Below are 1,153,433 nucleotides of genomic sequence, written 5' to 3' on the forward strand. Positions count from 1 at the left end.
TTTACAGGAGACAGGAATCAAGCCCATCCCCAAGTTAAAAAAAATGCAAAAAAGCAAAATGGCTGTCTGGGGAGGCCTTACAAATAGCTGTGAAAAGAAGAGAAGCAAAAAAATAAAAGAGAAAAGGAAAAATATACCCATTTGAATGCAGAGTTCCAAAGAATAGCAAGGAGAGATAAGAAAGACTTTCTCAGTGATCAATGCAAAGAAATAGAGGAAAACAACAGAATGGGAAAGACTAGAGATCTCTTCAAGAAAATTAGAGATACCAAGGGAACATTTCATGCAAAGATGGGCACAATAAAGGACAGAAATGGTATGGACCTAACAGAAGCAGAAGATATTAAGAAGAAGTGGTAAGAATACACAGAAGAACTGTACAAAAAAGATCTTCATGACCCAGATAATCATGATCGTGTGATCACTCACACTCACCTAGAGCCAGACATCCTGGAATGTGAAGTCAAGTGGGCCTTAGAAAGCATCACTATGAACAAAGCTAGTGGAGGTGATGGAATTCTAGTTAAGCTACTTCAAATCCTAAAAGATGATGCTGTGAAAGTGCTGCACTCAGTATGCCAGCAAATTTGGAAAACTCAGCAGTGGCCACAGGACTGGAAAAGGTCAGTTTTCATTCCAATCCCAAAGAAAGGCAATGCCAAAGAATGCTCAAACTACAGCACAATTGCACTCATCTCACACGCAAGTAAAGTAATGCTCAAAAATTCTCCAAGCCAGGCTTCAACAATACATGAACCATGAACTTCAGATGTTCAAGCTGGTTTTAGAAAATGCAGAGGAACCAGAGATCAAATTGCCAACATCTGCTGGATCATCAAAAAAGCAACAGGGTTCCAAAAAAACATCTACTTCTGCTTTATTATCTACACCAAAGCCTTGACTGTGTGGATCACAACAAACTGTGGAAAATTCTTAAAGAAATGGGAATACCAGACCACCTCACCTGCCTCCTGAGGAATCTGTATACAGGTCAGGAAGCAACAGTTAGAACTGGACATGAAACAACAGACTGGTTCCAAATTGGGAAAGGAGTACGTCAAGGCTGTATATTGTCACCCTGCTTATTTAACTTATATGCAGAGTACATCATGAGAAACGCTGGGCTGGAGGAAGCACAAGCTGGAATCAAGATTGCCGGGAGAAATATCAATAACCTCGGATATGCAGATGACACCACCCTTATGGCAGAAAGCAAAGAAGAACTAAAGAGCCTCTTGATGAAAGTGAAAGAGGAGAGTGAAAAAGTTGGCTTCAAGCTCAACATTCAGAAAATGAAGATCATGGCATCTGGTCCCATCACTTCATGGGAAATAGATGGGGAAACAGTGGAAACAGTGAGAGGCTTTATTTTCTTGGGCTTCAAAATCACTGCAGATGGAGACTGCAGCCATGAAATTAAAAGACGCTTGTTCCTTGGAAGAAAAGCTATGACAAACCTAGACAGAATATTAAAAAGCAAAGACATTACTTGGCCAACAAAGGCCTGTCTAGTCAAAGCTATGGTTTTTCCAGTAGTCATGTATGGATGTGAGAGTTGGACTGTAAAGAAAGCTGAGCGGCAAAGAATTGACACTTTTGAACTGTGGTGTTGCAGAATACCCTTGAGAGTCCCTTGGACTGCAAAGAGATCCAACCAGTCCATCCTCAAGGAAATCAGTCCTGAATATTCATTGGAAGGACTGATGCTGAAGCTGGAACTCCAATAGTTTGGTAACCTGATGCAAAGAACTGACTCATTAGAAAAGACCCTGATGTTGGGAAAGACTGAAGGTAGGAGGAGAAGGGGATGACAAGATGAGATGGTTGGATGGCATCACCAACTCAGTGGATATGAGTTTGAGCAAGCTCTGCGAGTTTGTGATGGGCAGGGAAGGCTGGTGTCACAAAGAGTCAGACACAACTGAGCGACTGAACAAAACTGAACTGAATAAATAAATTCATTTTGCAACTCAAGTTCCTCTGGATAGATGAGGTGAATCACGAGGAATGGGTTTTAGAATGTGTGAGACTCTATTTTCTTCTAGGCATGAGACTTTAGTCAAGTGTCTTAATTTCTTTGAGCTTGTTTCTTCATCTGTAAAATGAAAATTATAGTACCTGCCTGGAAGGACTGTCATTAGGATTAATTAGGGCGTTCCTGAGCACATAGTCTGAGCACAATAATGTTATTCCAGGACTGTGAAATTTGGCCCAGGGCTCTTCTTCATCTACTAGTATCTATGTGAAAACCGTGCCAGCCTTTTCTTTGCTATTCATTTTAGAATGCTGCTTTTATTTTAATAATAAAGACATAATACACATAGATTTTGGGGGAAATCTAGATGACGAACTGATGATAACTGGTGATTACTGAGTTTGTTTGTGAGGTTTCAGAGATCATCTTTACAACAGTTTTTAGATGGGGAAGCCGGCGCTCAATGGTGATATTATACAAATGAAAGTTTCACAGAAACTCCAGTAGAGAGAAGCAGTGAGAAAATCGGGTCGTGCTGAGTCTCACGTGGTGGCATAAGCCTGTGGAACTCAGAAAGAATCTGCACCACAGGGGGCAGGCTCACAGTCGCATTTCAAGAGGGAATTTTGTTCAGCAAAACAATATAGTCTATATGGTCTACCGTGTTGAGTTAATGTTATTTGGAATTTTATTGTTTATATTATTATATGAGAACCCTGTGCTTGCAGAATGTGTTCCTGGTTTTATGTTTGTACCTATTTTGGAGTGCTGCAGGGTTCCCACCAGGAAAATCGAAACCACTCTGAACATTTGAAACAGAGGCAATCTAACAGAGGGACGTGGTCACGTAGGCGGTGGAACTGCTGAGACCTAACCGGGATGCGCTTTGCAAACTAGCAGTGGCCGAAAGGTAGGGGGTGGTTTCAGAGCCCAGGGTGAGGCCGCCAGGTGGAAGCTGAGGCATCAAAGGGCTTGACTTGGGGACTAGAGCCTTGCAGGATATGCAGCTGTCACCAGAGATGCTGCTGCCCAAGTCAGGCAAAGAAGGGAGGAAATACTCTGGTTTCTCTCTTCCCTCGGCCTCTATTTCTTCAATAATTTCCATTGGCTAAATCTAGCTGAAGCCCAGCTGACATGGGAAATGGGAAGTGCATCCTGCAGGGATCAGCCCATCTCCACTGCCTACACACACACACACCAGCATTACAGAGCAGGGCAGGGGACGGGTGAAGAAATAATCTAAGGGCAAACTCACCAAAGACCAGTTGTTGTTGTTCAGTCACCAAGTCCTGTTCAACTCTCTGCAACCACGTGGAGTGCAGCACGCCAGGCTTCCCTGTCCTTCACTGTCTCCCAGAGTTTGCTCAGACTTATGTCCACTGAGTCAGTGATACCATCGAACCATCACATCCTCTGTCCCCGCTTCTGCTTCTGCCCTCAATCTTTCCCAGCATCAGGGTCTTTTCCAATGAAGAAAAGATGACTCTTCACATCAGGTGGCCAAAGTATTGAGGGAGCTTCAGCTTCAGCATTAGTCCTTCCAATGAACACCCAGGACTGATCTCCTTTAGATTAGACTGGTTGGATCTCCTTGCAGTCCAAGGGACTCTCAAGAGTCTTCTCCAGAATCACAGTTCAAAAGCATCAATTCTTTGGTACTCAGTCTTCATTATGTCCAACTCTCACACATGTACATTTTCAGTAGGAGAAAATTATAAATTATAAAGTGTCAATTATACAGACATGTGGTTGATTCCCCATCAACCATATTCTCCCCTCCCACCTATTTTTAAGTAAGAAGTGAATTTATTTAGAGAGATACACATTCCATAGATGGGATGTGGTCCTTTTCCAAAAGGCAAGAGTGGCTTTGGCAGAAATGTGCTCCACAGACAGAAGACCTCCTCCCTCCCACCTTGAGTGGCAGCCAGGTTGATGGGGTGGGTTGGGCACAACTCCAGCTCCAGTGGTGGTCTCGATTGGTTTCCAAGTCTAAACCAGGCCAGGTGACCACACTTGCCTTGCTACAGTGATTGATTACACTCTAATGATGGTCTAAATAAACAGCTCAAGATATTCCTCAGGCCTCAGGGTTGGTCTTAGGGTTCTGTCTCCTAGATGTGAACCAAAAAAAGCACAGAACCCCCCAGTGCTCCTAACAGCCATCTGTGGTTGGGTCAGGACAAGCCTGAAGGGAGAGGTGCAATGCTGAGTCTGACACCCACACACACTCACAGAGTCAGAGCATACCGCACGATCCTGGTAGTCATTATAACCCGGGCTCCTCATTTGTTTGAATCAGGTCAATCCCCTTTCATGCTCAAGACAGTTTGAATTGGGTTTTATACTGCAACTAACACAATAATAGAAGTAAGTTTGGTCAATACTGCAAGTCCCAAAGATAAAAAATTCTGTGTTAATGGAGATACAGGTATTGTCCAACCTTGGAAAACACTAGCAACTCCCCACAGCCCCACATCTTCCTTTCCCCACCAGAGATGGATAAAGAAGAACCGCAGAAAGCATGGGCCATGCTGGACCACAGAGGCCTTTAGAGGCCAAGCTGAGAGCATGTGATGCTTCTGTGGTGGTTCTATGACACATCCCTCCAAACCAGGAGAAGGAGAGATGTATGCTCAGTGAATTGAAGACCTTCCATCAGCTGTGGGTGAGCTAAGCACAAAGCATGGAGTCAGGCTCTGCAGTATGGGTGAGACTCGGACCAAACAAGCAGAAGAGGGGTGGACACTCACTCACTTGTCACACTCAGTCGTGTCTGACTCTTTTCCGCCCCATCGACTGCAGCACGTCAGGCTCCTCCGTCCATGAGACTCTCCAGGCAAGAATACCGGAGTGGGTTGCCATTTCCTCTTCCTGGAGATCTTCCCGAGCCAGGGATTAAACCCTTTGTCTCCAGCATTACAGGGAGATTCTTTACCTCTGAGCCACTGTGGAAGCCCCCAGGGTTAATGCTACCAAGTCATCATTCTCTCTTTAGGTGGAAACATCAATGGGTTAGAATTTTAATAGGTTAAAATTTTATCTCACTGAATTAGGGGCAGTGCTTAGATGTTAAATCTATTGACAAGAATGTCTGGACTGAGTTTCCTAAGAAGGAAGGTCCGTTGGACCTCTTTTCTACCAAGAGAAGCCATGCATGCATGAGTGCTCAGTCGCTTTGGTTGTGGCCGACTCTTTGTGACCTTATGGACTGTAGCCCTCCGGGCTCCTCTGTCCATGGGGATTCTCCAGGCAAGAATACTGGAGGGGGTTGCCCCTGCCCTCCTCCAGGGGATCTTCCCTATCCAAGGATTGAACCTGCGTCTCTTATGTCTCTTGCTTTGGCAGGCCGGTTCTTTATGACTTGTACCACCTGGGAAGCCTAAGAGAGGCCATGGGCCCTGTCATTCTTGGAGAAAGAGCCAGGCTCTGAGCAAAGTCAGGGAAGGTGAGTGGGCTTAAGTGTTTTGGTAGCTGCTTCTCTCTGTTGAATTTTGGTAGCAAAGGGCCCTGATTTCCCATGAATGTTCTGAACAGGGTCCTTTGGGTTTCTGCAGACTGATTTCTGAAATAGGAGGATTGTTCACCCCAGGTCCTTTGTTTCTGCCCAAATTAACTTGTGACCAGAGCCTGGCAGGCTGTAGGCCATAGGGTCACAAAGAGTCGGACATGACTGAGTGACTTAGCATGCATGCAGAGGTCAGTATGGTGCAGGGGACTATAGAGAGCACTTTCTCCAGTCCCTCTGGTCTCCTACGGGTTATTTGGATTAGAGACTGTGGATCAGAATTCGCTACTTCTTGCCAGACCATGAAAGAGTTGCTATTTCTGTTACTGGCTATGGCACTTTGCCGCAGGTCATTTGGGATTAACTTGGATCCCCTACAAAGTGTACGCATAACGGTTTTCCTCTATTCTCCGGTCTGGACTGTTGTGGGCTTTCTCTGAGGCAGACCAAATTCTGGTGGGTGGAAGGAGGAACAGAGAGGGGCCGCTGACATTTTCTTGGAGAGAGGTAGGTATTGCTGGGAGGGTTTTCATGGAATAAATCAACCAACTCAGTTTAATCTTTAGACGTAGTCTTGGAGATTTGAGGTCTCCTGAGCTTTAGGGTACCAATTTTGCTTTCGATTTTCCCAAAGCACCCTCCACTGGGTCAAGGTTGTGTGTTTGAGGCTGTCTCTGAAACCTCCATCATCTCCAGTGTTTGACTTTCATTGTTCAGGGAGCAGTCTTAAGGCAGCCTGCATCTAACTGCTGATGCATCCGTTGATCACACTATGGACAGAAGTCAGTTTTGTCTTCTTTCTGGTGGTGGTTGGGACAGCTGGTAGACTGGAGATGTGACTTGGGAAAAGTTAACAGAACATTCAAGCAGCAAGTTTTCCCTTCTTTTCTTTGGCTCTGCATCTGAGTTCCTGGTGATTCAACTTGGATTCTCAGACCCTTCCTCTGTCTTTCTTTGAGTGTGAAGTCCTGCTCATTTCTGAGGCTCAGGAAAAATGCATTGACTATGTGAAGGATCCTTCAGGAGATCTCAGAGAACAGGAGGCTGTCTCAGTAGGCTAAATTTGTACAGACTGACCAAGACAGTAACCATCATACTGAAGGAGGTTTTGGATTGTCCATGAGATCCAGCTGCTGGTCATGAAGTTAGGATGGCCAATGCTTGGATGTCACCATTGGTATTGCAAACAAGAGCCTTCAAGCTGTTCTGTTACCTCATCAGGAGACATAGTCTTTCCTCTCTGCTGTGTGGTTACTTTAGGAAAACCATGCTGTGCAATGATATTTCAGAACTTCCAATTTGGGGATTTTCTTGCATCCTTTGTTGTCCTGTCTTCTCTCTCTCTCTTTAAAAAGAATATTTATTTACTTGGCTGCACCAGGTCTTGGTTGCGACACATAGGGTCTTTTAGTTGTGGCACGCAGAGTCTTTAGTCGTGGCTTGTGAGCTCAGCTGCAGCGTGCAAACTCTTAGTTGCAGCACGGGGGATCTAGTTCCTGACCAGGGATCAAACCCAGGCCTCCTGCTTTGGGAATGTGAAGTCTTAGCCACTGCACCACTAGGGAAGTCCCACCATGTCTTCTCTTTATTCTCTCCCCCACTAGGGTGACCAGGTATTTTACCCGAGTTAAATATAAGGTATGATATTTAACATTGCCAGTGTACATGATGATTGTTTAAAACTTAAAAAAAGTTTTTAACCTTAGAAATACTCCTTAATGTAGAAATTTATGTGTGTGTATAAAATACAAATAAAACCTGGAAAGTGAAAAGACATATGTGCAAAGGTGTTTATTTTAACACTGCACAGAGTAAAAATCACAAGCAGTCTCCATGGTCCAAAAGTTGATAAAATAAATTATGATACCATCCTAAAGAGAAATAAAATTTCGCTATTTAAAATGATGCACATTTTTCTATCTTATTAGCAAAATGAAAAATTTTCCTATGTCGATGAGATGTGTAGAAATATAAATCTTAATGTGTGTTGATGTGAGAGTAAAACAGCGGCTTCATAGGGAAGGTTATTTGGCAGAATCCATCAAAAGGTAATCTGGTTTCTTCTAATAGGAGCCTTGCCTACTGTGACATCTACAAGCAAGATTTTAATAGAAAAACACAGAAAGTCCTAATTCCCTTCAGAAGGAAATAGTTGAATGCATTATTGTATGCCCATAATGAAGAGCCATGTAACCATGTTCTTAGAAATAATTTTCCTGCTTTAAAAAAAAATTAAGATATCTTTAAAAATGCAAAGCTTTCTCTTTCAGGTTAGAATTTATTTTTATAAAATTCTGTGAGTAATTTTAGAAAAAGAACCCAAGGTCATATACACAGATACACACACCTGAATTGGCTGGAAAGAGTGTTTACATTTACAACATAGTTTAAGAGAGGAAACCAGGCCACAGAACATTGTGATCACAAACTTGTTAGAAGTAAGTCTATTTCAGTGCATGTGCATAGAAAAATAACTGGGAAGATACACAGAGAAATATTAACAGGGTTTTTCTCTGATAGTGGTATGGCTAAATTTCTTTTTTCTTTTTGCTTGTCTGTGTTTTCCAGTTTTCTGCAATAACTTGGAGAAGGAGGGAAGGAAAGAAGGGAGGAAGGAAGAGAGGAAAGAAAGAAAAAAGAAAGGAAGAAAGCAAAAAAGAGAGGAGGAGAGAGGGAAAGGAGAGAGGGAAGAAGGAAGGAAGAGAAAGAAAGAAAACAGGAGAAAGGAGAAGCGTGAAGGATGCAGGTGTTCAGCCCGGGCGGGCATCTGGCACGTCTTGGCTGCTCTGTCCTTGCTTTACCTGGTCGAGGAGAAGAGGCTGGTTCTCCCTGTTAGATCCTGCCTGCTGTGCCCTCAGAGGTGCGCTCTGGCCCTCTGGCCTGCAGGGGAAGCTGTGGCCTTGGATTCGCTGAGGGCGTCAGTGCTCGGGATGCTCCCTCCAGCCTCCCAGGTGTGCAGCTGCGGGGAAAGGAAGGACAGAACGCAGCCTCTTGGGCTAAGCGGGTCTCACTTTTATTACACTCAAACCTAGGAAAAAAAAAACCCTCAACCTGGGGAAAGATTTCTATTTAGAGCTGGAAAACTAGGCCACTCGGAAGATGAGTGACCTACATTTTCTGCTATAGAAACGAAGATGAAATAGTGGTTGTTAGTGCTGCGTGCAGGCACTGAAACTCCATCAAAGGGCGAGAAGAAGGAGAAAGGGAAGAAGAAAGGGAGGGAGGGGATTTTAAAGAGCTTCTGTATTTGAAATCTTTTTTATCTGAGTGAACAATATTCAACCATGGAGGAAAAATGGGTCTCCCAGCTGTGTATTTGTTTTCCTGGCAGAGCAGTGTTTGCTAACCGGTGGCTCCTCCAGCAGGTTAAAAAAAAAACAAAAACCCATCCTCATCCTGAGCCCATTGGAAAAATGGCAGCTTCGCCAGGCTCCCGCCAGCCACCCACAAAGACCAGCTTTGGTGTCTCACGCTGGCCGCCAGACGTCTGCTTTTCGCTCTAGACTTCTGAGAGACTGCCTGCTTGATCTCATCAATCTGGGCTCTTTGCATCGGACCCCGTGGGGCATCTGAGGTTAATAGGCTCTGGGGGCCTGAGTTTCCATGAATCTTGGTGTGTGGGGGTGAGTGGTTTGTCCAGAGGGAGAGAAAATAAAATGGCAGCCTCACGCAGGGCTTCTTATCCACTAACGCCTCATTGCAGAGTCTGGGGCGTCAGGGCCGACGTTTAGATGGTAACCACTCAATGGAAAACATTGCGTCCCATGATCTTTTTATTCATTGTCAGTTCATACTGGGGTTCTCTGCAATCATCAAAATATGGAGAAAAGGAGATGACTGAATCCATGTATGTGGCTTATGTTTCTAATATTCCCCAGTATCTAGTTCTCTCCTAATTCGGGTCCATTGAACATTGCCATTTCCCCTGCTAGGGTTTCGAGTCATTGTAATGTGACGGAAGTAACAAGATAGGCATAAGCACCAAAGTGCTAATATCCATGCCTCCTCCCCTGCAGCAGCCCACCCGACCACCTTGTGCAAAAGTCAGTTCCTTAAGAAGGAGTTGTTCAGTAACTCTGTTGTGTCTGACTCTTTGCAACCCCATAGACTGCAGCACACCAGGCTTCCCTGTCCTTCACTATCTCTCAGAGCTTGCTCAAATTCATGTCCATTGAGTCAGTGATGTCATCCAACCATCTCATCCTCTGCCACCCCCTCTCCTACTGCCCTTAATCTTTCCCAGCATCCGGGTCTTTTCCAATGAGTTGACTCTTCGCATCAGGTGGCCAAAGTATTGGAACTTCAGCTTCAGCATCAATCCGTCAGGGTTGATTTCCTTTAGGATGGACTGGTTTGATCTCATTGTCCAAGGGACTCTTAAAGAGTCTTCTCCAGCACCACAGTTCAAAAGCATCAATCCTTTGGTGCTCAGCCTTCTTTATGGACTATCTTTCACATCCGTACATGACTACTGGAAAAACCATAGCTTTGACTATATGGGCCTTTGTCAGCAAAGTGATGTCTTTGCTTTTTAATATGCTGTCTAGGTTGCTCATAGCTTTTCTTCCAAGGAGCAAGCATCTTTTAATTTCATGGCTGTAGTCACTGCCAACAGTGATTTGGAATCCAAAAAAGAAAATCTGTCATTGTTTCCATTTTCTCCCCTTCTATGTGCCATGAAATGATGGGACCGGATGCCATGATCTTAGTTTTTGGAATGTTGAGTTTTAAGCCAGCTTTTCCATTCTCCTCTTTCACCCTCATCAGGAGGCTCTTTTAGTTCTTTCCTCTCTGCTGTTAGGGTGGTGTCATCTGCATATCTGAGGGTGATATGCATGTAAGAAGGAACAGTGTCTGTCAGCCTGAGGCCCAGAGTGAAGACGTTGGGGAGCAGACCTCTCCAAGTCCAGCCCAGGCTGACAAGTCATGAGAGAGAGAAACCATCTTGCTATTTTTTTGGTCACTGGGCTGGGGTGGGTCTGTATGCCTGTGCTGATTGAGGCAGCATCATATCAACACATATTGAAACCAGTTACAGTTTTGGTCTTACAACTGAAAAACCAAGACAAAGGGACAAGTTGTTTGTTTAAATGGAAAAGCCGATGATCGTGTTTGTTGGTGGGGATACAGCAGGAATCACTCAGACACAGCTTCTCTTCTTCCCCACCTTATGTGCAAATACAGGGAATTCACACATTCTGGGATGTGTTCCCTGGGGCTGTTGCAGCAAATTACCACCAACTTAGTGGCTTATGACAACAGGAATTTTTTTCTCTCCTGCAGTTTTGGAGGCCAGAAGCCAAGGCATCAGTAGGGCCATGTTCCCACCTGAGGCCCTGGGGGAACATCCTTTCTTGTCTTTTCCAGTTTCCATGGTTGTTAGCATTCCTGCGGCTACATCTCTGGGATGCCTTCCTGGTCACATGCGTGTCTCTCTGCATCTCAAATTTCCCTCCGCCTTTCTCGTGTAAGAATACTCATCACTGGGGACCACCTGGATAACTCAGGAGGGTCTCACTTTGGATCTTGAATTACATCTGCAATAAGGTCACATTTACAGGTTTTGAGTGGACATATTTTTGGCAGCCACCATTCAACTCATTACCTGAATACTTTTTAAGTGCCAGACGCTAGGCCTACATCTAGGTTTTATCTGACTTCTTCTCCCAATCAGTCTCTGAAGTAGATATTATTTTGCCCAGTTTAAAGGTAGAGAAACTGAGTTGAGTTTCAGGGAAGTTAAATAATGTGTCTAAGGTCACACAATGGTGGGAACCAGAAGCTATTCCAGGTCATATTCCTAAACCTGTAGAATTTCATACTATATATCTATGTGCTTAGTGACTCAGTCGTGTCTGACTCTTTGTGACCCCATGGACTGTAGCCCGCCAGACTCCTCTGTCCGTGGGATTTCCCAGGCAAGAATACTGGAGTGGGTTGCCATGCTGTCTCCCAGGGGATCTTCCCAACCCAGGGATCAAACCCAGGTCTCCTGCATTGCATGTGGATTCTTTACCATCTGAGCCACCAGGGAAGCCCAACTTAAAGGCTGGGCTCGTCCAGAATTTGAACCCAAGACCTTGCACCTGAAGTTAGACTCATATCCCTGACCGACCAGCCAAAGGTGGTGGTGGTTTAGTTGCTAAGTTGTGTCTGAGTTTTGTGATCCCATGGACTACAGCCTGCCATTCCCTTCTCCAGGGGATTTTCCCTACCCAGGGATTGACCCTGGGTTTCCTGCATTGCAGGCGGACTCTTTACTGTCTGAGCCACCAGGGAAGTCCATCCATATCTATCTCCAAATGAGTGTCATTTTCTCCAAACCACTGTTGCTTAAAAGATTTCGGAACCCCTCTGCTTCTAAACCACATCACAATCCACAGAGGAAAAGTCTACCTACTTGCATGATTGCAACAATGTGTCTTATATACGGTTTTAGGCAGTTTTGTTTTCACATGAGAGAGCTCCTGGATTTAATTCTGCTCACAGTAAACAGGCCCCAGCACCTGACAAATAATAGCCGATAGATTCCTCAAAGCACTAATTACTCAAGAGCAATGTAATCTGTTTACATCCAGCTGAAGGCTTTGCTACACAATGGAAAGGCCCTGAGAAAAAGACAACGTGGACTGCCCCCAGTACAAGGTGGGTGGTCACACCAGCGTAATCCTTCTATGTGTCCCAGGGACTTCAGGAAAGCATGCAGGTGTGGCTCACTAACCAAATGTAAGCATATGGAATCCAGGAAGCAGAAAGCCTTCCTTTCCCCACTGAATCCAGGCCCAGCCACACGCTACTGTTCCATCCCCAACAGCCATCTCTTTCTGTCTCCTTTGCTAGAAATTCCATCTCCCCTCCCTCCGTTTTTTTTTGTCTGCCCTGAGCAGCTTGTGGGATCTTAGTTCCCTGACCAGGGATTGAACTGGGGCCCCATCAGAGAGAGTGTCGAGTCCTAACCACTGGAACACAGGGAACTGGACGCCACGTGGCCACTGGAAATGCAGGGATACCTTACAATAGTGGGAAACACTAGTTCACCTCTTGCAGATTCAAAACAGAATGACGCAGAGCAGCTGGGATGTAACCAGCTGTGCCTGCAACTCCCTACCTCTGGACTCAAGCCAACAGAATTGATGTCTTTATTTTGGGAATAAATAATAATAAAATTATTATTCAGGGAATTGACAATTCCCCTGAATCTTACCTTACAGACACCAGTAGGGCACTGCCTGATCACAGGAATTACAACTACAATAAGGTAACATTTGCTGAGCACCCAGCATGTGCTGAGACCTTTTCATAGATTATCTCATTTAATTCTCACAACAATGCTCCAGGACAGGTATTGTTACTGTTTCCATTTTACAGATGAGAAACCAAGGTACAGAGAGGTCAAGTAACATACACAAGGATGCACAATAAGTAGGATGGAGGCAGAATTTGAACCCCTGTTTTCAGGCTCTATACTACGCTGGTTGAATGAGCATCTGGGAACCTCTCCTCCACCCCAGAAAGCCCTATTCAACCACCTGCTTTGTCAGTTCTTCCTAAAGTAGAAAGAGTAATCCTACTGAGTAAGTACCCTCAGCCCTTAGGACCTTGGGCACAGCATAGGTATTTTCTCATTGGAAGGAGGATGACACGCTTGTTCTTTGGGAGGAAGGAACATTTAGAACACCTTGCTTGTTTCGGAGCACTGGGCTGACAAGGATCCTTAAGCTGAGATCAGCTGGTTATGTCTGCAGAGAACTTGGGTAGGATGAGAGGTTTTGTGTGTGCTCGGGGTTTATCATTCCTGCTGTGCTGAATAGCAAGGCATTACATCCAACAGAGGAAAGGACTTTATGGCCAGGTTGGGGTGGGCTTCCCTGGTGGTTCAGATGGTTAAAATTCCACCTGCAGTGAGGGAGACCCAGGTTTGATCTCTGGGTCGGGAAGATTCCCTGGAGAAGGGAATGGCTACCCACTCTAGTATTCTTGCCTGGAGAATTCCATGGACAAAAGAGTCTGGGGGGCTATAGTCCATGGGGTCGCAAAGAGTCGGACACGACTGACTTAGCACACTCTGGGTGGCAATGGAGTGTGCTACTTTTAAACTTGGCCTTGAATGTCACCCTATGGGTAAACGAGAGAATGTGTGTTTGGCACATAGGATGTAAATGGCAAGGAGGGAGACCTGTGTGGGATGGTTTTCCATGTCTCCTGCCATCCTGATTATGGTGTGGGAAGAAAGCCCTATTGCCATAGGTTGAGGGTAAGCTTTGCTATGCTATGCTATGCTAAGTCACTTCAGTCATGTCCGACTCTGTGTGACCCCATAGACGGCAGCCTACCAGGCTCCCCTGTCCCTGGGATTCTCCAGGCAAGAACACTGGAGTGGGTAGGGTAAGCTTTAACTCAGCCCAAATTAAATGGCTGCAGATTACGATTAATTGATTTTGATTAAATGGAACTTTAATATTTATTGCCTAGCCCTCTAAATGTACTCTCTTGACGAAGGCCTTATTTATTTATGTAGAGGTTTAAAAGAAAAATTGATACATAGCCTAGCCCAGCTGTTGGGTTTCTAGCCCAGCTGTTAGGTTTCTGTTTCTTCTCCGACTCCCATCTGTACAGTTGCTGTCAGCACTTCTCAGAGCCTTCCTTGAAACTGTCCAGTTTTACATGTCTCGGTCATTCAATTATTGGCTCCTTTGTTCACCAGTAAGCTGAGGCTCTGCCTAACGTACTCCTGTGGGAACAGCTCCATGAGAAGCTAGACTGTGGGATCTCCCAGTGTGTGGACCACTCCCATGCCCTGGAAGCATGTTTGCCAATGGAGGTTGGTAGGCTGGGATGGCTCTTGGCTTCTGAGGTTGATGGCTCTCCCAGGTCTCACCAAATGTTGCTCTTAGTGAGTCAAAACTGTTCCCATTTTGCTTCCAGAGTGGTTTTCCAAGAAGTATGCAGCATCCCACCCCCACCCGTCCCCTCAAGGCCTGTTTTTCATAAAGCTCCAACCTGTCTGCTTTTCTCTTTCCTTCTTTGGCTCCCTTTCTGTTGAAGGCTTCTGGCAAAATTGTGAAATAACTGCTGCTTTTCTTCCCAGCCTTCCTTGCCATGGCCCATTGCCCTGTGGAAACTCCACAACTACTTTCCATGGAGAGCTTCCTGAACATTTGTGATGAGTCAGACCTGTCTTAGAGAGTTATATTCTCACATGCATTTTACTTCTCTTGGTTTATAAATCTCTGTGCTGTTTTAAGGGCTTCCCAGGGGCTCAGTGATAAAAAAAACCCATGTGGGTTCAATCCTGGGTTGGGAAGATTCCCTGGAGAAGGACCCACTCTAGTATTCTTGCCTGGGAAATCCCATGGACAGAGGAGCCTGGTGGTCTATCCCAAAGGAAACCAACTCTGAATATTCACTGGAAGGACTGTTGCTGAAACCGAAACTCCAGTCCTTTGGCCATCTGAGTCGAAGTGCTGACTCACTGAAAAAGACCCTGACGCTGGGAAAGATTGAAGGCTGGAGGAGAAGGGGGTGACAGAGGATGAGATGGTTGGATAGTGTCACCAACTCAATGGACATGAGTTTGAGCAAACTCTGGGAGGTGGTGAAGGACAGGGAAGCCTGGCATGCTGCAGTCCATGGGGTCCCAAAGAGTCAGACACGACTGAGTGACTGAATAGCAACAACATGCTGCATTAAAGAAGAGGGAAACTGAGGCTCAGGGAGGTCAAAGAGCATTGTTACTGTCCTCCCCAATAAGAACTGGGACTCAGCTCAAGTCTCAAGGCAGAGCCGTGGAGTGCCCTCACTCCCTGGACCGCCCCCAGACAGCCTCCCACCCCGCCCCCTGACCCTCGTGTTCTCCTCCTGCTCCCATAACATCTGCTCTTGGCAGCTTCTGTTTTCCAAGCCATTATCTTTTGTTCTCATTCATTTTCTATCCCATTATTTCCCTCCATGGCCTCTTTAAAATACACATCTGATCACATTCCCCCTTAGCATACAATTGCTTGGGACAGAATCCAGGCCAGCCCGCCCTGGGGGGCTGGGGGGCCTTTCCTGTCCGCTGTTCTATCCTCCACTCCTACTCGCCTCCTCCAGGCAAGCTCGCCCCTCACACCGCACAGGATCGCTGGCGGCCCGGAGAAAACTGCCCGACTCTCTCGCACCGTCACTCCTTTGCCCGTGATGGTCTCTAGCCGAAAAGGAGCACAGTTCTGCCTGTCCTTGAAGATTCAGCAGAGGAGACACTGGTCTGGTCAGTCGGCTGGAGTGGGCCATCCTGGGCAGGCCTGCTCCCCACAGCTCAGCCCGCCCTGGGTCCCGGCTGGAGCCTGCCCTCTCTGCGAGCACCTGGAGACCACTCCTCAGCATCACTGTTGGCCCAGGAACATCCCTCCCAGAGGCACCAACGTGTGCTTCCAGGGCCTGCAGCGTCAGAGCAACAGCCAAGGGGAGGCCGGTTCTAAGGAGAGGAATGTCGTGTGAACTTAGGCCGACAGACACCAAGGTGCTTGGGGGGCCTTTTGTGACATGCTATGAAGCCAGGATGGGAACGGAAGGTGGGGGTGGTGAGCTGGGGCTGGCACACCTCTCTCTTGGGTGCTATGACTGCTGCACGTGGCCCGCACCTCCCACGGCGCTTCTCCCCTTCCCTCTTGCCTGCGTGTGTGCCTGCTTAGCTCTGTCGTGTCCAACTCTTTGAAACCCCATGGACTGTAGCCCGCCAGGCTCCTCTGTCCAAGGGATTCTCCAGGCGAGAATACTGGAGTGGGTTGCCATTTCTTCCTGCAGGGGATCTTCCTGACTCAGGGATCAAACCCCTGTCTCCTGTGTTTCCTGCATTGCAGGCGCATTCTTTACCCGCTGAGCCACTGGTTATATTTAAAAAAAAAAAAAAAAAAAGCACCTAACACAAAATTTACCAGGTTTTTTTCATCTCCAACTTTTTATTGCAAAAAATTCCAGAAAACATAAAAAGATAGTATAATCATCAACCATATTATTACTACCTAGATTCAGCCATTAAAAAAAAACTTTATTGAAGTATAGTTGATTTACAATGTCATGTTAGTTTCAGGCATATAGCAAAGTGATTCAGTTATACATATACATATGTGTGCGTGCATCCGTGCTAAGTTGCTTCAGTCGTGTCTGACTCTGTGTGACCCCATAGACTAGCCCTCAGGGCTCGTCTGTCCATGGGATTCTCCAGACAAGAATACTGGAGTGGATAGCCACGCCATCCTCCAGGGGATCTTCCTGATCCAGGGCTCGAACCTGCGTTTCTTATACCTCCTGTGTTGGCAGACTGGTTCTTTCCCACTAACGCCACCTGGGAAGCCCCCACATACACATATACCCACTCATTCTAAGATTATTTTCCCATGGAGGTCATTACAGAGTTCTGAGTAGAGTTCCTTGTGCCATATGGCAGGTCCTTGTTGCTGCTGCTGCTGCTGCTGCTAAGTCACTTCAGTCATGTCCAACTCTGTGCGACCCCATAGACGGCAGCCCACCAGGCTCCCCTGTCCCTGGGATTCTCCAGGCAAGAACACTGGAGTGGGTTGCCATTTCCTTCTCCAATGCAGGAAAATGAAAAGTGAAAGTGAAGTCGCTGTCATGTCCGACTCTCAGCAACCCCATGGAGTGCAGCCTACCACGTTCCTCTGTCCCTGGGATTCTCCAGGCAAGAGTACTGGAGTGGGGTGCCGTCGCCTTCTCCGAGGTCCTTGTTAGGTTTCTGTTTTATCTATAGTAGTGCGTATGTCAACCCCAATCTCCCAGTTTATCCCTCCCCTGCTTTTCCTCCTGACACAATTTACCATGTTTTTTTTTGCTGTTGTTGTTAAGAAGGAACTGCTAACACTCAGCTGCAGCTTTTTATAAGAGGAATTTGGGAGGTAGACAACTCCTAATTGGTGGAGAAAGAGTTAAGTCTGAATGGCAAGACCAGTTCTGGGCAGGTGGTGGGTGGGGTTGGCCAGAGAGCAGGGTCAAAAGTCAGGGTCTTTGAGTGGCTGTCAACACCTTGAAATGAGGCTTTCAAGTTGGGACTCTCAAGAGGGTCATGACACAGGCTAAATGCATGCCAGTGTCTTGTGGCTGAATCTTATGCCGAAAAAAATCACCTTTTAAACTGCCTTTGCTCAGTTTCCAGGCCTGGACTGGGTGTATCCCTGGTCAATACACTTTAATAAGAGAGACAGCAACAAGCTGGAGTTTTCCCAGAGTATGATAAACAGAGGTCTGAACTGTGCACTGGAAAGAGTGGGAGATGTTTGCTTTGAAGAGAAGACTCAGGGGACCCAGGTAATTGTTTTCAAATCAATGTTATATATAATTCATAATGTGAATATTATGTAAGTAACTGGGAAAGAGCCCCTGATGCACCATGAATTAGAAGAAGCCAGTCACAATCAGGATGCATAGTGAGTCCTCACGTTCTGTTTAAAAATGTTAACAAAGATACATATATGCATACATATCCTTGTTTGTGTGTTCCTATACACACACACACACACACATATCCAGGAGAAGGAAATGACAACCCACTCCTGTATTCTTTCCTGGAGAGTCCCATGGACAGAGGAGCCTGGTGGGCTACAGTCCATGGGGTTGCAAAGAGTCGGACACGGCTGAGCATCTAACACTTTCACACACATTTATATAATAAGTGTTTCCGGTGGTGCTAGTGGTAAAGAACCCACCTGCCAATGCAGGAGACAAAAGAGATGCATGTTCGATCCCTGGTTTGGGAAGATCTCCTGGATGAGGGCACGGCAACCCACTCCAGTATTCTTGCCTGGAGAATCCCATGGACAGAGGAGCCTGGCAGGTTACAGTCCGTGTTGCAAAGGGTCTGACATGACTGAAGTGAGTTAGCACGCATATATGTATGTAATGTATGTATGTAAATGTATTGTATATGATGTTTCAGAGGTCAGGCAGTTTGTAAAACCCAGCCTTTCTATTTGCAAACATGGATTTTCTTTCATTTCTCCATCCAAACTTACCTTAGATCAGGAGTCCCCATTTCTAAGAGGGTGGAGAAACGGGAAACTTGCCATCACAGGACACAATCATTTCTGGCCTGAACTTTGAGCTTTTGGGGGAAGTGTCAATTAATTGAAGGCGATCGCCCTGACATTCGCTCCTCGGGGTGGTGGGTGCTGTTTGGTCAGAGGGAGGCTGCTGGCTGCACTCAGGACCTGCCGCTGCTGGGCTCATCCAGGGGGCCTGGCACCGCGTCTGCGCCTGCGCAGTGGTTTCTCCAGTCAGGGACGCAGGTTTCCTTGGGCCCCGGTGGCGTCCCGCTGGCTTCCTGCGGCAGGTGCCTCTCAGAAGTGCCGCCTCGGCCCCTTTCGGCCTCTGACACTCCTGTGTGATGTTATTCCCGGCTCTCATCCTCGTGACTTATTCTTTTTGTAGCTGAGAGTTTGCCCCTTTTGTCCTCTTAATCCGTTTCACTCACCCTCTACCCCCTGACTCAGGCAGCCAATATATTCTCTGTAACTAGGGGCTTCCCTGGTGGCTCAGACGGTAAAGGATCTGACTGCCATGCAGGAGACCTGGGTTTGATTTCCTGGGTTGGGAAGATCCCTTGGAAAAGGGAATGGCTACCCACTCCAGGATTCTTGCCTGTTGGAAAACCCATGGACAGAGGAGCCTGGAGGGCTACAGTCTGTGGGGTCCCAAAGAGTTGGACACGACTGAGAGACTAACACTTTCACGAGCTTCGCAAATTTTGTCTTTGGTTTTGTTTTCAGATTTCACATAGAAGTGAGATCATATGCTATCTCAGAATCCATCCATATTGTCACAGGTGGCGAGATTTCTTTTTTTTATGGCTGAATAATATTCCATTCGGTATATATGCCTCATTTTCTTTATCTGTTTATTTGTTGATGGGTACTTAGGTTGTTGCCATATCTTGGCTATTCGACATAATACTGCAATAAACATTGGGGTGCATATGACCTTTTGAATTATGGTTTTCTTCTTAATTGGTGTTTTTGGATAAATACTCAAAATGGAATTACTAGATCATCCAGTAGTTGTTTTAGTTTTTTGAGGAGGCTCTGTAATGTTTTCTGTGCTTGCTGAACTGACTTGCATCTCCATCAATAGTGTATGAGGGTTCCCTTTTCTCCACATCCTCACCAACACTTGTTATTTGTTATCTTATTAATAATAAAAGCCATTTAAATGGATGTGAAGTGAAGTGTTAGTTGCTCAGTCATGTCTAACTCCTTGCAGCCTCATGGACAGTAGCCCACCAGGCTCCTCTGTCTGGGGGATTCTCCAGGCAAGAATACTGGAGTAGGTTGCCATTTCCCTCTCCAGGGAAATAGATGTGAGATGATACCTCACTGTGGTTTTGTTTTGCGTTTCCCTGGTGATTAGTGATGTTGAGTGCCTTTTAATGTACCTGTTGGCCATTTGAATATCTTCTTTGGAAAAATGTCTATTCAGGTCCTCTGCCCATTTTTTGATCAGATTTTTTTTATGCTGTTGTATGAGTTTTTAAAATATATTTTAGATATTAATTTCTTATTATATGTATGATTTGCAAATATTTTCTCTCATTTATTAGGTTGCCTTTTCTTTTTGTTAATGGTTTCCTTTGCTGCATCTGGCTTTTTATGTCATTTCACTGATCTCTTTGTCCGTTTCGTACCAAAACCTACTATCTTCATTGCTATTTTTGGTATCTGCTGAGACAAATTACTTCTACTCATTCTAATGTCCTGATTATTCTTGGCCTTTTGTTCTTCTATATACATACATTTTGGAGTTAGCTTAATAAGTTCCACTAAAGTAAAAGTTATTAGAATTTTGATTCAGTTCAGTTCAGTCCCGCAGTTGTGTCCGACTCTGTGACCCCACGGACTGCAGCACGCCAAGCTTCCCTGGAGCTTACTCAAACTCACATCCTTCGAGTCGATGATCCCATCCACCCATCTCATCCTCTGTTGTCCCCTTCTCCTCCTGCCTTCACTCTTTCCCAGCATCAGGGTCTTTTCCAGTTTCAATTAGAATAGTGTTAACCCTAAAGGTTAATTGGAGGATAATTGGCCATTACGTGACATTAAGTCTCTCAATCCATTATTATGATAAACCCATCTATCTCTTTAGGGAGTCTTCAATAATTTGCAATTTAGGTCCTGCACAACTTTAATAAAATTTATTCTTTGATAAACTTGTTAGCCTGTATGTTGGTATATTTTGCTGTAAATTGTGTGCTATTCTAAATTACATCTTTTTAAAATTACATTTTGAAATTTTTTCTTACTGGTATATGGAAATGACACATATTTTTATATTTTGGTTTCAAATCTGACGAACTTCTCAAATTCTCTTATTTTTAATTCTAATTACCTGTAGATGCTTTTGGGTTTTCTATGTACTTCATAATATAATCTCTAAACAATGATAATTTCATTTCTTTCTTTTCAATCCTTAAATATTTTCTTTCTTGAAGAAAAAATTTTCTTCTTTTTATTATTCTGGGTGGTTTTTTATTTAGGCCTCAAGATCAGAGAGCAAAGTTAATTATGCTTCTCAGTTCATGGTGAATTATCATAATGGATTCATGCAAAGCACTTCTCTACCATCATTTATTTTTTCCTTGTTTCTAATACTCTTTCCTCCCACCACCCTGCTATTGTCTACTCCAGAGACAACTGCTCTAATATGTTTAATGTACCACTTTTCTTTTGCATGTATTCTTGGAAGATAAATATTGTTTTTAATATGGGAATATATTTTTAACTTGTGTTATATAGATCATTCTGTTTCTTTTTATATTAAGTATATGAAATAGATATGGAACAAGCAACAAAGTCTTACTGTATAGCACAGGGAATATAGTCATTATCTTATAATAACCTATAATGGAAAATAATCTGAAAAATAATATATGTGTATATGTATAACTGGGCCTCACTAGTGGCTCAGTGGTAAACAATCAACCTGCCAGGGCAGAAGCCTCAGGAGATATAGGTTCGATCCCTGGGTTGAGAAGATCCCTTGGAGAAGGGCATGGCAACCCACTCCAGTACTCTTGCCTGGAGAAACCCATGGACAGAGGAACCTGGCGGGCTACAGTCCATTGGGTCACAAAGAGTCAAAATTGACTGAAGCGACCTAGCATGCATGCACATATGTGTATAACTAAGCCACCTTGCTATGCACCTGAAACATTGTAAGTCAACTATACTTCAATGACATATATATATATATATATATATTAAGTATATGAGTACTTAATCCATAGTTTGTAGTTGCTTCACAGTAACTGTGTTTTGCCTCCTTGTTCTCTCAGCAATGGATGCCAGAAAACCCTTTTGCCCCCCAAATACAGCTACACCAAGCATCTCCATAGACATCCCCTCATAGCCCTGCATGACCGTACACTCGGGATCTAATGGAGTGGAATGGTGGGCTCCCAGGGAATGCATGTTCCTAACTGGGTGAAGTGGCCCCGCCTGGCACTTCAGGGCTGCTCTTGCCAGCAGTACCTGTGGTTTCTGTGTCTCCAAGTGTCCTCTGGTATTTGGCATTATGCCATTTCCCTAATTTTTGCTGATCTCGTACATGTAAGTGGATATTTCATTGTTATTTTAATTTGCATTTCTTGGATTCCTGGAGTTTGAGCACCTCTTCATATACTTGTTAGTTCGGAGGTTTCTCTTCTGTAAAATGCTCGTTTATATTTTTCCTCATTTTTCTGTTGTGTTTCTGTTTTTTCCTGTTGATTTGCAGACATTCTTATATATTCTATCTATTATTTCCTATTGATTTTAGTCATCATAGACATCTTTTCCTAGTCTGTCTACCTTCTACCAGGTTTGTCTGTGATGTCTTACATAGAACAGAAATCTGTCATGTTGATGTAATCCGTTTTATTTCTCCTTCCTTTTTTAGCCAGTGAAGAGTATCCCAGGGTATGGGTGTGCCACAATTTATTTATCTTTTTTCCAGTTGCTAGAATTTAGGTTGTTTCCAATATTTGGCTATAACAAATAAAAGTGCAATGGGCATTTGCTTACACGTCTTTGTGTGAACTTATGTTTCACTTATTGTGAGTAAACACTTGGAAATGGGATTTCTGGGCCTCATGGTAAATGTATATTTAATGTTATAAAACACTGGCAGAACTTCCTCTAAAGTTTCCATACCATTTTGCATTTCCACCAGCAATGAATGAGCATTCCAAATGGTCTAATTCTTACAGCACTCGATATTGGCAGTGCTTTTACATTTAGCCAATGCTGTGGGTCGGAGAGGCAATGGCACCCCACTCCAGTACTCTTGCCTGGAAAATCCCAGGGATGGAGGAGCCTGGTGGCCTGCAGTCCATGGGATTGCTAAGAGTCGGACACGACTGAGCACCTTCACTTTCACTTTTCACTTTCATGCCTTGGAAAAGGAAATGGCAACCCACTCCAGTGTTCTTGCCTGGAGAATCCCAGGGACGGGGGAGCCTGGTGGGCTCTATGGGGTCTATGGGGTCGCACAGAGTCGGACACGACTGAAGCGACTTAACAGCAACAGCAGCAATTCTGTGGGTGTCCGGTGTTTCTGCAGTATATTTTCAATTTCAGTGATTATATTTCTTATTTCTAGACGTTCTAATCTTTTTTACCCCAAATATGCTTAGTCATTTTTAGATACGCTTTCTTCTTACTCAACTCTCCTTTACTTTTAAAAATTATTATGTAAGTTTTAGGCGTGTGTGTGTGCTCAGTCATGTCTGACTCTTTGCAGCCCCAGGGACTGTGACCCGCCAGGCTCCTCTGCCCATGAAATTTTCCAGGCAAGAATACTGGAGTGGGGTGCCATTTCTTACTGCAAGGGATATTCCTGACCCAGGGATCAAACCTGAGTCTCCTGTGTCTCCTGCATTGGCAGGAGGATTCTTTACCTTTAGAGCTACCTGGGAAGCCCACATATTAGGTGTGCAGCATTATAATTTGACATCTGTATACTAGAACATACAAGTTTACTTTTAAAAAACTGAGTTTATATTCTGTGTCTAATAATTCTAGTATCTTACCATGTTTTTAGGTCTCATTCTGCTGTCTGTATTTTCAGCTGGCTTTGGTTCATGATTTCTTATTGTCAGTTACGACCTCTGATTTAGAACTTTACCTGTGGGGATACTCTGAGGGTGAAGTTGAAGATGACTTTCTTCAGAGAGGAAAGGTATTGCTTGCTGTCAGGTGTCTAGGGAATTAACAAGCCAGTGCTATTTGAACTAAATTCTTACCTTGAGGTTTTTCAAATCAACCAGATAATTTAAACTCAGCCTGTGAACCTGCCTGAATCTGACTTGAGATTACACGCTCTCAGGGGAGACTCTTTTTTCCTCTTCTACTTACCAAAGACTTTGAAGCAGATCATTTTCCTTGTAGTCCTTCGAGAGGGGGGTTTATTTCCAGATCACTCTTATACTGGGGCTAGCATTTAGGGTTTCAGCTCTTTGTTTGGTGCCTCCAATTATACATTCTATTTTGAGGGGTCTCTGGGCTTTGCTCTACCAGCTCTATTTATTAAAATAGATAACAAATAAGAACCTACTGTATAGCACAGGGAACTCTACTCAATAATCTGTAATGGTCTATATGGATATACATCAGTCTCAGACTCTCAGTTTATTCCTCCCCCTCCAAGAATCCTTATAGGTTTATCTGAAGACATGGAGTGAGTTGACTCCAAAGCCTTAAGCATCTCGTCTTGCGTTAAGACTCACACATCATTTTCTCATTCTAGAAATGTTCCTTGAGTTCTTTGCAGTATGCTGGTAAGAGGTCAACCAGCAACAGCAAAACATTTCCTTCCTGTTCTTTAAAATACACTAGAAGAATACAGTAGAAATACTATGGTAGAAATTAACACATTCCAACTCAGATTTGAAAAACCGTCTGGAAATGTCCCTTCTTGCCACTATTGGCAGAGATTGAATTTCTTTCTTGTTATCCGGTGAACTTGTCAGGATAAATACTGGAAGCAGAACTGCAGGGTCGGACATACGCAGATTTTAAGTTTGGAGAAGTATTTCCTAATTTTTCTTCAGTCACTCTACTATCAGCCAAATGGGAGGATTCATTTTCCACTATGCTCTAGTCAACAGAGGATGAGATGGTTGGATGGCATCACCAACTTGATGGACATAAGTTTGAGCAAACTCCGGGAGATAGTGAAGGACGGGGAAGCCTGGCGTGCTGTAGTGCATGGGTTTGCAAAGAGTTGGACATGACTGAGTGACTGAATAACAACTAGTCAACACTGTGTATATTAATTTTTTTTTTTTCAGTCTGTAATCTTGAGGGCTTGCATAGTGGCTCAGATGGTAAAGAATCTGCCTGAAATGCAGGAGGCACGGGATTGATCCTGGGGTCAGGAAGATCTTCTGGAGGAGGGAATGACTACCACTCCAGTGTTCTTGGCTGGGAAATTCCATGGACAGAGGAGCCTGGCGGGCTGCAGTTTGGGGGTGCAGAGAGTCAGACACAACTGAACAGCTAGTACTTTTGTAGTCTTGTAACAGTTCTCACAAGTCAGTCCTGTCATCTATAAATATCTAATCAAATTCAGTGTTCAAACCTCTACCCAGCCAATATTTCTTCTTTTAAATGATTAATTCTCGCTGTCTTTTCAAGATGATTTTTGGGTATAGGTATAGATGTGTGTGATTTCATTGCAACTAAGCTATCCTTTTGCCAGCCTCTGGATTCTTTATGATTCCTCTGGAAAGAGTCTTTTTCATTTCTGCTTAGTGGGCACCCTTCTGGTATCTGCCACTTATACCTGTTGAAGGGGAGACCCATTTCTACCCCTACCCTACTGGCTAAACCTTGCCTAAGTTCTTGTTGGCCTTACAGATCTTGAGTCTAGCCAAACTTTCCATCTGGCTTGGGCCATCCCCTCTGCAACTTCTGCCTCCCATGGACTCCCCTTGCCCGCAGCCATGGTGGCCCCCCATCATGGTAGGCTCACCGCGGGCCTGCTGCCTTGCGACATTCTACAACTTCCTAAATTCCCCGGGGTAAGGCAGTGTGAGAATTCTGGCTGCTCACTCATTAGGGAAACATCCTCAAAGTGTCCAATGTGTACACAGCACAGCAAAGCACAGATAAAGGCTGCCCAGCCCAGCACATACTAGGTATGTAAAGCTATTTTCCTTCTCTTCTCTTTCTGCAGGAGGCAACCACATGTCTGGCTCTGCTTCTGTCACTAATGAAACATGCTCGAATAGTGAATTAAAGAAGAAAAGGAAATAGTTCCACTACTGAGACTATTCGGATAGATATTCATCTCCAGACAATTTTTTCTGTGCATATTGAAACCTATGTAAGGTTGGGATAAGGGGAACTCCTTTTCTCTTGTCTTCCTGTTTCCAGATAGTAGGACCTCTATTAGAATAATGCCTCAGCCTTTCTCTAATGCCTTACTTAATCCTCCAAAGAGAAGGGCCTTGGAAAGGAAGCTAGGTCTGTGAGGCTCAGCCCCTCCACCTCCCAGGGAATAGGCTGAGATCCCCCATTCTGCCTTGGGGTTCCCTGCTATGAGTTGTACAGAGACAAGATTGGGTTCTGCTGATGGAGTCTGCATTTGTCCAGTGTGGCCTAAGAGCAAGTCGGCAAGGAAGTCAGTTGTGGGGTTCTGTATTGGGAAGTTTGTAACAAGTATAATTTTTTTCTTTCTCTCCTATACAGTGTTTAATCCCCTATGGATGGGCTCTAAGTTCTTTCCATATTTTACTACTAAAACACAGGCTTTGCAAACATTCTTGTATATATTTCTTTTCTGCTTGTCTGATGAACTCATTAAGATAAACGACTAGAAACACAATTGCAGGGTCAAATGTATGCTGATTTTAAATTTGCGGAGGTATTACCTAATTTTTATTCAGTTACTCTCCCATGAGCACAGTGTGGGAGTTCCTTTTCCTCCATACCCCAGCCAACATGAATTATAATTAATTTTAAAAAAACTTCGCTCATCTGCTAGCTGAAATATTGTTTTAATTTCCATTCATTTTATTACTAGTGAGCTTGAACCTCTTTTTCAATTTGTTTCTCTTTAATTTGCTTGTGCATGTTCTTTGAGAATGTTTCCATTAGAATGGTTTTCCTCTTCTTTGATTTGTAAGAGTGATTTTTGTATTAATATTCTCAGTCCTCTATTGATGGCAGATTAGTGTAATGATTGACAGCTTGGGTTTTCCAGGTGTGACTTTGGACTAAGTTCCTTAAATTCTGCTGTCACTTCTTCATCTCTACATTGGTTCGTATATATCTATATCCTTGTCACTTTTATATCTCTACATTAGTTACAGGTATAAATGTCACTGCTTTCCTCTCATTCACCCCTCCCTCACCTCAACTGCACCAGGAGTAAAGGAGAAAGACAGTATTGGTAGTAGCCAAGAGGACTGGATGACTTTACACGATAGTGACTTATCTAGAGAGGGCAGGCATCATAAAGAGAAGAATCAGGCAATGTTTTGGAGGATGGATGGAGACAGAGAAGATTGGAGGTACCTGCTGGGCTCTGTGGCTTGGAGAGAAGATAGATGGGATAAACATTTATAAAGGATGCTTTTTCTGAGTGTTCCAACCTCTTTGTCGGCTTTGACCCTGCAGAGCTACTTATTAAATAATGTTCTTTCCCTGAGCTTTGATTCAGAGTTGTATTTCTTCATTACCTACTTCTGTGTGGCACTGGATTGAGAGAGAGCAAGAAGGCTTGCTTGACCAGAGTATTAACTGAGATGGGACACAGAAAGCACGTGTTGCAAATGTTTTCCCCAATCTGCTATTACTCTATGCTAAGTTTATGACATTTTACCATAAAGAAAATGGTTTTAACTTTAAATATTTTAAAAATAATGTCTTTTCTAGGCTTGTATTAGTTGGAAAGTGTTTGTCTGCAGGTAACAGAAGACAAAGGGCTTCGTTGGTGGCTCAGCAGTAAAGAATCCCCCTGTCAAGGCAGGAGGTGTAAGAGATGTGGGTTCAATCCCTGACTTGGCAAGATCCCAACAGAGGAGGGCATGGCAACCCACTCCAGTATCCTTGCCTGGAGAATCCCATGGACAGAGAAGCCTGGCGGGCTATAGTCCATGGGGTCGCAAAAGAGTCGAGCACGACTTAGGGACTAAACCACAGCAACAACAGAAGACACAGCGTTGAGGGGCCTGAACTGTAATCAAATGCATGGCTCACATGGAGGGAAATCTAGCCGTGGGATGGACCTCAGATCCAGGACTTAGAGCTTTTCATCTTTCTGCTCCTTGCACAGTATTAGTAGCATCTAAAGGTTGATTTCTCTTGTGGTTAAAAGATACCTCCCAATAACAGTCAGGGTTTCATCCCTGTCCCATTCACGTTCGGGTGAGGGGAAGAGGAAAGAAAGTGTGGTTTAGTCTGTGCTTCTCTGTTAAGAGAAAGAAGTGGTCTTCCACAAAACATCCCATCAGACTCACATCAGATATCTCAGATGGTGTTGCTGCTGTAGGTCTGAAGCCATCATTAACACAAAGGAAGGATTTTCTGGTTTAAATCGTGGGTTCTCCAGGTGTGGTCCCCAGACCGGCAATATCAGTGCTTCTTTGGAATGAAACTTCTCAGGGCCCCGCTCTAGATCTACTGCATCAGACACTCTCTGATTTAATAAATCCTCCAGCTGGTTCTGATGCTTCCTGAAATCTGAAACCCACTGACTCAGGGCCCACAACTGGAGTTGGGTAGGTTTATGTCCTTTGAATCTCATTGGCTACTTAAGGGATGGATGGAGTCCTGAGGTTCTGTGAAGGAGAAATGGATGCTAGGGTGACCAATATGGACTTCTCCAGGCAAGAATACTGGAGTGGGTAGTCATTCCCTTCCCCAGGGGATCTTCTTGACCCAGAGATTGAACCTAGGTCTCCTGCATTGCCGACAGATTCTTTACCATCTGAGCCACCAGGGAAGCTCCGACCATGTGGAACAAATGGTCCATAATTCAAATCCCAGATGACATTTTAAGTCTAACTTTTAAAATTAAACAATTAATATATGCACACAGTGAAATTCTATAATTGTGGAAAAGTACAGGTGAGCATATGATACGATTCTGTACTTGCTGTTTTCATGTAATGTATTAGGGAGATTATTTTATGTCAACACCCATTCGTGTCTCATTCTTTCTCATGGAACATTATTCCATGTTATGGATGTTTCATAATTTCTTCCGTCTGTCTCCTGTGGGACCTTCACATTGTTTCTAATCTGTTGCTAATATAAACAATGCTGCAATGAATGAACATCTGTGTCCATACATCTTTGCATGAGAGCAGCTATGCAGAAGTGGAATTTCCATCTCAAAGCAAGGTCCATTTTAAATTTTGATAGATTTATACAAACTGTCTACCACTGAGTGGCACCAATTTACTCTTACCAGGAGTGTGTAAGAATGCTTGTTTCCTCACATCCCATCAACTCTTAAGTATTACCACACTGCTAGATCCTTGATTTGGAGAAGGCAATGGCACCCCACTCCAGTACTCTTGCCTGGAAAATCCCATGGACAGAGGAGCCTGGTAGGCTGCAGTCCATGGTGTCGCTAAGAGTTGGACACGACTGAGCGACTTCACTTTCACCTTTCACTTTCATGCATTGGAGAAGGAAATGGCAACCCACTCCAGTGTTCTTGCCTGGAGAATCCCAGGGATGGGGGAGCCTGGTGGGCTGCCATCTATGGGGTCACACATAGTCGGACACGACTGACGCAACTTAGCAGCAGTAGCAGCAGATCCTTGATTATATAATAGTAAAATACTATTGTTTTCATGTACCTATGTTTATTTGCTCTCATTTAAATAGGCATTTGCTTATTTATGAGGGATGTTGGGTTATTTTGTTATTTTCTTCCTTTAAAAAAATATTTATTTATTTGGCTGCATTGGATCTCAGCTGCAGCGTGCAGGATGCTCCTTGCCTCGCGTGGGAACTTCCATTGAGGAGCACAGACTCTCTAGTTGTTCGTAGATTCAGCAGTTGCAGAGCATGGACTTAGTTGCTCCACAGCACGTGGGATCTTAGTTCTGTCATATTTTCTTATGTTTAAAATTCATTTTACATCTTCTCCTCCTGGCCAGCCACACATTCATATTTATGTGGTTTCCTCAGAGATTTCTGGCTTCAGAGATGTGCTAGAAAAGGGTTTTTAACTCCAAGATTTTACAGTGATGTTCTAATAGAAAAGAGATTAAATAAAGCATCTCTGGGAGTGATAAAGAAGGTCAGTGCTGTTCCATTTGCAAAAATTTGGCTCGTTCAGAACTTTTCAGGAATGCCTGAAAATGTCCTGGGCACAGAATTGCACAGACGTACTTCTTTACCATCCAGAGGCCAGTGGGTTTTAACCCTTCCTTTGAGCAAATACAAATCGTGTCAAGCCTGAACTTTTGGTGGAGACCCAAGTTCTCTGCGTGGAGGGCGAGGTGTTTACAGCTCCAGCATGGGGCTCTGACGGAATCCCCCACAGAACGCCCCCTCTCACCCTGCTGCTGTTTGCCTCTCATTCCTAGAGTCTAGTTGATCCTCTGTGGGTTGCTTTCAAATACCAGCTCCTCTGGGTCTTGTTAAAATACTTTATCAATGCCCATCTTTCTCGGCAGGGATGACCTTTAACTCAGCTTTGCTGTCACTACCTGACTTGGATAACCTCCAAAGGAAGGTTGCCATGGCGATCCTGCATTCAGCTCAACCAAATCTGGCTTCTGTCTCTTATTAAATGTTCCCTAAAAAGGAAATCACACAGAGACACGGAAGGTGAGGGTCGTTCACATGTAGCCGCGATGTTCTCTGCCCTCTCCCCCTCCTCCATCAGGCATCTCGTCCTTGCCTGTATGAGTTAGTTCACTTGTGATCCCTCTGCCCTCTTTGCCTAATCTCAGCTGCCACGGTAAGTGCTTAAGTCTTAGGACTCCAGCGGGTGGGGGAGGGTGATGGCAAATGTCAATTTGCTTTTCAAAAGACATTTTTTGCAGCTCAAATCTAACACCACTGGCAAATGTCAGATGTGGATTATAATGAGGCCATGTTAGAGACACTAAATGGATGGCTATTCTTTTTTTCTTTTTTGATGGTGTTCTTTTCCCCCTTTTCTCTGGGACACTGCTTTCACAGTGGCTCTCATTAAATCCGAGGAGGTAATCTCCTTTAAACTATGAGCTGCATGCCCCTTGTTCTGGGAGAGACAATTGCTGCTGGGGACTTTGAGGAGATTGTTTTGTATTCATCCGGTGGTTGAAGGAAGAGGGGAGAAGGCGAGAAACACGTGACATTCACAGAGTCTGCAGGAGGATAGATCAGGCGCTCCGTTTTGGGGTGACAGTCAGTCTGGCTAAAGGACTGAGTGGGCATCGGGGAAAATAAATGGGGCTCCGGGAAAGAGCAGTGCTGCCCTCGGTCCCTGACCACCCTGCCCACCCCCCAACTCCGCCCCTGCCTGTAGAAGCAGAGGCCCCACGTCTGCTCAGAGAGGAGGCAGGCCTGACTCAAAGCACACAGAGAAGAGACGCGGGATGCTGGGCACGCAGAGGAGACGGCTCCTCTGCCTCCTTCTGGAAGATCTTTTCCACTGTGTTATTCTGCTACAGCTGCCATAGCAAAATTAGCAGAGTGAGGGGCTTAAACAACAGAAATAGAGGCTGGAAGTCTGAGATCAAGGTGTTGGCCGAGTTGCTTTCTCCCAAGGCCTCTCTCCCTGGCTTGCAGACGGCCGTCTTCTCCCAGCTGTCTTCATACTGTCTTCCCTCTGTGTGTCTGTGTCCTAATCTCCTCTTCTTATAAGGACACCAGGCCTATTGGATTCGGGCCCACCCCAATGAATTCATTTTTGCTTAATTATCTCTTTGAAGGCTTTGTCTCCAAACACAGTTGTATCTGAGGTTCTGGGGCTCTGGACTTCAATATGTGAATTTTGATGGTTCCTTGTTCAGCCCATTATACCCACCTGTTGCTGACCAGCCCTCTTTTCTGGGCCACTCTTGCCCTGACACTGTATTTGTGGCTGGGAGGGAACAGTCAGAATTCTGTTTTGGAATCGTATCTCAGAAGCAAGCAAGTCAGGAGAGTGTCTGGGACTTCATTTTTAGTAGATGTCAATTGCTGTTTTATGATGAAATGCCAATAAAATTTGGGGTTTAAATAATATAATGATCTGCTGTTGAAAACATAATAAAATATAACATTTCAATAAAATAATCAAAGTTGTACATTAGATTGCCAGTAACATCCTCTTACAGTCCTTTCTTCTTCTCTTTCGTTGCGTTCAGCAGAGCCCTAATTAACACATTGCCTGTGCGCTTGTGTGCTAAGTCACTTCAGTCATGTCCAACTCTTTGTGACCCTATGAGCTGTAGCCCACCAGGCTCCTCTGTCCATGGGATTCTCCAAGCAAGAATACTGGACTGGCTTTCCTTGCCCTCCTCCAGGGGATCTTCCTGACCCAGGAATTGACCCTCATCTCTTACGCCTCCTGCATTGGCGGGCATGTTCTTTACCACTAGTGCTGCCTGGGAAGCCCAATGTATTGCCTATAGGATGATTATGTTGTTGTTCATCCATGCCTGGTGACGGATACTCCATCCGGGCAAGAACCACCACTGTCTCTTTACCGTGTATCCTGACCACCTCCCACAGGGCCTGACACACAATGTGTATTTAAAAATAAATTGTGAGGGTCTTCCCTGCTGGCTCAGTGGTAAAGAATCCACATGCCAATGCAGAAGACATGGGTTCTATGCCTGACCTGAGAAGACCCTACGTGCTGCATGGCAACTAAGCCCGTGGGCCACAACTGTTGAGCCTGTGTTCTGGAGCCTGGGAGCTGCAGCCTCTGAAGCCTGTGAGCCCTAGAGCCCGTGCTCCATAACAAGAGAAGGTACCACGATGAGAAACCCCTGCACCACAGCTAGAGAGTAGCCCCCACTCACTGTAACTAGAGAAAAGCCTGTGCTGCAGTGAAGACCCAGCAGAGCCAAAAGGAAAAATAAATAAATTAAAAAGTTATAAAAATAATAAATTCCAAGTCAATGAATTCATATGCATTCTTATGTCTCCCTCTATCAAAAAAACACAAATGTCCACAGCTTTTCAGGCAAGGCAGTGTCCACCGTCCATAAACATCCAGAAAATCCACCCCAGTTGCTGACTGGGGGACCCTCCTTTAGAGAAGGGTCCTCCTCCTGCAGTCTGCCTTGGCCCCAGACTTAAACACTGACTCTCCCCTTTATCTTCTAATGGACTAACCCAAACACTGACCTGTTTATAAACGTCATTGAGACTTGAAGGAATTTCATGAAAGAAAATAAAACCTTAAAATCAGCTCTGGGGTTTCATTTCCTGCAAAGGGCATCACCCCAAGATCTCACAGGACTCCTGTCTCTGCCCCCACTGCCCTCCCCACAATGACCTTTTCACTTAGTCCCACGCCTGCCCGAATTATGAGATGTTTCCTTCCACATCTGAGTCAGTCTGGTGTTCCCATCCCTTATCCCCACTCCCACCCCACTATTTATAATAGCCAGGACATGGAAGCAACCTAAATGTTCAATGACAGAGGAATGGACAAAGAAGATGTGGTACATATATCCAGTGGAATATTATTCAGCTGTAAAAAGGAATGAAATTGTGCCGTTTGCAGAGACATGGATGGACCTAGAGACTGTCATACAGGGGGAAATAAGTCAGAAAGAGAAAAGCAAATACTGTAAAATATTTCTTATATGTGGAATCTGAGAAAATAGTACAGATGAACTTATTTGCAAAGCAGAAATAGAGTCACAGATGTAGAGAACAAATGTATGGAGACCAAGGGGGGAAGGGAGTATGGGATGAATTGGGAGATACACATTGTCTACTATGTATAAAGTAAATAATAAGAACCTACTGTACAGCACAGGGGACTCGGCGCTCTGCGGTGGCCTAAATGGGATGGAAATCCAAAAAAACAATGAATATATGTGTACATATGACTGATTCACTTTGCTGTACAGCAAGAAACTAACGCAACTTTATAAAGCAAACTATATTCCAATAGGGCTTCCCTGGTGGCTCAGCGATAAAGAATCAGCCTGCAAGGCAGCAGACACAGGAGACATGGGTTTGATCTCTGGATTGGGGAAGAGCCCTTGAAGGAGGGCATGGTAACCCACTCCAGTATTCTTACCTCAGAAATCCTGTGGACCAAGGAGCCTGGCGGGCTACAGTCCAAAGGATTACAAATAGTCAGACACGACTGAGCATGGCATGGCCCAGCACATACTCTAATACAAATTAATTAAAAAGAAAAGAAATTAGCTAGCATCAAAATCATCTTTGGAGAGATATCCCCGACTGCTGCAGAGATCATCTTCTAAATTAACAAAACTGGAGGTCTACAATCCATTCGGGGAAATTGCTTCCAGATTTGTTCATCCGGATACTAATATGGGACTTGTGTCTATACCCTGCAAAAGAGGCATCGGAATGGTCTTTCCCAGAACCAGGGAGAGACTCTCCCAAAGGAAAATAACAGCTTCTTCCCCAAACCACCAGAAATAAGTGTTCAGTGTCTGGCCACCTGAGCCTCAGAAATATTGGGACTCAGGATCAGATATCCTTGTTCTGCAGACCTCTTTACCCATAGACTGGGGCCGAGGTGACACTCTCAGACATTCGGGAGCAAGTAGTTGGCCTGGAAAGGTCAGTTTATAGCACAGGCTGTAAGATTGACTGGTGAGGAGTGGCTGGCACAGAAGTGACATGGTCTCGGCTCCCTGATGCTAACTGGGCCACTCAGAACATGTCCCCCATGCAGAGTGAGGACTGCTAAGGCTGAGTGGAGGGGGAGGAAGAGAGCGTACTGAAGTCAGCCCTTCTCTCCATAAACACACTACAAAATCAGGACCCCCTGGGTCAGGTTGCAACGACAGGGCTTCCCTGGGGACGGGTCAGCAGAAGCCTAAGCCTCGGTCCTGGGAGGAGGGGAATTTGGAGGACCCCCCTACCCTGAGATCTGATGGGCTGGGGCGAATCTGACGGTTGTAATAATGGAATGAGGCGACTTCCCGGGTCATCAGCTCTTGTCATGTGCCAGACACCATGCTAAGGATTCCACACAAATGTCCTCGTTCCATTCTCATGGACATCTGTGAGTTTAAGCTGGCTTAAACCTCAACACCATCCTAATGGAAGAAAGCGAAGAGGAACTAAATAGCCTCTTAATAAAGGTGAAAGAGGAGAGTGAAAAAGCTGGATTAAAACTCAATGCTCAATAAACTAAGATCATGGCATCCAGTCCCATCACTTCAAGGCAAATAGATGAGGGAACAATGGAAACAGTGACAGACTTTATTTTCTTGGGCTCCAAAATCACTGCAGATGGTGACTGCTGCCATGAAATTAAAAGATGATTGCTCCTTGGAAGAAAAGCTATGATAAACCTGGACAGAGCATTAAAAAGCAGAGATGTTACTTTGCCAACAATGATCCCTATAATCAAAGCTATAGTTTTTCCAGTAGTCAGGTATGGATGTGGGAGTTGGACCATAAAAAAGTCTGAGCGATGAAGAATTGATGCTTTTGAACAGTGGTGCTGCAGAAGACTCTTGAGAGTCCCTTGAACAGCAAGGAGATCCACCCAGTCGATCCTGAAGGAAATCAACCCTGAATATTCATTGGAAGGACTGATGCTGAAGCTCCAGTACTTTGGCCACCTGATGTGAAGAGCCAACTCATTGGAAAAGAGCCTGATGCTGGGAAAGATTGAGGGCAGGAGGAGAAGGGGATGACAAGAGGACGAGATGGTTGGATGGCATCACCGACTTGATGGCCGTGAGTTTGAGTAAACTCTGGGAGTTGGTGATGGACAGGGAAGGCCTGGTGTGCTACAGTCCATGGGGTCGCAAAGAGTTGGACACGTCTGAGCAACTGAGCTAAACTGAACTGAACTGTGAGTTTACAGACAGATAAAGGGGAGTTTCTATGAGACCTGATCACACTGCTAGGTTGAGTCATGGTAAGAATTCTGAACCTAAGTCTCTTGACTCCAGAACTCACCATCTCAAGGATTCTGGTCACAGAATCACCACTGTCTACCCTGGCAGGAAGAGCAGTCCTGTTTGGGTTTGAAAGACTCATACCTGGGAGGGGAAGGCTAAAAGAGGAAAGGCTTCATTGCAGTAGCAGCCACAAGCTCCACTCCCTGAGTTGTTGGAAGGACCCCAGGAACCTTGGGGTGCCCCTCCTGATCATGTGGTGTGTGTTGTGTTGGCAGAAGAAAGGCGTCAGCTGCAAGGAGATCCGAGTGCCTTACGAGCTCACCACACAAACACCCAGGAGCTCTGGGGAGGGCCAGCCCTTCTGCATGGGGGGGGTGATCTTTCCTAGAATATCCTGCCGTCCTTTCCAGCTCACACCCTGTCTTCCAGAGACGGGGCCCCGGTTTGTCCCCACCATGACCACAGGCTGCCTTGTCTCCAACCCTCTCCCTCTCATGTCATCTTCTAAAAAGGGAGGTAGTGAATCGATTGAACTGAGGTTGGTGAACCTAGAGTGAAGTCAGAAAGAGAAAATAAGTATTGTAGATAAATGCATATGGGCTTCCCAGGCGGTGCTACTGGTAAAGAACCCACCTGCCAATAAAGGGGACAATAACAACAATAAGGATTCTGTGGCCAGAATCCTTATGCAGGAGACATAAGAGATGTGGTTTCGATCCTTGGGTTCGGAAGATCCCCTGGAGGAGGAAATGGCAACCCACTCCAGTATCCTTGCCTGGAGAATCCCATGGACAGAGGAACCTGGCAGGCTACAGTCCGTGGGGTCACAAAGTTGGACATGACTGAGAGCCTTACCATGCTTGGATACATTAATGCATATAAACGGAATCTAGAAAAATTGCATCGATGAACCTATTTGCAGGAAAAGAATAGAGATGCAGACAGAGAATGGACTTGTGGACACAGTGGGGGAAGGAGAGGGCGGGACAAGTTGAGAAAATAGCATTGGCATATACATACTACCTCGGGTGAAATGGACAGCTGGTGGGAAGCTGCTGTATAACACAGGGAGCTGAGCCTGGTGCTCTGTGATAACCCAGGTGGGTGGGATGGGGGAGGAGGGAGACTTGAGAGAGAGGCGTATGTGTGTACACACACACACACACACACACACGACTGATTTGTCATGTCATATGGCAGAAACCAACCCAACATTGTAAAGCAGTTATCCTCCAATTAAAAAATTAAAGACAAATAAAAAGGGTGGCAAACAGAACACATCAGGGCTGCTGCTGTGTGGTCACCTGCAAGCTGGTGTCCTATTTTTAAAAGCATTGACTGTTTTTGTCCCTTGATAATCCTTGTCTTTGCCTTCTCCATTCCATTGTGATTATCTTGCAGTCACAGCGGCAACAAGTTATGTCAAACTGAACAAACCCAGCGGCATCCACAGTTAACTGAGTTTCAGGGAAGGTGAGTGAGCGTGTTTATGGAGACATCAGGGGTAGAACCTGGAAGTTGGGTGACCACCCTCAGCCCTCCCAGCCCCACCCCAAGGCCCAGAAGAGCAGAGTCGTTCCTGGACCCTCCACAGGCAGAGGAGCAGTGGAGAGCTGGCCTGAGCGCATGGAGGAGAGAGATGAAGGCGGTGCTGGTGGTGGGTACCCAAGCTGGCAACTGACATCAAGGACCAGATGGCACCCCTGCCCCCAAGTTGTGCACCAAGTAAGTCCCTAGGATTTAGGCACAGTCACAGGGAAGTGAATTGATCGAGTTAGAGTGTCTCCCAGCCTCGTGGAGTCATAGCTCAAAATAGAAATAAACTTGAGTTTACGAAAGATGAAGCAGGTTTTATTACCTGTACACCAAATGGAGGACTGCGATTCGTGTCTGCAGCACATGTTTCAAGACTGAAAGGCCCTTTCTGCAGGTGGCAGAGCTCTGGCCTTATTTACAGATTCAGTGTTGGAGAAGGAGGGAGGGTGGTCCTGAAGTGGGGAGTAGGCACACGGGCTTGTGTGCGCAGGAGCAGAGTGCAGCTTGTATGAGCAGCCGCAGGGGTGCAGCTTGGCAGGGGCCAGTGACTCAGCATAGCACCAGTTTTCCAGGACCTGGGCCCAGTAGGGCATTTTCTTTTAGAAGCAGAAGATGGCCCTGAGCCTGGCAGGCAGGCTCTCTCCCTGGGACCAAGCTCCAGCTCAGCTCAGCTCAGCATGTCTTCACACCACTCGTAAACCTCTATAACTGTGCCCATGGAACTCACTGACATTGGCACTTGCTGGGCCAGCCACAGACAAATAGCTTCTCCAAGAAGAACTCTGGTGGGTGTGCTCTGTGACAGGGAACCTGAAATAAATTATGCTAAGCCTCATGCTGGGTGTCAAAATGAAGACAGAAGAGAAGGGACCACAAAAAAAAAAAAAAAGAAAAGAAAGAAGGAAAAGAAACTCTATGATTTTCCAGCAAAGGAAATCCCTCATCCACCTTTTCAAGAAATCCATATTTAATTCTTTTAGGATAATTTTTTTTTAGAATGGGTGCTGAGGATCTAAAACCATTTTCTTTTAATTTCTTTATACCTTTCATCCCCATCTTGAAAGCTCCAGAAGGTATTTAATACAAAATAAACAGATGCAGTGACCTCCTTCAAACCAAGTAATATACAAAGCAGGTGCCCTATGCCTCCTGCAGAAGAAAGGCTGCTTCTGACCAAAGGGTTCTATTAACACTTCCTCCCGGAAATGATTCAGGCTTGGGGTCCCTTGAACTCTACCTTCTGTGATCACCTAAGTGGTATAGTTGGCTTAATGGGTGCAATTATAAAAATGGCTCTTGTTAACACTAAGTCTGATAGCTTTCTACAAGAACTCTGCTTCCTAGCAAGGAACTGAGAATATGTCCATGAGTCTGGGTCTACCAGGATCCTTACAGGTAGAAGGTGGAGAATGGGTCTAAAACTTTGGATTTCCAATGGTGATTTTGGAAATTTCTTAGAATCTTTAGAGTTTGTCCTTTGGAGGAGAAGAAAGCTAAGAGCCATCTATTTCCTCTTAAGATGAAGAGTTTCCATTTGTCAGTTTCATTTGGGGAGGTAAGGTCTATGTTGCCAAAACAGATTTGAAAACTACTTGACTAGGACAGTCAAGAATGGACCACAAATTACGGTCTTCCCTTCAAAGGGAAAGATGGCCTGTGTGGGATTTCTGGTGAACTCTGGCCTTCATCAGGGGGTCATGATCTGAGTTATATAATACCATATTGAGGAAACCAGTCCCATCCAGGTGGGAATGGTGCCATGGAGATTTTGTGCAGGCTTCTTCCCTGCCCTGCTTTGACTGAAGGTTATAACTAGAGAGTGCTTGCTTTTCTTGTCATTCCTAGTTTGAGTTACCTAGTACTTTAAATTAAGTGGAACTCACTGGTTCAAAATTGGGAAAGGAGTATGACAAGGCTGTATATTTTCACCCTGATTATTTAACTTACATGCAGTGAACATCATGTGAAATGCTGGGCTGGATGAATCACAAGCTGGAATCAAGACTGCCAGGAGAAATATCAACAACCTCAGATATGCAGATGACACCTCCCTAATGGCAGAAAGTGAAGAGGAACTAAAGAGCCTCTTGAGGATGAAAGAGGAGTGAAAAAGCTGGTTTGGAACTCAACATTTGAAAAAACTAAGATTATGGCCTCCAGTCCCATAATCTTAGGGGGAAAAGTGGAAGCAGTGACAAATTTTCTTTTCTTGGGCTCTGAAACCACGGCGGGTGGTGACTGCAGCCATGAAATTAAAAGATGCTTGCTCCTTGGAAGGAAAGCTATGATAAACCTACACATTGTATTAAAAAGCAGAGACATCACTTTGCCAACAAAGATCTGTATGTCAAAGCAATGATTTTTCCAGTAGTCATGTATGGATGTGAGAGCTGGACCATAAAGCAGGCTGAGTGCCAAAAAATTGATACTTTTGAATTGTGGAGCTGGAGAAGACTCTTGAGAGTCCCTTCGACTGCAATATCAAACCAGTAAATCCTAAAGGAATTCAATCCTGAATACTCATTGGAAGGACTGATGCTGAAGCTCCAGTACTTTGGCCACCTGATGCAAAGAGCCATCTCATTGGCAAAGAAAGACCCTGTGCTGGGAAAGATTGAGGGCAAGAGGAGAAGGGGGCAACTGAGGATGAGATGGTTGGATGGCATCACCGACTCAATGGACATGAGTTTGAGCAAACTCCAGGAGACAGTGAAGGACAGGGAAGACTTGCATCCTGCAGTCCATGGGGTTGCAAAGAGTTGAACATGACTGAGAGACTGAACAACAACAGTGAAGAGGCTGGGCTGGCTGGAGAGGGGCATCAGCTTAGGCGGGTGCTCACAGGGGTAGCTGCACCACATTTTCCTGTTCAGTCTCAGCATAGTCTTTGGGGCAGAAACACCGGGGTTCTTGGTCTGCCGGTCACTATCTCTTTGACTTTGGCAACTTTTTAAACTTCAGCCTCTTCATCTGAAAAGTGTGGAGGACAGAGCCTATCTTATAATATTATTGTAAGAATGGAATTGTATATTTCACATGCAATGCATAGTGTGATGCCTGGCACAGAGCAGGATCTCAGCATGCATTAATCCCATGCCTTAATTAATTACCATCATCATCCTGAGAGTGGATGGCTAGTTTATTGACTGAATGGGGCTGGGGCTGCATGTGAGCCTTTGGAGATATTCCCATGGAGCGTGTGGCATGGAAGCCCAGTGCAATCATCCGAGGATGAACTTCAAGTTCTCTCCTGTCGCATTCAGGAAGGGCACAACCTCACACTCACTGGGTAGGCTAATGATGAGTAGTTGTTGGAGATTTCCTGGAAAAGCATGAACAATATGGCTCCACTAGGCAGCTTTTGAAAGAGCATCTTCTTGAATTCTCCCTCCCAACTTGGCTTTGGGGAATTCAAGTAGAATCATCTGTGTCCAGTGCTGTGAACTTCATGAAATTCAGCCCATGACAGAAGCCAAAATGCTTAGTGGATTTCCTGGGGGGAAGTGGTACAAAATAACAGAGAATGGCTTGAAAGAAGGAAAAAGAAAGGCATTTTGTTCCTTCCAAGAGGATGTTGAACACTCAGTCCAAACACCCCCGTAACTAATTCATTACTTTACACCAGACAGACATCTTTTAAATTAGGCAGAATACAAATGAGTCTTGTTTTGTGCCATTAATTTCAATGGTTTTACACAATATTTGAATCACTGGCATTTCCGCCTTCTTTGGAGGCAGACCAAATCAGGCTGAATCTACTTGCATTAAAAGCCATCCGTGGGACCCAGCCAGCTCCATCTTACAGATGGAGTACCATATGTTTTGGCTCACCCCCACCCCACCCCCATATGGAGCAGTAATATGCAATCCAAGAATAGAATGAACTATTTGTCTATGTCTGCATTTCAGGTTCACCTCCAACCTCCAACCACTTTCTATTCTGGACCGAGGTAGGCAAGTTCATCTGGAAAAGATTCAGAAAGGCGCTAAGAGTCTGAAGGGATGATTTTTGTTTTGTTTGGTCCCTTCTAGACTCAAGACCTCAGATGCAATCAGCTCCAAGAGCTTAGTGCATCCATAATATGGCACTTGGAAGTATTCCATTTTTACTTTTCCAGGAATAAGTTAGGCCTTTTAACTTGAAAGCATAACATTGACTTTCTGTTAAGGCCAGGAGGCTCTAGAAATAATGAATTTAGTGGTTCTGGCCCATTCAAAAGTATTAGATCTTATTTTGATGCTTCTTACCAGAGGTGTGGGTAGTCCCAGAATGGAAAAGCAGAAGTACTGTGGCTCAGAAGAGACTGGTAAGTATGACATCTGAGTCACATCTACAACTAGAGTAAGCCTTGAGTGTTTGGAGGGATTTGATGGGAAGAATGGACCACAGGTATGTGAGAGAGAAATGCTTGCTTTCCCATTTGTTCAGGGTGGAGTGATTGAAAGAACATGGAACAGAGCAGTCTCGTCTTTTCTCTGCTTTTGACCTTGAACATGTAATAGGACAATGTTTCTCACCTGTACAACCAGGGAATCAGGTAGAAGTGGCCAATCAATTTCATCTTTGATGTCAACTTGCATTGATGGGTACTGATTGAGGCTGGGTTTTGTGGGTGCTGCCACGTGGTGAGATGAATTAATTGTTTGCCATGAGCCTGGGACCTAAGACTGAGTGTGCTTAACTTACTTGATTCAGCTTCAAATGTCTCCAAGGTCCCTTCCGGCAATTACACTTTGTAACTGTGATTCGGTTTGTTCAACAATTGACCTTCAGAAGCCTGGGCATTGTTGGGGAACCTCCAAGTCACAGAAAAAGGACACTTTAGTTTCCAAAACATGCTCTAACCCCAGGAGAGCTTCTGTGCAAACTCTATTTCCATTGGCCCATTGCTATGAAGTTTAGCTTCTTGGCTAGGGAACAGTTCTAACAACAAACCATTTGATGTCATGGTAACACAGATGCAGCTAATCTGGAATTCTGATTTTAATGAGATTGTAAACCAGAAGCAAGAGGCAGATAATGGAATTTCATCTTGTTTCAGATTGCTGAAATATGGCCCACATCTTCTTACAGTTCTTCAAGTTTCAATCAGCCATAATCATGGCTCTCGAGTTACCAGATGTCTATTTTCTGGTTCCTTGGAGACGGAGCTGTACAAACTTAGGTCTCTGACACTATCTGACCCTGTAGCATGGGCTTTCAAGTAAGCTGCCTGAACCATTACCTGTAACAGCACATTGAATTTCTTTCTTTTAGCTGAGATCCCGAAAGCCAAGAACAAAACAAAAGCAGACAAGCATCTTCGCATTCCAAAGCCAGGATTTAGACCTCTAAACAGTGACCTAAAAACCAATGTCTTGACCCTTCATCCATCACCCATCTCAAAGGTATAAAGTAATTGAAACTGGAAATTGGAAAGAGAGGGTATTTGTGGGGAGAATTGTTGGTATGTGATGTGACCCTCTCTGTACCCCAATCCACACTCTGTAGGGGAGCGCAGCCATCTGGAGGACCCCCTGGAGAGCTGTTATTCCCTGGAATTGGGGAACATAGTGCTTTGTGGCCTGATACATATCTGCGTGAGAAATACAGGCAGCAGGTTGGGAGAACCAGGGATGCTGGGTGATGGCGTGGTGTATTTCTCAGGAGTCCAAAAAGATTTATCTAGAGATTCCCTAAGATGGACTTGAATTGGAAGGGTGAAGGATCAGATTCCTGAGCATCCGTGAGTGCTTGAATTTTGCCATTGTACACCGAAATGGTGTTTGAAAAGCCTGCATGTGTGCACGTGGCTTTGTGTTAGTCAGGAGAGACTAGACTTGCGTTTTGAAACAGTCTCCAGTGGCTTCACACAATAAAGGTTAATTTCAAATGTAACACAAGCAGTGAAGGTTGCTATGGAACTCTATTCCACACTCAGCGACCCAGGCTGATGGAGGGTGCCTCATCCTGGAGATGTTTCATCTGGATCCTATGGCCTGTTTGTGCACCTCGTAGGGGAATAGACAGCCAGATGGTTGCGTGATGGTTCTTATGTTTCATTCCAGAAGTACCATGCCATGTCTGCCTACAGTCAGCTGGCCAGATCTAGTTACAGTTACTGCTGAATGCAAGCAGGTTGGAAAGCAAAGACAGCAGACGGAGGGCTCACTGACCACCGGGGTGGCCAATGGAATGCTCACTGCTGCCTCTGCCACAGGCTTCTGTTTTTTTTCCAAACTTTAAACTTTTTTATTTTGTATTGGGGTATAATCAGTTAACAAGCAATGTCGTGATAGTTTCAGGTGAACAGTGAAGGGACTCAGCCGTACATATACATGTATCCATTCTCCCCCAAACTCCCCTCCTATCCAGGCTGCCACATAACACTGAGTTCCCTGTGCCACAGGCTTTTGGATTGTGAGCTTCAGTGTACAGAGATCTGACTGACCTCTGACGTCAGCCTCTTTCTGTTTTTCTTTCTCGAGCTGGTCATGTTTCAGAACAAGTCTCTTCTACCCTCTCACCTAGGGAGTGAGGCATGGTAGCCCATCTCTGGAGGGAAGCTGGAACAGTGGGCGGGGAGTCTCAGTACTGAGTGTGCACAGGGTCACTCAGTCCCTCCTCCTGTGCCTGCTCTTTGGTTTCATCTGCTTTAAGTTTAGGTGTGTGTGGAGCCATCATCCAGTTTCTTAGAGGGGAGAGGGAATTAGAGGGTCTAATCACTTCTTTAAGGTCTTTAAACAAATTTTCCTGTTTTTAGCCTCATCTCCATCTTTGCAACCCCACGGACTGTAGCCCACCAGGCTCCTCTGTCCATGGAATTCTCCAGGCAAGAATACTGGAGTGCATAGTCATTCCCTTCTCCAGGGGATCTTCCCAGTCCAGGGATCAAACATGGGTCTCCTACAAAGCAGGATGATTCTTTACCACCTGAGCCACTAGGGAGGCCCAATCACTTCTTTATGGTCTTTTAACCAATTTTCCTGTTTTTAGCCTCATCTTCATACCCCAGTTTATGCACACCTGTAGCCACCTTTCCCGCTGCCAGCTTACAGCTTAGCCAAGTCAGTTCCCATTCACCCATCTGCTTCTCATCTTTCCAATTTCTCTTTTTCTCTCCCATTCTGTAGGTGCCAACAAATTTGTATCCCTTTTAAAATATTTTAATATTGAAGCAGGTAGAGGTACATGGATGCTTTAAATCCCCATCTTGATGCAGACTTGTTCTCATAGTTTTTAAAAAGCTCCATTTCTAATTGGGACACCCACACCTGGAATTGTGCATGCGTCTTACTTCAAATTGTTTTTATTGGAACTTGGGACAGCTCTGTCCGAGTATCATTCAGGAAGCAGAAAAGGGCATTTTTACTCACGCTGTCTTTCTCCTCTTTAGCAAGGGTGATAAGCAGATTTTTTAGCTTTCTGTAACATTTTTTGTAGATGACAGAACATAGTTAATTTAAGGAAGCTTGGTGGAGTAGGGTCAATGTATGTGGACAAGGGTTTTTCCTTTCTCATTATCCAGATCACAAATTTATCCACCTAATATGCCCTCAAGACCTAAAACATAGCTTGTGCTATAACTGGCAATATAAACCTTCAGAGTGTGAAGAAGCACAGCGTGGCTTTTTTAAAGTGCTTTTCATTTTATTTCTTAAATTTATTTTTAATTGGAGGATAATTGCTTTACAATATTGTGTTGGATCCTGCCATATATCAACATGAATCAGCCATAGGTATATGCATGTCCCCTCCTTCCTGAACCTCCCTCCCACCTCCCACTGCCATGTGGCTTTATTACAGACTTTTTCAACATAGAAGAGGCAGAGTGTCTCTTAAGGTTTTAAGAGTTTATTTAATGGTTTATTTAAAGCTTGATGAAAGCCCCTTTTGTTCTCTCTATAGGGAGTAATAAAAGAGCTGATTTCCAGCACACGTAATTTAGCCAGTTCTTTTCTTTCTCTTGGGGGGTATGGCAGAATAGAGGGAGACGCTGGGGAGGGCTGGTGTATGTGGAACGCAGGGATACTATGTTGAAGCCATGGCCTGGACCGGGCTCTCATGGGCTTTACTTTGTCTCCAGTAGAAATGAGCCAGTATATGTGCTTTTCAAAGGGAAGACAAGCAAGCGCTTTTCGCTTGGAAATTAGCTTCTGAACTCTGGTACCGTGTTTGGAAGATTATTGATGGTGGTGGTTTAGTCACTGAGTTGTATCTGACATTTGTGACCCCATGGACTGTAGCCCATCAGGCTCCTCTGTCCATGGGATTCTCCAGGCAAGAATGCTGGAGTGGGTTGCCATGTCCTTCTCCAGGGGTTTATTCTCGACCCAGGGATCCAACCCACATCTCCTGCATTGCAGGTGTATTCTTTACCACTGAGACACCAGGGAAGTCCTTGGAAGATTATTAGGACTCAGTTAATTGACACTGCTTTTAAACCAACTCTGGGTACCAGTAAGTCATCTGGGGTCTAGCCCTTATAAACAGATTTACATACGAATGTTTGACATCTTCCTCTTCCCTGGTGTAGAGCTAAGGCCCTTCTGAGTTGAGCTCTGATGGGAGTCACCTGATGTAATGCATAGGAACCAGGGGCTGGAATTATGGGTCTGAAACAACATCCTCCACACCATCTAGGCCAGCCTTCTGCCTCTAGCACATCCAGGAGAAAAGGTTTGGTTGGACTCTAACCTATGGTTTAATGTTTCCCTGGGATGCCTCATTGTAATTCCATAATAGAAGTCATTGCTCTTAAGAGTCTCTCTCAGGATTGGCAAGGGTGATTGAGTAAGTCATAAACAGGCAGTGCCTGCTTTTTTTTGTGCCCCTGTTCTAGAAAAAGTTTAGATCCCCCTCATAGTGTGTCTTCTTTTTAAATAGGCTGAGTTGAGAGTTCCAAAGAATAGCAAGAACAGATAAGAAAGCCTTCTTCAGCAATCAATGCAAAGAAATAGAGGAAAACAACAGAATGGGAAAGACTAGAGATCTCTTCAAGAAAATTAGAGATACCAAGGGAACATTTCATGCAAAGATGGGCTCGATAAAGGACAGAAATGGTATGGACCTAACAGAAGCAGAAGCTATTAAGAAGAGATGGCAAGAATACACAGAAGAACTGTACAAAAAAGATCTTCACGACCCAGATAATCACGATGGTGTGATCACTGGAATGTGAAGTCAAGTGGGCCTTAGAAAGCATCACTACGAACAAAGCTAGTGGAGGTGATGGAATTCCAGTTGAGCTATTTCAAACCCTAAAAGATGATGCTGTGAAAGTGCTGCACTCAATATGCCAGCAAATTTGGAAAACTCAGCAGTGGCCACAGGACTGGAAAAGATCAGTTTTCATTCCAATCCCAAAGGAAGGCAATGCCAAAGAATGCTCAAACTACCACACAATTGCACTTATCTCACACGCTAGTAAAGTAATGCTCAAAATTCTCCAAGCCAAGCTTCAGCAATATGTGAACCATGAACTTCCTGATGTTCAAGCTGCTTTTAGAAAAGGCAGAGGAACCAGAGATCAAATTGCCAACATCTGATGGATCATGGAAAAAGCAAGATAGTTCCAGAAAAACATCTATTTCTGCTTTATTGACTATGCCAAAGCCTTTGACTGTGTGGATCACAATAAACTGTGGAAAATTCTGAAAGAGATGGGAATACCAGACCACCTGATCTGCCTCTTGAGAAATTTGTATGCAGGTCAGGAAGCAACAGTTAGAACCAGACATGGAACAACAGACTGGTTCCAAATAGGAAAAGGAGTACATCAAGGCTGTATATTGTCACCCTGCTTATTTAACTTATATGCAGAATACCTCATGAGAAACGCTGGACTGGAAGAAGCACAAGCTGGAATCAAGATTGCCAGGAGAAATATCAATAACCTCAGATATGCAGATGACACCACCCTTATGGCAGAAAGTGAAGAGGAACTCAAAAGCCTCTTGATGAAAGTGAAAGAGGAGAGTGAAAAAGTTGGCTTCAAGCTCAACATTCAGAAAACGAAGATCATGGCATCCGGTCCCATCACTTCATGGGAAATAGATGGGGAAAGAGTGGAAACAGTGTCAGACTTTATTTTTTTGGGCTCCAAAATCACTGCAGATGGTGACTGCAGCCATGAAATTAAAAGATGCTTACTCCTTGGAAGGAAAGTTATGACCAACCTAGATAGCATATTGAAAAGCTGAGACATTACTTTGCCAACAAAGATTCGTCTAGTCAAGGCTATGGTTTTTCCTGTGGTCATGTATGGATGTGAGAGTTGGACTGTGAAGAAGGCTGAGCACCAAAGAATTGATGCTTTTGAACTGTGGTGTTGGAGAAGACTCTTGAGAGTCCCTTGGACTGCAAGGAGATCCAACCAGTCTATTCTGAAGGAGATCATGCCTGGGATTTCTTTGGAAGGAATGATGCTAAAGCTGAAACTCCAGTACTTTGGCCACCTCATGCGAAGAGTTGACTCATTGGAAAAGACTCTGATGCTGGGAGGGATTGGGGGCAGGAGGAGAAAGGGAGGACAGAGGATGAGATGGCTGGATGGCATCACTGACTCGATGGACGTGAGTCTGAGTGAACTCCGGGTGTTGGTGATGGACAGGGAGGCCTGGTGTGCTGGGATTCATGGGGTTGCAAAGAGTCGGACACAACTGAGCAACTGAACTGAACTAATAGGCAGGAGTGGAGTTGGTGTCTCGATTTTACCTTGCTTCTTCCAGCATCTTTTCATCAGTCTTATTGATTTTCCTGTCAATTTATAATAAATTCCCTACATATGAATGAATTCTGTTCTGAAAGTGTGTTAAGCCCAACAAAGTTAGCCTAGGTACCTAACTAACACCATTGGCTATATAGGACTGTACTGTAATAGGTTTATAATACTTTTTACACAAATAATACATTAAAAAAAAACAAAAAAAAGAAAGAAAATATTATTATTCTTACAATTGTTGTTGTTCAGTCTCTAAGTCATGTCCAATTCTTTGCAACTCCCTGGACTGCAGCACACTAGGCTTCCCTGTCCTTCACTATCTCCTGGAATTTGCTCAAATTCATGTCTGTTGAGTCAGTGATGCTATCTAACCACTCTATCCTCAGCTGCCTGCTTCTCCTTTTGCCATCAACCTTTCCCAGCATCAGGGTCTTTTCCAATGAGTTGGCTCTTCGCATCAGGTGGCCAAAGTATTGGAGCTTCAGCTTCAGCATCAGTCCTTCCAATGAACATTAAGGGTTGATTTCCTTTAGGATTGACTGGTTGGATCTCCTTGCAATCCAAGGAACTCTCAAGAATCTTCTCCAGTACCACAGTTTGAAAGCATCAATTCTTTGGCACTCAGTCTTCTTTATGGTCCAACTATTCAATCTGTACATGACTACTGGAAAAACCATAGCTTCGACTATATGAACCTTTGTGGGCAAAGTGATGTCTTTGCTTTTTAATATGCTGTCTAGGTTTGTCATAGCTTTCCTTCCAAGGAGCAAGTATCTTTCAATTTTATGGCTGAAATCACCGTCTATGGTGATTTTGGAGCCCAAGAAAATAAAATCTGTCACTGCTTTCCCTTTCCTCTTTTCTATTTGCCATGAAGTGATGAGATTGGATGCTGTGATCTTAGTTTTTTGAATGTTGAGTTTTAAGCCAGCTTTTTTCACTCTCCTTTTTTACCTTCATCAAGAGGTTCTTTAGCTCCTCTTCCCTTTTGGCCATTAGAGTGGTGTCATCTGCATATCTGAATTTGTTATTTCTCCTGGCAAGTTAGTACAATACCTTGGAAAGTACAGGAGTACAGCACAACAGCTGGCATGCAGGGGCTGGCATGCAGGGGCTGGCATTGAGTGAACAGGCAAGAAGAGTTGGTGATGGAGGAGGGAGGGGAGGTGGGAGATGGTAGAGACAAAGGGTCGTCAGCGATAGGAGACGGAGGGCAAGCTGTGATTTCACTCACACACACCTGGTGTTGATGGAATGCACAGTCACATCTTTGCAAGTTTGAGACTTGCAGGTGTATATGTAGGGTACTTACGCTGTTACCTTAAATGGCTTTGAGAAGCCACCACTTTGTAGAATGGGCTTCTCTTCTGTCCTCTACCCTCATCTCTAGGTATGATTCAGAGGAGACACTCCTGTTAGTTTTTCTGCTTTTCTTTTTAACTGAGAAAGCAAATTGCTAACCACCCCACTATTTACCAAACTGCATTAATTCCTGCATTCATCTCTTCCTCTTGTAAGTGGGGTGGGGGCTTGGATTTAAGAGTATATATACTTCATGTCCATGGGCAGGGTAAGAATAATGCCTTTGTTCAGGATGGGAAATTGGAGATAAACTCATTTTAGTGGTATCCTGACTGATGATATCATTAGGTGCTGAGACCCTGCTCCTCATCACCGAGAATGGTCTTTTTGTCTCTAGGGCAGAAGAAAAATTATAGGCACCTGCTAGCCCAGCTGAGTAATTTATGGAGCTGCCACTTCTTTCCCCCTCAAGTCCTCTTCTCTATCTAGTTCGGCTCCTGTTAGAAGGTGGCAGGAGAAGGCAATGGCACCCCACTCCAGTACTCTTGCTTGGAAAATCCCATGGAAGGAGGAGCCTGGTAGGCTGAAGTCCATGGGGTTGCTAAGAGTCAGACACAACTGAGCGACTTCATTTTCACTTTTCACTTTCCTGCACTGGAGAAGGAAATGGCAACCCATTCCAGTGTTCTAGCCTGGAGAATCCTGGAGACAGGGGAGCCTGGTGGGCTGCCGTCTATGGGGTTGCAGAGTCGGACACGACTGAAGCAACTTAGCAGTAGCAGGAGCAGCAGCAGAATGTGGCAGGAGAATTCTATCATCTCTGAAAAAGATCAGGAGATAGCCAAGTTGCACCTGAATGGCCTATGTAATTGCCAACAATCTTGGGAAACTCTAGTATTTCCTGAAAGACTGTACTGGTGACTCAGAGATTTTCAGAGGTCATCACAGACCTTCTGAAGAGGTGCCTTAGAAGTTGAAGTAGGGGCTTGTGGGGACTCCCTTATGTACCAGCTTGGAAGTTAACAATATCAAGTTGAAAGTGAGCAAACCTCAGACAACTAGGGATCAGCTGAAATTGAGAGAGGTGGGGTTCAGGATGGGGGGGCACATGTATACCTGTGGCTGATTCATGTTGATGTATGGCTAAAACCATCACAGAATTGTAAAATAATTATCCTTCAATTAAAATAAATAAATTAATTCTTAAAAAAGAAACCGGTAGAGGAGATGTGGACATCCAACATCAGGACCATCTGAGGCAGAATATCACTGGAGGGAGGGAGACAAAGCTGCATGGAAATGCTATGAAATAAGACATGTAAACTGGCTCCTGAAGTAGGAGAAATTTATTCCTGGATAGTTTCTGAAGATACACTGCAAGAGAATAGTATAGGTTATGAAAGTTTGTGTCCTAAACATATGAGACAGGAGAATGTTGTAGAAAGAATGTGGGCTCAGAAATGAGATCAATTCTCACTTGTTGGTTGTATGTCCTTGGACAAATTACCTAACAAATCTGAGCTCCATTTCTTCATGTGGAAAATGTAGAATAGCTGTCTCTATCTTTCTATCTATATCTATCTCCACTAACAGAGTACTTGGAAAAATGTGGACACTTGGTGTGTTTGTTGTGGGAAACTAATATTCATCCCTATTTCCTTATAAAGTCTCTGCTGTATTTGTGGGGTTGGATTCTGAGAACTACATTTCCCAGCATCCCTCATCAGCAGGATTCTGATTTAGACTCAGAATGGGAGGCATTCAATGTGATTCAGAAGCAGAAAATAGAAAGCAGAAGTCATTACTGCACCTGCAGATTTTTGGACAATCACATGAACTTCAGAAACAGTAGACATGAGCTTTTGCCAGGGTCTTCTCAGACCACCCCCTGAAGATGATATATTTTATGGCGATGAGCAGCATAGATCACCCATGGCCATTTTAAGGGTCTCTATACTTTCTTATTTCCTGAATGTTAGTTTTGGTTTTCCCTGACTTTATCATCTCCGTTTGTCCAATAGTATTGCAAACCTCTAACTCCCTGCATTAAATCTCTTCCTGCTCAAAATACCCAGAGAGGTTTCTGTTTTCCTGGCTCAATCTTACAAACATATCTGAGTTTGAAAAATACAGAAATATTGGTCAGAATGAATGATCTTATGTTTTCCTAATAAAAAGAGGAACATTTGAAACTCTGAAAGATAGATGCTTGGGAAATCTTGGCTCAGATTTAACCGGGAGGGCTTGAGGAAGAGAGGATGGGAAGTCAGGCATCTAGGTAAGAAGTGAAATTTTAAATTATTTCTCTGTCGCTGCCACTGGACAAGGAATTCTTGGCAGCAGAATGATCTCAAGCAGAATGAATTGAACAAAGAAAAATGTAATCTAAGTGGCAAAATAATCTTCCTAATACTGATGTACATGAGACTGTAGGTGGAGAAGGGGAGGTTGAAATAAAGAGATTTACTCCATAATAGACAGAGATGCACCCACGTAACCTGTGGTGGGAGGAAGAAACCTATAATTGCAATGAAGTGGTATCTCTTTAACGTTTTACTGGGCAAACTTCCTGGCCCTCTTTAAAGAAATGTCGTCTGCACCCCATTCAAATAGCCCTTTCAGAGTTTGGCTAAATGATAAGATTTGTCTTTCTATTATGTGAAGAAAAGCATGAGCCTTTCCTCCCAGGCAGACCACAAGGCACTTCACGGAGGGGATCTCAGGCTGTAACTTGGTGTAACAGAAAGCCTGTAATTTTGATGCATTCAGCAGTGAACGTGCGGTTGTCATTCTACTTGTGTGACTTCACTTCACGCTCTTCTTTCATGCAGTTTTTCAGTAAAGACAAAGGCTTATTTTTAATTGAAGTATAGTTGATTTACAATGCCATGTTAATTACCGCTGTACAGCACAGTGATTCAGTTATACATTTTTAATATTCTTTTCCATTATGGTTTATCATAGGATACTGAATATAGTTCTCTGTGCTATACAGTAGGATCTTATTGTTTATCCATTCTATATATAAAAGCTTGCATCTGCCAACCCCAGCCTCCCACATCATCACCCCCTCAACCACCTCCCTCTTGGCAACCACCCATCTGTTCCTACGTCCACGATTCTGTTTCACAGGTAGGTTCCTTGGTGTCATAGTTTAGATTCCACATATAATTGAAACCATATGGTATTTGTCTTTTTCTGACTTATCTCGCTTAGTATGATAATCTCTAGTTGTCCCCATGTTGCTGAAAGTGGCGTTATTTCATTCTTTTTTATGGCCGAGTAATATTCTATTATATTTATGTACCACATCTTCTTTATCCACTCATCTGTAAGTGGACATTTTGGCTATTACCATGTCTTGGTTGTTGCAAATAGTACTGTTATGAGCTTAGCGTTGCATGTATCTTTTTTGAATTATAGTTTTGTCTGGATTCACGCCCAGGAGTGGGATTAGTGGATCATATGGTGATTCTATTTTTAGTGTTCTGAGGAATCTCCGTGCTGTTTTCCACAGTGGCTGCACCAACCTACATTTCCACCAACAGTGTAGGAGGGTTCCCTAAGACAAAACCTTATTTTAAACTCTGAGTCTGTTATCTTATTTTCCACACACACAAAAATCAATTAAGATAAAGAAGCAAATATGAAGAGAGACTTCAACAAGTAACAGGAGTGTGTCTCTTCCATGATTTGTTCATGGCTCCCCGTACCAGATTGGGGTTGAGAGAACAGTTTCAATATTTTGAATTGTCCGGGTGGCTCCTTCGACCTGAGCTTCCATTTTCCTCTGCAGCTTGAGTGCAATTTCCTCCAATGCTCACATCTGATTGGTTGAGAGTAGAGTACCTAAGGGTTAGGCCCAGGAAATTCCCATCTTTACGCACCTAACCCACCCAATGCTTCCCTTGTGGCTCAGCTGGTAAAGAATCTGCCTGCAATGCAGGAGATCTGGGCTCAATTCCTGGGTTGGGAAGATCCCCTGGAGAAGGGAAAGGCTACCCTCTCCAGTATTCTGGCCTAGAGAATTCCATGGACTATACAGTCCTTGGGGTCACAATGATTCGGACATGACTGAGCAACTTTCACCTTCACTTTAAGCCACCCAAAGGGACATTTCTTTGGAGAGAGTCACAGATGAGCCAGGGCGCTCAGTCATTCTGGGGTCCACTCAGTGTACCAGATGGAAGAGAGCCATAATGAATGGACACGAACTAGGGAGGATGAGGCTAGTCAAAGCCATAAGGAGTGGGAAATGGAGATGCTGTAGCTAGAGACTGGGCACAGTGATGCCAGTGGCTCCTGACGTGACGGGGAGCAGACTCAGAGCTCATCTTGGACATAGTCAGGGGAGCTTGTGGTTGCTGGGTTGGGCATCTTTCATGTATAATTTTGAATTCCTATGCCAGAATGCATTAAGGTGTCTGGCTACTTCTCACTCCAACTTCTACCATTGGGTCGATGTGGTCAGATAATCTATTGCTTCGGAGGACACACATATATTAGGATAAGTAATGAACATGTTGATAATACTTGAACGTGTTGATGATAATTTCTTAAGAAACTATTCAGGGTGTTTGTAAAGACTTAAGATTGTCCACATATATACATGGACGTCTTCTGCCCATTACCTGGATAGAATTAAAAGTGTTAAGTAAATCAGGACAGCAGATCCCCTACAGCAGGGACTGGGAGAAAGACGGGATTAGGAGGAGGGCGCCACAGTGCATGGCCACAGCGAGGAGGCCAACAGCCCAGCTGACTGTTACTTGGGTAGAGCAGAGGGTGCAGCCAGGAACAGACTCAGCAGTCCCCTCTTCCCCCTCCTACCCCCAGCCCACTCCAGTTGTCTGGTTAGAGGGTCTTCTGCAAGGCAAAGAATGGAGTCCTGCTCACCCCCTCCCCCAGCTCATGCAAGAGGTGCCATTACTTGTGTCTTTAGTGCCTCCTTTCTATCCACTTGACTCCCATTGGTGAGCAGCAAAGGACTGCCATCCTCCTCAGGAAAGACCCAGAGAGGATGGGGCGTCAGCAGCTTCTATGGTTAACTGCCACTCTGGGAAATGCTGTAGCATTTCCTCAAGGACTGGATGGGTGACAGGTTCTACGGTGAGAACAGCTGCAAACCAACCAAGGAAACCGTGACTAGAAGTGGAACGCTGAGGCCTTGGTAGCCATACCTCCGAGGAAGGCACCGTGGGAAGAGGACGAGGGCATGAAGAGTGGGCTTGGATTGCAACAAACAGGCTGACTCTGTGGCCCTCAGCTGCCGATGGAGAGGGCAGCTGCCTGTCCTTCCTCTGCCTGGCTCGGCGGAGACCATTACCCACACACCATCGAGGATCTCACGGATCCAGGTGGTCTCTCCAGGGACAGCATCTGGGTCTAGAGGGGTGGCTGGACCAATGGTAGCACAGCTGGTGCCTCCGGTGGGTTTTGTGAACTGGCGGAAATTGGCAACAATATGGCAGGCGGCGGCTTGAGTCATCCCTTGTCCTTTGCTGTCACCAAGGAGGGTGACAACTTCCTAGAGTGGGTAGTCTTAGAGTCTGTCCATCTCTCAAAAATTCATTCAAGGCCCAGCTCATCCACCATCTCCTCTGTGAAACCTGCTTTAAATCCCCCCAGCTTGAATAGGTGGTTCCCTTTTATCTCATTCTGCCATTGCCTGGGCTTCCCAGGTGGCGCTCGTGGTAAAGGACCTGACTGCCAATGCAGGAGACAGAAGAGACATGGGTTGGATCTCTGGGTCGGGAAGATCCCCTGCAGGGCACGGCAACCCACTCCGGTATTCTTGCCTGGGAGATCCCATGGACAGAGGAGCCTGCTGGGCTACAGTCCATGGGGTTGCAAAAAGTCAGACACAACTGAAGTGACTTAGCAGGCAGGCAGACCATTGGGTGTGCATAATTGTTCCGTTAGACTCGAGCCTCCAGGGGTGGGGGCTGGATCTCCCATAATGCCCAGAGCAGGGCAACTCCTTGCTGGTGCTCAGTATGTTCCTGAAATTGAATGAATGACTGAAAGCAGACGTCCTTGGGCACACTGGAACCTACTTGCCTGTTCCTGTTTGCTCCATCTGTTGAGTGGCCCTTTGTTGGGGGCTGGGTACGGTGCATGTGGACTACACCCAACAGCCCCCCCAGGACTGGATGGTCACCAATCTTCGGGTATATGAGAGGGGAGGGACCAGAGTGAGTGTGTGTGTGTGTGTGTGTGTGTGTGTGTAGAGGAAAGGGGAGCTGCCTTCAAAGGTATGTGGACTCAGTCCGTGGGGCTTCTTTCCAAGTTCCGCATCCCCTCAGTAGTAGAGGTCGTCACAGAGAACAGACAAGTTGAAGACGAAGAGGCGGATATGAGTGGACTGGAGACCTAGCCGCCAGAGCTCAGCTGAAGGGTTTATGCTGGCCATCCACCCGGGGGACCACAGGGACTAAGTGTCACCAGGAGAATTCAGAGCTACTCTGTGCTTCCTCAGAGGGCCAGGAAAGTGGTCACATTGTAGTCTGTTGCCAGCACCCCAAGAAGAGACATTCGCCATAACCCTGGAGGGTGGCCACTTCCGTTTTCCAGGGCACAAGAAACTGCTATGGAGAACAAGTGCCCACTGAACACTTTAGAAGGGTAGGCAGACAATAAACAAGGGAGCAAATAGCAAATGTGTCAGGGTTTCCCAACCCTGGCTGTGCACTAGAAGTTTTTGTGTTTTTTTTTTAATACTGAGCCCCTCATTCATTTCTAGAGATACTGATTAAAATTGTCCCCACCATGGCCTTGGCAAGGGCGTCTTTTATGAATTTTCTCCAGGGTTGCATGCGTCGTGTTAAGTTGTTTCCGTCGTGTCTGACTCTTTGTGACCCCATGGACTGTAGCCTGCCAAGGTCCCCTGTCCATGGGATTCTCCAGGCAAGAATACTGGAGTGGTTATTGCCATTTCCTCCTCTGGGGGAATCTTCCTGACCCAGGGATAGAACCCAGTCTCTTTTGTCTCCTGCATTGGCAGGCAGGTTCTTTACCACTAGTGCCACCTGGGAAGCCCTTGCCCAGGGTTGAGAACTACAAAATAAGTGAGATGATTCAGATGGTTTATAAGGACCGCTTAGCAGGACAATGTGTGTGTAACAGAGAGTGATTGACTCAGAGACCAGGGATGGACGCTCTGGGAGGTAACATTCAATTTGAGACTTGAAAGACGAGGTAGAGGCATCCTGCAAGGATCTGGAGAACAAGTTTTGCAGGCAGAGGACACAGAATGTGCAAAGGTCCTGAGGCTGGAATGAGTGTGGCTAGGCAAGTTCTAGGAGAAGCAAAAAAGCCTGTGTGGCTGGAATGTAGTGAGCCAGAGGGGAGAGGAGCATTCAAGACTACATGAGCAATGAAAAGATGCTTTGAATTTTCTCCCCAGGGTGAAGGAAAGCCACTGACAGGTTTAAGCAGGGCAATTGCGTGAGCAGAATTCTGAAACTCAGAGCTGCATGCATTTCATTTGCTCCCATCTACCCCCACCGGACTTCTCTCTCTGCCCCATCCTTTATCTGCATTTTCACGATGACTCCTGCAAGGAGCTAGTTAGATGTAGTTAGATACCTTCTCCATTTTACAGCTGAGAAGGCACCAGTGTCGAGTGGCTCATCCATGTTCCCTGGGCTCTTGAACTGGATCCTCTGGTACCCATCCCAGAGCTCTTGCCCAGAGATACTCCTGAGCATGAGGAGCTGCCAACAGTTGCTACACTGAGTTACATGCGCTCCAACCCTGGTCGTCAGGATGTGAAAGCACAATATTGGCTTTCCTTGAGTGAAGCAGATCACCCCCAAATGGTCTTCTCTGCAATAGCCAGCTTCCTTTCAAAAGGTGCTGAGTCAGCCATCCCATCTCACAGGCAGCCCAGCAGTCCAGTGTGACAACCTTGGTCTAGAAAATGACGGTGCTTTGAACTAAAATGAAGAGGTGTTTTGCAGCATCAATCTCACCCTGACTCACCTGGAATCTGCACTTCTCGTTGGCTGGGCCTGCCCTGCCTGCTGCACACGGGACATGGGGCTATCTCCCAAGAGCCTGGCTGCTAGCTCCTCATAATCTATTACTTCCCAAAGGTCTGGCTGTGGACAGCTGGTGCTGGATCAGTTTTTGAGAAGCATGTTTAATATTTAATGCTGGATTCATCTTCATGGCTACAGTATTTGGGGTTTTCTTGACACACTTCTTGGAACCCCTTGGGAACCCCATTTCCCACCCCAGGTTCCAGGGGGACATGGGATGGATTGGCTGGGGAAGTGGCAAGGAAGACCAAAAAAGGCCACCAAGGGCCTTCAGTGTCCTTGTTGGGTGGTTCTGTTGAACTTTGCCTACAGATCTGGATGATCTGAGGTTTGGCAAGCTCGATGCACTGTATGTAGAAACTGGCCCCACCACCTAAGGATGGAAATAAGACTCCTACCCTCATCATGAGGCTCAAGGGCAATGAAAACATTGCTTCTCTACAGTAACCATGGAAACCTCCCATTGCTGTGGATGCCCTGCCCCCACAACCAGAACAGCTCATTGTTCAAGGGCATTGAGGGCCCCTCTGCCACCTCGATCCATTGCTCCAGGCCAGGCCTCAGGTTCCCAAAAAGAGCTGTAACTTGGCTCTCCAAGGTTCATCTTGATTTTGGTGGGTACCAAGGGAAAGAGCCCCGGAGAGGAGAAAAGAAAAGGATGGGGATAAAGATGGGAGGAGGTGATGACACCCAGCAGTGCTGACGAGAGCCGGGCGGGCTGGGGCAGGCTGTCAGTGTCACTGGGGATGCGGTGAGGGCATTCAGGAGGCAGCACGCGTGTCTGCAGCCCCATCTGACTGCGGGCTGGGGCAGGCTGTCAGTGTCACTGGGGATGCGGTGAGGGCATTCAGGAGGCAGCATGCGTGTCTGGAGCCCCATCTGACTGGCATCATTCACTCCCCTTCCTGTTCTATTCATTCTGGAAAAGGAGCCTGAATTAGGCATGAAGAGATTTATCAAACAGCAGCCCCCTTGGAGCTGGTAGTCTCTTTTGCCATCTGGACGGACAGTTTCTACCCTGTGACAACAGCAGCGGGAATGATTTACGAGGTCCCACAGCTCCACCCCCTGGGCCTGGTAAAACCTGAAGGGCTCTTATCCTTTCCAAAACAGAGCGGGATTTCGTCTGTGCTGAACACAAGCGGCGGTTCACACTGAGGTCCGCCTGACTCTCTGACTGACGCCCAGACTCACGAGAGCCAGGACTGTGCCTCAGATCGATTTTCAGTTTACAGTGACTCAGCTGCACTGATTAACAGAAAAAGCCCTCAAGTGGGAACCAGAAGGCCTGGATGCAAATTCTTTTGGTGACCTATGTGGCTTCATGTGGTTTTTGCCTCAGTTTTATGATCTACACAGTGGGGATAATGATTTCTGTATCTTCTCAACTCACTGATTCTTTGGAGGTTCCTGTGGCATCATATGAGGCAAAATGATTTTCTTAATTATACAGCCCTTGATAGGCATTAAGGATTTAATCCAACAAACATTTATTGAGCAACTGCTGTGTGCTATGCACCACTCCCGGTGCCATGATGGACACAGATGAATAAAACACGGTCCCTGCCCTTGGCGAGCTTACAGTCTAAGACAGTCATAGGACAAGTGCACAGTAACTATAATACAAGGCAGAATGTGGTAAGTGCCGTGAGAAAGGGACAAATAAAGTGCTATGGTGGTTCAGCGGATGGAGAGATCCCAGTGGCTGGTCGATCGCGGGAGCTTCATGGAAGATGTGGTTTCTGCATGGGCCTTGAAGGAAGCAGAAGAGAGTGTTCCAGGGGATGGGAACAGCAAGACCAAAGGCACAGAGACAGGAAGACTGGGCACCTTTTTGAGGAATGACGACTATTCTAGATGGACCAGTGCAGGGTGTAAGGGAAGGATGGGGCCTTATTGGATGGCCTGTAACGTCAGGACAAAGACTTGCACATCATTTTAAAAGTTTGTGAATGGCTGGAGATTAAACAGATAAATCTCTATGGATGTTTAGGATAGATGGAGAACGTGCAAGCAGGCCCAGAGGAACCGGCGAGAGGAGACCGATGTTGAAATTGCCGGAGCAACCAGAAGGCAAGGATGGTGCAAGAGCAACAAGGGGATGCGTGGAGAAGAAACCAAGATGACTTCAGGGTTTCAGAACCGGGTGGAGAGACTGTGGAAGAAGAGGAGGCAGAAGTGATAGATTTGGCTTCAGAGATGTTGAGTTTCTGGCGCCACCAGAACAGGTGGGATGAATGACCAGTGAGCAGTGTACAATCGAGCCTGGAGCTCGAGGGAGGTGCCAAGCTGCAGGAAGTGGAGGATGACTTCACAGGAAGGCGGGGGGTACTAACAGAGCATGCGAAGCTGTGATGAAAGGGGCCCGAGGAGAGGACACCGCGGTGCGGAAGGTCTGAGTGTGGGCCAAGGAGGAGAGAGGGATACAACAGTCAGGTCTACCATGGCTACTCTCTAGATTAAGGTGAGGGTGTCAATAAATAAGTCATAAATACATAAATAAATAAATACATAAATAAACACTGAAGGGGCAATGGGAAAGGGGAGGAAAATCATGAGAATGTGGCCTCTGGGCACCTTGGGGACAGGGAACGTCCAGGAGTCAGTGTGGAGCTGAGCAATGCAGAGAGCTTGGTGATGAGAAGGGGCTTTTGACCTGAAGTCTCTGGTCCCAGGAGCGTGGAGGCCAAGAGGGTGTTGAGAGGAAAGGTGGCACCAGCACCAGAGAGCCCCTCCCGGGCCTGGGGATGAGAGGATGAGGCCATGGGGGTCAGGACGGGTGGCTGGGTGCCTGCTGGTGGACACAGAGCACAAAGCGGGTAGAGTGGCTAAGGACCAGCGAGGGGATGGATGTTCCCTCAGAAATGGGAGGAAGACAGTGAAAGGGGGGGACAGAGGTCAAGAGATCCGGAGTAGACACTGCATTTCAGATGGCTCCATCTCTGCAGCAAAGGAGGAGGCTGAGAGTGGGGCTCAGTTGGGGGCTTGAGGAGAATGCAGAAGGGCTGAGGGGCTTCAGGGTGGGTGAGGACGAGGGGACTGGGGATGACTGAGGGTCAGGGGGAGGTTGGTTGACTGCACCTGCTCCTGGAGGCCTGTGGCCACTGTCGTTACAAGGCATCGGATCAGGGTACCAGGTACCAGGTACAGACTGGGACTCCTTGGGGCTGCCCCAGGCTAGCCGGGCTGGGTCAGACGCTACAGTGGACTCTCAGGCAAACTGAGCTCTAAGCAGGAGGAGAAGACGGCTGCCTCCTGATCGTGGAAAGGTGGCTGTGGAGGGGAAGCCAAGGCCTTGGAGCTCCTGCCATCACGTAGCTGCTTTGGCAGCACAGGGTGTGCAGGTTGGGAGTGGTGACATGTGGGCTGTCCTGGGCCCCCAGCACTCTTTAGAGAGAGCCCAGAGGCTGCTTTGGCAGCACAGGGCGTGCAGGTTGGGAGTGGTGACATGTGGGCTGTCCTGGGTCCCCAGCACTCTCTAGAGAGAGCCCAGAGGCAGATGGTCCCTGCCCCCTCAACTCTGTTAGTTTCAGTTTAAGGAACCAAGACCGAGAAGAGACAGAAAGAAAGCCATGTTTTAAAAAGAGCTCTGGCCCTTTGATTCCCCTGCAGGGAGGGGCATTGACAGGTACATGGACGCAGGGCTGACTCCGGACCTGACATGAGGCGCCTCTCTGCACTCGCCACTGGAACCTCCTGGAACCCAAGGCCTTGGCTAATCCCCTGAGCCTGGAAATTCTGCCTGTTTCCCAGGATGCTGGAGGCTTCAACAAGGGAACACCTTCCAGGGCCTCTGAGATCCTCAGGGTGAAAAGCCCCTTGGAGAAGTGTAAAATATGAGACGTTAATTTCCACTTCTTGTGAGAAGTCCAAACCACTCTGTTCCCACAGAGGCTGTGAGGGCTGTTGCTTTTTAAAATACTCACTTTACAGTGCAAATCCCAAATCTCAGACTTCAAGTGTCAACAAGAATAGCAACGAGGGAGGAAACACAGGGATGCAGATGTGGTTCGGAGCTGGAGCGTCCGCCTGTGGGTTTAAGAGGTTCCGAGCATCCTTCCACCGCCCCCACTGGCTTCCCATCAGGCATTCATTTCGAGCAAATGTCCTGCTCTGAATCATCATTGATTATGTCTGGCCTCCTAGGCTTGGAAACAGATCTTGATCCCTTTTCTTAACTCCCTTCACCTTCAAGACAATGTTGTTGTTGTTTTTAAACTTATCTTTTGAATAGATTTTAAAACACTTATTTATCAGGCAAGAGAATGAGCTAACAAATCAAGCTGGCTAACGCTCATCTACACGTGACCTGTGATTCGAGCCCCACGTTATCCGCATGGAGCCCAGGTTTCCCCACGGAGATTATATCCAGTATTAGGATACTGCATTTGGATACTTGGGTTTAAAAAAAAAAGTCTGAACTCTTCATCTTCATAGGGTTTGTGTCAAATTCTAAAATCACTGCCTCTGTGAAAACAGGGAGGTGGGGATGGACGTTGAACCCTCTCCCCGGAGGGCTGAAAACCTCAGTGTTGGAGCTCAGTGCTGGCTAGTGTGACCATCAGGATAAGAAAGCGACAAGAAAGTGACGCTGACACAGCAGTCTAGCTGCAGAGGCCCGAAGCACAGGGCAGAAAGCAAACGCAGGGGCTGCAGGCAAACGGAGCGCGGCCATGGAGACGCTTACCATTCTTCCCGGCCTCGCATTCTGGGGCTCCTGAGGCAACCAGAAAGGCAATTTTAAAAGCATGACATTTATCTTTGCTGTGCCCTTTCAAGCTTTTGCGGCGGCTTCCCTGGTGGCCGAAGGGAACAGGACTGTCCCTCTGGGGACATTCTAACAGGGCAAGGAAGGAGGCTAACCCTGAGGATGAAAGCCCAGGCTCCCTTCCTCCATGACGGACTCAAGTTGCTTTAAAGAACCACCACCACACTTGGGACCCTCTTTTGCCTTATTCTGGGCCAGAGCACCAACTCTCTTGGTAGGAAGTTGTGACTTTTCAAAAACACGCTTTGGGACACCCTAGCAATTGGGTGTCATCTGCCTGCTCCGTGCCAGGTTCCTGGGGGTTCTTGCAAAGCTGGACTATGACCTGTCCACTGTGTCTTCTCCAGCCTTCTCCCCAGATCTATGGAGGCCAGTCTGGGACAGGCGGGTCAACCATGGTTCATCCCGTGGGCAGTTCAACTCTAAGTTCACGGACCCAAGTGCTCAGCTCTGACTTGGCCTCTGCTCCTCGGGGACCATGTGCTCCTTTGCTGGGCTGAACATTCCAACCTCTCTCTTCTCTAAGAACAGCACCGTGTTAGACATGGGTCCAGTTGTCCCCTCTGGGTCTTGGCTCACCCAGAATCCACATTTCTCAGAGGCTCGAGGCAGCTGTCCACAGGTGGCTCTCTGATCACCCGTGAGCCCAAAGACCTCTCCAATCCAGGAGGCAGCATGCCATCCCAAGTCGTGGGACTGGCTTCTTTTCACGTCGAGTCCTTCTGCCCCTAAAGATGCACCGAGTCTCAATCTGGTCCAGGTGGGTTCTCCACACCTTCTTCTTGTGGCTTATCTGCCTAATGCTAGATGAACACCACACAGTTATAAATACTCAGGTCAATATATATATGCAGGAATAGATATATATATTCTGGTCACTGTTTTACACTTGAACAAAGAAAACCACTAGCCTGCTTGTTCTAGAGTCTGTGCCGCCCCGACTCCCATCTGCCTGTGGTGTAGCTGGCAGCAAATGTGAGCCACTGAGTCCCACCGGGCGCCCACCTTACGTGGCCCCGTCGCACTGGCCGACAGTCAGTTTCAAAGCCCCCTGCTCGTGGAGGCTCTTCAGGGCCTTGAACTCCAGGGGCATGGTGTGGGGGCTGGCCTGGGAGGTGTAGCCATACTTGAGGCTGTCGTAATAGTGGTACTTGACAGGATTCTGGTTCTGATCTAGCGGAAAGGGCCAGAAGCCATAGAGGTAGATCTGGTTGCAGAAACGCGTGGCCAGGGTGTACATCAAGAGGCCCGTGGTGGGTCTTTTGATGTGAACTTTGTTAGTCAGCCAGTATCTGGAGGAAAAAAGTGGAAAAAAAAGAAACACACAAAAAATTAACATGAGTTTATGAATTATACTTTCCAGGAAGGAGGAGACTTTTATCTTGCTCCATAGCCTGCCTCTTGCCACTCCAGCAACTGTAGATACCAATCGAGTGGCCGATTCCAAGGTCCTTTCACAGAGGACTGACAGCCACCATTTAAATTAATATTTTAATTGGAGGATAATTACGATATTGTGGTGGTTTTTGCCATATATCAACATGAATCAGCCACAGTTATGCATGTGTTCCCCCCATTCTGAAACCCCTCCTCCTCCCTCCCCATCCCATCCTTCTGGGTTTGGGTGCCCTGCTTTATGCATCCAACTTGCACGGGTCCTCTGTTTTACATATGGTAATATACGTGTTTCAGTGCGATTCTCTCAAACCATTCCACCCTCTCCTCCCACAGAGTCCAAAAGTCTGCTCTTTATATCTGTGTCTTCTTTGCCGCCATGTATGTAGGATTGTTAGTACTATCTTTCTAAATGCCACATATATATGTGCTAATATATAGTATTTGTCTTTCTCTTTCTGATTTACTTCACTCTGTATAATAGGCTCTAGGTTCATCCACCTCATTAGAACTAACTCAAATGTGTTCCTTTTATGGCTGAGTAACATTCCATTGCGTATATGTACCACAACTTCCTTATCCATCCATCTGCCGATGGACATCTAGGTTCCTTCCATGCCCTAGCTAATGTAAATAGTGACAGCCATCATTTATCAAGTACTGGAACTGCCCTTAGGCTCTGTGCTTTCATATATGTGATTGGATGTAAAGAACACAAGCCTGTGAATACATGCAGATGCAGACACGAGGTTCAGAGATGGAAGTGGCTTGCCCAAGGTCACCGAGGTAGAAAGGAAAGGACCTTGCCTCGAGCTCAGTGCATAGCAGTGCGTGTGTGCTCAGTCGTGTCCGACTCTTTGTGAGCCCATGGACTGTAGCCTGCCAGGTTCCTCTGTCTGTGGGATTTTCCCTGCAAGAATCCTGGAGAGGACTGCCGTTTCCTGCTCCAGGGGATCTTCCTGATCCAGGGACTGAACCCCAGTGTCTTGTGTCTCCTTTATTGGCAGCCAGATTCTTTACCACTGAGCCACCAGGGAAGCCCAGGCCTGTTGAAATCTAAAGCAGGGGTTGGCAAACCTTTTCTATAAAGGGCCAGGTGGCGCCACACTCCTGGCCTCTGCTGTCATAGCATTAAAAGCAGCCACAGACAACATACACAGGTGTGGCCGATCTTGGTGCTCTGGCCAGCTCTGATAAGGGGCCGCCTCTTGCGTGATCCCACTGCCTAGCGCCATGCCTGGGTTTGGCAGGGGTTGACGTCCTTGCCTCCTAAGCATCATCAGATTTCCTTCCCATCCCTGCCCACCAGCCCCACGACCCTCTGATGTGAGCTGCCCATCTCTGAGCACATGTGGCTTCCCTGGAGGGCTGGAGGCCAGGGGAAGGCAGCAGCAAATAGTGGCCTGCCCTATGCAGCTGGGTCCCACAGAGGAGTCTGCCAGGAGTGTTAGAGGAGACACGGGCGGGGTGGGGAAGAGTGCTTGCTGTTGTCTAGTCTCTAAGTCGTGCCCGACTCTTTGCAATTCCATGGACTGTAGCCCACGGGGCTCCTCTGTCCATGGGATTTTTCAAGCAAGAATACTGGGGGTGGGTTGCCATTTCCTTCTCCAGGGGATCCTCCTGACCCAGGGATCGAACCCACGTCTCCTGTATGGGGAAGAGTGGAGCCTTAGGCTAAGGGCTTCCTGTGAGTGAGGCACTGAGCTTCCTCCATACATAGAGGGCCTCAGTTTACCTGCACAAGAAAACAGAAAGGAAGAAACCACCTCCATTGCACCGACTAAGCGACAGAGATTGAAAGGGGGTTTCAGTGACAGTTCTGTCAACAGCCACCTGTGTGTCCTTGAGCAAGTCGCTTCTCCCTGCTGAACCCACGTTTCACATTTATACAACAACGGGGCACAGACCGAGGGGCCACCAAGACAGCCTCCAGGGGCTTCCCAGGTGGCTCAGTGGTAAAGAACCCACCTGCCAGTGCAGGAGACGCAGGTTCTATCCCTGGGCTGGGAAGACCCCCTGGAGAAGGAAATGGCAACCCACTCCAGTGTTCTTGCCTGGAGAATCCCATGGACAGAGGAGCCTGGCGGGCTACAGTCCACGGGGTCACAAAGAGTCAGACACGACTGAGCGACTAACAACAACAAAGACAGCCTCCAAGTTCCATATAATCCAGAAGTGGGAAAACGGCCACTCTGGTTGTCCTCACTTTTGTTTCCCATCATGGTTTTTCTCCTGCTTGGATTTAGAATGAGAGTGTGGTCCAACCTCTTTCTCTCTAGTAAAACCTTCCACTTACCCTATGCTGAGCCCCTTTATTTTTTTGATTTAAAAATATTTTTTGGCCACATCACATGGCATGCCGGATCTTCCTTGATCAGGTATCAAACCCGTGCCCCCTGCACTGGAAGTGTGGAGTCTTAATTATTGGACGGTCAGGGATGTCCTGAAGCCCTGTAAGTGTAATGTGTGTGCTCAATGACACTGAGCTGAACTTGGGGGGACCCTGTGGGGTGAAGGCAGGGCGAGTGCAAGGAGGAGAAGAATCCACAAGAGAGCAGCTGGTCCCTGCTAAGTGCTTATCTACGTCGGCTTAACCACCTCTAGCAACAGCAGCTCATCCCCTCCTGAGCTAGTCCATTGCACTTTCAGCTTTAACTCAACGCTTCTCACCCTACGCTGCCCACTGGAATCGCCTGCAGCTTTAAGAGGACCGAGGCCTGGTTCCCACCATCCAGGTGCAGCCTAGACACTGAGATTTTTAAAACCTCCCCCAGTAAATTCAACTGTACAGCCAAGGCTAAGAAGCCCTGCTCTAACTGGCAGGCAGTTCTGCCACAAGAACCTAAGAAGGAGACTTGTTTAGAGAAGAGAGAGGGGTAAAAGTAAGCATGAGGCGTAGTCACAGAGCTTTAAAGACAACTGGGCCTGGGGACCTCATCCAGCTTAGCAACCTGGCAAGGGGATATAACTGAACGAGCTGGGACACGTGTGGAGGGAAAACTGACACTGGCCTCTGTGTTGCCAAGGCAACAGGGAGCAGCATGGTCTGTAGCATCTAATAGGGTGCCCGGTTTTACGGCTGTCCTGTGTGGTGGTGTCAAATTTTCTAATTTTTTCAAAGCTATCCGAAATCTGGATTTTCAAGCAATTTCTCCAAATTTTTAAATGTTGGCAACTAATTTAAAACATTAAAAAAAAAAAATCACGTGGGTCCCTCTTGAGTGAGTTAATAGACCACATCTGTGAGTAATCCACGGGTCTCCTGGATCGAACTCGTTTCCGTCTCTCAATTTACAGAGGAAAAAATGAGAATCCAGGGTGACCTGCCCGAGAAGAGGCAAACTTCTCACGCAGCTGGTCACATAGAGCTCGGATAAATGCGGCTTCCCGCCTCCTGTGTCCCGGGCTGTTTGCGCTCCATGGTGATTCTGCGGGGGAGGGTGTCGGGGCTGAAATGAGCTAGCTGCAGCCGCTGTTGATGGTATCCAGAGACACACGAACCACAGGCTGTGTCCCCACATGGGAGCATCTCACAGATTGCTCACTTTCTGAGATATTCAAGCCTAACAACAGCCACATGCCATATTCGGGATTTGTGGTTTGTTTATTTTCTGATCGCAAGGCTTTAGCAGGGTAAGACCTTTAGAAATTCCTTTTTTTTTTTCTGGCCATTGATGCTTTGCCCAGAGAGGGGCTGGGAAGAATGAAATCAGTGGGGAAATGTCCAAGTAGCTCCTAGCTGGGTCTGAGGTTACCCAGACCTGTGCTGTGCCCTCCTCATAGATACGCCTGTCCCCTACATGTCCTCTGGGTGAACCCTCCCTGCCGCCCCCAAACTAAGCTCATGAATCACGTCTTCCTGGAAACGCTCCCTTTGTTCCCCTCTCTTCTCCTCTGCTCAAACTGAGTTAGTCATTCCCCTGTTATTACCATGAGTTTTATTTCCATGTTTCCTATTGTGCTTCTCAACCCGGGCTGATCCTTCATGACTGTCTGGGTTGGACTCCCACTACACTGTGATCTCCCCACGCCTTACCCTCCTTTGTGGGTGATCAGAGGCCCTTGGCTCGGTGTGTGCTGCAGCCAAGGCACCGTGGCAGAGACAGCATCACTCGACCAGTTCTCCGTGGGCTCGCCTAAGTCTCTCAGCATCCCTTGTCAAAGAGCTGGGGTCACGTGACCAGTTCTGGCCAATGGGCTGCAGCTGGAAATGCCCCCTGCTGGACTCAAGGTTCCTCCAGTGCTTTTTTTTCCTGCCTTGGATAACCTCAGTGATTCCTGGAAAGATGTCAGCCTGATAGGAAGAATCCTAGGTCCTTGAATCGCTGGTTGGAAGAGAGCCCCCGCCAACCCACATCACACTTTGTGAGGATGGGAAACTTCTGTTGTGTGAAATCACAAGGGCTCCGGGGATTGTTATTGTAGCATAAACTAGAATTGATTATCCTGGTTTCCACGGTGCTCGGCAAGTGCTGGACTTAAATGGAATTGCAAAAGGGGAAGTGGTAGTAAAGGAGTGGGGTGGCTAGCAGTGCACGAAGCTTTGTGAGTCTGACCGGCTGGGACAGGAAGAGAAATGCCCAGCCTCTCAAATCTGCTGCACAGGATCGCTCAGTGAAAGGTATTAGGAGCAAAAGAGGCTCCACAGTGAACTGAGCTCAGCGGCAGGAGGGACCCTCTCATTTCCGATTCTGCCTCTCTGGGTAAACGAGAACTCCCGAGCGAGGTCTGACAGGGACACGGGGCCACCGTCTAACGAGCAGCTTGTTCTAGAAGCTGGTGGAGTTATGCAGGAACAAATCACTCTCCATTTCCTTTATCTCTCCTTAGCCACCCTGGCCAATTTAGAGACAGTGTGCATGGCCGACTTGTAGACGATTTCTTTTCCTTAGGATAACAGCTGGGTGTTGAAACACAAACTAATTAATTTTGCCTTCCCAAATGAGGTTAGCTGGGTGTATCTGGGATGCTGCATTGACAATGCACCTTTAAATATACCAGTCTGGAGGTTTTAATTAGAAGGCAAAGTAATCTCCAAGAAGGCAGTAATTATTTTTCAAAGCGGTTACCCCAATTGCCAAGACGATTAAGCACCATGTTTTACGAGCGTGGACGGCAATAAATGAGGAGGGCCAAAAATCATCGCCAAATCGCCTTTTTTGTCTGTCTCCCTGGGTTCCTGTGCTGAGTACATGGCAAGCACGGTGGTTGCCACTTTCAGAAAAAGTGGCCAAGAGGGCTTTCTCTAAGCTGAAGGCACTTCATGGGATATGGTGCATATCATCCCTAAGGAACAGCAATGTGTCACAGGTGGTCGCTGAGGGACTCTTGGTGATGCTTTGCACAGATCAGCAGCAAAGCCAGGAGCAGGGCTCTCAGACAGCCTGGTCTCTCATCGTCTACATCGGCAGCCAGCGGTGGTCCAGGGACCCCACAGCTCATCACTGTCCTTTCCTTGGGAGTGCATGAGAGCTCTGGCGTCTTGGGGGGATCTCAGGATGTGGCTTTCCAGGTTTGTGGAAGTGGAGATTGGAGATTTGTTTCAGAGGTTGGGGTAAACCTGCAGAGCTGGGCAAACCCTGGGGATTCTTGAGGCCAATGCCTGGTCCCCAGGCCTCCATGCTTACCCAAGTTGGTGCTCTCAGTGAGCCAGGCTAGCCTCAAGTCTGACCATGCCACCAATAGAGCCCCCATGACTCCTGGGGTCCACAGGAGGACATCCAACACCCTCAGCCCGACTGGTGAAGTCCTTGAGATCTGGGCTTGAAACCCCTCCCACCATCTGGCATGCACAGCCACACTATTACCAGGGACTTCCGGCTTCTTCCAGGACACCACTACCTCCTACTTCTCCTGGCTGGCAACTCCTTCTGACAGTCTCAGCTTCAATGCCACTTCCTGCAGGAAGCCTTCCAGGACCTGCCTGGATGCTTCTGTGTCCTGTGTGCTGTTCTTTTCCTATCCTAGCACCGACCGTGCTATAATGACTTGTTTACTTGTCTTTCTCCTCCCCTACCATTTAAATTTCTATGACAAGTGGGTTGACTTTCTGCTTCCATATTACCCCAGATCCAAGAATAGCTCATCTACAAAGTGGGTGCTTCACAATCTTTATTTAATGAAGCAATGAGTGAAGATGAGCAAGTAGAGGCTAGTGTTTGCCTTTGGGGGAACTGGCAGGAGAGGTGAAGGAGTCCAGCCTTACCCCAAACCCTTCTAGGCAGACACTGGATCCTCACGTGTGAAAGGTAGGCTTACAGCATCCTAGACAGTATGTTGCCCAAAGAAAGGAGGACAAACAAGATGCTGGTTACTTAAGGGGTTCTTCCTGCTACATACGGGTTGGGGAGCTCCCTGCTCAGGGAGTCAAAAGACAGCCACTCTCGCACAGATATTGCATCTGTCCTAGGGGCCATGCAAGGACCTGGCAAAACCATTTCCTGGGGGTTTAAACCTTCTGGCTAGGGCTTTCCTGGTGGCTCAGTGGTAAAGAATCAGCCTGCCAATGCAGGAGATACAGGCTTGATTACTGTTTCGGGAAGATCTCACATGCCTTGGATCTCACAACTATACCCGTGTGCCACAACTACTGAGCCTGTGCTCTAGAGCCCCGTGAGCCGTGACTACTGAGCCCATATGCTGCAACTAGTGAAGCCCATGCACCCTGGAGCCCGTGCTCCGCCACGGTGCGATGAGAAGCCCGCGCACCACAACTTGGGCGTAGCCCCACCCGCTGCATCTACAGAAAAGCCCATGCAGCAACAAAGACCCAGCACAACAAAAAACAAAACAAAACAAAACAAGAAACACCTTCAGGCTAGATTCTAGAATCTAAACTGCTGCTGCTGCTACTGCTAAGTCACTTCAGTCGTGTCCGACTCTGTGCGACCCCATAGACGGCAGCCTACCAGGCTCCCCTGTCCCTGGGCTTCTCCAGGCAAGAACACTGAAGTGGGTTGCCATTTCCTTCTCCAATGCCTGAAAGTGAAAAGTGAAAGTGAAGTTGCTCAGTTGTGTCCGACCCTCAGCGACCCCATGGACTGCAGCCCACCAAGCTCCTCTGTCCATGGAATTTTCCAGGCAAGAGTACTGGAGTAGGGTGCCATCGCCTTCTCCAAGAATCTAAACTGATGCCACGCCAAACAGAAAATATATATTTATATATTTAACCTCACTCATAATGGAAGGAATCCAATTTCACACAACAATCAGATGTCATTTTTTCATCAGATTGGCAGAGATAGCAGGTATTAATAATACGTCATGTTGGCGAGGTTAAGGGAAAACAGGTATTTTCAATAATCATATGTGGGAGTGTAAATTGGTACCTACCTCTAGGTTGGGCAATTTGGCAATCTCCAGGAAAACTAACAATGTGTGTCTCAAAAACCATCTCTTTGTAGCAACGGCACATCTAAAAAGCAAGCCTACATACATATGTGTGTAGATGTCAGACTCGGATGATCTCTGTAATAATGATTATACCAGCAGAAGATTGGAAAAGCCTGTGATGCCCACTGATGCCTTCTGCTTACAGAAATTATGGTCCAGATATGGTGGACTGTTAGGCAGCTGTTAAGGAGAATGAAGTGGTGCATGTCGATATGGAATAATTTTCAGAATTTAGCAAATGCAGTACTTAAAACATGCTCCCTAAGGTGTGCAAGTGGATATCTCTGGAAGGTTACACATAGAAAAACCAGTTTAACAGGCTGTCTCTGTGGAGAAGGGCTCATTTTTCACTTGAAATCCTTCTGTACTATTTGACTTTTTCTTTGGACTATGTATACTGCTATTAAAAAAAAAATGGAGACAATCCATTAAAAATGACCAAATACCATCTGTGATTTAACGCTCCAGTCCTTCTTCCCTTTCTTTAGGTGACACCACCATGAGCTTCCCTGGTGGCTCAGCTGGTAAAGAAACTGCCTGTAATACAGGAGACCCAGGTTTGATTGCTGGGTTGGGAAGATCCACAGAAGGAAATGGCAACTCATTCCACTATTCTTGCCTGGGGAAATCCCATGGACAGAGAAGCCTGGCCGGCTACAGTCCAGACAGGGGTGGTAAGAGCTGGATACGACTTAGCGACTAAACCTCCACCATGGGACACACTTTCACATTCCATATCTGTGTTCGCTGGAGGAGACTGGGCAAACCACTACCACATGCCTTGTGGCCAAAGAAAGCAAAACATAAAACAGAAACAGTATTGTAATAAATTCAGTACTTTTAAAAATGGTCCACATCAAAAAAAAAAAAAATCTTTAAAAAAATCTATAAAAAAACCCAAAACTCATTATGTTGAAGTCATATCTCCCAGTACTTCAGAATGTGACCTTTGGAGATAAAAGTCTTTACAGAGATAACCAAGTTAGAGTGAGGTTATGAGACTGAGTTCTAATCTAATCCAACTGATGTCCTTAAAGCTGGAGACAGACACACAGGGAGGATGATGAGGACGGCCATCTATAAGCCACAGAAAGACACGTGGAACAGATTCTTCCCCCAAAGCCCCCAGAAGAATTTCTAGCTTCCAAACTGTAGGGCAACACATTTCTGTTCTTTAGGTCACCTGCCCTGTGGTGCTGTTATAGGACCCCTTGCAAACTAACACACTCGCTGTATAATATGGATTTCCCTTTCCACTGCCCAGGAAGAGGCATGCCTTGCACACTGGACATCTCCAAGAATGTGGAATTCATCCGTTCCTAAGAGGCAACCATCATTTCAGATGATCGTATTTGATGGAATGTTCTTCCCAGTGTCCATAGGAAACTGGACTCACTCTAGATCAGGGGTCCCCAACCTCCAGGTCACGGACTGGTACCTCCTGTCAGACCAGTGGCAGCCTTAGATTAAAGTGCACAATTAATGTAATGTTCTAGAATAAAACCATCCCCTACACCGGCCCATGAAAAAAGTTGTTTTCCATGAAATTGGTCCCTGGTGCCAAAAAGGTTGGGCTTCCCAGGTGGTGCTATTGGTAGATAACCAGCCTGCCAATGCAGGTAGACATAAGATACGTGGGCTTGATCCCTGGGTTGGGAAGATCTCCTGGAGGAGGGCATAACGACCTACTCCAGTATTCTTGCCTGGAGAGTCCCATGGACAGAGGAACCTGGCGGGCTACAGTCCATAAGGTCATAGAGTCGGATCCGACTGAAGTGACTTAGCACGAATGCACACCAAAAAAGGTTGGGGACTGCTGCTATAGATTCTTTCCCAGAACTCATTCCACACCTGCAGCCTCACAGCCCATATCAGTGACTCTTTCAAGGCAGCAGCCTTCATTTAATGATTTTTGTGTTTCCCCAGCACAGGCCTGGAAGCCTCAAGGTGTCTGTAAATATTTGCTGAATGAAGAAAGACTGCTGCCATGCTCTTTGGAGACTTCTTTTTCCAAATCCTTTCAACTTTTGAATTTCTTTGCCTCTGTGGCCCCTCTCCAGCCTGGTACCCAAAACTGAATGGGATTCTCCAAGTGGGATTTGACCAAGGTGTAACTGAACTCCCTGACTCTCAAAGATGTAATCCATCCATCCATCGCTAAGGATGTGTACTGTTAAGATCACGTTATCCCTTTGAGCGACCACACCTCTGCTGATGGTTGGTACTGCTGATCCCTCTGTACCCATACAATCGTTTGGAACCTAAGTAGAGAGTCTTGAATTCATTCATTCATATGAAATGTCTTCCTCTTGGATTGGCTCATTGTTTCAGCCTGACAAGGGCTTCCCTCATGCTTAGATGGTAAAGAATTCTCCTGAGATGTGGGAGACCCAAGTTCGATCCCTGGGTTGGGAAGATCCCCTGGAGAAGGGAATGGCTACCCACTCCAGTGTTCTTGCCTGGAGATTTTCACCGACAGAGGAGCCTGGTGGGCTATAGTCCATGGGGTTGCAAAGAGTCGGACATGACTGAGTGACTAACACTTTCACTTCAGCCTGATAAGAGAAATTTGGATTCAACGATGAGGACCCAAATATTGGGAATTCCCCCAAAGTCACACCACCTGTGAATTTGCTAATCAGACAACTGACGGCTTCATGTGCATCTGTGCTGTTGTTTAGTTGTTGGGTCTTGTCTGACTCTTTGCAACTCCATGGACTGTAGCCCGCCAGGCTCCTCTGTCCATGGAATTCTTCAGGCAAGAATACCAGAGTGGGTGGGTTTCCATGCCCTCCTCTAGGGGATCTTCCTGACCCAGGGATTGAACCTGCATCTCCTATGTCTCCCACATTGGCAGGCGGATTCTTTACCACTGAACCACTTGGGAAGCCCCTGCCTTCGTGTAAGTCACAGGTAAAAAAAATGGGGACAGTTGGCAGGACAGGAGGCTGGTAGTCAATCAATCAGTGACCCTGGGGCATCAGTGGTCAACAGACAGAGATCAGTCTTTCTGTCAAGGACACGGGAACAGGGTGGTAGTGGGAGGAGCAGAGAGCTTGGAAACCTCTGTTGTGGATTTGATTCCCCTCCTGCCCATCTGAGTGAGCTCGGGTGATTCTCTCTTAGCTTTCCTGAGCCTGTTTCCTTATGAGTAAAATGGGTTTGGAAATACTCTATCTCATACGTTTGTTCCGAGGCGTGCTGACCTTCCTGTTTGTTCTGCCTGGTGGGGAAGCTGCCCTGTGTTTGGGACAGTGGTGCTGTGCACATGGAGTCTTGATACGCTGCTCCCCACTGTGGTTTGCTAAGACCACCTGTGCAGTGCAGCAGCTCCCAGCCCCCTGAACTCATAGTGCGCCCCAATACAGAAGTGGGTGGGTGTGAATTTCTGCTGCATCTGGGACACTGCATTAAAGTGAGCCACCGTGGTTCAGGGCAGGGTTGTGACTCTCACTGGCTGGGTGACTTCATACAAGTCACAAAACTTGTCTGGGCATCGGGTTCCTCATTTGTAGAACAGAGGCACAGGGTGTCTCAGAGTCAATTCCCACTCGACAGTCCCATCAGCAAGCACAGGGATGCCAATTTCCTCACACTTGTTATTTTTCACTGCTTTGATAACAGCCATCCTAGTGGGTGCGAAGTGGCAATGCGTTCTGGTTTTGGATATTCCCCTAGAGATTAGTGATGTTGAGCACCTTTTCATGTGCTTATTGGTCCCTTGTATATCTTCTTTGGAGAAATGTCTATTGAAATCTTTGGCCGTTGTTGAAGTGGGTTGTTTGGTTTTTTTGTTGCTGAGTTATTGGAGTTCTCTATATATTCTGGATGTTAATCCCTTGGTAGATACATGATTTGCAAATATTTTCTCCTATGCTATGGTTTGTTTTTTAACTCTCTTGATGTGCTCTTTTTTTGGCACACGCAGAGTTTTAATTTTGACAAAGTCCATTTTTATCTATTGTGTTGTTGTTGTTGTTGCCTGTTCTTTTCAAGTCATAGTTAGGAAACCATTGCCAAACCCAAGATTATAGAGATTCGCCTATGCTTTTCTGTGACAGTGAATTTCTTCTAAATGAATGGTACACTTTAAAATGGTTAAAATGGGATACTCTCAAAAAAAAATAACAAATGTTGGTAAGGATGTGGAGAAATTGGAACTCTTGTATACTGTTGGTGGACTGTAAAGTGGTGTGCCACTGTGGAAAACTACGGAGGGTCCTAAAAAAGTGAAAAATAGAACCACCGTATAATCCAAGAATTCCATTTCTGAGTGTATATCCAAGAGAACAGAAAGTAGGTTCTCAAAGAGATATTTGCACACCCATCTTCATAGCAACACTATTGCCCAGAGTCAAGAGGTAAAAACAATCTAAATGTCCATTGATGGATGAAAGGACAAAGCATGACATCTATACACAATAGAATGCTATCCAGCCTGCAGAACTGAGGGAGTTCCGACACACATGGGTGGACCCTGAGGACATTACACTAAACGCAGCAGGCCAGTCACAGAGAAGAAGACGCTGTACTACTTTACTTATATGAAGTGTCTTTTAGGGGAACTAATGGGCTCCCCTGGTGGCTCAGACGGTAAAGAATCTGCCTGCAATGCAGGAGACCCGGGTTCGATCCGGGGTTGGGAAGATCCCCTAGAGAAGGAAGTGGCTACCCACTCCAATATTCTTGCCTGGAGAATTCCATGGACAGAGGAGCCTGGGGATACAGTTCACGGGGTCACAAAGAGTCAGACACAACCGAGCAACTTACACATATGAGGTATCGAAAGTAGCCACACTTATAGACACTGAAGTAGAATGGTGGTTACCAGAGCTTGGATTTATGAGGAAAAGGGGACTTGTGTTTAATGCGTACAGAATTTTGGATTTGAAAGATTAAACACTTCTGGAGATCTGTTTCACAACAATATGAATATGCTGGACACTACTGAACTGTACAGATAAAAATGGTTAAAATGGTAAATTTTATGTGGTGCATATTTTACCACAATAAGTAGTGTTTTGAGGTTATGAAAGTTATGAGGTTATGAGGTTAAAAACCTCATAAACAGATTTTTAATAAGGAAATGAGATTATTCTGCAAACTACAGCCCATCTTGGAACTTTGAAATGAAGAGCTCCTGACAGGTGAATTTGACTTGGTCCATTGTTCTTTAGGAACCTTTATCAAATGGAGCCTAAATGTACTTTCCTTTCTGTGGTTTCACCCTCTGATCCTGATTCTACCTCTTGAGCCTACAGAACAAGTCTGCTCCCTGGGCCGGTGGTTGGAGGCAGCTGCCAGGATCGCAGCAGCCATGGCTGCCTGCCTGCCTGTCTTCCCTGTGTTGGCACAGGACACCCTGTCTAGTGCTGATGATGGGACCTTCTGTCATAGCTACTGCTCCCCAGTGGATACAGAGAGAAAGTGGGGCTTGCGGGACAAGCCACCTGGTCCAGCTTGTTACACAACTAAGGGAGTAACCGAGCTGGATGTGAACCCAGGTGTCCCTACCTCCCAAAGCCATGTTTCTGATGCTAGGCCAGATCGCCTCTTAGCCAGCTTCCCCCTCAGCCTTCTTCTCTATGGCCCCTTGGTTCCCCCTCAGCCTTCTTCTCTATGACCCCTTGGTCTTTTGTGAGGTTTCTTTGTTCTGCGCCCCTTATCAGCCCATTCTTCTTCTTGCAGAAAACACCAGATAAGCTCCCATCAAGACAGAGGCAAGCCCTTCCTCTCAATACAGACACTGTTCATCTTCCCAATGATCCCTACTGGACACAAACCCTACAAGGCCCAGTGTCCCCAAAGAGGGAGGGGGTCCTTGGCAGAAATCAGTCCCAAGCCCCTGGAGCCCTCATCCCCCACCTCCTCCGCTTGCTAAAAGGAGAAGGCCTCCCCATTTGTCTCTCCTGGTGTATTTCCTCCTGGGAGTTCCCGCAAAGGAAGACGTGGCAATCTCAGGATTAACAGCCTGTTTGTTTAAAGGGTTTATTACTGGCTCTTAATGCTATTTTGACAGGTGAAAGTGAGTCAATTATAGCTGGAAATAGCTCTGGCTGCATTGTTTCTTCCAGGTGGTTGCCCACTCCCCAGCCAAGGGACTTTTTCTCTCTTTACCAAAAGGCAGTTCATCTCCTTCCCTTATATCCTCTGACCTCCAAATCACATAAAGACCTCTTTACAGGAAGAAATGACGTTCAAGGCATGGAGACTGAACCGGTGAGTTGGGGTTGCTGTGACAGCCCCACTCTGGGAGGGGATGAGCTGAGCTGAAAGTTGCTCAGTCGTGTCTGGCCCATTGTGACCTCATGGACTGTTGCCCGCTAGGCTCCTTTGTCCATGGAATTCTCCAGGGAAGAATACCGGAGTGGGTTGCCATTCCCTTCTCCAGGGGATCTTCCTGACCTAGAGATTGAACCTGGGCCTCCTGCATGGCACGATGATTCTTCACTGTCTGAGCCACCAGGGCAGCTGCCTGTAGGGGGGTGAAGTGGGAGCTAAAGGGAGGCTTGACAGGTCAGCCTCCAGGATGAGGGATGTGGCCTAGTGAGCCCTGGTCCATACAAGTATCACCCAGCTGCATCAGCCACGAGTGTCTCTCACTGCATGTTTTCCTTGGTCTTTCTTGGGGGCAATGTGCTTCTGCACTGATACATACTCTAATGAGACCAGTGTGGGTCACAGGCTTGGGTGCCTCGAGGGGTCACCTTTATGAGAATAGCACGAGTCCTTTCTGGGCGGCTCAGAGGGCTTCCCAGGTCACACCAAGTTAGGCTGAGGCCCAAGTGAAGATCATTCCAGTGTCCCTCGGAAACTGTCCTACGACACCAGGGCAAGACTGGGAACTGCCAGGTGACTGGATGAGTCATTAGGTGCAGGACCAAGATGGGGGTCAGGACTGTGGTGGGTACATTTGTAACAGACATCTCATACTTAACATGTCCGAGAAAGACCTCTGCTTCTCAACATGCCAAAACACACACAAACTTCCCCCAAATTCTCCCATCGCAGAAAATGACACCACTGACCAAGCATCTGCTCTACCTCTAATCTTGACAGTCGCCTTGGGTTTTTCTCTTTCTCTCACCCCTTGAGGTCCTTAAACAGAACCCACTGGCAAGTCCTGCTGTGGCTACTCCAAATGGCTTCCCCGGCGGCTCAGAGAGCAAAGAATCTGCCTGCAATGCAGGAGACCCAGGCTCTATCCCTAGGTCGGGAAGATCCCCTGGAGAAGGGCATGGCAACCCACTCCAGTATTCTTGCCTAGGAAATCCCATGGGCAGAGGAGCCTGGCAGGCTACAGTCTGTGGCTTTCACAAAAGAGTTGGACATGACTGAGCGACTAACACTTAGATACTACTCCAAATGTTCTAGCAAATCTGGCCACACTGTGGCACATTCACGTCCACCATCCCAGTCTAAACTACTGAAAGTCCCACCCTGGACTCCTACAAGAGCTTCCCAACAAATATTCCTACTTCTGTTCCTTCCCCCTTACGGTTCCTTCTCCGCTCAACAGCTGTCGGAGGATCATTCTCCACGCGGCTCTCTGGGCAAGCAATACCTTTCGGTCAACACCGGCATGCCACATGCTGCCCATCTGCCGACCCACTTCTCCAGGACACGAGGCTCAGAGAGGCCAGGCGACTTGCAGAATTAGACAACCAGTGAGTGGGGGCTGCAGACGCAGCTGGGAAAGGAGTACGCCCCCCGCCCTTCCCGCACCCGGGCGCTCACCCGCGGACGGCGTGCAGCAGGCGCAGAGAAGGGTAGGCGGTACGCACGTTGACGTGGTGCTTCAAGATGAGCTCGTTGACCCACTCGACCCGCTGCTTGCCGCCCCTGGCCATGAAGGCGGGAATCCACAGGATGCTGCCGTTGAGGCTGTGCAGCCGCTGCAGCAGCTTCTCCCGCCACGTGGCATTGACCAAGTCCTCGAAGGCCCGCTGGACGACGGAGGGGTTCATGGTCACCAGGTCAGTCTTAAGCCCCACATCCCGGGCATACTCCTGCACGGGCGCCAGGTTGCACCTGCCGGAGAAAAAGGCAGCAATGTATGATCCTTCGGGGAAAGCTGAGGCACCACTGCGTATCCTTAACTGTATCCATCCTTTACTCTCTTTGCTTCCTCCTCATCCCCAAACAGAGACCCAGGGCATCTTCCTGCACTTTCTGGTCCCTCTGGCATCCCTGTTCCTTCTTCTCCTGCTATGTATATTTATCGGGTCCTTAGCATATCCGTGGAGAAGGCAATGTCACCCCACTCCAGTACTCTTGCCTGGAAAATCCCATGGACAGAAGAGCCTTGTGGGCTGCAGTCTGTGGGGTCGCGAAGAGTCAGACACAACTGAGAGATTTCACTTTCACTTTTCACTTTCATGCATTGGAGAAGGGAATGGCAACCCACTCCAGTGTTCTTGCCTGGAAAACCCCACAGACAGAGGGGCCTGGTAGGCCACAGTCCATGGGGTCACAAAGAATCAGACATGACTGAGCACTCTCTCTCTCTAGCACATTCATAGAAACTTGCTGGGCCCAGGAGTGGTAAGGTGCCTGCCTTCTGGTGCTCAGGATCTTGGAGAAGAGCCCTCAGCCCACATGATGACCATGTTACAGGCAAGTGTGACCAGGTCACATCAGGTGACAGCGCGTGGACTCCAAAGACACACTCCTGGGTTCAGAATTCAGCTCTGATACTTTCTACCTGGGCTCCCCAGGTGGTGCTAGTGGTAAAGAACCTTCCTGCCAATGCAGGAGACACAAGAGATGCAGGTTCAGTCCCCGGGTCGGGAAGATCCCCTGCAGGAGGAAACGACAACCCACTCCAGTATTTTTGCCTGGAGAATCCATTGGATGGAGGAGCTGGGCGGGCTATGGTCCGCAAAGTCACCCAGAGTCAGATGCGACTGAAGCGACTGAATATGTTCTACCTGTGTGACTCCAGGTAACCTGCTCAGCCTCTCTGCGCTTTCTGAGAGCTCCCCCGCTGGCTAAGGAACAGCCACAACAGCTTCTGTGATGGAGGTCACAGCAGGGCCCCCTCCCAGGGATGGAAGCAGTCCCCAGACACCCGCGGTACTTAGAAAGCTGCTGGATCACAGGGAGAGCTCAGTACATGTTCAGTTACCAGCATCCTCCCAGGGAGGAGGCGCTTCAGGTGGTCTTCCGGAGGGGGCAACCATGGCGGGAAGTCTAGGAGGATGGAAGAGCAGAAGGCTGTTTGTGGATGAGGCTCCTCAGGAGAGTGTTTCTCCAGCTTGCAAGAGCTGGAGAATCACCTCAGGCACTGGTTAAAAATACAGACTCCCCAGGTCCCTCACCTGGAGATCTGGATTCAGCAGGCGAGTTGAGGAATTGATAGCTATTTTTACAAGCTTTTCAGCTGAGTCTTGTAACCGGGCAGCTTAGAAAACATCACACTGCGGCAGTTTAGCCCCAGTGAATGTATTCCCGGGGCATAGAGGTGTGGACCCGTGCTGGTACGTAGGGGAAGGCTGGTGATCTGGTCTGAGAGGGGCATATTGTGCAGTGGGAATGAGGCTGGAGAGGCAAGCAGGGTGAGATGGCAAAGGGCCTGTGTGGCAGGGTGCTGGCATCTGGCATCAAATGGGGGTGTGTACACAGCCGGGCCATCTGCCTTTTGTCCCTAAAGATCTCACAAGTCTGCCCCACAGACACGCAGATCTGCAAGAGCCAAGGAGTCAAGGTCAAAGGACAGCCACATGTTACTCCAAGTGGCTCCCTCTTTTCTAAGTGTGTGTAGACCTCTGTGGATGTGGGTCCCAGGACAGGCAAAGCAGGCTGTGGCCAAGCCTCTCCAAGTGTGGTCCACGCATCGGCACAAGGCCATTAGTCAGGCCTCATCCCAGCCCTGATGACCCTGCCTCTTGATAAGCTCAGATGGTTCATATGCTCGTTGAAGTTCAGAGACCACCAGCCCAAATACCCATTTTACAGATGATGAAACTGAGGCCCAGAAAGGGGAGTGACACACTCTGAGTCAAGTGACAATGGGTAGCAGAGCCAAGACCAGACTCCAGATGCCACGCTGCTCATCTCTCTGGGCAAGTGTCCAAAACAAACAAACAAAATGTTGACTAGAACCTGCCGTGGCCTCTGAAAATCTTGGGGTCAGGCTGGGTGGAGCAAAGAAAGATCACCATGAAAATCAGGTCACCTCTGTCCTGGTCCCCAGGAGGTGACTGGACCCCCTGCATTTTTAATTTTCTTCCTACCGAGGCCTTCCCTGGTGGCTCAGGTGGTAAACACTCTGCCTGCAATGCAGGAGACCCAGGTTTGATCCCTGGGTCAGGAAGATCCCCTGGAGGAGGGCATGGCAACCCACTCCAGTATTCTTGCCTGGAGAATCCCATGGACAGAGGAGCCTGGTGGGCTACGTACGGTCCATATAGGGTCAAAAAGAGTGGGACACAACTGAGTGACTAATATTTTCACCTACCCTCACCTCTTCTCTGGCTTCTAATCAGACAAACCTGCCACTTCCCTCCCCTTCTCCCCTCCGTCTCCAATCTTTAGACTCAAGGGCTTTGAAAAAAAGAGACTGGGCCTCTGGGGACGCCAGGTATAGACAGAACCAGGCAAAGGACAGCAAATTAAAACACGGGCGGTTGCTGGGCTATGGAGGCTCGTCCATCACAGTGGACACAGGAGTCAGTACACCATCTAGTCCCACGTCCTGAGGTCCAGGGAGCTCTGTGATAAGGCCACTTCCCAAAGCCGAGGACAAGGCTCTCTCTGCATCAAGACGGTCCCAGTAGAAACGTGAGACGCGGTTCCGCCAGGGCCGGGGTGTGTTTGGGATGAAATTCGAGGCTCTGTGTGCCCTACTTTTGAACAGGGGACAGGGAGGCCTTGTTTCTGAGTCTGTCTGGGTTGGGGGGGGTCAGATGTCACGCCAGTGTGTCCCCAGGTGACTGGAAAGTGAGAGCTGACACTTTGGAGAGAATAACGGTCAAGTACAAACCCAAGTTTCTCTGTTGCCTCCTCACTCCCCAGGTTTTGTCTAAAGGGTAATAAAGATACTAGTAGAGTACACCTTAAAAGAATTTTATAAACTTGGACCAAAAACTGGCCAAGAGACCATTTTTTTTTACCAACATTTTGTACTGGGCTCTATCCAGGGGTCAGCAAATTTTTCTGTAAAAGGCCAGATATTATTTTAGGCTTGTGGGCTGTATGCTCTCTCTGTTTTGATTCTTCAACTCTGCCCAACTACTCCACTGCCACGAGAAAGCAGCCATTGAGGATACGAGAGTGAATGAGCTTGGCTGTTGTTTCAATAAAACTTTATTGATAACAACAGGCCGTGGGACAGAGTCTGCCTGCTTCTGTTCTAGATCAGTGATACTCATTCTTGGTTGTTCGTCAGAAGCCCTCAGGCTCCCTGGGCTCTGATCCTTCAGATGGATTTAAATGGTCTGGGGCACAGCCTGGACTTTGGGATTTTTCAAGGCTACCCGAGCAATTCTAATGCACAAGGATCTAAGCCAACCAGCCTTGTTTCAGCCTCTTGGGATAACTGGCAATGCCTGCCACTCTGGGTCCAGAGTACCTATTGCGGTTACCTGATGACAAAGCTGTGGGTGTCAATCTCCTGCCCGCAGCCGCTGTTCAGCAAGACCCCGGAGTTGCCCACGATGGCACACGTCCCGAAGTGTTTGTTTTTCAGTGGAGACGTTCTGGGGAGAAGCTCATAGAGGTTCTGGGACACGTTCATTGTGCTGTCTCGGTCGAAGATGTAATGAATAATGTCTCCGGGTTTCAGGGTCCCCTTGAGGACAGAAATGTCCTTTTCAGCATCCAAGAACTTTAAGATTTGCTTCCTGCAAAAGCCAAACACACATGAGAAAAAAGTCTGCTGTTGCCAGCTGCCTTTTGCCCTCCTGGCTTTTCCTCTCCTCGGTCACCCTGCAGAGCTGCCGCAGACCCAAACCCAGGTGAAGTGAGAGGTCAGATGCCCTCTGAGAACGGGTTCCAGGCAGACTGGCAAAATGGTCCCGAGGCCAATCTGGTGGCTGTGCTCACACACCGTTTCTAAGAGACAAGACACCCGCCCTGGGAAATGACGTCCTTAGGACTCAATGCTAGTTCATCACGGAGGGACCTGGAAGGAAGGGTGACCCATTGAGCTGGTTTGCCTAGGAAAGCACGGTCTTAGACTGAAAGCTCTGTGCCCCAGGGGCAAACTGTGTCCCTGAATCTTGGGCAAACCCAGACTGTAGTCATCCTATGTCAAACCCCCTTCTCTGAGCGGGATTCAGGGTCACCATCTGACAAGCAGTCCTGAATTAGGAACAGGAAACTGAGATGACCCTTGTCCCTTCTTCCTCAGAGCCCATTTTCCTCCCTGGCAGCCTTGTCTGGCCACAGTGGGGGTGTGTCAATACTCCCCCTTGGTGGGCCCGAGAACACGGCCTGAAGTCTGTGCGCTGGTCCTTTCTGGGTTGTGTGGTTTATGGCCCTCCTCACCACTATCTAGCTTGGAGTTTGTCAACTGTGATTTGCGAAGCCCAGAGAGGTCTGGTCCCATAGAGCAGCATTGCTTCGTGTTGAGGACAAAACAAAAGGACATCTCTCTTGGCTCCAGGGTGAGTTCTAGGGGGAAAGTTCCAGAATTATCTAGCAAAGCACATAAATGGGATGGGATGTGGTCAGAAAAGGGACCAGAAGCCTTTCAGAATCCCCTGGGGAATTTTATCCCAAGAAGCTGGGGATCCTAACTGGAGGTTTTGTTGTAAGAACTGTATATGTCCCAAGGGCTTCCCTGGAGGTTCAGATGGTAAAGAGTCTGCCTGCAGTACAGGAGATCTGGGTTCAATCCCTGGGTCAGGAATATCCCCTGGAGAAGGGAATGGCTTCCCTTTCCAGTATTCTTGCCTGGAGAATCCCATGGACAGAGGAGCCTGGCAGGCTATACAGTCCATGGGGTTGCAAAGAGTCAGACATGACTGAGTGACTAACACACACACACACACACTGCCCCAAAGATTTTTAGAAATGATTCAAGTCATCAGGAGAAGGAAATCTGGTACTCAGATCAGCTGGAATTAACTTTACTTCCTGTAGCAAGCAAGCCCCCATATAGAACGGATAGGATGAGACTGTTCTTTTCCACCAAGCTCCAGAGGGACAGGACCATCACACATTTTGCAAATGTAAGGATTTGCAAGGTTGCTGCCCCATTGAACAGACGGTAACACTGATCCCTGACAGTCTGTGTGCTCTGAGATGGTCACAACCTGTGATGTATCCCGGTGGGGTGCACATTCAATCACTTGAGGAACCATAAACAATTCAGAAGGTCCAGGTTGATGCCTGAGAAATCCTGATTCTCAGCATGACCCGGGTCTCAGCCCGCTTTGACAGGCTCCACAGGGGACTCAGGTGGGTCCAGGTTTGGGAGCCTTTGGCATTGCCCAAGGGTGGCTAGAATGCTTGACAGGGCATGACGCTCTATTTCCACTGGTTTTGCCTTATTAATGACCTGAATCTTGCGTTTTCATGCATGGGAAACCACCCTTGATGAATAATTTCTATCTCCTAATGGAAAACAGAGGCATTGTTTTTATTTACTGAACCTTTACCAAAGATGACGCAAGTGACAAACTAATATGGCTTGGAAATCGCTGAAACCTTTGCAATTGCTTACCCCAGAGTATTTAAAAGCAAAGAGCCCCCAGAAAGCCCATAGAGAAACTCCTCTGTGCCTGAATTAATTTCTAACTAATTATGAGAAATTACTACCAATTATTAAACAGCATTCCAAATCACTCACAGAATCTTTATTATGAATAATGTTGGTGACTAATTGAAGGAAGATGAAGGAGATCCTTTTCCCCGCTGGGTGAAGGCACGTTGTTCCTGCCGAGGTGGCTGTGTGCTTGCAGGCTCCCCACGAAGGCCACAGTCTGTTCTTCTCCAAAGGGGTGGGGATATCCTTTTCTCTACCCGGTGGTGGGAGAAAGGGCAAGTGGAGATCACAGGTGGGCTTGTTCTGGCAGAAAGTTTTCATTCACAGGTGGTTCGCATGTGTGCTCAGCCACTCGGTCGTGCCCGACTCTTGAGACCCCGTGGACTGGAGCCTGTCAGGTCCGTGGGATTTGCCAGGCAAGAATACTGGAGTGGGTTGCCATTTCCTTCTCCAGGGGATCTTTCCAACCCAGGAACCAAACCTGCATCTCCTGCATTGGCAGGCAGTTTCTTTACCACTGAGCCACCCTGCGGTGAATGAAAGTGAAAGAGTTGCTCAGTCATGTCTGACTCTGAGACCTCATGGACTGTAGCTCACCAGGCTCCTGTCCATGAGATTTTCCAGGCAAGGATACTGGAATGGATTGCCATTCCCTTCTCCAGGGGATCTTCCCCACCCAGGACTGGAATCCAGGTCTCCTCAATTGCAGGCAGATTCTTTATCATCTGAGCCACCAGGGAAGCCTGGGGTGAATAGGGGCTCCCCAAAATATATGGGGCTTCCCTGGTAGTTCAGCTGGTAAAGAATCCACCTGCAGTGCAGGAGACCCTGGTTTGATTCCTGGGTTGGGAAGTTCCGCTGGAGAAGGGCTAGGCTACCCACTCCAGTATTCTTGGACTTCCCTTGTGGCTTAGCTGGCAAAAAATCCGCCTGCAATGCACGAGGCCTGGGTTCAATATCTGGGTTGGGAAGATCCCATGAAGAAGGAAATGGCAACTCACTCCAGTATTCTTGCCTGGAAAATCCCCATGGACAGAGGAGCCTGGCAGGCTACAGTCCATGGGGCAGCAAAGAGTCAAACACAACTGAATGACTAAGCACAGCACAGCCCAGACCAAATATATGTCCAGCTCCTAACTAGCTCAGTTGGTAAAGAATCCGGCTGCAATGTAGGAGACCCTGGTTTGATTCCTAGGTGGGAAAGATCTGCTGGAGAAGGGCTAGGCTACCCACTCCAGTGTTCTTGGTCTTCCCTTGTGGCTCAGCTGGCAAAAAAAATCCGCCTGCAATGTAGGAGACCTGGGTTCAATCCCTGGGTTGGGAAGATTGCCTGGAGAAGGGAAAGGCTACCCACTCCAGTGTTCTGGTCTAAAGAATTCTATATGGACTGTATAGTCCAGTCCACAAAGAGTCGGACACGACTGAGCGACTTTCACTTCACTTTCACTTTTCTAACCCTTGGGAACTGCGAGGTGGTATATTTGGAAACAGCATCTTTGCAAATGTAATTAAATTAAGGATCTCGAGGTCATCTTGATTACCCCGCTGGGCCTAAATCCAATGACAAGTGCCCTTATCAGAGACAGGAGAGGGGACGCACGGACACAGAGGGAAAGGCTCTGTGAAGACGGGGCAGAGACGAGCGGCTCGGCCACACGATGGGGAGCGCCTGGAGTCAGCAGAAGCTGGAAGGGGTGAAGACAGAGTCTCCCCTGGAGCCTTCAGAGGCCACGCTCAGAATTCTGGCCCCCAGAACAGTAAGAGAATGCATTTTCTTTTGTCTGAAGTCATCAAGTTGGTGGAAATTTGTTACAGCAGCCTCAGGCCTAGTGCTCCCCAGGGCCGCTGACCAGGGGTCAGTAAGGGCAGGCTGGCAGCTGCTGGGGTGTAAGACGAAGGCTGGGCCCCCCATCACGGGGACCTCAGAAGAGACCCTGAATGAGGGAGGCAGAAGGGAGGTGACAGGGGTCCACTCCTTCAGGCACTTTCTCAGCTGCCAGCCCTTCCAGCTAATCCTCCCTACTCCCCACACCTCCTCAGGTCCCAAAGCCAAGCTTCAAGAACCAGGGGGTGGGGGCACCTGAAGGGGGCAGCTCCCCACTTTTCGTGGTGGCCCTTCCGGTGGCTAAGGTCAAGGCTGATCACCGGGCCCCTGCCCCCTGTTCTCAGCCTTCTCCCTGTGATGTCAGAGCTTTCCCGCCTGGTCCTGGCTACCACACCAGCATCCCCTCCTCCCTTCGTCCCAAGGGGTGCTCCAGCAACGCTGAGCACAGACACCAGACTTCAGGCAGCAGCGTGGCATGCCTGGCAAACTCCTACGTATCCCTCAAAACCCACTGCTCCTGGCAAGGTCTCTCCTGGCCGGCCCTCTTAGTCCCCTTACAAAATGAAGCGCTCAGCTCAGTAGGAGCTTTCCCTATCTATTTCTATGAGGTAACGCTGCCCATTGCCAGCATCTCACTGCCATGCTCTAGCTCTGTGACACTTGTGTCTCCTACGAGCATGTCTGATTCACATCAGCTCCCAGCACAACATCTGCAAGGCAATGGTTGGGCTACACTGACCAGTCTGTGCCGGGTGTACCGCGGCTCTGTCAAAGCCAAGTGGCCACTGTGCTGACCTTGGAATCCCTCCCCATAGCTCCCCATTCCCACCGCCCAACAGTGACCACACCGCTCTGGAAACATTGCTCCGTAAACATCAGGACAAGAGGGGCTTCCCTGGGGGCCCAGTGGTGGTGAATCCACAGGAGACACGGGTTTGATCCCAGATCTGGGACGACTCCTCATGCCAAGGGGCAGCTGAGCCTGCATCACGACTACTGAGCTCACACACGGCGACTACTGAGCCCACACACGGCGACTACTGAGCCCACACACGGCGACTACTGAGCCCACGTGCCCTAGAGCCTGTGCTCTGCAACAAGAGAATCCACCGCAATGAGAAGCCCATGCACTGCAACCGGAGAAAAGTCTGCGCAGCGATGAAGACCCAGCACAGCCAAAAATAAATCAACGAATCAATTTTTTTTTTTTTTTTTTTAAGATCAAGACAAGAGCCGCTCTTTGGTTAAACAGACCCTCCCTTTGTGGTTAGGTGTCCCGTCAGCTCCTGGGTCACCTGCTGCTGGGATGTGACTTTTTATTTTCATGTCATTTAATTTACATCATGTCATGTCCTTGCTGACCCAAGGACCATGGAGGGGACAACTCTCCAGAGGCAAACGGGAGGACCCTCGCCGCTGAAAGCTGGGGATGGATGATGGAAGCAGCAAGGACTGCTGCTTCAGGCTCCTCCGGAAGGAAGCCATCTGTGATCTCTGTGCCCACCCCCCTACCCCCGCCAGGCTTTCTCTGCTGCTGACCCAGAGCCTCGCTCCTTCCAAACCCAGGACATCAGCTGGCTGCTCCTGCCCCCTCCCCACTCCAGTCGCTGCACACACATGTTGGGCTGCTGGGCTTGTCTCGGGTTTTTATTTCCAATTGATCGCTTAGAGATGAAACCTGCCTAGGCTGGAGGTAAACATTTTATTTCTATTCTGACTTGCTTAGGTGATGGAGAGTGGCAATTTGCTGGCTTGTGCCGAAGAAGGCCAAGTCTGTCTCTTGTCCTAGAGGTAATTACCACTACCTGATCCTCAGAGAGAGCGTCTGGTTGTGTCTCCATTTGGCCGAGGCTGGCTGGATGTTGTGCTTAATGCTTTCATTACTTCTGTCAACAACAGCTGGCGACGAGGAGCCATTTATCACAACTTCAGCTCTGGAAGTGGGGGGGAGAAAAAAAGGGGAAGAGGGGAGACATGATCTGTTAGCAAGCCAATGACAAGCCTAATCGTTTTGTTTTTGCACGAGCTTGAATGTAAACTTCTTCGGAGGAGCAAAATTGCAGTTATTACCTGGGAAGGGAAGGAAGTCTATTTATCTTTTAGAATGCACCAACTCTCTCCCTCAGGTATAACCTACATATATTCTGGGAGACAGGAAAGGGGGTAATAAACTATCTTTCTCCCTCTCCCACCCACGTTTCCTCTGAGTGAAACTTAGCAGTCACTGTCGGAACAGTAATCCTTCTTCAAGCCACTTTTGCAAAACTCTGCAGAGCACTTGCATTAACAACCTCGTTTTTATCATAAGACGGTTTGCAAACTTAATAAAGAGGAAAACAAAAACTCGTACTGGGGCAATGGGATGTAGCCTTATCTCATTATCCCTCGTTTGCAAGATGCCTCTTCAAACACCCGCCTTGTTCCAGAGTTATTCGTGTTCTGTTTCTCTCCCCCACTAGACTGGCGGCAGGGGACCTCCCTCACTCGTTTCTGCATTCCCCAATGGTCTAACATAGCAGATGCTCAATAAATAAGTGGTTGCTGAATTTGAATTTGACTCTAGGGGAGCCTGGATAGATGAAGTTGCTGGCTGGCTCTGAATGCCTGAGGCCACTCATACATAATTCTGGGTGCATACCACCATCTTCCCACCTGACTCAGGCATTACAGGACCTGCTTGAATTCAGCTGCTGGAAATCTATGCTAGTGGGTTTCTAAGAAACCAGGTTACAATTACATCTCTAAAGGCAGCGCGGGAACCACTGTGATGCATGTGGGTCACATTGCAAGTTCCTTTTGTGTGTCCTGACAGCACATTCTCTCAGTTAGAATGACAAGTGGATTTGTGATGCCAAATTCTGGAGCTTGAAAGGATTCAAACCAAACATCTATGTCCTCTGCATTTACCTTGGAACAGCCATGCTAAAAGAGATGAAATCCTTTTAACAGGTCTAAACCCAGGGCTCTATTTTGCTTTTTGTAGGTAGAGAAGAAATTTATTTGGGGGACTCGCTTTCTCCCCACATACCTCCATTCCCAAAACTTCTGACTCCTCTGGCTGATACTACTTGTCAGAGATTAAAAAACATGCAACTTTGGCAGAGAACATAAAATTCGAGGGTTTTGAGTATTCCTCCAGCTGACAGGCCTAAAGGGAGCTATCAAAGCAAACAGAAGACCTGACCCTTTGCAATTTTTGCTGTTTTCATAAACAGAGGCAGAGGGTGTAGTGGAAAGATTTCACAAGCTATGAGACTACAGGCAAATTACTTTATCACTCTGAGCCTCAGTTTTCCCATTTACAGAAAGAGGGTGTGGAAGAGGAAGATATTCTCTGAATCGGGTCTAGGCATGGTCCAACCATAGCCAGTGGCAAGCCTGGGTCTGTTGGCTTGTAAAGCATTTTCTCACTCTCCAGCATTAAGCTGTCCTCTGGCCAAAGACTGTCATTTGGGGAAACACTCTTTTAGATTTAGAGTGCACCTTCAATAATCATGGGCTTCCCTTGTGGCTCATCTGCCTGCAATGCAGGAAACCTGGGTTCAATCCCTGGGTTGGGAAGATCCCCTGGAGAAGGGAAAGGCTACCCACTCCAGTACTCTGACCTGGAGAATTCCATGGACTGAATAGTCCGTGGGGTCACAAACAGTGGGACATGACTGAGTGACTTTCACTTCACTTTCAATAATCAAGGTTAACAGTTCTGAGATGACTTCCTAAATATTTGTAAGAGGTCTCAACAAAGTTTCTGAGTGCTCTATTTTCCATCTTAATCTCTCCCCCTGAAATGGGGTGGAAATCCTGATTCCTTTCAGAGTCTCCATTATTTGGCAAAAATTCAAGTTATGAATAAGCTCATTGGTGGCTCAAGTGCCTCCAAGCGGGTGGGCTCCTTTTCAGAAAGACTCTTACCCATCTGAATTTTCCATCTCTGCAGCCTCTAGACTGGGGCCATTTCCTGGGCTCTTCTATCAACAGCTCCCCGCCACCCCCCTACACACACTGATTAGAGAAATGCAAAGCCAAAGTGAAACGAAACAGATCTATTTGCTAAGTAAGAAAGGCACCATCCAGCAAAGAGGAGAAGCAGATTAATAGCTGCCTTACAGCAAAAACAAATGAACACAAAATCTAATTTACAAACCTATTAGATTTGCTATGTAAGCTGTTCACAGCTGATCTGATTGTACCTCTGCCTCCAGAATTCCTGCAAGACAAAGGAAATGCATTATTTATAAATCCAGCTCTTTTTTGCAAAGCCCTCTTCAGTTGCCGAGAGCTCCTGCAGCCCACCTTGAAGAAGTACAAAGGGAGGATGCATTCTCGCCGGGGCTTCTCCAGAATGGACAGCATCCTGATCTAGCCACAAATCCAAGCCTTTGAGGGGGAAGCTGACCTCAGGTCCTTTCCTGCCTCCCACTTGAGCACTGTTTCAATTCCCACCTAGGTTTCCACTTGAGAATTTCACCTGACTTCGAGACAGACTCCTCTGGGATTCATCCCCTCTGGTTAACCCCATAGGCTAGCATGCTTTAGCACGACTCAGCCCCTGCTGTAGCATGACTCAGCCTTAACTCTAGCCTGACTCAGCATCTGCCCTTCGTCTTTTGCTTTCACTTACCTTGATGAAAGTGAAAGAGGAGAGTGGAAAGGTTGGCCTAAAAACCAACTTTCAAAAAACAAAGATCGTGGCATCCAGTCCCATCACTTCATGGCAAACGGATGGGGGAAAAGTGTAAATAGTGGCAGATTGTTTTCTTGGGCTCTAAAGTCACTGCGGACAGTGACTTCAGCCAAGAAATTAAAAGACTCTTGCTCCTTGGAGGAAAAGATATGACAAAACCTGTACAGTGTATTAAAAAGCAGAGACATCAGTTTGCCTACAAAGGTTTGTATAGTCAAGGCTATGATTTTTCCAGCAGTCATGTGTAGATGTGAGAATTGGATCATGAAGAAGGCTGAGTGCCAAAGAAATGATGCTTTTGAGCTGTGGTGTTGGAGAAGACTCTTGAGAGTCCCTTGGACAGCAAGGAGATCAAACCAGTCCATTCTAAAGGAATTATGCCCTGAATATTCACTGGAAGGACTGATGCTGAAGCCCAAGCTCCAACACTTTGGCCACCTGATGCAAAGAGCCGACTCATTGGAAAAGACCCTGATGTTGGGAAAGATTGAAGGCGGGAGGAGAAGGGGACGACAGAGGAGGAGATGGTTGGATGGCATCACCGACTCAATGGACATGAGTCTGAGCAAGCTCCGGGAGTTGGTGATGGACAGGGAAGCCTGGTGTGCTGCAGTCCATGGGGTCACAAAGAGTCAGACACGACTGAATAATGTGACTGAACAGCAACAACAACTTGTGGTGAGATGTTGTCCACCACATTGTGTCCAAAGTTAAGATCTCAGAAGTTCAACAGAGGCAGCGAGACTGACGCCACCAGTGCCTCCAACCAAATGTGAAAATGATTTGCTTTTTGGTGGCAGGAAAAATAATAGCAGTGTCACTTTGTGGGGAGCAGGAGATGGGTAAGTATTAGTGTCCTCTGCTTCTTCCTCTGGAGGATAAGCTGTGGGCGTCAAAGCACTCTAAGGCCCTTTCCAGTCTCACCGACTCTTCAGTTCTGTCACATTCTGCTCTGGGTGGGGGCTATAGGGCCATGAAGTTTCACCCTCCTTTGCCAGTTGCACTGGATCAGGGGAGAGATAAATCTCTGCCTTGGTATTCAGCCCACTTTGTACTCTGTGTGTGTTTTTAAAAGTTGTATGTGAGATTGAGGCAGGAGGCAGATGGACCTCCCCCACCCAGGGCAAAGCTATTGGATTCATTCCCTCTTGACTGAAACTCCAAGATGAGAGTAGCAGGACAATTAAGAGAGGAGCCTGGGCCCTGCTCAGACCACAAGTTTCATTCCTGAAGTCAGGAGACCTTCCTGACCACACACGCACAGAAAAGGCTCCTTGGAGGCCAAAGGGGAGTCGTGTTAAGGGAGGTTCTACCCAGACGCCCTTTTGGTAGAATCCATCCTGGCTAAGAGATGCATGTTCACACATGGGAGAATCCTGAGGTGTATCAGATAGAGACTGTGAACCAGGCAAATCATAATGACTGGCCAAAGGAAACCCAGAAGAAATGTCCCATAGAAGTAATTCAAATTGCCACGAGGGTGTGACTCAGCGACTCTATTTCTCCCCGAGTCCACCCATGTGTCTATCCACATGTACCGTAATTCTTTGTCTTCTTAATATAATACTTGACTTGCTTCACTATTTTTGTCTTTGTGGGAGTTCTTTTCTGCAAAGCTGAAGGCCGGGGCCCTGGTCACTGACCACTGGTCTAGTGGCTAGGATCTGGTGCTTTCAGCACTGTGAGTGAGTGAGTGAGAGTTGCTCAGTCATGCCTGACTCTTTGCAACCCCATGGACTGTAGCCTGCCAGGCTCCTCTGTCCATGGAATTCTCCAGGCAAGATTACTGGAGTGGGTTGCCATTTCCTTCACCACCATGACCTGGCCTCAATCTCTGGCTGGGAACCCAGGCCGTTGCAGGGCAAGGCCACCCAAGATCAAGACTAATGGTTAAATAATTTCCCCCACTGATTTGTAGGATATGTGGTTTAAGGAGATGTTTTTCATACTTTTCTCATTTTTTAAAAGTTCCATCTAGACCTTCAGCCAAGGTGCTGGTATACTTCAAAGAAACAATTAAAATCATTGCAAAATCATTGTGTATTTAAAGAATACTGATTTAACAGGAACTCTGTGGGGGAAGCCAATGCCTATTTCCTCACTGGTTTTAAGTTTGAAATGGGAAATCCTAAATTTCTTTAGGATTCACATACTTGTAGATATAACATTGTGTGTGTGTGTGTGTGTGTGTGTGTGTGTGTGTATGTGCGTGCTTGTGTGTTTATGTTTTCCTGATAGATTGAAATGTCTTTTCGACACTGTTTGCAATAAGAATCATTCTGCCTCATAGCCGGATGAGCAGCAGCAGGAAGGGTGCTATGACTCACCCAGTGCCTCATTCCAGGCCTCCCTTCAGGTCTCAGATTTCACCACACTCAGTCTAGTTTTTAATTGCACAGAGTATCATTGGTTCCTCACGTTGCAATCAATGCATAATATCTCTTTCTTGTCTCTCTTCATTTCCCCTTGGGATGGCAGAGCACTCGCACTTCTAATTCAAGGGTCTAGGACTACCTGGCCAGCTCCGGCCTGCAATCATAATCTATTATACTTAGGTCAGAGCCCAGGGGCTCTCCTGGGCATGCTGCTGTCTACAAGTCATTGACCTTTCACCATGCCCTGACCCTGACCCCCGTTTTCAAAATCAGCACTCCTTGTCGGGAGGGAAGGGTCACTGGGCCAAATGTTAAGTCAAGTATAGTAATTAAAAGTGTGGTCATAGCTCAAGATTAATGAAAGGTTAATGGAACGAAAAGATTGTCTAGAACTGATGTATTATTTTTTAAAAATTATTATCAATGAGAAATTCGATAAATGGTCTGAAGTAGTTGATTAATAATCTGGAGTTGAGTTGGAGGGAAATCAGGTTAAGTGTTCCCTGATTTAGAAATTTCAAGTGGATTTAACTAGTGTTTCTCAGACTGTAATAATGCTCCTATTCCTATCAGCAGTTTGCCATATTTTGTTTATCACCAATTCTACTATATACTCAAGTTTTCAAATTGACTCATCTTTTTAAAACTTCTTAACCTAAGCAACGCCCCAGGTTAAAATATGGGTTTCATATCATGAATATATACTCATTTGAAAAGAACACAAAACCATTACCCCCAAAAATATTTATCAATGGAATTCCTAGAATCATCTTACATTATCACCAAGAACTCTTGTAGCACCTCTGGAAAAGACTGAATTAAAGAGTTAAATATTTAAAGAAGGCGATCCATATGAAATTGGTATGAAGATGGAAGAGAATATTTATCAAATCTTGATGAGGTATGAGGAGTGAATGTGAAGGACTTCTAAAATTCAGAAGTGTAAGAAGAAACCCTAAGAGGGAATGCAGACAGATTTGACTTCATAAAAATTTAAAATTCTGCTTATACAAACAACAAAGCTCAACAAACTCTCTCCAGCGTCCTTTTTGGAATATGAGAGGGCTCCAGGTGAGGGGAACCCTGCATTTGGGTATCTGTCTGGTTTACTGTAACCAGGGGTTTGGAGAGGATGCAATGCTGAATACAACTGCCTCCTACCATCTTTCTCTTCTCTTGCCTCCAGGCCAGGTTATGAGAAGCACTCAGGCCACAAACCATGCACTTTTTCATTCTAAGAAAGTAAGTGAAAGTTGTTCAGTCGTGTCCGACTCTTTGTGACCCCATGGAGTATACAGTCCCTGGAATTCTCCAGTCCAGAATACTGGAGTGGGTAGCCTTTCCCTTCTCCGGGGTTTCATACTAAAACTTCCTCTAATCCTGGCTTTCCCCTACCTCAGCACTACTGATGTTTCAGGGTTGGTGTTGGGTGTCGGGGCAGCTAACTGTACGCTGTAGTGTGTTTAGCTGAATCCCTGGCCTCTACCTGCTTTAAGGCAGGAGCAGCCCTCCCCACACCCCGCAAATTGTGGCAACCAAAAATGCCTCCAGTTGTCCCCTGGGGCAGGGAGGCAGAATTACCTCCACTTGAGAACCTCTGCTCAGACTCTTGTCTTCCACCTGGTGCCTCTGAGATGAATCCCGCCCCTGCTCTCCCTCACCAGCCAACCGTTCCACCACCTTCCCAAGCCCAACCCCATGCCAAACTCCAAGCTCAACACCTGTGCTTCTGCTCAAAACCCAATTTTCAATTCTCAGCCACCTTTCTCTTCTCCTCCCAAAGCGTTCCGCTACACCATTTGTCACCTTTTTCATATTTAATTATTGTATGGGATCACAGATAGGGACATGAAAGAAATGTTGTCATTTATCTAGTCTAAACTCCTCCTCTTATAGTTGAAGGAACCAAGGTCTCGAGATTTGGCTCGGGCTTCCGCTTCCTTGGCTGCTCGCCACACTAGAGTGGAAGCCCCTGGGTGGCGTGCACTAACCATGTCTTTTATTTTATCTAATGCTTTGACATCTGGGGGCTTGCTGACTTTGGAGGGGCAGCTTCTCTCAGGGTTAGCAGACTCCTAGAGATAGTAAACCACCGGCCTGGGAGGGCATCTCTCAAATGCAAACCAACCAATTTGGAGCCCAACCCCTCCCCTGCCCCATCACCTCCCTCTTTGGGATCTTACACCCTGGGTCACCATCCACCTGCCAAAATCAACCTAGAGCTAGGTACTGGACTTCTATGCATCTATCTGGTTTAATAAACCCAGGGATTATAGTTATCTCAGACACACAGGGTCAGCTCCTATGCCCCATGGTCAGCTGAAGTTATCAAAAACTCCAGTCCTAAGCTGCTCACCCAGCCTCACCCTTGCTTCCTCTGCAAACCACAATAAAGGCTTTTGTCCACAGCTCCCCCTTCCTCTGCCTCTTAAGGGAGCTGGGGCTACTCCCTGCAGCCTGCATGACGTGGCCTGCCACCTCTCTTGGGATCTGGGAGCACAAAAAACACCATTTTCAACAGCAGCCATTTCCCGATCTGTTGGCCTATTATTATTATTTTAAATAACAATAAACTATTATTGTAGATATTATCTAAATAATAGATATTGTTATATGTATTAATATATAATATATTAATAGATATTATTATCTATTATTATTAAATAATAATAAATCTTATAATAAAACAGGGAGAGCCTGTCTTGTTCACCTTCTTAGCCTTGCACAGTACCTTGTTCAACTGGGACTTTTCTTCGTAAGTCTTCCCAGTAGCTTGCATAGTGTGTTCCCACATATTATTTATACTTGTGCAAGACACTGTTCCACCTCTCAGATACCCAGAGAATGGGGCATACTGTCATTCAAAGAAACTCAGGCTGCAGATGTTTGGCTCAAAATGAACTGCATGAATTGGCAAGGGATTTTTTTTTTTCTAACTAGGTTTGGCCTCTATTGTTATTAAAATAAGCCTGCATCCCTTGTGACAGGGGAATGCTGAGACCTGCTTGGTTGAGTGACAGAAGAAGATGATCTGGTGAGAAAAATCTGCTAAAGATAATTAATCAACTTCTGAAATCATAGAGACAAAGAGGCTTAGATCATCCAAGTGAAAAAAATATATGGGAAAGCACTTTGCACACTATAAAGTACTCAATAAAACAACCACTGTCCAGGTGACCTGCCCAATATTCTCAGCCATAGTTACTATGGAGGTTGATTACTCCAAAGCGCTACATTTTGAGAAGTTAGTCTACTTTCCACCACAAACAAAATACTCTTTCCAAGCAGTAGCTAAGATAATAAATAAAAATAGCATGTTACAAGAGAATACCATGCATAGTTGGATTTGTTTTCAGTGAAAAGCAATGAGCAAACCTGAAAACTGTGTTTCTGTTTAGCCTCTTCATCCAAGCCCAGCTGTGTGTAGGTGAGGTCACGTTCTAGTGTGTTGGGGTCTCATTGCTGTATTAGAATCTCCCAGATCCTTGGTTTCTCACTGGAGAGTCAGGCTCGGTAAATGAACTTTCAAGAGCTGACAGCTTTAATTAAGAGTCTGGACCCAACTTAAACAGCTGATTAGTCCTGAGAACAGAAGATTAAACTGAAGCACAAGTCATGAATTTGCAGATGACTGCTTCCTCCCTCACAGTTTCGGAAGGATACTGAATGCTGTGCACAGAAACCACTGGGGCTCCTGCCTGCTGCTCCTCCAAGGACACACAGTGAGGAGGGAGTGAGGGAAAGGATGATTTAGCGCCAGTCACATGGAGTGAGAGCTCCCAACAGGCTCCAAGCGTGCTTTTTAAACTGGCTTTTTCTTTTTGTGGTGGTTGTTCAGTCTCTAAGTCATGTCTGACTCTTTGCAACCTTATGAACTGCAGCACACCAGGCTTCCCTGTCTTTCACTATCTTCTGGAGTTTGCTCAAGCTCATGTCCATTAAGTTGGTGATGCCATCCAAGGACACCTAAGTATGTGGTGCCCCAGACACATGGCGAGGCAAAAAGCAAGGAAAAGGATGATCTAGGGTCAGTCATGTCCAACCATCTCATCCTCTGTCACCCCCTTCTCCTCCTGCCTTCAATCTTTCCCAGAATCTGGGTCTTTTTCCAAATAGTAGGCTCTTTGCGTCAGGTAGAAAAAGTATTGTAGCTTCAGCTTCAGCATCAGTCCTTTCAATGAATATTCAGGGTTGATTTCCTTTAGGATTGACTGGTTTGATCTCCTTGTAGTCCAAGGGACTCTCAAGAGTCTTCTCCAGCACCACAATTCCAAAGCATCAATTCTTTAGCGCTCAGCCTTCTTTATGGTTCAACTCTCATATCTGTACATGACTAATGGAAAAGCCATAGCTTTGACTCTACGGACCTTTGTGAGCAAAGCGATATCTCTGCTTTTTAATATGCTGCCTAGGTTTGTTATAGCTTTCCTTCCAGGGAGCAAGCATCTTTTAATTTCGTGGCTGCAGTCACCATCCACAATGATTTTAGAACCCAAGAAAATAAAAGTGTCACTGTTTCCACTTTTTCCCCATCTATTTGCCATGAGGTGATGGGACCAGATGCCATGATCTTAGTTTTCTGAATGTTGAGCTTTAAGCCAACTTTTTCACTCTCCTCTTTCATCCTCATCAAGAGGCTCTTTTTCTACCTTTAGAGTGCTATCACCTGCATATCTAAGGTTCTTGATATTTCTCCCAGCAATCTTGATTCCAGCTTGTGATTCATCCAGTCTGGGCATTTCACATGATGCACTCTGCATAGAAGTTAAATAAGCAGGCTGACAACATACAGCCTTGATGTACTCCTTTCCCAGTGCTGAACCAGTTGTTCATGTCTACGTCTAACTGTTGCTTCTTGGCCTGCATACAGGTTTCTCTGGAGATAGGTAAGGTGGTCTGGTATTCTTATGTCTTTAAGAATTTTCCACAGTTGGTTGTGATCCACACAGTCAAAGGCTTTTTTGTGCATAACACAAAATTCCCATTTTGTCCTTTTTAAGTGTACAATTCAGGGGAATCCAGTCTGTTCTTAAGATCGTGCAGCTATCACCATCTCTAGGATTTTTTCATCCCTCCCAACAGAAACTCTGTCCCTTTGCTTCTTTCTAGTGAACTTGCCAGACTGTGTTTCCTGAATGTCTCTCCTAGACTTACACTCTATCCACCCTAACAGTGCTGGAGAACTTGTCATAAGGGGAAGCAAGTTAAGGGTACAAGCTCTGAGATAAGACTCCCAGGGTCTGCATTCTAACTGAACTAATCATTAGCTGTGTGATCTTTGACTACTGCTCCAGGCTTACGTTTGTTCATGGAGTGACTGTAGAGATTAAATGAGCTAATAAATGCAGAGATGTAGAACAGCGTGTGACACATTGTAAAGAACTTGATGTTATCCTTATTTTGACTTTTTGAAACCTTTTGAAAATGCAGGGACTTCCCTGGTGATCCAGGGGCTGGGACTCCGCACTCTTAGTGTAGGGGTGGGGGCCTGGATTTGATCCCTGGTTGCGATCCCCCATGCAACTAAAGATCTCCAGGACACAGCTAAAAAATCCCACGGCTGGGGATCCCACACGCTGCAATGAAGATCGAGGGTCCTGAATGCAACAGCTGGGGCCCAGGACAGCCAAATATATAAATAAATAAGTGCTTGTTTTTAGAAAAAGTCAAGTCATCTTGACTTGAGAGGCACATGATAATAGGTAGCTGCCCAGATTTGACCTGTGAGCTATGCTTTCCTACCTTGTTCTCTAGGATCAGTTCAGTTTAGTCACTCAGTCATGTCCGACTTTTTGCAATCCCATGGACTGCAGCACGCCAGGTTTCCCTGTCTGTCACCAACTCCTGGAGCTTACTCAAACACAGGTCCATCGAGTCGGTGATGCCATCTAACCATCTCATCCTCTGTCGTCTCCTTCTCCTCCCACCTTCAATATTTCCCACCATCAGGGTCTTTTCCATGAGTCAGTTCTTTGTATCAGGTGACCAAAGTATTGGAGTTTCACCTTCAGCATCAGTCCTTCCAATGAACATTCAGGACTGATTTCCTGAATAGTCTTCTCTAGGATATTTGGAGCAAAATGCCCCTCCACGTAGCATCTTTGCCATATGTCTCCTGATGACATCCTTCTGGTGGAGATAAGCTTCTACTGCCAGAGGAAGGCTTTCCTGAAGTCACAGCTCCAATAGCAGGGACCACAAACTCCTGCAATGCCAGCTCCTTATGTGGATCACAGTGAAAGCTGGAACAGACCCGTCACTTCTGGACTGCCAGCCAGGGTCCCGTGTGACGGTACAGGGGGCTCCCTCTCAGCAGCTTCAGCCTTGTTGTTCAGTCGATCAGTCATGTCCGACTCTTTGCGACCCCATGGACTGCAGCACGCCAGGCTTCCCTGTCCTTTACTATCTCCCTGAGTTTGCTCAAATTCATGTCCATTGAGTTGGTGATGCCATCCAACCATCTCCTCCTCTGTTGTCCCCTTCTCCTCTTCAGCCTTACAGGCAGCAAATGACACTGCTGATAGTATGATGCTTGCACCAAATTTAGGTTTATTCCCAGTGCCACCCGTGTCTGGCACCAATGTGGTTACCCTCCTCCAGGTCCATCCACTCCACTCCCGGCTTCTCAGGTCTAACAGTCTCACTCAACAGTCCCTGAGAGGCCTTTTGCTGTTCAGCAGGTCTGAGCATTGCCCCAGAGCCCTTGGACCTCACAGATACTGAAACACCACTGGGCACAGAGCTCTGAAGAGACCAGTGGTATCCTCGACAATGATGTTTCCATGATGACTGAGATCTCTCATTACTGGGTGTTGTAAGTGCCAATGGGATGTCATGTCAGCAAGTTCTCGGGCTTCTGTCTTCTTCTGCCCTCCCCTCGAACACTCAGCTCCTTCTTCTGCCATCCCCTCTCCCTTCATGCTTAATATGGTTTGATGTATCCGCTGGATGTGATTTCAGCAAACTTTTGTTTGTGAATCAGCTTCCATCAGCTGGAACAAAAAGACACCAGCTCACTCTTGGCTCTCCCCTCTGCTCAACCTCAGAAAACATCCGCAAGAACTGAAGGCTTTGATTCCAGCCAATTTCCCCAGTCTCTTATGCTAGTCATCCGAACATCAGAAAAGTAAACAACCAGTGGGATGCCAAGCGTTTCCCTAACACTTACTCCTGATCTTTCCTCTTCCTCATCATGAAACTGTCACCAACAACCAGAAGAGATACCAGAGAATTTGTCTCTCAGACCAGAACACTTAAGGAATAAACCGAGTCAACAACTGAGGCAGGAAAGGATGCAGGAATTGAGATGACCAGTTCATGCGGGAATTGTCCTCCTCCAATTTACACTCGTCTTATAAAGGAGACAGACCTTATAATACAAAGATTTTTAAGAGAATGCTGCACTACAAATCCAGATCATTCAAAACCCTAGAAACCAAGGCAGTTACAACTCAGAGGTGATACGTATCTCTGTAGTTGGTTGCGTTGGATACGTATCTATGTATACAGTTGGAGCTGGTGAAAACTATCATTAAAGAAGATTTCTTCAGTAATTTGTTGTTGTTTAGTCCCTAAGTTGTGTCCTACTCTTTTGTGACCCCATGAACTGTAGCCCGCCAGGCTCCTCTGTCCATGGGATGTTCCAGGCAAGAGTACTGGAATGGGTTGCCATTTCCTTCTCTAGTGGGTCTCCAGTAAGTAACTCTTGGCTGTAGAGCCTTTTGTGAGTCCCTTGTCCCTCCCACCCATTCTGAAGACTGCTCTACAGTGAGTCTGTGTCCCTTTCCTGTCCTGGTATCGTGGTCACACCTACAGCAAGGTTTTCATTACACTCAGCTACCACCGCAGCTTCACCTAGCATGTGGCTTCACTGCCTGGACTGGGGGCAAGCCTGGGACAAGGTCCTGCTCATCTCTGTATTGCCATGGAGCAGGGGAGGTCATGTGTCTCCTGCAGATTCAACGTGCTTCTGAAGATGACTACTGGATGAATAAATGAGGCAAAAAAGCCAAGGCCATTCCTTCTCTGGAGAGAAAAGGGTTCAGCCCCCATGGTATCACGGCTTGGGGAGGAAGAAGGGAAACCCCAGCCTCACTCCCACCCCTGTTACCCACCTACCCAGAGCTGCCAAGGGTGCTCCAGACCCAGGGCCTCTGCACTGGCTGTTCTCCTCCATGGAAAGTTTTCCCAACAGATACTCCATGGCTCCCTCTTCCCTTTCCTCTTTTTTCAAGTCTTGATCAAATCTGACCTTCTCAGAGTGGTCTTCCCTGCCCGTCCCATTCAACACTGCATCTGCTATCCCCCTCCTCCATGGAGGTCCTCCTCTCTCCCCTCTCCTTTTATCTTTACATCACTTGTTCAGTCACTCAGTCATGTCCAACTCTTTGTGACCCCATGAACTGCAGCACGCCAGGCCTCCCTGTCCTTCACTATCTCCCAGAGTTTTCTCAAACTCATGTCCATTGAGTTGATGATGCCATCCAACCATCTCATCTTCTGTCATCTGCTTCTCCTCCTGCCTTCAATCTTTCCCAGCATCAGGGTCTTTTCAAATGAGTTGGCTCTTTGCATCAGGTGGCTGAAGTATTGGAGCTTCAGCATCAGTCCTTCCAGTGAATATTCAGGTTTGATATCCTTTAGGATTGACTGGTTTGATCTCCTTGCTGTCCAACGGACTCTCAAGAGTCTTCTCCAGCACCACAGTTCAAAAGAATCAATTTTTCAGTGCTCAGCCTTCTTTATGGTCCAGCTTTCACATCCATAAATGACTGCTGGAAAAACTACAGCTGCTTCCTTGATGGCTCAGACAGTAAAGAATCTGCCTGCAATGCAGGAGACCCTAGTTTGATCCCCCAGGAGAAGGGAATGACTCCCCAGTCTAGTATTCTTGCCTGGAGAATTCTTTGGACAAAGGAGCCTGGCAGGCTACAGTCCATATTGCTGCAGAGAGTTGACACAACTGAATGACTAACACTTTCATCACTGTATCACGTACTATGAGCACAGTCTTCCTCTGCCACAGGACTGCAAGCTCCATGACAGAAGCACTGCGCCTGTCTCATTGACTGCTATGCCTCTAGGGCCTGGACATCATGGAAGGTCTGTGGATACTTACAAATAGAAGGAACCTGCCTCCTCCCATCCTTTGTTACAACAGAGAAGGCAGCTGTCCTCTTCCCCAAACCCGATACCTCCACCTGTGCTCTGAAATGCATCCCTTCCAGTCTTCCGTGATTATTACTCTATCAACTATTTCTTCTCTCTTCCTCATCTTTTTACAGCTTCCCTTCAGCTGCCTAATAATTCTGGTCTTTATCTTGGTCTTTATATATGTCAGACTCCATTCTGCAAATTTTGTATTAGTTCATGTAAGCCTCACAGTAGCCTGAGGATGAGGAAATGATGATGCATTTCTACATGAGAACAAACGGAGGCACACAAAGGGGGGAGATCCTGCCCGGGACCACACAACCACCAAGCAGGGGTGCCGCGGTTTGAACCCAGCAGGCTGGCTCAGACCAGCGCCTGGTCGCGCCGCCACGCGGCTGGCTCATCCCCACTCGCATTTATGTACTTTTGCTTGTCTCACCTCCAGTAAACAACCCGACCCTCCTTCCATACACCCCTCGGCTACTTCTCTGTCTCTCGCCAGCACTTTGCAGACTTCTACACTATCTGTGACTCCTCGCTTCGCCATCTCCCCCTACCATTCCATTCTGGTTCATGTCCCCATCATGCTATCAAAAGTGCTCTTGTATGAACAACTTGTGATGAGCAAGTCTGTCTCCATCTTATTTGAACTCTGCCAACTTTTGATGATGGTGGCATGTCCCCCTTCCTGGATTAGTAAAGTCAGGGCTTCCTGGGTCTGGCCACAGAGTGGGCCTGGACAAACCTTCTTCCCCTGGAGGAAATAAGCTACTGGGAAGAGACATGATAAACGGCCCCAAGTGGAGAGAAAGGTTAAGAGTCCTCGGGGCATCTTTCAGATTCCTTCTGGCTCTGGAAATCCATTATTTTAAATCATCTCTCAAACACTTTAAGGTTCTACTAATCATGACACAAAATTCCTCCTTGATTCTGGTCCCCTGACAGAGGGCACCCTCCCCAATTAAAATCTCAATTTTTCTCTATATTTACACCCAACAAGATTGTGTCCAGCATTGCTTTCTTTCAAAATACAGAAAATATTTTTCTTTCAAAATATATTAGTTTTACAAAATTTTCAAATACTAAATATGGTTGAATTTTTTTTCAACAGCTTCCTGGCCCCCTCTCCACCAGAATTTACTCCCCAAGGGCGATGGCTTCACCGTTCCAGGTGACAATCCCAGTGGCAAACAGACATGTTAACAAAACCCATCCTTAGGACGGGGATGTAGATTCCAAGAGAGCAGTGAAAATGATGAATAACTTGCTTTGCTTGAGCATCACCCTGTGCCAGGCACTGTACTAGTGGCAAGTTAATTTGCATATTTTGGTTTTATAAATAGAACACACAGGCTCAAAAAGGTTAAGCAACTTGCCCAGGGTCAACCCTAGCAAATAAACTGGCAGAGCAGGGATTCGAGTTGCATATGGTCAAACCACATGTGCCTGCAGAACACTGGCCCCTATACCCTGCCCTTTGCCTACTGCACATAAGGATTTAATATACAGTCAGGGAGATGCTTGAGACTTGAGAGGAAGCAAAGGTTATTCAGGGCTTCCCCAGTGGCTCAGTGGTAAAGAATCTGTCTGCAAAGTAGGAGCCACAGGAGATATAGCTTCAATCCCTGGGTTGGGAAGATCCCCTAGAGGAGGCCATAGCAACCCACTCCAGTATTCTTGCCTCGAGGATCCCATGGACAGAGGAGACTGGTGGGCTACAGTCCATGGGGTCACAAAAGAGTCAGCACAATTGAAGCAACCTAGCACACACACATGCAAAGGTTATTCAATAAGTAGTTGCGAGACATGTGATGAGCTAACTGGGAAAATATTCAAGTCAGATTCTCCACTGGCACCACACCAATAAGGATAAAATATGATCTAGCCATGAAGAGTTATGCTTAGGAGCAGTTTTATATGAAAATTCATTCAACCGTATTTTAGTCCATTTGGGCAGCCAGAACGTAATGCCATAGCTTGGGAGGCTTATAAACAACACTGGTTGATCGCTCAGCATTCTGGAGGCTGGAGGTCTGAGACCAGGGTGCCAGTGTGGCCAGATGAGGGCCCCCTCCTGGGTCACAGGCATCTTGTATCCTCACAAGGCAGATGGGGTGAGGGGTCTTTGGAGCCTCTTCCATAAGGGCACTAACCTTATTCATGAGGGCTCCACCCTCATGACCTAACTACCTCAAAGGCCCCATCTCCTAATAACCATCACATTGGGCATTAGGATTCCAATGTGTGAATCTGGCAGGGACAAAAACAGTCAAGCCATCGCACTTCCATGTGTGTGCACTACTGACGGTGCCTTTGCCTCTTGCAAAACCTTAATGGAGAGGTTTGGCAGCCCTGAAAGCTTCTCACTTCATTCATGTCACATGGTGTGGACAAATCCGTGCTCTTTAAAGAGAAGCAGAACGCCCATCCCACATGCCGCGCTCTTGAACCCACCTCGCTGGGACTTGAAAGGCCTCTGCCTTAAGCCAGCCTTTCTTCCCTCTCTTTTGTTCACTTCCTGACGGACCAGCATTCAGAGGCCATGTCCCTATTAACACAGTTGCAGCCTTTCCCCGAGAAAATCCCTGGAGGGCCCCTGGGTTGGGGAGGACTTTAAAGTCACTTTCCTTCCAGATGTTTGATGTGCCCCCTTCCCCACTCTGCTGGTCCTAACCAGCAGTCATCGCTCACAGAAATGCGCTGTTGTCTGGAAGGGGGACAGTGGGACTATCAACTAGGGGGCTGGAGTTCTGACTCCCATCAGGTTCTAGCTTTGCAGTCTTTGGCCTCTTGAGGTCTTGACGTCCTTCCTTCTCTGCAAAGCAGGGCCCTACGGTGGGATCACAGCGAGAAGCCCCAGGCAGACGTGAGTTGTAATATTGTTATTGAAGGTGATGGCTGCTGCCTTGGGAATCAGAATAAACCACCGCCACAGGTCACTGACCCCCTTGGAACAGCTGTCCTCAGGGAGGTTGTCTTCCACCAAGTGCGGTCCATTAGGGAGAAATAAAGCACAGTGGATGGAAGAAAAGGATTTCCCAGGTGGCGCTAGTGGTAAAGAATCACCCTGCCAATGTAGGAGACATAAGATACAGGGTTCGATCCCTGGGTCAGGAAGATCTCCTTGGGGAGGGCATGGCAACCCACTCCAGTATTCTTGCTTGGGGAATCCCATGGACAGAGAAGCCTGGCTCAGACTTAGCACACGTGCACGTATGGGCGGAAGAAAACGGGATGCAGAACCGTGATTCCCGCTGTCACTGCTGCACTGTCTGATGTCTCTGAGGCCGTCCAGAGGGGAGCCCTGCCCAAGAGTAAATTAATGCCCTTTCTTTTCTTCAGCAAGACGTGCTCAGCTAAACAGCACAAGAGGCATGTCTGACAGTCATGTTGCAGAGGCCTGGGTGTGGCCTGTCCAACAGCCACGAGGCTGTGCTGGGTGGAGCCCCTGTGGGACCTGCAGAGCATGGCCTGGCCCCTGGGTGGGTTGACTACGTATCATTTCTCCTGAATGGACCCAGAAGTGTCCTGTAGGTCCTAGATCCCCTCCTCCTTCATCATGTGTCAACACCTTCGGGTTTTCTTTGATACTTTTCTCAGCTGCTCCTCCCAGCCCTTCCTTCTCAGCCACTCCCCTACGTATCCCAGTTGCTCAGAGCCCACGCTTAGGCCTTGTGAAGCCCCTTCCTCCATCGTTCATCTACATGCCCACAACTCCCAACGCACCTTCAGGCATGGTGCGCTCCAGGCGCCAGAATAACAGAAAAGCCCAGACACCATCCCCAAGACCTCAGACCTGACCGGCACTCACACCCCAACCTGCTCTCTCCCAGGGTTCTCTCAGGGAATGGCACCCACCTAGTCACGCAGAATCAGGGTGCTATGGGCACTCCCCACCCTCTATTCCCAGGCCTCCCCTCAAGATCACCCAGCCTTCAGACTCTCCCACTGGAGGACAGCAGGTGCCATTCCCTTGGGTCCTCTGCCGTGGCTTCTATCTTAGCTCCCTGTCTGCAGAGAAGCACTCCTTGTCAACTGCTCCCATGTGGGACCCAGATTTCCAAAATGCACGGTGCAACGTGGCACTTCCTCCTCGAAACTCTTCTGGGTTCCCTCATCAAGTCCCACTGCTTTCAAAATGAGTCAGCACAGATCCTTAGCACAGCGCAGGAGACCCTTTCCGAGCTGGCCCTCTCGGTCCTCACCTTCACCTTCTCACACACCCACCAGCTGCCTCCACGGAGCAAAGGGCAGTTTCTGGAATGTGTCGGGTCACAAGATCGTGCCTTTGAACATTATCCTCTCTCCCCAAAATTCTTTATTCTGTTTTCCAAGTTTACTTAAGTCAGCATTTATGAATTGCCAGCCCAAGGTCGTATCCGGCATAAATATGTATTTGGTGGGGGCAGGGGGACTTGTATAATGTTGTCTTTTATAATTAAAATGCCATTGGTAAAAACACAGGGGAATAGCCATTATAAAATATAAAACATTGGGCTGGCCAAAAACTTTGTTTGTTTTAAAAACTTTTTATTATATATTGGAGTACAGCAGATGAACCATGCTGTGATAGCTGAAAGTAAGAAGCAAAGGGGCTCGGGCATACATGTATGTATTCATTCTCCCCTAAACCCCCTCTCCCATCCAGGGTGGTGGATGGGAGATAGATAACACTGAGCAGAGTTCCCTGGGCTATACAGTAGGTCCTTGCTGGCTATCCATTCTAAACACAGCAGTGTGTGCATGCCAGTGTGAACTATTACACTGTATGGAAAAATCCAGATGAATTTTTTGGCTAACTGAGTATCAAGTTTTGGCTTCTTTTGAACAATGAGAAGTGCTGGCAGCCCTGACTCATATGAATTGGTGGAGCCGCGCCTCATTGGGAGTCCACACCACTCCCTATTGTCTTACACTGGGCTGTTTCACTTATTTATGTGACCTGCCTAAACCTTGATGGCATCTGAGTTTGGGATCGCCAGACCCACTACTCCTCAGGTAGCAAAGTCAGCTCATGTCACCTTCCCCATGACCGTTCCTGACCCAGAAGCCTCACTTACGCCAGGTACAGCAAGCCTACAGGACCCAAGGGTGTGTAGCAAGTGGCGTGTGTTCATGCTCAGTCATGTCCAACTCTGCAAGCCCCTGGACAGTAGCCCGCCAGGCTCCTCTGTTCATGGGATTCTCCAGGCAAGACTACTGGAGTGGGTTGCCGTGCCCTCCTCCAGGGGATCTTCTCGACTCAGGGATCGAACCTGTATCTCTTGCATCTCCTGCACTGGCAGGCAGGTTCTTTACCATCGAGCCACCAGGGAAGCCCAACAGGAAGTGGCCAGGGATTAGTCACTAGTTCTCTTTCAATGACAACTGACAAGATGCTGACTGATAAAATCAATCACAGCAGAAGAGGACCACCCAGGGGCGCTGTCCTCCTCACCCTACATGCAATATTCTGAAGACAAAAGTTCTGGAGGTAAAAATTCGGGAGCTCCTTTCTCTCTGTGAAGTGGCACGAGGCTGCCTTCTGGGACTTGCTGATTGAGTCACCGACCGATAGACTAGTGAGGAAGCGGGCCTGGGGTCTGGAAGGATCTTCAGCCCTAAAGTCTCAGGGCTCAGCTGTGATCTCCACCCACATCCCCACCCAGTGTTCCACAAGACTCCAAGGCTCTGGACAGGAACTGGGGACGGAATCTGTCCTTCAGGTCCTCTCTGTGAGCTCCTTTCGGATTGCTTTGGAGCAAAGCCCAGACAGCAAAGCCCAGGGCCAGAGTTGAGGGTGGAGAAAATAAACTCCAGCCCTGATGCTTAAGGGCAGGGAAACTGACTTTACCCCCCAAAAACCCATTGCATATGGTAGCAGGTAGGGGGTGGGTACAGGTGGGCGTAGGGAAGATGGTGGCACCCAAGGCTGTGCCTAGGTTGATGCTGAATCAGGTGTCTGAATGGGGGCTTGAGAAGGACTCTGCTTGGGTGGACAGTAGAGGAGTGACCATCATGGAGTTAACACTGCCTGGGCACTTACCACGGGGCAGACACAGACCAAGTTCTCACTGTGGATTTTTCTCCTTTTGTCCCTATTGCAGCCCCAAGAGGTGGGCCTTTTTATGACCCCTATTTTGCCTAGACATGTTACACATCCTATCCAAGAATTGCAGGATTTGACGCTAACTCTGTCTGATGGATCATCACCAAATTAGGAACTATTGCAAAAGGTGGGAGTGGGGGTAGAGGTGAAAGCCTGAGCTCAGTCACAGCTGGGGCTCACTGTAACAGGAGCAAACCCTGAAAAGAAGCCAGAGAGCAGGGCCAGGCGGTCCTTCTACCTGGGACACCATACCTGACTCCAGAAATGCTCACAACATCACCTGCCTGCAACATCCCCTGCCACCTCCCACCACCTGCCGCAGCTATGAGGAAGTGGTGTGAAGCCACACAGGGAGTGTGCAAGGGACCTGGGGTCACCCCATCCGACTTGATTCCTACCCCCTCAATCCAGGAGACTTTGGCCCTAATACTTGGAATGTTTCCAGCAGCTTCAGACAGGATGTTCAGGCTGTGCAGAAGGCTGGGAAACAGGTTTCTGTTCTAAACAAGCACAAGGGAGAGGAACAAAGGTGGGTTAACAGGGTACTGCCTCCTTTGCTTTTCTTTTTGCCCTGAGCATTGGTCCTGACGTCCAGGGTGGGCTGGGGCCCAAGACGGCATCACAGATACAGGCTCCCTACCTCCAGGGTCTGGGCTGGTAGCTTTGGGTGGTGCCCAGGGGACAGTGGCCCAAGTTCTCACTGAGGGCTCCGTATCTGGGGGCTCCCTCAGCGCCTCATCCTCTTTCCATTTCTCCTGCTATCACATTCCTGTAGGAAATGCTGGGGGAGAAGGCCAGGGTGAAGTGGGGGACACCCTGGCCCCTCCCTGGGGCTTAGAATAATCAAGATGCAAAGAGAAGGGACTTCCCTGGTGGGCCAGGGGTTGAGAGTCTGCCTGCCAAAGCAGGAGACTCGAATTTGATCCCTGGTCCTGGAGGATTCCCCATGCCACGTGCAGGGCCCCTGGGCCCGTGTGTCCAACCACTGAGTCTGTACTCTAGAGCCTGTGCTCCGCAGCAAGAGAAGCCCCTGCACTGAGAGGCCTCCGCACCGCAACTGGAGAACGCGCACGCGCAGTGGCGACGACCCAGTGAGGCCGGAAGTAAATAAAAAAGATGCAAAGAAAATTCTTTACTTGTAGACTTCCCAGTGGACTGACCGCAGTGGAGTGACAAGTGGACAGGAAATGTAATCCTTTTTTCCTACCTAGTAAAACACCCGCATGTGAACACTTTTTATGGGCACATTCAAAGAGTGATGCTGCCGGCGAGAACGGGCCTACCTAGCACCTGGCCTCAGGGACCAGAGAACGAGATCTAGCCTCTAGTTCTCTTGATGGAAATGCCTCTTTGACCCAAAACTGTTAGAAAATGAGGCTGCCAGAAAGAACACAGGTTTTGATAAGATCTCTAACTCTCCCTTCAGTATCGGACTTTTTAAAATGGAGCTTCCTTACCCCTTAAAATGAGTAAACCATTTAGGGTAAAAGAGATGAGTATGTGTAAACAACTTGGCAGGTCCTGCTTTTATTTAATTTTCATTGTTGTTCCCGATAAACCTTTTTGAGAAGAGGCCTTCTCTTCTTTTTGTTCCAATAAGTCTGTGTTCATGGAGCCCCTACTTTGTAATGGGCCCCAGACTGGGCTCTGGGCTCATGGTGGGGGATGGAGACAGTCTCCACTCTGAAGGTGCTTAAAATTGAAATTTGGAGACAAGAAGCACACATTCACATACGCATACACAGGAAACACCCCAACAAAGGAACATAATCACAGCCACTCAGCCATATGTGGGGTGACGCTAAGAAGGAGCCAGGAGAAGCAGTGATTCAAGACTGAGGGTGTATGTGGGAGTGGGCAGGGAAGAGCTCATTGGGGGGTGGCATTTTGTCAGAACCCTAAAATACAAGGGAGGCAGCCTCAGAAGGGCTATGGGAAGAGCATCAGGCAGAAGGGTGTGCACAAGCCAGGGTCCCAAAGCAAGAGGAGCCTGATGTGTTAATGCATCCCAGTTTTCCCTACTGAAAATTTATGTTGTTTCTGGGACCTCCTCACCCCTAAGATGGCCTGTGAATCTTCATCCTCACCTGTTTATTGGTCCCATTTTTGCCTCAAGGTTGTGGCATTTTCCTACAACCTCCCACTTGCCTTCTCTTCCCTCGTTGTTTCTTTACCTTATGTTTACAAATACGCTTTTTTATTTGTAAAACATTCTCCTCCTGACTCTTCTCTGCCCCTGACCTGCTGCTTCTCTTTGCTTCTCAACCCTCTGGCAAGGCTGGACTGTAATCACGGCCCGCTTTGATCAGGGAGCTCTCTGAAATTTCGCATCACTTCACCACACCGAGGAAAGGAATCACTCACACGGCACCAGTTCAGTTCAGTCGCTCAGTTGCTTCCGACTCTGCGACTCGATGGACTGCAGCACGCCAGGCCTCCCTGGCCATCACCAACTCCTGGAGCTTGCTCAAACTCATGTCCATCGGGTCGGTGATGCCATCCCCCCATCTTATCCTCTGTTGTCCCCTTCTCCTCCTGGTGCCAGGAGCCCGCTGATGCCCCAGCCGGTGGCCCTGGAGCACCCTCGCCCCAGGTACACTCCTGCAGGGGGTGTTCGTGCCCACCCTGCACCACCTGGGTGACTGCTTTGGTCTCTTGGTTCTCGCACTTCTTGGTCCTTCACCATGGCCTTTCTCCTTTTGTTCCTGCTTCCAACTCTCGTAGCTTAATCCTAGGATCTCAGCAACATTAAAGATGGCTACACTCATGGCTTCAATTGTCTCCCTCCAGCTGGCTTGCAATCTCCATCTCAGCTCTGATCTCTCCACTACATATTATTCCTTACATATTGATCACAGTTATCTACCATCTAGGGGACCTTAGAGAAGTCCATCCCCATCTTGGATTGTTATTGTCATGCCTGGAAAATACTGGGAAATGGGCTGGTTGGCTTCTTTTGTCCCTAAGCTCCAATAATTAGTGACTCAATGATTTTTAAATGTCTTCATTCCCACATAGATGAACTCTGTCCTCTTAAAATCATCATGTTTAAAGTTAAACTCCTCATTAAGGCACAGCTACCCCTCTGGATTCTGACACACACAGTGGGCTCAGCCATCCTGGATGATCCCAGAGTGTTTTCATTTTGTCTCTGTAACCAAGACTCCCTAATTCTCTCTTCCTTTCCATTCGCAGCCCACTGCCCCCCAGCCCTCCCTCCATGCTGCTCCTAGAGATGACCCAGGTGGTCCCCTGCAGATTCTGCCCCTTTCAGCAACACACAATCTGCACATTCAAAACATTTCAAGGGTCCCAATTGTTCACAGCAGCTCCTCTTCAGCTTTGTGGTTTCCCTGGAGAATCCTTTAAAATGTATGGATCCTCCATCCACAAAAATGCCTAAAACTTCAAGAGGTCCATGGGCTTCCCTGGTGGCTCAGATGGTAAAGAATCTGCCTGCAATGCAAGAGACCCAGGTTCGATTCCTGGGTCGGGAAGATCCCCTGGAGAAGGGAATGGCAACCCACTCCAGTATTCTTACTTGGGAAATCCCATGGACAGGGGAGCCTGGCGGGCCACAGTCCATGGGATCACAAAGAGTTGGACTTGACTGAGCGACTATGGATCTCCTGAAATGTATCACAGGCTCTTTAGAGATCTTTCAACCCCAATTTAGACCAAAGCAGCCCCTCAAAGAATCTCATTTTTTGAGTTCTGGAGCCCCTGACAACTTGACTCTGCACCCTCTGTTCTATCCTGTTTTCCTCCAGCCTCAGATCCTCCTGAAGCCCCCACTCCAGCCAAGCCCCAAAGGTAGCAGCAGCTCCTTGATGGGCACGTGAACCTTCTTTGGCTCAGGCCATTCTCCCCATCTGAATCATCAACTTTCTTCTTGCAGCTAAGTCTTGGACCATTCCTTCAAGTCCCACACCAATCCCACCTTCTCCAGAAAAGGTCTCTCTTGCTCTCCGCCCTGCGTGGGCTTCCTCTCTGGAGCTCCTGTAGGTCTGAGTCATCAGCCGTCAGCACCATATGGTCAATTTTTGTTTCTATGACATGGCAAGGCTCACCCCTGAGGCCAAAGACTGTCACTAGGCCGAAATGCTTGCTGGCGATAATCAATCTTCCTGATTATGACTGAAGGAAGAAGGCTTCCAAAATGCTCCAGCTGGGCTCTGAGTGAAGCCAGCTTTTCTATATTTTATTACACACACCCACATATTTTCTAAAACATAGTATAAAAGTGAAAGTTAGTTGCTCAGTTATGTCTGACTCTTGGTGACCCCATGGACTATAGCCCGCCAGGCTCCTCTGTCCATGGGATTCTCCAGGCAAGAAAAAGACACATGTATCCCAATATTCATTGCAGCACTATTTACAATAGCTAGAACATGGAAGCAACCTAGATGTCCACTTACATATGAATGGCTAAAGAAGCTGTGGTACATATATACAATGGAATATTATTCAGCCATAAAAGGAACACATGTGAGTCAGTTCTAATGAGGTGGATGAACCTAGAGCCTATTATACAGAGTGAAGTAAGTCAGAAAGAGAAAGGTAAGTCAGAAAGAGAAAGATAAGTATCATATACTAACGCATATATATGGAATCTAGAAAGATGGTACTGATGAATTTATTCACAGGGCAGCAATGGAGAAACTAGAGAACAGACTTATGGACACGGGAAGAGCGGAGGAGAGGGTGAGATGTATGGAGCAAGTAACATGGAAATTTACATGACCATATGTAAAATAGATAGCCAATGGGGATTTGCTGTATGACTCAGGGAATTCAAACAGGGGCTCTGTAACAGTCTATCACAGTGGGATGGGGAGGGAAATGGGAGGGAGGTTAAGGAAGGAGGAGACATGGGCATACCTATGGCTGATTCTTGTCAATCTGTGATAGAAAAACAAGAAAATTCTGCAAAGCAACTAACCTTCAATTTAAAAAATAAATAAATTAATTAAAAAGAAAAAAGAATACCAGAGTGGGTAACTATTTCTTTCTCCAGGGGATCTTCCTGACCCAGGGATCAAACACAGGTCTCCTGCATTGTAGGCAGATTCTTTACCATCAGGGAAGCGTGGTATACTGAGCATGCTTTATCTGGAACACCAATCCTGCTGTAACAGGATGACGCTCCAAGTGGTACTGAGATGTGGGCAATAAGGATGCTGTGAGTTCATCTTGCCTGCTCATCAAGAGGCTTCACTGAGATGTGAGAACACCCACTGAGATGCTGGGCATGTGGAAGACCCTCCGTGTGTACATCTGCCTTCCTCCTCCTTCAGAGTGACTTTTTTCCTTTTAAATGTAGAGCAGGTGGTAGGTGAAAATAGCTCAGCACCTATTTATTATCCTGCTCTAGCATTTCAGGGCAAGGAATTTAGAGGCATAGCAAAAGGATTAGATCTTTCCAGCGAGTCTGAACTCACTCAACAGGGAAGGTATCCAGTGGTGATGCTGGGGAGCTGAAGATCATTGGTTTCTGGAACCTCATTTACAGACGGGGAAATTGAGGTCCTCGGAGCTCCAGGCCTGCCCTTGAGGTGGCAGCTCTCCCAACTCTTAACTCACCTGTGATGATGACATGTTTCTCATCATCACACAAGAATTCTCTCCTCCATCAGATCACAAACTCCTCAAGCACTTTTTCTGTGCTGAGTTCATCTTTGCTTTCTCTGCGATCCAACAAATGTTGGTAATCAACCCTGAATATTCCTTGGAAGGACTGATGCAAAAGCTCCAATACTTTGGCCACTGGATGCAAAGAGCCGACTCATTGGAAAAGACCCTGATGCTGGGAACCATTGAAGGCAAAAGGAGAAGGGGATGACAGAGGATGAGATGGCATCACTGACTCAATGGCCATGAATTTGAGCAAACTCTGGTAGATGATGAAGGACAGGGGAGCCTGGCATGCTGCAGTCCATGGGGTCATGAAGAGTTGAACATGACTTAGTGACTAAACAACAACATCTTTGCATGTCACCAGCATCTTGCACAGGGTTTGTGAGCCCTGCATGTGACAAATCAGATGTTTTGTGATGACTACACAAGGCTCATGGTGACAGGTACCAGTGAGCCTTCCTGAGGTTTTCTCCAGGGTCCTTGGATGCCGTGTAAGGCTGCTGTTTCTGCACCAAATCGGGAACAGACTGACTCTTCCAGCAGACGTTGCCCACGGCACAGAGTGTGCTGGTTACACTGAAACGCTGTATTTGAGATTTAGTCCTTGAGCATTTACCAGGTGACATGCCCTGGGTATATAGAGATGAACAAGATGGAATGGATCTTTCCCTCATGAAGAATCATCTTGTGCAAGAGGAAGAAAAAGAAGAACAAAAGCAAATATATCATCATCTGATCCTGGCAGAACAACACTCTCCAGTGGCTAATCTCTGCCTATTTTCAAGACAGAAAATAAACACAACACCGCACAATGGAACTCTGATGAAGACCCCAAATCCAAAAAGTTCAACACATTTTACTTTATTTTATCTCAATTGATCTCAACTCTCAAATGCTCCAGCTTCAGAAGGTTTAAGATTAGGTACCATTAAGCTGGCTAGACCAGCATTGATTGAAAAACCCTCCTGGATACTACAGGATGGAGGAGGTTGCAGACCCTTATTAATCTCCTTGTTATCAGCATGATCTCAGCCTGCCAGGAGCCAGCTTACTAGATTCCCAATTCTGGCCACATCCACATCCCCCTGGCTTCTGCGTACCAGGCCATGGAGCTTGTATAGTACCATGAATTACCCTGCTAAGAAAACTTTACCAGTGAGCAGGTCTTTGTCCATGGAATCGAGGAAAAAGGAAAAGTAGGTTTCCTCTATAAACCAGACGGACCTCAATGGGTCTCAAATCAGACAGTTACACGGGAGCCCATATAACCCACTATATTTTCTCTTCTTTGACCATGGAAAGGAATAAATAAATGATTGTGGAAGGCGGGTGGCAGGGGCTGTTCTGAGCATTTCTCTGGAACTGACTCCCCCTTCCCGCTCTCCCTCCTTACTTTCTTTGTTCTCCAAACTAGCACTTAGTCTCTGCCAGGCACTGTGCAAGGGGCTGAAAGTACTGAACCAACGCAGCACAGATCTGAAATGGTCCTAGCCCTCCAAAAGCTACAGTCTAGCAGGCAGGAAAGGCACCATGCAAGAAACGTGAATTGTGAAAAACAGGGCTCCCCAGGTGGTGCTAGCTGTAAAGAACCCACTTGCCAATACAGGAGACATAAGGGACATGGGTTCTATCCCTGGGTCAGGAAGATCCCCTGGAGGAGGAAATCGCAACCCACTCCAGTATTCTTGCCTGGGAAATCCCATGGACAGAAGAGCCTGGTGGGCTACAGTCCATGGGGTCTACAAAGAGTTGGACACGACTCAAGCAACCGAGCAGCAACAGCAAAGGATGCTGGGAGCCTGGGGGGCCGGGACGGGGTGGAGGGGGTCTCACCTAGTAGTGCTGCTGGGGGCTGGGCAGGAGCTCAACCGTCCTTGCTTTTGAGTCATCCACAATACTGTTTCACTGGAGGATTCTTTTTTTTGTGCACTGGGCAATTTCCCAGATACAGTGAGACATTGTATCTGGAACTAGGTACTTTTATGGAAGATTCACTCACCCTCTGTAGAAGTTCTACAAGGACTTGTCACGGCTCTGCTGCCAAGGGGGCAGATAATGGTCCCAAAGAGAAGTCAAGCAAGCACAACATCACGGCATCAACTTCAGTCATTTTTGGGTCTACCTCCATGTGTTTTGCTGATCCCACTTTACTGACAGTATTTTCTTTAAACTGACTCACTTAAAAACATAAATGAGTTTATCATCAAAGGAACCCTTAATATCACTGCCATAAATAGAATACCAATATCCCTTGCCCTAAATAGAAGTTAACGGCAAAAATAAATAAAATTAAATTCCTGGCTTCCAGCCTGTCTCGAGGCTGTCTTTATCTGAAGTAGCAGATTGGTTTTAAAAGGCTCCCCTCTACTGGCCTTCGATCACCCCTAGAGGCCTCCCTCATCAATTCCTCTGCTTTTTATAACTGAGAATGGAGTTTGGAATTGGATTGCTGGCTGGGCAGGCCACCAAAACCACTCAGGAACCCCAAGAACTCTAGGGAACTGTTACTGCGCGTGCCAACTGTGAAGTGGGGCCATCAGCTGTGTGAATGATCACATCCAGGCCAAATGCACGAAGGGGTTTAATGACACAGGCCAGGTGGCTGAGCAGTTTTCTCTGGAAATTTCTATCACTTGCCCCAGCCGTGGATCAAGGTTATTCTGGTACAGACATTGCAGCCTCCTTAAGTTCACTTAAAACGTCAATTCAACACTTGTTTAAGATTTCTTCTTGCCATACTTCACTGCCAGGGCCTCACTTTGGGAGGGGAAAGAAAGAGAAGCAGGTTAATCCACAGGGCTAAACCCTGACACTCTGGAAATGACCAGCTAGACCTTGATGAAATTCAGTTCTTTTTTTTGTGTTGATTAAGCAGTTACTTTACACGAGTCTGTTTACTCATCCATAAAATGGTTTCTTTCCAGGGTTTTAATGTGTGTATTTTTTTTAGGTCTTGCCATGTGGCAGGTGGGATCTGAGTTTCTCAACCAGGGATCGAACCTGTGCCCCCCTGCATGGAAAGCTGAGTCTTAACCACTGACCCACCAGGGAAGTCTTGTCCAGGGTTTTATAATACATGTGTGAAATAGCATATGCAAACTCCTGGTGTGCACACAGGCATCTGGCTGTAATAATAACCATTATTGATTTTTCTGACATCCATCTAAGGGTGAAGGCCAACTCTGATGGGCAACAGGGATCCTCAGACAACCTTCCCCTGGTTTGACGGGTCAAGGTCTTTGCCTTGGGCTGGGGCTCTGCTGAAAGGCCAGGAGACCAATTATTCCCACCAATGCAGGGAGCGTGTATACAATTTGCCTGGGGTCTTGTTCCGATGCAGATTCAATTTCATCAGGTGTGGGTTCCAGGGGGAGGCCTGAGGTTTTGCTTGTCTACCCAAACCCCAGATGAGGCCCCTGTTGCTGGGCCAAGGATAACACTTTGACAAGGCTCTAGCTCAATGGTTCTCCCAGTAGGGGTTCTCGGAGGGAGGGGCCAAAGGTATCAGCATCTCTTGCAACTTGTTAGTGAGGCCAGTTCTCAGGCTCCACCTGCTGAATCAGAAGCTTGGGGGTGGGGCCAGCACTGTTTGTAACAACCTCCAGCTCTGGCACTTCCTGCCCTTGGAAAGCACAGCACTAGCTCAGGTCTGTGGTTGTATGGGCGTTGTCTGGCCTGAGCCTGAAAGGGGATAGACAGCTGCCTCTCAGCAAGTCCCAGCCCAGCAGGATGATCTCTGGGGATGAGCATTCTGGGTCTCTGTTCAGACTCACCCTTGAGACACAGACACTGACAAAAGCTACTCACACACAGGTGGTAAGGAAAAGGGCCTCTGGGAACCTGGTCTGGGACGGGGGGCGATCTGGGTTGTCTGCCTAGATCGTGGGCCTCCCCTTCCTTCCCCCTGCTCCCCTTCCCCACCACTCCGTGACTTCCATGCAGTTTAGACTTTTACCAGGCCATATGGGTCCTTCCACTGAAGTTAGACAGGAAGGCAGGCCAATGAGTATTTACAGTGTCCACAAAAAGTGTGTGTTTGCACATACACTTACGTGTACATACACAGTCCTAAATCCCAGGCGTTGGGAATTTGCCCTCCCCCTCTGGCAAGCGTATCCAAATATACTCATAACAAAGTAATGGTTCGCATTGATGTTTCTCTAATTCTAGTACCAGTTCTTTCCTCTTTTTCTCCCTCTGCTCCTTCCCCATATGCTTTTTGGTACTACATTATTTTATGAATTAAAGAGCCATGGAATTAAAGACGCTTGCTCCTTGGAAGAAACGATATGACAAACCTAGACAGCATATTAAAAAGCAGAGACATCACTTTGCTGACAAAGGTCCATCTGGTCTATGGTTTTTCCAGTAGTCATGTATGGATGTGAGAGTTGCACCATAAAGAAAGCTGAGCGCCAAAGAATTGATGCTTTCAAACTGTGGTGCTGGAGAAGACTCTTGAGAGTCCGCTGGACTGCAAGGAGATCAAGTCAATCCTAAAGGAAATCAGTCCTGAATATTCATTGGAAGGACTGATGCTGAAGCTGGAGCTCCAATACTGTGGCCCCCTGATGCGAAGAGCTGACTCATTGGAAAAGACCCTGATGCTGGGAAAGATTGAAAGAGGGATGAGAAGGGGATGATAGAGGATGAGATGGTTGGATGGCATCACTGACTTGTTGGACATGAGTCTGAGCAAACTCAGAGAGACAGTGAAGGACAGGGAAGTTTGGCGTGCTGCAGTTCATGAAGTCACAACGAGGTGGACATGACTTGGCGACTGAATAACAGCAGCATTCCTTTCTTGCGTATATACCACATTCTGCTTATCCAGTCATCCACTGATGACACTTTTTGGTTACTGAAAATGATAGTGCTATAAACACAAGTGTACAAATACCTGTTCAGATCCTTGCTTTTGATTCTTTGCAGTATGTACCCAGCCGTGGAATTGCTGGGTCAGATGGTACTTCTATTTTTAATTTTATGAGGAACCACCCTACTGTTTTCCACAGCAGCTGCACCATTTTACATTCCCATCAGTTATATTTTACTGATGCCTCAGAACACTATGAATAGGATACTATTAACTCCTTTAGAAAGTTTAGGAAACTGAGGCTCAGAGAAGTGAAGCCACCTGCCTTGAGGTCACACAGGTAATAAGTATGTCATCAGTGATCACTGCCTTAGTCTTCCCGTAGCAGCTCCCAGGGGCTCCAAAGGTGCGGTCCAGTGTCTCAAAGCATGAACATTGAGTCTGGCTCGTAAGGAAGACTTGCCAGTTCTTGTGTGGGTGCCAGTCACTCAGTCGACTCTTTACAACCCCCTGGACTGTAGCCCACCAGGCTCCTCTGTTCATGGGATCTCCAGGCAAGAACATTGGAATGGGTAGCCATTCCCTTCTCCAGGGGATCTTCCTGACTTGGGCCTCCTGCATTGCAGGCAGATTCTTTACCATCTGAGCCACCAGGGAAGCCCCAGTTCTTACAGACAGGAGAAAAGGAAGGCCCTAGGCTGGCAGCTGGGAGAGATTTACAATGAAGATCTGAGGGAGTCATATTCTAACGATGCTGGAGAGCAGAGCTTTGGCCTGGGTGCCCGTAGGCTGGGGATGGGGCTGTGACACCTTGGGCTGGCTCCATCCCCAAGGCTGGCTGTTCTTTAAGGAGCTACTTGTCAGAGGGCTGCTGCCCTGCTGCTCCGGTGGAAGAGGCTCCCAGCTCCGGCCAGGACCCTCACACCACTGTGGGTTCCTCTCCCGCCCTTCTCTTTACCTCTCCTTCGAACAAAGCCTATGGACTGGGGTGTAGTTTGTACATAAGGCAGAGTCCACTTAAAATTCAGCTCCCAAACCTCAGGAGCCTCAGAGTGCAGTGGGAGAGGGTTTGCTGCTTATAGGAGAAGAGCAAATGCAGGTCACCTGCCCGATCAGTTTACCAGCTCATTTTCTCTGGGTGTCTTAGCCTCCCCGCTCCATTATTTAAGCCACTCTGGCATTTACTAAGCAAGAAGATGTGAATTAATCCTGCGGATCACTCCTCCGAGCGCGGCCGATATTCTTGTGCTTGAAACTGGAGATGGGAAACCTAACGGCAAGCACCCACACATCACTGGACTGTCCAAGGGTGTGTGCCTCTTCTCAACAGGAGCTGAAATGCTGCACCCAAGTATGGGGTTGCCATGGTGTTCAGGAGGCTCATCTGACCATCCGTGAGCCCTTGCTGAAGTCCCAGTGTTTCCAGTTTCCCTTTGCAAACTGTCTTTGTGGTACAGGAAATGGCCCAGGGCAGGAGGCGGGAGGCAGGGGGAACAGGCGCAGGCAGCCCAGTGATTCCGGGACACAGAAGTGACTATGAAGGGCATGGTGATGCAGTTGGGCAAAGCTGGTTGGCATCTCATTTCCTTGTTACTGGCTGTGTGACCTCAGCAAGACTTGGTCCCTCTCTGGGCCTCCAGTCCCTCATCTGTAGATGAACCAACTTGGCAGCTCCGAGTACAATATAAGCCCCTAGGAAAGAGACTCCCTGGGCCCCTACAACCTCCCTGCAGAAGTCTCCTCCCCACCTGCTTCCTTCCTTCCTTGCCAGGATCCAGGAAGCTGACCACCCTAGCCCTTCTGTCTTTCCCCAGAAAAAAATTCTTCCAGGCTTTAATCATTTGTGTTGTTTTTTCTCTTCCATCAGTGTGTGTGTGTGTGTGTGTGTGTCTCTATAGTGAGCTGATCAAACAAACATGCTGCAGAGCCACTCTGATGAGACCTGGTGGGGGCAAGGAGGGGGCTGGGGGAGAGGGAAGGAGGGAAGGTGGCATGGGGAGCACCATCCAAAACAAGATGCCGTGGAGCCGGCCACCCTGAATCGCCTCCATCTCCCGGGCTGCCATATTCCATTACAGCCCCGCCTCTAGCATCCTGTCTCCAGAGCTCTCCTCGAGCGTGGCTGTTCCCTGGGTTTCTCTCTTTCCTGCGGACCTCTCTCTTTCCCAGCTTTATCCTTTGGGGGAATGAGCATGTATATTTCCCTCACTGGATGTCATTTCATACATCAGTTATAGATTGTTCTCCTGATTTACTGGAACCTGGGTTCACACCCCAGCTCTGCCACTGACTGGCTGTGTGACTCTGGTCAAGTTGCTTAACTGTTCTGCCTCAGGTTGATCATCATCATAACAGAGGTAATAACAACATGGACCTCATAGAACTGCTGGGAATATTACAGGTGCGAACAGAGCTAAGGTGCTTAGGCTGTCATATGCACGCGACAGATACACCAATAAATAAATAAATAAATAAGACCATTGTTATTCTTTGCTGCCGTCAGCCTCCACTGAGAAAAGATGTGTGAGGAGTGAGCCCCTGTTTCTAGAAGCAATGCCTCTGTTTACTCTTCAAGGTAAACTCAGATCCCAAACTATAGATTTCACCCATCAATAACATTTCCAAAAACACTGGGGCTGAGGGTCTTCCAGGATGGTCCCGTGGTTAAGATACCATGGTTCTAGCACAGGGGGCTTGTGTTCGATCCCTGGGTGGGGAACTAAGATCCCCCACTGCACTGGTCCAAAAACACAGTTTGGGGCTAAGTTTAGGAAAAATGTAACACTACTATCTACCATCACCCTCTTTCAGGAAAGAAAGGACATTAACACCCAAAAGAAGAACATCATCTCAGAAGATAGCTGAGTTCTCAGAAAATGACAGGTTGAAAACTTGAAACTAACAGAATCATCATGGCTACATTGTATCTCTTATTTTCTCTTTCCTTTTTCCTTCTGGGTCACCGCCCATCTGCAGATCAGCATTGGGAACCGCTGACCTCAGGGTCATTTCAGCCTGCCACCATCAACTAAGAGGCGGAGGAGAAACTGCAGCCCTGAGCCTTTAAAGGGGACCAGGAACCAGAGCTGTGTGCCTCCCTGCTCCTGCAATAATGATAGCCAAATGCTGGAGAACTCTGTGACAGAGCAGAGAGCTTCTTTCTCAAAGAGCAATTTCCGAACTCAAACACACACCCACACAGGGACTCCGGGTTTCCCGGAGCAGCCAACCAGGATTCCAAGTGTAGAAGTGTCTGGGAGGAGCCCACTCCCTGCCACCATGGAATACAGACACCTCTGGAGCAGTTCCCTTTGCCACTGCAAAGTCTGCGACAGCTGAAGCTAAGAAATGCTAGGACAAACAGGTCCCGTCAGGACACTGGGCAGTTTCCTAGCCAAGTGACGAATTGCAGGAGACTGGGGAGAATTTAAAACCAGCCCAGCTGCCGCCCAGGAGAGTGACTAATCTCAGCACTTAAGGACAAGCCCCAGACCAGCAGTCACTCAGACACAGGGGATGGTTTCCCTACTTGCACATGGCACCCCAGTGTCTCACCCTGGGGCTTCTCCTGGAGACATGGATCTGTGCCCATCTCCTCACAGGAGACTGCCACCTGACCAGCCCCAGCCCCCAGTGGCATTCATGTTCCTGCCCACCCCCATTCTTTGTATTTATTTACTGGCTGTGCCAAGTCTGGGGTGCTATGCAGGCTTTTCTTTAGTTGTGCCGAGTGGGGGCCACTCTCTGGTTGCGGCGCGTGGGCTTCTCATTGCAGTGGCTTCTCTTGTTGCAGAGCACAGACTTCAAAAGTTGTGGCACACGGGCTTAGTTGGCCCCGCAGAATGTGAGATCTTCCCTGAGCAGGGATCGAACCCGTATCCCCGGCACTGGCAGGCGGATACCTAACCACTGTTTCACCAGGGAAGGGCACCCCCACCCCCCCAACTCTCTTCACTGTATCTTTCCACCTGCCTCATGAAGTCATTTTTGCTTGAGGCAGCTGAAAGGTGCAAGGCTCCTGAATCCCACTGAGGGTTCTCGCAGCTGCTTAGAAGTCTTGGCCGAACCATCAGGATTCCCTGGTTTGACCAGTGTTAATCAAAACACAACTTAAAGGTGCTTCATAGAGAAAATCTTTGAGATGATGCACATCAATCAGTGGCCATGAACTTGGGCAAAGTCCAGGAGACGGTGAGGGACAGGGAAGCCTGGTGTCCTACAGTCCATGGGGTTGCGAAGAGTCGTACACAACTTGGCATCAATGCATCAATCTGACCTCTTATTTCTTTCTCCCTCAATGTTTCAAACACACAGCACATCCTTTCTGTTCAGCATCCTTTCCGGGGGCCAGCCAATGGAAGGAAACAGCTGGCCTCAAGTCTGCTCTCACTGCCAGTGTGGAGGCCATTACGGTGATAAAGATGGGCAGAGTGGGCACTTCCTTTCCAGGCAAGAGGAGGATGGTGGGGGTGCTGGCATTATAGGCAGTGGCAGAGCTAGAAAGAGCTTCTCTGGAGAAAAAAAAAAAAAACTGGACAGGGTCTTAGAAGTGGAGCTTTACATCTTTGCTTTGTTATCTAAACTGGCAGCAGGAGCCTTACCACTGGGTCCCCCTCTTTTACAAACTAGAAAGTTCCTTTCATTCCCATGGCCCACTCCCCAACATTTGAGATGACAAAACTGTGCCCTCAACTGGGCTCTGACCTCCATGTTGGATACACATATAGTGAAAAGCAAGGGGCTTTCTGAGCAAGTGGAGGGTATTTAATTGCTTTACAATTGAGTGGACCTTTGGTGGGGAGAGCTTCCCTGGTGGCTGAGATGGTAAAGAATTCGTCTGCAATGCAAAAGACCTGGTTTCAATCCCTGGGGTCACAAAGATCCCCTGGAGTAGAATACAGCAACCCACTCCAATATTCTTGCCTGGAGAATCCCATGGATAGAGGAGCCTGGCGGGCTGCAGTCCATGGGGTGTCAAAGAGTCAGACACAACTGAGCAACTAACACACACAGACCTTTGGGAGCAGAAGGGTGAATGCTCGTATTTCCCACGTGCTTGGCCCAAGACCAGTCCATCATAAAGGAAATCAGTCCTAAATATCCATTGGAAGGACAGATACTGAAGCTGAAGCTCCAATACTTTGGCCACCTGCGAAGAACTGACTCATTGGAAAAGACCCTGATGCTGGGAAAGACTGAAGGCAGGAGGAGAAGGGGACGACAGAGGATGAGACGGTTGGATGGCGTCACCAACTGGATGGACATGAGTTTGAGCAAGCTCCAGGAGTTGGTGATGGACTGGAAAGCCTGGTGTGCTGCAGTCCATGGGGTCACAAAGAGTTGGACATGACTGAGCAACTGGACTGAACTGAGGCCCAAGTTTGTTCATTCTAAAAATACTTTATGGGTTCTATTTACTAAACCATATACTTATCACCAGGTGGCTCCGTGGTAAAGACTCTGCCTGCCAATGCAGGAGATGTGGGTTTGACCCCTGGGTCAGGACAATTCCCTGGAGGAGGGCATGGCAACCCACTCCAGTATTCTTGCTTGGAGAATTCCATGAAAAGAGGAGCCTGGTGGGCTACAGTCTGGAGTTGCAAAGAGTTGGACATGACTTAGCAACTAAATGGCAATACTTATCACTAGGGGCCAGGGAAGCGGGGAAAACATAATCATTGAGTCCATCTCCATAGGATACTGGGATGCTAAAGGTATACAGAGAAGGAGCAGCTACACCAGACGGTCCAAGGAAGGTCTGGGGTCCCGGAATGCTTTGCAGAGGAGGTGATACTAGCTCTGAGCCTTAAAGGAGGAGTCAGAGGAAGGCAGGATGGATGGGTGAGGTCAGGAAGAATAGTGTGTGCAAGAAGGTTGTTCCAGAAAGCAGTAAGTGCGCGTGCAAAGGCACAGTTGCCTGAAGTCATGGTATGTTCCACTGAACTGTGAGCCATACAGAATGGCTGGAGCCCAGGAAGACTGAAGAGAGAGGCAGGGGCCAGATTACGTATTATCTTGTATGCCACACTAAAAGCAATGGGAGCCTTTATAGAATTCCACTCTCTCTGAGAAGTATTTATAATTTGTAATCTACAACATCCCCAATTTGTAAAACCTAAGCAATTTTAAAACCTAGCAACCCTGCTTTACAAGGGGAAAGAGGCCCTGAGTGGCGAATTGGTTTCTAAGAAGGATATCTATTTACAATTTAAATTTGATGCTAGGAACAGTTGGCAACAAGGACTTGGAGCAAGTCAGTTAAAAACCAGACTTTCTTTCTGTCCTATTTTATCCTCCAATCATGTTTATACTTGAGCAAAGTACATGAGGAGTGGGGTGAAGATTGGGCTAAAAAAAAAAACAAACATTGCCTCATCTTGTACAGGTATGTGTGTTTCTTACGGAGTGCCTGGACAGCAACTGTCCAAGGTCATTTCCTTTTGTCCCCACCCGGACTCATCCACCAAAAGGTGCACCTCACTCATCCTTGGCTTACGGCAGTAGTTGCCAGCTCACGGGTTTGATGATCAGAGCTGGTTCATTCATTACCTTCCCAGACAGCGTCTGATGTCTGACTGGGGTGCACCAGGACCCTGGCCATGATGTACTAGACGGCATCAGTTCTGACCAATCAGATGTCCGTTCTAAGAGGGCGGTGCCCTAGAGGGACCAGTTGTTAAGCATCTGTACTGTCAGCCCTAGTCCAGATGTCCAATCACATGGTGTGTAGAAGTGAGGAAGGTACATTCAGCTGACATCAGAATCAGAGTTGCAATGGAATGGGAGTTTTCCTCCTTCAGAAGCTTCAGTCCCAGGCCCCACCCGAGAGTCTGGGATGCTCAAGCTCATGGCCAGTGAACTTGTCTGCTAACCAGGGGACATTGCCACACTGAACCTGACCGGACCGGGGGCACTTTTGGGAGACGAGCCCCAAGTCCTTCTCAGTCTTCATCACTCACCTGTCCTCATTCTAAACTGCTGGCGCAGGGGTGGTTACTACTAAGTCAGACCACATCCTTAGGGAAACTGGACCTTTGGAAGAACTCAGTGAAATGAGTTAGGAAGGCCAGTTCTGAGACCTATTCTGTAATGCCACTACAGGAGGCAAAGAATTCAGAGAAAGGGCAGTCTAGGGTGTCAATCAAGACAGAGACTTTGGCTTCTCATAGAATTAGGGTCACTGGCTTTATCATGAGCAAGTTATACAGTCTTTCAGAGCTTCGGTGTCTTCACTGATGACCTAAAGGTAGCCACAGTACCTAGCTAGTTCCAAGAAGTGTGGTGAGGACTGAGTGAACTAACATTTTATTTATTTTAAAAGTCATTTACTGATTTCATTTTTTAAATTTATTTTTTGATCTTCCTATGCCAAAAATAATCCTGGGGGCATGTGAGATCTTAGTTCCCCAACCAGGGATCAAACCTTCACCCCCACAGTGGAAGCACGGAGTCTTAACCACTGGATCGACAGGGAAGTCCCTGAACCAGTGCCTTAAAGCACTAAGTATGGTGTCTGGCACTATTTGTGCTCAACAAATAGTAGCTCTTGGGCCACTTAGTAGGGGACCATTGGGTTTCCACAAGGATGACGTGTTAACATCTACAAAACCCTTGGAATAGCTCTTGCTTCAAGCACTCAATAAATCAATAAACGTTAATGACCATCATCGTCTTCATCTTTGCCACTGCCATGCTTTCTATTATTATTATTACTGTTATTACTAGCTACATCCTCTTTGGGGCTTCCCAGTGGTAAAGAACCCAGCTGCCAATGCAGGAGACATTAAGAGATGCGGGTCAATCCCGGGTCGGGAAGATCCCCTGGAGGAGGGCATGGCAACCCACTCCAGTACTCTTGCCTGGAGAACTCCATGGACAGAAAAGCTGGTGGGCTACAGTACCTGGGGTCGAAAAGAGTCGGACACGACTGAAGCGACTTAGCATGCGTGCACATCAGCATGCATGCACATCCTGTTTGTCCAGAGTTCTGTTATTCTTTTATGATTAGAGAACTCACTTGGGGACTGGGCATGGGGTTATAAATGAGGAGACCAGCTCAAACGAGCAGGCTTGCTCTGTCCTCAACCAGCCAGGGTGTAATCTTTGGTAAGTGATGCTACTTCTCTGGGTCAAATTTACCCCAATTACAAAAAGAGAGGGGGTTTCTTAAGGGAACCCTACACTCCCTTTTTGTTCCAAGACTGAGTTGTTAGCCTTCCCTAAAGATGCCGTGCATGTCCATCACTGGGCCAGACCCTAGGGGATATTTATCCAACAGTTGCTTACTGAATGCCTTCTGTGTGTCAGCTTCTGAGCCCACCATGGTGGTCACAACAGCCATGCTCACAACTCTCTCTTGAAGGTTACACTCAAGACTAAAGCTCAGGGGATGATCAGAAAAAGTTTGGCTTATGACTTTGTCCAGTGGACTCTAAAATTTGGGGGTGCTGCCTGAGTTGATGGGAGCTTTTACCAAAGTTTCACCCAATCTCTGATTGAGAATTTGAATTCACTCTTCGAAATCTTTGCAAAGAACCCATCTTTTTACATTTTCTTTTCCCATTCAACCCCAGGGAGGCATTTCCACAAGCAAGTAAGTTAGAAACGGAACTGTGAAAATCATTACTTAGCAAGAGATGTGTCTCTAGGGAAATAGCCCCTGGAAGAAAGCCGTGCCCTTCGCAACCCTTTAGACGATTCCTTGGGCAGGACAGAACTTCTGAGAACACCACATCAAAAGGCTTAATACTAAAAGGAATCAAGAGCTTAGCAAAAATGTATCTCAGTTTTGTTCCTCTAGATAACACACATGAAATCGTCTTTCCTCTTTTACTTCTCATTTGTTAATCCTTGGAAAATTTACTCCAAAAGAGATATTTTTTTTCCCCTTCCTTCCTAACAGATCACAGGGTCCTACCATTGTCTTCCAGAAACAGTCATCCTTTAACAGAACCTCTATTTTCTCCCAGGGACCAGCACTGGTGGGTGATTTGCAATCTTTCGAAGCACAGGTCAATATAAACTTGGGGAAGGGCAGGCAGGGGTGGCGCCATAGCCCCATGGTCTGAAGTTGGATTCCGGGTCTCCCAGGAAGGCAAGGCATAGGTTGAGGAAGACAGGAGTCCGATGCCTGGTGCCCTTCACTGGCTACTGTGCCAGGGCACTTACTGCACTGAGCCCCCGCTGGCTGTCCAAAGTTGGGGTGCTCCCAAAGATTAAATAAGTGACTGAGGGCTTGTAAGCTTGGATTCCGGTCCTCTGCTCCATGTTCTTCCTCCCCGAGTCATGGCAAATCCCAGATGAGTGAACCCTGTGTGGGGCAGACTGGGGGTGGCACTGGAGGAGGGCTGAGGGAGAGGAAGCCAGGGCTCAGCCTGAGGACAGGGGCACTGGAGCTGGGGGGCGGGGTGGGTAGTGCCACACGAGATAACACATTTGACTTGTTTGACAATTTTCCCCACGGTGGGCCCAAGCAGGAATGAGCCCCTTTCCCAATCCCAGTGAAACAGATCTAAGGAAACACCCACAGCGGAGGAGCCCTGGCTTTTGAGCATATGGTAAGTGCCCTTCTTAGCTCCCATTTTGGAGCTTATTTCCGGATACCCTATTGAAACAACCTAAGGTGGGGAGTGGGTTTACAAGGTATTTGGCAGGAAAGCGCAGCATTATATGCAAAGTGATTTCCTGATCGCGTTTAAAAAAATTAAAAGTCACTGGCCTCTGGAAGAAATTCGGTAAAAGTTCAGTGGAGGGACAAGCGAGCAAGGCCTGACAGCGCCCAGCTCTTAAGTTTTCCCAGCACAATGGGCAGCCGCTGTTCCTTCCCTCGCGGGTCAAGGTCAGCAAGTGGCCTGGGCCACGCAGAGCCCACATCTTGGGGGAGAATGGGTGTGTGTGTAAGTGGGGGGGGGGCGCCGAGAGGAAGGCCCTCCCAACCGCGTCCTCCTTCACCCCGACTTGTCCTGCCGGATTTTCTTTCCGATCCAGTTTTGAGACGAACAGCTACCGAAAGGAGCGTTTCTCTTATCTCCGCGTAGGAGCCTGTCGTGTATTACGTGAACAGTATTTGGGAAAGTTTTCTGAGCTCTTGGAGAAATCGAGGAGGAGGAGGAGGGAGAGGAAGAGAGCGGGGTTCTTGAAGAGCAGTGGAGTTCCCAGAAGAAATTCTGGGGTTGCCAACCCGGGCAGGGGCGAGGAGCAAAGGCGAGAACAGGCAGTGGCGACCGCCCCGGGTTTCGGTCCTTAGGGCCTTGGCATTCTGGGCCAGGGCTGGCATTTCCCTTCCGAGGAACCTGTCGGCTCGGCCGGCCCTCAACTAGCGCCGAGAGTGAATGAAATACCCAGCGGGACAATGGAGGGGCGCGCGCGGCGCGGGACCAGCGGGAGGGAGCCTGCCCGAAGCTAGCCCCACGGAAGAAGGGACTTTCTGCCCACTCTGTGACCTCACGTTCTCTCTGCCCTGGGCCAGGAAGCTCTCCAAAGGGCCTCTCAGAACCCTGGCTAGCCCCCTCCCCACACTTGCCCACCGCGGGGTGGAGGTTCTTTGTGGAAAAGGGCTGGCCAGCGTGCGGGCGGCCGCGGGGCGGGGCGCGAGCCTCAGCCTCCCCGACCCACAGCGGGTGCGTCCCGCGCCGCGAGTGCGCACTCCTCGAAGTCCTGTGCCAGGACTGGGGCTCGCGGTCCCGCCCTCAGAGAGATCGGGAGAAAAGCGAGGGCAGGACCGTGTGCCTGGGAACCCCTCGCCCCCGCCCCGCCCCAATCCCCAGCCAGGACAAGCGGGGGGCGGTATAGACTTTGCCCAAAGGTCTCGTGTCCGCGACCAGAGCGCACAGGAACCCGGGGGCGCAGGGGGCGCGGCGGAATTAGCTGAACGTCCAAAACCAGGTGAGGGTGGGGAAGGGATGACAGCTAACCCCTGCGCGCTCCTACCAGCCCGCGCCCCAGTGCTGGGCTCCCGGGCAGGCGCGTGTGCGTATCTGGGTGTCCTGGGGACCCTCGCCTTCCTGGGAGCCCGTGGAGAGCCCCCGCCCTTCGCCCTGGCCCCGGGGATCCCCTCCCCCAGCACAGAGATCCCCGCGCGCCCCCTGCCCACTTTGCTAAGGCGAGAAAGCGGCCGAGCCGGAGACAAAGAAACTCCAACCTCCTCCACTCTCGGCCTCTCCGCCCGCCCCAGACACTCCCCGGCGCCCTCCCTCGACCCCGGCGACAACGCGCGCGGACAGGCCGAGGAAGGGAGGCAGGGTGGGCGAGTCTGCTCCCCTACGCGGGCCAGCTGGAGGCTGCCAGTCCTCCCGGCCCGGTCACTTTCCGCGGCAGCCGCGCCCCCGCCTTCCGCTGCGCAGACAGTCCCGGGCCCCCGGCACCGCCACCCCGGGTCCAAATCATTCCCCACCTCTCCCGCCGAGCGACAGGGGGGCGCGGCGCGCAAACAAAGCGGGTGCAAGGGTGGATACAGAGTGCAGGGGTGTGGAAGAGATCCCGCCCGGGCTCGGCACGGGCCCCGGCGCAGCTATTTATTTACCCGATTTCTTCTTCGATCTCCGAGATGTCTGCGAAGATGAGGAAGACCACGAGCAGCGTGAGCGCAGCCAGCATCCAGCTCCGGAACTGCAGCTGCATGGTGGGTTCGCGCCCACCGGGACCCGCGCGGGCCGGCGAGAAGAGCTGGAGCTGGGGGGCGCAGCGGCAGGCGCCAGAGCCTCGGCGCGCAGCCGGGCAGACACGCTGCGCTCCGGGCGAGTCCGGGCCAGCGGCGGCGGCGGCGGCAGCAGCAGACAAGGGTTGCTCAGGCGCGGCGAGCCCGCTCGCTCGCTCTCAGCTCGCGTCCGCCCCTCCTCTCCACTCCCCTCCCCTCCCTTCCCCCGCCCCGCACGGGGCTCCGCGCGCAGTTTGACAGCTTCGCTCCGCGCCCCTGCTCTCCTCCTCCCACTCTAGACAACTCCAGTGTCCAGCCTTCGGCCTTTGCTTCTCCCGCCTGCCTTCTTTTCGTTCCCGAGGGCGCAGGAATGTGGCCGGAGCCAGCCACTCCCCGCTTAGGGAGGCTGGGCTCGGAGCACCGCGTGCGTCCGGGTACCAAGCGGAGCCCCAGGGAAGAGCGCGCACCGCTCGGCGTGCCCCACCGCCTGGCAAACGCCCTCCCTCTCTCAATCTTTGTCCAGCGCCCTCGGTTTCTCGCAAAGTTTTCCCAACACAAAGACCAACACCTGGAAACAGCCCCCGGCGCGCGGCGAGGAGCTGGTTTCAGCCAGGCAGATGTTTCAGCAGTTGACGAATTAGGAGGGGTGGTGGGGGAAGGGGAGGGGAGAAGACATCCGAGACAGGCCAACTTCGGCGGGGACGCTGATTGCAATTTGTGGGTGAGGTGCTCGCCCCGCCCCCCACCCCACCGAGAGAAATCAGCCCCGCCAGGCGGTCCTCTTGGTCTCCGCTGACAGACCCAAGGAGACTGGGTCCAGAGAGGGCTCGCTGAGTTGCTTGAGCTATTGGAGCCTTGGCTAGATCCCCGACTCCTACCGGAGTGGCTCCTCTGTCCACAGTGGCAGACACAGCGCTCACACTGCCTGGGCCCTACGGGTGCTAGTTCTGAGCTGGGCTTCATCTTCCCAGCTCTTGCCCTCTTCTGGCAAAATCAATACCCCCCGGGGGGGATCCTACCTTGATCTAAAGGTCTGCTAGAAAATTTGCCTCCACAAGGGGTAATATCCCCCTCTCCCGCTGAATAGTTACACTTCCCCAGCCTTAGACCGCTTAACTCAAATTACATTTTGCATCACCCATTAGCCTAGGGTGGGAAGGGCCCCATTAAGTTTTACAGGAATTAGATAATTACCCAACTTTGCTTCTTCTTGTGCTAATGGTAACAATCCTGAAATCAGAAAACTTCCCAGAAATGATCAGCTGGCTAGGAAAGGGAGGCTACATGCCAGGGCCTCCCTGGAAAGCACTGGAGAATGAATGGGAGAGGCAGCTCGGCTCGCCCACACCGAGCGAGGTCCCGGAGGGGCTTGGAGCAGAGGTGACTGTGGCGAGCCCCTTCGGAAGAGCCCTGGGGTGGTACGAATTGACCTTTTTGATTTCTTCTCCAAAGCATTGGCTGTGCTGAGTCCTTCTGCCTCCTTGTGTGTAGGAGTTTATTTGATATCATTTAACCTTGTTTTTTCTGAGATAAATGGTTCGGATATTGGAAGAGGAGCGGACAGAATGGGAGGCAACTGTTACGCTGCTCCATATTTCAATCACTCCCCCATTCACTCCATCATTTGGCAATATTTACTGAACGCCTACTCTGTGCCAGGCTCTGTGCTAGGAGCTAGAGATGGCCTACAAAGAGGCACATGTTTTCTGCCCCCTAGTGGTTCATGGTTCAGGAGGAAGACACATTTGTAGTAATGGAGACTACAGAAAGAGGCAGGATCCATCCCTGGGTCCGGAAGATCCACTGGAGAAGGGTATGGCAACCCGCTCCGGTATTCTTACTGGAGAATCCCATGGACGGAGGAGTCTGGCAGGCTACAGTCCATGGGGTCGCAAGGAGTCAGACCTGACTGAAGCAACTTAGCATGCATACACAGGGGATGTGAGCTACAATGCAGCTATGGTCTCTTGAATGGCTTACAATTGATCAATGGGATCAGCCCTCTCCTCCCAAAGCAAGAAGAAACTGGCTGGCCTTAACCCTCTGCTTCTCTACAAATTACATTCTTACTGTGCTGAACATCATGGAGAGGTTGCCACTATCCTTAATTCATCCCAGGTCAGGTAAACGTCACTGTTACAAGCACTGCTACAACAGTCTATTTCCATTATTTATTAGGTGACCTGTGTTATCATTCCAGCGTCAGATGCTTCCTTTCTTGGACTCACTTGAGGAGTCATTATAAGTGGCCAGGAGGAGTAGAAACTTGGTGAACAGTTCCATCCCTTATAGCTTCCGGGATCTAATGCCTGATGATCTGAGGTGGAACTGATGTAAAAATAATAGAAATAAAATGCACAATAAATGTTTTACACTTGAATCGTCCTGAAACCATCACCCCCCACCCCCGCTGCCCTGTCCATGGAAAAATTGTCTTCCACAAAACTGGTTCTTGGTGCCAGAAAGGTTGGACACTGCTCTCTTATAGAGAAATCTTGTAACCAGTCCCACAGAGCAACATTCTTCAAGTATATCTGCTGGGAAGTAGCACTAGCTTTGCAACGGGGAGGCTGTCCTTGCACTGAGAGCCATTGAGATGGGATTTTACTCTGAGAGTTGTAGGGAACCCTTGTGATAGTTGATCGTGGGATGCTGTCCCTAAGCACTTAGGTTTGAATCCTCATGAGCCAGCTGCTTTTACAGTGATCTGTGTACATTCCCTGCCCCTTTGCAGCTCTCTCTGAAAACTGAGTTTGTTCCTGGAATCTGGAGGAGGAAGAATGATTGGATAGGAAGAGTCAAGTCTGCTGATGCTGGGTAGTGTGTGTGGGCACACGCTTGGCACTAGCCTCCTTTCTTTCTGAAACTTCTGTTTACACACGTTACTTTTTCCTGCCTTGGTTTGTTGGAGAAACTAGAAGGTCCCAAAGTAATCATTTCTTTAAGCTAAGTCATTGACTGTTTGGGTTAAAATATAGGAGTTTATGGGAGTGGCAGCAAGTCAAAAGTCATTACCAACCAGTAACATTTTAACTCAAATTAATAGTGTCTTTTGAGCTTCCCAGGAGGCCCAGAGGTAAAGAATCCACCTGCCAATGCCGGAAATGCAGGAGACAAGGGTTTGATCCCTGGGTGGGGAAGATCCCCTGCAGTAGGAAATGGCACCCCACTCCAGGATTCTTGTCTGGAAAATTCCATGGACAGAGGAGCCTGGTGGCCTACAGTCCATGGGGTCGCAAAGGGATTGAATGACTGAGCACTCATGCATATCAAATCTATTAGCTATTCAGGCACCTCATCAGGTCCCCAGAAATATTTAATATGAGGAAAAGAGGAGCAGGAAGCAGAGCCCCAGAGGGGCCAGACAGAGTTATACCCAGTCATGGGACAGCCCCTTCTCATCCCGACACTAGCTAAGGGCTTGGCTCCCCTTTTAGGGACCAGGAGTGGGACCTGGCACCCAGAGCTGAAATTCAGGGAAACTCAAAACTGCAAGTATCATTTACACATTTAACTACCCCCCGCCCCCAAGGTATGTATGTAAACTTTCACAGAACTGCTTCTCAGGTTCTCAGAAGAATCGTCTTGGCAGTCCTTTCACACGGGTCCCCACCTTCTACATTTGAAGAATCTGAGGCTCAAAGGAGCGAAACTGCCCACAATGGTTCACCCATCAGAGAGGAACTTTTAATTCAGTCCGTCTCCCCTGAGCCTCAGCAACTTCTGGGATCGGATTGCCAAGGGCCCCTCCAGCACCCCGGGCATTACTAAATGGATTTTGTAAGCCTGCATTGCCTTTGATTCTTGCCGTATCCCCTTAGTTCTGGGATGTCAAGATAAAAGGAACCAATTTATCTTCACTCCCTGCACACTCTTCATCAGTAGAAACACCATGATCATAAATCTCAATTTTTGTCTTTCCGCATGGAAGAGTGTAGGCCTTTCAGTCAATCCAAACTTGTTTTTTAAAACTCAGTAATATATGATAATTTTCCCATTCAAAACTCTGACCTGGTACCTAACAGCTTTGAACTCTCTGAAAGCAGTTTAGAGTGTTAAGAATCTGCCAAGTGGTAATGATCTGACTTCTTCGTCATCTCTGAAGCAGAAGCTGTGAACAGCTATACCTGAGGCAGAGTGAGGTAGGGGTGTGTGTGTGTGTGTGTGTGTGTGTGTGTGAAGAGTTGGAATATTATAGCAAGAACAGACAATAGACTAGACAGAGGAGCCTGGTGGGCTACAGTCCGTGGGCTCACAAAGTGTTGGCCACGACTGAGTGCACACACACACAACAACAACAACAGGACAAGGTAAAGGGGCACATTTGCATTTCATTTGCAGCTTTTGTAAATGGCAACATTGTACCTTAGTCAAAGTAAGGAAGGAAATGTATCCAGGTAATTGCTTTAACTTTTTCTGGGATTATCAGCAGGAGATCTTGCAAGGGCCTTGGGAACTGCTCCCCAGGGAACTGGAGATTTTAGCGGAGAGTGGGGAAATGGTTCATTTTTGTTAGGAATTTTCTAACCCTTCAAATGGTATTACAGCGGTTTTGTCTTATATGAAAGACTAGAGAACTCATGTATCAAAAATGTTAGCAGCTTTTAATATTGGAAGAAAATGAAATGGAACATTTAAGCTTTGGGTGACTGACTTTCAGTGTAGAAATCTGTAACCATTCAACTACTGACAAAATGTTGAAATTATAAACATTTAGGGGCTAGGAATCATAAAAGTTACTTATCATAAACCATCTCTTGCTTAAATTCTTGACAATGTGTTCCTGTGAAATAAGCAAATGATTTCCTAACTAGATAAAACTAAAAACCGAATCTGAAAAGATACATGTACTCCAGTGTTCCTTACAATACAATTTACAACAGCCAAGACATGGCAACAACCTAAATGTCCACTGACAGAGGAACGGGTGAAGAAGATATGGTGTGTGTGTGCCAAGTCACTTCAGTCGTGCAACCCTATGGACTGTAGCCCACCAGGCTACTCTGTCCATGAGATTCTCCAGGTGAAAATGGGTTGGGTTACTGTGCCCACCTCCAGGGGATCTTCCTGACTCAGGGATCCAACCCACATCTCTTCCATCTCCTGCATTGGCATGTGGATTCTTTACACTAGCACCAGCTAGGAAACCCAAAGAAGATATGGTACATATATACAATGGAATATTACCCAACCATAAGAAAGAATGAAATAATGCCTTTTGCAGCAACATGGATGGAGCTAGAGACTGTCATACTTAAAGTGAAGTAAGTCAGAGAAAGATAAATATATGATATTTCTCATGCGTGGGGTCTAATTCTGAAAAACGATACAAATGAACCTATTTACAAAACAGAAATAGATTTGCTGATATTGGAAAAAAAAAAAGCTTATGTTTACCAAAGGGAAACACGTGGGAAGAGGATAAATCAGGAGCTTGGGATGAATATACACACTATATATAATATATACTACTATATGTAATGTATAAGGATCTGCTGTATAGCACAGAGGACTCGACTCAATACTCGGTGATAACCTATATGAGAAAAGAATCTAGAAATGAATGAATACGTGCATAACTGAGTCACTTTGTGGCACATCTGAAACCAAGACAACATTGTAAGTCAACTGTGGCCTGAGTCGGCCACCGCAGCCCTCAATCTTGTGTCACTTCTCTTAGCCACTACCCTTTTAAAGAAAAACAACAGGGAAAAAAAAGGACTAAAAGTTTTAAAAACGGGCCACATGTGTCTGCGTCTGTCTAAAACTGCCTTCTGTGTCTGTCCAGTTTGTTCTGAATATGGTCACGTGGCCACACCTAGCTGCAAGGGAAGCGTGAAACAAATCTTTATTCTGGTTTTTACTAGTGCTCTAGTAAAATTACCAAAAAAAAAAAAAAATGGTGGTTTTGAACCAAAACATGAAGTCAGGTACCAGATGGAGAAGATAAACCAGAAAGGATGCCTTCACTTTGCTGTATATTTGAAACTAACACAACTTTGTAAATCAACTATACTTCAATAAAAATGGGTTTAACCAAAAAAAAAAAAACCCAAAAACATACAATTAAGAATAAAGGCATCCATGATAACAGTCCTTTGTCAGATACACATGCTAAAAATATTTTCTCAGGGTCAAAACAAAAGAATACCCCTTCTCTGTTCTGACCAGCGCTTCAGCGAAATTATCACTGAGGTCACAGAATCAGCTTTCTCTGAGTCAGCTCACCCAACTGTGCTCAGAGTCCGGCATGACCCTCTCACCCCTGACACCCCGGAGTCATCCAAGGAAACTGGCCTGGGTCAGTCACCCCTGGCCCTCAGTCTTGTGTCACTTCTGTTGGCCTCAATTTGGATCGTGGGCCTCCATTTTTTAAGAGCTGGAAGAGTGGGTAGAGGCAGTGCCTGGCCATTTATTTACTTAACAAGTGTTGCTGCATCACTTACCAAGTGTCTGGAGCTCTGCCAGAGGACTGGGATGCAGTGGGGATCTGTAGGCACAGTTTCGGATCTCGTGCAGCTTGGAGTCCTGGGTGGGAGGCCACTTACAGATGGAAAACCCTGGGACCCAGAGTCCAGGAGACTTGACCACAGCCCCACTGATAATTTCAGAACTGGAACAGAATCCAGCTCCCGTCTCCTAGTTGAGTTCAGCGCTAGCTCTCCTGCACGTAACCAATTTTAAGTAGTTTTTCATGACATTTCAATGAGACTGTAAATTCTTGTGGGCAGCAGATTTTTGTTTCTCGTCTGGTCCCATGTTATCCATCGTTGTAGAAACCAACTCAATACCTGTCTCAGCCATGGCCAATCTCAAGCCACAACCATCACCTCATTGAAGGCAAAATTGAGAAGAGTTGATATGGTATTTCTGTCAGAGACCACACATGAAATAATCTCAAGAACATAGGAAAAAGGTGGAGAATAAAATTAGGAAGTGGTGCCTTGTGAGTATGTGTTGTCTTTGTTTTTAATATAGTTAATTTAATGCAAGTTTATGTACTTTTGGAGCTTCCCTGGTGGCTCAGGTCGTAAGGAATCTGCCTGCAATGTGGGAGACCCAGATTCAATCCCTGGGTCAGGAAAATCCCCTGGAAAAGACAATGGCAACCCACTCCAGTATTCTTGCCTGGAGAATTCCATGGACTGAGGAGCCTGGTGGCCTACAGTCCATGGGGTCGCAAAGACTTGGACACAACTAAGTGACTTTCACCTTATATACTTCAGCGTTTAATGATGGCCTTGTTTAACAGCCATTTCCAGCTCAATACGGTGACCAGTGGCAACAGGAAGCTGCACAGTCACACCCACCTGGTGAGCAGGCTGGTGAAACACCAGTTCTGACGTGCAGATGAGAGTCTCCAAAGCCATGGCAGCATTCATCGTAATATCCACCTGCTGAGATCTCCTCACAAAACACTGGTTAAAGGGGAGTGGCCCATGGCCCCAGGTGGGTTTCTTGTACACCATTCTATTAGGAGTCCTCTTCTGCTGCTGCTACCGCTGCTGCTAAGTTGCTTCAGTCGTGTCTGACTCTGTGCGACCCCATAGATGGAAGCCCACCAGATCACCCATCCCTGGGATTCTCCAGGCAAGAACACTGGAGTGGGTTGCCATTTCCTTCTCCAATGCATGAAAGTGAAAAGTGAAAGGGAAGTCGCTCAGCTGTGTCCGACTCTTAGCGATCCCATGGACTGCAGCCCACCAGGCTCCTCCGTCCATGGGATTTTCCAGGCAAGAGTACTGGAGTGGGGTGCCATTGCCTTCTCCAAGTCCTCTTCTACTTCTCCTCAAATGTATTCTTTGTGGTTGGACACCTTCTCTTCACAGTCCCCCACAGGACAGGTTTGGTGAAGCAGATTGGGAAAGTTTCAGAAGGATCAAGAGACCAGTGGTTCTGCAAGTATCTGAGTTTAGATGAAGTTTAGCTGCACACAACAGTAAACCCCAAATGCCAATGGCTTGTTTAAAACAAGCCCCCTGCACCCTGCCTCATGTGTAAGTCTCCAGGCAGATAGCCAGGGCTGGTTTGTCCACAAGGTCTCTGAGGTCTTTAGGGACTCAGGTCCTCCCAACTTTCCTCTCTCCCACCCTACAGTGAGGCCCTTTCCTCATGATCCATCACACCTAGGTTGCAGGCAACAAAGTGGAGGAAGAGATAAACACAAAAAGAAAGTTCTTCAAATGTATGGATACCAAGATGGGGAAAGGGGTGCTGGGAGGAACTGGGAGACCGGGATTGACATATGTCCATTATTGACATTAAGTATGAAGTGGATAATTAGTGAGAACTTGCTGTACAGCACCAGGAACTCTCCTCAGTGCTCTGTGGTGACCTAAACGGGGAAGAAAACAAAAAAGAGGGGATATATTATACGAGTGGCTGATTCACTTTGCTGTACAGCAGAAACTAACACAACATTGTAAAGTGACTATGCTCCAACAAATATTGATTTAAAAAGATGAAAATGTGGGTCTCAACAGGTGAAGATTTGCAGCAAGACTCCTGGCAGGGCTTTTGGAAGAGAGTACACCATGTCAGTACTGATTTCTAGGATACTGTGGTCTGCTTTTCTCTGGGGGTATTTTCTAGGGTTACTGAAATAAAGAGAGTAAATGGTGGGGGGAAAATAAATAAAACTACCCTTTTAAAGAAGAACAACAGGAAAAAAAAAAGGACTAAAAATTTTAAAAACTGGCCATGTTTGTCTGTGTCTGTCTAAAACCGGCTTCTCCATCTGTCCACTTTGTTCTGAATACGGTCATGTGGCCACACCTAGCTGCAAGGGAAGCGTGGAGCAAATCTTTATCCTGGCCTTCTGTGTGCTCAGCTAAGTCTGTTATGAGCGAAGGGAAGGACAGATGTGAGGGACAACCGGCAGGCTCTGCCACAATGGGGATGCAAAAGATCTTGGCAGGTTTTTTTTCCCCCACCTCCGGATTTGCACACAAGCCCTCATCCAGCCCGCCTTCAATGATTGTGTGAAACAGGACTTGCCAGAAGCTGCTGACCATGTGTGTGGGGGCAGCAGAGTGTTTCTGTAGCTGTTTCATATTGTTGCACTTTCTATCTCTTAGCAGCTAATTTTCCTACCTTTATTTCATTGTTATCACCCTAGAAGGCAACGCAAATTGTTTGTCTTAAGCAGATATTTTGATTTTAATACTTTGACATCTGAGTCCTTCCTGACCTTGGAGAGACTGCCCTGCCCAAGGTAGTCAGTCCCTAGAGATGGCAAAGGATTTGCCTTTCACGAGCAAGTGGAACAATCCAGGGTCCACACCCCAGCCACCTCTTAATGGTGCGCTCATGGTCTGGGCCACTAACCCCTTGTCCTAAGCATCTTAAGGCCAGTACCAGACACCAGGGTCAGCCCCTATGCCCCAGCGCCCATTGGAATGATGCAAACCCGAGAATTCTAAGTCTGCTTATCCTGCCTCACCTGTTCCTTTCCACGGAAACCACAACAACGGCTCTTGCCCACATTTTCCTCCTACGCCTTCTGCCTCCCGACTGACCCCGTTGCTTCCCTCGGTGGCCCTGCACAGCATGTTGTGCCCCCTCTTCTTGGAACTGTGAGTAACAAACCATGTTTTCAGTGGTCCTCTTGATCCGTTTGGCTCACCATAGCTGAACAATAAATAATAACACCTACATTTAAAAACATGGTTTAAGTGGTTTAGAGCAGTGCTCCTCAAAGTATTCTTAGTGCAAGACCAGGGTTTTCATTCATTTCAAATTTCTCACTGATTGCAGACCAGTGCACGACCACCTGGGTAACTAGAACGCAGTTCACACCATGACTCACTGTGTGTGTCGGGGGTCCCCAGATCTCTTCATCCAGAGGAGCCCCTGATGTTGCAAATGTGAAATTGCTACAGACGTTACTTAGTGCTTGTCTTTACTTTTCTGTACTTGTCTCGGCAGGGATCCGTAACAGACAGTCAACACACTGGCTCTGGTCCATGGACCACACTTTGAGTAGTTCTGGTTTAGAGTTGATTTCGAGGTGAATTGCTGTTCAGAACTCACCTTTTTGTGTGATCTCAATTCAAGTTTCAGTCTCCAAAATATGAAATGAAGAAAATATCAATACTTAACTCACGAATTTCAGTGAGAACAAATTAAGATAATATATCTAAAGTACATGGAATCCTAGCCTAAAGTGCTCATCCCATATGGACTTTGATTTATCACTTAGGATAATACAAAAAAAGAAAGACTATATATAACGTGAGGAGGGGTTATCGCTGGATGGTGAAACTTAGGTTGATCTGTATTTTTCTACATACTTTTTTCTGTTTTATAAATTTTCTACAATGATCATAAATGACTCTATAATCAAGAAAAATATCATTAAAATTTGTTGTGCCTATTTTCTCTGCACTGAATTTTTTTTTCTGCCAGAGTTTAATATTCTTTCTCAATAACCCAATATAAACACACATATTAAGTAAAGAAATTGGTTTTGCAAACAATTTCCAATCTTTCTTTGATGTTTTGTAAGCATCTACCTAATATTCACGTTGCAATTTACAGTGAAGGAAAGCACAGCCTACAAAAACTTGCCCCACTAATCCCGGGAGCCCTGGGACGCTTCTCACTCCTGTCTTCTCACCTGATGTCACTGATCATCCCTTAACCTGGACTTCTCTGTTGATTGTTTTGCGTCACAGCCCAGCCCCAGCTTCTGGGGCACAGGGGCGATTCAGAGAGCCACTTGCAGGGAGAGGAGGGGGTGCCACAAATCTTGTAACTCCCAGGGGCCGAGGGGACCACTTCCTGTTGGCCTTGTGCCTGCGTGTGTGCTGAGTCACTTCAGTTATGTCTGACTCTTCTCGACGCTATGGACTGTAGCCAGCCAAGCTCCTCCGTCCATGGGATTCTCCAGGCAGGAATAATGGAGTGGGTTGCCAGGCCCTCCTCCAGGGGATCTTCCCGACCCAGGGAACACACCTGCGTCTCTTAGGTCTCCCGCACTGGCAGGCGGGTTCCTTACCACTCGTGCCGCCTGGGAAGCCCCCCCACCCCAGCCATTGCTCAAATTCTGCTGACGATCGTCCGATCCTGGCAACAGCACTGCCGATCTGTTAAAATGAGGGGTGGAGAGTGAGAGAAACGTGAAGATTGTAAAGGCATCCTTTCTTTTCACATCTTCACGAATAAAGTTCTTGGCCAGGTCTTCAAGGTATCCTTTGGTGCACTGCTCTCTCTGAGAAGAATCCTCACCTGAAATGCACCTATGTGATGACTACACATTTTGAAATATCTTCCCTTTTTTTTGCTAGGAGGAAATTTATTGATATGAGAAAGAAAGCAGTAATTTAAGTTTCCCCAGACAACATTTTTTTTTAAGAAATTTATTAAATCCAAATTGTCTCAAACTCTTCACACTCCAAAAGGGCATTATTACTACTCAACATTTATATGGTGAATGATTGTTTGAGATTATCTCTACCACTAAGTAGAGTTGCATGTTTTTATGTTACATACATTCTTCATGGCACTTTGGAATCCCACATATATTGAAGCCTAGACTAAAAGTTTACCAACAGGGAGATAATTTTGACAATTCAGAATGATTATGGAGAGTGGTAGCAGGTTCCTGCCTTTATAGCAACATATCTTTGGTGATAGTTGGTGGCTTAGATGGTAAAGAATCTCCTTGCAATGCAGGAGACCCAGGTGTGAACCCTGGGTCGGGAAGATGCCCTGGAGTAGGCAATGAGAACCCACTTCAGTATTCTTGCCTGGAGAATTCCATGGACAGAGGAGCCTGGTGGGCTATAGTCCATGGGGTTGTAAAGAGTCAGACACAACTGAGTGACTAACACACACACACACACACACACACAAGTCTAGCAACAGAATCCCAGTTGTAATCTTAAGCCAATGGGGGAAAATAGTCCATTCTTGGGTTTCTGGAAATTCCCCGAGGTGACTGATGAGAACTGGATCACTCTTCTGACTGAAAGCCATTTCCTAAGCTTTCCTGAGTGGCCCTGGGAGCAGCCCCCAGCCCCCTGACATCACTGAGAGTAGCCTGGGCTCATAGCAGCTGCCTCAGCCGAGCACTTCAGTTACCCACACACTGAGTTGGAGAAATGCTGTGTGGTCTACCCAGTATAGCAGTGCATGGGTCTGGGAGAGATTAAGAAGGACAAATTCCTCATTCAGTTTTCTTCCAAAAGGAAAAACTGGGATCTCAGATCCAGAAGGGCCCGTTGTGGGTTATTTTATCTCTGGTAGGGTCCATGAGGTCCTTGGCCACACTCACTGATTCAGCTGTTTGTGGGGCTCCTGCTTCCTGAGCCTAGGAGGAAGGGAAGGAGAGAGAAAGGAGAGGAAAGGGAGGGAGGGGAGGAAGGAGAGGGAGGGGAGGAAGGGGAGGAGGAAAGTGAGGGAGGGGAGGAAGGGAAGGGGTGAGAAAGGAGAGGAAAGGGAGGGAGGGAGGAAGGAGGGGAGGGAGGAAGGAGGGGAGGGGAGGAGGGAGGGGGGGGGAGGAAGGAGAGGGAGGGGGAGGAGGGGAGGGAGGAGAGGGGGGAGGAGGGAGGGAGGGAGGAGGAGGAGGGGGAGGGAGGGAGGGGAGGAGGAAGGGAGGGAGGGGGAGGAAGGGGAGGGAGAGAGGGAGGAGAGGGAGGGGAGGAGGGAGGGGAGGAGGAGGGGAGGGAGGAAGGGGAGGGGAGGAGGAGGAAAGTGAGGGAGGGGAGGAAGGGGAGGGGAGAGAAAGGAGAGGGAGGGGAGGAAGGAGAGGGAGGGGAGGAAAGAGAGGGAGGGGAGGAAGGGGAGGGAGGGGAGGGGAGAGAAAGGAGAGGAAGGGGAGAGAGGGGAGGGAGGGGAGGGAGTCCTGAGGCAGCTGGAGAACTCAGGAAGACTTTCTATACATGTCCTTCCTTTTCACTTTTCCTCTGTGTGCATAATCCCCATTTGGGGCATTTGGGATGAGTTTTATAACTCTTGTTTTGTGTTTTTAGATGATTTTTATTGGAGTATAGTTGATTTACGATGCTGTATTAATTTCTGCTACATAGCAAAGTGACTCAGCTATACGTATGCATATGCATATATCCACTCTTTTTTCAGATTCATCTCCCATAGAGGCCATTACAGAGTACCGAGTAGAGTCCTCTATGCGATTCAGTAGGTCCTTCTTAGGTATCTATTTTATATACAATAGTGTATATCTGTTAAAGCCAATCTTCCAATTTATCCCTTCCTCCCTTCAGTTCAATTCAGTTCAGTCACTCAGTCGTGTCCGACTCTTTGCGACCCCATGAATCGCAGCAAGCCAGGCCTCCCTGTCCATCACCAACTCCCAGAGTTCAACCAGACTCACGTCCATCGAGTCAGTGATGCCATCCAGCCATCTCATCCTCTGTCGTCCCCTTCTCCTCCTGCCCCCAATCCCTCCCAGCATCAGAGTCTTTTCCAATGAGTCAACTCTTTGCATGAGGTGGCCAAAGTACTGGAGTTTCAGCTTTAGCATCATTCCTTCCAAAGAACACCCAGGGCTGATCTCCTTTAGAATGGACTGGTTGGATCTCCTTGCAGTCCAAGGGACTCTCAAGAGTCTTCTCCAACACCACAGTTCAAAAGCATCAGTTCTTCGGTGCTCAGCTTTCTTCACAGTCCAACTCTCACATCCATACATGACCACTGAAAAAACCAGAGCCTTGACTAGACAGACCTTTGTTGGCAAAGTAATGTCTCTGCTTTTGAATATGCTGTCTAGGTTGGTCATAACTTTCCTTCCAAGGAGTAAGCGTCTTTTAATTTCATGGCTGCAATCACCATCTGCAGTGATTTTGGAGCCCCAAAAAATAAACTCTGACACTGTTTCCACTGTTTCCCCATCTATTTCCCATGAAGTAATGGGACCGGATGCCATTATCTTCGTTTTCTGAATGTTGAGCTTTAAGCCAACTTTTTCACTCTCCTCTTTCACTTTCATCAAGAGGCTTTTTAGTTCCTTTTCACTTTCTGCCATAAGGGTGGTGTCATCTGCATATCTGAGGTTATTGATATTTCTCCTGGCAATCTTGATTCCAGCTTGTGCTTCTTCCAGCCCAGCGTTTCTCATGATGTATTCTGCATATAAGTTAAATAAGCAGGGTGACAATATACAGCCTTGATGTACTCCTTTCCCTATTTGGAACCAGTCTGTTGTTCCATGTCCAGTTCTAACTGTTGCTTCCTGACCAGCATATAGGTTTCTCAAGAGACAGGTCAGGTGGTCTGGTATTCCCATCTCTTAAAGAATTTTCCACAGTTTATTGTGATCCACACAACCAAAGGCTTTGGCATAGTCAATAAAGCAGAAATAGATGTTTTTCTGGAACTCTCTTGCTTTTTAAATGATCCAGTGGATGTTGGCAATTTGATCTCTGGTTTCTCTACCTTTTCTCAAACCAGCTTGAACATTTGGAAGTTCACAGTTCACGTACTGCTGAAGCCTGGCTTGGAGAATTTTGAGCATTACTTTAGTAGCGTGTGAGATGAGTGCAATTTGTGCGATATTTTGAGCAGTCTTTGACATTGCCTTTCTTTGGGATTGGAATGAAAACTGACCTTTCCCAGTCCTGTGGCCACTGCTGAGTTTTCCAAATTTGCTGGCATATTGAGTGCAGCACTTTCACAGCATCGTCTTTTAGGGTTTGAAATAGCTCAACTGGAATTCCATCACCTCCACTAGCTTTGTTCATAGTGATGCTTCCTAAGGCCCACTTGACTTCACATTCCAGGATGTCTGGCTCTAGGTGAGTGATCACACCATTGTGATTATCTTGGTCGTGAAGATTTTTTTTGTACAGTTCTTCTGTGTATTCTTGCCACCTCTTCCTGATATCTTCTGCTTCTGTTAGGTCCATACCATTTCTGTCCTTTATCGAGCCCATCTTTGCATGAAATGTTCCCTTGGTATCTTTAATTTTCTTGAAGAGATCTCTAGTTTTTCCCGTTCTGTTGTTTTCCCCTCTATTTCTTTGCATTGATCGCTGAGGAAGGCTTTCTTATCTCTCCTTGCTATTCTTTGGAACTCTGCATTCAGATGTTTTTATCTTTCCTTTTCTCCTTGCCTTTTCGCTTCTCTGCTTTTCACAGCTATTTGTAAGGCCTCCTCAGACAGCCATTTTGCTTTTTTGCATTTCTTTTCCATGGGGATGGTCTTGATCCCTGTCTCCTGTACAATGTCACGAACCTCATTCCATAGTTCATCAGGCACTCTATCTATCAGATCTAGGCCCTTAAATCTATTTCTCACTTCCACTGTATAATCATAAGGGATTTGATTTAGGTCCTACCTGAATGGTCTAGTGGTTTTCCCTACTTTCTTCAATTTAAGTCTGAATTTGGCAATAAGGAGTTCATGGTCTGAGCCACAGTCAGCTCCCAGTCTTGTTTTTGCTGACTGTATAGAGCTTCTCCATCTTTGGCTGCAAAGAATATAATCAGTCTGATTTCAGTGTTGACCATCTGGTGATGTCCATGTGTAGAGTCTTCTCTTGTGTTGTTCAAGAGGGTGTTTGCTATGACCAGTGCGTTCTCTTGGCAAAACTCTGTTAGCCTTTGCCCTGCTTCATTCTGTATTCCAAGGCCAATTTGCCTGTTACCCTAGGTGTTTCTTGACTTCCTACTTTTGCATTCCAGTCCCCTATAATGAAAAGGACATCTTTTTTGGGTGTTAGTTCTAAAAGGTCTTGTAGGTCTTCATAGAACTGTTCAACTTCAGCTTCTTCAGCATTACTGGTTGGGGCATAGACTTGGATTACTGTGATATTGAATACTTTGCCTTGGAAACAAACAGAGATCATTCTGTCATTTTTGAGACTGCATCCAAGTACTGCATTTCGGACTCTTTTGTTGACCATGATGGCTACTCCATTTCTTCTGAGGGATTCCTGCCTGCAGTAGTAGATATAATGGTCATCTGAGTTAAATTCACCCATTCCAGTCCATTTTAGTTCGCTGATTCCTAGAATGTCGACATTCACTCTTGCCATCTCCTGTTTGACCACTTCCAATTTGCCTTGATTCATGGACCTAACATTCCACGTTCCTATGCAATATTGCTCTTTACAGCATCGGACCTTGCTTCTATCACCAGTCACATCCAAAAGTGGGTATTATTTTTGCTTTGGCTCCATCCCTTCATTCTTTCTGGAGTTATTTCTCTACTGATCTCCAGTAGCATATTGGGCACCTACTGACGTGGGGAGTTCCTCTTTCAGTATCCTATCATTTTGCCTTTTCATACTGTTGATGGGGTTCCTCCCTTACCCCCTTCCTCCCTTACCCCCTGGTAACCTAAATTTTATTTGCTACATCTGTGACTGTCTGTCTTATTTTGTAGTTTTTACGACACGAGTGGGTTCCTCTGGCCTTTTATAGTAGCCCTCTCACCGCCACATTCCCGGCAACGTCACCCTGCTTTTCTACCTGAATTGCTAACTTGTTGGGTCCTATGTCTTTTATAAGCCTTTCCCCCTGTAGTTCAGCTCCAGGCCCAGCCAAGGGAATTGCATCCCCCCCACTCCCCCTTACCTTCTGCTTGTCAGGCACTGGGAGGGGCAGCTAGCCTTCATGCAGAATGAGTGCCCCAGGCTTAGACCACAGCTGGCCTCCAGCAGAGGTGTGCTGACAGAGGCAGAAAACAAAAGCAAAGCTGCCTTCATTTCAAGCTCCATTAGGGGCTTGTGTTGGGCGAGGAAATCAATGGGATAGATGAGGCTGGTGGTAAAGATCTTCTTTTCCTCCAATTCTAGAATGGCATTGACCACAAATAACTATGAAGCAGAAATCACTAAGCAGCACCTATATTTTAAAATAGAGAAATTTAAAAATCACACTGACAAACATTTTCAGTTATTTCCAAAGCACAGCTAAAGGGAAAAAAAAAGATAAATGTTAAAAAGCTTACTGCCACTTGGTCCTTTTTTCTTTCACGTGGGGAAATATCAGCCAGGACCCAGGACGACAGTACTGAGCTAGCCATTGTGAGGAGAGGCTTTGTATGAAGCAGGAATTTTCGTTCTGAGGTCGCTGCAGCTGTTTGAAAGGATAAACTCTGAAGTGTCAATAATATTGATGATTCATCATAATTTGCTAGATAATAGAAAACCATTTACAGTTTTGCTTTCAGAAGGCTATAAAGAGAGGACTTCCATAGAGAGTGGTTAACCACTCCAAAGTCATCCTCATTCACTAACAAAGTACAGTATAAAAGGTGTTTTCAAAAGATGTGGATAGGAATATAGTTTTGATGTTTGTAAACTAGTCCCTACAGAATCAATTCTTACTCTGCATTCATACAACTCATGAATTTATGGCCATTCCACAAAAGGAGGAATTTTTTTCTATCAGTCATTTGATTTCTTTCATGCAGTGGTCCTCAAAGCTTTGTTTCCATTCGTTTGATGAGCTGCCCCTGCCGCTGGGCTGCTTTTGTGGTCCTGCTGTAATAGCAGAGGGGAACCACCAGGTGGCACTGTGCAAGATGGTTCAGTTCAGTTCAGTCGCTCAGTCGTGTCTGATTCTTTGTGACCGCATGAACCGCAGCATGCCAGGCCTCCCTGTCCATCACCAACTCCCAGAGTTTACTCAAACTCATGTCCATTGAGTCGGTGATGCCATCCAACCATCTCATCCTCTGTCGTCCCCTTCTCCTCCTGCCCTCAATCTTTCCCAGCATCAGGGTCTTTTCAAATGAGTAAGTTATTCACATCAGGTGGCCAAAGTATTGGAGTTTCAGCTTCAACATCAGTCCTTCCAATGAATGAATATTCAGGACTGATTTCCTCTAGGATGGATTGGTTGGATCTCCTTGCAGTCCAAAGGACTCTCAAGAGTCTTCTCCAACACCACAGCTCAAAAGCATCAATTCTTCAAGATTGAAGAGCGTGCAAGATTGCAGGGGGGTGATGCCCAAAATGAAGTGGCATCTCTGAGCTGAGGCAGTACCAGGGCCAGGGAGAGTCAAAAGGGAAATTGGGAGAATGGGAATATAGGAACATAGTGAGGAGGAGACAATCTCCTAAAGGAGCAAGAATCCTACATCTTGCTCATTGAGCTGTCTCAATAGCTAGTTTCAGTCACAGCGTTAACTGCAGGATTCCCCTGGTGGTCCAGTGGTTGAGAATCCACCTGCCAAAGCAGAGGACACAGGTTCAATCCCTGGTCAGGGAACTAGGATCCCACATGCCCCAGGCAACTAAGCGCCTGTGCCACGACTACTGAGCCCCAGCACCTAGAGCCCGTGCTCCAAGGCAAGAGAAGCCGCCACAATGAGAAGCCTGTGCCTGGCAAGGAAGAGTAGCCCACCCACCCCTCCCTGTCCCCTCCCTCCTTCGCCACACTCAGAGAAAGCCTCCTTGTAGCAACAAAGACCCAGCAGCAAACAAACAAATGAAACAATGTAACTGCAATTGAGATGAAAAAGTAGATACAGTAGTATCTCTGGAAATCAGTATTCCAAGGCAAACAGACCAAGGGGAGACAGACATGGATCATCAAAAACTGGTTGGAAAATCCCAAGTTATTTCTTCAGAGGAGTCCTTTTCTTAATGCCCCTTCTAGGTCTGGTGAAGAAATTAAATTTGAGCAGTTCTTCAAAGAATCAAATAACACAAAAATCAGTAATAAAACGACACCTTACACCCTCAGTGAAAATCAATACTCAGTCAGCATCTGACCCTCTCCCTGACTTGGGCACAACCACAGGAAGACATGCCCTTTCTAGCTTTTTAAATAAAAAAGCCAAAAATAGGGAATGTCCCCACATCCCCCAGACACCCTGACAATACAATTAGACATGAAATCAGAGGCTTTCTCTTGACAACTCTTCCTCTCCCCAGAGAAAAGGAGGGGAAACAGCAAACCGGATTCCTTGACGGAGGAGGAAAAGGGACCTATTCATACAGTATTCGTGTTCTCACAGTTCACACACCTGCCATCGGGTCCTAGTAAAACCTTCCCCTTATGTGCCCAGCTGTGTGCCCAGTGCTCTGCTTTTCAAGAAATGGAAAGCAGAACTTTTCCCTCAGATTCTTTGCAGAAGGTTCCTGATTCAATTAGGGGGTGATGCTTGTCACATGTTGCACAGATATAGCTGCGCCCAACCCCTCATTAACTTAATGGATTCTTACAGTCAGTCCTCCAGGGATGTGGAGTGAAGCTGCTGAGGTTCACGACAAGTGTGGGTGTATTTATAAATGTATCTGCCATCACTCCCAGGTTCTGAAAGTGAGAGAGCTCCGCGCCTGTAGCAGGTAAGGAGGAAGGGAGCGCAGAAAAGCAGTCACCGTTTGTTCATTCACTTATGTTTTCATATGACACCTACTTTTGCTTCCCAAGAAGAGAATGCTTATTAATTTTCGAGCCCTTTGTCCATCTTGGAGTTCCTGCCAGCCCATTTCATCTGACATTTTTGGAGTAAAGACTGTAGGGCCAGCTGTATGAGGCAGTTGGCTTTGCTTAGGGAATGCTTCTTTTCATGTTCAGAGGCAATAATTATTTTTCAACAAGTATCTTTCAAGTATAAACCATGGATCATAAACTCACAGCCCATGTTTAATCTGAGTGACAGAAATATTTTCTTGGGCCAGAAAAGTGTTTAAAGTCGAAAGGCCCTTAGTGGGCCACAGACTTTTCAGCTCTCAATAGGCTCTACCAGTGCCTGCTGTTGTTGTTTTAAGTAATTAATTTTTTATTGAAGGATAGTTGCTTTACAGAATTTTGTTGTTTTCTGTCAAACCTCAACATGTCTGTTGCTTTAACATCTAGTCGGATTCACACACGTATGATCTGTGCCTGACTCCAGGGTCATGTAAGAACTGGAGCCACATGAAACTCAGATTGTTGTTTGAAAAACGAATGCAGTTTATTGAGGAGGGGTCAGTACCGTCTCACATAACAGATACTAAATACAGGGAATTAATTCCATATACTGTTCACAGGAGGGTAATTTGGAGCAGCTTCTGTGGAGGGCAATTTAGTGTCATAATGGAAGTCAGGTTAGCAGGGTCCCCAACGTTTTTGGCGCCGGGGACTGGTTTTGTGGAAGACAGGTTTTCTAAGGAGGGGATGGTTTCAGGATGATTCAAGTGCATCACATTTGTTGGGCACTTTATTTCTATTATTATTACGTCAGCTCCACCTCAGATCATCAGGTGGTAGATCCCAGACACTGGGGACCCCTGTATTATGGGACACCTGTTTTCTAGGGTGAGCTGATGGTCCGTGAGAACGAAAGCATGCAGGCCCACCAGGAGGAGCAGGACTTCCTCACAGCCAAATGACTTACAGAGAGGAAAAAAGGCCTTTGGTTAACTGAAGTCCCTTGAATGGAGATTAATTAAAAACATTTCATAATATAACAAAGATAGCATTCTTAACATGTTTGAGGGCTGCAAATCACTTAGATGTGATACTGACAAACTTTTATATTTTATTCTGATGAAAAATGTGAGATTTTGACACTGTCATTGAATAAACAGAAGGGAGACTTAACAGTTTACAGTGTACTTGGCTGATTTCATATACTTATGACAGAACCATTATGTCTCTGAGGTATGGTCTCTATTTATGATGGGAGTGTGACTTGGGGTGACCTTAATTCACTTAATTTTCCTCTTTGTTGCGATTTGTGTTCTCAGGGGGCAGGCACTAAAACAGAGCTTAGGTTACAAGGTATTTGTTTGGGCTTCCGTCTATGGGGTCACACAGAGTTGGACATGACTGACGCGACTTAGCAGCAGCAGCAGTAGCAGCAGCAGCAACACCCATGAAGGGAGAGGGAGGAGAGGGACTGCGTAGAAAGAGACAGTGAACAACTGTGCAGGTCTGGTAAAGACTCATCCATCCAGAGGGGAACTTTGCAGCCAATATTTTCTATCAGATGTGTCTTGAATGGGGTCAGAATGGTTGTGCTATGAACTGGAGCCACGTAAAACTCAGATGGTTGTTTGGAAAAGAACACAGAATGTGTGCAATGTTGAGGAGGGGTCAGCACCTTCTCACTTAACAGATACTAAATACAGGGAATTAATTCCATATACTGTTCACAGGAGGGTAACGTGGAGCAGCTTCTGCGGAGGGTTACCTCTGTAGCCCTGTTGCTCAGCCACTGAACGAAGGCTGCTCCAAGAAGGCCATGACCTCTGACTCCCCCCGCAGATCTGGAAGAGCCAGCAGGGAGAGACAGCCTGCAGACCGCACCTCCAACCCCGGACAGCATGCCCTCCTTCTGGCCTCTTGAGCAGCTCTTCCTGCGTGGACCGCAGAGAAGATGGAAGGAAAGCAAGGCTGGGCTGAGGGGGAGTTGCTATGGGGACCTACCCAAAGCTTGGCCGACCACGCAGGGAACGCTTGCCCATCAGAGTTACCCACACTGGGTGGAAAAGGCCAGATTTATCTTCCCCACAGTGGGCAGTCGGATGTGTTAGCCTAGGAAGGGCAGGCCGTCGGGCGAGGTCACCCTGCAGCTGAGGCCAACCCTGCAGTGCTGACAGCCGGGAGCTGTCCGCATGCAGTACCGTGGGAGCAGGACTTCCACAGCCGTTGCGGAGGGCGTCTGTGCCCGCAGTCGGCTATTCGCGCCACTCAGAGCCGCTTCTTCATTCGCATTCTCCAGCAGCTTCCCCAGGATGCCCGTGAGCTCCTCCCTTCCTGGGAGAAACTTAGGAGAGCGAGAGGAGAAGCAACTAACAGCAGCTGGTCTTGGGTCCCCACCTAGGGCTCCGTGTTCTCTGCACCACCACCCCGTCTAGATTCCTCTCACTCTCTGCTAACACTCCTGCTGGTCTCAGGGGCTCACCTGTTCAAATACCCAGGGATGCTGCATTTATTCATTTACCTTCACAGTTGGCCCGGAAGGACCGAAAGACAGACCTGGAGCTCTGCCTTCTCGGTTTCAGGGACAATTACCGCTGTCTAGATCAAGACTCCTCACTTCCCCTCTTGGTCCCTGGACCTAAAGAGTTTGACAAGACCGGATAGCAGCCATAGCTTCTAATTCAGTGGGACTCTTGCTTTGGTTCTGGCAATAGCGTACCCCATTGGGAAACAGGACCTGTAGCTCTGGAAAATCCAGCTTTGGAAAGATGAGAAGCCTAGTGTTCTTCCCTGGGACACTGGGAGGGATGTTAAATATGGCCATTCCTGTTTCTACCTCTTGGCTCCTAGACCCATGCAGTACTCCTACTGTGCATTCAATACTGTACAAAGGTCTTTAACTCAATGGGGTCACTGCGTCCTGGAGTGTGGCACCCATCCTCACGGAGTATTGCATCCAAGTTGGCGCTTCAACAGAGCCTTCAGAAAGCCCTTCCATTGCTCTGAGGCTGGCAGCTTCTGGGCGGCTTCATAAGTGGTCTGTCCAAGTGGTTCCATGTGGGCCAACTTCTATACCTCCTTTGCTACAAGATGTGTTTCCTATGATGGCTTTCCTGGTGGTTCAGATGGTAAAGAATCTGCCTGCAATGCAAGAGACATGGGTTTGATCCCTGGATTGGGAAGACCCTTTGGAGAAGGAAATGACATCCCACCCCAGTATTCTTGCCTCGGAAATCCCATGGACAGAGGAGCCTGGTGGGCTACAGTCCACGGGGTTGCAAAGAGTTGGACATGACTTAGTGACAATAACCATGGCTCGTGTGTTCCCTGTCATAACAATGTTCTGTAAGGTCCATGTTGGTGGGACATATTAAGTTGGTGGGACTCAAACATATTTGGTCCTTGGATAGACTGAGGCCATAGCTTCAATTATGGGTAGGAAAGGCAAACCCATAATTGGAATATGTCTATTCTTCTTACAAGGAATTTCTAGCTCTTCAGGATGGAAGGATTGAGCTGCCAGTTGTAGTTCTGAGGTATGTTGTTATATCAGCACTCAGCGTGGTCTCTGGGGCTGGCAGATGAACACTGCTACCCCATGGACTGTAGCTTACTAGACTCCTCTGTCCATGGGATTCTCCAGGCAAGAATACTGGATTGGGTTGCCATTTCCTTCTCCAAGGGATCTTCCTGACCCAGGGATCAAACCTGGGTCTCCTGCATTGCAGGCAGATTCTTTACTGTTTGAAACACCAGGGAAGCCAATCTAAACCTCATCACCTCCCAAAGGCCCTTTCTCCTAATATCATCACCTTGAGGGTGGGTACTTCAATGTATGAAATTTTGGGGGACATAAATATTCAGCCCATTACACTGACCCATCTGTAAACCAAGCTTGGGTTTTTCCTCCAGCTGGTCATACTGGCTCCTGTACAGGATGAGCTGAGAGTGAATTCATGAGGATCTAGGCTATCCTGCTTGCATACAGCCTGCTTGCATTCTCTGGGCCAGATGCTGTTCAATCTCATCCCACTCATTTTTGTCGGGCTGCTGCTGGGCCAGCCCAACTTGAGGGCATGATGACAGGCTAAGACCATCATCGAACATTCTGGATTCATGGTCACTTGGTGCTCCATGGTGCTCCATCTCTACCAGAGGCTGTTTTCTAAAGGTCTATCATTCTACACTGCAGATGCTGTGGCCTTGTGGTGATTGCCCTGTTCTTTACCATTTGCTTTTTTTGCCCACCACCAGCATCAAGTCAATAACATAGGTTCTGCTGGGTCATACAGTGCAAGAGGCAAGGCTGCTTGCTCTGCTCCTTAGACTTGCTGCAAACTCCTTCGTGGCTCTGTCTCTACTCAAGATACACAGTACTTCATTTCATCCAGTCTATGAGCTAGAATACTACCGCAAAATATGGAACATGATGCTTCCAGAACTTGACAAAATCTACCAGTGTTTTGTCAAGCTCTGGGCTTCCTTCCTTCCTTCTCCATGGCCGGAGGTATAAGATGCAGTTGTTTATCTTTTGCTTGGGAGGAGATATCTTGGCATGCCCTTGACCGCTGTACCTCTAACACTTGTATCGATATGGCAAACTCCGATTTTTCCTTTCACCCTCAGGAGCATATGTGTCATACCAAAGCATCCACTGTGCTAGCCAATTCTTTATCTAACCCAACTTATCACAATATCATCAATGCCAAGGGAAGATCGAATGTGCTGGTCTTTGGGATGTTCTCTTTTGTGTGTGAGGGGGTAGGTTCATACATCCCTGAGACAAAGTTATGGATGCATATTGTTGCCTGTTCCATGTGAGTGCAAACTGTTTCAGATCCTCTTTTCTGGTAGGAGTATAAAGGAATTCATTTATCAAATCGATGGCCACATATCATGTGCCTGAGGCCATGTTAATTTCCACTAACAAAATCAATGCATCTGGCATGACAGCTGCAACTGGGGCTACTGCTTGGTCGAGTTTGTGGTGGTTTATTGTCATGCTTCAGGATCCATCTGGTTTCTTCCAAGGATCAGACTGCATCATTTATGGAGATCGCATACTCTGACATCTTTAGATCAGGAGGCAGCAAACCTTTTCTGCAAAAGGCCAAATAGTAAATATTTTAGGCTTTGTGTCCATACAGTCTCTGTTATAACTACTCAACTATGCTGCTGTAGTACAAAGACAGCCATAGACAATATGTAAACAAATGAGTGGCTGTATTTCAATAAAACTTTATTTACACTGGTGGCCCAGATTTTGGCATGTGGTCTGTAATTTACCAACTCCTGCTTTAGGTCTTTGAGAGTAGCAGCGATTCCTGCCATCCTTTTCAGGATGTTTTTGATTTGTTCTCTTGTTTAGCTGGGGAAGGGTGTGTCAGGCCAAGCAACCAGACAATTAATAAGGTTTGTTTTCTGCACTTCCATACGTTTGGTAAGAGGACAATGGGGCAAAATGTATTTAGACAGTCTATAAGTCATAGTGCAAAATGTTTGCATGGATTCTCACTGCCCCCCAAGCTCCATGTGGTGATGAGTGGACTTAGTGGATGCTACACACACATGTCTATGTCATAGGCAATGAACACTGAGCTTCAGTTCAGTTCAGTCGCTCAGTGGTGTCCGACTCTTTGCGACCCCACGAATCACAGCATGCCAGGCCTCCCTGTCCATCACCAACTCCCAGAGTTCATTCAAACTCACATCCATCGAGTTGGTGATGCCTTCCAGCCATCTCGTCCTCTGTCGTCCCCTTCTCCTCCTGCCCCCAATCCCTCCCAGCATCAGAGTCTTTTCCAGTGAGTCAACTCTTCGCATGAGGTCGCCAAAGTATTGGAGTTTCAGCTTCAGCATCAGTCCTTCCAATGAACACCCAGGACTGATCTCCTTTAGGATGGACTGGTTGGATCTCCTTGCAGTCCAAGGGACTCTCAAGAGTCTTCTCCAACACCACAGTTCAAAAGCATCAATTCTTCAGTGCTCAGCTTTCTTCACAGTCCAACTCTCACATCCATACATGACTGATCACTCACCTAGAGCCAGACATCCTGGAATGTGAATGTCAAGTGGGCCTTAGAAAGCATCACTAGGAACAAAGCTAGTGGAGGTGATGGAATTCCAGTTGATCTATTTCAAATCCTGAAAGATGATGCTGTGAAAGTGCTGCACTTTATATGCCAGCAAATTTGGAAAACTCAGCAGTGGCCACAGGACTGGAAAAGGTCAGTTTTCATTCCAATCCCAAAGAAAGGCAATGCCAAAGAATGCTCAAACACTGAGCTTAGGAGACCCTAAATCCTATATGAGGCTGCTGGCTAACACATCCATCTTCCTCTTCAGAGAAAGATTAAGCTTATTATTCTAGAAGGTAATAAAATCTTCTGGGAAGAGAGAGATTTTATCATCCTGAAATATGACTGAGGGTCTCTATCTTGGAGACACTATTTTTAGTTACTAAGATTGTCTGATACAGAAACAGTCTTGCAGGGTGCTTGGCTCAGAAGAGGATCAGAAATGCCGTAATTATGAAGAATCACCTCCAAACAAGGATACAGTTCTACGGCTTCCCCTTGGCCTTCCCCACTATGATAGTTCCCACCCCCACTGGTCAAGATTCCTATATGGGGATTGCACCCATATAGGTGCAAAACTACCAAATATACATTTGGAGCTCCAGAAGTGACCACTAAGTGGGTTCATGGATGCAGTGTATCAACATAAGTCAGATCTTGGCCAGGACTCCACTTATTGCATGACCCCATGTCCCCTCTGGGCTTCCCTGGTGGCTCAGATGGTAAAGAATCTGCCTGTAATTCAGGAGACCCAGGCTTGAACCCTGAGTCAGGAAGATCCCCTGGAGAAGTGAATGGCTACCCACTCTGGTATTCTTACCTGGAGAATTCCTTGGACAGAGGAGCCAGGTGGGCTACAGTCCATGTGGTCGCAAAGAGTAGGACACTACTGAGCAACTAACACATGTACCCTCCACTCTAACAGAGAGGGAAGGGTAATGATGCTTCAGGTTTCTGAGATCAGTGTTGGCTCAGATTTGTGTCCAAGAGTCATCCAAATGTTTAACTATCCCCCTTCTCTTGGTGTATAGCTACCCAAGTAAATGGCTGTAGGTCCCTTTAAGAAAGGACTGTGGGAGTCATTACTGTGTGTATTTGCCATGGTGGTGTTGGCTCCTTCCTCCTGAAGGAGGTGGCAAACCACCTCTTCAGCTGATTGGTCTGAGTCTGAAAACTGGCTCAAACCAAGCATACAGGTAAGAGGGTGTGCTGTTTTATTGGGGTGACTGCCTTCAGCCTCCTGCTCATCTGTCCTTGCTTTCCTCTGGTGGTGCACGCCTGAAGTTACCATTGTTGGATGCCCATCTATCTCACCTCTAGTGACATTCCGTTCTGTTGTCTGCATAACAGGAATTTTCTGTGAGTCTAGCCCCTTAGATGCCATTCCTATCACAATAGCCCTGTCATCATCACAATAACTGTGTCCACCTAGTTTTATTTTCCAGGGCCCCTTTATCCCCATTGCCCTCAGCTGTGCCTAGCTCTGCATCAGCCACCACCAGCCCTGGCTTACAGGAGAGAGCCAGCCCTCAACTTGTTAGTGGTGCTGGTGCTCTCCAAACACTGACATTAGAAGATGGTATCTTTTCTGAGACTTCCTTGAAACATGTGTTGAAATTTCTGGCTTTACCTCTTCTCAGAGACTTTTAATCCCTTTCTCCAGCATCTGTGTCCACCTCACTGGTAAAATGTAATTCCTCATTTTATTCGCCTACGATGTTCATGTATTATTTTTCTAACTAAATTAATAAAAAATAAAATAAGACATTTATTTTTTATTTCAAGATGAGATTCAGTTTACATCAGCTTTTCCTAGTTTATTTGTTTTGACCAATTTGATTATAATTTCTAGGGTGTAATGTAGCATATATGATCACGATTCCAAACATCTACTTAGAAAGGGGTAAATTCAGTAGATCAGTTGATGAGTAGATAATTTTAACACCTTCGTGGAACCCACTACTGGCGCTTGGACTCTCTTGGGTTGACTACATAAAGGGCATTTGGCATCCACACAGAATGAATTCAGATTTCACAGCCACCGGATGGCCCAGGCCTTGGGAAGTAATACCATCGAATGTCCTTGGGAAGACGGTGAGTGACAGGTGGATCGTAACCTCAAGCCAGTCTGGCTTTAACTTTTCCGGGTATACTCATTTTGGGACTTCTTTTTATCTGAGTCTGGCTTAGATTCATGTGGCCATTAGAGTCAATCCATTTGCACAAATACTGATTTATTAACCTGAAACAATCAAAGGGAGGGAGTGTCTATCTTTCTTCTCCTCGTTATCTCTTTGAAGGTTCTCTGTCTGTGAAAGTGCTTGTGGGAGTGAATTAGTAGAAGTCCTTTGCTTTTGAAGATACGAAGACCTGCCTGGGGCCTCATCCCTGCTTCTGTCTAATAAGATTTCTTTTCTAATGAGAAAAGTTACCTCCTGACAAGAGGCTTTGACGAGTAAGTAGGGAATTTAGTTTCTTTCCAGTAACTATGGGAAAACAAACCCAGAGGAAAAAACCTGAGAAACTGGAGGATCTGTCTGGGCGAGGGAAGATAACATAGGATTTAGTGACAGTCAGGGTCAGAGGTCAAGGTTTAAATACCACTCATCTGTATGAGACTTTGGTCAAATCATATAAACTCTCTGAAATTTAGTTTCTTCCTGTAAATAATCAAGAATCTGGTAGTGGCCCATTTCTCTGTCCCTTTTCATAGCAAATGTCCCTGAAAGGGCTGTCAGTTCTCTGTATCCCTTACTTTTATGCTTTCTCTCTTTCATCCAATTCCCCAAAATGCTCTGCCCCACCGTTCTGCTAAAGTGACTCAGCATCCTCACCGAGGGCCTCCAGGTTTGGATGGCTCATCAGCATCTCCAACAGATTCTTATTTTACCCCACCTTGCTGAGGAACCCAACATCCGCCTCCCCTTTGCGCTTTGCTCCCATTGCAGGGGCTGGGAATCTGGCAGCTCCATCTCCCCAGATCCCTGATAATGGCTTCTCAGTTTAGATTCCACCAACAGGAAGCCTTCGTATGAGATTTGGAGGAAAGAGGAGAAGCAGAAACCAAATAATTGCTCCTCATGGATTTTAGCAAATGAAAGGTTTTTGCAGTGGCCTCCAGCATTTTCCTGTGAATCATCTACTTCTGAAGTTAAAACTCATGCAAGAGGTTTCCTGAATTTCCACAGCTTTCTGGCTCTCTGTAAGCTGGAGGTAAACCAAGCTACCAGGGACACCAACCTTCCCAGATCTGTGTTCCTTCTCCCTTTCAAGGGTTTTGTAAGTACCAACCACCTTAAATCCTTTTCTGCTTAATACCTTAAATTCTTTCACTTTTGGTATGTTCTCTGAATCACCAGCCCTCACACACTAACATGCATCGAAATACCCGGACATCTTGTTAAAATAGACTTGTGGGTCCATCATAGAGGTTTTTTTTTTTTTAATTAAGATTAAAAAAAATTATTGGAGTATGATTGCTTTATTTTTTTTTTTAAATTTTAAAAACATATTTTATTTAAATCAATAACTCAAAATATCGAAAATATTATTTCAACATGCAACCAACAAGAATCTTAATACACTATTTTACATTTTCTTCTTTGTATTTCAGTTAAGTTCACTTCAGTCACTCAGTTGTGTCCGACTCTTTGCAACCCCATGAACCGCAGCACGCCAGGCCTCCCCTTCCATCACAAATTCCCGGAGTCCACCCAAACCCATGTCCATTGAGTCAGTGATGCCATTCAACCACTTACCCTCTGTCATTCCCTTATCCTCCTGCCCTCAATCTTTCCCACAATCAGGGTCTTTTCAAATGAATAAGTTCTTTTGCATCAGGTGGCCAAAGTACAGGAGTTTCAGCTTCAACATCAGTCCTTCCAATGAACACCCAGGACTGATCTCCTTTAGGATGGACTGGTTGGATCTCCTTGCAGTCCAAGGGATTCTCAAGAGTCTTCTCCAGCACCACAGTTCAAAAGCATCAATTCTTCCGTGTTCAGCTTTCTTTATAGTCCAATTCTCACATCCATACATGACCACAGGCAAAACCATAGCCTTGACTAGACTGACATTTGTTGACAAAGTAATGTCTCTGTTTTTTAATATGCTGTCTAGGTTGGTCATAACTTTCCTTCCAAGGAGTAAGCGTCTTTTAATTTCATGGCTGCAATCACCATCTGCAGTGATTCTGGAGCCCAAAAAAATAAAGTCTGACACTGTTTCCACTGTTTCTCCATCTATTTGCCATTAAGTGATGGGACCGGATGCCATGATCTTCGTTTTCTGAATGTTGAGCTTAAGCCAGCTTTTTCACTCTCCTCTTTCACTTTCACCAAGAGGCTCTTTAGTTCTTCTTTACTTTCTGCCATAAGGGTGGTGTGATCTGCATATCTGAGGACTGATATTTTTCCCAGCAATCTTGATTCCAGCTTGTGCTTCCTCCAGCCCAGCGTTTCTCATGATGTACTCTGCATATAAGTTAAATAAACAGGCTGACTGTATACGGCCTTGACGAACTCCTTTTCCTATTTGGAACCAATCTGTTGTTCCATGTCCAGTTCTTTTTTTTTTTTTTTTTTCTTTTTTCTGCTGTACAACAGAGTGAATCAGCTACATGTATACATTTATCCCTTCCTCTTGAGCCTCCTCCCACCCCCTATCTCCCCTCTAGGTCATCACAGGGTGCGGAGTTGAGCTCCCTGTGACATACAGCAGCTTCCCACTAGCTAGATATTCGGTCTTTCTGATTCAGTAGGTCAGGGGTGGGAGGGAGATGATGCTCATACTGCCGCTCTGCAGCCCACTTGACTTTTGAACTTTGAACCATTGAACTTTGCTATCTGAGTTAGTGGTACCACCATCTGTACTACTGCTTAGGCCAAATACCTGGGAGTTATTATTGATTCCTCTCTTTCCTCTATGGCTATGGCCATGATCTTGGTTATGAAGATGAAGACCCTGAATTTCAGGGTGTTTATGCTGACCAAGGTATTATGCTGATATGCGGCATTTAAACTCGTTTTCCTCTGAGGCTGACTGTTGCCAGAGCCTATGTTATCTTCCTCGCCCCGCCCATGGTAGACCTATCGCAGTTTTTTGAAATTGGGGAAACAGTTTGTATCTGCATCTCTTTCTCCATGAAGACAGAAGAACGGTCTCCAGCTGAAAGAATTCAAAGGTTTAAGAAGTGAGTATGATGTGATCATTGGACTAGGAAAGAGTGGTTGAATTGTTAAGCCTTCTTGGGGTGCATTTTCAGATCTGAGGTTAAATTTTTATTTTTCACAGAATTATATTTAATTTATAATATTGTGTTAGTCTTTTCCATTATAGGTTACTATAAGATACTGAATATAGTTCCCTGTGCTATACAGTAAATCCCTATTGTTTTTCTCCTTTATAAGCATAAATGTATCTGTTATATACATCTTATACATATGCTGCTGCTGCTGCTGCTAAGTCGCTTCAGTCATGTCCAACTCTGTGCGACCCCGTAGACAGAAGCCCACCAGGCTCCCCCATCCCTGGGATTCTCTGGGTAACACTGGAGTGGGTTACCATTTCCTTCTCCAATGCATGAAGGTGAAAAGTGAAAGTGAAGTCGCTCGGTCGTGTCCGACTCATAGCGACCCCGTGGACTGCAGTACACCAGGCTCCTCCATCCATGGGATTTTCCAGGCAAGAGTGCTGGAGTGGGGTGCTATTGGCTTCTCCGTCTTATACATATATGTATCTGTTAATCCCAAACTCTTAATTTATCCCTCCCCTCCCCTTTCCCCTTTGGTAACCATCAGTGTGTTTTCTGCATCTGTGAATCTGTTTCTGTTTTGTAAATAATTTCATTTATATTATTTTTAGATTCGCATATAGGAGGTACAATCTCTGTCTTTCTCCGTCTTAGTTCATATGGTATGAGGTCCACCCATGCCGCTGCAAATGGCATGATTTCATCCTTCTTTATGGTTGAGTAGTATTTCATTGTGTACTATATATATTTCATTATATATATATCTTAAAGAATTCATTTGTTGATGGACACTTGGCTTGCTTCCACATCCTGGCAATTGTAAATAATGCTGCTATAAACATTGGGGTACTCATATCTTTTCAAATAAGAGTTTTCATCCTTTTCAGATACATGCTCAGAAGTGGGATTGTGGGATCATATGGAAACTCTGTGTTTAGTTAGGAACTTCCATACAGTTTTCCATAGTGGCTGCACCAACTTGCATTCTCAACAGTGTAGAAAGGCTCCCTTTTCTCCACACTTGAGGTGAATCCAGTGAGTCGAGTCTGCATAAGCATGGAATTTTCTTCAGCAATGTTGCCATGGGCCACCGTAGTTCTGAGAGAGTCCTAGGAGCAGAATTGCTTAATCAAGGATCATATACACTTTACCTTGTGGGGGTATTGCCAAAGGCTATGCAAGTATTTTCTCCCATCAAAATGTTCTCCACTCCTGCTAATGCAGCGTTGCATCAAACTTGTGGCTCTTTGCCAACTGCTAGGTGAAAATTTTTATTTTGCCGTTTTAAGTGCAAATTATTTCATTATATGTGAGAATGAATATCTTTTTGTATGCTGCTTCTGTGAACTGCCTACTCATGATGGGCACTAGTTATGAATTTGGGGATGGTCACCTTAAAAGAAAAACACATTGTCCAAGCTACCAGGAAAATTTATTATTGTTCAGTTGCTAAGTTGTGTCCAGCTCTTTGCAATGCTATGGACTGCAGCATGTCAGGCTCCTCTGTACTCCACTATTTCCCTGGAGTTTGTTCAAATTCATGTCCATTGAGCTGGTGATGCTATCTAACCATCTCATCCTCTGCCATCCCTTTCTCCTTTTGTCTTCAATCTTTCCCAGCATCAGGGTCTTTTCCAATGAGTCAATTCTTCTCCTCATGTGGTCAACCTATTGTAGCATCAGCATCAGCCCTTCCAATGCATATTCAGGGTTGATTTCTTTTAGGATTGACTGGTTTGATCTCCTTGCAATCTAAGGGGCTATCAAGAGTCTTTTCCAGCATCATAATTTGAAAGCATCAATTTTTTGGTGTTCAGCCTTCTTTATGGACCAGCTCTCACATCTGTACATGACTACTGGAAAAATCATAGCTTTGCTATACATACCTTTGTCAGCAAGGTGATGTCTCTACTTTGGAATACATTGTCTAGATTTGTCATATCTTTCCTTCCAAGGAACAAGAGTTTTAAAATTTTATTTCAATTTCTATCAAAATATTAAGGAGGAGGTCCCAATACCTTGGGGCTAAGGTTTAGACACTGGCATCAGAGGTGTGACTTTTTCTAGAAAGTAGGCTTCCTTTGTCCTGGCCAGTATCATTTTGGCTGGGGCCACAACCCTCCTGAAAAACATCATCCTACCCAAGTGTAGGTACCAGCCAACAAGAGACTGGTACCTTGATTCCCAGCTCCCAGCTCTGTAACCTGATCACAGGTGAAATTTTGCCCATGATACAGCCCTAGGGAAGCACTGAGAGGGAAGAAAAAGCAATGAATAAAATGAAACAATAAAATAAATCCTCTTGCTTATAGGTTCAGTGGGAACCGGGAGTCAGAATTATGCATTTGGCAGCATAGAAACGATGCTAATGAATGCAAAAGTTATGATCATACACTTTTTAACCCACTGTAAAGCTCCTTAAGAGAAAATAAGTCTCCTAAATCAGTAAGTTTGTCTAAACTGAGCCCAGTGGTGCATACACATACTGTGCTGTTCCAATTTTTTAACCTGGAGTATGAAGGAAATAAATCTTTTGGATTTCTTCTCCTATTTTTGTCAGAGGAGAGCGATGCATAGATTCTGTTGAAAAGGGGCTGAGATTGCCCTAAATCCAGGCTTGGAGACAGGGGCATGGTGCTGACATCAGTTAGAGAAAGAACCCAGGGTGTGGGGATAAGATGCTGGTGAGGTAGACATCTGTCCTGAGGGTGTGGTGGTCCCCAGGAGTCCAGACTGGAAAGAGGAAAAGAAGTCGGTATGTTTGGGAATGTCCAGGAGTCTGCTATAATGTACATATGGTAAAGGGAGGGGAGAGAGAATGAGACAAGCCCAGAGAGGGAGGCATCCTGATAAAGGGATGCTGTTAGGGAAAGGAAAGTTGGATGAATGATCTCCACGTCACCATCCCAAGTATTCAGGTGCAGGGAGATGAGGAAGGCAGGGAGCAGTGAGTGCGTGCATGCTAAGTCACTTCCCTCGTGTCTGACTCTTTGTGACCCTCTGGACTGTAGCCTAACAGGTTCCTCTGTCCATGGGATTCTCCAGGCAAGACTACTGGAATGGGTTGCCATGCCCTCCTCCAAGGGATCTTTCCGACCCAGGGATCAAACCCGTGTCTCTTACGTCTCCTGCATTGGCAGGTGGGTTCTTTACCACTAACACCACCTGGGAAGCTCAGGGAGCGGTGAAAAATACCTACAAAGGTAGAGTTTTACTGCCAAAGGGAGTGAGGCATGTGGGCTCCCCGGATGCTATGGCAGGTGGGCACAAAGCTAATTAACTATATCCTGGATGATTCTACTCCTGGCTGTGTTAAACCTCTTCCTTACTGGAGGCTTCCTTACTGGGAGCCCAGTCCATGGAAAACATAGGGAATGATGGAGTTAGTGGCTTGCTGCTGCTAAGACACTTCAGTCGTGTCTGACTCTGTGCGACCCCATAGACGGCAGCCCACCAGGCTCCCCCGTCCCTGGGATTCGCCAGGCAAGAACACTGGAGTGGGTTGCCATTTCCTTCTCCAAAGGAAGAAGTGGAGAAGTGGCTTAGCCGCAACCAAACGATTCCTTTTTCTAGAACTGCACAAGTCTTCACCAGAGCATTTCACAAGCACACTGCTGGGAACTAACCCCAGGTAAATGTCTGGGCTTCCTTCAAGCTCTCTGACTACAGCAGCGCTCCTCCGGGACCACTCTCTGCTGCTGCTGCTACTGCTGCTAAGTCGCTTCTGTCATGTCCGACTCTGTGCGACCCCATAGACGGCAGCCCAACAGGCTCCCCCGTCCCTGGTATTCTCCAGGCAAGAACACTGGAGTGGATTGCCACTACCCTCTCCAATGGATGAAAGTGAAAAGTGAAAGTGAAGTCGCTCAGTCGTGCCTGACTCTTAGCGACCCCCTGGACTGCAGCCCAGCAGGCTCCCCCGTCCCTGGGATTTTCCAGGCAAGAGCACTGGAGTGGGGTGCCATCGTCACTCTCAGGCCTGTGTAATCCCAGACTCACCAAGGGCAGAGCAGAAAGGGTGTGGTTGTCCCTAGAATCCCTCTCCTAGATGAGAGAACTGGGGCCAAAAGAAGTGATTTATTCAAGGAAACTCAGGGAGTCGGAGGCAGAGCTGGGACCAGACCCCAAAGTGGGGGCTGAGGAATTCGTCCTAACACTGAGCCAGGGTCTCTGCACCTGATCTGGGTGGGCAGAGCTGGTGCTGTTTCCTCCCTGGCGTTTCCACTTGGGCTGAGTTAACAGGAATGCGGTCTCAAGGACAAGGGATTGGCTTTTATTCCTCTCACGGCCACAGTGGGAGCACTGAGGGATATTCTGGGGGAGCCCAGATTTAAGGAGTACACCTAAAATATCTAGAATGTGTTCAAAGAGTGAAACCAGATGGCAAGTGGAAGTGACAGCCAGGCACGTGGGCGCGGGTCGGTGCAGTGTTCAGAGGAGCTGGGAACCGGCCATGCAGAACATGATGACGCTGTTGTTGTTTAGTCGCTAAGTCGTGTCCAACTCTTTGTGACCCCGTGATGTTAGACCGCCAGGCTCCTCTGTCTGTGGGATTTCCCAGGCAAGAATACTGGGGTGGGTTGCCATTTTCTTCTCCGGGGGACCTTCCAAATCCAGGGATCGAACCCGTGTCTCCTGCATTGGCAGGCATATTTTTTACCACTGAGCCACCAGGAAAGCTCACAGAACGTGATAACTAAGTCCAAATATATGAAGCATTGATGTGAGCAAATAATGTACTTTGCTTTGTTTTTGTTATTTTCTCTATCATTAATTGATTATCCTATTGCCATGGAGCTACTTCTCAGGTTTTAGTCCAAACATGGAGGGCTGTAACTCCTGCACACCCTGCTGGGGGGGACCTGACTCATCCTACTGAAAGAAGTGTCCCAGCCCTAAATGCACGTTTTAGAGGCATTGCCTTTCCCATACTCCACCCCAGAAGTCTTTTATTTAATTCGTCTGGGAGGGGGCCCTGTGGTTATCCATTTTAAATACAGCAGTGTGTACATATCAATCCCAGACTCCCTAACTATCCCTTCCCCGCATCACGCCTCACTTTGAACTCTTGGCTGTTCAGTCTGGATGCCAGTCAGGTCCCTTGGACTTGAAGTTGAGATTGCTCTCGCCTGAATGGGAAGCTCACTTTTTCTTGCAGACTCTGATTGGGCTCCAACCTCTAGCCTAGCTTAGTACTCCGTCATATCTGGGAAACAACCTTGATTCAGGCTCCCTCCTCCCCAGTAATTCAATCAGAATCTCTGGGGTGGGACAGAGGTGTCAGAATTTCAAACTCTCCCCAGGGGCCTCCAAAGGACAGCTGGGGATGCAAGAGACAACCTCTGTCGGAAACCACCCACCTGGTAGCCCCCACCCCTACCCCATCCCCTGAAGCTTTGGTTAACCACCCTCCCACCCCCCATCAGGATGCTAGTTTCTTCTAGGAAATTTTAACATAGTAACCATGTCTCCAGCAATACAAGAGCTCTTTTAAATGTCAGTCCCAAACTGGTCTTTCCCTTCCCCACCCTTGAGGAGTAGAAGGTTTGAAATATGCCCCCAATCATCAGGTTGCTGGCTGAGTACAGAGGCAGCTGGCCAAGGAAAACGGAGCGCTCAGATGAGAGCAACATAGACAGAAAGCTGCAGGGCCGTGCAAAATAGGAAGGGAAGCCATTCCCTGTAATGAGTAACCGGCGGCAGGCGCTTTACAGAGCAATCCAGTTGATAAATACTCTGTACTTAAAGTGAACTTTGAACAAATGCATAATCAGAGATTGAATGTTTCCTGCAAATAGAAGCAAGCAAAAGCTTCATACAAAGAAGCCATGGCCCAGCACAGACTGAAGTGAGACAAGAAGACTCAGCAGAAATAAAGTAGCCAAACCTAGGTGGTAAAATAACTTCAAAACACCCAGATAAATTAGAGGGCAGGCAGGCTTCTTAATGATGGTAAAGAGGGGTTGCATGAGTTTTGTAGGGAGAAGAAAGTGTAAACGCTTATCAGAATCTCAGGCTTCCCTGGTGGCTCAGTAGTAAAGAATCCACCTGCCAATGCAGGAGACACAGGTTCCTTCCTTGGTTTGGGAAGATCCCCTGGAGAAGGGAATGGCTACCCACTCCAGTATTCTTGCCTGGGAAATCCCACAGTACAGAGGAGCCTGGCAGGCTATAGTCCACAAGGTCACAAAAGAGTCAGATACAACTTAGTGACTAAACAACAACGATCAGAATCTCACTGTATGTATTTAGTTTGCTGTATGAGGAAATGGCAACCCACTCCAGTGTTCTTGCCTGGAGAATCCCAGGGACGGGGGAGCCTGGTGGGCTGCCATCTATGTGGTCGCACAGAGTCGGACACAACTGAAGCGACTTAGCAGCAGCAGCAGCAGCAGCATGCTGACTGTATAGTAAGTGGTTTATCATTTTTCTTTCTACAAGGTGGGCTCATAGTTTTCCATCCATTATTTTGTTGTCTTCATGAAGGTCAGACAAAGGAATCCCAATGGGTTCTTTATAGAAACCTACCTGGACAGAGGGGTTTGGATGTCCAGCCTGGGGGCAGACCACATAAATAGCTCCCCTTAGAGAATGGGCCCTCAGCATTCTGACTTCTCTCTGGGATGCTGAGAGTTATGTTAGCACCATCAGCTTCCAGAATAGAGGATAATCAGAGGCTGTGACAATGGCACCCCACTCCAGTACTCTTGCCTGGAAAATCCCATGGATGGAGGAGCCTGGGGGGCTGCAGTCCATGGGGTCACTAAGAGTGGGACACGAGTGAGCGACTTCGCTTTGACTTTTCACTTTCATGCGTTGGAGAAGGAAATGGCAACCCACTCCAGTGTTCTTGCCTGGAGAATCCCTGGGATGGGGGAGCCTGGTGGGCTGCCGTCTATGGGGTCGCACAGAGCTGGACACGACTGAAGCACCTTAGCAGCAGCAGCAGTGACAAAAGAAGAATGTTTAAGTCCCAGGAACAATGTGGTTGGGATTGGCTTCAGTGAGACAGGAAGCCAGAAAGACCTGGGAGGGTACTCGGACTGGAGAGGTTGAGAGAGTCAACCAGAGTGTTTTTCCAAGCAGTCATGCCTGCCTTTCATTAAGATGGAAAGCCAGGTACATCTTTTCCTTGTGCAATACCAGCCATTGTCAGCAAGGTGGCCCATAAGTTCTAACAGTTATGAATCAGTGAGAAGGGGACCCGACTCCTTTGTCTGCCAGGACTGGGTATTGATTTGAGTTTCTGATGGAAATAAACAGGATTCGCTTTCCTCGGTGATTTAAACAGACATAATTGAACAAGAAACATCAGGGCTGAAAGTAAAGTGCCGTGAACGGATCTATTATTTCAGCTTTGCCTTCATTCCTGCTCCTCGAGAGAGGCACCCCTTATCTCCCCCATGGCTGGGGACTCGCTGAGCTTTTGGAAACTCAGCAGAAGAGAGGGTTAAATGACATTGTGGCTGAAAACAGATTAAGGGCGAGTGATAACACGAGAGCTGGGCTGCAGCCGAACGCTGCCCTGGCAGTCTGCTCTTGATAGCTGCACACGGTTACGTGGATGGTCCCCTTGGCCTTTCACAGAAAAGGGCAGATTGTCAGCAAACAAAGGGATAAAAAACCCAAACCTTAAACAGCTAGAGAGGAGCCAGGTGGGAGAAACAGCCCTTGCCGGGTCCTGTCTCTTGGAGCCTTATGAGGCTAAATCCCATTTCACAGCAGATTTAATGCAGAATTCTTCTGAAAGTCAGGATCTGCCCACCGCCTTTGAACATCTTCCTGTAATATAGTGTTAATGAGTTTGACTCCTTCTGCAGGACCAAGGCCCCTGTTGCTGCCCTGGTACCTGGATGGAGATCCAGTTTCACCCCTGATTTTCCTTTTTTATATTCCTTTATCTGAGAAGAAAAGAATATTTAGACATTTAATTGGCATGTAACGAGATAACTATAACAAGTTAATTAGTTCTCAATTAAGTCGCATTTACTATACCTCCTGAATGTGTTCACAGCAATTAGGGGTGTCTAATGAACTTGCAGAAACTGCCTGCTTCCCACAGGCAGCAGTACCATGACAGCATCGCTCCTGGGGTCTGATGCACCATGGCATCGTTTTCTCAAAAGCTAGCATCAGTCTATACATCCAAGCTGTTTTAGGATCCAGTGGATGAAATAGCTGGTCAATTGTGGGAAAAAAAATGCTGGAGCAGCTCTGTGAAAATGGAAACAAAGAGCTGTGGAATTCATGTGATATAAAGAACACTGGCTGTGGAATCCAAGGGATATGGGTTCAGGTCTTGACCACTACTTTCTAGTAATGTGACTTTGGGCAAGTCAGTCAGTTCAGTCACTCAGTCATGTCCAACTTTGCGACCCCATGGACTGCAGCACGCCAGGCTTCCCTGTCCATCACCAACTCCCGAAGCTTGCTCAAACTCATGTCCATTGAGTCAGTGATGCCATCCAACCATCTCATCCTCTGTCGTCCCCTTCTCCTCCTGCCCTCAATCTTTCCCAGCTTCAGGGTCTTTTCCAATGAGTCAGTTCTTCGCATCAGGTGGCCAAAGTATTGGAATTTCAGCTTCAGCGTCAGTCCTTCCAATGGATATTCAGGACTGATTTCCTTTAGGATGGACTGGTTTGATCTCCTTGCAGTCCAAGGGACTCTCAAGAGTCTACTCCAACACCACAGCTCAAAAGTATCAATTCTTGGCTGCTCAGCTTTCTTTATAGTCCAACTCCAACATCCATACATGACTACTGGAAAAATCATAGCAAGTATCTCCCCAAATCTCTGTGCCTCAGTTTCCCCATTCCTATGCCAGGCATAAAAGTAGGGAGTTTACTAAGGTTTCTGGGTAGACTGGTCAGAGAGTGAGGGCAAAGCCTTACAGGTCCTGTATACACTAAACATTTTGTTGGTTCATACATGTCTTTCTGTAGGCTCTGTGGTTTTGTTGGATTTGGGCAAAGAGGTTACCTGGCCAAACACATGAGAGGGGTTAATCACCATTTTAAGTTATTGCAGGAGCCCTTGGTCACATTTCAATGTCCTGTTAGTGGAGAAAGCTCCCTAAAAGCATTATCAACATATGATGGGATGGCTAGGAGCTGTAGGTACATCCTAAGTCGCTTCAGTCCAACTCTGTGCGACCCTTGGAATGTCACCTGCCAGACTCCTCTGTCCATGGGATTCTCCAGGCAAGAATACTGGAGTGGGTTGCCATGGCCTCCTCCAGGGGATCTTCCTGAACCAGGGATAAAACCAGCATCTCCTGCATTGGCAGGCGGGTTCTTTACCACTAGCACTACCTGGGAAGCCCTGGGGGGTTTAGGTGAATAGTTCAGTTCAGTTCAGTCGCTCAGTCGTGTCTGACTCTTTTCGACTCCATGAACTGCAGCACGCCAGGCCTCTCTGTCCATCACCAACTCCCGGAGTCCACCGAAACCCATGTCCATTGAGTCGGTGATGCCACCCAACCATCTCATCCTCTGTCATCCCCTTCTCCTCCTGCCCTCAATCTTTCCCAGCTTCAGGGTCTTTTCAAATGAGTCAGTTCTTCGAATCAGGTGGCCAAAATATTGGAGTTTCAGCTTTAGCCTCATTCCTTCCAATGAACACCCAGGACTTATCTCCTTTAGGATGGACTGGTTGGATCTCCTTGCAGTTCAAGTGACTCTCAAGAGTCTTCTCCAACACCACAGTCCAAAAGCATCAATTCTTCTGCACTCAGCTTTCTTTATAGTCCAACTCTCACATCCATACATGACCACTGGAAAAACCATAGCCTTAGGTGGATAAGGTTACTTATTCATTTTATCCTGGAGTTTCCCTTAAGATGCAGTGAGATAGAGATAAAAATGATGGGGTTTATCATTAAACACTAGCACTGGGGAGCAATCATGAAACTAATCCCCTCTGGGGAGAGTGGTGGAGGAGGGGAAGCAGGGGGCAGAGGGGTAAGGCTCTCAGGGAAGCAGCATTACATCTCAGTGAGTGTCCAGTGTTCTGTCTCTCCCTCTCTTTTCCTTTCTAGCCATGGGTTCACCTCTCCTTCAGCACAAGCTATGATTTAAAAACCATGCTAAGGAATCATCAGAAGGAGGGAAAAAAATTTACAAACTCATTTGCATTTTAATGAATTTTTAATTGAACCAAAATCTGTTGTTTCTGTTTAAAGATGCAGCGCTGACTTTGTAGTCTCTGCTGCTGTGGGCCAGGCGGGAACTTAATGTGATAAAAACAATGATAATGCTAAGCTTAATTAGGTTTGAAATCTTGTCTAGAAAGGCTGCTCGGAATCTGGGAATGGCAAGCATTTGCCAGCAGCAGGCTGAGAAGCCAGAGTGTATTGGTAGATACCTTCTTTCTAAAACCACCAAGAAGGCACCTAGATCAGCCAGACTGGGCCAGGAGGACACCCTCAAACACCCTCTCCATCATAGTGCTTTGGGGGTTTTAAGTGTGAAAGCCAGACAAGCCCAGCTAGTGGGAGGTAGACACTAGATTTCCGCCCTGTTGTTTTTTTTTTTTAATCATCATCAGCTTCACTCTTCCTTTATATCACTTAGCAGGGTCCCACTGAGATGCAGAGATGCTGGTCAAGGTGATCTGTGTACCCTTTGGGACAAGGCATTGAAAGGCCACCACTGAAAAGAGTTGCTAATGGTCTGGGATTTTATACTGCTGCTGCTGCTGCTGCTGCTGAGTCGCTTCAGTCGTGTCTGACTCTGTGCGACCCCATAGATGGCAGCCCACCAGGCTCCCCTGTCCCTGGGATTCTCCAGGCAAGAACACTGGAGTGGGTTGCCATTTCCTTCTCCAATGCATGAAAGTGAAAAGTGAAAGTGAAGTCGCTCAGTCGTGCCCGACTCTTAGCAACACCATGGATTGCAGCCCACCAGGCTCCTCCGTCCATGGGATTTTCCAGGCAAGAGTACTGGAGTGGGGTGCCATTGCCTTCTCCGGGATTTTATACTACTTATAAGCTAACATATCATGTTTCCATGGATGCTGGCAGAAGGCATGACACTCCTGGGTCAGAGACAAAGGACTTTATCACTCATAGAAAAATCTGTAGCCAGAGCTTCATGTTTGTACCAGTTGTCTGTGACCTGTGATTCTGAGCTTCATGTCTGTACTGGTTCTCCGTGACCTGCAGTCCCATGGAGGTAAGGGGAAGTGACACAGGTGGGCTTGAATGGCTGTTTCACAGACACTGAAGTATGTTACACTTTGTGCCTGGAGGACTTGTCCCTTTTACAGGGAGGGGAAGAAAGCTGGGTTTGGGGAGTGCGATGCTACCTCATCCCTTAAGGTTACTGGCTGCAGACACAGCCCTGGGAAGTAACCCAGGTCAGAGCACTCAGAGCCTTGCACTCCTGGTGCCTTTAGCAAGAACATGCAGTGATGCTCAGGGTTGTGGGTTGCAATTCCAGCCACCATGCCTATGTGCTACTTCTACAGTCTACAGCAATGTCTCAGTGGATTTGAAGGCAGTGGGTATAGTAGGTATATTGGGAAGAGGTTTGCTTCTTTACTGGAAAGGAAGGAGGTGTTTGTTGAAATTATTACCCAGGCAGTCCCCTGTTTGTGTATGTGTGTATGTGTTTTGTATTTTTGCAGTACAGAAAATTCTGGAGTTTTAACTGATGAGTACCTCTCCACTCCAAATTTCTCCATTTGCTCCAAACATCCTGCTTGCTTTCTCTCCTCCCTTCCTCACCAGTTCTGCACCCCTCAGCCCCAGCAGTCAGATGTAAGCCTGGTTCACCCCAAAGTGATGAGCCTAGGAGAGCCAGAGGAAAAGACATCACATATTTGGCTTTAAAGACTAAAAAGCCACTGCCCCAGAGGTGGCAGGAAAATTTTGGAAGGATGTTTGTTTGCCAAGCATCTGTTTCTTCTCCAAACACAGACTACACAACAACTCCGTAGACTGAGGTGAGGAGAGAATAATCAGAGAAGAAGAAATAGGTGTGGGGCCCTTAGGAACTGTCCCTCAAGTTGAGTAGGGGATGCCTACTCAATAGAACCTTCCAATAAATTTAGGATTAAGCTATAAAAGGTAGTTTCCATTCTAATCCCAAAGAAAGGCAATGCCAAAGAATATTCAAACTACTGCACAATTGCACTCATCTCACATGCTAGTATGGAGAAGGCAATGGCAACCCACTCTAGTGTTCTTGCCTGGAGAATCTCAGGGACAGTGGAGCCTTGTGGGTTGCCGTCTATGGAGTCTCGCAGAGTCAGATATGACTGAAGCAATTTAGCAGCTGCAGCAGCACACACTAGTAAAGTAATGCTCAAAATGCTCCAAGCCAGGCTTCAACAGTACATGAACTGAGAACTTCCAGATGTTCAAGCTGGATTTAGAAAAGGCAGAAGAACCAGAGATCAAATTGCCAACATCCTACGGATCATCAAAAAAGCAAGAGAATGACAGAAAAACATCTACTTCTGCTTTACTGACTATGCCAAAGCCTTTGACTCTGTGGATCACAACAAACTGTGGAAAATTCTTCAAGAGGTGGGAATACCAGACCACCTGACCTGCCTCCTGAGAAATTTGTATGCAGGTCAAGAAGCAACAGTTAGACCTGGACATGAAACTGGTTCCAAATAGGGAAAGGAGTATGTCAAGGTTGTAAATTATCCACCTGCTTATTTAACTTATATGCAGAGTAGATCATGCAAAATACTGGGCTGGATGAAGCACAAGCTAGAATCAAGATTTCCAGGAGATATATCAATAACCTCAGATATGCAGATGACACCACCCTTATGGCAGAAAGTGAAGAGGGACTAAAAAGCCTCTTGATGAGATTGAAAGAGGAGAGTTAAAAAGTTGGCTTAAAACTCAACATTCAGAAAACGAAGATCATGGCATCTGGTCCCATCACTTCATGGCAAATAGATGGGGAAACAATGGAAACAGTGAGAGACTTTATTTTGGGGACATCCAAAATCACTGCAGATGGTGACTGCAGCCATGAAATTAAAAGACGCTTGCTCCTTGGAGGAAAAGCTATGATCAACCTAGACAGCATATTAAAAACCAGAGACATTCCTTTGCCAACAAAGGTCCATCTAGTCAAAGCTATGGTTTTTCCAGTGGTCATGTATGGATGTGAGAGTTGGACTATAAAGAAAGCTGAGCATAGAAGAATTGATGCTTTTGAACTGTGGTGTTGAAGAAGACTCTTGAGAGTCCCTTGGACTGCAAGGAGATCAAATCAGTCCATCCTAAAGGAAATCAAATTTGAATATTCACTGGAAGGACTGATGTTGAAGCTCCAATACTTTGACCACCTGATGCAAAGAGCCGACTGATTGGGAAAGACCCTGAAGCTGGGTAAGATTGAAGGCAGGAAGAGAAGGGGATGACAGAGGATGAGAGGGTTGGATGGCCTCACCGACTTGATGGACATGAGTTTGAGCAAGCTTCGGGAGTTGGTGATGGACAGGGAAGCCTGGCGTGCTGCAGTCCACGGGGTCACAAAGAGTCGGGGACAACACTGAGTGACTGAACTGTGACTGAGTGATTGAACTGTAACAATGGGAGCAAAATGGTGTTCTGAAAAGTAATGAGAAACTCACAACATTTTTTAAGGTGTGCTGGAAGAGCTGAATTTTCCCCATGGCCTAAGGTCAGCTTCCACAGGTGGCCCGATCATCAAGGTTGACAGAGGATTTAGTCCAGCCTGTGAGTTTCAACTTGTCCTTGCTGTCCCTCATATTATGTCCATCTTCCCTGCGTGACTACCAGTTCTGAGGACTTCAAGTACGGTGTCAGAAAACAGCCTCACAGGACTGCTTACAGGTGCATAAGGTCAAATCCCTGCTGGAGCTCACCTGCCACCTACCCATCCATGTGACTCATCTACCCACCTGCCTACCCATTCACCCATCCATCTACCCATCCATCGTCCATCTACCCACCCACTCAACCATCCAACCACCTGCATACTCACCTATCTACCCATTCATCCACCCATCTACCCATCCTTCCATCCACCTATCCACCCTCCCAGCCATCCAACCACACACCTATCCACCCACTCAGCCATCTAACCACCCACCTACCCACCCACTCAGCCATCCGACCACCCAGATACTCACCTACCTACCCATTCACGCACTCACCTACCCCCTCATCTACCCATCCATCATCTACCTATACATGCACCCAACCATCTAACCACCCACCCATTCGTCTAACCATCTACCTACCCACCCACCCAGCCAGCTACCCACCCACTCATCCATCCAAATGGTTCAGCCTGTCTGTGATTTATTTAGGTCCCTCTGGTTCCATATAAAAAGGAACACCTGGGAAAAGGTGGGCCTGTGAGCATGGAGAGGAGAGAAGGAATTTAAGAGTAGTTTCTTTTCCACATGTCCTCTAATTACTAAACTCTTTCTTGCCCCAAATCCTTTGAACACATACGTCCTCTTATCCTGTAGAAGCTCTAGGACAGAAGAGGGAAACCAGGCCATTAGCACTGTTGCCCAGACTGGGAAACAGGACCATGTCTCAGACAGAGGAGTCAGAGCAGCCCTCCTGATCTGACAGCTCTTCAAATGCATCCCTTACAATAGTGAATCTAACCAGAGAATCAATGACTCACACCAAATAAGCCTAGTTATTTTCAGTACCTCTCTTTTTATAAGGTGGAAGTATAAATCTTTGTAATTTTCTGGTGGTCTATGGGAATTTTCAAAGATAGGTGTAGAAAGTATTCTGAACATTTTATTTTATTTCTTTCTAAATTAGGATACAATCTAGGGAAGGCAAAAATATAAAGAGTTGTCAGAGGAGATACTTGATTAAGATATTATCACTGGATGCTTGAAAAATAATAATTAGCTACGTATTTATCAAGGTGACTATGAAATATTTTAGAACAACAGGCTTATAAAGCATCTGAGCTCTTTTTATGTGATGAACCTCTGTTGTTTTATAATCAAGGACATAATAAAGTAAACATAAATCTCAGACAGAGGCATAGAAAATGATTCTGCTAAAACAAAGAACTTTCACTATCTAGGAAGACTGAACAGAAGATAAAGAATATTCTTTTATATTGTGATAATGACATTGGTCAGTAAATCAAGGAGGTCAGCTCTTTAAAGTCAAGAGAACTTTTACAAAATTTGGCATTTTTATGGTTTATTTTTAGAGTCAGGTCATTAGGTTGATGCAAACGTAACTGAGGTTTTGTATTGTTGAACTTTACCATTTGATATTGGAATATGTGGGCTTCTCTGGTGGCTCCCAGTGGTAAAGAATCCACCTGCAATGCAGGAGACTCAGGAGATGTGGGTTTGATTCCTGGGTCAGGAAGATCCCCTGAAGGAACGCATGGCAAAACACTCCAATATTCTTGTCTGGAGAATTCCATGGACAGAGGAGCCTGGTGGATGACAGTCCATAAGGTTGCAAAGAGTCAGACATGACTGAAGCAACTGAGCATGAACACATTCTTAAATAAATGTGGCTATTGATATACATTATTTTAATGCACATTTCTCATTTTGTTTTTTATTATGTTTTGCTAATGACTTATTACTTGCTGTTTATTTTATATCTATTTTAGACTGGGGAAATGATGTTAGACAAAAAGAAAATTTGAGTGATTTTTTTTTTTTTTTTAGTCTTTCCCTTCTCTAAGGGATCTTCCTAACCCCCAGGGATCGAACCCAGGTCTCCCGCATTGTAGGCAGATTCTTTACCAGCTAAGCCACAAAGGAAGCCCTTCAAGTTCGAAATAGGTTGTAAAATAGCGGAGACAACTTGAAACATCAATAATGGCATTTGACCCCCAAAGTGCTAATGAATGTACAGTGCAGTGGTGGTTTGAAGTTTTGCAAAGGCAATGAGAGCCTTGAAGATGAGGAGCACAGTGGCCAGCCGTCAGACGGTGACAACGACCAACTGAGAGCATTATCAAATCTGATCCCCTTGAAATTACACGAGAGGTTGCCCAGGAACTCAACACTAGCCATTCTGTGGTCATTTGGCATGTGAAACAAATTGGAAAGGTGAAAAAGCTCAGTGTGGGTGCCTCAGGAGCTGACCGAAAATTTAAAAGATCGTCACTTTGAAGGGTCACCTTCTCTTATTCTGCGCAATAATAATGACTGGGTGACTCGCGCTTTTGCTCTTTGGTGGTCTGCTGCCCGTCTGATCCAGTACAACTTTCTGAATCCCAGCAAAACCATTACTGAGAAGTATGCTTGGCGTGTTGATGAAATGCCCTGAAAACTGCAACACCTGCAGCGGGCGCTGGTTACCAAGGGCCCAATCCTTCTCTGCAACGATACCCGACTGCATGTTGCACAACCACTGCTTGAAAAGTTGAACGAATCGGGCCATGCAGTTTTGCCTCATCTGACTTATTCACCTACATTGAAGCTGCACTGAAAGTCGCTCAGTGGTGTTCTACTCTGCGACCCATGGACTGTACAGTCTATGGAATTCTCCAGGCCAGAATACTGGGGTGGAATCTTCTCCAGGGGAATCTTCCCAACCCAGGGATTGAAGCCAGGTCCCCTGCAATGCAGGCAGATTCTCTCCCAACTGAGCTATCTGGAAGCCATATTCACCTGACCTCTCGCCAACCGACTACCACTTCTTCAAGCACCTTAACAATTTTTTGCAGGGAAAATGTTTCCACAGCCAGCAAGAGGCAAAAAATGCTTTCCAAGAGTTTGTTGAATCCCGAAGCATGGATTTTTACACTACAGAAATAAACAAACTTGTTTCGTGTTGGCAAAACTGTGTTGATTGCAATGGTTCCTATTTTAATTAATAAAGACGTATTTGGGCCCAATTATAATGATTTAAAATTCATGGTCTGAAGCTGCATTTGCATTTGCACCAGCCTAAATATAAACCAAGGCAAACAGATCTCACTTTCCAAGTTGTGTCCTTCTCTTACCGTCATTTATATCTTAGAAATGAAAGCAAATAGGCACTTTCATTTCTGTCTCTATGGCTCCAAGTATAGTCTCAACCATCCATATTAATTATGATTTCTAACTAAAGTAACTAACTTTTATTTCACAGGGAAAATAATGGGGTAGATTATCTGAGGACTGTCAGTCATATCCAAGCACTTTAGCAGGCTAACAGAACTTGTGATACATGCAACACAATTTTATTAGCCATAGACGCCACTTGTACAATTTAAAATGAACATGTTTATTAACATGACCCAAAGATTTAGCTGTATAGCTTATAAAAATGAGGAGCAAAAGCATATAAACTTTAAATCATAGTTTATAACCGAGTCTCATCATTCTATATTACTTATTTGAAATTATCTAGATATCTAAGAGTTATCCATTAATTAGTGCACTGTGATATGTGTCTAAAGTTTTAATTCACCTAAAGATGCTGGAAATTATGTTTAAACTGGTTTAATACAAAATATAATTACTGTTGATAGGAAGAGTTGGTCAGATAATCACTCAGTTTAGTTGAATGCAAATTCACATTTTTCATAATCTTAAACCTCATTGGGAATAATGCTAGATTATTTGATTAGTAACCTACATAAATTTAGGAGACTCAGATTTTTTTGTTGAAAAAACAAACCCAAGTAAAATAAAACGTCCTGTTACATTCACTTAACACTGATCAATCAGAGAAAAGGCCTAGCCAGTGTTTCTTGCGATTTTCCAAAGTTTACTGTAATTATGTGAGTTTGGGTCCCTAAAAAGTTTCTGAGCTAACAATTTATGTAAGATGGATTTTCTCAGCTCTAGCACATTGAAGTATCAGAAATTCAGTGTTTCTATTTCCTGAGAACTTTAGGAATATTCCACATATGCAATGATTTGTGTTTATAACAAGCACTCCTATAACCTAAAAAACATAATTCATATCCTCCAAAAGTAGGAAAATATTTTATACTCTTGCAAATGAAAAGTCAAGGCCTTTGTCATGGATGGTCATATAGAGTATTTGTAGCTCCAGCTCTACAACTTAAGCTACAAGTCAAAAGTAAATGTAGGAACACAAAAATCTGGATCACTGGTCCAGATTTAAAAGAACTGGTCTCCTCCCTTATGGGCTGAAATTCTTAATTGATCAGAGCTTCAAATAGACAAATAGAGCAACGAAGTAGGTAGAAACAAGTCTCCTGTTTCTTCCAGTAGAGATTTCATCATCCCTCTCCAGAGATTACACATGGTCAAGTCATAAAACCCAAATTCCAATCATTACTGCCACCCCAGGGATTCACTTATTGGTGCCAAGTGAACTAGAGACAAGACAAAGTATCAGATAGGTCGAAAGGAAAAGCTTCCTCTGTCTGCATTTCCTCTGGACTGACCCACGTGTTCAGAACAAGGTTCTGCTGCCATGACCTAGGCACACAGGCAGACTGGGAGTGGGTCCTTTGTGATGTAAGGCAACACAAGTGGTGTGTTGATCTCAGTGTGATGCTCTTAGAGTGAGATCCCATGCTACCCTGGGAGCCAGTTGACACATGCCTGAGGCAATGGGTTCACATGGGGGCTTCCTAGGTGCCTTAGTGGGTAAAGAATCTGCCAGTAATGCAGGAGACACAGGAGACACAGGTTTGATCCCTGAGTCGGGAAGGTCCTCTGGAGGAGGGCATGGCAACCCATTCCAGTGTTCTAGCCTGGAGAATCCCATGGACAGAGGAGCCTGATGGCCTACAGTTCATAGGGTCACAAAGAGTCAGACATGACTGAAGCGACTGAACATGCATGCATGCATGCTAAGCCAGTAGAGAAGGAGGATTTCCCCATGGACTTAGAGTTGGTAGGGAGCTTAGGCATCTTCCTACCCAATGTTGTCATCTGAAGGAGGGGAAACTTTGTCCCTAAGAGGCCAAGACTCTTGTTCAGGGTCCCACACCGAGTTACAGATAGTTTTAAGACCAGAAAATGGAGACCTTCTGTCTTCTAACCTTCATAGTCAGTGATGTTCATAGTAAGTTACGTCATGTAGCCAAGTTATTTTTCTGGTGCTGAAAACCCCTAAAATCCTCACAGGTATTCAACATCCTGGCCAGTTATTTTCACTGCTTTTGTCATTATCGGGGTCTTTTTAAGAGGAAAATCAGGTACTGTGTGCTCAGAAATGGATTAAAGCTATCTTTAGATTAAAGATAATTATAATAATAGAAATTCCATTCACTGAGTCCTTTCTGTAGGCTTGATGTTCTACTATGGGCTTTACATTGGTTCTCTTGTGCAATCCTTTACAATAATCCTTCAAGGAAGGCACAGTCATTGCCATTTATAGATAAGAAACCTGTGGCACAGAATAGGAGGGTAATTAAGGCCAAGGTTTCACAGGATTAAATGGCGGTGTTAGGATTAGAACTGGGATCTGATTCTTGAGCCTGAACTCTTACCACTTTTCAAGAATATTAAGTCAAGGTTCTGGAAAGTTTTGCATGTCGAGTTATTTAGTCTGGGTATTATCTTCTAGGCAGACCTTTTCCAAAACTTGTTCTGTAAGATCACCTTGAGATTTTAGTAGATGTTACAGAGGGCAAAGAAAGTACATTTCTGTAGCCCAAATCATTTACAAGACCCCCTCACACAGGGAATCAGGTCTGTGTACTCCCTTTAATACGCCACTGTACATGGCGAAACAGAGAGGATCTGATTTGTAGCCTCTTCCCCAAACTCACTTGCCCACATTTCCATGTTCGGAATATCATCTGTGGACAGACTGTGGTCCGGAAAGTCTTAGATAATTTCTGAGCAGAAACATAGTCAGATCTGTGTTTATGAAGGCATCTGACGCAGTGGATTCAAGAATGGACACAGTGGCATCCAGCCTACGGGAGGCCAGTTAGGAAGTAGCTGATTCTACTGAGAGAGAAAGAAAGGAAAAATAACTTCACTCATTCACCTGCTAATGGCAAGACTGGGCTCCAGGAACCCAGAATACCATCATCTTCAAAATCCTCATTCAGGTAAAAAGCCATCCTGTTTGAGACAGCACTTTGAAAACCATGGAGAGCTCTACACACATACACACACACAGTTAGCAAAGACTAGACATCAGAGACACTGAGTGAACACACAGGCAGACGCCAGCCTGTAGCCCGCTCTCTCTGTGTTGATCCCAGTTGCAAACATGCCCAGTGAAGGAACACAAGCTCCCGTGCATCAATCCAGCCACCGGGCTCACCATGGACACTCATCTGCCTTGTCGTTTACAGCTCCCTTGTATACCGAGGCCAAGCCTGTTCATCTGGGGGTGCCATCCATTGGCAAAGCATATCTTTGGCACCATCCCATTCTCCACCCACATGGAAGCACCCGAGGCAGTGAGTGGTTGTCACAGGTCTTTTCTTGCTTCTCTGGCAGGTACAGGTGTGTGTTTGGTTCTTTGCATGTCCTTACCCCTCCCATCATCACAGACCTTGCTGGATTGTCTGGATTGTGGGTGAGTTCTACTGAAAGCAAGTCTAACTGGGAATATGTGAATATTTGGACTATTATTTTTGTGAATTCCTTCTAGTGGGTCTGTTAAAACAAACCATAGCAGTGTATAAGGGGAACACTTGGGCTCATGGTGGAGGGGCCAGACTAACTGCTATAGAACCAGATATAATGTATGGGATTTCCAACTCCAAGTCTTGATACCCATGGACCTTGGGCAAATTACCAACCTGACTCGATGGACATGAGTTTGAGCAAGCTCTGGGAGTTGGTGATGGATAGGGAAGTCTGGCGTGCTGCAGTCCATGGGGTCGCAAAGAGTTGAACATAACTGAGCAACTCAGAGAAGGCAATGGCACCCCACTCAAGTACTCTTGCCTGGAAAATCTCATGGACGGAGGAGCCTGGTAAGCTGCAGTCCATGGGGTTGCTAGGAGTCAGACACGACTGAGCGACTTCACTTTCACACATTGTAGAAGGAAATGGCAACCCATTCCAGTGTTCTTGCCTGGAGAATCCCAGGGATGGGGGAGCCTGGTGGGCTGCCATCTCTGGGGTCGCACAAAGTTGGACACAACTGAAGTGACTTAGCAGCAGCAGCAGCAGAGCAACTGGATTGGACTGAACTGAACTCTAAACTCCAGTTTCCAAACATCAAAAACGGGAATGCTGGCATTCTTTCTACAGTGGGTTTAAGGATTAAAAGAGGGTACACCACTCAGTAAACGACAAGGACCAATGTTTCTCTGATGGCTCAGACAGTAAAGAATCTGCCTGCAATGAGGGAGTCCTGGGTTTGATCCCTGGGTTGGGAATCCCCTGGAGAAGGGAATGGCTTCCTCAGTATCCAAGGCTTCCCAGGTGGCTTCAGTGGTAAAGAATCTGCCTGTGATGCAGGAGATGCAGGTTTGATTCCTGGACCAGGAAGATCCCCTGGAGGAGGACATGACAACCCACTCCAGTACTCTTGCCTGGAGAATTCCATGGACAGAAGCAGGCTACAGTCCATGGGGTTGCAAAGAGTTGGTCACAACTGAACAACCAACACTTTCAGCGTCTGTTCACAGAAAGGACTTGGTGCTGAGTCCAATTGGCTTCTGCTTTTGGCACAAATTTCTTTCTTATTTCACTTTGCTTTTGCCTGTCAGTTAGTCCCCATTCAGGTCCAGTGGTTCTGATGGCCAGGAAACTGCCTTGGCTAACTTATCCAGATGCTCTAGCATCTGGATATAGTTCTAGCCATATCTGACTCGTATCTCCACTTCAGGGACTTAAATGAAAATTGCTGTGAGTGTCAGCTCCATCAAGTCTGGGAATTGCTGGGCTCCAAACTCTTCCTCCAGGGAGGCTTTTAGCAAGACAACTTAGGTTATCACACAGCTAATGTTTAGTGAACACCTGCTATGCACTAGGCATTATGCGCTGTGCGTTCACAAGTTATTTCACTAATGTTACAGAAAATGACAATTCTATGGCACCATCAATAGCTCGAGGTAGCATTTATACATATGTGTCCCATCTTAGTTGGGTAAAACTTCTCTTTTCCACTTTTAGGTGTAATATTCAATATATTTATCAATGTACACAGCTTGGGAACCAATCAGAATGAGGCACCGGAGGGTGTCACTTGGGAGGGTGGACTTGAGGAGAGCAGTTATTTACTAGCTGGAATAAAAATATTTTAGCAATTCAGTCTTCAATACTTTAACAATTGATATGGCTAATCTGGGTCAGCCTGGAAGAATATTAACCCCATCATTCTTCCCAATGGCTCCAATACTGGAGAGATGGTAAAATATTTCTTTACCTCCTTCACTTGCTGTTAGGGGAAAAATGCAGAAAATACTACCCTTGGGGGGCTTCCCTGATAGCTCAGCTGGTAAAGAATCTGCCTGCAATGCAGGAGACCCCAGTTCAATTCCTGGGTTGGGAAGATCCCCTGGAGAAGGAATAAGCTACCCACTCCAGTATTCTTGGGCTTCCCTGGTGCCTCAGTTGGTTAAGAATCCATCTGCAATGTGGGAGACCTGGCTTTGATCCCTGGGTTGGGAAGAGCCCCTGGAGAAGATAAAGGCTACCCACTCCAGTATTCTTGCCCAGAGAATTCCATGGACAGAGGCGCCTGGCAGGCTATAGTCAATGGGGTCGCAAGGAGTCAGACACGACTGAGTGACTAGACACACACGCACACACACTACCCTTGGGGCTCCAGGGAGAGAGAATGAAAATGAGATTCATGGTTTCTGGACTTAGGAGTCGGAAGCTGGGTGGCCTAGTTGAGGCTGAGTGTACAGTGGCTAGGGGCTTCCCAGGTGGCTCAGTGGAAGAAGAATCTTCCTGCCAGTGCAGGAGGTGCAGGAGACTCAAGTTCAGTGCCTGGGTCAGGAAGATCCCCTGGAAGAGGAAATGGCAACCCACTGTAGTATTCTTACCTTTAGAATTCCATGGACAGAGGAGCCTGATGGGCTACGTTCATAGGATCACACAGAGTCTGACATGTCTGAAGCGACTTAGCTCTCGTGCACACATGCACACACGCACACATGTACACATGCATGCATGCACACATGCATACAGTGACTACTGCCTCAGGCTCTGGATCACACGGACCTGGGTTGGAGGCCTCCCTCCATCACTTACTATCTGTGTGATTCCCAAGAATCAAAGGGTAGCCCGTTTCCCCTCAGCGAACCCCAGTGCAGGAAGCCAGTGAGGAGATGAGAGGAGCCACCCTAGCAGGAGGACTCAGGGGATGGTGGGACCCCTCCTCACTGCTGTGAGGCTATGCCAGCTCCCCTCTGCCCTCAGTGCCAGTTTGGGAGGGAGAAGAGGGAAGGGGAACCCCTTGAAAGAAGAGCTGGGGAAGAGCTGAGAAATTGCCACCTTTATAGATGGTGACATGACTTCCCTGGTGGTCCAGTGGTTGAGAGTCTGCCTGCCAATGATGCGGATTTGATCTCTGATCCTGGAAGATCCCACATCCTGTGGGGCAGCTAAGCTGGTGCGCCACAGCTGCTGGCGCCAGCGTCTCCTAGAGCCCATGCTCTGCAGCGAGAGAAGCTGCCTTGGTGAGAAGCCTGCACACCCCAACTAGAAGGGAGCCCCCACTCACCGCAGCTAAAGTCCACACACAGCCACGAAAACCCCCTGCAGCCAAAAACAAACAGATGATGACACATTTCCCTCCTCCCCACCCCTGCGGTCTCTAAAATGGGGGCTCAGCTGAAGCAGTTACAGACGTTAACTCTGTGTTATATAAATTTGGATAGTTATTATATTATTAGTATTATACAGAATATTAGTTGTTTATATAAAGAAACAACGGTGTTTTTGATGTAATTGTTAATATACAGAAACAACGATGCATGGTGGCAATGGTCACGGGTGAGGCGAGGACAGCTCATAAACGGGGCCTTGATAAGTCCCATAAGGAGAGAGTCTCTTGAGCACCCCATCGCATCCCTCTAAGGGGGCCCACTGGCAACCCCCTTCCCCAAAACCTCAGTGACCACAGCCTAGCTCCTCTGTCTTTCAGCTTCTGGCTCCACCCCTTTACCTGGACCTGTTTGGAATGGTGACCTGAATTCACACTCCCTTCCCTGGCCCGCCGGACACTTCCTCCCAGTGTGTCTCAGGTTTGCTTCTATGGGAATCCATCTCTGAAATCAACATTTCAGACATCCCATTCTCTAATCATAACCCTGCCCCCGGCTCACGTTTGTCACCAATCACGTTCATCCTCCATCCGACAGCCTGTCCCTTGACCTCTCTACTTCCCTCTGTCCATCAGCAACTCCCATCCTTCCTGCCTGGAGTCTGGGATCCATGCTGAGTGTCAACCACTGTCTTGGTAGCATCCTCATCTCAAGCCCCTTCATCTCCCCCTTCTGACAAAACCCCAGCTATGGACCACTTCACCTCTTGGCCCCTTCTGCTGCATTGTAAAGAAAAAAAACCAAAAAGACACAGCGTGCAAATTGGGGCCAAGATAAATTCCCAGTAATCAAGAAGTGGAGCTGACGCTGCTCCAGACGACTTCTCTTTCTCCTGATCACTTTCTGCCCCCAGTCTTCACAGTGGCTTTTGGCTTTTTATTTTCTTTTACGCATTCCTCCTCCTGTTATATTTATTTATATTACTTATTTATGGTGGCAATGGGTCTTTGTTGCTGTGTGAAGGCTTTCTCTAGTTGTCGTGAGTGGCAGCGACTGTCTGGTTGTGGTGTGCAGACTTCTCATTGCGGGGTTGCTCGTGTTGCAGAGCGTGGGCTCTAGGCACGTGGGCTTCAGTAGCTGTGGCTCGTGTGCTTAGTCGCCCCGCAGCATGTGGAATCTTCCCTGACCAGAGATCGAACCCACGTCTCCTGCATTGGCAGGCGGATTCTTTACCACTGGACCACCAGGGAAGTCCCACAGTGGTTTTAACTGATCACACCTATACCCACCCTGTCTCAGCAGGTGATCTTTCTTACACTCTACCTCCAGAGGAAGTACCCCCACAGGCCAGAGTCCTCAAAACGTCCTCAGACTCACTCACACCTTCTCACGGATTTATCCTTCAATGGACCACTTCTGCTTTCCTCTGCATCCCAGGCTGCACCATTTCCTGTACCTTGGCCTTCATCCCCTTTGCCTCCTCCACTTTCTTGCTCTATCCCCACTGTGGCCCCACACCTTCAACGTCTTCTCTCCTGCCTCTGCCCCTTTAGGTGCAAAGATTCCGAAATCATCCCCACTCTAAAAACGGAAATAAATAGAAAACAGCCTCTCTTGGCTCTGCATCTCCCCTCTAGCTGCTTATCCTATCCTCCTTCTTTCTTTTCTTGAAACAGTGTTTTTTCACTCTTTGCTTCTACTTCCTTATTTTCACCCACACCTGGAGCTCTGCAGTGCGTTATAATCCCACCACTCCTTTGACAGGGCTGCTGCTTAATCACTTCGGTCGTGTCCCACTCTGTGCAACCCTATAGACCATAGCCCACCCAGGCTCCTTTGTCCATGGGGATTGTCCAGGCAAGAATACTGGAGTGGGTTGCCATACCCTCCTCCAGGGGATTTTCCCAACCCAGTGATCAAACCTGCATCTCTTATGTCTCTTGCATAGGCAGGTGGGTTCTTTACCACTAGCATAAGTATCTCCGGTGTCTTTGAACATCCCTCCACCTCCATTTATGTGTTCAAATCCAGGTTCCACCGTCTCCTGCCTGAGCGACACAGTAATCCCTTAAGTGAAGCCCTGTTTGCCCTCTTGCTACCCTCCAGCCCCTTTCCCACAAGGCAGAGTAATTCACCCCAAACGTTGATGCTGTTCCCCTCCTCCACCTTCTCCCTGTCTTCCTATGGTTTCCAGGTAAAGCCCATTCTCTTGGTCCTGGCTTTGAGATTCTCCTCTGGCCTGCACCTACCTCCCAGCTCAGTGCATGTCTATCCAGCTACACGACCCTTGTTCCCTGCTCGTCTGTGCCAGTCTCTGTGATCTCAGAGCCTTGCTGCACTCCTTCTTCTGCCTGGAACATCCTTGACACCCACACAGCCCCTGTTGGGTCCCTGGGATAGCTTTCCTTGACTACCTGTGCTTCTTCAATCATAGATCCAGCACAGGCCAGTTGTAATGGAGGTTTAATTTTCTGTTTCCCCAAGTAGACTGTAAGCTTCAGGAAAGCCAGGCCTGATTTGGTGTTGTTCCCTTTTTAGATATCGAACACAGTGCTGTCTCAGCAGGCAACAAGCAATATTTATTGGGCTGAATTGCCATGACCCTCCCCTAACCCACTGTGCTGTAGGGTCTCAGGGACACCATCTGGACTATTTAGACATCACTAGCATGCAAGGAAAAATCAGTTCCTATTCACAGAAGCCCCAGGTGCTTGTTTTTCGTATCTTTGGTGGGGCTCATCCTTGGGGGTATTCTCTCTCCCTCACATGGCTTTGGGAGAAATACTGGTTTTCTCTGAGTGGCTGGAGAATGATCCTACCTCTCTCCTGGATCTAGTTCCCATGCTTTCATCCAAGCCCTTGAGCTGGGCCAGACCCTGCAGAGCCCACGACCATGAACTCAAACAGTGTTGTATCTACAAGACCCAGACCTTATGCTCCTGGCAGCTCCCTGCCTGCCGCCTTTCCTGACACTAATGACAACCTATAGGGATGGGTTAGGGGCAGAAGTCAGACGATCTTTGATGACAAATGAATCCAGATAATTAGAGAGAGATGAGGCCATGTTACTAACACAGCATAAGATGCAGACAAAGACCCCCAGGCATGGCAAAATCCCAGATGCCCTCACCTCTTGCCCAGCTTCTTTCTTCCTCTGCCACTGCCTTCTTCCAGGTCTTTTAACTTAAATTCCTGTTCCCAAGTCTGTGCCCTCTGCATTGATCTTAGACTTTAGGATTTCCTCTCTCCCTTTTGCTGGCCTGGATACCATAGCAAGCACCCAGCTCCTAGAAGTTCATTATCATATCAGCCTGCCCTTCCCCAACCCCTTGAACGTGGATGGTGAAAGTGAATGTGTGTGTGTGTGTGTGTGTGAGACAGAGCAGCTCAAGGAGTTTGCTTTGTGGTCTATAAGGCTTCTCTCTCCTTTGTCTTTTTTTTTTTCAATTATTGGAGTATATCTGCTTTACAATGCTGTGTTAGTTTTTGCTATACAGCAAAGTCAATCAGCTCTATGTATACATACAGCCCCTCTATTTTGGAGCTCCTTCCCATTTAGGTCATCACAGAGCACTGAGTAGAGTTCCCTGTGCTATGCAGTAGGCTCTCATTAGTTATCTATTTTTATAAATAATGTCCGTTGTGTGTGTATGCCAATCCCAGTCTCCCAGTTCACCCCCTGACTTCTCCTTCCCTTGGTCCCTCGACAGGACTGTCAGAGGCCCTTTTCAGAGCCACTGCTTCGCTGGCCTCATTGCCCTACTTGCTCCTCCATCCTCACCACATTTCAGGGCTCTGGCTGCTACATGCTGTTCCTGCTCCTAGAACGCCATTCCCACCTCCTCTGCTTTGCAAACTCCTGCCCATCCCTTTGGGAATCAGCACCAGAGACTCTTCCTTTCTGAAGCCTCCCCACCGCTGCAAGCAGAGATGGACATGCCCTCCCTCCTCTACTAGCAACACCCCCACCGAGCCCAGTTACACTCCTGCCATATTGTGGCCAGGGGTTGTTTGCTGGTCTCTCTCCCCGATTCAAATGCCAGCTTGCTCACTAAGTCTCACTCCTGCCTGGATTGCCCATGCCCAGCCCGTGATTGGTGCTCAGCATCTGTTACAATTATTCCTAGCCAAAGAGGAGAAAAGTCCCCACCTAGGAAGCCTCACTCAGCCTTGGGCAAGTAGGGGAGGTGGTCCTTGGAGACTTAGGGCGAGGCAGCCTCCCGCCCCACTTATCCTCCACCTGCTCCCACTTCTTTTGTGATTTAATTGGGATTTGGTGCTTCAGCCTCTTGGCCGGCCCCTTTAGAAAGAGAGTCATCAGCGGTGAAAGCCCTTCACATCACTCACATCAACAGGGCTTGCTGAAGCGATGCCCGTGGCCCTGCCTTCCTGGCCTCTCCAGCACCTGCGCCAAGCACATGGGACCTGGCTATCCAGTGTCCCTGCACCGGGCAGGGGCATTATCTTGGCGGTGTTGGAGCTTAGGAAATTAATGAAAAAGGAAGGAAAGGCCCCGAGATCTCAGCCTCGCAGTCAGGGCTGGATGACCCCTGAAGCGGGCAGTATTCAGAAGCTAATGTGCTGACCAGGGAAGCTCAGCTGGTCCCAGTCCTGTGCGCGCCGCATCGCTTTCTCCTCGTGCCAGACCATGAGCTGCTGGCCAAGAGGCAGCAGGCATGTTGCTGCAAATGCCAAGCAGGGGCAGCTGCGCCAAGATTTGCAGGAACAGATGATTCCTTCACAGCCCAGGAGGCTTAACCCATCCGGCTACCCTCACTGATTCGAAAGGAAATCTGGAAGGAAACCGTTGCTGGTCACCAGCCACGTGCAGGTACTTTGTATGGTTTACTTCCCTTCCTCTGCCCCCAAACTCTGCAGCCGTTGCCTAATGTCCCATCTGATAGAGGAGAAACCCGGAGCTCCTCAGGGTGGTCCATCTCACAGTCTGGCCACCTCTTACTGCTCCACAGGTTGTGTCTGGCACAAGCGTGTTGGCCAAGTGGACAATCGGGGACTGAAATCTAGCCGCCTTCTGGTTGTCAAGCTGTGTTGAGCATGCCTTTTCCCAGAGACTGGCCACCACCCCGCTTCACAGCCAAGTCTAGGGCTACCCTTGAGTTGGATGATGGTTGGATGGCATCACTGACTCAATGAACATGAGTCTGAGCAAACTCTGGGAGATAGTGAAGGATGGGGAAGCCTGGGGTGCTGCAGTCCGTGGGGTCACACAGAATCGGACACGACTTGGTGACCGCACAGCAACAACACTCACGCTGCTTTAAATGCTCAGTTGGCTACCCCACCTCCCTGTATATTTCAGTCCGAAGAGCAAGCCCCGGACTCAGGTGAAGGCAAGACACGTAGAAACAGGTGGAGACTCGGGTCGGCGAGGAACAAGGATCCGTTTGATTTTGGGTGGCTTCGACCAGCAGCGGCTTCAGTTCCTGGCTAGAGACTGAAGTCGGGTCTTGGCTCTGAGAGAGCTGAATCTTAGCTGCTAGACAGGTGGACAGTGACAAAGCCCTGACCCTTCGGCTTTGCATAAAAGACTTCCCACAAAGACAGAAAGTAGTAAAACAAATAAAGTGTTTATTAGGAGGAAAGAATATAGTACGTGTGGACAGACACACGGGCCGACTCGGACAGTAGTAGTTTACATCACTTACATGGGGGTATTTCTTTCTGGTTCCCTCTGGCCAATCATCTTGCTTGGCCTAGTTCTGAGCCTCTTGGGCTTCCCAGGTAGCGCTAGTGGTAAAGAACCTGCCTGCCAATGCAGGAGACATTAGAGATGCGGGTTTGATCCCTGGGTTGAGAGGATCCCCTTGATGAGGGCATAGCAACCCACTCCTGTATTCTTGCCAGGAGAATCTCATAGGCAGAGGAGCCTGGCGGGCTACAGTCCATAGGGTTGCAAAGCGTCAGACACGACTGAAGCAACTTAGCATGCAGGAGCCTCTGTTTATCTCAGGATCCTCCCGTGTGTGAACACCCATCTCGCGGCCAAGATGGATTCCAGGGAAGAGGCCTATGGGTAGGTTGACATCACTCCCCTTTTGACCTCCAAGGAGCTTTCCAGTCAGGAAGATCTCCTTGACTCAGAGAAATTTGTCATCTCTCATCTCCTATCTGGGCAAGACCCAGCCTCCTCTCTTGACTGATATTTTGGAGTTTCTGTCCAAAAAAAAAAAAAAAAACTCCAGCAGCTGCTTACTTGGAGGGTGGGGGCTGGAGGGGGGGGCTGAATGTACCTCCTACCTCGCATTGATCTAGTTTCTCTCTGCCATTTTATTTCTTCTAATCATGACTTGATAATTTGTGAGTCCCACCCAGCTGCTTCTCATTTTTCAGTATAAACTTCTTTGGTCTGCATTTGGGTGGGACTGGGAGACAGGGACACATATCTTCATATCATCTTTGCCTTTAAAAAAAAAAAAACAACCAATCATCAATATTAATACACCTTCAATACCAGAGTTGTCTTGGACACAATGCAGCTAGCTTGATTGGTTTCCCCACAGCTGATAAAATTTGGGTTTGGAGGTCAGCATCTTCATGGAATTGCTGTAAATAATACAGCTAAACCTAGCTGAACACAGTGCCAATGCTGGTTTCCTTCCTGCCTTCTTATTGCCGCAGCCTCTGCCTCCATCTCTACCCTCTCCAGCCCATCCTGCAGACCTCTGACAGATAAGCCTTCATAAATCAGTTTGTTCATTGTTTTTCTTCTTAACTCAAAAGCTTCAAGGGAGTCCGTGTTGCTCAGAGGATGAAATACTAACTTCATCCAAAAGTGGTTCTCAAAGTGTGGTCCCCAGACCAGAAGCATCCATATTCTCTGCCAACTTGTTAGAAATGCAAAAAGTTTTAGGGCTTCACTCAAGATCTCCTGAATGAGAAACCCTGGAGATGAGGTCCAGTCATTTGTGTTGGAACAGCTCTCTAGGTATTTCTGACTCTAAAGTTTGAGCTCCAGGAGTTGGTAATGGACAGGGATGCCTGGCGTGCTGCAGTCCATGGGGTCATAAAGAGTTGAACACGACTGAGCGACTGAACTGAAAGTTTGAAATCCTGACTTACTATCTCTTCGTTACCTTCCACTCAAACCAAATCTACCCTCTCCTTGCTTCTGGTCATGTGCTGTTTAATAATTTTTTTCAGGCTTCCTAGGTGGTACGGTAGTAAAGAATCCCTCTGCCAATGCAGGAGATGCAAGGGACATGGGTTCAATCCCTGAGTTGGGAAGATCCCCTGGAGGAGGGCATGGCAACCCTCTCCAGTATCCTTGTCTGGAAAATCCCACGGACGGTGGAGTCTGGCAGGCTACAGTCCATGGGGTCAGAAGGAGGCAGACATGACCAAATGACTGAGCACACACACACATGGTTGATTTACTATGTTATGTTAATTTCTGCTGTGTTGCAAAGTGATTCAGTTGCATATATATATTCTTTCTAATTATGGTTTATCACAGGATGTTGAATACAGAGTTCCCTGTGCTGTACAGTAGGACCTTGTTTATTTTATATAAAAGAGTTTGCATCTGTATTTAATCATCTTCATCTCTGCTCTTATGGTGCTCATGGGTGATAGCAGCAGCTGGTTTTCTCCCTAACCTCCATCCTCCTTGTCTTTATTGCCAATAGATCTGTGTTATGAAGCCATTGTTGTGCCTAGCTGACACCGTTTCCTTTGCACCTAGGAGTGGTCACAGAATTAAACTTGAGCTGACGATTTTAAGTGGAAGTTTAGAGGGAGGGACTTCTGAGGAGGAAGGTCAGTGGGGTAAACCCCTTTTTGTCTTTTCACTTTTTTCTCTTTCTCCCGACTGCTACCTGGAATACGGATAGAATGGCTGGAGCTGTAGCAGCCTTCTAGGACCTTTAGGGGAAACCTTGACAGGAAGGCTACACGTAGCCAAGGAAAAAGATAGAAAAAGCAAGGGTTCTTTGAAGCCACCATGGCAGCCCTCACAGGAGAGAGAAAATCTCTGTTAATAACAACCAAAAGCAATTTCTAGCATAAAATGTGATTGACATTTCTCTTTGTTTGTGCATATCCAACCTGTTCTTTAAGGTGTAGTCTTTTCACATCCTAATCATTTAACAAACACTGGGGAGCATCTCCTCTGTGCCAGGCCCTAAGAAGTTCCCATGAATGATGTGTGGGCTCAGAAACATCCAGGCTGATGTGATTGAGGACACATCTCCTTCCCTTGCAGTCTGTGAGCCTGTATGTCCTTTAAGGGCAGAGCCTCTAACTCATCATCTTTGGATGTTAACCCCTAATATGGAGCCTAATGCCTGGAAGGGGCCTAGTAAAAAGCTGTGGCAGGAAGGAGTGACTGTCCTGTATTCCTCTAGCAGCTTCATCTGAGTCCTCTAGTCCAGCGGTCCCCAGCCTTTTTGGCGCCAGGGACTGGTTTTCTGGAAGACAATTTTTCCACGGACTAGGGCTGGTTGGGGGAGGGAGATGGTTTGGGGGATGATTCAAGAGCATTATATTTATTGTGTACTTTATTTCTATTATTATGACATCAGCTCCACCTTAGGTCATTAGGCATTAGATTCCCAAGACTGGGGACCCCGACTCTAGTCTACACTGGTCAGATGGGAAGTGACATTTACTAAGCACCTACTTCATGCCACATCAGGCAATGTTTTCCACTCATGGTTTCATTCCTTCGTCCTAGCCTCTCAGCAACATTTGAGGCATCATCTTCCTGTACATTTGAGGATGTTGAGTCTTGTGGAGATAGAAATTACATGTGGGCTCATTATACCTTAGCTGGTAGCTGATCGAAGTGGGTTGATAACCTATTAGGATGTGTTTGGTTGTAAGAAACAGAAACTCCAATTTAAAGTGGCTTAAACAATAAAGGGAATTGATTTTACAAAAATCAAAACCCCAAACTTACAAAACCCCAAACCTTCAGAGGTAGGGCTGGTCTTAGGCAAGAGTAGTCCTAGCAGGTTCCTTGCATGACACTCCATAAAATTTCCCAAGTTCCCTTGGTGGAATTAACTTGGGTTCCTTGCCCACGCCTGAACCATTTGCAGGGTTGATGGAAGATGGGATATCTTAGGCTTATGTGGACATTTATGGCTTCCAGGCAAGTATACAAACAGGCTTCTAGGCAATAGCCCACCCCTTTGCTCATCCACCCCATGCTCTATCCACACCATGAAGGCTTCATGTGCATGCGTGTGGATACCTCTACTCTCTTGTTCAAGCTCCACATCTGGCCTTGGCCTGTGCCCACTGGCAGCATGATCTGCTTCTGGGAGGACAGAGCTGAGCAAGAGGCCCACGCAGGCCCGGAAGTAGAGCTCAGATACCAAGGGTCTGCTCTGTACTTCCCTGGTAGCTCAGATGGTAAAGAATCTGCCCCCAGTGTGGGAGAACCGCATTTGATCCCTGGGTCGGGAAGATCCCCTGGAGAAGGGAATGGCTCCCCACTCCAGGATTCTTACCTGGAGAATCCCATGGACAGAGGAGCCTGGCAGGCTACTACTCCATGGGGCTGCAAAGAGTTGGACACGACTGAGGGAGTAACACGCAAGATCCTTGTGGGTCTGTCCCCTCAGTCCTGCAGACTCTCACAGCATAGTAAAATGCATGCTGTGTGCACGCGTGTGTGCTAAGTTGGTTCGGTCATGTCTGACTCTTTGCAACCTGGTGGACTGCTCTTCAGTCCTTGGGATTCTCCAGGCAAGAATCCTGGAGTGGGTTGCCTTGCCCTCCTCTAGGAGATCTTCTCAACCTAAGGATCTAACTCATGTCTCCTGTATTGGCAGGTGGGTTCTTTACCACTAGCACCATCTGGGAAGCCCAAAATGCATGCTTGAAATGGGGTCAAAGCTGAGCACCCTGAAGTGTGGGGCCAGGCAGGGGCCCTGTTTCCTGATTGCAGTTCTGGATACAGTGATTAGCCTAAACTAGGAGGGCCCATCTCCAGAGCTGGAAATACCATCATACCCATGCAAACCCCAGGCCTCCAGAATAAAGTGGAGTATGGCTTGGAAGGGATGTGATGGGAACGGATGCTGGACAGGCAGCCACCAGCTATCGCTACAGTGACCTGGGCTTTTCCTGCTAAACCACGATGCCCATCAGGCAGAAGAGCTTGCAGGCAGGACCTGTGATTTGTTCACCACTGAATCCTCATCACTAGTTGCAGAGTCTGGTCCGGCATAAGCGCTCAAAATACATTTATGAAATGCTGGCTGAACAAGACAGTCTTCCTCTTATCCCCATCACTCATCGTTTCCATCATCTGTATCTTACACGTACTCTAAATCTTTTTGCTTTTGGCCATTTCAGGTAAATTCTTTAGTTGCCCCAAGTTGAGCCCCTAAATGCTCCATCCCATGACTGGGGCTGCAGGTGGGTCTGGCTTGGTTCCTTCCCTCAAAAGAAGTGGACTCAATCAAAGCAGGACACAATTCAGAGGGAAGCTGTCAGTGAGTAAAGAGCGCCGTGTCTGCCCTGCAGCCCAAAGATCTCCAAGACGGAGCGTAACTAAGGGTGGGGCGTACATTTTCCAGTCAGTTTTCTAGACTTTTAGATATAGACATTAGAATTCGATCACATCAGAAGTGTAATTTGGCCAAACATCATGAGGCACTTTGCTTTTGTCGGATTTATCATTATCAGTGGTCATCCATGGAAATAACTACACTTTGCTGCTCAAAATACTGGCCCTGTCTCGACTCCTGTCTCCACCATCAACAAGGGTCTGCTCTGGGCTGCTTGCATAACCAGCTCCTGGCAGCACCTTTACTGAAAGGGAATTTTCTTGTCTCTGTGATGAGAACAAAATGTACATTGCCTCCAGCTTCCCAGAGACAGCACCACATTTTCTGAGATGTGAGTTTTGACCTGTGATAATGGCCATCTCCAGATGATGGCCTGTCCCTGGACAGCTGGGTCCAGGGCACCACTGAAACAGTTGTAGAAAATACCCTGAGTGTGAGGCTGCTCTCCAGATAAATTCAATCTGGTTCCTTTAATCCTTTCAGCCAGTGACTTGAATCAGCACATGCCTAACCCTGGAGGGGGTGATATGACCCACATATCCCAAAGCCCCGGCTTGGTTCCAGAACCCACATTTCACTTAGCTTGTTCTTGACTTGGGTCTCCTCCCCATTCACTCCACCCGCCAGTTCCTCCTTAATCATAAAGTGTTAGTTGCTGAGTCATGTTTGACTCTTTGCAACCCCATGGACAGAGGAGCCTGCCAGGCTCCTCTGTCCATGGGATTCTCCAGGCAAGAATACTGGAGTGGAGTTAGCCATTCCCTTCTCCAAGGGATGCTCCTGACCTAGGAATCAAATCCGGGTCTCCTGCATTGCAGGCAGATTCTTTACCATCTGAGCCAGCAATCAAGCTCTAAGATTGGTGTAAATTCTCTGAGGTATTAGAGGACTGTAAATATAATTTGGAATTGCATTCCAAAATGTTTCCTCTGTGTGACTGGTCCATAGCAAGTTCTAAATAAATAGTAGCAAGCCTCAATGAGACCATAAATTCATACTATAATATTGTCTCTTATCTCTTCAGCACCAGCACTGGGTGGGTATAATCAGCTTGTAATTAGTAAGGAATGATCGATTGATAAGGTGAATGAACGAAAAAATTCACTGTACCTGGATTCAACATGTATAAGTTGACTCACTCTTCTCCAAAGGTTAATTGCTTCCCTGTAGCCTAATGGAAAGGCACAGTAATAGCTACAGTCTCCTGCAGTTTAGGGTGTCTCAGCCTCAGAGAATTGTCAGTCTTGACATGTTCAATATTGTCTGGTTCATGGGATTTATCTGTTGCAGGCCCTGGTAGAGAAATAAGCACAGTGAGCTGAACTGGCGTGTCTAATGTGCAGTTGTATGGCGTGCTGGTCTTCACTTAGGTTCTCATCATTGCTACAGTGGCCAGAGCTGATTGGCAGAAGAGGCAATAAGAGTGAGTATCCAGAAAGTCAAGGCCTGATTTAAGCCCTGTGCTTAGAACAAATGTTCTCTAATTTATCCTACTGCTGTGCCGTGCTCAGTCATGTGACCCCATAGACTGTAGCCCGACCGGCTCCTCGGTCCACGGGATTCTCCAGGCAAGAACACTGGAGTGGGGTGCCATTTCCTTCTCCAGGGGGTCTTCCCAACCCAGGCATTGAATCCATGACTCTTACATCTCGTGCACTGGCGGGAGGATTCTTTACCACCAGTGTCACCTGGGAAGCCCCAATTTACCCTGCTAACAAAATGACGTTTACAGTCTTCAGTTTCAAAAATGAAGGGGAGGGCTTCCCTGGTGGCTCAGTGGTAAAGAGACTGCCTGTGCACGCAGGAGACATGGGTTCTATCCCTGATCTGGGAAGCTCCCACATGCTGTGGGGCAACTAAGCCTGTGTGCCACAACTATTAGGCCTGTATTCTAGAGCCTGGGAGCTGCAGCTACTAGAGCCCGGGGGCCTAGAGGCCGTGCTCCACAATAAGAGAAGCCAGCACAGTGAGCAGCCCACGCACTGCAATGGGAGAGGAGCCCCGACTTGCCGCAACTAGAGAAAAGCCCGCACAGCAACCAAGACCCACAAAAATAAATAAATAAAGTCAACAACGTCAACAATAAATAAATAAATAAATAAAATTACTTTTGAAAATTAATGAGGGAAAAAAAAGTCAAATCTCAGATACCAGGTCTTACCAATAAAGACTGTAACTCATACAAGGTACAAAGGGCTATTTGATAGACTTCGGATTGATGGCTGAGACATGGTTACATGGTGTTTTTAAACATGACAGGACCTGAAGAAGAAGCCAGGGAAATTGTTGGAGAAATTTTATTCTCGGGTTTAGATGTCCTCTGAAAAGATGTGGGTGGGTTGAATAATGGTCCCTCAGATATGTGCATTTTCTAATCTCTGAAACCTGTGAATAATACCTTAGTTGGCAAAAGGGACTTTGTAGTTGTGATCAAGTTAAAAATCTTGAGATGGGGAGATTCTCCTGGATTATTTATGTAAACCTGATAAAATCAGTATGGTTCTTATAAGTGGGATGCAGAAAGAGCCAGGGTCAAAAGAGTAGGTAGGGTAATGAGGGAAGCAGTAACTGGAGCACTATGCTTTGGAGATGGAGGAAGGGGCCACAAGCCAAGGAATCCAGGTGACAACTAGAGGCTGAAAAGGGCAAGGAAAGAGATGTCCCTCTTGCAGTTTCCTCAAGCACCCAGCCCTTCAGATAACTGGATTTTAGTGGGAGAAGACTAATTTCAGACTTCTGACCTCCCGAATGTAAGAGAATAAATTTGTGTTAATTTAAAGTCACTACAATGAAATTAAAAGATCCTTACTCCTTGGAAGGAAAGTTATGAGCAACCTAGAACTCATATTAAAAAGCAGAGACATTACTTTGCCAACAAAGGTCCATCTAGTCAAGGCTATGGTTTTTCCAGTGGTCATGTATGGATGTGAGAGTTGGACTGTGAAGAAAGCTGAGCACTGAAGAATTGATGCTTTTGAACTGTGGTGTTGGAGAAGACTCTTGAGAGTCCCCTGGACTGCAAGGAGGTCCAACTAGTCCATCCTAAAGGAGATCAGTGCTGGGTATTCATTGGAAGGACTGATGCTAAAGCTGAAACTCCAATACTTTGGTTACCTCATGAGAAGAGTTGACTCATTGGAAAAGACCCTGATGCTGGGAGGGATTGGGGGCAGAAGGAGAAGGGGAAGACAGAGGATGAGATGGCTGGATGGCATCACTGACTCGATGGACGTGAGTTTGAGTGAACTCCGGGAGATGGTGATGGACAGGGAGGCCTGGTGTGCTGTGATTCATGGGGTCACAAAGAGTCGGACACAACTGAGCGACTGAACTAAACTGGACTGAAGTCTATGGTAACTTGTTATAGCAGCAATAGGAAGCTAATGTCAGATGTCAGCCATCAACCCTGCATCTGCGACTAATTTTATAATGCGTAATTTGTGGGGTGTCTAACCTACCAATGGAGGAAGTTGGTAGGACTTAACCAGTATGGAAGTTTCATGTGGCACTACAGTGACTTTCTATAGAAATCTAATGGTTTGTTTTGAAGTACGAGGGGACTGAAGAAGGGGGACATTCCACTTGACCAGTTTGCAAAGTCATTCTGCATTCCAGTTCCTTGTGGAAACGCATCTGAGATTTGGTTTCAATAGCCAAGAGCAACTTCCACTTTCAAAGAAAAGGTTAGAAAACAGAAACGTGTTCCACAGAAAACTATTTTCTTGGGTTAGGCCTTTCTAAATTGTTCACCATAGGCTTTTCAAGATGTCCTTTTAAGTTTCCATAACTCAGTTCTACTGGAGTGGCTAAATGCATGGACTCGAGCCAAGTTGCCAGCAGTACCAAAGGCTCCCTTGAGATTCAGCACAACTTCACTGTCAGGCAAGTCTGCTGTGTGTTTTTCTCCAGCAGAACCAGGACCCTGCCCCGAGGCTTCAGTGCTGTTTCTTGACTGCTTCTCCCTTGTCTCTGCATCCTCTCCCTCTCCTGATTAGCAATGGCTCAAATCGGCCTTTTGGAACCCTGAAAGTGAAAGTGATAGTCACTCAGTTGTGTCCGACTCTTTGCGACCACATGGACTGCAGCCTGCCATGGTTCTCTGTCCATGGGATTTTCCAGGCAGGAATACTGGAGTAGGTTGCCATTCCCTTCTCTGGGGAAATCTTCCTTCCCCAGGGATTGAACCCAGGTCTCTTGTCTTGCAGGCAGATTCTTTACTGAGACCAACCAGAAAAGTCCCTTTGGAACTCAGGAAAGGTCATGAAGGCTGGAGTGTGTTCTCTAGAAACAAAGTGCTCAGGAGTTCTACAGGGTCCTACTGTGTTTCAGGATCATCAGTTCAGTTCAGTTCAGTCGCTCAGTTGTGTTCAACTCTTTTCGACCCCATGTACTGCCACACGCCAGGCCTCCCTGTCCATCACCAACTCCCAGAGTTTACTCAAACCCATGTTCATTGAGTTGGTGATGCCATCCAACCATCTCATCCTCTGTCATCCCCTGCTCCTCCTTTAAGATCATGGATGCTGTTAAGTATCCTACAATGCATAGGACAGCTCACTCCCCACAATAAATTGTTGGCCCCAAATGTCTATAGCGTCAAGGTTGAGAACCCTGCTAGAGGCTAGGAGTAGCTAAGTAATCACCCTGTGAGAATTGCTGCCAGACAAAGCCGGTGAGAAATCATACTGTAACTCCCAGGTGCCCTGGAGAAGCGGCACCCTCCTGTGAGGTTGGAACTTTCATAGGCCCTGCCAGTGCACTCTCTCCAGCGAGATGCCAGGAGGGAGCCTTTGGATTTGTACTAGCCAAGATAAACAATCCAGAAACTGTACACACTTCTTCCAATAAAGAACAGAACCCAGAGGGTAGACCTGCATTAGTAACCAGTTGTCATTTGCCAATGGGTTCTGGGCAGCCTTGAAGTGGACAAACATACGATTCTGTGGAAGTGAAAGCATGCATTTCAGGCCTGGATGGCCCCAGCATTGAGGGTTTCTCATCTCCCAAAGCCCTTCCTATTCATCAGGAGAAGCCCCATTTGCAAAACATGTATTCAAGGCTTAATTACCAATAAATCCCCACATGAAGCCACTCCATTGAAAGGCTGCACAATAGCTTGGCTTGGTAATCAATGCCCCATTCATGCGCTAATGAGTGGAATTAAATGGGTGTGAGAGGTATGGTGAGCAAGCCCAGGGACCGAAGAGAGACTGGCTCTCTCTTTTCTCTGGGGGCTCTTTTCTAATTAGAGCCCTGTTCACATGCTGACCAGCCCTGGGATCCTTGGAAGTTAAGGACAGCATTCCCCTGAGGCAGCTCAGCTCCTGCACAAGCAGGGGCACCATCCCTGGGATCATCTCCAGCCTGAAACATCGGCCCTGCTTCCCACCAATTGTGTCTTTAAATAAGCTGGAGACGATCCCAGGGCTACCTCCACCCATATGTGCGTATCATCATGCATTAGGTCCAGGGACTGGGTGCTGCTCTACATGCACTGTTCTATTTAACCCTTATTACAAATACAAGACTTGAGTTTTTCATTATTATCCTGATAATTGAGATGAGAAAACGGAGGTTTCCTGACTTTGCCCAAATCATATAGGTAAGAAGCAGAATGATCTCCAACTCACCAATGAATTAAACATTTATTTTATGCACTTGTGTGCCAGGTACTAGAAGTATAGTCCAATGAGGAGGACAGATACAAAAGTAGATAATTATCACGCCCCATGTGGGCTCTTGAGAGGGGCCTGCTCCATTTAAAACCCAATATCCTTCTCTCTTGTGTTGAGTTATTCCTCATTGGTAATCCATGTAAGGGACTGTGGTGACTCGGACCAACGTGTCAACGATGAGACACCATCAGCTTCTTGTAAGGAATACTTAGTTCCTATAACTTTAAAGTTACTCAAGATAAGGACAAATAGGAGAAAAGGGAAGAAATTTATTGTCTCATTTCATTTATGAATATAGATGTAAGAATTCTTATGTGAAATAATAGCAAACTGAAACTATTGGGGATATACAAGGAATTCTTATAAATAAAAATGGCAACCCCAGTAGAAAAATAGTCAAAGCATGTGAACATATAATTTATAAAAGAGGAAACCAAGTGCATCTGAGGAAGTGCTTACAATTATTAATAATCAAAGAAAGACAAATTACTAAATAATATACCACTTTCTATCTAATAGACTGACAGAATTCGAAAGCCTGTTAATGCCAAGTGTTGGTGGGGATTTAGGGATGCAAACCCTTAGGCACAACGGCCAGAAGGTAGATGGTGTGATGTTCTGTGGAACACAGCTGGTGCTCCTCTCTTTATTGTTGTTCAGTTGCTCAGTCATGTCCGACTCTTTGCGACCCCATAGACTGTAGCACGCCAGTCTTCTCTGTCCTTCACCATCTCCTGGAGTTTGCTCAAACTTGTGTTCATTGAGTTGGTGATGCCATCCAACCATCTCATGCTCTCTCATCCCCTTCTCCTGCCTTCCATCTTTTCCAGCATCAGGGTCTTTTCCATTGAGTAAGCTCTTTGAGTCATGTGGCTGAAGTATTGGTGCCTCAGCTTCAGCATCAGTCCTTCCAATGAATATTCAGGGTTGATTTTCTTTAGGATTGACTGTTTTGATCTTCTTGCTGTCCAAGGGACTCTCAAAAGTCTTCTCCAATTAAGTAGCTGCACATTGAATGATTCAGCAGTTTTACCTTTCTCTCTGTAGTCCAAAGAAATAGTTACACAGCTCCCCAAGGGACATATCCAAGACTTGAGGGCAGTATTGGTTGTGGTTCCAGGAATCTGGAGACCACCTGGGTCCCCATGATCTGGAGACTGGACAGGTAAGCGTGGAGGGTGCACAGAGCAGAGCAGGGAGCAGCAGTGTAGAGACAATAGATTAATTATATCCATAGCAACACAGATGAACCTGAAAAATATTGTAATTAGCGAGAAAGGTAAGAAGCAGAATGAAATGTAGAACTCAATAATGTTTATGAGAAAGTTCAAACACATGCATATAATACAGAGCCGTTTTGTAAGAACACATACAAACACAAGCACATAAGTGCAAATGGATGGTTTCCATGGTGGGAAGGGGACCAGGAGTTGGGTGTATAGTCAGAGTCCCAGCAGGAAACAGATGGCACACCCAACTGAAGACAGTTCAGGGTAGGTTTGTTTACAAAGGTGTGGGAGCATACAAGGAAAGCCAAGAGGTGGTACAGAACCCAGAGCTATTGATTTAACCCAACCTGCAGGGAATGGTTGCCTGCGTGCTTGCATGTGTGTGTACAGGGAATGGTTGCCTGCGTGCCTGCATGTGTGTGTACATGCTAAATCACTGCAGTCGAGTCCAGCTCTTTGAGACCCCCATGGTCTGTAGCCCACCAAGCTCCTCTGTCCATGGGATTCTCCAGGCAAGAATACTGGAGAGGGTTGCCGTGCCCTCCTGCAGGGGGTCTTCCCGACTTGGGGATGGAAGCCCTGTCTCTGTCTCCTGCATTGGGAGGCAGGTTCTTTACCACTAGCATCACCTGGAAAGCCTGGAGGGAAAGGTTAGTAGGATTTAAAGGGAGAAGACTTATGAGGAGAGAGTTGCCAGGAACTCAGTAGTGGCTTTCAGCTGCTGAGGGACCCAGCTAGATCTAAATGACCCCAAGGAAAGGAATCAGATACTGCTACATTCCTTTGACCTCCCTTCCTTAAGCTCCCTAGAGTGCCCCAATGGTCTACTCAACAGAGAGCCTAAGGGCCAGGGAAGCCGTTGATATCATCCATTCAAGTCTGCCTCTTGGGCAGAAAAAAGTGAAGATGTGTGTGGGAGGAGTGGCTCTGAGGGAACAAGTGGGCTGGAGGACCAGTGGGCTCTTGGGAGAACGCAAACCCATCAGTAAAACAAGGAAACTTGAACCTGGAGGAGGGTGGGGCTTGCAAGCCAAAAAGCAAAGATGTTTCTCTGTCTAGGAGGAACCCAGGGGGCGGCTGTAAAGGACATGAAAAATGGTTTTCACCACATTCCTCATGTCCTACATTGTGTGTGTGTGTGTGTGTACAACACAAGCAAGTTTGTTTGGTCTTTTCACAACTGTGGTACTTACTATAAAGTTGGTGAGTTAGCACACACGTTAAAGTACATCTCCAATAAGAATAAAATTTTGGAAACATAACTGTTGAATATGCAAGTTTTTGTTAGACTTTTTGAGGAACAGTTAAGTATATAGAGTCTCTGAATCAAACTTTTATGGAATCTTTGCAGACCTGAAGCATCCCATAGGACCCTAGGGCTTTAAGGCCAGAGTTTAAAAATTACTGTCTTGAATGGATGCATAGCTCTCTGTGATTATCTAACCCGAGTCATCAATCTCTATAATGTGTCTTCTCTTCCAGCTTCTGCCTTTGATTAATCCAAATTTCTTCTAGTTTCTTTTATTACAGAGTATTAATGTTTAAAACACCATAGTCTGTAAGAGTGCAATTAAGAGGCCTCTGGAAATTCTATTCCTTCCTCCACTCAAATGATGAATCTTCAGAGAATTACTTGACCATAGTATGAGCAGAGGAGGCTTTTTTTTTTTTCCCACTTCCACAGTGGGAAGTTAGAGGTGTCTCTTATATGCAAGACAGAAATTTGCTAAATGAACCACAGTGCAATCTAGGCTTTGAAATCAGGCATGACTTTCCCTGGGGCCTGAAAAGGAGCCCTGGCTGTGAAATTTGTGTATCTTAACCTTGCCAAGGAGGTGGAATTTCTGGAAGTCATGGTGTACCTTGTGAGAATCATGGAATATTCTCATGGGAAAAGACTACGTCTATATTGTGCTGTTAAACCTAGCAGAGTGCCTGGTACCTAGCATGTGATAAATAAATATTTGTGGAAAGAAAGAGGAAAAGGAAGAGGGAAGGGAAAGATGAGGAAAGGATGGGAGAAAGGAAGGAAAGAAGGAAGAGAGGAGGGAGAAGGAGAGGGAGGGAGCAGGGGGAACAGATAATTAACTTAAGCAGAAGAAACATTCTCCAGATGTTAATTTCTAATGGCATTTTAGAGATTTTCCTTTATTAGTTTGCTCTTGTGTTTAATCATTATGTTAACTTATTAATGCTTGCAGAAAAAAAAGTCAGTAGCAGGGAGACCAAATTTTAAGGAAACTTTTGGAAGGACACATTTAAAAGAGAGTCAATTCCAAGCTCTTCTGCAAATTAGGAGAAGACTGCCTTTTATCACCTCATTTTTAGTAGTGGTTCATTTTGATTTAACTAAAAACCGAGTGTTTTGTAGGCAAAATTAGAGAACCGCTGCTCTAGTGGACAACTTGACAACTGCGTGAAGCTACAACTCAGTTTAAATCACAGATATTTGCTCAGTTCCTGGGCTTCTCTGGTGGCTCAGATGGTGAAGAATCTGCCCACCACATGGGAGACCCAGATCCCTGGGTGGGAAGATCCCCTGGAGAAGGGCATGGCTAGCCTCTCCAGTATTTTTTCCTGGAGAATCCCATGGACAGAGGAGCCTGGCGGGCTACAATCTATGGAGTCACAAAGAGTCAGACCTGACTGAGTGCCTAATACTGTGCTTTGTAGGGAAGTGTGTGGAGGCGGTCAGTGAGAGCATGCAATCATCCGTTGACCTGACAGCTGGACCCAGGCAATGGGAGCCTCCTCGCCCCTTTCCTATCTTTGGAATATGCATTCTGCCCACCCACCATTCCCACAGTAGAAGCTGTTTCAAGGACACCGCCTAGAGAGAGTAGGGTGGTGTAGAGACCAGCTATAGAGTATAACTGACTGATCCCCATTAAGGCCTCTATGTCAACTTAAGATTCTGGGGGGCGAATGCAGAGACCTATTCATCTTGGGGCACCCAAGACAAGCCTCATAAGCAAGCACGTTGTGTTCGGCTACACCCTGCAGGCTTGCAAGCCTCATGCTTGCCCAGTCTCAAGACCAAAGAAAGTGCCTGGAGACAGCAACAGAGACATCAACGGTTTATTGAACAGGGGATCTTATACAACACGTCCTGGAGTCATACCCCACCGCATGCGGCCAACGGGGCAGAGCAGCAGCTTGAGGGAGAAGGAGGCTCCCATTTGGAGGGGGAATGGTCATCAGGTGACTCGTGAGTTATTAGGGACTAAGCCCTATCATTAAGAAGATTGGATAGTCCTGTGAGTGAAGCAGGGGCTGGTAAAGCTGGGGACATATAGAGAGAAAAAAAGAAAAATAAAAAAAAACAAAACCCAGTCATTTTGAATAGCCTAATCATACACCTTGCTTATTAAATCTGCCACCTACCAACCTGGAGTGGTCTGCCTCTTTCTTTGGTGTGTCTGTGCCCCTGTGTATGGGCACTGAGAGACCAGAGAAATCAACAGAAGCTGCATTGCTAGAGGGATGGGATCAATACTTTCCTTCCAGAAGTAAGTCTAGAAGTGAAGGCAGCATATGGTTTTTTCTGAGTTACACCATCGATCAGTACTTTCACTTTTCCTCCTTCCCCCTACTTCCCTACACCATTTCCTGTCTTCTTCCCTCCCTCCCTTCCTTTCTTCCTCCCTTCCTCTATCCAGCCATTTATTTATTTAGCCATTCAATGAAAACTTCTTTAGTTACAAGTACTATGCTAAGCTGCTGCTTCTACTGCTAAGTCGCTTCAGTCGTGTCTGACTCTGTGTGATCCCATAGACGGCAGCCCACCAGGCTCCACCGTCCCTGGGATTCTCTAGGCAAGAACACTGGAGTGGGTTGCCATTTCCTTCTCCAAAGCATGAAAGTGAAAAGTGAAAGTGAAGTTGCTCAGTCATGTCCAACCCTCAGCCACCCTATGGACTGCAGCCTTCCAGGCTCCTCCATCCATGGGATTTTCCAGGCAAGAGTACTGGAGTGGGGTGCCATTGCCTTCTCCGACTATGCTAAGCTCCCAGGATACAAATAATGATTAACCTGGACGAAGCAGGTGAGAGCTTGAGGCAATTCCGGGACAGGTGTGCTCAACCTTGGCAGCACGTTGGAATCACTCAGTCAGTTCAGTTCAGTCACTCAGTCATATCCAACTCTTTATGACCCCATGGCCTGCAGCACCCCAGGCCTTCCTGTCCATCACCAACTCCTGGAGCTTGCTCAGACTCATGTCCATCAAGTTGGTGTTGCCATCCAACCATCTTATCCTCTGCCATCCTCTTCTCCTCCTGCCCTCAATCTTTCCCAGCATCAGGGTCTTATCCAATGAATCAGTCCTTTGCAACAGGTGGCCAAAGGATTGGACTTTCAGCTTCAGCATCAGTCCTTCCAATGAATATTCAGGACTGATTTCCTTTAGGATGGACTGGTTGGATCTCCTTACTGTCCAAGGGACTCAAAAGAGTCTTCTCTAACACCACACTTCAAAAGCATCAATTCTTTGGCACTCAGCTTTCTTTATAGCCATACATGACTACTGGAAAAAGCATAGCTTTGACTAGATGGACCTTTGTTGGCAAAGTCATGTCTCTGCTTTTTAATATGCTGTCTAGGTTGGTCATAACTTTTCTTCCAAGGAGCAAGCATCTTTTAATTTTGTGGCTGTAGTCACCATCTGCAGTGATTTTGGAGCCCTCAAAAATAAAGTCTGTCACTATTTCCACTGTTTCCCCATCTATTTGCCATGAAGTGATGGGACTGGATGCCATGATCTTAGTTTTCTGAATGTTGAGTTTTAAGCCAACTTTTTCACTCTCTTTCACTTTCATTAAGAGGCTCTTTAGATCTTCTTTGCTTTCTTCCGTAAGGGTGGTGTCATCTGCATATCTGGGGGTTATTGGAATCACCTGGGGAGCTTCAAAAATTGCTGGTGCCTGGATCCCACCCCCAGAGGTTCTAATTTAGTTGCTGAGGGAAGGGGTGAAGCCTGAGTAGCATCTCCATTTGAGTGCTCCCCATTTGATTCTAATTTGCAGCCAAGGATGAGACCCACTGCCTTAGGAAGAGTGTGAGTTTGCTGGACAGATAAGGGGAGAGAAGACGGTTCAGAGATAAACATGTGAAGAGGCACGAAAAACACCCTAGAGCAAGTTGTTGTCTTCAGGGAGTACAAAGAGCAGACAGAAATGGACAGCAAAGCCTGAGCTGGGGCACAGTAGATGGGGACAGGACTTCTATAAGAGGTGAGAACAAGGAGCAGGGAGACAGCACAGGCTGGCTAATCCTCTAAGCCAGGAGGGTTTGGGAAAACTGCTTGGAGAAGTTTGGAGTTAACTCCCTCCCATGAAGCACAGGGGCTTCCCAGGTGGCACTAGTGGTAAAGAATCTGCCTGCCAACGCAGGACATGCCAGAGACTTGGGTTTGATCCCTAGGTCGGGAAGATCCCCTGGAGGAGGGCGTGGCAACCCACCCCAGTATTTTTGCCTGGAGAGTCCCATGGACAGGGGAGCCTGGTGGGCTGCAGTCCATGGGGTTGCACAGAGTCGGACATGACTAAAGTGACTTAACACACAGTGCACGCTTGAAGGACTGCTAGGATTTAACAGGTGGACATGGGATAAAGTCTCTCCAGGTAGAAAAGAAAGACAGAGCAAGTGGGAGAAAACTGTGATATGTCTGGTAGAGGTGGAGCCTTGAGCTTCCAGGCCAGAAAGGAGGGTGACATGGTGAATTAGAAGATTGAAGTTAGCTCACACAGGACTTCCCTGGTCGTCCAGTGGCTAAGATTCAGAGCTCCCAATGCAGGGGGCCCAGGTTTGATCCCTGGTTAGGGAACTAGGTCCCTCATGCTGTAACTAAATATTGAAGACCTCCATGTGCTGAAAATAAGGCTCAGTGCAGTCAAATATATATATAAAGTTAGATCACAGGCTGAGGATTTTGGAGTTTACCCTTAAGACTGTGGACACCCATGGAACTTCAGTTTTTGGAGGAGGGGAACGCCAAGATGAAGTTTGAGGTTTAGAACTCCAAGGCAGTGTGGGAGGAAGGCTGTGGGTGGAAGAGCTTGAAATGAGGCTAATGGATAATTTCTAGGCAGTGGGATTTGCGTGTCTCCAACATGGTTAATGGGCACATTAGTTTAGTCTAAATGAGTGAGAGACATTTTCTTACCCTTTAAAACTCAGAAGCTGATTTAAGTGAGGAGTCATTTCAAAGATCAATTTTGAAATTGTTGTTGGTAGAAAGCAGCTTGTGGGGGTGGAGATGAGGGTGATAGGATAGAAACAGGCTTGGGTTTTTATGAAAAACCCTGCTGCCTGACGGAATGGAGCAATTCAGCGGAGGATGAGCCCTGTCACTTCTGGGCTACCTGTTCCAGCAGGGCGGGGGCTCTGAAACACACCTGTGCCCCACTACTCAGTCTCTGCTGGGGCTGGGCATCGAGCAGACACCCCCTACATGGCTACCTGATCCCCAGAAATACCTCAAAATGGGAAACAAGAGCCTTTACAGACTTGGAAACTTAGAGAAAGAGCAAAGGCTTTCAAAATGGCTTAGCCTTACCCCTCAGTCTATGGACAGAGACCCTGAACTTGCAGATGAATGCCTGCTCTCTGCTAAGCCATTCTGAGCAGGAACGGGGCCCTTCAAAATGCACACCCACAGTGGTGGGACGGACGGTGTCTGGAATTCAGCTGGTGAACACAGGGCTGACATTTTCTAGAAGACGCCTTTGCAGATAAGCTGGCTGTTAAAATGCTGAAATGCTTTCTTAGGAACTGGAAAGCTGTGGCTGCTGCCAAAATGCCCTTAGGTTGCTTGGTTGCCTCACCCCTTCCCTGGGCTCCCCTTGGACACTCAGAGCTCCCTGTGGTCCAGAAACTAAAGGATCAGTCGTCCAGGCACCACAAGGGCTCAGGCTCCTTGTCTGGAATGTTTCCATTCAGATGCTCCAGCTTACTGGTTGTGCACTGAGTACTCCCTCGTGTGTGTGAGTGCAGGGGTCTCTCCTGACACCTTTGTGCTTGCTCCTTGGTCCTCAGCTGGATGGGAGCTGTCTTGGAAGCCAGGCGCTGACTCATGCCCAGCCTCCCTCACCTCCTCTCCTGGGAACCTGCACTCTGCCCCACTCCCACCCCCCTTCTGTATCCCTCACTGATAACTGGGATCTTGCTGTGAGTTTAGTGGACCACCCCATCACTACCAGATACACCCACTGTGTATATACACTGATTCTGTGTTGTCACAGATCTGAAGTGTGGTGGGGGCCTCATTAGCACTGCCTTGGAACTTCCTTCCCCAGGCCGCCTGGACTGTGGTCTCCTGGTTTACCCCCCCATCCAGGCCCTGCATAAAATCAGGCATAGCCCAGCAGCCAAGCATCTCTGAATGGGCACAGATGAAGTGTCAGACAGGGTCTCGGTCTCTGCAGATCCTCCTTCAGCATCGAGGACTGGTCTTTGCTTGATGAAAATGTGGGAGGGCAAGGTGAGAGCCAAGGCTTTGGGTGGCTTATGTTATTCTTATTATGGTCCAGACATGACCGAGAGCACTTTATTCCTTTTTTTTGTTGTGGAAGTATAATTGCTTTGCAATATTGTGTTAGTTTCTGCTGTACAGCAAAGTGAATCAGCTATATGTATACGTATACCCCCTCCCCTTTGAGCCTCCTTCGCACCCCCACGTCCCACCCTCTAGGTCATCCCTTCCCACCCCACGTCCCACCCTCTAGGTCATCACAGCCCTGAGCTGAGCTCCCTGTGCTATGCAGCAGCTTCCCTCTAGCTGGCTATTTGACACATGGCATGTATATATGTCAGTGCTAGTCTCCCAATTCGTCCCACTCTCCCCTTCCCCCACGCCCCCATCCACAACTCCGTTCTTTACATCTGCATCTGTACTCCTGCCCTGCAAATAGTTTCAACAGGACCATTTTTCTAGATTCCCTATATATCTGTGTTCATATTTGTTTTTGTCTTTCTGACTTACTTCACTCTGCATAAGAGTCTCTGTGTGTGTGTTAGTCGCTCTGTCATGTCGTCTTTTTGCGACCCTCAAGGACTGTAGCCCGCCAGTCCATGGGATTCTTTAGGCAAGAATACTGGAGTGGGTAGCCATTCTCTTCTCCGGGTGATCTTCTCAATCCAGGGAGATCTTCTCAATCCAGGGATCGAACCTGTGTCTTCTGCATTACAGGAAGATTTTTGATCATCTGGGCCATCAGGGAAGGCTGTGACAGTCTATTCTATTTTATTCATGAGAAAATTGAGACACAGAGCAGTGAAGTAAACAGCCCAAGAACACAGCTATTTAATGGTGGAGCCAGAGTTTGAATCCAGTTCGTTTGGAGAATCAGGGCTCTTAACTATTATGCTGGGCTGGTTGCAGCCAGTATACGTTGGATTTCTGAGGAAGTTTGTGCTTTCCCGAGGTGGCTTGCTGCTGCTGCTTTTCTTCTTCTGGCCAGGAATGCCGACGGGAGGTGGGAGGTGGGAGGTGGAGCCATCATCTTATGCCTTGAAGGTGGGAAGTGTGAGGAATAAAAGCCACACTATACGGATGCTGAAGCCTGGGACAGTGATTCCATTGTGGACTGCTGTACTACTTTGGACAGCTTCCTCTGGGCTCCTTTTACTAGGGAAACAATACCTATTTGGTTAAACCACTGTGGTTGGGCTTCTGTAGTTGAAGGATGAACCCTAACTGGCACACTGGCCCCAGCCTCTGGCAAGCAGGGCTGTTTCTGGGCTCACTTATAACGGAAGCTTTCCCAGGACACAGCCTGCTTCAGGCTCACTTCCATATGGCTGGGAAGCGGCCACTTCAGCGACCCGGCCGCAGCACTGCTTATCCACACAGTGAGCAGAAGGCTTCAAGCATCATCACAGCCTTTCCCGAACTCACTTCACCCTAGCCATCCGTGTCAGTGATGAAGAGAAGCACTTAGACCTCTCTGACATGGCCAGGAAGGCTCTGGCTCCATTCTCTCCGCCTTCCTGGCTGTGAGTGGAAGAGAAACACTGTATGGGTGGGGAGGGCCTGTTTTGAGTAAGATGGGGATGGATGTAGATGACCAGAGAAGACTCAGGAACATTGGCCCTACAGAACCTTGGTTAGGAAAATATATAAAATAGCCTCAAACTTTGTCTCCCAATTGCCTAGGGTGGTACTTAGCATATGGTGCTGCTCAGTGTATTTTATTCATTCATTTGTTTAAACTTCAGGTGGAGGAGGGGGAAAGGCATTCATACATGGGCATGCTAACCAAAATAAATAGCACACAAGAGGAAAGTATAAAATCATTCCCACTTCTGATTCTTCTTCTCTTTCAAAATTTTTATCTTTTCAGAAATAATCCCTGCTGTTGCTCAGTTGCTCAGTCATGTCTGACTCTTTGAGACCTCATGAACTGCAGCAAAGCAGGCTTCCCTGTCCTTCACTATCATTGAGTTTGCCCAAACTCATGTCCATTGAGTCAGTGATGCCATCCAGCCATCTCATCCTTTGTTGCCTCCTTCTCCTCTTGCCCTCAATCTTTCCCAGCATCAGGGTCTTTTACAAAGAGTCGACTCTTCACATCAGGTGGCCAACATATTGGAGCTTCAGCATCAGTCCTTCCAATGAATATTCTGAGTTGATTTCCTTTAGGATTGACTGACCCATGAATACATGTTTAATCAGATAGGCTAGAGGAGGTCTTGCTACCCCAAAACCAAAATATTAGTGCCTCATAAATTAGAAACAAACAATGCTACATATCCATATTGGTTTGGTACAGGGCTCTGATCTCCAAAGATGCCAGTCATTATGCCAGAGGGAAAGGGAGAATCGGAGGATCTTGCATTGGCAAGTAGATGCTCTAGTCTGCAAGAGACATGCACCACTTTCACTCAAAACTCATTGGCCAGAATGAGTCATGCGGCCCCTCTCAAGCTACAGTGGAGTCAGGATGTCCGACCAACCAAGTGCTCAGGAGGGGAGAAGTTGAAGGTTTTCAAGACGGTGTGGCCTCTGGTTGACCCGAAAGCTGGACCTGGGCAGCTGTAGGCTTCTCACCCCCTCCCTTGATTTAAGAATGTGCATTCCACCTGCCTTCCCTGTACCAGGAACTGCTCAAGGACACAGTCTTGAGACAGTGAGGTGCAGCTGAGACCATCTGGGTGGTGTATGTGACTGAACCTAGTTACAGCCTCTATATAAATTTTAAGACTCTGGGCTTTCCTGGTGGTTCAGTGGTAAAGAATCTACCTGCCAATGCAGGAGACACGGGTTTGATTCCTGGCCTGGGAAGATCCCACATACCATAGAGGAGCTAAGCCCCTGCCGCACAACTACTGAGCCAGTGCTCCAGAGCTGGGGAACTGCAGCGACAGAGTGCACTACTGTGCAACAAGTATGGGAGTCTACACACTCTACAGCCTGCGCCCCACAGCAAGAGAAGCCACCACAGAGGGGCCCACACAGCACAACCCGAGGACGTCCTGCACAGCAAGGAAGACCCAGCACAGCAAAAAATAAACGAATCAAACTGAAATAAAGATTCTGGTGGGTGTGGAGATCTGACTCTCTTGCAGCATCAAAGACATGCCCGTATATACTCTCCCTTGCTTATGAAACCTTCCACCGATCAGGCTTGATTGGTCTGCTTCATTCTTTGGTCTCTCCCTGCTTCCATATATAGGAGTCAACTGCATAAGGTGTAAACTAACAATTGGTGAGCCAGCCAAGAGACCAAAGAAATGGGTCTGAGGGAAGAAGTATCTGTGGGGGAAATCCCTCGTTAGATGCCTCTAGACCGCTGCATGAATACAGGATGCTCTGAAAACGGCTTGTATGTGTGTGTGTGTGTGTGTGTGTGTGTGTGTGTGAAACTGTAGTGCATGGTGACAAACCAGGGAAACATGGCTACTGTCCGCTGGCCATCCATTCTTGACTAGAGGCTGAAGCTCAAGTTAGACAGTTGGGGGAACAGCTGAAGGCAGAGAAGAATGTACAGTTGTCCACAACTCTGCTAGCTTCAGGACTAACAGACAAGGTGGGAGAACAAAATAACAAGTTGGAGACGTTCGCATGCCATTTTGCAGAGTGAGGTGGGCACAAGGCGCCATGGATTAAGGTCTGAGTACTTTCCGAGAACTTGTGACAAAGGGCTTCCCTGGTGAAATCTGCCTGCCAGTGCAGGAGACATATGTTCGATCCTTGGGTCAGGAAGATCCCTGGAGAAGGAAATGACAACCCACTCCAGTATTTTTGTCTGGGAAATCCCGTGGACAGAGGAGTGTGGTGAGCTGTAATCCATGGGGTCTCAAAAGAGTCAAATATGACTTAGCAATTAAACAGCAATAACAACAGCAGCAACACTTGTGACCAAGTGTGATTAAGATGCTAAGAGGCAGAATCGCTGGAAAAGTGAGGAGAATAAAGGGGATGATGTTGTGGTGATTGACAGTAACATGAACAGTGTCCATGCTGTCCAGTCCCTCATGCAAAGGAACATTTTAAATAGCAATTAGCCTAGACTTCTGATAATAGAGAAATATACGCACTAATATCCTAGGAGGAAACTTGCATTCCGTCTCTGATTCTTGAAGTTGTAAGTCTTATCATGTCTGAAATATACACAGCATGAAAACAATGCCTACAATTGCCTGAGAAGGAAGAAAAAAGAAAGAAGGAGGCTGTTTAAAATACTTACTGCTGTAGAAGTTCCCATGCCCCAAATCAGTCCACAGCCTCCATAAGATTACTGGTAAAGGACAAATACAAATCTTTAAAGTTTTCTCTACAAAGCTTTAGCCATGTGAGTAGCTTGTTCCACCTGCCAGATCACATTGAATTTCACTGTTTCATAAACCAGTGAGTTTTATATTATTTTACCTGACTCACAGCTAAAGTTTTGAAATGAAAGTTAGAGGGCTCTGTTTGTGTTTGTATGCTTATGTACTCGTATGGGTACATGTTATGCATATGTGATATTTTTCTACCTTTGGAGGATATTACAAAAATTAATTTGTGAGAGTTCTATTTTATTGGTTTAAAGAAAAATAAGCTTTACTATCAATAGTGTACTTATCTAAAGCTTATTGCTTTCACATGCTGAAAGGAAAGAGGGCTTTTGGACTTTTGGTTTGTTCTTAATGAGAATATGAAAGACTTTTCTTTACTTTTTAAGTAATCTGCCTAGAAAACAAAGATTCTGTGTTTTATCAAAATAATTTCCTGTTGACTTTATCAGGTTTTTGATTACTTAAAGAAAACAAGTCTCTTTATTAAAAGAACTAAGTTTTTTTCTATAACTATGTAACTTTCTATATTTGCCTTTGAAGTCTTTAATTATTGCTTTGGTTATATGAATGAATGACTAAGTATTATTTCACAGTGACCTACTTAATCAATTGCTTTAAACCTTTTTGATTTTTGACAAATTTCCACAAAATCAAATTCTAAGTGAAGTCTCATTGACCTTTAACTAACTTTGGGATTTTCTAGAGGGTTCTTGAAGCATCACAAAAAATGTGTTCTCTCTTTTCATATGAGAGATATTAAATTAATTAGGCTTATTTGATACATCAAATTACATGGGAAGCATTGTCCAATAAATAGTGATGCTAAACTTTCTTTGGTTATTTTATGTAAACATAAATTCACCCAGTATGACTTAAATGATAGCCAGCAAAATCTGTGCTCACTAAACACTGAAGTGTTTCTAAAGAGCTGTCCTCCAAAACAGAATGGCCTTGGGCATTATTATTGCCTCGAGAAGAGGCTCTTATGTTATTATCCAATCAAAATGTTGTGTGCTGGGACCTGATGGGTTTGCTGATGTTCATTTTTATTCAGTCACATAAAACCGGTGTACACCCTGAGTGATCAAAGCCCCTGCTTATGAGACTTAATAAGTGCTTCAGATCATGGGGCTCTTGGTAAAAGTAAATATTACTTATTTTGGGAAGCATTATTTTCATCTGTGTTTTCTCTTCAGTTCAGTTCAGTCGCTCAGTCATGTCTGACTCCTTGCAACCCCATGGACTGCAGCATGCCAGGCTTCTCTATCCAACACCAGCTCCCGGAGTTTGCTCAAACTCATGTCCATTGAGTTGGTGATGCCATCCAACCATCTCATCCTCTGTTGTCCCCTTCTCCTGCCTTCAATTTTTCCCAGCATCAGGGTCTTTTCAAATGAGTCAGTTCTTCACACCAGGTGGTCAAAGGATTGGAGTTTCAGCTTCAGCATCAGTCCTTACAGTGAATATTCAGGACTGATTTCCTTTAGGGTGGACTGGTTGGATCTCCTTGCCGTCCAAGGAACTCACAAGAGTCTTCTCCAACACCACAGTTCAAAAGCATCAATTCTTTGGCATGCAGCTTTCTTTATAGCCCAGCTCTCACATTCATACATGACTACTGGAAAAACCATAGCTTTGACTAGACAGACCTTTGTTGGCAAAGTAATGTCTCTGCTTTTTAATATGTTGTCTAGGTTGGTCATAACTTTCCTGCCAAGGAGCAAGCATCTTTTAATTTCATGGCTGCAGTCATCATCTGCAATGATTTTGGAGCCCCAAAAATAAAGTCTGTCACTGTTTCCACTGTTTCCCCATCTATTTGCCATGAAGTGATGGGACCGGATGCCATGATCTTTGTTTTCTGAATGTTGAGCTTTAAGCCGACTTTTTCACTCTCCTCTTTCACTTTCATCAAGAGGCTCTTTAGTTCTTCTTCACTTTCTGCCATAAGGGTGTTGTCATCCACATATCTGAGGTTATTGATATTTCTCCTGGCAATCTTGATTCCAGCTTGTGCTTCATCCAGCCCAGCATTTCTCATGATGTACTCTGCATATAAGTTAAATAAGCAGGGTGACAATATATGGCCTTGATATACTCCTTTCCTGATCTGGAACCAGTCTGTTGTTCCATGTCCAGTTCTAACTATTGCTTCCTGACCTGCATATAGGTTTCTCAATAGGCAGGTCAGGTGGTCTGATATTCCCATCTCTTAAAGAATTTTCCACAGTTTATTGTGGTCCACACAGTAAAAGGCATTGGCATAGTCAATAAAGCAGAAATAGATGTTTTTCTGGAACTCTCTTGCTTTTTCGATGATTCAGCGGATGTTGGCAACTTGGTCTATGGTTCCTCTGTCTTTTCTAAATCCAGCTTGAACATCAGGAAGTTCATGGTTCACATACTGTTGAAGCCTGGCTTGGAGAATTGTGAGCATTACTTCACTAGCGTGTGAGATGAATGCAATTGTGCGGTAGTTTGAAAGGCATTGCCTTTCTTTGGGATTGGAATGAAAACTGACCTTTTCCAGTCCTGTGGCCACTGCTGAGTTTTCCAAATTTGCTGGCCATTGAGTGCAGCACTTTCACAGCATCATCTTTCAGGATTTGAAATAGCTCAACTGGAATTCCATCACATTCACTAGCTTTGTTCGTAGTGATGCTTCCTAAGGCCCACTTGACTTCACATTCCAGGATGTCTGGCTCTAGGTGAGTGATCACACTATGGTGGTTATCTGGGTCATGAAGATCTTTTTTGTACAGTTCTTCTGTGTATTCTTGCCTCCTCTTCTTAATATCTTCTGCTTCTGTTAGGTCCAAACCATTTCTGTTCTTTATTGTGCCCGTCTTTGCATGAAATGTTCCCTTGGTATCTCTAATTTTCTGGAAGAGATCTCTAGTCTTTCCCATTCTATTCTTTTCCTGTATTTTTTTGCATTGATCACTGAGGAAGGCTTTCTTATCTTTCTTTACTGTTGTTTGGAACTCTGCATTCAAATGCGTATATCTTTCCTTTTCTCCTTTGCCTTTCACTTCTCTTCTTTTCACAGCTATTTGTAAGGCCTCCTCGGACATGTGTTTTTGCTTACATGTGCCTATACTATTGCTGTGATATCTGCCTCCAAAGCAGCTAGGTAGCCACCCCCCCAAAAAAAGAAAGCCACCTCCCTGATAGTAGAAACCGTTGCTGACTGCTCAGGGCACATTGCAGAAGGGAGTGGCTTCTGAGATGGTAGGATCTAGTCATGAGGTGTGGAGTGTTGGAAGAGGACAACCAGAGGCTGTGAGCTGGACCCGGGCAATTGGAGGCACCTCACTCTCTCTCCTGTCCTTGGAATGTGTGTTCTGCTGGCCTTCCCAGCCCAGAAGCTGCCCAACGACACAACCTTGAGACAAGAAGGTGAGACCATCTAGATGGAATATGTGACTGAGCCATGTTAAGTTCTCTATATACATTTTAAAATTCTGGCAAGTGGACGTCTTGCCAATCTGTCTTGTGACATTGAAGACGATTATTGTACAGAACTTCCTTTGCTTAATCTGGAGTGACCCGCCTCTTCCTTCCTTCTCTGCCTGCCCTCTGTGGATGGGGCCGGTTTCACTTTACACTTGGGCAGCTGCTGGGTTGCAAACCAACAGAGAGCCAGGATTCTGTGGTGAACAACCTGATTGATTACCACCCACAGTTCTGCCTTAGTCTTTTTTTATTTTTTAATTTTTCTTGTATTTTGGAAATGTGTTAAGTGTGGAGGACATATTCTGTCTCCTAAAGAAGCACGCCCTATGATCATTTTTGCCTGTATTGCATGTCCTTGCTAAGTCACTTTAGTCGTGTCCCACTGTTAGTGACCCCATGGACTGTAGCCCACCAGGCTCCTCTGTCCAGGGGATTCTCCAGGCAAGAATACTGGAGTGGGTTGCCACGGCCTCCTCCATGGGATCTTCCCAAACCAGGGATTGAACCTTCATCTCTTACGTCTCTTGCATTCGCAGGCAGGTTCTTTACCACTAGCACCACCTGGGAAGCCCCTTTACCTGTATTCTTCATATACAATAATATGTATTATATCACTGGGCTGGCCAAAAAGTTTGTTTGGATTTTTGGTACTATCATATGGAAAAACTCAAATAAATTTTTTGGCCAAATCAAGAAGCAACGGTCAGAACTGGACATGGAACAATAGACTAGTTCCAAATCGGGAAAGAAGTACATCAAGGCTGTATATTGATGTACTTATTTAACTTATATGCAGAGTTATTTAACTTATTTGCAGAGTTATTTAACTTATATGCAGAGTTATTTAACTTATATGCAGAGTTATTTAACTTATTTGCAGAGTTATTTAACTTATTTGCTTATTTAACTTATATGCAGAGTACATCATGAGAAATGCTGGGCTGGATGAAGCACAAGCTGGAATCAAGATTGCTGGGAGAAATATCAATCACCTCAGATATGCAGATGACAACACCCTTATAGCAGAAAGTGAAGAGGAACTAAAGAGCGTCTTGATGAAAGTGAAAGAGGAAAGTGAAAAAGTTGGCTGAAAACTCAACATTCAGAAAACTAAGATCATGGCATCCAGTCCCATCACTTCATGGCAAATAGATGGAGAAACAATGGAAACAGTTACAGACTTTATTTTGGGGGGCTCCAAAATCATTGCAGATGGTGACTGCAGCCATGAAATTAAAAGATGCTTGCTCCTTGGCAGGAAAGTTATGACCAACTTAGACAGCATGTTCAAAAGCAGAGACATTACTTTGCCAACAAAGGTCTGTCTAGTCAAAGCTATGGTTTTTCCAGTAGTCATATATGGGTGTGAGAGCTGGACTATAAAGAAAGCTGCATGCCAAAGAATTGATGCTTTTGAACTGTGGTGTTGGAGAAGACTCTTGTGAGTTCCTTGGACAGCAAGGAGATCCAACCAGTCCACCCTAAAGGAAATCAGTCCTGAATATTCATTGGAAGGACTGATGCTGAAGCTGAAACTCCAATCCTTTGGCCACCTGATGCAAAGAACTGATTCATTTGAAAAGACCCTGATGCTGGGAAAAATTGAAGGCAGGAGAAAGGGACAACAGGGGATGAGATGGTTGGATGGCATCACCAACTCAATGGATATGAGTTTGAATAAGTTCTGGGAATTGGTGATGGACAGGGAGGCCTGGCATGCTGCAGTCCATGGAGTCGAATAGAGTCAGGTATGACTAAGTGACTGAACTGAATATTTTTACCAATGGAGACTTCTCATTTAATAGCTATCTCTTAGATGGGAGAACAGAATTTAAGTCCTACATATTGTGCCTCTGGTGGTAATGGGGAGTGAAAAGGGAGGGGAGACTGGAACTTGGGACTCAGCAGATATACAGCAGAGGCTGCACTGTAGAGAAAGTCTAGCCAGTTCAGGGACAAAAGATGTGGGCATCAGATTTTCTGGCAAAGTTCTGAGCTTCGTGCTGAGCCTCCGGATCCGATGCCAGACCTGCATTTGATGGCCTTCAGGGTCCACACAATGACGAGCGCTACTGGGCTGACTTGTGTTTCCTGCCTGGGAAAGGACAGAAGTTGGAGATCCGCCAAGGCCCCGGCTGCCTCTTGGATCACGTTCCTCTGACCATGCAGGACAACCACACAGAGCCCTTTAAAAGGCGCTTGTGATGATTTAATTAAATCTGACAGATTTTTAAAAAACCACTAACCAGAGACCTCAGCCTTCTCTCCCATCTATTTTTTTCCTGCTTCTAAAGGTTAACAGCAAGCTTAACTCGTTCCTTTGCTCCAGAACTGTATTTGCAATGAGCATTCCAAGAGAACATCCTTTTCTCTTTCTCTTTGAATGATGCTACTTCATCCGCTCTGCTGCTGAGGGGATTACCTGCAGGCAGCAACCTGTCATTGCCTGGGTGCATGTGTGCTAAGTTGCTTCAGTTGTGTTCAACTCTTTGTGACCCTATGGCCTGTAGCCTGCCAGGCTCCTGTGTCCATGGGGATTCTCCAGGCGAGAATACTGACGTGGATTGCCCTGCACTCCTCCAGGGGATCTTCCTGACCCAGGGATCAAATCTGTGGCTCTTATATCTCCTGCACTGGCAGGCGGGTTCTTTACCACTAGAGCCACCTGGGAAGCCCCTTCATTGCCTGGTAGAGCTTAAACCACCTCCCAGAACCTCTGGAGCTAAAAAATATTTGCTATCACTCGACAGCAAAGACACTGTCGCTTCAGCTGTGGATGGTCCTTGTTATTAGAATATGAGTAACTCGGGGGTTACACAAAAGAGACTCCTAAGCCACCAGTGTTTGATGGTGGCAATGGCTTTGGGACAAACCCCCCTCCGAGTTGATGGGCCAGGCCTGGAGAAGAGGTCAGTGATAAAATGACCTAAGAAGCAGACTATTTGTACCCTGGATTTAGCCTTCCATTCCCACTGGTGAAGGGATCATTACTGTAAGCCTCATCTGAATCAGGAAATTAACAACTTAATAAAGAATTACCTCCCCTGGTCCCCAAGTTAATTCTGAATGGTTAGCCTCACACAATGGTTAGACTCATTGGAAAAGACCTTGATGCTGGGAAAGATTGAGGGCTGGAGGAGAAGGGGGCGACAGAGGATGAGATGGCTGGATGGCATCACTGACTCAATGGACATGAATTTGAGCAAGCTCTGGGAGATGGTGAAGGACATGGAAGCCTGGTGCACTGAAGTCTATGGGGTCACAGAGAGCCAGGTACGACTGAGTGACTGAATAACAAGCCTCACACTATGTAGGCCGGCACTGAGGTTGACCCAGTTTTCTTAGGGAAGGAAGTCAACCAGTCAAGTGACTTGTAAGCAGCAGTCTTGGGACTCAAACCAGGGTCTTCTGACTTCTTGTGCAATATATTCTCTACTTTCCCTATAGACCCAGTCCTAACTCTCCCAAGGCCTCCTCCAGAATGGCGCTTTTAAAAAATATTTATTTATTTGGCTGTACCGAATCTTGGTTTTGGCATGTGAACTCTCAGTTGAGGCATGTGGGATCTAGTTCCTTGACTAGGGATCAAGCCTGGGCTCCCTGCATTGGGAGTGTGGAATCTTAGCCACTGCACCCCCAGCAAAGTCCCTGGGGTGTGTTTTTATGCCCCGTATCTCTCCTGGGGTGAATTGCAAGGTCTGCTCTTCCATGTAAGAACTCCTGCTCTTCCTTCCACCATCCCCCAACTTACTGATTCCTCAAACTTATCAGTCCAGAATGCATTCTCCCAAGACCTAGTTTTCTAAATCTAAATGGACCATCAGGATTTTAAAGCTCCTAAAGTCATGATTAGGGCTTCCCATGCGGTGCAGTGATAAAGACTCCATCTGCCAATGCAGGAGACATGGGTTCTATCCCCGGATCGGGATGAACCCCTGGAGAAGGAAATGGCAAGCCACTCCAGTATTCTTGCCTGGAGAATTCCATGGACAGATGAGCCTGGCTGGCTGTAGTCCAGGGGGTCACAAAGAGTTGGACGTGACTTAGCGACTAAATAACAACAAGAGATATGAAGTCCTGACCCCTCAGCATCTATGAATAAAGTCTTTATGGGTGAAATCAAATTAAGATGAGGTCATACTAGATCCAGGGACTGGTGTCCCTGTAAGAAAAGATCTGGGCACAGAGGCATGGACAGAAACAGCGGTGAAGGGCACGTGAAGGCAAAGGCAGACATTTAAGTGATGCATCTATAAGACAAAAGAATGTCGGTGATTGCTGGCATTCAGAAACTAGAAGAGGTGAGAAAGACCTGCCTCTCGCTTCTTCAGAAAGATCATGGCCCTCCTGACATCTTGCTTCCAGAACTGAGTTTCTGTTGCTGTAAACCACATTGTATGTGCCATGCTGAGTCGCTTCAGTTGTGTCCCACTCATTGCAACCCCATGCAACGGACTGTAGCTCACCAGCCTCCTCTGTCCATGGGATTCTCCAGGCAAGAATACTAGAATGTTGCCTTGCTCTCCTCCAGGGGATTTTCCTGACCCATGGATCAAACCCACGTCTCCTAGGTCTCCCGCATTGTCAGGTGAGTTCTTAACCACTAGTGCCACCTGAGAAGCCCATAAGCCTCCCAATGTGTAGCAATTTGTTGCAGCAACCTTTAGAAACTATTACAGATGGTATGCTGAAACAACATGATTCTCAGAGAAATTTAGGGACCTGAGAGTAGAGAGATGTCCAGGAAACAGCATTCTTGCATCATCATGGCCTGGGAGGGGGCTGTCAAGATCAGAGAGAGCCCAAGAATTTTCAGTGGAGTATGAGAAGGAATATGAATTTCCTAAGTCCTTGAGAAAGGGGTTAGCCAAAAGCACTGGTCAAGATGGGGTTTGCTTCAGCTGATGTTGGCTGGGACCCTGTGCTGGGGACCAGAGAGGAATACAGATACCTCAACAGACTCCTACAGGGGTAGACCACCCCTAAGGACTTAAACGATATCCCTGTTCATCACCTAACTTCGGAAATAACTGATGGATAGACATAGAAGTCAGGCAGTTATAAATCCAAGTATCATCTTTATAGTGAGACGGGCAAGGTGGGAAGATGTTGCTGATTTGAGCAGAAATGATGGGCTGCTCGTCCTGCAGGCTAGTGTTCAGTGGACTAATTCATTCTCAGATATCAGCAGCCACTGTTACCTTTCCTTAGGAGTGTGTGCTTTGTGTGTGTTAGTTGCTAAGTCGTGTCTGACTCTTTATAACCCCATGGACTATAAGCCACCAGGTTCCTCTGTCCATGGAGTTCTCCAGGCAAGAATACTGGAGTGGGTAGCCATGTTCTTCTCCAGGGGATCCACCCAACTCAAGAATCAAACCCGGGTCTCCTCCACTGGAGGCAGATTCTTTACCATCTGAGCCACCAGGGGAACTTTTTATTTATTTATTGGGAGGATCAATAATCACAAACCATGACCATCTGGGTATGGCTGGCTTGGGGCTGCAGTCATCCTGTGGTCCCCTGAACCCTTAGTGCTCAGGACGTCCCTCTCTGTGAGTGATACAGCAGAGACCCTGCTTGTGCTTGTCTTCCTGGTTCTAGGTGGTCCCCGAGGAAGTTTTCAGGTTGTCAAAACTCTCTGCTCATTGATGCCAGAAGCAACCCAGAGGAGTAGGAAGCCCCAAATGTATCAGCCCCACTTTCTACCTAATGTCTAAGGTCAGTGTAGGAGTTGGGACTTACCCAAGGCTATGCAGTTGGCCAGAGGCCAGGCTGGGACTTCAATTCAGATTTCTGCTTATTCAAGAGATCCAAGCTGCCTTTATAGAGCAAGGCTGTTCTGCAATTCTCCTTTTATGACTCCCCCTCACCCTCTCAAGTGGCTCAGTGGTAAAGAATCTGCCTACCAATGCAGGGGACGCAGGAGACGTGGGTTTGATCCCTGGGATGGGAAGACCCCCTGGAGAAGGAAATGGCAATCCACTCCAGTATTCTTGCCTTGGAAAATTCTATGGACAGTGGGCCACAGTCCATGGGGTTGCAAAGAGTCAGATATGCCTGAGCACACACCCACAACAACAACCACACCCCCTGCCCATGTCAGCACCAGAATAGGAAGAAGCAATCTGCTTGTAAATAGATTGATGCATCCAGAGAGGTCTTTTCCAGAAGCAGGGGACCAGTATGCTCTTACAGTAGCACTTTGGCAGGAAATCACAGAACTCTGCATCCATTTGTACTTTTCCTGGCCTCCACGGGGAACTATGCTTCTTCCATCCTTTAGTCTTTGCCTGTGGTCCTAAGCAGCTTGTCCCTGCTCCAATGGGTGCTTAGACTGTTAGGATGTGTGCATGCCACATGTATGGGGAGTCCCCAGGGGCTGGTGCCATTCTGCACATTCATCTCCATCCACCCTGCCACCCCCCGCCTCCGCACGTGATGTCACTACTGACCCAGAAAGGGAAATGCTCTTTTAGATTCCACAAGGCAGTTGGAGCAGATGGTACAGCAGTTAGGCAGGGGTTCATATCATTTGCAAAAGTGACAACTTTTTCCTCCCAGAAAGATACATAAGAGGGCATAGAGTTCTTTTATCTTTCTTTCATCTTTGAAATAAACTGGCTTTCATGTAGCATTTATTTGTCTTATACCAGGAGCCTGGGTACACATGATTTGTTTATGCTTCTAATACATTTTAACTAGCATTTAAACATAGGTACTCAAGGGGGCCCTTCGCATGAATGCATGCTGCTTTCCTTCTCTACACTCAATTTCTCACCCCTGCTTTCGTGGAACAGAATATGAGGGCCACAGTAGGTACTAGAAAGGAGAGATAAACAGCACCACCAGATTATGTATCATTTGGGGATTCCCAGACTGGTGGCTGGTTGCTTATCTGGTAAAGAATCCGCCTGTAATGCCGGAGACCCCGGTTTGATTCTTGGGTTGGAAAGATCCCCTGGAGAAGGAATAGGCTACTCCCTCCAATATTCTTGGGTTTCCTTGGTGGCTCAGATGGTAAAGAACCCACCTGCAATGTGGGAGACCTGCATTTGATGCCTGGATTGGGAAGATCCCCTGGAGGAGGGCATGCAATATTCTTGCCTGGAGAACTCCATGGATGGGGGAGCCTGGTGGACTACAATCCATGGAGTCACAAAGAGTCAGACACAACTGAGCAGCTAACACTAAACCCGCATGCCTGGAAACATTTTGAATGATTTCTGGTTGATGTCATTTACCCAAGGGAGTAAGGAATAACAAACATTTAAACAATTTTTCTAGATTTTTTTTTATGATTAGTATTTTTATTACTATGTAGATAAAATCATAGCATATGTTTAAAATGTCACAGTCAAGTTTTATTGCTTAGCTAGATGCATGTGTAAGTGATTTCCACATTATGGGTCCCTTTTAAAACTTGATTGTGGGATTATTAGGTTGTCACCAATTTTTGATGAGAAGAAATAAAATTATTAAAGACAACTTTGGGACTTCCCTGGTGATCCAGTGGCCAAGACTCCATGCTCCCAATGTAGGAGGCCTGGGTTCCATTGCTAGTCAGGGAAGCAGATCCCACAGACCATGACTAAAAGAGTTTGAATGTTGCAACTAAAGATCCTGCACAGTCAAATAAATAAATTAATTAATTAATTTAAAATAAAGACAACTTTGTGCATAAAATTTCTTCTCTGGATTTGCCATTTCATTTTGTACTTGTAGATTTTCGGTGTGTAGGAGTATTGCCTTTTGGGCTTCCTCAGTGGCTCAGACGGTAAACAATCTGCCTGCCATTCAGGAGACCTGGGTTCGATCCCTGGGTTAGGAAGATCCCCTGGAGAAGGAAATGGCTACACAGCCCAGTCTTCTTGCCTGGAGAGTCCCCTTGGACAGAGGAGCCTGATGGTCTGCAGTGCATGGAGTCGAAGAGACTCAGACACAACTGAGTGACCAACACCCATACCACCCCTTGTCTTTTAGATTGCCAAGTCTACCAGTGTATTCTCTCATCATTTCTGCTCTCAGAGTCCATCAGCTCTGCTCTCAGGGTCCTCCAGCCACCCGAGGCACAGACACGAATGGAAAATGCAAGCCACCTCGTTTTAATTTACCTGGTTGTTGGTTGCTAACGCCATCTCTGTTTACTGGCAGAAGTTCCTGTATTGTTCCGGACTATGCTTGTTTCTTGACTTTCTGATAATTTTATGAGTTATGCCTTCATCAGAAAACGAGTTACTGATTTTTGCTTGGTTCCTGCAGCACTGAGGGAGAGTCCAACCATTTTTGGACTGTCTCTCCGCTTGTTTTTTCATCACTGTTTCCCATCTCCCCCCCCAGGTCTAGTGGCACATTCTGGTTGCCTCTCCTGGATGCCCTGCTTTACTCCCTTGATGAATTTGCTCTCCAAGGTGCTATTTCTGGCAGGAGATTTTAAGGGGCATCAAATCAGGGGGATATTTTTATTCTAACTTGTGTTAGGACATTCCTACAGGGATTATAGACATGCCAAGCAGTTTGCTGACTTACTATTCTCTTGACCCACGAGGGAAAACAGACTTCCCTGGCTGAGATAATTGCTCTGATGTATTTCCTATGGGAAGCATTCTCCAAAAGTGTACCTCGTAGGGCTAGGGCATGTCTGATATAGTCATAGTGCTGCTTACAATCCTCCAGGCTCCCTTTGGCCAAGGGATAAAATCTAAACCCTTCCTTTTGACATAAAAGCTCTCTAGGTTGGAGCCCAGCTAGTCTTCTCAGCCCCACCTCATGTTTCTGCCTGGAGAATCTCATGGACAAAGGAGCCTGGCAGGCTACAGTCCATGGGGTCGCAAAGAGCTGGACATGACTGAAGGGACTTAGCGTGCATGCATGCATACTTCTGTTCACCTCTCCTGTTCTACACCCGGACAGTCCCAGCACATGGATCACTCTCATCAAGCCTTCACTTTCTTATCCCTGTACTTCTGTGCTCCTGCTCTTCCCTCTGCCTGGGGTACTCTCCCCAACCCATGGAAACTTTACTTCCTCCTGAGATACCACATCTCATGTATACTTGGTTATTTGGGTCTTTTTTCTTTACTAGATCATAATATCATGGGAGTAGAAGTCCTGCCTTCCAGGATTTATAGGATTATCAGTAGCCTAAGGCTTGGCCCAGTATAAGTGATTAGCAAATGTTTGTTGAGTGAATACTAAAACTATAATAATAAAAAGAAAGGAGGAATGCTCTGTAGAAAATAACCATATAGTTTATACAGTAAACTCGAGAATAATCTTTTAACTGTGGTTGTGGTAGTTGTTCAGTCGCTAAGTTGTGTCCAGCTCTTTGTGAACCCATAGACTGTAGCCCGCCAGGCTCCTCTGTCCATGGGGTTTCCCAGGCAAGAATGCTGAAGTGGGTAGCCATTCCCTTCTCCAGGGAATCTTCCTGACCCAGCAATCAAACCCATTGTCTCCTGCGTCTCCTGCATTGGCAAGTGTGTTCTTTACCACTAGCGCCACCTGGGAAGCCCCTGTAGAAAATAAACACATAATTTATAATGGGAATAATGAAATTGGGAATAATCTCATAGGAAGTACACACAAGTTTTCTGGGAGTTATCAAGCATTTCTGAGCACACTTTGCTTGTGCAGCTAGAATTCTTAAGGGAAGAGCCAGTGTTTGATACTTACAGTGCCTTGAAATGGGATTAGGAAAGACGAGGTGGCAGGTAACTAGCTGATTCTTTCAAAGTCTTTCTCATCAGCCTTGCCCAACATGACACTTTATTTAACCAGCTCTAGGGAAAGGCTACCACAGGGATTTAAACTCTTTCTGCGTCTGACCTTCCATTATATGCATGGTCATCATACCTTGAGAGACTCAATTTGGCAGCCAAAGCTCTGCAAGCCTCTCAGAATAGCCACAGATATTTGCATTGTGCCTATACATACACGATTTTATCTTCAGAAAATCTCTGGGAGAACGGAATTGCATGCTTTGTTGTTATTGTGTCCATTTTATGAATAAGAATACATACCTGGAGATGTCAAGAAACTCTGAAAGACATACAGCTAAGAGGGATAAAATCAAGGTCTGAGCTCGAGTCTGTCTGACACCAGACCTATCTACTACCCAAGTGATTAAGAAATAGCCAAGAGAAACAGGAATCTCCATCCATTTATTCATATTTTAAAATGTATTTGATTCTTTGACAAATATTTGTAACCACATCTGAGTCAATTTCAGTACTATTTCTCCTCTCATAGGAGCAAAGGATTTTCATGTCATATGTCAACAATTGGCTGCACAGATTCCACCAGCGCAATGTAAGCCACTAACAAGACCCCAAATTATTTTAAGATGCAGGAAGAAAGTTATTTCCTTATGAATTTTCTATCTTTTTGTTCCTGACCAAAAAAAAAAATTAGATTCTGTGTTTCCTTTTTTGAAAAAGGGGCGTTGTAGTGGATTGAGTTGTTTTGATTGTTTAGTCACTGCTGCTGCTGCTAAGTCGCTTCAGTCGTATCCGACTCTGTGCGACCCCATAGACAGCAGCCCACCAGGCTCCGCCATCCCTGGGATTCTCCAGGCAAGAACACTGGAGTGGGTTGCCATTTCCTCCTCCAATGCATGAAAGTGAAAAGTGAAAGTGAAGTTGCTCAGTCGTGTCCGACTCTAATGACGCCATGGACCCAGCCTACCAGGCTCCTCTGTCCATGGGATTTTCCAGGCAAGAGTACTGGAGTGCGGTGCCATTGCCTTCTCCGTATTTAGTCACTAAGTTGTGTCTGATTCTTTTGGGACCCCATGGTCTATAGCCTTCCAGGCTCCTCTGTTCATGGGAGTTCCCAGGCAAGAACACTGCAGTGGGTTGCCATCTCCTCCTCCAGGGGAATCTTCCCAACACAAGGATCGAACTCGTGTCTCCTGCATTGCAGGTGGATTCTTTTCCACTGAGCAACCTGGTGCATAACCTCTAAAAAAGTATATTCAGGTATTTCTTCCCAGTAACTATGAATGTAGCCTTGTTTAGAAATATGGTCTTGGCACATATTGTTAATTTAAGGATCTTGAGATGAGATTACCCTGGATTTAGGGTGTGTCCTAAATCCAGTGGGGCTTCTGTTGTGGCTTAGACAGTAAATAATCCACCTGCAATGCAGGAGAAATTGGGTTCTACCCCTGGGTTGGGAAGATCCTCTTGAGAAAGGAATGGTAGCTCACTCCAGTATTCTTGCCTGGAGAATTCCATGGACACAGGAGCCTGGTGGGCTACAGTCCATGGGGTCCCAAAGAGTTAGACATGACTGAGCGGCTAACACTTTCACTTTTCATTTTTTTTTTAAAATGCAGTGACTGGTGTCCTTATGAAAGAAAGGAGATGGGGATTGCAAGAGACAGAGTGATCCCTGTGAAAGACCATGTGAATTTGGAGGCAGAGACTGGAATTATGCTGCCACAAGCCAAGCAGCATCTGGCTCTACCAGAAGCTGAAAGAGGCGAGAAAAAATCCTCCCCAGAGCACCAGAGAGTGTGGCCCTGCCAACACCTCAATTTTCGACTTTGCTTTTCAGAACTGTGAGAGAATACATTCGTGTTGTTTAAGCCATCAAGTCTGCAGCAAACCTAGGAAACTAACACAGCTTCTGCTCCCAGGAAATGGGATGTTGCTGTGGATATGGAAGTGGCTTTGGCATTGGATAATGAGCAGAGGCTGGGAGAGTTGAGGGAGGCATGGTAGAAAGCCCTAGACGACTTGGATACCTACTGTCCTGGGTTTCCATCTGGGAACTGCTGAGAAACCTATGGGGTCCCCACCAGTGCCCTCGGGGGTAGGGATGCTTTCCAAGTTGGCAAGTCACTTAGTTCCTGGAATGCCAGCCTGTGGCCCATGCCTTGTGCTCAGTACCCTCCTATCATGGAAACCTCGCAAGGTGCCTACCCTATGCCTGTCAGGAAAGCCAGTGCAGACGAGTCGCTGCACCTCCCACCCCAGGTCAGAAGCAGAGTGGAACTTGTGATGACTGTGGTAGGGACTCTGCTCCTTGGCTGAAGAAAGTCTGGAGAGATTGGCTCACCTAGTGGATGTGGTAATGTGTACCTTTTCTGAGTTGGAGGGATTGGGTTCAGGAAGAGATCCAAAGTGCAGGCTTTGGAGCCAGAGATGGGAGTAAACCCTGGCTCCACTGTTGGTGACTCCATGACCGTGGGCAAGCCACTGATGCTCTCTGAATGTCCTTGTCACCATCTGCAAATGGGGGTTATCACAGCCACTTTACATGGTTAGAGTGAGGATTAAATGAGACATCAGATGTAATAACATGGTAAGGAGCCTAACCCAGAGCCTGGCGTTCAACCGGCACTCAGTAAATGGTTAGTTCCCCTTTTCCTCTTTTGAGTAGGGGCTATTTTATTAAATAATTTTCTTTATATTTTTTAATGATCATACATTTATTCCTGACCATATAACAATCATGTTAGATGTAAATAATATAAATACTCCCATTAAAAGATATATATAAAGCAAGACTTAACTTTATTCTACTTAAAGTAAGTGCATTAAATATATGGACACACACACACACATCGCCCAAGTCCACCTGGGGCACATTGCTCAGCTTCTCTGAGGCCGCCTGGAAAAGGACGTGACACCATCACACGGAGATCGAGGGGGATGACATACGCATCACAGCCAGCAGGGAGCCGCGGCACCCTCAGCGTTCCCTACAGTGAGCTACGAACCCTGGAAGGGCTGAAGGAAGGAGCCACATGCCCCTCGATAGCATCCAGACCCTCCCCTCATTCTCTAACCGGGTTGACAAGCAGGCTAAGAATTGTCTCCAGCTTTGATGTGAAAGGATTTATTGATGAAGAAATCTGTCCTGGCTAACAAATGCAACATCTTTGGAGACTGAGGTCTTCCCTGGTGGCTCCGATGGTAAAGCATCTGCCTGCAATGCGGGAGACCCAGGTTTGATCCCTGGGTTGGGAAGATCCCCTGGAGAAGGAAATGGCAACCCACACCAGTATTCTTGTCTGGAAAATTCCATGGATTGGGGAACCTGGTAGGCTACAGTCCATGGGGTTGCAAAAAGTTGGACACAACTGAGTGACTTCACTTTCACTTTCACTTTCACTTTTTGGAGACTGAGGGCTTTCCCCCTTCTTGTGCTAAGACGAGCATAAGCCATGCACCCCAAGTGGGGGCTTGTCACGGGAAGGTGCTCTCGAAGCTCATGGCACTAGAGAGAAAGATCCCTGTGAGGCCCAGGCGTCCTGCAGGGTCCAAAGGCTTGGTGTGAGTGAGATGGTGGGTGGCTGGGTAAGCCCTTTGAGTGGATGAAGTGTGACACCAGAGCTGTGTATGTGTCAGCTTAATCACTGTTTTTATTACAGCAACTCTAATGGAAAATTAGAAGACTAAAATACATCACTGCTAATCCCACAGTTCTGTGAAGTTGATTTCATTTAATAAGCTGCTTTTCTGTCCTTTTCTATTTGCACATATGTATGAAAACCACATATATGCATATCTACACACATTTTTACTTTGAGTGGACCTATGAAATATATTTTAGTTTTGAAGATTTCCATTAGAATAGAGACTTCCCTCTCTGTGGCAAATTCTTAATTGCCATTTTATAAGCATGTGTTGGTCATTCAGGCGTGTCCAGCTCTTTGTGGCCTGCCAGATTCCTCTGTCCATGGGTTTTTCCTGGCAAGAATACTGGAGTGGGTTGCCATTTCCTCCTCCAGGGAATCTTTGCAATCAGGGGTTACAACTGCATCTCCTGTGTTTCCTGCACTGGCAGGTGGATTCTTTACCCTCTGAGCCATTTCATAAGCACGAGCTATTCCTTTGAGATGGTATATTGTTTAGGCACTTTTCTCATTTTGGGAACATTAGGTCATTTTCATTTTTTTTTTTTTTTTTTCCTAAGAAAAACTTCAGTGTATATTTATGTACATGTAACTTTTTTATGAACTATGGTCTTAGAGCAAATCCCCAGGAGTGAGGTTCCAAGGAAGCAGTATATGTGTCTGCTGCTGCTAAGTCGCTTCAGTCGTGTCCGACTCTGTGCGACCCCATAGGTGGCAGCCCACCAGGCTCCCCCATCCCTGGGATTCTCCAGGCAAGAACACTGGAGTGGGTTGCCATTTCCTCCTCCAATGCATGAAAGTGAAAAGTGAAAGTGAAGTTGCTCAGTCATGTCCAACTCTTGGCGACCCCATGGACTGCAGCCTACCAGGCTCCTCCATCCATGGGATTTTCCAGGCAAGAGTACTGGAGTGGGGTGCCAGTCAGGCAGATGTAAATTCAAATCCGAGTTCTACTGTTTACTAGGTATGTCCCTCTAGCTTTGCGTCGCTCTGACCTCCTCCCTTTCCTTTGACAGTGTGTCCCAGTTAGGTATTACTGCCTAACAACAAGCCCAAAATACCAGCCGGACAGCGCAGTGATCGTTGATCAGGTCACGCATCGGTGGGTTGGGCTGGGGTTTAGCTCATCTAGATAGGGCCCTGTTTCTCACCGAAGGTTTGCAGGTGAGTTGGGTTGACTCTGTTCTACTTGTCTCTTATCCTCTTATTCTTAAGAGGCATATTCTTATGTAATGGCACATATTCAAGAAAATAAACCCAAGAGCACTGGTGTTTTCCAAATTTTTGGTTCCATCACATCTGCTAATATTTCACTGGCCAAAAGAAGTCATGTCACCAAAGTGAATGCACTCTGTTTAGCAGAAAATTTCAAAGTCACAAGTCAAAGGGAATGCATATAGAAAGGACTAGAGGATCAAGAGACATTACTGTGATCTCCCAAAGTGGGTGATAATAGTACCTATCTTGCATTGTTATGAGGACAAAATGACACAAAGTTTTAAGTATTCAGTAAACACTAGCTTTGAGAGAGGGACTTCTCTGGTGGCTCAGATGGTAAATAAAGTGTCTGCTTGCAATGTGGAGACCAGGGTTTGATCCCTGTGTCGGGAAGATCCCTTGGAGAAGGAAATGACAACCCACTCCAGTACTCTTGCCTGGAAAATCCCATAGACAGAGGAGCCTGGTGGGCTATATTCCATGGGGTCCCAAAGAGTTGGACATGACTGAGCGACTTCAGTTTCACTTCACTTTCACTTTTCGAGAGAGGAGGGTTTATTTCTGTTTTTATGTCTCTATTTTGCTATTTTGTTCCTAAGCTTCCAATATGTTTTTACATATAGTTATCCAATAATTGCTTTTTTTGTTGTTGCATGAAGTTGGCTATTATTATTTGTCCCTATGATAGAGAGTGGCTTCCCAGGTCGCTCAGTAGGTAAAGAATCTGCCTGTAATTCAGGAGAAGCAGGAGATCTGGGTTCAATCCATGGGTAGGGAAGATCCCCTGGAGGAGAACATGGCAACCCACCCCAGTATCCTTGCCTGAAGAATCCCATGAACAGAGGAGCCTGCAGGCTACAGTCTATAGGGTCACAAAGAGTCGGACATCACTGAAGTGACTGAGCACGCATGCACGCATGATAGAGAACTATCCTTCGGCTCTACTGAGGGATATCCCGGAGCACAGCACTATCCCTCAGCTCTACAGTAAGTACTCACCACCCACAACCTTTATATGTTCATCTAATCTCCCCAGGCATTCTTCACTCTATCAAATTTAATCATTTCTGTGGCTACCTTTTCTACTAAGTCATGAGCTGCAGGAGAACAGAGACTGAGTCTTACCCATCTCTCTTGTCACAGTGCCTGGCAAAACACATGCTCATAAGCACCAGAGTGAAGAAATTTATCATTCCTTGCAATATTTTATGCTTTCTTTTCTTTCATAAAATATGCAATATTTTATGCTTTCTTTGTCATGTTTTCCTCCCCCTTCTTGAATGTATAGAACATACTTATAAAATCTTTCAAAATGTCCTTGTCTCATATTTCTATCATGTCTGTGATTTCTGGGTCTGATTCTGTTCATCTTTCTTGTGGTTACAGGTCTTATTTTCCTGTTTCTTTACTTGTCTGGTAGTTTTTTTTTTTTTTTAACCTTATTTATTATTTATTTATTTTTTGGCCGTGCTGGTCTTCGTTGCTGCCCACGGGCTTTCTATAGTCGTGGTGAGTGGGAGTTACTTTTCTTTGCAGAGCACAGGATCTAGGTGTGGAATCTTCCAGACCAGGGATCGAACCTGCATCCCCTGCATTGAAAGGCAGATTATTAACCACTGGACCACTGGAGAGGGCCTAACTTGTCTGGTGATTTTTAACTTGATGCTGGATATTGTGTATTTTTATGTTGGTGGTTCCTGGATTTTGCTATATTCTTTCATAGATTATTGAATTTTTGTCTTGATCCGCAAATTACTTGGAATCAGATTGATCCTTTTGAGATTTAAGTTTTCTTAGGGCTGGTCACAGGGACCTTTAGTCTAGGGCTAATTTGACCCCACAACTAAGCCAATGTGCTTCTGAGGAGTCTATCCATCACGTATATTAAGAGGTTATACCACTCTGGCGTGTGGGAACATAAACTGTACCCAGCCCTGTGTAGCCCTGGAAATTGTTCTATTCACTCTTTTCTGGTAGCTCTTCCCCCAATCTTTGGTAGATGTCAAACATGTCCCAAATATTTTCTCTCAAGCATGTGTAAGTTAGTACTCAGCCGAAGACTCAGGACCCCTTTTGTATAGCTTCATCCTGCCTCCCCACAAGTTGTCTAATGTCTGATAAATGTTGTCTTAGATATATTTGTCTAATTTCTTTTTTTTTTCTAATTTTATTTTATTTTTAAACTTTACATAATTGTATTAGTTTTGCCAAATATCAAAATGAATCCGCCACAGGTACACATGTGTTCCCCATCCTGAACCCTCCTCCCTCCTCCCTCCCCATACCATCCCTCTGGGCCGTCCCAGTGCACCAGCCCCAAGCATCCAGCATCATGCATCGAACCTGGACTGGCAACTCGTTTCCTACATGATATTTTACATGTTTCATTGCCATTCTCCCAAATCTTCCCACCCTCTCCCTCTCCCACAGAGTCCATAAGACTGTTCTATACATCTGTGTCTCTTTTGCTGTCTCGTACACCAGGTTATTGTTACCATCTTTCTAAATTCCATATATATGCGTTAGTATACTGTATTTATGTTTTTCCTTCTGGCTTACTTCACTCTGTATAATAGGCTCCGGTTTCATCCACCTCATTAGAACTGATTCAAATGTATTCTTTTTAATGGCTGAGTAATACTCCATTGTGTATATGTACCACAGCTTTCTTATCCATTCATCTGCTGATGGGCATCTAGGTTGCTTCCATGTCTTGGCTATTATAAACAGTGCTGTGATGAACATTGGGGTACACGTGTCTCTTTCCCTTCTGGTAAAGTACAACTTTCCAAAACTCAACCAGGAAGAAATAGAAAATCTTAACAGACCCATCACAAGCATGGAAATTGAAACTGTAATCAAAAATCTTCCAGCAAACAAAAGCCCTGGTCCAGACGGCTTCACAGCTGAATTCTACCAAAAATTTAGAGAAGAGCTAACACCTATCCTGCTCAAACTCTTCCAGAAAATTGCAGAGGAAGGTAAACTTCCAAACTCATTCTATGAGGCCACCATCACCCTAATACCAAAACCTGACAAAGATGCCACAAAAAAAGAAAACTACAGGCCAATATCACTGATGAACATAGATGCAAAAATCCTAAACAAAATTCTAGCAATCAGAATCCAACAACACATTAAAAAGATCATACACCAGGATCAAGTGGGCTTTATCCCAGGGATGCAAGGATTCTTCAATATCCGCAAATCAATCAATGTAATACACCACATTAACAAATTGAAAATAAAAACCATATGATTATCTCAATAGATGCAGAGAAAGCCTTTGACAAAATTCAACATCCATTTATGATAAAAACTCTCCAGAAAGCAGGAATAGAAGGAACATACCTCAACATAATAAAAAGCTATATATGACAAACCCACAGCAAACATTATCCTCAATGGTGAAAAACTGAAAGCATTTCCTCTAAAGTCAGGAACAAGACAAGGGTGCCCACTTTCACCATTACTATTCAACATAGTTTTGGAAGTTTTGGCCACAGCAATCAGAGCAGAAAAAGAAATAAAAGGAATCAAATTGGAAAAGAAGAAGTAAAACTCTCACTATTTGCAGATGACATGATCCTCTACATAGAAAACCCTAAAGATTCCACCAGAAAATTACTAGAAATAATCAATGACTATAGTAAAGTTGCAGGATATAAAATCAACACACAGAAATCCCTTGCATTCCTATACACTAATAATGAGAAAACAGAAAGAGAAATTAAGGAAACAATTCCATTCACCATTGCAACGGAAAGAATAAAATACTTAGGAATATATCTACCTAAAGAAACTAAAGACCTATATATAGAAAACTATAAAACACTGGTGAAAGAAATCAAAGAGGACACTAATAGATGGAGAAATATACCATGTTCATGGATTGGAAGAATCAATATAGTGAAAATGAGTATACTACCCAAAGCAATTTATAGATTCAACGCAATCCCTATCAAGCTACCAACAGTATTCTTCACAGAGCTAGAACAAATAATTTCACAATTTGTATGGAAATACAAAAAACCTCGAATAGCCAAAGCGATCTTGAGAAAGAAGACTGGAACTGGAGGAATCAACCTACCTGACTTCAGGCTCTACTACAAGGCCACAGTTATCAAGACAGTATGGTACTGGCACAAAGACAGAAATATTGATCAATGGAATAAAATAGAAAGCCCAGAGATAAATCCACACACATATGGACACCTTATCTTTGACAAAGGAGGCAAGAATATACAATGGATTAAAGACAATCTCTTTAACAAGTGGTGCTGGGAAATCTGGTCAACCACTTGTAAAAGAATGAAACTGGACCACTTTCTAACACCATACACAAAAATAAACTCAAAATGGATTAAAGATCTAAACGTAAGACCAGAAACTATAAAACTCCTAGAGGAGAACATAGGCAAAACACTCTCCGACATACATCACAGCAGGATCCTCTATGACCCACCTCCCAAAATATTGGAAATAAAAGCGAAAATAAACAAATGGGACCTAATTAACCTTAAAAGCTTCTGCACATCAAAGGAAACTATTAGCAAGGTGAAAAGACAGCCTTCAGAATGGGAGAAAATAATAGCAAATGAAGCAACCGACAAACAACTAATCTCAAAAATAATTTCTTTTTAAAATGTTTCTTTTTCAAATTTTGGTGAAAGTCATATAATATAAAATATGCTATTTTAACCGTATTTAACTGTACATTTCAGTAGCACTAAGTACATTCACATAGCTGTGCAGCTCTCACCATCATCAATTTCCCAAATTTTTCACCTTCCTAAACGGAAACTCTTTTCTCATTCAACGCCAGTTCCCCACCCCCCTCCCTCCCCCGTCCCACTTCTGACATCTACGAATGTACTTTCTGATTCTATGAATTTGACTGTTCTAGGTATCTCACATAAGTGGAATCAAACATTATTTGTCTGCACTTAATGTGTATTGGAGGTCTTCCCAGGTGGCTCAGTGTTAGTAAAGAATCCACTTGCCAGTGTAGGAGACATGGGTTCAACCCCTTGATTGGGAAGATCCCCTAGAGAAGGAGATGGCAATCCACTCCAGTATTCTTGCCTGGAAAATCCAATGGACAGAGGAGCCTGGCGGGCTAAAGTCCATAGGGTTGAAAAGAGTCAGTCACAACTTAGTGACTAAAAACCAAAACGATGTATACTGGAATGCATTTTTAAGGTTAATGTATGTCCTACAAACAGATTGTACCCCCCCTTTGCTGTATAGTAGGTTCTCATTAGTTATCTCCTTTTAAAATAGTAGTGTATATATGCCAATCCCAATCGCCTAATTTACCCCATTCCCCTTTCCCTGCTTGGTGTCCATACATTTGTTTTCTGTGTTTCTGCGTTGCATAGATTCTACACATATGTGTTAATACACAGTATTTGTTTTTCTCTTCCTGACTGACTTCACTCCGTATGACAGTCTCGAGGTCATCAAGTCGTGTAAGACAGGAGGGTGCATCTGCTCCTGGTTATCTCATATTGTCCGGAATTGGGTATAACTCTTGCTGTTGCTCTGTGTGGGGGTGTTATTGCTTGTAAGAGAGTTCTGTTACTACCTCTTTCAGGTTCTTCACATCACCTGTTTCGCGTGTATCTGACCCTTTAGCCAGGGTTTCTCAAGCTTAACACTGTGGATGTTGGACTAGAAAATTCTCTGTTGTGTGGTTGTCCTGTATGTTGCAGAACGTTTAGCAGCATCCCTGGCTTTTATCCACTAGATGCTGGTAGCATATTCCCCACTCCAGATTTGATCATCAGAATATCTCCAGACATTGCCAATTATCCCCTGGGGACCAAAATCATGTCCTATTTATAACCACTGGTCTGCGCTATCCAGCTGGTAGCAAAACCCTCAGTCACACCCACCCTCCAAGTAGTAAAGGATTTTCTATTCCCTGGATTATGTACAGAGATGTAGTCTTTCAACCAAGGGTTTAACCTCATTGGGAAGAAATTTTGATGGTCAACATACTTGGTGATTGTCCCATGACTTTAAATGGCTTTTGTTCTGATGGCTTTGGCAGAGAACATAAGACCTCTGACCCTGAAAAGTGAGATTATTGCCTACACTTCAGTTTAAGGTGATTGGAAGAAGATCAAAAGGGTTTATTTTCTCAGTAAGAGTGTCTTCTATTATGAGTTTCATGGATGTGAGAATGCTCAGTGCTTTTTGTATATTTTGAAATGACTACAACAAGCATTGAGTACCAACTCCCAAGATCTGCATTTGGAAAACACACCCTTAATTCTAAGCAAACAGATTTATCTGAGCATTATTTACAGAGACCAAGTCTAAGAATCCATCAATAGATATGACCATTAGGAATATTAACAAAACTCAAGGGAAGTCAAAGCTATTGACTATTTAAATAGAAATGTAAATCTTTCTTATGATGAGCTGCCTCATGTATCTTCTATGTCTATTGAATAAGTTGAAAAAAAATTAGAAAATCCAAATGAACAAAAAAGAAAATACCATATCACAATGCCTAGAGGTAACTACTATTAACACCATGATGTACATCCTTGCAGTTTTAATCTATCTCCATCTCTAGATCCATATGAGTATCAATATAACCATCCTATTTTTTTTTAACAAATTAAGATTCTGTTAAAAATAAAGTTTTGTAATTTGTCTTTTTTTGTTGTTGTTGTTACATGCGACAGTATATTATAATGGGCTTCCCTGGTGGCTCAGACTGTGAAGAGTCCGCTTGCAACGCAGGAGACCTGGGTTCAATCCCTGGATCAGGAAGATCCCCTGGTGAAGGGGATGGCTACCCACTCCAGTATTCTTGCCTGGAAAATCCCATGGACAGAGGAATCTGGTGGGCTACAGTCCATGGGGTCAAAAAGAGTCAGAGATGACTGAGAGACTAACATACATACATATATCATAAACATCACATTATAACACTGAGCTATATAATCTTTAAAATGAGTGCATAGTATTCCACTGAATGAATGAAATGTACTTTGGTTAATCAATCTTCTATTACTAGGCCCTTATACATGTTCTGAATTTTATCTTTATAAGCAAGATAGTGATGGACATCTATTTATATCCATTCCTATGAACTTCTCTATTTCCTTAGGAAGATTATTCCCAGTTTATTTGCAGATTAAGGTCCACTTATAAGACGTATTTCTAAAAAAATAGATTCTGAGTTAGTGTCATGATGAAATTCTCTTAGTGAGGGTAAGAAAGGAAGTTGGTGAAAGTGTCCCCAGGGCCAGGAAATCGGGGGAAACTTTATCTGCTCAGGCTGCCAATGATGATGTAATTATTTCTTTAAAAATCCTGGGCTCCAAATGGAGTCTTCAACTTTGTTCTCAGTTTGTTATACAAAAATACACGTGTACACCCATGGCAGATGCATGTTGATGTATGGCAAATCCGATACAATATTGTAAAGTAAAAAAATAATAATAATTAAAACAAACAAACAAAAAATACAGAAAAGGAGAATCATCCCCTGTGTTTCCTATTGCTACATATAAAATGCCACAAACATCTTAAAATGACACAAATTTGTTGTCTCATAGTTTCTGAGGGTTTAGTCTGGACACAGCTCAGCTGGATCTTGGCTCAGAGTCTCAGGGGGCCATGATCCAGGCATGGGCCATGCTCTGGCTCTCCTTTGAAGCTTGGGGTCATCTTCCAGGCTCATTCAGTTGTTGTTGCTGAATTCAGTTCCCTGTAGAACTGAAGTCCCTGTTTTCTTGTTAAGTGTCAGCTGGGGATTATGCTCTGCTCCTGGAGGCCACTTGTTCCCTGCCATTTAGTCCCAGTGGGCAGTTCATAGCTGGTTTCCACCTGATTAGGTCAGGCCCACCCAGGATAATCTTCCCATTGATTCAATCAACTAGGGATCTTAATTATATCTGAAAAATCCCTTTTTGCCATAGGCCTGGCTAGGTTTTGTGAGACTGGAGAAGGAAATGGCAACCCACTCCAGTATTCTTGCCTGGAGAATCCCAGGGATGGGAGCCTGGTGGGCTGCCATCTGTGGGGTTGCATAGAGTTGGACACAACTGACGTGACTTAGCAGTAGCAGCATAACATACCTATAAATATATTCCATTATATTTATAAGTCCTGCCCACACTCAACTGAAGCATTATAGGCATATATGTGAGGAGGTGGGAATCTTGGGGGGACGCCTTAGAATTCTATTACACCCATAGTTCAAATCCCCTAAGAAAATGGCTCTTGATATTTTGTTTATGTTCTAGACTTTTGTCTCTGTTTTGGTATTTCTTTAAAAAGAATTAGTTGTAACTGTAGTGTTTAGTCACCACTGAATCCTTTATTTATTTATTTTCATAAAAATGTGCCAATGTATCACTGAAAAGTTTTGCTGAGCACCACTTAAATTTTTTTGGATTATATTTGTTATAGGCTGAATGTTTATGTCCCTCCTCCAATTCATATTTTGAAGCCCTAACCCCCAAAGTGATGGTATTAATAAGTAGGGGCTCGTGATGGAATCTGTCTTGGCTGAGAGATGCACATGAAACCAGGAAGGACCCTGAGTCACCACACAGGGACCAAGCAAGATGATTGCCAGAGACAGCCTGGAAACTAACCCCATTGCCATAAAACTTGAGACTCGAGCTCTGTGGCACAGTCATTCTCCCATGGTCCTTTACCCTGCTGGTCTCCACCCAGGCATCCCTTCCCAATAAAATCTTTTACTTTATCAGCAAAAAAATACATAAATAAATAAAAGAATGCCTTTGGGAAGGTCAGATTTAGATGAGGTCATTAGGGTGGAGCCCCCCAAGATGGGATTATTGCCCTTACAAGAAGAAACATCAGTGCTTCCTTTCCTTGCCTTGTGAGGATGCAGCAAGGAGGCGATCATCTTTTCATTTATTTTACAGTAGGCCCCTGTTGGTTATCTATTTTAAGTGCAACAGTGCGTACATGTTCATTCCAAACTCCCAATCTAGCCCACCTTCCTCTCTTCCCCTGATAACCATAATTTTATTCTCCAAGTCTGTGAATCTGTTTCTGTTTTGTAAATAACTTCATTTATATCATTTTTTTAAAAGATTCTGCATATGACCAGTATTATAGGATATTTATCGTTGACCTACTTCACTTAGTATGACCATCTCTAAGTCCATCCATGCCGCTGCAAATGGCCTTATTTCCTTCTTTTCAGTGGGTCAGTCATATTCCACTGTGTGTATACATATGTATACACATATACATATACATTTATATAGAGAGAGTCCCTTGACAGTCCCTGGGACTCCAAGGAGATCAAACCAGTCAATCCTAAAGGAAATCAGTCCTGAATATTCATTGGAAGGACTGATGCTGAAGCTGAAACTCCAATACTTTGGCCACCTGATGTGAAGAGCCGACTCATTGGAAAAGACCCTGATGCTGGGAAAGATTGAAGGGAGGAGGAGAAGGGGACGACAGAGGATGAGATGGCTGGGTGATATCACTAACTCGATGGACATGAGTTTAAGCAAGCTCCAGGTGTTGGTGATGGACAGGGAAGCCTGTCGTGCTGTAGTCCACGGGGTCACAAAGAAATGCCAAAGAATGCTCAAACTACCGCACAATTGTACTCATCTCACACGCTAGTAAAGTAATGCTCAAAATTCTCCAAGCCAGGCTTCAGCAATATGTGAATCGTGAACTTCCTGATGCTCAAGCTGGTTTTAGAAAAGGCAGAGGAACCAGAGATCAAATGGCCAACATCCGCTGGATCATCGAAAAAGCAAGAGAGTTCCAGATAAACATCTATTTCTGCTTTATTGACTATGCCAAAGCCTTTGACTGTGTGGATCAAAATAAACTGTGGAAAATTCTTTGAGAGATGGGAATACCAGACCACCTGATCTGCCTCTTGAGACATTTGTATGCAGGTCAGGAAGCAACAGTTAGAACTGGACATGGAACAACAGACTGGTTCCAAATAGGAAAAGGAGTACGTCAACGCTGTATATTGTCACCCTGCTTATTTAACTTATATGCAGAGTACATCATGAGAAACGCTGGACTGGAAGAAACACAAGCTGGAATCAAGATTGCCGGGAGAAATATCAATAACCTCAGATATGCAGATGACACCACCCTTATGGCAGAAAGTGATGAGGAACTAAAAAGCCTCTTGATGAAAGTGAAAGTGGAAAGTGAAAAAGTTGGCTTAAAACTCAACATTCAGAAAACAAAGATCATGGCATCTGGTCCCACCACTTCATGGGAAATCGATGGGGAAGCAGTGGAAACAGTGTCAGACTTTATTTTTCTGGGCTCCAAAATCACTGCAGATGGTGACTGCAGCCATGAAATTAAAAGATGCTTACTCCTTGGAAGGAAAGTTATGACCAACCTAGATAGCATATTCAAAAGCAGAGACATTACTTTGCCAACAAAGGTCCGTCTAGTCAAGGCTCTCGTTTTTTCAGTGGTCATGTATGGATGTGAGAGTTGGACTGTGAAGAAGGCTGAGCGCCAAAGAATTGATCCTTTTGAACTGTGGTGTTGGAGAAGACTCTTGAGAGTCCCTTGGACTGCAAGGAGATCCAACCAGTCCATTTTGAAGGAGATCAGCCCTGGGATTTCTTTGGAAGGAATGATGCTAAAGCTGAAACTCCAGTACTTTGGCCACTTCACGTGAAGAGTTGACTCATTGGAAAAGACTGTGATGCTGGGAGGGATTGGGGGCAGGAGGAGAAGGGGACAACAGAGGATAAGATGGCTGGATGGCATCACTGACTCGATGGACGTGAGTCTGAGTGAACTCCAGGAGCTGGTGATGGACAGGGAGGCCTGCTGTGCTGCGATTCAGGGGGTCGCAAAGAGTCGGACACGACTGAGCGACTGAACTGAACTGAACTGATATATATATATATATACCACATCTTCTTTATTCATTCATCTGTTGATGGATACTTCGGCTGCTTCCATGTCTTGGCTATTGCAAATAGTGCTTCAGTGAACATTGGGGTTCATGTATCTTTTGAATTATGGTTTTCTCCAGATACAAGCCCAAGAGTGGGATTGCTGGATTATATAGTAGCTCTATTTTTAGTTTTTTAAAAGAACCTCCATATTCTTCTCCATGGTGTCTGTACCAACTTACATTCTTACCAATAGTGTAGGAGGATTCCCTTTTCTCTACACCCTCTCCAGCATTTATTGTTTGTAGATTTTTTTGATGGTGGGCATTCTGACTGGTTTGCATACTGCACTGAAGGCAATTATCTCAAGGGCAGGAAGAGGGCCCTCACCTGCGCAGACTGCCAGGACCTTGATCTTGGACTTCCAGCCTCTGAAACTGAGAAATAAGTGTCTATTGTTTAAGCCACCCCGCCTATGGCAGTTTTTTTTTCAATAGCAACCCAAGCTAAGACATTATTGGGATTTTTCCCCATTATATTCTCTAATGATTGCCATTGCCTAGATTTTAAGAATTTTCTACTTGATTCAATTATCATTCTTATCATGGATTTCAGGGAATGTAGGGGTCATGGATTTCTATCTTTTTTTTTCTATTGTTTTTATAAAGGAGAGCTGAAGTATCAAACAGACGAAGGATGAGACAGACTCTGTTTCACCGATGAAATATTTATGATGACATGTTGCCTAGCAATGGTCACCAGACTGCCTGCGTTTGCGAGAGTGAAACTCAGCGCGGGCATTTCCCCAGGAGACGCAGCAAAGAGAAAAACCAGCCTAACGAACACAGTCCCTGCTTCCTTGAAATTCCTCCTAGTTTTGGGCCAAGAAAATGTTTATTGAGGAAACGGTCATGTTGGCTAGAATAATTTAACGGCTGGGTGAGAATAAAGCGGGAGGAAGACTTCAAAATATAAAAGCAGACAGATTGTCAGGGAGCACTTATCTGTTGTGTGGCAAAATGTTTTATTTTTTTGTCACTGCTCACTGACAAGTGTCCCGACAACATTGTCATCATCGCTGTTGCCTTGCCTGGTTCTGGCTGTCAAACTGCTGGGGCTCATTAAGGTAAACCAGGCCTTCTGGGTTGAGGTCCCTGAATTAAAGGACTTATTCTTTTCAGGGGTGTTGGCTTCCAGGTACTAGAAAATGTAAAAGTGTTAGTTGCTCGGTGTGTCCAACTCTTTGCGACCCCATGGACTTCAGCCTGCCAGAGTCCTCTGTCCTTGGGATTCTCCAGGCAAGAATACTGCAGCCGTTTCCTTCTCCAGGGGACCTTCCTGACATAGGGATCAAACCCCGGTCTCCTGCACTGGAGGCAGATTCTTTATGGTCTGAGCCTCCAGGGAAGCCCAGCCTTCCACAAAGAAGGGGGTTAGGAAGGAAGTAGCACTTAAAAAGGATTGTGTTAGAGAAGGCAATGGCAACCCACTCTAGTACTCTTGCCTAGGAAATCCCATGGATGGAGGGCTGCAGTCCATGGGGTCGCTACGAGTCTGATGTGACTGAGTGACTTCACTTTCACTTTTCACTTTCATGCAATGGAGAAGGAGATGGCAACTCACTCCAGTGTTCTTGCCTGGAGAATCCCAGGGACGGCAGAGCCTGGTGGACTGCCGTCTATGGGGTTGCACAGAGTCGGATGTGACTGAAGCGACTTAGCAGCAGCAGCAGCAGAATTCTTTTAAGGAAGGGGGATATTCAAAGACTATACACTGCCTCAGAAGTTACTCCTCTCTTTGCAGGTTAATCATCAAATCATAGAGGGCCAGATTGTTCTCTCTCCCCTTTCTCTCCCAATTTCTCCCTCTCTCCCCCAATTTCTCCCTCTCTCCTTCCTTGTTTCATTCCTTCCTTCTCTCAATTTTACTCACAGACAAGATTTTCCCCTTGCCCTGAAACCCCATATTTTGCAAGTAGAATCAGCACACCAAGTAAATGTAATTCCAGCAGAAGCATCTTTATTAACATGTGTAAATATGCCTTAACACAGCTAAGTGTGCCATCTCTGCTAGACATTTTGCAATATCCACAGTAGCTCCATGACCTCATCATTTCCTCAGTGGATGCTGAGGGGCAAAGCATCCCAAGTTGGAAATCATAAACCTAATCTATCCTCCCCATTTTCCAGATGAGAGAAGTTTCCAGAATGCTTCAAACTGATGTAAATTACCCAGGAGGTCTCATGAGCACTCAGCAGGGAAGCTGGTTCCACGACCTCTGGGAGCAATCAGATACCATGATGGCACATTGGAATCATCTGAGTAGCAGAAGAGCTACCTAAACCTGGGTCCAGAGTAGCTGACTTAGTTTGTCTGGGGTGAGGCCAGGGCAGCTGATTATTATGAGCATCTGAGATTAGAGAGGGGCTTCCCAGGTGGCTCAGTGGTCAAGACGTGGGTTCCATCCCTGGGTTGGGAAGATCTCCTGGAGAAGGAAATGGCTACTCCCTCCAGTATTCTTGTCTGGAGAATCCCACCGACAGAGGAGCCTGGCGGGCTGCAGCCCATGGGGTCACAGAGTCTGACACGACTGAGCACGCATGCAGGCACACACTCAGGCACATGTGCACAATAAGGTAAGAGAGATTACAAATGCTTCCCAGCCTTGAGTCACTGAACAGGGATTTTCTATTGAAGAGCCCCATCCTCCCCACACCCACCCGCCTCACTTTATTGGTAGAAGAGAACTTTAATTTAGAAATGAAGAGAGAGATCAGCTGGGCTTTAAAAGGAAGGAGGGGGGAAACATCCTAGAAGCTCATAAAAGCCACTCTGAAGACTAAGGAGCACGTAGTTGTGGCTGATGCCTGCCTGTGGCCAAGAGGAGGGTATGGCAACCCACTCCAGGCGGAGGTGAATCTCCCCGAGCCTCAGCATCTCATTCTGAAATGGGGGCGACAGCCCAGCACTGTGAGCAGAGGCTGTGCACAAGCAGGAGCGGCATGCTTTCTGCAAGCTGTGACCACCAGCTCTGGGGGGTGAGGGAGCGCCCAGCAGTCAATGAAGGGACCTCTCCCCCCAAGCTGAGGTCAGGAGGTGCTTTCAATAGGTTACACTGCTTGTCACTGAACCTAAGTACCACACTAGACTCCCTACCGCCCTCCCCGAGCTGCGTCAGGTCTCTAAAAATACCTCCAGCCGCACACACTCGTATCTGATGGGTTTGACAAGTTAGTCATCAAAGTCGGTTCCTGCTGCTCAGCCAAAAGGAGTCTGTTCCTGGTCAAAGTTTCATTTTCTTGAAATCTGTCACCTTCCCTGGGTCAGCAGAGAGCTGATGGGCATTTTGTTTAATACAAGAGCGAATGCTCAGCCATCCGGCCTGATACAGCAGACAGCGGCCAGAGAAACTCCCTCTAGGTGGGATCTGGGCGTTAGTGAGGGATGGGCCCTGGATGTCGGCGCCTAACCAGAGCTGTGGACACTGCTAGGCAGTCTGGAATGAGCTGCCCAAAAGCTGTGGAGCATGTTCAACATGCCTGGGAAGGACTTGAGTAGAAGCATCAAGATCCTTTAGGAGATTTACACTGTACAATATTCAGTAAAAAAAAAAAAAAAAAAAGTATAACAATGGATTACACACTATTAGCTATGTATCTAATCTCTCTATTAAGCAATGGAAAGAAAGCCACTGAAATCTTAAATCTGACCGTCTCTGGGTATGACTGTGGCTAAATTTTAAATGTTTTATACTTTTATTTGGGCTTCCCAGGTGGTACTAGTGGTAAAGAACATGCCTGCCAGTGCAGGAGATGTAAGAAGATACAGATTTGATCCCTAGGACAGGAAGATCCTCTGGAGGAGGGTATGGCAACCCACTCCAGTATTCTTACCTGGATAATCGCATGGACAGAGGAGCCTGGTGGGTTACAGTCCATATGGTTGCAAAGTGTTAGACACAACTGAATCGACTACACACGTACTTTGATATACCAAAATTACCTGCAAATAGTTTGTTTTAACACACTTTGAAAAAGCTTTTACTCATGTATTAAGCAGCATTTTTAGTTTTGCATGAAAATTTTAGGGTGAAATGTTTTAAAATTTATTCAAGTGATCTTTCACTTTTAACAATATAATATAGTTAGTAACTTCTGATAATGACATCATCACATTCTTTGAATTACATAAAATTGCTTTAAATCACAGGGAACAGTTCTGCAAATAACTGAATAAAACTTAAAAAAATATTTATATTCATTTGGGCTTCCCAGGTGGCTCAGTGGTAAAGAACCTATCTACCAACGCAGGAGCTTCAGTTTCCATCCCTAGATTGGGTAGATCTCCTGGAGGAGGGAAGGGAAACCCTCTCCAGTATTCTTGCCTGGATATCTCTATGGACAGAGGAGCCTGGTGGGCTACAATCCATGGGGTCACAAAGAGTCGGACACCACTGAGCATGCACACACTCCTCATTTGACTTAGTGGTTCCCTCTCTGAGAAACTATCCTAAAAAATTAGTGGTAAATACAGAAAGCAGGCATAAAGTGTTCATCATAGTGTTATTTATAAAATAGCAAATTGAAAACAAATCTTTAATAAAAGCATTTTAAAGTATGTCTAAAAATATGAAATCATTAAAAACGATAGCCATAAAAGTTTTAGTAAAGTGGAAAATACTTTAAATGTTAAAAGCAAAAAATACCCCACAAAATTGCATCTACAGTATAGTCTCATATGGTGATAAGTTGTATTTACTACCTAGAATTACAATGAGAATTAAATGAAAATGTGTCTGAACCCTTACCAAAGTACTCAATAGATGGTAGCTCTTAGTTGTCTATATACATATAAATGTGTAAAGACGAAAAGAAAGGTTAGTCAATAATTTTATTTTGGTAGTGTTATGATGGATTTGGAGGAGAATTTTCTATTTTTGTTTTCTGAGTGCTTCATAATGAACCACTGTTTCTTAGGAAATGAAATTATATAAACAAAAGTTGGGCTGTGAAGAAGGCTGAGCGCTGAAGAATTGATGCTTTTGAACTGTGGTGTTGGAGAAGACTCTTGAGAGCCCCTTGGACTGCAAGGAGATCCAACCAGTCCATTCTGAAGGAGATCAGCCCTGGGATTTCTTTGGAAGGAATGATGCTAAAGCTGAAACTCCAGCACTTTGGCCACCTCATGTGAAGAGTTGACTCGTTGGAAAAGACTCTGATGCTGGGAGGGATTGGGGGCAGGAGGAGAAGGGGACGACAGAGGATGAGATGGCTGGATGGCATCACTGACTTGATGGACGTGAGTCTGAGTGAACTCCGGGAGTTGGTGATGGACAGGGAGGCCTGGCGTGCTGTGATTCATGGGGTTGCAAAAAGTCAAACATGACTGAGCAACTGAACTGAACTGAAAGGTCATTCTGTAGCTGTGCTGTGCTTAGTCACCCAGTCATGTCTGACTCTTTGCAACCCCATGGGCTATAGCCTGCCAGGCACCTCTGTCCATGGGGATTCTCCAGGCAAGAATACTGGAGTGGGCTGCCATGCTGCCCTCCAGGGGATCGATTGAACCCAGGTTTTGCACATTGCAGGCAGATTCTTTACCATTTGAGTCACCAGGGAAGACACAATTAAATCAAAACAGTGACAGAGGGAATGGAGAATCATGAAGCTTTTGTACGCTCAGCTGATCCAGCTTTTGGGTTGAGATGCTGCAACCGATGCTGAGAAAATCAAGTAAAGGGGAAAGACACATGAACAGACAAAATTCTCCAGGAAGGAATAACCTGAAACACATCTAATGTGTGGACAGTGGGAGGAGACCTCCATGGGCTTGCCTCTCCCTTCAAGAGGAGTGGCTGGAGCAGAGTGGGGATCTGCTTAGGTTAATTATGCACATTAAGTCGCTTCAGTTGTGTCCAACTCATTGGGACCCCATGGACCGTAGTCCATCAGGCTCCTCTGTCCATGGGATTGTCCAGGCAGGAATGCTGGATGGGTTGCCATTTCCTACTCTGATCTTCCCAACCCAGAGATGGAACTCACATCTCTCATGTCTCTTGTATTGGTAGGCAAGTTCTTTACCCCTACTACCACCAGGGAAGCCCTAGATAATTTTAAACTCTTTCATCAATCCCAGGGGTACCTGATGTGTTTTTATTTCAGCCAATTGGCAAAAAAGTCACCGATTGTTGACTCTGTCTTGTACCATTTGCTGTAAACAAACACCTAGCAAAACAGCCTCTGATGGCTCTTCTGGGTACAGTGCAGGGCCGGGGAGAAGGGACTAATCCTGATTTAGGGAGGGACTTTTTCAGGAAGATGGATTTTTGAGAACAAATATCAACTGTGTTTTCTATGGGAGTCTTGCTGCTGTGGCTTTAATTCTCCCAGCCCTTTCCATTGCCTGCAACGTTTCCACCCCCTGATGTGTGTGTATATAAACTGCTTAACTGTCCAGAAGGCTGGTGCTTGGTTATAAAGTATTCTCCGTTTCATCATTTTGAAGGGCGTGTTCCATTAACTGATCCTTTCCCATTTCATGATAGAAGTCTTCAGGGGTGAGTCTAAAATGGTTTCTGTCACAGGCTTTGGGCCAAGCAAAATCTTCATGCTCTTAAGGCAGCGGTTCCCAACCTTTTTGGCACCAGGGAGCAGTTTTGTGGAAGACAACTTTTCCATGGACGGGGTGGAGGGGGCGTGGTTTGGGGGTGAGTCAAGCTCATTATACTTGTTGTGCACTATTATACTAGGTCCACCTCAGATCATCAGGCATTAGATCTGGAGGTTGGGGACCCCAACTCTAAGGTACTTGACACATGATGGCTCAAAACCGGGGGTATTCTTGCTGCACTCTCTTCTGCACTGGATGTAAATGTAAGTACTGGGTGTGGGGAGAGCGGGTTTCAAGGGGTGTCAGTGCTTGCTCTGGGGCTGTTGGAGGTATGTGTCCCCTGCCTTCCTCTTGTATCCAGGAAGGGTTAATTTTGACTCTGCGCTGGATCTGTTTCTGTGACTTTAATCCTTGCCTTTGGCCACTTTTGTTATTACAGCGTACATAAAGGCCTGACTCGGGGAACCCTACCCCCCTCTGCCTGACTGTTAAACTAAAGTACCTTTGTTTCTTCCATGCCCTGGATATTATACACAATACTGCAATGAACATTGGGGTACACATGTCTCAATTCTGGTTTCCTCGGTGCAGACGAATGGATAAGAAAGCTGTGGTACATATACACAATGAGTATTACTCAGCCATAAAAAAGAACACATTTGAATAAGTTCTAATGAGGTAGATGAAACTGGAGCCTATTATACAGAATGAAGTAAGCCAGAAAGAAAAACACCAATACAGTACACTAACGCATATATATGGAATTTAGAAAGATGGTAACGATAACCCTGTATGTGAGACAGCGAAAGAGACACAGATGTATAGAACAGTCTTTTGGACTCTGTAGGAGAGGGCAAGGGTGGGATGATTTGGGCGAATGGCATTGAAACATGTGTAATATCATATTTGAAATGAATTGCCAGTCCAGGTTCAATGTATGATACAGGATGCTTGGGGCTGGTGCACTGGGATGATCCAGAGGGATGGTATGGGGAGGGAGGTGGGAGGGGGTTCAGGATGGGGAACACGTGTACACCTGTGGCAGATTCATGTTGATGTATGGCAAAACCAATACAATATTGTAAAGTAAAACAAATAAATTGCTTTTGTTCATAACTCTGTCCACCATGTAGATTGCAGGAGGAAAGAAATGAACACATTCCCCTGCCTGAGGCGTGCCATTCTAGGAGATATTTGTAAGAATTAAATGGTCTTTTGCTTTGTTCCCTCAACTCCCCCCATCTCTGATCCCAAAAAAGAATCTGATATCCAGGCCCCAACAAGATGGTTATTTTGAGACATTAATGTCGTCTTCTCTCCATCAGCCAGCTCTCTGAATAAAGTCGTATCCCTTCCATCTCCCAGATTTATTGGCCTATTGTGTGGCAAGCGGAGCAAGCTTGGACTCACTCAGTGACGCTTGCAGCAAAACTCTAGGTGGGGTCATTTATACAGAGGTAGAGTCAGTTTCCTGCAGCCCATCTTTATCTCCACTTGGACCCAGGGCTCCTGAGCTAATTTCCTGCTTTGTTGCATCCAGAACCCTGAAGTGGTTTAAGCTTTGACAGAGTTAAACTCTTGAACAGGCTGAATAATCCTTAGGTTTTAAATTAAGGATTAAATACTCTGAGAGGCTCGCCTTGTGATCTCACTCTGAGTAGAGGCAGCCTCTGTGTCTGTCAGAATGGAGGTGAAGTGCCATCCTGGAGTCTCGTGAGGACAGCTTGGACTGGCAAATATGGATTTTTGTCCTTGAACTTGTAAAATACTTGCTCCTCTTTTCATAAAATCCAGGTGCCTCTATAGTACTTCTGTGTCAATTAGCTCAATGCAGGCTTGGCAAATATTTGAAAAATTAAACCTCTACCTTGAACACATCTGAAGTTATTCTACTGTTAATTATGTAAGGTGAATGCAGAGAAAAAGAGTGAGCCAGGCAAAAAGGAAATTTATTAGAGGGAAACAAGAGGGTGACTGGCCCTTAAGGAGAACCAGCGTTCTCCCTTTCTGATGGCATCTTTCTTATACCCTGCCAATCAAAAATTCTGTGAAGAGATGGTTAATTTCTGGCCTGCAGTTGAGTCCTGTGGTCATGTGGCCAGATGTCTGGAATCTGGTGGTCTCATAGCTTTGAGAAGGTAGGTGCCAGTGAGAAAACAGAACATTGTTTGGGCAATTTGGTCAGTCTCAAGGGTCACTGTGATTTTATTCTTTGTTTGCAAGGTCAACATGATGAGCCATTTTAGCAGTGAGCCCCTTGTAGACCCTATCAAATTACTCGTGGTTCTTTGGTTCTGGTTTCATCTTTGCTACTACCTTGCTGTGTGATGTCAGGCCAGTCACTGAGCTTTCTGGACCTTCTAACATGAGACAGTTGTATCAGAGGAATGATCTAGCTCCAGCTTTGATTCTATATTAAGACCCAAGACTTCTGGGTCTTCTGGATAGGCAGCTACTGAAACCTGTGTGCCCTAGAGTCAGTGCTTTGCAACAGGAGAAGCCACTGCAATGAAAAGCCTGTGCACTTCAGTGGAGAGTATCCCCCACTCAGCCCCTTTCTTCTTGGGTTGTTTCTCATGAAATAATTTCGATCTTCAGTGCCCCCATATATCCATTATAGAAGACATACAAATAAAACCAGAGGAGCAAAGTTTTCTGAACCTCTGCCAAATGGTCAAGGCACTTTGGAAATTAAAAAAAAATATGTCATAGGACTTCCCTGGTGACTCAGTGGTAAAGAATCCACCTGCTAATGCAGGAGACACAGGTTTGATCCCTGGACCAGGAAGATCCTGCTTGCGATGGAGCAACTAAGCCCGCATGCCATAAATATTGAGCCTGTGCTGTAGAGCCTGGGAATTGCATCTACTGAAGCCCATGTGCCCTAGAGCCAGTACTTTGCAACAGAAGCCACTGCAATGAGAAGCCCCCACTCATTGCAACTAGAGAAAAGCCAGTACAGGAATGAAGACCCAGAACAGCCAAAAATAAATAAAAATGATTAAAAAAATATGCTATAACCTCTGCCCTTTGGCAATTGTCTTCTACAGGATGCTGGTTACATGATACTTCATAAACCTTTGGGAGAAAAAGGTGTTTGGAGTTGAATGTTGGGTTAACACTGCACAGTATATTGCCCTCTTTAAAATGTATAATTCACACTAACTTTGTGGCCTGAGGTGTCCTGTTTAACTTCATTTAGTCTGCATTTTAACCAGCATCTTTGGAGCTGTTCAACCATGGTGATCATATTTATCTGCTTGGCTCAGCTTGCCCACCTAAACTCTCTTCCTCTCCCAGAGCAGAGGGCATTTGGCAGCCATTTTGGATAATGTGACTGATTGCCTAGCAACACTTGATTAGACTAGAGATGGGTACCTTGTTCATACCAGGCCAGTCAGCTACAGTGGTCCACCTTTAACCTGCCATGTGCACTGAATTGACAGATCATCAGCCTGTAGAGGAAGTAAGAGAAGCAAAGAGGAACAGAGGAAAGAATATCTTCGTGACATCCCCCATCCAGTTCATTCCTTAGGCCCAGCTGACGGCAGGCTCCTGGGATATGTCTGTATCTTTTCTGCTCAAGCCACTGTGAGTGGTTTATAACATAGGCTTAGTCAGGGAGTATTCCAGTGAACAGCTGACTCATTGGAAAAGACCCTGATGTTGGAAAAGATTGAAGGCAGAAGGAGAAGAGGGCAACAGAGGATGAGATGGTTGGATGGTATCACCAATTCAATGGACATGAACTTGGGTAAACTCCAGGAGATGGTGAGATAACTTGCTAATGTGTTAACCGTGTGTTTTTATGGTTGTGTTTACATCCATACCATTTTATGATGTGTTGACATCTTGATGGAGTAGGGGCTTGCTGGCTAGAAAGAAGCTGCCCCCTCCTGCTGCCTGGGGCTAGTTGATTCTAGAGATCCTGTACATGACTTGCCCTTGGATACACCTGTTGTATTCACACCAACTGATCTTAAGTCCATATCCCCAGCTATCACAAAACAAGTCCGTATTCTGCTGTGCTAGATCACCCAGAGCCAGATAACCAGCAGCATCCCTTACGCCCCAGAGCTCACTGGAATTACTCAAACTAACCAATCTTTTTTATTTACTTATCTATCTGCATTGGATGTTAGTTGCAGCGTGCTGTCCTCTCTTGTTGAGGCCAGTTAGTTGTCCTGTAGCATGTGGGATCCTAGTTCCCCAACTGGGGATCAAGTCTGGGTCCCCCAAGTTGGAAAGAAGATTCCCAACCACTGGACTACCAGGAAATTCCCAAACCAACCCATCTTAAAATATTTACTCTACCCTGCTTTGCTTTTTCCATGGAAATTTCAATAATGGTTGTGGTTTATACTTTCCCTTCACTGCTGCTTTTTTTCTCCTGATGGGCACTGGTCCACTGGTCCATGTGGATCTGAGTGTCATGCTGCTCATTTCTAAGGGAACTGTGAGTTAACAGCCTTCTCTTTCAATGGCATGGGCCTCTCCATGTCATCAACTTTATAAACTAAGACCCAGGCAAAAGTTTAAAACCATTAGGCATGTACTGGAGAAGGTAATGGCAACCCACTCCAGTGTTCTTGCCTGGAGAATCCCAGGGACAGGGAAGCCTGGTGGGCTGCCGTCTATGGGGTCGCACAGAGTTGGACACGACTGAAGTGACTTAGCAGCAGCAGCAGGCAGAAGGAGCTAATCTATGAGCTATCTTATTCATTTTTTTCATAAAAATCTTAAAGAGGACTATGTTCTTTAAAACCAAAGAAATAAAAGCTCAGGGACTTCCTTGGTGGTCTAGTGGTTAAGACTTCATTTTCCAATGCAGGGTGTGCAGGTACAATCCCTGAGGATCTGAGATCCCACATACCTTGTGGGCCAAAAAACCACCCCCAAAACATAAAAGAAACAATATTGTTACAAGTTCAATAAAGACTTTAAAAATGGTCCACATCAAGAAAGAAGAAAAGCTTAAATAAAAGCTCAGAAAAGTTAAGTGACTTTCCCCAAGGTCAAATAGGCAGCTTCAATACAGGCATATTCAAAACATGCCACCCTTTGTTGAAGTACACATTCCTAATTACAACCAAGACAATCTGATACACAGATCCCTGACACACAGGTGAACGTGGCAGATATGGGCTCTATGGAGTTTACATTCATTTTAGTGAGGAGAGACATGGGTAAAATGAGTCTACAAATGTGTTATTTGAAACCAAGAAAGTTCTAAAGTACAGGGTAGCCAAGGAGATAATTAAGAGATTAAGTAAAAAATAGCCTGAAGTTCAAGAAGGTGGTGAATTTCAGTTACCGGGCAGAGATTAGTAGGACTGATTTCTAAAGTTTTTAAAAAGATGTATTAAATGTTAATACATTTTATTTAACTCAGTATATCCAAAATACTATTGTTTCAACATGCAATCAGTGTGAAAATTAAAGAGGTTTCTCATTCTTGTTTTCCTAAGTCTTTGAAAACCAGAGTGAATTTTACACTTATGGTGCACCTGGGTTTGGGTTAGCTCGAGTCACATTTGACTAGTGGCTACCATCTTCCATGCTGAGCAACATAATCGAAGATTATCTAGGTAGAAAATTCTAGGTTGATAGGTTCCCCTAGCTGTTGGGGATGCAATTCTGGCATCTACTGATGCAAATATGAAATATGGTGTCAGTCTGATTGTCATTCCTCTGTAGGTGATTTGTGACTTTTTTTCCTTCTTTAGTTTTCAAGATTTTTTTCCTTAAGGGTTTTGTACTTTCACTATAATGTTGCTGGAATTAATGTTTCTATATTCTTTTGATTCTCTGTGCTCTTCAAAGTAAGAACCCATATTGGAAATAGTTATCAACTATTTTTGTTTAATAAACTTCTCCCTCTGTTTTCAGTGTCTATTTCTAGAGCCAACATCATAGATGTTTTTCTATTCTTCATATATTCAATATATTCTTATTCTATTACTCATATATTCTTATTCTATTCTTCATATATTTCAATAGTTATTTAATAATGTCCATCTCTCTCTCTCTCTCTCTCTCTACAGTATTTAGAGTATGTCTTTAGTGCTTTCTTCTGGCTGACTGACTTTTCTCTATCAGCTGCGTCTATCTAATTTGCTTACTGAATGTGCACTGGGGTTTTCAATTTCAATGACTAAATTTTTAATTTCTAAGAGCCCTCTTAATTCTCCTTAGAATATGTCTTTTCAAAAATTCTGAAACATTAATTCCATCTCCTTCATTCTTTTGCTTATCTTTTAGCCCCTCTAAATTGTTGTACTAGCTCCAGCGCTTCTATTGATGTGTTTGCAGGCCCACCCTCATTGTATTTCATTTCTCATTGGATTTACGTATTATTGTGAATTTACCTCTGGTAGGGGATTTCGCATCTATAATGGGTTGTAGAAGTGTCCATGTAGTAGAATTTTGGGTTTGCTTTAGCAAGTGTTCTAGGAGTTTTCACTAATTCAGGACTAGCTTTGTATTCCTTTCTCAGCTTGGGGTTTCTTCATCATCTGGCTTAATTTTGGACTATGGATTCGTTGTTTCTGAATTTCCATTTCTTAGAGTTGACTTATTTTTATTTATCCCTGGACCCAGGAGGATAAGTTTCCTTGTCCCTTTCTCAAGACTCTGGGTGATGTTTCATCTTCTTCTGGGAGATGGAGTAGCTCTTATAACTCCAGGTTCAGGGCCTTATACCTAGCTCCCCAGCTCCTAGGTTTGATGACTCACATGGGTTTCAAAACCCTAACCCTTAGAATTTGTTTGGTTTCAGTACCCATGGGGGCCATAGTCCATGAACTCCCCTAACTGCGGTCACTTAGCTTGAAGGTTCTTTATTTCTGGAATCTCAGATTTTCCTTTTCTTGTTTTATTTTCAAGCTCAGTTTTATAATTTTTTGATGACCCTTTCCCACAATTTCTGTTTTTCACAGAAGGAGGAGCCCCCCTCTTTTCTCAGTCTTCCATAGAAGTCTTCTATGTATTGCTTTAGTAGTATAAGAGGTAAGAAAAGTTTTCCTTCCAGATTTCCCACACACTTTCATATTCCCTCTGGTAGTTTTAACAGTCTTTTCAATAACTGTAGGCTTTCTTTGTTGGGGTAGAAGAGAAAAAGAGACTATGGGATTTAGAATCAGAGTTCAAATTGTATCTATACTCTCCAGCTCTATGACCATGAGCTTTGGGTGTAAACTTCATGAGGGCAGACATTGTTGCCCTGATCTCCACTTAGTACTCTGCTCCTAGCATAGAGCAAGGCAGCAATACATCCTCGTGGAAGAAAGACACTCATAGACTCGGAAAATGAACTTATGGCTGCCTGGGGGAAGGGATAGTTAGGGAGTCTGGGAAGGTCATGCACTGCTACATTCAAAATGGATAACCAACCAGGACCTACTGTATAGCACACGGAACTCTACGCAATGTTACGTGCCAACCTGGATGGGGGCGGAGTTCAGGGAGAATGGATGTAAGTATGTGTTTGACTGAGACCCTTCACTGTTCGCCTGAAACTACCACAATTAAAAAAAACCAAAACAAAAAAGTTTAAAAAATTTTGGGAAAAGATCCTTGTTGAATGGGTGAATAGGTAACTGGCTTTAATCCTCTGAACCTTCGTATCCTCATCTACACAATGAAAGTAACACTGCTAGCATCGTTAGGTTGGTGTGCAATTTAGGAGTCATGTGTGTCCAGTCCCCGGCACATCATATATGTTAAAATACTGTGCTTCTAGAAAATGGAGGACCATGGTTTGGTTCAGAGTGATGCATGGGAACCATGAGAGCTTTCATAACTGTACTTTTCCATGTTCCAGAGTACGCTTTGCGGATTTCCCAGCCATCTGGATGCTTCTGTTCACCTGGGCATGGTTTCTAATTTGTCTACACCTTTGGTGAGGAAGGCTGTCGGAGTGGGATGTAGTTCTCGTGGCCCCGTGCACAGAGCTCTTGCCCCTGTCCTTCATGTGATGCCTTTTCATCTCCTCCTTCCCTCACAATTAGGGCTTGTTTTCCTCGTCATCCTTTCACTCTGTAATGCAGCACCTGGCTCGCTGTCTGTTATCCTTAACTTTCCCTCTGCATCCTTTGAATGTTTTATAAAGGTCAGTTTGAAATAAAATATTGCCTTTCCTCCTTCAGTCCCTCACTCTTTGCCTTAACTATGTTGTCTTTGCAATTTGTGGCCATTGGTGAGATTTTTTTTTTTTTAATCCATCACTGGCTTCCAAATGGCTGGAAAATATACTTGCCTTGCTTTTTTAGATAATATAATTTTGAATCAGCATGTAATTTAGACATTTTTGATAAGGTTTATCTCATCTAACTTTTCTTTTTATCTATGTGCTGGTTTTCAACTTTTGAACAACCCAACTGCTCTTTATCTACCATATATCCATGCCTGTGCCAGGTACAGTGGGGGAAAACAAGAAAGTCAAAGTTTTAATTTCTGACTTTGAGTATGATTTTATTGAATACACCATGGGTAGCCTTATAGTATCAAATAATGTGTAATAAAATGGAAAATTAGTGGCATGTAAATTCAGAGATGAGTGAAATCTTTGGGGATGGAGTCATCTATAGATGACTTCTTGAACTATAGATGGCTTTGTGAACTTCTTCATATAGAATGTTCTTCAATTGAGCTTTAAAGGAGAGGGAAGATTTGAACAGGCAGGAGGAAATTATGGACTTCTCAGGTGGCGCAGTGGTAAGGAACCTACCTGCCAATGCAGGAGATGCAGGAGACTCAGGTTCTATCCCTGAGTTGGGAGGATCTCCTGGAGTAGGGAATGGCATCCCACTCCAGTATTCTTGTCTGGAAAAATTCCATAGACAGAGGAGCCTGGTGGGCTATAGTCCATGGGGTCACAAAGAGTCAGACACAACTGAGTGACTGAGTCCCCATGGGGAAATCACAGATGTGGGGCACACATAGCCTCAAGAGCGGTGTCCCCGTGGCATAGAGAGGACACTTGTTATTATGGAGGATTGTTATGGTGGGTGGATTAGAGAAAGACCTAATGAGACGAGAGGCACTCTCCCAAGAGTGTAAAGAAACAGAAAAAAATGCCTCTGAGCCAGTTTGGGTCACCTTAAATTTTCTAAGTCTCACATACCATCCCCAACCCACATAAACTTCACACCCACACTGGTTGCTCTGGATTGACCAGCATCAGTTGGAGAGAATTCATTTCCATCCCGAACTGCTCAGTATCCACACCTTACATAGATGTTTTTACTAATGGGGTTTCTGGAAGGGTTTATATCCTCTTCTTTAGCTTTTTTTGACTATATCTGTTGATTACCCAGCAATGACAATGGTCCTGAGTGGGTCTCACACCTGTATGCTGAACTGTGTGTCTCTTGAACTAATCGTGATGGTGGGAGAGATGTGAGACCCTTGTCATCTGGACTAGAGAACTACCTCTGCCATGACATAGAAACTGTGTTTTTCTTCATGACATTCCTGTGAACCAGCTTGGACATAGCCTGGTGTTGCAGCAGTTCAAGGGTTTGCTGCCCATGGCCACACGGGCTACTTGAATCCTAAGATTGACCAGATGCCAGCCAGTCAGTGGCTAATAGTACAACAGTGCAGAAAGATACGCTCCTTTTCAATAGCAGCTGTTGATAAGAAATAGTTATCAGTTCCTTAGATTCTTTCTTGCTCTTACTGTTAACAGTAAGAGCCTTGACCCTCCCCCTGCCCCTTCATCACCCCTTCATTCTCAGGAGGAACAAATTCAAGTATTACTTGCTTTTAGGAACTGCTAAAGAGTAAAGTCGGAGAAGGCAATGGCACCCCACTCCAGTACTCTTGCCTGGAAAATCCCATGGACGGAGAAGCCTGGTAGGCTGCAGTCTATGGGGTCACTGGGAGTCGGACACGACTGAGCAACTTCACTTTCACTTTTCACTTTCACGCATTGGAGAAGGAAATGGCAACCCACTCTAGTGTTCTTGCCTGGAGAATCCCAGGGATGGGGGAACCTGGTGGGCTGCCGTCTATGGGGTCGCACAGAGTCAGACACAACTGAAGCGACTTAGCAGCAGCAAAGAGTAAAGAATAGTTTCCACTTATCAATATAAAGGTATCTCAAGTGATTTTCATGAGCAAATGTGTCAGCTTAGGTAGGAAGGCTAAGATGAATCAGGAATATTTTTCTTTTGGAATGAGTTTGACTTACTGGATTTTGCTAAATTGCTATCTTATCTACAAGAGAAAGCAATGTTTCACCCAGACCAATGCTCCATGGGATATGAAGGTACTCAAAAGAGATTTTCATAAAATCCTTTGGTTTTCTGTCTTTATAATATTGTAAGAGATCTGACATTGACAGAAAGGAGTAGTGTGCTGGAATGGAGTTATTCTTATATGAGTTAGAGTCTTAGAAAAGAAGCTACCTTCTGTTTAATTTGAGTAGTCTATATGGTATGATATTCATATCCACACTTGACTTGACCTTGCCTTGGTAACCAGCAAAATGGACTGATACTTAGCTTCAAGATACTGGAAAGATTGCCCGCTCACCTGTTAGTCGATCAGTCATGTTCAACTCTTTGCAACCCCATGGACTGTACCCCCATCAGACTCTTCTGTCCATGGGATTCTCCAAGCAGGAATACTGGAGTGGGAAGCAATTTTCTCCTCCAGGAGATCTTTCCGACCCAAGGATTGAACTTGGGTCTCCTGCATTACTGGATCTCCTGCATGACTGGGCCTACCTGACTTGCAGGTATATTTTTCACCATCTGAGCTACCAGGAAAGCTCTGGAAAGATGACTCAACACAAATCATTTAATGAATTAAGAGCAGCACCAGCAATAATCAATGGACTCGTGGCTTCTCCAGACTTCCTGACCTCTGTATCATATATGCCACCAGAACTCCTCCTTTTTTTTTTTCTGTTCCGATGCTGATAGCATAAATGGCGTAGTCAGTAGCTAACTGATGTTGGCTCATCAGGCTCACGCTATGATCTAAATCTAGACCCTTGCTGATTCCATTATTCCTCCCTTGACTGCAAGTGATTGTAAATGCAAAAGCAATTGTGTCACATGTAAAAGCTGACCAATGAAAAGGTGCTAGGGGCCATGTTTGAGAGTCACCCCCTCTTAACTATGCAGAAGCTGGCTGAATGTGAAAGTGTTAGTTGCTCAGTCGTGTCTGACTCTCTGCGACCCCATGGACTGTAGCCCGCCAGGCTTTTCTGTCCATGGGATTTTCCAGGCAAGAATACTGGAGTGAGTTGCCATTTCCTTCTCCAGGGGATCTTCCTGACACAGGGGTTGAGACTGCATGTAGCAGCCAGTCCCGTAGTCTGCCGGCTATGTGCAGTGAAACTTCCAGGACCATAGGAAGCTCATCACTGGAGTACCACCTTTGGGTTTCCAGTCATGCATGTACTCTGGGACTTGATCCCTGACCATTGATGACTGTGCAGTGGCAGCAAAAAAATGAGGATTCTTAGGAGGCTCAAAGATGCTACCTGTTCTGTTGTACCTTGACTCTTGGCTGCTTGTGATAAGCGGCAAATCTCAGGGGCAGCAATTTGCCTCTTGATTGGCAGTGAAGTTAATCCTTTTTGTGCAACAGTTGGTTGTGATGGTTACTTTTGCTTTCGACAAATCCTAAAGAAGAAAAGTAAGCCCATAAGGTCTGGAGGGAAGAAGCTGAATATTAAGATTGAAACTTAATTCCTTAGAAACTGAGCAGCAATTAAGGAGAGATGACCTATTTTTTGTTTTAATTGCTGTTGGTTTTTTTTTTCATTCTAAGTAAATAAAGATGACTCTTGGGATCCTTACCATATATCTGAGTGACACTGTTCTCTGGTTCTGTGTTCTTGGGCACAGAGCCTACCTGACTGCAGTTCTCTGACTTAGGAATAGATTTAAATGGGATTTCTTTTTCAACTAAGTCCATCTCTCCTCATCTCCTGGGTCTTGATTACACTTCAGACTGGGGGAATAAAGTTAAAAACTCTTTGGGTAATCCTATGTTGATCTGAAGACAAATCTGTTCTTGTTGGAGTAAGGAAATGTACCAAGGATATCACATGTAGCTGGTTACAGGATTTGTGGAGGTGTGATCACACAGTTCTGTATGCCTCACTTATTTACCAACTGAGCACGTACTGGTCTAGGTACTAGCGGTGTTGCTGGTACTTGGGATCCATCTGAGTAAAGACTTGAAGGAAGAAGAAAGCTTTTTTCTTGTGAAAGATCTGGACAAAGGGTTTAATGGGCAGAAGAAACAGCTAGTGAGAAACCTCAAGTCTAGAGAATGCCTAACACACTCCAGGGGCCACCAAGAGGCTGGCATGGCTGGAGTCAGTACACAAGGGGCATGTGAGGACCACAGGGGATCACACAGAGTCTTACGGGCCACTGACTGTCTTCAGACTTTAGGGCAAGTAGGGAACCATTCAGTGTTCTGAGTAGACAAGTGATAATGTCTGACTTACATTTTAAAGGGATTCATTTGACAGCCCTGATGGTTGGGGGTAAAAGCAGCAAGGGAACCAGCTGGAAAGGTATAGCCGTGATCTGAGCCAGGGTGGTGACAGGGAGGCACTGGGAAGTGATCAAGTTCCAGGCATAAACTGGAGGTAAAATTAGCTTGGTTTCCTGATGGATTGGGTATAAGGAAAAGAGGATGACTATATTTTTTTTAGCCTCAGCACCTGGAGTATAGAGCTGGCATCACTAAGGAGAAGCAGAGGTGAAATTAGAGAAGGAGAAGCAGAGGTGAAATTAGACTTTGTGGGGAGGATTGGGAATTTGTTTTTGTACATGTTGTGTGTGAGGTATCAATTAGACATTAAGGTGAAGGCCTGACTGTAGGAGTTGGATACTATGCTAGAGCTTGGGTGAGAGTCTGGGCTAGAGATAGAAGTTTGAGAGTCATAAGCAAATGAAGGATATTAAATTCCAGGAACCAGTTGGGATGGAGAAGATAAAGGGGCCAAGAGTATTGCACTATTTTACATTCCTACCAACAATATATGCGGGTTCCTGTTGCTCCACAACTTTTAAAAATTTATAATTTTTCTCTACATCTTTACCAACATTTGTGATTATTAGTCTTTTTAAATTTTAGCTACTCTAGTGAATGTATGTGTGCGTACTAAGTCACTTCAGTTGTGTTGGACTCTTTGGGACCCTATGGACCATAGCCTACCAAACTCCTCTGTCCATGGGATTCTCCAGGCAAGAATACTGGAGTGGGTTGCCATGCCCTTCTTTAGGGGTCTTCCTAACCCAGGGATCGAACCCACGCCTCTAATGTCTCCTACATTGGCAGATGGGTTCTTTACCACTAGGCCACCTGGGAAGCTCTCTGGTGAATGTATGTGGTGGTTTAGTTGCTAAGACGTGTCTGACTCTGTGGCCCCGTGAACTGTAGCCAATCAGGCTCCTCTGTCCATGGGGTTTCCCAGGCAAAAAGTGGGAAACCATTTCCTTCTGCAGGGGAGCTTCCCAAGCCAGGATCAAACCCAGGTCTCCTGCATTGCAGGCAGATTGTTTATCAACTGAGCCACCAGGGAAGCCCCTGGTGAATGTATAGTGGTATGCTACTGTGATTTACTTTGCATTTCGCTGATAGTTAATGATGTCAAGCATTTTTTATATGCTTATTAGCCATACATGTCTTTTCCTTTGTGAAGTATTTGTTCAGTTTTCCCATTTATTTATATGGTGGTTTTACTTAATGTTATTGACTTTGTATTAAATTGTTGTATTTGGTAGATCCTTGTTTTATAAATATTTCTCTATCTATGGTTTGTCCATAAATTTTACTATTTGTGTCTTAATATAAAAAGTTTTTGATAAAGTCTCATTTATCAGATTTTTCTCATTTATGGTTCTTGCTCACTGTGTCACATCCCATCTAAACTTTTGCCTATCCACAGGTTGCAAAGATATTCTAAGTTTCTCCAAGAAGCTTCATAATTCTAGTTTTTTCAGTTGGGTTTATGTTGCATCTTGAATTAGTATTTGGGTATGGTGTGAGGTGGGGGCTTCCCAGGTGGCGCTAATGGTAAAGAACCTGCCTGCCAATGCAGGAAACATAGGAGACTCTAGTTTGATCCCTGGGTTGGGAAGATCCCCTGGAGGAGGGCATGGCAACGCACTCCAGTGCTCTTGTCTGGAGAATCCCATGGACAGGGGCGCCTGGTGGGCTACGGTCCATGGGGTCCCAATGAGTCAGACATGACTGAAGCCGCTTAGCATGCACGCATGCATGATGTGAGCTAAGGGGTCAAGGTTCATTGTTTTTCATAAGAACGTTTAACTGTTTCACCTCCATTAGTTGAAAATGCTGTATTACTTCCCTTTTTACTTTTCAATTTCTCTCAGCAGTGTTTTAGAATTTCAAAATAGAGGTCGTCTGCGTCTCTATTTTATATTGGGGTATAGTTCCTTTACAATGTTGTGTTAGTTTCAGGTGTATAGTAAAGTGATTTAATTATATACATACATATATATACACATATATCCATTCTTCCAGATTCTTTTCCCATTAGCTTATTACAGATTATTGAGTAGAGTTTCCCATGTTCTATATTAGATCCTAGTTGATTATCTATTTTACATAGAGCAGTATGTATATGTTAATCCAAAATTCTTAATTATTACTGCCCCCCACTTCCATCCCAGTTTTCCCCTTTGGTAACCATAAGTTTGTTTTCAAATGATATGAGTCTGTTTTGTAAATAAGTTCTTTGTGTCAATTTTTTTTTTTAAAGATTCCACTTTTAAGTGATATCATATGATATTTGTCTTTGGTACTTAGTGTAATCTCTAGTAGGTCTCTCCAGTTCAGTTCAGTCGCTCAGTCATGTCTGACTCTCTGCAACCCCATGAATCACAGCACGCCAGGCCTCCCTGTCCATCACCAACTCCCAGAGTTCATTCAAACTCACATCCATCTAGTCGGTGATGCCATCCAGCCATCTCATCCTCTGTTGTCCCCTTTTCCTCCTGCCCCCAATCCCTCCCAGCATCAGAGTCTTTTGTTGCTGCAAATGGCAATATTTTCTTTTTCATGGCTGAGTAATAGTTCACTGTATATATGTACCACATCTTTATCCATTCCTCTGCTGATGGACATTTAGCTTGCGTCCATGTCCTGGCTGTTGTAAATAGTGCTGCAGTGAACACTGGAGTGCATGTACCTTTTTGAATTATGGTTTTCTCTGGATACCAATGGGATTGTTGGATCATATGGTAGTTCTATTTTTGGTTTATTTATTTTTGTCTACACACTGGGTCTTCATTGCGATATGTGGGCTTCTCATTGTGATGGTGTTTCTTATTGTGGAGCACGGGTTCTAGGGACCATGGGCTCAGTACTGTGGCTCACAGGCTGTGGGGCGTGAGGCCTCAGTAGTTGCAGCACGCGGGCTTGGTAGCTGTGACTCAGCAGGCTCTAGAGCACAGGCCAGTATTTATGGCACATGGGCTTAGTTGCTTCATGGCATGTGGAATCTTCCCAGGACAGGGATTGAACCCATATCCCCTGCATTGGCAGGTGGATTCTTTCCCACTGCACCACCAGGGAAGTCCTATTTTTAGTTCTTTAAGAAACCTCCACACTGTTCTCTATAATAGTTGTACCAATTTATAGTGCATAAGGGTTCCTTTTTCCCCACAGCTTCTCTAGCATTTATCATTTGTGAACTTTTTGGTGGCCATTTTGACCTGTGTGAGGTGATAGCTCACTGTCGTTGTGAATTGTATTTCACTAATAATAAGCGATGTTGAGCATTTTTTCATGTGATTTCTGGCCATCTGTATGTCTTTAGAGAAATGTCTATTTGAACTTGGACATTTTTTTGATTTGGTTGTGTGAGCTGTGTGGATTATTTGTAAATTTTGGAAATTAAGCCCGTGTTGGTCACTTCATTTGCAAATATTTTCCCCCATTCTGTGGGTGGTCTTTGTTTTGCTCATGGTTTCCTTTGCTATCCAAAAGATTTTGAGTTTTAATTAGGTCCCATTTGTTTTTGTTTTTATTTCTGTTACTCTAGGAGGTGAATCCAAAAAAATATTGCTGTGATTTATTTCAAAGAGTGTTCTGCCTATGTTTTTCTTTGAAGAGTTTTATAGTGTCTGGCCTTGCATTTAGATCTTTAATTCATTTTGAGTTTATTTTTATATAGTGTTAGAGAATGTCTTGAATTCATTCTTTTATATGTAACTGTCTAGTTTTCCCAGCACCACTTATTGAAGAGACTGTCTTTTCTCCATTGAATATTCTTCCCTCCTTTGTTGCAGATTAATCGACCATGTGTTTATTTCTGGGCTTTCTATCTTGTTCTGTTGATCTATAAGTCTTTCTTTGTGCCAGTATCATACCATTACAATTAGGGTAACTTTGTAGAATTGTCTGAAGTTAAGGAATCTGATTCCTCCAGCTCCATTTTTCTTTCTCAATATTGCTCTGGATATTTGAGGCCTCTTTCATACAAATTGTAGGTTTTTTTTTCCCAGTCCAGTGAAAAATGCCATAGGTAATTTGATAGGAATTTCACTGAATCTGTAGATTGTTTTGAGTAGTAAAGCCATTTTGATGGTATTGATTCTTCTGATCTAAGACATGGTGTGTGTCTCTATCAGTCTTGTGTCATCTTTGGTTTCTTTCATTGATATCTTACAGTTTTCTGAGGACATGTCTTTTGCCTCCTTAGGTTTAGTCCTAGGTGTTCTATTTTCAGTGTGATGGTAAATGGGATTCTTAATATCTCTCTGATATTTTATTGTTCAGATCAGATCAGACAGTCACTCAGTCGTGTCCAACTCTTTGCGACCCCATGAACCACAGCACTCCAGTCCTCCCTGTCCATCACCAACTCCCGGAGTTCACCCAGACTCACGTCCATCGAGTCAGTGATGCCATCCAGCCATCTCATCCTCTGTTGTCCCCTTCTCCTCCTGCCCCGAATCCCTCCCAGCATCACAGTCTTTTCCAATGAGTCAACTCTTCACATGAGGTGGCCAAAGTACTGGAGTTTGAGCTTTAGCATCATTCCTTCCAAAGAAATCCCAGGGCTGATCTCCTTCAGAATGGACTGGTTGGATCTCCTTGCAGTCCAAGGGACTCTCAAGAGTCTTCTCCAACACCACAGTTCAAAAGCATCAATTCTTCAGTGCTCAGCCTCTTCACAGTCCAACTCTCACATCCATACCACTGGAAAAACCATAGCCTTGACTAGATGAACCTTTGTTGGCAAAGTAATGTCTCTGCTTTTGAACATGCTGTCTAGGTTGGTCATAACTTTCCTTCCAAGGAGTAAGCGTCTTTTAATTTCATGGCTGCAATCACCATCTGCAGTGATTTTGGAGCCCAGAAAAATAAAGTCTGACACTGTTTCCACTGTTTCCCCATCTATTTCCCATGAAGTGGTGGGACTGGATGCCATGATCTTCGTTTTCTGAATGTTGAGCTTTAAGCCAATTTTTTCACTCTCCACTTTCACTTTCATCAAGAGGCTTTTGAGTTCCTCTTCACTTTCTGCCATAAGGGTGGTGTCATCTGCATATCTGAGGTTATTGATATTTCTCCTGGCAATCTTGATTCCAGTTTGTGTTTCTTCCAGTGCAGTGTTTCTCATGATGTACTCTGCATATAAGTTAAATAAACAGGGTGACAATATACAGCCTTGATGAACTCTTTTTCCTATTTGGAACCAGTCTGTTGTTCCATGTCCAGTTCTAACTGTTGCTTCCTGACCTGCAAAGGTGGTCTGGTATTCCCATCTCTTTCAGAATTTTCCACAGTTTATTTTGATCCACACAGTCAAAGGCTTTGGCATAGTCAATAAAGCAGAAATAGATGTTTTTCTGGAACTCTCTTGCTTTTTCCATGATCCAGTGGATGTTGGCAATTTGATCTCTGGTTTCTCTGCCTTTTCTAAAACAAGCTTGAACATCAGGAAGTTCATGGTTCACATATTGCTGAAGCCTGGCTTGGAGAATTTTGAGCATTACTTTACTAGCGTGTGAGATGAGTGCAATTGTGTGGTAGTTTGAGCATTCTTTGGCATAGCCTTTCTTTGGGATTGGAATGAAAACTGACCTTTTCCAGTCCTGTGGCCACTGCTGAGTTTTCCAAATTTGCTGGCATATTGAGTGCAGCACTTTCACAGCATCATCTTTCAGGATTTGAAATAGCTCAACTGGAATCCCATCACCTCCACTAGCTTTGTTCATAGTGATGCTTTCTAAGGCCCACTTGACTTCACATTCCAGGATGTCTGGCTCTAGGTCAGTGATCACACCATCGTGATTATCTGGGTCGTGAAGATCTTTTTTGTAAAGTTCTTCTGTGTATTCTTGCTATCTCTTCTTAATATCTTCTGCTTCTGTCAAGTCCATACCATTTCTGTCCTTTATCAAGCTCATCTTTGCATGAAATGTTCCTTTGGTATCTCTGATTTTCTTGAAGAGATCCCTAGTCTTTCCCATTCTGTTGTTTTCCCCTATTTCTTTGCATTGATCCCTGAAGAAAGCTTTCTTATCTCTTCTTGCTATTCTTTGGAACTCTGCATTCAGATGTTTATATCTTTCCTTTTCTCCTTTGCTTTTTGCTTCTCTTCTTTTCACAGCTATTTGTGAGGCCTCCCTAGACAGCCATTTTGCTTTTTTGCATTTCTTTTCTATGGGAATGGTCTTGATCCCTGTGTCCTGTACAATGTCATGAACCTCATTCCACAGTTCACCAGGCACTCTATCTATCAGATCTAGGCCCTTAAATCTATTTCTCACTTTCACTGTATAATCATAAGGGATTTGATTTAGGTCATACCTGAATGGTCTAGTGGTTTTCCATACTTTCTTCAATTTAAGTCTGAATTTGGCAATAAGGAGTTCATGGTCTGAGCCACAGTCAGCTCCTGGTCTTGTTTTTGCTGACTGTATAGAGCTTCTCCATCTTTGGCTGCAAAGAATATAATCAATCTGATTTCGGTGTTGATCATCTGGTGATGTCCATGTATAGAGTCTTCTCTTGTGTTGTTGGAAGAGGGTGTTTGTTATGACCAGTGCATTTTCTTGGCAAAACTCTATTAGTCTTTGCCCTGCTTTATTCCATATTCCAAGGCCAAATTTGCCTGTTACTACAGGTGTTTCTTGACTTCCTACTTTTGCATTCCAGTCCCCTGTAATGAAAAGGACATCTTTTTTGGGTCTTAGTTCTAAAAGGTCTTGTAGGTCTTCATAGAACCGTTCAACTTCAGCTTCTTCAGCATTACTGGTTGGGGCATAGACTTAGATTACTGTGATATTGAATGGTTTGCCTTGGAAACGAACAGAGATCATTCTGTCGTTTTTGAGATTGCATCCAAGTACTGCATTTCAGACTCTTGTTGGCCATGATGGCCACTCCAGTTCTTCTGAGGGATTCCTGCCTGCAGTAGTAACTATAATGGTCATCTGAGTTTAATTCACCCATTCCAGTCCATTTCAGTTTGCTGATTCCTAGAATGTTGACATTCACTCTTGCCATCTCTTGTTTGACCACTTCCAATTTGCCTTGATTCATGGACCTGACATTCCAGGTTCCTATGCAATATTGCTCTTTACAGCAATGGACCTTGCTTCTATCATCAGTCACATCCACAGCTGGGTATTGTTTTTGCTTTGGCTCCATCCCTTCATTCTTTCTGGAGTTATTTCTCCACTGATCTCCAGTAGCATATTGGGCACCTACTGACCTGGGGAGTTTCTCTTTCAGTATCCTATCATTTTGCCTTTTCATACTGTTCAAGGGGTTTTCAAGGCAAGAATACTGAAGTGGTTTGCCATTCCCTTCTCCAGTGGACCACATTCTGTCAAATCTCTCCACCATGACCCACCTGTTTTGGGTTGCCCCACAGGCATGGCTTAGTTTCATTGAGTTAGACAAGGCTGTGGTCCCAGTGTGATTAGATTGACTAGTTTTCTGTGAGTATGGTTTCAGTGTGTTTGCCCTCTGATGCCCTCTTGCAACACCTACCATCTTACTTGGGTTTCTCTTACCTTGGGCGTGGGGTATCTCTTCCAGGCTGCTCCAGCAAAGCGCAGCCATTGCTCCTTACCTTGGATGAGGGGTATCTCCTATAGCGCAGGTGGCTGGGACATGGCGCGCCATTGCGCGGCTGAGAGGAGCCACCCCACGTCCGAGGTCAGGGGCAGAAGCCAGGAGGATCCCATGCTCGAAGGGCGGTGGCCAAGAGGAGTTACCCCACGTCCAAGGTCAGGGGCAGCGGCCAAGAGTACCAGACTGCGATGGCCCCGAAACGGCCGAGAGGAGCTACCCCGCGTCCGAGCTCAGGGGGAGCGGCCAAGAGGAGATACCCAGCGTCCGAGCTCAGGAGTGGCGGCCGGGAGGAGCTACCCCACGCCCCCACGCCCGAGGCCAGAGGCACTGGTCGGGAGGAGCAACCCACGCCCGAGGCCAGGGGCGGTGCCTGGGAGGACCAACCCCACATCCAAGGAGCCGTGGCTGCGCGGGCTCAGGAGGGCCTAGAGGAGCTATCCCACATTTTATTGTTAGTGTATAGAAATGCAAGAGATTTCTGTGTATTAGTTTTGTATACTGCAACCTTACCAAATCCATTAATGAGCCCTAACAGTTTTCCGGTAGCATCTTTAGAATTTTCTAGGTATAGTATCATGTCAACTGCAAACAGTGATAGTTTTACTTCTCTTTCGATTTGGATTCTCTTTTTTTACTATTTCTTCTGGTTACCATGGCTGTTGCAGCCGCTGCTGCTAAGTCACTTCAGTCGTGTCTGACTCTGTGTGACCCCATAGACAGCAGCCCACCAGGCTCCCCCATCCCTGGGATTCTCCAGGCAAGAACACTGGAGTGGGTTGCCATTTCCTTCTCCAATGCATGAAAGTGAAAAGTAAAAGTGAAAGTGAAGTCGCTCAGTCATGTCCGACTCTTAGCGACCCCCTGGACTGCAGCCTACCAGGCTCCTCCATCCATGGGATTTTCCAGGCAAGAGTACTGGAGTGGGGTGCCATTGCCTTCTCGGGATTACCATGGCTAGGACTTGAAAATCTAGAACGAAAGTGACAAGAGTGGACATGCTTGTCTTATTTCTGTTCTTGGAGGAAATGCTTTCAACTTTTCACCATTGTGTATGATGCTAGCTGTCTGTCACACATGGCCTTAAATTATGTTGAGGTAGGTTCTCTCTAGTCCCACTTTCTGGGGAGGTTATTTTTTTAAATAAATGGGTATTGGATTTTGTCAAAAGCTTTTTTTCCTGCATCTATTGAGATGATCATATAGTTTTTATTTTTCAATTTGTTAATGTGTTTATTACATTGATTTACATATATTGAAGAATCCTTGCATCCCTGGGATAAATTCCACTTGATCATGGTGTATTATCCTTTTAAAGTACTGTTGGATTTGGGTTGCCAGTATTTTGTTGAGGATTTTTGCATCTATGTTCATCAGAGATACTGGACTGTAATTTTTTTTTTTTTTTTTTTTGTAGTATCTTTGTCTGGTTTTGGTATCAGGGTGATGGCAGCTCATGGAATGAGTTTTTCAGGGTTCTTTCCTCCACAGTTTTTGGGAATAGTTTCAGGATAGGTATTAACTCTTCTTTATATGTTTGATAGACTTCACCTGTGAAGCCATCTGGTCCTGGACTTTTCTTTGTTGGAAGATTTTAAATCACAGTTTTCAATTTCAGTACTTTTGACTGGCCTGTTCAATTTTTCTGTTTCTTCCTGGCTCAGTCTTGGACAAATTCTTAGGTACGACATTCTACTACTTTGAGGCTGTTCATTTAATTGGCATGTAGTTGCTTGCTGTAGTCTCTTATGATCCTTTGTATTTTTGTGATGTCCATTGTAAGTTCTCCTTTTTCAATTCCAATTTTATTAATCTGAGCCCTCTCCCCTTTTTTCTTGAGCCCAGGTAAAGGTCTGTCATTTTTTTGGTCTTTTTCAAAGAACCAACTTTAGTTAGTTTCATTGATCTTTTCTATTGCTCTTTGACTCTTTCATTTATTTCTGCTCTGATCTTTATAATTTCATCTTATCTAACTTTGAGTTTTGTCTGTTCTTCTTTCTCTAGTTGTTTAAGGTGTAGATTTAGGTTTTTGGGGATTTTTCTTCTTTCCTGAGGTAAGATTGTATTGCTATAACTTTCCTCTTAGAACCACCTTTGTAGCATCCCAGTGCATGTCAAATCTTGTGTGTACCCTCCAAGAGTACAGTCTGTCTCCTCAGTCAAGCCCTGCTGACCCTCACAGCTAAATGGTCTGGGAAGTTCCTCCTCAAAATACCAGACCCCCCAGACTGGGGAGCCTGATAGGGGGCTCAGAAGTCTCACTCCTGTGAAAGAAACTCTGCAATATAATTATTTTCCAGTTGGTGGGACTTGATTATATTGCTAAAGTACCCCTCCTACTATCTTGTTATGATTTTCTCTTTGCCTTTGTGTGTGGAATATCTTTTTTGATAGATTTGAATCTTCTTTTTCTATGGATATTCATTGTGATTTCGGTGCTTCCATGAGAGGAGGTGAGCTCAAGTCCTTCTCTATCTTGAATCTCATCCCTTTATTGTGTGTCTTTTATTTATAAACTAAATCCTAGTCATGTGGGGTTTTTTGTTGCTATTATAAATTGTTTTTATTTACATTTTTCAATAATTTTCACACTAGTATGTATAATACAACCAATTTATACATATTTATAGGGGCTTCCCTGGTAGCTCAGATGGTAAAGAATCTGCCTGCAATGCAGGAGACCCCAGTTTGATCCCTGGGTCAGGAGAAGGGAATAGCCACTCACTCTAATATTTTTGCCTAGAAAATCCCCTGGACAGAGGAACCTGTTAGGCTGCTCATTCATGTCACCCCACAGACTGTAGCAACTAACACTTTGACTTTCATGAGTGCTTATATGATTAGTCTTGCTAAATTCACTTATTCTAGTTGTTTTGTTAGATTCCTTATGTAAACAATCATGCTATCTTTAAACAGTCTGTATATTTTTATACCTGTTAACAATGAAGTTTTCTTTTACTTGCAACAGTGTTTAAAACTAATTATAAGAATAGCATTAGTGCAGTTTGATACAGAACCAATGCCAAACAGAATAAAGCTCATCAAAGTATTAGTTTGTAAAAATGCTTCTGACTAGATGTTCAGTGATAGGGAATTAGTTCAAAAAATTTGTGGCATACAAACTTATAATGAAATATTCTGCAGCCATTAAAAGTCTTGTTCTTAGATGAATATTCAGTTCAGTTCAGTCACTCAGTCGTGTCCAACTCTTTGCAACTCCATGAATTGCAGCATGCCAGGCCTCCCTGTCCATCCATCAAGTCGGTGATGTCATCCGGCCATCTCATCCTCTGTCGTCCCCTTCTCCTCCTGCCCCAAATCCCTCTCAGCATCACAGTCTTTTCCAATGAGTCAACTCTTCGCATGAGGTGGCCAAAGTACTGGAGTTTCAGCTCTAGCATCATTCCTTCCAAAGAAATCCCAGGGCTGATCTCCTTCAGAATGGACTGGTTGGATCTCCTTGCAGTCCAAGGGACTCTCGAGTGTTTTCTCCAACATGACAGTTCAAAAGCATCAATTCTTCAGTGCTCAGCTTTCTTCACAGTCCAACTCTCACATCCATACATGACCACTGGAAAAACCATAGCCTTGACTAGACAGACCTTTGTTGGCAAACTAATGTCTCTGTTTTTTAATGTGCTATCTAGGTTGGTCATAACTTTCCTTCCAAGGATGAATGTTAGAGGTGTGGAAAAATGCTGAATGTTATGTTGTACTGTTTCAAAAAATGGGCCTACAGTTCCAGAATGGCTGACTGTTGCTCCACCATCTGAGATGGGTAGTTCCTGTAGTTGTCACCACAGGGGGACAGGCTGGAGAATAGGCAGAAAGGGATGTAGTTAATGTCTCACATTTCGTTGATGTAAACAAGTCCCATGGCCTTTTCCAGCTGCAAGGGGCATAGATGGTCACCTTTATGACCAGGAGAGGAAAGGGACTCAATACTGATGAACATCAGTCGTGTCCTCTGCAGTATGATTCTAATCTTTCATCCAAATGTTTTATACCATTAGTAATATTGAGGTGGTCAGAAAATATATCTGTAATTGCATTTGCCCTACAGTCTGCAAACCTGCATCTCCTGACTTAGATGCAGAAATTTAGATACAAAAATCAGCATTCAAGATAAAGATTAGAGCTCAAGGGTTCTTTTGAAATGACAAAAATTACATTAAAACAAAGGTAAATATTGTAGTAACTTGAGGAAATAACAGCTATTATCTATAGGCCAGGCAGGCATTTTGCAACATTTTAAATGAGAGTAAATAGGTTCAGAGTGATGGACGTGCTTGGCAGAGACAGCAAACCTGCAAGTCAGCACAAGGAGAGGAGATAACTAATCACGTCGAAGTAAGTGGATGGATGGAGATTTTTTTTCAATGGCATTTCTGGAAACTGCCAGCATTTCTGGAACAAATGCTTGAAATGTGTCAGAGAGAAGTACCCACAACTAACCTACAAAAACGTTACGAACGAGGTGACCAAGGCTCTGTACTCTGGCCTGCTGACTCTAGCTCCTACTCGTGACATCACACAAGCAAACCCAAGAGCCTGTCTGCAGTGGAGCCAGAGGTTGTTCGACAGGACCATGGAGAGAAGAGGGGCCGGGACTGCAGTTGGCTGTGGAGGGGAAGAGTCGGCGGCACAGCAGTGGATTCTTGAATGCTCACAGCCTCCAAGCCAGTGCTTTCCTGACTCTCCTTGGCAGCTAGTGCTCTGATCTTCTCATTCCTTCCAGAGTAAATATTTACTAAATGCCATCTGAAGACCAAGCAATGTGGCATAATAATAAGCTGATTAAACAGCCACCTCTAAGACTCCACTAGCTCTCCTGGCCTGCTACTGCTGAAAGTTTTCTCCTGTGGGCTACTGCTGCCAACACAGAATGTCCACACACAACACATTATAGCAAATCAATATGCTAACCAACTAATAACCCGGGTTCCCAGAGGAAGTTCACACCATCTGTGTACGGTTCATATCAGTTTGCTATTTCTCACTGTGGGGTGAGGAAGCGTGCCCAAATCACCAGGGTAGGTGTTTTATTTTCTAAGACTCTTCTCTAGACACAGTTCTTAGAGACTGTTGCACTTTCATTGGGACTTGGAGCAGTGGCATTGAAGGAGGGAGAGTTAAACTGGGAATGTATATTTTGAAAATGCTTGCCAAGTAATTCTGATATAAGTCCTCAAACCACTGACCTCAATTTCCCTTTGTAAAATAAACAGATCAGCAGTTTGAAGAGGAGAATCCAGCTGAGTGGCCAGGAAACAGGAACAACTTCAAAAGCATTAAATTCACAGTTGCCATGAGATGGGAGAGGCTATCACATTCATAAAAATAAAAGAAAACAGCCAAGGGGAAAGAAAATTCTACAAGTGAAGGAAGAGATCTTGGAAATATGTTTTCCACAAGACAAAATAAAATGAATATCACAATGGATACTTCAGAAAACTATACTAGAAATCAGGCCAAATGTTATCCTCCTAGAACCCCAAACTTGGGAATTAAAATGGAAAATATAAAGAAATATCAAGAATAGAGCCAGGGACTCAATATCTGGAGAACAAAAATTCTAGGAGACACCGAAGATGGAGAACATTAAAGGAAATGATCTGACTTGAATATGACTTCAGTGGCATCACCACATGAAACTTCAAATCTTAGTTGAGGCTGCACGGGGGGAAGGATGGGAAACAATTACTATAAATTTTAGCAGCTACTGGGGACTCTGCTTGTGTAACTGGCCAAGAACCCTCAATAATGATGGTTTTCTTTTCTACCACTTATTCTGTGTTTTCCTTACTGTCTACCAGCACTTTGATTGGATGGGATTCTGTTGTGTTGAAGTTATGCCCACTCTCATTGTCACAAGATCAAATTCATTGTGGTCCCATCTTTATTGGATTTCTGCAATTTTATTTTTTTATATTTTAATAATTTGTATCATTTATTTCCCATTCTTTAGCAATTCAATTCAATGTGGCGTTTTTGTGAAGCAGACTTCATTTCTGCAATTTTCCACCAATTACAGCGAACCCCTGTCTGACAGATATAGTCCCACTTGCACAGCAACTCAGTTTGCCCTTGGTAGTGGGATGAGTCACCCAAGTCAGTGAAATACCTCCTCTACCAGTTAGTTTGGTAGTACAAGGATTTAAACATGGGTGGGTTTCAGAGTCGGACACGACTGATGCGACTTAGCAGCAGCAGCAGGTTTCAGTTTTGGGCTTCCCAGGTGGCACTAGTGATCAAGAACCTGGCTGCCAATGCAGCAGACGTAAGAGATGAGGGTTCAGTCCCTGGGTTGGGAAGATCCCATGGAGGTGGGCATGGCAACCCAGTCCAGTATTCTTGCCTGGGGAATCTCATGGACAGAGGAGCCTGGCAGGCTGCAGTCCAGCGGGTCGCAAACAGTCAGACACAAGTGAAGCAACGTGGCATGCACACACGCAGAATTCAGTGTCAGGCTGCAATGTCAATGAAATTGATCCCTGGTGGAAGCTTTCCCACTTTGGGCACTAGAAACTTCAACCTCATCAAACCCATGGCCATAGTAAAGGAAAGAAAATCTTCAGTGAATCCTTTGCTAAAATTGGGAGAGATGCAACTCCCAATTCCATGCTTTATCTCTTAGACCCATGAATTCTGGCAGCTGGAGTGACCCCAACATGGGCTGATTTAAGGAACATACTACACTCTGTAAGGTAGCTCCTCAGCCTAAATGCTAAATGTTATCTTCCTACTGGTTCTGTGACTAAGCCTTCACCATCTTACCAAGCCAGGTGCCTCTGGGTGGTGGGCACTTTGTAATTTCATGGACATGAGGTCAGTGCTATAATTCTGCCATAAAAAGGGTGCACTGTTGGAGATAATAGTTTTTTAGGGTACCATTGTAACTGAGCTGCACCCTTTGGGCCCTTCCTGGGACAGAACATACCCCCATCCCACTGCCCAGGTCCTCCATCTGCTTCTTGTTTATAAATTTAAAAACCACCAGAAAAACAGAAAACTAAAACAACTACAGCAAAGTCTCATAGGCCCTCATCAAGTTCCAAAGAACAAATTTAATCCAGAAGTGAAAAGTGCTGAAACAAAGGAAAACGGTCAAGCAAGGCAAAATAATTAGAATTTAGCCATTAAACAGAGTCAGGGACCTTTAGTTCCTCCTCAAGGGCAATGGCTAACACTGAGCCATATCCGTGAGCTACAGATGCCGAGACCCCCACCAGGTGGAAGAAGCGAACTGCATGCTGATCACAGGCACATCGACACTAGACCACATCTGGTTTCTAGACTGGTGGAAGCCAGAAAGTTGATGTTGACTCCTGATTACCTCACCACCAGCCTGGTCAGAAGAACGTCCACGAGCTGATAACATACCCTCAGATCCTGTCGCTCACCCTCTTTTTATTTTTTATGTGTAGTGGCTTTGTATTTACTTTTCCTCTCCCTGTTTTTAAAAACCTTTTCCTAAAACAGAAGCTTTTTGAACATTAGTTGACCATACTCTTTGCTTGGCCCTACAGTAAGTGCTACACTTTTCTTCACCATGACCTGGTCTCAGGAGATTAGCTTTACTGTGCACAGATGAGCAGACCCAGGTTTGGTTTGGAAACATGATAGTAGATAAGGCAGTGATTGTCCTGTAAGTAGAAACAACATATAAGAAAGCAAGTCTATTAGCATGAAGTGCATTTATTCTGGTGAGGCAAAATTGTTGCCCTTTCCACAATGGAAGATGGAAGGACCAATGTAATCAATGTGTCCCAGATGACTGGTATACCCAGGAATTAGTTAGAGCCATCAGTTCAGTTCAGTTCAGTTAGAGCCATGTTGAGTACTGATTGCCATTGGCAGAAAGGGCATTCAGTAAGTAGTAGGAACCAAGTGTGTTCCAAGAGGGAAAGTCTTGTGTGTGTTTGTTTTTTTTGTTTTTTGCTTTAAAAATTATTTTTATTGGCGTATAGTTTTATTTTTATTGGAGTACAGTTGGTTTTGGTGGCGATTTTAGTCACTAAGTCATGTCCGACTCTTGAGATCCTATGGAGTGTAGCCTGCCAGGCTCCTCTGTTCATGGGATTCTCCAGGCAAGAATACTGGAGTGAGTTGCCATTTCCTTCTCCAGGGGGTCTTCCTGACCCAGGAATCAAATCTGGGTCTCCTGCATTGCAGGCAGATTCTTTACTGACTGAGTAAAGATGGAAGCCCCACAGTTGGTTTTATACATATATATATCTGATTTGCTTCACTGTACAGCAGAAACTAACACAACATTGTAAAAGTATCTTTTTTAGGTTCTTTCCCCATATAGGTTGTTATAGAATATGGAGGAGTTTTCTGTGCTATATAGTAGGTCCTTTTTTATCTACTTTAAATATAGTAGTGTGTATATGTTGATGTTCCTCCTCCTCTTCTACCCTAGTAATGATAAGATTGTTTCCTACATCTGTAACTTTATATCTTTTGTGTAAATAAGTTCATTTGTACCATTTTTGACATTCCACATATAAGTGATATCATATGATATTTGTCCTTTTCTGTCCGACTTCACTCAGTATGACAGTCTCTAGGTTCATCTGTGTTGCTGCCAATGACATTATTTTGTTCCTTTTATGGCTCAGCAATATTCCGTTGTGTGTGTGTACCACATCTTCTTTATTCCTCTGTTGATGGACATTCAGGTTACTTCCATGTCCTGGATGTTGTCAAGAGTACTGTTATGAACACTGGGTTGCATGTGCCTTTTCAAAGTATGGTTTTCTCTGGGTGTATGTCTGGGAGTAGGATTGCTGAATTGTTGTTTGGTTGCCAAGTTGTGTCCGACTCTTTGTGACCCCACAAACTGTGTAGCTTGTCCGGCTCCTGTGTCCATGGGATTTTCCAGGCAAGAATACTGGAGTAGGTTCCCATTCTCTTCTCCAGGGGATCTTTCCCACCCAGGGATCGAAACCACAGCTCCTGCCATGTCTCCTGCATGGCAGATGGATTCTTTACCACTGAGCCACCAGGGAAGCAGGGATCTCTATACTGTTCTCCATAGTGACTGTACCAGTTTACATTCTCACCAACAGTATAGGAGGGTACCCTTTTCTTTACACCTTCTCCAGCATTTATCGTTTGTTGATTTTTTACTGATGGCCATTCTGACTAATGTGAGGTGATACCTCATTGTAGTACTGATTTGCAATGTTAAAATTTTTTTCATATGTCTCTTGGCCATCTGTATGTCTGCTTTGGAGAAATATCTATTTAAATTTTCTGCCCATTTTTTTTATTGGGTTGCATTTTGTTGTCATTATTGATCTGCATGGGCTGTTTGTATAATTTGGAGATTAATCCCTTCTTGGTTGCTTTTTTTTGCAGTTATTTTCTCCCATTCTGTGGGTTGTGTTTTTATTTATGGTCTCCATTCCTGTGCAAAAAGCATTTAGGTTTAATTAGATCCCGTCCATTTGTTTTGTATTCTCATTACTCTATGAGGTAGGTGAAAAAAAGATCTTATTGTGATTTATGTCATCAAAATGTTCTTCCTATATTTTCCTCTACAGACTTTTATAGTATCCAGTCTTATATTTAGGTCTTTGGCCCATTTTGAGATTATTTTTTTGTGTTGTGTTAGAGGATGTCCTAATTTTTTTCTTTTGCATGTAGCTATCCAGCTTTCCCAATACCACTTATTGAAGTCTAGTCTCCATTGTATATTCTTGTCTCCTTGTCATAGATTAGGTGCCCATAGGTGTGTGGGTTTATCTCTGGGCTTCCTATCCTGTCCCACTGATTGATATTTCTGTCTTTGTACTTGTACCATACTGTTTTAGTTATTGTGGTACAGTCTGAAGCCAGGAGGCCCGATTCCTCCAGCGCCATTTTCCTTAAGATTGCTTTGGCTATTTGGGGTCCTTAGTGTTTCCATGGCTTCCCTCATAGCTCAGTTGGTAAAGAATCTGTCTGCAGTGCAGGAGACCCCAGTTCAAATCCTGGGTCGGGAAGAGCTGCTGGAGAAGGGATAGGCTGCCCACTCCAGTATTCTTGGGCTTCCCTTGTGGCTCAGCTGGTAAAGAATCTGCCTGCAATGTGGGAGACCTGGGTTTTGATCCCTGGGTTGGGAAGATCTTCTGGAAATGGGAAAGGCTATCCACTCCAGTATTCTGGCCTGAAGATTTCCATGGACTGTATAGTCCTCGGGGTCACAAAGAGTCAGACATGTTCCATACAAATTGTAAAAAAAAAAAATGTTTTTGTTCTAGTTCTGTGAAAATACCATTGGTAATTTGATAGCGATTACATTGAATCTGAGTGAACTCCGGGAGTTGGTGATGGACAGGGAGGCCTGGCGTGCTGCGATTCACAGGGTCGCGAAGAGTCGGACACGACTGAGCAACTGAACTGAACATTGAATCTGTAGATTGCTTTGGGTATTCTTCCAATCCAAGAACATGTATCTCACCATCTGTCTGTGTCATCTTTGATTTCTTACATCAGTTCTCTGAGAACAGACCTTTTGCCTCCTTAGGTAGGTTTTGTTGTTTAGTCGCTAAGTCATGCTCCTAGATATTTTATTCTTTTTGATGCAATGGTAAATTGTTTTCCTGTTTCCTTAACTTTTCCTTAATTTCTCTTTCTGGTCTTTTGTTGTTAGTGTATAGGAATGCAAGAGATTTCTGTATAATAATTTTGTGTCTTACAAATTTACTGAATTCATTGACGAGCTTTAATAGTTTCCCGGTAACATCTTCAGGATTTCCTGTGCACAGTGTCAGTGGCATACCATGACAGTTTTACCACCACTTCTCCAATTGGGATTTCCTTTATTTCTTGATTGCCATGGCTAGGGCTTTTAAGACTATGTTGAATGAGAGTGCCAACAGTGGACATCCTTGTCTTACCCCTAACTTTAGAGGAAAGGCTTTCCACCTTCCCCCATTGAGTATTATGCTATCTGTAGGTTTGTCATACATGGACTTTATGTTGAGGTAAGTTCCCTCTATGTCCACTTCCTGGAGAATTTTTTTTGTTTGTTTGTTTTTAATCATAAATGGGTGTTGAATTTTGTCAAAAGCCTTTTCTGTATCCATTGAGTTGATCACATGGTTTTTATTCTTAAGTATGTTAATGTGTATCACACTGATTTGCATATACTGAAGAATCCTTTCATTCCTGGGATAAATCCCACTTGATCCTTTTAATGTATTGTTGGATTCATATTCCTAGTATTTTGTTGAGGATGTTTTCGTCTATGTTCATCAGTGATATTGACCTGTAGTTGTCTTTTTTGTAAGTGATATCTTTGTCTGGTTTTGGTTTCAGGGAAATAGTTGCCTCATAGAATGAGATTTGGAGTGTTACTTCCTCTGTAGTTTTTTTTTTTTTAACAGTTTCAAACAGAAAGGCATTGATTCTTCTCTGGATGTTTGATAGAATTCTCCTGGTCCTGTGCTTTTGTTTATTAGCAAATTTTTAGTCACAGTTTCACTTTCAGTGCTTGTAATTAGTCTGTTTATATGTTCTATTTCTTCCTGGTTCAGTCTTGGAAACTTGTACTTTTCTAAGAATTTGTCCATTTCTTCCAGGTTGTCCATTTTATTGGCATATAGTTGCTTGTAGTAGTCTTATGATCCTTTGAATTTCTGTGGTGTCAGTTGCTACTTCTTTTTCATTACTAATTTTATTAATTTGGTGTCTTCTCCCTTTTTTCTTAGTGAATCTGGCTGTTTATCAATTTTATCTTCTCAAAGAACCAGCTTTTATTTTTTTACGAACCTGACATTTATTAAGTTTATAACTTTCAATTAATTTATGGTGTATTGTTTGTAACTTTCACTGCAAAAATGAGACTGAAGCTTTAAAAGAGCCCGCTTTCAGTTTCATTGATCTTTGCTATTGTTTTCTTTGTCTTCATTTATTTCTGCTCTGGTGTTTGTAGTTTCTTTTCTTCTACTAAGTTTGGGTGGTATTTGTTCTTCTCTCTCTAGTGGCTTTAGACGTAAGTTTAGGTTGTCTATTTGAGATGTCTTCTTTCCTGCTGTAAGATTGGATTGCAATGAACTCCCCTCTCAGAACTGCTTTTGCTGTGCCCCATAGGTTTTGCATTGTCATGTTTTCATTGTCACTTGTCTCTAGGTATTTTCCGCTTTGATTTCCTCAGCGATCCATCAGTTTTTAGTAGCATATTTTTTAGCCTCCACATGTTTGTGGGTTTTTTTTTTTTAAGTTTTTTCTTGTAATTGGTTTCTAATCTCATAGCACTGTGGTTGGAAAAGATGCTTGATGTGACTGCCATTTACTTAACTGCAGTTTTCTTGACTCACTTTTGCTGAGGCTTAACTTGTAGCCCAAGATGTGCTCTATCCTGGAGAATGTTCATGTGCACTTGTGAAGAATGTGTGTTCTATTGGTTTCAAATTAAATCTCCTATGAATATCCATTAAATCTGTCCAGTCTAACGTGTCATTTAAGGCTTATGTTTCCTTAATGACTTTCTGCCTGGATATCTGTCCATTCATGTAAGTGTGGTGTTAATGTCCCCCACTTACTGTGATACTGTCAGTTTCCCCTTCTATATATAAGGTGTCGGCAATTTGCTTTATATACTGAGGTGCTTCTATGTCGTGTGCACATATATTTACAATTATTATATCATCTTGGACTGATCCCTAGATCATTATGTAGTGTCCTTTGTCTCTGATAACAGCCTTTATTTTAGAGTCTACTTTTTTCTAATATAAGTATTGCTATTCCAGCTTTCTTTTGGTTTCTATTTGCACAGCATACCTTTTTGCATCGCCTCACTTTCAGTCTATATATGTCCCTAGATCTGAAGTGAGTTTCTAGTAGACAGCATATATATGGTCTTGTTTTTATATCCATTCAGCCAGTCTATGTCTTTTGGTTGGAGCATTTAATCCATTTATGTTTAAAGTATTCATAATTACCAATATTGACATTTTCTTAATTGTTTTGGGCTTGTTTTTATAAATCTTTAGTCTTATTTTGTTCTTTCTTGATTTGATGACCATACATAGTGTTGAGTTTGAGTTGTTTTTCCTTCTGTGTGTACTTACTGTACTTTTTTGGTTTGGTGTTCCCATGAGGTTTTGGTACAGCAGTCTATAAGTATACAAGGTTCTTGTAAGCTCCTGGTCTCTTTCCCACCTAGAGAAATTCTTTTAGCATTTGTTGTAAATTTGGTTTGGTTGTGATGAATTCTCTTAGCTTTTGCTTATCTGTAAACTTTTGGTCTCTCCACTGAATCTGAATGAGAGCCTTGCTGGGTAGAGTATTCTTGGTTGTAGGTTGGCAAAGTCATTTGAGTTGATCCTCCAACCATGACTCCATGGCTAGTTTGGGCATGAGCCCATTGAGCATGCACTGGGTGGCTGGAAAAAGGTTGACTGACATCCACTGTCAGTCTGACTGACAGTTGAGGACTTGCTCTATAGTGATGCCCTCTGGGGGTGCCATTTTTGTAAGAAGTGATTATCTTCTCTGTGTTCATGCTGAGAGATCCATCTGCACATCTTTAGCCCAGGCTTCTTTATCAGTAAGTTTCCAATCCTGATCTTTTCGAGTTCCTAACCAGCCACCTAGTTGTTAACCACTGCCAATGACTTAATGTCAAGTCTTACTTCTGGTCTTTTCCCTCTTCAGAAGAGGTAGGCAGGAAGAGGTACTACTCAGTGTCAGACCAAATGAAGTCATCTCTCTTCCTTCAAGGCCAGCCTCCACCCTGCCCCCTGTGGAACTATATATCTGCAGATTTATGCATAAACTGTGCTCGTATTTTTTCCTCCTCTGATGATTGAAAATTCCCAACGAGGCCATTAGTGTGAGTAGATGGAAAAGCAGGGAAATATTAGAAGGATGTGCCTATTCATGCCATCTACTTGTGCCTTCTGGACTTACTTGACTCTGGTCTCAATTAGATCATTTCCATTTAACAAGCATTCTGTGTCCAACTCTGTGATTTGGTGAAATTAGATACCACCCAATTCGCCATAGGCAGTTTTTGTCACCATGTACAATTCGTACACTATTCCTGCCATAATGGCCCTTCATTATGTTCTGTGGCATATTGAATGGTCAAGATCCATCTGGATAATATTCTGACAAAAGAGCAAGAGAGTTGACAATGTGAAGGCAAATCCATCCTGATCATCTTTATCAATAGAAATTGGAGAAATAGCATTTGTCAAGCTGCATTCCTGTGGCCAGTGTGCCGATTTTCTTAGTAAATCACCATATTTGCAACCAAAGTTAAAATTGATATCACTGCCTGATTAAGTTTGCAATAACACACAATTATTCTCCACAGCCATCTGGCTTTGTTTTGTTTTGGGCTCTTATTTATTTGTTGAAGTATAGCTGATTTATAATGTTGTGCTGATTTCTGCTCTACTGCAAAGTGACTCAGTGGTACACATAAGTACATTCTTTTTTATATTCTTTTCCATGATGGTTTATAATGGGATACTGAATATAATTCCCTGTACTATAAAGCAGGAACTTGTTTGTCCTTCCTATATGTAATAGTTGGCATATACTAATTCCAAACTCCCGGTCCATCACTCCCCTATATCCTCCCCCACCTGGGCAACCACAAATCTGTTTTCTGTGTCTGTGACTCTGTTTCTGTTTCACAGGTTCATTTGTGTCATAGTTTAGATTCCAGGTAAGTAATTTAATATGGTATTTCTTTTTCTGATTTACTGTACTTAGTAGTATGATCTCTTCATCCATCCATGTTGCTGCATGTAGCATTATTTCATTCAATTGCTGAGTAGTATTCCATTATATGTATGCACCACATCTTCTTTATCCATCCGTCTTTTAATGGATATTCAGGTTGTTTCCATGCCTTGGCTATTGCAAATAGTGCTGCAGTGAACACAAGGGAACATGTATCTTTTTAAATTATATACTCCAGATATATGCCCAGGAGTTGGATAGCTGGATCATATGGCAGCTCTCTTTTTATTTTTTTGAGGAGTCTTCATACAGTTTTTCATAGTGGCTACATCAACTTACATTCTCATAAATAGTGCAGGAGGCTTATCTTTTCTCCACACCCTCTCCAGCATGTATTATCTGTAGTTTATTTAATGATGGTCATTTTGACTGATGTGAGATGGTATCTCATTGTATTTTTAACTTACATTTCTATGATGATTAACAATGTTGAACAGCTTTTCATGTGCCTATTGGCCATTTGTAGGTCTTATTTTGAGAAATGTCTATTTAGGTCTGCCAATTTTTTGATTGGGTTGTTTGGTTTTTGTTGTTCTTGAGTTGTGTGAGCTGTTTTTATATTTTGGAAATGAAGCCTTCACCAATCCCATTGTTTGCAAGTATTTTCTCCCAGTCTGTGGATTGTCTTTTCATTTAGTTTATGATTTCCTTTGCTGTGTAAAAGCATATAAGTTTGATTAGGTCCTGTTTGTTCACTTTTGTTATTATTTCTATTGCCTTGGGAGACTGATAGAAGGAAATATTGGTACAATTTATGTTGGAGAATGTTTTGCCTATGATCTCTTCTAGGAGTTCTGTGGTGTCATGTCTTATGTTTAAATCTTTAAGCCATTTGTTTGAGTTTATTTTCATGCATGGTGTGAAGGTGTGCTGTGGCTTCATTGATTTACATGCAGCTGTCCAACTTCCCCAGTACCACTTGCTGATGAGACTGTCTTGTTCCTATTTTTTATTTTTGCCTCCTTAGTTGAAGATTGACTGTAGGTGTGTGGTTCGTTTCTGGGCTTTCCATTCTGTTCCATTGATCCGTATGTCTGGGTTGTGCCAGTACCACACTGTTCAGATTACTGTAGCTTTGTTGTATTGTCTGAAGTCTGGGAGGGTTATGCCTCTTGCCCTACTTTTCCTCAGGATTGTTTTGACAATTCTGGGTCTTTTATGGGTCTATATAAGTTTTAGGATTATTTGTTCTAGTCCTGTTAAAAGGGTCATGGGTAATTTGATATGGATTGCATTACATTTGTAGATTGCTTTGGCAGTATGGTCATTTTAACAGTATTCATTCTTCAAGAACATGGGATATCTTTCCATTTGAATCCTCTTTAATTTCCTTTATGAATGATTTATAGTTCTCAGCATAGTCTTTCACCTCCTTGGTCAGGTTTCCTAAGTATTTTTTAGTGTAATTTTAAAAGTTTTTTTTTTTTTTTCCCATTCCCTTTCTGATATTTCACTGTTACAGTGAAAAGAAATGCAACTGATTTCTGTAAGTTAATCTTGTATCCTGCTACCTTGCTGAATTCATTTACCAATTCTAGTAGTTTTTGTGTGGAGTCTTTAGGGTTTTCTTTATATAGTATAGGCCATCTGCATATAGTGGTGAGGACTTCAATACTATATTGAATTGAAGTGGTGAGAGTGGGCATCCTTGTCTTATTCCAGATTTTAATTGGGAGGTTTTCAGTGTTTCACCCTTGAGAATTATACTGGCTATGAGTTTGTCATAAATAGCTTTTACTATGTTGATATATGTCCTTTTATGCCCCTTTCTCTGTATCTATTTTGATGATCGTGTAGCTCTGTATCTTCTTTTTTTTAGTGTGGTGTATCACATTGATTTTGCATATTTTGAATCATTCTTGTGAGCTTGGGATAAATCCTACTTGGTTGTGGTGTGTGAATGTTTTTATGTGCTGTTGGATTTGGTTTGCTGATATTTTGTTGAGAATTTTTGCATCTATATTCATCAGAGTTATTGGCCTATAATTTTTTTCTGTGGTGGTGTCTTTGTCTGGTTTTGATGTCAGGGTGATGGTGGCTTCATAGAGTGTTTGTGAGTGTTCCTTCTTCAAAACCTTTCGAGGAGTTTAAGAAGGATTAAAGTGATTTTTTCTTATGTTTGGTAGAATAAGCCATCTGGTCCTGTACTTTTGTTTGTACGGAGGTTTTTAAAAAATAGATTCTATTTCATTTCTAAGGATCAGTTTGTTCAAATTATTTATTTCTTCTTGATTCGATTATGGTAGGGTGTATGTTTCTAGAAACCTGTTAATTTCTTCTAGATTGTTGAATTTGTTGGTGAATAATCACACAATTGCGCTCATCTCACATGCTAGTAAAGTAATGCTCAAAATTCGCCAAGCCAGGCTTCAGCAATACCTGAACCGTGAACTTTCAGATGTTCAAGCTGGTTTTAGAACAGGCAGAGGAACCAGAGATCAAATTGCCAACATCCATTAGATCATGGAAAAAGCAAGAGAATTCCAGAAAAATGTCTATTTCTGCTTTATTGACTATGCCAAAGCCTTTGACTGTGTGGATCACAATCAACTGTGGAAAATTCTGAAAGAGATGGGAATACCAGACCACCTGACCTGCCTCTTGAGAAACCTATATGCAGGTCAGGAAGCAACAGTTAGAACTGGACATGGAACAACAGACTGGTTCCAAATAGGAAAAGAAGTACGTCAAGGCTGTATATTGTCACCCTGCTTATTTAACTTATATGCAGAGTACATCATGAGAAACGCTGGGCTGGAAGAAGCACAAGCTGGAATCAAGATTGCCGGGAGAAATATCAATAACCTCAGATATGCAGATGACACAACCCTTATGGCAGAAAGTGAAGAGGAATTAAAAGCCTCTTGATGAAAGTGAAAGTGGAGAGTGAAAAAGTTGGCTTAGAGCTCAACATTCATAAAACGAAGATCATGTCATCTGGTCTCATCACTTCATGGGAAATAGATGGGGAAACAGTGGAAACAGTGTCAGACTTTATTTTGGGGGGGCTCCAAAATCACTGCAGATGGTGATTGCAGCCATGAAATTAAAAGACGCTTACTCCTTGGAAGGAAAGTTATGACCAACCTAGATAGCATACTAAAAAGCAGAGACATTACTTTGCCAACAAAGGTCCATGTAGTCAAGGCTATGGTTTTTCCAGTGGTCGTGTATGGATGTGAGAGTTGGACTGTGAAGAAAGCTGAGCGCCGAAGAATTGATGCTTTTGAACTGTGGTGTTGAGAGTCCCTTGAACTGCAAGGAGATCCAACCAGTCCATCCTAAAGGAGATAAGTCCTGGGTGTTCATTCGGAGGACTGATGTTGAAGCTGAAACTCCAATACTTTGGCCACCTGATGCAAATAGCTGACTCATTGGAAAAGACTGTGATGCTGGGAGGGATTGGGGGCAGGAGGAGAAGGGGACGACAGAGGATGAGATGGCTGGATGGCATCACCGACTGGATGGACGTGAGTTTGAGTGAACTCCGGGAGTTGGTGATGGAAGGGAGGCCTGGCGTGCTGTGATTCATGGGGTCACAAAGAGTTGGACACAACTGAGCTACTGAACTGAACTGAATTGTTCATAATATTCCCTTATTTTTTTGTATTTTTGTGGTATTGGTTATGTTTCCTTTTTCATTTCTTTTGCTTATGTGGGTTCTCTCTCTTGTTATTGGTGAGCCTGGCCAGAGGTTTGTCAATGTTGTTTACTCTTTTAAAGAACAAGCTCTTGGTTTTATTAATTCTTTTTCATAAAAAAATCTCTATTTTCTCTATGACCTTTACTAGTTCCTTCCATCTGCTGACTTCAGATTTTGTTTTTTCCTAATTCTTTTAAGTAGGAGGTTAGATTGTTTATTTGAGATTTTCTTTTTTTTTGTTTGTTTGTTTGTTTGTTTTTTTTTTTTAAGGAAAACCTCTATCATTATGGACTTCCCTCTAAAAGCTGCTTTTACTGTATCCCATAGATTTTGTATAGTCATATTTTCATTGTCATTGTCTTGAGTAGTTCTGAGTTTCTTCTTTGATTTAATCACTGATTCTTTTTTTTTTAGTCTCCATCTTATTGTTCTTTTCTCATATCTTTCAGTTTCATAGCATTATTGCATTCCTGTCAATTTCTCCCTGTATGTATTAGTCTATTACTAAGTTGTGTCCAGCTCTTTTGTGACCCCATAGATGGCCGCCCACCCAGGTGGCATTGTTTGTGCTGGTTGCTTGGTTGTGTCCAACTCTTTGCAACCCCATGGACTAGACCGCCAGGCTCCTCTGTCCATGGAATTCTCCAGGCAAGAATACTGGAGTGGGTTGCCATTGCCTTCTCCAGGGGATTTTCCTGACCTAGGGACTGAACCCAGGTCTCGTGCATTGTAGGCAGATTCTTTACCATCGAGCTATAGGGAAGTCCCTTTATGTCTGTTAGTGTTTATTTTATATATTTGCGTGATCCTTATTAGGTACACCCATGGTGACAAGTGTAAAATCCTCTTGTTATACTGACTCTTCTTTCATTATATAGTGCCCTTCTTTATGGCCTTTCTTTTAAAGCCTATTTCATCTGATATGTCTTGTGACCCCCACTTTCTTACCATTTGCATGAAATATCATTTTCTATACCCTCACTTTCAGTCTTAGTGTGACCTTTGCCCTAAAATGAGTCTTTTGTAGGTAGCATTTTAGAGGCTTTTAGTTTATTTTTTAAATACAATATGCCACCCTATCTTTTGATTATATTTAGTCCACTGATATTTAAGATAATTTTTGATAAATATGTATATATTGTCATTTTAAATGTCCAGTTGATTCCATTTCTTCTTTGTTTTTTTTGTTTCTCTTTTTGCAGCTTGATAATTTCCTTTTATTTTATGCTTGTGTTCTCTTTTTTATTTTTGTGAATCTATTATTATATTTTGATTTGTGATTACCCTGTTTTTCAAGTCTGTTAACCCCTTCCTATATCTGCTTACTTTGATGGTCATATAGACTCAAAAACATTCTAAAAAATAAAAAGCATCTATATTTTCTTACTACTCCCATTTTATACTTTTGAGGTCCTCTTTTACATCTTCATGTTTATCATTTCATTTTTCCTTGTGTTTACCATCTTTCACAAATAGATTATTTTCTTTTTGATCTGTATACTCACTTATATAAGTGATTTACTTTCTTATTGTGATTTTCTCTTTCCTGTATCTTTTTGCTTTCTTTTCTATTTAGAGAAGACCTTTCAATACTTCTTTTAGGATCAGTTTAGTGTTACTCTGTTCCTTTGTTTTTGCCTATCTGAGAAACTCTTCATCTCTCCTACTCTATATGATCTTTCTGGGCAGAGTGTTCTAGATTGCAGATTTTTCCTTTCCAAGATTTTGAATATATTAATATTTTGCCACTCCATTCTGGCCTGCAATGTATCTATAGAGAAATCAGATGACAGACGTATGGGGGTTCTTTTCTAATTAACTCTATTTTTCTCTTGCTGCCTTTAGAACCTTCTCAAGCTTTAACTTTTGCCATTTTTATTATATCTTAGGGTACGTCTGTTTGGGTTTATCTCACTTGGGACCCTCTGTGCTTCCTGTATCTGGATATATGTTTCCTTCTCTAGGTTTGAGACGTTTTTAGCCATAATTTCTCCAAATACATAATCAGTCCCCTTTTTCTTTCTTCTCCTCTGTAACCCTGATTATGTGTAGATCAGCACACTTTATACTGTCTCATAGGTCTCTTATGTCGCTTTCATTACCGCCCCCCCCATTTGGCTTTCTGTTGTTCTGATTGGATAATTTCCATTATTCTATCTTGCCAATCACTTAATCTTTCTTCTGCATTATTCATTCTTCTGTTCATTGCCTTTGGCTCAGCTTTTATCTCGGCTAATGAATTTTCTAATTTTTCTTGGCTTCTCCTTATCATTTTTAGTTCTTTTTTGAGTAATCTGTCAATAGCCTTTCTTAATTCCTTCAGTATGTTCATTACCTCTTTTTCAAACGTGGTGTCTGTTAGACTGGATAGGTCTGTTTCATTGTTTTTCTTCAAGGGAATTCTTTTGGCTCTTTAGCTGAGAGTGGGCCTCTCTCAATTTTACTTACATTTCTCTTACTCTCTGAGTTTAGGAGAAACAATTATCTATAGTTGTGTTGGAACGTCATCTGGTTTTTTTAATAAGCCAAATAATTTGTTAAATGGGGCTGTGTTAAGAGTTACCACTTCTGTATTTCTCAAGTCTTTGGACCTCTACATGTTGGAACTGGACAAATAAACCATGATGAGTCCCACTAGACTAATGGAGAGGTGGAGTCACTCCGAAACTCTATGCATCATCTAATTTACATAAGTCACCACTCTGAACTGCCAGCATGGGCCACTTGTCAATCCCCAGAGCCTGACATTAGTTCACAGACAGAATCTAATAACCTTTGGAAGGTCTAGGTATTCCTTTTCCTGAACATTTTCTTCCTTCTGGGGAAGGCCTAGAGGAAAATTCATAGCATATACCTGTGGCCGCACTGCAGTGTTCTTCCTCAAAGGATAAAACCTACTCTGGGTCTGTAAACCAGTTTAAGACTAAAAAATGTATGTGAGGTGATAGAAACCCATGATAGTGATTTATATTAGGATTCTGCCCACTAGAACCAGAATGTTCAGTACACCTGATAAGCTGTCCATTTATTTAATTTCTAGGGGATCCATCATCAAATTAGCCATTGTCACAGGCATTGTGGGTTAAAATATTTGCATTTTCACAAAAGACACCATTGTTAATTTTAGAAATTGTGTCCATGTTATCTCTACCAGTTGTGTGCTGCCACACGGCCTCTGAACTACTCCTGGTACCAGTTACTATGTCAGTCCAAGCCTGTCAAGTAGTAGTTGGAACACTTAGAAGGGTGAGTGGGAGAGTTTAAGGAAGGGTCTCTGTAGAGATGTGGGTTGGGTTGCAGGAGTCCACAAAGCAAGGTGTAACACCCCAGGATTAGTAAGAGTGGAGAGATGCTCCCTGCATATTCCCTGCTGCCCAAAGCTTGAAAGGCAAGAGGAGGGAATATTTTCCAGAAACTGTGCAGTGGGGGCATCTAACCAAAGCTGTGGTCCTTCTTAGAGAAATGCACCTACTGACAAGACAATAGTGAGGAGGCCGGGAGAGTGGATGTGCTGAGCTTCTCCCTTCTCCCCCACCAACAGCTCGTTAGCTTTCTTAAAGGTCCCTGCACTGGCTGAACCCAGCCAATCACTAGATGGCCAGCAAGCCCCCTTCCTCACACACAGCATGCGGATCCAGGGGCCCAACAGAGTGAAGGCCTAGAAGAGGAGCAGACGACACACGCTGGATAAAATCCAGCACAAATTCAAGAGCCAAACTGTAACTATGAAGGAAGGGGAATTCCTTAACTTGAACTGAGCACAGCTAACAGAAAACACATGCAAAGGTTACACCTATTTATGAAACATTAGAATTCCCACTTAGAAGTATCAATTCATATAAAGTCTTAAACACACATATGCACATTTATGGGTCAAACTGCCTTCCAGTAGTTTATTCTAAAGTAATAATTATACCCACAAAATTGATAGTTCATTTTTGCTCATTGTATGATTCTTTATTAATGGAAAAAAAATCCCAGTACTGCATGTGTTCAGTAATTAGAGGTTGATTAAAGTATGGCCGAGCCATACAATGGAATGCTGTCCTAAGAAAGACATTTCTTCTTTCTGTTGTTTTTCAGGTTTAAATTTTATTAGCCTTTTCTGTGCATCCAACTGTAGATAAGGCACCATCAGTCATTTTCTCAAGGTTCCATTTATTCTTCATTATTCTGCTTGGTTTAACATCAGACATGTGTTTTTCAATTAAAACACTTTTATGAAAGGACTAGTCTTTGAAAGACATCAAGATAGCTACTGTAGAGTGGACAAAATGATCAAGGTGTCCTCTCTCCCAGTAAGGGACTCCCAGCTGAACAGGGCAAAGAAGACACGTGTATTATAGCCCACAATGTAGTAGGCTATAAAAGCATTCCAGGAGCATAAAGGGATAGAGCTTTCTCTTGTCTGAGTTGTAAGGAGGTCTTCTTGGAGGAAGAGGTCCCTGCCTTTCATCTCTGTAATGAGGTAGAACTTGACTGGTGGCCATAAGCAAAGGACCTTCAGAGGAGACAGAGATGGAGATACAGACTGTGCTCAAGACTGGTTTGGCACGAGTGCTCTTCAGTGTAATTATGGGTTAAGAGGATTTTATTGACTATCCTATGATCTCAATCATCATTGTTTCTGTCAAAAGCAAATGCCCTATTTTATTTACATAATGTACTTTCAAGTGAAAATCTCTTCAGAAATCAGAGGTTTAAAAAATCTGAGTTTTTTTGTGAGCATGATTTAAATCTACCAGTAATAATAATGCTGATTTTCCTCAATATCCTGCTCACTGTTATATGTTATTGGCTCATATTTAAAAGGGGGTGCCTCCTTATTGCATATGTCAGAGATTTGGTTACAGAATGTGTTTTTCCCAGGGATCATCCCCTTGGGGCCAGTGGTTCCTTATCAGCAGTGCATCGTTTTATTTGGGGTTGATCATGTGTGTTTAACAAGGCATTCAATTGGAACTCTGTCTCATCATTTGAGTTGTCGACTGCTCCTCCTCATGGAGGGTGTTCCTTCCACCATATGGGATACAGACGTGGAGAGGATTGACAGGACATCTGGGGGCTGGGAGAGGAGAGAGGGTACTCCAAGTTTGTCTACATGGATGACTATGACAGCTGTTGGCCATGGGCAAGTTAGGATGGAAGGGCAGTAAACACTGAGACACGGAAACATGCTGTAATGAAAGGGCCTTCAGGAAAAGCAGTATCGTGGCTCACGAGAGGCTCACATGGGATACTCTGCACTCTTCTCAGCAGCAGAGGGCTAGGAGGCCATGCGGAATAGGCAGAAATGAAGCATGTGCTGCTTTTCCACAGCTGTCGCCCTGAATCTGCCAAGCACAGGCCAGGAGCGTGGCTGCCTTTTGTCGTCAGTCATCCCAGGCTGCTCTGTCGGTGTCCTGGATCCTGACTGTGTCTTTTGACCATGCTGCCTGGGATGTCCCTAGGCTGACCATGTCCCTAGGTCAGCCCTGGGGAGAGTGGCAGTGGTTTTCTGAAATGTGATGAGCAGAGAGGGGGCCAAGTACGTGGTTACCAAGGCTGGAAACAGGGCAATTACTCAAGTGAGGTTGGTGCGAGGCTTGGCCGGGGGCTTCAGTGTCATGGAGTGCTCCCAGGCTCCATGTGTCATGTCACACAAAAGTGTGAATATGTGCCGCTGGTGGTCACAAGTGTCTCTTGTCAACTGTACTCACTCCCCATGTTCTATCCTGACCCAGTGTCCCCAGAGACCCCAGCCAGGCAGGATGGAATTCCTGGAGTCAGCAGAAAGCGGGCGCCCTCTAAACCTGACATCCCCTTATCCCAGTGGGACTTTCCAACCTGCCTTCCTTTGGTTCTAACATCTGGTTCATTTCATGGGCAACCCAACTGAACTTTTCTCTTTCCTGTGTTTCCTTCCTCCCTGCCTTGGGTCTTTCTATTACTCTGGAATCCAAACCTTATCACTCTCCCAAATGCCCCCCTCCTCCACAAAACCATCCATAGCTTTCCCAGCTGGGAGGGATGGCACCTGTTTCAGTAGCTCCATCCCTTTGCTCTTCCTCTGTATGTAGTTTGAATCATAAATTGTGTCATTTGGGTGGACTCCTCTCACCAGTGGACAGACAACTTCCCAAGAGCAAAGTGGTTTCTTTGCACAATGCCTAACAGAAAATTGTCCCTGACTGTGTGTTCAGGGTACAATGATCTTTTGTTCCCCCTTAAAACATTTTATGCTTGTTGTTCTCTATAGGGCTCCTTTTGTGGATTTTCACAGCTGACTTTAACTGGCCATGTTTTTGTGAACTCTAGGGCTCAGAGGAATGAAGGAGATGAAAGGAAGGAGCTTATACTAGACATCTGCTTTGAGCTAGGTTCCGATGTGACCTCAGTGTCTCAATCACTTTCCCAGAGAAGCCTAAGCAATCTTACCATTTTGTATATTCATATTCCATAGACCCTATTTTTTACATTGACAGTCTTTGCAACCTTTTAAGCATCCCGTTTTATACATTATCTGATGAACAGACATTTGTAGCTATCATGTTGAGGTCACAGCCATCAGTCAAAGGACCTTGAGCTGAGAGTAGGCAGTTTTAAGGGTCTGAAGGTTGCCTCCCTTCTCTTGGGTGCTACCTTAGTTACCACATGGCCTCCACAGGGCAGGACCTTCCAGAGTAAGAGATAGCTCCAGACATTCCATAGGAACCAGATGCTCTGACAAGAAAGGAGTCCTGGAGAAAAAGAGGCCAATGAAAGGAAGGCAAACAGTCAAACCCAAGAGAATATGATGGGAGGCTGGACATTTTCAAGCTCACTGCATTCACAAGGAAAGGCCCGTAACCAGTGACACTGGTCCAGTTGTGACCTGGGCTCCGATTGTCATCAGCTCCCTCCTCCTTCCCCAAGATTAGCAGGTGGGGGAGGCAGGTAGCTTTGAAGGGTGTTACCAAGACAACATGGCTTTGACGCCCTTGAAAATCCCTGTCCCTTCCCCTCCCCGTCCTGTTTATTCTCCTAGAACTCTCTCATCCCTTCGCTCTTGTCCTGGCTGTTCTTCTTTCTAGAAGGTTCTTCTCCTTTCCACTCCCCCACTTGCCGTCACCTTTGCCAGGTTGACTTCCCCCTGTGTGTCCCTGGTCAGCTGAGACCCCAGTTCTCCCAGAGAGTCCATTGTTCTTCTGCTCCCCATGCTGACAGCAGGGAGTGCCTCCACACGTTCCATGAGCCTGCCTCCTTACTTCTGTCTCTGAATCTGCTCCAGCTCGTTAGGAGTGGCTGCTGTCGCATGCACCACTTACCTGTAACCTGGCACACTGTTTGCGTACAGAAGGTCCTCAAGTAGCCGTTGAATGAACGGAGTGAATGAACAAATGAATTCCTGAGTCCTCTTGTGTACTCTAGGGAGATGGTTTGTCATTATTTGGAACATTATTTGGAGATCAGCATGAACACACTTTAACATCTTGACGGGGCTCACAACATGAAAAAGAGTTCAATTTCCCCAAGTTTACTGGCAAAATTCCTAGGACCTCAGGACTCAGGGTGAAAGGACTTTTTGTTTTCCACTGAGATTCTGCACAGCATCACAAGATGGGACCCTGATTGACAGATACGTGGCCCTCCTTGGGCATGCTGGTTACAAATAGGATTATTGCTCTCTGCATGCAAGTGTGTCCTGAGTCCCAAATCTGTGGGCACTCGTGGTTACATGAAGTTGGTATTTATATAGCTGATGGTACATATAGAACTGGTATGTGTGTAGCCCATATAGCTGATGGGCACAAAGTCGTGCTAGCCAACACCTATGGGAGTGAGGCTGCCAGGGACTGGATTCTAGTTTACAGATGTGGTGACCTCCCCTGGATTCTGGTTTATAGGATTCTGCTTTACAGGCATTGTTACCTCCCCTGAGGTCCTGAGAGGTAGGGCATGAGCCTCCACTGGGCTCTCATCCAAGTGAGGAGAGCAGAAAACTCCCGGCTACATTGACCCCTTGTGGGAGACCAGGATCAGGCATGGGGTGGCGGAGTGAGGCCGGAATCTGTCCTCCAAGCTCTTCAATGGGAGAAAAAAATGTCAAGAGCAAGCTGTTGTTTCATTTCATTTTAAGATGGATTCCCCCAAATTTCAGGAGCTTCTTTGAGAAGTCTCCTGTGCCTATGAACGGCAAAGGTGCTGACACTCATTTTCTCATATTTTGCATTTGTTTCTTTTGAAAACCCTACTGAATACATTTGGGAATTAGAGAACCTCCCCCCCGCCACCCGCTCCCCAGCCCCGTTGCTCTAAATCCTCATAAAAGCAACACTGCTAATGCCTTGACTTCTATTTTTAACAAGTAGATATTTTAGCATAACTGTAATTAGAGAGTTATAATTTCTTATCTTCCTTTTTACTTTTCATGTTATCAGCACATAATTTTAAAAGCCATAATTTTAAAAATGGTTCATTTTGTCATGATAAACTTAGTGCACACTTACATTAAACAGTGATTAAGGGGAAAAGAGCAAAATTTAAAAGAGTCCTGCAAACACAAAATGCCTAATTTTGTGATGTTTTCTTTCAGGTGTTTCTAGGTTATCGAATTTAAAAAATACAGCAGTAATTAAGCTCTAGATGCGGTGCTGTTTCATTGTTTTCTCTTTTAACTTAACCTCAAAAATGTTTGTTGCCATAATGCAATAATTATCACTTGGTATTCACAGACATAATTTTTAATGGCTATGTAATGTTCTATTGACCAAACTCTGGGCAGTTGTGGACAATCTGTTATCATCTACATAACTACAGTGAATATCTCATATTAGGAATATTCCATTATATTGTATACAATTTAAAAATTATTATGACTATTATATTTTGCATTTGTTCCCCCAATTCTGAAGCATCAGCTCTTTTTCAGGAGATGGGATAACTGCCCTTTGAAATAAACCTGGGCTGGAGTCAGCAGGTGTTACAGCCTTCTTAAATCTGAGGGCATTTACGTTGAAAGGCTATGGCTGTGGGATCTAATCTGCCAGGCATATATGATTATGTGCCCAGTGGAGACAGCTGCTTCTCTGTAAAGGACAGAGCCTAGCTTATAGTTCCACCAGCAACAAAGGGCAACAGTGGAGACTCAGTACTGTACTTCCTGCACTATGGAGACTTAATATTCCCCAGCTCAACACCTTGAGGTTAATAAAGCCAGGATCCATTTTCAAAATATTTTAAAAACTTTTAGGACCACACTGGAACATAAATAAACAAAAAATGGTGAGTATATGGACATATCCACCTTGCTAAATCTGAGGATATCCAGCTTTAATATGCTCACTCACTTGGTCATTTATGCCTGTATTTTTAGTCATTGCACCCTCCTGTGTTTCTTAAACTCCCCTTTTCCATTCAAATCCACGTGCTTATCTCTAAAAGCCAGTAGTCACTTTGTGTAACTGGAAAAGGTCAATGGCTTAGAAGAGCTGCTGCTTCTGGAACTGGAGCCTGGGAAGAAAGGGGTGGTTTTAAGGGGGGTAATCTTTTATTGTCAATTAAATCTGGCAAATAGAGAAATGCGCAAATTCCTCTTTCGTATCAACTCCTTAGGGCTTCCCAGGTGGCGCTAGTGGTAAAGAACCGCCTGCTGTTGCTGGTAGACGCGGGTTTGGTCCTTGGGTCAGGAAGATGCCCTAGAGGAGGACATGGCAATCCACTGCAGAATTCTTGCCTGGAGAATCCCATGGACAGAGGAGCCTGGCGGGCTACAGTCCATGGGGTTGCAAAGAGTCAGACAAGACTGAAGCAACTGAGCACGCACACACGATTCCTTTAAGCAATCTGCATTGTACATTTTAGATTTTAACCTGTACATCCTTCAAGTAATCTCTGTTGTACATTGTAGGTTTTAACATGTACATTATAATTAAAAATCATGCTGGACTAACATCCTGTTTTCCTGTTCTTGTAATATTTAATCTTTTATTTTCCACTTAAGTCTGGAGACCACTACTACTCAAAAGGTGATCCCTGGACGGTTGCATCAGTATCACCTGGGAACTTGTTAAAAAGGCAAATTATGGGTGCTTCCCAGATCTACTGACTCAGAAGCTCTGGAGGTGGGGCCTATTCATCTGTGGTTTAACAACCCTCCAGGTGATCCTGAGGCACCCAGTTTGAGAATGGGTGCTCTAGATTATTTTACTAGGTATCTCCAATGTGGTAGACATTCTTTAGACCAGTGGTCCCCAATCTTTTTGGTAACAGGGACTGGTTTTATGGAAGACAGTTTTTCCACGGACCAGGTTAGGGGGATGGTTTCAGGATAAGTTAAGGGCATTACATTTATTGTGCATTTTATTTCTGTTATTATATCAGCTCTACTTCAGATCATCAATCATTAGACTCTGGAAGTTGGGTACCCCTGCTTTAGACCTTACTAACCAAATTGTTGCCCTTAGATCAGCGGTATAGGCATAACCTGGGAGCTTACTAGGAAGGGCAGAGCCTCAGATCCTACCCCAGATATGCTGCATGCAAATTAGGATTTTAAGAGCAATATGAATCACCTGACTCCTGTTAAAACACGTATTCCAATGAGGTAGGTATGAAGTAATGGGTGAGAGTCTGCCTTGCTGGTGAGCTTTAGGTCTTGAGGGTGTTATTGGTTTGTGGACCAGGCTGAAAAGGCTCTACTGGACATTTTTAAATACCTTTGAAGAGTACCTAATGAGCTTTTAAAAAAATACATATACCAGGTGCTTTATATAAGGGTAAGTTATTCACTAGCAATAGCTTCCTTTTGTAGATGAGAAAAAATGAGGTCAAGAGAGGTGACTCTACACATGGACATCACCAGATGGCCAACACTGAAATCAGATTGATTATATTCTTTGCAGCCAAAGATGGAGAAGCTCTATAGAGTCAGCAAAAACAAGACCAGGAGCTGACTGTGGCTCAGATCATAAACTTCTTATTGCCAAATTCAGACTTAAATTGAAGAAAGTAGGGAAAACTGCTAGACCATTTAGGTATGACCTAAATCAAATCCCTTAAGATTATTCAGAGGAAGTGAGAAATAGATTCAAGGGATTAGATCTGATAGACAGAGTGCCTGAAGAACTATAGATGGAGGTTCATGATGTTGTACAGGAGGCAGGGATCAAGACCATCCCCAAGAAAAAGAAATGCAAAAAGGCACAATGGTTGTCTGAGGAGGCCTTACAAATAGCTGAGAAAAGAAGAGAATTGAAAGGTAAAGGATAAAAGGAAAGATATACCCATTTGAATGCAGAGTTCCAAAGAATAGCAAGGAGAGATAAGAAAGCCTTTCTCAGTGATCAGTGCAAAGAAATAGAGGAAAACAACAGAATGGGAAAGACTAAAGATTTCTTCAAGAAAATTAGAGATACCAAGGGAATATTTCATGCAAAGATGGGCTTAATAAAGGACAGAAATCACATGGACCTAACAGAAGCAGAAGATATTAAGAAAAGGTGGCAAGAATACACAGAAGAACTGTACAAAAAAGATCTTCATGACCCAGATAATTACAATGGTGTGATCACTCACCTAGAGCCAGACCTCCTGGAATGTGAAGTCAAGTGCGCCTTGGGAAGCATCACTACGAACAAAGCTAGCGGAGGTGATGGAATTCCAGTTGAGCTATTCCAAATCCTAAAAGATGATGCTGTGAAAGTGCTGCACTCAATAGGCCAGCAAATTTGGAAAACTCAGCAGTGGCCACAGGACTGGAAAAGGTCAGTTTTCATTCAATCCCAAAGAAAGGCAATGCCAAAGAATGCTCAAACTACCACACAGTTGCCCTCATCTCACATGCTAGCAAAATAATGCTCAAAATTCTCCAAGTCAGGCTTCAACAGTATGTTTGTTAACTGTGAACTTCCAGATGTTCAAGCTAGTTTTAGGAAAGGCAGAGGAACCAGAGATCAAATTGCCAACATCCGCTGGATTATCAAAAAAGCAAGAGAGTTCCAGAAAAACATCTATTTCTGCTTTATTGACTGTGCCAAAGCCTTTGATTATGTGGACCACAACAAACTGTGGAAAATTCTTAAAGAGATGGGAATACCAGACCACCTTCCCTGGCTCCTGAGAAATCTGTATGCAGGTCAGGAGGCAACAGTTAGAACTGGACTTGGAACAACAGACTAGTTCCAAATAGGGAAAGGAGTATGTCAAGGTTGTATATAGTCACTCTGCTTATTTAACTTATATGCAGAGTACATCATGAGAAATGCTGGACTAGATGAAGCACAAGCTAGAATCAAGACTGTCAGGAGAAATATCAATAACCTCAGATATGCAGATGACACCACCCTTATGGCAGAAAGCAAAGAAGAACTAAAGAGCCTCTTGATGAAAGTGAGAGAGGAGAGTGAAAAAGTTGGCTTAAAACTCAACATTCAGAAAACTAAGATCATGGCATCTGGTCCCATCACTTCATGGCAAATAGATGGGGAAACGGAGGAAATAGTGACAGACTTTGTTGTTTTCTACTCCAAAATCACTGCAGATGGTGAGTGCAGCCAGAGACATTACTTTGCCAACAAAGGTTTGCTAGTCAAAGCTATGGTTTTTCCAGTAGCCATGTATGGATGTGGGAATTGGACTATAAAGAAGGCTGAGCGCCATAGAATTGATGCTTTTGAACTATGGTGTTGGAGAAGACTCTTGAGAGTCCCTTGGACAGCAAAGAGATTCAACCAGTCCATCCTAAAGGAAATCAGCCCTGAATATTCATTGGAAGGACCAATGCTGAAGCGGAAACTCCAATACTTTGGCCACCTGATGTGAAGAACTGACTCAGTGGGAGAGACCCTGATGCTGGGAAAGATTGAAGGCAGGAGGAGATGGGGATGACAGAGAATGAGATGGTTGGATGGCATCACCAGCTCAATGGATGTGAATTTGAGTAAACTCCAGGAGTTGGTGATGGACAGGGAGGCCTGGCTTACTGCAGTCCATGGGGTTGCAAAGAGTTGGACACGACTAACTGAACTACTAACCATTACTAAGAGATGTGAAGTGACTTGCTCAGGGTTGCATGGCTAGTTCCTGCAGAAGCCAATTAAAAGATATGTAACTCTTCACCTGCCTCTACTTCATGGTTTTCAGGGTTGAATAACTCTAAACACCCTCAGAAGTAGTAATAATAATGAAGCAAGCACAAATCCAATTTCCTGGTGCCATCACCTTCTAGTCTGTTAACATAACTAGCATTTGTATCTCTACCTCTCTTTTTTGACTGTACTGATTTTTATATTGATCATATATTTAAATTATGGCAACACAGGGTGTTGTTATTGATGCCTACAGGTAACACTGGTAACAAATCTCACATCTTGTATCATTCCTCCCAAAGACTGAGATGTTTTAGCTCTGTTTTTTGAGCTTCGGTAACATTTTTCATACAATTACCACTTTTCTTCTTAAACGTGTGAATCTAAAACTATTAGCTGCCTTGTGGGACTTCACCTTGACTGTGAAATTCTTCCAGAATACTACATTTCCAGCCTCACCCAGTGCTAATAATTTCCCATGTTACACCCCTCAAGGCGTAACAAATACACTGGAAACTGCTAATGGACCTGGCATCTTTGATCTGAATCAGCTGCTCTGTTTTTATATCCTGGAAGGGCAGAGTATCATTTTCTAAAGCAGGTGAGTGGAGGAAAAGGGAAGGGAATATGGTTTGAGCTGTTTCTTCGTGTCTCACTTTGGAGGTAGCCTAATATGCATGTTTTTGAAGTCTTCTCTTCACTGTGAACCAGGCTTTGTGTGGAGCGCAGTCAGGAATCGTGGACAAGTTGGGAGATGAGCTGGCTGCTGCTGCTGCTAAGTCACTTCAGTCGTGTCCGACTCTGTGAGACCCCATAGACGGCAGCCCACCAGGCTCCCCAGTCCCTGGGATTCTCCAGGCAAGAACACTGGAGTGGGTTGCCATTTCCTTCTCCAATTCATGAAAGTGAAAAGTGAAAGCGAAGTCACTCAGTCGTGTCTGACTGTTCATGACCCCATGGACTGCAGCCCACCAGGCTCCTCCGTCCATGGGATTTTCCAGGCAAGAGTACTGGAGTGGGTTGCCATTGCCTTCTCCGGAGATGAGCTGGAGGCAGAGGCAAAGTCTTCAAAGACCCACCCCATGGCTGCTTTCCGTCCTGCTCTCTCCGAGGACACTCATTTTCTGAAAGGAATAGGTTTCATTCCGCCCTTGTTACTCATGTGTCAGTCAAGCCACACAAGAATCTGAAGCTATTACCAAGGGAGGGGAGAAGAAAGAAGCCCCATTGCACTTTTAAATTACATTTCACATTAAACGATCTCATTACTTCCAAAGTAAGATGAAGTACAATGTAATTCTAGCAGATGTCTCGGCAGACTCTTCCTTTCCAATAGGGTGTGTTGGCGCTTAGGGGATGATGGATAGGTGGAGAGGAAGATACCCAGCTTGCTCCATGTAGTCAAGATCTCAGTCGGTACCCAGTGATAAACAGATCACCTTACCAACCTCTGAGGCAGGTTGCTGCATTTATCCAGACGGATAGATTCACAAAACAACTAATTTAAAGATCAGGCTTAAGGGATGCAAAAGAGGATTCTGTCAGGCACACTTAGCATCAAAAGACCTGCTGCCTGTCTGTGAGAGAAGCCCCTTTCTTGGAACCTACTGCCCAGGGAAGGCGGGTCCTCCTCCAATGGGCACTGCACACCACGTGGCTGTTCAGATTCCTGTAGTCTGTGCTTTAAAAAGAGGGTCCGTGCGACTTGTGGACATGGAATCCTGTGGTTATTCCTACAGGAATGTGCCTTTCCTAAGAATGGGTAATGACCTCTGTCCTAGAATTATACCACTTAATTACCACTCAACTCAATTTAAAATGGGCTGAGCAAGGCAGAAATTAACTATTTGCTTTTGTACTTTAATTTAGACACTTTTGGTTAGTCACACTGATTTCAACCAGATAAGGAAGGCACACACTAAAGACCCATTTCAGGGAAGCTGGAAAACTGTCATGTTTCTTTACCCTTTTGATTTATAGTCTTCCAATTCAGCTGGATTATGAGTCACTGGGGCAGTGAACTACCGCACAATTGCGCTCATCTCACACGCTAGTAAAGTCATGCTCAAAATTCTCCAAGCCAGGCTTCAGCAGTATGTGAACCGTGAACTTCCAGATGTTCAAGTTGGTTTTAGAAAAGGCAGAGGAACCAGAGATCAAATTCCCAACATCCGCTGGATTATGGAAAAAGCAAGACAGTTCCAGAAAAACATTTCTCCATAAAAAAATTTTATGGAGAAAGGAAGGTGGGCTGATCCTATAGGATCAAATCTGCATTCACATGGGCTTGTTTTTTCTGAGTATGTATTTAGTTGGGGGAGTCAGAACGCGATAATAACTAGTAGTGTGACTAGTGTCAGATTGGTTAGGAGGGTTTATTATTAGGTTTATTATTCTTTTTTGGATTAGACTGAAGCTAACTGATTGGAAGTCAGCTGTACTGATTAATACTAAAAGAATATGAGCCTCATCAATAGATAGATACATAGAGGAAAAGTCATACTACGCCTACTATGTAGGTACTGTGTACTATTTACTATGTATGTAAGTCATACATACTACCAAGTGTCAGTATCAGGTGGCAGCTTCATAAGCCTGCTTTACTGACTATGCCAAAGCCTTTGACTGTGTGCATCACAATAAACTGCGGAAAATTCTTCAAGAGATGGGAATACCAGACCACCTGACCTACCTCTTGAGAAACCTGTATGCAGGTCAGGAAGCAACAGTTAGAACTGGACATGGAACAAAAGACTGGTTTCAAATAGGAAAAGGAGTATGTCAAGGCTGTATATTGTCATCCTGCTTATTTAACTTATATGCAGAGTACATCATGAGCAATGCTGGGGTGGATGAAGCACAAGCTGGAATCAAGATTGTCAGGAGAAATATCAATAACCTCAGATATGCAGATGACACCACCCTTATGGCAGAAAGTGAAGAGGAACTAAAAAGCCTCTTGATGAAAGTGAAAGAGGAGAGTGAAAAAGTTGGCTTAAAGCTCAACATTCAGAAAACGAAGATCATGGCATCTGGTCCCATCACTTCATGGCAAATAGATGGGGAAACAGTGTCAGACTTTATTTTGGGGGGGCTCCAAAATCACTGCAGATGGTGATTGCAGCCATAAAATTAAAAGACACTTACTCCTTGGAAGGAAAGTTATGACTGACCTAGATAGCATATTAAAAAGCAGAGACATTACTTTGCCAACAAAGGTCCATCTATCAAGGCTATGGTTTTTCCAGTAGTCATGTATGGATGTGAGAGTTGGGCTGTGAAGAAGGCTGAGCACTGAAGAATTGATGCTTTTGAACTGTGGTGTCGGAGAAACTCTTGAGAGTCCCTTGGACTGCAAGGAGATGCAACCAGTCCATTCTGAAGGAGATCAGTCCTGGGGGTTCTTTGGAAGGAATGATGCTAAAGCTGAAACTCCAGTACTTTGGCCACCTGATGCGAAGAGTTGACTCATTGGAAAAGGCTCTGATGCTGGGAGGGATTGGGGGCAGGAGGAGAAAGGGACGACAGAGGATGAGATGGCTGGATGGCATCACTGACTTGCTGGACATGAGTCTGAGTGAACTCCGGGAGTTGGTGATGGACAGGGAGGCCTGGCGTGCTGCAATTCATGGGGTCACAAAGAGTTGGACACGACTGAGCAATTGAACTGAACTGTGGGCAGTGATTTTAAGTCCCTTTGTTTCTCTGCAGTCCCACCACACACACACACACACACACACACACTCACTCTCACTTACTCACTCTCACTCACTCACTCACACACACACTCTGCCATATCCCTAGTAAGTTCTCTCGATTATTTGCTTATTTATTTTAATTATTTTTAGCTGTGCTGGGTCTTTGTTGCTGAGTGTGCACTTTCCCTAGTTGGGGAATCAGGGGGCTCTAGTTGTGTGCCTTATTGCAGAGCATGGGGTTTAGGGCATGCAGGCTCCAGTAGCTGTGGTACATGGGCTTAGCTGCCCAGGAGCATTTGGAATCTTCCTGGACCAGGGATTGAACCCATGTCCCCTGCATTGGCAGGTGGACTCTTAACCACCGGACCACCAGGGAAGTTCAAGATTAATTATTTAAATCTTCATAGAGAGGTCTGGCCATGTTAAACATTTATTCAACAGTCCTCAGTGGCCTCTCATGGTCTAAAGAACAAAGACTTGTCTCCTTAACATACCATCCTAACTCTCTGCTGTTACTTCAATCCAGTTTTTGTCACCTGCTCTCTTCCTGTGTGAATGCGTGAAACCAAAGGAGCAAAGTCCAAAATCCCTGTAATGTTTTCTCATGATCAGTTCAGTCAGTTGCTCAGTCGTTTCCAGCTCTTTGCGACCCCATGGACTGCAGGACGTCAGGCCTCCCTGTCCATCACCAACTCCCGGAGCTTGCTCAAACTCTTGTTCAACAAGTTGGTGATGCCATCCAACCATCTCATTACATTTCCCTCTAAAGAGAATGTTCATTCATCTATCAAAATCCTACTCACTTTTCAAGGCCCCTTCTGATTGCTGCCTTCTGCCTGAAGCCTTTCCATAACCCCCAAACCAGAGTTACTGTCTCCTTTACTTGTTTTCTTTGGAGGACTCTGTTTCACAATGGTTAAGATGTATACTTGCACTCAGGAAAGTAGTCCCTACTCAGTTTGCCTACTTTCCTTTCACAAATTTGTTCTTGATATCTTCAGAGCAGGTACTCTGAAGTGGTTCTCTGATACCTTTAGAACAGCTAAATCAGCAGGCTGATTTGTACTGGAGCACCCCACTCCAGTACTCTTGCCTGGAAAATCCCATGGACGGAGGAGCCTGGTGGGCTGCAGTCCATGGGGTCGTGAAGAGTCAGACACGACTGAGCGACTTCACTTTCACTTTTCACTTTCCTGCACTGGAGAAGGAAATGGCAACCCACTCCAGTGTTCTTGCCTGGAGAATCCCAGGGAGGGGGGAGCCTCGTGGGCTGCCGTCTATGGGGTCGCACAGAGTCCGACACGATTGAAGCGACTTAGCAGCAGCAGCAGCAGAGAGAAGTAATCTGGGCCAGGATGAAAACACGGGTCTTACCTGACGCAGAGAGGATTTCTTCAGGGCCGTCTGTGTGAAGGGCTCCTGGAAGTTGCAGAGTACTCAAGAATTTAGCAATAGAGTTTATTTTGCTTGTTTTTCAGTTTTTATGAAGTTTATTATGCAAACGTATAAGTTATGAAACATAATCATCAAGTAGGCACTCATCAGTCTACTCCCCAACTTAAGAAACAGAGCACTGCAGAATGTATTCAGACTCTCCAATACTCCGCTCCAGTTCCATGTCCCCACCTGCCCCACCCACGAGCGTAACCACGAGTATTTAAAATTTTCATCCTTCCACTGCTTTCATTATAATTTTGTCGAATATGGATGTATTTCAATAGTATCTTTATTTAATTTTTCTTGACTTATAAATGGTGTCCTACTATTTGCATTCTTCTGTAACTTTTCACTCAAATTATATTTCAAAGGTTCATCCAAGTTTATAGTGTGGTTTTTTTCCCCAAAGATTTCTTTCTTTTTTAGAAATTTTATATTGGAGAATACTCGATTTATAATGTGTGTCAGTTTCAGGTGTGCAGCAAAGTGATTTAGTTATGCATTTACATATACATACATATTTTCGTATTATTTTCCCATATAGGTCTTTAGAGTATTGAGTGGAGTTTATATAGTGTTTATATACTGTGTTTATATAGTGGGTCCTTATTAGTTATGTATCTTATATATAGTAGTATGTATGTATCAACCCAGTATTCCAGTTTATCCCTCCTGCCCCTACCCTTTTGGTGACCATAAATCCGTTTTTGAAGTCTGTCTTTTTCTTTCTTGTGAATAAGTTCACTTGTCGAATTTTTTTTTTTTTAAAGATTCCACATATAAATGATACCCTATATTTATCTTTGTCTGATTTCGTTTAGTATGATAATCTCTAGATTCATCCATGTTGCTAGAAATGGCATTATTTAATTCACTTTTATGGCAATAGCAATAAAAACTATCCAAACACTATTTCTAGCAATAGAAACTATCCAAAATGAAAAAGAGAAAAGAAGACAAAATATAATGAAGCATCAGTGAGCTGTGGGATAGTGTCAAGTGGCCTAAATGCATGTAGCTCAAATACCAGAAAAGAGAGAAAAGTATTCGAAGCCGTGTCTGAAGTTTTTTTCCAAAATTAACAAAGACTAGAAACAAACCAAATAAAGTCCAAGGAGTCAAACAGAGAAAATATGAAGAAAACACCACAGCATATCACAATCAGATGTAAAAATGTCAAATGTTAGTCATAATATCTTAAAAGCAGCCAAGGTCAAAAGCAATCATACACAAATTAACAAATAAGAATAATGACAGCAACAAGGAGAGCCACAATATAGTGGAGTAACATAGTATTTTAAAATATTAAAGAAAAAATACACAACTCTATAACATTTATTTTCAGACATAAAAACTGAAAATACTCATTGTCAGTAGACCAGCACTCCAAAAATATTAAATAAAATTCTTTGGGCATAAGGAAAATGTTACCAGATGGATATTTGTGACTACACAAGTAAGTGCTGCTGCTGCTAAGTCACTTCAGTCATGTCCGACTCTGTGCGACCCCATAGACGGCAGCCCACCAGGCTCCTCTGTCCCTGGGATTCTCCAGGCAAGAACACTGGAGTGGGTTGCCATTTCCTTCTCCAATGCGTGAAACTGAAAAGTGAAAGTGAAGTTGCTCAGTCGTGTCCGACTCTATCGACCCCATGGACTGCAGCCCACCAGGCTCCTCCGTCCATGGGATTTTCCAGGCAAGAGTACTGGAGTGGGGTGCCATTGCCTTGTCCACAAGTAAGTGCAGAGGAATGAAAATGGTAAATACACAGAAAAATGCAAAATACTTTCTTCCTAACCTTAAAATTTCTAAAAATTATAATTCACTCTCTTAAAAAAAAAATTGGGCTTTCCAAATGGTGCAGAGGTAAAGAATCTGCGTGCCAATGCAGGAGGCACAAGATATGTGTTCCATCCCTGAGTTGGAAAGATGCCCTTGGAGAAGGAAACAGCAACCGCTTCAGTATCCTTGCCTGGACAACCCCATGGACAGAAGAACCTGGCAGGCTCTATAGTCCATGGGGTGGTAAAGAGTCGGACATGACTGAGCATATACACACTGATCAGTATATGAAATTTAGAATATTTCAACATCGATCTTTCATGCCCAGCTGGGGTGGTAGTATTGTCCAGATATTTGGTTTCATCTTGTTAGCATTTCAAATTCCATCAATGTTTGTTTAGATATCATGTTAACTATTTTCTTTACATTTCCAACTTTTCATTATGCAAGTACTTAAAATGCACAGTGGCTGAAAGTACAGCACAAAAAGTAGTACATATACACTTTGTAATAAATTTTATTTTTTTACTGAACCATCTGAAAGTAAGCCACATACATCATTACAGACTTTATTCTATATAACCACAGTATCATTAGTACACTTGAACAAAAAAATAAAAACTAACTATAATCCCATAATATCTAATATTTGGTACATATTCAAAATTCCTCAACTGCTCCCCAAATATCTTAATAGCTTATATTTCCCCCTGACTTTGTTGTTGTTCAGTCACTCAGTCACATCTAATTCTTTGTGACCCCATGGACTGCAACATGCCAGACTTCCCTGTCCTTCATTATCTCCTGGGGTTTGCTCAAACTCACCCCTGAGTTTAATGTCTTATTAATATAACCAGGTTCACATTATACTTGGTTGTTAAATCTCGTTAGCTTCTTTTAACTTAAAGCTGTCCTTTTATGAATCGACTTTTTAAAATCTACTTGTCTTATAAAATGTCTCATTTTCTGGATTTGTCTGGTGTCTTTTTCTTGGTGTCAGAGATGCTAAATGTAATTATATGATTAAGGTTCAGCCTCGTTCTTGAAGATTTTCTTTGCTTTAGCAGTTACACAATGGAAGATATAATGCCCCTCTCCTGCCTCCACACTTTGAAAACAGTATTCGAATGCTTGCTTGCTCCTTTTGTAGCTGTTGAGGTCTGGCATGTCACTCTCTCTCTCTTTTCTTTCCCCCTTTTAAAGATTCTGCTTTTAAGAAACTCCAGCTGATTTTAAGATCTTCTCCTTTTCTTTAGTGTTCTGCAGGAGTAGGCAACAGCACCCCACTCCAGTACTCTTGCCTGGAAAATCCCATGGAAGGAGGAGCCTGGTAGGCTGCAGTCCATGGGGCTGCTAAGAGTCAGACACGACTGAGTGACTTTACTTTCACTTTTCACTTTCATGCATTGGAGAAGGAAATGGCAACCCACTCCAGTGTTCTTGCCTGGAGAATCCCAGGGATGGGGGAGCCTGGTGGGCTGCCGTCTATGGGGTCGCACAGAATTGGACACCACTGAAGCAACTTAGCAGCAGCAGCAGTTTGACTATATTGTATCTAGATGTGGAGTTCTGTTTGTTTATCCTACATTTGGTTTCCTGAGTCTTATACTTTTTTTCTTTTTTAGGAAATTTAAACTCTTATCCCTTCAAATATTGCCTGTCCATTCTTTGTCTTAGCTTCCTCTGAATTCTCATTCATTGTTCGCTGGGCCTTTTAACTGAGTCTTTCGTGCCTTATAATCTCATATTTCCCCACCCTGAATTAGATGCTTCCTGAAACATTTAAGGGTGAAACCGTTGCAGTTAACCTTTAGATGCTTCAGCAAAAATAGAGGCATACAAACTTACATATGCACGTGCTAGATTTTGGTTTTGTGCTAGTTCCAGCCATTCTGTACTTAAAAGTTTTCATGATAAAAAGTTGGAAATATAAAGAATGAGGATGAAATAGGATGCTTTTAAATTTTAAGAAACCATTTTGAAATAGAATTCTTCATTAAAGAAATATCCAAAAATACTATGCCTGATGTCTAAAAAGCAGTCCCCAAGTGTACAGATCAACCTATCAGTTCACAAATAATTTCTTCATCTTACTTTTTTATGCTCTTAAACTTTTCTACAGTATTTTAAAACCTAAATTAAAGCAAAAGTCACTCAGTTGTGTCTGACTCTTTGCGACCTCACGGACTGTAGCCCGCCAAGCTCCTCTGTCCATGGAATTCTCCGGGCATTGGAGTGGGTTGCCACTCCGTTCTCCAGAAGATCTTCCTGATCCAGGGCTCGAACCCAATTTTCCTGAATTGCAGGTGGATTCTTTACTGTCTAAGCCACCACACTTTATTCTGAGAAATTCCACTTTTTTCAAAACTGCTTATCAATTTTGATAGGCTTTTACTCATTTCTTAATTCTCTTTTGATTCTTCAAATACATTTACCATATTTAATTAGACCACATCTGCTAAGTATATAGTTAAATGATAATTCTTTTCCAAAAAGAATCATCAGACATAAGGGGGCAACAGAGGATGAGATGGTTGGATGACATCACTCTTGAGCAGCTCTGGGAGATAGTGAAGAACAGGGAAACGTGGTGTACTGCAGTCCAAGGGGTTACAAAGAGTCAGACATGACTGAACAACTGAACAACAGCTGATAACTCTAGTATCTGAAGCTTTTATAAACATGGCTTGTCATTGTAGTTTTTCCTTTCTGCTTTCTCTAATCAGGATAATTTTTCATGTGTTTGGTATGTTTTTGTTTGTTTGTTTGGAAACTTATACTTTGGGAGGATACTTTCTGCAGTTTCTCTGCAACTTGGGTTGCGTTTCTCCAAGGAGGATTTGTTTGTTTCTCCAGGGACCTGGATTCACTCAGATGCAGGTCAATGTTAAACAAATGTTAAATAGAACTTCTTGAGAGGTCTTAAGCCCCAAATGAGTTGTATGACTTCTGTCTAGGCTAGTTTATGATTATAGAAGTTTTAGAAAGGCTGTTTTCAAATTTATATTTTAGTTTTTACTTTGTAACTAGAACCTGGATTTAGCAAGGTAAGGATCCACAGACACTTTGATAACAATGATGATGGTCGCTTCGGATGCCCAGGTGGTGCCAATAGTAAAGATTACATTTCCTTCCAATGCAGGAAATGTAAGAGATACGGGTTCAATCCCTGGGTTGGGAAGATCCGCAGGAGAAGGGAATGGCTACCCACCCCATTATTCTTGCCTGAAGAATTCCAATGAGAGAAGAGCCTGGTGGGCTAGAAGAGAGTTGGGGATGACTGAGTGACTATCACTTTCATTTTCTATGCTCACTTCTCTCCTTAGCCTCTGCTTTCTTTTCAACTCCTTTTTCAATCATTACCTCAAGAGATTTCTCTTTATTTTAAAATAATTGTCCATTCATTTAAAAGTGTGTATGTGCATGCACATGTGTAATGTAAAATTATTACCTACTTTGTGATCAGAGAATTTCAGAATCGCTGTCATATCATCGGGGATAGTAGTGTTCTGCTAAGACTTGTGTTATGCTTTGTCCTTGGGCCCATAGTATGTTCTTATGTTGTTGTTCAGTCACTAAATCATGTCTTGGTCTTTGCAACTCTATGAACTGCATCACGCTAGGCTTCCCTGTCCTTCACTATTTTCTGGGATTTGCTCAAACTCATGTCCATTGAGTCCAGTGATGCTGTCTAACCATCTCATGCTTTGTTGTCCCCTTCTCCTTTTGCCTTCAGTCTTTCCCAGTTTCAGCATCTGTCCTTCTAATGAATATTCATGGTTGATTTCCTTTAGGAGTGACTGGTTTGATCTTCTTGCCAGTCCAAGAGACTCTCAAGAATCTTCTCTAATACCACAATTTGAAAGCATCAACTCTTCAGTGCTCAGCCTTCTTTATGGTCCAAGTCTCATATCCATACATGACTCCTGGAAAAATCATACTTCTGACTACATGACAAAGAAAGCATACTTTGTCAGTAAAGTGATGTCTCTGCTTTTGAATACACTGTCTAGCTTTGTCATAGCTTTCCTTCTGAGGAACTATCGTCTTTTAATTCATGGCTGCAGTCACCATCCACAGTGATTTTGGAGCGCCCCAAAATAAAGACTCACTATTTCCATGTTTTCTCCTTCCATTTGCCATGAAGTGATGGGACTGGATGCTCTGATCTTAGTTTATTGAATGTTGAGCTTTAAGCCAGCTTTTTCACTCCCCTCTTTCACCCTCATCAAGAGGCTCTTTAGTTCCTCTTCACTTTCTGCCATTAGAATGGTATCATTTGCATATTTGAGGTTGTTGATATTTCTCCTGGCAATCTTGATTCCAGCTTGAGAGTGTTTTAGTCTGGCATTTCACATGATCTACTGTGCATATAAGGTAACTAAGCAGGGTGACAGTGTACAGCCTTGTCGTACTCTTTTCTCAATTTTGAACCAGCCCATTGTCCCATGTCCACTTTTAACTGTTGCTCCTTGACCTACATGCAGGTTTCTCAGGAGGCAGGTAAGGTGGTCTAGTATTTCCATCTCTTTAATAATTTTCCACAGTTTGTTGTGATCCCCACAGTCAAAAGCTTTCATGTAGTAAAAAAGCAAAAGTAGATGTTTTTCTGGAATTCCCTTGCTTTCTCTATGATCCAATAAATGTTTCTAATTTGATTTCTGGCTCCTCTGCCTTTTCTGAACCCAGCTTGTACCTCTTGAAGTTCTCAGTCCACAAACTGCTAAGGCCTAACTTGAAGGATTTTGAACATAACCTCACTAGTATGCGAAATGAATGCAATTGTATAGCAGTTTGAACATTCTTTGGCATTGCCTTTCTTTGGGATTGGAATGAATATTGTCCTTTGCCAGTCCAGTGGCCACTGCTGGGTTTTCCAACTTTGCTGACATGTTGAGTGCAGCACTTTAATAGCATCATCTTATAGGATTTGAAATAGCTCAGCTGGAATTCCATTACCTCCACTGGCTTTGTTTGTTGTGATGTTTCCTAAGGCCCATTTGACTTCGCACTCCAGGATGTATGGCTCTAGGTGAGTGATTACATCATTGTGGTTTTCTAAGTCATTAAGATCTGTTTTGTATAGTTCTTCTGTGTATTCTTGTCACCTCTTCTTAATATCTTCTGCTTCTGTTAGGTCCATACCATTTCTGTCCTTTATTGTGCTCGTCTTTGCATGAAATGTTGCCTGGCTATCTCTAGTTTTCTTGAAGAGATCTCCAGTCTTTCCCATTCTATTGTTTTCCCTTACTTCTTTGCATTTAAGAAGGCCTTCATGTCTCTTCTTGCTATTTGTAAAGCCTCCTTGACAACAACTTTGCCTTCTTGCATTTCTTTTTCGGTGGGATGATTTTGGTCACATCCTTCTTCAGGCACTCTACCATATCTAACTTCTTGAATATATTTGCCTTCCCCTTTATAATCATAAGGGATTTGATTTAGGTGATAGCTCAATGGCCTAGTGGTTTTCCCTACTTTCTTCAGTTTAAGCCTCAATTTTGCATTAAGGAGCTCATGATCTGAGCCACAGTCAGCTCCTATTCTTGTTTTTGCTGACTGTATAGAGCTTCTTCACCTTTGGATGCGAAGGATATAATCAATCTGATTTTGATATTGACCATTTGGTGATGTTCATGTGTAGAGTTGGCTCTTGTGTTGTTGCCAAAGGGTCTTTGCTATGGCAAGTGAGTTCTCTTGACAAAACTGTATTAGCCTTTGCCCTGCTTCATTTTGCACTCCAAGGCCAAACTTGCCTGTTACTCCAGGTACCTCTTGACTACCTACTTTTGCCTTCCAATCCCCTATGATGAAAAGGACATCTTATTTTGATGTTAGTTCTAGATAGCCTTGTTGTGGTGAGATGGCCTGCATAACTCAATGAACATATGAGCCATGCCATGCAAGGCCACTCAAGATGGGTGAGTCATTGTGAGTTCTGGCAAAATGTAGTCCATGGGAGGAGGGAATGGCAACCCACTCCAGTATTCTAGCTGAGAGAACCCCATAAGCATTATATAAAGGCAAAAAGATATTTCACTGGAAGATGAGCCCTCCCATATCAGAAGGTGTCCAATATACTACTGGAGAAGAGTGGAGGGCAATTACTAATAGCTCCAGAAAGAATGAAACAGGCCAAAGCAGAAATGACGCTGTTGTGGATATGTCTGGTGGCAAAAGTAAGATCTGATGCTGTCAAGAACAATATTGCATAGGAACCTGGAATGTTAGGTCCATGAATCAAGGTAAATTGCGTATGGTCAAGCAGAAGATGGCAAGAGTGAACATCAACATCTTAGGAATCAATGAACTAAAATGGATGGGAAAAGGCAAATTTAATTCAGATGACCATTATATCTACTACTGTGGGCAAGAGCCCTTTAGAAGAAATAGAGCAGCCCTCATAGTCACCAAAAGAGTTGAAAATGCACTACTTGGGTGCAGTCTCAAAAATGACAGAATGATTTCAGTTCATTTCCAAGGCAAACCATTCAACATCGTAGTAATCCAAGTCTATGCCCCAACCACTGAAGTCAAAGAAACTGAAATTGACTGGCTCTATGAAGGCCTACCAGAGAAGGCAACGGCACCCCACTCCAGTACTCTTGCCTGGAAAATCCCATGGACGGAGGAGCCTGGTAGGCTGCAGTCCATGAGGTCGCAAAGAGTCGGACATGACTGAGCGACTTCACTTTCACTTTTCACTTTCATGCATTGGAGAAGGAAATGGCAACCCACTCCAGTGTTCTTGCCTGGAGAATCCCAGGGACGGGGGAGCCTGGTGGGCTGCCATCTATGGGGTCGCACAGAGTCGGACATGACTGAAGCGACTTAGCAGCAGCAGCATGAAGGCCTACAATACTTTCTAGAACTAACACCAAAAAAGATGTCCTTTCGTCACAAAGGATTGTGTTCTTATAGGACACACAATTAGAAGATTTTTTTTGACTATCTCTTTTAATGCAGTGCTGCTATGCACTAAGATTTTTGCATTGTAATTTAACATATGGATGTTAGCCCAGATAATGGTGCCTTGTGTTTTCAGCCTTGCTGTACTTGTCTAATCCCCCAACAAAGAATCAAGTTCCTGGGGACTTGGAATGCATTTCACTCATGACTGTGTTTCCAGTGGTGTACTTTTAAACAGGCTCCCTGAATGTGAAATGCCCTGATTTGTAGGTTGGAGGGTAAAGACTCTGACCATGGCCAATTTCAAACTACCAGTGGTCTAACAACTGGATCAAAAAATTCCAGAAATTTTAAGTATCAGGTCTTGCCAGTTGACAGAGCTGGTTCCAGCATACTACTGCCATGGCTTTGCACACACATGTAACATAGAGGATGTTCAACAGATACTTGTTAAAGTGCAAAATGACTTTTTAGTAACTTGTGCAGTGCTAACAATAGTAATTCCTCTCATTTTTCAGATTTTCAAAGTGGCTCCTCAAATAAAATTGTCTGTCTAAACCTCCTGTCATTCTATTTTTCAAGTTCAGGCAATGCAATGACTAAATGCCTTTGTTCTTTAATGTCGTCTGTTAATTTCCTGTAAGTCTGTAAGATAAAATGACTGGAACAGGACTGATAGCTTCAGCATGAGGTGGAAAACAAAGTTTGTCATAAGTAAGTTTCAATGTATTTAGTGTCCCTATAGGTAATAAAAAATGAAGGGTTGGCTGCAATACCAAAAGCAAATTTTCTGTGTTGCAAAAAATGGAAGAAAAGAAAAACCCCAGGTCAGAGTGAGTTATTCACAAAGTGAAATAATTGGTTTTATGGCTATAATGTGCATAGCGTTCCTAACTGACTTAATTGGCCCAGTTAAATTGACTATTGAGTAAAGGTATCCAGCAAATCCCTAAAAGCATGTACGCTTAGAGAAGGCAGAACTGCTTCCAGCTTTAGTGATAAAAACAGGCTTCGTGAAAGAAATAACATTTGAGTTGAGCCTCAAAAGATGTGCAAAATTTATCCATGCCAAGTTGGGAACAGTTCCAGACATAGAGGCAACATATAAAAACCATGGCAACTGTCTGCCTTTCTCCACATTTACATGCATACCTGAGGACTGTAAATGAGATAACAATTTATACATTCATGTGCATGAAGGTGTCTTAAGGATAGATAACTTCCTCTTAAAAAAGGTGGGAAGAATTAAACTATGAAAGTCTCTATTTCTCTTTTTAATTTAGGTTTTACTTTCAAAGGGACCAAGAATTAACTGAATCGGGCCCCTCCACTAGCTGCTCTATCCACAAGGGGAACAATAATAGCCCCAGGCCATGCCCACCAGCAGGCAACACCAATTCCAGGCTGCCGTAGCTCTGCTCAGCAGCAGGCGGGCATGGGACCACAATCCTACAGCCCTGCCACCCGGCCCTTCCCACCAGCAGGCAGGCACCGGGACTGAGGTATCCTGAGTTGTACCTCCAGCCACACTGGGATCTGACCCAGCCTACCAGTGACTGGCAACCTCCTTGCTAGTCAGGTTCTGGCAACTAAATGTACAAGGGGCCACCCATGCCTGTCATCATCCCTAAGATACTTGGTCCCATCACGACAGGAGCCACATGGCCCCCATAAAGGGCACCCCTAAAGAATATAGTTCTGGTGACCAGAGGAGAGACTGCCACTGTGCCCTATAGGATATCTCGTATATAAGGTCACTTCTCCAAGATTGGGAAACAAACCCGACCTACCTAGTAAATAGGAAAAAAATAGAGAATTAGGCCAAATGAGGCAACAAAAGAACCCCAGAACAACGACTAAGTGAGATGGAGATAGGCCATCTACCAGATGAAGAGTTTAGAGCCATGATCATAGAGATGCTTAAAGAACTTGGGCTCAGAACGAATGAACACAGTGATGAGTTTAGCAAAGAGAGAGAATACATAAAGAAGAAATAAACAGAAGTGAAGAGTATAATAACTGCAATGAAAAAGCACTGGGAGGAATCAACAGTGGAGTAAGTAACAGAGGAATGAAAAGATGTGATATGTATACATATTGTGTATGGATACATTCAGGAGAAGGAAATGGCAACCCACTCCCGTGTTCTTGCCTGGAGAATCCCAGGGACGCAGGAGCCTGGTGGGCTGCCATCTATGCGGTCACACACAGTCGGACACGACTGAAGCGACTTAGCAAGCATGCGTGGATACATTGCCATAGAAACAAGTAAGACCTTGCCATTTGTAGAGCATGGATGGACCTAGAGTATGTAATGCTAAGTGAAATAAGTCAGACAAAGACAAACAACTGTATGATTTCATTTATGTGTAGAATCTTAAAAAAAATGGACAAACACAACAAAACAAAAACAGAACAAAAAGGTGGTTGCCAGAGGGGAGGAAGGTTGGACAATGAGAAAAATTGGTAAAGGAGATTCGTGAGTACAAATTTCTAGTTACAAAAGAAGTAATGGGCGTGAAACATACAGTGAAGGGAATATATTAAATAATTGTGTAATATCTTTGTGATGGGTGAAAACTAGACTTACTGTGATCATTTTGGAATGTGTAGAAGCATTGAATTACTATATTATTATGCACCAGGAACTAAGTAGTACTGTAGGTCAGTTATACTTCAGTGATGAGCAAACAAATTCATAGAAAAAGATAAGATTTGTGGTTATTAAAGGTGGGAAGTGGACAGAGGAGAAACTGGATGAAGGAAGTCAGAAGTTATAAACTTTCTGTTATAAATGAGTACTGGGGATATCATGCACAATATTAATTAGCACCGCTGTATGTTACATAAAGAGTGAATCCTTAGAGTTCTTTCAGGAGGAAATAGTTCTATTTTATTTTGTATCTATATGAGATGTTCACTAAGCGTATTGTGGTAATCATTTATGATGTAAATCAAATCATGCTATACACCTTAAATTTATATAGTGCTTTATGTCAATTATACCCCAGTTAAAACTGGAAGAAAATACATCCAAAGGTTTTAAGGATGAGGTTTGATAAGATTGATTCCAAAGTTTGCTTAGAACCTTATGGAATTTATTATATGTTTTGTTGGGGGAGGGCATTGTTGAAAGTTCAGCAAAGATCTGACAGATTCTGAGTTTTTTGAATGTCCAAGTTTCAGTGTCAAACATTTTGAAAGTCTGTGGTAAAACGATAATAATCTGTCATCCCCATTGTCTAAAGTCAGAAAATTGGAACTTAAATTCCTTTTTCTCACCTGTCTCCAATCAATCATCAATCTTATTTATCATACCTCATTAATATTTCCCAAATCCATCCACTGGCCTCCATCTCCTTTTTTTACTGAGTGTAATCTACCAGCTCTCTTTATGCAGAAAGCTGTCAGTTCATCTTTTTACTTCTAGCTTTGTTTTTCCTCCTTACCAGTTGCGGTTAGTTTCTGCTGCCTATAACATAAGACACAAATCACAGCAACTGAAACAAAATAACTGTGTGTTTTTCTCTCAAACAAAGAGTTCTGCAGTTAAGCCAACTTCTAGGACTGGTATTTGAAAAGACGCTGATGCTGGGAAAGATTGAAGGCAGGAGGAGAAGGGGACGACAGAGGATGAGATGGTTGGATGGCATCACCGACTCAATGGACATGAGCTTGAGCAATCTCTGGGACCTGGTGATGGACAGGGAGGCCTGGCGTGCTGCAGTCCATGGGGTCGCAAAGAGTTGGACATGACTGAGCGCCTGAATTGAGGGCTAGGATGGCAGAGAACTGACTCTGTTTCTGCTTTGCCATTTCCAGCATATGGTTTCCAACCTCAAAGCTATCTTGTGATGGATGGACATTATCACTTCTGCTATTACACCCACATTCTAGATAGCAGCAAGGAGGAAGATAGCAAGGGCAAAAGAATTTGCCTTCTAGTCAATCTCCTTCAAAAAGAACAGTTGGGGACCAAGGCAGAGGAATAAGAATAATCAAGACACTGAAATGACTCATCAGAATTGACTATTTTTCGCTCCAGATTCCATTGTTTAAAAATACATTTGATGGAAAACTACAAAGTAAAGATGTGAAACATGTTTTGCATGGCCACTAGAAAATAAATGCAGATCGTCGATTATCCAAGTAGAATTCAAGTTTAATGATGAGTTATGAGGGCTGCCTGGCAGTCTTTGACCTGAACAAGACCTGTGGGCTGATCTCTTTACCTGAAAATACTTGTCATACATAAATGATAATTTTCCTAATAATGTTAAATAAACCATTGAGATTTCTTATGGAGCATATCATAGAGGCAATACCATTTTCCCTATTAATTTTGATAAATTATGCTATCAGAGTCCAGTCTTTGTCCAAGACTAAGGAGTCTGTGGAAGGAAGGTTACTGCCACCCTCTGAAATCATGGGCCTGTGTCAGGACAAAGATGTGAAAGTGGAGGCGTTAGTTGCTCAGTCCTGTCCTACTCTTTGCAGCCCCATGGACTGTAGCCTACTAGGCTCCTGTGTCCATGGAATTCTCCAGGCAAGAGTTCTGGAGTGGGGAGCCCTTTCCTTCTCCAGGGCATCTTCCCAATCCAGGGTTCAAAACTGCGTCTCCTGCACTGCAGGCAGATTCTTTACAGTCTGAGCCAAGACTCTGCACTTTCAAAGCAGAGTGTGTGGGTGAGGTCCCTGGTCGGGGAACTGAGATGCTGCATAGCATGATAAAAAAGGAAAAAAAAAAAAAAAACCATCTCATTGGTACTACTAAACTATTCATTTCTCCAGTCAATTAGTATGTTTTTAACATTTGCTTTATGCCAGACACAGGGTGTGGCTCTGAAACAAGGAGTGCCCAGCTCCATTGCCTTTCTGTGGTATTCAGTTCAGTCCAGTTCAGTCGTGTCCGACTCTTTGTGACCACATGAATCGCAGCACGCCAGGCCTCCCTGTCCATCACCAACTCCTGGAGTTTACCCAAACTCATATCCATCTAGTCAGTGATGCCATCCAACCACGTCATCCTCTGTCATCCCCTTCTCCTCCTGCCCCCAATCCCTCCCAGCATCAGGGTCTTTTCCAATGAGTCAACTCTTCACACGAGGTGGCCAAAGTATTGGAGTTTCACCTTCAGCATCAGTCCTTCCAAAGAAATCCCAGGGCTGATGTCCTTCAGAATGGACTGGTTGCATCTCCTTGCAGTCCAAGGGACTCTCAAGAGTCTTCGCCAACACCACAATTCAAAAGCGTCAATTCTTCGGTGCTCACTTTCTTCACAGTCCAACTCTCACATCCATACATGACCACTGGAAAAACCATAGCCTTGACTAGACGAACCTTTGTTGGCAAAGTAATGTCTCTGCTTTTGAATATGCTATCTAGATTGGTCATAACTTTCCTTCCAAGGAGTAAGCGTCTTTTAATTTCATGGCTGCAATCACCATCTACAGTGATTTTGGAGCCCCCCAAAACAAAGTCTGACACTGTTTCCACTGTTTCCCCATCTATTTGCCATGAAGTGATGGGACCACATGCCATGATCTTCGTTTTCTGAATGTTGAGCTTGAAGCCAACTTTTTCACTCTCCTCTTTCACTTTCATCAAGAGGCTTTTGAGTTCCTTTTCACTTTCTGCCATAAGGGTGGTGTCATCTGCATATCTGAGGTTATTGATATTTCTCCCGGCAATCTTGATTCCAGCTTGTGCTTCTTCCAGCCCAGCGTTTCTCATAATGTACTCTGCATAGAAGTTAAATAAGCAGGGTGACAATATACAGCCTTGACATACTCCTTTTCCTCTTTGGAACCAGTCTGTTGTTCCACGTCCTGTTCTAACTGTTGCTTCCTGACCTGCATATAGGTTTCTCAAGAGGCAGATCAGGTGGTCTGGTATTCCCATCTCTTTCAGAATTTTCCACAGTTGATTGTGATCCACACAGTCAAAGGCTTTGGCATAGTCAATAAAGCAGACATAGATATTTTTCTGGAACTTTCTTGCTTTTTCCATGATCCAGCGGATATTGGCAATTTGGTCTCTGGTTCCTCTGCCTTTTCTAAAACAAGCTTGAACATCAGGAAGCTCACAATTCATGTATTGCTGAAGCCTGGCTTGGAGAATTTTGAGCATTACTTTACTAGCATGTGAGACGAGTGCAATTGTGCGGTAGTTTGAGCATTCTTTGGCATTGCCTTTCTTTGGGATCAGAATGAAAACTGACCTTTTCCAGTCCTGTGGCCACTGCTGAGTTTTCCAAATTTGCTGGCATATTGACTGCAGCACTTTCACAGCATCATCTTCCAGGATTTGAAATAGCTCAACTGGAATTCCATCACCTCCGCTAGCTTTGTTCGTAGTGATGCTTCCTAAGGCCCAGTTGACTTCACATTCCAGGATGTCTGGCTCTAGGTCAGTGATCACACCATTGTGATTATCTGGGTCGTGAAGATCTTTTTTGTACAGTTCTTCTGTGTATTCTTGCCACCTCTTCTTAATATCTTCTGCTTTTGTTAGGTCCATACCATTTCTGTCCTTTATCGGGCCCATCTTTGAATGAAATGTTCCCTTGGTGTATCTAATTTTCTTGAAGAGATCCCTAGTCTTTCCCATTCTGTTGTTTTCCTCTATTTCTTTGCACTGATCACTGAGGAAGGCTTTCTTATCTCTTCTTGCTATTCTTTGGAACTCTGCATTCAGATGTTTATATCTTTCCTTTTCTCCTTTGCTTTTCGCTTCTCTTCTTTTCGCAGCTATTTGCAAGGCCTCCCCAGACAGCCATTTTGCTTTTTTGCATTTCTTTTCCATGGGGATGGTCTTGATCCCTGTCTCCAGTACAATGTCACAAACCTCATTCCACAGTTCATCAGGCACTCTATCTATCAGATCTAGGCCCTTAATCAATTTCTCACTTCCACTGTATAATCATAAGGGATTTGATTTAGGTCATACCCGAATGGTCTAGTGGTTTTCCCTACTTTCTTCAATTTAAGTCTGAATTTGACAATACGGAGTTCATGATCTGAGCCACAGTCAGCTCCTGGTCTTGTTTTTGTTGACTGTATAGAGCTTCTCCATCTTTGGTTGCAAAGAATATAATCAATCTGATTTCAGTGTTGACCATCTGGTGATGTCCATGTATAGACTCTTCTCTTGTGTTGTTGGAAGAGGGTGTTTATTATGACCAGTGCATTTTCTTGGCAAAACTCTATTAGTCTTTGCCCTGCTTCATTCTGTATTCCAAGGCCAAATTTGCCTGTTACTACAGGTGTTTCTTGACTTCCTATTTTTGCATTCCAGTCCCCTGTAATGAAAAGGACATCTTTTTTGGGTGTTAGTTCTAAAAGGTCTTGTAGGTCTTCATAGAACCGTTCAACTTCAGCTTCTTCAGCATTACTGGTTGGGGCATAGACTTGGATTACTGTGATATTGAATGGATTGCCTTGGAAACGAACAGAGATCATTCTGTCGTTTTTGAGACTGCATCCAAGTACTGTATTTCGGACTCTTTTGTTGACCATGATGGCTACTCCATTTCTTCTGAGGGATTCCTGCCCGCAGTAGTAGATATAATGGTCATCTGAGTTAAATTCACCCATTCCAGTCCATTTTAGCTCGCTGATTCCTAGAATGTTGACATTCACTCTTGCCATCTCTTGTTTGACCACTTCCAATTTGCCTTGATTCATGGACCTGACATTCCAGGTTCCTATGCAATATTGCTCTTTACAGCATCGGACCTTGCTTCTATCACCAGTCACATCCACAGCTGGGTATTGTTTTTGCTTTGGCTCCATCCCTTCATTCTTTCTGGAGTTATTTCTCCACTGATTTCCAGTAGCATATTGGGCACCTACTGACCTGGGGAGTTCCTCTTTCAGTATCCTATCATTTTGCCTTTTCATACTGTTCATGGGGTTTTTTTTTTTTTTTTTTTTTTTGTGGCACCTGTGGCCCAAACATTCATCTTGGCCTGGCAGAAGTCAAGAAACATAAATTCTAGTTCTGGCCCTAAGGCTGATGCTGTGTGATGTTCATAGGGTTTTCAAGGCAAGAATACTGAAGTGGTTTGCCATTCCCTTCTCCAGTGGACCATATTCTGTAAGATCTCTCCACCGTGAGCTGCCCGTCTTGGGTTGCCCCACGGGCATGGCTTAGTTTCATTGAGTTAGACAAGGCTGTGTTCCTAGTGTGATTAGATTGACTAGTTTTCTGTGAGTATGGTTTCAGTGTGTTTGCCCTCTGATGCCCTTTTGCAACACCTACTGTCTTACTTGGGTTTCTCTTACCTTGGGCGTGGGGTATCTCTTCACGGCTGCTCCAGCAAAGCACAGCCAGTGCTCCTTACCTTGGACGAGGGGTATCTCCTCACCACTGCCCTTCCTGATCTTTAACGTGGGATAGCTCCTCTAGGCCCTCCTACGCCTGTGCAGCCACTGCTCCCTGGACATGGGGTTGGTCCTCCCGGCCGCTGCCCCTGGCTTCTGGCGTGGGGTTGGTCCTCCAGGCTGTAGCCCCTGGCATCAGGCGTAGGGTAGCTCCTCCTGGCTGCCACCCCTGGCCTCGGACGTGGGTAGCTCTTCTTGGCCGTTCCTGCGCCGTTGCAGCCTGGCACTCTCGGCCACTGCCCCTGACCTTGGACGTGGGGTAACTCCTCTTGGCCACCGTTCTTCGGGCAAGGGGTCCTCCTGGCTTCTGCCCTGACCTCGGACGTGGGGTAGCTCCTATCGGCTGCGCTCAGTGCACTGGTCGCAGCCTCTGCCACATTCCTGGCATGCAAAATGAGCACAATTACATAGTAGTTTGTACATTCTTTGGCACTGCCTTTTGGGATTGGAATGAAAACTGACCTTTTCCAGTCCTGTGGCCACTGCTGAGTTTTCCAAATTTGCTGGCATATTGAGTGTGGCACTTTAAGATTTGAAATAGCTCAGCTGGAATTCCATCACCTTCACTAGCTTTGTCTGCAATAGTGCTTCCTAAGGCCCACTTAACTTCACACTCCAGAATGTCTGGTTCTAGGCAAGTGACCACAGCATTATGGTTTTCCAGGTCATTAAGACATTTTTTTTTTTTATAATTCTGTGTATTCTTTCCACCTCTTCTTAATCTCCTCTGCCTCTGTTAGTTCCTTTCAGTTTCTATCCTTTATCATGCCCATTCTTGCATGAAATGTTCCCTTGATATCTCCAATTTTCTTGAAGAGATTTCTAGTCTTTCCCATTCTATTGTGTTCCTCTACTTTGCACTGTTCATCTATTAAGGCTTTATCTCTCCTTGCTGTTCTCTGAAACTCTGCATTCAGTTGGGTATATCTTTCCCTTTCTCCCTTGCTTTTTGTTTCTCTTCTTTCTTCATAAATTTGTAAAGCCTCCTCAGACAATCACTTTAACTTCTTGCATTTCTGTTTCTTGGGATGGTTTTGGTCACTGCCTCCTGTATGAAATTATGAGCCTCTGTCCATAGTTCTTCATGCATTCTGTATACCAGATCTAATCCTTTGAATCTATTCTTCATTTCCACTGTATAATCATAAGGGATTTTATTTAGGTCATCCCTGAATGCCATCGTGGTTTTCTCTACTTACTTCAATTTAAGCCTGATTTTTGCAATAAGGAGCTCATGATCTGAGCCACAGTCAACTTCAGGTCTTATTTTTGCTGCCTGTATAGACCTTCATTTTCAGCTGCAAGTAATATAATCAATCTGATTTCAGTATTGATCATTTGGTGACGTCCATTTGTAGTGTTGTCTCTTGTGTTGTTAAAAAAAAAATTAAAAAAGGTGTTTGCTATAACCAGTGTATTCTCTTGACCAAACTCTGTTAGCCTTTGCCCTGCTTAATTTTGTACTCCAAGGCCAAACTTGCTTGCTACTCCAGGTATCTCTTGACTACCTATTTTGCATTCCAATCCCCTATGATGAAAAGGAAATCTTTTTTTGATGTTATTTCTAGAACGTGTTGTAGGTCTTCATAGAACCATTCAACTTCAACTTCTTCAACATCAGTATTTGGGGCATAAACTTGGATTACCCTGATGTTGAGTGGTTTGCCTTGGAAAGGAACCAAGACTGTTTTGTCATTTTTGAGATTTGCACCCAAGTACTGCATTTCAGATTTTTTGACTATGAGGGCTACTCCATTTCTTCTAAGGGCTTCTTGCCCACCGTAGTAGATATAATGGTCATCTGATTTAAATTTGCCCATTCCCGTCCATTTTAGTTTACTGATTCCTATGATATTGATGTTCACTCTTGTCATCTCCTGCTTGTCTCTCCAGTTTGCCTTGATTCATGGACCTAACATTCTAGGTTTCTATGCAATATTGTTCTTACAGCATCAGATTTTACTTTCACCACCAGATACATCCACAACTGAGCATCATTTCTGTTTGACCCAGCCACATCATTCTTTCTGGAGCTATTCGTAATTGCCTTCCACTCTGCCAGTAGCACATTGGAGACCTTCCAACCTGGGGATTTCCCCTTCCGGTATCATATCTCTTTACCCTATCATACTGTTCATGGGCTTCTGCAACAAGAATACTGGAGCGGTTTGCCACGCCCTCCTCCAGGGGACCACGTTTTGTCAGAACTCTTCACTAGGACCCATCCATTTTGGGTGGCCCTTGCATGGCATGGCTCATAGCTTCACTGAGTCATGCAGCCCCTTTGCCACAACAAGGCTGTGATCCACACAAGAGATGTAAACAGTATCACATGATATTTCTCTTTTTTCTGACTTATTTCACTTAATATGATAAGCCATTCATGTTGCTGTAAAGGTCAATATTCTGTCCTTCTTTATAGATGAGTAATATTCCATTGTGTATATGTACCACAACTTGCTTATCCATTCATCTGTTGATGGACATCTAGATTGCTTCCATGTCCTAGTTATTGAAAATAGTGCTGCAGTGAACATTGGAGCATATGTCTTTTTCAGTAATTGTTTCTTCAGGGTCTGTGCCCAGTAACAGGAATCATTGGGTCATATGGTAGTTTTAATCCTAGTTTTTTTAAAGAATCTCCATACTGTTCTCCATAGTGGCTATTTCAATTTACGTTCCCACAAACAGTGCAAGAGGATTCCCTTTTTTCCACACCTTCTCCAGTATTTATTTTTTGTAGATCTTTTGATGGTCATTCTGACCAATGTGAGGTGATATCTCATTGTAGTTTTGATTTGCATTTCTCTAATAATGAATGATGTTGAGTATCTTTTCATGTGTTTATTAGCCATCTGCAAGTTTTCTTTGGAGAAATGTCTGTTTCATATATATCAGTAATTACCTTAAATGTAAATGGACTAAATGCTCCAACCAAAAGACATGGATTGGCTGAATGATCAGCCAAGGCAGGACTTCTATATATTCTGTCTACAAGAGATCCACCTCAGACCTAGGGGCACATACAGACTGAAAGTGAGGGGCTAGAAAATGGCATTCCATGCAAATGGAAATCAAAAGAAAGCAGGTGTAGCAATACTCACGTCAGTTAAAACAGACTAACAGACCATTACAAGAGACAAAGAAGGACACTACGTGATGAAGGGATCAATTGAAGAAGTTATAACAATTATAAATATATAGGCACCCAGCATAGGAGCACTTCAATACATAAGGCAAGTGCTGTGTGTGAAGGTCACTCATGTCCAACTCTGAGACCCCATGGACTGTAGCCCACTAAGCTCTTCTGTCCATGGAATTCTCCAGGCAAGAATACTGGAGTGGCGGGTAGCCATTCCCTTCTCCAGGGATCTTCCCAACTCAGGGATTGAACCCAGGTCTCCTGCAGTGTAAGCAGAATCTTTACCATCTGAGCCATCAGGAAAGCCCTACAACTATTAAAGCAGAAATCAACAGTAATACAATAATAGTGGGAGATTTTAATATCCAACTCACACCAATGGACAGATCATCCAGGCAGAAAATTAATAAGGAAACACAAGCTTTAAATGATAGGCTGGACCAGTTGGACCCAATTGATACCAACAGGGCATTTCATCTAAAGACAGTAGATTTCACTTTTTTCTCAGGTGCCCGTGGGACATTATCCAGGATAGATCACATCTTGGGTCACAAATCAAGCCTTGGAAAAAAATTTTTTTTCAGGGTCTTTTCAATTTTATTTAAAAAAATTGAAATTATTTCAAGCATCATTTCTGACCACAGTGCTATAAGATTATACATCAACTACAGGAAAAAGAACTATAAAAAACAGAAAAATGCAGAGGCTACTGTGTTTGTGTTTTTTACACATTTCTGAATAACCAACAGATCACTGAAGAAATAAGAAAGTCAAGCAACTCCTATAGCTCAACTCCAGAAAAATAAATGACCCAATCAAAAAATGGGCCAAAGATCTAAATAGACATTTCTCCAAAGAAGACATACAGATGGCTAACAAACACATGAAAAGATGCTCAACATCACTCCTTATCAGAGAAATGCAAATCAAAACCACTATGAGGTACCATTTCACGACAGTCAGAATGGCTGCAATCCAAAAGTCTACAAATAATAAATGCTGGAGAGGGTGTGGAGAAAAGGGAACCCTCTTACACTGTTGGTGGGAATGCAAACTAGTACAGCCACTATGGAGAACAGTGTGGAGATTCCTTAAAAAACTGGAAATAGAACTGCCTTATGATCCAGCAATCCCACTGCTTGGCATACACACTGAGGAAACCAGAAGGGAAAGAGACACGTGTACCCCAATGTTCATCGCAGCACTGTTTATAATAGCCAGGACATGGAAGCAACCTAGATGTCCATCAGCAGATGAATGGATAAGAAAGCTGTGGTACATATGCACAATGGAGTATTACTCAGCCATTAAAAAGAATACATTTGAATCAGTTCTAATGAGGTGGATGAAACTGGAGCCTATTATACAGAGTGAAGTAAGCCAGAAGGAAAAACATAAATACAGTATACTAACGCATATATATGGAATTTAGAAAGATGGTAATGATAACCCTGTATACGAGACAGCAAAAGAGACACTGATGTATGGAGCAGTCTTATGGACTCTGTGGGAGAGGGAGAGGGTGGGAAGTTTTGGGAGAATGGCATTGAAACACGTGAAATGTCATGTATGAAACGAGATGCCAGTCCAGGTTCAGTGCACGATGCTGGATGCTTGGGGCTGGTGCGCTGGGGACGGCCCAGGGGATGGTATGGGGAGGGGGGGAGGGAGGAGGGTTCAGGATGGGGAGCACGTGTATACCTGAAATTTTTTAATTTTAAAAATAAAAAAATAAATAAATAAAATAAAAATAAAAAAATAAAAATAAATAAAAACTTACATTGTAAATACAAAAAAAAAAAAAAATAAAAAGTCAAATGCCCAAAAAAAAAAAAAGAAATAAGAAAGTCAAACCTAGAAACAAGTGACACTGAAACATGACAACTGAAAACCTATGGGACGCACTAAAAGCAGTGCTGAGAAGGAGGCTTATTGCAATACAAGCCGACCTCAGGAAACAAGAAAGACATCGAATAAACAACCTAACTTTCCACCTAAGAGCAACTAGAAAAAGAAGGAAAAAAACCTACGTTAGCAGAAAGTGCTCCTGTATTGAGTGTGTATATATTAACAAGGGTAATATCCTCTTCTTGTATTGATCCCTTTATCACTATATAGTGCCCTTCTTTATCTTTCTTTATGGACTTCTGTAGAAGCTATTTTGTTTCAGGTAAGTGCTGCTACCCCCTGCTTGCTTTGTGTTTCTATTTGCATAAAATAACTTTTTCATCCCCTCACTTTCAATGTATATGTGTCTTTTGCCCTAAAGTGAGTCTTCTATAGGCCGCATATTGGAGGTTTCTTTTTATCATAAGCCACTCTGTACTTTGATCATAGCATTTAGTCGATTAACATTGAATATAATCATTGATAAGCATGTATTTATTGCCATTTTAATCCTTGTTTTCTAGTAGATCTTGTAGTTCTTTTTATTCCTTTCTATTCTTTTTTTTTTTTCCCTCCTGGGGTTTGATGGTTTTCCTTTGTATTGTGCTTGAGTTTCTTTTTGTCAATTTATTGTGTATTTTTGATTTTTGGTATTCCTGGTTTTTAAGTATGTTAACTCAAAACTATGTCTACTTGCTCTAGATGGACAGTCATATAAGTTCAAGCTACTCTAAAATGTCTACTTTCTTTATTCCCCTCCCTCACATTCTCTTGGAGAAGGCAATGGCACCCCACTCCAGTACTCTTGCCTGGAAAATCCCATGGATGGAGGAGCCTGGAAGGCTGCAGCCCTTGGGGTCCCTGAGGGTCGGACACGACTGAGCGACTTCACTTTGACTTTTCACTTTCATGCATTGGAGAAGGAAATGGCAACCCACTCCAGTGTTCTTGCCTGGAGAATCCCAGGGACGGGGGAGCCTGTTGCGCTGCCGTCTATGGGGTCGCACAGAGTCGGACACGACTGAAGTGACTTAGCATAGCATCACATTCTCTGCTTTTGATGTCCTAGATTACATGCTAATGTTTATCATTTTGCTATTCATAATAGTTTCTTTTACAAAAATTTAATTGTTTCTAATCCATATACCAGCTTATGTAAATGATCTTCAATCCTTTTTATACATTTGCCTTTCTTATTGTGATTTTCCCTTTTTTAAAAATAGATTCTTGCTACTTTTCTACAGAGATGTTTCATTATTTCTTTTAGGTTAGATATAGTATTGCTGTATTTTCACTTTTGCTTGTCTAAAAATTCTTTATCTTCTATTCTAAATGATAATCTTGCGGAGTAGAGTATCCCAGGTTGCAGGCTTTTCCTTTTGAGGACTTTATGTATGTCATGGCACCCCCTCCTGTACTGCACGGTTTCTGTGGAGAAATCAACTGATAGTCTTTCTGGGGTTCCCTTATAACAGAGTCTTGCTATCTTTAGAAACCTCTCTAACTTTTGCCATTTTAATTATGATATAATGTCTTGGTGTGGGTCTGTTTGGTTTCATCCTTGCTTGGGTACCCTCTGGGGTTCCTTTACCTGTATATCTATTTTCTTCTTTCAGTTGGAGTTTTCAGCCATAGTTTCTTCAAATATATTTTTGATCCTCATCTCTCCTCTTTTTGGAACCCCTATGATGCATAGGTTGTCATGCTTTACATTATCCCGTAGATCTTGCATGTTGCTTTCATTTTTTTTCCCATTTGTCTGTCTGCTGTTCTGATTGTGTGATTTCCATTATTCTATCTTCCAGAGCTCCTATTCATTCTTCTGCATCATTTAGTCTGTTATTCATTGCTTTCAGGCTGGTTTTTATTTTGGCAATTGAGCTGTCTAATTTTGATTTATTCCTCTTTATGATTTATAGTTCCTTGTTACAGTAATCTGCATTTCTATCAATAATCCTTCTTAATTCCTTTAGCATTATTTCTTACTTCTTTTTGAACTTGGGGTTTAGTTAGATTGGAGAGGTCTGTTTCATTGTTCTTTCAGGGGATTTCTCTTGTTCTTTTAATTGGGGGTAGTTCCTCTGCTTTTTTATTTTATTTATATTTCTCTGTCTCTGAATGTAGGAGAAATGTTTACTGTGATCTTGAAGACCTGGATGTTGGGAGATTTTTGAACACTGATTGGATCTTTCACTAGTAACTGGTCTGTTCAAATTGGTTCCTGTTCCTTTGTTGGACTTTTCATTTTGGTCATGCAATATTTTTCTAATTTAATTGTCTGCATGTTCTTGTAGTTCACTAAACTTCTTTTAGAGACTTACTCTGAATGCCTTGTCTGGCAGCTCACTGACATCCATTTCTTTATAGTGGATGTATTAGTTTGAAGTTTTATTAGTTTCCTTTGGTGGTATCATGTTTATCTGATTCTTTGTGATCCTTGATGCCTTGCATTGATATGTCTTGCACATTTGAATAAGTGGTCTCCTCTTTCAGACTTTATAGATTTGTTTCAGCAGGTTAATAGCTTTAGCAGAGAGCTCAACTTAGGGTATCAGATGATGGAGTCTGTGGGCAGGTGCGTCTTGATGGGTGAAATCACTGCCCATGCTCTCGGGTCAGGATGTGCTGGGGGCTGGGCTTCCTGGTTGGATGGTAGCTGGTCGGGCTCTACACTCAAGTGAGGCCGCTGGGTGATCTTCCTGGTTTGGCAGTGCTGCTGAATGTATTCTGTGCTCAGGTGATGCCACTGGCTGGCCCCCACCTCTGTTCAGGCAGGGTCTCAGGCTGTGTCCCTGTGTTCCATGGCAGGGTGGTGCCATTGGTTTGATTCCTCAGTTTGCCAGAATTACGAGGTCATGCTCTGCAATTGCTCCTGTTTGAGTGGGGCCTGCCTGGATGGTGTCACTCCATGTTGAGGTGGGACTTCAGGCTGGGCTTTGCAATCAGGTAGGCATTGGCTGTGCCCATTATTGCATGAGGTTGCTAATTGGGCTCTCTCATCTGGCCAGGCCTTCGGTTGACCCCACAGTTGGGTGAGGCTGGGTACTGTGCTCTGTGGTCATGTGAAACTGCTGTCTACAGCTCTGGTCAAGAGGGCCCCAGGCTCTGTTCCACAACTAGGCAGGATCACATGCTGGGATCTCTGACAAGCCATAGATATGCTCAGTAATCGTATGGGTCATCTGTGCTCCATGGCTAGGCATGGCCATAGGCTCTTCTCTTTGGCTGCTCAGGGTCACTGTTTGGTCTATCTGACTTTGTGGGGCCAGAGGCTGTGCTCAACAGGTTGGACAGGGTGGAAGCTTTCCCAAATAAAAGTGAATTCTTCCTGTTTGTAAAGCCTTCAGATTTGAACATGGTCTTTTACCTGACTTAGGCTGGAGATAAAACTTCGGCTTTTCCTGGGTCTTTAGCATGTCAGACTTCCAGTTGCACCTACACCATTGGCTCTCCTGGGTCCCCACTTGACTCACCCTGCAGATCTTGTAATTTGTCAGTCTCCATAATTGAGTCAATTCTTCATAATTTCTCTTTTTGTCCCCCTTTTTCTTTCTCTTCCCCTCTCCTTTACCCCCTCTTTCCTTGCCCCTTCTCTCTCCCTCTCCCTTTCCTTGCTGCTGCTGCTGCTGCTAAGATGCTTCAGTCGTGTCTGACTCTGTATGACCCCATAGACAGCAGCCCACCAGGCTTCCCTGTCCATGGGATTCTCTAGGCAAGAATATTGGACTGGGTTGCCATTTCCTTCTCCAAGACACTGAGCATACTCGTAGCTTGAGAAATCCACCGAGAGAGAAATCTCTCTCTCCTTCCTCCCACTCTATCTATTTCCAATTTGTTGTTTCTCTGAAGAAGCCTAGCACATCTCATCCTATCCAGAAGTCCCTCCAGGTTTCTTGTTCTGTAATGTTTTTCCTTTCTTATTTCTAATACTATCACACAATAGATGCTTTTCTTATGTTTGTATTTCCTTGGTCATTCTAATGAGATTCTAGAAGGGAGGTGAGATAACTACATGTACTCAAATCTCCATTTTGAAACCCACAGTCTACCAAAGTTTACAAAGCAGCAAGGAAATTTCCTTGTTCTTTACCCTTGTACATTTCTTTTCCTTTTCCATGCTACTACGCCTCCCGACCACCCCCTAATCCTTTCCTCCTAAATCATGACACATTTTCTCTCCATTCTCTTTCCTCACAGTCTGTACTCTGGGTACCTAAAAAATACCTCCATTTCTGCACTTTTTGGTAGTTAAATGCCATCCATATGTGTCCTCAAAGGCTGTCATTTTCCTTTTTATTCCACTCACTGACCCTGTAAATGACATTTGATGCACAAGAGCTGGAACAGTCATTAACTTAAAGTGTTTTTTTTTTTTTTTAAGGAAAAAATCTCTCACTGCTCTAAATCGTATAAAAAAGAATTAAAGAAAAAAGGCACCCAGCAGTAACCCCTTTCAACATCCATACTTGGCCCTGCTAGGGATTGATTGCACAAAAAAACAGAGGAGCATTCATTAATGTGACTATGAGCAGGGTTAGCTGAATTACTGAATGTACCTGCAACCCTAAGGGAGGCTCCTAGGAGCAACTTTTTTCTCTTTTCTATAAAGATAATCTTAATCCTTCTTCTGAAATTTCAAAAATCAAACTTCTATAGATTTCTGGTTTATTCAGTTTAAGCAGTATCCTTTTGGATAAGGGAACATAAGGGAATGTCTAGTTGAAGCCACATGTCTGCTGGAGTGAGTTGGGTTGCATCTTGGCATTATCACTAACTGAATAGAGTAGGGAAGGTTTCCCACAGCCTGGAGCCAGAATACTTTGGTAAATATGCATATTGTATGATGCAACAGGGTGATGGCAATATGATTAGATAACCCTATTTCATGTTGGTTTTCCTGGTGGCTCAATGGTAAAGAATTTGCCTGCCAATGCAGGAGACATAAGTTCAACCCCTGGTTCAGGAAGATCCCCTGGAGAAGGAAATGGCCACCCATTCCAGTACTCTTGCCTGGGAAATCCCATGGGCAGAGGAGCCTGGTGTTCTACAATCCATGGGGACACAAAAAAGTTGGACATGACTTAACGACTAAACTACGACAACAATTTCCTGTTTAGGTTATTACAACTTGCAGGACATAAACATTGGCAGATTAAAGAATCCTAAATAGATTCTCATATGGAAGAGGGCTATCCAACTCTCTCTGTCCATATTTGGGCTATACTAACAAGCCCCATTCAATTTCTAGATTATCTTCCTTGAACCTGCCTCCTACCCCTTTGGAGACCAAGAGGTTGCATAGAGCTCATGACGTCCTAGAGAATTCTCAGAAGAGGGTTTATATGACAGCAAAACTACCATCAAGTCGCAAGGTGACCCAAGGCATATATAATGTTTCATTGAGAAGAACTTAAGAGTAGGAATGTACACAGCACGTGATATCTGCCCAGTTGCAGCGTTATTCCTTGGATGTGCTTAGGCTGCAGAGCTGGATGTAAAATCCAATTGAAGAAATGTCCCCCTACCACCCCTTTACATATTTACAGCCTACTTTAAGGCAGGGAATACCTAGAATTCCATGATACAAACAGGCTTCCTGGCCCAGAAAGCAGCCTTATTACTCAGGTGTTTTGTGAAGGACTCTGAATACAAATGAAACAATTGGCTGTCTTTTTATGAGCTGACTGAGAGCAGCTGAGCCAACTCACGCCCTATCCATTAGAAAGGGCCACTGCAGCCTTTGGCCATCAGAGAACAAAGGTTTGTCTTCTCTCAGTGTCTCCTGACCTTTGGGACTCATTAAGTTTCCCTATCAGGAAAACAGTAAGACTTTAAATGGAGCTTTCAAAGCTTGCTGACAGTGTCAGAGGAGTCACTGTCTGATGGGAGAGGTCTCAAAACATACGATAAAGCAGGTGTCCCAGCCTCCAGGATCTAATGTTTGATAGCTGAAGTGTGGAGTTGACGTAATAATAATAATAGAACTAAAGTGCACAATAAGATAATGCACTTGAATCATTCTGGAACCACCCCGCCCCAACCCCAGTCTGTGGAAAAACTGTCTTCCACAAAACTGGTCCCTGGTGCCAAAAGGTTGGGGACTGCTGCTATAAAACACATCCCAGGGATCCGAAGGGCTCCCCATCCAAAGAGCATAGAGACCAGGCTAAGCCAGGAGGAAAAACCCCAAGGTACAGACTGAGAAAGATCCAGAGCTGCACAGTCTGCTCCTGAGACAGTGCTCAAATTACTCACTGGGGTTGAGGGTAAGAGATGCTTCCCGTCATGTGTACTTCTCCCAGGGCTACGTGCTTATCACGTGACCTCAAAAAAGGAGTCAAGGCTGCTCTGTTCAGGACTGAGATTCTGGTTGGCTCTGGGAAATGTCATTTAGGGTAGCCAGTTGGTTGCTGAACATATCTTGGTCATAGAAGTGCATATCTAAGTCTGGAATGTTCACATAAACTGATCAGAGTCTCTTGGCTGTCCACATAGAAAAACAAGTCCTGAGATTGGATACACAAAAGGTACCATCTACAGATTCAGGGCACATTCCATATACAATTAATAATGACAATTGTCCATAGGAGAAGACAACTGGGTACTTTTAGGGCATGGTGATGGGTGGACTAGACCTGACTGTAGTGCTTGGGTAGAGAAGAACATTGCCAGTCCATTAGAGATTGTTTCCAAGATGACTGGGGAATGAGATGGCAAAATCAGAGCATCACTGCATACATGATAGGAAGAAGAGGGTTGAACTGATGAGCATGGCTAACTGGAAGAGACTAAAGAGGGTTAACAGGGGCTCTGGATTCTGTCAGCCATGCCTGATTTCCTCGGCATTCTCTGGGAATAGAAGGCCTGTTAACCAAAACTGGATCAGATTGGAAATGACAAACTCAGCACCAAACCACATGTGGTTTTCTGGGTAGTAACTGTAGCTGAGGTTCTAGTCAACAGCCAGCAGCAGCTTCCAGACACATGAGTGAGGAGCTTCCAGTTGGAGCTTCCAGCCTCCAACTCTTAGCTCTCACAGTTGATATGAGGTGGAGCAGAAACTGCGCTGTCCCCACAAAGCCCTGCTCAAATTGTGTATTTAGAGCAAAACAAATGTTGCCGTTACTGTAAACACTAAGTTTAGGAGTCCTATGTTAAAAGGACTGATGCTGAAGCTCCAACACTTTGGCCACCTGATGCAAAGAGCTGAATCATTGGAAAAGACCCTGGTGCTGGGAAAGACTGAAGGCAGGAGGAGAAGGGGGCGACAGAGGATGAGATGGTTGGATGGCATCACTGATTCAATGGACATGAGTTTGAGCAAGCTCTGGGAGATGGTGAAGGACAGGGAGGCCTGGCGTGCTGCAGTCCATGGGGTCACGAGGAGTCAGAGATGACTGAGTGACTGAACAACGGCAACAACTGGGCCAGGGTCCTCTGTCTTTCCTTTCTTGATTTCCCTGTTTTTTTCTATCCTCAGTAGAAACTTGAGACACATTCTGAGACCCATTTTCATTTATTTTCTCCTTTAAGTAGGGTAATATCAGTTTCCCCTAGTGAAAAGAGCAAATACAAAGACATTGTCCACTTGTGAAGAACATGCCTGTATTATCTTGTATTTTGGCATCAAGGGTTTACTGTTAGCTATCCACCCCTGTTGCCCCATTCTCATATAACCATGTTAACACAGCATCTATCTCAAAGTGGCAATTGCCTTGGTGAGGTGATCCAGTTTATACTTAATCTCAGGGCTATCACCCAACAAGTGTATGCATTTCCAAATGCACTATTTTCTTGATCAGGAATTGGACAGCAATAGCCTTCCCTAACATTGTTAATAAACCCATGCAATTAATTCTTGAGCCAGGGGTTGTATGTTATTTATCTTACTGCTTATCGTGAAACTTTACTCAATAAAACTAATATCCCATTTTCATGCCTAACAGCATCTTAATTGTTGAAAGGACTCTCTGCATGCTGATGATAATACTCCTGAAGTGTGATAGCTCTCATATATAATCTACTGCTGCTACTGCTACTAAGTCACTTCAGTTGTGTCCGACTCTGTGCGACCCCATAGACAGCAGCCCATCAGGCTCCCCCCTCCCTGGGATTCTCCAGGCAAGAACACTGGAGTGGGTTGCCATTTCCTTCTCCAATGCATGCAAGTGAAAAGTGAAAGTGAAGTCGCTCAGTCGTGTCCGACTCTTAGCGACCCCATGGACTGCAGCCTACCAGGCTCCTCCGTCCATGGGATTTTCCAGGCAAGAGTACTGGAGCGGAGTACCATTGCCTTCTCCACCTCCTTGCAATCATGGGCCCCTCAGTCCTCAGTCCAATGTGCCATATGCTAATTGGTTTTTCAACTGCCTCCATGGCTTCAATAACAGCAATTCTTGTTTCCCTTCTGGGAAAAACTTCTCTTGTTTCTGAAGCAGCATGTGACTGTCCCGTTGACAACACTGGAGGTGATGAATGGGGTCCTTGCCCATCCCATCTCCAGGGAGTATGACTGGCTCCAGCAGTTGGCCTGGATGAATGAGAGGGTCCTTCCTGTTTTCCTCCTTTTCCTGAGGGCTCAAAAATACTTCCAAATGCAGAGAAACCAGCAGCACTAATTTGTGTACCATGCTGTCTCCCTCCATAGCCCTCTCATAGAATTAAAACCAAGACCCTACCATGCACTACAAAGTAAACCATTATTTTAAAATAGTTATTTTTTTCTGATTATGCAAGTAGTATCATTCTTAATGGAAAAATGCCAGAAGATTTAGGAAAATTTTTAAATATTCAAAAATAGAACAACAAAATCTAGTCTGGCAGTCTTAATGGTTGTATTTCTTTGTAATCACACAATACTATATATCCATATACAAATAATCCTAACCTTCTTAAAATTATACAATATATGGATGTACATATTATCAGTATCACACCATGTATAGTTTTCTGTCCTCTTTTTTACTTAGCATTGCATCAGAAGTATTGCCCATATCATTCCAAATGCTTCATAAATATTTTTAATGGCTCAATTGTGTACTAAGTTTGCTTCCAGTGTCCTGCTATTAAAATAATGTCATGATGAACTTCTTTACATATAAATCTTTGTCTTCATTTTTGATTACTTCCTTAGGATCCATTCAGAGGAGTAAGATTACTGACTTAGGATGAAAATTTTTATAGCTTATGACATTTACAAATCATGTTCTGGAGGGCTTTAACAAATTACATTGCCAGCGATAGTTGATGAGAATATATGTCTTACTGAACCCTCACAAATACTGGGTACTGTTGCTTTAAAAATCCTTGCCAGTGCTGAATTGCAAAGAGTAGTATTTCCCTGATATTTTATTTTTCGTTTATCCGCTTCATTCTGGGCATGAACTTTTCCCCACTTGTTTATGTGCTATTTGCATTTTGCTTGTTATGATGTGCTTGGCAATATTTTTTTCTTCTTTCTACTTGTTGTGATTTTTGGTTTTCCAATGTGACTGTACCATTTTGCATTCCCAACAACAAAGTGTGAACGCTCCAATTGTTTTACATCCTTGTTGGTGCTTGATATTTTCAATTAAAAAAAAATACATATAGACATTCCAAAAGGCATATAGTGGTGTTTCATGGTGGTTTAGTTTGCATTTCCCTAATGACTAACGATGTTCAGTAATCTTTAAGTGTGTATTTCCCGTCTGTTTTTGTTGACGTCTTTCGTCCATTTTTATTGGGTTGGTTATTTGCCTATTATTCTGTTTTGCGGCTTTGCCATCTATTCTGGATGCAAGTTCTTCAATGTGTGACATGCAAATATTTTCTCCCAGTTTGCATCTTGCATTGTCATTCTCTCAACAGCATGTGTTGCAGAGTAGACGTTATTTAATGTCGTAGAAATAATGACTTATTGTGTTTTTATTTAATGAATTATATCTTTGGGGCTGCATCTAAGAACTCTGATACAGCATCACGGTGGTGATCTCATTTGTTTTTGTCTACAGATTTTATTGTTCTAAGTTGTACACTTAAATCCATAATTAGAATCAAGTTTTTAACATGTTTTAGATTTTTTTTTTTCTGCATATGGCCATCCACTTGTTCTAGTATCATTTGAAAACATCAACCTTTCTCCACTGAGTTGCTTTCTGCCTTTGATTAAAAAAAATCAGTTGACCATATCTGTGAGGCTCTATCTGTGGATTCTTTATTCTGTTTCGTTGCTCTATGTGGCTAACTTTTTAACACCGCTGTGCTCTTGTGATTATTGTGGCTTTAAAATAGTCTTAAAGCCAGGTGGTATAAGTCTTCTGGCTTTGCTTTTCAAAATTATTTTGAATATCCTAGTTCTTTTACCTTTTCTATGTAAGTAATTATTTTTGAAATATTGATCTAAAAATCCTGTTTGGATTTTGATAGCAATGGCATTAAATCTGTGATCAATTTGGGGAGAATCAATATTTTAAATGAGCTTCCCAGGTGACTCAGTGGTAAAGAATCCACCTACTAATGAGAGAGACATGGGAGATGTGGGTTCAGTCCCCGGGTCAGGAGGATCCCCTGGAGAAGGAAATGGCAACCCACTCCAGTATTCATGGCTGGAGAATCCCATGGACAGAGGAGCTTGGTGGCCTACAGTCCAGGGGGTTGCAAAGAGTCAGACACAGCTGAGCACATGTCACACAATGTCTTAAACACTTTTGTTTGTTTAACCCTTGAACATAATGTGTGTGCTCGGTCGCTTGAGTCATGTCAGACTCTTGGCGACTCTATGGACTGTAGCCCACCAGGCTCCTCTGTCCATGGGATTCTCCAGGCAAAAATACTGGAGTGGGTTGCCATGCCCTCCTCCAGAGGATCTTCCTAATCCAGGGATCGAACTCATGTCTCCTTCGTTTTCTGCATTGCAGGTGAATTCTTTACTGCTGAGTCACTGGGGAAGCCCCTGAACATAGTATATTTATTTATTTATATCTTTGACTTATTTTATTAGTGGTCTTTGATTTCTTTTATTAGTGTTGTGTAGCTTCCCAAATACAAACCTACACATATTTTGTTATACCTAAGTATTTTGTGCATTTTTGTGTAAGTAGTACTTTAATTTTTAAAAGATTGTTCATTACTGGTATATACGATTTTTTTATTCATCTTATATCTTGAAACTTGTTAGTTCTAGAAGATTCTTTGTAGATTCTTTAAATTTTTCTATAATTTTGTTGTCTGTGAATACAAACAATTCCATTTCTTCCTTTCTAATCTATAGTCCTTCAGTTTCTTTTTATCTGTTGGACAGAAGTAATAATGGTGAACATCCTTTCTTTGTTCCTGATCTTAGAGGGGAAGCATAGAATCTTCCACCAGCAAGTATGATGTTTGTTACAGATATTTTGGAGATGTACTTTATCAGGTTGAAGTTCTCTTCTTCTATTACCAGTTTTCTGAGAGATTATTTTACGGTAATAAAAATGGATTTTGAAATTTGTCAGTTTATAAACTTATCTATTGATATGATCATATGATTTTTCTTTTTAGTAATATTAGAACTTAGACTGGTTTTCTGATGTTAAATCCATCTTGTAGTCACAGAGTAAGCTACAATTAATTACAAGGTCTTCTTTTCATATACTGAGGGATTTGATTTGCTGATGTTTTGTTGAGTCTTGGGTTTATATTCTTGGGAGATACTGATTTGAAGTTTTATTCTTTGTATTTTTTGTTGTTTAGCTTTCATATCAGGATAATGCTGCCTTCATACAACGCACTGGGACATGGTCTCTGCTTTTCTGTTTTCTGTAAGACACTGTGTAGTGTTGGTATTTTTTCCCCTTAAAAGTTTGGTAAAGTTACTGGTGAAGTAATTTGTACCTAAAGTTTGTTTTGCTGTAAAGTTTTAAATTACAAATTTATTTTCTATAATAGGTACTAAATTTTCTGGAATGTTTTGATAGTTTGTGTCCTTCAATAAATTGGTCCTTTTCATCCATGCTATCAAATTTGTGAGTATAGAGTTGATCATAGTATTCCTTTATTATCTTTTTACTGCCTGTAGTGTTTGTGGTAAATTTCTTTCAATACTGATGCTAGAAATTTGTGTTTTCCTTCTTTTTATTGTTCAGTGTGGTTAGAGGCTAATTAATTTTATTGATCTTTTCAAAGAATCAGCTTTTGGTTTTGGTGATTTTTCTCTCTATTCTAATAATAATTTTATTGATTTCTGCTCTTTATTATTTTCATCATTCTCCTTGCTTTGTATTTAGCTTATTTTCTGAATGCTTTAGGTTGGAGTTTATATTATTGTTTTTATACATTTTTAGCAAGCATTTTTTGCTATAAATTTTCTATACACATTTATTTACCTGCATCCTGAAAATTTTGATATGTTGCAATTTTACTTTCAGCTCAAAATATTTCCTTTTTTTTTTTTCTTGAGACTTTGTCTTTTATCTGTGGGCTATTTGAAAGTGTATTGTTTTATTTATAGATATTTGTGAATTTTCCAGATAAATTTCTGCTATTGCCATTCTAATTTAATTTTATTGTTGTTCAGGGAAGATACTTTATGTGGTTTTAGTTCTTTAAAATTTTCTGACATTTGTTTACTGGCCCAGGATATGGTCTGTCTGAATGCAGGTTTCATGGGCACATCAAGAACTTGTATATTTTGCTGTCCATAGTTGGCTGGGATGGTTTCTCCACGTCTTCAGGCCAAGATGGTTGATAATGCTGATTAGTTCATCTACATCATTGCTAATTTTCTGTCTACTTGTTTTATCAGTTACTAAATTGGTTTGTTGAAATCTCCAAGTTCAATTGTGGATTAAAATATGTTTATTCTTTTAGAGCTCTATCAATTTTTGCTTTATGAATCCTGAAGCTCATTTGTCAGGTACACACACATTTAGAGTAGATGATTCTTCTTGATGAAGTTACACGTGTTAGTTTGGGAGGACTCCAGGAACAAAATACCACAGAATGAAAGGCTCAACCATTTATTTTCTCACAGTGCTGAGTGTTAGAAGTCCGAGTTCATGATACCATTAGAGTTGGTTTCTGTAGGATCCTTTCTTCCTGGCTTACAGATGGCTGCTTTCTTGACGTGTCCTCATATGTACTTTCTTATGTGAGTACCTTGCATTTAATGTAGTTATTACTATAGTTGGATTAACTTTACTATATTATGATTTATTTTCTGTTGGTCCCTTTTGGTGTTTGTTCCCCTCTTTCTCCTCTCCTTATTTTGAATTACGGGAACATCTCTTACTGGTTCACTGTAATTTACCTACTGGTTTCTAGGCTATATGGTTGTGCGTTTTTGCCACTGTTGCTGTTGTCATTGCTGTCATTGCTCTAAGGATTTAATATGCACACCAAACTTTGCAAAATCTACTCCACTATTGCAAGTAAAATGTAGAAGCCTTATAACTAAATACATTTTTTTACCCTCTTTGTGATATATTTTGCTTTCATGCAATAAAGGAATTTAGGGTGGCTTTTTATATCTTCCCAGATTTATGTTTTAAGCAAACATGGAAAGTTTTGTTCGTTATTTCTTCAAATGTTATTTTCTGCACAGATTTTTTTCTCTACCCTTTTGGGGACTCCAATTACATGGATGTTAGACTTTGTCATTATCCTACAGGTCCCTCAGATCATGCTTACTTTTTTCTTTTTTTTTCTTTCAGTTTTATTAAGACATGATTGACACACAGTACTGTGTAAGTTTAAGGTAAGCAATCATAATGATTTGACTAACATACATCGTAAAATGATTATCAAATTAAGTTTTGTGAACATTCATCATCTTATATAGACATGAAATTTAAAGAAAAAAATTTCTTTGGGATGAGAAATCTTTTTTTTTCTTCTAATTTTATTTTATTTTTATTTTTTTATTTTTAATTTTATTATATTCAGGTATACATGTGTTCCCCATCCTGAACCCTCCTCCCTCCTCCCTCCCCATACCATCCCTCTGGGTCGTCCCAGTGCACCAGCCCCAAGCATCCAGCATCGTGCATTGAACCTGGACTGGCATCTCGTTTCATACATGACATTTCACATTTTCAATGCCATTCTCCCAAATCTTCCCACCCTCTCCCTCTCCCACAGAGTCCATAAGCCTGTTCTATACATCAGTGTCTCTTTTGCTGTCTCGTATACAGGGTTATCGTTACCATCTTTCTAAATTCCATATATATGCGTTAGTATACTGTATTGGTGTTTTTCCTTCTGGCTTACTTCACTCTGTATAATAGGCTCCAGTTTCATCCACCTCATTAGAACTGATTCAAATGTATTCTTTTTAATGGCTGAGTAATACTCCATTGTGTATATGTACCACAGCTTTCTTATCCATTCATCTGCTGATGGACATCTAGGTTGCTTCCATGTCCTGGCTATTATAAACAGTGCTGCAATGAACATTGGGGTCCACGTGTCTCTTTCCCTTCTGGTTTCCTCAATGTGTATGCCCAGCAGTGGGATTGCTGGATCATAAGGCAGTTCTATTTCCAGTTTTTAAGGAATCTCACACTGTTCTCCATAGTGGCTGTACTAGTTTGCATTCCCACCAACAGTGTAAGAGGGTTCCCTTTTCTCTCACACCCTCTCCAGCATTTATTATTTGTAGACTTTTGGATCACAGCCATTCTGACTGGTGTGAAATGGTATCTCATAGTGGTTTTGATTTGCATTTCTCTGATAATGAGTGATGTTGAGCATCTTTTCATGTGTTTGTTAGCCATCTGTATGTCTTCTTTGGAGAAATGTCTATTTAGATCTTTGGCCCATTTTTTGATTGGGTCATTTATTTTCTGGAGTTGAGCTGTAGGAGTTGCTTGTATATTTTTGAGATTAGTTGTTTGTCGGTTGCTTCATTTGCTATTATTTTCTCCCATTCTGAAGGCTGTCTTTTCACCTTGCTAATAGTTTCCTTTGATGTGCAGAAGCTTTTAAGTTTAATTAGGTCCCATTTGTTTATTTTTGCTTTTATTTCCAATATTCTGGGAGGTGGGTCATAGAGGATCCTGCTGTGATGTATGTCAGAGAGTGTTTTGCCTATGTTCTCCTCTAGGAGTTTTATAGTTTCTGGTCTTACGTTGAGATCTTTAATCCATTTTGAGTTTATTTTTGTATATTATTTTATTTTTAAACTTTACATAATTGTATTAGTTTTGCCAAATATCAAAATGAATCCGCCACAGGTATACATGTGTTCCCCATCCTGAACCCTCCTCCCTCCTCCCTCCCCATACCATCCCTCTGGGTCGTCCCAGTGCACTAGCCCCAAGCATCCAGTATCGTGCATCGAACCTGGACTGGCAACTCGTTTCTTACATGATATTTTACATGTTTCAATGCCATTCTCCCAAATCTTCCCACTCTCTCCCTCTCCCACAGAGTCCATAAGACTGTTCTATACATCAGTGTCTCTTTTGCTGTCTCGTACACCGGGTTATTGTTACCATGTGATGAGAAATCTTAAGATTTACTCTCAACAACTTTCATCTATAACATACATAGGTATTAATTATATTTATCACATTGTACGTTACATGCCTAGTATTTTTTCTTATAACTAGAAGTTTGTAGATTTTGACTGCTTTATCCATTTCCCCTCCTCTTAAACCTACCTGTAGTAAACACAAATCTGATCTCTTTTTTCTGTTGGTTGTTAAAAAAATTTATTCTTTAACTGGAGGAAAATTGCTTTATAATGTTGTGATGGTTTCTGCTGTACAACAACACACTCTAAGTTTGTTTATTTTTAAGTATAATTGACACTATCCTAGTTTCAGCTGTGCAGCATGGTGATTTGATTTGAATACATTTCAAGATGATTGGAGAAGGAGAAGAGAATGCAATGGCACCCCATTGTATTGGAGAAGGCAATGACACCCCACTCCAGTACTCTTGCCTGGAAAACCCCATGGACGGAGGAGCCTGGTAGGCTGCAGTCCATGGGGTTGCGAAGAGTCAGACACGACTGAGTGACTTCACTTTCACTTTTCACTTTCATGCACTGGAGAAGGAAATGGCAACCCACTCCAGTGTTCTTGCCTGGAGAATCCCAGGGACGGGGGAGCCTGGTGGGCTGTCATCTATGGGGTCGCACAGAGTCGGACATGACTGAAGTGACTTAGCAGCAGCAGCAGCAAGACGATCACCATGATAAATCTAATCATGATATTTCACCATACAAAGATACATAGTTACTGACTATATTCCTCACACCGTACATTTTATAACTGTGACATCCATTTTATAACTGGAAGTTTGTGTCTCTTAATTTCCCTCATCTGTTTCTTCCTCCCTGTCCATCCCACAGGCAATCGGCTGTTTGTTCAGTGTTTCTACTCTATTGTGTTTGGCCATTTGCTTTTTTAGAGTCCAAATATAGGCAAAATAATGCAGTATTTGTCTCTTTCTAACTTATTTCTATTGGAGCTATACATTCTATGTCCACATCCATGTGGTTGCAAGTGGGAATATTTCATTGTTTTTTATGGCTGAGTTTATATAGATATAACTTCTTTATCACATCTTCTTTATCTATTTGTGCTTTGTTGATGGGTACTTAAGTTGCTGTCAAATCTTGGCTACTGTAAATAATGCAATAGTGAACATCAGGCTGCACATATCTTTTTGAATTAGTGGTTTCATTTTTCTTTGATATTTTTTCAGGTTTTCACTTTTAGAAAGAGATTTTACTTTTTGGAACAGTTTTAGATTTACAGAAAAATCGAAAAGACAGTAGAGCAAGTTCTCAAATATCTTGCACCCAGTTTTCCATTTAATATCTCACATTAGTATGGCACATTTATTACAATTAAGGAACTAATATTGACACATTATTATTAACTAAAGGCCATATTGTCTTGAGATTTCCTTAGTTTTTACCTAAAGAGGTGACGTTCCATTTTTATCACATCATGTCAAGAGTGCAAGCTGTCACATACTCACTGCTGATGATGATCACCTAACCAAGGCACTGCTGGTGGGTTTATCTACTGTAAAGTCACTCTCTCATTCCTCCCACTTTCCCTGTAGTCTTTGGGGAAAAGCCACTCTGCTCAGCCCATGTTCAGCATGGGGAGTTATGCTCCCCCATCATAAGAGAGTAGTTTCTACTTAATTGCTTGGAATTGTTCAGGGGAGATGCATTTACTATCCTCTCTTAAAACATTCATTCACTTCATTTTATCAGTATGGAATTCTGTTTCTTTCTTTCTTTCTTTTTGGTATTTTGGGTTATAATTCACTACTGCTTTGTATATTTTATTGTTCAAAAAAGTGTCCATTGGGACTTGGTTCCCGTGTCTTTTTAAAAAAGATATTCATTTATGTATCTGGCTGCAGCAGGTCTTGGTTGCAGCGCTCGGGATCTCCATTGCATCACGCAGCATCTTTTATTGTGGCAGATGGACTCTTCAGTCATGGCACCTGGGCTGCTGAGCACACGGGCTTCAGGAGTTGCCACACTCAGGTGCTCTAGTTGTGACGTGCAGGTGGGCTTAGTTCCTCTGCGACACGTGCGATCTTAGCTCCCCAACCAGGGACTGAACCAGTGTACCCAGCACTGCAAGGTAGATTCTTAACCACTGGACCACAAGGAAGTCCTGGTTCCTGTGTCTTTTTGACATAACCCCATTAATGCGTGGTTTGAGTACTTCTCATTTTCCAGCACTACAAAATACTCTAACTTCATTATGTATATTTACAGCTCCAGACCTACAACCAGCCATTTCTTCAGAGACTTGGCCTCTTTTTACTGTAGAATGATATTAGAAACCAAGATCTGGGAAGTATTTGTGATTGGCACTTGAGTGCTGTTATAGCCTTGAGGCCTTCTCAGCCAGTAAAGGGAGAATATATATGTGTATATATTACCTCATGTGTGCATGTATGATTTCTATAGGTAGCCATGTGTGTCCATGTTGATTAAACACGAGTTCATATAGCTATCTCCAACTCTAATCCATTACCACAAGGGTCATTCTAGCCCCGCTCCCCTTGATTAGCTCTACATTCCCACTCCAACTGTGAGAAGCATGGCTTCCACAATATGTTCTCCACTTAATTATTCAGTTCCAATATATATATAAGAATTATCAATATTAACTGCTACCCATGTAAGAACTAAAGTGCAGTGCTTGTGTGTAATCCTTGTGCCTTTAGCTTTACAGACTCAGATCATTTCCAGAGCCACTTCAGCCAGCACATTTTATCCTCATCTCCTGCAGTCAAATTGTCTCATACATTGATGATACATCTTGTCATAGTCTGCCTTCTTTCCTAGGATTCTCCACCCTCCTAAAGACTTCTTAAAATTTAGATATATTAAAGTTCACCTTTGTGCTTTAATGTTTGATGGGTTTTGACAAATGCATAATTTTATGACCAACATTACAATATTATACAGAATATTATCGCTACCAAAAAAATTCCTTGAGTTTCACCTATTAAGTCTTCTTTTCCTCAAGAACCCTAGAAACCACAGATCTTTTTGTCTGTGTAGTTTTGCATTTTCCAGAAGGTTGTATAATTTGCATCATATAGTATATAGCTTTTTCAGACTGAATTCTTTCACTGAAAAATATGCATTTAAGGTCCATCCATGTTTTTTCATGGCTTGACAGCTCACTTCTATTTTATTGCTGACCAATGTTCTGGCAATGGCACCCCACTCCAGTACAGTTGCCCGGAAAATCCCATGGATGGAGGAGTCTGGTGGGCTGCAGTCCATGGGGTCGCTAGGAGTTGGACACGACTGAGCGACTTCACTTTCACTTTCCACTTTCATGCACTGGAGAAGGAAATGGCAACCCACTCCAGTGTTCTTGCCTGGAGAATCCCATGGACAGAGAGGCCTGATGGGCTGCCGTCTATGGGGTCACACAGAGTTGGACACGACTGAAGTGACTTAGTAGTAGTAGTAGAAGTAATGTTCTGTTGTATGGATTAACCATAGTCTGTTTAACTATTTACCTATTGAAAGGACATCCTGGTTAAATCTAGTTTTTGATGATTATGAATAAAGCTGCTATAAACATTTGTATGCATATTTTTATGTAGACAAAAATTTTCAGGTACTTTGGGTAGAATCCCAGGAGAGTGATTACTAAATCATGTGGCGAGTATTTTGCAAAAAACTGCTGTTTTAATTTTCCTTGAATAAAATACTCAGCAGTGGAATTGCTGGATCATATAATAGTTCTATTTTTAATTTTTGTTTTTGATATTTATTTAATTGTAAGTTTATAGAATTTAACTTAAATAGTGGCTATATTTAGTAATTGTCATACAAAACTCTTGGATTTCCCATATGGCTCAGATAGTAAAGAATCTGCCTGCAGTGCAGGAGACCTGGGTTCAATCCTTTGATCAGGAAGATCCCCTGGAAAAGGAAATGGCAACCACATCAGTATTCTTGCATGGAAAATATCATGAATAGAGGAGCCCGGTGGGCTACAGTCCATGAGGTAGCAAAGAGTCGGACATGACTGAGCGACTAACACTTACTTTCATGCAAAACTCTTATAAATTTAAAAATTGGGCCCCATGAGTTGGGTACAAGTAGACTATACCATATCACTGCCTGTTTGCTTTTTCTCTTCTTTGTGAATCTGGAGTTTTTCAACACTCAGAAAGAGTTATTGAGTACTTATATGTGATAGATGCTGAGGATTCAGTGCTAGAGTTCCTGTTCTATTGTAGTTGACAGTCTTATTGAAAAACAAATAAATGGAGCAGTGATTTAGAGCAGTTTTCTAAGTGTGTGTTTGTTTTTTAATTATGAGAGAGAAAAATCCTGTTTGGTGTTCAAGTGCATATTTGTCAGTTGCATTCTAGGCCTGGCTCTTTTTTGTTATTTTTCTACAATATTTTGCCTAAAAATTCTTTCTCTTCTTTTGTTTTTTGAGGTATATTTGTACAACATTATATAAGTTGGAGATGTACAACAGTGATTCACAGTGTTTAAAGATTATACTCCATTTAGAGTTTTTATAAAATATTAGCTATTTCCCTTATATTGTTCAATATATCGTTGTAGCTTATTTATTTTATACATAGTAGTTCATACCTCTTAATCCCCTATCCCTAGATTTCCCCACTTTCCTCTTTCCACTGGTAACTACTAGTTTGTCCTCTATATCTGTGTATCTCCTTCTTTTTTGTTATATTCACTAGTTTGTTTCATTTTTAAAATTTCACATATCAGTTGTATCATATAGTTTGTCCTTCTCTGTCTGACTTTATTTCATGTAGCATAATGCCCTCCAAGTCCATCCATGCTGATGCAACTGGTAAAATTCCATTCTTTTTTATGGCTGAGCAGTATTCCAGCACATACACACCACATCTTCTTTTCCATTTAGGGGTTCCCTCGTGGCTCAGAGGTTAAAGCATCTGCCTCCAATGTGGGAGACCCAGGTTTGATCCCTGGATTGGGAAGATACCCTGGAGAAGGAAATGGCAACCCACTCCAGTATTCTTGCCTGGAGAATCCCATGGACAGAGGAGCCTGGTAGGCTACAGTCCGTGGGGTAGCAGAGTCAGACATGACTGGGTGACTTCACTTTCACTTTTCTTATCCATTCATCTGTTGATGGACACTTAGATTGTTTCCATATACTGGCAGTTGTAAATAATGCTGCCTTGAATATTGGGTACATGTAGCCTTTCAAAGTAGTGTTTTTCTTTTTTCTTTTTTTCAGATATGTGCCTAGGAGTAGAATAGTTGGCTTATGTAGTAGTTCTGTCTTTCGTTTTTGAGAAATCTCCATAATATTTTCCATAGTGGATGAGCTAATCTACATTCCTACCAACAGTTTGTATGAGATTTCCCTTTTCACCACATCATCACCAACATTTCTTATCTGTGTTCTTTTTTTAATTAGAGTCATTCTTACAGGTGTAAAGTGATAGATGTTGTAGGTTTAATTTGCATTTCTCTCATGATTGATGCTAAGCACCTTTTCATGTGCCTGATCCAAGAAAAATATCACTACAATTTATGTCAAAGAGTGTTGTAAGTTGTCTTCTCGGAGTTTTATGTGTATAGTCTTACATTTAGGTCTTTAACCTATTTTTGGCTTATATTTATGCATAGCATGATAAAATACTCTAATCTCATTCTTTTACAAGTAGCTGTCCAGTTTCCCCAGTGTCCCTTTATTGAAGAGACTGTATTTCTCCATTGTATAGCCTTGCCTCCTTTTTCATAGATTAATGGGTTCTTTGGGGGCTCTATTTTCTGTTGCATTGATCTTTGTGTGTGTGTGTGTGTGTGTGTTTTTAATGTCAATACCATACTGTTTTGATGACTGTAGCTTTGTGGTGTCTGAAGTTGAGAAGCATGGTTCCTCCAGCTGTTTTTCTTTCTCAAGATTGGTTTGACTATTTCAGATCTTTTGTGTTTCCATACAAATTTTAAAATTGAGTTTTGTGCAAGATACCCTTGGTTTTTTATTAGGGATTGAACTGAATCTTGATTATCTTGGGTAGTATGGTCATTTTAATAATATTAGCTTTTTCTAACCTAAGAACACAGTATATCTTTCCATGAAAGTGAAAGTGAGAGCTGCTCAGTAGTGTCCAGCTCCCTGCCACTCCATGGACTATACAGTCCATGGAATTCTCTAGGCCAGATTACTGGAGTGGGTAGCTTTTTCCTTCTCCAGGGGATCTTCCCAACCCAGGGATTGAACCCAGGTCTCCCACATTGTGGGCAGATTCTTTACCAGCTGAGCCACAAGGGAAGCCCAAGAATACTGGAGTGGTAGCCTATCCCTTCTCCAGAGGATCTTTCTGACCCAGGAATTGAAACAGGGTCTCTGGCATTACAGGTGGATTCTTTACCAACTGAGTTATCATTTGTCTAGTTCTCTTATCCTAGAAATTTGGTGGCATATATTTGTTCATAAAAGCCTCTTTTGTCCTTTCTTTTCCTGTGGTACCCATTGTAATAGTTCTTTCATTTATTATTTTGTTGGTCATTTTTTCCTTTGGTTGGTCTATTCAAAGGTTTATTGACTTCATCTTTTTTTTTTAATTTTATTTTATTTTTAAACTTTACAATATTGTATTAGTTTTGCCATACATTGAAATGAATCCTCCACAGGTATACCCGTGCTCCCCATCCTGAACCCTCCTCCCTCCTGGCCTGAATACCCCGAGCGCTATCTGAGCGAAATAATTTGGACTAGCAAACCAGACTGTGGGATATCTACCACGCGAAAAGCCAGCCCTAACCTAAGACACTGCCAGGCCCGCACACAGAACAAAGGACTGAACAGAGACAGCCGGCGGCAGACCATCCCCGTCTGGTGATAGGCAGCCAGAGCTGGAAGGGGACAATCGCAGCCCCAGAGAGACATTATCTATAAAACTGTAAGCAGGCTTCTTTGCTAACTAAAACTTCTTGGGGGTCTGGACGGTCAACATCTGCCTGAGAAGGTGCGCCGGTGCACACCTAGATGACTTCATCTTTTCACAGAAAAATCTCTCGTTGATCTTTTCTGTAGTTTCCCACAGAATAAATTTCTTTTATTCCTGAGCTAAATAAATGAATAAATTTCATTTATGTCTGATCTAATTTTATTATTTACTTCCTTCTGCTAACGTTGGGTGCAGTTTGTTGTTCTTCTCTTAGTTCCTTTGGTGAAGAGTTAGGTTGTTTGAAATCTTTCTTGTTCTTAATGTAAGCCTTTTTTTTTTTTTTTTGCTATGAATGTCCCTCTGAGAACTGCTTTTGCTGTATGTCATAAGTTTTGGTATGTTATGTTTTTTGTTTTTCTCAAGATAATTTTTTATTTCTCATTTAATTTATTCTTTAATCCATTACTTGTTTAGGAGAGTGTTGCTTAATTCCTATGTATTCATGAGTTATCTGGTCTTCCTCCTGTTATTAATTCCTAGTTTTATACCATTTTAGTCAGAGGAGATATTTGGCATGATTTCAATCTTATTGAACATGATAAAATTTGTTTTGTGGCCTAATATATGGTCTATCCTAGAAAAAGTTTCCATGTGATTTTGAGAGGAATGTTCATTTTGTTGCTGTTCGATGTAACATTGTGATGTGTCAGTACACTTGATCTACAGTGTTGTTTAAGTATACTGTATCCTTACTGATTCTCCCTCTAGATAATCTATCCATTGTTGAGAGTGGGGTTTTAAAGACTCCAAGTAGTAATATATTACTCTGTATTTCTCCTTTTAGCTCTGTTAGTTTTTACTTTGTCTGTTTGGGTGCTCCACTGTTGGGTGTGTAAATATTTACAATTATTATACCTTCTTGATAGATTCACCCCCTCCTTTATCATTATATAACAACTTTCTTTGTATCTTTTTATCATTTTTAAAGTCTATTTTATTTGATATAAGTAGCTATCCCTCTTTTGTTGTTGTTGTTACCACTTGCTTGAAATATCTTTTTGCATCTCTTTACTCTCAGTATATGTGTGTCTCTAAGGCTAAAATTAATCTCATATAGGCCACATATTGTTGGATCTAGGTTTTTTTTTTAATCCTTTCCACCATTCTATGTCTTTTGATTAGAAATTTAATTCATTTACATTTAAATTAATTATTGATAAGTAAGAACTTGATGCTTTTGAACTGTGGTGTTGGAGAAGACTCTTGAGAGTTCCTTGGACTACAAGGAGATCCAATCAGTCCATCCTAAAGGAGATCAGCCCTGGGATTTCTTTGGAAGGAATGATGCTAAAGCTGAAACTCCAGTACTTTGGCCACCTCATGCGAAGAATTGACTCATTGGAAAAGACTCTGATGCTGGGAGGGATTGGGGGCAGGAGGAGAAGGGGGCGACAGAGGATGAGATGGCTGGATGACATCACTGATTGATGGATGTGAGTCTGGGTGAATTCCAGAAGTTGGTGATGGACAGGGAGGCCTGGCGTGCTGCGATTCATGGGGTCGAAAAGAGTCGGACACGACTGAGCGACTGAACTGAACTGAAGAACTTACTATTGCTGTTTCGTTTTCTGGTTATTTTGTAGATCTAATGTTTTTTCTTATCCTTTCCTCTTTTAAAATATATCTTTTGGTATTTGGTATGCTTTTACTTCTTTATTATTTGTGTGTGTATGTGTTTATGCATGCATGAGTATGTATAATTACTGCAGATTTTTCCCCTGTGGTTACCATGAGGTTTATATTAAATATCTTAAAATTGTATCACCCTAATTGTAATTGGTAATAAATTAATTTCAATAGAATTTCTGTATTCTACACATTTACTTTCTCTTCCCCTCACATTTTAGGTTACTGATGTACTTTACATATTTTTATATTATATATCTAATAACAGATAATTCTAGTTATGATTTTTTACTGTGTATGTTTTTTAACTTTTATGTTAAGAGTTGTAAGTGAATTATGAACCACTACCATTACTGCATTACAGAATCTATCTTTGACTATTTATCATTACCAGTAAGTTTTACACTTACATTTTTATTATGTTAACTGGCATCCTTTTACTTCTACCCAAAGATCTCCCTTTAGTATTTCTTCTAAGGCAGGATTAGTGGTAATGAAATCTCTCAGATGTTGTTTGTTTAGAAAAGTCTTTAATCTCTTCATTTCTGAAGAAGAGTTTTGGCAGGATTAGAATTCTTTTTTTTTTTTAAATTATTTTGGCTGTTCCAGGTCTTAGTTACAGATATGGGATCTTTAGTTGTGGCATGTGGGTTCTAGTTCTATGACCAGGGATCAAATCAGGTCCTCTATTTTGAGAGCGTGAAGTCTTAGCCACAGGACCATAAGGGAAGTACCAGGCATATAAGTCTTGATTGACATTTTCTTCTTTTTATATTTTGAATATATTACTCCATTCTCTCCTGGCTTGAAGTTTCTTATGGAGGCTTCCTTAATATAACTTCCCACTTTTTTTCCTATTGCTTTCAAATATGACTTTTGGACAATTTAATTATAATGTATATCAGTGTAGCCCTATTTGGGGTCCTTTAGACCTCATGGATCTTTATATCCATTTTTCTCTTCAGGTTTGGGAAGTTTTCAGCTATTATTGCTTTCTATATACTTTATGTCCCTTTCTCTTCTGCTTCTGGAATTCCATGATATGGATATCGATTCTTTTAATTGTGTCCAATAAGTCTTGTGGGCTTTCTTCACTCTTTTTCATTCTTTTTCTTTTTGTTCCTCTGACTGGATAATTTTAAATGTCCTCATTTCTAGATAGCTGATTCATCTGTACAGTTTAGTCTGATTTTAAAGTTATCAAATTCTTCAGTTTACTTGTATTTTTTAAAATTTATTTGTTTTAATTAGAGGGTAATTACTTTACAATGTTGTATTGGTTTTGCCATACATCAACATGAATCTGCCATGGGTGTACACGTGTTCCCAATCCTGAACCCCTCTCCCACCTCCCTCCCCATACCATCCCTCTGGGTCATCCCAGTGCACCAGCCCCAAGCATCCTGTATCCTGTATCAAACCTGGACTGGCGATTCATTTCTTCCATCAGCAGATGAATGGATAAGAAAGCTGTGATACATACACACACTGGAGTATTACTTGTATTTTTAAGGTATAGAATATCTGTTTTCATTTTTTCTTTTTTTTATGGTTTCTATTTCTTTGTTGAGCTTCTCATTTTGTTCATACATTTTCCCCCCTATTTTGTTTAGTTGTTTCTCTGTTCTTATAGTTCAGTACACTTAAGAGAATTATTCTGAATTCTTTTTCTGACAATTCATAAATCTCCACCTCTTTAAGGTCAGTTTTATTTGTTCAGTCACTCAGTCATGTCTGACTCTTTGCAACCCCATGGACACCAGACTTTCCTGTCCTTCACTCTCTCTCAGAGCTTGCTCAAACTCATGTCCATTGAGTTGGTGATGACATCCAACCACCTCATCCTCTGTCATCCCCTTCTCCTGCCTTCAATTTTTCCCAGCATCAGGGTCTTTTCTAATGATTCAGTGCTTTGCATCATGTGGCCAAAGTATTGGAGCTTTAGCATCAATCCTTCCAATGATTATTCAGGGTTGATTTCCTTTAGGATGGACTGGTTTGGTCTCCTTGCTGTCCAAGGGACCCTCAAGAGTCTTCTCCAACACCACAGTTCAAAAGCATCAATTCTTTGACACTCAGTCTTCTTTATGGTCCAACTCTCACATCCATACATGGCTACTGAAAAAAACAAGCTTTGACTAAATGGACCTTTGTTGGCAAGATAATGTCTCTGCTTTTTAATACACTGTCTAGGTTTGTCATAGCTTTTCTTCCAAGGAGCAAGTGTCTTTAATTTCATGGCTGCAATCACCATCTGCAGTGATTTTGGAGCCCCAGAAAATAAAATCTGTCAGTGTTTCCATGGTTTCCCCTTCTATTTGCCATGAAGTGGTGGTGGGACCAGATACCATGATCTTTGTTTTTTGAATGTTGAATTTTAAGCCAACTTTTTTACTCTCCTCTTTTACCTTCATCAAGAGGCTCTTTAGTTACTCTTTACTTTCTCCCATAAGAGTGGTGGTATCTGCATATCTGAGGTTGTTGATATTTCTCTTGGTGATCTTGATTCCAGCTTGTGCTTCATCCAATCTGGCATTTCACATGATGTACTCCACATATAAGTTAAATAAGAAGGGTGATAATATACAGCCTTGACATACTCCTTTCCCAATTTGGAACCAGTCCATTGTTCCATGTCCAATTTTAACTGTTCCTTCTTAATCTGCATACAGATTTCACAGGAAGCAGGTAAGGTGGTCTGGTATTCCCATCTCTTGAAGAATTTTCCACAGTTTGCTGTGATCCACACAGTCAAAGGCTTTAGTGTAGTCAATTTTGGGTCAGTATTGAAGTTTTATTGGTTTCCTTTGTTGGTATCATGTTTACCTATTTGTTTGTTTGTTTGTTTTTTCCCCAGATCCTTGATTTCTTACCTTGGTATCTCAGCATTTCAGTAAGTAAGCTCCCCTTTGATGCCTTATAGGTTCACTTTGACAAAGATAGTTCTTCACCTGTCAGTTCTGTTTGGGTTTCCAGACAAGTCTGTTGGTAATATCCTTGGGTGGGTGGGGTTTGCTATCAGGGTCTATTTTTGGTAAGGCCGCTGCCTGAGCTCTGAAGTTAGATAATTGTGCCACTGGCTGAGAACACTTAGATAGGACTGCTGGGTTGGTTCCCCGCCCAAGCAAGGGTATAGGATGAACTCAGTAGTTGTCTGAATTCTCTGGTCAGGATTTCTAGACAGTTGGGACTGGGTTCTGTACTCGTCTAGGGCAATGAATTGGCTTCCCTGCCCTCGTGGGGCAGGATCATGGGGCTGCATGGTTTTGTTTGGGGGCTGAATAAGGCAAGACTGCGCACTGAATTTCCTAGCCAGATGAAGCCACTGATTTTGCCTTGCAGTTGGAAAAAGCTACAAACTCTGCATGCTGTTCAATTGTGCTTATAAGCAGGGTTGTTAGATAGCTACGCAGTTTTCTGTGTGTTCTGGGTGGGTTCCCTGGTTGGGCAGGCTGAAAGCTGTTTTCAGAATTGGGTGAGGTTATAAATTTGTTTCCCTGCCTTAGCAAAACAGAAGACCCAACTCAAGTCTGGCAAGGCTTTTTGCTTGTGGTCTTGACTCAAGTCGACCCTTGCCCCAAGTTTCCTGGCCAAATAGGGCCATTGACTTTGCTCTGCAGATGGTCAACTTCGTCTGCTGTACTGTCTGTTGAAGCATTTCTGGGCTATGCAGCTATCCAGGTGCTCTGGTCAGCATGTCAGGTTGAATGGGGTTGGGAGATGCACTCAGCATAGCATGGGGCTATGAATTAGCTTGCCTGCCTGAGTGGAATCAAGGGGCCAGCTCCAAGAAAGCTCTCAGGTGTTCCTGATCTCAGGTGATCCCTGATCTGGAGGGGCAGGGAATTAAATTCAGCAGTAGGTAGAACTATGAATTAGCTCACCTGCCTGGGAAGTGGTAGACCAAGCTCCCAGGCCAGCAGGGTTCTTTACCTGAGGACACAGATCAGGTAGACTTGCACTCTGCTGAGTTCTCTGGTCAGATCATGCCAGTGGTTTGATGCTGCTGATAAACAAAGTTGCTGGTTGAGAATTTTGCTTGGGTGCTACAGGTAGAAATTGCATCTGCCTGGATCTAAGAACTGGTTGTTGCAAGCCCGTTCTCCCTTATCAGTCACAATCAGATTCATAGTGGGCAAGCTTCACAGATTCCCTCATAATACCTGTGGGATGAGACCGGAGTGGGGACGCCCAAGAAGCAGCCCACAATACTTATAAGATCTCAGTGTTCACCCTGGCTTTCCTTTCCCACTAGAGGAACCAGAGGCTCAGGAGAGACCCCTTGGTGTGATGCTGCACCAGCCTGGGGGAGAAACAAGCCAGCCACTGTGTAGCTGCTCTTCTTACATGTCTAATGCAGTCTATTTGATCTCTGTGGTGCCATGGGTCCTTTGGCACACTTTTGTATTCTAGGATTTTTCTTGGTGGTATCTTGCCCATGAATAGTTGCTAGTCATTCTCGTGAGGGAGAGGTAAGTTAGAAACAACCCATGGTATCTTAGTGGTGTCATTCCTGCCTCTTAAAAAAAAAAAATCTATTCATCTGTCGATGGACTTTTGGGTTGCCTTTCTTCACCTTTTGGCTATTGTGAATAATGTTGCTATGAACATGGGTGTAGAAATATCTGTTTGAGTCCTGCTTTTACTTCTTTTAAGTGTATTCCCAGACGTGGAATTGCTGGATCATATGATAATTCTATATTTAATTTTTTGAGGTACTGCCATACTATTTTCCACAGTGGCTAAACAACTTTATATTACCACTGCAGTGCACAAGGGTTTCATTTCTAAATCTTTGTCAGCCCTTTCCATCCTTCCTTTCTTTCTATAGGGGCTATCCTAATGGGTGTGAGGTTGTATCTCATTATTGCTTTGATTTGCATTTCCCTAATGATCAGTGTGATGTTGAATATCTTTTCATGTGCTTTTTAATCATTCATGTATCTTGTTTTCAGGAATGTCTATTCAAGTACTCTGTCCATTTTAAAATTGGCTTTAAAATTGTTTTTTTTTGTTGATGAGTTGTAGGGGTTCTTTATATATTCTGGATCTTAACCATTTTTCAGGTATATGATTTGCAAATATTTTCTCCCATTCCTTAGATTGTCTTCTTTATTATGTTCTTCAATGGACAAAGTTTTAAATTTTGAGGTAGTTCAATTTATCTGTATTTTCTTTTGTCTGTAATTGATGTCATATTCAAGAAATCTTTGCAAAATCTGGTGCCGTGAAGATCCCCTCTGTGTTTTCTTCTAAGTTTCAGAGTTTCAGCTCTTATATTTAGCTCTTTGATCAATTTTGAATTAATTTTATTATATAGTATAAGATAATAGTCCAACTTCATTCTTGTACAGGCATATACCCAGTTTTTCCAACACTATTTTTTGGAAGACTGTCCTTTCCCCATGAAGTGTCTCGACCTTTGTCAAAAATCATTTGACCATATGTACAAGTATTTTTCTGGGTTGTATATTCTATTGCTTTAGTTTGTGTGGATAGTATTATCATATGAACAATATTAAGTCTTCCAGTTCATCAACATGAGATGCCCATTTATTTGTGTTCTAAATTTCTATTAGCAACATGCATTGAGTTTTTATAGCAGCTTTATTCATAATAGTAGAAAACTAGAAATCACCCAGATGTTCTTCAAGAAGTTAGTGGATAAACAATCTGTGGTACATTCACACAAAGGAATACTACTCAGCAATAAAAAGAATGAACTATTGATATACTCAACAGCCCAGATGAATATTCAGAGAGCTAGGCCAAGAAAAGCCAATCTGCGATGTTACATATTATATGATTCCATTATATAACTCTCTTGAAAGAATAAAAATGGCTTCTCAGGTGGTGCTAGTGGTAAAGAACCTGCCTGCCAATGCAGGAGTCATAAGGGATGTGGGTTTTATCCCTGGGTCCGCAAGATCCCACGGAAGAGGAAATGGCAACCCACTCCAGTATTCTTGCCTGGAGAATCCCATGGACAGAGGAGCCTGGTGGGCTACCGTCCATGGAGTTGCAAAGAGTCAGACAGGACTGAAGTGACAGCATGCACATGCAGGGAGGGAATGATAGTGGGAGGGTGGTGAGTGTGTTTACCAAAGGTTAGGAAGAGCGGTCCTTGCAGTCATGGAAATGGTCTGTATCTTGACTGTATCCACATCAGTATCCTGGTTGTGATATTATACTCGAGTTTTGTGAGATGTTATAATTGAGAGAAAGTGGGTAAAATTTACATGGTATCTCTCTCACAACTGCACCTGAACTTATAATTATTTCAAAACAAAAAGTCTAATTTAATGGAAAGAAAACAGCGTGGAAATGTGCAATATCTTTTAGAAAGATTTCCATGAAATATTGTTAACAATAAAAGGAAATTTAATGCTATTTGGGAAACGATTGGCTATAATGATTCACTTCTTACAGTCTCTTGAGAACCAAGGGTTTTGCTTTGCTCGTTTTAATGATGATGAAAGTATTTTTGCTACAGTCCCAACTCTAGATGTTTTAGGAAAACTTGCTATTAGAAATCAATTGTCACCAAAGATAAGATGAAGCATCTGTCTAGTAGAGAATGTGACTTTTTATCTAAGACACAATCCTGGCAGCATTACCTAAGTGGCCCTGAGCAGGTGAACAGATTGGCATCTTGCTTGCAGTCTGTACTTAGATGACCCCAGAATAACTTCTTCCTTAAAAGTTGAGCCCTAGGCACTTCCCTTGCTGATCTTAGTCCTGGCCCTTCTTATAGCCTTAAAAAGGTAGACAACCTGAAAAAAACAGTTTCTCAGATGTAAAATGGATGAGCAATTAAAAATTGTCCCTAGAGTTCTAATTCTAAGATTAATAATAATAATAGCTACTGAGCATGGACTTCTGTTTTAACATTAGGCATCCTATCTATTAACTTATTTAGAAGACTCACTCACTCGCTTGGTCAGGCGTGTCTGACTATGTAACTCTATGGACTGTAGCCACAAGCTCTGTCCATGGGATTTTTTAGGCAAAAGTACTGGAGCGGGGTTGCCATTTCCTCCTCTAGGGATCTTCCCAACCCAGAGATCGAACCCACGTCTCCAGTGTCTCCTGTTCTGGCAAGGCAGATTCTTTACTTCTGAGCCATCAGGGAAGCCTAATTCCACCAAAACCTTTTGGGGAACATCTTATTATCATTCTCATTTTACAAATAAGACAACTGAGTGTCAGAAAAGCAACAGAGAAGAGTAAGAAGGTGACGAAGCTGGGAAGAGAGTGACAAATCGTCCAAGTTTGCCCAAGACTGAAGGTTCTCCCTAGGTGGGGGACTTTCAGCACTAAACTGGTCAAGTTCCAGGCAAAATGAGACGGGAGACCAGTCCTAAATTCCCTTAACTCCAGAGTCTGTGTTCTTTTGGTTGTACCACTGCTGCTACTGCTAAGTCGCTTCAGTCATGTCCAACCCTCTGAGACCCCATAGACAGCAGCCCACCAGGCTCCCCCGTCCCTGGGATTCTCCAGGCAAGAACACTGGAGTGGGTTGCCATTTCCTTCTCCAGTGCATGAAGGTGAAAAGTGAAAGTGAAGTCGCTCAGTTGTGTCCGACTCTTAGCGACCCCATGGACTGCAGCCCACCAGGCTCCTCCGTTCATGGGATTTTCCAGGCAAGAGTACTGGAGTGGGGTGCCACTTCCTTCTCTGTGGCTGTACCACACCACCTCTCCGTTTCTTAGAGACCCCTTAAGGATTGTAACAATTAAAGCAAGCGGGACAAAACGTGTCTTTTCATGAGGAAGTGGGAATCAATATGCTGCCTGGAAGAACAGGAGAAAGCGGTAGGCAAAGAAACCTGTATTTATATTCAGTTTCAAAAATAATTGGTGACTAGAAATAATGGCAGACAAGCAATTAAACTTGAGATATATTAAAATGAGAAAATAAAGGAAAGGAGCATGGAATTTATATATATTTTAAATATCTTTTAGAAGTTTTAATAATAATGTACGCTCCTTAGAAACAAATGCTAATAAATCTAGGAGGATGATTTTCAGTAGAATTTGGGATCAACAGATGCAGAACATTAATCCAGAGATTGGCAGAGTTAATGGTCCACACGCAAAAGAGCTTGCTGTCTCAGAATTGCAGCTTGCACAGATTTAACCTCCTTCTCTCCATAACCCTGCGTTTTGAATAAGCATTCCCTTGCTGAAAAAGTGTGATGCATTCCTCGGGGAGCAGAGTAGCTCATCAGGCAAAATACAGAACGAACAACAGCTTGGAGGATGCCAAACCCAGTGACCGCTGGAGCAGAGTTGGGTAGCAGATGTTGTGTCACCATGGCAACCGGTGGGCGGCTCCAAATGAAGAAGGGACTCAATTTCCAAGGCCTGAGACCTGAGGGAGACTTTAACCCTGCCTTTCTCCAGAGCTCTGTGTCTTTGGACATTTGTGGGGCAAAGGAAAAATAAAGGAGGGGCTCCCACAATTTTCTGTCCTCACTACTGTTGTATTGTTGGTAAGAGAGAAAGACACTTAAAAAAGATATGTATCAACCTTAGACAGGAAACATCTTACCAGCTGTGAATTAATGAGCTGCCTTGCCTCCGAGGAGACTTGATAATCCCCCTTCCGGTTGAACTGGTGGCTCCTCCCACAGTGTTCTTCCACGTTCCACTGCTCCCTGACTAAATACTTCCGCAGAATAACTGCTTGTAGACAAAAAGGCAGCTCACAGGCCGCTTCCCTCCCTGCTCTCATGCTCTGCCCTGAAGCACAGGTGTCCACTGGTCCATCAGTGCAGACGCCCAGCGTCCATTCAGTGTGACTCACACACTCACCAGGGCCTCAACCAGCATCACCAAGCACGACTGTGCACACACCCGCGAAGACACTGCACTGAATGGAGATGTTAAGACACTCACCTCGAAGTGTTCTCCATAACCATTCCCCTGCCTCCCTGTGCTCTCAATTCATTTTCCCCAGAAAACTCTAATTATCTTGTAAATAACAAAATGATATTGCATTCTCTTTATGTCATGAAGTCTTATTTTTTTTCAAGCATAAACAAAAATTGTTTCTTGATATTTTAACCCTATTTCAGCATTTCTTTCTTTTCAGTACTACATTGTGAGCATAAAAAAATGATAGCAGTGCTCCCTGGCCCTCCTCAACTCTAGGAGGCCCTGGAATCTGTATTCCGTGCTAGGAAGACCAAAGGCTCTGTGAGTGGGCAGGATCTGTAGCCTCTCTTAACCTCAGCATCTGCTCCTAGGGCAGGGGTCTCCAAAAGCAAATCTAGTATTTTTCATCTCACCCTAAAAAAATCTGATTTCTGTATTTGTGTTATAGTGTATATAATATGTTAAAGCAATGGTGTATACGTGTGCCTGTAGGTATAAATTTAAATTTAGTAAATGTTTATGGAAGTTGTATCCAGTCATTTTTAAACAGCTTTAAATCTCATACCATACAATTCATCCATTTCAAGTATACAATTCAGTAACTTTTAGTGTGTGTAGTCGTATTCCTATCACTAGGATCAATTTTAGAATATTTTGTTTACCCCCAAAAGAAATTCCACTCCCAATAGCTATCACCTCCCCCAATCCCACCCCTTGACATCTGCCCCACCCCCAGGCCCTGCAACCACTCATGTACTTTTTTGTCTCTATAGATCTTCCTAGTCTTGGTATTTTGTGTAAGCAGAATCATACAGTAAGTACCCTACACACGTGTGTTCCATCAACATCAGACGTGAGTGACACTGCAGCTTGCCCTCCATCTCCTGTCGCTGATGACCCTTCAGCTCTACCATCTCTCACTTCCTCTCCCTCCTCCATCAGGAACTCTTCTGGCCTGTTCACTCTGTGCCAGCCCCTGTATGCCAGCTGTTGTGCCGTACCAATGTACTTTTCAAGGTACTGTACTCTAAGATTTAAGATGTTTTCTATATTATTATTTTTTTTGTATTATTTGTGTGAAAAATATTATAAACCTATTTTAATATGGTACTATATAGACGATTGTGTTCATTGGCTACCTGGGCTAACTTTATTGGACTTACAAATTGGACTTATGAATGCACTCTTGGAATGGGACTCATCCGTATGTAGGGGACTTACTGTACTAATGTGGCCTCTTGGGTCTGGATTTTTTCAGCACCATGTTTTCAAGGTCTGTTGTAGGATAAAGCAGCATGGATAAGCATATTCCTTCTGACGGCTGCTGTTGTTTTTCTCAGTTGTGTCTGACTCTTTGTGACCCCATGGACTGCAGCACGCCAGGCTTCCCTGTCCTTCACTATCTCCCTGAGTTTGCTCAGATTCATGTCCATTGAGTCGATGATGCCATCCAACCATCTCCTCCTCTGTCATCCACTTCTCCTGCCCTCAATCTTTCCCAGCATCAGGGTCTTTTCCCAATGAGTCAGCTTTGAATAAGATTCTAATGTGGGTATACCGTATCTTATTAATTCACTTCACATTGCTCTTATGGGTAAACAGCCACACTTTGTTGTAGACACCTGATCTGTATAATTTATATATTATAGGCACTATGCATCAGAGATTATATTTAAAATGTTCAGTAACAGCCAGGCACTAACGAACAACCACAGATGTTATAAGTGCTGGAACTGATTTCTGGAGCTCCACTTAGTGCCCAGGTATTCTCTTCATTTGCTAAGACCCAGGGTGTGGGGGGCAAGGAATTCAGGGGGCTCAGGGCAGGCTGTTTACCAGCTCTCATGGAAGTATTTCAATATTTTAACAATCAAGGTGGTCGTGTGTCTGCATTAAAGCTGACATCTCCCTTGCAGAGCAGATGTGAGGCTTAAACGAGCCCAGACACGGGGAGGACCTGGGGGTTCTTGTTTGGAACATGCAGTACCCCACCACATGTAGCGAGCAGAACTGTCAGCCTGAAGTCACTGCTCCTCATTCCCTTCTATCTAGGACTGCTCCCCGCAGCTGAGGAAGTCCCTCTCCTAGAAGCCTACTTTGTAATGCATCTAAAGGGAGTCATCAGGCCGATGGCATGGGCAAGCATTTCGCCCTCAGACATCAAAGGGAAAATCTCCTGCCTGGTTCCCATGATCCCTTCCCTGGAGAAAGAGGAGAGCAAACCTGGCTGGAGTCTGAAGGAACAGGCAGGATGGGAGGCCACCGGGATGCAGGAAAGAAAGAAGTTCAAACAGAACTCTACCCTTTCAGGTCCCTGCTTGCCTTGCACTGGCCTATGTCCCCCGAGTGGTCCCTGATTTCATCTAGAGTCTGTGCATCACCTCTCATTTTTGCCATTAAAATCACAGAATCTAGGAGGAAACTGATAGCCAAGAACTGTCTCAGCTGGAGAGCCAAGAGCAGAGGTTTCCCGATTACAGGCTAAAGCTGCTTGCAACTCACCAGCCCTGTGAGAAAAGTCAGTTTAAGAGGCATTGGTTGAAATGACTTCGGTTCAGTACGACAAATGATGAGCTTTGTTGAGTGCCTTCTCCATCTATAACCATGCCCTGCCCTTGTACTCAGGCTATTCTCATAAAGTGATTTCACAAGCCTGGGCTTTTTCAGGCCTCCCTGGAGCCATGTACAATTGAAGGAGTTTTAATCAGGATCTTGGCTGCTGGAGGATCTGAATTGAAATGGAATAATACTTAAAGTTAGAAAATAATGCTTATGAGAATGGACTCAAAGGACTTAATCTGAAGAAGAGAAAGATGAAGGGGCCCATAGATGACATTTTAGATATACCAGATAGCAAAAATTCACTACAAAGGGAACAGAGGGCCACTGCTCACTGTCTCTAGACGGTGGACAAAGCAAACATAGCAGGGACCAGAAGGCACATGAATGAAAGTGTGAATTTTCTTTGGTGGATGACTTAACTTCCCAGGAAGGTTTGTCAGAGTCTCCTTTGGCTATCTGAATGCACTGACCTGTTCAGTAATGTTTTCCTGAAAGGAGAGGCAGGGATTGGATACAAAATAGCAGAATTTCCTGCTGCATGGTCTGAGGAAAGTCACAGGGGCTAGGACACAGGTCACCTGCTCTCCCCCTCCCATCTGTGTCAATAACTGGAATCCTATAAGGTATTGAGCGTCTGTGTGTGTGTGTGTGTGCACACACAGCTGTGTCCAACTCTTGGTGACCCCATGAACTGTAGCCTGCCAGGCTCCTCTGTCCATGGGGTTTTTCCAGGCAAGAATACTGGGTTGCCATTTCCTACTCCAGAGGATCTTCCCAACTCAGGGATCGAACCCATGTCTCTAGCGTCTCCTGCCTTGGCAAGCAGGTTCTTTACCACTAGCGCCACCTGGGACTCTTCAAAGTGTTCGGAATCACAGGAGCTTTCAACTGCAGGAAGCAGATACCCTGGCTCCAATCGGCTTCCCCAATAAGTACAGGCATCATCTCCCATCAGCGGACATGGAGAGCTAGGTCAGGGTCCTGGCGTGGATGGCGATCCACTCCTCAGTGCCACCCAGGCATCAGCCACCTGTTCAGGTGTCCTCAGCTTTGCCTTCATCTTCAAACTCTCCTTGCTGGTTGTAAGGTGGAGCCACTGGGGGTCACATGGACTCTCGTTCATAGAAGAGGGAGAAAATGGCCACCCACTTCCTACTCATGGTATCAAAGCCTTTCCTTTTTACCTGGCTGGGTAAGTTAGGTCACACACACACCCATCTGAGGCCAAAATCAGTCACTAGGGAAATGCCATGAGCCAACTGGCTTTTCTAGGTCCAAACAAGGGTGGTTGGAAGTTTGGGAGTTAACTGGGATGCCCACCATGTTTCTGTTCCATCAAGACAAAACTTCACACATGATTCCTGCCTGGGTGAGGCTGGGGCCGCTGGCTCGCAGTCATCACCTGAGGATGAGGGCATTTCTGAATCTGAACTCTGTCTTCTTTTTACCACCATTTATGTAACATTCTGAAACTTCTATCATTCAAGTAACTCCTTGACGTTTTTTTTTTTTTTTTTGCTACATTAGCACACCATCTGTGATATTCCTTACTACTTTTCTTAAAACAGGCTTGGTTCTTTTTCGTAAGTTTGCTTTAAAATGAAGCCCAATAACCATTGGAAATAGGAAACCCATGTCTCTTGTCAAAATTGTAAGTTTGTTGTTAAAATACGATAAACAATGTTAATTAATTTTATCTAGACACAGATGCCTGCAAAGGTACTAAGGCAGCTTCTGAAAAAGGAAGATTAGCAAGTGTTTGAAAGTGTCAAAGACACCCCGGCACCCAACAGAGACTCTCTGTATTCTACGCAGATGAATTGAAAGGAATTTGAAAGTACACCAGCTTTCCCACTCTATGACTCCTGTTATTTAACAACATATCTGTGTATTGCATTTTAATAACCAACATGATTACCCAATAATCAAAGTAAATAACCAACTTTATTTCATCATTCTATTTGGGTAGCCCTAGCCCTAAAGTATGGATGTGAGAGTTAGACTGTGAAGACAGCTGAGAGCTGAAGAATTGATGCTTTTGAACTGTGGTGTTGGAGAAGACTCTTGAGAGTCTCTTGGATTGCAAGGAGATCCAACCAGTCCATTCTGAAGGAAATCAGTCCTGGTTATTCATTGGAAGGACTGATGCTAAAGCTGAAACTCCAATACTTTGGCCACCTCATGAAAAGAGTTGACTCACTGGAAAAGACTCTGATGCTGGGAGGGATTGGGGGCAGGAGGAGAAGGGGACGACAGAGGATGAGATGGCTGGATGGCATCACCGACTCGATGGACGTGAGTTTGAGTGAACTTCAGGAGATGGTGATGGACAGGGAGGCCTGGCGTGCTGTGATTCATGGGGTCGCAAAGAGTCGGACACAACTGAACTGAGCCCTAACGGTAAAGAACCTTCCTGCAGTGCGGAAGACCGGGGTTCAATCCCTGAGTCAGGAAGATCCCCTGGAGTAGGGGATAGCTATCCACTCCTGGAGAATTCCATGGACAGAGGAGCTTGGTGGGCTACAGTCCATGGGGTCTCAAAGAGTCGGGCATGACTGAGGAGCCTGGTGGGCTACAGTCCATGGGGTCTTAAAGAGTCGGACCTGACTGAGTGCCTGACACTTTCACACCTAACGGTATCTCATGTACCACTAGTGACCTGTTCCCTACTATGTGGGAGATAGTCTATTACAGTCTGCGGCCTTGCTTTGCCATCTTCATCCCTCCTCCTTAGCACTCAGGTAGTGAGAGCAACTGAGAAGATATTGGCCTTGTTTGCTATTATACATACAGGCCTGTTATCAGTGATCAGACTACACATGCATTTCTTGAGCTCTTACTGTGATTCTAGAAGGTATTAGGCAGAGCCCCCCACCTCAGTGTATTTAGGACCTAGGTGAAGAAAGAGGATCCAGCAACTGGAATAAAGAAGGGAAAATGTGAGTGGGATTGAAAGAGCAGCCTCTGCTCTTCCCTCCTGTCGCTCAGAGGCTGTCCGAGGTGTCGGGTGCGTTTTGGCCCCTGGCTGATGTCCAAGGGATGAGGGACAGAGACCTGCATTGCTACTTGGCTCCCCTGATGGATGACAGATTTTACACCCCAGTGAAGGCAGAGTCGAGAGCCCCACACTGTCTGCTCGTCCTCCCAACCTCAGGGCTGCCAGCCAAGTCCTGAGGACAGAGATGCTGCCTCATCTTCTAAAAAAAACTTTAATGACCGGCATAGCTAGGGGACTTCATGAAAGGAGCAACACGCTCAAGTCTCCCCTCAAAGTTCAGGGAGGCTGGCCTTTCAGGGGGGATCAGCCAGACCCTGGAAGTGGGATGTTGCTTCTGCCCTGGGTGAGCCAAGGTCTGGGGTGCCCTCTGTGCCTGGGAGGATGCAGTTCATGCAGAGAAGCTGTCTGGAAGAACAGTCTTATTGAAGGAAGGGGAACCCCTTTCAGTGCCCAAGAGTGGGCTCTTGTCTAACACTCCCTCGGCAATGAATTGTCCGAGGAGACACAAGTAGTTACAGAGCAAGAGACTTTATTGGAAAGAGGCTCCCAGGTGGAGAGCAGGGGAGGAAGGGAACCCAGGAGGACTGCTCTGCCACGTGGCTGGCAGTCCCAGGTTTTCCTGGGATGGGGTTAGTTTCCTGGTTGTCTCTGGCCCCTCATTCTGACTCGGGGTCCTTCTCGCTCGTGTGCTCATGGCTTAGCCAAGATGGATTTCAGCAGGATGCATTCTGGGAGGTTGGTAGGACATACGGACTGACCTTTTGACCTTTTCTGAATCCTTTCTCTTGGTAGTGGTTTGTGAGTCCTGTGTTCCTTACCAGGACCTCCTGTAATAAAATAGCTCATGCAGATGGTTACTGTGGTTCCTGGGTGGGTGGTTTCGGTCAGTGTTTTCCCCTATCAGTGTCATTTGCTTAGTTTTAGAAGCTTCCATGGGCTGGTCCTCAGCTGGGATTGACTCCTTTACGCTGGCGTTGGTTGGAAATGCTGTGTTCATGTCAGTGGGAGGCTTGCTTTTCAGAGGAGGAGGGTGGGATAGGGAAGTGAGTGCCTGATGAATGATGATGAAAATTTCAGGCTGTATCAGAGGGTTCTTCCTGTCTGCATCCGCAGGGACACGGGTGCCCTTTTACCCTATTGTCATTCATCTTCTAAGGCTTGCTGAGAGCTGACCCAGTCATGCTCAGATGCCATACCCGTCACCCACTGTGTGGATCCCACTGAATGTACCCCTGCCTCCTACACGGGGCCATGGCCGTGTTCCCCTCTCTTGGTCCCTGATCTGCTGTGTTTACATTCCCTCTGTCATCAGTTGGATTAATAATCTCTCCCTCTTGTCCCTGTCAAACACAGCTTTTAAATTATCTGGCAAAACCTGACCAGCTCAAAAGAGGTCTTCTCAGCTCTCTTTTTAGTGTTTTTTATTACCTGACTAGGTAAGGGATACGGGAGCTTCTTGTTGACCTGGATTGGGACTTAGGAAGATGTTCTACATCTTTGTGGCTGGCACCTGCCTTCCACCCTGTCCCCAGATCAACTCGCCACCTCCAATACTGACACCCCCAGTAGTGGCTCCCCACAGTGTGGTAAAAAGAGCACAGATTCGGGAGCTAGAGAAGACAGTGGGAGATTCTGGGGGGAGGCAACCGTTCCAAACTTCACATTTCTTAAATGTCACATAGATGTAGATGGACATTTCACAACTCAGCTGCACAGTGTGTGTGATTTAATCTTTCTAGAAGAATTTATGTTTTGAGTCCCTGTTCTGCACGGTAGAAGAAATGTACTGTCAAAAAAATTGGGATTTCTTGTCCTTTCCTCAGCTTTACATTTATGTTCTGGGGGACTGAGCTAAAAATACCATCATTCCAGGGGCCCAATCACTCATCGATGTCATTTGGGCATCTGCTGAGCTGTCCTCCCCGAGTGGGTCTCGGTTGTCTATCCAGGCAATTTCCAGAGACAGCCTCTTGTCTGGAGGGTCCCTCCATCTGGGGCGTTCTCCTCTCCTTCTCAGCACTATTGGGAGCACAGGTATCATTGTATGTTACTGCCTGAGGCTCCCTCCATCCCTCCATCCCTCCAGTGGTGTGCTGGTAAATGTTTAACAACCACCTCTGGATGGAGACGGTCCTGATTTGCAGTGCTTGCCAACTTCGAGGGTATAAATACTCCCACAATGGCAGACTTCAAGCTACCAGTGATTTAACAGCCAGCTCACGAAATTCCTGGAGATGTATCAATCAATCCCAGCCAGCCCCAGCCTGCCACTATGTGACACATCTTGGGACCAGGTCTCTGGAGATGAACGGCCTGCCTTCCACAACACCTGCAGACAAGACAGAAGTCTTCTTGTCCTCATATCCCTGAAATGAATCTGAGTATTTCTACCTGCTCAGCTGCCCAGGGAGAGGAGACAGGGCCACTTCTGCAGGAGCCCCCATTGTCCATGCTATCTCATTGCTTCTTTTCTAACTCCGTCTGCTTCCAGGCTAGGGCATATTTTTCTATTTGGTGGGATGGCTTTGAGTTAGAGGTAGTGACTTCTGTTACTCAGACCAGCTCTTAAGCTTGAGTGACTTCCATTGCCAAAGGGCCTTGGCTTTTGAAATGACTCTTTGCTCTCTGTTACCACATCCTTCCACCAAGCAACTTACAAAATAGCCTACCAGATTGAGAGGAGAAAAAAGGACCAAGAGAGGAAAGTAATGACAAAAAGAAAAATTCATTAGTATCTCAATCCTGAATATTCATTGGAAAGTCTGATGCTGAAGCTCCAATACTTTGGCCACTTGATTCAAAGAGCCAACTCATTTGGAAAAGATGCTGGGAAAGATTGAAGGCAGGAGGAGAATGGGGCAACAGAGGATGAGGTGGTTGGATGGCATCACTGTCTCAATGGACATGAGTTTGAGCAAGCTCCGGTAAATAGTGAAGGATAGGGAAGCCGGGCATGCTGCAGTCCCTGGGGCGGCAAAGAGTCAGACATGACTTAGCGACTGAATGACAGCAACATCTCAAAAGCACTATTCTGTTGCATCAATATAGTAATACTTCACTATTGGGAGGAATAAATTAGAAAATATATGGGAAGAGCATCAGGCTGAGTATGATAGAGAAGAGATTCCACGACCTGGGTTATCCTTCTCTCTTCCCTCCAGCTGAAGGAATCAGTTTCCACTGACTTGTGTTCTGTTGAATCAAGCACAGCTCCTATGAGCACAGCACCACCACCACTTCCCCTGAAGATGCACCACTGTTTGGTGGTCAGAATGGACATTGTGCTTTTCCACTTAGAAGTCAAGAAAGAAACACCCAGCTTCACAAACTATCACAGCATATACTTTAGCTCAAGGGCTGGGACTTCCTGGCTGGTCCAGTGGTTAAGACTTTGCCTTCCAACACAGGGGGATGCCTGATCAGGGAGCCAAGATCCCACATGCCTCAAGGCCAAAAAACCAGAGCATAAACAAAAGAAGCAATATTATAACAAATTCAGTAAGGACTTTAAAAATGGTCCCCATTAAAAAAAAAATAAAGAAGGAGTAAATGACAGTGTCATGGAGGGGTTAATACATGTTTAAATTGTTTGAGATTCTATTTCAGCACTCATTGAATCCTAGAGCGAAAGGCATGTAGGTGAGGTTAACATCCATTGTAAAGGACTGCCGTCTCTTGCTTTGTGTTCTGGTTAACTGTGTTTTTGACCTCAACCTGCCTGCTCGATGCACATCCCTGAGGGCAGGACTAGCGGAGACTTGTTAGTGCTTAGAAAACGGCTGTTGCATTATATTTTTTGATTCCCTGGTTTGATTATGGTTTACCCCTATAAGAAGTACCCACTCAAGAAAAAGATGGGAAAATGTATATCTCCTCAATCATATCTGCTGCTGCTAAGTCGCTTTAGTCATGTCCGACTCTGTGCGACCCCATAGACAGCAGCCCACCAGGCCCCTGCGGTCCCTGGGATTCTCCAGGCAAGAACACTGGAGTGGGTTGCCATTTCCTCCTCCAATGCATGAAAGTGAAAAGTGAAAGTGAAGGCGCTCAGTTGTGTCCGACTCTTAGCCACCCCATGGACTGCAGCCTACCAGGCTCCCCCATCCATGGGATTTTCCAGGCAAGAGTACTGGAGTGGTGTGCCATTGCCTTCTCCCCAATCATATCTAGGTTTATTATTTCTATGGATTCTTGTATGAATGACTTGTACTCATTCTCTCACTTGCTCAGTCATGTCCAACTCTTTGTGACCCCATGGACTGTAGCCTACCAGGCTCCTCTGTCCTTGGGATTCTCCAAGCAAGAACACTGGAGTGGGTTGCCATTTCCTTCTCCAGGGGATCTTCGCAACCCAGGGATTGAACCTAGGTCTCCCGCATTGCAGGCGGATTCTTTCCCGTCTGAGCCATCAGGGAAGCCCTCAGTCGTGAAGATGCCTTTCAGATTCCACAGGACATGGCTGCCTTTAGAAACACAAGTAGCCCTTGGAAGCCCCCATGGGGGCCTTCTTTACCCTAGCATGGGAAAGGAGTGAGATTTCAGTTTATCTCGTCCCTGAACCACAGACACTCAGTGAGGCTTCTTTTGTTCCCAAGAAGATGGTGAGAAAGAAAGGTGGTCAGAGGGAACTGGAGATCATTGACTGACAGTGAACTCCACCACATCAAGATTCCTGTAGGATCTCGTGAGTACCAGCTGACTGCAGCCCTCCACAGGTCCTTGGGGAAAACAGCATGGCCAGGTTCCAGCCTGCAGATCAGATCAAATGCAAGGCCAGGATGTTGGCATGAGGAAATAACCAAAGGGCCTCTCAGTACTAACTTCTTTTACTTTCAAGAAAAACGGACCCAATATCTTTTCAGCTGTGAGGCATCTGGAGACTGGAATGGGAGAAGGAGGTTTTGTAAATTTTGCTGCAGATTCAGAGTTTTGAATCTCAATTTCTGTGCCTAGTGGCATAAAAATATGTTGCAAGATTAACAAGCAACATGTTTCTAGTTATTCTCCCCTCCCATCCCCTCCTTAAAAAAATGTTTAGTCCTTTCCCATTTAAACTAGCCTGTGAAGCAACTGTTGCCTTAATAAAGTGTTGGTAGAGCAGAAAAGAGTGAAGAGTTTAAAAGTTTGGACTTTTGAGTGTCAAAATTCAACACCCTGGATGATGACAACTGTCAGAAGCAATTTCTCCTCTCCCCCTCTCCACTAAATTAAAGTCCTCTGACATAGAAGAGGGAAAGGAGAGAATCAGGGTGGGCGAGACACAGAGGTAAGCTCTGGTTTGGGTTCTAAGAAGATATCCTGAGTTTCTGTCAATCATTCCAGGGTCAGGTCTCATCATTATGGAGCCCCTAGGTAGGTTAGAGGATGCTTCAAGAGCAGTTGTGTCTTTCTGCTCGACTGAAGCCTGGGGGATTGGCAAGTGTGTGGAATCCCCTTGAGGCCAGCATGGAATGGAAAGGAATAGGTTAGAAATGGCTGCTTGGCGTTTCTTTAGGCAGAAACATCCTGGAACAGTCTTAGAGTTTTATTGAGACCCTAGTCTTTGAGTCTAGTTTCTTAGAACTTCCAGCAATGGTAGACAGCAGCTAAAATTTCTTCAGTTCAGTTCAGTCACTCAGTCATGTCTGACTCTTTGAGACCCCATGAATCACAGCACACCAGGCCTCCCTGTCCATCACCAACCCCCGGAGTTCACTCAGACTCACGTCCATCGAGTCGGTGATGCCATCCAGCCATCTCATCCTCTGTCGTCCCCTTTTCCTCCTTCCCCTAATCCCTCCCAGCATCAGAGTCTTTTTCCAATGAGTCAACTCTTTGCATGAGGTGGCCAAAGTACTGGAGTTTCAGCTTTAGCATCATTCCTTCCAAAGAACACCCAGGACTGATCTCCTTTAGAATGGACTGGTTGGATCTCCTTGCAGCCCAAGGGAGCCCTGGAAAAGAGTGTGGAGGTAGCTGAGATAGAGCCAGCCTTGAAGAAGAGATGGGGATATGGGGGATGAAAGATGACCTTATTCAGTCTCTCTAACTTGTAGCAGATTTTTTTTTCTTGTAGAAGACTAAAAAGTGGTGGCTGCAATTTCTTGAAGAATCCAGACTGTATCTTTGCCCAGGGTCCCTCTCCAGCCCTTTGACTTGTGACCTTCTGCTATAGAGTGTCCACCTCCTAGCCCCTTCATCTTCAGAAGTGGTGTAGTGTGATGTAGGTTTGCACTGTCTGGTTTAGTAGCCACTAGATGCAAGTGACTATTTAAGTTAACTATAATCACATTTAAAGTTCAATTCCTCAGTTGCTCTAGCCACATTCTGAGTGCTCAAAAGCTACACGTGCCAAGTGGCTACCACAGTGAACAGCCCAGTGCAGAGCATTTCCATCATTGCTGGAAGTTCTATTGATCAGTGCTGTGGCCTTGCCAGTAATTCTAAGACACAGATCACTAAGCACCTTCTGCTCTCCTGATACCCACATACCCATGCACCCACCCACAGGTGACTTGAGTCCAGAGACTCCTGCCTCCAGTTCCTGAGCTGGCATTTCCTGGATGTGGCCATGTGCAATTAGTGGTGGTTCTTTTGCTGACACTTCCTGGCTTCAATGCTACTCTCACCACCAGAGCCCAGAGAGCTGTGAGTGACATGATGACTTGTGCGGATGTTAATGGATCCTCCCAGGGGCTGGTTGTCCTGGTCGAACAAGAAGAGGAGGCTTTCCATTCAGAACACAGAGCTTCATCAATTCCCAGAAGCCACCACGCCTGTCAGAAGCATCAACTGATGTCAAGCGTCCTAAGGCTGGAAAAGGAGAAGCCCCCACCCTCGAGTGGAGACAGAAGTCACAGGGGCTGGGATTGGAACTCCAGCCCCACTCATTCTTAACAGAGGCTTTGAATACCTCCTTCCTTCTCTGAAAAATGAGATAACTATACCTGCCTTCTAAAATTGAGTGTGGGGATAAATGTGAAATACCTAGGACAATGGCTACCATATAATTGAGCCTTGGTAAATAAATAACAGCTGCTATTTTTACTTCTCAGCTGCCCTCTGGGATAATCTGCTGTTTTTTAGGGTAGGGCAGAAAGAGGGAGGAAAAACATCAGTGGCTGTCTGCTCCACAAGTCTCTCCATCTTGCCATGTGGCATAATGAGAAATCATCCTGCTTAATTTGTGAAAATTACTTCCTGCCTCTGGCTACACCTGGTTTACTCTGGTGGGTGTTAGGCTTTTTTCAGGTGTGGTGGTGCATTCAAGTGCCCGGAGGGGTGCATTTAAAAGCAATCTCTGGGGTCTACCTTTGAGGGTCTTTTAGAGAAGGAATCCCAAATGTCTTTTCAGTAAGAGTTGAATATAGAGTACTGGATACAATGGGATATTACTCAGCCATAAAAAAAGAATGAAATAAGACTGTTTTCAGCAACACTGATGGATCTATCGATTATCATACTAAGTGAAGTAAGTCAGAGAGCGAAAGATAAATATTATATGATATCACTTATATATTGAATCTAAAAAAATAGTACAAATGAACTTATTTACAAAGCAGAAACAGAATCACAGACATAGAAAACAAATTTATGGTTACCAAAGGGAAAGGGGGAGGAGGGATAAATTGGGAGAATAGGATTAACAGAGCACACTACTACATATAAAGTAGATAAACAGCAAGGATTCACTGTGTAGCACAGAGAGCTATATTCAATATCTTGTAGTAAACTATAACAGAAAAGAATAAAGAAGAATAGCAGTACATACATATATTTATGTATAACCGAATCACTTCACTACACACCTGAAACTAACACAATGTTATAAGTCAACTATATTTCAATTAAAAAAGAATTATCAGTCCAGAGTGACTTATTTAGATTAGGCTGAAAGGAGATGGGAGAATAAGACACTTTCAGTTCTGATCTTCCTCGTGTGATCTTAGGAGTGATTTGGTTAATGCTACATGGTGTGTATGGTTAGAGCAGCTCTGAGTATCAGACCTTGCCCCTGGTAATGTTGTCTAGCTTTTTAGGCTACTGGAGAAGTAGTTGACTTAATGCATCAAAAACATTTAATGTATTTTTATACGTATAAGAAATTGTCTTAAGCACTTTCAGGACTAAAGAATTAAAAAAGATAGTGTCTGTAAGGAATATATCTCAATAGAGGAATATAATATGTAGACCGTGAGTATAAGTGGTGTGAGAGCAAAGGATTGTGGGATCTAGCAAGAAACCATCACTCCTGGTGAAATAGTGCGGGAAATGTAGATCAGTGGACTCTCCACTGACCCACCACTGGACTGGTACCCTAAGCGTCTCTCAGCCCAGCTTTTGCCTGTGAGACCCCAGTGGAGGGGCCAACCTGGATTTGAAAGATGCCACGGTCATCCTGGAGATAACAGGAGTTGGCAGGACATCACATGCGAACTACTATGTAAAGTAGATATTGAGCTATTGGCAAAAAGTCAAGCTTAATGAACCCATCATAGATAGCACTCTGGTTCTCTATAATGTTTGTGCTTGACGTTGAAAGATATATGAATTTACACCAAGGGAGGCAGTTATAACAGGGATGTCAGGTCAAGGAATTGAAGCTGAGCGCCCAACCATGTTCTCTCTGCAGGTCATAATGGGGAAAAGATTAGAGATTGGCCAGGAACTTAATTCCTGATCATCAGGGACCTTAAGACCCAAATTCTGCTAGGTCATGGTGCCTCCTTCATTTGCCTGCCCCACATGCCTTTATTTAGGGTTAACACGTGTAATTTCTGGATTATGCTATATGAGCATTTAAAATTGTAGCAGACATTGGCAAAAATGTCTTCTGGAATGACCATACCAATTTATACTCCAGCCCATTGCCCTGTACCCCTGACACAAAATGTTATCAAAAGAAATCTTTACCATCCTGATAGGTAAAGATGATCTTTAATTTTTAAAATATTCTTATTTTCTTAATTACTAGTGAGTTTGAATATTTACAGGACATTTGGGTTCCCTCTTTTATGAACTGCCCATTCATGTTATTTGCTCTGTTTTCTATGAGATTTACTGAGACAATGGCAACCCCTGGATTTGCATAATTCAGCAGTTCTCATTGTTTCTCTTTTTTGTGTCAATATGGAGAGATTCATTATATGTTCTGACAGTAGTTCTTTGTCATTTATAGATATTTCAAATATTATATTCTCTTTAGATTTCATATATGATGATTTAGGTTATAGATACTTTAATTTTGAAATAGTCAAACCTATCAATTATTTTATTTACAGATTTTTGCATTTCAAATCTTTTTAGGAAATCCTGAAACCATGAATATGTCTTTCTGTTTTTCCTAAATCTTCATAGTTTTTAGAGATTCTCAACTATGTAGACCATGTAGGATATGTACTCTCCACTGGTGAGAGGCCAGGAGTCAAATTCATTTCCAAATTTTCGCCCCAACCCATTAGTTGAATAGTTCAGCATTTTCCCAGCAATTTTAAGTCTCCCATTCTAGTGTCTGTTTATAATTGTTCTTCTGTGTCTCCAAGCTATTCATCTAGTCTTGTAAAAATGCCATACCTTTAAAAATATTAGACTTATATTAACATTGACTTTTTGAGAAGGCTACTCTTTAGACACTGCAATTTTTAATTTTTATGCTCATAATTACTGTGCCTATTCTTGAGCATTTCCTTTTGAATTTTGTAATCAGTTTATGAATTTCCATAAAAAACTCCTATTGAGATTTTCTTGGGCATTGCATTGCAATCATTACAAGAAAAAATAAATCACATTTTCCAAGTATTTAGTCATCCAATCTTGGAATACAGTAGGATTTTCTATTTTTTAAGTTATTATCTGTGTCTTTGAAGATGACTTTATAGTTTTTCTTTAAATAATAGGCATTTCTGTTAGGCATTTTTATGAGTTATGTGTGTTGCTGTCATGAATGAGGTAGCATCATTATTACTCAGATTTTTATTAACCACAAAATAATAAAATCTTTGTAAACAAACTCAGTTGAGTATAGCCTTCTCTGTAGCTATGACTTAGCATTCTACTCTTTCAGACATTTGAAAGCAGGTAGGATTTTTCTAATTCCTAAGCAAGTAGGTCATGTATGGATATGAGAGTTGGACTGTGAAGAAAGCTGAGCGCCAAAGAATTGATGCTTTTGAACTGTGGTGTTGGAGAATACTCTTGAGAGTCCCTTGGACTGCAAGGAGATCCAACCAGTCCATTCTAAAGGAAATCAGTCCTGGGTGTTCATTGGAAGGACTGATGCTAAAGCTGAAACTCCAGTACTTTGGCCACCTCACGCGAAGAGCTGACTCATTGGAAAAGACTTTGATGCTGGGAGGGATTGTGGGCAGGAGGAGAAGGGGACGACAGAAGATGAGATGGCTGGATGGCATCACCGACTCGATGGACATGAGTCTGAGTGAACTCCGGGAGTTGGTGATGGACAGGGAGGCCTGGCATGCTGCGATTCATGGGGTCGCAGAGTTGGACGTGACTGAGCAACTGAACTGAAGCAAGTAGGAATTTTCTATTCATCAGGACTTGAGCAACAGAACCATGTCTCTACACACAGTGTGTCCCAGGTAGAAGGGTGTGCAGATTTCTACCATTAAGGGATGACGTATCAGATGCAAATCTGAGCCTACACAGGCAAGAGAAGTGGTGAACATCAACTTACCACATTACTAATTTATGCACACAGCTGTGGTGTTCTAATTGCCTTGATAAGCCATCTATTCACACTAAAAAAGATTACCTTATATTTAAAAGAGGAAAAAGTATGAGAATCTTTCTAAAACCAAGAGTTTCAGGTAAATATTTAGAAAGATCATTAAATGTTCTTCCAAGGAGTTGAGGATAATACCAGTTTGGTTGTATTTCAGCTGCAGTCTCATCAGTTTAGATAATTTATGAACTTGGTTTGGTTTAAGGGTACATTTCAATGTATCTTGAAATTCTCAAAGCTAACCCTGCTGTTTTGGGCTTCCCTGATGGCTCAGACAGTAAAGAATCCACCTGCAATGCTGGATACCTGGATTTGATCCTTGGGTTGGGAAGATCCCCTGGAGGAGGGTATGGCAACCCACTCCAGTATTCTTGCCTAGAGAATCCCCATGGACAGAGGAGCCTGGCAGGCTACAGCCCATTGGGTAGCAAAGAGTCAGACATGACTGAGTGACTAAGCACATAACCGTGGTCTAGAACCTGAGAGTCATTTTAAAGTGTGCAGTAGATATGGGACATATCCATTTTTACTTCTGCAATAGCTTTGTGTGAAATTTTCTTTTTCATGTGTGAAAATGTGAAAGTGAACTGTTCTTCCAGGCCAGTAAAAGCTTGTGGTCGTCTCTGGCAGCCATCTTGGAATTCTTAGCAAGATGGTTTTAATTTTCCTCTACAACAGAGTGAGGTGAGCACTCCTGAGAAGATACCTTTTGTCTTCTGGATTTTTCTGGTAGTAAGTAGAGCTTTATGCCTTTCTTATCTCTACCTCACAGAAGTATTTCAAGCACCTAAGAAGTATGCCAATGTAGAATGTAGACGGCCACCAACACCAATAAATAGAGAGTTGCATATACACTCATGTAACTAACAGATAGCAAATATCTGGGGATTTGGGGAATGATAAACGGTAGGCAAAGATTTAGAAATAAAAACTTAGACCTGTATTCATAAGAATGAGTATTGGTTAACCCCAAAAAGGAAAAGGAAAAAATCCTTTGTCATTCAGGATCCATAAATGTAGACCCTATTCATCACTTCTAGCTTGTTATGAAATTGAGAATTAAAGAGTTTGAAAATTCAATTTTTAAAGCTATTTTGAGCCAAACCATGCAGGTTTGGAGAGTTTAAAGACAAAAAGTAATTTAAATTTGCAAAGTGATTATATGGTATCACATTTTGCCTACTATTTAAAATAAAACTCTCAAACATGGAAATGTATTATTTGCTTGAAATACTTGAAGAATTGACTTTACCATGAAATCCTGTCTTTTATAGATCACTTGATCTTTGTTTAAGAGTAGGATTGGTGTCTGTGTGGTTTATAAAACCATCTTAGTTGAAGCTTCTCAGAAGTACATAATGTTTATAAGGGTTGAAAGCATGCTGATTTTGGGAAGGAATTAATACATAATTTGAATTCAGAGTACAGGCTTTAAAAAAATATGATCCAGCTTGGAGAAGCATTTCTGAAATACCTCTGGGGAATAAATTTCTTTTATTAATCCAATCAGCCATTGGATGTCATTCTTCCAATTTATGCTTATCTGCCAATGAGTGACTCTGCTTCTTAGGCATGCAATTTCAGTGGATGCAAATGGTGATGGCAAATAATTGTCCTCAGGGAGATAATTGCTCTTGTAATTATTTACCCATGCAAGTTAGCTCAGTTAAAAATTTAATCTTCTCTCAGGTGACCTGGCAATGTGAGAAATTGAGCTTCCTATGTCCTCAGCTAGAAGAAGAGCCCTCGCGTTTCATAGGCATTTTCTTGGTGCCAAGCACAGTGTTAAGTGCTTTATATACATTATTCCACTGAATCCCACCATCTTCCTATGAAGTGGGCTTGATTATTTTCATCTTATTTGTGAGAAACCTGCAGTCCTGTAGATGGCAAGTAGAGGAACCTAGCTTCAAACCCAGGCCAATAGGCTGGTATGAAATAAATCCTACTCTACAGGGTGTTTGCAAGTAAACGAGGAGGCAGCATTTGTCAAGACTTGAGCCCAGGGCCTAGTACGTTGTTAACCTTATCGTCACATCTGTCATAGAGATTTTACTTCTGTGCTCACAGCCTGCCTCCTTCCAGAAACCCATTCCAACCAACAGGGCAAAACATCATTGCTGTTTAGTTGTTAAGCCATGTCCAACTCTTTTGCGACCCCATGGATTACATAGCCCACCCTGCTCCTCTGTCCATGGGATTTCCCAGACAAGAATACTGGAGTGGGTTGCCATTTCCTTCTCCAGGGGATCTTCCCAACCCAGGGATCAAACCTGCATCTCCTGCATTGCAGGTGGATTCTTTACTGCTGAGCCATTTGGGGAAGTCTACAAAAACCTCATGCCTGCATCCTAAATGAGAGAATTCTTTGGATGGCTTTGCACACCCCATGTCCTTGAGAATTCCTCATCTGGCTGCCCTGGTCCTTAGGGATTCTCTCCTCTCTGAATCCCCATCACTGCCATGTCTCTGTTTCTTAATAATAGGGCCTGGATGTAGAGTATATTGCAAAGGTCTTTTGATTACATGGAGGCTTGTTTTTCTTCAGATTGCAGATTTATTGTGTACAAGGCTTTCTTGGATCTCTCCACAGGGTCTCCTAGGGTACATGGCTCTATACCAGACCCTGGATCAATACTCTTTGATTAAGTGTGAAACCTGCAAGTCATTAACTACCTGAAGTCTAGGAGGTGCAGAGGGCTAAGGTGCAAGGCAGCTATTTACTTGAAAAGGTGGGCGACTTCTGTGAGGACTGTCGTCCGTTGTTGGTGCCACCTGTTGGTTGGCCTTCCTCTTTTGATGATCTTTGCATAATGTGGTGTGGCATGCCAGGCGAGAGCTCTGGGGGCATTTCCCTCTTCAGAAAAGCAGGCACTGATAACTCCCTCCTTCCCCATGCCCCGTCTGTGCTCCTAGTACACAGGGCTGTGGAAGAAGGGGAGCGGTTACCGTTTTAGAGGGCAAACTGATGTGTGTTAAGGGTGACATTGACACTCTTTGGAGGTTTTTTCTGCCCCCAAATTAAGGGAATGGAGTCCCCAAAGCAACTGCTGGTGAAATTTGCAGTTATGTTAAGGGCAGGCTGACATCTTGCACCCTGGGGGCATGGGCTAGCCTCCTTGTTCTGCTGCTATCAGAGCAGGCTGGACCAAGGCACAGGAGTACCCTGGAGTGATGGAGCCAGGGAGGAGGGAGACAAGGACATCCTTCAGAACCAACTGAGATCTGGGAATAGTGGCTCTGTTCCCACCCCATGCCTGAGCTCCAGCTAGTGGGGAAGATGAGGTTGGGGGCTACGGGTTTCCTAGGGAGCTGTAGAGCCTAGGGGAGCTCCTGGGATGAGCTGGGTTTCCTGGGGCCTGCCTGCTTCCACACCAGCACTTTTCAGAAGGCGCTTGGGCAGCAGGGACTCCAGTGATGGCAGCAAGCTTAGCCCCGGGCAGTCCGGTAAGCAAACCTCCCTTCTCTCTGCACTTTCACACCATGGTCTGGAGCTGAGTTTGGGCAGAGAAGAGGAAGGTGGTGGGGGGGAGAGAGCAGACCAGACTTCCCCTCCTTCTAGGCCCCCAGAGCCGCAGGTCTGTCTGATCTGCCCGTGTTGGGGAGGGCTTGAATGGAAGATGTGCCAGGAATTCTCCCATGGCCAGGACCAGCTCTTAAGAAGTGAAGTGAAGCTATTTTAATGAGTAAGAATGACTAAAAAAATTAAAGAATTGACTGATTAAGTCATTTCGTGAGCAGTATGCAGCAGGAAAGAGGGTTTTCCAAGAAGCAGAGTGGTAGCAAATACTGGTAAATGGCAGTTGCTTCGTATTTAAATGGCTGAGGACAAGACTTCTCAGTGAAACTTATCACTTCTTGAGCTCCACCAGGGATGGATGTGGGGCTGTGCCTACAATGAATTCTCATGATGTCTCTGCAAGGAGGCTGAAACCTTTCCATCTCAGAGCCACATGGGGCCGAGGTTCAGAGTGGTGACCTGATTTGCTAACCTGACAAGGTGAGCAAGCAGCTGAGCTGAGCTGCAGACCTGTTGCTCGCTCTTTCCACCAAGCCATCCTGACTTCCTACTGCCCCAGCTGGACAGCACCTACTACGTACAGGGGAACCTCATGGAGTCCTATCCGTACTAACTGAAAATCATGGCCTTGCTTTAAACCTAACACGCGTCAGTTCGAAATATGGAATGGATGGAGGGACACCAGTCATCTCCCCCAGAGCTCATATTCCCAAGAAGTACAGGATGCCCTGAAGGACAGGGTGGGGCCAAGTCAGACAGAGGGCCTCCAAGGATTTTTTTAAAGCCCTGTCCTCACCACATGTCTGAGTTCTCTGTCTCTGCTCCTTGCCTCAGTCATTTTTTCAGGACTGATCTGCTGAAAGCATCTGAAGAAATGATGGGCAATGATACGCTTCTTCAAGGGTCCCATTCACAGAGAAAGTCGCCATTTAAATAAACTCTTACCTCCAGTGTCCTGCTGAAGACATACATCTCCTCAATGTTCATAGAAGCACTATTTATGACAGCCAAGACATAGAAGCAACCTAAGTGTCTGTCAACAGATGATTGGATAAAGAAGATGTAGTATGTGTGCGTGCTCAGTCACTTAGTCATGTCTGACTCTTTATGGCCCCATGGACTATAGCCTGCCAAGCTCCTCTGCCCATTGAATTTTCCAGACAAGAATATTGGAGCAGGTTGCCATTTCCTCCTCCAGGGAACCTTCCCAACTCGGGGATTAAACTCATGCTCCTTGCATTGGCAGGCAGGTTCTTTACCAGTAGCACCACCTAAGAAGTCTATATATAATATATATATATATATTTTCACTATATATAATGGAATATTACTCAGCCATAAAAGAAATAATGCCATTTTCAGCAACATGGATGGACCTAGAGATTATTATTATACTTTATTATTATTAATAATTATAATTATTAATTATTAATAATAATTATTCTTAGTGAAGTAAGCCAGACAGAGAAAGACAAATATCATATGGTATTGCTTATGTGGAAACGAAAAAGGAAAAAAAAAAGATTCAAATGAAGTTATTTACAAAGCAGAAATAAACCTACAGACGTAGAAAACAAACTTATGGTTACTGAAGGGGGAAAGGGATAGGAGGGTTAAGTTAGGTGTTTGGATTAACAGATACACACTAACTATATGTAAAATAGATAAACAAGGACCATTGTATAGCACAGGGAGCTGTACTCAATATTTTGTAATAACCTATAAGGGAAAAGAATCTGAAAAATGATTTAATATATATAAATGAATCACTTTGCCATATACCTGACACTAACACAGGCTTGAATATCAGCTGTACTTCAATAAAAGAAAGCTAAAAAGAGGACCAGTGTCTCCCTTCGTAGCGTTGCATTGTAATGTCTAATCATTTGCATTGGAGTTAAAGAACGAGGCAATGATTATTTTAGAAACAACTGAAAGAACAGCCATTTTCTTTGTGAGCTTTTCTTTTTTAACCCTTATTGAGCACTGATTTTACTATGAAAATGTAGTTGCCTTCCTGCACAATAATGCCCCAAAGAAATGGAACAGTTGAAATGGGAGTGAGTTGAGCTTCTGGGGTGAGAAAGCAGCCTGTTGCTAAGCTAAGGGGTGTAAAGCCTGAAGACAGAGGTTCCCACCTCCATTTCACTGGGAGATGGTTCAGTTGTACCTGGGGATTGCAGGCAAGTTGCCAGTGACGGGGGATTGCGGGCAAGTTGCCAGTGACGGGGGATTGCGGGCAAGTTGCCAGTGACGGAGGGTTGTGGGCAAGTTGCCAGTGACGGGGGGTTGTGGGCAAGTTCTCAGTGACAGGTGATGAGAGGACTTTCACAGGAGAAACTCTTCTTCCAAAGGAAGCTGCTGGCTTCTTCCATGCCATGTTTGAGTCCCTGAGCCTGCATTTCAGATTGCTGGTCAGATGAACTCAGGCTTTGGTCACCCTGCCTTTGTGTTCCAGGCTGCTTGCTATCTTCATTTCACCCCTTAATTGCCTTAGGGGGAAGAGGGAAGTGAGACTGTCCATTGAAACACTCTTGAAGATCTGCAAAGCTCTCCTCCAGGGATCTGGTAACTCTGTGTTTATGCATTTTGTATGTGGGAAAGTGAGAACTCAGAAAGGTTAAGATACTTTTTAAAGTGCTTTCTGGAAAGCAAAAGCTTGTCTCTGTCCTCTGCATTAATTATAGACATTTCTCTGCAGAGTTATGGAAACAGTTGTATAGCAGGAGTTCCTGAAATAACAAAGCCTAAAAAAGAAAAACAGGCAGCTCTTTGTGGAGTGGATATGCTCGTGGTGGTTCTGAATCTACGTCCGAGGCCACAGAAACAGCTTGTCTTTTATTTCAGTTGAGTCAAACACTTAGGTGCATGACTAACCCTTCCACAGAGACTCAGAGAAGGGTCAAGTTGGATTTTCAGATCTAGATCAAGATGGAACAAATGTATATGTAGTTCAAAGCCCCAGTGGCCTGTGATATGACATCGGCAAGAAAACGGCATTTGGATTATCTAAGCTGTCTATTCTCCCTGAGTTGTTTGAACAACCTGTGTGCACAGCTCTCTCATGGACCTGCTTAAATACTGAAGGATGAATCTCGTGATTCCCCCAATAAGATGTCTTTATGAAGTTCAGATAAAATAGAGGGGAGTGTTAGTTTTCTGTAAATTGAGATGACGGAAAAGATAGCAAGAGGAAAGAAATTGGACTGCAGATGAAAAACAAACGTGAAATTTTGGACGGAGAGCATGGATGCCATAAGCAATACCCGCCCCTGCCTCTGTCTTCTGCCTCCGACTGAATTTCCAGTGCAGATGAAGCCCAGCTCCCACGAGGAATCACTAACCACTTTTTCGGCTGTTTCAGCATCTTTTCACATCATGATGGGAAATGTTGAAATTACATTTTCTTTGGATTTTTATGCCAGAAAGAATAAATCATGCTGTTTCACAAAAAGAAAAAGAAAGGAAAAGAAACAATCACATAAATAACAGGGTCAGGTTGAAAAGTCCTCGAGGCACCAGTGAACAAGGTAATAGGGCCTCAGAGAAGGTCACTCACCTAAGTATGTGCTTTTCTGAGTCCACAGATTCCAGAGTGAAAGAGTCATGCAGGGCTGAGGGAGGGTGCAGGCTTCAAGGAATACTAGCTTGACAAGCTTTGATTTCAGGTGAGCTCAAATGCAAGCGATGGGGGTATGAGGGCAAGATCCAGGCTAGGAAGGGCTATGAGACCATGGGTTAGTTATCAGGGTCAGCCCCACACAAGGGTTGGGGCCATCCTGGATCCTTGCTTCGAATGACAGAGGCTGAGCATCAGCTCCTAGAGCTCCTGTCTGGCTAGAGATGTAATGATTGTAGTGAGGATTCTGATATGCACATTGGTGGCAGCCATCAACCTGACCGTCCATAGGAGGTAAGAGTCCTGCCAGTGGACTAAGGATGTAGCAGAGAAAGTAGCCAGTTAGGAAGTGGCCTCACAAAGACTGGGAAGGCAACTGGAGCTCCATCCATAGGGTGAGGCTTGTGGGAGGATCTATGGAACTAGAGAAAGAAAGGCAAATGCTATTGGTTGCCCCAGAGGCATGCGGCTAAAGTCAGAGCCCCAGAGGTTGATGAGTCTGAGGTTGTTTGTTCATCGTCCATCCATTCTTTCAACTGTACAATGAGCATCCATCAAATGTCACACACTATCCTAGGCAGTGTACCCTGAGAGGAAGCCATTTGCCACTCTCCCAGGGGTTTACAGACAATGGGAGAACCAGAAAGGAAAACCAGATGGTCAGTCCAGGATTACTGAATGGATCAGTAGGAACCATAGCTGTGTCTTAGAGCATCTAATTCCAGCTAGAGGCTGGGGAGCAATGAGCAAGTACCATTTCTCTGTGAGACACTGTGCTGCCTTCACATGGGGTTTCACTGAAGCCTGACCACAATTGTGTAAGGCAGGTGACAGTATTCCCATTTTACAGATGATGAAACTGAGGCTCAGAGGGGTCAGGCCACTTCCCAAATGCCACACTGGTAGGGAGTGCTGGGGTGAAGAGTCGAACCCAGGTCTGTTTTGGCTTCTAAGACTGTGCTCTTGTGAACAATTCAAAGCCCATAAATACAGAACACACACAGCCAGAAACACTCTCTTTAAGAGCCTTTTAGGATTGTTCTACCCAAAGACACAAGAAGAGAAAGATAATAGAGATTACAGCGTGAGACCGAGGAAGAATTAAAATAGTGCTTTTAATATAATTTTCAGCAAACGTACAGTAGGTACTTTACATGACATATTTCTAAACTGCTCATCTGGAAAATATAAGCTGCAAAAATACAGAATACCACACTCAAAATCTATTGAGTATGTGCTTTTTTTCCCCCCCTCTGTTCTATGAAACAGGGTAATTTTTACCCCCTCCTATTTAAATCCAGCCTTGGCTGCTTTCAGAAGAACTGTTGGAGCCCCCGGCCAGAGAAGCACTTCCAAGAGGGGCTTTTCTAAAGCATGTCAGCAGGCCATCCCCACAGGAGCCAAAGGAGGGGTGGGCAGAAGAATTGCACACCAGGCCAATAGGACTCTCTAGTGATCCAGGAAAATGCCTACTCCAAGGGTTTGGAGGACTCCGGGCCACAGACACCTGCTCAGTCCTCGTCACAGGCCTGTGCTTGGGGCCTCAAAGGACCACACACTGGCCGGACGGTCCCCACGGGGACCCTTGGGTTCTCAGGGCAGAGCACGCTAAGTCAGGCCTGCGAGGTCTGTGGGCGGTGGCGGGCTGTTCTCTGCAGGAAGAGGGCCAGGCCCTCAGCTTCTCACAAAGGAGTCTTCTGAAGGTGACTGTGACTCGGGGCAGGTTTTCTCAGTCTCAATGTCTTGGTACTCTGTGCCTAAAGGGGTAAGGGGGGGAAGAGAGCCAAGAGGAAAAAGAGATCGGTCTTTTCCAGTTTTCCTACTTATGTTTTAGGCTTACATAATAGCATCCTGGCTTTCCAGTGGTATGGATAAGAGCAGAAGTCAATAAAATGCTAGGTTGTGCTCCACATCACCCCAGGGAACCAGATTCCAAGCCCAAAGACCTTTATGTAGGCTAAATCTTTCCGAGAAGCATTTATCTATATGTATCTATGCCAATGCCCATGCAGATTTTTATTCTATGGGAATGAATAAGATGCAACTCCATCATTTAACTTATCTTCATCTTATCTGAGTCACCGGTGACAGACCTTGTGTTCCAGGACCCTGTCATTGCAATCTCTATTGAAGAGGTGGCTCTGTGCCAGAGAGAACCTCTTGGCATCATAATGCCATGCTTTCTCCACCAGCATTTGGGGCCAGTTTACTTTCCATTCAGCCACAGCGGGTCACCACCTGCTGAGCAAAAGAATCTCCTTGTTGGAGCGAGGTGCATAAGCCTCTGCCATGTGTCTGAAATAGATGCTGTGGCTTCACTTAAAAGGCAAGAAACACCCAGCTTAGTCCCTATCATGATATACAAGCCGTGGAGGTCTCCATGACTGTGGCATGCAGCCTTTCGGTTCAATGAGAGCTGCAGTGGAACCATAGAATCCTCACTCATTTCTTGTCTTCTCTAGACTCTGGTACAAAAGATGGAAATGTCTCTCCTTTCTTTTGCAGCTGAGATCTGGCTTAATAGAAGAAGCGGTACAGTTTGGAGCATCCTTTCTCAACTTTCACAAGGTCTGAGTTTTTACATTCCTGGGGCCTCTGTTAGAAGCCAGCGGGGCAGGGAGTTGGGGAAGGTGGGATAGATATGAGAGAGCTGGGGTTGGTTCCTGTGTGCAGAATGAATCAGGTAGAAGACAATGAGGAGCTGGCCAGCTTTTGCTGACATGGCTCAGAGGGAAAAAGGAAGGGGTGTTTTTAAAGATCTCCAGCATTTATCAAAGGAAAAAGGTGTTTTTTCTTATTTTAGATTTTTCACCTCCAGCTCTTGGCTCATTTCTCTATGAAACTATAGACTTCTGTGGTGGTTTCCAATAGAAGATGCCTTACAGGCCACATTAAATCTAAGAAGGCACGTCTGTGTTCTCAGATTGGTGGCTTTTGTAGTGTCATGGAAAGAGCACTGGTTCAGGAGTCAGACAGACCTGGCATTGGCCCCTGGAGACTTTCTAACTAGCTGTGTGACCTTGGGAAGCTTTGGTATACTGAGCCTTGGTTTTCTGATCTGTAAAGTGGGAATAATGATACTTACCTCACAGGGAAGGTGTGAGAAAGCTGCTAAGGCCCCTGGCAGGAGGGTGTGTGTGTGTGTGTGCGCATGTGCGTGTGTGTGCGCTTAGTCACTTAGTTGTGCTCAACTCTTTGTGACCCCATGGACTGTAGCTCACCAGGCTCTCTGTCCATGGGGATTCTCCAGGCAGGAATACTGGAGTGGGTTGCCATGCCCTCCTCCAGGGATCTTCCTAACCGAGGGATCGAACCCAGGTCTCCTGAATTGCAGGCGGATACTTTACCATCTGAGCACCAGGGCATGAGGGTAGCAACCTCTTAGTAAACATAAACACCCAGCCCCTTTCCTCCATTAAGAGGCTGGGCTAGAGCACAATTTTTGTGTTTTCTAAGTTTCTCTTATAATGAAATTTCCTATATTACCTACTTCTACTTCATTTTATCACCTTTGATAATAAAATCCAACAGTTTTGACAAACCCAGCACCATGAGAGTTACCTTCTATTAGGTTGGCATGAATTTAAGAAGAACATTATTTTCTGCGATTTAATGGGATGGTAAAATCTCAACCTATGGAATGTTAAACCTCCAGAAAATTTACTATAGTTGTTCCATCTGCTCTTAGTAAGAGAATATAATCACTTTACCTTACAGAAAAAGACTCAGAATTTGTGCTAATCTTCAATTATTGATTGGCCTGAGACATTAATACAAAAATCAAAATGTCTAGAAACTGTGTTCCTAAAAGCCTCATATCTGATCACAGAGCAAGACATAGCTCCAACCAGTGGCCAGCATCAGTGTCTGATGCCTGGGCTAGAGTTGAGCTCCTGAAATTGATGCTGAGGACCTCAGGGGTGCCAGGTGGGAAACGGTGTCTGGGGTTTCCCACCGATGCTGATGACCAGCACCGAGGACTGTGTCCCAGACACCTCAGCACTTGGAAACTGTGTTTCCAAATGCATCAGAGCAGAGGTGTCTCCTGGCTCCTCTTACCTGCCTGGTAACAGCAGAACCACCCATGTGTGTTGTTCACTGGGCTCTGTGATCAAGTCTGGGAATAACAACAAGGAGAACGGATGTCCCCAGAATACATCTGTGTTCTACAATACAACTGATACAACTTGTCTTAGTTGTTAGGGGGAATATGAGAGTGTAGGGAGCCCTGTAAGTCTTCTGAATAGGAAGTCCCTACCGGAGGAAAGGGGTCCCTCATTTCTTGCCCAATACGGAGGAAGTATCCAAAAAGGCAGAGAACACAAGCTTTGGATTTATTGACCTGGGCTGAATCTCTGCTTTGTGACTTTGAGCCAGTTCTGAAAGCTTCCCCAGCCTCATTTTCCTCTCTCGTAAACTGAAGCTTAATAACAGTGTGCCTCACAGGACTATGTATATGTGCGTGCATGCTCAGTAATGTCCAACTCTTTGCAATTACAGTCTGCCAGGCTCCTCTGTCCATGGGATTCTTCAGGCAAGACCACTAGAGTAGGCTGCCTTGCCATCATCCAGGGGATCTTCCTGACCCAGGGTTTGAACTCGCATCTCTTGCATTTCCTGCATTGGCAAGTGGATTCTTTAACTACTGTATGCTGGTTCATTGTAAGTGCTTGGTAAATGTACTATTATTAAATAGCTTTCTAGTGCCACTGTTCATATTGGTGGGAAGGAGGGAAGGAATCTGAAATACTATTCAGTATCTGGATTCACTCTTTTTTGCCCAGTTCCTACACTGTCCCCTCCCATGCCCACTTCCATCACTTAACAAAAAAGGATGATTACTCTGGTAGAGCTAGGGAGTGAGTGCCAGGGCTGGAAGAGACTGTAGATTGTATAGTTCCAATTCCCCTCATTACACAGAAGAAAGATAATGTTACTTTCATTGTAAACCCTGACAATAATGGGATACTTACCTCGCTCTTGGAAAATGGGGTACCTGAATTAGATTGTTCCAATGCATGACTCAGCCCAGGGCACAGCAGCTTCCACTGCTACAGTCCATGGGACTGTGTGCCATGCTGCTTCAGACCTCCGTGTTCTCCAGAACAGATCAGCACACTACAGCCTTCTCTCAGCCACACCCAGAGACTGACTGTCTTTATAAATGAAGCTTTACTGGAGCACGGCCCGCTCATCTGTTTCCACATTGTCTGGGGCTGCATCCCTGCTCTGACAAAAAAGTAGAGGCCACAGAGATTCTGTGGCCCTCTAAGCCCAAATTCTTGCCACCTGGCCCTTTATGGAAGGTTTCTGAACTTGCTCTGCTGATTCTCTCCGTAGAGGGTCTCTTCCCCTGGATCCCTAACCAACTGCTCTTAAGTTCTTGTTTTCGAGAGCACTAGGTCTTCCTGATTCTTGATGCCCCTAGGTGGAACTTCCCAGCACCCTAAAAGAGCCCTCTTTGTTCCCAGACATAAATAAATAGACCCTGGCTCTTACAATGACGAAAGTAAAAAGTGAAAGTGCAATAACTTAGTCGTGTCTGACTCTTTGCAACCCCATGGGCTGCAGCCTGCCAGGCTCCTCTGTCCATGGAATTCTCCAGGCAAGAATACCGGAGTGGGTGGCCATTTCCTTCTCCAGGAGATCTTCCTGACCCAGGGATGGAACCCGGGTCTCTTGCGTTGTAGTCAGATTCTTTACTGTCTGAGCCACCAGGTAAGCCCTATTCTATTGCTTTTGTGTTCAGGTCTGTTTCTCTTATTAAACTGTGAGTTCTTAGAGGATGGGGCCATGTCTTTTTTTAACCTTTGTACCTGGTTCTGGGCCTGGCACATAGTCAAAATTTTACTAGAGTGAATAAACGTGGCTGGAAAACATCAAGCTCATATAGTGCTCCCTCAAATAGCATTAATATTACCCGCAAAGGAAAACTGTGCTACCACATGGAGGGTCCCTGGGAAGCATGAGCTTTGTCTTTATCTCCACCACAGTCACAGATTTCTAAGGTGCTGGGGCATCCAGGCTTCTCTGAACTCCCCATTTTAGGCTTTTCAATTCATGTCCTCCCTGCCATGATAACTGAGCACTCTGAGGTGAGAGAGGGGAGGCATGGGTGAGGCCTGTATGCAGAGAGTGTAAATTCTCCATGTGATCCTCGGTTTAAAAAAAAAAAAAGCGTAAGTGTTAATTGCTCAGTCCTGACTGACTCTTTGTGACCTCATGGACTGCAGCCCACCAGGCTCCTCTGTCCATGGGATTTCCCAGGCAACAATCCTAGAGTGGGTTGCTATTTCCTTCTCCAAGGGATCTTTCCAATCCAGGGATCAAACCCAGGTCTGCGGCGTTGCAAGAGGATTCTTTACTGTCTGAGCCACCAGGGAAGCTGGGATCCTAGGTAACAGGCCCCATAACAAGCATCTGAACAGCATCTTCTCTGCATTCTCTGGCAGTTAGAGATTCCTGTTTCACCAACTTATTCTTGAGCAGCCATAATACCCCAAGGGAGCTAGGTTGAAAGGCCATCAGTAGGACCGTTTGTTCTCAGAGAATTACCTTCTCATAGCTATTCAGAACGCAAGAACTGGAACTGGGTTGGGAGAGGTGGATAAGGAGGAAACAAGGAGGGAGGAGCAGAGAGAGGAAGAAAAGGGCTGTAGTCACGTTTCAGACTAATTTCCAGGCCAAACTGAAATTCACTAACACCCTCTCTTGGAAAATGTGTCACCTCTGAGGGCTCTGATCTGGATTCTAACCTGAGGGAAATGCAGATCACAGTTGAAAGGAGGCTGTTGAGAGGCAGTGACATGTGCTCAGGGGAGCAAGTAAGCCCCTACTCTGTGTCTAGTACCTTCTCCTGGACAGATACTTTCTCCAAACCATCAAAAGAAGTAAGAACAGCACAGGACAGCAAATATTCTGTCTGGTGGACTGAAAACCTGCTTGTCTGGTTTTCTCCCCTCATCCAAACCAAACCAACCAACCAGTGAAATAGAATGACCACCACCAAACAGGACAGAAGCTTACCCTGCCCGACTGTGTAACCATTGCACTGATTTCTACAGGTTGACCTTTATTGCTTCGAGTCACTCAGGAGTGCCTGCAGGACTCCTAAGCAGGGCTTAGAACACAGGCCTGGTGGACTTGACTGGGTGGAAAAGGAAGTGTGGTTTCTTCCCAGGACCTGAACAGTTGGTAGCAAGAAAACCGGCCTTGTAGGCTCACAGGGAGCCAATCACTACTTTTCCTCAGAGGGTTTCTCAGTGAGTGAGTGAGTGAGTGTGTGTGTGTGTGTGTGTGTATTTATTTCCATTTTACACTCTCCTAATAGGCAACCTGCTTTGGAAGTGTGGAAGATAATCCATTAGCAACTATGGCAGAATCTTTCTCCTGAGAAACTTCAGTGGTGTGGCAGTCATCCCAGGGGCTGGCTGGCCACCATGTGTGGAACGTTTGTGCAAGTCCCCTCAGGAAATCTTGCCACATCTGAGTGAGAGGAAGCTCTGGGTCAGTGGTCCCCAACCTTTTGGGCACCAGGGACTGGTTTCGTGGGAGATAATTTTTCCACAGCTGGGTGAGGGGGGAAGAAGAGGGGGAAGGTTTAGGTGGTAATGTGAGCAATGGGGAAGGGGCAGATGAAGCTTTGCTTGCTTGCCCACCTGCTGCTCGCCTCCTGCTCTGCACCCCAAGAGCTGGGGACCCCTGCTTTAGGTTATTACTGGGGATGAGAAGTTGGAATCGGGGATTTGAATGTATAGACACCACGTAGCCAAAGTCTAAAACCATCACTTGGCAAAGCTATTCTGCTGGAAGGTGATGAAAAAGAAGCAATTTTTATGAATAAGCACGTTCCCTCCTGCTCTGAAGACATTAGGGAGTCTGTCAAAGGATTCCTCAGAAGCTCTTTGTTTCCCCTTATTATTTTGCCTGTTAAGCGCTGCCAGCAAACTCCTTAGGGGACCTGTGAGCAGAAGCCTCTCTGGCTGCTTCGTTAGCTGTGAGGAAAGCCTGCACGCCGTGGCCTCCCAGAGTGGAAGTGTCCCCGGGGTGTCTGGGAGCTTCACTGCGTCCCCTGTGGAGGCGTGAAGGCGGGCTTTCCTCACAGCCCACAGACTCAGCACGGGGAAGACAGCAAGCCCAGTCCCCCCCAGAGACAGAGACTCACGAAAGATGTGTTCCCTTCATATGCAGGGATAATATGGGTAGAAAACTTTTTGATCTATATGTAGGAGTGACAAAAATCTGTCACAAGTTGCAGCAAAGAGAGCCTTCCTCCATTCAGCCCTGGGCGCCTTCCACTGAGACGGCGGCGGGGTTGGTGGCTCGAGAGGACGTCAGCACTCACGTTCTAGGTGTATTCCGTCCCTCTCCATTTTTGTTTTCTGAGTCCACTGGAGCTCTTCCCAGGAAATCTTTCCATTCAAAATCCTGCTCAGGACCAAAGAAGCCAGGGACTGGATCGGGCAAGGCATGTACAATGGATCCTTGCGGCACAAGGGAAAATAAACCTAGACTAGGTTTTTCTGGTTCTGGAGTCCAGGAGACAAATTTAAAAAGTTTTAAAGGTGATAACAACACATGTTAGAAGCATCTTACGAGAAGGGACTTTATATTTCAATTCACTTGTTGATAAAACTGAACCCTGGGATTGTTTTCCTTTGTTATCTTAACATCTTATTCTCACTCAGCCTAAAATCTTAGGCAAAATAGCCAAAAAGAGTTTTCAAAAACTTAAAAAAAAAAGCAAAGAGCCCCATGAAACATGAGGTCTTGCAGCCTCAGTGTCTGTGGACTGAGTTTGGAGAGCTCCACAATCATATCCAAGAGGGCAGTGATCTACTAGCAATACATTTTCAAGACAAAACCAACTCAACACCCGTACAGGATGGAATCACAGCCTCAGGATTCACAGGGCTTACAGAGTTTATGAACTGGTTGGAGAACAACCCCCTGTTTAACTAGTTAACACACTGATGAACGTCTCCATTTTCAGGAGCAAGGAGGGACTCGAGCAAGACAGGAAAAAGTTGTTCCGGAAGCATCCTGTCCCCAGGATGCAGCTGACCACGTGGCTCTGCACCGCCACACAAGCTTCTCTCGGGCATCCTTGCTGCACGCGGCCTTCTCTGGTTTGGGGCTCTCACTCAAACTGCCCCAATTATGGGTTTGTTAAAACTTTGGCACACTACCCACCCCACTCTTTCCTGATGCTCTTCATCTTCTAGATGACCTGCAAATATGTGTCTGAGGTTACAAAAAAAAAAAAAAACAACCAACCAACCAACCCTTAGAATCTTTCCAGAGCCAGGAGTGGCCAAGATCAAGGACATTGCAACATGAAAAGTGGGTTCCCTGGGCCATGCGTGCATGTGTGCGTGAGTGCAAGCACACCTGTGCTCTCACATAAGCTTTGCCCCATCTGCAAATGACTCACCAGGCTGAGTCTGCTGGCTGCAAGAGATTTCCCCTTGATTCTTACCCCAAACAATGGTAGGTTCGCTTCTAGCTGGTTGAGGTTCAGCCACTTTCAACACACACACACGCATACACTCCATAAGGCTGCTTAGTTCAAGACTGACCCGGAAAACATTACTGACATTTTCAGGTGGTGGACGTCCAGTAGCTTCCAGGAGCTTGTGGGTCTGTAATACCAGACACCACAAGCTGTTCAAAGCATGTGCCAGGGAGCTATTCTTTCTCTCGTCTCCCCAGAAGCCCTGCACCCATACACACAACATGCCGCTGAGCGTGTCTCCACCACAGGCGGAAAAGAACGCCTCTTGGCATGTGAAGCAGGCATATGAAAGGGGTTCCCATGACAGCGATCACTGAATTGTGGGGCATAAGTCGAGAAGGCAAATTTGCAATTCATCATGTCATCTCCTCTTGTCTCAAATGTGATTCTTTTAAAGGCAAGCTGCATATACACTCTTTTTCAAGCATTTTTTTCTCATAACACACTGTATAGTCTCGTTCTCGCAAACTATCCAAAGGAGGATAAAATGATAAAAAAAAATTACAATAGATTAACTGCATCCCTTGAATCACATTATATTTTTGGTGCATTATAAAAGGAGAAAATTAAAAGCAACCAGCATAATAAATTCGGCCTAGAGGACTGTGTTAGTGACTGAAGGGTTAACACAGATTTGAGAAGTAGTTAAAAATAGTATCAGAGGATTATACATACAACAGTTTGAAATTCATATGCATTGCATTTTTTTTTTTCCCTAAAAATGGCAAAATGTTTGGCAAATGTAAGCAAATGACTTGGACTGGGTTGGGTTTCCCCGGCTCTGAGCAAAGTCAGTCATAGCCAGGAGAGGCCCACTGCTTCCTGAGGTCATTCTGTGGGGCTGGTGGGGGAGGGGGGCGCCCCCCAATGGGAGGTGCTGTGGGGGAAGGGGAGGTGCTGGCCCCCCATGCCCGGCTCCCCCCCTTGGGCCCTCAGTCTTGAGAAATGGAAATGGAGCTGGTGAGAGGTGCCAACTACAGTCTCCAGCACGGATCACCCTTTAGCATCGCTGAGAGAACTCTGGGGCCTTGAGCCACAGGTGTAGACTGGGTGAGTCGCCTGCACCGTGGCCCCTATTGCAAACGTTAGAGAGAGAAGCGGGTGTCCACTCCTCCGACTCGGGTGCCCCTCCGCCCCCGTGTGGACGGGCACGGGGGCACAGGGCTGTCACTAGTGCTTATCCTGGCAACGTTGTCAATGTGGGTGTTTTTAGTAGATTTTTAGATATATTTTGTTTGTTTTGTATGTGTATGTATATCCAGAAGGGTCCATCCTCCAAGCTGGCCACCAGTGTTCCCTGAATCTGGCAGTGCCTGTTGCTTGCAGTTGTCGGCATCCTGAACAGCCATGAGGTGCCTTCAAAAGCAGACTCTGAGCCCCCAGGAGGTTGCACGCCAACCACGTGATCCCACGCTCTCCTTATTCTGAATCCTGTCTGGCTCTGATTTTGAGAAAAGGACAAAGGTGCTGGGTATACGTGTGTGTGTGTGTGTGTGTGTGTGTGTGTGTATTGAATCTTTTTTTTTGAGAAACTTTTTTTCATTTTTTTTTTCTTTAGGAAAAATGACCCTTGAAAGACTAATACAGAGTTCAACCCTCCTTCAGTCACTATAAAACAGACTCCATGTTCTCACACCACTCGTGATCTTCGAGGTTATAGATAAATTTTGTCCTATGTGTCTGGTTGGCGGGCACAGGGTCCCTCCCCAGATTGTCTAGGGTCAGAGTAGAGGCAAAGAACTCACTGGTGCTCAGCCCGCCCTCGTGGTTTTTGATGTATCGTTTATAGTTTTTCCTCAGGCACTGCCACGTGGTGGTGTAGAGGAGGAAGGCAAAGGACTTGAGCGCGATGGCGATGCTGACGTACAGGTATCTGTAGGCCACGTTGTCGTAGAGGGCGCAGGCGCCCTGCTCCCCACAGAACGTGCTCCAGAACAGGCAGGTGGAGTCGATGCCAGCCCCGAAGATGAGCGGCGGGGGGATGAAGCCTGTCGGGGGAAAGAACAGTTAATGTGCGGGCTCTGATGGCTGGTCCACAGGAGAGTAGGACTCCCCATGTGTGTGTCTTCCTATGGGACTGCAGGGTTTGTGGGCCATATTCAGTGGTTCTACAGCACAGTGGGGGGAAGACCCTGTCTGGAGGTTGAACTGCTTGGGTTCAAACCTCACCTCTGCCTCTTACTTCACAAACCTGTGCAAGTTATTTAACATGAAATCTTACTTCACACATCTGTGCCTTCGTTTCCCCATCTGCAAAATGGAGTCCTTCTCAGATCACTGTGAAGGCTGACTCATTGAATATGTGGGAAGCATTTAGAACAGTGCCTGGCACAGAGTATGTATGTGATACATACACATGTATGGATGTGAGAGTTGGACTATAAAGAAAGCTGAGCACTGAAGAATTGATCCTTTTGAACTGTGGTGGTGGAGAAGACTCTTGAGAGTCCCTTGGACAGCAAGGAGATACAACCAGTCAATCCTAAAGGAAATCAGTCCTGAATATTCATTGGAAGGACTGATGCTGAAGCTGAAACTCCAATACTTTGGTCACCTGATGAGAAGAACTGACTCATTTGAAAAGACCCTGATGCTGGGAAAGATTGAAGGTGGGAGGAGAAGGGGACGACAGAGGATGAGATGGTTGGATGGCATCACCGACTCAATGGACATGAGTTTGAGTAAACTCTGGGAGCTGGTGATGAACAGGGAGGTCTTGCATGCTGCAGTCCATGGGGTTGCAAAGAGTCGGACATGACTGAGCGACTGAACTGAACTGGCACAGAGTAAATACAAAATAAATTACACAGGATGACAGATGATATCATTATCATCATCCACGGAGAGTCTGAGGAGAAAAAGTCTTCTCTGAAGGGGGACGTTCTTGGTGTCACTCAAAGAAGTGCACCGTTGTAGAGAAGATGGTTAAGAGGCATCATGTTCCGTGTGCTGTCCTTTTGCACGGGGCTTCTGGGGCTTTGTGTGCTCTCAAGGAGGGGGGGTTGGAATCAGAGGGGAACAGAAGGTGACGACGAGTACACTGTGCTTTGCTGCTGTGTCAGTTGCTCAGTTGTGTCCAACTCTTTTGCAGTTCCACAGACTGTAACCTGCCAGGCTCCTCTGTCCATGGGATTTCCCAGGCAAGAATACTGGAGTGGGTTGCTATTTCCTTCTCCAGGGGATCTTCCTGACCTAGGGATCAAACTCGCCTTTCCTGCATTGGCAGGTGGATTCTTTACCACTGAGCCGCCAGGAAAGTCCACACTATACCTTGTGTGTGGGTATATATACGTATGTGCACATACCTGTACATATGAAGGCTGTGTTCTCATACATGTGTATATGCAGACAGATATGTAAGTATACATGTGTGTACGGTTTAAGATGGAAAACACCCACATACACACTGACAGTTTTCCTTCCCTTAGACGTTACCACTGGAGCAGAACACTTTTCTGAGCTGGGAACTGGTTTTAAAAACCTTCACAATAGATCACATTATATCATGAGGTATCCTATCCCAGACCAATGAAATCAGAATGTTGGGTGTGTGGCCTGGTCATTGGCATGGTTAAGATAAAACATTCCCAGGTGATTCTTGCCTCTTGGGGGGAAAATGTTTCATCTGTATTATGGGGAAGCAATGGACGGGGCATTAACACAAATTAATTGCTTTGGAAAAAATAGCATTCCCAAGGCCAGAATATGGTGCCAGTCAACTTCCTTAAGAAGCAGGAAGTGATCCCTGGGAGCAGGTGGTGACAATTCCAAGATCCCTCTGTTGAGGTGTCCTGGTATCCTGAGTGTTCTTTCCAGCTCTTGACTGAGGTTCACTTTTGTATTAAGGAAGGTCTGTTGAGAATCTGGGGGCTTCCTCTGTGGCTAAGGGGTAAAGAATCCACCTGCCAATGCAGGAGATGCAAGTTTGATCCCTAGGTCAGGAAGATCCCCTGGAGATCACTACAGTATTCTTGCCTGGGAAACCCCACGGACAGAGGAGCATGGCCGGCTGCAGTCCGTGGGGGTCACAAAACAGTTGGACACGACTGAACACCTGAGCATGTGCTGAGAATCTGATGAGCATCATCCCTTCATCCAGAAAAATATACCTACCCACAAAACCGCATCCATATTTCAGGGAATTCATGGACCCCTGAAGTCCATTCATGAGTGCCAGAACAAGGAAGGCTATGTTATATCCATAGCAGAATCTCCTTTGAGGGGCCTTCTGGGAGGGAGAGGCTTAATGAAGGAAATGGCACTTCCTTGGTTTTTTTACTAATTGAAGTCTAGTTTTCAAATTTTAAAAATCATTTTTATTGAAGTATAGCAGATTTACAATGTTGTGCTAGTTTCAGGTATACAGCACAGTGATTCAATTATACATATATATCTACTCTTTTCAGATTCTCTATTATAGATTATTATAAGATACTGACTATAGTTCCCTGTGCTGTACAGTAGGTCCTTGTTGCTTATCTATTTTATATATCGTACTGTGTGTCTGTTAATCCCAAACTCCTAAGTTAGCCATCCCTTTCCCCCTTTGGTAACCATAAGTTTGCTTCCTGTGTCTGTGCGTCTGTTTCCTCGGTTTAATGACTGGTCAGCGATGGGGTCGGGGGAGGGCTGCGTGATCCTGTCAGCATTGACAGGTTGGCAGGGTTTCCTCCTGGGCCCAAGTGCCTTGGCACTAATCCTTAGCACTCCCCAAATCTGTCACTTATGACCCCCTGAAAGAAACCCCCCTAAGAAAGAATTTTCATTGAAACAGCATTTAACCTTTCTGGCAGCTTGAGTTTAAAAATGCCAAACTCAAAATCCCACACAACCTGCTCCCTCTTTGCAGCTCAGGCTGGTCTTGCCAAGTGGAAACTCGCATTCCCGGCATTCTCTGCCCAGAAGGCTGCTCAGGTGTTCGAGATCTTTGTCACCAACCAGTGTGTCCTGTCTCAGTTCCCCAACAGACGACTTTTCTTCATTTAACTGGAAAAGAGCCAACTGGAGGAGCTGCCATGGCAACCACTGACAGACACTAGACACACTCCCCGTTACTTAGGTAAAGAAATAGCGACCTGGAGTCCCTGTGGATGGCGGGTGGACTTGGGGATCCACAGGACAAATCTGACCTGTCCTGTGGTCCAACGGAGAGGTGGATCCATTCACCTTTCTGTCTGTCAGAGTTCTATTGGTTGTCATTTGCTCCCAATTCTCCTCCCTCCTTTTCTTCTTACCCACCCACCACCAGGCAATGGGAAGCCAAGACTATTACACCTCTCGTTTAAGTTTTGCTGAGGGAAGGAACTGATGGTACTGGGGCTTCTTGTTCCAATGCACAGGTGCCTAAAGAGTTGTATGCAATCCAAGTTGGGAAAATCAGGTCGAATTTTAAGCACATTGCAGGAAAATTTTCAATATAATGGAGCCATTCACTAATACTTGCTTAAAAAAAAAATCCCTCCAAAGTGCCAATAAGTCATAACTCCTTTTTGTACCTGTATCCAAGTGAGGATTTTTATATTATGGAATTGTCTTGAAGTAAGGCATATTTCTCTGTGCTAATGATGTCAATTTTATCCTCGTCAAGCTCTACTTCGGATGACAAGACCCCGGGAAATGTCAGAAATAGCCTTCAAACAGAAATGAGAAAGCTAAGTACATAGCAAGGGTTTTCATCTTATACTCAATATTTTGGAGGGTGTTTGTGGTCAAGATGAAAGACCTTCTAACTTGAGCTGAAATGCTGGGGTAAGTCACTTTTCTCTATGTGCCTGTTTCTTGATCTTTCGAATGTAACCACTTTGACCTTACCGAGTCAAGGTGAATACTAGAACAAGTGAGTGGAGTGTTATATAAGGGTCTGGTCCCATATGGCCAGAACTTTTGCTCCCTTATTCATCTTGTACAGGGTATTTGAGGGTGACAGTTCAGAATAAACTTTTGATTGAGTGTATTATGAGTAGAACCTCATAAACTTTATGAGCTTCCTTTAAGATTCCCAGAAACAAACAAACAAAAACAACTCTTTTCTGCCAAGTTCATCTTTTCCTTTTTATTGACTTAAAATGCTTTTCCAAAGAGAAGCTCTAGCTCACAGGTCCTGAGTTCCAGGTGTGTAGAGAATTTTGAAACAAGGCCCTTGCTGGATCTCTTATTTACAGGCCTTTGCCATTGTTGAAATTCATCTGATTAGTGACAGAGGGAATCCCACTTGATTAATTTTCACAAATGGCCATTCACTGTTACGTGTTTATCATTCAGGGGGGCATAGAAAAGCCCTGTAGCCCCTGAAAGATGCTAGTTTCCCAGATGGCAGTGGGAGACTTCTACAGAGTGACGACTGGGACAATAACTGCGTGTGTGCTCAGGTGCTCAGTCGTCCAACTCTTTGTGACCCTATGGACTACTATAGTCCACCAGGCTCCTCTATCTATGGGATTTTCCCAGGCAAGGATACTGGAGTGGGTTTCCATTTCTATCTCCAGGGGATCTTCCCAACCCAGTGACAATAATTACTACCAACTGCCCCCTCACCCCTCCACTGCATGGGGTGTTCATACATCACAATCCACCCCCCACAACCCCCTTTATTATACCTATAGAGAAACAGATGCTATTTGTTATTTGTCCCCGGCTTGATATTTCAAAACCTCCAGTCCAATCATTTCTTTCCTACAAATTTAAAGTTTGTTGATCTGAGGAGAAGATTTTAGAGCTCTTATCAGGGCTTTCCAGGGCTATAGAAAACATATTATTTATCCTTCCACTAAGCTCCTAGGAATAACTGGTTTGTAGAAGGCTGGTTTTGAAGCTTTCAACAGGGGTTCTGATCTTTGCAAAGTTGATATGGTATTTGGGAAAGCCCTTCTTGGAGTGGGTGCTCAACAAATCTGGTTCCTTTCCTGTTTTTTGGCTTTTCACTTGGATCAATGAAAATTCATCTCCTTTTAAATTCTCATCTCCAGAGAAAGATTTGCAGAACACCCTCCAAGTCAAGATTCAGTGACTAACCCCAACTGGCAGGAATCCTTCACTTCATAAGACATTTTTGGAGGATAATCAGATGTTTCCAGAAGGGAGGTCACACAGGTAAGGTGTATGTTAGTACTTACTTCTGTTACAGCCTCAGTTACCTAAGCAAGAAGAAGGCAGCTGATGATAATGATGAAGTATTTCTTAGAAACCGTGTGTTTTAAAGGAATGCTCTTTTCCTCGGTGCCTGCAGGAGCAGTCCTCTCCCCTTTGTTCTCTTTTCTTCCTGTGTTTCCTTGGGGGGAACTCGCAGATTCAGTAGGCATTAACCAAGGTCCCACCACTGGGACACTAGGAACCCACCATATGTTGGGGAGGGTATCCGGAAGCTTAGAGCTGTTACTCGTTATTACAGAGAATATTAAAAGGATTAAATCTTACTTCCCATTATACTCGGGCTCAAATTGCAGCTATATTTCAATGCAAAAATTGCGGTATCACTTAAGGAAATTGTCTCTGTTTTCCTGAAATCTATTAACAGAGGTTAAACCTCCAGGTCTTGAATTTTGGCTACTTAATTCACTCCGTGGGTTGAAAACGCCAGGCTTAGTTATACTCTTTGGTCTAAACTTAAAATTTGAGTGGAAAAGCTTTTGTAAGAAAAATAAATTCACATTCCTTTATGAAACAAAATGGAAGCTACAAATCACTCCAGCATTTACATTTCAAAAGATATCCATTCCTCTCCCAGCTTACCTGCCAAGACTTGATTCACCATGGAACCTCTTTTCAACCTGGAGGAATTACTGTTATGTCCAGCACTACCTAGAAACGGATGTTGAAAAGAATGTTCTCCTCAAAGGATTAATGAGTTTCTCTGTTTCAGTGATGCCAAGAAAGAGACTCTATTGATACTGTCCAGCATCATCCACAGATACCTGACATTCACTTTTCTTAAATCCGAGAAGTTGAGAGGAGCTTCTCTATTCTCATTTCATTCCTGGCTGCCTTGTTAAACTCACTGAGGCTCAAGAAGCTTAAATTACTTGTTAAAGGTCTCATGCTCAGTATGGCAGAGCTGGATTCAAACCTGTTGTGCCTGACTATAGCAGGGTCCATGGCAAATATGGGGTGTCACCTTAGCACTGGTCAGGACATAGATAGATCCTGGGTGGTACAGGTCCTTTAGAAAGTTAGATATATCATTGGTGCTTAGAAAGAAATCAAGTACTTTCACATCAGTAAGCAAAGGAGGTCACTGTCATCAACAAATGCACCTACCAGGGATGGTGAGCCCTGAGGGGACTCAGGAAGGAGAGAATACCTGCCATCTAGCAGCCATGGCCTGCAGCCACTCCCAACGGTGAGCCCTGAGGGGACTCAGGAAGGAAAGAATACCTGCCATCTAGCAGCCATGGACGGCAGCCACTCCCAACGGTGAGCCCTGAGGGGACTCAGGACGTGAAAATACAGGATACTGGCCCAGATACCTGAGGTACATAGCAAAGGAATGCTTTCAGTGAGCCCGGACTCTTGTATCTTCCCATACAGAGAAAAAGCACTAAATTTCTTAACTTGGGATATCTGGTTTTCTTTAACCTGGCTCCTTCCCTCACTTCCATGGAGCAGTTCTCTGAGTTACTTGAGATGCTGTCTCCTGGGCTTGAAGTCCTAAAAATTCCCACTGAATAAAGCATAACTCTCAATTTTTAGATTGTGAATATTCTTTTAAGCCCACAGGTCCTTTAGGAAGTTAGATACATTGTTGGTGCTTAGCAAAAGTTTGCTGAATGAATAAATAAATGCAGAGGTGAGTAGAAGGAGTCTCCCCTCACATTCCAGACATTGTATCCTGCACCCCACTACCCCACAGCCACTCCTCTGAAGTTTCTGGCAGGCTGGGCTTACTTCTTCCAAAACACTCATTCAACATGTCCATTTCTCCCATGTGCCTGTAGAAATTCAAGACTTCACAATGGGAGCTCAACAAATGTTGGATGAACCACACAAGGAGCTTCTAAGACACAGGTCTCTTATATTAGTTCACCAATAACCCAAGACCCAAGGACAATCTGCTCAGGAATGACCCCTGCATACAGAAGTGCACCCTGAGGCTGACGTTCCCAATGATCTTTGCCCAGCTTGTTGTTCTGGAAAACCAAGAGCAGGCATTTGTGGAGGAGAGATCGTGGTAGTGAATCCAGTCGAATTTGGTGTAGCATCTGCGGCATGCAACAGACTCCCCAGGAACGAGATCAGACCCTTGAGTGGATGTTATGCCCACACCCAGAGAGAAAAACAGTGATCAGGACATTTGTATAAGGATGAAAAAGGATGGATTTGATTACATCAGGCGTTCTGCTTTGAGTAAGTCATTCGTTTACTCTGAATTTCCTGACCCTTTATCCAACTCTGTCCTCTTCCACTCAAATTCCGCCACTGTCCTGGGTGACTTGAACTTCTCCATGGACATGAGCTCTCACTCAGGCCTTTCAACAACTCATTTTCAATGTCAAGGCTGTTTCTTTCCTCTCTGGGTTTTGTCATTTCTCAAAACTGCTCCACCACCTCAAAGTCAGACAACAAAGCTCTGGCTGCAGATTGCAACTCTTTTTTCATGAATTACTACATCCAGCTCCTATGTGCCCTTTCTCTCTCTGTTCTTTCTCCCCTCTCCTAGCTTACCTCGTCTTTGTCCAGCTCAGGCACCATGGTCAGTTGCATTAGCCCTACTGAGACCACTACTCTTAATCTCTTTGCTCCATATTCCTCCCCACTCACCACTGATATCACCAACCACGTTACTGCTCCTACTCCAGGGCGCCCATGGGCTATGTAGGAAGCTCTTGGTGCCAAGGTCTCTGCCCTTTCTGACACCTCCTTTCTATCAGCATTTAAAACAAGGGAAGATAACCCGCATTCACTTCTGGGTCTTTCCCTCTTTCTTTACACTCCTCACAGCCAAGTATCTGCAAAGAGCAGTCTCCCCACGCTGCCCCCACTGCCTCAAGCTCTGACCCACCAATGGTGGTGCATCCTGCACAGTCCAGTATGATAGTCACTGGTCACACGCAGCTACGTAAATGAAAATCAACAAAAATAAGGAGAAGCCAGTTTACAGAAACCACATTTCAAGTGCTCCACAGCCCCACGTGGCATAGACATGGAGCACTTCCACCACTGCAGGAAAGTCTATTGGATGGTGTTGGTCTATGCCACTCCCAAAAGCTTGCTCCTCATTCTGGTCCTCCTGCTTTAAAAACATCGCCCATGTATCACATGATCCAAACCTTTCATAAGGCACTGTCACTGTGGATTCCTCCCTCTTCGATGCTTCAGTCTGTACACTTCCATTCAGGGACTAGGCCTTGACACTTTTCCTCTGTCCACATCTCCCCATCTTGGTGGCCAGCATCCTCACATGGTTCTCTGTCAGCTCCTCTGTTATACCAGTGGCTTAATATTCAGTTCCCACATTCTCTATGTGGCAGACAGTAGGCCTTTCTAAAAATGCACAATGGATCTTATCCCCATGTTAAAGTCCATCAATGATTTCATTTGCCTTGGGGATAAAGGTCAACCCTGTCAACAGCGCAGCAATTCTTTCTGATCGTGTCCTTGACAGCCATCCCCTCCAGCCACAAGGGCTTCCTGCAGCCCCCAAACAGGCTTCAGCCTTTGTTCACTTCCAGGCTTTTGCTCCTTTAAGTCCCTCGGTCTAAAGCACTCTCTCCTTTTTGCTAGCAAGGTAACTCTTCTGCATTCTTCATGCTTCAGGTTACTATCACATTCTTTCACCCACACTCCCATCCCCAACCCCAGGTCGGGTGGCTCTCGCACACATCCACCCTACACCTCTCTACTGACTGCATCTCCAGTTTCATCACACTGAACTGTGAGGTCCTTACCATCACCCATTACCCAAGCGGGGCCAAGCACAAAGCTTGACAATGTCTTGAAATCTGATTTCTCGGTTGGTCCTTCATTAACTGTAATGGTGGTTAATCTCGTTGGGTGCTGCAGGAAATGGAATCGGGCCCAGTGCAAAGACTTCTCTGATAAGCCACTTTTAATTAAAAGATGAAACTGTGGCATATCCTTCTACAGCTGTTTTCTAAACTCTGATGTGTGACCCAGTTGGACAATACAATCAATATAGTTGGTCATGACCCACTATTTTAAAAGAATGAAATAGAATAGAAAATATCAGAGCACATCACACATATTAAGGGTGAATATTTTTCATGAAGTCTTTGCTTCAGTTGTATTTATTCATATGAATGCACTGGGCCACAATATAAAGTTCATCTCTTGCTATAGATTATAATCACAGAAGTTGCAAAATACTCGTTTAGATAATGTTTGAGCTTTAGAGCAACATACAGTGATCTTAATGGTGTCACATTACACATGCTGTATAATTTTCCATTTCTGTCTTCAAGTGTCTCATAATTTTCATTATTTTCATTTTGAAAACAACTTGCAAATTTTTCTTACATTTTGTGTTATCAAAATTATTCTGAAGGTTATTTTTTACTCACTATATTGAATCCTCAGCATGTGTTTAGAGGTACAAAAGACCTCTGTAGTAATCCCATAAATGGAGGGCTTTTTGTTTCTCTGTTCAGCTCCTAAAGGAATTCCCTAAGAGCAATGCTGGGCTCACTTGCCTGGGTATGGTTCATGAAGCTCTGAACACATTAGATGCTCAATAAATGTCAGTTTGTTGAGTGAATGTGTATGTAGAATGGAAGTAGTGAAAGTGAAAAAGTGAAAGTCACTCCGTTGTGTCCGATTCTTTGCGGACCCATGGACTGTACAGTCCATGGACTTCTCCAGGCCAGAACACTGGAGTGGGTAGCCGTTTCCTTCTCTGGGCATCTTCCCAACCCAGGGATCAAACCCAGGCTTCCCCACTGCAGGTGGATTCTCCCCCAGCTGAGCCACCAAGGAAGCCGCATGTGGGATGGTTTCACCATTTTCAGAAATAAGGGTCTCCAACCTGCTACCTGATATTACACATTCATCTGTCCATCCACCTAACCAGGGTGGAATGGGGGGCATCACCACACATGCATTTTCTATCCTCCCAGTGATGAGAGAAAAAAACTCCACCATAATTAGTACCCTGTGTAGTTGGCTCTAAAGGCCACTATGAATTCTAGGAAGGCCTAAAATGTTTTAGTTTGAATTACAGTTGAACTTGTTTGCACTGGGTATTACTATACCTGGTTACTATTTCTGGTTCTATTTTCCATGAACCAGAAATAAGACAAAGATGCTGTTTAAGATTCTCCATTTATGCATATATATGGAATTTAGAAAGATGGTAACGATAATCCTGTATGTGAGACAGCAAAAGAGACACAGATGTATAGAACAGTCTTTTGGACTCTGTGGGAGAGGGAGGCGGGGGATAATTTGGGAGAATGGCATTGAAACATGTATAATATCATATAAGAAATGAATCGCCAGTCCAGGTTCGATGCAGGATACAGGAAGCTTGGGGCTGGTGCACTGGGATGACCCAGAGGGATGGTACGGGGAGGGAGGTGGGAGGGGGGTTCAGGACTGGGAACACGTGTATACCCATGGCGGATGCATGTTGATGTATGGCAAAACCAATACAATATTGTAAAGTAATCAGCCTCTAATTAAAATAAATAAATTTAAATTAAAAAAAAAAAGATTCTCCATTTATCCCAACGATGTGGACTGACAGTGATTAAGAAGATTCCCAGGTCTTGTCATGGACATGGCAAAAGAGGTCACAACCTGGACTGGAAGTGATTTGCTACAGGCAGAGCTAGGGCAGATGTCAAGTATTTTCCATTCCCCAGGGAGGGCCTCATCTTATTAATGGATTTAAGGGTGAATATTTTTCTTTCACATAGCAATTATATAGAATATAATCTCATTATGAAAGTAATAACATTTTTTCATTCAAATTTTAAAAATGAATTTATAAAATATCATTTATAGCCTCACTATTCAATTATAATAGCTGATACCATTTTCTTATCTAGCTTTCCAGTATTTTCCCCTATATATATATCCCTGATAGCTCAGTTGGTGAAGAATCTGCCTGCAATTCAGGAATCTGGGTTTGTTTCCTGGGTCTTGAAGATCTCCTGGAGAAGGTAAAGGCTACCCACTCCAGTATTCCGGTCTGGAGAATTCCATGGACTGTATAGTCCGTGGGATCGCAAAGAGTTGGACATGACTGGGACTTTCATGTATACTTTAAAAACATTTGCATATACAATATAGACCTCTTTCTCCCTCCACTTACCATGTACCCTTTCCAAGTTTATCAATATTTTTCTTTCCAGTTTAAAGGGGTACATAAATCCTACTGAAATTAGAACCCATAATGGATTTAACTAATTCCCTGCTGATGGATGTTTGAATTGTTGCCGATTTTTCACTTTTGTGAATATTTTTATAAACATTTCTATAGTTAGTCTTTGTGCTCATTCAGGTTATATACTATTTGGAATGAGAACTTTTTATTCTGAAGGTATAGGCCATGGTTATCTTCCTTTCCATTTTTATTTATCACTTAATATTCACTAAGGAAGACCACAGCCTTATCATTTCAAGAAAAAAAAATGTCATCCTATCTTGATCTTGGCCTTGATAAAGGGAGTTCATAAAGCAGCAGTGTGGTCCACAGAGAGAAGGTTTATCTGATTGGCTTTTCCAGCTTCTCCTCAGCTGGTCCCAGCACTCCAGGAGAACCATGGGCTATTCCCATCTTAGACTTAATTCCTTCTGTCCATACCAAACTACAGAATATAGGCTTTATAGCATGAAGGTCATATTTGCCTTATCCTAGAAACCCAAGGTGGAGAAGGCAATGGCACCCCACTCCAGTACTCTTGCCTGGAAAATCCCATGGACGGAGGAGTCTGGAAGGCTGCAGTCCATGGGGTCGCTACAAGTCGGACACAACTGAGTGACTTCACTTTCACTTTTCACTTTCATGCATTGGAGAAGGAAATGGCAACCCACTCCAGTATTCTTGCCTGGAGAATCCCAGGGATGGGGGATCCTGGTGGGCTGCCGTCTATGGGGTTGCACAGAGTCGGACACGACTGAAGTGACGTAGCAGCAGCAGCAGTAGCAACAGAAACCCAAGGTAAATAAACTAAATCAGTTTGGAAAAATTTAAAGGATGCGAAGTTTCCATTTGGGAAGCATTATGAGAATACCTCTCTCCCCAAGCTGGCAGGCCCATAAATGAAGCATTTCACAAGCTGCTCATGGGTTGCTTAATGAGGGTGCCCAATGACACCATCAAATTCCTTTCTTTTTGGTTCCTCACTTTTCTTCCTTGTGCCAATGAAAATTCAGTGTGGCACGAAGGCACAGTTAATACCAACAAAAACTCTGTGATATCCAGGGAGTGTGCGAGTGTAGGTCTAAACCCTGAACAACATTTAACAGACCTTTCTCTTGTTATCAAAATTAAACTTCATAAGAAAAAAGACAACTCAAGGGATGATTCCAGTGATCTGTACTCACCTGGTCATGATTGCACTCATATATGCACTCACCTGGTTATAAGCATCTGATTCATTACTGAGGGAATAAAGAAAGAATACGTACCCAACAAACGGAGGAGGAGAAAAAGAACTCCCAGGGCGTATGATTTGAGTTCAGGGCTGACTGTCCTACATGCAAAGAGATGAAGAGGAAAAAAGAAAAGATTCTTATCGCTTCACTTTAATTAACAGACCCCAGAGTCATTCGCTGCTGTCCATCAGAGCCCTTCCTTAGAAAATTATTAATGGTTTTGTTCTTTTGCTTTTTTCACCTTCCCTGCCAAAAGTCTGAAAAATCACTGCATCTGCAGGGACAAGATAAGTTTAGGAATTTAGCAGTGTTTTTTATTAACTAAAACTAGTCATTTGAAGGATGGAATGCAAATTTGTTCCCAAAGTCTTCATTCAAAGGCATTTTGCGTTTGCCGGCATGGGGAAACATCTTAAGTTGGTGGGTACATGTATCAGGGGAAATATCAATGGGGAAGACAGTTCCCCTTATGCTACTCAGATAGGCCAGAACCATAAACACCTCTGTCATTCTGCATCATTTTGCGAAATCAACCAGACTAGCATGGGTTGGTTCCCTAGATGGACCACTTGTGAAACAGTCCATTCATCTGTATCCAGCTTTGGTACCTTTTAAACTGGAAAGGTGCCTTTATTTGGCCTTCCCAGGTGGCTCAGTGGGAAAGAATCTGCCTGCAGGAGACGTGAGTTCGGTCTCTGGGTCAGGAAGACCCCCTGGAGGAGGAAATGGCGACCTGTCCCAGTATTTTTGCCTGGAGAATCCCATGGACAGAGGAGCCTGGTGGGCCACAGTCCACGGGGTCACAAAGAGTCGGACACGACTGAGCGACTAACACACACACAGCTTTATATGGTCACATGCCTTTGTTTTGAACTGACTCAGTGCCCCTGGCTTTGGTTTACCCACAGCAGTCCCTGAGCACGATCTTTTCAAACATTTTCTAGAACATTCTCACACTGTCTGGGATAAGAGTGACAGGAGGGGGGGTTGGAAATGATGACTGATTCCAAGTAGAGAGGCCCTCACAGCTAGTCACAGGTCTCCTCTGTCAGGCCTCTTACTCTAGCAACTAGTACTGACTCAATGCTTGTCTTTCTCCTTGAGGCCAAGGACTATTTGTGTCTTATTCATCATCAGTGTGGTGTGTGACACACAGCAGATGCTGAGTAATAAAACACAAACAAACAAACCAAAAAACAAGAGGCTGGGGACTTCCCTAGTGGTTCGGTGGTAAGAATCTGCCTTCCAATGCAGAAGTCGCAGGATCGACCCCTGGTCAGGAAACTAAGATCCCACATGCCATGGAGCAACTGAGCCTGTGCGCTCTGGAGCCCGAGCCCCGCAACTAGAGTCTGTATGCCACAACGAAAGACCCCTGATGACACATCTAGGGCCTGACGCAGCCAAATAAATCCTGAAAACAGAGAGCCCAGTGCTGGCCCCTACGTGACTCATTAAATAGCCGGTATCCTCACACCTGTGGATGTCCTGAGTGCTGCTGTTGGCAAGTATGCTTCTGTTTGGAGTAAGAGTGGAAGTGGGCCCACTGCTCTGGGATGGGACAAGGGCTGGTGCCCATAATCTGGGTTGTGGCTCAGACCGTCTGTGCCCTTGTGTCTGCCTAGAACATCTGTGATGGCACGTACCTCCAGCCGGCCCCAGCAGTGTGGAGCTATGAGGTGCACAGGGCCCCACCTAGGTCATTTAGGCCATCTGTTGCTGGTCCACTGAAAGGGAATCACATATTTCCTGAAAATCTCCAAGAGCTGTTTATCAAGCTGAGATTTGGACACGATTCAGGTTTCGGCTGACTTTCTGTGTTTGGTCTGCAGCCACAACTACTGAGCTGGGTTTTTGCAGCAGAGTCAAGGGCAGAGAAAAAAGGGGACCAGTCATTGCTAAAGGCTGTAAGGGTCATTTTTCTTGCTTTTTGGTGCCTTTTGTGTGTCAACTGGTACAATACAACTTCATGGGAATTCCTAGCAACAAAAATAATGCAGCCACCCCAAACCCATGCCTGAGATCTGATGGGTTTTATCCAGTGCATATTATATCTAATCCATTCTCCATATATAAGTTAAAGTCAACAGTTCATTTCATAAACACTTCTCACATTCTTAAGAATTTTCATTATTCCACTGAGCTGTGGGACTATAATTTAACTCACTATTCCAATTCAGATTTTTCTGCTATTATAGTTAACACTGTAATAAAAATCTGTCTGCATTGAGCTTTTCTTCTCGTAGAGTATTTTCTTAAGATAAGTGGCAAGGGGTAGGGTTACCTCATTAAAAAAAAAAAAACTGAACGTTTTTATGGCTCTTGAACTCATATTTGCCACCTTGCTTTTATGAAAGGATCAGTATATTTCTCAATGGCAGCAGAAAGGTGTGACTTTACCTGTTTTGTTAGAGCCTTGCTTACAGAACTGGGTGTGAATTTTTAAAAATTATTTTTTCAAATTTAACAAGTATAAAATGGCAATTTGCTATTGTACCATTATTGCTTCTGCACATTGAAAAAGCTTTGCTAAAAACTTTAAAACATAAGTACTTTGTATAAATCCTTTTCCTTGTGAATTCTAACCAAGATCAGGAAATGTAGTAGACACAGAGAGGCTGGATAAAGCAGCTGCAAATGTTACATACCAGGGCTTCCCTGGTGGCTCAGTGATAAAGAATCTGCCTGCCAATGCAGGAGATATGGGTTCAGTCCCTTGGTCAGGAAGATCTCTCAGAGAAGAAAATGGCAACCTACTCTGGGATTCCTGCCTGGGAAATCCCATGGACAGAGGAGCCTGATGCACTACAGTCCATGGGGTCACAAAAGAGTTGAATACTTAGCGACTTAAACAACAATAAAATGTATATTTGTACAGGCTGCATCCAAGCATTTCATTCCTACTTTTATGTCCAGCCCTTGGGATTGAATTGGTTTGTTTGGATAACCACATCCCGGCTATCTGTGCTTAGTACCACTTCCTCTGTAAAAGATGGTCACCAGACATGAAGCCTGCCTCTTCTGGGTTCCTCATGCAAATCTAGATAACTTTGCAACTGTGTAAGTTACTCAGAAAATTACTCAATAATTCACCTTTAAGACACCTCACCCACCCACCATGATAGTTCCCAAGAAACGGGGAAACACAGAATTATGGCTGACTCTCTCCAATTATCCATCTATACAAAAGCAGTCACTGCTTGCTTCCACGGAGCCACTCAGCACTGCATCATACCTTGTCAATGACCTGTTATATCTTTACAGAGTTTGCACACACATGGTCTCAGCAGGACCCAGCCCACTGCAGGAGGCAGGCAGGACCATTGACATCACCTCCAGTTCCAGATTCAGAAACAACACTGAGCCCAAGGTCATACTACGAATCAGTGCCCTGAGACAGGAGCCAGACACGGGGACTTGGCTATTCCCACGCCATTTTCATTTCACTCCAACAGTGTTGCTCTTTGCAAGTATCAATGAAAGACTGCAGTACCTTTCAAAATTACCTGCAGAGTCTGTTCCTGGTAGGACATGAAAGTGCAGTGTTTTCTCTTGGGCTGTGCTTTCTACTTTTGGCGTGAAAGTTCAAAGTGTTAGTCGCTCAGTCATGTCTGACTCTTTGCAACCCCACAGACTGTAGCCCACCAGGCTCCTCTGTCCATGGGGATTCTCCAGGCAAGAATACTAGAGTGGGTTGCCATTCCCTTCTCCAGGGGCTCTTCCCAACCCAGGGATTGAATTCAGGTCTCTTGGATTGCAGGCAGATTCTTTACTGTCTGAGCCACTGGGGAAGCCTTACTTTTGCTGTGAGGTTTCCATCAAACATAACTGATTCCTATCAGCCTAGGGAAGCTGGCTTGCAAGACTCATACAGTCCCCAGAGCTCTGATTTCTGGGAGAACTGCAGACACACAGCAGGGAGGGAGGTGGGGCGGGGCGGCTGGCTCTCCGGTCCCTGGGGCTATGCTTACCTGATGAGGATGATGACCGAAGGCGTCTGAGCCATGGCCCCGATCATGCTACAGACACACATCACACACAGGAAGGTGAGGAAGGCCTCTTGACACCCAGGACTGGGGCATTTTCCAGGAATCACGGTCGCGTTCTCAGGTGGGATGGTCATGAGGCATGCACAGCCAGTGAGATTCTGGAAGGGAAGCAGTCAGCCCTGTTAACTGGGGCTATCTCCCTTCTCCAGATCTAAAGCCATCCATCAGCTGGGTCTGTCACAGCCTGATTATGCATTCTGGAGCATTTCAATAATTAGGCCTGAATCAACGAATTAGCTTTTTTGAAGGAGGCTGCAAGACACATGCAAAATAAAGGAATATTTATGGGGAGAAGAGCTGATTTCCCCGTCTCCTGTGTATTTCATTTCTATGCCCCAGAATTCCTCGATAAGCCCACACTGTAGACAAACGCGTTGCCCAACCCCCACACAATTAGAGAGGAAATCGTGCTTCCACAATGTGATAAAACACTGGCAAATTAACAATGTAATCACTTGCCAATTTGTCCTCTCTTTTGTGCAGTTATAATTACACTGAAGTGTATTGAAAGAAGTAAATCAGGTAACCTGCATACGGTTGCTGGTTCACTGCCCACCATGGCACCTGGAACAAAGCATGTGTGCTGTCATGCGTGAAGCTGCTGGGCTAGTGGGGCCGTGAGAGGGGGCTGGCTAACGGGAGACTTCTCGAGTGGCTGAGAGAGCAAAGAGGGTGCAGAGATGGCAGGGAGCTGAGAGCGGATGGTGGGGAGTGAGCTGGAGACCAGCGAGATACATTTATTAATATATGATCAGAGAGGAGAGAGCCAAGCAGCTGCATTCCATTTGATCTTCGGGTGGATTCTTGCCCAGCTGCCCCGGCTCCCCAGCATGGTCCTGGCTCATGCTCCAGAGGAGTTTCTGATGGTGAAGGGAGAAACAAGGGTGCAGGGAAAGGCAGCGCTAGCTAACAGCCAAGCCAATTAAGGTTTGATAATAATAGTGCAGAGGTCTTTAATGAATACAAAATGAAAACAATCATAAATGATTCATTGCCTTTCTTTCCAGGGCTGCTTGGCTCTCAGAGCACATACTGGGGTAAATCTTCCTGAGGGTCAAACAAATCCTCTTTGGTTTTTACGTGCCCTCTCCTCAGCCCGTCTCCCATCCTTGCACCTCTCCTCCTCCCTCTCCCTTTCTTTCCCCGCCAGACGTAACAGACTGGGGCTCCATCCTGTATGACTGTGCCCCACAAGAAGCTTTTACCCGTGGGAAGGAGGGGGAGACACAGGGTGGGGCTGGACCCCTCTTCTTAAGCCATCTTCCGACAGCAGGTGCTTTTGTATAAATGGCCCCATTACAGCACCCAGGGGCATCTCCTGTGGTGAAAGGTGCTGAGGCTCAGCCCCTCTGTCTCTTTGCACACATCTCTGCCCAGAGAAATCACAGATCTTCAAAACCCAGTACTGACATTTCATTTGGTTGCAAGGCCTCCCCAGTTGCCCCCATCTGAGCTGGCACTTCCCTCCACGGGGACACACTCCTCACCCCATGGCAGAGACCCTTGCTATCCTTCTGGAGGAGACCTTAAGCTCCTGGGATAAGAACGCGTCGTTTCTGTGATCTATCGAGCACTGTCTTATAACAGTGCTGAGACGCAATAGAGGAAACTCAGCAGGTGGTTTTAGGATGCGAATGGGAACAGATCTTCCTCTACTTTTATCAGGAAACAGGGCTTCTCCCTGAAAGAGCCGATTCACTGGAAGAACCCCTGATGCTGGGAAAGATTGAGGGCAGGAGGAGAAGGGGCAACAGAGGATGAGATGGTTGGATGGCATCACCGACTCAATGGACATGAGTTTGAACAAACTCTGGGAGATAGAGGACAGGGAAGCTTGGTATGCTACAGTCCATGGGGTTGCAAAGAGTCAGACATGATTTACTGACTGAATAACAAACAAGGGCTTCTCCTCAACTTAAAATGAAAATGCCACTTCCCTCTCTTCTGAGGAGAGGAAACTGATCCTTCCTCTTCCCACACCCTGAATGCTGAAGCTAAATTTTTCCAGCTGTTCATGCTCACTACCTCCCTGCTCTTGACTCACTCCACCTGGCTTAGATTCCTACATGCAGCGATCAGATCAGCTAAGCTCACCAGTGACCTCCACAGACGACCCCTCCATCCACTTTTCTCTCCTTGGAGCCCCTTGAGTGCGTGCCTGTGACCCACTGCCTTCATGGCTTCCACGGCTCACTCTCTGGTTTCCTTCTTCCCTTTTGCATTTTCCTTGCTGGCACCTGCCCCCTCTCCTACTTGAAAATGCCAGAGCTCCTTGGGGCTCTGGTCCAGATTCTCTTCCCTTCTCACCCTGCACTTTTCCCTAGATTGTGTTACATCCATGTGCTTTCTGATGGAGCTCCCCAGGTGGCGCTAGTGATAAAGAACCTGTCTGCCAATGCAGGAGACGTTAAGAGACACGGGTTCAATCCCTGGGCCAGGGAAGATCCCCTGGAAGAGGGCATGACAACCCACTCCAGTGTTATTGCCTGGAGAATCCCATGGACAGAGGAGCCTGGCAGGCTACAGGCCATGGGGTCACGCGGAGTCAGACATGACTGAGCAACTGAGCATGCATGCAGATGGTTTCTGATGACTCTCCTAAATTTCATCTCTAACTCACACCCGTCCCAGACCCACCCGGGATGCCCCTTCCTAAGCCTCTGAACATGCTGAGACATCAAAACCAACTCCAGGATGAGCGCCCTGTAGGGGATTCTGTGCTGGCATCTTGGCACTACTCTACGGTCCAGGGCGGGGAACCATCTCCTTAGGATTCCCGTCCCTGCACAACGAGAGCTGGACCAGAGGAAACACAGAAGAGATTCGTAAGTGAGGCAGGGGTCAGATGGTCAGACCTGGGGACAGACAAATGCGGAGGTGCCCAGGAGGAGCCGGTTGGCCCTACCATCACTGTGTGCACCCACCTTCTTTTCTGACCACCCTGCTGACAACAGAGGCCCTGTGCCCACCTCTACTGACCTGGATGCAGTCTTGCTGACGTCCCTGAGTGCCCCCTTCATCTCACTGAGCAGCCCGCTGGGCACAGCTTCTGGGGAATTTCCCATAAGCCTCAGCCTGCCCACCTGAACTGATACTTCTGGGGGTGTGGTGACTTTCCTCCAGTCCTTCATCTCACTTCTTCCAGATCCCAATTCCCCAACTCTGCCACGCTACATAAGTTCTATTTCCTATACTAAACCCTGTACTTCCAAAAGACGTGTGGGTGCTGTTTTCCTGACCAAACCCTGACAGATATATATGCTCCCAGCCCCCATGTCCTTTCCTTCCACATCTCTTATCTTAGAAATGACAAACTCTATAGAAATGTGATGGTAAATTCTCGACCTCCCCCATACTCCTATGTCAAAGCCTCCTCGTCACCATAAGGCTAATAAGGACAGAAACCACTGTGGTTTTGATTCCTGACTTATCCCTAGCTCGAGAGGACAGTACTGAATGAATGAATGAACCCTCAAGGTCCGTTCGTTTTACCACATCCTAAACAACTAAACAACAAAGACAAAACATCTCTCAAACCCTGCCCTAGTTCAAACCACCCCATCCTTTTCTCTTTGGTCCCTCCTGTAGCCTGTGAGGAAAAAGCGATTTGGGACTGGGGTCCTTAGAACCACGTGGACTCAGAGAGTGCTCAGGTAGAAACAGGAAACTGGCCCATCCATGAGGAGCTGGCTTAGAACTCAGACCCCGGGAACTGAGTTCTGACTCTTGTAGCCTTTAGGACTGTGAGGTGATCAGTACCCTTTGAATGAACTGCGTGACTGGTGAGCTCTGTTTAGTTTAATGAGTACTTTGTAATTGGAACCTACACCCAGTCTTAGATTTCTGCTCTGCACCTGGGCTATGGCTCAGCTGTATTCCATTTACCATAAGAGGAAACTGCCTGGACTGCCTCTGCTCTGAGATGTGAAAATCCCCTTCTGAAGAGGGTCTTCCCTTGATCGGGCCGCGATCGTGGCCCTACTGGAATGGTACAGAAATAAGATGCCTTTATGTCAGTGACTACCCAGTCCATATGGTCCAGGTAAGGCAAACTTGTCCAGGAAGGCACAATCCCGTGAATGGTGTGAGTGAACGGCGGGGCCGAGCCATCCTGGGATGTGCAGCCAAGGCATGGGGAGGGGTGAGAGCACAGAGCCAGGGAGAATGGGACAAGAATGGACCCAGGGCAGGCCGGGTGGCTGGACAGAAATGAGGCCCCTGTTGGGCTATAGGTGCTAGGAGAGGGGAGAATGGGCCCGTGATCAGTGGCGATACTGGCTTGCCCTGGTGCCAAGGAGAGATGCTGGAAATGGATGTGCATGCATGCTCAGTTGCTCCATTCCTGTCCGACTCTTTGTGACTCTATGGACTGTGGCCCGGGCTCCTCTATCCATAGGATTCTCCAGGCAAGAAAACTAGAGTGGCTTGCCATGCCCTCCTCCAGAGGATCTTCCTGACCCAGGGATCAAACCCATGTCTCCTGCATTGCAGGTGGATTCTTTATCCACTGGCCACCTGGGAAGCCCCCTGAAAATGGATGGGTCCCTCCCAAAGGACCTAGGCAACTCTGTACTCATTTATTCAGATTAAACCTATTTGAGATGAGCTGTGAAAGAGGCTGGGGAGGAGGTAAGCGCTAGTGATCTGAGTGGGAACTTGGATGGGTTTCCCTCTTGGTTACAAGAGTCAGTTCGACAGGATGAACAGAAAACGCAGGTGGTCCGGAGGCCTAGGGTACAGGCTGGAACATTCCTAGGACCCTGCCCACAGAGAAACCAAGGGTAAATGCTAAGCATAAGTCTGAAGGCAAGGGATGGAAAAGGTCCTTTATTTGGGCCCAGGTGATACAAGAGACTGCAGATTGATCTAGAATCTTCCCTCCTGATGTCCCAGTGTGGTGGAAATAATTATCACGGGGTACATGATTGGAAGAGAGGACTTTCCAGCACTGGGGCTTCACCCTACGATCCCAAGCGAGCAGGGAGGAGTAGGACAGGCCTTTGCTGATATTGACTGGGCACGCAAGTTAACTGAGACCTGCGAGAGCCCCGATCACTGGAAAGCCTGAAAATACAGAGACAACCTGGGCAGCATGGGCTCAGTGCACAGGAGTCTAAGCAAACTCCAGGAGACAGAGGAGGACTGGGAAGCCTGGTGTGCTGCAGTCCATGGCGTCGCAAAGAGTCGGACACGACTGAGCGACTGAACAGCAGCAACCTGGGTATGAGGGAAGGAGAGGCTTGTTGGTGGGGATCTGATTCTCACCCTGTGTGTATGCAACAGTCCAGAATGCAGGTGGACCTTGGCAACTGCCTGCCGATGACCACGTCCTGCATAAAGTGGCAGCCCCCCTAGTGCTGTCCTTGGCAGCCCCCAATATATTTAACTATGAAGAAAGCACATTAGGCTCCAGGAAAGGAGTTTACCATTCCTGACCTGGCAAATGTCTGGTTTTCCATCCGCATGGCAAAGGAACGTCTTCCCAGTCTGCCATTCTCTGGGGGAGAAATGATGTGAGAGTTGGAGTCTCTGCCTGGTACCATGTGTGGGTGGCAGGACCAGGCTTTCCTATCCTGAGAGATCTCGTTGATAATTAGATGGCCCCATTGCACACAGAGGAGCTGGCCTGACAAGAATTGGAAGCAGTGCTGGTGACCTGGCGGACAGGGTGGGATTAGCTCGGAAATTCTACGAGAATTTATCCTACAGGCAGACTTGCCCGGGCATAGAATGATGTAAGTCCAACTCCAGTCACAACAGTGCCTGCAGGAACTAAAGTTTTGCATCCACCTGAATGACCATCACTAGGGGTTGGTTAGATACACACCAGTAGGCTCACACAATGGAAGATTATGCAGCTGCAAAAAGGTATCAGCATGCTCCTTACACACTAACATGAAAAAAGTCCACGATAAACTATTAACAACAAAAAAACACAAGTAACAAGCTACAGTACAAAACAGATAACCAACAAGGACCTACTGTTCAGCATGCTGCTGCTAAGTCACTTCAGTCGTGTCTGACTCTGTGCGACACCATAGACGGCAGCCCACCAGGCTCCCCCATCCCTGGGATTCTCCAAGCAAGAACACTGGAGTGGGCTGCCATTTCCTTCTCCAATGCATGAAAGTGAAAGTGAAGTTGCTCAGTTGTGTCCAACTCTTAGCAACCCCATGGACTACAGCCCACCAGGCTCGTCCATCCATGGGATTTTCCAGGCAAGAGTACTGGAGTGGGGTGCCATTGCCTTATCCCACTGTTCAGCATAGAGAACTAAATAGAGATACATGTTTTCTGTGTACTTTTTCTGTACACTTTACTGAAAATAAACATACTATAAATCATCTATACTTCAATTAAAGATAAACAAACAAGCTATTGAGAAAGTAGCATTGACACATATACATTACTGTGTATAAAACAGATAGCTAGGGAGAACTTGCTGCATAGCACAGGGAGCTCAGCTCGGTGCTCTGTGATGCCTGGGGGGTGGAGTGGGGGTGGAAGGGAGGGGATATATGTACATATATAACTGATTCATGCTATTGTGCAGCAGAGACTAATATAACATTGTAAAGCAATTATCCTCGGATTAAAATGGCAAAAATGATGACAAACAGTAAACAAACAGCTACAGAATAATACCTGGAATGTGCATGAAAACCCAGGAGCATATACAAGAAACTAATAGTAGTAATTACCTACTGGGCAGAGTCGTGGACCAAACAGCAGGTGAACAGGAGAGAGTAATGGAGAGGAGGAGTTCGCACTCCCTCCTGTTTATACTTCCTGGTTCTTGAGCCACACAAATGTACCCGCTATTCAAAAAAATTTAAAAACTCCAGAAGAAGAAATCAACAGAAGAAGAAGAGCACAGTCATTGAAAATTCTACTCTTGTTCTACATCCAGCCATTAATTTAAATTGAGAAATGTTTCTATTCACATGCAATGATGGGGATAAATAATTACAATAAAGCTGGAGACCATAAAAATAGAAAAATGACTCTCTCGAAGCTAGGATTCATTTTCCCATTGATGGAGGAAATCATTAGCATGCTATTTTGACAGCTCATATTACATGTACAAAATATTCCTCGGTAGTGTTTCTGAAGTATCTGGCAAATAAAGTTGTTTTTGTTTGGGCTTTTTCCCTCTGTATTCAATACTGAGGGATCAATTCTACTAATTGCACAAGTAAAACTAATCTCTAGGTTGAAAATGACATTTCTAAAATGGCAACCCACTCCAGTACTCTTGCCTGGAAAATTCCATGGATGGAGGAGCCTGGTAGATTACAGTCAGTGGGATTGCAAAGAGTCAGACACGACTGAGCAACTTCACTGACTTCACTAAGGGGACAGACAAGGGGGTGATGATGTTCTTTGTATTTTGAGGCTGTGAAAACTTGAATGTTTCTTTCTCAACGTCCTGAAATACTGATGTTGGTTTTCTTTCTGAAATGTATTCAGTTACCAGGAAAAAAGGGCTTCGCTGGTGGCTCAGTGGTAAAGAATCCACCTGCCAACACAGGAGACGTAGGTTCGATCCCTGGGTTGGGAAGATCCCCAGAGGAGGGCATGACAACCCACTCCAGCATTCTTGCCTGGGAAACCCCATGGACAGAGGAGCCTGGTGGGCTACAGTCCATGGGGTCTCAAAGAGTCGAACAGGACTTAGCGACTAAACAACAACAGCCAGGAAGTAACGGCAATTTCTATGAAAGGTAGGACCTGAGTCCTGTAGTTCAGAAGGGGGCAAGCCAGGGCGAGTGCTGACACACGCAGCGTCCGGCCCTGCTTCTGCCTGATGCCCGAGGTGGCAGAGGCCAGGGACGGTACAACAGCTGGGATGTCTTCCTTTGAATGATAACACACTCTCATGTGTCCTAGACTTTCACGGGATCTTTTTATGATTCAGCGAAGTTCCTCAGATCTTCTCCTGTCATTTATTACTGTCTTTTTGCAACTTAGAATCTCTTCACCTCACTGGCCCAACCCCAGCCGGTATTTCCAGGTGAAGACCTCAGAGCCTGTTGCAAAGAGCATCAGCAAGCAACCCATGTGCCTCTAGGCAAATGGGAAATTGAAACACGGCAAGAAGAAACGCACTTGCTTGTTCCCTGGCAGGGTCACTGGCTGAAGGATAACGGCCACGGAGGAAAAACTCTGTGATGAAAGCGAGACCTCCATCCACGCTTCACCGCGGTAACCTGCATCCCGTCAGAGCCTTAATGATCTCCTGCTGAGGGGCAGGGAAAGGGTTGCACTTTGCGGAGCACCAGGCTCACTCTCTGCTCTGGCATCCGAGGGGGAGGTGTGGGCAGAGAGGAGGGGAAGGATGGAGCTGCAGCTCAGACGGATACAGGCTCCTCCCTCTAGATTCTCCTCTTTCCTGACTCCAAACCAAAGCTTTGCCCATGTCACCAGGTTCAAGCCTCCCCACCATCCTGTGCTCATATTCATGCCATACTCAGGTGCCCTCCCATCCTATCCTCCAGGCAAACACCTACGCGTTCCCCATGGATGAAGGCCAGCCCTGAGACCCGCTGTCCTGAACAAGGAGCCCCCTGCACGCATCCAAAATGGGTAGCCACATCCCCTCCCTGCCATAGCACCTACTTGAGCTCCATTCAAACCAGTGCTCAATAAATCCCTGTGACCTGGAGCGGGGCACAGATGAGTCGTCTATCCTTAGCCCTCCACAAGCTGCTGTGCCGGACTTGTACTGCCTTTGAACATTCCACTGGTGGCTGACAGAAACCTTTTTCTAAGTCAATTATTCAGTACATCAGAAGGATACAACTTCCAGCAGTCAATCAGCAGCTCCCAACATGCTTTCTGTTGGAATAATTACTTCTGAGAGTGAAAGGGACAGAAACAATCTGGACAATATATTCCTGCCAAAGGAAGCTTAGAAAATTAAGTTGCCATCTTTTCCGTCACCCCTCCTGGGCACGTGCAATGAGAATTAGAAATTGTATATTAAATGCAATTCTGGAAACTTCCATTGCTATCACTCAAGGAGAAATGAGATCAGACAATAAAAAACAAAACCTCAAACCAGGGCAGGAAGGAAAGTCTCATATCAGGAAACCACTAACAGAACCAGATCTCCTAACAATCAGAGTGATTTCGTCGGTGATTTATTCACGTCTAATCGAGTTAGGGGGGATTTTCACAAGCCTGGATGGAAGCTGTCAAGTGGGGAAAGACAAGCACAGATGAGGTATTCGGTATTGAAATCTACAGTGGCCAGCCTACCTGCCTGCCAGTTGTGGTATTACCACCTGAGTTTCTCTGGGGCATGCTGAGGTTGGCACAGTCTCCAGCCAGGCATGCAGGAAGCCCAGGGCCTTTATCAGAGCTGTGGCTAACACTGGGAGTGCAAGGGTCCACAGCAGAACCTCATCTATGGATGTGGGTGCCTAGTGATGGGCAAGTGATGGAGATGCAGGTGAACATGGGCCGTGCGGTCTGGTGGAGGGGGGCCACCCTGCTGGGAGAGCAGGTGTTGAGGCTTCTGAGGGGACTGGCGGGGGGCGGGGAGCGGGGTGGTCAGTGCAGCCTCGGAAGCAGGGAGGAGGTGGGAGGAGGCTTCTCAGCTGTGGATAAGGATGTGTTAAGGACTGTCAAGGGCTTAGGGGAAGACCTGCCCTGATAAATAGCATGCACAGAGGTCCAGAGGTGAAAGAGAGCTGGGAACGCAGGGGGCACCCCAAGAAGCCTGACTGCATCAGCGGTTCTTCAAGAGTGGGGTGGAGTGGGGAGGCTGAGGTTGGAGAGGCAGCAGGGTCAGATTGTGAAGGCAGAACCCCGACTGAGGGGCGCACACGTGGAAAGCTCCTTTGAACTGGCGGAAAAGGCAGGCATACTAAAGAGAGAAGTCAGAGGGCGAGGGAAGACAGTGAGACTGCCGTGCAGCAGACCCTGCGTTTCAATGCCGGCGCCACCACGGTCTATGTGACCTCGGGCAAGGATTCCTCTGTAATCAGGGGATAACACCTCCTTCCAAGGTTGTTGTGAGGATAAGTGAGACAATACACACGGGACTGGGGGTACAGGTGACGGAATGGCTGTGCCCACACTGGGAGAGGACTCCAGCGGATGCAGGTGGAAAAAATACGAAAGGGGGAAAGAGGGATGAAGAAACCTCTAGCTTGAGGAAGAGTTTTTGGAGGGAGCTTGCAGACAAGAAGGGGCGAGGAAGAGGGAGTAAACATCCCAGGAATATAATCCACCCTTTTGGCATTTTCTCAAAATTCTTGAAAGTATTTTGAAATTGCTTTTTGCTCCTTTTTGGTTGACAGCCTGAGATTCCTCTGATCTGGGACCACGAGTGACCTGTGAAAGGCCCTGTCACCTGGCCCACACAGGCTCTCAGAGGAGCTTGCCAGTGTTGCAAGTTTCAGGGTTGTGGTTATTTTTAGGGCTGAACTGTCACAAAAGCCCCTTTCCAGGGTACGCATAGCTCTGTGACCCGAAAGCCCTCGTCCACCCACTGGAAGACGAGGCATCCAGAGACCTGCCTCTGTGGGGGGAGTGTGACTCCCACCCTAGCCCTGGGACTTTCTCATTCTCTGCCTGGTCATTGCAGGGGGGTATCACCTCTCTGCATTGCCTGCACCCCAGCAGACAATATGAGGCCTCTCATACTGTCAAGAAGAGGCAGGTGTCTGGGAAATAAACGATATATGTCCAGAGGGAATCGGAGACGCTTGCCCTCTGTTGATAATTGCATTCCACAGCTTGCTGCTTCAGCAGCCAGAAGCAAACCCGGGCCTGATTAAGCTCTTATTCAATAAGCCCCTCGTCCTGGGAAGAACAGGAGACACACATTTTTTAGACCTTTTTTTGGTCAGAGAATGCTCTGGAACAGACTGCTTTGGTCTCAGGACACAAGCCTATACTGAGTCAATGTCATTCTCATCACAGCACAGTAACCAAACTTGATTTATAATATAGCTTTTAGATATTAAAGTGTTAATGAAATTGTTGTCATGAAAAAGAATAGCTTGTACTTTTATTTTAACCATTCTCAAGGTCCCATCTCTTTTTAAAAATTCATTTCTACCCACTTAAGGAAACTGCCTTATCATCTACTTTAAAAAAATCAGTCCTTGCCCCCTCCACCCGAGGGTGATTTATTTTCTCTATAGAAAAATGTTAATAACTGGCCAAGAATCTAAATGTTAAATGTAAGGAAAAATGAGGTCTTTGGAAGTGAAAACAAATGATACAGTTTTCTTCCTTCAAAGAAATAGCTGCTCCCAAAAGACAGACAGTAAGTAAAGGGGAGAAACAAATGATGTCAACTCTAAGTTCCTTGAAAGCAGCCACTCAAGCCATCTTGTCTTTCTTTCCATCTCTGCATCTCCAGACATTTACAGAACACTTGTGGGCGCCAGGGCTCACTTAGGAAACTCACAGGTCAGGGCAGATGACAAACCCTTTTAACAGATCACTGCAGTGAAATGAGAAAGGTGCCTCCAGGAGAGACAGGTACCAAGACTGCAGAGGCAAGAAGCTCAAAGATAAAGGACGGCAGGGATGGTTTCACAGAGAAGGGGGCATTTGAGTAGGGTACTGATGGGTGAGTAGGAGTTGTCAGACTGGAGGAAGAAGTAGGAAAAGACACAAGTTGTATGGGGAAAGTGGAATACCCAACCTGAAAGGAAGCACAGCTGAAGAGCATGGTGGAGGAAAGAGTGCCTAGACATTATCTTCTAACTGATCAGAAAGGGTCCGATGCAGTGTTACTTAGGAGCTGAACAACTGGCAGTCCAGTGGTTAGGACTCTGTGGTCTCACTGCTGGGCCTGGGTTCAGCCCCTAGTCTGGGAACTAAGATCCTGCCAGCCACGTGGCATGACTGAAAACAAAACAATGAAATTCATTCTAGAATGCAAGGATGGTCCAATATTAGGAAACATATTTATACATCATGCTATGGACAGCAAGGAGATCAAACAATCAACACTAAATATTCATTAGAAGGACTGATGCTGAAGCTCCAATATTTTGACCACCTGATGCAAAGAGCGGGGTGTGGACACAGAAGGGCAGGTACAAGGTGGGATCAGCAGGACTAGGTGATCAGTCCCGTAGTCTCAGGTTTTCATGCAGAGAGTGTGGAAAGTTGCATGCAGGTTAAGAGTCAACTGTATAATTCATGTTGAGAAGGAAAAACCCCCAAAACAAATACAAGAACAAAAAAGCAAACCAAAAGAAATGGTAGTGGCAAGATGGAAAAAGGTGGGAGGCATCTAGCTGAGAAGATAAAGGCAAAGGAAATCGAGTACAGAAGATGTTGAATTAGCATTGCACAGTCTCAGGTACGGAAGAGGTCTTCCCGGATAAATGGTTCTAACCTTTCTTTCCATACTTCTGTTGATGGGGAACTCATTACCTGTGGTGTCATCATATTCCTAGCTTTGAACCATAATCTTTTCCTCTGGATCCATACAGCTTCCTTTGAATGTTTACTCTCTGTTAAAATTGCTCAATGACACTTTTTGGAAACCTATTTGATTTAGCACGAAGCAGCTGGATGGCCTGGCAGGCCTCCCATCCTTCTGATGGAGAACTCTCCACCAGAGCAAGGCACAGGCTGAGACAATTCACAAGGCAGGGACACAAACCACAGGACACATGTGGTTGCCCACTCTTATCCCTGACCTGGGGTTTTAAGCTACTCTGGCTGTCTGTGCTCCCCTGCCCCATCCCATCCCATCAGAAAATCAGCAATACCGTGCTGTTGCAGCCAGCAAAGCAGGCAGACAGGTAGGTGATGCCGTCCGCCCCGCACACTGGAGTGAAGGAATCGGTTTGGCATTCACAGTTTTTATTGCAGGACGAGTAGGGGTCCAGGGCCGAGCCAGGCGTTGAGCTGGAACAGAGAGGACAGGTGGAATCCATCAGAGAAAGGTCGTCTTCTTCTGGATCCCCATTGACAGCCCCCTGCCCTCTGGGGTCACAGTGCCCACTGTGGCCATGGTAAAGGGAAGGAAGGACGCTGGTGTTTGGACTGTGTGTGGATATACAGAGGATGCCTTGGCCACTGTGCTTCCATCCTGCCTGTCTGACCTCGCAGGGTGGCAGACGAGCCTGGCTCAGTCTGACTTAATGTCACGAGAAAGCCTGGTGGCCTGCTTGGAGGAGGAGACTTGTGTGGAGAGGAACTGGTATCCTGCGGCCCAACCATGCTGCAGCCCTGATGCTCCAGACTGGACTCCCGGGGAGATGCAGAGGCTCACGTAGAAAAAGGAACAGCCATTGGTACTGGATTTTCCAGGCAAAAGTACTGGAGTGGGGTGCCATTGCCTTCTCCAACGGGATATATAAGGACTCTCCAAAATGCCCTCTAAGGACAGGTCTGATTCAGCTTCAGTTCAAAGTCTTGGGATAATAGATAGGAAATAAGATGTCCTGTAAGAGCTAAATTCCTTCCTTTCTTCCCTCCCTTCTCTCCTCCTCACCCCCCACACTTAACATGGGCTGGACCCTGAGATTACTATGTGAGTCTAAGGATAGCTTCTTATTGTTTAAGGAACTGTTGAAGTCTCTTCTATTTTATGGACTTCCTTGGTGACTCAGACTGTAAGAATCTACCCTCAATGCAAGAGACCTGGGTTCGACCCCTGGGTTGGGAAGATCTGGAGAAGGAAATGGCAACCCATTCCAGCATTCATGCCTGGAGAACCCCCATGGACAGAGGAGCATGGCGGGCTATAATCCTTGGGGTTGCAGAGTCAGACACGACTGAGCTACTAACACACATGCATACTTCTCTCTTGTATTATAAGCTGAATTTTAAAATAAAACCTATTTTTAATTTTCTATCTTCACCTAATTCCTAAAATCAAATGCCAAACATAGGCACTTGAGTCCTCTGGGGAGTGAGTGTCTGCCTGTCTCCCCAGTGCTCCCCTGGCCATCCTGGGAGACAGCCCTTAAATGGAATTCTGTCCTCTCCACCCAGAAGGTTCACATATATCCTTCAACACTGGGTGGAAGATGCAGAGGCATCATCAACTTCCAGGTCAGGGTCACTAGGGATGAAGCAGGCTCCATTAACCTACCCCGGAGAGAGGGTCTTGGCATCCCTGGGCAGGCATGGGATGGTGGGGCGGGTGTGTGTGTATGTGTGTGTGTGTGTGACCTTTCTGAGACTTACGAGTTTCCATAGGGAACAGTAACCCCAGCCACGGGGCCTGTGTCACAGCCCAGGAAGAGGAAGGAGACGTAGCAAGCGGTGGACACCAGGTTGACGAGCATGGCCATCCGAATGGCCCCAAGGGCAGACAGGCTGAGCTTCTTCACCAGGAGACCGCCCAGGAAGATGCCCAGACAGGCACACGGGATCGCAGTCATCCCTGGAGCAGAGCAGAGGGGCAGGAACCATTAGCCAGGGGAGCAGGGCCAGTCAACGCAGACACTGGGCACCAGCCCGAGGCTGGGCCCTGCGTGAACAGAATCCCCCGTGACAATACTGCAGTGCCACTTCCTCCCCTGTACCCCGAAGTCTCTGCTTACAGCCTCATTTCTACCTACCCTCAAGGAGCCCACAGATAACTGGGGGGATACAGGCACGTAAAAACTCACAGTGATGAGGCATGTAAGTCATACACCTCTCATGCTAAGTGGGAACCCTCATGGGAAACAGCCCCAGCTGGTGTGAGAACAACTGACAGGGCAGATGGGCTGAGAAACACACGTGCGTGTTAGCAATGTGCCCTCTGTGTGTTTCCCAGGTGGTGTGGGAAAGAGGGCTCAAGGTCAACTGGGGATTTTCTCTTCTTCAGGCAAAGAAGGGTCTGGAGGTTGTTTAAACAGAGGCCTCAGAACTCACCAACCTAGAGAGAGACAGTGTTTTAACCAGCCCCGCAACTTCTCAGGAAGTAGCATTGATCAAATCAATACATTTTGTAGCTCCTGGTGAGTAATTGGCATACATTTTTACCTCCCTCCCCAACACCTTCTTATAAACAGAGCTATCTGCAAGGCAGCAGGACCATAAACCTGCTATTTCTGATTCTCAGAGACTCAGGGCATCTTAGGAGGACCAAAGGATCCTAGGAGTTCCAATCTCGTTTGGTTTTGTTCTTATTCGTTTCATCTAAACTCAGCTTTAAACTATTGCATGTCATTTATCCACCATGTAGATGTGCATGGCCAATTTTCCAGTTTAGGCTGCCTCTTGCTTGCCAATCAACAGACCTCTAGGTCAATTGACTACATCAATCAGCTGGTATGTGCTAAAGGAATGCAAATTAATTTTAATATTCGGGTGAGAAAAGCATAATCAGGGAGGCTGAGCTCTGCAAAGAAAATAGCACAAGTCAGATTTTAAGAAAAACACAGTATTTTTGTATTATTTGACGTTCTTGGATTGTCTGCGCTTGGTTCTTTCTCATCCTGGTACAGACATGATCTTCAGGACCTCACCCCTACTTGCCTGTCTCTCCCCCATGCCATAGTGACTCCCCAACCATACCCAATTCTCTTCTCTCCCCCTGGAACAGACCAAATCCATTCAAGCCCCTAGTCTCTGCACGTGCTGATTCTTCTATAACATTCTGTTGTTGTTTTAGTTGCTAAATCATGTCTGACTCCTTGCGACCCTATGGACTGTAGCCCACCAGGCTCCTCTGTCCATGGGATTCTCCAGGAAACAATACTGGAGTGGGTTGCCATTCCCTTCTCCAGGGGATCTTTCAACCCAGGGATCAAACTTGTGTCCCCTGCACTGGCAGGCGAATTCTTTACTGCTGAGCCACCAGGGGAGCTCCCAGGACATTCTTACCCTATGCCTTTACCTGGCTGGGCCCTATCCTCACAGGGAGCCCAGGCCACCCCACCTAGAGCGACCCAGCAGCCCGTCTGAGGTTCCTTACTGTTTCCTGCCACGTTTCATTGTTTGCATGGCTCTCCTCATTATGGAAGCTGCCTCAGACATTTCTGGTTTTCCGGTTTCTTGTTCTCTCTCCCCCTCCTAAGATGCAGCTTCCCCAAGGACTGTTCCATCCTGTTCAGTGCCTGGGCACTTGGGAACTATTTTCTGGATGAACGAAAGAGCGAGCAGATTGCATCTGTGTCAGTGAACACCGATGACCACAGCCCACGCCCAGAGAGCAGGCTGCATTCCGTTCCATTTTCCATCAAAAGCGGCGGGGAGCAGCCCCTGGTGATGATGGTAACTATGGCAATAACAGGCTTTGGGCACCTTCTCTCCAAGCCATCATCCACCTCCCCTCTCCCTCCCTGATGTGTATGAAGCCTTAGCATGCGGGCGGTTATCAGAACTTCCCCCCAAACTCCATCCTCATTACCTTAGCCTATGCAGATTGAGTCCTTTTTATCTTCATGCATAAATCAAGGCCATCAGCCCTTAATCATCTGTGCTGCTCTTTTCGGAACTCTGCCCCATCTACTGATGACTTTGCGGGTGGCCCAGAGACAGCACTGATGGCCCAGGATGATGGCAGGGGGTTCCTCCCCGAGGTCTGCGGGAGCTACTGATGAAGGCCTCTGGGACATGAGCCTTGCCCTAGGCTTCTGTAGCCTCTCTCTGTCCCCTCAGGGCCCCCTGTCAGCCCCTCCCGCAGCCAACCCTCCAGATGCCACGGGCAGGGCACAGGGAGAGGGCACATGTCCTGCCTGCCTGGACTGCCAGACGGACGGACAGACCGACAGATGGCCACCAGGCTGCCTCTCCCTGGGCCAAGTGCTCTAACAGACAGAGTCACTGAGACAGAGACAGATGTAGGAAAGCGAGATTGATTTTTGCCTTCTGCCCTGAAGACTATTGATTTGTTGATAGGAAACTCTAGGAATCTGTTCTGAACTAGAACAGAGCCCCAACTTTGAAGCAAATGTAATCAAAATGTAAGAAGCTGCAGTCAAGAAATCAGGAAGTGAGAAAGAAAGTCTTTGGGTGCTGGAGGGCTAAACCAGAGAGATTGTAGGCATAAAGGAGAAGTTATAACTTTAATTACAGAGATACTTTTTAAAAAAATATAAATTTATTTATTTTAATTGGAGGCTAATTACTTTACAATATTGTATTGGTTTTGCCATACATCAACATGAATCTGCCATGGGTGTACATGTGTTCCCCTTCCTGAACCCCCCTCTCACCTCCCTCCCCATACCATCCCCTGGGTCTACAGAGACACTTTTCACCCTATCTCTGTCAGATGGGTACTAAGGGCTGACTGCATTTTGCTAATATCTCTTGGAAGAAAGTACTTATAAAAGAGTGGATGGTAAAGAGTTATTAGTAAGAAAAAGAAAAACATCAGCTTTGTGCTGCTCTGGCAGCCCCCTGGGAGAGGTGCCGGGGTCTGACCACATCCTTGTTGGTAGGGTTTTAATTTTTGTTTTTAATTTGATACCTTATGTTCTGTGACGTGCACAAGATTAAGGGAACCTGATGACTTGTTGCATCTGTACACATCCTTGTATTAAAACATTTCCAGCAGCCTCAGGGGTTCTCTGCTGTCCTCATTCTCCCAAAGTCCAAGAGTAACTATCATTCTGGCCTCTATTACTTTAATTAATTTTTCCATTAAAAAAAGTATTTATTTTCCTTATTTTGGGTTGCACTGGGTCTCTGCTGCTGCGTGGCATTCTCCAGTTGTAGAGAGTGGGAGGCTGCTCCCTAGCTGTGGTGCACGGGCTTCTCACTGCAGCGGCTCCCCTTGCAGCAGATCACAGGCTCTGGGTTCACAAGCTTCCATAGTTGTGGCTCCAGGGCTCTACCGTGTAGCCTCAGCAGTTGTGGTGCACAGGCTTAAAGCTGCTTCACAGCATGTGCAATCTTCCTGGACCAGGGGTCAAACCCGGGTCCCCTGCATCTGCAGGTGGACTCATCCATCATACCAACAGGGAAGTCAAACTTTTCCTCTTTCTAACTTTTATTAATGTGATTCTTTTGAGTCTGACATCTTTTGACTGTCCCAGATCCATCCACATGGAAGTATATATACAAGCTCTTGCTTTCTTATGCTGTGTGGCAGTCCACTGTATGAATATTCTATAATTTATTTACCCATTCTACTAACTGATAGATATTTGGACTGTTTCCAGTTTGGGGGTTTATGCATAAGGCTGTTTTAGATACTGTTACCTATGTGTATATATTATGTTTAGTTGTGAAGTCCTGTCCGACTATTGTGACCCCATGGACTGTACCCTGCCAGGCTCCTCTGTCCATGAGATTCTACCAGGCAAGAACACTGGAGTGGGTTGCCATTTCCTTCTCCAGGGGATCTTCCCAACCCAGATATCGAACCCAGGTCTCCTGCATTGAAGGCAGATTCTTTCCCAACTGAGCTGTTACCTAAGCAAATATAAATAAGTGGACCTAAACACTCATTTCTGTTGGGTTATACCCAGAAATGGAATGTTGGATCCCAGAGTAAGCACATGCTTTCAGCTTTCGTAGGCACTGCCAAAGAATTTTTCTCACCAGCAGCATACGAGAGTTCCAGTGGCTCCACCTTCTCACCAACGCTTGGTGCTGTTGGTCTGGTGGACGTGGACTAGCATTTCATTGTTCACATGTGTTTTCCTGGTGACTTATGTTGGGTCAGCACTCTCACATGGGTTTACTGGCCAGTTTGTACAGGAAACATTAAAGGAGAAGATCAGAAAATATCACCTTGCCCATTCCTCTCAGGACATGATCTACTCCTACTTCAGTTCAGTTCAGTTGAGTTGCTCAGTCGTGTCCGACTCTTTGCGACCCCATGAATCGCAGCACGCCAGGCCTCCCTGTCCATCACCAACTCCCGGAATTCACTCAAACTCATGTCCATTGAGTCAGTGATGCCACCAGCCATCTCATCCTCTGTCGTCCCTTTCTCCTCCTGCCCCCAATCCCTCCCAGCGTCAGGCTCTTTTCCAATGAGTTAACTCTTCGCGTGAGGTGGCCAAAGTACTGGAGTTTCAGCTCTAGCATCAGTCCTTCCAATGAACACCCAGGACTGATCTCCTTCAGAATGGACTGGTTGGATCTCCTTGCAGTCCAAGGGACTCTCAAGAGACTTCTCCAACACCACAGTTCAAAAGCATCAATTCTTCGGCACTTAGCCTTCTTCACAGTCCAACTCTCACATCCATACATGACCACTGGAAAAACCATAGCCTTGACTAGATGGACCTTTGTTGGCAAAGTAATGTCTCTGCTTTTGAATATGCTGTCTAGGTTGGTCATAACTTTCCTTCCAAAGAGTAAGCATCTTTTAATTTCACGGCTGCAATCACCATCTGCAATGATTTTGGAGCCCCAAAAAATAAAGTCTGACACTGTTTCCCCATCCATTTCCTATGAAGTGATGGGATCAGATGCCATGAACTTAGTTTTCTGAATGTTGAGCTTTAAGCTAACTTTTCCCTCTCCACTTTCACTTTCATCAAGAGACTTTTTAGTTCCTCTTCACTTTCTGCCATAAGAGTGGTGTCATCTGCATATCTGAGGTTATTGATATTTCTCCCAGCAATCTTGATTCCAGCTTGTGCTTCTTCCAGCCCAGCGTTTCTCATGATGTACTCTGCATAGAAGTTAAATAAGCAGGGTGACAATATACAGCCTTGACGTACTCCTTTTCCTATTTGGAACCAGTCTGTTGTTCCATGTCCAGTTCTAACTGTTGCTTCCTAACCTGCATATAGGTTTCTCAAGAGGCAGGTCAGGTGGTCTGATATTCCCATCTCTTTCAGAATTTTCCACATTTTATTGTAATCCACACAGTCAAAGGCTTTGGCATAGTCAATAAAGCAGAAATAGATGTTTTTCTGGAACTCTCTTGCTTTTTCCATGATCCAGCGGATGTTGGCAATTTGGTCTCTGGTTCCTCTGCCTTTTCTAAAACCAGCTTGAACATCAGGAAGTTCACGGTTCATGTATTGCTGAAGCCTGGCTTGGAGAATTTTGAGCATTACTTTACTAGCGTGTGAGATGAGTGCAATTGTGTGGTAGTTTGAACATTCTTTGGCATTGCCTTCCTTTGAGGTTGGAATGAAAACTGACCTTTTCCAGTCCTGTGGCCACTGCTGAGTTTTCCAAATTTGCTGGCATATTGACTGCAGCAGTTTCATAGCATCATCTTTCAGGATTTGAAATAGCTCAACTGGAATTCCATCACCTCCACTAGCTTTGTTCATCGTGATGCTTTCTAAGCTCCACTTGACTTCACATGCCAGGATGTCTGGCTCTAGGTGAGTGATCACACCATCGTGATTATCTTGGTTGTGAAGATCTTTTTTGTACAGTTCTTCTGTGTATTCTTGCCACCTCTGCCTCTTCTTAATATCTTCTGCTTCTGTTAGGTCCATACCATTTCTGTCCTTTATCGAGCCCATCTTTGCATGAAATGTTCCTTTGGTATCTCTGATTTTCTTGAAGAGATCCCTAGTCTTTCCCATTCTGTTGTTTTCCTCTATTTCTTTGCATAGATCGCTGAAGAAGGCTTTCTTATCTCTTCTTGCTATTCTTTGGAACTCTACATTCAGATGCTTATATCTTTCCTTTTCTCCTTTGCTTTTAGCTTCTCTTCTTTTCACTTCTCTTCTTTCCCCAGCTTTTTGTAAGGCCTCCACAAACAGCCATTTTGCTTTTTTGCCTTTCTTTTCCATGGGGATGGTTTTGATCCCTGTCTCCTGTACAATGTCACGAACCTCTGTCCATAGTTCATCAGGCACTCTATCTATCAGATCTGGTCCCTTAAATCTATTTCTCACTTCCACTGTATAATCATAAGGGATTTGATTTAAGTCATACCTAAATGGTCTAGTGGTTTTCTGCCAGGGGCGGAGCCTGGCAGTTTTCCCTACTTTCCAGAAGATAATTCCATGGGGAGGGAGTGGTCTCAACTTTCAGACTGGACTTGTCACATTCTCAGGGATCATCCTCATATCTCTTTCCTTCTCTGTACTTTCTGAAACAGATGAGCTCTTCCATCAAACACTGTCTACCGCATTCCCTCTCTTTTCTGCACATCGCCTCTGCTGGCTCTTTCCCCTCTGCTTAGATACCTGCTCAAGTCCTTCCTGCCACAATAGCAACTGTGTCTTAGCAACAGTACCATTACTCCAATCCCTTGACGGCAACACACATCACCCACCATGTCTCCACTCCTTCCTTCCACTGCTAAGCTTGGGAAAGTGCCATGCAGTCACCGGGTATTCTTTCCCTCCTCTGGGCTGCTCCTCACACCACAGCACAGGCTCACCCGGTGCAGCTTCAAAGACACAGCCCTGACATAGGCTGAAAGACATCCTGCTTCTTGAAGGGACCCAAGGCATGTGAGGTTGCATCACACATGGACACTCTCACTGCTGATGGCTTCTTTCTTGGAGTCATCTCTTCCTTGATGCCCCGTGATGCACGAGTTTCTTTGAGGCCTCCTCTATTTCCTCATGGGTGGTGTTTCACTCTTCTATTTCTACACAATATCCTTCTGTAAATTCCACTCCCATGTCCTCAGTGACCATACACACACTGATGCAATCCACATCTCCCTCTCCAGTCCTCAACCACGCACAGGACATCATGTGGATACATCACGGCCATCTCACACTCAAAACTTCACATCTGAACTCACAGCCTTCCCTACAGATCTGATTCTTTTCTGCTACTTTCAGGCTTCACAAATGGTACCACCCCCTGTCTGAGCCAGAAACCTGGAAGTCATTTTTGACCCTTCCCTCTCCTTGTGCTGTGAGATCACGTTCCCTATCAGGTATAAGTAATCCTGCTTCTCATGAGTGGAAACTGGTTCTCTTTAGCAGGCCAACTCCAAAGGACTGGAGGCAGATGTCTGTGGTTTACTGTTGAGAAGATTGGTAAGGCCACACTTGAGCTTGGGGAGCAGGAGTGTTATGATCTATTTTATATCTGCCATGGGCACAAAAATGGAGGAGAGCAAATGGCTTCTAACCTCTATATCTGTTGACCGTGGTTTCATGTTGCTGAGAATATTCTTGCTTTTTTAAGCTCCTGATCAAACCCTACAGGATTGGCCAAAAAGTTCACTTGGGTTTTTCCATCTGTCCATAAGATGGACAGAACGATCTTTTTGGTCAACCCAGTACTAATCTTTCAAGATCCATCTTGATTCCCCTCTTTGTTCATCACATCTTCCCCCTAATTCTCCAGTTTACACCAATTTATGGACTTCCTGGCCTGTCACAATGCTTCCTATGCACATTTTATATTTTAGCTCTTTATTATCATATACTTTAAGCAACTGCTTCAAGCGGGTAAATCTTACTCCAAGTAAATACTCTGAAATTCTTCTGCACACAGACCACATGTATATTCTGCTACAGGAGCAGCATGGTCTGGGCTGTTTGACTGGTCTCAGTCAATGCTTATGGTATTACAAGCACTGGCAGCCTCCCTGTGTGGGGCAGGGGCGGGTGGGTGACACAGACTCACCTAGCAGCTGGTTGGCAGAAGAGGTGGTGAGGTTAAACTGCTGCTCCAGATACTTTCCCAAGAAGGCAGCGAAGCCAGCCACCACTGCAATCTCCATGCAGGCGGCCAGGATGATACAGGTAAACACAGGGTTTGAGAGCAGGTGCTTGGTGACCTTGGGGATCACTGCAGGGAGAGAAGCAGATGACCAAGGTCATAGATACTGCACTCCCAGGCCTTCTGCCCCCGAGGTCCCACTTCGACCCATCCCAGTAAACAGCACCTGGTTGCTTAGGCTGAGGCCTATAATCTGTAAGTCAGCCATAATTGTGAAAACTCTGGCTTCAAAATACACGCTAATATTTTCTCAAGTAAACTGAAAACTACTAAAGCAGGAAAAACCACACAATGTCTTTTTTTTTTTTTTAACAGCACACTGGAAACACTATTTTATAAGCCTTTCAAAAATTTTTATTTCTATCCAACATATAGAAAGAGGCATTTGGGGTTTGTTTCATAAAAGGTAAAATATAACTTAATTATATATTATAAATATATTATAAATGCATTAATTATGTTACATCAGTATATCTAAGTTATATATAGATACATTATATTTTATTTTCTTGGGCTCTGAAATCACTGTGGATGATGACTGCAGCCATGAAATTTAAAGAAGCTTGCTCCTTGGAAGAAAAGCTGTAACAAACCTAGACAGTATATTAAAAAGCAGAAACATCACTTTGCCGACAAGGTCCTTATAGTCAAAGCTATGGTTTTTCTAGTAGTCATGTATGGATGTGAGAGTTGGACCATAAAGTAGGCTGAGTACCGAAGAATTGATGCTTTCTAATTGTGGTCCTGGAGAAGACTCTTGAGAGTCCCTTGGATTGCCAAGAGGTCAATCCAGTCAATTCTAAAGGAAATCAACCCTGAATATTCACTGGAAGAACTGATGCTAAAGCTGAACCTCCAGTACTTTGGCCACCTGATGCTAAGAGCCGACTCGTTGGAAAAGACCCTGATGCTGAGAAAGACTGAAGGCAGGAGGAGAACGGGATGACAGAGGATGAGATGGTTGGATGGCATCACTGACTCAGTGGACACGAGTCTGAGTAAATTCCAGGAGACAGAGACAAACAGGGAAGTCGGATGTGTTACAGTGCATGAGGCTGCAAGGAGTTGGACATGACTTAGTGACTGAACGACAACAAAGTGGATATATCAATATACCTGTGATAAATATTTATAACTGCATGTGTTAAGAAAATATAATCTTTCTTTCAACAACTCATTTTATTTTTTATTTTACATTGGAGTATAGTTGATTTAAAATACTGTGTTAGTTTCAAGTATACAGCAAAGTGATTCAGTTATACATATACATGTATCTATTCTTTTAAAGATATGTTTAATCTTAACAGTTTCAAGAAAAATGAAATGTTAGTGTATGCATGTCTTTTCTTAGTCACTCATTTGTGTCCAACTCTTTGTGACCCCATGGACTGTAGTCTCCCATGCTCCTCTGTCCATGGAATTTCCCAGGCAAGAATACTGAAGTGGGTTGCCATTTCCTACTCCAGTGAATATTCCCGACCCAGGAATCGAACCTAAGTCTCTTGCATCTCCTGTGATGGCAGACAGATTCTTTACTACTATGCCACCCGGGAAGCCCAGTGTATGCATATGCATATATATGTGTGTGTGTGGGTGTATTTCACATATATGTGTCTGTATGTATGTGTATATATATAATCCAACCTCTATCCTGCCCTTCCTTCTCACAACCATAGGTACCTGGCCACGCTTCCATGATCTCTCACATGGGGAAAACCAGGGTCTTCTTTACTACTGTTACTCTTGATCCAATACAGCCCTTCCCTCTACAGTAGCCAGGGGGACCAGGTGTAATCATTTTCCTATTCAGAACTCCAGAATGGCCCAAATCCACACATGGCACGATGGCCCACCGTCTGCCCCTTGGCTGTCTGATCACACTTCTGATCACACCCCATCCTCGCTCTCGCCCCACCCCAGCTGGACCTGGTCCTCCCCACCCAAGTCTGTGCACTGGGGGGTCTTCCCTCCATTGGGATGCACTGGTCCCAGATCTTTGCTCCATCTGTTCCTCCTTCCTCTGGTGGTCTTTCCTCATCACTCAAGGCAACCTAGAAGCTGCCCTGGTGCTCAGGGTTCAGATGAGGATTAACGGTAGGCAAAAATACTTTGTGGCTTGTTTACCACTTTAATTACCAATGGAACCGAAGCAGGTTTTTGTTGAGCTGGTTCGTTTCAATCTTATTGTATTATACTCTGTTTTTTAAGTATGTGGTTTCATAAACCACTGGGATTTCACTTTAATTCTGCGCTTTTACAAGTGAGAGATTTGGTATTCTTAATCCTTTGAAAGTAATCACGTTATTTGGATATTTTCAGCCATTAGAATTCTTGGTACAGGGTCTTTGACCAGATCTCTTCAGCTGTGGAGTGATGACATGTCCTGGCAGTATGCAAGGGAGTCTGGGGATACCAGGACGTACCTATCATTTCAATATTTATTCTATTATTCAGATGTACACTTAGTAAAAAAAAAAAAAAGTTAAATAAAACTGATAAATCAAGTGTTTGGTTTCATGGCTACAATAACTTAGGATGATGCTAGGTTAAAACAAGTAGATTTAGGACTTCCCTGGTGGTCCAGTGGTTAAGAATCTCCCTGCCAGTGCAGGGGACATGGGCTCAATCCCTGGTCTGGGGAGATCCCACATACTGTGGAGCAGCTAAGCCCATGCATCCTAACTACTGAGCCCACGCTCTAGAGCCCCTGCTCTGCAAAGGGAGAAGCCATTGCAATGAGAAGCTACATATCACAATAAAGAGTAGCTTCTGCTTGCCGCAACTAGAAGAAAAACAAACAGATTTACAGTTACTAAAAGAGAAGTCATGTAAATAATGGTACAGCTGGTAAGGAGGTAAGGCAGAAATGTGTAAAAGTGGTATACCAGTGACAAGCTAGGGGACCTCTGTTCTCCCATAATCATAATAATGTGGAACACTTGGCTCATGGTATACTTGATCCCACCTGTGTGAACAGAAACAGATAAAAGAGAGTTCCAAATGAAGCAGGTAACATCCCAAGTCTAGGAAAAACCAATCAGGGCCCATGGTCATACAAAATAAGCAGGTGAGCTGTGTCTAGAACTGCTCACCAAGGTGATGAATTAGCCAGCTGTCCTAAAGAAGAGAGCTAATTACACAGGCTCAATCTCATCTCCTAGGAGACAAAACCTCTAAATGGCCCAACTAATTAGAATAAAATAATAATAGAAGATACATAAGTTTTTAATAATGTTAACAGACATGCTCAATTAATCAAAATGACAGAACAATGGGTCAGAGACTGGCAGATACATACAACTTAAAACTTACCATTTCTGGGAAAGATACCAAGTTTCAAAAATGAAAATCTATATATAAGACAGGGACTTAAGGAGCCTTTGACATAATGAAAGGAACTTAGTTATTGGAATGGACTGAGCCAAATGATTGGAGGCTCAGAATCACCATGCACTGAGCAATCCAATTCTATATTCCAGGCGAGAAGCAATCAGACAATAACCGGAGCTGGTGGCCTCAGCTGTTCTGCAGTTGTTTCAGAAAGTGAAGTCACTCAGTCGTGTCTGACTCTTTGCAATCCCATGGACCCTCCGTCCGTGGGATTCTCCAGGCAAGAATACTGGAGTGGGTTGCCATTTCCTTCTCCAGAAGATCTTCCCAACCCAGGAATCGAACCTGGGTCTCCCATATTGCAGGCAGACGCTTTACCCTCTGAGAAACTACTAAAACCTTAGGAAGGCAACTCTTGGATTAAATAAATGCATGCACACACATGCACAAAACAAAAACTTTAAAAGAGGGTGTTGGTGGTTCAGCTGTGTCTGACTCTGCTGCCCCATGGACTTAAATCACCAGCCTCCCCTGCCTATGGAATTTTCCAGGCAAGAATACTGGAGTGGGTTGCCATTTTCTACTCTAGGGGATCTTCCCAACCCAGGGATCACACCTGCATCTCTTCCATCTCCTGTATTGGCAGGTGGATTCTTTACCACTAGCACCACCTGGGAAGCCCTTTAAAAAGAGTATGAAGAAGAATAAAGATAAGGGAAAACAACTTTGAATCCATGGTATTCATACAGCTACTTTATTCACATACCTACTTTATTGCAAGTGCACAGGCCTTTATGAGTGTGTTTTGTTCACCTTTTACATGATTTCAAACATTTATAATAATCTTTTTTCAAAAATGTCATTTTGAATAATTGTCTAGAAGAGGTTACACTTAAAATCTGTGTTTAAACGTTGGAAAATTTCCCTTTGTTAAATCCTCATTGTTAAGTATTGTACAAATATTTAGAGCAATGTTGATTGCGTAATGTTTAAAAATGTGCACTGTTCAACAAAAATAAGAGATTAGGCATAAACAGAAGGTAACAAGGTAAGTATATGTCTTCATGAACAAAAACCCCTGGGATGTTAAGACTCCATCATCATAAATCACTGCTAACGAGTGAAGGCTGGTTTAACACATTGTGATGGTACAATGCATCTGTGACAAGGGATGGGTTGATTATGTCAAAAAGTACCAAGCCTCACAGAGAGTGGTATGGATTACATGAACAACCACAGTGCTTCCTTGTAATAAATGAATTTGGAAGCCCCCAGCTGTTCATGTTTTGGCAGGTAATAACACTGTTGCTCCATCACTGTAGTCTTTCGGCATTAAGATATCTAAACTCTGGAAATACTGTTGACAATCAGTAAGCAGGTTGGTGACATTCTACGAAAACCATCCTTTGCCATATTTTTATTGGAGGCTTCACTTTCCTTGTTACTGTGAAAATTCTTTAGATCTGGGGACTTCCAAAGAAAAAGCACCATGGCCACACTTGTTCACAAATACTGCCACTGAGCTGACACCATCAATATCCAACTGTGTTCTCTGGCTCAAAAATGACACCAAGAGAATTCAAGTTTGATCACATTATCTATTTGATGTTGTTCACTTGCAAAGTTGTGTCCAGCTGTTTGTGACTCCATTGACCGCAGTACACCAGGCTTCCCTGCCCTTCACCATCTACTGGAGTTTGCTCAAACTCATGTCCGTTGAGTCAGCAATGCCATCCAACCATCTCATCCTCTGTCATCCCCTTCTCCTCCCGCCTTCAGTCTTTCCCAGCATCAGGATCTTTTCCAAAGAGTTGGCTCTCCACATCAGGTGGCCAAGGTACTGGAGCTTCAGCATCAGTCCTTCCAGTGAATCTTCAGGACTGATTTCCTTTAGGATTGACTGGTTTGATCTCCTTGCAGTCCAAGGGACCATAAAGAGCCTTCTCCAGCACCACAGTTTGAAAGCATCAATTCTTTGGTGCTCAACCTTCTTTATGATCCAAGTCTCACATCCATACAGGACTACTGGAAAGATCATAGCTTTAACTAGACAGATCTTTGTCAGCAAAGTGATGTCTCTGCCTTTTAATACTCGGTCTAGATTTACTTCCAAGGAGCAAGGGTCTTTTAATTTAGTGTCTGCAGTCACTGACCACAGTGATTTTGGAGCCCAAGAAAATTAAGTCTGTCACTGTTTCCACTGTTTGCCCATATATTTTCCATGAAGTGATGGGACCAGATGCCATGATCTTAGTTTTCTGAATGTTGAGTTTTAAGCCAACTTTTTCACAGCCTTCCTATTTTCTTTTCCTTGATCATGGCCATCATGGTTTACCTGGGGACAAGGAGGGCGCTTCTCAACAAAGACAACTCTAGCTAATGGAACACTTTCATACTTCAGCAAGCATTTTAATTATTCCAGAGATAATTCCATTTCAGTAGGAAGGATTTCTTGTCAAGATAGGAGCCTGCCTGCTTTTGTCTTAATATCGAATGACTAATTTTGCCTCGAATTAGATGTGAAAATCATTAAGTTTGAGAATTATCTAACTGGAGGCCCAGGGAAGACTGACTGGGACTTATTTGTATAAAGGACAATCTTTTTTCCCCGTCTACCTGACCGACTTGCCTCTAGAAACGACAGCTTCCTCTCGTGTTTGGCTATTTTCCTCCTAAGTTCTTCCTCCCTTTCTGGGTTTTATTGCAATGACCTGTAGTGCTCTCAAAGAAGATTCCTTTTCAAAGGCTTGGTCTACCCTCCAGAGCCCCAACTTAAGGGGTATTAATTAGCTTGATCTTAGGGCTATTCCCAGTCTTCCAGGCTTTTCCATGCAAATGAAGTATTAAGCCCACAAAACTTGTAACTTTCCAAGGTGGCAGCTGCTAATGAGGTGGCCTAGACTGGTGAACCGAGGCCACACCAGGCTGCCAAACACCTACAGACTCCCGCAGCCATTTGCCTCCCACCTTCTGATTTAGCCTCAGAGGTTGGGAGCTGGCGTGGGAGGCAGGTGGGCCTGTATCACGCAGCTTCACAGCTGGGGAAACCTTTTTACCTCTCATCAGGGGCTGAGTGCTGCTACTGGCGGAATGATTCAAAGTTGGGAAGAGTGACAGGGGAGCCCTCGGTAGGGAAGACAAGTTTTCCACGGCTAGGCTTTGACCACCTGATGCGAGGAGCCGACTCACTGGAGAAGACCCTGATGCTGGGAAAGATCGAGGGCAAGAGGAGAAAGAGGCGACAGAGAACGAGATGGCTGGATGGCCTCACCGATTCAATGGACACGAATTTGAGCAAACTCTGGGATGTAGTGAAGGACAGTGAAGCCTGGCGTGCTGCAGTCCATGGGGTCACAAAGTATCAGACCCGACCTAGCAGTGGAACAGCAACAAGAACAGGCTTCGGAAGGCAGTCCTGTGGGACAGCAGTCCCTAACTCTTTTGGCACTAGGGACCCGTTTCACGGAAGACAATTTTTTCTGGGGTGGGGCGGGGGATGGTTTCAGGATGATTCAAGAACATTACACTTTCGTGTGCTTTATTTCTATTATTATATCAGCTCCACCTCAGATCATCAGGCATTAGATCCTGGAGGTTGGGGACCCCCTGCTCTAGGATGGAGTTTCCTAGAAATCTGTGGGTCCTGCAGGAGGGAGAAAGGCAGATTTGGAGAAGTCCTGAGGATTAACCCTGGCAGAACATGTCCTGTGTGCCAAGGACCATTCTAACTGCTTATACATCGACTTGCATGAGTCTCATGACAAAATCATGTTCCTGGGATGACTGTGTTTTAGTTGCTCAGTTGTGTGCAACTCTGCAACCCCATGGACTATAGCCCCCCAGGCTCCTCTGTCCACAGGATTCTCAAGGCAAGAATACTGGATTAGGTAGCCATTCCCTTCTCCAGAGGATCTTCCAAACTCAGGGACTGAACCCAGGTCTCCTGCATTGCAGGCAGATTATTTACCATCTGAGCTACCAGGGAAGCCCTCTTTGTAGGATTAAAATCCTCCATTCACAGATGAGAAGACAGTGGTCCCTTGGCTAGGGGAACAAAGCAGAAACTCAAACCCTGGCACCTGTTGCTACACAGCCTGCTTATAATCACTGTGCCATTCTGGTCTGGGTTCTGAGAGGTGCTGATGTTGGCCTGAGGACTAAGCATGTACTCTGCCTCTGGTAACCAAAGTGTGGCTTAATTATTAGAATAAAGAATAATAATGATAAAACATTCCCACTGTGCTTAGAAAAAATGGCCAGATGTGACACGACTAAGGGCTTAGTCCATGTTGTTTAAAAAGAGCAGTAGAAAAGGGATGGACGTGCGTGCTAAGTCACTTCTGCTGCTGCTGCTGCTAAGTTGCTTCAGTCATGTCCGACTCTGTGCGACCCCATAGACGGCAGCCCACCAAGCTCCCCTGTCCCTGGGATTCTCCAGGCAAGGACATTGGAGTGGGTTGCCATTTCCTTCTCCAATGCATGAAAGTGAAAAGTGAAAGTGAAGTCGCTCAGTCGTGTCTGACCCTCAGTGACCCCATGGACTGCAGCCTACCAGGCTCCTCCGTCCATGGGATTTTCCAGGCAAGAGTACTGGAGTGGGGTTGTCATGTCCAATTCTTTGTGGCCCTGTGGACTGTAGCCTACTAGCCTCCTCTGTCTGTGGGATCCTCCAGGCAATAACACTGGACTGGGCTGCGGGCCTCTCCAGGGGATCTTCCTGACACAGGGACTGAATCCACGTCTCTTATGTCTCCTACACTGGCAGGTGGGTTCTTTACCACTAGTACCACCTGGGGAGCCCCAGAAAAGGGAAGGACAGAGCGGTGAAAGAAAGAAAGGACCGGAGAGCCTACAGAATAGCCCTGTACCACAGAAAAGGTTTCACTGAATGAGGTTGCATAAAATAATGGCTAAGAACCTGGTCTAAGGAGCAGGGTCACTGGGATTAGAACTCTGGCTTCAAGACTGAGTAGGTCTGTGACCTGAGTACATCACTCCATCCCATGGATTGCCACAAACATGAAATGAGACTGGCTGCCTGTAAAGCATGTTGCCCAAGGACTTCCTGGGGATCCAGGGGCTAAGACTCCGTACTCCCAATGGAGGGGGCCTGGGTTAGATTTCTGGTCATGGAACTAGATCCGACATGCCGCAACTAAGAGAATTTCCATGCAGCAATTAGATCAAACATGACATAATAAAGACTGAAGATCCTGTGTGCTGAAACAAATACCTGGAGCAGCCAAAAAAAAAAAAAAAAAGGCATGCTTTCTAGTGCTTCTAGGATACAGCTAAGAGTCTGATAGGATTAATGGCAAGGATCTACTGTATAGCACAAGGAGCTGTTTTCAATATCTTGTAACAACTATAATGGAAAAGAATAGAAAAAAGAATATAGATACACACATGTATGTGTATAACTGAATCACTCTGTGTACATCTGAAAGAGAATATTGTAAATCGGTTATTTGTTGTTATTTAGTTGCTAAGTCATGTGCAACTCTTTTGTGACCCTATGGACTGTAGCCTGCCAGGCTCCTCTGTCCATGGGATTTCCTACATAAGAATACTGGAGTGGGCTGCCATTTCCTTCTCCAGGGGATCTTCTCAACTCAGGGATTGAACCTGAGTCTCCTGCATTGGCAGGCAGATTCTTAAACGCTGAGCCATCAGGTATACTTCAATAAAAAAGAGTTTGATAGCAATTAATAATAATTAATACAATAGAAATAATCCTTGGCTATATTAGGGAAAGAGCCCTTGCATCGGGAGGCCCTCAGATTGCCTCAGACTTGTTGGAATGTCTGTGATCAGACGTGGTGCATTAACAGACTGGGGAAGGTGAGCAGAGCTCCTGGAGGACAAGGGCTTTCCAAAAAGATTCCCCTCCTGCAGAGGGCTGTTCAGCAGGTCAAGGGGTCAGGGGGCACAAATCCTTGTCCACTGCTTGTCCTGGCAATTAGAGATACCCTGAGGAGTGGTCACTGTGAGGGCTCAGTTATACTACCCTTGACCCTCAGGCTCTCTGCCTTCAGTCTCTCTACTTAAATTGGCCTTTCCTTTCTCTTTAATAACATTGCTGTCAATACAGCATGGCTCATATTCCCCAAGAGGGGAGACCGGGACAGTCTATGCAACTGCTCAGGAATTATGACAATGACAGCCAGACATCTGCCTGGCAACCAGTGTTGACTGGGCACCGTGGTGAGGTTTCTTTTTAACTCTCACAACTATTACACTAGGGGGTGGTCTTACCATCCTCTTCTTAGACACAAGGAAACCAAGGCTCCCTTGAGAGGCTGAAACCCAACCATCTACATCCCAGAATGCAAAACCAAGAGGTGAAGGAGGGTGGATTTGAACTCAATTCTGCCTGCACTCTGGGACTCATCTTTAAATCTTCAGGTTTCTGGGTGGGGCCTCAAGTCAACAGAACAGTATTTTCCTGAAAGGTGAGCCACCATGAAGTGCTTCCCAACATAGGAGACCCACAAGCAGAAGAGAAGAGAGATGGGGGGATCTGGGTGAGATAAACAACAGTACTCAAGTCATGACCAAAAAAATGAAAGAGGATGGAAGAAATAATGGAGATGTGGAAAACATCATCATGGAGGCATAAGAGCAAAGCAAAGGCTGAGTGAATCCTGAGAAAAATGAAGCTTCGTGGGGTAGCATGAGTGTTCACCAGATGCCGAGCCGGTTCACAATGCCCAGGACAGCCTGTCATCCCAGTGCCACCAACCCCACCAGATGCCCTGGTATGGGTCCCCCGTCTGTCCCCCAGGAGGAGCCAGTGCTCTCGGGCTGAGCAGAGATGGAGCAGCTCCAACCCCAGAGGTGGGCATTGTGCCTGGTAAGAGAAACTGAAAGTTGCTCAATCATGTCCAATTCTTTGCAACCCCATTGTCTATTCAATCTATGGAATTCTCCAGGCCAGAACACTGAAGTGGGTAGTCTTTCCCTTCTCCAGGGGATCTTCCCAAACCAGGGATCAAACCCAGGTCTCCTGCATTGCAGGTGGATTCTTTACCGGCTGAACCACAAGGGAAGCCCAAGAATACTGGAGTGGGTAGTCTATCCCTTCTCCAGCAGATCTTCCTGACCCAGGAATTGAGCTGGGGTCTCCTGCATTGCAGGCCGGGTAAGAGCAGATAATACATACAAGGTAGATGAAAGAATCCAATAAAGAAACAAATGAATTGCATAGCCTTAAAAGGGAACTGTCATAGTCTCTTAAGGAACATTAACTGTAGATACAGGCTGATTTATGATCACACCATATTCCACAGGTTCATGGGCTGTGAGGGAAGTGGAGATCTTAGTTAATATGGCCATTTCTATCACTGATTCTGGAGGTGCCCAATCCATCCCTTAGGTAGGTAGGGGTGGAGGAAATCCTGGTGGGAGGGGAGGCCCATGGAGCTGATTAGTCTTCTGGAAATGAGCACTTACCAGTTTGGCCCCAGACTGGCAACCTTGGGCCCCCTGTGGTCTCACCACTACAGAGGATCCATCCCCTAATCTCTGCCCCAGGGACCCAAGGGAGCTTCTAGCACCCTCTCACGGCCAACTTTGAGAGCAGTAGCCATCAGGCTTCATCTTCAGTGAGGTAATAGGCAGATGGTAACACCTGCTTTGTTAGAGAAGGTCATAGTTTGAGTGAACAAAAGATTTATGTTGCTTCCATGTCCTAGCTGTTTGTGCTGATGGAAAAGAGAAACCATCAGCACAAACAGCTAGGACATGGAAGCAACATAAATGTCCATCAACAGATGAATGGATAAAGCTGTGGTACATATATACAATGGAATACTACTCAGCCATAAAAAGGGATACACCTGAGTCAGTTCTAATGAGGTGGATGAACCCAGAGCCTATTATGCAGAGTGAAGTGAGTCAGAAAGAGAAAAACAAATATCGTATATTAACACATATATATGCAAACTAGAAAGATGGTACTGATGAGCCTTGCAAATGCAAGGCAGCAATGGAGATGCAGACATAAGGAACAGACTCGTGGACATGGGGTGGGGGGAAGAAGGCGAGGCTGGGACGAACGGAGAGAGTAGCATGGAAACGTATACACTAACATATGTAAGCAGGTAGCCAATGGGAATTTGCTGTATGATTCAAACTAGGACTCTGTGACAGCCTAGAGGGCTGGGATGGCGTGGGAGGTTCAACAGAGGGGACACGTGTGTGCCTAATGCTGGTTCGTGTTGATGTATGGCAGAGACAAACACAATTTTGTAAAGCAATTATCCTTTAATTAAAAATAAATTAATAATAATAATAAACCCATCCACACAGGAAATGAGCATCTAAAGTGAAACCCAAGTGTCAGATGGGTATGGATCGGTTAGGGCAACCCAGAGCCCAACAGTTCCCTACAGCCCCTCCAAGGAGGAGCAGTGTGGTTGCCCATTAGCTAGATTAAAACAAGAAGAAAGAGTCCACAAAAGAATGCTTAGTGTCTGCAAGCCTGCAAGTTCCTAACTGGGGCCACCCTAGTCATTTCTCAGCATCAGGAGTGTGAAGCCGGAAACATGATCTCCACAGGATTGGGAGGTGGAGAAAGGAGCCTGGGACACAGCAGGCTCTCATTCAGCCCCAAATATTGCATTTTTCCATGCTGGCAGCAGACAGAAAATGACTACAGAAATCAAGAGTTCTTGGTAAGCAAATAAGACACTTTTATAACTTCACTCAGCCTTCTCTAGACCTTCTTTGGGAGCAGTCTGCCACACCCCAGTGGTGGCCAGGGTGACTTCATTTGGCATTCACAAAAACATTAACGAGGAACTTCCCTGGCGGTCCAGTGGTTAAGACTCCACCCTCCCAATGCAGGGGGCTCAGGTCCAATCCCTCGTCAAGGAAGATCCCACATTCCATGCGGCACAGCAAAACTAACTAAACAAATAAAAATTATGCAGTTCTAAAAAAGAAAGAAAGAAAACAACAACAACAAAAGCAATACTAAAACCAAAAAAAAAAAAAGCCTCAAAAAAATCGAAAAAAAACCCCAAAACTACTAACCATGGGAGAATTCATTCCTGGGAAGTCTAAACAGAGAAACAGCAGTGTCTAGAAAAGATGATGAAGCCAAACACTCAAGCTGACATATGTACATACCCATCTCTAAACTTACACTTTCTAATGCTACTTCTGGAAGTGCCGGCGTTACAGCAGGCCTTCTCAGCGTTTTTAAAATGCTGGTGTAAATCTCAAAGAGTCATGTCACAGACTCCCAACCTTATTTCATCAGTAGGTCACCTCCCCCATTGTATCTTATATGCAACTGCCAGGGAAGTTGGCCCCTGGTATAGACCCCCTAAGGGATCTCCCTCAGCTCTGACATTTGTTTTTTAACTGGGAGCTCACTTAGAATCTCCTGGGAAGCTTTCAGGATGTTCAGATGCCTGAATCACCTCTCCCACAGCTCCCTCCCCCACTGTAGACTCGGAGAATCATTATTTGTAGGGATGGAGACCCTGCCTGTGTGTGTTTCAAGAAAAGTCCACAGCATTTTTTTAATTCCTAATTTTTTTTTTCTTTTATTAACTCCTTTTCTGAATACTAGCATCTTATTTCTGAGATTTTCATTTTAAAATGTTTTATCTGCTTTATTTAAAAAAAAAAAAAAAAGCCCAGAAGTGACAATGACATGAATCCCTGGTTGGGAAACAAGGACTCATAAAATAAAGTCTAGTCTCACTAGGAGGGCAATGAGAAGACCCTCAATAATTCATTCATAATTTTACCAAAGACGTACTGGGCAGCTTTGGATACCAGGAACTCGGCTCGGCATGGGAGCTGAGAGCAGCCTGTCTTCTAGCACGATCTTCTCTAAATCCTGTTCCCCAAACTACGCACATCTCGGGCATCCCAGCCCAGAAGCCCCTCCTCTCCCCTCCATCCGTGCATCTCCTGCTCACCCTTCCAGATCAGGCAGAAACGCTGCATCCTTCACGCACCTGTCTTCGAATCCTTCCTCTGGGGTCCTCACGGCATCCCTTGAACCTCCCATAATCCTCACCACCTTCTAGCCTGTACTGTGGCAACATTTCACAACTGCCTAAAGAGCTGACCTGAATAAAAGAGTCCCGGGATCACAGAAGTCTGACAAAGTCAGCCAGCTTTCCGTACAGCTGGCCTTCTCAGAGCCTTTAACACATATTCTGTGAATCGCCAAGAGCATCACAGCATTCAGACAGTTTCCCGACTTATTTACCCATGGAAGCACTCCTCCCTGTTAATGTTGCTGAATTGTACTTCTTTGGGCATCGCAGAGGATTTGTGTTCCAAGGAGCCCCCGCTGGGAAATGCTGTCTTCTAGTTATTCCCTCCCTCCCTTCTTTCCAAAAGCACAGGGGGCATCCACAGTGAACCAGGCATGGTGCCAGGTGCCCTCACCTATGCTCATTTCAGGCACTTTGCTGAAATAACTGGAGATGGGGAGCTATGGCTGAATAACAGACATAACCCGCAGTGTGTCCTCCATCAAAGACACACAAACACACATCAAACACAGTGACGCCACTGACCCGTCTGGCCCCTGGGAACCTGTAAAAACAACTCCTGTGACACGGCTGCATCGGAACCACAGCCTGGCACAGGATTCCAAGAGGTTGGGAAGGCAGCCGGTTTCCTGGGCCATGGAATCAAGAAAGAAGACTCTAACGGGAAATTCTCACGACGGGGGAGCATAGCTTGGAAGACAAATCGCGTGATAAAACACACTCAGCCGTTCAGCCTGTGGAACAAGGACTCGCAGATCACCAGGCTCCTCATAATAACATTATGCCGAAAGGCACAGGCCTCTAATTAGGAAAAATGTAGCAGAAACCGACTGCTGGGTCACAAATGATGGAGGCGGCTTGGCAGAGAAGCCAACGCTGGAGGCATGAACTCGGTCCCAGGGTGGGCTAACGAGCTTGGGGCCCCCACGGAAGAGTGGGAAGGGCAGAGGCGGGGGCTAGTGAGGATGCACTCTGCCCAAACAGCAAGACACCTGCCAGGAAGACGGGCAAGTCAAGACCTGCACCCAAAGGCACAGGGCAGGTCAGTGGAGCCACTGGGCTGGCAGACTCTGATTCAGTGTCAGGAACAGACTCTCCTCCACATATAGGAAAGCCACCCGGGAGCCAGCCGTGACACTCAGTCCAGGTGGAGCTCCTGCTCCTGAAGGAAAGTTACAGGGCTCAAAATAGCCTGGAGTTAAAACTCCCTTCCAGGTCCTCCCCACCATTCTATGCACAACAAAGAACTCTCTCACTCGAAGAAAAAATGGACATTAAGGTTGATTATGCCCAGCTCCCAGGTGGAATTCCTTGCCCCAGCTGTTTAAGAGATAACTACTCTGAACAATCTTGGAGAACAGGCCCCCTTAAGACAGTAGCTTTCCACACACATGCCTATATATCCTTATTCTTTTCTTAGGTTAGTGCAGCAGCTCACTAATCTGACTGCTGCCCCTTCTTGCTTCATTAAAGGTGGTCTGTTCCTGTAAAGTGCCAGTCTTGTTCTTTTTCCAAACCTCGCCTTCTCTAGCTCCCTTACCCTACAGCTCCACCAGCCAGTGTCTGAGAGTGCGTCAAACACAGGCCAAAGCCCTGGGAGGGACTGTGGGTGATGATGGCTTTAGGAGAAGCAGCAAACTGTGCTGAGCTGGGCAGTGCCTGTCCAGCCCTCCACGTGTTGTTATTCAGTCACTCAGTCGTGTCTGGCTCTTTGCCATCCCGTGGACTGCAGCACGCCAGCCCTCCCTGTCCCTCACCATCTCCTGGAGTTTGCCCAAGTTCACGTCTATTGAATCACAGATGTCATCCAACCATCTCATCCGCTGTCTCCCTCTTCTCCTTCTGCCTTCAATCTTTCCCAGCATCAGAGCCTTTCCTATCCATGTAACCCATCGTTTATCAGATGGGTACTGAGCACCAGTCACGTACTGGCTTGGCCAAAAAGTCTGTCAGGGTTTTTGGTAACATCTTACGGAAAAATCTGAATGAACTTTTTGGCCAACTGAATACAAGGGCATGGGCAAAGAGATGTGGTCCCTGCTTCACGGAGCTTCCGGGGGAGATGATAACTCCTACAAAGGTCACACACTGATCATGACACAGAAAGCAATACGCCGTGGAGGGGGTGCCCTAAGGATGTCAGGAAAATGTCCTCGGGGAAATGATGTGAGTTGATCTCTGAAGATGGGATCAGAATCCTCGGAATGGGAACAGCAAGTGCAAAGTCCTGGGAGGAAGGGATCCTGGGGATACAGAGGACCAAAAGGAGGCTGGAGAGGTGAGGCTGGTGTTGCGGGAACAGGGCGGCAGGTGTGGGAAGAGCCTGGAGGGGCAGACCCTCACAAGGCTGGTGGCCATGTCAAGGGCTCAGTTCAGTTCAGTTGCTCAGTTGTGTCTAACTCTTTGCGACCCCATGAATCGCAGCACGCCAGGCCTCCCTGTCCATCACCAGCTCCCAGAGTTCACTAAGACTCATGTCCATTGAGTCAGTGATGCCATCCAGCCATCTCATCCTCTGTCGTCCCCTTCTCTTCCTGCCCCCAATCCCTCCCAGCATCAGAGTCTTTTCCAATGAGTCAACTCTTCACATGAGGTGGCCAAAGTACTGGAGTTTCAGCTTTAGCATCATTCCTTCCAAAGAAATCCCAGGGCTGATCTCCTTCAGAATGGACTGGTTGGATCTCCTTGCAGTCCAAGGGACTCTCAAGAGTCTTCTCCAACACCACAGTTCAAAAGCATCAATTCTTCGGCGCTCAGCCTTCTTCACAGTCCAACTCTCACATCCATACATGACCACAGGAAAAACCATAGCCTTGACTAGATGGACCGTTGTTGGCAAAGTAATGTCTCTGCTTTTGAATATGCTATCTGGGTTGGTCATAACTTTCCTTCCAAGGAGTAAGCGTCTTTTAATTTCATGGTTGCAATCACCATCTGCAGTGATTTTGGAGCCCCTCAAAATAAAGTCTGACACTGTTTCCACTGTTTCCCCATCTATTTCCCATGAAGTGATGGGACCGGATGCCATGATCTTCCTTTTCTGAATGTTGAGCTTTAAGCTAACTTTTTCACTCTCCACTTTCACTTTCATCAAGAGACTTTTTAGTTCCTCTTCACTTTCTGCCATAAGGGTGGTATCATCTGCATATCTGAGGTTATTGATATTTCTCCCGGCAATCTTGATTTCAGCTTGTGTTTCTTCCAGTCCAACATTTCTCATGATGTACTCTGCATATAAGTTAAATAAGCAGGTGACAATATACAGCCTTGATGTACTCCTTTTCCTATTTGGAACCAGTCTGTTGTTCCATGTCTAACTGTTGCTTACGGACCTGCATATAGGTTTCTCAAGAGGCAGATCAGGTGGTCTGGTATTCCCATCTCTTTCAGAATTTTCCACAGTTTATTGTGATCCACACAGTCAAAGGCTTTGGCATAGTCAATAAAGCAGAAATAGATGCTTTTCTGAAACTCTCTTGCTTTTTCCATGATCCAGTGGATGTTGGCAATTTGATCTCTGGTTCCTCTGCCTTTTCTAAAACCAGCTTGAACATCAGGAAGTTCACGGTTCACATATTGCTGAAGCCTGGCTTGGAGAATTTTGAGCATTACTTTACTAGCATGTGAGATGAGTGCAATTGTGCGGTAGTTTGAGCATTCTTTGGCATTGCCTTTCTTTGGGATTGGAATAAAAACTGACCTTTTCCAGTCCTGTGGCCACTGCTGAGTTTTCCAAACTTGCTGGCATATTGAGTGCAGCACTTTCACAGCATCATCTTTCAGGATTTGAAATAGCTCAACTGGAATTCCATCACCTCCACTAGCCTTGTGTGTAGTTATGTTTTCTAAGGCCCACTTGACTTCACATTATAGGATGTCTGGCTCTAGGTCAGTTATCACACCTCTGTCTATTAGGATTAGATGCATTGTGAATACATCCTAGGGTGGATGACAGCTTGGAGGGGTCAGGACAGACTGGAGTGTGGGAGACCACATTCAGGATGTCTGAGAGATATTTAGGTGCTAAAGTCAACAGAACCTGGTGATGGTGGCATTAGGGGTATGAGTGGGGCGAGGGTTGGGGAAGGTATCAACCCAGGCAGATTTCATTCCCCTAAAAATGAAGGTCCTCTAGAGTCGGGCTCTGTAGTTTCTCTTTTGGAGAGGGAACAAGTAGACATGGGCTTCCCTGGTGGCTCAGACGGTAAAGAATCCGCCTGCAATGTGAGAGACTTGGGTTCGATCCCTGGGTTGGGAAGATCCCCTGGAGAAGGGAATGGCTACCCACTCCAGGATTCTGGTCTGGAGAATTCCACAGACTGTAACATCCATGGAGCTGCAAAGAGTCAGACACGACTGAGCGACTTTCACTTCACGACTGAGCCACAGTTTTAGTACACGCTGCTGAAAAGTCACTTAGGACCCACTGATGCCACTTTTTCTTTAACGGAGGGCCTGTGTATTGTCCAAAGGTGCAACACAATGTTGTGGTCAAGAAGTCGGGCACCGGGACTTCCCTGGTGGTCCAATGGTTAAGAATCTTCCTTGCAATGCAGGGGATGTAGGTTCGATGCCTGGTTGGGGAACTAAGATCTTGCATCCGTTGGATCAACTAAGCCTGCACACCACAATTAGTGAGTCTACATGCCACAACAGAAGATCCCACATGCCACAACTAATACCCAAGGCAGCCAAGTAAATAAATAAATGATCAATAAAAAATTTTTTTAAAGAGAAGATAGGCCCTGAGGCCCTCCCACAGCTCCCACAGCCTTTCCTTTCCAACTGTAAGGTTTAATCTCCTTGTCTGTTAAATGGTATCAGTGTACCACTTGGGGCTGGGAGGGACTCTCATGGGGCTGGGAGGATTAAATGATAGTGTATGGAAAACAAACACTAACTGCTGTTGTGTGTGTGTGTGTGTGAGCATGTACGTGCTTGCACACTGGCAAGAAAGTGTTCCTTTATTTACTCATTCATTCATTCAACCCCTATCACCTATTAATACATGTCAGGCAAACTGCTAAGAAAAGATGAGAAGTGAAAGGCAAAGGAGAAAAAGATACACCCATCTGAATGCAGAGTTTCAAAGAATAGCAAAGAGAGATAAGAAAGCTTTCCTAAGTGAACAAGGCAAAGAAAAAGAGGCAAACAATAGGATGGGAAAGACTAGAGATCTCGTCAAAAAATTAGAGATACCAAGGGAACATTTCATGCAAAGATGGGCTCAATAAAGAACAGAAATGGTATGGACCTAGCAGAAGCAGAAGATATTAAGAAGAGGTGGCAAGAAGAACTGCACATAGAAAAACTGTACAAAGAGGTCTTAATGACCTGGATAACCACGATGGTGTGATCACTCACCTAGAGCCAGACATCTTGGAGTGTGAAGTCAAGTGGGCCTTAGGAACATTACCAGGAACAAAGCTAGTGGAGGTGATGGAATTCCAGTTGAGCTATTTCAAATCCTAAAAGATGATGCTGTGAAAGTGCTGCACTCAATATGCCAGCAAATTTGGAAAACTCAGCAATGCTGACAGGACTGGAAAAGGCCAGTTTTCATTCCAATCTCAAAGAAAGGCAATGCCAAAGAATGTTCAAATTACTGCACAATTGTGCTCATTTCACATGCTAGCTCAGCAGCAGCAGTAGCAGCACATGCTAGCCAAGTGATGCTCAAAATCCTTCAAGCTAGGATTCAACAGTATGTGAACCAAGAACTTCCAGATGTTCAAGCTGGATTTAGAAAAGGCAGAGGAACCAGAGATGAAATTGCCAACATCTGCTGGATCATAGGAAAAGCAATGGAATTCTAGAAAAACATCTACTTCTGCTTCATTGACTATGCTAAAGCCTTTGACTGTGTGGATTACAACAAACTGTGGAAAATTCTTAAGGAGATGGGAATGAATACCAGACCACCTTACCTGTCTCCTAAGAAACCTGTATGCAGGGAAAGAAGCAACAGTTAGAACTGGACATAGAACACAAGACTGGTTCAAAATTGGGAAAGCAGTGGATAAAGGCTGTATATTGTCACCCTGCTTATTTAACTTATACGCAGAGTACACCATGAGAAATACTGGACTGAATGAAGCTCAAGCTGGAATCAAGATTGCTGGGAGAAATATCAATAACTTCAGATACGCAGATGACACCATTCTAATGGAAGAAAGAGAAGAGGAACTAAAGAGCTTCTTGATGAAGGTGAAAGAGGAGAGTGAAAAAGTTGGTTTAAACTAATACAATTATGTAAAGTTTAAAAATAAAATAAAATTAAAAAAAAACCAAACAAACAACTCAATGTTCAAAAAACCAGGGTCATGGCATTAGGTCCCATCACTTCATGGCAAATAGATGGGGAAACAATGGAAATAGTGACAGACTATTTTCTTGGGCTCCAAAATCACTGGATAATGACTGCAGCCATGAAATTAAGCTTGCTCCTTGGAAGAAAAGCTATGACAAACCAAGATAGCATATTAAAAAGCAGAGACATCACTTTGCTGACAAAGGTCTGTCTAGTCAAAGATATGATTTTTCCAATAGTCATGAATGGATGTGAGAGTTGGACCATAGAGAAGGCTGAGTGCCAAAGAATTGATGCTTTTGAACTGTGGTGGTGAATAAGACTCTTGAGAGTCCCTTGGACTGCAAGGAAATCAAACCAGTCAATCCTAAAGGAAGTCAGTCCTGAATATCCATTGGAAGGACTGATGCTGAAGCTGAAGGCCCAGTCCTTTGGCCACTTGATGGGAAGAGCTGACTCACTGGAAAAGATCCTGATGCTGGGAAAGATTGAGGGCGGGAGGAGAAGGGGATGACAGAGGATGAGATGGTTGGATGGCATCCCGACTCAATGGACATGAGTTTGAGCAAGCTCCAGGAGATAGTGAAGGACAGGGAAGCCTGGACGGGGTAGGAGTGGGCATAGCACAAGGGTAGGGATGTGGGGGCTCCTGAAAGGTGACCCAGCAAAATGTTCTGAAGAACAAGATGAGAGATGAGGGGCCTTAGAGCCAGGAACTTCCCTTCCCTGGTGGCTCAGATGGTAAAGCGTTTGCCTACAATGCGGGAGACCCGGGTTCGATCCCTGGGTCAGGGAGATCCCCTGGAGAAGGAAATGGCAACCCACTCCAGTACTGTTCCCTGGAGAAATCCATGGATGGAGGAGCCTGGTGGGCTGGGGGGCTACAGTCATGGGGCCGCAAAGAGTCGGACACGACTGAGCGACTTCACTTTCACTTTCAGAGCCAGGAAGGAAAAGTTATTTGATGGCACAGTTGAGAGGCAAAAATGTGTCTTGGATATGTAGGCTCCCACCTGGGGGAGTGCTAGAGTTTTAGGAGCCCAAGCATTTGTTCGCCAGCTGCCTGCTTTGTGAACTGGTTATGTGACAGTCACCACCAGACAGGGACTTCTGGGCTTCTGGGAAGAAGTGACTGCTTTTCTACACAGTTCTGGAAAAGATTCTGAGCTTTCCATCTCTCACCTTCTCATAACAAAACCCAACCGGTGGCCAACTTTGTAGAAACAGACCTTCAAAGCCTGCTTTGAGGGGAGAGAGCACTAGAAAGGGATTACAGGTTTGAAGTCCTCTGTCACCGAACAGGAGCTCTGTGTCTTACCAGGGTCCACGACCCCCGGGATCTAACGCCTGATGACCTGAGGTGGAGTCGATGTAACAATAATAAAAGTAAAGTGCACAATAAATGCAATGTGCTTGAATGAATGGAAAACTGGTGTCTTCGATGAAACCTGTACCTAGTTCCAAAAAGGTTGAGACCACTGCTGTTAACCTAGAAACAGAGCTAAGTCCTAATATTGGCCTTATGCAGCTTCTACAAAGTTACACCAGACACCACATGGCAAAACCAAGGGGAGCTGAATGGCATGGCTAAGGTTGCATGATTAGGAAGTGGCTGAGCTGGATTTAGACCTGGTTTTCATTCCAATCCCAAAGAAAGGCAATGCCAAAGAATGCTCAAACTACCGCACAATTGCACTCATCTCACACGCTAGTAAAGTAATGCTCAAAATTCTCCAAGCCAGGCTTCAGCAATATGTGAACCGTGAACTTCCTGATGTTCAAGCTGGTTTTAGAAAAGGCAGAGGAACCAGAGATCAAATTGCCAACATCTGCTAGATCATGGAAAAAGCAAGAGAGTTCCAGAAAAACATCTATTTCTGCTTTATTGACTATGCCAAAGCCTTTGACTATGTGGATCACAATAAACTGGAAAATTCTGAAAGAGATGGGAATACCAGACCACCTGATCTGCCTCTTGAGAAATTTGTATGCAGGTCAGGAAGCAACAGTTAGAACTGGACATGGAACAACAGACTGGTTCCAAATAGGAAAAGGAGTACGTCAAGGCTGTATATTGTCACCCTGCTTATTTAACTTATATGCAGAATACATCATGAGAAACGCTGGACTGGAAGAAACACAAACTGGAATCAAGATTGCTGGGAGAAATATCAATAACCTCAGATATGCAGATGATACCACCCTTATGGCAGAAAGTGAAGAGGAACTCAAAAGCCTCTTGATCAAAATGAAAGTGGAGAGTGAAAAAGCTGGCTTAAAGCTCAACATTCAGAAAACAAAGATCATGGCATCTGGTCCCACCACTTCATGGGAAATAGATGGGGAAACAGTGGAAACAGTGCCAGACTTTATTTTTGGGGGCTCCAAAATCACTACAGATGGTGACTGCAGCCATGAAATTAAAAGACGCTTACTCCTTGGAAGGAAAGTTATGACCAACCTAGATAGCATATTCAAAAGCAGAGACACTACTTTGCCAACAAAGGTCCATCTAGTCAAGGCTATGGTTTTTCCAGTGGTCATGTATGGATGTGAGAGTTGGACTGTGAAGAAGGCTGAGCACCGAAGAACTGATGCTTTTGAACTGTGGTGTTGGAGAAGACTCTTGAGAGTCCCTTGGACTGCAAGGAGATCCAACCAGTCCATTCTGAAGGAGATCAGCCCTGGGATTTCTTTGGAAGGAATTATGCTAAAGCTGAAACTCCAGTACTTTGGCCACCTCATGCCAAGAGTTGACTCATTGGAAAAGACTCTGATGCTGGGAGGGATTGGGGGCATGAGGAGAAGGGGACGACAGAGGATGAGATGGCTGGATGGCATCGCTGACTCGATGGGCGTGAGTCTGAGTGAACTCCGGGAGTTGGTGATGCACAGGGAGGCCTGGCGTGCTGCGATTCATGAGGTCGCAAAGAGTCGGACACAACTGAGCGACTGATCTGATCTGAGGAGCCCTATGGCCCTACCAGAGCAGAAGAGGCTGCGTTTCAGTCCCAGCGGGGAGGGGGATGGTGTGGCTATTCTTATGCCAGCTCTTCTCAGGCACCTTTGCTTTCTAGAGAGCTTGGTAGGAGACATAGGTTGATGGCTGGACTAGGAACCCTTTAGTAGTAGTCATATACGAATGTGATAGCTGGACTATAAAGAAGGCTGAGCGCCGAAGAACTGATGCTCTTGAACTGTGGTGCTGGAGAAGACTCTTGAGAGTCCCTTGGACAGCAAGGAGATCAAACCAGTCAATCCTAAAGGAAATCAACCCTGAATATTCACTGGAAGAACTGATGCTGAAGCTCCGATACTTTGGCTACCTGATGTGAAAAGCTGACTCATTGGAAAAGACCCTGATGCTGGGAAAGATTGAGGGCAGGAGGAGAAGGGGATGACAGAAGATGAGATGGTTGGATGGCATCATTGACTCAACGGACATGAGTTTGAATAAACTCTGGAAGATAGTGAAGGACAGGGAAGCCTGGAGTACTGCAGTCCATGGAGTCGCAAAGAGTCACACACAACTTACTGACTGAACAACAGCAAGCTCAAATGAAACAAATGAGAAACTGCAACCTATAGATCCATAGAGCAATGCTAATTTCTCTAACATGTGCGACAATGCTCAGCCTATCCGTACTCATAAGCGTGCTGCATACTGTATGCAGACCAGTTGGGCTTTCCAGGCTGTAAATCAGATTGAAGAGTTTGGGAGTGCCTGGCAGCTTCATGTGGTGCTTTTGGTGGAAATGTCCATGTGGCGGAAACACTTTGTCTCGGGTGGAAAAAGTGAAGGCTCTAAACCACCATGGCCCCCTCTTCATGAGCTGGCAAGTGCAAAATTTGTTGATTCCCATAACAGCTCACTCCACTGGACTCTGGCTCCTGGGGATTTTTCTAGATGCACTGCCTTCCTCTCCTGCTGGGACATCCTTTAGGTCCATGAATGGATCTGATGCTGCTGGGAATCACTAATTCTAAATTAAAAACCATTAATTATCAGAGGGGAGCCCAGATATACACGGGCTGTAACCATGGAGGCTCTGGTCTAGGAGCCTCCGCCCTGTCTACCCATCTGTGTACTTGCCAGGCCAGCCACAGCACACCCAGCACTCACCTTGCCACTGCTTCAGCTTTGCCCACTGCAGGCCTCCCCTGCTACCATATAAGCTCCAGCATGTAAGAGACTTGCTCACTGCTGTGTCTCTGGTGCTGGTGATTTAGTTGCTAAGTCGTTTCCGACTCTTATGACCCTATGGACTGAAATCCCCAGGCTCCTCTGTCCATGGGATTCTCCAGGCAAGAATACTGGAGTGGGTTGCCATTTCCTTCTCCAGGGGATCTTCCTGATCTAGGGATTGAACCTGGGTCTCCAGCATTGAAGGCAGATTCTTCACCCACTGCTGTGTCCCTGGAGCTTGGCAGAGTCTCAGAAAATGGTGACTGAACTAACAAATGGGCTAACCAGAGACTGGATCAGAGCCTGAGAGTTCTGGAGCTGTGACATCCTCCAGATGTGGCTCAGCTCTGTCTGGGATGACCCAAGCCCTGCCTTCCTTGCCCGTCTGTTGTATTTCCATAATGCAGGTGCTGTCATCATCACCACCTTAGGCCACCTTGCTGGCTTGCTGGACTGTCTCTACCCTGGATAGTGAGTTCTTTGATGGCATAATTGTATTTTTTTTTTTTTTAATCTGTGTATCCCCAGAGATGAAAGGCAAGAGATTACAGGTATAGGTCTTACCATGAGAGACTCAGGAAAGCAAGCCATCCTGGGGTAAGGAAATATTGGGTTGGCCAAAAGGTTAGTTCAGGTTTTGCCATTAAGATGTTACAGGAAAACCCAAAGGAACTGTACTGCCAACCTAATACCTGGAAAGGCTGCCACCAGATAGGTCCAAGTATCTGCAAGGCCCATTCTCATGCCAGCCCCAGCTGTTGCTGTGAATCTGGTCCCTGGGATGCTGTGGCCAGCTGTGCTATCAGAGGGGCGTTAAGCATCACCCTCCAGCCACCTGGGGGCTCCTGAAGGGGACCTGTTTGGGGAGTCTTATTTTATGAGGCACAGACTCCTAAGACTCTAAGCCAAGGCAATCTCAGGAGATATAAAGCAGGTGGCCTTCTCATCTTAAAAAAAAAAAAAACAACTTAGGCTCAAGACGTAAAGAATTTGCCTGCAATGCAAGAGAGATCCAGGTTCTATCCCTAGGTCAGGAAGATCCCCTGGAGAAGCAAATGGCAGCCCACTCCAGTATTCACGCCTGGAGAATTCCATGGACAGAGGAGCCTGGCAGGCCACAGTCCATAGGGTTGCAAAGTGTTGGACATGAATGAACAACCAACACTCACTTTCTCATCTAACAGTGCACTCTGATCCTTAGAGAGATGTATTTTAAGATCGTCTACAGATAATTCCACATTACGACTTTGGTAGAAGCCATCACAGAACATGGAGTGAAACAGGACATTAGGTTGTTAAATTAGCATCTTCTGGGAATTAGCACAAGTTCCTTGAATCCCTCCCTGGCTACCAGGTGGTATTTACAGACAGTCTCCACAGGCAGTGCCTGAATTCTCAAGATCAGGCTGTCACCCAGGAACTGTGTTATAACTCCACGCTCGTGGAGATGAAGCATGGACAGGGTAATAACCACAGGGCCGGTGAAGGGTGGGACGGGGATCTGAGCTCAAGGTCATCTGAGGTTCTCACTGCTGTTTTCAAGCGTCTCCAGAGACAGTGCCCCTCATTAGAGCCCAGTAGAGGCACTCATCAGACCTCTAAAGCAAGCACTGTGAGCCCGAGGTGGCAGCTGCTGACGGTGGGCCAGGCCACATGCCTGGTTCCTGCAAAGAAATCACCGTCTACCTCTTTCCCACCCCAGCCTCACCGAGAAGGAATGCTGCAGCCTTGCTCCTGCCCGCTTCCCAAATCTAGAACGTTCTTCAGGACACCCAGCAAGAAGGGGTCCTTGAATTAGGGAGCACTGCACATCTCTCTTAAGTGGGGAGAGGGGGCAGCTTTGAGGCTGCCCATCATCACCCTCACCTCTAAGATGCTGAGCCAAATATAGAAAGCACCAGGGGGTGTGTGGGGGGGACTCCTCATTTTCATTCTGCATCACTGTTTGTGTCTCTTTTGTGAAAAAAAGATGCACTTCTTTTCCCTCTAAAAACGATGGTGAGCACTTTGCCACTCTCTGAAGTGGGACTTCGTTATCAAGACTTGAGTTAATATTTCCTTCCAGAGGAACACGGCTCTCATCTCTAATGGAGGGGCTGGAGGGCCAGAGAGAATCTAAGGAAATGCACTCTGGATGTGGCTTTTCAAGAACGCCTGCATCAGGCAAAGAGAACCAGCTTCAAAGTCTTTTCCTGCTTTCATGTGCTTGCAAGTGGCCTGGAAGAGTTCAAAGCGGGGGGCGGGGTGGGGCATGAAACATCCGGCTCCCTCCTTCCCTCCCCACTTTCTTCCTTCTACGGACACTTATATTTATCTTACACCAGGTGCAATGTTAGCCACTGGGTTCTCAGCTGGGAGGATCTCGTCTGCTGCCCCTTCAATAAATGGTAGTCCCTTTGTTTTTGCTTTATAAAGTGCATTTACTTCTCAGGGGTCAGTTAAGCACAGGACCAGGGAAGGCAGATCATGTAAAACCAAGGGGATTCTGTTTCAAGTCCCCCAGCATCCAGTCCTGAGCGTCCCTCAAGAAGGAGGTGTCCTTACCTCTCAGCTGCTGGAAGCAAGAGGCGCTGCTGTCTGGCTCCAGAGGGTGTCTCAGGACCCCGTTGCTGGGTTTGGGTCTCTCGTATTCTCTTTCGGGGAGCATGGCCTGCTCGCTCTCCAGGGCGGGGTCTGAGTGTGGGGGCAGAGACTGTGGGAACCCGAACATCAAGACGGAAGAGAAGAAGAGTAAGGCACCGCAGAGCAGAAAGCCACCCCACCAGGCTCCGATCCAGCGGGGGTCGTCTGGGGTGATGTCCAGGTTACCTGCAACAACCAGAGAGAGCACGGTTAACAGGAGAGCAGCAGGCAGGGCCGGGCACTTGGCTGAGGCTTGCAATCAGCTGTACAGACAGGCCAGGGGTGGGGAAGAGTGGACAATGGGCAGAGCAGCCTGGGGCCTCCTAGCTGTGCTTCTGGTTTTCCCCAAGCTGAAGGCTGATCGCATTCCCTCCTTAATTTTCTTGTCTACTTTGTGCTTGTATCTGTCTAAACAAAAACAGTGAGAAGCCAGACACCCCCTGAATTTAGGCAGGCATTGACTGACTTGGCAGAGCTGCCAAGGTCTGCTAACAAAAGCACAGGGAGACAGAAACATTAATCGTTCAAGGGTGTATTTTTATTATGTATGTTCACACTCACTGCCCCCACAAAGCTGCTACCCTGAGATCCCCTTCCACACCGCACTCTCCCAGCCTTAAATTGGTTCACAGATCATATAGAGCGGTGCAGAATGGAAACCAAGAGCCAGGACACCTGGAAAGAAACCCTGCCCACTTCTCACAGTGCGACCTCAGGCTAGCGATCTGAACTCCACGCCTCAGCAGAACTGATCTATAGAATGCTGATTATTATGACGTACTTACCCTGATCGAGTTTGGAAGATCAAATGAGCCACACCAGACACAAAGTGCTCAGAACAGTGTCTGGCGCGTGCTTAAGCACTTAATTGATGTGAGCTTAATATTCATGGTGAGGATTCTTTTCCTAAGCTGCTAGTGTGTATGTGTGTGTGAGCATTAGTTGCTCAGTCATGTCTGACTCTTAGCGACTTCATGGACTAATTCTCCCAGCAAGAATACTGGAGTGGGTAGCCATGCCCTTCTCCAGGGGATCTTCCCAACTGAGGGATCAAACCTGGATCTCCTGCATTGCAGGCACATTCTTAACCATCTGAGCCACCAGGGAAGCTGATGGGGATGGGTTAATTCAAACTTCCATGATGGCCTGTGGTCTGGGGGGCCAGTCCTCTACTGAAAGCTCCGTAGCCAGTGTCTATGCTTTGAGGCTCCATGCGAGTGGTGTGGCCTTCTAGTACTATGACTTGTTTGACTTTCCAGCTGGAGTCAAGAAGATGCACATTTCTGTTGCCCCCTTGGTAGATGTTTTTCCCTCTTTCCACGTCTCCCTTGCAGAGCAGGGCGCTCCCACGTGAGCTGCTTAGAGATATCTCTGATGATGATCCCACGCCCCTGGAGCACAGAAGGAAACTCATCTCAGCGATCTGGGATACAGCAAATGAGCTAAGAAGTAATGAGGCTGCAGGCCTGGACGGGCTTGGGAAGAGAAATGACCGCAGTCACGGGATGAGCACTCCCCCATGTCTAAGTGCTCTTCCTGAAGACTCTTCAGTTATCAGTGATGAAAATGCCAGCTGTCATCTGCCGAGGGCTCACTCTGCACCGGGCGCTATGTGGAGTTCCAATCAACCCTCCCCACAACCCTATGAGGTAGAGCTTTTTTTTTTAATTGTCCTTATATAATACAGATGGAGAAATCAAAGCTTAGAAAGGCTGGGTGTGGGCTTCCTCGATGGCTCCATGGTAAAGAATATGCCTGCCAGTGGAGACAAATTTGATCCCTGGTCTGGTAAGCTCCCACGTGCCACGAAGCAACGAAGCCTGTGTGCCAGAACCACTGAGCTTGTACTCCAGAGACTGGGAACCACAACCACTGAAGCCCACCTGCCCTAGAGCCCGTGTTTCGCAACAAGAGGAGCCACTGCAGTGAGAAGTCCATGCACCGCAAACGGAGAGTAGCCCCAGTAGCTGCAAATAGAGAAAAAGCCTGCGCAGCAACGAAGATCCAGCACAGCCAAAAACAAATAAGTAAAATTATATTAAAAAACAACAAAAAAAAGGAACTGGAAAGGCTGAGTGCCTTGCCTACATCCACAGAGTTGAAGACCAGAACATAGGCATCCAGATGCCAAGGGCTCTGCTCTCTCCCTCTTGACGGGAAGGCCTTTGTTTCGGGCTCTCTAGAGGGTTCTTAATGGATAATTCCTCTGCTCTGGGCAGTGGGTAAGATGACCAGCTCTTCTGATGGGTGGCAACTTGGCTTTTGGAACACTGGTGGTCTCTAACCTGGAGGCCTTGACATCAACCAAGCAGCAATAGCCAGGGCACTTGAATGGACCAGACGCTTTTGTGCAGGTACATGCTGGAGAGGAGAAAGCGCACACTCTAGTGGGCTTGCTGAATCTCACTATTTCTACTTACTAGCGTGTGATATTAAATCCCACTCTTGCTACTTACTAGCATGTGATGCTGGGAAAGTTACTCACCCCCCCTGACTCTTAGTTTCATCATTTGCAGAATAAAGATGATAGATAGCCAAGGACAGTGGTTACCAGGCTGAGAGGTAATGAACCAGCATCTCCTGACACATAGTAGGCTCTTACGTATTGGAGCACTTAATCTTGAACTTTTAGGGGTATATTTATGTCAATGGGAATTTTAAGGTATAGATTTTTTTTTCATTTAACAATGCATTGTAAAGATCTCTCAAAATTACCACACATTATATTAATGCTACGTAATATTCCATTTTAGGGATTACATAAATTTTTAGCTAGTTTCTTAAGTCTTGTATACTGAGGTATTTTTTAATCTTTTTATTAATATCAACACTTCTGAGAAGAGCTTCCTAGTAGCTCAGTCACTGGATATAAACAGTATTTTTAAAGTAAATTCCTATATGGAGAAATTTTGCATGGCACTAATGCACAATTAGGGCTTCCCTAGCGGCTCAGTAGTAAATAATCCATCTGCCAATGCAAGAGATGTGGGTTTGATCCTTGGGTGGGGAAGATCCCCTGGTGAAGGAAATGACAACCCTCTCCAGTATTCTTGCCTAGAAATCTCATGGCTGGAGGAGCCTGGTGGGCTATAGTCCGTAGGGTCACAAAGAGTTTGACAGAACTTAGGGACTAAACAACAGCAATGCACAATTATATGCCTTCTGATGGTTATTAACAAGTAGGAGTCTAATTTACCAGTGTCAGTTTCCATTGCTATCAGGGGTGTGAAAATGCTTGGTCTTCAAACCCATCTACTCCAACAAAAGGTACAGATTTTTTTTTTTTTAAGTACAGTGTAGAAAAACAGGGTGATGTTGAAAGCATCTTTATGCAAACAGGAGAAGAGAAAAGGAAGTCACACCACCCTGGAGCTGAGCAAGACTGTTTGCACCAATCCCTTACTGTTTTCCTTCACCTGCTGCCAAGCACTGAATGAAAACAAAAGACGGGAAAGGGGAAATACAGTATTTCCCCCCTCTGTCTCTGGGCCCCATAAAGCTGCCAGATGTGAGCCAGCAGGGGGAGAGAAAGCCTGGCAGCTGTTTGGGAGAAGGAAATCAGAAGCACGTGGACAGTCATATTTTAGATAGGAAGTTAGTGACTGCTATACGGCGAGAAAGCACTCCTGGGAGAGGGGCGGCCCTGGGGGAGGCGGGCGTTTGTGTGAAAGTGAGGCGACTCGCTCCCTGCGGGCTTGTGTCTGCAGGCAGAAAGCCAGTATGTGCTCACAGTTCCTGAGACAGGGCTAGGACCCACCTGTGACAGCATCAGCGCACACCGGCCGCTTTGGAAGGGGCGGGCGGGGCGGGTCTGCAGAAGGCAGGGATCTGAAGAACCAGGAAAATCACGGCTGACTATTCTGGGAAGTATTGATTTTTTTCCCCTCTGTTTCAATTATCCAGTGGACGGTGGCAGGGGGAGAAATAACAGGCTGAGAAGAAACTACTCAGCCTTGGAGCGGGCTGCCCTCAGGACCGGCCAGCCTCATGAGCAGAGCTTCGGCCTGGTTCTGGGAGCTCTTGCGGAGACAGTGAATGCTTGACACCAGCCTGAGACACATCTTTTCTTTTTCAAATTTGTAAAAATTGAAGCAGAGTTGCTTTGTGGGCTTGCCAGATGGAGCTAGTGGTGAAGAACCTGCCTGTCAGTGCAGCAGACATAAGAGACCTGGGGTCGATCCCTGGGTTGGGAAGATCCCCTGGAGGAGGGCATGGCAACCCACTCCAGTAGTCTTGCCTGGAGAATCCCATGGACAGAGGAGCCTGGAGGGCTACAGTCCATGGGATCACAAAAAGTCAGACCAGACTGAAGTGACTTAGCACATATATGTAATTGTTTTACAATGATGTGTTAGTTTCTGCTGTACAATGAAGTGAATCAGCCAAATGTATACATACATCCGCTTCCTCCCACCCCTCTATCCCTGCCAACCCCTCTAGGTCATCACAGAGCATCAAGCTGGGCTCCCTGTGCTATAAAGCAGATTCCCACTATATATCTGTTTTACACATAATATGTATACATATCAATGTTAGTCTCTCAATCTGTCCCACCCTCCCCTTTCCCCCACCCCACGTCCACACTGGATGTTCTCTACAGGTATGTCTCTATTCCTGCCCTGAACATAGGTTCACCTGTATCCGTTTTCTAGATTTCACGGATATACATTAATATATGATATTTTTCTCTTTCTGACTTATTTCACTCTGTATGACAGACTCTAGGTCCACCCACATCTCTGCTAATGATCCAATTTCATTTTTCTGAGGCGCTTCCTTACTCTACCTATCTCAACAATGAATAGTATTTTTAAGACGCCTCTTGGCCATTGAAGCTGACTATCACCCCCTCTGGCCTGGCAATTGTCACAACTCAGCATTATCGAAACAAAAGCTATGACAAACCTAGATTGCATACTAAAAGCAGAGACACCACTTTGTCAACAAAGGTCCATATAGTCAAAACTGTGGTTTTCTCCAGTAGTCACGTACAGATGTGAGAGCTGGACCATAAAGGCTGAGCACTAAAGAATTGATGCTTTTGAACTGTGGTGCTGAAGAAGACTCGAGAGTCCCTTGGACTGCAAGGAGATCCAACCAGTCCATTCTAAAGGAAATCAACCCTGAATATCCATTGGAAAGACTGATGTTGAAGCTCCAATACTTTGGTCACCTGATACAAAGAGCCGACTCATTGGAAAAGACCCTGATGCTGGGAAGGACAGAAGGCAGGAGGAAAAGGGGGCGGCAGAGGATGAGATGGTTGGATGGCATCACCGACTTGATGGACATGAGTTTGATCAAGCTCTGGGAGATGGTGAGGGATAGGGAAGCCTGGTGTGCTGCAGTCCATGGGGTCATGAAGAGTTGGATATGACTGAGCGACTGAATAATGACAACAAGAATTACTGACGTTAAAGGGGAGTTCTCTATGTGGATTGGCAAAGCATGTGTGGTAACATTACCCTACATCTGCACGTGGGTCTCCTCCTCTGAGAATGAGGATCTCACCTCCCTTCCTGTGGTGTTACACGTGGCCATCACCACAGAGTTTTGCCAGTCAAATGTGAGTGAGGAGACACATGTCACTTCCATGTGGCAATATATATAAGCCGGTGCATGACTCCTATGTTCTTTTTTTTCCTGCTTGATTGTGAAGCATGTGCAGTTCTCCCAAAGATGATGCCTAAGAAGCTATAATGAACAAAATATTCTTGCTGACCTGATTCGGGTATATAACACAAGCAGGAAATAAGTCTTTAGTATTCCCAAGTCACTGACATCTTGAGGGTGTTTGTTACTGCAGCATAACTCAGCCTACTCTGACTGGTACAAATGGCTTGTGCGTGCACACATGTGTGCTAAGTCACTTCAGTCTTGTCCAGCTCTTTCCGACCCTATGGACTGTAGCCCACCAGGCTCCTCTGTCCATGGGATTCTCCAGATAAGAATACAGGAGTGGGTTGCCATGGCCTCCTCCAGGGGATCTTCCCCACCCAGGGATTGAACCCATGTCTTGGGCAATAAAAATTCCTAACTTTTAAGAAAAGTGGCGCTGGGTAGGCTTAGTATAACAAAGGTATTCTTTTAGGTCCAGGTAGAGAAGGCAATGGCACCCCCTCCAGTACTCTTGCCTGGAAAATCCCATGGGCAGAGGAGACTGGTAGACTGCAGTCCTTGGGGTCGCTAAGAGTCAGACATGACTGAGCAACTTCACTTTCACTTTTCACTTTCATGCATTGGAGACGGAAATGGCAACCCACTCCAGTGTTCTTGCCTGGAGAATCCCAGGGACAGGCGAGCCTGGTGGGCTGCCGTCTATGGGGTCTCACAGAGTCAGACACGACTGAAGTGACTTAGCAGCAGTAGCAGAGGGAAAGGTGTAGAAATCTATTTCTCTTTCTATCTGGTTCTAATTAGTGTTTTGATTTTAAACATGGCTGCAGTTTCAGCCTTTTGACGAAGGCTGCTCTCAGAAGGATGCTCAGAATACAAGTGAAGAACATCAGTTTGTCTCATTTACTTAGAATGCATCAAATTGCCAATGAATCTAGAACTGTGGATAAAGAAAGGTATTGAAAAGGATGGGGATGGAATCAGGGTCCTGGGCTGTGCAAACGCCTGGCATCCCCAGGAGACTCTGTGAATACCCTGGCTAAGCTCCCTCCAGTCACTTGCCTGCCCCTTGGTCATTTCAGGCACCAAGAAAAAAATGCTGGGAAGGAGCAGGGGGAGCCACACCCGGGTCACCGTGAGGCCAGTGCGTGGTGGGTCTGCCTTTGCACAGGTGTCTGCAGGCTGGTTATTGTTTTTGTCTAGTCACTCAGTATTGTCTGACTCTTGTGATTCCACACATTGTAGCCTGCCAGACTCCTCTGTCCATAGGACTTCCCAGGCAAGAATACTGCAGTGGGTTGCCATTTCCTTCTCCAGGGGATCTTCCTGACTCGGCGCTCAAACCCACATCTCCTATACTGGCAGGCAGATTCTTTACCACTGAACCACTGGAGCAGGCTTGTTAGGATTCCTGACTTACACAATTCATTGCTCTGACTCTTCTACTCATGGAATCCAAGGTTGGGAGGGCTTTGTGGTTTCGTTGGGTTGTTGAACAAGCTTTCAGCAGCTGCTTTCCCCTCTGCTGAAGGTCACACAAACATATGGGCTTTGTTGAGAATTCCCGCCAGTTCCAAGGCCTGCTACCATTGTAGGTTCAAAAAAAGGACTTCCCAGCAACAAGTTTAAACCAGCTGAAAACTAACTAACTAACCAAGCCACCCATGGGGATACCAAGACCGTGAGAAGAACAGATCAAAGCAAACTGGGAATATTTACTTAGTCTGGGGCCATTCTGATGTGTAAGCAACACTATGGCTCTCTGAGCAGGTTTTCTTTTTGTTCCCTTCAGCCCATTTACCTATTTTTCTAACCTATTTTGCAAAACTTTTGCTATGGGACTCAAGCATTCCAAAAGTATCATTATGTTACAGACCGAATTAGAAGCTGGAGGCAGGGAGGAGCTGAGGGTGGAGGGCAGCATGGACTGTTCCAAACCCCAGCTGCTGGGCTAATTAGTCCAACACGAAGGAATCTGGCGGCAGCAGCCAGAGTTGCAGGGGTCTCTGCTCGTCAACATTTTTATGAAGCCAGTAGATGAATCTGCCTTTTGGCAGCTGCAGACGCTGTGCAGCTGTGGCGAGGAGGGCTTTGGGGGGCCTGAGGCCATGTTGTACGGCCGTGTTGGCCAAGCCAGGTCATCTCAGCAAAGCCTCTGTTCACGAAAGGGGGCAGCCTTCTAGTTAAATGCCTGGAGATGTTTCAGGGAAGCGAGCTGCCCAACTGGGGTCAGACTGGCCTGAGCTTTGACTCCTAGTATCTATGGAAGTGAGTTCACTCTCTGTTCCTCATGACACCTAATTATACTGTGTGTTCACTAACCCCCAGGCACTGTGTCAACTTCTCTGTGTGATTAACTCATGTCATCCACACACAGACCCATGAGGACAAATGTCCCCAGGATCACACAGCCCATAAGGGGTCCAGCTGGGATCTGAGTGGAGGTCTGGTCCCCATGTTCCAACTCAGAACTCCTAATCGTTGCAAGAGGAGATGGCCACCTCATCTGATAATGCAGTGGTCTCCAACCTTTTTGGTACCGGGCACTGGTTTCAGATAAGATGATTTTTTCATGGATCTGGGGGATGTGAGTGATGGGGAACAGCTATAAATACAGATGGAGCTCACCTCCTGCTGGGTGGTCTGGTATTAACAGGACCACTACCGGTCCATGGCTCAGGGGTCAGGGTGTTAACGGGCTGGCATTAGGACCCACCCTCTCGTGGGAATGCTCCGCAGTTCCAATGAGGCGCTCGATGTATGGCTTCAAATATTAGTGAGTTCATGGCTGCCACTCATCAGGCTGTGAAGCCTCCACTGAGAAAAGTGGTAGGGCTTTTCTACACGTACACCTCTTGGATTGGGCACATCCTACCCTCTCTCTAGGCGTCAGTTTCCTTGTTTATGAAAGGCAAGACTTGGAAGAGAATTATGTCTGAGGTTCTTCCCAGCTCAGGGATGCTGGTATCCCACTCTTCTACCAAGTCCTTCTTTCTTCTATGTTTTGCTTTTCACTCATCTCAGTTCTACAAGCATATTCCAGAAAGGAACTTCTGCAGGCACCATCATTCCCTCCCCGCTAGCCTGGGCAAGGAGGTTTCTATCCTTAAGGAGAAGGGTCAAACGAGCCACACACACTCCCATGCAGACGACAGGCAGCAGCAACGGCAGAATTCCTTTGTCTGAGTACCCCCGGGGGAGGTACTCACGGTGTACCTCGGCTCCACAGCTGGTCTGTCCCGACAACCACTTGCCTCCCCCACACCCCCCAGCTTCATCAACACACAGATTCCAACTGGGCTCCCTCATGTGTCTCACCTTTTCTGTAAGGTCAAAACTGTGGCTTTTCTAGTAGTCATGTACAAGATGTGAGAGTTGGACCATAAAGAAGGCGAGTGCCGAAGAATTGATGCTTTTGAACTGTGGTGTGGAGAAGACTCTTGAGAGTCCCTTGGACTGCAAGGAGATCCAACCAGTCCATCCTAAAGGAGATCAGTCCTGGGTGTTCATTGGAAGGACTGATGTTGAAACTGAAGCTCCAATACTTTGGCCATCTGATGCAAAGAGCTGACTCATTGGAAAAGACCCTGATGCTGGGAAAGACTGAGGGCAAGAGGAGAAGGGGATGACACAGGATGAGATGGTTGGATGGCAGTTTGAGCAAACTCCGGGAGATGGTGAAGGACAGGGAAGCCTGGCATGCTGCAGTCCATGGGGTCACAAAGAGTAGGACAAGACTGAGCTACTGAACAACAATTCCTCAACCACTGCCAGACTGCCTGGTGGAAGCCACAGTCTCTTTTCCAGCTGCCCCAGAACAAGGGCCTTCCAGGGACCTGCCTTGCCCACCTCACACAATTCCCAGGCTACTGCTTTTCCCAGTCCCTTGCCCAGCTCTCTGCTTGAATTTCAGAAACACATGGCTGTGTGTGTGGCCTGTGCATTCATGACGGGTGCACAGCCCTAAAGAGGTGCTCTGTCTTAGTCGGTGAGGAAGACAGGGAAGGGTCATCCTGAGAGAACTGAAAACCTGGTCCTTGAAATACAGCACTGATCCACTCGTAGATAGAGTGACAAGTTTCAGGCACAAGAGGGGAAAAACTAAAATCCGGGGGGCTTCCCAGGTGGTGCTAGTGGTAAAGAACCCGCAGCCAATGCAGGAGACATAAGAGATGCGAGTTTGATCCCTAGATAGAGAGGATCCCTGGAGGAGGGCACAGCAAACCTCTCCAGTATTGCCTGGAGAATCCCAGGGACAGAGGAGCCTGGCGAGCTACCGTCCATGGGGTCGCAGAGTCAGACATGAATGAAGAAACTTAACACCCTGCAAACTGTGGAATTCTGACTGGGTCCTAACAGAATAAATTGTATTCCTGTGCCCTCTGCTGGTAAAGAGCAGCACCAGCCCTCCTGGAGCCTGCAGAAAGGAGGCAGACAAAGAGGGTGACTCACGGGCATCCATCTGTCCCTAGAGTTTCATCAGATTGGAAGTCCACTGTTACTCATGAGGGGGGAGGCAGCCATCAGCAGGATGCCCAGACGGAATGGAAACGTGCCCATCCGTCTCAGGCACCGGAGGCTTCAAACTGCCAGTGAGCAGAGGATGCCACTGCCTCACCTGGGCCTGAAGGGTGAGGACAGGTGTGGCGCAGAATGGGCGGGGACGACACCCCAGCCTGAGCAAAGGAACAGCTACCCAGTGGACTGCGAGTGGACAGGCGGTGCCCCGTCCAGCCACCTGTGTGCCTCTCGGCCACTCCAGGCTCTGAGGAAAAGATGTTATTTCATTCCCAAGAAGAATCTTAGTGAGAGGGCGGGGTCTTAAAGTGGAAACACCCACCCATTGCTCATGGATCTGGGTTTTCTATAGATACACCTCTCAGATTGGGTACACCCCTTCCCAGGTGGCGTGAGTAGTAAAGAATCAACCTGCCATGGCAGGAGCCACAGGAGCCCCAGGTTCAATCCCTGGGTCGGGAAGATCCCCTGGAGGAGGGCATGGAAACCCACTCCAGTATTCTTGCCTGGAGAATCCCATGGACAGAGGACCCTGGCAGGCTACAGTCCATAGGGGTCACAAAGAGTTGGACACGACTGAAGTGACTTAGTATGCCCATACTTCCCCTCTCTAGGAATCAGTTTCCTTGTCTATAAAAGGAAGGAGTTGGAAGAGAGTGAAGTCTGAGGTTCTTTCTGGCTCAGGGATGCTGGTATTCCCCAAGCCTGGATCCACAGGGGCCCTGCCAATACACTGAGGGCAAAACTGGCTGCCTGGATACTTGCTTTCTCATTCCAGGCAGCCTTCCCCATGCTCTGGGAGGTTCCCTCTTCCTTCCCTTCCTTCGAGACTCCTGTCCTGTCCTGCCTTTGGTGCAGGGCAGAAGTGGGCTTTTTGTCCATAGGCAAGATGGGAGCTGACTCTCACCTGTGTGGTTTCTCTGACCAGGTCACCCCCTCATCCCATTCGCTAGGAATAGGATCAAAGCGCCAACCCAAAGCTACAAAACTGCAGCATTCAATCACCTCCTGAACAGACCCAGTGCTCTAAAAGAATAAATAAATAAGGCTGCATTTGATTTTTTTCCCCCTCCGTTTGGAAATTTGTAACATCATTAGTTACCAGTAAATATATCAGTGGAACTAATGGAGTGAATCACAAAGTGACTTGACTGGATTTAAAACCACATAATGTCTTTGGGGTGAATTAGTAAATTTAGCACTGTCGAGAGATGATGAATGGAGAACCGGGGGACTGAGAGTTCTTATTGATCCTGGGAATAGATCAGGATGAGAAGAAGGGGAATGGCTTCCCACGCTGTTTTCAGAGAGGAAGGGAATGTGGCTTCTCGGCTTGCTAAGTTGCATTGGAACACAGCGCCCTTCTGCAGGCGTGTGGTTGAGTTGTGACCACATATGGTGGGGTCCCAGGCGGCGCTAGTAGTAAAGAATCTGCCTGCCAGTGCGAGAGCCGCAGGAGACATAGGGGGTTAGATCCCAGGGTCGGGAAGATCCCCTGGAAAGGGAAATGGCAACCTGCTCCATATTCTTGCCTAGAGAATCCCATGGACAGAGGAGCCTGGTGGGCTCTAGTCCATGGGATCAGAGAATCAGACACGACTGGAGCGACTAAGCAACAGTTTGGTGGGCAGTGCTTAAGACAGCCTCCAGTGATCCCCACCTCTGGAATTCATGTCCTTGTGGAAGGATTCCTTCTCCCCAGTGTAGACAGAAACAAGTGGCTTGCTTCTAACACAAAATGCAGCAGAAGCAACAAGGTGTCACTCCCGAGGCTAGGTTCTCAAAAGACTGCGGCTTTGTCTCAGGGGCTCTCACCCTATCCTGGGCTGTCTGCTCCCCAGAGGCCGTGCTGAGGTCAGCCCTGCAGAGAGGCCCATGGGATCCAGCCTCAGAGTCCACCTGCCCAGGGCTGCCAACAGCCACTGGGGCTGCTTGGAAGCAGAGCCCCTCCAGGTGCGCTTTCTCATGATTTGAGACCAGGTCAACTCCTTGACTGCAACCTCATAAGAGACCCTGAGCTGGAACCAGCCAGACTGAGGGTGGGAGGAGAAGGGGGCGACAGAGGATGAGATGGTTGGATGGCATCACCAACTCGATGGACATGAGTTTGAGCAAAGTCCAGGAGAAGGTGAAGGATAGGGAAGCCTGGTATGCTGCAGTCCATGGGGTCGCAAAGAATCAGACACGACTCAGTGACTGAGCAAAGCTGCTCCTGGGCTCCAGACCCAGAGAAATAAACTGAGATAATAACTCTTGCTTAAAGTCACTAACTTTGGGGTAATCTGCCATAAAGCAACAGATTAACACACCAGGCAGCTTGCTGGGGCCACTGAAATGTGAGTAGAAACAATGCATGTCATTTCTGAGGCAGAGCTGGTTTCTTGGCAACTGGGCAGGCAACAGTCAGATAAAACTTCTGTGAGCCTGGGTCTCGGAGGGACTACCAGGGGCCAGTCCCACCCTCTACTCACCCCAAATACCACTAACCTGCACTGGATATTCAGTACAGCTGAGAAACAGACTTTGGTTGCATAAAATCACCTTGATTTGGGAATTTCCTGTTACCATTGCATAGCCTGGGGCTTCCCTGGTGGTTCAGAATCTATCTGCAATTCGGGAGACCTGGGTTCGATCCCTGGGTCGGGAAGATTCCCCTGGAGAAAGAAATAGCAACCCACTCCTGTATTGTTGCCTGTGAAATCCCATGGACAGAGGAGCCTGGTGGGTTACAGTTCATGAGGTTGCAAAACGGTCAGACACAATTTAGTGACTACTCAACAACAACCGCATAGCCTAGTCCATATAGACTAGCATGCTATTCAATCCAGGGCCACAGACTGGTTGGTACTGGTGAGTGGCCTGGTAGGAACTGGGGTGCATAACAAGATGTGAGTGGCTGGCAAGTGAGCGAAGCTCCATCTGTATACACAGTTGCTCCTCATTGCTCACGTTGCCATCTGAACTCTACCTCCTGTCAGATCAGTGGCAGCATTAGACTCTCATTGGAGCGAGAACCCTACTGTGAACTGCACACGAGAGGGATGGATGTTGTGTGCTCTTTATCAGAATCGCCCTGAAACCATCCACCCCTGCTCACTGCCGGTCCACGGAAAAACTGTCTCCCACAAAACCAGTCTTTGGTGCCAAAAAGTTTGGCAACTGCTGTGCTAAAGCAGGGCACCCAGAGGAGGCTGAAAAACACGTTTAATCTTCCCATTAAGAACACTTCAAACACATAGGTTTGAAGTATGATATACTTCCTTTAGGGTTTCCCAGGTGGTGCCAGTGGTAAAGAACCCACCTGCCAATGCAGGAGATGCAAGAGACATGGGTTCGATCCCTGGGTCAGGAAGATCCCCTGGAGGAGGGCATGGCAACGCACTGCAGTGTTCTTGCCTGGAGAATCCCACGGACAGAGGAGCCTGGCGGCCTATAGTCCATGGGGTTGCACAGAGTCGAACACAACTGAAGCGACTTAGCACACAGCACATGTTTTCTTTAAAGCCCACCACAACAGTGTCTTATAGAAACAATTTTCAAAGCCGGTCTCCTTGATCCCATGTGTACATTTGCACTTAGGTGCTCCAGTTTAAGAAACAGGGTCCTCTTATGGGTTCATGGACCAACGTTCAGTGGCCATGTGTGTTTACCGGGCATTTCCACATTTGTCCCCTCACTTACCTTCCAACAGTCCTGAACGCAGATATAAGTTCTGTTACCCTGAATTTACAGATGAGGAAAATTCAGATTTGAAGAATGAAATCAACTCCAGGGGGTTATTAAGCCTCTAGGCAGACATGAGCAGAATACAGGCTTGAGTCCAGGCCCTCTGAACCAACACTCACCATCTTTTCTCTAATCTCAAGGGGGCCACCAGCTAGAGAGGAGGTTGCATTAAATAGTTGCTTCTTAGTAGGAAGGCTTTAGAACTCAGAGGGCTGGGGCTCCTTTGTGAAGGGGAAAGGGCTTATGTGTGGGGCTTAGAAATTGAGATAAATTCCTTACTTGTGTCAATGAAGACTGCATCCACATAGATTTTGGTACAGAAAGAGCCCAGGATAAATCCACAGGCTGGTCCAAACACCAGCATCGTGAACAGGATTCCTGAAAGAAGATGAAACCAAGATTAGATTAAAAGCAGAAGACATTCAATGAGCAAAACTGTCAAAGCGTGAGAAAACTGTTTTACATTGATCAGATGAGAGCTTTGATTAGACAAATGATATCAGAGGAATTAGTCTAAATATCCTAGAGGGGAAAGCTACTATTTTAATTTTTGGAAACCCTATTGAAGCACTATCACACAGGAATTCTATAGCTTCCGTAGGTTGCTCTGAAATATTTCTAGGCCCCCAGTACATGTACTTTTTGGAGAAGGCAATGGCACCCCACTCCAGTACTCTTGCCTGGAAAATCCCATGGATGGAGGGGCCTGATAGGCTGCAGTCCATGGGGTCGCTAGAGTCAGACACGACTGAGCGACTTCACTTTCACTTCTCACTTTCATGCATTGGAGAAGGAAATGGCAACTCACTCCAGTGTTCTTGCCTGGAGAATCCCAGGGACAGGGGAGCCTGGTGGGCTACTGTCTATGGGGTCACACAGAGTCGGACATGACTAAAGCGACTTAGCAGCAGCAGCAGCACACGTACTTTTAGAGGACTCCACCCCATGTCACATCAGACCAATAAAATATATCCACGTTTACCATGAAAATTTTTTTTTTCGGCCATAAACATTTTGGGAAGGATTTTTATCATTTTGCACTCACATTGATTTAGCTTTATGTAATTCACTTAATTTACAGTTGGCAAAGACGTCTCAGCCCTTATTGTGCACACTCAGGAATTCTTATGAAGTGAGAAAAGTTGAAGCCACAAATTATTCTCCAATGTAATGAAATGTTTATGGGCATTAAATTTAGCACATAACAAAGCTGACATAATGGCATGCTTTGAGCACATTTAATTAGACATTTTATTAATTTCAGTTTTGCGGGCCCCTCCCACTCGTATTTTTGGAATTGCTCTCTGTTGTTGCTGTAACAGCTGTTCAGGACTCAAGCTCTTTCATAGGACTTGAGAAGATGGTACCAGGCATGTGCCTAAGCACTGGGTTCACAAAAAAACTCATTCTGGTTTTTCTTTAACAGCGTGTGGGAAAACCCCAACAACGTTTCTGGCCCACCTGATATGTATCTAATAGATACAGTACCTGCAATTTTGCACAAAACTTTTGGTTCATTCTGGAAAAAACAATGAGCCCAAACTAAAAAGCCATCATTTGGTTCTCCACGTAACCAAATTTCAACTTGAGCACTGACAGTTCACAAGGCCCTAGGAATAAAACTAACAGTAAAGAAGTGCTTTTTTCTTAGGAAGCTGGTTACCTGTGGGGGCAACAAGCAGACAGCCTGGAGGGTGCAGGCTAACAGGTCTATGTGGGCACATCTAACAGGCCTATGTGGGCACATCAAAAACAGGGTAGGAAATGGATTTGACCAGAGGGAATCTGAGCTCAGTGGAGGGTAATTCTGGTTTGCTCACAGAGTAGACTAACTCAGCCTGAAATCTCCAGAGATGGATCTGCTCAAATACTTATTCACTCAATCAATACTTATTGAGTTCCTTTGCACCAACCAGCCTTCTTAGGGAGAGGACTCAGTGTTGAAACAAACAATATAAAATCCAAACCTTCCTGGAGCTCACTGACTTGGAAGGGAGAAGAAAACAAAACTAAAGAAACCAAGGGACTATTACACAGCCATAAAAAGGAATGGAATGGTGCCTTTTGCAGAGATGTGGATGGACCTAGAGTCTGTCATACAGAATGAAGTAAGTCAGAAAGAGGAAAACAAATACCATACATTAATGCATATATGTGAAATCTAAAGAATGCTACAGGCGATCTTATTCACAAAGAAGAAAGAGAGACACAGACAGAGAACAAACATGCAGATACCAAGGGGGACGGTGGGGTGGAATTAATTCAGAGACTGGGATCGACATACATTCACTATTGATGGAGAAGGAAACGGCAACCCACTCCAGCATCCTTGCCTGGAGAATCCCATGGACAGAGAAGCCTGGGGGCTACAGTCTATGGGGTCACACAGAGTCAGATGCGATTGAAGTGACTTAGCACAGCATGGCACATACCATTGATACTATGTATGAAATTAGTAACTAACGAGAACCTACTGTGTAGCACAGGGAACTCTGCTCAGTGCTCTGTGGTAATCTAAACGGGAAGGAAACCTAAAGAAGAGGTGATGTATGTATACATATAACTGATTCGCTTTGCTGTATAGCAGAAACTAAGGCAATACTGTAAAGCAACTATACTCAAAGAAAAAAGAAACTCTAGACAGGACCTTGGCTGATTTCTACATACTTGGCAAAGGAAACCAGGTCTTTTTCACTTTCAGACCAGAACCCAGAATCCCAAAGCAAGTACTTAAAGATGTCTTATAAAGAATGCTGTTTGATGAAGGAAGGGATGAAAGAGGATGGTTTCCATCACAGGAATGGAATCCTGTGATTTCCACTGAGGAATGAATCCACCCTCAGTGAAATCCTACTCTTAGATTTGGAGCAATCTAGAAGTTCAAGTGTCTCAAGATAGCCACTCCTGTACCCAGCTGGTGAGCCTGGTCTCCCAGTTATTCCTGTTTATAGGAATCCAGAGAGCAGCAAACCTACTTTATTACAACACTGGCTCTGGTTTGTCACAACTTAGGTTGAAATAACTGAACAGAGAAAACTGAGAGAAGTGGGGGTGTTTTTGGAAGGGTCTAGAATGTAGGGAATCTTTCAAAGATGGGCTAGAATTAGGAGGATTGTCCTTAGCTGGGCCGAGTTAGGGAGAAGAGTGATCTTGGCTCTACTCGATGGATGAAGGAAAGGGAAGCAGGAAGAGATGCTGAGAAAGATACAGGGTCAAGAGTGTGGACAGGGGGTGTCCAAGGTAAGAGCAGCACCCAAGGGAGACTGAGGGACTTGCTGCTTCAGGGCAAATCCTGAAACCAGTTATGTCCTGAGCAGGACACAGATGAAGGCAGAGGGGAGCCACTGGTCAGAAGTAAACTGACTACTCAGGCCGTTCCCAAAGAAAGGGACTTGAAGACAGGGACACAATTCTCTTGCCCAGAACCATCCCTCTGACTCCCCTTCCATGCTCCTGGCATTTGTTCCGACTTCCAGCACCACCACCCCCGCCCCCTCCTCACATGATAACATGCTTCTTTTCATGCAAATTAAATACCCCCACAATCAATGTAACAATCACTGCTCCATCCCCCACAGAGTGAACAATAAAAATTATAATCTTGAATAGGTCAAAGGACCCAGCGTTTAGTGTCAAGGAAAAGAAACAGCCAATGAGCTTCAGAGCTGGTGTTGAGAGCGTATTGCCCCTCCCCAACGTGGGGGCAGCGGAGAGTGTGGACAGGCCAGTGTCACGGGAAGCTGGAGACTCCAGGCCTTGGGTGCCCTGTCCTTCTACAACTTATGACACAAACGGGGCATCCCTCAAGCTCAGGGGCCCACAGGAGCCCTGTGGGGCCCAGACAGGTCAGCCATCCGTTCTGGTAGCTCCGACAGGCAGAGGCCACTGCAGCGGAGCCACGTGCCAAGGTGACCGCTCCATCCGGTTCCTCTAGGACAGGGCTCGGGTCTCTGAAGTGCTGGACTGTGGCTCTCCATTTTAACAGGACAGAACTCTCTCCCAAAGAAACCCGATAGCATGGCTTCCCTGGTGGCTCAGGGGTAAAGAATCCATTGGCCAATGCAGGAGACATGGGTTCGATCCCTGATTCTGGAAGATCCCACATGTCGCGAAGCAACTAAGCCCGTGCGCCACAACCATTGTGCTCTGGAGCCAGCCTGGGAGCCACAAGTACTGAGCATGTGCTCTATAGCCTGGAAATAGCAACTACTGAGCCCACGTGCCACAACTACTGAAGCCCGCACGCCTTAGTGGCCATGCTCTGCATCAAGGGAAGCCATAGCAATGAGAAACCCATGCGCGGCAACTAGAGAGCAGCCAGCCCCCACTTGCCACTAGAGAAAAGTCTGTGTAGCAACAAAGACAAATCACAGTCAAAAAGTAAAAACAAATAAATAATGAAAAAAAGAAAAGTCATAGAATCTCATCCCCAAAACAAACAAACAAAAAGATGTATGACGTGCATTTTTGTGCAACGGGCACCCCCTCCTTGTTTGAAATCTCTGGGGACATCTTTAATTTATCTTTTTTATTTTAAACCTTTTGTTTCATATTGGGGTACAGCCGATGAACAAATGGTGCTGGGATAGTTGCAGGTGAACAGTGAAGGGACTCAGCCGTACACATACAGCTATCCATGGTCTCTGGGTGCATTTTTTAAAAAGTAGCTCTTCCTCAGAGATATGCCAACTGAACCTCTAGTAGCAACGGATTCCAGAATGTTCTCCAAGGGATGATCCAGTAGTGGGGATGGCTTCATGCATCAGAAAGCAACCTTTCCGCTGCAGAAATATCTCAGGGTAACAGCTCAGATCACGCAGCATCAGAGGGCACAGTCCTGGGTCTGCAGAGGGTGCTGTTCCCCTGAGAGCCTGTGAGGTCGGCTGTGATCTTACAGAAAGGCACTTTGGAATGTGCTTCCTCACTCTCTTGTCGATTCATCCCACCAGGCTGTGATTTTGTTCTTGTTTAGCAACCACCCCTCACCTCCCCAAAACCAAACCAAACAAAACACACAGCCGTTCTGCCTAAGAAGACAGACGGTCCAGCGCTAAAATCCACCCAGCGTCCCTGTGTTGAATGGTGAGGACCTCCAGGTCCTGGGGTCGCTGTAGCGGGGTGGGGTGAGGGGTGGGGGTGTAGGTTACTCAGTGGCATGTTGCTGCCCCCTACTGTCTGCCAGGCTGTATGTTCGGGAGGGGAGCCTGAGAGGCAGAGATCAGAGAAAGGAGAGTGGCTCCCTCCTGTGCTGGCACCCTGAGCCCGCTGCTTTACAAGCTTAATCTCCTGTAATCCATTCAGTGACCTCGATGGGGGAGTCTCCTGGGCCCATTTCACAGCAGAAGGAAAGGGTCAGCACCGCCCTTCCCAGCAAAGGAGCCAGGAGGCAGCGCAGTGTGCCCCGCAGCCGTGTTTCTCTCATCCCCTCAGACAGCTCAGGAGATAGCAGGGGACACCTGGGTGCAGATCCCAGGCCCACCACTTCCTAGCTCTGGGCGCCCTGCGGAAGTCACTTCCTGGTGCCTCAGCTTTCCCCATCTGTAAAATGGGAATGATAACGAGGCCTACTCCGCAGGGAGGACTTAATGACCTCGTATCTGTAAAGCTCTGAGAACAGGGTCTGGCACCTAGAAAGAGTCATGAAAATGCTAAATAGGCGTCCCTTATGTCTCTTCCTCTATAACGAAGGCCACCACACCTGGGTTCCCAGTCCTCCCTCTCCTCCCATGCCTCATTTACTAAAACCAGCAGCAGACAAGAGGGGCTGGAGCTGGGGGTAGGCCAGGTCGCAGAGAGGGAAGTGGGAGGCAGCCGTGATCCCAAGCCTCACGAGGGTCCAGACAGACTGGCCATCCAGAGTCCACCCCATGCTCTGACTGCCCACCCGCCAAGAGCATTCTGATGTTAACCTGGCTTACCAGGGACATGATGACTGAACGAAGGGAGAGGGGATGGAGTGACTCCCATGATGATCACACTCTGGCATCCTGCTCTGAACACAGGCCTTCTGTAAATTAGGGTAGTATAAATCTGCAGTTCCCCAACTGTGGGCCAAGGCACCCCAGGATACGACTGTGAACTCACAGGGGTGCAGCAAAATGTTTTAAGTTTTCGAGGGAAACCCAGTGATATCTGACATTTGTCAGATGCTACTTGTACAACTACTCGCCACTACCCGCTCAAGGTAGCTGATGGTTTCAACACTGGATTGAGCTACATTCAACTACATCCTGTCTTAGTGAACTGAGTAGTTGCTGTGATAAACAGCAAACATGGAAATCAATGCAGAACACAGGATATGAGGGTGGTGGAGTCCCACCTGATTCCAAGGTTTAAGAAGCTGTGTAGTTCCCAGCAGGGACACACAGCCTATTAGTAATTGTGCTTACTTAAAAATGAAATGGATGGGACCTCTCTGGTGGCAGTGCAGGGGGCTTGGGTTCAATCCCTGGTCAGGGAACAAGATCCCAGATGCCACAACTGAGATCCAGCACAGCCAAGGAAATAAATACTTTTTAAAATTAAAAAAAAAAAACGTAAATATTTTTTCTTTCAAGTAATGTGTCTTATTTTTCCAGGACAGGGGAGCCTGGTGGGCTGCCGTCTATGGGGTCACACAGAATCAGACACGACTGAAGTGACTTAGTAGTAGTAGTATTACATTAAGTCATTTGAAGCGAACAGCTTGATAAGCCACAAAGACTGGGTGTATCTTGCAGACACAGGGCTCTGTGAAAAATCAAACACTAAGGGTACAATGGAGAAGGGAACGGCTCCCCACTCCAGTATCCCGGGCTGGAGAATTCCACAGACGGTATAGTCCATGGGGTCGCAAAGAGTCAGGCACGACTGAGTGACTTTCACTTCACTTCAAGGGTATAATGAACCAAGAAAGTTTGGGACTCTCTGCTGTAAACCTGCCACCCCTGTTGTACAATTTTCTGACTTAGAACCAGCCCCCTCTGGACACTGGGGAAGAAGAGATGAACTGGACAAGGATTTGCCCTGGAGAAGCTCGCTGTCTTACTGGAGAGACTTCCAACCATTCGAAACTCCAACTAAAAATCTCAATTTATCTACTTAAAAAATAATTGTAATATATAGTGGAACTATATGTGATTTTGTTCTGTATTTTCCCAGTCTCCCGTAAAAGTGTTATCATATTTTTATAATTTTAAAACTAAAAAAAGAAAGAGAAAAATAATACATAATGGAACCTACAGGTGCCAGGCACTGCTCGAGGAGCTGAGATATGACTGTGGACAAAACAGAAAAAGTCCCTGATTTTTTTGTGGAGTTTGTATTTCGGAAGAAGAAAGGCCATAAACAAATTGACCTACCATATGATGTCGGTGCTGAAGAGGACAGGGCCTAAGAGGGCGGAGCTAGAGAAAGACCGCCCACTGTGCCGTGCGCTGTAAATCACAGAGCTCGACATTATACGCGCTAGCAGGCTGGGGTGAGTGGGCTTGCAGGCTAAGGCTTCCATCGTGCAGAGGGCAAAACAAGACTCCCCGAAGATGTCCATGCCTTAATCCCTGGAACCTGTAATCATAACTGACCACAGAGAACAAAGGCTACAGATGGAATTAAGGTCACTAATCAGCTGACTTTAAAATAAAGCGATCATGTTGATTACCCCTGTGGGCCACTGTAATCACACTTTTGTTATTTAGTCACTAGGTCATGTCCAACACTTTGTGACTCCATAGACTCCGGAAATGTAATCACCTTTAAACGTGGAAGGAGGAAGAAGGCAACTCAGAGTCATAGAAGGAGATGAGACCACAGAACCAGAGCCGTGGCATCATGAGAAAGACTTGACTAGTCACAGCTGGCTTTGCAGACGGAAGACAGGGCCTTGAGCCCCAGAATGTGGGTGCCCTCAGGAGCTGGGAAAGGAAGGAAAATGGGCTCTCCCCTCCAGAAAGGATCCTCTGGAAGGAAGGCAGTCCTGCCAACACCCTCATTTTTAGCTCAGTGAGGCCCATTGTGGACTTCTGACCCACAATGTATGATCATATATGGCTTACCTTAAGCCACTAAATTTGTGGTAACTTTTTACAGCAGTGATAGGCAAACAAATACAATTGTTAAGCAAATGTGAGGATAACCTCAGAGCTTAACACCTGCTAATACACATGTGAACCTCTAAGAACAAGAGGTTGCACAAATCTGCTTGCTAATTATGTGACCATGGGACATTTTTGCAGGTCATTTTTCAGACCTTGTATTGACTGGGACTCAGTCCCTCCTGCTTTTCCCGGGACAGTGTTCTCTGCGTGTGTCTCTCCCAGCATTGGGGAGGCACCTCCTTCTAGATGCAGTGTGCCAAGGGGCCTGACATGACAGTCTCTAGCAAGAAGTCAGGCCAGGCATGCAGAACCAGAAAAATCTGCCAAACCCAAATGGAGACTTCTATGTATTTGGAATTTCCTGGTCCAGGAAGAATTAATCAACTTTATTATTATTACTGATATATGTTATGAATAATAATACTAAAGAACATCTTTTGTGTGTCTGTAGAAAGTGACACGCTGATTCTAAATTGTTCATAGAAACAATGAGGGCCAAGACCAGCCTGGATACCTTGCAAGAAGAAGAATTGGCAAGACTTGCCCTACTGGACATTAGGCCTGCTTTTAAAGCTGTAATGATGAGAAGAGAGTGCTGCTGGCACAAGAAATAGCAAATATGCAAGTGAAGCAGAAGAGAAAGCCCAGAAACGGATCCACACTTGTGTGGACACCTAATTTATGGGAAAGTGTGCATACGAAGCAGTTGGGGAAATGATGTGTTTTTCCATAAATGGTGCTAAGTAAGCTTGAAATCCTAGGGGAAAAAATCAGCTGCCCAACACATGTAAGAATCAATTCCGGGCAGATCAGAGACCTGTGAGAAAAACAAAACAATAAAGTTGCTGGAAGATAACAGACAAAAGTACTGCCACAATGTTGGGGGCAGGGAGAGATTTCTTAAACCAAACAAAGCGCAAACCACTAAAAGAGAAGCTTGACAAGTTGGTCTATATTAAAATTAAGAAGGTCATTCCTTAGATTCATCAAAAGAGCACATTAAGAAATCTAAGATGTAGGAAAATATACATGTAACATACATCCTTAAAAACGTGTATAGGAGAATCAGACAGCTCACATCAAGACCATATTTAAAAACTTTTATAAATCAATGAGAAGAGGATGAACCAGTTGTAGGGCTTCCCTGGTGGCTCAGCTGTAAAGAATCCGCCTGTCAATGCAGAAGACATGGATTTGATCCCTGGTCTGGGAAGATCCCGCATGTCAAGGAGCAACACCACAACTGCTAAGCCTGTGCTCCAGAGCCTGGGAGCTCCACCTACTGAAGCATGAGCCTTCTAGAGCCTGTACTCTGCAACAAGAGAAGCTCCTGCAGTGAGAAGTCCATGCGCCACCACCAGAGAGTAGCCCTGGCTCACGCAACTAGAGAAAAGCCTGCAGAGCAGTGAAGACCCAGTGCAGCCAAATAAATACGATTATTTTTAAAAATTAGGAAAGAAAAAGACAAAGCAGTGGAAAAGGGCCATAAACCTTAATAGATGCTTCACAAAAGAGGAAACTCAAATGAACAATGGAACATGACAAGATGCTCAACTTCACTGGAATTCAGGGACGTGTAAATTATAAGACCAGTGAAATGTCACTAGATTTTCAGCTGATTGAAGAGCCTGACAGTACCCAGTGTTGGCAAGGATGTAGGTGATCTGGACTCTTGCACACTGCTGGTAGGAGTGTAAATTAGACAACCACTCTGGCAAAACTTTGGCAGTGTCTATAAAATTAAAGAGGAACTCACCCAATGACCCACAAACCTAATTCCTAGGCAGACACCCTACAGAAAAGTCTGAAATGCACTGGGAGACACAGCCAGGAATGCTCATCCCAACACTGCAAGACCCTCGAACTAGAAACAACCAATGCCATCAACAGGACAACAGAGAAACAAGCTGTGACCTCTTCACATAATGGGATTATTATGAAGCAAAGAAAGCATATCATCAATAACACGGATTCATTTTAAAAGATATAATTCCAAAAGAACAAGGGCAAGAATACCCATTGGTGTAATTCCACTTACACAAAATTGAAAACAGCAAAATTAAACCATGGAGAGATATACAGCTAGGAAGTCAAACTGTAAAGATAAAACAGGGTAATAAATAATAGAGAAGTCAGGATGGTGGTTACTGTTGCCCTGGAGGGAAGGAGGGAGTTATGATGGAGGAGGCAGAGGTGGGGGGGTGGTAGGGCGGGGTGGATTCTTAGGCATTGATTTTGAATTTGGTCTATTTTCAGGCTATGTAGATATTTGTTTCCCAACAATTTGTTAGGTTGTAATATTTTCTCTGCACAAAAACACGGTTATTACATTCCATACACACACACGTGTGTATATAAATACCTATAGCAAAATGGCTATTGACTCTTTATCGAGTGCTTACTGTATTGATGTGATGCCAGGGACTGGACTTTGCAATTTATATCCATTATCTCATCGTTATCTCACGATTCCTTCTACCAAGGCAACGAAGCAGCTGCCTTCACCACAGCTGTATCCAAAAAGAAACTGAGACTCACAGAGGTTAGGCAGCTCGCTCCAGGGCCCCTGGCTTCCAGGGACAGCTGACCCCCGTGCCCCCTGCAGCACGGGTATCCAGCCAGCTCCAGCAGGTAACAACATTAAAGAGGGAAAACCATACCCAACCCCAAACCCTGCCGCTCACAGGTAGCCACCTGCTTCTCACGCCTCACACCACAACGAGGACGCGGACAGAAGCCATCTGGTTCCGGAAGTGGGTATGAATCCTGGTACCACCACGTGACTGTGGGCAGCCCTGGGCAAGCCCCTCGCCCTCTCTGTGTTTTCACATCTGAAAACAGCAGATGGTAATAAGATGTATTTTACAGCGCCTGTGGGGAGGGGTGAATAAAGGCAGATGTAAGGGCCCAGTGTGACCCCAGTCCAGATACAGCACGTCAGAGAAGCTGGTCTCCACGGATGCTCTGTGGCTATGCTGGGTGGAGAAGAGCTAGCAGACCCCAGGGAAAGGAAATACATTGTGGGCGCCCCGTTTCCCTGCTCAGTGGGCCCCGAGTCTTCTGCAGCCAGGCCCACTTGAAGGCCTGCTCTCTCCTGGCCCCTGGTGGAGGAGGCCTGTCACTCAGCGACAGCTGCACACGTGGTACCCCGTGAAAGAGAAAATGCCGACTCTCCCCTCCAAGTTTCATCCTTTTCTTTGCTGGAGTGTGACACAGGGCCTGGCTTCTGTGCCAAGAGCCCATCAAGACAGGGACACAGGGGCAAAGGCTGTCCCCAAGGAGCAGAAGGCACAAACTCTGTATATTTCTGGAAGCAAAAGCAAAAAAGGCAATCCAGAAGCCCAGGGGTTTCTCCCAGCGCATCCACTCACTCTGTAGTCAGATGCATCCAGTAATATCTCTGAGGGTCACGGGTGGACCAGGGCAGGGATGATACCTGGCTAGAGGCTGAGTCAGCACGTGACAGGAAGCACAGCGGCAGGCTCCAATGTGCCCTGTGTGTCTGTGAGCGCAGCACAAATGCTCCCTGTACCTCAGTTTCCAACTCTGTAAAATGGGCTCACGACAACCCCCAGCTTCTTAGGAGCCTTTAGGAAGCAAATGCATTAGCACCCGACAAAGGCTCCAGATAATATCTTTCCTGGAGCATAGATGGTTCTCAAAAAACAGTAGCTATTATGCTCCTTGCTGGTACTTCTGGCAGCAGGATTTCCTTTTCTGCTTTACAGGTTTTACTTTTTTGGTTACTTAGGTAAGAGATGCTTATTTCAAAGAATGTGGACTACACAGAATAATATATAGAAATGTCACTATTCCGTATTTCCTTTGGGCATTATTGCATTTGCATTGTATTTCTCCCATGTGTTCTTTCCATTATTAATTAACTTGGTTGTGCCCGGTCTTAGTTGCGGCACGTGGGGTCTTTCAATGTTTTTGTATTGGTGGGACCAGACAGGTTCACTTGAAAACAAAAACTCTTTTCCTCATCATAAAAGCTGCACACGTTCACTGAAGAATGATCTGAGAATAAAGCCAGGATGGAGAGGCACCGCAACACAGGGGCCACGAACACAGAGAGGGCCCGCTCATTAGCTGTGTGACCTTGGGAAGGTTAATTACCTTCTCTGGGCCTCTGGGCCCTCACCTGAGACTGGGGTAACAATAGTTCCTACCTTGCAAGGTTAGGGTTGTTCCAAGGTTGAAGTGATGAATGCATGTCATGAGTGCGTGTCACAGTGCCTGGCATATAGTAATTGTTTAATAGATTTGAGCTATTTTTATTACAAGGAAGGCGGTACAACTACCATCTCTCACCATCCAAAGAGAAACACTCCTATTCATTTAGATATTCCCTTCTAGTTTGTCCCTATAGAAAAGGTTAATTTCTTAAAGAGTGCTCTTCCTGGTGGCTCAGACAGTAAAGCATCTGCCTGCAATGCGGGAGACCTGGGTTTGATCCCTGGATCGGGAAGATCCCCTGGAGAAGAAATGGCAACCCACTCCAGGACTCTTGCCTGAAAAATCCCATGGACAGAGGAGCCTGGTGGGCCATTCCATGGGGTCACAAAGAGTCGGACACAACTGAGCGACTTCTATTTCTCTTTCTTTCTAAAAGAATATGTAGCAACCGAGATCGTTGAGTGATTAGGGCATTGAACTTAAGATCCAATGGGATAGTGCCCATGTAGGTTTGAACACCACTCTCAGTAGATTCGGGTTTGGGCTTCCCTGGTGGCTCAGACGGTAAAAAATATGCCTGCAATATGGGAGACCTGGGTTCAGTCTCTGGGTTGGGAAGATTCCCTGGAGGAGGGCATGGCAACCCAATCCAGTATACTTGCCTGGAGAATTCCATGGACAGAGGAGCCTGGCAGGTTACAGTCCATGGGGTCGCAAAGTTGGACACGACAGAGTGACTAAGCACACAAAACAATATACAACACAGCCTGGAAACAAATGATAAGATTTTGTAAAGAAAATGTTTTAGAAACTTTTTTTTAACTAAGCTGGGTCTTTGCTGTGGTATGCGGGCTTCTTTAGCTGTGGCACTCAGGCTCAGTAGCTGAGGCATGTGGGCTTAGCTGCCCTGCAGCCTGTGGGATCTTAGTTTCCTGACTAGGGATTGAACCCATGTCTCCTGCACTGGAAGATGGATTTAAAACCAACTGATCACCAGGGAAGTCCCAATAATATACTTTTAAGGAAGAGAATTCTCTATTTCAATAGAACTTAAGGTGCTAGTAAAGGGAATTTCAGGGGCCAGGTATTTCTCGGTTGGCTTCATGGCAAGAGTGAAGGAAGAAGCTAATATGATTCGGAGCCACGATGCCTGGCACCTGGATCCCTTCCCGGCTGTGAGGAGGGAGGGTGCCCTAGGACACTAGGATCTCAGGTGACAGCCCTGGCTCCTTAGCAAAGACTGAGGCAGCACTGAGCTAGGGTGGGGGGGAGGGCGAGAGGGAGCTCAGGCTTCTATGCTTGACAAGGAGAAAGGCCCCTTCAGGGGAAGTCTACGGTGTTCCCTGGAGGGATCCTGAAATTTGCTTGATATTTGCCTGATTTGAGAAAAGACAACCGTCTCTCCAATGGTGTCTCATTGGGCTGGTACACAGTGGTAAGTGCTTTGACCTCTTTTCAAAGGAGAGTGGTCTAATGAATCCTTTGTTTGTCTGATTATGAAAGTAATGCATTCAGATATTTCACTATTGTGTGTGCTCAGTTGCTTAGTTGTATATTACTGTCTGCAACCCCATGGACTGTAGCCCATCAGGCCCCTCTGTCCATGGGATTTCCCAGGCAAGAATACTGGAGTGGGTTGCCATTCCATTCTCCAGAGGATCTTCCCAACCCAGGATCAAACCCATGTCTCCGGCACTGGCAGGCGAATTCTTTACCATCTGAGCCACCAGGGAAGCTCCATTTCATTATCAGAGTACATAAAATAGATAAGCAACAGAGATTTACTGTATAGCTCAGGGAATTACACCCAGTATCTTGTAATAACCTATAATGGAATATAATCTGAAAAGAAAATCACTATGCTATACACTTGAAAGTAACACAATATTATAAACCAACTGCACTTTAGTTAAAAAAAAAAAAACAGAGTAATACATTCAGAAAAGGGAACGATTTACTAATATCCTATCATCCTGAGGAAAAAAGGAAAGGAAATCAGTCCTGAATATTCATTGGAAGGACGGATGCTGAAGCTGAAACTCCAATACTTTGCCACCTGATGTGAAGAACTGACTCATTGGAAAAGACCCCGATGCTTGAAAGATTGAAGGTGGGAGGAGAAGGGGATGACAAAGGATGAGATGGTTGGATGGCATCACCAACTCAATGGACATGAGTTTGAGTAACTGTCGGGAGTTGGTGATGGACAGGGAAGCCTGGTGTGCTGCAGTCCATGGGGTCACAAAGAGTCAGACATGACTGAGCGACTGAACTGAGCATCCTGAGACAATCTCTTCAAGTCTTTTCCCTTCTGTGTACTTGAGGTCAAACAAAAATTCTCATGGCCATTTGGTAAGGTACATATTGTGAAACTCTTTTTGCAGATGAGAAAACAGAAGCTCAGAGAGGTTAATCGATTGCCCCAAGGCCACACAGCTAGTACTTGCTGGAGGTGGATTTGAACACAGGCCTCCAGGATCATCACTTAGGTTCTTAGAGAAAGGACAGACGACATCATGGTACAGCAGTGAAGTCTCTGGAATCAGCCAGACCTAGGCTGAGACCCTGGTCACACTTCTTGATTTCCCAATGACTCATTTGCCAATGCTGAGTCTAGATTAAGAATATCTGTCTTTATCTATATTTAAAATGGATAACCAACAAGAACATTCTGTACAGTACAAGAAACTCTACTCAATGTTATGTGGTAGCATGGATGGGAGGGGAACTGGGCAGAGAATGGACACATGTGTATGTATTGTTGAATCCCTTCACTATTCACCTGAAACTGTCACAACCTTGTTAATCGGCTATGTGTGTCTGTGTGTTAGTCGCTCAGTCGCGTCCGACTCTTTGTGACCCCATGGACTGTAGCCTGCCAGGCTCCTTTGTCCATGGGGATTCTCCAGGCAAGAATACTGGAGTGGGTTTCCATGCCCTTCTCCAGGGGATCTTGCAGACCCAGGGATTGAACAAGGGTCTCCTGCATTGCAGGCAGATTCTTTGTAGGTATGAGCCAGCTATACTCCAATACAAAATAAAAAGTTAAAAAAAAAAAAAAAAGGGTATCTGCCTCACAGAGCAGCTGGGGTGGACTGTGACTCTTGCCCACAAGAGGGCAGCACCAGCCCAGAAGACAGAGTCCTGACCTCACACACCGACCAGATCATCCTCGTCCTCCGTGTCCACCTGCCCACCAAACCCTCATCAGAGCACTGCTGCTCTCGTCTCTCACTTGCCTCCGTGCCCTCAATTTACACTAATGTATTCTTCCGTCTTGAAACCTGCAGGCTGCAATTTCTCCCCTAAGAAGAGAACGTTCGGCTTCATACGTGCATGAATAAAACATGAATGCATGAACAACAGGAAGCCTGCAAAACATGCGATACCTATTTATCCAGTGCCTGCTGCGAGCAGCCTGACAGCATGATATAACTGACCTTGCTTATTTCTGAGGGGGAGGTGGGAGGGCGGGGAGAGGAGGAGAGAGTGACCATCCCCTAAACACAGATTAGGGGCTAGATGCTAAATGCAATTTGTGCCATAGAATTATCCTCATGGCAAAGTTTATAAACCAGACACCAAGCTGCTAAGGCTTCATGGCACATGCCAGAACTTACATGCCCCTCCCCGCCCACAGGATCGTACCTGTTGCCTCCAAGGCCGGCTAGGTCCCTGGGTCTCAAAGTCATGTATTGGAGTCACCTGAGAAACTTAAAAACAATACTGATGCCTCAGTCCTGCCCACCTCCTGCAAGATCTGATGGAGCTGGTCGGGGGTGCAGCCGAGGCAGTGGGTTTTTTTCCAAGATCTCCAAGTGATTCTTTGTGCAGCCAAGTTGAGAACCTCTGGGCTCTGCTTCTGATGACCTTGTGCAAGGAACCAGCTGGGACCCCAAAACACATGTGGACACGTGGCAAAAGGGAAGGATGTCAACACCATCTGATGTCAGGCCTGCGAGATGGAGGGGTGGCTGGGAACCGAGCGTGGCCAGACTGTACACGGAGCTTGGAGGCGGAACCCAAGTCCCTCTTGTGCAGCCAGCCAGAGTGGTCCTGCATGTCGCCACAACTGTGCACCCAACTACAGCACAGGGGTCCCCGAGTCAGTGCCCCCGAGGGGCTGACATATCACAGACGGACATGCTCAGTCCTGTCTGACTCTGTGACCCAACGTACTGTAACCCTCCAGGCTCCTCTGTCCACGGGATTCTCCTGGAGAGAACACTGGAGTGGGCTGTCATGCCCTCTTCCAGGGGATCTTCCTGACCCAGGGATCAAACCCGCGTCTCTTACATCTCCTGCACTGTCAGGCAGATTCTTTACCATGTGAGCCACCTGGGAAGCCTGTATCACCAACGGAGCAACCATCAAATTTCCCTATAGCCTTCTCTGTACACGGCAGGTACCAGGAGGCACTGCTGGAGCTGGGCGACTCTCTTCCGGGGAAGGGGGGGCACTCCCGTCCTCACCCACGTTCCACGAAAACTCCTAGAAAACCCTGGGGCCCCGAGAGCTGAGACCACACTGGCTGGTGAGATGAGAAGACGTGATGAGCAGGGTGACAGCTAGGAAGCCACAAGCCACACAGGCAGGAAACCCACTCAAATCAACAGCAGGGAGCGCCTTCCTGAAAGGCCCACATCCTGTTTGCGAGCTGACTAGGGTCTTCCCAGAAGGCCTGTCTAGAGATGGTCTGAGCTCACAGGGTGGCTGGGTTCACAGCTTCCTGTCGTCCCCGCTGCCGGCCGCCAGCAGGGGCAGTGGAGTGTGGAGGAGCCCGGAGTCCAGCGTCTGCCCTCCCAGCCTCAGCCTGGGCTTCCTGGCAGCATCAGGAGGCAGGGCTCCAGGCACTCACCCTCTCTCAGCCTTGGCATCTCTGCCTGTAAAACTGGCAGCAACCTGCCTTGCCTACCTCCTGCTATGGGCTGAATTGTGCCCCCCGCCCCCATCCTTCAATTCATTTGTTGATGTCCCAATCCCCAGGTCCTTCAGAATGGCACTGTATTTGCAGACAGGGCCTTTAAGGAGGTGATCAAGCTAAAATGGGGTTTCCCAGGTGGCTCAGTGGTAAAGAATCCACCTGCCAATGCAGAACACTTGCTCTGATCCCTGGGTCAGGATGTAATAATGGAGACCTGGGTTCAAACCCTGGGCTGGGAAGGTCCCCTGGAGAAGGACATGGCAACCCACTCCAGTATTCCTTCCTGGAGAATCCCATGGACAGAGGAGCCTGGCAGGCTGTAGTCCATGCAATTGCAAAGAGTTGGACATGACTCAGTGACCAACACTTTCACTCTCTTTAGGATGGATACTGATTCACCACAACTGGTATCCTTAGAAGAGGAGGAAGAGACACCAGGGGGCACACGCAGAGAAAATGCACATGATACATGGGGGAAGGCACCCGTCTGCAAGCCGAGGAGCGAGGCCTCAGGAGAAACCAACCTGGAGGACACCCTGATCTTGGGCTTCCATCCTCCAGAACGGTGGGAGAGTCTGTTCCTCTGTGCAGTGATGCTGCACGGTGCCTATCATGTAAGTCAACCGGTCTGTTGAAGCAGTCCTAGTAAACAACACTGGAGTGGCAGCCCACTCCAGTACTCTTGCCTGGAAAATCCCATGGATGGAGAAGCCTGGTGGGCTGCAGTCCATGGGGTCGTGAAGAGTCGGACACGACTGAGCGACTTCACTTTCACTTTTCACTTTCATGCATTGGAGGAGGAAATGGCAACCCACTCCAGAGTTCTTGCCTGAAGAATCCCAGGGACGGCGGGGCCTGGTGGGCTGCCGTCTATGGGGTCGCACAGAGTCAGACACAACTGAAGCGACTTAGCAGCAGCAGCAAACAACATACCTTCTGAGACAGGTGTGAGGGTCCCATGTAACAGTTCGTGAGAAGGTCCTAGGAAATGCAGAGCGCCATCCAGACACAGAAGTGCAGCCCCAAAACATGAACAAAACCATCCAAGGACACCCAGGCTTCTGGAGGGAATTGACAAGTTGCCCTCAGTGGGTGTCACCCCCTGGGAAGGGCTGAAAGTGAAAGTGGCTCAGAGGTGTCCGACTCTTTGTGACCCCATGGACTATACAGTCCATGGAATTCTCTAGGCCAGAATACTGGAGTGGGTAGCCATTTCCTTCTCCAGGGTACCTTCCCAGTCCAGGGTTTGAACCCGGGTCTCGGTTACTGCAGGCGGATTCTTTACCAGGAATTCTTTACTCAGGGCTCTTCCCTGAGCCACCAGGGAAGCCTGTGGATAGGGCTGGAAGCACAGGTAGAGCCACAGGGGGCTCTCTCCTCCTGCCTGTGTGGGACCCTCGTCTTATCTATCATGTCTGAAACCCGCCCTGTGTCCACGGAAGTTTGGGGTTGGCCAAAAAGTCCGTTTCTGGTTTTCTGTATCATCGTTCAGAAAAACCCGAATGAACTTTCTGGCTGACCCAGGGTGTTTGCTGAATGCTGCACCCAAGCCCAGTGGTTCTTATGCAGGGCCTGAGCTTCCGTGTGATAGAACCGCAGAAAACCAGATAAGCATTGCTGAGCACCAAAGTCAAGTTATGACAAGTGACAATGATGGGGTGGGGATGGCACAGACACATGGCCAGCTGAGGGCCGGGCACCTGCCTTCCCAGGCGTTTAATCCTCACCATGGCCTTACCAGCAGGTACACTCCCAGATATTGTCACACCAGGAGACAGAGGTACGGACAGACGAAGTGACTTGCCGATGATTCACGGACAGCAAGTGGGGAGCAGAAATAACCACAGAGACAAAGCAGGGACTTCCCTGGTGGTCCAGTGGTTAAGAATCCACCTTGCAGTGCAGGAGGTGTGGGTTCAATCCCTGGTCGGGGAACTAAGATCCTACATGCCTCGGAGCAGTTGAGCCTGTGCCCCACAACTAGAGACCCTGCATCCCATAACTAGGGACCCTGCACCCCACAACCAGAGACCCCACGCACCACAACGAAACATCCCACCCGCCACAGCTAAGACCCAAAGCAGCCAGATAAATAAATAATTTTAAGAAAAGAACAAAGACAAAGGTTTTAAGAAAACTGGGGAAGGAGGGGAGAGGGTGGTCTGGGAGAGAGTGTGGGCACAGGCGGAGAGGGGTGAGGCCAGGATGAGAGGCGGACACAGCCTCCCCGAGGTCAGGCGGTGGGAACGTGGGCAGCTCCTGGGCCCCGGTGTGTCCTCTAGAGCCGTGTGTCAGGAGGGTGAGCCTGGAGGCCAGACATCCCGCTGCAGAGGGAGAAGGATCAGGGTGGCCAGCGGCGATTCAGAGAGGGCCAGGGTGGGGGGAGGGATGAGGATAGGATGAATTAAACTCCACTGAAGGCACGGGGTCTCTGGTTGAGCAAGCATGTGGGGCTTCCCAGGTGGCGCTAGTGGTAAAGAAACTGCCTGTCAATGTAGGGGACGTAGGAGACGTGGGTGCAGTCCCTGGGTCAGAAAGCTCCCCCGGAGGAGGGCATGGCAACCCACTCCAGTATTCTTAGAGATTTCCATGGACAGAGGAGCCTGGCAGGCGATGGTCCATGGGGTCACAAGAGTCAGACACATGAGTTAGCAACTGAGCACGCACGTGTGAGATGCAGGTCGGCCTCCCTCCCTCGGGGGGCTGCATCTTGGACCCCAGCACCAGAAGTGGGTCACCACCGGGTGGACCCACTGAACTTGACCCCGAGCAGCCTCCCCTGGCCTCTGCCAGCTGCTTCTTGAAGAGAAGAGACTTGATAGAGAGTTCCTATCTTCTAACCCAATGGGCACAGCCTGTATCTTCAAAGGACTTTGGAACCTCAGTGAACCTTCTCAGCGGCTTCGGAGCGGCTCCCAGAGGGAGAGGACACTACTGTGAGGTCACTGAGGCTTGGAGAACCGCAGGGACAGGCCCAGGCCCCAGGGAGGCAGCAGGGCCCACAGTCGGAGGTTGGACCCAGCCCCTGCGGAACAGGGAGGGTAGGGTGCTCCCGCAGGTCAGCTCTCAGACCTCAGGAAGCATTTCCCATCTCATTTGCCAAAGTGCTCTGCTGTCCACAGGAAGGGTCCTCATTGGTCTTCACTGCTCAGGAACGTAAGCTCACTCTGTTTTTATGCAGCCACACAGACACCGCTGCTGGTTACGATAATGAGGTAATTCTTCATTAAGCACCTCTTGGGTGTTGGGTGCTCTAGACCTGGTAAATGATCGAATCCTCGTGATAACTCTGAGACCTGCTTCTTGTCACCTCCAGTTTACAAAGGAAGAAACCAAGGCCCAGAAAAGCTGGGTCACCAGCCTGTGGTCACACAAGCAGAGAGGAGCCGGGGTTCTGGGGGCCCCCAAATCCTGCACTTTCTCCCACCCACCACTGGGCAGGAGGAAAGGGCGATAGAAAGGGTCACAGGTCATTAAAATACTTCTAGTTATTCTAAAGGAACTGGTGTGTGCTCGGGGGGCCAGAGGGAGAGACTGGACCCCAGAGGGCCCCCCGGGCTGAGTGTATGTGTCATACATATACTGACTATATGTGTTACATGTATATATGAGATACACATTTACTCAGCCTGGGGGCTCTCTGGGGACCCTTAGTTTACCGGTCCTCCGCTCAGCAAGCGTGCTTTCCACCATCAGGGGAAATGGGGGATGCCCAAGCATCTTCACATCACCAGAGGGAGCCAGACACCTGCTCAAACCCTGGACGGATTGGAGGAGAGAGGGGAGGTGCCTGTGCTGTGCAAGGTAGGACAGTCCCCCACCTGCTCCTGTGAAGGTACCTTCCCTGTCTGCAGGAAGACACGCTGGGGCAAATGACGTGGCCATCAGCCCGGCGGCCATCAGCGAAGGTCCTCGTGGTGTGTCATCAAGAACACGACTGGGTCCAAAATACCAGGGCAGGGGAGAGAGGCCTTTGCATAACTGGTTACACCCAGCAACCACAGCGCCCTGAATTCCCCAACCCACACAGTCTGTGCTTGACTCGATTCATCTTCCTAAAGCTTGTTGAATCACACTTTTCCCTTGTTTGAGATGGTGAAGTCAGAGTTCACTACTTTACAACACAAAGTCCAAATCTGGGATGGCCAGTGCCATGGGCAGGGTCGGGGTGCCAGGCTGTACAAGTCCACACAGTGCTGGGTGGACTGGCCTCTGAGAGCAGGCTGGGGTCACTGAGGCAGGTGGGGACCTGGCGAGTCCCCCACTGAGTGTCCACTGACAGGTGGGGCTGCCTGGGCTCAGAGCAAATGGGAGAGGTACACGCATCAGCAGTAAGCTTGGTGCCCAAGAAGGCCGGCAAGTGTGGACCAGTGTGAGCACAGGGTCAGAGGCAGGCTGGGATGGGCTGGCAGAGGCTCCCTGGGTGCTGTCCATCAGGTTATCTGTGGATTCGGGCCCACGGAATATGAGTAGGACGGCTTCCACTTGAGCAAATGCTCAGAAGCCCAGTGGGTATTCACAAGGCGGGGACAGGAGCTGGGCAGAAATCCCATCATCAGAACTGAGTCCTGTAGCCAGGGGATTGGATTGCACTGTGGCTCTGAAAGGTGCCCCAGAAGAGAGATTTCCCACGAGTTCGATCCCTGGTCTGGGAAGATCCCACATGCGGCAGGGCAACTAAGCCTGGCACCATGACTGCTGAGTCCACTCCCTAGAGCCTGCACGTGGCAACTGCTGAGCCCACGAGCTGCAGCTAAAGAAGGCCAGTGTGCTCCAGGGCCCATGAGCCACAACTTCCGCAGCCTGCGACCCTAGAGCCCGTGTTCCACAACAGGAGAAGCCCGCACACTGCAACGAAGAGTAGCTCCTGCTCAACTCGACTAGAGAAAGCCCGAGCCCAGCAGCAAAGACCCAGCACAACCAAAATAAAAATAAATGCATGCTTAAAAAAAGGTAGAGAAATCTCTGCATTGAGAGGCATGGCTGGATATTCCGAGGTCCCATCGCAGGGCAAGACAGACAGGAGCAAAGGTCACAGTGGGGGGACCCAGCGGCTGCACTGCCCCGTTCCCAGCCTCACCTCCAGCAGCATCCCGGGGACAGAGGTCTGCTGGAGAACAGTGGACGACGCTTGAGGTTGGGAGTGACAGGCCAATTTCACCCCGATTCATCACTGAGGGGGCCTGGCTGCTTGTTGAAATGACGGTCTGCTGATTTTGAAGCCTGGTGGAATTCGAGGGTGGGGTACTTAGCACTGGGTTCACGTGTTCTCAGCGAAGAGAGCCGTCGCCGTCAGAAGTCGGCAGAGCGCCCGAGAACAAGCGCGCCCCACCAGCTTCATTTCCTCTGTGGTTTCCCGATAGGGTCGGGAGGCTGATTGGATTGGGGGATGTCATCAATACAGGACACGGTGAGGCAAGCACAGACTGGACAGAAGCGCTTGCTCGCCGCGCGAGACAGGGAAGCGGCATTGTGCTGGGACCCAGAGCTGGCACAGCCTCTGCGGCCATCAGAGCAGGTGCTGGGAGTCTTGTGGGGCAGAGGCCAGGAATGCTGTTAAACAGCCTACGATGCACAGGACGGCCCTCACAGGAAAGAACAACGCAGCCTGAAGTTTCCTGGTGTGGTAGTTCAGTAGCCCTGCTCTGCAGCAGCCAGGCTGCAGCCCATCTCCCCTCTGCCCATCTCCAATTTATGGAGCAAGCAGACAGGGGTGGTGCAGGGTGGGGAGGAAACCATGACTGTTTAACACGGACTGTGTTCTAGCACTTAGAAGAGAATAAGCTTGAGGTGTACCCTCAAGTCAGGGAGGGGGCAAAATCCTGGACCACTACAACTCGAGAAGCTCTTGATTGCTTCTGGAAGCCATTAGCCACCTGGTCCGCTGGTTCCTGACCACCGTGCTGTGCAGTGAGGTGCGTCTCCATACCCCTTCCCATCCGTTTCCATAGGGCAGGGTGTCAAGGGGTGAGGCAAGAACTGACAGGCCAAGTCGTCTCACCCGCAGCTCATTTCCCAGCCTAGGGTTTGGCTCTGAAGCCCACCAAGCGCTCTCTCTACTACACTTCCGGTTTCCAGCCTTGCCCCTTGGTGCCAGGCGCTGCCAGGTGGAGGGCACTGCACAGATCATGGTTGTGAGGTCCACGCCTCTTCCAGTCTGCTGCATGGATCTCTATGCAAGGTTTCATGGTAGGCTGAATGACACCCCCTCGCCCCTACTGAAAGGTATGTCCACATTCCAGACCTGGTCAACACAATTTGGAAAAGGGGTCTTTGCAGATGTAATTAATTAAGGATCTCAAGAAGTAATTAGGGACTCCTGGTAGCACAGTGGATATGAATGCGCCTGCCAATGCAGGGGACGTGGGTTCAGACCCTGGGCTGGGAAGATCCCACATGCCACGGAGCAACTTAGCCCACGTACCACCACTACTGAGCCTGTGTGCCTAGAGCCTGTGCTCCAGAACGAGAGAAGCCACTGCGATGAGCAGCCTGAGCGCTGCAATTTCAGTTCAGCACCCACTCAGCACAACTAGAGAAAGCCCAGACCCACCACGATGGGAAGCCTGAGCATGGCGACTACAGGGTAGCCCCTGTTCAACACAACCAGAGAAAGCCTGTGCATAGCAACGAAGACCCAGTGCAGCCAACAAAATATAAATAAAAATTTAAAAAAAGAAGTGATTATCCTGGGTCCCCCGGAGGGCTCTTAAATCCAAGTATCCTTATAACACCACAAGATGGAGAAGAGAAGGCCATGTGAAGCCAGAGTCTGGAGAGATACAGTCACAAACCATAGGATGCCCAGGGGGACCAGAGGCTGGAAGAAACAAGGAAAGATGCTCTTTCGGGGCTTCTGGGGGGAGTGCGGCACCATGATACCTTGATTTCAGACTTTTGGTCTCCAGAACCAGGAGAAGAGACATTTCTGCTTTTTCCAAGCCACCAAGGTTATGGTAATCTGTTGTGATGACTCCAGGAAATGAATGTAATTTTCTTTAAAGAAAGAATATTTTGCGTGTGTTGGGGGGGGTACTTCTCTGGAGTCCAGTGCCCAAGACTGCACTCCCAGTGAAGGTTCCAGGGTTTGATCCCTGGTCGGGGAACTACACCCCACGTGCTGCAGCTAAAGACACTGTGTGCTACAACTAACACTCCGCACAGCCAAATAAATAAATCTAAGTAAATATTTTTTAAAAATTGTGTGTGTGTGCATGTGTGGTGAATGGTGGCTAGGGCTGAAGCGGGGGCTCTGCTTGTTGAACTTCTCAGTTCTTTCCCAAAGCCTCCACTTGGCACATCCAGAATCCTTTGAAACCTATTAACTGAGAAGTTACTGGAATCCATGAGGGAAAGAGCAAAGTTCGAGCACTGTCTTTGCTACCCAGGCATCTCACATAGCAGTGCATCTCATAAGGAGGAACTGATTGTCGCTGTTAATCACACTCTCAGTAATAGGGGGAAGAAAGATGGGCCCCCACTTTCAGGGACCTACTTAGGCTCTGGTACAAGTTACTCAGCAAAAGGAACAAGCGCACGTCACCTCCAGGCCCCCAAATCACGACAAAGACATGTGCTGTGTGATCTGCCCACAGGGACCACCCTGATGGCCTGTCTGCATAAACTCTGCCATGGAGCAGACCACCAGGGTCATCAGAGATGGCTTTGCTCATTTCACAGGTGGAGAGCCCCAGAGATGAAGTGACGTAGCCCCAGGTGTTGAAGAATTGGGACTAGAAGAGAGGCCACAGCCTGCCCAAGGCCCCCTTCCCTGTCTCAGCATCCTTCACGTGCACCTCCACTGGTGGGTTAGCGTCATCCATTGGGAAGAGCACTCTGGGCCACCCATCACTCTGTGGACTGGAATGCTGGAGGAAAATGATTCCCAGACAGGTAAGGCTTAGCTTCAAAGGAGTCCGTCTCTGACGTGTATTGTTTAAAAGGCTAGAAAGGAAGTGATGACAGCTCTGACTTCATCCGTTCCAGAGTATAATTACTCAGCTGGGCATGCAGAGAGCCCACACTGTCCTCTGAATGCCTTCCATCTGCACTGCATCGTGGCCAAACGGGAGGACTCAGTGTTCTCTGGACTGCTTCCCCTGCAGAGCGTGAGCCTCCCCAAGCAGGAAGCCACACCGCCTGCCTCCTCCACTCCCAGGGCAGGAGCGTGGGGGCTCCACGGCACCTCCCCCTTCCCTCCTATTAGTAAGCCCCCACTCCTCAAGGTCCAGCTCATGCCAGCCACCCACAATGGCACTGCCAAAGCTCGTCTCCTATCCGCACACCCCCACCTGGGAGAAGCCTTCCTTTCATCTGGTCCTAGAATCCCAGCTTAGTGTTGCAGCACCCTCTTCATCCCGACTAGCTTTCTTCTCTCTGATCCTCAGCATCTCTGTGTGCACCCTCGGCCCCAAACATACCAATCTGAAAAACTAACTTTAAAAGATATCCATCTATACTTATAATGGTGGTAAAATTCACATAAAATTGACCATCCTACCCGCTTTGAAGTCTACAGTTTAGAAGGGTTAAGTGTATCTACACTGTTGTGGGATCAACCTCCAAAACTCTTTTCTAAAATATTTTCTAGCATTTCCTTGGAGGTCCAGTGGTTAAGCCTCCACGCTCCCAACACAGTGGGTACGGGCTTGATTCCTGGTTGGGGAAGTTCCAAATACCATGTGGTGTGGCCAAAATTAAGAAAAGTTTTTTCTAGATAATTTGAAAGAATGGAAAACTTCAAATTTTAAAAGTAGAGAGTCCAGACTAGAATAATAAAGGTCCAGATTACCCATTACTAGTCCCAACCTTCATCAACTCATGGTCCATTTTCTATGTATATTCCACCTATATCTCCTGCCTCTGTGTTAGAGCAAACCCCAGACCTCATTTTGTCCATGATTATTTCAAGATCTATCTTTAAAAGATGAAGACATGACCACAATGCTATCATCAGACTCCTGGCATTTAACACTAACCATAGAAGGCTGTTTAACTTTCAAAGCCCACTCATACACCCAAACGCCTTTATCCTCCAAACAAGGGTTTGAGCTACCATCATAACCTGTTGTGCTGACCAGGGCATGGATGCTCATGATACTCAGAGGCTGTTGTTATTGCTTTTTAGTTGCTCAGTTGTGTCTGACTCTTTCGTAACCCCAAGAGGCTTCCCTGATAGCTCAGCTGGTAAAGAATCTGCATGTAATGCAAGAGACCTGGGTTTAATCCCTGGGTTGGGAAGATCCCCTGGAGAAGGGAAAGGCTACCCACTCCAGTATTGTGGCCTGGAGAGTTCCAAGGACTGTATAGTCCATAGGGTCGCAAAGAGTCGGACGCGATTGAGTGACTTTCACTTTCATTTCAAGGACTATAGCCCACCAGGCTCCTCTGTCCATGGGATTTCCTATGCAAGAACACTGGAGTGGATTGCCATTTCCTTCTTGAGGGGATCTTCCAAACTCAGGGATTGAACCCAGGTCTCCTGCATTGGCAGGCAGACTCTTTACCACTGAGCCACCTGGGAAACCAGCTCAGAGGCTGAGTGATTCCCTAAGAGCACCGATGTGGGGACCGAGACTGAATCAAGGCTCCTCTTCTCTCCCCTTGCCCCTCGCTTCTTTGGGAAGACGACCTGCCTGGAGAAGCCAGCTCTGAATGAGCCCGATGTCCATCCAATGGATGAAAACCCTCATCATGCTCTGACCTTCCCGCATTCTTATTTGGTTAGCCTGCCAGTTTGGTCCCTTTAGATACTTCTGTTTTCTCTTCTTAAGTATAAAAGTGATTACAGGAAGTCGTCTAACCTGTTTTACATTTTATTTTTCATCTTTGTGGGGAGAGGCAAGAAAGAAACCAGGAAAATGGGTTTATGTCCCCCGGGTGGGTCCTCAGGCACTACCCACAGGGAGGATTTCCCCAGGGCGTCACCCAGAGACTCATTTACAGTTCTGCCTGGGAGAGCTTTGTCAAGGGCTAGAGCCTTTAGATGAGAAAGAAAGGAGAAAGCAAAAGAATACTCATTGCTCAAAGCCGCCTCCTGGCTTCATCCAGGGTTCCCTCTGTTCCGAGGGCCTTGAGGACCTGTTGACAGGGCTGGAATTTGATGGAACTGGAACCAGAGTCAGAAGAGCAGAGGGTCCCACAAGCCAGAGTTCTATCAACTGCAAGGATGCTTCCCTTGTGCAGCAAATGCAAAGACTGCACTCTTCTTTTCATGGAGATTGAAAGATGTGGCACTAGTGGTAAAGAACCTGCCTGCCAATGCAGGAGACGCAGGAGACACAGGTTCAATCCCTGAGTTGGGAAGATCTCCTGGAGGAGGGCATGGCAACCTGCTCCAGTATTCTTGCCTGGAGAATCCCATGGACAGAGGAGTCTGGTGGGCTACAGTCCAGGGGTTTGCAAAGAGTCGGATATGACTGAAGCGATGTAGCACAGCACTCAGTACTTGTATTAATACAATTTATGTATGGAAGACTATAGGAGGCTGAACCTGGAACCTGACCGGGAAGATCCTTTTTTTTTTTATAACTGGATTTATTTTTTTACTTTATTTTTTAAAATAGCCTTATTGAGGAGACAGGGATCAAGACCATCCTCATGGAAAAGAAATGCAAAAAAGCAAAATGGCTGTCTGGGGAGGCCTTACAAAAAGCTGTGAAAAGAAGAGAAGTGAAAAGCAAAGGATCAAAGGAAAGATATAAACATCTGAATGCAGAGTTCCAAAGAATAGCAAGAAGAGATAAGAAAGCCTTCTTCAGTGATCAATGCAAAGAAATAGAGGAAAACAACAGAATGGGAAAGACTAGGGATCTCTTCAAGAAAATCAGAGATACCAAAGGAACATTTCATGCAAAGATGGGCTCGATAAAGGACAGAAATGGTATGGACCTAACAGAAGCAGAAGATATGAAGAAGAGATGGCAAGAATACACAGAAGAACTGTACAAAAAAGATCTTCATGACCCAGATAATCACGATGGTGTGATCACTGACCTAGAGCCAGACATCCTGGAATGTGAAGTCAAGTGGGCCTTAAAAAGCATCACTACGAACAAAGCTAGTGGAGGTGATGGAATTCCAGTGGAGCTATTCCAAATCCTGAAAGATGATGCTGTGAAAGTGCTGTACTCAATATGCCACCAAATTTGGAAAACTCAGCAGTGGCCACAGGACTGGAAAAGGTCAGTTTTCATTCCAATCCCAAAGAAAGGCAATGCCAAAGAATGCTCAAACTACCGCACAATTGCACTCATCTCACAAGCAAGTAAAGTAATGCTCAACATTCTCCAAGCCAGGCTTCAGCAATATGTGAACCATGATCTTCCTGATGTTCAAGCTGGTTTTAGAAAAGGCAGAGGAATCAGAGATCAAATTGCCAACATCCACTGGATCATGGAAAAAGCAAGAGAGTTCCAGAAAAGCATCTATTTCTGTTTTGACTATGCCAAAGCCTTTGACTGTGTGGATCACAATAAACTGTGGAAAATTCTGAAAGAGATGGGAATACCAGACCACCTGATCTGCCTCTTGAGAAATTTGTATGCAGGTCAGGAAGCAACAGTTAGAACTGGACATGGAACAACAGACTGGTTCCAAATAGGAAAAGGAGTTCATCAAGGCTGTATATTGTCACCCTACTTATTTAACTTATATGCAGAGTACATCATGAGAAACGCTGGGCTGGAAGAAACACAAGCTGGAATCAAGATTGCCAGGAGAAATATCAATAACCTCAGATATGCAGATGACACCACCCTTATGGCAGAAAGTGAAGAGGAACTCAAAAACCTCTTGATGAAAGTGAAAGTGGAGAGTGAAAAAGCTGGCTTAAAGCTCAACATTCAGAAAACGAAGATCATGGCATCCGGTCCCACCACTTCATGGCTAATAGAATGGGAAACAGTGGAAACAGTGTCAGACTTTATTTTTCTGGGCTCCAAAATCACTACAGATGGTGACTGCAGCCATGAAATTAAAAGACGCTTACTCCTTGGAAGGAAAGTTATGACCAACCTAGATAGCATATTCAAAAGCAGAGACATTATTTTGCCAACAACAGTCCATCTAGTCAAGGCTATGGTTTTTCCTGTGGTCATGTATGGATGTGAGAGTTGGACTGTGAAGAAGGCTGAGCACTGAAGAATTGATGCTTTTGAACTGTGGTGTTGGAGAAGACTCTTGAGAGTCCCTTAGACTGCAAGGAGATTCAACCAGTCCATCCTAAAGGACATCAGCCCTGGGATTTCTTTGGAAGGAATTATGCTAAAGCTGAAACTCCAGTACTTTGGCCACCTCATGCGAAGAGTTGACTCATTGGAAAAGACTCTGATGCTGGGAGGGATTGGGGGCAGGAGGAAAAGGGGACGACAGAGGATGAGATGGCTGGATGGCATCACTGACTTGATGGACGTGAGTCTGGGTGAACTCCGGGAGTTGGTGATGGACAGGGAGGCCAGGTGTGCTGCAATTCATGGGGTTGCAAAGAGTCGGATACGAATGAGTGACTGATCTGATCTGATCTGATATTGAGGTATAATTTACATATAATAAACTGCATATAAAGTACACAATTTGGTAAGTGTTTAATACATGTATTAGCCATTTCCTTCACCAGGATCTTCCCAACCCAGGGTTCGAACCTGGGCTCATGCTGCATTTCCTTCATTGTGGGCAGATTCTTTTACTGCTTAGCCACTGGGGAAGCCCAGTAATGCATGTATATACCTGTGAAGCAATCTGCTCTGGATGTTTGCTGCCAACACAAATCCTTGCAGAAATACCTGTACAATGCACAAAAGATGACAGGGGACGACCTTCTACTGATAACCATAAATTGTAGGCCCCTGGGTGCAGAATATTTGATTTCATTCTCATCACTCCCACCGCGGTGCACTGGTGCATTTTGCTTTTGCACCTGGGCTGGTCTACTTAGACCGGAGTTTCTCAACCTTGGCACTACTGATGTGACTGGGTGAGTAATTCTTGGTTGTGGAGGGCTGTCCTGTGCATCAGACAATGCTGAGCGCTCCCTTTGGTGTCTACCTACTGTTTAGAGGCCACCAGGGCTTCCCTGGTGGCTCAGTAAAGAATCTGACTGTAATGTGGGAGACCCAGGTTGGATCCCTAGGTCTGGAGAAGGCTACCCTCTCCAGTATTCTCTTTTTTTCCCCCTCCTCCATGAAGCCATTCTTTATTCCTCCTATTGAAAGAAAAATCTGTCTATAGATGACTACCCAACTTTACTCTACCACTCACTTATAATATATCCTATTTATTAAAAGCACTCCTATACTACTACTTTTTAAAATTTTATTTATTTTTAATTGAAGGATAATTGCTTTCCAACCCCAGTATTGCAACCCACTCCAGTATTCTTGCCTGAAGAATTCCATGGACAGAGGAGCCTGGAGGGCTACAGTCATGGGATTGCAAAGAGGTGACTAACACTTTCACTTTTTTCACTTTTCAGGCTTGACAACCAAAAGTATCCCAAGATATTGCCAAATGTCCCTGGAGGTAAGAGTGACCTTGAATGAGAACGACCAGTTTAGGGTATGGACTTCTGAGGGCAAGACCCTCTGTCTTATTCCTCCTTACCTCCTTAGAGCCTAGCAAGGTGCCAGCACACAGTATTTAGGAATCCCTAAATATTTGTGGGTCTCCAATACTCTCCCTGTGATATAGACATGGGATCCAGCACAGTATAGAGGTAACTGAGACACAGGAGATGCAAGCTTGATCCCTGGGTCGGGAAGACCCCCTGGAGAAGGAAACGGCAACCCACTCCAGTATTCTTGTCTGGAAAATCCCATGGACAGAGGAACCTGGTGGGCTACAGTCCATGGGTTGCAAAGAGTTGGAGATGACTGAGCGACTAAGCACGCACGCAGCGGGAGGCCCACAGAGGGTCTGGATCTCCTGGGTCACGTGATGAGCGGGTCACGTGATGAATGAGTGACAGCTCCTCAGACGCACTGCTTGCAAACCCTGCAGAGGGGGCGGGACTCAGCACGGAGCTGGAAAGAGGAGCTCTATTTGAGATTCTTCTGCTTTCCAGCTTTGGCCGCCAAAGGAGCGAGGCTGTTCACACCATTTGGACAGAACACTCCAAGTGCCTGCAGCTGTTAATTAATGAGGACTGTGTTTCCAGAGACTTCCTCTGGTCTGGAGCCTCTGTGCTGACCGTGATCAAAGGCACCGGCACTGCGTGGCCCCACCAAGCATGAGAAGAGCAGCGTTCATTTTTATTTTATTTAATCTGTCTAGTAGCTTTAACCTGAATAAACGATACTGTTTTGAATCAGGTTTGCAATAGGTGATGGCCAGAGGAAGCCTGGCGTCCCAGTGCAGTCTCAGGAATTCATGGGAATGGTAGGGAATTCATTCCCTACCACTGTGAATGAATTTAGTTACAGCTTCGAAGTCCTATCCTAATTAGGTTTGGAGTCTGCTTTCCTTTTTGAAGAGGAAAGTAGAACAGAGTAAACCATCTGATTCGTATTTAAAAGTGGGAGCCAGGTGGGGGCGGGGGCTGGGCTCAAGGGGTTAGTAAATCTCAGATGTGATTTGCTGAGCAGAGAGAGTCTAATTCGTGGCTCCAAGTTTGAAGTTTGCCTTTCAAAGCACGCCAATTAGGAAGTCCACAAATAGCCTGCTGAATCTGTACCCTGACGCTCAGGCATGGCTGCACCCCTTGACGCCCCTAGGCTGGGTAGCCTTAGGAGGCAGCCTGAGCCTGGAGTCACTAGTTTCAACCCGTCAACTGGCTGCAAAGTAAAAATAGTCTACATCAATCCCACTTGTAGAAAGCAGGTCCCAAATGCTGCACATGGCCCTCTTGCAGTAAGGCAAGGCTTAAGGAGTTATTTAATGACTCAGCTGCTGACATGGACCCTGGGTTAATGCTTTAACCACACGCTAGGCTTGTAGGTTTCCTTACCCCCCATGTGTGAGAAGTCTGCCATATCTGTATTAAGAAAGAACAGAAACCAGCGAATATCACAGTGACATCCCCTGCCAGCTTACCACCTTGAGTCCTCTGACCCTCCCCTCAAGGGTGAAGGGCATGTGGCCAGGGGCCTGAGTGGTGGGCACGACGGCACTGGCGGGCTGAGTTGAGAGGACCCCACCTCAGCCTGTATGCAAACCACACGGGAAGCAGAGGGAGGGGTGGATGAGTCCTGCCCTGGAGCGGAGAGCTGCGAGGGGCTTCCCCACTGGCTCAGCAGTAAAGGAGTGAAGTGAAACTCGCTCAGTCATGTCCGATTCTTTGCGACCCATGGACTATGCAGTCCATGGAATTCTCCAGGCCAGAAGAGTGGAGTGGGTAGCCTTTCCCTTCTCCAGGGGATCTTCCCAACCCAGAGATTGAGCCCAGGTCTCCTGCATTGCAGACGGACCCCTTCCTATAGCCTGGTGTGACCATGGTGATCTAGCCATGATGGGACACACCAGGGGGCATTATTGCACACAACCACACATGCCCAGGGTGCCATCAGCAGGACGGATCCTGTCTTTTCCTACTTAAGCGCCAGCTTCCTCTCCCCCTACACACAATGTTTACATTCACGGTGTGAACAAGCAAAGCAGAGGCTCCCCAGAATAGCATCTGAAGTCTCATCAGGTCCTTAATAGCATCTTTCAATGCTTCGCCCATTCACTGAGATGTTGATTTTGATGTGAATTGAGGAACTCAAGGTTTCCATCCACAGAAAAGAGTAAGGAGCCCTGCTAGGACTCTGGGAAGGTGCCAGGCCCTGCCTGAGTTCTACAGGCACTGTCTCATCTGATCCTCCCCCCAACCCGAAAAGGTAAGCATATCCTTAGGCCCACTTTACAGATAAGGAAACTGAGGCTCAGAGAAGTCAAGCAGCCTGCCCAGAGCCAGACAAACCAGTTAAATAGAACGTGGCCTTGAAGCTGCCACATTATGCACCCCACCCCTTTCCTCCAAAGAACCAGCTGTGCCTCCACAGTGTGTTCAAGGTTTGTATCTCAAAGAAGCTGCTTTTTTTGTTATTAATAATAACTAGAAAGCTGCTATTTATTGAGCCCTCATTACATCCTAGACTGTTTGTGTGCACCTCTCATTTCATGTCACAACAATGTCAGAGACAGGAGCAAGCATTTTCACCAATATCGAGAGGAGGGTACTGAGGCTTAGGGCTGGTCACTGGGAAGCCAGGATGGGAACCTGGTCTCTGCCCGTTCTCCCCACTGGCCCATCTCTCCTCTGAAGACCTAGAGAACATCCCATGGTCCTGGACCTCTGGCACAGAACCGACTCCCCTCTGAAATCTAGACTTGGGCTGGCCTTTTCCTTTCCATGAATCCACGGGGATTCATGAGGTCGACCGGCTGGGGGCTCTTCGCGTCCTCCCAGAGGTTCTGCCCAGCACTGAGGGTGTGGTCCCACCAGGGGTGCTGAGAGTGGCCAACACCTGGGCCTCCCGCAGGCAGAATCACGGGTGCCTGGTCCTCACTCTTCCTCGAGTTCCACCTGGACTGTTGCCCATGAGAAGCTTCCCAGGTTCTCAGCTGCCTTCTTCCTTTCCTGACCAGCCAGGGAAGCTTCCAGCCTCTAATAGAGAGCTTCCTCTTTTTAAAACTTTCCAGTCACGGGCTCAACAGGACCAGTACTATAACTTTTTATTCACTTTTAAATAGAAATAGCAAGGGAGTTGTAAACATTTTCATATTAGATTGTGGTGAAGGTTGGACAACTCTGTGAACTGCATGTAAAATGAGTAGATTTTATGGTATGTAAATTGTCCCTCAATAACATTGTTTTAAAAAAGAAATAAGTTTTTAAAAAGAGCTATAAAGGGGGTTGAGCACACAGATTCTAAGTTACTGCAGGAAGCAGGGGCTATATGGAAAAGGCTGGCCACATATTTGTGGAAACTCAACCAAATGATCAAGCCCACTCCATTTATCTCCTTGTAGAAAAACTAGAATGGAGATGTGAATTCAACCAAATGATTTTTCTAATTATTTTTTTTATTGAAGGATAATTGCTTTATAAAATTTTGCTGTTTTCTGTCAAATCTCAACATGGATCAGCCATAAGTATACATATATCCCCTCCCTTTTGAACCTCGCTCCCATCTCCCTCCCCATCCCAGCCCTCTAGATTGATACAGAGCCCCTGTTTGAGTTTCCTGAGCCATACAGCCAATTCCCGTTGGCTATCTATTTTACATATGGTAATGTAAGTTTCCATGTTACTCTCTCCATACATCTCACCCTCTCCTCCCCTCTCCCCATGTCCGTAAGTCTGTTCTCCATGTCTGTTTCTCTGTTGCTGCCTTGTATATAAATTCTGCAGTACCATTTTTCTAGATTCCGTATATATGTGTTAGAATACAATACTTATCTTTCTCTTTCTGGCATACTTCACTCTGTATCATAGGTTCTAGGTTCACCCACCTCATTGGAACTGACTTAAATGTGTTCCTTTTTATGACTAATATTTCATCGTGTATATGTACCACAACTTCTTTATCTATTCATCTGTCCATGGACACCTAGGTTGCTTCCATGTTCCAACTATTGTAAATAGTGCTGCAATGAACAATGGGATACACGTGTCTTTTTCAGTTTTGGTTTCCTCGGGGTATGTGCCTAGGAATGGGATTGCTGGGTCATATGATGGTTGTATCACTAGTTTTTTAAGGAATCCCCATACTGTTTTCCACGGTGGCTGTATCTATCTATATTCCCACCAACAGTGTGAGAGTGCTCCTTTTTCTCCACACCCTCTCCAGCATTTATTGTTTATAGACTTTTTGATGATGGCCATTCTGACCGGTGTGAGGTGATATCTCATTGTAGTTTTGATTTGCATTTCTGTAATATGAGTGATGAAACATCTCTAATAGTGAGCAATGTTGAGCATCTTTTCATGTGTTTGTTAGCCATCTGTGTGTCTTCTTTGGAGAAATGCCTGTTTATGTCTTTTTCCCACATTTTGATTGGGTTGCTTGTTTTTCTGGTATTGAGTTGTATGAGCTGCTTGTATACTTTGGAAATTGATCCTGTGTCAGTTTTTCCATTTGCTATTATTTTCTCCCATTCTGAGGGTTGTCTTTTCACCTTGCTTATAGTTTCCTTTGCTGTGCAAAAGCTTTTAAGTTTAATCAGGTCCCACTTGTTTACTTTTGTTTTTATTTCCATTATTCTAGGAGGTGGGTTATAGAGGGTGTTGCTTTGATTTATGTTGAATGTTCTGCCTATGTTTTCCTTTGAGTTTTATAGTTTCTGGTCTTACATTTAGGTCTTTAATCCATTTTGAGTGTATCTTTGTTTTTGATATTAGGAAGCGTTCTAATTTCACTCTTTCACATGTAGCTGTTTACATGTAGCATTCTTTTACAGGTAGCTGTCCAGTTTTCCCAGCACCATTTATTGAAGAGGCCGTCTTTGCCCCATTGTATATTCTTGCCTCCTTTGTCGAAAATAAGGTGCCCATAGGTGCCTGGGTTTATTTCTTGGCTTTCTATCTGTTCCATTGGTCTATATTTCTGTTTTTGTGCCAGTACCATACTGACTTAATGACTGTAGCTTTGTTGTATAATCTGAGGTCGGGAAGGTTGATTTCTCCAGCTCCATTCTTCTTTCTCAAGACAGCTTTGGCTATTCGGGGTCTTTTGTGTTTCCATGTGAATTGTGAAATTTTTTGTTCTAGTTGTGTGAAAAATGTCATTGGTAATTTGATAGGGATTGCCTTGAATCTGTAGATTGCATTTGGTAGTATAGTCACTTTCACAATATTGATTCTTCCTACCCAGGAACATGCAATTTCTCTCCATCTGTTTATGTCATCTTTGATTTCTTTCATTAGTGTCTTATAATTTTCTGTGTACAGTCCTTTTGTCTCCTTAGGTAAGTTTATTCCTAAATATTTAATTCTTTTTGTTGCAGTGGTGAATGAGATTGATTCCTTGCTTTCTCTTTCTGATTTGTCATTGTTAGTATATAGAAATGCAAGTGATTCCTTATAATTTTCTATGTACAGTTCTTTTGTCTCCTTAGGTAAGTTTATTCCTACATTTAATTCTTTTTATTGCAATGGTGAATGAGATTGATTCCTTAATTTCTCTTTCTGATTTTTCATTGTTAGTATATAGAAATGCAAGTGATTCCTGTGTATTGATTTTGATTGATTCTGTGACTGTTTTTTAAAGGCTACATCAAGTCTTAGCTGCAGCATGCAGGATCTTTCGTTGTGGTACACAGACTCTAGTTGTGATGTACAAGCTTAGTTGCTCCAAGGCATGTGGGGTCTTAGTTCCCTGACCAGGGACTGAGCCTGCACCCTTTGCACTGCAGGACAGATTCTTAACCACTGAACCATCAGGGAAGTGCCCACCCAACTGACTTTTAAGCTCTGGTCAGCAGGGGCAGGGATGGTTAGGATGTTAGAGATCTGAAAGCAGAGTTTAGAATTAGGTGTGTGCTTGGTAGGGCTCATCCACAGGGCTCAGCTACTGAAGGCCAATTTGTCAGCAGACTGTCGCAGGCAGGACCTGTGGCTTGAACAGCTGCCAGGTCAGCCCAATTGGAGAAATTAACAGGTCTCCAGTCATTAGTAAACTCAGAGCAAACAGATCCCTAAGATTCATTCATCTCGTCAATAAAATTTATAAAATCTGATTAAATTAAATGGATTATCTACTTCATAAGATTACCCTAAGGGTAATAAGATATTGCATGGAAAATGCAAAAACTTAGAACAATGCCTGGCTGATTAAAATTTTTTTTTTTAATATACTACTTAAAGGAACAAGTCTAGGGACTTCCCTGGTGTCCATTGATTAAGACTGTGTGCTTTCAATGCAGGGGCCATGAGTCCAATCCCTGGTCAGGGAACTAAGATCCCACATGCCACCAGGTGCCAAAGAAACAAAGGAACAAGTCCAGGCGTAGCCCTCACCTTGCACCTGGCCGTGAATTCCATGATTCATTCAGTCTTACAATAATCAAGTGCAGGGGTTCTTACTGTTCCCATTTTACAGACTGGGAAAGAGAGGCTTCCAGCAGTGCAGACACTGGCCCGGGTCACCCAGTGAACAGGTAGTGGAGCTGGGATTTGAACCTGGGCCTGCCTGAGTTTGCAGCAGTTGTCACTCCACTATAGCATTACAACCCTGTTCTGAATGGATTTCACTGATTGTCTACACACAATAGATAATCCCAGTTAGCATCTGTCACATTAACAAGATGCCCTTCTCCCCTTATGTCCACACTCAGTTGTCACGGCCACATCCTCAAAACGGGCCCCACTGAAACATCGCCACTCCCAAAGGGTTAACCTGCCCTCCAGCTTGGCACTCAGTCTTAAAAGCAGAACCTGAACAAGCCCAGGGGTGCCATTTTTAGCTCTCCATTTTTGTTGTCCTTTTGGGGGGATCTGGTAGCACAGGCTGAACTAACGTTTCCTGTTCTGGTGTTGTCTTCTCACCACCTCCTACCTTGAGAAATGCTGAGCCATCAAAGGGCTGGCCTGGTTATAGAGCTGCCGCTTCTGACTTCTCAAAAAAGACCTGCGGGAGGTTGGTGGGGGAGGCCCTGATCGAGGCACCCTCCCAGGGATGCCTGGGGTGGGAGAGAGCTGGAAGGGAGCCAATGGTTTCCAGACACTGATTTCCAAGGAAAGCCTTAATGAGCCTCTGGAAGAGGGACCACAGTGACAACTCCAATGGCCAGGCTCCAAGCCGTGGGCTGCCATGTGAGCAGGAGCCCGAAGGAGTGGCTTGGCCTGTCAGAGCCTGCCTCTGGGCTGTGGTTCTGAACCTCAATGCCCCCACATAACTCCATTACCAGCTTGCTGGCATCTCAGAGCTCATAATTAGACATTCACTCCTTGAGCCAAGTGGTCACCGTGTTGCCAAGCCCTGCCCTTTCCAAGTTCTCTCCAGCACTACCAACAGATTTGCATTCTCCAGGACACAAGTGTGACCACACTAACCCCTTTCAAAACTCACCAGGGATCCTTTAATGCCTTCCGGATGAAATTCACACCTCCTCGCATGGTTCACAAGACATTCCAGTCCCTTCTCTACACACCATACTCCCAGCCTCTGCATCCCTGTGCTTCTCAGATTAATCTAACTTGGACAGGGTCTGGCTGCTCCCCAAGTCACCCTTGTAAAATCCATACAGAACCCAAATGTCACCTCCCCCATAAAGCTGCCCCTACCCACCCCATTGAGCTTGCAGAATCTTCTTCCTTTGAGCATACTAAATGCTCAGCCCAAGTTTGCTACACTGAATTAACTCAAGACATCTGCCTTCAATTAAAATATGCAAATTCATCTGGAAAAGGAAGCATTCCTTAGTCACCGGCACTTCTGTGCCAATGCGCTTGCTGGATGCTTCCCGGAGGGCAGAATCTGATGGCGGAGAGATGACTGAGGGCCGGTTGCAGAGAGAAAGGAGAAGGGCACAAGGGTAGGCCTGGGAAGGCCTTGCCCTCCACCTGGGACAAGATGGAGGAGAGACCTGGGGGCAGTCTGCGACCCCTCTCTTCCCCCTCCCTCCAAATCCTGCTGATGGCTTGTTTCCAAATCTTATTTGTCATAATGCACAATGGAATGTTATTAATCAAACCACACAAGACTTGCCAAAAAAAAAGTCTGCTAAATGACAGAAGTTTGTCTTCTGTGATTTTGTTCCTGCTGCATTTCTGCTGAAATTGGAATCCAGGAGCTCACAGTCTGATGGAAGAGACTGGGGTGGGAACCAATGCTTCTGGAACAAACTGTGCCCTGCGGGAGGAGCTGAGAATTTCTAGGTAACTGTAACCGCCTGCAGCAGGGGAGGGAGTGTCCTTCAGGTACAGAAGGAGAACCTGCATCCTGAGAATGTGTGACTGGCCAAGCTCTCTGTCACCCCACCGCGCTGTAAGTGTGACCAGCACTCTGTAAGTGTGACCAGCTAGCATAGAGGCCTGGGAGGCTGGTGCTGGTCATGTGCCAGGTAGAACCAGGTGCAGGAGACTGGGCTCCTTTTCCCATCTTGAGAGAAATTCAACCTCAGTCTCAGGGCTGACATAAGCGATATTCATCATAATTTTCTATCAACAAAGTATTTTCATACAGAAAAGAAGAGGATGGACTCAGGAATCACTCTGATTTCTGGGGCTGATGCAGCCAAAGGCTGATATAAGTTAGTGTCATTTCCTTGGAGGTGTCATAGACAGCGCACGTGTGGCCCTCTGACCATGCAGAGACCTCAGAAGTAGCTGAACAGGGCAGCTCCCAGGGACACAGAAGGATTCATACCCATCAGTCCCCTCCAAACAATCCAGCAGAGCTGGACCATAGAGAAGGGTGAGCACCAAAGAATTGATGCTTTTGAACTGTGGTGTTGGATAAGATTCTTGAGAGTCCCTTGGACTGCAAAGAGATCCAACCAGCCCATCCTAAAGGAGATCAACCTTGAATATTCACTGGAAGGACTGATGATGAAGCTCCAATACTCTGGCCACCTGATGTAAAGAGCCAATTCATTGGAAAAGACTCTGATGCTGGGCAAGATTGAGGGCAGGAGGAGAAGGGGATGACAGAGGATGAGATGGTTGGATGGCATTGCCAGCTCAATGGACATGGGTTTGAGCAAGCTCTGGGAGACAGTGAAGGTCAGGGAAGCCTGGCGTGCTGCAGTCCATGGGGTCGCGAAGAGTCAGACGTGGCTTAGCTACTGAACAACAACGACAAAGATACTAACCAGAAGGTCAACCTACGACGTGTTGTTTCCATTCACATTTTACAGGTGAAGAACATCAGAGACATGAAGCTACTTCCTAAGGAACACAGGAACTCCTGGTGGAGTCAGGATTTGAACCCAGAAAAGGCTGACTTCAAAAGCAGCTCATTCCACTGCTGTACCACAAAAGAAGCAAGAGACTGCACTTCGTGTCTCCTTCATACCCAGCTCAGAGCCTGGATCCCAGGTGGGTGCTTAGGGCAGGGGTCCCCAACCTTTTTGGCACCTGGGACTGGTTTCGTGGAAGATAATTTCCATGGAACAGGAAGGGTGAGGCATGGTTTCAGGATGGTTCAAGTGCATTACATTTATTGTGCGCTTTATTTCTATTATTATAACATCAGCTCCACCTCAGATCATCAGGCGTTAGATCCTGGAGGTTGGGACTGCTGGTTTAGGGGACTCTTTACGAATGAGTGATCAAATGAGCTCATGTTTGTAAACGCAAGGTGTGTATTAATACTACCATGGGGTATGACCTGCCCCTTACCTAGAATTCCCAGAGCCCTCGTAACCAGTGGTCCCCTGAATGCAGTCACTCACCCCCTTCTCCTTCCTCTGTGTAAATGCCACTCTGGTGCCCAGACAGGAGGAGGAAGGACCATCAAGGGCTGGGGGCCCAGCGTCCTTGCTTACAGCTCCCCCGGGTCATCTCTGCTCTTGCCCCCAGCTGCCCTTTTAGCAGAAGAGCGAGGCAGGGAAAGGTGAGCTTGCTGCCAGAGGGAAGCAAATTGCAGGAAAAGGTCAGGCAGACAGGGACCCCTTTTTGCGGAATGCTGTGGAATGTAGACAAGCCCTGAACCGCTTCACAGGGAGAGAGGGAGAGGGTAGGGCCTCGGAGGGACAGGAAGTGGGGCCTGGGGTGACAGTCCTCACCATCAGGCAAAAGCCCCACCTTGGTTGCAAAGGTCACTGCCAAGTCCTGCCCCAGGGCCACAGGTGTCAGGCCTTGTACGGAGGCCACAGAAGCGGAGCCCAGAACCAAGGTCACCTTCAAAGCTGACTGAACCGCTTTTGTGCCCAAAGCCCCTGATCACTGCTAACCAGCTTCCTAACTCCCAGTTAAGCAAAGATGCCTACTTTAGTGAACATCCTGTAGTGTGTGCATGCGCGTGCCCAAGTCACTTCAGTCGTGTCTGACTCTGTGCGAGCCCTCGGACTGTAGCCCGCCAGACTCCTCTGTCCATGGGATTCTCCAGGCAAGAATACTGGAGTGGGGTGCTGTGCCCTCCTCCAGGGGATCTTCCTGACCCAGGGATTGAACCTGCGTCTCTTACATCTCCTGCATTGGCAGGCAGCTTCCTTACTGCTAGTGCCACCTGGGAAGCCCAATAATGCCCCAGACAATCACCTTCCAGCAGGAATTTTCTGTCTTGAGGCTATAAAAATGAGCTATTAATTCACAAAAACGGTTGACTCTCCCTGATCAGTCTGGAGGTTGGCCCTCTGCACTCGCAGGGCCCACATAATCTCTGTTCTTTGTTCTTAATAAACTCCCTCCCTTCTGAAATGCTCTGTGTCTGGAAATTCCTTTCCAACTAGTGTTTGGACTGCCTTGACAGTCATTCGACAGGTCCTGCCAGACTGGGCTCTGGGGAGTCATGGATGCTGTCCAACCTGTACCCCAGCTTCAGCACAGACAGGCCCCCCTCCTCAGAAATGCCAGGGAAAGCCAACCCCTATGGATATCATGGGCCAAGGGTGCACCTCTGGGGCTCGCAGGGTGGAGCAGTGGGCTTGGGGGTCTCACTGTTCTTGACCTTGCTCCCTCCTCTGCCTGCAGGGAGAGGCGCTATAGCCACATGACCCCACTCAGCCCAGGAAGCTAACTTTTTCTTCCTGGATGAGGTCAGCCACTGGAGGAGGAGCAGGCAGCCCACCTGGACCACGTCTGGGGCCGGCACAGCTCATTCTGGGCTGGACGTGAAGGTAGGGAAGCCGGATGCTGGTCCCTAGACTGCCATCTTTTCCCCCTGACTGGTGCCTGGGCTTTTCTGAGTAGTTTTCCAGAATGAAAATACTCCCTCCCTACTCTATCCTACAGACGCTAATGATGAATTAGATGATTACAAATATGCATCTACTATTATTTTTTGACAGTGATTTTTTCACTTGAGCGGCCAAGTATTTCCAGAGCTCCCCCTGCTCCCACCCAAATAAGAACAGCATTTTTAGGCCCTCAGATTCCAGTGCTCTGCTGGGTGACCTAACTGAGTGCCCCCAACTGCCCTCACTCACACTAGGAGATTCTCATGCCATTTAGGGCCTGCTTTTGAGGCACAACGGGTTCACTCACACTCATTCTGCAAGAATTTTTGTCACCTGGAAAACTTTGTGGAGCAGAATGAGATGTAAATTGCATGTGTGTGTATGCAAGCATATATGTGTGATTGCATGAACTGTGCATGCATGTATGTATATGTGCGTGCAAGCATTTGAGTATGTATATGAGTGTGTGCTCATGAATGCATATGAATGTGTATGCATGCATATACATGTATATATGTGTGTATATGTATATGTGGTGTGTCTGTCTGCCTTGCACAGGTATTTGAAAGCTTGGAGTTAGTGGCTCAGGTCTTCCTTCTGGTTGGATTTCCTTAATGTTTGGAGTTTTCTCATCACTGTAGGTAGGGCCTGTGGGAAGGGCCCGGGCAGCCAAGGCAGTGGACAGTGCTGGGATCTCCAGGGATGGCCCTGTGTGGGGGGGTGGGGGGCAGCCCGTCAGTGCCTCTCTGGATGGCAGCAGGAAGGGGCTACCTAAGGCTTGCCCAGAGCCTCAGCATCACTCTGCAGCCAAGTCCTGCTCTGCTAAGGGTGGGCAGTGCTCTTGGGAACAAGCCCATGGGGGCATCTGCAGGGGTGACCTGGGTTCTGGGAGCCCTCCCTGCCAGGCCCCCCTCTCCCCAGCACTCTGTCCACCTCTCAGCATTCCTATGGTCCCCCTGTAGCTCTGTCCCCACCAAGACGGCCAGCAAGGTAGGGAGTGCACACCTCCACTGCTTAGCTTTCTTGGGATCTGCCCAGCAGTTCCACCAGCCCTTGAGGTTCTAGAGATTTCCTAGCTAATCTATCACTGCAGGAGAACAGTGGAGTGATTCAATCTTGAGTCATTCAATGAACAAATCTGGGTGAAATCTCAGAGTGTCAGGACTATTGAGGAGGGGAGCAGTTATTCATGAACCAGAAATGATTCAAACATGAGTGGAGGAGAGCTTCTGCTGTGCTTCTTCTTCCTCTTTAATCCCCGAGATGGAGCTCAGCTGCACCCTCCTTCTCCTTCTGGTCTGTATGAATTTCTGTCTGCTCTCAGTCTGCTAATTTGCAGCCCTGTAACTCTGAGCAGGCTGATGAATGGGCTCAAGCCAATCCACCTTCAAACACACTCCCAGACCCAAGCAAGGAGAGGGGAGGGTCCCAGAAGAACAAGGCTCACTTACTGGGCACCTACTATAAATCAGACCCAAAAGAGAAAATGTTTATTAATTCACAAACGTAGTTAGAACTGGACATGGAACACCAGACTGGCTCCAAATAGGAAAAAGAGTATGTCAAGGCTGTATACTGTCACCCTGCTTATTTAACTTACATACAGAGTACATCATGAGAAACACTGGGCTGGAAGAAGCACAAGCTGGAATCAAGATTGCCAGGAGAAATCTCAATAATCTCAGATATGCAGATGACACCACCCTTATGGCAGAAAGTGAAGAGGAACTCAAAAGCCTCTTGATCAACGTGGAAGAGGAGTGAAAAAGTTGTCTTAAATCTCAACATTCAGAAAACGAAGATCATGGCATCCAGCCCTATCACTTCATGGTAAATAGATGGGGAAACAATGGAAACAATGAGGGACTTTATTTTTGGGGGCTCCAAAATCACTGCAGATGGTGACTGTAGCCATGAAATTAAAAGATGCTTGTCGCTTGGAAGAAAATCTATGACCAACCTAGACAGCTTATTAAAAAGCAGAGACATTACTTTGCTGACAAAGGTCTGTCTAGTCAAAGCTATGGTTTTTCCAGTAGTCATGTACGGATCTGAGAGTTGGACTATAAAGAAAGCTGAGCACCAAAGAACTGATGCTTTTGAACTGTGGTGTTGGAGAAGAGTCTTGAGAGTCCCTTGGACAGCAAGGAGATCTAACCAGTCCATCCTAAAGGAAATCAGTCCTGAATATTCATTGGAAGGACTGATGCTGAAGCTGGAACTCCAATGCTTTGGTCACCTGATGCAAAGAACTGACTCATTGGAAAATACCCTGATTTGGGAAAGATTGAAAGCAGGAGGAGAAGGGGATGACAGAGGATGAGATGGTTGGATGGCATCACTGACTCAATGGACATGAGTCTGAGCAAACTCTGGGAGTTGATGATGGACAGGGAGGCCTGGCATGCTGCAGTCCGTGGAGTCGCAAAGAGTCAGACTTGACTGAGCGACTGAACTGAAATGCATTTAAATGAGTAAAATACATCCTTGGGTACCGTGGGTACCAAAATGTGAAGACCAGTGCCTGAGGGAACTTAGATCCAAGCACCTTTCAGAGGCTTCTCTCGGCACCAACTCCATGCTGCGTTAGGCGAGCAGGCTGCTCAGTGCTGGCTGGAGGCAGTAATGGGCCTTCCGAGCTCGAGGAGGCCACTGCGTCTGTACCCCTCCTCCTCACCTGTCAAGGTTCTGGTTTCTAGATCCAGGGACGCTGGCCACCTGGCTTACTGTGGAAAGTGGAGCCCTGGGCTCCCTTGTGTGCCATCTGGTCAGGGGCATGGAACCCACAGCAGGCAAGATGCAAATCGCTGCTCACATGCTGTATAACGAGTAAAGTGACAAGCCTGCCCACAGGCCAGGCACGTGTCCTGCCAAGCCCTGGGGAGAGGCACTGGACGTGGGTGATGGAGGCAGGGTGACAAAAATCTCCAAGGAAGCATGTACACAGTCAGAGACAGTGATGTGCACCAAGGCTGGGGGAGGGCTTTGGGAGGTCAGGGAGTCCAGCCCCCTGCCTCAGGGCAGCGGGAAGGCTACACCAGCCTCGCTGCATGACACGTGTCTGCTTCCTGGAAAGCAGATGGACAGCAAACCAGCTCTTTTTAGAAACCTGTTCCAGGGCCATGGCTTCAGCCTTTCTCTTCTGCTGAAACTCAGCCCCTGAGAAGGGAGGTGGTGTGCTTGGTAAGTGAGGCTGGGGCAGAAAGGCTCAGCCCCTTCCTCCTGACCCCAAGACTCTCCACTGCTGCCCAGACTGTTGATAAACAATACCTGGACACTGATCGAGTGGACTCAATGTGCTGTTGAGCTCAGTTGCTCAGTTGTGTCTGGCTCTTTGCAACCCCATGGACTGTAGCCCACCAGGTTCTTCTGTTCATGGGATTTCCCAGGTAAGAATACTGGAGTAGTTGCCATTTTTTTCTCCAGCGGATCTTCCCAACCCAGGGATCAAAGCTGCGTCTCCTGCATTGGCAGGTGGATTCTTTACCACTGTGCCACCTGGCAAGCCCTAGTGGATTGAATAGTGTCTCCCAAATAGATCTGTTCAAATCCTAACTTGGGTACCAGGGAGGCAAATGTGACCTTGTTTGGAAACAAGGTCATTGTTGATTTCATTAAGGACCTTAGGCTGAGATCACCCCAGATTTAGGGAGGGCTCTATATCCTATGGGCTTCCCTGGTAGCTCAACTGGTAAAGAATCTGTCTGCAATGTGGAACACCCACGTTCAATCCCTGAGTCGGGAAGATCCCCTCAAGTAGGAAATGGCAACTCCTCCAATATTCTTGCCTGGAGAATTCCAAGGATGACAGGTGTCTTTATAAGAGAAAGGAGAGGGGGACACAGACCCAGGGGGAAGGCCATGTGAAGATGGAGGGACGCCAAGTAATGCACAACCACCGGGCAGAGGGAGCCATGGAACAGATACTCCAGCAGAACGTCTAGAAAGAACTGACCCTGCTGACACCTCCTTTTCAGACTTCAGGTCTCCAGAGCTGTAAGAGAACACATTCCTGTGGTTTTCCATTTCCAAGTTTGTGCTTCTTCATTACAGCAGCCCTAGAAACTCATACCACTGAGGACCTCCATTGTACCTGTCTCTGATGGGGCTTGTGATGGGGGCTTGGGATAACTGTCTCCCAGATGGCAAGCATCCTAAGTGGACTTAACAGTGGACCACATCTGCCTGTTCTCCTCTTCCATGGGGCTACCCAGTGCAGTAGAGCTACACTCTGAAGGGCGTCCAGCAACGTGCCTTCAAGATCATCTGAAGGCCACCCCCCACCCTGCAGAGGGAACAGGCTGATAACATGGGTTAAGGCATTCATCTCAGCCTTCTGGTTACATTTAACTCATTGAGTCAGAGGAGGAAAACTCAAGGAATGAAACCTGTTTCCTCTTTAACTCTATGGCCAGATTAGAGCTTTAGATCTACTGATGCTAAAGAGTGGAAAGGGCTCTTGAAGTATATCTGCAGGACTTGATTGCAGTTTCCCAGTCTGTGGAATAATACCCCCACCTCCCGGGGACCCAGGGACCCTATATGGATCAGGTGTGTGTGGATCAGGAGGGGTGTGTGTGTGTGTGTGTGTGTATTCCTGCTAGTAGGGGAATCCTGGATGGCTCACGACTAGATGGCTCACTCAAAGATGACTGCATTTAATCAGAAGCGATGAAGCTCAAGTCCAGTTTGACCCCTTCCCATCTGTGTGACTACATACAAGTCACATCCTTTCTCTGGGCCTGAGTTTCCTTAACCATAAATCTTGGAATAATACTATGTATTTTTCAGAGTTAGAATAAAAGTGAGAGATGACAAGTGACATGAGTCTTCAACACTGCCTGGCACACAACAGGTCTTCATTTATGTTACACATGATTATTAACCATTATTAACAGCTGGGATGGAGCTCCAGTTCTGGCATTCTGCTACCAGCTGGGTCAGAGAACCTCTTCATTCTGCAACCCAGGTGCCCCATCTGTCCACTAAAGAAAGGCTAGGAAAGCTCTGAGGACCCATACAGCCTCTGACAACTAGTGGTTTCTATGTAAGATGGCCAAGGAGGTCGTATAGGAAAACTCACACCAAGACACAGCAAATACTTTTGTCAGTCAACATCTGGATACTGCTCATTTGCCTTCTTCCCTGCTCTCTGAAGACCAGAGACAGTCAGACTCAAGAAGGAGATGCAGGCTGGGCTCTGCATGCCCTGAGGAGGGGGAGCCCAAGGGAGACTCATTTCCCTGGGATTCAGGGTCACATGGATGGACTTAGGTATATGTGTGCAGAGGCTTTTATCACGTCCAGAGAGTCAGGTGTATCAGTCCCTGAGAGACCTCAATACTCTTCCCCTCCCCCAAACTTCTTTATTTTTGATTGAAGGAGAATTGCCTCACAACATTGTGTTGGCCTCTGCCGTCCATCAGCATGAGTCAGCAATAGGAATACACATGCCCCTCCCATCCCTCTAGGTTGTCACAGAGCCCCGGGTTGAGATCCCTGAGTCACACAGCAAATTCCCATTGGCTGTCTGTTTTACACATGGTATTGTATATGCTTCCATGCTAATCTCTCCATTTGCCCCACACACTTCTTCCTCCTGCCCTATCCCACCCTGTCCGGTCCATAAACCTGCCTCATCTCTACTGCTGCTCTGCAAATAGGTTCATCAGCACCATCTTTCTAGATTCTATATATATGCATTAATATACGATATTTGTTTTTCTCTTTCTGACTCATTTCACTCTGTATAATAGGCTCTAGGTTCATCCACCTCAATAGAACTGACTCCAGTGTGTTCCTTTTATGGCTGAGTAATCTCCCATTGTATACATGCACCACAGTTTCTTTATCCATTCATCTGATGATGGACACCTAGGTTGCTTCCATCACCTCAATATTTTGATTGAAAATCCACTGTATATTTTCTTCTCTGAGCATTGCACGTGATGTTTGCTGCCTGCCAATTTCTTAGCTTTGAACATTATTTTCAAGAAAAAGCAAGTAGCTCAAAAGCAATGAGAAAACGACTATCATAACCTGTCGCCCAGAGCCAGCGTTTCCTGGGTCCCTTTGCTCAGTGTGATGATGCACTGCTCGGGCTGCAGGAGGAAGGCGACATGGGATCCACCCTTCCTTCGGCCCAAGCCCTCTCACCTGCAGTCCAGGTGAAGGTGGGCCCAGCACCCCGCTTCCAGCGACAGGAAGCTGAGGACTGACTCATGAGCCACAGGGCTTCCTGAGGCTGGCACAGCAGAGGAGCCAGTTGGCCACTCTGGTCTCAGTCCCTGAGACCCACCTCAATACTCAATTGAAAATTCACTGTATATGTTCTTTTCCAAGCGCTACATGCAAGGCTGGTGCCTGCCAACATTCTTATCTCTAAACATGAGCTCTGAGAAAAGACAAGGGCAGCTGCCAGGCGAGCACTGCCTTCTGGAAGGAGACAGACCAGGAGACAGTTGGATATTTGAGCATGTATTTTTCTGGCCAGAGGGGCAAAGGTGGCATGATGTTCATCCACCCATGATCAAAGAACCGACTGGGTGACATGGTAAAGCGGACTGGAAGGCAAATGCATCCAGAGATGAAAATGAGAAGGGGCAAAGCTTGTTCTTTCCCTGAACATCCAGGTGATGGAGCAGACCTGAGGGTCATAATGTCCAGGAACCTACAGACCCAGACACCCTGCTGCCAGCGAGGCTTTCTTAGGCTGACAAGAGGGACACCTTCTCACCAGTGGGGCCAGTGGGGAAGATCTGATGGACCCACCATGTCCCAGCATCAAAGGGAGGGTCGGCTCTGGGTATTAGGGGAGTGATGGCAAACAGTCTGAAAGGAAGCCTATGGGGAATATGACTGGAGAGAAGACCTCCAAGCCTCCAGATAAACAGTCTCGCCACCACCTCACAGGAGGAAAATGGCAAGCTGTGTCTACAGTTGAAATGGGAACTCTGAGATCAACTTAGGGTTGCTAATGACTGACTTGTTTTGAAGGACAGATGCAAAAGCATGGCAGGAACCTCTAAGCAAAGTGTTGGCTCTGCTACAGCGCAGAAGGGGTGAGGTTTAAAAGGGAAAGACCCCAGAAAGGCGTTTCTGGAGTAGGATGAAGCGGCATCTTCGATTTAGAGCAGATGGCTCAGCAAGAAAGTGTACTCAACTATGATTTTGTATGTTTTTTCTTCTGTTGGGGCAAATATTCTTCAACCCCAAAAGGCTGAACAAGTGTGGTTCTGAGGGAACTGGAATCCAGAAATAAAGAAAAACGAAGGAAGAGACTTCTAAACATGCTTTCCAATGACTTCAAGGCTCTTTGCTTGCTCTGCAAACTGAATGTGAACAAAAGCTCAGAAGCACACAGAGACCACGGAGAAAGATGTGTAAAAATATCACCGAGAAAATACCACCAAATTGGCACTAGGCAAGTGTTTGGTTTTTAAAGACTGATAGATTCTGGAAATGACATCAGTAGAATCATAGCGGGGATTTAACCAATGGCTTATGGACCTTTAAGGGGAAAATGGCAATAAATACGGTTGAAAATGGATTCCCTGCAAATAAATTGAATTCAACAAACCTCGTTTCCTATCTTCATGAGGTCGCTAGATTGCATAATCTAGGAGAAAGCCAACAGACAGTGGATCTTATCTGACACTGTCTTTCCTGACAGTATTGATTGAAGATGGTGAAATGCTGGGGCTTCCTTACTGGTTCAGTGGTTGAGACTCCTTGCTTCAACTGCAGGGGGCATGGGTTCGATCCTTGGTCAGAGAACTAAGATCCTGCACGCCATGGGGCATGGCCATAAATAAATTAATAAAATATTTTTTTAAAAGATGGTGAAAGGCTGCTTGGGGAGGACCACATCAGCTCCTGCTGACTGCTGGGTGCAGCAAGCTGGAGGGGCTGCAGGAGGCACCAATCCTTGCCTTGTCTGCATGGTAGATCTGGTTTGTCACATGGAGGGGGAGGGCATGGAGTGGAATCCAGAAATCCAGACCACAGGAGACTGGAAGGCTGCTGGATGAAGTGGAATCAAGATGAGAATGACCAGGAGAAGAAAGTTCTTCACTAGAGGAAAAAATAAATGGCACAGGTACAAAACAGGGAGCTTGGACTTAGGAGGAGCTTCCATGAGAAACAAAACTTTGGGTCTCTTTGGCTTGGCTAAAAGGTCAGTGCAGTGGTACAGGTGGTGATACAGCTTTTAAAAGCATCTTTAAAAGAGGGAGAGCAAGGTGGGCGACATGGTTGAATGGGGTCAACAGGTACTGACTTCTAGTTATAAAATAAACGAGTCCTGGGACGCAACGTCCAGCATGGTGACTATAGGTAACTAGGAAAGTCAAGTGCTAATCACTCAGTCATGTGTGACTCTTTTTGATCCCATAGACTGTAGACAGCCAGGCTCGTCTGTCCATAGAATTCTCCAGGCAAGAATACTAGTGTGGGTAGCCGTTCCCTTCTCCAGGGGATCTCCCCGACCCAGGGATCGAACCTGGGTCTCCTGCACTGCAGGCAGATTGTTTATGGTCTGAGCCCCAGGGAAGCCCTAGTGTTAACTATGCTATACTGAATATTTGCAAATTGCTAAAAGACGAGATCTTAAAAGTTACCAAAACAGAAGTCTGTAACTGTGTGCGGTGATGAGTGTTACATGTCATTTGCACTAACGTGGATGGACCTAGAGACTGTCCTGCTGAGTGAAGTTAAGTCAGACAGAGGAGGAGACGTATTGTTACGACATCCCTAAGAAATCTAAAAAGAGATGATACAAATGGACTTATTTACAAAACAGAAAGACACTCACAGACTTGGAGAAGGAGCTTGCGGCTGCCAGGGGCTAAGGATGGGAGGAAGCAACAGCTCAGGAGTTTGGGGTGGACATGTACACACTGCTGTATTTAAAACTGATAACCGACGAGGACATACTGTGTAGCACAGGGAACTCTGCTCCAAGTTCTGTGGCAGCCTGGGTGGGAGAGGAGTTTGGGGGAAATGGATACACGTATATGTATGGCTTGGGGCTTCCCCCGCGGCTCAGCAGTGAAGAATCCACCTGCAATGCAGGAGACGCAGGAAACACGGGTTCAATCCCTGGGTTGGGAAGATCCTCTGGAGGAAGGAATGGCAACCCACTCCAGAATTCTTGCTGGGAAAAATCACATGGAGAGAGGAGCCTGGCGGGCTCAAACAGCCGGACACAACTGAGTGACTGACCATGCACACATATACGGCTGAGTCCCTCTGCTTAGTACCTGAATCTATCTCAACATTGTTAACTGGCTATATTCCAATATAAAATAAAAACGTTTTCAATTTTAAAAAGTTTCTATTTTAATACAAGATTAGTCTTATAGTTAGTAGTACCAGAAGGTAGAGAACTGCTCAAAAAAAAAAAAAAAAGCCCAAAACCTCACTGGATTAGGGTATGTCAGAAGGACACGGGGGCTGCTGAAAAGAGTACCCAATGGCTAAAGTTAGAACAATTTAAACAAAAAAATAGAGGAGCACTGGATTATAACTGAATGTTTGAAATAAATATTCATGAGTCCTTACTGATATAAATCAATAACTGAATTAACAAGTAGAGGACACAACCTCCCATACATAAGAATTCTAAATCATCCTTAGAGTTGTTCCATCCTCAAGGAGGTGGAGCAGAACTCCTGACCCCTCGACTGTGGGTGGCGTGTGGTGATGTCTTTTGAAAGAGGATGCTGTACAGAGAAGAGGGGAAAAGACTCAGTCTGCAGTGGAGAAATCTGACAAGCTCTCCCCGGCCAGGCGATCAAGGTCGACATCCACAGTAACCAGTCTTGTTGGCAGTGTGTGCTCCTGATAAGGTGCGATGAGAGTGGCACTTGACCCCTGTCTTCCTCCCCAGAACCCATGTCCCCCAACTAATCACAAGGAAAAACAGTAAACAAATCACAAGGGAGAGATGTCCTACAAACTTGACCACCAATCCTGACACTCTCAAGGTCATCAAAAACAAGGAAAGTCTGGAGAGTTGTCAGAACCAAGAAGAGCCCAAGGAGACAGGGTATTTAATGTGATGTGGGGTCCTGTAGAGGATTCTGGGACATAAAAAACTGCTGCTGCTGCTAAGTTGCTTCAGTCGTGTCTGACTCTGTGTGACTCCATAGACAGCAGCCCACCAGACTCCCCCATCCCTGGGATTCTCCAGGCAAGAACACTGGAGTGGGTTGCCATTTCCTTCTCCAATGCATTAAAGTGAAAAGTGAAAGTGAAGTCGCTCAGTCGTGTCTGACTCTTTGCGATCCCATGGACTACAGCCCACCAGGCTCCTCCATCCATGGGATTTTCCAGGCAAGAGTACTGGAGTGGGCTGCCATTGCCTTCTCTGACAGGCAACCTTAACTAAAAACTAAGGACATGTGAACAAAGGGTAGACTTGAGTTCATCATAATGTATCAGTATTGGTTCATTAATTATGACAAATGTAATACAGTAAGTCCCACACATACGAACCTTTAGGTTGTGAAATTTCAAAGACATTTGCAGGTCCAATCATGTAAGTTAGCTCATGTGCCTGGCATACATTATCACATGATAGCTTGCCCCCCGTCTGCTGTTGCTGACGACCCTTCGGCTCTGCTCTCTCCCACCTCCTCTCGCTCCTCCATCAGGAACTCTTCTGACCCGTTCACTCTGTGCCAGCCCCTGAGTGCCAGCTGTTGTGCTGTACTGCTGTACTTTTCAAGGTCCTATACTGCAAGATTAAAACATGTTTTGTTTTTTGTTTTTTATATATTATTTGTGTGAGAAATACTATAAGCCGATTACAGTACAGTGCTATATAGCTGATTATGTCATCTGCATACCCAGTTGTTGGTTGGGTTACCTAGTTAGTTGGGTACCTTTGTTGGATATACGAACAAATTGGACTTGCAAACATGTTCTCAGAATAGAACCTGTTGTTATGTCGGGGACTTACTGTACACTATTATAAGACATAAATAAAAAGGGAAAGTGGGTGTGGGATACGTGGGAACTTTCTGTACTGTTTTCCTAACTTTCCTGCAAATGTAAATCTACTGTAAAATAAAAAGTGTACCAGAACAAAATGGGGCTTCGAGAGCCCACCTGTGGAAGCACAGCCCTGAATTTCTTCCCAGGAGCCACGGTCCTGCTTGTTAGACTTTTGAGTGACATCTCTCTCCCCCATCAAACTGGAACCCCAGGGGTACAAGATTTTTGTTCATCACCACATCCCAGCTCAGCACGTGACACAGCGCCTGGCACAGAGCACGTGCTTCAGGGATACTTGTCGAGAAGATATGACTAGGGGATGTGTTAGACTATCTGGACGGCTGTTGGGAGAAGGACTGAGTCCAGTTGATTGTGCACACAACTCTAGAGCAGCACTGACCAATAAAAGAATATGAGCCACATGCATGATTTAACTTCTTCTAGTTGCCCCATTAGAAAAGGAAAAGCAAAATAGGTGAAGTTTATTTTAATATTATATTTAATATTATTGTTGCAACATGTGAAAGATAAAAATTAAAATAAAATGGATTAACATAAACACAAATGCATCTGATATCTATATACACTTACTCAGGAGATTTTATATTCTTTTTTTCCCAGTAAGTTTTTGTTACCCAGCTTGTTTTACATGGACAGCATGCCTCAGTTTGGACTTGTCATACTTCCAAGTGCCCAAAGGCCACATGCATTGTGGATTCCGTACTGAAGACATGGCTCTAGATGAATGCTCTGAAAGCAAAACTTGGGACGTTCAAGGAGCCAGGCTCCATGTAAGGGAGTGCACTGAGCACTGGATCTTGAGTGAGGCTGGAATAGCGGACCCGGGAAAAGGGCCGTCTCACCCAACACGCGCCCCAGTGGCCACTGCAGCACTGTCTACGGCAGCCAGGACACGGGGGCAGCCTAGACGCCCATCAGCAGAGGAGTGGGCGAAGAAGATGCGGCCCGTATACACAGTGGAGCACCACTCAGCCATAGCAATGAGCGAGCTGTGCCATTTGCAGAGATGCGGGTGGACCCAGAGACTATCATACAGAGTGAAGTTCATAAAGAGAAAACCACATACTGTATATTAATGCACATACGTGGACTCTAGGAATATGGGGACAGATGGACCTATTTGCAAAGCAGAAACAGAGGCCCAGAAGACCAAACAAGTGTATGGACATCAAGGGGAGAAGGGGAGATGGGATGAACTGGGAGATCAGGATTGACGCACGCACGCACGCACGCACACACACACACACACACACACATACACACACACTATGTATAAAACAGGTAACCAATGAGGACCTACTGGATGGCTCAGGGAACTCTACCCATTGCTCTGTGGTGGCCTAAATGGGAAGGAAATGCACACAAGAGGGGATATATGTGTACGTATGGCTGATTCGCTTGACTGAACAGCACAAACTAATACCACATTGTAAAGCAACTGTGCTGTGCTTAGTCGCTCAGTCATGTCCAACTCTTTGCAACCCCATGGACTCAGTCTGCCGGGCTCCTCTGTCCGTGGGGATTCCAGGCAAGAATACTGGAATGGGTTGCCATGCCCTCCTCCAAGGGAACTTCCCAACCCAGGGATCGAACCCAGGTTTCCCACATTGCAGGAGGATTCTTTACCATCTGAGCCAGCAGGAAAGCAACTATACACCAATAAAAACTTTTGTTAAAAAGCTATCCCACCTATGTAGGAGGAGTCCAAGCAGAGGCCAGCGACCCTGGCTGGTGACCCCTGAGCAGGAGCTCTTTTACTGGCTTAGAGTTTAGACTGGCTAAACCACTGAAGTTCCATCCAGTTTTAACACTTCTCTGAGTCTAGGATTGATGTTTGAGGAGGCTACTGCCATGATACTTATTATAACATTATGTGATGTCTTATAGAAGGCAACCTGCCACAGCACACGTGATCTCGCCTGATTCTTTTCTAGCTCATCCACATGGGTATTTCTTTTTAAAGATAAGGAAACAGAGGTTCAGAGAGGTTAAGAGGCTGCCTCACAGTCACACAGGTTTGATTCCCTCCCAAGCTGGAGGAGGGGAACAAAGCACACCCAGCTGGCTGTAAGTGCTATGTCCGAGAAAACTTCTCTCAAAGACCCTCGGCCAATCATACAAGTTGTGAACTCACTCAGCAACTTGGGGCAGGAAGGGGGTGAGGATATGCTGGTGGTCCCGGTCAGGGACAGTGTGGGGACACTTTGACATGGGGCCACTGCCTTTGCTCTGACTTCAGGGTCCTGGGATACAGGGACCAAGACAGAAGAGACCAGCTTGACTCACAGCAGCCGTATCATTTGCTCTTTAAAGTCACACCCCCGTGAGGTCATCAGCGACTGCTCCCTGGAACATCTGCCCAAAATAGCAGTGACATCTGGACGTTACAACAAGGACTCATCACTGTGGAATTACCGAGAGCATGTGACCCTCGTCACGCGGCACTTTGTCTCTGTTTGGCTCGAGCCAGCAGGGGAGGGAGAAAGCCTTCGGTGGAAAATGTGTGTGTCTTCCTGGCACAGTCAGTTGGCTGGTTTCACGGCGGCTCCCCCTGCCTGGCTGGTCTCTCAAAGATCGGCATGGCTCCGCTCGCCCCACAAGAGAATGCCAAAGTGGTTGCTCGGGTCCAGACGTGTTCAGAAAACAAGGTCTCACCAGCCCAGAGCTTTTTCCTCGAGTCTCACTTTAAGCTGAAGCTCCTGATCTCAGTGCACTCCCCCTCCCTTGCCAAGCTTGCCTCCCAGGGACTCCTGCCTATTAAAAAAAACAGCTTCACTTTCTAACTTTGACTATTTGGTTCCATCAAGCAAATGTAAGAGGTCTATGCAACAGCATTCACTATGTATTGCTGACACCCTCCACTGCCCGCCCGTAAGATGAGGTTCAAATGTTCTGGCATGAGTTTTCTGCCCCCATCAACACCCATGCCGCCTTCAGGTGCAGCTGGGCTACTGATACACTGCCCAAAAGCTGTGCCCTGAGGCTGACACACTCACTGGCCTCTGGGCCTTTGCTTCTGCCATTCCCTCTCCTGAAATCCCTTCCATCCATTTCTTGCCCTGGCAAGTCACCCCACTGCTTTACATTCCAGCTCAAATGTCATCTCCCCGCTGTCCCTGAGAGTGACGCGCTTCTTACTAAGTTCTGACTGCTTGCATCTCTATTATAACAAAATAAATGAATATTTATAGTTAGTTTATAATATGGATTCTGGATATTAATAATTCTAGAAACTACAAAGAAAAAAACAGGAGAATGTGACAGAGGGCCACGGGGTGGGAGGCAAGGGGGAGGGGTAGTTGGAGAGGTCTGCTCCGAGGAGAAGGGTTTGAGATGGGCCCTGGGAGATGAGAAGGAGGCAGTTTCCGGGGCCGAGAGTCCCACGTGGAGAGAAGAGGGAGTGCGAAAGCCTGAGGTGGCCACAAACTTGAAGGATCTTAGAAACATCATGATGAGCAGGGGCAGAGTGGAAGGACACAGGTCAGGGGAGAAGTCGAATTCTCTTTCATGGTTCAAGATAAACAGCCTGTGTTTACCCTAAGGGGGGCGGGAAACCATTGGCCCATTTTGGCAGGCATGAGGACGATTCTGGCTGCTGAGTGATGGGTTAGGGGGTGGATGCGGGAGATGGTGGTGGTACATTGGACCAACCCGGCAGACAGGCAATGAGAGAGGTGATGGGCTGAGATGCAATCCAGGGACACAGCTGAGAGCATTCACTGGTGGATGAGATGCAGGGAGTGGAGGCAAGCAGCACTTCCCCACCATACCCGGGTGAGCTTCTGGGTGGCAGGAGCCCGTTTTGCGACTCTGGACAGCACACCACGCCTCCGAGGGTGATGGCTCTGTGTAACCACAGTGTCCACAGCAGAACCCTTGGCCCGTGCACCCTCCGTGTTCGCTTCTGTCTCCACTGGAGCTCACAGCACTGTCGTCTTCGCTTTCAAATCAGGCATCCCTCTGTGGCCCCTGAGGTCAGGGGCCAGGCTTGGGGGGTGGCCCACAATGGTTGCACTATCACATGTGCAGAATGCTTACTGGAGGCTGACAATACTAGGAAGTGAGGAGACTTCCCTGGGGGTCCAGTGGCTAAGACTCTGCTCTCCTGGTGCAGAGGGCCCAGGTTCAATCCCTGGTCAGGGAACTAGTTCCCACATGCCTCAACAAAGAGCTCACATGCTGTCACTAAAGATGATGCATGTCCAATTAAAGATTCCGCACAACACAACTTAAAAAAAAACAAACCAACATGCTACAGCTAAGACCAGGGACAGCCAAATAAATAAAGATCAAAAAAAAAAAAAAAATACCGAGAGTGACAGGGCAACATCTCACAAGCAGAAGGAGCTTATTTGCATGCGGCAGTCACAAAGTGTGTTGGTTAGAGATCAGTCACACTGACTGTAACACAGCCTATCACGGGACAAGGAGAGGAGAGAGCCCCTGGAAACAGCCTCAGTGGCACCAAGGTGTTCTGGGCCTTGGGGGGCCTGCTGGGCTGCTTCTGAGCTCTAGGGAATTCTACGCAGATCTGCTGCTCCTTCTGTTCTTAATCCTCCTGTGATCACAAGGCTCCACAAGCAAACCGTGCTCTTGCCCAGAGATGCCAATGTCACTGTACATCACCACGCTGCCACCCAGGCTCCTCCCCTCCTCACTGTGCCGAAATTGCTCTGTGACTATTTCCCCCTGGATGTCTTCCTGAATGGCCCCGAATGTCAGTAATCTCTTGGAAATTGGCTACTGTGGCTGTTAATGTCTGGGATGTTCGACCCCTAACAGCCTTCGGATTTGTCGTGGGCTATTAACCAGCTAACTCTTCATTAAGTGTTGGTAAAGATCAATTTCTTAGGGGGGGAGGTGATTCAGCTTCACTTGTTTGCTAAAGACAGATGTGTCTGCTCTCATCGTCCCCTGCGGCTTCACTTCATAGGAGATGGTAGCTTAGGTCCTGGAGGGTAAAATCCTTGCCTTCCAGGTGCTGGGCAGATTGGACTCTGTTGCCATGGTGACGGTTGGAGCAAGGGGCAGTGACAAGAGCTCAGGGTGTCACTGAGGCCAATCACTTCCTCCCCTTACCTACCCCACCCCTAACACACTCAGCTGATTGGGCCAGGAGCAAACCACTCAGCCTGGCTGAGCCAATCACATTGTTTCTCCTGGGAATCTGGATTTCCAGCAGGGACTAAGGCACAGTAAGGTTGGAGACTTGGCATCTATGCAGAAACCAGGAAGGGAAGTCACCATGTGGAAAGACGAAGGCATAAGCTACGTCATGGAGCACTGAGAGTGCAAACTTAGCTCTCAACCTTCCATTCTACTTCTGAGAGACCCAAACTTCACTTCCTGTCTTGAGCTTCCTGTGAAATATCCCATTGTATCCTTAAAATAAACCCTGCCAGGGAGTTTTCTTTTCCTTGCAACCATACATTCTAAGATAATGGGCTCTGATGTCAGAGCAACTTGGATCCAAGGTGTGGTTCTAATACTGTATGTCATCTTATCTATTCACATTTAATTCCTCAAGGCCTCAGTTTCCACATCTGCAAAGTGGGGCTAACGTCCCACACCTCATGAGATTATTGTGGGGATTAAATCAGTCAATGTAGGTGAAACCACCAGCTTCCCTTTGTTGTTCAGTCACTAAGTTGTGTCCAACTCTGCAACCCCATGGACTGCAGCATGCCAGGCTCCCCTGTCCTCCACTATCTCTAGGCGTTTGCTCAAATTCATGTCCATTGAGTCGATGACACTAACTAACCATCTCATCCTCTGTTGCCCTCTTCTCCTGCCCTCAATCTTTCCCAGCATCAGGGTCTTTTCCAATGAGTTGGCTTTTCGCATCAGGTGGCCAAAGTGTTGGAGCTTCAGCTTCAGCATCAATCCTTCCAATGAATATTCAGGGTTGACTTCCTTTAGGATTGACTGGTTGGATCTCCTTGCTGTCCAAGGGACTCTCAAGAGTCTTCTCCAGCACCACAATTCAAAAGCATCAATTCTTTGGTGCTCAGCTTCCCAATAATATCTGTTGACTGGCTCTCAGTTTGGGTGGAAGCAGTTAAACACAGTGATGTTTGAAGACTCTTGTGATGATTACATCTCCCAGGTGGCTACTTAAATCTAGAGGCCAGGGATGCCGCTAACATCCTGCAATGCACAGGACAGCCCCACAGCAAAGGATTATGCAGCCCCAAATGTCATTGGTGCCAGAGTGGAGAAGCTCTGTTGCTAAGTCTGGATTGTTGTTGTGAACGAGGGCCAGGGACCCATGGCCACATTTCACACTAGTCACAGCACATTTAGGGCTTCCCTGGTGGCTCAGAGGGTAAAGAATCTGTCTGCATTGTGGAAGAACCAGATACCATCCCTGGGTTGGGAAGAACCCCTGGAAAAGGAACTGGCAACCCACTCCAGTATTCTTGCCTGGAGAATCCCATGGACAGAGGAGCCTGGAGGGCTACAGGGTTGCAAAGAGTCAGACATGACTGAGCAACTAACACACACACATACAGCACTTTCAAAGCTACGCCTTGTGAGACCCTCTGTCTTCCCTACAATACCCACTCTGTCCCTCCGATCCTTCCCACCTCCTCTTCCCCCACCACTCTCCTCCCTTTCTTGAGGGGAAAGAAAGTGCCCTGAGCTGTGCTCTGCTCAGGATTCTCCTTTCTCTGGGAGAAGCCATGGCGACCAGATAATGAGCACCTAGAGGTGAGGACTTCACGCTTACTTGCTCATGTCTTTGGCTTGAAAATGAGGAGAGAAAGTGCTGGGAGGTGGCACATGGAACCCACCAAGAGTGTTTGCGGCCAACAGGGGAGCCAGGCCATCCAGTGGAGGGTGGGGGCAAGGGCACGGCACAAGCCTGGCCTCCACCTCTCATCAGTCTCAGCCCACGGGACCTGAGCATCTCACATGAGTTCAGCTATGTCTGGGGCTGTTCTTTCAAAGACCCTTAGATGCTCCAGCTCTACGTGGAAGATATCATTTTCCTACTGGGTAGATGCACACTTAGGGCCACAGGGAAGTCAGCATCACTGGGGAAGTGGGTGGTGGTTTTATTTTGGGGCCACACCATGTGGCATTTGGGATCTTAGTTCCCCAACCAGGGATCCAACCCGTGCCCCTGCACTGAAGTGTGATGTCTTAACCACTGGACCACCGGGAAGGTCCAAAGTGGGTGTTTTTAGGTACTGGGGTAAAAGGAGAAAAGATAATTGTACTCCAGGTGGTTTTGGCCATGAGTACTTGGGCCACTTCACAAGGATGGACAGAAAAAGGGAAATGAGTGGGAGGGGGGCACCGGGACTGGGGGGCTTCTGGGACTTCCCCAGGAGAAGAGGCAGGGCACAGTCCTGTTTCAGAGTCAAATGGGGTGAGGCAAACTTGACTCTATCACAACTGGCTGCCTGTTCCTGGGGCTGATGGAGGAGCCGGATGGCAGAAGCAGCTCCAGACAACACTGAAACAGTGGGTACTGGGGGGTTAGATACGGGGGTTCTGGGGAGGCTTGCAGCAGTTCAGACAGACCTCAGATTCCACTTAGGGAGAGATCAGGGAAGCAGTTTCTGTAAGAAGAGAGGGTCCGAGGCTGGCAAGCTGGCAGTCAAAGGCTGTCCACAGGTGAATGGCGGGGGTTCCTTAGGGGCACACGTGGGTGGCCGTGGGCCCTGTCATTCAGCCAGCACACAGCTGTCTTGTGGAGCCCACCCCAGCTCTCAAGATCCCAGTCTCTGGGCGTCAAGGTGAGTTCGCCCCCCACCAGCTGCTCAGATGTGGTGTCTGTCACACTGCCAGACTTGGGGAGGATTCAGGCATGCGGTGGGGCTGACAGTGAAGCAGGAGGCCCTGAGGCTGAGCAGAAAGCCGAAAGCACTGTGGGTTTCAAGTGGTGCATGGAGTGAATGACTTGAATCATGTGGGTTTTGCCATCTTAAACAGAAAGGATAACGATGCCTTAGTTAATTGCATGGCCAGCCCTCCAATATCTTTTTAAAGGCCTATGAGTGTGGTTTTTAAAGTGTGGTCCCCAACCAGCTGCAACAACATCCCCCTGGGAGCTTGTCCAAAATGCAAACGATCAGGCCCCACCTTAGCCCTACAGAATCAGAAGGGAAAGGGGCCCTGCCAGCATCAGGCCTCCAGGTGACTGACAGTGTCAGAACCACTTGCCTAAAGGAAAGAAGTGAAGTGAAGTTGCTCAGTCGTGTCCGACTCTTTGCGACCCTATGGACTGAAGCCTACCAGGCTCCTCCGTCCATGGGATTTTCCAGATAAGAGTACTAGAGTAGGTTGCAAACCCCCAGCAAATGGGCAACTGAAAATCAGATTTTAATACTGTGGGAAATGATGGGACTTCTACTTCCCTGGTGATGTGGTGGCTAAGACTCCACGTTCCCCATGCAGGGGGCTTGGGTTTGATCCCTGGTCAGGGAACTAGATCCTGCATGCTCCCACTAAAGACCCTGCATGCCACAAAGACTGCGTATAGCAAAAAAACTAAACCAAACAAACAAAACCTGTTATTTCTAATACTGGAGAGCCAGAAGCCAGGACTTGACCTATAGCAGGAGATGAGCTAAATAAATCAACTGCACATCCATAAGATGGGCTATTATATGGCTTTAAAAAATGCTGTTTAAAGATGAATTAGTGGGATGGGAACATTCTTGACAATTAGGGAAATAAAATTCTAGGCTGGGGTCATACTCTTCTTGTGACTCTGTTCTACCTGGAATCAACACATATGCAGCTGAGGAACTGCAAGGCTCAGCACCGACTCTCCAATGCTAATATGGTTCAGTGGCCATGGTCTATGCTGCATTGGACAAGACAGCTTCTTTCACACATCTCTATAGCTACAGATTCTAATACATGAGCACAGGAAAGCTAAGTCTACATAATAAAGACAATGACTCTTTAAAGATCACTTTTCACGTGTCTATCATAAGACTATTCAATAGAGCTGACACCCTGACACTGCAGATGTCTGCTAAGCCTCTCAGCGTCTGCATTTATAAGATGAGAAAGTCCCTGCTGGCTCTAATTAGGTCGAGGATTAAGCCTAGAGGTGTGCATCAGACATCTAAGAGCATTTTATAATCCGGCTGGGAAATGATGGTAAAATCCATGAGGCCATCCACTGCCTTCATTAAGGCTTAGCGTCTGCCCTCAGATGCACACTGCTATGCATTCTGAACATCACAGCACAGGGCGCAGCAACGGGGGCTGTGTGTGGGATCAAAGGCTGAGCCTGAATCCATTATGGGACCTCATCACCAACTAAGCGGGTGACTTAAGTCAAGTGACCCGAGACCCTGAGGATATCTGCTTTGCAAGGAGGCTGTGAGGCTTGAGGAAGGAAGGAAAAGCAGTCAGCAGAGAGGCTAGCATCCAGTAGTAGCTCAATAAATGCAACTGGCCTCTGTTTTATTAAAAACTGCCACATCATATGACACAGAAACAAATGGCCCGAGTCAGGGGACAAGGATGTTTGTTATTTATAACTGGAGAGCTGGAAGCCAGGACCTGACCTACAGAGGGAGACAGGCTAAATAAATCAAATGCACATCCATATGCTGGGCTATTATATGGCTTTAAAAATTGCGGTTTAAGGATGAATTAGTAGGATGGGAACGTTCTTGAATATAAGAAAGAAAGAGAAAATGTACAAATAGCACAACACCAATGATGCAAAAATAACCTATAGTTTTATATATGCCTGTGCATTTCATCTTGGAAATGACACGCAAATTATAATCTTAATTTCTGGGTGGTAAAATTTTAAGTTTTTTTCTTCTCTCCTATATACTTCTCTGTACTTTAAAACACATTTTACAATGAGTATGTGTTATTCTAAGAACTGATTTTTTTTAATTTTTATTTTTATAAATTGGGGTATAGTTGGTTTACAATGTTGTATTCCTTTCTGCTGTGCAATGAAGCAAATCAGCATCACTAATTATGAGAAAAATGCAGGTCAAAACTACAATGAGGTATCACCTCACACCTATCGGAATGGCCACCATCAAAAAATCTACAAAAAATAAATGCTGGAGAAGGTGTGGAGGAAAGGGACATGGGGTAGGGATGCGGGATGAACTGGAAGAGCTGGTACATTTTGCTTGTTAAGTTTTAGAAACAAGAGGAAGCAGGGTTGGAGGTAACGCTTGGTGAGTGGCTAGGAGGTAGATGGGTGCAGAGAAGGGGTTCCAGCCAGGGAGGAAGGCGGAGCAGAGGGAAGACAGAGCCGGTGTGGGGGTGCATCTGGGCACTTGGGGCCCTGCCTTCTGCAGCTGAAGAGCCCGCTGGGAGCCGGGGAGAAAGATCTCACTGGACAGACCAAGCGGCCGTTTGGGAAGAAGCTGGAGCGTCCGGCAGGCTGTACTGGATGCGACCGGTGACTGAGGAGCCATGGCAGATTCTCAAGTAGGGGGACGACACGATGTAGACATTATCTACAATATAATGTGGACACAGCCCCTGAGTTTGGGACGCCCTGAAGCCCTGGGGGTAGAGAGGGAGAGGAGGAGCCTCTGACGGCCCTGGGATGCAGAGGATGGAGACCTGGGGCTGGGAGGCCTCTGGGACTGAAGATCCAGCAGGACATCCCGTCTGCTCTGGGAAGAAGGGAAGGGCGGGGAGCAGCCAAGGGGCCTCCCCTTTGCTGGCCTGAGAGGCTGAGTACACGCGCAGCCGCGCTGCCGAGAAACCCACCGAGGAGGAGACGAATCTGCAGGTCGGTCCAGAGCCTTCCTGGAGCGGGGCTTATCTGGTCAGGGGAAGGGATGTGCTCTGGGAGAGGTGGGGACAGGGATCCAGGACACATCCTCATCCTTTGGGGGTTGGAGGAGGAAGACTGGTGGGAAGGGAGGATGAGGGCAAGGGAGCAGGGGTCCACGATGCGGGAAGGAAGTGGGCTGCCCCACCCCTGGAGCCCAAGAGAGGAGAGCATGGCCCAGAGGAGGGTGATGGTGGTGATGAGACGGGGCGTCACCTTTGACAGGTGGGGCTGAATCTCACCTGAAGAGGCCAAGAATGTGTACCCTGGGCCGTGGAGCCACTGGGTACGGTGCGGTGCTGGGAAGGGAACAGAGACCCAGGCTGAATCTGAAGGGAGCAGCTGAGTCAAGAGAAAATCTCCCTTTAAAAGAGAGAGTGGATAAACAACAAGGTCCTCCTGGATAGCACAGGGAACTATATATTCAATATCCCGCAATAAACTGTAAGGAAGAGAATATGAGTCTTCTCCAGCACCACAGTTCAAAGCATCAATTCTTTGGCGCTTGGCCTTCTTTACGGTCCAACTCTCACATCCGTACGTGATTACTGGAAAACCATAGCTTTGACTAGACGGACCTCTGTTGGCAAAGTAACGTCTCTGCTTTTTCATAAGCTGTCTAGGTTTGCCATAGCTTTTCTTCCAAGGAGCAAGCATCTTTTAATTTCAGGGCTGCAGTCACCGTCCACAGTGATTTTGGAATCCAAGAAAATAAAGTCTGTTGTTTTTTCTATTTTTCCTCCATCTATTTGCCACAAAGTGATGGGACTTGGGAAGATCCCGTGGACAAGGGCATGGCAACCCACTCCAGTATTCTTGCCTGGAGAATCTCATGGACAGAAGAGCCTGGTAGGCGGGATAGCAAAAACTCGGACACGACTGAAGCGACTTAGCACATACATACAATGGGACTGGATGCCATGATCTTAGTTTTGTTAATGTTGAGTTTTAAGCCAGCTTAAATAAAGCATAATGAAAAGAATATGAAAAAGAATGTTTGTATCTGTATAACTGAATCACTTTGCTGTACAGCAGTAATTAACACAACATTGTAATTCAACCATACTTCAATAAAAAATTTAAATACAAACAAGAGGGGAGGTAGAAGTGATAGAAGCATGTCTGAAGGCAGAAGGCTCTCATCAGGGATGGCAAACACCACTGAGAGACAGAGGAGGAGAGACGGGGAGGGAGGCCAAGAGCTGCCTACGCTGCTCTTCCTACACAGGGAAGCTGCCTACACAGCTTCCCAAGACTGATCCCCAGAACCAGGGTTATAATTCCGACCTCTGCCAGTTCCAGGGAAGGACTGAGCTACTGCATGGAAAATGCCTGGTGCAAGAGACAATGTATAGAGGTGACTGTCAGTACATGAAAATAACCAGAGAAGATGTTCAGGAAGGTGGTAGATCCTAAAGCGAACTGGGAACCAGATGAGATCCTCACATTGGAAAAGACTGCAGATGAAACTCAGTTCTTTCGTGTATACAGTCCATTTACCACCTGGCATACAAATTTGGTGAATTTAGCTTCCCTGGTGGCTCAGACAGTAAAGAATCTGCCAGCCATGTAGGAGACCCAGGTTTGAAACCTGGGTTTGGACAATCCCCTGGAGAAGGGAATGCCAACCCACTCCAGTACACTTGACTGAGAAAATCTCATGGACAGAGGAGCCTGACAGGCTCCAGCCCATGTGGTTGCAAAGAGTTGGACACGACTGAGAGACTAACCCAAAAACGTTCAAATCTGAGCATCACTGAACAAAAAGGTAGCTAAGGATGTGTGTGTGTGTGTGGCACAAGCTCTTCCCTGGGGGTTGGACTGGGTGGTCCAAGGACGGATCTTACTCTACTCCTTGTTCTTTTGATCTTCAAAAACCTTGGGTCTACTCACCACCAAATGAATCAAAAGCTTCTTTCTGAGTTTGGACTCAAAACCAAGTCTTGCCAACACATAATGAACACATTAAGGATACTGAATATTTGTCAGGAGATAGCTGTTTGGCATCTGTTTGCTTTCATGGCCTGCACTGTGGAGATGAAGAATGTCTATAATCCCATGGGTCTGCTCTTCTAGTCCAAGCTCTTCCTCCCACCACTGGTCCTTGAGCTAAGGCCTTGCCAGGTGCAGGAGGCTGGCTCTTTCCAAGGAAAAGAGTCAGGTTGACTGGAATCTATGAAAAGCCAATGCATCCCTTCGGCCAGTGACTAACATCTTAGCCCAAACAACAGGGCCAATGACCCTCAGCTGATCTGGCAGCCACAGCTGTGATGACTGCACAGAGGCAGGTCACAAGAAATCACACAGTTCACCCAGGACTGAAGAGTTCTGCTTAGCCATCCTGTTTCTAGAATCTCTCCCCTATCTTTTAATCACTATGTGGCCACCTGAGTTGTCCTCCTAAAACATGCATCTTAAAACCTGCTGATGACTTCATGTGGCCAAGATGACCTGAGCCCCTCGGGTGGATATGCTCCCCCGCCCCAGCATGACACGAACTTTGCAATTCTCCCTGACCTTGTCCTCTGCTTGCTGGGTTCTCGATGGGCATTGCTCTTTCATCAGCCTACACTTTTGCATCTTGGCACATGCCACCCCCACGGCAAGGGACATCTGTCCTTCTCCCTTGTCTGACTGGTGAACTCCTATTCACCTTCAGAGGCTCAGCTGAAGTTGCACCCTCTCTGGGAGGCCTCCTCTGACCCTCACCTGCAGACCCCCATGGCTCCAGTCCAAGATCAGCAATCTGTGCTCTCACTGGGCACAGGCAACGTGGGGTTCCCTTCTGAGCTCTTTTGAAGCAGGAAGTGCCTCCTGCCTCTCACAGTGCCTACCAGCAGGCTCATGAGTGTTCACCACCAGGCTCATGAGTGTTCCCACCAGGCTCATGAGTGTTCCCAGGCACACGAACAACTCATGACCTTAGAGTCTATCCTTGTGTGAACTGGCCTGACGTCTGCGTGCCCCAGACAGCGTTTTCCAGATACCACAGCAAAACAGTCACATCCCATTCTTTAAGTCATCTTCTACTACTGTCTTCAATATTCAACATCTTGCTTTTGAAATTAAGTTTAGGTTTGCCAGGCAAAATGATCCCAGGATGTTTTGCACAGCTTCTGCCTGGCATGGTTTTGATACCATGCACACATGCATGCTATGGTGCTTCAGTCATGTCTCTTTGTGACCCTATGACTGTAGCCCACCAGGCTTCTCTGTCCATGGGATTCTCCAGGCAAGAATAATGGAGTGGGTTACCATTCCCTCCTCCAGGGGATCTTCCCGACCCAGGGATCAAACCCACAACTCTTATGGGATACAGAGGGTCCTCCTGCAACTGGCAGGAGAGAGGGGCTCAAGGCACAGCTCCAGGGAGCACTAAAGGAACCCCAAGCTCCCTGGGGCTCAGTGGAGAGAGACGCCCACTCCCACCGATCAGTGGGAACTCTGCTCAGCCTGAAGCTGAGCCTCATGGCTATTAAATTAATAAACGTCCCCACTCCCGCCTGCCAACCCTCCAATTAAATGATTAGAATGTGTTCAGCATCACTTAGCTAGGAATCTATGGCCCATAGATTTTCTAAAAGATTAAAATTAAATATCTCAACATCATTCCAATTACTTCTGTGTTTATACGTTTCAAATTCTTCATCTCTTTTAGCACCTAAGACACTGCAGCACCATGGGATGCTAAGGTTCTGACTTTTAACACTCGGCGTGTGTAAAAAGGATTGGGGGGTGCCTCTGGGTGAGTGTGAGATCCCTTCAGATTCTGAAACTCTGATTCTAATCCCATGTATACATATACATTTGGAGAAACCTGTCTCCACCTGCATTTAAAATATATGTGTCAACTGCTACATTTAAAATGGATAACCAACAAGGACCTACTGTCTAGCACAGGGAACTCTGCTCAATGTTATGTGGCAGTCTGGATGAGAGGGGAATTTGGGGGAGAACGGATACATGTATATGTATGGCTGAGTCCCTTCACTGTTCACTGGAAATTATCACAACATTGCTTGTTAATCGGCTATACCCCATTACAAAATCAAAAGTTTTTTTAAAATAAAAAATAAACTGTGGCACAGTTCATCCCGGAAGCAAGGAAATCCGCCACTGCTTTCTCCTTTCCCCGAATCTGCATGGTTTAGTCTTCTGCTGCATTTTAGCTGATTTCCTGAGTTCTGTCCATTTAGCAAACAAGATTTAGCTCCAGTGCTGCAGTCTCACCTCCGATCCACGGTGCTGGCAACTATTTCCCCCACATCATTTGTGTCTGGCTCCCCGGCCCCGCAATGCCTGCTGAGCAAGGTGCTGCCTCGGATGAACACCTGCCGAGTGACGGCAGCTCACCTGTATGACACAGGCACTGATCGGGCTCAGAGAACCAAGGGCTGTCATGCCTCCTGTGCGTGTCCGACTCTGTGTGACCCCGTGGACTGTAGCCCTCCAGGCTCCTCTGACCATGGGATTCTCTAGGCAAGAATACTGGAGTGGGTTGCCATGCCCTCCCCTAGGGGATCTTCTGGACCCAGGGATTGAACCCACATCTGTTACAACTCCTGCATTGGCAGGCAGGTTCTTTACCACTAGCACCACCTGGGAAGCCCCATGTCTCCGAGGTTAGCTGAAATAAATCTAGTTCTCTCTCTTGTTCAGGGTTGCTATGAAAAAAGAACGAACATGAACATTTGCTAAGTCCCTCTGTAGGTTGGATGTCCCACTCAATCTGATGCTCCCTGTGGCCCCGTGGGATAGGTGTTGCCGAGAGTAAAGCAGACAGTCCCCAGGCCAGCAGAGCCCTGGCCCCACAGCATGTGGGGACAAGTCAGGTCATACACCTGAAGGTCTAGGGTTGCACCTGAATCAATTCTGCCGTCTTTCAAAATGCAGATTCCCAGGCTGTGCTCCAGACTGAGTTGATTTCACCTTCTAAAAGTGGGATCTGGGGACCTCCCTGGCAGTCCAGTGGCTAAGACTCCACACTCCCAATGCAGGGGACCCGGGCTGGATCCCTGGTTGGGGAATTAGATCCCACATGCCGCAACTAAAGATCCTGCATGCCGCAACTAAGACTTGGCATGGCCAAATAAATAAAAGTAAATAAAAAATAAATTTAAAAAATAAAAGTGGGATCTGGAAATGGGGATTTTTAAATAGCTTCCCCAGATGCTTCTGATGTACACCGATGCTTGAGAGCCACAGCCAAAGGGCGGCGATTCCAGGTTGATGCCCACGCTGTTCTCCCCACCCCCACCTGCCATTATCAGTGCAATTATCCTACTCTCCGGCCTCCTTAAGGCCACGACAAGGAATGGTGGGGGTGGGCGGCACTGTCCAGGCACCACTGCGCCCTGGTCAGACATCACTGCACAAACGGAACGCCGTGCGGGTCTCGGGGGAGGGTGGCACCAGTGTCACTGTGGGCACTGCTCTTAGGACACGGCAGGTTGCAGTTCATGGTCCTACCCTGGTTACCCACTGCGTGGCCAGATCGCAGGAAGGAGGCCTCTAGGTTAGGAGACTGACTGACTCCTGGACTTCCTGCCTATAGTACTCTGCTCTTTGGAACTTGATGCAGATATGTGCTTACTTGCCGTCTCACCCTGGAATACCTCCTGGTACTACAAACACCCATCAGAAATCAGGTCAACGAAACCCACCAGCCTAGCAGGATAACCAACACCTGGATGGGACCTAACTATTCAAAGAATAGTTGACCTGTTTGCTTTCATGAGAAACTGTCTTTTTTTTTTTTTTTTGAGACTATAATTATTATTTTGGCAAAGATTACAGCGTATGGAGATGTAATACTAGTATCAGTGAAGTTGGGTATCAAAACTGCAAACATCCTTCCAGCTTCTACATCCCCAGGCCCTCTTCCACAGATCACTTTTTCTGTTCACAGAAGATGACTAATGATCTCTCACATTTGTATAAAACTTTCCCATTTGCCAAGTACTTTTATTCACAGTAGCTCATATATGTTCTCCTGGCTAGCTGAGGAGTCTGTTCAGACTGGTATCTTTATCTGCATATTAGAGAGGACCCCGACCAGAGAGATAAAATAGGGGAGGTTGTTCAGATTGGGATCTTTATCTGCACTTTAGAGAGGACACTGGACCAGAGAGATAAAGCAGCACATACATGCACCCAGCTCTACCTGTTTGCAGAGAGAAAGCAGCACCTGAACAGGTCCTCTAGCTCCAATGCAATTTGCTGTGTCTGACCCTCATGGGAGACTTACACCCACCTCCAAATAATTTTTGCAGTGAGTAGAGGATGCCTTCAGGTCCCATTACTGCATGTGTGAGGCTAACTACTTTTCTCTTCACATGGGACACTAATGGTCCAGGAAAGACACGCGTGGTTAAGGACAGACCGCCCTATCAGGCGGCATTCGTGGTAAAGAATCTGCCTGCCAATGCAGAAGACCAGCATTCCATCCCTGGGTTGGGAAGATCCCCTGGAGAAGAAATGGCAAGCCACTCCAATATTCTTTCTTGGAGAATCCCATGGACCGAGGAACCTGGTGGGCTAAAGTCTATGGGGTCGCAAAGAGTGGGATACAACTGAAGCAACTTCACAGCATGCACCCTACAGTTAAACAGAGACCCAGGTGATGGTGTTGAAGTAAAGACTGCTGAAATACTCACCACAAGGCTGCTATGCTGGAAAGTGATGTGGTGGGGGGAGGGGAATCAAAAGCAAAAGCTGAAGGGAAGCCTTGTGCATAAGTAGGTCCCAGGAGCCTGACAATGTTCTAGCAACTGAATGAACTGATGGAACAAGGCACTGTGAGCTGCTGAGAAGTCCAGGTCTCAGGCTGGAAATCCTGCAGTCATTTTCACACCAAAAGAGAATGAAGTGACATGACGGCAGGGATTTTGGCAACTCCAAACAGGTGACACAGCACTGTCAGGGCAGCTTCAAATCTGTTAGGGATTTGACTGATGCCTGCTACGAGTCGGACGCGACTGAGCGACTTCACTTTCACTTTCACACAATGGAGACGGCAATGGCAACCCACTCCAGTGTTCTTGCCTGGAGAATCCCAGGGACAACAGAGCCTGGTGGGCTGCCGTCTATGGGGTCGCACAGAGTCAGACACGACTGAAGTGACTTAGTAGCAGCAGCAGCAGCAGCAGCAGCAGCGGGGTGGAGGGGCAAAGCCAGCAAACAGGACCTGTGCAACAAGATCTAGGTCTAGTATTCCAGAAACTGACTCCCTGCATGTGAACACGTGACTTTACTACTGAGATTTTAGTCAAAAGAAGCCTGGACTTAGAATTCTTAAAACTCTGGGTTGGCCAGCTAGCTTGACCATTTCTTAAAAATGTCACCATGCACCAGCCTCTGAGACTCTGGGTTTCTATCTACTCACAAATGAGTTGTTTGCAGGGTCAAATGAATAATGCATGAATTTTAGTGCAAAAAGTCAGGCTGAAAAAAAAAAAAAGTTTGGCCATAAAACACATCATTTGGCATAGACATGATTACCAAAACATCAGGTGGGTGAAAATGTCTGTGGATCTTAAAAAGGATGGTTGTAAGCAGCAGATAGGTCACAGAGGGTCAAGGCCCCAAGGCTTACAGGACGCAATCAAGCATCCAGGGCACGTTGCCACAGTACAAGCTCCCTGGGTACTGACTTTGGGGAACAGTGGGTGGCCCCTAGAAGGCATTCAGTCGCTATTTATTGGAAAAAAGGAACAAATAGCTGGAGTTGGTCCACCAGAGAACACGTCTTCAAGAAACGTTACCATAACAGCCGCAGCCTGCCTCCCCTAGACTTGTCTAAGTTTTAATGCTCTGGTGAATGAAGACTGTCATTTCACCATGAAATCTGGGGGCTTTCTGGCACAGCACAGGATGTGGAGTTGTGATTACACATAGCCACAAGAGCTGGGGGAAATTTCACATGCTGCCTGATTTCTCCCTTACAGAGAGAAGATGAGGTCAGGGAGGTGAATTCCTAGTTATGTAACTGTTTATCAGCAAAGCTAGTACTTAGAACCAGGGAGTGGTAACTAAAGCAATGTTACTTTTTTAATTAGGAAAAAATAAAAAAATAAAAACTTTGGCTTTGCAGAGACATATGGCTCCCTATTAAGGTAAGTGAGAAGGCTAGATTACTTAATGATGTCACTGGGACTTCCCTGGTGAGCCAGTGGTTAAGAATTCGCCTGCCAATGAGGGGACATGGGTTTGATCCCTGGTCCGGAAAGACCCCACATGCTGTGGGGCAACTAAGCCTGTGCAACAGAACTGCTGAAGCCTGCATGCCTCAGAACCCATGGTCCACAATAAGAGAAGCCCCGCAATGAGACGCCCCAGCACCGCAACTCGCCACAAGAGAAAGCCCACACGCAGCAACAAAGACTCAGCACAGCCAAAAAGAAAGAAATACAATTTAAAAATGATAATTAGTGCCTTTGCCCAGGTGGGATGGACACAGGCCTATCATTTTCTCAACCCAAGGACAGTCCTCAGGAGTTGAAGCCTCTTAATTCTTGGTGCAGTGGAATTTTCAGGGAAAGGAGAAGAAAAACTTGAACAGAAGCATTAAAAAGTCCCAGGAGGTTTCTCAGAGACTAAACAGCCCTTCTTCAACAAAAGGCTGGCAAAGGAAGTGCACAGATGAGATTTCCCAGAACAAACTCTCAGACCAGCTTTAAAAATGAGAGAAAAATGTGCTTCAGGCAAGACCCTTTTGGGGTTTCGTGAAACCCAGCTGGCTAGGACTGTCAGACACGCAGGAGGAATCCAGAAAACAGATGGACGTCTTCCTCTAATTGCAACATGGCCCGGGGAAGGTTCTGCAGTTGGAGAGTCGCCTGGTGGTGCTGGTCCCAGCCTGGGCCGTGGCCCTGCCCAGTTACCCCCGAGGAGATCTCTGTTTCAGTAGAGTCCTCGGCTGCCCCTGGCAGAATCCACAGCTGGAACAAAGCCCTGCGTGAGCATCCATCCCTGACAATGAGCTCAGCATGGGGACCAGCCTCCAGGATCCCAAACTGGGATATCACTGGAAACTCCCGTCCTCTCCCACCATCAGCCCCCACACCCCAAAGGCGCTGCTGACAGCAGCAAGCTGTACCCCCAACCCTGAAGGGAGGAAGGAAGCAGATCGGAGGCTTTCGTGGGTGAGGAAGGGCCCTTGGATGAGCAGACACTCAGGTTCTCAGGGATGGATGCGCCTCTGCAAGTGAGGGGTCGCTGGGAGTTAGAACTCACTTCTGGTGGTAATTCCAGGCTGTCCTGGAGTGAGCTTCCTGGGGGCTGGCAGAATCCAGCCCTCTGGCTCTGCCATGTGCTGGCGGGAACTGCAATCAGGCAGTGAGCAGACTGGTTCCTAGTTCTCCTGCAGATCACTGCCCTTGACAGAGTCTTCTTAAAATTCACAGTTCTGTGTGTGCATATTTACTTAAGTTTGTATATTTAAACAGATCTGGGTTTTGAGATCCCTTCGGGCCTTACAACAGGGATTGTTACCTAACACGGTTCTGGCAAGAGAAAGAGCAAAGGCAAAGAGTGACATTTCCCTCTGGCAGAGTTTACCTCTGCATCACTATGGACACGGAGGGAGTTTTATTGGCATCGTTACTGAGCTGGTCTTACTTCTTTATATAGATTCATCAAAGGGCCTCCAGGGACTTTCAAGGTCTCCTGTGTGCCCGGCTCTGGTGTGGGAGTTTAGTGGGCAGCTCTTTCTGGAGCTGTTCCCTGCCTGCAGGACTAACCAGCCCAGCCTGAAAACCCATATTTTCAGTCCATCCTGGGAGCCTATCCTGTATCCTTAGCTCTGTTCTGCCCCTTTAACCTGGACCGTGGACAAGCCACTGAACCTCAGTTCCCCGGGCTGTAAGGGGTGGTGACCTCACTGCACTGTGACAGAGAATCAACGAGAGACTGGATGTAGATCACGTGGCAGGTCACAGCATATCTGGAAGTGAGTTAGGACCATGGGTATGAAAGCAGACATGTAACTGACCAACGGAGGCATTATTCTTCCTGGGTCTTTTAACGATAGCTATGTGTCACTGCTGGAGAGGCCGCGGGAAGGAGGCCTCCTCCGGTCTGAAAATGGATGAATCCGACGGCCACCGTCATCCTGCCTTGGGCAGAGGTGACCCTCCTCCTCCTGGAAGCGCTTCTCCCCACTGGCTGCCAGGATCCTGCCTACTCCAGCCTCCCCACTGCTCCTTCTGGTCTGTGGCCCAGGCTGGCCTCTTGTGCCCACTCAGCAAGGCAGTGCTCCAGGCTCCCTTTCTAAGCCACACCCTCTCCCTGGGCCACCTAATCCAGCCTCAGAGTTTTAAGTACCCTCTCTACACCAGTGATTCCTACATTGATGGTGGAAAAAAAACGGGGAGAACGTAACAGTGCTGGGCAGGGCGAGTTTGGGGGTAGATGGAGACTGGGACTTGTTGGGATGGGGACACCTGAGTAAGGACTTCCAGGGAGAGGGGACAAGTCATGAGGTTGTCCGGTGGTGAGCATTCCAGACAGGGCATCCACGGCCCAGGCCTGGGAGTACTCCTGCTCTGCTGGGGGAGTAGAGTGGCCGGCCTGGCTTGGACACACTGAGGGACGGAGACAGGTGCAGAGTCAGTGGGGACGTGGCAGTCATAGAGAGTCCTGATGACTGTCGGCATGATCTTGGCTTTTACACAGAAGGATGGAGAGCCACGGCAGGCCCTGAGCAGAGAAGTGATGGGATCTGATGGCTCCCGGGGACCCAGGTGACAGTGGATTGTGAAGGTACAAGGAGGATGGCGGGGGTGCTCCATGCAGGGATGCAGAGACCCCTGGGGGCTGGGAGAGGGGGTGGGCCGCAGACATAGTGTAAAGGGAACACTGCCCAAGTCTCCTGCTAATGTCTTTATAAAGAGTGGGGGATGGGAGACGTCAAGGTGGGGACCCCTAGAAACAGGATGGGTGGGCCTGCAGGGAAAGCAAGTTTGGGGGCGGGGGTCAGGCGCTTCGGTCTGGACTTGCTAAAGTATGAGATGCTTCCAGGACCCTTCCCCTGACATCTCAAAGGCACAATGCTCAGGCATGACTTGTTTTTCTCTCTTGCTTTCCCCTCTTTCCCCACCCTGACTTCCTATCACAGCCCACCAGCTACACAGACTTGAAATTGCACAGTAATTGTCATGACTTCCCTGTCCCCTAGAAACCCAATCCAAGCAGACTCCCAGTCTTTCTCACACTGCTGCTGTGATGTTCCTCAAAGCTGTCTCCTCAGCACCTTGCCTCTCTGAGTGGGTCCCCATCCTCCTGACGGCTTGCCAGGAGAATCACAAAGACCTTCTGACGGGCCCCACATCTGCAGTGGTTTCCCACTCCAGCTCACTCAGTCACGACAGCCAGAGCTTTTTGCCAAAAACCCAGAGCATCGTTGCTAGTGAACAGCTTTCATGGTTCACCCATTGCATCCATAGAAAAATCTAAAATCCACGGCCTTCTCCCAAATCCCTCCCTTCCAGCTTCAACTCTGTTTATGCCCTCATTGCGCCTTTATTTACTCCACGGTGGTGGGAGCACAGCACAGACCCGAGACTCTCAACCTCAACCTTCCAGCCTTCCCTGTGGTTGTTCCCTCCACCGAGGCCATCTCTCGGAAGCCCCCTCTGGCTTTAGGACTGTAGGGTGCTGCATTCTCCAGGAGTGCCCCATAGGCTCTTGGTGAGACTTAGCTTTGTCCTCACACCTGACCCCTGCTGCTCCCCCTTTTCTGCCCTGGTCACATGTCTGCACGCACCATGATCCTCTGGGTTTGAGACAATTTTGGATAAAGTTTAACACCAACCCTCTATTAGGGAACTACACCTCCTGGTCCCTCTCTTGGCCAATGATCACTGCTGCAGAGACTTAACACAAAAAGAAAACCATATGGGCAAGGGCCCAAGGGTGAGAGCAGTCTATCGCCACCATCATGATGCCCATAGATCACCGTGTTGTTTAGTGGCTCAGTCGTTTCTGACTCTTTGTGACCCCATGGACTGCAGCACACCAGGCTTCCCTGTCCTTCACCATCTCCTGGAGTTTGCTCAAACTCACGTTCATTGAGTTGGTGATGCTGTCCAACCATCTCATTCTCTTTTGACCCCTTCTCCTGCCCTCAGTCTTTCCCAGCAACAAGGTCTTTTTCAATGAGTTGACTCTTGGCATTAGGTAGCCAAAGTATTGGAGCTTCAGCTTCAGCATCGGTCCTTCCAACACATATTCAGGGTTGATTTCCTTTAGGATTGACTGTTCTTCCACTGAGGCCACCACACCAAAGCCTCCTCTGGCTTTAGGACTCTGGGGTCCTGCATTCTCCAGGAGCACCCCACATGCTCTTGGTGAGACTCAGCTGAAGGTTTGAACTCCTTCAGCACTAAGATCCACGCCCATCCTTTGAGAGCACACAGCTGACATTCCAGTTATGGCTGCTCTCCTGGGGCACAGAAGTCTTAACCACTCGGCCAGCATCACATAGCTGGTAAGGGGCAGAACCAGGGTGAACCTTCTCAGTCTCGCTCCCAAGACTGTGCTCTCCTCACAACCTTTGACCCCTCCCCAGGAGTGAAAGGGCAAAGGCACACAGAGAGACCGACCACAGACACACCAGACCTCTATACACTGTCCAGTGAAACTGCAAAGTGGGGGAGGGGTGCACCTCCCGCCTTTGGAGGTCTTAGGGAGCATGAGGGTTGCTTAGAGCAACTGAGCAGCAAAGGCAGCCCCCTCATTTTAGGTCATGGAAAGTGTTTATCATGAGATGGCTGCTTCCAACCAAACAAAACAGGCTCCTGATCTGATGTACGCTGCACGAGTTCTTAAAGGTTAACATAATTAACACTCTTTCTTTACACGCTTTTCAAATTCTTTTTGTACCGCTATGATTTTTCCACTGACTCATCTCTTTGAAAGCACCCCCCATCGTGTTTAGTTACTTAAATTTTTGTCTCATTCAAGGCTCCATCGATTTCCTTTGTCTTTTTCTCCTTTGCCCCTGGCACTTGTAAATGAGGCCCCAGCAGATCCTGGGAATCCTCCGAGTAGAACCTTGCTTTGAAAGGCTAAAAGACGAGGTTCGGGAAACGTACCCCATTCCACACGCACTCACTCCAATTAGTCACAAAGCAGGAATTCCATAGGTTGGAATCTTATTTCAAGTAATCTGATCCCCGAGCAAAGGGTGTTTCCTGTTTCCATGGTACCCTGGTGATATATCTCGGGTGTCCTTGTAACATGGGCATGGAGGGTCCCCTGGAGGCACAGGAGAGGCTTAGCTTGGGTTTCAGGAGATGTGAGTTCTCACCCTCCTCTGGCATGATGGCGGTGGCTCACCACACGGTCCTTAACCCTGGAAGAAGCTGTTTACTCATCTGTAAATCCTAGATCTTGGAAGAGACAGCCTCACAGACCCTGTCAGATCTAAATTTTCCTAAATTTTTTATCCCTGAGGGCAGAGCTCTTCAAAGTTCACACAGGGTTCCCTGGTTGAATCAGCAGTTGAGGTTGCTAAATCTTTTTTTTTTTTTTTAATTGAAGTACAGTAATATATAATGCTGTTTTAATTTCTAGTGTACAAAGTGATTCAGATTGTTTTCCATTCTTTTTCAGATTCTTTTCCATTATTGGTTATTAAAAGGTATTGAGTAGATTTCCCTGTGCTATACAGTAGGTCCTTGTTAAATCATTTTTAAGGGGGGTGGTATTGTTGGTGTTCAGTTGCTAAGTCATGTTCAACTCTGAGACCCCACGGACTGCAGGCTCCTCTGTCCTTCTCCGTATCCCAGAATCTGCTCAAATTCACATGCAATGAGTTGGTGATGCTCTCTAGCCATCTCACTGTCTGCTGCTGCCTTCTCTTGCCTTCAATCTTTCCCAATATCAAGGAGCTTCAGCTTCAGCATCAGTCCTTCCAATGAATATTCAGGACTGATTTCCTTTAGGATTGACTGGTTTGATTCCTTTGCAGTCCAAGGGACTCTCAGCAGTCTTCTCCAGCACCACAATTCCAAAGCACCAATTCTTTGGTGCTAAGACTTCTTTATGGTCCAACTCTCACATCCTTACATGGCTACTGGAAAAACCATACCTTTGACTATATGGACCTTTGTTGGCAAAGTGATGTCTCTGCTTTTTCAAATGCTCTCTAGGTTTGTAGCTCAGCTGGTAAATCCGCCTGCAGTTCAATTCTTGGGTTGAGAAGATCCCCTGGAGGAGATATAGGCTGCCCACTTTGGTATTCTTGGGCTTCTCTGGTGGCTCAGATGGTAAAGAATCTGCCTGCAATGTGGGTGACCTGGGTTTGATCCCTGGGTTGGGAAGATCCCCTGGAGGAGGGCATGGCAACCCATTCGAGTATTCTTGGGCTTCCCTGGTGGCTCAGTCAGTAAAGAATGGGTACATAGCACAGGGCGGGTTGGGTGGAAAAGCCCTGCCCATCACCACAACCCCTCCCCTCCCATGGAGAAGCTCCTGCCATAGAGGCTTTAGAAGGGGAGAAATCCTCCACTGTGGGTTCCCAGAATGAAACTTCGTATTTCACAAAGGTCTTTCCCTCTGGTATTTTTCTAAGAAGAGCATCCAGGCATAAATCTCAGGGCCAGAGACAGAAAAAAAAATCCAACTGTGTCTAACATTCAGCTTTTGAAAACCAACTAACCCTTTGGGGCATTTTACAGCATAAAATATACAACAACCAATCAACAGGAGGGTAGTATTTAAATTATTCAAAGGAACATCATTAAAGCAAACTTTGCTATGTGGGCGGGGGCCTGGGCACAGTCTGTGTTTTAGATAAATGCCCAGTTCCTCTGGGGCTCCTATTACCAACTGTTACAAAATTATAGCCAAGAACATTTTATTAGAGCAATAATGTACCTTGAGAAGTGTGAGAACCGCTCCGGGGAAACTGACCTGTGGCCTTTCGGCTCACAGACTCTTCACTCGAGCCACAACTGTGCCTGATTGAACCATAGCTCTTTTTACGTTTCATAATGGCAGATGGAAGAGCTCTATTAAAATGGCATGAAGGCAAGTGAGCAGACCTCAGCTAGAAGAGGGACCCAGCTCCTTGGGGTGGAGGGCATTCACCTTCCCTTTTAACAAAATCCCAGAGAAAATTCATTTACACAGTGTTGGCTCGATTGCATATATGTGGTTGAAGGGGAAAAAAAGATACTGGAAAGAAACAGACAAAAAAGGACTTTATCCCTGGGATGTGGGAAAATGAATGATTCTTATTTTCCTTCTCAGCCTTTATTATGTTTTCAAATTGTCAGTGGGGGAGGTATGTGTTCCTTTATGAGAAAATATAAACATTTTTCAATAACAAGTAGTCACACAGGTCTCTGCTCAGGCAAATGACCACACTTAAGCACGTAAAGGACTTTCCTGGTGGCTCCGAGGTAAAGAATACACCTGAAATACAGGAGACTAAGATTCGACCCCTGGGTTGGGAAGAGCCCCTGGAGAAAGGAATGACTACCCACTCTAGTATTCTTGCCTGGAGAATTCCATGGATGGAGGAGCCTGGTAGGCTATAGTTCATGGGGTTGCAAAGCGTTGGACACAACTGAAGCGCCTGACCATGCAAGCACAAGCAGGTAAAAGATGCAAAATGGAACATTTGTGTAGGAACGCTTACAAAGCCAGGTATAATCTGTGCTTTGGTCCAATGCAAATATCTTTAATCCCCAAGCACAGAGGCCCTGTGGCTCCTGCTCATTGCAGTGGAAGGGCCTGGCCGGAAGGCTAAACAATCCCAGACAGCTGTTCCCACGTCGCCAGAGACAAATCCTAAATTTGGCATCCTCTGAAAGTGAACACAGCTTCTTTCTTTCTCCTGGGTCAGACAACTGAGATGGAAATACTTTAGGCTGTCGAGAGTTTTCAAGTAAACATTTTCCTCTTGAAGAAAGCCATCCCGTGATTACAGCATAGCTTTCCCAGAAGGGATGCCATTTACTGCCTCTTCTTTAAGAAATTACTTGGCAGGAGGATGTAATTTAATTATTTACTTAAATGTATGCCCTCTGAGCCTGAAGGAAATGAAGTTTTTTTTTTTTTTTTTTAAAGCAATGGACACTTTGGGGGGTTGTTTGATGGTGGGTCAGGCTTTGAAGTTCAAACACACACATAGGTGGGCACATGCACACACACACACCCCTGAAGCAAGAAGTCAAGATCTTCTAACCTTCCAACTGATATGCCAGTAAAAGGCAAAACTCTCCTGTCCAGATCCTACAAAAATCCCTGAGAATGCCAAACTTCTGGCATTTTTGCCCTTGGCCTGGGAAGAGATGGACAAAGGCCCAGGTGCCGCATGGTCTCGATGAAAATTAGAAGTAGTGATTTCTTTGTGGAATACAAACCAAATGAAAAAAAAAAAAAGTCCTGACCATTCTCACCTAAAAAATGTATTGTCTACTTGAGCTGTTTGAATATTACATTATGTCCAATATCCCAACCATCTTCCTTCTGGGTTAGAACATTTCCCAATTTTGAGGGCTGGTATTTGTGTCTTTTTCTTTCCTCTTCTCTATTTTTATTTTATTAAAAATGTCCCCAGGGCCTAGAACATTGTCTGGTACTGTCGGCCGCCAATAAATATTGAGTTGGTCGAAAACTTCAGTCGGGTTTTCCTGTACCATCTAATGGAAAAACTTAAATGAACATTTTGGCCAACCCAGTACTTACTGAATAAATACATTTGCTGAATGAAGCATGGTGGAAAGGGTGCTGTGAGTGTCAAGAAACAGATAAACGTCTCCATCCCCAGGGCTAGAATTTTGAGGCCAGGTTGAAGAATCAGATTTCAGAGCTACAGCTTCCCCATGGTAGAAATGGGGTCCAGGGGCCTGGGATCTGTCTGACTATACCACTCTCTCCTTAGAGACTAAAAGCAAAATTGCCGAGGCTGCCTGCACGCTTGCACTGTTTTCCTCGCATTCTGGCTCCATCATCACCTGACGTAAGACTGATCAGCTTCCCACACTCTGTGATTTATTTTCTCTTTCCATTGGGCACTCTGGGTCAGCCTTCCCTTGGAGGTATCTAGTATCAAAAGCAATGCATCCACAGAATGGACTAGTCTTCTGCCCACTGTTAATCCTTAGCAGAAATACTAGGGAAGATTCTGTTGACTTAAAAAATAATCAAAATATAAAAATTGAGTTATGTTTTATTCAGGGGGAGTTTTTTAGGACTTTAAGCCCAGGGGACAGCATCTCAAGTAGCTCTGAGAGAACTGCTCCTAGGAGGCCGGGTTGGGGGCAGGGGTGATGGTGGAGGAGTCAGGTTATATAGAAGTTTGCAACAAGGGGCGGGTAGTCTGAGCATCAAAAGATTATTGTTAAGTAAGGAAAACACGGTCTCTCGAATTAAGAAATTTAGCACTTTCCTATGTATGGAAAGATGCAAGAGTCTGGGCCTGATGAAATCATTCCTTTCATAAGCATCTCAGCTATCTGGGGCCAGTATCCTGTGTTTTTGCTCAGTGCTCACCGCAGTGAGTGGCTGCAGCCCAAGGGTTGCCAGATTGCAGGTACTGTTTTCCTTCCTGGTTGCCCTGGAGGGCTGGAACCGCTGACGACCGTGACATCCTCGTTTACTGATATGGCAGGAAATACTCCATTTCTCAGTTCTCAAATAGGTGGCTTGTGCAGATGGAGAAGGCAGCTGCGATGGGAGGACTTGAGTCAACAGAGGCTCTTCAATGTCCTCATCCCTTTCATGGCCTCCACCCTTGAGTGCCAAAGATTCAACTAAAATCTAAGACACACAAACGTACACTTTGCAAAGGCTCCCATGGTTTCTGCCCACTGTTGGGACAGGTGAGGTTATTTTTATTTTTGCCATCTTGTGCATGATCTGGGATCCTCCAACCTGGACCACTGGTTTAGCATGTATGGAAGTGTTCCCTTATGTTTTCACTAGGGTCATAGGTAAAAATACTGAACTGCTGCAAGCAAAAGGAGACTCCTATGGCCTGATACACTTTCCAGACCAATGTCAATCCATTAGTGAATGCTTGGAGGGTAAATTGTGTAGCTTCAATAGTCCCTGAGAGGCAGTGTAGTGTCATGGTCAAGAGTAGGGGTGGAGGAAGCAGAGAATCCAGGGTAAGACATCACCTCTGCCCTCTTAGGCTGTGCAACCTTGGATAAGTTGCTTAATCTCTCTGAGCCTCAAACGGATCATCCACAATATAGGGAAAACAATGGTAGTTTCTTCTTTAGATGTGCAACCTGAGGATTTTGGGGGACAAGTGCCATCCAAAGGTCTGACCCTGTCTCTGACAGCAACTCTCTCAAGAAATCAAAACACAGTACTATTGTTTAACAATTTCATAAGGTTACTAGGGGAACATTGGTTAGACGTCTCCAGGAGACAACATTCTATTTGACGTAATAGCAACCAGATCAAAAATGTAAAGCATTTATTTTATTTTTTCAAAGCATTTATTTGACTTTGCTTGTTTTTAGAGCGCTCATGACAACTCCCAGTAATCTATCAACGCTCCCATCTGTTTGCTGATCCTCTCCAGACATCTGAGAGCAGCGCTGCCTGCCACTCTCTGTGTGTATTGTCTGCTTTCTAAGATCCATCTTCTGCTTAATAAAACCATGACAACTTTCCCACCCCCTTTTCCTCATTCCTCCTCTTTTTAAAGAACCAGGCAGGGGATCTCTGTGCTCACATCTCCAAATCCTCTAAAAGCAAAGAGAAAACAGGACTCAGAGGGCCCAAAGAAGCCTGTTGCTTTTTTTTTTTTGTAATCACCATGGACGCCAGTGGCTCTGTGCACCTGCCTGCCCCACCCTGTTCATGTGGAGCTGTTCTCATCAGTGGGAAAACAAAAATGAAACAGGATCAGGCTAGTTCCATTTTTCTCTCTGCTGGATGTTAAACCTACCACCTACTTTGGTCATCTCTGTGCCCTTAGAAACTCCTTAAATACTCAGAGGGAGAAGAACCCAGTCAAAGAACCAACCAACAAACAAAACATAGCCGGCCCCTCTTCCTTCTCCTTAACTCCATTCTGCAGATGTAAAAACCAAGGCTCTTGTCCACTGGCAAATCAGTGAAATCAATCGGGTCGAGAGGTACACCCGCCCAGGCTGTAGTTCTCCTGCTGGAATGTCCTATTGACAGTAACTCAAGTAACTCACAGAGCAGAGAGCCAGAGCCCCTGTCCCTGCAGATGGTGACCAGTGGCGGACACTGGCTTGTGTGTGAGCATGGCAGAGACCTACATCAAAGCCTCCTTTGCAGGACATGAGCAGAGTCCCAGCAATGCATTGACTGGGGCAGAAGAACTGAGACATGCAGACAGACAATGCCAATAATTGATCACGCTAGCCCAATAAAACGCTTTTATGAAGTAATTAGTGGTTCAGAAAATCTCTTAAGTCACTTAGAAACCTCTGTCCCACTCTTTTAAGTCTTTGCTGCTGCTAAAGGGCCCCTGGGAAACATTAGCTCCTGTGGTCAATCACACGATGTTGGCAAGGTGGCTAGCAACCACTCACAGACGGGATCACCAGGACAACCTCCCTGCTCCAGGACTGAGCAGATGATCTCGTCACCCCAGGTTAGGGTGACAGTAACAGAAGCCTGTGCGAGGATGGGCAGGGAAAGAAGAGACTGGACAGTGGCTGAGACTATGGCCTTATGTCCCTTTCAGGAGAAACAGGATGAACCTGCCTTTCAGAATTAGGTCAACGATTAGAAACCAAGGATTTCCAGGGCCTGGCCCAGTGCCTAGCACTGTTCCCAAACCACTGGTGGCCTCCATTAGGATGTCTGCCAGGCGCGGTAGCATTGCCATTTACGATTCTCATACGTTCAGTGCCTACAATGACCCCCACCCCGCCCACCACTCTACTCTTCACAAGAACCCTATGAAGTATCATCCGTGGCCTTAAAATAAGAGCCTAAGACGTAAGTGGGCTTCCCTGGTGGCTCAGACACTAAAGAATCTGCCTGTCAATGCAGGAGACTTGGGTTTGGTCCCTGGGTAGGGAAGATGCCCTGGAGGAGAAAATGGCAACCCTCTCCAGCATTCTTGCCTGGAGAACCCCTTGGACAGAGGAGCCTGGTGGGCTACAGTTCATGGGGTCGCAAAGAGTTGTACATGACTAAACCCATGTACATGTACACGCTAACCAGGCATGGTGGGATGCCCTGGAAACCCACCAAGCAGAAGTACCAGGGCACAGACTGCCCAGCTGATTCACTAGATTGTTCCAAATACTGCACACCAAGCTCAACAGAAAACACATCGTCTCTGCCACCACGGCAAATGCAAAGAAAAAGGTTTCAGCCCCAAAAGACAGAGCTCAAAAGCCATTCAGGGTAAAGATCAAGGGATAAGAATCCAGCTTTCAGAGGATGACTTCCCAATGGAGGAAGGTAAGAACCAACTCCACTTTCAAAGGTGTTTATTAAACATCAATCTTGCTCCTCTACAGCTCTACTTTCTGAAAGTTCCAGGCTTCTTCTCACATAGATTAACAAAAGATGAGAAAGAAGAAAAATTTTTTTAATGCAGTGAATGTCAATCCCCTCATCTTGAAAACAGGACTGGCTTGGCCATTTGGCACAAATGTGGCCACTGAGGATATAAACGGCTACTTGACTTTTTTTTCTTGTATATTCTGTAAAGAACAGTGGATTCCCTTCAAGTTGAGTCTTATCCTTGGGAGGCTGCAGAGAAGCACCAAGAAACCCTTCAGAGGCCTGAGCACACTTACCACGCAAGCCCTCATGTCACACTTGAAGAAACCGAGCCCCAAAGGGTTCATCCCGATCCTGTCTCAGATTCTTCCCTGTAGTTGTGGGAGCCTGGGCCAGTCACCCACCGGCTCCGAGTTCCGTCTCCTATAAAATGAACGGGTTTGCTGAGACAGGGCTTCCCTTGTGGCTCAAATGGTAAAGAATCTGTCTGCAGTGCGGGAGACCCAGGTTTGATCCCTGGGTTGGGAAGATCCCCTGAAGAAGGGAATGGCAACCCACTCCAGTAGCCTTGCCTGGAGAATCCCATGGATGGAGGAGCCTGGTGGGCTATAGTTCATGGGGTGGCAAAGAGACAGACATGATTGAGTGCTTCACTTTTACTTTCTTTTTGCCAAGATAACCATCTGCTCAGTGAGTCCATGATTTCTGTTTCCAGGAATCAGATCCTCTCTGGCATCTCTATTCCAGGGTCCACAACCCCAAGTTTCCCTTGAAGGCACGTCAGTACCACATGGTTCTCACTGCCCAGCATCCTTCTTTCCTTGGCAACCTCCTGGCAATTCTGGAAATCCCGGTTCCGATGTCATCAGTCATTTCAAAGATACACTCCCTGGTGGACCACGCAGTTAAGTCTGTCCCATCCTGTCTCAACTTTTCATGCACTTATTATACTGCTCATCAAAGCCACTTTTAACTGTGTATTTGTAGTTCTGGTTGTGGCCCCTGAGAGCAAGAGACCTGGTTCAAAGAGAGATGAGCTGGCTAAACCCTCAATGGATGAATTCAGAAACAAAAGAAGAGATTTCATTTTATGTCTTTTCATACAAACACTTAATAATAAGGCAAAAATGATGCATTTTGAGAAAATCACCACTTCGACATGGCCTGAGCTTTTTCTTCCATCCCAGAACTCCCCACACTTTAGAGCAAGTGGACTAAGGCCACCGATGCCCTTAAGAGTTTTACTGGTAACTATTTACGGGTGACTATTCCCCTGGGCAAGGCTTCCCTGGTGGCTCAGTGGTAAAGAATCCACCTGCCAATGCAGGAGATGTGGGTTTGAACCCCGGGTTAAGAAGATCCCCTGGAGGAGGAAATGGCAACCCATTCCAGTATTTTTGCCTGAAAAACCCTATAGACTAAGGAGCCTGGCAGGCTACAGTCCATGGGTTTCTAAAGACTCGGACATGACTTAGCAACTAAAACTACAATTACCCTGGACTATTACCTTGCCCCTCCCTACCTTACTCCAGTGCTGCCCTTTGGCAACAACCGCATGCACACGCCTTAAAATATTCCGACCTTTAACAGGAGGATGTGGCTTGTTTTTGTTCCCAAATGCAATTGGCCTAATCTGCATGCTGCACCTAAGTGGGCTAGAGAAACTACATGCTAGGGGCTAAAAATAATTTTGGGGAAAGAAAGCACCTCTGAATATTCAACTTCGTTTGCTAAAAATCTCACCCTTTTAAAGTCAGGAATTTCTCAGGGAAACTTTTTAATTTCTCTTCCCCTTAAGGGCTCATCAGGATTTTATATCAATGTATGGGAAGCTTGACTTCAGACAGGATTTCCTGCCTCATCTCTACACCTTCTGGTTCAGTCGAGTCCCAAAGCAATAAAATGTATTGACTTTGCTTTCCTGCCACTCCCAGCAAGTGTGAGACCCTCATTACGAAGCAGTTTTGGCTTTTGTTTTCTAAAATCCAGGCGTTACTCTAGTAAATGGCACAGAGTGGTGAGGAAAGGGGACTCGGACACTCTGCCTGCTCCCCACCGACTTCTTCCCTTTCCCTGGGTTCCCAATGCCCCTACTGCCTGCTTCCCTTGGAGTCATCATTAGAGCGAAAGAATGATGTGTCTGCTTCTGCGAGCATCTTTCTGGAGGGGAAACTGCTTCAGGGCAGGTCTGTGTCTCACTCATTTTTGTGGTCTTAATCCTTGGCGCATATAGGAGTTCAATAACTCTCTGATGAAAGAATGAATGAATAACGACCACGTCTTTGATGCTACACCATTCAAGCTTTCAAGGTAAAACAGGCCTTTTCGTTGATGTTTAGTCGCTAAGTCATGTCTGTCTTTTTGTGACCCCACAGACTGTAGCCCACCAAGCTCCTCTGTCCATGGGATTTTCCAGGCAAGGATACTGGAGTGGGTTGCCATTTTCTCCTCCAGGGGATCTTCCTGACCCAGCGGTCGAACTTGAGTCTCCTGCTTTGGCAGGTGGATTCTTTACCACTGAGCCACCTGGAAGCCCATAGTACACCTGGGCCACCCTAAAATGTGAGGATATGATGAGGACAACAGGCACTTCAATCATGGTGACAAACACGTGGCTGTCATTTGTTAAGTGCTTGCTATGTGTCTAGGAAAACCCACATATTATCTCATCTAATCCTCACAAATTATTCTCTGGGGTAGGTACCCCATTTTTAACATCCCTTGATCAGATAAGGACTATGCTTGGAAAGAATATGCAATTGAGGTAACATCACACACCAGTGCAGCTAGGATTCTATTTTTTTTTAACCTGTCATTAAAATCACTTCTGGGGGTAGCATCCCTGGTGGCTCAGTGGTAAAGAGTCTGCCTGCCAATGCAGGAGACATAGGTTTGGTCCCTGATCTGGGAAGATCCCACGTGCCTTGAGATAGCTAAGCCTGTGCACCACAGCTACTGGGTCAGTGCTCTAGAGCCCGGGAGCACAGCTCCTGAGCCGCAACTACTGAAGTCTGTGCACCCAGAGCCTGTGCTCTGCAACGAGAGAGGCCACCACAATGGGAAGCCCGCAACTAGAGAGCAGCCCCCAAGGCCACAAACAGAGAAAACCCACCCAGCAATGAATATCCACCACGGCCCCAAATAAATAAATCAGTAGAATTTAAAAAAAAAAAAAAAAAAAAAAAGTCACTTCTGGGGACTTCCCTGGCGGTTCAGGGGTTAAGACTACATGCTTCCAAATGCAGGGGATTCGAGTGCAATCCTTGGTCAGAGAACTAAGACCCCACACGCCACACAGCATGGCCAAAAATTGTTTTTTTAAATCACTTCTGATTATACGCGTCGGAAATAATGAAACAATTAAAAATGATTCTAAGGTGGCTTGAGGGAGGTTAGATTTTTGGAAAACGCTGCCCTGTACACGATACTACCTTCTACATTTGCTAAATTGTCCCGTTTATTACAGTGATAAGATGGGTAAACAGGTCTCTTTTGAGCACTGATGTCAAAAAGGAGACAGCTGGGCTTGTGTCCCCGGCCTGTTGGGTCAGTTTTCTTTTCTGGGTGGGGGACCAGGTAGAGCATGAACTGGGCATCTCTCCTTCATCTCCATCCTATTGACCTTGCTCTCTTCCTTCATCAATCCTGGCCCCACAGAACGCAACAGGAGAGCCAATGTTGTCACGGCACAGAGACAACAAACTAAAAATAAAACAACAGCTTTTCAATGCTAGTTAGCCCCCATAACCTGCAGTGTATTTTTTTTTTTTTAACTCTCCCAGGGCAGGGCTCATGTGGGCCAGCTCACATGGTTTCTGGAATTTAGTATTTCTGTCAAATCACTCTGCTAAGATGGAGTGTTCACTCATGGAGCTGACAGATTTCAACATTGCTTCAAACTGGAACTTTTAGGACATAACAAAGGTGTGTGCCAGGGCGGGGGGCTGCATAAGAAATGTCTTTTCTATAAATCTACATGACTGCTGAAAAACTTGACGTATTTAGAGCTCCTGTACCGGAAACACAACAGTCCTCGCCTTGGAGCTGGGGGCATACTCTTGGGGAAAGGGTAATAACTGGACAGCTGGGCTTCCCGGGTGGCTCAGCAGTAAAGAATCTGCCTGCAGTGCAGGAGACCCAGATTCGACCCCTGAGTGGGGAAGATCCCCTGGAGGAGGAAACAGTAACCCACTCCAGTCTTCTTGTTTGGAGAATCCCATGGACAGAGGAGCATGGCAGGCTACAGTACGTGGGGTTGCAAGAGTCGGACACGCCTGAGTGACTGAGCACGTGTGCACACATGCAGTCCTCACTGCCCCGCCATGAAGGCCACTATGACCCCCGTCTCTTCTTCTGCACCTGGGCCCAGAGCCACGGAAACCTTAAGCCTGCCCCACAGGGTGCCCAATTGAATAGCCAGGCAGGGCAGAGCCAGCCTGTGAGCATCAGGGGTGCATCTTCCCGGACAAGGAGGGCAGGCTCTTCAAGGGCTGCTGGCGGGCTCTGTGTGGGGCCGACTCGGGGACTGGAGGCGACCCTCATGGAAAGGGACAAAGGCCTCTCTTTCCTGCCTGCCCATGAAAAGAGGAGGATGCTCTCTCTGACACCAACCCCTGAATCTCCGTCAACAAACTCTTGACCACCCTTTAAGGCTCAGCTCAAAAGTCTTCCTGCTGTCCCCTGAGCCTGTCAACCTCCAACAGCACACGTGGCCCTTAGGCTGGGCTTGGCCATAGAAGTGATTAACCAAGTTGATAAATGAAAAGAAGCTTCTAAGGAAAAGAAAATGGCGGGGGTGGGCTCACACTTATTGACCACTGAAGAGCTTGATGCCTCACCGGATCTGACTCCGATGCACTTCAGGAAATCACCCCTGTCAGGATCCCAGGTTTGCTGTTCAGTCTCTCAGTCGTGTCCTACTCTTCGCGACCCCATGGACTGCATGCAGCCCCACGGACAGGCTTCCCTGTCCTTCACCATCTCCTGGAGTTTGTTCAGACTTGTGTCAATTGAGTCGATGGACCCATCCAACCATCTCACCCTCGGTCGCCCCCTTCTCCTCCTGCCCTCAATCTTTCCCAGCATCAGCGTCTTCCCCAGTGAATGGGCTCTTCGTCCCAACTTACAGATGAGTAGCCTGAGGTTCGAAAACAAGGTCAAGTACAGAGCTTGCCCAAGGTTACACAGCTGTTAAGCGGCAGAGCCCAGGTTTGAAGGTTTGACTCTCACACCCAGGGATACAGCTTCCATTTATCGAGTTATATATAATACGCAAAGCTACCACGGCAGTGCTAAAGGAAGCAGCCCATAGACGCCCATCCCGTTAGGAACAGTGTCAGCCCTCCCAGGACGCGCACACCTGCAGCCTTGTTAATGACGCACACACCGCTACTTAAGACGTACAGTTCACAGCAGCGGTTCAGCTGAAGCACTCTAAATATAGCCTCCGGGGAAAAAATGTCCCCACACGGTGCCTTGTCTCCAGGCCGAGCCCAAGAGCGCTCAGGAAGCGACATCAGATGCTGCAGTCACATTGCTGTCACTTAGGGGTGCAAGGGGGAGGGGCACCCAACAGCCGCAGGGTCTGAGTGAACAGAATCAGAGACTTGCGGGCTCAGGCTTGGAGGATGCCGGGGGCACCCCTGCCCTGGGACTCCTCCCCATCAGTGCTCCCCGTCCCGCCTCACTTTTCCTGACTCACTCTGGTGTCCTTGGCTTACCTGCCAGAGGGAGGTTGGTGAAGGGCACTGATTTAAAGCCAGCTGTGAAATTTAGAGCCACAGATTCCTGCAGAAGGCGAGAGGCCGTGTTGTGGGGTGCTGCCTGCCTGTCGTTGCTCCTGATGCCACGAGTGGGCCTCTTGAGGGCAGGGACGGGACGGGAGCCAGGCTGTAAGGGCTGCCGGCCCTGGCTGTGAAGAGCACCCTGGCTGCTGCTCTGAAGCCCCTCCAGGGTACCTTTGGGTCTGAGAGATGTAAGGAATGATGCTGACAGGAGTCCCTTATCGAGCAAATGCAAGCAGCCTGCCCAAGGCCACACAGATACTTAGCAGCAGAGCTGGTAAAATGGAAGCAGTGACCCCCAGTCAACGCCTTCCTGACTACACGCCCCTACACACCCCCTCCAGGCCTGGCCTCGCACCTCTCAGCTCTGCCTGTGGGACTCAGCCCCCCAGGGGCCTTGGTCCCTCCCACCTGGCTCTATGTCGGCCCCTGTGCAGCCCTGACCCACACCACCACCCTCTCTGCTCCATCTCTGTGGTCCCCTCCCTTGCACCCCCCTTCTACTCCCCTTTGGCTTCTCTGTCCATCACCTGCTTAGCTTCCCTCCTTCAAGAAGCTCCCTTCCAGCTTTTCCAAACCTTGCGTCGTCTGGGGCCTCTCCCTGTGCTTCAGCTGGCTCATACATCCCAGGCTCACCTAGCCCTCTGGAAGCCTGCAGCCTGGTCTGGTGGAACAAGAACTCAGTTCAGCATCCCTTGTGGACTTTCTCCTGACCATCCATCACGAGGAGCTTCATGCACCCCTGGGGCTCACTTTCCCCTTCTCTCTCCCCTCACTGATTCCTGAGCCAATCCCCCACAAGGGTCCCCCTCTTGCCTTCTCTCACCCTCCCCCACCACCCATGGCCACCACTCTCTCCTTGCCTGTTTCTAAGAAGACAGTGGCTATTTAGTGCAAGAATCCCCTTTTCAGCCCTATACACCCCAAAATATTCACTTGGATCCCATTTCTTCTACTGCCCAGCCTCTAAGAATGCCAGTGTCTTTGCCCAAACTCCCTGCTCACGGCATCTTCAGAACATGCTTCATGCAGGACTCCTTGCTCTCCAACCTGTTCAACTCATCTTCCTCTGCATCTGGGAACATAATTTGGTCTCCCTTTCAGCTTTGCAAATATAGTGGCCCTTCTGCATCCTTTCCTAGGCTATTCTAATACCATCCACTCTTTATCCCTACCCTTAAGGTTACCACCACCTCCTTAACCCGAGCTTCTCTGACTCCATGGAAACAACATTCTCAAATATCCTCTAGACCAAGGGTCCCCAACTTCTGGGACCTAACACCTGATGATCTGAGGTGGAGCTGATGTAATGATGATAGAAATAAAGTGCAAAATAAATGTAACGTGTTTGAATCACTCCAAACCACCGCCTCCGTCTCCTTGTCCTTGGAAAAACTGTCTTCACAAAACTGGTTCTTGGTGCCAAAAAGGTTGGATACTGCTGATCTAGGCCTTTGAGGTGTCAGTTCTAATAACTAGAAATGGATTTTCATTTTCTCTAATCCCCCAGCAGCAGCTGAAACTGCTCACGCTTGATGTTTTCTTCTTTGGACACTGTCCCTCTTTGCAAATGGCACCTCATTGCTTTGCATGGCTCCCTCTTAACCCTGGATTTTTCCTTTAGCTGCTCCTTATTTTTGTCTAGAGAATCCCATGGACAGAGGGGCCTGGTGGGCTATAGTTGCAGAGTCAGACATGACTGAGGGACTAACACTTTCACTTTCCTTCTTTGGCCCATCACACCTGGTATCGAGTGGCTGTATTTTCTTTCTATACTCTTCAAAGCAAGCAGTCTCTGCTGCAGCTATGTGAGATCTATGCCGTAGAAGAGATTTTCAAATATACAACCCGGTCTAACCTTTCCTGCTGCTTAACCTCATTTAACTCACCTTGAGATATCAACATTCAGATGCCTGTGACCACCATCAATCCACCTGCTCAAAGCTCCTCACTGTTTTCTCCTAATCTCCTCCTCCTTTTATGACTGTGACCACTTGCCACTCAGTCTGTGTGGGCTCTGCCCCCAGTCTTCTCCTCTCTTGCCTTGATAAATCTCTGGAATCCATCCCTTCTCCATTTCTACTCCACTATCCTCATCCAGGCCCTTGCTGATTCATTCTCCGGCCCATGCAGCAGCTCTTCCCATTGGTCTTCCCTCCACCTAGTGCCCCAGTGTCGCATGCTTGACGCTATTACCACATCCGCCTATAAAAGCCAGAGTCCCATGGGGTCAGGACCATGTGCTCCCCTTGACCTTCAGAGCCTTGCCACATCATATTCCACAAACCTGCAACATCCAAACATGGTTTGCTATCTCCCAGTCTTCCGTGCCTGGGCCTCTTCCACACTGCTTTCCTGTCTAGAATATTCCCCTCCCTCCTCTAAGGCCCAGCTGAAACTTCAGCTCTTCCTGGAAGTATGCCTGCCAGAAATCCTTTCCTGCTATCCTTCAACCCTCCAACAAGCAAGGGCTTCTCAATTCACTTGGTCAGTACTCATGTGCCAACTCATCAGAGCTCTTCCAGTTGCCCTTTGCTTATGTCTTATTTCTCCCACTAAACTTTCAGCTCCTGCCTTCACCAGGTCTCCTGGCCACTGTTTCAGAAGCCATTCCCACCCAAGGGGCTTCTCTGGTATCTCAGACAGTAAAGAATCTTCCCACAATGCAAGAGACCTGGGTTTGATCCCTGGGTCCGGAAGATCCCCTGGAGAAGGAAATGGCAACCCACTCCAGTATTCTTGCCTGGAGAATCCCATGGACAGAGGAGCCTGGAGGGCTACAGTCCATAGGGTTACAAAGAGTCACATAGGACTGAGCGACTAACACTTTCTTTCACTTTCCCCACAAGCTCAGGCCCTCCCTGGCTCACGAGCAGAAGTGGTCAGGCGTGCCAGCCCCACCAGCAAGCAAGGACAAGACTTGGTCTTAAAGCTGGAACACAGGAGCAGTGCCCCAATGTCATGGGACACCCCATTCACCTGTTATCTCACGGAGGAGTAGAATCAAGCAGTAGTTGGCTTCTGCTTCAACTTTCTGCTCGCTTAGCATTCCAGCTCTCCCTCAGGGATGGAAGCTGCCCTGGACCCCAGCCTACTGGGGGAATGTGTGCAAGACCCCATCTAATGGCAGGACATCTACTCAAGCGCTCACCCCCTGGCCTAGCTTCTGCATGGCCCGGCCCCTGGAGGACAGACCTAGCTTGTCATATGCCACTCCAGATGGCTCTCCACCTGGATCTAGACATTGCTGCTCCCCTGACTTTAAATATTTCCCACTTTCCGAGGCATCTGTCTGCCGTGTCTCCTAAAATACGGAACCAAGTCAGAGCGCATCAGGCCCTTTTGGGGGGGCCTGCACCCTGGACTGTGGACCTCTTCTCCCCGGAACCTACCCATCAGCCAGATCTGTTTCCTGCACATCAGCTCCTGGCCGCCGGTTCCTCCTCCTCCCACTCTATCCTCCCTTTGCTGTCCTCCAATTGGCCATGCTGCTGAGTTCCCAGCATGCTTTGGGCCTGGGCCCCGCCCCCCGATTCCTCTACAAATAAGGTCAATGTCCAGTAAGTTTCCATCTCCCCCTCTGCCTCCCGATCAGAGTCTGGCACACTACGCATTCAGTAAGTTTTGCAGATTTCTGAAGGAAGTGTCTGAGGGTGAATGCAGCAAAGGAAGCGGATGCTTCCATCCTTAGGATGGAGGAGAGGGCAGGTTGGCTGTCTCCCACTGCTCTTGAACCATGAAGTCTCTTTTTCTTCAGAGAGCTGTTTGCACACCACTTCTAATAGGCCTGGCTGATTTCCTGTTTCCAGGGCCCAGGGCAAATACAGTTCAGTGCCCATAATAGCAATCAATTACGGCTGTAATTGAAACTTCCGGCCTGGAAAGAAACCCTAACCCGAAGGCCTCCAAAGAGAACCAGGTTTCACTCCAGCACCTTCCCCGCTTCTCTGCACCCACGCTTCACATCCGGGCCCAGGTGTTTGGCTCACACCCGGGAGGCACTTAGCGGAGTCAGCGGGCAGCCGGCTACCCACACACACAGCCTGAGAACTGCAGGAGCCAGGGGAGAGCTGCCCAACAGCTTCTGTGTCGCCTCCTTTTGCTTTGTTGTTATTCAGTCGCTCAGTCATCTGACTCTTTGTGACCCCATGGACTGCAGCACGCCAGGCTTCCCTGTCCTTCACCATCTCCCAGAGCTTGCTCAAACTCATATCCATCAAGTCAGTAATGACATCCAACCATCTCATCTTCTGTCATCCCCTTCTCCTCCTGCCTTCAACCTTTCCCAGCATCAGGGTGTTTTCTAATGAGGAGTAACAGAGGCACTGACCTTCCTCCATATGTGTCCACCCAGGCAGGCTCAAAGGGCAACATGCCGAAACTTCTGCCTGGGTGTGGGGGGAGATGAGGAGGCCTCAGCTGGACTCTTGGGAGCAGGTACTGAAAACACAGCAGGGGACCCAAAGAGGCCTCCCCATCTCTGTTTCTATTTGGAGGGAGCACCTCCAGCAGGCCTAGTCTTTTACCTACAGTATCCACCTCAATCCCGCCCAAGTCTCTGTCATCCATCAGGAAACACTAAGAGCACTATTTTTTTTTTTTTTTTTTTAATTTTGGCCACACCACATAGCATGTGGGGTCTTACTTCCCTGACCAGGACGTGAACCCACACCCCCTGCACTGGAAAGCAGAGTCTTAAGCAGTCGACCACCAGGGAAGTCCCAGGAGAGCACAATTCTTATGCCATTTGACAAGGTGAGAAACTAAGCCTCAGAGAGGCTCAGTGTCCTGCCCAAGGTCACAGCGCTGTGTAGGGCAGGTCCAGGAATTAACCCTTGTGTGTCTGACAAAGTCCAAACCCTCCCCCAACATCCTCCTGCCAAGGGGGATCTTTGAAGATCTTTTCAGATGCCATAGTTGTATGATGGGTCCATGTCTCGGTGGGATTTGAAACCAAGACAGATGCTCCAATACTTTGGCCACCTGATGTGAAAAGCTGACTCATTGGAAAAGACCCTGATACTGGGAAAGGTTGAAGGCAGGAGGAGAAGGGGACGACAGAGGACGAGATGGTTGGATGGCGTCACCAACTCGATGGACATGCGTTTGAGCCAACTCCAGGAGGTGGTGAAGGACAGGGAAGCCTAGCATGCTGCAGTTGGTGGGGTTGCAAGGAGTGAGACAGGACTGAGCGACTGAACAACAACAACAACAATAAAGTTTGATTTTAAGTGGCGATTTCTATCTCACTGGAAATGACCTTTTGCTTATCCTTAATAGTTTAGGTCCTTAGCTAGTAAGTACAATCCCACTCAGGTGGTGACCTGGGCTTGCCTCACCAGTTAAGGGCTCGCTGGAGCACATCAGATCACAGGAACAAAACTCACACCATCCACTTTCTGGCCTTTTGCCACAGTGAGGTCTCTGCCATAGAAGGCATTCAGGCTTGGGATCACATCTCACTCCCCCTTCCATCAAGGTAGCAGCCAGCACAACACCCGGCCAAAGTGCAGGCCATGCATCTTGGAAATATCAGAGGAGTGAAATACTCATGCTCGCTAGCAGTAGTGTTTGTGTAAGGCAATACTCACATCTGAGAGCCTCCACATTCCCATCTGTGAAATGGGGACAACCATACCAAATACTCTGCACTGCCGAGAGAGCTGATGAGTTAAAAATGGCAAAGAATTTCAATGTAACGTAGACCCAGAAAATATAAAATGCAGAACCTCATTCTTGTGTCCTCAGGAAAACAAAACTGAAGGACTCAGACTGATTTCAAGTAAATGCCTGGTTTATAGAGAAATGATAGCTGTGGAATTTTCTCAATGATCCGCAATCAACCTTGCAATCAACCTTCCTATCAACCTTGGGAAGTCCTGCCGGAGTCATGAACGAGAGATGACCCAGGGCGGGCCAGTCTCACCAAGCAGCCTGAATTGAGTTTCTTTTGTGTGGCTGGACTAGTCTGATCCGCTTGGGATATTTTCAAGGCTGGTTTCTGTTTTCAACTTTAACTGACTTGAACCTGAACTCCCTTGTCTTTATGTTCCCTGCTCATAAACACAACCTGTGTCCCAAAACCTCAGCGACTGGCCTGCGGCTTGTTTCCATTTGCTTGTCCCGAGCTGCAATTCCTCCATGAATCCTGAAGCAGCTCATCTTTTGGGGTTTGCCTCAGTTTACACTGAGGGCAATGGTGGAATCTGACGTTGGAATCACACTCCCTTTGTGCTGAGCCAGGCCCCTTCTGGCCCTCCTCAGGGAGTCTGGAAGAGCTGCTCTCTCCTTTAGCTTGAAGCTCTGTTGGGCAGGAACCCCCTACACAGAGGCTCCCTCTTTTTTTCTAGCCTGGCAAGGACACTAGTCCTTCTAGAAGTGTTGCGGTGAAAAGGAAAAAAAAAAAATGAGTTTTTTTTCTTTCCCTTTCCTGAGAACAAAGAAGATAGAGAGAACAGTGGGCAGGCCTTAACATTCCTAGCTTTTTCTTTCTTTAATTTTAACTGCTCTTAACTCTGCTTGTCTGTAACTAAGTTTGCTTTTCCACCCCCTAACTCTGCAGGAGCTACACTTCACATCTATTTTTCTTTGTGTTAGTCGCTCAGTCGTGTCTGACTCTGTGCGACCCCATGGACTGTAACCCACCAGGCTCCTCTGTCCATGGGATTCTCCAGGCAACAAACTTGGAGTGGGTAGCCATTCCCTTCTCCAGGGGATCTTCCCAACCCAGGGATGGAACTCTGGCCTCCTGTATTGCAGGAAGATTCTTTACCCCCTGAGTCACCAGGGACTGTCTGCTAATACATCCCATATTTGGTGTCTACCCTGACCACAGCCTTCCCCTTGCAGTTACGTATCAGAACGAAGGCCACAGAGCCATCGAACCGCCAGACTCAACTACTGGGTTACTGATACAGCCTATGACTGTCTTTGAAACCATGCAAGAGGAAGAAATCAAGATGCGGACGCCTTTGTTCCTCATCACTGACTCCTGACTGCGACCCCTCATCTTATATCAGCCCCTGGACTCCCCATGGAGTGGGGAGGGCGCAGTTCTTGAGGCATAAGCCTACTCTGTTTCCCTCTCTGCCAGCCGAGAATTAGAGCCATCTTTCTATTTCCTCCCAACTCTGTCTCCATAATTTTTATTCATCTTCGGCAGGCAGAGAAAGACAAAATTTTGGCCAGCCATGGAAGCTGAGTTGTCAGAACTGTGGGGCCACGTGTCATGGGACCCAGAATGGTCCAGCCTCTGGCTTACTGTCTGTGACAGCTCTGGGCAATGAGCTGCTACCAGAGTTGCACCTTTAAGTTCAACAAATGCATCTTCTTTCTCATAAAGGCTTTCTCCAAAATTCTTCAGGCTTGTATTCGTCTGTGATTCTTCTGTACTTTCTCTGACCACCTGGGGCTTCTCTGAATTTGCTTGCACTTCAATCTGGCAGGGCCAAGAGTAGAAACTACTCCACAGCCTGGACTCAGAAGTGTCTCCATCACAGGAGGTCCCTTCTACCTGGATGAGGTCCTTCACTGCAGCCCTAGTCTTGGAACCAAATCGTTTCTAGACCCAAACAGGTGGTGGCAAGTCCTCTCCCCAAGACCACCAGCATCCCTGGACATAGTTGCCATTTTTTAAGAGCTTGACTAGGCTGAGCATAGAAAGAATGACAGGTGGTCCCAAGCTTTAGAGATAATTGATTCCTAGAATAATGGAATGTCCAGGACATGAGGGGCCCCTTGCAGCCTTCCCTTTAAAAAAAAAAAAAAAGTGTATCTATCTATCTATCTATATATATGGCTGTGCAGAGTCTCAGTTGTGGCAAGCAGGATCTTTGATCTTTGTACAATCTCTGATCTTTGTTGTGGCCTGTGAAATCTTCGTTATGGCATGTGGGATCTAGTTTCCTGACCAGGGATCGAACCCAGGCCTCCTGCATCGGAGGAGCCACTGGAGCACCAGGGAAGGCCCCAGCTTTCACTTCGGATTTGCTCATTTTACTGCAAGGCAATTGAGGCCTGGAAAGACTGAGCCCTTCTCTACTTTGTTTATCAAAGTGACCCCCTCAGTGGGGACCTGTTTGCTTAGCTGCAAACCACTGCAATTTCAGGTTTGTAAGAGAGAAGGTTGAGATAAGATGGTATGTGTTAAGAGGCAACAACGACAGACTCTGGCCAAAAAGCATGCCTGCAAAGAGCATATTATGAAAGGAAAACCACTGAAAGGGATGGGGAGGGGCCGGCAGTTCTGTAGGCTCTACTCTGAGCCTCCTCTCCTCCGGATGGTCTCCGCTCACCAGCCTCCCCCAATTCCCTACCCATGTGCTTCTGAGGCTGCGGCTCTCACCAGGCTGCAGCTGGAACAACCTGACTCAGAAGCAGCAGCCTCTGAACCTGGGAAAACCCACCAGGAGGAGCAGCTCCCAACAACACCGCAGACCGGAAAGTGCCCTGATGCTCAAAACCCCGTGCGTGTAACTCATCCCAGCAGTGTCACTCATGGAGGATGGGGGTGGCTCTCATTCATCCGTTTAGGTGCCAGATCCTAAGTCTGCTTAGGTGACACAGCGACAAGCACACTGCTAGAGCTGGGGAACAAAGGCCTGCCCTGAGTCGGCAGACACCCCTGCGGGGAGAGGGGACAATAAACCATGGATGGATAAAGACATCACGTGTCGATGGGTGTTGAGAGGGGGAAGATGCAGGGATGAGGGGGAAGGGGGTGGGGTGGGGGAGGGCTGCTGTTTTAATCACAGGGAAGCATGTGGTGAGGGCATTCCTGTTATTACCTGGTTAGGCCGAGGTCAGAGAACTCCTAGCAAGGAGTTATGAGGAATGTGTTTCTTTCTAGAAACTCACTTGTCCAACAAGAGCCACTGCTGCAGTGAATAAACCAGGGCAGCACAGGCAGGCCCTACCACTAAGATGGCATCAGACAGACTTTGGAAGTAGGAGACGAGGCAAGCCACTTGGGTATCACATGGGAAGTGTGTCTTCGGGCAGAAGGGAGAGAAAATGCAAAGCTCACACGGTGGGACCCTGCCGGGAGCATTCTAAGAAGAGTGAGGAGTCTGGGGGAAATCGTAGCAGGATGGGGGACTGGGAGGGTGGCAGGAACTCTGATCATCATTAGGACTCTCGTGTTTCTAGGACACTGTATTGGGGTGACTTGATCTGGCTTGCCTGTTTGCAGGACCCCCGGGCTGCTGTGCTGGGAACAGTCTGGTTAAGGCAGCTACTGAGATGGTCCAAGTGAGACAGAATGAGTAGGAGCAGGGGGACAGGTTAGGGGGCTGGGGAGAGGTAGGGGACACCCTGGATGCGTCTTCACAACACAGTTACAGGAACGGCGATTAAAGTCATCAGGGCCTCTCTGGAACTGCCCAGGGGGTCTTGTCCCATCATTCACAACCGACTTGAGGCTCAAGGCAGCTACCAAGCCATCATACAAAGAGATCAGCAGGGCTTCTGAAGTGGCGAAATGACCCTAGCCAAACACTCAATCCCCAGTGACATCAGCAACAAAGCATGTGGGGACAAGTTACCTGAAGTTCATTTTGCAGCCAGGGGAGGACAATAGAGCATAATGGAAGCAAATGTCTACACAGAAGCCTCGCAATTATATGTAACTGTATGAGGATGGAGGATTGTACATGAATTCCAATCAATATGCCATTGATGAGTGGTTCCCAGCATGCACGCAATCAAGGGAAAAAAAGTTTCCCAGATCACAGTGAAGCTGGGAAATGCTGGGTTAAATGACACTGAGCTGGTTTTTTGGCATAGCACTTTTCAGGACCTTTACTACATTCGTGCACACCATTAGTTTCCAAAAGCAACTTTTATCAAGCTTATTTGTTGTTTTTGTTTTAATGAAGCCCCTTCCTAGAGAAGTATTATTTGAAACACTTTAGAGCAACACTGGATAGACAGATGGAATCACTTGAGCATCTGCTCTGTGCACTAATACCCCATAACTCACAGAAGTTTTCTGGGGTCCTGAGCTGAGTGTTGGGGTAACAAAGAGAAGTAAGGACATCAAGCATCAGGTGGTGGTTTTATAGGCTCAGGGGGACCTCCTCCCTCATCTACCGTCTGTCTGCCCCCTAGGCTGCCAGGAGGAGGGGGAGATGGCAAGGTGAGACCAAAGCCTGGAGGAATCCAGCCTGCAGGGTGCTTCTCCTCCACAAGTCACCTTGGCCCTGTACCCTCCCTTTGAGATCAGGAATGTGGAAAATGCCTCTGTGGAATGCATGTCTCTCTATTCATTCATTCATTATCTTGCCATGCCTTGCAGCACACAGGATCATAGTTCCCCAACCAGGGATTGAACCCATATCCCCCTGCATTGGGAACATGGAGTCTTAATCACTGGACAGTCAGGGAAGTCCTTGCACATTTTGTAAAGCACATTCCCCTTCTCTCATCACTTGCCTACTTGTACTAATCACATGGGAACAAAGGAAAAGAGCACGTGTAGAATAAGTTTCTGGGGCCATTTTGACATAGATCCGTAGCCCTGAATATTCACTGGAATTACTGATGCTGAAGCTCCAATACTTTGGCCATCTGATGTGAAAAGCTGATTCATTGTAAAAGACCCTGATGCTGGGAAAGACTGAAGGCAGGAAGAGAGGAGGATGGCAGATGACGAGGTGGTAGGATGGTTTATCAATGACTCAGTGGACATGAGTTTGAGCAAGCTCCCGGAGATGGTGAAGGACAGAGCCTGGCGTGCTGCAGTCCACGGGATCGCAAAGAGGTGGACACAACTTAGCGAAAGCCTCCAGGTCTTCATTACAGCTCCCAAGGAGCTAACATTAAGGAAACTTTGAGGAGTCTTTTGGGAAGCCTTTCCCTGTACCATCCGTTTGGAGTTCAGAAGATCCCTTTGAAGGAGGTGGGTACTGTTACTCAAACTGGAGGAAAAGAGAGCCCTGTAGACGTTGTGAGACCTGCCCCAGATCAAACAGCTCACGGTGGCAGAGCCCAACCCACAGCAGGGTCTGGGTCAAAATATGCTCTCTTCCTGATACTCCTGTGCCTGGTTAACTCACTGCACAGCTGCCCAACAGGCAGACAGCCCTCCTGGAAACTGTATCAAATGGGCCAGCAAAGCTCAGAGACGGAATAAACTGGAGGAATCTAACTCAGGGCACCGTTCAGAGCCCAAGCTGCCTAACCAGACCGCAAAGTGGTAGAAAGATGGAGATGGGGCAGGGCCCAGGGCATCTTGCACGTGTTCTCCAAGATGGAACTGCGGGCCCTGACATACAACCCTGACAGAACTGGCTCTTGTTTCTTTCAATTCCAGAGCTGTCCCTCTTGAAAACATGGATGGCGAGACTTAAAGGTTCACAGACTTCCCAACTGTAACTCAGCAGATGGCTCAGTAGAGCACAAAATTTGGGGCAACGGGCAGCCCTTGACCTCCCCTCAGATGATGGTTGGGGTCACTGAGAAGGAAAATAAGTTGGAGCAGAGAAATGTCATGGTATACAAATGTCACTGCAAAAAAAAAGAGATGTCAGAAGGAATACATTTTTCATTCTCCCTACAAATGACTCCATCTATGACATGGTACAAACTCATTTTACACATCAGAAATCCAGAAATCCATAAAATCTCTCCAAATAGAGTCTCTACAGCTACAGCATTTCTCTTTCGGATAGGCAGGGAATTTACTGGCCTTCCTTGACCACAGGTGGTGCTATCCAAAGCAGATCGGTTTTACAAAAATATTCACTTTTAGTTTCAATTTTACACTTGCACTTAGCATATAAATGTTCATATTACTGTTTTCTATGCATAATAATCACATTTGTCAATTTTCATTGAAAAGTATCATTGAGAAAAAAATTGGTACTTATTACAAACATCACATATGTGTTTCTGTGTGTGTGTGTGTATTATATATATGTGTTTGTGGGTGTGGGTGTGTGTGGGTGTGTATATATATACACACACTCCTTATGTTCTACCAACTTGAACATAGAATTTTAAACCTAACTCATTATTTTACTATCAATATTGACTCTCCAAACCTGTCCATTTTAGATCATTTTAATGAACTAGCTTAGAAAGGAGGTCATGGGTCAAAGTATTTAAAATGAAAAATGTTAACTATAATTTTTTAGCTTACTGTATGTGCTTGGGAAGATTCCCTGGAGGAGGGCATGGCACCCCACTCCAGTATTCTTGCCTGGAGAATTTCATGCACAGAGAAACTTAGTGGGCTACAGTCCATGGGGTTACAGTCCGTGGGGTTGCAAAGAGTTGGACATGACTGAAGAGCCTTAGCACACATGCACGTGCCACTCAGCTAGAGACTTCACAAATATTACTTTATCATCACAATCGTGATTTTAAAGAAGAGCAAACTGGAATTCAGAAAGAAAACTTGACTTGCTAGCATCATGATTTTAAAGAAGAGCAAACTGGAATTCAGAAAGAAAACTTGACTTGCTAGCATCGTGATTTTAAAGAAGAGCAAACTGGAATTCAGAAAGAAAACTTGACTTGCTCTCGGGGCGTTACACACTCAGGTGGGGAAGCTGGGATGTGAATCCCACTCTGTGTTCCTCTATAAAGCTGAGCTCCAAGGAGTTCTCTATTGTTGGTCCAGGGTTTCAGTTGGACACATTTCTAATTCCAAGGCTCCAAAGTGTGTGTGTGTGCGCGCGTGCACACATGCATTTGCAGTAACAAAAATCCCTCAAGATTTTGTACACGAGCCATCTGTGGACCAAGTCTGGGGTTGCCCAGTTCATTCAAGACATGCTATCAGCGATGGGGTGGTCTGGTTCAGTGAGCTGACTTCTTTATCAAAGGCAACCTCTCTGGTCCCACTGGAGACTGGATACATGGCCCGGTAGTTCAGGAATGGCAAACCCCCTAATGGCTGTCAATCTGGCTTCTCTCCTAAAGGCACCAACTTCAGGACTTCCCTGCTGGTCGAGTGGTTAAGAATCCACCTTACAACACAGGGGTCGGGGGTTTGATCCCTGGTCCAGGAACTAAGATCCCACACGCTGTGGAGCAACTAACTAACCCTGTGCGCTGCAACTGCTAAGCTCGTGTCACAGCCACAGAGTCAGGGCAGCAAAGACCCTGCAACTAAGGCCTGACACAGCAAAACAAGTGGATATTTTTAAAAATGTATAGCAGCTCATTTTTTAAAATAAAGCCACCGACTTACTTCTTAGATTCTTTCAAAGATTTAGAAAATAAAAACCTTGCACTCTTTATGAATTAGTATGTTGCACACCAGGACAGCTTGAATCTCCAATATTTGGGTAAAATACTCATACTGACCTCAGAACAGCCTTGTTTTATATTTCAGGGCTTATTTTAATACATTTAACTTGTGATACCTCAAAAATTACAGAACAGGCAAAACTAATGTAGCACCTGCCTTCCCTCCACCCCTCCCACCCCAATCAGTTCTGATTTTCAGAAGAGCCTACTGACCCCAAAGCTTAGGTTCTTACCACCAATTAAAATAATCCACTTCTCAGATTTCCCCAGTGGCCCAGTGGATAAGAATCTGCCTGCCAAGGCAGGGGACACGGGTTTGATCCCTGGTCTGGGAAGATTCCATATGTCTCAGGGCAACTGAGCCTGCAACCACACCCTAGGGCCCACATTTCACAAGAGAAGACAATGCAATGAGAAGCTTGCACAGCGCCAACTAGAGAGCAGCCCCCACTCGAGCAACTGGAGAAGGCGCTCGCGTAGCAATGAAGACCCGGCACAACCAAAAGTAAAGTTAACTAATTAAATACATGAAGGTGAAAATGTTAGTCACTCAGTGGTGTCTGACTCTTTTCGACCCCATGGACTGTAGCCCGCCAGGCTTCTCTGTCCATGGGATTCTCCAGGCAAGAATACTGGAGTGAGTAGCCATTCCCTTCTCCAGGGGGATCTTCCCAACCCAGGGATCAAAGCCAGGTCTCCTGCTTTGCAGGCAGATTCTTTATTGTCTGAGCCACCAGGGAAATAAATAAATAATGAAAAAAAATAATAATCTGCTTTCCTTGCAACTCCCTGAAGAGGTTCTGTGACTCATTCCCAGGCAAGCCCCCACCACAGTCTCCCTATTCAAAAAAACCCCTTCCTTTGTGTTGGCCTTAAACTACATCTGACACCCTTTTTTCCTCTCTCACATACCTCCTACTTGAGGTCTTCATGGGCTCAGTGTAAGAGAGGCCCCCCCCCGAGCCTCATATCCCAGCCATGTGCCTTGCATGCTGTCAACTTAAGCTCCGAGTCTCAATGCTTGAAAGCTGTTGACTTTCTGCTACAGAACAACGCCTACCTAATTAGTGTTTGCGTGTTATCCAACCAGCTTTAACATGAACCAGACAGGTTTGAGGGGAAGCAGCAGTCTCTTCCTAATTTTTTGACAGGAATCAGGCCTTTACTCAGAAAAGGACTCATGGGTAATGACGTTGGCCCGCACATTTCACCGCACACACACTCGAGCTCTCCTGGGTATGGCTGGAAAGTGGCTTATTTCATCTATAAACTCTTGGACAACGTGCATGAGTGCTTAATCAGTATGATCTAACATGGAAAGTTATATAACTCGAGGTGACACAATTCCCCAACTATCATGTAATTGGCCTTTCTGCTCTTCCTTTAGAAATTACTTCGTCTAAATAAAGGGCCCCAGCCTTCTGAAACGGAGATCAAATAAAGGGAGAGACTGCTAAGAGGGTAAACGTGGGGGCTCAAAGAGGTGTCTTAATTAGCATTTTCTCTAGAGGGGAACTTCCATTTCTAAATGTGGTACTTAATGAACACTTAGCCAGTAAAGAGATGAGTGACTCACCACAGAACTCATCCATCCTGTTTATTAAGTTTACTCCCTTTCGTCTTTGGGGGCTCTGGGACTCACGGTTTGAGTCTTTATCAATGACTGCAGTCATTTCAAACAAATAGAAAATTGATTTTAGGGTTTCTTTCCAGCTGGATTAAAAAAAAAAGTCAGTGTACTTTAAAACACTTGACAGACAGGAGTGTTGGGAGCATGAAAGGCAGGCTTGGGCAGAAATACGTCTGATCTGAATAGTAGACAGTTGACAGCAAGAACTCAGAACTGTTTCTCTTTAACAGAAAAGCATCTTTCCTCTTGACCTAACTCAGCAGCCGTACTAAGTCCAGTAAACCTCATTCATGCATTCCCAGGTGGCACAGTGGTAAAATATCCACCTGCTAATGCAGGAGACACAAGAGATGCGGGTTCCATCCCTGGGTCTGGAAGCTCCCCTGGAGAAGGAAATGGCAACCCACTCCAGTCTTCTTGCCTGGAGAATTCCAGGGACAGAGGAGCCTGGTGGACTGCAGTCCATGGGGTCGCAGAGTCAGACATGACTGAGCACACACGCACACACTGTGTCTGACAAGGAAACTGTGTTATCCGGCTTGCGTGGAAGTCTTAGCTCATATCACAGATCTTTAGCTCCTGTCATCTCTTCACTGATCTTGGTACGGCAAGACCACCTACTCTTACAACTAGGATGGGGAGAAGCCCTGCCTTTCCTCCAGATGCAGAAGAAATAGAGGATGGCAACACTCTTATGCAACTCTGATCTCAGGTGGCCTGGCCTATAGCAGCTTGAAGCAGGGTTTCACTCCTGTGCAGAGACTGAAGTCAGGCTGCGGCAGGGAGAGCACCGAATCCTAGCCACTGAAACCAGCAGTCAGTGACAACACCCTCGCCTGCGGGCTTTGTAGAAATGCATTTCCACAGAGATGGAAAGTGGTGAAACAAGTAAAGTGTTGATTAGGAGGAAAACGGTACGTGTGAATAGACATACCCGGGTGAGCTCAGAGAGAGCATCACACCCTCACAGGAGTGTGAATCACTCATACGGGGCACTTCTTCCGGGTCTCCTTTGGCCAGTCATCTTGCTTTGCCTGGCAAGATGGATATAGATAAATCCATATTTGGTTTATCTCAAAGTCCTCCCCTGTATGGGCACATACCTTGGGCAAGATGGTTTCTAGCAAAGGGGTCTACCGGTAGGCGGACTTCAACTGCTACAGAGTAGTGCTCCCTCCCGTTTTGACCGCCAAGGAGCCATTCTGCCCTTGTGTAGTCAGGAAGGTCTCCTTGACTTTGAGAAAGAGAAACATGCGGTCTCTTTAGCTCTTAACTGGGAAGGCTGAGCTTCTCCTCCTCGTCATCTTGGAGCATCTGTCTACATGGGAAAAACTCTAGCTGTTCAGCCTGGAGCCCATCTATCTCCTGCCTCAGGTCCAGCACAGGCAGGAGTATGTAAGACCTAATTAACCTCTGAATTGAACATTTTCTCATTGTTGCTTTCTAGGCTTTATAAAAAATACATTAGCAAATTACCCCATCGCATGCCCAAGCATGAGACCACAGAGCACTCAGCAGCAAACCAAGATGCACTGAGCATTTCCGTTGCCACGGTCCCAACCTTCATGTGCTGCACATCTTCTTCAATCTTCACTAGGGTCAATTAACCAGCTTATTTCTCAGGGGACACTTAGAGGCCCTGAGGCTCAGAGAGGCTTTCACTGAGCCCCCAGCTCTGTCTGCAGGACATGCAGGAGTGGAATTCAGATTCACCCGGATCTGTTTTGTCTTTCAGGCTGCACTGCATGGAATGTGGGATCTTAGTTCCCTGACCATTGCATTGAATGTTTGGAGTTTTAACCACTGGATCACCATGGCTCGTATTCCTTCTCCCACATGGACAGGCTACCCTTAAACAGCCAAGGGTGACAGGGACACAAGAGGGTATCCAGGGACTGAGGCTGGGAACTCCCTCAGGGTTGCCTGGAAACGGGCTAGTTAGTAACTGGCTCCCCAGTGGGCAAGACTGAACCCAAACTCCACTCTTCACAGGACGGGAGCTTCCCCAAATTTCCAGGTGCAGGGCAGCTGGCATTTCTCAGTATTCCTTTAAATGTGTGTGTGTGTGCGTGCATGCACACTAAGTCACTTCAGTCATGTCCGACTCTGTGCAACCCTATGAACTATAGCCTGCCAGGCTCCTCTGTCCATGGAGTTCTCCAGGCAGGAATATGGGAGTGGACCAGCATTCCCTCCTGCAGGGGATCTTCCCTACCCAGGGACCAAACCCGCATCTCCTCTGTTTCCTGCATTGGCGGGTGGGTTCTTTAATACCAGCATCACCTGGAAAGCCCCTCCTTTAAATAGGTAGCACCAGATAGGTAGCACCAAAGCTCAGACAAGTGCTTGAGCCTAATGCGTGTTGCTCCATGCAGGTCACTCTCAGGCTTGCCTTGAAACATGAGGACAACTGGAGGCCGGGCTCCGGGCTATACCCCAGACCCACCATGAGTCCAAACATACCCACACTGAGCCACGCAGGATGTCACGATGATGTGCCATGTGCCTGCTCAGGACAGGGACAGGTGGGCCATCGATTTCTGGCTGCTCCCAAACTGACCACACACGGTCATTCCTGCACTGCCAAACACAAGCTCTGAGCTCTGGGCCAGTGGCAGTTCCAAGCCAGGAGCATTCACACACAGATGGGTTCATTTCCACGTGGTGGTGGTGCTACAGTCACTCAGTCATGTCTGACTCTGTGCAAACCCATGGACTGTAGCCCGCCGGGCTCCTCTGTCCATGGGATTCACCAGGCAAGAATACTGGAGTGGGTTGCCATTTCCTTCTCCAGATCTTCCTGACCCAGGGGTGGAACTTGGGTCTCCTGCACTGCAGGGGGATTCTTTACCAACATGCAAATGACCAACTGGCAGAGTGACCTTGGTGGCTTTCTATTAATTTTTCAAAGACCAATCACATTTTGGAGGCTCCCTTCCCCAAGTGAGCAAATCACTCTTTGGAGTTTTGTATACTGCTCTCCAAATTGCCAGAAGAAAACTAGGCTACTTACTGAACTAGGCTGTATTTAAAATAAATAGAATGCAAATCTCATGAACTTGGCCTTTCACCAACATGCTGCTCCTTAGTGAGTTGTAGCAAAATAAGGCATCACTGTTTACTTGGGGTCAATAAAGAAATTTCTGAGATTTCTGGGCTCAGAACCACGTATCACACTTTGCATGGTATTTTACCTATTGCCAGACACCACTGTTTTAGGGAAGTACTCAAATGCAAGCCGTAGATGCATCTAGAACCTGATATTCCCAGAGCACAAAATAAAAGAAAGATGTTTTAACATAAGAAAAATCATCACGGTTCAGCTGGGACTAACCCATTTAATAGGCAAAGGAGAGGATGCTCCTGCGAATGCTTTTGCAGCTGCATCTGCTTTATATTCCCAAATCAGGGACTTCCCTGGTGGTCCAGTGGGTAAGACTTCGCCTTCCAATGCAGGGGTTGCAGGTTTGATCCCTAGCCGGGGAGCTAGCATCCCATATGCCTCATGGCAGAAAAAAGTCAAAACATAGAACAGAAGCAATAATGTAACAAATTCAATAAAGACTTTTTAAAAAAATGGCCCACATAAAAAGTCTTTTTTTTCCCTCCAAATCAAAAGCATCCATCCTCTGCTACAGTCAAGGCTTCCCTGAAAATCGCTTTGGGGAGTTTGTGGCACCAGACAACAGTGACAGCTAATCCAGGGAGCTGATGTCTCTAGTCTTTAGTGTTCAGGTTGTCAGAAAGTGGCCCACAATTCATCCAGAGTTCATCCCCGCTCAGGCATCTTCTCTGTGCTGGAGCAGAGTTACAGAAACTCTGCCCCCAGGGTGGTCAGCATCAGCACATCAGCACTGCATCACCAACTAACACTCGTAAGTGCTTGTTGTGGGGCAGATACACGGATGCCACCTCACACACACTCACTCACTTAATCCTAGAAGTTCTGTGAGACAGACACCAGCATCACCATCCCTCTCATGTGGAGGAAGACACAGAGGTGCCAGCAGAGTTGCATGCCCGGAGCCACCCAGCTGGCAGTGGCAGAGTTTCGACTCACACTCAGGTCAGGCCAGCTCTGAATGCCAGACTCTCTTCTACTCCAGAATAACTTTCAACCTCTCCCATGAATCAGAATCCACTGGAGCTTATTAAATCTGTTGCTTCCCAAGCCTCTCTACCCTGCTCCCCTAGGGCTTCTCCCAGAAGGGTCCAGGAATCTGCATTTACGTGAAGTGGCCGAGGCGGCCCAGGTACCACACAGCAATGCACTTGCCCGTCCAGCACATTTCAGTTACTATGGACAATCATCAGGAATCTGAGATGGAGGCTGACAGCCCCAGCTGTGGAGCAGGTGAGAACATGACTCTCACAGGAACCGTGCAGCTGGCTGGTCCCCGGCCCAGCTGTGCAATGCTAATGGGTGGCACTGCCAGGAGAGGCCAACCGCAGCGCTGCTCTGCCAGAGCCAACTGGCAAGGGCTGTGATCTGACCAGGTGCCACCCTCTGGCCCTGTCTCTGTGAATCCCAGGGGGCCTGGCATGTTCACGCTGCTGGTCAGTACTGGGCTTGGTCTTGCTCTCACTCACCAACCCCTGGCCCTTCCCACAAGCTCTGGGATTCCTCATCAGTAGAGCAGAGAGAATAACAGAGCAACTGCTGAAGGAATAATGGGAGGGAAACCTATGACCAACAGTGTTTAATGCCAGCAGGCAGAAGGGCTAGGTGTACTGGCAGATGCCAAGATCAGTGTGGCTCCTAGTGGCTCAGATGGTAAGGTGTCTGCCCACAATGCAGGAGACCCAGGTTCGATCCCTGGGTTGGGAAGATCCTCTGGAGAAGGAAATGGCAACCCACTCCAGTACTCTTGCCTGGAAAATTCCATGGACGGAGGAGCCTGGTAGGCTGCAGTCCATGGAGTTGCAAAGAGTCGGACACGACTGAGCAACTTCACTTAAGATTAATGTCTGACGGGCCAGATGATGGAAACTAAGCGAAAGGACTGTATCTTCTCTGGAGCCAAGGACATCTATTGATGCTAAACACTGCAGACGAGACAGGACGTGTGGAGATTATGTCAGCAAATTGGTGCTCAAGCCTCAAGTACCATGAGTTGAATCCCTATGGAGCATGCACACATTCATGCATTCACTGAATCAACACTGACGCCACGCCCACACCACGCCAGGCACTGTTCCAGGCACAGAGATGCATCAATAAACAACTCGACACAAGGTCCCTTCCCGTCAGGAAGTCACAGAACATGCAGTGGGGGTGGAAGGATACAAAGGGACATACGAAGCATTTCCCACTCTCCAGGTACACTCAATCTGGAGGAAGGCTACCAGTGTAATTTAAACACAGAAAGAGGGATAAACATATCTCATCCCACCTTTAGGACACACTGTGAGGATATGCAAGTGTCCCACCCCCTCTTTACAGATTCAAGAACTGAGACTCGAGATGCTTAAGTAGCTGTTTCCACGGCAAAGCTGGTTAGTGTAAGAACAGGGGGTGGGGGTGCAAATGACGGTGCAGAGTTTCCATTTAGTACATGCAATATTCTCAGCATAGGCACCGCTTGTGTTCTTAGAACAAAAGAGCTTTTTAATTAACCAAGTTCTTAATTGAAAACGGTACACCTTCGGGAAATTTTAATTCAAATGCAAGCAAGATATTCAATAAAAAAACCGAGTCTCCTGCCCAGTCCCAACCCTTCCAGAGAGACAATTGCTATTATCAATTTCTGGGAGTAGCTATTCTATGCAGCTGTTCATTTACCAAGTGTGCATCAAGCACATAAAATTGTTTCAAAGGCTATAACCAGGAAGAAGGAAAACTCTCAGAATGTCAGACAGGGACTAAGAGACCCAAGTTCCATGTTAATAGTGGTTTTCCTTAATAAAAAGAGAAAAGGAATTAAATATGTTCATGCTATGCTGCTCCCGATACTTGACTTGAAAGAATTTTAAGACCTGTTACCAGACACATAAAATGCATCCCTCTGTCCAGACAGTGAGCAAGCGCTTTGTTCACGTGCCTTTGCAGAGTGACACTGGATAGCGTGCACTGGACAGCCTCTCGACTCCTGGTGTCTTGCACCAGGACTGAGGTCTGGATACCGCCTGCCAATTATCAGGGACAGTTAACACCTGCAGTGGTGACAGGGCAGTACCTTCTTTCCCTGTGAATGTGCATCTGGGTTAATACTGATGGGAAAACCCCAGGTCTACCCCACGGGTTAAGAATCTCCATGTCCTCAGTGGCTTAAGATCCCAAGTCCTAGCAGCTAAGGGCTCAATACGGACTCATCAATTACCCAAAGGTGCTGTGGGATGGTCTCAGAAGTGTGGCTGGAAAAGGGGACACTCTGATGACCCTTATAAGCAGGAGAGGTGGGCTATACTGACTGAGTGCCTCTCGGGTGGGGTGAAGTGCCAACCTGGCTAACAGAAAAGGATTCATGCACCACCCTGGACTCAGGCCTTCCCATTTTTAAAGGCAGATAGAAAGAACTCGATAACCATTGGTTGGAAGGATGGTCAGGTTAGCCAGAAATCCTTCACCTGACCAGCTTTTACAATCTAAGAATTTGAACCCTTCTGTATCGATAAAAGTTACACAAATAAAAACAAATATCGTATATTAATGCATATATATATATATAATCTAGAAAAATGATACCGATGAACCTATTTGCAGGGCAGGAACAGAAAGGAAGACATAGAAAACAGATTGTGAACATAGCAGGGGAAGGAGAGGGTGGGACAAACTGAGAGAGCAGCATTGAAATATATACATCACCACGTGTAAAACAGATAGCCAGTGGGAAGTTGCTGCTCACACAGGGAGCCCAGCTCAGTGCTCTGTGACAACCTAGAGGGGCAGGATGGGGTGGGACGTGGGAGAAAGGTTCAAGAGGGAGGGGAAATGTGTATACCTGTGGCTGATTCATGTTGATGCGTGGCAGAAACCAACACAAGATTGTAAAGCAATTATCCTCCAATTAAAAATAAATATATATATTTTTTAAAGTACACAGGTTTATTTAGTGGCACTTAATGCAGCCTTGAACTCACTAAGAAGTTTCCCCGGAGGTTTACCTGAGATCAAGAGCCTAACCAGCATTCATTCAATCCTTCTCACAACAGTTTCTGTCCTCCAGATCCTAGCACGGGGCTCAACTACTACAAGGACAGGCAGGAAGAACTAGGGCACACAGCAGGCCAGTGGGCCCAGGAGGCGGAGCAGCAAGTACTGGTATCTCCCCGCGGAAGTCCATGCTGGACAAGGAGCAAGTCAAGCCAGGAGGTTCTCATGGACCACAGCGACCGGAGGCAGGAATCTACCCTACAGCACTAGCTAGGCAGCATCCTATGACGTTTGCTGGTGTTGAGTCCCAAACCCCTCCTCTCCCTGTGGCGCCCCCAGTGTTGCGAAAAGGGTCTACAATGCAAATACAGCATCTCACTCCTGTAGTCTCTAAAGCACGTTGTTGTCGTTGCTTAGTCAGTTGTGTCCGACACTTTGTGACTCCACGGATTGTAGCCTGCCAGGTTCTCTGTCCATGGAATTTCCCAGGCAAAAATACTGGAGTGGGTAGCCATTCCCTTCTCCAGGGAATCTTCCCGACCAAGGGATTGAAGCCGGGTCTCTTGCATTGTAGGTGGATTCTTTACCATTTGAGCCACCAGGGAAACCCTGCATATTTAGAAGGCTCAAGGACAAAGACAGGCTGATCACGCTTGCTTTAGACTGAATCCCTCAGAAGGAAATAAACAGCTGATATGCAAAGTCATTCACCTACCCTCAAATCAGCAGATGACAGGGCATCCCAAGTTGCCAAGGCAACACCAGCTGATCAACAAATACAAGCCTGTACACATGTGGGCACAGGCACCCGTCCCGTGCATAACAGTGCATAAGAGCTCCCTGTGAGCAGGGACGCGCCCCGAAAGCAAGGACCAATACAAGCCTGTACACATGTGGGCACAGGCACCCGTCCCGTGCATAACAGTGCATAACAGCTCCCTGTAAGAGCTCCCTGTGAGCACAGGCACCCGTCCCCATAACAGTGCAAGGACTCATTTGTACACACAGGCACCCGCATAACAGTGCATAAGAGCTTTGGGGGACGCCCAAAAGGACTCATTTCCACATTGCTCCTTTGGGCAAACCTGAAGGGCGCTGATGGCTCTTGCTTCCAGAAGGATTTTAAACATATAAATACAGCACAATATTGAATTACCAAGATCCAAGCAACGTTAAATCTAACAAATGTTAATAATATTTGTACTACTGCTTCCAGGTCTCTCTTTTTCATTCTATTTTTCTTAAAGAAACCTTTACAGAGGTGAAGCCTCCTTTTGACTTCAGCTCGGTCCAAACTTCTCACCTTTCCTTCCCAGGGAAGACTGCTTTTATGATCTCCTACATGACTTTCCCATGTATAATTTTATAATTCTGGTACTTATGTTATTCAGTTCAGTTGCTCAGTCGTGTCTGACTCTTTGTGACCCCATGGACTGCAGGCCTCCCTAACCCTAACCCTACTATTTCACACATTCTTTCTTTGGTATTTTGCACTTTTTAAAAAAATTGGAGTGTAGCCGATTAACAATGTTGTGACAGTTTCAGGTGAGCAAGAAGGGACTCAGCCATACACATACATGTCTCCACTCTCCCCCAACCGCCTCTCCCATCCAGGCTGCCGCATGACATTGAGCAGAGTTCCCTGTGCCGCATACTACGGTCCTTGTGAGTTACCCACTTTAAATAGAGCAGAGTGTACATGTCCATCCCAAACTCTCTAACTATCCCTCCCCTTCCCCTCTGGTAACCATAAGTTCTCTAGGTCTGTGAGTCTGTTTCCATTTTGTAAATAAATTCATTTGTATCATTTCCTTTTAGATTATGCATGTAAGGCAAGTCACACGATATTTCTCCTCCTCTTATAAAAGTGCTATTTTAAAAAATTTACATAAACAGCATACTACTTGACTGCAACTTTTCTGACTCAGCAATAAGATATCCAGATTTAGTTAACTCATTGATTTAATGGCTATAGACTAATTCTATGTTATACGTACGAAATACTTTGTTCATCCATTTCCTAAATGACACACATTTGATTAGCTTCAGTTTTTAACTCACGAGGAATGTTACACAAATATATTTCCTCATGTACATATGCTGGATTTCCTCTGGAATCAGTCTACAGATGGACTTTTTCTGGAGTGTACCTATAAATGCAGAATTGCTGATTTGTAGTAGAAACTGCCACTTACTCTCCAAAGTGACTTTACCAATTTTCATTCCCAGCAGCATTGTATGAAAATCTCCACATTTTCTTTTTTTTTTTTGGCAGCTCTTGGTGTTTTGGGATTTTAATTTTTGCCAGATTTTAAATTCAAAATTTGAGATGTGTGGGATTATACCTCACTGTGTTATTAATTTGCATTTCCCTGACTACTGGTGAGTTTGGTGGTTTAGTCGTTAAGTCGTGTCCAACTCTTGTGACCCCAAGAACTGTAGCCTGCCAGGCTCCTCTGTCCATGGGATTCTCCAGGCAAGGGTACTGGAGTGGATTGCCATTTCCTTCTCCAGGGGATCTTCCCAACCTAGGAATTGAACCTGGGTCTCCTGCACTGCAGGCAGGTTCTGTACCGACTGAGCTATGAGGGAAGCCTTGTACTGGTGAGTCTGACCATCTTTTATGCTTACTGTCCATTCAGTTTTCCTGCCTCTGATTTCTCCCTGCTCCCATTCTGTACCCTTTTTTCTATGGCTTAACCTTTTACTTACTTATTTGTAGAAATTCTTTACATATTTTGGATATTAATTCCTGACTAATTATGCAGATGACTGTTATAATCATCTCACATTATGCCTTTTAATTCAGTGTATATTATTAAGAAGGTTTTAATTTTAATGTAATCAACTTCTATTTAAAGGTTTGTTCTTTTCTTCCTAAAAGGTCTAAATTTGGGGTTTTGCATTTTTAGCTGAGTCTTCCTTGTTGCGTGGGCTTTCCTCCAGTTGTAAAGAGTGGGGGACGACGCTCTCTACTTGCAGTGCACAGGCTTCTCATTACGGTGGCTTCTCTTGTTGCAGAGCACAGGCTCCAGGGCATGCGGGCTTCAGCAGTTGTGGCTCATGGGCTCAGTAGTTCCGATTCCTGGGCTCCAGACCACAGGCTCAACAGCTGTGGTGCATGGGCTTAGTCGCTCCTTGGCAGGTGGGATCTTCTCAGATCAGGGATGGACCCGTGTCTCCTGCTTTGACAGGTGGATTCTGTACCACTGAGCCACCGGGAAGCCCTTCAACAGGGTTTTTTAAAATAATATTGTCCATTATGGTCTTGCTTATTTTTTTTTTTATTGTCCATTATGGTCTTGCTTATTTTTGTCAATTTTTTTCCTAATGTCCTTTTTGATTTTTGTTGCTGGTGTAAATGTTCTTTTAAAACAACAACAACAACAAACTTTTTCTACTTGGTTTGGGTTAATCTATAGGAACATTATTGATTTTTGTACACAGATCTTGTATCTATCAAACTTCTTACTAAGTTTACAGATTCTCCATTTTGACATTGATAATCATATCATCTGCAAATATGGGCAATTTTGTTTGTTCTTTCCTGATTTTACACTCCCATTTTTTCTTGTCTTAAGTAGCTAGAATATCCCATGTGATAATGAACAGAAGAAACAAAAGCATCGTGAAATCTTTCCTGAAGTTCCTCAATGCAATGTTATGCTCACCGTAGCTTTTAAGACTTTTTTTAAAATCAGAATAAGAAGCTCCCTACTATTTCTAACTTGTCCGGGTTTTTCTGATTTTTCTTATTTTGTGTTTTTAATTGTGAATGCATACTATATTCTTTGTAAAATATTTTTTCCCACCTATCTTATGCAAAATATGTACATAAAGATTTTTTAAAAATCTTTAAAAAGATTTTTAAATCTGTACAAGCTGTCAGGGTGCATAACTACTTTTCTTATTCAGGGTCAGAAACAGACATGAAGAGAGACAACCTCTATGCCCCGAGCCAGGCTGGTCTAAGTATCCAAGGCTGATCTCCCACCAGGTACCTCCATGGACTGCACAGGCCAGCAGCATTTCTAGAGCTGCCTGTTGGAATGCCTCGGGCAATACTGTTTTGATCTGAAATTATCCTTTATTTCCTTTGTGATGTAGAGGGGTTTCTTATGTGAGCTTTTAACGCCCAACCATTAGCTGTTCATGATACTACCTCTCTAATACAGTCATTATAAAGAGAAAGGGAACCTCACAAGGAATGAATGAGGTCAGCATCATGATTCTACTTGGGGAAGTTACATAACCTGTCCAAAGTCTCATATCATAAAGTGATGGAACTGGGATTCCATCTGTGTGGCTTCCACGCCCTGCACTTCCCACTGCTTGTGGCACTGTCCCTGAATCTCCAAATATGATGGATCCTGGGCTTCCCTGGTGGCTCAGATGGTAAGGAATCTGCCTGCAATGCAGGAGACCCCACTTCCATTCCTGGGTCAGGAAGATCTCCTGGAGAAGGGATAGGTTACCCACTCCAGTATTCTTGCCTGGAGAATCCCATGGACAGAGGAGCCTGGCAGGCTACAGTCCACGGGGTTGCAAAGGGTCAGACGTGACCGAGCGACTAACACTTTCACTCTTCTATACCTGCCAGTTCCGTACCTCAACCAGCCTCAACCAGCCATGTATCAACCGTGTATATGTTTACAATCAGCTGATGGCTGGGTCTGCAGGCGTGGGACCCTGGATCCAGAGGGTCATCCAAGGGACCTGGGGACCTTCAGAATTTAGTATCCATAGGGGGTTCTGGACCCAATTTCCCACAAATACCAGGGATAACTATACACCCAACAGAACTACCTCTGGCTTCAGAATGCCCAACTCACAGAACCACCAAAGCCCTTCTCCTTTATTTTTGTCTTCCCAACTGCTCTGTAAATTAGTGGTTGGGGTTCCAAACCGCCCACTCTGCAGAGCACTGTGAATAATGTAATTAAGCACAGGAAATGGTTCGCTGTTATTAGTCTGCATCCTAGCAATGAAGGTCAGGGGATGATCAGGAAGTGGATTTCTCCTATGTGGGAATTCAGGGCAGTGTACCAGATGGGAGAGCTGGGGTCACGTGGGCTCAGAGAGCAGGCAGCATCCAAGCCAAGAGCAAAGCTGCAGGGACCAGGGCAGACAGCAGTCAGATGAGCCAGTCTCGCTTTGGCAATGGCAAACAGAAGGTGCTGGCAGACAGGAGCTCAGGTGTGCTGATCCCTGCCACCCCCAGCTAGAGGCCTTCCATGCTTTATCTTATTTAACCCTAAAAAAAGTCCCCAATAGGAACTGCTATTAGCTTTACAGTAGAGGGGACAGAGGCTTAGAGAAGAATTTATCGAAGCCACTCCACCCACACTCCACACCTCCCCACTCCCCTCTCCCCAATCCTGGGTGAGTTCAGCATCCAGTTCCTCCCCATCCTAGATCTTAATCCTGCCCTTCATCAACCACCTGATCTCAGAACTGATTTCCTAAAACTGTTTTGGAAAAACAGTTGGAAAAAAGGTGGTTCCTTTAAAAGAACAATACAATGTATTTGTTGAGAACATGGACTCTGCTCAGACTGCTTAATTCAAATCCCACTGCAGCCTTTTACAAATTTTGCGACTTTGAGCAAGGCATCTCTGGGCCTCAGTCTCCACATGGATAAAGTGGGTATGGCAACAGTACCTACTTCAGAGGATGGTTATGAGGGCGAAGAGGCTCATATTTGCAAAGGTCTTAAGATAATGCCTGGCAACTGAGACTGGATACAACCAAATAAATAAATAATTTAAAAATTAAAAAAAGAGACATTAGCCAGGGCTGCAAGTATATGAAGGCTTGACTGTAGCTGCAAGATCTGCTTCCAAGATAGTTCATTCACATGGCTGGCAAGAGCGCACTGCAGCTAGAAGGAGGCCTCAGTTCTCTGCATAGAAGAGTCCTCCCAACATGTGGCCAGCTTCGCCCCAGAGCAAGTGATTCCAGAAAGCAAGGCAGAAGCAGCAGCACCTTTTATGACCTAGCCTTGTGAGTCACACGTCATCGCTACCCCGTCATCACACTGCTTCCAGCACTATTCACCATGCGAGGGCATGAACACCAGGAGGCAAGGGTTACTGGAGGCCAACCTAGCAGGCTGCTTACCATAGCACCAGGTCAGCTAAATGAAGAAAGGCCTTGCCTTTTAAGTGCTTGGCATTTGGTGAGATAATCAATGCGCATTTATCAGGAGAACAGATGCAGTCAAGTTCCACTTTGCTCTCTGTTGTTTTATTATCCACTTTCCAAGCCATTTCCAAGGAAGCAACTATTAGGTCTCAATTTCCATTTGAAATCATTTTCTCTATAAATTAGCTTTCAAATTTTAATCATTCTATAAAAATGTTCAGAGTGGTAACCTCAAACTCGAAGTGCTCTGCAACTTTCTCCTTTACCAAGTATATCACTATGAAATACTTCCTCTAGAATTCAGCATTCTACCTGCAATGCAAGAGACCTGGGTTCAATTCCTGGGTCAGGAAAATACTCTGGAGAAGGAAATGGCAACCCACTCCCGTATTCTTGCCTGGGAAATCCCATTGACAGAGGAGCCTGGTGGGCTACAGTTGGGGGGGGGGTCGCAAGAGTTGGACACAACTTAGCAACTAAATCATCACCAGAATTCATAAGGCTCAACGCCAACTGAAATTGTTCACCTTGACTGACATGTCTGCACTAATGCGATTGCGGAGACCAGTGTGTGTCCCAAGACAATTGTGGGAAAGGGCCTCCCCGCACAAAAGCAGACTATCTGCTTCCTCCTCTTCCCACCAGAGCCATGCACAGGAGATGAGCCAGGCTGAAACCTAGAGGAGGCCCAGGAGAAGGGACAGATGGAGCAAAGATGGGGAAACACCACCTCTCTGAGGGTCTTCTTAGCAGCTGAGAGAACGTGGGACAGTCAGATCCATGCCCCAGATTTAAGACACGGGAACATGCCACAGCAACGGCAGCTGCCCCCACCAACCCCCAGGACAGCCTTTCCAACAGCATTGTCAGTTCAACCCAGAATGATATTCTTGACTTTGCCACTGCCCTGACTTACCAGAGATGCAACCACAGGCTCCTGGAAAGCACTGATGTTAAATGTCTTCTGATGGTGAGTATCTTCTATAATATTTATGCGTATAAGGTTATATTACAGTCAGGATAAACAGGTATGGCAGACGGTACTGAGAAACTCATACTGGGACTTCCCTGGTGGTCTCTAAGCACGGGGACTCCAAGCTTCCAATGCAGGAGGCCTGAGTTCACTCCCTGGGCAGGGAGCGAGATCCCACAGGCCATAGTAAGGGTTTTCATGCTGCAACGATAGACCCTGCGGGCCACTCCTGAGACCTCGTGCAACCACATTACCAAATAAACATTAAAAATAAAGAGATACTGCCAGACCGTCCCTGGTTTCTCCAGTAGCAAAGGAGCAAAAATGACCAGACCTTGGTCTTTACTAGGAGGACAGAGGCCCGAGGAAAGCACGGTGTGTCCAGAATGTTTCACTCTGTGGCATGTCACTGTCTTTACTTTTGGAAGATGCCAATGTCTGACCATCATGACCTCCATATTTGCAGCCTCAGTATATTCTCGAATGTTCCATGGATGGAGTCATAAGAAAACCTAAAAAGCATGGAGCTGGGACTCCGAAACAGTTCACTAGTGGTCACCACCTTCTCTAGGCCAAAGCTGACAACAGCTGCTGGGCTCTGCTCCCCAGCAGGAAACTACAGTGAAAGTAAATATTGAATGGAAATGTTCCTCTTTGGCAGGGAGTATATTTGCTAAATCTTGATTGAATGACAAAGTCATCACTGAATTCAGAATATTCGTCCCTATTTTACACTGACTTCTATGATGTTCACTTTGTTTTAAATTTGCTTAAGGACAAATGCTCACCCTGACATTTCAGAAGGGCAACAGCATTGTAACAATCCAAAGTGTAACCCCACCCTGAAGTGTGAATTCAAACATCAGCTGTGAACTCTTATGTGACAAGCAGAGCTCTGAGTAGAAAAGTCCTATAAAAAATTCCCATCAGCCAGGCATGAGCGGCCTTTGAAAGTCTGTAATCGATCCCTCTGGTGCCACCCAGAATTTTTCCCCACAGTTCTTTATGTCATTTTTAGACTCATCATTCTCAAGAGTTGCTTCTTCTACTTTGGTTTATCCTAATATTCAAATTACCTAGCTCCATGCAAGCATAGCTCTAAGCAGTCAATCCTAAAGGAAATCAGTCCTGAATATTCATTGGAAGGACTGATGCTGAAGCTCCAATTCTTTGGCCACCTGATGCAAAGAGCTGACTCATTGGAAAAGACCCTGATGCTGGGAAAGACTGGAGGCAGGAGGAGAAGGGGGCAACAGAGGATGAGATGGTTAGATGGCATTACCCACTGACTCAATGGACATGAGTTTGAGCAAACTTTGGAAGATGGTGAAGGACAGGGAAGCCTGGTGTGCTAGAGTCCATGGGGTTGCAAAGAGGCAGACACGACTGAGGGACTGAACAATAACGCAAGCATAATGAATAAACTCTCACCTTATTTTGTATGTATGTAATTAATTCTTGTCCTTCACCATCAGAGCTCTGATGACCAATACAATAGCCAGTAGTCACATGGGGCTCATGCAGTTGAGATGCATCAAAAGTGTAAAGCGCACACCAGACTTCAACGGCTCAGTGTGCAAAAACAGAATGCAAAGTATCTCACTAGCAGTTTTGTTTCCTATTGATTCCATATTGAAATATTTGAGAAATACTGGGTTAAATTAAACATACTAAAATGAATTGCTCCTGTTCCTTTTTATTTTGTAAAATGTAGCTATCAGACAATTTTAGACCCTACCTATGGTTTACCAGACAGCACTGGGTGTCTCTAAATTAGAGACTGCAAACTGGCAGCTGAGGTTCACAAAGGACTGACAGATACTGAGCTATTCAATGTTAGGCCAAAGGATGCTTTTTTTGAATAAAAAATTTTTATTTTATATTGGAACATACTTGATTAACCGTGTTGTATTGGTTTCAGGTGTACAGCAAAGTGATTCAGTTACACATACACACGTATCTATTCTTTTTCCAATTCTTTTCCCATGTAGGTTACTACGGAATACTGAGGAGAGTTCCCTGTGCTACACAGTAGGTCTCTGTTGGTTATATATTTTAAATATAGCAGTGTGTTCATACAATCCCAAGGATGCTGATGCTTTTAATTTCAAACATTATCAGTTATAAAATAAGGTGATTCAAAACACAGAAAAGGACTCTGTGGGAGAGGGAGAGGGTGGGAAGATTTGGGAGAATGACTTTGAAACATGTATAATATTATGTATGAAACGAGTCGCTAGTCCAGGTTCGATGCACGATACTGGATGCTTGGGGCTGGTGCACTGGGACGACCCAGAGGGATGGTATGGGGAGGGAGGAGGGAGGAGGGTTCAGGATAGGGAACACAGGTATACCTGTGGCGGATTCATTTCAATATTTGGCAAAGCCAATACAATATTGTAAACTTTAAAAATAAAATAAAATTTAAAATAAAATAAAAAGTAAGTTACAGAAAAAAAAAAACCAACATAGAAATAGATTCCACATTATCTTTAAAAACAAAGCAATCTGGTAACACTGGGTCCAGGATCGCACGTTCTTAGATGGTAAGGATGGCCAGGGGGCTTCCCTGGTGGCTCAGTGGTAAAGAATCCATCTGGAATCCAAGAGTCACAGGTTCAATCTCTGGGTCGGGAAGATCCACTGGAGAAGCTAATGGCTACCCACCCCAGTATTCTTACCTGGAGAATTCCACGGACAGAGGAGGCTGGTGGGCTAGAGTCCATGGGGTCGCAAAGGGTCTGACATGACTGAGTGACTCAACAACAGCCACAAGGGTGGACAGGAGCTGCCCTGCTTCAGCCAGGGCACTTGTCCCAACCAGGCCCTGCTGCTCCCTAACCCTGAAGCGAATTGTCAGCTGCCATTGTCACCCCGCCCCTGCCAGCATCACACACTCAAATTCTTTCCCTGGTTTCTACAGGCATTGGCATTTGAGAGCCCCATTCCAGAGTGGGGTTGGGAGGCATTGCAAGCAAGAGCAAAAGCAGTAGGAAGGGGCTGATCAAGGCATGTCTGCACAAGAGGAAAGATCCAGAAGGAGAGGTGGGTTAACGCACACGTGTTTAGTTGAGGGACCTTTGTCTCCTTCTCTTCTTTTAGGGCTGGACATCCAAGTGGAGAGGCCCCAGTGGCATTTGTAAATGTATAACTGAATACATATAGGAAAGAGCCAGAGGGAAGAACAGTGCCTTAGGGACTCCCAGAGGCAAGAGGAAGACAGACGAAATAAAACTGGATCCAGAGTTTGAGAAGAACAGGTGAGTCAAGAAGGCGGTACCAGGAAACCAAGTTTGCCATGGGGCTGCTGGCAGGGGGCACTAATCTGCCCAGTCCTGGGACAGACCGTGATGATAATCCTGCCATCCTCTTAAAAAAAAAAATTTTTTTTAAACTTTTATGTTTTATATTGGGGTATAGCCAATTAACAATGTTGTGATAGTTTCTGGCAGGCAGCAAAGGGTCTCAGCCATACATACACCTGTATCCATTGTCCCCCAAACTTCCCTCCCATCCAGGCTTGCACATAACACTGAGCAGAGTTCTATGTCCTTATACGGTAGGTCCTTGTTGGTTATCCACTTTAAATACCGCAGTGTGTACAGCAGTAAACTCCCTAACTATCCCTTCCCCTCATTTTTCCCCCTGGACATCCTCCTCTTTTAATAATAGCTATTGTTTTATCTCAGGCAATGAATTAGAGAAAAAGATAAAACATAGCCAAGCATTTCACAAAACTCTAGTACACCACAATTTCTTCAAAACAAACTCTGCTCTCCCCTGTCAACACTGTAAGTAGTCCCCTGGCCAACGCTTATCTCCTAAAAAGAAAAAACAAACACCCCTCGCCACCCCCCAACCCCACTTTCCTTCGGCTCAAATCTCTGTCCTCCCCATCCCGTATGATTTTTTAAATTTTTGTATGTGTAGCATAGAAGTGATAAGCACTGTAATTGAAAATACACATAAGAGATCATAGACCCTCTGATAATGGATTTTGAAATATTCTGGATGATTACCATTCTGCAGCTACTTTTTTCTAGGTAAATGGTAGAAATTTTCATTCTCGTAATCTCTTTACTGTCTCATCAAATATTTTCCCAAGTGATTATGTTGGAGCTGAGGCTTCAGACACCAGTCCTCTGATTCACTTGATAACCTATCAACTGTGGTCAAAATATAAAGGAGATTACGGATGCTTATGGGTAACGATTTTGTAACATTCACTCATACCCCTGGGCTGGTATCAGCAAATTGCTTTCTATTCGCAGATGAATAACACTTTGGTTCCTCCATGAAACAATTAATGTCAGCAGAGTTAGATTTGGGCTTGACTGCGATGCAGAGTAATGTAGTGGAAATCTCAGGAATCCTCACTATTATCGTATTTGAGCCATGGCTCTGCAACTCTTTTCCAAATATCAGTTATTTGAACACTCTGCATTCCATTTATTGGTTGTGATTTCATGCTACTTACTTTCATAGACTGAGAAATCTGGGATGCTTTCACTAAAGCATCTAATTGTGCAGCCCATAAATATTTACGTGCCTCTGCTGTACATCACCTGGGAGAGGGGGGTTACAACACTGAAGAAGCTGGGTCTGATGCCCAGGAAGAGTCTACCAAGTAAGCAGGCAACACATGTTACAAAGTATAATAAGTGCTGCAGCAGGAGTCCATACAAAGCACATATAAGAAAGAGTATGGAGGGAGAAAGACAGGAAAACCAGGAGGAGCTTATTCATGAGGTGGCAGCTGCACGGGGGTCACTGCGGAAGAACAGACCTCGCAGTGGGTTAAGGCAGGACAGAAGCAATTTATGCAAGGCCATGGGCTTCCCTGGTGGCTCAGACGGTAAAGAATCTGCCTGCAGTTCAAGAGACTCGGGTTTGATCCCTGGGTCGGGAAGAATCCCCAGAAAAGGGAATGGCTACCTTCCCCAGTATTCTTGCCTGGAGAATCCCATGGATAGACTAGCCTGGAGGGCTACAGTCCATGGGGTCACAAACAGTCGGACACGAGTGAGCAACTAACACACAAAGCCGGGTGAACAGCTACGGGTGAATCAGCCGAAGGGAAGGGCCAGATTACGGAGAGCCTAATTTTAATACCCCTACAGGGAAACACAGATCGACTGAGTGACTCAGTCAAAGACACCAAGGTCAGCCTAAGGCAGTGATGAAAACACAGACAGAAGTTGCGGTGCTCTTCCCTTAATGTTTGTTGCACCCACCATTAGATAGCATTCTACCTTGTTCTGCATAATAGGCCATGTGGCCCAAGCTTGCATCAACCACAGGAAACTAAAGCGCGAGGTCCCGTGTGTGTCTAACTGTTAGTCGCTCAGTCGTATCCGACTCTTCTGCAACCCCGTGGGCTGTAGCCCACCAGGCTCCTCTGCCCATGGGATTCTCCAGGCAAGAATCCTGGAGTGGGTTGCCGTGTCCTCCTCCAAGGGATCTTCCCGACCTGGGGATCGAACCCTGGTCTCCTGCATTGCAGGCAGATTCTTCACCATCTGAGCCACCAGGGAAGCTCTGGTGTCTAACAGCAGTGTAAAGAAATAGACTAGACTCAGTGTGATTCTGGGACCTGATCACTAGCCCCTGGGAACCTGTCAGAAGTACAGATTTCCAGGCCTCAGCCCAGAACTACAAAGTACAAACTCTGGAGGTGGGGACCAGCGATGTGTGTTGCAGTGAGTCCTCCAGGTGACTCTGAATTCACGCACAGCTGAAAGCCACCAACACAAAGGTTCTAGTTATTTTCCTAACTGAACTCCAAGTTTTCATCTCCTTTTAATTCCTTGTGTTGAACCACCCCGTGGAACAAAATGTTTCTATAGTTCACTTGATTTTTTTTTAATTTAATTTTTTTTAAATTTTATTTTATTTTTAAACTTTACATAATTGTATTAGTTTTGCCAAACATCGAAATGAATCCGCCACAAGTATACCCGTGCTCCCCATCCTGAACCCTCCTCCCTCCTCCCTCCCCATACCCTCCCTCTGGGTCGTCCCAGTGCACGAGCCCCAAGCATCCAGTATCGTGCATCGAACCTGGACTGGCGACTTGTTTCATACATGATATTATACATGTTTCAATGCCATTCTCCCAAATCTCCCCACCCTCTCCCTCTCCCACAGAGTCCATAAGACTGATCTATACATCAGTGTCTCTTTTGCTGTCTCGTACACAGGGTTATTGTTACCATCTCTCTAAATTCCATATATATGTGTTAGTATACTGTATTGGTGTTCACTTGATTTTTAACTTTTTAAGTACTACATTTTCCATGTAAATTTATTAAGTCAGCTTTTTCACTTGACATTTGGCAGGTGATGCCAGACTTCTGATCTGTGTTGTCTTTTAAATGTGTATCTCCTTCCTGTTGAGACAGGCTGGCACTCAGGGCCCTAGGCTGCAGTGCTGCTCTCCTTGCACCTGGACACACCCCTCCTCCAGCAACAAGATCCAAGACACTGTATGGGGCTAAAAATAACTGCGCACATGCGCAGTTGGGGCAAATTCTGGACCCCAAAGATACAAAGAGACAAAAAATCCAACTGCCACTTTTGAAGAGCCTGGAACAAAACAGTGTCAGGAGCAAAAGATACTGTGAGAGCCCCTTGCACACATCATCACCCAAGGGGTGGGCAAAACACCCCTGGCCACACCCCTACCCCCACTGCACATAAGGAACTTGTGTAAATGGGGGAAGCTCACCCGCACTCTCGGAGGGGGCAAGCAGGGGAAACTTACCTGTTCTCGCTTCCCCCTGCAGGAGCAGGGGCCCCAAGAAAGCCTAGCCTGAATTTCTTGTCTGGCCTCTAGTCAAGAACCCTGGTTGGTAACACCATCAGGCCCCAGAAAACCCCCCATCTGTAAACAAGAAACAACTATTTGTCAGGTCACAGAGGACAGCCCAGAAACTGGCTTATGGGCCAAAGCTGATTCACAGCAGGTGTTCTTAAAGGAGTCCTCTTCATGTCTTCCAGCCAAACCTCACATCCCGCTGGTATGGCCAGTAGAACACCTCTAATAGATGCTTTGAATATCTGGTGTGTCTGCTGGCTAATTTTATCTTCCAAGACTCAAGATAATTGCTATTTTTTTCCTGAGTACCTTCAAAATGAGTCCCATGTCAGAGTGGCATCTGAGCCCTGTCGATGACTGGTGGTGGCACTGTTATTATTACTAGCAACAACCACCAAGCAGGCTTTTCATCAACGACACACATTCGAAGAGAGCAGGAACTCTGTCTTTTCACCACTGCATCCTCAGAGTCTAGAACAGCTCCTGGCACCCAGTACATAATGAGCACTCAGTTAACACAAACTGAGTGAATGGGGGGGTACATCAGCATTTCTAGGAATACAAAAGAAGAACGAGGCAGATCTAATCTCCTTCTTTGTAAGACACCTACCTGCGTGCAAAAAGCAAAGACCTAGATGCTGAGCAGCCCCACAGAGGAGTAAGAAATGGTCCCTGCTTGTGCCTGGGCGTGGACACACAGGCCTGGACAGCGCTGGGTCACTCTAGCTGACCACGGCTGCTCGAGTCACCCCCACTGTTTATACTCACCACCTCAGGCATCTGCAGGAAAAAGCTCAAATGGAGACACACTCATCACATGTCTCAACATTAAATGTTAAACAGACTCACAGACACAGAAAATAGACGCATGGTTGCCAAGGGGTAGCGAGAGGTGAGGGAAGGGTGGATCGGGAGTTTGAGACCAGCTGATGCAATTGTATATATGTAATGATAAGCAACAAGGTCCTACTGTAGCACAGGAAACTATACTCAATGTCTTCTGACAAACCGTAATAGAAAAGAACATGGGAGAATGCACGTCTGTGTGTAACTGAATCTCTCTGCTGCATAGCAAAATTAACACAAGATTATAAATCGACTATACATTTTTTAAAGGGTTAAAAACAAGTTTATTATTAAATAAAACACGTTCATAACCTCATTTTACAATTATACCTTTATAACAACCAACTATACAGAAGCAACAGTTTACATCAAATACTATGGGCAGCACAAAAGCAAACTGATTTCACTTCTCACCACAGGGCTGCACTATTTAGTAGGGGAGACGAAGTCTCTGGCGTGACCTGAGATGCACTACAGGCATGTTTACACACCGGATTTCACAACTTAGCACACAAAGCAATGTAAATATTGTGCCAGTAACAGCGGTATGTTGATCACTTGCTGAAATGAAAATATCTTGGCTATACTGGGTTAAAATACATTAATTAATTCCACCTATTTCTCTTTTTTCTTTTTTTGGTCACCAGACAATTAAAGCTACATCAGGGGCCCACATTCTATTTCTGGGGGACTTTATAGCTCCCAGAAGATGCAGCCGAGGAGGCCACAGCAGGATGGGGGCAGGAACGGAACACTGCCCCCAGCATCCAGCTGCTTCTTACGCTGACGGCTTGGGAAACTCTCAGGATTAAGGCCCACTTTCTGGTCCTCTTTACTGGCACACTCAGGGACGTTCTTCATCCCCCAGCCAAGGCTCGGCTGCCTGTACACCATCACCACCCCCAAGCCCCCACTACCTGGACACCCAGCAAACATGGGGCACAGTAGCTGAGCAGCCCCTCACCCACACAGACCCTGCCCACAGGTGCACCCAGGGCCCACCTCCACTGGCTTTGCCTTCCACGCTCCTTAAGAGAACCTGAACTTGGAAGACAGGACCAAACATGGAATTCTCAAAGCTGGTGATGGGGGGGAGAGCTGGTGATGAAGGGAGAGCTGGTGATGAAGGGAGAGCTGGTGATGAGGGAGAGCTGGTGATGAAGGGAGAGCTGGAGATGGGGGAGCTGCTGGGGAGATGGGGAGAAGGGAGAGCTGGAGATGGGGAGAGCTGGGAGGGGAGAGCTGGAGATGGGGGAGAGCTGAGATGGGGAGAGCTGAATGGGGGGAGAGCTGGTGATGGGGAGAGCTGGTGAGCTGGTGATGAAGGGAGAGCTGGTGATGGGGGGGAGAGCTGGTGATGGGGGGAGAGCTGGTGATGGGGGAGAGCTGGTGATGAAGGGAGAGCTGGTGATGAAGGGAGAGCTGGTGAGAAGGGAGAGCTGGTGATGGGGGAGAGCTGGTGATGAAGGGAGAGCTGGTGATGGGGGAGAGCTGGTGATGAAGGGAGAGCTGGTGATGAAGGGAGAGCTGGTGATGGGGGGAGAGCTGGTGATGAAGGGAGAGCTGGTTATGAAGGGAGAGCTGGTGGTTGGGGGAGAGCTGGCCCCTGGTCCTGCTGGTCCTCCTCCCGCCCTGGGCTCTGTTTTCTCCCGTGTGCATGGAGATCCCAGAGCCCACAGGTGCAAGCCCCACACACTCACTCGTGTTCCACCCCACCACCGCTGACAGCACCTTCTGGCCACACCTTGGGTCACTCTCTGCAGGACATGCAGGCTCTAGAAGTGGTCTGGTGCTCCTTGGCAGCAGGAACTCCAGGGCCGCTTGCAACTAGCACTCTAGGGGGTAAGCCTTTCACCACTCCACCTTCTGAGGCCACTGGTTGGGAGCCGTGTAAAGCCCAGGGCTTAGGGGACCCCTTGTCTGACCAAAGGACTGTGTATCACCAGAAGGGCTCAAGTTAAAAGACAAAAAAAGAGGTGCTCTCTATATACTTACACACACACAGAGGAATATACCCAGCCATAAAATAGAATGAAATTTTGCCTTTTGCAGCAACGTGGATAGACTTGGAGAGCACTGTGCTAAGTGAAATAAGTCAGACAGAGAAACACATACTGTACGCTATCACTCACATGTGGAACCTGGAAAATACAGCAAACTAGTTAATATGTCAGTCATGTCTGACTCTGCGACCCCGTGGACTGTAGCCCGCCAGGTTCCTCTGTCCATGGGATTCTCCGGGCAAGAACACCGGAGTGGGTTGTCATGCCCTCCCCTCCAGGGGATCTTCCTGACCTAGGGATCAAACACATGTCTCTCGTGTCTCCTGCACTGGCAAGCGGGTTGTTTACAATTGAGCCACGAGGGAAGCTCCAGTGAATATATCCAAAGGGAAGCAGACACAGATGGAGAGAACAAACAAGTGGTTACCAGTGGGGAGGGTCGATGGGGCGGAGTGGGAGGTGCAAACTATTGGATATACGACAGGCTCAAGGATGGACTGTACAACACAGGAAAAGAGCCAGTATTTTGCAACAACTGTTCATGGAAAGTAACCTTTAAAAATTATCTAAAAATAAAAAAATGAAAAAGACAATAATACCGAGGATTTGTGAAGACATGAAAATGTTCCACACATTGTCTGCTCACTTGGAAGTGCAATTGGCCCAACTGTGTTGGAAAACCTCTGAGTGGGACTACTAAAGATGAAGATACTGATGACCCAGGACTTTCACCCCCAGGTACACATCCAACAGAAACATATGCAGACCTTCACCAAAACGTAGGCATTATAACGCTCACGGAGGGCAGGAATCATGACAGCCCCTAACCGGTCAACTGTACACACGTCCACCAAGAGCACGGTGGGTGAAGTAGATGATGGAACAGTGGTACCCGTCATACCACGGGGTGCAGGAGAACAAACTCCCTACCTCCACACCCAACAAGGTGAATCTAACAAACAATGCAGAGCAAAAGAAGCCATACACAGCGGATTACGTACAGTATCATTTCAATAGGCTTCCCTGATAGCTCCCTTGGTAAGGAATCCGCCTGCAATGCAGGAGACCCTGGTTCAATTCCTAAGTCAGGAAGATCTGCTAGAGAAGGGATAAGCTACCCACTCCAGTATTCTTGGGCTTCCCTTGTGGCTCAGCTGGTAAAGAATCTGCCTTCATTGAAGACCTGGGTTTGATCCCCGGGTTGGGAAGATCCCCTGGAGAAGAGAAAGGCTACCCACACCAGTATTCTGGGCTGGAGAATCCCATGGACTATATAGTTAGATGGACTATATAGCAAAGAGTTAGATGTGACTGAGCGACTTGCACTTTGAACAACTTGAACAACATGGAGATTGTTGCATACTTAGAGCTGGCCTTCTGCATCCACAGATTCAACCAACCACAGACCATACAGCACTGTAGTATTTACTATTGAAAAATATTCACATGTAAGGTGACCCATGCGATTCAAACCCATGTTGCTGCGTCAACTGAATATGAAACTCAAAGACAGGTGAAGGTTATCCACATTAATAGATAGACAGGTGAAGGTTATCCACATTAATAGATATCAGAGGACTGATTACTTTGGGGGGAAGTGGGTGGGTAGCAGCAAGGGGAGCCATGCTGGAAACTTCTGTATGCTGCATTACCTGATATGGGTGGTGGAAATGTAGTGTGTACATTTTGTGAAAATTCATATTAAGGCCTCATATTTCCCTAAGCAAAACTTTTGTCAGACATATTGCAAGGTTAAAAACAATGGCAAAAAAGATCAGCAACAAATGAGAAATTGTGGAGAAAATAATTTGAAATATCAGTTTATACTCAAAATCATTTATAATATAATAAACATCACTATTTTCATCTTGAACTGATAGTAAGAAGCCATCAGGATTAGCTAGGTGACATTTAAAAATACTGTTTATTTCATGTCTCTTTCTATGTATGTGTTGGTTTGTTCCATAATTTAACTTTTATATTAACAAAGTAATACAATCGCATAATCTATATATAAATAAAGATTTTTAGAGTATTCTTGGCACTTACAGAAACTTTCGCTGATCAAAGTTTCACTAAGCCAAAGCATTCGGATACCCTTATCTAGATACGTTCACATAAATATACCATCTTATCTCTCAGGAAAAAGGTACCAAGGTAACCAGACTTTGTGAAAATTTTGCACTTTTAAAATTATTCATAAATCTCCAATAAGAAGGACAGTTGAATCCTCCAAGGAGTCCGCTTTAAATTTTCACTTTTTCTTTACTTGTGGAAACACAGCTGAAGAGAGAGGTTATCAGACAGACTTCTATCTCCCTTTGAAGTTTCAGAAATAGTCTGGAAAGAGGATTTAGGTCTCAGCACTGGGTTCCCACCACTGGCCCTTGAGAAAAGTCAACAAACTGGACAGTCCAGGCGAGCAAGCAAACCTTGATGAAGGCACAGACCCTTCTTTTCAGGGGGTGACGAAACAAGAGCGAACCTGACCCTGCAGCTCCCCGTCTGCATAAACAGAATTCTTGTCTGGTTGGGAGTGGGGCAGAGGTGCAGGGGCTGAGCTGGAAAACCACGTGAGCGGGAACCGCGTCCGCCCCCACCAAGTGTCTCTCCTCTTCCCTAGTAACTGTCTTCACTTCCCTCCTTGATTGATGAGCCCAGTTATTATAGACGATTCATGCTGCAACACACGACAGCAACTAGACCCAAATTTGAGCGCTGCTGGGATTCAGGGACGCACCACTGGTTGAGCACCTTTCATCAGGACTTCTACAGTCAGAGATCTATACACGTGTTGGTGAATTCCAACTGCCCTCCACCCTGTTTCTGCTCCAATGGCAAATTTCATGGTGATCTCATGCTTCTGTCCATCAACACTATTTTATTGCTTTTGGTCACAAGTATTAAATCTTCATCTTCACCAAGTGAAAAATCAGGCCCCACGGCCTCCTCCATGTCGCAGCCAAACAAATGTGTCTCAAGAAGGAAATAAATAATTTACTTTTAAAAGTGTGCTGAGCACTGGGGCAAAATTCAGCCTTGTGTTTCCTCCTGATGGATTTTAGCTCTCAGTCCGTCCAGGGGAGTCAATTAAAGATAAAGCTGGAATTAGAGAGAAACCAGCTGGATCGCCTCAGCTGGACAGCATGCCCATTAGATCAGACAAAGGATGAGGATGAAGGGCAGGGGCAACCTGAGGATTGCTCTAGAAGTAAGCAGCAACTCTCTCCTCTCGCCCAACAACTCTCAAGGCAGTGCTCTGAGAAAAATGTGGGGAAAAAGGTACCTAGGTCTCGTTACTAAAATTCTTAACTGGGCAATATTCATGGGAGTGTTGCAAAAGTGAAATGAAATGCTCAGGACACAGGACCATGCCTGTTCAGTTATCATCAACTGCTAGAGGTCAAGTGCATCTTGTAAGCTGTAACTTGTTAAAACGTGATTGCTGCTTCTGACGAGCCTCACCCCTGGCAGAGGGGAATAATTAAGGGGATACATAGAGAGATGGGGTCTCCCTGGTGGCTCAGTGGTAAAGAATCGGTCTGCAATGCAGGAGACGCGGGTTCAATCCCTGGATTGGGAAGATCTCCTGCAGAAAAAGGAAATGGCAACCCACTCCAGAATTCTTGCCTGGGAAATCCCAGGGACAGAAGAGCCTGGCTGGCTACACTCCGTGGGGCCGCAAAAGAGTCAGACACAACTGAGCGACTAAACAACAGCAACACGGAGAGGACACTCTACTGGGGATGGAGCTGTCTCTTGCTGAGGTTCCCATAGACTCACCCAGGGATGCCATTCTGGGAAGGCATGGAGCCATGCAATTCCTAGGATGTGCAGGTAAGTCACACTTGGATGGGTTCTCGTTCCCCTGCTGGCTGTGGTGTGGGCAGCCTGGGCCTTGGGACTCACTGGGGTGCCTTCATGAATGAGCTGGGTGGTTCTGGGCAAATCCAGGCAGCCCTAGTATTCACTGCACACCTCCTGCAAGACTGGTGGGCAGCTCCTATTCTTCTGGCACACTTGTCCTGTGCCTCCCCCATTAGCAACCCAAGTCATCTGTGATTCCAGGGCAGAGGTCTTCCTCCCTAAATGCTGTTTTCTCAGATACTCAGGAGAGGGGGCTGGCTGGTGGGTGCATGGACCTTCAAGCCCCATCATCTCCTTTACCCAGAAAAGCTCTATTTCATTGTTTTCCATTTTGGATGTCTGCCTAAGAATTTGTTTGAATAAAGGATTCCCTAGCTAAAAAGGGGGAAAAAAAAACAGTTTGGGAATTATTCCTCTGGGTGCAATTAATCTCATGAATTCTTAAAGGAAACTTCAACAGGGCTCTTAAAGTGTAGAAGTTTACTTCCTACAACTATTTCTCATAGAGAGAGAAAGTGTGCGTTCAGTTGTGTCCAACTCTTTGTGACCCCAAGGACTGCAGCCTCCCAGGCTCCTCTGTCCATGGAATTTTCCAGGCAAGAATACTGGAGGGGGTTGTCATTTCTTTCTCCAGGGAGGAGGACCTTCCCAACCCAGGGATCGAACCCGAGTCTCCTGCATTTCCTGCACTGGCAGGCAGACTCTTTACCATGGCACCACCTGAGCCCACCCCTCAAAGTCGAGGCCAGACTGTGAAGTTGATTCAACAGGCACTCCTGTGTGCAGGCCAAGCCACTTTAGAGCTGGGGGTCTTGCTCTGATTGCTTAGTGATCTACCGATGCAAAACAAGAAGCCACACCACATTTCCAACCTCAAGAAATGTGTGGTTGGCATGACCCGTAGGCGGTCCTTTCCTGGCAACCATCAGCTAACTCTTCCTGCCACAAATTTGGCAGGACCTCCTGGGGCAGCTGCCTAAAGTCGGGAGAGTCTGGCCTGCCAGCTGAAACAGGGTGCCAGGGCTTCATGGCAGGGGCCTGCCCCCGGGTAACCTGGTTGAGCAGTGCTGTGGTGCAGAGGAACACACGTGGAACCTGGCACTTCCCAGGCAAACACGCTCCCCCACAGGCTGATTCTATGAATGGACCTTCAAGTACATGGTCGTGCTGGAGGCTGGGGAAGGGAGAGCAGTCCACGGAGCTGAGACTCCGGGACAGGAACTGAACGTTTACGCTGATGTCCATATTCATTACGCTGATGTTCATATTCAGCCTGGCATCCATTCCAAGGGTTTTACCAAGAAAGAAGTGAGTGGACTAGGAAAGGGAGGGACCCGCTCCTTTTCACAACAGCTTCTTGGAGAGGTTCACAGCCAGGTCTGCCCAGGCAGTTCTGGTTTGGGCATTTTGTTCCAAAGAGTCCAAGGTGAACGATAATGCCTATGATGCCAGGAGGACCTGGCACCTGAGCCAATCCTTGAAGGACTGTAGGATGTCCACAGGCAGGAAGCATTCACAGCTGGAATGGCTGGAGCAAAAAGCCATGAGGTAGGAACACGGGCTTGTCTGGGAAATGCTGAGGAGTAACTTCAGCGGGAGCTAAAGGGCACGGGGTGGGGGCGGGGGGCAGGGGGGAGCGCGATGGGAGATGAGAGAATCCTGCACACTCCAAGCAACCTCACAGGCTGGGTCACGCTTCCCGTTGGCTGGTGATGGCATCTGGAGGGGCTTTCTGAGCAGGAGCAGAGGGTTCTGAGGAGAGCTCTGGCGCGAAGGGTGCACAGATCTGGGAGAGGAAGGTGGGCCTGGGTGATGCGACAGGAACCCGAGGATCCCGGTCACTCCGCCCCAGCCCAGGATTCTACCCTCCCAGGCTGCCTGGGACAAGCAAGCCTGGCTGGCTCTCCGGGGAGGGAGGGAACCTGCTCTCACCATTTCCTGGACCGGCTCTGGTCCCAGGACAGGCTATTTTTGGCCCTCCCAGGCCTGTGCTTGACAAGGAAGGCACAGCTGCAGGGCACTTCCGCCCCAGGGGGACTCGCTGTTCCATAAGGGGCTTGACATACGGCCTCCCGGCCCCTAGGACACCAGAGGGGTGGGTAGGTGCTCTCCTTCCTGGAGTCACCGTGTCCTGGGTCTGGGGAAAGTCAGCCAATGGCCTCTGTTCAGCACGCACCAAACGCTGAAAGCAGGTGTTCCTGGGGGCTGGGTCTACTCATGGATCACAGGACAGTAAGAGACACTCACTCACATTGCAGGGACTCCAGCCTGCCCTCTGATCACCCACAGCTGAAAGGCACAAGGAGAATGCTCCCAAGGGAGGCAGGGACGCATGAGCCCTGCAGAATGATCCCTGGGCAAGGGGGATTTATAGGCAAGGAGCTGTGTTTTGAAGGGACCCACTGGAAACAAGATGAGAAACTTCGTAAGGATGAGAGCTTCATCCTAGCCTAGAACCCTCCCTCACTGCTCCATCACTCTGTTCATTCACTCACCATCTTTAGCTCCAATGACTTTAAAACTCCTCACTTCCCCAGTCTTCGAGTTCTTCCCTTTCCAACACATCCTCAAAATCGGGGCCCAAGATGCTGGGCTCTTTAACAGCAGAGCTAAGTATTCATCTCCCTTGATATCTCTGTGCACAGAAGAGTAAAATGAATGTTGAGTGAAAAAAATGAATGAACGAACAAAGGGATGAATGAATGTGACTTGGCGGGGAGCTCCACCTGAGGCTGGGTCCTCTTCCCACCCCAGCAGTCCCCTGAGAGCTGGGAAGGGACATAACACTCCAAGTGCACAGTGAAGATGGAGGGGACCCGCGGAGGACGCAAGAACTCTGAAGGCAACTAGGCAGTGCACCTAAAAGAAATGTGCTGCGTCTTCCCTGGTGGTCCAGTCGTAAAGAATCCACCTTCCAGTGCAGAGGACATGAGTTCGATCCCTGATCAAGGAACTAAGATCCTGCATGCCACGGGGCAAGTAAGCCCATGAACCGCAACTAGAGAGCCCAAGCTTGACAACTACCGAGCCCAAGCGCCACAACAGGAGAGAAGCCCATGTGTGAGGCAACAGAGAGTCCACTGACTGCAATGAAGACCCAGCACAAAAAACAGAAGCGATACTGTAACAAGTTTTATAGAGACTTTTAAAAAATGGCCCACAGCAAAAACAACAACAACAAAAACATTTAAATAAAATAAAAAACGAAACATGCAAATCCAGCCTCTCCACCGAGCCCCCTTTATTTTCAGTGATGCCGCATTTCAGAAGGTGAAACTGAGTTTTACTTCCCCCCAGGAGGACGCCTGCTTTCTTTGTTTGCAGAAGTGGAGCTCAGGGGCGGAGGTGAGGCTGACGAATGGGAACAGAGCTGGTGAAAGTCACCACCCTCACCAGCAGCCTGCACCTCAGTAATAAAAGCATGATGAAAATGATACGTGGTGCCGCTTAGTACATACGGGGTGCAAGGCATTTTGCTAAGCGCTTATCATGCATTATTCACTGAGTAGTCACAATATGACTAGGAAATAGACACTATTATTATCACTGTTCGGGGAGCAGGTTTAATGAGATTAAACGTCTGGATCAAGGTCACATAGCTGGTAAGGAAGGGGCCAAGCAGTGATTTAAACCTAGGCTGTCTGATTGCAAATTCACTTCTGTGCACTCTGGGGCCATTAACTTTTTTCCTAGCATGGATAGATGGTCACATGTGTTGGCAAAGAGCTAACAAGAAGGAAGGGGAACATAGATTGAGGGTCTCCTAACTGCCAAGTATCATGCTAGGTGCTTTATGCATGTAAACTAACGTGGTACAAGGCTTAACACCAAGAAATGTATTACACTTCTCCTTGCGCAGATGAGGCATCTGTACATCAGAGGTGAAATAGCAGGTCTGAACTCATAAGTGGTAATTAGCCCAAGTGAGGAGGCAGGAGAAGAAGGGGACAACAGAGGATGAGATGGTTGGATGGTATCACTGACTTGATGGACATGAGTTTGAGCAAGGTCTGGGAGTTGGTGATGGATAGGGAAGCTTGATGTGCTTCAGTCCATGGGGTCACAAAGAGTCAGATACAAACAGGCAACTGAACTGAACTGAAGAGTCCTGAGGTTGGTCATCGATTTAGGGAACCAATGGGAGAGATGGCGTAGAGATGGAGGAGTAGATGGGGTAGTTGAGGGTGGTAGCTGACTCTAAGCACTGAACTAGATTAGAAGTTGGCAAGAAGTTTTCCTGTAAAAGGCCAGAGTCACTATTTTAGGCTCTACTGACAAAAACAGGATTTGGCCTGTGGGCCATTGTTTGCTGGCCCCTGAACTCCTGTTTTCCACAGCAGCTTTCACATTTGAATTCATTCATGATTTCTGAGACTGGAATTTGTTCTAGGAAACTAAAATCATTAGCATACGCTGTCAAAAGGTAGACACCTGGGTAATTATTAAATCTACGCTGGTGGGAAAATGCTAATACATGTACAAATTTTCTAGCGGGAGCAGAAAAGGACTACTTTCCACTGAGAAGGGAAAAAAAAGAAAAGTACACATTGCCATACTCTGAGCTCTGAATACAGAACAGATGCTAAGACTTAAACTGACATCCAAATCCTTTGCTCCTCTTTGGAACATGGACCAGAGCTTAGATGAGTCGGTGGTTTGGGTAATTAAGAACTAAAGATCACTGGCTTTCATTCTGAAGGCCATATGCTCACAGAAAGCTTTTCCCTTGTGCTGATGCCAGGAACTGATGCACAGCTCCATTTTTACTGAAGAATGAGGGGGCTTAGTTCACTGAGGAAAGAAAGAATTAAAGGATTGGAAATATCGACATCAGAAATAATCCGTCTTCATAAACCATAATGGGAGGACAGGGCTGTGCAGGACTGAGGCTATAATTTACGGGTGAGAAAAACCCTCTGGTAACTGATTTATGGATTTGACTTTGACCAATGACCTCTAGCAGACATGCTTCCTAGTCCTGGCGCATCTGAGAAATCTAAAAAATCTCCCCCGAAGTGGTGATGGGAGGAGACCGACTAGAAGCCAAAGGCATGCTGTTTATGCATATGTAGGAGATTATCCAGTCCAACATCTGATCCAATAATCAATATTTCCATTTTCAGTATGTGAGTAAAGAGTCAACATTTACTGAGTGAGGGTCTCTCCTGTGCCTGGTCCCATGCAAGTTCTGAGGAGATAACAGTGAGCAAAACACAAGACGGCCAATGCCCTTGTCCATGTAGCGTTTAGAGTCCACTGTGGGGGATCATTTGGAAGATGCTATTTTGGGGCTTCCTTGGTGGCTCAGTGGTAAAGAATCCATCTCCCAATGCAGGAGACACGGGTTCTGTCCCTGACCCAGGAAGATCCCACATGCCGTGGAGCAACTATGCCTGTGCGCCACAAGTACTGAAGCCCGAGTGCCCCAGAGTCCAGGTTCCGCAACAAGAGACGCCAGCGCAACCAGAAGCCCACACACTGAAGCTAGAGAGTAGCCCCTGCTCGCTGCAACGAGAGAAACACCTGCGCAGCAATGAAGACCCAGCACAGCCAAAACAAACGAATACAGTTTTTAAAAGTATTGTTAATATTAAAAACAAGACAATATTTTTTTAACCTCAACCATTAAAAGCTTTTCTAGTAAGGTGTGCTTGCAAAGCAAAGATCTGCCTCTGGTCCTTCTTTCCTGCGATGTCTTAGGACTCCATTTCCCTGGGGTACATTCCCAACATTTTTTCTTTCCTCCTAATTAAACCAGAATGTACTGAGCTATTATTTGGTTTACAACCTAATGAAACCATTTCTAGAGCTGCCAGGAGACGCTTCCTCTCAGTGTCTCACTGACAACAAGAAATGTATCAGGATATCCTTGGACAGATGGTTCACTTCTCGCCATAGACCATGAGGGCATGGCTGGTTGGTTAGAGGCTTGAAGGCAAAGCAGCAAGTTATCTGCATACAAAGGAACAGAGGTCAGGCTGATCTTAGCTTACTCTTCCACCAAAAGACAACAGCTCCATTGTGATAGGAAAAATTACTGTGACAAGTAAGTTTTCTACCTGGGAAACTCATTACTGAGGTGGAAAGAAACATAAAGCCTTCTCTGATACTCAGGAACTCAGATCGGTTTGGCAAAAAATTTGTTCGGGTTTGTCCATAGGACATTATGGATAACCTGAACCAACTTCTTGGCCAACCCAATACATCATCCATATGCTTTTGCTGAGAAAACATTTCAAACACATACTCAAGAACTAAAATCAAGAACTCAAGAATGAGAAAGCCCCAGGATACTAGGAAAGGCAAAGAGCAATAACATCATCTAAAAGTAAAGAGTGAAGTATAAATGGCTGCTAAAATTTTGGTTTAAAAATTGAGTATGAAAGCCAAAAACTGAGCTTGAAGACATATTTTATGGTAGAAATAATTATGCAATTAGAACCTTAGTCTATACAGAATCAGAGACTATAACCTTAGATTATATTAACAACTGGAAATTGGCTGAGGGCTGGTTGAAAAACAAAGGAAGAAAGTCAATGAAGTTCTTATATTTTCAATGGGAAGGAAGATCTTACTCCTAGGTTTTTTCCCTTATCTATAATGATTAGAGAAATACAGGTCTACAATCTAACAAAAAGCATTACTAGGATTAAAAACAATCTTCCAATTCACACCAGTAATTCATAAAGGGAAAGATAAAATATATAAATAAGCAAACACAAAAACATAAAATTCATATAAAAGGAGAGAAATAAAAAAAAGCCAGAATGAGTTTTAAAGAGATAAACCATAATCCAAATATATTGTTTGACAAAGCACATAAAATATAAGCCCTAGAAAATAAAACTACAAGAATGCACCGAAAAATATCAGACAACATAAATGTAAAGAACAATATTAAAATAAGATAAAATTCCCATAAAAAAGTACTACATATATAAAATTCAACAATCCCACATCTATGTATTTATCAGAGAGAAATGAAAACACAGAACTGTGGGCAAGTGTTCATAGGAGCATTATTCATAATAGTCAAAAACTGGAAACAGCCCAATATCCCTTGACTAGCATATGGATAAACAATTTGGTATGTCTATATAATGAAATATTATTCAGCAATAAAAAGGAATCAACTACAGGTAGTATTCCAACACTGCTGAATCTCAGAAGCATTCAGCTGAATGAAAGAAGTCAGACACAAAAGGCTACATACACACTGGTTCCATTCACATGACATTCAATGAAGACAAATCTATAAGGGTAGTATTCAGACCAGTAGCTGCCAGCGACCAGGAAAGGCAGGAGGGGGTGGTCTGGGAAGAGCAGTGATGGAACCTCTACATCTGGATTACAAGGGTGTTCACACAACTATACCCAGTTGTCAAAACTCAAACTGTACACTTGAAAGAGTACATTTTATCAGAGGTAATATCGCAAAAAATCTGACTTTTAAAAAAGAAAAGAAAAATAACAAGGTCATTTCATATAAGATAGATAGCATGAAGAAAGTATATTTTACTTCAGCATCTGAAAATTAGCAACAAGGAGACATTGAAAAGAACAGCATCATATGAATGAGCTTAATACTCCTTTTTCAGTCTTGGATCAACAATTTTTTTTTTTCCAAAAGAAAAACAGAGAATCATGATTTATCAAAATTACATGTGAATAACTAAAAAGCAAACAATAGAAAACTCTACCAGATGAAAATTAATAGACTCTACTTATGTATTTTCTATTTATCATAATTCTCTCAGATGGTCATTACGCCCAGCTGGCAGACAAGGAAACTGAGACAGGTAAAGACTAGGCAATATGGCAAAGGCCTCAGAGGCAATGGAAAAGGGCTCAAAACCAGGTCAGCTGACTTACAGTTGTTGGGGCAAAGGATGGGGGGAAGGGATAGTTAGGCATGGACATGTGCATACACTGTATTTAAGGTGGATAACCAACAAGGACCTACTATAGAGTACAGGGAACTCTGTTCAATGTTAGGTGGCAGCCTGGATAGGAGGGGGAGTTTTTTGTCAATTAAATGTTTGGCAAAACTAATACAATTATGTAAAATTTAAAAATAAAATAAAATTTAAAAAAATGAGCACTTTGCTGTTAAGTGAATTTTTCTATAAATAAATATCAATTAGATCCAGGTTAAAAAAAATAATAAATGTATTGATTTTTAATTGAAGGGTAATTGATTTACAGTATTGTGTTGTTTTTCGCCAAACATCGACATGGATCAGCCATAGGTATACCTATGTTCCCTCGGGAGGGGAGTCTGAAGAATGGATACATGTGTGTGCATGGCTGAGTCCCTTTGCTGGGCACCTGAAGCTATCACAGCGTTGTTTGTTCATTGGCTATACCTCAATACAAAATAAAAAGTGTAAGAAGAAAACACAGCTTAGTTGTCATGAATGTGACAGTAGCCAATCCTAATAATACTGGGCTGGCCAAAAAGTTCACTTGGGTTTCACTGTAAGATGGCGTGGAAAACCTGAACAAACTTTTTGGCCAATCATATACTACTTGTAAGCCTGTCAACTATTAAATGTAGAACGTAGCATTTCTGTACTTCTCCTCTCATTTCTGTTCTTCCAGTGTACAACAAAGAGCAAAACAAATTTTCGTGGAATTTGTCCGTCTAAGGTTCTGGAGACTGACTTCAGCCAAATCACATGATCTGACACACCTAAAAACTACACCTTAAATCACATAAATCCAAGACTGCATTAAGCAATGAGTATAGAGAAATACCATTTCTTGTAAACCAGGCCAAACACACAAAAAGGTAGAATAGAAAGTAAATATGAATACGCCTGCCGATGTTCCTTTGGGTTACCATTCATAACTGTGCACAGTCACCCCTTCCATTTCACCCCTCCCCACTGCTCCTGTGATCCACCAAAGCCCACGGGGTACAGGCAGCAGTCCGGACCTGTGGGCAGAGAGGCCCTATCTCAGACTAGGGGGTCACAAAATTCTTTCAGGAGAATATGATGCCAGACCTCACTCCGAGGGATAAATGGGAATTATCCAATAAAAACAATGGAGCTGATGAGGAAGAGTATGATGAGTGAAAGTCTCGAGGGATGATGGCACGTTCTGGAAGCAGATCATATATATGGTTACAGCAATGCTATCCAGTAAGGTACCCACTACCCACACAGGACTGTTAAAATGTAGCTGGTCCAAATGGAGATGCACTGAAAGTGTAACTCACACTGGGTCTCAAAAAGTTAGTATCCAAGGACAAGTGTGAAATAGCTAATGTATCAATTGTGAAATAGCCTTCTGTACCAATCAAGTGTCAAAATGATATTGTAGATATTTTGGATTAAACATAGCATCAAATTAGTTTCACCTGTTCCTCCTTTTTCTTTTTTTTTTTTTTTTTTTTTTTACTGTAGCTACTTTACTTTTTAAGGTAGTAGAAAATTTACAATTACGGCTTGCATTTGTGGCTCCCGTCATATTTCTTTTTTTCTTTCTGGCTGCACCCTACAGCATGAAACAAAAAGTTCCCTGACCAGAGATTGAACCCAGGTCCCCAACATTGGGAACTCAAAGTCATAATCACTGGACCAGCAGGGAAGTCCTTCCCATTCTATTTCTACTATCTGACAGAATGGGACTCAGAGTGGCTAAAGATGATGATAATAGCAGACATCAGATTATTTTTCATCATGATAGCGAATATTCATGGAGTGCTCTGTGTTCTAAGCCTTCACCAGCATTAGCACATTCAATAGTCCCTACAGTTTTTAGAGGCAGGGTCTGCACTCCAGTATTTCCATTTTAAAGGATAAAGAGCTTCAGGCAAAATACTTTTGCTTCCCCGTCACACAACAAGGAGTAGAGAGCAGAGATTCAAACTCCTTTTTGGTCCAGAGCCTCCCCTCCTAGGTGTGTAAGATACAGAAGGAGCTTGTGTTGTCTTCCTCAAGGTAATGGAGGCCAGGGAGGACACTAAGAAGAACGCCTTGTACCAGAAGCAGCCCAACTTTCCACCTGTAGGGAAACACGCTGAGCCTGGAGCTGGGAGAGCAGAGTCCCAGTAAGCCCGAGGACCCATCACCAGGCTACAAAATCCACCTGAGAGCAGTCCCAAATCAGAACATTACTCCACTCTTACTCTGAAGACACAGCCCAGCACACTTACATATCAATTATATCTCAATAAAGCTGGAACAATTAAAAAGGAAATTAAATAAGCTATACATGGTTAAAACTTAAAAAAAAATTCTCTGCCTATAGAATACCTTTGTTTCCATCCACCCTGTCCCCAGGGCAGTCTGGGTCCCTTACCCCAGACAGCACACGCATGCATCCTTGCAGTCCTAGGCTGTGGACTGCTTGGCCAAGCTTTGAGAAATAATACTAACTGAATGATTCTGAATGCCTATTCCTTGCAGAGTAAATACCTACTGTTTTTTCAGTCCCCTCCGTACCTAGCGCCTGTCTCTGGCATCCTAACAATCACAGAGAGTTGCTGCAAGCTAAACCAGTACCCGATGCACAGGCAGAACGTCACACCCACTGTGAGGCTCGAGGAGCTGCCCAAGGTCACACTTCAGCCTAAGGTCCGCCTTCTCCAGGGCGAGAGGTCCTACCCAGCTCCGTCACAAGCACTGCTCTCCCGGCTGCTGTATGCCAGGGGAGGCACCTGCCTGGAGCGCCCCCTGGGTGCTGGGGTGGGAGTGCAAGCAGACAGTGGGATGGAAAAAGGGAGTGGGAGGAGGGAGCTACGTTTGCAAGGAAGGGTCAACCTAGACACAGGCCCACAACCACCATCTGGGTTTGCAGGGCGCCCTCCTGGCCTGGGAACCTGCTGCCATGGAAACTGATCATCAGTGAGCATCTGGGCAGAATCCGGCCTTTGAAAACAGTCCACTTTATCCAAAGGGCTCACACCCATGTCTGTGGGTGTGACAGCTGGCTCAGTTCAGGGCTAATCCTGCAGTTTCCCCCATATCTTTTCCTCCCTATGGACCACAGCTTCCTGTGTTCTCTGCCCCTGTGTCCAGGGAGCCAAGACCAGGGGTTACTAAGTGTGTGAGGCTGGACAGATTTGGGGAAGAGGGGTGGGGTGCAGGATAGAATGTGGATCCTACCAGTCCCCCGCAAAGGCATTCAAATTCAATTAAAAACAATGCACTTCTGACAGCCAATTGCAGCACATCAGGCTGCAAGTTCTCAAGCTCAGCCTGAGGCTTGACACTCTCTCTCGAAGTTCTTTTCCACTGCCTCCCTTAAACGGTAAATAGGGCACATGCTAGCTGACGTTAACTGAGCATTTACTTTATTTGCACTGGGCTTCCCTGGTGGCTCAGATGGTAAAGAATCCACCTGCAAAGCAGGAGACATGGGTTCGATCCCTGGGTTGGGAAGATCCCCTGGAGAAGGAAATGGCAACCCACTCCAGTATTCTTGCCTGGAGAATCCCATGGACAGAGGGGCCTGGCGGGCTACAGTGCATGGTGTCCTGAAGAGTCCGGCATGACTGAATGACTAACACTTTTACTTATCTGTGCTAAGTCATTTCATCTCATAAAAACAAACAAACAAACAAAAAACAATGATGTATTCTACTCATTTTACAGACAAGAAACTGCGACACAGAGAAATCAAGTGAATGACCCACAAGCGCACAGTGAGGAAGCAGAGATGCTGGGTGGGAACCCAGGCAGCTAGACATCCAGACTCCCATCCTCTGGGAAGGGTATCTAGTACCCAGAAGGGAATGCTTTTTGATGAAGAAATCGTCTTCTCTTTTGATGCAAAATGGGACACTAGCTTTATCACAACACTTGGAGAGACCTTACACTTGCCCACTGTAGAGAGGCTGGAAACCGGTCTGCCTTCTTGGAGGGATCCTGCCTCTTTGAGAGAAAAGAAATGCAGGTGGCCAAGAGGCATCTGAAAAGATGATCAACACTGCTAATCATCAGGGAAATGCAAATCAAAACCACAGTGAGATATCACCTCAGACTCGTCAGAGAGGCTGTCATCAAAAGAATACAAGTCAAGTGTTGGTAAGGACATGGAGAAAAGGGAACCCTGCTACACTGTTGACGGGAATGAAAACTGGTGCAGCCACTGTGGACAGCAGCATAGAGGTTTCTCAAAAAACTAAAAATAGAGTTACTATAGGACCTGGTATTGATATTAACAATTCCACTCCTCGGTTTATTTAAAAAAAAATACTAACTCAATAAATGCATGCACCCCAATGTTCATAGCAGCATTATTCACAATTGGCAAGATATGGAGACAACCTATGTGTCTATCAACAAATGGATAGAGAAGCTGTGGTGTATATATGTGTGTGTTTGTGTGTGTGTGTGTATATATACATTATCTATCTATGTATGATGTGCTGTGCTGTGCTGAGTTGCTCAACTGTGGCTGACCCTTTGCGAACCCATGGACTGCAGCCCGCCAGGCTTCTCTGTCCATGGGATTCTCCAGGCAAGAATACTGAAGTGGGTTGCCACGCCCTCCTCCAGGGGATCTTCCCAACCTAGGGATTGAACCCAGATCTCCCACACTGCAGGTGGATTCTTTACCAACGGAGCCACCAGGGAAGCCCAAGAACACTGGAGTGAGTAGCCTATCCCTTCTCCAGGGGATCTTCCCGACCCAGGAATTGAACTGGGGTCCCCTGCACTGCAGGTGGATTCTTTACCAGCTGAGCTACAGGGAAGCCCTATATATATGATACGTATATATAAAAGAATCAAATTTTCCCACTTACAGCAACATGAATGGACTCGGAGGGCATTATGCTAAGTGAAATAAGTCAGAGAAAGACAAATACTGTACGGTATCTCTTACAAGTGGAATCTAAAAAATGCAACAAACTCTTGAATGTAACAGAAATGGAGCAAACTCACAGATAAACCAGCAGTAACAGCACAGGGATCAGGGAGCAGGAAGCACAAACTTCTGGGTGTGAGACAGGTTCAAGGATGTACTGAACAACCTGGGGATTACAGCCAACATTTTCTAATGGACAGTAAATGAAAAGTAACCTTTGAAAATTGTATTAAAAAATACAAATTTAAAAAAAAATTAAAGAGAAATCTCCCTTGAAACTTCAGCGATCCCTTATCCAGAGGCACCTGGTTCTCCATGGCCTTGGGTCTATCCACCTGCCCCAGGCTAAGCTGACGTCCCACAGCCAAGCCCCCCCTCTGCCTGGCTGCTTCCACCTTCCAGCATCTTCCTCCCTCTTCCTGGACTCCTCGTCCACCTTCTGGTCCTGACAGTGACTCAGCTGAGACATTCCTCACCCTCCTCAGGCTCCTCTAGGCTAAGACACATGCCCCCAGCTTGGTGCCCCCCCTCCCCAACATCAGCAAATACTCCCAGCGCAGGAAGGAATTTGCACAATTCATTTTATTCATGAGTCTGTCTCTGAAAACTTCACCAGCTCCTCCAGGACACACCGCAAATATATACTGCAAATAGGCCTGCAGACACCCAACAAACCAACCTTGCAAACAGTAAGAAGAGTCCGAGAAATAAAAAGTCAACGGTGCCCCTAAACTTGTGTGTGAAAGTGTGAGTTGTTCAGTTGTGTCTCACTCTTTGCAACCATATGGGCTGTAGTCTGCCAGGCTCTTCTGTCTAGGGAATTCTCCAGGCAGGAATTCTGGAGTGGCTAGCCATTCCCTGCATCAGGGAATCTTCTTGACCCAGGGATCAAACCTGGGTCTCCTGCATTGCAGGCAAAGTCTTTACTGTCTGAGCCACCAGGGACATTCCTAAACTTAGGTCAGTCTAAACCCTTGGGACCTTGTTTTCTGGGACCCACTGCTGCCTCTGGCCTTGTCCTTAGTGTCAGATCCCAGTGAAGGCCCCAAGCGGTGCCCACACCCGTGGTCATTACAGACAGCAAAAGGCCCCCAGCCTGGCCTCCCAGGTCCGGGGACACTGTCTCTCTCGCTTGTCACTGATCTCTTGTCTGACACCATGGGACCGCAGGGCTCACAGAGTACGTCTTACTTAATAAAGAGAATGTACAAAGAAAAAGTCTACTTTGAGCCAGGAATGATGACAGGTCTGAAGGAAATACTTTTGCTGAAATTTCCGGATCATAGTCTCTAATCTGTCAACAGAGGAAACGTAACCGGAAACCCCCAGTATAATAAAAACGCTATCACTTGTCACAACACTGCGGTCTCCCTTTGGCCTGTGTGCAGGCACCTCCGGGGTCTCCACACTCGGACCCCAGATATCTGAGCAACACACCTCCTTTAAGAACCTGCTTTCATCTTAATTCAGGTCTTCCCAGCCTTAGCACTAGTGACATTTAGTGCTGAGTAATTCTTTGCTGTGGGGCGGCGCTGTGCATCAGGATACTGAGCAGCATGCCTGGCCTCTGTCCTCTAGATGCCCATTGCATCCCCCCATCCTCAACAACCTAACATGAATCCAGACATCGCCAAACATCCACTAAGGGATAAATCATCCCAGATTGAGGACCATGGTCTTAACTCACCGTCGTCCCCTGCGATCACTCAGGCAACTCCATCTTGCATGCATGCTGCATGCTAAGTCACTCAGCCATGTCCATCTCTTTGCGACCCTATGGGCTGCAGCCCACCAAGCTCTTCTGTCTATGGGATGCCCCAGGCAAGAACTGGAGTGGGTTGCCATGTCCTATTCCAGGGGATCTTCCTAACTCACGGATTGAACCCAGGTCTCTTACGTCTCCTGCACCGCAGGCGGATTCTTTACTGCTGAGCCACCGGGTAAGCCCTTATTTTATACACTTAGACAAAAATCCTAGCTTCCTCCTGCTGTTCTGTTTTTCTAGTCACCCACCGATGCCTATTCATTGCATCATTAGTTAACTGAGGCTTGAATCTAATTTCGATCCCTTATTAGCTATGTCCTCTGACAATTCAGGTAACCTCTGTGCGACTGCTTCGAGTCACCAGAAGGAGATGATCACTGTCGAGTTCAGATGAGATCAAATGCGCAGCAGTGGACATGCAGAAACTTGTTTGTTCCTGGATATCCATTACCAGTTCTTTTCTGGGGACTGAGGGAGCGGAGAGCTGAAAGTCCTCACCCTTCCATCTCAGTCCCCTGCCCCAGTGCCTACCCCCTGTGCTTTCCAGGGTTTGTGTGGATGGGGGCACAGCTCATCGCATAGCCAAGACCCGCAGCGGACCAGGCGGTCACAGGAAGCAAACTGGGGGCAATGTTAGGACACTCCCTGGGCCTCGGTTCTCACCCACAGTACAGGCCAGTACACACAGCAGCTTCCTGGGGTCCTGTTCACAGCAGCCCCCTCCTCTCCATTCCCACCCCTACCCCAGCACCTGACCCATGTGAGCCCACAATCTGTGTCCGAGAGGTTTCTCCACACAACCACAGCCAAATGTTTCCAAATGCGGCACCGCAGATACAAAAATCTATGTAACACTCTTGCAAGAAGCACTTTATTCAGTTCATTCTCAGTACTCATGAATCAGGTAATTCTGCTCCATGTAGGCGCTACAAAGCCTGAATTAGTGAACACTGAACCACTGCTCCCATGGGAACTACATGGTTAGGCACCTGCCAGCCTCTGGAGGCAGCAGTTCCATCAACAGATCAGTGTATAACCTTGTTTAGTATGTTTCTGCTTCAGTTCAGTTCAGTTGCTCAGTTGTGTCTGACTCTTTGCGATCCCATGATTTGCAGCATGCTAGGCCAAAGACACCTTATTTAATATGTTCCTGATTCATTAACACTGAACTTGCAGCCCAACATGAGCTCTGTCACTCATGCCTGGACCAAGCTTATCACACACCTCTTTTTCCCGTCAAGCACATCACAGTCTTCCCACACTTAGGGACACCAGACGGCACTTCAGCACTCTGCCTGGGGGTCATTTCAAACAGCAAAGTGAAGGTGAAACGTGTTAGCTGCTCGCCATGTCTGACTCTTTGCGACCTCCTGGACTGTGGCCCGCCAGGCTCCTCTGTCCATGGGATTCTCCAGGCAAGAATATATTCAAACAGCAAAATCACCAACAGAAAGGACAAAAATGCAGCATGAACTGGACCACAGAAAGGACACTTGTTTACAGTAGCAGAGCTGAAGCAAGCAGGCAGAACACGGCCGTATGTGACCTTCGCTGGGGATGTGCGTCGGGGGCCACTTGAACATTTCGGTGCTCTGCATATGTGACAGGTGATCACAAAAGTGTGACAAGGCTTGATCCTGAGGTTTCAAATAAAGTATTGAGTAGGTGAGTTTGCAAATATACAATTCACCAACAGTGAGAATCTGACATATACGGCTATGACTACCTAAGGATCTACACACACACACACACACACACACACACTCCCCGTGTGCCAAACGGGTATCAGCCCCGTGTGCTCTGCTGGCTGGGGGAGGCTGCTGGTTGTGAGAAGGAAGCTTCATGTCTGTGCAGGCATGTCTTGCAAGGCAAGACACCGCATGGCAGTGGGATCCACGCTCACTAGCTATTTTTCGTCAGGAGAGACCTGGAGGTATGAGGGTATTGGGTAAAATGGGTCCATTCATTTATTTTTTTAAAAAAAGAAACATCTAGCACAGATGTTGACTGTAACCATGAAATTAAAAGACATTTGTTCCTTAGAAGGAAAGCTGTGACCAACCTAGACAGCGTATTAAAAAGCAGAGACCATCACTTTGCCGACAAAGGTCCACAGAGTCAAAGCTATGGTTTTTCCAGTAGTCATGTATAGATGTGAGAGCTGGACCATAAAGAAGACTGAGTGCTGAAGAAGTGATGCTTTTGAACTGTGGTGCTGGAGAAGACACTTGAGAGTCCCTTGGATAGTAAGGAGATCAAACCAGTCAATCCTAAAGGAAATCAATCCTGGATATTTATTGGAAGGACTGATGCTGAAGCTCAAGCACTTTGGCCATCTGATGTGAATAGCCGACTCATTGGAAAATACCCTGACGCTGGGAAAGATTGAAGGCAGGAGGATAAGGGGAGGACAGAGGACAAGATAATTGGATGGCATCACCAATTTAATGGACATGAGTTTGAGCAAGCTCTGGGAGATGGTGAGGGACAGGGAAGCCTGGCGTGCTACAGTCCATGGGGTCCCAAAGAGTCAGACATGACTGAGCAACTAAACAACAATAAATAAGTAAATAAAGCTTCACCAGGGCTCCTTCTGGGTCCCTGTGAACCACTGACAGCTCATCCCCTACTTTCCTGCTTTCATACTGCAGGAGTGTCACAGGGAATGGTCACAGACCTAGAATTCCATGTCAACTCTGCTGTGCTGGCTGCAGCCACAGGACGGCATGCATACCTCTCCCCACCCTACTGGCACCTCACACGAGCGATTCCACAGCCTTGCTGGAGCCCCAACTGCCCAGGCTTGGGGCTAGCTCACCAGCTGCGGATTTCATCACATCTCTCCTTGTTTTAAAAACAGGGCCCAAGACAAGTATGCAAATATCCGGCACTGTGGCCACATTTTAAATCATACACTAAAGTGCAGCTCAGAACAGACCCTACCTCTCTCCTGCATGTGCAGCCAGGACATTCCTTATGAAGTGTTCTGAGCAGCCTGGGCCAAGGTGCTATATTTCAATGCCAATGCCTTTGTTTTTTTTTTTTTAATGGCCCCAAGATTTTTTTCTTTTTTTTTTTCCTGATTGGAGTTAAATGTTTTTCCATGTGAGTAAAGAAAGTCTTTTTACCTTTTAGCACTTAGCTGAGAGGGGAAAATGCTATACTACCTTGGTCACCATGGCAAACGTAATGCTAGGGAATTCTGGCCCAGAAAGCCAGGAAATTGACCACTGCTTCCAGCTCCAATTTTCTTCTAGCCAGCAATACAAGCGGCTAACTCTGGCCAACTTCCCACCACTCAGTCTGGAACCGAGCCCAGTTTCCACCATCAGGAGGGCCTGGAGAGGGAGCTTGATCCCTTGCATCCCTGAGAACAGAGATGTCTCAGGTGAGAACACAGAGGCCAGCCTTGGCAACAGCAGGGACATTTCTAACATGTCTACCAGGAAAGAAATCACTGGGTTGGCCAAAAGTGCATTTGGATTTCTCCATAACATCTCATGGAAAGGCCAAACTAATTTTTTGACTCACCCAATATATATAGGTTAGGGTTACCAAGTCCAAAGCAGATTTTGGTAGTGCTCCTGATTGAAAGAGAATAATAACTATAGAGACAGACAAGTGTAAGAAATTGTACTCCATAAGAACAACGAGTTCTTAGTGTCCACATACGATGGCCAGATATTCCAAAGCAATCCTCCTCCTCCTACCACATTATTCATTTGCTCATTCATTCATTTAACAAAGATTCATTTAACAAAATGGCCTGTATGTGCTAGGCATGTTGATGCACACAACATCCGCTTTTACAATGAAAAAACATGGTTCACTCTTCCGGGTAGAATGTGGAGACAGGCTCATGGGCAACAGATGCCATATCACAGACTGATGATGAAGGATGGCCGTGCCACGTGCATCATTGGAAGGGAGCCCCTGTGTTTGTATGCGGGGATGGGGGTGGTGCTCAGAGAAGGCTTGCAAAGGAAGATACCCTTGAGCTGACTCTACATGAAGCAACCAGGGTTTGCCAGATCCACGGGGTGGAGGAAAAAGAAAGAGGTTTCCATGCAGAGGTGTTGGTGTGCATGCAAAGCGTAAGGGTACCAATACCCAGGGTCACCCTAAGGGTGACTAATAGCAGTGCAGTGCCTGTCGTTAGGGCACAAAGATGATGGACGTGTATGTGTGTGAGTACGTGTGCAAGCGTGTAAGTGCTCTGCACACAGTAGTGGAGGAGGTGTCACGTCTCCATCCTAGCTGCTTCTCACTCCCTGTCTGAACCAGAACTTCCCTGCATTAGGACCAGACTTTGGTACAATTTGTCCCCATGGTGGTTTTTGGTGACTTATTCATCTCACCTAGTGACCAGATGTGATCAGTTAGAGGCACTGTTCTGCTCTAGTGGGGCTACTTTCATGCTGCATAATAAATAAGAGTTCAGAGAGTTCTAGAAGGCCAGTCTATGACTCACACTCTGTCTCCAATGATCCCAGCACTACTCTGCAGAGTTTATTTGAAAGAGAGCTCTCAGGAGGCTAGAAAGCATCATCTGAAAGTATCATCAGCTGAACTCTCTTCCCACTCCTTCCGCAAGGAGAGGTGGAGGGAGCCCGGAGCGGGCTGCGGGGCATCCTGCAGACAACTTTCCCAGTCTCTGATCCTACGCTGAAACGGGGTGCATGTGCTTTCCTCCGTAGCCTTTATGATCATTTGCTCTGTCTGAGAAAGTGGACGTGTGCTGCGTTTTGATGGATGGGCTGCCTGCCTGGGTACTTTCTGAGGTGACGAGGGAGAGGAATCGAGCAAATGGTCAGAGTGGAAGCATCTGAACAAATAAGGGAAGGAAAAAGAGGGGAGAGAAGATACGATACAGGCATTGCAAAGCCACTTTGCATCTTTGAAGGAAGAGGCAAGACAGAACAGGGGGCAAAGCCTTCCCCTTGATCCGGCTGCCTGAAGATCTGCCCTTGAGAACTCTTGGCATCGAATCTTGCAGACAATGTAGACAGGAAGAGAGCTCATGCCCATGGGGTTTGGGAGACTGCTAAAGCATTGACCTTGACTTTTATTTCTGTGGTGTGTTCTAGTGCCTCTCAGATAGTTGCATTGTTGAAAGTAACCACAGCCCCAAACTGTGCTTTTGATACTTGATGTAACAGCTCCCAGGATCTGGATATTTAATATTTGATAGGTAACAGGATCCATCCAATCCCATCACTTCATGGGAAATAGATGGGGAAACAGTGTCAGACTTTATTTTTCTGGGCTCCAAAATCACTGCAGATGGTGACTGCAGCAATGAAATTAAAAGACGCTTACTTCTTCGAAGGAAAGTCATGACTAACTTAGACAGCATATTCAAAAGCAGAGGCATTACTTTGCCAACAAAGGTCCATCTAGTCAAGGCTATGGTTTTTCCAGTGGTCATGTATGCATGTGAGAGTTGGACTATAAAGAAAACTGGAAACTTTAGGAAGTAAGGAAGAGCAACAGAAATAATAAATATCTGGACAAATATAAAGAACTATTCCCTCCTCAAGTTTGGTTATATATGTATGGCTATTATAAACAAAACTTTTAACATTTTCTGGAGTGTTGTCTGATTTACATAAATATAGCACATTTAGGACCTATATCATAAGTGTCAGTTGGTAGTAGGGTAAAAGGACTTATATGGTTACAAAGCTTCTATGTCTTTATGGAAGTGGTGCACTGTTTCCTCCAGCAACCAATAATAAAAACAATACAAAGAGATATAGCTGGAAGAACAATACACATGTTAAAATAGAATATTAAAGTATTCTAAGTATTCCAAAGCCATGTAGGTAAGGGAAAACAATGGAACAGGAAAGAAGGAACAAACAGAAAAAGAAAATACATTGGTACATCTAGTTTCAGCCATATTAATTATGTTAAATGTTTGCGATGCCAGCACACCCCTAACAAATTTGCTAAATCTTCACTTATAATATTCAGAGTTGGTTATAATGGAGAAATGTTAATAAAACACACATTTATTATGAAAAAAAAAAAAAAAAGGATTTGTGAAAGTGAAAGTCGCTCAGTCACGGCCAACTCTTTGCGACCCCATGGACTATACAGTCCATGGAATTCTTCAGGCCAGAATACTGGAGTGGGCAGCCTTTCCCTTCTTCAGGGGATCTTCCCAACCCAGGGATCAAACTGGGGTCTCCTGCATTGCAGGCAGATTCTTTACCAGCTGAGCTACCAGGGAGTTATTTGTACTCTTATAGATTAATCTAGACCCCAGTCCACTTCTGTGTAATCAAACTAGAAAACTGCATTCTGTGCTTCCTTATAACTCTCTGGTATGCTCTGACAATTAAAAAGCTCTTTCATCATGTAGAATTTTTATTTAAAAGAAATATAAAAGCAAGAATTATTGCATTTATTTAGACATAGATTCTTATCATTTAATCATGTCTGTGCCTCTTTATAAAGAAAACCATTAGCAACACAAATGGATTAAGGCATTTCAAAACTAGTTCAGAGAGAAGGTTCCTGGTGGTCCTCCTGCCAATGCAGGCGACACAGGTTTGATCCCTGGTCTGTGAGGATCCCACATGCCACAGAGCAACTAAGCTTGTGCGCCCAGAGCCTGTGCTCCACAACAAGAGAAACCACCACAGTGAGAAGTCTGAGCACCCCCACTAGAGAGTCACCCCGACTCATCGCAGTTAGAGAAAGCCCACACACAGCAATGAAGACCCAAGCACAGCCAAAAATGAATACATAAACAGATATTTAAAAAAAATACTTCAGAGGCAACTCTTCTGGATCATTTACAGAGTTTTTGGAAGGGGTTGAATGAGTATGTTGTATACTGAATTTGTACGTTGGAATCCGAATTCTCAGTGTTCTCATCTTAGGAGATGGGGTCTTTGAGAGGTGACTGGGCCACGAGGGTTGGAACCGTCATCAGTGGGATTCAGTTCAGTTCTGTCGCTCAGTTGCGTCTGACTCTCTGAGACCCCATGGCCTGCAGCACGCCAGGCCTCCCTGTCCATCACCAACTCCTGGAGCCTACCCTAATTCATGTCCATTGAGTTGGTGACGCCATCCAACCGTTTCATCCTCTGTCATCCCCTTCACCTCCCACCTTCAATCTTTCCCAATATCAGGGTCTTTTCCAATGAGTCAGTTCTTCGCATCAGGTGGCCAAAGTATTGGAGTTTCAGCTTCAGCATCAGTCCTTCCAATGAATATTCAAGGTTGATTTCCTTTAGGATGGACTGGTTTGATCTCCTTGCAGTCCAAGGGGTTAGTGCTTTATAAAAGAGACCCCAGAGAGCAACCGTGTCCCCTCTGCAATGTGAGGCCACAGTGAGCAGACAGCCATCTATAGGAACCAGAAAGTGAGTGAGCACCAGACACGGAATCTGCCAGGGCCTTGATCTTGGACTTCCCAGCCCCAAGCCTCCAAAACCGTGAGAAACAAATGTTTGTTGTTTGAGCCACCCAGTCTGTGGTATTTATTTTATAACAGCCTGAACACACACTATGACAGTTTTAAAGCCATTTATAAAGTGATTTGAAAGCAGAGTTCAAAAACACAAATTATGTCTCATCTCTCTTGCTGTCCAAAAAATAACAACTTAGAGCTTTTGTCTTCTCCATGACTAAAGCTGCCCTTTGGAAGTAAAATGCCATACAAATGTGATTTGTGGTAGAGCAGCCAAGCTCTTTGCAGAAGCAAGGGTTCACATTTTTTACATTCTGCAAAGCACCACCTTATCACTCAGCCTCGGGTTGAAACCACGTCTTTACATGAGTCCTGCCAGCTGCTGGCTCTGAGAAGAGTCACCAAGGCCCAGGCATGGCTTTCTTCCCCTGCTGAGGCACCCTAAAATGCCCAGGCTGATTGGGACCTGGAGAATGCTAACGCTAAGGGACCCACGGAAATAAATGTTCCTACAATTTGCATTTCAAAAGCACATACCTGCCTAGTGTCTTAACACAAACCTGAGTCCACAAAATTCGGGCGCTGGGCTCAATACTTCGGTGGGGTCATAGCCTGAACTGCTCAGAACTGCAGCTCTGTGCCCAGATCCAAGAGGGGGCTTTTTTCCCAAGGCAGCGTGGGGACACAGCGATGCCACGTTGTGTTCAGAGGGAAGACCATCTCGCTGAGAGGTGCACACGATACAGCAGAGGACACTCGGTCCTCAGAGTCCTCCTCGGCTTAAACTCTGCGCCGTCCACACTCCCCGACTGTGGCCCACTCCATCTGCACTGGTCTCGGTCAGTACCAAGCCTGGACTCCTCTCTCCTCGGCGGCCCAAATCTGTCACGAAGCAGACATGCCCTGACCTCATCGCCACCATAAGCGCGGTCACTGTACGGCTGGGGCAGCCCCCGTCACTCTCTGGGTCGTTTCTCCACCTGCCTACACTCAGCCGAGTTGCTCCAGATCAGAGCGGCCCACAATCTGCTGGGCACCAGCGCCCTGCAGCCGCCAGAGCGAGAGGCACGGGTGCCCTCTGGGTGATTCACCGAGTGAGCCTGGCTAGGGAGAGCCACACTGACTCGAAACACAGCTGCTCCAAGCAGATGCTGATGGCGGCCAGCTTCGAGCTTCCCGAGAGCCCATTTGAGCTTCCCGGGCTCCCCTTTGAGCTCCCGCTCCCTTCCAACACAGCTGGGGTCTGCTATCCACGTCCTCCTCGGGCTGGACCGGCGCAGAAGGCTTTGCCTCTCTCCGGCCAGAGGCTTCCAGCAGCCCATTCTGGGAGTGGAAGCCATTTAGAGCAGAGTGTCCACACTCAGGCCTAAGAACTGCCCTGAGGGCACGTGTGCATGCACACACAGATACACACTCACACACAGACATACACATACATACACTCACACAGAAACACATACACACAGAAACATATACTCACACACACACACACTCAAAAACACAGACATGCAGAGACACACTCATACAAAGACACACACATACATATGCTCACACACAGACATACACGGACACGTTCATACAAAGACACACACATACATACACTCACATGCACAGACATACATAGACTCACACAGAAACACACACATACCCTCACACATATACTCACACAGACATGCACAGACTCACACAGAAACACAGACACACACATACACTCACACACAGACATACATAGACACACTCATACAAAGATATACACATACATACGCTCACACAGAGTCACACAGACACACACACTCACAAAGACATACACATACATACACACACACACAAAGACTCACACCCACATGCAGACTCAGACACAGACTCATACATACACTCACACACAGGTTCACACAGAAATACACACAGACATCCACATACAGACTCAGACACACCCACACAGTCACACAAAGACACACACATATATACACTCATCCACACAGACATACATAGACTCACACAGCAATACACACATACACACACTCATACACAGACTCACACAGAAATACACACAGACATCCACACGCAGACTCACATACACAATCATGCAGACTCTCACACACAGAGACCCAGACTCACACACTCATACACTTACACACAGACTTACACTCACATACAGACTCTCACACACAAACTCACACATACTCCTGCTAAATCCCCCCGGCCCGAGGGCACCTTCAGACAAAGAATCCTGTTTCCCTTGCTGCTTCTCCGCAGGGCACACCCTAAGGCGAGTCTTGCCCACTCCAGTCACAAGGCCAAGCCAGTGAGACGGGAAAGAGGCCGCTGGCAAGAGCGGGGAAAAGGGCGAGGGGAGCTGCCTGGAGCCGGGTGTGGGTCCTGAAGCGGACAGTTAATGAAGGGTATTGTTAGAGAGCCTGAGGTTGAGACAGCCGCAGAGGTCCAAATGAGGCTGTTCCTCACAATGGAGGGCATTTCCTTTGACCTGTCAAGTCTAGTTTTAAAAGTCCTTCTTCAGTTCCACACAGAGTCCGGGAATTCGAGCGGCATCACGGGCTTCTAACTCACCTTGGGGCATTCAACCACCCACGGGGCTAAGGGTCTCTTTCTGAGGACCCCGAGGGTGAGGCCTGGCTTGGGGCCCCAGGTGCAGAGATGGGGGCGGGGGTCCTCACATGTCTTCTCTTGAATCCCCAGGCTGTTCTCACTCTCCTGTGCTCTGATGCACTGGGCTAACAGTCACCTCTCTCTCCCCCGGAATCTCTGAAAGCCCTCAGCCCCACAGCACGTGTCGTCTGTGTGCTGTCACCAAGGACAAGTCCCCCGGAGCCTCTCGGAGGAGGCTCTGGCTGTGGTTCTCTGGAGAGCCAGCACAGAACAGGTGGGAGAGTCTACAGGCAGGACTTGACGCCATGTTAAACAATGCACGGAAAGCAAGCCCAGGATCAGGAACAGGAGGTCGCCCGGGAGCCTCTGGGTTCCAGTCCTGACCTCCTCACATCAGCACCTGATGCTCTGTGACCACCAGCGCCAGCCAAGTTGATAATCCTGAGTGAGTGTTCTGGCGCCACCACCAGCTTCCTTTTTCTGCCAACTTGTTTTCATAAATGGAGGACACCCTGATTCCCCATCCACACAAGTACCGCCTCCCACAGAAAAGTCGCAGCACGCACCCCACAGTCAGATCCAGTGTGACCTGGGGTATCTGTTGTTTCTCCTGAGCACAGCACTCAAGAGTTCATGGTCTCAGGGTACTGCCCCTCCTCCCCTGGACTGCTAATATTTCTAATAATCCTCTGCAGAGGATTTAGCTGCAGAGAGACATCTGGGCATACTAGGGGTGGGGGAATGCGCGGAACAGCCTGAGGGGACCAGTGGGCCCTGCGTCCATCGCAGGCTCCTAAGTCATCCTGTGGAAGGTTCCTCCGGGTTTATGACCTGCAGCCACTTCCACTGCGTCACCCTCCCTCCTTCCCCTGCCACCTTCCCTGATCACTGCACGTCTTTCCCACCGCTGTTTTTCCAGGTTTCACTTATTTCCTGTTTTCCCTCTCAGGTCACAGGAAATCCTTGCTCCGTAGCTCTTAAAATTTCCACTCCATTCTGTGCACCTCGCATGCCACTTCCTGCTGAAGACTGTGACCTTTTCTGAGAATTTCCAAAGGACCTACAGAGGCTTTCTTGGACCCTGTAAGCCTGAGAGGTGGCTGCCCAGGGTCCCAGAAGAGCCAACTCAATTCAGGGCTCAGTCACATCCCAACTCGTGACCTTGAGTAATTACCTCTAGTCATCTGACTCTGGTTCCTTCTCCCACACGACGGCATTAACAGTATCTTTGCCCCAAGGGTTTTCATAAAAAGCAAATGCATTCACGCATTCACTCAACACACACTGAGTCCCTCCTATGTTCCGAGAACCGTGTTAAGTTTTAAAGATGTAACACTGGATGATGCACTCTCACGGGGCTTGCGTTCTGTTGAGGAACAGCAAGAGACAAGGAAATACATAATATGCAAAGTGAAGATAAGTGGTGTAAAGAAAGGGAAAGCCAAGGAAGGGGGCCGAGAGTGAAGGTGGGAGGTGAGTGGTGGGGGCAGGCTGTTCAGGGAAGACCTTACCGATGTGGTGACAGAGGAACAGAGGCCTGAGTGACATGGAAGAGCACGTGCAAAGGCCCTGAGGTTTGATCTACACGCAGGGTAAATGCGCTCAAAAGTGCTCTGACGGGGGCTTCTCTAGTGGTTCAATGGTTAAGAATTCACCTTGAAATGCAGGGACACTACTTGTTTGATCCCTGGTTGGGGAAGATCCCACTTGCCTCCAGGCAACTAACTAAGCCTGTGAGCCACAACTACCGAAGCCAATGTGCCTAGAGCCCATGCTCCTCAGCAAGAGAAGCCACTGTAAGAAGCAGCCTGCACACCGCAACTGGACGGTAGCCCTTGTTTGCCGCAACTAAGAAAGCTCACACGCAGTAACGCAGACCCAGTGCAGCCAAAAGAAAAACATTCATTCATTCATTCATCTTTAAAAAGGCGCTCTGATCACCTGAGACATGGATGATCTCTGGAATCCCACCCACCTTTGACAGATATCTTCAACAAACCCTTCTTTGTGTCCTCAGAGCAGAACGAAAGAGCTGGCCTTAGGCACCTCAATTCTCCTTCCCAAGAAGACTGGCTGCTGCTACAGATGCCCTTCAGAGCAAATCTGCACAAGCGTTCCTTCGGGCAAAGGAGAAAAGCTACCCTGAGTTCAAACCCTGGCACTTGGCAGAGCAGCCCTGAGGCTGCCTTTGTTATCACACCCTCACCAGCAGTCCAAACCTAATGAATCTTCTACAAATGCTTTTCGGAATTCTGCTGGGGTCGTGGGTAATGCAATTAGGAGATAAAGAAGTTGACTGGAATGAGACGAACTCAAAGATCACGTTTCAGACAAATCCACTTAAAGTCGAGGGTTCTTGGTGCAGGAGGAACAAATTTCATTCAGAAAAGAGAAGTTCTAGGGAGAAAGGAACACAATCAGTTCTGAGGATGGAGTCAAATAAAGCCAAGTAGCTGAGCAGAGTAAAACTAGGAGAGACATCAAGAGGGTAACTAGGGGACTTCTCTGGTGATCCAGTGGTTAAGAATTCACCTGCCAAGGCAGGGGACTCAGGTTCAATCCCTGGTCAGGGAACTAAGATCCTACAACCAAGCCCAAGCCCCACAACTAGAGAAGACTGAGCATTATGACCAAGATCTAGCACAGTCAGAATGAAAATTAATAAAAAAATAAAAAGATGTTAACTAGTCTGTACAAAGAAAGGAATCACAGTGGCAACATTAAAGAGATACCCAGCCAGTCACACAGAAAAGTGGAAACAATGATAAATCAGTCTTATAGCAAATGAATGCCTGCTGGGACAAGTAACACAGCTCTCTAAAAATACAATCATAATTTGAAACCAATGAGCCACTGGGAGATTTGGGACATGGCTCCAGGCATGAATACCCCTCAAAGACAGCATCTGTGAACTGACTTGAAGATGTCCAACCAAAGCTCTCCTCATTCACATGACGCTTGTACACAAAAGTTTGCAGCAGCATTATCTGTAAGAGTGAAAAAGTGGAAAACATCCAAATGTCCATCAAAGGATGAATGGATCGACCACATGCGATGTACCCCCTAAAAAGAAGTATCTAAAATAAAAGTAAATAAAGTCCTTGTCCTTAAGGCATTTACATTCTGATGTATATTTTGATGTAACAGGACAGAAACTGAACATATAAATAACTATAAAAAACTGAACATAGAAATAACATATATAATAACTGTGCTGCTGCTGCTAAGTCGCTTCAGTTGTGTCCAACTCTGTGCGACCCCATAGATGGCAGCCCACCAGGCTCCTCCATCCGTGGGATTTTCCAGGCAAGAACACTGGAGTGGGTTGCCATTTCCTTCTCCAATGCATGAAAGTGAAAAGTGAATGTGAAGTCGCTCAGTTGTGTCCGACACTCAGCGACCCCATGGACTGCAACCTCTCCAGGCTCCTCCGTCCATGGGGTTTTCCAGGCGGGAGTCCTGGAATGGGGTTCCATCGCCTTCCCCGATAATAACTGTGGAGCAAACCTAAAGCTGACAGTGGTGGGGCAGGGAGTGCAGGCGAGAGAGAAGGGGGGCTACTTTATGGAAGGCCACAGGAGGGCCCGTTTGATAAGATGCTATCTGAGCACAGCCCTAAGCCAAGTGAGGGAGAACCAGGAGGATGTGGGGAGGCAGGCAGCGGGGATGGCAGATGCCAAGGCCCTGGGGAAGAACAGGCCTGATGAACTGAGAGCCGCAGAGAGGCCAGTGTGGCTGCAGGAGGAGACGGGGCCAGAAAGACAGAAGGGCCCGATCACATGGGCCCCGCAGGCCTTGGTAAGCCCAGCTTTAATTCTGTGGCTTCTGTGCGGGTGCACAGGGCACCAGAGGCCTTGTTCACAGATGGAATGGAGCAGATCCACTCTGGAGTTTTAGATCTTTCTGTGGGCCGCAGTATCAGAAGCGACTGGGGCAGAAGTCAGGAGACAAGTGGAGAACTATGGAATCATGTGGGGACAGAAGTCACAGAGGCTTGGATAGGAAGGGCACCGAGGTTGACCGTATGGGACAGAGACACCCACCTATCAAATTTTCCAAGGGTCCTGGGTTGGGTTTTCGGTTCTTTCTCCCCAGGGTCTGGCCTCAGTAGGGAGACAGAAAAATTTTCTGTAAGATGATACAGAAGCCAAGTTCCCTGCTGCCTGTTCAGACAAGGTTAAAGAGCTCTTGATGCCAGGGGCTGTTTCCCATTGCCAGATGAGCCATTTACCTCAAGTTGTTTTCTTTTCATCATTTGCAAAGTGCTTCCCTTTGAAAAATTCCACTTACTCCACTTACAAATAAATATGCCTGCAGATCAGCAGAGCTGGAGGGGAAAACCCCACAAAGCCAGGGCACCCAGGGTGGCCCAGAAGAGGGGGCGTGGTAATGACCAACGGTGGGTTTTTTATCCCCAACACCTGGGGCTCATTTTGCATCAAGAGCCCTGTAGAGAGGCCACCCAGATTCTGAGCAGCTCAGACATCAGCAGTGCTGGCAGGAAGTCAGAGATAAGGGAATTATCATGACCAGACTTTTAACTCATTTTCATCCTCCAAAAGCTGGCTCTGATCTCCAAGTACCCATGGATGGGCTTCCTAATTACCTGCCTGGGGAAGCACTCTCCTCCTCTTCTCCTCGCTTTGAAATAAGAGCCCCAGCCCAAGCCTTGGAGCCCACATGCCCCAAGAGGCTTTGGCTTTAGATAAAAGAGTAAAAACACTACCTCCTGTTGGCCAGGGACATTACAGTGACAAAGTCATTTCAAAACTGCGTTCACCAACGACGGGGATGATTTCAGAACCTGTCCAGTATTTATGAACTCGCACCTCTGCCCTGAAAAATGCTGGTAGTTACAACTTCCACACACACCAACAGGTGGCAGTCATCTATTCTTTGTCTGTTCGTCAGCCCACATATTCATTTCTTTATTAATGGCAAATGCATAAGGCATGACGTGGAGGTGGGCAGGATAGGAAGATGAAACTCATTTGTCAAACCTCTAATGGGCACCTACTTTGTGGTAGCCTGGGAAATGAACACGTGGTCTGAGAGCTGGAAAGAAAATGACAGGTTAAGAGCGGTCAAACCTAGTGCAGTGGTTAGTAGGACAGACTGGAGCCAGACTGCCCGGGTTCAATCCCAGTCCCATCACCTCCTAGCTCTGTGGCCTTATGGTGGTGGTGGTTTAGTCGCTAAGTCGTGTCCGACTCTTGCGAGCGACCCCATGGACTGTAGCCAACCAGGCTCCTCTGTCCATGGGATTTTCCAGGGAAGAATACTGGAGTGGATTGCCATTTCCTTCCCCACTGTGGCCTTATGCTAGATACTTAATCTCTTGGCCTTGGTTTCCTCACCTGTGAAATGGGGATAATATTAGACCCACTCCACAGTGTTGTGGAACAGTGGCTCAGCCTATGAAAGTGAGCTGTGATCATTCTTAGGCATGAGCTATAGGAAGAAACAGAGCTGGGCAAGGCAACTGGGGCATGGTGGGAAAACGAGTGGAAGAAACAATGGAACTGCGGTGTGAGAGCCAGGAACATCTGACGAGGGTTCACAGGCAGCAGGAAGAATTCGGCTCAAGACACAGGCGAGGAAGGGCGTGGCCGGGAGTCGGGGGCGTGGTCGGGAGTTGGGTGCCCCCCTACAATGTGTAGTAGCCCCAGCCGGCAACAGAGACTAGGGAGGCTGCACTCAGCACCATCCGGAGGTGGTTAAGGCCAGCAATGGACTTCCGCTGGGATCCTCCAGTTGCGGGGGAAGGGGAGGGTTTTTAGGCTGACCTCTCCCCCTCCAACCAGTCCCTTCCTCAGCCTGCAGTACTCTCCATCCACCAACTTCCTCTTCTGCTAGGAGTCTGGATTCACTTCCCTGGGGAAGCCCGCGGGCTGGGCTCATTACCCTCCCTGACAGGCTCATCACAGTCGCAATAGAAATATCTGCTTCTGCAATTCCACACTGAACTCTGAGGCTTCCTTTGTGGCTCAGATAGTAAAGCATCTGCTTGCAATATAGGAGATTGGGGTTCAATCCCTGGGTTGGGAAGATTCCCCCGGAGAAAGGAATGTCTACCCACTCCAGTATTCTTGCCTGGAGAATTCCACAGACAATTTCACACTGAACTCTAGCCCCCTAGGAACTGCAGGGGGCAGGAATTTCTTACTGGGCTTCCTAGGTGGCACAGTGAGTAAAGAGTCCTGCCTGCCAATGCAGTAGATTTGCAAGAGAAAGGGGTTCAGTCCCTGGGTTGGGAAGATCCCCTGGAGTAGGAAATGGCAACCACTCCAGTATTCTTGCCTGGAAAATTCCATGGACAGAGGAGCCTGGTGAGCTACAGTCCATGGGGTCACAAAGAGTTGGACCTGATTGAGCATACAGGCAGCAAGAACTTGCCTCCAGAGAGCACCCCAGGCCTGCCCACTCAGTGGGTAGACATATAATATATATATGCTGCTAAGTCGCTTCAGTCGTGTCTGACTCTGTGCAACCCCACAGATGGCATCCCACCAGGCTCCCCCGTCCCTGGGATTCTCCAGACAAGAACACTGGAGTGGGTTGCCATTTCCTTCTCCAGTGCATAAAAGTGAAAAGTGAAAGTGAAGCCGCTCAGTCGTGTCCGACTCTTAGCGACCCCATGGACTGCAGCCCACCACTGTCCTCCATCCATGGGATTTTCCGGGCAAGAGTACTGGAGTGGGGTGCCATTGCCTTCTCCAATTATATATATATATATATATATATATATATATATATATATATATATATATAGTATAATACTGAGCCACACTAGGGGCTCAGGGACCAAGCAGAATATGAACCTACACGTATAGCTTGTAATCCAACAGAACCTTGAAGTGTGGTCTGGAACTCCTGGTGCTCCCAACACCCTCTCAGGAGGCTCTATGAGGTCAAATCTGTTCCCAGAATAATACCCAGACCTTATTTGCCTTCTCCACTGTCATCCCCTCTCGAGTGTACAGTGGGGGCTTCCACATGATGTCTGAAGACACTGTCACTTGATGGCAGATGGATGTGTGCCTGGGTGTTCTCAGTTTTAATTTCTTGTACAGTCTACATCCAAAGATATAACCCAGGTAAACACAAGATCACTGGGATTCTTGGTAATTCTGAAAAGTGTTAAGAGTCCTGAGGACAAAAAGTGTGAGACTTGCTCACTGTTGGCAATCAATCCACTCGCCCTTCCAACCCCCTACCCCAAGGAAGATGCTGTTTCATGGGCCAGTCAGCCTCAGAGATGAGACTGGGTGTCCCAGGGACAGAGGCAGTGCCCCACACAGACTCACCAAGCTGCGCAGGCAGGATGCCGCCACCCCACCCTGAGACCAACCCAGCAGACTCCCCACCCCTCCCTCCCAGATCTCCTGCCACCCAATCCCCCACCCCAACCCTGCAGAGCTGAACACAGGGTGGGAAATTCCCACTGCCAACCTCCCTGTCCCCATTCCCGATGACAAGCCGTGGCCACCATCTCGGCATACTCCCTTTGGTTCCCATCCACGCCCTGCCCTGTGGTTTCATGGGTGCAGGCCCCAACAGGAACCTCCCTCTCCGTTGGCAATGCCCCAGTCTATCTGACAGATACCGGCTCCTCCCTGTAGACTCGACCTGCTCCCTGGATCCCCTGCTGAGCCCCTGGGGGAGCCTCTGGGATAGAGTCCCCATCCCATTCACCACCTCTGAGTCTCCTTTGGATTCATCTGCCTCCTTGCCTGGGTTTTGCAGAAGGAGACAAGCTCCAAGAGGACAGTTTGTCCCTAACTCTTCTCTGCAGCCCTGGCAAGGTCCTTCCTGGAGCCCAACAAGTGTTCACTCAATGCATGAAAGAATTAGTGAATGAGTGAGTGACTTATACTTTCTAAGATGACAGTTTATCTGACATTTAGCAACTTTATAAATAGATGTCTTCCTCTACAGGGATGGCCTGGGACCTCTTTCTAGGATTATGGAATGTGATCTCTTTCTAGGATTAGATCTCCCTCCAGGTCTTATCTGCAGAATGAGAAATCCCTCTCTCTCCAGCTGATTCCAGACACAGCGTGCCACCCACACCCCACCCCCACCACCGCGGCTGACACCTACCCATTTGTTTGGATTCTTTGATTCCATTTCTCTGTGTGACACTGGCCCCCTTTTCCCCTAAATCTGAGACCCTTCCAGCTGCCTCTTCCCTGACCAAGGTGATGGTAACAAGAGAGCTGGCACCTGCCTTGCTGGATTTCACCTCTTCTTCACTGAACCCAGTGATTTGGGAGGAGATCACTAAGGATTAGATTTTGGAACTGGGGTGGAGCAGTGTGGGGGCAGGAGGAAATGTGCAAATACTTGCCGAGAGGATGCAATCAATAGGTGACAACTATAATTCTCAGTGCGATAATTACACCACGTTTACAGAGCTGTGCAGAGCTGCCCTATTGATCTCAGAGAAGTATATTTACTGCATCAGAAATGCAGGTGCAAGCCCAGCGCTGCAGTCCATCCTTCCCCTTCATTGATCTTGAAAATGATATCCACACACTAGAGGCCTGAGTGTGCAAATGTGCATCTCTTGCTTCTGTGGTTTTGCTCGGCAATTTATTATCCATTTCAGCCTGCCTTACCCAGATCCATTTTTATCCTCGGAAAGTGGCAAAGGAAAACCATGCATTTATTTACTCAAATCACTGGTACTTATTTCACGCCAAGCTCTGGGTAAAATGCTAGCGAAACAAAGATATAATTGTTTGCTGCTGGAGTGTCTGAGCACTAGCCTTTGTGGCGATCAACAGCTCAAAATTCTGGTGAAAGGCACTAGTACAAATGTATACTTAAGACAACCAGACAGTGAGAGAAAATACTTGCAAAGTACGTATCTGGTCAGGGTCTAGTAAGCAGAAAATATAAAGAACTCTTAACGACTCAGCAATAAAAAGATCGATAACAATTTAAAAACAGGCACAGGATCTGAACAGACATATCTCCAAAGAATATACACAAATGACCAAGAAGCACATGAAAACAAAGCTCTACATCATTAGGCATAAGGGTAATGCAAATCAAAACCACTTCACACAACTTCACTAGCATGGCTACAATCAAAAAGATTATAACAAGTGTCTGCAAAGCTGTCAAGAAACTGGAACCTCGGTAGAACTGTAAAATGGTGCAATGGCTTTGGAAGAGTGTTTGGTAATTCCTCAAAATATTATACACAATTATGTAATCCAGTAGTTCCACTCCTGAGCATATACCCATGAGAATTGAAAATATATGTTCAGGGACTTTCCTGGTGGCCCAGTAGTTAAGAATTGCCTTCCAATGCAGGGGACATGGGTTCGATCTCTAGTCGGGCAACTAAGATCCCACATGCCACAGGGCAATTAAGCCCATAAGCCACAAATACAGAGAAAGCCCATGCTCCACAACAAAGACTCAGCACAGTCAAAATAATAAAAGAAAATATATGTCCTCCTGAGAAATCTGTATGCAGGTCAAGAAGCAACAGTTAGAAATGGACATAGAACAACAGACAGATTCCAAATCGGGAAAGGAGTACATCAAGGCTGTATATTGTCACCTTGCTTGTTTAACTTATATGCAGAGTACATCATGCAAAATGCTGGGCTGGATGAAGTACAAGCTGGAATCAAGATTGCTGAGAGAAATATCAATAACCTCAGAAATGCAGATGACACCACCTTTAAGGCAGAAAGTGAAGAAGAACTGAAGAGCCTCTTGATGAAAGTGAAAGAGGAGAGTGAAAAAGTTTGCTTAAAGCTCAACATTCAGAAAACTAAGATCATGGCATCTGGTCCCATCACTTCATGGCAAACAGATGGGGAAACAACGGAAACAGTGACAGACTTTATTTTGGGGGGCTCCAAAATCACTGCAGATGGCGACTGCAGCCAGGAAATTAAAAAAGATGCTTGCTCCTTGGAAGAAAAGTTATGAGCAGCCTAGATAGCATATTAAAAAGCAGAGACATTACTTTGCCAACAAAGGTCTGTCTAGTCAAAGCTATGTTTTTTCCAGTAGTCATGTATGGATGTGAGAGTTGGACTATAAAGAAAGCTGAGTGCCGAAGAATTGATGCTTTTGAACTGTGGTGTTGGAGAAGACTCTTGAGAGTCCCTTGGACTGCAAGGAGATCCAACCAACCCATCTTAAAGGAAATTAGTCCTGAATATTCACTGGAAGGACTGATGAAGCTGAAACTCCAATGCTTTGGTCACCTGATGTGAAGAACTGACTTATTGGAAAAGACCCTGATGCTGGGAAAGATTGAAGGCAGGAGAAGGAAGGGACGACAGAGGATGAGATGGTTGGATGGCATCACTGACTCAATGGACATGAGTTTGAGTAAGCTCTGGGAGTTGGTGATGAACAGGGAAGCTTGGTGTGCTACAGTCCATGGGGTCGCAGAGTCAGACACGACTGAGTGACTGAACTGAACCTGGAAATTATACATATGTGTTCAGAGCAGCATTGTAGTAGCCAAAAACTAGCAACAATTCAAATATCCATTGACTGATGAATGAATAGACAAAATATGTATATCCTTACAAAGGGCCACCACAGGCAGCAAAGAAGAAAGGGAAGAAGAGATACAGGGGGTCCAGGCAACACGGCTCCCCATGGGCAAGAGGCTGAAGGATGCTAACTTGGCCAGTCTCAGCCACACCAAAGCTACAGAAACGCATTCAGGAGAGGCGAGGCCTGTGAGAATCCTCAAGATTTCACAGAAAGGCCTGCGTACTAACTGGACTTCCAGGTTAAAGACAAGCCGCTCTTGGTCAGGAGGGGCAAGCATCCCTTTCTGCCACTGGGCCTTCTGAAATGGCCAGGCTTGGCAAGGAGGGGGTCTTATCCTTGTGCACCACGAGGTAGGTCCTGGGAGGGGTAAGCATGGCTATTTCTGAAGAGCCAAGCTTCCTGTGCCCTGTCATGCTGCCCTCCACAGCCCCAGCAGAGGTCCAGAGAGGAAATGCGTAAGACCAAAGGTCAACGCGCACAGTGCTGCCCCTGGTATGACATCCTGTGAGTTGTTCCACCCCTCAGAGGCCCCCTGGCAAGCTTCCTTAGTGCTGCTATGCTGGAGTATGGCACTAGGGATGGAGCACACCCCATAGATGCCTGTTGGCAGATCCCACCTTGAAGTCACCTGTCATCCCCCGGCTTTGCCACTCCATGGTGACAAGTTCCCGTCAACCGCTGAATGTTTCTCAAAGGATGGGTACCAATCCTTCCTTAGAAGAGAATTTTGAAAACTCAGGTCGTTGTCTTTCTCTCCTTGGCCTTTGAGCATTAAAACTAAACTGGGAAAAATGGGTGGGTCTTGGTTGCTTTCTCTCTTTTTAATGTAAAAAAAAAACCCTCCATTAGAGACATTCGGGCATGGGGCAGGAAATGGTGTAATTCTTTTAAGTCCTTTTCCTTAAGTACACTATGTAGCCGCCCTGTACTACAGTTTTGGAGTCTATATTTCAACTGATCATCTACCATACGCATTTGAATGTAACACTATAGTTTTCAGACTATGATCTTCAATACCTGCAAAATATTCCATCCTTTTCATATATCATAATTGACTGGACCATTTGACATGTCAGCTCTTTTCTTTTTTTTTTTTATTGAAGCATACATAGCTGACTTACAATGTGTTATTTTCTGCTGCAGGGCAAAGAGATTCAACATCTCAGTTCTTGACAATACCAGTGAATTTGTACCTTTGATTTGTCATCTCAGGCCCATTTGGAAGGTTCTTCTTCAGCAAGAGCCCTTGGGTCCACATAATTTGTCCTCTTTCTCTGTCCATGTAAATGGAGGCCGCTCACTGTCTTTTCATTCTTTTTTTTTTTGGAAATTCCTTATATGACCTTTCTCTTGAATAGGTCTAAGTTATTATTTTAATATAACAAACGAAGCTTCTTCATTAGAGGAAGACACAGGAGGGGGAATGCACAGATTTGCTATAAAGCCTTGTTTTGCCTCTGGAGAGGGCCAGCTGTGCCCAGAAGTTTCCATACATAAACATGCATAAGGCTTCTTCCCCTCAGACCTGGGTAGGGATGAATGCGTCTTAGTGAGTTACCAGCACCAACGACTTTCCAGGCTCTCCCATTAGCCATGAACCCCAAAAGGAGCTTGTCCAACATGACCTTGAGTGCTCCTCAAGGGTGCACTGCACGGCACTGCCTGGAACCAAGGCATCTGGGAACTACTGGCAGGGATGTAACTGGTCCCACTGGCTGCCTGGGACTGATGCCTCTGGCGAGAGTGTAGACTGACCAGCTGTACAACACCAGACAAGCTGCTTAAGTTTGTACGTTGCTGTTCAATCACTAAGTCACGTCTGACTCTTTGCGACTCCGTTGACTGTAGCCCGCCAGGCTCCTCTGTACATGAGATTCTCCAGGCAGGAATACTGCAGTGGGTTGCCATTTCCTTCTGGAGGGGATCAGCCTAACCCAGGGACTGAACCCATTGTCTCCTGCATTGCAAGTGGATTCTTTACCACTGAGCCACCAGAGAAGCATCTCTAACTTTATACAGAAGAAGTTAAACGAGTGATCTTGAAGTCTTCTCAGTTCTTAAATGACAAAAGGCCTGTCCTCATGGGCCAGGGACCCAGGGTGACCCAGGGACTTGTATCTGGAGAAAGAGGCCCACACTGAACCCATGACCATGAGCTAGCACACAGCACTGCCTGACCCTGCCTGACCCCTGCCTGACCCTGCCTGACCCCTGCCTTTCCATCACCAAGGGATATTTACACGTTTCCAGAAAATGTCAGATGATTCTTAACCAAGATAATAGGAGAAAGAGATGAGGTGTTTGAGGAAGCCAGAAACTCTAGAGTTATCCTGGAGTTTTCTCTTTCTGTCTGTAATCTTTCCCTACTCCTCACCACAATCCATCAGGAACTCCTAACAACTCATCTTCAAAAATCTCTGTCATAGACCCAAAGATATCATACTAAGTGAAGTCAGAGAAAGACAAATACCATATGATAATCTCTTCTATGTGGAATCTAAAAAAAAAAAAAGATATAAATGAACTTATTTACAAAATAGAAACAAGACTCATGGACATAGAAAACAAACTTATAGTTACCCAAAGGGGAAAAGGGACAGGGAGGGATAAATTAGGAGTTTGGGATTAACAGATAAACACTACTATAAATAAAACAGGTAAACAAGGGCCTGCTGTATAGCGTAAGGAACAATATTCAATATTTTATAAAGACGTGTAATAGGACACACACACACACACATATATATCCAAATCACTATCGCACACCTGAAACTAACACAACATTGTAAATCAACTAGACTACATTAAAAAAAAAAAAAGAAAAACCCTCCCAAGTCCATCTGAGTCTATCACTGCCCCCACAGCACAGCCTGGTCATCCAGGCTATGATGACCTTTTACTCCAGCTGCTGCAACAGTCTCCTAATTATTACCGTCACCCGTTCACTCAGCAGCAAAACATCAGCAGATCACATCACTCCAGTGCAAACCCGGAGAATGAAAACAGCCCTCGAAGGCCTCGCTGTCTCCTGCAGGGCCCTGCCGTCCTCTCTCCACCTGCCTCAGCGGCAGCTCTCATACCCCTCCGCTCACCCTGCCACACGGGTTTTATTTTCCTTTGTCATACGCAGTAACAGGGCCTTTGCACACACTCTTCCTGCAGGGCTCCTGCTACCCTCCCACAGCGGTCACCACAGCTTGTGATTACTGTCCGCCTACTTACTTACGCATTCAATCACCGTGAGCTCCTCCTTACTAAAGCATCAACGCCAGGATTCCAGGGCCCTGTGTCTTTTGTTCCCAGCACCCAGTCCAGAGCCAACCACATAGAAAATATTGATGAGTGAATAAAGAAAGTACAAAGTCTATAGCAGAATATAAACTGTCCAGATAATTCAATAAGGGCCTGAATACTTGCTCTTCCCCTCTCCAGGGGATCTTCCCAATCCAGACTCAAGTTTGATCTCTGGGTTGGGAAGATCTCCTGGAGAAGGGAACAGCTACCCACTCCAGTATTCTTGCCTGGAGAATCCCATGGACAGAGGAGCCCTGGTGGGCTACGGTCCAAAGGGTCTCAAAGAATCCAGCAGGACTGAGTAACATTTTCACTTTTTCTAATAGAAAATATAGGAGAGTGGTTAAAATAGGAATGTAGGAGATTTTTATCATTCACATATTAAAATGAGAATTTAGAAAGTTTCAGGCAAGAGTGATGTTTCTTTGCACACGTGTGTGTGTGTACACCTCGTCTCAGGATGACCATCATCAGTTCTGCTTGGCCGGACAGCCCCCCACCCCTCACATTGCTTCAGAAGTGACTCGAGTGTCCAGATCTCAAGGAGGGCTTCCTCGTGAAGGACACCTCATGGGTAAAGAAGCAGTCGCTGAATCCCCCGCTTCAGATATTCAGACCCCCCAGGACTTCATTGTGTCCTGTCTGCTTGCCAAGGGCCAGGCAGAGGGATAAGGGTCCAAAGGGACGCAGTAGCGAGAGAGGCTTGGATCTAATCTCGGGGACCTGGGACGCTGGGCTTCAGTGCTTGCACCTGGCAAAACGAAATGGAGCAACAAAATGCAAAGAAACTATAAGGGACTAAAAATAAGTGCAACTGCGTGCATGCGCAGGTGGGGCAAATTATGGACAAGATACGCAAAGACTAGAAATCCAAGTGCCCCTCTAAAAAGCCAGGAGCAAACAGGGTGTTGGGAGCAAAAACGGGGTACTACACACCCCCTCACCAAACGGGTAGGCAAACCCCATGAGCCAGCCCTCTGGCCAGACCACTGAGGACACCCCTACCCTCACCCCATGTTAGAAACCAGCTTGCCCCCGCTTGGGGAGGGAGTCAGCAAGGGAACCTGTTACTTGTTTTCACTTCCCCTGGGTGCAGAAGGCACCCCAATAAAGCTTTGTCTAAATTTCTTAACTGGCCTCTTTATCACTATCTATTGACTCAGAAAGGTCACGAGTAGGTGAGCACTGAAGCTAAAGCCACCCGGACCCCAGCCCGGCAGCTGCTGTACCGAGAGGGAAACTCACCAGAAGCCGGGGCAGCCAGCACGCACTCCATCTCTTCGGGGACATCTCTCAAGCCTCCCGGATAATACAGCTCCCCCTTGTTGGCCTTGTCCTTCTTGCTCCGCATCTCAGAAACCTGGAGCTGCTGAAACCCCGCGGGGCTCACTGGCGAATAGAAGGGCCCCAGAGGCCTAAGCCAGATTTAGAGTCTGAAGAGGGGCCTTGCAGAAGGATACAGAAATCATAAAAATAATAGCCATGCTTGTGTAGGGCTTCCTAAGTGCCAGCGGCTCTTCTAAGCCCCTTCAGTATATCAACATGGCCTATCAATAACCCTAAGGAGGCATTTCGCGGATGAGGGAAACTGAGGCCCAGTAAGGTTGTGCAACATGCCTGAGGCCACCGTGCAGAGAAATAGGTGGTCAGAGAGGGTGTGCGTGTCGCAGATGGTTACACGCTCAGTTTTGCACTGAAAAGCACACGATGGATGACGATGTGCAGTGTGAGGCCACAGCCAAGGGCCCACCAAGGGGAGCCCCCACCCAGGATGAGCAATGGCGGGAGAGTGTCCTCAGCCCTTAGGCCTAAAGATGCAGGCGGAGAGAACCACGCCATGGGTGCCCAGTTAGAACTGGCCTAGGAGGGGGAAGGCAGAACCCCCCCTAAGGGGGGTGGGGGTGGAAAGAGGACGACATAATCCGAGTCATCTTTTTCTCACTCAGGGCTCTGTATATGTGTGTGCTCAGTCTCTCAGTCACGTCCAACTCTTTGCGACCCCATGGACTGTAGCCTGCCAGGCTCCTCTGTCCATTGGATTTCCCAGGCAAGAATCTTGGAGTGGGCTGCCATCTCCTCCTCCATCAGGGCTCTGATGTCCTGCTAAAGCCTCCCAGTGGGCCTCCATTTCACCATTAATCAAGCAGGGGAATCATGTGGTTGCTACCGAAAACAGTAAGCTGATACAGAAGACCCAGGTTCGATTCCTGGCTTGGGAAGAAGGAGAGCCAGAAGGAGAAGCCCTGGAGAAGGAAACGGCAACCTATTTTCCCACAAGTCTTCTCGCCTGGGAAATCTCACTGGCAGAGCAGCCTGGCGGGCTAGTTTGTGGGGGCCACAGAAGAGTCCGACAGGACTTAGTGACTAAATAACACCCCCCCTCACACACATGCACACTCACAGACACACACACAACCCACAGCAAGCACTCAGCCTCTTCCCAAGAGGACATTTCAACCGCCTCACCGGCCAGCGGAACCACCTGCTTTCTCTCTGCCCTGGAGCAATTTTGCCCACAGTCATGCAAGGGAAGGAGGCGTGGGGGGTGAGCCTGCAGAATTAATTTCGCATTGTAGCTGCCTAACGACCTTTAATTGCCTGGCTGTAGGCTTGCACATTAATGCAGGCAAAACCAGCCCTCAGTTTAAAAGGGTGTTTTCCTCCCACCCTCCACCTCTGCCTCCCTGTCAATAAATCACTCTGGTAAAATGGCAGGATGGCAAAGCCAGAGGCCAGAGGTCCAGGGGGCCCTCCTGGGCCGGATGCCTCATTAACATTTAGCAGGCCTGCCCAGATGTTCTTGAGCTGCCGGAGGTGGGGAGGGAGGGGGCCTGGGCCAGTCAGAAAGCGGCACAAACAAGCCTGAGAGGTGGCAGTCAGGGTATTTACCCAGGTCACCCATAGAAAATGAGGTTTACTCAGTGCAAAACACTGGCTGGCATGGGGGTGTCTGGGCCCAGGAGGCTCTGTGGGTTCCAAAGGAGACCCTGAGCTTTGAGGAATACCTGCAGGTGCACCAATGCAAACAGCCAGGAAGCCGAGGAGGCTCACAAGACCGTGTGAGCGTGCGTCCAGGTGTCTGCCGGGGTGAGAGGTACCAGAGCGATGCTCTTGAATGACCCTGACGCAATTCCCTAAACCACAGAAAGTATTCTGCATTCCTGAGGGCTGGAACATGTGCCCCAGGGCCAGACTACTGAGGCTCAAGGCCTGCCTGCTGCTGCTACTCTCCAGCTGTGTGACTCTGGGCAAGTGACTTGACCTCTCTGTGCTTAAATCAGTGGCCCACGGGAGGGCTCAGTTACACACCAGCGGGAAGGTGGCAAGGCTCTGGGCAGCACCCTGTGGACTGTGGGGGCTGCTTTTATAGCTAGGGAGAGGTCCTGGGCAGAGGTGGATGGAGGAAGCAGGAAGGAGGCCTAGGAGTACCAGGTCTGGGCTAGGACGCAGGATGGGGGAGAAGGGGCAGCAGCCTGGCACCTTCTCTGGTTCCACCAGCTTACATGTCTGCGTGCAAGTCCCATGAAAGGCTCCTTTCCCCAAGAGGTGTGGAGCACACAGGAGGATTGCAGCCAGCGTCTGCTGCCTTCCCCAGCGGGGAAGCAGGGAGCCGGAGGGCTGGCCCTCTGCAGAGCTGTGGGGGAGGCCTGCAGAGCTGGGCAGTGTGGAGTCCCGCTGCAGGGCCACGTTCCCCTCCACAATGCCCAAGGCACTTCCCAGAAGAGGGCAGGCGCCAGGCCAAGGTTTCGCCTAGGGGTGGGAGAGCATCATGGCCTAAGTTTAGGAACCCTCTGGGCCTGCCCTCTTTGCCCAGCTCCTCCAGAGAAGGCTAAAGCTACCGGTGACCTGCCTCTGCTTTCTTTCTCTGCTAACCCTCTCATCCATCCCACTGTGCCTAACTGTAAGATTGCTAAAGTGAAAACGGCAGTCCCTGACCAAATCTAGAACTGCCAACCACTGAGGCCGTGGAGTTAGATTCTGGGGTCTGTGGATGAGGGTGCAAATGCCCGCAACACCACATACTCGCTGGGTGATTGTGGGCAAGTTAATCGCTCTGGCCTCAGTTTCTTTACCTGTAAAATGGGAACGATACTCCTACTTCTTATGCTTGTCTTAAGGGTTAAATCAGTAAATATACATCAAACATCTAAAGCATCTTGGCACCTAGAAAGAACTACTGGGATCATAGAAGAAGCCATCCTGTAACCATGACACAAATACCAAGATACCAAAAAGCCATGTCTCCATTTTCTATTTAAGCTGCAGTGTTGCACATGAGCTGCTGGACTAATTTTCCTCAGATGCCGTATCATCCCATCACTTTTCAACTAAATGGGTTACCCCATGACTACCAGGAAAGTTGGTAGGAAGAGAAGGACAGGAGGAAAGGAAGGTTACTGAGGCCCTGCTATTTTTCCTGGCCATGTTCTAGCATTTTATAGTCAGTATTTCATTTAAACTTCAGTATTTCATTTAACCTTTGCAAGAAGTCTCATAACACAGATGGTATTCTCCACATTTTAAAGATGAATAAATTCAGGCTCAGAAAGCGGCAGTGGTTTGCACAGGATCAGTGGTGAAACCGACATCTGACTCCAACACCAAAACCTGTTTCTCTTTTAATAATGATTAAAATACTAGGAAGAGGAAGAAAGAATTATGGTGACAGCTGATTTTCATCAAGTGCTTACTCTGAGCCAGGTGACACTGTGAATGCTTCACATGCATTCACCCACTCATCGTCAGAACAGCCTGATGAAGTGGGTACTGTTACTAATTGCACTCCCATTTTACAGATGTGAAAACTGAGGTCAAGTAACTTATCCAGGACTGCCTATCTTGGAAGTGGAATTGTTCTGATAAGTTACTCACCATCTCAAATTAAAACTTTGCACAATCTGTTCTTCCCAAATGCCCCCTTCCCTTCTTCCCTTTCCCCCAGTTTACTAGCCTCCTTCCTCTTCTTAACAATGCAGCTCGGAAACCCCCTTTACTAGGCTGCCTTCACAGAGACCACCTTCCTCCAAGAGCAGGGTACAGTCATAGTTTCTAGCTCCAGCCCTTGTTCCCACAGGACCAGCATCTAGAGAGTGCTTTCCTTGTGCTCCATGCTCCTAGCAAAGGCAGAGAAATGTCAGTAGAGCCGAGTCCTTATTAGTGTCACCTCTAATGAGCCCTCAAGAGCTCATAAGCAGAAAAATACTGTAATGTAAGTGGGGGGTTTCCATTTACATCATCAGCCGGGATGACAGCAGCTTATTTAGCTACAAAATGCAGCCACACTTTTCTCATGGAGATGAAACCCAGGAGAAACAGAGATAAAGGTGTTCTGACTCTCTGACCCCCCTTCCAGGACTGGAAGGGGACTTCCAGTTCCACACGGGACTTCCTTCCATGTGGACTCTGAGCGCAGAGTTGGGTCAATATTAATTATCCATACTCAGCAAATGAATGAAAGGCCTTTGGTGTCCCACAATCACAGTGACCTTATTTTAGGGACACAAATTGGGACTCAAGGTGCCCACGAGGTAAACAGACTGGGTCGTGGGAACTCGAGAACATCTTGGGGACTGTGGCCAAAGGGGGAAACGCGGCCTCTGTGACCATCACAGGGGCTGAAAGGCAGTCGGCGGCCCTCAGCCACCTCTGGGGACAGCCCTAGCCTTCACCTTGGAGAAACTTCCTCCTCCTCAACTTGATCTGCAAGGGTTTCTTTATCTAAGCCAGGGAAATAGCCTGTTCAGTCCCATATCGGCACCACCTACATTCTTCTCTATCTGCAGAAAAGGATATAGAAAGAGGCATGGTGCCAGGAAGAGAGTTCCAAAGTTAAACAGTCATTACGTCGTCATCAAACCCCTCGGGGGCTTAAACCCTCCAGCCCTGAGCTGTCTGACAGAACCTGCTGCCATAGAAGAAATGTTCAATAGCCTGCACGTTCCCAAACAGGAGCCAGGAGCCACATGTGGCTCTTGCATCTTGAAATTCAGATGGTGGGACTTTCCCCTTGGTTCTGAGATTAAGACTTCACACTCCCAATGCAGCAGGCACAGGTTCTGGACGGAGGAGCCTGGTGGGCTGCAGTCCATGGGGTCGCTAAGAGTTGGACACGACTGAGTGACTTCACTTTCACTTTTCACTTTCATGCACTGGAGAAGGAAATGGCAACCCACTCCAGTGTTCTTGCCTGGAGAATCCCAGGGATGGGGGAGCCTGGTGGGCTGCCGTCTCTGGGGTCGCACAGAGTCGGACACGACTGAAGCGACTTAGCAGCAGCAGCAGCAGCAGAGGGAACTAAGATCCTTCATGTCACATGGTGTAGCCAAAAAATAAGAAAAGAAATCCAGCCAGTGCAACTGAACAATCGTATCTTTAATTTTAGTTGGCTTGAATTAATTTAAATAGCTATATGTGGGGACTTCCCTGGTGGTCCAGTGGCTGAGACTCCACACGCCCAATGCAGGGGACCTGGGTTCGATCCCTTGTCAGGGAACTAGATCCCACATGCCACAACTAAGAGTTCCTATGTCAACTATAAGCTCCCACTCGTCACAGCAAAGACTGAAGATCCTGCGTGCTGCAACCAAGACCCAGAGCAGCCAAATAAACATACATATTAAAAAATACTTTGAAAAGAAATAAAAACGAAAAAGATAAATAGCCATGTGTGGCTAGTGGGTGCCATACTGGACAGTGCAGCTGCAGGTCACATTTAGGAAAAAAAATCGACTACAGTTTAAACCTAGAAGCCAGGTAAAAATTGGGAAATGGGGAGCTTGTGCAGACATTCTGTCCTCCACTTAGTAAAGCACTGAGCACTCACCACCTGCTAGGAATGGTGCATTTTCATGTCACTTCCATGATCATCACAACATTGCGATTAAGAGAAATGGTATCATCGCTCCCCTTGCACCATGGGGGAAACTGAGTCACAGAGCTCGGGAGCAATAGAGAGCCAGGGTGGAGTGCTGGCTGTGCGGTCACTCAGCCACCAGCATCCTGTGCTCAGTGGTTTGCTAAGTAGCCAGGCTTTATTCTCTCCATTCAGACCTGTGAAAACTTTAATAATGAGCTTTATATTCCCAATTAGCATACGTACCCAAGGCTAATTGTGGTGGGACGTCCCTGAAACAGTTTGAAGGTTCTGAAATAACCCACAGAGGCTGGTCAAACAACAGATCCTTCCAACAAGAAGCACGAAAGCTCCTAAAAGGCAGGCGAGGTACGGGCACTGACCGCCGTCCAGTAACAGGCCCAGTGTGCCGTCATGTGAAACACTCCCTTGGCACCACCGGGAAGTGACAAACCCTCTTCCTCTCCCCCATACCAGCAACCCCCCACATCACCCTTCCTTCCCCCCTAGACTTGAGACTGAATTAAAATCAGGAGAGAGGAGGCTAAGGCTTACCCACAGCTCACATATTTGGCTTAATAATCCAGCTGGTTGAAGAGATTCCATCCTCATAGCAAATAAGAGTGGGCTCATGTGAAGGTAAGGGCTACTGTGTGGCAAGAATGACCTTTGCCCTCATTGGCCTCACCTCTCCCCTGCCTCTAACCCAGGACCTGTTGTTTTTTTTTTTTTTTTTTAATGATCTTAGGTCTCTGACCCCTCAATGGATCGGAGTTGATAACCACATTGACAAAAAGTTCATTACATTGCCTTTTCTTCTAACTAATCAGATCACTTCTCTCCCTCAAAGGTGCAAGGCTTAGACCCGTAATATTCCTTACTTAATATAAGCACCTTAATCAGGAAATTCCCCGAGGATGCCATCCTGCTAGAGAAGACCACCCCACCAAGACAGCTCTCATTCAAAGCTCAAGGTATTACTAGGAAAAGGTGAAGTTATAATCACAGTCTTGGACAGAGCCGTAATGTACAGAATTATAAAAATTGTGGCTGAGAAAAACTTGGCTCAACACTGGAAAGACGTTCAACCAGGAAAAAGAAAGGAAATAAAGAAACCTACGATACAGCAATGAAGCTGATCGATGCTTGTCAACCTCATGCCTCTGGCTGGTTTCAAAATGTTATGTTACAAATAAAAAAGAAAAGCCATAGGTCTGCAATGTGGCAAGTGTTAGTAATTCATTCAGGGCGGCTTTCCAAAGAGATCTCCCTGGGATCTTGTTTTTACTATAGTGAGAGTCTGATAACTACAAAATCTGGAGTTACTATGTCAGGGAATATTGGCAGATGTCTTAAAAAGCAGTAGTTTGTCAAAGAAATGGTACAGGGTGCCCATTTGACCATTTTAAAGCCAATAAGACAGGTACGAAGAAGTAGCAAGGGGACTTCCCTGTCCAGTGATTAAGAATTTGCCTTGTGATGCCAGGGATGCAGGTCAGATCCCTGGTCAGGAAACCAGGTTCTCACATGCCACGGAGCAACTAAGCCTGAGCACCACAATCAGAGAGCCAGCATGCCTCAATTAAGACCCAAGGCAGCCAAAATAAATGAGTATTAAAAAAAAAAAAACACGTATTGTGAGAAGCAGCCCTTGATACTCTCTGAGCTCCTGCACAACTTCTGTGTGTGAGATGAAGCCAAGGCCATTTATTACCCTGCCATTTTTCAGCAAGCAGTCTTGACATAGGAGAGAACTGCCCTTTAAGACAGAGAACAGGCTTGCTTACTGTCTGCTAGAAAAGCTGTGGATTCCTCAAATGCAGTGTTCCTTGCCTGGAACACAACTCCACGCAGGAGCAGACATCCACCTATCCATCATGCCCTCCAAATCACCACTGTGCTGCTGACAAGACAAAAGGAACAGTAACAACACGCAGATTTTTGTACCAGGAGTAATAACTGTTTCTCTCTGACTCATGCAGCTCATGTTCTGAGCATCCATGAAGTAACAACAGGCCAAGTTTTAGCTTATAACACTATAACATTTAGACATTAATAAAAACAAATTCTAGACTCAACAAGGAGCTCAAGGCAAAGTAGTGACCATTTGAAAAAGAAAGAAAGAAATCTAGGGACAGGGCACATGGGCAGGCAGACTATTAATTGCCCAGGGATTATAACTTCCTTACTCATAAAAACCACGAAACCAGAATTGCAATTCTAAAGCAAAGTGTGGTATATGAAAGCAGACACCAGCATTCAAATCTGCCAGACACCAGCTCTGAGACTTTGAACAAGTCATCTAACTCCCCTCCCCACGCCTCAGTTTATTCATCTGTAGAATGGGGACAGTACCAGTACATACTCCAGAGGATGACTATTATGAGAATTATTGAGTGAATTTATGTGAAGCACTTAGAACAGGGCATGCTGTTGCTGCTAAGTCGTTTCAGTTGTGTCCGACCCTGTACGACCCCATAGACAGCAGCCCACCAGGCTCCCCCATCCCTGGGATTCTCCAGGCAAGAACAGTGGAGTGGGTAGAACAGGGCATAACACAGAGTAAATGCCACAGGGGTATTTGCTGTTATTACCACCAGCTCTCAAAATTCAGTGATTCTATGTCTCTATACAATGTTAATTATCCTAATTCTTCATCTAATGCCATGTTCCTTTATTTACAGCCTATATTGTCAAGGAAAGTCAGGTGGAGGAAAATGTATATAATAGCTACCTTGTATTCAAGAAAAGGGAGATATTAATATGTAAGTGCATTTGGTAACATTTTTAATACAGAAAAACTCCAAACAAATGGCCACTATAAAGGTGAGGGAAGGTACAGACAGCAGTGACTGGTTTAGAAGCTAGAATTCTCAGAATATTCCTGTTTTGTAGATTTGACTTTGAAATCATGTAGTTTACATAATTATAAAAACTTACGTGTTAAGAAGTAATCTATAAAGATCAAAAGCAACATGGGGTAAGTTTAACTGCTCATTGAGTTAGAGTCCTAACCACACAGAGAGGAGCCATGGTCAATGATTTTTAAACATAGTAATATAACTACCCCAAAAGGACATGCTTTAAGGACAAAAAGAGCTAGAAAAAAATCTGATTAGTGAAGTGTTTATCATCACTGTTATATTATGATTTGTAGAAGTATACACGCATATGTGCCCAGTCATGTCTGACTCTCTGTGACCCCATGGACTATAGCCTGCCAGGCTCCTCGGTCCACGGAATTTTCCAAGCAAGAACAATGGAATGGGTTGCCATTTCCTTCTCCAGGGATCTTCCTGACCTAGGGACTGAACCAGCCTCCTGCACTGGCAGGAGGATTCTTCAGCAGTGTACCACCTGGGAAGGTAGCTGGGTGTGTGTGGGTGTGTATGGGTTTTTTCTCATATTGGGTTAACCAAAATTTTTGTTTGGGTTTTCTATAAGATGTTACAGAAAAACCCAAAGGAACTTACTTTTTGGCTAAGCCCATATATAGGGCCACAAAGGTGAAAATAAGTGTCTTGTTATTCATAAGCAGAGAAGGCAATGGCAACCCACTCCAGTACACTTGCCTGGAAAATCCCATGGATGGAGGAAGGAGTCCTATTCCATCACAATGGGTTTATGTCAATGACTACTCATCCCACCACAGGTGGGGCCAGGAGAACCAACCCTGTGATGTGTGATCAGAAGGTTGAAACTTTCAGTCCCAATTAGAAGGTTAAAACTTGCAATCCCACCCCCTGATTTCTGGGGCAAAGAGAGGGGCTTGAGGCTGAATCAGTGACACTGGCAAATGATTTAGTCAATTATGACTATGTAATGAAGCCTCCATCAAAGCCCCACAGGACAGCATTTTGGTCCCTTGTTTCAGAGAGCTCCTGAGGCTGGGAACCTCAAGGCTTCCCTGTGCTGGGCCCCAGGCTCCTCTGTCAGACCTTGCCCTTTGCATCCCTTCACCTGGTTGCTGATGCATAGCCTTTAACGTCCTTGTATAAAACATCAGTAATCTAGTGAGTCAATGGTTCTTCCTGAGCTCTGCGAGCCACTCCAGCAAATGAATGGAACCTAACCATAGGGTCATAGGAGCCTATGATTTACATGCTTCAGTTAGAAGCCCAGATAACAATCTGGGCTTACAAATGACATCTGAAATGGAAGGAGGTTTTGCAGGACTGAGCCCTTTACCTGGGAACCTCATTCTATCTCCAGACAGACAGGGTCAGAGGTGAGTTGATCTCGTGGACACCAGAAAGGCTTGCTGGTGTGGGGAAGCCTCCACAGGAACACCTTAGAACCAGGGCCAAAAAGTTTCTGCTTTTTCTTATTGTAATACTGTCTCAGGGCTTCCCTGGTGGGTCAGAAGGTAAAGAATCTGCCTACAATGCGGGAGACCTGGGTTTGATCCCTAGGTCAGGGAGATCCCCTGGAGAAGGGAGTAGCAACCCATTCCAGTATTTTTGTCTGGAGAATTCCATGGACAGAGGAGCCAGGAGGAATACAGTCCATGGGATTGTGAAGAGTCAGACAGGACTGAGCAACTAACACTTTCACTTTCATCTCAGGATAATAAAATAGTTGAAATAAGGAACTTTCTTTTAATAGAAAATGAAGCAATGCTAGAATTCGAATGTTACCACAATTAAGACCATGATCAACCATGGCTGTCAACACCATAGAGGGGACCAGACAGCATGTCTTATAAACGAAGTGTACATCACCACCGAGAAGTATTTTTGGCACCAAAAAAAAAAAAAAAAATTAACCTGAATCTGATCAGCCCTCTAGCTCTAACACAATCAACTTACAAGAAACGCGAATAGGAGACTTCAGAAGAAGGTGTTAAAAAGAACCACCCAGACTGCACAAAACTGTAGGAGAAATGATACAGTTTCTTTATCTGGAAAGAGGAAAGAGAGAAAAACCTAGAGATTAACAGATACTTAAGAGACAAGGCAAAAAATTGCTTTGGGGATCTGATCAAACACTTTTATTTGAGAGGAGTGAAGAAATTTGAACACTGAGTAGTATCTATTGATATTAAGCAACTGTTTTTCATTCCTAAGGCATGACAATGATATTGTGATTAGGTTTTTAGAGAGTTCTTATCTTTGAGAAATACTAGTTACCCAAAAATGATACATACCTCTGAAAATTTCTGAAACAATACACCTGAAATAATTAAGGAGAGGGGAGACTCAGTGGCAGCAGAGATGAAAGAAGAAAGGTCACATTTTTATAATGACTGGGCCATCAGCACACAGGTTCATTCAACTATCCTTTCTCCTTTTGGATATACCTCTAATTTCCCATAATAATAAAAAGAAATTGGCTATTCTACAAAATCCCAATTCTGGGGCCAGACACAAACAGTAGACATTATGTTCAAATCTTATCACTCACATATCAAAAGAGATGACTTGGGACAAGGTGCTTTATTCTGCAGAGCCTCAGCTTCCTATGCTGTAAAATGGTCATGAAAAGATAAAATGAGGAAACATAAGGGCAATGCTGAGCTCAGGGCCCAGCACAGGGGCCCAGTGGAGCCGCCCACCCCTCCCAGCTTTCTAAGTGCTTACCACTGCAGACAGCAAGCTGGGGAGCCTAATCTTCCAGCCTGACTTGAAATTAGAAAATTTAATGCTCACAGATTATTTGCTTGATTATCTCCAACTGGAGTGAAATGATTTCTTTAAAGGACACGCCTGGGACTTCCCTGAAGGTCCAGTGGTTAAGACTCCATGCATCCACAGGGGTGCAGGTTCGATCCCTGATTCCAGAACTAAGATCCCACATGCTGCTCAGGCCAGAAGAAAAAGAACACACTCTGTCTTAGGTGTGATGAATAACAACAATCTCTGCTTTCTCCCTTCACCTACATGCACACAAAGTGAGGGGCTCCCTCTTGGGCTGCCTCCATGATTCACAGGAAATCAACACCACCTCCCCAGCTGTAAACACTCCCAAGTTCTGAAACCGTTTCTCCCAGACATCCAGACAGCCAGCTCAGACATCTCCTTCCTTTCTGAGCCTGGGCGAGAGGCTTTGCCATGTTATTTTCTTGCCTGGATAATACATCACATCAGGGAACAGCATCTGACACCTCAGACGTGGAGTTTACACAAGTTCTTGTTTTAACAAGCTGAACGCTGTTTCTTTTCTCTAACAGCAGCCGTGGTCTGGCCTGCATTTCTGCAAGGCACCGAGTCACTACTTATGCTTGTAAAATATTCCTGAGCACGTTTGGTCAATGGTTTCCAACTCCACATAGACAAACGTGGTTGCGGGTCGCTATTAGCCTGGCATTTCATTCTGCCTTATCTTCTGAGCTCTTGCTTTACGTGACAGTTGCTGATAGAATTTGCTGGGAACAGTTTCATTGGAGAGAGAACCATCGGGCTCAAATCCCCATGTTGTCCCCTACTAGACTGGTTATTCAGTCTGTGTTGACTGCCTTCCATAAAATACGGACAATGAAATAGAACTCAAAGGATTGTTTTGGAAACCACACCAGATAATATACTAAAGATATGTATATAGTCTCTGGCACACGGAAAGCTCATATAAACATCTGCCAACGTTACCATGACTCCTACAGGCGGGTGGAGCAGTGGGTCTGACTCCTCCAGGGATCCCCAGTGCTCTGACTGACACACGGCAAGTTCTCCAGGGCTTCCCTGGTGTCTCAGACAGTAAACAACCTACCTGCGATGCAGGAGACCCAGGTTCAATCCCAAGTTGGGAAGATCCCCAGGAGAAGGGGATGGTTACCCACTCCAGTATTCTTGCTTTGAGAATTCCATGAACAGAGGAACCTGGCAGGCTGTAGTCCATGGGGTCGCAAAGAATCAGACACAACTGACTGACTAACACTTTCAAATTCTCAATCAGTATTTGTTAAATCAGTGAGTGAATGAATAAAATGTAGACAATTGAATTTAACTTGCCTCTACTTGTGAAAAAGGGTCAAATTACTTTTAGTATTTCAAAAATTACAGTGCTGCTGCTGCTGCTAAGTCGCTGCAGTCGTGTCCGACTCTGTGCGACCCCATAGACGGCAGGAAAAAACACTCGCACTATATTAATACATACAAGCATATTATTATCCTTCACTGGGCATGTAAGAAACTTCAAATAAATTCCATGCAGATGCCCTGGAACTTTTGTAACAAAGGCTCCAGAAAATTCTCTCCAGATTCCTAAGAATTGCAGAATGTGCTTTGGAGTAGTAGCACCATGGAAAGAATTTGGAGACATACCAGATTGGGAGCAGCAAGACTCATCGGGGGTTGACACGACTGTCTACCTGAGAGGGGCTGAGAACCTGGTCTGGGGCAAGGAATGTAGAGGGAACTGGGAGCCAGACACAAGGGATCTCCAGGAGTCGTGACCAGTAAGAGGTGAAAATGAAAGTGTTAGTTGCCCCGTCATGCCCGACTCTGTGACCCCATGGACTGTAACCCACCAGGCTCCTCTGTCATGGGATTCTCCAGGCGGGAATACTGGAGTGGGTTGCCATTCCCTCTCCCAGGGGATCTTCCCAACCTAGGGATCGAACCTGGGTCTCCTACACTGAAGGCAGATTCTTTACCATGTGAGCCACCAGGGAAGCCCGCAGTAAGAGGTGAGTGAAAGTCACTCAATCGTGTCCAACTCTTTGCAATCCCATGGACTTAGCCTGCCAGGCTCCTCTCTGTGGAATTCTCCGGGCCAGAATACTGGAGTGGGTAGCTGTTCTCTTCTCCAGGAGTAAGAGGTGGTAGCTTTTAATGTGGGTTGCGGGGGGGATGGAAGAAAGAAGATGGTATGTCAATGACAAAGCAAACTTGGGAGGAAATGAAGGAGTTGAATTCTGGACTTAAGCTGAGCTTGACACCCAAGTAGATGTCATTTAACAAGCCAGAAATAGGTTGCACATAGATGTTCACAGCAGCATTATTCACAGTAGCCAAGAAGCGGAAGCAGTCCAAACGTTCATCAGGGAATGAATGGCTAAACCAAATAGCCATTTGGGAATGGGAATACGCATACAAAGGGATATGATTCAGCCTTTAAAGAGGAAATTGTGACACCTGTTACAACATGGATGCACCTTGAGGACATAATACAAAGTGAACAAAGAGACAAATACCCTATGATTCCACTTATATGAGCTAACCAACAGTCAATCCCATAAAGACAGAAGTAGTAGGGTGGTTGTCAGAGGCTGGGAGTTGTTTAGTGGGATACATGGTTTCGGTTTTGCAAGATCATGAAGTTTTGGAGACCTGATGGACAATAGTGTGAGTATGTGTAACACTATTGAACAGCACATTTGAAAATGGTTACCATTGTAAATTTTATGCTGTGACTTTTTTAGCCACAATTAAAACTTAAAAAAAAAAGGCTAGAAATATGGGTTCAGAGTAATGAACTGGAAGAGTTCACTTGCCCAAATTTCCAACTCTTTTCCTGATTGATTCGTAGGTTGAACACTTGGTCACTCACACCTGATTTCTTCCCTCTGAACCCTCTCTCTACTTCCCCAAGTAGACCAGTAAAAAAGGGGTCACTTGTCCACAGGCCACGAACAAGACCTTAGTAAAGTGTGGCTTGACAACCTCACTTCATTGCACTTTGCAGATACTGCATTTTTAAATATTTATTTATTTGGCTGTGCCGGGTCTTAATTGCAGCACTCAGGACCTTTTGCTGATTCACGCAAGATCCCTCACTGTGACACGTGGACTCTCAGGCTCAGTAGTTGAGGCGTGTGAGCTTAGTTACCCCTCAGCATGTAGGATTTTAGTTCCCCAAACAGGGATTAAACCCATGTTCCCTGCATTGCAAGGCAGATTCTTAACCACTGGACCACCAGGGAAATTTCGATATTGCAATTTTTACAAATTCACGGCAGCAACCGTGCATCAGGCAAGCCCATCGGAACCATTTTTCCAACACCATTTGCTCACTTTGTGTCTCTGCCGTGTTTGGATAATTCTTGCAAAATTTCAAACCCTTCACAAGCAAAAAGATTACAACTCACTGAAGGCTCAAAGGATGGTTGGCATTTTTCAGCAATAAAATATTTTTTAATTAAGATATACACATTGGTTTTTTAAGACATAATGCTACTGCAAACTTAATAATTGAATACAATATAGTATAGTACAAACAGGAGGGCTTCCCAGGTGGCTCAGTTAAAGAATCCACCTGTCAATGCCAGAAACGTGGGTTTTGACCCCTGGGTCAGGAAGTTACCCTGGAGAAGGAAATGGCAACCCATTCCAGTATTTTTGCCTGAAAAATGCCATGGACAGAGGAGCCTGGTGGTTCACAGGCCATAGCATTGCAGAGAGTCAGACACGACTGAGCGACTGGTCAGGCACACACACGCATGGAGTAGTATAAACATAACTTTTATATGTGTTGGGAAACCAATAAAGTCTTATAACTCACTTTATTGCGCTATTTGCCTTATTGCAGTGGCCTGGAACAGAACTTGCAGTCTTTCCGAGGTCTGCCTGTACGGGGGACAGTGTTCATCTACTTGGACATCAGGTCCCCCAGGTTGACTAAAGGAGGGCTCTGCCACCATCTGATCCATCCTGTAACTACCTTATCCTGCTACCACAGTTCATTTCCATAAACGGTCTATGCTTGAAGTTCTTCCAAACCCCACTGGGCTGAACAACGGTGGAGGCCGATTATTTCCCCAGAAAGAAAGGCCCGTGGGAATTGACCTTCTTTTAACCTGTTGATGTCTGCCTGTTCTTTTTCTTTCTCCTGTCTTCATCTCTGGTCCACCAAGTCTTTCTGATCCTACCTTCTCACCAGTTTTGTCCCAGTTACGGTCTAGTAGGTTCTAAAATCACTCCCCAACTTACACAGAAAAGCAAGGCAGCAGAGCCAAGCTTGGGAGTGAAAACAAGTCAAGTCCAAGTTGCATAACAGGGGTGAACGTTCACCAATTAAACATTGCTAGGTCTCCAATGTAAACAAAACCGTCTGGGGCGGGTGCTTCTCTCGCTCTACTACAGGGAGATTGTGAAAACAAGTCACGTGGGGTTTCTGGTGGGAACAAAGCTTTATCTGATGAGAGTTTAAAAATTCCCACGGGGAAAACCAGGGCCCGAGTGGTCTGTACCCATGAGACCTCTCCTGGCCCAGAAACTCATCACCATTTCATACTTTACTGCTAAAACAACCCACAGCTTTAGGTATTTAGTATAGCAAAAAAAGAGAGCGAGAGAGAGAGAGAGAAAATTATGTAGTTAAGCCATTTTTAGCAGCATAGCAGACTTGGGGTCCTATTTATGCTGGTGGCGTATCATACTGTCTATGGACGGGGAGGGGAGCCTATGGTGGGAAAGATACAGGGTAATGGAGTTGTTTAGTTGCTAAATCATGTCCGACTCTTTGCAGCCTCATGGACTGTAGCCTGCCAGGCTCCTTTGGAACTTTCCGGCCAAGCATACTGGAGTGGGTTTCCGTTTCCTTTTCCAGGGCAATCTTCCCAACCCAGGGATAGAACCTGCATCTCCTGCATTGGCAGGTGAGTTCTTTACCACTGTGCCACCGGGCCTTGCCACCTGCCAGCTGTATGACCCTGGACAAGTTGCTCAGCCTCCCTCAGCCTCAGATTCCTCATCGGTACACTGAGAGTAACAATCCTAGGAACAAGGGTGACCACATGCAGAGCTCCTGTTTCCCGTTTGACACAGCAAGCAGTCCACAAGTGAGAGCTAGTGTACCGAGTGTCAGTGTGGTCATTATCCAAACCCGTGGGTGCTTAACACACTTGTCTAAACAAACTGACAGCTGCTAAGTGTTCTTGGTGACAACAAGGGATCCTAAAATTAAACACTTGCTCACAGCCAGTAACAAGGCCGGTATTAAAAAAAATAAAACAAAAGCACCAGTGTGGGAGACATTTTGTCCTTTATACAGCCTGATGGCTTTTGAATCTTGTCTTTAGTCCCACAATCACAAAGCATTAATGCTTAACTTAAACCAATACAGTTGGTCTGGCTGGATCAAGACAAGAGTTTTCCCCTGTGATACAAAATGTACAGACTGAGGCCAGGGGAAATGATCTAGATCTAAGAATAAACACCACTGGGTTTCGAAAGGTTCCCAGTGTCCATACACAATTTTAGAATCTATTAGATCCTTGCTGTGTTAATGAGGTCTCTTGCTGGGAATCCAAATTCCCTTTGTAAACTCCATTAACAACCCACGAGGCAGGTGGGCAGCTGTGAATGTGCTTATGGTAATAATGCCTTGCCCAGAACGGGAGGCAGTGGGGAATCACATCCATTTGCATCACATGCTTAGAACCTTGGAGAGAGAAAGGGGGAAAAGCATGTTTCCTTGGAGAGAGATTAGGATGAGCTCAACTCCGAGCCCCCACCCTGTATCTCTCATACTTGAAATAAGAGGCAATGGTAATTGGTAAAGGTGGTAAGGTTTCTCAAATGCAGCAACTATCCTAAAATCTCTGGGATAAAATATTACCCACAGAAAGTCTGCCAAGTTTATTTATGTCCTCAGATGATTTTTTTTAATTGAAGTGTAGTTGATTCACAATATGTTAGTTTGAAATGCATAGCACAGTGATTCAGTTTTACATGTATGTGTATTTTTTCCAGATTCTTTTCCCTTAAAGGTTATTATAACATACTGGTATAGTTCCCTATGCTATACAGTAGGTCCTTGTTGGTTACCTACTTTATATAAAGTAAGTGCATCTATGCTCACTGAGGTTCTCCAATGCACGGTGGTAAAGAATCAGATGAGGGTTCGATCACTGGGTCAGGAAGATCCCCTGGAGTAGGAAATGGCAACTTCCTCCAGTATCATTGCTGGGGAAACCCCACGGACAGAGGGGCCTGGCAGGCTACAGCCCACAGGGTTGCAAAGTCAGACACTACTGAGCCCAAGCAGAGGGATATGTTCATTACAACCTAACTGATCTCCTCTCCCTTTTTCTCTTTGATAACTGTAAACTTGTTTTCTATGTCTGTGAGGCTCTGCTTTGTAAATAAGTTCATTTGCATCTTTTTAATTTGGAGAAGGGGATTCAGCATCTCAGATGAGTTTTTGGAGACCCCTAACAACTTTTTGCCTATTTATTTTCCTTTTAATTGCTCCAAAAGAATTTTCCTTAGTAAGAACACATGGAAAGTTTTGACTTTGAGAGTGCAGATTCCATTAATGATCCAAGTGCATTTTTAAAATGTTTTTGCTTTTAGAGCAAAAAAAGGAAAAGTTTTGATGTTTCCTATCTGTGCATCAAACTGGCACAGAAAATTTGCTGAATATTATCCAAAACACCCAGGGTTAGGCTGAAAGAAGGGATAGAAAATTTTCAGCCTCCAAAGAATTTAGTTTTGGGGGGTTGGAGGGAAAGGAACAGGAGGATGAGGGCTGAGAGGGTGTCTCCAGTACCACTGAGAACACATTCTGACTTTTCACCACAGTTGCCTAAGTGATGCTCGAAATGCTTCCTGTCGTAAGTATAGTGTCTCCCCAGGGAACAGAGCAAGTTGAGGACTGAGCGGTGAACCACATTCCAGCCCCCAAATGCCATCCGTCACACCATACAACCCATCACCTCGACTCTCTTGGTTTATCTCATCCCCCGTCTCCGGTCATCAGGGTCTGCTCAACATAAGGACTTTAAGGGGGGTTTTAACCTTTCCGGGGTCAAAAACCCCTTGGAGAATCCAGTGAGAGGCTCCATGCCAAGTGTACATGTATCTCCATACCACCTTAAAAGGTCGTGGTCAACTCCCCCTAAAGCACATCCAACAACCTTTAGCATCAAATAGCCCACTTAAGCAGCACTCAGTTTCTCTTGACATCCTCCAGGCAAATTCACCAAGCGCAATTCTCAAGACTACATGTAACTTTCTATCAGTGTCTAAAACAGATAATCAAAAAGGACCTACTATATAGCACAAGGAACTCTGCTCAATAGTCTATAATACCCTACAGGAGAAAAGCACTTGAAAAGAGAATGGATACATGTAAATGTACAACTGAATCGGTCTGCTGTGTACCTGAAACCAACACATTAGGTTTTCTTTTTATTGGGGTATAGTTGCTTTACAATGTTGTGTTAGGTTCTGCTGTACAATGAAGTGAATTGGCTAAATGTACACATATATTCCCTCCCTCTCGGACCTTCCTCCCACCGCCTTCTACCCATCTAGGTCACCACAGAGCACCGAGCTGAGCTCCCTATAACACAACACGGTTAATCAACTGCACTCCAATACAGAATAAAATTTTTTTAATTAAAAAGCAATTAAAAGTTCTTATGAGTGTCCTTGAGCCACCGAATGCTTTAGAATCTTCAGATTTTATCTGCCACGTGGGCAAAAACAAGCATGTGCCTACACACACACACACCCCACACACACACGGCTTGGCAAAAATAAATGGCAGAGCTGAACTGGGACTGGAATGTATTCATTTAGTTTATTCATTCCTGACACTATGAAGTCATTAGAGGAAGTAAGGGTAGCTTTGGCGAGCAGAGCCGTGCAAAGCAGCCAGGGTTGGTTATGTTTTTTCCATCCAATAAATAGTACCGCTGAATAAGTTTCATGGGCTCAACACTCTCCTGCCCACATAAGCAATTTGCTATTAAATACTTATTGTTCCTGCACAAAACCTGCCACCAGGTTATTTTTAAATACTTTTACTTTTTTTTTTTTTTTCCAGTGGAGGGGGGAGTGGGTAGGGATAAAGTGGAAGGGGCATACTTGCGGCCTCACGGTCTCTATCCTGCATCTTATCTTAAATGTCTATGAAATAAAGAAAAAGAGAACTAAACCAGAACCTTCAACCTAACCCTTTGATTGGATATACAGTTCATTAGTTCTTTAGAGTAAGAACATTATGAGCAGCCAGTGTTTTGATCACCAGCCAGCTGTCTCACATGAGGACTGAAACACCAACCCTGTGGGAAGGTGCTTAGTCAGACCTCAAGAGGACATCGGAGAAAGCAATGGCACCCTACTCCAGTACTCTTGCCTGGAAAATCCAATGGACGGAGGAGCCTGGTAGGCTGCAGTCCATGGGGTCACTAGTTGGACACGACTGAGTGACTTCACTTTCACTTTTCACTTTCATGCATTGGAGAAGGAAATGGCAACCCACTCCAGTGTTCTTGCCTGGAGAATCCCAGGGATGGGGGAGCCTGGTGGGCTTCCGTCTATGGGGCTGCACAGAGTTGGACACAATGGAAGTGACTTAGCAGCAAGAGGACATCAATCCAGTCCAACTCTGATCTGACATGACCAGCATTTAAGCTGCATTAGGCAGGATCCTCTGGAGGAAGAGATGGCAGCCCACTCCAGTGTTCTTGCCTGGAGAATCCCATGGGCAGAGGAGCCTGGTGGGCTACAGTCCATAGGGTCACAAAGAGTCTGACACAACTGAAGTGACTTAGCACAGGCAGGATCCTGGGGCTTCCCTGGTGGCTCAGTGGTAAAGGCCCTGCCTGCAATGCAGGAGACCCCAGTTCAATCTCTGGGTCGGGAAGATCCCCTGGAAAAGGGCAGAGCAACCCACTCCTATATTCTTGCCTAGAAAATCCCATGGACAGAGAAGCCTGGCTGGCTGCAGTCCACAGGGTCGCAAAGAGTTGGGCATGACTGAAGTGACTAAGCAGCAGCTCACGCGGGATCCTAGTCTACAGCATTTGACTGCAAATGCTGGGAGGGATAATTTATGTGCTCAAGGGAATTCTTGGAGAATGCCAGTTGGAATTCAAGCTTCAGGCATGGCGGGATCCAGGGAGCCCATGTGCCCTCTCTTATTCCTAGTGGTCTACTTTCCTTTGAGATCAAGTTCAGCTCATGTGAAAACAAAGATGGACATTAGAATCTGTGGGCATACAGAGGTATTAGAGCTTTCAGTCCTGGAAGAGAAATAAGAGATCTCTCTCTACCCCCCACCCAGCCCTCCAGTCCATTTTTCAAACATCATGGTGGACCCTGGTTGTCTCACTCCTGGGGCCAATCATTGCAGACCAGAGTCTTTCTCTGTGTCATGTCTGGCCATGCCTGGACCATCTCTGCTCATCTCTGGCAGTCCATAAGAACCACCCAGAACGGGAGATCCAGTTTCCTAGTGAAAACAATGAGGTTCTAGACAGACCAAAACAACCAACCACAACACAGACTCTTCTGTGAAGCACTGTAACACCAAAGAATTCTCTAGCAATGAAGAACTCACATCCCACTGAAGAGGAAGGTCATTAACCTATAACCCCAAATCTAATAACAGCAAGTCACAACCCTCTACAGAAACCAAACCCTTCATGGTGCCTGCTCTCGCAGAAAGCTCCTGTAGCTGAAAGGAAAAAAGGAAGTCAAGCCAAGACTATCTGAGAAAGGGGAAGTAAAAGGTCAGAAGTAAACTAAAGAAAAGAAGATGCATGTTATGCAGGAAAATACAACACCTCCAAAACTTTCATTGAACCATAATATCTGTGTTACAGTCAAGAGGAAAAAGAGTGGAAAGGGGTCTGCTGTCACCCACCAAGCGCAGTAAGAGGCTTGTGGTAAAGAAGTAACGAACAGGAGACTCAGGTGCTTAAGGAAGGAAAATTCCCTTCCGTGCATCTTCACCGTCCCCAGGAATCTTCTCTAGGTCAGCCTGGGCCCTCTCTGTCTATCAAACACTATGATGCTGTGTTCCCAAACCCCTGAACACGGGACTTCCCTGGGGGTCCAGTGGTTAACACTCCGAGCTTCCACCCTAACACTCTGAACTTCCACGGGTTCAATCCCTTGTCGGGGAACTGAGATCCAGCATGCTGTATGGCTTGGCCGGAAAAAAAAAATTTGAAAAGAAAAAATTAAAATCCCTGAACAAAGATGCTTTCACACACAGAATCAACATCCACAAGCCCCAACCAGCCCTATATAGGATTGGTTTCCCAATGCTCCCTTCAGGGAACCTTCAAGAGGATTCTTCTTCCTCTACCTACAGTCCCTTCCAGGTGGCACTAGTGGTAAAGAACCCACCTGCCAATGCAGGAGATGTAAGAGATTCGGGTTTGATTCCTGGGTCGGGAAGATCCCCTGGAGGAGGGCATTGCAAGCCCCTCCAGTATTCTTGCCTGGGAAATTTCATGGACAGAAGAGCCTGGTGGGCCACAGTCTGGGGGTGGGTCACAAGAAGTCAGATATGAGTGACCACACACACGTGCATGCAGCAGATGTGGGAGGGGTCCTCAAGACAAGGGCACCAACACTCACTGTGGCCCAAAGTCTCCGTTCATGACTCCTTATGCCTCCTCACTTACCTTCTGGAAAAAGCCACAGCAAGGCCAAACAGCTAGTTTCCAGCTCCCAGTGAGTCTATCTGAACCAACCTGAGCTTCAGCAAATATGGATGAGGCTACAGTCACAGAAGTATCCATCACCCAAATGTCTACCCAACTCATTCCAGATTTTCTAGCAAAACACGGTACAGTCATCTAAAATGATGTTGACTGTTCATGAGACACAAAAAAAGTTTTTCATTGGCAGAAAGCAAGTTTACTTAGAGTATGGTCTTAACGAAGTAAAACTAAATACAAAGGGAAAAAAATGGCTGAGGATTCCCTGGTGGTTCAGTGGTTAAGACTATGCCTTCCAATGGAGGGGAGCCGAGTTCAATCCCTGGTCAGGGAACTGGATCCCACATGCCTCAACTAAGGCCTGGCACAGCCAAATAAATATTATAAAAGAAGAAAAATGGCTGGAAGAAAATACATCTAAACATTGACAATTTTCTATAGGGATCTGCTTAAAAATTATTTATATGTACTTATTCTATTTTGTTTTTCCCAATTTTACTAAGACAAGAAAACATTCTTTTAAAAGCTGAACAAATATTAAGAAGCAAATTAAGAAGCAATGTGCTGGAACCCAGAAAGCCATCAATATATCACATTAGGGCAATGGCCATACTCTGGGGTGCCTCTGACTTAATACAAACCAGATCGCCTGCTGCTTGGGGCAGCTGTAGCACTTTCTGCATTTTGAGATGAGCCACAGGAAGGGGTCTGCAGGCAAATAAGAGCCCTGTTGATTTAATTCAGGATGGAGGAGGTTGCTCATCTAAGATCTACTAGATGGATGATACCTGGACTGAAAATCAAGATCCAATCAATCACTCTTATCAAAAGACCTGTCCTTGTATTTAAATAAGTCAATTGCTTTTTCCTGCCTCCTGTTTCTACACCTGGAAATGGAGACAATACATCCACAAAGATGAAGAGGGCAGCGGTTATTGGCCTCCACCATGGCATGATACTTAATATCCAAGCAAAGCCTCGCTTGGTAGATTCCAAGCTCATTTTATTGATAAGGAAACAGGCTCAGGTTAACTGAAAATGTGTCCAAAATCCTGGTGGGCAGGTCAGTGGAGGAGCCAGGATTTGAATCTCAAGACCATCAGAGCCCAAACTCGGAGTCTTGCCCAAGGTCACCCAGGCAGGGAGCATGGCAGTGATCCCATGAATCCTAGGGCATAAATTATGAGCAGCTGAGAATGAATGAGAACTATCCACCAGCCCGGGGAATATGGAAGTGCCAGATAAGAGCCACACACACGTCTCCTAGCAAGTTGCTAAAACACACTAAAAATGGCATGTGACCAGTCACTGGGGAGAAGGAATGGATGGAATCCAGCCAAAACAAATTGACTGGTTTTACAGTGTCATTTATTTACAAAAATAGAAATTAACAAGGGGAGCTTCAATATCAGTGAAGCTGCAAGAATATAACGAGCTGTGCTTGCTCCCACAAGGGATGGCTTTTTAATTATTTTTTCAGATGAACTGCAATCACAGTGTATTTGATCCATACCCGACCCACACTCTTTGGAGAGTTAAAACACATTTTACCCAATGTCAAGTTAAAATAAAAACTCATCAGAGGCAAAATAACTCTGGACTCCCAGGGCTCGGAAGAGAAATTTAGTTCTCTTTGGTTGCTGCCTGATATTAGTGACCTTTGTGCTAAACAAACACTTGGCAGATGAAATCTGAGAATAATTCTCTTTGCATCATTAACTGGAACGTGGAGGGCTCCGGCGGGTTTCAACAGAAGTGGTAAACAAAGAAAATGTGACACATTGGTGTCTCATAGATGTGCCTCCCAACTGGAGGAACCGCTCCGTGTGTTCAGGTACCCTGCAAGGATGCCATTCTTGGGAATGAACAAGTCCTTCACAAAGAATCCGTTTCCTCCAGTCGACTCCCACTCTACGTATAGCCTTCTCTCTCTCTCTGCATCTTCCCGTGTGTGTGTGTGTGTGTATGTGAAACACACACGACTCAGAATGATCTGGTTTCATCTTAATCCCATTCTGCTATCTTTCCTTTTAGTAAAATTATTTATGCATTTCTTTTTGGCTGTGCTGGGTCTTCATTCCTCTGCACGGGCCTTCTCTAGTTGTGGCAAGCAGGGGCTACTCTCTGACCATGTAGGGGCTTCTCACTGCAGTGGCTTCTCTTGTGCTGGAGCATGGGCTCTCGGCATGCACACTTCCATATCTGCAGCACTCGGATGGGCTCAGTAATTATGGCTCTCAGGCTTTGTTGCTCTGAGGCATGTGGGATCTTCCCAGACTGGGGATCAAACCCCTGTGCCCTGCCCTGGCAGGCGGAGTCTTATCCACAGGACCACCAGGGGAGTCCCCATTCTGTGTTTTTAAAACATCATCATCCACATGTAATAAAATCGCACAGAACTGTACACAGGCACACATAGAAACACACAAATCTCTGTACATAATACTGAAAATCTGAATACACCCCACGGATTACACTCATGTTCACACCCCCGTTTTGATACTGTACTACAGTGATGCGAGATGGCATCACGGGGAGAAACTGGATGGGTGTACAGAGAACTTCCATGCATTTTGCAACAGCTTGTGATTCTGTAATTGTTGCAAAATAAAAAGTTTTTTAAAAAAACTACATTCTCAAATAATTCCTTGATTACTGGGAACCAAACAAACATGACAATGAAGTTCTTTATAGAGAAGTTAGGACGAAAGGGGCAGACGTCTTGTCCCCCTGGCTCCTGTTATGAGTTGAATCATGCCCCGCCCCCCCCATTCATAGGTTGAAGCCTTAACCCCCAGTTACTCAGCACGTGACTCATTTGCAAATAGGGCCTTAAAGAGGGAGCTGAGGTTACATGAGATCATATGGGTGAATCCTACCTCAATCTGACTGGTGATCTTGGAAGGGGAGGAAATCAGGACACAGAGGTACCAGACCTGTGAGCACACAGGAGGACAACCACGTGCAGACACAGGAGGAGAAGCTGGCATCTGCAAGCCAAGCGAGGTGGCCTCCGAGGGAGCTGGCGCCGACACCAGGGTCTTGGACTTGCAGCTTCCGTAACTGTGAGAAAATAAATCTTCCGCTGCTTACGCCAGGGGTCCCCAACCTCCAGGATCTAGTGCTGATGATCTGAGGTGGAACTAATGCAATCATAATATTTCTATTTCTTATTTATCATTATATTTATATTACTTAACTTACTTATATGTTTGTATTTCTCATCATTATATCTATATATTATTCTATCCTAAAGGAAATCAGTCCTGACTATTTATTGGAAGGACTGATGTTGAAGCTGAAACTCCAATACTTTGGCCACCTGATGCAATGAGCTGACTCACTGGAAAAGACCCTGATGTTGGGAAAGATTGAGGGCAGGAGGAGAAGGGGATGACACAGGATGAGATGGTTGGATGGCATCACTGACTCAATGGACATGAGTTTGAGTAAACTCCAGGAGTTGGTGATGGACAGGGAGGCCTGGCGTGCTGCAGTACATGGGGCTGCAAAGAGTTGGACATGACTGAGTGACTGAACTGAACTGATTATTCTATTAATATTTCTATTATTAAAGTACACAATCAATGTAAGGCATTTGAATCACTTTGAAACCACCCTCCCCCAACTGGGTTGGCAGAAAAATTGTCTTCCAGAAAACCAGTCCCTGGTGCTAAGAAAAAAGTTTGGGGACCACTGGTTTAAGCCACTCAGTCTGTGGTGTTACATAACACAGCCCTAGCAAAGCAATACAGCACCCAAAGCCTGCATGCCCCGTTCACCTGGTTCTGCCCCAGAGTAACAAGCCCTCCAGCCTTGGCATCATCCCTCATAAAGAGGGAAACAGTGGCTGAATGTAGGAGGAAACCGAATCAAGTAAGGAACAGAGGTCCTAGCACAGAAGACCCACGTTTCAGGTGCCCTTCCCTGCCCATGCGAGGCTGGCACTCAGCCAGCTGTGGGGCAACCAAACAGGGAAGAGGGATCCCCACTTCCCAAAGTGGACCCAAAGGGAGGACCAGAGCCAGCACACAGAACATTGTAAGGAGACAGATTTCCAACACCACGTAAGGGCAATTTCCCGTGGTGATCGTGGTTCCGATGGAATGAACAGCCAAGTGAGAGTATGCTGTCCACAGTTCTGGAGAGAGGTGCGGGGAACACGGAATCCTCCAGCTCTAATCTGCACCCATCGATACTCAGAGCACCATGGAACGGGGCAAAAGTCCTTCCAGACCCCGGACGTGCACTGTCAGTCAGGACTCCTGTCTCTCTCCTCCCGACTCTGTATTCTGCTTTCACACCCATCCCCCATTCCAATTGCATCTCTGCCTTTGGATTTGAGACACCCAGCTCTCTTCTCACTTTCCGGGCACCTCTGATTTTTCCCTAAGAGAGGCTTCAGGCTCTCTTAGGGAAATGCCCTCACATGCTCCTGACTCCCTGGAGCATCCCCCAGCCCTCTGTCCCCTGCCCCACCCACCTCAGCCCTGTCCCAGATATACCAAAACAAAGGCCACTCTCAGATCCTGTGCTCAGCCCCATTCATTATCTTAGGCAAGTTATTTAACCTTTCAGAATCACAGTTCACTTGTCTGCTTTGTTTTATAAGAGCAAAACTTAAAAAAAAAAAATGCATGTTCAATGATAGAGGGCATTTAATATTATGGTACAGATCCACAAGGGAATATGATGTATGCAGAAAGATCATCACTGAAGAAGATTGAATGACACAGGGAAATGTTCAAGAAATATTGAGAGAGAAATACAGTAGCAAAATATGTTTATGATAAAAACCTTATTGTGTGGAGAAAAGCATAACAATGCAGAAAAGGAGGATTTATAAACATAAAGCTACAAGTAATTATTCTTAAATGATTCTTTTTCTATACTTTTCACAGTGAACATGTAATACTTTTCAACTAGAAATAAAGTTATTAAAAACAAACAAACAAACCTTACCACTCTCCTTTGGAGCCTTTTCCTTCCCAAAGGGAAAAAAAAAACAAGGCACCAACCGATTGACATAGCAACCTAATGAAAGGAGCCGGTGAGTCCATTCCATTAGCCTACTTACTCTTGCCTACAATGCAACAGGCTGTGTCTGAACTCGGAGAAACAGAGTGGCTGAGAAAGCTGAGCTCGTGGAAGGTCAGAACATGCATGAGTAGTAGGAGCAGCTCCCAGAGGTCGGCTGGTGGACCCCACTCGCGCCCCCATCTCACACGGTCCCCCTGCCACTCTGCTCCATCAGTCCCTCTGGGTAGAAAGCGCCACGTGCCACCCCCGGGTGACCCTCCGGCTGGGCCGTGAGGCTTGGCTCCACACTGTGTGGTCCTGAGAAGTCTGCCAGCAGAGCGGTGTCCCCATTCATCAGGTTTTGTCCCCTGGTAATGAGTTCCCCTGGCTCCCTCCCCAGGCTGGGCAGGAGCGGCCGCAGAATGGTGCCAGCCCTAGAAGCCCCTTGTGAATGACCATCAAGAAATCCGGGAGTTTGGCAGTAATTCAGCCTCAAGAGGCTGGACCAAACAGTCACTTGGGTGGAAAATATCAGCTTGATTCGAGAGGGAAGGCTTCCCTTTCCCCTTGGCTGTAGGGGGTCTAGGTCATGGCTGTGGATGTGCTGACGGCACCCAGCTGGTGACTCAGGATACAGGTGACCCATCGTGAGTCACCAATGCAGAAGCGTACTGATGCAGAAACACAGGATTTCATGTAACCAAAAAGCTAAGAGGAGTTATTCAAGGGGTAGGACTTGTCACCAGTGGCCTGTGGCTGGATCGACGCTGACACCCCTGGGGAAGCAGCAGCCGTGAACCGCCTGTGCTTCACACGTGCATGGTTTAAAACCCTTTCAATCCCAGTTCACACTCACATGTCAGGCCTGTGATCAGATGGCTGGCCGTGGGCCTCTCTCAATCAGGTCCGCAGGGGCAGAACCAAGCAGAATCAAGGGGCAGAACCAAGGGGCACACAGGCTACTCCACCCTGACGGGTGACAGGCATCCATTGACACCTACCTCCCAGGGCTGGCCAGTCCCTTCAGACTGTCCTCCTGCAGGGAGTTAAGACGTCATAATTCATACCTATTCCATTCGGTCAGCTCCCCTAAATACTTCCCGAAGCCAAATTAAATGGCTTCAGAAACTAGCTCCCTCTTACAAAGATAAACGCCAAAACAGTCCCATAGTCACAAACATGTTTTATGACTTGTACAGTAAACGATCGGATCAGTTATGCTCTGCATATGCATGGCCTTCTTAAATTGTTCCTGGAGAATTCCAACCATGCAGGGAACAAAAGGCCACCTACGGAGGCCAATCTGTGCAGAAGCTTGCTCTCTGTTGCTCAAAACACAGACCAAGAAACCAGCTCAGAAGCACTCAGGAAGGCCTGCTCACAGCCCTGGACTGTCATGTCTTGGAATCTGGCCAGACGCCACCAAGCTGCCCACGCACCACGCAGACACACTCCCGACTCTGGGAATGCTAAACTGTCAGAGAGGAAAAGGAGGCCTAGCTAGAAATCTGGTTGAGATGTTCCTCTTACTAGAGAGTCACTGTAAATCCCAGAGAAAAAGTCTCAGAACGAGAGAAGGGCTGTGCCTGCTACAATAGCCCAAGCTTAGACCTCTCACAAAACCGAAAGGAGTCCATATCCTAAGCTTGACCTATGAACCAGGCCCCATTAGTGCTGAAAAATGCCTGACTCATCAGGGTAATGGGGAAGGCAATGGCACCCCACTCCAGTACTCTTGCCTGGAAAATCCCATGGACAGAGGAGCCTGGTGGGCTGCAGTCCATGGGGTCGCTAAGGGTCGGACATGACTGAGCGACTTCACTTTGACTTTTCACTTTCACGCATTGGAGAAGGAAATGGCAACCCACTTCAGTGTTCTTGCCTGGAGAATCCCAGGGATGGGGTCGCACAGAGTCAGACACGACTGAAGCGACTTAGCAGCAGCAGCATCAGGGTAAACTTCCAAAAGAGGATGCTGAGCGTGCAAGCTCCAGGCGTGGGCTCCAAGCAGAGGTCATCCACCTCACCTGTGGCTTCAGGAGAGATGCCAGGGAGACATTTTTCTACTTGATTTCATCATGAGACACAAGAGCTCAGTGTTTCGCTACCCTTTTCCTTCCCTGGGCTCTGATTTATCTACTTGCTGTTACTGCTTCCAAAATCTCTCTATGCTGGGGTACCAGAGTGGTATCAGTCAAGTCAGAGTCCAGTGGCCCGGCTGGACCTGAGGAGACTGTTTTGGCTACAGGCTGTGGCCCATTCCCTGGCCTGCAGCAGACTCATATTGGAGGGGTTTTCACTGAAGCCTTAAAAGCATCAAAATGCAAATGATTTCCTTAGACCCCTCTCCCCACTGAGCCCACCTCCAGACACAATTACGGAAACCCCTAAGCACAGGGTGGAGGGACTAGCCATCAATCCTGTGTATTCCACAGGTAGGCTGTGACCAGGCCCACAGCTCTCCACCCTTTTAGGGAGATGCATACTCTCCACCTTTCTACTCTAGAGCCTGTTCACAGAGGTTTAAGACATACGACGTATGCATTCAATAGAGTCATCTACCTCACAGGTAGGACATGAAGTCACTGAGGACAATCAGCATTCAGGGGGTAACTGCCTTGAACCCTCCTGTCTCAGACAGCCTGGGCAGTGTATGGGGGAAACTTGGCAGGTAGGAGGCTTTTTGACGAATTCTGTTCAAGTTCTGGTTTAACCTAAACCTCCATATTGTAATTAACTTTATGCTCCAAGGCACACTGCTTTCGGGAGGCACAGAGCTTCTACAGGTGTTGGTAATTTATTTTACTTTCTTCCCAAAGCTTAAGCACTCAGTGACTGGGGTCAAATCATAGAAGCTAACAGATGGTGGGAGGCAAAATTAAATGCAGTAAACAAGAAAACGGAGATGCTCGGCAGGCCGGCCCTTGCCCTACAAATGACCATGCAATAGTGCCCAGAAGCAGTGACTGAGAAGCCCATTTGCTGTAAGTGTAATTCAACCCCTGGATGTTTCTTAACCCCAACGCTGGCAGATGGTTTCCATCCTTCCAGTATAAAATAACAGAAGTAACACAAAACAAATTTTTTCAAAAGTTCACATGTACCTTATTTCGTCCCCAATATCCGGTTCTAGTAAATAACCCCATAACAGCGGAAAAAAATTTACATACACACACAAAGTTACCAACTTTGAATAATACCAAATGCTGGGCATTTGCAATCACTTTTATCTTTGAGCTTCAATAAGACAATGACCAGGAGGTCATTTTGATGATTAAAAACAGGGGTTTCTAATGTGCAGACCCCAAAGGATTCCTCGGTGGCAAATACCAGGCCGCCCAAAGTCCAAACACACACACACAAAGGCAGATAAATATATATATTTAAAACTGCCCCCAATCTCCTCCTCCCTCTTCCCAGGCTTTTGATACTCATGCGCAGCAGAAGTCAAATTCTGCTGCACACTGGAGTCACCTGGGGAGCTCTTTAAAAAATTACAAGTCCAGGCTGCACCCCAAAGACCCCCAGAATTTTCTGGGGTGTGCAATTCAGGCATCAGCATTTTCCCCAAACACCCCCAGCCTGAGAATGAAAGCTCCTGACGAAACTTAAAGCTCTAGGGCCCAAATTTCCTTCCTCTGTTCACACGCCCTGGCCCCCTACACAGCCACAAAGGGAACCGCGGCCCCTCGGGCGCTGGCGCAACACCTACCTATGTAGAGCGAGGAGTCCTTCCTCCGCACGTGGTCGTCGATGTAGGAGACGCCCAGGGGCTGCACGGGAGTAGCACCGATGCCCAGGAGCACCTGGGCCCCAATGAGCAGCAAGTACATCATGTTGGTGGCGGTCCGGCTGCGGCAGATGAGGTCCGGGTCGGGGCCCTGGTCCCCGCCCGAGCCGTTGGCAGCGCAGACGTCGCGGCCCTCGGCGCCCCAGCGGATCTCGCCCGCTTCGTACTTGTACTGGTGGGTCAGGAACTCGGGCAGCGCCGACAGCAGTGCCCCCAGTGCCATGACGATGCCGCCGCAGCCAATGAGGCGTGGCCGGTGCCCGCGCGCCCCGAAGTAGCTCACGAAGAGGATGAGCGCCAGGTTCCCGATCTCGAAGCTGCTGGCGATCACGCCCACGTCGGCACTCTGCAGGTTGAACCTCCGCTCCAGGGTGGTGAGGACGCTCACCTGTGGGGTGAAGAACGCAGTCTCAAGGCCCGTGCTGATGGAAAGCCCCCCGGGAGGCCCCCTTCCCGCGCAGCGCAGCGCACCTGCGCATCCTAAACCCTCCCACCAAGCCTGTAGGTTTGCCTTGTTTTGACCACCTGTGCCAAGTGCTTCCGGAGAAGGCGATGGCACCCCACTGCAGTACTCTTGCCTGGGGAATCCCATGGACAGAGGAGCCTGGTGGGCTGCAGTCCATGGGGTCGCTAAGAGTCAGACATGACTGAGCGACTTCACTTTCACTTTCACGCATTGGAGAAGGAAATAGCAACCCACTCCAGTGTTTTTGCCTGGAGAGTCCCAGGGACCGGGGAGCCTGGTGGGCTGCCGTCTATGGGGTCGCACAGAGTCGGACACAACTGAAGCGATTTAGCAGCAGCAGCAGCAGCCAAGTGCTTTACACCTTGAGTCCAAAAACCGTCTACTCGGTATGCTAACTGTTCATTCCTTGGGGCTCAGACGGTAAAGAATCTGCCTGCGATGCAGGAGACCTGGGTTCGATCCCTGGGTCGGGAAGATCCCTGGGGGAGGAAACGGCTACCCACTCCAGTATTCTTGCCTGGAGAATTCCATTGACAGAGGAGCCTGGCAGGCTACAGTCCAGGGGGGTTCGACAGAGTCGGATACGACTGAGTGACTAACATTAACATTAACCCTAATTAAATGGTTAAAGAATTAACTTTCCCACGGGCAAAGAAGTTTTCTTGGCATCTGTTTCCATCCTGCAAGATTCTGCCTCTAGGCATAAGAACCACCTCCCCCATCCCACAGCCGCCCCGTTTAGGGCTTGTGAAAGTGCAAGTCGCTCAGTCGTGTCAGACTCTTTGTGACCCCAATAAACTATACAGTCCATGGAATTCTCCAGGCCAGAATATTGGAGTGGGTAGCCTTTCCTTTCTGCAGGAGTCCGGTGAAAGTCTTAAAAGGCACATCTTTCACAGACTGTCTCCCAACTACATCTTATCTCTCAAGTCCATGCTGGAGGTATAGGACTCTTGGGCTTTTTACCAGGAGGTAATTAGCAAAGCATATTGAAGGAAATAAAATTACAAAGAGAAAAAAACCTGGGGTAGGCAAAATGGACAAGCCAGATTAGCTCAGTAGGATAATCATTAGCTCTTCACTTCCTTCTGGAAATTTCCAAACACTGGACATTTCTCTCAAGGCCATCAGGTAAATATTTTCCTGACTGTTCTTTGCACTCCAGCTGTATCGAGTTTCCTTGGGTCAAACAGTTTGATGACTTTCCCCACCTTTGCATCCCTGTCTGCCCCTCATTTGTTTAACAAATATCTACTGAATATCTGCTGTTGGCTTCACAATGCCCAGGACACAAAAGACAGAAACAGGAGGACAGGACTCAGTGCTCTGTGGTGACCTGAATGGGAAGGGAATCCAAAAAGGGGATATGTGTATCCATATAGCTGATTCACCCCGTACAGCAGAGACTAACAGCATTGTAAAGCAACTATACTCCAACAAAAATAGAAGCAAAGGAAACAGGAGGAAGGGATGACACCTGGCCTCAAGAAGCCCCCCTAGCAGGAAGGTAGACGTGTGTGCTGGGTACAAGCTACATTCATGATGCAAAATCACATAGGAGGGTGAAGAGGAGATGCATTATTTTAGGGTTCCTTCAGAGAAAACGCAAACAGCCTCCTTGTCCTGCGGTGTGCAGTTTCCACACAGGGTATTATCAGCCGTACAGGAGTCCCTGTCATGGGAGCCCTAGTTGGGCAGGGAAGAACACTCCAGGCAAAAGCAACTGGGTGAGCAGATGCCGGGTGGCATGACTGCATGATGGAATGGAACATATGGAGTGGAAAGGTAGGTTGGTAAACAGACTATACAGAGTCACAGAAGCCACCCTAGAGGAATCAGACAATCCCAGGCAGTGTGGTGAAAAGAACGCAGAGCCTGGAGCGAGGGGCAGCTGGCTGGAATCCCACCTAGGATCTCCTTAATTAGCTTCAGGACTTTGATCAAGTTACTTAACCTCTTCAAGCCTTGATTTCTTTGGAACAGGAATAATAATGCCTACCAGGCAGGATGGATGTGAAGATTAGACACAGCAGTATGAAAAGTCCATGAGCACAGAGTAGCCTTTCCCTACATGTCCGGAGAGCGTCCAGAGAGGCGGGGAAGAGGGGTGCAGAACTAAAGCTCGGGGACCATCTGTGACTCTCAATCACCTTGGGCAAAGGCACCCCATGCTTTCACTGTCCCATCTGTAAAATGGGGATAAGGGTGATGCCTCTGAGAGCTGGTGCCAGGAGTAAACACTTGTATGAATAAATGCTAGGTAAGGGCCATCCGCAACCATGGTCACCATTTATCCTTGGGGCTGCCCAGGTGGCGCTAGTGGTAAAGAACCCACCTGCCAATGCAGGAAGACGTAGGAGATGTGGGTTTGATCCCTGGGTTGGGAAGATCCTCTGGAGGAGGGCATGGCAACCCACTTCAGTAGTCTTGCCTGGAGAATCCCATGGACAGAGGAGCCTGGCAGGCTATAGTCAAGAAAGTTGGACATGGCTGGGGTGACTTAGTGTGCAGCACGCACATGTTGGGACCAGCAAAGCGCTAAAAACACGAGGGTGACTCAGGTGTGGTCGGCGTGTGGAGGATGGATTGAATGGGGACTGCAGAAGTAAACCCCAGCAGAAAAAGAGGCTGGGCTATTTGTTATTGAGACAAGGGAGAAGAAAAGGTCAGTACCGTGGCAATGGAAATGAACAAGAATATCTGAGAAGTGTCCTAGAGGCAGAATAACATCTTTAGGGAGAGTGGGCTGCCCCTGAGTGCTTGAGCATGTGCTGCTAAGGGAGGAATAAGAATCAGTGGCTCTAGCCTTCCTCCAAATGTCTAAATATGTGCACAGGTGTCAGCATCCCATATGCACAGCCTCTCTGCAATGTCCACACACACACACACCTGTGCTTGTTAACATACCTGCATTCCAGCCGCATCCAACCTTTTCTGCACCAGGGACTGGTTTTGTGGAAGGGCTGGGGGCATGGCTTCAGGATGATTCAAGCACATCACATTTATTATGCACTTCATTTCTATTATTACATCAGCTCCACCTCAGATCAGCTGTCATTAGATGCCAGAGGCTGGGGAGCCCCTGCTCTATGCTATTTACCTTTATTATTAAAAAAAAAAAACACAACAGTAGCCCAGACATTCCTGTTAGCCTCCTTTCAACCCCACACATTTAAAAAGACTCCTTTAGCCCAGGGGTTTCCAATGCTACCTTCAGATTGGATGCACCCAGGAAGCACTTAAATATTTTAGATGCCAGGTCCCTCTGTGAGTTTCCAAGCCAGGGATCTGGGATTTTGTTAAAGCCCTCTGGATGCTTCTACCTGGGTTAGCACAGCACCAAGGCAACGACACAAACTACCACAGCCTTTCTGTCAACCCTGGGCCTGGGGTGTGCCCTGCAGAGCAGGGCCCAGGGCTGTGCAGGTCCCTGTTCATGACCAAGGACAGGACAGCTGTGTCGCCCTCCTTCATCATTCGATTCTGATTCCTGTTTCTGTTGTCTTTCTACTCAAATCAAGGCCAGCTCACAACTCGTGCAGCTTGAGCTATAAGTTAGATTGTTTTTCAAGCACCAAGTAGTGGCCATGGTCGAGAAAAGAAGTTTCATGATTCCTGGTCTCATTAAAATGGCTCTCAAATGCTCCCAGAGATCTTGGCCAAAGATATGGACGAGTGAAAAGGAAGGTTTCATTTAGCCCCTTCTTTCCTTTGTAACGGGCTTCCCAGGTGGCTCAGTGGTAAGGAATCTGCCTACCAATGCAAGAGACACAGGTTTGATCCCTGATCCAGAAAGATCCCACATGCCACAGAGCAACTAAGCTGGTGGGCCACGACTATGGAGCCTGGGAGCTGCCACAGCTGAGCCCATGCACCCTGGAGCCTGTGCTCTGCAAAGAGAATCCACAGCAGTGAGAAGCCCGTGCATTGCAATCAGAGAGCACTCCCCACTCATCGCAGCTAGAGAAAAAGCCCGCACGGCAACCAAGACCCAGCACAGCCACAAATTTAAAAATTAACTAAAATAATAGAAGGCAGTAACAGAAGTGGACATGTGTGGGCAGCATCTCCTGGGTGGCCCTCGAGCAGGCTGGCGGGTCTGCAGCCTGGTGGCCTCCACCTGGGGAGGAGAGGGCAATAGCCGTTGGGAGGAAGGACAGGCAGGCATGAGCAGAAGGGGTAATCCGTTTCTGCCACGAGGCTTTGTGACATCGTCCCTGGGAGCAGATCTGAAATGTGAGCGCCGCTCCGTTCTAGCAGGTGTGCCCTGTCATAACACATCACACAGGTGTGGACGATAATGATGACATAGGGTGGCAAGGCGAGAGGCAGCTGTGGGCCAAACAAAAAAGAACCTGCTCTTCTAGAGCACGCGGGGGCCCATGCCTGTGACTCTTGTCCTGCCTCAAACCTGCTCCTTGCAGAGCAACCCACAGGGGAGACAGTAGGAGGGGAAACACTGGCCGAAACCATCCACCCTGGCCAGGCACCACAGCGACCCTCTGCATGAGTTACCTTGCGACAGGAGGTCCTGGCAAGGAACACCAGACCAATGAGCCACTACCAAGAGGAAGAATTCCAGAAGGTCCCACACATCCTACCCACCTCCCAGGATCCTCCTCACCGGAACCCATCCTGGCTGAGGGCTGCACGAAAGACCCTGAGTCAGAATGAGGGGCCAGAGACAACCTGGAAACTAACCCCATCACCATGGAACCTGAGACAGGGAGCCGCGTGGCAGGGCAGTTCTCCTGAGTTCCCTTACCTCCTGCTCCCCCTCTGTCAGCACGTGTGTCTCCTAGGACAATTCATGTCCAAGTGTTAGACAAGAGCCCTCTCTCCAGTCCTGGAAGGGGGCCCCCACTCCTGCAAGAATAGGAGTAGTAGGGTCCTGACCTCCTTGACCCTGTGACCTCTTCAAAGCTTCACGGACACCTCTTTGAATCTAGAGTTAAGCTACACAGATATTCTGAAAAGATGCTTTGTGGCCCAATTATGTCAGAGGCTAATGTCTTCACTTATTTAAACCATAATTTGGAGAAGTTCAACTAATTAAGTATGCACAAGGCCATAAACCCACTTGTGGCTCATAGGTGGCAATGAATAATCCAACAATGAGGAAGATGCCTGCCAGCAGCGATGGCTGTCTCTACTTAACAGCTAACAGGACTGATGGCAATGTCTTGATAATTAGAGATGAAGGAAGCTCCAGGAGGAAAAGAGGAGGTGTCCTCACCCTGCACCAAGTAGATACAAAGTGATTATTAAAAGAACACAATATTTATCAGGTTTCTGCTATCCCAATTTAAAAACAAAAAAATACACTTGAATTTCAGAATATCCTGGAGCACTGGTTAAAAATATAGATTCCCAAATCCTGAGATGAGGCCCAGGAGTCTGAGGTTTTATTAAAAAAAAAACCCTGGGTTGGGGCGGTAAATCTCTGGTGCCCAGCGTGGGGGAGGTATGAACACCACCGACACTCCAAGTGTCCCACACACGTGAAAGTGAAAAGTGAAAGTGTTAGTTGCTTAGTCAAGTCTGACTCTTTGCAACCCCACGGACTGTAGCCTGCTGGGCTCCTCTGTTCGTGGGGTTCTAAAGGCAAGAATGCTGGAGTGGGTTGACATTTCCTTCTCCAGGGATTTTCCTTCTTCCGACACAGGGATTGAACCTGTGTCTCCCTCATTGCAGGCAAATTCTTTTCTTCCCTGTGTGGACAGGGAAGCCTGTCCACACAGATACTTACCATCAATATAGAGCAACAGTTCTCAACCTTCATTAGGAGCAAAATCACCTGGAGGGTATGGGACTGCTGGAGCCCAAGCTCAGAGTCACCTCTGACTCAGAGCATCTGGGATGCATCTGGGAATTTACATTTCTAACTAGCTCCCAGGTGATGTGGATACTGCTGATCTGTGGACCAGACTTTGGAAATACTGCTCCACTGGGCTCTCCATCCTCAATAAGCCTCTCTCCCCTCAAGATTAAAAAGCTTGCTTTTTGTGGCTGCTGTTTAGTCACTAAGTCATGTCCTACTCTTTGTGACCCCATAGACTTCAGCCTGCCAGACTCCTCTGTCCATGGGATTCTGGACAAGAATACTGGAGTGGGTTACCATTTCCTCCTCTGGGGGATCTTCCCAACCCAGGGAGTGAACCTGCATCTCCTGTTTGGCAGGTGGATTCTTTACCATTGAGCCACCAGGGAAGCCCCCGCTTTTTTTTAAAGAGATGTCAATTGAAAGCCCTCCCTCACTTCTGGCTCACATCCAGTCTCTCCTCCTCCTGTGGGAAAGCTGGGTTGCATCTGGGGAGGCTCACCTCTTAGGGAGTCTGAGGTGCACACTGGGAGGCACTTGCCCCATGCAGGGAGCCCAGCCCCAAAGGGAGACCTTCAGCTTCCCTGGGTTATGAGGGTATGTCCAGCTTCCCATGGACAGAGGAGCCTGGCGGGCTGCAGTCCATGGGGTCGCAAAGAGTAGTCAGAAATGCCCTGAGACAGGAGACCATGGACAGATGGGTCTTTTCTCACCTCTGAAAGGGCCAGTTTTACCAGGGGGTCACAGAACACACAGCCAAGCTCCTGGAGCAGCAGCTGAAGCTCAGGCTTGCCTGCGTGAGCCCTCCCCCAACCTGTCCATTTTCTTATTCTGGAGTAGGGGGTGGGGACTAGACTAGAATCACCTGGAAAACACACCAGCACTGCCCCCTACCCCACCCCCACAGGGACTGAGATATAATGTGTGAGGCCGGGGCCCAGGAGGGAGTCTGTGAAGGCTCCCAGGTGATGCTAATACACAGGCAGGTGGGGGAGTGTGCGTGGATGCCAGGGCCCAAGTGCAGGGTGCTCACAACAGCGCGCCCTGGTCCTATGGGGTGGAGCACCGGGGCCTCCAACTCAAATCTGGCTTTGACAGCACTTGGCCACGTGGATCTTTCTGCACTGTCTCCATACCTGTGCAGCAAGGCTAACAATAAGAGCACCATGAGGTCAGGATTCACCGCCGCTGGTACCCACATCCATGGTGTGCATGCGCCATGTGACTTCCAAATAGAGCCACACAGAAAGCCTGCTTGGGGTGGGAAGTACAAGGAACATGACTAAGGCTGAGAAGGAATCCCTGCCCTGTGGGGGTTTAAGACCTGGGGGAGAGGAGAAAGAAAGGGTCCTAACAACACAGCTGGCCTTGTAGGGTCATGCATTAGAGTGGCAGGAGGCTCAAGGGATATGAGAACACACCTCTGGCTGCAAGTGGAGGAAGATCGATCTGGGATGCAACAAGAATAAGTTGGATTTTAATACATGGGCGATGGGGGGGGCATGGTGAGGCACAGTTTTCTAAGAGTGAAGATCAGTGCGGTGGGGGAGGCACTGAGGAGGGCAAGCTCAGACCAGCCTGGGGGAAAGGCAGCAGGACACCATGGTCCCTCCCCGCCGTGTCCTCAGCCTGCCTCTGTCTGTAGAAAAGCTTTAGCCAAAGAATAAGTCCAATCAGAGAAGTGAGAAAATGCAGAAGCAAAGACGAACAGGTAAAGGAGACCAAATAATAATGGCTTAGTCCGTAAGTGGGGATACCCTGGTGGCTCAGATGGTAAAGAATCTGCCTGCAATGCAGGAGACCCGGGTTAGCTCCCTGGGTTGGGAAGATCCCCTGGAGAAGGAAAAGCAAAGGTCTTCAGTTCCTTCTCAAGGGCTGTAGATAATATTCTGAACCATATCCTGTGAGCTGTCTAATGGATACTGAAACCCCCGCCACATGGAAAGAGTTAACTGCATGATGACCAGACTGTAGCTATGACATGAGCTGCCACAATTCCAAGAACTGGCCTCGAGGAAATGAGAACAAGCTGACCCTGGAAATGAAGACTAACTGCACTTAAAACAATCAAGATGATGCTGGTCAGACCACCGATGGCAACTGCCAGGTGACTATCAGAACTGACTGTGCTGTTTCTGCAGGTAGCCCCCTCCCTCAGCCTATAAAAAAGCCTTTGATTGTTGGTAGGGTGGGGGAGCGGGAATCAGCCTTTGAACAGGCATCCACCCCCCACCACTACCCTCAGTTGCTGGCATTCACAATAAAACAAACTTTCCTTTCCACCAACCTGGCCTCTTTATCGGCTTTTGAGTGACACCAGGTGGACCCCACTTTCAGTTACAAGAGCCCTGTGGGGAGATGAAACAGCCTTGAAGACCAGGCTGAGGTTGATCTGGAGGTCACTGGGGAGCCAAGGGAGGTTCGTGAGCAGGAACCATCCCTCGGAGACACTATCCTGGCAGGGGGGCGTGGGATGGAGGGAGGAAAAACTGCCCTGGCGATGATTTCAGCGGTGCTGGAGAGAAGTGAGGCTTCCGCAGGCACGCGCTGTCAGGCCCAGAGAGAAGGGTGCCGGTGTGGGGTGTCTCGGGAGCAAACAGCAGCAGAGCCACAGCTGACAGTCTGGGTCCAGGAAGATGGGGCCCAGGAGGAACTCAGGGAGTCTCTCCAGCTCAATCTGGAGCCCACATGAGGGCTGAGAAGGGTGGGGAGAGCCCACAAGTACAGAGAAGCTACACCTGGAAGCCCTTCTACTCCAAGGGGCACAGGACACTACAGTCCAGCAACCGTGCCCCCCGGGGAGTGTGAGCTGTACTTGCAAACCACATGCCCAGCAGCGGGGCCCGGTGATGCTGAGAGCAGACGCAGAAACAGTCTGGCTGTCAACCTCACGTTAAACCGCAAAAGAAAGGCCCCGAGCTCCTGAACAGGGATGAGCACACTTCTTCCATGAAGAACCAGGTAGTAAATATTTTCAGCATCTGGACCATTCAGTCTCTATAGCGACTCTTCTACTCTGCCATCTGAGTGCCCAAGCAGCATCCCTGGGCAGTACGTAACTGATGGCCACAGCTGCATTCCAAGAAAACTTTATTAATGAAAATAAGCTATGGCTGGACTTGGTCTCAGGCCACAGATTGCCAAAGTCCTGCTGGCTTCTCCACCATCCAGTACGGGAAACTGCCTTATTTCCGCGTCTGGCAATAACAATGCTGGCCGTTTACAACAAGCTTGCAAAGTGCTCCTGCTGCTGACATGGAAAAGCCGTTCTTGGCACAACTTCAATGCAAGTTTGTTTTCTAAGCCTGTGGAAGGAATTTTCAAGCCCATATCAATTGCTTGTCTGATGGGCCAGGATGTGTCTCACAGCAAAGGCAGGAAGGGGCCCAACCTCAAAAGCTCGGACAGTGTCTCCCTACGACGAAGCAGCAGCATTAAGTGCATCAGGTGAGGAGGCACGTTGCGTGGTTCTGTTTTCACGTGAACAGCAGCTCCTTGGAGTGAGTCATTTAGGGCACAGGGGAAATAGCACACACAAGGTAGTGACTTGTGAATTCCAGGATCTGAGGTTTGCAGAACCAGGTATCAGAGGACAGCACAACAGTGAGCCCTGGAATTGCCCTGGTGGCAGACAGACTGCCCACCCGCCTCACGGGTCAGCCAGGGAAGACAAACAGCCAATGTTGCTTTATTACTTCTTTTTTAATGCTGCCTTTAAAAAAAAGTATGTATTTGGCTATGCCAGGTGTTAGTTGTGGCACAAGGGATCTGTGATCTTCCTTGCAGCACGCAAACCCTTATTTGCGACATGCAGGATCTAGTTCCCTGCCTGGGGATTGAACTCGGGCCCCTTGCATTGGGAGTGTGGAGTCTTAGTCACTGGGCCACCAGGGAAGCCCTATGTCACTTTATTTCTGATGGGATGAATTAGCCCCTTTTATGGCCACATAATAAATGGGTGTAAATTTACAACAATAAAATTCTTTAAAAAAAAAAAAAACAGAATAAGAATTACACAGAGAAACTGTGGTGCAGACATGCCTCTGGCCTCCAGCCCATGCCACAGGCATCAGCATGTTTTGGAAAAGGATGAGAAGAAGGGTGGATGGAAGACATGAGGGATTTTGAAATGGTCATGCATTTAACACGCCTGCAACCCCCCTTTCATGGTCTGTAATACAGAGGTGATGATTAATCCTTTAAATCTTGCCATATGGTCAAAATGAGAAGGAAACATGCTGAACAATGTGACTGTGACTGCAGTTATGCCTGAGGTTGCGAATGTGCAACACGGCCGTACCTTTCCTAGAAGCAGCATCCGCCAGCCCTCTCTGCACCTGGGTCTTTAATAAGAGACCATTGCTTCCCTCTGATCACTCTGTCTGAGACCCAGAGTAGTGGATCCTCTTTCCTTAGAAAGACCTCACTCACCTGCGTCTCTAAGACTTCCTCTGTCTTCTGCATTATTTGCATCTTTTTCAGACTATTTCCCCCCCTAGTCCCTGTTTCTTGCTTTCTCTCTTCTCCTGCTTACATTTTCTCCTAAATAGCCCTAAAGTACAACAGAGGCATCTTTTTTTTTAATTCTTTATATTTAGTGAAATCTTATGTTCACTTAATTCTAAGAGAATGTGTCATATTTTATGATTCTATTCTTTAAAAAAAAAAAAAAAACTCTAAATTTGCTTCCTACTTATGAGTTTCACCATTGATTTTTCTCTATAGCTCAGTGGTCCACTGCAGAAAAACAAGGGTTTTCTGTCCCTACTGGGCACAGATAATAGAATTTTCTTTCACTCAGTGACTGAGCTATAAACGTATTACCAGAAATCTTTTGCATCAGTCCTGACTATTATTAATAGTCTGTGTTTAGTACCTTTCACAGGACTTGAGACGATTCTTTGAATTCACAATTTATGTGGTGCCAGGTCTCTTTTATTAGAGAAACTTCAAGAACAATATAACTTAAATGATTTCCTCAACAAGAATTACATTCAACAAAAAAGTATAGAGGACCAGTCTTAAGAGAGAGATTTCCATCTGATACACTAATGATGTACACACACACATACTCCCCAGACAGAGCCGTGTTCACTGAATCAGACTCACTACATGCCCTAGGGCCTGTGCTTAGTGTTAGATGGACTGAAAACCCCAGACAGAGTAGCTGGGCCAGGTTCTAATCTCAGGGCTGCAGATGCCCTTAACCAGCTCATAGTATAATAGACAAGACAACTATGAAGATAGCTATCACAAAGGGCCAAGAGAGCTGCTCGCTGCCAGAATAAAGAGAAGCACGGTCAGTACCCAAAGAAGCACTCAAGTTTGTACCCAGGCACGTGGGAGGAATGTGGCCTCCAGGCGGGGTACCTTCCGGAATGGGGGGAAGATTCATTACAACCCAAAGACCACTTATTATTTACTTATCCAGGGATGGTCTTGCAGGCTCTATTGACATAGTGATTATTCATGATGATTATACATGATGATTCCAGGAGGTGGGTCATATCATTATCCAGTTTTACAGATGAGAAAGCTGAGGCTGGAGAAGACGACTGTCCCACTGATGGCCATGCAGCTGGTGAGCAGAGGGGCCAGGACTGATGCCCAGTCCCACTGACTCCACACTTGAGTGACTGAGTACTAGGCTCCCTGCCGGGGGGAGGCACCCCTGACCTTGGTGGAGAAGGCTACCGGGCTCTGTCAGCTAAGCCTGCTGTTTAAAAAAATGTGGAAGAAAGTGAGTGTTAGTCACTGAGTGCTGTCTGACTCTTTGTGACCCTGTGGACTGTAGCCCGCCAGGCTCCACTGTCCATGGGATTCTCCAGGCAAGAATAGTGCAGTGGGTAGCCATTCCCTCTTCCAGGGGATCTTCCCCACCCAGGGATCAAACCTGGGTCTCCTGTATTGCAGGCAGATTTTATTTTTTACCATCTGAGCCACCAGGGAAGCCATCCCCCCCAACCCCCAGCCAAATGGAGTTACTGTTAAAAGCTGTGCAGGGAGGGACTTCCCCAGTAGTCCAGTGGCTAAGACTTCAGGCTCCCAAAGCAGGGGGCTTAAGTTCGATTCCTGATCAGGGAACTAGATTCTGCATGCCACAACTAAGAGTTTGCATGCAGCAACTAAAGATTCCATATGCTGTAACAGAGACCAAAGATGCCGAGTGCCACAACTAAGACTCAGTGCAGCCAAAGAAAGAAAACTGTCTAAAAAGCATATAAAATACGTAACCAGTGCAAGTTTGATGTATGACACAGAGCACTCAAAGTCGGGGCTCTGTGACAACCTGGAGGGGTGGGGTAGGGAGGGAGGTGGGAGGGGGGTTCAGGAGGGAGGGGACACATGTACATCTATAGCCAATTCATACTGATGTATGGCAAAAAAATCATCACAATACTGTAAAGTAATTATCTTCCAGTTTAAATAAATACGTGTTTTTTTTAAAGCTATGTAGGAAGGAAAAACATTATGAAGTCATAGAAATTTTAAAAATTCTGGATTAACAAAGATAAATAGATTTCTTTACAAAACTATGAGAGATCCCCCAAAGGTAATATTCATTGTTAATTATCCATTGAGATATATAGTTTCTGAAACTGCTGACTGTGGAGGCCTTCTTTTTTCAAATACTGTGGATCCCTTGAGAAAATATATATGTACTTTCAGAAACACTAGGATAAAGCTGATATGAGAAACGGTTTTCATTAAGTACTAGAAAAAGCTCTGCTTTCCCTAGGAACTAATTTTATCGTTTCCCATCCCTGTCCCTCCAGGAACCTCCAACCAAAGACTATTAAACAGGAAAGAGTATAACTGTATTTCCCTTTTTGCTTTGCATACCAGGGATCTCTTGACTCAAGTCTACAGCCATGCTAGAGCAGTAACAGTGGGCCACCTGATGCAAAGAGCCGACTCACTGGAAAAGACCCTGATGCTGAGAAAGACTGAGGGCGAGAGGAGAAGGGGCCAACAGAGGATGAGATGTTTGGATGGCATCGCCAACTCAGCAGACATGAATTTGAGCAAATTCCAGGAGATAGTGAAGGACAGGGAAGCCTGGCATGCTGCATTCCATGGACTTGCATTCCATGGAGCTGCGAAGAGTTGGACACGACTGAGTGACTGAACAACATCAACAACAATACCAGAGCTATGCTTAAGCATTTCTCTTTCTGCCTGGTCTCCTGGTTGTCCTTGTAATCCCGCAGGAGTAGGCTACACATGAACTGCTTCTACCAGGACAGGGTACAAAGTCATTACTTACAAATTCCTTAAGAGCAAACCACCAGACAGGTAAGGTTAAGTCCGAACTACCAAGATAATCTACTTCCACCTAATTATATTCTCTCTCAGCAATGAACCACCCAAATAAGCTGATAAGAAAATGATACGGTTGCCAAAGCCTGTGTATCCAGGCGTAAGATAAACAGGGGTCAGAACAAAACACTGCTTGCTCATGTGCATTAAAAAAGCTTCCAGAAGACTCGGATATAGTCCAGTTTTGGTGTCAGAGCAATGAAGGAAAGAGTTCATCTTCTCCAGCCTGCTCACACCAGCTCACTGTTCAAATCCTGTTACAGATCCTTCAACTGCCATTTCAGTGCATCTCAGGCACAGCGCACCCTCAAGTTTCACTGGGGACACACGTTCATGGATGGAGGGAATGACGGACGTTCCTGCCAAAATGGATGCTGAAGATGACCTAGCCACCGCCCCCTGCCCCGCCTCCAGCACTTTACTGGGAGGACCCAGGAGACCAGAGCAGAGGCATAGTTAGTCCAGGATCACACGCCTACAGGAGAAGGGAATGGCAACCCACTCCAGAATTCTTGCCTGGAGAATCCCATGGACAGAGGAGCCTGGCCAGCCGGACCCCACAGTCAGTGGGGTCACAAAGAGGCAGACACAGCTGAAGCAACTTAGCACACACACACACACGCCTGTGAGTGACAACAATGCTTCCTGACGCTCAGCCCATGTCCCCCAGCCCACGTTAGAAACAAGTGCTCAGCACCACTTGGCCTTGCTCAGCCCATGTCCCCCAGCCCATGTTAGAAACAAGTGCTCAGCACCACTTGGCCTTGCTCAGCCCATGTCCCCCAGCCAACGCTAGAAACAAGTGCTCAGCACCACTTGGCCTTGCTCAGCCCATGTCCCCCAGCCAATGCTAGAAACAAGTGCTCAGCACCACTTGGCCTTGCTCAGCCCATGTCCCCCAGCCCATGTTAGAAACAAGTCCTCAGCACCACTTGGCCTTGCTCAGCCCATGTCCCCCAGCCCACGTTAGAAACAAGTCCTCAGCACCACTTGGCCTTGCTCAGCCCATGTCCCCCAGCCCACGTTAGAAACAAGTCCTCAGCACCACTTGGCCTTGCTCAGCCCATGTCCCCCAGCCCACGTTAGAAACAAGTCCTCAGCACCACTTGGCCTTGCTCCTCGCTGAGTAAGATAGTCTATGACTTGTTGGATGCAACTTACCTTGTTCAAGGAGATAAAGCTGCTGTGCCAATATACGAACCAAGTACCCACAGGGGTCCCTGTAACTGATTGAAAAGCTAGAGAAGTGGACGTAAGTGTGGAGGCGACAACAGAGTCTCTCCTGCTGGATCCTGATGTGGGAGGCGACTCGGGGCGGAGCTAGAAGGGGGTGCCCACTTGAGCTCCAGCCTCCCCCCACTCAGCATGGCTCCCTCTGCCCAGCCACCCCTCCTTCTCTCCTGAAGACCCCCCTCCTCCACTCTGCCTCCTTTTATCTCTCCCCTCCACTGGCCGCGTCTCCATTCTCTCCCCAAGCTTGGCCAAAGCCCACCCATGTCAAAACCCAAACTTAAAATCACCTTCTGGTCACTGCCATTGTTCATCTTTCCTTCCATGCTTGGGACTTCCCTGGGGGTCCAGCGGCTAAGACCCCGAGCTCCCAATGCAGGGGGCCCAGGTTCCATCCCTGGTTGGGGAACTAGATCCTACGTGCCACAACTAAAGATCCTGTGGGCCGCAGCTAAGACCCAGCACTGCCAAAATAAATAAATATTTAGAGAACTACAAAAGAAAGTCTATGTCTGCAGAGTAGATGGCCCTGTTGTTCACACTCAAGTCAACACGGAGCAGTGGCGCTCTCCGACTGCCTGGGCCGTGGAAGCTGCTCCTGCTGAAACTTCCCGAGGACCTCCTACATCTTCGAAGGGTGTGCTATTTTCCTGCCCTCATCGTCCGGGCTTTCTCTGACCTCTGACCCTGCCAGCCCCTCTCTCTTGTGACATGCACCGCTTAGCTGCCGTCCTTCCATACCTCTGCTCATCCTGCTCTGTCCTGTTCTCTTGGCCAGGATTCTCCAAGGTCACCTCTGAGGGTTCTGAAGTCACTGCTCTATTCTCATGGGAGGGTCTCCACATGCTCCACCTCCCACATGCTCATGACCCCTGGTCCCTGCCTGCAGCCCCGGACGGTCACTGCGCCTGGCCTCCGCAGCTTCCAGCACAGAATTCTGCCCTCCCCACCACTCAGCGGGCCCGGCCCCTCTGACCTCTGTATCCGGGGATATCATCTGCCCTGTCCCAGGCCACAGAAACCCCCTGGCCCTCCTCGATCCCTCATCCCACTGGCCTCTGCTCTTCCTCCTCTCCCTCCCCATCCTCCCACTCCCTCCTCCAGACCCCGAAGGTCTCAGTCCTCTTGCTCATCCCCTCTTCCTCCCGATTTCTCCCAAGTGCACCTGCAGGGACTGCTGTGCTCTTTGCTGTCTCACCTCGTTCAGTCCATCCCCCAATTAATTCTCCATGTAAAACTCTCCAGTGATGCCCACTGCCAATGAGGAAAGCCCAAGTTCCCTGTCCTCGGTTGGCAGACCCGTGGAGATCCAGCTGCATTCTGCTTCTCGTCAGCTTCCTGCACAAGGAGGGGTCAGCAAGCCCCGCTCTCACTTTCCTACCCTGGTCTGCAAATGAGCAAATACCATCCATTCCACACCCAGTCTCCGCAGAAACCCCTCCTTATCCAACAGCAGGCAGTTCAAATGACACCTCTTCCATGAACATCCCCTGTCTTTACCTTCTCCCTGGCCAACACTGTTTTGGCCTGTCCGGCATGGCCCATGAAGAATGAAACCCCTTGAGAGCAAGAGTTGTTTTATCATGTCTGCAGCCCTGCTTCTGAGCACTGAGTGGGGCTCAGGCTGGATAAGCCAGTCACTACATACATCTGTCCTGCTCAACAGTGACCCACCAAGGTGGTGAGCGGGGACAGAATTCAGTCCATACCCCATTGTGCCCGCTGGTGGCAACAGTACCAATTCCCACAGATGCAATGGCTCTGCACAGGCACGCAGCAACCTGGGTTGGTAAACACACATTGTAAGTTCTCCTGTCATCCTGCGGTTCCCCAGTGGCCCTCCCCTCTGTGCAAGTACCTAAAGAAGCCGACCAAAGGTGTGTATAGTCAAAGCTACGTTTTTTTCAGTAGTCAGGTATGGATATGAGAGTTGGACCATAAAGAAGGCTGAATGCCAAAGAATTGATGCTTTTGAAGTGTGGTACTGGAGAAGACCCTTGAGAGTTCCTTGGACAGCAAGGAGATCGAACCACTCAATCGTAAAGGAAATCAACCATGGATATTCATTGGAAGGACTGCTGCTAAAGTTCCAATATTTTGGCCACGTGATGCAAAAAGTCGACTCATTGGAAAAGACCATGATCCTGGGAAAGCTTGAGAGCACGAGGAGAAGCGGGCAACAGAGCAGGAGGTGGTTGGATGGTATTGTCGACTCAATGGACATGCGTTTGAGCAAACTCCAGGAGATAGTGAAGGACAGGGGAGCCTGAGTGCTGCAGTCCACGGGGTCCCAAAGGGTCAGCGACTGAGTGACTGAACAACAACAAAAGCAGCAGCTTGGCCAAGCTGTTCTGTCCACCCCTGGAGCCTGATACAAGGAAATTTCTGAAATGTGGGAACCGTGCTAATTAATTGCTTAGTGCAACAGAGCAGACCTGGTCTCAAACTCAATACAGTACGTGGGCAGCACTTGGACATTTCAGGCAGTTCCTGGTGCTGGGAGGAAAAATACCCATGAGCCCAAGACAAAGACTGAACAGCATTTGGCCTCAACAAGGCACAGAGCCATCTGTTCCTCGGGTCCCCCGCAGTCTTTCCTCCTCGCGCCTGCAGTTTCTCTGAGAGTTGCCCTCATTTCCTCCACACTTCAAGCATCACTTAATGAAGATGATCTGTGGGTCAGAGGGACTGATTGTGGGCAAGGTAGTAGGCCAAGGATATGGGAACTGAAGTCCTAGGTAAGTCCCAACCCTCCCTGAAATAACACAAGCTAACATTTTGTAGCACTACGGTGCAGCAGGCACTGCTCCTACCACTCTCTGTGTATTAACCCACTTCATTCTCACAATAATCCCATTAGGCAGGTACTATTATTATCCCCACTTTATGGTTAAGGAGGTAGAGGCCCAGAGGTTAAGTAATTGGCCCACGTTCTTTCAGGCAGAAAGGGTCAGGGCTAATTAAAGCCCACGAGGTCTGGTGTCAGGCTGCATGCCTTTAACCAAGGCAAGATTTTTCTGCCACGTGGTTTTTCCTCTCTAAAAGATGGGAAAAGATAATGGGGGTGAGAATAGCAGTGTGAGCAGCTTAATAAAATCCCTTTCCAGTGTGGGATGAATTGAGACAGTAGCACCGACATATGTACACTGCTGCTGCTGCTAAGTCGCTTCAGTTGTGTCCGACTCTATGCGACCCCATAGACGGCAGCCCACAGCGTGTGTAAAATAGACAGCTAGTGGGGAGCTGCTGAAAACCTCAGGGAGTCAGCCCAGTGCTCTGTGATGCCCCAGAGGGGTGGGATAAGGGGGAGGCTGGGAAGGAGGCTCAAGAGAGAGGGAATGTAGGTACACATATAACTGATTCACTTTTTGTACAGCAAAAAACTAACACAACATTATAAAGCAATTATCCTCCAATTAAACTTTAAAATCCTCTCCTCAAAGAACAATGCTCAAGCCAGATAAAATTATCAAAAACAACTGTTTCAAGACTCTAGAAACTGACTAAAACATTTAACAAATTGAGGAGCATTTCTTCAAGAACTTCCGAACCTCTGGTAAGAACAGTAGGGGTCTGGGTTCCCTCCCTGGCTCCCATGCCCCTCCCGTTGACCGAGGGGTTCTACCAGGTGGACTGGCCTTGCAAACCAGCAGCCGTGTGGTTGGAGGGAGTCCACTGGATTTGCAGTGGATGCGAAAACCCACATCCCATGGTGCTCTAAGTAAGAATAACAATCCCCGCAGCGAATGGACAGGAGAGTCCACTTCAGCTACATTGGGGGCCTGATGCTGGCTGGGCCCAGCAACAGACGGTCTGACTAGACAGAAAATTAACGGGAAGACCAACCATACAGTCCTGACCGAATAAGCCCCCGCAGATCTCTTGTTGACTGAAAGGCCAAGCACAAGTGGAGAAGAGATCAGAGAGGATCCACTTTCTCTCTTCACTCCTGCCTGCGAGCCTGTGTGCACAGGTGAAGGAGAGGCCAGAGGGCCCAGAGGAAAGTAAAGGCTGGGAAGATGAAAAGCTGCCTTAAGTCTGAATAATAGCGTAGCGCTTGAGGCATCTGAAATGACCAACCATTGACTATGCAGACACAGAGGTGACTCCTAGGAAGAAAGACTTAAAAATAAAATAAGAATTTAAAACAGGAGACATACACATACACACACAAGAATTAAAAACCAAAAACAGAGCCAAGATATCCGTGACCATCCACAAGAGAGACAGATTCCACAGATTTGGTCTAGGTACATAATTAAACAGCGATAACAAACAAATCTCACTTGGAGAGTGAGGGTGTGCACAGAAAACTGAATCCAGAGTTGCTACAATATATTATCTGCTGCTGCTGCTAAGTCACTTCAGTCGTGTCTGACCCTGTGCGACCCCAGAGATGGCAGCCTACCAGGCTCCCTTGTTCCTGGGATTCTCCAGGCAAGAACACTGGAGTGGGTTGCCAGTCCCTTCTCCAATGCATGAAAGTGAAAAGTGAAAGTGAAGACGCTCAGTCGTATCCAACCCTCAGCGACCCCATGGACTGCAGCCTTCCTACATCCATGGGATTTTCCAGGCAAGAGTACTGGAGTGGGGTGCCATTGCCTTCTCTGAGAGAATATATTATCTAATACACTCAATTTTTCATAAAACATTAAGAGTCATGAAAAAGGAAAAAAAAAAACAAAAACAGGAAAGCATAGTCTTTCCTTTCTCAGGGGAAAAACATAATCAACATAAGTCGAGGCAAAGTGGTTCCTCACTGTTGGACATAACAAAGACTCCGAGCACCTAATATAAATCTTTAAAACACCAAAAAAATCTGTGTTTAAAATTTTAATAACAATATCATAATAATCCAATGAATGGAGAATCTGAATAAAGACACAGTTATTATAACAACAAGAAGAAACAATGGAAAGTTTGCAGTTGAAAAGCATGACTGAAATTAAAATTTCACTAGAGAGGCTCAATATCTGATGTAAGATGTCAGGAGAAATAATCAGTGAACTGGAAGATAAATTAATATAGTATCAATCTGAAGAACTGAGAAGAAAAATGAACAGAAGCTCAGAGACCTATGGGCAACCAACAAGTATACGAATATACATATAATGGAAGTCCCATAATGTAAGAAGAGATAAAAAGGGCAGAAAAAGTATTTGAAAAAAATAAAGGCTAAAATATCCAAAATTTACTAAAAAAAAATAAATCTATAGGTTTAAGAAGCTCAACACATCCCAAGTAGGGCAATAGCAAAGAGATCTATGCCCAGACACATTATAACCTGTTCACTTACTAAAAGGCAAAAAAAACAACAGATGACCTTCAAAGAAGTAAGGAGAGAAAAAAAAAAAAAACTCATCACATACAAGGGATGTTCAATAAGATTAAGAGCTGACTTTTCATTGGAAACAAGGTAAGACAGAAAGCAGTGGAACAGCATATTTAAAGAACTTAAAGAAGAAACTATCAATCACAGATCCCATGACCAACAAAACTATCATTTGAAACTGAAGGCAAAATAAAGATATTCTGAGATAAACAAGACTGGAAGGATTCATTGCTAGCAGATCTTCCTTGCAAGGAATACTAAAGGAATTCCTTCAGGTGGAAAGGAAAGTACACCACAGAGTGACGCAAATGTATACACTAAAAAAGAGTATCAGGAAAATTAAATATGTGGGTAAACACAAAAGGCTATCTACTTTTCCTTTTAACTTCTTTAAAAGGTATAGGATTGTGGACTTCCCTGGTGGTACAGTGGATAAGAATCCACCCCGATGCAGGGGACACAGGTTTGATCCCTGGTCCAAGAAGATTCACGTGCCACAGAGCAACTAAGCCCGTGTGCCGAAACTACTGGCCTGCGCTCTAGAGTCCGAGAGTCGCAGCTACTGAGCCCGCGCGCCCAGACTACTGAAGCCCATGCACCTGGAGTCTGCGTTCTGCCACGAGAGAAGCCACCCAGAGAGAAGCCACCCAGAGAGAAGCCCACACGGCACAACGAAAAATCACCCCCACTGGCTACAACTAGAGAAAGCCCAACGCACAGCAATGAAGACCTAGCATGGCCCCAAATAAACAAATAAATAAGCAGAAGTATACAATTTATATGAAGAAAATATGAAAAAAATTAAAAAAGAATGCTAGGAGTGTTCTCACATTTGATGATACTCAAATATTAAGAAAATAAATAATAAGAGGTATAGGATACATTAAACAATAAATGTAATGTTTAATTTACAACAAATACAGATATAATATATGTACGGCAGTGGCACAAATGAGGAGGAAGAAACCGAGCTGCATTGGAGCAAAGCTTCCATATTTTATAGGAATTAAGTTAGTACTGATCTGAAGTGGACTGTGACAACTTAAGATGCATATTGTAGATGCAATCGCTAGGAAAATAACTCAAAACATAAGGAGAGAAGGAATTAAAATAAAGCATAACTATTTAACACAGAAGAAGGCAATAAAGATGAAAGAAACCAAAAAGATACGAGATATAAAACAAATTACAAAATGGTAGATGTAAACCTAATGACATCAAAATAATAAGACAGCCCCAAAATAAACGAAGCAGAAACTGACAAATGAAAGGAGAAATAAACAATTCAGTGATAATAGATACAGACCTTAATATCCCTCTTAATAACTGATAAGACAACTAGAAAGAAAATCAGTTAAGAATAGAGATCTGAACAACACTTTTTACCAATGCTGCTGCTAAGCTGCTGCTAAGTCACTTCAGTCGTGTCTAACTCTGTGCGACCCCATAGACGGCAGCCCACCAGGCTCCTCCATCCATGGGAGTTTCCAGGCAAGAACACTGGAGTGGGTTGCCATTGCCTTCTCCATCTACCAATGCTACAACTTAACAATAAAATGACAGACAACCCAATTTTAAAAATAGGCAATTTAAACAGACATTCCACCAATACAAATGCCTAATAAGCATTTGAAAAGATGCTCAACATCTTTAGTTTTTAGGAAAATGCAAATGAAAACCATAAAGTACCACTACTCGCCCACTAGAATAGGTGTAATAAAAAATATACAGACAATACGAAGCATTAACAAACATGGAGAAACTGGAAACCTCTGTATGAGTCTGATAGGAGTGAATGGATGAAATGCTTAGAGTCACTTTGAAAAACAACTGGGTGGTTTCTTAAAAAGTTGTATATAAATTTACCACATGCATGTAAACTGGTACAGCCACTAGAGAGAACAGGATGGAGGTTCTTTAAACAACTAAGATTAGAGCTACCATATGACCCAGCAATTCCACTCCTGGGCATACACCCTGAGAAAACCGTAATTCAGAAAGACGCATGCAGCACTCTCAGTGCAGTTCAGCGCAGCACTGTCTGCAGTAGTCACGACACAGAACCTAAACGTCCATCAACAGAAGAATGGGTAAGGAAAATGGGGTACGTACATACAAGGGAATACTACTCACCCACAGACAATAGCAAAACAATGCCGTCTGTGCACCATGCATGGACCTAGAGGTTATTGTACTAAGTGAAGACAGAGGAAGACAAATACCATATGATGTCACTCGTATGTGAAATCTAAAAAAAAAAATGATATAAATGAATGTATACACAAAAGAGAAATAGACCCGTAGACATAGAAAACAAACTTATGGTTACCAAAGGGAAAAGGTGGGGAAAGGGTAAATTAGGAGTTTGGGATTAACAAATACACACTACAATACTATGTCCAAGGTCAGGAGCAGTGGCCAAGAGGAGCTACCCTACATCCAAGGTCAGGAGTGGAGGCTGAGAGGAGATACCCCACTCCAAGGTCAGGAGGGGCGGATGTGAGGAGATAGCCCATGTCCAAGGTAAGGAGCAGCAGCTGCACTTTGCTGGAGCAGCCGTGAAGAGATATCCCAGGTCCAAGTAAGAGAAACCCAAGTAAGACGGTAGGTGCTGAGAGAGGGCATCAGAGGTCAGACAGACTGAAACCACAACCACAGACAACAGGCCAGTCTGATCACATGGACCACAGCCTTGTCCAACTCAGTGAAACTCAGCCATGCCCGTGGGGCCACCCAGGATGGGCGGGTCATGGTGGACAGGTCTGACAGAATGTGGTCCACTGGAGAAGGGAATGGCAAACCACTTCAGTATTCTTGCCTAGAGAATCCCATGAACAGTATGAAAAGGCAAAAAGATAGGATACTGAAAGAGGAACTCCCCAGATTGGTAGGTGCCCAATATGCTACTGGAGATTAGTGGAGAAATAACTCCAGAAAGAATGAAGGGATGGAGCCAAAGCAAAAACAACAACCAATTTTGGATGTGACTGGTGATAGAAGCAAGGTCCTATGCTGTAAAGAGCAATATTGCATAGGAACCTGGAATGTTAGGTTCATGAATCAAGGAAAATTGGAAGTGGTCAAACAGGAGATGGCAAGAGTGAACGTCGACATTCTAGGAATCAGAGAACTAAGATGGACTGGAATGGGTGAATTTAACTCAGATGACCATTATATCTACTACTGTGGGCAGGAATCCCTTAGAGGAAATGGAGTAGCCATCATAGTCAACAAAAGAATCCGAAATGCAGTACTTGGATGCAATCTCAAAAACGACAGAATGATCTCTGTTCGTGTCCAAGGCAAACCATTCAATATCACAGTAATCCAAGTCTATGCCCCAACCAGTAATGCTGAAAAAGCTGAAGTCAAATGGTTCTATGAAGACCTACAAGACCTTTTAGAACTAACATCCCCCAAAAGATGTCCTTTTCATTATAGGGGACTGGAATGCAAAAGTAGGAAGTCAAGAAATACCTGGGGTAACAGGCAAATTTGGCCTTGGAGTACAGAATGAAGCAGGGCAAAGGCTAATAGAGTTTTGCCAAGAGAATGCACTGGTCATAGCAAACACCCTCTTCCAACAACACAAGAGAAGACGCTACACATGGAGATCATCAGATGGTCAAACCGAAATCAGACTGATTATATTCTTTGCAGTCAAAGGTGGAAGCTCTATACAGTCAGTAAAAGCAAGACCGGGAGCTGACTATGGCTCAGATCATGAACTCCTTATTGCCAAATTCAGACTTAAATTGAAGCAAGTGGGGAAAACCACTAGACCATTCAGGTATGACCTAAATCAAATCCCTTATGATTATACAGTAGAAGTGAGAAATAGATTTAAGGGACTAGATCTGATAGACAGAGTGCCTGATGAACTATGGACAGAGGTTCGTGACATTGTACAGGAGACAGTTATCAAGACCATCCCCAAGAAAAGAAATGCAAAAAAGCAAAATGGCTATCCGAGGAGGACTTACAAATAGTTGTGAAAATAAGAGAAGTGAAAAGCAAAGGAGAAAAGGAAAGATATTCCCATTTGAATGAAGAGTTTCAAAGAATAGCAAGGAGAGATAAGAAAGCCTTCCTCAGTGATCAGTGCAAAGAAATAGAGGAAAACAATAGAATGGGAAAGACTAGAGATCTCTTCAAGAAAATTAGAGATACCAAGGGAGTATTTCATGCAAAGATGGGCTCAATAAAGGACAGAAATGGTATGGACCTAACAGAAGCAAAACATATTAAGAAGAGGTGGCAAGAATACATAGAAGAACTGTACAAAAAAGATTGTCATGACCCAGATAATCACGATGGTGTGATCACTCACTGAGAGCCAGACATTCTGGAATGTGAAGTCAAGTGGGCCTTAGGAAGCATCACTATGAACAAAGCTAGTGGAGGTGATGGAATTCCAGTTGAGCTATTTCAAACGCTAAAAGATGATGCTGTGAAAGTGCTGCACTCAGTATGCCAGCAAATTTGGAAAACTCAGCAGTGGCCACAGGACTGGAAAAGGTCAGTTTTCATTCCAATCCCAAAGAAAGGCAATGCCAAAGAAAGCTCAAACTACCGCACAATTGCATGCATCTCACACGCTAGTAAAGTAATGCTCAAAATTCTCCAAGTCAGGCTTCAACAATACATGAACCGTGAACTTCTAGATGTTCAAGCTGGTTTTAGAAAAGACAGAGGAACCAGAGATCAAATTGCCAACATCCACTGGATCACTAAAGATTGCAAATAGCATTACTCATAATAATCTCAAGCTAAAAACAATCCAAATGATAACCAATGGTTAATGAATAAATGAAATGTGGCATATCCATAAATACAATACTAATCCAATAAACTTTACCTCAGTTCAGTTCAGTTCAGTCGCTCAGTCGTGTCTGACTCTTTGCGACCCCATGAATCGCAGCATGCCAGGCCTCCCTATCCATCACCAACTCCCGGAGTTCACTCAAATTCATGTCCATTGAGTGGTGATGCCATCCAGCCATCTCATCCTCTGTCGTCCCCTTCTCCTCCTGCCCCCAATCCCTCCCAGCATCAGAGTCTTTTCCAATGAGTCAACTCTTCACATGAGGTGGCCAAAGTACTGGAGTTTCAGCTTCAGCATCATTCCTTCCAAAGAACATCCAGGACTGATCTCCTACCTAATAGGCAGTAAATTATAATTTCAAGGAATAGTGTTCAGCAACAAAACAGAACTACCAAAACATGCTACAACATAAATTAGCTTTGAAAAGATTATGTTAATTGAAAGAAGCCAGAAGAAAAAGATTATATATTGTACTATTCCATTTACTACATGACTGAGCAACTGAACTGAACTGATTCCACTTACATGGAACATCCAGAAAAGGCCAACCTACAGAGAATGAGAGCAGGTGCCTGGGGCTGGGGTGAAACCAGACTGCAAACAGCCATGATTAAGCTTCTCGGAGTGACAGACACACGTTAAAACTGGACTGTGGTGTTGGTTGCACAATGTTAGAAACCTACTAAAACATCTCTGAATTGTATACTTAGAATGGATGGATTTTATGGTATATTAATTATAACTCAATAAAATGGAAAAATAAGACAACATGTACAAATAACCAAAATGTAAAGCAGAATGTGGAGTAGTGCAGTGAGAAAATGGGGGTGGATAGGGGGGTTCATGAAAGAGTTCCTCCTGCAAGATAAATCTTTGGAGCTAGGTCTTACAGAACCAGTAGAAGGTTGATAGATCAAGATGAAAGAAAGGGAAATCTGAGTGGAGAGAGCCTTCCTTACAAATTCAAGGAAGTAAAGGGCTGGAGTGTGTTTGGTGAACTATGGCATCAAAACTGAGCAGGACCCCGTGGAGCTCCTATCCACAAAAGGGTTTCCGTGTCCCCCATTTCTTGTTTGTAGTCAATAGGCTTCACTCAGCCTTTAAGACCTTCCCTGGGCTCCAAAGGACAGGTTCAAACGTGCGCTAATCAGGGAAAGGCAGATGACGGGGAGACGAGGAAGCAACAGTCAAGAAACTGCAGTGCAGCCTTGTGGCAGGGTCCTGATTCCTCCTCAAGGGATATTCTGCAGAACTAACCCCCCCCCCCAGGTGGGAGAAGGAAATTGTGCACTGTCCGTAGGCATGCAAAACCCAGGCTGGTTGGAACCAGAAGGGGATGGTGCTGACTCCCCTTACCTTACCAGCAACCCATCAGAAGAATGTCCACAAGCTGATCGTGCCCTCTGTGAAACTTTTCACTACGATTACTATAAAACTTCTCACCTCCCCCTGCAGGTTGAGACACACAGCTTTGAGGACATTAGCCCACTGTGGCCTTCTACCTAGGCCAAAGCAATAAAGCTTCTACCTAGCAAAGCAATAAAGCTATTCTTTTTTTTATTGATGTTGACCAAAACTCAGTGTCCAAGATTCAGTTCAGTACCCACGTACAGAAGCTGAATTAGGCTGTGCCATTGAGTTTGCCAGGCACAGAGGTGAGCAGAGGCAATGAGCAGGAGGCCTATGGAACAATTCCGTTTTCTGGACCTGGGTCAGCTTCCAATCTAAGCCACTTTCTATCCTTCTCTTAAATCAGTAGTTGTGGAACTTGTGTTGGTGTGACTATTTAACCATCAGGTGGTGTCCAGAGTTCCAAAAGATTCTAAAAGGGTACATTAGGGGCGCTATTTTTAAAACTCAGGCTTGACTTTTCCATAAAGAGTTATGAACAAATATTCAGCTGGAAACACACTAGCTTTTCCTTCCTTCCAGAACTGCACGTGGCGATGTCTTCACCCCAGGTGGAGAGCAAGGGGTCTCCTTTTAAGCAATACTGACTGTGAGTAGGGAATAGGAGGCATCAAGAGAAAATTTTAGAGCAGCAGTTTTCAATCTTCTTTCATTATTACACACCCAAGAACCTTTTTAGACCTTTCTTCCTAATTGGGCCCACGTGACATTTTGATAGACATCCTGTATGTCTGCTTATATGCTGTGTATCCATTTATGGTTTACACAGAAAAAGAACAATCCAATCTTTGTGCCCCTCCCCCACCCACAAGATGCAATTTTCCCTCCACTAGGGGTGTGGGGTTGCACAGAGTCGGAAACGAGTGAAGCGACTTAGCAGCCGCTGGAGCAACGGCAGGGGTGGTACTGGGATTAGCAGGTGGCTCAGTGGTAAAGAATCCATCTGCCAAAGCAGGAGACATCGGAAATGAGAGTTTGATCCCTGGGTTGGGAAGATCCTCCAGAGAAGGAAAATGGCAACCCACTCCAGTAGTCTTGCCTGGGAAATCCCATGTACAGAGGAGCCTGGTGGGCTACCGTCCATGAGGTCACAGAGAGCTGGACATGACTGAGCGATGAAGCGCGTGCACACACGCAAACACACATGGGTGTATGCATGGGCTGGTGGTCTCATGATGAAGGCATGGAGAAGAAGATCCCAACTCCCGAGAATAATGCTAAGTGCTTGTGGATCGAAATGTCAAATTCCTTTAGTGGACTTTTTCCAGATCAGTTGGAAATGAGCAAGTGTGTATAGCCCTCTTGGTCCTTTGAGAAGAGATCCAAATGGTTCTGGGCGGGGGGCAGAGAATAATAGAGCCAGGACTCAAAAGGAGAACAATTATGGAAATGAGATGTTTTGTGTCTCATGAAATCTAGAGGCTGGGAGAGACCTATTGTTTTGGGAAACCACAGAGACAAGCAGATCTAAGATGGTATTAGAAACGTTATGAAATGTACAAGAAAAGGCATTCTGTGAACACTGCAATCTCCACTTTCTAGAACAGAGGCATTGCCTCTCCAGTGGAGCAATACACAGGCAGTACAGCCAGCACTTGGTAAGAAAGTGGCTGTTGTCTCACTTGAGACCAGAGAGCTGAGAGTATGCTGCTACGTGCACTCTTGACCCAGGGTCAGAGCCCTGTTCTTACACAGGGAGCTGCGTGTGTGATGGATGGTCAGTGGATGCCTCCCCCTGGGACACACAGGAGCCCTGTCATGTTAACTGGGTCACATTATCTCCCTCTGACTTCATGCTTAGAAAATAAGATGTGTTGAAAGAGACACCTGCATGCAACCCAAGAACACTGGAAATAAACCACGAGCATGTGCTTTCTGCCTTTCATTCCATTCCAACACAGAAAACTGTGTGTGTCTAGAGCGAAGACTCTCGTGCCTTCAGATGCACCTGGCTTTTCCCAGCTGTTTAAAAATCTCCCGCAGCTGACATATCAACCACTGCAGGATGCCTTGACGGGTAAGAAAAGAGAGGAGATGGCCTTGTAGTCGCAGGCGCTGGACATCCAGTTCCGATGCTGCCCTGGGTGCCCTGCTGCCAGAGCCTAGGCTGCAGGGTAGATTCAGCTTGGCACGTGGGAACAAAAACATCCACTCAGCCACTGGTATCCAGGGAGACAGGCTTTATCAAGATGACAGTCTCAGCATTTGCATCAGCACTGAAAACTGCTTGCAACAGAGTCTAAAGAGCCAGGAGGAAAGAAACAGTCCAGTTGAAGGCTGTTGATTGTTTATGGTGATCCAACTCACTCCAGTATTCTTGCCTGGAGAATCCCATGGACAGAGGAGCCTGGCGGGATACAGTCCACGAGGTCACAAAGAGTCGGACATGACTGAGCAAGTTCACTTTCACTTTCAAACAATGAAAAGGGGCTTCCCAGGTGGCGCTAGTGGTAAAGAATCTGCCTGCCAATGCAGGAGACATAAGAGATGTGGGTTCAATCCCTGGGTCAGGAAGATCCCCTGGAGAAAGAAATGGCAACCCACTCCAGTATTCTTGCCTGGAGAATCCCATGGACAGAGGAGCCTGGTAGGCTACAGTCCACAGTGTCGCAGAGTCAGACACGACTGAGGTTACTTAGAACAGCACAAAGAAAGTAAAACCCAGGATAAAAGATGAGCAGTCACGTCCAACTCCTTAATATGCTTGCTTCATTTTGAAAGCAACAGCTAATACAAACGGTGGCACACGGGGTGGTAGAAATTTATTGTAAATTCTTACAACTCTCCAGTGGCCAAGAAGTCAGGCTTCTATTCTCCAGAGGAGACTAAGGATCAAAACAGTTACTTATTTTTCCTAAGACCATACAGCTAGAAAGTGGCAGAGGCAGGATTTCCACCCAGGACTGGCAGAACCACAGCTGGCATCACAGACTTCTCTAAAGACAGTTCTGACCATTCTCTTATAAGATACAGCATATTAGGATGATAGACACCTTCATTCACTGTGGAAAGAGTGTCCCCCCAGAAGAAGCAGCGCCATACACCACTTAAAAATTTTTTGTTTACTTTTAGTTTTGGGGTGCTGGGTCTTTGTTGCTTGGTGTGGGCTTCCTCTGCTCATTGGGCTACTCTTTCTGGTGGAACAGGGGCTCTAGATTCGGGGGCTTCAGCAGTTCCAACACACGGGCTCAATAGTTGCAACTTCTGGGCTCCAGAGCACAGGCTCAGTAGTTGTGGTATGTGCTTAGTTGCTCCACAGTATGGGGGAACCTTCCAGGACCAGGGATCAAACCCGTGTCCCATGCATTGGCAGGCAGATTCCTATCCACTGCACCACCAGGAAGGCCCCACTTCTGCCTAGAGTTCTACCCCTGAAGAGTAACTGTGGCCATGCCATGTATTTGACTTTTATGTTATTGGCAGATAAGGGTGCTTTGTGATCATCCGGGCCATCACTCTGACTCCCCACCCAGGAAGCAACATGCTGGTTTACAGAGACGTGTGCAAGCTCAGTCGCTCAGTCATGTCCGACTCTGTGTGACTCTATAGACTGTAGCCTACCAGGCTCCTCTGTCTATGGGACTCTCCAAGCAAGAATACTGGAGTGGGTTGTCATTCCCTTCTCCGGGGATCTTTCTGACTCAGGGATCGAACCCGTGTCTCTTATGTCTCCTGCATTGGCAGGAGGGTTCTTTACCACTAGCATCACCCGGGAAGCCCTTGCAGAGGTGAGAGATGCATGTGTTTATGCTGGCAACACTTCTACAAACACAGAAAAAGCTGCTGCCGTAATTCTAGGACTCTATTATGAACCGAAGACATTTCATGAAGGACTCTCTCAGACTATGCCTGACCCTTCCTTTTAAGCAGCTATCTCTGGGGTAAGCAGTAATTCCAGAAAGAAAAGGGAAATAAACAGGAAAAACACTGGAAATGGGGGCAAACCCACACACAGAGGAAGGGGCTTTATTGAATAGCTTCTCACTCAGAAATGAGAAAGGATATTGATCATTTTGAGGGATGTGAGTTGAGATAGTTCAATGTCCTCCCCCCACCTAGCTAAAAAAAAATCTATGTGGGTTCCACAAGGAAGATCTGAATATATTAGAAGTGAAAGTAGAAGTGAAGTCGCTCAGTCGTGTCCGACTCTTTGTGACCCGCGGACTGTAGCCCACCAAGCTCATCCGTCCATGGGATTCTCCAGGCAAGAATACTGGAGTGGGTTGCCATTTCTTCTCCAATATTTTTAGAAGTGAAGAACATAATAAAAATGCAAATTACCACGTGATCATGTAATAGCCTATAATGATAAATGTGACAGCACTCGAGAATTCAAAAAAAATCGATCAAAGGAAGCTGGAGTGGAAGCTTGGTGCAATAACCCTAAATGTTTAGACTGGAGGAATTAGGAAAATAGCTTCAATATCTCATACAATATGAAATGGGACAGATTATTAAGAACCATTACAAGCACCATGAATCAATGGTATTGGCTGAGGAACCAGATGGCAAGTCATAATAATTTTCTCCCAGTCATCAAATGTTAGTTTCATTTACAAAAAGCTTCCATATGAAACCCTGCCTCAATAAAACATTCAATCCTCCCCGGATGATCAATATGGCTGAACTAGTCCCTTCTACAAGGGAGTAAGTACATTCATTTCAAAACAGCCCTATATCCTGCAGCCTGGTAATAGGTTTCACTTATAGGGATGCTCTTCAGTGAAATGTATCAGATTAAACTTCTTGACACTTCCTTTTCCCTTTCCATTAAGAAACGGATCCGGAGCCGCAGGCATCACTTCGGAGTCAAACTTCCCTCTCAGTTCAAACTGATCATCTCATTGTTAATATCTCCTGCAATCAAGTCTCATTTCTCCCACCCAGACATCAAGTTAAAAGCTTTGTGTTAATAACATACAACACAGGAGAGTCCCAGGCCTTCTTGCCCACAGGTCATTTTGTTTTAAAGGCTTCTTTTTCATGTAAAATATATCCCTCCTCAACTGTAGTTCTGGAGATTGGATTTGAAAAGCTGCGCCTACACTGCTACAGGCTGTGAAATAATTGTTGAGCAATTTGGTTCCCAAAGGACAAAGGGGCCCTGGTTCCTCCAGGCACTAAGCAGATTCCTTGGGTCTCTAGAGAGGGCTCACGACCACAAGTCCAAGACACTTCTATGAATCTAGAAGAATGGACTCCTGCGTGATTCTCGCGAGAACTTCCCAGGCACCTGCAACCTGCTCCAAAGACTCACAGGCTCTGGAGGGTCTCAGTTTCATGCCTTTGTGTAGCAGGAAGTCAGCCCTCCCTAGGTACAGTGGGGCTCAAGCACAGGTGGTCCTGGCAGCATGGGGGAGCCTTTTAGAAATGCAAAAGCTCAGACCAACACTCCAGACCAACAAAGTCAGGCTCTGCCTTTTAAGAAGATCCCCAGATGATGTGCACTTTAAAGTCAGAGAACATTGCCTCAGGCTGCCTGCTTTATAATCCCCTAACCTACACTTCTGGGCATCACACATCTTAGCAGTCTCCTGAAGGAAGAGGAAAGGAAGGTGAACTTAGAGGGAATACCAGATACCCAGGCTCCCTGTATAGGTATATTTGGGGTTGTTGTTGTTGTTTAGTCGCTAAGTCATGTCTGACTCTTCTGCAACCCCATGGACTGTAGCCTACCAGTCTCCTCCGTCCATGGGATTTCCCAGGCAGGAATACGGGAGTGGGTTTCCATTCCCTTCTTTAGGGGATCTTCCCAACCTAGGGATCAAATCTGGGTCTCCTGCATTGGCAGGTGGATTCTTTACCACTGAGCCACCTGGGAAGTAGGTATATTTGGAGAGAAAGTCATATAAAAACTCTGTGACCTTCAAGATCCAATCCACCCAGCAGTATGTTCTGTTGGCTCTGCCTGGGTAGATACCTGTCTGTTGACCCTTCCATCTGCACAGCCACTGTCAGTGCCCTGGCACCAGTATGCCCTCCCCTGAGCTACCACACATCACCATGCCCCTCCCCATCACGCATGCACAGCATGACAAGTGAGATAAGAGACACTGAGTCCAGGAGGCATTGCTCAGGGTGGTCCTACAGTTCCCCACAGCACTTAGAACAAAATCCTAACTCAGAACTCTGGCCCATGCAGTCCTGAAAAACTCCACCCTCCCCTCCTCTCCAAGCTCACCAGTGTTCACAGTCCTTTGTGTTCACCATTCCCATCACACTGGCCTTCCTCCTGTTTTGCAAATAGGCCAAGCACAGCCCCAATTTCAAGACCGTTTACTTCTCCCTCTGCTGGAATCCTCTGACCTCAGATCATGACAAGGCTCACTCCTTCTCACCACGCAGGTCTCAGCTCAGGTGTTCCCTTCTGACAGAGGCTTTCCTTAAACAAGCACCACAATTCCCTCCAAGCCAGTCACCATTGCAACACCCTCTTTGTCCTGATTGGACTCAAGCACCTTGTCTGAAGGAGAAGGGGGTGACAGAGGACAAGATGGTTGGATGGCATCATCGACTCAATGGACGTGAGTTTAAGCAAGCTCCAGGAGATAGTGAAGGACAGGGAAGCCCGGCATGCTGCTGTCCATGGGGTCACAAAGAATCAGACACGACTGAGCAACTGAGCAACAACAACCAGCCCAAATCACCAGAACATCCAACCTTGGTCAATTAACATCAAAGATCATTGTAGATTCATGTACAGTTCTACAAAATCCTACTGAGAGAGCTAGTGCAAACTCTTTCCAGTCTTCCCAGTGATAAAAAACAAACAAACAAAAAACAGTGGCCTGTTTATTTGTGCCTTTATTTTATCTCCTCTTTCACTAGTACACAAATCCTTGGATAGCCAAGATCTAGCTCTCTCTTTGCTGATTGCTAGTGCCCAGAAGAGTAACTAGCATACAATGGGAGCTTAATGTTGACTTCTTGAATTTATTTCTTGGTGGATATGTGGGGCTGGATGAGAAGTACTGGCCTAAGTGTTCTAGTCCTGTGGTTCTCAATTCTGGCTACATGGGAATCAGCTGCAGATATCTGAAAAATGCCAAAAACACTGAAACACAATCTCTGAACACTAGACTGTACAGAGGGCTGTGCTGTCCAACATGGTAGCCACTAGCCAGGCTCATGTGGCTGGAAGTTTAAATTAAGACTGAATAAAATTGAAAATGCAGTTCCTCAGTCACAATACCTGCATGTCAAGTACTCATTATCCAAATGTGGCCAGTGGATGTCCTACTGGACAGCATGGAGTTAAGCATGCTCCCATCACATGGAGCTCTACTGGAGAGCAGTGCTCCAGACTGAACATGAATCTAATTGATTACATGGCTCATTTATGTATTGAATGACACTTACTGAGCCCCTATACTGGAGAAGACTCTTGGGAGTCCCTTGGGCAGCAAGGGTATCAAGCCAGTCAGTCCTAAAGGAGATCAACCCTGAATATTCACTGGAAGGACCAACGTTAAAGCTGAAGCTCCAAGACTTTGGCCACCTGATGAGAAGAGCTGACTCACTGGAAAAGACCCTGATGCTGGGAAAGATTGCAAGCAGGAGGAGAAGGGGACGATAGAGGATGAGATGGTTGGATGGCATCACCAACTCAATGGACATAAGTTTGAGCAAACCTCAGGAGATGGTGAAGGACAGGGAAGCCTGGCATGCTGCAGTCCATGGGGTTGCAAAGAGTTGGACATGACTGAACAACTAAACCACAACAATTACTAGCAAGATACCACACTAAGTGCTAAAGATAATAACAATAACAAAAAGTGTAACAGAAAATACTTTCATAGTGCTTACTATGTTACAAGTATTATTCTACAAGCTTTACATAGATACATTCATTTCATTTTCATATTGAACAGTACAGAGAGAGTTATAAAAGTGGCCTATGGTCACATAGCTGGTGAGGAGTCAGAATTTGAATCCAGGCCCTGTTTAATGGACTTTGGCGAAGGCACAGCTGGAGGAGAGACCCTGCACATTTCTCAGCGGTGCTAACAGAGCCTTGGGGCTTTGTCGACGTCACAGGCAGTGAGGGGCATGGCCAGGTAAGACCCCTGCCCCCATGTGTAAGCTATTGCTGCCTCCTCCTGATTTCAGAGGAACGAGGTCCAGGAAACATGGTGCAGGGGCATGCCTTTAACACACTAATAGATAAGGGCTCTCAGCACTCAAACTGCCTTACAGGGAAACCCACCTACTCTGGGCCTAGCCCAGCACACCTGCAGAGTGGGATGCTGGGCATGGCCTCTTCAGATACCTCTGGGCTCTGTGAACTTGCAGTCAGCTCTGTTTTGGGGTGCTTTTCTCCAAGAGTCACTCAAACCTCTGCTTCCCGTGACTGAATGAAAAGGAGGACTTCCCAGGACTGAAGGAGGCTGGTCCAAGGGGGCAGGGCTGGCTCAGGACTAGACCCACCAAGCTCACTTTCAGACTATCAGCTACCTAAATACTAAGACCATGGAGACTCCTCACCAATCCTGGTACCTCATTTGTGAAATGGTTGAGACGAGCACTTTGTAGGCAGTTGTAGGCTTTAGAAATTACATCCTGGACTTTCCTGGTGGGCCAGTGCTTAAGAATCATCTGCCAGTGCAGGGGACATGGGTTTGATCCCCGGTCTGGGAAGAGTCCACATGCCAAGGAACAACTAAGCCTGTGTGCCACAGCTACTGAGTCCATGCTCTAGGGCCCATGCGCCACCACTGCTGAGCGCACGCCCTGTGCTACTGAAGCGCTCATGCCCTAGAGCCTGTGCCCCGCAGCAAGAGAAGCCGCCACAATGAGAAGCTCAGGCACCACAACAAGGAGGAGCTCCTCTTCCCACAAATAGAGAAGCCCTTCCACAGCAATGGAGACCCGGTGCAACCAAAAATAGGCAAATAAATAAAAAGACTTTATATCCTACAAGCATCAAGCAGAGCAAAGATGGCAGGTAGCTTGTCCTTTCACACCAGGGCACTGTTTAACAGACTTGCCCAAGGATGACTTAACTCTCTAGGGCAGGGGTTGGCACTCTGGTGCATGGGCCAGATCCCGCCCTCCACCTGTTTTTGTAAGTAGTGTTGCTGGAACACAGCCCTTTGCTTAGTCTTCGTGATTGCTTTCCTGCTCCCAGGGCAAAGCTGAAGAGTTGTGAGAGCACCAGAGACAGGGAGCCTGCAAAGCCTGAAATATTTGCTGTCTGACTCTACAGATCGGCCAAACTCTGGTATCTAGAGGAATATATCTGGGTCTGATTTTGCTATTGACCATAATAAGGTCAACAGCAAATATTTTAGGCTTTCAAACTGTGGTTTGAAAGGGGAGAAGACCCTTAAGAGTCCCTTGGATGGCAAGATCAAACCAGTCAATCCTAAAGGAAATCAACCCTGAATATTCATTGGAAGGACTGATGGTGAAGCTGAAACTCCAATAATTTGGCCACCTGATGTGATGAACCGACTCACTGGAAAAGACCCTGATGCTGGGAAAGATTGAGGGCAGGAGGAGAAGGGGATGACAGAGGATGAGATGGTTGGATGGCATCACCGACATGATGGACATGACTTTGAGCAAACCCCAGCAGATAGTGAAGGACAGGGAAGTCTGGCATGCTGCAGTCCATGGGAGTGCAAAGAGCTGGGCACAACTTAGTGACTGAAAAACAACATATATTAAGGGCATGGATGCTGTGAAGCTACTTGTTACCTTGAAGATTTCTGGGTAGAGAGAAAAAGTGAACTAGGATGTGGTCACAACAGAAGCCTCAGCTGGCCCTGTGGGCAGTTCTGAAGACAGGATAAGCCTGGAGAGATGCAAGCAGTGGGTGAGAGGTCCGGCCTTTACACCCAGAGATGGATCAGACGTGGGGTGCCCAGCAGGCCAGGGGACTGTCATCAGGCATCCCCTTGATGGGGTTCTGGGCAGGCTGCACCAAATACAACACACTTAGGCACATTGATTATTTTGAGTTAAAGTTATTTATGGAACAGCTCTGCCAATAAACAAAGATATTCTCTGTCTCTCTAAACAGAGGATATAAGCCTCCCACATGAAAGGCACCCTCCCCGTAACAGACAGGAGAGAGACATCCTTATCACCAGAGATAGGGAATTCAAGGCTGAGAAGGCTGTGTCAACAAGCCCCGTTACTTTTCCACTGCTTCACCACCCCAAGACAGATCCCTCTGTCTTGTTAATTCTTCAAAATGTATTGTCTCTTTGTTTAAAAGGTAAAAAAGCTGCCTACCTTAGTCACTTCCTTTTTTAAAGAATAATTGTATTTACTTATTTATATTTGGCTCTGCTGGGTCTTCATTGCTGCATGGGTTTTTCTCTGGTTGAGTGGGGGCTACACTTCCCTACGGTGAGTGGGCTTCTCATTGTGGTGACTTCTCTCCTTGTGAGCGGAGGCTCTAGGGCACCCTGGCTTCAGTCCCTGCGGCATGTGGGCTCCGTGACTGTAGCTCCCGGGCTCTACGTGTGAGAGCTCAGTAGCTGTGGTGCCTGGGCTTAGCTGCTCCTCAGCATGTGGGATCCTCCCAGACCAGGGATTGAACCCGTGTCTCCTGAATTGGCAGGCGGATTCCTATTCACTGAGCCACCAGGGAAGCCCTTACTTTGGTCGTTTCCTGGAGTCTCATATTTTCTGTGAGCTCCTGTTCACACAAAGTTAAATCTGCTTTTCTTCCTGTGAACCTGTTTTATGTTAAGGTAGTCATTAGACCAACCACCCACAGGCCCTGAAAGAGAAGACGGGGAAACCTTCTGTCCCCCGCACTCTGAGGGGAGCTGACAGAGAGGCTTTTCGTTGGCAGCACTCCCAGAAGCTGGGGTACCTCACCGTTCTCCCCACACTTACCTAGTCATTCTCTTCTATCCTTTTACTTTTGTCCCCCAAAATGCCTACGAACACCTACTTCTTCCAATGTTCTCTGTTTACCGATTTACTGGTTCTCTCGTTAATGAGTAAGTATAATATTTGACTCAGGTTCAGTCTATAATTACATGAGGGACACGCTTTTCACCTTTTCACAATTCTTTTTTTGACAGACAAAAAAAATTCTTTTTTTGCACACACAGAGCAGCCACTGTTGTGATATTGTTATAAAAATAAAAATGGAGAAAGAGGTGATTTAAAATGAATGGGAAGTTCACACCCAGCAAGGCTTTCAGGCCTCCATTCCTCATTCCTGGGAGCCACGCCCGTCCATCCAGGACAGGACTGGGGCCCGCATGGGTCAGGACAGCAGAGAGGTCTTTCTCAAAGGTCAGGCCTGGGAACGTCCTTGGCGGTCCAGTGGTCGAAGACTCTGAGCTTCCACTGAGCGGGGAGGAGGTTCGATTCCTGGTCATGGAACTAAGGTGTCAAATGCTTCCTGGTGCAGCAAAGAAAAAGGTAAGCAAGCCCCAGTGGCTAGCTGGAGGGAGGGGAGAGGCTGCCCAGACCAGAGAGTGCTGGAAAGTAACCAAAAGAGAAGGGTAAGACATCTGCCTTTGGAGCTGGTGCTTGTCAGAGCGTTTACTTGGTTCCTGCTAAAGGATGGAGGGGGCTTCCCTGGTGGCTCAGAGGTAAAGAATCCGCCTGCCAAAGCAGGAGTTTGATCCCTGGGTAGGGAAGATCCTCTGAAGAAGGAAATGGCAGCCCACTCCAGTATTCTTGCCTGGGGAATCCCATGGACAGAGGAGCCTGGTGGACTACAGTCCACGGGGTCACAAAGAGTCAGACATGACTGAGCAACTGAAGAGCAGCAGCAAAGGATGGAGAGCAGACAGGATCTCCTGGGGAGTCTACTTAGTCTCTTGGCTTGAAGAAGTAAAAAGGTAGATATAACATCTTGAACACCTTTGCTTTAAGAGGCACAGTGAGAATCAGAATGGTCCAAGCCACACAGAGAAGAATAAAGTCCTAGGCTGGGCCACTAGGAGAGCCCTGTGCCTGCTGGGAGGCTGTGCGTGCAGGCTAAGTCTCTTCAGTCGTGTCCAGCTCTGTGTGACCCTATGGACTGTGGCCCACCAGGCTCCTCTGTCCATGGGATTGTCCAGGCAAGAACACTGGAGTGGACTGCCATTTCCTCTTCCAGGGGATCTTCCCGACCCAGGGATCAAAGCCAAATCTCCTACATCTCCTGCACAGGCAGGTGGGTTCTTTACCACTGAGTCACCAGGGAAGCCCATTACTAATATTAATATAGGCAATTTTTACTTATGGGACAGGATCTGCATTAACCACTTTTCATAGGTTAATCCTCATACAATCCTGTAAGATTACTGCTACCACTATTCCAGTCAGCAGATAAGGAAACTGAGGTTCTTTATATCTAAGACCATCTGGTATGAAGTGGACTGGAATCCAGGTAATGTGACCACAAAGTCACTCTAAACACCCCTGCTGTCTGCTCGGTACGAATCCCAGTGATGTCTGTCATCTGTATTAAGAGGAAGACTGCAACTGAAATTGAGGGAAGAGCAACAGCGAGTGTAACTCTAAAGGCCAAAGGCACACCCACTGCAAGGGTGATGCTGGAGAAAACATGGACTCAGGAGGTGTGCCCTGAGCCACACCCCGCCCAGACGACACGGCCAGCCCCATCTCTGAGCCAGAAGAACTTGGGAGCTTCACCAGAAAGGACCGACTTACCATTCCTGACTTCCTGCCAGGCCTGCACTTTGCAGAAGCCAGAGGGCAGGCAGTATTCTCGAATCTTTTAATGAGGCAACCAAACCAAACCACAAACAAGGGCATAATTAAAGCTCTTTTACTTTTGTTTAAAAGTATCCGAAACCAGCCAAGCACAGATCCCTGCAGACAGTGGTAAAGACAGCAAAGCTGCGTGTCTAGAACTTGATCTGGCCTTGTCTTCTCTCAGCTGGAATCCTACGAGGAAAGGGGAAGAGAGCTCATTACCTGTGGAAGGCACACTGTGCCAAGGCCTGGGCAAGGTGCTCTCCACAAAGATCCCATCATTAAATCCTGGCATGAGCTGTGTGGCATAGGTATCATTAAATTCAATATCAAGACACAGAAGGAGGGACTTCCCTGGTCTAGTGGCTAGGACTCCACTCTGTCAATGCAGAGGGTCTGGGTTCAATCCCTGGTCAGGGAACTAGATCCCACATGTCGTGATTAAGAGTTCACATGTTGCAACTAACAGTTTTCCTGCCGCAACTAAGAGATCATGCATGCTGTAACTGAAGATCCCACGTGCCACCTGCAACTAAGATCCGGCATGGCCAGATACATTTTTAAAATAAATAAAATATTTTTTAAAGAAGATACAGGAGGAGAGACTCAGAGAGGTTAGGGAACCTGTCCAAAGCACACAGCCAGCACAGCAGAGTGATCCTGTAAACCTCAGCAGTCATATCCAGCCTGGGTTCATTGAACAGTGGGGCTACTTCAGACATCTTTCATCGTAAAGACAATCAGAAGACAGGGAGAGAGTGGCAGGCCCTTCAGAGTTCCTTGGATTGAAATCTGTCTTGTTTGTACTGGCACCAAGCAGCAAATCACCTCTGCAGCGCAGCCCAGCAACTCCAGACCCAGCTGGGCTCTGAACGGCTGAAGCTGCCAGGCCCGCCCGGGATGCCCAGATGAGAACAGGCATTGTTTGGTACCAGCTGCTGTGGGGCCCCCCGTCCACACAGGCTGTACCATGGCACTCAATGGGGTGGGTCCTGGTGAGGGGTACAGGCTTGGCGACTGCAGTGTCTCAGCCAGAGGGCTGAGGAGATCTTAAAAAGTTCTAGGGTTGCAGCTGGGGGAATTGAGTGGACCAGGGTGCCTGGACAGCCGTACCACAGTCAGAAAAGGGCTGGAGCCATCCTGCACAAACTTGGGCCAACTCTGGGAGATGGTGATGGACACGGAAACCTGGCATGCTGGCAAGCAGTTGGACACGACCAGGGGACTGAACAACAACATCCTGCACTCGTGGGAAAAAGGTCCAGGGAAGGAAGAGGGGAAAAGATGACAATATTCTACACAAGAAAAGGGAAGTATTGATGAACAAAGCCAAATATCATCAGTCTGTTCACATGTCCTGTATCAACTCTGCAACTGAAGGCATTTCTAATACATCCATCCATGATCCAGGGCTAAGGAATAGATGCTTGGCAGTGACAATGATGCACGCCTGCTGTTCACGCACCTTGGTCTCCCCGAGCTTTCTCACAAAAGGCCATAAAAGCCAGCACAGATTCCACTGGGAGAGTGAGTCTTGGCCACCACACGGATGCATGCAGGAAATTAACTCCCGCTCCCTCTCCCCATCAATTGCATTGTCTGCGGTAAGCAGAATCCTTTGACCTCCAAGCTTTGGGTTCTGAATGATAATATATCAATTGTGGGATTAGAAATGGAGGCTGTAAGGTACTTGTCAGCACCTGCCACCCTGCAGGAGCTCATTAAACACCTATTATCCCTCATCTTCAGGACTTTCAAAGAGAATCAACAAACGGCCATCACATCACACCCTAACTCTTGTCTGGAGTTATGCTAGACCACTCAGATTGATGGAGTCAGCGTGAGGTCCTGAGAAGAAAGCCGTAAAGATCAGGACACTGAATGCGTCCCCGAACTGAGGTGACTTAGCAGTCAGCAAGCACAGAAACAGGGTCAGCTGATAGAAACAACCCTGATGCCAGCAGCCTGGGTTTTACATCTCTCTCTGGACAGGCCAAGCATAAAGAGGCAAGTCACCAGGTCCAAGTTCATACTCACGCAGGGCCCCAGGCAGGAGGTGCTGGAAGGACTTCACACACTCGCCCTCCCTCCAAGGTCTCATGCTAAGTGTCACTAGAAGACCATGGTTCTGGGCACAGAAGGGGTCCCTTTTCCTATAACATGAGTTCAGACCATGGTTGCTGAAAGGAAGAGGCACCTTCCCGGCTACTACCAGAGGTGTCAGAGCCAGGGCCGCGTGGAGAAGGGCACTCTGCCCTTGAGTGTCCTGTGTCTCCTAACAGGAGCTTCTGAAGCTCACCCACAGACTAAGCACAGCAATGGTAGAAAAGACACAGCCAGGGCACCTCCCTAGTGGGCCACGGCTAAGAGTCTGCACTCCCAATGCAGGGTCCAGGTTCGATCCCTGGTCACAGGCATCAACTAAGAGTTGGCATGCTGCAACTCAGACCCACCCAGCACAGCCAAGGAAACAAATAAATATCTAAGAAATCAATAAATACACAGCCGGATCTGCAGCTGGCCAGTGATGTAGGGAGGGGCAAAGAAGGCCACCACCTCAGCTCCATGTGGACCATCTGAGCAGCTGCCCAGAGCAGAGGGGAGACTCAACCCCCCTGAGCTGATGGCAACATCAGCCCCTTCCTTCCTGGGCCCCACGTAAGATGTATAGGCTTTTTCCAACTACATGAGTAGGAATCAGATAGCCCACATGACTGTACTTTTTCTCAGGAATCCTTCCCGATGCACTGGGAAAGGACCTCCGACTCTGTACTCCTAGAACGCAGGTGAGTTTGTCAGGAGTGCTCCAGCCATGGAACCCAAGCTGCTGGGATGGGCACTATGAGCTAAATCTCAGTGCAGCTCTGTTTCCTCAGCTCTCAAAAGATAATGGTATTATGAGAATTAAATGAGATAACAGATGAAAAACACTCAGCACAGGGCCTGGCATGGAGCAGGCATTCCCAAAATGTTTGCTTTGAACCAATGAGTCCGATGATTTCAAAAAGGAAATGTCAAAATTAGAACTGGAATTTAATTATTCAGGCTTCCTAGAAAGGATGCAAATTTGAAAATCACTCAAACTCTATTTAATACGAGAAAATGAACGTTTCATAATAATTTCCGATTTTAGTGATTCACAGGATCTCTGTTGAAGACATTAATAATGGTTTCGTTACTTTAAAGCAACACTTTATAATTTAGAAGGAAAGGCTCAGGAGTCAGAATTCTGCTTTTGGTGCCTAGTGCTGTCACATTCAAGCCGCATGACACTGAGAAAGTTTTCTAATCTCGCAGGACCTCATTATCAGCTATGAAATAAGGACAGCAGTTATACTATTTCAGAGGGTTTCGAGAAGATTAAAGAGGTTAAAGCATATAAAAACCCTAAAACGGTGTTAGACACTATCGCGATTCCTATCATTCTTTTCTTAAAATTTAGCTTATTGAAACGTAGTTGATTCATGATGTTGTGTTAAATACTGCTGTACAGCAAAGTGATTCAGTTACACAGATACATACATTCTTATTCACATTGTTTTCGATCATGGTTTCTCATACGACTCTGAATACAGTTCCCTGGGCTATACAGTAGGACCCTGTTGTCCACCCATCCTATATGTAACAGCTTGTCTCTAGTCTCTGACTCCCCACCCCTCCTTCCCCCCACAGCCCCACTTTGGAAACTTTAAGTCTGTGTCTGTGAGCTTGTTTCATAGGTAAGTTCATTTGGGTCATATTTGGGATTCCACATATAAGTGATATCACATGGTATTTCTCTTCTTCTTTCTGAGTTCCTTCACTTAAGATGGTATGCTGCTGCAAGCGGCATTACTTCATCACTTTCTTATGGCTGAGTAATATTCCAATGCTACATGCACCATGTCTTCTTCATCCATTTATCTGTCAATGGACACGTAGGTTGCCTCCATTTCTTGGCTATTGTAAATAATACTGCGGTGAACACTGAGGTACATGAATCCTTTCAAATTAGTTTTGTCCAGCTATATTCCTGGAAGTGGGATTGCTGTATCATACAGTAGTTCTATTTTTAGTTTTCTGAGGAACCTCCATACTGTTCTCCATAGGCTGCACCAATTTACATTCCCACCAACAGCGAAGGAGGTTCCCTTTTCTCCACACCATCTCGAGCATTTGTTATTTGCAGATTTTTTTTTTTTTAAATGATGGCCATTCTAACTGGGTTAAGATGGTACCTCATTGTAGCTTTGATTTCCTTTTCTCTAATTATGCTTATCATTCTTTGGACCACTATTTTGGTCATTCACGTGACTTTATATGATGATATGGTGACCAGACTTTCCACTCTGTGCAGAATTTCTGTGGGTGTATTACCTGGAGGATTAGGTGGACGATACATAAAAAGCATTTAGCACGGTTCATGCCACATGGTGTAGAATCACATGGCTGCAACATGATACGTGAAGATGCTGCACTCAGAGATAAGCCCAATACGGTTTCTGTTTGGACAATATTCGGAACCAAAATTTCTACACACAAATCAGCCAAGCACATGAAATAATTAATTAGAAGAGTATGAATAATGTACGAAAGGAATGCCTTAGTACTTAAGAGACATAAATCACAACTTGGAATTTATAGCCAACAGCAATTTGAAGGCTACATAATGGCATAAAATAATTGCAAATAACTGCAAAGAGAAATCCCTGTGGAAATGATGGCTATGTTTAAGGAAACGCAAGGAATGTTAAACACGTGGCGGATTCTAAATTTCCCAGCAAAGGGACTTTCTAGTGGTCCAGTAGTTAGGACTCTGCATTTCCACTGTAGAGAAATGTTATTTATTATTAAAATTATTTCCCTAGTCAGGGAAGTAATGCTGCATGGTCTGGGGGGAAAAAAATTCTGAAAGAAATATCCCAACAAAGCCAAAGCCTGGTGGTCCCATATCATCCATGAGTTCCAGTATTAGAGCAAGAAGGCCAGGCAGAGACTGAGTGGTTTTGACCCCAAACAGGCGTGTCTTTTACTGAGAAGCCTGGGGTTTCTGACATTCCCTCTGGTGCCTCAGCTGATGGAGTGAAAAAGCAAACCAGAAAGAGGGAATTCCAGGGTCTCAGAACCAAGTTTCTCTTTTTACTCTCAAGACGAGCAGATGTCTCAAAGCAAACAACCCAGGCACTTGGTGAAAGTGAAAGCCAGCCCATTTATTGCTAGCTGTTAAAAAAAAAAAAGAAAGAAACAGTGGAGAGTGTGGAGGAAAGAGGGAGTTATTTTATTATCTACTGCCCTTACAGCATCTTGGCAACCTGAAGGTCACGATAAGCTGATAGAGAGGTCTGTAATGTGAACAGTTGGAGCCCCTGGCTCCTTCCCAAGACCTTGCCACTTGGCTGTTTACAGCAGCAGGCGCCGGTCCAGGCCACACCATGACTGGCAGCTCATCTACCATTCCTTGACTCTCAGGGCATGGTGAGTACAGCCCAACCAACTTCTTTTTTTTTTTCTATTTTTTCTTCCATTAAGACAGTAAAAGGGATGATTCATGGTATACATGTTACATTCAGCCACAACTGAGAACAGAACTAGCTCAGAATGCCACAGCTTCAGGGCAAAGGACCCAAAGGAGCTGCTCTAATAATGAGCAAGGCGGGTCTCGAGGGCTGGGGCAACCAGAATGGGCATATGTGTTCCAGATCGACTGTGACAAGTCCTAGACAGTAGGCGTGCCGTCCGACAATTACCAGTGTTCCTAGCTTCTGGCTAGTCCTAGCCCCTTGTTCCTGCCTCTGTGGCCTCCGCGGTTTACACGCTTATTGGATCTCTGCCTCATCTTTCTTTTGTATTTCAGCCTGTGTGTTCGTTTCTTCCTCTACTTCACTCTCAAGGCAGGGAGGTTTCTCAGAAGATGATGCTCAGGCCAAGAGCCCAACTGACTTCTTAAAGAATAAGATGGTATTGCAGCTCATTGGGATACCAGTTGCCACCTAATTGCAAAGAAAACTCCAGTTCTTTCTAGTCCATAATTGACTAGCTTTGATGGGATTATACTTCTTGAACATGTTCTGTAAAACCAGAGTGGGGCTGAAAAGTCATGTACAGTGGCTATGGGAGTGGAGGGTGGAAACTCTGCCATCCATCTCTTATTAGTTAAATTTTACTTCTCCCTTCTTGATTATTTATTCATTCATTTAGCAAATATTTACCAAACACCACCACATGCTCAACCCTGAGGTGGGAGCTGAGAACACAAAGATAAGCAAATACTCAGCTTCAACAATACATTATTTAAAGAGTGTGATTGGTTTATCCTCAGTTCCACTCGGCAGAGGCACTTCCTGAACTTGTGCTTGAGAAGGGAGATGTGACCTTCCAGTCCTCCCGCTAAGCATTTGTCCTCATGTGCCTTCTGTTAGTACACGCATCACTCTGATGCTAAGTGTGATTGCGGGCTAAGCATTTTTCACACTGCACAACCCCTAAATGCATTACTCACCTTCTAGACAGCTGAGGAGCATCCTTGGGTAATCCTCCACCACCCGCAAGCTTGGTGTCCCAGGCTGCTTGAGAGCCAAACTCCCCAGCAAGAGGCAACTGTACTTCAAGGCATGAATCTTAAGGGGTTTGTGTTATAATGGGGTCAATGGCAAAGCAGGCCTCCGGACAAGGGCACGTGACCTGGCGGGAAGTGGTAGGGGGTGATGGAAGGGAGGGGCAGGGTTACCCCACTCAAGCATGATATCCCAGGTTAATATTAGAAGATGAGGGCTAGATTTCCAGGCAAAGAAATCACGGTGCTTCACTTCCATGGCAGTCCAGGGGTTAAGACTCCACCTTTTAGGGCTTCCTTGGTGGTTCAGTGGTAAAGAATCTGCCTGCCAATGCAGGAGACATGAGTTCAATCCCTGATCTGGGAAGATCCCACATGCCACGGAGTGACTGAGCCTGTGTACCACAACTACTGAGCTGGCGTTTGCTGCCACTGCTGAAGTCTATGCACCTGGAGCCCGTGCTCTGCAACAAGAGAAGCCACGCAACGAGAAGCCAGCGCACAAAACTGGAGAGCTGCCCCTGTTCGCCAAAACTAGAGAAAGCCTGCACACAGCCACAAAGACCCAGCACAACCAAATTAATACAATTAAAAAAGAGAGAGCGAGCGAGACTTTGCCTTCTGATGCAGGGGGTTCCATCCCCGGTCAGGCAACTAAGATCCCACATGCCTCAGGGACAAAAAAAACAAAAAAAAAACTAGAAGCAATATTATAACAAATTCAAGAAAGTCTTTAAAAATGGTCCACATTAAAAAAAAATCATGAAAGAAATCATGGCTTATGCTATGAAAACCATCTCCTGACATTTGGGCTAAAGGCCAAAGGCGACGTCTGTTTCCCTGTGGGCCATTTCTGCATGCTGCTTATTTCCCGGGGGCTTGCTTCCACTGCTCAGTTCTAAAAGTCAGAGAGCTGACTCTCTGACCGACAGTCGTTGGTATTAAAAGCTTTCAATATGCCAGGTTTCTCTGAGTGGCTTTCAAACCTTTAATCCCAGTGTTAGAAACCCGTCCTTTCTTTAGGTCAATAGCTTAAACTTGCAGAGGATAAGGGCAGACCCTGCTGGTTGCACAAAACACAGGGTAAATAAAGTCTTTAAATAAGAAAAGCAATGTCAGATCTGTGGGTCTGGTATTCGGGCTGCTTCCCACGAATCTCAACACAGAAACACGGGTGTATGGCTGGGAAACACGGGCGTATGGCTGGTACTCCAAGAATGATTTTGGTGTTTAAATTCCGTCATGTGGCCCCAGTCCTGAGGCATAGTTTGGAAAGGCCAAGTGGAACACTTCCCAGATGAAAATCAATCAATTGAGACCAAGAAAACAATTTCCTCTGTGACCTGTCTCAGAACAAGAATTTAGGTTTTCATCTTCTCCACAAAGGGATCAGGGTACCAAGCAGGCTGAGTAGTTGGTATTACAGTTTCTTGGATCAGAAAAAATACCTGTTTCCATCAATGCTGGGAGAGGGATGCAGATGCTTAAACGCAGGTCTTAGAGCACCGGGTGCTTCTGCTTCCCTCTGCAGGGAAAACAACTATTAATATAAGAATGTCAAGCTCCCCAACACATGGCCTGGCCAGCCCACTCTGCTGGGTCTCCATAGCCTCTCTCCAGTCCATTCCTTCCTTCTATGCTGTGCTAAGTTGCTTCAGTCATGTCCGACTCTTCTCAACCTCAGGGTCTGTAGCCTACCAGGCTCCTCTGTCCATGGGATTCTCCAGGCAAGAACATTGGAGTGGGTTGACATGCGCTCTCCTAGGAGATCTTCCTGACCCAGGGATTGAACTCCCTTATGTTTCCTGCATTGGCAGGCAAGTTCTTTACCACTAGCACCCCCTGAGAACCCCCTTCCTTTCTTTTATTAATAAATAATCTGGGCCTTATGCTCCAATACTTTGGCTACCTGATGCTAAGAGATGACTCACTGGAAAAGACCCTGATGCTGGGAAAGATTGAGTGTAGAAGGACAAGGGGATGACAGAGGATGAGATGGTTGGATGGCATCACCGACTCAATGGACGTGAGTTTGAGCAAACTCCAGGAGGTAGTGAAGGAAAGGGAAGCCTGGCATTCTGCAGCCCATGTGGTTGCAAAGAGTCAGACACGACTTAAAGACTGAACAAATGCTCTAGAGAGAGACCTTTAGAAAAGTCCTGGATACCTTAAAAACACTCACTGATTCTGTGCAAAGCCCTCTCTCAAGGATTTCAGTTTAAAAAGATAAACAATAAACACAGTCCAGTGCCCGTCAAGGAGTGAACGTTTAAACTAGCGGTGGTCCACTCATACCAGGGAACGTCACTTAGAACTTAAAATCCAGGGATGGTTGATATAAGCAACAACTTGGATGGATCTCCAGGGATTTACGCTGAGTGAAAAAAAGCTAATCTCAAAGGCTGCATGCTGTATAGATTCTATTTACATAACAATCTGAAATGACAACATTCCCTAGATGAAGAATGGATTATAGTCAGCCCTTCATATCTGTGGGCTTTGCATCCATGGATATGAAGGGCTGGCTATACCATGCCAACTTGAGCATCTGTGGGTTAGCATCCACGAGGGGTCCTGGAATCAGTCACCCTCACATACTGTGGGACGGCTGTAGGGGTGGCCGGGGGTTAGAGATTAGGGGAGGTGTGGCTTTACGAGGGTAGCAGGAGGGACCTGTGCGGTGGGACTGGTCTGTACCTAGACTGTGGTGGTGGTCACAGGACTCTACCCATGAGATAAAGCTGCAAAGACTAAATTTGCACATACATACACACGAGTGCATGTAAAACTAGAAAAACCAGCAGGTGAACTGCATCCATGTCAACTTCTGACTACGGTTATCTGGTGGCTCAGTGGTAAAGAATCCCCCTGCCAAGCAAGAGACCCAGGTTCGATCTCTGAGTTGGGAAGATCCCCTGGAGAAGGAAATGGCAACCTACTCCAGTATCCTTGCCTGGGAAACTCCATGGACAGAGGAACCTGGTAGACTACAGTCCATGGGGCTGCAAAAGAGTCGGACACGACTGAGCGACTAAACAACAATTATTATGCACTCTGTACCACTGGGCATATTTTTGTATTATTTCTGTATTAATCATGTTAATTAAAAATAACCCATATTAATTTCTGTATTATTTCTGTATCTGTATCTTTCTGCATTATTTCTTATATATGCCAGTGAATGTACAACTGGCTCAAAATTAAAAGTTAACAAAAGGATGCATAGGTCAAAGGAGAGCACAGTTCAGCTTCATTCAGACACGCTGCAGAGCCCTGAGCACTTAAAGGGACGCAGGTGCCCTCCTTGGCACCACCTCTGCCATCACACACAGCTTCTGAGACTGCTGGCACCTCTTTATGGATCTTGCCAAAAATTCAGCTGCACATCAGAATTAATCAACCAACACCTGGAGCATGAGTTTCACTCAGAAAGATAAAGACTTATCATAGTATTTTTATGAGAAAAATGGACCATGACTTACATGAACCATATCTATAGTGGGAACTCTAGGTATCTTTTTTGGAACCATGGGCCCTGGGCAGTTGGAAATGATATGAATCCCTTGACCTTCCTATTTCTTTGCTTTGTATTTTTCTTCTTTAATTTTCAGGCATATTTTTGTGTGCAACCTAAATATCACACAAATGCAGCCTGTAGCTACATGTACACACATCATATTAGCTCTAAGTGCATAAGCACACTATCCTCTCAAACATACTCCTAATCTTCCCCAAGTGTGGAATAAATTTCAAACCATTAAATAAAATGATCTGATACTGTCCATACAGATGTTTCCAACCCTCACCCCCTCCAATGACATCACTGTTTCCATGGTAACTAATGTACTTCAAAGTAGAAAATGCAGATGATGGCTTTAAAAGGGCGGGCGGGGGGGGGGGTAGGCAGACAAATGATACAAACCAAACATGTCACAGTGTATGCGGTGATGCTGGATGTACCTGCATTATGGGCTGCCAGCTCAGGGACAAGCAATAAATATTTTATGAGAACCATTATGCTAACCGTCTATATAACAATGACCTATCAAATTACACAATTGCCTTCAGAAGCATGGCTGCCCCATTCAACACACATAGGTAAAAGTGTGGGAAAGGTGGGAAAGGGGATGAATTAGGAGGTTGGGACTAACATATATATGTATGTATGCTGCTGCTGCTAAGTCGCTTCAGTCGTGTCTGACTCTGTGCGACCCCATAGATGGCAGCCCACCAGGCTTCCCTGTCCCTGGGATTCTCCAGGCAAGAATACTGGAGTGGGTTGCCATTTCCTTCCCCAATGCATGAAAGTGAAAAGTCAAAGTGAAGTTGCTCAGTTGTGTCCGACTCCTAGCGACCCCATGGACTGCAGCCTACCAGGTTCCTCCGTCCATGGGATTTTCCAGGCAAGAGTACTGGAGTGGGTGCCATTGCCTTCTCTCTATATATGTATATATATATATACACAAAAGATAGTAATCAACAAGGACCTACTGTAGAGCATGGGGGACTCTACTCAGTATTCTTGTTACAACCTATATGGGTAAAGAATCTAAAATAGAATAGATATATGTACATGTATGACTGAGTCACTTTGCTGTACACCTTAAAGTAACACAGCACTGTAAATAAATTTTATTCCAATATAAAATAAAAATTAAAAAAATAAAAAATTTACCAAAAATAAGTGAGTGTTCAATAGCACAGGTACAGAACATGAGCAGAGTTTCAAATCAGAGTCACATACTTTGTTTTACAGTTATGCTGTTATTATGTCTGAGAATAGCTATTTCAGAAATATTTGAATGCCAGGAAGACTGTAACTGCTTACAAGAAAGAAGTGAAGAAAACTGATAGGGGAAAAGCCTCTATTCTTAGTTCCAACATGTACAAAAAAGGGATAAAATCTCCAGGAAATGCAACATTGTTTTAGCATAAGGCCCTTTTGGTGAAGCGTGGGTACTTCTTTCAGTTGCTGTCTGTATCTTATTATTCGGATGTTGGTGAATGAAAACTTTTCTGGACGTGAAAATCCATGCTCTCAGTTGTAGGGAAGGCAGTGAGGAGGTGACAATTCTGGATGGTTTAACATAAAACTGGAGTCTGCTTTTAAAACATAAGAGAATGTTTGATCTGTCCCTGTCAAAATGTCATTCTTAACACCTGACACTGAAGATACTGAACAGAAGCTTCCAGAGGTTCCATCGCGTATTCCGTCCCTGCACTGCAGGAGCCTATGTTGAGAAGACCACGTGATGACACCCTGACCTACAGACACCCGAGGAGCCATTAATACTTGCTTCTTCTGATGCCTTTGGCCACCACCGAGGACCAGGAACGCATCTGGAGTCGTGGAGCCGGGTTAATGCCCAAACCCATAACCTGCTTAAGATCTCACAAAGGATGGCTTTACTTCTGGGATTCTGCCCCATTTTGCCGGCTTGTGCTCTGTGTTTCAGTCAAGCTGCAGATAGAAGTCTTTCCCCAGGACAATATCTGCGCTGACCTGCCATCTAGTGCACCAAGGATGGGGCAGGTGACCTGGCACCACCCCTACACACACACACACACACACATGTTTGGCTTCATGCTCAGGGCAGATTACAGGTCTCCCGTGGCTTTGAGACCCCCTGAGCCACTCTCTTCCTAAAACACCCCTTTCCACAGACACCCCCTCCCCGCCCTCTTTTTCTTGGCTGCACTGGGTCTTAGTTCTAAATTACAGTATGTGGGGTCTAGCTCCCCGGCCAGGGGTGGCCGGAACTGGCCCCCTGAATTGGAAGCATGGAGTTCTTTGCTGGACCACCAGGGAAGTCCCTTCACAGATCACTTTTTGGAAAACTAAACTCTTTTTTTTTTTTTTGCTAGGAGATTGAGTCTAGAGTTCAAGGCCTTCCTTTACTTCACTGTGACCTCCATCCAATGGCACCATCTTCCTTACCCTTCTCCACAGGGGGCCACTGCCAGAGCCACAGCCCTCTGTCAGACATTGCCCCTCCTCCCCTAAGCCCACACCTTCTCCCTGCACCAACGACCCCACTTCTTCTGCGGGGTCCACTTCAATGTTCTGCTCCTGCCCATCTCTATAAAGGGGTCTTTACATCCAGCCGTCCATACTCACTCACTCTTCCAAGAATCTCGGCCTTTGTTGCTGTTCTGATGTAATTTACAAACATTTGCAGGAAAGTACCACAACGTAAGCACCTTTGGAGCAGAGATTTCTGTGTGTTTTGATAATGGCTGGCAAAAGGGCCTGGCAAATCACAGAAGCTCAATAAATAGATCTTGAATTTTTATGGTAGCATCACAGAACACAAACACCTTAAATGTTTTAAGGGCAAGAGAGAGAAGAGAGCAGGGCTGGACATAAAAATTAAAAATATATACAAAAATGGGACTTCCCTGGAGGTCCAGTGGTTAAGATTCACCTTCCAGTGCAGGAGGTGTGGGTTCGATCCCTGGTTGGGGAACTAAGACCCCACATGTCTCGTGAACCAAAAACCAAGACATAAAACAGAAGCAGTATTGCAACAGATTCAATAAAGACTTTAAAAATGGTCCAAATTAAAAAAAAAAATCTTTAAAAAATATATACACAGAGAATTGCCATCATCATTTGCAGGGGCTTCATGCCAAATTAATTAAAACATTAAATACTTAATGCCATAGCATAAAATGTAAGGGAAGAAATTCTTTCCCATCAAAATTTAATGCCTCAGATCAATAAAAACTATCTTAAAGACCAGGAAATAAATCAAGTAATACAAGCCACAAATAATAGAAAAGGACTTTGGGAAAGTGGTCTGTTTCAGTCCAAATGCAGAAGAAAGTGATGGAAATGGGATTTATCACTCCATGGAGTTGAACTGGTTCCATTTGCGTCAAACAGCAGGACCTCAAACATATTGGCAAAAGTAAAATATCTATAATTAGCTGTTAGAGTGTTCGTAACCAGGAATGTGAGTAGAAGGCCTGGGGTACAGCAACTCCTGCCACACAGAGCACATCCACACGAGGTGGCCAGCCCACGGGAGCTCATCGTTGCGGCCAGCCCAGGGGAGCTCAACATTGAGGACCGCAGGGCCACGTGGGAGACGCCGTGCAAAACACAACAGGCCAACTCGAGAGAAAGGCCAGGTCATATCTCTGCTCAGTCCAGGAATGTGTCCAGGTTGGGGCCTTCAGAATACCTGTGACCACACATGTCCTCTGTTCGCAGGAGGTCAGCCTAAGATCAGCAGAAAGGCCCGCCCAGAGGCCAGAGCCAGCCTTACGGTCTGAGTCCGGAAGCCTGGGGCCACTAGGAAAGGCCGAGTTGGGAGTGAAAGCTGAGAGCAGGGCTCCAGTAGGAGGCAGCATCTCATCTGAGGAGCTGGGACCCCCCCTATCAGAGTCCACAACTCTAAGGACTATTTATGCTTTGTAGGTAGGAGATAGATGGGCCCCTGGGCTGGACAGTTGGTGTTTGTCAAGTGGAGCAAAACTGAAGCTTTGCTCTCACCCAGACACTCCAAGGACAAAGCTAGTGGCAGAAGCTTAGCTCTGCTGATGTGAAGAGCTAAGACGACCACTCCTGAGGTCAAGGAAGTCTTTCTTGTCTGCACATGCGCAGGAAGGTTCCTTGGGGGTCAAAAAGGGAGAGGGTGCCAACCCTTAATAAAGTGTGGACATGCACTGGCAGACCTACAGTGGGATCCATCTACAGTGGTGGGATCCATCTTAGCAAGAAGTTGTGCACCCGTGTTGGGTAGGTCCTAGGATCAGTCAGGTGTGAAGAAAGAAACAAGGAAATTGGCCAAAGGCACTTGGTCAAAGAGGTAAACAAGACCCAGAAGGACTGTCCTAAATGAGGGGTTTAAATCACCTCTTCACTGTGCTCCTCCTCGTTAGGAAGGACGCTCATACCCTTGCTCTCTGGATGTGTATTTCCGCCTTGCTTCTGACTTATGACACCATGCCCAAACCCTCTCTCTGGTTTTTGTCTCCGGGAAACACTCTAGCCTTCAATGGGGGTGGTCGGTAAGAGCCAGGGCCACTTTGCGTCTAGCCTCCAGACACTGGTGGTCTAGCAGTTCAGATTCCTGGTTTTCATCCAGGCAACCCAGGCTCAATATCAGTTCCTGGGCAGGGAACTAAGATCTCTCTTAGTGGTCTTCAGGACCGCTCATTGCTGCCTCTGCAAGATCACTTCCAGAGCAGAGATTGGCAAGTGTATCCTGGAAGAGACCAGACGGTACACAGTTAAGGTTCCTCCATCCACGTGGTCTCTGTCACAACCACCCCTGCTGCTGGATCACAAATGGAGCTGAAGACAAGGACCTGGACACGAACCCATGTGTTTATGTTCCAAAAACACGGCGCTCACAAAGCTGTCTGCAGGCTGGATCTGGCTCACGGGCCACAGTTTGCAGACCTTGCTCGAGAGCCTTCTGCACAATTCGGCTCCTGATCTTCAGCCATCCCTCCCCCATGGTACTGACCATAAAACCCTTAGAGCAAAAAGGGCCAGACAACTGTCTTCAGGGACCCATGGGAGGGGTGACAGTGAGAATGAGGCCGAGATTCATTAAGCACGTGTGCCAACCACCGTACTCAGCTTTTCACATCTGATGGGTCCGTTCACGCCCACAAGAACCCCTTGAGCCGGGTCCTTTATTCTCTCCAAGTTACAGATGAGGACACTGAGGTCTGGAGGGTGAAAAACCAACCCAGAGTCATGCCTGAGGGGTGGAGCTGGGGGTAGAATCCAGGAATCTATAACCTGGGCAGACAGTGCCCACATCATGCCAGTCAGCCTTGGGCGAAAGACCATGACCACCGTAAGAGGAAAGCAGGAGCAGCAGAGGCCTGAGAATTGTCTTCACAGCAGAGGGGCGACCGGGTCCCCAACACTGAGCTGTACACAGGGACAAGAGCGAAGGCTAAATAGGACAGTGTATGCCAAGTATCAGGCACGTAGCAGACACTCAACAGACAAGAGAGGTCATTATTACTGATAAAGCAGCTCTCCACGTGGAACTAGTGGTAGAGAACCCGTGTGACAATACAGGAGACGTAAAGACACACGAGTTCAGTCCTTGGGTCAGGAAGAGCCCCTGGAGAAGGGCATGGCAACCCACTCCGGTATTCTTGCCTGGAGAATCCCACGGACAGAGGAGCCTGGCAGGATGCAGTCCATGGGGTCAGAAAGAGTCAGACACAATTCAAGCAACTCAGCACGCGCACAGAAGATACCAGCTTCAAGAGAAAGAACGTGCCTTCCACTTGGAGGTCTGGCTGTCACCACCCATCTCAACCCAGCAGTCAACCTTAGCACCAGGAACAGGGGACAGCAGGCATTTTATTTTATTGATATTGTAGATGTCACTTCTATCTTTATTTATTTATTTTTTGGATGTGTGACAAGCAGGATCTTAGTCCCCCTGACCAGGGATTGAACCAATGGTCCCTGCAGTAGAAGCACGGAGCCTTAACCACTGGACCACCAGGGAAGTCCAACCTTTAAGCTATTAAAGTCCATTTTAATATGAAGTACTTCAAAGAGTGGGGCTTCCCCGGTGGCACTAGTGGTAAAGAACCCTCTTGCTAATACAGAAGACATAAAATCCTCAGGTTCAATCCCTAGGTTGGGAAGATCCCCTGGAGGAGCAAATGGTACCCCATTCTAGTATTCTTGCCTGGGAAATCCCAAGGACAGAGGAGCCTGACAGGCTACAGTCCATAGGGTCACAAAGAGTGAGACACGACTGAAGCAACTTAGCATGCATTCAGAAGAGTGCCTTCCCAGTGACCTAACATAAACAAAATGTAAATCTAATCAAGAAAAACACTAGTGCTCAATGAGAGGACAAGTTAGATCAAACTAAGAGGAATAACTAGGCAAATTCTGAAAAGAGAACAATCTGTAGAAGGTTCCTACCTCTTCGAAGAGTCGAAAACCTCTTTAAAAAGTCAACATCAGTAGCAAAAAGTGGGGGAATTACAAGAGACTGAAAGTGATAGGCTTATGTTGACTGCAACATTATTCACAATAGCTAAAATGTGTTAGCAACCTAAGTGTCTATCAACAGATGAACGGACAAGCAATATTTACAGTGGAAGCAATATTTACAGTATATATTTACAATGGAAGATTATTTCAGCTTTTAAAAGGAAGGAAAGGGCTTCCTTGGTGGTCCAGTGGTTACAAAGCTGCCTCCCAACGCAGGGGACACAGGCTCGAACGCTGGTTCAGGAAGATTCCACACGCTGCTGGTCAACTCAGCCCGTGAACCACAACCACTGAAGCCCGCGTGCCTAGAGCGCATGCTCCATAGCAGGGAAGCCGCCACAATGAGAAGCCCGTGCATCACAACGGCACCCCCACTTACCCAAGCAGGGAAAGCCTGAGTGCAGCAACTAAGACCCAGCACAGCCAAAAATAATAAACACACACACCTTAAAAAAAAAAAGGAAGGAAATTCTGAAGTACAGTTCAACAGTACGTGAAGGGAAATAATTCAGAGACAAAAGAATACTGTACAATTCCATTTACGTGGGCTATCTAGAGTATTCAAATCATAGAGACAGAAAGTAGAACAGTAGTTGCCAGGAGCTAGGAGAAGGGAATAGAGAGTTATCGTTTAATGGGCTCAGAGTTTCAGTTTTTCAAGACGAAAAGAGTTCTGGAGATGGATAACGGTGATGGTCACACGACAACACACATGTAGTTCATGTCACTGAACTGTACACTTAGGAATATTGAAGATGGTAAGTTCCATGTTACATGTATTTTATCACAATAAAAAGAACTGGAAAAAAAGAGACTGAAAGTCCTATAACAAATGAAATGCAAGATCTTTAATTGGTTTGTGGTTGTTTAGAAAAGACACAGAGAGTTCTAGAGATGGAGCTAAAGATGGAGCTAGCAATGCCCAATGGAGATACTTTGGCAACATTTGGAGAAATTTGATAATGTAGCAGGTATGAGTTGAAATGAGGGGATATTATCAGGAGTGATAATAAGGTTGTGGTTTTATGGTAAATGATCATACCTCATGGAGAGGCATAACAAAGTACTAAGGCGTGAAGTAGCTTCATTTCTATAGTTACAAGTGGCTAAAAAATGTACATTCACATACTTCCATGTGTATATATGTTGTTGTTTAGTCACTAAGTCATGTCCAACTCTTTGCTATCCCATGGACTGCAGCACACCAGGCTTCCCTGTCCTTCACTATCTCCCAGAGTTTGCTCAAACTTATGTCCTTTGAGTTGGCGATGGCATCCAACCATCGCATCCTCTGTCCTCTGTGTGTATATATGAAGCAAATATGCCAAATGTTAATAATTGTTCAGTCCTAGGTGGTGAATACATGGGTGTGTTCACTGTACTATAATTTCTAATTTTGTCTTGTTTGAGAATTTACAATATAGAATTAAAAATAAATGAGGGGTAAAAATGCCCACCTATCTCCCAGGGTTATATAAGGCTTAAATGACATAAACCATGACAACACTTTGTAACCCATTAAACATTCCACACCAGTAAGATGGTGGCACTGTATTCATTTTTGGCGTCGATAATAAAACCGAGACCTAAGGTAAATAAATGATTCCCCAACCAGCACTATTTCAATAAATATAAATCTATTCTCAGTAAGTCCGGTGAAACACTTTTTGAATAAGGTACACGTAATTTTGTACTAAGGTTTTGAAAAATGTCTATCTGATGAAGAAGTGACCATTAATTAGAGTGTCTGTTCCCACTGGCACGGAGCAGTCTGTAATTTTGTGGGGGTTGTTATAGCAGAGTTACTACATAATGGCCCTTGTTTGTGAGTGGCTGGCTGTTCAGACAGAGAATGCAGTCAAGGGCTGAGCACGCAGGTAGCAACACGCTGGGAGCAGGGACCCTGTGCCCGGCTGGGGAACAGACAACAGCTCATTTCCAAAAGCTCGCCTCACCTGTAAAGGCCACCCTGCACTCACAGGAAGCAGGACACAGATAACACAGTTCTCTGGTCTAATGAAGTCATGCTCAACCTTCGTGACCTTTTTCTGCAGTTAAAAATTAAAAAAAAAAAAAAGACGACCAGCCATGTTCTCTCACAAGGAGTAATGTGTTACAGTGATAGGAAAACATCAAACCTACTTAAGCACTCGGTTCAGCGGCAGTTTCTTGAGGTGTCATCTGAGAAAAGAGAAGGGATTTCAGAGCAAATGAAAACTGAGATACCCAGGATCAAACACTCCTTCTGTCCATGTGGGCGAGTCATTCAAATTCCCAGAGTCCCAGTGTTCTTGGTTGTTAAATAGAAATAAGAGTATTTATCACACCAGGTGTCATGAGAGTCAAATCCAACTATGTACACACTTCCTGACACATGTAAGACTCTCACAAAATGTCTGTTCCCCTCCCCTCAGTGACCATCCCCTCCAATCTCCTTATTCCATTTCACTGTGAAAAGTAAAATAGGTAAGACATGAGAGGGACTTTTCTGGTGGTCAGTGGCTAAGACTCCACGCTGCCAATACGGAGGACCCAGGTTTGATCCCTGGCCAGGGAACTAGATCTCACATGCTGCAATTAAGATAGAAGATCCACTGAGCCGGTCTGAATGCAGGTCAAGAAGCAACAGTTAGAAATGGACATGGAACAACAGACAGGTTCCAAATCAGGAAAGGAGTACATCAAGGCTGTATATTGTCACCTTGTTTATTTAACTTATATGCAGAGTACAGCATGCAAAATGCCAGGCTGGATGAAGCACAAACTGGAATCAAGATTGCCGGGAGAAATATCAATAACCTTAGATATGCAAATGACACCACCTTACCGCAGAAAGCAAAGAGGAACTAAAGAGCCTCTTGATGAAAGTGAAAGAGAAGAGTGAAAAAGCTGGCTTAAAATTCAACATTCAAAAAACAAAGAACACGGCATCCGGTCCCAACACTCCAGGGCAAATAGATGGGGAAACAATAGAAACAGTGACAGAGTTTATTTTTGGGGCTCCAAAATCACTGCAGTTGGTGACTGCAGCCATGAAATTAAAAAATGCTTGCTCTTTAGAAGAAAAAAGCAGAGACATGACTTTACTGAGTAAGGTCTGTCTAGTCAAGGCTATGGTTTTTCCAGTAGTCACATATGGATGTAAGAGTTGGACCATGAAGAAAACTGAGCACCGAAGAATTGATGCTTTTGAACTGTGTGTTGGAGAAGACTCTTGAAAGTCCCTTGGACTACAAGGAGATCAAACCAGTCAATCCTAAAGGAAATCAGTCCTGAATATTCATTGGGAGGACTGATGCTGAAGCTGAAGCTCCAATAATTTGGCCATCTGATGTGAAGAACTGACTCACTGGAAAAGATCCTGATGCTGGGAAAGATTGAAGGAAGGAAGAGAAAGGGACAAGGGAGGATGAGATGGTGGGATGGCATCACCAACTCAATGGACATGGGTTTGAGCAAGCTCTGGGAGTTGGTGATGGACAGGGAAGCCTGGCATGCTACAGTCCATGGGGTTGCAAAGAGTTGAATGTGACTGAGTGACTGAACTGAACTGACTGAAAGTATTTTTACTTTATTAAGAAATAAAATAAAGTCATGAGAAATCTGGATTTATATCAGCAAAACAAAGCTGTAAACAACCCGTCATACAGAAATAAGGGGATGAAATAGAACAAAACACAGTGGATCAGTGGTAAAGAATCCACCTGCAATGTAAGAGACACAGGTTCAATCCCTGGGTTGGAAAGATCCCCTGGAGAAGGGAATGGCATCCCACTCCAGTATTCTTGCCTGGAAAATCCCATGGACAGGGGAGGCTGGTGGGTGGGTCTACAAAAGAATCAGACATGATGGAGCAACTAAACCACCACCACCATTCAATCTTTGAAAACGATACTTCTCCATTAAAATGGTACAAACTTCCACACAAAATCTCACTCTTCTGAAACTTAACCAAAAAAAAAAAAAAGGGGGGGTATATCAGAAATAAACTAATTACCAGTCAAGAAACAAATAAGAGAATGAACCCACCCCAGTGTCATAAAACTAAATACTGCCTCCCAAGAAAAGTGAAGAAAATTTCTAAGAGCAGAACAGAATGGTATAGTGTAGCAAGGCTCGTAAGTCCACCACCCTCGGGAAAATTAGCCAGTGAATAAATTAATGTCCGAGAGATTTCATTAATATTGCATATCTGGAGAAAAGCACCCTGATAGGTATCCTTGTATTCCTCTTTTCTCACTGGGAAAAGTGACAGCATCTGCACGGGAGGAAAGGCCGAGGAGGAGCTGTGAGCCATGCGGCTACTTATCCCTGCGGGAAGAAAGGGAAGGCTCCAGGAGCGAAAGCCAGGTCACCGAATACCGCCCATGGATACACAGGGTGCGCCCCCACACAGGAAGACGGAGCCCGCTTATAGGACCTTTAAAAGATCCCCGGAGCAAAAGCTACCAAGCCCACGTCTTCTGGCCAGAACTAGTCTGCACCCTGTGTGCCACCTGCTATAGCTCAGCTCATCCTGGCTGCTTGGTGTCTTCCGGCCACAGAAAGCATCAACAGAAACAACAGCCTTCAGACTCTAACTGGGCAGTCAGGGGGAAGTAAAGAGAAGCTTCACATGGAGAAATTACCCACACCCAGAACAACAAAGATCTGGGCAGACTCACTCCAGCAAGAACTAAGTGGGAAAAAAGCCAACAAAAAAGCATGGCAGCTATAAACACAGACTCTTGACGGAAAGGAAAAAATGAAACACTGAATCAAAGACAAAGCAGTCATGCAAGTTCCCTGGTGTTCCAGTGGTTAAGACTTCACCTTCCAATGCCTCAGGGCAAAACACCAAAACACAAAACAGAAATGATATTGAAACTAATTCAATAAAGACTTTCAAAATGATCCACCTTAAAAAAAAAAAGTATTCAGCCTAAAAGAAAACAAAACCCAAGAAGAGGATTCCCCCTAAAGGATCTTTGAAACGTAAAAACTTTATGTGACTGTGAGTTCAATAAACTGAAAAGTCAAAGCAATATTAACAAACACAAACAAAAAGGAACAAGATTGTAGACCTAAAGAAATAAATTGGAGATTAAAATAAACATTAGAGATCAATATATAAAATAAAATCTGTATAGAACAAAGGAAAGGTGGCTTTGAACCCAATGTACTGACTAGAGGGAAGCGAGACATCAATACAGTAAATATAGGCCTAAAATCAGAGATTAAAATAATCAAAGGAAAACAAATAACTAAGGAGTTCAAAGACAATCAACATAGATAACTGACATGGTTATAGCAGGGAACTCACCATGCAGAACCAAGAAAGTATAAAAGGCACTATAAGAAAAGTGCCCTGAGATTAATAAAGAATGGACTCTGTTAACTGAATGAAAATATCAAGTTCCAGAAATGTACAGCACACGTTATACACCAGTAACATATACGGTGACTAAGTTATATGTCCAGGATTAAAAAAGAATTGCCCAGGCATTTCATCTATAAGCAAACAATCTACAAAGGAGGAAAACTTAGACTGGCCATGGACTCCTCTACAGCAACGTTCAAGAGCAGAAAACAGTGGCCTCTTTCCAGTTTTAAGTCAATCTTCTGTTAAGTTTTTAAAATTGTGTTTATTTGTTTCTGGTTGCCCCGGGTCTTCACTGCTGTCCGGGCTTCTCTCTAACTGCCCCGAGTGAGCCTCCTCTCTAGCTGCGGTGCTGGGGCTTCCCCTCGTGGTGGGCTCCCTTGTTGTGGAGCATGGACTCTGGGGTACGCAGGCTTCAGCAGTACGTGGGCTCAGCAGTTTGGCGGTACGTGGACTGAGTTGTGGCTCTCAGGCTTAGTTACTCCACAGCATGTGGAATCTTCCTGGATCAGGGATCAAACCCGCATTTCCTGCATTGGCAGGAGGATACTTTATCACTGAATCACCACGGAAGCCCTAAATCTTCTATTAAACTTGACTGAAATGAAACTTTTCATTTTAAGAACATGTATCTTATAAAGTATGTCCAGCCAGCCCACCATTTCTCCATGTAAGCACAGAAGAACTCTGCAATGGTATGCTACTGCTGATAATTATAAGGGGGAAAGGGAAAGCATCACCATTCAGTTGTGACTAACTCTGCGACCCCATGGACTGTAGCCCACAAGCCTCCTCTGTCCATGGGATTCTCCAGGCAAGAGTACTGGAGTGGGTTGCCATGCTCTCCTCCAGGGGGTCTTCCCAATCCAGGGATCGAACCTGGGTCTCCCACCTTGTAGGGGGAATCACTCTAAACTCCTCCTAAAATTAATACCTTGATCCATGCTAGAGGAACCTCTCTCCCTTCAGAAGTCACTGAGAAAAAACAAACAAACAAACACCTGTTCTTCCAACTTCCTCACTCAGTCCTCCCCAAAGGGGGCTTGAGTGACTTACCCAATCAGTAAGGCTGAGGAAGAAACCTAGCAAGCTTGCACGATCTCTTCCTCTCCTCTGTGAATACCACCAATTAATTCTTAATTAGTGAAAAAAGAAAGTAAAAAGGTGATTATCACTCTCAAACCCCGACATCGGTCATGATTATTTCTGAATGGTAGGATTTGGAGTTCCTTAAGTGAAGAGGAACTCAAAAGCCTCTTAATGAAAGTGAAAGAGGAGAGTGAAAAAGTTGGCTTAAAGCTCAACATTCATAAAACTAAGATCATGGCAGCTGGTCCCATCACTTCATGGGAAATAGATGGGGAAACAGTGGAAACAGTGTCAGACTTTATTTTTCTGGGCTCCAAAATCACTGCAGATGGTGACTGCAGCCATGAAATTAAAAGACACTTACTCCTTGGAAGGAAAGTTATGACCAACCTAGATAGCATATTGAAAAGCAGAGATATTACTTTGCCAACAAAGGTTTGTCTACTCAAGGCTATGGTTTTTCCTATGGTCATGTATGGATATGAGAGTTGGACTGTGAAGAAGGCTGAGCGCCGAAGAACTGATGGTTTTGAACTGTGGTGTTGGAGAAGACTCTTGAGAGTCCCTTGGACTGCAAGGAGATCCAACCAGTCCATCCTAAAGGAGATCAGTCCTGGGTGTTCATTGGAAGGACTGATGCTGAGGCTGAAACTCCAATACTTAGGCCACCTCATGTGAAGAGCTGACTCATTGGAAAAGACCCTGATGCTGGGAGGGATTGGGGGCAGGAGAAGGGGACGACAGAGGATGAGATGGCTGGATGGCATCACTGACTCGATGGACGTGAGTCTCAGTGAACTCCGGGAGTTGGTGATGGACAGGGAGGCCTGGTGTGCTGCAATTCATGGGATCACAAAGAGTCGGGCACAACTGAGTGACTGAACTGAAACTATCTTTATTCAAAGTTTTCTTCATTTTAAAATTCTTCATAATGAACATATATTATTTTTACAAAACAGGAAGGTCAGTTTTCTTTCTTATTCTCTTACAAAAATTTCTTTGGTCTAGTTATGTTGAGATAAAATCGACATACAAGACTGTATAAGTATAAAGGGCACATAGTGATTTGACTTATATATGTCATGAAATGATGACCACAATAAGGTTAGTGAACATCCATCTTCTCATACAGATAAAAACGAAAGAAATAGGAGAAAAACATTTCTTTCCTTGTGATGAAAACTCAGGATTTCGTCTCCTAACAGCCGTCGTGTGTAACAGACAGCAGTGTTAATTACATTTATCATGTTGTGCAAAACATCCTTAGTACTCATTCAACACAACTGGAAGTTTGACCAACTTGACTATTTTTACCCATTTCTCCCTCTCACATCCCTGCCTCTGGTAACCGCAAATCTGATTTCCTTTTCTATGAGTTTGCTTTTAACGTATAATTGACCTACAACCCTATGTAACCTCCCAGTGTACAAGGTAGTGATTTGATGTTCTTTCTATACATTTCAAAATGACCATCTTGATAAGTCTAGTTACCATAAGGTCATTTTCCTTTAAAACCAGGACTCCAGAGAAGAACATCTAATGTAACAGAAGGTGGTTGCAATGGTTTAGGGGAAAGAGCAGGTTCCAAACAGAATGTGTAATGTGATATGATTTTATTATAAATAATTAATAAGAGCAACATACTGCAGAGAGGTACTGGCTAGGCACTTTGAATAGATTACCTCGTTTGGTAGCCTCAAGCTCATCTGAAGTAGGTATATTCACTACCACATCCTCAAAGCCCTGAAAGAATGTGGGTGGGTAGACCCAGAGAGAGTGAAAGTTCGCCCAGCAAAAAGTCAACATTGTGACTCCAGGTCACAGCATCACGGATGACGTTTGCTTCTTCTTCACTTTGTAATGTGTCTATAATTATTTGTATTTTCCAAAATTTTAACACACATATTCCTTGCATAATAAGTAAGACAATAAAGTCTTTGTGTTAAGAAAAAAAAAAGCCACCAGCATGAACTTGAAGTTCAAGTTAATGGTAAAGCTAAGCAATGTGGCCACACAGGGCTTCGAGACATCTCAGCCCATGCTGGAACCAGCTGTGTGGGGCAACAGGTGTGAGTCCACAGGCCAGGGAGGTATTCCAGCCAGACTCCACACACCCTCCACAACAGCCTTTGAAGCTGAAAGGCAAACATGCTCAGTAAATCCACCAGCCTCCTAGTCCCCCACGTCACAGGGCCTCATCCCAGTAACCAGCCCTGTTCCTAGGATATCTTCTCTCTTGACCCTCCCAGGTCCTAACTCCTGGGATCTGCGAATGTGACTTTATTAGGAAACAAAGTCTTAGCAGATGTAATGATGACTATTCCAAGGACGAGTGCCCCCACTCACCCCGCCCCAACCCCACTCCGCCCCAGCAGCTTGCCAAGTTCTTCTCAAGGAGAGCAGGAGGGGAAGTTTGAATGGCCTCCATCCAATTTTTAAACTGAAAACCACACGCCCACTTTTTGCTTGGAGACGTTTCCTGTGTGTGAACACAGTTTGTTCTGTTACCAGCTTTAAAGTTATCCAGAACTGATACATCCGAGGCCAAGCTAAAGTGTTTGGTTTTTTTTTTTTTAAGTCCAATAGGAGAGGACCTTTCCTAATGCTGGCTCATCTTGCAGAAATCTCATTTGGAGATAACTCAAGAGAGAGGATGAAGACAGAGGTGTCATTGTGTGTGGATGGCAAGGTCCCCCTCCTCCACTGCTCCCGTCCCCCTGAAAACAGTGCTCCGGGACCCGGGGCAGCCTCCTGCCCCTCAGCTCCATCATGCAACACAGCCATGCCTGCTCCCAGCCCCGTCCGAGGCTGTGGCCTCCTTCCACACGCTCAAAGTCTGGCTTCTAGCAGCAGTTTTAGGCACTACTTCAAAGTGGGGTGGTGGGGAGGGGAGGACAGAAGACTGGCCAAGAGAGACACCAACAGCCCCGCACTGCTGGCTGGAGCTGAGGCTCCCTGGTGCCAGCCCTGGCACGATCCAGGATGCAGCCGTGGCCCCCTGTTCCCAGCCTGCCTCTGCTCAATTGGGGGCTCCCCAACTCCACCCCACATCCAAGGGCTCTCTCTAGCCAGACTCTTTCAACACTAACCCTGACTGCTCATTCCCTTAGATCTACCCTGAACAAAGTCAAGCAAATTATTCTCCATCTGCAACCATAACCATTTCCCTCATCCTCTCAAATCCATCTCCATCACCACCTCCCCCCTGACACCAGCACTTTGCTGCTATGGCCAGAGATCATATCACCCCGGGTGAACACACCCGGACTAGTTTCGAGGCTCCAAGAGGGTTGACCCCACTGCCTGGCCCGGGACCTAACACAGTCTAATGAATGAGCAATTAATGAAAACATTATAAAAACAGGCCATCTCCCCCACTGAAATGTATCAACACCATGAGGCCCAAGAACACGCCTTACTCAACTCTATATTGCTTACAGCACTGAAGGAAGTTGTTCAAGTTAATTAGTTTGGCAGAGACCGAGCTGAAGTCTTTACAAGGAGCGTGTGCTGGGAAATTCCGAGAATCATGCAGCTCCCACGTCCACCCAGAAACCACGGAGATGAATGAGGTGAGAAGGCAGATGTCTGGTCCTCACGGAACACGGACTCAGCCAAATCTCAGACTGGCTGGCACAGCCCTAAAGTGTCTGTCAGCCTCATCAAATCAGACTGAGCTTCAGGGAGGAGACAGGGACCGTTGCACATTTTACCAGTTGTGAATAAGTCCCAAGTGTAAGAGACAGGGAACATGGGCTGCCCACAAACACACCCCCACCCAACATCCATACACATAGAATGCTCACTCGCATGTATTTCTAGGCTTTTTAGAAAAGCCTAGAAATTGCCCTTCATCAAATGATGTGATCATCTAATGCAATCTCTGCATTCAGTTACGCCCAGAATACAGAAAGGACGTGTTCAAAGCTACTCAATAATCCAACAGGTCCACTCCCATAAGCCACACCAGCCCCTCACAGAGAGAAACACAGTTATCTTCTTACAGAAAGCAAGCAAGGAATCGTCAGAGGGCAGCATTTCTTCTAAGACAGAGCTTCCCAGTTAGAGTAACTCTCCAACCAGTATCCCATAATCTTCTTCATATCAGATCAGATCAGTCGCTCAGTCCTGTCCGACTCTTTGCGACCCCATGAATCGCAGCACGCCAGGTCTCCCTGTCCATCACCAACTCCCGGAGTTCACGGAGACTCACTCCCAAACTCTAAAAAGGGCAGTTTGTCCTTTTCTTTCTTTCTTTTTTTTCCTTTGTACCTTTAGACTGTTTTCAGGTCCTTTGCTCTTTTTCTTTCCTGGCATAATGGGTCAAATGTGTGTGTGTGTGTGTGTGTGTGTGTGTGTGCGCACGCACACTCAGTCACTCAGTCATGTCTGCCTCTTTGGGACCCCATGGACTGTTGCCCATCAGGCTCCTCTGTCCGTGAAATTTTCCAGGCAAGAGTACTGGAGTGGGTTGCCATTTCTTCCTCCAGCGGATCTTCCCAACACAGGGATTGAACCTGTGCCTCTTGCATCTCCTACATTGGTAGGCAGATTCTTTACTACGAAGCCACTTGGGAAGCAATGGGTTCAACTAATGGGTTGAACGTGTTCCCCGCCCCCCGCCCTAACCTCGGCAAAAGACATGGTAAAGACCTAACTCCTGGGATCTGTGAATGTGACCTTATTAGGAAACAGTCTTAAGAGATGTAATTAAGGTCAGATGTGGATACTAGGGTAAGGTCCTCATCCACAACTACCTTATAAGAGGAGGAGAGGGACGCACAGAGGAGAAATGCCATGTGACCTCAGAGTCATACATTAGCGGGTACAGCTGCAAGCTAAGAGATGCCGGGCATCAAGGGCCACCTCCAGAAGCAGAAGCGAGGAAGAAGCAAGAGAGGATTCTTCCCAGCGTCTCAGAGCAAGGGTGGTGCTGCCACCTTGATTTCAGACTTCTGGCTCCCAGGACTGTGAGAAAAGAAACCTGTTGCTTGAAGCCACTCAGTTTGTGATGATGTGTTCCAGCAGTCCCAGGAGACTACTTACCACACCTGGGTCCTTCTTTCAGAAACACCCACAGAAATACACTTATATTCATCCACCTTCCCTCTAAGTCCAGCTCCCCACCCAAGGATAACTGTTAAAGCCACCTTCTCTTTAATACACATCACATCTTTCTACATCTAAGGGAGAAAAGACCACCTGATGGTGGTCTAACATCTGAGATGCCCAAAATGTTTAAGAATGACCCTACTTCCCTATGAGCCCCATGGAAGCAAAGGTTTAAATAAACACAAAGAGCCCACTCCCTCACTCCCACTCTGAGATCAGATTTAATAGAGCTCAGGACGGGTCCCAGACAGCAACAATCACCATGCCGTCTGTGGTGAAGGATGGGATTGGATTGTTAGGGCCTGTAGGAGGTAAGGACTCACTGCCTCGACCCCTGAACAAGGACAGTGGGAAGCCAGCAGAGGGGAGCTGGATAAAGCTGTGAACGGTGCCCGTGGCAAAAGCCTGGCACAGAGTCCCACTCCACAGTGATCCGGGTTTGGACTCCCAGGAGCACGCCCTCACCGGAGTCTCACAGACCCGACTGTGACATCCTGCCAGGCTGGCGAAGCCTGGTTCTGCTGGGGTCAGGGGCCAGCGCAGGGAGGTCAGAATAAAAATGAATAAATGAGCAGGAGGCAACAGAGCTGAGCTGACCACTGTGACCCTCACTGTTCTCAGCCGGCACAGAAAGGCAACCACAAGGTGACAGACCTCAGCGAGAACTCTCAGCTTTCTTAAAGCAAAGGATCTAAAATGTTTCACTTGTCACGTGGAATTGTTTCCCTGATGGCCTTGGGGTGCCAGGACCCTGGGGTTATTTTTAATTGGCTGCATTGGTACTATTATTCTTAAATGACGAAAACATCCCCCAAGGAAATCCAAAGTGTCAGAAGGCAGATAAATATAAATGCATATATTTTTATCTATTCACTAGATTAAGGATAGGTAGTGTTTCCTATCAGGAAGCAATTCTATTTAAGAGATAAAAAGAAGAGGAGGGATGCTTTAAAAGGCAGTGAGAGAAGTGAGTGTTTTCCACCCCCAGCATTCACCAAAACATTATTTTTAACTATACATGTTTCTAATCATTATGTCCCAAAATAAAACTCGTCCAGTTTACCTGCTCACGCCGGCTGGCTACTGTTGGCAGCTCTGGAGTACATTTAGGTAAGTGACTTAGTTCTGGGCCCTGATTCTGCTGAAGATGCAAGTAATTAACAAACATAGAGCTTTCCACACAGACGTAAGATCGAGGCTCCCCACGCAGGCCAAGGCCAACCTCAGCACACAGGCCATCAATCCACCTGTGCATCTCACAAGTTCCACGGGCTGCCTTTGGGCTGAGCCCAGGGGCTGCTGGCTCCACGCGCCACTATGAGTCCAGCAGCAGCAAGGCAGATGTCCCCGCCTGCAGCCGGCAAAGCTGCAGAACTGCTCGAGGACTTCTTGATCTACTTACATGCATCTCCACCACACTGGCAAAAGTAAAGAGAAAGCCTTAGTTGCTCAGTCATGTCCGACTCTTTGCGACCCCATGGACGGTAGCCCACCAGGCTCACTGTCCATGGGATTCTCCAGGCAAGAATACTGGAGCAGGTAGCCATTCCCTTCGTCAAGGGATTTTCCCAACCCAGGAACTGAACCTGGGTCTCCTGCATTGCAAGCAGATTCTGTACCACCTGAGCCACCAGGGAAGTCAAAGCAAAGGTAAAGGGAAGGCACTAATTTATCTTTTTGTTGCTGTTGTTTGTTTCCAAAAGAGATCCTCCTTCAGTCTGGCTGAAAAACCTGTTGTTGGCACATTAAGCCTTGCAACCAACACAGTTTTTACCAGCACTGGGGAGGCCACCCAACACGCCACATTGTGAGTCTTGCCCTAATTTTTTTGCAAGGGAGGTCTGTCTGAGGCTCTTCTGTAGCTATTTCAACTGGTCTCGTTCCCTTTACGTCTTTCTCTCTCCAGTGTTCACCACGGCCACAGAATAACCTCCTTGGCTACAACTCAGGGGACTGGGAATCAGAAATTGACCCTGTAGCGTGTGGTGCTATGTACCCGCCTCGTGTATGGCTCTCAGAAGAGGACGATGTCACGAGCCACACTGAAACACACGCCAGTTATCGCAAACAAGACAGTCCACCCCACGAGCCATCAGCATCCCAAGTGCCAAGATGGCAGTGCTTCAAGAAATGAAGTGACCGAAGATAAAGCCCACTCCAGTCAACAGCCATCATCCCACACGTTCCGCTGAATGGCATGAGCCATCTCTAAGGCCAACCTTAATGGACATTGGCTCTTGCAACGTTAGTACTGTGGTGACCACAGACCTAGGTTAAGCCTTTGCACCCCTCGAGAGAAAGGGGGGTGCTGGTGCTGAAGCAGGGCACCTACTTCCCGGGGGCTGAGCTCTCAGCGGCTCTGTGGGTCTACTTCAAACAATTCTCTGACCCAAAAAGTCAACCGAGAGCTGAACTAATCAACACCATTCTTTATTATACAGGTTGCATCACAATAATTGAATCTTACATAATAAAAACAGGTGCGTCCGGGCTGCTTTGAGATTTTTATCTTCATTAAGGGAAGAGATTTCAGGTACAGTATTTTCAAGCTTACATAATCAGTTAGAGGGTGGCTTTCCAATTTCAACTTGCTTATATTCCAGGTGGTAATTTCTCATTCCAATCAGCTGAGAATGGAGACTCGCAGCCAGAAGTGGGGAGGGGGCCAACAATTAGAAACAGCCTGCCTATTTTACATGAGCCTTTTCCAAAGGTGGGGAGAAAGACAATACCATTGGCAGGAATATTTTACAATAGTCTTTAATTGAAAAACATGACTGGCCACTGCTTTCCCTCCCCAACCCTGCAAGTGTAGAAATGGAGGTGCAAAGACTCATTTCAACCTTTCTCCAGTTCCTGTGGTTGTGTGAACAGAGATGTAGGAAGGAACTGGCTATTCTGTTTGTATTATTTCATTACAGCCCCCAGGACTGTCTGTTGAAAGCCTGCACAGCTTCCTATTTCTGCTAACACTACACAGCTTTAGGATGCTCACAAGTGACAGCCACACAGGCTTTGTGGTTTCAAGGGTTACCTGGACAGCCAAGTTCATTATCCAGAGACCTGTCCCGAAGGGCAAGTCACCAGACGAATTAGAATCTGCAAGCAGTACAGAACTCCCACCGGGAGTGTGGATGGATAGAGACATGAACAGAGAGGCACAGACAGAAAAGCAAGCGGCACACTTCGGGCTTTTGAATGGCCCTTGCTACTGCCCACAGCTTGGACCTTCCGCCACATCCCTGTGAAGAGAGTGCCACACCACTGTCTCCTTGAAGGGGCCTGAGGCCACAGACAGCTCGTGGCAAAGATTCCAACCAAAGCTGACCTGGAAGTAAGACCCTCTCCTTATAGAAGTGTCCTCTTTGACTGTGTTACCTGGAACTTAAGATGCCAGGTGGGATAAGACATCCCCCAAAGGAGGTACTAAAAAGCCATTGTCAGGGTATTTACAGGGGAAATCATCATGACGCCAAAGGGAAGAATGGGCCCACATCTCCCTGCTGCCCCTGCTTCAAACAGCAGGGCCCACAGCAACCTATGTTCCTCTTGTCATCAAGTATTTCCAACGAGTGTTGACTGGAAGGGATAAATAAGAAAATTCTAATGTCCAACTCTCATAACTTCGCCAAATAACTCTTTCCTATTTGGAGAGGAATACCCAGTCATTTAAGAAGTGGCTGGGTTACCATGATCTCTACTAAACAGCAAGAAACTAAACAGTCTGTTAGAAAGGGCTTCCCTTTTCAGAAGGGCTTGACTCAAGTCACAAAGAAGAACTGAAAGAAAGAAGCTGGGAAGAGCCGATGACAGACAGTCTGCCCACATCCAATGGGCCATGGGCCACTTCCGCTCTGCATGTTGTCACGAAACCCCCGGAAGGAAGTCTCTCGTGTTCGCTCACTTCACAACTGTGGCTGTAGAAAGTTCAGTGCTTTAGAAAGCTGACAGGTTCCTTCCTCAGTGAGGCCAACAGGGAGCCACCGGGGTTTGGAGCTCACGGGCCCTCAGCCTGTGTGTTCCTGAGACGCCTGTGGCATTTGAAGGTGAACCTAAGAACTCACCTAAAATAAACCCCGTCCTTCCCAAGGACCAGACTGACCTGGCTAGGGGAGAGAAGATTCAAAACCACTGATGGGAGGAGAATGGCGCCGGGCAGTATCTACCCTGCTGTATGACCCCCGCCAGGCCGCAGGCCCTGATGGACGTGTCCACCAAACGGGCAGCAAGACTGTCAGGATCTCCTTTGCTCTGCTTCCAAGAAACCAAAAAGGACCACAATCAGGGAATTTCCCACAACTGCGTCTGCTGAGCCCTGCTGATACCAAGCAGGGTCCTGCGGGGCTCCTGGCCTTTCTGTGTCCCCCATTTCTTTGATTACAGGGAACAACCTTCATGCAGCCTCCATGACCTTGCCTGGGTTCCAAAGGGCAGATTCAAGCAGTTGTTAATGAGGGAAGGAAGGGGATGTGAGACGCAGGAGAAACAAACCATCAAGAGAAGCCTTGGGATAAGATTCTGGTTCCTTATCAAGGCATACACACAACCATATCTTTGAGCTATTCTACAGAGCCTGAAACCCCCTCCAAGAGGGAGAAATTAACAATTAATGATGGTAGGCTGCACCAGCATGCAGACCCCAGACCAGCTGGACCCGAAGGTTGATGATACTGACTCCTAACCACCAATTCATTAGAAGAATGTCCACGAGTGGATCACACCCTCTTTGAGCAACTGCTATAAAACTCACTGTCTTCCCCAAGTTGGGACACATGGTTGTGAAAGCATTAGCCCACTGCTGCCCCCTTGGCTCAGCAAACTATAAAGCTATCCTCTTCTACTTCACCCAAAACGCCATTTCTGAGACTTGATTCAGCACCAGTGTGCAGAGAAGCTGAGCTTCTGGCATCACTGCTTAGAACTGTAAAAGGACTAAGGTGAAGGCAGTGGGTGCTAAGTGGGACCTGAGCTCTTCCCTGCAACCAGGGCTGAGCTCTGAGGTTGCACATCTTGAACAAGGCTGCCTGGAGGGTAGCATATGTCCACAACATATGTCCCCCTGTCCACCTCCCAACACCCCAGGAGGCCTTAATGTGGCTACTTTTCATCCAGAGAAACAGATCTCCAATTAAGGAAATAAAGCCCAGGCCACACACAAGAGCCCACACCCTCAGGTCCCTGGAAGGGATGTCTGCTGTGTCAAGGTCAGCGAGTAGGGCTATGCCATTATTGGTAAAGCAGCTACTGAACACTGCACCCTACGAGAAGCACTCTATCACGTGTCCCTGAATTTCAGTCTCTCAACCATCTGTAAGATGGGCTCTCTCAGCATCCCATTTTTCAGATAAGAATACTGAGGCTCAGAGAAGTCAGGTCACTGGGAGCAAGTAAGGAACAGGACCAGGTTCAAACCTAGGTCTTTTTGACTCTAAGTCCGATGTTCTCTTCCCTGCCTCTCAGCTGCCTACAGACCTAGAAGACCTACCCAATCTTCTCTACCCTGTGGCCACAAACCAGAGCAAAGATCCTCAGGGCCTCCCGTAGAGAAGCACCTGTCCTCCCGGCTGGCCATGTGCTGTCCCTTCTCTGCTCACCTCAGAGTACCCACTGACTGTAAATGGCCAGCAGAACCATTATTATAGTGGACTTCTCTTCCATATGACTAATAATTTTTATAGCATCTGTAACATGAAATGCTGAAGCTGAGTCTCTAACACGTTGGCCACCTGATGTGAAAAGCCGACTCATTAGACAAGACCCTGATGCTGGGAAAGATTGAGGGTAGGAAGAGAAGGGGGTGGCAGAGGATGAGATAGTTGGATGGCATCACCAACTCAAGGGACACGAGTTTGAGTAAACTCCGGGAGAGAGTGAAGGACAGGGGAGCCTGGAGTGAAGCAGTCCATGGAGTCGGAAAGTGTCAGACAAGACTTAGCGACTGAACAACAAGATGAAACGGATTGTTGTACTTATAATAAGGCAATGAACAGAATTAGCAATTTATTTACTAGTACTTATCTCTTGCTTTTAAAAACTTTTCATCTCCCAGACAAAATGCACAGCAAAACAGGAAATGATTTGAATGTACGATACACTAAACCAAACCAGAAATTTGACCAAAATGATTTTATTTCTCATTGGTTGGGGCTATATAGTTCTTATGTAAATATGTATAACCATATTATTTTAATAATAATAATGCTGCTGCTGCTGCTAAGTCACTTCAGTCGTGTCTGACTCTATGCGACCCCATAGACGGCAGCCCACCAGGCTCCCCCGTCCCTGGGATTCTCCAGGCAAGAACACTGGAGTGGGTTGCCATCTCCTTCTCCAACGCATGAAAGTGAAAAGTGAAAGTGAAGTTGCTCAGTCGTGTCTGACTCCTAGCGACCCCATGGACTGCACCTACCAGGCTCCTCCGTCCATATATATGTATGTGTGTGTGTATTTAAAACACATATTTTAAATACATATTTAAATATGCATATTTAAAATACATATTTCAGATAGTTAAAACAAAAAATCTGATGTGATCTGAGGGTCACCATAGTGTCTAAAAGAAATTCCAAAATTTCTACTTAGCTTTCATTATAGAAATAGTCTAAATAAGAAATCTATTTTTAGAGTTCAAGATATCCCTGATATTACCACATGAACCTCTGAATAAGAATAGCAGCTAGTATTTATTGTCTATTCGGGATTCCCATGTGGCTCAGAGGGTAAAGAGTCTGCCCACAACGCGGGAGACCTGAGTTTGATCCCTGGGTCAGGAAGGTCCCCTGGAGAAGGAAACAGCAACCCACTCCTGTATTGTTGCCTGGAAAGCCCTATGGATGGAGGAGCCTGGTGGGCTACAGTCCATAGGGTTGAAAAGAGTGGGACACAGCTGAGTAAATTCACTTTCACTTTTCATGACTATTCACCACATGTTCATGTTCAAAGTGCTTTATGTATGCTGACTGAGTTAATACTCACAGAAACACTATGAGTTTTAAAAGCAAACACCAGTGCACAGAGAGGTTAAGTGACCAACCCCAGCTCACAGAGCTGGCAAGAGGAGAACAGGAGTGAATCCTGGGTTTTCGGATGCTCAACCAGTAAGTCACAGCTGTCACGAGTGCTTGATGTTCTCCACCTGAGAATTTTTACCATTTAACTTGGAGTTTGTATCATTGAGCAATACTGTTTCTCACAGAAACACCTGAGCACTCAGATCACATCAAATACAAGCGTCTTAGAACCACATCAATTTACTTTATAAACCAAAGTCACGGATGACACTGCTTCCTGTGTATCATCTATTTTTCAGACTTAGAGAAACAGAAAGCAAAACTAAACTAAAAGAGCAAGGATGCTATCTTCCTGGCCTACCGATTACCAAAGGCATTTCAGAGAGGGAATAAAATATAGGTGACTTGTCTTCAGAAAAGACTGAGTTCTAAATCCACCTGGGCTCCATATAATCAAAATTACCACCAAAATGCCCCTTAATATGCCCCCCAAATGACAGAATACTGTATCTGGTGAATGTAACCCTGTATAAGAACATGTATATAAATGGGTAATGCACACGAATGCACAGAATATGGTGGCTTAGACAGTACAGAATCTGCCTGCGATGAGGGAGACCTAGGTTCCATCCCTGGGTTGGGAAGATTCCTTAGAGGAGCATGGGAACCCACTCCAGTATTCCTGCCTGGAGAATTCGATGGACAGAGGATCCTGGCGGACTACAGTCCATGGGGTCACAAAGAGTCAGACACAAGTGAGTGACACAGTACTACAAAATCCAGGCTTCCCTGGTGGCTCAGTCAAAAAGAACCCGCCTGCTAATGCAGGAGAAACAGGAGATGCACGCTCGATCGCTGATCTGGGAAGATCCCCTGGAGAAGGAAATGGGAACCCACTCCAGTATTCTTCTTGCCTGGGAAATCCCATGGACAGAGGAGCCTGGTGACCTAAAGTCCATGGAGTCACAAAGAGCTGGATGTGACTCAGTGACTAAACCACAACTACAAAATCCAGGTGAGTAGAAGTGACGAGACATGACAATGGGTATTTTGACTCGACTTCACAGGAGCATGGTTAGTCCATGATGTGTGCAGTTAAATCTGTGCAAGTGAAACGTGTCTGTGAATTTGGAAGTAAGGTGCTGGAGAAATGCCACTCTGTCCAGAGCCGAGTTCTCCAGGGCCACAGAGGCTCAGCAGCTTGCCACTCATCTGCCCACAGTCAGGCCCACCCCCTGCAATCCAAGGACCACGGGCAGCTCAGGACAAGTCCCCGTGGCTCTCACAGCCTCTGCAGGAGGCCTGGCACAGACCCTGAAACCAATGCCAATCTCTGCTCTCTCTCTCTTTCTAACCAGCCAACAACATTCACAGAATTTTTTTTCTTTTTTTTCCCAGACCTACTTATATAGGGAAGGCAGCTGTGACCTCATCATTTTGGGGACATTACACTTACTCATGCCTGGCCAGTCTGCTAAGTGAACTCCGTCCCTGGACGAGACAGCACCACCAAGCTTGCTGTCATAAGAAGAGCAAGAGAAAGTCACAGAGAGACTCTTGCCCAGGTGGCCTCAGCACAAGAGGAAACTTACGCAGTTTCAGAATGACACTGTTCAGGCAGCCAGCAAAAAGGTGAATTTAAATGCTGAGAAATTGATCAGCAAGGCAGGGCCGCTGCAGAGAGGCCTCTGGGTCGCCCTCTTTGGAAGGTACCTAAAACTGAAGTGCAGAGAGTTACCCAATTCAGGAAACAGCTCTTGGTCCCTTCACAACTAATTCCATTTCTTCGATTGCTAAACACACAAGAGGAAACCCCCACAGAAATTGAGGTATATACGCAAAGGTGGTTGAAAGGAATTGTCAGAAACATTTTTTTCCCCTTAAGTGATTATTAGCTAAACATTTTCAACCAAGCTGTAAGGAAAAAAAAAAAAAAAAAAAAAAAATCAGGGAAATTTTTTTTCTTCCTACCTGGGGCTATATAGTAATTATGCAAATGGAAGGGAATTTGTCATTTTGAGTAACCAAAAGTGTGTAAAATAATTTGATTAAGGAAACTACAGTTGCCTTAGTCATCATACTAATTTGACAAGGACTTTAAAAATTGTCTCTCAGCTGTCTGCTTCTGGGTTAGATATGCAAAAAAAAAAAAAAATCTTCACAATGATGCTTTAGAAATACAAAAAAATATATATAGAGAACAAATCCAGTTGCTTCACCTTGTAAGCTCATTGAATGCTATCAGGCCTAGGAAAAAGGTGACCAAAAGCAGTGAGATGGAACCTTGTTCACACACTCAGCCCTCCGTCTCCTTCTGTTGTCACCAAAACCTCAGACTTGGTTTTTGCATAACTCTAAACACAGAGAAGCAAGTCAGGCAACGGAGGATGAGATGGTTGGATGGCACCACTGACTCAATGGACATGAGTTTGAGCAAACTCTGGGAGACAGTGAAGGACAGGGAAGCCTGGCGTGCTGCAGTCCATGAGGTCACAAAGAGCAGGACATGACTTAGCAACTGAACAAGTCAGACAAATACTATATGATATCCCTTATATGTGGAATCTAAAATTAAAAAAGAAATCAACTTATTTACAAAACAGAGACTCACAGTCATAGGAAACAAACTTATGATAACCAAAAGGGAAAGGGGGGAAGCAGGATAAATTAGGAAGTTGGGATTAACAGACACACACTGCTGTATAACAAAATAGATAAACAGGGATAAAGTACTGTACAGCACAGAGAACTATACTCAATGTTTTGTAATAACTTGTAACAGAAAAAATCTGAAAAAGAATATATATATATATATATAGAAAAACTGAATCACTGTGCTGTCCTCCTGAAACTACACTTCAATAAAAAATAAACTATTTATTTTAACAACTATAAAAGCTAGATTATACTTCAATAAAAATCAAGTATACTTCAATAAAAAATAAACTATTTAAAAAATTTTTATTTTGGCCTCGTTTCATGGCATGTGGGATCTTCCCCGACCAGGTATCAAACCTGTGACGCCTGCAGTGGAAGCACAGGGGCCTAGCACCAGACTGCCCAGGAAGATCCTACCTTATTTTAATAACAAGCTGCAAAAAAAAAAAAAAACCAAGGACATCCTCCATCCTCACCCCTGGTTCACAGGAACCTCTTGTGTGCCTCACCCAGAGGCTAAACTGGCCTTTTTAGGATTTTATCCTGAAGAAATTCAAATGCATTTGTAATTGAATCTCATCCGTAAGAGCCCAGAGGTGTCCGAGGTTTTAATTTCCTGCACACATCCTTATCAACTCCAGTCCTCAGTCATTTGAGAACGCACATCAACCTCTGTAGGCAAGGCTACCCTCAGTGAACGGCTTGGAATATCCCAGTGGGTCTCCACCAAACTCCATCAAGTGCAAACAATACACCTTTCTCTCCATGCAGTTTCCACAGGCCTGTGTCTTCTCCAAACAGCCCAAGACTTTAACAGATGTTACATCCTCGCAAGTAGGTCAGTGCAGACTGGAGCCACCCGAAGCAAAGACCCAAGGAGAGGAAAATTAAATCGCATTCTCTCTTCTGCACACAGTGATGTTCAAATGGAATGGGTCCCCTCTTCTTAGGAAGAAAAAAAATTTCCTAGCCAGTCAGGAGGTTTAAGTGACTACAAGAGACCATTTCCCTGTGACTGCTGGCTTATGTGCAGCATGATTTCCAGTTAATCACTGGCAAGGGTAAGAGATTTCAGAATCCACAGCTGGCCCGGGTTGCACCGGAGTCACCTTATCTACATCATGATCACCATCGAGTCTAGGCATCAGGGTCTCAGCCCTTCTGCACTGCCCCAGGAGACCCGATCCCCGGGCCAAAAGTTGCCTGTCCCCTGCCTCGCTTAACAAAGGGTGGTTTTCTCCCATACGGGTCTACCTTGAGCATGTGCAGGTTCTTAAGGGAAAACAGACACAGACACACACACAGAGTCCAGCTTTTCAAAGTTGCTTCTCAAATCACAGGTGACTTCCTGCTTCAGTTCTACAGTCGGGAAGTTCTACAGCTTCAGCAAAGACACTAGGTCATCTGTCTTTTCAGAAAGAAAAGGGAGAAGTGAAATGAAGCCTCCAAATATTAAAAAAAAAAAAAGGCACCTGGAAAGATGAAATAATAAGGTAGTAAATGTCATAGTAAATGACATGGACTTGGAAATCAAATAGGAAATAATATCATAGGCAGAGAATCTGCCGTCACCCTTCTCTTCCTGAAAGTAAGCAGGGCCCCCAGGTGTGCTCTTCACCAGGTATCTGAAAATGCTTCCTCAGAGGGACAGGCTGATTGACAGGGTAAAGATCCCAGAGAACATACACCTTGCACATGGACCCCGTGTGCATGATCACCTATTGCACGTGGATCCCGTGGGTGTGACTGCCTACAAGCACAGGTTCTGAGGTTTCCAGAAAGCCTTTCTGGCAAACCTTCTACAATGTTTCCTTCTCAAATTAGCCATGAAGAAGTCTCACATCACTGAGGGTACCACAGCTTTTAATTCTACCTTCCAAATAGCAGATGAAGAAGAAAATCACAAGCTGCCAGAAAGAGCAAAAGCCATCACAATCCAATTCATGGCAAGCAAACTATTCATCTTCATGAGGTTCAGGTGGCAATGCAGAGCTGCGATCAGCCGGGTAAGGCAGAGTCCTGAGCAACTGATGCCTCGACTCATAGTAATCATAATGAATCCAATTTCCTAAGCCACTCCTTTCCTGGGCCTCCATCTGCTTTCTGCCAGTCACCTGTTGACTCCGGTTACCATACGCCTCGAACCAGGCTTTCCCTCAGCCCAGGCTGGAAATGCCGAGAGGCCCCCAGCAGGTGGACTCAATTCCTCACCAATTCTGGTATCACAGTCAACTTCCTGTCCCCCAGCGCCAGCCCTGCCACTCGTATCCACCAGTCCTCTGCTTTCTAACTTCGTAAAGGGGCTTAGGCCACTCACTTGATCGAAGCCCAGCTTCATTTCTTTCCAAAAGCCTTAAACCATTGCAAGCTAAAACTAGGCCCATGCCTTTATCATTTGTGGTGTGAAAAGTTCTTTTGGTATTTTTTTTCCCTAGATGTAAAATAATTTATAAATGGTGAGCTTCCAGATCTGTGTCCACAAATTTCCAAACCCATAACACTCTGTACACTTCATAAATTCAGCTTTTGCCAACAGTAGACACTATTATATGGAACATGAATAATCCACTCTATTGAGCAAAATTGGTTTGAGGCAAACTGTTAAAAACTGGAGGCAGCTGTTGATAAACACAGCCCTGGTTTAGGTATCACATACTTTGCATATGCTATAGTACAGAACTACAGGTATTTTTATTACTGTGCATTTGCGTCTTGGTAATATATGTCTCTATTTTAATAACAGTCAAACTCCTCCAAGGACACTCTGATATACTGATACGCTCCCCTCACACCCCAGGACAGGATCACTCCCTGATTCCAAAACTGCAAAGGCCACAGGTACTGTCTACAACTATGTGTTCAAACTACAAGTGCATTTTGTAAAACAAAAATCTAAATGGAAAAGAAAACGTGCTTTTGGCTACAGGGCTTACCGGCAGCATACATGTCACGGATGCAGGCAGGAACTGGGATCTAAACGCCTCTCATCTGACACAGAGCAAAGAAAATGCATTTGACTTTCAGAAGCCCTGTTAAGTCTGCCACCCCAGGAACCGAGCTGAGTTTGAACAGCCCTCTCTTGTAACCACATCACTGACTTTATCCCACACCAGAGAGCTAGCCTGCTTGTACTTCCCTCTGACAGCAAGCCCCAAGTCTCAGGAGACTGTTGAGGAATGGTACAGGGCAACGAGCGACTGACCCTCATTAACTGCACCCCAAAGGCCAGGGATTAATGGGACCATCGTGCAAAGCATGGCTCTATCTGGGGATGTGGCACTTCCACAGCCAAAATCTTGTCCAGTTCTATCTCCATCAAACTTGCTCACTAACACTCAAAGTCTATGACATTTGATTTCAGTTTCAGGTCAATAGTCAAGAAACGCCTTAACACTATACACTCTGAAAAATCCCGTTTAGTCAAGACAATACTCGGCTCTGGAAATGCATTCTCTGAAACCCAAGTTGGGACCACCTGCGCGGGGCAGGAGACAGCGGGTAAAGCAGGTATTTGCTAATGCTGAGTCATTACAAGCTGTTTCCTCTGATATGTTATGCACCCCTGGCCATTTGAACATGAATACCCCCTTTCAGAAGGCAGATGGAATCCATGTACAATGTGCACCATGGCGCAACACCCCCTTGTACACGAGAGAGACCATGGTGGGGAATTCAGGTCTAAGAGTGGGCGGCAGAACTGCACAAACTCACAGCTGCTCTCCAGGTACTGTAACTTTATCCCAGACGCTGAGAGATGGTTAATGGGATACGAAGTGGGAATATTCCCCCTGCAGCCCCAGCTCGGATCAGTGCCCCACACTTGGGCGCCTTTTCCTCTAAACTGTTACATCCCTCCGTAATTGGCGGATGGAGAAAGCACTGGGAGAAATGATGCATAATGGATGTGTTCTCCAGGCGGCTAGAATGGGGAGTAGAGGACGCGACATGCTAACGGGCTTTTCTTTCCTTGTGCAGGTCACCTGAAAACCGCGATGCCTTCCCCTCCAGGAGTGCTCCAGAACTCACCCTCTGGCTGTTTTTAGAAGGAGTGGGGGAGAGGGATGGTTTCACGCCCACCTGCCCGCTGCCTCTCTTCCCCGGGTCCCCCCAGCTCCCTGCCGGCATCCACGGTCCCGCCGGCTCCCCGCTCGCCCAGCAGCCCGGGCCGGCAGCTCCCCCGGCGGCCGCCTCTGCACCACTCGCCAACCTCGTCGCCGGGCGGAGGTCATGCCCGCCTGCTCCTCGGCGCCCGGGCTGCCCCCTCCTCCTGCCAGCCGGGCACCTGGGAGCCGCGCTGGGGAAGGGGCCCGTGGCGGACTTGGCACGGGAGACTCACCAGGTAGGCGCCCACCGTGCCCTGCGCCAGCATCAGGGCGCACTCGGACACCAGGAAGATCTTGATGTTGGAGAAGCAGGACACCTTCTTTTTCTTCTTCTTGTTCCTCTGCGCTTCGTCCCCCTGCAGCTCGCCGCTCCGGCCGCCGCCCGACGAGCCGCCCGGCTTCTTCGCCTGCATCCTTCCCCCGCCGCCGCCGCCGCCGCTTTCCCGCTCGCGCTGGGTGTCGGGGCCGCTGCCGGGCGGGGGTGCGCGCGGCGAGGCTGCGTGCTGTCCCCGCCCCGGGCCCACGGCGGCCGCCCCCGTCCTGCCGGGGCTGGAGAGGTGGAAGGCACAGCTCTTCGCAGCCGCCGCCGCGCTCGCCCCCCTGCCTCCTTCTCTCCTCCTCCTCCGCCCTCCCTTCGCCTCCTCCTCCGGCTCGGGCTGTGCCAATCACAGGGGCTCCTCTCGCCGCCCGCCGCCGCCGCCGCCTCGCCGCCCGCGGACGCCCGCCGCTGCCATCGCCCGCTGGCTGGGGCCCGCGGGCCGCGCCTGCCCTCGTCTCCCCTTCTTCTAACGCGAGGCCCCGGCCTCGATCGCCGCTGCGCGCGCGCGCCGCGCCGCTCCGCGCCACCCGTGCGCCCCGGGGGAAGGCGCGAAGATACCGGCCTGGGGGCGCAGAGCGCGGACCTCCAGCCAAGGCTTGGGAGGGCCCGGGTGGCCCGAAGCACGCGGGAGAGGGGGAGCCCTTGCGGAGTCAGGGAGCGGGTGCTCCGGCTGGCACGGAGGCCGTGCCCGGCCCCTAGAAGGCGCTGCGGAGCGCGGGGCGCCGCCGCGGACACTGGGTGGTACTGCAAGGGGAACTCCGGGCGCCGAGGTGGGGTGCGAAGGCTCCCCCGCGGGGCGGGGACCTAGAACTCCGACCTCGGGGCACTTAGGAGGGGAGGAACGGTTTCTAGGAAGAGGAAGAAGACCGCGTACCTAGGAAAGGGTTGACGTTTTCCCCTACCAACTCCGCCCGCCCGGCTATTTCTGGGGACAGATGTTGCGCTCTGGGCCGTGGGGACGCGCCGGAGGTCAGAGCCGCTGAGGCTTCCACAGCCTGCCGGCCTCTGCATCTGCTCTCCTAGGCCACTGGGTGTGCTCAAAGGTCCCAGACCGAAAGAGGAGAAAAGAACGGAAGCGCAGCGAAGAAGTCCCATTAACCCATCCGGAGCTGCGCGGTTCATCCATCGCCCCCAGCCAAAGGGGTCTAGGTGGCTGCAGGGTCGCAGCGACCCCAGCAGAGGGCCTTGTGCAGCACGCTTGCGTGCCTGGAGCCCATCCTCAAGAATGATGTGGCCACGCGGCTAGAGGCCGCGGGAAGGTATTAGCCACAGGCCTGCCTTGGTCCCCACCCCTCCCTTAGCTTTGTGGCCGGGCCCCTTCCTTGCCTTGGCCTGAATATCTGGGCTCCCCGTCGCAGCTACTCTTTTTAGTCATTACCAGGAGTTTGGGCCACAGGGTCTGCTGGTCCCCAGACGGCATTTGGAAGTTCAGTGAAGCCTGGAAAGGACTGAACACTCCTGGTACTGCTGAGTACCAGGAGGCACTCAGCATCTTCCACTTGGTCCACTGGGGGGCTTAACCAATCCTTTGTAAAACCTCTCCTTGATAACTGTAGAAAATTCTGAAAGAGATGGGAATAGCAGACCACCTGACCTGCCTCTTGAGAAACCTGTATGCAGGTCAGGAAGCAACAGTTAGAATTGGACATGGAACAGCAGACTGGTTCCAAATAGGAAAAGGAGTTCGTCAAGGCTGTATATTGTCACCCTGCTTATTTAACTTACATGCAGAGTACATCACGAGAAACGCTGGGCTGGAAGAAGCACAAGCTAGAATCAAGATTGTCAGGAGAAATATCAATAACCTCAGATATGCAGATGACACCACCCTTATGGTAGAAAGCAAAGAAGAGCCTCTTGATGAAAGTGAGAGAGGAGAGTGAAAAAGTTGGCTTCAAGCTCAACATTCAGAAAATGAAGATCATGGCATCTGGTCCCATCACTTCATGGCAAATAGATGGGGAAACAGTGGCTGACTTTTATTTTTTTGGGCTCCAAAATCACTGCAGATGGTGATTGCAACCATGAAATTAAAAGACGCTTACTCCTTGGAAGGAAAATTTATGACCAACCTAGACAGCATATTAAAAAGCAGAGACATTAGTCTGTCAACAAAGGTCCATCTAGTCAAGGCTATGGTTTTTCCAGTGGTCGTGTATGGATGTGAGAGTTGGACTATAAAGAAAACTGAGCACTGAAGAATTGATGCTTTTGAACTGTGGTGTTGGAGAAGACTCTTGAGAGTCCCTTGGACTGCAAGGAGATCCAACAAGTCCATTCTAAAGGAGATCAGTCCTGGGTGTTCATTGGAAGGACTGATGTTGAAGCTGAAACTTCAATACTTTGGACACCTGATATAAAGAGCTGACTCATTGGAAAAGACCCTGATGCTGAGAATGATTGAGGGTAGGAGGAGAAGAGGACTACAGAAGATGAGGTTGCTGGATGGCATCACTGACTCGATAGACATGAGTTTGAGTAAACTCCGGGAGTTGGTGATGGACAGGGAGGCCTGGCATGCTGCGGTTCATGGAGTTGCAAAGAGTCATACACGACTGAGCGACTGAACTGAACTGAATAACTGTGTTTAAGAAAAAGACCCACTCTTCTAGGCTCCTGGGTACCAAAGCAGGCTTAAATCTGAAACTGAATCATAATTAACACTTGTATAATTCCTACTTACTCCCAAAGAACTTGAGTGAGAAGGAATGGTGTAATGGTGGGGGGTGTTGTCTTGCCATAACTTTTAAATACAAACTGATGCTTCCTGCCGTGGGCCCAGACATGATCTCACCTAGGCTTGGTGTTCCCTACAGATTCTCCCCTCCCCTTGTCTGGGCTGTCTCCTCTCTGAACTGGTTCTCACCACAGAGGTCTTTTTCCGTTGCCCCTGATCCCTGTCACTATCAGCTATCCCATTCCCCAAGAGACTATCACCTTCCTGGAGACCCTCCCTTTCTCTCCACATCCTCCCCTCACTCAGAGCCAAGTTTTCCATGGGTCATTCCTCTCACACCCTCAGCCCGCTCTGGCACTCTGGCATCATGACAGCACCTCATCACTTTTTCCCAAGAAGACCCTTGATGAGCTCGCCCCCTTCCCTGCCTTCCAGACTGTGAGCTACAAAGCTGAGCTAAGACCCTTTACTCGCATCTGAACAGAGAGACCTTGTCACTATTGAACTAGCTTTCAAAGTGCAGTCTAGTCCTTGAGTCTTATTTACATACTTTGTGATAACAAGAACTAATGTCTGTTGTATGCTGACTCTGGCCAAGCACAGTTGTTCTAAGTGCTTCACCCACATTTACAGTTTAAGCCACTCGACCACCCTCTAAACTAGATACTATTAGCTCTGTTTTACAAATAACAGGCCCAGAAATGTTAACTACATTTACCAATGTCACAAGTATCCTGTAAGTGGCAGGACCAGCCTTTGAAACCAAGGTGTCTGCTATCACAGCCCCAGTTTGGAACTCCCTATGTATTATCTTGTTTATCTGTTTATCACCCAGTGGTCTGTTTCTTGGGGAGGGTGGGATTCATATTGTTGCTATTTTATAAATGGAAATTCAGAGATGTAGAGTGACCAGCCCAGTGTCACACAAAAGGGAAAGGACTTGTATCCAAGTCCAGCTCTCTGTCTATACTACATTGCCTCCAGTACAGTCCAGAAGGGGCTTCCCTGGTGGCTCAATGGTGAAGAATCTGGTAGCCAATGCACGAGATGTGGGTTCAATTCCTGGAGCGGGAAGATCCCCTGGAGAAGGAAATGGCAACCCACTCTAGTATTCTTGCCTGGGAAATCCTGTGGACAGAGGACCCTGGTGGGCTGCAGCCCATGGGGTGGACACAACTGAGCGACTAAAACAGCCCATGGGGTGGACACGACTGAGCGACTAAAACAGCCCATGGGGTGGACATGACTGAGTGACTAAAACAACAATGAAAACATTCCAAAAGAGGGATGACTATTTTTCATTTTTGACCTTTTATTTTACATAAAACTTAACTGTCTGTAGAAAAATCAAACACTTTTGCTGTTAGAGAAAGGATTCTGGAGTAGGGTTGTAGATTCCTCCTACAATTAATGGTAAGCAGCCATGAAAATAATTCAATGCCTAAAGCCTTAAGAATAATCAAAGTCAGCCTGAAGGCAGTCAGGCATTACGAGGCCCAAAGCTCAGCTTCTCTGCACACCAGTGCCAAATCGAATCTCCGAAACCAAGTTTTGGGTGAAGTAGTTTTGGGCTTTATCACCTTGCCAAGCAAAAGGGGCCAAAGTAGGCTAATGCCCTCAACCATGTGTCCCAGCTTGGGGAAGGGAGTGAGAAGCTTTATAGTAACTGCTCAAAGAGGGTATGATCTGTTTGTGGACATTCTTCTGATGGGTTGGTGGTCAGGTAAGCAGGAGTCAGCATCATCAACCTTCAGGTCTAACTGGTCTGGGGTCTACAGGTTTGTTGGCAGCATACCATCATTAATCATTAACTTCTCCCACCTGGAGGGGGTTTCAGTACCTGCAGAATGAAAGTGAAAGTGTTAGTTGCTCAGTCATGTCCGACTCTTTGCCACCCCATGGGCTGCAGCCTGCCAGACTCCTCTGTCCATAGGATTCTCCAGGCAGGAATACTGGAGTAGGTAGCCATTTCCTTCTCCAGGGATCAAACCCAGGTCTCCTACATTGCAGGCAGATTATTTACCATCTGAGCCATCAGGAAAGCCCAGAATAGCTCAACGATGTTGTTCTGTGTATCCCTCGATGGGGAAACAGGATCTTACCCCAAGGCTGCTCTTGACTTTCTCCCTGGTCTTGCATCCCCTCCTTCCCCTAATTAACAACTGCTTGAATTTGTCCCTTGGAACTCAGAGAATGTCATGGTGGCTGAATGAAGGCTGGTTCCTATAATCAAAGAAATGGGGGACACAGAAAGTCTTTGTGCCCAGGAGCCCCACAGGCCCTGCACGGTACCAGTTAGCCCCACGACAGTCAGAAGGAAATTTGTTCAAACTCATGTCCACTGAGTCAGTGATGCTATACAACCATCTCATCCTCTGCCGCCCCCTTCTCCTCCTGCCTTCTATCTTTCCCAGCATCAGGGTCTTTTCCAATGAGTCGGCTCTTCGCATCGAGTGGCCATAGTACTGGAGCTTCAGCCTTGTCCTTCCAGTGAATATTCAGGGTAACTGTCTTCATATCTGTTGAGCACGTGAGTGCTGATAGAGTGCTCTGAGGTCCTGTGTCTCACTCAGCTCTTACAGCGTGGAGAGCAGATCTTTATTAACCCCATTTTACTCATGGAAAGAAAGCAGCAAGTGACTTTGGGAGCTCATGGCTAGCTGGTGGCAGGAATTAAAAGCTGTATTTCCCACCCTAAATTGGGGGAGCACCGAGGAGGAGGGGGAATGAGATTAAGAAAAAATTTAAGCTTCCTATGATCTGGGGTGACCCCTCCAATCAGCTTCTGAAGTGGACCATCATGTCAAGAGCAAAACATTAGTTTAAATCCCATCCACCAACTGGGCGACCTTGACTGTGGCCTCGAGGAATGATGTAGCCACCATTTCTAGGCTGCAGCCTTTTTCGTTTATCTGCCCCGCCAATGGTGGATGATGCGTTTAGAACCGGTCACCGTGAGTGAGGCTTTCCAGGTTGCTCAGTGGTAAAGAACCCGCCTGCCAATCCAGGAGACATGGGAGGCTTGCATTTAATCCCTGCATTGGGAAGATCCCCTGAAGAAGGAAATGGCAACCTGCTTCAGTATTCCTGCCTGGTAAATCCCATGGACAGAGGAGCCTGGTGGGCTATGGTCCATGGGGTCTCAAAGAGTCAGACCGCACAAAGACAATTGACCACACATGCGTGCAGTATGAATGTGAATGACTGTAGAACCCTTGGGGTTATTTTAGCCTCTCAACTCCTTCCTGGGACTAGGTGATTTTTCTTTTTTTTTTAAATTTTTAAATTTTTAATTTTTGGCTATGCTCCATGGCATGTGGAATGTTAGTTCCTCAGTCAGGGATTGAACCCAAGCCCCCTGGATGTGAAGCACAGAGTCATAACCACTGGATCACCAGGGAAAAGTCTGACTTTTCAGAGTTAGATAAAAATCTTCTAGCTGAGGCTCTGATTCCATGAGCCCTTACTTTGCTGTTAAAAGTATTCCAAACACTGAGATGCTGCCTGTACTCTGGAAATCTGACCTAGGGAAGCATAAAGAAGATTGAGTGACATGGGAAGATAAACTGACTTTTTATTCCTAAAATATTAAGAAGCTGCATGTATATTCTTAGTGGTTTGAACTTGGAGAGCTTTTCTCTCCTGCTTTAAAAAGCACCATCAATTCATTCCTGTAGGAGAGAAGTGGGTTAACTTCATGGGCATGGAAAAAAAAAATGACAATATCTTCCACTGTTACTGGACTGTGGCAAGATTTCACAGCAAGCAGCCTCAATGTAATTCAACACAATGAGAAACCGTTGTTCAAGTAATTCACATGAACTGTCTTTTGCCAACTTCAATTTTGTTCACAGGCAAATACAAAGTTGAAAAATAAATGCAAAGAATGATTTCTGATTGTCACTGGAATGGAAAATAGATGCTTAGATATTCACCCTATGGATGGATTTTTCTTTTCTTTTTCTGAAAATACACCAATCGTGTATTGTGTCAAACCAAGGATAGAATTGGGGCTGGGCCAACTTCTTTGGCCTGAAAGTAATATTTGGGCTGAGTTGAAGCTTATTTCGCCTTCTTAGGGTTTTTCTCTCCCCACCTCCACTTTCCAATTAGCCTTATCCATATGTCTCTCTACCATATAGCCTGTGTTTGCTGCTTTCTATACCCATAGTTCTGTATTTTTAATTACATGTCTTAGTTTGAATGTATCTTAAACTCAACTAAGAAAAAGGATAAGCATTAATGTGGATGCAATTTAAAAAACAAATCCAAGTGGAGAAACAGAAGGAAAAAAAAAGCTAATGAAGGATAGGTATGAGAAAATATGGTTTTTAGAAAATGTTATATTTATGGAGAATGAGTTTTGTGATAAAGGAGAAGGAATAAAAGCAAACATGTACCAACATTAGTGTATCTAGGGAGCTCACCATTTGCTACCTTCTGTTGATATTTCTGGGGCTTCCCTGGTGGCTCAGATGGTAAAGAGTCCGCCTGCAATGCAGGAAACCTGGGTTCCATCTCTAGGCCGTGAAGATCCCCTAGAGAAGGGAATGGCTACCCACTCCAGTATTCTTGCCTGGAGAATCCCATGGACAGAGGAGCCTGGCAGGCCCCAGTCCATGGGTTTTCAAAGAGTGGGACACGACTGAGTGACTTTCACATTCATTGATATTTCTATATAGTCAAAGCAATGGTTTTTCCAGTAGTCATGTATAGATGTGAGAATTGGACCATAAAGAAAGTTGAACACCCAAGAATTGATGCTTTTGAATTGTGGTGCTGGAGAAGACTCTGGGTAGTCCCTTGGGCTGCAAGATCAAACCAGTCCATCCTAAAAGAAATCAATCCTGAGCATTCATTGGCAGGACTGATGCTAAAGCTGAAGCTCCAATATTTTGGTCACTGGATGTGAAGAGCCAACTCTCTGGAAAAGACCCCAGTGTTGGGAAAGATTGAGAGCAGAAAAAGAGGACAGCAGAGAATGAGATGATAGCATCACGGACTCCATGGACATGAATTTGAGCAAACTCTGGGAGATATTGAAGGACAAGGGAGCCTGGCGTGCTGCAGTCCATGGGGTCACAGAGAATCGAATATGACTTGGTGACTGGAAACAACAACAAACTGATATTTCTGTAAATAAAATGTATTTATGCAAATAAGCCATTAGCTTCTTAAGGGTGGAGAGACTATCTTACTTTAGAAATAACGGAAAATTTCTTGCTCAGGGTCTAACAGACCTCCTGCCAAGAACCTTGATATTTTTGACTGGAACAGGAAAATAACCCAGAAGGGGTCCAGATTTCTAGACAACTTCCTTCCAGGTACTCTCCCCAGGGACCCACTTCTCCAGCCCACCAAAGTACATCCTTCTTGCAACAGGAAGTGCCCCTCTCAGCCCCTTTCACTGACACCACACTTTTACTTTTCTTTCTCAGAAAAGGAATATCTCAGCTCTGCTCCTCATCTCTGAACAATGCATGCCAATCTTTGTAGCATTATTCTAAGGATGGGTACTGACAGCAACTGTAGGCAAATGAAATCAGCCAGCACTGAAAACGTCTGCAAGGCATCACAGCATCTCCAGCCAAGGAAGCTGGAGACTCAGAGGTTAATATCATGGCAAGAGCCTCACGGGTTCTAAGCTTGGCAGAAAGTGGCCACAGCTGCCCGCCTTCCTGAGGGGCGGTGGGCTCTAAGCCTGTGTCCTCTTGGCAGGCACAGCGCAATGCAATGCATTAACTTGCAGACTGATCTAAGTGATAAAGGGTTCCAAGGAGAGGATAGACTAAGATCATGAAAGGGAATCCACAGGTTCAGGTGCCCCTGAGCCCTAAATGGAGAATGTGAAATTAGATACAGATGAGAATATATAAAGAAATTATAAACAGATGAGAGGAGGAGCACCCCACCTTAGGTTAGGGTCCTCCCCACAGCCCGCCTTCCTTACTAAAGCCTGTCTAGCTCCTGCAGGGCATTCTCCTCCACTGTGGGGTGACAGGCAAGGGGGTGCTCAGGCTGTGATACACCGAACAAGAAGGCTGCCCAGTCTCTGCCTGTCACTGGCTGATTGGTTGCTCTCCTCTTCAAATTTATATGTTGATGTCCTAAGCCCCTCATTACACAAAACGTGGCCCTATTTGAAGGCGGGGCCATTAGAGAGGTAATTAAGGCACAGTGAAGTCATACAGGTGGGCTCAAATCCAACAGGACCGGTGTCTTTATAAGAAAAGGAGCTAAGGACACAGAAAGCACAGAGCGACAGGATCTGCCAGTCAAGAGAGGGGCCTCAGAGGAAAGCAGGCCTGCAGACACCTTGATCTCAGACTTCCAGCCTCCAGAACTGGAAGGAAGTAAATTTCTGTTGTTATGCCCCCCAGTCTGTCATATTTTGTTATGGCTGCCCTAGCGAGCTAAAAAAAGACCTCAACCCTCTCCCCGGCCCAGGGCTCTCACCCTGTAATCTGGCCAGAATTAATTAATGTTGGTTCCTTGGGCTCACCATGCTTCCTCCTCCTCCTTTTGCATCTGCTCTTTCCTCTGCCCTTACTGCCCCTTTCTTCAGCTCACACCTACTAGTATCTAAAGATGCACCTAAAGAGTCACCTCCTCCAGGAAGCCCTTAAGATTACCCTCTCCCTACTGCCCTGCCAACTCCCCCACCGCCTCACTCCTGCCTACATCCCATTACACCTATGCCGGCCTCTGCTCTAGCATTTATCCCATTGGTGAGGACACTCACCTCCTTCTTCCTGTCCAGACTCTGATCAGCGTCTTTCATCTCCCTAGCTCTGCCCCCAGAAGAGCCAGGACCCACGTGATCAGTAACTAGTACTGGGAAGAGAACCAAAGAGGGAAAACAGAAGAAAAAGTCACCCTGCCCCGCTAGATGGTTCAGATTCTAAAGGAATTTGGAAAGGAAGCTGGCAGATAAGATTTGGATCCACGTAAACCTAAATGAAAGTCGTGGGATTGAAATCTGACTTGGAAGATCAGAACTCAAATTGCAGAAAACCCAAATGATACAGACTCAAGCTCGAGAAGGTGTCTATCCATGTAGAGAAAAGAAACAGAAAAAACAAGACGAGAGAAAAGATGGGTAATTCAGTTGATCAAAAGTAAATAAAGACTTAATATATGGATAAGAAGGACCCCCTTGAGGAAGATATAACTAAAATGATGTTGCGGCAACACTGAAGAAAAATAATGATGGAAGAAAACTTTTCAAGCTGAGAAAAGAAGTTGAATGTACAATTTAAAATAGCACACAATTTCCAGGCAAAATTAATGAAGGAAGGTACACAATTTGATATGATCTAGCAAATTTCTTTCGGAGAAGGCAATGGCACCCCACTCCAGTACTCTTGCCTGAAAAATCCCATGGACAGAGGAGCCTGGTAGGCTGCAGTCCATGGAGTCGCTAGGAGTCGGACACGACTGAGCGACTTCACTTTCACTTTTCACTTTCATGCATTGGAGAAGGGAATGGCAACCCACTCCAGTGTTCTTGCCTGGAGAATCCCAGGGATGGGGGAGCCTGGTGGGCTGCTGTCTATGGGGTCACACAGAGTCGGACACGACTGAAGCGACTTAGCAGCAGCAGCAAATTTCTTTGAATATGAAGCATTTTTTAAAAAATCTTCAACTATCTAGACAAAACATTAAACTCACTTATCATCAAATGAAAACAGGCTGATTTGAGAATGCATCACACAACTGATGTCAGACGATAATGGAGCGAAGTCTAAATGATACTAAGAGAAAACGCTTATGACTCAAGCTGAGATGTTAGTCTTCAAAGAAAACAAAAACGACATTCTCAGTTATTCTAATCAGGGGTTCAAAAAAGATACCCCAGGCCCTTTTTTTGAAAAATTTACCGAAAGATAGGTTCAAATGGAACAAATATTACTTAAGGACAAAAAAAAAAAAAATCAAGAATATCAAAAGTGGGTTCAAAAACATTGTAATAGTCCAAGCCAAATGTGTAGAATTAAGTTTTTAAAAAATGCTGTATATAGAATATCGGTACAGATGGAAAGTTTTTGTTGTAGTTACTTCTTAAAATAACTAAAAATAAAACTAGTAATAAATAGGTTTATAATCCCAAATGATATTGGCAATGAATGTGGGAAAGAAGGTATGTGGAGAATTAGAAGGGTACTAAATTCCTCATCTTATAGAGGAATGAATTATTATATTATTCATGAATTTGATAATTAGAGAACCTATACATTAAACTGTAATTTTGAAGAACCAAAGTAGAAGAATTCAAAAGAATTTTTTTCTTCTAAGTCGCTTCAGTCGTGTCCAACTCTGCGCGACCCCATAGATGGCAGCCCACCAGGCTTCCCCGTCCCTGGGATTCTCCAGGCAAGAAAACTGGAATCAGTTGCCATTTCCTTCTCCAGTGCATGAAAGGAAAAGTGAAAGTGAAGTCACTCAGTTGTGTCCGACTCAGCAACCACATGGACTGCAGCCCACCAGGCTCCTCTGTCCATGGGATTTTCCGGGCAAGAGTACTGGAGTGGGGTGCCATTGCCTTCTCTGATTAAAAAGAATATATACTTATAAAAATGGGGAAAATAAAAACCAAGAAAAATTGTAATTTGGGAAGAAAATGTAAATAACACAGTGGTTCAAATCATGGGCTTGAGGCAGGAAAACCTGGTTTCTGAAAATGGTTCTCCAATTTACTAATGTTGGTCCTGAAAATTTACTCACGTATTCAGAGCCTCTCTTTTCCTATCTTTAAAATTGGAATAAAATACATATTTCACAGGGTAGTTGTGGGGTTAATAGGAAATCTTTGTCTAAAGAAATTTATCAAGAAATTCCTTACCAAACTAGGAATAAAACTACCATATGACTCAGCAATCCCACTACTGGGCATATACCCTGCGAAAGTCACAATTCTAAAAGACACATGAACCCCGTTCACTGCAGCACTGTTTGCAATAGCCAGGAAATGGAAGCAACCTAGATGTCCATCAGCAGACAGATGGATAAAGAATGTGGTACACACACACAATGGATTATTACTCAGTCACAAAAGGAATGCATTTGAGTCAGTTGTAGTGAGGGGATGAAGCTGGAGCCTGTTATACAGAGTGAAATAAGTCAGAAAGAGGAAAACAAATAACACGTATATATGGAATCTAGAAAAATAGTCCTGACGCACCTATTTACAGAGAAGAAATGGAGATGCAGACGTAATAGTCTGGTGGACACAGCGGGGGAGGAGAGGGCGGGACAAGTCAGGAAAGTATCAGTGATGCATATACACTCTCATGTGTAATATACACGGTCATGTGTAATATACACGATCATGTGTAATATACACTCTCACGTGTAATGCACACTCTCACGTGTAATGTACACTCTCACGTGTAAAGCAGATAGTCAGCAGGAAGTTGCAGTTTAACATACCGAGTCTAGCCTGATGCTCTGTGACGACCTACGGGGGTGGAATGGGGGCGGGAGGCAGGCTCAAGAGGGAGGGGAGATGTATATATATATTTATGACTGATTCTCGATGTACAGCAGAGATCCCCATAACGTTATAAAGCGATTCTCCTCCAATAATAAAAAGAGAACAATGTTGGCATTTGATACGAGGTAGGTATTTTTAACAAGTTAATAAAGAATCATGTTCCATTTGACAAGTTTTTAATTAGCAGTAGATATTGAATTTTATCAAATGCCTTTTTGCTCTCAGTGTTAGTCAAGTGGGCTAACAGCAGTAACAAATGATCCTCAAAATGTTAATAGGTTATATATAGAAAACAGGTAACTAATGAGGACCTATTTAGAGCACGGGGAACTCTACTCAGTATTCTTTAATGACCTGTATGGGAAGAGAATCTAAAAACCAGTGGAGATATGTGTATTCATAGCTGATTCACTACTGTACACCTGAAATGAACACAACATTGTATTATAAATCAACCATACTCCAATACAAAATGTTTTTAAAAAAAGAAAAAAATTAATCCAATACTTAGCCTAAGCATGAATTGGAAAAGTGAGTTGCTGCCACCTGGGCCAGCAGGGACTGGATCACCCTGATTTGGGATGGTGCCGAGACGCTGAGCAGGCTTCTGGGCCCACACTCCTGGGAGCTGGCTGGATGTGGATTCCCACTGTAGGCATGTGGGGTTGGCATGGGGCACTGCCTGGCAACTGATTCTGGACTGGGTGCCCTAACATCAACAGCAAGTTTAAGAATAAAATCTAATTATACTGACCCCCAGCTCAGGCCCCTCTGGTATCTGGTGGTGCTGCCTCCTTCCATCTGCCTCTGCAATAGTCCATGCTCTCGGGATGGACCTTGAGGTTAAAAAAAAGAAATTGAGTTGTTGTTCATCAGTATTAACATGGTTTTTGTTTTCATTTTCACTTACAGTAAAGGATTGAGAATGCTTGAGTCTCCCCAGTGTTCCTCCTCAGCGAAGCTCTCCTAGCCGTGTTTTCTGATCCCACTCCTCACTTGAGTCTTGATCTTTTAACCTTCTTTGATTTGGCTCCTGTTCTAGATTTCTGATCAATTGCACAGACGTGACACTTAGAATGGTCCTTTGAAAAATGAACTTGCCCATGACCAAGTGTGAGTTTGTCTTTGTTTTCAGGTCTGCAGCTGTTTCTCATGTCACTATTTAGATTCAGTTCCCTGAAACCCTGCCTGAGTAAAACCCCCAGATATCCCAAGTGATTATCCAGGATGAGTTAATGGAGAGGTATAACAATAAATTTAAATGATTTAACCTCTTGTATTAAAATATTGGGGGCTTCCCTGGTGACTTAGTGGTAAAGAATCTGCTTGCAATGCAGGAGACCTGGGTTTGATCCCTGGATTGGAAAGATCCCCTGGAGGAGGGGATGACAATCCATTCCAGTATTCTAGCCTGGAGAATCCCAAGGATAGAGAAGCCTGTTGGGCTGCAGTCCATAGGGTTGTCCAGAGTCAAACACAAATGAAGTGAAGACTTCAAGATTGGGTTAAGAAAAATCCAACTGTGACTTAATAATAAAAAAACATATCCAAAATAGAAGGACACAAATAGGTTAAAATTTTTTTAATGAATAAATATTTACTAGAAAAATAGAAACAAAGTAAAAATAGAGGTAGTATTATAAAATTTATACAAGAATGGATACAAGGCCAAATAATACCAAAAGAGTCAAAGAGTACATAAAAATGTGCATCCTAAATGAAGACATCAAAGAATACACAGTTTATGAAACAGATATATAAAGTAAAGATGCATAAGAGGAAATGGACAGAACACTATTATTTCATGTGAGCCCTTTACAGAATGACTAGTCTTTGAAAAAACAAGTAGACAAAGTATATACATTTCAAGGGATTTGTACTATAATTAAAATGTACTTAAGACAAAACCAAGGAAAACAGAAGAAAAATTTTTCTAAAAATAAGCATAGAGAATTGAACAAATTTTTAAAAATAGAAATAGTAAAGTTGAAATACAAATTCAAGAACCACGTTTTGTTTTAACACAACTTGAGAACAGATGAAAAGTAAACAGAAAAAACAAAATATAAAAGTAGAAATGAAACAAAAATAAAAACAGGAAGATTTTAATAAGTATGAAAATATTATTTTAAAATACTATGCTAATCAATTTGATAAAATGAATTAAATGATTATTTTATGGCAAATTTTACCCAACTCAATGGCACCCCACTCCAGTACTGTTGTCTGGAAAATCCCATGGATGGAGGAGCCTGGTAGGCTGCAGTCCGTGGGGTTGCTAAGAGTCGGACACGACTGAGTGACTTCACTTTCACTTTTCACTTTCATGCATTGGAGAAGGAAATGGCAACCCACTCCAGTGTTCTTGCCTGGAGAATCCCGAGAAGCCTGGTAGGCTGCAGTCCATGGGGTCACACAGAGTCGGACACGACTGAAGCGACTTAGCAGCAGCAAGACCTCTGAAGATATCTCACTGTCTGCAAATTTCACTAGTGATAACTTTCAGACTTTCACAAAGACAGATAATTTCATATTCTATAATTTTTCCAAATATAAAAACAAAAGCTAAGAATATAAAGATTCATTTTATGAAGTCAGTGTAGCACTAATATAAAACAGACAAACATGGCACAAAAGAACAATAAATACTATCATGGTTTTGTAGTGACAATATTTAGGTTAAATACTCAATGACATGATGAAAACCAAAAAATAAGCAATGTTATCTTTCTTAATGACGTAGTGATTCTAAAGTTCATTCATAGGAACATAAAAAATTAAGAATATATTAAAAAAGGAAAACTGGGCACTTAGGTTAAGGAGGCTTGTCCAACTAGGAATTAAAACATACTGCAAGCAACATCAAACAAAGCAGTATGGCACTAGTTCGAGAACTGACAGCTGATAAAATAGAGCAATAAGCCTTAAAATAGACTCTAGTATACATTCCAGCTTAGTAAAGAAAGCACAACAAAAAATGGGAGAGGTTATTCATCAAATAATTGAAAAAAATTGACTAACTCAAACAATAGCCTCATCATACAGTAGCCCAAAACACCACTGAAACAGATGGATTAAAGAACTATACATAGACAAAAATATAAGTAAATAATTATCAGATTTCTGGAGAGGGAAAGACATTCTAAATATAAGAGCAATGGAAGTAAGTACAAAAGAAAAGCTAAATAGATTTTGCCATTACACAATTAGAACTCCTCTACGTCAAGGAACATCATTCACAATGATAAAATCACAACTTCGGAAAAGTTATTTACCAACAGGGCAGAGGATAATATCATTAAAACAAAAGAAATAAAGAAAAGGAACAAAAGGGAAATATAAAACAGAATATCATTAAAACAAAATAAAGGTTAATATCATTAAAAGATCACAGAAATTTTAAAGAAATACAAAATCTAATAAACATGTAAAAATATTCACACTCATAACTAATCAAATGCTAATTAAAACAATATCTGTATTTTACTCACCCACTAAACTGGCAAAACATTTTTTTAAAAAAATGTTTTCTGTGCTGATAAAAGTTTGACAGAAATTTCCATAATAAATAGCTGGCAGAGGTAAGAATTTGTGTTAGTACAAAACTCTTTGGTGATATCTACCTAGGTACTCAAAGCTTCTCAGGTGGCTCAGTGGTAAAGAATCCACCTGACAAATCAGGAGATGCAGGTTTGATCTCTGGGTTGGGAAGATCCCCTAGAGAAGGAAATAGGACCCCATTCCAGTATTCTTGCCTGGGAAATCCCATGGACAGAGGCACCTGGCAGGTACAGTCCATGGGGTCGCAAAAGAGCTGGACGCGACTCAGTGACTGAACAACACAACAGCCTAGGTACTCACATCGGTCCCTTCCGCTGGCTCAGGAAGCCCCTTCCAATGAACGTAGCTTAAGAAAAGAGAAACACAAACAGATACGGAAATACAATGCTTTACTTTTTACTACGTATTGAATAATAAGAGACATTGGTTTGATCCCTGGGTCAGGAAGATCCCCCTGGAGGAGGAAATGACACCCCACTCCAGTATTCTTGCCTGGGAAATTTCATGGGCACAGGAGCCTGGTGGGCTACAGCCCACGGGGCCTCAAAGAGTTGGACATGACTAAACGACTGAGCACATACATACATTGAATAATTATTTATAGTACTGAAAAATTGTATGTGTTCGTGAACAAGTGACTGGCCAGCCACTTAAAAGTTATCCTTCATAAAACATAAGTAGGAAGGGAGTTTAGGGGAGAATGGATACATGTATATGTAGGGCTGAGTCTCTTCTGTCCACTTGAAACTATCACAAAATTGTTAATCATCTATACGCTAATATAAACTAACTTTTAAAGTTAAAAATAATCATAAGGCAGAAATACTGAACACAGAGCACTATAACCATAGTACCTGTCCCAGTATGTATTTAGGAATACTGAAAGGGTTATCAATGTCAAGGGCCTAGCATTGAGCCTTGCTCATAAATGGCAGATTTTACATTCATACGTATTCTGAGTTACCATTTTAAAACATAAACATGCATTAGGATTGTAATTTAAAAGAAAATTTACCTATTTTTAAAAATATATATATACTATATTTCTCAACCCAAATTGCCTTGTTTAATGGGAAACCTCGAGCAAACTGGTGTTTCTTACGCACTCTGTTCTAGATCAAAAGCATACAATGAAACCCAGGCTGCGGCTGAAACCAGACTCCATCCTGCCGAAGTTCTTTTGAATAAGAGATCATATATAAGTCCTTTGATTGTTCTCTGCTGTCTAGCTCTTATCTCACTAAGAACGCATTCTCTCATTCCCTTTTCCAGAGCCCCCTTCCAAAGTGTAAAGGTGACAGGGTGTATATACTTGGCCCAGCTCACAAGGTGGTGTGGCCCCTACTCCCCACCGAACCCAAGGATGTTGCCAGAGCACACGCTTGTGGAGCTCTGCATCTTTTGAACAGAGAGATCAGAAAAGTCTGGATTCACCAGTCAAGGAGGATCCTCCTTGTGAAAAATGTAAGAAAACCCAGATTTCTCAAAGGAAGTATAGGAACCAGATTGAGACAGAGAAAAGAGTGCTCTGTCCTTTCCTTTCAATGTTGTCATTGAGGAGACTATCCAGAGACCACAGGTTTCTACCTGTAGTAAAATGTGTTGGATGTCAATGGCTAGAAATTGCAGGGACAGGTACAGAGGTGGTGAGGAAATATGGACAAAGAGAAAAGTGGTGTCCTTCAACAGAGAAGAGGCTTCGCGATGAGTGAAGTCAAGCCTTTCTTCGAATAGCGGAAAATTCACAGGCCACCATCCAAGGGCAAGAAACACTTAGGTTCATCTCCCAGCGGCCAAGGAGTCATCTGGGATGAGGCTGGAAATCAGTGAGCTAAGGGCCACGAGGTACAGAAACCAAATGCTCAAGAGTCCTGGACTATCAGCGCAATGCAAAGACAAGCACAAAAGCCCATACTGTGGCTGGAGCTATGAAAGACACAGGGTTCAAGTGGCGGTCACTGGCTGCAGAAATATATTAGGAAGTCTTAGAGGCTATCGATAAATCCTCATGATATGAATCAAGTTCAGTGGCTTAATTATGTTAATGATATTAGGAAAAAAAGGCAATGTGAACTCGGGGTGTTAAACAGCAGTATTTTTCCTTCTAGAAGGGTCTCAACAGCAGTGTCAGTTGGTTCACCGCTAATTTTCACATGAACTTTCTAAATGCCCAGATGTGGATTTCTGACACTTGAGTGGAGGATACTAGCACTTCTGGAGTATGTACACACACACACAGAGTAGAATGGACCTGAACGACCACGTGTTACCAGAAAGCACAGATGCAAGGGACAGTGGTAAAAAGACAAAAGAGCTAGCTTACGGGTCTCCCACTGGCCAAATTGAAACTTCAGCGTCAAAAAGGTTATATAACTGTGATTACTTGAAATATGATGAATTTGAGCAAGGCTCTAATTTCATAATGATACTAAGAAAAATTAATATAAAGTACACTGAAGGAATGAATGTAAAAGTTAGGATGAATTCATTAGGATGAATGTAGAAGTTTGACTATAAAGGGACCGATTTTTTTATTAGTTTTAATGAAAAGAGGTTAATATAAATCAGTTTTTTATTTCTTCTATTAACTCTGCTGCTGCTGCTGCTAAGTCGATTCAGTCGTGTCTGACTCTGTGCGACTCCATAGACGGCCTCCTACCAGGCTCCACCGTCCTGGGATTCTCCAGGCAAGAACACTGGAGTGGGTTGCCATTTCCTTCTCCAATTCATGAAAGTGAAAAGTGAAAGTGAAGTCGCTCAGTTGTGTCCAACTCTTAGCGACCTCATGGACTGCAGCCTACCAGGCTCCTCCATCCATGGGATTTTCCAGGCAAGAGTACTGGAGTGGGGTGCCATTGCCTTCTCTGTCTATTAACTCTATTTGCCTTTAAAACAGAGATATAAACTTAATATCTATCTGTATAAGAAGAGAAGGAGAAATACAGGGAACTGTGAGTTACCAAATCACCTTGGGAAAATATACAGAACCAAGATGGGGAGGGACTAGGCACGGTACTCACACACAGTAACTATGCAGAAAGGAGCTTCAGACTGTTCCAGGATGACTTGAAAAGGCCAAGTGGCTGAAAAACAGCACTCATTGCACAGCCTTAATACTACCTTTCCCGGGAGACAAAACTCCTAAGGGGCGTCTATGAACTACAGACACTAGTATGGTATCTATACACTGTAAATAATGCTGAGAGACCAGGTTATCACAATAACAGGACAACGAGCTATGTCATGCTGGCCAAGAAAGATTTCAACATTTAGTGGGGAAATTCCAGGCTACTACAAACTAAAATCTGCGAGGAAAGAAGAAAACTATGAACCTAAATTTTTTTCTTTATTGATGTTAAAAGAGAATATTATCTCAAGACGGAAGTTTCAGCCTGATGTCCATGGCTTTGTTTTGAACACGCTTGGTAAAAAAAACCTGGGTTTATGCCGTAACCAAGAATCAGCTGATTAATGGGATCCTGTAAACCTGGCTGCCCAAACTATTCATTTTCTCTTTGGTTTGGGTTGGAATACTATAACCTTGAGAAAGTTTTAATTAAGAATTGCTATAATTTTAGGAAGTATAGAAATGTTATTAAAATAATAAAGAGAAGAGTTCCCTGGTGGTCCAGTGGTTGACTTTTCCTTCCAATTCGTGGGGTGCAGGTTTGATCCCTGATCAGGGAGGTAAGATCCCACATGCCTCCTGTCCAAAAAAACTAAAACACAAAGCAGAAGTAATATTGTAACAAATTCAATAAAGACTTTAAAAATGGTGAACAATAAAAAGTTTCTGAAAAAGTAATAAAGAAGTATAGAGAACAAAGAAGGGGTCACCAGTAGGGAGAGAAATTAGGGGGGAGGGGCAAGATAGGGGCATAGAATTAAGATGTACAAAGTGAGTGAATGCTAATTTGCTTTAGTCATGTCCAATCCTTTGTGATCCCATGGACTGTAGCCCACTAGGATCCTCTGTCCATGGGATTCTCCAGGCAAAAATACTGGAGTGGGTTGCCATGCTCTCCTCCAGGGGATCTTCCCAAACCAGGAACTGAACCCACGTCTTCTGTGGCTCCTACATTGCAGGCAGATTCTTTACCACTGAACCTCCAGGGAAGCCCGTACAAAGTACTATGTATGAAATAAATGAACTAAAAGGACATATAGTACAGTGAATATAGCCACTGCTTTATAACTTCAAATGGACTATAATCTACAAAAATACAGATCCACTATGTTGTACACCTGAAACTAATATTGTAAATCAATAAAATAAAAGTAAAATAGAGAATGAAACAGGATGACATTCTAGGAATAGATTTAGGTATAAGTATAGTAATTTTTTCGGTAATAGTAATATGTCTGACTTCTTTGAAATGTTCAAAAAATGTCAACTAAAACAGACAGTGAAAGGAATGTTCACTAAAACAGTGTTGCAACGAGGATTTTTTTTAATTTATGAATCTTGCAATGTTAGTTTCTATTGCAGCTGGGGGAGCAGAGGCCAGATTGTAATTGGTTACGGAGTAAATAAAACAGGACTGGGGCTGGGGTAAGGCAAGTGAAGCATTTGCCTGTTGGCTGAAGACTTGTCTGATTTTTGATCTTTCAGGTGGTTCAGCTGCTTTGTTCCACTAAACCTGAAATTAACAGTTGAAGTTGAGAGTTAACTACTTTGAGCCCTCCTTCCTTCTCCTCAAAACAAGTGCAAATGTAAGTGGGGAGTGGGATGCAAAACACTAAGTAATCAAAAGTAATAATATTTTAAAGTGAAAGTGAAGTCGCTCAGTCGTGTCTGACTCTTTGCGAGCCCATGGACTGTAGTCTACCGCACTCCTCCATCCATGGGATTTTGCAGGCAAGGGTACTGGAGTGGGTTGCCATTTCCTTCTCCAGAGGATCTTCCCGGCCCAGGGATTGAACCCAGGTCTCCCATATTGTAGGCAGACACTTTTACCATCTGAACCACCAGGGAAGTTAAGGCAGTAGTTTATTTTCAACACAAAAAAATCAATTGTATTTCTGTATTTTAGAAATACACATCTGGAAAATAGTCTTAAAACACCATTTAAAGTATATGCTCAAGAACATTGAAAGCAGGAATTCAAACAGGTGTTTGTACATCCATGTTCATAGCAGCATCATTCACACAACAGCCAAAAAGTGGAAGAAACCCAAGTATCCATTCCACAGATAAATGAATAGGACTTCCTAGGTGGCACAGTGGTAAAGCATCCGCCTGCCAGTGCAGGAGACACAGGAGGTGCAGGTTCAATCCCTGGGTCGGGAAGATCTCTTGGAGGAAGAAATGGCAACCCATGCCAGTATTCTTGCCTGGGAAATCCCATGGACCGAGGAACCTGGTGGGCTACAGTCCATGGGGTCGCAAAGAGTCAGACACTACTAAAAGCAACTTAGCATGTGAACACGATGAATGAAATAGGATTCATGCATACGATATAACACTGTGGGTGTGTGCTAAGTCACTTCTTTCATGTCTGACTCTCTGTGACCCCATGGACTGTAGTCCCTCAGGCTCCTCTGTCCATGGGATTCTCCAGGCAAGAATACTGGAGAGGGTTGTTGTGCCCTCCTTCAGGGGATCATCCTGACCCAAGGATCAAACTCTTGTCTCACACCTCCCACACTGGCAGGCAGGTTCTTTACCATTAGTGCTACGTGGGAAGCCCACTCAGTCCTAAAAAAGGAAGGAAATTCTGACACATGTTACAACGTGGATGAACCTTAAAGACATCATACTAAGAGAAATAAGCCAGTCACAAAAGGACAAATATTGTGCCATTCCACTTACAGGAGGTACCTAGAGGAGTAGGTGGATAAGGTAGTATTTTAAAATAATAATTACTGCAAATTTAGGAGGAGCCATATTTCCACATTTTAAATACTAACAGGGTAGAAATTAAGAGAATTGTGGACAGCAGGTGCATACAGAGGGCTCTTTTTCTGAAGTTGTGTGCAAGGAGACAGCTTTTGCTCAGAGGAAATCCAGAGTTCACGGAGACGAGATGGCTTGGGGGTTGGTTCAAGATGTAAAATAGATAGGCAGTGGGAGTTCCAGACGTGACAAAGGGAACCCAGTCAGTATTCTGTGACAACCAGAGGGATGGAATGGGGAGGGAGGTGGGAGGAGCTGCAAGAGGGAGGGGACATATGTTTTCCTAATGCCGATTCCCGTTGATGTGTGGCAAAAACCGTCAAGTAATTATCCTCTAATTAAAAATATATACATATATTATTAAATAAAAAGATGCAAGAACCTGGAGCATATTCATATGCAAAAGCCGGGGGGGTGGGGTGGGGGGACTGAGCCCTTTCCCTCCTCCTCGGGCTGTGTAATTACAGGGAGGCAGAGGAATTGGGCAGTATAGATGGAGATATGTACAAGCCAATTCTTCCCATGTGCATGGTATTGGGGTGTGGGGAAGAAGGGAAGGGCTGTCAGGTGGAGTGGGTGTCCCACCTCAAAGCAGCAAGCAATTCCGTCCTCTTGGGTAATGCACATTTTTTTTTTTATCCTTTGTTCTAGACTGTGGCAATGAGACCCACCCTTCCAAATAGCATCACACACCCATCTCCACCCTCTCCCCATCAGGTTAGACTAACTACAGAGAATGTCTGCCTCAGGCTCACTTTTCTTTTCCCTTAGCTCCTTGGGCTTCTTTTGTGGTTCAGCCGGTAAAGAATCTTCCTGCAATGCAGGAGACCCAGGTTTGGCCCCTGGGTCAGAAAGATTCCCCTGGAGAAGGGAATGGCTGCCCACTCCAGTATTCTTGCCTGGAGAATTCCACAGACAGAGGAGCTTGGTGGGCTACAGTCCATGGGGTCAAGAGTCAGAGATAACTGAGCAACTAACACTGGCTCCTTTTATGTTGCCAGGATAGCGCTGGGGGTGGGGTTGAGGAGCCCTACACCTTGTTATTGAAAGTGCATTCTGGGGGCCAGTAGCAGTGGGTACCACCTGGGAGGTTGGTAGGAATGCAGACACCCAAGCTCCATCTAATTGAGAAACCCCACTTTTACCTCCTCTGGTCTCTACCTTGCTGAGCATTAGAGACACCTGGGGTCTTTAACAAATGCTAACACCTGGTTTTCACCCACAGACCTGATTCAATGAGCCATCCTCACCTCCACACCCCCAACATGGCGTCAGAAGTTTTATAAACTCTCTTGTGGTTCTAACGTGTAGTAATGCAGCAAAATTTGAGAACCACTGCTCTACGCCTCCTGTGGCTCCACCTTCTAGGCCTTTTTTTTTTCAGAGTCTGTGTGCCATTTCTAGGCAGCAAAAGGAAAAGGGAAAGGACTGTTTTTTTTAATGGATATATACATATGTATATTGTAATATTTATTTACTTCACTGCATCAGGTCTTAGCTGCAGCATGTGGGGTGCACGGACTCTCTAGTTGTGGCAAGCGGGCTTAGTTGCTCTGAAGAATGTGGGATCTTATTGGTTCCCCAACCAGGAATTAAACATGCAACTCCTGCATGGCAAGGCACATTCTCAACCACGAGACCACCAGGAAGTCCCTAGGAAAGAATTTCTTCTACTTTTGACCAGGATTATAGGCAGGCAAGATTGAATGATTTTCTTTCCAGGTCCTGTGCATTTAGCTCATCTATAGGGAAGCCCATCCGTGACCTGGTGAGAATGTTAGTGGTGGTTCTGTGCTGTCTGCAGGGCTGGGTTCCCAGAGCCCACTCCTGCACATGGAAGTGGGGACTCACCTGTTAGGGTGTTGTGTCCAGCTCCCTGTGATCCCATGGACTGTAGCCTGCCAGGCTCCTCTGTCCATGGGGTTTCCCCGGCAACAATGCTGGAGTGGATTTCCATTTCCTCCTCCAGGGGATCTTCCCATTCTAGGGATTGAACCACGTCTCTTGCATCTCCTGCATTGGCAGGTGGATTCTTTACCACTAAGCCATCTGGAAAGCTGTATTAGGGGTGTGACTCACCATTTGAAATTCAGATGAGCCCTCCAGTTTGGAATAGCCCTTTGCGTACTGGGCCATAACTCTATCTTTTATTTTCAAACTTCAAAGTTTAGTTTTGAAATAAATGGTTTATTTCACCACATAAGCCTACAGTTTCCCCCCCTTCCCCCGCCCCCAGGTAAAAGCGACAGATTTAAACTTAATCAACTGTTCTGGGACTTTATTGGTGTCAGCTAGTTGGCTGTTTTCTCTGAGAGTGCTTCAGAGTCAACAGCTGAATATTTGCCTTGCTTTTGATCTTTGAGGTAGTCCAGCTGCTTTGTTCCACTAAGCCTGAAATTAACACAAGAAGTCAGGATTTAACTACTTTGAGGCCTTCTTTCTTTTTATCAAACCAAATGCAATTATTTGATCTAATAACCAATAATATAAACTTTAAAGTCAAAAGGAAGATTAGAAGGGTGGAAGAGAAGTTAAAAGAAGATTCAGATACACAGCACAACAGTTTCTTTCTTTTTTTTTTTTTTATGTAGGTATAGAGTATAGAGCAGTGGCTCCCAGGGCGGGGGGGATAGATGTGCACGAGGGTGAAATGAATAAAGGGGGTCAACTGCGTGGTGATGGACAGAAACTAAAGTTTTGATGGGTAGCACCTTAGAATGTATCGTTGTTGCTGTTTAGTCACTAAGTCATGTTGGACTCTTTGCGACCCCATGGACTACATAGCCCACCAGGCTCCTCTGTCCATAGGATTTCCTAGGCAAGAATACTGGAGTGGGTTGCCATTCCCTTCTCCAGGGAGCACAACAGTTTCAATGAGAGATTTGGAGAATAAAACGTGCTAGTACGTAGAGCAGCACTGACCGTCTCGTAGGATTTTTGTTTAATTTAAAGATAGATCTTATTCTCTGGTGGTTGTACTCATGCAAACTGAATATAAAAGAAAATAGTAATAGTTTGTATAACATCACAAATATAAGGACTCAAGCTGCTAGGGCTTCAGGGTGACAGCCTGAAAGTCAAAATGGATTTGTGTTTATGCACTCATAATTTTTATTTTCCGCGTACAGACTGATTTACAACGAAAGTTTTGCTAACCTTGGTAATAAGCTCATTAACCGTTTACATGACTTCTTACATCTATGTAGTTTTACTTTGCAGTTGCAAGAATTCCTGTTACCGATGAACTTTAACTTGCATAAATAATAAAATGAAAGAAAAATGCACAGTTAATTACTGCTTGAATGAATAAATGAATGATCCATTAATCTCTCATCATTGCTCTTTATCAAAGCCAAAGCTCTTCTCAGAATGAAATAATGACAGTAGTAGGAAGTGGGGGAAGAGAGGGAAGGGAGATTTATTCTTTTGGACTAGAATGATCAACCTGGGGTCCAAATGAGAGAAAATAAGGGTCTCAGCTGGTGAGAATTCCCCCACATCTCCCACCCATTATGGGGTTTGGCTGCAGGTGGGGGAAATTGCCATCTCAAATCTCATTCCTGGGGACTGCCTCTCCTATTTCTATTTGAGAATGGCAGATAAGCGAGAAAGAGGCAACTCACCACAACTCTCTGAAGTCCTGGAATAGAAGGTGCCCTGCTCCTGTGAGCAAAAGAGACTCCATGAGTTCTGCATGCTAGCATAGCGAGTGCAAGCTGACGTTTAATATCTGCTTGTCACCCAACCCAGACAGAGGATGGAAAATGCTGAACACCCTCCTAGAAATTCACATGAGTGTTTTGGTCATTTAAGAGAAGAGCGCTTGCTCGAAAAAAAGAATCGTGCCTTTCATCTGATGAACTCTACTGTAACTAGGCACTTCTTCAGTGTAGTAAACCATTTACTTCTGTCAAGAAGGTCTTGTAGCAGAACTCTGGAAATATAAGTAAGCTCTTTTTGTCTAGTTGTAATTGTTCAGTTGCTATATTGTGTCTGATTCTTTGTGACTCATGGAATGTAGCACACCAGGCTTCCCTGTCCTTCACTATCTCCTGGAGTTTGCTCCAGGTCATATCCATTGAGTCAGTGATGCTGTCTAACCGTCTCATCCTCTGCTGCCCACTTCTCCTCTTGCCCTCAGTCTTTCTCAGCATCAGGGTCTTTTCCAATGAGTTGGCTCTTTGTATCAGGTGGCCAAAGTATTGGAGCTTCAGCTTCAGCATCAGTCCATCCAATGAATATTTAGGGTTGATTTCCTTTAGAATTGACTGGTTTGGTCTCCTTGCAGTCCAAAGGACTCTCAATAATCTTCCCCAGCACAACAATTTGAAAGATTTTTGTCTAATCTTACAACAAACCAGGAACTCAGATCCAGTTTTGAGATGGCCCAGTCAAAGCAGAGATAACCTCAGGTCCCGTTTGCTGTAGTTACGCATGTGAAAAAAATATGAGTTGTGCTTTTTATGATCACTTTCATGAAATCCCAGGAAACACCTGTGGAGCAGTTCTGGGATGAACGTGGACTTTTGCACTGAACTGAAGAGTATGGTCTGAGAGGAAGGGCACCTTCTATACACCAGATGGAAAGCATTCATCCATGAGCCTGTTACAGATCATCATTTATTCTCCAACGTCATAGTCTGTTCACCTTGTCTGGAATGCTTGGCCCCCAGATATGAGGCTATTCTAAACAAGCAGTGAGAGAGAATGGCTTTAATACTTCCCTACCAAAAGGCATATATAATGGTGGTAATATATCTTGTTAGAGATTCCCATGTCAATTCATAAGGCATTTAGCATAGCAACAGGGCCCAAAATCACATTCAGATTGAGGAAAAAATGGGTGATAATTATAATCAGAGGGCATAACCCCTTTTACTTTTAAAAATATGATTTTAAAAGTAATTTATAATCAAGTTTCATCATATTCCTATTTCAGATTTCAAGAGAAATTGATTCGCTGTAATGATATTCTTTTCCTTTGAATATAAACCTGTTGGAGGTAGCACATTAAAGGAATTTGAAACTAACTCTGGCTTCCTTATCTAAGAGGACTTTCCACAGGCTGATCCTCTGTCTGGAAAAGTCAACTCCTTTCCAGAGATGGGAAGGAGTTGGGTCAACGATGGGTTGGACAAACGATGGGTCGTTTGTTCCATCTTCCAGACTTCAGTTTATTTTATGAGCCCAACTATGTGCATCCACCTGCTGCGTTGCTCAGTTGTGTGCAGCTCTTTGCAACACTGTGGACTGTAGCCCGTCAAGCTCCTCCGTCCATGGCGTTTTCCAGGTAAGAATACTGGAGTGGGTTGCCATGCCCTCCTTCAGGGGAGCTTCCTAATCCAGGGATCAAACCTGAGTCTCTTATGTCTCCTACATTGGTAGGTGGGTTCTTTATCATTAGCACCACCTGGGAAGCCCATGAACTCAATTAGGCACTCCCCAAAATTCGCTTGTTGAGGTCCTAACCCCCAGGACCTCAAAACCTGACTGTATTGGGAGATAGCATCTTTAAAGAGGTAATTAAGGTTAAATGAGGTCATTCCGGTGGGCTGTAATCCAATCGCACTTGTGCCCTTGAAAAAATAGGTCAGGATAGAGATGTAGACACAGCACACACCACGTGAAGACACACGAGTGCGACAACCTGCAAGATAGGAAAGGTGATTTCAGAAAAAGTCAGTCTTGCTAACCACTACTCTTGGATTTCCAGACTCCAAAACTGAGAAAATACATTTCTGCAGTTTAAGCCACCCAGTCTGTGCTACTTGTTACTGCAAACTTAGCAAACTCATACAGTTGACACGTCCCTTATCTGTAGGGCCGTCAGTCTAAATTAGTCTAATTATGCTTCCTTGTGTCACTTTTGTCTTCTTTTTCATAATTTTTATCACAATTTAAAACCATTGCATTTTATAGAACCAAAAATGCCATTGACTGTAAAATGCACAATTACTGTATCTACCTCTGAGAAAATTGGATAAAAAACCCAAACATTCAAGGTAGAGAATTTAGCATGGGACTCCATATATGAAGTTGGCTCACCAATGGAAGGGCACATCAGAAACAAACCCAGCCCAGAGAGAAAGGGACAGCAAGGAAACTCCACCTTAGTCCTGGTGGGAAGAAGAAGCAACTCTCTCCTCGACTTTGTATCAGGAGGTGATCATCATGCAGGTGTCTGGTCTGAAGTCCAACTGCAAGTGTGGTCCAGAGAAGCTCAATCAGGGGATACACTGTATTTTTTATCTTTAAATTATTTACTTTGTGTTGGAGTATAGTTGCTTTACAGTGTTGTGTTAGTTTCTGCTGTATAGCAAAATGAATGAGCCATACATTATACATATATTCCTCTTTTTTGAATTTCCTTCCCATTTAGGTCACCACAGAGTGCTGAGTAGAGTTCCCTGTGCCATAAAGCAGGTTCTCACTAGTTATCTGTTTTATTCATAGTAGTGTATGTATCGGAGAAGGCAATGGCATCCCACTCCAGTACTCTTGCCTGGAAAATCCCATGGACAGAGGAGCCTGGTAGGCTGCAGTCCATGGGTCGCTAAGAGTCGGAAACGGCTGAGCGACTTCACTTTCACTTTTCACTTTTATGCGTTGGAGAAGGAAATGGCAACCCACTCCAGTGTTCTTGCCTGGAGAATCCCAGGGACGGGGGAGCCTGGTGGGCTGCAGTCCATGGGGTCGCACAGAGTCAGACACGACTGAAGCGACTTAGCAGCAGCAGCAGCAGCAGTGTATGTATGTCAATTCCAGTCTCCCAATTCATCCCACCCCGTGTCCCCCCTAGTGTCCATCCGTTTGTTCTCTACATCTGAGTCTCTATTTCTGCTTTGCAGATAGGTTCATCTGTACCAGAGTAATGCAGATAAAAATAAGTAAATGGGGCCTAATTAAACCTAAAATGTTTTGCACAGCAAAGGAAACCATAAACAAGACAAAAAGACAACCACAGAGTGGGAGAAAATATTTGCAAATGAACCAATTGATAAGGGGCTAATTGCCAAAAAATACAAACTGCTCATGCAGCTCAATACCAAAACAACAAACAACCCAATCAATAAAAGAAAAAAGTGGGCAGAAGACCTAAATGGACATTTCTCCAAGGAAGACTTACATGTGGCCAGCAAACCAGTGAAAAGATGCTCAACATCACTAATTTTAGAGAACGCAAATCAAAACTACAATGATGTATCAGAATGGCCATCTGATGATGATCAGAATGGTCATCATCAAAAAATCTATAAACAATAAGCACTGGAGAGGGTGTGGAGAAAAAGGAACCCTCTTACATGGTTGGAGGGAATGTAAATTGATGTAGCCACTACGGAGAACAGTATGGAGGGTCCCTGGAAAACTAAGAATAGAACTACCACGTGACCCAGCAATCCCACCCCTGGGCATATACCCAGGAGTGTATTTTAATGTAGGATATACTTTAAAAGAGGTTTCATGTTGGGAGTAGCCCTGGGTGAAAGAAATGAATGCAAATACTCTCTGGAAGAACTTGGCTCCCTTCCAGGCCATCTTGATGGTAAGACACGTTCATCATTTAGTGAGACTTTATGTTACATATGCTGTTATGTTGAAAAGAAAATAACTGCTTCTTGAGATAAATGAGATATGGTATGATTTGATTGCATGGATGTTTGCTTAGTGTCTGAGGTCCATAGATCACATTGGCATCTGTTTGCTCCCACCTTTATCCTTCTCCCAGCAGTAGTGATATATAGTGGGGATCTGATAAAGAGGAATAAAATGAATGAGTAAAGCAAAATCTTTTTGAGTTTTACCCACTGAAATTTTGACTTAAAAAAAAAAATTCCAGTTCTGTTGGATTGACCAATGAATTGATGCTTTTGAACTGTGGTGTTGGAGAAGACTCTTAAGAGTGCCTTGGACTGCAAAGAGATCAAACTGGTCAATCCTAAAGGAAATCAATCCTGAATATTCATTGGAAGGACTGATGCTGAAGCTGAAACTCCAATACTTTGGCCACCTGATGTGAAGAACTGACTCACTGGAAAAGACCCTGATGCTGGGAAAGACTGAAGGCAGGAGGAGAAGGGGATGAGAGAGGATAAGATGATTAGATGGCATCACCGACTCAACGGACATGAGTTTGCGTAAGCTCCGGGAGTTGGTGATGATGGACAGGGAAGCCTGTCGTGCTGCAGTCTATGGGGTCGCAGAGTCAGACACAACTGAGCAACTGAACTAAACTGATTGGATTTACCAAAAGGTTCATTTGAGTTCTGCCATAAGATATTATAGAAAAACTTGAATGAACCTTATGGTCAACTCAATATTTCCATTTACTTACATGTGTTGAAGGAATTTTTAATGCAGTGGAAGGAACATTGGACTTGGAAACTGGAAAACTTAGATTTTGGTCTTAACCTCTGTACTGATTAGCCCTTAGATGTTGGGCAAAGGCCTTAAACTTTCTGGGCAACTTTTAACCTCTCTGTAAAATCATTGCCTTGTATCCTGTAATCTCCACAGTCTTTGCAATTCTAATAGAATATTCTCCAGTGGCAAGAAGAGGAGAACCATGAAACACACAATTGGTAGAGATTCACAAGTATTATTATCCTCTGACCTCTCCTGGTGTGACCAGGTAGGCAGTTGACATGATGCTGAGAACTTGGTCATGGATGAAATTCTCCCATGACTCTCTTCCTCTTCACTAACCCCATACTACACAAAGATGACTCCTTTAGTGACTGCTTCAAATATTTTCCTGCAGTGATGTAAATAGCAGTGGATTGTGGATGAAGGGTAAGAAACAGCACCTGGGAAAAATAAAACATGAATGGAAGTATTAGGTATTTGTCATGGGTGAGAGAAACTCCAAGAGTTTGAAAGAAGGCAGAGACAAATTACTGAGATCAAGGCAAATTGTGTGTGAGAAGTAAGGTAGATTTATAAGAAATAGGCCAATATAAACCCTGAAGCTTTGAGGCATGCAAAAAACAATTTACAGACAATCAGGAACAAGGAATTCTCAGGAGCTGAAGTTAGAGACAAAGCAAGGAGAATGCAAGGCTTCCCAGGTGGCTCCATGGCACAGAATTCACCTGCCAATTCCTACTGTGACACAGGTTCAATCCCTGGGTCGGGAGGATCCCCTGGAGGAGGGCATGGCAACACATTTTAGTATTCTTGCTTGGAGAATCCTGTGGACAGAGGAGCCTGGCAGGCTACAGTCCATGGAGTTGCAAAGAATCACACACAACTGAAGCAACTTAGCACGTGGGCACATATTGAATGAAAATTTTAAAATAAATATGAAATAAATATGTGATTTATTCTTTTTGATTGAAGCAATTTGTCTTGTTTTAATTTATATGGCTGTGCCGGGTCACAGTTGTGGCACTCACAATCATTGTTGCAGCATGCAGGATCCAGTTCCCTGACCCGGGATTGAACCCAGGCCCCCTGCACTGGGAGCATGGAGCCTTAACCACTGGACTACCAGGCAAGTCCCTGTGTGATTTATTCTTCCTAGTAAGTGAAGCAGCAATTTCTTATACAATCCCAGGGAAAACAGAGAGGTCTATGCTACCTACCTCTGGACAAGGGAAGACGTGTAGAACAAGTCCCAGCGAAGAGGAAGAAGGGAGTGTCTGCCATCTGCCCCGACAGGCTATGGGAAGGCCAAAAAGAAGAGCATGGGGACACGAGAAGGAAGACCTGGGGTACCACGTCCTTGCTCCAGGCTAAAGAAAAGGCAGCACCTTACGAAATACCTGACCAGCCAGCCACTCTTCCTGGCTTCATTAATATTCAACTCTTGTGGTTTTTTCTGCATATTTAATTTTATCTGCTTGTGAAACTTTATTATATGTGTTTGTATCCACTAGCGATCTCTAAGGAACGAAGACCAATACACATTAATTATGTGAAAGCCAAAAAAAAAAAAAAAGAGGAAAAGCAACCACTGTCTAGGCTCAGTCCAGATAATAATCAGGTCTTCAATATTAGACAAAACAACTGAAGGTTTTGAAGAGTTTATTTGGAAAATTTAGGAAGTACAGTGGAATCCTAGCTTTAAAATTTTTCCCCTGAGAAATAGTATGTGTGTGTGTGTGTGTGTGTGTGTGTGTTACAGGAATGGCAGGCATAGAGTTGGTGCTAAGGATGCTTTTAATATTGCATGTAACTAAAATACATAATCATATATTCCTTATAGATCTTCAAGGAATCAGAACATATTATTCATATAATACACACTCATAGACACACAAGTATACATGTACACACCATATGTCAGTTTTCAGAGAATTAGAATGCAAATTCACTTAATAAAATATGGTGAGTATAACTTTAATCTTTGAGATTCAGGAGCTATTTTTGGCTCCTTCTGCCTCCGGGTGTATTACTATGAACGTAAGTGATTGTGCCATTCTTCACAGTCTAGGTTGTTCGCATTTTTTTCTGATTATTTTATTGTGAATGGATGGGAGCCTTCCATTGTACTTCCACAGTTATGCAGACCTAGTCACCAATGTGCAGGTCATTTTGGGGTACAATTGGGGCACTTACAGAAAAACAATAAGACTTGTCTTAAGATGGAAATATATGTGAAAGCTTTGCTAGTTATTTCTTTGGGGTGATTGGTTTCCCATAGCAAACAAACAAAACCCCAAGGAGACAGAGTTCATATTTACTTCAGGAGACAAGAGAAAATTTTAGTGAGGAGGTCACATTTGAGCTTGGCTTTGAGGGGTTAACCCATTAACTAACGGAGCCCAGAGGGGATTCTGGGAGGAAGTCTCAGTGGGAACAGAGGGGCAGAAGCAGCTCGGAGGTGAGTCCCCCACTACTCAAAGTTGGGTCTGGGAGGCAACACCATCAATATCCCTGACATTTGTGAGAAATGCAGTCTTAGATCCTCACTCCAGCCCTCCTGAATCATTCTACATTTTGATTGATGATTCACGTGCATATTAAGTTTTAGATGAACTTGTATAGAATGTTGCTTATATTATTTGTAAATATGGCTAAAAATTGGATCCAATTATGAAGGGCCTTGATACTATGCTGAGAAACGTTGACTTTCTGTGATAGGTTATATGTACCATTGACAGCTTCTAAGCAGACACTGATGGGTATGTTAGTTGCTCAGATGTCCAACTCTTTGCAATCCCATGGACTGTAGCCTGCCAGGGTCCTCTGTCTATGGAATTCTCTAGGCAAGAATACTAGGGTGGGCAGCCATTCCCTTCTCCAGGCGATCTTCCCAACCCAGGGATCGAACCCGGGTCTCCCGTGTTGCAAGCAAATTCTTTACCATCTGAGCCACCTGATGTGCAAACTGAACACCAATTCAGTGGAATCAATGCTGGGCTTACTGTGGGACAGGTCTTACAACTCCGCTGATGTGTCAAGTTCCTCCAACTTGAAGTCTGGGGAGGGAGGCAGTGGTAGCAGCTAAGTGGGCAGGTCATTCTTGGGGGCCTAGACCAGCTAGGTGGGTAGGGCATCCACTGAGCAGTGGCTATTTACCAACTGCCCATGTGCAAATAATATTGGATTGGCCAAAACGTTCATTGAGGTTTTTCTGTAACATTGTATGGAAACACCTGAAAAACTTTTGGCCAACCCAGTACTTTGGGAACGTTGCTCTGGTTTCTCTGTTTTAGATGCATGTTATTAAGGAGAGGTAGAAGACAGGAGAAAATAAGTAAAAGGGTATATGACTAAAACTCAGTGACGTCGCTCAGTCATGTCCGAATCTTTGCGACCTCAGGGACTGCAGCCTACCAGCCTCCTCCATCCATGAGATTTTCCAGGCAAGAGTACTGGGGTGGGTTGCCATTACCTTCTCCAGGGGTAAAAGACTTAGTACTTTGTCCACCTGATGTGAAGAGTTGACTCGCTGGCAAAGATCCTGATGCTGGGAAAAATTGAGGGCAGGAGGAGAAGGGGGCAGCAGAGGATAAGATGATTAGATAGCATCACCAACGCAGTGGACGTAAGTTGGAGCAAACTCCAGAAGATAGTGAAGGACAGGGAAGCCCGGCATGCTGCAGTCCATGGGGTGGCAGAGAGCTGGATATGACTTAGTGACTGAACAACAACAAAGGCTCAACTCTTTTGTTTGGGACACAACAGAGAGAAAGGAACAGGATAAAGATAGTTGAGAAACTGCAGAGGCAAACCGACAGAACCACCAAAGTCAGGTTCATTTTTCTATAACGTGCCCGGCATTGTGCTAGGCCCTAGAGTATCAGGACAAAACACATTCTTCCCATAAAGTAGCTCAAAACTAGGGATGGAGGCAGCCATACCACAAACAGGTTCTGGGTGGCACGGTGGAATTTTCAGGGAGGTGAAGATCCTTATCTGGCTGAGCCCCTGTAAATAGAGGAGTGGAGGGCTGGAGACTTGAAGAGAAGCCTGTTCACATCACTGGAGAATGAAGTTTCTGTAAGTGAACTAACAGGGGACCAGGCTGTAAGAACAGGCAGGAGCATGACTCAAAGGACCTTTCTATGGGGCAGTGGAGAAATCCTACTTTATCTCAGAGGCCATGGGCAAACGTTGAAGGATGCTAAACAGGAGAATAATATGGAGAGAATTGGATTTTCAATAAATAACTCTGCCAACAATGAAGATGATGAATGAAAGGGAAGCAGTACAATTTGCAGAGAAATCAACGGATGAGAGACATTTGAGAAAAGAGCAGTCAACTGTGTTAGAAACCATGAAAAATGGGCGGAGAGTTGGCGGGGGGCCTGGCGGGGGTGGGACCCATTGTCTTGTTGGTGAAGAGGTTATTGATATCCTCTGAGAAGATAATTCAGTGGAGAGCAGGTGTCTACCAAAGAGCTGAGGCGTGTCGCGGGAACAGGGAACACCTGTGAGTATTTGCAGCTGGCAGGCTATGCAGCCCCATAGGGCGAGGAGAGATCACAGGCATTGTATCTACCAAGTTCTCTGTGGGAACAGGGGTTTTTGCTGTTCATTTTTTTCTAGAATAGTGTTATACAGGTATCTTCTAGTTGCCAAATGCGTGGGGATCTACATAAATGGATGAATGAAATATTTTGAGTCATTTTGCTTTAATTTGGAGTAGCTTCACCTTTCAGTTGCAACACTTTAGTATAGTTTCTAATGAAACTAAGACCATTTGGCCGAAGAGGCTTTCTCATTCAGACTGTTGGGTAATAACAGTGAATGAAAAAAAGTGAAAGGGAAAGTGTCAGCTGCTCAGTCGTGTCAGAATCTTTGCAACACTATGGAGTGTAGCCCACCGGTTTCTTCTGCCCATGGGCTTCTCCGGACAAGAATCCTGGAGCAGGTAGCCATTTCTTCCAACAGGGGATCTTCCTGATCCCGGGATCGAACCCGAGTCTCCCAGATTGCAGGCAGATTCTTTACCATCTGAGCCACCAAGGAAGCCCCAACAGCAAATGAAACCCAATCGAGTTGACCAATTTCATGGCCCCTCTTGTCAGTACTGTCCAATGATGCCTAAAATGAGTGTTACGTGCACAACTTTCCTCTCAAAACACAGTTAGTTCAGCTGGGCTTCAGTTTTAAAAGCCTCTGAAAGGCTTATTTGCTCTACATGAAGAGAGAATGAAGGCACGTTGGTGCTGAGTGACAGTGTCATCCACGCCTCTGTGTGCGGAGTCAATGCACGGTCTTTATTGACATGGAAAGAAAACCAGTATTTGTAGAGCATGTGCCAAGCATTGGTTACTGGGTTAGTGACCTTCATTTCAACAACAAACCCATGAGGTGGTTATTTTCACTCTCAGGCCAAACAGAAGGACAGGGGCTGGCACAGATGGCTCACGAAGTGTTCCTGGGCTCCTAGCGACAGGATGCAGATTTGGGGTTGCCTGACTCCAAGGACTGGGCTTTCTCTCCCTCACCACACTACCTCTTGAGAAAGTAAGATGTAGCAACTCTGGTAATTATTATGTGTTAATTGCTGAGTCGTGTCCCACTGTGACCCCATGGACTGTGGCCTGCCATGCTGCTCTGTCCATGGGATTTCCCAGGCGAATACTGGAGTGGGCAGCCATTCCTTTCTCCAGGGGATCTTCCCAACCCAGGGATCCAACCTGGGTCTCCTGCACTATAGGTGGATTCTTTACCAGTCTGGGCCACCAGGGAAGCCCAATTATGCCAATTATGATAGGAATGAAAATGTTAAGTAACATGAATGGAAAAAGGACATGTGAAATGAAAGAAATGTGGGAAGTCTGAGGGTCTCTGGGGTGGCCTGTGAGCTGTTATAGATCTGCCTTGTGGGATGGGGCTACTTCAGTGTCTTTCGGAAGAGATCTCAGACATGGATGAAGCTCAAAGCTGATTGGGTTTGCAAAACACACCAATTGTAGGTTCTGGAGTTATCATTACTAGTTCAAGTTTAGCCATTTGACTGTGAGTTTGGGGATTTTAGCTTCCCTGGTGGCTCAGACGGCAAGGCATCTGCCTGCAATGCAGGAGATTCGGGTTTGATCCCTGGTTTGGGAAGATCCCCTGGAGAAGGAAATGGCAACCCACTCCAGTATTCTTGCCTGGAAAATCCATGGTTGGAAGAGCCTAATAGGTTGCAGTCCATGGGGTCGCAAAGAGTCAGCCATGACTAAGCGACTTCACTTTCTGGGAGGATTTTGATCTTCAGAAGCCTGTAAGCTTCCTCTGAGTTCCCACTCTGCCATCTATGATACAACCAATGGTGGCCATTTATTCAGTGCTTACTACAGCTGGGTCTCTGCTCTTCATATTTATAAGCTTCCTGATTATTACAACTGTCCTGTGAGGTAGGTATTTCTATTCCTACTAGCACATGTGGATAGTGGAACTTAGAGAAGTGGGAAAATTTGCTTCAGTGTACATAGAAAGTGAAAAACTGTGGTTTGGACTTAAATCCATGCTGATTGGAAGGGTGAGTTCTCAGAGCCACCATGATCTGCTGCCTTTTATGCATCTGTTTTTTTTTTTTTTTCCTGATTGTTCACTTCACTGAGTTTCCCACTGGGCTTTGAAGCACTTGAGGGCAGAACTGACTCATCTTTGGACACTTGGAAGATAAGTCAGTGTCTGACACATGGTAGGTGCCGAAGAAACACTGGGAAGAAGGAAAGGATGGATGGAGGGAACAGGGGAGGACTAACTATTAATATTTCATGTCTATCCTAGTCTTTTCCATATGTGAACATAAATTTTCTCTATATATATTTAATGTAAGAGTATCACAATAGTTATACTATTTCTCACTTGTAGTGTGTAGTGAGCTTCTTTCTATGTCATTATATAGTCTTCTAAAAATTATTTTGACATTTAAACAAATAATGTTATTCCCTGTTTCCCTCTTTTCCCACCAGAAAAATAAGTTGCTTATTGGGAAAATTTCAAAATGCATTACCTTTTTAAGACTTCTAGATATGAGTTGGACTTCCCTGGTGGCTCAGAAGGTAAAGAATTTGCCTGCAATGCAGAGAAACGAGTCCAGTCCCTGGGTTGGGAAGATCCCCTGGAGAAGGGTATGGCTACCCACTCCACTATTCTTGCCTGGAGAGTCCCATGGACAGTGGAGCCTGGTGGGCTATAGTCCATGGGGTCGCTAAGGGTCGGAAATGACTGAGCGACTTCACTTTCACTTTTTACTTTCATGCATTGGAGAAGGAAATGGTAACCCACTCCATGTTCTTGCCTGGAGAATCCCAGAGATAGTGGAGCCTGGTAGGCTGCCGCCTATGGGGTCGCACAGAGTCAGACACAACTGAAGTGACTTAGCAGCAGCAGCAGCAGCAGCAGATATGAGTTGGACTTCCCTGGTGGTTCAGAAGGCAAAGAATTTGCCTGCAATGCAGGAGAAACTAGTTCAGTCCCTGGGTTGGGAAGATCCCTTGGAGAAGGGTATGGCTACTCCCTCCAGTATTCTTCCCTGGAGAATCCTGTGGACAGTGGAGCCTGGTGGGCTACAGTCCATGGGGTCGCAAACAATCACACACGGCTGAGCGACTAATACTTTCACTTTCACTGAGATTCTCTCATGGGTTATACAAGCCCCTAGAACTCTATTCAAAATTTAATTTTCACCAAAAAAATTTAGCCATCTTAAAGGTAGGACTAGATATACTTACAAGACCAAAGTTTGGTAAGGTTATTTCCAAACTTAAAAATCTCAGAGCCACACCATTTTATGAAATGAAACAAAAGGCCCCCAAAACAGCACAAAATGAAACTCTCAAGCTCTACATAAATTGCATTGGTACTGCAGATTTTTGTGTTTTAAAAGGAAAAACTAGGTTACCACAAGACACTGTGTATTTAGACAGGAACATGTTAGGCTGGTGTTCTCTGCATGTTGATTGCTGCTTGGATTTACTAGGTTAATCTCTTTCATCCTTGTTTTCAACAACTCAACATTTTTCCATTAAGGCTTAGTGAGGGGCCAGGAATGCAATTTAGGGATTTGGATCCTTAGAATTTAATCCCCAGGGTGTGTTGTGTTTGGAGAATTCAGGTAGAGTCTTGTGGATCTTGCCTTGAGTTTGGGCATTTGGTTTCTGCGGTTCTGAACCAGCCTGGACCTCGCTGCCAGTACTGGAGATTGGACGTGTATGAAGCCATCTTGAGAGAGGGAGTCTCTGCTAAGAAAGACAGTGGCTGGTTCCTATCTGCCCTGTGCAGGTCCTGCCCAGCTTCTTGCTCTGGAAGCAGACCTGGCTCTTCCCATCCTAACCAACTGAACCTGTTCTCATGCTATTTTGCCAGAGCTGATGGCAGTTACAACTCCATGGGACCTTTGGCACATGTTGGCTGGGTCACTGGCATTCTACGGAGAGGAAGGGGAAGAACAAGACTCTAGCTGACAGGAAAGCAAGTGCAGAAACACAACTCAGTGTGGCTGGACCCTCAGTCTAGGGAATGCCCCAGATTCATATGCGACTCTCAGCTCCCAGAGTCACAGGGATGCCATTATCTACTTGCATCATCTTGCTAAGCCTTGGATTACCTGTCTGTAAAACAGGCATGAAAAACACACTTTATAGAACAGCTGTGAGAATTAAACAAGAAAGCTTGTGTAAACTGAATAACACAATACCAGTCACGTAACTAAGGTCTTATCAATCACTGAATCAACAAATAGGTATTGAATACTGACTATGGGCCAGTGCGCGGAGGTAAGTCAGCAGATGTGGTTCCTTTCTGTAAGGAGATTATGTTCCATAAACTCAACAATGTGAGTAATGTTTTGCCGCTATTATTATACAGTATGCTGCTGCTGCTGCTGCTGCTGCTAAGTTGCTTCAGTCATGTCCGACTCTGTGCGACCCCATAGGCGGCAGCCCACCAGGCTCCGCTGTCCCTGGGATTCTCCAGGCAAGAACACCGGAGTGGGTTGCCATTTCCTTCTCCAATTATATGGTATGCTTCTGCTAAGTCGCTTCAGTTGTGTCCGACTCTGTGCGACCCCATAGGCGGCAGCCCACCAGGCTCCCCCGTCCCTGGGATTCTCCAGGCAAGAACACTGGAGTGGGTTGCCATTTCCTTCTCCAATGCATGAAAGTGAAAAGTGAAAGTGAAGTCGCTCAGTCGTGTCCAACTCTTAGTGACCCCATGGACTGCAGCCTACCAGGCTCCTCCATCCATGGGATTTTCCAGGCAAGAGTACTGGAGTGGGGTGCCATTGCCTTCTCCGATTATATGGTATATTAGCTATCTATTTCTATATAACAAATCATCTCAAAATACAGACACTTAAAACAGCAAATCTTTATTTTCTTCATTCTATGGGTCAAGAATTGGGGGTAGATTAGTTAGGTGGTTCTGGTTGGTGCTACAGGGATGAGAGGGCTTCCCTGGTGGCTCAGTGGTAAAGAATCCACCTGCAATTCAGGAGTCACAGGAGATTCAGGTTTGATCCCTGGGTTGGGAAGATCCCCTGGAGGAGGTCATGGCAACCCACTCCAATATCCCTGCCCGGAGAATCCCATAGACAGAAGAGCTTGCTGGGCTACAGTCTGTAAGGTCACAAAGAGTTAACACAACTGAAGCAACTTAGTATACACAGGGAACGGAAAGCTTGACTAGTATTGGAGAATTCAGTTCCAAGATGGCGCAGTCACATGGCTGTTGGCAGGAAGCCTCCATCCCCTGCACATGGGCCTTTTCATAGGGTCTGATGGATCATCACAACATGGCAGCTGGCTTCCCCCAGAGTGAGTATTCCAAGAAAGAGAGGAAGGAAAAAGCTGTCATATCTTTTATGACCTATTTTTCAGGAGATACAGTCTGCCACCATATTCTATTTGTAAAATGAGTCAAGAAGTCTAGCCCACACTCAAGATTAGGTCCCACATTTTGGAAGGAGGAATTTGGAAGTACCTGTGGACATATTTGAAAGATACATATTACCATGTGTAAAACAGATAACTAGTGGGAAGCAGCTGTATAGCACAAGGAGCCCAGCTTGGAGCTCCATGATGACCTAGAGAGGTGGGATGGGAGGTGGGTGGGAGGCTCAAGAGGGAAGGGATATATGTACACTTAGGGCTGATTCATGTTGTTGTATGGCGGAAACAAACACAACATTGTAAATAATTGTCCTCCAATTATTAATAAAAAGTTTTAAAAAAAATCACCCCATAAAGTACAGGAAAGAGATCAGAGAAGAGAGTGGAGACATTGCTAGAGGTCAGCTCAAAAGGGTTCCAGGATGGCTGTTTCCAACTGGAAGCAACAAGGAGTATCTTGCCATTTTGGTAGGAAATAATATGCTTCCCTGGTCTCTCAGGTAGTAAAGCGTCTGCCTGCAATGCAGGAGACCTGGGTTTGATCCCTGGGTCAGGAAGATCCTGTTTCCAGGAAATGGCAATCCACTCCAGTACTCTTGCCTGAAAAATTCCAGGGATGCCTGGTAGGCTATAGTCCATGGGGTCGCAAAGAGTTGGACACAACTGAGCAACTTCACTTATTCACTGGGGAGTGGAGTTTCCCAGATGCCCAGCAAGGAACCAGCTACTGATTGATTAATACGTGAACATCAGATATATGAACAGAGCATATTGAGATCATGGAATGGCCTCACCTGAGTTCTCTGTGCTGTTCAAAGTCCAAAAGAAGGAAAGACCTGTTTTCTAGAATGTTCCTGCTTTTCCTTACATTTCTGCAAAGAGACCTGTTAGGAGAGCCTTGTCCCTTCTGAAGTTCAGAGAACTGGACTTAAGACTCTTTCACTTTTTTATCTATACAGAAACCTTTGCAGGTTTGAAAACTTCTTAATATTCATAAAGCCAGAACAGTATGTTCAGTCATCATAAGGAAGCACAGAATTTCTGATTTTACTAGAAACAGCTGAAAACCATAGATACTCACGTCCTTTCTCTTATGACACAGTTTTATCTCTGAGCTGATGAACACATGCTCACTTCAATAACAGGAGTGAAACCAACCTTTGCCTCATTTATTTCTTCTAAGAACCCTGAGCACTGAAGCACTGATGCTTTTGAAATACAATGGTGGCGAAGACTCTTGAGAATCCCTTGGACAGGAAGAAGATCAAACCAGTGAATCCTAAAGGAAATCAACTCTGAATATTCACTATAAGGACTGATGCTGAAACTCCAATACTTTGGCCATACGATGTGAAGAGTCATTGGAAAAAAACTCGAATCTGGGAAAGATTGAGGGCAGGAGGAGAAGGGGGCAAGAGAGGATGAGATGACTGGATGGCATCACTGACTCAATGGACATGAGTTTTAACAAACTCTGGGAGATAGTGAAGGACAGGGAAGCCTGGCTTGCTGCAGTCTGTAGGGTTGTAAGAGTTGGACATGACTGAGCGACTTAACAACAACAAACTCTTGCATAACTCAAAGGGCCTGGGATCCTTTAACAGAGAGAGAACATTCCCCACACATCATTCAAAACAACTGATAATGCCAGAAATCAGTAGTTACCCATTGCTGAATTTGATTCCTATGCGTGTTTAGTTTTACTAACCACCATCCTGGGTGAGTAGGCACTTTAAAATCTGTTGGTTTGTAGACAAAGCAAATAAAACTCATCTGTTTATCATATAACTGTTTTGAGAATGAGAATTGCTGTAAGATTTCCATTGGCAAAGTGTTTTAGAAGCCAGGTTGGGCCCTCTGTGGCTTTTCATGGATTATTTGTTGCCACAGACAGTTCACCTTATGATGAGCTGGGCCAATACTCTCAAGAAGAAAAAGCATGAACACCATCCCCTTCTTTCTTCTGTTTCCTCCCCCTCTCCATAAGGTGGGTGTTTATTTGACCTCATTTCCACTGGCTAAATAAGGAAGAGAATTTATACCTAATTTAGTAGCTCATTGAGGTTCCATTGCTCTTTGGAGAAAGACAAAATTCCTCTTTTTCATCCACGGAACTCTGTGTGTCCTGCCCTGTCTCCCTCTCCAGTTGTGCTAGATCCCATTCTTACCCTTGATCTCTCTGTTTTAATCACATTGGCTTTCTCTTAGTCCCTCATGGTTCCTACCATCTTCTGCCACAGGACCTTTGCACACACTGTTTCCTCTGCCCATAATGATCTTCAACTCTCAGTTCTCCAGGCACATCAAGGAAGCATTTCCCAAGCTCCCTGGCTAGGTCAAATCCCTCTTTAAAGGCTCTGCAAGTGCTATGTAATTCTTTCTAGTCTTGGGTTTGCTGCTATTCTAACACATGTTGGTTTGTCCAATGAATTTCTTTCTATTCATCTTCCTTGGTAGATGAAAGTTTTGGGCTATACCCTACATGCCTACAAGGGCTGTGCTTGCCCAACTTCAAGACAGAAGAGAGAGCCCAGAGTCAGCAACAGAGATATCAGTGATTTAACTGATGCGTAAGCTTACACCTCTGAAGCAGAGTCCTGTAGTGGCACCCCACTGTGCAGTGGATGGCGGGCAGGATATGGTGGCAGTCTTTGCTCCCAGAGGGGAAGGGGAGGTTACCAGTTGTAGGGGAATTGACGTCGCGTGGGCTATTATTCACCAGGGAAATCAGTAGAGGGACACGCCCCTCACTGCTCCTTTGATAAGAACATCACTGGCTGGGGCTTGGGGCAAGTATGAAGGAAGGTCAGTCAGGTGAGTAGGGTAGAAGTGGAGCAGGCTCTGGTCAAGCAGGGGATATGCAGAGAGCAAGAGAGCAGCCATCTTGAGTGGCCTGATCATACAGAAGATTAGACTGTATCTGTTTTTAATCACCTTGGCACCTAGGTTCTTGGCACAGTGTCTGGGATGTCAGAGGGGCTGACTCACTATTCACTGAAGGCACCGGGGTTTGACCTCTTCCATCATTGTTTTCTAACTGTGAATTTTGGCATATTACTTAACTCTGTCCTCTTCAAATGGAGTTGGTAATATATACTGAGCTCTTGAGGCTGTCATAAACGTTAAATGAAGTAATTAATGTAAAAATACTTAACACTTAATACTGAACATATACCAGGCACATACCAGAAGATAAATGGTGGAATATTCATGTTATTCTTCAACCATCACATATATCCTCAAAAGAAGAAAACAGATTTCTTAAAAGTCCATATTGATCACAGTGCAGGAAGAGCTTGAAGATGGTCTGCCTGTCTCCATCCCCAGAGAGGGTTCCAGCAGGCTCCCTAATGTGTGTGTTAAATTTGATGCCTGCCCCACAGGCCAGCACTTTAATATTAGCAAATGAGCCTTTTTCACTTTGAATCTGGAGCTTTTATATGAATATGTGGTAATTGTTTCAGTTGTGTCTGACTCTTTGTGACCTCATGGACACCCAGGGTCCCACCAGGCTCCTCTGTCATGGGATTCTCCAGGCAAGAATATTGGAGCAGGTTGCCATACCCTCCTCCAGGGGATTTTCCCTACCCAGGGATCAAACCTGCATCTCCTGCATTGACAGGTGGGTTCTTTACCACCAGTGTCACCTGGGAAGCCCTTATATGTATCTGGCACCCTCATTTTTGTGGTTGTCACCCAAGGGACATCTCTTGATCACCTGGCTCTGGAAGTCAGATGAGTGTGTGTTCTTGGTCCTGTGTGGCTGTAATATTTAGGGTCACCCAGAAAGAAGCTCAAGGGCTTCCCAGGCAGTGCAGTGGTAAAGGATCTGCCTGTTAATGCAGGAGACACAAGAGATGTGGGTTCAATCCCTGGGTCGGGAAGATCCCCTGGAGTAGGAAATGGCAACCAGCTCCAATATTCTTGCCTGGAGAATTCCATGGACAGAGAAGCCTGGTGGGCTACAGTCCATAGGGTTGCTAAGAGTTGAATGCGACTGAGTGACTGAGCATGCACGAATGCACAGAAGAAGCTCACACCCCTGTACACTATCCTGAATTTTGTGACTGCTACCAGGGACACCTCTATATCACCTTGCTCTTGTGGCCAGGGGGGCTTCTGCTCATGGATCCCAGAGGACATAAGCAATGGAGAAAGAGTTCTTAAATAGTCACCACCCGCGGGGCACAGCAAGAGGCAACAGACCCAGAGGCCTGGTCTGTCTGTGAAGGAGGCTTATTAACTAATCATTATGACTGTGGCCTGAGGGGCAGGTTTCTAATTAAACACACATCCAGGAATCTAGGCGCTGACTGTAATCCTTTCCAGAAGACTTGGAGGATGGGTACTCTTTACTGTCACTCTCCTGGGGGGGAGCTTTATGTGCATCTGGCCCCATGGTTTTTATGTCTGGTGCCCCAGGTTTTGTGACTGATGCCCTGGGGATATCCCTTGATCACATAGCTCTGGTGGCCAGGGAGGCTCGCGTTCCTGATTCCTGTGAGACTGTGGCAGTTGGAGAGACGGTTCTCGGGAGGCTACCACCCCCAGAGCACTGCACGGACAGTGTACTGAGGCACAGCCCAGGCTCCTGGTCTTTCTGTGAAGGGGCCTCTTTGCTTATCCTAGCGCTCTGGGCTGGGCTTCACATCTGGCACATGTCTAGCGGATTATGGAGTTTCTCTCAAGGAATGCAGGCTGTGGATGCCATCTCGGTGTTCTCCCTCTGTCTTGATCCAGCTCACCGGCATCTTCCAGAAAGGAGCGTATACACTAGTCTGGAGCCCTGATATTTGTGACTTCTGCCCAGGGGACAGCTCCAGATTGCCTGGCTCTGGTGGCCCATGGGGCTTATGCTTGTGGTCTCACAGATCTGTATATAACTGCATACTTTTAAAAACTGCTGCCTTTCTGAAAGCCTGGCTTCTAGCACCTGAATCTAGAGGTTGAGATCCACCCCTTTGGGATACTGGCAGGTTTTGGCACATTTTCAACTACTGGAAGCTACTGGAAGTATAATAGTCTGCTTGGACAAGCACACAGGTTTGAGAAACAATGAGCTGGGGCAGCGTTGAATAGCAAGGTTCATCTCCTATACAAGATCAGTCCTTCAAGACTAGAGGAGATGATTGTTTTATATACTGTGAAGAAATCAACACAGAGAGTCAAGCAAAATGAAGAACCAGGGAGGCACGTCCTGAATGAAAGAATAAGAAATGGAGATAACTAATTTACCTGATGAAGAGTTTAAGAAATAGTCATAAAGATTCTCACTGAACTGTAGAGAAAAATGAATGAGCACAGTGAGGACTTCAGCAGAGAATGGAAGTATACCAAATAGAAATCACAAGCTGAATAATACAGTAACTGAGTTGAAAAATACACTAGGAAGTTTCAACAACAGACTAGATGAAGCAGATCTTCTGTTACTTGAAGACAAGGCAGTGGAACTCACCCAATCAAAGTGGCAAAAAGAAAGAAAAATGAAAACAAGTGAAGATAGCGTAAGGGCTTTGTGTGTGTGTGTGTGTGTGTGTGTGTTGCTTAGTTGTGTCCGACTCTTTGTGACCCCATGGATTGTAGCCCGCCAGGCTCCTCTGTCCATGGGATTCTCTAGGCAAGAATACTGGAGCGGGTTGCCAGTTCCTTCTCCAGGGAAGGGAATTATGAGAGAACATCAAATAAACTAACATTTGCATTTTATGACTCCAAGAAGAAGAAAGAGAAAGAGGCAGAAATCTTATTTGAAGAAATAATGGCTGAAAACTTCCCTAACCTGGGATAGGAAACAAACACTTAGATCTATGGAGCCCAGAGAGTTCCGAAAATTATAAATTCAAAGGCACCCACAGGAAGGCACATAGCCAAATGTCAAAAGTTAAAAACAAGGAGAAAATTGTAAAAGCATCAAGAGAAAAACAACTTGCTCTGTACAAGGTTACCCCCATAAGACAATCAGGAGACTTTTTAAGCAGGAGCTTTCAGGCCAGAACAATATGCTCAAAATATGTGTGGATAGGCTACTGGTGGCTCAGTGGTAAAGAATCTGCCTGACAATGCAGGAGACACGGTTTGATCCCTGGTCTGAGATGATCCCACATGCTGCAGTACAACTGAACTTGTACACCACCACTACTGAGCCTGGGCTCCAGGGCCTAGGAGCTGCAGCCACGGAAGCTGGCACACCCAGAGTCCATGCTCTGCAACAAGAGGAAGTACCACAGTGAGAAACCCAAGCCCTGCAAGTAGAGTAGCCCCCACTCACTGCAACTAGAGAAAAGCCCACACAGCAGCAAAGACCCACCACAGCCAAAAATTGCCAAATAAAAATTGTTTAAAAATACCTTAAGACAAATGAAAATGGAAATGTAACATACCAAAATTTATGTAATGCAGCAAAAATTTTCTGAGAGGGAGGTTCATAATGATAAGTGCCTACTTCAAGAAACAAGAAAAATTTCTAATGAACAACCTAACTTTACACTTTAAGGGACTAGAAAAATAAAAACAAATGAAGCCCAAAGTTAGTAGGTGGAAGGAGATAGCAAATGTAGAGTAGAAATAAATAAAATAGAGGAAAAAAACCAAAGCAAAACAAAAATCCAGAAAGATCAATGAAATTAAGAGCTGGTTCTCTAAAACAACAAAACTGATGAAACTTTAGACACACTGAAAAAGTAAAGGAAGAGGATTAGAAGCAAATAACATCAGAAATGGAAGAGAAGATATTACAGTTGATGCCAGAGAAATACAAAAGATCATGAGACTCCTGTGAATAGTTATATGCCAATAAATTGGACAACTCAGAAGAATTGGATAAATTCCTAGATGCATACAGTCCACCAAAACTGAAAAACAATAAAATAGAAAATCTAAACAAACCAACTACTTGTAAGAAGATTCAATCAGTAATCAAAAACTTCCCAACAAACCAAAGTCCAGGACCAGATTGCTTCACTGGTGAATTCTATTAAACATTCAAGGAAGAATTGTTACCAATTCTTCTCAAACTAGAAACTCTCCAAAACTCAAACTCTTCAAAAAGAAAAGGTAGAAACTATTCTAAACTCATTTAATGAGGGCAGCATCAGAATGCAGTGAAAGTCGCTCAGTCAAGTCTGACTTTTTGCGACCCCATGGTCTATACAGTCCATGGAATTCTCCAGCCTCTCATGCAAAAACCAGACAAAGATGCCACAAGAAAAGAATATTACAGGCCAATATCTCTAAAACAATCTTGCAAAAATCTTTAACAAAATATTAGCATACCAAAACCAACAATGGCTCCTGTACCATGACTAAATGGAGTTTATTCCACAGATGTAAGGATGGTTCAATATCTGCAAATCAGTCAATGTGATACACCACATTAAAAAGTAAAACATTAAATAAAAGTATTAAAACTAATAAACACTTGCAATAAAATTGCAGAGTACAAAATCAATATGTAAAAATCTGTTGTGTTTCTCTATACTAACAAACTATCAAAAAGAAAAATTAAGTAAGCAATCTGGTTTATAATTGCATCAAAAATAATAAAATACCTAGGAATAAATTTAACTAAGGAAGTGAAAGGCATGCATAATGAAAATGATAAGACATTAATGAAATAAATTGAAGATACAAATAAATGGAAAGATAGTCTGTGTTCATAGACTGGAAGAATTAACACTTAACATTTAAGAATTAACTGGAAGAATTAACACTTAACATTAACTGGAAGAATTAACATTTAACGTATGGAATTAAAATGTCCATATGTTCCAAAACAATACACATATTCGATGCAATCCCTACCAAAATTTCAATGGCATTTTTCATGGGAATAGAACAAACAATCCTAAAATTTGTATGGAGCCACAAAAGACCACAAATAGCCAAAGCAATCTCAGGAAAGAATAAAGTTAAAGACATCATGCTCCCTGATTTCAAACTACATTACAAAGCTGTAGCCTGACATAAAAACAGGCACATAGATCAAAGGAATAAAATGGAGAGCCCCAAAAATAAACCCATGTATATATAGCCAACTAATTTATGATGAAGAAAGCAAAAGTATACAATGAAGAAAGGACAGTCTCTTTAATAAATGAATAAATGGTGTTGAGTAAACTGGATAGCCATATGCAAAAAAAAAAAAAAAGAAACCACTATCTTACACCATAAACAAAACTTCAAGCAAAGTGTATTAAAGACTTAGTGATAATTTTTTTAATCCAACACCAAAAAAAAAAAGCAAAAATGAACAAATGGGACTTTGTTGTTGTTCAGTTACTAAGCCACGTCTGACTCTTTGTGATCCGTGGACTGCAGCACGCCAGGGTTCCCTGTTCTTCACCATCTCCCAGAGTTGGCTCAAATTCATGTCCATTGTGTAAGTGGTGCTATCTAAACATCTCATCCTCTGTCACCCTTTTCTCATTTTGCTGTCACTCTTTCCCAGCATCTTTTGCAGTGAATTGGCTCCTTGTATCAGGTGGCCAAAGTATTGGAGCTTCAGCATTAGTCCTTCCAATGAATATTCAGGGTTGATTTCCTTTAGAATTGACTGGTTTGATCTCCTTGCTGTCCAAGAGACTCCTGAGAGTCTTTCTCTAGCCCCACAGTTGGAAAGGATCAGTTCTTCGGTGCTCAGCCTTCTTTCTGGCCCAGCTCTCACATCATTACATGACTACTGGAAAAACCAGAGCTTTGACTAGATGGACCTTTGTTAGCAAGGTGACGCCTTTCCTTTCTAATACACTGTCTAGGTTTGTCAGAGCTTTCCTTCCAAGGAGCAAGTGTCTTTTAATTTCATGGCTGCAGTCACTGTCCTCAGTGATTTTGGAGCCAAAGAAAAGAAAATCTGTCACTGCTTCCACTACTGCCCCTTCTTTTTGCCATAAAGTGAAGTGAAGTGAAGTGGGACTACATTGAACTAAAATCTTGTGCACAGCTCAGGAAACCATAATCAAAATGAAAAGGCAACCTTCTGATTGAGAGAAAATATTTGTAAGTCAAATATCTGATGAGGGGCTAATATACAAATTATATAAAGAACTCATAAAACTCAATAGCAAAATAAACAAACAAACAAAACACTCTAGTTAGGAAATGGGCAGAAGATCTGAATGGATATTTTTCCAAGGAAGATATATAGATGGCCAACAGGTACAAGCAAAGGTGTTCAACATCGTTAATCATCAGAGAAAAGCAAATCAAAAACACAAAGAGATATCACCAAATACCTGTTAAAATGGCTATCATCAAAAGGACAAGAAATAAGTGTCGGCAAAGATGTGGAAAAAAGGAAACCCCTGTGTTCTGTCGGTGGAAATGTAAATTTGTGCAGCCACTATGGAAAATAGTATGGATGTTCTCGAAGAAAAATTAAAAATAGAACTACCATATGATTTAGCAATTCCACTCCTGAGTATTTATCTGAAAAAAAAAAAAAACCAAACAAACCCAAACACTAATTTGAAAAGATACATGCACCCCCATCTCATTGCCACATGACTTAGAAAAGACAAGATGTGGAAACAACCAAGATGTCCACTGATGGATGAATGGATAAAGAACTGGTACATATGCACAATGAAATGTTATTCAGTCATAAAAATGGATGAAAGCTAGCCATCTATAACACAATGGTTGGACCTCAAGCGTCCAACCCATTATGCTGAGTGAAATAAATCAGAGAAAGACAAACACTGTACCACCTTTCACAAGCAAGATCTAAAACAAAAACCCCAAACTAAAACAAAACAAACAAGCCCATAGCTACAGAGGACTGGCTGTTGGTTGTCAAGAGTAGGGTGTGGTGGAGGGTGGGGGAAGAGGGTTAACTGATGTATGTTTAGTTTGCTGCTGCTAAGTCACTTCAGTCGTGTCCGACTCTGTGTGACCCCATAGACGGCAGCCCACCAGGCTCCACTGTCCCCGGGATTCTCCAGGAAAGAACACTGGAGTGGGTTGCCATTTCCTTCTCCAATGCGTGAAAGGGAAAAGTGAAAGGGAAGTCGCTCAGTTGTGTCCGACTCTCAGCAACCCCATGGACTGCAGCCCAACAGGCTCCTCTGTCCATGGGATTTTCCAGGCAAAAGTGCTGGAGTGGGGTGCCATCGCCTTCTCCTATGTTTAGTTTAAATAAATAGAAAAAAAAAAAAAAAGATCAAGATGGCTGCCATTAATTAATTCTATGAGATTCCCTAATGTGTCCGGCAGGCCAAATTTCCTATGGGCTTTGTTCTCACTATTGTTTAGAAGTCAAGAATTAAGTTAAACTGAAGAAGTCTAACTTGTTTTTGGTCATCATATTGTATTATCACTGTTATAAAATAACATTAAATGTTAAGAAAAATCAAGCACAGTTGGAGTTTCCATAACTTATTTCTTCAAGTTATACCTGGGGAAAAAGTAAACAAAAGAGGCAAAGTGTTTCTTCTATTATTACAAAGTCTCCTTAATTTGGAATTCATTTGGCTGAGCACCTCTGGGAGATGGTTTGGAACGTAGCTTGATCTGTTTCTTCTCCAATCAGTTGCAGCTATTAATGACTCCATAACATCAAGGTGTTTAGACCAAAGAAATGTTAATATGACTTTTAATACAGTCTAGACTAATGCTTTTCCATTTTACAGATGAGGAAATGGAGAAAGAGAAGGGTTTAGTTTCTTGCCCAAGCTCAGTGGTTAATGAAAGTTCATTCTTAATTTCGGCAATGAGGACATTACTTTCTTAAGCCCAAAATTCACTTATAAGTGAATAAATTAAGAAGCTAGTAACCTTTTTTTAAAAAATTTCTTGTTTTAGGCTTTTCCTTCTTATCAGAGCCTCCTCCCTCATTTTTTCCCGAGGCCCTCTCTTCCCTCATATTTGCACCTGAACAAATGATGCACTGTGAACACTCCATCCAAAGCACTCAATTTAGATCTTGGCTGAGGATGGGATTCCACTGTTTGTGTTTCATCTCATGTTCACAGAAGCCCAGCCCTAGCAGAGGAGAGACAAAAATGGTATCTCCCTGGATGGATGGTGTCTAGCTCTCATCAGACAGGCTGCATCCTGGGCCTGAGGACATAAGAGGAGCTCCAAAGCCCACTCACTGGTGGAGAGTGCTGACCTCACCCTATACATTTAAATGGGACTCACTCATTCACACAGCACATAACTCGAGGCCAGTGTAGACAGGCTACAGACATTCCAGTTTTGACATCACACTGCCTGGGACCACTTCACTCCCATTCAGATCCATGGTTTTGTTTACTGTTTTCTGAAACTTTCATTATTCTTTGGACTTGCTAACTGAGTTTGGTATCCTCAGATTGGTCCTCAGCTCTGAAGATGGTAATGATGATAAAATAATAATTCATATTTATCACATACCTATCATGTGCCAAACCATTATATTGAATTATACTGTTTGCAATCTATAATAATCCTTTATGATACTCAGTTTGCAGACAAGGAAACTAAAAGTCATAGGTATGAAATAATCTCAAGGCCACACAATTTATAAGAGACCATGTTGAAATTTGTACTTAGACCTTCCTGCACCTAAGCTTTGGCCTTCCTACCAGATCACATTCTTTCTCTCAGGACCTTGTATTAGGCACATCGTTGCTCTTGTTCTCTTCTAGGTTTCCTTGAGAAAGTAATTTCTTTTAGCTTCTACTCTCTATCAAAAGACAAACCCTAGATATTGTCCTCACTGAGACCATGCCAGTCGCTAGTAAAACAAGGTTATAGAAATCTCCTTAATTCTGCCAGATATTGATAATACTGTTTCACTATTAAGAAGAGATAGCAAGAATACACAGAAGAACTGTACAAAAAAGATCTTCATGACCAAGATAATCATGATGGTGTGATCACTCACCTAGAGCCAGACATCCTGGAATGTGAAGTCAAGTGGGTCTTAGAAAGCATCACTATGAACAAAGCTAGTGGAGGTGATGGAATTCCAGTAGAGCTATTTCAAATCCTGAAAGATGATGCTGTGAAAGTGCTATACTCAATACGCCAGCAAATTTGGAAAACTCAGCAGTTGCCACAGGACAAGAAAAGGTCAGTTTTCATTCCAATCCCAAAGAAAGGCAATGCCAAAGAAAGCTCAAACTACCACACAATTGCACTCATCTCACACACTAGTAAAGTAATGCTCAAAATTCTCCACGCCAGGCTTCAGCAATACATGAACCGTGAACTTCCAGATGTTCAAGCTGGTTTGAGAAAAGGCAGAGGAACCAGAGACCAAATTGCCAACATCCGCTGGATCATGGAAAAAGCAAGAGAGTTCCAGAAAAACATCTCTTTCTACTTTATTGACTATGCCAAAGCCTTTGACTGTGTGGATCACAATAAACTGTGGAAAACTCTGAAAGAGATGGGAATATCAGACCACCTGACCTGCCTCTTGAGAAATTTATATGCAGGTCAGGAAGCAACAGTAAGACCTGGACATGGAACAACAGACTGGTTCCAAATAGGAAAAGGAGTATGTCAAGGCTGTATATAGTCACCCTGCTTATTTAACTTATATGCAGAGTACATCGTGAGAAACGCTGGGCTGGAAGAGGCACAAGCTGGAATCAAGATTGCTGGGAGAAATATCAATAACCTCAGATGGACAGGGAGGCCTGGTGTGCTGCGATTCATGGGGTCGCAAAGAGTCGGACATGACTGAGTGACTGAACTGAACTGAACTGATTGAGTCTTAAGTTCTTCCATACCTGCTGATTATGGGCAAATGATAGAATAAGGTAAGATGTAGGAGGAAGGAGCTGCTAGGAAAGCGATACAGCAGGACTGCAGGGCATGGGAAGGATAGAGAGACAAAAGAGTATTCAGCAGCCCGTCAAAGGGGCTTCCCAGGTAGCGCTAGTGGTAAAGAACCCGCCTGTCAATGCAGGAAATGTAAGAGACGTAGGTTTGATCCCTGAATCTGGAAGAACCCCTGGAGGAGGGCATGTCAACCCACTCCAGTGTTTTTGCCTGGAGAATCCCACAGACAGAGGAACGTGGTAGGCTACAGTCCATAAGGTTGCAAAGAGCTGGACATGACTGAAGCAACTTAGCAGCAGCAGCAGCCCATCAAAGACTTTTTTCATGGCACAATAACCCATTAAACTGTGAGACCCATTTGTAATGGGACCTCGTCCAAGGGTGCATTTATTTAATCTTAGTCCCTCTTCTACCCCACCGCCACAAGGCCCCTTGGGCATCCTAGCATGGAGGATGTACAGTTTTATTTCATAATTGACTGGTCCCAGAAGGCCTGAATGCTTCCTCAGGAACCAGACCATTGAAGGAGGCATAAAGACTAAAAAGTTTGTGGTTATTTTAATGACTCTACTGAATGGACTGACCAAGACGCTGGAGACCTTTGGTGGTGGCACTTAAAGCAATAAATCACATGCAATTTCAAAGATAATGTTAGATTTCAGCATCTTTAGCTTAGAGCCATTTTCACCAAGCACAATCCAATGGTGGTCTCAAAATAGCTGTTGTCTTTTAATGCCTCCATGTGGGTACCAGCCACATCTTTTCCAAGCCATGAGGCACTCTCAGTCTTTCTCTGTTTCTCTCTCTCATACACACAAACACAAAATATTGGCTGTTTTCATCTTAGATAACATCTTCCTCCAACACAGAAATGAGACCAAGATGATCTCTGTGTTTTGACCTGGTTACATTGATAAGCCGTGTAGCAAGAATGGGCTTCCCAGGTAAAGAACTACTACTGGTAAAGAACCTGCCTGCCAATGCAGGAGACAGAAGGGATGTGGGTTCGATCCCTGGGTTGGGAAGATTCCCTGGAGGAAGGCATGGCAACCTACTCCAGTAACCTTGCCTGGAGAATCCCAAGGACAGAGGAGTCTGATGAGCTACAGCCCATGGGGTCACTAAGAGTTGGACACGACTCAAGTGACTTAGCACGCATGCAAGTAGCAAAGATGACTCAACGTTGACCCACTACTCCCTAGGAGCATCCTGTCAAGCCATAGCAGACGACTGCAATGGACCCTTTTGATCCTTGACCACTATGAAGTCAATTTAGACCACTGCAGTATGTTTATGGAAAGGAAATGGAAGCCTCTTTTGACCTGGACAAGGCCTGCAATAGCCTTCATTCCCCTCTGGCCATAAAGAAGCCCACATTGTGTCTGTTCTGAATTAGCAGCATGTGGAGGAAGTGATTCTGATGGTGATGGAGCCTTAGATTGCTAGCATAATTGCTGCTTTCCAATAGGCTTTCATAATTGCTGCTTTTCAATAGGCTTTTAGGGACATGAGGCTCATACCAACAGCGAAAGCCAGAGTTACTGCTCAGATGTGGTCTTTCTATTGCTTGTTGACTTTATTTCTTTCCCATAATAAGAACAAAATTGTACAAGCAATCCACATTTGGGTGGATTTCATCACGTAGTCCTTGACTTTTATTTAATAATGACTAAAAAAAATCTGTAAGCTTGCTTTCTCTGAACTTAAAATCTTGTCAGCTATATATTATTTTTAACTTAAAAAAATATATATATACATATATTCTTGATGTGCAGTTTTCCAGCCTCATTTCCTGCTTGCTTTCACCTTTCATTCATTGGCAACCCTAGATTGTTTTATTATCTCTCCTCTGTGTGATACCCTTTCCCCATTTTATGAATCTGGACACATTTTCTCAACTCTCTCCTGACTCTCCCTGTGAATTATTTCACCAGGAAATGCCTAATGTTCCTTCAAAACCCAATTAGGCACAAAGAGAGCTGTGGCAGTGACAAAGGGAACTCTCAGTTTCAACAACAGGTAGAAACCACAGGAGGAAAGATTCTCAACTAACTTCTCAGCTGTCTCTTCGTTTATGCCTGCTGCTGAAATAAGAGCTCCACGAATATTTAACTTATAAAAATTAAAAAATTCAGACACTAGCTTCTTTGAGAAGCTCTGGGTCTCTTTCAAATGCCAGAAAGTGAAAGCATTAGTTGCTCAGTTGCTTCCCACCCTCTGCGGCCCACCAGGCTCCTCTGTCCGTGGGATTTCCCAGGCAAGAATACTGCAGTACCTTGCTATTTCCTAGCATACACAAATGTGGACTCAAGAAAGCTTAATATTGAACGAGTGTGGGCTACCATATAGAGAGTGTTATGGCCACCATGGCATGTAGGGTTTTTGTAAACAAGGAAAGAACCTTAGTTCTCAGTCTGAAGAGATTTGGGGCAAGGGCACTGAGAAAACCTAATGGGGCTAGAGGGAGCATTTGTAAACCACTGTATTCTGAATTCCCCAGTTCCTTGCCCGCCTGGTTTCTAACATATGCTAATATGTACACCATATAGTCCACAGCTGCTTCTACAGCCCTGACCTTGGCTTCTAGCAGTTGGAGGGGTAATTGTGTCCCACACTTAAACTGAGTGATAAACACACTGCCAGAGGCCATTCTGGGGACAGTCTTCCATATCTGCAGAAAGCATAAAACTAAACCAAATAAATATAAACAGAATTATCCTGGGTGGCCCCGAGGCTGATCTCTGCATAGCGCTAACGTCCAAAGGACGTAAAGTTGGACTTAAAAGAGCCTTGAAAACGAATGCGAGTATTTGGAGATCTTCTGAGGAGGCAGAGATGAGGGAAAAGATCACAGAATGCACTGAATCATAATATTCTTAAACCTCAAAACCTTACCAAATTCAACCCATTAGTAAAATGAATTCCTCCGAATGCATGTACTTGTTTACTGCTACTGCTAAGTCGCTTCAGTCGTGTCCGACTCTGTGCGACCCCATAGACGGCAGCCCACCAGGCTCCCCCGTCCCTGGGGTTCTCCAGGCAAGAACACTGGAGTGGGTTGCCATACAGCTCCTTAAATAACCTGCATATCCAGACCGGAAACAAGTATCTAACCAACAAGAGGGAGAAAATTTAAGGAGTGATGCTGGCCTCGGTATTTGGGTGGCTGTACACCACAAGATTGGCATTTCCAGAGCAGTCTGTTGGCTACCCTGTGTGATGCAGGATGTCTAACAAGCATATTTTATATTCACGTCATTGTGATCTTATATTAGGGGACTTTAGCTTGGCAAAAGATAGCTTTTAGGAAAAATAGGCCTTTCCGTGTTAGTATCCCCTTCTTCTCACTAAAGAAATGACTCTATAATAGATTTTTAAAAATATCTTTTCCAATGGCATTAAATTGTACTTCTTAAGAGGGGAAAAAAAAAAAAGAACAAAGAGCCATGTCTCATTTTGCTCTCTTCGGTACTAAAACTCTGCTTACCTTATCAGTGGCTGTGCAACTGAATGTCATTCTGCTAACAGACTTCTTTTTTCGAATTTTAGATTTGCACATCAGTTTAAGCAAACACACTTATTACCACTGACAATAATGCTTGATGATGAGACCATGTGGTAATGCTTTACATTTTAAAGTTGATTTTTAAAGAAACAATGGCTAAATAGGCATTCTTCTCTATCTTTATGGTATACCCTTCATAATTTTCAAATGTATCTTTGAAATAAAAATAGATTACTGTCTGTGTTTCAGACATTCAGCGTTATCTTGACATTAAATGGATGACGGGTTCTGTGATACACATTCAGTGAGACAGATGGATGGAACACCCGCCGGAGAAGGTCACCTGGGTTGATGACTGTGGGGGTCAGGTCAGCCTGAACAGTTCCAGCCTAGCCCTAGAGTATGTTGCCAAAATGTGGTGTTGTGAAGCCAGCTGAAAGAAGCCATGGTAGTAACAGAGAAAGGTCGGCAACTAGGATGAACAGGAAGTGCTCATGCTCAGTCAGGTCCAACGCTCTGCAACCCCACAGACTGTAACCTGCCAGGCTCCTCTGTCCATGGGATTTCCCAGGCAAGAATAGTGGAGTGGGTTGCCAGTTATTACTCCAGAACAGGGAAGGGAGGCTGACTACTGAGGTTGGTGCCCAGGAGAGGCAGAGATACACAGGGTGAATGTGAGGTGCATCCAGGGTTAGCAACTCTGAACTTTGTCCAAGAGAGAAGTGATCAGAACTCTTGATTGACATCAGTGTTGCAGTGGTGGATGTGAAGAGCAGAAGGTGGCAACTGTCCCCCTCTACCAATCCACTGTGTGACAGAAACTGTCAATTTGGCACCAACATCTCTTCTCCCCTTCTTGCTAAGTATAAACATCTAAACATTAGTTGAAAACTGGAATGCCAGGAATCAAAGACTACATTTTTCAGACTCCCTTGCAGCTAGGTGCTACTGTGACTGTGTTCTATTAGGATGTACACAACAATGGAAGTGCCTGGAAACAGTGAAGCCTTGCTCTTCTTCTCTACCTTTCTCTTTGGAATGGTGATGTGATGGCCGGAATGCAGCATCCATCTTAGGCCACACATTGAAATGTTCCACTGACAGCAGAAATATAAGGTGGAACAATGCAGCTCAGGACTGATTAAATTTTCATGAGAAGGAAATATATTACTTTTGTGTTCTTCATGGCCCGGTTATTTTGTTATTTCAGTTGCTTGTAGTCAATGTTATGCAATACAAGTAGAAAGGAAGTAAAGAATGACATATTCTCTCTTCTTGGTTTTCATTCTTTCTTCTCAAAGAGTAAAGTTGTAAAAACATCATGGGGAACCCTGGATTGACTTGGAGAGTAAAGGGCTGAGCAAGAAGGAGTTTGCAGACTTATTGGTTATTCCTGACATCTCAATTTGCATTATAACAGCCCATGATACTAAAAGACCATCAGATTCAACAAAAAGATGAACTTAAAAAAATGTTTACTTATTTTTGGCTATGTTGGCTCTTAATTGTGGAATGTGTTGTAGTGTACAGGCTTAGCTGCCCTATGGCATGTGGGATCTTAGTTCCCAACCAGGGGTTAACCCTGCATCCTTTGCATGGGAAGGTAGATTCTTAACCACTGGACTGCCAGGAAAGTTTCCAGAAAGGTAAGCTTATCCTGACATATCAAAGGCCACCTCAATCCTTGCATGCACTTCAAAGAACACAGACATTTTTCTCCAGATTTCCTTTGCCTTTCCTCAAATCTACTTTCCAGACATCAATAGCACTCTTCCTGCTTCCAAACTGGGGTGGGGGGGGTGGTGGGAGGGGTGGGGGTGGTGGGAGGGGTGGGGGGGAGTAGAGTATAGTAGGGTCAGCAGTTGACAAAGTATAGCCCACAAACCAAATCTAACACACCACCTGTTTTTGTATAGCTGGAGACAAGAACAGTTTTTATATTTTTAAATGTTAAAAAAAGCTAAAAAGAAGACTATTTTGTGGCACGTGAAATGATATAAGATTGTATTCTTGAGTCAGTAGTGAAATTTTGCTGGCGTGCAAGCATGCTCATGGGTTTACTTATCTGTTGGTTGTTTTCACAATCCATCAGCAGAGTTGAGAACTCAGGCTAGAGATTGTATGGCCGATAAACTTAGAAGATTTAGTATCTGGCCCTTTATTGAAAAAAATTGCCAACCCCTTGTAGTTGGTAAAAGCAGCAGATTTGGTTTAAATCCTGGCTCTATCGCTGACTAGCTGAGTTGAACTTGGACACACCTTTTAACCTCTCTTATCTTCAGTGTCCTTCTGTGTAGAAGTTGGATAATAATACCTTTTTTGATAGAGTTTAGGGAGAAGAAAGTGAGATAAACACTTAGAAGATTGCCTAGCTTGAAGTATGCACTTAAATATGATGTGTGTGTGCTCAGTCACTCAAGCATGTCCGACTCTTTGTGACCCCATGGATTGCAGCCTCCCAGGCTCCTCTGTCCATGGGATTTCCCAAGTAAGAATACAGGAGGGGGTTGCCATTTCCTCCTTCAGGGGATCTTCCTGACCCAGGAGTCAAACCCACGTCTCTTGTGTCTCCTGCACTGGGAGGCAGATTCTTCACCACTGTACCAGCTGAGAAGCCCTTTAAATATGATAGTTACTATTATCTCAGATCCCCTACTCCTGGAAAGCTGAAGTCTTCTAAGATGACAATCTTTCTCTATGAACACAGGATTTTTTTTTTTCCAGATATAAATCTGAGTAGCTAATGTTGATGGCTGATTAAATCAAATGGCACTAGAGTATAACCCATATACATGTGCCTCCAAGAGTGTTTTTAAATTTCAACAAGGGGGACTTATCTGTCAGTCTAGTGATTAAGGCTTCACCTTCTGATGCAGGGATGCAGGTTCCATTCCTGGCTGGGGAGCTACGATCCCACAAGCCTTGTGGCCAAACTACCAAAATATAAAACAGAAGCAATATTGTAACAAATTCAATGAAGACTTTTAAATGGTCTACATTAAAAAAAAAAAAATCTTAAAAAGAATTTCAACAAGAGCTCTTGACCCAAGTAGGTCTCCATTTGATAAACTGTACTGATGATTCCTCTGTTGGGCTGCTGGTTCTTATATATTTCTGGATTATTCTGAAAACTATAACTGCACTGGTCCTCTGGAACACATGTGGAGCTTGCTTGCCTCTTTTGTAGTGCCTAAATAAACTGCTGACATTGTATATTCAGTGAGTGCTTATTAGGCTTCTACTACGGTGGTGTTGGAGAAGACTCTTGAGAGTCCCTTGGACTGCAAGGAGATCCAACCAGTCCATTCGGAAGGAGATCAGCCCTGGGATTTCTTTGGAAGGAATGATGCTAAAGCTGAAACTCCAGTACTTTGGCCACCTCATGAGAAGAGTTGACTCATTGGAAAAGACTCTGATGCTGGGAGGGATTAGGGGCAGGAGGAGAAGGGGACGACAGAGGATGAGATGGCTGGATGGCATCAAGGACTTGATGGATGTGAGTCTGAGTGAACTCCGGAAGTTGGTGATGGACAGGAAGGCCTGGCGTGCTGTGGTTCATGGGGTCACAAAGTGTCAGACATGACTGAGCGACTGAACTGAACTGAACTGATGTCGGTGACAGGTGCTATGCTAGGTTCCAAAGATAACCTGTAAAAGTGACAGTCATGGTCCCTGCTTTCCTGGAGCTCCCTGTCCATAGGAAATCACAGGTAGAACCGAAGCTGTTTAGCTCCGACTGGGACTTGAACCCCCATGGCTGGGACTTGAACCTGGCTAAAACCCACAGTCTTCCAAATGAGATCACACACCTGGTTTCAGGACCTAACGAAGCTCAGGCTCTTGATGTCTCATTGCAGAAAGAGTCCAATGAGAGACAAAGCGATTGGTAAGAAAAGGATTTACGTAGAGAGAAACACATTCCACAGGGTGTGGGCCATCTCAGAAGGCAAGAGCAGCCTTGAAATGTGGTGTGGTTAGCTTTCACAGGCTGAGTAATTTCATAGGCTAATGAGTGGGAAATTACTCAGCCCATAAAAGCTAAGAGGAGCCTGGCGGGCTACAGTCCATGGGGTGGCAAAGAGTTGGACATAACTGAGCAAACAACACGTTCACTTTGGGCTTCCCTGATGGCTCAAGCAGTAAAGCATCCCCCTGCAATGCAGGAGATGCAGATTTAATCCCTGGGTTGGGAAGATCCCCTGGAGAAGAAAATGTCAACCCACTCCAGTATTCTTGCCTGGGAAATCTCAGGGACAGAAAAGCCTGGCAGGGCTACAGTCCATGGGCTTACACAAGAGTTGCACATGACTGAGCACAATGAGTGGGAGGATTATTCCAACAATTTGGGGGAAGAAGCAGAGATTTCCAGGAATCAGGCCACTGCCCACTTCTTGACCTTTATGGTTGCTCTTGGAAACTATCATGGTACCTGAGCATGCATCCTAGCTTGCTGATGTGTTACACTGAGTGTATACTGAGGCTCAAGGTCTAGTGGGTCTACTCATCAGTCATTTGGATTTATTTGGTTCTAATCAGCTTATGCCATGTCCCTGGGCTATGTCATTATTTTAAAGGCTGAGCCCTACCCCCTCGTGTTTCAAAACCATTAGGGGAGAAAAAAATAATGTTTATGGTCAGTTAGATGATTAATAAATGATTTAGGTGGAATATTGTTCATCACTGATCTGAAAAGAAATGTAAGAAGTCCTGATTGATATATATCTTTGTATTCCTCTGTTATTTCTACTAGATCACCTTGTGACAATCACAGAATATATGTGTGTATGTGTGCATGTATGCTCAGTCATGTCCAACTCTTTGCAACTCCATGGACCATAGCCCACTGGGCTCCTCTATTCTTGGGATTTCCCCAGCAAGAATACTAGAGTGGGTTGCTATTTCCTCCACCAGGGGATCTTCTGGACCCAGTGATTGAACCTGTGTCTTCTGTGTTGGCAGACAGGTTCTTTACCACTGTGCCACCTGAGACACCTTCATAGGATAGCAAGTCTTATGAAACTGTCTTTCCTCTAAAGATTGTTCTAAGCTAAGTTATAAGAATATTCTTGTGTGCTCACATAAGGAAAAACTTCAAAGCAATGATATAATAATCTTACTGAATTATAGGAAATACAAGCTCTTGATAAGAAATTCTACACTTCATTTAAGTTAATAAAGCTTTACAGGAAGCAGGCCATCTGATGGGAGTGTTTTTCTTCAGGTCTTTGAACTTGGTCTTCCCAGGGAAGAGAACACCTTTGCATTGTACTATTTGGATTCTCAGTCTCACAAAAACCAAACAACACACCAAAGTGGCTTTATCATACTTCTGCGCATCAAATTCAAGGTGGTTAAATAATTGCATTTTAAAATCATTAAAATATATTAAATTTCATTCCTATTTGTGGTAGTCAGATTAGATGAGAATTTTTTTTAACACACCCACCTGGAAATTTTTCAACAATTCATTTTTCTTTTCTTTTTGATGTATCTTCTTGCAATACAAATAATCAAAATAGCTGGAATTCCATTATAATGTCATAAACTTCAGAACAAAAAAAGGAGAAGATTCTTGAAAGGCACAATCAAAAAAAATTTTTTAAGAGGATGTTTTTGTACTATGAGTTATGTCTCTTTCTAGTAGGATCTTTTCCCATTATATGCCTGAGAAGTCCTAGCTTCCTTCAGAACTCAGATAAAACATTACCTCCTCTACAAAACCTTCCTGTGTATGAAGTTGTGTCTGACTCTTTGCGACCCCATGAACTTCAGCAGGCCAGTCTTCCCTGTCCTTCTTCACTGTCTCCCAGAGCTTGCTCAAACTCATGTCCATTGTGTCAGGGATGCCATCCAAGCATCTCATCCTCTTGTCCCCTTCTCTTTCTGCCTTCAACCTTCCCAGAATCAGGGTCTTTTCCAATGAGTGAGGTCTTTGCATCAGGTGGCCAAAGTATTGGAGTTTCAGTATTAACCCTTCCATTGAATATTCAGGGTTGATTTCCTTTAGGAGAAACTGCTATTCCTCAAAGGTATATACTATATATTATTTATCTCTGGATCTTCTGCATCGGAAGCATTGTACAACACTTATCAGGGCTCTGTAAGTATCAGATAAAGAAGTTAATAAGGAAAAGACCTAATAGGAAATCAACACTAAATCGAGTTTGCCCCAGGCTCCCCTTGTCAAGATAAAGGTCTGGCTTTCCAAGCTGCTCCTTAGTTGAGAACAAGGCTCCAGATTCCCTCTCTCACATCTGCCAAAAATTAAATCTTTGACTTGTACGATTTAATTCTAACTTCTGCTTTCTCCACATCATTCTGCTCATCAAAGGCTCCCGTTGGTATTTGCCATCCAGACAGTATTTTCAAAATTTCTCAGTGGATAATAATCTTACTGCCCTTCATCCTTCCCTCCCCTATCCATTTTCTTTACTCTTAGTGGTTTTTGCCTTTTTTATACTTTCTTACAGGGCTTCCCTTGTGGTTCAGCTGGTAAAGAATCTGCCCACAAATTGGGAGACCTGGGTTTTATCCCTGAGTTGGGAAGATCCCCTGGAGAAGGGAAAGGCTACCCACTCCAGTATTCTAGCCTGGAGCATTCCATGGAGCTGACTGTGGCTGAGATCATGAACTCCTTATTGCCAAATTCGGACTGAAATTGAAAAAGTAGGGGAAACCACTAGACCATTCAGGTATGACCTAAATCAAATCCCTTATGATTATACAGTGGAAGTGAGAAATAGATTTAAGGAACTAGGTCTGATAGATAGAGTGCCTGATGAACTATGGACTAAGGTTCGTGACATTGTACAGAAGACAGGGATCAAGACCATCCCCATGGAAGAGAAATGCAAAAAAGCAAAATGGCTGTCTGGGGAAGCCATACAAATAGCTGTGAAAAGAAGAGAAGTGAAAAGCAAAGGAGAAAAGGAAAGATATAAACATCTCAATGCAGAGTTCCAAAGAATAGCAAGAAGAGATAAGAAAGCCTTCTTCAGCGATCAATGCAAAGAAATAGAGGGAAACAACAGAATGGGAAAGACTAGAGATCTCTTCAAGAAAATTAGAGATACCAAGGGAACATTTCATGCAAAGATAGGCTCGATAAAGGACAGAAATGGTATGGACCTAACAGAAGCAGAAGATATTAAGAAGAGGTGGCAGGAATACACAGAAGAACTGTACAAAAAAGATCTTCATGACCAAGATAATCACAATGGTGTGATCACTTACCTAGAGCCAGACATCCTGGAATGTGAAGTCAAGTGGGCCTTAGAAAGCATCACTATGAACAAAGCTAGTGGAGGTGATGGAATTCCAGTAGAGCTATTTCAAATCCTGAAAGATGATGCTGTGAAAGTGCTATACTCAATATGCCAGCAAATTTGGAAAACTCAGCAGTTGCCACAGGACTGGAAAAGGTCAGTTTTCATTCCAATCCCAAAGAAAGGCAATGCCAAAGAATGCTCAAACTACCGCACAATTGCACTCACCTCACACACAAGTAAAGTAATGCCCCAAATTCTCCAAGCCAGGCTTCAGCAATACGTGAACTGTGAACTTCCAGATGTTCAAGCTGGTTTGAGAAAAGGCAGGGGAACCAGAGATCAAATTGCCAGCATCCACTGGATCATGGAAAAAGCAAGAGAGTTCCAGAAAAACATCAGTTTCTGCTTTATTGACTATGACAAAGCCTTTGACTGTGTGGATCACAATAAACTGTGGAAAACTCTGAAAGAGATAGGAATACCAGGCCACCTCACCTGCCTCCTGAGAAACCTATATGCAGGTCAGGAAACAACAGTTAGAACTGGACATGGAACAACAGACTGGTTCCAAATAGGAAAAGGAGTACATCAAGGCTGTATATTGTCACCCTGCTTATTTAACTTATATGCAGAGTACATCATGAGAAATGCTGGGCTGGAAGAAGCACAAGCTGGAATCAAGATTGCCGGGAGAAATATCAGTAACCTCAGATATGCATTTGACACCACCCCTAAGAAGTGAAGAGGAACTAAAAAGCCTCTTGATGAAAGTGAAAGAGGAGAGTGAAAAAGTTGGCTTAAAACTCAATATTCAGAAAACGAAGATCATGGCATCTGGTCCCATCACTTCATGGCAAATAGATGGGGAAACAGTGGAAACAGTGTCAGACTTTATTTTTGGGGGCTCCAAAATCACTGCAGATGGTGATTGCAGCCATGAAATTAAAAGACGCTTACTCCTTGGAAGGAAAGTTATAACCAACCTAGATAGCATATACAAAAGCAGAGACATTACTTTGCCAACAAAGGTCCATGTAGTCAAGGCTATGGTTTTTCCAGTGGTCATGTATGGATGTGAGAGTTGGACTGTGAAGAAAGCTGAGCGCTGAAGAATTGATGCTTTTGAACTGTGGTGTTGGAGAAAACTCTTGAGAGTCCCTTGGACTGCAAGGAGATCCAACCAGTCCATTCTGAAGGAGATCAATCCTGGGTTTTCTTTGGAAGGACTGATGCTAAAGCTGGAACTCCAATACTTTGGCCACCTCATGCAAAGAGTTGACTCATTGGAAAAGACTCTGATGCCGGGAAGGATTGGGGGCAGGAGGAAAAGGGGATGACAGAGGATGAGATGGCTGGATGGCATCAAGGACTTGATGGATGTGAGTTTGAGTGAACTCCGGGAGTTGGTGATGGACAGGGAGGCCTGGCGTGCTGCAGTTCATGGGGTCACAAAGTGTCAGACACGACTGAGTGACTGAAGTGGACTGAACTGATACTTTCTTACTTTAGTGGGGTTTTGGATATGAAAGAAGACCATAAAAGAATACTCTGTATGCCATATAAATGAGAAACTCATGATTCCCAAAAAGATAAATGGAAGACAGAAAGATTGGGATTCCTCTTCTCACAGTATTTCACTTAAGAATGAAGGTTGCAATAATCCTTTGTGCAATATTTGCAATTCATGTGATGCAGTACTTTTTAAAAATTGATATAAATGTCATGTTGTTAATAGAGATTCAGTGCCCACACAAAGGAGATGGGGGTGAACTCAGTCCATTTAATTCTCTGCCAGTCAGAGCTCACCTGGCCAAAATGTTCCCCATTCAAAAGGCATGTATCCAAATGGAAACAGACAGGATGAAAAAGCCTAGGAATAATGCCATATAATGAAAATTTGAAGAGATGATATGGTATTAGAAAACATGAATTAGTCCAGGACAAGCTCTTTCTGAGGAGTAAGCATGCAACTTTGGAAAAAATTTGGACTGTGAAATCTAATGAACTTTTTTTTAAAATAATTATTTTCATTTATTGATTTGACTGCACCAGGTCTTAGCTGCAGCATGTGGGACCTAGTTCCCTGACCAGGGATCAAACCCAGGCCCCCCAAATTGTGAACACAGAGTCTTAGCCACTGAACCACCAGGCAAGTCCTTCCAATGAACTAAGTTTTAAACTTACTTTTGTAAGGACCCATCCACTTATTATAAATTGAGGAAAGAAAACCTTTCATTCCAGGATTATCTTGGGTATCACAGGAGATCAATCAGCCTTGTGCTAGATTAGCTCTGTTATAATTCAGTACCTGGGTACAGATATGTTGCCTACCTTAATTTTGATCAAAACTCAGTAAGGCAAGCCCTGTTCCTCCTGATTTACAAATGAGGAAAACGATGCTTACAGAAGTTAAGGAACTTGCCCATCTTTGTAAGTGGCATTCTATGTAGAGAGGAAAAGTAAGAAGAAAGAAAGTGGAATTGCTCAGTTGTGTCCGACTGTTTGTGACCCCATGGACTGTAGCCTACCAGGCTTCTCCTTCCGTGGGATTTTCCACGCAATAGTACTGGAGTGGGCTGCCATGCCTTCTCCAGGGGATCTTCCTGACCCAGGGGTCGAACCCCACCTTCCCACATTGTAGACAGATGCTTTACCATCTGGGCCACCAGAGATGTCCCATGTAGAGAGGAGGCCCTCAAAAAAAAAAAAAAAAAAAAGTCGATTATTAGCACATGAATGAAGAAGGCATTTTATTCTAGGTTGCTCCAGAAACTATCACAAGCCTTTCAGCATGAGAAAATTATCAGCTTAAGGAAAATTCTTATTACATTTTGGAGCTGTCTAGCAGTAACAGTTTTCTTAAAAACCCAGAAAACTCCTTGTCCCTTGATTTGTTCACACTGGGGCTGGCAAAAGAGTTTCCGAGAATCTAGAACTGAGATTTCTTCACTGCGTGGAAGGCAAGACTCCAAGGCATGTAACTGTCTCCAGCTGCTGACAGTTATTTCATCCAGACACCTGTTACCCAAAAAATGCACGCCCTGACATCTATGTCATTCTCTACTCCCTTACCCAGTGGTATCTTCCTTCATAGCAGTGAGTCTCTACATGTGGTAATACATATTATTTCTTTATTTGTTACACTGTATTTCCTGCCATCCAGAGCAGAAAGAAAGCTTCATGAGGCCAGGGCCTGGGTCCTATCCCCTGCTGAATCCCCAGAGCAGGGGCTAGCCCTCATAGACACTGGGGAATATTTGTTGAAGGAATGAATACTGAATGCCCCAAACCACAGTGGAAAAGAATATTTAAAAAGAGTGTATACACATGTATGAGGAGGGTATGGCAACCCACCCCAGTATTCTTGCCTGGAGAATCCCATGGACTATAGTTCATGGGGCTGCAAAGAGTCAGACACGACTAAGCGACTAATCACAGCACATACATATGTATAACTGAATCACTTTGCTGTACAGCAGAAATTAATACATTGTAAATCAATTAAACATTAAGTAAAAAAAATGAATATCCCACTTACATCCTCAAATTCATGAATGGATTTAGAAACACATCCACTCTCCTACTTGTTCTTTCCCCGGAAATCCTTCATCCTGCCATGATACCATCACCTTCCCACAGACACAGTTTGGATGAATCAGCGTTCCCATGTGGAAGGGTTCCTTTGCCATTTTATGAAAGCCCTGAGCTTGACTGCTGGTAACACAGCCAAGTCCTGTGCAGGGTGCTCTAGCCATTTAGCAGTCCATTTGCCACTGCCATGAACATATGGAAATCCCTTATGTGTCAGCCTACATGTGACAGAGAGTATTCTCATCCAGTGTACCATTCCAAGGACCACAGTGCTGAAGAAGGAAAAGAGGTGGTTCCTTCTCTTTGAGAGAGAAATGGCAAATGAGAAGAAATAAATGAAAATCCACTATTGGGAGCATTGCATCCCACCCGTGATGTATCCTTCTGTGAAGAGCAACATCTGTTAGAGAGAAGTGCTCAGCCTTTCTCTTCTCTCTGGCTTATTTATCTCTGGAAGAGAGTGGCTTTTCTGAGTGGGAAAAGCCCATTTGGGAGAAGGAACCAACCATTCCTTCTTCTTCTCTTGGAAAATGGCAGCTGAGAGGAACTTGTGCTCTAGCTTGTTCTTTGCCAAATGGTCTGCTTAGCAGTCATGGCTCTGCTCCTGTGGGAAGACTTGATGTTTCCTAAGACTGTCTGAACTTGTGTGGATTGATTAACTGGGGTGCAGCTTTGAGCCGCTCATTATAATTGCACATCTAAACTATATCTTCCAGTTGAGTCTTAATCAGTAATAAAGCACCTATCGTAAATTCATTTCTTTGACTACCTTTTGTCTCTCTTTCAACTGGTTTTAAACTTGAATGAGAAGAAGGGACCCAGCTTATGAATCCCTTTATATCACAATAAAACTGAGAAGGACCATAATACAGTTAAAGAACTCTCTCTCACCCAGATAAAATGGGATAAGAAGAGTTAAGCTTTCTTAGATTTTTCTCCCAGGTCTAGGACAGTGATGGTTCCCCATGTCTTTTTGTTTCTTTGTGTATTTAAGTGGAGATTTATTGGAAATAGGTACCAAGGGCTTGAGGGCATCGCCTGGAAGCTAAGCTAAAAAATTCCGATGATGGGTAAAAACTTTTCTCTTCCAAGGAAGTTAGAAATCACTGCTCCCTCCATTGCCAAATGTGGTTTGAGAATGCCCATGGCCTATCTTGAACTCCTCATATGAATCTCCTGGAACCTCCAGCATATGGCCAGTAACTCAATATTTTCTCCAGGTCTCCACTTCTATGTCTGCCTCTCTTCAACAGGCTGTGAGAGGATGAGTCCTGTTACCATCAGCCTAATTGTTTTGCTTTTTTGATCAGATCTCAAAGATGAGCTAAATTCTAGTGGGATCTAACTCTGGTTCACAATCTTGCATAAGATTCTGACTTTTGGTCAACTCTCAGAACATGGACGATGATGGTGGTCCCACACGATGACCTCATTCTCACATCAAACATGTGGTCAGGGTGAGGACATGGAGAGCAGCCCTCTATCCTTACCTTGCAGCTTGACTTCCAGGCTCTTCCAACATCCTTGTCCTCTGGAACCTGGGAGACTTGGTGAACACAAATTAACTTGCTGGAATTCATCTGCCCCTTGTCTCTCCCTGTTTACCTAAGTCTGAAGCTCCTGATCATTTCCTTCTGGTACAAATCTTAGTACTTTTGTTAACCACTCTTTCCTCCTATGTTACTAATACAACCATAATAATAGAGGTCTACGTGGAATCTATAGATAGATAATCAATTATTCCTGCCCCAGAAGGGTAAGAATAATGGCATCATTGAGAATAATGGGATTAGTAAGGGGTGAAGAATAAAATTCAGTAAGCTGTATCCTTGTAATGTGTGCTATTTTATTTTTACTTCAATCCCTAACATTTCTTGATCATTTGTTTTTAAGGCCATGAACAGACAGTTGCAAACAGGACTGAACTGTACACCAGGAAGAGTGGAGCCTGAGGCATACAGAGGTAAGGAAGAGATTCAGTGATTAGACACATGCTAAAGGCTTTTTTTCTTTTTCTTTTTTTTTAAGATATATAAAAGGTCCTTACAAAAGGTGTATATATATGCAGTCCATGGGTTTGGGAAGACATGGACATGACTTGGTGACTGAACAACATAAAAAAGGCGAGTATTTCTTAATCACTGATTTGATCCCAGATAAAAAGATAAAGATGGGGGTCTTGACAATATTCACACACAGAGCAGGCCAGGCACCATGGCTGGAGTCACAGCTAGTTCTCCACGGTGGATTTGCTCATGTGTTGCCTCAGGACCTAGGTACTAGGCCATGCCCTTTATACACATTGCCAAGTGTAATTTTCACAACCCTTCTGTGAAGTAGGTGTTTGCTTCTCCAAACAGGGGAAGAAGTGGAGGCAAAGAGAGGGTAAAGTAACTCGCAAGGTGAAAGGGTTTGTGAGCCCAGAGGCTGGACTTGAATGAGCTCTGTCATCTCTAAGGCCAGAAGTTTCATCCCAGACCCTTTAATTGATCCCCCTACTTTGTGGGGTTCTCTCATTCATCTTTTTTAAATTGAAATACATTAAAAATATAACTGTAATTTTAAGGTATACCCCATGTTGACTTGATACATTTGTATGAAGTGAAGTAAAGTGAAGTCGCTCAGTCATGTCCGACTCTTTGTGACCCCGTGGCCTACCAGGCTTCTCCGTCCTTGGGATTCTCCAGGCACGAATACTGGAGTGGGTTACCATTTCCTTATCCAGGGGATCGGGATCGAACCTGGGTCTCCCGCATTGGAGGCAGATGCTTTAACCTCCGAGCCACTTGTATGCTGTAATATAATTGCCACTGTACCTTTACTTAGCACCTCTATCACATCACATAATTATCATTTCTTTCATTTTGGTGGCAATAAGTAAGACCCAGTAAAATGTGGTGATTAGACTATATCATTGTCTGTATTCACTGTACTATGCATTAAGAACTCCAGGACTTGTCTACTAGTTGGAAGTTTGTACCCTTAGACAACATCTTTGATCCATTCACTCAACCACTAGTGATTCCTTGTCCCCTCTAGTGGCTCAGCGGGTAAAGAATCCACCTGTAATGCAGGAAACCTGGGTTCAATCCCTGTGTTGGGAAGATCTCCTGGAGAAAGGAACAGCTACCCACTCCAGTATTCTGGCCTGGAGAACTCAGTTTGTACATTTAGACTATGCCTTTGATCCATTCAATCAACCACTACTGATTCTTTGCCCCCTAGAAGGGACAAGGACACTGCCTAGTGTCCCACAGGAGCAGGTCTGTCAGCAAGCTCTGGTGGGGGGACTGGGACCACTGTGGGGGTGCTGTCTGCTGGCCCTGCTAGGTGGTGGCACACAAACACATTCCCATGATGTGTTGTTGTTCCTGGAAGACAATCCAGGAAGGGCCAAGGGTGCTTTTCTTCCTTGGAAATCCCTTCTCCATGAGAAAAAGAGAATCTGAGCACGTAGGGATGAAGATGGTAATGAGGCACCAGTAACAAGTCTACGTGGAGGCTCATAGCAAGTTGGCGAATATTAGAAACCACCACAATCTTCTCCTACCTCCCTAAGACCTCAGCTAAGACACTTCACATGCCCGGCTCCCTGCAGGTGAGGTGTCCGTGCTTGCCTGCAGCAAGGAGCTGGTGAGACTTCATGACAGTGCCGTCTTGCTTTATGAAAACTCATCATACAAAACTGGGTAGTTATTAGCTTTATAAAACTATCCTGCTTACTTAAATAGTCGGTGAAGGTCATATAGAGCGTGGACTTCCCTGATGGCACAGTGTATAAAAATCTGTCTGCCAAGGCAGGAGACATGGGTTCAATCCCTGGTCTGGGAAGATTCCACATGCCTTGGGTCAACTGGGTCTGTGTGCCCCAACTACTGAGCCTGTGTGCTGCAACTGCTGAAGCCCATGTGCCTAGAACCCCATGCTCCACTACAAGAGAAGCCACCCCAGTGAGAAAGCCAGGTACTACAACCGTGGGCAGGCCCTGCTCACTTGCAACTAGAGAAAGCCTGTGCACAACAGTGAAGGCCCAGTGCAGCCAAAAATTAATTAATGAACTTAAAAGATCAGATAGAGCATGAATTGGGTTATGGAAATTCAGTTAGGCTCAAACTTGAGACCAAAACATGAAACATAAAAGATAGACCCAGTTTTACCCGTTGGATTGGAAGCTGGTGGTGAGAGAGCAGGACATAAGCATAAGATTTTGGAAATAATTTGCAACCAAGGTGCAAAGACTGAAATACATGTCTGATTACTTTCCTGTGCATGGCCTTGCTGAGGTTTCTAAATCTGCCTTGGCATCCTCTCCTGGCCAAGGACACTGACATTTTCACCTCTTGCCATCTCACCCTCTAAAATCTGGGGCAGCCAGCAACACTATCCACGTTTGGGGCTGGGGAGACTCAAGCCCCAGCCAAAGGGCTGCTGGGTTATCGCATCAGGCCGTCTCAGATAGCTGCTTAATTTTTAAAAATCCACACTTAACCCTTGGGCCCCAGGTCTGCACTGGTTCAGAGCAAGGGCACAGAGGGACAGTCTGAGCTGTTTGTGTGGCTGCTACTTCGTGAGGATCAGATGGACAGATCACACTGTGCCCCACACCAGTCATACCCTCTCAGCAGGAATTTATTCTGGGCTCTGCTTCACAGATACTAACACTCGCCACTTGGTTTGGGGACTGGAAATAGCACACGCCCTTTTTAGAACCTACACATGGCTCCCAAGAAACTCACCTCGAATAAAAACCCTGAGCCCTATTTGGAAGACTTTCCCATGTCAAATCCTCAACCTGCTTATCCAGACAAGCTGTTCTAGTTCTCAATTTTCTGCACTTACGCCCCAAGACCTAGATAACACTGCCAATCTCGCCTTTGAAGTTAAGCTTTCCTCCCTCCACCATCCTACCAGGAGTTTACCGTCATGAGGACAATGACAACATCTGTCTATTTTTACTTATGCTTATATCTCCAGTGTGTGGTCCATATCATCAGATGTCAAGACAAACTCTAAAGCCACAGCAATTAAAGCAGTGTGAGAGACCAAGGCACAAATAAACAGATTCTTGGGACAGAAGAGATAGCCCAGGAACAAACCGAAGGATATGCAAAAACATAGTGTTGTAATCTGTTCTCTTTACAGATACTGGGCAAGTGCACACACCATGCTTGACAGTGGGAACATTTGGTGAATAAGCCAGATATGTTCCTGGCCCTAATGAAGCTATCAGTGGGTCATAGGAAAGGCAGACTTTAAATGGATAGTTTTATTTGTAATAAGTACTCAAAAGTGATGGATTTTATGCTCCCATCTCAGGAACTTTATAGTCATCGCTCCCTCCACGTGGAATTCGCCTTCTCTCTTTACCCTAAGATACTGGCACGGCTGTTCCTCCACTTCATTCAGATCTCTACTGAATGTCACCTCCTTCTATGAAAGGAAGGAAGAGCCTTCTATGACCCACCCTTTCCTGAACATCAGTTTCTCATGACCCTCTAAACATTGACCCTCTTCATTTTTAATTTTTTGATTACACTTTTATATCTAATAGTATCCCAGGGATGGGGAGCCTGGTGGGCTGCCGTCTATGGGGTCGCACAGAGTCGGACACGACTGAAGTGACTTAGCAGCAGCAGCAGCAGCAGCATGCTATATATTAGTATGTTTTGTAATGTTTTTTTGTTTGTTTGTTTGTTCCTGCTCCTTGAATGAAAGCTCCCCAAGAATACAAGCATTGCTTGCTTTTGTATTCCCAGGCCCTGGAACAGCACTCACCTGGTGGTAGGTACTGATCAAATATATAGTGAGTGAATAAGCATGAGCTTAATGAGGAAGAGTCTTTCCAATCAGCAGAAAAAGCACACATAAATCAATATAGGATTTGGGGATGATTTTCTGTATACCCTACGCATAAATGCTAGATCGTTTGCTTAGTAAATTTATTAGTGAGGCATACATGAAAAAAGGAAGACAACAGGTTACGCAGGTATAGCCAGATAGCTTATCACAAAGTGATTGCCATGTAAGTGCCACTCTGGTGTAGAAAGAGATCAACAACTCAGCAGAGGCACCACACAAAATCCTGCCAATTATAGTGACCAAACCATTCAAGTTTGTTTGAGATTAACCCAGTTCTAACACTGAATACCCTGATTAAAGTCTCAGTCCCAGGTAAATCAGGTCAGTTGGTCACTGTATTGTCAGTTCCCACTATGCCGTTCTACCAGTCTCCCCTCTCCTAATTTCTAATACCGTAGATTAGCCTCATCTATATTTGAGCTTCATATAAGTGAAATAAAGCAGGTTTTTTGCTTATTCTTTTTATAAGATCTATTCATATTTTTCATGTAGAAGGAACTCATTCATCTCATTGCTGTAAAACATTCCACTTATTTATTCCTTCTTCTACAGATGGTTATTTTGGCTATTATCAATAAAGTCATTGTGAGTATTCTTAATCATGTCTACTGCTGAACCTGTATGTTGATATCTGTTGGGTACATCTATCTATTCCTAGGAAAGGAAGTGCTGAATCACAGAGTATAAATACGTTCAGCCTTAGCAGGTAATGCCATGCAGTTTTCTGGAGAAGTTGCATTCTACCAGAAATGTATGAAGATTTCAGTTTCTCTACAACTGACCATTTTGATATGATAATTAATCCTTTTAATTTTGATTAATTTGATAATTAATCCTTTTAATTTTACCTATTCTAGTGATTATTAATGTTTTAATAGTGACTGTTCAACTCTTTTTTCTGATTTTCAATATATTTTTTCTTATGTTTCTATCAATATTTTCTTTATTCTTATATTCTCTTTGGGTTCTGGCTATGAGTCTTTTGTTCAGTAATATAGATTAAAATATATTCTCCAAATGTGGTTTGTAATTCCACTCTCTCAAAAAGTGGCCAATGTATGTGTTTTCCCTTATAAATGGTGCCTATATTTTACTGTGTAAATAATCTTTGCTAAATCAAATAGTCCTAAAGATATCCTTCTGCACCTTCAACAGTCCATTAAAACTTGAGCTGTGTATGTGGGTTGAGGTAAGACTCATGTTTTGGTTTACCATGTTTTATTTTTTCATATAAATCTTAAGCTGATTCAGCATCATTATTGTCAACAATATCCTCTTTTAATTCTGTCATAAAGCAAGTGTGTTTTATGTATAACTCTATGGGCTTTTTACTCTGTTTCACTGGCCTACTTGTCTGTTCTTGCGCTAATTAATATATTAATTACAATGCCTTTATAACCAGTTTTGACATCAGTTGGTGGAAGTATTTCAAGTTTATTCTGGCTACCTTTGGTGTTTGGCATTTCCATATGAAATTCGAAATTCAGATTCTCAGTTCCCAAAAATAAACCTCCTGGTATTAAAATCAACCTGGAAAAGTCAACAAATTTGCAACATTTGTCTCTGCTAATCCACGAAACAGGATATAGTCTTACACTTATTTAGGTTTCATCTGTATTCTTTTAATATTGTTCTTCTGCATTGTAAAAGCCTTGCATATTGTTTATTTTTAGGCATTAGAACTTTGGGGATATTATCCTACATGGTATTATTTGTTTAATTCATTTGTAAAAATTGTTGGATGCTGGACAATGGGAATAAATTTATTTTTTATATTAATTTTTATCTAACCACCTTACTAAATTTATTTACTAATTCTAATGATTTATATATTTTTAAACACTTTTTGTGTGTGTCAAATCATGTTGTCTGTGAGTAACAACTTTATTTTCTTCCTTTTTAATCCATTATGTTTATTTTGTAGTAATATACTGAAGAGGTCACAGCCTTCAATACAATATTAAACAGGAATGGAGAGGGCAGAGTCATTGTCTTCATCCTAACTGCCAATAAAAATTGTAATAATTGATCATTAAATATGATGTTTGTTTTGTGTGTGTTGTAGATATGCTGTCAAGTAAGGAGGCTCCTTTTTTATAGTTAGTTTACTAAAAGATTATTCTTTAAATAACAAATCAGGGTTGAATTTTGTCAAATATTTTTTCTTCATTATTGAGAAAATTATTTGGTTTTTCTTTCTTCTATTAATAGGATGAATTGAATCAATTGATTTCTGAATTTTAAACCAATATTTATTCTTTGAATAAGTTTAAAATTGATCCTAATGTGATATTTTAAATAAATTTAGCAAGGCAAGTTTTTTTTTTTTTTTTAATATACCCTTGATCTCTGTGTGAAACAATAGTTTTTTGAGAAAGATGTACCTGTAATTTTCATTTCTTATAATGTATTGCCAGTATGGGGAATCAAAATTACACTGACCTCATAGTATTAATTACAAAGTATTCACTCTATTCTCTAAAAGATCTTATATAAGACTATTGTGGTCTTTCCTTTAATATTTGTAACTATTCCTCAGTGGAGACATCTGGCCTTGGAGTTTGCTTTGGAAGGTTTCGCATGCGTTTTGCTGGTCAAGAATTGAAGCAAGATGCAGGAAAAGAAGCTCCTGTCTGTTCTGTGAGGCATGAGAAAAAATACATTCATCATTTACATCCAGAATTTATACGTATGTTTATCACTGAAGATAATCTAGTCAATCTGTATTCAAGTCATCTGGTCTTAGAATATTTTTGTCTGTAAGAAGTTTCTTTTTTAACTCTGTATAGAGTTCAAATAACTTTCTCAATCTTTGATTTCACGCTTTTTTTCACTTTTCTGACTTTATTCTCAATTATCTCTTCAAATATTGCTCCTGTTCCAATTTTTAATCATTTCCTTCTGGTATATGAATTATCCAAATATTACAAATATTAGATCTTCTTAATGTATCTCAGGTCTATTATCCAAATATTACAAATATTAGATCTTCTTAATGTATCTCAGGTCTAATATAAACTTTTACACACTTTGATGCTTTTTTCTCTACATTAGTTGATCTGAATATTTTCTATTGACCTATCTTGCAGTTCACTAATCCTCTTTTCTACTGTGTCTAATCTGCTCATCTACTAATTAACTTAATTAGTCCTTAATTTTTATACTTTCATTAGTCTCTTTTCAAAATGAATTATCAAGTTTGTCATCTTTTCTGTTTTCTCTCTTGATTTTTAGTTTTTAGTCACTTTTCTTAACTCCTAGAATGCATGATAATTTCTTTATTGAGAGTCAAATATTATATATGGGAAATTATCAAGATCATATGAGACTCTGGCTGACATTCCACAAAGAGTTTATTTTTCCTTTCTGGTAGGCAGAATTGAGTCAGATCTCTGCAATCCAGTTTGTGATTGAGCAGTTTGAAGACTGGTTTCAGTTTTTAGGATGGATAGTCTGTTTCCAGTTCATTGTTGCTCTAGTGTGCTTTCCAGGGTTTCATCTATCTGGTGAGCTCTGACCTTGAATGTCTGCCTTCCCAGCTCTGTGAGATTACCAACATCTTTGCTCAGCCGCTCAGCCTCTTAGACACAACTTTATACTCTACCTCTTAGTCTCTTGGCTCTGAGCTGCTTCAGTATAGTAATACCTCAAGGGGGAAACATGTCTAGAATGTCAGGCTCACATTAACGTGCTTCTCTGCTGCTTTCTTTTTTAAGGACGATTATCTGTTTCTCATGGTGATCACTTATATTTTTTTTAGTTATTTATTTATCAAGATATAATTAACACTTGATGCTAAGTTGCTTCAGTCGTGTCCGACTCTGTGTGACCCCATAGATGGCAGCCCACCAGGCTCCCCCGTCCCTGGGATTCTCCAGGCAGGAAGACTGGAGTGGGTTGCCATTTCCTTCTCCAATGCATGAAAGTGAAAAGTGAAAGTGAAGTCACTCAGTCGTGCCCGACTCTCAGTGATCCCATGGACTGCAGCCTTCCAGGCTCCTCCATCCATGGGATTTTCCAGGCAGGAGTACTAGAGTGGGGTGCCATTGCCTTCTCTGAATTAACACTTAACATTATATTAATTTCAGGTATACAACATAATAATTCAATATCTGTATATTTGTGAAATGGTCACAATATGCCTAGTTAATATCTGTCACCATACATAGTCACATTTTTTTCTTGTGATGAGAACTTTTATGATTTACTTTCTTAGCAACATTCAAATAACAATACAGTATTATTAACTATCGTCACCATGAAGTGAAGTCGCTCAGTCGTGTCCGACTCTTTGCGACCCCATGGGCTGTAGCCTACCACGCTCCTCAGTCCATGGGATTTTCCAGGCAAGAGTACCGGAGTGGGGTGCCATTTCCACCATGCCGTACATTATATCCCCAAGACCTTTGTCCTGAACTACTGGCTCTGATTCTGTATTTATATACATTATTGCTCTTGTTGGCTTAGATCATTATACCCATTCTCCAACTTTGAGCCCCATCTCATCTTTCAGCCCTGGGGTTTGTGTCTGTTTTCCCAGCAAAGACCATGCTCCTCTCCTTAACTAAAATCTCTATTCGATTCTCTTCCTTGTTACACTGCCTCAGGCCAGCAGGAATGGTGATGATCAGAACAGATGGGATGACATGGAATCATGAAGATGGATGGTTTGGCAGGCATATTCAGTGCCCTAAACGTTGTCATTAATAAGGACACAGCTTCTTTCCTATATTTTCCATCCTAGTTTTTCACAATTTCACTTTTTGTTCTCCACCCAACCCCACTATAGTACCCCCTTCCAATGGGACTCAGAAGACCATGTGAAGCTCATCCCAGGTTCTCTTTCTACCTTATCTGCATGTGGCTTCGCTTCTTATATATCATTATCATGCGCTCAAGGGTCCATAATAGGACAACCAGGTCCAGTCTACATGGTGACTTCTGCTCCTCTAGCCAGATTCTAAACATTTTTTCCTTCTCACCTCATTGTATGGATCTCAAGAATATAGAATTTTCATGGAATTTTACTCTATAGGACTATACCTGTACCTTCAACTTATTGACTAGTACCTGTTCTAAATCCACAAGATTAAAATATCATATTTTTACACTATATCATAAAGAATATTTATAAGAAGATTAACCATATAATTTTATTTTTAAGACCTTCTAATATTAAATTATGTCCTTAATTTTTAACCTAGTAAATATCCTTCAGTTCAGTTCAGTCACTCAGCCATGTCCAACTCTTTGTGACCCCATGAATTGCAACACGCCAGGGCTCCCTGTCCATCACCAACTCCCGGAGTTCACTCAAACTCACGTCCATTGAGTCAGTGATGCCATCCAGCCATCTCATCCTCTGTCATCCCCTTCTCTTCCTGCCCCAATTCCTCCCAGCATCAGAGTCTTTTCCAATGAGTCAACTCTTCGCATGAGGCGGCCAAAGTATTGGAGTTTCAGCTTTAGCATCAGTCCTTCCAAAGAACACCCAGGACTGATCTCCTTTAGAATGGACTGGTTGGATCTCTTTGCAGTCCAAGGGACTCTCAGGAGTCTTCTCTAACACTACAGTTCAAAAGCATCAATTCTTCGGCGCTCAGCTTTCTTCACAGTCCAACTCTCACATCCATACATGACCACAGGAAAAACCATAGCCTTGACTACATGGACCTTTGTTGGCAAAGTAGTGTCTCTGCTTTTGAATAAGCTATCTAGGTTGGTCATAACTTTCCTTCCAAGAAGTAAGTGTCTTTTAATTTCATGGCTGCAATCACCATCTGCAGTGATTTTGGAGCCCAGAAAAATAAAGTCTGACACTGTTTCCACTGTTTCCCCATCTATTTCCCATGAAGTGATGGGACCAGATGCCATGATCTTAGTTTTCTGAATGTTGAGTTTTAAGCCAACTTTTTCACTCTCCTCTTTCACTTTCATCAAGAGGCTTTTGAGTTCCTCTTCACTTTCTGCCATAAGGGTGGTGTCATCTGCATATCTGAGGTTATTGATATTTCTCCCGGCAATCTTGATTCCAGCTTGTGCTTCTTCCAGCCCAGTGTTTCTCATGATGCACTCTGCATATAAGTTAAATAAGCAGGGTGACAATATACAGCCTTGACATACTCCTTTTCCTATTTGGAATCAGTCTGTTGTTCCATATCCAGTTCTAACTGTTGCTTCCTGACCTGCATATAGGTTTCTCAAGAGATGAGTCAGGTGGTCTGGTATTCTTATCTCTTTCAGAATTTTCCACAGTTTATTGTGACCCACACAGTCAACGGCTTTGGCATAGTCAATAAAGCAGAAATAGATGTTTTTCTGGAACTCTCTTGCTTTTTTGATGATCCAGCGGATGTTGGCAATTTGATCTCTGGTTCCTCTGCCTTTTCTAAAGCCAGCTTGAACATCTGGGAGTTCATGGTTCACGTATTGCTGAAGCCTGGCTTGGAGAATTTTGAGCATTACTTTACTATCCTTATTCCAGTATAATAAATTCCCTTCAGTTAATACTACCCATTAAAAAGGGCAATGACTTTGAAAGGATATATTTCAAAAACCAAATCTGTCATTGTTTTTCCCCTTGAAGAATGTTGCTATGCTACTGTTCTGCGCTCCATTCCTCTAAACCAGGGGTTGGCAGACTACTGCCTATGGGCCAAATGTAACTCTCCTCTTGTATTTGTAGGGCCCAATGAACTAGGAATGATTTTCACATTTTTAAATGATTACATTTGAAATGCTTGTATAGGTCTTTGCTTTTGCCTCTGGGCTTGCAAACCTAAACCAGTTATTATCTGGTCCTTTATGAAAGAGCTTTCTGACCCCTTGGTGAGCTCATAATAAACCCTATGCCTTTAAGGTGCCAACAGAGGTCAAAATCACTGGTTCTCTTGAGTGGAGCTGCAGGACAATAGGTTGTTTGTGTCAAAAGCCACCGGGCTATGCTCTGCTCATTATTATTATTTTTTAATTATAGCTTGGACACTTCTTTTTTAAAATATTTATTTATTTACTTGGTTGCATGAGATCTTAGTTGTAGCATATGGGATCTTTAATTGTGGCATGTGAGATCTCATTCTCTGACTAGGCATGAAACCTGGGCCCCCTGCGTTGGGAACTCAGAGTCTTAGCCACTAGAGAAGTCCCTCCGCTCACTTTGAAATAAAGACACGATGACTTTCTGGAAGGTCAAACTAAAAGATTCTGTAGACTGCCAAAAAGAAGCTTTGGTTAAAATGTGTCCTTCTCCAGAGACATTATTGGAATTTCCTTCCTCCTAGTCAAAGACCCAACTAATGCTGGGAAAGATTGAGAGCAGGAGGAGAAGGGGGTTACAGAGGATGAGATGGTTGGATGGCATCACCAACTCAGTGGACGTGAGTTTGAGCAAACTCTGGGAGTTGGTGAAGGACAGGGAAGCCTGGCATGCTTCAGTCTAAGCGGTCGCAAAGAGTTCAACACAGCTTAGCAACTGAACACCAAATGAAACCGGAAGTTCCTATGCCAGTGCACAATTGTTTAGATTTCCACAGTTCATACTCTGCCAGTCTTGTTTCTCCAGGCTGGGGCCATGGGGGAAGAAGCAGAACTGGGAAGGCAGTGCTTCATGAGATGAGACATTTTGGAATCCAGTCCTTGGTTTTGTAGGCTCTGGAACATGACTCTTTTTATCACTCAAGTCTGATCAGGCTCTTGGGCAATGACTCACACTAATTCAATTCATGACCAGATGCCAGGTTGCTGATTTGCACTGGGAGGAGTACTTGTCATGAGACACAGGGCTGGCTATTTCTGCTGCTGGAAGAACTCTCTCTCTCTGGGAGAGTGGATTGATACAGGAGGCCAAACTGAGGTTGTCAGCAAGCTCTGCAAGGTCTTAGAGACCCAGAAGGTTTTTAAGATTATCTGCATTACGGTCTCATAGTCATTTAGCACATTTTTGCCTGAAAAAACTTTAGTTCATCTAGACCAGGGGTCAGCAGACTATGGCCGGTGGGTTGGTCACCTGTTTTTGTAAATAAGTTTTATTGAAATACAGCCGTTCTCATTCATTTATGCATGGTCTGTGACTGTCTTCTGCAACAGAAACTCTATGGCCTACAAAGCCTAAAATTTATTATCGAGCCCTTCAGAGTTGTTGTTGTTCAGTTGCTCAGTTGTGTCTGCCTCTCTGTGACCCCCTGGACTGCTCTTTAGAGGCCAGATAGTAAACCTACATTACTAATCTAATCTACTAATTTGCACTAGTGTTTCTCAAGTTGTAGTTTCGACCTATCGGTGTTTTAAAAAATCATTTTAAAGATTAATGATCAGCATTTTATTTCAAGTAGAACAACAACAATGGGACATATCAGAGTCCATTTTATTTTCAAGGTAAGTATTACACTATGAAATGTTTGTTTTTGAATGCTGTAATGGTTAATTTCAGGTGTCAACCTGATTGGCCCAAGGGCTGCTCAGATGTCTGTGAGAGTGTTTCTGGAAGAGATGAGCATTTGAACTGGTGGATTTTGTAAAGCAGATTCAGTTCAGTTCAGTTGCTCAGTTGTGTCTGACTCTTTGCGACCCCCTGGACAGTAGTACACCAGGCTTCCCTGTCCATCACTAACTCCCGGAGCTTGCTTAAACTCATGCTCTTCGAGTTGGTGATGCCATCCAATCATCTCATCCTCTGTTGTCCCCTTCTCCTTCTGCCTTCAATCTTTCCCACCATCAGGGTCTTTTCTAATAAGTCAGTTCTTCACATGAGGTGGCCAAAATATTGGAGTTTGAGCTTCAGCATCAGTCCTTCCAATGAATATTCAGGACTGATTTCCTTTAGGATGGGCTGGTTTGATTAAATGTGATTAATTGATGCACATTTAATTTAATGTGCATTAATTTTTAAAAACATCATCCTTGTAGAGAAGGGGGACAAAAAGAAGCAAATGTAGAAAAACATGGGAAACCTATTGAAAATGTGTTCATTTCCCCAGTACCCCTTGCTGTCCAAAGGACTCTCAAGAGTCTTCTCCAACACCACAGTTCAAAAGCATAATTTCTTCGGTGCTAATCCTTCTTTAAGGTCCAACTCTCACATCCGTACATGACTACTGGAAAAACCATAGCTTTGACTATTCAGACCTTTGTCAGCAAAATAATGCCTCTGCTTTTTAATATGCTGTCTAGACTGATCATAGCTTTTATTCTAAGTAGCAAGCATCTTTTAATTTCATAGCTATGGTCAGTATCTGCAGTGATTTTGAAGCTCAAAAAAATAAAGTCTGTCACTGTTTCCCAATCTATTTGCCATGAAGTGATGGGACCGGATGCCATGATCTAAGTTTACTGAATGTAGAGTTTTAAGCCAACTTTTTCACTCTCCTCTTTCACTTTCATCAAGAGGCTCTTTAGTTCTTCACTTTCTGCCATAAGGATAAAGCAGATTGCCCTCCTCCAAAGTGGGAGAACATCATTTAATCTGTTAGTGCCCTGGATAGAACAAAAAGGTAGAGAAAATCTGAATTCAGCCTCTGACTGATTGAGTTGTGGCATCAGTCTTTGTCCTTGATGTTCCTGGTTTACAGGCCTTCAGACTCAGACTATAATCTACACCCCCAGCTTGCTGGAGGACTTCCCAAGTGGTGCTAGTGGCAAAGAACACCCCTGCCAATGCAGGAGACGTAAGAGACGTGGATTCGACCCCTGGGTCATGAAGATCCCCTGGAGAAGGGCATGGCTACCCACTCCAGCATTCTTGCCTGGAGAATTCCATAGACGGAGGTGCCTGACAGACTGTAGTCTATAGGGTAGCAGAGTCAGACACAACTGAAGCAACTTAGCAGGCATGGATGCTGGCTTCCTGGGATTTCTTTAGAGTTGATAGAGAGCAGATCATCAAACTTTTCAGCCTCCATAATTACATGAGCCAATGTTTAAATAAATCTCTCTGTATACCTATTGGTCTTGTTTCTCTGGAGAATTAATACACATGTACATACACAGATATGTGTTATATGTATCCTGGCTCCTAATGTAAAATGACTTTTCTTATTGATGGTCATGTTAAATAAAGTTTCAAAAACACTGACCTAAAAAAAAATTCCTGTATTCTTAGACAATTTTGAGAACACTGAAGAACTCTAAGTTTCAGACTTTCCTTTTGACTTTCATTATTATTTATAATAATAATATTGTATGGTACATCATAATTTTTAAGTGTCTTTCACACAGATCCCCACAAATTTTCACAGCAAACTGCTGAACAAGGAACTATTACCCTTCATGTAGAGTTGAGAAAACTATGGTCCCTGCGTTTAGCTGTCTTGGTCAAGGCCACAATTCCTTTGTTTTGGCCCCACTGTGTGGCAAGTGGGATCTTAGTTCCCCAACCACAGATTGAATTTGTGCCTCTACTTTGGGAGCACAGTTTTAACCAGTGGGCCACCAGGGAAGTTCCAAGGCCGCCCTTCTTAAAGCTGAAGTTTGTTTTGAAACCCCTGTCTTCTGACTCATCATCCAGGGCTTTTCCAACCATGAACTGTCTTTTCAGAGTCTAAGAAACTCCTTCCTGTCTGATAATCCCTCTTAAAAGGCTTTAGGATTTTCAGGATTATCTTCTTTATATTCTCTTTTATGCTGATAGCTTTGGGATAAAGTGCTCTAGAGATACCTCTTGCCAAAACCATCCCTGTAACTCTTTGCAAGGCCAGGACATGACAGCTTCACGGTGTTTCTCACCCTCCTCTACGGAGCATTTACGAGGATAAGGATCTTCTACTACCAACCTGGCAAAATTGACTGCTTCAAAATTGGGAAAGGAGTATGTCAAGGCTGTATATTGTCACTCTGCCTATCTAACTTACATGCAGAATGAAGTGATAGTGACTCAGTTGTGTCGGACTCTTTGTGACCCCATGGACTGTAGCCTGCCAGGCTCCTCTGTCTAGGGGATTTCCCAGGCAAGAGTACTGGAATGAGCTGCCATTTTTTTCTACAGGGGCTCTTCCTGACCCAGGGATCAAACCCAGGTCTTATGCATTGCAGGTGGATTCTTTACCATCTGAGCCACTAGAGAAGAGTACATCATGCAAAATGCCAGACTGGATGAATTACAAGCTGGAATCAAGATTGCCAGGAGAAATATCAACAACCTCAGATATGCAGATGATACCAGTCTAGTGGCAGAAAGTAAGGAGGAACTAAAGAGCTTCTTGATGAAGGTGAAAGAGGATAGTGAAGAAGCTGGCTTAAAACTCAACATTCATAAAACTAAGATTATGGTATCTGGTCCCATCACTTCATAGCAAATAGATGGGGAAACAATGGAAACAGTGATAGACTTTATTTTCGTGGGCTCCAAAATCACTGCAGATGGTGACTGCAGCCATGAAATTAAAAGATGCTTGCCCCTTGGAAGAAAAGCTATGACAAATATAGACAGCATATTAAAAAGCAGAGATATCACTTGGCTGACAAAGGTCTATATAGTCAAAGCTATGGTTTTTCCAGTAGTCATGTACAGATGTAAGAGTAGGACTATAAAGAAGAATGAGAACTGGAGAATTGATGCTTTTGAATTGCACTGCTGGAGAAGACACTTAAGAGTCCCCTGGACAGAAAGGTGATCAAATCAGTCAGCCCTAAAGGAAATCAACCCTAAATATTCATTGGAAGGATTGATGGTGAAGCTGAAGCTCCAAGACTTTGGCCACTAGATGTGAAGAGCTGACTCACTGGGAAAGACCCTGATGCTGGGAAAGATTGAAGGCAGGAGGAGAAGAAGATGAGATAGTTGGATGGGATCACCGACTCAATAGACATGAGTTTGAGCAAATGCCAGGAGATAGTGAAGGAAGGGAAGCCTGGCATGATGCAGTCCATGAGGGTGCAAAGAGTTGGACACGACTTAGTGACTGAACAACAAGAACAATCTGGCACGACTGGGAATGCAGAGTGACAAGGACCCACCCACTTGGTCTCTACCCTTCCCCACCTTTCCCAGGGGTGAGCAAACTTAATTTGAAACTGTCAGATAGGGAGGGGCCAATGTTTCTTCATGCATTGGGAGCTGGGTAACATCATTTGGGAGGTTTGTCTTTGGCACTGGAAAATGGGTTCTGCCTTGACATTGGAGAATTAAGAGAACTTGAGGAAGAGTAGTGGGAGACAGAAGGGAGCTCCAGGTGTCACCCCTGACATTGAAAGCTTGCCCTGCACTGAAAGCTTTTACCCAGATGAGCTCAGTTCAGCTCCCACAGCTCTATGTGACAATGAAGTTTGAGATAAGCTGGTGGTCTGTGTAAAGCCACAGAGATGGCAGTGGCAGAACTGGGCCTCAAATTTAGGCAATTTGACTCCTGAGCCCATGTTTAATCACTGTAGGTACTGACACCCTCCCACCCCCCAACTACCCCCTCTCTGCCTCTCTCTTTTTTTTTTTTTTTTCAGTTTTGGCTGTGTCATATGGGATCTTAGTTTCCTGACCAGAGATTGCACACATGCCACCTATATTGGAAGCACAGAGTCTTAACCACTGGATTACAAGGGAAGTCCTACTCTCCCTTTTTGAATGAAGGGAGTATAAACGCTCTTGAGGTCGTCTCCTTCTAGGCTGTGCAGTATAACCCACCAGATAGCAAAGTAGGGCCTGGGTGAAGCCTACTTTGGGGTCAGTGCACATTTGACCTGATCCTCCTTTGGGCTGTAAGTGTCTGGACTTGATCACAAAAGATGAAAGGTGCCAAGGGCAGTAGGGAACACTTAACATTTGCTGAAGATGGCTAGACAAATAAAAGACTAACAGCATGGGGACAAAGGTCCCCCTCCAGTTTTGGGAAAATGGGTAGGAGGGTTAAAATCTTGCTGGTAGTCACTTTGATATTCAAAGGGAAGATAACTGTCTTGAAGATTATGGTGTAAAGTTGACTTTCTTCCCCTGCTCCTTTCTTCCTGTAAATCCTAGGAAATAAAGAGGGGAGTGAGAACTAAAAACAGCAACTCCATTTTCATCACTGGGACCCACCTTCTGTAAGGCCACTGAAGGGTGTTGGGAGTGTGGGGATATTCCAGGAGCCCTGGATTCCGAGGTTCTTCCCAGGCAGTGCCAGTGGCTGCTGAGATAGCAGGAGTGGTAGGAGTTGCCTCCATGTCCCTTCAATGGACACAGCTAAAGACATTTTCTGAACATCCTTCCAGTCCTTGGGGGAGCTTACTGCTTAATAACAATGAGGCCTGATCCTCCAGGAATAGATTTTATTTTTTTTAATTTAATTGTATTAAATTAATGTTATTGGAGTATAGTTGCTTTACAGTGTTGTATTAGTGTCTGCTGCTGTTGCTGCTGCTAAGTCACTTCAGTCGTGTCCAACTCTGTGTGACCCCATAGATGGCAGCCTACCAGGCTCCTCTGTCCCTGGGATTCTCCAAGCAAGAATACTAGAGTGGCTTGCCGTTTCCTTCTCCAATGCATGCATGCTAAGTCACTTCAGTCATGTCCGACTCTGTGCGACCCTATGGACAGCAGCCCACCAGGCTCCTCTGTCCACAGGATTCTCTAGGCAAGAATACTGGAGTGGGTTGCCATGTCCTTCTCCATGTATTAGTGTCTGGGCAACGGCACCCAACTCCAGCACTCTTGCCTGGAAAATCCCATGGATGGAGGAGCCTGGTGGGCTGCTGTCTATGGGGTCGCACAGAGTTGGACACGACTGAGAGAGTTCACTTTCACTTTTCACTTTCATGCATTGGAGAAGGAAATGGCAACCCACTCCAGTGTTCTTGCCAGGGTGGGCTGCCATCTATGGGGTCGCACAGAGTCAGACACAACTGAAGCGACTTAGCAGCAGCAGCAGTACAGCAAAATGAATCAGACATGCATATACATATATCGCCTCCCTTTTGGACTTCCTTCCCATTCATGTCACCACAGAGCATTGAGTAGAGTCCCCTGTGCTATACAATAGGCTCTCATTAGTTTCTATTTTATATATAGTATCAATAATGTATATATGTCAATCCCAAACTCCCAATTCCTCCCAGCTTCTCCTGCTTTTCCCCCTTGGTATTTTTGTTCCCTGTCTCTGTCTCTTAGGCATTGATTTTAGATGCTGAAGCTTCCTTGTCTAGTTTCCAGTGACTGTTGTAAATGGGAAGGTGGTGGGCAGATAATAGCCAGTCAAAGGCTGTGATTTCAGTAGTCACTGGTTTTGAAGGACTGGGTCATTAAACAAGCTAAGCTGGGGTTGATGACACGTTGAGGAGGAAATCCATGTGGCCCGGGTGGGTGGGGGTGGGGGGGCCTTTCTAATCAGCAGATTAGCACATCCTAGAGACTGATGTGAGGTCTCTAACCAAAACCCCAGGAGTTATGGAAAAGGGAGGAGGCAAGGACAAAGAAAGGTACCGAACTGTAAGGGAGTTAGAGAGGGGAAGGGAGAAGAGAGGGGAAGGGAAAGGAGACGCAAGAGAACAGTCATGAACTGGCAGCTACAAAGTACTGTCTCAGAGTCTGAGAAACTTTTCAAAGTAGCTCAATCTCTCAGATACTTGTATATTAATTAGATAAGGTGCTCATTTACAAGCCTTCTAGTTCCTTCTGGGGACACCTATGTTACAGTTTATTTTGAGCTCCCACAGTCCAAAATAAGGTCAGGAAAGAGATAACAAAGGGTGTAAGAGAGGAAACAATTGCCTCTACCCTCTTAGATTCTGCAAATTGCATCTGCAAATTAAACTGAAAAAGAGTAACCAAAGAAAAGGCCTGTGCATTTTATTTGATGCTAATCTTGACATGTACACAAGGAGTTCACAGAAAAGAAATGAAGTTCCAAAGAGGCAGTTAGACTTAGAAGTTTATATACCATTTTAACAAAGGGTGATAAATTGTGAAGACATGACTTGACAAAGAAAAGGTGTTTGGGCTTCTAGGAGTGGTAAACTATGAGAAGATAAATATTTGGTGGGGTGGGGTGGAAGGCTTGCTCATTGGAAGAAAAGCTATGGCCAATCTAGACAGCGTATTAAAAAGCAGAGACATTACTTTGCTGAGCAAGATCTGAATAGTCAAAGCTATGGTTTCTTCAGTAGTCATGTATGGATGTAAGAGTTGGACTATAAAGAAAGGTGAGTGTCGAAGAATTGATGCTTTTGAACTATGGTGTTGGAGAAGACTCTTGAGAGTCCCTTGGACTGCAAGGAGATGCAACCAGTCCATCCTAAAGGAAATCAGTCCTGAATATTCATTGGAGGACTGATACTGAAGCTGAAACTCCAATACTTTGGCCACCTGATGTGAAGAACAGACTCATTGGAAAAGACCCTGATGCTGGGAAAGATTGAAAGCAGAAGGAGAAGGGGACAACAGAGGATGAAATGGTTGGATGGCATCACTGACTCAAAAGACATGAGCTTCAGCAAGCTCTGGGGGTTGGTGATACACAGGGAAGCCTGGCGTGCTGCAGTCCATGGGGTTGCAAAGAGCTGGACACAACTGAGCGACTGAACTGAACTGAACTGAACGAGGGGACGTTAGGAGTTATTTAGTAAGCTTCTGTTTGTGCTTGACACATCCCAGAGCTATCTCTGCTCATAAAGATTGTTCTTGGGATGTCCCTGTTACTCCAGTGGTTAAGATTCTGCCTTGCAATGCAGGGGACATGGGTTTGATCCCTGGTCTGGGAATTAAGATTACCACATGACACAGGGCAATTAAGCCTGTGTGCCACAACTACAGAGCCCACAAGCTGCAACAAGAGATCCCACCTGATGTAGTGAAGATCCCATGTGCTGCAGATGCTTTGCCATCTGAGCCACAAGCGAGGCACAGAAAGATACACTCATTTAAATGCAGAGTTCCAAAAAATAGCAAGGAGAGATAAGAAAGCCTTCCTCAGTGATTAGTCCAAAGAAATAGAGGAAAACAACAGAATGGGAAAGACTAGAGATCTCTTCAAGAAAATTAGAGATACCAACAGAATATTTCATGCAAAGATGGGCTCGATAAAGGACAGAAATAGCATGGACCTAACAGAAGCAGAAGATATTAAGAAGAGGTGGCAAGAATACACAGAAGAACTGTACAGAAAAGATCTTCACTAGCCAGATAATCACGACGGTGTGATCACTGACCTAGAGTCAGACATCCTGGAATGTGAAGTCAAGTGGGCCTTAGGAGCATCACACAAACAAAGCTAGTGGAGGTGACAGAATTCCAGTTGAGCTATTTCAAATCCTAAAAGATAATGTTGTGAAAGTTTGTTGTGCCAGCAAATTGGGAAAACTCAGGAGTGGCCACAGGACTGGAAAAGGTCAGTTTTCATTCCAATCCTAAAGAAAGGCAATGCCAAAGAATGCTCAAACTACTGCACAATTGCACTCATCTCACACGCTAGTAAAGTAATGCTCAAAATTCCCCAAGCCAGTCTTCAGCAATACGGGAACCATGAACTTCCAGATGTTCAAGCTGAAAGGCAGAGGAACCAGAGATCAAATTGCCAACATCTGCTGGATCATCAAAAAAGCAAGAGAGTTCCAGAAAAACATCAATTTCTGCTTTATGGACTATGTCAAAGCCTTTGACTGTGTGGATCACAATAAACTGTGGAAGATTCTTCAAAGAGATGGGAATACCAGACCACTTGACCTGCCTCTTGAGAAACCTGTATGCAGGTCAGGAAGCAACAGTTAGAACTGGACATGGAACAACAGACTGATTCCAAATAGGAAAAGGAGTATGTCAAGGCTGTATATTGTCACCCTGCTTATTTAACTTATATGCAGAGTACATCATGAGAAACACTGCGCTGGAAGAAGCACAAGCTGGAATCAAGATTGCTGGGAGATATATCAATAACCTGAGATATGCAGATGACACCATCCTTATGGCAGAAAGTGAAGAAGAACTAAAGAGCCTCCTAATGATGGTGAAAGAGGAGAATGAAAAAGTTGGCTTAAAGCTCAACATTCAGAAAAATAAGATCATGGCATTCGGTCCCACCACCAGATACGAAGAGCTGACTCATTTGAAAAGACACTGATGCTGGGAACATTTGAGCAGGAGGAGAAGGGGATGACAGAGGATGAGATGGTTGGAAGGCATCACTGACTCAATGGACATGAGTTTGAGCAAACTCAGGGAGTCTGTAATGGACAGGGAGGCCTGGCGTGCTGCGGTTCATGGGGTCGCAAAGAGTCGGACACGACTGAGCGACTGAACTGAACTGTGCTGCAGGGATCTGAGTTGACACAGTCAAATAAATACATAAATAAATGTGTGTTTGTTTTTTTTTTTAAGGATTGTTCTCTTTGTGATGTGAGAGGTGGGCACCTTCAGTAAGGAAAAACTATGCCCTTGTTTTAGACAGATTGGGTAAGGTTAGGAAGCTTTTCCAGTGTTTGCAATTTCTCAATTTCCTTTAGCTCAAAATAATCTTTACATCAAAGTGGCACGTGTTGGGCCGGCATATTCTGATCCCCTTCTAGGAAGAATGCCTGGCAGCAGAAGTAGTGTTACAGTGGGCAGAAGATAGTCCTGAAGTAAAAACTGATAGATACAAGAATGGTATACAGGGCAGCATAACCACATGCTGCTGATTGTCAGAAGACTCAGTCTCTGGTCATGGAGAAGATAATACTTGAAAATCTTTAAAAATAGGGTAAATATTATTTTAAAAAATTTTCCTATGACTTTGGATCAAGGTTGATATATTGGGTTGGCCAAAAATTTCATTCAGGTTTTTTGTAACACCTACAGAAAAACCTGAACAATTTTTTGTCCAACCTAAGACAGCCAAAACAGCAAAAGTGCCACCCATCCATCTGTCCATCCATCCATATGTCCATCCATTCATCCATCCTAATCAAGTATGTGCCAGGAGCCATAGAATGCAGGCTAGACACTAGAGACACAGAAATGTCCATGCTCCACATACACAGAAACTCATGGTCTTGCACAGGAGAAAGACACATGCATGAATAATTCCACTGAAACTCGATTAGTGATATGATCTAGTTAGCAACCAAATATGCCAGAAGAGCTGAGTGTGGGTGTTATCCCACAGGTGTGGCAAATGGTTCTTGCCGTCACTGGGGATACAGAGCTGGGCATGGCATTCCTTCTCTTGTCTGGATGCTGGATGAAATCCTAAAGTGGCTTACTAGTTTTGTCTAAGGAAGATGGTGCTCTGTTTCTCACAGCAACTAGTGAACTGGGGCTGCTGCTGCAGCTCAGCCAGCACCTGAGTTTAAGAACTGCTGACTTAGGGGCCCTGGGAAGACTCTTACCAGCAGGTGTGTTTACAATAAAAGACAGAGTGATGTTAATTCAGTTTAGCAATAATAATTTCTTAGTGAGGAGGGGCTGAAAATTAATGTTGAAACCAAATACCACATCTGCAGTTAATTTGAGGTGTTGTGCATGCGTGTGTGTGTGTGTGTGTGTGTGTGTGTGTGTACACATATGCACCCTCAGGCACCTAGTGTCTGGATATAGAAACATATATGCATAAACATACATTATGAAGATGTGTCTAAGCTTATGTCAACCTATTAGGAAACCAAATATAAATGTGTATCCTTGAAATAGCTTTTAAAAAAGAGCATGGGTTCACTTTTCTTAAACATTTTTTTCATTAAAATTTTGAATTTCAAAGAAGGAAGATTAAGTATAGCTATCATTCACCAAAGGACTACTATGATCCAGATTCATTTATATTTATGACTTTCTGAAATAGGTACTGCTTATCTTACTGTAAAGACAAACAGAGCCTTAAAGGAGATTACATTTAGTACTTTGCTCACCCAATTAGTAATTACCAAAGATGCACCTTGAGCTCAGCTTATGTGATTTGGGGTTCATTCCCCTTTTTATCACATTATGCTGCTTCCTCCTACTGAGGAGAAATAACTTCAACCAAAGGCTGTTAACTCCCTAGGCCTTTAGGATCCTGGTACCCAGAATGGGTAGACCTTGGAGGCCTTGCAGAACAGACCTGAATGAAGCGGCACCTACAGAAGGGCTGACTTCCATGAAGCACCCTCATGTGCAGGCAGAGAAGAGCATCCACAACGAGTAAGCCACTGGTCCACCCCAGCTTGTTGCTGAGCCGGGTGAGCGCAGCATAAAGCCAACCAGGCCAGCAGCCAAGCCTCATGGAGTGTTGCTGTGCCAGACCCTTTGAACATGGAGTTTTAAAAATGACTTCTCTGCTCTGAGGTCCATGTATGATTTGAAGAGAAGGACAATTTTAAGTCAAATCAAGCTTCCATGAAAACACATGCCCAAGAACCCACAGATACTTAAGGAAGAAGAAAACTTGTCTTCTAAGAAAACAGACACATAGGATGGGGTTAACTGTGTTCCAGAAGATCATTTGGCCTACCAAGGACTTCCTACGGCATAATAACAATCTCCTCTGCTGCTGCTGCTGCTAAGTCAATTCAGTCATGTCCAACTCTGTGCGACCCCATAGACGGCAGCCCACCAGGCTCCCCCGTCTCTGGGATTCTCCAGGCAAGAACACTGGAGTGGGTTGCCATTTCCTTCTCCAATGCATGAAAGTGAAAAGTGAAAGTGAAGTCGCTCAGTCGTGTCCAACTCTTAGCGACCCCATGAACTGCAGCCTACCAGGCTCCTCCGTCCATGGGATTTTCCAGGCAAGAGTACTGGAGTGGGTTGCCATTGCCTTCTCCAACAATCTCCTCTCCTCTAGTAGTTTTCAAATATGACCTGGAGAGCAGACAGGCTTTCTCGGCTCTCCTACAGGAGTCTTGCCATTTGGTAATGGAAGGCTTACACTTTGACCAAGAATGTTAGTCACTCAGTTGTGTCTGACTCTTTGTGACCCCATGGACTATAATCCGCCAGGTTCCTCTGTCCATGAAATTCTCCAGGCAAGAATACTAAAGTGGATAGCCATTCCCTTCTCCAGGGTATCTTCCTGACCCAGGGATTGAACTGAGGTCTTTTGCCTTGCAGGTGGATTCTTTACCATCTGAGCCATCAGGAAAGCCTTTGATCAAGAGAGACCTGCTAACTCTAGCCACACAGTTTTTCAAGTTCAAGGGGATTCAACAAAAAGTCAGGGGAAGAATCTGATCTTGGACCACTTGATGGTGGAGAGGTTGTTTGTTAATGATCTTCAGGAGCAGAACATGTGTCACTGGAAGGGCACGGAGAGTAAGGTGTTGCGTTTTGAGGTCAGAGATAGGCATGAAGGATGACCAAGGAGCTTGGCCTCCATGACTGGAAACGGCCAGTCAGAGAGGAATAAGAAGAGTGCATGTCATGCAGATGAGGGTCACCCCTGACCTGCAACCTCCTGACCCCACCCCCTCCTTGTGTCCTTACAACAAAGTTCACGTGTTCCTGGAATCTCACCAAGTCATCTCAGTCACCCTCCTGTCCCTAGGAGAGCTCACCTTCCTCTCTTATTATGCAGAGCTGCTACTTCACTCCTCCACAGGGGTCCTTAGCACATGTGACCTGATCTTGTATCTATTCCGGTTTGTGTCCTATCATCTCTACTAGATTATAGAATGAGAGTCGAGGTCTTTCTTACCAAATCATTTCTTTTTTTAAAATTGGGATATAGTTGCTTTACAATGTTAGTTTTTGCTGTACAATGAAGTGGATTTTATACACACACACACACACACACACACACACACACACATATATATATATATATGTATGTACGTATATCCCCTCTTGGGTCTCTCTCCCTCCCTCCCACCCCACCCTGTATCCACCTAGGTCACTACAGAACACGGAGCTGAGCTTCCTGTGCTTACAGCAGGTTTACACATGGTGGTGCACATACATCAATCCCAATCTCCCAGGTCATCCCACCCACCCCCTAGCCCTGTGTCCACAAGTCTCTTCCCTTTGTCTGTGTCTCTATTCCTGCCCTGCAAATAGGTTCATCTGTACCATTTTTCTATATTCCACATATATGCATTAATATATGGTATTTGTTTTTCTCTTTCTGATTTACTTCACTCTGTATGATAGACTCTAGGTCCATCCATGTCTATCCAAATGACCAATCTTGTTCCTTTTCATGGCTGAATAATATTCCACTGTGTATCTGCACCATATTTTATCCATTCATCTGTTGACAGACATTTGGGTTGCTTTCATGTCATGGCTATTGTAAATAGTGCTGCAAGGAACATTGGGCACATGTGTTTTAGTTCTATTTTACCAACTTATTTCCCATGACACTCAACACAAAAAAGCTGGTTTTTGTCTTTTTATACCTAGAGCAGAACACAGCTGTGCAATGGAATGAAAGAATCCTAGGGACTCAAAAGAGCTCTTGGTGACTGAGTGAGTGATGTGCTGACCCACCGAACATGGAGGGAACTAGCAATCCTGTTGGCTTCTGTAAAATGGGATAAGGCTCAGGCTTTGCCCCAGGTCTTCATAGAATCACTGACCCTCACATCTCCACAGCTGCAGGTTTCTCAACTGGGGAACCTGTGATGACAGAGACCCTCCTGGGGAGCAGCCTCATCCGGTATTTGGGCACACAGAGGTCCAGGGCTCTAGGCTTAGCACCTCAGCACCAGGCCAGGCTTGGGGTTAGTCCCTCCTCAAACCTGAACCTCTGGTCCAGCGACTGAGTGCTCAGTCATCTGCCTCATTCTCTGTCCTGTTCTCCAGTTTCCAAATAGATGCAGACCCTGGACCTGAACACCACTCCCCTTGAGCTGGCTTTGGACCTCCCTGGAACCTCTCTCCTGCTTCCTTGTGCTTCTCTGAACATATCTGATGAATTTATTAGCCACTGTCTCTTCCCTGTCTGTCACCTTGCCCTTGCTCAGGTACAGCTCCTAACCTAGGCACTGGATTTGGACCAAAGGGCCATACATCCTTCTCTAGAAGAGTAGCTCTTATCCTAACTCCCTGTTCTGATTCTACACCTTGCTCTGGTTGACTGGGCCAACACTTGATCCCTGGTCCTTCTCAGTGTGAGGTGGAAGGAAAATAGCATTTTGGAGATCACCTGACCAGAGCTCAAGTTTCCACCTGGGTAGACCTTGGAAGAGTTATTTGACTTCCTTGAACCTTGTATCCTCTACTGTAAGAATGTGGACTTTTAGATTTACCCAAAGGGTGATGGTGACAGTTAGATGAGATATTCTGAATTCAGAATTAAGCATGGTGCTTATCATGGAAAGGACTCAACCAAGACTCACTTCTCCTTTGCTTGCTCACCTGATTATTTTTCCCATCACCAGTTATGATGGAGTCAAACTCAACATTTCCTAAAACCCTCCATTTGCTTAACATATATTCTTAACTATTCCAGAATACTGCCATTAGAGTGACATTTGCATTAGATTCACAAGCAGGGGCGTTATGTATAAAAGTTGAATTTTTTGACTAGAAGGGATTTTCTTGTTGGCAGCATATTTTCAGTATTTAATTTCATGATTTAACTGATCTTTGCTTCCATCCCTAAACTGTGAACTTTGGGGCAGGTGATGTTCCTGGCTGAGGCATCCTTGGGTATGGGGACGAAGTAGGTGGCGGTGGGAGAGGTGGTCAGGGTTTCGGATTGGGAGGCAAGCCTAGCAGGTGAACAGATGCTCCATTTGCCTGGACTTGTCCTGCCACCATGGTGTCTGGATGTGATGGGCAGAAATAAAAGGAAACCTCCTGAAAGATGCCAACCCTGGCAGCCGGCAAGATGAAGCCAGGGCACTGTGAAGATCCTTGGCATGCTCTCAAGGCAGGGGTGGTAGTGCCAGCATTAGGCATAAATAATAAAAGGCCAGAATCTTCCATGAGCTCTAAAGAGTGAGAATCTGGAACTTTGCTCTATTTTTAATACCAACTTTCTCCCAACCTTGCTCTCCTCTCATATATAAAGATGACCTCAAGTGCAAAAATATGATTCCACTAAAGTGGAAGAGAGTCAAAGAATTTCTAGATGATTAAGCTTGGGAATTTTTTTCCCGTTTCTGCTACAGTGAAATAGATATTGGCAAATAGTGAAACCTGCGGGGAATCAAACCGAGTATGGAAGAGCCTGGTCAGTTATAATTAGAAGAATTACATCATTCTCTTTTTCCCAAAGAGCAAGAGAGTGGTATTTAAAGGGCCAGTGAGACACATGCAAACAGCTTTGACTCAGCAACAGTCGAGAGCCCCCTTATAAATGACTGTACATTTTGCCAAAAAGTAATTAAAGCTCTAATTTTTTTCTCTAATGCACCTAGACCTGGTTGATATAAGGTGGTTATATGTCAACAACAAATTGCATCCATGTTTTATCTGCAGTTTTTATTGAGCCTTTATGTATTGATGACAAAGATGATGAGTCTTTTAGGAAAAAATTAGATAAGTACATTTAAATCGAATGCATATAAAAAGACCTGTTCATTTCTCCTGGCTCTGATGAAGGCAGTAGGAATGTAATTTCCTTTTGTATAAACAGCTTGGTTGCATTCAGTTGTATTAGACAGACAGGGATTGAGCACCAACCCCACGCTGGCCTCCTGCTGACAGGGGAGGGTGGAGGATTCAGGGCTGGGCGGGGAGATGCAGGCTGTCTAGCTAAACAGTCAAGGGCATTGACTTCCAGGACAGATTGGACTCCAAACTTCTCTCAGCTCCTTTCTGACCTCATGACCTTGTCAGACCTTAAGTAGCCATAGAGGTGTCAGACCTTACACAGGACTGGGAAAAAGACTCTTGGAGGGGACAAACAGAACCTTGTGTGCACCAGAACCCAGGAGAAAGGAGCAGTGACCCCACAACAGACGACCCAGACTTGCCTGGGAGTGTCCAGGAGTCTCCAGTGGAGGCGTGGGTTGGTGGTGGCCTGTTGCAGGGTTGGGAGCAGTGAGTGTAGATTTACATGCATGGAATCTCTGAAGGAGGTTGCCATTATCACCTCCACCACAGTTTGGCCCCAGGTAAATAGCAAGGAGGGAACACAGCTCCACCCATCAACAGGAAATTGGATTAAAGATTTACTGAGCATGGCCCCACCCATCAGAACAAGACCCAGTTTCCCGCTCAGTTAGTCTCTCCCAACAGGAAGCTACCATAAGCCTCTTATCTTTCCCCATCAGAGGGCAGACAGATTGAAAACCACAATCACAGAAAACTAACCAATCTGATCACACAGACCGCAGCCTTTTCTAACTCAACGGAACTAAGCCATACCATGTGGGGCCACCCAAGACAGATGGGTCATGGTGGAGAGGTCTGACAGAATGTGGTCCACTGGAGAAGGGAATGGCAAACCACTTCAGTATTCTTGCCTTGAGAACCCCATGAACAGTAGGAAAAGGCAAAAAGATATGACACTGAAAGAGGAACTACCCAGGTCGGTGCCCAATATGCTACTGGAAATCAGTGGAGAAATAACTCCAGAAAGAATGAAGGGATGGAGCCAAAGCAAAAACAATACAACAACAACATCCAGTTGTGGATGTGACAGGTGATGGAAGCAAGGTCCAATGCTGTAAAGAGCAATATTGCATAGGAACCTGGAATGTTAGGTCCATGAATCAGGGTAAATTGGAAGTGGTCAAACAGGAGATGGCAAGAATGAATGTCAACATTCTAGGAATCAGCAAATTAAAATGGACTGGAATGGGTGAATTTAACTCAGATGACCAGTATATCTACTACTGTGGGCAAGGATCCCTTAGAAGAAATGGAGTAGTCATCACAGTCAACAAAAGAGTCTGAAATGCAGAACTTAGATGCAATCTCAAAAATGACAGAATGATCTCTGTTCATTTCCAAGGCAAACTATCCAATATCACAGTAATCCAAGTCTATGCCCCAACCAGTAATGCTGAAGAAGCTGAAGTTGAATGGTTCTGTGAAGACCTACAAGACTTTTTAGAACTAACACCCAAAAAAGATGTCCTTTTCATTATGGGGGACTGGAATGCAAAAGTAGGAAGTCAAGAAATACCTGGAGTAACAGGCAAATTTGGCCTTGGAGTACAGAATGAAGCAGGGCAGAGGCTAATAGAGTTTTCCCAAGAGAACACACTGGTCATAGCAAACACCCTCTTCGAACAACACAAGAGAAGACTCTACACATGGACATCATCAGATGGTAAACACCAAAATCAGATTGATTATATTCTTTACAGCCAAAGATGGAGAAGCTCTATACAGTCAGCAAAAATAAGACTGGGAGCTGATTGTGGCTCAGATCATGAACTCCTTATTGCCAAATTCAGATGTATTTTTGAAGAAAGTAGGGAAAACCACTAGACCATTCAGGTATGACCTAAATCAAATCCCTTATAATTATACAGTGGAAGTGACAAATAGATTCAAGGGATTAGATCTGATACACAGAGTTCCTGAAGAAATATGGACAGAGGTTCATGACATTGTACAGGAAGCAGGAATCAAGACCATCCCCAGGAAAAAGAAATGTGAAAAATCAAAATGGCTGTCTGAGGAGGCCTTAAAAATAGCTGTGAAAAGAAGAGAAGCAAAAAGCAATGAAAAAAGGAAAGATCTACCCATTTGAACGCAGAGTTCCAAAGAATAGCAAGGAGAGATAAGAAAGCCTTCTTCAGTGATAAGTGCAAAGAAATAGAGGAAAACAATAGAATGAGAAAGACTAGAGATCTCTTCAAGAAAATTAGAGATACCAAGGGAACACTTCATGAAAGATGGGCTCAATAAAGGACAGAAATCGCATGGACCTAGCAGAAGCAGAAGATATTAAGAAGAGGTGGCAAGAATACACAGAAGAACTGTACAAAAAAGATCTTCACTATCTAGATAATTATGATGGTGTGATCACCCACCTAGAGCCAGACATCCTGGAATGTGAAGTCAAGTGGGCCTTAGGAAGCATCTCTATGAACAAAACTAGTGGAGGTGGCAGAATTCCAGTTGAGCTATTTCAAATCCTGAAAGATGATGCTGTGAAAGTGTTACACTCAATATGCCAGCAAATTTGGAAAAATTAGCAGTGGCCACAGGACTGGAAAATTTTCATTCCAATCCCAAAGAAAGGCAATGCCAAAGAATGTTCAAACTACCACTCAATTGCACTCATCTCACACACTAGTAAAGTAATGCTCAAAATTCTCCAAGCCAGGCTTCAGCAATATGTGAACTGTGAACTTCTAGATGTTCAAGTTGGTTTTAGAAAAGGCAGAGGAACCAGAAATCAAATTTCCAGCATCAAATGGATCATGGAAAAAGCAAGAGAGTTCCAGAAAAACATCTATTTCTGCTTTATTGACTATGTCAAAGCCTTTGATTGTGTGGATCACCACAAACTGTGGAAAATTCTAAAAGAGATGGGAATACCAGAACACCTGACCTGCCTCCTCAGAAATCTGTATACAAGTCAGAAAGCAACAGTTAGAACTGGACATGAAACAACAGATTGGTTCCAAATTGGGAAAGGAGTACATCAAGGCTGTATATTGTCACCCTGCTTATATAACTTATATGTAGAGTACATCCGTAGAAGGCGATGGCACCCCACTGCAGTCCTCTTGCCTGGAAAATCCCATGGATGGAGGAGCCTGGTGGGCTGAAATCCATGGGGTCGCTAAGGGTCGGACATGACTGAACGACTTCACTTTCACTTTTCAGTTTCATGCATTTGGAATAGGAAATGGCAACCCACTCCAGTGTTCTTGCCTGGAGAATCCCAGGGACGGGGGAGCCTGGTGAGCTGCCGTCTATGGGGTTGCACAGAGTCAGACACGACTGAAGTGACTTAGCAGCAGCAGCAGCAGAGTACATCATGAGAAATGCTGGGCTGAAGGAAGCACAAGCTGGAATCAAGATTGCTGGGAGAAATACCAATAACCTCAGATATGCAGATGACACCACCCTTATGGCAGAAAGTGAAGAAGAACTAAAGAATCTCTTGATGAAAGTGAAAAAGGAGAGTGAAAAAGTTGTCTTAAAACTAAACATTCAGAAAACGAAGATCATGGCATCTGGTCCCATCACTTTATGGCGAATAGATGGGGAAACAGTGGAAACAGTGGCAGACTTTATTTTTCTGGGCTCCAAAATCACTGAAGATGGTGATTGCAGCCATGAAATTAAAAGACACTTGCTCCTTGGAAGAAAAGTTATGACCAATCTAGACAGCATATTAAAAAGCAAAGACATTACTTTGCCAACAAAAGTCCATCTAATCAAGGCTATGGTTTTTTCCAGTGGTCATGTATGGATGTAACAGTTGGACTATAAAGAAAGCTGAGTGCCGAAGAATTGATGCTTTTGAACTGTAGTGTTGGAGAAGACTCTTGAGAGTCCCTTGGACTGCAAAGAGATCAGTCCTGGGTGTTCACTGGAAGGACTGATGTTGAAGCTGAAATTCCAATACTTTGGCTACCTAATGTGAAGAACTGATGCATTTGAAAAGACCCTGATGTTGGGAAAGATTGAAGGTGGGAGGAGAAGGGGACGACAGAGGATGAGATGGTTGGATGGCATCACTGACTCAATGGACATGAGTATGAGTAGTCTCTGGGCATTTATGATGGACAGGGAGGCCTGGCATGCTGCAGTCCATGGGGTCACAAAGAGTCAGACATGACTAAGCGACTGAACTGAACTGAACTGAACTGACCTGTTAACCTCTCCCAACCCACTGTATGTAGTAATTCTACTGCATACAAAGGAGTTCAATACCAAGAACACATTCATAAATCTAGTTCATTTGTAAGTCCAACAAGCTTAGCCTAGGTACCCAACTATCAGGATCAGCTATATACTACTGTGTTGTAATGGGTTTATAATACTGTTCACACAAATAATACACACAAAAAAACACACAAAAATAAAAATAATGTTTTTAATCTTACAGTACAATTCCTTGAAAACTACAGTAATACAGTACAACAGCTGGCTTACAGGAACTGGCAAGAAGGACAAGTAAGAAGAGTTCCTGATGGAGTTGGGAGAGGAGGTGAGAGATGGTAGAACTGAAGAATCGGCAGCAATAGGAGATGGAGGGCAAGCTGCCATTTCACTGACGCCTGACGCTGGTGGCACAGGTTCTGATTCCTTGCTGGATTTAATTCTATCTACCCTCCTGAATGAGATGATGTAGAGTCTGGGTAGTAGCTATTTTTTTCTCATACAGATGACACGGTAGCACTGGATTGCTTTGTGAACAGCTGCTGCAACCTTTGTGTAGCCTTCTATGTTCAAGGCCTGTGCCTCAAAAGCTAAAAGCACCCCCACAAATACAGAAAATCCCCTTCCTTCTCCTGCATCGTGAATCCCTTTAGCTCTTCGGTTACTTCTTCTTTGTCATATCTCTCTTCCTCCTTTCTCTAGGCACATTTGGATTTTTAAAAGTTTCCAACTTGAAGGTTTACATGTAGGGGACTTACTGTATTTGCAAAGCAGGAATAAACATAATGCCTAGATTAGATCCAGCTGTTTTTTGGTTGCAATCTTTTGGATTTTCTGTATATAAAATCATGCCATCTGCAAATAGAGACAATTTTACTTCCTCTTTTCCAATTCCGATATGTTTTATTTCTTTTTCTTGCCAGATTGCTCTAATTAGGACTTCCCTATCATGTTAAAGAGGCGTGGTGAGAGTGGGCACACTTTGTCTTGCTCCTGAACTTAGAGGAAAAGCTTTCAATCTCTCTTCATTGAGTATGATGTTAGTTGTGGGCTTGTCCCAGTAATATATGACCTTTACTTTGTTGAGATAACGTAATATCTTAATATGTTGAGATAACACAATGGACACTGGGTCCGTTTTGGAGAAGGCCCCTAGGGTGAAGGTGAGTATGCAAACCGGACATTACAATATAACACAGTAAGTACTATAGTAATACTACTCTCTGTCACAGAAGGACCACTGTGGGCTTAGGAATTAACGCTCAGTTGCCTGGACTCAGCACTGAGTTGTGTTCTAAAGGAGGAAGAAGAGAGTCAGGTGAGCAAAGCATCATAGATACAGGGGATAACATGAGCAAGAGTGAGGTGCAAAGCACCACAGGGGATGCGAGGAGATGACCAGTGGTGCTGGCCCACAGTTCCCCTGGGTGCTGGGAAATGACCACAAAGAAGAGCAGTGGGAGGGGGGCAAACAGACGGCCAGAGTGGGGCCAGGTGAGCAGGACAGAGTGACAGAGCAACAAGAACGTAAGCTACAAACATCTGTCTGTCTGACACTTTCAAGGTTCAGAGGTTTTGATAGAAAGTGAAGTTGCATGATAAAGACAAGAAGGAGGCTTCATATTTGCAACAATATGGATGCAACTAGAGATTTTCATACCAAGAAAGAGAAAGACAAATCCCATATGATATCACTTACATGTGGGATCTAAAATACGGCACAGATGAACCTATCTATAAAACAGTAACAGCCTCACAGACAGAGAGAACGGATTTCTAGTCCCCAAGGAGGGGCCGGGAGGAGGAGGGAAGTGTGGGTTTAGCAGATGTAAACTATTATATATAGGATGAATAAACAACAAGGTCCTACTGTGTAGCACAAGGAACTCTATTCAATATCCCGGATAAACTGCAATGGAAAAGAATATGTACCAGAAAAAGAACGTCTGTATGTGTGTAACGAAAAAGTCGCTTTGCTATACAGCAGACATTGGCACAGCATTGTAAATCAATTATACTTCGATTAAAAAAAAAAAAGAAGAAGTAGGAGGCTTTGGTATTCTTGAATTTTTCGACATAGAGCTGTATTTACAAGGCCTGTATGATCGTGAAATGATTCTTTAATTAACTAGAAGTTGGCAAAAACGGGGCCACAGTTGATGTCTCAACAGAGAGATGCATGGACCAGGCAGGGACCAGGAAGTAAGAGGGAAATGCATACAATATCTTCCAGGTCTTAGGCAAAGTGACAGGGCTGGGGGCCTGTGTTAGGTCTTCCCAGCTGGGCAGGGGAGACGGCCTGTCTTCCGAGGAATCAAAGGGAGAATGGGGTAGTGAATAATGGGGGTGGGGGTTCAGACTGTGACCTCCCCTGTATCTGTAAGTGGATGGAACATCCTTCAGGCCCAAAGACATGCTGTATGAGAGGCCATTGGGCTGCCTGCAGTGTGGGAGACCTGGGTTCGATCCCTGGGTTGGGAAGATCCCCTGCAGCAGGGCATGGCAACCCACTCCAATATTCTCGCCTGGAGAATCCATGGATAGCAGAGCCTGGTGGGTTACAGTCCATGAGGTTGCAAAGAGACTAAGCACACACTCACTGGTCTCAAGGTATCAGAAATTCTCAAAGAAGTTATATGCGTACATGGGAATACTATATAATTTCTATGTAAATATGATCCGAATGGGAACAGGTATATTATTATACGTGAAACGGATCGCCAGTCCAGGTTTGATGCATGAGACAGGGTACTCGGGACTGGTGCACTGGGATGACCCAGAGGGATGGGATGGGGAGGGCGGTGGGAGGGGGGTTCAGGATGGGGAACACATGTACACCTGTGGCAGATTCATGTCAATGTATGACAAAACCAATACAATATTGTAAAGTAAAGCAAAACAAAACAAAAAGTACACACACAAAAAATATTAAGAAGTTATATGTATATGCATTAGTAATACCTGAAATTAAAACAGCTTTGACAAAGGGCTGCTGCTGCTGCTGCTGCTAAGTCACTCAGTCATGTCCGACTCTGTGCGACACCATAGATGGCAGCCCACCAGGATCCCTGTCTCTGGGATTCTCCAGGCAAGAACATTGGAATGGGTTGCCATTTCCTTCTCCAATGAATGAAAGTGAAAAGTGAAAGTGAAGTCGCTCAGTCATGTCCGACTCTTAGCGACCCCATGGACTGCAGCCCACCAGGCTCCTCTGTCCATGGGATTTTCCGGGCAAGAGTACTGGAGTGGGGTGCCATTGCCTTCTCCATGACAAAGGGCAGTATGTGCATATCTTTTGATCAGTATCGACCCACAACAGGGAAAAAGAAACATAGCTGTGGTAGGCAGCCTTGAAAAATGGTCTCCAATGAGCCCTACCTTCTGGAAATCACACTTCTGTATAATCTTATCCCCAAGAGTGTGGGTTGTACTAGTGGCTTCCTTTAATGTGTGGGACATGGGAAAACTGAGATGTCAATCCTGAAGCCAGGCTATACAAGAATGTGACTCCCCTCTCCCTCTGTCTCTAAAGTCAGCTACCATGTTGAGATGCCCCTGTGGCAAAGAATGCAGGGTGGCCTCCTGCCATCACCAGTGGTAAACTGAGGTCCTCTAGCCAACAGCCCATTAGTAACTGTTCTGGTCAGGTCACTAGATGACGTCAGCCCCATCTGACGCCTTGGCTGCAGCCTGTAAGAGACCTTGAGCCGGAGGACCCAGCCAAGTCACACCTGGACGCCTGACTCACAGAAATGGTGAGATTAAAATGTATCATTGGGACTTCCCTGCTGGTCCACTGGTTAAGAATCTGCCTTGCAATGCAGGGGTCCTAGGTTTGATCCTCACTCGGGGAACTAAGATCCCACGTGCTGCAGAACAACTAAGCTTGATCCACAGCTACTGAGCCTTGTGCTCTAGAGCCTGCAATGAGAAATCGCTAATGAGGCAATAAAGATCCTGCATGCAGCCAAATAAATAACTTAAAAGACCACAAGTGCCTGGAATAAATCTTTAAAAATAAATAAATAAAAACCAAACGAAGTTACTATTATAAGCTGCTAAGTTTGGGGGCAATTTGTTATGTAGCATAGATAACTAATTCAGGGACTAACATTAATTGAGTATTATCATATTAATGCATACTTTATTTTGTTCCTTAACTTCTAAGAGGGCTGCATGTTTAAGAACACGTAATATTTAAGAAACTTGCCAAAGATTCCTCAGCCAGAAAGTAGCAAACAAAGATTCAAACCAGGACTGATTGGCTCCCAATGCATATGCCAAGTCAAAAGGAAAGCATTCTCTCAAATGAAAGGTTGTCTGGAGGAATCAAGAACCTCTTAGACATGAGTCTGAGGCCTGCCTGCCACCAAGTATCTCTCCTACTTCTTCTTTTTGAAAAGCATTATTTTCCCCTTTCTCTATCACTTTTAATTATTTTTGACTACGCCGGGCCTTCATTGCTGCGAGCGGGCTTTCTCATTGCCTCGAGCTTTCTCTAGTTGCATAGTTGTGGCTACTCTCTAGCTGTGGTGCTTGAGCATTAAGGTGGCTTCTCTTATTGCAGAGCATGGGCCTAGGGCGCACGGGCTCAGTAGTTGAGGCACACGCTTAGTTGCCCCGCTGCATGCGGAATCTTCCCTGACCAGGGATTGAACCAATGTCCCCTGCATTGGCAAGGAGATACTTTACCACTGATGGTAAAGTCCCACTCCTGCTTCTTTTTCATTCTATCAATCCCATGAGCCACTTTGAGTTAAAGTCTTACCCCCAAAACAGGTACCATAGAGACTGTGGAACTTGATTCCAGGCAAATGTCATCACCTCATTTTCACCTTCGTAGAAAACGGTAAACAGTGAAGCTCTGAACAGAGAAAGGGCAAGAAAACAGCCTATGCCATGTGGGATGCTGGCTCAGAGGAGGCATATGGGGAGGTGACAGGCCTATACCATGTGGGATGCTGGTTCAGAGGAGGCATATGGGGAGGTGACAGGGTGAGGTAAGAGGCCCCGTATGTGGGCCAGAGCTGTTTTGAAAGTACTGGGGACAAGGGTAGAGTGGGTGGTGAGGTTGGTTTCTTGCCCAGAGAAATAAGAAGGTAGGTGAAAGGGATCACGGATAAAGACAATCTCTAACATGATTTAACCTCTGGCTGGAACTCTGAAAACAGTAAGTTTGGGAAGTTTTCTCAAATTGAGTAGGAATCAAACACAGGCTCTAAGTGTGGAAAGGGACCCTGGCTGCATCCAATCAAAAGGGATTTTCATTTCCTTGCATTCTGCTCCAGCATTGTGCCTAACTCACCAGGGGAAACGAAGCAGGTGCAACACAGATGCAGGCTGGTTATCCAAATGCTAGGATGCTGTTGAGGGCGCCAGACTCTGAGAGGCTTCGAGCTGGAAAAGAGCCACTGGTCAATTTAGTCTATGTGGTTACAGGAATTGCCTCTGAAACAGCGGTTCCCAAACTTTCTGGCACTAGGTACTATTTTCATGGAAGACAATCTTTCCAGGGACCGGGATGCGGGGGTGGTTTGGGGATGATTCTCATAAGGAGCATGCAACCTGGATCCCTAACTTGTGCAGTTCACAGTAGGGTTCATGCTCCTGTGAGGACTTACTGCTACCATTGATCTGACAGGAGGCAGAGCTCAGGCGGTAAAGTGAGTGATGGAGAGCAGCTGTAAATACAGATGACGCTTCACTCACTTGCCAGCCACTCAGCTCCTGCTGTGCGGTTCAGTTCAGTCACTCAGTCACGTCCAACTCTTTGCAATCCCATGGACTGCAGCACGCCAGGCCTCCCTGTCCATCACCAATTCCCGGAGCTTACCCAAACTCACATCCATTGAGTCAGTGATGCCATCCAACCATCTCATCCTCTGTCTTCCCCTTCTCCACCTTCAATCTTTCCCAGCATCAGGGTCTTTTCAAATGAGTCAGGTCTTTGCATCAGGTGGCCAAAGTATTGAAATTTCAGTTTCAGCATCAGTCCTTCCAATGAACACCCAGGACTAATCTGTTTAGGGTGGAGGGGTTGGATCTCTTTGCAGTCCAAGGGACTCTCAAGAGTCCTCTCCAACACCACAGTTCGAAAGCATCAATTCTTCAGCGCTCAGCTTTCTTTATAGTCCAACTCTCACATCCATACATGACTACTGAAGAAACCATAGCTTTGACTAGATGGACCTTTGCTGGGAAAGTAATGTCTCTTTTTAATATGCTGTCTAGGTTGGTCATAACTTTCCTTCCAAGGACAAGCATCATTTAGTTTCATGGCTGCTGTGCAACCTACTTCCTAATCCCCCCGAGGCTGGGGACTCCTGTTCTAGAAGACATTCAGCTCTAACCTGAAACTTTTCAGTAAAGGCAGCTCACCAAGTCTTTCTGTGTTTTGATATTATAAAATTTTTCAAGCACAGAGATATACAACAACAATACTAGAGATAATTCAAAGTATGTATTCACTATCTGCCTTTGTTAAACTACACTATTTTTCCATATTTCCTTCAGATCAAAAAAATAATTCAGACAAAGCCAAAACTCCCTTTGTAATTGCTCTAAAGCCATTCTTTATCCTACTCCCTGAGGTAATCTTCTGAAAGTTGGTGTAATCATTCCCAAACACATTTTCTACTTTACCGTATATACATGTATACATGCACAATATATTGTTTATTTTTGCATAATTTTAAAGTTTATGTGGCGAATACCACATTGTATATAACCTTTAAAAAATGGTCTTGATAATTTGTGTTGAGATTTGTCCACATTGGTACATAATTTATTCAGTTTACTTTTTTAAATTATTTATCTTTTATTGTTTTACTTTATTATGCTTCACAGATACTGCATTGTTTTTGCTTGTTTACATTTATGTTTTTACTTTTTAACATTCTTTTATTTATTTTGGGGGCTGCATCGGGTCTTTGCTGCAGCACGCAGCCTCTCTAGTTATGGCGTGCATGCTCTGGAGCACACAGGCTCAGCAGTTGTGGCACTCAGGCTTAGTTTCAATGTGGCCTCTGGGATCTTAGTTCCCCAACCAGGGATTGAACCATGTCCCCTACATTGCAAGGCAGATTTCTTAACCACTGGACCACCAGAGAAGTTCATTCAGTTTATGAGCTATTCATTCCCCATTCTGTGACTATTCTACATTTTTTAAACAAATTGGGTCAATAAATATATAGGCTCTAAATTTTTCTGTATTTTGGTTATTTTTATTTCTGCTATTACACATAATTCTAAATTCATATTCTACTTGTCTCCTTATACACATGGGTAAGAGTTTCTCTGTGGACAGGTAACATTGCCAAGCTGTAGGATATCCACATTTTTAGATTATTTTTAATATGTATTACCATAGTGCTTTCCAAAGTTGTACCATTTACACTCCTACTTTCAGTGTCTGAGCGTTCCTTTCACACTCTATCCCTCCACCTCTTCTTTGCATTGAGTGGTTTCCTGATGCAACATCCATCGAGGTTGCTCCCCTCTGGCTACTCCCTGGTTGGCCAAGGCCCTTTGTAACTATGGTGCTCAGGACTGAACAAGATACACTTGGTGATGACTCTATCCATACACAAATTTGCAGGACTCTCACCTCCCTTAAGCTTGTTAGTGGATTTCTTCTAAGGATCTGGTAGTTCATGCTGAGCACCCACCTCCTCTGTGGCTTATATTGTTCATCCTCTTACATTCCTTGCAAGCACCAGTGACCTGGAGACTAACAATAGTTCTATTAATCTATGCCATGAATTCCTAACCTTCTTTGGAATTGAGACTTTTGAAAGTTGTAGACAAACACACACAAACACACACACACACTCAATCTGACATACAATTCCAGAAGGTTAATTGACCACCATAGCAAATTTATGGACCTTGAGTCAACCCTGCACTGCTGTGTGGAGGAATTAAAAAAAAAAAAAAAAGATTTAGAGAACAGTTTGCCTACTGAAATATGTTTAAATTTTAGACTATTGAAAAAATGCCTCAATGCCCAAAAGAATTGTAGAAATTTTAATGAAAAAATATGCAAAAAGCAAGAGTGTTCCAGAAAAACATCTACTTCTGCTTTATTGACTATGCAAAGGCTTTGACTGTGTGGATCACAACAAACTGTGGAAAATTCTTCAAGAGATGAGACTACCAGACCACCTGACCTGCCTCTTGAGAAATCTGTATGCAGGTCAAGAAGCAACAGTTAGAACTGGACATAGAACAACAGACTGGTTACAAATTGGGAAAGGAGTATGTCAATGTTGTAAATTGTCACCCTGCTTATTTAACTTATATTCAGAGTACATCATGTGAAATGCCAGGCTGGATGAAGCACAAGCTAGAATTAAGATTACTGGGAGAAATATCAGTAACCTCAGATATGCAGGTGGCACCACCCTTATGGTAGAAAGCAAAGAACTAAAGAGCCTCTTGATGAAAGTGAAAGAGGAGAGTGAAAATGTTGGCTTAAAACCCAACATTCAGAAAACTAAGATCATGGCCTCTGGTCCCCTCACTTCATGGCAAATAGATGAGGAAACCATGGAAACAGTGAGAAACTTTATTTTGGGGGGCTCCAAAATCACTGCTGATGGTGAGTGCAGCCATGAAATTAAAAGATGCTTACTCCTTGGAAGGAAAGTTATGACCAACCTAGACAGCATATTCAAAAGCAGAGACATTACTTTGCCATCAAAGGTCCGTCTAGTCAAAGCTATGGTTTCTTCAGTAGTCATGTATGGATGTGAGAGTTGGACTATAAAGAAAGCTGAGCACTGAAGAATGAGGCTTTTGACCTGTGGTGTTGGAGAAGACTCTTGAGAGTCCCTTGGACTGCAAGGAGATCCAACCCCTCCGTCCTAAAGGAGATAGTCCTGGGTGTTCATTGGAAGCACTGATGCTGAAGCTGAAACTCCAATACTTTGGCCACCTGATGTGACAAACTTACTCACTGGAAAAGACCCCGATGCTGGGAAAGATTGAGGGCAGGAGGAGAAGGGGATGGCAGAGGATGAGATGGTTGGATGGCATCACCGACTCAATGGACATGAGTTTGGGTAAGCTCCAGGAATTGGTGATGGACAGGGAAGCCTGGCATGCTGCAGTCCATGGGGTCACAAAGAGTTGGACCCGACTGAGTGACTGAATATGTTTTTAGGAATAATTTTTTCTTGGCTGCTCTGGGTCTCCCTTGCAGTGCATAGGGTCTTTGCTGAAGTGCTGGGTCTTCTCTAGTTGTGGCGCTGGCTCAACAGTTAGCAGCATGTGGGCTTCATTGCCTCACAGCATATGGGATCTTACTTGCCCTACCAGAGATCAAACCCACAACCTCTGCATTGAAAGGTAGATTTTCAACCACTGGACCATGAGGGAAGTTGCAGGGTTAATGTTTTAAAATCAAATTTCAACTATATTCCTTAAGGCAGCAAGGTAGAATGGAAAGAGTTTAGACTCAGGAGTCCACAGAGCCAGTTAAATGTGACACTTCTTGGTTGGGTGAGACACGTAACCTCTACTAGCCTCAGTTTCCTCACCTGTCAAGTGTATTCATATCTCAAAATGTTCTTATGAAGGTTAGTCACAACTTTTGGAAAGAATGTGATAAATACTAAATAAATACTGGTTTTCCCTACCGTACCTTTATCCTTTGGAACACCACCCAGCAGATCTATGAACAGAGTCTGATGTTGGTATTTCCTTGGGCTATTGTGGGTTTTGATGTGACTGCATTGGTAACATTTGTTATGCAGAGTTGACCATCAATACATGTTAATTTCCTCAAAGATCGTTTTTTGGAGGCTAGGTTTTGGAGAGAAATCCAAAATTTAATTTTATTTATTTTTGACATTTCCTCTACATTCTATTTCTGTACTAATGAGAAAGTGGTACTTCTCTACCCTGGCCCCTTGACATCTCACTAGTATTCATGTCATCTCTACTCATCAGGGCTGTTGCCACCTCTGATGATCACAAAAGAATATTGGCACTACCTCGTTGGGTCATATCATGGAAGCATTATCATCAAGGTGCTCTCTAGGGCCCCGGGGAAGTCCCTGATTCCCCACATGTCTTTCAAAGGCATATATTGTTTCAGGCACCTGTAAAAATAATAGCCAGAGATTATTTGTAGATGAATATTAATGCATCCATTTCAAAGCAAAGCACAAATTGAATAGCTTTATCTACATAAGGCCCCAAACAGATTTAATAGAAGTTTCCTCCCAAGTCATATATTATGTACTCTTAATATTCAATAAAAATTCACGCCAGTGAATGGAATGCTTTTGACACCCTTCACTTATAAACATCAGAAAAACATGTCTGGAGAGAGATTGAAATTATGATTACTAAACCTGTTCCAATTCTGTCTCTGTCAAATTTCTAGCAAGAACTGCTTGACTTAACAAGAGAATTGCCATTTTGAAAACATATATTGATGATGAGGAATTCCCTGCCCCCTACCACCGCAAAGCCTCCCAGGATTAGGACTGAAAAAGGGACCTCAGAGGGTGGCTTCCCCAAGGCTCTCATTTTCCTGGAAGGTGAAGAGACGAACCCAGGATTACTCAGAGTTAATGGTAACTGAGAGCAAGATGGTATCAACAGATGCTATGACTCCTGGTGTGAGGGGTTAGAGAGGAAAAATGAAGTCAAAGCTGTTTCCCTTCTGTGACACAATATCAAACAAGATTTACTCAAGGAGAATTTAAGGCCTATTATTTCGAAATATGGAGAAGGCAATGGCACCCCATTTCAGTACTCTTGCCTGGAAAATCCCATGGACGGAGGAGTCTGGTGGGCTGCAGTCCATGGGGTCGCGAAGAGTCGGACACGACTGAGCAACTTGACTTTCACTTTTCACTTTCATGCAAAACACACAAAAGACACTCTTGGTCTTCCTATGTATTGAATTCAGTCAAGCCATTCTATGCACGACTGTGATGCCAATATATATGAACCCCCCTCGATACCTAGTGATATTTATCATCTATCTATCTACCTATCCATCTAGGAGGCTGTGGGCACAATGACTACCAAAAGGAAAGAAAGCAAGCAGACAGCTGCTGTTTGTTGTTCAGTCACTAAGTTGTATCCAACTCTTTGTGGCCCACGGACTGCAGCATGCCAGAGTCACAGGATAAACTGCTGAGTTTTCAGCAGCTTCTGATTTTTTTAAATAAAATTGTAATGAAATTGTGAATGTTTTAGTATATGACCACCAAATCATTTTAATGGAAAGAGATAGGATTTTGCATCTCACAGACTTTGGTTAACCTATGGGAAATGTGCCAATCATGTAAACATGTTGGTGACATCAGTAATAAAATCATGATTATTCATTTGGCTAGGCAGAATGTGTATCATGAGGACAATGTTCTTCTAAGCACCACTGAGTCACGCTCTGAATCCCAGGAGAAAGAGGACGCAGTCCCTACTGCAGATGAGCTGAATACTGGGTTTACAGAAAATATAAACCTGGAAGGGAGCAAATGCAATATATGATAGAGTCAAGGCTTCCAATGATTTTGATGGCATATATTGCAATCCAAAATTATACAAAATATATATGAAGTCTTGCTGTTTGGTATAGAAAAGAAAAAAAATACACAGTACAGGATAGGGAAATGGAACCTGACGTGTAGGCGAGATCTCAGTGCGGGGGTCGGGGGGTGGGGGGGTTGCATATTAATTTGCTATGGTAGGTGTGATAAGGTGCCAGACCTAAGTGACTTAGTGTTAGTCACTAAGTTATGTTCAGCTCTTTGTGACCCCATGGTCTGTAGCCTGCCAGGCTCCTCTGTCCAGGGAACTCTGCAGGCAAGAATACTAGACTGGGTCACCGTGTCCTCCAGGGGATCTTCCTGGCCCAAGGGTCAAATCTGCATCTCCTGCATTGGCAAACTGATTCTTTGCAGTCTCAGACTCCAGGAAAGCCAACTTTAGGTGGTGTCAGTTCAGGTTAGTTCAGTTCAGTCACTCAGTCATGTCCACTCTTTGTGACCCCATGAATCGCAGCACACCAGGCCTCCCTGTCCATCATCAACAACCAGAATTCACCCAAACCCATGTCCATTAAGTCGATGATGCCATCCAACCATCTCATCCTCTGTCATTCCCTTCTCCTTCAGCCCTCAATCTTTCCCAGCATCAGGGTCTTTTCAAATGAGTCAGTTCTTCGCACTGGGTGACCAAAGTATTGGAGTTTCAGCTTCAACGTCAGTCCTTCCAATGAACACCCAGGACTGATCTCCTTTAGGATGGAGGATGGACTGGTTGGATCTCCTTGGAGTCCAAGGGACTCTCAAGAGTCTTCTCCAACACCACAGTTCAAAACCATCAGTTCTTCAGCGCTCAGCTTTCTTTACAGTCCAACTCTCACATCCATACATGACCACTGGAAAAACCATAGCCTTGACTAGATGGACCTTTGTTAGCAAAGTAATGTCTCTGCTTTTGAATATGCTATCTAGGTTGGTCATAACTTTCCTTCCAAGGAGTAAGCATCTTTTACTTTCATGGCTGCAGTCACCATCAGCAGTGATTTTGGAGCCCAGAAAAATAAAGTCAGCCACTGTTTCTACTATTTCCCCATCTATTTGCCATGAAGTGATGGGACCGGATGCCATGATCTTCGTTTTCTGAATGTTGAGCTTTAAGCCAACTTTTTCACTCTCCTCTTTCACTTTCATCAAGAGGCTCTTTAGTTCATCTTCACTTTCTGCCGTAAAGGTGGTGTCATCTGCTTATCTGAGGTTATTGATATTTCTCCCAGTAATCTTGATTCCAGCTTGTGCCTCTTCCAGCCCAGCGTTTCTTATGATGTACTCTGTGTATAAGTTAAATAAGCAGGGTGACAATATACAGCCTTGACGTACTCCTTTTCCTATTTGGAACCAGTCTGTTGTTCCATGTCCAGTTCTAACTGTTGTTTCCTGACCTGCATATAGGTTTCTCAGGAGGCAGGTCAGGTGGTCTGGTATTCCCATCTCTTTCAGAGTTGTCCACAGTTTATTGTGATCCACACAGTCAACGGCTTTGGCATAGTCAATAAAGCAGAAATAGATGTTTTTCTGGAACTTTCTTGCTTTTTTGATGATCCAGCGGATGTTGGCAATTTGATCTCTGGTTCCTCTGCCTTTTCTAAAACCAGCTTGAACATCTGGAAGTTCACAGTTCATGTACTGCTGAAGCCTGGCTTGGAGTATTTTGAGCATTACTCTACTAGCGTGTGAGATGAGTGCAATTGTGCGGTAGTTTGAGCATTCTTTGGCATTGCCTTTCTTTGGGATTGGAAAGAAAACTGACCTTTTCCAGTCCTGTGGCCACTGCTGAGTTTTCCTAATTTGCTGGCATATTGAGTGCAGCACTTTCACAGCATCATCTTTCAGGATTTGAAATAGCTCAACTGGAATTCTATCACCTCCACTAGCTTTGTTCGTAGTGATGCTTTCTAAAGCCCACTTGACTTCATATTCCAGGATGTCTGGCTCTTGGTGAGTGATCACACCATCATGATTATCTGGGTCATGAAGATCTTTATTATACAGTTCTTCTGTGTATTCTTGCCACCTCTTCTTAATATCTTCTGCTTCTGTTAGGTCCATACCATTTCTGTCCTTCATAGTGCCCATCTTTGCATGAAATGTTAGGTAGTGTAGTAATATCAAATCTTGTTTTAATCACATAAATGTCTACTTTATTTACCCCATTCTAAATAACCATCTGAAGAATTTTTTAAAATTCACCTGCAGTAACTCCTTTTTTTAAAAGAAAAATAAATTTTACCTCATTGAAATAATAGCTAGATTTTTTGGGGTTTTTTCCAAGTATCTGCTGATATTCTTAATTGCTGTTTTTAGTATCTATAAGACCCATTGGGAAGGGCTCAATGAAGCTTCCTAAACCGGTTTTTCTCATTCAAAAGAGTTCTTAGGTTAATTTGACTTTTGTTTTATAGGTAACAACAAAACAGTTGTTTACAATGAGAACTTGTTAGTTTCTCTAATTTTAAAAGGATCCATCATTTGGCCCCCAGTTAAGAAAGCAATAGTTGCTTCAACAACATGGGAATATCTTGTCTAAGACTGCAGTCTCGCTACAGTGGGCTCCTTCGCAGCTGTGAGAAGGAGTCCGTTCTGTGCCTTCCCCCAGGTTCAGGTGCTTTGCTGGCAGTCTTTGGCCTGTCTTACCTTGTAGAACCTCTGCCTTCACCATCACATGGCATTTTCCCTGTATGTGTGTGTCTTAAATTTACCATTTTAATAAAGACATGATTCATATTTGACTGGGGCCCACCCTCATGACCATGTCTTGACTTATTACATTTGCAATGACACTATTTACAAATAAAGTCCATTTTGAGGTGCTGAAGGTTAAGATTTCAACATATGAATTTAGGAGGGGGAGACAGTCAAATCCATGACAGAGGGCTTTCGAGACCTGAAATGTAGCTTAGGTAATATTTATAGTCTAATTGTAAGAGACTAAGTCTAGCGAATCCTTGACTATTTTTATTAAAATATGGTTTACAGAGACTTCTCTGGTGCTCCAGTGGCTAAGACTCCACGCTCCCAGTTCAGGAGGCCCAGGTTCAATCCCTGGCCAGCGAACTAGAACCCATACACCACAACTAAAGATCCTGCATGCTGCAATGAAAATCAGTGAAGACCCTGAGTGCCGCAACTAAGACCCAGCACAGCCAAACAGAAACAATAAATAATCTTTCAAAAAAATATATGGTTACAAACTCCAGAAGGAATTGTCCCACTGGACTCTTAAAGTACCTTGTGTAACCAATCTTGAAAACTCTTCATCCTGCAGAAACTCTGCATCCATTAAACAATACTCCCCATTTCTCCTTCCCCCCAGCCCCTGGTAACCACCATTCTATTTTCTGTCTCTATGAATTTGACTATTCTAGGTACCTGATATAAGTGGAACTTTACAGTTTTGTTCATTTTTACGACTGGCTTATTTTATTGAGTGTAATGTTCTCAAAGTGCTTCCCTGGTAGCTCAGTGGTAAAGAATCTGCCCACCAATGCAAGAGATGTGGGTTCAGTCTCTGAGTCGGGAAGATCCTGGAGCAGGAAATGGCAACCACTCCAGTTGTCTCTTTTGAAATATTTACTTATTTGACTGCACTAGGTCTTAGTTGTGGCATGTGGGATCTAGTTCCCTGACAAGGGATTGAACCCAGGCCCTCTCCTTGGGAGCATGAATCTTAATTGCTGGACCATTACGGAAATCCCTCACTCCAGTATTCTTGCTGGGAAATCCCATGGATAGAGGAGCCAGGCGGGCTACAGTCCATGGGGTTGCAAAAGAGTCAGACATGACTTAGGGACTAAATAATGACAACATTCTCAAGGTTCATCCTTGCTGTAGTATATGACAGAATTTTTCTTTTTTACTTTTAAGGCTGTATAATGTTTCACTCTACATATATACCAGCAAACTGCAAGCTTTTAGTATGATCTCCTGAATTTCATGAAATTTGTCTGATCCAGACAATGGACGGACTGATGTAGGTAATCTGGTGACTGCAAAGGGAAAGGAAGTCAGAATTCAATTTAGCCTGGATCTTCTAAGGAAAACAGCTTCTTTGTCATTACAAGGTAGGGAGTAAGCACCTCAGAGAGTGAGGGAGAGAAGGAGGAAAAACCAACAGAAGGATGATTTGGAGTCAAGCCACAGCCAAGTGCCACTAGAAACCAAATTCTAAGGGACCAAGGGTCCAAGGATGTAGGGACAGACCTCTGAGAGGCCTTATCAATGGTCACAGGACAGGGGAATGGAGAAGGACGGAAGGATTTATCCTGGGTCCTGTCTCTCCATCAGAGATTCACTCTATGGGGGTAATCCCCATACCCTTCAAGGCCATGTGCAGGAGGGCACCAAGCAGTGTTCTGCAGCCTCCCACACCTCAGGTCCGTAGAATGGCCATGATGGAGAGGAGCCGAAACAGGCAGGTGGAAGACACTGCCAGGGTGCCCCTGCTTGAAGTAAGTCAGAGCCCACGCAGAGCTGGTTGTTGTTACAGGGGCTGAAGCAAGAACAGATGAGGCTGAGAGCATCTGAAGAGGTTCAGGAGAGGAGTCAGGTACAGAAAGTGAGGGACGACAAGTGATTTGTGGTGGATCCTCCTAATGTCCAGGCACGTCACAGGGAATATCTAATGCAACCCTCGCACCAATCACAGGCATTACTCAAACTCAGAGAAGTTAATAAGCTGGCACAAAAGTTACAAGATAAGAAATACAGGGGCTACATTTGGATCCAGATCTGATTCTAACCTAGTATTTCTGTACTGAGAAATCGGGATCCTGTTCTATCTGTCCATAATATTATAAATTTGTCTAAAGTGATTGGTCCATTCTAGGTCCCCTGGATAAGTTGAGTTTCTGGACCTATGGAGCTGAGGACCAGAATCTGGGATATAGAGACCTCATTGAGAATAGCTTCTGTATCTCCACCCTTTCTCTCCCAATGAGTCTGAAAATATTTGCAAGTCTGCTAGGGGATCTGTGTTGAGCTGCTCCATAGCATATACATTATTGGGAGCAAATTTCTGCTCCATAAAAGGTTTAATAACCAGAGGGTGCTCCAGGAAGTGAAAACTTTTGGGGTTAAATGACTTGGGTGGACCACTAGTTTCCATGAATACAAAGATCTCACTGAGCTGAAACTCTGTATGTTAAGCATTAGCAGAAAACCATATTCTCTTCTCTTGGTATAGAGCTGATTTCACTCAAGGAAGATCTGAGTGGCTATGCCATGTGACCTTTTCATTCATTCATCCTTCCTCTTCTTTTCCATCCCTTTTATCCATTTCTTTCTTCCATCTCTTCTTCCCTCTCTTTCAATTTTCTATCCTCTCTATTCCTTCCATATTCCCTCCTTCCATCTTTGCTCCTCTGTTGCAGACTTCTTTCTGTTCATCCTTCTACTTTGTTACCAGTTAACAGCTTTTCTGGTTGTAAGCAACAGACCCAAACTCTGGCTACTTTGAGCAAAAGAGAATTAGAGGAAAGATTCTTGAAAAGCATTAAGAACCAGCAATAGGGCAGAAACCAGACTTAGGGTACAATCTCGAAAATGACAATGATCTTGGTTCATTTCCATGGCAAAACATTCAACATCACAGTAATTCAAGTCTATGCCCTAACCATTAATGCCGAAGAAGATGAAGTTGAATGGGTCAATGAAGAACTACAAGACCTTCTAGAACTAAAGATGTTCTTTTCATCATAGGGGCCTGGAATGCAAAATAGGAAGTCAAGAGATACCTGGAGTAATTGGCAAGTTTGGCCTTGGAGTACAAAATGAAGCAGGGCAAAGGCTTACACAGTTTTGCCAAGAGAATATACTGGTAATAGCAAACACATTTTTCCAACAGCACAAGAGGTGACTCTACACATGGGACATCACCAGATGGTCAATAAGGAACTTAGATTGATTATATTCTTTGTAGCCAAAGATGGAGAAGATTTATATAGTCAACGAAAACAAGACTGGGAGCTGATTATGGCTCAGATCATGCGTTCCATATTGCAAAATTCAGACTTAAGTTGAAGAAAGTAGGGAAAATCACTAGGCCATTCAGGTATGACCTAAATCAAATCCCTTATGATTATACAGTGTAAGTGAGGAACAGATTCAAGGGATTAGACAGACAAGAGTTCCTGAGAACTATGGATGGAGGTTTATAACACTGTACAGGAGGAAGTGACCAAAACCATCCCCAAGAGAAAGAAATGCAACAAGGCAAAATGTTTGTCTGAGGAGGCCTTACAAATAGCTGAGGAAAGAAAAGCTAAAGGCAAAGGAGAAAGGGAAAGATATACCCATCTGAATTCAGAGTTCCAAAGAACAGCAAGGAGAGATAAGAAAGCAATCTTAAATGAACAACATGAAGAAATAGAGGAAAATATTAGAATGGGAAAGACTAGAGATCTCTTCAAGAAAATTAGAGATGCCAAGGGAACATTTCATGCAAAAATGGGACTACAGGACAGAAATGGTTATGGACCTAACAAGCAGAAGATATTAAGAAGAACTAGCAAGAATACACAGAAGAACTGTATAGAAAAGGTCTTAATGATCCAGATAACGACAATGGTGTGACCACTCACCTAGAGCCAGACATCCTGGAGTGTGAAGTCAAGTGGGCCTTAGGAAATATTACTATGAATAAGCTAGTGGAGATGATGGAATTCCAGCTACACTGTTTCAAATCCTAAAAGATGATGCTGTTAAAGTGCTGCACTCAATATGCCAGCAAATTTGGAAAACTCAGCAGTGGCCACAGGACTACAAAAGATCAGTTTTCACTCCAATCATTTCATTCCAGTTTTCATTTCCAAAGAAAGGCAATGCCAAAGAATGTTCAAACTACTGTACAATTTCCCTGACTTCACATACTAGCAAGGTACTGCCCCAAATCCTTCACTAGGCTTTAACAATATATTAATTGAGAACTTCTAGAAGTTCAAGATGGATTTAGAAAAGGTAGAAGAACCAGAGATCAAACTACCAACATCTGTTAGATCATAGAAAAAGCAAGAGAGTTCCAGAAAAACATCTACTTCTGCTTCATTGACTATGCTAAAACCTTTGACTGTGTGGATCACAACAACTGTGGAAAATTCTTAAAGTGATCCAAATACCAGACCACCTTGCCTGCCTCTTGAGAAACCTGTATGCAGGTCAAGAAGCAACAGTTAGAACTAGACATGGAACAAAAGACTGGTTCAAAATTGGGGAAGGAGTATATCAAGGCTGTATATTGTCATCCTGCTTATTTAACTTATTTTCAAAATATATCTGGCAAAACACCAGGCTGAATGAAGCACAGGCTGGAATCAAAATTGCCAGGAGAAATATCAGTAACCTCAGATATGCAGATGACACCACCCTTATGGTAGAAAGTCAAGAGAAACTAAAGAGCTTCTTGATGAAGGTAAAAAAGAAAAGAGTGGAAAAGCTAGCTTAAAACTCAACATTCAAAAAACTAAGATAATGTCATCTAGTCCCATCACTTCAGGGCAAATAGATGGGGAAACAATGGAAACAGTGAAAGATTTTATTTTCTTGGGCTCCAAAGTCACTGTGGACAGTAACTGCAGCCATGAAATTAAAAGATGCATGCTCCTTGGAAGAAAAGCTATGACAAACCTAGACAGCATATCAAAAAGCAGAGACATCACTTTGCTGACAACGATCCATATAGTCAAAGCTATGGTTTTTCCAGTAGTCGTGTATGGACGTAAGAGTTGGACCATAAAGAAGGACAGCACCGAAGAACTGACGCTTTTGAACTGTGGTGTTGGAGAATATTCTTGAGAGTCCCTTGGACAGCTAGGAGATCAAACAAGTCAATCCTAAATCAACCCTAAATATTCATTGGAAGGACTGATGCTGAAGCTTCAGTACTTTGGCCACCTGATGCAAAGAGCCAACTCATTGGAAAAGACCCTGATGCTGGAAAAGATTGAAGGCAGGAGGAGAATGGAACAACAGAGGATGAAATGGTTGGATGGCATCACTGACTCAACGAGTTTACATAATCCCTGGGAGATGATGAAGGACAAGAAAGCCTGGTGTGCTGCAGCCCATGGGGGCACAACGAGGTGGATGCAACTGAGCAACTGAAAAGCAAGAATTATGACATTTTGGGCTATCAGAGCTCTTCAGAAGAAATAAATGAAACACAATTTTTCTTCATCCTTACATCACTTTGGTAGGACACAATGTTCCAGGAGACTCTAACCAGTTAGCTAAGTAATGCAGGATATTTCTACAGAGGAGGTAAGTTCTCAAAGGAAATCAAAGTAAAAATATGAAAGAGAATGGATGCCCACTGGTCAAAATATTCCTAAAATTGTTCTGTATGTGTCCCTCCTTCCTCCCATTCCCCGTGCCCTCCTTTTCTACTTTCCGACTCAACAAGAAGGCTTCCAGGAGCCAGTTGCTCCTGGTGAAGGTCTGGGGCAGTGTTCTGTCATTTCCTTCCAAGTGATAAAGAATCCTGCCCTAAAGCACCCTGCAACCTGCCTTGTGCTTGAATACCCATTATCTCCTTGCATATTTACATTTGCTTCATCTTGTGGACTGAATTATGTCCCCTGCTCCCAAATTCATATGTCAAAACCATAACCCCTTAGATCTGACTGTGGCTCTATTTAGAGAGGAGAGATGATTACGTTTAAATAAATCTGTTAGTGTGGGCCCTCCTCTCTAGGACTGGTATCCTGACTGTTGTTGTTGTTGTTCAATCGCTTAGTCATGTCTGACTCTTCGCAACCCCATGGACTGCAGGGTGCCAGGCTTCCCTGTCCTTCATCTCCCAGAGCTTGCTCAAACTCATGTCTGTTGAGTCAGTTTTTGTCATCCGACCATCTTATCCTCTGTCATCCCCTTCTCCTTCTGCCTTCAATCTTTCCCAGCTTCAGAGTCTTTTCTTACGAGTTGGCTCTTTGCATCAGCTTGCCAAACTATTGGAGCTTCAACTTCACCATCAGTCCTTCCAGTGAATATTCAGGACTGATTTCCTTTAGGATTGACTTGTTGGATCTCCTTGCAGTCCAAGGGACTCTCAAGAGTCTTCTCCAATGCCACAGTTCAAAAGCATCAATTCTTCTTGATTCTTATCAGGTATTCTGATAAGAGGAAGTAATTTGGACGTACAGAGAGAACACAGTGATATGAGCACATGAAGGAATAATGACGTGAAGACACAATGAGAAACAAATCTGCAATGACAAAGTGGCTGTCTGCAATACAAGGAGAGAGACCTCAGGAGAAACCAACTCAGGATATTGGACTCTCGCCTCCTGAACTATAAGGAAATGCATTTCTATTGTTTAAGCTATCCAGTCTGTGCTGTTTTATTATGATAGCATCAGCAAACTAATACACTCTGTATGTAATGATCACTATTGCTCAGGTAGGAAAACCAAGGCTCAGAGAAGTCATGATATTTGTCAAAGACCCACAGAGAACCTAGATCTGGTTCCAATCCAGTTTTCCCTGTGCTTCATCCTTCTACTTTTCTACTACTGCTCCTGCTAAGTCGCTTCAGTCGTGTCCAACTCTGTGCGACCCCATAGATGGCAGCCCACCAGGCTCCCCCATCCCTGGGATTCTCCAGGCAAGAACACTGGAGTGGGTTGCCATTTCCTTCTTCAATGCAAGAAAGTGAAAGTGAAAGTGAAGTCACTCAGTTGTGTCCGACTCTTAGTGACCCCATGGAGTGCAGCCCACCAGGCTCCTCCATCCATGGGATTTTCCAGGCAAGAGTACTGGAGTGGGGTGTCACTGCCTTCTACTTTTCTACTTGCTGTTATAGTCTTCCTTCTGTAGACCAACCCTGCCCTGATGGGTCTCTGTCCTTCCCCCTTGAGTTATGATCCCTCAGGAGCAGAAAGAACCCATGGCTCTTGGTTGGCTATACACTGTGGAGGACATCACCATCCATGACTGCCAGCCTCATCAATCCCTTCCTAAATTCCTCTTCTTCAGTCCCTCTCACTGATGAAATAAGACAAGCCTTTCACTCAGTGTGGGCTGTTGACAGCAGAACAGCTGACACGGTAGTCACTCTTTCTCAAGAGTTGGCTCTCTCCCTAATGCATTATGGAGCTTTAAGTATAGTTGATTTATCACAGATTTAATCAAGGCATATTATTTCAATAATGTTTAGCCATCTTGTTGAAAGCAGTCATTGTAAATTTGGTGATGCCTCCACTGAGATTACCTACAACAAATAGTAATGTTATATTTAAAGGGGCCCTCGGTCAGCCCAGAAGATATTGAGTTTATAGCGAGAGTCGTATTTCTTTTTGTAATCTTATCCTTGCAGGTTTAACCTCTTGCTCCCATCTAAACTGTATATTTTTAACTGGGGTGAGGCATATGCATCTATAAATAAAGAACTTTTCTAGAGGAAGCTTTGAGACACCAGTTAATGAAACAAATCCCCTTAGGTCACATATTATCTCCTTAGGTGTTGAATGTTTCAATGTCTGTTTGGCTTTGACCTCCACTGCTGCCACTTCTTCTTCCTAAAAAACTGGCTCCACAAATAAATGTACATTTAACCCAATTCTGAAACCTTATATTTCAGAGTATAAAGCCAATCCAGATGGATGGCTCCTCAGTGTTGCCATGATGTGTGATAACGTAACCAGCAGGAGAATTTGTCACTTGCACCCACACGGTCCTGAAGTAGCTCGTGTGTGCCCAGCTTTGGAAGGCTCCACGTGTATGTACACAGATGACTTCCTTAGGAAGGCAGCCCCACCAGAGTGCAGAATTAGGGAGAAGCTCTTTGGAAGGTGTTGAAGAATTCTTAGCTCAGTCATATTTTCCTTTCTTCCAGGGCAATGTCTCTCACTCTGTGCTTTTAAACCAGTGAAGAATGCTCATTGATTCTGCCATGGTGGAGGACAAACTGCCCCAACAGGCAGACGTGCAAGGCCATTACCACATGAAACAAGAGTCTGAACAGCACAAGTCATACAAAGGCTGATTAAAGGAGAGGTGGGCGTTTGCTTCTCATATAATAGAACAGCCTCTATTTTCTCCATTTGCTCCTGCCACATAAATAACGTTCATTGGTGTACTCAGCACAATGTTAACAAGAGGACTTCTTTTGTGAGGACATTCATGTACTCTGATAGTGAAACAGAAGGGCTTGTTCGTGTAGAATTTTATCTAGTTGTCTATTAACCAAATACCCATGACAAATGTTGGGAAAACATATAAGGTTACTCAAAAGCTTTACATTTGCCACAGTCCAGCTGTTAGGATAAGCAAGCCCTTACCTGGAAGCTTAATATTATTTCTCAATATTGTTTTTATAACTCCTCAAGTCGTCAGTGTGAGTTTCATCATTTTTCCAGGTTTTCATGAGTTCTATGTAAATACCAACAACTTTGGTCTTGTATCTAATCCCATTCCCATGATTGGAGTAGTGGGAGTGGACAAGGGAATATGACTTGACCCTGAGGGCTCTGTAATAACAAATATCATTCATTGAGATAAGAATTCCGAAGGATGGGACAGGTGGGCTGGAGGAAGGCTTTAACACACTGTTCATGATGCTTGGACCCGTGGGGCTAGTATAGAATTGTGTGAAAAAGAGAACAGATCTAAACTCAAGGTATTGGAGGAAAGAGTTGTGAAAGGTTTTTGTGGTTATTCATTCTAAAAAAGAATAAAATGAATGAAAGCAGAAAGTCACAGACAGAAATAACCGCAGTGGGAGGCTGTTTGCTAGGTGAATACAATATAAGAGGAGAGACACAGACTTATAAAGCAAACTTATGGCTGTCAGGGGGAAAGATGAGGGAAAGGGATAGTTAGGGAGTTTGGAATCCACATGTACACACAGATATATTTTAAATGAATAACCAACAAGGATTTTGGAATTGTGCTCAATGTGATGTGGCAGCCTAGATGGGAAGGGAGTTTGGGGGAGAATGGATATGTGTATATGTACAGCTGAGTCCCTTTGCTGTTCCCCTGAAACTATTACAACATTGTTAATCAGATATGCCCTAATACAAAATAAAAAGCTTTTGGAAAAGAGAGGCAAGAGAGATTTAGCCAAGGATTATGTGATCTGTCCAATGGGGGTTTTGGGGTGAGTAGGGATGATGCATGGATGGGTCAACCCTAGACCTCCTTAAAAATGTCACATTTCAAATGTATTCAAAATAATGTTTTTTACTCAAATATCTCAGCCAAAAAGTCATTTCAGATAAATTAGAATAAGAAGATAAAAATCAGCCAAGTCAAATCATCTTATGCAAAGGTAAAAAGCGTGTGTGTGTAGTTGTTTCCAAAATGGAAACATATAATAATAACCTGTGACCAGCTTTTCATGTCAATAAGTGTATTTCCACAATGTAATTTCAACTGTTGGGTAGTGTCCAATAATATAAAATGATGTATTCGATTTACTATTGTTGGGCATCTAGGATGTTTCAAGCCTATAATAAATAATGTTATACTGAACAACTGTACAATTAAATCTTTGTGCTTACCCCTAGGAACAAATTTTACAAATGGAAGTGCTGGAACAAAGTATATGCACAATTTAAAATCTTTTGACAGATATCTCCAAATTATCCTTCAGGAAAGTTGTGTTAGAGTCCATATCTCACCTGTAGTGTACGAGCATGCCTGTCTCCTTGTACCTCTGCCAGCGTTGAGCAATTATAATTTTGGAAATTCTGCCTGATCATTTCAGTTGAATTTGCTATTTCCGCATTTGGATGGGAATGATCCTGCTAATGCCCTCCTCTAACACACACACACACACACACACACACACACACACACACACACACGTCTAATTGAAGTAGGTCCATTATCATCAATGAGCTGCTACAATATATACAAGAGAAGTAGTACTAAACATGACCAGAGGATTATTATGAACCATTTTCAAATATATAAGCACATGGAATGGCAGGGCTTGGAGACCATCAAAACCAATTCTTATGAGTCAACAAGTTCGAGGCATTCTGAATGCTCACATTTCTTACTGACAGTTGCTTCTACTACATGTGTATAAGCATTGTCAACTGTCAGACACTCATTCCTACTGTGGGGTGTGCGTGCGTGTGTGTTGTAGGAGGGGTGCTAACTTGTATGGAAGTTTGTTGGGAGAGGGCAAGGACAGACACAATTAGGATTTCAGGAAAAGGGTTCAAGATATTATGCAACCAGAGAAAGGTTGGGAGGGACTTGGAAGTCAGGAGTCAGATGAAGGGAAAAAGAGAGATTTCTGTTGAACATTATTATTCAGACATTGCAAACATCCCATTCTTCTCTACTTCCCAGGCACCTGGAATTCTGTGCTCCCCAAATAGCAGTCAAGCTAGGTCTCTTGGTGTCTAGTGAAGCAGGACTCTCTGCCAACCTGTGTTAGTCATAGAAGTTGGTATGAGTAAGCAAAACTTCATTGTTGGGGTAAGCCACTGAGATTCTGGGTTTGATTTATTTTGGTACTGTCTAATTTATTTATTTTAAAAACTTTTAATTTTATATTGGGATATAGCCAATTAACAATGTTGTGGGAATTTCAGGTGCACAGCAGAGTGACTCAGCCACACATATACATGCATCCATTCTCCCCCAAGCCCCGCTTCCAGCCAGGCTGCCGCATAACATCGAGCAGAGTTCCTTGTGCTATACAGTAGTTCTTTGCTGACTATTCATTTTAAACATAGTAGTTTGTTTTATTAATATATGAAAATCAAGTAGTTTATTTCCACAAAAGTCATGGGAAATAAGTGAGAAAGATACCTAAGTGATTGCCTAGAAAGATTTATAGTCTTGGACCTTCCATTCTGCACTCTTTCATTTAAGGTCAATAATTAAGACTTAGAAGCAGAGCTGCCTTGAAGATCCTTCGTCCCTCACGTGGCAGCCCTGCAGGAACCTCTTCATAAACCTCAAAGACCACCAGCCTGAAAACACACAATCAGCATCTGTAGACTTCCAGGAGTATGGTGCGCATGACATCAATCCAGTTCATTTTTTTGAAATTTTTTTTGATGTGGACCATTTAAAAAATCTTTATTAAATTTGTTATAACATTGCTTCTGCTTTATGTTTTGGTTTATTTGGTCTTGAAGCATGTGTGATCTTAGCTCTCTGACCATGGACTGAACCCACATGCCCAGCATTGGAAGGTAAAATCTAACCACTGGATTGCCAGGCAAGTCCCAACAATCCAGTTTACAAGGGCAGTGGTATCCACTTAAATTTTTTTGTAGAAAATTGAAATAAAAACCTTTATTTCAGAAACTTAGTTCACCATTTATAAATAGTCTAAAATAAAGTCAACACAAATTCAAGTTAATAGTCAGTTCAGTTCAGTTCAGTCACTCAGTTGTGTCCGACTCTTTGGAACCCCATAAATCACAGCACACCAGGACTCCCTGTCCATCACCAACTCCTGGAGTTCACTCAAATTCATGTCCATCGAGTCGGTGATGCCATCCAACCATCTCATCCTCTGTCGTCCCCTTCTCCTCCTGGTCCCAATCCCTCCCAGCATCAGAGTCTTTTCCAATGAGTCAACTCTTCACATGAGGTGGCCAAAGTACTGGAGTTTCAGCTTTAGCATCATTCCTTCCAATGAACACCCAGGACTGATCTCCTTTAGGACACACTAGTTGGACCTCATTGCAGTCCAAGGGACTCACAAGAGTCTTCTCCAACACCACAGTTCAAAAGCATCAATTCTTCGGCTCTCAGCTTTCTTCACAGTCCAACTCTCACATCCATACATGACCACCAGAAAAACCATAGCCTTGACTAGACGGACCTTTGTTGGCAAAGTACTCTCTGCTTTTAAATATGCTATCTAGGTTGGTCATAACTTTCCTTCCAAGAAGTAAGTGTCTTTTAATTTCATGGCTGTAATCACCATCTGCAGTGATTTTGGAGCCCCCAAAAATAAAGTTTGACACTGTTTCCACTGGTTCCCCATCTATTTGCCATGAAGTGATGGGACCAGATGCCATGATCTTAGTTTTCTGAATGTTGAGCTTTAAGCCAACAGTTTCACTCTCCTCTTTCACTTTCCTCAAGAGGCTTTTTAGTTCCTCTTCACTTTCTGCCATAAGGGTGGTGTCATCTGCATATCTGAGGTTATTGATATTTCTCCTGGCAATCTTGATTCCAGCTGTGTTTCTTCCAGCCCAGCATTTCTCATGATGTACTCTGTATAGAAGTTAAATAAGCAGAGTGACAATATACAGCCTTGACGTACTCCTTTTCCTATTTGGAACCAGTCTGTTGTTCCATGTCCAGTTCTAACTGTTGTGTCATGACCTGCATACACCTTTCTCAAGAGGCAAGTCAGGTGGTCTGGTATTCCCATCTTTTTCAGAATTTTCCGCAGTTTATTGTGATCCACACAGTCAACGGCTTTGGCATAGTCAATAAAGCAGAAATAGATGTTTTTCTGGAACTTTCTTGCTTTTTCAATGATCCAGCGGATGTTGGCAATTTGATCTCTGTTCCTCTGCCTTTTCTAAAACCAGCTTGAACATCTGGAAGTTCACAGTTCACATATTGCTGAAGTCTAGCTTGGAGATTTTTGAGCATTACTTTACTAGCGTGTGAGATGAGTGCAATTGTGTGGTAGTTTGACCATTCTTTGGCATTGCCTTTGTTTGGGACTGGAAAGAAAACTGACCTTTTCCAGTCCTGTGGCCACTGCTGAGTTTTCCAAATTTGCTGGCTTATTGAGTGCAGCACTTTCACAGCATCATCTTTCAGGATTTGAAATAGCTCAACTGGAATTCCATCACCTCCACTAGCCTTTGTTCATATGATGCTTTCTAAGGCCCACTTGACTTCACATTCCAGGATGTCTGGCTCTAGGTGACTGATCACACCATTGTGATTATCTGGGTCATGAAGATCTTTTTTATACAGTTCTCCTGTGTATTCTTGCCACCTCTTAATATCTTCTGCTTCTGTTAGGTCCATACCATTTTTGTCCTTTATCGAGCCCATCCTTGCCTGAAATGTTCCCTTGGTATCTCTAATTTTCTTGAAGAGATCTCTAGTCTTTCCCATTCTGTTGTTTTCCTCTATTTCTTTGCATTGATCGCTGAAGAAGGCTTTCTTATCTCTTCTTGCTATTCTTTGGAACTCTGCATTCAGATGCTTATATCTTTCCTTTTCTCCTCTGCTTTTTGCTTCTCTTTTTTTCACAGCTATTTGTAAGGCCTCCCCAGACAGCCATTTTGCATTTTTGCATTTCTTTTCCATGGGGATGGTCTTGATCCCTGTCTCCTGTACAATGTTACGAACCTACATCCATAGTTCTTCAGGCACTCTATAAGATCTAGTCCCTTAAATCTATTTCTCACTTCCACTGTATAATCATAAGGAATTTGATTTAGGTCATACCTGAATGGTCTAGTGGTTTTCCCTACTTTTTCAATTTCAGTCTGAATTTGGCAATAAGGAGTTCACGATCTGAGCAACAGTCAGCTCCTGGTCTTGTTTTCCTGACTGTAAAGAGCTTCTCCATCTTTGGTTGCAAAGAATATAATCAATCTGGTTTCGGTGTTGACCATCTGGTGATGTCCATGTGTAGAGTCTTCTCTTGTGTTGTTGGAAGAGGGTTTTGCTATGACCAGTGCATTCTCTTGGCAAAACTCTATTAGTCTTTGCCCTGCTTCATTCCATACTCCAAGGCCAAATTTGCCTGTTACTCCAGGTGTTTCTTGACTTCCTACTTTTGCATTCCAGTCCCCTATAATGAAAAGGACATCTTTTGGGGGGTGTTAGTTCTAAAAGGTCTTGTAGGTCTTCATAGAACCATTCAACTTCAGCTTCTTTAGTGTTACTCATTGGGGCATAGGCTTGAATTACCATGATATTGAATGGTTTGCCTTGGAAACGAACAGAGATCATTCTGTCATTTTTGAGATTGCATCCAAGTAGTGCATTTCGGACTCTTTTGTTGACCTTGATGGCTACTCCATTCCTTCTAAGGGATTCCTGCCCACAGTGGTAGATGGTCATCTGAGTTAAAGTCACCCATTCCAGTCCATTTCAGTTCGCTGATTCCTAGAATGTCGACGTTCACTCTTGCCATCTCCTGTTTGACCACTTCCAATTTGCCTTGATTCATGGACCTAACATTCCAGGTTCCTATGCAACATTGTTCTTTACAGCATTGGACCTTGCTTCTATCACCAGTCACATCCACAACTAGGTATTGTTTTTGCTTTGGCTCCATCCCTTCATTCTTCCTGGAGTTATTTCTCCACTGATCTCCAGTAGCATATTGGGCACCTACCGACCCGGGGAGTTCCTTTTTCAGTATCCTATCTTTTTCCCTTTTCCTACTGTTCATGGGGTTCTCAAGGCAAGAATACTGAAGTGGTTTGCCATTCCCTTCTCCAGTGGACCACATTCTGTCAGAACTCTCCACCATGACCCACCCGTCTTGGGTGGCCCCACAGGGCATGGCTTAGTTTCATTGAGTTAGACAAGGCTGTGGTCCGTGTGACCAGATTGGCTAGTTTTCTGTGATTATGGTTTCAGTGTGTCTGCCCTCTGATGCTCTCTTGCAACACCTACCGTCTTACTTGGGTTTCTCTTACCTTGGACTAGGAGTATCTCCTCAGGGCCACCCCTCCTGCCCTTAAATGTGGAGTAGCTTCTCTCGGCCCTCCTGCACCTGTGCAGCCACTGCTCCTTGGACGTGCTCCTCTTGGCTGCCTCCCCTGACCTTGGGCGTGTGGTAGCTCAGCATTGAAAAAAGGCTACCCACTCCAATATTCTGGCCTGGAGAATCCATGGACTGTATAGTCCATGGTGTCGCAAAGAGTCAGACATGACTGAGCAACCTTCACTTCACTTCACTTTATTTTTCATAGCATTAAAAAATAACTTTTCTAAAAGGTCATAAGCACATGAATAAACTGTTTGACACAGAATATTTAATTGGTTTGGAATAAGAAAATGATATATGCAGATGATACCACTCTAATGGCAGAAAGTGAAGAGGAACTAAAGAGCCTCTTGATGAGGTGAAATAGGAGAGTGAAAAAACTGGCTTAAAATTCAATATTTGAAAAACTAAGATCATGGCATCCAGTCCTATCAGTTCATGTCAAATAGAAGGAGAAAAATCAGGAAAAGTGACAGATTTTATTTTCTTGCAGACAGTGACTGCAGCCATGGAATTAAGAGACACTTACTCATTGGAAGGAAAGTCTATGATAACCCTAGACAGTTAATTAAAAAAGCAGAGTCATCCCTTTGCTGACAAAGGTCTGTAGAGTCAAAATTATGGTTTTTCCAGTAGTCACATACAGATGTGAAAGTTGGACCAAAAAGAAGGCTGAATCCTGAGAATTGATGCTTTTGAACTGTGGTGTTGGAGAATACCCTTGAGAGTCCCTTGGACTGCAAGGAGATCAAACCAGTCAATCCTAAAGGAAATAAACCCTGAATATTCATTGGAAGGACTGATGCTGAAGCTGAAACTCCAATACTTTGGCCACCTGATGTAAAGAGCTGACTCACTGGAAAAGACCTTGATTCTGGGAAAGACTGAAGGCCAAAGGAGAACAGGGTAGCAGAGGATGAGATGGTTAGATAGCATCACCAACTCAATGGACATAAATGTGAGCTAACTCCAGGAGACAGTGAAGGACAGGGAAACCTGGCTTGTTGCAGTCCATGGAGTCACAAAGCGTTGGACATGACTTAGTGAATGAAAAATAACAAGAAAATGAGTGCTTTCAAAGTGTTGAAGCAAAAATTTTGAAGGCATGCTATTGTTAAAAGCATCAGACAACTGATTCTTGATTCTGATGTCCTTAGGATTCTAAAATATCCCAGTGATGACTGATTCTTCCATATTAGAAAAACAAAGCTAAACACTTAAAGCTATTCTCAAAAACTGTAAGATAACACATCTTCTTCCCTATTAATACACCATCTCTTCAAAAAAATTTTATACATATTTTGATCAAATTGCACACTACTCAGTGTGCAACTAAGTAGGCCTGGTCAATCAGAGACTACTTGGCTGCTGGAGTCAAGGTGGCCAAGAGTAGGAGGCTGTAATGTTAGAATGAACACTACATCCTTAAGACATTATGTGAGGTGCAAAAAAGGAGTGGTCAAGTGAACACTTAAAGGGAAAAAAATCTTCATTAAATCTTGACTCTCTTCCTATTTTGGGAAAAGGATTTTCTGGGGGATGATTGTGATAGAGCTTTTTTTTAAACCTTAAGTGAAATTCCCTGGGGATTTTAAACAGCAGGCAGCCCAAAGGAAAGCTCACAATTAATCAATTAATGTGACCATTGTGCAAAGACTGGTAAAGAAGACCAGGAGAAAAATCACCCCAGTCCTGAATTAACAGGACTGGCTATTTACATCAATCAGAGAAGCCGCTGCCAGAACTTTGTTTTACCTTGCACTGTGTGGGTCTGCTCTATCCAGGAGCAGGATTTTAATGATACATATTTTATAAAGAACAGCTATATGCTGCCTTGGAAACTCAGCAGAGTCCTGTCCTGTGATGACAGAGTACCTCTCCCTCTCTCAATATTGGAACCCTCGGAGCTGCTTGTTATAAATTACCAATATTTGGAGCCCTTCTGATAATGCTCTGTTACATTATACTTTAATGCAGAATCAAAAGAAATTTTGACAATTAAGGATATGCAAATTAGATTTTCTGAACTCTGAAGATGTCTTTCCTGATTTTAAATCTTATATATACAGTTTGGGATATAACAAATATCTTTGGTATTGCAATTAACAAAGTTTCAGGAAAAAAATTCCATCATGTGCCAGTGCAAATGCCAAATAATATATCACAGCAACTACATAGGTGATGGCTAATTTTATGTGTCAACTTAGCTGGGCCACAAAGTGCCCAGTTATTTGGTCAAACGTTACTCTGGGTATGTGTATGAGGGTGTTTTGGGATGAGATTAACATTTGAGTTCTTAGACTGAATAAAGCAGATTGCTCTCCCTGTTGTGGGTGGGCCTCATTCAATCAGTTGAAGATCTAATAGAACAAAAAGACTGGCTTTATGAGTAAGAAAATTTTCTTCTGCCTGACTGCCTTCAAGTTGGACACTGGTTTTTTCCTGCCTTCAGACTTGAACTGAAATAGGGGCTCTTCCTGGGCCCCTAGCCTATAGACTCTGGGCTGGAAATACATCGCCTGCTAAGGTCTCAGACCTTTGAACCTGAACTGAAACTCAATCATCAGCTCTCTTGGGCCTCCAGTTTGCCAACTGCAGATTTGAGGACTCAGTCTCTATAGTCACAAGAGTGTCCCTATAAACAGTGTTATAAGAAATTCACCAATATCTTATAGTAAATCTAGATAGAGGATAGGTTGGTAGATAGATACATTGATAGATTATAGATAGATAAACAGATGACAGGCAGATAGATAGATTGATAGATACAGAGATATGGGTTATATCAGCCTAATTGGTTCTGTTTCTTCAGAGAACACTGGCTAATGCAGTAGGAAATGACACCATGTCTGAGGGTCACGATGCTTTTTAATCACTGAAAAATAGGACACTTAAAAATTACTTTTGGACTTCCTTGCTGGTTCAGTGGTTAACAATCTGCCTGCCAAGGCAGGGGACTTGGGTTTGATCCCTGCTTTGGGAGGATTCCACATGCCATGTAGCAATTGAGCCCATGGACTGGAAGTACTGAGCTCATGTACCACAATTACTGAAGCCCACATGCCCTAGAGCTCTGCTCTTCAGCAAGAGAAGCCATCGTGATTAGAAGCCTGCTCACCACGATGAGGAGTAGCCCCCACTCTCTGAGACTAGAGAAAGCCCGTGTGCAGCAACAAAGATGTGGCACAGCCAAAAGAATTAAAAACTAAAAAAGTAAAACTTAATACTTTCAACTTTACACTGGATCTAGGTAACACTGAGAGGGACTGCTTTGCGGTTTGTTTCAGATCCTGTATATTATTTACTTAATTAGGATAATTTCCAGAGAATATATTCAGTGTTAATCTATCACTCTGGAAGTAAATAATAGCTAAGGAGCAGAAATATCTGATGTTTTCTTGTAAACAAGGCGGCTGATGTTATCAACTCTTCTCTACAGTTAATTAAGAAGGGTGAATTGGTTTTGCCTGCCTGAGTTTTCAAATTTCTGGCCATTAAAAAATCGTATTGCTGGTTTATTTTATACTTGACTCATGTGCAACCTTAGAGTACAAGATCTGAAGTATTTGCTCTTTCCTAAGTCCAGTGTTCTCCAGGACTTCTATTTCCTTGCATATTTCAGTACTTTGGTCTGGGGCAGGGTGGGGCGGGGTGGGAAGACGATCCTAGGATATGTCCCTATGGCATATGTCCCATATGTCCCTATGGCAGACACCGCTGCTTCGCATCCTCAGTATTCTAGTTCAAGTGCCATCTTCTCTGGGAGTCTTTTCTTAGTCTCCAGAAAACCTGGAAAAACTCTTCTAAAGTTTCCAGAAGCATTCACCTCTACTATGGTGATCATGCTACTTGTTCCATCTGTTTATTTTAACCCCTGCCTTCCCACTGGAAGGCAAACTTCTGGAGACAGGATCTTCTTTTATTTTTTCCATATGGTGTTGCTGTAATATGAACGTTAGCACTTACTGAGCACTGATGTCCTGAAAATCTTTTTACAAATTATTTGTCTTTTTGACAACACTGTGGGCTCATATGAGTAACTCTATCTTAAGCTGAGGACACTTAGGTGTGGACAGGTTAAGTAGCTTCCTTACTCTCATATTGATCAATCTTCTCTTCCAATTGGCTGATTTATAGAGCCTTCAGCCTATAAATTTTCTTTGTGGAATAACTTTCTGGGTGTCTGCTGCCAGTAGTTCTGGGATTTCCTTATTCATGAAGAGTCTGGCTTTTGTTGGCTGGAGGTGAGCTACCTACCCACTTGAGTGTGATGAAAGTAAAAGAGCTAGTTTTTTACTCATGTCTGACTCTCTGAGACCCCATGGACTGTAGCTCACCATCAAATCCCATAAGAGGAACAAGTCAAGTTCAAGGCAGGCTGATCCTGAGGCTCAGTAAGTGCCTGACAAGTATGCTACTTTCATTTTTTCAGCTTTATTGAGGTATAATTGATGAATAAAGATTGTATATATTTGAGGTGAACAACATGAAGTTTTGAAGTCTGTATACATTGTGAAATGATTTCCACAATCCAACTAATTAGCAGAAACAGATCCATCATTTCACATAGTTACTTTTTTAATTAATTTTTTTTGGGGTGGGCACTGAGCTGGGTCTTCATTGCAGTCTATGGGCTTCTCTAGTTGTGGCAGGGGCTTAGTTGCTCCTCAGCATGTGGGATCTTAGTTCCTTGACCAGGGATTAAACCCACATCCCCTACCTTGGAAGGCAAATTCCTAATCACTGGACCACCAGGGAGGTTCCTAATTAATTTTTATTGGTGTATCATTGCTTTACAATGTTGTGTTAGCTTCTACTGTACAGTAAAGTGAATTGGCTATATGGATACATGTATCATCTCTTCTTTCAGACTTCCTTTCCATTTAAGCCACCACAGAGCACTGAGCAGAGTTCCCTGAGCTATACAGTAGGTTCTCATTAGTTATCTATTTTATATGTAGTATCAATAGTGTCCACATGTCAATCCCCATCTCCCAATTCATCTCACTCCTCTCCCTTCCCCCCTTTGGTGTTCATATGTTTGTTCTCTATGTCTGTGTCTCTATTCCCTTTTCTTTTTCCTTCTAGTGAGAACACTTAAGATCTACCCTCTTAGAAAACTTCAAGTATGCATTACAGTATTGTTAACTCTAGTTATCAGGCTGTACATAAGCTCTCTGGAATTGACTCATCCAGCATAACTGGAACTTTGTGCCTGATGAGCAATAGCTCCCGTTTCTCCCTACCACACAGCCCTTAGCAACCACCATTCTACTCTGCTTCTGAGTCTATCAGATTTCACATATGAGTACGATCATAAGGTATTTTATCTTTCTACTTCTGGCTTATCTAACTTAGCATAACATCCTCCAGGTTCATCTGTGTTGTTGCAAGTGGCAATATTTTCTTTTTTTTTTTTTTTTTTTAAGGCTGAGTGCTATTCCATTGTACATATATACGGCACTCTCTTTATCCATTCATCCACTGATGGACAGTTAGGTTGCTACCATTTCTTTTGCGTGCATGCGTGCTCAGTCATGCCCAACTCTTTGTGACCCCATGCACTGTAGCCCACCTGACTTCTCTGTCCATGGAATTTTCCAGGTAAGAATACTGGAATGGGTAGCCATTTCCTACTCCAGAGGATATTCCTGACCCAGGGATCAAATCCCTGTCTCCTGAATTGAAAGGCAGATTCTTTACCTCTGTGCCACCTGGGAAGTTACCATTTCTTGGTTGTGGGGAATAATGTTGTAATGACAACAGGAATGCGGATGTCTCTTCCAGGTACTGTTTCCATTTTCTTTGGACATGTACCCATAAGTGGGACTGCTGGATCATATGGTAGCGATTCTTAATTATTCTAAAATAAATATTTTTACTTGGATTAAAATGGTAATTTTTAAATTGAAAATTAAATCTATTTTAAAATCTGTAAAGAACCTCCATAGTGGCAGAACCAATCTGCACTCCCACCAACAATGTATGAGGATTCCCTTTTCTCCACATCCTCACCAATACTTGTTATCTCCTGTCCTCTTGATAGCCTTCATTTCTTTTTTATTTTCTCTCCCTCTCACATGAAGATGCAATTTCCAGATTTTATATACAATACCCAAATGTTCTATTAATGGTGATTTTGAGGGGATGAGAAAGAGCAATGGTGGAGGGAGAACCCTGTCTGTGGACAGTGAAGAGGAGAGAACGCTATGGGAGTGAGGTCAGCAGGCCCTCCTGGTCTCTGGACCGGGTTATTTCTCTCCCAACCCCAGCTCACCTGCACCTTTCCCTGCAGTGTTCCCTGTCCCTCCCTTGACCTCCCTGTGCCTCATGGGGTCTCCATCCCTTGTGCCCCTCTCAGGCTATAACTGAACATCTGAGAGAAACCCCTGATGGGCCCATTGCAGTTTGTGGGTCCCTCCTGAAAGTGTCTTGATCCTGGTCAGGAGGTTAAATGTTGGAGAGAAAGCCTTGTTCAAGGAGCTTCAACCTGTTTGAATCAGTCAAGGAGAAAGACAGGTGCTGGAAATTGGACGCCAGTTCGCAGGAGGCCTGCTGGAGATGATCTAAGAATGCATCCGGTTTTCCAAAAGAGCCACACATCTGAGGGAGGTCCTTGACCTTAAGTGGTCAAGCTCAGTTTGGAAGTTTCCAGTTTTGAGCTCACACAAGTGAAGAAAAACCAAAGACTTGTCTGTCACAAGGGACTTTAAAGTACCTATCAGTGTTTTACCTCTGGAGAACCACCCAGCAATTCCTAAATTTATATTATGTCCGCATCATTTAATCTATGTTCATAGGAAGGAATTCTGAGTAAATGAGTGAACCTCTGAGTCAATGAGTAAATCTTGAACTGAAACAGCTTAGAGAGGACTGATGTCCCAGAAACAGGATCTTCAAGTCTCCAGCAAATCGTTGAAGCCGCCTGTGATGCTCTCATTAGATAAGGATGCAAATTACCTTTGGTGTGACTTCTCAGAAGACGCCTCTTTTTGGAATGAATATAAAGTTGTTTCCAGGCTCTCTTGAGAAAACAGATAATGAATACCTCTTTCAAAGACTTGTGCCAAATGTCCATATTGTTTTCAAGTCCTTCCCATGACCAGGGAAGTAGGCAGGAGGCCAGTAAGTTGTTGGATTAACAAGTTAAGTAGTAGAGTGTTAAAGAGATTTTCTTTTTCACAGTCAAAACATGGGTCCAGTGGTGGCTGCGCCACTCACATAAGACTTGAATCATCACACAGTTATGATTATGTCAGTAGTTAGTAAAGGAATAGAGGATGAGATGGTTGGATGACATCACCGACTCTATGGACATGAGTTTGAGCAAGCTCTGGGAATTGGTGAGACACGGAAGCCTGGTGTGCTGCAGTCCATGGGGTCGCAAAGAGTCAACACAACTGAATTGAGCTGAGAAAAGAAAACCCCAAGATGTAATTAGAAAATGAAAATTTGGATTCATTCAGAATTTTATTCTCTTGCGCCTATCTGCTAGATGGTCCTGCAACACAGGTGAACATCTGTGTTCTAGGAAATGAAAAGACACGAGGAGTCTCCTCCTAGAGGAGGCACGGTGGAGGGCACCAGTTCTACCATCACAGACCCCTCCTCAGTCAAGACACCTGTATTTTTTACCAAACAGTTTCCACTTGTAGGTACCTCTATGTCTGTGAAGAAGAGTGACTGTTAAAATATAAAGGTAATTAGGGGGCTCTCCAGGTGGTGCCAGTGGTAAAGAACCTGAGACATAAGAGACTCAGGTTCAACCCCTGGGTTGAAAAGATCCCCTGGAGGATGGCATGGCAACCCAGTCCAGTATTCTTGCCTGGAGATTCCCATGGACAGAGGAGCCTGGCGGGCTATAGTCCATAGGACTGAAAATAGTTGGATGTGACTAAAGTGACTCAGCACATTTTTCTATAATACAAGGAAACTGGACTAGGAAATTAACTATGTTCAGTGCCTTCTTGGTTGAAGAAGCCCATATTCCCAGGAGAATGACTGAAACTCTGCAGTGGTGGCCAAGTGATTCAAGGGGTTCTAAACAAACCACCATGAATGTTGGGGCCCCCTTAAATGTCCCCTCGAAGTGACAAGTCTTTCTGCAAAAGACATAGGTGCCACTGCGCCCAGACAGGATGTTATACTCTGAACCTTTGTTCTGTGAGCTGATCTGGGCACTGTGTCCTGAGGTGGGGATTCACGGGTATCAGTATCTCCCTTACCTAATTAGAAGAGTCACAGACTCACCAAATGACCTCACTGCACTTAAACTTGATATTCAGCCCAGACTTATGGGAGCATCTCTCTATTATAATTTCATGCACAGCTATCACTATGACCAGTATAAATAAGAGTTTGTGACAGGGGCTTATTTCAAATGTCCTTGCCAGTCAGTGCAGACTGTGGACCATGGGAGACACGAGGCTGCTATTTTCTTGTAAAATGCAGCTAATAAATATGTAAATCAGACTATCTTTATTCATAACCTGACAGGGATCAGACAGGAGACAACAGCCAAAAAAACACTATGTTACCTATAATATTAAGTGATTTAATACCTCAAAACCTCAAACACTGGGATAAAAGCATGAAAGAACCCTGTTTTTTCCTGGCCAATTCTTGGCAAGGAATATTTAACATACTTGTCAGTGCTTCCTGTACACACGCTTGGATCTTGATAGATATACTGTTGCCTTTTCTAAGCCACCTTGTGCTTATTACATGGTGGGTGACCCCTTCTGATATTACCTCACTGTCAGAAGGTGCTTCTTCATCTGTGGTCCAACCTTTCTTATTTAGCTATTCAGAGGCTTCAAAGTGGCAGCTTAATACCCATGTTCTTATCTTCTTCATGGGTTCTAGGACCCCACGAGGTGGGGGAAGCCCCTTGAGTCAATCCTCTGCCGCCCTCCCCTTCATCTTGACCCGCCAGGCTGCTGATGTCTGATTCCCCCGAGATCTGTGTTGCCAGGAGAGCTATAAGAAGCCAAGGAGCTCATTTTCTTCAGAGACGGGTTTCTCTCTGGGTCATCCAATTATCCTCACTCAGCAGAGTAATCACTGAGACTCTGTGCACTGTTGGAATTGAAGGAATTTGACAGGTCATCCACCAGGTTTACACATTGAATCTCTGGAGGAAAAAGCCCCAGAAAGGCAGAGATGGAGCCTCAGTCTGGCACCATCATCTCCCAGCTCTGTGCCCTGTCCTTGGGTGGGTTAGGTCACTTCTCAGCCACCAAACTGGGATAATGATGTTCACTGTGAAGATGAGAAGAGGTCCCTGAGGTGGCAGGCTTACACAGTAAGTGGCACAAGGTAGACACGCGGCAAATGTGAGTTTCTGTCCCTCATTGCTTTCTTGTCCCAATAATGAGTTTATGTTAAACTTGGGGTCATATGGCTGAAAACATTCTTCCTCAAATAGTAAACATTTTTCTCATGATTTATGACTTCTATGGCCCTTTTGCATGTATTGTTTCATTTCACCCTGGCAAGTAGAGCTAGTGAGTGTCACCCACATATTATATAAGAGTGTGTGGGGTCTTGGAGAGGGTAAGCCTTTGTGGTCTTCCCTCATCCTGCTGTGTGCATCCTGTGAATCCTGCTCCATGTTTTCTCTCTTCCATAGCACTTATCGGCCACCCCTGTGGCACAAGATAGTGCGTCCGACTCCAGAGCACTCCTCGTTTGTATCTTATATAACTACCATGTTTACTGTTGGTCGTCTGTCTATGCCTGCTAGCATCTGACCTTCACAATGACATCAAACTGTTCTGCTTATTTCCTGCACTAGCCCAAGGACCCAGAATGGTGCCCAGAAAGGAATATTTTTCCCACTCAATATTTGATGAACAAACTGACCAAACTCATGCCTTTAGTAAGGGACAGAAGGGGCTCAAACCCCAAACTCCTAAATATATATTCCATTCATCACCTAGCAAGGGTGTGACATTTATTAGTACTAAAGAGCATTTGAGCTGATTAAGATGGAGAGATGACAGGGAAGAGGGAAACAGAGAAAGAGGGAAGGAAGAGAGAAAGAGGGGAGAAAAGGAAAGAGGAGGAAAAAGTGAGAATCTAGGGAGGGGTGCACAGGGAGCTTGCAACGTTGTCTCCTCTAGCACACAAGAAGGGTAATGCTTGCTTTTTAATGTTTATTTACTTTTATTTTGGCTGTATCAGGTCTTCGTCACAGCACGTGGGCTCTCTAGTTGTGGTACATGGGCTTAGTTGCCCTGCTCACTTGGGATCTTAGCTCCCTGACCAGGAACTGAACCTGGTCCCTGGCATTGGAAGGCAGATTCTTAACCACTGGACCACCAGGGAAGTCTCATGAGGGGGCATCATTATACTCACGCCCGGACTGCCCAGCTGCTTGGTGGATAATGCCTTGAAATACAGGATGAGCAATGAGGTGTCTGCCCCAGCTCCCTCACAGACTAGGCACTATCCCACCAGACATTTCAGCTCATGGCATCCCCTTTAGAATGTCACTGTGATACGAAGAACCTCCTACTCAGTTCAAGATATGACTGCTGGGAGCAAGAGAAGTAATACATTTTTTTAACTGTGCAAGCCTAGGACTACATCACTCTGGATGCTTAGACCTGGCCCCAGAGGTGGGTGTCGTCTTCCAGGGCAGGTGCACAGTAGTCACACTGAAGACATTTTAGTAATTCTGTGTACTATTTAGAAGGAAAGACACCAGAAGGTCTGATCAGGAAGAGTAACATTATTTCCCAGAAGCTTCACCAAAGTTCAAGGGAAAAGGGAAACTGGAATTTAAGTCATTTTGAGTCTGTGTAGGTAGCTTTCTGAAAAGGAAAGCCCACCCCACACCCAAAAGTCTGTTCTCAGAAACGTTTATGTGATGAGTTGTGGAAACTTCTTGTGCCCAAACCATGATGGGAGCATTTCCTGTCTTCCTTGAGTCAGCAAATGTCAGAGCAGAAGACCTCCCTTTTTCCAGCAGAGCCTGGCACCGGAAGGAGCCACTAATGTCACTGTGCACCTCTCTCCACCAACGCGCTCACATACTGGGGACCCTGTGGGCCATTTCCTTCCTCATTCAACGGATTCCTGTTATTTGAGATAGTCACTGTTTACAAAGTCACTTCAGACACAGAATTAGTGAATTCTGAACTACTACTTCTAGGGGAAATACATGGCTAGCTTCCTGAGAACCTCTGATCACATTTTCATCAAACCATAAGTACATAAACTTGGTCTTTGTGTTTCTGTTTAAAGACACCTTATTCAACAGAAAATTGGTTCACTGAGTTCATGATTAACAGCACTATGACTCATGGCTGAATGAAACTTATCTTATACATTTATTTTCTTCAAAAGGCGTGTCACAGCCTTCTTGCACTTAGGGGCACTGAACAGCACTGCCCTTGGGGACCATTCCAAACAGCAAAATCACCAACAAAGAGTACAGAAATGTGAAACACGTGGCTCTAAATAGACCGTGAAAAGAACACTTGCTTACAGTCTGAGAACTGAAACAAGAAGCAGAGTGTCACCTTCTTTGACTTCCACTGGGAATGTGTGTCCTGGGGAATTCAAATTTTTGCCACTCTCTGCATGTCTGCAAGTGACCGCCAGTTTCATGAGTATTGACTTTGAGTTGCAAATAAATGTTGGCAGTATGTGAATTCACAAATATGGAATCTGTGAATAAAGAGGACTGGCTGTATTTACAGAAAGTGGTTGGCAGTGCTGTGAGGTTTCTGGTAGAAGAGACTTAGATTGGTATGCCAATAAGCTCTACCAGCAGTTCATCAACTTTGCCCACAAGATAACAAGCTGAAAAGTCTTCAGTAAAGCCTCTGTGGGCTCAACAATACTCCATACCATCAAATCATAATCAAATTATCACACATTCATTCCATATTTGGTCCTGGAAGCCAAGATGTGGCAGTGGGGGATAAGAGACCAACTAAAGGAGAAATTATCACTATCATCTCCATCACCATCCTCACTACCACCACCGCTAGCATCATCACCACCATCAACAATAAAACATGAAGCACTTATAGTGTCCTAATGCTGTTCCAACCACTCTACGTGATTAATTTTTACAACTCAGGAATGCCAGTTCTGTTACTATCCTTATATCGTCAAAGAAGACACTGAGTCTCAGTGAGGTTAAGCACCTGGCTAGTTTCAATAAGGAGAAATGTGTACCTTTCCTGTGAACAACAGATGAGTTTCTTTGAAAAACTTCAAGGTGTAGGTCAAATCCTGATTTGTTTCCCATAGTACCTTTGAAAAAAGTGGATGTGAAACCATCTATCTTCAGAGGGTTGCAAAATAGTGCGAAGGCACTTGATGCCACTGAATTGTGCGTGTAAAATGGTAAGTCATATATTTTACCAGAAAACACACACATGTGTGTGCATGCAGGTGTACACACACACACACACACACACACACACACACACATATACATAAACCGTGAGTAGAATAGTCTGTATTTCCCCAAACCCATCATGAGAGTCAACATCTTCCGTGCCTTTGCATTTGCTGTTCCTTTTATCTGAATGCCTTTTCTTGATCTGTCTGCTTATTCACCCTACAAAACATGCCACGAGCAGGTCATCTCCTTGGTGAATCCTTTTCCTTTCCTGCTTTCTTCACCCTCTCTACCCACAGAGATAATCTCTCCCTCCTCTGAAGCAGTTCTGGACCTCTTTGTATCTGTTATTATTGCACATAAGATGAAAGTGAAAGTCACTCAGTCGTGTCTGACTCTTTGCAACCCCTCCTTGGAATTCTCCAGGCCAGAATACTGGAGTGGGTAGCCTTTCCCTTCTCCAGGGGATCTTCCCAACCCAGGGATCGAATCCAGGTCTTTATCATTGCAGGTGGATTCTTTACTAGCTGAGCCACAAGGGAAGCCCTGTTCATTGCAAATATTTGTTCATGCATATTTTGTTCCTGCTTTGTTTGCATCTCTCAGGACTGTTTTAGTTTCTGGCACACAGCAAATGCTCAATAGATGCATGCAGCACAGAAAGAAAGTTTTACTAACCAATTTACAACATCATTCAAGTGATCACATCTGGAACTAGGCCTAAGACTTGAAATGAAGGGAGAAATTGTCATTGTGAGTTTAGACCCATGGTCCTCTCCATCCCAGAGATTTGTTTGAAAGTGGCAATTGCTTTTCATTATCAGGGCAGCCTGCCTTCAGTGATGTCAATCTAAAACCATCTAGGAATGCCATCCATGAAATTATCTAAACTTTTCTGAAGCAAAACTGACATCATATGACATTTTTATTTTACTCAAAGCTTGCCTATCCATTTCTTTAAAAAAAACTGGAGTATAGTTGCTTTACAATGTTGTGTTAGTTTCTGCTGTACAGCACAGTGAATCAGCTATATCCTAAAAATCCCTTTATTTTGCCATCAACCAGGCACAGTGTGGCAACCTGGGGTGGTGGTACCAACAGTTAGACTGAAAATTGGAGACCTGCCTGGGTTCCAGTTCCAACACTACCACTGTCTAGCCCTTTGGGTGTGGGTAGGGATGTAAATGTTCTGGCTCACAGCTTTCCTCTCTGTAGCATGGAACTAATGCTCTGTTCTTTGTCTTAACAGGATTGTCCCAACTATCAAATGAGACAGTACATGTTAAATATCTTTAAAACTTGTAAAGCATCTTGAAAACAGAAAGTGGTTTTGTAATCAGGTATGGATGAAGAGCGTGACCTGCTATGTCAGTAAACAGAGGATGTTGTGGGTTGTGGTCATCAAGTCCTCAGCCACTGCAGCAACGCCCACTGTACACCCTGATGTGAGTCAGGATGGACAAAGACAGGATAGTGGCCTTAGGTAATTAAGTTGCATATCAAATGAATGATTTCAGTGAGCCCACACTTGCATCTTTCCATACATAGAAAAGCATGAAACATATTAACTTGAGATGTCTGGTTTTCTTTAAGTAACATAATCTTTGATGTTTTGACTACCTGTTGAAAAAAATTTGCACAACATGAGAGTTGCGAGTTAAGTTTTATTTTGGGGCAAAATGAGGACTGCAGTCCCAGAGACAGCATTTCAGATAGTTCTGAGAAATTGCTCTGAGGAGGTAAAGGGAAAAGTGAAGGTGAAAGTCACTCAGTCCTGTCCAACTCTTTGCGACCCCATGGACTACACAGTCCATGAAATTCTCCAGGCCAGAATACTGGAGTGGGTAGCTGTTCCCTTCGCCTGGGGATCTTCCCAACCCAGGGATTGAACCTGGGTCTCCTGCATTGCAGGCGGATTCTTTACCAGCTGAGCCACAAGGGAAGCCCGGTTATATAGAACATTTGCAACAAAGGGAAGATAGAACATCAAAAGATGATTGTTAATTACAGAAAACCAGATACCCCCAGTTAAGCACTTAAGTGCTTTTCTATATATGGGAAGATGTCAGAGTTTGGACTCACTGAAATCATTCCTTTGATATGAACTTCAGCTATTTGGGTCCAGTGTTCTGTGTTTTCACATCCTGAGTGCCCTCAGAGCTCACCATGGAGAGTGGCTGCAGACTGAGGGCTTCTAGATGACGGGTATTCTTTTCCTTCCTGAGATCCCTCAGGGTTCACTAGCTCACCATCCTAGTGACTGCAATTGTTGGTGACTGTGACATCTGTTGCTTATTGATGTGGCAGGAAATATTCCATTTCTTACTGGATTCTGTTGCAAAACTCTCCTATATCCTGGCTCCTTCCTTACCTCTGGTGCAGTCCCTCAAACTCAAGAGACTGCCTTCTGGGCTTGAGTTTTCAGAAAAATCCACCAAATAAAACAAACTCTCACCTGTAAGTTGTACTTTTTTTTCCAGTTGACATAGATTTATCAGTGTAATATCTAGCTTCCTTTCCGCATGTGTGCACATGTGCTCAGTTGCATCTGACTCTTTGTAACCCCATGAACTGTAGCCCACCAGGCTCCTCTGTCCATGGAATTCTGTAGGCAAGAATACTGGAGTGGGTTGCCATTTCCTTCTCTAGGGGATCTTCCTGACCCAGGGATTGAACCCATGTCTCCTGCACTGGCAGGCAATTCTTTACCACTGAGCCACCTGGGAAGCTCTCTTTTTCCCATATATGTCTCTTTTCAAGACCTAAGTGGGCTCTGCTGTAACAGGACCTCATGACATAGCAGAGGGCATAATATAGGCTGCACATCACTGCCTCCTACCCCCACACTCATGCAGACATCATTAATCAACCACAGTACTGCTTATGATCCTCCTGAATGCACTGCTCTGTGTAGGGCATTTTTTTTTTTTAATTTACTTACTCTTAAGGACTTTTCCCCCCTCTCTTTTAATGTCTATCCGATTGCAGACCAGAATGCAAGTCCTACTGTATATGACTAATATATAGCTCATGCTGCACAAATCCTGTAAGCCTGATAACACCTGAAGTGGTCCATGCCCTACTCAATGGAACAAGTCTACTGATTACATGCACGGATGTTATGGCAACATTAAATTGCTATGAGATTTATAGTGATGTGGATGAACTTAAGAGTCATACAGAGTCAAAAAGAGAAAAACATTGTTTCTATTTGTTTCTAGATAACAAATATATATTATCTAGAAAAATGGCACCAATGAAACTCTTTGCAGGGCAGGAATAGAGCCACAGACATAGAGAATGGATTTGTGGACACAGGGCGTGAGGGAGAGGATGGGACAAACCGATAGAGTAGCCTTGACATAATATACATGACCATGTGTAAAACAGATAACTTGCAGGAAGCTGGTGCGTAACACAGGGAGCTCAGCTGGGTGCTCTGTGATGACCTAGATAGGTGGGGTGGGATAGAGGCTCCAGAGGGAGGAGATACATGTGTACATATAGCTGAGTCACATTGTTTACAGCAGAAACTAACACAATATTGGTGAGCAATTATACTCCAATATAATTGGAGTATATGAAATATGATAAACCATGGACTGGTAGTCCATTAGGCTCCTCTGTCCATGGAATTCTCCAGGTAAGAACACTGGAGTGGGTTGCCACTCCAGACTCGAACCTGAGTCTCATGCATTGCAAACAGATTCTTTACCATCTGAGCCACCAGGGAAGCCCCCAAAATGTGATTATTCATAAAAAAAAATTGCTATGAGCATTCCTCAATGATTATTTTCTATTTCTACACTTGGACTGTAACCTGAATAACACTGCTCTAGCCAGCAGGCCTCAGTTGATATGGGTCAGAGATTTGTGTGACTAACCTCCTTTGCCACTCCTGATGCTGGCTCTCCTGTAAAATGAAATGAACAGCATCGACTTCACAGGCTTCTCACAAGGATCAAATGAGACAATTTGTGAGAAAGTGCTCAATAAACTCTGCCATGTTATCCAAATTTTAGGTTATTATTCTGATCCCCATATCCATCTCCGAGTCCTTGAAAATCACGCAACAGGATGTATAAAAGCTTTGTTCAACAAACACAGGTACTTTTTAAAATTATGATTGTCTCCTTTTTGTGTTTGTTTTCCTAGACCAAGAACACTCATAATTTTTGTTGTTGTTGTTCATTTCTTTGCCAGTACTCCAAGCCTATTCTAAGGGGATGGTAAATGTCAGCCTGACTAGGGCTCCCAGCAGGGCCCTGAAGCCTTGCAACAGCACAGTAGGCACAAGCACCCCCAGTCCTCAGCAGGGCATGCTGAGAGACTGGAAAACACGTTCAGCATGCAGGGGCCCTTCATCCAAGTCCAGGCTTAAGACAGATGGTAGATGGAGGGTTTCTTTGGCAAAGTTGTCAGGTCTCTGGGCTCCTCCCTGTATCCCTGGGAGGATAGTAAGGGCTTTTTTTTTCTCTTATTTTAAGTCAAGTGAGAGGGTTTTGATGAAACCACCCCAACAGTGCAGCATGTGCTCTACTGGCATGTGGGGCACCTGGAAACATGTGTCAAAACATCATCAAGAGAAGCCAAAGAGGAGTGGGTGAGGCTGACACTGCAACAAAGGTCAGAATTCTCCAGGGACCAGAAGAGGACTTGGTGAAAGGGACCAAAGACGACAGACTGGTGGGATAGTGTGACCCCGAGAGAGGGCTGGGCCATCCCAGTCCAGAGCCTGAGACGTGGAGTCTTGCCTGTGATGAGGGAGCCACTCTCAGAGGTATGGTGGGGTGGTATGTGTGCATGTGTGTTTGTGTGTGTGTGCTGTGTGTGTCTAGGGTGAGGAGCCTGCAGAAGTGCCAATGAGTGCAAAATCCAGAAAATGGTTATCTTCTGCCTTCCATCCAGAGGGACCAGCCCAGAAGACAAGAGGGCAACACGTATGACAGTTTCTTTTTCACCTAAACCACTCACCCTGTTGGCCTTGCCTGGGATATTCAGAAACAGCATGTCAGGAATGGCAGAGACCAGGCATCCAACCTGACACAAGTGTGTGCTTGGTGAGAAATTTACAAGGTTTTGATTATTGTATTTTACTCCCCTGGAAATAGATAATTATTAGATTTGGCTTAACATTTTGATGCCAGAATGGAGGGCTTAATTGTTCAATATCTTAAACAAACAAACAAACAAACAACAACAACAACAAAAACCCAGAAAGTCCTGTGTAAGATTTCATCCAGGAATGGGAGAAAAAGTTGGATTTGAAGGGACCGAGGGGAAAAAGATTAAACTGATCTTCTAACCCTCTCTCAAGTTAAGTTCATTCAATACATTGGCTTTCTCATCAGTTAATTCCCTTCTGGACTTTTTAGAGCCACAGGCAGTGTCATGAGCTGGGACATGGGCAGAACTAGGGAATTAGTAAAGTCCTACATGAAAAGATGCTTTGCAACAGCTCTCATGGAATGCCCTTGAAAAGACCTGCTCAACTCTGATGACCAACCAGTCAGGGTTGTATTCCCGCTGAGGAAAGCACCCTAGCTTTAGGAATGAAGTACAGGGAAGCCACCCTCCCTACGCCTCCATTTCCACCGCCTCCACCTCCTCTTGCATCGTCTCTACCTTTACATCCCCCACCACCACCTGGACCACCACCTCACTTCCACCTCACTTCCACCCCTCTTTCCAACACCGCCACCACCTGCACAACCAGCAGTGCCACTTGCCACCACTGTCCCACTGCTCCCAGCACCACCAGCACCGCCGGGATCATTGCCACCACCACCACTACCACTATCCTCCCCCCACCACCACTAAAGTTTCACCTTCACTACAACAACCGCCACTGTTACACCACCACCGTCATCTCTGCCATCACCACCACTACAGCTACCACTGACATCACTGCAGCCACGGCCACCACTTACTATGTCCTAGCATGTGCTTCCCAAGTGGTGCGAGTGGTAAAGAGAGCGCCTACCAAGGCAGACATACGGGATGCAGATTTGATCCCTGAGTCAGGAAGATCCTCTGGAGGAGGAGATGGCAAGCCACCCCAGTATTCTTGCCTGGAGAATCCCATGGACAGAAGAGCCTGGCAGGCTGCACTTCATAGGGTTGCACAGAGTTGGACACGACTGAAGGGACTTAGCACACACAGTGTGCGCTAAGCCCAGTGAAAAATGCTATATACTTAGTCCTCACGGCTGTCTTTGGAGGTGAACACCATCATCATCCTTGTTTTACCAAGGAAGAAACAGGCTCAGAGAGGTGAAGTGATCCAATGATACAGAATGGCGTTTGAACCTTACTTTTAATTAGTGAATATAAGGAAAATAATACAAGTGTTATTCATGGAAGAACCCTCATTTCAATACCAGCTTTCAGTAAGTCCACAAATCTAAGATATTCACCTTTCTCATGTTTTATCCCTTTAAAGATACTCTTTGTCATCATTGTTTAGTCACTAAATCATGCCCGACTCTTTGTGACTCCATGGACTGTAGCCCACCAGGCTCCTGCATCCATGTATTTCTCCAGGCAAGAATACTGGAGTGGGCTGCCATTTCCTTCTCCAAAAGATGCTCTTAAAGAGGTTTGATTAACAGAGAAAAATATACTGCAAACACAAAATTAAAAAAAAAAAATTTAAAGGCTAAAAAATTTAATCAAATCCTAATCTCAAATTGTTCATGAATGTTTTCAAGCACCTGTTGAGAGTGAAAAGGGCAACCAATGGAGAGTGAGTAGGGGAAACTGTTCTTCTTGTGGTTGCTTCATTATTAATTTCCTGAAACATTTACGTGTTCCCTAAAGACAAAGGTTTTGCACTTGGCAAAATCACTGCATCAATGAGGTAATTCTTTTTGGTAACCCTTATGATTATTTAATGAGAAAGAAAATTGCCCTTAGTCTCAGTGTCATCTTAAAGCCTCCTTGCTGGACTCTCACTCTCTGATTACTTTCTCTTTTGTACCAGCATCATCTTCCTTGATTCCCATCAGAGTAATAACTCTGTAACCCCAAATCATCATTTACCTTAATGTTTTTCTTTCTCTGCAGCCTGGGTCCTAATTCTGACTTGAACATAATGAAATTGAGGTGTCATTGAGTGATCATGGTAGTCATGCTAGTTGGGCGTCTCAATACATAACTTTAGTTCAAAGGAGAGTTCTGAGATATGGAATATTCCATGTTTGGGAATTATTAACATACTGAGTATAATTGTAGCAACAGGAATAGACATAAAGAGTGGGGAAGGAAGAGGGCTGGGTGGAGTACAGCAGCAGAGTTAAGTCCTGCTAGTAGTGCGAGCTAAATATGGGAGTAGTTAGTTGTAGGAGTGCAACACTGATACATAATTGCTATAAAATGGGAAGGACTGCTTTAAGAAAAGTAGTATCTTTAAAAACAACCCATACATAACTATGGTAGAAACTTAGGAGAATGAAAAAACAAGATCACAAGTTAATCATCACTGTATAACCCAGAGATCATTATTATGAACATTTTATGTACCTCTTCCCAGCCATTTAAAATATATTTTGTTACATATTTTTATATTGAGATTATAGAACATATATCTTCTTTAGTGTCTTTTTATAGGCTTCTCGTGATGTTACAAATGTCATTTAGATGTGTGCCTAAAGGAATACTTTTAAAAATTTTATCCTGACAGCAAAATTTATAAGTAGAAATTTGCCCTGTCTGGGTATAGGAGAGCAGACTGGATTTAGGTTCAGTTTGGAAGGGAGGGGAGAGCCCGTTTTGAGAAGCATTTATGCATGCAACATCTCAAGACTTTCATGAAGTTATAATTACTTTACATGAGCTCAGCACTTGTTTTCCTCTTTAAAATTGAAGTCATTCCTTCTATTCTATTTTCAAAACCCGCCAAATGCATGAGGGAGTTGAGGGTTTGAATATAATGTTGAGTTCTAGAGACATTATTACAATTATACAAGAATAAATACAAGGTTGCCTAAATTACAGACAAAATAAGTCATCTTCTGCCATTTTTGGTTTTCTGTAATGAGAAAATCTCACAAAGACACTAGAGACTGACATACACTTGCCATATTTTCCAGAGGTGGATGTAGTAACACAGCATGTTAAGTACATGACAAATGCCTCCTGCATTTGTATTGACACATTGTTTAGAATGCTGGAACTGGCGAGGCTTTATAGCAGATAAATGGGGGCGGGATTAAAAGCAAAACAACAGCACTGAACTGGGACATGCAGGAAAGAGTAGTGAGCCAGTATTATTTCCAGGGAAGTCTGTAAAATTGGGCATCCATTCATCCTGGATTAGTGATGGAATTTGAGGGACCAATACCCTAACAGGCTTGTTGTTCTGTCAGGTCCCTGCAAGTGCTAAACAAGAAGTGAGACAAGCAAAGAGTTGTTCCTTTTCTTTTGTAGTTCAGTATAGGATGTTATCCAGAGAAGGCAATGGCACCCCACTCTAGTACTCTTGCCTGGAAAATCCCATGGACAGAGGAGCCTGGTAGGCTGCAGTCCATGACGTCGCTAAGAGTCAGACACAACTGAACGACTTCATTTTGACTTTTCACGTTCATACATCGGAGAAGGAAATGGCAACCCACTCCAGTATTCTTGCCTGGAGAATCCCAGGGATGGGGGCGCCTGGTGGGCTGCCGTCTATGGGGTCACACAGAGTCGGACACGACTGAAGTGACTTAGCAGCAGCAGCATAGGATGTTATCAGGCTTCCCAGGTGGTTCGGTAAAGAATCTGCCTGCAATGCAGGAGACACAGGCTTGATCTCTGGGTCAGGAAGATCTAACCTTGGAGAAGGAAATGGCAACCCACTCCAATATTCTTGCCTGGGAAATCCCATGGACAGAAGAGCCTGGTGCTATAGCAAGACAGTCAGACACTATTTAGCGACTCAGCAGCAAATAGGATGCTATTAGTGGTGAGATTTTCTTCCTTGCCATCGTGACCAAATAGCCATCTCCAGTCCAGGTCTGAACTTTGACAAGTCACTAAACTAAGTCCTGAGGCTCAGTTTCCTCACTGTGACACTCTGCCTCATAACTACAGCATGAGATAGTACATGTTAAAGCATAGTATAAAACATAAAGAACTATCTGAAGGACAGTGATAACTTTTCCAAGCAGTTTTGCAGATATGATAAGAGAATTGTATAGACTAATATATCTGCAAGAAAGATTCATTTCTGCCAAGTCTAAAGTAGGTCCCAGGGATCAGTAGAAATTTTTGTCTTGTAATCTCTCATCATCTTCTACCTCTGATTTGTGTCTGATATTTGATACAATACTTTTCATTTGCTTTTGAAGTCAGCAGAATGACTACTTCATGTACCGTGATTCTCCCCGGATGGTTTGAGTGCCTTTGAGATTGATGACAAATGTAGAACCCCTCAGAAAATTCTTTGGTCTAGGTAAGGTTGAAAAATGAAATGTTAGTTCATGCCCAAATCCCCCACTTCCATGGGCTACAAACCCAGTGTTTCCTCCCAGTGGCCCAAACAGCAACAATGACCGACAGTCTGTAGTCCAGATGGAGCGCTTTCCACACACTCACGAGGTATCTGTGGGGCTGAGTCTAGGGCCTTCCCTGTTTGAGTTTTCTTGTTCAAGTTCAGATGTGATATAAAATCCACTTTAGCCTGTGCTTTAAATTTCTCTGTGACAAACCCTAGGAGTATCCAATAAATGTGTAATCCAGTAACGTACCAGACTGAAGCAGGAATATAGTAGCTAGTGACTCTGGGTTTCTGGCCATATTTCTTAAATAGCAAATATTTTTGGTTCTGTTTTTCTGCCATGAATGAATACTGTAAGCTCCTTTCTAAGAGAGAGAGCAAAGGAGAGAGGGAGACTCATTCTCTACCTATCCCCAAATTCTAAAGCAGTTATCTAGGCTTTTCTATCTTTTGCAGTTGACATCACAGGTTTATCTCTTTCTTTACTGGCTAAGGTTTCTTTGTGGCCCAGGTCCTAATTCCTCTTGGACTTCTTTGAACAGTCACTTATTTTTTCCGACTGAATGATAGGCTTGATTCCTGGTCAGTGATCAAGAAATCCTTAGCATTCTTCCCATGTTCTTCCTCTTCTCCTAGGCCTTGCCAACAGCTTTGCATCCACTGCCTTTTGGCCTGTGTTCAATGAATGGAATGGCCTCATAGCCTGCATGATTTAAATTATTCACTCTTCATTTTGTTCTTACTTATGCTTTTCCTTCTAATTTCCTTGCGTGTGCAGTTGAATGAATGAAAGCGAAACATGCATATGATGCACTCTGTTCTGTTATTCAGGACCACCCCACGTGCTCTGTATACTGACTTTGTGATCTCAGCTCCAACACCTTGTTTCCACTCTGCCCCACACACAAACTAGAGGCAGCCAGGCCAGCGTTCTGGCTCCCCTGGCCATGTCTTTGCAGACTGGACTCTTTGGCCTGCCAGGTTTGCCTGTTTATCAGATTCTAAGCTTTGGGGGACTCTTGCTAATGTACCTAAGGTTCAGAGTGCATGGTCTCCTGCTCTGTTCTGCTCTTGCTTGTCTGACTTGCATTGTTTGTGGGCATGTGCCTCTGGAACACTATCCAGAAATCAGAAGGCATGGAAAACAGCCCCATGTGTGCAACCAGAGAAAGCTCAGAACCGCTTTAACAAAGGATTTGTGAACTGATTTTTAGAACTCTTGGTGGCTTGTCAATCTCTTCCCCTACATTTTAGAAACAAACATGACTGAAGGCTTGGGAGGCTCCTGGACTCTCCAAACGGTTGCTCACCAGGCATTCATGTGTGTCTCAGAAAGAACACACACATGAATGAGTGTGAATTCATTTTCAAGGAGAAATTCTATAGCTTTCATCACATTCTCTAAGGAGCTGGAAACTTCCCAATTATACACCATTGTTTTGAAGAGGTTTTCTTATCCAATCAGGGCATGCCCCCACATTTGATTAACTAGCCCTGAACTTCCAGTGAAAAACTGAAAATAAGATTACTGATTCATTTCAAAATAAAGATTATTATGCAAAACAATATGCCTACCTAAGTGCCCATCAACAGATACACAGATAAAGAAGATATATGTAGGTACACACCACATATAAAGAAATACTAGTCATCAAAAAGGATGAAATTTTGCCATTTGCAGCAACATGCATGGACTTGGAGGCCATCATGTTGAGTGAAATCAATCAGAGAAAGAGAAATACTGCCTGCTATCACTTATATGTGAACTCTAAAAAATAAACCTAGTGAATGAAGCAAAAGAGAAGCAGACTCACAGATACAGAGAACAAAGGTAGCTACTGACAGTGAGAAGAAAGGTGGGAGGGGAAATGCAGGGGTGGGGGAAAAGGGTTATTATGTGATCTTATGAAATCATATGCGTGAAACATTGGAAAAGTGTAAAATGCTATAGAATTTTTTAAATAAAAATTTTAAAATGTCTTAAAAATTTAAAAATAAAGCAATATGCCTATCTTATATTTTGAGATTATATATAATATTAACACATAAATATACTTTCACATTTTATATCTTTTCATATAATCATCATATATTTTTGTATGTATAGAAATAAACAAAAATGTATAAATCCAGACTACAAAAAGGCATCTGTATATCATGTATAATTCCAAAATATGTGTGTGTTAGTCGCTCAGACATGTGTCCGACTCTTTGTGACCCCATGGACTGTAGCCCACCAGGCTCCTCTGCCCATTGAATTCTCCAGGCAAGAATACTGGAGTGGGTTGCCATTCCCTTCTCCAGGGGATCTTCCCGACCCAGGGAATGAACCCAGGACTCATGCATTGCAGGCAAATTCTTTACCATCTGAGCCACCAGGGAAGCACTATAGACATATATAAATTAGAGCTGAGGTTCAGTCATCCTGCCCCCTTGCCTGTCTGAGTTTTGCTCCCATATCTGGCATGTGCTTCACAGGTCTGTGATTGGTGCTTTCTGCTGTGTAGCCTTCTGTTTACCAACTTCTCTCTATGGCTACTTTTTAACAGTTTTATTTTTCGTAAATTTAATTACGTATTCAGCTGCATTAGGCCTTAGTTGTGGCATACGGCGCCTGTGCCGCACCACATGGGCTCTTTTGTTGTGGTGCACGGGCCCGCTAGTTGTGATGCTTGGGCTCAGTAGATGTGGCATGGAGGCTTAGTTGCTCTTTTCCCAGATTTTGAAAAGAAAAAACAGTTTCTTGTGACTTGAAGGGAGAAAAAAGTGTAAAAGTCACATCCCTGGATTTACTTTGAACAGGTGTGTCTGCCATTGAAAACTCTCATTTTCTACCAATATTTACATATAATTTAGTGCACACCTTTGAAGTAAAAAATTGGGACCAATTAACTGATAAACAAATGGTGTTTAATTGATCTTTCATGTTTTTTGAAAAGCAATTGATTTAAATAATGACTTTGAAAGAAAACATCAAATGACCTTCATCTCAAGAATAACTTTTTCTCATTTAGTTTTCCAGGAGTGTAGGGTTTGTGTTGCATGGCCCAAGTTAGCAAAGATCAGTTTAGTTCAGCTCAGCTCAGTCATGTCCGACTCTTTGCAACCCCATGGACTGCAGCATGCCAGGCCTCCCTGTCCCGGTGGAGAACAACTCCCAGAGCTTGCTCAGACTCATGTCCATTGTGTTGGTGATGCCATCGAACCAACTGATCCTCTGCCTTCTCCTTCTGCCTTCAATCTATCCCAGCATCAGGGTCTTTTCCAGTGAGTCAGTTCTTCACATCAGGTGGATGTGAAGTACTGGAGTTTCAGCTTCAGCATCAGTCCTTCCAATGAACACCCAGGACTGATCTCCTTTAGAATGGACTGGTTGGATCTCCTTGCAGGCCAAGGGACTCTCAAGAGTCTTCTCCAACACCACAGTTCAAAAGCATCAATTCTTCTATGCTCAGCTTTTTTTATAGTCCAACTCTCACAGCCATACATGACTACTGGAAAAACCATAGCTTTGACTAGACAGACCTTTGTTGACAAAGTAATGTCATTGCTTTCTAATATGCTGTCTAGATTGGTCATAGCTTTTCTTCCAAGGAGCAGGAGTCTTGTAATTTCATGGTTGCAGTCACCATCTGCAGTGATTTTGGAGCCCCCCCAAAATAAAGTCTCTCACTGTTTCCATTGTTTTCCCATCTATTTTCCATGAAGTGATGGGACCAGATGCCATGATCTTAGTTTTCTGCATGTTGAGCTTTAAGCCAACTTTTTCACTCTCCTCTTTCACTTTCATCAAGAGGCTCTTTAGTTCTTCTTTGCTTTCTGCCATAAGGGTGGTGTCATCTGCATATCTGAGGTTATTGATTTCTCCCAGCAATCTTGATTCCAGCTTGTGCTTCATCCAGCCCAGCGTTTCTCATGATGTACTCTGCATGTAAGTTAAATAAGCAGGGTGACAATATGCAGCTGTGACGTACTCCTTTCCCAATTTGGAACCAGTCTGTTGCTCCATGTCCAGTTCTAAATGTTGCTTCTTGACCTACATTCAGATTTCTCAAGAGGAAGGTCAGGTGGTTTGGTATTCCCATCTCTTTAAGAATAGGCTCTGTGAATAAACAGTGCTGTATCTGGGGAAATTCTTGATGTTTAAAGCCAGGTAAATCTAGATTTGATGTCCAACTAACAACATGGCTTAATGCTTCAGACTCTCAATCTCTTCATTTCTAACAGTGGGGATAATAGTGCCTATTTTGCAGGGTTGGTAGTAAAATAATAATTGTACTTCCTGGCACACAGTGGTGGCTATTTTTATGAATTTCAGAACTAGATGTTCAATATGTATGGGATAATTGAATGCCAACTGCATTGAAGAGACTTGGGTCCTACTGCAGTTGTGACCGGAGGAAACCCAGCTGCTATGGAGAGGGCAGGCCCTTGATTTTGCTTCTGGGTAATTACACTTCATTTCCCTTGTTTGTGGAGTCCATTTACTGTCTATATTGATTCAACAGCGTGACGTTGTATTGGAGACAGGCTTGAGAAATACATTATATGTATTCATAGAAGAGGCCAATTTTTCAAGCAAATGCATAATGAAGCTTCGGATTGTCTCAAATGATTTATTCCAGTGGCTATTCATTAAGGCCGGTATGCAATTTTGTTGGTGAAGCTGGAGATTATCACAATAGATGCAAGACCTGTGGTTTTTATGAGTATTTTGAGAAAATTCCATCATTGAACCAATAGCTGTTAGTAGTGTCATTGAGTTTATTAAATCATGCACAGCTGTTAATAATGCAGTCTCTTTGGAGTACTGTTGATTAACTGGAGACTAAATCAACTCCTGGGTCTCTCCTATTATGCTTTATTTTCTGTATTAATTGGATAGAAAGGAAAATTTTCCTGGGCCCATGACTAACTGTTCTCAGGGGAGAACAGTACCCAGGGACATTCTATCAAATACTATGACTCAGAGGTGATCTAGTACAGTGGTCTGGTTTCTTAAGTTTTAAAGAAAAAAAATTTTGTAATAATGTTAGATTTATGGAAAAACAATTTCAGACTTTATACAGGGAATTTCCAAATACTTTTAACCCAACTTTTCCTAATGTTAACATTATATAGAGCTATGCTGTATTTGCAGAAACTGAGAAATATATATTGGTACAATACTTTATAAACTACAGGTTTTATTTTGTCAGTTGCATTTTTAACAAGTACCCTATTTCTGTTCCTGGATACAGTCCAGGACACCACATTTCCTTTAGTTGTCATGTCCTTTTAGTCACCTCCAGCCTGCAACAATTTCCCAGTCTTCCCTTTTTTCCCACGACGTTGGCAGTTTTAAAGAGTGCCTGTCAGATATTTTGTAGAATGTCCTTCAATTTGGGTTTGTTTCCTGTTTTGTCATGATCAGACCAGGGTTAAGAGTTTGGGGGAAGAACACCACAGTGAGCGCTCTTCTCACAGTACCACAGCAGGGAGCACGTGGAATCAATATGACTTACTAGTGGTGGTCTTGGTTAAGGTGATCTTGGTTAAGGTAAAGATCTGCCAGATTTTTCTACTGTCAAGTTACTCTTTTCCTCTTTCTAAAAGTTAGTTTTCAGTCCAGGCTGAAGTCAGGAGGAGAGAAATTACATTCCACTTCTTGCCAGAGGGAGAATTTACATAGATTATTTGGAATTCTTCTAAAAAAATATGTATCCCTTTTACTCTCTGTATTTATTTATTGGGGCTTCCCTGGTGGCTCAGCAGTAAAGAATCAGCCTGCAATACAGGAGATGCAGTTTCATTCCCTGGGTTGGGAGCATCCCCTGGAGAAGGAAACAGTAAGCCACTCCAGTATTCTTTCCTGGAAAATCCCATAGAGAGGAGTCTGGTGGGCTACAGTCCATGGGGTCGCAAAAGGGTTGGACACGACCTAGCAATTAAACAACAACAATCACAACAAATTTATTTATCCAATCAATTTTTACATCTTTATGGATTCATGGACATTTGTTTTATTCTTTGGGTTATAATCTATTATTGCTGTTATTTTGCTTTTTGCTACTCATATTGTTCTAGGTTTGACCACTGAGCGATTTAGATTGGCTCCTGTATCCTTCTGATAAATCCCCCCTCTCTTCTTTCCTCCCTGCCTTCCTCCCTTCCTTCCTTTCTTTCTCGTTTTGCTTTTTTTTTTTTTTGTGGGGGAAGGAGGGGCACTTCCTTTCTTTTGGACATTATAAAATGTTTCTCACTCGTCTTGTATTTTCCCTTCTCCAACTCAGTCTTTTCTCCAAAGAAGTACGGTGATTTCATTTTTTAACATAGACTTTTTAGCCTGATTTAATCCTGCTGCTGCTGTTGCTAAATTGCTTCAGTTGTGTCCGACTCTGTGCGACCCCAGAGATGGCAGCCCACCAGGCTTCCCTGTCCCTGGGATTCTCCAGGCAAGAACACTGGAGTGGGTTGCCATTTCCTTCTCCAATGCATGAAAGTGAAAAGGGAAAGTGAAGTCACTCAGTCGTGTCCGACTATAGCGACCCCATGGACTGCAGCCCACCAGGCTCCTCCGTCCATGGGGTTTTCCAGGCAAGAGTACTGGAGTGAGGTGCCATTGCCTTCTCCAGATTTAATCCTAGTCATGTCATAAGCTAGCTAAACAGTTAGGACAAGTTTCTTAAACTCCTCAAGTCTTGGTTTGCAGAGCCACAAAAAGTGGATGATAACAGTGCCTACATTGTGAGATTGTGATGTAGACTAATCCAGGCAAAGGATCAGACACAGTCTCTTCAGTATCAGTTCTCATTGCCTCTCTTCCTTTTCTGGCAGAGGTAATGTGAGGGATACCAAGAGGAAGGAAAAGAATTGGCAGAAGTATTGCAGGAAGAGAAGGCAAATCCATATTTGGAATATGTATGTATTACTGTGGTCTTGGACAGCAAGGAGGTCAAACCAGTCTATCCTAAAGGAAATCAACTCTGACTACTCATTGCAAGGACAGACGCTGAAACTAAAGCTCCAATACTTTGTCCACCTGATGTGAACAGCCTACTCATTGGAAAAGACCCTGATGCTAGGAAAGATTGAGGGCAGGAGGAGAAGGGGGAAAACAGAAGACAAGGTGGTTGGATGGTATCACCAACTCAGTGGACATGAGTTTGAGCAAACTCAGGGAGATAGTGAAGGACAGAAAAGCCTGGCGTGCTACACTTCATGGAGTCACAAGGAGTTGGACACGACTGAGTGTCTGAACAATAACAACTGTGAAAACAAATGTTACTCTCTCTACAATGTAAGGGCAGCATTGGCAGGTCCCCTAGAAGAATAGTCCCAATCAGGCACTCAGCGTTGGCTACTCTCACAATTGAGAGGACCATCAGCAAGGGCAGTAGCCAAAAGTCCAGGCTTTTGAGCCCAGGTGTTTTCTGCATCCCTGTTGTCAAGACCACTTTATTCATGGCCGTCTGAGCAAACACTAGTGTGGATGGGAAAGGAGACTGATTGATACTATGTTTTTCATAGAAAGAATCTACAAGACGTCTAATAAAGTGGCTGTACCATTATACATTCCAACCAGTAGCATATGAAATAATCTGTAATTGTGTGTCCTTGCCAGCAATTAGTATTTGAGCTTTGTTTGGATTGTTGCCATCCTAATAGTTGTGTAGGATATCTCATCCCTGTTTTAATTTGCTTTTCTTTAATAAACAGTGAATTCCTTTTCTTATAAAAAATGAGAGAGAGAGAGACTGGCTGACATTTACAGGACAGATAATCTCATCTGATTGTTTATAGCCTCCTCCAGGATGGATGCCCTCTGGAAGGCATTATGGAGAATATGAATATCTTCACATCTCCTACTAGTGCACTGGCTGGTCCCCCAAAAGAATGGTGCCATGTGAGTGGCCTCACTCCAGAAGTCTATAGATTTCCACAGTGATTCCTGTGATGGGGTTCACCAGGCCTTTCTTGATGCATCCCTGTCCTCCCCAGACACTTTGCTTATCATTGGATTTGCTGGATCAGCCTCCATGGGTTCAGAGCTTATAGGGAAGGGTAGACAGTGGATCTGTGGGGGCAAATGGAGAACATTCATCTTGGAGATTTCCTGTGACCAACCTATCTAGATAAGCTTTCCCTCACCTCTCAGTGTCTATATTGTACACCTAGTTTATTTCCATCATAGCACTTATGAAGATCAGAGTTTATCTTACTCTTTACTTGCTAATTATTTGTCTCTTCTACTAGGATGTAAACTCTGCAAGGGAAAATAAGCTGCCTATTTTATTCATTTCTGCATCCTCTATGTATGAAAAAATGAATGACATGTAATAGGTACTCAATAAACATTAGTTGAAGCCATGATTCATTGTAAGCTCTCTTCTAGCTCTAATATTTCTATCATTCACAGTGTCCATAAGCATTTGATAACTATTAGGTATTCTTAGGATGGTATATTCTATTTCAACTCATCACATAGTCTGCATAGCTCAGTGGTTCTGGAAGGCTATCATTTTCTGAGTCTAGGGAATCTGTTCTAATGAGACAGCTAGCTGTGGTGTAGAATAGCTATGAACTTTGGAATCAGCTAGCATATCTAAGTAACTATGATCCAGAATGAGGCCCATACGCATTTGTTAAATATTTGTCATCTATTCACAAACACCACACACACACACACACACACACACACACACACACAGCATGGCATTTGCTCTCTAGAATTCCAGGAAGGCACATGCATGCTGCCTTTTGCCCCAGTAAGAATGGGCCTTTGTAACCATGGAAAAGACCTGGTCGCAGTCCAATGCAGCATTGGTAAATTCCTCAGGCAAAGATCAAGAACAGGGCCTTAGTGTTCTGTTAGACCCTTGTGTCTGGGTTATCTTAACTCCCCAGTTCCCATGTCCACTTGACCCCAGCTGGTGTCACAGGACAGGAGCCAATCTCCATCTGCTGGGCAGACTGAGGCCCGGTCAAGAGTGTGTATCCTCCACCCTCCATTCTGCTTAGCAATGGGTCACTGACTGGGGGCCATTTGTGGGGGGCAGTCTTTCTTTCTAATTGGAGTATAGTTGCTTTACCATGTTGTGTTAGTTTCTACTGATAGCAAAGTGAGTCCGCAGTATATATACATGTGCCCCTCTTTTTTGGATTTCCTTCCCATTTAGGTTATCACAGAGCACTGAGTATAGTTCCCAGAGCTATATAGTAGGTCCTCATTAGTTATCTATTTTATACATGGTATCAATAGTGTATATGTGTCAGTCCAATCTCCCAATTCGTCTCACCATCCCCACTTTCTGGGGGACAGTCTTCAATTTATATTTTAACCAGAAAGTGACCCAAACAGAAATGATAGAATTTTAGAGACCAGCAACCATAGCTCCATTTTTTTTCCTCCTTGTTAAATGGCCTCAAAATCTGAGTTTCTTATTTTGGCTGCACCGTGAGGGCCAAATGGCAGATGCAGGGCAATTGTGTGAGAATATGACAAAGAAGGGAGTTTCTGACAGCTGCGTTATTATCTCTCAAATCCACTTCATCCTGGGAACCTTGTCTTGTTGAGAGGTGTGAGCGACCCTCCTGAGCCCTCTCTGGAACACTCCTGGATGGGCTTTCCCTACTGGCAATTTCTTGGTGTAGTTTTCTTGATGGGCTGTAACTCCCCCTCTGGATGCCTAGAGCTCAAAGTGGGGGAGAAGCTCCCCCATCTCCTTCCTACTCCATCTTCACAAGACTAATGCATGGGTTCCAAGTACATTTCTTTGCCAAACAAGGAATGGCATTTTGGAAAGTAGATACAAAGTAAAAAAAGGCAACAGATAAAACTCTAGCCAAGGTAGAACTTCTTAGCCATACACAAGGGAAGATATACTTGGATATAGCAGTGTATCAGTGTCCTGGCAAGGGTGTACTTGCCAAGAATCTAAAGAAGACTTAGCTTCAGTTTCTTACTTACATGGACCCCTTATAAGACACTGGGAGCAGTCCTAGCAATGTGTTCAAGGGCTTGTATGTTTTGGGGCAATTGACCAAAGTATGATTTTTTTAATTGCAAGCAATTAAGAACCACCCTGTACTGCATTCCATTTTATTATCTGTCACACATCCCCTCTGGTTCAGAGCCATTGGAGGGACCACAGACGTGTGTTTCAATATGAAGTATTTATGTGGTTACGCTCACGCTCCTGTGTAGCTGCTAGCAGCTGTTTGGTATGGAATGGTTTCTAGAAGACCCTAACATACTGAGTCACCCAGCATCATCACACAAAAGAACATGTCCCAAGGTCATGAGAAGATCTCATACAGGGTCCAGACCACAAGTGTGCAGTCAGTTGGGGAGAGAAATGAAGATATGAGACCTACTGGATCAGATACGAGCCTGGAAATTTCTCCCAAATCTACAGCTCAAAGAAGAAAGAAAAGAAGATACTGGTTTTCAAAAACTGATAATAATTTTAAAAAATTATATTACATTACCAAATTTTCTCTTTTTACAACAATAAAGTAATTTTTTTTTATTTCACAAAATAATAAACACTAAAATAAAGCAGCCCTGGGGATGGTTAATGGGACAATGATGTCATCAAGGATACAGGTTATTTCTTGCTCTCTGTCACCCTCAGTATTTTGGCTTAGTTATATGAAATTGGGAGACGGTCACTGAAGCTCTGTGGCTTGAATGGGTAGCTCGAGTGCATAACCCAAGAGGAAGATCAGTTATTACACTATTGGCATTTTACCAAAAATACTTTTTGAAGCTAAAATAAAATCTGTAATCGCTCACTAAAAAAAAAAAAAAAAAGTTTTACTTACTAAAGGAAAAACTGAACCATCTTCTTATTCTCTCTACAGGCAATAATGCAAAATCCCAGAGATAGGTAAAAACTATGGGCAAACACTATTTAAGAGGTGTGTCAAGTAATCAACAGATTTTATTCACTTTGTTTGTAGTAAGTAAATTTTGTTTAAATGCTTTTTAGAATTCATAATCTGTTGTAATTTCCTTCCACATTCTAAATAAGTGATCATCTTTGAAACCAACTTTTGTATCTTAAGCATTGTATTATTTTTTCCAACAAAGACCCTCAAATTGTATGTTTCAAACATAGTAAAGTTTAGAACTGCTCTGTGAGGACTCATCTTCATGTGTGAAACTGATCTTTCTACCCTCAGGACCACAGTGTACAGCCCTCCTAAGCCCTAGCAGTCTGACAAGCTTTGGGAAAATCCATCTCTTCCACAAGAGATCTCACCTTCTATCCCATACTCTGATCTCATACTCCAGGTTCCACGGAGCCTTGGGCTCCAGCCAGGGGGATGATAACACTTCACAAGTGCTGGGGTGATGATAAGCTCAGTTGGATGGGCAAGGGTGAAGTTGGATCCTTCTACCTGAGTGTCCTTTTCAGTTATGGTCTATGGGTCCCTTTGTCAGGCTACCTATGAAACTCATCATTCTATTTACGACCATTTATTTTTTCCTAAAGATGACAGAATATGAAATCACAATGGGGAAAAATTACTTCTCTTTTCAGCATGGCTATGGCTCTGCCCTTAGAGATATTGGGACTCCATCATTTTCCTTTTAAGTATTGGGTTCTTCCTGGCTTGGTTTAGGATGGAGATGAGATTGGCTGATGACTGCTTAAAATGGTTTCATGGACTGAGATGAGACTTGACTTAAAGGAAAAGCAGCTGATAAGGTCATAATTTAATGCTGCTGATAGAAATCACCATTATTTTAGAACCAATGATATGAAGTAAGTCATCACTAGCAATGTGCTGAATTAAATCTCTTCAATTAATCTATTAACTGATTAATTGAGCAACTATTATATGAAGGCACATAAAGAAATATAAACCCAGTTTTTTCTACACTTGGGTAAATGATCAACTAAAAAACATTTGAAGAAGAGAAATACTAAAAGGGTACAGATGTCACAGACTTCTGTGGTGGTCCAGTAGCTAAGACTCTGCACTCCCAATTCAGGGGGCCTGGGTTTGATCCCTCATCAGGCAACTAGATCCCACATGCCACAAATGAGTTCACATGCCACAGCTAAAGGTCCCAGAGGCTGCAAATAAGATCGAAGATCCCATGTGCCACAACTGAGACCCGGCACATTTAAATAAATAAATAATTTTTGAAAAGGGCATAGATACCAGTGCAAATAATAATGAATATTAACGCAGTGCTGCGATTCATGGGGTTGCAAAGAGTCGGACACGACTGAGCGACTGAACTGAACTGAACTGAATGCAGTGTCAGCTAGAGCTTTGTATGATTACCATGCTCTAGGCACTAGGAAACCACCTCACATATTATTTCACTAAGCCTTTGCAATGAGCCTATGAGATGGGTGATATTATTATTCTATATTAAAATGAGTATATTGAGGTTGAGAAAAGTTCTGCAAAGTCACACAGCTAGTTATGGTGCAGCTGTAACTCACCATACCCAACCAAACCACACCCATAACCAAACCAAACCATACCCATAACCAAACCAAGCCCACGTTTGACTGCAGAGTCTGGTTGTGCAAGCACTATTTCATAGCTCCTCATACCTCATTCTGTGGATACTGCCATGTAGTAGCAGTTCATTCAAAGAAGGAACAGTGAGAGGCGACCCAATCTGACATCAACCTTAAAGACAAGAATTGCACTTCTTTTTTTGGTTACAATAAATAGCTTCCTCCTGGAAGCAACATCTATACAATCTGGTCTTTAAAACGCTGTTGAAACCATCATAGGGCAACCAGGGCAGCCAAGTATCTTGAAGGGCCAAGATACTGAAAGGAAAGGAACAGATTAATGTGAATTCCACATTCACCACTTTCCCTCTCAGAACATTTGAAGACGTCTGTCACAGAGCACAGAGAGCAAAGGCTTGCAAGTGGGGAAAAAATAAAATTGGAATTTAGGGTTGTTAAGGTAGATAGGATTAAAAAACCCAAAAACCCAGGGGGAAATGGACTTCTGATTTTGAGAAGTGAGCATGCATAAAAAAGTAGAAAAACCAGGTATGCTTCCCAACCTGTTTTATGAGGGTTGCATAGCCTTAATAACACACTTGAGCAAATATATTAGAAGAAGCATTGTTTTTCATCTCCTCATTAACTTAGATGTGAAAGTCCTAAACAAAATATTAGCAACTAGAACCTAGTGACACATAAAAAGGATAAAACAGCTCATCTGGGTTGGGATTATTTCAGGAATGCAAGGTTGGTTGAGGATTTGAAAATTAAATATTAGTTCACTGAATAAATGGAAAACTAGGGTAGATAATATGATTATCTCAGTAAGTGCATGAGATGGTTGTTTAGTCACTAAGTTGTGTCTGACTCTTTGCAACCCCATGGACTGTAGCCCTCCAGGCTCCTCTGTCCATGGGATTTCCCAGGCAAGAATACTGGAGTGGGTTGCCATTTCCTTCTCCAGGGGATCTTCCCAACTCAGGGATCAAACCCACATCTCCTGCATTGTAGGTGTATTCTTTACCACTTAGCCACCTGGGAAGCCCTAAATGCATGAAATATGCAATATAATTCACATTCACCCATGATAGAAATGCTTATTAGCAAAATAGAAATAGAGGAAAGCTGCCTTAATCTGACAAAGGAAAAGTTATCTATAAAAACCCTATAGCAGGGATTTCCCTGGTGGTCTAGTGGTTAAGAATCTGTCTTGCAATGCAGGGGATACAGGTTCAATCCCTGGTTGGGGAATTAACATCTCACATGCTGAGGAGCAACTAAGACCATGTACCACAAATACTGAAGCCCAACTGCTGAAACCCAGGCACCACAACTAGAGAATCTGCACTGCAATGAAACATCCCGAGTGATGCAGTGAAGATCCCATGTGCTGCAACCAAGACTCGCTGCAACCAAGACTCGAGGCAGCCAAATAAATAAATAATTAAAAAAAAAAAACGTATAGCTTTTCTCTTGTTGATGAAATATTGAAAGCTTTGCCTCTGAGATCAGAAATAAGACATGGATCTCTGCTACCACCATTTTTATTCAATATTTACTGAAGGTGTTATCCAGGGCATTAAAGCAAAGAAAATAATGGAAAAATAAATTGGAAAGGAAGAAATAAAACATTATTTGCAGATGACATGCTATATGTAGATAATGTATATAAATAACTCAAAAATAAGCAACATATTAGACTTAATAAGTTAATTTAGCATGGTTGCTGGATAAAATCTAAGGATGGCAAGATAAAATTTCATTTCTATATACTAGGAACAATTTGAAAATTTAAAAACATACACTTACAATAAACACCAAAAATAAGGCCTAGAAATAAACCTAAAGAAAAATCTACAAGATTTTACTTATAAAATCATATAACATTACTGAAATAAATTTTAAAAGACACAAGTAAATGGAGTGGTGGATAACATTTGTGATTATATTAAATATTGTAATGAATGTCAAATTGTCTCCAATTTATCCATAAATTTAATGAAATCTCAGTCAAAATCCCAGCAGATATTTCTGTACAAATTAACAAGCTAGTTATAAAATTTATATGACAATGCAGAGCACTAAGAAGAGTACAAAAAGAACTTTAAATAGAGTAAAACTGAAGGATTTTTAATACCATATTTCAAGACTTACTATGCTGCTGCTGCTGCTAAGTCACCTCAGTCGTGTCCGACTCTGTGTGACCCCATAGACATCAGCCCACCAGGCTCTCCTGCCCCTGGGATTCTCCAAGAACACTGGAGTGGGTTGCCATTTCCTTCTCCAATGCATGAAAGCGAAAAGTGAAAGTGAAGTCGCTCAGTTGTGTCCGACTCTTAGCGACCCCATGGACTGCAGCCCACCAGGCTCCTCCGTCCATGGGCTTTTCCAGGCAAGAGTACTGGAGCGGGTGCCACCGCCTTCTCCGAAGACTTGCTATACTGCTAGAGTACTCAAGACAGAGGGGTGTTACCAGAACAGTAGGCAGATATACCGGAACAAAACAGACAGCCCAGGAATAGGCCTACATATTTGTAGTCTCCTGATTTACGACCGAATTTTGGCGCTGGAGTTTAGAATGTCTTTTCAATACATGGTACATATAGAAACTGGATATCTAAATAGGAAAAAATAAATTTCAGGTAGATCACAAACCTAAATGTATTAAGGTAAAGCAATAAAGCTCCAAGAATAAAACAGGAAACTACCTTAAATATCCATAAGACACCACTGATACAGTGCATGGGCAAATCACAGAAAAAGAAATTAGCTGCATCCAGGTGATGGCAACCCACTCCAGTACTCTTGCCTCGAAAATCCCATGAATGGAGGAGCCTGGTGAGCTGCAGTCCATGGGGTCGTGAAGAGCTGGACACGACTGAGCGACTTCACTTTCCCTTTTCACTTTCATGCATTGGAGAAGGAAATGGCAACCCACTCCAGTGTTCTTGCCTGGAGAATCCCAGGGATGGGGGAGCCTGGTGGGCTGCTGTCTCTGGGGTCGCACAGAGTCGGACACGACTGAAGCAACTTAGCAGCAGCAGCAGCAGGACTTTTCCATATCAGTAATTAAGGAAAACATTATCAACCTAATGTTCAACCATGAAAAACTTGGGCAAACATCTCACAAATGAGAATATACCCACAGTCAACAAGAGCACAGAAAGGTGACAACAGAAAGCACACATTTAGGCCAAATGACATGCCACTGCACACTCTCCAGAACAGGTAAAATTAAAAAGCCTAGCACAGCCGGTGTTATAGAAGACATCATATAGAAGACTTCAGGAGAACATATAGAATATGTCAACTCTCAGTCACTATGTTTGGAAGGGTAAACTAAAGAACAAATCCCTTGAAAACTGTTTGGCAGTGTCTACTAGAGAAGAATATGTCCATTTATGATGACCCAGAAATCCCACTCCTAGATCTATATACAACAGAGGCACATGGGAAAACGTTTTTAGAAGCATTTTTCATAAAGCTCCAAAATAGAAATAAATCCAAAGAGTAGCAATGAATGAATAAGCTGAGGTTTGTTCACACAGTGAAATATTACATAGCATTGAAGAATAATAAATTCTGAATTACGAAGAACAATGTAACAATATGGATAAATCTGCAGACACTTGTTTGAGAGAGCCACACACAGAAAAACTTCTATTATTCATATGTTTACGAGAAGGTTAAATTGACCTGTGATGACAGAAATCCAGACAATGGCTACCTTTGTGAATGGGAACTGGGAGAGGCAGGAGGATGCCTTCTGCCACGCTGGAAATAGCTTTTATCTGGATCAGATGGCAGTTCTAGGGTATATGTTCATAAAAGACCTTAAATCTCTTCACTTAAAGTTTATGCACTTTTCTGAATGCTTTTATACTGAAATTTTAAAAAGTTAAAAGAGAAATTTAGCTTATTTATTTAGAAACATATGCTGAGGGTCTGCTCTGTGCCAGGCCTTATGCAAGAACTTATAACCCTAGTAAGCATATAAAGATAAATTCAGAAACTTACTGGTGTTGATATAGACAAATATTAAATATTACGGTAGACTGCAGGGGGCCACAGGAAGTTCCCATGCAGGGGCAGGGTGTGTGTTTTGGCAGAAGGCCAAGTGGGTGAACTCAGTGTTGGGGTGACTTGAACTTTTGCCCTTGAAGGACAGCGTGTTCAGTCTTTTCAGAGCAGACTCAGACAAAACCAGATATTAACTGGCCAGGTCTTTTCAAAAATTTGATGTCATGAAAAAATGAGATGGAGCACCTTTCCTTAGAAATATTAGAAAAATTAATGTGTGAATTTTAATTTTGCCTCTAATTAAAAAAAAAACTTTTTTCAAAACAACTGGGGATATTTGAATATGGATTCAGAATTGGATGATGGATGGTACTAGACAGTTTCTATAAAAATACTTCGGGTATGATATATCATACTGTTGTAGTGTATAAGAACGGAGAAGGCAATGGCACCCCACTCCAGTACTCTTGCCTGGAAAATCCCATGGACGGAGGAGCCTGGTAGGCTGCGGTCCATGGGGTCGCTGAGGGTCAGACACAACTGAGTGACTTCACTTTGACTTTTCACTTTCATGCATTGGAGAAGGAAATGGCAACCAACTCCAGTGTTCTTGCCTGGAGAATCCCAGGAAGGGGGAGCCTGCGAGCTGCCGTCTATGGGGTCGCACAGAGTCGGACAGGACCGAAGTGACTCAGCAGCAGTAGTAGTGTACAAGAATGCCTTAGTGTAAGGAGAGGTGTGTGGCAGCTATAGACAGGTTGAGGACGTGTGGGTGGGGGTGGGGGCACCATAGCATTCTGCTCCATCTCAAATCTCCCTTTTCTTGGATATTCCTCAGTGATATATATTGTGAGTAGTTATACCTTGTGACAATTTCACTAGACAATTTTTTTCCCAGTCTAAACATTGGCATCAAAAATATGGTTAAAAGCAAAATAATAGCTTTCCATTGGAGCTTATTAAATGTTTTACTCAGTTTAGCAGTATGACCTGCAAGTTATCAAAAACCTGTATTTGTTTAATAACTTTTAGAACATTTATATTAATGACATTTACCCACAAAGTATAACTTAAGATTTTTTATCACTTTTATTTGACAATGTTCTCCATGTAATTTAATGTACCAAATAATCCCAGTTACTTTAATATTTCTTCTGAGATGCCTCAGGGGCCTTCTGGAATACTCAAAAGTTAACCACAAAAGAAACTTATGAGCTGTTATCAAAAGCAGTTCAATATTCCAGGAAAACTTTGTTCTTTTCACAGAGAAAGAAAACCAAATTCCAGTCTTGAACCAGCTTACTATTAATAACAAAATTAATTTATCTAATTAAATTCTTAATCTTAATCAATCCTGACAATGTAAAAGATTCTTTCCCCAAAGTTTCTTTTTCAAAAACCTTTTATTACTTTCTGGATTCATATTAATTTGTCCCTTATTTTCCCCATTTATTAGCAATCAGCTTTGGAACAAAATTATTCTACTTTTTTCCTCAATAAAAATATCTCCAGTCTTTACCTTCTCTTGCCAGTATATCCTACATACCCTACTTACTTTTTTACACACTGAAATGCTTCCTTTATCATTTTAGCATCTTTAATTACATACTACTATTTTTAACCTTTAAGAAACCTTAACAAAACCAAGAAGAGAGTCCTTGAACATTATACCAGCATTTTCTGATTGGCAAACTTAAGAACATATTCCATAACCTCAAAAACTACATTTTTTCTCATAGCACAATTTAATATGGTACAAGGTATGTGTTTAATGAACCCAAAGATCTTTTGAAGTTCTACTAATTAACCCAAAGCTGAAGTCTCAGGCAAAGTGAACTGTATTTGTATTTCAAGGACATGATAAGAGTTCAATTCAAGCTTTCTCTTAGGCATATTTTTGTTCTCTCAGAATCAGAATTCTGAAAACAGTATTTTATCAAACTAGCTTTCTCTAACTGCATATGCAAAAAGAACCAATTTCAGAATTCCAAAAAAGGAGTTTCATCTTAACCAATTTTCGCTGGAGTCTAATATTGCTGCCATATATTGTTAAAAAAATCATCTATCCTTTTCTTGAGCCATAATTTCATAGCTAAAATTTTCTAATGCATTGAACCTGAATTTCCCATTTGCCAAAAGACAACGAAGATACCAACCACACAAATGGAATATACATTCACACATCAGAAGACTGAACTATCACAAATCCTGGGGAGGTATGACCAATATGCAGCCCCAAACAAACATTTCCCCAATACAAATGGTCCTTGATGTCAGACGTACATCCGAACCAAATGGCAAAAAAGCCCAAATGACACTCAGTGATCACAAATGGTCCTCAATGACATACAGACATCAGAAGCTACTGGCGAACTGCCCAAATAGCACCTTCGTGCTCACAAATGTTTCCCCATACTGGCACCCCACTCCAGTACTCTTGCCTGGAAAATCCCATGGATGGAGGAACCTGGAAGGCTGCAGTCCATGGGGTCGCTAAGAGTCGGACACGACTGAGTGACTTCACTTTCACTTTTCACTTTCATGCATTGGAGAAGGAAATGGCAACCCACTCCAGTGTTCTTGCCTGGAGAATCCCAGGGACGGGGGAGCCTGGTGGGCTGCCGTCTATGGGGTCGCACAGAGTCGGACACGACTGAAGTGACTTAGCAACAGCAATAGCAACACGTGAGAACCAATTGGCAAGAACGCCCAACAGCACTCCCTGTTCGCAAATGGTCTCAACGTCAGACACACATCAGGACCAATTAGCAAAATGCCCAAATAGTACTTTGAGCTCAAAAGAGTATTTTCCCAGGTGCATACCCGTGGACTTAGTCCTGGAGCTCGTCAGTTCTTCCAGATGCCTGTTTCCGTTCCACCAAGGAAAAGCGTTAAGTTGGCAGCCAGTGCCCAGCCGGGGAGAAACAGGGAGGATCCTTGAAACAAATGGTTTCGGCAGCTGCTAGGAACGTCCCCCCAAATCCCTCCCTCAGGGCCAGCTAGTCGGGAGCAGCAGGCTCCTTGCAACCACCCCCGCCCAGCATCATGGCCTCCACTCTACTTTGGAAAACCCCAGGGAGGCAGGTATCGCGAGAATGCAGCCTCACCTTGGGGCCTGAAAAACTGGTACTGAAATGGGCGGTATGGCTGCCCTCCTCTCTGAATCCAATAAAAGGGCAAGGTTGGTGGGAAGGAAAGTTTGCTTTATTTCAGAGGCCAGCAACATGGGGATGATGGGGGTTGTGGAGAGGGTGGACTCCTACCCAAAGACTGACTTGCTGCTGCTAAATCGCTTCAGTCGTGTCCGACTCTGTGTGACCCCATACACAGCAGCCCACCAGGCTCCCCCGTCCCTGGGATTCTCCAGGCAAGAACACTGAAGTGGGTTGCCATTTCCTTCTCCAAAGCATGAAAGTGAAAAGGGAAAGTGAAGTCGCTCAGTCGTGTCCGACTCTTAGCGACCCCATGGACTGCAGCCCACCAGGCTCCTCCGTCCATAGGATTTTCCAGGCAAGAGTACTGGAGTGGGGTGCCATCGCCTTCTCCAAGACTGACTTAGGTGCTGACAATCCAGGTGGTGGGGGCTTCCTATAGAAATAGCACGTTAGCTCTGACGGTCATCTTGAAATTACTCATGCAGTGGTCTGATCAACATCAACTTAATTGTTTTCAGTACAGTTAGTCTTTGGTTCCAGTATTGGTTTATTCCCGTTTCTTTGAGGCTAGTTCTCACATTTGTGGCAGCTTATGCCATGGAGAATCCCAGGGACATGGGAGCCTGGTTGGCTGCCGTCTATGGGGTCGCACAGAGTCGGACACGACTGAAGCGACTTAGCAGCAGCAGCATGCCATGGCTATAGTCTGGTCTCCTTGCCTCATTCAGTCATGTTAGACTCTTTGTGACCCTATGGACTGTAGTCTGTTAGGCTCCTCTGTCTCTGAGATTCTCCAGGCAAGAATACTGAAGTAGGGTGCATTTCCTCCTCCAAGGGATCTTCCTGACCCCTAGATCAAACCCACATCTCCTGCATCTCCTGCATTGGCAGGCAGATTCTTTACTTCGGACAGTCTGGTCATCACTTAGTTAACTCCTTTCACCTGGTGGGCTTTCAGTATCTATAAGACAGCTCAGAGGATACGGCTCAGAATATTACCCATAGCCCTTGAGGAGAAACTAAAGGTCCGTGACTTTGCTTAAGGGCTAAACTATTACTATTTAGTCTTGTTTGACTGTTTACCTTTGTTTTTGCATTTTCTCACTTCTCTGATTAAACTTATTGTTTGGCTAAAGTTTTCCACAGACAAAAGGCTGGCAGAGAACATGGTGTGTGTGTGTGAGTGGGTGGGTGTGAGTGTGTGTGTGTGTGTGTGTGTATGAGGGGGACTATAGGGTCTAGCTCCATTTCAAACTGTCACAAAAATTACTTTTAAATGTTTCAGGAAAAAAGATGCACTAATACACATATATCAAGGTTGTCAAAACTATTGACCCTAAATAGTATGGGCATAGGTTATCAATGAATTTTTTTGTATAATGTTGGAAAAATAAAAAGCAAACTCAAGACAATAGATTGTTGGGTTTGAATTGAACTCTGTCACATGCTGGGCTTCCCTGGTGGCTCAGATGGTATAGAATCTGCCTGCAGTGCAAGACATCTGGGCTTGATCCCTAGGTCAGGAAGATTCCCTGGAGAAGGAAATGGCTACCCACTCCAGTATTCTTGTGTGAAGAATTCCATGGACAGAGGAGCCTGTCAGGCTACAGTTAATGGGGTTGCAAAGAGTTGGACATGACTGAGAGACTAACACACACTGTTATTTACTAGCCGTGTGACATTGTCCAAGTTACTTAATTTCTATGTATCTCAGTGTGTTAACAGAGAAGGCAACGGTAACCCACTCCAGTACTCTTGCCTGGAAAAATCCCATGAACGGAGGAGTCCGGTAGGCTGCAGTCCACGGGGTTGCGAAAAGTCAGACACGACTGAGCAACTTCCCTTTCACTTTTCACTTTTATGCATTGGAGAAGGAAATGGCAACCCACTTCAGTGTTCTTGCCTGGAGAATCCCAGGGACGGGGGAGCCTGGTGGGCTGCTGTCTGTGGGGTCGCACAGAGTTGGACACAACCGAAGTGACTTAGCAGCAGCAGTGTGTTAAACTGAATAATAAAAATAGTACCCACCTCTCTGGGGTTTTGTGTATGTGTGTGTCTGGTACGTGTGTGTAATAAATCTTAATGCCGCAACTCAGCAGTCTTCATGGAGCCCATTTTTTACCAGTAGCTCCAGCTCTTTATTCTTGCTTCCAATCTGTATTTATTCTTATCCCAAAGCATTTATTTCACATTTACCTCTGTTAAAAGTCATCCCAAACTTCTTTGGTCTGGTATCCTGTTTTGTAAGTCCTTACTGTGATCCATCTCTTTCCGTTTGCTTTCTTAGAGCCCTGATGAATGTCCAGACACTGGAAATCTTGGACCCTTCCCTCTTAGCTGTCTTTTAGTCATTTAGAAAGATGCCAGAATAGGCAGGCACTAACACTTATCCCTGGGGGCTGCCCTGGTGGCTCAGTGGTAAAGAACCTGCCTGCAATGCAGGAGATGCAAAAGAGGCAGATCCAATCCCTGGGTGGGGAACATCCCATGGAGAAAGAAATCAATACCCACTCCAGTATTCTTGCCTGGGAAATCCCATGGACAGAGGAGCCTGGTGGGCTACAGTCCATGGGATCATGAGTCAGAAATGACTAGTGGCTAAACCAGCACCACATACTCATTCCTGAGGGACTGTGTACTTGCAGCATCTCAGGGCACAAAAGTGTGTGAGGAGTAACAGCAAACTAATAAAACCAGGCTCAGTGGGGGGGTCTAAGGGGGCTCCCAAGCTTCAGCTATCTACTCCTGGTATAACTAAAGGAGCTCCATTTTTTCAAGCAGAGAAAGGGGTTTGGAGAAGCAAGGGTAAGGCTCTTGAGGGGAGGTGTAAAGAGGAGCAGGGAATGGCCCTGCATGCTGAGTGGCAGGTGTGAGTCTCTCCTCCTCTAGTCCACTCGGCAACCCTCTCTCACCTCCTGAAGTTTGGGAAACCGGTTGAAGAAATAATGGAAGATTAAAAAGAAGGAGCTGGAATTCCCCGTCTGCTCACTCTCTCCACCTCCTGGGAGGTGTAGCACAGTGCATGGCAGGGTCATGGATCCCTGGCACCACCACCAGAAGAGTCCCCACATTGTCCTGAGGACATTTCATCTCAAGCAGCTGTGTGCAGGCTTCCAGAGTCCCTTGGCTGCTCCAGCTCAATTTCCCCCTCGTTGATAAAATGATTTCTGGAGTGGGCAAAGAGAATTCATCTGCTGGAGGAATCTGAGGGCCACTGGAGAAGAGGAGACTCACCAAACCACCATATGGATGGAGGCGGAGGATGCGTTGGCTAAGCATGGAGGGTTGTAAGAACTAGGAAGGCAGGAAATGAAAGAGAAGGAAAGATGGTGATGGGGTACGTCTTTTCCCATCATCTCATCTTCAGCGTGCATACATTTAGGGGATATGGACTGCCCAATATAATAGACACCCCCAGATATGCTACGTAGGACAACCCTAAGAGTGAGACATTGCAAGAAGGTGCTTGGAATTCTTGAGATTGCCTTGCACACCAACGCAGTGAACCAGTGACCAGGGAGAAGTGACAGAATAAACTCTTCCAGGCCTCTGGCAATTCGTGTCTTCAGTGTATTCCTATTCTTAAAACACACACACACAAAAAAACTTTGTAAGATTTATCTCTTTTTGCCTAAAATTCTCAACTATGCTTGGGAACCCCTTTTAAGATGCTTCCCCAAAATTAACTATTTAACATGGACAAAACCTGTCTTCTCAGTTTTCAGCTTATGCTTAGGATCCAATTGAGATGTATCCAAGCCTATTAACAATCATACACACTGAGGAAACCAGAAGGGAAAGAGACACGTGTACCCCAATGTTCATCACAGCACTGTTTATAATAGGCAGGACATGGAAGCAACCTAGATGCCCATCAGCAGATGAATGGATAAGAAAGCTGTGGTACATACACACAATGGAGTATTACTCAGCCATTAAAAAGAATACATTTGAATCAGTTCTAATGAGATGGATGAAACTGGAACCTATTATACAGAGCGAAGTAAGCCAGAAAGAAAAACACCAATACAGTATACTAACGCATATATATGGAATTTAGAAAGATGGTAACAATAACCCTGTGTACGAGATAGCAAAAGAGACATTGATGTATAGATCAGTCTTATGGACTCTCTGGGAGAGGGAGAGGGTGGGGAGATTTGTGAGAATGGCATTGAAACATGTACAATATCATGTATGAAACGAGTCGCCAGTCCAGGTTCGATACACGATACTGGATGCTTGAGGCTGGTGCACTGGGACGACGACCCAGAGGGAGGGTATGGGGAGGGAGGAGGGAGGAGGGTTCAGGATGGGGAACACAGGTGTACCTGTGGCAGATACATTTCGATATTTGGCAAAACTAATACAATATTGTAAAGTTTAAAAATAAAATAAAATTGAAAAAAAAAAACAATGACAAAAAAAAAAAAAAACCAACAATCTAACCCAGTGAATAGGGAAAGTACAGATTTAATTTAATTTTTATGGATCACCCCCCAAAAGATGGAGGAAGATTAAGGTCTTATCTTTTTGTGAACTGGCTTATTTTGTATGCATATCAACAAGCTCCATATGCATTCAGGTTTGTGTAAGATCTTTGTTAGATTTGTCGTCAGATCATTATTGGATTTTAGCAAAAACGCCCAACTGAAGGGATAGAATGGGCTGGTGTTTACAGTGGGCTTTTGACCCAGTAGTTTTAGACTCTGTACCCACAAATGTGTTTTTTTTTTTTTTTCTGTTGATAAGTAATAATGATTACTTGGGGCATAATTGCTTCGTGTCTTGTTCTCTGGCCCTGCAAACTTGTGTCCAATCTGGCATTTGGAGATAAGTATTGGCTTTGTCACTGATATTTTTGGTCATATAAAGAAGGGCCTCAGATGTGCCCTTCACATAGTTTGGTGATTGCTTTGTGAGTAAAGAACGAATGGAGCATTGTGAACTCTGAAGAAAAACACTGTGTTCTACCCATTATTCACTGCTATATAATGACTTCTCCATGAGAACTCAAGGATGTACTGTCGCCGGGCTATCACAGGGTATAATTTATGACCTTTCTGCTCTGAGGTCATATTATCATTTGCTGTTCTGAAAACTCACCTGCCTTCAAAACATCCTTTCTTCGTTTAAAAAAAAAAAAGATCATTTGTAAAAGGGATAGAGATTGGCAAGTGGGCATCATTTGAAGTGGGACAGATTGGGTTTGAGACCTTACAAAGGTTTAGGTTGCCCCTTTCAGGAGTCAACTACAGTCCTTATTACTTCTTATAAAGTCAAGGAGATACACAAATAAAATGGGGTGTGACAGTTTTGTACAATTATTTTTTTTAATTTTTAAACTATCTTTTTGGCTGCGCTGGATCTTTGTTGCTTTGTGCAGGCTTTCCCTAGCTGTGGTGATCAGGGGCTACACTCTAGTTGCGCACACTTCTCATTGTGGTGATTTGTCTTGTTGCAGAGCATGGGCTGTAGATGCAAGGGCTTGAGTAGCTGTGGCGCACAGGCTTAGCTGCCCCACGGAATGTGGGATCTTCCCGGACCAAGGATCAAACTTGTGTCCCCTGCACTGGCAGGTGTATTCTTAACCACTGGACCACCAGGAAGTTCGTGTCCAATTACTAATCTGGCATTTGGAGAGAAGTATTGGCTTTGTCACTGATATTCTTGGTCATTAAAAGATGTGCCCTGGAGTTGATGCAGGTTACAAGGTCCCTTTTTCAGGTAGCTAAAAATGGGGTCTTCAGACCCAGTGAAAAGTGATCCCCTTGTCCTTTTCAATTGCCCAGTGGCTTTCAGAGATAGAGGTTAAATGTAGCCAGAGCCTAAAACATTTCTTTTGAATAACTTGTGCAGTGGTAAATTTTGTCCTTTAAGTCTGGCTTTTTTGGGAAACAGCCTGAAGTCATTTAGAACAAATCTGGTATGAAATAAGGAGGCCAGTCATGCCAGTGGTGAGTACTTTATTCTGTTAAGAAATAAGGGAAATAAATCAAGTAATGGGAGCACTTCTCCTCTCCTAGTGGACTGAGTGAGCAATGAGTCCCATGAATGTTCAGGGCAGGCTAGACAAGTAGGCATCTACCCAGCAGGTGCGTTATTAACTGCATCCTCAAATTGAAGCTCCCTGGGTAGAGAGATGGCTGACCTCACTGGAAAGAACATCCGTTCAAGAGTCAGCGCAACCTGCTTTAAATCTGCACAGTCAATTGTGTGCGGTCCTGGAGAAATCAGTCAAACTGTCTGAATTTTAGTCTCTCTACCTCTAAAATGGGGCTTGTTTATACCTATCCCCAAAGGTTTTCTGAGTGTTAAACTGCAGGGGAATTAGCTACTTGGTTTTGTGCTGGCTCTGTTCCGTTGGAAAAACTCTTCTAGCCATATTCTTCTGCGTTCCCTGACCCTGACCTTGAGAGTTTCCTCCTGCTGTTCCCTTCTTCACCACATTCACATCTGAAGCAGTTTTCACAGAGTAAGACACCTCTGGCCGTGACACAGCGTTTACAGCTTATTTTATATGTGAGAATTTGGAGGACCCAGAACTTGCTTAAAAATCCGCAGGGTCTGCAAACCAGTTTTATAATTTCGTTAGCAAAACAACTCCATTTGAGTCTAGTGAGTTCCATGTGCCAGAAGCCCTCCCCAAGTTCTCTCCTAGACATTACCTTAAGCCCACTTTGTTGTTATACCCATCACACTTCTGTAGCTGAAGGGGCCAGCTGCTTGCCACTGAAAATCCAATAAAGAGGCCAGGTTGATGGAAAGGAAATTTCGCTTTATTTTGGATGCTGGCAACCTGGGGGACGGGCGGATGCCTGTCCAAAGGCCAACTCTTTGACCCCCTATCCTGACAATCAGTGGGTTAGAGCTTTTATAGGGGAGAGAGGGAGCTACATGCAGAAACAGCACAGTTAGGTGACAGTCATCTGGGCAACTGGTCACGCAGTGGTCTGACCAGCGTCATCTTGATTGTTTTAAGTACAGTTAATCTTCAGTTGCAGCGTCAGTTTGTTCTCATTTCCTTGAATTGTTCTTGGAATTGTTGCAGCTTAGGTCAAGGCTACAGTCTGGTCATCCTGTAGTTAACTTCTTCCATCTGATGGGGGTTTCGGTATCTATAAGACAGCTCACAGGACATGGCTCAGAATATTATCTACAGCCCTCGAGAAGGACCTAAAGGTCCTTGGCTATGCTTAATGACTGCTTTATTATTATTTGGTCTTCTCTGACTGTTTGCCTTTGTTTCTGCATTTTCTCACTTCCCTAATTAAACTTCTTTGACTAAAGTTCTTCTGCAGACAAAAGTCAGGCAGAGGACACGGTGGAAGGACCATAGAGTCCGGCTCTGTTTCACTTCCAGTTTGATAGCGCCACACACTAAAGCCTGTTAAAACACTAAGTTGAGTTGAAAGGCAGCATCTTCATGTGATCCTTAGTCAGTGAGGGCTACTTTTATTTCACTTACTGTTTAACTAAAAGATCTCAATTCAATAGGTCTTTGAAAAATGTTTTGAACAATAGTCCCCTCTCTCTAGCTATTTAGGGCATAAATAGGATGGCCATGTAGTTTATTTTTCAAACTGAAACACTTTTGCCCATATAAACAAGGATTATCTCAAGGATTGGTTCAAGGAAACCAGGTATATATTCATTGCCTTTTCCAACACAGTGAAAACCTTAATCCCTGGATGACTTCTTCCCTTCCATCTTGCTTGCTCTCTGGCAAATCCCTGCTGGAGCTCAATTTTTCTTGAAACACCTTGTGAGGAGCAGCCAGCACAAAGGAATCCTCTACATCCTTATAATCCCTTCCTGTTGAGTTAGTAGTTTGGTAGACAAGTAGTCTCACTTCCAAGTTTTAGAAGGTAATGTGTATGCATGCATGCTTAGTGACTAAGTCATGTCCAACTCTTTGTAATTCCATGGAGTACAGCCAGTCAGTCAGTCTCCTCTGTCCATGGGATTCTCCAGGCAAGAATACTAGAGTGGGTTGCCATGCCCTCCTCCAGGGGATCTTCTCAACCCAGGGATCTAATTGCATCTCCTGCATTGCAGGTGGATTCTTTACCACTGAGCCACTGGAGAAGCTCTTAGAAGGTAACAGCTTTTATTAAATATTTTCCCTGAGCACAAACAAGTTAACCTTGCAACTTGCAAATCCATTTGCTGTATCAGTCAGCATTTAGTTCAAGAAATGAAAATCACCTCAGGTGTTTTAAACAGAAATCAAGTTTGTTTTTTTTTTAATGGGTGCTTATGAAAGAAATTATTGGAAAAATTGGAAGGGCAGGTGCTAAAGAGATGCTGCTGCACAGCTCTGAAATCCTGCCATGGCAATTGTGATCTGAGGTTCTCTGCTGCTGCCAATATCAGCATCCTGAGTCCATGAGCCTGGTGATTCGACAGTGGAATGTGGACTCGGGTTATTGCAAAATCCCAAATCTACTGGAGCTCAATTGTCAGCTACACAGAGATGAATGTCTCCCTTCTTCCTTCTTTCTAAATCTTCTGCAAGAACATCTCAGGGGCAAAACCTCAATAGCATCCATAACTCCCAAGGCAAGGGATTCTGGGAAATAAAGTCCGGGTCCTTTGTGTCCGTTTGGGTCCTTTAAGGAGCAAACATCAAAATGGAATTAGAAGTGATTAGATGAGCAAGATATTTACTTGGGGGGATTGTCTGTGACTAAAAAGGGGGGAGAAAGCACAACTGGGGAAGGAGAGTCTCTAGATTCCAATTACAGATCAGATACCTGTATGAGAAGAGAGGGGAGGAAGGATTGGGTTGAACAAGCTTCAGAGTGCAGTTCTAAGAAAGTGACAGACAGGGCGATGGGGCTTCCCTGGGGATAGTTGCCCATTAAAGGAATCTCATGTTGAAGGCAGGAATGGCCTGGCCCGAGGACCTGGCAGCCATATGGAGGAAGAGAGGTCTTGGCACACATGTAATGGATGTAATTGGAGGGAATGTGGAGTTATCCACCAGCAACACTCCCAACGAGCGGCAAGTTCTCTTGGGAGTGAGTGGCACACGTCCACAGCCACCCCACCAAGGGTGGAAGGGATTAAAAATAGCTGAATCCTACAGTCCTGAGAACAGCATCCTTATTGAGTTCCTCCAATCTTCCCATCCTCACCTGTTCCTCTGAAACAGCTTGTATTGGTGAAAACAAGAAACATTCCTTTTATTCTTGTTTTTGCCTTAGAACTTCTGCGGGTGGAGAATCTATCAAGAACATTACATGAAAACAAACTAAAACTATTTTAATGAAAAAGTACTTTAATCTGATTAAAGAAGGCACAAAAGGTCAGCTTAGATTAATACACTGGGTAGCCTTTGTATTCTCTGCAAAATTCTCGGAATACCAACACAGGTTTAACTACCTTGTTTTCTGAGTTTTGCTCTAATGCTGTATCATTTATAAAAGAGTAATTTTAATCTATGTCAGAGTGCAATAATTATAAGAATAGCTACCACTAGTATTTGTGATGTACCAAGCAATTTACCAATACTTTGCATGAATTCACTGATTCAGTTGGCATAACGGCCATCATCTTCACTTCACATGAGGAGCCTAAGAAATGTCATGCAGTTCATCAAGGTCAGGTGGGAGGGGAGTGGAATGAGACATGGACCCCAGTTTGGTGCCAGGTCACACTTGTGCCCTGCTCACACTCATGGAGCCCTTTCCATGTGCTCTGCACTGTTCTACAGACACAGTCCCATCAGCCCACCACCCCATTCAGGTCTATAGTGGTCTAAGACTCCTTGAAGTCAGACCATTTCCAGAGTTCAGAAGTTTTCAAATTTTCAGAAGGAAGTTCAGCTCACGTACTAATGAAATATTTCCACGAGGTCTAGGGCAGTGCTTCATAACCAGTGTTACTATTTCTAGCAAGTATGGTAGAGGCTGGGCTTCCCAGGTGGTGCTAGTGGTAAAGAACCTGCCTGCCAGTGCAGGAGACATAAGAGACACATGTTCAATCCCTGGGTCAGGAAGATTCCCTGGAGGAGGGAATGGCAACCCACTCCAGTATTCTTGCCTGGAGAATTCCATGGGCAGAGGAGACTGGCAGGCTACAGCCCATGGTGTCACAAGGAGTTGGACACAACTGAGCAACTAACACACTATTATTACATCAGCTCCGATCATTGGGCTTTAGATCCCAGAGGTTGGGGACTCCTCTTCTAATCCTAAATTCTTTGTTTGGTTCCCACTAACCATACAACCGGATTCTTGGTCCTGGAGGATGTGTACAGTGAAGACCAGTCTCAGCTAGAATAGTTATTAGATTGCACCACTCAGATGGGTTTCCACTTGGCCACTCAGAGGCCACCAGCATACTGTCTTGTCCAGGTTTTAGTCTTAGGGGTGCCAACTGGGAGTATTGATTGCTACTTGCCATGGGCTTAGCTGGCATTGATCCAAGCTCAAAGGTCTTAGAAATGTTTCCTTAAAGTTAAAAGGTTGGTGTGTGTCCATGTGTGTGTGTGTGTGTGTGTGTGTGTGTGTGCATTCAGTAATGTCCAACTCTTTGTGACACCATGGACTGTAGCCCACCGGGCTCCTCTGTCCATGGGATTCTTCAGGCAAGAATATTGGAGTGGGTTACCATGTCCTCCTCCAGGGGATCTCCCCGATTCAGGGCTCAAACTCACGTCTGCTGCGTCTCCTTCATAGGCAGGTGGATTCTTCACCCAGTGCGCCACCTGGGAAGCCCACAGATGGTTGGTAACTTCAGTTTATTGCTCTAAGTGTCTTCATGTTCTTGGATGTCATGACTCTGAGCTCTGCTAGGTGAGTAAAGGAGTGTTTTGTTATAATATAAAACAAAATGATTTATTATTCCCTAGGATGTGGAGGCCATCAAGGCCCTGGGCTTCATACACCTAGGGTCAAGCCTCAACTTTAACTTTCACCTTAACCTTCACTTCGGGTTTTCATGGGCAAGGTGGAAAGAAAAACAACAGTGCCTGCTTCTAATTAAAGTCCTTGTGAGGATTAAATAAAAATCACATAGCAGAGCACCTGGTCCTTAGTAAGCACTCCACTGATGTTAAATAGGAATAATAATATTATTATTACTATTAATTAAAGACTGTTACAGTAAGGGCACACTTTAAATTTTTAGGTGACTTAAGTAGATTCACATATTCTTGGTAATCAAGACGGAGCTCCGGGAAATGATTAGTGACTGTTGTTAATTAACTCTCTTCAGCATAGCATAGCATAGTAAAAAAGGACCTTGGAGAACTCTGCACTTAAACAGCTGATTGCAATACAATGAGCTCTATTATGCAAAGGCTCTCGTTGGGGGCCCTCTGCTTTCCACTCAGAGAGAACAGACGTTACAGAGCAAAAAGATCACCGCGTTCCCCTCCTTTTTAATTAGAAAGCACTGAGAAGATGAAAATGCATAATAAGTCTCTGCAGTAGTTAAGCATAATTCGAGTAATGTGTACCTGGGGGCTCCCTCTAACATGGCTCCTCCTCGCAGAGAAGTGCTCTTGAGAAGGAGCAGGTAGGAGAAGGGCGAGGCTGGAGTTGGCGTCTCTGAATCTCTGTCCGGCCACCGCCTAGCCAAGGGATGTTTCCAGGGTACTGTAACTTTAAGGAGCCTCAGTCGCCTCATTGGTGAAAATGAAACCTACATCTGAGTGTAGTTATGAGGGTTAATGTGGGGAGGTAGTGTGATAAATGGGAGAAGGCAATGGCACCCCACTCCAGTACTCTTGCCTGGAAAATCCCATGGATGGAGGAGCCTGGTAGGCTGCAGTCCATGGGGTCACTGGGAGTCAGACACGACTGAGTAACTTCACTTTCACTTTTCACTTTCATGCATTGGAGAAGGAAATGGCAACCCACTCCAGTGTTCTTGCCTGGAGAATCCCAGGGATGGGGGAGCCTGGTGGGCTGCCGTCTATGGGGTCGCACAGAGTCGGATATGACTGAAGCGACTTAGCAGCAGCAGTGTGATAAATGATGCCACTGACCACCACTTGCTGAAAGTATAGCACATCCCAGCTCATGGTAGGCAACCCATGGACAATAGCTCTTGGTATTAATATCATCTGGGGGAAAACCACACATCCAGCTTGGATTCTTTCATTTGTGAGACCATGGTTCGAAGAGTTTGGGAGGGGTGTCTGGCAGATGACACCGTCTTTGTTTTCTGAATTAAAGATTAAATCTTGACTTGCCCGGTGGTCCAGTGGTTAAGAATCTGCCTTCCAACGCAGGGGATGCAGGTTCAATCCCTGGTCAGGGAACTAAGAGCCCATGTGCCACAGGGCACTAAGCCTGCACGATGCAACTAGACAGCCTGTGCACCACAGCTAGAGAAAGGCCTCACCCTGCAAAGAAGACTCAGCACAGCCAGTAGTAATTATAAAGCAAAACCTTCAAAACCAATAGGCTGTGTGAAATCAGGAGTAAGAGTGTATGGAGATGGGGCAGGAAAGGGGGGGATGGCAAATTCTCAAGATTCTTTCTTGCAGCTTCCAGCTCTAGAAAGTTCTTAGCAGCAAGGGTTAAGTGGCTTTGAGAAGAAGTCAGTGCAGCACAATGATGAAGGGGCTTTAAACTCGGACTGGGAGGGTTGAATGCCTGCCTCTGCCATTACTAACCGTGTGACCGTAGAAAGTTAAATTCAATGCCTCCATATACTCATCTGTAAAACGGGGGTGAAATAGTGCTTTGGTAGGTGGCACTTCCACCAGTGCCTACCACATGGCAAACATTAGCTGTTCCAGACCGAAACTGCCTTGCAAAATCAGCAACTAATTTGTTTCTGGAATTCATTCAAGGTTTCAGCTTGATTTCTAATTATTCATGTATTAAGTCCAGTGAAGGCTTTATCCCTTTCATTTTGATGAAACCCAAGAATTTGGTCCTAGAGTTCCCTGAAACACAACCAGTATGCACCGACATTTCAGGAAAGACATGTGGTGTCATGGGGAGCCCAGTTCAAAGGATTTCATTCTATAAATACCAAGAACTGAAGCAGTGTTTCACATTACAATCATGATTGTTGGTATTTATTATGTTTGTGACTCAGAGAAGTCCTCACGGAAGTATGAACTGGCTTTTCTCTGTGTTCTTCTCCTTTGCTTTATGACAGCTACATCTCTACTACCTGTTTCTTTTTAAAATATTTACTTATTGGCTGTGTTGGGACATAGTTGCAGCCATTCTGTGTAAAGGCCGAGGGATCCTTTCTGATTTATTTATTTGGATTTTTGGCTACACTGGGTCTCACTGCTGTGCGGCGTTTTCTCTAGTTGCGGCTAGCAGGGGCTACTCCAGTTGCCGTGCACAGGCTTCTTACTGTGGCGGCTTCTCTCACTGAGGAGCACAGGCTCTCTGAACTTGGGCTTCAGTAGCTGTGGCATGTGCTTAGTTTCTCCTCAGCGTGTGGAATCTTCCTGGACCAGGGATTGAACCCGTGTACCCTGCATTGGCCAGTGGATTCTTAACCACAGGCCCACTGGTGAAGCCCAGGATCCTTTTATAATGGTAGGAGGCTGGTATCCCTGGAGTTCTGGGGGTCTCTGTGTTTATATGCCTTGCAGGATGCTCCCGCAAATCACTGACTTGTATTTGAGATGTGTTGCTGTGGTGATGGCGTGAAATACAATGATGGCCTGAGTTTTTTGGTCCCCAGAGAGGTGGTTTTCACATCATGCTTGCCCTACATAGCTTCAGGGTTCCATGGATACAGGCGGGACACTTTGTAGATACAGCACTGACCCTTGCTATATCACAGCTAGCTTTCATTGGCTGGTGGGAGCTAATTAAATTTTCAGAAATTCTGTGACCCAGTTGTCAAGTAGAGACAATAAAAATGCAAGTTAAATGCAAAAACAATTAAATGTGTACATATGTGCTAAGTCGCTTCAGTCATGTCCCACTTCTTGCAACCCTATGGATTGTAGCCCACCCAGGCTCTTCTGTTCATAGGATTTCCCAGTCAAGAATACTGGGGTGGGTCGCATTTTCTTCTTCGGGGGATATTCCTGACCCAGGGGTCAAACTCATGTCTCCTGTGGCTCCTGTATTGCTGGTGGATTCTTTATTGCTGAGCCACCAGGGAAGCCCAAACAACTAAATAAATTACATTAAAAAGAAAGCATATACTCAAAACTCGTAATTTTTAATTATTTTACTATGTATTTCTATTATTTACACTAGATATTGTGTCTATTTTATCCTTATAATGAAACTACTATATAATAGAGTTGTTTTGTTGTTTAGTTACCAAGTCATGCCAGAATCTTGCCCTAGGCTTCTCTGTCCATGGGATTCTCCAAGCAAGAATACTCGAGTGGGTCACCATTTCCTTTTCTAGGGGATCTTCCTGATCCAGAGATCGAACCCACGTCTCCTGCATTGCGGGCAGATTCTTTACAACCGAGACACCCAGGAAGCCCACATAATAGAGTACTGTGTTTCCAGCCCCCACTCTACGTTCAGTGAAATTGGTCCTGGTGGGAGTATTTACACATCACAGAAATCAGGAAAAAACTATAAAACAAAACCTTCCCACCATGGAACCAGTTGTTAGCAATCAGGGAACTTAACACAGGTTGAGGGGTTTGGAAAGTCCGAACAGAAGGCTGTGACCTATGGTACAAGGGTGGGTGTTGGGGACTTGAGCCTGAGTCCCTCATGACCAGAATCGTAGCTGAAGTGGTAACTGGAGCTTGTGACAAGCATGAAAACCACAGGGAGAGGGCTGCAGAACCCAGGAGGAGAATCCAGGGGTGTGCATGGGACCTGCCGATCAGGGCACCTTAACAGGGACATCATCAGCTTAGGAAGCCTACAGTGGGTGCAGAGGAGGGAACAGGCAGCTGAAATAGCTGGTACTAGCTAGATTTCCGTGACAAGACAGAGATACACCAGTTTTTTAAACAGAAAGAATTTAATATCAAGAATTATTAGCAAAGTAGAAAGTTGTTACCTAGTTAAATGAGAAGAAAAAGAAGACGGTCTTAAGGTTTCAAGATGTTACAACCGCAGAAAAGTAGCCACCACCTTGAAGGCCTGGAGGAACAAAATAAAAAAGACTGGAACTTTTTTTAAACCTTAGAAACTCAGAGGAGGATTCCTGGAATTGAAACTCAGAATCTTTATGGGGGATGTCGCTTGGCTGCATCTGGCATCAGTGGGGCAAGGGGTGGAATATGCGATAAGCCATTTTCTGCAAATGCTGAAAACTTATCTGTTGACACAGGAAGGAACTGCTGCTGCCACCACCAGCTTCAGTGAAGCTGAAAGGGACAAGAGAAAGGAGCAAGCGCCTGCCTCCTCCTGCAGCCTCACAGTCGCTCTCTAGCACCCCCTACTGATCATGACTAGTGGGACACAGCTGTTGCTGTTTCCTACTCTGCCACCTCAATGCAATGTAGCTGGCCAGGCTCCTCTGTCCATGGGATTTCCTGGGGCAAGAATACTGGAGCGGGTTGCCATTTCTTTCTCCAGAGGATATTCCAGACCCAGGAACTGAACTTGCATCTCCTGCACTGGCAGGCAGATTCTTGACCACTGAGCAACCAGGGAAGCCCCCAGGACACAGCTAGCCAAGTGGAAATGTGGTTTGCAGAGAATTCAGAGAACTGGCAGGGAGGCCCAGGTGGCACTACTGGTAAAGAACCTGCCTGCCAATGCAGGATATGTGGAGGCTCAAGTTTGATCCCTGGGTCAGGAAGGAGGATCCCTGGAGGAGGAAATGGCAATCCACTCCAGTATTCTTGCCTGGAAAATTCCAGGGACAGAGGAGTCTGGTGGGCTACAGTCTGCTGCTGCTGCTGCTGCTGCTAATTCGCTTCAGTCGTGTCTGACTCTGGGCAACCCCGTAGATGGCAGCCAACCAGGCTCCCCCGTCCCCGGGATTCTCCAGGCAAGAACACTGGAGTGGGTTTCCATTTCCTTCTCCAATGCATGAAAGTGAAAAGTGAAAGTCAAGTCGCTCAGTCACGTTCACTCTTTTCGACCCCGTGGACTGCAGCTCACCAGGCTCCTCCGTCCATGGAATTTTCCAGGCAAGAGTACTGGAGTGGGATGCCATTGCCTTCTCCGGGGCTACAGTCTAGGGGGTTGCAAAAACTCAAGTCAGACATGACTGAGCGAATAAGCGCGCGTGCACACACACACACACAGAATTGGCACTCCTGGACGGTGTGTGATGCTGCCCCTAGACATGGGAGATGATTAGGTCTGGCTGTGGGCAGAAAGCATGAAGGTCAATGAAGACTGCACATCATTTCGGCTAAATCTGAAACTGAAAGAAGAGATCTCTCTGCTTTCTTGCCCAAGTACTGCTTTGGCTCTTCTGTTGTCAGTTTAGGAAGAAGAAAACATCACTTCAGCTTTTTCATAGGCTGAAAGAGTGAGTGGTGTTTGGAAAATGAGATGAAATTCTAGAAAAAGAAGAAAAAAATAATAGTTGTGTGAGAGAGAAGGCTCTGAAACCAAGTGAAAGCCTTGCTAAGCATATATCCTGTCAGCATCTATTTAAGTGGCTCATTTAAAGTGGGCTTCTGTTAAGCTATTTTGCATTAGATGGGAATGTAGTCATTTTATGTGTTTGAGATTTTTCAGGTATATTTTAAGGTTCTGGCTCTTCTCTGATTCCCAGTTGACCTCTTTTCTCAAAGGAGTTGAAAAATTTACATCTTTGCCGTGGAACCCATTGATAATTAACAAGGTCACCATTTTAGATAGCAATACAAACTTCAGTAGAGAAAAATCTTCATCCTCTTGAAATGTATCTTAGCAACCTAGTAACTACAATCTGCTGCTCACCTTTTTCCTGCCAGGTTCTGGGTTAAATGCTGAAGCAGGATGTGGTAGTGAGGGAGACCCAGTCCCTGCCCACAAGAGGTTATATTTAACGGAGGAGGTAGCGACATAACCAACACAAGACTTGGAGGAGCGTTCGTTCTGCCTAGAGGTGAGTTAGGAGGCTGCAAGTAGTTAAAGAGTGAGAGATCCACAGAGAAAATGGAACATTTGCGATAGCCTCTGAAGAACAAGCTTCCCTTGTGGCTCAGTTGGTAAAGAATCCGCCTGTAGTGCAGGAGACCTAGGTTCAATCCCTGGGTTGAGACGATCCCCTGGAGGACAGAAAGGCTACCCACTTTAGTATTCTGGCCTGGAGAATTCCATGGACTGTATAGTCCACAGAATCACAGAGTCAGACACAACTGAGCGACTTTCACTTTCACTGAGGATAAGCAGGAGCTTGCTAAGGAGAGAAGAGAGAAGGACATTCTAGGCAAAGAGAATCTGCAGGTGTGTGAGAGTAGGAGGAACAAGGAGGGACTGCAGAGAGGTCTCCGAAGGTTCGAGGAGGCTAGGTCAGAAAAGCACCTTTCTTGCCCTGTTGAGGCATTTGACATTTATCCTATAGGTGATGGGGAACCATTAGAAGAAGCTGTTTATACAGCAGCCCTGCAGTTGCCAGTCCTCAGCTGCCCATCAGCCAAATCTGATCTGAAAATAATGCTGGAGAGGAAGTGGAGAAAAGGGAACCCTCTTGCACTGTTGGTGGGAATGTAAATTGACACAGCCACTATGGAAGACAGTATGGAGATTTCTTAAATAAAAAAAAAAAAACTAAGAATAAAACTACCATATGACTCAGCAATCCCACTGCTGGGCATATACACTGAGAAAACCATAATTGAAAAAGACACGTGTACCCCAGTGTTCACTGCAGCATTATTTACAACAGCTAGGGCATAGATGAATGGATAAAAAAGCTATGGTACATATATACAGTTGAATATTACTCAGCCATACAAAAGGAGTGGCTTTGAGTCACTTCTAGTGAAGTGGATGAGCCTGCTATTCAGAATGAAGTAAGAAAAACAAATATTATATATTAATGCATATGTATGGAATCTAGAAAAATAGTACTGATGAACGTATTTGCAGGGCAGGAAGAGAGACTCAGAAATAGAAAACAGACTTACAGACACAGTGGGAGAAGGAGAAGGTGAGACAAATTGAGAGAGTAGCGTGGAAACATATACATTACCATGTGTGAATTAGATAGCTAGTGGGAAGTCTCCGTATAGTGCAGCGAGCTCAGCCTGGTGCTGTGTGACAACCTAGAGGGGTGGGATGGGGTGGGACATGGGAGGGAGGTTCAAGAAGGACATGTAATGTATATTCCTATGGCTGATTCACATTGTTGTATGGCAGAAACTAACACAACATTGTAAAGCAATTATTCCCCAATTAAAAATAAATAAATTAAAAAATAATAAAATAAAATTCTTTTAGAAAAACTCCAAGTCTGACCAAGCCCTAACCTCCTCTGGGCACACCTTGTTTCAGCTTCACCTAATTTGCAGGCTCTGGCTACTGATCCACGTGCATCTCTCGTGTGCCACGACTGGCCAGAGGTGGCCCACATCAGAGTTAATCTTCTTTCCCGCACACGGCACACTTCGTACCCCACAGGACTCATTGCATAAAACAATGGCCAGGCTTCACCAAAGCACAAGGACTGCTCAGTGGAGAACTGCAGCTGATAGTGATACTCACACAAGTGCTAAGCTACAGCTCTCAGAGACAGGCTTTCAAAGGGAGCCTCCTTCTTTCTGCTTTGAGTTGTGTCGATGAACTATTGTTATGTAACAACTCCAAAACACAGAGCTTAAAACCGAGTGGTCATTACTCATGCATCTGCAGTGGAAGATGGCCCTATTTCAAGCTTTCCAATTCCCCTCTTAGGATCTTCTCACAGAGACAGAAAACAGAAAAAGGAAAAGTGGAAGCAGATGTAGCCTCTTAAGACAGACTTACTTCATTATCTTTTCCACCCCTATGCTATTGGCCAAAGTCAGTTTCATGGCCACACCCAAAGTGAAGGCTCAGGAAAGTACAACCTGTCCCCCGTGAGGCATGCAAATGTGTAGATGCAAAGAGGGTTGGTAAACTGGAGTCCGTAATGCAATCTTCCGTAGCTGCCTGGTGATTGCATTCTCTGGCTCTTCTTATTCTCACCTTCTCATTCGCATGGGCCCTACCTAAGTAGGAAACTCAAATTGCAAAACGGTGCTTGGGTCTCACTTTGGGTAGGCTATGATAGTATACCTACTGTGGTGGCTTCGTCCAGTGTAGACTTGGCTAAGCTGGAACTGCCTCCCCCAGAATCCTGTCCTTATTCCATGGTTGCTGGTGAGGGTTGGCCATGAGAGACTTTAGTGCCACATCTGTAAGATCGTCAGGCTAGAGTATAGCCCATGATCTGTCATCTTGCCTTGTTGGCCTGGAGCATCAGTCCTGTCCTTCGCTTGAGCTGAATCTCCTGTGTCAGCTGCTCTGAATCTTGGCCAAGGTACGCATACAACTCCATGGTAGAAAGGCCCCACCATATCACGCATATTGAGGTTGGAGGCAGACATGCATTCCAATCTGTTCTCATGGGTCCCAGTTTGTCCTTGTTTCACCCACCTCATGTCTACTTTCCCCTCCCAATTGCCTGCACTGCTGGCTCTGGCCTTCTCCTCAGATGAAGAAGCAATGGCTTTACGTAGACTGCTTAATCAGCTTTTACAATTGTGTAAGGTCCAGTTCTTTTTTTTTAATTTAAATTTATTTATTTTAATTGGAGGCTAATTACTTTACAATATTGTATTGGTTTTGCCATACATCAACATGAATCTGCCATGGGTGTATACGTGTTCCCCATCCTGAACCCCCCTCCCACCTCCCTCCCCATACCATCCTCTGGGTCATCCCAGTGCACCAGCCTCAAGCATCCTGTATCCTCCATCGAACCTGGACTGGCGATTCATTTCTTATATGATATTATACATGTTTCAATGCCATTCTCCCAAATCATCCCACCCTCTCCCTCTCCCACAGAGTCCAAAAGATTGTTCTATACATCTGTGTCTCTTTTGCTGTCTCATGCTTATATAAATCTTTTATTCTAGTTCATTCATTTGTGATTCTCTCTTTCTAATGAAACCCTGGCATGCCTATGGTTTGAATAGGTCATTTAAAATAGTTGAAAGGTAGAGTGAAGGTTGACCTGTGTATTAATTTGTTTATTCATGTTTCCATTCATCTATCCTCTATTTTTTGACTATCTGCAGCATGGTAATCCTCACTGTGAGTAGTAAAGGTCTATCATATAGATTCTATACAATAGGGTTGCTGTCCAGGAAACTCAATCTACTGACAGCAATACTGTTAATAAATGAAGGATTATAAAACAATAAGCTGACTGCTGCCATAAGGAAGCACAAAATGCCATGGGGTGCAGAGAAAGGTGCATCTCATACAGCTTGGGGAAAGTAAAGAAAGGTTTTCCTAAGCAGAATTTGGTGAGCAGGAACATAAAGGATGAATGGGGGTGTCCCAGTTGGGACGAGATTGGGAAAATCTTCAGAAATGGTTGTCATTATGATCGTGGAAGGGAAACCACCACTGAGAGGTATAGAAATGTTTGAGTAATGGCCATGAGTTTCCTTGTAGAAGGCCTTGTTCAATTCATGGCTTTTGAAGAATATTTAGGATGATTTAATATGCATGGCTTATACATTCCGTTGTGTCAATCAATTCCTTCCCCCCTCTATTTCCTGCTTACCACTCCAAAGTGACCCATGGAAACAAAAAGCAATTTCAGGTAGTGAAATTGCTATGGAGTCGATACCACAGGTCCAGTCACTGTGGACTGTAGATCTGTAATAGTGATTCCCTTTGGTCACCAGTGTGAACTGGCAGCTACCATTTGACTTGTGCACTCCATGGATTTAGGATCGTATTGTAGCACTTTCATCAGAAATTACTACTATCTCACGGTGATGGTGTGTACTTTCTGATAGGAAACCCGAAACTTTGATCTTCTTACAACTGGTCACAAAACAAGTCTCTCTTTCATTTTGCAGTTTTTGTCCACAAATTCATTTTCTTCTGGCCCTTACAACTGCCCTCCATTGCACATAATTACCACATTGCCAGGGACCACCTTCCCCGACACATGCTATGAGATGATGTAGACCCATTGGGATGAGCAGACCAACCTCTTGCAGACACAATTGTGAATTAAATTTGGCTTTTGTGCCCTTTTTATGTGCCATCTCTTACTAGTGGTGCCACTTGGGAAAGTTATTTAAACCCAATGTTTCGACTCTATAATACTGGCATACTTACTGTGCTCGCTTCATAGAATTGTTGGAGGATAAAATGAGCTAACATAAAGTATTTAGAAGAATATCTGACTTGTCTGGTGAAGTATCTAGTAATGTTATTATAGTTATTACTATTGTAACTAGGTTCTCCATCATCTCTTTTTGTCCTTAGCTGGCCTAGAACAATGGGATTTTTTTTTAAATTTGTTCAGTCCCTAAGTCATGCCCAAATCTTTGTGACCCCACAAACTGCAGCATGCCAGGCTTCCCTGTCCTTCACTGTCTTCCAGAGTTTTGCTCAAACTCATGTCCATTGAGTCAGTGATGCCATCCAACCATCTCATCCTCTGTTGCCCCCTTCTCTTCCTGCCTTCAATCTTTTCCAGCATTAGAGTCTTTTCCAATGAGTCAGCTCTTCACAGCAGGTGGCCAAAGTACTGGAACAATGGGATACCACTAAGCAAAGTAGTGAATAGCCAGAGTAAATATATGAAAGAACATGTACTCCTGCAGGCTGGAAATGTAGTCCATCTGGTGAAGTAAGGGGCTAATTAACACTTCAGGGGATAGACTGTGATGCCATTCAAGTTTCCAGTAAGCACAAATTGTGCTTTAGAAATGGTGGTCTGCCCTACTCTTTCACTCTTTCCAAAATGCATGATACTTCTAGAAGTTCTTGGAGACCAGATACTGTGTAATCTTAAAATATTATAGTAGTGGTTCTAACCTTGAAGGAAACAATCAACATGAAGCCTAGTATTAAATAAGAGCTGTCTACCGAAGGTAACGAAAGGAAGGAGGCTATACAGTGTCAAAATAATGGTTTACCCAAAAAGGAAACCATGTGATGAGAAAGATTACAGTGGTGTTAAGTTGAACTATGTAAAAAAGAAAAAGAGTTTCACTGACAATGAAGCAAAGGATTTGCTGATATGGAGGGGGGGGGGAGGAAAAGAAGAATCCGGAAAAAGCAGCAGATGAGTTTAAGTGAGAACTGACATTTTCAAAGCCATTTGTGGGTGCGTGAAATAAAAAGAGGCTTCCCAGGTGGCTCAATGGTAAATAATCTGCCTGCAATGCAGGAGGCACAGGTTTGATCCCTGGGTTGGGAAAGATGTCCTGGAAAAGGAAATGGCAACCCATTCCAGTATTCTTGTCTGGAGAATCCCATGGACAGAGGAGCCTACAGCCCTCTGTAGACTGGCAGGCTACAGTCCCTGGGGTCACAAAAGAGTCAGACAATAATTTAGTGACTAAGAAACAACACCAAAAGAAAAGGGAGAACACAGATTTCCTAGAACTCAAATGGGAAGGAGCAGAAAACGAAGTTCAGAGGACCAGAGAAAGCCCTAACTGAGACCAAATTGGAGGCAGCCCTCAGCCAGAAGTGAGGTTTAAAAGAGAGGGTCTGGGAGAGAAATTAGCACAGAAAGCCAGCTTTGAAAAATCAAAGACTAAGGTGCACAAACTGGAGATGAAGGAAGATGGCTTTAAGAATTCATGAAAGAACACCCATACTGTTCACAGGAGCTGTTGTCGATTTCCATTCCCACCCAGTGTAAGAGTGTTCCCTTCTCTCCACACCCTCTCCAGCATTTATTGTTTGTAGATTTTTTTGATGATGGCCATTCTGACTGGTCCCATCACCTCACGGCAAATATATAGGGGATACAATGGAAACAGTGACAGACTTTATTTTTTAGGGCTCCAAAATCATTGCAGATGGTGACTGCAGCCATGAAATTAAAAGAAGCTTGCTCCTTGGAAGAAAAGTTATGACCAACCTAGACAGCATATTAAAAACCAGAGACATTACTTTGCCAACAAAGGTCCATCTAGTCAAAGCTATGGTTTTTCCAGTAGTCATGTATGGATGTGAGAATTGTACTCTAAAGAAAGCTGAGTGCCAAAGAATTGATGCTTTTGAACTGTGGTGTTGGGAGAGGACTCTTGCAAGTCCCTTGGACTGGAAGGTCATCCAACCAGTCCATCCTAAAGGAGATCAGTCCTGAATATTCATTGGAAGCATTGATGCTGAAGCTGAAACTCCGATACTTTGGCCACCTGATATGAAGAACTGACTCCTTTGAAAAGACTTTGATGCTGGGAAAGATTGAAGGCAGGAGAAGAAGGGGACAACAGAGGATGAGATGGTTGGATGGCATCACCAACTCAGTGGACATGAGTTTGAGTAAACTCCGGGAGTTGGTGATGGACAAGGAGGCCTGGTGTGCTGCAGTCCATGGAGTTGCAAAGAGTCGGACATGACTGAGCGACTGAACTGAACTGAACTGATTCTGACTGGTGTGAGGTGATTCCTCGTTGTAGTTTTGATTTGCAATGCTCTCATAATTAGTGGGGTGGATGTTGTACATCTTTTCATGTGCTTCTTGGCTAGATGTATGTCATTTTTGGAGAAATATCTACTTAGGTCTTATGCTCTTTTTTTTTTTTTTTTGATTGGGTTGTTTGTTGTTTTAATATTGAGTTGCAGGAGCTGTTTGTATATTTTGGAGATTAATCCCTTGTCCGTTGCTTCGTTTGCAAATATTTTCTCCCACTCTGAGAGCTGTCTTTTCATCTTGCTTGTGGTTTTCTTCTCTGTGCAGAAGCTTTTATGTAAAATAGATAGCTAGTGGAAACCTGCTAGATAACACAGGGAGCTTAACCCGGTGCTCTGTTATGACCTAGATGGGTGGGATGGAGAGGGTGGGAGAGAGGTTTAAGAGGGAGGGAGTGTATGTATACATACAGCTGATTCACTTTGTTGTACAGCAGAGACTAATGCAAAGCACTGTAAAGCAATTATACTGCAATAAAAATTTAAAAATAGTAATAAAATAAAAATAAATTTAAAAATTATTCATGAGAAGAAGAAGTATATGGAGGGGGATCTCTCAAAACTCTGTCAGAAAAAGAACTCGCCAAGAAAGAATGCTTCCATTCAACAATATTTATTGAGAACCTATGATGGGCCTTATGCAGAGGTATGTGCTAAAGCTGGAGAAATAAAACAGCAGCACCAGCCACCATAATCTTAATTACTGTCTGCAAACATGTGCCAGTTCTGGTGATATGCAATGAAAAGTGTCTGCTTTCCAATTGGTTTTATAGAAGATATTTTATTTGATTCTACCACTAGCCCCCTGGAGTACAGAGGGCAGATATTATTATTTTAATTTCACACACCAAGAAATGCAAGCCCAGGGCCATTAAGTGAATGGCCCATTTGGTACCGAGGCCAGACACACAGCAAGATGGAGACCAGGCTGTCTGACTTCTGCCCCCAACCTGTCCAAGAAGAACTGCCTGATAACTGGTGACCATTTGTGTTGATTAAACCCAGGGCAATTTTCTGTGGTACTTATAAATCTGTATTTCTATGTTATGCTTCTGGAACATTATTCTTCTAAGAGGCCTGAGGCATTTTACACATCTTTAATTCTGATTCATTCAATCTTTCTTGGGAGATATAGAATAACACATAATTTTCAAGTGGTTGGCATTTAATGGAAAAACAGAAATGCAGCAATTTACATTTCCTTATTAAAAAATACCCTCTGACCTCCTGGTAGGGAAATAAAAGTAAATGAATAATAAATTGAGGTTTGCACTAATAATGAAGTCAGAAACTAATGAGAGTTCCAAGGAAGAGCTGAAATATTTGCATTCAAAGGCATCTGCCTGGAGAGTCCCAAGGCCTAAAACATGAAAGGCAGGCCCCTCCACACAGAGCAGTCAGATCAACGGGATCCGAGTAGCATCAAGGTTGGACGTAATCCTGGAAAATCTGTCTTCACAACACGGCCAATTTTTTTCTTCTTTTCGTAATTGCATTTTTCATGCCCCAGGATATAAATTAATTGATTTGGTTTGTCAGAAGCTCATATTTTCAGGGCTCTCTGATTGTAACTTGCCTTCTTAAATATGTGTGTTTGTTTTCAAGTTTAGTCTGCACTTTCTTTGTTTTTTTAAAAATTTTTAATATATATATATATATTTTTTTACTTTACAGTATTGTATTGGTTTTACCATACATCAACATGAATCCTCCACAGATGTACATGTGTTCCCCATCCTGAACCCCCCTCTCACCTCCCTCCCCGTACCATCTCTCTGGGTCATCCCAGTGTACCAGCCCCAAGCTTCCTGTATCCTGTATCAACCCTGGACTGGCGATTCATTTCTTATATGATATTATACATGTTTCAATGCCATTATCTCAAATCATCCCCCACTCCCTCTCCCACAGAGTCCAAAAGACTGTTCTATACGTCTGTGTCTCTTTTGCTGTCTCGCATACAGGGTTATTGTTACCATCTTTCTAAATTCCATATATATGCATTAGTATACTGTATTGGTGTTTTTCTTTCTGGCTTACTTCACTCTGTATAATAGGCTCCAGTTTCATCCACCTCATTTGAACTGATTCAAATGTATTCTTTTTAATGGCTGAGTAATACTCCATTGTGTATATGTACCACAGCTTTCTTATCCATTCATCTGCTGATGGACATCTAGGTTGCTTCCATGTCCTGGCTATTATAAACAGTGCTGCGATGGTCTGCACTTTCTAAGAAGGACTAGATCTTTTTCAGAAAAGGAAGTAACATGAACAACAATATCAAATTCCTTTTTCATTTCTAAATGACTTCAGCATCCTTACAGCATAGCAGCAAACTGTGTGGTCCCTTCCTTTCCTGTTGCTCTTCCCTCAACGTGCCTTCGAGAAGGACCCCGGGATTTCAGCCTTGCTCTCTTTAGATGGAGGGGTGTCTACAGCCATCCATTTTTCACATGGCCGTTAGGGAGATTGCTTTAGAATGCAGCTCTGAAGATGCTGTTTCTTTCCTTAAATTATTTCAATGGCCCCTCATCATCTTTAGATTAATGCTCAGGTCCCTTAATTTGGTGTACCCTCATCCCACCTTTCTCACCACCTGTCCCATTTAAATTTTTTTAAATTCAATTGCATTATTGATGTAGGAGATTTGTCTATACTTCCATGTCCTTGCCCATGTCAAGGCATCTCTCTAGCTGGGACTCTCTTTTTTCTCTTTTCTACTTTCTTAGGCCTATGAACTCCTACCCATCCTATCCCCTGGAATACTCCACCTATTTGCCCCTTACTTCTCTATCTCACACTTAACCCATTAAGTTTTAATTTTCTGTTTCCTTGCCTATCTCTTCTTCTAGAGCACCGTTAGCCAGTATGCCACAGATGTCACTTTCAATTTTCTAGTAGCCACATTTTAGAAAGGAAAACTATAAATCTTAGGTGATTAATTTTAATAATATATTTTATTTAATCCAACATAGCCAAGGCATTATCATTTAAGAAACATATACATTATTCATTTTACATTCTTTCTTTCATACTAAGTCTTAGAAACTCAGTGTGTCTTTTACACTTACAACACATCTCAAGTTGGATGCTAAATTTTCATCAGAAATACTTGATCCATGCTTATATTTCATAACATTTAGAGTTCAAAAGGGCTTCCCTGGTGGCTCAGCTGGTAATGAATCTGCCTGCAAGGTGGGAGATCTGGGTTCTATTCCTGGGTTGGGAAGATCCCCTGAAGGAGAGCTTTGCAACCCACTCCAGTATTCTTACCTGGAGAATCCATATGGGCAAAGGAGCCTGGCAGGCTACAGTCCATGGAGTGGCAAAGAGTCAAACACGACTAAGTGACTAAGCACACAGAGTTCAAAAAGGAGACTCACCTTCCCGAGTTGTTTCAAGCATACTTAAATTTTCTAGTAATAGAATCAAGTATCAGAGAAGGAAATGGCAATCCACTCCAGTATTCTTGCCTGGGAAATCCCATGGACAGAGGAGCCTGGTGGGCTATAGCCCATGGGGTCACAAAGAGTCAGACATGACTGAGCACATGTGTGCATGCTCATAGGAGGAAGAATTGGCTTTGAAGTTAATTGGAATAGAAGAAAATTACAAATGCAGACCCTCAGTTACATTTCAAGGGCTCAGTGTCCACAAGTGACCAGTGGCTGAGTATTAGCAGCCCTGATCTAGGCAGTAAGGTCCTTCAGGGAGGGTGGTCCTTCTATTTTGTACAAATAGAAGGGGGCACCCTTTCTGTATCTTGTCCTGAACTAGGACAGCCTTGAGACATAAACAGTGTCTCTCTTTCATCTCCAGGCTTCCTGAAGCCAGGATGGCATACAGCAGGTGCTCACTGCGTGTTTGAATGAAGAACTAGTCGGAACTGGGAGTTAGTGGTGAGGGTGAAAGAAATCACCTGGACCCCTCTTCAATTTCCAATGAAAATATGTGAGCATGAAGAAGCTCCCAGATCCTCCTTCTGAGTGACAGGTGAGTTCACACAGTTAGATTAAAAAGAACAAAAATGGCTTAGCTAACTTTATTCCCAGAAAGTCTGTCCCATTTTTAAGTGCCTCTGTGATTCTGGATTCTACCCAGATCCTGATGTGGCACCGTCAAGCTTTTTAAAAAAAAAAAAAAAATGAGATTTTAGGAGCAGACTGGTCCCGATGGGAAAGGAGTTTCAGTGATGTGATGAGGGTTTTACAGTTTCTTTGGGAAGATGTAGGAGCTCTGAGAAATTCTGTAATAAGCTTAAAAAGGAAGGATCTGCCCATCTAATTGCTTTTGGTCTAGTTAGGGGATAAGTCAGAATGATGCAGAGGCAGGTGACAGGGTCACACCTACTTGACCTTCTTGTCCTTTGTATGGAAAGAGGTGCTCCCATGGCCATAAACCTTCAGCACTGCAACCGGAAGACAAAGGGCAGAGGTAAGGGAGAGGAGGGAGGCACTGGGACCCTGGAAAGATGATGTCTTGTGTGACTAAAGGGCTGTGGCTGCACTGAGAGTTTATTAGGAACAGAGTATTTATAAATAACTGCCCTTTGCCCAGCGTGTGGAATTGCTGGACAATGATGAAGAGCCTGCCACTGCTGCACGCACTGCCTCTTAGATGTGCAGCTTGCACCTGATTTGGGGAGTACCTGGATTCTTGAAAGAGATCGGATAGCAAGCTTGTGTCTCGGATGCGTCATTTCTGCAGCCAACCTCAGTTATAGCTCTTTGTGGCTTGAGGTAAAGTCTCAGTTAGTGCTTGAAACTCTGGGATCTTCCTTGTCAGCCATGGCTAAACCTCAGCTGAGGACAAACAGCTCTTTCTAAAAATGAGAAAGGTGCCAGAGAGCAAGAAGCTACAGCCCCCAGCACTGCCCAGGGCTATGAAACTCCATGACACTCCATGCAGAGCCATGTGAGGGTTTTGGATTTTAGTCTAAGGCAGAGATGAGTCATTGAAAGGTTTTAAACAAGACAGGGGCCAGATCAGATTTAGGTGTATTTAAAACAACAACAACATTGCTTGGCCCTGCACAGGCCCTGCACTAAATGGGTCTAAGAGGGAATCTGGGCGATGAACCAAGACCACGATAATTGTCTTAGATTTGATGGTGGCTTGGGAGAGGGTGAAACTGAGAGATACTCAGGGGTGCATTAGTGGGGATTTGGAACCTGATCTGGTCTGGAGAGGGAGAACTTGAAGAGGGACACTTGGCATGGCCACATGTGGAACCATTTTCCTCCAGTTAACTGCAAACTTCCCATCAGAACTTCTCACGGACGTGGAAGTGACATGATTCCCCACCACAGTAATAAGTACATATTCCTGCACATGAAGAGTATTCTTTGAAATTAGATAGACTTCAGCTTCAGAAAGACAGGATGTCCCCAGTGTTTGAATTAACACAAGAAGGACATGGGCATACTGGGCACCAGAAAGCTGTCTGCATTGGCTCATGCTCTGTTTATTTTTAGGAGCTTCCTAGGCGGCTCAGTGGTAAAGAATTCACCTGCCAATGCAGGAGACCCAGGAGACACGGGTTCAATCCCTAGGTCGGGAAGATCCCCTGGAGGGGAGGGCATGGCATCCTTCTCCAGTACTCTTGCCTGGAGAATCCTCATGGAGAGAGGAGCCTGGTGGGCTACAGTCCATGGAGTCGCAAAGAGTCAGATATGACTTAGGGACTGAGCATGCACACTGTTTATTTTTATTTTTTAGATATTTATTTATTTGGCTGTGCTGGGTCTTAAATGTGGCACTCAGGATATCTCATTCCAGCTTGTGAACTCTTAGTTGCGGCATGTGGGATCTAGTTCCCTGACCAGGGATTGAACCTGGGCTGCCTGCATTGGGAGTGTGGAGTCTTAGCCTCTGGGCCACCAGGGAAGCCCCTCTTGCTGTGTTTAGGCATGAATGGTAGGCTACCTAGCTACACTGTTGCTCAGTGCAATAGAATGCAACTTTGTGGTGCTGGTGAGAACCACAGAAATCCTACTGAAATCAAGCTTTCAGTTCAAATTTTTCACTTTACTTTTCATGTGAGAAATGACTCAGCTCTTGTCTCTCTTCAACATCACTTACAATTATGGAAGCTCAGAGAAGAAGAGCAAGAACGAAATTCTATTTCATGTCACTGAAAAGCATAACCTTTACCTCCTAAAATATACAACTTGCCCAGAAAGCGCTAAGCAGGTTCTAAAAGCTGTCAGTCTTGCTCTGTAACTATGATGAAAGGTGTCATAAAACGAGATGAATGGTGGCTTCTTATTCCAAACCCTCTGCCCTGTCTCCAATCCTGTAACACATATACTAATTCAACAGGTGTTTGGTGAACAAATTATATGTAACTGAAAACTTATGAAGTGATGTATAGCAAGTACAAATAAAACTTCTAAGAGGGAATAAGCAATAAAAACGACAGCACAGTAAGTCCTGTACATACACATGCTCAGGTTGCGAACTTTCAAAAATGTGAATGTGTGTTTCATTAATGTCAGGCGTGAGCAAAGTCACAGCTTGTCCTCCTCCTCCTATTGCAACAATCCTTCAGCTCTACCATCTCCCACCTCCTCTCCCTCCTCCATCAGTAACTCTTCTTACCTGTTCACTCGATGCCAGCTGCTGTGTGCCAGCTGTTGAAGTGACGACTGTACTTCTCAAGGTCCTGTACCGTAAGATTAAAGATGTTTTCTTTGTTTTTTTGTGTGTGTGTTTGTTTTTCAAGTATTATTTGTGTGAAATGTATTGCAAACCTATTACAGTACAGTGTTATATAGCCAATTGTGTTAGTTGGATACCCTGGCTAACGTTGTTGGACTTAGGAACAAATCGGACTTACAAATACACTCTTGAAACAGAACTCGTTCATATGTAGGGGACTTACTGTATAGGAATTCATCTGGAGCTGCCAGGGATAAGGAGACTGAAAGGAAAGCTAGCCGGGACTCTTGGGCCCTTTGTTAAACCAGTAGCAGAGTGGGAAGGGTCCCTAAGCTGTGAGGCCTCGAAAACCTTGGTCTCAACTTCTGCATCTGAAAACTCTCCCCATAATGGAATTGTCCGAGACGCTGAATGAATGGTAGGCTACATACCTATGCAGGCTGTGTAATGGTGAGGTTGCATGAATCCTTCCACCTCTAGGATTCAGTAAATTTTACTCTGAGCTTTGCCCTGTTCTCATCTGATGTATCAGGGCTCACACATGACAGGGGATCTGCCTTAATGAAAGGCACACTTGCTCTGGGGGGGCCGGCTTCAACCCCCGCCCCAAGTGAAGCATGTGGCAAAGATACCACAACCTATGAAATCACACTGTTCAAACCAAAGAGGCAAGGTGCTACTTCTTTCTATTTTTAACAAAACACAACTTCACTGGGACATTACCTAGGAACAATTATTTAAATTTAAATCTCCCCAAAGAATCTGTCTGCGAGAATGCACGTGATACAAGGTTGTTGGAGGCACCGCAGCATTTTAAGGTCGTTGCTCACACAACCAGAGTGAACGCCGGACATGTGTCATAAACTGCCATCAACCATGAAAACTGAAACCCCTTGTGAGCAGTGAAGAATGGAGCGGCCCCTCCTACACTGGCAAAGCCCAGGGAGTGGCCTGGTGTGACCTACTCTCCTCTGGGGTGGCGACACAGACAGAGAAAATCATTTCTGTGAATGCACACTCCCGCGAGAAAACCCCTGGGGTGATGCTCTTTCAGACCAAGTTTCCAAAAATGAGTCAGAGGAAAGCGTTTCCAGTTTCTCCATTCCTCAGCAGTATTTTGGAATCAGCTTTTTCCTATTTGTTCCTGATGCCCAGACCCCATGAACGACTTTTGTGACATCGTACTGCATTAACCTCTCATTGGAGGCAGCTGCTTTCTGGGATTCAAAGATTGCGGAAAAACAAATCAAAACAAAACCTAATATTTCAGGGGGCTATATATGTAGGCCAGGACTTAGCTTCCACCATGAGCCCATCTGCCTCCAGGACTGAATCTTATCTGATCATTTCCATGGCAACAGCTGTGGATTAGAATAGGATGAAGGTTTAGGACGACTTGCTGGAATTCAGTCATAGAGGAGTGAGGATTATTTAACTACACACTTGTGTTGCCATGGAAACACAAATTTACAAATCAGGCAGGATTTTTGTAGCTCAGTAGCATGGTATTATATTCTTAGGGTTGCTTCAAATCCCCCAATTCCATCTACTCTCCCATCAGGGGGGAACTATCCCACCAGATACAAGTTAATTATTCCCCAGATACTTTCTCCTTTAAATGTTTAAAACAGACATATAAATAGACTAAGATGAGGACCAAAGAAATTGTTCTTAAAATGCTTTTCCATTCTGTTGTTCAAAGAAAAATTCAAGTAAGTTTAAAGGAAGAACCTAAAACATACAATGGCAAGCATACTCATACAAGGCATTTAGGTACCATATAGGTCCAAACTGAAATTGTTATAATTAAGAAAATGATGTTTCAGTATTATAAATCAACTAAACTTCAATAAAAAAAAAATTTTAATGATGTTTATTTCTTGTAGGGCCTGTCACCCCTGGACTTGTAACTCGTTTAACACCAAGTTGTGGTTTTCTGCTTTTATTTATTTTATTTAATTTTTATTGGTTAGTTGCTTTTCAATGTTATGTTGCTTTCTACTGTACAGCAAAGTGAGCTATACATATACGTTTGTCCCCACTTTTTTGGATTTCCTTCCCATTTAGGTCACCACAGAGCATTGAGTAGAGTTTCCTATGCTATACAGTAGATTCTCATTAGTTATCTACTTTACACATAATATCAATAGTGTTTACATTTAATACTAAGTTAATTTCAGGAAATCTCCAGTGTTGACCATTGTTTTAGATTCGACAAACCACTTTCACAGTCTGCATCTGGAGATGAGAAACTGTGGTCTGAAGTGTTCTTGGGACTCACCCAAGGCAGACAGACTTTCCTCCTCCCCTCACATTCTCCCCCACATCCATTTGGTCTATTCATGGGAATATCCATTAGGATACCAGTGAAAACATTAACTTCTTATGATGTCACTTATAGAATGCCTCAGAAATGGACTCATTTTATCTTTCTTTGCCTGGCCATCTTTCCTTAAATTATTCGTCTTCTTGTGCAACGCTTGTGCACCAAGTCGTTTCAATTGGGTCCGACTCTTTGTGACCCTATGGACAACAGCCCATCAGATTCCTTGGTCCATGGGATTCTCCAGGCAAGAATACTTGAGTGGGTTGCTGTGTCCACCTCCAGGGGATCTTCCTGACCCAGGGATCGAACTTGCATCTCTTACATCTCCTGCATTGGTAGGTGGGTTCTTTACCACTAGTACCACCTGGGAAAGCTGGTCATCCTTCCTTAAATCGTCCTTCTCTTTGGAGGTGCACATTCTTTGGACAGGAAAGACCTATGGCCTTTCTTGCCTCTGACTTCTGAAGTGGGGAACATGAAATACATGGGACTCAGTATGACTGTATATCTCAGAGCTTGCATGTATGCAGACCACTCAAGGACACCAAAAATAGCCAGACCAAGAAGGGCTGGGGTTAGAACTGGTTCCTGTCCTAAAGTGAAGCAGGTGCTGGGGCGGACAGACCCAACTGCAGGCACCAAAGGAAAGTCTGGGGAGAAGCCAGAGTGAGTAACGGGGCAGAGCAGGAACAGCAGCTGGTGTGGAATGTCTGTCTGCTAGGATGTGGAAGAGTTCTGATGGTGATGTTTCTCACCAACTAAACAGCGGCAGTCCAGACACACAGTCCTGCAGGGAGAGCTGGGAGTTGGGGAGAAGTTGGGAGGAGGGATGCATGAAGCAGAAGTGCCCGGCACATCACTGAGATACAGCTCAGGCAGATGCCGAAGGACATGGAAAAGAGCGTGTGCTGAGAAAAGTCCTGGGTTCATGGTGAGCTGGACCGACCACCAGGAGGAATTGAAGTTGACTTCTGAGCCATGGTTTGAAACTGTTAGGACTGGGTTCAGAGGCTGAGAATAGCACATGGGGTGAGGTCCAGCTATGGAGAGAAGATGTGGCATTATTAGAGCCTGGGCTGAGGAAAGGCCACCTCAAGGCACCGCCCAACCCCATGGTTTGGAGCCTGCATGCATGTCAGACTCACCTGAGACCGATACCTCGTTCCACCCCTTGCTAGAAATATCAGATCAGGCCAGCTGCGTCATTTCTCTAAGTCTCTATTTTCTTCTCTGTAAAATGGGAACAATTACAGTCTCTGTTATTATTGGGTTGTTTTGAGAAGTGAGTAAGCTAGTTCTTATGAAGTGTTTAATCAAAAGCTTAAGAACAGGAAGTATTTACTCTTCCTTTGTTAGCACTTCCAGGACACTTATAATAATGTGGTGTCAAAACGCTATTTTAGCTGGGGCTCGAAATTTGACTTTAGAAGAAGGCAGTATGGTAAAGAGAGTAAAAGTAGGGTATTTCCTATAATCTAAGTGTGTGACACAACTGGGCCTGATTCTGATAGTGTAAGTGTGTTTAGCCTTAGACAGGCTTGGATTTTTCTATTCCACAAAAGTTCTTTCTTAAAAGTAACAAGCACAGGGAACTCTACTGGATATTCTGTGGTGACCTAAATGGGAAGGAAACCCTTAAAAAGGGGATATATGTGCACATGTAACTGATTCACTTTGCTCTCCAGCAGACACTAGCATGACATTGTAAAACAACTATACTCCAATAAAAATTAATTAAAAAAGAGTGACAACCTACATCACAGCTCAAACCACATCCCTTTTAGTTGTATCGAACCATCAGTAAGAGAACTAAAATTTTCACAGTGTTATTCTAGCCATACTTTTACTGGTTCCCTGAAAACTAAAAAATAGCCATTTAGTATTACGCCCACCTCCACGTCCCTTCACACATGCCAATACTGAAAACGTCGCATGTGGCTGACACCACCTTCTGCCACTAACCCCCACCAGCTACTTAAGTTGATGCAGTGACAGAAGCTGTCAGAAGTTAAGCGATTTTATTCAAGGTTAAGTAGGAATGCAAAGCAAGAACTAAGACCAGCAGTCAGAGAATCATAAAACCAGAACACGAACTGACATGGCCCTTTCTTGGACAGGGCAATAATGGCCTGTTTGCAAGTTTGCATGTTGATTGTGTCTCTGGCTCAATCTTCGCTATCAAGAAGGAAAACTACAGAGAACAGAGTAAGGTGAGCATCCTCCAGTGAGGAAGGTGGCATTCCAAAAATAAAACGCATCATTACAGTGTTGGGACAAGACACACCAGACAGTGTATTATAAAGCGGAGATGTCACTTTGCTGACAAAGGCTGTATAGTACAAGCTATAGTTTTTCCAGTAGTCATGTTTGGATGGAAGCTGGGCCAGACAGAAGGCTGAACACCGAAGAACTGATGCTTTCAAGTTGTGGTGCTGGAGAAGACTCCTGAGAGTCCCTTGGAATGCAAAGAGATCAAACCAGTCAATCCTAAAGGAAATCAACCCTGAATACTCATTGCAGAGACTGATGCTGAAGCTGAAGTTCCAATACGCTGGCCACCTGATGCAAAGAGCTGATTCATTGGAAAAGACCCTGATGCTGGGAAAGATTGAGGGCAAGAGGTAAAGGGGACGACAGAGGATGAGATGGTTGGATGGCATCACCAACTCAGTGGACATGAATTTGAGCAAACTCCAGGATATAGTGAAGGACAGAGGAGGTCGCAATGAGTCTGAGATGACTTAGTGACTGAACAACAACAACAAGACGTTAGCCTGGGCAGTGCTTGGGTGTGGTTGGGGCTGTGGAGTGAGAGAGATTAGAACCTGTCCTGGGCTACGGGAGTTTTAAACACCCATGTCAGCTCTCTCATCTCATCCCCTGAGGATGGCATTATATGTGGGGGCATGATTTTTCAAGGCAACTTAGTCACATTTATTCACATCCAAAGTCACATGGCTTTTAACCTCTGAACACTTCCGAGTTATTATCTTATAAGCACCAACACACAAAGATGTTTATTGTAGCACAATTTGTAATAGCAAAGCATATGAAACAAAAACTACTCACATCTGGAGACAATCTCAATGTCTCTTAATAGGAAAGTGATAGAATACATATGACATAAATATTCAATGAACACTGTGCTGCTGTTGAAAAGATGTAAATGGTCTATATGTACAAACATGAAATGATCCCCAAAATGCAACACTAAATGAGACAAACAAGATGCAGAATCAAATATGGTCCAATCTGTGTAAAAATATCGGCACCATGTGACTGCAGATGTGAAAACAATTTCTAAAGGGACCGTAAGAGGCCGCAGTTACTTCTGAGAGTGGGACAGAGGTTCAGAGAGAAATGAAAGCACTTATTTCTCATTTTACACTTTTCAGTGTGTCGTTTTAGTGTTAGTTGCTCAGCCACATCCGACTCTTTGCGACACCATGGACTGTAACCTGCCAGGCTCCTGTGTCTGTGGAATTCTCCAGGTGAGAATATTGGAGTGGATCACCATTCCATTCTCCAGGGGATCTTCCCAACCCAGGGATCAAACCCAAGTCTCCTGCATTTTTGCAGGCAGATTCTTTACTATCTGAGCCAACAGGGAAGTCAGTACTCATTGTAATTTTTAAATGAGTACATATATATATATATTCCTTATTAGTAAAATTAGCCTTGGAAAATAATGGAAGGGGTTGATTTGGTTTGACAGACCAAAAATGACTAGGGAGAGAAAAGAGATTTTAAAAAAAAAAGAAGAAGAAGAAGAAAGGGAAAGTAAAGAAAGAACTACTTTAATTGGTAGGAGTGAAATGATCTTTATCTCATCTTTGTAAAAAAATTTAACAGCTTTGTTGATATATAATTTACATATCATAAAATTCTATACTGTTTAAAGTATAGAGTTCCATGGTTTTAAAATATATTTATAGAATTATGCCATCATCACCGTAGTCTAATTTTAGGACATTTCATTACCTCAAGAGAAACCTCTTACCCATTAGTAGTCACACCTCACTCCCCATGTCTTCACCCCATCCCTTGGCAGATACTAAACTGCTTTCTGTCTCTATAGACATGCCTGTTCTGGATACTTCATATCAATGGAGTCATACCATATGTAATCTTCTGTACTGGGCTTCTTGTACTTATTATAAAGCCTTCAAACTTGAGATCAAATTTCTGATTATTCCAGAGTGTGCACTTGTGGCCAAATAGCCCCGTGAAATATCCACATAAAAGAAAGACAGTGATTTCATGGTTAAATAGTCTTGGGAAACACTGCATACTCTGTTCACATCATGGAGACTGAAGACTTGAGAACTCCTGTTGTAAAGAAACCCACTTAGCTTTGCTGAATTCACCATTTTCCAATGATACATAGGTACCAGTCCGAGATAAAGAGCCCCTCTGTGTTCTGAGGTCAGAGAGATGACTTTGACATGAGATTCACGGCAGATTACAGAGGTGGAAATCAGGAAAGGTGGGTCAACCCATTTATCAAAGGAAAGACTCATTTCATTTTAATAATTTTCCCAAAGAAGTCAAGCCTTAAAGAGCTTGAGTTCTTGGCTGTCTTCCAATACTCCTAATAGAAACTTTCCTCTGTTTAATAAACACACTGTCTCTCCCTTGCATAGTGCCTGTGGAACTTCAGACATGTAGACAGTATTCTATCATCTTGGCAGAGACAGCTTCTAGAAAAACGTCGGAAAGGTTTTGAAACCCAGGACAAGCCTTTTGCATCCCTGGATAGTTGAACAAGCTGTGGATGGGTGCTCTGAGTCAATCCTGTTGCAGAGAAATCCATTAAAACGCCAATCAGCTTATCTCTTGGCTGAAATGTTCCAATGTTGTATGTCTGAGACCCAGGGAAGGAGTTCTTTAGTCTAGACCTAAAATAATTAAATGGTTGAGTTTGAAGTGTTTCCTATGAGAAGGTCAAATTTCTCTCCAAATGCAGTATTTCAGCACCACCTGCTAGAGATTTAGAGATGTAGACTAGGAAAGGAGCAGATTTCAGCCTCCAAGGCCCGCATGTTTTCCTTTGATGCAGAGTAGTTCAAGGACCATGTTTATAGCTCCCTTTAATCCTGATTATGCTTAACACATTATGCTCGGTATTGCAATTTGTAATAAGAAATCTATGTTTGGTGTTCATCACCTTTGCTGGCTCAGAGTTCCTAAAACCCTTGGAATTTCCTAAGTGATAAGAGCTCTGGGAGCATCTTTTGTTCTCATGAGGTGACTCTGAGTGGGCTCCTCGACTGAGGTCCATTGCCAGTAAGACCAAGATGTGATTGGAACCTACCTTAGAATTTTAATCTCCACCCTCCATTCTCCAGAGAGGGAAGAGGGGCTGGAGATGATGTTAACAATTGATCATGCCTATGTACTTCCCTGGTGGCTCAGATGGTAAAGCATCTGCCTACAATGCAGAAGACCTGGGTTTGATCCCTGGGTTGGGAAGATCCTCTGGAGAAGAAAATAGCACCCCACTCCAGTACTCTTGCCTGGAAAATCCCACGGACAGAGGAGCGTGGTAGGCTACAGTCCATGGGGTCTCAAAGAGTCAGACACGACTGAGCAATGTCACTCACTCATTTGTCCCTCATGCTTATGTAAGGAAGCTTCCATAAAAATCCCAACAGTATGGGGCTTGGAAAACTTCCAGGCTGAAAAACACATCCAACACACCCACTCCACGAGGACAGAAGTTCTTGCACTTACGACCCTCCCTGCCCTTACTTTATGTATCTCTTCATCTCTATCCCTTATCATGCCTGCATGCATGCTAAGTCGGTTCCGTCATGTCCAACTTTTTGTGACCCTCTGGACTATAGCCTGCCAGGTTCCTCTGTCCATGGGATTCTCCAGGCAAAAGCACTGCCGTGCCCTCTTTCAGGGGATCTTCCCAACCCAGGGATCAATCTTGCATCTCCTGCGGCTCCTGCGTTGCAGCAGATTCTTTATTCCTGGGCCACTGGGGGAGCCCATCCTTTATCATATCCTTCAATAAACTTGTAGCCTAGGTGTTTCCCTGAACTCTGTGAGCTGCTCTAACAAACAAATCCAAACAAACCCAAGAAAGAGGTCTTGGGAATCTCAGGTTTATAGCTGTTAGGTCAGAATCACACTGACAACCTGGGACTTGGCAATTGTGGTCTGAAGTGGGGTGGGGGCAGACTTGTGGGACTGAGCTCTCATTCTGTGGAATGTGATGCTATTTTCAGGTTAAGGGTTCAGTTCAGTTCAGTCGCTCAGTCATGTCCAACTCTGCGACCCCATGAATCACAGTACGCCAGGCCTCCCTCTCCATCACCAACTCCCAGAGTTTACTTAAACTCATGTCCTTCAAGTCGGTGATGCCATCCAGCCATCTCATCCTCTGTCGTCCCCTTCTCCTCCTGCCCCCAATCCCTCCCAGCATTAGAGTCTTTTCCAATGAGTCAACTCTTCACATGAGGTGGCCAAAGTATTAGAGTTTCAGCTTTAGCATCAGTCCTTCCAATGAACACCCAGGACTGATCTCCTTTAGAATGGACTGGTTGGACCTCCTTTTAGTCCAAGGGACTCGCAAGAGTCTTCTCCAACACCACAGTTCAAAGCATCAATTCTTCGGCGCTCAGCCTTCTTCACAGTCCAACTCTCACATCCATACATGACCACTGGAAAAACCATAGCCTTGACTAGACGGACCTTTGTTGGAAAAGTAATATCTCTGATTTTTAATATGCTATCTAGGTTGCTCATAACTTTCCTTCCAAGGAGTAAGCATTTTTTAATTTCATGGCTGCAGTCACCATCTGCAGTGACTGTGTGGATCACAATAAACTGTGGAAAATTCTGAAAGAGATGGGAATGGCAGACCACCTGACCAGGTTAAGGGTATCAAAACTCATTTAGATTGTAAGACACTCAGCTGAAGTCTCAGAGAATTTCTTGGTGGGGGGAAATACACACTCATCTGGAGTCAAGAGTGTGAATGTGATAGTAACGTGAGCATAAAGGAGAAATACAAGAGGAAAACTGTCTTTTTTTCCCTACACAACACTGTTACAGCCATTGCATATGCTCAAAAATTACAGACTCGGGGACTTACCTGGTGGTCCAGTGGTAAAGAACCCGCTGGCCAATGCAGGGGACGTGTGTTCAGTCTCTGGTCCAGGAACTGAGACCCCACGTGCTGTGGAGCAACTAAGCCTGCAAGTCACAACCACTGAGCCCTCATGCTGCATCGACGGAAGGCCGGGTGCCCTTGAATCCATCTTGCACAGCGAGGGAAGCCACCACAATGAGAAGCCTGTGCCCCGCAACTACAGAGTAGCCCCTGCTCAGCATGACTAGGGAAAGCTTGTGCACAGCAAGGAAGACCCAGGACAGCATACATAAATAAATAAATTACAGACTCAAAAAAAGAGGTTGCAACGATGATACCTGAGAGCATCCAGTCAGGAGGAATTAGGGATGTCTAACATTCTGGGTGGCCAAAGTACTGGAGTTTCAACTTTAGCATCATTCCTTCCAAAGAAATCCCAGGGCTGATCTCCTTCAGAATGGACTCATGCAAAGAGTTGACTCATTGGAAAAGACTCTGATGCTGGGAGGGATTGGGGGCAGGAGGAGAAGGGGATGACAGAGGATGAGATGGCTGGATGGCATCACTAACTCGATGGACGTGAGTCTCAGTGAACTCCGGGAGTTGGTGATGGACAGGGAGGCCTGGCGTGCTGCGATTCATGGGGTCACAAGGAGTCGGACACGACTGAGCGACTGAACTGAACTGAACATTCTGGGTATATTATTAGTTAGAGCATGTGTGCATGCTCAGTTGCTTCAATCTAGTCAGGCTATTTGCAACCCTATGGACTGCAGCCTGCCAGGCTCCTCTGTCCATGGAATTCTCCAGGCAAAAATACTGGAGTGGGTTATCAACCCTTTTTCCAGCAGATCTTCCCAACCCAGGGATCGAACCCACGTCTCCTGCATCTCCTGCATTAGCAGGCAGATTCTTTACCACTAGTGCCACCTGGGAAGCCCCTTGTTAGTTAGTAGGCTTCTTCAATTCCATCGCAAGTCATGCTATGATGGATTTCCACTGTAGCCCCTTCAATTTCAGTTCAGTTATTAAATGTTCTTGTTCCAGGCATTTCTACCCCATGTGTTGTGCACCAGAAAGATTTAAGCCTCATGAAGCTTACACTCTAAGGAAGGAAAAGGACCAGTCAATGTGCATTACATGTGTATTACAAGTAAGAGCAGTGTGTCTGGATGCACAGTGGAGAAATAGCTCACTGAGATGAAGAGGGTCTAGGATGGCTTCCTATGGGAAGTAACACAATACCTAAGAAGGACTCTGAAGGACAGATAGGAGTTCTTAGTGACGGAGGTTCGTGACAATGTACAGGAGGAAGTGATCAAGATCATTCCCAAGAAAAAGAAAAGCAAAAAGGGAAAATGGTTGTCTGAAGAGGCCTTACAAATAGCTGAGAAAAGAAGAGAAGCTAAAGGTAAAGGAGAAAAGGAAAGATAAATCCATTGGCATGTAGAGTTCCAAAGAATAGCAAGGAGAGATAAGAAAGCCTTCCTCAGCAATCAATGCAAAGAAACAGAGGGAAAAAAATAGAATGGGAAGGGCAGAGATCTCTTCAAGAAAATTAGAGATGCCAAGGGAACACTTCATGCAAAGATGGGCACAATAAAGGACAGAAATAGTATGGACCTAACAGAAGAAGAAGATATTAAGAAGAGATGATGAGATTACACAGAAAACTATACAAAAAAGATCTTCATGACCCAGATAACCATGATGGTGTGATCACTCACCTAGAACCAGATATCCTGGAATGCAAAGTCAAGTAAGCCTTAGGAAGCATCACTATGAACAAAGCTAGTGGAATTCCAGCTGAGCTATTTCAAATCCTAAAAGATGATGCTGTGAAAGTGCTGCACTCAATATGCCAGCAAATCTGGAAAACACAGCAGCGGCCACAGGACTGGAAAAGGTCAATTTTCATTCCAGTTCCAAAGAAAGGCAATGCCAAAGAATGTTCAAAGTACCCCACAACTGCACTCGTCTCACACACTAGCAAAGTAATGCTCACAATTCTCCAAGCCAGGCTTCAGCAGGATGTGAACAGTGAACTTCCAGGTCTGGAAAAGCTGGATTTAGAAAAGGCAGAGGAACCAGAGATCAAATCGCCAACATCCACTGGATCATCAAAAAATCAAGAGTTCCAGAAAAACATCTATTTCTGCTTTATTGACTATGCCAAAGCCTTTGACTGTGTGGATCACAACAAACTGTGAAAAATTCTTAAAGAGGTGGGAATACCAGACCACCTTACCTGCCTCCTGAGAAATCTATATGCAGGTCAAGAAGCAACAGTTAGAACTGGACATGGAACAACAGACTGGTTCCAAATAGGAAAAGGAGTATGTCAAGGCTGTATATTGTCACCCTGCTTATTCAACTTATATGCAGAGTACGTCATGAGAAACACTGGGCTGGATGAAGCACAAACTGAAATCAAGTTTGCCAGGAGAAATATCAATAGCCTCAGATATGCAGATGACACCATCTTTATGGCAGAAAGTGAAGAAGGACTGACGAGCCTCTTAATGAAAGTGAAAGAGGAGAGTAAGAAAGTTGGCTTAAAGCTCAACATTCAGAAAACTAAGATCATGGCATCTGGTCCCATCACTTCATGTCAAATAGATGGGGAAACAGTGGAAACAGTGGCAGACTTTATTTTTTTAGGCTCCAAAGTCACTGCAGATGGTGATTGCAGCCATAAAATTAAAAGACGCTTATTTCTTGGAAGAAAAGCTATGAGCAAACTAGACAGTGTATTAAAAAGCAGAGGCATTACTTTGCCAACAAAGGTCCATCTAGTCAAAGCTATGGTTTTTCCAGTAGTCATGTATGGCTGTGAGAGTTGGACTATAAAGAAAGTTGAGTGCTGAAGAATTGATGCTTTGAACTGTGGTGTTGGAGGAGACTCTTTCGAGTCCCTTGGACTGCAAGGAGATCCAACCAGTCCATCCTAAAGGAAATCAGTCCTGAGTGTTCATTGGAAGGATTGATGCTGAAGCTGAAACTCCAATACTTTGGCCACCTAATGCGAAGAACGGACTCATTGGAAGAGATCCTGATGCTGGGAAATATTGAAGGCCAGAAGAGAAGGGGATGACAGAGGATAAGATGGTTGGATGGTATCACCGACGCAATGGACATGAGTTTGAATAAGCTCCAGGAGTTGGTGATGGGCAGGAAAGACTGACATGCTGCAGTCCATAGGGTTGCAAAGAGTCGGACACGACTGAGAGACTGAACTGAACTGAACTGAGTGCTATCCAGAGGGGAGTGGCATTTCCAAGAGAGAACGTATGAGTGAAGGTGTAAAAGCGTGAAATGACAGTGGGTAAGTAGGGACCTCTGTGTCATGTTCGTGCTCCTGGAGCAGACAGTGCTGGTGTGTAAACAGTGTTGGCCATTTTCTCAAAAGCAGCGGGTTAAACCTGAGTGTGCCTCTCTATCTGCTCATAACGCTGTTGCAGATTTTAAGCCTACGCATAAATAAACACTCTAAATATTTGCCACTATTATTATCACTAATTCTAAGACCTGTGCTGATGTCCATTTTTTTAAAAAAATATTATTTATATTTTCGCCATACCATACAACATATGGAATCTTAGTTCCTGATCAGGGATCAAACCTGCAGTCCCTGAACTGGAAGTGCAAAGTCCTAACCATTCTACCACCAGTGAAGTCCCTAATGTCTAAATAAAATTAAGATGTTTTTAGGAAATAGGATGTCCAAGACAGTCTGTGTTGATACTAATTAAAAAAAAAAAAACAAAACTTTGCTGAAATGCATTCATTCTACATAAAATGCTTTTATGTTCTTCTTTTGGAAGGTACATTAACAATTAAATAGCCAACATTTGTTAGAACTTTATTTCTGCCAAGTATTTTTTAATCTGTCTGTCTATCTATCTGTCTCTGTCTATCATCTATCATCTCTCCAGGCAGGAGGGAATTCTGGATAAAGCATCTCTATTTGGTCATTTGATTCCTGGGCTCACACAAAAAATGCCTACGTTTTAGCAGGAAAGGAGGAATCAGGGTAACATAAATGCGTCAACTGGGGCTGAAACTGTTCTCCAATGAGGCAGCAGGTGAAAGCCAGTCTGAGTCCGATAGTCCTAAATCTACTTCCCAACCGTGCCACTGATGATGTGGGAGAGCCTGAGTAACCACGGGAGATGTCTGAGTGTCCTTATTCTCATTGGTAAATGGGGCCGAAGGTGCCAGTACTGTCTGAGAACTATAGAAGATAGTGCATCCATAGCACCGAGCATTCATTTGCGACATAGCGAGCCCTAAATAATAGCTATTGTTCATCAATAGCCTGCAGTGTGGGAGACATGGGTTGGAAAGGTCCCCTGGAGAAAGGAAAGGCTACCTACTCCAGTATTCTGGCCTGGAGAATTCCACAGACTGTATATCCATGGGGTCGAAAAAAGTCAGACATGCTGAGTGACTTTCACTTTCATTATTATTCACCCAGTCTCTCTTGACATGGAATAAACTGTAGTGGAATCTGCAGTCTCATTTTTTAAATAAAGATTACACGTAGTTTTTACATGATTTATTTATTCGTGGCTGCCCTGGGCCTCCGTTGCTGCACACGGGCTTTCTCCAGCTGTGGGAGCAGGGGCTGCTCTCCCTTGCGGTGCGCGGGTTTCTCGTTGTGGTGGTTTCCCTTGTTATGAAGCACAGGCTCTAGGCAAGCGGGCTTCAGGAGTTGCAGCCCTCAGGCTCCAGAGCTTGGGCTCAGTAGTTGTGGTACACGGGCTTAGTTGCTCCACAGCATGTGGAATCTTCCCAGACCAGGGATCAAACTGGTGTCCCCTAAAATGGCCAGGCGGATTTATATCAAAGGAGGTCCAGAGGCTTATACTTTAGAGAAACAATGACAAGAAGCAGGAAAAGGGTATGCCACTTTCCAGGACCTATCAGCCAATCACTTGACAAATGTCTATCCTCAAACATTTATTGAGCATTTACTAGTGCCAGGTACTTTCCTAAATATTGTGGTTGTAAGGATGAGCAAAACAGGCAAAAATCACTGTCCTCGTAAACCTTACAATCTAGGGGAGAAGGAAAGACAATAAACATCTGAATAAGTAAAGCATATCATATGCCAGATGGTGATAAGTACTAAGCTGAAAAATAAAGCAAAGATGCGGAAGTATGCCTGCTTGAGTTTAGGGGAGGGTTTGTAATTTTGAGCAGGGTGATCGGTTCCAAAAAACTCTCTATGGAGGTGATTCAGGATTTGTACCTATTCACAGAAGAACCTGCTTGGCACCCAAAAGGGTGCCTACCATTCAAAGCAGAAATTTGGACCAGGAGGCAGATACGTGGGTGAAGCCTCCTGGCAGTCTCCTTGTAAGCAACTCTGCTTCTTTTTCCCACTCGAGTTTTTTTGTTGTTGTTATACAATGTGGGCTAGTCCCTCGAGAACAGGATTGTCACACACAAGTCCTAAATGCCACCCAAGCACGTTTGAGACTTGGAGAGGTCCCTGCTGCCATCTGGAGCACACTTGGAGATGGAGCTCTGAGTCCCTGAGCCAGTGCTGCTCTGGGTGGAAGCTGCCAGGCACACCCACTTGCTTGGAATTGACACCTCTGCCAGAAATCACTGTTCTCTTGTTCCACAGAGCCCTGGGCAAGCAAGAAATCGTATTTAGTGATGTACCCTGACAGGAAGAGTTAGAGAGGGACAGATTTGTCTCTGATGAGAATTTCTTGGTGGGATTTGAAATTCTCAGTGGACTTCCCTCAATCTGTTGGATTTCTCAGCCCTCAGATCCTTTGCCTCTTGATCACAATGTCAGTCAGCATTCATGGCAGGAAGAAGGGAAATGGGCAGCCTGTTTCATCTGTCCTGTTTATTAGGGGAGCAAAGTTTTCTTCCAATTACCCTGATTGGACTTCCTCTTACATTTTCAGTGGCCACAACTGGCATCATACAGTCACCCCTAACTGTGAAGGAGGTGAGATTTGGTCTAAAGTGTGTGTGTGTGTGTGTTATTAGTTGCTCAGTCGTGTCTGATTCTTTGAGATCCTGTGGACTGTAGCCCGCTAGGCTCCTCTGTCCATGGAATTCTCCAGGCAAGAGTACTGAAGTGGGTTGCCATTCTCTCCTCCAGGGGATATTCCCAACCCAGGGATTGAACCTGGGTCTCCAGCATTACAGGCAAATTCTTTTCCGTCTAAGCCACCAGGGAAGCTCTTGGTATAAAGTAATGGTTCCCTAATTGAATAAGCATTAGAATCGTGTGGAGGGTCTGTTAGAACACAGATTGTAAGGCATCTCCTCTAGACACTCTGATTCCGTAGATCTGGGGCAGCACTGGGAATGTGCAGATAACAAGTTCCCAGGCGAGCTGCTGCTTCTTGGCCCACTTGGAGAATCATTAATTGAAAGGAAATCTTTTATGCTTCGGCTGGCATTCTCCTAAACAGAAACTTGCTTTCAGTGAACTTTTGGAATAACCTCTTATCTGTTCTTCTTTCTTTTCATGTTATACATCATTGCCACATTTACTTCCCTAGTTTTAGGTCTGATCTATTATCTGTCTACTCAAAAATTGTCAGGGATCCCCATTGTTCAATAGTCTCTAGAATCCAAGGTCCTTTGTGATTAAATACTAGTGTGCAAATGTTTCCAACTATTCGTTTATACATGGCCCTAAAAACAAGGCCTTGAAATGACTCAGTTCTATCAAACCTCCATCTTACCAAGAACAACTATAAAATCTGGTTAAAGTTTTAATCTGGTTAAAAAGAGATATGTGAAAGATCACAAAGTAGCCAAGACAGCCAGAATGCTTAGAGATCAAATATCCAAGAAAAAAGAAAACCACAGAGATAAATTCTTTAAAATATACAAGGAGTAAAGAACCCAGTGTTACATAAAATTTTCCAGACTAGAAAGAGAGACGGCCTCATGACATATTTATGAAACCAGCGTAACTTCAATACCAAACCTGATGGTGACATTACAAGAGAGCCAAGTTCTTTTGCAATATCTCTCATGAACATAGATGTAAAAGCTCTAAAAAAAGAAAATAACAAATTGAATCCAACAATATACAATGCACCACAACCAAACTGCAATCCATGAAAGAAAGGTTAGTTTTAACACTAAAAGAAAGGAAGTGAAAAATCATATGGTCTTTGCAAGAGATGCATAAAAATTACTTGATTAACTTCATGGAAACAAAACATACATTTTTAACAAATTAGGAATAGAAGGAAACTTTCTTAATTATACAGAATCTATCTACAAAACCTCATCCACAAACATTCCATAAACACTGAAGTAGAGAAAGTCAAATTTGGGTCTAAGACAGTGATGCTGTTTATAATTATTTCCACTTAACCTCATACTGGAGGACCTAGGTATTGCAGAAAGTAAGAGAAAGAAAGAAAAGGTATAACAACTAGAAAAGTAAAAAAAAAAGTGTCCACAGATGATTGTGTTTTTCAAAATTAAGAATGGGTCTAGACTATTTATGGTCATATCTAGCAAAGGACTTGCAAGGAACTAGGAAAGCACTCATATCAAGAATATGTGTATGTGTGTGTGTATATATATATATATATATGAACATCTAAAAATCAATAAGAAAAGGATCCATTGAAAAAAAATGAGGAATTGAGGAAAAGACTTTTTGCAAGTTTTGACAAAGATTTGATGTAACTGACATGCTCATACACCACTGGTGGGAGGATTAATTTGTTAATTTGTGCAAACACTTCAGAAAACTGAGCACGGGTATATTCTCTGCTCCAGCAGCTCTACACCCAGATGTGTCCAACAGAAAGGTACGCCTGTGTGGGGCTCCTAGGCCAGGACTCCCAGAAGCAGATCCTGAGATGGGGATCTCTGTACAAGCAGTTTATGAAGGGCATGCACTCAGGAGGACTCCTGAAAGGGCAGCTGGACCAAGATGGGGAAGAAGTCCAAAAGGTTGTGGTTTCAGGCGAAGCCCTAGGAGGGCAGCTTCATCCTCACCTTGCATAGGAGGTGTGGAATGTGAAATATATATCAGAGTTTATCCTATCAATCAGTTCCAGGATTCCCCTAATCCTTGATGTCTAACTTAGTAATCTTCCATCCATTGACCTCCACTTGCTCCTCAGATATAAATTCCCCCTTGACCTTGTAGTATACAAAATGCAGCTTGGTGTTCTATTGATGTCTTCCCCTACCATGAGTGCCAAGTTGCTTCAGTCGGTCCCACTCTTTGTGACCCCATGGACTGTAGCCCGCCAGGCTCCTCTGTCCATGGGACTCTCCACGCAAGAATACCAGAATGGGTTGCCATGCCCTCCTCCAGGCGATCTTCCTGACCCAGGGATGGAACATGCATTTTTTTTTTTTTTAATGTCTCCTGCATTCGCAGGTAGGCTCTTTACCACCAGTGCCACCTGGGAAACCAGTCTTCCTGAATTAAATCGGCCTTTATTGCTTTGTCTTTTGTCTGTTTCTGTCTTTTATTTATTCATTTTACAGCAGAAAGAACAATGAGAGAGAAGATAAAGGGAAACAGCAAATATAAGGTCCTGAGTCTGGGAAGAAAACTTGTCTTGTTCTAGAAACTGTTGGAGGGCCAATGTGCTGGATGTCATGATCTAGGAGCAGAGAGGGTGAAGATGTCTGGGTGGCGGGTGAGGAGGGGTACAGATCATCTGGGCCTCCTAGGCCATGATAAGCAGTTTAGTTTTATTTCAATTCAATGGGAGGCCATGGAATTGTTGAAGGATGAGAAGCAAGGCATGATTTCTTGCATGAATTAACATAGTTTTCTTCCAAAGAGACTGGCACATCCCCTATATTCAAATGAATAACTAGGGTAAAAGCTGAGTGAGCACTAAAATAGAAATGTAAATTCTTGACTAACATGGTCAACGGGTATGAGTTACGCTGATTGCTGGTTTATTATTAGACAAATGTATTGCCTTCACTCAATCAGCAAATGTTAATCTACAGTAAATCCTCTACATAGTTCATAAGTCCAGTGTGTTCGTAAGTCCATCAAAGTTAGCCTCGGTGCAGTGCCCAACTAACACAATCAGCTATATAGCACTGTGCTGTAAAGGGCTTATAATACTTTTCACACAAGTAGTACATAAAACACAAACACAAGAAATAAAGAAAACATTTTTCAGCTTACAGTACAGGACCTTGAAAAGTACAGTAGTGCAACACGACGGCTGGCACACAGGGCATGTCTGTATCTTTGACAGTTTAAAGGTTCGTATGTGGGGGGCTTACTGTAATGGAGAAGCAGTGTGGCTTAAAGGGTAAAAGCAGACTCTTCGTCCAGACCCTCCCCATTCAAAGAGTCAGCATCTCTCGACTGTGGTAGAAATGTGGAATCTCAGGCCCCGTGCGGACCTGGGGCGACAGCCCAGCCTTTTGCCTTCTAACAAGGTCTCCAGGTGACTCTCATGCAGCCCCATGTTGAGAAGAACCGCCTGGGTTTGAACCCTGGCCCACCTCTTAGCACCTACGTGGCCTAAAGCAAGTTTCTCTAACTCCCTGTGCCCTGGTTTCCTCATGTGACAATGCAAGATAATCACAGTACACTGGACTGTTGTGCAATATTTGCTGCCCAATAAATGCTTGCTATTAACACAATGGCCTAGAACCAAGATCTCTGCCCTCCTGGAGTCTGCCTTCTGACTAGGGAGATGATACACAACACACACCTGAATTTATATGAATTCTATTCCCTAGCCCTATACTTTGGGGTGCATAGGTTCTAAGCCTTGGTTTCCTCACCTACACAGTGAGGGTTAAAAGACCCCATTCTGTATGTTTGTCATATAAATGACTGAGGTAATACATACTATGCTCCTAGCACTGCTGCTGCTGCTAAGTCACTTCAGTCGTGTCCGACTCTGTGCGACCCCAGAGACGGCAGCCCACCAGGCTCCCCCATCCCTGGGATTCTCCAGGCAAGAACAGTGGAGTGGGTTGCCATTTCCTTCTCCAATGCATAAAAGTAAAAAGTGAAAGTGAAGTCGCTCAGTCGTGTCCGACTCCTAGCGACCCCATGGACTGTAGCCCACCAGGCTTCTCCAGCCATGGGATTTTCCAGGCAAGAGTACTGGATATGCTCCCAGCACAGTGCCTGGTAACTTTGAGTTTTCACTAATGACACAGATAATTGGATTTAAAAACATAGATTGTAAGGTTAGACAGATAGCTCAAAAGGTAGGATTAAAAAAAAATTATTCCAGTATAGTTGATTTATGTTTTGTTGGCTGTACAGCAAAGTATACATATATCCACTCTTTTAAAGATTCTTTTCCAACATAGGTCATTACAGAGTATTGCATAGAGTTCCCTGTGCTATACTTATAAGTGTTAGGTAGGTCCTTATAAGTGTTAAGTGTTAGATGCTCAGTTGTGCCCAACTCTTTATGACCCCATGGACCTCAGCCCACCAGGCTCCTCTATCCATGAGATTTTTCAGGCAAGGATACTGGAGTGGGTTGCCATTCCCTGCTCCAGGGAATCTTCCCAACCCAGGGATCAAACCCGGGTCTCGCACTGAAGGCAGATTCTTTACTGACTGAGCTACACGGGAAGCCTTATAAGGGTCCTTGTAAGTTATCTGTTTTATGTATAATAGTGTGTATATGTCAATCCCAATCTCCCAATTTATCCCGCTCCTCCTTTCCCCACTAGTAACCATAGCTCAAAAAGATATTACACATACACCCCAAAGTTCATTGCAGCACTATTTACAGTAGCCAGGACATGGAAGCCACCTAACACCCACTGAGTCAGTCATACACCTCTGTGCAATAGAAATGCTTGTTAATTGTTCCCCATACTGTGTCACCGGATTCTCAGGTGGCTCAGTGGTTAAGAATCCACCTGCCAATACAGGAGATGCAGGAGATGTGGGTTTGATCCCTGGATCAGAAAGATGCCCTGGAGGAGGAAATGGCAACCTGCTCCAGCTATGGTCCATGGGTCGCAAAGAGTCAGACACAGCTGCCTTGGGATGCAGTGGCTCAAAGCGGGATTTTAGTTCCCTGCCAGAGACTGAAGCCAGGCTGAGGCAGTGAGAGCACTGAATCCTAGCCACTAGACCACCAGGAACCAGTGACAAGGGCCAGGCCCGTTGGCTTGATAGAAATGAATTTCCACAAAGAGATGGAAAGGCGTAAAACCAGTAAAGTTGTGTATTAGGAGGAAAAAGAGTACGTGTGAATAGGCACACAGGTGGCTCAGAGAGAGAGAGAGTCGTGCCTCATGGTACTTAATAGATTGAATCACTTATATGGGGCATTTCTTCCAGGTTTCCTTGGGAAGTCAAATGGCAAATACCCGGCATAGGTGCCTTCCAACAACCAGAACCAAGAGTCCCCAAAGTGAAGGACAATGCCACCCCTTCACCCCCAGGAAGGACCTGGTCTCCTGCTGATATTCAAACGGAGAGACAGCTGAGTACACATTAAGTCTTTACACACTGCACGGTAGTCATAACAGAGAATACTTAGAAAGTAGCCTGGTGTGTCCATGCTCAGAGGTCCCAGAAGCCCTGCTCCAGGGAGTCCATGCCAGAGAAAAAGTTTGCAATTTTAAGAAAGCCAGTTGAAAATATGAACTACATCACTAGACATCCTTCAAAAGGTAGCATGTCCAGCAGCTTTTCTCTGTGGACTTCTCAGACTCTAAAATGGTGCAAGGAAAGCTGTGTCTCCATTTCAGGAAAATGCAATAGGAGCAGAAATAGCAGTTGACCTCAAGGGCTGGACATCAGCAGGAACTAGAGAAATATCAGTGCCGGAGGGGGAAGGGGCCAGTCGTGGTCTGTTAGAGCACAGATGAGACATAGAGCCGACTCTTGGACATGATGCTTCTGGCTGCTGGTAACAGGAGTCCAATCAAAATAGAGTCGTTCAAAGAGGGAGACTTTTCAAATCTAAGAAGCTGTGTTTAAAGCCAAGGGTACGAATAGCTATAGGACAAATGTGTGGTCTTCTGTCCCAACAGTCCTTTGAAACTAATACAGCAGTCTTCAGAGTTTACCTCGGAGTCAAGAACAAGAAAATCCGAAACAAACAAACAAAAAAGCCCAAACTTTTTCTTGTACTGTAAGCCACATAACGTAAAACACACTATTTTAGCCATATCTAACTGCACAATGGCACCAAGTACATTCACAGCCTGGTGCAAATCTCACCATCATCCATTTCCTGAAGTTTTCACCTTCATAAACTTAAACTCTGTCCCCGTCAAACACCAACTCCCCTCCATATGCCCACCTTGGCATCTACCAGAGTACTTTCTGAATCTATGGATTTGAATATTCTAGGTACCTTGTATCAGAGAAGGCAATGGCACCCCACTCCAGTACTCTTGCCTGGAAAATCCCATGGGCGGAGGAGCCTAGTGGGCTGCAGTCCATGGGGTCGCTAGGAGTCGGACACAACTGAGCGACTTCACTTTGACTTTTCACTTTCATGCATTGGAGAAGGAAATGGCAACCCACTCCACTGTTCTTGCCTGGAGAATCCCAGGGACGGGGGAGCCTGGTGGGCTGCCGTCTCTGGGGTCGCACGGAGTCGGACACGACTGAAGCGACTTAGCAGCAGCAGCAGCAGGTACCACATAGAAGTGGAATCAATCAGTATTTATTTAGGTATGTTAATCATTCAGTCATGTCTGACTCTCTATGACCCCATGGACTGTAACCCACCAGGCTCCTCTGTACATGGGATTCTCCAGGCAAGAATACTGGAGTGGGTTGCCATTCCCTTCTTCAGGGGATCTTCCTGACCCAGGGACTGAACCTAGGTCTCCTGCATTGCAGGTGGATTCTTTACCATCTGAGCCACCAGGGAAGCCCTAGCCACCAAGGAAGCCCATTTTTCTATATCCAATATATGTAAGAGCAAGAGAATTTAATTGGCCAATTCTGGATCAGATTTAACCAGTGATGGCAGTGCTTTTTCAAGTGTGGTTCCCAGACCAGCAGCATCAACACCTGGGAAGTTGTTGGAAATGTGAATTTCCCAGCCCTATCCCAGTCTAACTGAATTTGAAGTTCTAGAGGTAGGTCCCAGGAATGTTATCACTTCTCCTCGTGATTGATTCTGATGTATTCTCAAATTTAAAATTCCTTGAGCTATGGCAAGAGGAAGCAGGGAGGGAATTATAGGAGTGAGGGGAGCAGGGTTATAGATGGTACCAATGACTTTAGTGGCCCATTTCTGTGAATGGGGAGTACTCATATAGTTCTTAAAACAGGAAGCTGGGATGGGAAGAAACCCCAGAAACTACTATTATTCCCGAATCTTTGGTAAAGAATCTGCCTGCCAAGGCAGGACATGTGGGTTCAATCCCTGGATTGGTAAAATCCCTTAGAGAAGGAAATGACAACCCACTTCAGTATTCTTCCCTGGGAAATCCCATGGATAGAGCCTGGTGGACTATAGTCTACGGTGTCACGAAGAGTCGGACACGACTTAGCAATTGGGTGCTTGAATCTTAAGAGAGATATCTGAGATTTGAACAATTCCACTGGGAGGGACCATATCAAAGATTAATATTCTATTATTGCTTATATGAAACCATTATATTTCAGTGCTGGTCTGGACTAGGGCAGCATAGATTACAAATAAAAACAGTATATTACAGAAATAATACAGGAACTGCACAAAGACTGTTCTACTATACTGTTTCTCAACTTTAACTGTATATTGGAATCTCTTGAATCACCTGGGGAGATTTAAAAAGCACTGACACCTGGGTCTTACCCCCAGCAACTCTGATTCAATTGATCTGTGATACAACCTGGGCTTCAGGAACTTTGAAAGTTCACCAGGTGATTCTAGCATCAGCTAAGTTTGAGGAGGACTAGGTTAATAATTCAGAGACGGCAATGGCACCCCACTCCAGTACTCTTGCCTGGAAAATCCTATGGACAGAGGAGCCTGGTAGGCTGCAGTCCATGGGGTCGATAAGAGTCAGACACAACTGAGCGACTTCACTTTCAATTTTCACTTCCACGCATTGGAGAAGGAAATGGCAACCCACTCCAGTGTTCTTGCCTGGAGAATCCCAGGGACAGAGGAGCCTGGTAGGAGGCCATCTATGGGGTCGCACAGAGTCGGACACGACTCAAGTGACTTAGCAGCAGCAGCAGCAGGTTAATAATTGATCACCGAAGCTGTGAGCTTGACGTATTTTTTGAAGGTAATAAGGAATATGATTTTCTCCAAGAGAGTTTTCCAGTGTGTACAGGTGAGATTTAGCTTAAAACTGGCATGAAGATTGCTTTGGTAAAGTAGAGAGTGAGATTGCATGTTTACAGTAGAATATGAGATTCAATTCAGTCCAACAAACAGTAATTGACCATCCTGTGCCAGGCACCCTGCTGGGGGATAGGACACAGTGCCAAACAAAAGTCCTTGTGTTCACCTCCCTGCTTACTGCAGGAATCATGCACACAATGTGATCTGGAGTTTTGTGTTGTTTGCATATTAATGGTTCTCTCTTTTTGTGAGATTAATCAGTTGTTAGTATGCCATAAGTTATGTGCTATCATGAGCTAAAATTTCAATGTTTGCAAAGAATTTACCTCTGGATAAATGAAATTATGGTGAATTTATAGGTATCCTCAAAGTAATGTCACTCACTTCAATTCCAGCTTTTGATGAGAATTAGAGACAGAGTTATGACTGAGAATTGTTCCTAACCCACACAAGATGAGCCATACAATCTTAAATTATCTATGGAAGATTCAGTTACAGCTGTAGTTTGACCAATTTTATCAGTAAATTCAGCTTCTTCAGTCACAGTGGTGGGTTGATTTGTTTCAAGCAGAACTGTAATAGATACGAGGGGATTTGGGCATTTTAAAATAGAACAGAGAGAATTATGAACAACAAGGTTGAAGCCAGTGAGTCCACATACTTATTATGTAGCACCTGAAAGGTCTCTGAAAATAGCTTCCTTGTCTTGTACCTCCTTGCACACAGTAGGTGATCAACAAATGTTTAAATTTTGAATTGAATGGCAGGTTTGCTGGATGATCCACAAATCACAGGATTGCCGTTATCGTAGTGTATTTGTTAGGGCACCTAGTGAGCAAACTTGGCAGAAATCTTTTCAAACTGGTGCAAGCACAGTTTAGACTTGCCCTTGTATATTATCTTTCTCCATAGGCTCTGCTGCTCACTGTGTTGGCTTCCAAACTCTCCCTCTGTTGAAGCCGATTGACCACTGGTTCCTCTAGGCTTATATTCTATTAGTTTAGCAGCCCCAGTGGAGAAAGAATTCCTATTGGTTACAACAGTAACCTTGGGGTGGGATGGAGGGAGGGATCAACCCAGATCGGCCTGGTTTGGGCCACATGCTCAACTGAATGTGTTTAATTCAGGGGCCAAGCCATATAACCAGTCCATGAAGTACAAGGTAGATCCTGACAAGTCAGCTGAGAGTAGAGAAGGAGCAGTCCCCAAAAGGAAAACTGAGTTGCTATTTCCAGTTCTACAAGTAGATACTATTTGAAGTAGGCATTATTCAAAGTAGATATCATTTGAGGAAATCGATGTTTAGAAAAATGAAGTGGTTTACCTAAAATCACATAGATAATAAGCGGCAGAGACCCACTGCCCTCAGTGTGCTTCACCCAACACACTGGCCTCATGTACCCATGAAGCTAAGGAAGTTCAAACTTCAGGGACCATCATGTACCGGAGAAGGCAATGGCACCCCACTCCAGCACTTTTGCCTAGAAAATCCCATGGACGGAGGAGCCTGGTAGGCTGCAGTCCATGGGGTCGCTAAGAGTCGGACACGACTGAGCGACTTCACTTTCACTTTTTACTTTTATGCATTGGAGAAGGAAATGGCAACCCACTCCACTGTTCTTGCCTGGAGAATCCCAGGGATGGGGGAGCCTGGTGGGCTGCGGTCTATGGGGTCGCACAGAGTCGGACACGACTGAAGTGACTTAGCATAGCATAGCATAGCATGTACCTGAAAGAGTCCTAGCAATTAAAGAAAACAAAGTTTTCTATCTCTTTTTTCAAGTAGCATTGTGATAACTGCATAAGCTTCCTCCCAAAGGAAGAATTTGATTTTAGCTTATCTTCCTGCTCACACTTGAATGCCTCACCTGCTTGCCCTAACCTCATGCTTTGGGAAGCAACTTCAAATTTTATTCTTACATCATTTCTGAATTGAAACATTCTCTGGCCTCCCTGTATAACATGATTATTTCCTGCTCCTGGTGCCTTCTTTTAAGATCTCTTAGGACACTTATTTGGAGAAGGCGATGGCACCCCACTCCAGTACTTTTGCCTGGAAAATCCCATGGACGGAGGAGCCTGGTAGGCTGCGGTCCATGGGGTCGCTAGAGTTGGACGCAACTGAGCAACTTCACTTTCACTTTTCACTTTCATGTTTTGGAGAAGAAAATGGCAACCTACTCCAGTGTTCTTGCCTGGAGAATCCCAGGGACGGGGAGCCTGGTGGGCTGCCGTCTATGGGGTCGCACAGAGTCAGACATGACTGAAGTGACTTAGCAGCAGCAGCAGGACACTTATTAGGGGCTTCCCTGGTGGCTCAGTGGTAAAAAAAAAAAAAAAAAAAACAGCCTGCAATGCAGGGTTCAATACCTGGGTCAGGAAGATTCTCCTGGAGAAGGGAATAGCAACCCACTCCAGTATCCTTGCCTGGAAAATCCCATGGATTGGTGGGCTACAGTCCATGGGGTTGCAAAGAGTCGGACAGGACTGAGCAACTGAGCGTGCACGCACATGCATGGGCACGCACACACACACAGGACACTTATTACAGGCTCCCTTGTGTTGTTTTAACTTCCCTGGTGGCTCAGACGGAAAAGCGTCTGCTCGCAATGTGGGAGACCTGGGTTCAATCCCTGGGTTGGGAAGATCCCTGGAGAAGGAAATGCGTTGTTTAAAATTGTGTTGTTTTAATTGTCTTTGTACATATTTTATCTTTCCCATTAAAATGTAAGTCACTTTCAGAGTGATATTTATTTTCTCATTCTCCCAGTAGTAAGTGTATTGCTTAATAGAGTGTATGTACCCAGTTTATGCATGTTGAGTGACTGGATAAAGTGTGAACGTATGCCAAGGCTTTCTTTGTCTTCTCTTCCTAGAACTCTTGATTTTTTGTATGTGTATTTTGGAGCAACTCCTTATCAGTTGGTATATGTTGATGAAGGCCGAACTTTGAAGACAAAGGTGTAAAATATATTGTAGACCAGATATTCCTTAGTTTTCCAAGGGTCATAAAGGATTCATGAACAGTTGCTAGAAATGCTTTCTCTTATAATTTTCCTGTGTGTCTCCCCTCTGGGACACTTTCCCCACTTATTTGAATGCTTAAGAGGTAGTGGAATTGTTGTCAAGTCTTTACTGGTAAATATTTAATCAGTAAAAGCTTTTTGCAAGTCTTTCTAATGGTGTATATTCCAAATAATACAAGAAATAATAGACTTCTCTGACATAAATCCTGGACGACCTATGGAAAAATGCACAAATAACCAGAATCAAGAATGCAATTTTCCTGCACAAGATAACCTGACTGTCTGTTTTGTGTTAGATGTATCTTTAACCACTGTATTTTTTTTTCTAATTACTTTTAAATGAAATTTATTTTTATCTATTGAAAATGTAATAGATGCTCATTGTGGAAAACATACACAAAACACATGCCAAGGGACAATGTCTATATGAATACTTTTCTTTTGTAGATTTCTGAAACATTTAACCAAGGTTTTTAGTGATTTGATAGAGGATTATTAATTTCCTTTCACAGTACATCTTTTTGTGTGCCCCCAGTGATACCTAAATTCTATTTTAGAACAGCAGGAGAGGAATCATCACCTCACCAACCAGTAGAAACAGCCTTACCAATCTATTAATGGATATGATTAAGACGAAGCAAGCAGACCAGAGAAATAAGTGCTTGTACGTCAAGGAAGATGAATCAGAGCCTCTGTGGGCCATGACTGCAGACTGCCCTTATTTGCATTCAGAATGCTAGTTACATTTTAATTTCAATAAGCAGATTATACTCTGAAAAACTCTATTGTTAGACTTTTGAAATTTTTGTTATTGTTGTTCAGTTTTCTCCAGTAAAATTTGCCTTTAGAAAAATGCTTAAATTCTTTGGGGGCAAAATACGAAGGGAAGGGAGTCTTCATACTGGGTCCAGCTGCAAGGAGAACTCAGGGAGTCTTTAGAAGACAGATGTTAATGGAGCCTGGACCTGCTCCCAGCAAGCTGGGGAGAAGAGCATGGGATCTTCATAATGGATCATTTTCCACTGAGACTTACATCACCTGCTCTGCCTTGGTCCTCAGAGATCTCTACCATCTCATGAGTCACTCACTGGCACTGAATTGTGAAAAGCCGTCTCAACATGGCCACTTCCTTCAAATTCAAACATGACTGATCTCCTACAAAGTGCTTATTTTTACTAAACGCACTGAAACAGGAGGGAAGCGGGCAGGGCACAACCTTCAAAAGAATGTCACAGCAGTATTTATATTGGTGGTGAGCTTAGTAAGGAGATAACCCAAGAGAACCGGTCATATTTAACTAAAGATACTAAAGACTGGTTAGAACCAACTGGGTCCAAATGACAGAAGATTCAACTTTCAATGGACCCCGAGTCACATTATGCCCTCATTGTAATACTTTACCATAAGCTAAGTGACACACCCACCCACCAGCACCGTGACAGTTCTGAGGCTAACCATAAAGGTCAAAAAGTGGAGAGTCACCTAGTTCCTGGAAAGCTCCACCTTTTCCCCCAAATAATTGAACTAATCCTCCCACTCACTAGCCTATGGAATTACAGAGCCTGTAAAAACTAACCATGCCATATTTTGGGGCTCTCTCATTCTGAGATGGCCTGCATTCTGTCTGTGGAGTGTGTTTTCTCTCTAAATAAATCCACTTCTCACCTATCACCTCATCTCTGAATTCTTTTGCAATGAAGCAAGAACCTCAAATGTGTCGGGAAGAGCACCACCACTCTGCAGTAATCCCCAGTCCGTAACTGTAGCCACTTTTGGAACCTCTCCTCATTTGTCCTCTATCACGGCCTCTCCTCCATCCCTCACCAAAATAACGGAGACATACTACTAGTGAGTCCTTATAGTTCCTTTTCCTACCCTGTATTACCATGTCTTCTCCATGTTCTTCAGTTCAGTTCATTCAGTCACTCAGTCATGTCGGATTCTTTGCAGCCCTATGGACTGCAGCACGCCAGGCTTCCCTATCCATCACCAACTCCCGGAGGTTGCTCAACTCATGTCCATTGAGTCGGTGAAGCCATCCAACCATCTCATCCTCTGTCATCCCCTTCTCTTGCCCTCTATCTTTCCCAGCATCAGGGTCTTTTCCAGTGAGTCAGTTCTTCACATCAGGTGGCCAAAGAATTGGTGCTTTAGCTTCAGCATCAGTCCTTCCAATGAACACCCAGGACTTTAGGATGGACTGTTTGGATCTCCTTGCTGTCTAAGGGACTCTCAAGAGTCTTCTCCAACACCACAGTTCAAAAGCATCAATTCTTCAGTGCTCAGCTTTCCTTATGGTCAAGCTCTCATATTCATACATGTCTACTGAAAAAACCATAGCTTTGGTAATATGGACTTTTGTTGGCAAAGTAATGTCTCTGCTTTTTAATATGCTTTGGTTATCACCTTACTAATCCTACCACCAATATAAAAAGTCACCATATCCACCATGTTCTATCAATTTTCTTTTGTGATACCCTTAACATCCATTTTCTAAAGCATTCTCAGTGCCATCACTACTTGATTTCAGGGATTAACCTCACCCATCTTCACGGTGTTCTGCATTTTCTTGCTCCTGATATGGCATTGCATTCTGCTTGCCACTCCAGCCCTTCTCCATTTCCCAAACTCTCCCCTGGACTGACTGACACTGTTGCCAAGGTTAAAACTCGGGTGAGGCAAGTGGGGTTATGTTAAGAGAAGGCAAAAAGATAGAGTGGCAGGGGTGTTTAGTGTATTTACACTAAAATACATGATGTCATTAAGGGGAACCAGCTTCCAGTTTAGTTGGAAGTTGAAAGGAACACCTGGAGAAGTTGAAGATGTATTGGAAATGAGTTTCTTGATAGTAGAGCAGCAACCAGGATTCAACAGGACCAGGATTAGGGCGAGAGTGCAATATATTAGGGAGGTGCCAAAAAACTCAATCATCAAGATAAATAATATTTAATACACTATTTTAAAATAAAAATTACTAGACAACAATACAAAATGAATAAAATATCATTTTAAATAAGGACATGATTCAACCCTACACTAGCGTGACTCAGCCTCCTTGTTGTTCAGTCGCTAAGTCATACCTGACTCTTTGCAACCCCATGGACTGCAGCATACCAGGCTTCCCTGTCCTTCACTATCTCCCAGAGTTTGCTCAAATTTATTTCCATTGATTCAGTGATGCTATCTAACCATCTCATCCTCTGTCATCCCTTTCCCTCTTCCCTTCAATCTTTCCCAGAATCAAGGTCTTTTCCAGTGAGTTGGCTCGTCCCATCAGGTGGCCAAAATATTGGAACTTGAGCTTCAGCATCAGTCCTTCCAATGAATATTCAGGGTTGATTTCCTTTAGGGCTGATTGGTTTGATCTCCTTGTTGTCCAAGGGACTCTCGCCCTACTCCGGGTCCTGTTGAATCCTGGTTGCTGCTCTACTATCAAGAAACTCATTTCCAATACATCTTCAAGTTCTCCAGGTATTCCCTTCAACTTCCAACTAAACTGGGAGCTGGTTCATCTTAACGACATCATGTATTTAGTATAAATACACTGAACATCCCTACCACTCTATCTCTTTGCCTCTCTACATGGTAAAAACCCAAGTGAGTGAAGTGAGTGAGTGAGTGAAAGTCGCTCAGTCGTGTCCAACTCTCTGTAACCCCCTGGACTACACAGTCCATGGAATTCTCCAGGCCAGAATAATGGAGTGGGTAGCCTTTCCCTTCTCCAGGGGATCTTCCCAATCCAAGGATCGAACCCAGGTGTTCTGCATTACAGGCGGATTCTTTACCTGCTGAGCCACAAACTTTAATGAATTTATCTATTTGTTTTCCCTGTCTGTGCCTTAGTAGATGTGGGCTCTGGAGAAAAACTCTTCTACCATGAACTCATGATTACCAATTTAAAATGGGTGTTGAGCTCTGTCTGATAATCCTATCAGAGCTCTCTGGTTAGCACTCTTACCTCTTCTGCACAGTTAACCCTAGTCATCTTGCTGCTGCTGCTGCTGCTGCTGCTAAGTTGCTTCAGTCGTGTCTGACTCTGTGTAACCCCATAGATGGCCTCCTACCAGGCTCCGCTGTCCCTGGGATTTTCCAGGCAAGAACACTGGAGTGGGTTGCCATTTCCTTCTCCAATGCTTGAAAGTGAAGTCGTTCAGTGGTGTCTGACTCTTAGCGACCCCATGGACCGCAGCCCATCAGGCTCCTCCATCCATGGGATTTTCCAGGCAAGAGTGCTGGAGTGGGGTGCCATTCCCTTCTCCTCCAGTCACCTTAACTCTCCTCAAAATTATGTCACCCACCTATAGCCTGTGAACCAGCACTCACAAGCTCTTCTCAGCGTATGGTCAATCCCCTGTCTTCTAGAGTAGTTGCCAATAGATAGGAATGCTCCAAATGTCCTATTCTTATGCTTACAACCTTTACTGCATCTTCACCTATACTATTTCCATTATTTCCACTCCTTCCTGGGGATCTCTAACTTGCAGGACAAGTGCATTTCCATCTCTTCTGGTTGTTCCCTCTTTTCTCGCACCCAGACATCTGATGATATTTTCAACATCTTTCTGCAAAGATCTTTTCACGCATGTAAACTGTTCACAGACAGGTCAGAAGAAGTCTCTACCCCAACTCTTCCTTGTAGGAGTCCTCTTCCTTTAGCTTCCACGTTGTTCTCAGAGGCTACTTCCACCAACCTCTCAACCTTCGGATTTATAAAGCGTGAGTCAGACTGCAGGCCACTGTTTAACTCCCCACTGACACTGAGGGTACACGTGTTAGGCAATCTCTCTTGACTTATGGTGAAGAGGAGGCATCACTCATCTATTTGAGATTCCCAACATTCCAAAATTATGTTTATCTTTAAATATCTTCTGTGAATCTTCTATTTGGATTCCCTGTCACTAAGCTTGGGTCCCTAATCCAGAGAGTCCAACCTTAGTGGGTAGGATATGATTGCAGCCCACTAGAAGGGAAACAAATCCACTAGATTGCCTTGCCTGGATCTGGTCCACTGTTGGTGGGTTGAGGTTGGCAGGCAGAGAGAGCTGGGGTGGAGCTGGCAAGATAGCCTGATATTAGGGTACTGCCAATTTAAGGCTGGCAGGCAGGAAGCCATCTACTGGTGTGTTAGGAAAACTTAATGGGAAGCTGCTCCTGGGGGATGCTATTGAACTTACTGGGGAGCTGGCTAGGTCATCAGTATACCAGAAAGCCACCAGGAAGACCCCTGCAGAGTATGTTGCTGTACATGCTGAGAAATTGGCTAAGACATCCTTGGAACTTTATGGAAAGCTTTACCCTCAGGGTCGTCTCTGAAACTTTCTGGGCATGAACTCCACTGGTAGCTCTCATGCCAGATGAGCACTGCAGGATAAAAAGAGAGAAATTACACCAGACTCAGGAAGAAGCGCTTTCCTTCTGCAGTATTTGTGTGCCACATCTACTAGCAAAGGAGGAATGGTTTACAAGATCCATCTCTAGTATCCCAAGCAGGGAAATAAAGGGTGGATTAGGAGCTGAGAGGCAGTAAATTGATAACTGTCATACCACACATGTTTAAAACTCTCCTACTTCTCATTTTTATTGTTCTTAGATTAACATCTGAAGTATTCCATTACTGAATGACTATATTAATTATAAATGAATGAACATTTGGGTGTTTGCATTATCCCCTGGTTGGGAATACTGTTGCTCACCAAATACTCCTGGCTGTCTGCATACAGGGCAAATGGTAGGATTGGACTTCTCAGTTCCTTTGGATTTGGATTGAGCCATGTGAATAGTTTTGAATGATAGGTTGTGAGTGAAAGTTCAGTGAATCAAGAAATGTACTGGTGACCACTTAACAACTGGTTCTTTTGGTGGTGGGGGTCAGGAGGAGTGTGATTTGTAGCACTAGTCTATTTCTCTGGTGCAAATACTCCTGCCATGGCTGATTTCTAGCTACCAACTTGATGGCAATGAATGTGGAGTTGGGAAGAGCTGTGCACAACTGGCTCTTGTGAGGCCATAGAAACTGACTCCAAGACACCACTGTGTGAGTCGCTTCAGAGTAAAAGATTAAATTGTTGGTGTGAGACCCTCTGGACTTTTCTTTTGCTTTGTCATCTTGTGTGAAAGTCATTCAGTCCTGTCCGACTCTTTGCAACACCATGGACTATACAGCCCATGGAATTCTCCAGGCCAGAATACTGGAGTGAGTAGTGTTTCCCTTCTCCAGGGGATCTTCCCAACCCAGGGATCAAACCCAGGTCTCCCATTTGCAGGAGGATTCTTTACCAGCTGAGCCACAAGGGAAGCCCAAGAATATTGGAGGGAGTAGCCTATCCCTTCTCCAGTGGATCTTCCCAATCCAGGAATCGAACCGGGGTCTCCTGCATTGCAGGCGGATTCTTTACCAACTGAGCTATCAGGGAAGCCCTTTGCTTCGTCATGGTATGTGTCAAAGTTTAAGACAGTGGTACTACCAACACTGTTGAAACCAAGCAGGACCCTGTGGAGTTTCTGGGTACAGAAGTTTTTTTGTGCCCTGCATATTTCTTGATTACTGGAAATAGGCTTCAGTTAGCCTCCATGACTTGCCCTGAGTCCAAAAGGCAGGTTCAAACCAGCGCTAACTAGTGAAGGGAGGGGATTCAGAGACAAGGGATGAGGAGTCAAAGGGAACAGCAGTGCAGCCTTGGGGCAGGGGCCTGCTTCCCCCTCCAGGGATATACCTAACAATATCTTTGATCTGGTTTGCAGATACGGAAACCCGCAGTAGGTGGGAGAAGTTAAATGTATGCTTCCCATAGGCAGACTCCAGACCAACTGGAACCAGAAGGTGGTGATGCTGACTCCCACTTATCTCACCACTATCTAGTCAGAAGAATGTCCATGAGCTGATCACACCCTCTTCAAACCATTACTGTAAAACTCCTTACTACCCCCCTCCAGGTCAGGACACACAGTTTTGAGGGCATTAGTCCCGTGTGACCCGCTTTCCCTGGCAAAGTGATAAAGCTTTTCTTTTCTACTTCACTCAAAACTATCTCTGAGATTTAATTTGTTGTCAGAGTACAGAGGCAAGGTTCAACTTCACTATTAGGCTAGATTCCTGTGCGAACAGGTCATGTGAGTGAAAAGCAAATATGTTTGTGTGTCTTTGTTTTAAGTCATGAGAGTTTTGAAGCTCTCCCTTTAGCATAACCTAGCCTAACCTGCCTGATAACCTCATAACTGGTTCAACTGGAATATTTTGTACTCCTTCCAGTTATTCTTTTATACTCTGCCATATTAAGTTCTGTAATCATGTTTTCTTCATATTTCTTCTCTAATTAAAATATCTACTGGTCCCACTCTGTTCCCTGCCTCATGCCAAAATATGAAGTCCCAACTTTTTGGCATAGTTCTCAAAATTCTCCAAATATGTCCTTATACTGCGTTTGCTATCATATTGCTCACTATTTTTTTGTGCAAACACACAATTCCTCAGCATTTCTTTTGCTCTTTCTGTGTTTCACCTTTGCCTCTACTGGCATGTAGCACAGTGAACATGGAATGTACTTTGAATGTTCTTTCTGTTCATCTCTACTGATCGTACAATGAAACAGGCATCAAATAAATGTGAGGTTCTCCCAGGGCCTGAAATTATTGACTAAGCAGAAGAAATTATCTCCCTTATGAGCCATGAATATATCTTAAACACACATATACACACAAATTATAATACTCAGGAATAGAAAGGTGAAGTAGAGTTAGAGTCTAGACAGAGAAACAAAAAAAGAAATTGACAAGGCAGAGGAGGAAAATGAGTGACAGAAAACCCAGCTCAAAAAGACTAGGAACGGTGATGAATAGCAAGAGCAAATTCATTGAGAACGCCAGAAACCAGTGACTGAGAACAGCACATTTCATGAAGAGGCAGAGAGAAGAAGCATGAACAGGGAGTGCAGTACAGCCTGCAGATAAACCAAAGGAACAGCTAATGTTTCTATGTGCCAGGCAGTGGGAACAGGTTATCTTATCTAATTCTTACACTTCTGTGAAATGCAGGTATTATTTTCATGTTTCAGATTTAGAAATTAAGACTTAAAGATGTGAAGTAATGTGCCCAAGATTCCACCGCTAGTGAATCAGAGTTTCTTTCTTTCTCTCCATCCTTTCTTTTTGCACAGTCCCAGTTTTGATTACCCTATTCCGTGTTCTTCAGTCTAGGGTATAAATCCTGATTGTTCTAAACCAAGCCTGATAATTGTATCCCCGCTGCCAGTATTTGGCTAGGAGGTGTTCATGTGACCCCATTCTAAATGAGAAGACATCAGAAGAAGGCTACTCTGAAGTTTCTGGGAAAGGTTTTGTCCCTTTCAAAAGAAGACCTAAAGAAGAAATCATCTCTTCTTTTCTTGGAGGCTGCTGTGGTGATTGTAACAGGTGTAACTGCCATATGTCCATAGGTAGCCTGAGGAAAAATTCAAAATACTAGGTATGATTAAGAAAAAAGACAGAAAAATCTAGTTCTGTGATGATTTCCCGAAGTGAACATTCAGCTGACTCTGAAATCACCTTACCTCCCAACTTTTTGATATGAAATAATTTCTTTACCATGTAAGGCACATGAGTTGAGGTTTTAAATTACTTGCACCCCAAATCATGTTAAATGATGAAGCAAAGATTTTAATCCGGCTCTTTTTGACTGCAAATCCATGCTCTGTATGACTATACATACTTTGCCTGTGTGGGCTTTGCTTGATGTTCATAACAGTTATTCTAACTCAGGAAGACAAAGTAAATGGCATCATATATGTAATCCTATTTTTTTTTTTTTTTGGTTGCACTGGGTCTTCATTGCAGCATTCAGGATCTTTAGTTGCAACATGTGAACTCTTATTTGTGACATGTGGGGTCTTGTTCCCTGACCAGGGATTAACCTGAGTCCTCTGCACTGGGAATGCAGTCTTAGCCAATAGACCACCAGAAAAATCCCCTTCACTCTATTTTCTTAGGCAAAGAAATGTGTCGTATTTTAGCATTGAATTTTTTGTTTTTATCTCATGACTTAAAAGGATAATCTTCAATTTCTCAAGGTTCATTTTCTCAAAGTGGATTCCTCCTTACCCTGCAGGACACTCTTGATGTGTTACTATTGATTGTACTCAACACAAATATATCATTCTGTGAAGACTTCATGGTCTCTATATACTGGGTGTTAGTGAATTTCAGGTATTTAGTAAATACTATGAACTATGTCAACCCCTTGAAAAATACATGTGCTGTGAGGTCAAAGTAGTATTATTCATCAATTTGAGTAACCTATTATAATGGCTTGTAATGATGATGATTTATTTTTAGTACTCCCTAATTACACTCTCCCTCTGATAATAATTCATACGACAGAAAGAGAGTGTAGTTGATATAATGTATACATCCAGCTAGTTGGCTTGATGTATCTCCTAATGGTCAAGAATCATTATGGTTATTGAAGAAAGAGATACTGAATTTGAATTTACACCTGTCCTAGGGCACTAAAATAGATGAGTAGTTAATGGGGGAAAGGTTTATAGAGTTTAAAGTTTAAAAGAACCAAGTTGTTTAGACAACTTAATCTCTTAGCCTAAATTCAAGCCCTGGAAGTTCTCTGGGTCAAAAATGTGGTGATACTGTAGGAAAGAAAAACCAGAAATGAAAGGTAGCAAAGAAACACAATTAAAAGTACACAAGATGCATACATTAGAAGACCCAGGCCATGAAAACTAATTCATTGTATAGTCGGAGCGTTATAAATAAGTTCAGGATTCATGTTGATGTACGGCAAAACCAAGACAATATTGTAAAGCAATTAACCTCCAATTAAAATAAATAAATTTATATAAACAAAAATAAATAAATAAGTTCAAAGAACATGCAGGTCAGTCAGTAGCCCTTCACAACTCATGTTTTGTGGATATTCTCCTAGTGGCTTTTTTAAGGTGACAAGATTATTGAAATGATCTTTCAAGTAAAGGGATTTATAGAGTAAGGGAGAGAGCAGAATATTTTTAGGTGAGAGCAATGCCATATGCAAACAAAGGAAATAATGACCAACTTACATATGGTAGAATTTGAGTATGATTGCTACTGAAGACTTTATTAGAAACAAAAAGAGGAAGGAAGTTGGTGAAGTACTTATATGATATACTGGAATATCCTTGGAATCCAGCAATTGACCTTTAAAATTAAAAAGATTTGCTACCTTTAGCAAAAAAAAAAACAAAACTCTAGAGTTAGAATCTGAAGACCTGGGGCTGGCTTCTAGGTCCACTGCTTATTCCACCATAGCCTCATCATTTATAAAATCAGGATAATGATATTAACTAACTTGCATTGTCATTATGCAGACTGCTGCTGCTGCTGCTGCTGCTGCTGCTGCTGCTGCTAAGTCGCTTCAGTCGTGTCTGACTCTGTGTGACCCCATAGATGGCAGCCCACCAGGCTCCCCCATCCCTGGGATTCTCCAGGCAAGAACACTGGAGTGGTTTGCCATTTCCTTCTCCAATGCATGACTAAGAGGGATAAGATGTGTGGATGGATCTAGCTTAATACTTGATAAAGAGGAGGCTTCATGAGTGTTGCTTGTTGAGAATTATTCAGAACTAAAGCATATACAACCCCACCTGGTTATATCTGACATATCTTGTTAAGAGGCTGTAAATAAACATGTAAATAAACAGAATCCACCAGAAAGTCTACCAGTTAGTAATGAATCAGCATGAATTTACTGAGTAACCAGAATATCAGGTCTTGAAAATCTTCTTTCTTAAATCAGTTACTTGACTTTTGAGGTGAATGAATTTCCACTGTGCTAAAGTGAGGAAGTTCTGCAAAGCTAGAGCCTAGAAGCCCTAGAAGCTTAGAAGCCTGCTTGCCCTGTGCCATCACCAGGCACAGGTCCTCTCTCAGGACTTCCTTTGCTATATCCTTGGCAGTCAACAGGTGGCACTGTGCTAGATGATCTATAACAGGATTCCCAGAAAAATGCTCTTTTGTCCAAAGTTTTGATTGAAGCAGTAACCAGCACTGTAATCAAGCTGACATCACAGTTTATCTTCCTTCCAACCACTGTAATTCCCCTTCTTGCCCACAGAGTGTTGTGGCTCAGTTACTTTCAAAGATCTTTTCAGGAAATGCTCTGCAAGCAAATTAAAGAGGAGGCACAAAAAGCTGATAATTATCTATGCACCAAACAGTCCAATGCCAAGTTCTCCTGTGGCCACAAAGAGGAAGCAGTGGAAATGATGAAGGGAGCCTGAGTGTGCAACCCACAACCTCAGTGGATGCAGGAGTAGACAGGCATTAGAGGATCATGAAATGTTAACACTTAGATGAGAAAATAAAGTGCTCTTCTTTACTTTATTCATCTGTGAAATCAAGATAGTTACCAAACATGCTTTTCTCAAAGGCAGAGAGAATTTTAAATGGCAGATTTTATAATTTAGAATAACACTGTCCAGTAGAACTTTTAGTGATGCTGGAAATATTCTATATATCTGCACCATCCAACATGGCCTTGTGGCTATTGAGTACATGAAGTGTGGCTAGAGTGACTAAGGAACTAAATTTGTAGCTTTAATTGTCATTTAAATAATCCCATGTGGATAATGGCAATTGCATTGGATAGCACAGAGAAGTTATTAAATCCAAATTATGCTTCTTAATCCACATTCTGTCTACAAGTATTCCATACCTGTTATCCAGTATTTGTCTAACCTGAGGTTCCTTCACCAACACGTGTGTGTGTGTGTGCTCAGTCATGTCCAACTCTGAGTGACGCCCTCTATGGACTGTTGCCCGCCAGGCTCCTCTGTCCATGGGAATTCTCTGGCAAGAATATTAGAGTAGGTTGTCATTTCCTCCTCCATGGGATCTTCCTGACACAGGGATCAAACTCGCACCTCCTCCATCTCCTGCACTGCAGGTGGATTCCTTACCACTGAGTCACTGGGGCTTCCGTCTTTGTCCGGGTGTTCCAAGATGGCCCCTTGCAGTTTGGGCCCTGCTAAGAGAAGGATGAACTTATTACTGCCTCCAAGGTGGCTTTTCTGCACTTTCTATCCTGTATTCTCAGTGCTTCCTTCTGGTACACCTGTAGATATAATTCCTCAATCTAGCAGGGGTGGGGATTTGCTACTAAGAACTTGTGCTTAAGAGCACAACTTCTGGAATCAGACTGCCTGGTTCTAAGTCTCAGCTTTACCATTTATCAAATGTACATCAGAGGAAAGTTACAAATCACAATTCTAGTTGCAACTTTCCTCATCTGTAAGAGCCTAGGAATTGGACGATTAAATAAAATTGAACAAGTAATACTGTCAGTAGAGTGCATGGCCCATTGTAAACAATTCAGAAGTGTGAGCACCTTTTATTGTTATTGATGTCCTCTGAATGCCCTTCCATTTATCAATGCCTCTTAAAATGCAATGCCCAGAACTATGAGGGTGTGTGCTTAAGTGCTTCGTAAACTATATGTTCATAAAATAGAGTATCACTATATTGCTTTTGTTCTCATTGTTGTGGTAACCAGGGCTCCCCTCTTTCCTCTTCATCTCTAATTTTAGTTGTCACGGAATTTGAGGTTTTTCTGTATCTTAAAGGAAGACAGCTTCTTGAGTGGAAGAATCATAGAACATTTTATGGGTTCAGGCCTGACAGAGAGAGCTTCCACAAAAATTTATAAATCAAAATATTACCATATTTCCCAGTCTATGTTTATGAGCTGTTCCCTTCCATCAGGCCATATGCCAGAAAGTATTGGAGGAGAAATAGTTGAAAGGATAGAGCCACAAGAATTTCTCTTCTTTCATATGGTAGAATTTTTACCCATACCTCAGCCAAGAAGTAATTTAGTTATATTTTACATATCAGTGGGACTGTGAAAAATAATTATGAGCAATCAAAAACAAATAGAAGAACAAACGACAGTATTACGCAAGTACACGATCATCAAAGCCATACTGTCAAGTTGAAGTGAAGTGAAAGTCGCTCAGTCTCGTCCAACTCTTTGAGACCCCACGGACTATACAGTCCATAGTATTCTCCAGGCCAGAATACAGGAGTGGGTAGCCTTTCCCAATGCCAGGGCATCTTCTCAATCCAGGGATCGAACCCAGGTCTTTCACAAATGCAGGCAGATTCTTTCCCAGCTGAGCCATCAGGGAAGTCCAAGAATACTGGAGTGGGTAGCCTATCCCTTCTCCAGTGGATCTTCCTGACCCAGGAATTGAACTGGGTCTTCTGCATTGCAGGTGAATATCTTCAGGTGGTAATTCATGAAAAGGAGGACAGGCAGAGCCAATGTTATACTGGAGTTTTCTCAAAGGTGACTTCAGGGAAGTGATTGCTAAATTTTCAAAATTTTGGTAAGCAAGCTGACTTCACGGTGGTAGTAGCTTGAAATTGGCCATGGAGGGAGAATTTATATCATGGAAAGGAACAAGTACTATAACCCCCACACATACCATCATGAGCCTTCTTCCCTATTCCAATCTCCCTTGCTTCATGTGTATGTCACTTCTGTTTTGAATGCAAAAATTATGGATACCCACCCATTGAGTTTAGCATGGCAATTTGGAAACTTTAATATTACCAGGTCATCTGGGATTAACTGGAATAACCAAGCACCTGAGGAAGAAATCTTAAGGTATTGTGTTAAAAATATCTTTGCTCACATATCTCGGGGATTATTTTTGTTTGTTTTTGCAGTGGGTATGAGCACCAGATTAGACATTAGAAACTGAGTTCCAATGCTGCCTGTATCACAAGATCCACGGTGAGATCTGAGGAGATCATGTAGCCTTGATAAGCTGTCCAGGCTGATCTCAAGTCTTCTCTGGCATGGATCTTTGGTAAGTTAACTAGAAAAGAGACTGTAAATTATAGTGGAAACCATAAAGTGAAATCTCACAAAAACCTTCTGAAGGCCTCCTTAGTGGCTGACTTTTATAGGATACTGGCCATGTGGATTTTACCATAAAAGGCGAGTATACTATGGGAGACAATAGCCAATTTTAGCTCAAGAGAACCAAGAAAGATGGCAAAAGAGCAATACCAATCATAGTTTCCAACAGAGGGAGTGTGAGGGCAGAGGCAGTGGACAGAGCAGTGTTGAAACCAAGCAGTGTTGCTCCAGGGGCACATAGTTGCTCTAGGAGCAACTATGAGGCGTCCTCATCTGAGGCAGAAATGAGGTGTCTATGGCAAATGACAGTGTTAATCAAAGAGGGAGACAATCAGGCTGTTCCTAATTTCTACGAGAGTAGACGGGTCAATGTAGGTAGATTTGGGGAAGACAGAGATATAGTTTGGAATTATGGAACCAAGCATCCTTCCAACCGCAAGAACAGTGCAGAGCAGAAATTGAACCCACACAGAAGCTGGCATCTTCCAATGGCTGTGATGGGTTAATTTTGCCAGTACTTTCATAAGGAGCACAGCCCCTGGTCAGGCTCCAGACTGTGGTCCTGTTTACAGGTGCAAAGTCGGGAATGTCCTGAAACCTGCACCGAAACCCACAGCCGACTTGGACATCTAGGGACGCCTCTGTGCAGCACCCAGACCTCACAGTGGCATTCCATTTTTTTTGTTGAACTCATTCCTCATGATTTAGGTTGGGGAAGAAACTTGTCACTTAAGAACTGTGTTCTTGCTTAGCCATTTTTATTTCCTCTGCTTACAAGAAATGTTCATTTCGTGTAATGAAGGAGGTCCATGTGAGACCTTACAGTGGGGAACTTTTTCTTATTTTTGCCACTGCTTCTTTCTTGTTGACAGATCAGACTCAAAAATATCAAGCTTCTAGGAACCAGAAAGGTGACAGAGGGGTAGGTGATTCAAGAAAAAGTCAGAGGGACCAAGGTTCCTGCTTTCTAAGTGGCCAGTCAGTTCATTTAAGAACACAAAATTGGGCTGAGTAAGTGGAGGCAGAAGGAGGACTCAAAGGGACCAAGAAATATTGATGTGTTTTTATCATTTTTACAAGTATATTAAAATACATTTTTGTGCTGAATACTTGACCCTGGGAATCCTGAATAAAATTATATTTGACAACACTTAGCAATTACTGTATTGTTTGTGGGACTTTAAAAGTCAGTAATTTCAGAGTAATTATGGTTTTACATGGAATGAGATTTTAACACAACATTTATCCTGTCTTCTAACATCTCTCTTTACTGTCTGTCTGCATAAGGCAGGAATATCAAACCCTTCATATCTTGAAAGTTCTGCTTTGTTATTCTGTAAGGTAATTGTTACACGAACTTCATATTTGCAAGTCCCTTTGTAATCAATTATTAATCTCTTCCAGGATCAATCTTCATCATATGAATTCTTTCTCCTCTTTCTGTTTTTCATGGGGAAAGCTATATACCAGTAATATTAGTTGTAGTTAAATAAAAATCATCCATAATCCCCAAACCCTAATGCAACTTTTCTTATTTGCATATACTTTTCTAGCTTTTGCTTTTATGAATAAAGATTTTTAGAGCAACAGAATTGTATGCAAAATTTAATATTGTGAGATTAGCATTGTGTCTTGAAAATGACCTTTATTCCTATGTAATTTTGGAGTATAATTTTCATATTTTGCTGTATATGTGCAAGTAAATTGTCTCATAATATATAAAATAATCCTCTGTCATTGGACTTTAATGTTTCCATTTTTCTCTATTGCAGTGAGGACTGAAAAGTAGACTTTGGTGGAATAAACTTCTTGCTTTTCTTCACTTCCCCAGATCCTAGCAGAGAATCCCATCTGCAACAGGCACAAATACATATTCGAAAAGTTAATTAGTGAAAGATACCCTTGTTTCCTTTTGATAAATTATTTCTTCAGGATGAACTTCCAAGAATAAGAGAGGTTGTTGAGTTAAAGGGGATAAATATTCTGAAGTGCTTAATATATATTGGTTTATTAAAATTTATTTCAATTCTTTTTCAACTATTATTATTTCAGATTTTGACTTAGCCATCAAAATGTTGTTTTATTTATTTTTTTAACATTTTTTTATTTAAAAAACTTGCTTATTTATTTGGTCATGCCACATGGCATATGGGACCTTAGTCCCCTCACCAGGGTTCGAATGCACACCCCCTGCATTGAAAGTGTGAAGTCTTAACCACTGGACTGCCAGGGAACTCCCAATGTTGTTTTAATTTGCACAGTGGAATATACATAGAATCATATTTTAATGGTTATTTTACTTGCCAGTTTCCCCGACTGGCAAGTATCTTGATTCTCAGAGAGTATCTTGATCTGCCTTGAATTCCAGGTGTGTGGCACAGAGTGTGGTATAAAATAGATGTTCAATGACATTAAGTCAATAAGTTGTACAAGGTTTTTGATCACTTGTGCTGTTTATTTTAATGTTTTGGAACTTCTAGAAGAGAAAACAAGAGTAGTGGTTAAAACAAAAGTTCTAGACCCTGTTTCCTATGTCTCTGGACCAGATGGGTTAAAATCTATAAAATGGAGATATTACTATCTCACGTGTCTTAGAACTGTGGTGAGGATTACATGATGTAATATAAATGAATGATCAGTTCCATGAAAGCACTTAACAAATATTACTCACTTTAATCTGGGTCTATTCATTTATGAAATCTTCCTGTCTCTCTTATGAAATTGAATGGATGTAATTATCCTCCAATTAAAATAAGTAAATTGTTAAAAAAGAAAGAAATTTAACCTGCCCTTTCAGCCAAAATGCAAGAAAGAAAATTTTTTGTTTATGATTGCTTTGCTGGATTTTATAGTAGGGACCCATTATGTTTGATTAAAAATAAGTACAAGGCAAGATCCAGAAATTTAGATTTTAATAAATCAAAAGTACAAAAAAATGAATGGGATATTAATGTGTTACAAATATTGATCTCTTGTTTTAAAAAAACTAGTGCAAAATTTTGCTTATTGTGCATGTTTAAATTTAAATTTTACTTTTTCTTATCAGATTAATGTATTTTTAATATTTTACATATTTGAAATGTATTTTTAATATTTTACATATTTGAAATGTAATTAAAAATTACATATTTTAATATTTTACATATTTGAACCTGAATTTTTTCAGATTCATGTTAACAGGGTCTTGATCTTTTCCCCAATTACCTACTTAACATTTTGTTGTATTGTATGTTCCCTGGTTAAGAATATGCCTACCAATTCAGGAGACACGGGTTCTATCCCTGATCTGGGAAGATCCCCTGGAGAAGGAAATGACAACCCACTCCACTTTATTGCCTGGACAGAGGAACCTAGTGGGCAATAGTCCATGGGGTTGCAGAGAGTCAGACATAACTTTGTGACTAAAAAACAACAACAAATATTTCTGAAGATTTATATTTCAGTTTTGGTGCCAGTGCCACACTGCTGAATAGGTTTTACAACATATTCTATTATCAGTAAGCTAGTGCCTATATCAGAGAAGGCAATGGCACCCCACTCCAGTACTCTTGCCTGGAAAATCCCATGGACGGAGGAGCCTGGTGGGCTGCAGTCCATGGGGTCGGTAAGAGTCGGACACGACTGAGGGACTTCACTTTCACTTTCATGCATTGGAGAAGGAAATGGCAACCCACTCCAGTGTTCTTGCCTGGAGAATCCCTGGGATGGGGGAGCCTGGTGGGCTGCCGTCTATGGGGTCGCACAGAGTCGGACACGACTGAAGCGACTTAGCAGCAGCAGGGCCTATACGGGCTTCCCAGGTAGCACTAGTGGTAAAGAATCCACCTGCCAATGCAGGATATCTAGGAGTTGCAGGTTCAGTTCCTGGGTTGGGAACACCCCTTGGAGTAGGAAATAGCAACCCACTCCAGTATTCCTGCCTAGAGAATCTCATGGACAGAGGAGCCTGGTGGGCTACAGTCCGTAGGGTCGCAAAGAGTCGGACACGACTGAAGCCACTTAGCACACATGCATGCAGGGCATATACACCTTCTTTCCAGTTCATAACATTACAATGATCTTATTTTGAGCCATCATTTGAAAATATAGCTCACCAATTTTTAATAAGCGTGGTTGGAATCTTATTGGAATTGTTTTAAACATATGGATTAACATGCTCTACTTATTTAAAAACCATGACTCTTCACTTTTAGAAATGATTAAATTTTTCCCAAGAAGACTTGGTTATGTTTTTAATGCACATGTCATTTTTCTTTAAGTTTTCTTCTAAGTATTTTACGGCATTGAATTTGTGATAGCTCATTTGTCATCATTTTCTAGTTGACTTTCATATACACATCATCATGTGTCAATTTCTGAGCACTTCTTTTGTGTCTGGCCATTTTAATAAATGCTTATTTATAATTTTAGAATATTATATTTTTATGTATATAATTATGCTATCCACAAGTAATGACACCGTTGCCATTTTTCCGACAGGGATTTATGGTTTAATGATTATCATTACTGTTTAGTGGATACAGAGTTTCAGTTTTGCAAGATGAAAAAGTTCTGGAAATGCATGGTGTTGATGGTTGTACCGGCAATGTGCATGTACTTAATGCCACTGAACTGGAAACTTTTTTAGGTAGTAAATGTTATGTTACGTGTATTTTGCTACAATTAAACATAAATAAGTAAACAATAAGATGTGTGTGAGTGTGTGTGTGTTAAGTCGCTTCAGTCGTCCGACTCTGTGCAACCCCATGGACTGTAGCCCACCAGGCTCCTCTGTCCATGGGATTCTCCAGTTAAGAACACTGGACTGGATTGCCGTGTCCTCCTCCAGGGGATCTTCCTGACCCAGGGATCAAACCCATATCTCTCACATCTCCTGCATTGGCAGGCAAGTTTTTTTTACCATGAGTGCCACCTGGGAAGCCTAGGAAACAATAATCTATGAGTTTTAAAAAAAAAACAAAACTGAATTTAAGGTGATATTTCTTTTGATCCTTGCTGATTTTAATATGTATTTGGGTTATAAATAGTAACTTTATTATGAAAGAGTCTCATTTCTAAGTTCTTTGTTTTGAATGGATATAAAATGTTGGCTATTGATTTTTCTGTGTTCTCTGATTGATAAGTCATATTCTAATAGTAGATTTTCTTAGGCACATTTGCAATCACCAAACATTTATTGAAAACCTGGTAAGTACCAGATACTCTTCTGGAAGCTTTATTTACTCTAAAATAGCTGATGAATTTTGCATGTTGAAATTGAGAGTCAAGCAGCCAGTCATGCCCCAAGCCACAGAGTAGAAACCGTTGGAGCCAGGATTCCATTCTTCTTACAGAGCAAGTTTGATTTTATTTCACTAGCAGCAGCGTTACCCTGCTCATAGAAGTGATTAACTTGGTCAACAGGGTGTTTTAAACATTTTTTGAGCCAACATTTAAAAACTTGGAGAATTGTCACAGCCATCCAGAATAGGCTCCCCTCTTTAGCAGTCGGTGGGTTTTCTGCACAGCCCACTCCTGTGGGTTGTCAGAGCCCCCTGGATGAAGAGCTTGCCTCCAGCACCCTGCAGCTTCAGCCACTCTCTCTACCCAGTGAGGACTGCGGTCAGCAGCCACTTGCCACCTGCTCACATTGGTGCTTTCTTGACTGTAGAGGAGTTTATCCCTGAAAATAGGCCCTAATGAAAAATAAAAGTTACGCTTGGAGGGATGATGGAAAAGAGTATATGTTTCTTGTGAAAATGAAGTTTATGCCCATGCGTTTGGTGTGAAAGTCACTCCACCCCTGCTTCTCTGATAGATTTAGAAATGCTGCAGGTTATAAATAGCCTACTGATTCTTATAGGATTCTCTTTCTGTGAATAATCAAATTTTATTTCTACTATAGTATTTGATAAAATCATTGTGTTGCCAAGGGTTGAGTTATAAAGCCAATTGATTCAGTGGGGATAAAAGTGTCTTATGATCTAGAGTTTCAGACTGGCAATAACAACATAATTTTTCCTTCAGGAGTGAAAAGACTAAAGGTATTTTTAGAGCTATAAAAGAACAGCTATAAAAATCTGACATCACTGAGTGATCAGATTTGATCATAGGAGCTGATTTGTGGAAGTGACACCTTTTCCTTTTTTTATTCCTAACATTACTATTATTGGCACAAAGACACTCTGACCTTATTCTCTCCACCATTATTGTCCGATGAACAAAGTTCAAAGCCACCTAAACTGAATTGTCTTTTAGCTAGCCCAGTGGTTTCCCCCAGCCTGAGTTGCTGTTTCCAAATCCTAATTATAACATTATGGATACAGCTCCCAGGAATTCCAATAACTTTCCCCAACCAATCAACCAAGTTAATAACAAGTAGCATTATTCTTGCCTGGATATATCCATGGACAGAGGAGACTAGTGGGCTACAGTCTACGGGACCTCGGAGTCAGACACGACTGATCATGCACGCTTACCTACATAAATATACAGCGTTATGAAGTCCCATTTATAGAAGTAATACATGCTTTAAATTTTTTTCTGAATATTCTCCAATGAGATTATTTGTACTGACAGAGGAAAGAGGAAGGAAGAAAGGTACATCCTTCCCAGTTTCATTTGTCAGAATGTATTGTTTTGTTTTTCTTACATGACTAAAATCATACTATATACACAATTTTGATTCATATCTTAATCAAGTAATCTTATAAAATAGGCCATTTGCAGGTTTTACACATTTAAATTTTTTATGTTATTTTCTATAAGTTTGGGGATCACAGTAAAATTTGCCTTATAAAAACACTTTTAAAATGTTATTTTTTGTACTGCTATAATTTTGTAGTTTAGTTTGAAATCTGAGAGCATGATACTGCCAGTTTCATTCCTTTTGTTCAAAATTTTTTTGACTCTTAAGGACCTTTTGTGGTTCCAAACAAATTTTAGAATTATTTGGTCTAGTTCTGTGAACTATCCCATAGGAATTTTGATAGGGATTACATTGAATCCATAAATTGCTTTGGGTAGTAACACATTTTAACATTATTTCTTTCCAACCATGAACATGGAATATCTTTCCATTTTTTGAGTCATCTTCATCTTATTTTATCAATGTCTTATAGTTTTCAGTGTACTTGTCTTTCACCTCCTTGGTTAAATTTATTCCTAGGTATTTTATTCTTTTTGATTTGGTTGTAAACAGTTTGTTTTCTTAAATTATCTTTCTGATAGTTTATTATTAGTGTGTAAAAATGCCACAGATTGATTTTGTATCCTGCGACTTTACTGAATTCTTTCGTTAGCTCTAAGAGGTTTGTGTGTGTGTGAGTGTGGGGGTTTGTGTGTGCAAGCGCATGCATGTCTGTGTAGTCTTCAGAATTCTGAATACACAGTGACAGTTTTACCTCTTCCTTCCCATCTTGGGCGACTTTTATGTCTTTTTCTTGCCTAACTGTTGTGGCTAGAACTTCTAATACTACGTAGTGAAAATGGTGGGGGTGGTCATCCTTGTCTTGTTGCTGATCTAAGAGGAAAAGCTCAGCTTTCCACCATTGAGCACAGTATTAGCTATGGGTTTGTCATATATGATTTTTATAATGTACAAGTACACTTCCTTTATATCCACTCTGTTGGAAGTTTTTTTTTTTTTTTATCATAACTGGATGTTGAATTTTGTCAAATGCCATTTCTGCATTTATCGAGGTGATCATATGATTTTTATCTTCCATTTTGTTGTATCATGTTGATTGATTTGTGGCTGATAAAACCATCCTTGCAACACTGAAGTAAATCCCACTTGATCAGGGTAGATGATCCTTTTAATGTATTGTTGGGTTAGGCTTGCTGATATTTTGTTGAGGATTTTTGCAGCTACATTCATCAAGAATATTGACCTGTAATTTTCTTTTTTGTGGTATTGAGAGCTGACTTTGGTATCAGGGCAATACTGGTTTTGTATGTTTGGAAGGTTTTCCTTCTCTGCAATTTTTGGAAAAGTTTAAGAATAGAGATCAAATCTTTTAATGTTTTGTAGAGTTTGCCAGTGAAAGCATCTGGCCCTGGGCTTTTATTTTTGGGGAAATTTTCAATCTCCTTACTAGTAATTTCTACACTATGGTTTTCTATGTCTTTATAATTCAGTCTTGGATGATTGTATGTTTCTCATAATTTCTCCATGAATGTCTGAAACAATTTAAAACTGAGATTCTGGTTTTTTTCTGAATTGGTAACTTTAATATTTTTGTCAGTTCTGTTTTTTGGTCATATTCTGCCCAGGCCTTTTATTTCATTCATGCATATTGGTATTTATGTTTTTTTAATAGGACATACAATTTATTGTTTTTCAAATTTAATATATGTTAATTTACTATATATTAATCTAGTATTTCTATGAGATTAATCTTTTATATTAGTTGTTTACCCTTTCTCATTTTAAATGTTTTATTCATTATTATTATTTTCTCTACTTTTTCATTGTTAGATATACCAAAATTCATTTATTTTAATAGGGTTTTCAAAGTCATCATAATATTTATTCAGCATTTCCAAAGTTTTTGTAAATTTTTTCAAAATTTGTTTCTTCTTTTATCTTTACTTGTTTCAATTTTTTCTTGAAATGTTTGTCCTTTTATAATTTGAAAATTCTAACCAAACTCACATATTATTTTTAATAATTATTGCTATTTTAATAATAATAATGATTATTATTTTCTAAATAATTTATCTTAAGATATGTCAACTACTATGTCAACAACTATATGTCAACAACTATGTCAACTACTCTATTTATATAGAAGAATGCAGCAATTTTACTTCTATTGTTATAAAATATTCTGTCCTTATATTCCTTACGAAGTCCTTCAGCAGCAAATTATGCAGAGAGTGGGATTGTCCTTTTTTCCCTTGATATTGTTTTGAGCTAATCCTCGAGAAAGTGATCCGACAGTAGGCTAGTCTTTTGAGATGCATTAGAGGACTGCTACAGAGGATGCACAGATTAACTGCTGCACACCTGCAGGGGTGCAGGTTCACAGTGTAAAATTTGGGGAGGATGGAAGCTTTATGAATGATACCCCTGGAACTTGTGCTGTGTACAACCTGCAAGAAAGTATTTAAGGTTGGTTTATGCTTTTTACCTCAGTAAGTTCAGTCCCAGAATTTTATCTTGAGAAACAATTCTGCAGAGAAGTAAAATGTGTTCATTCTTATCCACGATAGTAAAACTGGGGACAGTCACTGTATACTACTTTTTAGTATCCACAATTAGAAATGATCATAAATGTTATAAATTTATGTATTATATATTTCAAATATGTGAGCTGCTACACACTTATTAATAATAATAATTATGAAAAATTCAAGCAAATATCTCAGCTACAAAGCTAAGAATCATAAAGTATTACATACTTCCTGATTTTAACATTTTATATCAATATTTATTCACATGACCAAAATGAAGACATATTAAAAAATGTAAAAAGTTACAGATTATTTTCTTTTGCAAGAGTAGTACCAAATGTTATAGTTGCATATAATCTTTTCTTTAATGGAAGCAAAAGAAAAGAGCTATGGCTCTCAGAAAATTAATATTTGGTGCTTTAAATTTGAGAAACTACTCTATAGTGCAGTTCAGTTCAGTTCAGTCACATTTTTCTTTAGACTGAAACATACTTTTGTCAAAGGGCAATTCAAGCACAATGAGTGTTCCAGCCTAATGTCCCCTCTCTGACTCATTGTGGAATAAGTGGCTCTGTTCCCCTTTGTCACAGGTTGCTCTGGCCTCTTCCTGTCGCTCTGAATCTTTGTACCCTTAAAAATTTTCCAAGATCCAAAATGTGAAGCCTCCTCAACCAGCTAACCAAAATCTGCAAGTGTGGAGGCAGTTTTTTCTTGACCAGCAGTGACCATCCACAAGAAGGTTAGTTTTTTCACACTGTGGAGCAGAAATTGGCAGCAGGTGGTCTTCAGTCATTTCGACAACACCTCATTGGGCTGGCACTGCTTCCTAACGCACAGCAGGAAAATTGCCCAGCTGTCAATCCATACTTGAGGACATGCTGGTTTTTTTTTAAGAATTTCCTTCAAAAGCCTGCCTAATTTATGATAAAGCTGTTGGCTGCCTTCGGACCTCAGTTAGAGCATTAAAACAATGTCATCAGGTTATTCAGTTTCATGCAGATGTTGTTTGAGATTAGCCTTGTCTTATTTTAAGAATCCAGGTTATGTGTATGATAGCATATGCTGAATTATAGCGTTAGGCAACTACAAAGCAGATTTTCCCTATAGGATCTGCGTAGATTCTCATCCTGACCCTGAGAACAGCACCCTTGTTAATGCTAGTCCCCTGAAAAAAAAGAGAATTCTACATATACGCATACAAGAATATGCTTATACTTTTATAAGAGTTTTTTAAGGATGCTTATACATTTAAAGACTTTTAAGGAGAAGGAAATGGCAACCCACTTCAGTGTTCTTGCCTGGAGAATCCCAGGGATGGGGGAGCCTGGTGGGCTGCCATCTATGGGGTTGCACAGAGTTGGACATGAATGAAGCGACTTAGCAGCAGCAGCAGCAGCAAGGAGTCTTTAATAGAGAACAAATGTATCTATACCAAGGGAGAAAGTGGGAGTGGGATAAACTGAGAGACTGGGGTTGACTATCTATCTATATACATATACATATACATATATATACACACACACACTATATATGAAATAGATAACTATTGAGAAACTACTCTATAGTGCAGTTTAGTTCAGTTCAGTCACTCAATCATGCCTGACTCTTTGCGACCCTATGAACTGCAGCACGCCAGGCCTCCCTGTCCATCACCAACTCCTGGAGTTCACCCAAACTCATGTCCATCAAGTCGGAGATGCCATCCAGCCATCTCATCCTCTGTCGTCCCCTTCTCCTCCTGCCCCCAATCCCTCCCAGCATCAGAGTCTTTTCCAATGAGTCAACTCTACTCGTGAAGTGGCCAAAATATTGGAGTTTCAGCTTTAGCATCAGTCCTTCCAAAGAACACCCAGGACTGATCTCTTTAGAATGGACTGGTTGGATCTCCTTGCAGTCCAAGGGACTCTCAAGAGTCTTCTCCAGCACCACAGTTCAAAAGCATCAATTATTTGGTGCTTGGCTTTCTTCACAGTCCAACTCTCACATCCATACATGACCACTGGAAAGGCTATGGAAAAGGCTATAGCCTTGACTAGATGGACCTTTGTTGGCAAAGTAATGTTTCTGCTTTTTAATATGCTATCTAGGTTGGTCATAACTTTCCTTCCAAGGAGTAAGTGTCTTTTAATTTTATGGCTGCAATCACTATTTGAGGTGATTTTGGAGCGCCAAAATATAAAGTCTGACACTGTTTCCACTGTTTCCTCATCTATTTCCCATGAAGTCATGGGGCCAGATGCCATGATCTTCGTTTTCTGAATGTTGAGCTTTAAGCCAACTTTTTCACTCTCCACTTTCACTTTCATCAAGAGGCTTTTGAGTTCCTCTTCACTTTCTGCCATAAGGGTTGTGTCATCTGCATATCTGAGGTTATTGATATGCAGGCAATCTCCCGGCAATCTTGATTCCAGCTCGTGCTTCTTCCAGTCCAGCGTTTCTCATGATGTACTCTGCATAGAAGTTAAATAAGCAGGGTGACAATATACGGCCTTGACGTACACCTTTTCCTATTTGGAACCAGTCTGTTGTTCCATGTCCAGTTCTAACTGTTGCTTCCTGACCTGCATGTAGATTTCTCAAGAGGCAGGTCAGGTGGTCTGGTATTCCCATCTCTTTCAGAATTTTCCACAGTTTATTGTGATCCACACAGTCAACGGCTTTGGCATAGTCAATAAAGCAGAAATAGATGTTTTTCTGGAACTCTATTCCTTTTCCCATGATCCAGTGGATGTTGCCAATTTGATCTCTGGTTCCTTTGCCTTTTCTAAAACCAACTTGAACATCTGGACGTTCACAGTTCACGTATTGCTGAAGCCTGGCTTGGAGAATTTTGAGCATTACTTTACTAGCGTGTGAGATGAGTGCAATTGTGGTGTAGTTTGAGCATTCTTTGGCATTGCCTTTCTTTGGGATTGGAATGAAAACTGACCTTTTCCAGTCCTGTGGCCACTGCTGAGTTTTCCAGATTTGCTGGCATATTGAGTGTTGCACTTTCACAGCATCATCTTTTAGGATTTGAAAGAGCTCAACTGGAATTCCATCAACTCCACTAGCTTTGTTCGTAGTGATGCTTTCTAAGGCCACTTGACTTCACATTCCAGGATGTCTGGCTCTAGGTGAGTGATCACACCATCGTGATTATCTGGGTCATGAAGATCTTTTTTGTATAGTTCTTCTGTGTATTCTTGCCATCTCTTCTTAATATCTTCTGCTTCTGTTAGGTCCATACCATTTCTGTCCTTTATCGAGCCCATCTTTGCATGAAATGTTCCCTTGGTGTCTCTAATTTTCTTGAAGAGATCTCTAGTCTTTCCCATTCTGTTGTTTTCCTCATTTCTTTGCACTGATCGCTAGGGAAGGCTTTCTTATCTCTCTTTGCTATTCTTTGGAATTCTGCATTCAGATGCTTATATCTTTCCTTTTTTTTTCCTTTGCTTTTTGCTTCTCTTCTTTTCACAGCTATTTGTAAGGCCTACCCAGACAGCCATTTTGCTTTTTTGCATTTCATTTCCATGGGGATGGTCTTGATCCCTGTTTCCTGTACAATGTCATGAACGTCTGTCCATAGTTCATCAGGCACTCTATCTATCAGATAGAGTCCTTTAAATCTATTTCCCACTTCCACTGTATAATCATAAGGAATTTGATTTAGGTCATACCTGAATGGTCTAGTGGTTTTCCCTACTTTCTTCAATTTAAGTCTGCTGCTACTGCTGCTAAGTCACTTCAGTCGTGTCTGACTCTGTGCGACCCCATAGACGGCAGCCCACCAGGCTCCCCTGTCCCTGGGATTCTCCAGGCAAGAACACTGGAGTGGGTTGCCATTTCCTTCTCCAATGCATGAAAGTGAAAAGTAAAAGTGAAGTCGCTCAGTCGTGTCCGACCCTTAGCGACCCCATGGACTGCAGCCTATCATGCTCCTCTGTCCATGGGACTTTCCAGGCAAGAGTACTGGAGTGGGGTGCCATTGCCTTCTCCGTCAAGTTAAGTCTGAATTTGGCAGTTAGGAGTTCATGATTGGGGCCACAGTCAGTTCCTGGTCTTGTTTTGCTGACTGTATAGAGCTTCTCCATTTTTGGCTGCAAAGAATATAATCAATCTGGTGTCGGTGTTGACCATCTGGTGATGTCCATGCATAGGGTCTTCTCTTGTGTTGTTGGAAGAGGGTGTTTGCTATGACCAGTGCATTCTCTTGGCAAAACTCTATTAGCCTTTCCCCTGCTTCATTCCGTATTCAAAGGCCAAATTGCCTGTTACCCCAGGTGTTTCTTGACTTCCTACTTTTGCATTCCAGTCCCCTATAATGAAAAGGACATCTTTTTTGGGTGTCAGTTCTAAAAGGTCTTGTAGGTCTTCATAGAACTGTTCAAATTCAGCTTCTTCAGCATTACTGGTTGGGGCATAGATTTGGATTACTGTGATATTGAATGGTTTGCCTTGGAAACGAACAGAGATCATTCTGTCGTTTTTGAGATTGCTTCCAAGTACTGCATTTTGGACTCTTTTGTTGACCATGATGGCTACTCCATTTCTTCTAAGGGATTCCTGCCCACAGTAGTAGATACAATGGTCATCTTGGTTAAATTCACCCATTCCAGTCCATTTTAGTTCGCTGATTCCTAGAATGTCGACGTTCACTCTTGCCATCTCCTGTTTGACCACTTCCAATTTGCCTTGATTCGCGGACCTAACATTCCAGGTTCCTATGCAATATTGCTGTTTACAGCATCGGACCTTGCTTCTATCACCAGTCACATCCACAACTGGATATTGTTTTTGCTTTGGCTCCATCCCTTCATTCTTTCTGAAGTTATTTCTTTACTGATCTCCAGTAGCATATTGGGCACCTACTGACCTGGGGAGTTCCTGTTTCAGTATCCTATCATTTTGCCTTTTCATACTGTTCATGGGGTTCTCAAGGCAAGAATACTAAAGTGGTTTGCCATTCCCTTCTCCAGTGGACCACATTCTGTCAGACCTCTCCACCATGACCTGCCCGTCAGGAGGGCTGAGAGGAGCTACTGCACATTCAAGGTCAAGCGGGGTGGCTGTGAGGAGATTACACAGATGTATGTGCTCACCCTTCCTCCAAGGTAAGCAGCAGTGGCTGCGCTTTGCTGGAGCAGCCCTGAAGAGATACCCCACGTCCAAGGTAAGAGAAACCCAAGTAAGACGGTAGGTGTTGCGAAAGGCATCAGAGAGCAGACACACAAACCATAATCACAGAAAACTAGAAAACTAGTCAGTCTACTCACATGGACCACAGCCTTGTCTATAGCACAAGGAACTCTAATTAATCCTCTGTAACAACCTATATGGAGAAAGAATCTAAAAAAGAGGAGATATAGGTATCGGTTCAGTCACTCAGTCATGTCTAACTGTGACCCCATGGACTGCAGCATATCAGGCCTCCCTGTCCATCATGAACTACTGGAGCTTACTCAAACTCATGTCCATTGAGCAGGTGGTGACATCCAACCATCTCATCCTCTCCTGCCTTCAATCTTTCCCAGCATCAAGGTCTTTTCAAATGAGCCAGTTGTTCACATCAGGTGGCCAAAGTATTAGAGATTCAGCTTCAGCATCAGTCCTTCCAATGAATATTCAGGACTGATTTTATTTAAGATTGACTGATTGGATCTCCTTGCAGTCCAAGGGACTCTCAAGAGTCTTCACCAACACCACAGTTCAAAAGCATCAATTCTTTGGTACTCAGCTTTCTTTTTGGTACAACTTCACATCCATACATGACCACTGGAAAAATCATAGCTTTGACTAGACAGACCTTTCTTGGTAAAGTAATGTCTCTGCTTTCTAATATGCTGTCTAGGTTGGTCATAGCTTTTCTTCCAAGGCGTAAGTGTCTTTTAATTTCATGGCTGCAATCACCATCTGCAGTGATTTTGGAGCCCCCCAAAAATAAAGTCTGACACTGTTTCCACTGTTTCCCCATCTATTTCCCATGAAGTGATGGGACCAGCTGCCATGATCTTCATTTTCTGAATATTGAGCTTTAAGACAACTTTTTCACTCTCCTCTTTCACTTTCATCAAGAGGCTTTTTAGTTCTTCATTTTCTGCCATAAGGGTGTTGTCATCTGCATATCTGAGGTTATTGACATTTCTCCCAACAATCTTGATTCCAGCTTGTGCTTTATCCAGCCCAGTGTTTCTCATAATGTATTCTGCATATAAGTTAAATAAGCAGGGTGACAATATACAGCCTTGACATACTCCTTTTCCGATTTGGAACCAGTCTGTTGTGCCTTGTCCAGTTCTAACTGTTGCTTCTTGACCTGCATATAGGTTTCTCAGGAGACAGGTCAAATGGCCTGCTATTCCCATCTCTTTAAGAATTTTTCACAGTTTATTGTGATCCACACAGTCAGAGGCTTTGGCATAGTCAATAAAGCAAAAGTAGATGTTTTTCTGGAACTCTTACTTTTTCAATGATCCAGCAGACATTGGCAATTTGATCTCTGGTTCCTCTGCCTTTTCTAAATCCAACTTGAACTTCTGAGAGTTCACAGTTCACCTACTATTGAAGCTTGGCTTGGAAAATTTTGAGCATTACTTTGCTACCGTGTGAGATGAGTACAATTGTGCAGTAGTTTGAATATTCTTTGGCATTGTGTTTCTTTGGGATTAGAGTGAAAAGTGACCTTTTCCAGTCCTGTGGTCACTGATGAGTTTTCCAAATTTGCTCGCATATTGAGTGCAGCACTTTCACAGCATCGTCTTTTAGGATTTGAAATAACTCAACTGAAATTCCATCACCTCCACTAGCTTTGTTCCTAGGGATGCTTCCTAAGGCCCACTTGACTTCACATTCCAGGATGTCTGGCTCTAGTTAAGTGATCACACCATCGTGGTTATCTGGGTCATGAAGATCTTTTTTAAATAGTTCTTCTGTGTATTCTTGCTGTATACCTATAGCTGATTCAGGCCTTCCCAGTTGGTGCTAGTGATAAATAACCCACCTACCAATGCAGGAGACATAAGAGACATGGGTTTGATCCCTTGGCCTGGAAGAGCTCCTGGAGGAGGAGATGGCAACCCACTCCAGTATGCTTGCCTGGAGAATCCCCTGAAGAGAGAAGCATGGCAGATTACAGTCCCTGGAGTCACTAACAGCTGGACAAGACTGAAGAGTCTTAGCTCACATGCACACATAGCTGACTCACTTTGCTGTATGGTAGAAACTAACACAACATTGTAAAACAATTATACTCCAATAAAAAACAATTTTAAAGTCTTTAATCTCTGCTACAGTATATTCATTTGAGACAGTTAAGACTGGAACATTTGAAGAATAGATGTAAACATTTGATTCTAGGCCGATTTATTCCTCTGAACAATAAACACCATAAATGATAAATGTGACATCTTGACTCCACTAAAATCCCCAACCCTATTATTTAGAACCAATTGGGTGCTCTGTGGATGTTGCTTTCATGTAAACTCGGAAGATAATCACTTAAATAAATAATCAGCTCTTCAATTTATGAATTTGATGTAGTTGGTTGCCATCATAGAGAGGCAACTCCATGAAACTTTGGAGTCCTCTCTCATCTATGTTTTTTTTTTTTATCAATTTTGTACTTAATATATGTTACTAAAATGGAAAAATTTGGTCAAATATCTTAGATCTATGTGGATAATGCTTTCATAAGTTTCTTGAAGTTTTGAATCTTTTTTTTTTCCTTTCATTTCCACTGCTGTATGTCTAGTCCTCATGCCTTGACTCAATGGGGCTAGAGATATCCAAGAATTATGAGGAACAAAAGATGACAGATTTCTTACCTGAGGTTTTAACACCTGAATCAGAAAGGTGGCTTTCAGGAGTAGACTCTCATGGGCATGTCAGTCAGAACCAGGGAGAGTCTAGACTCAGGTCAGTAAAATATATAACCAAATAAGATGAAGTTGGGGTGGGGAAATTTCAAAGATCAGTGTTAGGTAAGAGAGTCTAAAGTGTGCCTGTCCTAAGGCAAAGTGTAAGTGGTTCCCCTGTCCTTAGGTGGCTTGTCTGTCAATGCAGGAGATACAAGAGATGCAGGTTCGATCCCTGGGTCTGGAAGATCCCCTGGAGTAGGAAATAGCACCCCACTCCATTATTCTTGCCTGGAAAATCCCATGGACAGAGGAGCCTGGCAGGCTACAGTACCTGGGACCACAAAGATTTGGACACAACTGAGCATACACACTCATGGATATGCAATGAATCTTAAAAGGAGGAGCTGGAGAGAGGTCAGTTCAGTTCAGTTGATCGGTCGTGTCTGACTCTTTGCGACCCCATGGACTGCAGCATGCCAGGCCTCCCTGTCCATCACCAACTCCCAGAGCTTACTAAAACTCATGTCCATAAAGTCAGTGATGCCGTCCAACCATGTCATCCTCTGTCACCCCTTCTCCTCCTGCCTTCAATCTTTCCCCCAGCATCAGGGTCTTTTAAAATGACTCTTCTTTGCATCAGGTGGCCAAAGTATTGGAGTTTCAGCTTCAGCATCAGTCCTTCCAATGAATATTCAGGACTGATTTCATTTAGGATGGACTGGTTGGGTCTCCTTGCAGTCCAAGGGACTCTCAAGAGTCTTCTCCAACACTACAGTTCAAAAACATTAATTCTTTGGCACTCAGCTTTCTTTATAGTCCACCTCTCACATCCATACACGACTATTGGAAAAACCATAGCTTTGACTAGATGGACCTTTGTTGGCAAAGTAATGTCTCTGGTTTTCATTGGTCATAACTTTTCTTCCGAGGAACAAGCGTCTTTTAATTTCATGGCTGCAGTTGCCATCTGCAGTGATTTTGGAGCCCCCAAAATTAAGTCTGTCACTGTGTCCACTGTTTTTAGAGAGTTCAAGGGATCCTGAAAAAAATGGTATCTGGAATTTTCAGTTTCTCTTTCCCACCAAGATACAAAAGGTAGCTGCTGTTATTGTTGTTTACTTGTTAAGTCATGTCCAACTCTTGTGACCCCATGGACTGTAGCCTGCCAGGGTCCTCCGTCCATGGGACTCACCAGGCAAGAATACTGGAGAGGGTTGCCGTTTCTTTCTCCAGGGCATCTTCCCAGCCCAGAGATTGAACTTGCATCTCCTGCATTGGCAGGCAGAGATTCTTTATCACTGAGCCATGGGGGAAGCCTACAAAAGGTAAGGAATTACTTAAATACAGAAATGAGGTCTGTATGCTGAACAAAAATGTCAAATAACTAAAAGTGCCAATTATGGGATGGGCTTTTACTAGACACCTTATATATATTTTCTTATTAGTTCTTATAATTATTACTTGTGATCAGAACTATTATTACTATTATCAATATACAGATGAGAAAATTAATGTTTGGAGGGTTTAAGTTACTTTCCAAGGTTATGTTCATGATGTGAGAATGCATTCCTCGGTCTATCAGATAACAAACTATGTATAGCAAAGGGGTTTCCATAAAATTAGAGCTCTTCATTGCAGTAGATATAGGGAACTAGTGAACTCATTTCAAGCCCAGTTAAAGTTTATCGGATATACTTTTATGGATGGAGAGTCAAGAGAATGCATTCTGCAGTAACAAATTTATTTCTCCTCCTATCTATATTTTTAATTTTGTTTATTCTTTTTTCTTTTTTTTTTTTGGCTTTGCTGGGTCTTTGTTGCTGCATGGGTTAGTTTATTTTCTCTGCTTTATTTTCTCTAGTTGCACCAAGCAGGAGCTCCTTCTCCAGCTGCGGTGCACAGGTTTCTCATTGCAATGGCTTCTCTTGTTGCAGAGCACGGGCTCTATGGTGTGCGGGCTTCAGTAAGTAGTTGCTGCGTGTGGGCTCAGTAGTCGTGGCTCCTGGTCCCTAGAGCACAGACTCAATAGTTGTGGTACACAGGTTTCACTGCTCTGCAGCATGTGGGATCTTTCAAGATCAGGGATCAAACCCCTGGATTCTTTACCACTGAGCCACCAAGGAAGCCCCTCCTCCTACATTTTTAATTGATGAGTTATGTAAATGAAACCTATGTGTATCAAAGTGATTCTGGAGATGGACTTAAGTTATTTATAGAAAACTAATCCTCTGGAAAAATATGCTTGGCAGGGAAATTGGCCCAGGCTCCTCTTGTGTCGGAGACAAAAATCACCCATTTTCTTGGGGAACGTTTCTCTACCGAACAGTTGGCACACTATTCATGCTGTTAAGTAATGTAAACCCCACTGACTTTATTATATAGTTACATTTGAGTGCTCAACAGAATAAACCCAGATCCACAACACTAGGAGACAGGATAAGCTGTCAAATTCTAAGCAGGTGAGTACACCTTCCGTGGTTGCTCACTGACATGTCCTCCCATGCCAGACTCCAACCATCACTTCAAATTGGATGTATCACCTTCTGTAATCAGACACTAGTAAACCCACCTGTTCTTCCCTTCATGGGGTAATGATGTAATATCTAAATGCAGGGCAGTCTTGAGAGAATCCTAGAAGCTCTGAGTTTGCAAGGCTCTCAAGGATACTTCTCTGGGACCTAGTGAATTATAACAATTGCTCTGTACCCTTGAAGGAGGAAACAGACAGAACAGGCTACATCTTGAAAGCAGGACTCCATCTTGGGCTGGACTGTGGATTTTGATCTATATGCCCAGTATCTATGGAAATGACATGCCAACGAGAAAACCAGACCTGCCCTACCCCCACCCCCATGGAAGAGCCCTGGGGCTCGTAGCTAGACTCTCCATTGCCCAAAAGAATACCTTAATTATCTGTGTAACGGAATAGAATCGCAAATTCTATTATGCTTATTGGGGTATGACCACAGGCCGATTGATAATTGTCCGCTGTTAACTACCTAGGCTTAAGGCATATGAATCACGGGTTAACTTTGACTGTATCTTTCTTTTCCTTTGTTCAGGCTAGTTTCAGGGAATTTGGGGAGGCAGGTTTGTGCATGTACACTTAGGGTATATAAGATTTTCACAAAAACTGGTTGGGGTCCTTGGCTAAGAGGAGACTCTGCCTCGGGCCCGCCAGTGTAATAAACTGCACTCCACTATCTGCATTGTCCTCCTGAGTGAGTTTGTTTCCAGGAACATGTGGCTACAACACCCTAATGTGGACAGTTTCTACATAGTAGGAAGGTGGTTCTATGTAAGAGCTTACTGAAAAATCTGAACAAAATTTTTGGCCAAGCCAAAAATTCTTTCTTACCCAAAGAAGGGCAGAGAATGGGAAAAAGGAGGTTTGTCCTCAATTATGGTAAAGAAAATCTGAGGTTCATGTGTGAGCCATTCAGCCCAAGAACCCTACCAAGGATCTCTCCCTTCTTTCCACACACACACTGGCCCTTATCTATGATGCACTTAGTGAAGCCTTAGCATATTGAAGCCTTTCACAATATACACTGATGATATATTTCCTAGTTTGCCTTCCTCCAGAAGTGAAGCCTGAGAAGTGGATTTGGGTAAAGGTGGTTTATTTGAGAGGTGACCTCTGGTGGGTGGAGGAAAACCAATAGGGTGTATGTTCATGATGGGTTTATCTCTGCTGTGGGTAACCGAAGCTGAGTTCTGCTGGGGACTCTCTGGGAGTTGGAGAATACAGGATGTTTTAGTTGACTCTGCTGCTGCTGCTAAGTCATGTCCGTCGTGACCGACTCTGTGCGACCCCATAGACGGCAGCCCACAGGCTCCCCCATCCCTGGGATTCTCCAGGCAAGAACACTGGAGTGGATTGCCAGTTCCTTCTCCAATGCATGAAAGTGAAAAGTGAAAGTGAAGTCGCTCAGTCGAGTCCGACTCCTAGCGACCCCATGGACTGCAGCCTACCAGGCTCCTCCGTCCATGGGATTTTCCAAGCAAGAGTACTGGAGTGGGGTGCCATTGCCTTCTCCCTTAGTTGACTCAGGCTGCTATAATAAAATACCCCAGAGTGAGTAGTTTAAACAACAGAAGTTTACTTTCTCAGAGTTTTGAAGACTAGAGGTCCAAGATTAGGGTGCTGGCAAATTCAGTTTTCTCCCCAATTTGCAGATGGTTGTCTTCTCGCTGTGTCCTCACATGACCTTTCCTCGGTACAGTCACAGAAAGAGAGAGAATTCAAGCTCTCTGCTGTCTTCTTATAAAGACACCAATCCTAGCAGATCTCCAGATACAGCCATACTGGAGGGGCAGAGGGCGGGTGGTTAGGGCTTTAATATAGGAATCTGGGGCAGGGGCACACATATTCCATCTGTAATACAAGGATGTAATATTAGTGCGCTGTTTTTCCACCAGCCCCCATCCTCTACCTCAGACAAAGGAAGATGCGCAATTCTCATCAGGTTGTAATCTGGCAGGGCCCTCTGAGGCCTTCCTGGGACAGACCCCTCCCCCACATCCTCCCCTCTAGCTCTCAGAAGTACCTAGATAATAGTATCTGATGCATATTTCTTGAGTTTTTCAGATGGAAAAACCACCACCAAATGGAAGAAATTAACTATTTATTGATCATGAGCACATAGCCCCCAGACCTTTTGGAGCCTAAGGATTGATCACCATCAACCAATCAGAATTGTGCACAAGCTGATCACAGACCCTGAAACTTCCCTCCTTTGCTGCTGCTGCTAAGTCGCTTCAGTCGTGTCCGACTCTGTGCCACCCTAGAGACGTCAGCCCACCAGGCTCCCCCGTCCCTGGGATTCTCTAGGCAAGAACACTGGAGTGGGTTGCCATTTCCTTCTGCCTCCTTTACCTTGCCTTGAAAAATGCTTTGCTGAAACCCTTCAAAGAGTTCATGTTTTCTTTTCTGTTTTGCTTTGTTTTTTAAAGTATGAGCTACTGTTCTTGCTTGGCCTTGCAACTAATCATTCTATCCTCCAAACTCTGATGTTTAGGTTTGTTTGGCCTCACTGTGCCTTGGGCACAAGAACTTGTGTTCAGTAACAAGGTCAACACCAGAGCAGGCTAAGGAGACATGGGCTGTGAATGAATCTGCTTGCTCTGTGGTGTGTGTGTGTCTGTGTGTGTGCTCTCACTGGTATGTGTACTCAATCTTCTGTCAATCAGGGACAGAAATTAGTCCCTGGCCCTGAACCCCTGGACACTGACCCTTGGCAAGAATGCTTGAACGCCTCTGCTGTTTCAGGGGTGACTGCCTCAGGCTGCCCAGTGCATAGCTGTCAGCCCTCCAGCAATGGGTCAAAGACAGAGTGAAACCAGGGAGAAGGTAAAAGCAATGAAGCTTTTCATCCAAAGAAATCAACTGCCTCATGCTTTACGTTTTCAAAACCTTCGAAGCATTTGTGAATTGGGAGGATAACACATGAAGCACCATTTCCAGCTGCCATTCAATGTCATTCTTTCTCTAAATATATATGAGCGGACTACTACGTGCTTGTCAGGTGACCAGGACACATAATTATTCTTTCTTTTCTTAGAAAAAAAAAAAAAAAAGCTGATGGGAAAGACTGCATCAGAGCTTCCCCATCACTTGTATATATTAGAGGGCTTAGCAGTCTGGAAACTCTTTCTTTTGTCCAAAATCTTTCTTACTTTAATGTCATTTATTTGTGTTGTTATTTATTAACAGTTAAGTTGGCTTACATGTATGAGAGCAATTTTCATTCACATTGCCCAAGTGTTTGCCTCCTTGGAACCAGAAAACAGCAGAGCCTCATTTTTATTATAAAATCTGCAGAAGAAGGAAAGGAAATGAGTAAATATTTTTTAGCATCTTATTGCAGCTTCCCTAGTTGGCTCAGTGGTAAAGACCCGCCTGCAATGCAGGAAATGTAGGAGATGATTCAACCCCTGATTCAGAAAGATACCCTGGAGGAAGGCATGACAACCCACTCTAGTATTCTTGCCTGGAGAATCCCATGGACAGAGGAGCCTGGCAGACTACAGTCCATGGGGTCGCAAAGAGTCAGACACAACTGAGCGACCAACACACACACAGACATGTTCTAAGAGCTTTCCCTACTTGAGCCTCATAAAACCTTATGAAAATGCAATGCAGTAGATATTACTTTTACACTATACAGATTTTTAAGTGAGAAACAGAGAGGTGAAGTAGCTTTCCCAGAGCCAATGAGAAACAGAGAGGTGAAGTAGCTTTCCCAGAGCCACACAACTATGCATGGTAGAGAAGGACATAACTCAACCAGGCTGGCTCCTTTGGCCATAGTCTTAACCACTAGGGTGTCTTTCTTCTTCATGTGCAATTATGTGGTCTTAACAGTAGTCAAGGAACCTATGAAAGACATGCTGATAGCAAGTGGTGGAAACAGATTCACTCCCAGAACTACCCGTCTATAAGGCCTTTCCAGTCTATACTCTGAAGTCCTAACCAGGCAACTCTTTAGGTTATTTTTAAAAAGCTTGTTTCTTTCATCTTTGGGTCAGACTTTTTCTGACAGATTTTCTTAGGAATCCATTGGATGAGAAAATTCCATATATTCCATTGTTATGCATTTTTATATTTACATCTAAGTTTACTTTACAAAGAATTCAACATGGCTAATTTTCAGTGTATTTTGCTTCACAGCTTAAATTTTTGAATTTGCTAAACCTGGTCACACAGAGAAGGAGGTGGTAGTTTAAAACTAGCTTATAGGAGGTAAATGTAGGTCAAGTAAATATAAAGATGGTATGGAGCTTGTTATCCCAAGATTAAAAAAAAAACTATAAATAGGTTCAAAGACGGCTGAGATAAATTTGTAAATCACAACCCCTCTAGACGTTGTTAAGGAAAATTAGTATGTATGAGAAACACATCCTGTGTATGGGATTTTTGTCTAGTTTGTACATTTTCTCATTGCATCATTTCTGAGTGGCTCGTCTTTGTCCTCTGCCAGCTTCTTAATGGGCATGGGGGCACTTTGGGCCCCCTGGTTTTACTGTTGTCACTGAATGAGAGGAGAACATAGTCAGCAAGGTGGCCTGTGCACTGCCTGCGTGAGCCCCCATTCATGGTGTGCTCTGAGGCTCCCGTCCGGGCAAGCATTCCAGTTCCAGAGCAAAGTCACAGGGTTACAGCCAGTTTACAGAAATGTATTTCTCACTGCAGTCTGAATGCTGAAGGGAAGAGCACAACAGCACGTTGGCATACGTTCATTTACCACTCAGCTAGAAAAGGCTAAATGTACCTATCAAGAGATGCCTTGAGGATTGTCAAGAATCTTGAAGCTCATGGAGTCCAGTGGAGTCCCCTCCTTTTTTTCAAATTAAATTTTTACTGGAGTCTAGTTGCTTTACAATGCTGTGTTAGCTTCTATGGTGCAGCAGAATGAATTAGCCGTAGGTATACCTTCATGGGGTCGCAGAGTCGGACACGACTGAGTGACTGAACTGAACTGAGCTGAACTGATACCTATATCCTCTCCTTTGGGACTTCCTTTCCATTCAGGTCACCAGAGTGAATGAAGTAGAATTCCCTCTGCTATCCAGTAGGTTCTCATTAGTTATCTATTTTATATAGAGTATTAACAGTGTATATGTATCAATCCCAATCTCTCAATTCCTCCCAACCCCCTTTTCCCCTTAGTATCCATATATTTGTTCTCTATATCTGTGTCTCTATTTCTGCTTTGTAAACAAGGTCATCTATACCATTTTTCTAGACTCCACATCCATGCATTAATATATGATCATTGTTTTCTCTTTCTGACTAACTTCACTCTGTATGATTCTGTATAAGTCTCTAGGTTCATCCATGTCTCTCTACAAATGCCCTAATTTTGCTCCTTTTGTAACTGAGTAATATTCCATTGTGTACCTCTCCTTTATACATTCTTCCCTTGATGGACATTTGGGTTGTTTTACAGACGAGGATACTGAGGCCCAAGTGATCCTGTTATCAGTTGATACATAATGAACTACTCTCAAATTAAGTGGCTTAAAGCAACAGTCATGTTATTATAGTCCCCAGTTTAGTGTGTGATGAATTAGGGCAGGGCTCAGCTGGGTGTTTCCTCTGCCCATGTGGTGACAACTGTGACTGCCAGGTGTTATTTGACTGCTGGAGGGGCTTTTCCTCTCTCTAAACTTCAAATCAGGTGTCACTAGTGGTAAAGAATCCACCTGCCAATGCAGGAAATGAAAGACACAGATTTGACCCCTGGGTCAGGAAGATCCCATGGAATAAGAAATGGTAACCCACTCCAGTGTTCTTGCCTGGGAAATTCCATGGACAGGGGAGCCTAGCGGGCTATAGTCCATGGGGCCACAAACAGTCGGACGTGACTTAGAGACTAAACAATAGCAACAGATTTCCAACCAGAAAGCTCCCGTGTAGACCCGGAGCATCTCCCCTGATAGGAGGGAGGTCAACTTAGAGAATTCCAAAGGCTTCCCAAAGTTATCTGTCAATGATCCAGGCTATTCATGGGGTACATCAACAAAGGTGTCAGGGGACGATTTTCTTGCCTTCAGCTCTATATCATACCAGATCTTGTATCAAGTTTTCTTCTAAAACAGATCAGCATCTCTGACCTCCTAGCTGTTTGGTTATTACTTTCCCATACTTCCTTTGTATGCGTGAAGATAAAAAGCTAAAATTTTACATAACCTCCTGCTCCTTCTGCCTCTGTAACTCAGCTTGCTCCTTGCAAAGTCTAGATCACATAGGTCTCAGAAAGTGGGGACTCACAATACTAGGAACTGGAGCTTATCTCACTCACCCTTGTCCTGCTCTTTGCAATCGCCCTAGCCTCTGCAAACCCACAAACCCACTTAATCATGCCTGTCCGCGTGTAAAAAAACTCTGTAACCCCTTTGTTCAGGGCTCAGAGCTTGGAGTGTTAACTCCTCTGGGCTCATCAGCGTAATAAACCTGAGTTCTCCAATTCTCTGAGTGTGGTGCTTGGTTTCTTGAGTACTGTTTTCTGCAACACATGTACCTTCTCTCCTTCCTGGTGGGTGGAGGACCCCAGAGCATTTGTTTCGCTTGGCATGTGATCATGTCGGAAGGAAGGAAGAGACTCTGGGTTTGGGTCTCAGTGAGCTGGAGCCCTGCCATCCAAGCCAGCATTTCTGAATTGTGCAGTTCCCAGGATCATAGAGTTTATTTTATTTTATTTTTTGCTAGAGAGTGAAAAGGGGTACCAGGTGTGGAGGGAATGCAGCAGTCCAGGCTATCATTATTTCTGGACAAACCAACCATTCTGATGAATGATATCAAATATGAATCTGGAACTAGATGCTCCTCAGTTCTTCTTGGCATCTTCTGCTGGCTTCTTTCAAAGATACAATGTGGGAAAACACATGCCCCCTATAAATTATTTTCCAGTGCAGACATCATAGAGAGCATATCAATGAGCTACTGCTTTCCCCCTCTGTTCTATGCAGCTGTGAGCGTCACTTTCAATATAGTATTTCATATTTATGTTTTTACTTTCTATGTCTCCTCCCATCCCCGAATCTTCAGGGGACCGGAGAAGAGCATCTGGAAGTGTGGTCAATGGGCAATGGGCTGTTTACTTAAGTTGTCAAATAGAAGAATTAATTGAAAGAGAGGATTACTGAGGAGGATAGAAGGAGGCTATGTGGACATTGGCGTTAGACAGGTTTGAGTTCAAATTCTTGCTCTGCCACTTATTTTCCATATGAGCTTTGTTGTTGTTCAGACACCAAGTTGTGTCCCACTCTTTGCAACCTCATAGACTATAGCCCTGGAGAAGGCAATGGCACCCCACTCCAGTACTCTTGCCTGGAAAATCCCATGGATGGAGGAGCCTGGTAGGCTGCAGTCCATGGGGTCGATAAGAGTCGGACATGACTGAGTGACTTCACTTTCACTTTTCACTTTCATGCATTGGAGAAGGAAATGGCAACAAGGAAATGGCAACCCACTCCAGTGTTCTTGCCTGGAGAATCCTAGGGATGGGGGAGCCTGGTGGGCTGCCATCTCTGGGGTCGCACAGAGTCGAACACGACTGAAGTGACTTAGCAGCAGCAGCAGACTATAGCCCATCAGGCTCTTTTGTCCATGGGATTTCCCAGCCTAGAGCACTGGAGTGAGTTGCCATTTCCTACCATGTGAGCTACAGCAACTTAAAGTTTCTGAACCTCAGTTTTCTCATCTGCCAAATTGGTATAACCGTACCTATGTCATATGATCATATTAAGGACTGAATGAGATGGTGTATGTTCTGTGTCTGCCATGACGGGAGTTCAGTAAATGTCAATGTCCTTTGCTCAAAGAACATCTCTGTGAGTAAACACAACAGGTAGAAAATGTCTTAAAGACATTTTTATTAATGTCTAGAAATGAGAGATCATAATAAATATTGTTTAGCATTCCACATTTTTAGACTGCTAGGCTCTGTGGAGAAAACATGGAAAACCGAGACCCCAGTAAAGGCAGGAGGGTGTGGGGAGTGAAGGTCAGTATAGCAGCCACAGAACTAGAAGATAATGATTTTAAAGGGGCTGTGCAAGTATGGTGCAGAGACTAGAACTGCAGTATTCTGACAGGGATGATTCACACCAATTCATTCACACCAAGAACAGATAAGTTGCATGAGGTCATGGGGAATTCACCTTGAACTCTATGGGCATTTTTATTTGACTTTGAATTTTGATCACCCATTAAAGGAAATCAATGGTCCAGAATAGTTACCAAAAATATTATAAGAAAAAATTCCCTCGAATTCAAAAACCATAAAAAATTGAGATAAATTCAGAAATCATAAAAATCTGATATACAATTTTTTGAGGAAATTAAAAAATTGTACCATGTGTTTTTCATAACTTTAAAAGATTGGTTAATTTAGAAATAATAGATATATACTTCTATATATCAAAGGTTATTTTTCCATTTTAAAATTTTGAAATAATCTGACTTAAAATTTACAAATGTAGTACTTAGAATTCCTGTATAACCTACTATGATTTCTCGAGTGTTAATATTCTAATACCTTTCATTTGTTCTCTGTCTAGTTATATTTTTAAAAAATCTGAACTGTTTGAGGATGAGTAGAGAGCATTATACTCCTTTACCTTTAAGTCACACTTAAAGGGCTTTCTGGGTGACAATTCAGGAGACACAGGAGACACAGGTTCGAACCCTGGGTCAGGAAGATTCCCTAAAGGCATGGCAATCCACACAAGTATTCATGCCTGGAGAATCCCATGGACAGAGGAGCCTGATGAGCTACGATCCATGGGGTCACAAAGAGTCAGATGTGACTGAAGTGACTTAGCAGCAGCAGCAGCGTACCTAAAACAAGGATATTCTGTAATATAACTACAGTACAATTATCACCAAATTTGGAAGTTAACTTTGATACACACATATTATCCATCTACAGATATTAAAATTTTATCCATTGTCCCACCAATGTCTTGTATGGAAAAAGAAGCAATTATCTGGCCCAGAATTCAATTCAGAATCACACACTGCATTTACACACCATGCACCACGTTCTTTTTCTATCCTAGTCTTCTTTGTCATTCATGGAGAGTGAATTTTTGAAGTGCATGTACCAGGGGTTTGTAGAATGTGCCTCAACGTGGTCTCGTCTGATGTTTCCGTGTGGTTAGATTTGTAATGTGCATTTTTGTCAGGAATACACAGATGTGGTGATGTGTTCTGTTCAGTGTAGCATATCTCATTATTGACCAGGGAATTTTTGCAGAAACTAATGCATGTGGCTGGGGATTTTTATTTTGGCCAGCCAAAAAATTAATTCTGTGATTTCACCGACACTTTGTGGGTTATACCATTCAATAGGTACACCAAACACACTCATAAACTCTTCTAATTTTCATGAAATGTTGTCTTCAATCCACTCTTCTATAGAATCAAAGGAGTATTCTTCAGCACTCTGAGTTTCATTTTCACTTTCCATATCAGAGTCAATCACTAAACTAAGGTTATTTTTTTTTTGTCTTTGTGTGGGTCTAATAATTGTGTTGGTCAGTCTACATTGTCTGACTCAGAACTATATTCTGAAAAATTATCATCTTCTGAGACACTATTATATATGTTGCTCAGACAATCAGAGAACGTATTTTCATAAAATTCACTGAAAAGTGCTTCTTTCCTCAAGATCTCATGATGCATCATATTTTAAAATTTTACACTTATAATATGCACAAGGTTGGAACAAAAATATGAACAACAACAATCATAAGTTGTATAATGAAACTTTGATCAATTTTAAGCACTAACAACTTCACACAGTGGTGGTAATTGTCTCTCTCTCTGAAAGAGTATTGATAGGTCTCCAATCAATAAGGTTCACATAATGAAAGACGTATTGATAGAAGTCTAGTCAATAATGTGATATCAGGAAACACTTGGTCATGCTTCTTTCTTCCCAACCACCGGGTTAGACTTACACCAGCCATTTTTCTCCACTGAAAAGTTACTTTTCCTATTCATAGTGAATGAATGGGCTTTCCTGGTGGCTCAGTGGTAAGGAATCCGCCTGCCAATTCAGGAGACCTAGGTTTGGCCCTTGGGTTGGGAAGATTCTCTGAAGGAGGAAATGGCAGCCCATTCCAGTATTCTTGCCGGACAGTGGAGCCTGGCGGGCTATAGTTCACCGGGTCACCAAGACTCAGACATGACTTAGTGACTAAACAGAACAACAACAATGAATGGTCATCTTGTGAGGAGATACATTAAAAGGCTGTGAACAGGTGCCATTGCTCATCACGTTTTTGCCCACTTGTTTTAGCATCCTTGGAGACTTTTATCTAGAGCAATTATTAGGATAGTATTTGCCAAATAGCTATATTCTAACTCAATTTCTTCTACATTTAGCTGAAATTTTTCTGTAAGGGAGAGCTTTTCTTCTGTAACATTAATTTATTTTTTCATTTACATGTTTATCTTACTGAAAACTCAAGGGTTCTTTTTTATTCTATAGGTTACTATGTTTTTTATTTTATTGCTCAAATTATTCTGTATTTGATTAGTGGAAGCCCCTTCAAGTTAGCATGTATCCTTTTCACAAGAACCTACTTTTGCGTTATCTATGTCCAGCCCTGGAATCAGCCATTTCTCCAAGGAGCCATTTTCCTGGGGAATCTGTTTTATTTAATTGTAAAGTGCAGTTTATTCTTTTTCTTTTTCAGCAATAACTGAGCATCCATTATATTGAAGGCAGCAAATGTGGTACTCCGGAAGCTCAAGATGCAATTCTTTACCCCAAGGAGTTTCTATCTTAAAAGAAAAATAAGGCATATACACAAACCCCCATATAAGAGAGAAATGATGCATCTGAAGAAGGTTAAATATGAGGTGTTGTGGGATGCAGAAAAGGGGAAAATCCCTTCAGGATGTTAGAGTTCAGGCAGGCTATAAAACGGAAATGGTATCCAAGCTCTAACCAACCAACTAAGCGCGTGCTTAGTCATGTCTGACTCTTTGTAACCCTATGGACTGTAGCTCGCCAGGTTCCTCTGTTCTTGGGATTTTCCTGGCAAGAATACTGGAGTGGGTTGCCATTTCCTCCTCCAAGGAAGAGTTAAATAAGGAGTAAATGGGGGGAGACAGAAAGATGATCAAATAGAGAAAAATAATTTGCTAATTTGCTCATTATTGAGACAACAGATGCAAATTCATGAACTAAATTTACATATGATTACTTTGTTAATTTATTTTATTTTTTGGCTGCACTGGGTCTTTGTTGCAGCCAATGACTTTCTCTAGTTACAGTGCAAGGACTTCTCCTTGCAGTACACAGGCTCTCGAGTTGCAGGGTGCAGGCTTAATCACCCTGTGGCATGGGGGATCTTAGTTCTCCAACCAGGGATGGAACTCGAGTCCCCTGCACGGGAAGGCAGATTGTTAACCATTGGACCAGCAGGGAAGCCCCCCTATGACTATTTTAAAGCTATACATCTTTTAAGATTTTGGAGATTTGCACTCCTCCCTTTTAAAGTAATTTTTGACACCACAAAAGAGGCACAAAGATTTATTTCACAGAATTTTTCAAAGAGTAGGAAAACAGGGCTTCTCCCAAGCCTGACTTTGACCTTCCTCTAGGCTTGACCAGAAGGAAAGCCTTCTCTGATCTGCTTGTGGCATCAGACAGGCTGAGAGGACTTGGTCTCACTTCACCCCAGTTCATCTTGGCTGCTCTGGGGGCCCCTGACCAGATCAGTCCACCTTACCTGGGTGCAGAAGCCTGATGGGCTACAGTCCACAGGACCACAAAAGAGTTGGACACAGCTTAGCGACTGAACAACAACAACAACAACAAATTTTTAATTTAGTAAGACCATGCTGGGCTCCCTGGTGGGCTTAGTAGTAAAGAACCTACATGCCAATGCAGGAGACACGGGTTCAGTCCCTGGGTTGAGAAGATCCCCTGGAGAAGGAAATGGCAAGCTCCTCCAGTATTTTTGCCTGGGAAATCCCATGGAGAGGAGCCTGGCGGGCTACAGTCCGTGGGGTCGCAAAGTGTTGGACACAGCTTAGTGATGAAACAAGATAAGAACAAGCATTTTCTTAGGGCCTCCATCTCCCACTGAACTTGAGATCCTGGATCATGGATCTGTGGCAAAGATAAATGGATGCACAGAAAAGCACGTGGTAACCTATGTGAATTCTTTCAGTCTGTACCTCATGCAACAATTGGATTTCCCTGGTGGCTCAGCAGTAAAGAATCTGCCTGCAATGCACAAGCCACAGGAGATGTGGGCCCAATCCCTGGGTCAAGAAGATCTCCTGAAGGAGGAAAATAGCAACCCATATTCTTGCCTGGAGAATCCCATGGACAAAGGAGCATGGCAGGCTACAGTTCATAGGGTTGCAAAGAGTCAGACTCACTGAAGTGACTTAGCATGCATGCAATATATGGGACATATTTGTACTAAAAATTGTCCTTTGTTTATCTGAAATTCAAATTGAACCAGGCATCCTGCATTTTATCTGGTACCCACACTCTTGGGAAACAGAAGTCAGTACTGACCTCCTGCCCTATGACACCTTCCCCCTGAGGACCCAGAGGAGCCAAAACTTTCTGAAATGCCCTGCAGACCGTGCCCCACTTGCTCAATAATTGTGCAGTGTGAGATTGGTGGATAAATTGGACATTATGGGAATTAATAGTCAGATGGTACATACAAACACCAAGAGATAAATTACCCATATTAGTTTTTATTTAAACTGTAATTGAATATGTGAATAGAAAATTAGTGTAATGTATTGATACCATCTGGAGTTCCAATTTCACACCGTTTTTTTCCATATATCTTAATTTAAACACAATCGAATTTTACCCCAACACATGATCTTATTTCATTTAATTACTGTTTTCACTTAGGTACCATCCTGTTGACCATAATCCTAAGTGGATTTAATAATTTGTAGATAATAGAACAGGTGTGCTGTCTTCAATAAGCCAATGTTCTTCCTAGTTATACAGATGCTAAGGCTCAACAGCTCACCTGCATAGCAAGATTGAATACTAAAACAGTGCACAGCACAGAAGTGTATTTAAAGAAATTGGAATTCTTTCACTCCTGTATTCCTTCCAGTATCTCTTTGTTAACTGCCTACTATGTGCCCCAGACTTACTAAGTCCTAGGCTAGAATGAGTCTGGTGACACATTCAGACCTGTCAGCAGATAACGGCAGCGTGAGTCAGTAAGGAGCAGTTACAGTGCTCTGGGTCCACAAAGAAGACCATCCCGCATATGATAGAACGAAGAGAAATGAGCAGCGAAGAGAGGCAGCCAGAGAGAGGAGCAAAGCAGCAGCAGGAAAAGGCGTTTAACACAACTCCATTTTCTAGCTCTGTTATTTGATTACAAGCACTTAGACTAGTATACAGAGAAGGCGATGGCACCCCACTCCAGTACTCTTGCCTGGAAAATCCCATGGACCGAGGAGCCTAGTAGGCTGCAGTCCATGGAGTCGCTGAGGGTGGGACACGACTGAGCGACTTCACTTTCCCTTTTCACTTTCCTGCATTGGAGAAGGAAATGGCAACCCACTCCAGTGTTCTTGCCTGGAGAGTCCCAGGGACGGGGGAGCCTGGTGGGCTGCCGTCTATGGGGTCCCACAGAGTCGGACACGACTGAAGCGACTTAGCAGCAGCAGTAGCAGACTAGTATAGGACTCTAGTTTAAAAGCTCATTCATAGGCATGGGCGCAAGCACACACATGCACATACACACGCGCGCACACACACTCACTGTAGAAATTGTAGTGTGAGACTGTCCTATTTTTGGCTGCCATGTGGCATGGGGGAATCTTAGTTTCCTGACCTAGGATCAAACCGGGGGCCCCTGCATTGGGAGCACAGAGTCTTACCCACTGGACCACCAGGGAAATCCCCTTTGAAGGGCAAAGAAGCACAAAGGAGGAGAGACAAAAGACAGGTGGTGTTTCTCTTTGGGTGCTCACCGAAAGAGCAGGGAATCTGGACACAGTCACCTTAACTGGTTCAAGCTCTGGGTTTACAGGCACTTTTTTCTTTGGTGTATCTATATTTTCTAATTTGTATGCCTTACACTTGTGTTCCTCTGTTGTGATTTTTTTAATGTGATTTTACATTATATATATAATATTTTAGTGTACTTTTACACCACATTTATATAAAGGAAAGATATAAGCATCTGAATGCAGAGTTCCAAAGAATAGCAAGGAGAGATAAGAAAGCCTTCCTCAGCAATCAATGCAAAGCAATAGAGGAAACAACAGAATGGGAAAGACCAGAGATCTCTTCAAGAAAATTAGAGATACCAAGGGAACATTTCATGCAAAGATGGGCTCGATAAAGGATAGAAATGGTATGGATTTAACAGAAGCAGAAGATATCCAGAAGAGGTGGCAAGAATACACAGAACTGTACAAAAAAGATCTTCACAACCCAGATAATCATGATGGTGTGATCACTGACCTAGAGCCAGACATCCTGGAATGTGAAGTCAAGCGGGCCTTAGGAAGCATTGCCACAAACAAAGCTAGTGGAAGTGATGGAATTCCAGTTGAGCTATTTCAAATCCTGAAAGATGATGCTGTGAAAGTGCTATACTCAATATGCCAGCAAATCTGGAAAACTCAGCAGTGGCCACAGGACTGGAAAAGGTCAGTTTTCATTCCAATCCCAAAGAAAGGCAATGCCAAAGAATGCTCAAACTACCGCACAATTGCACTCATCTCACACGCTAGTAAAGTAATGCTCAAAATTCTCCAAGCCAGGCTTCAGCAATACGTGAACCGTGAACTTCCTGATGTTCAAGCTGGTTTTAGAAAAGGCAGAGGAACCAGAGATCAAATTGCCAACATCCGCTGGATCATGGAAAAAGCAAGAGAGTTTCAGAAAAACATCTATTTCTGCTTTCTTGACTATGCCAAAGCCTTTGACTGTGTGGATCACAATAAACTGCGGAAAATTCTGAAAGAGATGGGAATACCGGACCACCTGATCTGCCTCTTGAGAAACCTATATGCAGGTCAGGAAGCAACAGTTAGAACTAGACATGGAACAACAGACTGCTTCCAAATAGGAAAAGGAGTACGTCAAGGCTGTATATTGTCACCCTGTTTATTTAACTTCTATGCAGAGTACATCATGAGAAACGCTGGACTGGAAGAAACACAAGCTGGAATCAAGATTGCCGGGAAAAATATCAATAACCTCAGATATGCAGATGACAACACCCTTATGGCAGAAAGTGAAGAGGAACTAAAAAGCTTCTTGATGAAAGTGAAAGTGGAGAGTGAAAAAGTTGGCTTAAAGGTCAACATTCAGAAAACAAAGATCATGGCATCCGGTCCCACCACTGCATGGGAAATAGATGGGGAAATAGTGGAAACAGTGTCAGACTTTATTTTTTGGGGCTCCAAAATCACTGCAGTTGGTGACTTCAGCCATGAAATTAAAAGACGCTTGCTCCTTGGAAGGAAAGTTATGACCAACCTAGATAGCATATTCAAAAGCAGAGACATCACTTTGCCAACAAAGGTCCATCTAGTCAAGGCTATGGTTTTTCCAGTGGTCATGTATGGATGTGAGAGTTGGACTGTGAAGAAGGCTGAGTGCCGAAGAATTGATGCTTTTGAACTGTGGTGTTGGAGAAGACTCTTGAGAGTCCCTTGGTCTGCAAGGAGATCCCACCAGTCCATTCTGAAGGAGATCAGCCCTGGGATTTCTTTGGAAGGAATGATGCTAAAGCTGAAACTCCAGTACTTTGGCCACCTCATGCCAAGAGTTGACTCATTGGAAAAGACTCTGATGCTGGGAGGGATTGGGGGCAGGAGGAGAAGGGGACGACAGAGGATGAGATGGCTGGATGGCATCTCCGACTCGATGGACATGAGTTTGGGTGAACTCCGGGAGTTGGTGATGGACAGGGAGGCCTGGCGTGCTGCGATTCATGGGGTCACAAAGAGTCGGACACAACTGAGCGACTGAACTGAACTGAACTGATATATATGTATATGATATTTTATATGTACCTATGTTTTACTTTTAAAATTTAATTTTTGATTGGCGTATAATTGCTTTACAATGTTGTGATATATTTGTACATTTTAATATATTGGGTTGGCCAAGAGGTTTATTGGGGTTTTTCTGTAATATGTTATGGTAAAATGCAGATGAACCTTTTGGCCAATCCAATATTTAATCTATGTCTATATAAATGGACAGAGTGCAAATGATACATGATGGAGCAAACAAGGAAAATGTTAACAAAAGTGAAGCTCAGAAAAAGTATACATGTTCACTGTATTATTTTTATTCTAGCAGCTTTTCTATAAATTTGAAAAAAAATATTCTTTAAGAGCAGTGTATACATTGTCTTTCTGATCCTCACAAAAATCAAGTAATGTGAGGTTTATGATTCCCATTATACAAATGAAGATACAAAAAGAAGGTGTTTAAAATTGCATAGTGGAGGCTTCCCAGGGACTAACCATTCCCAGTCCAATGTTTAAGACTCTGCACTCCTAATGCAGAAGGCAGGAGTTCGATCCCTGGTCAGGAAACTAAGATCCCACATGCCACATGGCATGACCTAAATAAATAAATAAAACTGCATAGTGGCCCTCAGGGGACTAAAACCCAGGTTTTCATGCCCAACACCTGTGTTAGTCTGATCGGTCTCTTTAGGCAGCCACATAACTGACCCTAGTGAGGTCCATGTGAAGAGGGGATTAATTTTTTGTAATGCTTGTCCCAGCTAAACACAACTCCCCCACACACAGGATATGGGTCTGAATTTTCCTTGTTTGACACCCAACTTCTCTAACTTGTGTCAGAAGAATCTCTGCTTCTTTGAGACTTAATCTATTTGGCTAAATCATTCTGTGTCAATCTCCTCATTCTCTTCCAACTAGCCAAATGGTCACATTCCCACATTTCCTGAAGAGATGGACATCTGGTTTACTGCATTTCTTTTCTGAAAGTTCTACCACCATCGTGCATGACATCAGCTTCCCACGCATGGCACATACAAAGCTCTGGCTCTTCTTTGACTGTCTTTTCTCCAATAAGATGCATCTTTACAGCATGTTTTCAATCCATTGTAGAACTATGTCCTCAAACTTTCCTATTTTACAAACCATTTGTTCAAGGCAGGGTGATTGGTCATAAACAACAGAAATCAATTTTGTCTAGTAAAGCAGATGGAAGATCCAATGGAAGAGATCTGTTAGTTTATGATTGACAGGGAAAACCAGAATGCCAAGTCAGAAGTCAGGGATCAAGAGAGTCTGGACAACTGAGAGCATGGCCTGACCTGTGTCCTGGGACCCAAGACCACCACCACTGCAGCAGGTACTGCTGACCCTAGACACCCACCCACCACCACACCACCAGATTTTGGCCCTAACATCACATGTCCTGTAAGTAATCGCTAACTGCCTCTTCTTCTGGGATTCTTCTGGGATTATGTTAAATGGGAAGAGTATTGGATATTAAGAAGTCAAAATTGACAAGTTCTTATACAGTTAATCTGCTTGGCAATCCTATATTCTCATATACTCTTCTTCCCATAATCACCTTTCAAAATAAAGTCTTCGTTTAGCTACTGCAATTCATTCTTATATGTTGAAAACTCATTTACAGTGCTACCTCCCAGTCAAGGATACATCACGAATCTCTCAGCAAATACATCCAGGTCTGAGTCCAGGTTTCTGAGGAATGTCTATTCCTCCCCCTGGCTCTCTCTTAAACCAGTCACAATATTTTGAAACTTATGAACCAACACAACCTGTAGACAATGATGGAGGGAGAAATGGAAGAAATAAAAGAAAAACTGTGTGTGTGTATACACATACACACACATATAGATATATATATGTACAGAGAGAGAGAGAATATGAGGGAAGGCCTTGTACTGCATCTGGTCTCAAGGTCGTAGCTGATGTACACGACTCTCCCCTACGCCCTTGTTCTCTAGGCTGTCAGCCAGCACCCATGGTGATTGCGGATGCTTGCCTAGTGAGCTCAAACCTTCCTTCCTGAAGGATGTGAGCTTGGTGGTCCTGCCAATTAACGTCGCAAGAATGGCTGAACTAAAAGGCATCCAGGGGAACCTGTGTCCCATTTATAGTCCTTTCTACCCCACTGCTTGATTCAAAACCATTTCCCCTTGGTGGGATTAAGTGCCCTGGCCAACAATCTAGTCTCCTGTTTTGCTGGTTAATTGAACGGCATGAGGAACTCAAAGTGGACAGATGGTATTCTTAGGCTCCAATTCTATGAAATCATTGTTGGATTCAGGGCTGGGAGCATTCTGTAACTGGATATTCAAATACCTAAACTAATAGGAGTCTACAGATTCAGGCAGGAAAGCAACATTTTTGCTAGTGAGTCACCAGATTTAATTATATGACATGCTCCCCAATTCTAGCCCCTGTAATGGACACTTGTAATATGACTATGAGAGTCACAGAATGATATACTGGAAACTGATTCTGAGCATATCCTTTATTCTACAAGGCTGCTTCCCTTCCAAGGAAGGTTTTGTCCTTTAGTTGAGCCAGGGAACTGATTTTTCAATACACACATAATATTTAATATGACATATACAGGTAGCTAGCAGAAGTATTATTAGCAGAGAAAACAAATTCAAATTCAGAATGTATCTCTTTCACTAAGAAGGAATTTTTCTATTATGAAAGAAGGCTTATAGAATCAATCAGCCACTAGGTCCCAAAATGATCCTCCAAACATCACACCACAGAACTGCAGTTAGCTGTTGCTACTGGAAAGTCGGCCACTCAGCAAGGGGGTAGACAGATAAGCACTGGCTAAGAGAAATCCCTGTTGGAAAAGACCCCGATGCTGGGAAAGATTGAAGGCAAAAAGAGAAGCGGGCGGCAGAGGATGAGATGATTAGATAGCATCACCACCTTAAAGGGCATGAATTTGAGAAAACTTTGGAAGATAGTGACAGACAGGGGAGCCTGGCATGAGCCCTGCAGTCCACGGGGTCGCAAAGAGTCAGACATGACTTAGTGACTGAACAACAATAATCACCACTCTACCCTTAGCATTTACACAAGGCCTGAATTATAGTGATATAGTTGTTACATTTGATGAGTGAAAATATAGGGCAGACAGTTAAATCTGAGGTACTAACCCTTTCTTACCTTGGCTGCTAGAGATGTCCACATTTGCCCCACTGGCAAGTTTTCCTAATAGAATCAGAGAATATAAAAGGTAAATGGTCAAGTGTAAGAGGGGAAAGTTGGGAAAGAATCACAGATAAACCAATGTCTTCTCTTCTGTCTAACCTAGACATGGGCAGAGAGGAGGGGAAGAATGTCTGAGAGTTGTTCCAGAAAGGATAGTAGTCATTTTCCTCCCTGGCTGGATACTTAGTACAGGGAAATGGCAGCATTCCCAGATAGATTAGAGGATCCAAGACTAGAGGAGATTTATGTCCATCCTTCCATCCAGTTCCCTGGGAAACTGAATAAATCAGCTTCTGCTGTGTAATAAACACCACAGAATCTTGGTGTATAACACTAGGCATTTTTCTTTGCTCACAAGTTTGCAGGTTGGTTTTGCTGCCTGTTTCAGGCTGTGAGTCTCCCCCATGTGTCCTCTTCGGGGGCCAGGCATGAGGGGTAGTGACTTCCTATGAATCTACCAGGGAGGTAAGAATTTTTCAGAATGATGAGCAGAAACAAGGCACACCCCTTCAGGTCTACACTCAGATCTCAGACACTATCGCTTCTGCCTATGTGCCATTTGGTCAAAAGAATATAGGACCAAGCTCAACATTAGTGGGTTTCAGAGGAAAACTCCTTCCATTGGGTAAAGATTTGCTGAATAATAATTGAATCTATAACCAGGATGGCAAACATTATCATTCAGTTGCAGGGGGTGCTGAGGCAGAAGGGATGGTAGCCATCTCTTGGAGCCCTTGAATCTTTTCCCTGAATAGAGGGAGAAGAAAAATACTTTCCTCTGTGCCCACATAATTATGAAAATTACATAGTACAATGTCTGAAATATTGTAAGTGCTCATACATACTTGCATTCTCTTGGCAGCTATGCCGTGGGGCTTCCCACATGGCTCAGATGGTAACAAATCCACTTGCAATGCAGAAGACCCAGGTTAGATCCCTGGGTCCAGAAGATCCCCTGAAGGGGGAAATGGCAACCCACTCCAGAAATCTTGCCTGGAGAATCCCATGGACAGAGGAGCCTGGTGGACTACAGACCAGGGGGTCACAAAAGAGTGGGACAGAACTTAGTGACTAAACAACAACAGCTATGCCATAGGCTGTGGTTTATCAAGCCTTTAATTGGACATTACATGTTTGACAAAATAGTTACCAGTTTTTGAAGGCTTGGTGTGTACAATTTTTGTCTCAATTAATCCTTTTGATCATCCTGTAAAATAGATCTTATTCTTCTTGGTTTGTGTATAAGAAGGCAGAGACTAGGAAAGTTGAGTCCTGAGCCCTGGTGAAAACCAGAAGAACTGGTATGAGAAAGCCCACGGGCCTGGGTACAGAGCCTGTGTCTTTCCACTGCCCTGTGCTGTGGCCTGTGAATCCCGGTCTCCTCTCTCCTAGAGCTGTCCCCTTCTGTCCTCTCCCAATAGCTGCTAAGCTCTTTCAGAAGTCAACTTCCAGCCACAGCCATGAAGAAACAAGGAGGAAAGCTTAATGGGGTGAATGAGGCAGCTTTCCCAATAGGAATTTGGTAAACAATTCCAAACCAAGACTAGTGGAGTCCAAGGAAGCATCTCTTCCAAGAGGCTTTGACAATGCTCAGCTTGCCTGCCTCCAACCAAACCCCGGGGGAGTCCAGCTGGGGAAGGGAGACTGAGGCTATCATAGGCTGTGGGGGGTTGGCAGCCTCCAGTAGGGCCTTCCAGTCTGACCACCACCAGTGATGCTCTATACATCAGGCTCCTGGCTCTGCACTTGATTTTTACAGCCGCTGCTGAGTCCATGTATTAGTCACTGAGCAGTGTCCTGCTCTGCGACTCCATGGACTGTAGCCCTCCAGGCTCCTCTGTCCATGGGATTCTCCAGGCAAGAATACTGGTGTGGGTAGCTAGTCCCTCCTCCAGGGAACCCTAACCTATTCCCTCCTCCAGGATCGAACCGTGGTCTCCTGAATTTCAGGCAGATTCTTTACCATCTGGGCCACCAGGGAAGCTGAGTTCCTAGTGGGAGTATGTAATTAAAATTGCGGTGGCATTTCAGAAAGGAGAGACTTGGCACAGTGCCAAGTTTGCAAGTCTTCTCTCTCCACAGTCCCTTTGTGCAGAGCCCTGCCTCCAGGACCCAGACCTGTGACTGCCCTCTGTCCCTCTCACCAGGCAAGTGGCACAACTGGAACAGCATGGGCAACCCTGGGCCTTCAACCTTGAGAGTGCAACTCTGGAGCTTTTTACAGCCATGCACGTGAAGAGAGGAGATGCAGCTTCTGTTTTATTTAATAGATCATCCTATAGAGGCTGGTGACACTGGCTGGAAGTAGAGTTGTGGTGCGATTCTTTTGCATCACAGACCAAACCGTGTTTTCAGGGAGTGACATGAGCCAGGAACAGCGGTCAATGGGGAACCAAAATACTGTTTTATTAGGACTGTGAGCTGAGATTGTGGCCCAAACACCTCTGATGAGCTCTCTGGGAATCTGGGCAGAAGTAGATGGCCAAGGCCCATGCAAAAGGACCCTACTTCTTCTTGGAATCTGACAACCTTCCCTCAGTAGGTTTCACTGAACAGCACATGGAAGAGGCAAGATTGCCTGAGCAAACGTTTAGAAATCTAGACGAGAAGAGAGAGCTAGAGACAAGTGTCTAGGGGCATCAGCCTGCTCCAGGTAGCCAAGTCAGGTGAACACTGAGTGTAAGATGGATAAAGATGTGCCTTCCAGGACATAACTTTATAACAGGTGGGGCAAGTGGGCCCGGGAGCTATCAACTCTTCCTGCAGGAAACAGACCTGAGAAGGAGGCGCACGGGGACTGCAAGGGAGCGAGTGGGGTTTGCATGCATCCCAAGCAGTATGCCTGTCCCTCCTTGTGGTATACTGTATACTTTTCTCGTCTATTTTACCACCTGGCTGGGAGCTCCTTGAAGGAGGGGCTTGTGTTTTCTTTTTCTGTTCGTGAAATCTTTCCCAAATTCAGTGCCAGGTGAAAAGTACTTGCTCACTAGTTACTTGTTGAAAGGATGAAGGGTTGGTAGAGTTAGAAGTGGGTTCCAAGAGATGTGGGAGGGTGGAGGAGATAGGACCTTCCCTCTATGGTAAGAAAAATCCAGGAAGCTTCATGGAGGACGCGGCTTTTGAGCTAGGCCCTTCCACTATTTGCCCACTGATCTCAGAAGTCTTAGTGCTCTCATTGGTAAAAGGAGACACATAGGTTCCGGAGGAGAAAATACAAAATGAATATAGAGAATTTAAGACAGTGCCTGGTACACCAGAAGATTCAATACATGGTAGTTGTTTTTATTATCAAAGTATCCTTTACAAGGAGATCAAACCAGCCAATCCTAAAGGGAATCAACCTTGAATATTCATTTAAAGTACTGATGCTGAAGCTGAAGCTCCAATACTTTGGCCGCCTGATGCAAAGAACTGACTCATTGGAAAAGACCCTGATGCTGGGAAAGACTGAGGGCAGGAGGAGAAGGGGACGACAGACGATGAGATGGTGGGATGGCATCGCCGACTCAATGGACATGAGTTTGAGCAAGCTCTGGGAGATATTGAAGAGCAGGAAAGCCTGGCATGCTGCAGTCCTTGGGGTCGCAAATAGTCAGATTTGAGTGACTGAACAACACCACCACAAATACTTTATAAGTGGCCCATTAGAACCCAGGGTGTGGTGACTGGGAGGGCTGGCCGATGTTGAAAGCAGGGTCCAGAAAGGTGGATTGAGCCCCAAGGAGAAGGGCCACCTGGCCAGCCTGAGGAATCTGGCCTTATTTTCAGAGACAGGAAGGTCGAATTGGTGTAGGATTCTAAGTATAGTTTCTGTGGTCAGGTTCCAGACCTGGCTTGACTTCTTGACAACTGTGCGAACTGAGGAGTCTACTTCACATTTTAGGCCTCAGTTTCATCATCTGTAAAATGGGGATCATGAGAGTACAGGGCTGTCGTAATAAGCTACCTTAACCTTGTTGACTTACAACAGCCAACTTATTCTCTCATACTCAGGGGAATCAGAAGTCTGACTCCAAGGTGTCAAGAGAGTCACATCTCTTCTGAGACCCTCTGGAGAATCCTTCCTGCCTTTTCCAGGGGACTCCGAGCAGCTCCTGCCTTGTGTCTTCACATGACTTCTCCTGTTTCTGTCCTCTCTTCTAAGGCTACTTGTAAGATTTAGGATAATTCGGGATGTAATTCAGGATGATTTCATCTCTAAGATCCTTAATTTGATTACATTTCTAAAGACTCTTTCTCCAAATAAGGTCACGTTCACAAATTCTGGGGTGTTGACCTACCTTTTTGAGAGCCATCATTCAATCTACTGAAAGAGTATATAAAAATAAGATGTGCAATTTCAGCGATGTGCATGTAAAATGTGTTTAAGAGAGCATTAGGTCTTTCACTGATGAAGCTGAATGCAGGCCATGGTGTATGCTTCCCTCCCAATTCTGCTGTAGATTCCACGTGCATGCATGCTAAGTCACTTCAGTCATGTCCAACTCTTTGCAATCGTATGAACTATAGCCCACCAGGCTCCTATGTCCATGGATCTTCAGGCAAGAAACTGGCGTGGGTTGCCATGCCCTCCTCCAGGGGATCTTTCCGACCCAGGGATTGAACCTGTGTCTCTTATGTCTCCTGCATTGGGTTCTTTACCACTAGCGCCACCTGGGAAGCCCGAAGATTCCACAGATACATGCTTTTCTGGGGACCTCTACTCCTAGACTGCATTGGTTACTTGTTTTCATTGTCTTCCTCCTGTCACAATACCCATCTCACTTTCTGGCTGTTTCTCATGCTGCTTGACTTCCTTGCCTGAATGTCTTTTTCCAGTCATTATTGTATCAGGTCCCCTACCAATATTTTTGAATGCACGAATGTTTTTCACTAACAAACCACTATGGAGGCGTGAGGAGAAGTGTACAGCTTTTAAGCAGACCTGAGTGAATCTCAGCTCTGAAATTTTTGTGAACCTTAGTTTCCTCATCTGAAAAATGGGCACATTATCCTAACCTTGAAGAATTATTGTGAGAATCAAATTGATATTATTTACTACTTCACTTTAGACTCAGTCTTATTACTCTCAATCTGCCTATCCACAGTACGCATATTTTTCCTTAAATTGTCTTCCTGAGTGATGAATTCATTTTCCCAACATTTAAATTACCTGAAAAAAAATACAAGATTTTATCTGATTAAGACTAATATTTCACCTGTCTTACTAAGACATTGCCAGAGCGCCTCTGGCTGCCTTTTTTTTTTTTTTTTTTTAATTCATTATCATTGGGGAAAAAGTTCTTATAGTATTGTGAACTTAGCTTACCCAATTTATCCACAACTGAAATAAGTAAATAAAGTAGCAAGTTGAAAACAAAACCGCTACTCAAAATCACAGCAATTGCCTCTGGACACCCTGTGTTTAGACACATTGACGTTTTGTGTAAGTCTTAACTGGTTCATCTCCTAAGTGAGATTACAAATAAATATCATACTTACCAAGCTTGAAATATGCAATTTCTTTCCGTTATTCAATGCTGGATAAAAGAGTGCACAGTGAGACTTCCTCAGGAGAAAATTAACCACTCTTGACAGAAGGAAAATAGAAATGTGCCATTTTGTGCACAATCTGCAATCTTTGGCTCAACAGTATTAATACTTTTAATTTCTAATTTAGCAGAGTGGAAATAAGAGCAATTAATTGTCCATCTTCCACATTCTCAGTGTTTGAGGTTCAGGAAGGGTTCAGCAATTGACGGGTCTTATTCTGATTTCACAAAGACAGTTGCCATAAATTAAAGTGCTTTGCTAAAAACTTGATAGCATTTTATTCTTGTGGCTTTTTATTGCTTGAAGTTTTTTTTTTCAATTGAAGTATAGTTAATTTACAATGTTGTGCTAGTTTCAAGTATACAGCCTTGTGATTCAGTTATACATATATTTATATCTGCATTTTTTTTCAGACTCTTTTTCATTGTGGGTTATTACAAGATATAGAGTACAGTTCCCCATGCTATACAGTACGTCCTTGTTATTTACCTATTTTATATATAGCAGTGTGTGCCTGGGTGCTGTCATTTCAGTCATGACTGACTCTTTGTGACCCCATGGACTGTAGCCCACCAGGCTCCTCTGTCCATTGGATTCTCCAGGCAAGAGTACTGGAGTGGCTTGTCATGCCTTCCTCCAGGAGGTCTTCCTGACCCAGGGATTGAACCCTCATCTCTTACATCGGCCTGCATTGGCAAGCAGGTTCTTTACCACTAGTGCCACCCGGGTATAAATAAGCACCACCCTTCTATACAGTCATGCGTGCTTGTACTTGGTTGCCGAGTCATGTCCGACTCTGCGACCCCATGGCCTGCAGCCCACCAGGCTCCTCTGTCCATGGGGATTCTCCAGAATACTGGAGTGGGTTTCCATGCCCTCCTTCAGGGGATCTTCCCAACCCAGGGATTGAACCTAGGTCTCCCACATTGCAAGTGGATTCTTTACTGACTGAGCCACCAGGGAAGCCCAATATAGTAATGTGTATCTGCTAATCTCAAATTCCTAATTTATCCCTCCTTCCCACCCTGCTATCCCCTTTGGTAACCATAAGTGTGTTTTCTGGGTCTGTGAGTCTATTTTGTTTTGTAAATAAGTCCATTTGTATCATTTTTTTAGAGTCCACATATAAGTGATATATGATATTTGACTTTGTCTGACTTGCTTCACTAACTATGATAATTTCTAGGTCCATCCATGTTGCTGCAAATGGCATTATTTCATTCCTTTTAATGGCTTAGCAATATTGCATTGTGTGTGTGTAACATGTCTTCTTTATCCGTTCATTTGTCGATGGACATTAAGACTACTTCCATGTCTTGGGTATTGTAAATAGGGCTGTAATGAACATTGGGGTGCATGTATCTTTTAAAATTAGAGTTTTCTCTGTATTCCTTGAAGTTTTAAGGAAAAGAAAACATGTGGGCCAGAATAAGATGCTAAAAGGAAGGCAAGATTCATTACCTTATCTCCAGGCATTTGGCCCTGATCAAAGCTCTCCATCAGTAATGAGATATCAGCTTTCTAAGGCCGACATTTTTGTGCATCTGATACTGTGCTTGAAAGGTGGGCACATTTCCCAATGCAACTTATATTTTGTAGAGGCAGGATGGGAATGGTCGTGTGGACACCTGTCTAATTTTCCAGCTCCTCACTGGGTCACTTACAGAAATCATGTCCCTTTCCTAGCTCTCAGATTCCTCAACTATGAAATGAAAATCTCAGACCAGATGCTGTTTATATATTGTCAAGATCCGTTCTTCTGCAGCTCTGGGAAGTGACTCTTCCACTGCAAGCATATTGGTCCAATAGTTCTTTCATCAAAGATGAGGAAATGATATATATCATTTTATACTTTTAAAAGAGCTTGGATAAGATATAAACCAGTGGCTCTCGATCCTGGCTGTGTATTAGAATCACCTGGGGAAATCTTTTATTTTTTATTTATTTATTTTTTTTATTCTTCCAATTTTATTTTATTTTTAAACTTTACATAATTGTATTAGTTTTGCCAAATATCAAAATGAATCCGCCACAGGTATACATGTGTTCCCCATCCCGAACCCTCCTCCCTCCTCCCTCCCCATACCATCCCTCTGGGCCGTCCCAGTGCACCAGCCCCAAGCATCCAGCATCATGCATCGAACCTGGACTGGCAACTCGTTTCCTACATGATATTTTACATGTTTCATTGAAATCTTTTATTTTAATTAAACTTGTGAAGAAGTATCATACGATATACATACATGCAGAAAAGTGAACCAATTAGTGAGTTTTCATAAAGGGAAAACTCCCATGTTTCATAAACTGAAAGTTTCCCACATTACTACCTCCTGAAGAGCTTTCTAAGGCTCAGCTCCCAAGTCATTGAGATGACCACTGAATCAGAATCTCTAGCAAATGAACCAGGGACCGTTATTTCAGTCGGCTCCCAGCCAGGCTGACATTGCCATTTGGAAACCCCTCGTGTGTGCTTGTGTGTTAGTTGCTCAGTCATGTCTGACTCTTTTGCAACCCTGTGGACTGTAGGCTGCCAGGCTCCTCCTCTGTCCACGGGATTTCCCAGGCAAGAATACGGGAGTGGGTTGCCATTTCCTCTTCTGGTGGATCTCCCTGATCCAGGGATAGAACCCAGGTCTCCTGAATTGTGGGTAGATTCTTTACCATCTGAGCCACCAGGGAAGGAAATGTCTTCCTTAGGTAGATGGTAATTTGTTGTTTTTCAAAGAAACATGAAGGCTTCAGTCATCCACTTGGGAAGGGACTAGATGTGTTAGCCTGAGGCCATGTGAGTCAGACATATTGTCAGCATGGAGTAACCATCCCACAGGGGAGGGGCTCAGGGATATGTGTATATTCTAATTTCTGTGATGACCTGGCAATGGTTGAATTATACTCTTACTTTCCAGAAACTGAAGCGCAAACGGTTAAATAAGGTGCCTGAAATCCCACATCCAGTGCTGGGTTTAAGACTCGTGTCAACCAGATGCAAAACTCTATGATCTTTCCATCTTCCTTGACACACAGACCTCATCTCTAAGATTGAAACCAGTTCCAACAAAGCCCAACAACTGCTGAATATGTGCCAGGGTGCATCATGGCAGACACTGGCGCTAGCTCACATCAGAGTTTTCAAGTGCTGCTTCAGTTCCAGCATAGGTCAATTCTAACTGCATTGGGGAGCATCTGGAAAAACTTTTTGGTAAGTCTAACTTTTTTGAGATTAGACAAAAATGTTTCTCCACGTAAAGGATTTACAGTGGAATATCTTTAATCTAAAATGTGGCTTTGGTCATACGAAAGTGTAGGGAGCTGTACACATTCTTTTATTGATTAAGAATTTTTGTTCTAGCAGGCCTTGTTGGAAAAAAATCCTTGTGAAAACTTCTAGTGCTTAAACGTGTTATATAAATCCCCCCTCTGCCATATGTGTCTAACTATGTGGCTAATTGTAGGGCCAAGTAGGATCAATATTCTGTAAAACTGTGTCCTGTGAAATTCATAGTAGATTCCTCCATGGCTCTTTCTTTAGCCTTATTTTATTTTATCATTCTTTCATTTTATTTGTTTTTTGACCATACTGTGTAGCATGTGGGATCTTTGTTCCCTGACCAGGGATCAAACCCATGCCCCCTTGGAGCTGTGGAGTCTTAACCACTGCGTCACCATGGAAGTCCCTAATTATGCTTTCCGTTTTCATATTTGGGGGCTGGGAAGTGTCAGCAGTGGTGTCTTCCCTCTGACATGCCATGTAAAAAATATAAACTGTAATGTGAGCAGATAATTTGACAGAAATGAGAAACACTGAGGCCAGAAGATCAATCAAATCATCTCTTCTCAAGGGTAACCAGGACAATGATGTTATAATGATACATACTTGTAAAACGATATGTAAATACAACATAGCTCCTTTTAATCAACATTCTGGACATGAAAAGTAAGGACAGATAAGGGAGAATGGCAGAGGTATTCACCTTTGTTTTGAATAATAGATCTCAAGCAGAGGGGGGCTATTTGCCCCCCCGCCCAGGAAATATTTGGCAATATTGTTACAGTGGGAGAAAGGATATGCTAGTATCTACTGGATAGAGATCTGGAATACTAACACTAAATATTAAATACTAAATATCCTATAATACATAAGGTAACCTCCCTCCCAACAAAGAGTCACCTGGCCCAAAATACAAATACAAATGGCACCAAGCTTGGAGAACCCTGGTTTAGGAAATGGTAACACATTTCCCACAAAGGCCAGCTTTTTTTGTAAAAACAATTGGAAAGACAACATTATTTCCACTCAGATTGAATAACACGGTGCTAAGGAGACCATGTATTTGACAGCGTTTGCTTAGACTCTAAACTAGTTCCCCTCAGGGCTATATTGGAAAATGGAGCTGAGAGAAAACCGCTTCCTCTCTGGGACTCGGGTTATTAAGCCTTTCTAATCTCGTCTGCCCTCAGCACTCTCCCCTCCCAGCCAATTCTCCTCTGAGGGCAGAATTTGCTATTCTAATGAGAAATAACACACAAACTAAAAAATGATACCAATGCAAAATGCATGTCTCTTGAGCAAAGTTAATTTAGGTATATAAAATCTCAATTGAAAAACGGTCTTTTTTTTTTTTAAGAATCCTAACTTTGAATAAATGTGGCTGCCATGGTGTCCCTAGGAAAGGGTTGCTAAGGAAACAGAAAGCCAACCCTGCAGTCAATGCATCCTGTCCCCATGGAATACCATTATGGCCCATCAGTCATCTTGAGAGTTAGAGACACCACAGTGAACAAAATGACGACTTTATCTGTTTATCCCAGGAGAACAGTTTCAAGAAATAGATTTACCCAAAGCCTTCAGAAGATTATCTAATGACCCCTCCTGTTAATGAGATAGAAAATGCATGTCACTCACAGCAATGCTACCTGGGAATACATTTTCTAGTCTTTAATATTGTGATTATAAAAATGCAAACTTTACTTGGTGATAGCCTGAAAGACTATATCCACTATAATAACTGTAAGTAAGGTCAATTATATACCACACATAAGTGGTTATTGCTTGGGACACAGTGCATTAATTTAAATATAACCCTTGTATAGTTGCTCAAAAAGCTCACAAAAATTCCAGGAAACTCTTCTCCAGGATGCCAGGCACAGGAAGTAATGTTTTTAGTGTATTCTCTACCAGTATGATGGCATCTGGAATACTGCCACAGACAATGGCCAGAGAGAGCTCTGTCAGTGTGACCAGGGTTACAATGCTACAGAAGGAAGAGTTGTCAGAAATTAGAATTCCTGACAACCTCTTGCGCTATTGGTGGGAATGTAAATTGATACAACCACGATGGAGAACAGTATGGAGGAGGTTCCTTAAAAATAAAAATAGAGCTACCATATGACCCAGCAATCCCACTACTGACTGTATACTCTGAGAAATCCATAATTCAAAAAGAAATATGTACCCTAGTCTTCATTGCCTCACTATTTACAATAGCCAGGATATGGAAACAACCTAAATGTCCGTTAACAAGTGAATGAATAAAGAAGATGTGGTACATAGGTACAAATATTACTGTTATAAGAAGGAGTGAAACTGGGTCATTTTTAGTGATGTGGATGAACTTAGAGTCTGTCACACTGAGTGAAGTCAGTCAGAGACAGAAAAACAAATATTGTGTATTAACTCATGTACATGGAATCTAGAAAATCTGTACAGATGAGCCTATTTGCAGGGCAGGAATGGAGACACAGATGTAGAGAATGAAAGTGTAGACACAGCAGGGGAAGGAGACGGTGGGGTGAGTTGAAAGAGCAGCACTGACATATTTACATTCCCATCTGTAAAACAGATGGCTAGTGGGAAGCTGCTGTATAGCACAGGGAGCTCAGCTTGGCTCTGTGATGACCTAGCGAGGTGGGATGGGGAGAGGGAGGTTCAGCAAGGCAGGGATACATGTAAACATAGCTGATTCATGCTTTGCACACCAGAAACTAATACAACATTGTGAAGCCATTGTAGTCCAATTTAAAAACATTTAATGTTTAATATTAATGGGCAAAAAAGGAAATCAGGATGGTTCATCTGATGGGTAAACAGGAGAGTAAAAGAAACGTCCTAACACCTGCAGAATTGCCCTAGTGATCCCATGGCCCCATCTGGATGTGAACCAGCCCGAGCCATATGCACAGGTGTTATAGTACCTGTGGGGAGACACCGCTCCAGCATCGCTCCGTGTTTTGTCTGGACACCCACCAGCCTCAGTATTCTAATCTGTTTCCCAAGGAGCTACAATCTCAGGCACTGTGTGCTCCAGGCCTTGCATCTATAGGAGCCCTTGAGCTATGTCTGTGTGTCATTGGCAGCCTAGGCTTGCCTAACCCCCAGAGTTTTTTCCTGCCTTTCTGATGCAAATGCCTGTGCACTCCCAAGAATGTACACTGACTCCCTCTATTTGTGGACCCAAGCAGTCTGTTCTTGTTTGCCTGGGGATTGGGGATTGAACTTCCAGATGCTCAAATTAGATTTAGAGAAGGCAGAGGAACCAGAGATCAAATTGCCAACATCCATTGGATCATTGAAAAAGCAAGAGAGTTCCAGAAAAACATCTACTTCTGCTTTATTGACTACACCAAAGCCTTTAACTGTGTGGATCACAACAAACTATGGAAAATTCATCAAGAGATGGGAATACCAGAGCACCTGACCTGCCTCCTGAGAAATCTGTATGCAGGTCAAGAAGCAACAGTTAGAACTGGACGTGGAACAACTGACTGATTCCAAATCGGGAAAGGAGTACTTCAAGCCTGTATACTGTCACCCTGCTTATTTAATTTATATGCAGAGTACATCATGTTAAATGCTGGGCTGAATGAAGCACAAGCTGGAATCAAGATTGCCGGGAGAAATATCAATAACCTCAGATATGCAGATGACACCACCTTTATGGCAGAAAGTGAAGAAGAACTAAAAAGCCTCTTGATGAAAGTGAAAGAGGAGAGTGAGATAGTTGGCTTAAATTTCAACATTCAGAAAACTAAGATCATGGCATCTGGTACCATCACTTCACAGCAAATAGATGAGGGAACAATGGAAACAGCGAGAGATTTTTATTATTCGGGGCTCCAAAATCACTGCAGATGGTGATTGCAGCCATGAAATTAAAAGATGCTTGCTCCTTGGAAAAAAAGCTATGACCAACCTAGACAGCATATTAAAAAGCAGAGACATTACTTTGCCATCAAAGGTCCATCTAGTCAAAGCTATGGTTTTTCCAGTAGTCGTGTATGGATGTGAGAGTTGGACTATAAAGAAAGCTGAGCACCGAAGAATTGATGCTTTTGAACTGTGGTGTTGGAGAAGACTCTCGAAAGTCCCTTGGACTGCAAGAAGATCCAACCAGTCCATCCTAAAGGAAATCAGTCCTAAATGCTCACTGGAAGGACTGATGCTGAAGCTGAAACTTCAATACTTTGACCACCTGATGCAAGGAACTGACTCATTGGAAAAGACCCTGTTGCTGGGAAAGATTGAAGGCAGGAGGAGAAGGAGATGACAGAGAATGAGTTGGTTGGATGGCATTACCAACTCAACGGATGAGTTTGAGTAAGCTCCGGAATTTGGTGATGGACAGGGATACCTGGTGTGCAGCAGTCCATGGGGCTGCAAAGAATCAGACATGACAGAGCAACTGAACTGGATATCAACTAGGGTGTCCTATAGGCCAGAGTGCTTCTCTGCCACTCACTGGATTACACCCACACCTTCTCCAACAAGATTGGAACCTCTTCCAAGTTGGTGCTTCTTGTGGTACTCTACAGCAGTGCCAGGGTACCTTTAGGGTTTTATTTCATTTTAAAAACTTTTCACTTTATATTGGAGTATAGTTGATTATTCAATGAAAGGATAGTTGCTGAAGCTGAAGCTTCAATACTTTGGCTACCTGAGGCAAAGAGCCAACTCTGAAATAGACACTGATGCTGGGAAAGATTGAAGGCAAAAGGAGAAAGGAGTGGCAGAGGATCAGATGGTTAGATAGCATCACTGACTCAGTGAACATGAATTTGAGCAAACTCCAGGAGATGGTGGAGGACAGAGGAGCCTGGCATGCTATAGTCCATGGGGCCACAAAGAGTCAGACATGACTTAGCAGCTGAATAACATTCACATAGTTGATTAACAATGTTGTGATAGTTTCAGGTGTACAGCAAAGTGATTCAGATATACATGTGTCTATTCTTTTTCATTATACATGAATCTATTCTTTTTCAAATTCTTTTCCCATTCATGTTATTACATGATATAGAGCAGAGCTCCCTGTTCTATACAGTAGGTCCTTGTCAGTTACTCATTCTGCATAGCAGTGTGTGCATGTCCATCTCAAACTCCCTAGGGTTTTCCTTCATCTTTTTTGTTCCTTCTCATCATAACTTAACAATTAATTCTGTTTACACTTCCTCTGTCCAAATTACTTCATAGAGTTTGTCTTTGGGTGGGACCCACACTGATACACCCTTGTACTGCACAACCTCTAACCCAGAAATTATGTCAGTTCATAAACATGAATGCTGATTTCATTTGTTTGGTTAACATGAACAAAACCAAAATTGTGTACAGGTTCTGGAAACTGTCCCACATTTCCCAAGGTGGCTGCTCTCAAAGGTAGATTGCTCTGCTGAGGCTTGAATGAAGCAAGTGTCACTTTCCTTTTCTTCCTTTTCCTAGAAATGCACACTCTTTCCAGACAGGAAATAGCTCCTTGTTTCAACAAACTACATGGATCTGTAACACAGTTTGCTGCATGAGAGCATGAGGAGTATCATGCTCCTCTCAGTAGAGGAGAATTACTTTCCTGTCTCTGCAGCATGAATGTTAAACCCCATCCCCATCTTTCTCCATCACTGTGTGTGTGTGTGTGTGTGTGTGTGTGTGTGTGATGGAGTTACAACTGCACAATGCTTAGTCTGTGCTAGGCATGTTTTTAAACATCTTTATATCCTAACTCATTTAATCCTAGTCACCTCATTAGGTAGGTACTATTAATCCTCCCATTTACAGATGGAAATCGTGGCCAACAGAGCTTAGTTAATGTGCTCAAGGTTGTGATGCTATTTGATGTCCATTCACCAGCGCCATTCTTCAAGTTGGCTTTATTCATATCTCAAATAAGGGATGGTAGGAAGCTAATGAGCCAGTGGCCCCAGAGAAGTAGCTCTTCATTATACATGATTAAGATGGGAAAATGTACATCATAAACAAGATGCATTCTGTTTTTTCATTTGCTTTTACCCTCATGTGTTGGGAGAATGAAAATTAAGACCAAACTATGTTCTTCCTTTCCCTCCCCCTATCTTAGATACCCAGCATCTCAGTTCACAGGAAAGACTGTAAGAGACCAAGAAGACACCGGCCAGAGGGAAGGTTATCAGAACATTCACATTCATGGGTACTTAGGGTCATAGTAAATAGAACCAGGGGACCATGAGTATGATGGCTATATGATTTAGCAAAACTAGAATAATTGTGAGAATAAAAGAGGATGCTGTTAATAATCACACTGGCATGAATCATGTAAATCAGAACAGTACTGGGCACGCCTAGATATGTGGTAACTCTGTTAGCAGTAGAAGGAAAGACCACCAGAATCCAGGCATGGAATCAAATGGCCATTTAACTGGAGAAATTTAATGAAGAGGCTGTTGGCTGAGCTATGAACAGAAATGTGAGAACCAACAAGGATGTTGATTACCAAGGGACTAGCAAAGGCAAAAGGAATCACCAACCCTTGACCATGATGAGCTGGAGCCATAGAAGAGGTACTGCCCAAAGAGCAGGGGCTTAAAGAAATATAGCCATTGCCAGAATTGGAAGAAGCTAGGAAAATACCAACCTCTCTCTCCTCCTGCTTTCTGATCTCCTGCTAGAGCTACATTCCCACTGGTTTTGATCAGTGGGATTTCAGATGACCAATAGCCTCTTAATAGTCCAACCTGCAAGGAAGCTAGACTCTCAAGACATGGAGAATTGCAGAGAACGGATTTGAGATCAAACAGTCATCAGTTCAGTTCAGTTCAGTCACTCAGTCGTGTCCGACTCTTTGTGACCCCATGAATCGCAGCACGCCAGGCCTCCCTGTCCATCACCAACTCCTGGAGTTCACCCAGACTCACATCCATTGAGTCAGTGATGCCATCCAGCCATCTCATCCTCTGTCGTCCTCTTCTTCTCCTGCCCCCAATCTCTCCCAGCATCAGAGTCTTTTCCAATGAGTCAACTCTTGGCATGAGGTGGTCAAAGTACTGGAGTTTCAGCTTTAGCATCATTCCTTCCAAAGAAATCCCAGGGCTGATCTCCTTTAGAATGGACTGGTTGGATCTCCTTGCAGTCCAAGGGACTCTCAAGAGTCTTCTCCAACACCACAGTTCAAAGGCATCAATTCTTCAGCGCTCAGCCTTCTTCACAGTCCAACTCTCACATCCATACATGACCACAGGAAAAACCATAGCCTTGACTAGATGAACCTTTGTTGGCAAAGTAATGTCTCTGCTTTTCAATATGCTATCTAGGTTGGTCATAACTTTCCTTCCAAGGAGTAAGCGTATTTTAATTTCATGGCTGCAGTCACCATCTGTAGTGATTTTGGAGCCCAGAAAAATAAAGTCTGACACTGTTTCCACTGTTTCCCCATCTATTTCCCATGAAGTGATGGGACCGGATGCCATGATCTTCGTTTTCTGAATGTTGAGCTTTAAGCCAACTTTTTCACTCTCCTCTTTCACTTTCATCAAGAGGCTTTTTAGTTCCTCTTCACTTTCTGCCATAAGGGTGTTGTCATCTGCATATCTGAGGTTATTGATATTTCTCACGGCAATCTTGATTCCAGCTTGTGCTTCTTCCAGCCCAGCATTTCTCATGATGTATTCTGCATAGAAGTTAAATAAGCAGGGTGACAACATACAGCCTTGACGTACTCCTTTTCCTATTTGGAAGCAGTCTGTTGTTCCATATCCAGTTCTAACTGTTGCTTCCTGACCTGCATACAAATTTCTCAAGAGGCAGATCAGGTGGTCTGGTATTCCCATCTCTTTCAGAATTTTCCACAGTTTATTGTGATCCACACAGTCAAAGGCTTTGGCATAGTCAAGAAAGCAGAAATAGATGTTTTTCTGGTACTCTCTTGCTTTTTCCATGATCCAGCGGATGTTGGCAATTTGATCTCTGATTCCTCTGCCTTTTCTAAAGCCAGCTTGAACATCAGGAAGTTCACAGTTCACATATTGCTGAAGCCTGGCTTGGAAAATTTTGAGCATTACTTTACTAGCGTGTGAGATGAGTGCAATTGTGCGGTAGTTTGAGCATTTTGTGGCTAATTTCATAAGCCCCCTTTCCTGTTCTACATCAGTTACCACAAGAAGTTAAAGACTCTCCCCTGTTATCTGTGTGTAAAGCTCTGCACATGACCTAATCTGACCACATTGCCACCCTCAACTCCTGCATCCCTTTCTCTGTGCTTTTGGAACTCAAGGAAGCCATTAGCAAAGTCTTTTTTCATCTTCAGCTTCTCTTCTCACTGTGCCCTTTGCACACATGAAACTTGACTATTTATGGACTCTGATTTTTTAAAGATCTTCACTTGCCCCATATCCCTCTTTAGCGACTGCATCCATGTCTATGCTCTTTTTGCAGGATGAAAAGAAAGCGAAAGTGAAAATCGCTCAGTCATGCCTGACTCTTTGTGACATATGGGGGTCCATGGAATTCTCCAGGCCAGAATACTGGAGTGGGTAGCCATTTCCTTCGCCAGGCGATCTTCCCAACCCAGGGGTGGAATTCAGGTCTCCCACATTGCAGGCGGATTCTTTACCAGCTGAGCCACCAGAGAAGCTTTGATAGGATCAGATCAGATCAGTCGCTCAGTCGTGTCTGACTGTTTGTGACCCCATGAATCGCAGCACGCCAGGCCTCCGTGTCCATCACCAACTCCTGGAGTTCACTCAAACTCACATCCATCAAGTCAGTGATGCCATCCAGCCATCTCATCCTCTGTCGTCCCCTTCTCCACCTGCCCCCAATCCCTCCCAGCATCAGAGTCTTTTCCAATGAGTCAACTCTTCACATGAGGTGGCCAAAGTACTGGAGTTTCAGCTTTAGCATCATTCCTTCCAAAGAAATCCCAGGGCTGATCTTCTCACAGGATAAATATAGTCAAATAAAGCCACTGCATTCCCCTTCCTCCTTTCCTCTCCTGACCCCACTGTCATCCTGATTTTCATCTTTTCACCACCACTGAAATAGCCCCTGTCAAGAACATCAAGTATCTCCTCACCTCCAAATCCAACAGGAAATTCTCAACATGTGTCTCACTTTGTTCATTAATGTTTCAAGTAGTTGGTTGCACCTTCCTTCTCTTAGGACATTCTTTTTCTGTTGGAGTATAACGGCTTTACAATGTTGTATTAGTTTCTGCTGTACAACGAAGTGAGTCAGCTATTTGTATACATATATCTCCTCCCTCTCAGATCTCCCTCCTCCCAGCCCATCCCACCCTCTAGGTCATCATAGAGCAGCAAGCTGAGCTTCCCGCTAGCTACCTGACACACGGTAGAATACACACGTCGATGCTACTTTCCCAACTCATCCCACCCTCCCCTTTTCCTTGCTGTGTCCTCATGTTTGTTCTCTACATGTGTATCTTTATTCCTGCCCTGGAAATAGGTTTGTTACCATCTTTCTAGATTCCAAATACATGGGTTAATACATGATATTTGTTCTTCTTATTCTGACTTACTTCATTCCGTATTACAGACTCTAGATCGGTTCAAATCTCTACCAATAACCCAATTTCATTCTTTTTTATGACTGAGTAATATTCCATTGTATATATGTACCACTTCTTTTTTAATCTTTATCTTATACTTAGTTTTCGGAGAAGGCAATGGCACCCCACTACAGTACCCTTGCCTGGAAAATTCCATGGACAGAGGAGCCTGGTAGGCTGTAGTTCATGGGATCGCTAAGAGTCTGACATGACTGAGCGACTTCACTTTCACTTTTCACTTTCATGCATTGGAGGAGGAAATGGCAACCCACTCCAGTGTTATTGCCTGGAGAATCCCAGGGATGGGGGAGCCTCGTGGGCTACCGTCTATGGGGTCACACAGAGTCAGACACAACTGAAGCGACTTAGCAGCAGCAGCAGCATACTTAGTTTTTAGGCTTCCCTGGTGGCTCAGTGGTGAAGAATGCACCTGCAGTGTAGGAGATACAGGAGTTGCGGGTTCAATACCTGGGTCAGAAAGATCCCCTGGAGGAGGGCATGAAAACCCACTCCAATATTCTTGCCTGGAGACTCCCATGGACAGAGGAGCCTATCGTGCTGCAGTCTATGGGGTTGCAGAGTCAGACACAACTGAATGACTGGGCAGGTAATGAGAGTGTAACAGGTAGGAAAGCCAGAGGTCCCCAAGCATCAGAGGAAATAAATTGCAAGTGGAAGATGTTTTTTGTTAGTTGTTTGTTTTTTATTTCCTCCTGATGCTTGTTGACCTCTGACCTTCCTACCTGCTACCCTCTCAGTACTTTGTTTTCACACCTCAGGGATCAATCCTCATTAATCAGTCAGTGGTACCCATTCTCTCCTATCTCCAAATGTTGGAAATTTCCAGGTCTCACTCCTTGGACTAGATTTCTCTATCGACATCCATTTCTTAGTGAGATTTTTCTGATCACATGATTGCAAATACCATTTATGCCCTGATAACTAACTACCAAATTTATATCACCAGCCTAATTATCTCCTACAAAGCTATACTCATATTCAGCTGCCTGTATAATGCTGCTTGTCTAATATATATTGAGACATTTGAAACATAATCTGCATGAAATATAATTCCTGATGCTTCTAAATATCCCCCAGACCTGCTCCACTTACCATCGCATTCATTGCAGTCTATGGCAACTCCATTCTCACAGTTGCTCAGGATAAAATCTCAAAGTCCCCATTGACACCATTTTTCTCTTCTCGAATATCCAATCCATCAGCAAGTGTTGTGTTCAGTTCAGTTTAGTCGCTCAGTCATGTCTGACTCTTTGAGACCCCATGGACTGCAGCACACCAGGCTTCCCTGTCCATCACCAACTCCCAGAGCTTGCTCAAACTCATGTCCGTCGAGTCAGTGATGCCATCCAACCATCTCATCCTCTGTTGTCCCCTTTTCCTCCTGCCTTCAATCTTTCCCAGCATCAGGCTCTTTCCCAATAAGTCCGTTCTTTGCATCAGGTGGCCAAAGTACTGGAGTTTCAGCTTTAGCATCAGTTCTTCCAATGAATATTCAGGACTGATCTCCTTTAGAATGGACTGGTTGGATCTCCTTGCAGTCCAAGGAACTCTCAAGAGTCTTCTCCAACACCACAGTTCGAAAGCACCAATTCTTCAGTGCTCAGCTTTCTTTATAGTTCAACTCTCACATCCATACATGACTATTGGAAAAACCGTAACTTTGACTAGATGGACCTTTGATGGCAAAGTAATGTCTCTGCTTTTTAATGTACCGTCTAGGTTGGTCATAGCTTTTCTTCCAAGGAGCAAGCATCTTTTAATTTCATGGCTGCAATCACCATCTGCAGTGATTTTGGAGCCCCAAAAAATAAAGTCTGACACTGTTTCCACTGTTTCCCATCTATTTGCCATGAAGTGATGGGACCAGATGCCATGATCTTAGTTTTCTGAATGTTGAGTTTTAAGCCAACTTTTCCACTCTCTTCTTTCATTTTCATCGAGGGTCTTTAATTCTTCTTTGCTTTCTGCCATCAGTGTTGTATCAACTGCATATCTGAAGTTATTGCTATTTCTCCCAACAATCTTGATTCCAGCTTGTGCTTCATCCAACCTGGCATTTCACAAGATGTACTCTGCATATAAGTTAAATAAGTGGGATGACAATATATAGCCTATACCCAAAATCTGACCACTAATCACTACTCCAGGCTCTAAGGTCTTCATACAAGCCTCTACTGCTGGATCCATTTCTGGGTCACTGAAAACATCTCCTAATTGGACTTCCTGTTCTTTATCTTTCTACTGCTTTTCTTAAGCCACACCATGAAACTGAGCCATTTCCCACCTCACTCAGGGTATGAGGGAAAGTCCAAATAAGATCTAATTATGGTTTTTCTGGAACCCCACCTCCTTCTCTTTCTCACTGCACTCCAGCCATACTCTCTTTTTTTTGCTGATTCTTAAGCATTACATGCTTGCCACTTCTTCCTGGGACATTCATCCATGGATAGCTGCATGTGATACGTCTATTTATTAAGCCTCTCCCATTCCCTCCTAGGGCTTCTCAGTGGCTCTAGTGGTAAAGAATCTGCCTGCCAATGTAGGAGATGCAAGAGACACAAGTTTGATCCTTGCGTTGAGAAGATTCTCTGGAGAAGGAAATGGCAACATGCTCCAGTATTCTTGCCTGGGAAATCCCATGGACAGAGGAGCCTGGGAGGCTACAGTCCATGGGGTCTCAAAGAGTAAGACATGACTGAATGATTGACCATCTTCTCTCCTATATCATCACACAGTGACATACTCTATTTTATATATTATCTGCCTAGCATCTGCCCCTTCCACTAGAATATAGCTTCTTTGATGACAGTGGACAATTAACAAATAAACTTTGGAAAATAGAGAATCAAAAATGCTCAAAGAGAACCAAGGCATCTATATACTAAGATTCTCTCTCTTTCTCTCTTTCACTGCCAGTGAGTCAAAGACTGAAACAGAACCTGATAAACACATCTTTGAGACTGTGGCTACCCCATCATTAGCATATTGTCTTGGTGAAAAGCACCTTTGGAGACTCTGTGGGGAGAAACAATTACTGATGCAGAGTCCCTTTCAAAGGGGTTCAGAGCAATGAGTCCACCTGATAAGGCTCTGCTGCTGCTGCTGCTGCTGCATTGCGTCAGTTGTGTCCAACTCTGTGTGACCCCATAGACGGCAGCCCACCAGGCTCCCCCGTCCCTGGGATTCTCCAGGCAAGAACACTGGAATGGGTTGCCATTTCCTTCTCCAATGCACGAAAGTGAAAAGTGAAAGTGAAAAGTGAAAGTGAAGTCACTCAGTTGTGTCTGACTCTTTGCAACCCCATGGACTGCAGCCTACCAGGCTCCTCCATCCATGGGATTTTCCAAGCAAGAGTACTGGAGTGGGATGCCATTGCCTTCTCCAGATAAGGCTCTAAGTCTGTTTAAAACAAATTCCACTCTGCACTTATTCCAAGCCAGCAACTTTGCAGCTGAGCATGGCTGGGGGGGGGAAAAAAAAAGTCACACTGACCATGCAACCCTGTATATGTGCTCCTTCAATCTGAAAGTAACCCAGAGGTTAGTTCTGGTGATCAGAGGAGGAAGAGTGTTTGACCCAGAACCTGAATTATGACAAGAATCCAGCTGTGCCAAGGTCCAAGGGATAGCACTCAGGCAGAAGGAGCAGTGAGAACAGAGACCCTGAGGTTGGAACAAGCTCAGTGGATTCCATGGAACAAAAGAAACATGCAGCTACACTTCAGTGACCTTCAGTGTATGTCAGTGTAGCCCTCTTCAGAGGGCTGAAGAGATGGGAGGGACTGCCATTGACTAAATCACCCATATGGCACTGGAAAATCATTGGAGGATTTTGAGCAAGGGAGTGATGGAGTTCTACTTTCCTGTTGCTGTATAACAAGCATCCCCTAAATGTAGTTTCTTGACACAATGACAGTATCTGTTTTGCTCAGAGACCCACCATATAGGCAGGGCTTGGTGAGTCAGCTCATCTCTGCTCAGCTGGGGCAGCGATAAAGCTGGGAATGGCAGTCATCTGAAAGCTTGCTCACTCTAGTGAGGGAATGTCTAGTGGGGAATGTTGGTTTTACAAGGCCACCTCAGCTGGACTGCAGCAAGCCCTTCCATATACCTTCTTGGCTTCCTCACAAGATGGCAGCTGGATTCCCAAGGCAAGCGTTTCAGGAGACAGAGCCTGGTGGTAGCTTGTATCACCTTTATTAACTTAGTCTTGAAAGTCTGCTGTGTTTTATTCATGGAGTCCATCCCAAAGCCTACTCAGCATCAAGAGGAGGGAATCTAGAACTGTGTAGTGATGCTGGGGTCTCAGTATTACCTTGTAAGAGCATGTGGAACAAGACCTATTGGTGCAGTCGTCTTTAGAAAATAAATTCTGTCCCCAAAGTATGTGAATTATGTGCTTGAAAGGACACTCTGGTTGCTTTGAAAAAAATAAATTATAAGGGGGACAGGAGTAGAAATGAAGCCTAGACTGGTGGCCCAAACAGACTTGTGGAGAGATGCTGGCGGCTTAGACTATGATAAAGGGAGTGTATTTTAAAAGTAGGAAGAATGCAAGACTTAGGGGCCAAATTTCAGTTACTTCAAAGACCTAAATGACTCTAAAGACAAGGGAGAATGAGCAAGAGACACTTCTCTCACCTTCAAAGGTACCTGACCCTCAAGGGCAGCAACATGTTTATATTTCCTCCCTCTTCCAAATGTCTGGGGCTCACCATTGGAGGTTATCTGTTGTTTTGGTTATATTATCATCATTATGTTAAGCACTTATATTTGGAATGTATATTTTTGGCAGAACAGAATTGCTCTGCTAGATAAAGACCCACAATAGAGCAGCAGAGAGCACCTCAACTTGGTGATGGAAGAAAAATCTGGAAAACTGTTCTCTGCTCCTCCAGACTGCTTGTGGGCAGTCTGTTTTGGGCAGACACAGACTGGGGTCAACACAAGTACACTTGACTTCCTCCTTGGAAGGTGTGCCAGGACCCAATCCTCTCCAGTTATAGTGGGGCTGTGTTCTTCGACACGGAGAAGGAAGTGGCAACCCACTCCAGTATTCTTGCCTGGAGAATCCAATGGACCGAGGAGCCTGGGGGTTCCATGGGGGTGCAAAGAGTCAGATACAATGGAGAAGCTGAGTACATTCTTTGTTAAGCAAGGCATCAGGACTTAGGGAAACCACAGCACCTACTACTATAGGACTATGCATATCAGTAAGATGAGAGTCCATCTTCTTCCTTGGGTTCCGTGTTCCAGACTTGTCATAGTAGAGTCCCCTCATCCCTGCTTTGAATCATAGAAGTGAGGAAAAAGAACTAGCATTGAAATCAGACAGCGTGAGGCTCCAGTTCTAGCTCTGCCATTTATGGATGTTTAGCCTTGAAAAAGCTATTTGGGTCTGCTTCCTTTTCCACAAAATGATGACACTAATTCTATCGTAAGGGGGTCACTGTAAAGATTAAATGAAACACCAAAAGAGTAGCTAACAGAATCTGATGCATACTAAGTCCTCAATAAATTGCAGTGATGACTCACATATTAAAGGAGAAGGATGCCACAATATTTAGAAAGCCATTCCAAAATTTCCCACAGCTAACACCACACAGACAGACCATTACAGGAAAACTGACGCTGCTTGCTAGCTGTGGTCATGTAACATCTTTTCATGGCTCAGTGATTTAACATTTAGAAGATGGAACTTTCACAGCACGAGCAAGTTGAAAAATAAGTAAAACCCCAGAGAGCATTTAGGCACAAACCAACTTAGATGAACGTGGATTTCTAACTTGGCCTGCTAGCTGGATGGTTTTTACATTCTGCTTGAGAAAATCTATGCTATCCCAGAGGTGGTTGTAAATTCACCAGTGCTATATGCATGTCAAAAATTCAGGAAGAGATTAGCTTTGAAAAGCGGATGTTTTTGTACATAACACCAAAGCCTGGAGCAAATGGGTGTGTGAGAAACACTTTGAGAGTTTTAAGAGGGCTAATGAGAGGAGCTGTTACTTAGACCTGAGCTTCTAGGTGACCCTGGGTGCATGGTGGGGCATCTAGGTCTTTTGCAAGTTTTCAGATGCTGGAAATGCTTTGCTGTTGTTGCTCAGTTGCTCAGTCATGTGCAGCTCTTTGTGATTCCATGAACTGCAGCACGCCAGGCTTCTTTGTCCTTCAGTATCTCCCAGTTTGTTCACACTCATGTCTACTGAGTCTGTGATGCTATTTGACAATCTCATCCTCTGCTGCCCTCTAATCCTGTTGACTTCAATCTTTCCCAGCATCAGGGTCTTTTCCAATGAGTCGGTTCTTCGCATCAGGTGGCCAAAGTATTGAACTTCAACTTCAGCATCAGAACTAATGAACATTCAGAGCTGATTCCTCTGGTTGGATCTCCTTGCAGTCTAAGGGACTCTCAAGAGCCTTCTCCTGCACCACAATTCGAAAGCATCAGTTTTTCAGAGCTCAGCCTTCTTTATGGTGCAACTCTCACATTCTCACATGACTACTGGAAAAACCATAGCTTTGACTATATGAACTTTTGTCAGCAAAGTGACAGCTCTGCTTTTTGGAAATACCTAGATCATTGTTTTTATTTTGTTCATTTCCCTTCCAGCTAATCATCTAGTATCAGAGAGCTCAGTGCATCCTAACAATGAATTCTAGCTAGTGTATCAAAATTAATCTTTCCTTAGGAGCCTCTGCTGATACGAGAATTTCTTTCCAGGATCACCTATAGCTACTTTTTATTGGGTGCCAAAAAGTGCCAAAAGATTTTATATACACAATCTCATTTTATTCTAACGACCAGAATCATTCATTCATCCACTTACCAAATATTAACTGACTGCCTCAGTCATTGATGTCAGCATACTATTCTGCAAATGAGGCATTCGGGTTTCAGAGATGGTAGGTGATGTGCTGAAAGTCACAAAGGCGGTCAGTAGGAGAGCCAAATATGAATGAACCCAGTTCCCATGCTGTCCCAAGCCATACTTCTCGGGAGTGCCAACACGGTGCGAGGAAGAAAGCTAGACTGGACTCTGCGGGTCTAAGTGCCACTTGTGCTCAGTTGAGTCTGGCTCTTTTGTGACCCCATGGACTGTGGCTCACCAGGCCCCTCTGTCCATAGAACCTCCAGAAGAGAATACTGGAGTTGGGTAGCCATTTCTTACTCCAGGGGATCTTCCTGACCCAGGGATCGAACCCACATCTCCTGCCTGAGTCTCCTGCATTGGCAGGCAGGTTCTTCACCGCTTGAACCACCTGGGAAGACCCAGGTACCACTTACTGACAAGTTATTGGTTAACACGACCTCGGAAAAGTTCTTTAATCTCTTGGGTTCCTTTCCTCATCTCCATAACAAGTTGTGAATATCTTTTTAACCCACCTTTTGGTGTTCCTGTGAGAATTAAATGCTGTAAGGTCATAATATAGAGAAATCTCACAAACATAATGTTGGGTCAAGGAAGGCAGATGTAGAGCATGCATCCTACATGATTTCATTTAGGATTTGAAAACATGCCAGATGAATAAGAAGTATGGTTGCCATTTACCTTCAGAGGGAAGAAGAAGATTGTGATTAAGAGAGGGATTTGGAGGGCTTCTGGGATTCTGAGAATGTTCTGTATTCAATTAAAAAAATACAACTTTTGAAAAAATCATAAAAGTAGGTAAAACTACTTTGAAAAAGAGTATACTCAAATATAAGGTAGTGTTCTGAATAGAGCTTCAGCTTTCCACTCCCTGCTAACCCTGATACTGCCCAGGTGTGGCTTCCCCCTACAGTGACCTGCCTGGACCTCCTTACCTCTCTGGGAAGAAACTAGTCCTGGAGAAAAGCTAGGGGCAGAGATGGGACCTGAGTGGTCTTCCAAAGACCCCCAGATCCCTGGGCTGGTATCTCTAAGGCAGCCTTCCGTTCTCTTTAAGAACATCCTTGATGAAGTCAGCCAGGCCCAACTCAAATGCTTCTAGGGATGGGGAACCCACTACTTTGCAAAACTACTCTGGCCTAAGTATAAGCTTGCGTGTTCGGTTGCTTCCAGCTCTTTCCATCCCCATGAACTGTAGCCCACCAGGTTCCTCTGTCCATGGAATTTCCCAGGCAAGAACACTGGAGTGGCTTGGCATGTCCTCCTGCGGGTGACCTTCCTGACCCAGGGGTCAAACCTGCTGCCCAACATCAAATCTTTTCCAGATAAAGAGAATACCATAAGACATCCCTTATATGCAGAATCTAAATAGAAATGATACAAATGAACTTACTTACAAAAGACAAGCAGATTCACAGACTTAGGGAAGGAATTTATGGTTGCCTATGGGGGAAGGATTGGGGAGAAGGGATAGTTAGGGAGTTCGGGATGGACATGTACACACTACCGTATTTAAAGTGGATAACCAACAAGGACCTGCTGTATGGCACAGGGAACTCTGCTCAGTGTTACGTGGCAGCCTGGATGGGAGGGGAGTTTGGGGAGATTGGGTACATGTTTATGTTTGGCTGAGTCCCTTTGCTGTCCATCTAAATCTATCACATTGCTAATGACCCATATTCCAATATGAAAACAAAAGTTAAAACAAAATCTTTCCACTTTCCTCATCTATTTCTCATACCAAGCAGTTTCCAAACCACGCTTTGCCCAGACCACCTTCAAGAGAATTTTTACTGAGCTCTTTTCTTACCCAGCATTTCTATCAGTATAATTTCTCAAAATTTCATAATTTTCTGGGTTCTCAAAATTTTCTACTTTGAATACTAAGCATTTTGCTTATGAGAAAATCCTTTTGTAAAAGAAAGTAGTACTAGTCTGTAAAATAAATAAGGACTTTAATGGAAGGAACATTCCTGGGTTTTATTATCAGAAAATGTTCCTTCTCATAGACACATGGGTTGCGCATTCAGTAGTCAGTAATATGAAAGACTCTCCTTGAAAATTTTGAGAAAAGATTTTTTTCATTCTTGTGCAGAAATTTTATTCTATAAACTCTTATATTTTCTGATAATTAATTTGTCACTGGCATATAGCTGACTTACAGTGTTTTACTTCCTGTTGTATAGTAAAGTGAGTCAGTTGTATGTGTCTCCACTCTTTTCCTGTGTAGGCCATCACAGAGTGTTTAGTATAACTCCCTGTGTTATACAGCAGGTTCTTATTACTTGTCTATTCTCTGTATAGTAGTGTGTATATGTGGAGAAGGCAATGGCACCCCACTCCAGTACTCTTGCCTGGAAAATCCCATGGATGGAGGAGCCTAGTAGGCTGCAGTCCATGGGGTCACTAAGAGTCAGACACGACTGAGCGACTTCACTTTCACTTTTCACTTTCATGCTTTGGAGAAGGAAATGGCAACCCACTCCAGTGTTCTTGCCTGGAGAATCCCAGGGATGGGGGAGCCTGGTGGGCTGCCGTCTCTGGGGTCGCACAGAGTCAGACACGACTGAAGTGACTTAGCAGCAGCAGCAGTGTGTATATGTCAATCCCAATCTCCCGCTTTATCCCTCTCCTTCCCCACCTTCCCCCTGGTAATCATAAGTTTGTTTTCTACATCTGTGACTCCATTTCCATTTTGTAAATTGGTTTATTTGTACAATTTTTTTTTAAGATTCCACATATAAGCAATATCTTATGATGTTTGTCTTTCTCTGCCTGACTTACTTCACTAAGTGTGACAATCTCTAGGTTCATCCATGTCCCTGCAAATGGTATTGTTTCATTCTTTTTTATGACTGAGAAGTGTTCTGCTATATATACACACTACCTCTTCTTTAGCCATTCCTCTGTAGAAGGACACTTAGGTTGCTTCCATGTCTTGCTGCAATGAGCACTGGGGGAAAAGATTCTTGAGAAATTTTGAATGGAAGAGCTGAGCAAAAATTCATCTGAAGGTGATCTGGGAGAAGTGTGACCACCTAACTGGAACAATTCCGTTTCTAATCTCTGATCCAGCTCTCTTCTTACCTCCCAAGTGTCCCCACTTGGAAAACAAATTACATGGTCACCCTCCCCGTAATCTCCCTGGCCAAATAAAATCATGATTAATATTTTATTATAAATCCATTCCAGTCATTTTTTATACCTATTTTACATCTTTGATCTTGATCTACATATAAAATTTTATAGTTTACTTTTACGTTTTACACTAAAACCTAGGCATTTTATGATATTACTCAAAATATTTTACAGATATTTTGAGTGGCTACATTTTTTTATTCCAATGTAGTTGATATAACCCTTATTTTTGAAAACAGTATGTTTCCAAATTTTAATATTACAAACAGCATTGCGATGAAAATCTTTGGCAGAAAACTATGCCTTCGTTTCAGATCATTTCCATCAGTAGAATCCCAGAAACAACATTTTGGAGGTGAGGATTACAAATATCACAAGTATTTGAAAGGCTCTCACATTCTCCCTGGAAAATCCCATGGACGGAGGAGCCTGGTGGGCTGCAGTCCATGGCATCTCGAAGAGTTGGACACAACTGAGCGACTTCACTTTCACTTTTCACTCTCACGCATTGGAGAAGGAAATGGCAACCCACTCCAGTGTTCTTGCCTGGAGAGTCCCAGGAACAGAAGAGCCTGGTGGCTGCTGTCTCTGGGGTCACACAGAGTGGGACACGACTGAAGCAACTTAGCAGCAGCAGCTGCAGCACATTCTCCCCTTTCCTCTCCTGAAGGCTCCAACCACTCTGTTATTCCTTCCAGCTGTGTTGAGTGTGTCTTGGTCACTGCACTTAATCTCCAGTACCAAACACTCTCATTTGTTACAGTTGTATTAATCTGGTAGGTTAAAAATAGCATCTCATTGTTATTCAAATTTCTATTTCATTGATGAGTGAGGTTGAAAAATGTTCAAATGTTTATTAGCCACTAACTAATGTGTCTGTGTTTTAAATTGTCTTTGTCCTTTTCCCCCTGTATTTACTGGGAACTTGATGGTTTTCTTATTACCTTTTGGCATGAGGTCTTTTCTTATTAAGTACATCACCCTTTGTCCTGTTCAGAGCAAGTATTTCCCCTGGTTTATTTGCTGTTAAGCAATTTTGAGAGAAAATGTAATTTGTATGTGAAATCCCCATTGATCTTTTTCTTTGTTATGTCTGCCACTCTTTTTGAGAGCTTGGAAAATTCTCACCTCAGTCTTGTGTCTCGATTTGATCCCTTCTCCTTTCCACTCCCACCTCCTATTTTCTCTGATTTATATACATTTAAACAAGCTCAATTCTTCTTGGTCAGGCACATTATGTACTGCTGGGGTTTAATAGGAAGTTTTAATTTATATTTTGTTTTGTTCTTCTGCCTGGAAATTCTATTGCTATTATTGATTGTCCATTTTAATAAGGTGCCTCTGCTTCAAAGCAGTTATACAAAAGACACAATTGGAAACCTAAATAATGAAGAATAAGTGCTTTTACTCTCACTTTATTATTCAGATAGAGGAATGCTAATTTTTATTCAAACATGAGATATGCCCCATTTTTAACTGGATAAATGTTCTAAAAAAAAACTCCTTCAACTGGGAAAATGGTAGAAATAAATTGAAGTTTTGAATTATTATTATTTTTATTATTTGAGAGGCAGTATCTGGCATAAAGAAGGTAACTCCTAGTCCAAGGGTTTCTTTGAGTTGTTAACTAAAAATTCAGTGACAAAGACTACAGTAATTTTACGATGCAAAAGGAAATGCCTAGCAAACTCTCCAGACAATAGACTATTTATCACAGTTTGCAGAGGTGGAGCAAGTACATGATTTTTTGATCCAGTTGACACATTCAATTATCTTTTAAAACTTTCAATCACAGGACTTCTCTCAGCCATTTATTGGGTATAAAAATATAATCCTTAATTACAGATATTTCATGTACCTTATATCAAAAGCCCCAACAATCCCTTCCTGAGGCATTTTGTCTTCCAGACAAACTGAGAGAAGAAAATAAATGCTTGGCAATCAAGACTTGCCAAGTGACCGTGAGGGGCAGTCAAGGAGCTGACAGCTGAAAATGTGGGGGAAAGAAATCTGTACAATGTACCCTAGGGTTTGGGTTTGCAGAGAAAATAATTTGTTGTATATCATAGTCTCACAGATGTCTGGGACTGAAAGGCACTCTGTGAACATTAATTTAGTCTATCTACCTGCTTTGAGCTGTAACCAACAGAATTTTCTGAGCCTACATGCATATCATAAAGATCAAAACGTAATATGGTGGGAAAATCAGAGGCTAGATTTGAGGTTATTTCTACCATTTCTAATAACATTTCCTTGGGTAATAATGTGTTTAACCTGAACAATCCTGGATTCTTTTCTGAATATATCAGGTTATTATACTTACCTGGCTGGGCTCTTATGGTGCCTACTAGGATACTGTTTGTGAGATGGTCTGTTCCTTGTTATTAATAACAATAAATGTCAGTCAGCCCTCCTTCACCCCTCCATACCAAGAGATTAGGAGAGACAAGTTGTCAATTAACTTCAAGGTATTTCCATATTGATCGGCCTCCTAAAGATGGGAAACCTTCCTCATGCACACCTCAAATTCTTCATCTTGTAGCTTGAGTGCTTTTCCTCTGGTTAATTAACCAGTGGAATTGTAGAACAGAGACAATCAAACTCAGGAAGATAATCTTCCATCTGATGTGTCCATAGACTTGAGAGCTGCCAACCATGTGTGGCTGAGAGACCTTTTACTCCTTCCTGTAGGCATGAAACATGAAATGGGCTGCAAGAAGACTGAACAGACAAATGTCACTCAGTCGTGTCCAACTCTCTTGTGACTCCATGGACAGTAGCCCACCAGGCTCCTCTGTCCATGAGATTTCCAGGCAAGAATACTGGAGTGGGTTCCCATTTTCTACTCCAGTATTGCTGAATAACATCTGACAAAAATCTTTTTCTTTTTCCCTTTGTATCTCATCTCTAACTCCCCTACTTCCACCTCATGTCCTCTAGTTCTATAATTCTAGCATGTCTAGCTTGTCTAAGACATGACATCTGGTTTGACATTGGATTGTTCTCTTTAAGTTGCCTCACTCATCACTGCAAGGGCCAAGGAATGAATTTTGTGAGTTTTTGCCTCCATTGTCCATGAATTATTTTGTGATAGTGAACCTGGCATTTGATCTGAGTCCTCCCTCTAATGAATATCAAGTGAAAGTGAAAGTTGCTCAGTCATGTCCGACTCTTTGTGACCCCCATGGACTATACAGACCATGGAATTCTCCAGGCCAGAATACTGGAGTGGGTAGCCTTTTCCTCCTCCAGGGGATCTTCCCAACCCAGGGATCAAAGTCAGATCTCCCACATTGCAGGCGGATTCTTTACCAGCTGAGCCACAAGGGTAGCCCAAGAATACTGGAGTAGGTAGCCTATCCCTTCTCCAGTGGATCTTCCTGAGCCAGGAATTGAACCAGGGTCTCCTGCATTACAGGTAGATTCTTTACCAGCTGAGCTATGAAGGAAGCCACGGACTATGAAAGTATTAGTCACTCAGTTGTGTCCAACTCTTTGCAACTCCATGGATGGTAGCTCACCGGGTTCCTCTCCATAGAATTCTCTAGGCAAGAATACTTGAGTGGACTACAGGCCACCAGGCCCCTCTGTCCATGGTATTCACCAGGCAAAAATACTGGAGTGGGTAGCCATTCCCTTCTCCAGGGAATCTTCCTGACCCGGGAATTGAACCCATGTCTCATTGCAGCCAGATTCTTTACCATCTGAGCCACCAGGAAGCCAAGCTGCAAGTGACTATGTTAAATGCTTTTCTGTGTTGCTTGAAATGCATAAGACTAATTTGTGTAAAGGAAAAGCCCTTTAATTTATAGGAAATATTCAGGAAAGTAGGAGGAACTTAAGAGAGCATCTTTTATCTTTCAGATTAGGAAAACTAAGACTCAGAGATGCCTAAGGAGGCCCCAAAGCCAAGAATATACAAGGTACAGCAAAGAATAAGTCACATATGGTCACATGTTTAGTTTGTGTTTCTAGAGAGCATATTAAAAAGCAGAGACATTACTTTACTGACAAAGGTCTGTCTAGTCAAAGCTATGGTTTTTCCAGTAGTAATGTATGGATGTGACAGTTGGACTGTAAAGAAAGCTGTCCATCCTAAAGGAAATCAGTCCTGAATATTCATTGGAAGAACTGATGCTAAAGCTGAAACTCCAACACTTTGGCTACCTGATGCGAAGAACTGACTGACTGGAAAAGACCCTGAGGCTGGGAAATGTTGAAGGTGGGAGGAGAAGGGGACAACAGAGGATGAGATGCTTGAATGGCCTCACTGACTTGATGGACATGAGTTTGAGCAAGCTCTGGGAGTTGGTGATGGACAAGGAAGCCTGGCATGCTGTAGTCCATGGAGTTGCAAAGAGTCAGACATGACTGAGTGAGTGAACTGAACTGAACCTAATTTGTGTTTGTCTGTCCCCAAGCTGATGCAAAGAATTTGAGCAACTCAGGTGTCTCTGAAGTCATCCTTTAAAACCAGACATCAAAGTCACTGTAAGGTTGGGAAAGCTTCACATTACTTGGGAAAGTGGCTAAGGCAGACCTTAGCCCAGAATTGGCAACCAAGCAAAAGCAGTAGAAAGAATCAATAATTATTTTTCCTCCTACTCATCAGCAGCATTATTGTCAATTACTATAACATTATTATGATAGCATGATAGTTGAAATTACCTTTCATCAAATATTCCTTTCTTTTCCTATCTTACTATAGGTGGAGATTAATCTACCCCATTGATGTTGGGGTTACCATGTGACTTGCTGTGACCAATGGAATGTTTTTCGATGTTATGGAAACAGAGACCTTAAATGTGCTTATGTATTTTGGCTTAGCTTGGTACTCAAGCGACTGCATTATGAGAAAACACGACCCAGTTAGGTATTGATTCTTAGCCTTGACCCTGAAATAAACACACAAAGAACAGAACTGAACCCAACCAACATCCTAAAGCCAAGTCCAGTTTGCCCAATTGGGCCCATAGTAATGGAATCAGCCTGCAGATTTGAACAAAAGAATAAAGGTGAGTTATTGTGAGCCACTGAGTTTGGAGGAGGCTTGTTATGCAGTATCTTTGTGGCAATTAACACTAATACATATAACTAGCCTTTGAATATTCATTGGAAAGACTGATGCTCAAGCTGAAGCTCCAATACTTCGGCCACCTGATGCGAAGAGCCAGCTCATTAGAAAAATCCTGATGCTGGGAAAGATTGAAGGCAGGAGGAGAAGGGGATGACAGAGGATGGGATTGTTGGATGGCATCACTGACTCAATGGATATGAGCTTCAGCAAACTCCAGGAGATGGTGAAGGACAGGTGCCGGGGCCCAGCCCCGGTGGATCCAGGGAATTCGAAGCGGGGACGGCGTCGGCGAGGATCAGGAAACAACTGCTTAATTAAACGTTAATTAAAGATATAAAGAGTAATGGAATAAGGATAGCTCAGTGAGGAAATTCAGTGGAGAAAAGAGGCTGAATAATTCAGCCAGAAGGTAAGAGAAAGAACGACATGGGGAGACCAAGTTTCAGTGAACAAGGCCCGCGCTTTATTTTCCAAAGTAGTTTTTATACCTTAAGTTATGCATAGAGGATAATGGGGGAAGGGGTAGAGTCAGGCAGCAAGCCAGGCTTTCTTTCTGCAAACATATCATATGCAAAAGCTTAGGTGATTTGCATCATCTTCTGGCCCGGAGGCCTGTTAACATTTTAAGACCCTTTCTTCAGAAAACTTATTTTTCTCTAAAGGTAGTAAGTCAAGCGCCACCCTCCAAAAGCATTAGATAAAGTTGCATTCCTACAGAGCAAAGGTGTGGTGGGCTATAACAAGAAAAAGAATTAACTCAAGGGTCCCAGGTTACAAACATTAAAGCTACTACTTACACCAATTATATTAATCAATACACTGCCAGGGACACAGCAGGTAAGGGATATGGAGACTTAGCAGCAAACATTGGCCCAACAAGTGAAAATCCCTTCACCAATACAATTTCTAATCAATCTTTTAACTGCTCAAAGGAATCTGTATTTAGACAGTTTAGAACATCTCATGCCTCTCACAGTTTGGAGGCTCTGAGCAATCACATGTGGCCGGAAAAACCTATTCAGGCAGGCTAGAGGACTTGCAAGGGAGTTTGTAGGTTGAAACACTGTCACACCCAGGAATTATTAACTGGAGCTGTAAGCTAACTCTTTTTTCAGAGAGAGGTAGTGGGGGACAGCCCCCCGTAAAGTCAGAGGTGTAGGTGAAAGCACAAAGCAGAAAGTAGGCAGACTCTGGTTTTGGGGGTAGATTGCTCGAGAATTTCCAGGGAGACTCCTGAGGCTTGATCCTGCCTTTGCATATGCCAAGCCTCCTTCCTCATGACCTTTGCCAGGGGCGGAGCTCACTCCCCAGAGATAGGGAAGCCTGGAGTACTGTAGTTCATGGGCTTGCAAAGAGTTGGACATGGCTGAGTGACTGAATAATAACAACAAAGCCTTTGAATATGAACTATGCAACAGACAGACTCTGTGTTCAGTGCTTTTAATCATCTCACTTCAATCTGATAATAACACCATGAGGTATGGCATTATTTAACCTTATATTACCCTATATTCACCGAACATTATATTTGTAAGATTTCTTCCTCTTATTACTTTATAGCACTTAATTCTCACAGAAACACCAAGAGGAGCTTGGGCTGCTATAACAGAATGCCATAGACTGGATGGCTTAAACAACAAACATTTATTTCTCTCAATTCTGGAGCCTGGGAAGGACAAGATCCCAATGACAAGACATCCTCATGATAGCCCCTTTTGGGCTTCCCCAGTGGATTGGCAGGAAAGAGTCTGTCTGCAGTGCAGGAGACACAGAAGATGTGGGTTCAATCCCTGAGTCAGGAAGATCCCCTGGAGGAGAGCATGGCAACCCTCTCTAGTATTTGTGCTGGGAAAATCCCATGGACAGAGGAGCCTGGCAGGCTACAGTCCATGGAGTTGCAGTAAGTCAGACACAACTGAAGCGACTGAGCAGGCACACTCATGGCAGAGTAGAGGGAGATTTGGTCTCTTACTCCTCTTCAAAGAGCACTAAATCCATCATGTGAGCTCTATCCTCATGATCTCATCTAAATCTAACTACCTCCCAAAGGCCCCAACATCAAATGCCATGATCAGGGATTAAGGATTCAACATATGAATTCTGGGGAGTCAAAAACCTTCAGTCATTGGAACTGTGATAGAAAAGCTAGTGCAGACAGAAGAGAACTCAAGGGCTCTATCTTGGTTTGCTTATTTGACATGCAGGTGGAAATATTACATGGAGACCCGAATACAGAAGTCTGGAGTTCAGAAGCTAGAAATTTGGGAATCATCAGAATATCTAACAAGGGGATAAATAAGTCCAATATTTGGAGGCTGAAATAAGGAAAAGAGCTTTAAAAAAGTAGACTGAGAGGTAAACTAAGTGAGGTTGAAGGAAAAGCAGGAGACTGATGTTTCAGAAGCCAAGGGAAGTAAATATTCGAGAAGGATGGAGGAATCCACCTCCTTGAGGTCATGGTGCTTAGTTGCTCAGTCGCGTCCGACTCTTTTGCAACCCCATGGACTGTAGCCCACCAGGCTTCTCTGTCCATGGGATTCTCCGGGCAAGAATAACCGAGTGGGTTGCCATGCCCTTCTCCAGGGGATTATCTTCCCAATTCAGGAATCAAACTCAGGTCTGGTGCATTTCAGGTGGATTCTTTACAGTCTGAGCCACCAGCGAAGCCCTAATCCACCTCCTCTAATGGTTCTAATCAGATAAGAATGAAGAAGACCTCACACTGGCTGTAGATTTAGCAATGTGATTTCATTGATGACTGTTGTGAAAACTTGTTTCCTAGAGTGGTGAGGGGAAAAGCATAAAGGGGGTTAGTCCAAGAGAGCATGGGAGTGGAGAGAGAACTGAAGAATTTTGTAATAAAATGCAAAGCAAGGTGGGGGTTAGAAGACTCAAGAGAATGAGCTTGTTGATGTTTTTGTCTTAATCATGGGAGATAAAATGACATTTTCATGCTGCCTAAAATGATCCAGAAGAGAGGAAAAACCTGATAAGGTAAGAGAGAAAGGGTGGGATTGATGGTGAAACCGGTGGTTCTGAGTGTTCTGGAGTATGGGCTCCAGTCTCATGTGGTCGGTTAGTCCTGGACCAGAACATGGATACAGGTAACTCATGGTAACAGGAGAGGAGGCAGGTGGTATCATCACAGATGGAGATAGGTTAAGGCATTAAGAGAATGAGGAAGTACTCTTCCTAGGGATTCTGTTTGCTCCACAAAAAGAGGGCAAGTCACTGGTTGAAGCTGATGATGAGGACCCTTATATTGCAGACCTGAGGAAACAAGAGAGTAAGGAATCAGTAGAAGGGATAGGATCACATGGAAGCGATGGGAGCTCAGCAAGCTTGTGAACTAGACCCTGGCCAGTCAACCTGGGTGTGTATTTTTCTCAAACCATGTTTAGCTTTTGCATAACAGGCAGGGAATTGTATTGAATTTCAGTGGGGTTTTACCAGGCAAGTTTGACACAGGATGAAGGGGCAAGAGTGTTGAGTCAATAACCCACCTGACAGACTTAGGAGATGGAAGAATGAAACAATTTCTAAGCATTTTTAACAGTCTTCTCCCAAGAATGTTTTCTTTTCTACTCAGAATAAACTGCACTGTCCTAGATGTAGAAGTAGCTTATTCAAGCCCATGTGTAATTGTTACATTTTACAATGCCATTAATAGCTTGCCTTTTCAGACAAAATGGCATAAATCTCACGTTTAATTGATAATAACCCAATTGTATCAAGGTAAATATGTCTTATAACAATATACATTATAGATGTGCTGCTAAGTAGTAGAAACTCAGAATAACTGAATGAGCTCATTTATCAATCTTCATAAAACGCAAAGGTCAAAATCATAGACAATCAAATACCCTTCTCTCAACTTCACCAGCAGCTCTTTCTTGCTTTCAAGGATATTTCTTTGAAATAAACAATGTTCGAGTATTCTTTTTTTCCTTCTTTCCTGCCTTCCTACCCTTCTATCCCTCTATCTTGCTACCTTGCCCTTCTTTCATTCCTTTCTTTTACTTTCTTCTTTTCTTCTCTCCTTCTTTCCCTCTTTCCTTCTTTCCTCTTTCTTTCTTAATATACCAATGTAATATTTTAAAGAGAAAAAAAAAAAACAAACCCAACTTGTAGAAGTTAGCTGCTCATGTGTGCTAAATCCACCACCTTTCCTCTGCTTTTCAGAGCATTATCTGATTATATCATTTCAGAACTTGGAGAGTTACCATGGAAACAGTCTCCCAACCCTTTCCTTTGAAAAGGATCCCTCCAGCCCTCAGAGAAATCACCTGCAAGTAGCCATCCAGCTGCCTTTGTTATGCTCTGTCTAAGTCTTCACCCATTATCTGCTGTCAGACTTGGGTCAAGAGCCTTGCCAATGACCTGTCAAGTGGAACAGCATCCAGAGTGGCTGGTTCAGGCTGGGCCACATCCTGCTCTCCTCCTGGCCTCCTCCTCAGGCCCCTCCTCCACCTGCCCTGGCAAGAGGTGGATTAAATCCAGGAGGGTGGGGCACAGCAAGGTTTCCTTCCTTTCAAAAACACCTGGAGGCTTTTTAAACTCCATCCTGGCTGCTAAAGAATCAAGACTCTGTCTGACAATTTCCCACGTCCCCTCCTCCATGAAACGGAGTTTCCCTCCTTATTGGTGTGCCAAAAGCAAAAGAGCATCCCCAGGCACCTGCCATTTAAACAAGAACAGATTTATTATGTTTTGCCAGAAAGATACTTGCTATAGTTGAAACAGTGCATGTGTCAGCCAGGAGGAAAGTTGCCCATAGTATTTTCCCTGGATGACCTATGAATGGATGGATTAATGGATGGAGGCTGCCTCAGTTACCCCTTATTGCCCTCTTCTTCCTCTCAGTATCCTTTCCTCCCATCCCTGTGATACAGTCTTCATCTCTGATCCAGCCTTTGCCCTCCGGTTATAATCATGAGACGAGATCAGAGATTAGTCACTTGATGGTGAGATGATATATGAACTCAGTCCCTGACATGGAGGCTCATTGTGATTTCTTTGTATGACTCACTTTTGCAAATTGAGGGGCTGGTATCTATTCCCTGTGTGATATGCTCCTATCTCACCAACTGTCAGGGAGAGGATGCCAGAGTCAGCTATGGGTGCTGCTTTGGGGACTGTCTGCATGTCTGTGGCTGACCGTGTCTCTGCAATCCTGTTTGGAGCCTCAGGACATAATTGACCTAGGATATAATAACTGGATGCCAATAAGTTGGAACTACTTGAAGAACAACTTTTCCCTTAACTTTGGTTTTGGAAACCTGAACTATTTCTTGGGTTTGGAGGTCCTTTTTAATAAAGTGGAGCTATTGCAATAAACAGGGCTTTCCTAATGGCTCAGATGATAAAGAATCTGCCTGCAATGCAGGAGACCCAGATTTGATCCCTGGGTCAGGAAGATCCCCTGGATAAGCTACGCACTCCAGTGTTCTGGCCTGGAGAATTCCATGGACAGAGGATACTGGCGGGTTACAGTCCATGGGGTTGCAAGAGTCAGACACAACTGGGCGACTAACACTCTCATTGCAACAAACAACTGAAAGAGAGAATACAACTCAGGATTGCAAATGTTTGTACCAAGTCTTTGGTTTTTGACATTTGACTGGTGACAACCTTCTCCCTCTTCTGTTTTACATCTTGAAAAGCTGATAAGAAAGTCTGAGTGTTGCCTCCTTTGACACTTATGGGAGTTTCAAAAATCCATGTAAGCCTCTTCCTGCATGAGACAACCCTCACCCTGGCCTCACTGTCTAGCCACAATAAAAATTCCAATCCAATTCTTTTTCTTGCTTAGGCCATTTTTAGAACAATCTGAAAGATATTTCCTGTGCTCCCCAGAAAGTCTCATTATGCAAATGATAAAAAGTTTTAATACCCTCTTAGCAACCCACTCTGGTGTTCTTGCCTGGAGAATTCCAGGGTGGGGGAGCCTGGTGGGCTGCCGTCTATGGGGTCGCACAGAGTCGGACACGACTGAAGCGACTTAGCAGCAGCAGCAGCAGTGAGTGTGTAGAACCAACAGTCTTGAGATCAAAGTTTTGAGTGGGAATCCATTGTGTGTGTGTGTGTGTGTGTGTGTGTGTGTGTGTGTGTGTTAATTGGAGGATAGTTGTTTTACAGTGCTATGTTGGTTTCTGCCCTACAACAATGTGAATCAGCCATTCTTGAACCTCCTCCCACCTCCCCACCCCAACCCACGCCTCTAGGCTGAGCACCAGGTTGAGCTCCCTGTGTTATCAGGCAACTTCACACTAGTTATCTATTTTACATTGTAGGTGTGTTCTCAGATGTGTCTGACTCTTTGCGACCTTGCAGACTGTAGCCTGCCAGGCTCCTCTGCCCATGAAATTTTCCAGGTAAGAATTCTAGAGTGGGGTGCCATTTCTTACTCCAGAGGATCTTCCTGACCCAGGGATCTTGACTCTCCTGCATTGGCAGGTGGATTCTTTACCACTAGCACCACCTGGGAAGCCCATCCATTCTACCTATGGTAATATATATGTTTCAATGCTACTTTCTCAATTCATTGTACCCTCTCCTTCCCCCGCTGTGTCCAAAGTCTGTTCTCTATGTCTAGATCTGTATTCCTGCCCTGAAAATAGGTTCATCCATATTTTTCTAGATTCCATATATAAATATATATATATATATATGTTAATATACAATGTTTGTTTTTCTCTTTCTGACTTGCTTCACTCTGTATAACAGGCTCTAGGTTCATCCACCTCACTAGAACTGACTCAAATTTGTCCTTCTGATGGCTGCTGCTGCTGCTGCTAAGTCACTTCAGTAGTGTCCAACTCTGTGCGACCCCATAGACGGCAGCCTACCAGGCTCCGCTGTCCCTGGGATTCTCCAGGCAAGAACTTATGATGGCTGAGCTTTTGCATAATTTCCACAGCTTTTTGTGTAACAATTTGTGTATAGGAAGAATGAGGAAACAATTTTTCAGAGCAAGAACAGAGCTGCTAAGTCACTTCAGTCGTGTCCGACTCTGTGTGACCCCATAGACAGTGGCCCACCAGGCTCCCCCGTCCCTGGGATTCTCCAGGCAAGAACACTGCAGTGGGTTGCCATTTCCTTCTCCAATGCATGAAAGTGAAAAGTGAAAGTGAAGTCGCTCAGTCGTGTCCGACTCTAGCGACCCCATGGACTGCAGCCTACCAGGCTCCTCCGTCCATGGGATTTTCTAGGCAAAAGTACTGGAGTGCGGTGCCATTGCCTTCTCCAAGAACAGAGCTACTCTAATGGTAAAATCTTGCCCATCTTTGTATCCAATGAAGAGAGAAATTGCAGGGCTAGACTGATTTAGGTTCTGTGTTCCCTGAGCCTGGACCAAACATTAGAGAGGGCACAGACTTGCCCTACAATGATTAGCCAACTCTCATCCAGTGAAAAGTCCAAAACTCCATCCTTGCAAACCATTCAAGCATCCGTTGTCTGCAGGAAGCTGGTAGAATAGACAGAGAAGGGGGCAGAGTAAGGACAATGGAAGGGAAACAAAAATGGTGGCTGGAGGGGAAATGCCAAAGTACAGACATTGAGGATGGATGCAGAGCTGGGAACAAACTCCGAATTATAAGCTACAAAGCCACTGATGACTTTTATGGGGAACTTGCAGATTCAGCTTTGGGTAAAGAGAAAGCCAAAGACTTTTAGAAGCTCTTCTTCTATCTGTAAGAGGCCATGTGTGGGACCTATGGAAAATCCCTTTTCCCATTTCATCTGGCAGGCACAGCTGGTCCTTGGCAGAGATGCTGGGGAAGACAGCAAGATAAGTGAAAGGGATGTTCAGGGGTGATACCTGGAGGTGGAGGCATCGTTCAATGATTAGAAACCTAGGCTCTAGAACCAGATTTCCTGGGTGCAAATTTTTCTCTGCCACATGCTGGTTAGGTTGGACTTTGGCAAGCTGCATAAAATGAGAAAAACTCGACTTAAATTTTTTAAAGTATTTTTAGAGAAAATAGAGTTCTCTTATAAAATGGTCAACTCACCAGGGAAATGTATATGTATGCACCTAATAATACAGCTCAAAACATTCAAAGCAAAAATTTATAGAAATACAAACAGAAATTAATACATCTATCATCAAAGTATGAGATTTTAACACAACTCTCTCAATACTGATAGCTGAAGTAGACCAAAAAAAGCAAATGAAGTACAAAAGGACATTTAAAAACACAGTTGATAAGCTCATGCTAATTTAGAGTCATTGCCAAATAACTTACTCTAATTTAAAGTGAGATTATTAACTGCGTTTTTAAACGTTTTTTTGGTATTTTATTTGCTCTTTTTTTTTTTTGTCTATTTGAACTATCAATATTGAGAGAGTTATGGCTTCCCTGATGGCTCAGAATGGTAAAGAATCTGCTGGCAACACAGGAGACCCGGGTTCAATCCCTGGGTTTGGGAAGGTCCCCTAGAGAAAGGAATGGCAATCCACTCCAGTATTCTTGCCTGGAGAATCCCATAAGCAGAGGAACTTGGCAGGCTACCATTCATAGGGTCACAGAGTCAGACACAACTGAAGCGACTTAGCACAGAATGAACATAAATAGGATTTGGCCTATCAATTTAGGAAACACACCCTTCTGCAGTACATGCAGATTATTTACAAAAATTATTTATCTACCAGGCCATAAAACAAATCTCAACAAGTACCAAAGGATAAATAACATATAAGTAAAACACATTTTCTGAGGAAAATGTATTAAAGTTGGAAGTTAAATTATAAATAAATTCAAAATCCTCATATATGTAGAAATTTAGAAAGGTATTTCTAAATAACAAATGAGTTAAACAAGGATTCATAAGTTAAGTAATACTTAGATGAAACTCCTAAAAGATGATGTAAGAGAAAACCTAGGTGAACTTGCATTTGGCAAGGACGTTTTAAATAAAGCACCAAAGGCATGATCCATAAATTTAAAAATTGATAAGTTGAACTTTATTAAAGTTATACTGACTTTATTAAAGTTTTCTGACAAAAGACTGATACCCAAATATATACAAAGTACTATTAAAATTCAGCAGTAAAAAAATAACCAATCCAATTAAAAAACCGACAAAATATCTGAACAGACATTTCACCAAAGAAGATATACAGATTGCAAAGAAGATATGAAGAGATGCTTTATATCACGTCATTAAGAAAATAGAAACTAAAACAGCAGTTTATAAGTGGCTAAAATCCCAAATAACACTGACAGCACCAAATGCTGACCATGATGTAGAGCAATATGAACTCTCATCCATTGCTGGTGGGAATGCAAAATAGTATAGCCACTTTGGAAGACTGTTTGCTGGTTTCTCACAAAACTAAACATACTCTTATTGTATGATCCAGCAACTGTTCTTTATTATTTATACAAATGAGTTGAAAACTTAAGTTCACACAAAATCCCTGACTATTTACAGTCTCTATATTCATAAGACTCTTGAGAGTCCCTTGGACTTCCAAGAGATCAATGCAGTCAATCCTAAAGGAAATCAACCCTGAATATTCATTGGAAGGACTGATGTTGAAGCTGAAACTCCAATACTTTGGCCACCTGATATGAAGAACTGACTCACTGGAAAAGACCCTGATGCTGGGAAAGATTGAGGGCAGGAGGAGAAGGGGGTGACAGAGGGTGAGATGGTTGGATGGCATCACTGACTCGATGGACATGAGTTTGAGTAAACTCTTGGAGATGGTGAAGGACAGGGAGGCCTGGTGTGCTGCAGTCCATGGGGTTGCAAACAGCTGGACATGACTGAGCTACTGAGCAACAACAAATACTCATAACTGCCGAAACTCGGAACCAATCAAGATGTCCTAAGACTTCCCTAGTTGGTCCACCTTGTTAAGAATCCACCTAGCAATGCAAGGGACACAGGTTTGATCCCTGGTCAGGGAACTAGGATCCAACATACCATGCAGCCACTAAACCCTAGCACCCCAACTGCAGCTACTCAGCCCACATGCTCCGGGGTCTGGATGCCACAATTAGAGAGCCTGTGCACCGCAACTCAGGGGTCTGTGCACTGCAATAAAAGATCACCCACGATGTAGCAAGGATCCCACGTGTTGCAACGAAGACACGACACAGCCAAAAAGGAAAAAAAGATGTCCTTCACTAGGTGAATGGGTAAAGAAACCATGATATGTTCATACTGTGGAATATTATCCAGCAAAAAATAAATAAATAAATGTGCTATCAAGCCATGAAATGACATGGAGGAGCAGTGCATATTGATAAGTGAAAGAAGCCAATCTAAAAACGCCCCACACTGGATGATTCTAACTACATGACATTCTGGAAAAGACAAAGTTACAGAGATGGAAAAAGGATTAGTGGTTGCCAGAGGTTCAGAAGGAGGAAGAGAGGGATGACTGATGGAACACAGGGAGTGAAACTAGTCTATATGAGGAAATGGTGGATACTTGTCATTATACATTTATCAAAACCCACAAAATGTACAACACAAAGAGTGAACCCTAGTGTCAGCTATGAACTTTGGTTAGTAATGTATCAATATTGGTTCAGCAATTGTGACAGAAGCATCGCCCTAATGCAAGATGTCAATAATAGTGGGAATTGTGTGGGGGATGGGGAATTAAGTATATATGGAAACTCTCTGTACTCTTCATTCAGTTTTTCTGTAAATCTGTAACTGCTTTCGAAAATAAAGTCTGTTAATTTTTTAAAAAATTACATCTGAAGCTTATGTCACATTTCTATTAGACAGCATTGGTATAAAGTCTCTCAGTTCAGTTCAGTTGCTCAGTCGTGTCCGACTCTTTGCAACCGCATGAACGCAGCACGCCAGGCCTCCCTGTCCATCACCAACTCCCGGAGTCCACACAAACCCATGTGCATCAAGTTGGTGATGCCATCCAACCATTTCATCCTCTGTTATCCCCTTCCCCTCCTGCCCTCAATCTTTCCCAGCATCAGGGTCTTTTTCCAATGAGTCAGCTCTTAGCATCAGGTGGCCAAAATATTGGAGTTTCAGCTTCAACATCAGTCCTTCCAATGAACACCCAGGACTGATCTCCTTTAGGATGGACTGCTTGGATCTCCTTGCAGTCCAAGGGACTCTCAAGAGTCTTCTCCAACACCACAGTTCAAAAGCATCAATTCTTCAGCGCTCAGCTTTCTTTATGGTCCAACTCTCGCATCCATACATGACCACTGGAAAAACCATGGCCTTGACTAGATGGACCTTTGTTGGCAAAGTAATGTCTCTGCTTTTTGATATGCTCTCTAGGTTGGTGATAACTTTCCTTCTAGTCAGTGTAATAACAAATTAAATATATAAGAATTAGAAAGGAATAAATAAAAATTTTACTTTATTGATAATAGAATTATCTATATAACCTCTCCCCCAAACTATAGACAAATTATTGGAAGTAATAAGATAGTTGAAGTTGGAAGTACAGAAAAATCACAACACAGAAGTGAATTTTTATTCCACTCTGAAGAACAATTAGAAAATGTAATGAAAAGAATATTCTGCTTAAAAGGATGACAAAAATTTAGCATAGATCTTTTTTTTTTCTGAGAGCCATTGAAGAAGACTAGAATAAATATAGAGATATACCATCTTTGTGTGTAGAAAGGCTTAGCATCACAAAGATGCCAATTTTTATTAGCTGTTGTCATGCTCGATCTCTGAATATATGACTGGTGGTTGTTGTTTAGCCACCAAGTTGTGTACTATTCCTGGGACCCCAGGGACTGTAGCCCACCAGGTTCCTCTGTCCATGGAATTTTCCAGGCAAGAATACTGGAATAGATTGCCGTTTCCTTCTCCCGGAGATCTTCCTGACCCAGGGATTGAACCCACGTCTCCTGTATTGGCAGGCAGATTCTTCATCACTGAGCCAGCAAGGAAGCCCATGTGATTGGCACTGTTTGGTTATTTTCAACATGCTTGTACGTACAGTTAATTCTTACAAGATTATCTTCATTTTACAGATGATTCCCACTCAGTAAGATTAAGGAATTAATACAAGGATTTATTAGTGCTGGCAAGTGGCTAAGCTAAGAGAATATCTAGGCCTGATTCAAGAGACTATCCCTTTGTTTCAAGAAATCTGCCTTGAGCTCTTAACATGGCTTTGCAAAGCTAGAAACATGGCTCTCATCCTTCATTTCACGCCTCCCATCTCCCCCACAGCCAATATTCCTTATGCTCTGTCAATTTTATCTCTTCATATTTTCCAAATTTTCGATTGCTCTCCATCTTCCATGGGAATAACTTTCATTAACTTAAATGTTCATTTCTTGCCTATAAATGCAACATTTTCTAATGAGTCCCTAACCTATTCATCCTCTATGTTGTAGCCAGAATGATCTGAAATCCAAATTTGATCATCTGCATGAACCCTTTTAGCACCTTCTCACTGTACTCAAGGCTTCCCAGGTGGTGCTGTTGGTAAAGAATCCACCTGCCAGCGTAGGAGATGCAAGAGATGCAGTTTCAATTCCTGGGTCAAGATCTCCTGGAGTAGGAAATGGCAACCACTCCAGTATTCTTACCTGGAAAATTCCATGGACAAGAGGAGCCTGGTGGGCCACAGTCTATGGGGTCGCAAAGAGTTGGACATGACTGAGCATGCATACACATTTCACTCAAGACAGAAATTTCTTAACAAATGATTTCATGGCAATTCTAGGCACTTCTAGGTCAAAAATATTTCTCTAACCTCATGTCTAGTTGCTCCACTCTGGAGCTTTTATGATCTTCCTTAATTTGTACTAAGCTATCTCTTGCTTCAACATCCATTTATTTTCCTTTTTCCCTGCTTCTCTTAACTTCTCTGGTTTCCAACGTTTACCCCTTTAGGTTCTCAACATAAATCCTCTGGCATTAGCCTAGGGATAACATCCTTCAGAAAGTCCTCTTTAACGCCTCAGCTTTCAAGAAAACCCATCTTCACTTTTGCTCTCATCTCACTGTTTTGTAATTCATCGTTAACTTTATCTCACGACCACTACACTTGGCTTCATGAGGGCAGAGAACTTGACTGGCACACAGTAAGAGCTAAATACTTTTATGTTAATTTTTTAGCTTTCACTTACAAACCAAAGGAGTACCAGTTAAACACTGAAAGGAAGATGTCACAGTTGATAATACATATAACCATTAATACTATATTGCCTTAATCTGGTAGGTCATTAGTAAGTAGGCATTAAGGAAATGTACTAAAAAATGTAAAGTCTACAAGGAGTCAGAGCCCAAGATAATATTAGTAATGACTGATAATCATTCAAGATGATATTGATAAAACCCCGACAGCATATGAAAGAGAGACTGAATGAGCAGCTCAGAATTTTTCAGGACATTAAATCAAGGGAATTTTCCAGTCTCTGCTTCTGACAAAGAGATTTAGAATTAAAGCAGCCTTCACTGCCAGAATAATGAAAATAAAGAGCCGTAATCATTGTTAGCCATATTATCTGTGGTTCCTGCCTCAGAAAAGCTTCATGAGACACTAAAAATAAAAGAAAACACATTGGCCTGTCAGATTCAAAGGCTTCCCATGGAGAAGATGAATTCCTTGACACCGTGGGAAGGTCTGGGGAGAGGACTTATGAATACCTGGATGACTGACAGGAAGTGGTTAGCGCATTTCCCCCTGACATCTGCATTGCATTTAGCCTCATTATATTGAGTTTTATGTGGATAAAAGGCTGACGAGACATTGTAGAAAATTGGGTGGCATTTCTGGATTTAAATGTGTGTGTGTATGTGTGTGTTTTTAAAGGAACTCATATGGGGACATTTCCCAGCCTATTCATCTCTTTGTTAACACTGGAAAAATGTATTTGGCTTAAGTATTTTAACTACAAAATGGAAAAATTTTAACCACTATCATTTGGAGAACAGACAGCATTTAAAAATTGGCATTGTTTCTTTGTGCCCAAGAAAGAATCTGAAGCACACTTCTGGGTGTTTTTCTAAATTCTTACATTGCTCACCCCTTCATAAGAAGCTACTGCTTCCTAGAAATGGAGAGAGGAGGTCTGGGCTAAGCTTATTTTCCTTCAAGCCTGATAAACTGATGAATTCAAATTCAAACCTTCAGGCCAGATCCAAAAATGTAATCAGTGGTGAGAGTACATCATCAAAAACAGAACAATTGAGTTGAGAGATTCATTCTTTTGGATTTTTATTTTATTTTATTTTATTTTTAAACTTTACAAATTGTATTAGTTTTGCCAAATATCAAAATGAATCTGCCACAGGTATACATGTGTTCCCCATCCTGAACCCTCCTCCCTCCTCCCTCCCCATACCATCCCTCTGGGTCGTCCCAGTGCACCAGCCCCAAGCATCCAGTATCGTGCATCGAACCTGGACTGGCATCTCGTTTCATACATGATATTATACATGTTTCAATGTCATTCTCCCAAATCTTCCCACCCTCTCCCTCTGCAACAGAGTCCATAAGACTGTTCTATACATCAGTGTCTCTTTTGCTGTCTCATATATAGGGTTATTGTTAGCATCTTTCTAAATTCCATATATATGCGTTAGTATACCATATTGGTGTTTTTCCTTCTGGCTTACTTCACTCTGTATAATAGGCTCCAGTTTCATCCACCTCATTAGAACTGATTCAAATGTATTCTTTTTAATGGCTGAGTAATACTCCATTGTGTATATGTACCACAGCTTTCTTATCCATTCATCTGCTGATGGACATCTAGGTTGCTTCTGTGTCCTGGCTATTATAAACAGTGCTGCAAGAGAAAAAGTTAACAATGAAAACAAATATTTCGTTTCAGGGATCCTTGTGCTTGTAATGTTAAATGAATGCTTTAAATTGGAAACGCTTAGTATATATCATGATGTTACTCAACTGTAGATGTCAAATGCAGGTGAATCTGAGGTTGCTTGGTGGAGGTTTTAGGAATACAAAAAAATTCATTGTTCTCTTTCAGTCTCCCTTTCCTTCTCTATAAAAGTGGCAATTATCTAAGTAGCTGTTTAAGAATTTTATTATGTTTTATTGATTTGAATTCAATTATATTCATTGACATTATAAACTGAAGAAATTGTGAAAAAAAATTGTGTTCTAAAAACCAGTTGGAAAATATAACATAAAAAGATTCCATGACAATAGCAAACTGTGTTGCTGTTGTTGTTCAGTTACTAAGTCATACCTGACTCTTGGCAACCCCATAGACTGCAGCATACCAGGCCCCTCTGTCCTCTGCTATCTCCCAAAGATTGCTCAAGTTCATGTCCATTGAGTCAGTGATGCTATCTAACCATCTCATCCTCTGCCACCCTCTTCTCTTTTGTCTTCAGTCTTTCCCAGCATCGTGTTTTTTTTCCAATGAGTCGACTCTTCTCATCAGTTGTTGAGAGCTTCAGCATTAGCATCAGTCCCTGAATATTCAGGGTTGATTTCCTTTTGGACCGACTGATTTGATCTCTAGAGAATACTTATAAAGCTCGAGGAAAGTAACACAGACCTATGTGAAGAAAATTATTAAACCCTACTACAATGGCACCCCACTCCAGTACACTTGCCTGGAAAATCCCATGGATGGAGGAGCCTGGTGGGCTGCAATCCATGGAGTCGCTAGGAGTCGGACATGACTGAGCGACTTCACTTTCTCTTTTCACTTTCATGCATTGGAGAAGGAAATGGCAACCCATTCCAGTGTTCTTGCCTGGAGAATCCCAGGGATGGGGGAGCCTGGTGTGCTGCTGTCTCTGGGGTCACACAGAGTCGGACATGACTGAATTGACTTAGCATAGCATAGCATAGCATAGCATAGTCATAAAACAACATCTAAGAAAAAGGAGATGCAAATTATATTTCTGGATGGAAATACTCAATATTAAAAAGTATATAGTTCAAATTGATTTGTAAATTCAGTTCAAGTCTATTAAGAATCCCAATGGGATGTTTCATAAAATTTAAATAACTCTATCTTTTATCTGGAGGAGTCAAAGCACAGAATTAGCCAAGGTATTTTAAAAAAAAGCTTCTGTATTAATAAAACCACCCTCATTATTAACAAAAAGATGGATGAACAAATCAACAAATAAAGCTAAAAATCCAAGAAACAGACTCATGTCTACTTTAAACTTAGCATAAGATAAAAATGGCAATTCAATTTTAATTCAAAGTTGGATAACTTATTGAATCAGTTCAGTTCAGTCGCTCAGTCTTGTCTGACTCTTTGTGCCCCATGGACTGCAGCAAGCCAGGTTTACCTGTTCATCACCAACTCCTGGAGCTTGCTCAAACTTATGTCCATTGAGTCTGTAGCTCATTCCAACCATCTCATCTATATTCTGTCATCCCCTTATCCTCCAGCCTTCAATCTTTCCTAGCATCAGGGTCATTTCCAATGAGTCAGTCCTTCACACCAGGTAGCCAAAGTATTGGAATTTCAGCTTCATCATCAGTCCTTCCAATGAATATTCAGGACTGATTTCCTTTAGAATTCACTGGTTGTATCTCCTTGCAGTCTAAGGGACTTTCAAGAGTCTTCTCCAACACCACAGTTCAAAAGCATCATTTCTTTGGTGCTCAGCTTTCTTTATAACTCTTTATAAGAGTTATAAAGTGTTCTTTCCAACTCTCACATCCATACACTAATACTGGAAAAACCATAGCTTTGACTAGACAGACCTTTGTTGGCAAAGCAATGTCTCTGCTTTTTAATATGCTGTGTGGTCATAACTTTTCTTCCAAGGAGCAAGTATCTTTTAATTTCATGGCTGCAATCACCATCTGCATCACAATCACCATCACTCTGATTTTGGAGTCCAAGAAACTAAAGTCTCTCACTGTTTCCACTGTGTCCCTATCTATTTGTCATGAAGTGATGGGACCAGATGCCATGATCTTAGTTTTCTGATTGTTGAGTTTTAAGCCAACTTTTTCACTCTTCTCTTTCACTTACATCAACAGGCTCTTTAGTTCTTCTTCGCTTTCTGCCATAAAAGTAGTGTCATCTGCATATCTGAGGTTACTGATATTTCTCCTGGCAGTCTTGACTCCAGCTTGTGCTTCATCCAGCCCAGCATTTTGCAGGATGTACTCTGCATGTAAGTTAAATAAGTATAGTGACAGTACACAGCCTTGACGTACTCCTTTCCCGATTTGGAAACAGTCCGTTGTTCCACATCCAATTCTAATTGTTGCTTCTTGACCTGCACACAGAATTTCAGGAGGCAGGTCAGGTGGTCTGGTATTCCCATCTCCTTAAGAATTTACCACAGTTTATTGTGATCCATAGTTAAAGGCTTTGGCATTGTCAATAAAGCAGAAGGAGATATTTTTCTGGAACTCTTTTGCTTTTGTGATGATCCAGCAGATGTTGGCAATTTGATCTCTGGTTCCTCTGCCTTCTCTAAATCCAGCTTGAATATCTGGAAGTTCTCTTTTCACGTACTGTTGAAGCCTGACTTGGAGAATTTTGAGCATTACTTTGCTAACATGTGAGATGAGTGCAATTGTCCAGTAGTTTGAACATTCTTTGGCATTGCCTTTCTTTGGTATTGGGATGAAAACTGACCTTTTCCAGCCCTGTGGCCACTGCAACGTTTCCCAAATTTGCTGGCATATTGAGTGCAGCACTTTCAAAGCATCATCGTTTAAGATTTGAAATAGTTCAACTGGAATTCCATCACCTGCACTAGCTTTGTTCATAGTGATGCTTCCTAAGGCCCACTTGACTTCGCATTCCAGGATGTCTGACTCTAGGTGAGTGATCACACCATCATGATTATCTGGGTTGTGAAGATCTTTTTTTGTATAGTTCATGTATTCCTGCCACCTCTTCTTAATATCTTCTTCTTCTATTAGATCCATACCATTTCTGTCCTTTATTGAGCTCATCTTTGCATGAAACGTTCCCTTGGTATCTCTAATTTTCTTGATGAGATCTCTAGTCTTTCCCATTCTATTATCTTCCTCTATTTGTTTGCATTGATCACTGAGGAAGGCTTTCTTATCTTTCCTTGCTATTCTTTGGAACTATGCATGCAAATGGGCATATCTTTCCTTTTCTCCCTTGCCTTTAGCTTCTCTTCTTTTCTCAGCTATATGTAAGGCCTCCTCAGACAACCATTTTGCCTTTTTGCATTTCTTTTTCTTGGGGATGGTCTTGTTCACTGCCTCTTGTACAATGTCACAAACCTCCATCCATAGTTCTTCAGGGACTCTGTCTATCAGATCTGATCCCTTGAATCTACTTGTCACTTCCACTGTACAATCATAAGGGATTTGATTTAGGTCATATATGAATGGTCTAGTGGTTTTCCCCACTTTCTTCAATTTAAGTCTGAATTTGGCAATAAGGAGTTCATGATCTTAGCCACAGTCAGCTCCCAGTCTTGTTTTGCTAGCTGTATAGAGCTTCTCCATCCTTGGCTGCAAAGAATATAATCAATCTGATTTTGGTATTGACCATCTGGGTGACGTCCATGTGTAGAGTCTTCTCTTGTGTTGTTGGAAGAGGATGTTTGCTATGACCAGTGTGTTTTCTTGGCAAAACTCTGTTAGCCTTTAACCTACTTCATTTTGTACTCCAAGGCCAAATTTGCCTCTTATTCCAGGTATCTCTTGACTTCCTACTTTTGCATTCCAGTCCCCTATAATGAAAAAACATCTTTTTTGGGTGTTAGTTCTAGAAGGTCTTGTAGGTCTTCATAGAACCATTCAACTTCAGCTTCTTCAGCATTACTGGTTGGGGCATAGACTTGGATTACTGTGATATTGAATATTTGCCTTGGAAATGAACAGAGATCATTCTGTCATTTTTGAGATTGTATTCAAGTACTGCATTTTGGACTCTTTTGTTTATTATGATGGCTACTCCAACTCTTCTAAGGGATTCTTGCCCATTGTAGTAGATATAATGGTCACCTGAGTTAAATACATAGTCCATGGAATCCTCCAGGATAGAATACTGGAGTGGGTAGCCTTTCCCTTCTCCAGGGGATCTTCCCAACCCAGGGATTAAACCCAGGTCTCCTGTGTTGCAGGCAGATTCTTTACCAGCTGAGCCGCAAGGGAAGCCCAAGAATCCTGGAGTGGGTATCCTATCCCTTCTCCAGCGGATCTTCCTGACCTAGGAATAGAACTGGGCTTTCTGCATTGCAAGCAGATTCCTTACCAGCTGAGCTATGAGGGAGACCAAATACCAAGATGCAGCTTCTTGAAACTGCTAAACTTCGAGGATGAAACATAAATCTTCCAACCAACCAGATAGAAAACTCCTATCACATCAAGGAGAAAAAAGTTCAAGTTAACCTCATATTTCTTCACCAAAAACAGCCAATACCAGGTAACAGTGGAGTGATGTTCAACAAGACCCAAGTAAAGAACCTGCCTACCAGTGTAGGAGACTTAAGAGATGCGGGTTCAATTCCTGGGTTGGAAAGATTCCCTGGAGGAGGACATGTCAACCCATTCCAGTATTCTTGCCTAGAGAATTCCATGGACAGAGGAGCCTGGGGGACTATAGTCCATGGGATCATGCAGAGTCAGACCACGACTGAAGCAACTTAGCACAAACACACATGCAAGGAAAAAAATGGTGTAAGAACTAATTGAAACCATAAATGATATGAAATTAAAAGAATTATGAGATATAAACTACTGTGCATAAAGTACACAACAAAGATATTGATACATTGTACAGCATAGGGAAATACAGCCATTATTTTATAATAACTTTAAATGCAGTATAATCTATAAAAATATTGAATCACTGTATTGTATACCTAAAATGAATATAATATTGTAAATCAACTATTACTTCAATGAAAAAAAATGTTGTCTGAGAAAAACTAATCTTACTACCTTACTCAGACTTATTATAGTATTACTGAAATTAAAAGACACTTACTCCTCGGAAGGAAAGTTATGACCAACTTAGATAGCATATTCAAAAGCAGAGACATTACTTTGCCAACAAAGGTTCGTCTACTCAAGGCTATGGTTTTTCCTGTGGTCATGTATGGATGTGAGAGTTGGACTGTGAAGAAGGCTGAGTGCCAAAGAATTGATGCTTTTGAACTGTGGTGTTGGAGAAGACTCTTGAGAGTCCCTTGGACTGCAAGGAGAACCAACCAGTCCATTCTGAAGGAGATCAGCCCTGGGATTTCTTTGGAAGGAATGATGCTAAAGCTGAAACTCCAGTACTTTGGCCACCTCATGCGAAGAGTTGACTCTTTGGAAAAGACTCTGATGCTGGGAGGGATTGGGGGCAAGAGGAGAAGGGTATGACAGAGGATGAGATGGCTGGATGGCATCACTGACTCAATGGACATGAGTCTGGGTGAACTCCGGGAGTTGGTGATGGACAGGGAGGCCTGGCGTGCTGCGATTCTTGGGGTCGCAAAGAGTCGGACACGACTGAGCGACTGATCTGATCTGATCTGACTTAAAATTTTATTATATTTGTATAGTAAATATAGTCACAAGGGTTAAAGATATAAATTATATTAAAACGTATCCACTAATGAGTTTTGCTTCCACTACTTTTTCCGTTTACCTTATTCTACTTTCATTTTGGGAACTTTTGTGAGTTTTTAAAACTCTTCCCAGTATTTCTTTATGTGAAATCAATAAATGCAGCAGTCATTTTTATTTTACTCCCTCAGCCATAAAATGTAGCTGTCTGTACACATTTTTGGCACCTTGCATTTTTTGCATGATAGTATATGTTAAAGATGTTTCCATATCAGTACATATGGAATCTTCATTCCTATTTCATACCTGTGGATCATTGCATAAGCACATGGACCAGACACTTTTAAAAAGAGAATTTAAAATTTTATAAAAGTTAGCATTCCTCTTTGTGAAGATGATTCATGTCTCCAATTAATTAGGTCTTATTTTCTCTCAATAAAATTTTCCTAGAAATCTCATATGCATCTATTAACTTACCTAATCTATGGCACTTGTTATTTTTTATGCTGTTGTGAATGATATCTTTCCCAAAAAACTGCCCTATGGGGGTAGAATTAACCTATTAAAAGCTGTAGATATTTAGTGCATACAACTGGGTGTGTTTGAGATACACTTGCGAAACCATCACCACACTCACTGCCATAAACTTTTCCATCACCTCCAGAAGTTTCTTCCTGTTCCCTTTATTTGTTGTTCTGCTTGTTTTGCTTTTCCTTTTGTGGTGAAAGCATTTTATGTAAAGTACCCCCTTAGCAAAGTTCTAAGATTACAATGTGGTTAACCACAGGTCATGGGTCATATCGTAGACTTCTAGAACTTACCTCGCGTAACTGAAACTTGTACCTTTTGACCACAACTACTCAGCTCTTCCTTCCTCCAGATCCTGGTAACCACTACTCCACTCTTAGCTTCTCTGATTTAGGCTATTTTAGATTCCTCGTATAAATAAGACTGTGCAGTATTTATCTTCCTGTGACTTGCTTCATTCAACATAACGTCTTCCAGATCCAGTCATGTGGTTGAAAATGGCGGGATTTTCTTCCTTATCAGGTTGAGGGACCCTCCACTGTGCATCTATACCACATTTTAAAAACTCACTCCTCTATCCATGCACAGTTAGGCTGTTTCCATACCTTGGCTATTGTGAATATTGCTGCAATGAATGTGAAAGTGCAGATATCTGCTCAAGATCAAGATTTCCAATTCCTTTGGATATACTGCCAGAAGTGGGATGGAAATATATTTGATTTTTTTTAAGGAATCTTCATACTGTTATCATAATAGCCGCATCAATTTACATTCCCACCAAGAGTTGATAAGAGTTCCGTTTCTTCCACATCTTGCAAACATTTATTGCTTGGTTTCCTTTTTATAATAGTCATTCTCGCAAGCGCGAGGTGATAGTATCCATTCAGGTGAAAGGATAAACAAATGGACCACATCCATGCAAAGGAGAATATAATTCAGTCACAGAAAGGAATAAAGTACTGGTACAACATGGATGAACCTCAGAAACATTATGCTAGTGAAAGGAGTCAGACACAAAAGGTCACATATTATGATTCCTTATATATGAAATATCCAGGATATTGAGACAGAAATGAATTAGGACTGCTGAAAGGGGGAAATGATGTGTGATTAGGGCTGTAGGGTGATTTTATTGGATGATGAGATTTTTTGAAAGTAGAAAGAGATGTTAATAGCACAACACTGTAAATACACAAGATACCTCTGAACTGAACATGTTAGAATGATGAATTACATTATGTAGACTTTATACCAATAAAAAGAAAATAAAACAAAGTAAATTAATAAGGCGAGGAACTTCCCCGGCGGTCCGGTGGTCAGAGCTTTGCTTTCTAATGCAAATTGGGTTCCATCCCTGGTCTGGGAAGATCCCACATGCTTCAGGGCCAAAAAACCAAAATGCAAAACAGAAGCAATATTGTAAAAAAAATTCAATGAAGACTTAAAAAGTGGCCCACATTAAAAAAAAAATCTTTAAAAAAATATGATGAATAACCAACATAATTTTAAGGGCACGAAGCAGAATCCACAAATGTCACTAATGTTGTTCTACCATTGGCCAAAATATAGTGATATAGCCACACCCACATTCAAGAGAAGTTGGGAAATGTAGTTCTTAGCTGAGTGGTCACATATGCAACTAAAATTTATTGCCAGAGTATCGTAGTGTGGGATGACTGAAAGCAAGAAGGGAAACTGGATGCAAGGAGACAACAGCTCTTACCTTGTCTTTATAAAAACCTGCTGAAAACAACAAGGAACAATGAGTGCACACTAACATTTTGGCTATTTCCAACAACTTTCTTGGATCCGAAAGTTTAAATCGTCCGTCTTCCAGATGAATGTTGCCAAGTATTTTACCCCAATGTTTCCCTTCAACAAACAAGAGTCATCAAGTTTGTAGCCTTAAGTATCTGTTTTCTTGCATCCTGTTGTCTGACTGTTGAATCAACAGCAGATATTTTAGTTTGTGTTATAACAGCACCCCAGTTCTGATATTTCTCAGTCAATAGGAATAGATCTTATATCAAAGATCTATTATCTTTGATACAAAGATATCTAAAGATACAAAGATCTTGTATCTTTAAATCTTGTATCAAAGAAACACAAATAAAATGCAAGTGGACAGAATTTATTCCACAAGGTCCTCTAGTGACCAGAGATGGAAACTCAACACGATTTCCATCATTGGGTCTGAGACAATTGCTCTGACTTTCCTGACTTACAGTGTTGAAATCACCATATCTACATTTTACTCATTGAAGACACAGAAAGAACACAGGAATACGAAGCAACTTTGTGTTTAAAGATACAAAGTTGAAGGTGCACATACTCCTTCTGCTTATATCCTGTTGATCAAAATCTAGTCACAAGGCCATAATTAGCAAAGACAGAAACTGACAAATATTACTAATGGTAATGCCATATGACAGAATTGTGAAGGGGACCTCGTAATAAGAGGAAGAAAGTCATAGTGGATACTGGAGGATAGAAGCAGTAAAGCATGCACATAAAATTCCTAGAAACATGATGAAAAAATGTAAAGTATATAATTTCCAATGAGTAAAGAAAAAACATAGAATAATGAAAATTATTCATCAGTCTAACAGAAATCAAGAAATGAAAAGAAACATTTAAGGGTGGAAGCAACTGAAAAGCACAAAATAAGATGGTGAAAATAGGTTCAAATGTATCAATAATTATAGATGATATAACAATAACAAACTTGGCAGATACAAAACAAATATTGAGGAAATGAGTAAAAAAATTAACCTTGTTCAATGTTTAAAAGAGAAACAGAACATAAAAACTTAGAATAGTTGAAATTAAAGAATGAAGAATAATCAACCAGTTAAGTTCTAACCAGTAGGAAGCTAATCTACCTGTATTAATAGCAACCTAAGGAGGCCTGAAGGCAAGCAGTACTAAATAGAAGTAAAACTGACAGTTACAAATGTCAAAGCTTAAATTCATGGAGAAGATATTTAAACTTGTATGGATCAACAATTTAGCTTCAAAATATATATAAAAGAAAATGTTGAAGGAATCACAAGAGGAATTGTCAAAGTTGCCATTGTGTTGGAGAATTTGGCTACCCTCTCAGTAGCTAATAGACCAAAAGAACTAAAATCAGTGGAGATGCAAAAGTTTTGATCAACACAAAGAACATGCTTAATTAATGGACTTTAAAATTTTCACTATTCAGTGCAAAAAGCCAAGTGACTAAAGAATAATAGAGTGTTATTATACACATATAATTATGGGAAGTTCAAAAGCTTGCAAAGCCAACAAAAATGTTTAGAAAATCAATCATGTTGTAAAACTAGAATAAAAAAAAACAAATAAATTGAAAGACACATTTTAATTTTAGATTGTATCTACTTATTCCCTCTAATGAAAGATGGGATAATTGCATCTATACACTGCTCACTTCCTTTTTTTACCTCATATGTTTTCAAGCTTCCAAATGTTAATGTTCTATTCTGCAAGCAATGTATGAGAAAGACAAGCTCTCTGTCTTTTGTGACACTTGGTTCATCCAGTTTCAATAAAGTCAAACCACAGAATATTCCAAGGCTAGGCTTTGATGGCTCTTATACCTCTATCAGTTCAGTTCAGTTCAGTCGCTCAGTCGTGTCCAACTCTTTGCTACCCCATGAATCACAGCCCGCCAGGCCTCCCTGTCCATCACCAACTCCCGGAGTTCACTCAGACTCACGTCCATCGAGTCAGTGATGCCATCCAGCCATCTCATCCTCTGCCGTCCCCTTCTCCTCCTGCCCCCAATCCCTCCCAGCATCAGAGTCTTTTCCAATGAGTCAGCTCTTCGCATGAGGTGGCCAAAGTACTGGAGTTTCAGCTTTAGCATCATTCCTTCCAAAGAAATCCCAGGGCTGATCTCCTTCAGAATGGACTGGTTGGATCTCCTTGCAGTCCAAGGGACTCTCAAGAGTCTTCTCCAACACCACAGTTCAAAAGCATCAATTCTAAGAATGTCAAATTGATTGGCAAGGTGTTACAAAGAGGTGGTATATTCCTGGACTCATATTACTGGACTCATACATTCCTGGACTCCTGCTCTGGAGAGTACCTTCCACTTACTGTGCAAGAAAAGCAAGAAAAACCTTATTCCAAAAAGTGAATAATTTAAAAGGAGAAATATGGTATTATCTATTATGATATACATGTAGTAGAAACTTGGTTTGAATGATAGTGCTAATGTAAAAAGAGTATTTCTAACAATGTAGAGGTGTCCCAATCCCACGTGGATTTGAATCCACTAGGAGAGACAAACTCCACGGCACTGGAAGGCTAGGAATTATGCTGTCTCAAGTTGGGTTGTTGTTGCTGTTTAATTCCTAAGTCATGCCGAATTGTTTTGTGACCCTATTGACTGTAGTCTGCCAGACTCAACTGTGCATGGGATTTCCCAGGATACTGTAGTGGGCTGCCATTTCCTTCTCCAGGGAATCTTCCTGGCCCAAGGATCAAACCAGCATCTCCTGCTTGGCAGGTGGATTCTTTACCACTCAGTCACCTGGAAAGCCCCTCAAGTTGGATACTGCTAAGTCACCTCAGTTGTGTCCAACTCTGTGCAACCCCATAGATGGCAGCCCAACAGGCTCCCCGTCCCTGGGATTCTCCAGGCAAGAACACTGGAGTGGGTTGCCACTTCCTTCTCCAATGCATGAAAGTGAAAAGTGAAAGTGAAGTCGCTCAGTCGTGTCCGACCCTCAGCAACCCCATGGACTGAAGCCTTCCAGGCTCCTCCGTCCATGGGATTTTCCAGGCAAGAGTACTGGAGTGGGGTACCATTGCCTTGGATACCACTCCTTAATTTCCCACTGTTTCCAGCCTCCCTAGCAGCTGGGAGTGGATAATAAGAAAATGGAAATCACTGGGTGAATCTTAAAATCAGCTCATCTAGTGAAGGAGGGTGTCCTTTGAGTCTCCCCCTTCCTTTTTCATTTCTTTTGACTCCAATGTTTCAGTGGAATGATGGATTGGCTCTTACAGTCTACCAAGACAACCTTCAAGTGTGTCTTTCTCCATTTCAAAGACAGGAAATCTGAAAACAACTTTCTCCATATCTCCTTGAAGCTGTGGTTCTGGATACAGTGAATGTTCAACCCATCTAATGCATAAGTGGAAAATCTGGAAGGCAGAAATAAAGCCAAGTGCTGCTCGTATTGTTTTTGTTGGCAAGCCCGATTGTGTGGGATCTAGTTATGCCGGAGAAGCATTAGCCAAAGACCTCACTTCCAGTCACTGAAGTCGTGGGTGCAGGCGTAGCAGAAACAGCTTGGTTTTGAGGACACCAACGGTGGTACAAGCTTCCCAATCATGGCAGCTTTGTGATTATGTGACTTCCTGCAATTGAATTTCCTTTCTTGTTGTGCAGTGGCCATGTGGCACTGGAGGCAGCAAGTGGGGCGGCAGCTTTAAACCAGGCAAACAGCTTCTTGATCAAAGAAGGGATAGCAAAAGAAAAAAGAGGAGCAGCTCCCTTGATGGCCCAGTTCTTTCATGTGATTTTGGGAGTTATTCCAGAAATCTTAACCCAGAGTTAAGGTTAAGAGTTTGTTTTTTCAGCCTTACCTATGATTCTCCAAGCCCTTTCAGTTCAGTTCAGTTCAGTTCAGTCACTCAGTCGTGTCCGACTCTTTGTGACACCATAAATCGCAGCACGCCAGGCCTCCCTGTCCATCACCAACTCCCGGAGTTCACTCAGACTCATGTCCATCGAGTCAGTGATGCCATCCAGCCATCTCATCCTCTGTCATCCCCTTCTCCTCCTGCCCCCAATCCCTCCCAGCATCAGAGTCTTTCCCAATGAGTCAACTCTTGACATGAGGTGGCCAAAGTACTGGAGTTTCAGCTTTAGCATCATTCCTTCCAAAGAAATCCCAGGGGTGATCTCCTTCAGAATGGACTGGTTGGATCTCCTTGCAGTCCAAGGGACTCTCAAGAGTCTTCTCCAACACCGCAGTTCAAAAGCATCAATTCTTCAGCGCTCAGCTTTCTTCACAGTCCAACTCTCACATCCATACATGACTACTGGGAAAACCATAGCCTTGACTAGATGGACCTTTGTTGGCAAAGTAATGTCTCTGCTTTTGAATATGCTATTGTTGGTCATAACTATCTAGGTTGGTCATAACTTTCCTTCCAAGGAGTAAGTGTCTTTTAATTTCATGGCTGCAGTCACCATCTGCAGTGATTTTGGAGCCCCCCAAAAATAGAGTCTGACACTGTTTCCACTGTTTCCCCATCTATTTCCCATGAAGTGATGGGACCAGATGCCATGATCTTCATTTTCTGAATGTTGAGCTTTAAGCCAACCTTTTCACTCTCCCCTTTCACTTTCATCAAGAGGCTTTTTAGTTCCTCTTCACTTTCTGCCATAAGGGTGGTGTCATCTGCATATCTGAGGTTATTGATATTTCTCCTGGCAATCTGGATTCCAGCTTGTGCTTCTTCCAGCCCAGCGTTTCTCATGATGCACTCTGCATATAAGTTAAATAAGCAGGGTGACAGTATACAGCCTTGACGTACTCCTTTTCCCTTTTAGTACTCTCTAATATAACCATTTGTATGTAAAGTACCTAAAGTGGGTTCAGTTACCTACAACTGGAAACTGATTAATGCAAATGTAATGTGATGGGAAGAAACTGATCAGTTATCTTGGACCACGATGCAACTGTAGAGACAGAATTTGCAGCCAAAGATTGTGAAATAGAAAGGGGAAAGAAATTTGCGTGCCTAAGGAACCCCTGCTTTAGCTCTTCACTGTCTATCTCTGAAATATTTTTTGTTTTAAACATGCAACATACTTCCTTAATTTATCTTACTTCAGCTCTCTACTTCTTGCAGCCAAATGAATTCCTTTTGTATGACATTCATTTTAGCTATTTTTATATTGATTTTATCAATCAGATCTTTTCTCACTATTTTTCATAACTGGTTATTACCAACAAAAATAAAAATTATTAACCTTTATTTATTATTGCATCCACCTGCATTACAGAGGTCTCCTATTCATACTAGTAATTTTATGGTATATTCTCTTTCATTGTATTTCTGCTCCAATCCATCAGGAAAATGAAGGAAAAGCTAAAAGCCCAGGATATGTTATATAATCCAATATTTTAAATTTCTCATATAAATCTGGCCTGAAATAGTCTTTGATTTTTATATAACCTCAGATTTATTTTACTATGTAAAAATATATCCAAACATTTATGTGCTTATTTTATTAAAAACAATTCCACATTGTTAGTAAGACACACTCAATATTTATAAAATATTGCTTTTGGTTACAGCTGTCCTATTAAATTAGTAAGATAAAAATATTTCCTACCTTCTCTTGCTGAATTACAGATGGCTCACCTTCCAAAGAATTAAGTACCTGTTTCACTTCTTTCAGTAAATGAAATAACTGCAAAATTGATTTTTGGAGAAACTTCTGATGATAAAATGACTACTTCCAATGCACGTTGTTGTCCTTTGGATGCAGTGTAGTGGATAGAGAGGCAGGGAACCGAGCATCTCCTGTTCAATCACACCAGGTTCTGTCCCTTTGCCACATCACCAGCGTCTCTGGACCACAACTTGTTAATAAGGAAATGCACCCTTTCCAGCTCTAATCTTCTGTAGTTCATAGATACACTCTGAATGTACATTTTTAGCAAAGAATCAGACTTTTTTTTTTAATTGGAGGATAATTGCTTTACAATATCATGTTGGTTTCTGCCATACAGCAATGTGAATCAGCCATAAATATACATATGTCCCCTCCCTCTTGAACCTTCCTCCCACCCCAAACCCTATCCCCACCGTCTAGGTTGTCACAGAGCACCTGCTTGAGTTCCCTGTGTTATACGGCAACTTCTTACTAGCTATCTGTTCCGCATGTGGTAATGTAGTACTTCAATGCACCTCTCTCAATTTGTCCACACTCTCCTTTCCCCACTGTGTTCAGGCAGTTTTGTTTTTGTTTTTTTAATTAAATAAATACAAGAGCAAAAATGTAAAATGAATTCTAAAATATCTCCACCAGATTACACTTCCTTCAATGTTAAGGGTGATTTTCTTCTTCACAGTTGGAAGTTTTTGAAATTGAGATACATTTTATAATCAGATGTACGCTTAATATGGTAGCTCTTTCTCCTAACCTCTCCATCTCCCAAATAAATTCTTGCTATAACAGTGGTATAGCATATATTCAGTGGAGGAAGAAATGGCAACCCACCCCTGTGTTCTTGCCTGGAAAATCCCATGGACAAAGAGGCTTAGTGGGCTATGGTTTGTGGGGTCACAAAGAATTGGACATGACTTCATATATGACTTCATACATGTGTGATACGTTCAGTAACCTCTAGGAATCTAGGAAAAACAAAATAGGCACCAGGGTCAGATTCCCACATGAACTTATATACAGCTGTGCATGGGGTCAGGGGCTCACCAGTGTCTATGTCAATTGGGTTACATGGGAATAGGGTGAGGGGAGAAGTCTTCCTGGAAAAATATGTTGGGCAGATGCCTGTAGTCAGGGTCAGGGGGAAGATGGGTGGGCCCCGAGCCATGCTGTGTGGGTCTCCAGGTGAGGAGTTGTAACACAGCTGGGGAGAGGAACTCCTGTCCTACCTCTAGGGATAACATGTCCCTGCTTTACTGCTGTGCCTGGCCAGTCTCCACTGTTCTGGTGATGATCTCAGAAACTGTGGCAAAGCCCCAGAGGGACCACAGTGCCCGGAAAGTATGGTGATTATCAGTGGAACAGCACAGAAGATGCGGCTCCTTGGTGGAATCAGAGTAGGACCCAGTAGAGAAGACTGTGTGATAGAACCCCAGGGAAGCCATTATAAGTGGAGTGAGTTTAAACATGAGATCCTATGAAGAAGTGGCGACTGTGAGCCTGTGAGGTCTGACTATTAATATTAATGTGACTTCATCCAAACTCATAGACTAGGGAAATATTTTGGAATAGATGTACATAAATACACACAAACATTTTTATCTCTCTCTCTGTCTCTCTCTTTATATATATATATAATATTTATATGTAGGTATATGGTGGTGGTGGTGGTTTAGTCACTAAGTCATGGCCAACTCCTGCGACCCCATGCACTATAGCCCACCAGGCTCCTCTGTCCATGGATTTTCCAGGAAAAAATACTAAAGTGTGTGTGTATATATATAAATATATATACATCTCTCTCTCTCTCTCTCTCTATATATATATATATATATATATATATATATATTTTAAATATAGGTATATGGTGGTGGTGGTTTAGTCACTAAGAAGGCAATGGCAGCCTACTCCAGTACTCTTGCCTGGAAAATTCCATGGATGGAGGAGCCTGGTAGGCTGCAGTCCATGGGGTTGCTAAGAGTTGGACATGACTGAGCGATTTCACTTTCACTTTTCACTTTCTTGCATTGGAGAAAGAAATGGCAACCCACTCCAGTGTTCTTGCCTGGAAAATCCCAGGGGCAGGGGAGCCTGGTGGGCTGCCGTCTATGGGGTTGCACAGAGTCGGACATGACTGAAGCGACTTAGCAGCAGCAGCAGCAGCAACATGGCCAACTCCTGCAACCCCATGCACTATAGCCCACCAGGCTCCTCTGTCCATGGGATTTCCCAGGCAAAAATACTAAGGTGGATTGCCATTTCCTTCTCTAGGGGATCTTTCTGACCCAAGTATCAAACCCAGATCTCCTACATTGCAGACAGATTTTTTTAACATCTGAGTCACCAGGGAAGCCCCATGTATGAATATATGGAATAACAAAACCATTCTCACCAACCATGCAAAAATTAAGAAATAAAATAGTCTTTGCTTAGTATTTAATTAGGACTTTCTTATGAGTGCTAATCTCAAGATTTCTCTCAACTCTAAGGGAGACCTGGAGTTGAGTTTGAGTCAAATCTAATGAGCTACATCACACTACTTAACAAAATGTTATGAATTGGGTAGAGGGAAGGGGTTGTCCTGTGAAGGAGGGGTCAAGAAGAGACAGAAGGGGCAAGCTTCATGAAAGAAGGACTCAAGGAATTTGAGTAACACAGATATAAAATATTCATTTTTAAGTCATCTGGGATGTAAGTCATTTGCTCCTCTTTCCACATCCAAATGTGTCACATGATATCTGCCACACAAGCTATTGTTTTGTAGAAATCAAGAAAGGATTTGAATTTCCTTTGTTACCACAATGTAAATTTAATAAACAGACATATGAACAATAATTCAGAAGAATCAAAAAATTAGGGCCAGAAGGTATCATGAGAATTCAAGGCCCTGGTATCCACAGACATTTTGGAAAGGGCATTGAGCTCAATAAGAAATTGAGCTTATCTAAGGTAAGTCTTAAGGGGGTGAAGCAACCTTTATAGGAAGAGATGGATGTAGGCATAGGTGTAGGTAGGTGATGTGACTACTTGGATTGCCCAGGACAGTTCCAGTTATTCTCTGTTGCCCTTAAATCTTGTCTATTTTTGCATTTGTTCCAAGTGTTTCATTTTCTAGTCAAATATGCTGTTCTGTGAAAAGTATATTCACATATTGTTCTGAAGCGTGAAGAGCCAACTCATTGGAAAAGGCCCTGATCCTGGGAAAGATTGAAGGCAAAAGAAAAAGGGGATGACAGGGGATGAGACGGTTGGATGGCATCACCAACTCGATGGACATGAGTTTGGGCAAACTCCAGGAGATGGTGAAGGGCAGGGAATTCTGGTCTGCTGCAGTTCATAGGGTCACAAAGAGTCAGACACGATTTAGTGACTGAGCAACAACTGAAGCATGACTTGTCCTTTAGATCAAAGGAAAATGACAAAGTTTAGATCATTTAGACACTTCTAAAATAATTTTATTTATCTTAAATCCTTTTCTACTTGTAATAAAATAAGACAACAGCTGTTTACCGTGCCAGTACAATTAACAGGATGAGAACTTCACAAACATGAGATGCTTTAAATAAAAAATTAGGTTGATTTCATAAGTGGTTCAATTTTTCTGTTTAGTTTATGAAATGGTAACAAAACATTTTGAAGCTCTTCCTGTCACTAAAGTGAAACACCTGAAATTTTTGTAAAATGTGTTGTTAAATTCAATTTTAGAAATTCAACGGGGAGAAAAAGTTATTCAGGCAATGATAATACAAATACAAATTTTAGTGGAGGATGGCATTGTAAAAAATAGTATTGTTCTAAATTAAGGGACCTATTTGAATTGGCTGTGGTGAAAATAATCCATAATTATTTCCAGATAAGCAGTGATACTTCCTCAATCACAAAGAAGATGGAGCTGACATCACTGATAAATATTTTACACGTCCACACGGTAAACAAGCCACATGATTTTGAATATGAAGTTGAATTAGAATCTATTTCAGCATGGAAGTTGTGCTTTCGCTTTCTAATGCTCACCAGAAGCCACATTTGAGAAATGTACGGATCTTAGATCTTTTTTTTTTTTAATCAAATAAAGTGAACTAAAACACTATGGAGCATTTTTGTAAGTGAGTTTCTTAATTTTGTTTGTACTGTTTATTAAGACTTACAACTAGCATTTCAGATCTCTTCATGTCACCATGCTATGACCACAATCCGGAGCCGCAACACCATGAAACATGCCCTACCCCACCAGTTCCCCACCTTCCAGAGCTGCTTTAAATTATCTAGCCCAGGCCCTAAAACCCTTTAAATATCTTTCTCTAATTTCTCCATTTTGAGTCAACACCAAGGCTTTTGTCATGGTGCTAGTCTCCCACCCTGCAAAAGGTCTAATAAACTCAACATCACTTCATCGATGGGTAATTTAAACTTTGACTTATCAAGTTGAAATTAAATTTTCCCTTATTGTATTGTGCTCACTTTATCTCTCTTCATCTATATTCTGGTATTATCAATTAGGTCCATATGTTTCTGTTTCTTTTATGAAAAATATTTTCCCCAAAATTACTCTCACTGCTTTGAAAAATCAACTGTAATGCATGCCAACAAAGTTTTCTTTCAGTTTATCCTTTCCAGGTCAGAAGGTTTTATTTTAAAGAAACACCTGGTCCTCCTTACTCTGGAATAATATATTTAAGTAGTAGGTAGGGCTCACCAGGTGGCTCAGTGGTAAAGCATCTGCTTGCCAATGCAGGAGATGAGAAGATGTGGGTTTGATCCCTGGGTCAGGAAGATCCCCTGGAGAAGGAAATGGCAACCTGCTCCAGTGTTCTTGCCTGGGAAATCCCGCGGTCAGGGGGGCCTGGCAGGCTGCAGCCTATGGGGTCACAAAGAGTCAGACACAGCCGAGCACACGCGCATCTAAGTGGTAGACACTGCAGCCGTATTCACAGCAGCCATGATATGGGAACAACCTAATCGTCCATCAGTGGGTGAAGAGATAAAAAAGATGTGATATCTATACACAACAGAATATTATTAAGCTATGAGAAAGGAGGAAATCTTGCACTTATTAATATAACAATATGGATGGACCTTAAGGGCATTACGCTAAATGAAATAGGTTAGAGAAAGACAAGTACTGTATGATCTCACAATGAGATTGGATTTCAGATATGTGAAATCCAAATAATCTGAATTTATGGAAACATCAGAATGCTGGTTATCAAGGACTGGAGGCATGGGAGAAGGGAAACTGGGAGAAATTATCTTAGCCCACAAACTTTCGACTAGCAGTTAAGTAAGTTCCAGAAGTCTAATGCACAGCATAGTGATTATAGACAATGCCATATTCATAACCTTCAAAATTTCTAAGAGACTTACACCTTAATTATTCTTACCACAAAGAAGAACTGATAATTACATGACATGATAAGTGTCTTAGCTAATGCTAGCTCCTTAAGGTAATCCTGTTGCAAAATTTGATATATAAATGATGTATAAATACATCAAATCAGAACATTGTACACCTTAAATCTAAACTATGTTACGAATCAATTACATCTCAATAAAGAAATATTTAAGCAACAAGGGAACATTAAAAAGCCAAAAGTTTCATAGGTTTACACAGCTAAGAATGCCATCATTAATTGTACTTTATATCCTATAATCGGGATGCCCAGCAGTGCCTGGGCTCTGTTCTTTAGATCAAAATGAGACTGCTTTTTGGCATTCGGTGGCAGCGCTGTGCTGTGATGTAAGGCCCAAGATTAAGGCTCCATATGTTGTGCTACCTTGATATCTGATAAAACTGGGAGGGTTTTGTGTTGTGGTTGTTGTTCAGTTGCTAAGTTGTGTCTGACTCTTTGCAGTCCCCCAGACTGCAGCATGCCAGGCTCTCCTTTCAGTCAGTATCTCCTGAAGTTTGCTCAGACTCATGTCCATTAAGTCAGTGATACCATCCAACCATCTCATCCTCTGCCATCCCTTTCTCCTTCTGCCTTCAATCTTTCCCAACATCAGGGTCTTTTACAATGAGTCAGCTCTTCAGTTCAAGTGGCCAAAGTACTGGAGCTTCAGCTTCAGCATCAGTCCTTCAGTGAATATTCAGGACTGATTTCCTTTAGGATGATTGGATCACCTTGCAGCCCAAGGGACTCTCAAGAGTCTTCTCCAGGACCACAGTTCAAAAGCATCAGTTTTTCAGTGTTCAACCAATTCCCCTCCCATTCCGTTCCTATGGATAACGTCTTCTCGCCAAACACCCCTCCTTATCATGGGGCCCAGACACAGAGCCTAATTGTTCCTGAGTAGCAGGCTTCAGTTCCCTGCCAGCCCACAGAATTATTCAAGCAAATCAGTCTCATTCTCTTGTGGGAACCGTGGAGCACCTCACCGTCTTGATACTACAAAGCCTGCCTCCACAGCCCCTCCTCCTGTACGGCCCTGTATAGCCCTGCATGCTGTATGAAGTCTTCCACTCCCAGGCTGTGAGTTCATGTAACTAATACACTGCAGCCAATCTCAACCGTCCAGGGTCACATGTCATGTATTCAAGCCACCTCCATAACCCTGGAGTGAAAATCCCACCCACCAATGGGAGGAAGAGGAGGAATGCATAAAAGCATGCATTCTCTGTATCAGGTAAATTTCCTTAAAAGGGGTGCAATAGGCTGGTTCTAGGGTTTTGAGATAAAAGCAAACCCCCCAAAGTACCACTCTGGTTTCCATGAGACCCAACCAACACAAACCTAATATTGAAGACAGAAAGTGGCTTTGGATGTAAATACCAGGATTTCAAGCCCTTGGAATCAATGAACTGTTTCAATTACACTTCTAAAAGAGAACACAAGGGTAAGGACAGGCTTCCAAACCAGGCAACATAGATTCTGCAACATTTCAAAGCAGATGAGATCATCTTTGATCACAGACCAGGTGGGCACCAGGCCCCACTGAGCATCTCACTATTTCCTCTTGTCCATGGCCCCGCCTTCTCCTACATCCACCTTCATATACACAGCCCCTGTGGTGCTTTTTAGGAGTAAATAGAACTCTCAGTGTGAGAAATCAGCCTCAGGAGATCTAGATTTCAATTATCCTTGCCACGGATCACCTTTGTCACTGTGGTTAAGTAACTGGGAGTGAGGCGCTCTTAGACAAAGACAGCAAACGCACCAGCTGATGATACAGGTGCCTGGTGCTCCTGCAATTGACCTCCCAGGTATCTCACACTACACTTCGGTGCGTGAGACAAGGAAGAAGAGGGTATGAGGGCTAATGCACAGAAACCCGCTTTATGCATGTCAGAGATTGCCGAGAATGCAATCCAAAGCAATGTGACTTCTGGCCTCAGGGGTGCTCTCTGAAAGTCTAAATGCGCTCACCAAACAGGTGCCATAGTGCTTAGTAGCAATAAGAACATGCAAGCAGATTCTCAGCTTCTTTATGACCTGTGAGCTTGCTGTTTTCTACTTGACCTCCAGCAGTTGTCTACCAGGGGCTTCCGAGGAGATGCTAGCGGTAAAGAATCCACCTGCCAAAGCAAGAGATATCAGAGATGCGGGTTCGATCCTTGGGTCAGGACAATCCCCTGGAGTACGGAATGACAACCGACTCCAGCGTTCTTGCCTGGATAATTCCATGGACAGAGGAGTCCAGCAGGCTACAGTCAATGGGGCTGCACAATTATCTACAAATGGACTGAGAATGGAGTGAGGCTTCTCAGGACATGTTAACCTCCAAGGAGCTAGGATAAAAATCCCTTTGTGGACACTGTTCTTTCCATGTTATTTGGAAAGATTGTCCCAGGATTAAACTTAAGCTGCCTCCACTAAGATTCATCACGCTGGCATGTCAATTGTGTTGACTCTCGTCCTAGAAACAGCATTTCCCATCAGTATCACACAGACAGCAGATCCCTGGGCCTCACATAATGAATATCTAGGTGCTAGAGATAGTGAACAAGACACAGTGTCCCCTCCACAAGGACAGACAGAAACAGTCGGTTATAAAACTGTGTTGTGACAGGCCAAGGACAGAATGCTATGGAGCACTTGAGAGAGAACTTTGCCCAAAACTCAGAGCCAGGAAAGACTTCCTAAGGGAGGGCTAATTTGAGGCTGAAAGGTAGTTAGGTGTTAGCAAAGAATCAGGCTAGACATGTCCATTTTTCCAGAAGTGGGATCAATGTGTGCTTAGGCCTGGAGGTGTCAAATACCATCTATTTCTATGTCAATGACACACACCATCTCTAACTCCTTCCAAAATGGACATCATCACTCTTTAAATCTGTTCCTCATCTTGAATGTGTAAAAAACTTAAACACTAGTAGAATAAAAAGAAAGGGGATGTAAATCCTATAAACCACAAATGCGAGAAAACCTAAAAAGGAACTTGAACGTTTTGCAAAGTCAAGAAGTGCAAAACAATAAAGGAGCATAAGACCTCAGAAACAAAGCAGGAAAACACAGCCGGATTAACATCCAGTATATCAATGATGGCAAGAGAGTGAGTTTAAAAAACAAGTTCTCTTAAGTTGGGGAAAAATAAACAACCTGCTAATAAGCTGTTTATGGAAATATGCATAAGGTAAATTGACATGAAGTCTGAAAGAAAAAGGGTTAGCCAAAATACACCAAACAAATATAAACTAATTTTTTAAAAAGGCATGAGAGACAGGATTAGGCAAGGTAGAATTAAAGCAGCCAGATATAAAAGAGGAAAAGGATCATTTTGTATTGATAAAAGGTATAATACCAAGAAATCAAAGCCACAATGAACCCTGAAGCATCAAACAATTGTGCATTAAAACGTGTAAAGCAAAACTGCTAGAAATACAAGAATTTGATGAAGCTGTAATTAAGGTGGGAAACGTTTAAACAGTTCTCTCTAAATCTGACAGTAAACAAAATTAAAGAAGTTTGAAGATATACTTCATTTAGACACAATTACAAGGAACTGAAAGCTTATTTAAGATTAATTTGTCCTCAACAAGAAGCCAAACCCAATTCAAAAATGAGCAAAAGACTTGGATAGACCATGCTCCAAAGAAGATATACAAACAGCCAATAAGCACCTGAAAAGATGCATGACATCATTAGCCATTAGAGAAATGCAAATCAAAAAGCAATTATCCTCCAATCAAAAATAAATTAAAAAAATATGTTTTACAAAAAAATGCAAACAATTTTCAAGATGTCTCCAATCAAGTAGGTTGTCAAACACTTTCAGTACTTTGTGTATGAGTTTGGTTAGTATTTTCTTCTTTAGTATCCATTTTATAAACTGTTTAGAGTGAATCTCTTAAGTCTTCAGTGTCTCCATCAATAAAATGAATGACAAAACTTTGAAATCTTAGAATAAAGCAAATACCAAAGATTTAAAAAAACAAACAAACAAAAAAAAACCGTACAAGATATCACTTCTAGGCCCTGAACCTTTCATACTTAAGTATTGGACTTATTATTAATAAAATCAAGTAATAGAACACCATGGAACTGGATTTGTCAATAAAAAATAATCGTGCGAATGTATGTCAATTCTCTTGACATTCCAGGGTGTGTGTGTGTGCTCAGCTGCTCACTTGTGTCCTACTCTTTGTGACCACATGGACTGTAGCCTGCCAGGCTCCTCTGCCCATGGAATTTTCCAGGCAAGAATACTGGAGAGGGGTGCCGTGCCCTCCTCCAGAGGATCTTTCTGACCCAGAGATTGAACCCCTGTCTCTTGCATCTTCTGCATTGACAGGTGGATTCCTTACCACTTACACCACCTGAGAGACCCAGGTTGCTACATACAATGAACAAATTCTTGGGCCCCTAAGAATTCCAGGTTGGACAAGGAAATTTGCTTTCATTTTGTACCATGCATAGCAATGATTTGTTTACCAGAACTTGTCAACTCTTTAACGTGAGGAATCCTCACCCTATTTTAAAGGTGAAGAAATATACACGGAGAAGTCAAGTGCATTGCCCAAGGACCCACACCCAGTGAATGAGTGTGAGAGATAGGTTGGGATCTAACCTTCCCTTATACCAAAATTGAGCCTTTTCCAACCATTTCATGATGCTGTCCTCGATTAGAGGGAAAGTCAGGAGACAAACATTGTTAGATGTGACAGTAAGTGATTATAGAAATTGTAAACATGTTAAAAATGGAAAAACAAGAAAGAGCAGGAGGAGAGAGGGGAGGAAGAGGAGAAAGTCTGCACTTGCCCCTAACTCTCAGAGACCGCTACTGCTCGCCCAGGGTGACTCACCATTCATCATCTCGTTTCAGCCTCACAAACAGAGCATCCCCTGAAGTAGAACGACTATTATCCTCATTTTCCAGATGGTAAAATAGTAACTATGGAATTTAAATAACTTGCCAAAGTCTCATAACTAAAAAGTAGGGGACCGGGGGCAAAATATTATCATAATACAAAAAAAAAAAGCAATATTTGGAAATCCCTTAGACCTAAAAACAGGCAAATCAAAAGTAGGTTTTCCTTTGCTTTGTTTATTCTTTCTCTTCCCTAAGCAACCAGCATCTCTGGGACAGTCTTGGTGCTGTTTTTCTGGGTCACCTCTGTCTAGATGGCCACTGTGCAACGAAATGATGGGCCAGCCTCATCTTAGGGGTCTATGAAGGCGTCTGTACCAAGACAAGCTAGAAGGAACTCTAGACTTTGCTATTCTCATCAAGTGTGCTCACCTCAACCCAGTGATGTGAGCTTAATAGTAACAATAGCTACATTTAGCGAGACTGATGCTAGGACTGGCTGTCCTCTGTCTAACATAATTCTTAGCATTGTCTTTGAATACAGATGTGGCCAAGGCTTCAGGAGTCTCCCAGAATCTGTGCTGTCTTTGTCTTCTGAGGCATGCAGCTAGACAACCTTGTCCAGCCCCCTTACATCTATTAATAGAAGTGGCCATGTGATGAGTTTTTGACAGCGGACCAGCCACAAAGGTGGTGTGTTGTTGAGACTGATGTGCCTTCTCCACTTTCTTTCTCTTTTCCCAGCAGCCTTTCCTCATCTATAGGCTGAATTTAGAGGATGATACGGTTCTAGAAGATCATAGAGACAAATAGTGAAAGGTGCCTGGACCCTTGAATGACCACATGGAGCTGAGCTCCTCCCCAACTGCTCACATTGGCCTGGACATGAGAAATAAACTTTCACTGTACTAAGCCCCTAAGACTAAAGAATGTTTCTTGTGGTACATGTTTCTTGAGGTACATGTTTCTTGAGGTAACATTATTAACCTCAACCACAGCAGTGGGTATCATTATTCCCATTTTGCACATATGATAACAATAGTTGGAATTAATTGAATATTTATTATGCACTAGACATTCTAATTTAGTCTATTACCATCCCTGTTTTACAGCCTTCCTTGGTGGCTTAGATGGTCAAGAATTGTCCTGCAATGCGGGAGAATTGGGTTTGATCCCTGGGTTGGAAAGATCCCCTGGAGAAGGAAATAGCTACCCACTCCAGTATTCTGATCTGGAGAATTCCAAGGGCAGAGGAGCCTGACAGGCTACAGTTTTTGGGGTTGCAGAGTTGGACATGACTGAGAAACTTTATCATCTCTGGAGTCCACCAGGCTCCTCTGTCCATGGGATTTTCCAGGAAAGAATACTGGAATGGGTTGCTATTTCCTTCTCTAGGGGATCTTCCTGACCCAGGGATCAAAGCCCCATTTTCTGCATTGGCAGGCAGATTCTTTACCACTGAGCTACCTGGGGAGCCCTTAAGGGTGGTCAGACTCAACCTAAATGGAGTGGATGTGTGTGTGTGTGTGTGCATTAGTTACTTAGTCGTCTCCGACTCTTTGCAACCGCATAGACGGCAGCCCACCAGGCCCCTCCATCCATGGGATTCTCCAGGCAAGCATATTGGAGTGGGTTGCCATTTCCTTATCCAAAAGGAACTATAGAAAGAAAGAAAGAAATTGAAGTCACTCAGTCGTGTCCGACTCTTTGCAACCCCATGGACTGTAGCCTACCAGGCTCCCCCATCCATGGAATTTTCCAGGCAAGAGTACTGGAGTAGGTTGCCAGTGGATGAATGGTTTCTTATCACCCATTTCCTACTGCATCACAAAAGGCTTTTGAGTTTGAAGCTTGAAGAGTTAAAGCTCATGGTATTTCAGTCACCAGAAATGGGATTGGTAACCCTTAAGCTGGAGAAAGAAATGGCAACCCACTCCAGTATTCTGGCTTAGAGAATCCCATGGACAGAGGACCTCTTTGGGCTGCTCCATGGGGCTGCACAGAGTCGGACACAACTGAAGTGCCTTAGCATACACGCATGCATTGGAGAAGGAACTGGCAACCCACTCCAGTATTCTTGCCTGGAGCATCCCAGGGACAGAGGAGCCTGGTGGGCTGCCATCTATGGAATCACACAGAGTCGGACACAACTGAAGCGACTTAGCAGCAGCAGCAGCAGCAGCAGCCCTTAAGCTGCTGTCACAGGTAGGGAAAAGTTTAGGGAGGATGCTAACAATGTTGGCCTTAGGATAGGGGTGATACTTCATTATTTTATCTCAACACCTTTATTCCACCACTTGGTAAACTTATACATAAAGAAATAAACTAAAAAAAAAAAAAAATGATAGCCCTGGATAAATGACAGCTGTAAACTTCATAAGGCTATGATAAAAAGAAGGTAACTAGATCTTTCTGGGAATTTTATCCTACTGAAGTTGCTCTAAATTGTTCAACAGGCCCAACTAATTTGGATGCTTCCACAGCTGTAGTAAGTACTAGTTTCCTCTGGCGTATTTTTGTAGGCAAGTGAGTAGCTAGAAACAGGTGGCTCAGTGGTGAAGAATCCACGTCCAGTGCAGAAGACATGGATTTGATCCCTGAGTTGGAACAATCCCCTGGAGCAGGAAATGGCAACCCACTCCACTATTCTTGCTTGGGAAATCCCACGGACAGTGGAGGCTGGTGGGCTACAATCACAAAGAGTCAGACACAACTGAGTGACTGAGCATGCATGCAGGAGTAGTTGGAAACAGGAGATATCCATGAGCAATATCTGCTGAAAGAGGAAGACTGACCTGTTGCCCCTCCACTCTCCTGCAGGAGACTCACCCCTGAGGCTGGCCCATCCAAGGTCCCACTCATCCTCCTGGTAGCACGCATTCACCTTTAGGGTGGCATGACTATTTCTTGTTGGCTTCTTAACTGTTATTCTAACTTCCTAACACATTTTTGGCTAATGTTGAAAATCACAATAACTCTTAAAACTGTTGACATCGATTACGGAGGAAAAAAGTCAACAAATGTAGTTCTGGCACTTATCAGTCATGTAATAAGTCGTATAAAGCCAAACTCATAACTCTGGCTGCCATTTTTCTACTAGTGAGATGAAATCATTGGAGTAGTCTCCAAGGATGCCTAATGTCCAGTGAGTGAATTTATATTTAAATGTGAATGGAGGATGTGAGAGGAAAGTGTAATGGGAGGATGGAGAGAGGTCAGGAACCCAGTACAGGGAAGAGGCACTTGAGTGCTATTACATAGTTCTTGCAAAACGCCAGCCTGGAGTTGCCCCTTCCTTTGGCCAGCATCATGGGAATTGTTAAGAGTTCCAGCTAATTCAGTGATTACATAGTTCCTTTATTTGGAATACAACATTTGTGATATTTTTTTCCAAAGTTCACATAAAATTTTATCAGGAGGACAGAGGGGAGAATACGGGTACTATTTGGGGGTCTCTCCATGGAACAGATAGATTTTGACTTCAGCCATACCATGTCTGTTTGTGGGCTCCATATTCTATGTCATGACATGTGACTCTGAGATTTAGAGGTGTATCTTTTCTCCAAGCCTTTCCTGATTTCCTTTGATAGCATATGTAATTAGCTATTTCCCTTCCCTATTAAATTCTGCATATTATCACCACCACTCTGGCTAAATCAGACTCAAGAGGCCAACATTATGAAACAAGGATTGGGAAATCTGTCTTCATTAAATAAGAAACAGAATAATTGAGAGGGTCAAGATGGAAAAACAAACCACAGCTGGGGGATGCTAATAAGAATCAATTGCCTACTTTTGCAAACATTTAGAATTTAAATCAAAGGCATGCCAAGTTATACTATTTCCAATTCTTTTGGAAACTGTTTCCTTACACAGCATTACAAAACCCTTCTCAAGTTTGGAATGTGACCCAAGAGACTTAGAATAGTTCCTGTCCTATCAATAAATAAGGATGTCACAGTCAGCAGCAATTCCAGAAGATCATGGCATCTGGTCCCATCACTTCATGGCAAATAGATGGGGAAACAGTGGCTGACTTTATTTTGGGGTGCTCTAAAATCACTGCAGATGGTGACTTCAGCCATGAAATTAAAAGACACTTACTCCTTGGAAGGAAAGTTATGACCAACCTGGATAGCATATTAAAAAGCAGAGATATTACTTTGCCAACAAAGGTCCGTCTAGTCAAGGCTATGGTTTTCCCAGTAGTCATGTATGGATGTGAGATTTGGACTGTGAAGAAAGCTGAGCACCGAAGAATTGATACTTTTGAACTGTGGTGTTGGAGAAGACTCTTGAGAGTCCTTTGGACTGTGAGGAGATCCAAGCAGTCCATTTTGAAGGAGATCAGTCCTGGGTGTTCATTGGAAGGACTGATGCTGAAGCTGAAACTCCAATACTTTGGCCACCTGATATGAAGAGCTGACTCATTGGAAAAGACCCTGATGCTGGGAGGAATTGGGGGCAGGAGGAGAAGGGGACAACAGAGGATGAGATGGCTGGATGGCATCACTGACTCTATGGACATGGGTTTGGGTGAACTCCGGGAGTTGGTGATGGACAGGGAGGCCTGGTGTGCTGCGGTTCATGGGGTTGTAAAGAGTCAGACATGACTGAGCGACTGAACTGAACTGAACTGAACTGAGGGCACTGAATCCAAGATATCAGCAGCCATGAGATTGAAGACAGTCCTTACAGGGAGCCCTGAGGAACTCAGGATGTGAAAAACACAGGATACTGGCCCCAGATAGCTGAGACACATATCAGAGGAATGATTTCAGTGAGCCCAGACTCTTGCATCTTCCATATATAGTGTGTGTGTGTGTGTGTGTGTGTGTGTTAGTAGCTCAGTCATAGCTGACTCTGCAATCCTAGGAACTGTAGCCCACCAGGCTCTTCTGTCCATGAAATTCTCCAAGCAAGAATACAGGAGTGGGTTGCTACTCCCTTCTCTAGGGGATCTTCCCAACCAAGGGATCAAACCCATCTGCCTTGCAGGTGGATTCTTTGCCATATGAACCACCAGGGAACCTCAGCCTCGAGGGAAGCCCCCGTATGTAAAAAAGCGCTAAACTCCTTGACTTGAGATCTCTGGCTTTCTTTAATTCACAAAAATCCTTTTAATGTTCAGACTACCTGCCCTTTGTTGCAAAATTCTCTATAATCTGACTCCTCCCCCCTTCTCCCCCACCCCCACCTTCTCAGAACACTTCTCTCAGTGTCATTTGAGATGCTGTTTCCTGGGCTTGAAGTCCTAAAAATTCCTACTGAACTGAACAACTCTCAGTTTTCAGGTTTTGACTGTTTTTTAAGTCAACGTTCATCATTTCATTATCTTGGAGTTGGGTTTTTTAATTTCTACAATTGTATGAGAGGAGTTTACATTTCATGTTGCAGAAACAGAACTATGTTCTAGTTGACTCCGTTTCTTCCAATTTCACATCAATAGAATATACAGTAATGGCCCAACTGTTATTCACATCTATACTAAGTGGCTATAGAAAGTCAGTTTTATCTGAGCTGAACAGATTTAGACTACCAACATGTAATGAGAAAAATGGACTGTTCATGCTTCTTTTCCAGTTATAAAAAATGTTTCCAAGATTCATCATTGACTCATGTGAGTATGAAACATGTTACTTGTCAAATATGCTCCCATAGTACAGCTGATGTCACCACAAAAGCAACCACTTGACAGGATATAAAGGAAGAAAAATACCTTAACTCAGAAGAAATATCCAATCTGATTGCTTCTACGTCCTGTCCCTTTTCACTTCTCTATCTTGGCTTCAATTTTTAAGCATTGTCAATGAGTGATGCTTTTAATTTGAGGAAAGGGATATTATATGGATGCACACAAATTAGCAGGAGAGGGCAATTTAATTACAAAGGAGTCAGATTCTTGCTGAGAAATATTGATGACTGTGTCCTGAGAGTTTCCACCTTGTCTAAAATGTATTAAAACTGAAAATGGAAGAAGAAATATAATGGATATTCTGTAACAGGCTTACTTTGGAAAATAGAAAGGCAGTTCTATGCAACGTAACCTCTATTTAAGTGCTGTTTTTGCTTGAACTAAAGATATTTTATAGGCATTTTCTCAATAACCTTCCTTGTAAGGCAACCTTACTAATTGACTTAAGGAACAAAAGGTCAGCACTCACCCCTCTATTTTACTAACCGGCTCTATAGCCTTAGAAAGAAAGCCATAATTCATTGATCACCAAATACAATCCAGGTACCATCAATTCAGTAAACATCCATTGATTTTCCTTTTATGCTGGCACTGAGTTAAATCTTGGAAATGATAGGGACAGAGTAAAGGGACAAAATAGGTGATTAATAGCTAATTCCATTAGGGAACTGTAATTAAAAAGATATCGGAGACCCCTGTAAGTTAATGATTACTCAAGAAAGCACATTTGCTTAACCACAAAATCAAGCAGGCTTACTTAGTAACAAAACCATGCAACAGAAGCACAGGACGCGCCCAAACAATAAAACTATGGTGGCAGGAGCCCCATATCCTGCCCAGTAAGCTCAGTAAGTTAATGATTCCTAGGACATGCTCTCTGCACACATTAAAAACAATCATTTGTGAACCTAGCTTGACCACTCAGGGACTAGAAAACTCCCCTGCTCAACCTGGAGGAGGAACTAACAATGAAAACATGCCATATACTCAAGAAAGACAAAGAAGTTCTCTCCCCCTCCCCACTTTTCCTTTGTTTATAAAACTGTAGCCTGCTAAGTTCTTGGAGCATGGCATCTCTCAACTGCCCACTTGTAAGCCTCACAAATGTCCTATTCTAATAAATCACTTATATGCAGAGTACATCATGGGAAACGCTGGCCTGGAAGAAGCACAAGCTGGAACAAGATTGCCGGGAGAAATATCAATAACCTCAGATATGCAGATGATACCACCCTTATGGCAGAAAGTGAAGAACTAAAGAGCCTCTTGATGAAAGTGAAAGAGGAGAGTGAAAAAGTTGGCTTAAAGCTCAACATTCAGAAAACTAAGATCATGGCATCCGGTCCCATCACTTCATGACAAATAGATGGGAAAACAGTGGCTGACTTTGTTTTTCTGGGCTCCAAAATCACTGCAGATGGTGACTGCAGCCATGAAAGTAAAAGATGCTTACTCCTTGGAAGGAAAGTTATGACCAACCTGGATAGCATATTAAAAAGCAGAGATATTACTTTGCCAACAAAGGTCCATCTAGTCAAGGCTATGGATTTCCCAGTAGTCATGTATGGATGTGAGAGTTGGACTGTGAAGAAAGCTGAGCACCGAAGAATTGATGCTTTTGAACTGTGGTATTGGAGAAGACTCTTGAGAGTCCTTTGGACTGCAAGGAGATCCAACCAGTCCATCCTAAAGGAGATCAGTCCTGGGTGTTCATTGGAAGGACAGGTGTTGAAGCTGAAACTCCAATACTTTGGCCACCTGATGCGAAGAGATGACTCATTGGAAAAGACCCTGATGCTAGGTAAGATTGAGGGCAGGAGAAGGGGATGACAGAGGATGAGATGGTTGGATGGCACCACTGACTCAATGGACATGAGTTTGGGTAAACTCCAGAAGTTGGTGATGGACAGGGAGGCCTGGCGTGCTGCGGTTCATGGGGTTGCAAAGAGTCGGACACGACTGAGCAACTGAACTGAACTGAACTGAATAAATCACTTCTTATCTACCGCGTTGCCCTTGCTGAATTCTTCTCTGCACTGAGACATAAAAGACTATAAGGTACCAGAGCTCTTCAGAGGCCCCATGAAATAACACCATTTTAGAAAGAAGATGGAAAAGATATGACCTTATTTCAAGAGGCTCACAGTCTAGTAATGCAACATAAAGTACATCTGAAGGTTTAACAATATACTGATCTATTGTATGGGTTTCCCTTATGGCTCAGCTGGTAAAGAATCCACCTGCAATGTGGGAGACCTGGGTTCAATCCCTGGGTTGGGAAGATCCCCTGGAGAAGGGAAAGGCTGCCCACTCCAGTATTCTGGCCTGGAGAATCCCATGGACTATATAGGGGTTGCGAAGTGTTGGACACGACTGAATGACTTTCACTTTTCAGATATACTACATAGAGTGTGAGCTATATGGGGGTCACACAGAGAAAGAATGATGCCAAAAGCTTGCTCTCTGTGCACTGGTGCTGAATGAAATCTCAGAGTTTTGGGGGAAGTAGAAAAGAGTAGCTTTATTGCTTGGCCAACCAAAGTGGGACAAAGCAGGCTCCTCCCCTGAAAAACCATGTGTCCCAACCATGGACAGAGGAGCCTGGTAGGCTACAGTCCTGGGGTCATAAAGAGTCGGATACTGAGCGACTTCACTTCCCAACTTAGTAGGATTTGGCATGGAGTTTTACAGCAATAGTTCAAGTTCAATAATGGGGTTACTGATAAGATTAGGGTGTGTGCTGGGCCTCCAGTCCTCTAATCTTGTTGTTATTGTTCAGTCCCTCAGTCCTGTCTGACTCTGTGAATCCATGGACTGCAGCAAGCCAGGTTTCCCTGTCCTTCACTGTCTCCTGAAGTTGGCTCAATCTCCTATTCATTGAGTCCATGATGGTATCCAATCATCTCATCCTCTGTCATCCCCTTCTCCTCCTACCCTCAATGGTTCCTAGCATCAGGGTCTTTTCCAATGAGTTGATCCTTCACATCAGGTGGCCAAAATATTGTAGCTTCAACTTCAGCATCAGTTCTTCCAATGAACATTCAAGTCGATTTCCTTTAGGATTAACTGGTTTGATCTCCTTGCTGTCCAGGGGACTCTCAAAAGTCTTCTCTACCACCATAATTTGAAAGCACCAATTCTTTGACACACAGTCTTCTTTATAGTCCAACTCTCACATCTGTACATGACTACTGGAAAAATTGTAGCTTTGATTACATGTACGTTTGTTGGCAAAGTGATGTCTCTGCTTTTCAATATGCTGACTAGGTTTATCATAGCTTTTCTTCCAAGGAGCAAGTGTCTTTTAATTTCATGACTGCAGTCATCATCTGCAGTGATTTTGGAGCTCAAGAAAATAAAATCTGTTGCTGTTTCCACTTTTCCCCCTTTTATTCACCATCTCAGGTGATCCTGATGACTGTCTCTGATTCCTTTAATGTAGCCTCATGTGGTCTTTCTCTGGTATGAAGAATGCTGCCATTTGCCATTTGTTGTGCTTTAATCCTATAAAGAGCTTAAAGACATTGTTATGTGTATCCCTTGTGGGGGAACCAGGGCCTGTCCCAAGGCTACACTACTGTTTCCTGGTTGCCCCTCCCTTGTCTTTGCATCCCTTCAGTTCAGTTCAGTTCAGTCACTCAGTCATGTCCGACTCTTTGTGACCCCACGAATCTCAGCACGCCAGGCCTCCCTGTCCATCACCATCTCCGGGGGTTCACTCAGACTCACATCCATCGAATCAGTGATGCCATCCAGCCATCTCATCCTCTGTCGTCCCTTTCTCCTCCTGCCCCCAATCCCTCCCAGCATCAGAGTCTTTTCCAATGAGTCAACTCTTCGCATGAGGTGGCCAAAGTACTGGAGTTTCAGCTTTAGCATCATTCCTTCCAAAGAAATCCCAGGGCTGATCTCCTTCAGAATGGACTGGTTGGATCTCCTTGCAGTCCAAGGAACTCTCAAGAGTCTTCTCCTACACCACAGTTCAAAAGCATCAATTCTTCAGCGCTCAGCTTTCTTCACAGTCCAACTCTCACATCCATACATGACCACTGGAAAAACCATAGCCTTGACTAGACAGACCTTTGTTGGCAAAGTAATGTCTCTGCTTTTGAATATGCTATCTAGGTTGGTCATAACTTTCCTTCCAAGGAGTAAGCGTCTTTTAATTTCATGGCTGCAGTCACCATCTGCAGTGATTTTGAAGCCCCCAAAAATAAAGTCTGACACTGTTTCCACTGTTTAACCATCTATTTCCCATGAAGTGATGGGACCAGATGCCATGATCTTCGTTTTCTGATGTTGAGCTTTAAGCCAGCTTTTTCACTCTCCTCTTTCACCTTCATCAAGAGGCTTTTTAGTTCCTCTTCACTTTCTGCCACAAGGGTGGTGTCATCTGCATATCTGAGGTGATTGATATTTCTCCTGGCAATCTTGATTCCAGCTTGTGCTTCTTCCAGCCCAGCGTTTCTCATCATGTACTCTGCATATAAGTTAAATAAGCAGGGTGACAATATACAGCCTTGACGTACTCCTTTTCCTATTTGGAACCAGTCTGTTGTTCCATGTCCAGTTCTAACTGTTGCTTCCTGACCTGCATACAAATTTCTCAAGAGAAGAAATTTCTCTTTCAACAACACAAGAGAAGACTCTACACATGGACATCACCAGATGGTCAACACCAAAATCAGATTGATTATATTCTTTGCAGCCAAAGATGGAGAAGCTCTATACAGTCAACAAAAACAAGACTAGGAGCTCACTATGGCTCAGATCATGAACTCCTTATTGCCAAATTCAGACTTAAGTTGAAGAAAGTAGGGAAAACCACTAGAGCATTCAGGTATGACCTAAATTAAATCCCTTATGATTATACAGTGGAAGTGAGAAATAGATTTAAGGGACTAGATCTGATAGATAGAGTGCCTGATGAGGTTCGTGACATTGTACAGGAGACAGGGATCAGGAACATCCCCATGGAAAAGAAATGCAAAAAAGCAAAATGGCTGTCTGGGGAGGCCTTACAAATAGCTGTGAAAAGAAGAGAAGTGAAAAGCAAAGGAGAAAAGGAAAGATTTAAGCATCTGAATGCAGAGTTCCAAAGAATAGCAAGAAGAGATAAGAAAGCCTTCCTCAGCGATCAATGCAAAGAAATAGAGGAAAACAACAGAATGGGAAAGACTAGAGATCTCTTCAAGAATATTAGAGATACCAAGGGGACATTTCATGCAAAGATGGGCTCGATAAAGGGCAGAAATTGTATGGACCTAACAGAAGCAGAAGATATTAAGAAGAGGTGGCAAGAATATACAGAAGAACTGTACAAAAAAGATCTTCACAACCCAGATAATCACAATGGTGTGATCACTCACCTAGAGCCAGATATCCTGGAATGTGAAATCAAGTGGGCCTTAGAAAGCATCACTACGAACAAAGCTAGTGGAGGTGATGGAATTCCAGTTGAGCTATTCCAAATCCTGAAAGATGATGCTGTGAAAGTGCTGCACTCAATATGCCAGCAAATTTGGAAAACTCAGCAGTGGCCACAGGACTGGAAAAGGTCAGTTTTCTTTCCAATCCCAAAGAAAGGCAGTGCCAAGGAATGCTCAAACTACCGCACAATTGCATTCATCTCACACGCTAGTAACGTAATGCTCAAAATTCTCCAAGCCAGGCTTCAGCAATATGTGAACCGTGAACTTCCAGATGTTCAAGCTGGTTTTAGAAAAGGCAGAGGAACCAGAGACCAAATTGCCAACATCTGCTGGATCATGGAAAAAGCAAGAGAGATCCAGAAAAACGTCTATTTCTGCTTTATTGACTATGCCAAAGCCTTTGACTGTGTGGACCACAATGAAGCTTAAGCACTTTCATTTATAAAAATGGTAAAGTAGCAAAGGCTGAGACACTACAGTAGGCAAGGCTTGTTTATGTCGTCCCATAATCCCATCATCCAGACTTGGCTAACATAACTGCTATACTTTCTTCTGGTATCTTATTGGTTTGCCTAAACACATCTGTGGATATGTCTGAGTGCATATGTGCACACCTGGGTGTTTTTCTACGTAGGCCCATCCCTTACTTCCTCTGGTAACATCACAGCCACCTTTCCTTTGAAAAACTCCTTGCCCACTCCAATCTCACTGACCTGGGTGGTGAACAGGTCAGAGGACCTTGCTTCTCCCCAGCCTCTGCAGTGATTGGCCCAGAGATTAGTGATTAGTCTGAGCCTATCCCCATTACAAGATATTATAATGGGAAAAGTTTATTTTTCCATATGGGTTGCTAACATGAAATAATGTGAGCTCACACTAATTTTAAATCCTAATAGTAAATTAAGTTGTGTAAAAAAATTACAAGAATTTTAAAGAAAGAATCAGAAACGTTAAATGAAACAAAACTGTTTAATAAATACAGTACTCAAAAAATGTCCACATATAACAAAAAGGCCACCATAATACTATCATACTGTAATGACTCTTACATCATGTAAGTTCTTCCCAAACATCATTTTTATGTCTCATGTTGGCCTGGTAAATAAATGCTGCTGGGCAGACCTAAGACATTTGCTTTATTAGATTGCAGAGGCAACTGCATGTTGGTGCTATCAAAGGCAATTTACATACACAATTTACAGGATATTTTGCTACCTTTCTGATTTAATGATTTGGTAGAAATGATCAAATTACCCTCTCATAGTAACTGTTGAAGATAAATACAGTGATCTATGCTTCCACTCTCATTTGTTCGTGAATCATGCACCTGTGTTGTGTTATGCTTGAAGCTAAAACAAAGAAACTTGTTCTGCTAAGCTTAGTCTGTGGGAGTGAAATAATTGCCTCAAAAGAATTTTCTCTAAATTCTTATTTTCTGGCAGTATTATTGAAGATAAACTGATTTTAAAAAGTTAACAAGATCTGTGGGTTGTCTTTTTGTTTTGTTTATTGTTTCCTTGGCAGTGCAAAAGTTTTTGAGTTTGAGTAGGTCTCACTTGTTAATTTTTGCTTTTGTTTCCATTATTCTGGAAGATGGATCAAAAAAGATGTTGCTGTGATTTATGTGGGAGAGTGTTCTATGTTTTCCTCCATTGTAGTGTCTGGTCTCACATTTAGGTCTTTAATGCATTTTGAGCTTATGTTTGTGTATGGAGTTAAAGAATGATCTATTTTCAGATGACCTGTAACCCCACTCTTATTCAAAAGGACACATACACCCCAGTGTTCACTGCAGCACTGTTTACAATAGTCAAGACATGGAAGCAACCTACAAGTCCACTGACAGAGGAATGGATAAAGAAGATGTGGTACAACATATACATATATATATATATAATGGGATATTATTCAGCCATTAAAAAGAATGAAATAATGCCATTTGCAGCGACACAGATGGACCTAGAGAGTGTCATACTGACTGAAGTAAGTCAGTGAAGGAGAAATATCAAGCAACATCCCTTATATGTGGAATACCAAAATAAACGATACCAATAAACTTGCGTACAAAACAGAAAGAGACTCACAGACTTAGAAAATGAACTTATGGTTGCCAAGAGAAAGAAATGATTAGGGGATAGGATGCACATGTACACATTACTATCTTTAAGAGGGATAACCAACAAGGACCTACTGTATAGCACATGGAACTCTGCTCAGTGTTACGTGGCAGCCTGGATGGGAGGTGGGTTTGGGGAAGAATGAATACATATATATGTGTGGCCCTTCATTGTCCTCCTGGAACAATCACAGCATTATTAATCAGCTATACTCCAATGTAAAATAAAGAGTTCAAAAAAGGCTAACAGGATCTATATCAGAGTCTTTGATCTTCTGACTTACTCTTTGGATGTTTTCAGGTAAATATGTGGTCCCCAATTTACTTTTCCTCTTCTATTTTTCATTGTTTTTTGACATAGGATGTTACTTTTCTTATCACAGTACCACATCTGAAATCCTCTGCCCCGATGTATATGCCTCTTTCCCCTTACTAACATGGGATTGTTATCCCTGCACTCAGTTGCTCAGTCATGTCTGACTCTTTGTGACCCTGTTGACTATAGCCCACCAGCCTCTTCTGTCCATGGGATTTTTCAAGCAAGAATACTGGAGCTGGTTGCAGTTTTTTCCTCCAGAGGATCTTCCTAGCCCAGGGATCGAAAGCACATCTCTTGTGCCTCCTGCATTGGCAGGCAGATTCTTTACCACTGCGCCACCTGGGAAGCCCCAGCTTCCTACAAAGCCCAACTGGGATCACCATTGCTTAAGAAAATTAAGTCTCTTAGAAGGAATGTCTGTGTCATAGGCATCTTATTCCTTTTTAAAAAAAAAAAATATTTTGGCCCCTCGTGGCTTGCAGGATCTCAGTTCTCCAACCAGGGATTGAACCTGGGCCACAGCAGTGAAAGCACTGAATCCTACCTGCTAGACTACCAGGGAATTCCTTGCATATTCCTTCCTGTAAAAGTTTGTTCATTACTGTGTGCAATAATCACGCCTGTCACAATTTTTGAAACAAGATTCTAATTTGGCATTCATGGGAGAATGGTGCATGATGTTTTGAATTATTTTGAATTAAATAAGATGCAGTATTTTCCTAAAAGCCAATTCTAAATAAGCTGCAAAAAAAAAAAAAAAAAAACAAGTATATAATAACAGATCTCTGGTTCTTTGTTCAGGATGTGTTCTTTCCAGTTCTGGCTGAGTGACTGTCAGGATCATCAACTAGAGGTCTGTGATCTTTGTTTAATGTCTGTTTTGGTTTCCTAGAGCTGCTTTGTTAAATCACCAGACACCTGGTGGCTTAAAACAATGGAAATTTATTCTGTTACATTTCTGAAGGTCATAGGTCTGAAATCAAAGGGTCCATAGGGCCGTATTTTCTGTGAAGGCTCTAGGGAGCACTTGTTCTTTGCATCTCCCAGCGTCTGGTGGCTCCAGGCATCCTTGGCTGTGTCTGCATCACTCCAAGCTCTGCCTTCATGTCCACGAAGGAGAAAAGGAACTCCTCCTTTCTCTTCTGTCTGAAATCCCCCTTTGCCTTTCTCTCATAGGGACGCTTATCATTAGACTCCTCTGGATAATTTGGGGTGTTCGCATGTCAAGATCCTCAACTAACAAACATTTGCAAAGATACTTTTTCCAAATAAGGTTGCATTCACAGGTCCTGGGTAGACCTATCTTTTGGGGTACCACTGTTCAACCTCAGTGCCTGATAATGTTTCCTTGAAAAAATACTTGCACTTTGATCTAAGACAGTGTGGTTATTCACCATTACTGGATTCTTTGGGGAAGCTTTAGTAACGTCCAGTGGTTGGGCACAGTGAGAGCTGGGGGTCTCCTCTCCCACCTCTTCACTAGCTGGTTGTATGTTACAATGAAAGTGAGTCTCAGACCAAATTCTGGGCTTCCCAGTTGGTGCTAGTGGTAGAGAACCAATACAGGAGATGAAAGAGACATGGATTTGATCCCTGGGTTGGCAAGATCCCCTAGAGAAGGGAATGGCTACCCGTCCCAGTATCCTTGCTTGGGAAATCCATGGACAGAGGAGCCTGGTGGACTATAGTCCATGGAGTCTCAAACAGTCAGACAAAACTGAGCAACTAATGTATCCTGTACCTCAATGAACCCCCCACTCCTGGCCATGTATCCTGTACCTCAATGAACCCCCCACTCCTGGCCACGCAGGCCCTCTAATGAGTACCTTGCCAGAAAGGTTTACTGATAGAATTATGCAACAGTGTTTTAGCCACAGGATATTGCTAGCTGTTTAGGCTAGGGCTTTTCAAACTATTGTTTGCATCCCACTAGGGTGTTCTGAAATAAATTGAGTGATTGCAACAAACAATGAACAAAGTAAAATATAGTACAATTGAATATAATAGAAAATAATAGAATGCATTACAAAAAGTGAGGGTAAGAAGTATTTTTTCTGGAAACTTTTCCTTTTAATGTGTGTGTATGTGTGTGTGCAGTAGTAGTAGGTCATGCTATAAAATATATTTATTGGCTTCCGTGGTGGCTCAAACAGTAAAAATCTGTCTGCAGTGCAAGAGACCTGGGTTCAATCCCTGGATTGGGAAGATCTTCAGGAGAAGGGACTGGCTACCCACTCCACTATTCTTGCCTGAAGAATCCCATGGACAGAGGAGCCTGGCAGACTACAGTCCATGGGGTCTCAAAGAGTCAGACTATTAGTAGTAGGTCACGATATAAAATGTATTTATTAATCTGATCTAAAAAGAATAAGAAATTATTTCTTAAGAGGAACAGGATGCAGGACTTGATGGAGTCCTTTACAAAGGTACCTCTTCAACAGTTATAGACTGACTGGGACCCTAGACACATAATCCAGACAGGAAAGGAAGGTTATTCATATATAATTTTTTTCTAGTCAGTCTAGATAACTGAATATCAGTCATGTCACTAGTGGAAGCGTGCTTAGTGAGTGTAAATAGCTCAGTCATGTCTGACTCTTTGTGACTGCATGGACTGTAGCCCACCAGGCTCCTCTGTCCATGGGATTCTTCACCAGCGGAAAAGAGTATTTCTAACACCAACCATTCTAATCAGCAAATGTTCTGTAGATAGCTGAATATTTGTAACAACTTCCTTAGAATGTGGGATTCTGATTAAATTCATTAAAGTACTAACTACCCCTGGAGTGTGTATTCCTGATTACAGTACTTCAACTCTAAGTGCCCATTGCTAAAGTATAAATAAAACAATATCATATTCTGTAGTGGTGTGTGCATACATGTAAAACAGACAATACCAAGATTATTCTTCTCTCTCACACAGGGTTGATAGAAGGCTTGCAGGGGAATAAAAGTGTGTTAAAAGAAGATTGTAATGGAATACACAGGACAACGCTGGATCATAATGGTTGATATTAAATGTAAAACAAACCACAGAAGTCTCCACCTGGAAACCTCTGCTGACACTTTAGTTAATGGAGTTTAAACGAAGGCAAAACTAGATGATGACAAGGATGGAATCCCAAGTCCAAATGTTCAGTCATACCTCAAGCAGTGGCTTCAGATATTTCCTCTTTACAGGGAACACTCTCCAGTCCCCCAAAATAATGAGTAGTTATCCATTATCCGAAACATAATATGTGCATTGACCTAATAAATACATCCAAGGCCATCACTGAATGCAGTCTGACTGGCACACTCTGCCTTTCCCTCTCCAGGAGCCCGCCTTTAGAGTGCCTCTAAGTACATGGAGATGAACTGCCCTGACCCCTTGCCATGGTGCCCAGTGGCTCAGCCTGCGGGCTGCCAACATCATTTGCAGGGCCCCGTGCAAAAGGAATATATGGCGCCTCTAGTTCAAAAAGTGAGAACCAAGCTTTTTTCCTTTCTTACACAATCTTTCCTTGACCTTTTATCATGTTCCTTATTTGCTATTTAGTTCTGGGTCCCCTTGGACACAGGGATACCTGAGGGGTGAACACTGACCTTCATACATGCCTGGACTAGACTCCTCCCTGTGTCTCACTGCCCAAACCCTTCCCTCCCTGAGTGTATCCCAAGGTGGTAGCTATTCCTAGACAAGGGCTGGGCAGAAGGCAGCCTAAGACCCATGCCAGAGAGGGGCTGGGGGCTGCAAGCCCCTAGTGCATGGTCCATCGTCCCATTGGAATGCACTTGCAAAGCACAAATGCAATGATTAGACTATGAAGAAATGATTACACTAATTCAATGATAAGACTATGAAGATGGCGCCCAAAGACCACTAATCCCCGAGTGCGGGCGCTTCTGGGAACAGAGCCCTGTGTGACTCTCCTGGCCCTGCATTCATGAAGCCAACCCTGGCTAGGACCTGCTATTTTCTGGTTTCTGGGGTCTGTTTCCAACACTGTTGCCTTTGAGATAACGTGGACATGAAGCTCCATGATTCTTTCTAATATGTTCACCAGAGTCAGTGAGAAAAGCAAATCTATCACAATAACAGTTTTTAAAATAGCTGAAAGTTCTCTACAGCACTTGCTAGTTGACAGGATGACAAGACCTCATGGGTCAGAATTCATACCAGTTCAGAACTCAGCATCTGTTACCCTGGAGATGAGGATTAAGTTTACATGTTAGGTTGAACTCTGTGAAATTCTCAACATTCCGCTGCTTTTGTTTTTACCAAGTTGAACAGCACATTTATGGACTGGGAGTTTCTTCCACCCTATCCCTTCTGAAAGAAGAGTCCTGCATTTCACTGAGGACATAAAAAGGCATCAAGCAGTTGAGTCATTGAGCTATGGGTTCACTATCTCAACTCGTTTCATTTCACCGCATTATTGCTCCACTTTGTAGGAAGAAGATGGAGACTCAGAGCCTTAGGTGACTTGCTCCAAGTCAGACCTCTGATAAGCAGCCATGCCAGGAACCCAACACATAATTCCTCAGGATAAGTTTTCTCATTGTGGACAGAGCTCAGTCTCACAAGCCGAACAACCTTCACTCTGGTTTACATTGAAAATCTGCCATGTGGCAGCTCCTGGCTCCCCAGAATACAGCTGCTGATGACACAGCTGGAATGGACAGCCCCACCCTCCAAGAACTCATGGAATTCAGCACTTAGGGGAAACAGAGTCACTGAATTCATCACTGCCTGAGGCTCCCTTTGGTTCAAGTCCTAGCCTTCTGCTCCAGGGACATCTGGATCTGTCAACACCAGCAAGACACGGAGAGAGAGACACAGAAATTGAGTCTGTCCACAGCTCCCCTCTCCGCTCTGAGGTTTACATGAACCTTGATCCCCAGAGGGAGAAAAGGAATGCTTGAGGCACAGAGGTGTACCCCCTCCCCGTCCCTCCAGGGCAACTGATGCTGGAAACAAGATGCAGACTGGGAGTATCTGCAGCCAGAAGGCAAACTAAATAAACGAGCACAATGCGGAATGGAGTGGGAGCGGGAGTCTCCCCCACCTCTCCCTAATCTTCCTTGAGTTTTCCCACCTACAAACCTTCCCCTGAGCCAGCCACCGCTCGGAAAGGCTGACAGCTCATTGCTGCCGCCCCTGTTTCCTGCGCTCCTCCGCTTCCCTCTCCCTCTCCATGGTAATTGTGATCCACCAGCCGCCGCGGCCACCCCCGCTTACTCCAAAGAACAGTTTGAAAGATCCATTCGACTGAAATGGCTTGATTACAACAGGGAGACAATTGGTTGAATAAAGTCAATTATCTTTTCAGTGACAGGTGCCCACTTTGAAGTCTAGGCACCTGCTGGCATAATCACCGAGGCTGACATTTCCAGGCCTTTATTTAAAAAGAGAATAGTACAATACCAGGCTTGAATTAGGGTGGGGGGATTTTTTTAAAAAGCAAGGCAGAGGGTGACTGTGATCTGCAGCTGTTGGGTCATTACCTTTCCATTAGCTCACAGAATCACGAGCTGGGCCCTTGGATGCTGCCAGAGCTGTCAGAGGCTCTAACCCAGCCGGTGCTGTCTGACAGGGGTTGGGGGGAGTGTAATTAACTCTGGGTCGCCCAGCAGGTCTGTGCTTCCAGTTTTCGGAGAGTTCACCATTCAAACCTGGGAAGCATTCAGATCTGAATATTTAGCAACAAGAATGAGGGGGATGTGGGCTTCCCAGGTGGCGCTCGTGGTAAAAATCTGCCTGTCGAGGTAAGAGATGAGGGCTGGAAAGATCCCCTGGAGAAGGGAATGGCATCCCACTCCAGTATTCCTGCCTGGAAAATTTCATCCGCAGAGGAACCTGGTGGGCTAGAGTCTATGGGGGAGCTTCAGACTCTGACATGACTGAGCACTCATCAGTGGGATGAAGCATGTATTATTACCTAGCCCATTAGGGAGACATCATATAAGACTGGAAAAAAAAAAAAAAAAAAAGATCTCCTTAGGGTCAGGGTGATATTTCCACCTCCCCTCTGTATCACCTATTATTTACTTATTCGTTTAGGCTGCACTGGGTCTTTGTACGGTGTGTGGGCTTTCTCTAGTTGCGGCGTGAGCAGGCGTCTCTTGTTGCCGAGCCTGGGCTCTGGAGCACACAGGCTCAGTAGTTATGGTATGCCAGCTTAGTTGCCCTTCAGCAAGTGGGGTCTTAGTTCCCCCACCAGGGGTCGAACCCACGCCCCCTGCATCAGAAGGCAGATTCTCAGCTTCTGGACCACTAGGGGCGTCCCTCCCCTGTATTCTGTATGCTCAGTCTCATATTACTCCTGACCTAGTCCCCTCACCCCTGCCATGACCCTATATTTTGTTCTCCATACTCACCCAAATGAAAGGACATTGCAGTGTTAGAACAGCAGATGGCCAGAGGCAGCAACGGGAATGTCTGGGGACCAAGGAGTGAAAGTCAAGTTGTTTATGTGGCTAAAATGTATTACTGAGTTGTTTATGCGCAGAAAGAAATGTGTCAGTACTTGCCCTAGGAGTTCATAATTTAGATCAAGAGTCAAAACGTGTAGTGCTTACAGACACGGGGGTGGGCATTGAGGGGTGGTTGAAGTGGGAGTTCGGAATTAGCAGATGTAAACTATTATATATAGGATGGGTAAACAGCAAGGTCCTACAGTTTAGGAAGCTGTGTTCACTATCGTGTGATAAACCATAATGGAAAAGAGCATGAAAAAGAATGTGTGTGTGTACATAGGGGCATGGACAGGAACTTGGGCAAACTCCGGGAGACAGTGAGGGACAGGGAGGCCTGGTGTGCTGGAGTCCAGGGGTCGCAAAGACTCAGACACAGCTGGGTAACTGAACGACAGCAACAGTGTGTCTATATGGGCTTCCCCAGTGGCTCTGCGGTAAAGAATCTGCCTGCAGAGCAGGAATCGCAGGAGACAAGTGTTCCGTCCCTGGGTTGGGAAGATCTCCTGGAGGACGAAGTGGCAACCCACTCCAGTATTCTTGCCTGGGAAATCCCATGGACAGAGGAGCCTGGCAGGCGACAGTCCATACGGTTGCAAAGAGCTGGACACAACTGAAGTGACTTAGCACGCACACAGACACGTGTTATATATATATATATATATATATACTATTGTTAATTCATGTCCCACTCTTTTTGCGACCCCACGGACTATAGCCCACCAGGCTCCTCTGTCCAGGGATTTCCCAGGAAGAATACTGGAGTAGATTCTCATTACCTTCTCAGGGGATCTTCCCAACCCAGGATTGAATCCACATCCTCTGCATTGACAGGTGGATTCTTTACCAGCTGAGCTACCAGGAAGGCCATATAAATATATATATATATATATATATATATATATATATATATTTGTGTGTACATATATAAACTGAATCACTTTTATGTACAGCAGAAACTAATACAACATTGTAAATCAGCTATACTTCAATAAAATAAATTTTTTTAAAAAAAACTTGCACTGCATATAGGACTAGGCAGGTAATATAAATGCATATAGCTAGCCGATGTATAATAGGGACTGGTGGAGATGGTAGCAAACCAGCAAGCCTTGTCCTGCCTAAAAGAGGCCACCTCTATTCAACTCCAGGTAAGAGATGGCAAGTGGCTATGTGAGCCCTGTGTTGACAGAGCTTCCAACTGTGAAAAAAGTTGGAATCAAGACTTTATTTGACCTTTTCAATGTTTAAAAAAATCCATAGAGCCTGTTCCTCTATTCTGCTTTTCACCTGAAAGTAGATTTTCTTGCAATTCGCTTGTCTATAAAAGGAAGAAAATCCTGAAAAAACTGTGACAACATGGGTGAACCTTGAGGACGTTATGCTAAGTGAAATAAGCCAGTCACAGAAGGACACATACTCCATGATTCCACTAATGTGAGGTATCTAAGACAGTTAAACCCTTGGCCCGAATTCAGTAGGGTAATGTTTACAACCTGGTGAGAGAAGAAATCAACCTAAAACATCCATACAAGAGAATGAAATGAAGACATTTTCAGGAAAAGAAAAACGAAGAGAATTACCAAAATCTTACACTAAATAAACTTCAAAAGGATGTATTCCAAGAAGAAGAAAATCTTAGAACAAGTATCTGAGCTTCAACATGAAATGACATGCAAAGAAATTTATAACATATGTAGTTTCATCTAAATACACTCTGATTTTACAAAACAATAACATAGAAAATAGATTCATAGAAGCAAAGAATAGAATGGCGGTTTCCAGAAGCTAGGAGGAGGAGGCCATGAAAAGTTGCAATCAAAAGACATAAAATTCTAGTTAGGCAAGATGCATAAATGCTAGCGATCTGCTGTACAGCATTGTGACTATTGATAACAGTACTGTATTGCATGCCTAAAAACCAGTTAGGAGAGTAGATCTCGTGTTAAGTGTTCTTTTCACAACAAAAAAGCATTAGAGTCAGATGCTACCAGCTATCAAAAGGGCTATTGGTTGCATTTCCCTTCTGTTCTGCATTCAAGCTGTCTGCTTCCAAATTCTTGTTTGGAGAAGGATGCTAAAAATCCATTTGTTATTAAGTCGCTAAGTCGTGTCTGACTCTTTGCAACTCCATGGACTATAGCCTGCCAGGCTCTTCTCTCCATGGGATTTCCCAGGCAAGAATACTGGAGTGAGTGGCCATTTCATTCTCCAGGGGAAAATCTGGAATATATCCAGAAAAATATGACCAGCCTGATGAGAGAATCTAAAACCATACCATGTAAGTAGTAATGAAAGAAATCAGTTTTATTTAGATCAGTGACGATACTGGGTGAGGCAAGGAAGTTACTTCATATCCTTGAAAAGGACAAGGACCAGTTTGTCAATTATAGAACCTGAACCAACATTGTGACTTTTTTTTTTTTTAACCTTTTTACTTATTTATTTGGCTGCACTGGGTCTTAGTTGCAGCATGTGGGATCCAGTTCCCTGGCCAGGGATTGAACCCAGGCTCCCTGCACTGGAGCACAGGCTTAGCCACTGGACCGCCAGAGAAACCCCCTGTGACATCTTAAGAAGGTTGAAAGAGATAATATAAGGAAAAACTTTCTGCCCAGAATTTCAATGTCTGCCTAAAAGGATATCGGTAGCACTGCCCTAATGGTAGCCAAGAAAGAGTTTTAAAAGAGTTACTCATTGAATATAGATGAGCCTTCCAGTGGTGTCATAGGTTAATATAATGAATAGGAAGCTTATTTGTAAGAACTTCTGCCCTCCTAATGCCTGATGGACTCCATGGGCACAAACATCAATTTTGAATTTCCAAAGGTGCAGAAATGGCTGCTGTGCTAACATGATCAGTGTCACATTAATGACTGTTTAAAGGAGGTGGGGGTGTGTATATGGCCTTTTGCCTCTACTTTATCTGACTGTAGGGCTTCCCTCTTAGCTCAGTCGGTAAAGAAGCTGCCTGCAGTGCAGGAGACCCGGGTTTGATCCCTGGGTCAGGAAGTTTCCCCTGGAGAAGGAAATGGCGACCCACTCCAATATCCTTCCCTGGAAAATACCATGGACAGAGGAGCCTGGTGGGCTGCAGTCCATGGGGTTGCAAAGAGTTGAGCGTGACTGAGCGACTAACACACATTTCACCTTATTTGATTGTAGGTTTCAGAATCAGATATTGTCTTCTTGGTAGAGGGTGGCTGAGAAGCAAATCCAATTTCTATGACTACCTCTTCAGTGATTTTCAGTAGGCAGATTGCCTCCTATATGCATATGCTAGTTTATTCTTTTACTACATTTAAAAACATTTTCTGTATTTATTTATTTTATTTTTGGCTGTGCTGGATCTTGGTTGCTGCAGTCTTTCTCTAGTTTTGGGGAGTGGGGGCTTCTCTCTAGTTGAGGTGTGTGGGCTTCTCACAGTGGTGGCTTCTCTTGTTGCAAATATGGGTTCTAGGGTGCATGGGCTTCAGTAGTTCTGGTGCACTGGCATCTTTTCCTGTGGCATGTGGGATCTTTCTGGACCAGGAATCAAATTGGTGGCTCCTGGCTTACAAGGCAGAGTCTTAAACATTGGACCACCACGGAAGCCCCTTTTACTACATTTAAAGCAAAGTCATCCTAAGAACAGAAAAAATTATTTTCCAAGACATCATATAAATATATGAACATCCTGACTGTCAACATCTGTAAAATCTTCAGACATCACAGGTCATCTGTCAGTAATTTGTATTGAGTGTTTTCTGTGTGCCAGTTGGACCAGACTATCAGCTACTTGCTCCAGTGCCCACTGTTAATAATCCTGAAGTCATATTCTCCATCCCAGAGACCCCAGGGATAACATGACTCTTGTCTTATACCCTAACTGCCTAGCAAAGCAGAATCTTCTCAGGAAACCAGAATACTTGAGTTTGGGAGTGCACTTGAAAAGAATACATGTGGTGTCAGAGCTAAAATCTGTGCATAGCTGCATTAACTTTGTCATTGTCTTATGATTTTGGATGTTGATGCTTCTCCCACCATCATCACTGTGATTGCTTTTATTTCTGGTTGGGGAGGTTCCTAGGGAGCTGCTGGCACCTAACAGACATGGATGTCAGCAAAACACATTTGACTCCCGGAAGTGGTTGCTTTATAACTAATCTTCTTGGCAGTGACTGAACTCCAAGGCTATCATTTATGGTGACTGCAAGCTGAGTGTACTGTTGTGATGCCATAATACTAATGTGATGGGGGAAGAAACACATACCTGGAAATTAGCATATTTAATCTCTTAGAGCTTGAATGAAGTGAAAGTCGCTCAGTTATGTCTGACCCTTTGTGACCCCATGGACTATACAGTCCATGGAATTCTCAGGCCAGAATACTGGAGTGGGTAGCCTTTGTCTTCCCCAGGGGATCTTCCCAATCCAGGGATCGAACCCAGGTCTCCCACATTGCAGCCAGATTCTTTACCTGCTGAGCCACAAGGGAAGCCCTAGAGCTCGAGATCAGGAGCCAAAACCTCCATAATTGAGTGTGAGAGTTCAAGCCCAGTTTTTTCTCATCTGATATTTTATAGCAGAATGATAGTTGTTGGGGGCAGGAGTCAGGTGGAGAGGATTTTCCACTGAGGGAAGTTCAAAATTATCTGGGAGATGGAGAGTTTAGGAGGAGATTCCTCAGTGGCTCAGGAAAAAGAACCCACCTGCAATGCAGGTGACACAGGAGACTCCAGTTCGATCCCTGGGTCGGGAAGATCCCCTGGAGAAGGGCATGGCTACCCACTCCAGTATTCTTGAGTATTCTTGAGAATACTGGAGTGGGTAGCCTTTCGACATGAGAAAATCCCATGGGCAGAGGAGCCTGGCCGGCTACAGTCCACTGGGTTGCCAAGAGTCGCACACAACTGAAGCGACTGAGCATTCAGGCACAAGTACAGATAGTTTAGGAAGCAGAGCAGCAAAAAGGAAATATATATAATACTGTGTCCAAAAGAATAAGTTTTTAAAAATATTGTTTTCTGAAACTTGGAGGGATTATATCATAAAAAGACTAAAAGATCAAGAGTTCATACAATGAAGCCCCTTAGAGCCTTGTCAGACCTGAACCTTGGACTATTGTCCAGTGGAGGTTATATATTATGTACAGGGGATGCAGAGAGAATAAAGTGTAATCCCTCTCTCAAGGAGAATGCACTAGTGGAAAAGTCAGAGCACAGCAGGAAAAAAGCTAGTTAATGACACACCACAAACTACGTGTGCAGTACAAATGGTCAGTGCTTTGTCCCTGTGGCCCTTGATTTTCTGACCTCTAAAATGAAAGTGTGCTATTAGGCTTTCTCAAAGAACTGCTTCTGGCAAAACAAGGCGTATTTGTAAGGAAGGGAAAAAGTATTGACAACAAAGAAACAGAAAGCCATGGATCATTGACTATTAGAATTTGAAGGGATCTTAAGTTTCATCTAACAACTCTCTAATATATGAAGACTGTATGCCTTAAGTTCAAAGATCATGAACAAATAATCACTGCCTAATATTTGATGCAAACATCAGCAGTAAGCAAACAGATAGGGTCCTTGTCTTCTTTGAGTTTATACATTCCGGAAGATGAAGACAGACAACAAATATGCATAGAGGGAGAACAGGGATTGCCTTTTCCAGTTTCCCTAACCTCCTCCTCAGAAAGATGAAGAGTAGCGAAAGATCTTTTGATGATGGTATATAGGGCATGTTAAAAGGGTGGAGAGGGAGGCCTCTCTGATGGTCCAGAGGTTAAGACTTCACCTTCAAATGCAGGGGTTGTGGGTTTGATCCCTGTATCACACATGTCTCTCAGCCGCCCCCAAAAAAAACAAAATATGAAACAGAAGCAATATTGCAACAAATTCTATAACGACTTTAAAAATGGTCTACTTCAGAAAATCTTTTAAAAAATGGGTGGAGAGATTTAAAAAAATAGTTGCAAACCACTCTTAAAAAATGATACATTGTTAATCAAGCAATAGTAAATACTACTCTGGAACAAAGCCACTAGAACTTTCACATCCAAATGAGCACTGTCCCCTTCAAAGTATTCCCGTCAGGAAAATAAACAGTTATCCCAACAATGCTGCCATTGATCAAATTATCTCTGGAACTAGAACATTATCTCTCAAGCCATGTTACTAGTCACACCAGATGAGAGCCTCATTTGAAGATCACCTCTCATTTTTCACAATCAAAATGACTCGGTACAGCATGAGCATCCATCAGATGCTTTCAGAGCTCCCCTGGGAAGCAGAAAGGCACTGGCCTGGAGTTAGGCTCAGATGCTGGGCAGCTGCACCAGAGCCTCTCACCTGCACTGTCCTTTGCTTTAATTGCCCAGCATTGGTGCTAATCCCACACCTGGGATCCCCCACCTACCATTCTACCAGTGAGCCAGTGATCATTTTGGCTTCATAGCCCAGTCCTGACTCAGAAGTTTCTTTAGGCATTATAATTTCTGGCTGTAATCCTTCTTTCTCAGAGTTACTGTTGGTTGTTCTGGATGCCATGGAAATACACCTTACAGATTTCCAACACTTACCCAAGAGAATTATGGACCACCCCCTGCATGGAGCTAAACGTCCTCTGTTAGCTGCTCCCAGCCAATCACGCAGCAAGGCTGGGATAACCTACCTGGGAGAGGTGAGAGCCCTCTGATAACCAGCTTTGGCTCAAGGGCTCCCAGTAACTTCTCCAAACCTTCCTTAGACTGAATGGCCATCTAGGAAGCATACACTGAAGTCTGGTGACCTTTCCAGCTCCTGGAATCTCTCTGCTTTCTCTCACAAGGATGTTTTCCCTTTTAAAAGTCGTATATATTCGTCTCATCTTGAAATCTGCTTCTAAGAGGACTCAGAACACTACAGCACTTTATTTGTGCCCCAGTTTTACCATCTTCTGACTTCCCTCTCCCACCTGTTGTTAGCCCTTCTTCCCTAACCAGCATATCTGGTCTCCAGATACCTGAACTCCAACCATACATGTCCATCCAGGTCAACCTCTGCCCTGCCCTTCAGAGGGGCCTTCATTTCATCCTTTTAGCTCACAATAGTAGAGTCTATTTAATTTTTGTCTACTTGCCATATAAGGAACCAGAGATCAATTTGCCAGTATCCATTGTATCATAGAAAAAGTACGAGAATTCCAGAAAAAGGATCAACTTCTGCTTCATCTACTACACTAAAGTCTTTGACTGTGTGGATCACAAGGAACTTTGTGATCACACAATTTTTGTTGATCCACACAACTGTTGTGTGGATCACAACAAACTGTGGAAAATTCTGAAAGATGGGAATACCAGACCTGCCTCGTGAGAAATCTGTATGCAGGCCAAGAAACAACAGTTAGAACCAGACATGAAACAATGGATTGGTTTAAAATTTGGAAAGGAATATGTCAAGGCTGTATATTTTCATCCTGCTTATTTAACTTATATGCAGAGTTCATCATGTGAAATGCCAGGCTGGATGAAGCACAAGCTGGAATCAAGATTAATGGGAGAAATATCAGTACCCTCAGATATGCAGATGATACCACCCTAGTGGCAGAAAATGAAGAGGAATTAAAGAGCCCTTTTGATGAAAGTGGAAGAGGAGAGTGAAAAAGCTGGCTTATAACTCAGCATTCCAAAGATCATGGCATCTCGTCCCATCAGTTCATGGCAAACAGATGAGATGGAGGAATAATGGAAACAATGACTGACTTCATTTTCTTAGTCTCCAAAATCACTGTGGACAGTGACTGCAGCCATGAAATAAAGACTTTGCTCTTTGGAAGAGACCTATGACCAACCTAGACAGCATATTAAAAAGCAGAGACATTACTTTACCAACAAATGTCTGTTTAGTCAAAGCTATGGTTTTTCCAGTAGTCACATGCAGATGTGAGAGCTGGACAATAAAAAAGGCTGAGTGCTGAAGAATCTATGCCCTTAAACTGTGATGCTGGAGATGACTCTTAAAAGTCCCTTGAACAGCAAAATCAAACCAGTCAATCCTCAAGAAAGTCAACCCTGAATATTCCTTGGAAGCACTTATGCTGAAGCGGAAAGTCCAATACTTTACTCCACCTGATGTGAAAAGCCAACTCTTTAGAAAAGACCCTGATGCTGGGAAAGATTGAAGGAAGGAAGAGAAGGGGACAACAGAGGACGAGATGATTGGATGACATCACTGACTCAATAGACATGAGTTTGAGCAAACTCCAGAAAAGAGTGAAGGACAGGGAAGCCTGGCATGCTGCAGTCCATAGGGTAGCAAAGAGTTGGGCATGATTGAGTGACTGAACAACACCAACAACTTACTACATGGCTCCTTCATTGCAGATGATCTGCTCATCCTGAGAAAATCCTAAAATGATGCATAAACTCTGGAGGCAATTCCCAAGAACACATCCAAGGCTCCAGTGCTACACAGATCCAGTGCTACCCTGAAAGTCTCACTGGAACAAATCCCTAGTATCTGATAAGAATTCTTTCATAGACAACATCATCCATTTTGAAGTATATGTTTTGGTTTGTTTGTTTGAAAATGATTGTGTGGTTTTATAGTCTCTCTGTGTACACTGAAAACAAATACACAAGCAACAGCTGTCCTGGGTGAAATATTCCCCAAGTACTTGGACTGGGAGAAGAGGAAAAATTACTGTTGATACAAACTGATTGATCTGAGTTAGGAAGAAGTCCCCTGCAGAAGGAAATGGCATCCCACTCCAATATTCGTGCCAGGAAAATCCCATGGACAGAGAAGTCTGGTGGGCTACAGTCCTTGGGGTCACAGAGAATCAGACATGACTGAGCAACTAAGCACACATCGGAAGAAGTATCCCAAATTTCCTAGGTAGGAACATGAAGAAACCACTTATCCAATTTTCACAGTCCAGCTCCCACAATTTTCTAGGACTTTAGAGCCTCTGATTCTATCTCAGACACTAACTTAGGAACAGAATAGTTACCGATGGCTCCATTCAGTTCAGTTCAGTTCAGTTCAGTCGCTCAGTCGTGTCCGACTCTTTGTGACCCCATGAATCGCAGCACACCAAGCCTCCCTGTCCATCACCAACTCCCGGAGTTCACTCAGACTCACGTCCATCGAGTCAGTGATGCCATCCAGCCATCTCATCCTCTGTCGTCCCCTTCTCCTCCTGCCCCCAGTCCCGCCCAGCATCAGAGTCTTTTCCAATGAGTCAGCTCTTCGCATGAGGTGGCCAAAGTACTGGAGTTTCATTAGGTGTGTGTAAAACACCAATGTTTACCCCATTTCTGGCACACAGAAGGTGCTCAATTAACAAGATCTGCTTCTTTCTATTGATACCTTTTTTGAACTCATCCCTTCCTTTCAGACACATTTTAGAAGACTCACTTAAAGCCTTATTCATTTAAAAAAAAAAAATCAGAAACAGGCTGTGTTACTCTTTCTTCATTATCCGATGGTCAAGAAGGAAACTCTTAAAGTGAGGTGAGGTAAGCAGCTGGGTGCTTGATCCAGAAAAGATGCAAAGGATGTTTGTGTTGCTAGGAACTCATTTCAGGATTTTAAATGCTTGGGTGGTGGAGTTTAGTCGCTAAGTAATGTCAGACTCTTTGCAACCCCATGGTCTGTAGCCCACGAGGCTCCTCTGTTCATGGGATTTCCCAGGCAAGAATATTAGAGTGGGTTGCCATTTCCTTCTCCAGAGGATTATCCCAACCCAGGGTTGGGATATGGGTCTCCTCCATTGCAGGCAAGTTCCTTACCAACTGAGCAACCAGGGAAGCCCCTTTTAAATGCTCACCCAGAGCCAAAGTTTCTGGGTGACTCCCCCTTCCACTACCAATGTGCAAAGACTACAGAAAACAGAAGAGGATCTACAAGCTTCTTCTCCAAACTTCACATCCTGAAGTTCTCCCAGTTGGACTCTAAAATTTAATCTGCTGCTGCTGCTGCTAAGTCACTTCAGTCGCGTCCAACTCTGTGCGACCCCATAGATGGCAGCCCACCAGACACCCCCATCCCTAGGATTCTAGAGAGCTATTATTTTGTCAACTCCCAGTTACCAGGAAAATAGAAGAAAAAATGTGTGTATTTGGGGCAAATGACATCAAATAGGGCAACAAGACCTAGGAATACTGCAGTGCCTGAGAGTGATCATTTATAAAACTTCCTTAGAACCTACAGATTCTAGGGCTTCCCTGGTGGTCCAGTGGTTAAGAATCTGCCTTCCAGTGCAGGGGACATGGGTTTGATCCCTGGTTCGGGAGTTAAGATCTCACATGCCATAGGGCAACTAAGCCTGCATGCCCATGCGCTGCAACTAAAGTCTGACACAGTTAAGTAAATAAGTAAAATTTTTTTAAAGTCTACTGAATAACAGAATTATTTCAGTGTTCCATTGTTCAAATGCTTCCCCACTGAGCTAGTTTTTTTGTTGTTGTTTTTTTTTTAATCCAGACATGTTTGAACTACCAGATTCTATTAGACACTTTAAAATAAAATATCTTGGACTTCCTGGTAGGGAGTAAACTTTCCCATGATGGATGTTAAAAGCACAAATTATCAAAGGCTATGATAATTTTTAAAAAGACACAGAAGGGCAATATTCTTTCCTCTAGAGTTATGAAATTTAAAAGGATACTCTAAGACACTTGGGAGCCCATCTTCCCTTCCTGATGTTAAATGAATCAAAAAAGTGATTTTGGATATGAACTGTCTCATGTGGTGCTATTGTCTTCTATCTATATCTTGTTATCTTATATCTGGATAATGTAACTGTGGTTTTCTTGAACTATCCTTCTACTGACCTACTTGGGAGAAAGAGCTCTAAAATTACCCCTTGTCATGTAAGTAAATTCTGCTGGCTTCAGTTAAATCTACTGAGCAAATGGTGTCATAAAAAGTAGAGATGGGCAGCAGCCTTTCAAAATCATTATTATTACCAACTTGCCCTGTTAAAGTGAATTAAAGACCTTCTAAGGTTCGATGGGTGTTTCAGGAGGTTTGTGGAAAAGCAATCCATTTTCCCAAAGCTCTTTAATGGACATAACCTTGAAGTCTCAGTTTGCTCTGGGAATATCAGCAAGAAATGGGGAGGTCCAGGCCCAGGTCCCAACCCCTGAGCCTTTGGGGGTCTTTAGGCATCACCTCTGGGCAAGTGTCCAGGGTGGCTTGTTTAGTAGGGCTTCTGATCCAGCATTTGCTGGCTCCACCAACACTGTCTGCATTCAAACAAGACCTAAAACCTATGGATTACACTAAATAGGTTCCAGAAGCCCCTAAATTGCACCAGCAGAAGTCAGCCTGAGAGTAAGTCTCAATATTCTGTCCACCAACCACATTTCTTTACTCTAGCTTGAGAACAGTGGCACAGCTTATATTTTGCTTCAGTGTGGGAAGGTATTTTGTTTTTGTTTTTAACAAAACTCCAGATGAAGTCTTTAGTTTCTGTTTGGGTTATCTTGTATGAAATTATGCATGTCTTTAAAGGCTTGAGTCCCTCAGTATAAAAATTCTTCACTATGTGCAGCACAAAGGAGCCAAGATCCACAGAAGTAGCGGCAGGTTTCCATCACCAGTTGAAATGTATGTTCCCTGAAAGGTACCAGGATTAACCAGCCACATTTTTTAAACATGCTATTTTTCTTTGCTGAGTTTCTATAGTCAAATTCTTATGCATCAAATGAGTGTGTAGCTGGCTTGAAATTTACAAATACAAAATTAGATGTACAAGAATAGAACTTTGTTTTTCTATAACCCAACATCTTTACTTATCAGAATCTCCTAACTTTAGTAACAAAAAATCCCCAAATCTCATAGGCTTAAAATGACAAAGGCTTATTTCCCACTCATGATGTATGTGTGCTATGGATCTATAGTAGTCATTCACAAGCCCAGGGTGATAAAAATCTCCATCATCTTATGACATCAGTATCTTAACATAAATCTCCCGGGTTCTCTGAGTATAGAAAAAGAGAGCTTAGAGAATCATTATACAGCCCATAAATTCTTCCACACAGAAGTGATGTGCATCATTTCTGCTTATATTTCATCATCCAAAGCAACTCAGATGCTCATAAAAAAACTTTACAGGAATATACATCCCAAAGGAAAGGGTAATCAGACACAACATTTACTACAGCATCGTACCCTGGGAGCTCCCATTTCCATCAATGTGGAGCACTTCTTAATCTTGGCACCTAAAGGAAGTTCTATTCAAATCAAGATAGTTCCCTACCCCTCTCTTCCAATAAGATTGCTATCTCTAGTCTTTCTTTAGAGCATTTCTTACTATTGGAAGAATTCGGATTTCCACTGCAAGTGACTAGTGTCTCCTACTTTCACACTATCTCTGTGGGATCATTATTTAATCAGTTCAGACTTTAGACTCACTCAAGTATAACTCCCTACCAGGATTGTAGTCTTCTCTTCCCTCTATTTCTTCCTCAGTTCCCCATTCAAGCTGGGAAAGTGGCACAGGAAAATCATCTCAAGGCAAAAAGAGAATTTCCTGATTACATTGCTCATCTCAGAAGGGAAAGAACCAGTAATTTAGGTGATGTTTTGGGAGTTGTGATGGGAGAAGGGGTATGAAAGAGTTGAGGACCTCACTTTAATTGTGACACTAGGTTTCAAATCACCCAGCAGAATAACTTTCTAAAATGGAACGTTGATATAGAAATCAAACAAAGCAAATACCTTATTCAAGTGCAGGAAACCTTCTTGTCGTTTTAACCTGAGAGCTGAAACCCTGGGTACATATTTGTGGTGACTGATCACTTCAACTGTTTTGCAGACTCTTACCCTACCCGAGACATGGGAACTAGAAACCAAATAAAAATACAAGGGCTACTGAGATAAAGCCTCCTCCATAATCAGTTTCCTTTTGGCATCAATTTCTCATCATACGATGGGCTACAGTCCATGGGATTGCAAAGAATCAGAGACATCTGAGCAACTTACATGCATGCATGCTCATCATGAAAAGAATTTGAGGTTCTACTACTCTATGAAGTATTCCAGGGCTGGGATAGACATGTCTTCAACTCTATCCTTTCCCCTTCAAAGGGACCTTCAAGTAAAATGTTCAACCAAACAGTATTTAAGAGAATTGTGAAATGTTTTCTATATACTTATTAAAAATAAGGATAGAGGAACTTCCCTGTTGGTCCAGTAGTTAAGATTTTGCCTTCCAATGCTGGTGGTGCAGGCTCAATTCCTGGTCAGGGAATTAAGCTTCCACATACGACTCATGGGCAAAAAGCAGAACACAAGCAACAGAAGCAATATTGTAACAAATTCAATAAAGACTTTAAAAATGGTTCACGACAAAATTTTTTTAAAAACTAAAAAGGTTAGAAATTAGGAGGTAGCGGAAGGCGCCAAGATGGCGGAGGAGTAGGACGGGGAAAACACTTTCTCCCCCACAAATTCATCAAAAGAGCATTTAAACGTCGAGTTAATTCCACAAAACAACTTCTGAATGCCGGCAGAGGACATCAGGCACCCAGAAAAGCAACCCAACTCCTCAAAAGGAGGTAGGAAAAAATATTAAAGACAATAAAAGAGACAAAAGAGGGAGGGACGGAGTTCCGTCCCGGGAAGGGAGTCTTAAAAAGAGAGAAGTTTCCAAACACCAGGAAACCTTCTCACTGCCGAATCCGTGCCGAGCTTTGGAAGCACAGAGGGCAACATAACAGGGAGAAAAAATAAATAAACAATTAAAACTCGCAGATTGCGAGCCCTACGGTAACTCCTCCAGCGGAGAAGCAGCGCAGACGCCTGCATCCGCCATTAGCAAGCGGGGGCTGGGCAGGGAGGCGCGGCGTGGGCTGCATCACTGAGAGTAAGAATCTGGCCCGAATACCCTGAGCACTATCTGAGCGAAATAATTTGGGCTAGCAAACCAGACTGTGGGATATCTACCATGCGAAAAGCCAGCCCTAACCTAAGACACCGCCAGCCCACGCACGGAACAAAGGACTAAACAGAGGTAGCCGGCTGCAAACCTTCCCCCTCCGGTGACAGGCAGCCAGAGCCGGAAGGGGGCAATCTCAGCCCCAGAGAGACATTATCTATAAAACTGGCTTCTTTGCTAACTAAAACTTATTGGGGGTCTGGACGGTCAACATCTGCCTGAGAAGGTGCGCCGTTTTACACCCAGATAACCAAGTGGCGGGAGGCGATAAGTCGCAGCATTGGCGCTCGCCAAACACCTCATCACCTGAGCTGCTCGGACCTGGGAAGAGCACAAAACGCAGCCCCAACTGAGTCTGCGCCTCTGAGGACTACCTGAGTGCCTGAACCTGAGCGGCTCGGACCTGGGAGGTGCATGCAACCCAGGGCCAGTCTCGGATTGTTCCCGGCGGAACAACCTAGAGCCTGAGCAGTGTGGGCAGGGAGGCTACACGCCCGTGGCGGGGCAGACCCAGTGTGGCTGAGGCACTGCGGCGACGCCAGTGTCATTTGTTTGCAGCATCCCTCCCTCCCTCCCCATAGCGCGACTGAACAAAGAGAAGAAATACAGCTCCACCCACCAGAACACCGACACAAGCTTCCCTAACCAGGAAACCTTGACAAGCCACCTCTACATACCCACACACAGCGAGGAAACGCCACAGTAAAGAGAACTCCACAAACTGCCAGAATACAGAAAGGACTCCCAAACTCAGCAATTTAAACAAGATGAAGAGACAGAGGAATACCCAGCAGATAAAGGAACAGGATAAATGCCCACCAAACCAAACAAAAGAGGAAGAGATAGGGAATCTACCTGATAAAGAATTCCAAATAATGATAGTGAAATTGATCCAAAATCTTGAAATTAAAATGGAATCACAGATAAATAGCCTGGAGACAAGGATTGAGAAGATGCAAGAAAGGTTTAACAAGGACCTAGAAGAAATAAAAAAGTCAATATATAATGAATAATGCAATAAATGAAATTAAAAACACTCTGGAGCCAACAAATAGTAGAATAACAGAGGCAGAAGATAGGATTAGTGAATTAGAAGATAGAATGGTAGAAATAAATGAATCAGAGAGGATAAAAGAAAAACGAATTAAAAGAAATGAGGACAATCTCAGAGACCTCCAGGACAATATTAAACGCTACAACATTCAATCATAGGGGTTCCAGAAGAAGAAGACAAAAGAAAGACCATGAGAAAATACTTGAGGAGATAATAGTTGAAAACTTCCTAAAATGGGGAAGGAAATAATCACCCAAGTCCAAGAAACCCAGAGAGTCCCAAACAGGATAAAACCCAAGGAGAAACACCCCAAGACACATATTAATCAAATTAACAAAGATCAAACACAAAGAACAAATATTAAAAGCAGCAAGGGTAAAACAACAAATAACACACAAGGGGATTCCCATAAGGATAACAGCTGATCTTTCAATAGAAACTCTTCAAGCCAGGAGGGAATGGCAAGACATACTTAAAATGATGAAAGAAAATAACCTACAGCCCAGATTATTGTACCCAGCAAGGATCTCATTCAAGTATGAAGGAGAAATCAAAAGCTTTTCAGACAAGCAAAAGCTGAGAGAATTCTGCACCACCAAACCAGCTCTCCAACAAATACTAAAGGATATTCTCTAGACAGGAAACACAAAAATGGTGTATAAACTCGAACCCAAAACAATAAAGTAAATGGCAACGGGATCATACTTATCAGTAATTACCTTAAACGTAAATGGGTTGAATGCCCCAACCAAAAGACAAAGACTGGCTGAATGGATACAAAAACAAGACCCTTACATATGTTGTCTACAAGAGACCCACCTCAAAACAGGGGACACATACAGACTGAAAGTGAAGGGCTGGAAAAAGATTTTCCATGCAAATTGGGACCAAAAGAAAGCAGGAGTCACAATACTCAGTATCAGATAAATTAGACTTTAAAACAAAGGCTGTGAAAAGAGACAAAGAAGGTCACTACATAATGATCAAAGGATCAATCCAAGAAGAAGATATAACAATTATAAATATATATCCACCCAACATGGGAGCACCATGAGTATGTAAGACAAATCCTAACAAGTATGAAAGGAGAAATTAACAATAACACAATAATAGTGGGAGACTTTAATACCCCACTCACACTTATGGATAGATCAACTAAACAGAAAATTAACAAGGAAAAAAAAAAAAAAAAATGTATCTATAAAGCTCACTAAAGCAAAGCACAGTAAAATGAGGTATGGCAATAAAAGGCATTAAATTTATCAAATAAAAAATAAATAAAGTGCTGAAAAATTAAAGCTGTCAATTCTGTAATAGATATTCATTGAAAGTATCTTTTGAAATGGGAGTGAAAACACCTTCAGAGAAATGAAAGCTAAGGAAGCATGCACGAGCTATAAAAAATGATAAAGTCCTTTATGAATGATGATAATATCAAAACAAAACTGGGAAATACAGGAAGGAGTAAAGAGCACTACGAACAGTCAATACATGGATAAACATTAGAAACTATTCTCTTTTCTTAATTTCTTCATGGTAAACTATCAACATTATATTGTGAAATTTTTCAGAAAAAAAAAAAAGAATATGGTATGACATAGTTCTGTCTTAGATATTATGCAAGTGGGATGAATACTGAAAATAACTAAAGTACCTCATGGTAAAAAATAAAAAAAAAAAAAAAAAAGACAGAGATAAACTATAAAAAAAAAAAAAAATTTCTACTAAATTAAAAGTTTTTCTTTCAAAGTTGTGAAATTGCAATGTTGTGGTTAAAATAGACCAAGTCAAAAATTAAAAAAAAAAAAAAAAAAAAATAAAAAGTAATGTATTCAAAAAAAGAAAAAATTAGGAGGTAGTATTCACTGTAGGAAATAGGTGGGGAAACAGTGGAAACAGTGTCAGACTTTATTTTGGGGGGCTCCAAAATCACTGCAGATGGTGATTGCAGCCATGAAATTAAAAGACACTTGCTCCTTGGAAGGAAAGTTATGACCAACCTGGATAGCATATTGAAAAGCAGAGACATTACTTTGTGAACAAAGGTCCATCTGTCAAGGCTTTGATTTTTCCTGTGGTCATGTATGGATGTGAGAGTTGGACCGTGAAGAAGGCTGAGTGCCGAAGAATTGATGCTTTTGAACTGTGGTGCTGGAGAAGACTCTTGAGAGTCCCTTGGACTGCAAGGAGATCCAACCAGTGGATCCTAAAGGAGACCAGTCCTGGGTGTTCATTGGAAGAAATGATGCTGAAGCTGAAACTCCAGTACTTTGGCTACCTCATGCGAAGAGTTGACTCATTGGAAAAGACCCTGATGCTGGGAGGGATTGGGGGCAGGAGGAGAAGGGGACGACAGAGGATGAGATGGCTGGTTGGCATCACCGACTCAATGGACATGAGTTTGAGTGAACTCCGGGAGTTGGTGATGGATAGGGAGGCCTGGCGTACTGCGATTCATGGGGTCGCAAAGAGTCGGACACAACTGAAAGACTGAATTGAACTGAACTCAACTGATTCACTGTGGGTGACTCAGAATAATTATCTGCTTCATGCTTGAGCAGAATGAAACAGTCCATTGGTCTCAGCTTTGAGAAATGAGAGGGAATTGAAAGTTTGGAAAATTTCTCCCAGGGTAAAATCAAAGGAAAAGGCAAATCCCAAAAGTTTTCAGTGTGTTTCATCTCACCTTTATTTAGTGGTGATGTAAAAGTGTGATGGCTGTGCCTGAAGACAAAAACTTCAAAAAGATACTCAGTACAAAACTAAACACATTCTTACCAAACAATTCCAGCAGTCACAATACTTGGTATTCAACCCAAAGAAGTTGAAAACTTATATAAACACAAAACTAACACATAGATGTTTACAGCCATTTTATTCATAATTGGCAAAACCCAGATGTAATTTGGACACCCTTCAGTAGGTGCTGCTGCTGCTGCTGCTAAGTCGCTTCAGTCATGTTCGACTCCATGCAACCCCATAGACGGCAGCCCACCAGGCTCTGCCATGGCGAGGGCCATGGTGGCCCTATCTTGTTTCTAACAAGATCCTGATTAGTTTTTCAGAGGCAACAGAACAAAACCACAAGTCATACAGTTGGATCATGCACATGGGAGATGATTTTGACCTCAAAAAATGACCTGAACCAAAGGACCGGGGCATGATGGGAACATGACCAGAATGGCTATCCAGGGAGATCTAGTGCTGAATCCCCCTTTACCATACCTTACCATAAACAGCAAAGTTTCAAAGCTCTCTAGTGGAAACCTGCTCCCAATGCTTCTGAATACCAACTCTTCTCCCTTGGAAGTTTGACCAAAATCCCAGATCAATCTGGGAGACACTGATGCAAGCCATTCCTCCTGTCTCCTTACCCACAGACCTCACCACAAATCTTTTTCTTTTCTTAAAAGCCTGTACTATAGCCTGCCATAGTACTAACTTCTATTTTCATAGGGCAACCAACTCTGCTCTGTAATATACGCAGACAATGAAATATTATTCAGTGCTGCAAAGAAATTAGCTACTTAAACCATGGAAAGACATGAGCAAAACTTAGATGCATATTCCTGAATAAAAGGAGCCAATCTGAAGACCACATACTGTATGATTCCATATATATGATGTTTTGAAAAAGGCAAAATCATGGGTGCAGTGAAAGGATCAGTCATTGCCAGGGGTTAGGAATGAGGAAGGAATGAGAACATGGAGCACAGAGGATTTTTAGGGCAGTGAAAATATTCTGTGCTGTTGTTCAGTCACCCAGTCAAGTCCAACTCTTTGCGACCCCATGGACTGCAGCATCCCAGGCCTCTCTGTCCCTCACCATCTCCTGAAATTTGCCCAAGTTCGTGCCCATTGCATTGGTGATGCCATCCAGCCATCTCATCCTCTGATGCCCTCTTCTTCCTTCTGCCCTCAATCTTTCCCAGCATCAGGGACTTTTCCAAGGAGTCAGCTGTTCCCATCAGATGACAAAATACAGGAGTTTCAACGTCAACATCAGTCCTTCCAACAAGTATTCAGGGTTGATCTCTCTTAAGATTGACTGGTTTGATCTCCTTGCTGTCCAAGGGACTCTCAGGAGTCTTTTCCAGCACCATACTTAGAAGGCATCAATTCTTTGGTGCTTGGGTCTTCCCAGTGGTCACATATGGTTGTGGTAGCTGGGCCATAAAGAAGGCAGAGAGCTGAAGGAAATATAATAATACCATAATACCATAATGATGGATATATGTCTTTGTACATTTGTCCAAACCCACAAAATGTACAACATTAAGAGTGAAATCTGATGCAAACTATGGACTTAGGTGACAATGATGTGTCAATGTAGTTTAATCAATTGTAGCAGATGCACCACTCTGGGGGTAGGGGATATTGATTACGGGAGAGGATATGTGTACGAATGGGGGTGGAGGGCATACCGGAAATTTCTGTACTTTCAGCTCAATTTTTCTGTAAACTTAAAAGTGCTCTAAAAAAGTATATATTAATATACGTATGTATATTTAAAAGTATCAAGTTACATGTCTAATTTGTCTCTCACATAACTTTTAACTACAGTTTTCTGTTTTGAAAAATAGAGTGTAAAAATATATTATACATATAAATGAAAATGATATGCATGAAAGATCTTGAGAATATTTGGAACTTAAGAAAATACTCAGTAGATGCATTTCCCTCGTAGGTACAACTCTAAATGCTATAGGGGCAGAATTTTGATTTGAAGATATTTCATTTTTAATAGTCTCTTGACCAATATTTCCTGGACAGCTCTTTACATCTCTTCTGGAGATCATGTTTATCATTGATTTCAGCAGCAACTCTGTGCAATCAGAAATCTCAAATGGAATTTGAGTTGTAATTCCAATTGATATATGTTGATTTAAATCTTGAAGGCCAATGTAATAACTCATAAAGCTGGAAGAAATAAGGGAAAAGAAGCCTTCAGATTCATGATGTGATTAACCTTTGACACACAGAGAGAAAGGGCATGATAAATGTGGAGCATTTGCTACACTCTTTTTTTTTTTTTAAACTTTACATAATTGTATTAGTTTTGCCAAATATCAAAATGAATCCGCCACAGGTATACATGTGTTCCCCATCCTGAACCCTCCTCCCTCCTCTCTCCCCATACCATCCCTCTAGGTCGTCCCAGTGCACTAGCCCCAAGCATCCAGTATCGTGCATCGAACCTGGACTGGCAACTCGTTTCTTACATGATATTTTACATGTTTCAATGTCATTCTCCCAAATCTTCCCACCCTCTCCCTCTCCCACAGAGTCCATAAGACTGTTCTATACATCAGTGTCTCTTTCGCTGTCTCGTACACCGGGTTATTGTTACCATCTTTCTAAATTCCATATATATGTGTTAGTATACTGTATTGGTGCTACACTCTTTTGATGGTGAAATTAAAAAAAAAAAAATAAGGAGTTTATGGATGTCAGGGGACAGGAGACTCTCTTGAATTGGATTAATGTCTCAACAAATCACCCTCTGATGAATTACATAATGATAGCATTTATTGACCTGTATATTGAAGAAAAAACGTGCATGAAGAATTTGCCGTAATATGTGTGTTTAATAGAAAGGACAAAGCTAATGTTTGGAATACATATTTTTTCTGCTAAGAGTGTAAACAAAGTGTTATATTTCTCCATCCCCTCGGTGGAGCTCTGCTTTAAGCATTA

General features: G+C 44.7%; 2 protein-coding genes and 1 long non-coding RNA gene across 4 annotated transcripts; 1 reads left to right on the top strand and 2 right to left on the bottom strand.

Moving 5' to 3' along the window:
• Positions 1 to 58,575: 58,575 nt before the first annotated feature.
• ST8SIA2 (ST8 alpha-N-acetyl-neuraminide alpha-2,8-sialyltransferase 2) lies at positions 58,576 to 132,837 on the bottom strand. Its single transcript, XM_005891574.2, has 6 exons — positions 130,463 to 132,837; positions 90,333 to 90,395; positions 87,994 to 88,122; positions 82,238 to 82,495; positions 78,390 to 78,683; positions 58,576 to 63,157 (listed from the first exon to the last, which is right to left on the bottom strand). Exons 1-6 carry the CDS (start codon positions 130,558 to 130,560, stop codon positions 62,872 to 62,874), a joined length of 1,128 nt encoding a protein of 375 aa, XP_005891636.2. The 5' UTR covers positions 130,561 to 132,837; the 3' UTR covers positions 58,576 to 62,871.
• A 252,831-nt stretch (positions 132,838 to 385,668) lies between these two features.
• SLCO3A1 (solute carrier organic anion transporter family member 3A1) lies at positions 385,669 to 760,213 on the bottom strand. 2 transcript variants are annotated; one of them, XM_070358050.1, is made up of 11 exons: positions 759,896 to 760,213; positions 678,655 to 679,120; positions 475,961 to 476,059; positions 461,744 to 462,007; positions 435,259 to 435,423; positions 426,991 to 427,189; positions 425,565 to 425,703; positions 412,741 to 412,916; positions 408,803 to 408,867; positions 395,965 to 396,207; positions 385,669 to 386,462 (listed from the first exon to the last, which is right to left on the bottom strand). In XM_070358050.1, exons 1-11 carry the CDS (start codon positions 760,073 to 760,075, stop codon positions 386,380 to 386,382), a joined length of 2,079 nt encoding a protein of 692 aa, XP_070214151.1. In that variant the 5' UTR covers positions 760,076 to 760,213; the 3' UTR covers positions 385,669 to 386,379. The 2 variants fall into 2 exon arrangements, with proteins under 2 accessions (XP_070214151.1, XP_070214150.1); XM_070358049.1 differs by lacking the exon at positions 385,669 to 386,462 and having other exon boundaries at positions 394,736 to 396,207.
• Positions 759,765 to 861,137, top strand: LOC138984343 (uncharacterized). The gene is made up of 4 exons (XR_011461584.1): positions 759,765 to 759,898; positions 780,325 to 780,425; positions 828,909 to 828,978; positions 860,684 to 861,137. It is a non-coding gene; the product is annotated as an uncharacterized lncRNA (long non-coding RNA).
• The last annotated feature ends 292,296 nt before the right edge of the window (positions 861,138 to 1,153,433 follow it).

Source organism: Bos mutus, chromosome 21, assembly GCF_027580195.1.
Source record: "Bos mutus isolate GX-2022 chromosome 21, NWIPB_WYAK_1.1, whole genome shotgun sequence".
Classification (NCBI taxonomy): domain Eukaryota; kingdom Metazoa; phylum Chordata; class Mammalia; order Artiodactyla; family Bovidae; genus Bos; species Bos mutus.

What these genes read in the sequence shown, in the direction of transcription:
- ST8SIA2 (XM_005891574.2), bottom strand. Translation starts at nt 130,560, where the DNA reads ATGCAGCTGCAGTTCCGGAGCTGGATGCTGGCTGCGCTCACGCTGCTC. An exon ending in GAGATCGAAGAAGAAATCGG is followed by an intron (nt 90,396 to 130,462) that starts GTAAATAAATAG and finishes TTTGTCTTGCAG; the next exon opens with GAATTCTGGAGGCAGAGGTA. An exon ending in ACCCACAGCTTTGTCATCAG is followed by an intron (nt 78,684 to 82,237) that starts GTAACCGCAATA and finishes TTTCTCCGGCAG; the next exon opens with GTGCAACCTGGCGCCCGTGC.
- SLCO3A1 (XM_070358049.1), bottom strand. Translation starts at nt 760,075, where the DNA reads ATGCAGGCGAAGAAGCCGGGCGGCTCGTCGGGCGGCGGCCGGAGCGGC. An exon ending in TTCTGCCAACCAGCTGCTAG is followed by an intron (nt 427,190 to 435,258) that starts GTGAGTCTGTGT and finishes GCTCTGCTCCAG; the next exon opens with GGATGACTGCGATCCCGTGT. An exon ending in TCTCCTCCTCCGTTTGTTGG is followed by an intron (nt 396,208 to 408,802) that starts GTACGTATTCTT and finishes TTCCCCCGACAG; the next exon opens with GCTTCATCCCCCCGCCGCTC.